The 1153433-nt window shown below is 40.1% G+C and overlaps 6 protein-coding genes, 2 long non-coding RNA genes, 2 other non-coding genes and 2 pseudogenes across 35 annotated transcripts; 6 read left to right on the plus strand and 6 right to left on the minus strand.

Moving 5' to 3' along the window:
- Window positions 1–14499: 14499 nt before the first annotated feature.
- On the plus strand, window positions 14500–36840 carry AK3 (adenylate kinase 3). 6 transcript variants are annotated; one of them, XM_059888951.1, is made up of 5 exons: window positions 14500–14532; window positions 25731–25850; window positions 26823–26995; window positions 27881–27999; window positions 33911–36044. In XM_059888951.1, the coding sequence occupies exons 2-5, from the start codon at window positions 25790–25792 to the stop codon at window positions 34029–34031; spliced, it is 474 nt and encodes a 157-aa protein (XP_059744934.1). In that variant the 5' UTR covers window positions 14500–14532; window positions 25731–25789; the 3' UTR covers window positions 34032–36044.
- Window positions 36841–38780: 1940 nt separating this feature from the next.
- CDC37L1 (cell division cycle 37 like 1, HSP90 cochaperone) lies at window positions 38781–59117 on the minus strand. Of its 2 annotated transcripts, XM_005209963.5 has the most exons (7): window positions 58834–59117; window positions 54656–54937; window positions 51516–51609; window positions 48800–48915; window positions 48317–48439; window positions 44136–44300; window positions 38781–40391 (listed from the first exon to the last, which is right to left on the minus strand). In XM_005209963.5, the coding sequence occupies exons 1-7, from the start codon at window positions 58963–58965 to the stop codon at window positions 40290–40292; spliced, it is 1014 nt and encodes a 337-aa protein (XP_005210020.1). In that variant the 5' UTR covers window positions 58966–59117; the 3' UTR covers window positions 38781–40289. The 2 variants fall into 2 exon arrangements, with proteins under 2 accessions (XP_005210020.1, NP_001092401.1); NM_001098931.1 differs by lacking the exon at window positions 38781–40391 and having other exon boundaries at window positions 44103–44300; window positions 58834–59067.
- On the plus strand, window positions 59113–177803 carry SPATA6L (spermatogenesis associated 6 like). 16 transcript variants are annotated; one of them, XM_059889225.1, is made up of 15 exons: window positions 59121–59199; window positions 60134–60184; window positions 76100–76144; window positions 82560–82697; window positions 86238–86286; window positions 90108–90149; window positions 102646–102770; window positions 108477–108554; window positions 110293–110532; window positions 115326–115428; window positions 120590–120624; window positions 121354–121550; window positions 127946–128039; window positions 129099–129201; window positions 132373–132548. In XM_059889225.1, exons 3-14 carry the CDS (start codon window positions 76106–76108, stop codon window positions 129186–129188), a joined length of 1230 nt encoding a protein of 409 aa, XP_059745208.1. In that variant the 5' UTR covers window positions 59121–59199; window positions 60134–60184; window positions 76100–76105; the 3' UTR covers window positions 129189–129201; window positions 132373–132548. The 16 variants fall into 16 exon arrangements, 14 of the variants coding, with proteins under 14 accessions (XP_024851688.1, XP_059745210.1, XP_059745208.1 ...); XR_808267.4 differs by lacking the exons at window positions 59121–59199; window positions 60134–60184 and adding exons at window positions 75733–75917; window positions 174787–177801 and having other exon boundaries at window positions 132373–132513; XR_808266.4 differs by lacking the exons at window positions 59121–59199; window positions 60134–60184 and adding exons at window positions 75733–75917; window positions 137333–139559 and having other exon boundaries at window positions 132373–132513.
- Window positions 76803–78087, minus strand: LOC100139009 (small EDRK-rich factor 2 pseudogene; annotated as a pseudogene).
- PLPP6 (phospholipid phosphatase 6) lies at window positions 81134–82280 on the minus strand. Its single transcript, NM_001024573.1, has one exon. It carries the CDS (start codon window positions 82223–82225, stop codon window positions 81356–81358), a length of 870 nt encoding a protein of 289 aa, NP_001019744.1. The 5' UTR covers window positions 82226–82280; the 3' UTR covers window positions 81134–81355.
- SLC1A1 (solute carrier family 1 member 1) lies at window positions 145178–220389 on the minus strand. Its single transcript, NM_174599.3, has 12 exons — window positions 220052–220389; window positions 183529–183669; window positions 168227–168319; window positions 166383–166497; window positions 164874–164916; window positions 163401–163499; window positions 159791–159975; window positions 158601–158708; window positions 156644–156766; window positions 155863–156057; window positions 149607–149741; window positions 145178–147460 (listed from the first exon to the last, which is right to left on the minus strand). The coding sequence occupies exons 1-12, from the start codon at window positions 220140–220142 to the stop codon at window positions 147214–147216; spliced, it is 1575 nt and encodes a 524-aa protein (NP_777024.2). The 5' UTR covers window positions 220143–220389; the 3' UTR covers window positions 145178–147213.
- Window positions 220390–226529: 6140 nt separating this feature from the next.
- LOC112447964 (uncharacterized) lies at window positions 226530–226629 on the minus strand (annotated as a pseudogene).
- A 19689-nt stretch (window positions 226630–246318) lies between these two features.
- On the plus strand, window positions 246319–351377 carry LOC101903733 (uncharacterized). 2 transcript variants are annotated; one of them, XR_009495550.1, is made up of 5 exons: window positions 246319–247467; window positions 251682–251812; window positions 288683–288769; window positions 347446–347600; window positions 351035–351377. It is a non-coding gene; the product is annotated as an uncharacterized lncRNA (long non-coding RNA). The 2 variants fall into 2 exon arrangements; XR_009495549.1 differs by lacking the exon at window positions 351035–351377 and adding an exon at window positions 348756–349058.
- Window positions 351378–410339: 58962 nt separating this feature from the next.
- On the plus strand, window positions 410340–915317 carry GLIS3 (GLIS family zinc finger 3). 4 transcript variants are annotated; one of them, XM_059889439.1, is made up of 12 exons: window positions 410966–411053; window positions 422729–422858; window positions 426589–427075; window positions 578850–579057; window positions 585588–586713; window positions 794406–794567; window positions 798585–798695; window positions 836380–836521; window positions 861975–862143; window positions 880087–880259; window positions 909889–910071; window positions 910962–915317. In XM_059889439.1, the coding sequence occupies exons 3-12, from the start codon at window positions 426688–426690 to the stop codon at window positions 911096–911098; spliced, it is 2799 nt and encodes a 932-aa protein (XP_059745422.1). In that variant the 5' UTR covers window positions 410966–411053; window positions 422729–422858; window positions 426589–426687; the 3' UTR covers window positions 911099–915317. The 4 variants fall into 4 exon arrangements, with proteins under 4 accessions (XP_024851900.1, XP_002689658.4, XP_024851899.1 ...); XM_024996131.2 differs by lacking the exon at window positions 422729–422858 and having other exon boundaries at window positions 410964–411053; XM_002689612.6 differs by lacking the exons at window positions 422729–422858; window positions 426589–427075 and having other exon boundaries at window positions 410938–411053.
- MIR2471 (microRNA mir-2471) lies at window positions 529150–529219 on the plus strand. Its single transcript, NR_030920.1, has one exon. It is a non-coding gene; the product is annotated as a microRNA mir-2471 (primary transcript).
- Window positions 534610–550117, minus strand: LOC132345948 (uncharacterized). The gene is made up of 4 exons (XR_009495551.1): window positions 549835–550117; window positions 543495–543701; window positions 537417–537706; window positions 534610–536120 (listed from the first exon to the last, which is right to left on the minus strand). It is a non-coding gene; the product is annotated as an uncharacterized lncRNA (long non-coding RNA).
- MIR2470 (microRNA mir-2470) lies at window positions 838140–838213 on the plus strand. The gene has a single exon (NR_031003.1). It is a non-coding gene; the product is annotated as a microRNA mir-2470 (primary transcript).
- Window positions 915318–1153433: the final 238116 nt, after the last annotated feature.

Raw genomic sequence — 1153433 nt, forward strand, 5'->3', positions numbered from 1 at the left:
AGTCACTCAGTTGTGTTCAACTCTTTGCTACCCCATGATCTGCAGCATACTAGGCTTCCCTGTCCTTAACTATTTCCTGGAGTTTGCTCAAACTCATGTCCCTTGAGTCCATGATGCTGTTCAACCATCTTGTCCTCTGTTGTCCCCTTCTCCTTCTGCCTTCAATCTTTCCCAGCAACAGGGTCGTTTCCACTGAGTCAGCTCTTCACATCAGGTGGCCAAAGTACTGGAGCTTCAGCTTTAGCATCAATCCTTCCAATGAATATTCAGGGTTGATTTCCTTTAGGATTGAATGCTTTGATCTTGCTGCCAAAGGGACTCTCAAGAGTCTTCTTCAGAACCAGTTCAAAAGTATAAATCCTTCGGTGCTCAGCCTTTTTCATTGTTCAGCTCTCACATCTGTACATGACTTCTAGAAAAACCATACCCTTGACTGTATGGACCTTTCTCAGCAAATAATATCTCTGCTTTTTAATATGCTGTCTAGGTTTGTCATAGCTTTGTCATAGCTTTTATTCCAAGGAGCAAACGTCTTTTAACTTCATGGCTGCAGTCACTATCCGCAGTGATTTTGGAGCCCAAGAAAAAAAAGTCTGTCACTGTTTCCATTGTTTCCCCATCTATTTGCCATGAAGTGATGGACCGGATGACATGATCCTCCGTTTTTGAATGTTGAGTATTAAGCCAGCTTTTTCACTCTCCTCTTTCACTTTCATCAAGAGGCTCTTTATTCCTCTTTGCTTTCTGTCATTACAGTGGTGTCATCTGCATATCTGAGGGTATTGATATTTCTCCCAGCAAACTTGATTCAGGCTTGTGCTTCATCCAGTCTGGCATTTTGCACAATGTACTCTGCATAAAAGTTAAATAAGCAGGGTGACAATATATAGCCTTGACATACTTCTTTCCCAGTGTGGAACCAGTTCCATGTCCAGTTCTAATTGTTCTTTCTTGACTTGCATACAGGTTTCACAAGAGGCAGGTAAGGTGGTCTGGTATCCCCATCTCTTTAAGAATTTTCCACAGTTTCTTGTGATCCACACAGTCAAAGGCTTTGACATAGTCAATGAAGCAGCAGTAGATGTTTTTCTGGAATCCTCTTGCTTTTTCTATGATTAATGGATGTTGGCAATTTGATCTCTGGTTCCTCTGCTTTTTCTAAATCCAGCGTGTACATCTGGAATTTCTTGGTTCACATACTGTTGAAGCCTAACTTGAAAGATTTTGAGCATGACCTTGCTAGTATGTGAAATGAGTGCAATTGTATGGTAGTTTGAACATTCTTTGGCATTGCCCTTCTTTGTGATTGGAATGAAAACTGACCTTTTCAAGTTCAGTGGCCACTGCTGAGTTTTTCATATTTGCTGGCATATTGAGTACAGCACTTAAACACATTATCTTTTAGGATTTGAAATAGCTCAGCTGGAATTCCATCACTTCCACTAGCTTTGTTCATAGTGATGCTTCCTAAGACCCACTTGACTTCGCACTCCAGGATGTCTGGCTCTAGGTGAGTGATCACACCATCATTGTTATCCAGGTCATTAAGATCTGTTTTGTATAGTTCCTCTGTGTATTCTTGCCACCATTTCTTAATATCTTCTGCTTCTGTTAGGTCCATACCATTTCTACCCTTCACTGTGCTCATCTTTGCATGACATGTTCCCTTGGTATCTCTTATTTTGTTTCTCATTCTACTGTTTTCCTCTATTTCTTTGCATTGTCCACTTAAAAAGGCTTTCTTACCTCCCCTTACTATTCTCTGTAACTCTGCATTCAGATGGGTATAATCTTTCCTTTTCTCCTTTACCTTTCACTTCTCTTCTTTTCTCAGCTTTTGTAAGACCTCCCCAGACAATCATTTTGCCTTTTGGCATTTCTTTTTTTGGGGGATGGTTTTGATCACCACCTCCTGTACAATGTTTTGAACCTCCATTCATAGTTCTTCAGGCACTCTGTCTATCAGATCTAATCTCTTGAATCTATTTGTCACTTCCACTGTATAATCATAAGGGATTTGATTTAGGTCATACCTGAATGGTCTAGTGGTTTTCCCTATGTTCTTCAATTTAAGTCTGAATTTTGCAATAAGGAGTTCATGATCTGAGCCACAGTCAGCTTCTGGTCTTATTTTTGCTGACTGTATAGAGCTTCTCCCTCTTTGGCCACAAAGAATATACTCAATCTTATTTTGGTATTAACCATCTGATGATGTCCATGTGTACAGTCATCTCTTGGGCTGTTTGAAGAGGTTGTTTGCTATGCCCAGTGCATTCTCTTGGCAAAAATCTGTTAGCCTTTGCCCTGCTTCATTTTGTATTCCAAAGCCAAACCTGCCTGTTACTCCAGGTATCTCTTGACTTCCTACTTTTGAATTCCAATCCCCTATGATGAAAAGGACATCTTTTTTTGGTGTTAGTTCTATAAGGTCTTATAGGTCTTCATAGAACCGTTCAACTTCACCTTCTTTGGCATTAGCGGTTGGGGCATAGATTTGGATTACTGTGATACTGAATGGTTTGCCTTGGAAACGAACTGAGATCATTCTGTCGTTTTTGAGATTATACCCAAATGCTGCATTTTGTACTCTCTCGTTGACTATGAGGGTTATTCCATTTATTCTAAGAGATTGTTGCCCACAGTAGTAGATATAATGCTCATCTAGATTAAATTCGCCCATTCCTGTCCACTTTAGTTTACTGATTCCTTAAATGTCAATATTCACTCTTGCCATCTCCTGTTTGACCACTTTCAATTTCTCATTATAGTTATTTAATTAATTAATTTTAATCAGAGGATAACTTCTTCACAATATTGTGATGGTTTTTGCCATACATCAATATGAGTCAGCCATAGGCATACATGTGTCCCCTCCATCCTGAACCCCCTTCCCACCTCCCTCCCCACCTTATCCCTCCAGGCTGTCACAGAGCACCAGCTTTATGTGTCCTGTGTCATACAGCAAACTCTTGTTACCTATTTTACATATGGTAGTATATATGTTTCAATGCTATTCTCTCAAATCATCCCACCCATTCTTTTTCCCATTAAGTTCAAAAGCCTTCTCTTTACATGTCTCCTTTGCTCCCCTGCATGTAGGATCATCAATATCATCTTTCTAGATTCCATATATATGTGTTAATGCATGATATTTGTTTTTCTCTTTCTGAATTACTTCACCCTGTGTAACAGGCTCTAGGTTCATCCACCTCATTACATCTGACTCAGATGTGTTCCTTTTTATAGCTCAGTAATATTCCATTGCGTATATGTACCACAACTTCCTTATCCATTCATCTGCCTATGGACATCTAGGTTGCTTCCATGTCCTACCTATTTTAAATAGTGTTGCAGTGAACACTGGGGTACATGTATCTTTTTCAATTCCGGTTTCCTCAGAATGTATGTCCAGTTGTGGGATTGCTGGGTCATATGATAGTTTTATTCCTAGTTTTTTATATTTATTTTACATTTTCCTGGTGAGCAGTGATATTAAGGATCTTTTCATGTTCCTGTTTTTTAATTATATATCTTCTTTGATGAAATATTTATCCAATGTTTTTTGCCTGTTTCGTTACCAGGTTGTGTGTTCTGTTATTATTGAATACAAACCTTTTATTAGATATATATTTTTCAAAGATTTTCTCCCAGTGTATGCTTTGTCTTTACATTCTCTAAACATTGGTTTTTCAAAGAGTATATGTTTTTAATTTTGGTAAATTTCAATTTATAATGTTTTTCTTTTATGATTCATGCTTTTTGTGGCCTAAGAAATCTTTGCCTGAACAAAAGTCACAAAGATTTTCTGTGAGGTTTCTTATAGAACTTTTATCATTTTAAACTTTCATGTGGAGGTCTGTGGATCCATTGTGAGTTAATTATAGCATATGGCAAGAGGTAAGAATTGAGGTTATGTTTTTCCACATGGATATCCTATTATTCCAGCAACATTGTTAAAAAGGCTATCTTTTTATCTTTTGTCAAAAATGAATTGACCTTATGTATGATTCTATTTCTGGACTCTATTCTGTTCCACTGATCCATATACCCGTTTTTACATCAATACCATACTGTCTTAAATACTGCAGTCTTGTAGTAAGTCTTGAAATCAAGTAAAGTTCTCCATTTTTGTTCTTTCTCAAAATTGTTTTGGCTAATCTAGGTTCCTTTTACTTCTAAAAATTTTTAAATCAATGTCAATTTTTATTAAAAAAATACTGCTGATATTTGTGATTGAGACTATGTTGTATTTATAGATGATTTGGGAGAGAACTGAGATTGTAAGAAAACTGACGGTTTTGCTGTATAAACATAGTATTTCTTTCCATTTATTTAGATCTTCTATTATTTCTCTCTGAAATGAGTAGCTTTCAATATTGAGTTCTTAAAAATATATCAAGTTCTGGTATTCAATTTGTTAGATACCCCCAAATATTTTTTACATTATTACAAATGGCATCTTTAAAACTTTGTTTTGCTATTGTCTGTTTCCAGTGCAAAGAGATACCCATGTTACTTTCTATCTGACTTTGAATCTAGAACTCATTAATTCTAGTTGCTTTTGAATAGATTCTTTAGGACTTTCTACATACATGCTCACTTATGAATAAGACAGTTTTCTTTCCAATCTTCCTTCCTTTACTGCACAGTCTAGGCCCTCCAGCACACTGTTAAAGAAATATCATGAGAATTGATATCTTTGTCTTGTCCCCCACATTTGGGGCAATATATTCACCATTAACTATGATGTTAACTTAGGTTTTTTACAGACGGTTTTTTCCATCTATTCTTAGTTTTCTGAGCTTTTAATCATAAATGGGTGTTGAATTTTATAAAATGATTTTTAACACCTATTAAGATAATCATAAGCTTTTTTCTTAGAGAAGGCAATGGCACCCCACTCCAGTACTCTTGCCTGGAAAATCCCATGGACGGAGGAGCCTGGAAGGCTGCAGTCCATGGGATCGCTGAGGGTCAGGCATGACTGAGCGACTTCACTTTCACTTTTCACTTTCATGCCTTGGAGAAGGAAATGGCAACCCACTCCAGTGTTCTTGCCTGGAGAATTCCAGGGACGGGGCATCCTGGTGGGCTGCCATCTATGGGGTTGCACAGAGTCGGACACGACTGAAGTGACTTAGCAGCAAGCTTTTTTCTTACTAATCTGTTAATATGGTGAATTGTATTGATTGATCTTTAAAATGGTTTTATTGAGATATATTTCACACATCATATAATTCCCTCATTTAAAGTGTACAATTCAGCGGTTTTTAGGAGAGTCCCAAATGTGTGCAATCATCACTACAGTCCACTCTATAATATTTTCATACCTCAAAAAGAAACTCTGTACCTTTTAGTGATTACCACCCTATCCTCCTTGTTCTCCACATTCCCCAGCCCCAACCAACAATTAATCTACTGTTTGTTTCTATAGATTTCCCTATTCTGGACTTACATATGAATAGAATTACATAATATGTGACTTCTTTCACGTAGCATAATGTTTTCAAGTTTCATCTATGTTATAGCATGTATTGGTACTTTACTCCTTTTTGTGGCCAAATAAAGTTTCCTTATATGAATATATTAATTTCATTTATCCATTCATCTATCGACAGACATATGAGTTGTTTCCACCTTTTGGCTATTATGCACAATGCTGCTATGAACATTCATGTACAAGTTTTTGCGTGGACATATGTTTTCCACTTTCTTGAGTGTATACCTAGGAGTGAAATTGGATTATATGATAACTCTACCTTTAATTGTTTGAGAAACTGTCAGTCATAATTCCAAAGTGACTGTATCATTTTCCATTTCTACTAACAGTGAATGAAAACTCTAATTTTTCCATATTTTCACCCACACTTGTTATCTAACTTTAAAATTTTAATCTCCTCCTTTCTTTCCAATTTTTCTCTTTCCTTCTGTCCTTCTCTCATTTCCCTACTTCTCCTCCCTTGGACAAATTGGCAAAATATTATTAAAACTAACCAAGAAACCCATTCCTCTGGGCTTTTAACCCCTAAACGCCTCTTCACTTAAAATCATCATTGACCTCTACACCCACATTTCTACTGTATTTATCTTTGAATTTCAAATTCTAGTGGCCAAGTCTCCATTTGAATGCACTGCACTTTATCAATATTTCTAAGGACCTCAGGGTTTGAGAAGACCCTTAAAAGTTCCCTGGTCTAACTCATTTTGTTCAATGAAGAAAGGGGGTAGAGGGAAGATTTAATGAAAAGAAGGTTGGAAAGAAAAGATGGGGGAAGCAGAGCAAGGGGAAGAGAAGCAGCACCCAGCATATGCCTGGCATTTTACATACAGGATCCTATTTAAATTTCACAGCCACCCCATGCTATCACCCTCCCCCTATTTCATAAATGAGGCGACTGAAGCAGAGATGTTAATTATTTTGCTCAAGGTCAGTTTGTGAGAGTCAAATTTAGCTAAGGTGCAATACCAAATCCTGTGACCCAGCAAACTCTTGAATTTCAGGGAGGAGGATTACCCTCATGGATATATGACTGTCTTACCCTGGGTCCTGGGACAGAAATGTCCTGGATGGACACAACTCATGAGGCATTATTAGGGGAATAACAGTGTCTCTTCTCTGGACAGAAGTCAGTGCTCTGATAGGAGAAGTTTTGTCTCAAATTACAAACAATGCCTTAGGCTAGAACAAAATTGGTGAGGAAGTATGTTCCACAGCCATGGTTACGGTATTTGTCACCTGGCAGGAATGCCAAAGCGAGATACGTGAGATGGTATGGAAAATTCCAAAGCAAAACTTCAGAACATGCATTACCTCAGTAGCAAAGGAAACAACTCAGATTTATACAACTATTCAAAGAGCAGCAGCAATTTATAAAAATAGACAGAACCAGGTCATTACACAACCAAGTTCATTTGTTTCATTTTGCTTTTGACTTTTAAGACTTGCTTTTGGAAACATTAAAAAAAATTAGACCTTGTTACATACTTAGCAAAGTCATTTGTATAAACCAAAGTGCAACGAGAGATTTGACATGCTTCCCTGTTCTGTTCCTTCCTTTCCCTGGAGGTAATCAGTCTTCATTTGTTTAAATAAAACAAAAATTTTAATTTGTGTTTTTTTTATTTTATTTTTATTTTATCCTATTTTTCTAAAACATAAAGATATATTCATATCCCTCCCACTCCCACCCCCATCCTGTTAAATGGTTCTGCTTTGCCTCCTTGTCCATTTTTCACTAGCAATCATGCCATAGCTTTGTGGAATATTTCTCATGTTTTTACAGCTGTGTAGTATTCCAGTATGTGAGCAGATCCTTGTCTATTTGACCATTCTGATGGACACTGGGATTGTTTTCACTCTTTTGCTAATACAAATAGTGTTCAGTGAACAACTCTATGTATACATCTTTTTGTATTAAAGTCAGGGTATCTTAAAAATATACGTATTTATGAGACTCTAAATAGGCTCCGAGAACCCAGAGCTTTTCTTTTATTTATTTGGTTTGTCAGGCCTTAGCTGCAGGATGTAATCTTCATCGTGTCACTCGGGATCTTTTGATGCAGTGTATGGACTCTCTAGTTTTGGCATACAGGCCATGCCTGTTGTGGTGCTCAGGCTTAGCTGCTCCACGGCATGTGGGATCTTAGTTCCCTGACCAGAATCAAACCCAAGTCCCCTGCACTGCAAAGCAGATTCTTTATCACTGGGTTACCAGGTAAGTCCCCTGCCAGTGTATCTTTAGGTTAGATTCCTAGATGTGGAATTTTTGGATTGACAAGTGCACATACATGAAATTTTGCTAGAGACTGCCAAATTTCTCTTTCTATGGATTGTACCATTTTTTCATTCCCACTAGCAAAATATGAATGCCCGTTTCCTCACTACCTTGTCAACACATTACATTGCCAAACTTAGGTTTTTGCTGATCTGATAGTTGAGAAATAGTATCCCACTATAGTTTTAATTTGCATTTCCTTTATCATAGGTATGATTAAACATCTTTTCATATGGCTCATTTAAGGGCTGTTAAATAGAACTTTTATTTTCATTTCTTTGTGTTTGTGTGTGTGTGTACTGTGTGTTTATATCACTTGCCTATTTCCCACAGAATGGTTTTTCTTTTCTCTATTTGTTGAAATCCTTTCTATAGTAGGGATATTTACAATGGCATGCAGGAGCTGATGGGTGTTGCCCTATAAGTGCAGATGGCTTAATTTTCAGGAATTTAGTTAGTCAGGTGACATCATGTTGGTACAGCTGATGTCATCTTGGCAACTTAAAAATCTGCTATGGTGGAAGTATTTACGCCATGGGCAAATGCCACGAGTCAGGGCTCCTTCTAGCCCTCCCCTCCAGAACACACCACTGGACATTATTCCTTTGTCTATAAGTTGGAAATATTTTTCCTGGTTTGCAATTTTTCATCTTGCTTATGATGTATTTTGCTACACTGTTGTTGTTTTGTACATTCCAAATTTCAGTCTTTTTCTTTATTGCCTCCACATTTTGCCAGTTAGAGTAACATGGAAACATACATTACCATATGTAAAGATAGATAGCCAATGGGAATTTGCTGTATAAATCAGGGAACTCAAACCAGGGCTCAGTAACAACCTAGAGAGGTGGGATTGGGAGGGAGGTGGGAAGGCTGTTCAAGTGGGAGGGGACATATGGCTGATTCATGTTGACTCTGGTAGAAACCAACACAATACTATAAAGCAATTATCCTTCAATTAAAAATAAATGAAAAAAATGTCCCCAACTTCTTGATTATACAGAAATTCACCCATACTTTTTACTAGTATTAATATAGTTTTATTTCTTTAAAAAATTGTAAATTTTTGATCTGTTTGGAATTCATCTTGATGAAGAAAGAGATAGGTTTGTGTTTTTCCCACTGGCTATCTCTTCACCTTCACACTATTTATGAAGAAGATCTTTTTCTTTTTTTTTAAAGATTTTTTTGGTATGTACCATAGTCTTTATTTGGAGAAGGCAATGGCACCCCACTCCAGTACTCTTGCCTGGAAAATCCCATGGACGGAGGAGCCTGGTAGGCTGCAGTCCATGGGGTTACTAAGAGTCGGACCCGACTGAGCAACTTCACTTTCACTTTTCACTTTCTGCTTTGGAGAAGGAAATGGCAACCCACTCCAGTGTTATTGCCTGGAGAATCCCAGGGACGGGGGAGCCTGGTGGGCTGGCGTCTATGGGGTCACACAGAGTCAGACACGACTGAAGTGACTTAGCATAGCATAGTCTTTACTGAATTTGTTACAATGTTGTTTTCATGTTTTGGGGTTTTTTCTGGCCATGAAAAAACTGGGATCTTAGTTCCCTGCTGCTGCTGCTCCTAAGTTACTTCAGTCGTGTCCGACTCTGTGCGACCCCATAGACGGAAGCCCACTAGGCTCCTCTGTCCCTGGGATTCTTCAGGCAAGAATACCGGAGTGGGTTGCCATTTCCTCCTCCAGTGCATGAAAGTGAAAAGTGAAAGTGAAGTTGCTCAGTTGTGTCAGACTCCTAGCGACCTTATGGACTGCAGCCTACCAGGCTCCTCTGTCCATGGGATTTTTCCAGGCAAGAGTACTGTAGTTCCCTGTCAGTTCAGTTCAGTTCAGTCACTCAGTCGTGTCCGACTCTTTTCGACCCATCACTTTTGACCCATTTGATCCCTTGTAGTTCCCTGACCAGGGATCAAATCCGTACTCCCTGCATTGGAAGGCAAATTCTTAACCACTGGACCACCAGGGAAGTCCTGAAGATCTTTTTCTCCAAGATTTGAGATACCTCCTTTATTATATATTAAGCTTCCAGATGAATTTAGGTTTATTTTTGGATTTTTAATTGTTTTATTGATCTATGTATTCATGTTTCAATACCACCTTATTATACAGGTTTCATAATGTTTTAATAACTGGCAAGGTTCAACTCTCATTTTCTTCCTTTTCAGGGTTTTCTCATATATTCTTGCTTATTTATACTTTTGAATGAATGTTATAATAAAACTGTCTTAGCGCTGAGGCTCCCTCTTCTGTTGCTTTTGCAGTGTTAAAAAATATTTCCTTGTATTTTCTGACTTCTGTTTCCTCTGTTCTCTTCTACTTTTGTCTAGATTTTCTCTTCCTTTTTCCTCTAACATCCTTGTTAGTTTGAATTCTATTCTCAGAAGTTCCCTCTCAGAGAAAGCATTTTTTCTATTTCATCCAGAATTTTTCCCCCAAAATTTATTATTTTATTCCATTAAGAAAATACTGAGGCAGTGAGAGGGTAACAGGCAGGAAGGCCAGGGGTCTCCAAATGGAGGAAATAGGCTGCAAGTGTCAGACATTTTTATCTCTCTTAAGTGGCAGGAGGAATCTCTGGTTCCTCTGCCCTTTCTAAATTCAGCTTGAATGTCTGGAAGTTCTTGGTTCATGTACTGTTTAAGCCTAGCTTGGAGAATTTTGAGCATTACTTTGCTAGCATCAACACTATGAAAAGGCAAAAAGATATGACACTGAAAGATGAACTCCCCAGGTTGGTAGATGCCCAGTGTGTTACTGGAGGAAAGCAGAGAAATAGCTCCCAAAGGTGTGAAGAGGCTAAGCCAAAGAAAAATCAACGCCCAGTTATGGATGTCTCTGGTGGTGGAAGTAAAGTCCGAAGCTGTAAGTAACAGTATTGTGTAGGAACCTGGAATGTTAGGTCCATGAATCAAGGTAAATTGGAAGTGGTCAAACAGGAGATGGCAAAGAGTGAACATCAACTTTCTAGGAATCAGTGACCTAAAACGGACCAGAATGGGTGAATTTAATTCAGATGACCATTATATTTACTACTGTGGGCAAGAATCCCTTTAAAGAAATGGAGTAGCTATCATAGTCAACAAAAGAGTCCAAAATGCAGTGGTGCTGCTGCTGCTAAGTCACTTCAGTCGTGTCCGACTCTGTGAGACCCCATAGATGGCAGCCCACCAGGCTCCCCTGTCCCTGGGATTCTACAGGCAGGAACACTGGAGTGGGTTGCCATTTCCTTCTCCAATCCAGCATTTTTTGAAATTACTAATTCAGTCGTTGATTAGCTATGGGATTTTGGGCAACACTACCCTTTGCTATTTTTACCGATGCATTGCAAATGAAAAATAATCTTTTTTTTTTTTACAGTTAGAAATAATTTCAGTTGGTTCTTAGTTCTATCAACAGAGTCTGGCTCATTTAATCTCTCCCTCCTTTTTTAAAAAAATACTTTTTATAGTTGCTTTACAATATTGTGTTATTTTCTACTGTACAGCAAAGTGAATCAGCTCTGTGTATAACTTTCACTTTTCACTTTCATGCATTGGAGAAGGAAATGGCAACCCACTCCAGTGTTCTTGCCTGGAAAATCCCAGGGACGGCGGAGCCTGGTGGGCTGCCGTCTATGGGGTTGCACAGAGTCGGACACAACTGAAGCGACTTAGCAGCAGCAGCAGCAGCAGCATACATATATATATCCCCTCTTTTTTGGATTTCCTTCCCATTTAGGTCACTACAGACCATTAAGTAGATCCCTGTGCTATACAGTAGGTTCTCATTAGTTATCTATTTTATACATAATTTACATGTCAATTCCAATCTCCCATTTCATCTCATTCCTCTCTTTCCCTCTTGGTATCCATACTGTTGTTCTCTGTATCTGTGTCTCTATTTCTGCTTTGTAAATAAGATTGTCTATACCAAATTTTTCAGATACCACATATATACCTTAATATATGCCTTAAAGGAGTATTTGTTTTTCTCTTTCTGATTTACTTCACTCTGTATGGCAGTCTCTAGGTCCACCCATGCTTCTACAAATGATTCAATTTTGTTCTTTTTTATGGCTGTCACTCCTTCTTGAAACACATTCCATCAACTTCCAAGATACCACACACACCTGTTTTCTTCCTAATTAACTCGCCGTTCCCCTCGGGCTCCTTCAGTGTTTCCTCTTCATCCCCTAAATGCTGGAGAACCCTAAAACTCAGATTTCAAACCTCTTCTCCTCTCATCTAAACCCATCCCCTAAGTGACTTTGTATTGGCTCATGGATTTAAATGTATCAACAACTCCCCGGTTTTATACCTCCAGCCTGGACCTCTATTATGCACCCAAAATTTGTACATCTAACTGCTACCTTATCAATTTCTGTAGATGTCCCAAAGGCATCTCCAAATTCACTTACCCAAAACAGCATTAAGATTTTCCTCAAACCTGTTTCTCCTATAGTCTTTCCAATCTCAGTTAATGACAGTTCTATTTTTCTAGTACTCAGGGAGAAATTCTTCTTCCACTCTCTAATCCACCTATCCACAGGTTCAATCCTGTGGCTACAACTAGGAGCTCAGCTGGAATGGCTGAACCCACTCAGATTGCTGGGCTTATGTGGATAACCTTCACTCAAACTTCTTCAGATCTGGCCTTTTCAAGAATCCTAGAGAGCAAGCCCTGACATACAAGCACTTCTTAAATCTCTTTTTGACTTTCTTGGTGTCTTAATGTATTATTTGAGCTCAGTGTTTTTACTACTGGGGCAAGTTCAAGGGAGAAGAACCAACCCATACAAATGTGCGTGCCCATGGACAAATGACTGTGCTAAGCCCAGATGCCAGGAGATTTCTCAGTTTGACAGTTACTTATCATTCCTCATTCATAATCAACAAACTTTTGCAAAGCTGCAGTTAGTTGGTGTTTTGTGGGTCCTGGTGATGTGAACACAACATTCAGCTTTCCCTCCCCACTGATAGGACAGTTTCTCAGCTATTTTGTTTGTTTTCTTTCTAAGCCAAATAACCCCAGGATTTTCTTTGAGGTCTCTTTTGCATTCTAAACCCTCAAATGTTCCCAGCTTTGGAGATCAGAAGGAGTCTCTATGCACCTAGTTCTCCAGTGTTCTGTAACTTGTACTTGTCCAAACTTTTTAATTTGTTAGTTCTGTTCTTAAGTTTTCTGATCCTTTTACTTGCATTCTTCATATAACCCTTTCAATGGATTATTTTGATGTTTTTTTCTAACTACATGAGCTGAATATTTAATTATTTTTATTCTTGCTTTCTTAGTAAGAAATATGAATGAGCTACTAAATTTCTTTCCACGTACAGAGCTGTCTACATATTGAATTCCCCCACCCATTCTCCCAGCTCAGATTCACTGGGGAGCAAGCTTTCTCTTACCATCTCTCTCTGACATAATTTCTATCTTTTAAATTGAAAGCAGTTTGGGGCCACTCATTTGGCAACTTCTGTGAAGGATGGCACTGTTTATTTTCACAAAACCTTCTCTCTGCCTTAGCACAGTGCCTTCTACAAAAATTGTTAATAATAATCGATGACTCTAATGTAATACTGAACACTTACCCTGTGGCTGGCATTTTACTTTATACCCATAATTTGAACAACTCCAAACTAATCTTCCATGCCCATTTTACAGAGGAAATAGGTCTTTTTGTCTTGTGTTTCTATTCCTGGAACATGAAAAACATGCCATTTTAGGGCCTTTTCTCCTTGACTTTGTCCCTCTCCCTCCACCTTCCCATTCAGTACTCAAGAGCAAACAAATGCCATTTCTTTAAAGCTTAACTGACCACTAGATATAAAACAGCCTTCCTCCGCGCATTCTATTTTATTTTGTTCAGGTTTGTGTTTTAGTTGCTCAGTCCTGTCCGACTCTGTGCGACCCTATGGACTGTAGCCCGCCAGGCTCCTGTGTCCATGGGATTTCCCAGGCAAGAATACTGGAGTGGGTTGCCATTTCCTTCTCCAGGGGAATCTTCCCCACCTGGGGATAGAACCCAGGTCTCCCGCATTGCAGGAAGATTCTTTACCATCTGAGCCACCTGGGAAGCCCCCTATTTTGTTCATAGTACTTATCTTAAATTACCTTGCACATTCATCTGCCTCCACTAGACTTTCAACTGCAGGAGTGGGAATTTAACTGAGTAAGTATTTACAGAATCAGTAAGTGAGACAATATGCTTGGGCGGGCCGAAGGCAAACAATAGAATCTGAGGAGGAGTCAGTATTTTCAGGCTCTGCCGAGTAAAAGCAACAGTTACTTTTGAATCTGAAAGTGTGATCCTGGGAATTAAGAGACAGCCCTCCACAGACTTGTGACTTAGAACCCTGTGCTCAATTTCGACTGGGATTCCTCTTCTGTGAAATGAGCAGAGCCCTTTGGGTTCACTGCCACCCACAGTGACTCTACTCAGATAAACGTACCTCAAAAACCGCCTTTAGAAAGCTAATGAGGAGGAAGAGTCTCAGCAGCAGAGAAGGGAGTGGAAGGGACTGCGGGTTTAGGAGGAGGGAGGGGGAACCTCTGTTAACCCTGGGGACCGAGGGGCAAGAGTGAGGGGGCAGCAAGTGGGGGACGCGCAGAGGAGCGCGCCGGGGTCTTGAGGAAGCGAGAGCTAGCGCGGTCAATCCTCCGGGACTGAGCAAGATAGGTCCTGGAGTGCGTGAGCGGTGAAGGGTGAAGGAGGGTTGGGGGGAAGGGTGATATCCTGTAGTCCAGAGGCGCAAGCGGCGGTCAGAGGTCAGTAGGGGGCGCGGCAGGAGTGGCCAAGTGTCAAGGAACCGGGCGAGGTCTCTCCTGCTGGGACTGGGCAGGACAGGGCGGGGCCCTGACAGGTGTGAGGTGCGGGCCTGAGGGAAGTGGCGGACATTCGGGGGTCACCGAGGAGGGCCCCCGGAGGCGGAGAAAAACAAAGGCTGTACCGAGGGGAGCGAGCGGATGGGGACGAGGCGCGGAGGGCCGCAGATCGCGCGGGGAAGTCGTCGCGCTCGCAGGGGTCGCCGAGGGTGCGCAGCTTGCGCGGAGGGGGCGGGGCGGGGTGGGGCCAGGAGCCGGGGTGCGCGGGTCGCGGGGGGCGGGCGCTGCAGCGGCGGGGCGCGGGCGCGGTTGCCCAGTGGCTGTCTCCTCACTTCCGGGAACGCCTGGGCGACTAGGCCGCCCCCTGCTCACCGCCCAGCCAGCCGGCCGGCACGGGCGGCGAAGTGAGTGAGCGCGCAGTTAAGAGCCGAGTCAGGCCGAAGGAAGCTCCACTGTCCGCGCGGGCCCAGCCTCTTTCTGCAGCTATGGGGGCGTCTGCGCGGCTACTGCGCGCAGCGATCATGGGGGCGCCGGGCTCTGGCAAAGGCACCGTGTCCTCGCGCATCACCAAACACTTCGAGCTGAAGCACCTCTCCAGCGGGGACCTGCTCAGAGATAATATGCTTCGGGGCACAGGTTGGGAGCCCGGACGTGAGGGGTGGCCGCGTGCTGTCACCGGGTGGGGCTCTGCGGGCGGAGGGGCCGGGGCGCGGGAAGTCGGTCCGGCGAATGCAGGTTCAGGGGTGCGGGCGCAGCCTCTCTCAATTGCCGCCCAGTGAGGAGTCCTTCGGGCTGCTGAGCGACTGCTCCCCGAAACCTCTGACGTCAATGCACAGCTTCAGGAGGGTTACTGAGAGAAGGCACTATAAAGTTAGGACACGTTCGAAGTTCAAAGATGAGAGGAAACCACATGGCTTTGAGAAGTTTGTCCAGCCCCAGTCGCAGCTGCTCCTAAGGAGCCACCGAGCTGTGTATGGCTTATTTCCCTCGTGCCTTTGCGCTTGGAGAACTGTTAGCTCTTTCTCTTTTTACTTTTTGTTTGTTAAACGCTATGGAACTTTCTGCTTCTGACCTTTCCCCCATACTCTGATGACCGAGTATTGCTTATCCTCATTGCTGTCGCAAAATTGGCTTAACTCTTTAGACACGAAAGCTATTCTTGTGCCTTGTTATCTGAAAGATTGTTTTGTTTCTCCTTCCAAATAAATTCTTGTAACTCAGCACAAAATCTAGTCAACAAACTGTACACTGTACAATGGGTGGACTTTATCTTATGTAAATTCTATCTTAAAGCTGTTTTCAAAAAGTCAACAGCAAGGTGAGTTTTTTTTTTTCTCTCAAAAGCGTTGACCTTTATTTTCCAAAACAAAGTCATTTTGACGCTCCTTTTAGAAAGTACAACTAATCCCTTTACACAAGTTAAAAAAGAATTGGAAACAATTTTGGATGGAAGTACATAATATTAAAAGGAAAGTCCTCTCATTCCCTACCTCGGTCTCATTCTTCAGAGGGGAGCCGTGTCATGTGTTTTAGGAATCTGTATTTATGTTCAAGCATGTATCTCTGTATCCTTTGTTTTATGCAATATATAATCCTACTAAAATGTGTTCTGCACCAGTGTGTTTTCACCTTATATCTGGGATATCTTTCCATCTGAAAACCCAGAAATCCATTTCATTATTTATTATTTGTGTAGGTGCCTATTTGCTGGATCTGCTATGATTTGTTTAACTAATTCCCTACTGATGGGTCATGTAGGTTATTTTCAGATGAGTTTCCCTTTGTTTGAAAACACTTGACATTTAAATGAAAAGAAGAATCACCCCACTGTTTTTTGTTTCTTGGAGTTCTGTGGTTCATCACCTAATCTGGTGAATTACTAGCTTTATTTGTCTCTTCTAACATTGATCTTCAAAAAAAAAAAAAATCATAAAGTATTTTGTAGTTAATTAAGCTTCAGAAGATTAAACTGTTTGGCTCACTTGCTAAGTGTTCTTGATGCTGTGCATTGATGTCGTTAGGTAACCCGTTGGGGTAAGATTATCCAAACTGGAGAGGAGTAAGGGATCCGAAAGCGAATCTCTGAAAAATAACTCAGTAGTGAGGCGTAACTGCATGGTTAGAGACCACCTTCAGTGGAGTTAAAGATATGTTAACTTGTGAAAACAGAAAACTTAAAAAAATTAAACTTAAAGAAAATTAACTGAACTTTTAAAATTAAGAAACAAACCTCTTTGTTTATCTATAACATCCTTTGACAAGCCTCATCATCCTCTTTCTGACTCCACAACGTGAAAAGAGAGACTAGAGGGAGGCAGGAGAGGATCTCTGGGAAAGATGTTCAGTCTGCCTCAGACACCTGCTCTTTCTGGAGTCTCTACAGGCAGTTCTTTTAACAAAAAAAGCAGAAGATGGAGTTGAGGGAGGTGTCATGAGATTGTTATTACAGATGATCTGTATCTCAGGTCTAAGAATACATCCTCAATAAATATTTGTGAACAGATTGGATATTTCACACAGGGTCAGCAACAAAGGAGAGGTATAACCTTTTATATAAAAAATACTGTTTAATGTTTTTTTGATGCTAAGAAAAACATATTTATTATAAAGCAAGAAAAACATGAGAGTATAAAGAAAATTAAAGTCCTTTATAATTCTACCATCCAGACACAACTATAATTAACTCCTTGGTGCTTTTTCTTCTATTCTGTTTTTTCTCTTTTTTTCTCTATTGTATTTACATGTGTTTGAAAAATTATTATAGTCAAAATGATTGCTTGGATACCTTCTTTTACACTTATTGTGATTATGTTCACACATCACTAAGTAGTATTTAAAATGATATTTAATTTCATCAAGATTGCACAATTATTAATTGAAACGTTTTCCTATTATTATACCCTTATGTGGTTAACCATTCTTTGCTGTAATTAATATTGTTATGGTTATGCTGGTACATGAATATTTGGCAGCATCTCCACTTACTTCCTTCAAATAAATTCCATACTGTGGAATTTCTATAAATACTGTATCATCAAATACTGCTAAGGGAGGATGGTGCCAATTTACCTTCCAACCACCATTTCACAATGATTAATCCATGTCTGTATTTTATAGCTAAAGTTTAAAGTCATCCCAGCAGATGTGATAAAGACCCTGGAAATAAAAGGCAGCCTGTTGACAGAAGCAAACCTTGAGTAACTGTAGACACCACTGAACCCTGGAGTCAGAAAACTTCAGTGTCTGCCCCTTTGTCTTCAGTCTCGCCTTCTCGTTTAGAGATGAGGAAGCAGAGTTCATGAGAGGTTAAAGACCTTGCTCAATAATAAAAAGCAGTCACTGGTAAACAAGTGTGAACACCCAGGTCTCTTGTATGCCAGTTAAATTACTCTTTCCATTATGCAGTATTTCCCAAATTGAGATTCATGAGATAATTTTAGGTAGACAAAAAATTTTCTCTAAAATAAAAATAAAATTCAAGTTAATAAAATCAATAAAAAATTTTATTTCAACTTTTATTTGAAAAAATGATAACTAGCACACAACCCTTTAATTTCTTGAACAACATAGCTTATTAAATTAAAAGAATCTTCTAAAAAAATCTCTTTTCCCATTGTTTTTTTAAAGTTATTTTTAATTGGAGGATAATTGTTTTACAGTGTTGTGTTGGCTTCTTCTAAAAAACAATCTGAATCAGCCATAACGATACATATGTCCCCTCCCTCTTGAAACTCCCTCCCACCCCCGACTCCATCTCATCCCTCCAGACTGTCACACAGTACTATGTTGAGCACCCTGTGGTGGTGGTTTAGTTGCTAAGTTGTGTTCGACTCTTGTGACCTCATGGACTGTAGCCCACCAGGCTCCTCTCTGTCCATGGGATTCTCCAGGCAAGAATACTGGAGTGGGTTGCCATTTCCTTCTTGGGAAGTGGATCTTCCCGACCCAGGAATCAAACACGGGTCTCCTGCATTGCAGGCGGATTCTTTACCAGCTGAGCTACAAGAGCCTGTATAATATAGCAAATTTCCACTGGCTATCTGTTTTACATATGGTAATGTATATATTTCAACACTACTATCTCAATTTGTCCTACCATCTTCTTCCCACTGTGTCCAAATTCTCTATGGTTGTGTCTCTATTCCTGCCCTTTGAGTAGGTTCAAAAGTACTATTTTTCTAGATTCCATATATATGTGTGTGTTAATGTATGATATTTGTTTTTCTCTTTCTGACTTACATCATTCTGTGTAACAGGCTCTAGGTTCATTCACCTCACTAGAACTGACTCAAATGTATTCCTTTTTATGGCTAAGTAATATTCCATTGTTTATATGCCCCACATCTTCTTTATCCATTCATCTGTCAGTGGACATGTAGGTTGCTTTCATGTCCCAGCCATTGTAAATAGTGCTGTAGTGAACATTTGGGTACATATGTCTTTTTGAATTATGGTGTTCTTAGGGTATTAGCTCAGTCGTGTCCAACTCTTTGCAACTCTGTGGACTGTAGCCTACCAGGCTTCTCCCTCCATGGGATTCTCCAGGCAAGAATATTGGCGTGGGTTGCCATTTTCTTCTCCAGGGGATCTTCCCAACCCAGAGATCAAAGCCGAGTCTCCCGCATTGCAGGCAGATGCTTTAACCTCTGAGCCACCAGGGAAGCCCAGGGTATATTCTCAGTAGTGGGATTCCTGGGTCATATGGCAGTTTTATTCCTAAAAAAACAGTCATTTTAAAGAAATTACATGGTAAATGATAGATCTGCTATGGCAGAAATTGTACTGTTGCCCTGTGATTGTCCAAAGTTTGAGAAACCGCACTGCAGCTTGGTGCTTCTCAAAAACATAATCCTGGACTAAATGAACCCCTTTTGAATCTCATTTGTTCTCATTTGTAAATTGGGAAAACTGAACTCAGTAGGTAATCCTCAAAGCATTTGTCAGCTCCCAAGTTTCTGTATATCTAACAAAACTTCTAGTTTGTACACCCAGACAGCAAAGATGTGCCTCATCAGAATGGTATTGATGGTAGAGCAAATTATTTTTGTAATGGCAAAATTTTTTATTTGTAATAGGCAATACATTTACTTGGTTTTGAACTCTAAAAAATATAAAAGGACATTTAGTGAAAAGATTCTTCCAGAGCTATTTCATGCACATGCAATCCATTGTTTATCTCTTCCTTTTTTTTTTTTCTTTTTTACACAAATCACAATAAACTGTACATGCAGTTTTCTACCTTTAACAATATTGCTTTCCATGAGGATTGCTCCATTTCTTTTTTTCTAACAAAGTAAGGTAGGCCTTTTTAAAATTCCATGGCTGGAATCCAGGATAATCCAGGCAGCTCCTCTCTTCATCTATCCAGTCATTCGTCTATGGGTTTGTCAAGCTGGGTACTGACAACAACAGAGACAAATATATTTCACTGGAGGTGCTCAAGTCAGAACATGGGCAGGCAGGTGGCCATTAGTCTGCTTGGGCTGCCATATAGAATAGCACAGACCAGGTAGCTTAAACAATAGAAGTTTATTTTCTCATAGTTCTGGAAGCCAGAAGTTCAAGATCAAAGTGCCAGCAGGGTTGGTTTTCTGGTGTGGCCTCTCTTGCTGGCATACACATGGCCTCCTCACTGGATCCTCATGTGGGCTTTCCTCTGTTGTGTACATTCTTGATGTCTCTTCCTCTTCGTGTAAGGACACCAGTCATACTGGATTAAAGTCCCCCTTTATGACCTCATTTAGCCTTGATTACCTACTTAAAGGCTCCATTTCTAAATACAGCCACATTGAGGGGCAGGGCTTCAACATACAGATTTTAAGGGGCACACTTCTGTTCATACCAACATGTGAACAGGTAATTTCAACAGTGTGATAAGTGCTCCAACAGAGATAAGTCTGTGACATTAGGGAAGTCCAGAGCAGGAACTTCTGATTGCCTCAGAGGTTAAGGGACCTCTTAACCTTTTAAGATGTGTCTTGAAAGATGAGCAAGAGCTTATCAGGTAACAGAGAGGAGAAAGAGGCTTATGCAAAGGCTCGGGGGACATAAAGTATGTGCAACTCCTTGTTGGGGCCATGGTTTGAGGGTTGTGTGGGGATGGTGGGGAGGTCAGTAGAGGAGAGAGATGAGGCCAGACCTACTTGGGCCTTGAGTTGAGATTCTGTCCTGAAGCAGGGAGAAATACAGACCTGGAATGGGAGTTTCTTTTAAGTGCTTCACTGAAAAGGTTTCAGCCTGAGTGATGGTTGGAGGGAGAACAACTGTCAAGGGATGTTTCGATTTTCAGTATTATTCTTGTGAGGTATCCCATGCATGAAAGTATTATGATTTCTATGATGGTTAGAAGAATAAAATGAACACCAAAATGTGGAATATCCATGCAAAATTCTATTATTTAGCCATAAAAAGAAGTACTGATACTTGCATGGATATTACCCATGGATATTGCCCACCATCAGGCAGAGAACCAGTACCTTTAGGGTCACCACATGTGCCAACCCATCACATCTTCCCACCCTGCCAGAGGTAACCACTAGGTTGACTCAGAGTCTTTATTATTTGAGAAAGTCATTTTTTCTAAACCCTTGATTGGGTGTAAAGCCATCATTTGATGCATTCCCTCTTGTAGTTTTGTTTTGTTCCAACATGTTTTTAAAGTAAAGATGTATATACATCATAAAAAAGCTAAAAGCAGTTTTTTTCAGAAACTAGATTAATTCTCTAGCTCCTCTTGGCATATGTAAAAGAGAACTGTATTTACAGTTGGTCAGGCCCTCTTTTGTACCTCATAAATGCTCAAACGTAAGTTGTTTCTAGATCATTCAGATATGAGGTGTGATTGGCTTGAGGAGTGTTGTAAGAATGACCAGATGTTAAAAGGAGACATAGAATTAACAATTTTTTTTGTATAATACAAATATCATCTCTCAGATTAATGTTTCTGTGTTTTAGAATTTCTCATTATTATCCTTAAAAATCAAAAGCTGGTTTTAACCCTTCCTATTTTCATATAACCTTCCTTTTCTATTTTTGTATACAACTTTATAGAAAATTAGCTTGTTTTAAATGATTTACTTTTAAACTACCTTTTGGGTTTTGTAGGTGTGGAAGCTCACATATTTGTTAATTTTTGGAATAAAAAAAGAAATAGTCTTTTTAATGAGTCTATTTAGATACAGCATTAAATTATAGGCAATCAAGGGAATAAAAATTTACTGACTGTCCAAAGAATATGCTGGACAAGAGTCCTTGCATACTTTTAACAGGGGATGAAAACCTGAAATGTAATAAACAAACTGCTTATATCTTGATATAGAGAGTTGAATCATTTTTATTCTTTTAAATGAAAGCATTATAGACTTCAGATTTTAAAAACTATTTTAAGTGTTTCAAGTTATAGAAAGTTGTTAGTAATAGTGAAAAAGATTGTTAGACTATGCATGGAACTATCTGTTCACAAAACAAAGTGTCTGTAGGTTTTAATGTTAACAGTTTTGATGATAATTATCTAAGTAGTGCTGAGTTATATAGGTTATATGAGTGGCTTTTTTTCCCTCTTGTTTTGCTTACCAGGTATTTTTTGTCTTTACTTTCTTTTTTTAAAAAAATCTTTTTAAAGATATAATTCACATACCATAAAATTAACTCTTAAGTTATGAATCAGTATTTTTTTTTTATTGTTTTTTTTGTTGAAGGATAATTGCTTTACAGAATTTTGTTGTTTTCTGTCAAACCTCAACATGAATCAGCCATAGGTATACATATGTCCTCTCCCTTTTGAACCTCCCTCCCATCTTCCTCCCCATTCCACCTCTCTAGGTTGATACAGAGCCCCTGTTTGAGTTTCCTGAGCCATACAGCAAATTCCCATTAGCTATCTATTTTACATATGGTAATGTAAGTTTCCACGTTACTCTTTCCATACATCTCACCCTCTCCTCCCCTCTCCCCATGTCTATAAGTCTATTCTCTCTGTCTGTTTCTCCATTGCTGCCTTATAAATAAGTTCTTCAGTACCATTCTTCAAGATTCCATATATATGTGTTAGAATACAATATTTATCTTTCTCTTCCTGACTCACCTCACTCTGTATAATAGGTTCTAGGTTCATCCACCTCATCAGAACTGACTCAATGCATTCCTTTTTATGGCTGAGTAATATTCCACTGTGTACATGTACCACAGCTTCTTTATCCAATCATCTGTCGATGATGGACATCTAAATTGCTTCCATGTTCTAGCTATTGTAAATAGTGCTGCAATGAACAATGGGATACATGTGTCTTTTTCAATTTTGGTTTCCTCAGGGTATATGCCTAGGAGTGGGATTACTGGGTCATAGGGTGGTTTTATTCCTAGTTTTTTAAGGAATCTCCATACTGTCTTCCATAGTGGTTGTATCAATTTACATTCCCACCAACAGTGCAAGAGCGTTCCCTTTTCTCCACACTCTCTCCAGCATTTATTGTTTGTAGACTTTTTGATGACGGCCATTCTGACCGGTGTGAGGTAATATCTCATTGTAGTTTTGATTTGCATTTCTCTGATAATGAGCAATGTTGAGCATCTTTTCATGTGTTTGTTAGCCATCTGTATTCTATGGAGAAATGTCTGTTTAAGTCTTTTTTCCACTTTTTGATTGGGTTGTTTATTTTTCTGGCATTGAGTTGTATGAGCTGCTTGTATATTTTGGAAATTAATCCTTAGTTGTAGTAATTTGCTATTATTTTCTCCCATTCTGAGGGTTGTCTTTTCGCATTACTTACAGTTTCCTTTGCTGTGCAAAAGCTTTTAAGTTTAATCAGGTCCCACTTGTTTACTTTTGTTTTTATTTCTGTTTTTCTAGGAGGTGAGTCATACAGGATCTTGCTTGATTTATGTGATTGAATGTTCTGCCTGTGTTTTTCTCTAAGAGTTTTATAGTTTCTGGTCTTACATTTAGGTCTTTAATCCATTTTCAGTTTATCTTTGTGTATGGTGCTAGGAAGTGTTCTAATTTCATTCTTTTACATGTGGCTGTCCAGTTTTTCCAGCACCATTTATTGAAGAGGCTGTCTTTGCCCCATTCTTGCCTCATTTGTCAAAAATAAAGTACGCATAGGTGCATGGGTTTATTTCTGGGCTTTCTATCTTGTTCCATTGGTCTATATTTCTGAATCAGTGTTTTTTTTTTTTTAATTACATTCAGAATTGTGCAACCATCACCACAGTCAATTTTAAAACATTTTTTATCACCCCCTAAAAGCTACCTTGTTCCCATTAGCAGTCACTTTCCATTTTCCCCCAATATTGCCAGCCCTGGACAACCACTGATTTTTCTTCTCTCTCTCTAGACTTGCCTACTCTGAACATTTCATATAAATGGACTGATGTAAGATGTGCTCTTTTGTGTGTGGCTTCTTCCACTTAACATGTTTTAACATTTTATATACTGTGTAACATGTATCAGTACTTTGTTTTATGGCTAAATAATAGAATTTTGTATGGATATTCCACATTTTATTTACCCACTTGTCACTTGATGAACATTTGGGTTGTTTCCAATTTTTGGCTATTGTGAATAATGTTGCTATGGACATTCATATATAAGTTTTTCTGTGAGCTAATGTTTTTATTTCTTTTGAGAAAATATACCTAAGAGTTGAATTGCTGCGTCATATGGTATCTCTGTTTAAACTCTTGAAAAACTGCCAGACTGTTTTCTAAATTGCCTACATCAGTGTTAGGGACTCAGCCCTGGAGAACTGTGGTTTTCCTCAGTACTCTTGGTGAGTTTGAGCTTTATGTCCCCCAGCGCGGTGGTCAAAAGCCTGACAACAGAGATGTTGCACACCAGCAATGTATGAGGGTTTCAATTTCTCAACATTCTTGGCAACACTCGTTAGATCTTTCTGATTACAGCCATCCTGGTGAATGTGAAGTGATGTCTCATTGTGGTGCACACATATTAAGTTTGTGGACCTTTCCAGTAGGGTGTTTTAGTGAGTCCAGGGTGCTCTCAGGCCCAGTTCCAGATGTTGTTTGTAAATCCAAGCAGTGCACCTGTTAAATGGCAGCCAATTTCCGTGTAGTTAATGTGCTTAGTTAGAAATCTGAAGTTTCATGAATTTGACAATTTAGGATCTTTTCTGAAGTCAGTATGTCAGTTCATAACAAGAATTACGAAAACAGTCATAAGCATTGACTCTTTAATTTCTGATTCCTGAGAATTTATCCATCAGAAATAACTCATAAACCCACCCCCCCCCCCAAAAAAAAAGAAAAAGGAAAAGGAATGTTAAGATCTTTAAAAGCAGAAGTGGTAGGGAAAAATCAAGACTAATTTAAAATTTTAAATGTCCAACAGTATATACTGCCATGATAGAGTGTATTTTTATCAAATATAGATATATTTTCCAAAGATGACTGAATGACTGTATAAAATCACTGAAAAGTATCTACAAAATGATGTTTAAGTGAACAAACACAAAATTGTAAGTGCACAGATTATTACAGTGGCATTACAAATTCTATATGGGCGTAAATAATTTGCTAACAGATGATGAGAAAATTAAAATACCGTTGCACAAGAATAACATATAATTGTAGGTAATATTTTAAAGTGTTCATAAATGCTTTTCAGTGTATTTTATTTATAAAAATGTAACAATCACAGTGTTGATCTGGTCAAAAACTGAATTGTGACAACAGCATCTACTTTAGAGGATTAGAAAAATGTCTACAGTAACAAGATCTCAGGTACTTAAGCTGAGCCACTTAAAAATAATGACTATTTCAATTTCTTATTAAAAAGAAAATAATTTTAGTGTATATGCTTTTCTGATAGAAAATTTAGAAAAATTACAAAAAAAGTACAAATATGTTAAATCACATAATTCTATCACAGAGATGACTACTACTAACATATTGCTTTATATCTTTTCATTATTTTTACATTTATCTATTTTTATATGATGGAAATTTTGAAATAGGCATTGATTATTTCACAATCTCTTGTTATCACAAAAGTTGATGATGCACATTTTCAAATGAGTGTGTTATCTAGGGGGTTTCTTTAGGCAGCCAGTTTCCTAGAGGCTTAGAATGGGATAGAATAAAAGCACTTGCTGACTTGCCTTTTTTTCCTGCCTCTAATGTAGAAATTGGTGTTTTAGCCAAGACTTTCATTGACCAAGGGAAGCTCATCCCAGACGATGTCATGACTCGGTTGGTCCTTCATGAGCTGAAAAATCTCACCCAATATAACTGGCTGTTGGATGGTAGGTGGAGCATTGAGAATATTTCAGCTGCCCTAAAGGATGCATGCAGACTGGAGAGTGAGCATTGCATATGCTACAGAAACAGATGGTGGGCGGGAGAACCGTGTGCTGCCACTCCTGACCCTGGGGATTCGGGGGCCAGTCTTCTTCTCTGTCCTGCTTCTTTTTTTAAATGCAAAGAGGGAAGTGCACTGCATTATTTCTAAGCTTCTTCAGATATGACTTTTGTTCCTGCTCCCCTTTTTGAGAATATTTAGGATGAGGGAGGATCCCAGGAGGAGGAAGGAAGGACAGAGGGTAACTTACAGTAAGATGTAAACTCTCCCCAGCCAGGGGTGCCGTGGGGTCCTTGAGGATAGGTTGATTTTTAGTTTTTAGAGGGAGGTCTTTATTACAAGGAATTTGCTCATGCAGTTATGAGGCGGACAAGTCTCAAGATATTCAATGTGGGTTAGGAAGCTGGGGACCCAGGAGAGCTGGTAGTGTGATGGTGTAGTTCGAGTCTGAAGGCTGGTGAAACCTAGGAAGACCCGATGTTTGAGTTTGAGTCCAAAGGCAGGAAAAAGCCATATCCCACTCCAAGGCAGTCAGGTAGGAGGAATTCCCCCTTATCTTCTGGAGAGGGCCAGCCCTTTGTTCTGTCCAAGCCCTCAGTGGATTAGATAGGGCCCACCCACATTAGGGATAATAGTCTGCTTTACTCGGTCAACTGATTTAAATGTAAATCTCCCCCACCCCCACAAAGACACCCTCAAAGACATATCCAAAATATTGTTTGACCAAATATTTGAGCAACCTGTGGTCTGGACAAGGTAACATATAAAATATTAACAATCAGGGTTGCCCTACAAGTGTCATCAGCCTTCCTGGTGTTACAGCTTTTGTTCAAGTTGCTCAACATTAATTTTCTTCCTTCTCCCCTCTCCCCTCGGTCCTTCCTTTCTTTGTTCATTTTTAACTTAATTTGTAAAGGCTTTCCAAGGACACTTCCGCAGGCAGAAGCCCTGGATAGAGCCTATCAGATAGACACAGTGATTAACCTGAACGTGCCCTTTGAGGTCATCAAGCAACGCCTTACTGCTCGCTGGATCCATCCAGGCAGCGGCCGTGTCTACAACATCGAGTTCAACCCTCCCAAAACCATGGTGAGTAGTTGGGGTAGAACTGACTCTGCCTTCTGCGTAGCCAGCTTTCTCCAGATGACAGATGACTTCTGTCATCTGGAGACAGTTGCCCTCAGTTGCCCTCAAAGATTACGTTGATACTCCTGGATGACCAGAACTCCAGAGGGCATGCTCTCAGATTACTTTTGTACTCTGCTGGTTTAGTCCAGTCAACTTGGTGGTAAAGACATCCCTAGAGGCAACAGGGGTTTGTTGTTCCTCCAAAAGCATGTGTTGATTTTCTACTCTGCCAGGTGGTGTGTTAAGAATTGGGGCAGTAGGGATTAATGACACCTTGGGTTATTTAGGGTTTACAGTTCAGATTCTCAATCTGTAGCTGAATCCTTTTCGTATATGTGTAATATCACAGGCTTCCCTGGTGGTTCAGATGGTAAAGAATCTGCCTGCAATGCAGGAGACCTGGGTTTGATCCTTGCGTCAGGAAGATCCCCTGGAGAAGGGAATGGCTATCCACTCCAGCATTCTTGCCTGGAGAATTCCATGGACAGAGGAGCCTGGAAGTCTACAGTTGCAAAGAGCTGGACACAACTGAGCAACTAACACTTTCACTTTTTTTCATAATATAATACATATAATATACATGTAATATATAATACCAAATTATTTAGAGGCTGCTTAAAGACCCTTTTTCTGTAAAGAGAAGGTGATTGCCACCGTGGAAAATTCCTGGGGTCTCATGGCTCTGTGTTGCAATGACCTGGATTTGAATTTGATTCCATTTATTTAAAAAGCACATTTTTGTGTTTGGTGCTTACATAGATGTTTGTTTACAAATCAGTTAATTACCTATAAAAATATCCTTCAAAACTATGATACTTGATGCCAGCCCTTCTAACTCCCATTTAGGGAATTGATGATCTGACTGGGGAGCCTCTTGTTCAGCGTGAGGATGATAGACCAGAGACAGTTGTCAAGAGACTGAAAGCTTATGAAGCCCAAACAGAGCCTGTCCTGGAGTACTACAGGTGAGTTGGTCGCTTTTCAGAATTTCTCTTATATGATGAATTACTATTTTCTGATCTTTCATGCTTTCCAGCCAAAATGCTAAAATACCAGATAATCCAACCTGAATTAGTTTAAATAATAAAAGGAAATTTATTTGTGAAACAAATCCAGAAGGTAGTTTGGACTTCAGCTGCCCCCAGGTTTGATCAGAATTTTGCTCATCTCCGGTTTGTATTGGCTCTGTCATTATACTTCTTGCATAGTTGCTGACGGTTGCTAGGGGCAGGCACCGCATCCTATTTATGAAAGGGTGAGGGCCCACCTTTTCCCCAGTGAACAGAAGTGCTAGCCAGTGCTGGGACTGGCTAGTCCCAGCCAGTCACTGGGATGGGAGAGATTATACTGATTGGTCCACACCCAGAGCAGGCAGTGGGTCAGTCTCACCCAAACTCTGCTGTCTGGTGGAGGGAGGGCTGGCATGAATGCCAGGAAGGCAAACCTAACGGTGCCCACTCCCTGTGACAGTAGAGGACACTATAGCACAAAAGCTTCTTAAAGGGCAGCTAATCCTCAGATCATTTATTTGGCAAATAGTGTTTAAAAGTTTTCATTTTTACATAGGTTTGTTGACTCCTCAGGGAATTCATATCCCACCATGAATACAGGAACTCTAGTGAATTAATGTTTGGCTCGGGCCAAGAAACAATTCTGTTTCTTTATTCAGCTTTCCCCTCTCCTAACAGAGGGTTGATTACATTCACTTTCCTGTATTCACTCACTTACTGAATAATGACTCAGCATTAAGACAGGACAGTGCTGTGGTAGAGCACTGACTCTGGAGCCAGAGTGCCTAAGCTCAAATCCCAGCTCACCATTTATTAACTTGGCCTTAACTTCTTGCTTAACCTCTGTTTTTTTCCATGCAAAATGGGATTGAGACTGGAGGGTTGAAAGGTGGAGTTAACATGTGTAATTCTTAGAATTGTGTCTGACACACATTAAGCACTATACTTATTATAGTGCTATATTAGCTATTATTAGCTATTACTATTATTATTTGCTATTAGATTATTAGCTATTACTATTGTTGTAATTGTGTAATTACACAGTGAATTCTGAAGTAGCAGTCTCCAAATTATTTTAAGAGTTATTTCTGGAGGATGAAATTACAAGGAATTTGGCAATTCACTTTCTTCACTGTTAGTATAATTTTGTGATTATATAATGAGCCTGGCTCCTGCAGATTACCAGCTGTGTGGCCCTGGGCAATGTGTTTGAATATCTGTGCCATGAATTCTTCATTTGTAAAATCAGAGCAATTATTATGTAGTACCTTCTTTATAGGGTTGTTAAGGGAATTAAATGAGAGAATCCATACAAAGACTTAAAAACAGTCCTGGCACTGTTGAATCACTCAGTATTGATGAATATTGTTTACCCTGTGGATACTGCTAGGCCAGTGATCCACACAGATAACTAGACCCAGTCTTTGCCAAGCCCCAAAGAAACTCAGCTTTCTTTGTGAGGCAAAGTGCTGGGTAAACAGTATTTATCATACAGTGTGATAGGTGCTTATATCAATCAGGAACCCAATTCACACAAGCTTTAGCAAAAGGGAAATTTATTGGTCATGTAACTGAAGAGTCCAAAGGTAGATGGTTTGGGTCCAGGTGTTCAGAGTCATCAGGCCTCTGTCACTCTTAGCTTTGTTTTCCTGTGTTGGCATCAATCTCAGGTGGGCTCTACCTGTGTGAGCCCCTCAGCATTCCAGCTCACTTCCTTCCAGTTCATCTACCCCAGAAAAAGAGAGTCTCTTTGGTCTCAAAAGTCACTAGCTAGCTCTGATCATGTCCATCCTTGAAGCTGGGAGGTGGGGACTATCCCGTCTGAGTCTCATGGACTGAATTTAGTGAAAAGGTTGTTTCCCAAAAGGGGGTTGTTATTCATTCAAAAGTAACCAGAAGAAGGGAGAGCACATTGTTGCTGAGCTGGTAACAACACTGTGAGGCTATTAACAGAAGTCATGACTGAATGCAGTGGAAGTACAGTGGCTGTAAGCATTAGTTCTGTAAAATGTGGGAGGGGAAGTTGGGGAAGGCTGTAGAGATGAAGTGTATGTCCTGAGTCCCTATCTCAGGAGATACCCTAGTCTTTCTGAGCTTCTGGCTTTTGCTACTTCTTGCCCTTAATTGAAACTTTAACCTCTAAGCTCCTGTATATAGATCTAGGACTGAACTTAACCAATAGTTTAAAATGGTATTTGCAGTAACCTTAGTGAGAATCAGCATTGTTATTTTAAAATACTGACAATTACATTGTTGCTTTTAAAACTCTTCTCAGCTGTGGGACATTTGATAGTATAACTAGGTCTCTGTTTACAAGCAACATAATGCTCTTTTTAGAGGACCAATAGCTTAAGCCGGTTCCATTTTATTACATAGAAATGAAGGTGACAAATGTTCGTCCAAGGTTCAGCCTTAGGACTGAATAGGTATGTATAGTTGTTCCCTTGGAAGCAACCTGTTAACCCACTTGTGACATAGGTTTGATTTTAAGGTGGCTCTTCAAGAGGCTTACAACAGTTAAGAAGCTTGTTCTATTGAAAACTTTATAAGATGCTTGTGAACTTAGAAGCAGGAGGGCCTTAGCAGATGTTTCTTAACCCAGGAAACAGTGGGAATTATTTAAGTTCGTCTTTAACTGTGGCAAATCTTATGAGGAATGCATAAAGGAATGTTTTTGTTCCCAGTGAAACATCTTAAAAACTTGCAGAGGTATGACTGATCCTGTTTTTAGAAAGTGATAAACCAGAGTTCTTGCTCTTCTGCAGCCTTTAAAGCCAGTGTGTATATGAGTAGTTGGAGGAGGAGGATAAATAATAGGAATGCCACAATCTCTGGCAGGAATTTTTCCGTTTTGAAAAACAACCCCTGGATTTTGATCCTTCTCACCATCGAACCTCAAGAACTAGTGAGTACAGACTTTGATTGCTGGCCTGGTAAAAAGCCAGACAAATCTACCTGGGAAGAATGGACAAACCCAGTAGGAAACATGATAAAAACAACATTCTAGAATTCCCCTTTCCTTTAAAATTCAGAAGGAGGGCACAGAGGAAAAAAAACCTAGGTGAAAGAAGGAAGGCTCATCATGTATTAGGAAGCTGTCTTGCAAAGAGGTAAGCAGACAAAAGAAAGCCAAGGGTGTTCTAGTGTCTGACAAGACCCATTTTGAAGCCTACTACCATTTTGGTGATTCAGGTTATTACTTTACATCCCTAACACAGTTTCATCAGTAAAATAATGAAACTTGAGCTTTAAATAGGATTAAATTATTATATGTAAAGCACTTAGCATATCAGAAAATGATAGATGCATCTTAAGTGACCATTTCTGTTAGCCAGAGGGCACAACTGAAACCAAAATCTAGGTTTTCCAGCACCCAGCCAAGCGCCTTTCATTCTTGATCACACAGATCTGTACTTACTGAGACCATTAAATCCACACTATTATCTTTAAAAAAAAAAAAAGAAAGAAATTATTTATTTATTTTTGGCTATGCCAAGTGGCATGTGGAATCTTAGTTCTCTATTCAGGGATTGAACCCAAATTGGGAAGTACTCAACCTATCCATTTTTAAAAAATTTTTATGATAAAAGCCATTTTGATAGGTGTGAGTTGATCTGACTTTGGTTTTGATTTGTATTTCCTTGATGACTAGTGATGGTGAACATCTTTTCATGTGTCTGTTTGCCATCTGTATGTCTTTGGAAAAAGACGTTAAGGTCCTCTGCCCATTTTTAAATCAGGTTGTTTATTCATTTTTTTTGATGTTGGGTTTTGTATATTTTGGATATTAACCTCTCATCAGATATATCATTTGCAAATATCTTCTTCCATTCAGTAGGCTGCCTTTTCATTTTGTTGATCTTCCTTGGCTATACAAAGTCTTTTAAGTTTGATGTAGTCCCATTTGTTCATTTTTGCTTTTGTTTCCCTTGCCTGAGGAGACAGATCATATATATATATATAATATACACATACACACACAATATATATCATATATATATATACAATGTATATACATGTTATATATATATTAAGGCTGATTTCAAAGAGTGTACTGCCTGTGTTTTCTTCTAGAAGTTTTATGACTTAAGATCTTACATTTAGGTCTTTGATCCTTCTTGACTTTATATTGTGTGAGAAAGTAATCTAGTTTTATTCTTTTGTGTGTAGCTGTCCAGTTTTTCAGACACCATTTATTGAAGAGGCTGCATTTTCTCCCTTGTATATTCTTGCCTTCTTTGTCACAGATTACCCTGACCATACTGCAGGTTATTTCTGGGCTGCCTATTCGGTTCCACTGGTCTGTGTATCTGGTTTTGTGCTAGTGCCATTACTATTTTGGTTACTGTAGCTATGTAGTATAGTCTGAAGTCAGGGAGCATGATGTCTCCAGCTCTGTTGTTTCTCAAAATTGTTTTGGCCATCCGGGGTCTTTTGTGTATCCAGATGTTAGAATTTTTGTTCTAGTGCCATGAAAAATGCCACTGGGCACTTCCCTGGTGGTCCAGTGGTTAGGAATCCAGTTTGCAATGCAAGGGATGCTGGTTGGATCCCTGGTCCAGGAAGATCCCACATGACACGGGGCAGCTGAGCTCACCTGCCACAACTAATGAGCCTGTGAGCTGCAGCTACTGAGTCCATATGCCTTAGAGCCTGTGCTCTGCAACAGGAGAACCACTGCAATGAGGAGCCCTCGCACCACGAGTAGCCCTCACTTGCTGCACCTAGAGAAAGCCAGCATAGCAAAGAAAACCCAACACAGCCAAAAATAAACATTAAAAAAGAAAATGCTGTTGGTATATTGTTAGGAATTGCATTGAATCTGTAGATTGTCTTGCATAGTATGGTCATTTTAACAACACTAATTGTTCCAATCCATGAACAGGATATATCTTTCCATTTTTTAATGTCTTTTTCAGTTTCTTTCATCAGTGCCTTATAGTTTTCCAAGTATAGGTTCTTTACCTGCTTGATTAGATTTTTTTTTAAAATGCAGTTGTAAGTGGGATTGTTTTCTCTGATAGTGTGTTATTAGTGCATAAAAATGCAACAGATTTCTATAATTTTGTATCCTGCAGCTTTACTAAATTCATTTATTAGTTCTAATAGTTTTTTGGTGGCATCTTTAGGCTTTTCTATATACAGTATCATGTCATCTGCTGAAGTGACAGTTTTAGTTCTTCCTTTCCTATTTGGGTCCTTCCCCACCCCCTTCTGATTGCTATGGCTAGGAATTCCAAAACAAAAGTGCTGAGAGTGGAATCTTTGTTTCTGATTTTAGAGGAAATGCCTTCAGCTTTTCACTATTATATTGGCTTTAGGTTTGTCATATATTACTTTTATTACACTGAGGTATGTTACCTCTATACCCACTTTGTTGAAAGTTTTATAAAAAATGGATGTCAAATTTTGTCAAAAGCTATTCTCTATCTTTTGAGATGATCATATGATCTTTATTCAATTTGTTAATGTGGTGTGTCACATTGATTTGAATGTATTGAACCATCCTTAAGACCCTGATGCTGGGAGGGATCGGGGGCAGGAGAAGGGGACGACAGAGGATGAGATGGCTGGATAGCATCACTGACTCGATGGACGTGAGTCTGAGTGAACTCCGGGAGTTGGTGATGGATAGGGAGGCCTGGCGTGCTGTGATTCATGGCATTGCAAAGAGTCGGACACGACTGAGTGACTGAACTGACTCACTGACTGGGACAAATGCCACTTAATCGTGGTGTATGATCCTTAACTGTTGAATTTGGTTTGTTAGTATTTTGCTGAGGATTTTTGCATCTATGTTCATTCGTGATACTGGCCTGTGATCTTCTTTTTTTATTGTCAGACCTGTCTTGTTTTTTATCCTTAGGAAAAAAGGGGTGTTGGAAACATTCTCTGGAACAGAAACCAACAAGATCTGGCCACATGTATATGCTTTCCTACAAACAAAACTTCCACAAAGAAGCCAGGAAACATCAGTTACTCCATGAGGAAATGTGCATGTAACTAGGAAGATGAGCAGAAGCTCCTTGTCTTGTGCATTTACAGGTTCCTTGTCCTAAGACTCTGGCCTGTATAAATTGTTTGAAAATTATGTTAGTTTCATTTCTGCTGCTTTTAACCTGGAAATTAAGGATGTGCCAAAAGAGTCAATTATGAAGATTCATCTTCTTAAATGTTCAGTGTGTTTTATCTAGTTACCTTCTAACTAGATAAAATTAGAATTTAATTAGCACAATTATAAAACATTATAAATGTCTAACTAGACCTTTGAAAATTGTTGAGTGTAACTGAAAGGGCAATTGGTAGTCTAAGTTTTGTTCAGAAAAGAAGTGGTGGATAAAGTTTCCTTATTTTTCTGGAGAAGTAGAACAAGAAAAAACTTCCATATCACTTGTGGAAAGTATCTTATCAGAGGCTTGTGGATAGTGATGCAAAAAAAAGAGACCTCTAGCACTGTGATACACAGACTATGGGCCACTGTCTATGGAATTCCTGGGGGTGGGAAGCAACTAAATTTATAGATTAGTTGCAGGATGCAGATTCACTGCTGCCTTTTATTGACCTCAAACAGATTGCCAGATATTTCTCCAGCAAAATGGGTTTATTCGGAATCAGCAGATAATTGCAATTTGGAGTCTCAACCATGGTGAGCCAGGTGCAAGTCCTCCCCACAGCATGGGAATGACAGTACTTTTATAGAGGAGAAAACGAAGTTGGGAGGGCTGTAGTAAACAAGTCTGTGGCTTTTCGTTGGCTGAGTCCTTGCCAGAAGTCTTGCCTTCTTCCTTTTGGGCTATGCTATCTTCACAAGGCATGAGAGCTCCCCCTCGTGGTCTCCTGACTATTGAGGTTTCTGGGTTTTTTTACACTTTATACTAGCAGTCTTTCGATAGCCATATATCCTGTATTTTGTTGTTTTAAAACACAACTTTCACTCTACTCCAGATTTTCAGTTTGCAATAAAAATGTATCGAATAGCACATAGCAAAATGTATTTTCCTATCACTTTTCTTTTGAAAATCCTGTGTACTGAGGGATATGACTTGTTAGAAATTGACATTGTAAATTCTTGTAAAAGCACCAAAGTTGAATTTCCAACAGAATATGTAATTAAACTCTCATGTTTTCAGAAGTTACTCAGGTTGAAAAATGTGCACTTTAGGACCTGCTTGCCAGTTTCTTTTTTGATCCCAATGTATGATGTGCCTTGATGAGTAGCAAATTGAAGGAAGGAAGGAAGACAGGGAAGGAGGGAAGAAGGAAAGGAGACTCATGGCATTAGGTTAAGTAAGAATACTTTGTCATTAGGAAATAGATCAGGTTTGCCTGGGGGAAACTCCCTTGACATGAATAACAATCATAATTAGTAAACAGGTGTAGAAATTAAAAGGATTTACACAACATATTAAAAAGAAATAAGGAACTCATTGATTTGGCTTAGAAGAGTTCTTTATTCCTAATCAAAGAAGTTCACACCTGTTCATGTTCACTGCTATCCTTCCTTAATGAGGAAGAACTCTGCCAGTGAATGTAATCTGTGCAGCCATTTTAAAATGAAAATGATTTGATTCCTTAGAGGGGCAACAGGATGCATGCTTATGTACAGTGGTAGGAAGAGTGGGGCAATATGAGAGGTGAAGGAGAAATCTGACAATATCTTCAATTCTCTTACTTGGTGCTAGATTAAATGAAACGAGTCATTGTATAAGCTGTTATTAACTGCCTTTGAAAATTTGGCCCATTTTATTCCAGGCACTGAAAATACAAATGCTAGCAAGTGATTCTTATGTATCTTGTGGGGGAAAAAAGCTGACTTTTCTTTGATTTTTAAAAGTTCAGTATTGATCTTTCAAAAATGTACTGAGGCTTTTAAAAAGGATTATGGTAAACATTCATATAACTGCCTTATTTCAATGTTAGTATGTACATTCTAAAAATGTTGGGTACTAATTATCCAGTTTATCAATGAATTAGCATTAAATGAAAATTCAGAACTGTGACTATTACTTGGTCTTTGGTAACACACAGGGCCCACTCTAACTCACCTTCCCTTTATTGCCCTCATGTCTCATTGGCTTCTGAGTTAGTCTCTGCTTTCTAATAATTGTCTTAGAACACTTTTACATATATAGGTTGGTTTCATTTTACCCTTTATTTCCTGCTGCAGTATTGCAGCCATACTGGCCTTCTTGACACTGTCAGATTTGGGAATCAAGAAGAGGGATAGAAGAACATGGCTATGAAAATCAAGACCTGTCCTTCCTGTGATCATTTCCTCTCCACTCCCAAAACTGAAGTTTTGCATACAACCATGACCTTGGGACACACCTGTGCTATTACAAAAAGAACTTGTTTTCTGCTGTAATACCTATCATGATCTGTGTGCCACATGGAAATGTGTCCAGAGCTGACTGCCATGGCCAGAAGCTACTGTGCCTTAGTGAAAAGCTAGTAAGGCTTCAAACCATTACCCTGTTTTCTACAGCACCACAGTTATTTCGGTACACCTTTCATAAGCAGAGTGTGTTGTGGGAAATGCAAATTGGCAGTTAGTACCATCCAGAAATTGTATTTATTAATTCCATTTATTTCTTTTTCTATTTATTTCTATTTCTTATTGAAATAGTTTAGATTTCTAAACCCTGCCCGACAGCTACGTCCCTCCAGCTATTTTGAGCAAAATATTTTGGACATTCATAGTTTGTGACAAAACTTACCTAACAAATCACAGTAATTGAAGACCTCATTATATTAAACTGCTATAATATTCAACAGCAATAAATTTTAAAAGATGTTTATAAGTTGTCTTTTCATTGACAAAAGAAAAAAAAGACACTGGTCAACTGCAAAAGCACCCTTCCTATCTTTGCAATTCAAGATTCTGATTTTAGATGTTAATAGTTTAAAGTTTTTAAACACAAAATAATCTGTGTTGGTAAAAGCCAATATACTTAAGAGTCCACATCCAGCTATAGCTTTTTCTTTTTCTTTCCTTTCAGCTCACTAATAACTACATTTAGCACTGAGTAAAAAGTTAAAATTGCTATGCATGTAAAATTGCATGGTGGAAGAATGTCACCAAAGTGTGAATCAGTTTGGTGATGTGTCATATTTTACCAAAGGACTCTATAAAAGTGTTTGAAGAGTAAGTAGCATGACAAATGTCATTCAACAAAGTGAAATATGTGGGAATTTTTAAAAAATCAATTTCATACTTAGAAAAGACAAAAACTTTAAGTCTTATTCTCTGAGGTTTATGACAATGGTTTCAACTTCATTATTAGATTTTAAGCAATTCATAATCAACTTTTATTCATCATTGTACCTCTTCCCGCCATCGGCTTACATAGTAAGCAAGCACATACTTATTAGATGAGTCAGCTTCTCAGAAGACCTGTGAAATAGCACATACATGTCCATTACAGATGGGAAATGAATGTGCAGACTTTTAAAATGCATAGGATATAGAAGCAAAACTGAAATGAAAAGCCTGACCCTCAACTGAGATAAGTACATTTCTGTCCTGTATCAGTTTAAGAACTGAAATACATGACCAACTTTGAGAACAGTAAACTGACATCTTTTTATTTGTCTCTGAAAATATCCCAAGATTAACTTCAAAATCACTTTGCCTAAACTCACAATCAATATTTTAATCTTGTAAAGCCACTACTAAACTATATTTATGTTCTTGGGCACCATTTTAGTTTACTTTTAAAAGGGTAATAGGAATGCCAGTCTGACAGAAGTCCCAATTTTCCGAGAGAGAAATTACAGGAGAATGTGAGCTCACTAGGCAAAATTTGAAAGAACCCACGGTATAACTGGATGAGAATATTACTCATCTCTCCTAGAGAAGAATCTTTGATTTAAACCAGTGTTGTATCTACCACCATTGATAAAACTGAACTAACAAGGAATGTAATGATAGCTATTTTAAAAACATCTTTCATTAGAAGACTAATTTATCAAATGAAGTAAGAATCTCTGATAGACACTCTGATATCAAAGATGCTTCATTTGTTTAGATTTTCCATGGTTTGTGTAATTTGTTTGGAGAAAATTGTGCAACCTGAAAAATAAATTATTCCTTTGCTGAGTATACCCTTATTACTTAAGAAACAGAAGACATTTCTCCTAATAGGAATTCATTCTTAGCAAAATAAAGAAAAATAAAAAGGATGTCAATTTATTGTTCTGAGTATTGAGTACTGCTAAACTGTAAGTTATAGTCTTTAGGTGCAAATTATGGCATCAGTCAGTAGTTACCAAAATAAATCCAATCACTTTCACACTGCAAATATACAACACTTTCCTAAGTAAAAGCACATGCATAACCAAATTTTAAATAGTTCTTAAATAATTCATATTTTATAAAATAGAAACCAAAAATATCCTCCAGGAACAGTATACTCAGTTTGTTGATAATTTCTCTCCTTCCAATCTTCAGTTTTTAGTTATCTCTAAGGCAAAATGAAATTAAAAACAATTTAGAGCTTACAGGCAAATCCTGGGGAAAAGTGAGGTTGAGAAATAGAAAGTAATGGTTCAAGTTACTTTTCTATGAAGCTGGGAATTTTATTCCTATACTCATTCTCCATTTGATAGGACAGAAAAAACAAGAGCTTGCTCCAAAATAGGAAAAAAAAAAAAAAAAAGCAGAAGCAGAAAACTTCTATAACTAGGTCACTGGTTAAAAAAAAAAAAAAAACTACAGGCTGATGAATGCTAGCACATAAATTAGTCGAACATTTTATTATAGAGTATATATTAAAAGCACAAAAACAAGTTTTATTCTGAAAACCAAGAAGATTGTGATGTTACATATGTATGATTCAATAACTCCAATCTGTTTCTATGAGTACTAACTGCCTTATCACCTCAGGTTAGTTTAAAACAAGGTGCAAATGAAGCCACCATCACAGATCTGATCACCATGGGGGTGGCTTCTCAAATTGAGACATGTAGTCCAAATCCCATTTAATCATCTTCTACATGTTTACTGCTAGTCCCAATGGGACTGAGCCACCAAAGACTACATCTGATACAAATCAAAGCTCATGTTCCTATAAGTCAGAAGGTTAATCCTCAAATAATAAGGACAGCATAATTAACATTGTCATCTCATTCCTAGTAAAATGAACCATCAAATATCCTGGCATATTTAAAGTGAATTATATATGTAAGTATTAAAGCTCAGAAGCATTCTATGGTAACTGAGCTAAAGAGAGGAATGACAAATGTAGTAAAAGCCATCATTACCAGTAAGGATCACCAAATTCTTAGAAATAAGTAGTTCGTGTCAAAAGATTTCTCTTGCCTTTTAAAAAAGTCTTTGGGCCACATTAGAGTAAAACAATAACTGTAACTTAAAAAATCAGATTATTTTTCCTATTTGTTCTTATAGGCCTTTAGTTCTTTTAAAACTTGCTCCCTGAGAGATCCCAGACTATGTCAAGAAATTAAGAGTGAACTTTAAGTTGGATCTTACTAAGAAAAAAAAAATGTTATGAGCTTTATCACCTTTTATATCACTATATAACCCTAATACTAAAATGTCAATAGGGTAAAATCAACTTCTAAGGGAAATACGTCTGAGAATACTTGGGGGTTAATTTAGTATCCATATAACATTGATACTGTAGTTAAGGATTTAACCGATGGTGCTGAAGAAACAAATGTAATATTATTTTAAGGGGAAAGACTGTTTTAATTTGTACTACCCAGCTTATTTAGTAAAGCAGATTACCAACTACTGATTTATTGCTTTTAATATGATGAAACACCAGATTTGACAGCTAAATTAGCAATAGGATACATTTTAATCTTTAATCATTTTTGTAGAGTAGGACATGTACATATCCATATAAAAAGACTGTAGCAGATGCCTCCTAGAATCAACCAGTTCTTGTAAACATTGCATTTGTGCAGATTTTCATACTTTGATTCCAAAATTGAGAACAGTAAGATTAAAGGCAAATTTAGTAGCCAAAAAACCCAAAAAAAGTCCAGTTTGACTTCTTGCAACATATGGTACCACTCCTCTCTTCAGAAAAAAATAAAACAAAAAAAAAAACCTAGCAGCACATAAAAAAAATTTTACAAAACGTTTCAGTACTCTGTTTTCCCTCCCATCAAAAACCAAACAAAAATAAAGTGCAGCACCCATAAAAGTGTCAAGAAAATAGCCAAGTTCTTCCTTTCTTGTAACAAAATAGTACTTGGCTTCAGCAGTCTTAACCAAATTATACAGTGTCCATCATTTTCGGTTCATCATCTTCTTTATGTACCACTGAGTTTAAACTGCAGAGAGCTGTGTTGATAGAATATTGAAGATAATCTGGATTCTGAAAAGTATAGAGAGGAAAGAATGGATGATCATCAGTTAGGTGTCAGTACATGAAACTGCATATTCAGTTTCACATTCTCTCTCTCTGCAGTATAGCAGAATAGAAAAAAAGTTGAAGTCAGACTTTGGTTGAAACCCAAGACGATAAAGAAAAAATAATAGATTACTACCACTTAATCCAAAGAGATGTGGCAAAGACAGAATGATATATATAAAAAAGAAATGTAATAAACACTACCTCTTCCCTCCATTTAAGAAAACTATAATTTTAATCATAAGGCTATATCTATGTGATTATATGTATATAGCTATTGACAATTTAAAAAATAAATGGCTTTAAGCCAGCAAGGTATTATGATGATTACTATCTAATTATAATAGTAAATATTAAAATTAAAAAAACACTAGAATAAGGTAAAAAACTATTTACTAAGTGAAAGTTATACCTTCAGAATCTATTTCGGTTTCTCAAAGGTTAAACTCAAGTGAGAAATCTTTTGAAAGAGACTTGTATTTAAAAAGTTGAAAACAAAAGAACAGTGTAATTTAGGTTTCATTTTTTTACACAGAAAAACTCAAAAATGTTCTAATTTTGAACATCTCTAAAACTAGGAACAGAAAACCTTATTCAATAAATTGAAAAATAAAACCACTATTAATAAAGCACCATGAATAGAGACATAAGCCCTTAAGACCCAGGACTTTAAGGAAATTCTTCCAATAATTCAATTTTGTCTACTCAGTTCTGAATATCTCCCAGCTATTTAGTTTTATCATGAATCACCTACTTTCATCTGTTTATTTAATATACATCAATGAGGAAAACAGTCCATACAGGGCATTAGATATCAGAACTCTCCATCCCAAAGGGAGGAAGTGTTCTCAATAATCTTTTTAATCTTTCTTCTTTTTTAAAGAATCTTTTTGATTCTTTTATTGTAGTAGTAAAAAAATGAACAAGAAGTTAGTTGGATTATTGTCAATAAGGTTTATGAAGGGATTGGCACAAATAACTGACTCAAGTCTGGTACATTAAAGTAACCTTGGACCTAAGTTCTAACCCTGACTCTCTCACTTAGTATAATGCCATCCTCAGAGAAAATAATTCATCAAAATTTAGTAACAGTAAAAGCTAGTATATAGGATAAGCCTTAGGTAACTCTTACTTACTTATCTGTTCAGGGGGCCTTGGTTCACTTCTCTCAAAATTAAGGATACTGGTATGTGGTCTATCTCATAAGATTGTTGTCAATTTAAAAAAAGAGATTAAAAGCTAAACTGTTATCCAAATTTAAGTTTTACAAAAATTATTAATAGATTGTTATCCCATTCTCCAAAGAGAGAGGCTGCTAAGACCTTTTCTGACCATCCAGGTCCAACAGAGCTTACAGTTACTCTCTATTAAGACTAGGTTCCAGTTTTTTTATGAGAGAATTTTGACTATTAGAAGTAGCTAAAGAGATTCTTTAAAATTCATCTACCCATCTCCTTAAGAACTGAAGGTGGCAGTGATGGTGGTTTCATGTCTGACTCTTGTGACCCCATGGGCCGTAGTCTGCCAGGCTCCTCTGTCCATGGGATTTCCTAGGCAAGAATACTGGAGCGGGTTGCCATTCCCTTCTCCAGGGGATCTTCCCAACCCAGGGATCAAACCTGCATCTTCTGAATTCCAGGTGGGTTCTTGACTGCTGAGCCACTAGTGAAGCCCTAAGAACTGAAGAGACTTAAAAAAACAAAAAGCACTCAATATACCTAACCTAATGTACACTTAAATCCCACTGCTGCTAAGTCACTTCAGTCGTGTCCGACTCTGTGCGACCCCATAGACGGCAGCCCACCAGGCTCCCCCGTCCATGGGATTCTCCAGGCAAGAACACTGGAGTGGGTTGCCATTTCCTTCTTCAGTACATGAAAGTGAAAGTGAAGTCGCTCAGTCATATCCGACTCTTGGCGACCCCATGGACTGGAGCCTACCAGGCTCCTCCGTCCATGGGATTTTCCAGGCAAGAGTACTGGAGTGGGGTGCCACTGCCTTCTCTGTAAATCCCACTGATTACCCCATATTCTCATCCAGTAACATTCTCCACACATTTATTATCTCAGAGACCAGTTCTTCCCAAGAGCACACAACTAAGCATCTTGTCATATTTCTAGTATATGATTCAACAACAGTTTATGATGTAGGTGAATGAGCAGTGGAGTAGGACAGAAATCCAGGATTAGAATAATAGCTCCATCACTTACTGTATTGACTTCAAGCAAGCTACTTAACCTACAAGAGCTTCACTTTATTCATCCATAAAATGAAATCAGTTTTTTTGAGATTAAATGAGATACCACATACAAGTGTTTTGTAATCTATAAATTGATATATAATAAAAATAAGTTGTTATTTTAAGCTCTTCTTCCAAATCTCCTCTCAGTTGACAACTTGATCCCTCAGGCTATTTTCCATCTTACCCTTCCCTCAAGCAGGTGACTGTGTTTCTGTGTCTCTAGCTGAAATCTTCTCTTTCCCCTCTTATGTTTAGAATCAGCAGCATCCTCAAAAGTCTTTTTTTCCTCTGCATTCATTATGTGACACCTTAGTTTTAGGAGATTTATATGTTGGACTTGACAGTGACTTAGTCATAAAATTTCTTAAAGACTGTGTTCCTGTTGGGCTATTTCTCACAGAACTGCAGAGAAAATCATCACTTTATTAAAACAGCATTAAGAGGTAATCTGGGGACAAACTGAGGGAGAATATCGCTTACATGTCTAAGGGGTAACATGACTAATTATTTAAAAATCAGATTTTCTTTCTCATTCTTGAGAATTATATTTTTGGCTGAGTTAAATATGATCAATTGCTTTCCTTAAATTGTCTCTTTGGCCTACAAATAACTGGACTAGTGAAATTATAGCTATAAAGTCAAGGCATTGAAAATCTCAATTCCTACAACTCTTTGAGAATTAAAAATAAATACAGGTCTCTCTTCATACTGTCTTCTGAGTGAGACTTCCCTTTCACTATGTAGGCAACAGGCTAGAATGCTAAAGCTGGTCTGAAAATGAGATATGACTGGTTCAATTTAAATGCTACTAAAACCAAAATGGGCAGTAACTTCCTAGTGATAACTTAAAATTGTAATTCTAAGTAGAATCAGGCAGACCCAGTGGTCCAACTTCCTCTTTTTAACATAAATTCTTTCATGCTAGTGAGATAATTTTATGTTAATCTAATCGCAGACTTCTAAGATGCTTAAACAGTTGGCCAATATTACCAGAAACAACAGTTCAGTGTAAGTTACATTAATTTGTACTAAAATTTGTCTGGTAGGCAACACCAACATTTAAAAAGATAATACTAATAAACTCATGCAATAAATCACCTCAGTTGCTACTTGGGTATATGCTTGGAGCTAATCCATCTTCAATTCTTAATAGTTCTACTCAAGATGGGATATTGGAGTCATCTTAAGAAGTTTATGACTTAGATGATCAATAGGTAACATGTGCCCTTAAGAATGCTTAGATAGTCCTCATCTCTTCTATATTTAAAGGAGTAGAATTTGGTGTCTCTCTAAAATACCTAAGTGATGGATAAAACTTAATGCCAAAACATGGCATGAGATGAAACTCGGAGTTCTCTTTTGAGGCAAGAATATTTAAAATGACCACACATACAAGAAGAAACAGAAGTCCAAAAGAACAAATATTATGTGAATACATTTATAAAATATTTACTTTTTCAACTTACCTGTGGTAAGGACTCTAATAAACCTATAGATCCAACACCAGAATGGGGAACATGATTCTGAACTGTCACAGGCTGAAAATTTGGTGATTGAGAATAAAGTCTGACTCTTGACTTGAAAGCTTCAAGTTCATTTTTGAATGCTTCAAAATAACCTTCCTCCTCTGCCTTGAAAAAACAAACAAACAAAAAGACTGATTTTCAAGATTTCCAGACCACACAGTAAACTCTAACAAAGCATATACCAAGCCTGAAGTGGAAGAAGTAAAGATGAGGTGAACAGTTTAAATGTAGAAACCACCAAGATCTGTCAAATTTCTGAAAACTGCCTGTTTTATATGAATATTATAGATTGGTCTGTTTCATTTCCCTCTGCTTCAGCAAAATAAAACAAACTAATAAGAAAAAACCCTTCTTCACACATACACACAAATGTAATGAAAGAAAGTAGGCTTCCTCTGTATTTCTCTTGATTTATCTGTATTCTTGATAGGATCCAAAACAGTCCTCATTTAATCGCTCACAGTCTTCTCTTCTCGTCCCACTGCCAAGCAACAGCCAAGGGATATTCTTTAAACCTTCTAATTCTCTGTCAGTTAATGCAGAAACACTTACTACCTGTTGTTAGTAATTCTCTGACCCTAAAATCTCTCTTTGTTAAAAGCTGAAAACCAATTAAAGTCAACATTTAACTTTGGTATGAAAATATCTTACTGTTTTAGTTACGCAAGTACCTTCTTTTCAAGATTATGGGAAAAAAAAGTATAGTGAGTTATGTTGAGGGAGGGGAAATCTCTCCATAATGTATATAATATAAAGAAAATTCTTAATGCAAAATATCCTTTTGGCAGTAGCCTCCATTTATAAATATTTCCTTTGCAGGTTAAAAAAATGACACAGAGCACATCCTACACAATAGACCATAGGTTTTAAGTTCAAGTGGTGGACAAGATTTTGTCAAAGTCTCATTCCTGAATTATCACGGTCCATTTGTCTGCAGTGTGATTTTTCTCTTTAATGTAGTTTAGGTTGTGTAACTCCATTAAAACCTACGGATTAGCTATTAGCATCAATATCTATACAAATAATACACACAATGTTCTGTGCTGCTATTCTGTATTTTTTAAAATGAATTTAGAAGTCATTTCTTTATAACACTTCACTTTATAGTCAATGGTACTTAGGGAGACACATGCAATGTTAGCCTTCATATCCAAAAGTAATCCTTCTGAAATGGTTATGAAACAAACCATTAAAGGAATCAAGTGACACAACTGCTGACCTTACTGCATGCCTAAACCCTAGGTATTTAGATCTAGAGAGACCTGATTGATTTTCGTTTTATTAAGCAACCTATGGGTCACTTGCTCAATTTCTCTATGCTAACTTCCTCATTTGTAAAAAAAAAAAAAAGTAATTATCCTTATAAAATGTTATGAATGTTTAATGAGTTAATCCATGTGAAGTGCTTAGAATACCTTTCACAAAGCAAATAGTTCATGAAAGTTATTCCTTAATTAAAAAAAAATATTAAGAACAAAATGTTAACATCTGTGGCTTCAGAGTTGTTCAGTTCTATTTTGTAGATGGTAACGATAACCCTGTATACGAGACAGCAAAAGAGACACTGATGTATAGAACAGTCTTATGGACTCTGTGGGAGAGGGAGAGGGTGGGAAGATTTGGGAGAATGGCATTGAAACATGTGAAATGTCATGTATGAAACGAGATGCCAGTCCAGGTTCGATGCACGATGCTGGATGCTTGGGGCTGGTGCACTGGGACAACCCAGGGGGATGGTGTGGGGAGGGAGGAGGGAGGAGGGTTCAGGATGGGGAACACATGTATACTAATTAAATAATTTTCTATTAAAGAAAAAAAAAAAAAAAAAAACTCTGAAGTGTCAGATTTAAGAATAAAATATTCTCTATTATCAAAGTATTATAAATGTCAAAAAATACATATTTTATGACTATGTTCCATTATGCTATTAAACACTAGTTCAAACATATCCTTTAAGATGAAAAAGAAACTTTTTTTTTTTACTGCCTGTGTGTCAAAATTTAAAACAGTCATCAGAAGCCTAAAATACCAACTCAATCATTTACTCATTAAAACTACTGTTTTGGGAAATTTTCCTATTTTAACAGTAGAAGTGGAAGGTACAACTTCTGCCACATTAAAAAATTTTTATAATTTAAAAATACAATGTTTTTCTCTATTTATAAAAGGAAATGTGTTCATTGTAGTATATGAAAAAGAAAATGGAAACCATTTGTAATTCTACCACTCAAGCCTAATCAAAATTAAACTTCTGGTACATTTTCTTCTAACTTCTAATTGTGTATGCTAAAATGTATCAAATATGCAAAAAATCACGTAAAATATGTATGTACAACTTACAGGGCAAAAATCCTACTACATACCCACAAAAATTAGGAAACAGATCAATACTAGTATTTTAGAGATCAGTTTCAATAATGAGCATTTCATCTCTCTGAGGTTACAACTGTGACTTGTCATCACTCCTTTGTCTCTTCAAGTTTACAGCTTATTTATATATCCCTCAACAATATATTTACTTAGTTCTGCTTGTTCAAATATAAAATACTTTAAAAATAATAGCAGATATTTCATTCTGAGACTTGTTTTTTTCAGTTTCTTGTTTTTTTACCCATGCCAATGCTGATTAGTATATTACTAAATGAATATACCACAATTTATTCATTCTACTGTTAACAGATACTTGGGTTGTTCCCAGACTTCTTGCTATTATGAACACTTCTATGAAGCACATACATAGGAGTTTTTCTAGGCCATCAATTCTCAAACTTTATGGTCTCAGGACTGCTTCATGCTCTTGAAAATTGTTGAGGAACCTAAAGAGCTCCTGTTTATGTGGGCTGTATCTATTAATAATTACGTTAGAAATTAAACTGAGGAATTTAAATATTAACTGAAATATACTAACAAACTCATTACATGTTAACATTTTAAACATATAACATATATATATATCTTTAAACTATATTTCCAAAACAAACAATTTAGTGAAAAGTCTGGGCTTAAAAGAAGATAGCTGTACTCATACATCTGCTTCTGTATCAGTCCAAGCTGTACACTCATGCAAGAAAGAGAGTGAAAATGACAAATAACATCTTAGTATTATTATAAAAATAATTTTGACTCAGGGCCTCTGGAAAGGGTCTTGAAGACCCTTGACTATCCTTGGACATGTTGAGAAATTTTTTTTGAGGGTATGTTATCTAGGAGAATTTCTGGCTGTTGGTACTTGCCTTGTTCAATTTTACAAGAAAATCTTCCAAAGTGGTTACACCAATTTAGACTCCTATAGCGGAGAAGGCAATGGCACCCCACTCCAGTACTCTTGCCTGGAAAATCCCATGGACGGAGGAGCCTGGTAGGCTGCAGTCCATGGGGTCACTAAGAGTCGGGCACAACTGAGCGACTTCACTTTCACTTTTCACTTTCATGCATTGGAGAAGGAAATGGCAACCCACTCCAGTGTTCTTGCCTGGAGAATCCCATGGACAGGGGAGCCTGGTGGGCTGCTGTCTATGGGGTTGCACAGAGTTGGACACAACTAAGGCGACTTAGCAGCAGCAGCAGCAGGCAGTTAATATGAATTACTATTGCTCTACTTCTTGTACAACTTTTAAATCATTACTAATTGATTGAGTATGAAATGTTGATCTTTCTAAACATATCTATTTTTCTTTAATATAGCTGACATCCTATATATATAAATGTGTTGTGTCTTTTCACTTTATAGCAAAGCATTTTCTCAGATTAAAAATACTTCATGTAATTTTCATATAATCTTGAAAGCTGCATAATATTCTTTGAACTACAGGTTTTTTATTTTCTCAAACCATTCCTCTAATTTTCCTGTATACATTCATGTAAACGGGTCTCAAGTTCACATAATGCTATATAGTACAGCCTCTTATAATCTAAATTAGCATAAAAACAGCAATATAATTTTTCTTTTCATTATAAAATCTACAGAATCTAGCCTGTGGCATCCTGGTTGGATGGCCTCCTTTGATGTGTACGGACAAAAAGACATTTCAGCTAAACCCTAACTTTCCCATTTAATAATACCAAACAGCAATTATCCTTCAATAAAAAAAATAAAATAATAATACCAAATAGCTACTTACTTTGGCTTTCTGGAAAAATAAGCGAAAACATCCTCTTGGATCCACATTACAGTTTTTGGCCATTTCCATAATAAACTGCATTACAACTGCTTGATGTGCTATTTGTTCCATTAGAGCCCCTTTCTGAAAATAAACATATTAAAATTATAAGGAATATACTTAATATTGTGATCACTATTTGGATTTTTAAAACATGAGTTTTTAATAGGTTAAAAAGGAAAAAGGTTTATAGTATATGGGAACAAGAGAGATGAGGGGACAGGAAGGTAGGGAAAGCACATTGGAAAAAAGTTTCCCTATGCTAACTGAAATAACTAAAAAAAAGATGCCAACAGTAAGCTCAAGCAGATCTTGAAAACAAAACAAAATTGGAATTCCATTTAATGACATTCCTGCTTACGTTTAAAGTAATGGGAAAAACAAAAACAAAAAGCAAATCAGCATTCCACTAAGGTTCTCAGAAATTCAAGTTTCACATGATACCTGTTCAGCTTCTAGATGAAAACACCATAAAATAAGATATTTAGCAGTTTCTTCACATACAAGGTATGGATGGTCAGACAAAAATCTCTGACTATCATCCCATCGACTTAACATACCTGTAAAACAAGAATTAAGCCATGAATGTCAAATACTTTCCTCCTGTAAGCAAAGAAATGGTATTTTAAAATGATCCTCTTTACCATTTTCTCTAATACCATTTCTCGTATTACCATAGAAATGTTATGGTAAAAGAGCAAATGAAGATAGATAATAAGGCAACACCAGCATATTGGAAATAGCTTTTAGAATTCACAGTAAATTTTATTTCAAATAATTTGTCAGGATAAAGTAGAGTGATTGGTTTAAAGCTATAAAAGCCCTGTATCTAGGGAAAGCCCAAAGTCCCAGGCAAATAGACATGTCTGGTCGGTCATTCTAGGCTCAAGTTAAGTACAGATAATTTCAGGAGATTCAGTATTATTTATTCATAGACTATAAATTTTTCTTTTGGAAAGATGGAAAAGAAAGCAAAACCTTTCTTTTCAAACCTTTACTTTTCAAAAGTAAACTACACTGAGCCAACAAAGACTTAGATTTAGAAAAATTACATTTTCTCTAATTTACTAAAATATGTCTGATATAGTAAAATACTGCATGCAAAACCAATCCAGTCAGTGTTATAAAAGTAAATATAGTTTAACCATTTTAGTTATGTTAACCATCTAATCATGATCACTGTTTAGACACAGAAAATAAACTCTTTTTAAAGTTGGTTAAGTATATTTGGAAATGCTGCCATTTTGCTTCAAAATACCAAACTAATCCAAATGCTACTAAAGGTGTACCGTCATCTTTACCCAAATTAGTAAGAAATTTGGTCAAAAAGTTGATACCACTCAAGTAATCACAGAACCAGCAAAGTGCTGAGCTTTATTTAGACTCATCCAACCAAGAATGTTATCCGAGAATCATCATAGAAATTTTACAAGGCTACCTCAATAGTTCAGCAATAAATCCTTTCTCTAGACACAAAATGAACTTCTGTATGTTAAAGTTCCACATCAGAACATAAGTAAAAACAAAACTGAGGACAAATGTCTTACTGAGAAATACACAGTAACACAAGGAAATCAATTAAAAATAAATGATTTTTTCCTCATTAAAAAAATTGGAAAATAGCATTTTAGCATTTTCTCATAGAGTTTTACAAGCTTTATAGATATTTCCCCAACACTTTGGATACAGTGACTAGGTCATTTTAAATTCTGAGAAACATAATGATTATTTAAGTGACTTTAAACTTCTTCTCAAACTAAAGTTAAAGAATTTAATAACTTCTAGGGGTCAGATGTAAAGAAAGTACAATCCTTATTTCTTATACCTGATGTCATAAAATAAATCCTACACAGCAATTTTGCCTTAGCTTTGTTACACTTCTGAAGAGGGACTACTTTCAACTCTATCAACTATTCAGAGAGATCACTGCTTCTCCTGTTTACTTCTCCATGGCAGCACTGTGACTTACTCAGGCACAAAATTCCTATCCATTTTGGTCTCTTTTAAAGGAAAGAGAATATATGAAAGGGTTAGTGACACTTGTAAGGGCTGTGAAAAAGGGTGTCACTAAATGTTAAAGATTTTAAACTACCTATTTAATAATGGAGACAAAATCAACTCTTGAGGATGACCATAGTTTTTCTATTTGTTTCTATAATAAATAATGCTGGAATGATAATATGTGCAAAAATAAACTTTACTTCTTCAGAAACTATTCTTGAATTAAACAGAGTAACAAGCTTATTTCATTTTTTAAAATAGTATGAGAAAAATTAATGTATGAGTAAACTACAAAAAAGAAAAACAAAAACTATAGTAGTATCCATTATACTGACATAAGGATGAATGATATTCTAAATACTTTGGGAGAAAAACACCAATAGAAAAAAGTCTCAAAATGTCACTTAAAAAGCTTAACATATATTTACTAAATTGACACATTATACTCCCCAGTAGCATTTTCACTCCAGCAGTATTGTCACTGCTTATAATTCTTAGGACATATCACACTACTTCCCGACTCTGGCTTCGTACATGCTGTGGCTGCTGCCTTGCCTCCCTTTATCTACAGGAAAGCTCCTATATGGTCCTCAAAATCTAACTCAGATGTTCCCTCCTCTGAGAAGTCTTTACTTTCATCAATCCCAATCCTATCGTTTTTCTCCAATAGAGAAAACTATTTTTCAGTTCTTTGTATATGTATTTCTCTTACTTATTATAGACTGTATTCTTTTAACTTGTTATTTATCTGAATAACAGTTGAAGGATCTGCATGAATTGTACAGCATCATATCCAAAATCTGAAAAATGTAATCTTACAACCGTAAGATAATAAGATACCAAGAAAGCAAAGATAAAAAAAGACAAAAGCAGTGACTAGTTGGGACATGCAGAATCTAGGTAGTAAAAACAAAAAACAAAAACGACAACCAGGTCTTAGAGGGTAGCATTATATAAACAGGTTGAATTTTGCTTTTTTTCACAATTCAGTTTACTCTGTCACTCTATTTTTTTATGTATAGCTCTAAAACAAGCCATAGAACTGTGCCAGAAGTAGCTATACAACTGGAGTTTGTCTCTATTTTATAAATTCACTTTCTGTACATATATTTAGAATATCAAACATTACAAAAGAAGGAAACTCAAGTAGTAGACTTACCAAAATGTCTAATTTTCTGTTCATGTTTCTGCATAAATGATTTTGATTTATCTTCATCTTCTGTTTCTTTTCTTTTATCTTGATTAATAAAACTCTAAGAAAAAATTTTGAAGTTAAAATTGAATATATTTTAAAATCTAATATATTCTAATTGGATCTTCTTTCTCAGGTATTGAATGCCCAGCAATCCTTCTTATAGACATTATAAAAAGGTGATACAATAAAATGATATTGTTTCATTAAATTCATCTGTAGAACTATTTTAGAAATCACAGAGAAAAACAAATGAATTAACTTTTTTGTAAAACCAAATATGCCTATCAAAGGCAGGTATAGAAAGATCCTTTACATGCATAATTTATTTTTGCATTATTCATTTCCATTAAATATTTGCAACTCTAGTCTAATCTTTGGAGTTCTTGCTGGAAACAAACTCAGAAATTCAAAGATTAGAGATTATATTTACTACAAAATTTTTGATTAACACATAAACCTAAAATAGACCTTTGTTATAAACTTTTCTTAGGAGAGGTAAACAGTTTGATTCTGAAATCACGTATAAATTTCTATTAAGGAAGTGCTTATTTTCAGTTAAAGTCATAAAACAGAACAAGATGAAGTTTTTATTTGGCCACAAAAACTGGCAAAAAGTTTCTCAGAACATTATGTGATCACATTTAAACCTTGAGATCATCACTGCCAAAAATGGAAATCAAAAACTAGCTCTCTGCCAGTTTATAGTCAGGAAACACATTAAGTTTATATATTTCAAAATAAAAGCATTTTTTTTCCTCTTTGTATATCCTGCCATCTAGACCAGCAACTGTCCAACAGAAATACAATCCAAGTCACAACTGTAAAGTTTTCTATCAGCCATATTAAAAAAAGATGAAATAAGGTATCTATTTAACCCAACATATTATTTCAACATATAAACAATATAAAAATTATTAATGAAATATTTTACTTTTTTGGTACTAAGTCATCGGAATCTGGTGTGTATTTTACACTTACAGCACATCTCAGTTTGGACTAGCTACATTTCAAGTGTTCAACAACACATATGGCTAGCAGCTATCAAGCTGTCAGACAGCGAGGATCTAGACCTGTCCTCTCAAATCTCAAGCTCCCCAACAAAATGAATGCATGATTTTCAGCAAATGATTGGAACATAATAATAGTCCTAATTAATTCTGGTATAAATGTAGGCTACATGAGAATCTAACTTAAGAAAAAAAATAATTAAAAGCAGAAACAAAAATATTTTCTTTGTGACCACTGTGTTAAGAGACAATAACTGTATAAACAAAAGAACACTGTTTTGACCATTCCCTCTATTATAAAAAATCATTTTAAATAGTTTTGGAGTATAAATGCAAAACATAAAGTAACACTTAAGAAGGCAAAACCATAGAACAATATACACAGAGATAGTGAATCATTCTGTTAAAGAATGATTCTATTGAGGGGAAAGAAAAATATATAATTTGGTACAAGCACAGAAGGTCTAGAAAGATATGACTCATTGTTAACAGCGGTTATCTCTGGAAAATGGGAAATGAAGGAAGCCTTTCAACTCTTATTTTACAGGCCTATGTTGTTTTTTTTTTTACAAGAAGCATGTTATACTCTTATAATTTACCTTCACTACAGAGTAAAGTACTGATAAGGCTAGTAGTACAGGACATTTACCTATGTGTATTACTTATTGCTGCAGCAGGACTAGAGCTAGTCCAGAGGAAAGAAATTAAAGAAGCCTGGGGAAGAAGGGGCTTTTAGAGTGGATGCCAGAGCAGAAACAAGTAGTGTTACACACTACGTCTAGAGAATAATGAAGGTTAAAGATAAAATGAATGTGGACTTAGACAAGAATGAGCAGTCTACACCTGAGGCTTGAGAGTTTAGTACAAACAGAAAGAAGTACTACTTTACACATTTAGATGAAAATGACTATTTCATTGCCCACTTCTTTTTCAGATACAAAAGTCAAAGAATAAGGTCTGTGTAATCAGTGAGAAACATAAGACTGCTCTTAATAAACTACTGCTCCTGCTAAGTCACTTCAGTAGTGTCCAACTCTGTGCGACCCCATAGACGGCAGCCCACCAGGCTCCCCCGTCCCTGGGATTCTCCAGGCAAGAACACTGGAGTGGGTTGCCATTTCCTTCTCCAATGCATGAAAGTGAAAAGTGAAAGTGAAGTCGCTCAGTCGTGTCCGACTCTTCAAGACCCCATGGACTGCAGCCTACCAGGCTCCTCCGTCCGTGGGATTTTCCAGGCAAGAGTACTGGAGTGGGGTGCCATTGCCTTCTCCTAATAAACTACTAACTTGGCATAAATATTTTACTACTCCTTTCAGCAGTAATGCCTGTAACACTAAGTCCAGATTACTATCTGAGGGTTACTAAATACATACTGGTAAGTAACAGTGAGAAACTTTGTTTTACTTGATAAAACCAATAACTACATTAGAGTTGGGCTTTCCAGGTGGCTCAGTGGTAAAGAATCTGCCTGCCAAGAAAGAGACATGGGTTTTATCCTTTGGTCAGGAAGAACACGTGGAGAAGGAAATGGTAACCCACTCCAGTATTCTTGCCTGGAAAAACCCATGGACAGAGGAGCCCGGCGAGTTACAGTCCATAGGACCACAAAAGAGCTGGACACGACTTAGCGACTACACAACAAAAAAATTGAAAGCAAGCTGATAAGCACAGCAACATCAGAAATCTCTGGTAACATATGAGCTTTACCACATGCCAGGCCGCGTGCTACCTGCTTCTATGATGTTACCTTGCTTAATCTTTATACCTGCTCTTTATATTTGAGGAAACTGAGGCTTAGGGAAGTGATCTGCCCAAGGTTACAATGCCAGGCTGTGACAAAGTTGACATTTGAGACAGTCTGACTCTAGAACCCACATTTATATTCAGTGTGCTATGCTGCAGCCACATAATTGGATTAAGGACTACCAACATTAGACACTACTTGGGATACATGTTTCTATAACGATCACTTTTCCTCAACTGTCAAAATTGAATACTGTTTACAGGATTCTGTTGCTTGTTATCATATATGCACAACTGGTTTGCAAAAACATTTAAGGCTTTCCTTATTTCAGTAGGCCCAATAAAAGATAATACCTTATTAAAAACATCCTTGCTAATGGCATCCATGTTCCACAGACACATTCTCTCTCTTTGTACTAGAGCCTCTTCTTTCTGCCGCCATTCTTCTTCCCGTTGCCTCAGTTCTGATATTGCTGTTTGTGCTTTGGCATGTTCCTGATCCAAGGACTCAGAGTTATGCAGTGCTAAGCTACCAAGTTTCTGCTGAGCTTCAGCAAGATTCCATTTACACGCCACAGAGCTCTTCACAAACTCTTTCTGCTTCTGGCAAGCCATTTCGATTCCATGGCTATACATCTGGATAAAAAACAGTATTTTTAAGAAATGAAGAAGGCAACAGAACAGGTATGCTTATGGAGAACAGTTCAATTTTCTATCAGTCAAGGATTTCTGTACAATGTTTTTGGCATATAGGTATCCAGCCTTCTGTGTCTGCAGTTACAATTTTATATTACAAGTCTTGTTTCATCACCTAGACTCTAAGCTTCTTCGTTAATCTGTGTCTCTCCCTGGACAACTAACAGCAACAAAAAGCCTGGCAACTAGCACAGTGTCCTGCATACAGCAGGGCCTCAACAAACATTTGATTCATAGCCTTTATAATCCTGGAACAAAATAATGAGAACAAAAGTTTAAATATAGTTCATCATCTTATCATTCAACATACTGAAAACCAGACCTTTAGAGTTTTGCTCTCCAAGTTCTTCACTGCAAAGAATTGCTTATTTAGAAGTAATCACTTCTTGGTTTTTATTTTCTTTCTGTATTACCCCAATCCTTGGTAATCTGAGAAGTTCTTATTGGAAATTTCTATTTATAACTGACTATATCAAATACATAACCTTTAACTTAATCCTAATAAAAATAGGCTATTTTTTTAATTAAAAAGAAAAAAAGTCACTAGGTCCACCCTGGTGATTCTGTTCTGCTCAGATGCAAAGTACTTAGTTTTAACAATTATTCAACCTCCACATGTAAAGCACCAAGACGGATATTTAATTCCTTCTAATCCTCGGCTCCATAGAACAAAAGCTAAAGGCACATTCTTCATGATTTCTTAGCCAAAATGTAGACCAATTTCAAGGTAGGTATTCAGAATAATACTCCAATCTATTCCCTTACCTGCATCACTATTCAAGCCCTTATAATTTCTCACTTTCATTATATAAGTATAGCCTTTCTAATCTCAAGCCATTCTCTACTAGACTTGGCGTGATCTCTCCAATAAAAATGATAATTTTACTTATTCACAGAGTCTTGAGAACTTTTAAAGTGCAAACTTTGTAGCATGGCATGGTGCCTCATGATCTCACTTCCTATTATCTCTCTCAACTCAGCTGTAGTTACTCTTCTACTCCTTTGCTTATTCTTTCCTTCTCACCCCCACCACTTCAATGTGGCACTCCACCATCCCTAAACTCCCATCTCTATCCTAGATTCTAGCATCATTTCCCCTCCCTCTTATCCTGTCCCTCTCCACCAAAGTTATGCATACTTCTTTATGCATTTGAGTGCTTTCACACAATATTGTGCTTATTTACTCAACTATAAGCTTCTTGAGGGGTTAGAATTCAATAAATCTTAGATGAATAAATGACTCCTGAGTTCTTGGAACAGACTAGTGGTGGTAAGGAATTCTAAGGCAAGTAGCATGCAAGGTTCCTCCTTCCTGGCTGAGTCTTCAGGCAAACTTAGACTTATTGGGCAAATGTGGACACTTGGTATTCAAATGTTTTAGTTACTCATTTACACATGGTCCTAGTCAACCAAGTATTTATTTTCACTTTTTGTTATTCTAAAATAGGATTAAGAATAATTGTCGATGCTTAAGAAGGAACTAGGAAGAGGAGACAAATGAACCTGTTAAATTTATTTTGTAAAAAAAGACAAATACTAACAAAGATGAGGACAAATGGAAATATCTTGCATGGTCAAATTATCCAAGAGCAAATTCTCAAATCATTTCTCAAGTCAAACATAGAAATCTTATTTCCAAATTCTAAAACTGATTAATGTTTAAATTCTTCTCCAAAGACTATGTTTGGGCATTTGAGTTAACTATCCCACATGTATTGAGATGATTGATTATATTTAATAAACACAGATTTGAAAAAGGAACTGTTAGCATTAAGGCCTACTAATATAACTTGACATAAAAAAATTTCCAAACAGGATCTCTAAGTTCCAAATTGCATTTAATTGGATCTCAGAACTATACATATGACATAAAGATGTCTAGGTTCCCTATATTAGGTAAAATTACACCAAGGCTGTTTTTATAGAGATTATAAAATGTTTATAAATGAAATTAAACATTTTATTCTAAATATTCCAAAAAGAAAAACTTAAGTCGTAATACTTAAAGCCAGCAAGACAAATAAGTAGGTTTGTTGTAAACACATGAACTAATTTAGGATTAGAAATCATTCTGTAAATTTTAGCACCAAAGTTAGTTTCAGCCAAATAAAGTTTTACATCATAGGATGGGCAGTGCAGTAGGTGGGAAAAAAAACTGTACCAGGTTCCAGAAGTGGGTTCTAAACCAGGATGTGGCAGGATCTAATTCTGCCACTGACTAGCTACATGGTCTCAGATCAGATCAGATCAGTCGCTCAGTCGTGTCCGACTCTTTGCGACTCCATGAATCACAGCACGCCAGGCCTCCCTGTCCATCACCAACTCCTGGAGTTCACTGAGACTCATGTCCATCGAGTCAGTGATGCCATCCAGTCTCAAGGAAATCACTTTTAATGAAGGAGATAAGCCTAATCATTTCTAAAATTCTTGTCAGCTATATAAGGTGATAAATTAATACACAGCTATTTTTAGAATTTGGTTTCTTTTAGGTTACTCTTTAGATTCAACCACTATGCAATGAAATTGAGACCTTTCTATTCTCTCTTTAAGCCTTCAAAATTGACAATGGCAGCTGCTGTTCATTCTTTGTCTCTAGCTTTGTACCACATTCATCACATGCTTATATAACATATTTTGTATATAAAGATGACTACCAGCGATCCATTATTAGTGAGTGACTATCGACTTATCAACTGTCATTCTGTCCTCCTAAAAAATGTCTTGTACTTTCCCAGTGACTGGCTGGATGAAGAACAGTCTGTGGTTATGAAACAGCATTTTTCTCTTTGCAGCCAACTAACCCTGTGAGCTGGGCTTAAGAGCAACAACCCTACACTTACTGGAAAACAATTTAAATCACTCATTCTCATTAACAGCAAGATAAGTCTAGAGAAAAACTATTAACTCAGTTAAGCCTTCAGGGATCCCATTTTGTAAGAAGGCTAGAAGGCAGATACCTAAACTCCATTTTATTTCACTTGTTAGTGTGTAGTCAGTGATCCTGAAATATACTCCGAAAACAGGTTACGAGAAACACCAGGACTAAGTGATATGAGCACTATATAAGCACTCCCTAAGGTGGGACCCAGAAAATCCTAAGTGGTAGTATATCATTTCTGGATAAGTTTCAGAGGAAAAAAGGCTTGGCTGAAAACCACAGGAAGCGGCAGGAATCTGAGGAAAAAGTCTGAAGGAAAAGGCAAACGCGTGCCTATGTTTTTAACTGAAAAATGGTATGAAGCAAAACTAAAATCATAAACCTAAGGGGGAAATGGTCACGCGGAATGGCCGAGATTTACGCCAGCATCAAAAGCAAGGTTTACAGAATTTGCTAAGACGTCAAAAGTCAGTAAAATAAATTGGACCTAATGTCTTTAGTCAGGGGCTCAGAGAATTATTGAAATACAACCATTCACTGTTCCCATCAACTGTGCACAAATATTAGAACCTTCAAGAGAATAAAGTGCTCGGATAAGAGCAGGCACAAGAGGACAAAGGGTCAACATTATAGACTGAGGGGTCTTAAATCTGGGTGCCATCAGAAGAGGGGTGGGGGAGAGGAACTTCTTCAAGGGTGAGAAATTAGCCAAGGTGAAAAAGGTGTGTATGGAGGTGGAGGTTGGGAATATATGGCCAGCTCCTCTTCGAAGAGCTCAGTAGATGTTACAAAGCGATGGGATGACATCAGGCCCCCGACGCCCGGGGTCGGGGGTGGGTAAAAGGGGGAGGTGGGGGCTCAAAACAGGGTCGCAGAGACAGCGATCTCTGGGGGCCTGGTGACGACACCTCCCATTCCCCCCACCCCCTACCCCGCAGAATACGGGCTCCCTTCTCACCTGGGTGCCGCCTCCCGGCAGCTGCGGGCAGCGGGGAGAACCAGGGGACAAGTCCAAGTCACTCTCTTCCTCAGCCTCGCCCTCTGCCCGAGGGAGGCTCCAAGGTCCTGGCGGCGGCCACGGCTGCTCCATGTCCGGCTGCCCGCGGCTTTATAACCCCCACAGCCAACGGACCTGGCGCGAGTAGAACCCGCTGCGCCGAGCCAGCAGCCCCAGCCGGCTGGGGCCGTTACCCAGAATCCCTCTGCTAGCCCCGACGCCGACGTACGTGCCGCGTTAGTCCCGGCCGCGCAGCTGGCGGACGGCGGAAAAAGACGGACTCCGCTTTGTACATCACTTCCGGATTGGAAGGCGGGGCCGCGGGAGGTGGGTCCCGGGGCTTAGAAGTAGGGGTTGGGTTTGGACTGCTCACTAGTTTAAAACTTCTTTTTATGAATCCTTTCCGCGGTACTGATTTACCCTCCCTGGCTCTGAGGGTCATGTCGTATTAAATACTGGTTATCTGGAGTTTCTTACGCAGTAAACAGTGGGTCCTAGAAGTCCATAGAGAGTATTGTTTAAAACCTGCAACTCATTCCCATACTCATTAAGGATATGTAAACCAGTGTCTGAAGCCGGGTTGGCCGTAAGGGGCGGTTGAAGGGAAGAAAATTTTGAAAACCAGCCAATTTTCCTCTCATTTCGAGTTACAAGCAACGAGGATTCTGCGAAGCTTGGCAGGGAGGAGGAGTATGCCAAAGATAAAATACTGAGGGGCTTAAAAAATACCGCTAATAATGAGTACCACTAATAACGAATGTGTAGAGAGGGATTCGTTTTATTTCTAGATTCCGTTTAATCGTAAAGCTTTGTGCTCCCATTATCCCCTTTTTTGAGGCATGGGTCCCCTTAGACCCTGCATGCCTAAGGTCACAATTAAATTTTAAGGGGAAGAGGTGGGGTCACCTCAGCATATATTACTTGAAAAACTTTTGCGGGTTTAACAATCAAGCATTGTTGTCCTACTTAATAATAATTAGAGACCCCCAAAATAATTGAAGACCCAAATAAAAATAACCAGACGCCATGTTTTCAATCTTTTGAAGTTTGTTAACACTGGATGTAGACAAGATGTGAGGAAATGTTAGAATATCACGTGTGTAACCTTTCTGAGGGGTAATTTGACAGTATCAGAGGTTTAAATGCTTTGATTTGGCAGTTTAATTACCGGGAAACTATCCAACAATTATTTTTGTACCAGTAACCAGTGATATATCCACAAAGGTGTTTATTATAGCTTTTTTCTTTTTTTGGTGGCAAGGAACAAAAGGAAGTATATATAAATGTGCTGGTATAGAAATAGCTCCAAAATGTGAGTACAAAAGGCAACTTTCTTAGATGTATATAGCTATACGTATCTGTCAAGACACAATAATTCAGTTTGTGTAAAAACAATTTGTGTGTACACGTGTGATAGAAAGTTCCTAGAGGATAAACAAGAGTTATTAATGATTACTCCTGGTGGGTAGGGGTGGGGAGGAAAGTTTCTGAGAATCTTTACTTTTTAAAAAAAAGTTAAAAAATTTTGGCAGGGCCAAAATATTGCTTCAGCAATATGTGGGATCTTAGTTCTCAGACCAAGGATCTCACCTGGGGAAACTTGCCTTAGGAGTTTTATCCAGTGGACTGCCAAGGAAGTCACTGAGCATCTTTACTTTCTACTTTTAGCTTTCCTGTACTATGCTGCTCCAGTATTTTCCAATGAATATATGTTATACCTTAATAATTACGAATGAAAGTTGAGGAGCACTGTGACTAAACCTTTCGAGTTTAGGAGTGAACGCCTAGGAAAAAACATTATAGCACCTAAAGTATAAAGGGAGAGAAGAAAACATCTTCACTCACTTGTGACTTTTTATTACTGGAAAAACTTTCAGTGACTTACCCTTATATATCATTGGCCAGAACTGGCTTAAATAAATTGTGATTCATTCCCTGGAGCTAGATGCATCACCACCCATGAAAAACTGGGGTTCCATTGGCAAATAAAAAGAGCTTATGGCTCTTAGGGAGGCATTCACATTGTCTTCCACAACACTAACCCTGTTTAGTGCTAGCCTAACTCTTGAGTGTCATTTCTTAACTTCCTCTATCCCCTGCCTAGCTGAAACTCCAATAGTTTGGCCACCTCATGCGAAGAGTTGACTCATTGGAAAAGACTCTGATGCTGGGAGGGATTGGGGGCAGGAGGAGAAGGGGACGACAGAGGATGAGATGGCTGGATGGCATCACTGACTTGATGGACATGAGTTTGGGTGAACTCTGGGAGTTGGTGATGGACAGGGAGGCCTGGCTTGCGATTCATGGGGTCGCAAAGAGTCCGACACGATTGAGCAACTGAACTGAACCCCTTGTCCAAGTTTCTCTTAGTATGCTCACTGGCCTTTCAGTTCCTCAAATGTATCAATTTCTTTCCTGACTCCTGGCCTTCCACATGTGGTGTTCCCTTTGCTGGAGTATCTTTGCTCTTTAAAAGTCTTGTTAGTGTGCTTTTCTTTTTAGATCTTAGATCAATTGTCATACCCTTAGGCTGACCTGTCCACTGAGTTGCAATTAGGTTCTTATTCCCTCTAACCTGTAACTTTTTATCTTACCCCTAACTTGGCATTTCCTCCCTAGTATTTATCACACTGTTATTATCTTACCTGTATTCACGTATCTATTTTATTTATTACCCAACTAGTAGCTCAGCTGGTAAAGAATCTGCCTGCAATGCAGGAGACCCTGGTTCGATTCCTGGGTTGGAAAGATCTGCTGGAGAAGGGATAGGCTACCTACTCCAGTATTCTTGGGCTTCCCTGGAGGCTCAGCTGGTAAAGAATCTGCCTGCAATATGGGAGACCTGGGTTCAATCTCTTGGTTGGGAAGATCTGCTGGAGATGGGAAAGGCTACCCACTCCAGTATTCTGGCCTGTAGAATTCCATGGACTGTATAGTCCATGGGGCCAAAAAGAGTTGAATATGACTAAATGACTTTCACTTTCACTTTGTACCTGACTAGAAAGTTAGGTCCTCAAGGGCATAGATTGTTTCTTGTTCACTCTTGTACCTCAATTGTCCAGAATGGTACCTAGCACATAATAGGTACTCAATAATGTGTGCGGGATGGATGAATAGGGAACAAATGAAACAAGTATGAAAAGAAAGGTGTAGGATTACACACAGGTAAAAGAGGGTAGAATGGGAAGAATTATGTTTTGATAGGAGAAGATAGGGTGGATATAAGTAGCCTCATCTTAGCCATGGCTGAATTTGGGGCCTAAATCTTGTGCTGAAGTACAGCGGATACTTTTTACAATTCTTGGAACTAAACCAGACTCTTTTCTGCTTTCTTATATTGGATAATATAATTCCTTGGAAATTGCTTTTGGTCATAATTAGCCTGTTACTTCCATGGACATAGAACTATCCAGATGAAACTCAAAGGAGCAAATTAATTTTTCCTGAATAGAAATTACTTTACAATGGAAAAATATAGATTATATATGTAGTCCAGAATGCCCAAGGGCAGTCCTTGTGGAAGGTTTTGTATGGTATCATTAAGTAAGTATTGAGCCTACAAATTCCAGTCAGTCAAAGCAGAAGCCGAGAGTAATATGACTTTGACTCATGAACTCTGATAAAAGTTTGTGAAGTAGAGCTCATGTAAGTCCAGATCCCAAATGACTTCAAGATTGTTAAAAGCTGTTCAACTGCAATTTAGTTCCTTCTCTAGAAGCATTCCTGATTCTTGGGAGAAATTCTTAAGAAGTATGTATGCTTAAAGATTGCTGGGAGAAATATCAATAACCTCAGATATGTAGATGACACCACCCTTATGGCAGATAGTGAAGAGGAACTAAAAAGCCTCTTGATGAAAGTGAAAGTGGAGAGTGAAAAAGTTGGCTTAAAGCTCAACATTCAGAAAACTAAGATCATCCGGTCCCATCACTTCATGAGAAATAAATGGGGAAACAGTGGAAACAGTGTCAGACTTTATTTTTTGGGGCTCCAAAATCACTGCAGATGGTGATTGCAGCCATGAAATTAAAAGACTCTTACTCCTTGGAAGGAAAGTTATGACCAACCTAGATAGCATATTGAAAAGCAGAGACATTACTTTGCCAACAAAGGTCCGTCTAGTCAAGGCTATGGTTTTTCCTGTGGTCATGTATGGATGTGAGAGTTGGACTGTGAAGAAGGCTGAGCACTGAAGAATTGATACGTTTGAACTGTGGTGTTGGAGAAGACTCTTGAGAGTCCCTTGGACTGCAAGGAGATCCAACCAGTCCATTCTGAAGGAGATCAGCCCTGGGATTTCTTTGGAAGGAATGGTGCTAAAGCTGAAACTGCAGTACTTTGGCCACCTCATGTGAAGAGTTGACTCATTGGAAAAGACTCTGATGCTGGGAGGGATTGGGGGCAGGAGGAGAGGGGACGACAGAGGATGAGATGGCTGGATGGCATCACTGACTTGATGGACGTGGGTCTGGGTGAACTCTGGGAGTTGGTGATGGACAGGGAGGCCTGGTGTTCTGCGATTCATGGGGTTGCAAAGAGTCGGACACGACTGAGCGACTGAACTGAAGTGAACTGAACTGATGCTTAAAGAACTGCTCAAATTGCCACCCTCTCTTTTGGCAATTCGTGCAGAGACTATGGTTCTTTTTAATGCATTACTTCTGTTTTAAATCACTTATAAAGTACTACACACCACAATAATTTTCTTATGTTATCTGAAATTAAGGCAAATAGATCCACCATGTTTTCTCTTTGAGTTTATGTAAGACTTCTGTTGGGCTTCCCTGGTGGCTTATTGGTAAATAATCTGCCTGGCAGTGCAGGAGACACAGGTTTGATCCCTGAATTGGGAAGATCTCCCTGGAGAAGGAAATGGCAACCCACTCCCCAGTATTCTAGCCTGAGAAATGCCATGGACAGAGGAGCCTGGTGGGCTGCAGTCCATGGGGTTGCAAAAGAGTCAGACAGATTTAGTGACCAACAGCAAGACTTCTGTTGAAGGGAATTCATAGTGATGCCACCAAGAATCCTCTTTTGATGGGCTATATTAAGACAATGAAAGTTACATAAAGATATGATTACTTTTCCTATTTAAGTATATGTTAAAGATTTTTAAATTGTTACTAAGAATATTTTTAAGTACACAAAAGTATAGAATTATAGTATATTCCTTATATCCTTCACTGGGTTAACAATTATCAATATTTTGCTACATTTCCTTTGTTCATTTTATTCATTTGTGGGAGTATTTGGAAACAAAGGAGAAGGCAATGGCACCCCACTCCAGTACTCTTGCCTGGAAAATCCCATGGACAGAGGAGCCTGGTAGGCTGCAGTCCATGGGGTCGCTAAGAGTCGGACACGACTGAAGCGACTTAGCAGCAGTAGCAGTTGGAAACAAAGCCTTAGACATGAGATCTTTTCTGCTACATACTTTAATATTCATCTCTAAACAGTGTTGATATTTGGCTTCCATAAACAAAGCGACATTATCATACCTATCAAAATTAATTTTGATTAATTAATTTCTTGGTATTATAGCCATAGTTAAATTTCCCCCAAAGTGTTAAATATTCGATTTAAGTAGATTTGTCTAAACAGTGTTCCAACAGAGTCCACATATTGCATTTGGTTGTCAGAGCTTGTATCTTTTAATCTAGAGCATTTCTCCTCCCAACTTCTTCTTCTTTTTTTTTTTTTTTAATATTGTTGACTTGTTGCAGGTTAACTGGGTTAGTTGTCTTATGGGATGTTTCACATACTGGATACATGTTTTGCTTTCTTGTGATGTCATTAACATGATTCTCTATCCTCTGTGAAGTGAAGTTAGCTCTAGAGCAACACTGCTCAATAGAAGTTTCTGTGATTATAGGAATATTCTACTTGCACTATCCAATATAGTAGCCACTTGCCATTGTGGCTATTGAGCACTTTAGAGGGGACTAGTGTGAGTAAGGAAATGAATTTTAATTTTTATTTAGTTTTAGTTAATTTAAATAGCCATATGTGGCTACCTTATTATGTCCTGCAGCTCTGGAGTCTTAATTGTATTCAACTTCACCTTTCTTGTCAAAAGTGCTTCCTATGAATCACATAGGAAGAAGACATGTGATGTCACCTTTAGTGAGGTTAAGATTGATCATTGGGTTCATATGGTGACAGCCTGATCCCTCTTAATATGAAGTTCCCCCAAAGGATGTGATTTTAAGATTTTTATAATATATGTATGTATAAGCTTCATCTTTATGCAGTTTATGAGAACCAAGGAAAGAGCCCAGCATAGCTCATTGAGCTCTTTTATATATTTATAGTAAAAGCCAGAAAGGTAAACTTTTCTCATGTATATATCAGACTGTAAGAAACTGTTAAAAATATTTCAGAGAAATTCCTTGAAGAAGGAGCAACATTAAAACAAAAATTATTTCCTGAATCTTGAAGCTGGGCCTGCACTTAAAAAAAAAAAAATCAGTAATCTGGCATTGTGTTATTGCTGAAATAATCCAGATTGTTTTAGGTTCTTGAGGTTCCTCCCCTCTCCCACCCCCTGCCTTGAAGGCATTTCTCACAAATCCTAATGAACAGCTCACTTTGGAAACTCAATTTGCTGGTATTATTCACATTGGCTAATGAAGAATTCACTGGCATAAAAGATTCTGATGCTACTGCTGCTAAGTCGCTTCAGTTGTGTCGACTCTGTGCGACCCCAGAGACGGCAGCCCACCAGGCTTGCCATCCCTGGGATTCTCCAGACAAGAACACTGGAATGGGTTGCCATTGCTTTCTTCAATAAAAGATTCTAGAGTCTAACAAATGTTGTCTGAGTCCAAACATAAACTAATGGCCTAGGACAGGACACTGAAGGTCTTTCTCACTTTTTATTGAATACACTGCCCTTGTAGAGACAACTGGCTCTAATAAGTGGGCATGAATGTGATGGAGAGAAGAGCTCCACTTTCCTTATCTGCTGTTTATCAGATAACATGGGTGGCCCAGTGACAATTACAGGGTCATTTCCCAGAAAATGCAACTATGCATGTACATAAAAAGTTGCTTATCATTTCAGGGGCTTTAGAATCCCTGAGACAGCCAGGGATCACAGGGTAAGGTACCCTGGAAGCAAAAGCAGACACACTTGCGTGTGTATTCTCACAGCATGCAGTATACAAGATGGAGCCCCAGTGCTGAAGAAGCCAGCTCCTGGTCCTTCCTATTATCCCATATTTATCCTTTCTGTTGCTTTATATTTTCTACTTGTTTATTTATTTATTATGGCTATGCTGGGTCTTTGTTGCTGCGTGGACTTTTCTCTAGTTGTGGTAAGTAGGGGCTATTCTGTTTCAGGGTGTGGGCTTCTCACTGCAGTAGCTTCTCGTTGCAGAGCACAAGCTCTGGAGTACGCAGGCTTCAGTAGTTGCAGCTCCTGGGCTCTAGAGCACAGGCTCAGTAATTGTGGCACATGGGCGTATTAGTTTCTGCATGGCATGCGGGATCTTCCCCGACCTGGGGTTCAACCCCTGTCTCCTGCTTTGGCAGGCGGATTCTTTACCACTGATCCACCAGAGAGGGCCCTCTACTTGTTTTACTTTGTTTCCTTTTCAGACTAGATAATGCAAATATTTTGCAAAATTATTTGAAAAGTACCTTAGGCTATTCAATGAAAAGTGAATTTTCTATCTCTATATTCTAGGTTCTTTCCCAGAGACAACCACCATTAGTAGTTGCTAGATTTTCCTTTCAGAAATATTCTTAACACATATGTACACATCATATTCTCTATGTCTTCCAAATGGCAGCACACTTTACACATTTTTGTTCCATGCTTTTTTTTTTCCCCTCTTAGTCTTATATGTTAGAGTTTTTACTGCTGGGACTTGCAGGTTTGCTTTATTATTTTCACATACATACTGTTCCATCTTGACGCTTAACCATCAGTCAGTTCAGTCACACAGTCGTGTCTGACTCTTTGCGACCCCATGAACCACATCATGCCAGGCCTCCCTGTCCATCACCAACTCCCAGAGTTTACCCAAACTCATGTCCATTGAGTCGGTGATGCCATCCAACCATCTCATCCTCTGTTGTCCCCTTCTTCTCCTGCCCTCAATCTTTCCCAGCATTAGGGTCTTTTCTAATGAGTCAGCTCTTTGCATCAAGTGGTCAAAGTATTGGATTCAGCTTCAACATCAGTCCTTCCAATGAACACCCAGGACTGATCTCCTTTAGGATGGACTGGTTGGATCTCCTTGCAGTCCAAGTGACTCTCAAGAGTCTTCTCCAACACCACGGTTCGAAAGCATCAGTTTTTCTGCGCTCAGCCCTCTTTATAGTCCAACTCTCACATCCATACATGACCACTGGAAAAACCATAGGCCTTGACTAGACAGACCTTTGTTGACAAAGTAATGTCTCTGCTTTTTAATATGCTGTCTAAATTGGTCATAACTTTCCTTCCAAGGAGTAAGTGTCTTTTAATTTCAAGGCTTCAATCATCATCTGCAGTGATTTTGGAGCCTAGAAAAATAAAGTCAGCCACTGTTTCCCCATCTATTTCCCATGAAGTGATGGGACCAGATGCCATGATCTTCTTTTTCTGAATGTTGAGCTTTAAGACAACTTTTTCACTCTCCTCTTTCACTCTCATCAAGAGCTCTTTAGTCCTTCTTCACTTTCTGCCATAAGGGTGGTGTCATCTGCATATCTGAGGTTATTGATATTTCTCCCAGCAGACTTGATTCCAGTTTGTGCTTCTTCCAGCCCAGTGTTTCTCATGATGTACTCTGCATATAAGTTAAACAAGCGGGGTGACAATATACAGCCTGGGTGTACTCCTTTTCCTATTTGGAACCAGTCTGTTGTTCTATGTCCATTTCTAACTGTTGCTTCCTGACCTGCATACAGGTTTTTCAAGAGACAGGTCAGGTGGTCTGGTATTCCCATCTCTTTCAGAATTTTCCACAGTTTACTGTGATCCACACAGTCAAAGGCTTTGGGATAGTCAATAAAGCAGAAATAATATGTTTTTCTGGAACTCTCTTGCTTTTTCCATGATCCAGCGGATGTTGGCAATTTGATATCTGGTTCCTCTGCCTTTTCTAAAACCAACTTGAACATCTGGAAGTTCACGGTTCATGTATTGCTGAAGCCTGGCTTGGAGAATTTTGAGCATTACTTCACTAGCATGTGAGATGAGTGCAACTATGCAGTAGTTTGAGCATTCTTTGGCATTGCCTTTCTTTGGGATTGGAATGAAAACTGACCTTTTCCAGTCCTGTGGCCCCTGCTGAATTTTCCAAATTTGCTGGTATATTGAGTGCAGCACTTTCACAGCATCATCTTTTAAGATTTGAAATAGCTCAACTGGAATTCCATCACCTCCACTAGCTTTGTTTGTAGTGGTGCTTCCTAAGGCCCACTTGGCTTCCCATTCCAGGATGTCTGGCTCTAGGTGAGTGATCATACCACCGTGATTATCTGGGTCATGAAGATCTTTTTGTACAGTTCTTCTATGTATCCTTGCCACCTCTTCTTAATATCTTCTGCTTCTGTTAGGTCCATACCATTTGTGTCCTTTATTGTGCCCATATTTGCATGAAATATTCCCTTGGTATCTCTAATTTTCTGATGAGATCTCTAGTCTTTCCCATTCTATTGTTTTCCTCTGTTTCTTTGCATTGATCGCTGAGGAAGGCTTTCTTCTCTCTCCTTGCTATTCTTTGGAACTCTGCATTCAGATGTTTATATCTTTCCTTTTCTCCTTTGCTTTTCGCTTCTCGTGTTTTCACAGCTATTTGTAAGGCCTCCTCAGACAGCCATTTTGCTTTTCTGCATTTCTTTTTCTTGGGGATGGTCTTGATCCTTGTCTCCTGTACTGTCATGAACCTCATTCCATAGTTCATCAGGCACTCTATCAGATCTAGTCCCTTAAATCTATTTTTCACTTCCACTGTATAATCATAAGGGATTTGATTTAGGTCATACCTGAATGGTCTAGTGGTTTTCCCTACTTTCTTCAATTTAAGTCTGAATTTGGCAATAAGGAGTTCATGGTCTGAGCCACAGTCAGCTCCTGGTCTTGTTTTTGCTGACTGTATAGAGCTTCTCCATCTTTGGCTGCAAAGAATATAATCAATGTGATTTTGGTGTTGACCATCTGGTGATGTCCATGTATAGAGTCTTCTCTTCTGTTGTTGGAAGAGGGTGTTTGCTATGACCAGAGCGTTCTCTTTGCAAAACTCTATTAGCCTTTGCCCTGCTTCATTCCATACTCCAAGGCCCAATTTGCCTGTTACTCCAGGTGTTTCTTGACTTCCTACTTTTGCATTCCAATCCCCTATAATGACGGAGAAGGCAATGGTAACCCACTCCAGTACTCTTGCCTGGAAAATTCCATGGATGGAGGAGCCTGGTAGGCTGTAGTCCATGGGGTCACGAAGAGTCAGACACTTCGTGACTGACTGTGACTGACACACTGAGCGACTTCGCTTTCACTTTTCACGTTCATGCATTGGAGAAGAAAATTGGCAACCCACTCCAGTGTTCTTGCCTGGAGAATCCCAGGGATGGCAGAGCCTGGTGGGCTTCCGACTGTGGGGTCGCACAGAGTCGGACATGACTGAAGTGATTTAACAGCAGCAGCAGCCCCTATAATGAAAGGGACATCTTTTTTGGGTGTTAGTTCTAAAAGGTCTTGTAGGTCTTCATAGAACTGTTCAACTTCAGCTTCTTCAGCGTTACTGGTCAGGACATAGACTTGGATTACTGTGATATTGAATGGTTTTCCTTGAAAATGAACAGAGATCATTCTGTCGTTTTTGAGACTGTATCCAAGTACTGCATTTTGGACTCTTTTGTTGACTATGATGGCTACTCCATTTCTTCTAAGGGATTCTTGCCCACAGTAGTAGATATAACGGTCATCTGAGTTAAATTCACCCATTCCAGTCCATCTTAGTTCTCTGATTCCTAGAATGTTGATGTTCACTCTTGCCATCTCCTGTTTGACCACTTCCAATTTGCCTTGATTCATGGACCTAACATTCCAGGTTCCTATGCAATATTGCTCTTTACAGCATCGGACCTTGCTTCTATCACCAGTCACATCCACAACTGGGTGCTGTTTTTGCTTTGGCTCTTTCTTTTCATTCTTTCTGGAGTTATTTCTCCACTGATCTCCAGTAGCATATTGGGCACCTACCGACCTAGGGAGTTCATCTTTCAGTGTTGTATCTTTTTGCCTTTTCATACTGTTCATGGGGTTGTCAAGGCAAGAATACTGAAGTGACTTGCCATTCCCTTCTCCAGTGGACCACATTCTGTCAGACCTCTCTACCATGACCCGTCGGTCTTGGGTGGCCCCACACAGCATGGCTTAGTTTCACTGAATTAGACAAGGCTGTGGTCCGTGTGATCAGATGGCTAGTTGGCTGTGATTGTGGTTTCAGTCTGTCTGCCCTCTGATGCCCTCTCTCAGCGCCTACTGTCTTACTTGGGTTTCTCTTACCTTGGACATGGGGTTTCTCTTCATGGCTGCTCCAGCAAGCCGCTGCTCCTGACCTTGGACTTGGGGTATTGCCGGGAGCCGGCATATTGCATATTGAGTGCATATTGCATATTGCATATTGAGTGCAGCACTTTCCACAGCATCATCTTTCAGGATCTGGAATAACTCAACTGGAATTCTATCACTGCCGGGAGCCAGTGTGAGGAACTCCGCCCATGACAAAGGTCATGAGGAAGGAGGCTCGGCATACGCAAAGGTGGGATCGAGCTTCAGGAGTCCCCCTGGAAATTCTCGAGCATCTAGCCCCAAAACCAGAGTCTGCCTACTTTCTGCTTTGTGCTTTCATCTACACCTCTGACTTTACGGGGGGCTGTCCCCCACTACCTCTCTCTGAAAAAAGAGTTAGCTTAAAGTTCCAGTTAATAATTCCTGGGTGTGACAGTGTTTCAACCTACAAACTCCTTTGGAAATCCTCTAGCCTGCCTGAATAGGTTTTTCTGGCCACATGTGATTGTTCAGAGCCTCCCAACTGTGAGAGGCAGGAGATGTTCTAAACTGTCTAAACACAGATTCTTTTGAGTAGTTAAAAGATTGATTAGAAATTGTATTGGTGAAGGGATTTTCACTTGTTGGGCCAATGTTTGCTGCCAAGTTTCCATATCCCTTACCTGCTGTGTCCCTGGCAGTGTATTGATTAATATAATTGGTGTAAGTAGTAGCTTTAATGTTTGTAACCTGGGACCCTTGAGTTAATTCTTTTTCTTGTTATAGCCCACCACACTTTTGCTCTGTAGGAATGCAACTTTATCTAATGCTTTTGGAGGGTGGCTCCTGACCAATCACCTTTAGAGAAAAATAAGTTTTCTGAAGAAAGGGTCTTAAAATGTTAACAGGCCCCCGGGCCAGAAGATGATGCAAATCACCTAAGCTTTTGCATATGATAAGTTTGCAGGAAGAAAGCCTGGCTTGCTGCATGACTCTACCCCTTCCCCCATTATCCTCTATGCATAACTTAAGGTATAAAAACTACTTTGGAAAATAAAGCGTGGGCCTTGTTCACCGAAACTTGGTCTCACCATGTCGTTCTTTCTCTTACCTTCTGGCTGAATTATTCAGCCTCTTTTCTCCACTGAATTTCCTCACTGAGCTATCCTCATTCTATTACTCTTTATATCCTTAATTAACATTTAATTAAGCAATTGTTTCCTGATCCTCGCCTATGCCGTCTCTCCTTCGAATACCCTGGATCAGCCGGGGCTGGACCCCGGCAGGGTATCTCCTGATGGCCTCCGCTCCTGAATTTGGATGTGGGGTATCTCCTCTCGGCTGCCGCTCATGACCTTGCACATGGGGTATCTCCTCTCAGCTGCTCCTGTGCCGTGCTGCCACCACTGAGGCTTAACCACAGTTGATTTAATTGACCATACTTAATGAACCTCTATATGGTTTCCAGTATTTTTTAACTACAAATAGTGTTGCAGCATATGTTTTGTATACTTGTGAATGTATACCCATATATATGTATTCCTATTAATAGCAGTAGGATTCCTGAGTCAAGTAAAATATTTTGATAGATATTAACAAATTGCTTTCCAGAGAAGTTATATGTGATAGAATAATGGCCCCAAAGATATCCATGTCCTAATCCCTGAAACCTGGGAATATTGTTACCTTCCATGACAGATCAACTTGCAGATGGAATTAAGATTTCTAATATGCTGACCTCAAAATTTGGAAATTGACCTTGATTATATAGTGGGTCCTGTATTGTTGCAAAGGTCCTTAAAAGTGGAACCAGAAAGATGGTAGGATAAAAAGGACTTGGTTCAATGTTGCTCACTTTGAAGATGAAGGAAGGGAGCTATGAGTCAAGGAATGAAGGCAGCCGCCTTGAAAAGGCAAGGAATGAAGCCCTCACATTTTGCTTTTAAAGCTCTGTGTTGGATTTCTGACACATGAAATGAAAAAGTATACATTTTTCTTGTTGTAAGTCATGAAGTTGTGGTGGTTTCTTTTAGTAGTCATAGGAAATTAATACACTTTATGTATTTACACTCCTACAGCAGCAGCAGAACAATATATGAATGTATTTTCAGACATTCCTGCCATTAGTATTTACCTTTTTAAAAACCGGTTTCCTTCCCTCATATTAATTCTCCTTCCTACACTATTTGAAAAGAAATATTTACAATTTAGTGTCCTATAGTTAAATTATTTTAGATAAAAGGAAAATCTCAGCTATAATTCTCTCTCATACTTTTCTTCCTTGATCATTGAAATGAACTCTTTGGAAAATTCCCCTCTGGGGCATGCACCATTTTCTTGGCAGTGGCCATGATATGAGTAGGATGTATTACTGATGTGTCATTTCTGCAATGCTGTTTTCACTGCTGACCAGAATGCACTGCAGAAACACTCTGGGAATAAGAGTTGTTCAGTTCTGCCACCTACACAGGTGCCTACGCAGCTAGTAAAAGCCAGTCTCTGTAAGTGGTGACAATCCAATGGTTTTGCCTGGTCTCCAAGTGGAGGTGGCCATATGTGCCAGAGGCATTGTGTATGTAGCAACTTACGCATCTCTCTGGCAGCTGAGTGCCTCAAGTAACTGTGGTGGGGAAAATGAACAGAGTATAAATATTTCCTGTCAGTTCATTAAATACCCCTGTGGCAGATTAGCACAAGAAGCTGTGCTCAGTCCTTTCCCATTTTGCATATTTAGTTTGCACTGTAGTGGTGGGCTCTCCTGTTATACATGTACTTTCAACGCTATAGACTGGCTTGACCGTCTCTGTACTTAACATCTGATCAGGATCATTATTGAGCATCTACTATGTTAGGTATTTAGGATATAAACTCTTAGCCATGCAGAGCTGACAGTTCACAGAGACAAATAGTAATCAACAATCACAGGAACAAATGAAAATTGCTGTTGGTGCAGTTGCCAAAAAGGTGGTTTAGTTGATAAATTGTGTCCAACTCTTGAGATCCTCTGGACTGTAGCCTGCTAGGCTCCTCTGTCCATGGGATTCTCCAGGCAAGAATACTGGAGTGGGTTGCCATTTCCTTATATATACACACATACACACACACAAAGGAAGAGCAAACTCTAAAACATTGTGAAGGACAGGGTAGCTTAGTGTGCTGCAGTCCATGGGATTGCAAAGAGTCGGAGACGACTTAGCGACTGAGAAACAAAAACATACATATATACACACATACATACACATACATATACACACATACATATATATGTAATATGTGTTACATGTAGTATGTGTAATATGTATTACACACATATATATATGTAATAGATTCCACCTTGTCTGGAAGAACATAAGAGAAGCTTGGGTGGGATGTATAAATCTGTATACATTTGGTAATCCATACCTACATCGGATGATACCCTTGGTAAAGAATACAGAGTGAGGAAAAGAAAGAACCAGAAACACTGCTTAGCTTGGGAGAGAAGGATGAATAGAGACACAGGAAAAATGGCCACAGAGTTGGAGGGAAACCAGAAAAGGGCTGTGCAAGGAGGAGCCAAGCAAGGAGGTTTCAGTTTTATCAAGGAGAGTTCAGTTAAGTGAGAAGAGTCCAGTTAAGGGCTAGGAAGAGCATAGAATGGAACATTGTGTCTTGGGATCAATAGATTGTTGCAAGGGCAGTGACATGGTAGGGCACGCCTGGGTTCAAGGGTGCCTCCCTCCCTTCAACTGTGTGATGTTGGACAAATGGCTGTCTGGCCTCAGATTCTGCATCTGTAAATAAGGATAATACTTCCTTCAAAAAGTTATTGTGGGGGTGAATTTAATTACCATACACAACCCTAGCATTTTTCTCAAGAAAGAAAGATTGATTCCTCCCTTCTAATATGTCTAGCCGTGTATGTATTTAATATTCAGGTTTTGTTTGTCAGTCTCCTTGATATCTTAGCATTGGTGTTGATGATGTACTTGTGAGGGTCAAGGCAGGTCCTGTCCCCTGTATATAACTGCATTAGTAAGGGTGCTAGCAAGCTGTTGTGAGCTGACAAATCAGTGCTCTAGATATTGTAAGTACCCCCTGGTGTGCCTCTCCATATGCAGACAGACAGATCATTGAGGACTGGATACGGACACAATACATTTTCGTGAGTTTTTCCCTAGGGAAAGGCATTCTGGTTACCAAAATGAATACTGAATTCTTGTCTGAGGTTATCTTTATACACTCAAATTTCTACTATTTGTGTAAATCTCTAATGTAAGATATTAGTAATAAATGACTAATTCCAATACATTTTGTTGTTTGCTTTTTAGAGAGAGTATTGACCCTCCCAGATTTTTTTTTGACTGGCTAGAAGCAGCCACTCCCTCCTCTTTTCCTTCTTTTTTTGTCTTAAATACAGTGAATAGGAAAAAAATGCTTTTTCCTCTTCTGGTTAAGAACTTTGCCTTGCCTTCTACCTCTGATGGTTTTTACAGTGTAACCCTGGCTTTGGCAACTATGGTAACTACTGATTGGGAGATAATGTAATTCAGTGCTTGCTTTAAGTTAACTAAACCACAGCAGAGAGACTGAAAAAATATTTCTATTGTGACTAAAACAGGATACCTAACTTTTAAACTTCTCTAAGAATTGTCCTTGCATTTTCAGTTAACATGGGTTTCATTTCTTATTGACAGTGGGTGGCCATGTTTTCTGAACCAAACATGAGGAGGTAACATTTCATAAGCAAGAGAGTACCTCTGGTGTGCTGTATGCTGTGCTTGGTTGTGTCAGACTCTCTGTGACCCCATGAACTGTAGCCCACCGAGCTCCTCTGTCTGTGGGATTCTCTAGGGAAGAATATTGGAGTGGGTTGCTACTTCCTTTGCCAGGGGATAGTTCTAACCTAGGGATCGAACCCACGTCTCTTGCCTCTCTTGCACTGCAGGTAGATTCTTCACCACTGAGCCACCAGGGAAGCCCAATCTATATTAATTGGAATTGTTACAGAATTTCCAGGGCTTGGGGGTCATGCTGCTGCTTCTAAGTTGCTTCAGTCGTGTCCGACTCTGTGCGACCCCATAGACGGCAGCCCACCAGGCTCCCTTGTCTCTGGGATTCTCCAGGCAAGAATACTGGAGTGGGTTGCCATTTCCTTCTCCAATGCATGAAAGTGAAAAGTGAAAGTGAAGTCGCTCAGTCCTGTAGCTACTAAAAACAGGCAGCGCTTTAAATCATAAGGGAACTATGATCACATTCAACTTTTAGAATGGACACTGTAAATATTTTAACCTAGTGATTGGGGCCCTAAAGAGTTGATGAAAGAGTGGCGGAAAGGAAACTACGACTCTTGGCATCTCTTGATCAGGCGACCGGGGCAGTACACAGGGACGTGCCCTCCCGCCAGCGTGCAGTCTGGGAAGCTGATGTTGGGACACGGACTTCCAAGTAGAGCTCTGGAGGCTCGCGCGCCTGCGCGGGGACCTCTGGAGCATTCCAGGGCGGAAGGGTGCGCGTTTGAGTGTCCATGGCAACGCGACACTTCAGGCTTCTGGAAGCCTGGGCTACAAGCTCCTGCTGTGTAAGATCCGTCCTGGTGGGAGGGACCTGGGCTGGGGGCGGGGGACTGATGGGGTTACAAGGGGGTGGGGGTCTTTGGAAACTGCTGGGAACATTTGCTCCAGGGATTGAGTTAAACTAAGAAAATCGCTCCAAGGCTCAGCACAAAAGGATCTTTTCATTCCTGCCCTTTCACCCACGTAGGGAACTATGCCTTTGGAGGTGGTGGTGGAACTTCAGATCCGGGCGGTAAGAGAGATCGACGAACGTCCCCTCTTTGCCCCAAATCATACTCTTTCCTCGGGGTTCCTTCTCCCGGTCTTTTTCACCACTCCTCGCCACACACACACCATTAATTGAATCTCTGTCCCTAAGATTTTTTACATTGGTCTTTCTGGCTTTCTAACCTTTAATTCGGATCAGCCTCTTTCCACTGCCCTCCCTTCCCCACTCCAAGCTAACTTCTGTGTTAGCTTTATGTGAAATTTTTCTGTTCATTTAAAACAACCTTGCATTAAGTCCCAAGAAGGGTTTTATTTTCTGGGATACAGATTTCTGAGAAGATTAAAAAGCCCCTCCTTTAAATAACCAGGGAAGATTTTACTCTCACAAAGCCCCATCATGTCCTGATAATTTGCCACCTCTATAAACCAGTCAAAATTTTTCTAAGCTACTTCCCCTACAGATAGTTCTGGCTTGCTAATTCCAAAAAGGAAATAAATCAATAACTGTTTAATAATTATCCACTGAATCCTGCTTAAGTGAGGTGCTCTGGCAGAGTGACTTCATTTTTCCTCTTTGGGGCCAGTCATTCCTTATTGCGTTATTACCATTCCTTACTATCAAATAAGTCATTCTTTATTATCAAATTGCCAACATCCATTGGATCATAGAAAAAGCAAGCAAGTTCCAGAAAAACATCTACTGCTTTATTGATTACGCCAAAGCCTTTGACTGTGTAGATGACAACAAACAGTGGAAAATTCTTCAAGAGGTGGAAATACCGGACCACTTTACCTGCCTCCTGAGAAATCTGTATGCAGGTCAAGAAGCAACAATTAGAACCGGACATGGAACAACAGACTGGTTCCAAATTGGGAAAGGAGTACGTCAAGACTGTATATTGTCACCCTGCTTATTTAACTTCTGTGCAGAGTACATCATGAGAAATGCCGGGCTGGATGAAACACAAGCTGGAATCAAGATTGCCGGGAGAAATATCAATAACCTCAGATATGCAGATAACACCACCCTTATGGCAGAAAGTGAAGAGGAACTAAAAAGTCTCTTGATGAAAGTGATAGAGGAAAGTGAAAAACTTGGCTTAAAACTCAACATTCAGAAAACTAAGATCATGGCATCCGGTCCCATCATTCCATGGCAAATAGATGGAGAAACAATGGAAACAGTGAGAGACTTTCTTTTCTTGGGCTCCAAAATCACTGCAGATGGTGTCTGCAGCTATGAAATTAAAAGACACTTGCTCCTTGGAAGAAAAGCTATGGTCAACCTAGACAGCATATTAAAAAGCAGAGACATTACTTTCCTGATAAAGGTCCATATACTCAAAGCTATGGTTTTTTTAGTAGTCATGTGTGGATGTGAGAGTTGGACTATAAAGAAAGCTGAGCACCGAAGAATTGATGCTTTTGAACTGTGTTGGAGAAGACTCCTTTTTTTTTTTTTTTGAATTACAAAGCTACTTTTAATACTTTGGGGTGAGCCCCACAGGAATAAAAAACACTGCGAAGGGGTAACCCTCTCACCCCCAGGAGTGGCCCAGGGGGAGAGAGGCTACCTGAGGGGTAGGAAGCACAAAAGGGACCCGCTGCAGACTCAGGGCAAAGGGAATGCCATCGGTGCTGGGACCTGTGAGCACTACAGGAGAAAACGCGAGCGTGATGGGACTGGGTCCAGGCACACAGGTGAAGGGCAAGAGGGTTGGACACGAAGCCACAAAGCTACTTGGGTTCCTCCTTCTTCTCGTTTGCCTTTTTCTGCTTCTGCTGCATGATCTCCGAGTCCCTCTGCTTGCGGGCGGCAGCGGAAAGCCCATCATCTCGGCGCTTTCCCTTAACCGAGTCGCTCTGCTTTGTCATATTCTTCTGGCGGGCGAGCTTGCGCTGGTTACCGCGGGTCATGGCGACGGCAACGGCTCCGGCCTGCCTCCGTCGCGTCCCCTCGTTCAGTACGTTACAGGCCCCTGGAGAAGACTCTTGAGAGTCCCTTGGACTGCAAGGAGATCCAATCAGTCCGTCCTAAAGGAAATAAGTCCTGAATATTCATTAGAAGGACTGATGCTGAAGCTGAAACTCCAATACTTTGGCCACCTGATATGAAGAACTGACTCACTGGAAAAGACCCTGATGCTGGGAAAGATTGAAGCCAGGAGGAGAAGGGGATGAGAGGATGAGATGGTTAGATGGCATCACCAACTCGATGGACATGAGTTTGAGCAGGCTCCGGGAGTTCGTGATGGATAGGGAAGCCTGGCATGCTGCTGTCCATGGGGTTGAAAAGAGTCAGACACGACGCTTCCATTTTCCAATCCTGTAGTTGGTGACAGACTGTCATGTGGTTTTCCCTGAAAGCTATAAGGGACTATTCTACTGGATATGATTATAAGCCCAAGATCAACAGTTTACAACCATGGAAAATCTGGTTCAGTTCAGTTCAGTCGCTCAGTTGTGTCCGACTCTTTGCGACCCCATGAACCACAGCAGGCCAGGCCTCCCTGTCCATCACCAACTCCCGGAGTTTCACCCAAACCCATGTCCATTGAGCCGGTAATGCCGTCCAACCATATCATCCTCTGTCGTCCCCTTCTCCTCCTGCCCTCAATCTTTCCCAGCATCAGGGTCTTTTCAAATGAGTCAGCTTTTCGCATCAGGTGGCCAAAGTATTGGAGTTTCAGCTTCAAAATCAGTCCTACCAATGAACACCCAGGACTGATCTCCATGTAAGTGACAAGTGCTGTGATTTCCTCTTATGTGCCGCTCTGAAACAAAGATGGAAATTTCCTGGATTTGACCCACTCTGCTGACAGCAAATAGGACTGACTATATCAAGTGTGCTGTATCAGTTGTGAATTCTCACAATTGTTCAGTAAGATGAAGGAATTCATGAGAAGTTGAGTGGTAAATCAGTCTTGCTCCTCATCAAGGCAAAAAAATTAAGTTTTCATCTCACTTCATTCAATATTACTGGTTAATTTTATTTTGACTTTTAAAAGGAATTCATCAATGTACAGTTAATTAACAGTAGAATCAGGTTTTTTTTTTTTTTTTTCCTCTGCAGTACTTAGTATACTCGCCACCTCCCCACCCCCCCAAAAAAATCAAATGAATTGATCTGTGCTTTAAAAACCAGCAAACTCAGGCCCTGGCAATCAAGATAGGGAATTACAAAAAAATAATCAGGAATAAGGTGAGCCTAACTTTGACCTCCCATTATTCAGACCTGTGGATCCTGCAAGAGGAAATATTTTTTTCCAAATATCTGGGCTGAAGATTGCTGCAGTTAAAGTATCTCTGTTAAGGCTAAAAATAGAAGAAACCACCTAGAGTGTCAGAGTTTGGCTGATTCAAGAAGTGAAGAGGTAGTCTGTGTTCAGGATGTTGTGAGAATGCACATAATTTCTATATTGAAGAGTAGCTATTCCTTTTTCAGTGTTCCTCAAACACTGGAAAATTCACACTTCCACCCAGTCAGAACCTACCTGTCACAGCCATTCTCCAGATTCCTATATGTATGTCTATATGATAGATCAAATGCCATCATCCTATTTTTAAATATGAAATAATTGGTTATTAAGATTATCTAAAGACATCAATTCCATAGGTAATTTAAAGATTCACATTTTCAGGCATAGCAGCATTTAAAGCATACACCCTCATCAGTCTTTCCCAGTCAAGGAATAATAAGCAGAGTCCACCCTGTGTTTGGTGGTCTTTGGTTTTGTGAATTGGGGAGGCACCATGGATAAACTACTTTAATTGTGAGAGTCAATATAAACAGAAAATCTTGGAGTTATACTTTATGCCTGGTATAGCAGTATGCTCTGCTTGATGAATTTCAAGTTAAATACTATTACCTAAAGTGTGCTTATATAGAGAAATGGAATTCCACATGAAAAGCTTTAATATACAAGGTCATCCTTGTGGTATATATTTGAAAGCTTATGCTCTTACATTGCAAAGAAGTTATTTCTCCATTTTTTTACCTCAATAAAGAAGCATTATTCTTTATTCAGTAGAGATGGTAGGCAGCAGGGCCCATCTCCTTCCATGTTGGTCCACTGATTAAGTATGTGGTGATCCTGCCTCCAGGACTCAGTTCCTCTGACCTCCTCAGTGACTTCGCTTTTCTGTCCTGTCCTGTCATGCTATTTGCTGTCAACAGAATTAAGCCTGAGGCAGTAAGCCCATCTTTACTTTCTATGAGCACTGTTGATATGCCCACTTTTAAGTATTTCTTCTTCAGGTAAGTTCTTGGCTTGTTCTCTGAATGCAGAAGGATAATATTAGGGTAGTGGGAAATACCTATTTAAAGATCTTCGAGGAGGTAGAGGAAAAGGAGAGAAATATATGTACTGTAATCTCTCATTTCCACTACTCAATCTGTGAAGATGGAAGACACAAAACTAAAAAAGCTTGCCAAGAAAATCAGGATTAAGAAGAAATCTCCCCAACTATAGTAACATATTGTCAGAGAGTAAATTAGAAAAACCTGTCATAGGCTCTTAAAATCTACCTCTGCTTCCCATGTGGCGCAGTGGTAAAGAATCCGCCTATCCATGCAGGGGACGCAGGTTTGATCCCTGTGTCAGGAAGATACCCTGGAGTAGGAAAAGGCAACCCACTCCAGTATTCTTGCCTGAAGAATCTCATGGACCGAGGAGCCTGGTGAGCTACAGCCCATGGGGTCACAAAGAGTCAGACTCAGCTGAGTGATTAATGCTATGTCATAGACTCTTAAAATACTGTTTAAAATCTGACTCAGGAAAAGGATAAGGATGTGGCTCATTTGCATGTATATATTTACAGAATGAAGTTGCTTTCCTTTTTTCAAAGTTCAATTTACAGGTGATATCTTGACTTGCAGGATTACAAAATTTTCTGATGTCAACTTTTAAGAAGCAGCAACATTATAATCACTCCAACTTGGTTTCTTTAAAGTTTTCCTGGAGCGATAAAGAGTTATTTAATAAGTATATAATAGAGGGATTTTTTTTTTTTTGCTTTCTGTAATATGGCTGTGATCAGTAATGGTCACCACTGTGCTCTAGCCTAGCAACCCATTGCCATTGCCTTCTCCAATTAAGAAGATAGGTCACTTGAAATCCCAAAAGGAAACCTGAAATGTCCTTAGAGGGGCAAACATGATGACTGCTGGTTTATGTCAGTATCATCACGGGTGGAAACCTTCAGATGTCCTGGTGCCACAGTGAAAGAGATGGTGTCACGGTTGGTTCCACAGTACAAAGAGGACCGGAGCAGTGCGCGGTGAAAGCCAGCAATAGTCCACGATGCTGTACTGCATGTAGCCAAGAAAAAAGCCAAAAGCCACGTCGGTGACATTGTGCCGCCCCAGCATGACCCTGGAGAGACCCAAGATGAAGGCCCAGAGTACCACCAGCACCCTCAGTGGGATGGCCAGCACCAGGTGGTTCAGGATGAAGCGCGACACAAGGGCGGCCCTGGTGGTATGGCCTGAAGGGAAGGAGTACTTGTCCACCGAAATAGTGAAAAACATGTCCATCTGGTTGTGGGCTGGGCGGCGCCTGCGGACCAGCCCCTTGATGAGGGACACCAGTAGCAGGTCCAACAGCAGGGCGAAGAGCAGGTTCATCAGCACCTCGCGCCCGGCCCAGCTGTCGCTCCTGGACAGGCAGTAGAGGGTGCCGAGCAGCCAGGGGATGCCGTGTCCCGAGATCTCCAGCAATTTCATAAGGGGCCTCATGCTGCCCCAGGACGAGCTCTCCCCCGCGCACACCCCCAGCTTCTTGGACAGCCACAGGTCGATGGCCAGTAGGGAGCGCAGGGCGATGCCCAGGAAGGACGGGTTCAGATCTATGCGGTCCTCCTCGGGCAGCTGGGGCGGGAGCGCCTGAGAGGAGCCCGCCCCAGCCAAGGGGAACGAACCGCGGCGGTGCACTGGGCTCTCAGACGCGCGGAGACGGGCGCTGGTGGGGTCGGCGCCCGGCATGCGGCTGCTGAGCAGAGACTGGAACTCGAACCTGCTGCCGCCGCCATGGGCCGGACTGCCGCTGCTGCTGGGGTCGCAGGTGCCCAGCGGGCGTCCCTCGGCGTTCCTTCGTGGGCTCTGCATCGCGGCGAGCGGCCCGGACCACAGTACCTGGCCGGCCTAAGAAGAAGATTCCCAGCCTTGCAGCCTCTTCCGCTTCCGCACTGCCATCCTGGAGGGGCGGGGAGAGGAGCCAGGGAGAGAACGATTGTGACACCTGGCGGAGATGTGGGAGGAAAGTGGATTTTCCAGTTTGCGCAAGGGGAGGGGAGGGGAGGGTGGTGTTATGAGAGAAGGTGAGAGTTGGTGGTGGTGGGGAGGTGGGGAGGATTTGACGTGGGAGGTTAGGGAAAATAGAGCCTTTACAGAACAAAACAAAAACAAATCCATTTTCTCTATTTTTTTTTTTTTTTTAAAGATTTCTTGCCCAGGGGTGTTCCTTCCTGACAAGCATGATGTGTTCCTTGGAGTTTACCTCCTGAATCAGTACCTGGAGACAGACTGCTTTCCTTCTATGTTCCCTATTATGGTTCAGCGAAGCATGAGGTTTGAAAAGGTGATCTTGACTTTCTCCTTGCTAAATAGAGAAATTCAAATTCTGTTGTTTGAAGATCATTTACTGGTTTTTATAAAGAACACAGCTTTTATAAAGTTATTTGTAAATTTTGTTTTAAAAAATTACATGAAGGCACCTCAGCACAGTGCAGAACCATAGTTGGAGGACTTGTTTTGAATCCCAGATCTGAGCCAAGTTCTGTCAAACTAGTGCTAAGTACCCTGGTGGTTGTTTTCTATTCTTGGAACTCCCATGGCATTTTCTAACTGGAGCAGAGAGCATTTTCTGAATGTTTTTGGAGATGTTAGAAGCAACTGAGACAAATTTCTTATAGAGATTATCAGTAAACTAGCAGACCTCAAAAACAAACTTTTTAGGCCCAGAAAAATACCCCAAACTAACCAAATTAGTTAAACCCTGTATCTGAAATCCTGTAACAAAACAAGAAGGTTCTTTACATTTTCTGAGTCTCCTTAGGTCATATCTGGTTTATTTAGCTACAGTGATAAAGACTAGATTCCATTCCAATGAATGTCAAATATATAAATAGCCAAATGTTACTAACCCTCTTCCCACTTTCATGAAATATTAATTTTGTTACCATCCAATCACTGACAATCTCTTAAGGTTTTTCTTTGGAATTTAGAGATTGAATCAGTTTTAACCTTGATAAGTCTATGATTTTGTCCCAAACAGTATCACTGAGGTGCTTCTTTGGGGAAGGGTATGAATGTGGGAAGGCTCCAGGATAGGGCCTATCACTTTAAAAGGTCTGGTTGGTGGTGCCCAGAAAATGACATGTATGTTTCAAACTGAGAGTAGGAAAGGAGGGAGTTCCTTGACAGTCCAGTGGTTAGGTTTCTACTGCAGGAGGCCCAAGTTCAATCCCTAATCGGGGAACTAAGATCCTCCAAGTTGTGTGGCACAGCCAGAAAAACAACAACAACAACAGAGAAGATGACTATTGATGTTTTTGAAAGGTCTAGGGCTGTGTGTAATATTTTTATAAATCACAGTCTGTTAATTTAAATAGAGTCTTCCTAACTGGCTGGGTAAGAAAGGAATAAATGGATATTATCTTAGAATATACAGTCAGTATACAAAGGAATCTACTGCCATTTTGATATTGGTCATGGTAAAAAGTGGGTGGAGAAAATTCAGTGTATTTTTTCCTCCAAGAATTTCCTTATTAGTTTTATCAACTTTAAATGTGCTTATTTAGAAGACTTTAAAAATATTTTTATATAAACTCGAGAATGTAAAATTGTAAAAGCTGTAAATCAATCTATAAATGACCTTGGAGGTCATCCAGTCCCACCTCCCTGACTTGCAAAAGAGGAGAATGAGTCTCAGAGTCACTGTAGATGCCATTACTGATGTCACAAAACTGTGTATTTGAGATTACTAGTAAAAAACATTATGGACCATTTTTCATTTTATAAAGTGCAATTACATAAGATGCTTAATTTTTTAAAAAACTTTTTATTTTATATTGGGATATATCCAATTAACAATACTGTGATAGTTTTAGGTGAACAGTGAAGGGACTCAGGCCATGTACATGTATCCATATTCCCCCAAACTGTCCTCCCATCCAGGCTGCCTCAACATTGAGAAAAGTTCCATGTGCTATACAGTAGGTTATCCTTGTTGGTTATCCGTAAATGCTTTATTTTAAATTTTGAAAAATTGCCCTCTTGTGTGAGCTCTTTGGGTTCATATTCAGATTTTCTACTAGTTTTCCAGCTTTCTTGTATCTGTTCTGTTCTTTAGCTGCAAATACTTGGCAGTGAGTAATGAAAACATTGGACCTTCTGAGTAATTCAGAATTCAGTGTTCTAAAGCAGCCAGGTAAATAAGAAATTATTCATAAAGAATGTAAGAGCCATTGTGTTTAAGCAGCTCATGTTGATCATTTATTTCCCATAATCATCCTTGAATAATTCTTAGACATGAAGAGAAAGGATGAAATATTACTGAAACAGTTTTGGAAAAAATCACAGCTCACCCACATTTACTTGTTATATCCAAGTCAGTGAGACAAAAATGGATTACAGGGGACAGCTTCTACTTTTGTCATTAAAGCAGACCTGGTTTTGGGTCAAGAGTAGATTTTAATCATGCTTAAGGCTAAGCACCATTTAAATCAGAAATTGGATACCTGAAATCAAAGTCTACTGAAAACTTTTTTTTAAAACAAGATTCTAAAGTTCAGAAAGAGGGGCATGGTATGCTTTTATTTCAGTCCTAGGCCCTTTTATATGAAGGACAGAATGAACACATTTGGCTATGTCTAGACAGGTATCTGGTCCCCTCACTTCATGGGAAATAGATGGGGAAATAGTGGAAACAGTGTCAGATTTTATTTTTTGGGGGCTGAAAAATCACTGCAGATGGTGATTGCAGCCATGAAATTAAAAGATGCTTACTCCTTGGAAGGAAAGTTATGACCAACCTAGATAACATATTCAAAGCAGAGACATTACTTTGCCAACAAAGGCCCATCTAGTCAAGGCTATGGTTTTTCCAGTAGTCACGTATGGATGTGAGAGTTGGACTGTGAAGAAGGCTGAGCGCCGAAGAATTGATGCTTTTGAACTGTGGTGTTGGAGAAGACTCTTGAGAGTCCCTTGGACTGCAAGGAGATCCAACCAGTCCATTCTAAAGGAGATCAGTCCTGGGTGTTCTTTGGAAGGAATGATGCTAAAGCTGAAACTCCAGTACTTTGGCCACCTGATGCAAAAGTTGGCTCACTGGAAAAGACTCTGATGCTGGGAGGGATTGGGGGCAGGAGGAGAAGGAGACGACAGAGGATGAGATGGCTGGATGGCATCACTGACTCAATGGCCTGAGTTTGAGTGTACTCCGTGAGTTGGTGATGGACAGGGAGGCCTGGCGTGCTGCAATTCATGGGGCCACAAAGAGTCAGACACGACTGAGTGACTGAACTGAACTGAACTGAGACAGGTATCACAGTGTTTTTCTTGTGGTTCATGATATACCTAAAACTCATGAGGCTCTCTCTCTTTTGTTATTTTTGGATTCTGTGGGAGTCTAGCTATGAGTATTTAGCTTTTGTTTTGTGTTACACATAGAATTTTTATGTATGTTCCTTTTTAGCACAACCAGTTGTTTGGGAAGAGAAGTCATTCATTCAGTTAACATATAGTGAATATCTGTTGTATTCAGGATGTTTTTCTAGATACTCAAACAAGACTGTTTGAGGTTGATATCAGATGTGCTTTTAGGAACAGACTGTGGGGCCAGGTCGAGTGGATGACATTTTGAACATGTGGTAGTTTCAGCCAACTCAAATTTTCCTTGTTGTTTGTATTGTGTTAATTCTTATTCATTTCCTCTGTAGTCACTTGTTGAACTTTTAACCACATAGCTGTTAAAGGCACTCCTTTTGAATCCTAAAGTGTCATATGGCTGTATTTGATATGTGTTAATAATTTTGAAGAAAATGATCTAAATTTTATATAAGTATATATTAATAAAACTTGGAAGATTTATTTCCCCCATTTTTTTCCCCTATAGGTATTTGAAAATGCAATAGATCCTGGAGCTGTAGCAGACATTTTAGAAAGTAGGTACTCCCCTCTACACCCCCTGCCCCAAAAGAGAGTGAGAGACTATTGTGTATATGTAATTCATAGATATAAAATTCTGTTGTATTATAAGTTGTGATACTTCCATATTTAACCCATATTTATGTTCATGATAGTCTGTAAAATTTGAATCATGTTAATTGAATTGAAAACCATATTCTAGATATAGATGGGATTTACTAGATGGTATGATTCTGTTTTTTATTTTATTGCAATTAAATGATTTTTATATCTTAACATAGTTATGTAACCATCACCATAATCAATTTTACATTTTCATCACCACAAAAAGAAGCTATATACCCATTCTTCCTCATCCCTTCCAGCCCTAGACAACTACTAACTAAACTATATGCCTCTATAGATTTGCTTATTCTGGATATATTTCATATAAATGGAATTATATAATATGTGGTCATTTGTAACTGGCTTCTTTATCTTAGCATAACATTTCTAAGATTCTTCCTGCTACAACATGTGTCAATATTTGACTTCTTTTTATATCTTCATGGATCAGGGATCAAACATGTGTCTCCTGCATTGGCAGGTGGATTCTTTACCACTGTGCCACCAGGGAAGCACTAACTCAAAGATCTTTGGTTTTTTCTAAGAGTTTTATCATTTTAGCTGTTACATTTAGGTCTATAGTACATATTGAGTTGATTTTTATAAATGGCAAGTTCTTTGGAAGGAATGATGATAAGGCTGAAACTCCAGTACTTTGGCCACCTCATGCAAAGAGTTGACTCATTGGAAAAGACTCTGATGCTGGGAGGGATTGGAGGCAGGAGGAGAGGGGGACAACAGAGGATGAGATGGTTGGATGGCATCACTGACTCGATGGACGTGGGTCTGGGTGAACTCCGGGAGTTGGTGATGGACAGGGAGGCCTGGTGTGCTGCAATTCATGGGGTCCCAAAGAGTAGGACACGACTGAGCGACTGAACTGAACTGAAGGGTCCAACTTCAGTCTCTCCCATCTGGATAGCCAGTTGTCTTCACACCATTATTACCAAGAGTATTTTTTCCCCATTGAATAGTCTTAACACTCTTGTTGAAAATCAACTGACTATATGTGTGAGGGTTTTTTTGGAGGGTCTCAATTCTATTTCATTGATTGATGTATCTGTCATTATGCTGGTGCCACACTATTTTGTTTATTATAGCTTTATGGTTAGTTTTAAAACCAGGAAGTTCTTTTTCAAGATTGTTTTTCCTATTTGGGTTCCCTTAGTTTGCCATATGAACTTTAGGATCAGCTTGTCAGTTTGCAAAGAAGCCAACTGGAAAGTTGATAGGCATTGATAGACTGCATTGAACCTGTAGATCATCTTGGAGAATATTGGCATCTTAACAATATTAAGTCTTCCAATTCATGGCATGGCTTGTGGTGATAATTAATTGAATATAAGGAATTTAGAAACTGAGATAGATGAAGTGCAACACATTACCTTTGGGGTGATGGTTGAAAAGAATATAATCCTCCCTCCTGTTTGGAAAACTTAAAATTATGGGCTGTCTTGGCCTTTAATTTTCTTGGCATTTAAAATTTTGTTCTTACATATTCATGTTTTTCTTAAGTCTACAAAGGAAGAATTTTACTTTTATGGTATGTATTTTTTAGCTTTTTTTTTTTTTTAGCTTTTTTGAGATGTAACTGATATACAACATTGTGTAAGTTTAAGGTGTACAACATGTGGATTTGATACTCAGGTATTTTGCAAAATGATTACTACAGTCGTGTTAGGTTATACCTCTATCACATCACATAATTACCTTTTTTTTTTTGTGGTGAGAACATTTAAGATCTACTCTCAGTAACTTTCAGGTATATAATACAGTATTATTAACTGTAATCACCATTATTGTCTATATTAAAATGTTTTCACTTCTAATATTTTGTGGGAATTATTTTTACTGATTTTTATTGTTATATCATTTGTATTTTAAATTACTTTTAATATTTGAATTTTATTCTTATCCTTATAAAACATATCCTTGTTGTTCAGTTGCCAAGTCGTGTCTGACTCTTTGCAACCCAATGGACCAGAGCAAGCCAGGCCTCCCTGTCCATCACTGGAGTTTGTCCAAGTTCATGTTCATTGAATTGGTGATGCCATCCAACCATCTCATCCTCTGTTGCCCTCTTCTCCTTCTGCCTTAAATCTTTCCAGCATCAGGGTCTTTTCCAATGAGTCAGCTGTTGGCATCAGGTGGCCAAAGTATTGGAGCTTCAGCATCAGTCCTTCCAAAGAGCATTTAGGGTTGATTTCCTTTAGGATTGACTGGTTTGATCTCCTTGCAGTCCAAGGGACTCTCAAGAGTCTTCTCCAGCACCACAATTTGAAAGCATCAATTCTTTGGCACTCTGCCTTCTTTATGGTCTGCCTCTCACATCTGTACATGACTGCTGGAAAGACCATAACTTTGACTGTATGGACCTTTGTTGGAAAAATGATGTCTTTGCTTTTTAATATACTATCTAGGTTTGTCATAGTTTTCCTTTCAAGAACCAAGCGTCTTCCAATTTCATGGCTATAGTCACCATCTGCAGTGATTTTGGGCCCAAGAAAAGGAAATCTCTCACTGCTTCCACCTTTTCCCATTCTATTTGCCATGAAGCAATAGGACTGGATGCCATGGTCTTAGTTTTTTTAATATTGAATTTTAAGGCAGCCTTTTCATACTCCTCTTTCACCCTCATCAAGAGGCTCTTTAGTTCCTCTTCAGTTTCTGCCATTAGAAGTGGTATCATCTGCATATCTGAGGTTGTTGATATTTCTCTCGGCAGTCTTGATTCCAGCTTGTAACTCATCCAGCCTGGCATTTTGAGTGATGTGCTCTGCATATAAGTTAAATAAACAGGGTGACAATAATAAACAGCCTTTTCATACTCCTTTCTCAATTTTGAACCAGTCAGTTGTTTCGTATAAGGTTCTAACTGTTGCTTCTTGACCTGCATACAGGTTTCTGAGGAGACAGTAAGATGGTCTGGTATTCCCATCTCTTCAAGAGTTTTCCACAGTTTGTTATGGTTCACACAGTCACAGGCTTTAGCGTAGTCAATGAAACAGCAGTAGTTGTCTTTCTGGAATTCCCTTGCTTTCTCTATGATCCAGTGAATGTTGGCAATTTAAACTTTTGTTCCTCTGCCTTTTCTAAACCCAACTTGTACATCTGGAAGTTCTCATTCAAGTACTGCTGAACCTAGCCTGATGGATTTTGACTATAACCTTACTAGCATGGGAAGTGAGCACAATTGTCCAGTAGTTTAAATATTCTTTAGTACTCCCCTTCTTGGGAATTGGGGTGAAGGTTGACCTTTTCCAGTCCTGTGGCCACTCCTGGGTTTTCCAAACTTGCTAACATATTGAGTATAGACACTATTTCTAAATATATTTTGAACTCAGGAAAGATAAAAAATTGTTGTTTTATTTATATAGTCAAATAGCATACTCTTTTAAGCAAGGTAAGTTTTTATGGGTTAATGGATAACAGTATTTTGAATTTTAAAATGAAAAATATATTGTTATTTTGGTGATTTATGAATACATTTTTGAGAGAGAAAATATCACATTTTGTCGATACTTTTCAGGGGACAAAATCTATTTTTATAACTCAGTTATTCTTACCACATGTCCCAATATGTTGGGTCTAGAAATACCTGATTCATTGGTGGTATGCCACTTATTATTATTTTAGTAATATAAATAGGGTGTTATGGCAGTTTTACACTTAGTAATTAATGAAAAACTCTGACAATATTCTGAAGTATTAAAATCTAATTTTTTCTTTTTAGGCTTTCTAACCAGATTTGAGTTAATACAGCTAGTGTCTCCAGGTAATGTGCCAATAAATGAATTTCTAAATTAGTTTTGTTGTTGTTTTTGTCATTGAGTCGCTAAGTCATGTCTTTCTTTTTGCGACCCTATGGATTGTAGCACACCAGGCTCCTCTCTCCTCCACTGTCTCCCAGAGTTTGCTCAAATTCATACCCACTGAATTGGTGATGCTATCTAACAATTTTAAAAGGATTTTGGCGTGACACAATTGTGACTTGCATTTAAAAGTTGTGCTTTCTGTAACACATGCTCCCTCTCCCCAACTGGTCTATTGAATTTTTCCCACTTTCAGAAGAGTAACTTTATGGCTTTGATATATTAGTAAGCATAACTTGAACTGGTTCTTTGACTTTCCACTTTTTCACAGTTTTATGTAATAATTATCAAATAATTTTTTTAGTCCCAACTCAGCTTCTTTCAAATATTTGCTTTTGACGGTGTTGTAATTTGTGGAGTGAGTGAGTGAGTGTGTGTGTGTGTGTGTGTGTGTGTGTGTCTGAGTTTAGTCCAAAGCCATCTTCTCTGTTGATGCTAAAACAGGGTTGACAAACTACAGCCCCCAGGCCAAATCTAGCTGTGGTTTTTTTTTGTATGACCCATGAGCTGGGATTGGCTTCCACATTTTAAAGAACTGAGATTTACTCATATACTATAAAATTCACCATTTTCAAGTATATTCAGTTATTTTTAGTATGTTCACAAGATTGTGTAGCCATCACCACTTATCTAGTTTTAGAATTTTTATTCCCTCCAAAGAAACCTTGTACTCATTAGCACTCACTCTTCATTCTTTCTTCCTCCCAACCCCTGGCCACCACTAATCTAATTTCTGTCTCTAGTTGATTTTCTCATACTGGACTTTTCATGTAAATGGAATTAGGCAATTTGTGCCCTTTATGTCTGACTTCTTTCAGTTAGCAAAATGTTTTCAAAGTTCATCCTTGTAGCATATATCAGTACTTCATTCCTTTTTATGACTAATGATCTTTTATATGAATATGCCATATTTTGTTTATCCACTCATCAATTAATGGACATTAGAGTTGTTTCCAATGTTTGGATATTATGAGTAGCACTTCTGTGAACATTCCTGTACAAGTTGTGTAGGTATGTGTGTTTTTAGTTCTCTTATATTTGGTTATATACCTAGGAGTGGAATTGATAGATCATATGGTAATTCCATGTTTAGCTTTTTAAGGAACTGCCAGCCAAACTGTCTGTGGTTTTTACATTTTTAAATGGCTGGAAAAAATTTTTTTTAAAGAAAGAGTTTTTCCAGCAATCCCACTGCTGGGCATACACACTGAGGAAACCAGAAGGGAAAGAGACACGTGTACCCCAATGTTCATCGCAGCACTGTTTATAATAGCCAGGACATGGAAGCAACCTAGATGTCCATCAGCAGATGAATGGATAAGAAAGCTGTGGTACATATACACAATGGAGTATTACTCAGCCATTAAAAAGAATACATTTGAATCAGTTCTAATGAGGTGGATGAAACTGGAGCCTATTATACAGAGTGAAGTAAGCCAGAAGGAAAAACACCAATACAGTATACTAACACATATATATGGAATTTAGAAAGATGGTAACGATAACCCTGTATACAAGACAGCAAAAAAAAAAAAAAAAGAAAGAAAGAGTTTTATTGATCAATGGAAATTATATGAAATTCAAATTTCATCATCTGTGATGTTTTTATCCACACTCCTTCATAGAAGTGTTTATGGCTGCTTTTGTGTTAGTTACAGTGAGAGTTGACTAGTTGTGACTATATGGCTTTCAAAGCTTAAAATACTTTACTCTCTGGCCCTTTGCAGAAAAAGTTTGTGACCTCTGTGCAAGAATCATGGGACTTGAGGAGGAAAGCATTCTGTAATGCCTTTGTTTTGTGTTATGCAAGAGACCTGAGCTAATGAGAGCAAGTAGTAACTGCCACCTGGTGACACCAATTCTCAGAGTTTCTCAGTGTGGCTGATTATCTGGTGATTTTAAAGTCTGTGTGTGTATGTGAGAAAGAGAGAGGATACCTAAAACTCAGAAACATTTCACATATGCTTCTGGTCTTTGCTACCATACATTTTACCTTTTCCCTTACCAACTTCCCAGTTTTGACTTGTAAAAAGCACTCCCAAATTATGAAGGAACCTTTATTTATGTTTTGGTGATACTTGGTGGTCATGTTTCTTGATACTTTTCTGTGGTTAGAACATATGGATATGGATTTTTTAAGTAAATAAGGTCATATATATTGTCTTTTACTAGCTTCCCCAACTGTATGTCACTGTTATATTGTACTTTTTTAAAACTAACTTTTATGTATGTATTTATTTTGTTTTTGGCGGTGCTGGGTCTTTGAAGCTGTGTGGCCTTTCTCTAACTGTGGCGAGCAGTGGCTACTCTTCATTGCAGTGTGTGGGCTTCTCATTGCGCTGACTTCTCTTGTTGCTGAGCACAGGATCTAGGGTGCACAGGCTTCAGTAGTTGCAACACATGGGCTTCGTAGTTGTGGTTCCCAGGCTCTAGAGCACAGGCTCAATAGCTGTGGTGCATAGGCTTAGTTGCTCCCATGGCATGTGGAATCTTCCCAGATCAGGGATCAAACCTGTGTCTCCTGCATTGGCAGGCAGATTCTTTACCATTGAATCTTACCAGGGAAGTCCTTATATTGTAATTTTTAAAAACAGGCCAAAAAGCATTATTTTTTATATCATAAAATAATTTCATGAATTTATTTGTGCTTTTATAGGTCTATAAGAAGTATGTAAATAATATTTTTTGTTTTACTTTTTCACTCTAAATTGTTACATATAGGTAACTTATTTGTCATTTTCAATAGCTATGTATTTTCCATAGCATTACTATGAACCTTAAAGTCATATTGTTGAACATTAGGATTTCTTTGTCTTTGTTTGTCTTTATATTTATAACAATTTTTTCTCTTGATATATTTGTAAAGAATAGAATTGCTAGATAGAACCATATCTTATAAAAACCTGGGAGTAAACTGATCCCCGGCAAGTTTCCATTATTTTTACTGCATTTAACATTATATAGTGTGCTTGCTCCCCATACCCTGGCTAATGCTGGATACTATCATTTGGATTTTTTTGTGTTTAAAAAGTATGTAATAATTTCTTTAAAATATATTTTACCATATTTTTGGTCTCTTCTTTTTAGATATGATTTGTGACAACCTTAACATTTTAAATTTATTTCTTAAAAGTTTCCGCTTTCCTATATCATAGTTTGTTTTGTTTCCTTCTGTATAACGTGATAGTCAGTGTCCTTTGATTACCTCTGGAGCAATGTCTGGATATAAACATTGCATTTTGGTGTAAATTCCTGAAAGTTTTAAATCCGTTATACTTAAAAGTCAGACATGACTGAGCGACTTCACTTTCACTTTTCACTTTCATGCACTGGAGAAGGCAATGGCACACCACTCCAGTGTTCTTGCCTGGAGGATCCCAGGGACGGGGGAGCCTGGTGGGCTGCCGTCTATGTGGTCGCACAGAGTTGGATATGACTGAAGTGACTTAGCAGCAGCAGCAGCAGATACTTAATACATATGTTTGCATTATTTTAATATTTCATTGTGTGAAATTTTCTTTTTCTTAAGAAAGCATGGGAGAAGGAGGTGAGCCTGGCAGATACCTCAGCTAAAGCAGAGGTGGCTGTGGAGGCTTTTCTGAAGACTGTGGCGCTGCTCACTGTGGTGGTTTTGAAGCAGATCAAGGGCCCCAATGGAGTGGACCCAGAGTCTGACGTTCTTTCTTCTTCTTCTTGGTTTATTGGCCAAGGCAGGTCCTAAAAACAGACAAGAACCCTAAGATCTCAGTGGGTCTGGGGATGGACACTCTTATATATGTCTGTGGTTTCTTAGGTAGGTAGAACAGAGCAAAAAAAGTGACAGGCTAAAATCAGGGCATTGAGTTTTTAATTTGACCCAGTTTTGTGTTCAACCATATATCATAAGTGGCAAGTTATATTGTAGTTTGCTAATGAAATAGAAGCAGGACCAGGTCTTATTTAATTTTTTGTGAGTTAAAAAAGTTACCCAATAGCTAAATATTCTTATGGTAAAAATTTTAACTAACTAAATTATATAAAATAGTAAAAGGCCATATTCATCAACAATATTCATTGAAATAATTGCTATTAACAATTTGTTGTTTATCTTTTTTATGCCTTTTATAATGCATTTAATATATATAATGTATTTAGTATATTCAACCAATCCTAAAATATATAGATATATAGACAAACACACACTCACATATGAGTACATAAATATTAAATATATCTAATATTTAGTATATGTATATATACACATATCTATGCATATATATTTTATATATATATATATATAATATATATAGGTTGAATATGTATTTCCTGAAACTTCAGATATATTTTTGACTGCCATTTGTTTTTTACTTGACTAGAAATCCATCTGTGAGAATGTTGCAAGAATAGTTCAAAACTGTAATGACTGGAGAGTATTAAAACTGAATGCATGGTTATGGGTTATAACTTAGAATTAATCAGATATAAAAGATACAAAGTGAAGGCTTTATTACACTTGTCTTCTTTTTCTTTATTATCCTTCAATTTCAGATTGTAATTTTAGTCAGATTAAACTTGAATCGTTCAATAGAATTAATTTTGTTCGGCTTCAAATAAATATAGGTTGATCCATTAATTTGTGCAACATCTGTTTATTGGATGTATACTCAGAAAATGCTCTACCCTGTGCCACTTCTTGGTATTATGCTGGTGGCACCAGGCATAGAGTGGTGACATGTGAGCCCTCTAGATCTGCTGGTTCTTGATACTAGGTAATTAAGTAAAAATGACTTGCTTAAAGTCTCAAGTGGACTGTGCTGTGGGGTCACATGGGCCACATTTAGGTTCTCAGGGATCAATTCTTCATTGGCTGAATTGTTACTTTTTAATTTTGTTGTCAGTATTACTGTGTCTGATACTTTTTCATAGCACTAAGACATATTCTGACCATTAAGTTTCTGAGATAAGTACTTCAGATTTGCATAGGACTGTACATTCTTTGCTAAAGAATGAAGAAATCTAGTAATTTGGCTTAGAAGCAATAAAAACTCCTGGGTCTTCAGTTTACAAAGATGGGAAAAAGCAAATAGACACCGGTGGGGCAGCATAATCCTGTTTGACAGTGAGCTTGGTGCTTTCTTTTATTGACCTCTTAAATAAAAACTTCTACTTTGGGATAAGTCATGTATATTCAGTCCAGCTTTTAACATACTCTTTTAATTGGCACCCATTCCCTGAATCAGAGCTTGATTTTAAATGGCAACCCACTCCAGTGTTCTTGCCTGGAGAATCCCAGGGATGGGGGAGCCTGGTGGGCTGCCATCTATGGCGTCGCACAGAGTCGGACACGACTGAAGCGACTTAGCAGCAGCAGCAGCAGCAGCAGTGATGTTTACTAGGCATTAGCAAGGAAAGAACTCCTGCCTCAGATGATCTGTTTGTTTGGTTTTTTAAGAATTTATATATATATATATATATATATATATAGGTCTTTGTTGTGTTGCACGGGCTTATCATTGCAGTGGTTTCTCTTGCTGCAGAGCATTGGCTCTAGGCACGTGGGTTTCAGGAGCTGCAGCACACAGGTGGGCTCAGTAGTTGTGGTGCACAGGCTTAGTTGCTCCACAGCATGTGGAATCTTCCTGGACCAGGGATTGAACCTATGTCTCCTGTTTTGGCAGGTGGATTCTCATCCACTGTGCCACCAGGGAAGTCCAGTGATCTGGTTTTGAATTCTTACTTTGCCATGTGGCATTAGGACAAGTGTCTTCAACTCTCAGAGCCTCAGTTACCTGTAAAGAGGTAATCAAATGAGACTCCATACTGGGAAACAAGCTGTCAGTTCTGATGTGCTCTATAAATGTTAGCTATTTCTAGAACCAGTATTATTATTAAAGTTATTATTTCTCTTAAAGTCTCATTTGTTTCATTTTCTGGGGATATCTTTCTCACTGATGGCATTGATGACCTCCCTATCTGTGCCATTAGATTATTAAGAACACTGAGCTCTTTCAGACATTTCACTTGGCCTATTAGACTTGCTCAGCCTGTACATATGTTTATTTATTACTTTTAACCTTGGCTCTTGCTGTAACATCCCCTTGGTGTTCTGTCATTTTCACACTGGGTGGCAGTTTGGATCTTTAGAAGATGAGCAAACCAGAGAGACAGAATTGAAAAGCTTTACTGCCTTCTGTTTTTATAACCCTATTTCAGTCTCACTTATTTTTTTTCAGTTTCTTTTTATTTCTGTGATTCCAAAGATAGCAGAACTCACTTTCAATTCTTGGACCTCCCATTTTTATCTTAATTCCTGCTAAATGTAGGAATAATAAGCAGTAACTATCACTTTGAATACAGTGATAAGAACTAGCCAAAACATATGAAAGAAAAAAGCAAAAGCCCGTGATAGAGCATCACACCATGCATCCACATATTCTTGGTAGGAACATATGGCTGAAAACACACGATGTTCATGGAGGCCAGTAGTGCTGGGAACACTGCTGGGCTGCTGTCACAGAGCATTTGTGATCATGGGAGGTAAAGCCACTCTCTGTGCTCTGCTTCACATGTTTGTCATTTGTCCTCACAGTAGACCTAAGGGACAAGTGCTGTTATGAATTCTGCATTTCCCTGAAGAGGAAAAGGAAGTTAAGAAATATACATGATTTACTCACATAGCTGGTAATTGCTGAAACAACGATTTGAACCAGCTCTGTCTGAACCTAGAAATAGTTTTTTACCACTGTGGTCTGAGCTTCATTAAAAAGTTGTGTTTTGTTGCTAATAATGGGTGAGGAAATTGTTATTTCACTTCCCGTTTTCAGGTGGCACTTTTGAGCCCTGATATGAGGAAGTCTATTTCTGGCCAACAAAGGTAGGAGGTCATACCCATCACAGAAAGTGTTTTAAAAGGCTCATTGACAAAACAAGGCCTGGATGAAACTAGTGAAGTAGAAGATTGATTTTAGAATTCCACCCACTTTCCCACCTCTCTCCCTATCTTCCTTTGAATCATCATTTTATTTTATTTATTTTGGCCAAGTTGCGTGGCATATAGAATGCGGGATCTTAGTTCTCTGACCAAGGATTGAACCCGTGCCCTCCTGCAGTGGAAATGCTGAGTCCTAACCACTGGACTGCCACAGAATTCCCTTTATCATCATTTTAAATTGTATGCTTATTTGAATAATTGTTTAATAATTACAGACTGTAAGTGTCAGGAGGACAGGTCTTGTATCCATCTTGTTCAGTATCATCCATCCAGTGTCTAGAACTCCTGGCACATAGTATGTTCTCAATGCATATTTCTTGAATGTATGAATGAAAAGAAATTATTAAAAAATGAATGTATGATAAGATTGGCAGAGATTTTAGAGAACATTTAGTCTGTGTCTCCCTCTTTTTTTTCTTTTTTTTACAGTTGTGGAAACTCAGTCTTACAGAGCGGAACTAGTACCTACTGAGTGGTTAATGTATTAATCATTACGTTCATTCATTCAAGAAGCAGTTATAAAATAGTACTCACTATGCCCAGGCACATTTCACAGGCTTGGGACAGGGTTGCTGCACTTTACCACTCCTTTCTTTCTTATTGTAAATTTTATTTTTAATTGGAGGATAATTGCTTTACAGTGTTGTATTGTTTTCTGCTGTACAAGAACATGAATTAGCTAAGAGTATATATATCCCCTCCCTCTTGAACCTCCCTCTCACCCTTCCCCCCATCCCACTCATCTAGGTTTCCACTCATTTCTGGACATTGTGATTCAGTTTTAATATGTCTGTCTTGAATGATATCTCAAGGGACCTATGGAAGATGCTGACAGTAGGATTCCTTTTCAGGCAAGATTGTTTTGGCTGAACCCTGTACTAGTAACTGACACCTAAGCTCACACCTTTCTAGGGACAATCTTGGCAGGAATTTAATGATGAATGGAAGGGTTACTGCTTTCATGGAGCGTTCATGGTAGCAGATGATGAATGAATGCCTGAACAAAAATAGCAGTTCGTGATAACTATTAGGTTGAAAATAATATAGGGGGATATGGTAGGGAGTGACAGGCTCCTGTAGGTTGGGTTGTTCCCTTTCTAATGAGGTGACATTTAAACCAAGATCTGTCATTCACTGATAAACTTAGACAGTGTGTTGAAAAGTAGAGACATTACTCTGCCAACAAAAGTCTGTATAGTCAAGACTATGGTCTTCCCAGTGGTCAAATATGATTATGAGAGCTGGACCTTAAGGGATTCTTGCCCACAGTAGTAGATATAACAGTCATCTGAGTTAAATTCACCCATTCCAGTCCATCTTAGTTCTCTGATTCCTAGAATGTTGATGTTCACTCTTGCCATCTCCTGTTTGACCACTTCCAATTTGCCTTGATTCATGGACCTAACATTCCAGGTTCCTATGCAATATTGCTCTTTACAGCATCGGACCTTGCTTCTATCACCAGTCACATCCACAACTGGGTGCTGTTTTTGCTTTGGCTCTTTCTTTTCATTCTTTCTGGAGTTATTTCTCCACTGATCTCCAGTAGCATATTGGGCACCTACCGACCTGGGGAGTTCATCTTTCAGTGTTGTATATTTTTGCCTTTTCATACTGTTCATGGGGTTCTTAAGGCAAGAATACTGAAGTGGTTTGCCATTCCCTTCTCCAGTAGACCACATTTTGTCAGAACTCTCCACCATGACCCATCCATCTTGGGTGGCCTTACATGGCATGGCTCATAGTTTCATTGAGTTAGACAAGGCTGTGGTCCATGTGATCAGATTGGTTAGTTTCCTGTGATTGTGGTTTTCAGCCCTCTGATGGAGAAGGATAAGAGGCTTATGGAAGCTTCCTGATGGGAGAGACTGACTGAGGGGGAAACTGGGTCTTATTCTGATCACTGGGTCCATGCTCAGTAAATCTTTAATCCAATTTTCTGTTGAAAGGCAGGGCTATATTCCCTCCCTTTTTGACCTGAGACCAAACTATGGTGGAGGAAAAATAGAGGAAAACAGTAGAATGGAAAAGACTAGAGATCTCTTCAAGAAAATTAGAGATACTGGGAACATTTCATGCAAAAATGGGCTCAATAAAGGACAGAAATGGTATGGACCTAGCAGAAGATATTAAGAAGAGGTGGCAAGGATACACAGAAGAACTATACAAAAAAGATATTCATGACCCAGATAATCACGATGGCATGATCACTCACCTAGAGCCAGACATCCTGGAATGGGAAGTCAAGTGGGCCTTCAGTAGCATCACTATGAACAAAACTAATGGAGGTGATGGAATTCCAGTTGAGCTATTTCAAATCCTAAAGGATGATGCTGTGAAAGTGCTGCACTCAATATGCCAGCAATTTTGGAAAACTCAGCAGTGGCCACAGGACTGGAAAAGGTCTGTTTTCATTCCAATCCCAAAGAAAGGCAATGCCAAAGAGTGCTCAAACTACCGCACAATTGCACTCATCTCACATGCTAGCAAAGTAATGCTCAGAATTCTCCAAGCCAGGCTTCAACAGTACGTGAACTGTGGACTTCGAGATGTTCAAGTTGGATTTATAAAAGGCAGAGGAACTAGAGATCAAATTGCCAACATCCGTTGTATCATCAAAAGAGCAAGAGAGTTCCAGAAAGACTTCTGCTTTATTGACTATGCCAAAGCCTTTGACTGTGTGGATTACCACAAACTGTGGAAAATTCTTAAAGAAATGGAAATACAGACCACCTGACCTGCCTCTTGAGAAATCTGTATGTAGGTTAGGAAGCAACAGAACTGGATATGGAACAACAGACTTTTGAAATCGGGAGAGGAGTACGTCAAGGCTGTATGTTGTCACCCTGCTTATTTAACTTATATGCAGAGTACATCTTGAGAAATGCTGGGCTGGATGAAGCACAAGCTAGAATCAAAATCGCCAGGAGAAATATCACCAACCTCAGATGATATCACCCTTATGGCAGAAAGTGTAGAAGAACTAAAGAACTTTTTGATGAAAGTGAAAGAGGAGAGTGAAAAAGTTGGCTTAAAGCTCAGCATTCAGAAAACTAAGATCATAGTGTCTTGTCCCATCACTTCATGGGAAATAGATGGGGAAACAGTGGAAACAGTCTCAGACTTTATTTTTTGGGGCTCCAAAATCACTGCAAATGGTGCCTTCAGCCATGAAATTAAAAGAGGCTTGCTCCTTGTAAGAAAAGTTATGACCAACCTAAACAGCATATTAAAAAGCGAGACATTACTTTGCCAACCTAGGTCCATATAGTCAAAGGTGTAGTCAACAGATGTAGTCAACAGGACTTACTAATGGATATCTATAAGGAGTGAAAGAGTGGAACAAAGGATAGAGCCTGGAGTATTGGGTTGATTAACTAGATCTGGTTCCTCTAATAGGAAGGTAGAGGAGAGCTTATTTGTGGAAAAAATCAAGTTCTCTTTTGGACCTGTTTTGTTGGAGATGGGCTTCCCCGGGTGGCGCTAGTGGCGCTAGTGGTAAAGAACCTGCCAATGCAGAAGACAGACGCAAGTTCGTTCCCTAAATCAGGAATATCCCCTGGAAGAGACAACGGCAACCCACTCCAGTGTTCTTGCCTGGAGAATCCCATGGACAAAGAAGCCTGGTGGGCTATATAGTCTGTAGTATGTTAGAGATACTGTAAGACATTAACTTGAAAGATAAATAATATCTCAACAGGATGGGAAGGAAGAAAGAATGTTTTATAAGAAATAGCATAAGCTGAGGAAGTACGTAGCAGAGGGCGGAAAGACATATCAGTTCATTGTGGCTGGAGCATGTTTTTGAAGGGAGGAGTAGAAAAATATGAAAAATGTAGAATACATTCTTTTTGCACTTTGATCCTTGTTAGAATCTAACATTCATATTAAATGGAATAAGTAGGAAGACATTAAGCCATCAGATTATTTGATGTAAGGTTGATTATTTTGTACATTCGAGATAACAAAAAGTACCCTCATTCAAGTTCATCTCACAAGTAAAGTAAGAGTCACTAAACAGTAAAGCTTCCTCACTGACTACAATTACTTTTTTGATGGTGTTCTTGGTCCAAACCACTGTGTAGCACCTTCTTTGTAGGCAAGGGGGTCTAAGATGGTAGCTTTTCTGTCCTTTAGCTCAGTGATTCTTAATCATATTGCACCTGAAATGATCTTTTGGTGATGAGTATTTTGTATTATCCTTTTGACCATATTGAAGTAATATTCATAGGTAATATGTGCTATGCTAAGTCTCTTCAGTTGTGTTTGACTGCAGTCCCATAGACTGTAGCCCAACAGGGTCCTCTGTCCTTGGGATTTTCTAGGCAAGAATACTGGAGTATATTGCTTCCTCCAGGGGATCTTCCCCACCTAGAGATCAAATCTATATTTCTTATGTCTCCTGCATTGGCAGGCAGGTTCTTCACCACCTGGGAAGCCCCACAGATAATATAACCAACCAACTTTATATAGCTCACTGCAAATAATTTGTGTAATATTCAGCCATAATATAAAGGAGAAGTACAAAGAAAAGTGATTTAAAATAAAATGAGATGTATGCTAACATGTAAATGTTGAGAAAGGTATGGTATTTGGTATATAGTATTTATAGTATTCAATTTTGTAGTATTTGTAGTATTCACAGTGCCGAAAGGATCTTGGTAAAGATTTAGACAAAGCAAAATACAGTTGTTCCTTAGTTTTCATGGTACCTGCATTCCTGAAAATTCAGTGTATTTTTAAATTGTGCAAAAAAAAAAAAAAATGCTTTGTGTTTATATGTAGCAGTTAGGTTCCAGGCTCAGATAATTGTAAAAAGGTTTCTTGCCTGAAAGAATGTCTGTACAATGTTAGAAAGTTATGCAGGAGTGTCTTGGGCATTGCAAGACACTCTGACCTCTGGTTCCTGCCCTTGAAATTTCCCCACAGATTTACAAAACATTCCTGGGGTTGGTATCAGTACTGCTGAGAGCGGCAGCTCTGGCTCTTCTCTAGGCCACTGGGACACTGACATTCCTGCACCACAGAATCTATTGAACCCTAGTCTACACTGTAACCTTTGGGTGAACAGAGCATTGTCTACCTTGTTCCTATTCTATCCCTAGGACCTGGCCCATGATATGTCCTTAGAAAACATTTGTCAAAGTGAAGAATGGAAGGATGGATGGATGGAAAGAGATGTTCTTTTTTATTTTATTTTGGGGAGCAACCCTTTAGATCAATGATTGGGAAGGCTTTTGAAAATCATGCATGAAATAAAAAGTAGTAGAAGACATCGCCTCTTGAGTACCAGGTGCTGTGATCAAAATATCTGTTTTTATCTGAGTGTCATCTCTGCCATCAACGGTCCAACTTTTATTTAGTTTAAATGATGTAGATACATAATTTTCAGAATATATCTACTCATGCATTTTCTCCTTTATTTGTAGTGTGGCAAGAGTTGGCCTACTATGAAGAAAACACACGGGACTTTCTCTTCCCTGAGCCACGGCTGACACCTTCGCACCCTGGGATGTGTAGGGAGGTGCTCATGAAGACAGTTGAAGGCTTTCCAGTAAGTTACCAGTGCCTAGCTGGGCTTCTGTTGGGAAAGGGATTCTTGGAACCTGAATGTTTTATTGATAATAAATAAATAAAGTGATCCACTCACCTGTTTGTGGGCGGATCACTTCATCTTGGTTGGTGCCCCTTTATTCTCTTTAGCAGCCCTGATGAGATGCCCACTCAAAGTGCTAAATAATGCTGATTCCCACTATTGGTCTGAGACGTGGGAGTCTTGTCTAACCAGGCTAAGTCACTGCCATATTCACATTATCACATAGTTATAAAAGGCTTACTTCTTCCACCTCCTTTTTTTTTTAATTTAAATATTTTTAAAGTATAGTTGCTTTATAATGTGTTAGTTTCTTGTGTACAACAAAGTGATTCAGTTATGTATATATGATATATATTATTATTCAGTTATATATATGTAATAATATACACTATTATAATATATATTCTTTTTCACCTTCTTTTCCATTATGGCTTATTACAGAATATTGAATATAGTTCCCTGTGCTATACTAGGACCTTGTTGTTTATTTTATGTGTAGTAGTTTGTATCTGCTAATCCCAAACTGTTAATTTATCTCCCCCCTCACCTCTGTTTCTCTGTGGTAACCATAAGTTTGGTAACCATATATCTGTTTTGTCATCTGCTCTTAATGCAGACTAACTGAAAGATGTAGCATCAGTTTATTTAATCATAGCTATTGTTTTAGTAACAATAACAGTAAAATAGAGTAGTGCTGCCTGTGTGTGTGCTCCGTTGCTCAGTTGTGTCCAGCTCTCTGTGATGCTGTGGATTGTAGGGCTCCTCTGTCCATGAGATTATTCAGGCAGGAATACTAGAGTGAGTTGCCATTTCCTTCTCTGGGGGATCTTCTCAACTCAGGGATCAAACCTGCATCTCCTGCATTGGCAGGTGAACTTGCTTTGGTTTTTTTCATGTGATATCATATTTTCTTCATAACAGTTCTTAAGTCAGCCAAGGCAGGTATTATGATCTCCACTTAATGGAGGGGAAACTGACAAGAGGTTCACAGGCTGATATTTTTTTAAATTTATTTATTTTTAATTGAAGGATAATTGCTTTACAGTGTTGTGTTGGTTTCTGCCATACATCAACATGAATCAGCCATAGGTATACATTTGTCCCCTCCCTCTTGAACCTCTGCCCCACCTCCCACTCCATTCCGCCCTTCTAGACTGTCACGGAACACTAGGTTGAGCTCCTATGTCATACAGCAAATTCCCACTGGCTATCTATTTTCTATATGGTAAAGTATATGTTCCAATGCTACTTTCTCAGTTCGTCCCACCCTTTCTTTCCCCTGCTGTGTTCACAAATCTCTTCTCTATGTCTGTGTCTCTGTTTCTGCCCTGCAAATAGGTTCATCAGTACCATTTTTCCAGATTCTGTATATATTCGTTGATATATGATATTTGTTTTTTTCTTTCTGATTTACTTCATTCTGTATAACAGGCTCTAGGTTCATCCACCTCAAGAACTGTCTCAAATTCATTTCTTTCTATGGCTGAGTAATATTCCATTGTATAAATGTACCACAGCTGCTTTATCCATTCATCTGTTGATGGATATCTAGGGTGCTTCCATGTCCTGGCTACTGTAAACAATGCTGCAGTGAACATTGTGGTACATGTGACAGACTGATATTATTGAGGGATCTTAAAAGATATGGCAGTTACTAGTACAGCAGTTACTGTTTCGGGGGCATTATCTGAACCCAAGTTCAAAATATTAATTTTGTTATTATCTGGGATGATTTTTAACATTGCAGAAACTCTGAAAGTTTTCTCTACTTTTATGTCACTTGAATGACCTCTGTTTTAAGGCCTACATCTTTGTAAATTATAAGAAGCATAAACTTTTCTGTTACTGCTCCATGAGTGGCTATTATTTTAATTTAGTGAGGTGTTATTGTCTCCATTTGAGAATTCTGTGCAGAATAGATGGCATGCAGAACCCCTGTTTCTATGATGTTTATGATGACAGGACTTCTAGTTCTGATACTTCAAACACCAAGCATTCATCAACAGTTCTCCCTGGGAACTAAGATCCTGCAAGCTGTGCTGCATGGTCAAAAAAAAAAAGTTCTCCTAATCGGAATTCCCGATGGCCATAACTTTAAGCCCTCCATAATCTTTGAAGATCTGGTGAATATCACTGATATCATTTTTTTTTCTCAGAAATGTTTTTTGTGTATCACTTATATCCATGGTACTTGTGAGATGCTTGCCTTTATTATTGTGAATTACTGAGATTTTGCTCTTCAGAAGCAGAAAGGGGATTAAAAACTGGTGAGAATTAGGTGGGAGATACTCTTTACATTAACTTTGATTTGCCCAAGTTTTCTATTAAATAAATTCCATTTGCAAACATTGGGCTGGTATCCAGCTAAGTATCAAGACAAGAAGAAAGACACTTTCTCATATTTTCCCAGATGTTATCTCTGTTTAACTTTATAGGCATAATTAGGAAGAAGAATCTACAGGAAGTTTTATTTGTAGTTATTCATAAATGCAGGTCATCATAAGAGAAAGAGCTTTAACACTGTCAGGAAGATCTTCATGCATTAGAGGTAAAGTATCAGTTCTTTCAATGAAGTTAAAGTATATTTTAAATAATTTGTGAAGAGATAGAGAGCTCAATTTCTCTCAAGTATTCTATAAGGAAAAATAAACAAATTGCTGAAGTTTTACTAATGGCTGATATTCATTGCATTCTCACTAGATGCCAGGCCCTGTGTTGAGTTCCTTACGTGTATTGTTTTATTCAATCCTTTTTAACCCTGCAAGCTGGCTACTATTAGTTTCCTCATTTTAGGCATGGGGAAGCTGGTATGGCGAATTTATAAAGGGTACCCAGAATCACAGAACTGGTGAGCAGTGGATCTAGGATTCTCACACTGGTCTGTTGTGCTTTGAAGTTTGCACTCAATCACTGCATTATGCTAATTCTCTCATTTTTATTTCAGCCCAGGGTCCAATTTCTTTTCATTAATGTTATAGGACATGAGAATAAATGACACGCGAAGGTCAGACAAATTATTCAGTTCATTTATTTTCTGTTATTAGTTCATCAAGAATTAGATTTATTTTCTCCAGTACAATGTGACTTTTTCGTCGTACTTTCATATTTTTTTTCATTTCACTTGTTACCCTAACAGCCTTTTTTCCTCCTTTTCCTGCTGAGGTCAAGAATATTGAGGGGAGATTATAATCTGTGTTTTTTGGTTGTTGTTGTTAGGTAAAGACTGAATTTGTAAGTTAGGCAGAAAGAATTTTGTTTTTAATTATTAATTTTTAATTAATAATTTTAATTTTTCCTTAGTGTTTAGGTACTCTGAGTACCCTTTATAAATTTTTCCTTCAGTTCAGTTCAGTCGCTCAGTCGTGTCCAACTCTTTGCAACCCCATGAATCACAGCACGCCAGGCCTCCCTGTCCATCACCAACTCACGGAGTTCACTGAGACTCACGTCCATCGAGTCAGTGATGCCATCCAGCCATCTCATCCTCTGTGGTCCCCTTCTCCTCCTGCCCCCAATCCCTCCCAGCATCAAAGTCTTTTCCAATGAGTCAACTCTTCACATGAGGTGGCCAAAGTATTGGAGTTTCAGCTTTAGCATCATTCCTTCCAAAGAAATCCCAGGGCTGATCTCCTTCAGAATGGACTGGTTGGATCTCCTTGCAGTCCAAAGGACTCTCAAGAGTCTTCTCCAACACCACAGTTCAAAAGCATCAATTCTTCAGCGCTCAGCTTTCTTCACAGTCCAATTCTCACATCCATACATGACCACAGGAAAAACCATAGCCTTGACTAGATGGACCTTTGTTGGCAAAGTAATGTCTCTGCTTTTGAATATGCTATCTAGGTTGGTCATAACTTTCCTTCCAAGGAGTAAGCATCTTTTAATTTCATGGCTGCAGTCACCATCTGCAGTGATTTTGGAGCTCCCAAAAATAAAGTCTGACACTGTTTCCACTGTTTCCCCATCTATTTCCCATGAAGTGATGGGACCAGATGCCATGATCTTCGTTTTCTGAATGTTGAGCTTTAAGCCAACTTTTTCACTCTCCTCTTTCACTTTCATCAAGAGGCTTTTCAGTTCCTCTTCACTTTCTGCCACGAGAGTGGTGTCATCTGCATATCTGAGGTTATTGATATTTCTTCCAGCAGTCTTGATTCCAGCTTGTGCTTCTTCCAGCCCAGCGTTTCTCATGATGTACTATGCATATAAGTTAAACAAGCGGGGTGACAATATACAGCCTTGATGTACTCCTTTTCCTATTTGGAACCAGTCTGTTGTTCCATGTCCAGTTCTAACTGTTGCTTCCTGACCTGCATATAGGTTTCTCAAGAGGCAGGTCAGGTGGTCTGGTATTCCCATCTCTTTCAGAATTTTCCACAGTTTATTGTGATCCACACAGTCAAAGGCCTTGGCATAGTCAATAAAGCAGAAATAGATGTTTATTCTAAAAATTCCTACCGTTAAATCCAATTATTGACCTAACCATCGTTACCACCATCTCATTGTTAAGGGGATTGCATAGGATATAGCCTGTAAATTTCAGCTCTAAACTGTTATGCTAAAATGAGTACTTATATGAAAAAGAAAATACATTCCTCCTTATTGTCTGTAAGTCACCGCCGTGAGTTGAGGTTAAATAGGTGAACAAGATTGCATTACAGACTGTGGATTCCTTACTGGTAGGGCCCCTCCTCCTCCTCTGTGGGCTAAGTGGAGCTTCATGTAGAGTGGCTAAGTATAGACTCAGGTTATCTGGGTTCAAGCCCAGTTTTGTCACTCAATGGCTGTGTGATTTTGGATAAATTGCTTATCTCCATGTACCTCAGTTTCCTCCTCTGTAAAATGGGATTGATAATAGTTCTTCCTTTATAGGGTTATTATGAAGGTTGAATGAGGTAATATATGTATGTGTGTGTGTGTTAGTCACTCAGTGGTCTCTGACTCTTTGCAACCCCATGGACTGTAGCCCTCTAGGCTCCTCTGTCCATAGGATTCTCTAGGCAAGAATACTGGAGTAGGTTGCAAATTCCTTCTCTAGGGGATCTTCCCCACCCAGAGACTGAACCCGGTATCCTGCATCTTTGGCATTGCACATGGATTCTTTACCACTGAGCAACCAGGGAAGCCCAAAGCAACTATACCCCAATACAAGTGTTTTTAAAATGGTATTGTTAACTATGTCACATTGTTGTACATAACATTTCTAGAACATATTCATTTTGCCTAACTAAAATTTTATATCCTTTGACTTAGCTTTTCCCTTTTCCTCTCATCCTCCAGCTCTTGGCAACCAGCATTCTATTAGCTGGTTTTTTAGCTAATTAGCTATTCTTTGAGTTTGACTATTTCAGATTCTGCATATAAGTGAAATATGCAGTGTTTATCTTTTTGTGTCTGGCTTATTTCATTTAGTATAGTGTCCTCAAGTTTATTCTCTGTTGTCATGAATGGCAGGATTTCCTTCTCTTTAAAGGCTGAATAATGTTCCATTATATATATATATATAAATATATATATATATTTGTTATGTATATATTTTAGACAATGTGTGTAGATTATGCTGGCTACACAAAAGAGCATTTAGGTTCTTGGATAATTTCATGTTAGGATAGGATAAGTAAAGACCTTCTTTCCAATAATTTTATTTGTTTCTTTTATTTTCAGGGCATTGCTCCTAAAATAGAGTTTTCTACAAGGACAGCCATCAGAGAACGTGTGTTTCTGCATAGAAACAGATTTTTTGTAAGTATAATAAAGAATCCAGAGATAGAAATGTCAGGGATTTCTCTACAAATTTAAAGAATTTCAACCTCAGCTTGGTTTACCAAGTTCAGATGCAACTGGACAGACAGAAACCTGGAGACTTATTGCTAGGTTTGAATTTACGTAGTCAAATTTCTTGTTCAGCCTGTCACATTAGAGTGATGATGTGTGGCATGTATTCATCATGGTATAGTTGGTGGAACAGCGTGATCCAGAAGCTACAATCACAGGCTTGATGTGTAGTCTAGTTAGTTTTTGTTGTTGTTGTTTCATGACATCTACTCTTGAGTTCATCAACAGTAGTGTTTCCTTCTTTCTTGTGCTGAGGCTGAAGGTCAGAGTTGTATTTGGGGCCACCCCTTTAGTAACAGTGAGGGTTCTTTTTTTTTGGTAACAGTGAGGGTCTTGGGGCATTCTTGAGCACTACCTTCATTTTGCTTTTTCAGCCATGATTTCCCCTTCACACTCTTTTCTTTCTATTTTTATTTTACCCCATTGCCCATAATTTTGCAAGCATCCAAAATCCTTTCTAAAATGATACAGAGAATTAATGAATATAGTTTGTAGATCTCACACGGGTCCTAGAATAAACCTTGAAAATGTGGGCTTTGGATTTAGGGGTACTGAAGAAGCAGGGTCATTAATCTGTGCAAATCCATCAATCCCCTGGGCACTGTAATTCATCAATGGAAAACCAGTGATTAATTTTCAGGAAGGCAATAGCTGCTTTTTAGTCTCTCCTTATTTACTCACTGTTTTCTCCAGTCTGTTTAAATGTGCACAGTGACTTTTCAGTTTATTGCTCTTTTTCTTCCATTCCATTTTGTTAATCTTGTTTTAATCTCGTAATGTAGAGATCTTCCTGTGCGAACTTCCCGGTCCCTTCCTCCTTCTCTAGTCTTGCAGTCTTTCTCTAGCACCGTCTAGTGGTGAAGCCTAACAGAACAGCTAGGAAAGCAGAAGGGGATTTGCAGTGGCTGGTTCAGTATCATAAAATTGAAAGGTGGGTTTGGAGCTGAGAGAAAAGTGCTTACTCACCAGTATAGTTGGCTTCTAAGTTTTTAATTGTTCTAAAAATTTCCATAGCTATACATACAACCATACTTTTTCCTTAAAATAAATTGCTTGAGGTGAAATCGCTGAACCCAAGTATATGCCAAATTCTCTCTCTGTCTCCCTCCCTCGCTGTATTTGTGTATCTGTCAATCATCTGATGGGGCATGGAGGTGTTTGATACTTTCCAGCTTTCTCATAATACAAATAAAACTCACTGTTTAAATTTTATTAATTTTGTAAAAAAAATTTTATTACATTTTGGCTGCACTGAGTCTTGGTTGGTACATGTCGGATTCTCATTGTGGTGGCTTCTCTTGCTGTAGAGCATGGGCTCTGGGGCATCTGGGCTCAGTAGTTGCACATGGGCTTAGTTGTTTCGTAGCATGTGGGATCTTCCTGGACCAGGGGTCAAACCCATGTCCCCTGCATTGGCAGCTGGATTCTCAACCACTGGGCAACCAGGGAAATCACAAATCTCACTGTTAATAGCTTAAATCTACTAGTGATACTAAGCTGACCTGAAGAAAAATTTTTAAATGCCCTTCCCTGAGTTCACGTTTTATAAATCTGAGATGTTAAATCTTCTACCTTAGTTCAGTTAAATACAGTTATATTCTGGTTGAGCTTTCTTTAAAAATATTGTCTCTTCTTTGGGTTTCAGGAAGAAAGACGTAAGTCACAAAGGCCTTTATCTACACCAAATGGACCAAAATTCCCCTTGAGTTGTGTAAAGATGAAACCAAGGGAGAGTAATCTCGACAGAGTGCCCCCAGGCATGCAGTCCCGGCCACTCTCTCCGTATTGCACCAGGCGTTTCTTCCAGGACCAACCAGCTCAGCTGAACCTTGGATATACTTTCAAAATACCTGGAGAAAGCAAACCTCCGTTTGTAGTAAGACACGTGAGCCTAAAATTATTTTTCAGAGTCCTTTGGAATGGTAGGGTGTGAATGAGGGTGGAATAAAGGAAGGTTGGACCATGATAACAGATGTGTAAGTAAATAAATAGAGGAAATTCAAATTTAATAATAATTATGATTAAATTATGCTCATTTCCTAGAGTTATTGTCAGGAAACTCCTATAAAGATGTCTTGTACAGAGGACTTGCTGAGTAAATGTCTACTATCCCTATTTTTAATTTTAGAATTAAAAATAAATTTAATTATTAATAGTGTTATCTGCATAGGACAACCTGCCACTATCCAGGAAGATCAATGAACTGACAGTAGTAGAAGATTCATATCAAAGACTGGCACATTCTCTGTACAAATCTGAAACTAAAGCCTCGTCAGTTTTAAGAAAACTACTTGAGTTTTCATAGTAAGCTCATTGTTCAGTGGCCAGCTTTTTAAAATATATATTTATTTATTTGGCTGCCTCCAGTCTTGGTTGTGGCATGCGAGCTCTTTGTTGAGTCATGAGGGATCTTTTCACTGTCGTGCATGGACTCTCTAGCTGCAGTGCACGGGCTTAGTTGCTCCATGGCATGTGGGATCTTAGTTCCCTGACCAGGAATCAAACCTGTGTCCCCTGTACTGCAGGGCGGATTCTTTGCCACTAGACCATTAGAGAATTCACCAGGCCGCACTTTAAAAGTAGGAAACATATGGCTGCAGGAAGAAGCAATGATATGCCATAGTCAAAAGTCCTTAATTAAAGTTATATTAGATTTAGCCATCAGGAAGTAGTGGGCAAATTTAACCACACTTGTTTTCATAGTCTTTTTTTTTGACTACTATAAAAGTAAAGGAAAATACAGAAAAGTTCAAGAAAAAAAAATTACCCATAGGTTCACTAGAATAATAAAATCATTGTTTAATTTGATACATTTTCTTTTGACTTTTTTTGATATTCATAAGGCCTTATTTTTTCCCACGAAGTTGTACTTATACTATATATACAGATTCATTTCTTTACAGTTACATATGTTTTTATCATGTTAAAAACACTTCTAGTATTAGTTCCTGTTTTTCTTTTTTTAATTTATTTATTTTAATTGGAGGCTAATTACTTCACAATATTGTAGTGGTTTTTGCCATACATTGACATGAATCAGCTGTAGGTGTACATGTGTTCCCCATCCTGAACCCCCGTCCTGCCTCCCTCCCCATCCTACCCCTCAGGGTCATCCCAGTGCACCAGCCCTGAGCACCCTATATCATGCATAGAACCTAGACTGGCTATCTATTTCACATATGATAATATACATGTTTCAGTGCTATTCTCTCAAATCATCCCACCCTTGCCTTCTCCCACAGAGTCCAAAAGTCTTTTCTTTACATCTGTCTCGTTTGCTATCTTGCATATAGGGTCATCGTTACCATCTTTCTAAATTCCATATATATGTGTTAATATACTGTACTGGTGTTTTTCTTTTTCTTTTTTTAAATTAATTAATTTATTTTACTTTACAATATTGTATTGGTTTTGCCATACATTGACTTGAATCCGCCATGAGTGTACATGTGTTCCCCATCCTGAACCCCGCTCTCTCCTCCCTCCCCATCCCATCCCTCTGGGTCATTTCAGTGCATCCTGTATCATGCATCCCGAGCACCCTGTATCATGCATCAAACCTGGACTGGCGATTCATTTCACATATGATATTTTACATGTTTCAATGCCATTCTCCCATATCATCCCTCCCTTGCCCTCTCCCACAGAGTCCAAAACACTGTTCAATACATCTGTGTTTCTTTTGCTGTCTCGCATACAGGGTTATTGTTACCTTCTTTCTAAATTCCATATATATATGTTAGTATACTGTATTGGTGTTTTTCTTTCTGGCTTACTTCACTCTGTATAATAGACTCCAGTTTCATCCACCTCATTAGGACTGATTCAAATGCATTCTTTTTAATAGCTGAGTAATATTGCATTGTGTATATGTACCACAGCTTTCTTATCCATTCGTCTGCCAGTGGACATCTAGGTTGCTTCCATGCCCTGGCTATTGTAAACAGTGCTGCAATGAACATTGAGGTACATGTGTCTCTTTCAATTCTGGTTTCCTCAGTGTGTATGCCCCAGCAGTGGGATTGCTGGGTCATATGGCAGTTCTATTTCCAGTTTTTTAAGGAATCTCCACACTTCTCCATAGTGGCTGTACTAGTTTGCATTCCCACCAACAGTGTAAGAGGATTTTCTTTTTTCCTTGCTCTCTGCAGCATTGTTTGCAGACTTTTTGATAGTAGCCATTCTGACCGGCGTGAGATGGTACCTCATAGTGGTTTTGATTTGCATTTCTCTGATAATGAGTGATGTTGAGCATCTTTTCATGTGTTTGTTAACCATCTGTATGTCTTCTCTGGAGAAATTTCTGTTTAGTTCTTTGGAACATATTTTGATAGGGTCATTTATTTTTGTGGAATTGAGCTGCAGGAGCTGCTTGTATATATTTGAGATTAATTCTTTGTCAGTTGCTTCGTTTGCTATTATTTTCTCTTGTTCTGAAGGCTGTCTTTTCACCTTGCTTATAGTTTCCTTTGTTGTGCAAAAGCCTTTAAGTTTAATTAGGTCCCATATGTTTATTTTTGCTTTTATTTCCATTGCTCTGGGAGATGGGTCATAGAGGATCCTGCTGTGATTTATGTCAGAGTGTTTTGCCTATGTTTTCCTCTAGGAGTTTTATAGTTTCTGATCTTACATTTAGATCTTTAATCCATTTTGAGTTTATTTTTGTGTATGGTGTTAGAAAGTGAACTAGTTTCATTCTTTTATGGGTGGTTGACCAGTTTTCCCAGCACCACTTGTTAAAGAGATTGTCTTTTCTCCATTGTATATTCTTGCCTCCTTTGTCAAAGATAAGGTATCCATAGGTGCATGGATTTATTTCTGGGCTATTTTGTTCCATTGATCTATTTTTCTGTCTTTGTGCCAGTACCATACTGTCTTGATGACTGTAGCTTTGTAGTATAGTCTACAGGCAGGCAGTATAGTCTGAAGTCAGGCAGGTTGATTGCTCCAGTTCCATTCTTCTTTCTCAAGATTACTTTGTCTATACGAGGTTTTTTGCATTTCCATACAAATTGTGAAATTATTTGTTCTAGTTCTCTGAAAAATACTGTTGGTAGCTTGATAGGGATTGCATTGAATCTATAGGTTGCTTTGGATAGTATACTCATTTTCACTATATTGATTCTTCTGATCCACGAACATGGTATATTTCTCCATCTATTTGTGTCATCTTTGATTTCTTTCATCAGTGTTTTATAGTTTTCTATATATAGGTCTTTTATTTCTTTAGGTAGATCTATTCCTACATATTTTATTCTTTTCATTGCAATGGTGAATGGAATTGTTTCCTTAATTTCTCTTTCTGTTCTTTCATTGTTAGTGTATAGGAATGCAAGGGATTTCTGTGTGTTAATTTTATATCCTGCAACTTTTCAATGAATATAGTTCCTGTTTTTCATGAACTCTGTTCCACATTGTAGTTCATGACTTATTCTCCAGAATGTTAACGATTGATATTATTGTCAAGTTGATAATTTGATTCAGGATTACCTGTGTGATGTTTGTATATTAGACACAGAAATGAAGCATGGTAAATCCCAAAGTCAAGGTGCTTTTTAGATGACTGGTTATAGCATTGGTTTGCAGGTAGAACAGAGATGTTGTTTGGCTAGAAAATACAGGATAGCTGTTTTCTTCAGGTAACCTATAAAAGTGTCTGGCAAAATCTAGCACTGTAAACATAGTTTCATACAAATATAGTTAAATTGAGTATATTGGGTCTGATTTATTCCATTTGATATATATTTTAATAAAATACACAACTTTAGTGTACACCATTATGAACTAAATAACCTTAAAATGTTGGAAGTTTTCTTAGGGAATTAAAATTTACATGATACTTTTATTTAACAAATTCATATACAGTCTTTACTATGTGCCAAGCTCTTTCCTAAGGGCTTATAGATATTAACTCTTTTATTTAGCCAGATTTCCTGATGGTATCTGATGTTTAAGTAGAAAAATTAAAATGTAGAGGACCTGATGTTGTCAAGATTGTAAATTCTAGTAAAATTATTTCTTGAAGTAGAATGAAGAATAATAGTATAACATGACTTCTTGACATTAAAAAAATAAAAAACAAGGTTTTTTACAAAGAAAATTAAGCAACTGTATGTCATAGACATTCTGGAAGAGTCTCTATTTCAAGTATTTTGACCTGTTAGCAGATCACGTTGTTGAATGTAGGAAAATGTGGTCACCTTAACTAAAATAATACAGTCTCCGCTGTTCTTTTTTACAAGGATATAGACACTCAGACTGAAGGGGGATGTGGAAGGCTGAAAGATCACATTGTGAAAATTCCTTGTCTTCAGGGAGGACCCCACCTAGGCCAGTACTGCTCAGAGTGTTTAGGAATGTGAAGATATCCTGTTTTAAAAGAAGATTAAACAAACTCTACTTGCTCTTTACTGGCCTTACCAGTGGTTAGAATATGATCTGTGTCATATTAGCCCATATCCCATATCTTTGTGTTCTAACCTCAGTGAAAGTAGGGACAAACAGGTTTCCCTGTTGGTTATAACATTTTATATACTTGGAGGCTGTGATTTAATCTGTTCCCAACCTTCTCTTTTTTCACCTGCATGACTGTGATTGAAGGGGAGAAAGGTATTACAGGGAATGAGGAGAGAGTAATACAAGCTACAGTGGGTTCAGGTCTCATTCCTTTCCTTTCAGGTGGACAGTGCAAAGCCCTTTGGTGAGAACAGTTCACAGCATCATTCCCAGAAGTCTAGAAGAAAACCTAACTTTTCAAACTTTCCATTTCCAGTGAGAAGAGGTATTCGATTTTCTTGTTCCTCCTGTGTAGTTTACCCATGGGAACGAATGCATCCTACCTCTAAGTCTTCTTTCATTCTGAGGAATCACACGTTTGTCTGGAAACTCAGGGCCTAATTCTCGGGTGCCCTGTCACTGGGAGTTTCCAGAGAGGGGGTTCCCACGAGCAGAGTCATTAGCAGAGATGCCTTCTGTTTCAGAGTTTCCCTAGGAGGAACTGGGGAGACTTCCCCCAAGGAGTGTCACCATTGAGTGTGTTCTGGCTGTGGCTGTTGGAAAAGCAGAGAACATCTTGTCTTGGTGGGATCTCCTTGAAAAGGCACCACAGATAGCTAACAAATAAGACTCGCCATTTTTCAGGATAGGATGCAGCAGAGAATTGATGGAGATCAGGAGAGGCAACACTTCTTTACAAGATTGCATGTCAGCAAGGAGGAGAGCCAGTTCTCTCTGAAACAGTGAGGTTAAGGCAGGGGATCTCAGACATTTAGATTTCAGGACCCTTTTGTGCTAAGTATTATTGAGAGCCACACTGAGCTTTTCTGTATGTGAATGATATCTATCAACAATTAGCATTAGACATTAAACTTGAGGAATTTAAAAACACAAGAATATACAGCACACATTAGCCATCAGAGTGGTGTCATCATGACATATCATATAGCTTTTGGAGAACTCTGTTATATAGTCATAAGAGAATGAGAATGAAAAAGACAGAGTATGTTTTACTATTAGGAGAATAGTTTTGACCTTGCAGAGTTCCTAAAAGGTCTTGGGGACCCATGGGGAGGCCCTGGATCATATAATCAAGAATTGCTGGGTTAAGACATCCCCTTGGTGGTCTGTTCATTTCCAAGGCAAACCATTCAGTATCACAGTAATCCATGCCTATGCCCCAACCACTAATGCCAAAGAAGCTGGAGTTGAACGGTTCTATGAAGACCTACAAGACCTTCTAGACTAACACCAAAACAGATATCCTTTTCATCATAGGGGACTGGAATGCAAAAGCAGGAAGAGATACCTGTAACAGGCAAGTAGCAAGCAAGTTTGGTTTTGGAGTAGAAAATGAAGCAAGGCAAAGGCTAACAGAGTTACAACAAGAGAATGCACTGGTCATAGTAAACACTCTCTTCCAACAACACAAGAGATGACTCTATACATGGACATCACCAAATGGTCAATACAGAAATCAGATTGATTCTTTGCAGCTGAAGATGGAGAAGCTCTATACAGTCAGCAAAAACAAGACCAGGAGCTGACTAAGGCTCGGATCATGAACTCCTTATTGCCAAATTCAGACTTATATTGAAGAAAGTAGTGAAAACCACTAGACCACTCAGTATGAATACAGTGGAAGTGACAAATAGATTCAAAAGATTAGATCTGATAGAGTGCTGAAGCACTATGGATGGAGGTTTGTAACATTGTACAGGAAGCAGCGATCAAAACCATCCCCAAGAAGAATTACAAAAAGACAAAATGAGGAGGCCTTACAGATATCTATGAAAAGAAGAGAAGCTAAAGGCAAAGGAGAAAAGGAAAGATATACCCATCTGAATGCAGAGTTCCAAAGAATAGCAAGGAGAGATAAGAAAGCCTTCCTCAGTGATCAATGCAAAGAAATAGAGGAAAACAATAGAATGGGAAAGACTAAAGATCTCTTCAAGAAAATCAGAGATACCAAGGGAGCATTTCATACAAAGATGGACACAATAAAGAACAGAAATGGTATGGATTTAACAGAAGCAGAAGATATTAAGAAGAGGTGGCAAATACACAGAAGAACTAAGCAAAAAGATCTTAATGACTCAGATAACCACAATGATGTGATCATTCACCTAGAGCCAGACATCCTAGAGTGCAAAGTCAAGTGGGCCTTCAGTAGCATCACTATGAACAAAGGTAGTGGAGGTGATGGAATTCCAGCTGAGCTATTTCAAATCCTAAAAGATGATGCTTTGAAAGTGCTGCACTCAATAGCTAGCAAATTTGGAAAACTCAGCAGTGGCCACAGGACTGGAAAATGTTGGTTTTCATTCCAATCCCAAGAAAGGCAGTGCCAAAGAATGTTTAAACTACCACACAATTGCACTCATCTCACATGCTAGCAAAGTAATGCTCAAAAATCTCCAAGCCAGGCTTCAACAGTACATGAATCGAGAACTTCCAGATATTCAAGCAGGATTTATAAAAGGCAGAGGAACCAGAGATTAAATTGCCAGCATCTGTTGGATCATAGAAAAAGCAAGAGAATTCCAGAAAAACATCTACCTCTGCTTCATTGACTACTGCAAAGCCTTTGTGTGGATTACAACAAACTGTGGAAAATTCTTCAAGAGATGAGAATACCAGACCACCTGACCTGCCTCCTGAGAAATCTGTTATGTCCGTCAAGAAGCAACTGTTAGAACCGTACATGAAACAATGGACTGGTTCCAAATTGGGAAGGGAGTACGTCAAAGCTGTATATTGTCACCCTACTTGTTAATTTATATTCAGAGTACATCATGTGAAATACTGGGCTGGAAGAAGCACAAGCTGGAATCAAGATTGTTGGGAGAAATATCAATAACCTCAGATATGCAGATGACACCACCCTTATGGCAGAAAGTGAAGAGGAACTAAAGAGCCTCTTGATGAAAGTGAAAGAGGAGAGTGAAAATGTTGGCTTAAAGCTCAACATTCAGAAAACTAAGATCAGGGCATCCAATCCCATCACTTGATGGCAAATAGATGGGGAAACAATGGAAACAGTGACATATTTTCTTTTCTGGGCTCCAAAATCACTGCAGATGGTAATTACAGCCATGAAGTTAAAAGACACTTGTTCCTTGGAAGAAAAGCTATGACAAACCTAGACAGCATATTAAAAAGTAGAGACATATTTTGCTGACAAAGATTGTCTAGTTAAAGCTATGGTTTTTCCAGTAGTCATGTATGGATGTGAGAGTTGGACCATAAGGAAAGCTGAGCACCAAAGAATTGATGCTTTTGAACTGTGGTGTTGGAGAAGACTTGTGAGAGTCCCTTGGACAGCAGGGAGATCAAACCAATCAATTCTAAAGGAAATCAGCCCTGGGTATTCATTGGAAGGACTGATGCTGAAGCTCCAATCCTTTTGCCACCTGATGTGAAGAACTGACTCATTGGAAAAGACCCTGATGATGAGAAGGGTTGAAGGCAGGAGGAGAAGAGGACGACAGAGGGTAAGATGGTTGGATGGCATCACCGACTCATTGGACATGAGTTTGAGCAAGCTCCTGGTGTTGGTAATGGACAGGGAAGCCTGGCATGCTGTAGTCCTTGTGGTTGCAAAGGGTTGGACTAAGTGACTGAACTGAACTTTATGAGTGAAATACATGAACCTGTGTCAGTACTGAATGTCATGGCAGTGAATTTCAACCATTCCTGAATTAATTCTTAGGCTAGAAAGGGAAGGTCATGGCCCATTCTCCTGACCTGGACTTATACCATCCCTGACAACAAGTTTCCTATCTTAGCCTGAAAGGTTTCTACTTTTAAGGGGAAGTCTCTTAAAAGTCTCTTGTGATAACTCAAGCCAATATTCTCTTGGATGACGGTGACTGTTCTATAGCAACAAGTCAAAGACAGGTGACAGAATTTGAGGCAGAAAATGCTTCATCTTCTCTGATATTTAGATTGAAAATCACCCATGTAGCCCATAAATACAGCACTGTCTTCCCCATTACCGTGAAATCAAGCAACAGAAAATGTCCGTTCCTGGGGAGGACAGCTGGGCTTAATGCTAGCTAAATAACAACAGGGTCATGTATCACATTGGTCTCGGCCTTTGTCTCTTCTTAATCCTGGCAGGTGGAGAACTAAGGTTCCAGAGAGGTTACAGAGTGTGTACAGGTCACACATCAAGTTTTTGGCACACCTACATTTAGAGAAGACGTTCAGACCTCTGGGCTCAGATCCTTGGAATCCCTGTAGCTTCCAAGCCAGACCTTTCCTTAGGTCACCTGTCAGCTCATTCATCCGGGCCTAAGGTAGAATAAAGCAGTGCTTCTCAAACTTCAATGTGCATTAGAATCACCTGGGTATCTCGTTAAACTGCGGATTCTGATTCCATAGGGCTGAGGTGGGACCTGGAATCCTTCTTATCTAACAAGCTTCCAGGTGATACCGATGCTGCTGGTCCATGGACAACACTTTGAGAAGCAAGGGAACAAGGGCAAGCCCCCTGGGATCAGTAGCAAGGGGGTTCCTAGGCAAAAGGGCAAGTTTGTGGCTATAGCTAAAAAGGGCCTTTTTAGCACTACTGATTCCCTGCTCAGCTGGGAGTGTGGTAGAAGAGAGCTTTTGGGACAAGATGGCCACACACATACATCCATGCCCAGAGAATATGACAATTCACATGTTTAAAAAAAATCCCTTTTTATATCTTCCTTCTTATTGCCAGTGGCATAGGGGAATCAGCAGTCCCTTGTCGCTGCCTCAGTCCCAGCCAGCTGAGGGAAGCCATGGTGGTCTTAGCATAGCCTTGCAAATACTCATTTCAAAAGCATTTTATTTTCAATCTGGAACAATCTCATTTAGTCTTGGTTTTGTCTGTGTATTTATTACTTCTAGTAATTCTTATCATTCTCTGGTATTAGATCTACTTAATGTAATCATAATGATTTTCACTTTCACTGTGTTGTTTTTTCAAGCTCTCATGTATTCGTTTTTGTCTGTCTCGGACAAGTATACTCAGAGTTTCTGTGTAAATAGGATTTTATGTAAACCTAATATAAAGGGAATGCCAAAGAGGCAGAGGCTTTGAATTTTATATTAAGCTACATGGTTTTCTTTTAGGCTGTGGACATCTGGGCAAATGTGTTTTCCAAGCTGCCCAAGGGCTACTGAACTTGTTGCTTCACGTTAGACTCACTTTTACCCTTCCTATATCCATATGTGCTGCCATTAATATAACATTATTGTTTACCTCAAGAGGACAGAAAAAAACTCATAGAATTTCTGTGACTTCAGGGAGAATTAAAAGTGATGGTATGATTTACAAGGGATCATTTAAGTTCTCTAATAATTCATTCATTGTGTAATGTTTTTGTACTGCTGTGCAATAAATGTAATAGCAGTTTTAGGAGTAACTGGTAATAATGAGTCATTGAAACACCTGTTCCTCTTTCTTCTAGTGTCTTCTCTTGACAGCCTTGGAGCTAACGTGAAGGTAATTTTAGAAGTAGCATTTGTAAAATGATTTATTACCAGCTATATAATGTCAATTATTGTACTTTCTCCCATGAGCAGTTGAAAATACATTTCTAGCTCATGTTGCTTGTGGAATTGCTGTAGTTTAACTTGAGTTTCTTTGCTTTAGTTGGTTTTTTCCCCTCATACAAACTCCTTTCATTTGTAGGATGAGTCACTAGTGAAAGTGTATGTAGGTTCAATACCTACTTTATCAGTAGTAATTTTCATTACTTTTTCTCGAATTGAATATAGAGAGGTGGTCAATCACTTGTTCTTAAAGTCTGATTGGCTTGTTCAGGTGAAGGTGCAAGCTTCCCTGTTACAGCATGACAATGGACATACACAAAGAAAATGAAGTACTCTCAGTTTCCTTTGACATAGCCTTTAAATATTTTGTCTAAAATTTTTTTCTTTCCCAACGCAATAATCCCTAGTCCTCACAAATCAAAATTCAGAGCAGGAGTTTATTTTGGCTCGTTAATATATACCAAACGAATTTGGTTATCTTTCCTTGCCCTTGACTCCTGAGCATTTTGTCTCTAGTCTTCTCTGCTCCCACTCCTCTTGTATTTGCAGGAGATCCTGGAGGCAGGTATTCTGTCTTCTTGCCCCCGGTTCTCTTCCTTGTCCCACCCAACCCCCAGCTCTAAATTAAGCAAACAAAAGCAAAAGCTATAACTAAAGATGAATGCACATTGTCACTCAGGTTATCAAAGAGCCAGATGAACGGATTGTTTTAAGGAATGAATCACCATCATCTTTAGATTCAAGTAAGTTTGGAAAGCCCTCGCCCAGTTACAGTAACCAAGGGGATGCTGATTTTCACCAGGAAACTTCATTTGACACCTCCCAGAACTCCAGATCTCCCAGCCCTCTTCTGGATCAGCCCCTTCTCCGAGAAAGGTCAGCAGCCAGCACCCATCTCTTTGCTAGAAGAGTGACCTGTGGTCTGACAGGAATAAAAGTCAGGTCATTTTATCAGTTTGCTTCCTTAGGAGCAGCTTGACATGAAAGATTATTATTCCTTGAAAAATAATCCCAGAAGTAAGAATTGAGATTTTTCTCTTACCTCTGGAAAGCATATCTCAGAATGTTTGTTGAAAATGGGATAGGCAGCTCAGTTGGCATAGATACTATTTATTTCTTCATTATTATCTGTCATTAAAAGTTGGCTTAAAGCTCAGCATTCAGAAAACTAAGATCAAGGCATCCAGTCCTATCACTTCATGGCAAATGGATGGGGAAGCAGTGGAAACAGTGGCTGACTTTATTTTTTGGGGCCCCCAAATCACTGTGGATGGTGATTGCAGCCATGAAATTAAAAGACGCTTACAGCTTGGAAGGAAAGTTATGACCAACATGCTGTTAAGTCACTTCAGTCGTGTTCGACTCTGTGCGACCCCATAGATGGCAGCCCACAAGGCTCCCCCGTCCCTGGGATTCTCCATGCAAGAACACTGGAGTGGGTTGCCATTTCCTTCTCCAATGCAGGAAAGTGAAAAGTGAGAGTGAAGTCGCTCAGTCGTGTCCAACTCTTAGCGACCCCTTGGACTGCAGCCTACCAGGCTCCTCCATCCATGGGATTTTCCAGGCAAGAGTACTGGAGTGGGTTGCCATTGCCTTCTCCAATGACCAACCTAGACAGCATATTAAAAAGCAGAGACATTACTTTGCCAACAAAGGTCTGTCTAGTCAAGGCTATGGTTTTTCCAGTGGTCATGTATGGATGTGAGAGTTGGACTATAAGGAAAGCTGAGCACAGAAGAATTGACGCTTTTGAGCTGTGGTGTTGGAGAAGACTCTTGAGAGTCCCTTGGACTGCAAGGAGATCCAACAAGTCCATCCTAAAGGAGATCAGTCCTGGGTGTTCATTGGAAGGAGTGATGTTGAAGCTGAAACTCCAATACTTTGGCCACCTGATGCAAAGAGCTGACTCATTTGAAAAGACCCTGATGTTGGGAAAGATTGAAGGCAGGAGGTGAAGGGGACGACATAGGATGAGATGGTTGGATGGCATCACTGACTCAATGGACATGAGTTTGGGTAAACTCTGGGAGTTGGTGATGGACAGGGAGGCCTGGCATGCTGCGGTTCATGGGATTGCAAAGAGTCGAACACGACTGAGCGACTGAACTGAACTGAATGTTAGAACCCCAGCTTTTGATTTCACTAGTATAAAAGAACTCACTATAGAAAGTTTGGAAATTATAGAAAAATGAAAAGAAGTGAAAAAAAATAACCTATCAGTCCTACCACCCAAAGACAAGCATGACTAATACGTGGGTGTGCTGCCGCTAAGTCACTTCAGTCGTGTCCGACTCTGCAACCCCATAGACGGCAGCCCACCAGGCTCCCCTGTCCCTGGGATTCTCCAGGCAAGAATACTGGAGTGGGTTGCCATTTCCTTCTCCAATGCATGAAAGTAAAAAGTGAAAGTGAAGTTGCTCAGTCGTGTCTGACTCTTAGCTACCCCATGGACTGCAGCCTACCAGGCTCCTCCGTCCATGGGATTTTCCAGGCAAGAGTACTGGAGTGGGGTGCCATTGCTTTCTCCAATATGTGGGTATAGTTTCTTTCTATTTTTCTAGACATGGTTTATTGGCTTATTTATATCATCATCACACACACACCAAACCTTGATTGCATGTGTCTGGAGGGCAGACCAGAGATTGAGAACAGGAACCTTTATTTTCCAATCTGCATTCCCTACTAATGTGATTAACTATCTAGTTTTGCCCCAGACTGTCCTGATTTTAACCATGACAGTCACGCATTCTGGGAAACTTCTTGGTCCCAGGCCAACTAGGACAGTTGGTCATAGCTCCAAGGAAGTAGCAGCAAAGATAATATTTTCAAGATAGTTGGTTTGAATGAAGGATAGGCCAGTCTGCTTTACTCTGCATTAAGTTTTGAGAATAATTTCCATCTAAATAATACAGTTGGAGACATTCCTGGTGGTCCAGGGCTTAAGACTTTGAGTTTCCACTGCTGGGGGCATGGGTTCAATCACAGTCCCTGGTTGGGAAATTTAAGATCCTGCATGTTGTGTGATGTGGCAAAAAAAAAAAAAAAAAAAAAAAGACACATGAAGAATCAGTTACTAATTCATGGTACTTAGTAGACATTTAATAAATATTTGCTGACACGGGAAAAATATAATGCCTCAGAAGGAAAACAGATAGTCGACCTGTTAGGCCTCAGATGGAAATGTTAACATTTAAGACATTTCTTCTCATCTCTGAGAACTTCCAACCTCGCAGAGAATTTTTTTTTTTTTTTTTAATGTACACAGAGAACTTTCTACAGGGCAGAATTTTGAGAAAAGTACAGACAAAATGCTATCAGAGTATAAAGGAGAAGGATGGTATTCTGGAATATTTCATGGAGGAGGTGGCATTTTCATGAGGGCCTGGAGGGGAGGGGATTGGATTATGATAGTTAATGGAGGAGAGGAATGGAAGATGAGAAGGCAAGGAGTGCTATCAGCTTCTAGAAGTTAGAGCAGCCTGGGGGATGAGTGGGTGCCCAGGCTGATAGTCAGAGGGGGGCTGTGGAAACCAAGCTAAGGAACTGGGGCTCTGTTGGAAGGCAGTGGGGCTTCCCAGGTAGTGCTAGTGGTGAAGAACCCACCTGCAAATGCAGGAGACGTAAGAGACACGAGTTCGATCCCTGGGTTGGGAAGTTGCCCTGGAGGAGGAAATGGCAAGTGGCAGCTTTTGCAAGTCAGTGACAGGAATTAGCACAGTTGAACTGTAGGATGATGACAATCACTTATCTCTTATCAATCACTTATCTCTGATGAGTCAGCAAATTCTGTGCATCCAAAGTCACTCTAAACTGTTAAATTTGGATCTAATCAGACTGTGAATTTGTAAATAAGGCCTTGATCAGGGAAAACATAGCATAATCACACAAAGATCATCTGGTTTGCCTAAGACCATCCTGGCTTTAACCCTGAAAGTCCTGCATTCTGGGAAACCTCTCGGTTCTGGGCCAACCAGGATAGTTTGTCACCTTAACCTCCAGGGAAGTGGCACTGAAAATAATATTTTTAAGACAGCTGTTCTGAGTAAAGGATATCCCTTTGTATTCTTGGTGAAGAATCCATTCCCCATTGACCTTAATGTGATCACAGAGGTAGCCCTGAACACTGGATTTTTTTCCAGATTCGTTTGCTCTGTGTACAGCAAGCCCAACGCGGGGGTGCTGAGGTTTGTAGCAGAAAAGTATTTATTCACAAGGCAGTCAAGTAAGGAGATGGGAGAACAAGTCTCAGATCCACTTCCCTGAAGGCATGGGGCGGAGATATTTATAGGATAAAGAAGCAATGAGGTCTTAGGCATGAGGAAAGGTGGTTGGAGGTCAAGGAAATACCATTGGAGGTTGAGAAAAGGTGAAGTAATCAGTGCTTTACCCAGGCATATGTAGGTTACATGCTTCTTCATAGGGTGTGTGTTCAAAAGTGGAGGTGCCTGGCATGATGTGAGGGTGGAGTTTTTGGCCCTCTGATGTAAAAGAATTATTCATCAGATGTCTGTGCGGACACAGTTTTAGGATCAGTGATCCCAACCAGTCTTAGCCAGCTTGAATCAAACAGGATCCAACTCCATGTTCTTGGAGAATAACTTAAGCCCACCATTACTATCAGTTCAGTTCAGTCGCTCAGTCATGTCCGACTCTTTGCAACCCCATGAATCGCAGCATGCCAGGCCTCCCTGTCCATCACCAACTCCCGGAGTTCACTCAGACTCACGTCCATCGAGTCAGTGACGTCATCCAGCCATCTCATCCTCTGTTGTCCCCTTCTCCTCCTGCCCCCAATCCCTCCCAACATCAGAGTCTTTTCCAATGAGTCAACTCTTCGCATGAGGTGGCCAAAGTACTGGAGTTTCAGCTTTAGCATCATTCCTTCCAAAGAAATCCCAGGGCTGATCTCCTTTAGAATGGACTGGTTGGATCTCCTTGCAGTGCAAGGGACTCTCAAGAGTCTTCTCCAACACCACAGTTCAAAAGCATCAATTCTTCAGCACTCAGCTTTCTTCACAGTCCAACTTTTGCATCCATACATGATCACTGGAAAAACCATACCCTTGACTAGATTGACCTTTGTTGGCAGAGTAATGTCTCTGCTTTTGAATATGCTATCTAGGTTGGTCATAACTTTTTTCCCAAGGAGTAAGCGTCTTTTAATTTCATGGCGGCAGTCACCATCTGCAGTGATTACTATAGTGACCCATAATGTCAGAGGCTTTATCTGTAGGGATGTTAAGGAGTCTTGTGATATATTTCGTAGGCTATGTGAAGCTTGGAGGGTATGCAATTAAGGAAGGGAAAAAGAACAACAACAACAAAAAACTAAAGCAAGCTTAATCAATAAAGGCAGGTTGGAAACAGAGGGATTTTTAACAAGCAATTTCCTTATCTTCTGTTTTGTAAGACATGCTCAGGGATTCCTGGGAGTCAACCGTATGGGTCTTGGTTTCGCTCCCAGTGCTTAGCCTCTGCCTCCTTCACTATTCTTTTCGTGTTAGCCATTGGGGCCAGTCTCTTCCTGCTCAGACCATAGAAGCACACGAGAAGTACCTTTTGAGTTTCTGCTGACAATACTGAAATCAGCAAGGGCCAAGTTTGCAGGGATGAGTTGGAAGGTGAGTTTTGGAGTGAGAATCAGCCCAGGGTTTTAAGGGAGGAAATGGAAAACCCTTTTAACTAGCTGTGGGTGAAATGGTAGTCCTAAACGTGGGAGGAACACTCTTGAGCCTGTTTCCTAGCTCCAGTGACTGGATAGTGGCACATCCCTTCAACCCCTATCCTCATTCTTCCCACTGCACTAGGAGAAGGCTATAATCAAGGCATAGCACTACCCTTGCCTATTGACTCATCATTCTCAGAGATCTTCAAATTTAGTGCTGAATGCATATAGTAACAAGTATAGGGATCATTCTGGTACTGGTTACTCAAGACCAATGAAAAAGCATTTACAGTGTCCAGCTGGTGCTTATTTTTAAATGCTAGCTTCATTTATAGCTTCAAAATATTTCTATTCCTTCATCTTAAAAACTCTTAGAGGACTATAGGAATGATGTGCCTTGCCTTTAAGTATGGTCAGTGCTATAGGTGGTGCTTTCATTTGCTGTGAGTCACTTTCCTGGGTTGGTAATGGATTTGTGTACATCAGTCATTCTCTTAGTCTTGTCTTCCTGGAAACCAGAGGGTTTGTGCTCATTACATGGAGCCAGGATGGGTGGCCTGGGTATGGATCCCAGACAGAGCGGAGGGGCAACTGCAGAGGGAATCATTAGTGTGGTGGTGTAACAACTGGATTGATTCCCACATGTCTCTGTCATTTCCAGTGTTCATTACATATTAATTAAAGAGAATGATTTTATCCAAATTGCAAAATTTTTGGCACTTAAACACAATATCTTTTCAGTGTGCTTTTCATAATCACATTGCAAATTCTGCCTCAGTTTAAGAATTGGCACTCATTCGCCTCCCAAAAATGAATGAATGAATTCATCATTCAAGTAATCTGTAGTAAATTCCCATATGGTGTTCATACGGGACCCACAGAGCCCTGAGATGAGCTATTAGCCTAGGAGTCTCACTCCCAATTTCATCCTAGGAGGAAAGACAGACATTAACCAAATAATGACAAAATATCTACTGGGGAAAGTGCTATGAATGAGGGATGAATTGGCTCTTAAGTGCATGAAACGGGGAAGCTGACCTCCTCTACAGGAAGGGACTTTTCCTGAGAAATCAATAACTGAACTGAGCTCTGATGGGTGGTAAGGACTCACAAGTGGGGTGGGGGTTGTGAGTTCCCTTACATTCTATCCAAGGGAAAAGTCCTGGAAAGTGCCTGTGAAAGGGAGAAAATGCTTCATGTTTGAGTAACCAGAAGACACTGTTAAGACCTGTGGTTAAATTTATGTCTGGAGGGCCTAAAGGAAATAACATAAAATAAGATCCTTATGGTGGAAACAGTAGGGATTAAATTTTGTATTAAAAATTTTTGGATTACATTTTAAAAATATAAAAGCAGGGTTTGTTCTTTGGAGAAATATCTGAAATAGTAAAGTACAGAGAAGAAAAGGAATACACCCCAGACACAGACCATTTTTAACATCTTGGCTGTTTTTATTCCTGGTGCTTTTCTTAGGTGTAGGTTTAATAAAGACATTGAAACTACACTGTGCACACTTTTGTATATTGCTGCTTTTTTCTCACTTCTAAGTTATAAGTATCCTTTTATCAGCTACATGATACTCCACCCTGTTTACTCTATTGATCAGGCCCCACCCCGGGTTCCAGTCCACATGGAAGAAGATCCATGAAAGGGTCTGCAGTCTTCTGACATCCCACAGAGCTCAGCAACACCTAAACAAGGTCAGGACTTCTGATGAAATGACATCTTTGCTGACAAAATAATATGGGAACTGGGTCTCACAGTCTAGCAGGGGAGATAGACATTAATCAGGTAACTGCAGAAACAAGTATAAAATTGTGATGCTCACCAAGGAGGTACATGGTATCCTGAGAGCGTATGAAAGGGAGTGCTTGACTTGGTTGGCACTCAGGGCAGGCTTTCTTGAGGAAGAGACAGTGGAGCTGCAGTCTGAGCGATGAGTAGCAGCTATTAATACTTCAGAGCACAGGGTGCATCAGGCAGAGGTCCTGAAGTGAGGGGGAGCATGGTCATGTGAGAGGACTTAGAGAAGACAGTGTTTGCCTGGAGCACATTCACTTCCACTCTGGGCAAGAATCCCAGTGCAGGGAAGAATCTGGGAACATGTGTGGTCTATGTGAGCCCACAACAAGGAAGAAAGTTTTCCTCAAAGTTAATCAGGTGTTTTTGACTATTGGACTTTTCTGGGGTTGAGGGGAGTGTTTCCGATCCATAGACAGATATACTCAGTACTCCTCTACGGCAGGTGTACAGCCATTAGCTGTGGCCTGTCACCAGTTTAAACCAATTCAGATGGAAGGTTGACAGTGCACCCCTTAGTTGGGTTTAATTATAACATGTAGTTGAATTGGTCATCTTGACTTATTTGAATGCTGACATATCCTAGATTTATAGGATCATACTTATAAATGAATATTTGTTACCCTAATTACCTGGGTGGTGAATTATTTTATTGCCTGTCTGCAGAGTCATTTGTTTTGCTTTGTTAATTCCAAATCTTTTCAAGTAGGGGAATCCCTTTAAAATGTAAAAGAGGAAGAAAGAAAGGGAGGAGGGAGGGAAAGTGGGAGGGAAGAGGGAAGAAAAAGAAAGGGAGAGAGGGAAAAAAATAGTATCTACATATATACATGTATCATGAACACAATATATATGGCATACACGGGATTCATAGATCTCCTAAATGCAAAACTACGCATGCAATATCATTGACCTATATTACACTATGAGTAATGTAGTTGCTGGATTTGTTTGTGTTATAGGAAGAATCCATCTCTGAAATAAAGAATATCCTCAACAGACCAGGCTACCCTCTGAAGAAATACCGTGCGCATGAACAGAAATATTTTTAAGCTGCTGTCCTATGTAAGTAAGCAGCTTAAGTGCTTCTTCTTGATTTGCTAAAACAATTTCAGTTTCCTGCTTTCAGTACAAAGCACCTGGAAAATGTGGTGAACAGGAGTCCAGGAGGAGAGCAGAACTACGTTCTCCCCTCACAGTGTCGTGAGACAGCATGTGTGCGGGGCCACCAGCAGTCTTATCTCCTCTTTATTCTCCCTCCCCACTCCTTACCTAATGGTCCCTCTTCCAGCTCCTCAGACACGAGCTCTTTTCTGCTATGCGCCCTTTGCACACGCTCTCTGTCTAGACTACTTCTTCCTGACTTTGTTTGGCTCACTTCTATTTGCCTTTCAGGTCTCATGGCTTTCCATGGCATACCCTCCTCCTCTGAGGTACACCTTTGTAGCCTCCTGCAGTTTTCTTTCATTGTTGTTCTATTTCTTTGTGGGCCGATTGCTTAAAAGTCTGCCCCTTCTACTTGAATGACACCTTCCTTGGGCCAGGGACTCTTGTTTTCTGACCCATTACTTTATAGCCAGAGTTACAGTGGGGTCCCATTTAACTTGGGTGAACTCAACTGCACCTGCCAGGTGTGTGCCCTGAGCAGGAGCCCGCCTTCCTCTACCACTCTGTCACCACCCTTGCGTTAGATGACCTTCCGCTGTGGTTGGTGCTCAGTAAATATTTTCTGTGAGTGACTGTTGAAATTCAAGTGATGAGGCAATCCTCAAAGTCAGTTGTGTGGTAAGAAGTTGGTCATTTTTGTGGGCTGTCATCATTTTTCACATTTTTTCTTCTTTCCCTTCCTACCCAGGCCCAGCATAAGAATAGTTTTTCCTTATTAAGTGCTTCCTAAGTGCCAGGAGCTGACCTAAATACTTCAGTTGTATTAAGTGAGTTGCTATTCCATGATCACAACAGCTCTTAAGAAGTAGGTACTATCACCAGTACCATTTTACAGGTAGGGAAACTGGGGCAAGGAGATGTTAAATGCCTTGCTTAGGGTAACATGGCTAGTGAATGACCTTAGCTGTGATCTGAACCCAAGGGATATGGCTTCAGTGACCATGCTTTTACCCATTAAATTCCACTGTCCTCCAGACCTGGAGCTTGTAATAGGAGAACCCTGGAGAAAAAGATAGTGGAACCCAAGCAGAGTTGGTGGACATTGCCTTTGAGCATCCCCCAGAGGGTCCTATGGTGTTGTATCATGTAGTCCTTCAGTCTAGCAACATCAAGATAATTACAGATCTTTTTAAAAAATAAAGATGTGTGGGATGACATGCTAGGGTTTCACTGTCATCAGGCTCCTAAAATTCTGATTTATGGGTATTCATGCTTGAAGGCACATGTTGCCTTGCCTAGAGCTGGCCAGGACTCCCTGCCTTTGGCACAGAGGAATGTGAGCACAGCTTGGTAATTTCCCATTTTTGTAGGCTTTGCCTTAGAATGTTCTGCTTGGTAGATTAAAGATGGCTTCTGGTCCACTTAATCTCCCATTTCTAAAATAGTCATCTAGGCATTTATACAGAAGACAACCCACATAATTACCACTTAGGAAACATGGCCCATGTAATTACCAAATGTCAAATTGTGTTGAATTTCATCATGCTAACATCAAGTTACCTAAAGCCCTGAACTAGCTAGTATGTGGACCCTGATGTGAGGGGATAGAGAGAAGGTAAGAAAAAAATTAGTAAATTCTGTCTTAGGAAATAGGTTTCCTTCAGCCTTGTATTGTGATTTATTGGTTTGTTTTCCTTATGAAAACTCTCCCAAGAAGGAGACAGAGGGCTGGAGGGAAGACCGAGCAATGGTACCAACTCTGCCTGCCAAGTGTCCCATCCCTGTGAGTGGCTCCCATGATCCCAGCTGCCACCACTATGGCTGGCCTGCAGCAGGAGCCAGTCCACTTACAATGATCCCAACTCAAGGGAGGGCAAGGAACTCAGGCCCTGGAGTCCTCAGACACAGATAAGAATTGCAGCACAAAGAGCTCTCTAAAATTACAGAGCAAAAAGGAAATAAACCAAGAAAGGTGGGTGAGGAAGGGACAACAGTGAATTAAAATGCTGCTTTCTGATTCTTTCATAGTTCGTTAGGCCTCCAGCTCTAAATGGTATGGCTGGAATGGCTTCTTCTAACCTCACCCTCTCTGCTGGCAGGCAGGACCCACTTTACTTCCTCCCACAAGGGTCCTTTCACCTCTGTTACAATCAAAGCAACAAAACAAACCAGCCTACAGATGCCAGGCTCCAACCTTGGGGACCCGCCCTCTCTGATTTGGTCACCAACTTCAAAGGGATTTTTCATTTGATGGCTTGTGGGGATTCACATAACAGAAAACAACACACTTCCCTTCATTCCAGGGGCTCCTGGTCCTGTCAGAGTCTAACAGACCACACAGGCAGTGGCCTTGCACACAAATCCCATGGCAGATTTCTGGGTTGGCAGTCCTTAGTGAGCAATAGAGTCATCTGGGGGCTTTGAAAAATGCTGATGCCCAGGCCCGACTCCAGACCACTTAGCTGGAATCTCTGTGGGTGGTGCCTGGCATCAGTTTTCTTTATAAGTTTCTTCAGGGGTAATACACATTTTAGGACTAAGAATCTCCACAGTAGGCTGCAAGAGCTTTGAGGATGGGGGGATTTGGAACACCCTCAGATTTTATACTGGCCCCCTCCACGCTCAAAAATAATTGTTCCATGGAATAGAATTAATTTGGGCATATTTAACAGTTCTGCTCATTAACATCTAGCAGTTTCTACACATCCACTATATGCCAAGGACTATACTTGGAGAAGGAAATGGCAGCCCACTCCAGTGCTCTTGCTTGGAAAATCCCATGGATGGAGGAGCCTGGTAGGCTACAGTCCATGGGGTCACAAAGAGTCGGACACAACTAAGCAACTTCACTACACTACTAAGGACTATATTATTCAGAATAACACTAAGAAGTAGATACTCCGCTTGTTATCATCCTGATATTCTAGAAAGAGCCCAGGTAACTTGCCCAAGGTCACACAGGTATTTGTCTTGCTAACCTAATATGACCTCATTCTGGGAGTGTGGGAGAAGAGGCTGCACAGCAAGGTTGGGATTGAGTGAAGTCATTTTCTTCTCCTTGCTTGTGTTGGTTGATTGCCTTCTTCTTAGTGCCACATAGAGTGTGTCAAGTGTCTTCACATTTCACAGGGGAGACTGAATGAAAGCTGCAGGAGTATCATGAAGAGCTCACTGAATGAGCCAACTGAACAACCGTTTTTGTTCTGTGTATCAAACCACCAGTGTCTGACCCCCTTTAAATCAAACCTGTACCCAGTCTCTTGTAACCAGGTAAGAGTCACTGATTAAAGTGTTTGGGGCTCATGTTTTCTTGTCAAGCTGGACTATTTGTGTTTCAGTTTGTATGTTTGTTTTGAGCTTGAAATAGAAAGTAGCAATAGTTGGGTGGCAGGTTCTTTTCCATTTGGAAAGCACTTCTTAAAATTCTGATGAAAATGTCAAGATGCCTTTTCAGATGTTCCTTATTTTTGGCAGTGGATATGTTCTTGAAATGTTCTTTTTTTCCTCCCTCCTTCCTCCTTTTTCCCTCCTCCCCTCTTGCCCTCAGCTCTCCCCCACCTCTGTTTACCTTCTCTTGACTTCCTGTCCTGTCCTTTCCCCATTCCTTCCCTTTCCTCTTACATTTTCCATGAGCTCGAGGAAGCTGCTATTTAGAGGAATAATCTGATATATCCTCCAGAAAAAAGACTATCATTCTGATTTTCCATGTTTGGTAAATCCATTTTCTGTGTATGTGTGTGTGGTTGTTTGCTTTTTAGCATTAGGCTTCATTTATTTATTAACATAAGATCCTGAAAACCTTGGAAGAGGGAGCATTGTTTTTGGAGAATTCAAGTCTTGCTTTAAAGGTTTAGTTTCTAGGATACATTTATAAGATGAGGCTACTTTCTTTAGATTGTATTTTAAACTACTCCTTCTGTTACCTGGCTTCCCTGGTAGCTCAGATGGTAAAGGGTCTGCCTGCAATGCAGGAGACCCCGGTTCAATCCTTGGGTTGGGAAGGTCCCTGGAGAAGGAAATGGCAACCCACTCCAGTATTCTTGGAAAATTCCATGGACAGAGGAGCCTGGTAGGCTACAGTCCACGGAGTCACAAACAGTTGGACATGACTGAGTGACTTCACTTTCACTTTTCTGTCACCTACCCCTCCTTTTTTTCTAGCAATTCTTTTTTTTTTTTTCTAGCAATTCTTAATAAATTTATAAGAGGAAAATAACCTCCTTCAAATATTTCTTTGAAAGAGCTACACTAAATTACATTTCTGCTTTGGCAGAAATGACTGCAAAAACCTTTATGAAATGCTTACCCAACTTGAGGAGCAAGAAGAGGATGGAGATGAACTGAAGTAGAGGTTTATCTTTGTGGGTCTGCAGACCCAGAGAAGAGAGGGCCTGAAAGCAGAAAGCTTTGTCTTCCCATCATACTGTAATCTGAGTGTTTTCCTCTCCCATGTCCCAAAACCCTTTCAACTTTTACAAGATTCAATGAAAATCAAGTTTTCTTCTCTCATTAGGACCACAGGAATTTGTTCATTATGAAAATTAGGAAAATGAAATTAAAAATTAAAGGAGAAAAAAGTCCAAAAGCAGAAATAAAACTAAATTCATTTATCCCCTTCTCAGAATTTCAGCCTAGTAAAAGTATGCATGCATGCATGCTCAGTCGCTTAAGTCGTGTCTGACTCTTTGCCACCCTATGGACTATAGCCTGCCAGGCTCCTCTGTCCATGGGATTCTCTAGGTAAGAATACTGAAGTGGGTTGCTATGCCTTCCTCTATGGGATCTTTCTCACCCAGGGATTGAACCCACGCCTCCTGCATCTCCTGTATTGCAGATGTATTCTTTACCCACTGAGCCACTGGGAAGCAACAACAAACATTTCACCCTTGGAAAAGAGAGATATGCGTAAATTACACCTGCTTGTGTGTTCTCAGTGTGTCTGAAACTATAGTTGTCAATTTATTATTTTGAGGTCTAGTTAGTCATCAGTAATAAAAAAAATACTATATTACATTAAGACTGTGGTACAGTTCTCAGAAAAGGGCCGCTTGGGAAGGCCATAAGCAGCTGAAGGAAATCAGTTCTAATGAGTCGGTATTCCGTAGCAGTTATTGTTTAGGTATACACTGTAACACTTGTTCAGTTTTTTTTTTAATGGTTTGAGCATAGCTCCTTAACTCAATTTAGGAGTAAGATCTTAAATGCCCATTCTTATTTAGAGTCTTTTTGTTACCTTTAACAAATCAATCTGCCTTTTGCTTACTTTCTGATCTGCTAACTCCATCATTTAAGTCATTCCTATTTTATCTTTTTGTTTCTCAAGGAGTTATTTCAGTTTTGAGGAGTCATGTTAGGGCCAGGATTGCAGCAGGATTTTGCTTTTGGAATATATAATAATATGAATAATCTTGTGATACATTAGGGTTCAGATTACTTTGGGAAGATTTGTGTCACTAAATGTAATAAAAATCTCCAGCTGTCTTGCTTCAGTTTATTATTCCTTTCTTGACTTTCACAGTTGCAGATCTGTCAGAGCCTGGGCCATATTTTGCAAGCTTGTTTCACGGGGTCTGGGTTTAAAGAGGTTCCTGGGAAAATCTCCTTGGCAGAGCCTGGGCCCTCCAAGCAGAAGCTGCTGTACAATGAGGCCATCTCCCCATGGTCGCCTGACTGACCCAAAGTTAGCTGAAGCCTATAGGCCCTGAACTATAAGTAAGATTTTTAAAATGGAGAGTGTACATGGTAGTCTAACATAAAAGAAGTCAGTCAATTTTAAATGTATAACTGGGGAGGACTGATGAATTATGTATGCAAGTTCACCTAACCCCTGAATGCCTGGCCATACTTACTAATATTCAACGCTGTTCTCAGTTAGTTCCCTTAAGGAAGCCCTCTGATCTCAGAGCAGCAGGAAGAAAGGACATGGCCACCAGTCCATGTTTGACCAGTGAACCTCTAATACCACCTGACGGTACTGCTGTCCTTTCCTGAATGGGGGGCCCATTCCAGCACGCCTGGGGGACATGCAGGTCTTGGAGAGAACTCCCTCCCCCTTCCCAAGGACTGGGAACTCTGCAGACAGTGAACAGAGCTGCAGCCCTCAGGCTCCTCAGGTCTGCTCCCCTCGCTCTTCCACACAGGGTCTCGGGGTAGCAGTAGTTTGGTCATCAAAGGAGAGAGTCTCTGCTTTACTTCACCCTCAAAACCAGGAAATCTGGCAAAAGCAGGGTCAAGTCTAGGACAGGAGCTTTTCTCTGGTGCACATGGATGGCTGGATTGTTGGAGTTTCTTCAGCAGTCTGAAATCTCACCCTTGGGATTCTTTATCTTTAGAGTGATCCTGCAGCATCCCTGTAAGTCCATTTTTATATTGATAGATATACATTTATATATTTCTCTTTCTTTTGTCCTAATTTTATTTTAAAAGTACCCTGTAGCACATTGTGTAGTTTCAACCCTTCTTGTCATTTGCCGTGAGGATCACCTACTGGGATTAATTCATTTGCTGTCTGTGGTGACCACAGCTTTGCCTCTCCAAGATCCTTTGGGCAGAAGGAATACAACATATTCTCTGGTAGGGTTTGCTTTGTGTGTGTGGAAGGCTCCTCTCAATTCCAGGAGCTCTGAGGTGGCAGCCCTGAGGGCCACCGTGCCTGCCTAGAGGTGGTATGTACATGGAACCTACCAGGCTACTCCAGAGGAGAAGGGAGTGGCAACCCACTTCAGTATTCTTGCCTGGAAAATCCAATGGACGGAGGAGCCTGGTAGGCTGCAGTCCATGGGGTCGTGAAGAGTCAGACACGACTGGGCGACTTCACTTTCACTTTTCACTTTCACTCATTGGAGAAGGAAATGGCAACCCACTCCAGTGTTCTTGCCTGGAGAATCCCAGGGACGGGGGAGCCTGGTGGGCTGCCGTCTATGGGGTCGCACAGAGTCGGAGACGACTGAAGTGACGTAGCAGCAGCAGCAGCACCAGGATTAGGGTTGTCAAATGAAGAGAAAGGCAGGAGACCCCTGATAAGGCAGAGTTCCCTCTAAGATAAGAGGGCTGAAACATATGATGGGTCTTGGGCCTTTAGTTTGTGATTGGTTGGAGATGCTTTTGAACCAGTCAAGGTATGTCGCTGCGTGTCTAGCTTAGCCTGAGTGAGGTGGAGTGATTTATTCTAAGTTCTTCCACAGAGGCCAGTGCAATGGCAACTTGAGGAGCTTGGGGGAGCTATAGTCTTTTAAAGACCTTATCAGCTAACTTTGGGAGACCTGGAATCCCAGGAGAGAAATGGAGTAGATTTTTTCCTTCTTCCTGCTCCCTCTCTCTCTCTTTTATTCCTGTATTTAGTGCCTCAGTTTACCAGGTGCTATGTCAAGTGCCTCCCAAGGGCATTTAGTAGGTGTTAAGATTCAAGGTCCTGGAATGAGAGCACTTGGATATGAATCCCGGATTTGCCCATTTACTGGCTGAGTGACTTGGGCAAATAAGCTAAACTTTTGTGTGCCTCAGTGTCCAACTGTGGGAAATGCAAGCAATATTAACATCTGTTTCATAATGTCATAAGTAGACGAGTAAACACATTTAAAACACTTCAAATCAGTACCTGGCACAAAATAAGCACACAGTAAGTGTTAGCTGTTGCTATTCTCATCTCATGTAATTACTGTGGATGGCATCCCCTCCTCCCCACCCACCAACCCCACTTTCTTTTTTTTATTGCTGAGGACACTGATTCTTAGAAAAGCAGAGTGTCAAAGCCAGTTTCCAAACCCTGGTCTGTCTTGTCTCCAAATCTCATGCTCTTTCTGCTACGTTCTGCCATCTCTTGATTGTCGCCTGTTTGTCTCCAAGGCTGGTGGATGCTGAATAATTCAGCCTAAAGGGTTTGTCAAATATGAGTCCTTCGTTAGAGTGAGAGGGCAACTAAGGTCTCTCAACAGAAGTTGGAATGAGGTTAACCACTTCTTGTTTAGGCCAGCAAGAGATGCTTTCTGCTCTCATTTCCTGTCATTGGAATATTATGTTTGTAAATAGCACTTTTACCCCCCTCATCCCACCCCAAAATAAACAAATATCCCTGTTTCTTTTCCCCCAGGAACTGACACTTACTGAGATTGGTGTCTTGGACTGAAGTAAATATCGCACCTATTTTAGTGGGATGACTTCCAGGAACAGACTGTGTATAATAGGTGTCGTTGTTGGATTCATGGCGAGAAGTCGTCATGAAAGCTCATTTGTCCTTGCAGGAGGGGAGTTCAACATGGCCAATGATGACATCCTTTGTTCATTGACTCATGGTCCCACCTAGCGCTGACAATTAACTGATTTTGCAGCCTTGCATGCAATCACTGTATTTAGTAATATTCTGTGCCGTGTAGGGTATGGGATGAGTTATGCTAAGAAGTGTAAGATGCAACCCTGCCCTCCTCGAGTCTCTGGACTTAACAGGGCAATGAGATGTTTCACATGTGACTATCAAAAGGTTTTGCAAACTCAAACATCTTCATAACCAGGCAGGATTTGTGACTGTCAAGGCAGTGGGGTTTGAAATAATGATGAGTGGTAGGGTCTGGGGAGAAATGAAGAGTGTAACTCCATCCTCCCTGACCTCCCACAAAATATCCAAATTCTTCAGATTCAAATTTAAAACAACAAAAGGCTCTATGGTCATGTGAAGCTAGTCTGAAGCTGAATATTGCCCATGGCCACCAGTTTTGTCTCTTATTTAACAACATGAGATAATGACATTTATTTACAGTGAAGTTTGTAGAACTCAATTTCATTATGTAATAATAAGTCTCATGTTGATTAACTTAATAATATAAGGCAATATCTGATTATGTACTAAGAAGTTGCTATTTCTTTAGGTTCCATGTAAGAAATGATGAAGTCTTGGGACTGAGGGCCAAGAATTTATTTTTGACATTAAGGAATAGGAAGACCAGGTGAAGAAGAGGTTTGAGAGAAGCAAGGAAATTGGAATCTAATGAAGGATGTGTGTATGGAGCACATATCCTCCAGGGATGTCTTCTGAAGTGTCTTAAATATTAGGCCTGATATTTTAGGCTTTGTGCTGAAGACAATAAGAAGCCACTAGAGTCTGGGGATGAGAAAGCAGACCATTAACTTGATGAACTTTTTCAGGGTGGTTTGGGAGTGCACAGAAACTGGTGGCAGGGAGACTATAATAAAGCCATTGAAGAAATCTGGAAAATAGGAATATGAGCCTGGATGGAGTGGGAGGGTCATAGAGATGAAAGTGTTAGTCACTCAGTCATGTCCGACTCTTTTCAACCCCATGGACTGTAGCCTGCCAGGCTCCTCTGTCTATGGGATTCTCCAGACAGGAATACTGGAGTGGGTTGCCATTCCCTTCTCCAATAGAAATGAAAGAAATTCATTATACATTGAGGACAGAAAGAAATGACCAGGCACCTTATTTTAATGGTGCCTTAATAATGTGTGTGGAAGGAGGGGGAGTCTGGCTCCTTTAAGGAAGAAACAGTTAAATGAGCTGGACCAGGGCTGAGTTGCAAAGTGAAAGAGAACTATTTAATCATCAGGAGTGAAGTATTGATTGAAAGAGTAATTAATCTACAGGTATGAGGACACAATGTCCTTCATTTTGTAGATTCACATTCTTCCTAATGTGAGGCAAGATGAACCCAGGACTAAGAGAATAAAATTGGTGGGCAGGTAAAACCTTCTGGGGAGGGACTTTTTTCATGGTGCCTTTTTGGCAGTAGGGACAGAATGGGGAAGACTTAGAATTCCTTGGGGGTGGGGTGCATATGCTCAGAGGCAATGGGGGACCTCTCTTGGATGTAGTTGGTTTTTCCCTCGGAATCTTATCCCTATTATGAATTTTTCATTGTTGTAAATAGAATTTAGAGGATCATCAAGATACACATTGTTCATTCAAGAATTAATGGGAAGAGAAAATGCAGAAATGTACCACATCCAATTATTCATCGAATAGAGGCCAAGTCTTGCGCCACCCACTTCACAAAGAGGCAGCATTATCACTCACAGACAGGCTCCCATGTGAAGCTCCCACCAAAGCGGAGGGATTAGAATAAGTGAATGAACCTGTTTAGATCTTGCTTGTGCCCTCGAACCTCCAGGGGTCAAAGAAGGAGGAAGTTGCTGTGATCCTAGGTTACAATGAAAACAATGGTGATTTTTAAGACACAATTCCTAATTTAGGAAACAGAGATTATAGAAGACGTTTACAAAGTTGTTTTTGGGTAAGTTCAGTTTAAAGGATGCTGGAAAGGCCAAAGGGGAATATGTTCAATAAAAGCTGGAAATGTGGATCTGAAGTTTGGCTGTTGTAATAGTGCTGCAATGAAGAAGGAAATACAGACATCTCTTTGAGATAGTGATTTTGCTCCTTCAGATAAAAACCCAGGAGTGGAATTTCTGGATCATATGGTAGTTCTATTTATTTAATTTCCTGAGGAATCTTCATACTTGCTGTACCAGTTTACATTCCTACCAACGGTATACAAGGGTTCCATTTTCATTGTTTTGATTTACATTTCTCTAATGATTAGTGATGTTGAGTGCCCTTTCACATACCTGTTGGCCAATTGAGTGTCTTCTTTGGAAGAATGTTAATTCAGGCTCTCTGCCCATTTTTAGCTGGGTTATTTAGGGGTTTTCGTTTGTTTGCTATTGAGTTGTTTGAATTCCTTGTATATTTTGAATGTTAACCCCTTGCAGATAGATGGTTTACAGATATCTTCTCCTATTCCATAGGTTGCTTTATATTTTGTTGATGGTTTCTTTTGTTGTGTGGAAGCTTTGTAGTTTGATGTAGCCCTGCTTGTTTATTCTTGTTGTGTTTGCTTTTGGTGTCAGATCCAAAAAAATCATTGCGACGATTGATCTCAAAGAGCTTTCCCCCCATGTTTTCTTCTAGGAGTTTTATGTTTCGGGTCTTATGTTCAAGTCTCTAATCCATTTTGAGTTGATTTTTGTTGCTATAAAGTAAAGGTCCAGTTTCTCTCTTTTGTATGTGGCCATCCCAGCACCATTTATCGAGGAGACAATCCTTTCCCATTATAAGTTCTTGGCTCCTTTGTTGAAAATTATTTGTTTTTGTGTTTTTTTCATAGTTGCTTTGACTATTGGAGGTCTTTTGTTGTTCCATACAAATTTTAGACTTATTTTTAAGACTTATTTTAGACTTATTTTATTTTAATGGAAAAATACCATTAGAATTTTGATAGGAAGTGCATTGAATCTGAGAATAGCTTTGGATTGCAAGACATTTTACAGTATTAATGATTCCAGTTCATGAACATTGAATATCTTTTCCTTTGTCTCTTCTTTAATTTTATCAATGTTTATGGTTTTCACTGTATAGATCTTTTACCTCTTTGGTTAAATTTATTCCTAGGAATTTTTTTCTTTTTGTACTGTTGTAAATGGATTATTCTATTAATTTCTTTTTCAGTAGTTTGCTGTTAGGGTATAGAAACACAGCTGATTTTTGTATATTGATTTTGTATCCTGCAACTTTACTGAATTTGTTTATTAGTTCTAATAGTTTTTTGATGGACTCTTCAGAATTTCCTATATATAATATCATTTCATCTGTAAACAGAGATAATTCTTAGAGGGAAAGTTTTAGCTTTTCATTGTTGAGGATATCAGTTGTAGACTTGTCATATATGGCCTTTATTATGTTGAAGTATGTTCCTTCTATCCCAATTTGTTGAGAGTTTTTATCATGAAAGGAATTTTATCAAATGCTTTTATGCATGTATTAAAATCATATGATATTTATCCTTCATTTTATTAATATGGTGTATCATGTTGATTGCCTATGTTGAACCATTCCTCACATCCTAGGGATAAATTCTTCTTGGTTATGGTATATGTTACTCCTAATGTGCTTTTGAATTTGGTTTGCTAATCTTTTATTGCCTCTGTTTTCAGTTTTTGCCTTTGTTTTCATCAGGGATATTTACCCATAATTTTCTTTTAATGTTCTTGTCTGGCTTTGGTTTCAGGGTAATGCTGACTTTGTAAAATTAGTCTGAAAGTCCTTCCCTCCTCTTCTATATTTTGGGAGAATTCGAGAAGGATTGGTATTAATTCTTCTTTAAATGGTTTGAGGAATTCACCAGTGAAGCTATTTGGACTTGGACTTTTCTCTGTTGGAAGGTTTTGGTTATCCCTGCTTTCTTTTGGTTTCCATTCGCATGGAATTTTTAGGCATTTTGAAGCAACATTTCTCAGTGGTTAGCTACACAGTCTTTGGAAGCAGATTTGTGTCCCAACTATGAGATCTTGGGAAGGTTACTTAACCTCTCTAAGCCACAGTTTTCTCATTTGGAAAATGGAGGATAAAAATATTCCTGCCTTAGAGAAGTATTGAGAAGAATAAATGAGATGAAACATTTAAAAATATTTACTGCATGCCATACATGTAGTTAACACTTGATAAGTATTAACAATGGTTGTTATTTTTCTTAATAATCTTAGACCACTCCAGATTTGAGTTAGAATTAATATCTAGCACTCCTGGCCTTCTTCGACTTTTAATACCTGGTAAAGAACGTTGAATATTGGGGCCAAATTGCTGTGCTGTCCAACAGTTGTTTGATTCTGGGCAAGTTACTCAACTTTTCTGTACAGTTTCCTCATCTGTAGAAAGAAGATAATTATAGTAGCTACTTCATGAGGCTGTTGAGATTAAATGAGTTAATATTTGTTCAGTGCCAAGAGCAGTGCTTGCCACACAGTAACTGTTAGGCAAGCATTTGTCAGATAAATAAAAATGAGGTTCCTCTGTGTTGTGAGTGGCTTTTTTGTTTCTGGAGTCATGGGATCCAATCCTTTGCTGCATTCATCCTGGCACAGAGAAAACTCCTAACTCAGTGCCTGCAGCAGTTAGATATTAGGTCAGCATCTTAAAAGAAACTGGACCTTTATTTGCTTTAGAGTGTCCTCTCTGTGCAAGGTCACGGTACCTGAGAATAGGGTAGGTGTCTTCCTGGAGTGATACAGGAGTAAACTTCCCTGAGGCCAGAAATGCAGGCTCAGTGTCCTGTCAGCCGGAGTCCGTCTTACTGTTTGTACTTCATTGCAGGTGGCATGTTTTACGAACTTAACTGGCCTCTCCTGCCTTCAGTTCACGTGTGCTTATTGTGAAGTTGACACATTCTTGTCTGTCTTAACCTTTCTGACAAAATGAGGAAATTGAGGAATTAAAGCCAGTTTGGCCTGCTGGGAAGACAAAAGGAAGTTTTGGTAAGGATCAGCCAGTGTGCTCTGTTGCTAATCAACACTGCTTTCACTCATAATGATGAGTTCCATTAGCACTTCTCTGACACTTGGCAAGACCACCCACCCCCCCGCCCCACTGGCTTCCTAGAGACCCAGATATTTCATTATCTTTGGATTCATTTGGGGTAGCCCTTCTCCCTGCAAAAGATCTCAGCTCAGACAGACCTTTCTGCTGGCCTCTGATTATTCTTGTCAAGCTAAAGTGATGACCTTGGAAACACAACACAGGGACTCTTTAAATGAAAGTTACATTGGAATTCTTGGAGGAAGGTCAAAGTCATCCTTGATGTGCATTCTTTCTATAATCTAAATCTACACCTATATCTAAAATCTAAAATGCTTTTAGCATTTTGTGAAGGCATGTCCATGAAATGAACCTATGTGATGATGAAGTTGTGCCTTTTATCCCAGGGCTGCCCTCTCAGGACCATTCAATTCATTTCAATCAGTCTTGTCTTTACCTTGGAAAACAAACCTTTCTAGAGGGCCTGGACAAGATAAAGCAGACCCTGGTTGGTGCCAAAACTCCAAGCTTTTCATTGCTTCCCCAGGAAGGCAGACCTTTGTTTCTGAAATACCCAGATGATGCAGCCCTGCTTTGCATTCCCTCAGATGCCCTAAAATGAGGAAAGAGACTGTGATATCCTTGAATCCCTACTGATAGGTTTCCTGTCGGCATGAGTCATGGAGGAATGGCAGCAGGAAAATTGAGGTGGTGGGTGGATTGGGGTTGGGATTCACGCACTCGTGCTCAGGACTTTGGTTAAATCCACATTTTAGTTTCAGGTTTTCTTTGCCCCCATCTGTTGATAAATGGTACTTTTGTGGGGCAAGCTCCTCTCCAGGTAGTATCCTAGTTCTATTCTCCTGAGACAACAGCTTATTATCTTCAGGCTGGTGAGGCCTTCTAGGAATCAGTAGAACGCCTCTAGATGAGGCCATTGCTTTCCTTTCTCCTTTTCTCCAACCAGAATAACAGATGTGATATTGATTTCATCTTGGCTGTGGAAGTTCACTAATAACTGTTCTGAACTTTGTAATATCTTAAAATTGGCAGATGAAATGGAGATTTGTAGATGAAACCACAAGTATCTCTGTAATCCTGGAGAGAGAGCCTCTGCATCAGATGATACTGGTTTTTCCTAGTGAGAAACAAATGGGACATTGATTGTGTGCTTAGAGCTTATTACTTGCTTAGGAGCTTGGTGGCATTATTTAGCCTAGGCCATTGAGAAATGTCCCTAGTCATCTCCATCCATGGTTAATAATTTCATACATTTAGAGGCAGTCACTGAATTCAATACATTGTTCCCAAGGTTAATTTTACAAGAGCTGCTTCTGGTTGTTTATATTATACGGCTTTCACTTAAAAATCTAAGATTGCAGGTGAGGGAGGCACATTTACTAGCATTGTTGTCATTGTTTAGTCACTAAGTTGTGTTTGACCCCATGGACTGTATCCCACCAGTCTCCTCTGTCCATGGGATTATCCAGGCAAGAATGTTGGAGTGTGTTGCCATTTCCTTCTGCAGGGGATCTTCCTGACCCAGGGAGTGAACCTGCATCTCCAGCATTGGCAGGTGGATTCTCTACTGCTGAGCCACCAGGGAAGCCCTTTACTAGCATATGTGTATTAAAAAGCCCCCTGTGGGACCCAGAACAAAGTGAATGTCCAGCAGATGGGGACAGTCACATATTTACGAGCTGAGATGGCAAAAGAGAACTGCATGTCATATTCTGGTTTCAGGACACATGAAGGGGTGCTACATGAATGTACATTTCTGCCTCACACACGCATCCTGTGTATCTCAAACCCCTCAGTGTTTCAGGCCATAGAAAAAAGATTGTGAACACTTATTTTTACTTAGCCCCTATATGATACCTTACAGGAGAAGATATTCTAAGTCTTTTACTATTTAAAGGAAAATGCCGCATTTTCAAAATGGGGTTTGGGAGTTATTTACTAAGTCTCACTAGGTTGGATGTTCTGTTTGCTTTAATAACCCAGCTAACATCAGGTGGTGAGAATAACAATCTCACTAAGGAGTTGTATAGTTGGGTATTTTATCTCACGTTGCCAAAAGAGAAAACTTCTGAATTAGTTTGGCCAGGTAGTGCTAAGCACTTTTATGAGATTTTCCTCTCAGCAGGACCAAGGGAGCTGTCCATTCCTTTGTTTTCTGTCACAGACCAGTGAGTCCAACAGCAGAACGCTGCCACGACTCAGGTTCTAGGCAGGACTACGACGTACCTTTAAAGAGCTCTTTGAATACAGCCTTGTGTTCTTTGTAGCCACATTTCACAGGGCAGGATTGGTCCTTAACTATCATATTGAGATAAGACTGTCTCCCATTATAGTAATTTTGAACCAAATTCTACCTTCCCTTTCATCTCAGTCATAAATTTGGGCAATCTGTTCCTAATGGTACTGTTACGTCAGCCTTATAATCCCCACTGATTAACATGAAAAATCAGCTTACTCTTCCTCCATTTGTGCTTTTTCATTCTTGGGTACAAACACAGTTTTGAAAACAATAATCTGGGTACAGTCTGAATCAACTGACCAGGTCTTTCCCTTCCCACACTCATCAGAGGGAATGAGATAAAAAGAACAGATAAAGGAAGAAAAGGCAGGGAAGAAAGAGTGACGGCAATGTTTATTGAGACAGGAATGGAACACTGTTCTCTTTTATGAGTTAACTGCACAGTGTGTTAAGAGGCTGGTTACAAACTCACTCCAAAATAAGGATGACCTGCAGTTCACGAACAGCTCTGTCAGCTCTAGTACCTCAAGTTGGAGCAGCCTGCCAAGGGGGTTGAACCATTCAGCCCAAGATAAGTTGCTGATTCAGCTGAATTTACATTTACTTCCTATAAATAACACCAACATTAGCAGTTTAAAATTCACATTTAATCACAGGTCCATTTTATGTTTACATGATCATTTGGTATCATTCTCTTAAAGATTTCAGGTGCAGGTGGTCAATACAGAACTTTTTTTAAAAAAAAAAAAAAACTATTCCATGATCTTTGGCACAGTTTCTGGTTTCTTAGCTAGGCTTAACTTGGCTATGCAGTACTGCAGAAACAGGACTATTTTGGATCTTGATGTAACTATAAGTTTATGTTAAGCATTATTTACAAGATGAGAGCCAAGCACAGACTTTAATACAATGTCCTCACAAATGAACAGAAGAATGACAGGCATCGGATTTTAATGAGCAGGGGCTGAGACTACTAGACTACTAGTTAGAACCATCTTCCCTGGAAGAGGAGACAAGTTTCGTTCAATGCAAGAATTCCCTGAACCACTGATACCAATGTCTCATGTCACGGGATTTACTTTGCAAGAATCCAGGGTAGGGACAGTGCTTTTCTGGCCAGTGTGGCTTACACGATCCATCAAACCTATATTAAAATACAACTTAGCTGGTAGCTTTGCCAATGTTATTTGGGTCTGATGGGTAGAAAAAGGCAAAGTACTGTCATTTTATGTGGGTATAATTGACCTTGGAGGAATTATAGTTGGATAATATAACTATTAAACACATCCAGCTGGATAAAAACCCACCCAGCCTTATATGAGTGACACCTTTGTGTATCAGTTCAGTTCAGTCCAGTTCAGTCGCTCAGTCATGTCCGACTCCTTGCGACCCCATGAATATAGTCTTATGTAGAGCTGATACAGATTGCCTCCCAGCAGTAGTATCTTGGAAGCTCTAAATTAGTGGCTGTGCTACCAGAATGTGTCTCTGCTTTGGGGCTGATACACAGACATGAGACAAACAACTAGCATGATTTCTCATTCTAGTAGTGCTTATGAGAGAGGAGTTCTGATTAAGCCCCAAAACCGATCTGGATTGCAATCATAGTTATTATTCAAGTACAAGGAGAGCACTTTATTTCACATTGAGAGTTCAATTCTGACCTTTGTCTGGCAAATTATATGAAAATAATAAATATATACATATATATATCTCTAGCTCTCTACTGAACAGTGGGTCAGTAGTTACCAGCATCCCCATACAGTACATTGAGAAAAAGAAATCTCTTCTCCCCAAATCTCACACCCATCTTAAAACTGTTATTGCAGAACTGTGCTGGTCTGTTTTCTTTCAAAGTAGTTCCTTTGAAATTGGCTGGAGATGGGTTCAAAATGGACAATTTGGCACATTAACTTTGTTGGGGGGGGGGGGGCGCTGTTGTTTAGCTTCATTATAGTCTATACAAATGTGAGAGGTCAAAGGAAATCCATGGCAATAGAAAGCCCGAGTAAAAATGTGTAGTCGATGACAATATATATATATGTATATTTTTAAAAAACCCAAAACACTGGTCCGTGCATGAGAAAGCAATTTCTCTTTCACATCTATTACCTAATTAAAACAGTTATGTCTATTCTATGTACTTCCCAATTCTGTCTCTCATAGACTTTAAAAATTCCAGATAATACAGCTTTCCTTTTAATCAGTTTCCTCTCATCTTACTCACCTCCAAATCCCAGTACCTGGTGAGCAAAAGCTGTGAATCCAAATATAGAAAATAATCTGGAGGTCTGTATCAAATCAGATGTACAGTTGGCTGTTAGTGTTTTCCTTATTTAATGTCTGAATTTGCTAAGAGATGACTCTCCTGGAGAGGTCCTTCACCACCCCCAGTCTTATGAAGCCAGAGGCCCTAGAACTGTGAGGTCTGGGTGAACGAGATGGTATCGGACTTGTCGACGGCAAAGCCTCCGTTGACGTAGGACTTCTTGGTGTCTGAGTCCTCATTGTCAAGTGCTGTGGATTCCAAGGTGAAGGGGTTCACGATGTTGACCTCTGATGAGACATCCATTTGCTCCAACTCCTTCTTGGAGAGCTTCTCCACAATGCCAGTCCCAAAGGCATCTCCAAGGACATTCACCATGGTCCTGAACCGGTCCCTGGGGAGGACAGAAGGTGAGTCAGACACGAAGCCCGGGTTTCACTTTCCTTCGAGTTGGAGACAGGAAAGGACCTGAGGAATTCAGTTATAAATTCAGCAAACCACAGAGGGTGCTTCTCAGGGCTGGCTAACCAGAGGCCCCCCACTTCACAGGCCTGGATCAGGGGCTGTCTCTAAAGGCACAAAATGAGCGCACAGGCTGCCCCAGGTCCTCGTCAGTCACGATGCCCCCGAATCCAGCATCATCTCCTAAATTCCCTCCTTTCCTCCCAAAGAAATGTGAACACAATCTCCACAGATATTTGTGGGGAGGGTCAGGATTCATTAGTCTTTAACCCTAGCCTCTGTCTTGTGTGCATTTCTCAGCTTTCTCTTGGCTAAGGTGAGAGAACCTGGATGTTTTGTGGGGTGGTGTGTGTGTGTGTGTGCCAAGCAGGAGTGTGTATGTGTGTGTCCCCAGTGTGCTCCTTTCTTTCCCACACAAGGTCACTCCATGAGGAAGCCAGCAAGGATGCTGCTGAGCACAGGGTCAGAAAACCCAGGCCAGCCTGTGAGCAGCTTTCCCCTTGGGGCACCTCAGCTAGTGTTAACTCCCAGAAGGCCTGGCGGAGAGGCCAGCAGCAGGACGACGAGGAGGTGGAGAGGTATCTGGGGTGCTGGAGCACCGTTGCTAGGAACTGTCTACATGAATGTTCCTGTGAAAGCTACACCGGCAGGACAGAAAAGGCCAGCAGTGCTCCCACATGTCCATTCTGGGTGCCCTCCTGCTATTTAGAACGTGGACTGAACTAGACCCTGCTGTGGACCAGCTAGTGTCTTTTTGTTCCGTAGATCAAGCTGCACCTTTGACTTCTCTGGGTGTCTTAGAAGTGAAGGTCACCAGTGTTCCAGGAAGAACCAGGGAGAGGAAAGAGTGCAAATCCACCATCACCACTAGACAAAAGGCACTTGTCTCAATAGTAGGGTATGTTGGCAAGAAAGGGGCTACTTCAGTTGGGCCTCAAAGAACCAGCAAGCTGTTGAGGGGGCCCCAAAGTAGCCTCCCAAGAGCAGAAGCTTCTGCCTTTGGGGACGTGACTGTACCTTCAAAGCCACATGGAATGTTTCTGTTTCTCTTTCTACAATTTTTAGCTGCTATTTGCAAACTACCTGGCACTGTACTGCCCAGTAAGCTCGGTTGGGTCTGAGTGAAGGCTCCATATGGAGCAGACTCTTCCCCTGATGGCCAGGGGACAGAGCCAGACCCAGCTACTGAAAGACCACTGTACAGAGTGGGTATCAAGGTTAAAGCCAGGAACCAGGCTCACTCTAACTTTAACCTTGGGGGTCACAAAAGATATGTTTTTACCCAGATCTTCTGCTGTGTTCCTTAGGGAGGTGTGTGTGTGAAAGAGAGGGAACGAACTGTTGGGAATGAACCTAGGCTTGAATGGTTCAACTCATTCTAAGCATAACAATTAAACTTGCTGTTAACTGAGCACATACTGCCAGCCAGACACTGTTCTGGACACACTTCTCACACACATAGCTATGTGTGTTCCGGACACACATAGCTCACTTAATCCTTACACCAACCCCATGAACTTGACAGAATCATCCCCATCTCACAGATAATGCAGCTGGCCCCCAGAGAGGTTAAGGAACTTTCTCAAGGTCAAACAGCCACTGAACCAGGATTCAGATCCCAATTAACCTTATCCCGAAGCCCTTGCTTGTGTCCTGATGGTGCTGACGATCTTGGGAAGGTGGGCTGACACTGAACTAGGTGGTTCTGAACCTATGGTGCTGACCCAGGGCTGGGATAGGCTAGGGTGGCCTATGAGGTTTGGAATGGCTGAGGCCTTGCCCAGTGTCTTCACATTATTTTATGTTGTTTATCTCATCCCACACCCAGATCCTAACCTTGAGCGTTATCAGGCATAATACACTAATGAACATCACTGCCTTTATAAAATCACTGCTTGAAGTTATGAGGAGTTAATTTTTAAGCACATTATCAGATGGCCTGGTCAGAGGGAAATTAAAGCAGCAACAGATGGCTCATTAGGCAATCTGAGGAGAGGATAATGACAGACTGCAGATTCTGCATGGCTGGGAAGCGTGCCTTCCCATCCGGCAGAGGCAGCACATTTATTCCAACTCACAGGAGCCAGTCAACAGCGATGATGAGGGTGACATCCTCCGCGGGCAGGCCCACAGCACTCAGCACAATCACCATGGTCACCAGGCCGGCCTGGGGCACACCGGCAGCTCCGATGCTGGCGGCGGTGGCAGTGACACTGTAGACAAAACACACCAGCACAAAAGGAGTTAGACACCCATTTCTCCCCTCCAGGCCCCTGGCCCACAGTGGTTAGTCCCGTAGTCAGTTACTGCTGTCTCTCAAATTGGCCAGTCAGAATCTCTTCTCTGCTGAGCACCAGCTCTGCCTCATTAGAGAGTTGTGGGAGACAGAGGGGAGTGTGAGCTTTTTCCAGGGGGAGGTGTGGCTCATCATTCTAATTCGAGGAAGTGGAGAGGAACTGCATGAACGGCACCCAATGAATGAGCTAGAGAGAGATTAAAGAGGAAGGCAAGAGTTTACCAAACGAAGGTGTTAATGGAGAGCTTTATCCACCCATCTATGCATCCGTCCATCCTAAACAAGGGCCAGGTACATCTCCACCTGTTTGCTTCCCCCCTTCGTCTGTCTACTCAGCCAAGCAATAATTTATTGAGGATCTGATACGTGGCAGGAATTTGTACTGCTTTGAAGGATGGTAGAGGGATTGGGTTAGGGGTGCGTGGGCAAGGATATTCAGGGTGAAGGCAAAGGAATGAGGCACTAGCCAAGCAGGTTTCATGTACTTCCTTTACATCACAAGACTCTTGGCCTCTCTGGGAACTGCCCTTTAGAGCACTGAGTTGAGAAATAGCTATGACTCCTGTCCAAGGTACAACTGCTTATTCCTGACCACTCCTTTCTGCCAGTGGGTGCCCTTTGTGCAAAAGGAGGAGAGATCTGGAATCCAGAAGGGGATTTTAAATACCTTGTATTTAAAAAGGTCCCTCTCAGGTGGATAAAATGTGGCACTAGGGATATTTCTCTTTGGAATAAGCCGTTTTTCATCAGCAACATCTTCCAGATGATTTAAATCTGGTCATTTCGAAGAAAACCAGAGTTTGCCCTGCCCTGAAAAATCCCTGGATTTGAATGAGCTTTGAAGGGACCCACTATATTTTTTGGACACACGCTGTCATCCTTGGGCCAAGGATGCCACTGGGTTGAAAGCCGAAGATGGGGACACTGTCAATTTAAACTAGAAGACTCCCTGATTCTATCCACTAATCCATATTCTGTGGGCTCAAAAAGCCTCAAGAGTTCTCACCAACCTGATTTACTGCTCATTCATCTGCCTGGTGATGTGTCACAGATGGTATCTGAGGGCCTGGTCAAACACAGACCAGAGTTCTTTGACAAGTGTGGTTTCCTTCAGTGGCTGTGACCACCAATTTGCAATTAGAGATTTCTGGAGCAGTCCAAATCCCTCTCAAAGTTTTGGGCTTTTGCATAATCCTTCAGATCTGTTTTGACTTAAATAGTCTTTGGAAACACTAAGTTCATGTCAGTGCTGGTTGAAAACATTTAAACTGAATGCACTGGTGGGTTTTCTTTGTCAGAAGTGATTTGTGCCCCTACCCATTGATCCTTCTTGGAAGCCTCAACACATAATGGTTAACCATATCCCTAGGGCTTGAGGTGGGGCTTGAAACTCAAAATCCGTTTAGTCAAAGAAAACCTTGCCCGTTAGCCTTGACCTTGCTGATTAAACTTCAGCCATTTGGCTGGCTTAAGTCTGAAACTTGGAACTGTATATCCTCAGATGGGGGTAAAAATATAAAAACCTACTTGTTCTGCTTGAATATATACTATTTTGACTTTCGAGGGTTTTCAAAGAAGACACAATAATCATTGGTAGAAAGTTTTTTCCTAAGCACTGAGATCTAGATTGATGTCAGGCCATCTAACTCAGCTCTCCATAGAGGTCAGGGAATAGGTAGTGAACTAGAGTGAGCACAGGTTTTACAGGCAGACGGACCCAGCTCTGCTGTTTACTAACAGCATGTCCTTAGGCAGGTTAGTTCTCTGAATCTCAGTTTCTTGCCTGTAATATGGGGAGAGTATGTCTACTTTGCAGGGCTGCCGGTAAGATTAGATGAGATAAAACATGTAAGATATCAAGTATAGCACCTGGATATAGTAGGTGCTTAAAACTGAGGCCATTTTGCCCCTTCTGCAGCTGTTACAATTACTTCTGCTAGTATTACTACTATTACAAAATTAACTACTGTTACTACTACTGCTACTTTTTTCCTCTAAGCTCTTTCTAGGTTCCAAATACCCTAATTATCTTTTGTTGTAAGAAAATTTATCTCATTTCTAATCAGTTGTAACCTTTGGTAAGTGAGTATTACGACAAACCACAAAAGGCCATGTTTTGGGTGGATGGTGCCTGTGTTTCCTTGATGTCTAGTCCAAAAGAACCATAGAAAGAGATAAACTACGGGTCCAAAAATCTTATAGCTATAAACCACATAAGCCACAACTGTGACTTGTAAAATAAAAAGAAAAAAAACAGCACTGGAGACTTCCCTGGTGGTCCAGTGGCTAAGAATCCGCCTGCCAATGCAGGGGACATGGGTTCCATCCCTGGTCGGGGAACTAAGATCCCACATACTGTAGGGCAGCTACTGAGCCCAAGTTCTAGAGCCCTTATGCCATGTGGAAAGATCCTGCATGCTGCAACTATGACCCGAGGCAGCCAAAAATAAATATTTAAAAACAAAAACAAAATGACTTCTTATTTCATTCTCCTCCAGGTAGAGCCAGAGAGGATTTTTAAAGTCAGTAATTACCCTGGGCCTCACAGTTGTTGTTATTTGCTCTGGGCCAGTAGTTATCAGCAAGTTTGATTTAAAAATACAGCAAAGCAGAGAGAGAGGGTTTTCATGTGATTTAGTCTCTAGGCCCAAAGTTTATCCCTCTAGTAGTGAAGTTAAAAAAAAGGGGGGGTTAGAAAGATCTAGGGAACTTACGAGTGAAGCAGAGGGAGGAAATTCACCCCCCAAATAGCAAATAACTGCAAAGAACTGGCACCTCACACAGTTGCTCCCTGGAAATGAGTTTAGTACAGACTCGGTGCCACAGGCCGAGGTGAGGGAGGTGGGAGAAGGCACTTGGAGAAGTGAAAGAACAACTGCTAGAATTACAGTGGCTGTGGAACTTTCTCAGGCATGATTCAGGGTTTTACTTTTAACATACTCTCCACTATTCAAACTAGAGAACTTCACCAATGCTCCTGGGCTCCAGCCTCCTTAGCCACTAATACTCTTTACAGATCACGAGGCACTGGTGTAGTTTCCTACCTTATGTGCCAAATGGTCTAGTTTGGAGTTGTCTTTAGTTAATTTCAGTTATTCCAAACTGCAATAAATATGGTTTAGGGTTGGGAAGATCTAAAAATTTACTGCACTAGAAGACTGTAAGAACTTATTTTATGCCTAGGATTTATGCCTATGTCAAATGCCTGAAAGGTTCAGATTCAACAGTGTTTAGGCCTGCTGCTGCTGCTAAGTCGCTTCAGTCGTGTCCGACCCTGGGCGACCCCATAGACGGCAGCCCACCAGGCTCCCCCGTCCCTGGGACTCTCCAGGCAAGAACACCGGAGTGGGTTGCCATTTCCTTCTCCAATGCATGAAAGTTAAAAGTGAAAGTGAAGTCACTCAGTCGTGTCTGACTCTCCACGACCCCATGGACTGCAGCCCACCAGGCTCCCCCGTCCATGGGATTTTCCAGGCAAGAGTACTGGAGTGGGGTGCCATTGCCTTCTCTGTGTTTAGGCTTAGGGACCCAGTTAGTCTTAAACTTCCACTCTAAACTAAGGGCTTCCCTGGTGGCTCAAATGGTAAAGAATCTGCCTGCAATGCAGGGGACTGGGTCCAATATCTGGGTCAGGAAGATCCCTTGGAGAAGGGAATGGCAACCCACTCCAGTATTCTTGCCTGAAGAATTCCCTGGACAGAGGAGTCTGGTGGGCTATATAGTACTCCAAGGGTTGCAAAGAGTTGGACATGACTTTCAAACTCAACTAAAGTCTTAGGATTAACTCTATTTCCAATTCACCACTTCAAAGCAGCACTGTCCAACAGAATTTTCCACTATGATGGCATCTATTTATACAGCGATAGAACATTCATGTCTACTCTGTCCAATTTGTGCGTGTGGCTAATGGCTACCATATTGAACAGTGCTGTTCCAGAGAAACATGTCTGGCAAAATCACTAGTGACATTTTCACCATCTACTTGAGCAGGCAATTTCAGGCTTCATTTGACTAGAATTCTCTGCAAGATTTGACTCCATTGACCATTTCATCCTTGAAAATCTCTCTTCTCTGGGTTTCTATGACACCATGGTTTCATGACTCTTCCCACCTTTATATTCTCATTCTCCTCTTGGAGTCCCCCCTTTCTGCCTGCCTCTAATATTAGGATTTTCTAGGGCTCACGCCTTAGTTTCTGTTTCTTCTCTACAAACTCTCCCATTCCCAACAATTGCTGAGCGCTCAGTATGTGGGTACCATTCTAAGTACTTTATATGCATCATCTGACTTCACTATTTGCATAAAACATAGGTACTATTATTATCCTCATTTTACAGGTGAGAAAACAGAAGCTTAGAGAATTCAAGGTCACAGCTAATTTTGGTGAAGCAGAGTCAAACACAGATAACTGACTCACAACCCACATGCTTGATGAGCATCATCAAACTGATGACTCTGACTTCTTTATCTGCAGTCGAGACCACATTTCTCACTGTATATTTCCACCTGGATGTCTTAAAGGATTTTCACATTTATTGTATTCAAAAGTATAAGCTCTTAATCTTCCCACCTGTACTTCATTCTGGAGAAGGCGATGGCACCCTACTCCAGTACTCTTGCCTGGAAAATCCCATAGATGGAGGAGCCTGGTAGGCTGCAGTCCATGGGGTCACGAAGAGTCTGACATGACTGAGCAAAAGGAAATGGCAACCCACTCCAGTGTTCTTGCCTGGAGAATCCCAGGGACGGGGGAGCCTGGTGGTCTGCCATCTATGGGGTCGCACAGAGTCGGACACGACTGAAGCGACTTAGCAGCAGCAGCAGCATACTTCATTCTCTTACACTAGTCCCTGTTCTGATAAGCACCATCCACCAATACTGGGGGTCATCTTAGCCTTCCTCTGTCCCTCACTCTGAATCCAGTAGATGCCTCTTGAATTAATTAGCTCTTCACCTGTGGGTCAGTAGCTTAATGTAGGCCTTTTCATACTTTACCTGCATTAGTCTCCTAATTGGTCTTCCAGCTTATAGTTTCTGCCCCCATTCACGTTCATCCACTAAATTACCAGTTATCTTTCTAAAATGCAAATCTTAAAAAAATAAATAAATAAATAAAATGCAAATCTTTCTATAGTATGAAAGACCGTCTAAGACCCTTCCATGAGCTCCTCACACAAGCCCTTCCATGATATGATCCCTGCTTTCCTATCTCCCTGTGTTCTCCACATTGTACTCTTTATGCCAGCCACACCAAATAATCTGTACTGTGTAACTAGGACACGGTTACATCAAGACCCCTGTTCAGCCTATTCCTTTTATCCAAAATTCTCTCCACTTCCTCTATCAAATACTCCTAAGATTCAGCTAAACTTTCCTCTCTTCCAGGAAGCTTTTCCTCACCTTCCCAGGTGGACCAACCCTTCCTTCTTTGGTGCCCCCTGTGTTCCACATTCAAACCTCTATTATAGCCTTTACCATATTACTCAGCACTTATTTGAAGTGAAGTGAAGTGAAAGTCTGTCAGTCATGTCTGACTGTTTGTGACCCCATGGACTATACAGTCCATGGAATTCTCCAGGCCAGAATACTGGAGTGGGTAGCCGTTCCCTTCTCCAGGGGATCTTCCCAACCCAGGGATAGAACCCAGGTCTCCCACATTGCAGGCAGATTCTTTACCAGCTGAGCGACCAGGGAAGCCCACTTATTCAGATATCTGTATACCCAACTTATCTACCCCTTAAAAGCAGGAACTACCCCTTATTCAACCTTGATTCCTTGATGCCTACTCTGTGCCTAGCACCTTCTGGGTGCGCTGGGCTGAGAACACAGAGACTCCCTGGCTCTCCAGACCTGATGCAGTGTTATGTACTGCAGTCCTGCTACTTGTAATACATATGCACTTAATCTTGAGAAGAGATTTTGTAGACCACAAAAATAAGTCTACAGCTGGACCATCCATGATCTCCCTCCACAGATGAGTTTTACTTGAGAGCAATTCCAGTTACAGAGATGAAAATGAGTGTGACTTCATGCCCCACCTGATAGTGATGATCTGCCCAACGCTCAAGTCCAAATCATTCAACTGTGCAATAAACACGGCCGCCACTGCTTCATAGAGTGCAGTCCCATCCATGTTGATCGTAGCACCAACGGGTAATACAAATCTAGTGATCCTCTTGTCCACCCGGTTCTTCTCTTCAGCGCAGCGGAAAGTGACAGGCAGTGTTGCTGAACTGTGTGATAAAAAGAGAAAAGATATGATGACCTAGGAATGCTGGCCCTCAATCCCTGCCTGAAGTGATACCTCAGTTCCAGAAACTAAATCGAGAGCTCAAGCATGATGGCACTTTTGGTAGGACCAGGAATCAGAAGTCGCTGTGCTTGTCACTGTCCCCAGCTATGACACAACCCCCTCCTGGGTTGCAGGCCCTGCCAAGAGGGCAAGAAATATCCAGTAGGGTGAAGAAATGCGTGTAAGGTCAGAAACTAGGGAGATCATTTCTCAAAGGCAGCTACAAAACCCCCCAATCAGGTGAGGTGAGAGTTGATAAGGCTTGGCTCACAGACTTCTTCCAGACACCCCTCTTCTTTAAAAAATATTTTTTAAAAATATTTGTTTATTCATTTGGCTGTGTGGGCTCTTTTTGACAGGCAGGATCTTCAACCTTCATTGCAGCATGCTAGGTCTCTTAGTTGCAGCATGTGGGATCCAGTTCTCTGACCAGGAATTGAACCTGGGCCCCTGCGTTGGGAGCATGAAGTCTTAGACACTGGACCACCAGGGAAGTGGTGGTCCACCAGACACCCTCTTCTGTTTACCTGGAGGAGATCATGAGAGCTGTCAGAAGAGCCTGGGCCATTCCCATGGCGAACTGGAAAGGGTTCTTTCGTACAATTATGAAATATATCAGTGGGAGAATTACAATGGAGTGGATTGCAAGCCTGTAAATGGGAGAGAGAAACAGGTTCACAGATGACATTATCTCTTCATTTTTTTTTTTTTTTCAAATAGCATTTTTACTCATGATATCATTCAACTTTCATTATGGTCCAATGAGAGAGAGGACAGGAATATATGTCTCCAGTGAAGAGACACATGGGGAAGAGGAGACTCAGCAAATCAAATATCTTATCAAAGTTGGTGGCTAAGCCAGTAGCTGAGTCCACATCTCAGAGCTCAGAGAATAGTTATGTCATGCTGCCAAGCCCCGTACCTGCTTCTCTTGCTATGCATGCTAACATGCTTTCACTTCCTTCTGCTCTTGAATTCTTACTCCTCCTCTAAGACTCAGTGAAATCTCCCCCTCCTCCTGGAAGCCTTCCCTCACCTTCCCAGGTCCAGCTGACCTTCCCCTCCTTGGTGACTCTGTGGTCAATAGTATCATAGCCCTTATCACAGTACTCAACGTGGACCATGCCACTATCCAGCTGGACAGCACCACCATCTAAGAGGGGAGTCAGGGTTTGTAAGGGGGAAGTTATCCCTGCTCTCCTACAGTTATATTTCATGACTGACCCTCTTCTTTGTCATTCCCACATTCCAAACGATTCCTTGTTTCACAAACCAAAGGGCTTAAAAAATGAAACTGACTCAGCAGATGCCATGTAAATGGCAACTTAGAGTTTACAGATCAATTATGTGAAGCTGAAATAAGAAGAAATGGTCATTGAAAAAAATAGATTCTGGAGGTCAAGAAAGGGATCTTACAGACAGCCTATGGCTTAGAACTATGAGAAACTGACTTTTAGTTTTCTATTAGGAACCTAGATAGGTTGGTTGATGGGGCAGAAACCAGCAGAACCCTCTCATTAAATAGCTCAGCATAATAAATCTTAGCCATACCATGGCCTGGGCACAGCCCCTGGCCTCCAGTAAGGTGGATGGTCCCACCTTCATTACTACCGGGGCCCTGGGATTTGACTCTGGCCTTCTTCTCCATTGACCAGCACAACTCTGCTTTTAGTAAACACAGATTAAGAACCAAATCCTATGCAGTGGATATTCCCCAGTGCAGCTGAGTTCCAGCAAGTGAGCTGATTCCTCCAAGTTGAGTGTTTGGGGGAATTGATCTGTGTGAGTCAAACTGATGATGGTTAGTCATTCCCCTGGTCCATATTTCTTAGCATATGTGACATATCCTGCCCCTGGACCGACATCTGGGGGCACCATTCATAATCTATCCCACCGCATCTCCCCTCAAGGAACCAGTAAGTGTGCTACAGGAAGTATGCACACAGCTGTCTCCTGCTTTGCACAGTTCCTACCAACCTGAAGATTCTCCAGCACCCTCTCTTATGATGTAGGGTGTGACAGTACTTTCCCAACAGGGTTGGAACCAACCACCCATCCCACTCCTGGCTTGCTCCAGTCCAACTTAATTTAGGCCCTGCCTAATTTCTTTCAGGCTCAGGGTACATGGGGACTGTTCTTACTTGTTTGGTTGGTTTACATCCTTGAAGAAGGGAAGGCCAGGAGAGGGCCAAGAGAGGCTACCAGTGGGTTTTTCTCTTAAGAAATTATTTTAACACAACTAATAAAGGCAGTGACAAAGCATGGTCCAGGCTGTTCTGCCAAGATCTGGAAATTAGCACAGTGTGATCCACCTCCAGTTCAGCTGTTAAAGGGCAGCCCTTCTCTCCCCTGCTCTCTTATCTCTGAACCTCATCTTTCCCTGCCCGAGGGAGAGAAGCCAGTTTCACCAACTAAACTCAGCCTCTCAACAGCAACTCATTGGCTCAAATGAGGTTTCAGTGTCTTCCCTTGAGTCTGACATACCCACTCAGGACGGTGGCCATGTAAAGGCCCAGTTTGCGGAATATTTCCCAGTCTTCAACTTCTATGATTTTCCCGGCAATCAGGAACAAAATACCAATCGGCATGTAGCTAGAAAGTAAGCACAAGAAAGGACATACTTCTGTCATCAAATATTTTCTCAGGGTGGAAATGCTAGGAAAGAAACAAGCCAGGGCATATACCTTGGCTTGGGGTGTGCCCTTAGCTGGGAGGGGCACACTAATGAGGCTAAGGTCTCAGTTTCAGCCCAGCTGGACTACACTGGCTACAGGTTTCAGCACCCCGTGCACCTTAAATTCTACCCACCTATGCCACCATAAGGGGCACTCTGGTCCCTACCCCTTGCTCCTGTGCACATACACCCTGCTGACTCATGTCTGCAGGTCTCTCTCTCGCTTGACTCTCCAATCATGGCCTCTAGGCTCTTTCTAGACACAGTCATCTTGTTTCCCAGGTAGTGGTATCAGCAACAGAACTAGTTATGTAATAGCTCTGTTGTGATAGCTCTGTTTGTGGAGCTATCATTACATGCTTTGCATTGGGTTAGGTATTTCACACACGTCATTCACTTATTGTACTTCTCCCAACTCGAGGGGTAGACTTTATTTATCCTTTTTAACAGATGATGAAGCTGAGCTTCAGCAGCATTGACTGAAATAACTAAACCCTTTACTGTCACTGTCAAGGTCTATACTTTGGACCAACTTGCTGTGAGATAAGTGGGGCAGAGGTCTCCCAGGCAAGGTGGACTTTTCAGCATCTCCAGGGACAGGGCAGATGCTCAGTGGTACAGCTGCTATGCTCACCTATGGCAGCTTTCATTTGGATGTATCAGGGCCTGTGTTTACCTACTGTATCCCTTCTGCATGCAGCCTGATAAGGAAAGCCACCTGTGTTCTGGAAAACTCCTTCAAATAACTCCTTTAAGAGTTCTTTCTTACATAAATGCTGCTTGGTTGCAACGTGATCAAGGACCTTGGTAGAAAAGTCAATGGCTGATCTCTAGACTTTCATTAGTGAACTGAGTCCTAAGTAATACATGGAATTATTTAATACTCTAGTGTCTTGCCCTCTCTAGGGTGAGGTGAGTTAGAAACATAAACCTTTTCCTTCTAGTTTTGAAGGGTCAGCCATCGGGGGAAGCAAGACGACGTTAACCAGTGTCTGCTCACCACATAATGATCTGAACGATTTTCATGGTTGCATCACTCAGAGCATTGAAGAAATCCACCAGAATCTGTCCCCTTTCTCCCATTTTTCCAATGACAATTCCAAAGACGAGGCAAAAGACGATCAAGCCCAGGACATTTATGCCATCTGAATACATGCCTACGACTTTGTATTCCTTTGTTTTGTTCTGCGGATCAAAACCAAGAAAATAATATTGATGCATGATTATAATCTTGTTAGAATGCATAGGCCCTGAAACAGGAAGATATGATAGCCAAACAAACTAGTGACCTAGCAACAACTTAGGATCAACGAGTTTAGGAGCAAAAAAAAAAACCCACCTATGCATGTATCAAATTTTACTGCCCCCACCTCTGGCACTGAGGTTTGTTTTCCCCTCTCTTTCAATGAATCCATACTTGAATATTTCTTTTGAAGATTTCTTATTCTGGGGTGTTTTAAATTTTTAATAACTTTAGGCACTTTTCAGAGTTATTTTAACTAGTAGTTACATTAGGAGTCTGCATAAAGAGATACGAATTGATAATGCAGGAAGCTCAAAATATTTACCAGTGCAGACATTTTTAGGACACTTTACTATCTATTTTATCCTTATAATTAACACAGGAACATTTTTTACCATCTCTAACCTTAGATAACCAATAGGATCTTATTTTAGATAAAAATTAACCAGATATCTACTACTATGAACCATTTCTTCATTTTATCCTGGGTAAGAATAGCATGGGGACCTCCCAGGTGGCTCAGTGGTAAAGAACCCACCTGCCAGTACAGGAGATGAGGGTACAATTCCTGGGTCGGAAAGATCCCCTGGAGGAGGAAATGGCAACCTACTCCAGTATTCTTGCCTGGAGAAATCTCATGGACAGAGGAGCCTCTGCAGGCTGCAGTCCATGGGGTCGCAAAGAGTCGGACACAACTGAGCACGCACGCACACACACACACACACACACACACACACGATTAGCATGAGATACACCAAGAGATAGTTCAATCCTAGTTGTGCAGCATGAGCTTAACAGAGATTTCACAGGAAGATAACACATTCTGAGTGGTGCAAACCAGGTTTATAAGGAATTATGTGGATGAGCCACTGGGGTACCAATTATTTCTTACTTATGATCTGACATGATCAGACATGTATTTAAGCTGTGGCCAGTGCAGTGTGTTAACTGCACTGGCTACAGCGTAAGGTCTTAAAATGCAGCTGGATAGACAAGACTAACTGTGAGAAACAGGAGCCAATGATAGCAAGATGGTGTGTAACTAACTGCACAGCCAAGCTATGAGTTACAGGCATCATGTGGAGACTGGAGACATGAATGTGGGCTGTGAAGATAGTGAAGGACAGGCCCGAGGAGCAGGCAGCCAGGAGATAAGCAGAGATCTAGAAAGCAGACTCCAGAAAAATGGCAAGGAAAGGCAGACATCATCACACACCAGGTCTCTGAACTCTACTCATCCTTTACAGCCGCCACACTACTTCAGACCTCCCTATTCTATTAGGGAGTATTCTTTTCTTTCCAACTGTAATATTCATCACTCTTCACACGAGAGCATATGTCACATGTGTCTTTTCTCTGTCATAATCTCAGTGCCCATCAGAGCTTGGCCCATGGAGAGTGCTCAGAAAAATCTCTGTGGAACCGTATCAAGAAGCAAGAGTAGGAGTTCATTGAGGAGTTGGATCTAGATAGAATAGATTGGGCTCACTGAAAAGTAAGCTGGGAAACCAGGGAGGAGCCAGGTCATGGAGTGCTTTCTGTAGGAAAAAAGAGGGAGCTAACTGTGGCCTATTTAATGTGAACTCTTAAATCTACTGCATTTTTTTTCCCCTTAAATTATTCCTTCCTGAGTGAAGACAGAGTACATTCAGGAGAAATCTACTACATGACTACAAATGTACTACTTCAGGCCAACCTGATCTAATCTCCAATTGGAGGAAGAAATGGCAACCCACTACAGTATTCTTGCCTGGAGAATCCCACGGACAGAGGAGCCTGGTGGGCTAGAGTCCATGGGGTCACAAGAGTTGGACACAGCCTAGTGACTAAACCACCAGAATCTTAAACAATGAAATCCTAAAAGTTCTCAGAGCCAACTGATTTCATTGATAAGTTTATGGCAAATTCCTGGTGGCAAAACCTATCCTGAACTGAGATGAGGCTGCTGCTGCTGCTGCTGCTAATTTGCTTCAGTCGTGTCTGACTCTGTGCAACCCCATAGATGGCAGCCTACCAGGCCCCCCACCCCTGGGATTCTCCAGGCAAGAACACTGGAGGGGGTTGCCATTTTATCCTCCAATGCATGAAGTGAAGTTGCTCAGTCGTGTCTGACTCGTAGTGATCCCATGGACTGCAGCCTACCAGGCTCCTCCATTGATGGGATTTTCCAGGCAAGAGTACTGGAGTGGGGTGCCACTGCCTTCTCTGGAGATGAGGCTACAGATAGCCTATTTTTCTTAATTTGTAACCAATTTGTAAGTTAGTTGCAGAAATGTTGATGTGCTTGATTCTAGAATATTATTGCCAATTCCACTTAAAAGATGTTGTATAACATATAGTACACACACCACCTGGCCCTTCTAAAGTGAAGAACTCTGGACTCAGAATCACATTTGGGCAGAGTTTTAAATAAGGAACTGCAGGCCTGCATTCCACGTTTAGGTGGTCTTGCAAATCTAACGATGTTCCCAGAGATGCCCAACTCAACTCTGGGTGGCAGAGACAGAAGTGACAGGACTCATTCTTTTCTCTGTGTGGTTCAGTTGCTCTTCAGTATTCTCAGAAGTTATACTCTATACAGTGGCCGCCAACACTGACTTAGGGAATACTGAGTCAAGGTTCCTAAGGGGAAACAGAGGATTAGGTTCCTAGGAATCAACAGTCACATCATTTTGGTCAAATAATCAATTCGAAACCTTGTTTTCTCTGTGCTTAAGTTCAAAGACACCTTATTTAATGTCTATTGTTTAATCATCAACGTTGAGCTCACTTGAACTCATGCCTCAACGAGACTTCTCTAACACGTGTATTTTCTCATATGGAACATCAGCCTTCTTGCGTTTGGGAACACTAACCAGCCAGCGGTGCAGCATGACGCTTGGGAGACATTTCAAACAGTGAAATTACCAAGCTGATGCACAAAACTGAGAAAAATGTGGCAAAGACACACCGCACAAAGGACACATATTTACCACATAAGAGCTGAACCAGGGAGGGGATGTGCGTATACACACAGCTGATGCACTTTGTTGTACAGCAGAAACCAACACAACGTTGTAAAGCAATTATACTCCAATTAAAAAAAGGGAAAAAACAAACTGCTGAACCAAGAGCGCAGAACACAGCCTGTTCAACCTCAGCTGGGACATGTGCACGGGCAAGTTACATTTTTCACCACTCCTAGTGTGTCTGTGAATGACCAGCACCATACTGATTTTCGGGTTACAAATGCATTTTAGTACATAGGCAAATTCACAAATGTGGCATCTGAGGACAATGAGGATCTACTTATTTCCATCTCCTGCTCGCTTATGACTTGGCCCCTGCCTACTGGGGAAGGGAGCAAACAAAAGGAAGTAAGTGGTACCTTGGAAATTGCAGTTGTCATGATGGCTGTGACAGTCGCTTCCGTGCTGTTTGTCCCTGGCTCCTCAGAAAGCTCCACTTCTTCACGTGTGGTTTTGTACTGCATGTTGGAGGGGGGAAAGGTCAAAGAAATAAACACAAAAAGAATTTTTAAGCTCCTAAGGTTAAACCATAGGAATGTTACTTTGGCCAGATAAGTGTTACTGAAAGGTTCTACCTCTGAGGCCTCTATCGGCGTTGGTTTTGGATGGTACTAGCCCTGAGGCTTTGGAAGCAAAGCTGGGATTGAGAAATCCAAGCCCCGGGCCACCACAGCCACCATTCAATGGTGTCAAAATGTTCTTTCACTTCTGTAGTGAGGGACCAATTAATGGAGCAACAATGTAAAGAAAGCATAGGTTTTATCTGTAGGTGCTTTAATAGATTCTACAGGAATCCTGTCAATCATTTTTGTTTCTATTTATTTATTCATTTATTATTTTTAACCTGGGGAAGAAACACCTCATCACTTTAAATGCAGTCACCATGACTTTAATAAACATCAAGAACTATATGGTTGTTCCAAAGTCAATAGTCCCTTTAGGGCTCTTACATGAGTGAGATTTCTGTTATTCCCTTCCTTCACCTGTTTGATTCTGCTGAGCTTCAGCAGAGATGTTTAAGAAAGAGCTAGTATATCATCACACTGGGCATAAATGTTACTCCTACAAGGCTCTGCCAACACCAAGAACCTTACAAGTGACCACTGTGGCTGAACCGCAAATGCGCCCCCTAAACAGAGGTGGTTCTGTGCCTCTATTGACGGGGAGCAATTTAATTGCCATTTTTGTTGGTCCACATAGAGGTCTCTGTTTGTGTAATTTATGTAAACGAATTCAGTAGCTTGTGATAGACTCAGCTGTCTTAAAGTACACAGATAAACAAGAGAAGAAGGCTTAAGATTGTGAAACTTCCCTAAAGCAAAAAAAGTGGCTTTGTTACACTGCTCTGTAGAGTGCCAGCAGTGGGCACGGAGTGATGAAAGAAAAGACCAGATACCAGGAACACTAACCACCCACACGGGTCACATACTGATTTCCCAACATGCGGGGGGAGGTTACCTTTCCCAACTGCATTATATCTGCAGATAGTCTGAGCTTCTGCACAAATATAAAGTGGCTCTCTGAAACTAGGTACTAGAAGCCAGATTTGAAAACACTCATTTGACAGGTTCCTGACTTGCTCCAGTTGAAACCTTTTGGGGGAAAAATGAAGCCTAAGGGAAAAGGGAGCTGTGTAAGCTACAACATGCATGCTGCTATGGCTGGAAAGACTGGGGTTGACAGGTCACCTGAAATTCCTCCATTCACAGGTATTAATACATTGCCCATTTTTGATGGGCTAATTCCATCTCTTAGGTCATAGAAGAAAAAAAAATCTTAATGAGTAAGGAGGAAGAGTAGAACAGCTTGAGGGCAAAAATCCTTATTCTTACCTGCTGAAAACAGGCTTGGACAAGGTTCTCAGGGAACATATTCCTGTTGGAGACATGAAAATTAATTTTGTCACATTAAGACAAAAGTGGTTTTTGTTTGTTTGTTTTTGTTGCACCTAATACATTGATGGAAATGAGTATGCTATAGAATTAGTACTCTAGTTTTGGTCTCATCTTTGCATAATGCTTCCTTGTATTAAGATTTATTTTTCCCTGCTTCTGCTAAGTCACTTCAGTCATGTCCAACTCTGTGCGACCCCAGAGACGGCAGCCCACCAGGCCCACCCCTGAGATTCTCCAGGCAAGAACACTGGAGTGGGTTGCCATTTCCATCTCCAATGCGTGAAAGTGAAAAGTGAAATTGAAGTTGCTCAGTCATGTCCGACTTGTAGCAACCACATGGACTGCAGCCTACCAGGCTCCTCCGTCCATGGGATTTTCCAGGCAAGAGCACTGGATTCTTTTTCCCTACTGAGCTTCAATTAGGGGATAGAAAGCTCTCCTAACTAACCATCACACTTAACTGATTCTTGAGTAGCCAGCATGGTTGCTGTCCTCGGTGAAATAGGTACTAGCAGGTGGACAGGCTCCGTTAAGAGACTTCTTTAATATTTTGCACATTTCTGTTTTCAGCAATGAGAGTCGACTGCACTTGTTCCCAAATTCTTTATGCCAGTTGCAAATATCATTGTCATTATTGAATGAAATATTATGTAAATCATTGCAATATAAGTGTGAAAAGGAAGGAGCAGTTTCTATAAAAACTAAGTTGGAATGCCTGGAAATTCATTCAAGGCAAGTGAGTAAAATTTCTGTTGTTGCGTTAGGTAAGGGAAGACAACTGAAATAAAAAGAACAGCCGGAAGAACTCAGCTTTCAGCTTTCCTTGCAATTGCTAAGGGTTTTGTTGCTCTACTTCATGAAAACTGAGCCTGGAAATTGTAGATGATGCATTTATAAAGGCAGCCTAGGCAACAGAAATATGAAATTACAATCAACTGACACAAAGAAATGACCTTGGCCCAACATCAAAAAAATGGCAAATAAATGCATTTAAGTTTTAAGCATAAACAAAATACGTAGTGTATATTTATGACTCTTTACTTTAAATGCTGCTTTTAAAAATTAATTGACCAATCTGTAGCCCTGATTGTTTCAGATAAGAGGGTTTCTCCTGTACAGTTAAAAAATATATTTCTTCAAGTTGCTTCAGAACCAGCCACCCAATACAGCCCAGCATCTTAATGCAACAAGTATCTTTGGACATCTCTGTCCATCCTAAACCCTGACAGAGACCCTGTTCCTTCCATTCCTTTGTGGAACTATGACCTGGCAAGCAGGACTGGATATGTACCTTGCAGGGTCCAGGGCAAAATGAACACATACAATAATTTAAAAATTATAAAAACTTTCAAGATGGCATTAGCAGAGCATTAGACCAAGCATGGGGCCCTGTGCAACCACACAAGCTGTATGCCTGTGAAGCCACACTGCTGGCCAGACACCCACCTGATCAGGTCTAACATGGCATCCACTGTGCTAACTTCAGGGGTGTTCCCTGTCCTGTCAATCTCATTCACTTTCTGGGTGACACCAGGCTTGATGCTCACCACCAGCACGATACCTGTAACCAAAGATAGCACCCACAGAGCATTAAGAATCTCCCAGGGCACCTGATATCCTTGTGCATCCATCTTAGAGTACCAGGCAATACTGGGATGGGGACCCTGAGAAGTCGACCCAGAACACCGAGCCTCAGCAGGAACCTCAGCAGAATTACTGCCTTAATTACTTCCCATCTAAATGAAGCAGAAGGAACTCTTCCTGTGTGTTTTTAAAAAATGAGGGGCTGCATTCCAGAACTGCTTCTGGAAACACTTGCTGATGAGAATGCTCTTTTCTTCTTTAGCTTATGAGATCAGCCTCAGCAGGGGTTGGGGTGAGAAGGACTTATTTTCCAACTTAGGGTACTCAGCATCTTTCTGTAACTTTTACCCACAGATGCTGGTATTTTTCTGAGGGTCACAGAGAATAAGCCTTATCTTCCTGTCATACCACAGCCATCAAATATCTGAAAAGCTGTGTGTAACCCACTAAAGGATTTGGATTACGGAGTGTTGCTCTGTGTGACTCTTTGGGGGTGCAATGAGAATAGGAGTTCTAAGGAGAGAGAGTTGATCTTGCTATAAAGAAAAACTGTCTTAACAGAGGGCATCTGGGACTTCCCTGGAGGTCCAGTGATTAAGATTCCATGATTCCACTGCAGGGGATGCAGGTTCAATCCCTGGCCAAGGAACTGAGGTCCTGGAATCTGAAAGCACCATTTTGGAGCAAATGGGTTCCTCTTGAGGTGTCCAAGTAGAGGTGGGAGGTTTTAGGAAAGACCAGGTTGATGGACTGGAGAGGAGTGAAGGAAAGGCTCCATGCCCTTATCACTCTTCTCAAAGAGAAATGCCCCTCCAAGCGGGTAGGACTTAAGGATGTGAATGCATTAGTTTTGCTGACGGGAGGAGTCACTGGGCAATACAGGGGCCATGAATGGGTGTGGTCTACTCTCCCCTCTCAGAGCTGCAGAAAAGATATCAGCCCAGCTTTGTTCTTTGTGTTGGTCTCCCTCAGGAGCCTAATGAAATATGGTTTTGGTTTAAGGCAGGGTTCAGGGCCTCCTAGGTTGCCTGGCCTAATACCATTAAAATCTTACCACATCCTCAGTTCATCAAAGCAGAGCTGTAAGGGTCAAGCTGGCTGCAACATTTGAGTACACTGCCCCCTCTCTTACCACTCAGGGCATCCTCTTAAAATGTCATACTAGGTCACAAAGGATGGACCATACTTTTTTCACAAAAGTGTCAAAGGTGTATGAGCAACCATAGTCCCTTATTAGAACAGTCTCCCTCTTTCAAGTGAAATTTGTACTTGGCAAGACTTCTGTTAGCTCTGGGTACTATGTGAAATTTGAAATGTACCGAAATGCTGTCTTTCTGGAAATACTTTATAATTATACTCAAACCCACTATTATAGACTAATTATCAAGTTTAAAGATTAGCTCTTTGCTTCACTTTCTTCGACCCAATGATCCGGTAAGGTGCAGAACTGTCCCTCTCTTTCTTTCTGTTTATTTACTAGAGACATTAATAAGCAGTACCATGGCTGAAACTCAGCCAATATTATATTTGTTTATATAAAAGTTTCTGTGCTGACTTCAAGCCTAACAGCTTCATAGCAGTTAGGCTTGTACATAACAATTGTACTTTCTGATCTTTAAAAAGTGTGCGTTTAAAAAAACCAACTACTTTTAAATGGAAAGTCACAATTATACAGAAAAAAAAAAGGATTCAGAAATAAATCTTACCTAAAATTACAGCAATGAGAGTGGTACAGAAATAATATACAACAGCACGCAGACCAATTTTTCCAGATACGTTGGAATCCAGTGTAGCAACACCTGAAAGGGTGAGAAGTCCAATTATATTACTCGAAGAAAAATTTCCAGGACCGGTGGCAATTCAATCCTCAAGGTTTGGAAAGAGCTGAGTGGTATGTATTTATCTGCTAGGCCTATCTCACACATTTTGTTTGAATAAATGCATTGGGCGAAAGAACCATTTCCGTATTCCAAACGCAGAATGAAGAGACTGAAGGCTGCTGCTGCTGCTGCTGCTAAGTCGCCTCAGTCGTGTCCGACTCTGTGCGACCCGAGATGGCAGCCCACCAGGCTCCCCTGTCCCTGGGACTCTCCAGGCAAGAACACTGGAGTGGGTTGCCATTTCCTCCTCCAAAGCATCAAAGTGAAAAGTGAAAGTGAAGTTGCTCAGTCAGGTCCGACTCGTAGCAACCTCATGGACTGCAGCCCACCAGGCTCCTCCATCCATGGGATTTTCCAGGCAAGAGTACTGGAGTGGGGTGAAGGCTAGTAGGGGGCAAGATCCCCTCTGGCTCAATCCCCACCACCTCGGCTCTTAGTGAGTGCTGTGTCTCTGGCTCGTGAGAGGGGTGGCCATGAGACAAGTAAAAGGAATCCCCCTTTGGCTCGACATTCTTTTGGGATTCGGTATTAGGGAAAAGTTTACCTTAAAGAACTGAGAAGGTTCTTTCATCACATAATAAAAATCGAATAACTCATGATCATTTCCCTTTCTGCCTTTCCTGTCAGGAATCTCAGAGTCAACTAAAAAGATAACTTTTATGTGTGATTATCAAGCAATATATATGTTCATTACAATTATCTAAAGGAAAAAATATAAAGATGAAAACAAAAATCACTTCGTGTCATCAGCTATTGTTAATATTCTGGTGAATATTATTCCCATAATACACTACAACTCAGAAACCAATGAACTAGCTCATATTTAGTTTCAGTCTCTTAAAAAAAGAGCAAACGATGCAAATATATAAGCTTGCTAAGTATATTATTTGATTATAAAATGTTCCTATTCTATTTTTGAGCTCTATACATTATTTTGATAAACAATTATAATGATTATTCATGATAATAATGGTAGTTAAAAAAAAAAAAGAAAACTACCAATCTAGGTATTTAAGTAACCTGTACAAGCACCTGCTCCATGACCTAATGGAAGATGTATTTTCAGATATATTGTCCTTTGCTCGACATCCAATTTAAGCATCCCCCAGTCCCTAAGGTGCTGACAAGTGACAGATCCGCAGGGTGGCTGCCGAACTGTCCTCGGGTGTGTGTCTCCTGCCCTCTCAGGATTTTCTTCCAGCAGTGAAACAAATTAAATCTATGTGAGGAATTGTTTCCAGCATATGTTAATGTGTCTTAATTTGTCTTAATGATTTGGCCACGGGCTGGTGCCTCTGCTTTTATTCCAGGTCCCAGATGGCAATAAAAGGCTTCATAATAATGAGATTCTTGGTGGAAATACTTTAAATACAGCCCCCAAAGTAGTCAGCTCCTGGCTGTTGCCAGTACAGTAACTCTCTTGCAGTTACTTTCAAGAAGAACTTTGTTCACCATTTCTCAAATCTACTGAGGTCCTACAGATCTCCTGGATATATCAGAAATGCATTCAAATTAACAGTCATACTTCTCCACATCTCTAGAGCTACCCCTCTACCTTTCTAGCCACCACTGATTGAGGGCAAAGGCGGCACCGAAATCCAGACTCTCAACATCTCGAGGATGTTGAGGATGGGGTGGGGTGTGGCTGCCATAAAGGGAGGGAACATATGCAGGGAGACATTCCAATATTTGAAAACCTCTACAACAGGAACATTACTGAACTGAACATGAATATAAAATGTCTGGATGGATAGTCTAGCCACCCAGTTGCCAGTAATAACAATGATAATGATGATTATTATAATGAAAATGACAATGGATACTGTGTATTGAGCAATGACTGAGGGTTGTATCATCTCCTTTGATGTTCACTATAACCCCACCAGGTCGGCATGATTACTCCCATTTTACAGAGAAAACTGTGGCTCAGAAAGGCTAAGTAACACACCGGGGTCCTACAGCTGCCGAGCAGTGGAGCTGGTTTGACCCCCAAAGGCCAGATCTTAACCACTATGTATGTCACACTGGGTCTGTCCATGTGCTACTAAATTCTAGACCACTGCTGCCCAGTAGACCTTCCTGTGGTATTAGAAATGTTCTCTGTGCTGTCCACTGCAGTAGTCACCAGCTACCGAGGGCTAGGAAGCAGTTGACATGTGGCTACTGTGACTACTGCTTTCAAATTTTGTTTAATCTCAACTTAAACAGCCACATGTGGCTAATGGCTACCATACTGGACATCGACACAATCTCCAAGCCTCACCAGAGTGTCCAGCATTTCATGTGTGCTCAACAATGTTGAATGAACAGATTCAAGCTTAACTCCATTACAATAAACCAGGTAAACGATGAAGATAAACCAGATAAGCCATCATCTCCTGGTGTGCTTTTCCTTCCCCATGCTGACCATAGCGCTCTGAAGACTGAGGCTTATTCTTTTCTGGATCCTCAGTGCATTAAGGTGCTTTGTGAATTTTGTACTAAATGTTTCCATGTGACAGAAAAAGCTACACTTCTTATGTGTGTATGTGTGCTCAGTCATGTCTGACTCTGTGATCTCATGGACTGCAGGCTGCCAGGCTTCTCTGTCCATGGAATTTTCCAGGCAAGAATACTGGAGTGGGTTGTCATTTCTCTCTCCAGGTGATCTTCCCGACCCAGGGATCGAACCCGCATCTCTTGCACCTCCTGCACTGGCAGGCGGGTTCTTTACCACTGTGCCACCTGGAAGCCCACTGCACTTCTTATGGCTCCTTACAAAGTGAGCCCATCTCAAAGATCTCCTGTGTGAGAGATTTAGGAATTTGGCAGGTTAATCTCCCTAAAAACCACTCACACAGGGCAGTTTGGTATGGTTCCCAGAGTGGCAAACAAGAACGCTTTTCACTCATAACAGACCTCCATGTGAGAACACATTTAGCATTTTCGTGTTTCTCTTTTTTTTTTCTCATTATTATGTGCTCCAACCGACTTGCCCCTCCCAGAGTGTTTTAGATATTTTTTTGCTCATTGCCACCCCATGAAATTTTAATAGCACAAACTGTACATCTGTTCATATACTAAATGTGTGTGTGTGTGTATATATATATACAGCTCTTTACAGCTCTTTACATTGGAGAAGGAAATGGCAACCCACTGCTGTATTCTTGCCTGGAGAATCCCATGGACAGAGGAGCCTGGTGGGCTCCATTACATGGGGTCGCAAAGAGTCGGACACGACTGAAGTGACTTAGCGCATAGCATATGCTCTTTACATGAGAAGACTAAGCTTGCCGCCCACCCCCAAAAACTTGCTTCTGCTGCCTTAAGGCCACATTGCTCCAGTTGAGAGTGTGTGGTCTAGCTCAGTGGATGTTGTTCTCTGAATAGTAACTTAATCCAGACCTTGGACTCTGAAGACAGCTCCTCTCCATCAGTTCCTGTCACACCAGCCACATGTCAAGTGCTCACCTGTGACATGCAGCTTGTGGCTACTGCAATGGACAACGTACAGAGAGAACACTTCCATCATCACAGCTCCTGGCTAGTGCTGGACTAGAATTCTGTAGCACATGCATGGAGTTAGTATAACACGGTGGTTACGAATATGACCCCCTTGACAAAGGAGAAGGGGGAGCTATTTAATGGACACAGAGTTTCAGCTGGCAAGATGAAGAGAGTTCTGGAGATGCGTGGTGGTGGTGGTGATGGTTATGCAACAAGTGTGAATGTGCTTAATGGTAAATTTTATGTTATACATATCTGACCACAATTAAAAATAATTTTAGACGTTAAAACACCTTTTAAAATGAGAGAAAAGAATAAGCCTTAGTCTTCAGAGCGCTATGGTCAGCATGGGGAAGGAAAAGCACACCAGGAGATGATGGCTTATCTGGTTTATCTTCATTGTTTACCTCGTTTATTGTAATGGAGTTAAGCTTGAGTCTGTTCATTCAACATTGTTGAGCACGCATGAAATGCTGGACACTCTGGTAAGGCCTAGCAATTGTGTCGATGTCCAGTATGGTAGCCATTAGCCACATGTGGCTATTTAAATTGAAATTAAACAAAATTTAAAAGCAATTCCTTAGTCACACCTAGCCACATGTCCCCCTCATTCACTATGGGGAGGTCAGATGGTGGGCCTACCTTAACCCCAACCAAGTGAAACATCATTGTGCTTTATCCTGGGGTTTCACTCTAAAGACCCTCCTGGATTCCTTGCTTTCTGGCCACACCTTATGCCTGATGAGGTCTAGAGGACCACCTTTCCTCACAGCCCACTCTTACAACTCAATTCTTCTGGGCACTGACACCTGCCCTTAAGGAATTTACAAATGAGAAAGGACTGTCCACTACTACACCACAAAGCTGGTGTGGCAGGATCTGCATAGAGATCAAAGGGCGTTTAAAGACGTGTGTAACAACTAAACAGTAATTTTATCTGTTGAGTGTAATAACAAAAAACAGGGCTAGCGCTTTGTCTGTTTTTTTTAAAAATATCTTTTTCTAGTAATTCATTTATATTATAGTTTACAAAAATTATTAATCCATGTGGATTGGAAATTAAAAAAACCGGATCTTTCCCACCCACTTTAAAACCTGGATGCTCTGTGAAGCACTGGTGCAGAGAACAGGTACCATGGGCTTTCAGAGGAGCCAGAGTTGTCACCAGGCTGAGGTGACCAGGAGCAACTTGCTACAGTGAGCATCTGAACTGAGCAGAAAAAGATGAGCAGGATTCTGACAAAGATTCTTTCCTTGGCCACATTTTAGTCAGGCTTCCAAGTCTTCTCTTAGGCCCATCTGTGTACTTCTTTGCAAAATAATTTTAGCAAGAACCTCTTACCCTTGATATAAGATCAAGGTTCCTTATCCTCCACCATCTCCCAGATGATTTCTGATTTACTGTGGCCTGTCTTCAACATGAATCTTGTTGGGTCGGTTTAGCCAGAATCCCTTGTCTATCCACCGACTCCCACCTAATTCGCGACTATAAATTCCCACTTGTTCATGGTCTATTCCGAGTTGAGCCCAATCTCTCCCCTTCACTGCAGAATCCCATTGCAGTGGTCCCTACAACTGTCTATATGGTCCTAGGCAAAGTCTGCCTTCCCAAACTGACAAGTATCATTGAATTTCTTTTCTTTAACAAGTCCAGTTACCACTGGGTCCAGGATTGTCCTTTAAATCCAGGGATAGTTTTGAGGCTGGGCTGTGGCCTAGAGACAGATACACTCCAAAGCAGTCCCAGGAACTCAGGGGCACCTGCTAGCTCTTTAAGGAACCACACTTGTTTTTTCACTTCTGGAGGAGGCTTGGATGAGCTGGGGTGCTGGCTCCTGACCAAAGCAGTAACAATCTATTAGAATTTTTTTTAATAAAAACACTGCAAAGGAAGAAGTTGCCGTGGGCTAAACAATAGCATGTTTTAAAAATAAACACCCGAGGGTAAAAGTCTCCTCTGAGAACTCTCTGATTAAGCTACCACCCACTAGAGAACAAAATTTCGTGACAATCTCTCTCCACCTTGCCATTAAGTTGTCAGAATTAACTGTTATTGGAAGGTTTTTTTTTTTGGTCTGGCATTTGATGATGTTTCACAATTGTGAATGGACACATCATCCAAGCAACTCATTGTTGCACTGAGGCATCCTCTTATCCAGATGAGTCCTGTCTCTGTCACCAGCAGAGGCCACTGGCATAGAGAGAGACAAGCACAGACTTTGGTGGGACACCCTAGGCTCAAATCCCAGCTTTCTCCTCCCAGACTGTTTCCCCATCTATAAAATGGAGATCTAAAATGTCTCTGCCTCCTAAAGGGTAACTATGAGGAGCAAAGAGAACCATGGCATCTTGCACAACAGCTGTTCTGAGGGTTAGAAACAATATCTAGAGCGCGCCTAGGACAGTAAGCAGAATTTAAAATTTTACTCAGTCAATAGCCTCCGTTACTGCTGAATGAAATGATCAATAATGAAGTGTGTCACTGAGCACACGGAAGGCACTTTGCAAGTGTTAACTCTTTTGCCCTGCACGCCTTCCATAATTACATGGCCACTAAGGAGATCTTTTTAAAACATCAGTCGGGCCATTTCACACAGGAAATCCTTACCCAGGCTAACAAGGCCCCGAGGGAAGGGCACTGCCTGCCCTGCAGCCAGGTCCACCAGCCCTCTTCTAGAGCCGACCGAGCTCCCTCCAACAACAAGGCCATTGCCTAGGCTCTTCCCTCTGCTGGACTGTCTCACTCTCCCCTTCTTTTGACTGCTTTTAAGTCTTTTCCTCAGAGGCCTTCCCTGAGTCTCCAGGCTGAATCAGGCTCTCCTCACTCGGCATCCTATTCACACGACGTTTCAGAGTTATTACTAATGCGCTCCTTATTTAATGTCTGTCTTTCTCATTAGACTGTAAGCACCCCGAGGGCAGGAGACCCAGATATCTGCCAAGCCACCAGTGTTCACCCAGTGCCTGCACATGGGGGGAACTCCATAAACATGTGTTGATTGAAAGAATAACCAAATCATCTACATACAGCTACCGGGCTCCAGGCAACTCTTCCCAGGCTCTGGTCCTCAGGCAGCAGAAGGTTCCAGAATGGAGCTCGGGACTCTGTGTCAGTCCCAGGTGCTGCCCTTATGATCTGTGTGATCTTGGAAAACTGGCTTAATCTCCCTTCAACTTCCTGTTCCCTCATCTCTAAAGAGGTAAGTTCCTACGTATTTTCACTGGATTGCTACGAGGATTTAAAAAAAAAAAAAAACAAGGTCATTACTTCCCCAGAAAAAACAAGGCTGAGGGCAGGCTATGCTCTCACTCTGTTGATCCAGGGCAGCCTGGATTAACGCTCCTGGGATGTTTAAAAGGGAAGAAGAAAAGGCAGAGGACAGCCTGCAAAATGTGTTTCTGTGCATGCTTCCCCTATGTCATCAGTTTTTCTTAAGAGACATTAATTACAAAGAAGTCCCTTTCAATAGGTTCTGTCACCTCCCAGACTATTCTGTGAAGTTAATAAAATTAAACTGGTTCCCAGCAAAATGAACTAAAGGCTCTCGCAGCCTTTGTCAGCAGGTCCACATTTGATGTTCAAAACATCTGTCAAGGAGCAGCGGGAGAGTCTCCTGTTTCTTCAGCAACCCAAGAGCTGTTTTAATATATATATTTTTTAATATCATAAAGGACAGTGCTATTTGTATTTGGAACCAATTTTTCATAAGACCCAATGAGCTTTTATAGGAGGCTTCTTGTTCAATGAACATTAAACCTCAGAGGATCTGAGGCGCTCAGCTACTCTCTTCAAAGCCTGTGCTTTGACATTGGGATAGCGAACAGCTCAGGGAGACTTTTCTAGCTTTCTACCACAACCTAGTTATTATTGCGCTCTCTCTTTGCTTCTTCTTATCTCAAAAAATTGGTAGCTCGGGTCTCTGGGTTGAAGCTGCTTGTTTGCTGGGGAACTTAACACGTGAGGCAGAACAAGCCTTTTCCTATTGTTTTCGTTTCCAGAGTGAACGCACTGTGCGAACTTACCTGGTTTGGCTTGATTCTAATATTGGCCCTGCAGGTTCTGATGCCAATGTAGGGACTGTCTAGAAACTTCTGATAGTATCAGACAAAAGAGTAAATTAAAATTTTTTCTCCTAGGCCTAACTAGTAAAATCTAGTTTTAGCAAGAACGCTGCTAAGTCAGTTTGATCAGAGCCCCGAACCCCCAATATCTGATCACTCTCCATATCTAATCAGGCTCCTCATTATCCATCACCCCTGGGTGCTGGAGGGCAGTCCTAGGTGCTGCCCTTATGATCTGTGTGATCTTGGTAAACTGGCTTAATCTCTCTCCAACTTTCTGTTTCCTCATTTCTAAAGATAGAAGTAAGCTCCTACTTATTTTCACTGGATTGCTATGAGGATTAAAAATAAGTTCATTACTTTCCCAGAGAAAACAGAAAATAGCACTTTCCATGCACCATGACATATTACAGATAATGATAATACTATGTCATGGTGCAGAGGTGGTATCTGATTACCCTGGGCTGTCTTTACCAAAAATCCTGTTAGGTCAATTTAGCCAGAATCCCCCTTACCTTTGACGTTTCTTCACAGTAATTTTCCATCCACTGATCCTGCTACCCAGGTCATTGGCCATCACTTCCCATTGGCTCATGTTGCATTCATTTGGACCTGAACCCACTCTCTTTCCACCACTGCAAAGTCCCATTGCAGTGGTCCCTCTACCTACTGTGACAATCTGGAATAAATTCTGCCTTGCCATCTTTGAGTGTTACTGAACTTTCTTTTAAACAATACTTCCCCACTGAAAGCTTGTTCAGGGCATTCCTTGGAGAGAATGGCACAGGTGGGAGTCACTGCTCTAACCTGTTTCCCCGTGCCTACAAGCTTATGTCCAGAATCCCCAGGAAGGTGCACAAACCCCATGAAGCCATGCCCTCACCTTCCATTCCCTTGCTTCCTCCCCAGGTTTGCAGCCTTCCAGTAAAAGTCTCACTGTCTTCCCAAGATTCTGTGCCTTCTCCTATTTTCTTCTGCCTAGAATTCCTGCCACTTCATCTGATTCCTCTCTCTTCTTCAAAACTCCACCCAATGTCCCTTCCTGCGTCCTCATTCCCAGAAAGACTTATCACAGAGCATTGCAAATGTAGTCTCCTTTTCTTGAAGAACTGGACATCTCTTTGTGTCTTGTGTGCCAGGCATACAGCCTGGGACATTGAAGATATGAATGAATGAACGAGTGTCTTCCAGATCCATGTATTCAACTTACGAGATTCCTTAGAATCCCTGCATGATTTCTCATTTTTTCTTAACAGGAGAAAAATATACACATTTATTTAATACAAGTCTTATGTGACATGGAAGCCATCATAAAGAATTAAGTTCCAAAGAAATGGCGAAAGTACTTGCTTTTATATTAGGTTGACAAAGAGAGGCAATTGTGGAAAAGTGACTAAACTATATGAGGTTCACTCTTTTCTTTTTTTTTAAAGAAACAAAACCATGTTAACTCAGTTGAACAGAGCTGTGAACCAGTCTAGTACTGGTTTAGGAAGAAGGAAAGCTCATTCATGGTGAATTCTCTGGGCTTCACTATGTCAGAGGCTGAAGCAGGGAATATTTATCTCTGTCATTTTTCTCTCTGTTACTGTGGCAACAAGTGGCACATTCATTATGGGAATTCCATTCCTTATGTACACAATGTATCCCTTCCTTCTTTGGAGAAAAGGCACTGTAGAAAACCTGAGGTGGATGAAACTGGAGCCTATTATACAGAGTGAAGTAAGCCAGAAGGAAAAACACCAATACAGTATACTAACGCATATATATGGAATTTAGAAAGATGATAACAATAACCCTGTGTACGAGACAGCAAAAGAGACACTGATGTATAGAACAGTCTTATGGACTCTGTGGGAGAGGGAGAGGGTGGGAAGATTTGGGAGAATGGCATTGAAACATATAAAATATCATGTATGAAATGAGATGCCAGTCCAGGTTCGATGCACGATACTGGATGCTTGGGGCTAGTGCACTGGGACGACCCAGAGGGATGGTATGGGGAGGGAGGAGGGAGGAGGGTTCAGGATGCGAAACACATGTATACCTGTGATGGATTCATTTTGATATTTGGCAAAACTAATACAATTATGTAAAGTTTAAAAATAAAATAAAAAAAATATGTAAGTCTTCTGGCTTCAATAACTGTGTTCTAATGCAACAAAAATTTCTGGTCTTAGGGAAATGTTTAATTTGTGTGTGCAAAGTTGTTTAGGCCATCTTATCTTCTTGGTTCCCAAACAAGGTTGGGAAAGAATGAAGGAGGTGTTTCTTGGAATGCAGGCAGAATGCAGTGGTTCTAGATGGTACAAATGAGGTAAGATGTTCATTCTCAACCTGTATGATTTTAAGCTCCAGCAGGAAGTTTTAAATTTGTAATCATCTTGAATTGGCAGTTTTCGTAGAGACTGAACTATATTAAAAAACAAACAAACAAACAAAAACCAATGTTTCAAGAAAAGCAAGCATACTTTTCCCCCATAGCTGAAGTAGATAGTGGATGCTCTTAGCTACCTAATAACAAGCTGTACAGCCAAATGATATGTGCATCTTCACCTCTTATACCTTCTTGCCAACAAGGGACTCATGGACCAGCAGAAGACCTGAGGTCCATGACCAGGTGGCTGGAGGAAACATCAGTCCCTCACAGGATTAGCTTGTTTTCACACGGTTAACCAGTGTTTGCTGAATTAAACTGAACCTGTTTCAGGAAGGCACATGGAATGATTCTTTCTACTGGAGCTGTGGATGGCTTCCCAGGACACAGCCACTTATGAGTAAATGAATAAGTATTTAAAAAAAATGCCCTCCCCACCCTAAATAGCACAAGGATGTCACCTGCGAAATCTGAATTTAAAAATAGGGGGGCCTCCAAATACCTTGAGATGTCACTTTCTCTGCTCCATCCTCCATTCTTCAGTGTCTCTTCTGGACATTTACACTCACCGCTTGGTATGAGTAGCATTTTCTCTGGATATTGGTTCGTCACTCATATTCCAGCTCAATTACTGTATCTTGAGAGTTAGAATCTAGTTTTATCTTTTATTTTGCCAGAGTTCGGCTGCCAGCTTGCCTCCTATTCTTTATTTTTTTGTAAATAAATGTCTTATCGGCAGTGCACCCAGGCCCAATCACTGACATATTGTCTATTGCTGCCTTTCTGTGATACCCAGTTGGAGAGTTGGACAGGGACCATATGGCTCAAAAAGTCTTGAATATTCACTTATCTGGCCCTTTACAAAAAGCCTTCCAGATTCTTGCTTGTAGGGAAACCTATTCACACATATATTCTGATAAATACCATTTGTATTTAAGCCTTAATAAATGCTGTTTATCTCTAAGCCTTAGTTAAACCCCAAACGGAAAAACCTCTGCCCCTGAAGGTGAGATCAGATTGTTGTCGTTCCAGCTCCTGCATCAGGGGAGTAAGACAGCTTCCTGTGGGGATGTTTGGGAAACTCTTGGAACAGGAGGCAAGAAGTCATTTCATTCCTATGCTGGGTATTAAAGAAAATGTGACCTAAATTTAAACTCACTGGCTGAATAAGACCTGGGCCAGGATTTCCAGAGCCACACTTCTCAGGCATGTTCACAAGCCATTTCCCCTGCCATTTCGCTGGCGGTGGGATACAAATACAGCTTACAGACCTTAATGCTTATGGGGTCTAAGTGCAGATATTCTGCGTGTGGCATGGGTGTATCCTTCAGGATATAAATTAAGGGTAGGATTCTGCTAGTGCCTAAACGATCTGCCTCTAAAGATGCCTTGAGATGATGTCCATTGTGCCTTCTCTGTGTGTTAAAGCAAATTCCAGACATTATGTCATTTCCATCCCTACATAATCCTATACACTTTAAAAAAAAGATCAGTTTCGTATATCCTTAAATGCCACTATCAGCACTATCAACAATTTCTTTTTTTTTAAAAATTTATTTGTATTATGAATAACAAGCTCTCTGTTAAATTAAAAGCTTTCATTTATTTATTTATTTTTGGCCATACCACACAGCACGTGAGATTAGTTCCCAGACCAGGGATCGTACTGGAGCCCCCTCTATTGGCAGCACAGAGACTTAACCATTGGACTGCCGGGGAAGTCCCTCAGAAATTTCTTGATACCACCTAATAACCAGTCTTATATTCAAATTTCCTTGATTAACGTGATGGCTTATCACATGAAGAGAGATTCTCCCTGTTTAAAAAAAAAAGCTATAAAGTAGTTTTATGTCAGCAGAGGCTTTGATAGCAGAGGTTTTGTTACTTTGTTAATTTGGCAAGATTATGCGTAAGTACAGATTATTTGTCTCAGGTTTTACTGTCTCTCTGCCACTGATTTATGTATCCTTAGGGCACTCACTCAGCTCTCCCCTGCTTCCAACATGTATTCTCCTTTGTCCTGATAAATGTATGAAATAAGCTCTTGATCTGCTGGATTTATAAAGGCTTTCGAAACTTGAAAGCTGCTCTTCCTGTATATTTTCCACAGCCATCTTCTGCTTCACCCTCCTGGCTCTGTGGTGGGTTGGGAGGCTGAGGATCACTGCAGGCTTTGGGGAAAGGACCACACACCAGGTAAAGGTGGTGCTGGGCTCAGGGGCAGGGGGCAGAGCTGGGGAGCAGAAGGGCAGGGAGACTACCAGAGGCAATGCTGGAGGGGTACAGAGCAGAATCCATCCCACCTACTTCTTCTGGAAGGAATGAAGGGAAGAAGGAAGGAAGGAAAGAAAGGGAGGGCAAGGAAGGAAGGAAAAAAGAAGAAAGAAAATACAAAACAAAAAAACACAAAAATAATGTGTGTTTGCCTTGAAAACATAAAAGAAAACTCAGTGATCATTTTTTCTTACTAACTGAATCTAGTCATTGTTAGCCATTTGATTTTGGTCCTAACTTTTAAAAATATATATAAATTTTAATAAAATTTGTATTGTATACAATATCTAATTTATTTTATTCTCCTACTTTATATTAAACAGGAATATTTTCCACCTTCACTAAATATGTTTCCAAAACAAAGTTTTTAATAGGTGCATAGAATCCTAACTTATGGGTATAACATACATTCAGATTGCTTATACTTTATCACCATTATACAAACAAATATTACCATGAATACCCTTGTACCTAAATCTTTGAACCTATCTCTGATGATTTATGTTAAATTCATCAGAATAGAAAGGTGAGGTGGAAAGATCAGAACATGTTCCAAACCTCCCCCCAGAAAATTTGTTCCAATTATACAGTAACTGAAGGAGTGATTGAGCCTGTTTTCCCATAACCTTGCCTTAGTACTGTTATTATTGTTTCCTTTTAATCTGAAAACTTTAAACACAAATTATCATCATTGTACCCATTCCTGCTTTGTTCATGTCCTTTGAATCTTTTACCATTTTATCACTTTATGTCAAAAGAATGGATAGTGTTTAACTGTGGGATTTGGTGAGGGAAAAGTGTAAAAATTTCCAGATCTGTGCTACACCTTCAAAAAGCAGCTGGGCTATGCACGTGGAATGCAAATTATTTTCCTAGATTATTTGCAAGGCTGAGCTAGCACTCAAAACGGACTGCAAACATCTTACTTGTTATCAATGCCAAGTATATATTTTCAACATCTACTATTATCCAACTAGTGTATTCACACAATATTGTTACCTTTTCTTATGAAATCTGGCTTACTGCGTGGGTTTTGGATTTGCTGCCTAATCTGGATCAACTTTCCATACCTTCCTCCATAGATGTAAGTATCAATCACAAAGTAGTTTATGAGCCTTTGTGCAACTGCATGCAAAATACAGTACATATGTACAACTTTGAACATTTTTCTTGGGAGAGAGTCCAAAGCTTTCATCATGTTCTCAAAAGACCCTAAGAAAAGATTACAACTCTTTGATATGGAGAAAATTCTGAGGGTTTCTAGAACAGCCATCTCCACAGGAGAAGGCAGGTAATGTGAGTGAGTAAAGTGGATGAGGTATCGGGCACTAGGGAGTGACAAGAACTGTGGCGTCTCACATGTATTTGCACCAACTAAACACAGTAGCTATTTCTCAGCTCTGGTGTGTGGGGAACTGGCCCCAGTGTTTCCTGATGTTATTTTTTTTTTTTCAGAAGAAGCCAGAAATATGGATGTTTACATGAAGTCTTCCAAATTTTAAATGCCTCCAATAATTTGAAGTTAAACAAATAATCATTATATGGTACAAATGACTGGTCTGCTGATTTGGCCCTCTGGCTGCAGGCCCTAAAAGAAACCAGGCATTTCAAAACATAATTATATTCTCTTTAGGTCTATAATAAGCCAAGAACACCAAGCCCACTTAAGAACTAGGCTTCCAATGGACTCTGGTCTGATTGGAGTTTGGCACTTCAAAAGTTCAGTGGCTAAATCTACAGCTGAAGCAATGCAGTTGCTGAAAGCAGCAGACCCTGACACCCATCCATCCTTCCCCAGCCAATGTCCAGTACTCTACAGAGATCAGTCCTACATCTCTAAGTGGCAGTAGAGAAAAATGTTCTAGAAGAGGATATGTCAAGAACCCTAATTGCATGGTTATATAAAACTGTGATTTTCAAGTTGGCAACGCTAGCAATTGCTGCATTTCACCTACTGCCAGAATGAGAAAAAGCCAGGAAAGTATGGAAGCCACAGAGGAGCTAACCATACCCAGACAAATGACATTTTTATAAAGCCAATTAATCTCTACCTACATAAGGGAGTGTGCTCTATAAAGATACCCTGCAACATAACAATTCATAAGGGAAAAATCATTTCCAAATTCAAGTGTGTCACGAGTTCAGTTTTAAAAACACCCAGCTTTTGAAATATGGTACCAGCCCATCATTAAAACTTTCCCACAACATGTGACTACTGGTCCCTGGGCAGATTTCCAGGGCACATATATAGTAGGTTCTGAGGTCTGTGGAGGAGTGGGAGTGAGTGGGCAGAGGGAACAGAGGACCCTTCAGGCTGAAAGGGTTGAGGCATGATGGCTGCAGCTGAGAAACAAATGAGTAAACCACAGAAAACATGATCCAAACTGATAACCACATTTTGCCTGAGGATGCTGGCTGACAGGAAAGAAAGAAAAGTGAAAGTGAAGTCGCTCAGTCATGTCCGACTCTTTGCGACCCTGTGGACTGTAGCCCACCAGGCTCCTCTGTCCATGGGATTCTCCAGGCAAGAATACTGGAGTGGGGTGCCATTTCCTTCTCCAGGGGATCTTCCCGACCCAGGGATAGAACCCAGGTCTCCTGCATTGCAGGCAGACGCTTTACCCTGTGAGCCACCAGGGAAGCCCGCTGGCTGACATGGCAGTGACCAAATACCCCTTTTTCTTTTCCTTCCTCACGAGACATTCTACAGCTGGTCCAACGAAGATCTGAGCTGTGGTTGACAGTGCCACAGGCAAAGCAATGCCACTTTGTGAATAATGAAGTATTTCACTCAAGCAAATATGTACTTTCCAAGGGAGGTATACGTGTGTGTATGGTACATTAGATGCATTTTGATTTTTTCCTTAAGAACAACTCAGGTGATTAGATGGCTCCTTAATCACAGAGAACATCAGTTTTCTAAAGGTACCTGTAATCATGCTGGATACAATTAATGGTAAAATGACGAGTTTCAGCATTCTCATCAGAATTTCTCCAGGAAAGGAAAAGTAGAATTTCTCCAGGTTAGATAGCTTGCTGTATTCTCGAACCAAGACTCCTATAACAATCCCTAAGAAAAACAGTGATTGAGAAGAAGAAAGGAACAACATTAGATTTTTTTTTTTGTATACATTTCTATGAAAAAAATCCCCCAAATACAATTTTTAGTGGCAAGAAAAATAATTTTGACGATCTTCCTTGAGTGGGCAAATATTAGACTTAAAAAACAAATTGCATTTTAAAAGGTAATGAGTAAATCTGTAAAAAGTAAAATTCATGTGAAAGCTTTTTTCATCTCCTTTCTTCCCCTGCAATTATATTATCATGACAAAACATCAAAGAATACCATGAGAAGGAAAAAGAAAAGTTCAATCTTAGCCAGCCCAATATAACAATTGTTTTACACACCACTTTTATTGTCTATCTATAGATATTTCATATATTTTATACTTTACATATCAGTTTGTATTTTCTCATATTCTTTTAATAAAATTTTAGTAATACTCTTCTCTTTTTATTGAAGTAGAGTTGATTTACAATGTGTTAGTTTCACAGCAAAATGATTCAGTTATACATGTTTTTCAGATTACTTTCCCTTATAGGTTATTACAAAACATTGAGTATAATTTCCTGTGCTATATGGTGGGTTGGTTATCTATTTTAAATATAGTAGGGAAATGTTCAATATTAAGAAACAGTATGCATTGTCTGAAAGCTTGCCTTAATACGATGTCAGTATGAACTCTTTCACTTGTGAGATGATTCTGACAACTAAAAATCACAAATTTTAACTATTTCTTCTTTATCTTCTTCCAAAGAACATCCAGTTGCCCTACTCCACCCTATTCCCATCAACTGCCACTCCCTACTACCTTCTATTAATCAAGAAAGAAAATGGGTTGGGATGACTCACACATCTTTTTTCTCTTCATCAACCTCTGATGGATGACATGCTAATTGGGAGTAAAATGACTAGAGGGCAGGAACCTTCAGGAAGGATATAACTAGATATGTTAATTTGCAAGTGCAAATAATTAGTATGTGAAAATTTAGAGTTATTTGCGTATAGTTAAGAACGCTAGAGCAAATGAAGAGATGTGAATTATAATCAGTAAGTAGTAGAGTTTTCATTTAAATTCTGGTATACTTCTCATGCCCACTGTGCTGTGCTATGCTTGGTCGCTTAGTCGTGTCTGACTCTTTGTGACCCCATGGACTAGCCCGCCAGGCTCCTCTGTCCATGGGGATTCTCCAGGCAATAATACTAGAGTGGGTTGCCATGCCCTTCTCCAGGGGTCTTCCCAACCCAGAGATTGAACCCAGGTCTCCCACATTGCAGGCAGATTCTTTATCATCTGAGCCACCAGGGAAGTCCATAAGTAACCTTATATGAAACATTTACAAGTTACATTAGATAAGTAACCTTATCTTTAGCTTTTATTTTCCTACATATTCCACCTTTGCCTTAATCTCTATTTTGTACATACATTATTGAATGTATTTCTGATCAGCCATTTTAAATTATTTTTGGAGCAAACCTATACATGTAAACATTTTTGAAATTGCAGTTAAAGCAAACAAACAAAAAAGCCTCTGTATTTTTTATCCTTTTTGATACGGATTTCAAAACTTAAGTGTTAGAGACTCCAGAATGGTTAAGAACACCAAGGATTCAAAATGTTTTAAGCAAATATTAAAAGCATGTTGTGCTTACTACTTAATTAGCTATGTTCAGCTGTTCTATACGGAATGTAAATACATTGTTCTGTAAGGATGCTCTGTGATGTTCAGTGCTTTAAACAAACAAACAGAAAAACCAGATACTCTCTCTCTTAGTATTCAGGTTGCTTCAAGTAAAATTTTGGCTTGTATGTCAAAGAAAGCCCTGTATGTAAAAATAAAGGAGATGTGTCTGTGCTTAAAAACCAGCCACAAAAGCACTGTCGGGTAGCAAAAGAACCCATGTGCTCCCATCTTAGGGTTTATATTACCATCAATTAACTGTGCCTCTAATCATCTCCACCCCAAATGAATGCAAGGCAGTTAGAAAGAAATATACTTCCTATTTTTCAGCCTTTAACCAGATATGGGTTTTTAATGGTAGAGATAAAAGAGTCTCCATAAGGAGTCGTTTAAAAGCAATCAAAGGTGACAAGCACAATGAATAAGTTACTGTATTTAGTAATGAAAGCTTTCTATCAAGCTTGTTCTTGAAGTTGAGTATCACAAATTATATTCCAATATTTGTTGACTGAAAGGAGAATACAAACACCAACCAAGACTTGGAAAAGCAGTTGGGAGATTCTCTCTGGGCCAGAGATGTCATCCCAGGACCCTCAAGAACAAAATATACTGGTGAATGACCTCAGCCAGGAGTTAACATTTGTGAATGGATGTGCTACACCTTGGTCTCAAACACATTTGGAAAAATGAGATGCAGGATAAGAGAAAAATCACTGAAAGATTTGCCAGGTTCCAAGATGAAGCCAGAATTTCACAGTGTACATCCTTCCCTACCCTTTTCCAGAGTCAGAATCTTGGAATGGATGAAGGAACATGGAGAGGTTTGTCCATAGCCAAGGCTGCTGGGATTAAGTGCCCAACCAGGGGTACACAGGTCAGATGGACATGGTAGGGCCACTCCCAGAACCAGAGAAGATGAAGCTCCAGAACCTTCCTGAATGGCATATCTATACAGAGGCCTTCAGCAGGTCCAGGAAGTAAGCCCAAAGGTACAATTGTTACCTAGATGGTCGCAGCCCTTTAATTACCAGGAACTCATTCTTGGGCTGCTTTTCCCCACATAGGCAGGAAGATCCCAAGCAGGTACTAAGATGATTGGGAAGTATATGGTGTTAGGAGAGCAGGATCCAGTTCTGGTTCCACCACCTACAAAGTACATAACTTGGGTCATAAGTTTAACTTCTCCTGTTGTCGACTGGTGGGATTGGAGGTAGGGCAAAAGGGCTGCCCTCAAAGGTGCCTTCAGAGGGCCAAGATGCTGTGATCATCTCTGAGTCTTAGTGTCCTCAATTTTAAAATAGGATCATAAAACCAGCTCATTGGCTCCTGGAGAGCTGGCCATGTTTTTTACATGAAATGGAAATACATTGGTAAAACAAGGAAGGGAGAAGCTAGGGAGGAAAACAAGACCATAGCTAGAAATTTCTTCTTCCAGTTTAAAACCTTAAGCTTAAAAGAGATGATATGGACTTCTCTGGTGATCCAGTGGTTAAGGATCTGCCTGCCAATGCAGGGGTGATAGGTTCCACTCCTTGTCCAAGAGGATCCCACGTGCTGCGGAGCAAGCCCATGTACTACAACTACTGAACCTATACACCCTAGAACCCATGCTCTTCAACAAGAGAAGCCACTGCAGTGAGCAGCCCATGCACCGTAACGAGAGAAAGCCCACGTGCAGCAACAAAGACCCAGCACAGACAAAAATGATGGTTTTTTTTTTTTTTAAATAGAAAAGATACACAGGACGTCATTGCTTCACGCCCATGTTGTCTCAAACAATTGCCAGTCCAGTAGCCCTATTTTGGAGGTAATGGGATGCTTTGTCTTCCTGAAAAGTTTATTTAAAAAACATTGTTTATGAAATAATTCTGGAGATCAAAATAAAAGGTCATAAATAATTAATTGCACCAACCTATCCACTCCTTTCCCCTCACCATTTCCCAGGTCCTACCCAAACTTTGTTCTTATGCACGTTTTTTTTTTTTTTTCAGTACTGCAATCTAGCAGATAACTCAACATCCTGCCCTATTAAATACTGTCCAGCAGAAGCAAATAACTAATTTTAATTTTAAACAAACAAAAACAAAAAGAAGCAAAATCTCACCACGACCCTTTCAACAAAGAATGGGAGCACTTTGCTAGAGCTGCCAGGCATCAGTGTACGGTGAGGACAGAGAGGCAGGGGGCAGCTGGGGGCTGAGGGCACGAGGCACAGGGCCCGTGCTGTTCTTCCGGCAACATACACTGCCTGGATAGCTAGCAGGGGCGGAGGGAGGGCCTTTCCTCCTCAGTCCAGGATCTGGCAGCTGAATCAGTGGCTGTGAAGCCTGATTTGTCCACAACCAAAGGCATTTGTGGAAATCCACTCCCAGCCAAGAGTGAAGTGGAAGCCAGTGTGGTCTCTGAAACGTCAGCTGCAAGATACCACCCAGAGTGGACAGCGACTTCATGCTCTCCCTTCTCATTTCACAGGGGCACTACCCAATCTTTGTTCTTATGCACATGTGTTCTTTACAGTTATAAAAATTAATCTGGGGATAGTAACTGAATTGCATTTGATTCAGATGGATAAAAACAGCACTGTTCCTGTTTTAGGGTATTTGCAGAAAAGAAATTAAAATCTTCTGTGGTTTTTAATCAAAGCCCAAGAATAGTTCTCTGGTTCACAGATTGAATCTGTCTTGATTAAATAAGAACTATTGGCAAAGGAAAATACATTTTTAATTACCACTGAAATAGTTATCTAGCCATGCTGTCATGTTATGTACTATTTTAAGCACTAGATTAAGCCCCTCAGGAGGTAACTGAGTGTTGATAACCAGAAAATAAAAAGCATGGGATGAATAAAGTTATTAACAAATGGCTTGGCATACACTGAGCCTCCCTGGTGGCTCAGTGGTAAGGAACATGCCTGTCAAGGCAGGAGATGCAGGTTCTATCCCTGGTTTGGAAAGATCTCCTGGAGAAGAAAATGGCAACCCATTCCAGTATTCTTGCCTGGGAAATCCCATGGACAGAGGAGACGGGCAGGCTATAGTCCATAGGGTCGCAAGAGTTGGACTTAGTGACTAAACAACAGCAACAACACGCATACACTGAGTAGATAGGAGGACGTTTCTCTATCCTATCCTTCCACTGAAATACACCTTCCCCCTTTTCTCATCTTCTCCTTTGGAGCTGAGTAGCTTCAACAATATAAGGTCTTTACATGAACTCTGACACAAAACACAGATACCCCTGCGTCTATAAAACTTTCACTTTTAAGCCTTAAAAAATCTCATCAACTCGAATATATGTAAAGTGAAATTGTTTTCATTTTTCATATGCCCCTGAGTTGGCCAAGCAGTTCGTTTGGGGGTCCTGTATCTCAGGTTGCCAGCCATGGACTGAACTCAGGACACAGCAGTGAAAGCCCGGAATCCTAAACACTAGGCCACCAGCGCTGCACCCAGTGCGGCAGGTGGCGATTGAAGCAGTCGACGCACAGTTTGGGAAAAAGAAACTAGAGACAGAATTAAAGTTTTAAAGACGGGATCAGGGGACTCAAGACCTCTTGGATCAAGAGCCCTGTTCCTCGGAGCCGCATCACTCTAACTTAGCGTCTTGGCAAGCAGAAAGTATTGTGCGACATTGAAGTCCGCCTCCTGTGTCCCTAGTCATGTCTCCCATTTTACTGATTACTTTAAACTATCTTTGTCATTTTCTTGTACAAGGGCTGTCACCTAGCTGGAGGTCATAGACCTGCACATGCCTTGGGAAAACATCCTAGTGTGTGCTCAAGCAGCGTTCTGAGCTTGTGCTGACCCGGCAGCATTCCAAGATGCACACTAGGTTTTTCCTTAGCTTAGCAGGGCATGACAACCCCAACGAATCAACCCAGTGTATTTTTACTTGGGTTATGCTGTATTGCTATCTTTTGCTTTTATTCTTTTCCCATGGTGATTTTCTCATGGCTTAGCCAGAGCAACAGGCGGCTGACTATTAACCCCTGCACACCAGGGAACTCCCCCACTGAGTTTTCAATTCCATTGTCTCTAAGTTTCATTTCTGAAAGTTACTGTATCCTTTTCACAGCATCATTTTTCTGTTTCCTATTTTCTCTTCCACCTTTCTTTTTTAATCATGTTAAACATATTTACTACACCCCACTCCAGTACTCTTGCCTGGCAAATCCCATGGACAGAAGAGCTTGGAAGGCTGCAGTCCATGGGGTCGCTGAGGGTCGGACACGACTGAGCGACTTCACTTTTCACTTTCATGCATTGGAGAAGAAAATGGCAACACACTCCAGTGTTCTTGCCTGGAGAATCCCAGGGATGGGGGAGCCTGGTGGGCTGCCGTCTATGGGGTCGCACAGAGTTGGACACGACTGAAGCGACTTAGCAGCAGCAGCAGCAACATACTCTTTCAGACTGTTACATCATGTCCAGTTTTTGTGTTCTCTTGCTGGTGTCATTTCCTTGTGTGATTTGTAATTTTTGATTGTAGATTTGTCTTTTGGGAAGGGGGTTGGCTTTCCATGGTTGTGAAATTGTCCCTATGCATAATAGGACACCTGTTTCTCCTGGAAGTTTAGGAGTTTTAAGGTCATGAGGCAAGTCCTCCTATATTCTGTGCTGGTGTAATTTAAATCACCCAACCAGGTAAGTATATGTCTGAGTTTTAATTTTCTCATGGGTGCCTCTCTTCCTCTTTACTCTTAGACATGGGCAGAAGCAGCTTTCTTGAGGTTTCCCTGGGTCACAGGGTAAAAATTTTCTGGTCTTCTTTCCAAGCGAAGTGAAGTGAAAGTCGCTCAGTTGTGTCCAACTCTTTGCGACCACATGGACTATACACTCTGTGGAATTCTCCATGCCAGAACACTGGAGTGGGTAGCCTTTCCCTTCTCCAGGGGATCTTCCCAACCCAGGGATCATATCCAAGTCTCCCACATTGCAGGCAGATTCTTTACCAGCTGAGCCACAAGGGAAGCCCCTTCTTTCCAAGGAGCAAATTTTGAGGTTTTGGGCTCTATGAAGAGGAATGATACTAGCTCCTCACCTGTATGGGCCAAGATCTTATCTCTTCTCTATGTGGCTATTAGAACCCCTATCCCCCATCACTAAGGGCCATAATTGGCTTTAGACCTTATTATCAGGTTTTGTTTACACTTCAGGCTTTGTGTTCCCTTTTATTTCTGGTACATGGGAATTTTTCTTTCTTTCTTTCGAGTTTGGGTTACACATTAATTTGGAGAAGGGTATTATATTTCTATGTGTTTGGGATGGTAGGATTCATCCACATTAGCTCAACTACCATATTACTAGATGCTATAGCACCACCAATTATTTATTCCTTACCCTTTCCAACATGTCTATTTTAAGATGGATAAAAGAGTGAGTGGAGATTAAAGTTGAAAGTCCCGCCACATACAGTAAAGTTCTTGCTATACTAAAGACCTGATATAGTGGTACTAAAACAATTATTGCTCTTCCAAGAACTCCAATGTAATCTTGTGGGATCAATTAATCAAAAATCGTTTACAGACCAACTATTCCTGCAACATACTGGCCAGTGGGGAAATAGAAGAGTAATGCACAATCAGGGTACCTTTACATGATGAAATGCACGTTAGTCTCTCAGTCACGTCCAACTCTTTGGGACCCCATGGGCTGTAGCCCACCAGGCTCCTATGTTCATGGAATTCTCTAAGCAAGAATAGTGGAGTGGGTAGCCATTCCCTTCTCCAGGGGATCTTCTCAACCCAGGGATCGAACCCAGGACTCCGATATTGAAGACAGATTCTTTACTGTCTATGCCACTGGGGAAATTAGGCATATTAAATCACATGAGACATTTTGAGGGAAGAAACTAACCCAGAACCAACTGTTTAGGAGGGAGGCTTTGTACTCAGACTATCTCTGTTCAAATCCTGGAGTCACCATTTTATTAGCTGTGGAATTTCAGGCAAAATACCAATCATGCTGCCTGTGCCTCTGTTTCCCCACCTGTAACCGTGGGCATAGTAAAATATTAATCTCAGAGTCATTGGGAGATTTAAAAATGAGACTATACAAAAAGTGCTCAGAGTAAACAGTGCCTAGCTCATATAATAAGTATTTGAAAAATGTTAACTATTATTCTAGGTTATACACTCCTAGGTTTTCTCATGAAATCCTCAAAATGGTTGTGGCTCTCATAGGTGAGTCATGGTCACAGAGCTCAACGCGGTAAGGTCAGGAGTTGAGGGGAGAGAATCACATAACATATTTTTAGTGTGACTAAATTTACAAAGTTATTCCCTTAGTCTACAGTGCTTATTTTGGTAGTGAAATATTTCCTTTTATCTTATAAATGAAAAAAAAAATCTTTAGGGTTAAAATAATGACACCTAAAGAACCCATGAAATGCACTGAATGTAATGTCTGTTCATTTGGATAGCACTGGACATCACTGAAATAAAAGTCTCAGGATCTGGGTCGCACCAGCAGAAGAGGCATTTGAAATTCTTGATTCTTCCAAAATAATTTTTATTGTGATTTCAATCACCTAATTAAATCTGCAAATATTTACTGTCCAAAGGATGTTAGGTCCAGTGGTGGCAGTAAAGATATACAAATGGACAGTATAAGACCCTTTCTGCGACCCGCACATTTAGCACGGGCGGTTCAGCAATACGTGAACTGTGAACTTCCAGATGTTCAACCTGGTTTTAGAAAGGGCAGAGGAACCAGAGACCAAATTGCCAACATCCGCTGGATCATAGAAAAAGCAAGAGAGTTCCAGAAAAACATCTATTTCTGCTTTATTGACTATGCCAAAGCCTTTGACTGTGTGGATCACAAGAAACTGTGGAAAATTCTGAAAGAGATGGGAATACCAGACCACCTGACCTGCCTCTTGAGAAACCTATATGCAGGTCAGGAAGCAACAGTTAGAACTGGACATGGAACAACAGACTGGTTCCAAATAGGAAAAGGAGTACATCAAGGCTGTATTTTGTCACTTTGCTTATTTAACTTCTATGCAGAGTACATCATGAGAAACGCTGGGCTGGAAGAAGCACAAGCTGCAATCAAGATTGTCAGGAGATATATCAATAACCTCAGATATGCAGATGACACCACCCTTATGGCAGAAAGTGAAGAGGAACTAAAAAGCCTCTTGATGAAGGTGAAAGAGGAGAGTGAAAAAGTTGGCTTAAAGCTCAACATTCAGAAAACGAAGATCATGGCATCCGGTCCCATCACTTCATGGGAAATAGATGGGGAAACAGTGGAAACCGTGTCAGACTTTATTTTTTTGGGCTCCAAAATCACTGCAGATGGTGACTGCAGCCATGGAATTAAAAGACGCTTACTCCTTGGAAGGAAAGTTATCACCAACCTAGATAGCATATTGAAAAGCAGAGACATTACTATGCCAACAAAGGTCCGCCTAGTCAAGCCTATGGTTTTTCCAGTGGTCATGTATAGATGTGAGAGTTTGTGAAGAAAACTGAGTGCCGAAGAATTGATGCTTTTGAACTGTGGTGTTAGAGAAGACTCTTGAGAGTCCCTTGGACTGCAAGGAGATCCAACCAGTCCATTGTGAAGGAGATCAGCCCTGGGATTTCTTTGGAAGGAATGATGCTAAAGCTGAAACTCCAGTACTTTGGCCACCTCATGCGAAGAGTTGACTCATTGGAAAAGACTCTGATGTTGGGAGGGATTGGGGGCAGGAGAAGAAGGGGATGACAGAGGATAAGATGGCTGGATGGCATCAATGACTTGATGGATGTGAGTCTGAGTGAACTGTGGGAGTTGGTGATGGACAGGGAGGCCTGGTGTGCTGCGATTCATGGGGTCGCAAAGAGTCGGACATGACTGAGCGACTGAACTGAACTGAACTGAAGACCCTTTCCCTCAAGAAGCTTGCAGTCTAAATAGAGCCAATCACAGATGCAACTCAGCAGAGGGGGAGTCCAGGTGGCCTAAGGACTAATGATGCCAGGTGGGAGCTGGAGCTGTGGGAACACACAGGAAGGCAGGGCAGAAGGAGGAGAAGAGTGAAGAAGGCTCAAGAGTAAACAGATAGAGAACTATTTCAGGATTTCTGTGGAAATGTTTACAAGTCTGAGAGCACTTCAGGGAAATGCTAAATGTTACTTATCTTTCTTCACCCAGCAAGGAAAGGAAGCCGCAGCCAGTACAGCTGGCATCAACATCCCACAGGCCAACCAATGGAGCCATGGAATGGAGGAGGAGGCTGTTCAGACACAGAGACTGAGTAACCCTGTGAGGTGGGCGGCCAACAGGGAGACTGAGAACTGAAGACCTGCTTTTCTTCAACTTCAGTGTGTGTACACTCACCCAGGGATTTTGTTAGAAGGCAGATTGCACGCCTTGAGTAACAAAAAGGTAAGTGAGCCTGGCAAGAGCCTCCACGGGACCTTCAGTAACGGGTAAAATCTGCAGGTAGTAACCTGCAGAATCCAACTTGACAGAGTGGAAGGACCCTGCTGCTGGCCTCAAGCCCAACACCGTGAGGACTGGCTCTGACAACACACACGCAAGTGGAGCTGCTCCCGTGTAAAGGCCCTGAACACACAAAACTGTTCCTGCCAACTCCCGGTCTACTTAGCCACCTTCTTCAACTCTGGAGGAAAAGCTTCCTGTGAAGCCAGCTCACACTGGCAAACTCATCATGACTACAAGAAATAAGCCCTAATGATGGCTGATGGGGGCTCATCTGCCCTTGAATTTTTGAGAGCAAAAGACAATCTGAGTCTAAAGCAGAAACAATATGTCCATTTTTAAGGATAAAAATGCCATTAAACCCTCAAGCTTCTGTCCCTACATGAATCCTCAGCTCCAGGGAACCTTCCATTATGGCAACCACGGCTTTCCTCAAGGCAGGAGGGGGATTAATCCACGACCCCAATAGCAAAACCCACAGAGAACAAAATGCTTACTTCCCATCCCAATCCTCATTTTTCAGGAAAGTTCTGGTGGTCTTCCAAATACTAACAGGTAAAAATGAGGTATGGCCTGGTAGAGACCACCAAACTTCACAATATGAAAACAAAACCCAAATGTTCTTGAAAACTTTTGCTTTATAATCAAGTCAAGAAAGGGTGATACATGGGACCTCCCTGGTGGTCCAGTGGTTAAGAATCTGCTTGCCAGGGGATTGAACCAGGGCACATGGGTTCGATCCCTGGTCCAGGAAGCTTCCACACGCTGCGGGCCAACTAAGCCCATGTGCCAGCACTACTGGGGCCTACACCCTGGAGCCCGCGAACCGCAGCTAGAGAAAGCCTGTGTGCAGCAACAAAGACCCAGCACAGCTACAAAAAGGAAAATAAAAATTTAAAAAGAGAAAGGCAGATATGCAAATTATGTATCTGGTAGGGATCTACCACCTGGGATAAATAAAGAACTGTTACAACTCAAGAATAAACAGGCAACCTCAATTTTTAAAAATGGGCAAAAGATTTAAATAGATATTTCTCCACAGAAAAATATACAGCTGAACAATAAGCACATGAAAAGATATTCAACAGTATTACTCATTAGGGAACTATAAATCAAAACCACAATGAAAAACATTTGTTAGAATGGTTATAAAAAGCAAGCAGAAAATAACGTATGTTGGTAAAGATGAGAAGAAACTAGAACTCTCTCACATTGTATGAATGTAAAATGGTACGGCCCCCATGGAAAACTATTTGACAGTTCCTCAAAAAGTTAAACGTACTGTTACCGTATGACCCAGCAGTGTTACAGCTGACCTAGGCAATTCTTCTCCTAGGTAGAAGGGAATTGGAAACGTATCTTTGCAAAAGAACTTGTACATGAAACATTCTTAGCAACATTAATCATAATAGCCAATAATTTAAAAAACAATATCTATTAATACTGGATAAACAAAATGTAGTGTGTTCATACCCTGGAACATTATTCAGCTACAAAAAAGTGTGAAGTACTAATACATGCCATAGCATGGATGAACCTTGAAAACTTTAAGCTCAGTGAAAGAATCCAGACACAAAAGGCCACATACTATATGACTCCATTCACATGAAAGGTCCAGAATAAGCAAGAGACAGAAAGCAGATTAGTGGCTGCCAAAGGATGGGGTGAGTGATAGGGACTGACTGATAATAGGCCTGAGATTTCTGGGGGGTGTGACTGAAAGTGTTCTGAAATTAGACAGTGGTGATGGCTGTACGACACACTGAATATACTAAAAACCCCTAAATGGTACACCTTAAATGTAACTTTTATGTTATATGAATTTTACCTCAATTAGAAAAAGCATATATACTCTCAAAGTGAATTGATTTAAAAAACAAAAAAAAGAGAAAGGCAGGTGATACTGTGATTCATTTCCATTTTGATTGGGTGACAATTGGATGACTTTTTCCTGGGGTGGGAGAGAAGACAAAAACACATGGAGACTCTTTTTTCCTTTTAGTTCTCATACTATCAGGACAAAGATTGCCAAAGATGTGGCATTTTGTTCAAGCTTTCACTTAGTATGATATGGATGAGATTATCAGATCTGAAGGCCTTACCATCTGGAAAGACCAATTAAAAAACCCATGTGATGCCAGACATGTTTATTAACAGCTCAGAAAGATGATCAATTCAAAGAAAAGTTGTGATTACAGATTGTAGTTCATAGCCCACAAAGGAGATGTGTGAGAGCTTACTTTTTAATTACAGGGCATAAAAATCAATCAAAACAACCAAGAGAAAACCAGGATTAATCTGAGAACAATATGACCTGACAATCTCTGTAGGAAAAGAAAAATCAAAGTTAGCAGTCACATTCATTTGACTAGAGGCCCTGCTGCACAAGGTCAGTTTGCTAAACTCTAGGGAGGATACACTTGTGGTTCTGGTCCTCATGTGGTTTATAGTCGAGGAGAAGATACAAGTCCCTTTGGAAACTCCCACGTGTCATCCAGGTCTGCAGTTGAGTCTGCTCCAACACGTACTAGTTGGAGGACCTTAGGGAATCTATTTAACCTCACTACTATGTAGTGTCTTCACCAAACAGACATAACAACAGTAGCTACATCATGTGGTTCCCAGTGTTAAGCGGAATAATAAATTCAGATGATTTAGCTCCACCCACTGCAGGAAGGCTCGGTGTTAGCTGTGACTGAGTAACAACAGAGATAATAGCAACAAAACTAGAGAGAACAGAGCTTTTAAAATGGGCGTAAGCTCTCTCCAGTATAAGCAGGAGTATAATGGAAAGAGGAGTCACGAATCCAGATTTTAATTCCATTTCTACCACATACTTAGCTGTCACTTAATGTCTTTGATTTTGGCTGGTTCATTGAAGTGCTTGAAGTATATACATCAACAAAGGTACATCAGAAATTTGTGAGAACCAAAGGAGAAAATATATGTAGGAAGCACTTTGATTTCAACCAAAGAAATGCATCCTATTTCACAGTGTAGTTACCTTATTATTCTTCATTGTTCCAATTTCCTTGAAGACCACTCAAATTATAGAGCTATTAATGGTGGAAAGTTAGGAGGCTTACAGACACTCCCAGTGGAGGGCTGAGCAGAAACTTATTTCAAGCAGGCAGAAGCTCAAGTTTTGTTTATTTCACTCAGCTCTCGACTGTCCTCCAACTAACAAATTATACAAATACCAGTCTGAGAAACACGGTGAGAAAGGTGAAGATCCTAAGGCAGACAGAACAGAAAGAATGCGACATACGTTTGACACAACTGGGCCCAAACCCTGCTCATCATTTATGCCCTGGCTCTGGGACCGAGGGTAAACAACTGCCTCTTTGTGCCTTAGTTTTCTCATCAGACAAGGAACGATAGTTGACTCAGAAACATAGGGTAAGGGTTAAATGGGATAAAGTGTAAAGTGAGAGTTCTCTTCTTCTTCCTCCATCTCCCTTCAGGGACGGTGGACCTTCCCTGTTGCTTCTGCCTTTCTCTTTGGGGAGCAGAGGGATCAGTGTTATAAGGTGACTGTGAAAGCAGAGGAATCGGATATTTCCCACTTTTTCCTGTTGCAAAGAATGAAGGTGATGACTCTTTCATCCGAAAGAAGCCACACACTGCATTGACAGGTGGTTGGTGTTGTAATGGGCCTTGGGGCCTCTATCACCACAGATTCTAAATAATGGAAGACGTCTGCAGATGGAAAGCACAAAGACACTTACAAAACCTATTTAATAAAAGAATAACCTTTTCACCACTCTGGGAGACAACAGAAACTTTGCCACCTGCTATAAAAATCAAAAGGAGGAACTACTCTGTTCTTCAGAGTGTAAATATATTTTAATGATTTTTCACAGTTTAAATCAAAGATTATAAATATCCAAGCACGAGAGTCAGGGAAGAAGTGCAAGTAGGCCTGCGGGGCTCCTGACAGGTCCAGTCAAGCACTGTCACATAAAAGTGAGGTCCAGGGTGGCCTCATCTTCATTTTTCTTAGAGATATGGTTCATTGTGTGAAACCACTCAAGTTTTAAATGTTAACAAAAGCTTAAAGACAATCATGAAACTCTGTGAGGTTGCACCAAATACCTCTTCAAGCCAACTTCCTTTGAAGTTGTCATTTTTCATTCTGTTTTTTCCACTGAAGACAGTACAGGAACAGGATAAAACACAAGAGGGAAAGCCACTGTGATCAGAGGAAGGCAAACACCACAGGGACCAGGAAATGATTATGAGGATCTCATACAGCCTCCGGTGATCTTGAGTGGATCTGGCAAGTGTTATCTGACTAGCTTCTCTCTGCACCACAGGCAGAGAGGGCAAAGTGAGGAGGTTGCCCCCTGCCATGGAGAACCTACATTCTAGTAGGCGGGACAGGACATGCACAGTGATGACAGCCTAGGAGAGTCTGATGGTCTACAGAGTTTGTAGAAATTCAAAGCTTTCTTGAAATGCTCATCAGGCTGGAGTAAGAAAGGGAGAGGTTCAGATGCACCTTCCAAATGAGAATAGGAATTCAAAAGGCAGGTACTAGTGAGGAAGAAGGAGAGTGGGAGAAACACCCAAGGACAGAAGAATCAGGGGGAAAAGAAACTAATACTCGTCAAGTCCTCTGTCCTAATCACCTTTACAGTCATCTACTCTAACAAGCCTTCAAAATACAGACAATCTACAGTTGTCCTGCAGTTAAACTAAAGTTGTCCTTTAGTTTAACTAAAGGGGAGTGACTCCAGAAGCCCCTGCAGATACCAAAATCTAAGTCCCCTGTATAAAATGGTGTAGCACAGTGAATTCATACAAGGAAGGTCAGAAAACCTGCCCACAGTCACACGGCCAGCCCCAAGACCACGTCTGTCTGACCCCAACGCACAGCTCCCTCCATGAAGATGTTATAAGAATGTGTTTGGCCAGTGGTCTGGCTGGTGCTCAACAGGTAGTTTATAGAGAGCTGAGATGAGAAACCTAAGTTGGGGTATACCACAAAAGGCCTAGAATACCAAGGAGGAGAATTTATACTTCTCTGACCCTTAGGTCCCTTCATATAAACCAGGTCACTGTGAGGGTTAAATGAGATAAACCATGTGTTACACTGTAAAGTAGTGTACCAAGATTAGCTATTAGTAGAGACAATGAATCGCCACTGAACATGTTTGCATAAGCTGGGCCTGGATTGATGATAAAACTGGCTGAGGTATGCAGGGGCTGAGATGTGTAGGATGGATTAGAACAGGGAGATAAGTAGTTAGGAGGCTGTTCTTGGAAAGGAAAGTGAAGCCATGCCAGACTTGGGGGATGGAAAAGGAGCTCCACGATGAGTGGGAAAGAGAGCAGGCTGAAGAAGAATGAGAATCCCAGATCCATGACATGGGCCAGGGAAAGGTTTGGCTGGATGATGATGGTGGTTCCTCGCAGAGCTTGGGTGAGAGTATGAATGAATTTATTAATTAATCTGTTTCCCAGAGGAAGGAGGAGGTCAAGGGAAGCCATCCTGACTGCTACGGCCCCATCACAAGCCCTGCCTTACTTCACTTGCTTGCTCAAACTAAACCAACCAGACAGGAGCGCAATCTGGCAGGAACCAGTTGACCTGTTGTATTCAACTGTCCAGATGTTCAGGCTGTTCAGGGCTGGTGTATACTGGTGTCTTTTGGAGGAAGGGCTCAGCTCTGAAGTCAGATATATCTGATCTGGAACCTTGCTCTTTACTCCCTTTTTCCTTGTGGCAACTCAAAAGGGCAAGTGGGTGAGCCCTAGTACCAGTGTGGTTCTCTAAAAGGATCTGGAACTGAAGGCCACACAGTGACGTGGCTTGAATTCAGAAACATTTTTAGAGGGTTGAAGAGAAGTGACTCTCCTAACAACCTGGTTAAGTACTCTTTTAGTTCAGAGAAAACACCGGACTGGAAGGAGGGAGGAGGATCTAATTCCTTGCCCCATACTAAAAATGTACAGCACAGAAGCAATCAGAACGCTGGGTGCCCTGCACACACTGCCTGGCCTTGCAGCGGCGGAAGACAAGAGATTCTGACAGTGGCTGCCTGGTAGGATGGGGGAGATGATGTTCTATGTGGTCCAAGGGTACATTCTGGCTGGAAAGATACCTCTATTGCCAGGAGAGAATTATCAGACTGCAACCACTCACCTATTTGTCCTTTTGAGTTGCCACAAGGAAAAAGGGAGTGACTTGAGATTCTACAAAAGAGCAAGGTTCCAGATCAGATATATCTGACTTCAGAGCTGAGCCCTTCCTCCAAAAGACACCAGTATACACTCAGAGAGAGAATTATCAGACTGCAACATCCTAGGGATAAAACTAGATGGATGTTTGGAGGAGCTTAGGCTCAGTAAGCTCTCCATCTCCCTACCTCTGGATGTTCCCCTCCACACTGTTAGCAGTGTTTCCCAAGAAGTCTGTATTCTGACCTCTTCGTGGGCTGCCCGCTCTCCCAGGTGATCCTATCTGCTCTTACAAATCCAATTTCCACCTCTGTGTCCTGGCTCACTCTGTCTCCCAAGTTCCAGGCCTTCAGGGAACCGCTACCTAGTGATATACCTCAACGTGGGACCCAGCATGGTAAAAAGAAACCTATCTTTCCTTCTCCCAGAAGACTTCACTTTTCTTCCTAGTTACCTCGTGGTTTTAAAGTAGGTCCACTGGTTATTTGACACTCTTCCCATCAGGAGGTGGGGTCTTTGTTCCCTTCCCTTAAGCCTGGGTAGGCCCCTGTAATGGCCTTAATAAAGAAAATAGAGCAGAAGTGAGCCGGCATGGAGCCTGGGGCCAGGTTAGAAAAGGGATGGCTTCTGATGATACCTCTTCTTGGGATACTCCATTAAAGCCCTGAGATCCCATGTAAAAAGTCCAGCTACCCTGAAGCTGCCCTGTTGGAGAGAGATCCCATGTAAAAAGTCCAGCTACCCTGAAGCTGCCCTGTTGGAGAGACCACACGGGGCAGGGTGTCGGGGGGGAGGGTGGGAGAGAGAGTGAGCAAGGAGAGCGAGAGCAAGAGAAAGAAGACAGCTGTTTGAGTCTTTCAGGCAGCAGACACATGAGTGATGGCCCTTTAGTTGATTCCAGCCCAGCCATCATCTCCCTGTTATCACAAAAGAGACCCTAGGTGAGACCTGCTTATTTGAGTCCAATTAATTCCCAGAACCATGCGGGGTAATAATATGATTGTTATTTTAATCCACTAAGTTTGGGAGTAACTGGTTACATAGAAATAGACACCCGGAAGAGTTCCCTATCTCCCTAAACTGTGTTGTCATCACAGACGTTTTTTGGAGGGCTGTGTAGGCTATGATCAGGTGCCGGTCTAAGCATAATTAACTCTGACTGATTTTCACAACTCTGTGACGTAACTCACTGAGAGGGTGCGAGACTGAGGCACAAGGAAGTGAAGCTGCTTGCCCAGGGTCCACGAGAAGTAAGTGACCCAGCTGAGATACCAAAGCAGCCTGGGTCCAACGTGCTGCACTTTGGGGACATTCTAGACAACTTAGCATCCCATCCCAGGCCCACACTGAACGGTCACAAAGTTCTGTTGATTCTGACTAAACAACTCTCAAATCTGTCTGTCTCCTTTCCATCTGCATTTACACGGACTTGGTTCAGGTCAGCCTCATTTCTCACCAAGACTAGTTCATCAACTTTCTAACACCTCTCTGCTTCTGGTCTTATCTCTTCCAAATTCACCTTCTAAACCAAAGCCAGAATGATCTAAGATGCAATCTGGCTGAGTCACTTTCCTGCTTAACGCCCTTTCATGGTTTTCCATCACAGGCTGGCACCCAAGCTCCTTGGTCCCACCCTGCCTCAAGCCCCACCCACTGTTGCAGTTCTACCCGTGCCCAGGTCTCCGAGTCTGTGCACACTGCTCCCTCCGTTTTCCTACTTGACTTGTTGACCATCACAGCCACTTCAAAACTCAGCTCAAAGCTGTCTGGAAAGCCCTCCCAAACTCCTTTTGTGACATGTGTGTTCACATAACCAAGAAGGAACTGGCTGGCCCTGTAGATGAGAAGTAAAAAAGATCTCTTATCTTCCACACCCCAAAGTACCAAAAACAAATAAATCAGATATCCTCCACGGAAAGTAGGACAGCAACAGTCCAACGGAGGCTTTGCTTTTCATAGGAATGAAGACACCAGAAAGAAGGAATTCTGTGCACCGTTAAACATAGAACACCTCTTGAAACACTGGATCTGTCTGTGTTTCAGCCAGACAGCTGAACCAGCCAGACTCTTAAGGGTGTGTGTGTGTGCGCGTGTATTTATTATACAGCAAAGTTGACTTTTACTGTACAGTCCCAGGACTTTTAACATGTGTTAAAATTCTTACAACCACCATCAAAATTAGGATGTGGGTATAGAACAGTTCCTGCACTCCAAAGAACTCCCTCATGGTATACCTTTATAGTGATACATAAATACAGACACACGCACAACACACACACACCCTGAGCCTAACCTCTGGCAATCTCTAATTTGTTCTCCATAACTATGCTTTTTTTCTTTTTGAGAATGTCTTATATATAAAGTTATACTCTACACAGCTTTTTAATACTGGTTACTCTCACTGATTTTGCCTTTGCGATTCATCCATGTTTTGTGCCTATCAATAATATGCTCCTTTTTCTTGCTGAATGGATCACACTTTATAGGTGGACAGTATTTTTTCATTCATTGAAGGATATCTGGGTTGCTTCCTGTTTTGGGGTGATTATGAATAAGAGCTGCTATAAACATTGTGAACAAGTTTTCACCTGAACATAGTTTTTTCTCTTTCTAGGATATATATACCCAGGAGTGAGATTGCTGGGTCATATGGTAAGCATATATTTAACTTCTAGTGTTAGTTTCTCAGTCATGTCCAACTCTTTGTAACCCCATGGACTGTAGCCCACCAAGCTCCTCTGTCCCTGGAATTCTCCAGGCAAGAATACTGGAGTAGGTTGCTATTTCCTTCTCCAGGGAACCCAGGGATCAAACCTGGGTCTCCTGCATTGGCAGGCAGATTCTTTACCATTTGAGCCACAGGAAACTGCCAAACTGTTTTTTTATATTAGCTATACCATTTTATTTTCCCATCAGCAATGTTTAAGAGGACAAGTTTCTCTGTGTCTTCATCAACATCAAGTATTGATGGCATCAGCATAGAGGCATGTAGTGGCCTCTCACTGTATTTAAATTTCCAATTTGACTTATACACATTATGAGATGATTACAATAAGCTTAGTGAACATCCGTCATTTCATATAGATACAAAATTTAATCAACAGAAAATTCTTTTCACTGTTTCATTGTGATTTTCATTTATATTTCCCTAGTGGAAACAGTGTCAGACTTTATTTTTCTGGGCTCTAAAATCACTGCAGATGGTGACTGCAGCCATGAAATTAAAAGACACTTACTCCTTGGAAGGAAAGTTATCACCAACCTAGATAGCATATTCAAAAGCAGAGACATTACTTTGTCAAGAAAGGTCTGTCTAGTCAAGGCTATGGTTTTTCCTGTGGTCATGTATGGATGTGAGAGTTGGACTTTGAAGAAAGCTGAGCGCCGAAGAATTGATGCTTTTGAACTGTGGTGTTAGAGAAGACTCTTGAGAGTCCCTTGGACTGCAAGGAGATCCAACCAGTCCATTCTGAAGGAGATCAGCCCTGGGATTTCTTTGGAAGGAATGACGCTAAAGCTGAAACTCCAGTACTTTGGCCATCTCATGCGAAGAGCTGACTCATTGGAAAAGACTCTGATGCTGGGAGGGGTTGGGGGCAGGAGGAGAAGGGGACGACAGAGGATGAGATAGCTGGATGGCATCACCGACTCGATGGACATGAGTCTGGGTGAACTCCGGGAGTTGGTGTTGGACAGGGAGGCCTGGCGTGCTGCGATTCATGGGGTCACAAAGAGTCGGACACGACTGAGCGACTAATCTGATGATCTGAATGGCCAATAATGCAGAACATCTTTTGTGTGTTACAGCCTCTTTGGTAAAGTGTCTGTTTTTTAAAGTTGGATTATTTTCTCACTATTGAGTTTTGAAAGTTCTTCTTTTAGATCTCTGTTCCATGGTTGAGTTAATTTTGTATAACACTGTATAACATAGGAAGAAGTTCTTTTTTTTTGGCATATGAATGTCTAGTTGTTCCGATACCATTTGCTGAAGACTCTTTTGTCTTTGTCAAGAATCAATTGGACATATTTGTATGGGTCTACTTCTGGAATTTATATTCTATTTTATTGATCTTTGTGTCTATCCCTTCACCAAACTACAATGTCTTGATGCTTGTCTTAAAATAGGATAGTGTAATTCTTCCAACTTTCTTTTTTTTCGAAATTGCTTTTGTTATTCCCTTGATTTTCCCTGTAAGTGTAGATGTCTGATATATCTAAAAAAAAGTACTTCTGAGATTTTTAACTCAAATTACATTAAAGCTATAAGCCAATTTGAGAAGAACTGACATAAGCATTATGATGTATCTTCCAATCTATGAACAGGTATGTCTGTTTATTTAAGTCTATAATTTCTTTCATCAGTGTCCTGTATGAAAGTGTTCAGTGTACAGTGTCCTGTACAGTGTTCAACTGTAGATCCCATCCATACATTTCATTAGATATATAAGCTATTTCAAATAATATTAATATTTTAAAAGTACCATCTCCAATTGTACATTATTGGTATATAGAAATAACAAATTTGTGGGGGTATTAATTTTGTATCTTGCAACCTTGCTAAATCACTTACTAGTTTTAGGAGTTATTCTATAGATTCCTTGGGATTTCCTTTGTAGAAAATCATGCCATTGTGAATAGGGTAAGTTATATTTCTCTCCAATCTAGTTCATTATTTCTTTTTCTTACTGTATCATTGTACTGGATCAGGCTTCCAGTGAGATACTGAAGTGTTTAAGAGTGAACATCCTTCATTATTCCTGATATTTTTAAGGGGAAAGCATTCAGACTTTCATTGCTAAATATGACACTAGCAGTAGGTTAGATTTGGGGGTTTGAGGTTTTTTTTTTTTTTTTTACAATTCTTAAGAGTTTAAAGCAAAAATTCAATTGTGGTCCTTGTATAATTTTCTTTCTCCTCTCTCAGGCTTTAACGTAGTTTGTACTGTGTGTGTGTGCTCAGTTCTGTCCGACTCTTCGTGATCCCATGGACTGTAGCCTGACAGGCTTCTCTGTCCCTGGGATTTTCCAGGTAAGAATACTGGAGTGGGTTTCCATTTCTTCCTCCAGGGGATCTTCCCAACCCAGTGATTGAACCCGCGTCCCCTGCATGGCAGGCAGATTCTTTACCAATGAGCCACCTGGGAAGCCCTTAAAGTAGTTTATGACTTAATTATTTTCAAAGTATGTGGTTATTATCTAAACAACTTCAAATGTTTCTGTAATGCTATGAATTCAATAAAACTTAGCTATGAGTACACACTGAGGGCATTTATGAAATAGTTCAGGAGCATAATAGATAAAAGGTAAAACATTTGTTGTAATTACCACTCAATGTCCATTGTCCCTGCTATTACAACATACCTGCCCACTCTCAGTCTGTTTTAGGTCCAGTTCAAGCTATAATAATTCAGAAGTTGAGGGAAGAGGGTGGGATAAAGGAGTGGCTTTGGCCTGGTCCATCAGATAATCACGTTCCCTTAGTCCCAAGACTGATTATGGAATGGTCCTATAACCCAACTAAAGCCCCACAGTCTGGTCTCAACAGATAGAAACTTTTCTGCTGAGTGTGAAGCAGGGAAATAGAAACCCTGAACTGTGCTTGTAGCTGTCTCATCACCAATGGGAGCATTTCACCGGAGAGTGAAAATAACAGAAGAGTGCAGAGACGGTACATAAAAAGAGAACAGGACAGAATGATACTTTTTGAACTTCTGAATCTAGCTATACCTGAAACCAGTTACCATCTCTGAGCTCTTAAATTTTTTGAGCCATAAATTCTATGCCTCACTTTCCACTTTTCTGGCTTAAGCCTGTTCAACCTGGATTTTCTGTCACTTCCAATTAGAAGAGTGGGGAGACAAAATGTGTCACTGATATTCTGGGTGCGACCTCTCTCAATCACATTTGCCCTCTTTGCATGAAAGAAAGGCTGGCTCACATGAGGGCAAGGTCTTCTAGCTGTGGAGGCCACGGGGATGGGCTGGTGGGATAGGAAGAGGCGGGAAAATGGTCATGCTGGTACACGGATGCTGGCTGGTATGCAGATGTAGGATGCTGGTACATGGAGGCAGGCTGGTACACAGATGTAGGACGCTGGTACACGGATGCAGGATGCTGGTACACAGTGACAGAGGACGCGGGAGTCCTTATACTACTTACTCCTCCAAATGCCCACAGCAGGGCCTCCAGGATCACCAGACATCATCAGACTAACTTCTCTCCCATCATTTATAGACCTTGATAACAGTGTCCCAAGAAAACCTCTTGGCATGGCATTCAATGCTGTGTGGCTTTGTGCTGGTTATTCTCCCTCTGTCCTTTAGATTGACCTCTTGTCCTTTTTTCACCCTGCTTTGTGTCCCAGGAGGCTGAGTACAACTATGAGTGCATGATAATTGCTATTTAGTGCATATGACCAGGAAGCCACTGCATTACGTGGTTTTTCCTCATTAAACCTGATTACGAAAGGCAGGAAAAAATAGTTGAGACACCGTACCATTAGCAGAGTATGAAAACTGGGTCACAGGAATGTGGGTACAAATTCTGCCACATTGTCCCAGCACCACCGACCCCAGAGAGGCATCATAAATACGGCCTCTCCGGTAACTGACAATGGCTATGGTAATGTACACATGAGAAGTTAGGTGCCTGCTTCCTACACCTCAGGACTTCTCCCAGGCTTCTGGGAGCCCTGGAGTCCAAAGAGTCCCTTGAGTTCAAGTGAGGATAAGGTTGGTTGTCGGGCCAGTCCACAGAAGTCCAGTCTCTACAGCAAGCATTCAGCTGGCTTAGAGACCCAGCTTGCTGTCATCTAGGAACAACCCAAACAAACAACAACCAGACTGTCCCTCTCCCCACAAGGTGGGACTATCCCACATGTGTTTTGGTGTCATTTCCTGAGATATATACCTCTGACTTGACATGTGGGTTCTGGTCTACTTTATTCTTCCATTTTCTACCTGTGGTCAACTTTATTTTTCTTCTTCGTCACCCCTGCCCCCACCAACTGCCCTCTTCAAATGGTTCTTATCTGCTAAACTCATGGGTGATTCTACTACCAGCTTATTTTATACATTTCTGTGAAAGAGCGTGATCTACCTTGTGGTCGTACTCGACTCTTTCCCCTCCTTGGCACCTGGGCAAATACCTGGCCTCCAAGTCCCTGAAGGAGTGAGAAGCCTCCTCACCCTGACATACACAGTTTGGAGAGGCCCTGGGATCCTCTGCTTGAAGGACACACCTTTTTCCTCAGGTTTTATGTCAGATTTTCTGGGAACCCTACCTCTTCACAATAACCAGTTTTACAACTCCCAGAAACACCTCCTTGGTTCATTACACAATCTTAGAAGGCTTCTTTCCAAGTGTAAAAGAAATCTGACCATCTACCCCACAGCAGGGTTTAGGTAGGGGCAACTTGAGAGCAGGAAGAGATGGGCCTCTGCCTGAGAAAGAAGGGAGCCAGTCATCCTGGATTTTCTAGACTTGTCAGAATCCTGGAATTACCAGCTTGATGAATCCTGCACCCAGAATGCTAAATCTAAGCAACCGGTGCTCTCCACCTTTTTCAGCCCATTCCTCACCTCTGCTTCAGAAATCTGTGTTACCTGCCTATTTTCACCATGCGCCTACCTGCTAACGGTTTACCCTTCTCTCCCAACTCCTGTGAAGCCGCAACTCTGATCTCTCCTTCTCTACTCCCAGAAGGACTGCAGAAATAATTACTTTTATCTTCATATGAGTTGAAGTGTATTTGAAGAATTTTACTACATTTCTTAAATTAAAATGAAAGGGGTACCCAGTATTGAAAGTTTGGTCAGGAATCTCTGTTTCTAAATACTTCAGATACTTCTCTTAATCCTCACTGGTAGAAAAAAGGCAAACACAGACCAGCTTGTTTATTATTTTACATTACTCATGTATAGAATATTAAACATGTTATATAGCCACAAAAAGGGGCCCAGATGTCCTTTCCCAGAAGATGAGAGTAGGGCCCAGAACACACATACAGATAACACTGTCTTCCAGTGTTTTCAAGGAATAATACCGTAACCAGGACCCACGTTTTACCGCTTGCATGCCTCCCTTTTTTATTTCTGGGAAACAATAACAAACATTTATAAGATACTTTTATAAAGTACTTCACATGTATTAGCTCATTTGATAACAAAATATTAGATTTAAGGCCTAAAGATGGGTGTAAATGCATTTAAGATGATGTCAAGAGACAAAAGAAAAAAGAAAAGAAAACCATGGTTGAGTATGATCTTTCATAGTAATCCTAGAGGGCTTTGTTTACTTCTGGAATCTTGGAATGTTTTATGTTTGTGAAGATCTTGAGTCTCCTTTCTCAGTATTGCCCTCATGAACACATGTTCCAGGGCATGAGGAGAGTCTGTAAAAGGGAAGAAAGACTATCTGAGCAAAAAGTCATAGCTGCAAACCTCACTTACTGCCATCTACCAACCCTCTTCCCTAGAACAGAGACCCCTGAGCAGGATTCACAAAGCGATGAGCAATGCTTCCGGAAACTTCAGGATCTTGATCTTGGACTCAATAAATCCAGTGTCCTATGGTTACTCACTTGCAGTTAAAAAAGCAGCCAAACCTTACCCAATTATTTCCACATAAAAACAACAATAAATGTAAACTTTTGTTTTTTCCCACAAAATAAACAAGCTAGTTAGAAGTTACTGGCAAACACTTCTATTCAATAGTGCAAGTGGCAAATGCAGTCACAGAGGAGAGCTGGACATTTTTGTCAAGGTCTGTGGGCTCTGCACGGGCAATGGGATCTCCACCTCTGTTACGTGGAACTCAGAAGCTCCCCCATGTGATGAAACCTCAGGAAATTCTTTGGGTGTAAGAAAGAAATCAATGAAGCAGCAGCAGAAATGGGGCAAATCGTTTTTGTCTCCTGATTGACAATTAACTTTTGCTAACAAAAAAGTAAAAACTCATCTTCAAAATCTTTAACAACCAAGTCTAGCATTTGTCCAAGCTGTTCAAGCTCAAGGTCTACTGGGACAGGAAGCACAGTCAGGCTAATTAATCTCTTATCCCAGAAATAATTTCCAGACAGGGACAGGAATGGGCAGAATTTGGACAATGATGTGAAAGGGTGCATGAAAGGGGAAACCTAGAGAAAAGCACCTCCTATGTCATTAAAAGACATAGGAGGTGCTAAATACAACATTCAAAAAGGCTCTACCATCCAAGGGTGATTCAGCTCCACACCATGGCCCAACTTTAGGAAGCTGGATGGATCTTCCAATCTAATTCTGTCCAATTTCAGGATTGTATGGAACTATTATTTGGTCTAGTTAGCCCAAAGAATTCTCTGGAGATGAGGCAGGCTCTGGTTTCTCGAGGTCAGAACTTCCTCAGGGTAGAAAGGCACTGCCCATTCCAAGAGTTCCAGGGTCATGCTGAGTTCACACTAAAGTGGTCTCAGAACCATTGGTGACCATGTGTGCTCTTCTGAGGCCCCCAAACTAGGAGGAAAGTATATTTCAGATGACTACAGCTTGGATGAGTTCCCCAGAGTCTCCACTCAAAAACTCATACACAACTGACTGGGAAACTAGGGGATCAATGGTTCATCAAGGCTTGAGCTCTCTCAATTCCACCTCTTCTTTGAATGCTCAAGGCACATTGAGGCTTTCTTGCAGCATTTATCCCACTTAGGCTCATGTCAATGATTTCTGTGCACGTACTGGCTCTGACAGACTAAAACGAAACAGACTTCAACTCTGCATCTCTTGCCACTTAACATCAATACCTCTTCAATTTAAATTAATTGCTAAGTGAAGACATTTTCCCAGCAACGAACAACACTTTTCGTCTGACCTGCCAGTTCCCTTTGATTAACAGCAGTTGCCTAGAGAATAGTTTTGAGGATTCCAAGGCCATCACAAAGCTCCAGGGTAAAGAGTGTTGTAATCAGCTAGTGCTGCCTGCCATGGGACAGGACTGGAAGCAGTGGCTCAAATACAGTACAATTTGGGAATATAAATTAAGCAATATAAGAGCACAGAGAAGGGAAATCATCTCTGATGGGCAGTCAGAGAAGTCTATATGATAAAAGTGAAAAATGAGATCCACCATCAAGGATGGGTATAATAACGGTGAAACACAATGAGCAGAAGCAGAAGGACAGGAGAGCACTATACATCCTGGGAAAGTAACTTTTAGACAAGCTCAACTAGAGTAACTTCAAATAGAAAATTTATGTGGAAGAGGAATAAGGGAAAGTTCTAAATACTGTAGGATGCCTCAGGTTCAAAGACATAATAAAGAAAAGCCAAGAGACAGACAAGAGATGGAGTAAGAAGGAGGCTACTAGGCTTTATTTAGCTATCATACAACAGTGAAGTCTGTAAGAACGCTCTGAACTATAATTTGGGTGTATCCAGGTTTTCTAGGAAGCAGTCTTACTTAATGGTTAATAACCACAGTTTTGGAGTCAGTTATGGGTGCAAATCCCAGTTCTGAGTGTGACCTCAGTCATGTATCTTAAGCCTTGTACATTTCAGTCTCCTTATCTGTAAAATAAATATAGGGTCAATTGGGAAATAATGTGCATAAAAGTCATAATAAACCCTCCATAAGTATTACCAATTAGACTTGGTTACCCACAAGAAAAATAAATTGTCAAAGGAGAAACTCCCTCATTGCTTCATAATTTGGGAAATCTCATATGAAACTTGTAAAGTGGTTAAGTGGCTCAGAAAATAAGTATATGAAATAGCCACAGAATCAGTTTATTTTCCAGTAATGCTTGGAGGCTTGGAGATTAGGCTTTCTGTGGTTAGGCATTTTTGATGATGGTCCATTTTTTTTATTGTTGACTTAATTCTTTACTGAATTGTAAGTAACCAGATAATTATTAAGCAATACAACAGTGGTAGAATAATAATTTAATTTTACAATCTCATTCAAGATTCTCACCTAAGGGTTTCCTCCTTAGTCAAGTAAGTGCAGTTTTAACCCCTGAGAAAAGCAAGTTCAAACTGTTATCTCAATGCAGCTGTAAAAATGAACGCACAGTGCAGACCCTCACTGAGGTCACACCTGAACAGAAGTTCCACTCCCAAAAGCCACCACTTTGCTTCAATAGGTTGACCTAGCAGCGTCACACGATGCTGCTACCAGGACCTTTCCTGGACACAGGAAAATCTGCTGTAACAACTGTCCTGCCTGTGGACCCAGTTATGGACTCTGTGACCAAGAAGGGCCCTGGGAACAAAGACCTCAGCCTAAGCATGGAGGGACTGGTGGGAGGGTTTTGCTGCCTCAGTGCTGGTTCTAGGTCTTGTGGTGGAGAACGAGGCATAACTTCCTCTCTGTCCTGACGGAGTGGAGACCATGGCCCAGAGCTCACACAGCTGGGGCTGGGCCTGGGAGGGGAATCTCCCAGGACACACAGCAGGAAGTGTCTACAAGCTGGGACGAGGTCTGCCCATCCCGGAAAACGCGGGAGTATTTGTTGGAAAGGAAATATTCTACCTCTGGTAATGGAACAGGCAGTCAGCAGATATTTTTCAAACACAGGGTAGTAACATTTCTGGCAATGAAATGAGTCACTGAAACACTTCCTTTCCATTAACAGAGGTGTTACTGTGGAGCTTACTAATTACAACAGAGCCCTCTTTGTCACCGTTTGGGTCTGTTTCCTCAGCAAGTATAATGAATTAGCTCCTTCCAAATCTATCTGCTGGGCTAAACTATAGCTCCAAAGTGAATTATTGGCTTAGTAGTAACTGTCTCCAATATTGTCTTCTATTAGATGTATGTGGAACATTCAAAATAGGAAAGGCTTGCTACTTTAACACACACTGCTGCAGAGGAGTCTAACTGGGCCAACTCAGTGTTGTCTAAGATGAGTTCATTTTCTTCAAGAGTGCTCCAGTCCCCACAGTATCTGTGACCCCAGATCTCCAGAGACATTAACACGGGGGAGACCTGCAGCTCCTCAGGCGGACAGAGCTGCCTGGCATCAGGCCAACATGTCACTGACTCCCTACAGGCCAGCTACTTCCAGTCTCAGCTCTATTAAAGGTAATCACAGCTCCTCCCAAGTAATTAACGTGGAAAGTGTTCTCTCTTTATAAGCAAGTGCTCATCTGAGTGTGTATATGCTCTCCGATTGCTAATTCCTAATCCCATTTATTTGTACCTTGTCTGTGCAACCCAGGGTTTTCTTCCACTGGAGCAACTACGCGAGTGTCACCAAATCCAGATTGGGCATGTGTTAGCTTTCTACATCGGAGAAGGCAATGGCACCCCACCCCAGTACTCTTGCCTGGAAAATCCCACGGACGGAGGAGCCTGGTGGGCTGCAGTCCATGGGGTTGCCAGGAATTGGACACGACTGAGCGACTTCATTTTCACGTTTCACTTTCATGCATTGGAGAAGGAAATGGCAACCCACTCCAGTATTCTTGCCTGGAGAATCCCAGGGACGGGGGAACCTGGTGGGCTGCCGTCTATGGGGTCACACAGAGTCGGACACGACTGAAGCGACTTAGCAGCAGTAGCAGCAGCAGCAGCAGCAGCTTTCTACATCTTGTGTGATCATTTTAAGCTTCCTTTATTTCTTATGCCCACTGCTCAAATTTTTGACAGATGGTAAGTTTGATCAACTAAAAATCATAATCTTTTCAGTGATTCTACAACTCTGGTTCTGATTCTACATCTCTGGATTCTGATTTGGTTCCAAAACTAAAACCAAACCAGGCATGGGTATTCAAAGCCCAAAACTGTTTCCCTAATTCTTCCATATGTGAAACTGGGATCTAGTCAGCTAAACGATTGCTTCCCCAATATATTTAATTAAGCAAATACATGCAAGATACACATTCCTGTATAAAAACAATATAAGTTTTTAGACCTCATATTACTGTTGTAATGAATAATTTAAAGCTGACATAGAACATTACCTTCATAACTGTTCCACACACAATTTACATTATTATATCCCAAGTCACAGATGTAGAACAACTGATTCAACATCAAGGTCTTTTTATCCTCTAGTAATGACTTTGTGTGTATGTGGGTTAAATCGCTTTGGTTGTGTCCAGCTCTTTGTGACGCTATGGACCATAGCCTGCCAGGCTCCTCTGTTCCTGGGATTCTCCTGGCAGGAATACTGGAGTGGGCTGCTATTTCCTCATCCAGGGGATTTTCCCCACCCAGGGATCGAACCTGAACCTGTGTCTCCTGCAACTCCTGCATTGCAGGTGGATTCTTTACCGCTGAGCCATCAGGGAAGCCAGTAATGACCTTAACTCTTCCTAAGTTCCCTAAGAAGAGTTCCTCTGAGTCTGAGCAATGAACTTAGGAATGACTACACAAGCATAGAGCTAAAGGATCTTAAATCTAGAAGGAACTTCAGTGATCTGACCCAGGGTCAACAAGCGTGCAGCACACGTGCCACTACTCCCTGATCTTAAGCCCTTGGCAGACATTGGTAATCAATTTCAGAACTTTTGTTTCCAATTCTTTCTCAACAAAATATCACTTCAGACAGTCGGCTACCTATAAATGGGAGCTGGCATTTCAACGAAATCTTTTTTCTCTTCCAGCTAATCCAAACCTCTCTTCCTTCTGATAAGAAGGGTAATAGGAATGCTTCTGCCCTCTAGGGGTCTATAACCTAGTTGTGAGGAAGAAACGTTTAACATACTTGATAAGTATGTATAATACTGTTAATCTGTCTTATGCAAATCAGAGGGTGAAGCAGGCAGAGAAGAATGTATGATGGAATTCAAGCTTAGGTTTGGGCTAATTTACTCATTCAATAAACAAAGATAACCTCTTACTATCTCCCTGGGTCATGAATGACTCAACAAATGTATTGAGCACACCAGGCATTGTGACAGGTGCTGTGGATATAGTGAGGGGCAGCCAGAACTCCCTCCCTCAAGGGCTCTTCAAGGGTCAGTGGGGAGGGCAAACATTAGCAAATACTCTAACTACTTGGACTTCCCTGTGGCTCAGACAGTAAAGCGTCTGCCTACAATGCGGGAGACCTGGGTTCGGTCCCTGGGTTGGGAAGATCCCCTGGCGAAGGCAATGGCAATCCCCTTCAGTACTCTTGCCTGGAAAATCCCATGGACAGAGGAGCCTGGTAGGCTACAGTCCATGGGGTCACCAAGAGTCAGATACGACTGAGTGACTTCACTTTCACTTTTTTCCCAACTACAGGGCAACAAAGAGCAAGTTGATATTGGTTCTGTGCAGTGGGAAGGCATGATAGTTCTCCAAGCTGCCGCCCCCGCCAGGACTCCCTCTCCTGCTAGAGATCACCATCTCCTCGTTCCAAGGACCAAACCTAGTCAAGGAGTGTCAGGTCAACCTGCCGAACACCTCACAGAGCCATCTTTTCCTTTCTACTCCCACTGCTGCTGCCCTGCTGAGGCCCCCATCTCCCTCTCTACCTGCACCTTGACAGTAATCCCCTGGGTGTTCTGCCCACCTGCAACATTACCCTCCTTGGATCCATTCGCCACATCCATCTGCCTCAAGGACCTTTTCTAAGCACAGTCCTGACCATGTCATTGCCCAGCTTCATCCCCAGGAGCATGTCTGAACTTATCAGTGTGGCATTCCAATCCCTGTATGATCCGGCCCCTGACCTCTGTGGCAGCTTTGCTTTTTTCCCTTATGTACCTCAGTCACACCCTTTACACCAGTCACACCAAGCCACTGAGTTCGAAGGTAAGAAGGGCAGACTTTGAAGGTGGAAAGAATAGCAGGGCAGCCTCATGGACCAAGGTGTAAGGGTGACACTGAGCCTAGAGTGGAGACCAACCTGGCTAATGAGTCCGGCAAACCCCACAGGAACAGTGTTCCTCCAGGGTATACACTGCAATTCCGACAGTCCCTAGAGACATGTTTCTGCCCCTTCTCAGTCTCAGGGGAGAAAGGGGCAACTGAAAACCAAATCGAACACTACAGAGTCTTCATTCCCTATTTCAACATGGCACACAGCCAGACCACTGTGATCCTCAAGAGGTTCTGTGAGGACTAGGGAGATGGGGACAAAGAGGAGGACAGCATCCAAAGGAGGGGGAGGGAAAGTACAGTAAAGCTGGGAATTGCCAGTTGTTATCTGAGTGATCCTGAGTTCATGTCTGTTTCCTCATCCATATAACGGCAAAGCAATAACGCCTACCTCACAGTTGAAATATTTTTCTCATTGATTTTTCTTAAGCATTTCCTAAGATTTTACTAACCATGACAGAAATGAGATTAGAAAAGTGGCTAATTGCACTAGCTTCCTAAGCTGGTCTCTCGGCTTCCACCCTTGTGTCTGCCATCTGTGGTCTAAGAGCAGCCAGGAGAGCAGATTAAGACAATCGGAACATGTCACTACTCTGCTCAAAACCTTTAATGGTTTCCCAACTCCAGTAAAAATCAACGTCCTTATAAGAGCTCACACCATCCTATCGCCTCTCCCCTTCCCACTCCATTCCCATGCTCTTCCTCAAGCATGCTGGGATCGCCCCAGATATCTGTGCACGTGTTCCCTCACTTCTTCCCAGTCTCAACTCAACTGTCACCTTCTTAGCAGGGCCTGGTGGCTCAATGGTAAAGAATTCAGTTGCCAATGCAGGAGATGCAGGTTCCATCCCTGGGTTGAGAGGGTCCCCTGGAGAAGGAAATGGTAACTCCAGTGTTCTTGCCTGGAAAATCCCAGGGAGAGAGGAGCCTGGCAGCTTATAGTCCATGGGAGTCGCAAAGGAGTTGGACACAACTTAGCAACTTAACAGCAGCAGCAGCAGGGCCTTCCCATTCACCCTATTCCAACTATAACTGCCTGGAAGTTCCCCTCCCTGCTTTATGTTACTCTAGAACACTCTCACCATCCAATGTACTCTATACTGTAGTTCACCTCTTTATCCAGTTTACTGTCTACTTGTCTCCACTTAAACATATGCTCCATGAGGACAGGGGTTTTATTTTGTTCACTGTTGTGTGCCCTGCCTCTAGAAAAGTCCCTGGCACACAGGAGATGCCTGATATAGATTTGTTGAATGAGCAAATGATTTAAGTGCCAGTTACAGTACTGGTATATTCTAAGGCTGAGCTGATTAGAGGCCCCGCAGCACAGGCTGAAGCACATGAGTTTCATGATAACAAAATACATTCTGAACACTGAGCTGAAGCTGTTCCCCCGCCCCCATCCCATACTCAGGGTCTTCAGAGACATGTAGAAACACAGCAGGAGAGCTTATGCCACAGCTCAAATTAGCACTGCCAGATATATACTACAAGAGCCCCAGCGGAGGAGACATGAGGCTGGCTTGGGCAAGGATATTACTAAGAACATGAAGAAACTGTTCTCAGTTTTAGACAATAGAATCTGAATCTATAAATGATTGCTTCCTTTAGTGTGCTGAAGAAAATTATTCAGGAAGAATAAGCTTGTCGGTTCTGTCCTGTAAATAACAATAGCTATATCCTTTCCTGAAGATGCATGAGCTGGAAATCAGATTTTTCAAACGACTGAAATAAAGCACAACCTGTCTGGACAGAATGATCAGGCTTTATGTTGTGAGCGGGGTGAGGGTTCCATGAGTGCCTTGCCAACATTATACATGCCATGATCATTACCGGTTGACTTGAATTACAATGCACAGAATTCTCACACACTGATTCTGCTTGAACAGAATTCCCACTGAAAGCACAAAAATTCTTCCCTCAGAATTTCTGCCTGTTAAATGAAATGAGAATCATGCTATATGGGGCACAAAACAAAATTATTAATCCTTTCCATAGCCTTTTAAAACAATGAATAGTGAGTGCTCTGGAGGCTGGTGTTCACCTGGACAGAACATGTCATCAAAATACTTGAATCACCCTGGACTCAGAATTCTAGGCTGGACACCAACCAGGACAGAGAAAGACCATGAGAGACCTTATTTCATAAGAAAATATTAATTTCCTCAGAATCAAGGTATTCAAATCACCTTAAAATGACATTTACTGAGTGTCTGTTATATGCTAGTCATACAACCAGGTATTTTCACATTATCTTAATCAACTCTAATAGCATAGGAGGGAATGATCTATATCCCTATTTTCCAGATGAGGAAATTGAGGATTCCAGAGAACGAGATTTTGTCTAAATCACAGAGCATGACTAGATCAGAATTCAAATCTAAGACTCTTGACTCCAGTCTCTGTTCTTGTACTACTACCCTACAGAAGCAAGGGAAAGGCCTGCAAGAATCGTAATGAATACAGTGAAAATTGTTCCTAATCCGTGGTGGCTCAGACCGTAAAGAGTCTTTTTGCAATACAGAAGACCCAGGTTTGATTTGTTGGTTGGGAAGATCCTGGAGAAGGGAATGGCAGTCCATTCCAGGGACAGAGGAATCCATGGGGTCTCAGAGTCAGACACGACTGAGTGACAGACACACACACACATACAATCAGATTTTACTAAAGGCCTCTCATCTGAAAATCTAAGATGTTATCTCCAGGACCTTGTAGGGTTTTACAGATAGTGAAAGATAGTCACTTTAACAAAGAAAGTCACATAACTATTCAGCCTCTTTATTTCTTGAGTAACAATATAAGGAAATAGTTAGCTTTTAGTATCTCTTTGTCCACAAAAGAAACTAACATTTACACCTAATAAAGATGACCTTTAATTACATCTCCTCTCACATACTGTCTTGAAAAATCAGAGGCTTTCAGCTGGTTGCTAAAAAGTTTTGCCCTTCACTTCAAAAATCAAAATATTTTAAAGTGTCAGGGCTGATGAATTATATATAGCAGGGACAAAATACTTCAGTTTTAATCAGAAGATGATATTCTGTCAGGGTAATAAAAACTTTTTCCTTTTTTAAGGTCCACATGTTGAAAGGTTCGGAAAGGAGGCTACATGAGACTGTTTGCGATCTCTGCATCAATTAAGACTGTTACAAAACTAAACTTACTATCATGGTCAAAAGAGCTTATGGATGGACTTAGCATCTCTGTTATAAGTTGGTTGCAATTTCACTTCTGGGTTTAACCCAGAATGAGTTAGCACAGATGACAGAGACAGAGGTGTGACTTTTGTACTCAAGCCCAGTGCTCCAAAGAATGAAGAAAAGAGAAGAATCCTGGGAAGAGCCTTGTGATGGGTGCACTGAGGGTGGTGTAGGCCCGACACTTCTCAGACCAAGAGTTGAAATGCTCAGGACAGCCTAATGTTACTCCTTGAGGAGCAAATGTGCTGAAAGACTTCAGCTGAGTACTTACAGATTTAATATTGTGTTTTCCTTTCTGGACCAAAGAATCTGAAATCACGCTCCCAGGGCTTACCCACATTAAAACTGGAAAAAATTGCCCATCTGGCACCAAAGGCCCCATCTGCAAAACAGACATTTTATCCCCCGTGACCCGGAAGATGTATATACGTGACAGGTTCTGAAGGCCAGGGAACAATTTTCAAAATCTTTGCCAAACCAGCCTTCAGTGAATCAGTAAACTCAACACCAGCATGCCACACGTGGTCAACAGGTGAGTATTTCTGGAAAACTCCACAGCTGAAAAGGCAGGATCATTTCACTTCCACAAGGAATCAGGAGGGAAATGCCAGCCTACCCAAAACCATCCCGAAGAAGGGATTTCACAATTAATTCTGGACTCCTGTCACTAGGAAAACAAGACCATCTCATCTATTTGCCTGCAAGAAAATCACATCACTCTTTTTGAGGAATCTGTTATTTAAAATGTGATGGGGCAGGATAGCCCTTTCCTTAGAGCCACGTGACTCTTCTTGGGGAAAACAGAGCTAAGTAGTCAAGACTTGCTCCTCTGCTTCTCTCTTTTCCTCCCACAGATAGCCTCTGCTAAAGTAATTCCAGGATGTTGTTTATTTACTAGAAACCTGACTTTGCGCAAGGATCTAGAGGAGCAAACCCGACCCTGAGGATCGCGTTAACTTCCACAGACGTTTTTGGGGGCGGGGCACCAAGATAGAAAGCAGGTGACACCAAATATTCTGAGATTGAGCAGCAGCAGCTGGAGAGAAATGTGCTTGGGGTTGGGAGAGGCACAGGCTACCCCTCCTCCCAGCTCCAGTTTCCAAATGGAAGGTGAGGACTTCAAAGGAGCCTCACCTGCTGGGTGTCCCCACCTGGGCCAGGTCTTGGAGGAAAGGAGACAGTTGGCTCCAACACCAAAGAGGAGCATCCCAGGGCCCAAGTTGTAAAACAGACAACCTGGCAGAAATTCAGAGTCGAAACTGGAATAACTCATACCTCTGAGCAATGGCTCAGACATTCACCTGATCCAGTGATGTGTCAGGAATAAATCACTTAAATACACCTTGTTTAAAAACAAGCAAATATGACTTAAATATTACTTTCAATAGAAAAGAAATGTGGCGAGCAGGGGAGCTCAAGGATGCGACCTCGGTAGATTTGCAGAGTGGAAAGGGAGAAATCTGATAGGTCTCCCTTCCCCTAGACTTCCTGCGGACCATCACTGCACATCCCTGAATTCAAGCACAAATCTGGCAGGTTTTCCGTGCCTGGGTACTGGCAGCGGCTCGTCGCCGCGTGGGCAGGTACCTTTACAAGCACTGACTAGGAAGAGTGACCGACTGTAACATCCAGTCTCCCTCCCGCCGGGGACCGGACCATTTCTGAGGTTAAGATGCCTCTTTCAGTTCAACCGCAAACCATCATCCACACTCGCTCTGTCCGGACAACGCATGGTTCAGGGAGGAAAAAAAGGAGGGGAGCAGATAGGATTTAAACAATTAAACCACATTTGCTTCCAAACGGTAAGAATCAAGACCTTGTTTCCCTTTCCCCCTTCCAAGCCCCTATGATCATTTTGGGTAAAGCAGGAACCCGAAGCTCACGGAGCACGCAAATGGGTGTCCCGGAGGAGCTTTGTTCTTAGTACGAAGAAATCAGCACCCTCGAGGGTAAGCCCCCGCGCGGTGTCGGAAGCCGAGGGGGCGCCGAGGAACCGAGCACCGGGTGCGCCAGCGCCATGCCGATCCTCACACGCGCCCGCCCCGCACGCGGCCTGGGTGCTGGGAGCGCGTGAGTGCGCGCGTCGCCCACCCGCCACGCATCTCACCTAGCACCACCGCGACCACGGTGGAAAGTAGCAGCCAATTATTCCTCAGGAAGCGCTTCCAGTCGCATCCCTTCCTCGCCGGCTTCCCCATAGCTGGCGCCCGGGCTCGGAACCACAATAGAGGCGGCCGCTATTGTGCGTGGGGCTCGCCCGTGCGCGCGGGGGCCGGGGAAACCCTGGGACGGCCGCTAGCTCCGCGGCGCAGTGGAGGGTTGCGGGCGCGACGCGGAGAGGGCGTGCGCTAGCTGCTGCAGCCGCTGCTGTCACCACCGCCGCAGCCGCCACCTGAGCTCGTGCGCCGCGCCTGCCGCCCGTGCTGTGCGTGGCGGGCGCGCCCGGCTCCTCCTGCCGCCGCCGCGCTTGCGGCACCCGGGCCAACCAGCAAGGAAGGAGGGAGGAGCGGCCGGCCCAGGGAGGCGGGTGCGTGCGTGGTGCGCCCGGGGTACCGTGGAGCAAGCCTGGGAGGGCGTTCGCGCTGTAGCTGGAGCCGGGTCGGCCCTCAGGAGAGCAGTGTGCTCCGCCCCAGTTTCAGGCTGGAGCCTTTCGCTTTTTTTTTTTTTAAATTGGTCAGGCTAGGTTTTCGGATTTACGGTTTCCTCTGCACCCTAATCCTTGCGGGGCGGAGGGGCGGAGTCAGTGGCCCCTTTGGCTTGAACTTCAGCCTGCACACCCCCACGCCTCCTCTTTCTCCACGCAGTGCAGCACCCGAGTGGGGAGAGTTGGGGGGAACTGAGTTCTGTTTTGGGTGCCCTTTGCTTCTCGGACTTGCCAACAGCCTAGAAAGCCTGAAGCCTCTAGGAGGAGTGAAAGAAAGAGTGCTAGGGGCAGAACGGGACTTTGTGAACTTTCACACGAGGTTTCTAACCCCCCGCCCCCAGAGGTATTATTAACTCTCCTGTTTGGGTCCAGGGAGGTGAACCTCCTACAGGACTGTCTGTGGGCCCAGGGCTTGGAATGGACCCTCTTAGAACTTCGCTTCCGCTCCTTGAGGCTGCCTCTGTGGCCGCCCGAGGCCCCAGAGCTGTGAGACTTGGCAAAGTAATTAAGACTGAGAACCCAACCGAGCGGAGCTGAGTAAAAGGTGGGCGGGCCCATCCCACAGGCCAAATGTTTTGGAAAGGCAAAAGCAGGAGAGTTGGAGAAACTAGGTAAGTGCCGCGGAGTGGATTTTCTAATTCTCTTCCGTTTTTACTCAGTTTTTTTTTTTTTTTTAATTTTCACCCTAGCTTATACAAAACGTTTTTCTTCCCTCAACCACACTACCACCTCGCAGCTCTAGTCTTGCCTTCTCGTCAGCTTTCCTTAGGTTACCGCAGCCCCGCACCTTTTTGCTGTTGTAGAGTCTCCTCCAATTGGGGAATCTCCCCAGCTAAATTTTTCTGATAACTAACTCCTCACAATTAGAGCGTCATTCCTTTGGCGCTTTGACAGAAGTGTCCTGGAAGAGAAAGTAAGTTTTATGAACCATGTACACTTTAGTATGAATGAGCTTATCAGCTCATTTTCAGAAAATAAATTTTGAGAAAGGAAAGATAGAGGAATACCAAAGTCGTTGTGTGCCTGGGGAAGATCTGAAGAGATGTCAGAAGAAGGGAAACTATTAAGAAAGAGGGGACAAAGATTTCCATCCTGCAGTAAAAAGGCTGGAAATACTCAGATGTCCAGCATGAAAGGAATGGTAAATATTTTATGGAACTGCCATGCAGCTGTACATTATTCAGCCTCTATAAAGGAAGTTTATGACATTTCTAAGAGCATAGGATGGCACATGTCATAATAGGGAAAGCAAGAAGATTAAAACTGTTTATATAGTGTGATCACAACTGTGTAAAACAAACATAAAACAAAGCCATGTACTTAGAAAAAGGTCTAGAAGGAACACAAAATTTTAACAGTGCTCATCTTTGGGTGATAATATGATGTCTGAATCTTTTTGCTTTCTATCCTTCTGTATTTTCCAAGGTGTTTATCATAAGCACATCCATGCCCATTACACTTGTAGATAGGGCTGTATTTAAGGAATAAACAGGTCCTAAAGAGAGAAAATGGAGAAGGCAATGGCACCCCACTCCAGTACTCTTGCCTGGAAAATCCCATGGGCGGAGGAGCCTGGTGGGCTGCAATCCGTGGGGTTTCGAAGAGTCAGACACGACTGAGTGACTTCACTTTCACTTTTCACTTTCATGCATTGGAGAAGGAAATGGCAACCCACTCCAGAGTTCTTGCCTGGAGAATCCCAGGGACAGGGGAGCCTGGTGGGCTGCCGTCTATGGGGTCGCACAGAGTCGGACACGACTAAAGTGACTTAGCAAAGAGAGAAAAAAGTTGAAGAATCTAAGACAAACTTTGTACATTGCAGTTTTTGGAGGTGTAGTAAGACAGTTACACCTGGGTTTTGGGGGTAGGATATATTTAGGTTTAAATCCCAGCACCACCATTTACCAGTTGGGTGTTCTTGGGCAAGTTATTAATACTTAAATTTTTTGTCTCGCTTTCTGCGTGTGTAAATGGAGGCATTCACAGTATTTATTTCATGAGGGTACTGTAAGAATTGAATACAAGCATGTATGTAAAAGACTTAGAACAGTGCCTGGCACACAGCAAGTGCCATCATGAGTTTTACTTGGAGTCAACCTAGGCAGGCGTTTTCTTACTTCCTCCTCTGTTCCCTGCCTGTCCTGAAGATACGTTGAGCCATTTCACACACATACGAACCTTTGTATATTGATTAATAGTAATTTCCTTTAAATTACTGTCAGGGACCCTAAATCTATTGTACTTTCACACCTAAAGCTCACATAGTACATACTCATTTTATGCTTCTTTGAACTATGCAGTCTAAAAGTAGGGTAATATAAAAAGGAGAATAGAGTCTAAACATATACATTCATTTTGCAATAATTAACATCTCCTGCATTAAAAGTTAAGAATCTCAGAAGTTCAAAGCATGTAGGCCAGATGAATTTTAAACTGTGTTTATGCTTTACTAAAATGGTAGTTCCACTTTAGCTGGTAACAAAAGATAATTAATAAGCAAACAATTAATAGTGCACTTAACATTTGCCAGACGCCTTCCTAACCACTTTATACATACTGACTACTTTGGTCCTCATGACAGTTCAGTGAAGTAGGGACTATTATATCCCATGGGGCTGCTGGAAAAATCAAATGAGATCTTGTGTATTATCATTATTTTCATTTTAGAGCTGAGGAATTTGAGGTAAAAGAAGGATAAGTAACTTGCTTAAGTTCCCTCCACTAGTCAGAGAAGGATCAAGGGTTGAACTCAGTGGTCTTGCTCAGCTAAGTGCACAAACTCTGCATTAAACCACCACCTCTACTATGAGAAACAAATATAGAATTGTTATGGGAAAATTAGTCTTGAGTTATGTGAATTTTACTGTCCACAAGATCATCAAGAATCCCTCCATCCACATCCAGGAAATGCTTTGGTTTCCTACAGTGCTCTGCTCAAGTGGAAGCTGCATGCGCTTTATGGGGCAGTGGTTGAACTCTTGAATCATCTCTCCATTGCTGCTATAAGCACTCAATAATTCTACCTGATTTCTCTGCCTAAGACAAGAAATGGAATAGGAAGCATCACTTTGGAGAGGGAGGAGGTTGGAGACCCCCGTGGTGCTCAAGTTCTGTTCTTTTCTACTTTCTTAGCCTGGGCTAGTCATGGGCACAAATAATTGCAAATTGGACAGGAGTGGAGAAGCATTTCTCTTGTAAACTACCTGAGGGGATCTTAACTACTCAGCTCCTGAAATAAAATCTCCACTCTTCTGGGATAAGATCTTAAAGCCAAGTGGAAAGAAGTGTTAGGATTTTACCCCTCCAGTAGATCTCCCTTTTCCCTTTCCCCTGGTCCCTCAAATTCTTTCACCCTGCTGAAATATACCTTTCGCCAGTTCTTACTAATTACATTTTGCCGGTGTGTCTGTTTGCCCCTTCCTTCCATCCTCCCTCCGTCCCCCTCCCCCTTCTTCGTCCTCTCTCTCTTTTTACCATTTAAGTAACTCTGACATTTCCCTTATTGTTATTGTTTCTCTCTCTCTCTTAAATTGTTAACTTACGGACTCTCTTGTTAGTTATTAAAGAAAGGAGACTTTGACATTGCCACACAAGGTTAAGTCAGTGGGTGACAGCCTGGCCTTATATATTACTTGGCATAGAAATGAAAAGGGGCATTCAGAGACAAAAAGTAAGTCATCAGCTTCTGAACATCTCTTAAAATAGTATGCTGGTTGCATTCTACCACCATAAAACATACACAGCTGGATGCTTTGTCCTCATGCTGTGATAATGGGGAGAAGGAGGTCATGAGTACTGGAGTCTCCTTTAGCATCCACAGCAGGGATTCATGACTGGTAGTAAGAAGGATGCTGTCAGCATATTCCAATACCTTTTTTTTAGCAATCTCTTTTTTGTCTTCCAATTTTGATTTGGATTTCTCTTGGGATTAAAAATTAAGGGGTAAAAGAAACTATAATTCATTAAATCTCCACAGTAATACTCCAAGCTATATTTTATAAAGATTATTTGGCCTGAATAGACTTGTATTTTAGTTAGATACCCTTGAAGTCTTGAATCCAACAGAACTTTGCCCCATAACTTTATTACTCACTTAACAAACTGAAGAGCAATTCTATTTCATTTTAGAATATGAAAAAAAAATTATCTGTTTCGTAGAAGCTGTGTGTCCTTGAACAAGTCATTTAATCTCTCTGAACCTTGGTTTCCTCATCGGAAGATATCATTTACAGTAATAAATATAAATGGTTAATACATATGAAAATCTTCAGTCTCACTAATACTGAAAGAAATGAACATTTGAACCAATATTTACTAGCTGAACAAATATATTTTAACATAAAATTTTAAAATTCACAATTTTGAATTTATAATTTGAACATTTTAAATTATAAACTTAGAGAGGAAAATGGAAAATGGGAAGTGTCACACAGTGCCAGTGGACCTAGAAAATGCTATGATTTTCTAAGGATAATTAGGCAATGTGTAACCTTTCTATCAAAAGCATTTGTATTTTTTAACTCAACCATTCTACCTCTAGAAACTTATACCAACAAAATACTAAAGGGCTGTTCATCCCAACCCAGTTGGAAAAAAATTAACTGTCTAGTAAAGTGAATTGGCTAAAAGTTTGAGAAAGGGTGTAAAAATACACTGGACAACCATGTAGAGACTGAAAAGCATATTTTAGCAGAATATTAAATTACATGAGAAAATGGTAAATACCTACATATAACTATGTTTTGAGATGGCAAAAGTCAATTATTGTCAATAGGTGGGTTTTTTTGTAATGAGAATGCAGTAATTTATTATTTTTTATCTAAAAATATAAAACTTAAAATATGTATAATTCCAAGTAAGTCTGTATGTGTGTGCATGTGTGTGTATAAGAGTAGTGATATGGATGTTATTAATGTGCTCTTTTTCTTTTGCATTTCTGAGCACATGTTCTTTGCCCTGCTAAGCCAAGGTGTTCATATGCTTGGGAGATTAGGATTTGTTACAAAGGAATTTAAAGAAAAAAATGTACTAATATTAGACTTCTGTGTGATATGTGGGATTAGGTAGCAAGAAAGAGTGTTATTGTGAGAAAGAATGTCCCCGTATTCCTTCATCTCTTCACTAGAATATCAAAAATCCCAGCTCACAGAATTGCCCTGTAGTGTAGGAACGGAACCTTCTATCTATAGTGGCTGTCACTCCAGTGGAGCAGGCAGTTGAGACACAGGGGGATTAGAAAAAACACTTTCTTGTCAAGGGAATAATGGCAGGAAGGGAAGGGAAGAGAGATGTTGGTCCTGTTTTCTCTCTCCAGGCAGACTGCATCCAGTAAGGGGGTACATGTTAGCAAAAAGGGGGTGCAGCTCTGTCCCCTACTCCCTATTAGAAGGCTGCTTCCCAAGCTGTCCCTTGCCAATCTGGAGTACAACTATATCAACGCCAGTGTGGCAGGACAGTGTGGTCAGGCAGCAAGAGACTCAGATTTCACTTCTCAGCCACTCTGTTCCTGGTAGCAGGGATGCTGGGCTGATGGGATGGTCATGGCAGGATGAGAAGACCCTCCTTAAAGTCTAGGAGAGCACCCGTGTGAACTGGCCTGATGTAGAGAGACTCACTTATTTGTCACTTTGCAGTAGCTGCTGTGAGACAGAGGCTGTAGGTAGAGATGTCCCTCAGCTCTAAGAAAGCCAAGGGAAAGACAGAACACATCTTCACAGCTGCAGACTTCAACCAAGAAGGTGCACGGGGTAAGTTCCAACAGAGGGGACAGTGGTCTGGAAACCTTTGTCTGAATGAGTCCACACGTTACCCTGGGTTGTTAACTTTGCAAAGTCTCTTTTATTCTACAGTTGCCCCTCATCTCATTTGCTGAGCAGTCATTTGTCCTACAAAATTCTTTGCATTCTGGATTTGGCTTGTTCTTTCTTTTTTTCCTTTTTTAAAAAATATGGAACACTTCACGAATTTGTGTGTTACCCTTGCATAGCGGCCATGCTAATCTTCTCTGTATTGTTCCAATTTTAGTATATGTGTTTATTCATGGTGGCAATTATTTCGTTTCTCTACCCCCACTGTTTCCTTTAAGCTGGTAGTTAGATCTGGAGATTTGATATTTAGCAATGCTAAGGTTGAAAAGTGGATTCTGATATTGCCAGCCTGATTCATCTGTGATAAATTCACCAACAACCTTTCGAATATGATTTTGGCATCTGATGGTAATTCATTCTGTCATTCCTTCTGAACACATTTGCTGAGATTCTTCCATAGAAAGGATTTCTACCTCATCAACTGTTTGTTACCCTGAAATACCATGTATGGAAAAGGCAGGATTCATGCTTTATTTCTCCTCTTTATTGGTTTTCTAGGTAATAAATTGGTATACTAGCAACATCCAACGGTGATTGATGAGGTTCTGTTTTCTTATTCTTTGTTAGTATTATTATGAACACGTGGATTTACATGTTGTGGATGGTTTTATGTGTTGCAGTCAGTTACAGTCATGATTCTTTCCCTTGTTCAAATTTTCCCATCTTTGGTCAGTGGGAGCCCCTTCATTTTGAATCCTGTGTCCTTTTGACAGAACTGTTTATCTTCAAAAGTGTCCTTATTTTCTGGCTTAGCAAATGTCTCAAGACCATCATCCCATACATTTCTTGCCCTGGAACTCTCTCTAAGTTGCTCAGTTGTGTCCAACTCTTTGCAATTCCATGGACTGTAGCCAAGCTCCTTGGTCCATGGAATTTTCCAGGCAAGAATGTTGCAGTGGGTTGCCATTTCCTTCTCCAGGGGATCATCCTGACCCAGGGATTGAAAGCGAGTCTCCTGAATTACAGGCAGATTCTTTACCATCTGAGCCACCAGGGAAGTCCCGGAACTAGGCACAGCCATTTCTCCAGACAGTCTGGGATCCTCTTAGTGGAGAGTAGTACTTAGAAACAATGATCTTGATGATGGGAGGGCTTGTTGCTACTAGGTTGTCGATGTTTCTAGCCCTTTTTAGTGGATAGCACTCAGAAATACATATTTCATAGTAAGAGACAAATAGATAATGAGTTCATACTGATGTTTCCTGTATAATTTTTTATTATTGCAAAATATTCATAATAAATTTTACCATATAAACCATTTTTAAATGTATAGCTTTGTGACATTAAGTACATCCACATTGTTCTGCAAACATCACCACCATCCTTTTTCAGAGCTTTCTCATCTTCCTAAATTGAAACTCTGAACCCATTAAACACTGACTCCCCACTCCTTTTTCCTCCAGCTTCTACCATTCTGCTTTCTGTATCTATGAAATTCTCTTCCTTTTTTGACTGGTTTATTTCACTTATCATAATGTCCTCAAGGGTCGTCCATGTTGTGGTATGTAATTCCTTACTTTTTAAGGGAGAATTATATATACCCTGTATTTATATACCACATATTATTTATCCATTCATTCATTCATTGATGAACACTTGGGTTGTTTCCATCTTCTGGCAATTGTGAATAATACTACTATGAAAATGGGTGTATAAATACCTGTTTGAGTCCCTGTTTTCAATTCTTCTGTGTTGTGTACCCAGAAGTAGAATTGCTGGATCATATGGTAATTCTATATTTAATACTTTAAGAAACTGCCATACTGTTTTTACATTGACTGCACCATTTTACATTCTAACAAGCAAAGGACAAGGGTTCCAGTTTCTCCACATTCTCATCAATAATTGTTGTCTTAATAGTAGGTATCCTAATGGATGTGAATCAATTTAAATTTAAGATTACATAGTTTGGATTAAACTTCCTTGATTTTACTTTGAAAAGCATAGTTCCTAAAGACATGAATTGAAGTGTTTATTTCCTAATCATACTATATATAAAATAGTTTTTTTAAGTGTCAATATTACTTCTAATAATAAGACCACTGAATGCAGCTTAAGATTTCTTTGTGGTTCTTTTGACACCAAAATCTTCCCTGGTGGCTCAGATAGTAAAGAATCGCCTGCAGTGCAGGATACCCAGGTTTGATCCCTGGGTTGGGAAGATCCCCTGGATTGGGATCCCTTGGGATTGGGATCCCACTCCAGTATTGTTGCCTGGAGGATTCCATGGACAGAGTAGCCTGGTAGGTTAAAGTTCATGGGGTTGCAAAGAGTCAGACATGACTGAGTGACTAACACTTTCACTTTCACATTTTTCACATATACCTCAAGGGATGTATGGTCAAATTTTCGTGTTTGAAAGTCTCTCAACAAACATAACTAAACAGAAAACAGAGTCATAGACACAGAGAATAAACAGGTGGTTCTTTGGGGGTGGAGGATTGAGAGAAATAGATGAAAGAGATTAAGAGGTACAAACTAAGATACAAAATAAATGAGTCACAGGTATGAAATGTACAGTATGTGGAATATAGTTAATAATTATGTAGTATCTTTGGTGACTGATGACAGCTATTCTTATCATGGGGATCATTTTGAAATGTATAGAAATATCAAATTACTATGTTGGGTACTAGGAATTAACATAGTGTCATGGGTCAGTCATATGACGAAAACAAACAAACTCATGCAAAAAGAGATCAGATTTGTGATTACTGGGGGTAGAGGAAAAGGGATTGGATGAAGGTAGTCAAAAGGTACAAACTTCCAGTTATAAAATAAGTAAGTACAACATGATCAGTATAATTAACACTGTTGTATGTTGTATATGAAAGTAGTTAAGAGAGTAAATCCTAAGAGTTCTCATCATAAGGAAAATTTTTTTCTATTTCTTTAATGTATCTGTATGGATGTTCACTGAAGTTATTATAGACATCATTTCATGATGTGTGTAAATTAAATCAGGATGCTATACATCTGAAATTTATACCTCAATAAAGCTAGAATGAAAAAAATAATCTATGGGTAGAATTCCAAAGAAAATGGCCTCAGAGTCAAAAATAATAAAACAGCACAACATTGTGAACACACTAAATACCACTGAACTATATATTTTTAAATGGTTAATTGTATATTATATGAATTTTACCTAAATAAAAAAAATTGAATTAAAAAAAGTCACTTGAAATAATTATGCCATCAATTTGATATACAGTTAGAACCATAGGTTTCCATTTGTTTTCATTGAAAATTTTTTTTGGCTGCAAGGCATAGCATGCAGGATCTTAGCTCCCCAACCAGGGATGAAACCTGCAATCCCAACCACTAGACCACCAGGAAAGTCCATTTTCAAATTTTAGAAATTGGATTTTAAAAATTCAGTAATTTTTTAAAGTATGTAAAACTTTTACACAGTTCAGTCAAACTGTAAAACAGCACAGTCAGAGAATTCTCATGTTCATCTCCCCTCTCCTTTACTCTGCTGCCTCCCAACATATATAACCGTTAGCAGGTAGCTCCTACAGTTTACTTTATGCTATAGTTGCTTCTTTGTAGGAAATAGAAAGAAATGTTTATAGTCACATTCTCCTTCCCTTTATTACACAAAGGTGACATTTTACAAGGCCTGTTCTGGGCTTCTCTTGTTTTTCATTTATCCTGGTGCTTACCCAGTGTTACAAGAGATTTTCCTTGTTCCTTTTTCTGTTCAATACTCCTTTGTGTAGTTCTTATTATAAAGAAATCTTCCTCATTCCTTTGAACTGCTATGCTACTGTATGAATAAACCTATAGTTTATTTAACAAACTTCTACAACTACTATGGTGAACCATATGAAGGCTCCTCAAAAAACTAGAAACAGAGCTATCATATGATCCTGCAGTCCCACTCCTGGGCATATATCTGGAGAAAACCATAATTCAAAAAGATACATGCACCCCAGTGTTCACTGCAGCACTGTTTACAATAACCAAGACATGGAAGCAACCTAAATGTCCATTGACAGATGACTGGATAAAGATGTGATAATATACGTGGATTAAAGTGAAGTTGCTCGGTTGTGTCCGACTTTTTGTGACCCCATGGACTGTAGCCTGCCAGGCTCCTTCGTCCATGGAATTTTCCAGGCAAGGATACTGGAGTGGGTTGCCATTTCCTTCTCTAGGGGATCTTCCCAACCCAGGGATGGAACCTGGGTCTCCCAATATATGTGGATATATATTATCTAATTTAACAGATACGTATTGTTAGATTAAACTTGCTAATAATTTGTTAAGTTTTACATCTGTGTTATGAGGGATAATGTTTTGTAATTCTATTTTAATGTCTTTGTTTTTGAAATCAGGGTAATACTGACCTTATATTATAAAATGATTTAGTTTTTCCTCCTTTTCTATGTTCTCAAAAAGTATATTGTTATTATTTTCCCTTAAAAGTTGGAATTCACCTGTGAAGTCATCTGGACCTAGAATTTCTTTGTATAAATTGTTAACTACAAATTCAGTTTCTTTAATGGATGTTGGGCTGTTGAAGTTTTATATTTCTTTTTGGATCAGTTTTTGATATGTGTCTTTTAATGAATGTGTCCATTTCATCTGTGTTGTCACATTAATAGTTGTCTGTAGCATATCCTTAATGTCTTATAGGTCTGTTTGATGTCCTCTGTTGTACTCCTCACATTGATAATTGGTGTTTTCATATTTTTCTTGATTAGTCTGGGTAGGAACTTACAAATTTTATCAGTACCACTCTGACAGACCTAGCTTTTGGGTTCCCTGATTTTCTACACTCTTTTTCTGGTTGGTAGGCCACATTTTTGGGGTTCCCTCATCTCTGATCTTGGACTCTAAAGTTCTGGCTGCTAAGGCAATTTTCTAATGATGTCAGTAGACTTACTGCCTTTAAATAGATTTTATTTTGTATTTTTTCTGGCTTTTCAAGTTGTTCTCACCAGGAGTACATGTTAATACTTCATTATAGCCAGAAGCAGAATTGTGAGGGAAATAATTGCAGGTAGCTGGTATTATAGGAATGGAGAAGGCAATGGCACCCCACTCCAGTACTCTTATCTGGAAAATCCCATGGACGGAGGAGCCTGGTGGGCTGCAGTCCATGGGGTTGCAAAGAGTCAGACACGACTGAGCGACTTCATTTTCACTTTTCACTTTCCTGCATTGGAGAAGGAAATGGCAACCCACTCCAGTATTCTTGCCTGGAGAATCCCAGGGATGGGGGAGCCTGGTGGGCTGCCGTCTATGGGGTTGCGCAGCGTTGGACACAACTGACGCGACTTAGCAGCAGTATTATGGGAAAAGTGCTGATTTGGAAGCAGGATTCTTGGGTTCAAGACTTCTCTATTGCTTACTGATACTGCTATTAATAACCTTGGGCAAATCAAATGGACGGTTTTAGTTTCCTTGTCTGTAATGTGGGGATAACAATAATATCTTACATCACAGTGCTTCTGTAAGTATTAAGTAAAGTAATATGAAATAAAACTTTTGTGAACTATGAAAAATTTCGTGAATATAGCATGGCTCATATTTAATTTGTACAACTATGGATGCCTTGGAGGTGGAGACTGAGTCTTTTTGATCATGATTCTTCAACACTTGGCACAGTTCCTGGAACATATTTTGGCTTTTAATGAATCTTTGTTGAGCTCAGCCGATGCTGTTTACATGAATAGTTACAATTCTCACATACTGTGTTCCCATAGTTATTGGCAACACCTGAATTAATCTGGATCTGGCTGAATTATTGTTTATTATTGTTATTTAGACTAAAAATATGTACAGTATCATGTATAAATTTCTTGCATTATTCTTACAGGATTATCCTTTTTCTGGCCACAAACAGAAATATGTGCTGAAAGATCAGTAAGTAGTGGGAAATCCCTAAGGGTTGTCTCATAGGAGGAAGAGGTGACAAGATGCCCAGTTTCTAGTAATGCTGTAGGTTGAGTGTGCAGATATAAAGGAGGTTGCTAAGTGATGTGTCACTAAAGCTTATAAGCTCTTACCTTGCTACCACATTCCTTTATAGTTTCTGCCTGTGGGGCTGTGTTGTTTGGAGGAATTTAACTATACCACGTACAGAAGACAGGTTTGTGTGTTATCTTAAAACCATTTCTAGGTTTTAAGAATGCAAACCTAGAATGCAAACATGCATTCATATCTCACCAGTTTTAAATTCAAATGTAAAGTTCATTCAGGCTAGATCACTGTTTCCCCAGCTCCAAGATTCTGCATGTGTGTGTGTGTGTGTGTTAGTTGCTTAGTTGTGTCTGGCTCTTTGCAGCCCCATAGACTGCAGCCTACCAGGCCCCTCTGTCCATGGGATTCTCCAGACCAAAGCACTGAAGTGGGTTGCCATTCCTTCTCCAAAAGAAACTATGGAAAGAAAGAAAGTGAAGTCCCTCAGTCGTGTCCGATTCTTTGCGACCCCATGGACTGTAGCCTACCAGGCTCCTCCAACCATGGAATTTTCCAGGCAAGAGTACTGGAGTGGGTTGCCATTTCCTTCTCCATACCACCTCATAATTCTTATCCACATCTCTGTACCACTTACATTATTTACCTAAGATTTTCTTTGAACTAATTTTCTTTTTCCAAATGAATGCATTTTAAAAGAAAATTATCACTGTTGCATATTGAAAATCAATACCGCCCCAAAAAGAAAATCAATACCACTTTCCAAGATTATGGTATAAATTAAAAAATGATGAAAACAAAACAATTTTATTAAGTGCTACAAAAAGATCATTGCCTATTGAAGACTCTGAGTTCTGGGCTTGCTGTCTTTTAGGGATATACTAGCTTAAATTGTCTCTAAGATCTCTGATTTCAGCTTTCAACACCTATGGTGTTCCAAATTCTTCTCTTCCTACTATTTGTGGATTTCCTCCCTCAGTTCTCACTCATGCAAACTGTTTCTGCTTACCTCATGTACAAATGATTCCTTTTTACCAATGACTGCCTCCATTTTTAGTGTTGAGAGTCACTATGGAAGAAAAAAAACTCAGGAATTCTATGTAAGAAATATAAAAAGGGGGGAAATTGTGAAAAGCAGAAAGTGATTAGGAGAAGGTGACTCAGACAAAAGTCATCCTGCTTCCTTGACCTAGAATAGTTTCCTCTATTTTCCCAAACATTGTCTTTTCATGTCCCTGTACTTTCACTTTGAGGTTAGAATTAAAATAAGCATATTCTAAAAAGACAGATGCTTCTAGCAGGATGAAGAAACCATTGAAGGAAAAGAAATGAAATAATTTTGATGAGTGCTGTAATTGGAAAACCAGGGGAGTGTAAGAGGAGAGAGGGTTGGTTGAGAAGGCAAGAAGAAGTGAAGTCACTCAGTTGTGTCTGACTCTGCAACCCCACGGACTGTAGCCTGCCAGGCTCCTCTGTCCGTGGGATTTTCCAGGCAAGAATACTGGAGGGGGTTGCCGTTTCCTTCTCCAGGGGATCTTCCCAACCCAGGGATCAAACCCAGGTCTCCTGCATTGCAGGCAGATTCTTTACCATCTGAGACACCAGGGAATCCCAATAGGGAAGGCCTAGAGAGATAGCAGGTAAATAGAAGAAGGTGAGAAAATCTCAAAGAAAAATTTAGCATAGTTTAAAAATTTCGTTCCCCTCCTTCTTATCCTATCATCTTAATTTCTGTTCTAGAGACTCACACATTGTATTAGTATGGAAAATTATACAGTTCAGCTGCTTCTTAGGTGAAGTCAACTTCATAGGCTAGGATTCTCCCCACCATTAGTAAAACTGTTTCTAAGAGAAAATGTATTCCGCGTTTTGTGACAGTATTTCAGAACCCAAGAACTGTACAGTGTTCCACACACAGTGGGTAATTAAGGAATGTTATTTCTACTGTCTGCCTTTGTAAATCTCAAGTGGGACAGAAAATGTCAGGAAGATTGTTAATATGACATGGATTTTTCCAAGAGAACAGTTCAATTTTACTTACAGCATCTGTGTATTTTAGGTCCTCTGTTAGGTTTCTTATCACTGTAAGTATAATGGTTCTTCTGATGACTTCCAGGCAGGTTCTCAGTCAGACCTTTTCAGACTATCTGTGGTGAAGGATGAGGATGTGTGTGTGTGTGTGTGTGTGTGTGTGTGGGTGTGTGTGTATGATCTGTGGGAGATGAATCTTAGTAGGCAGCTTGTGCTACATATGACTCACCACACTAGTCTGACAATTTACCTCACTTAACAAGACAGCTTGACCAACCTTGAGCTTGGATGTTCTGATAATGTCAAATTGCTCTAAGAGCTTCTAAATACACTCTTAATTTCTGGGCTTATCTCATTGAAGACTGATGAAAGAAAGTTCACAGATTGCAGTTTGAGCGGTCTGGTCTGGTATATATTTTCTGAGGGTTTCTCTTATAAAATGACAAGAGACTTCTGCAGCTGTGGGACTTCCCATATAGCTCAGTGGTAAAGAATCCGCCTGGTAATGCAGAAGACATGGGAGACTCAGGTGTGATCCCAGGTCAGGAAGATCCCCTGGAGTAGAAAATGGCAACCCAGTCCAGTATTCTTGCCTGGAAAATTCCATGGACAGAGGAGCCTGGCAGGCTAGTGGTCCATGGTGTCTCAAAGAGTCAGACATGACTGAGCACACATCACCACCACCTCTTCCACGCTGGGGAGTCCTTCTATTGACCTAAAATATATGTAGTATTAACAGTGTGGTCCATGGACAAAAATAAGAATTACTGGTTTGTAACATGAATTTTCCAACTCACTTGGCATGTTCTTGTTGCTATTCTCAGTTTTTAAAAACTCTTCCAGAAAATTAGAAGCTTAGAGAGTTTGGAGATCTTATTATACTTTTTTGCCAATTATTGTAGTATTTATATTTTACAACCATAATACATAAAATAATTTATAAATCATTTTCTGTCAGGTTAAGTTAATGCTGCAGTAACAAATTATCCCTGAAATCTCAGACCTTTATAACAACAAGCATTTATTCCTTTTTCATGCTGTATATCCATCAGGGGTCCTTTTCAACTCAGCTCCAATTTGTCTTCATTTTAGGACTCACAGTAAGAGAGCAGTCTAGTGCTGGTCTTGTGGTCAGGGAGAAGAGAAGATGGCAGCTATGTGATGGCTCTTAAAGCTTTACCCAAATGGTGCACATTACTGTCTCTCGTATTTCAGTGGCCAAAGCAAGTCACACAACCAGGCGTGAAGCCAATGAATGGGTCAGGCATGTACAGCCTTCCAGAGGGAAGGGCCTGGAAGGAGGGGCAGCAAAGAATTCAAACTCGTAACACTTATGATCCACACTGTAAAAATCTGAATGAGAGTTGGGGAAAGATCAGAGAGGCGTTTCAAAATATGGGGACTCTACTCCGTAACTAAAGGAGATAAAATTACTTTTACTAATTTTACTAACAGTTTGAGAACAATTTGCTCTTTTTTCCTAGCTTTATTGAGATATAACTGACACATAATGTTGTGTGTTAAGTTACACAGTGTAATGATTTGATATATGTATATATTGTGAAATGATTACCACAAGTTTGTTTAGGTATCTATTGCAATACATAGTTATAATATTTTCTGTATGTGGTGGGAACTTTGAAGACTTACTCTCTGAGTAGCTTTCAAATATACAATAAAGTTTTGTTAGCTCTAGTTAACCATACTGTACATTACATCCCCTGAACTTACTCATCTTAAACCTGAAAGTTTGGGGAGTTCCCTGGTGGTCCAGTGGCTAAGACCTCACTCCCAATCCAGGGAGCCTGCGTTCGATCCCTCATCAGAGAACTAGATCCCACATGTAACAATTGTTTATATGAGTTCAGTTTTTTTTAAGATTCCGTATATAAGTGAGATCACACATTCTTTGTACTTCTCTGTCTGACTTATTTCACTTAGCGTAATGCCCTCAAGATTCATCCATGTTCTCACAAGTGGCAGGATTTTCTTTCTTGTGGCTGAATAATATTCCATTGTATATAGACATATATACACCACATTTTCTTTAGTCAGCCATTGGTGGACATTTAGGCTGTTTTCATATTTTGGCTATTGTAAATAATGCTGCAGTGAATCTGGGGTACACATATCCTTTCTAGAGAGTGATTTCATTTCTACTGGATACATCCCAAAAGTGGGATTGCTGGATCATATGGTAGTTATATTTTTAATTTCTTGAGGAACCTCCACACTGTTTTCCATAGTGGCCGCATCAGTTTGCATTCCTACCAATGATGTCTGAGGGTGCCTTTTTCTCTATATCCTCCTCAGCATTTGTTATCTCTTGTCTTTTTGATAATAGCTATCCTAACAGGTCTGTGGTGATATCTCCTTGTGGTTTTGACTTGTATTTCCCTGATGACTAGTGACATTGAGTACCTTTTCATGTAGGTGCTGAATGGTCATCTGAATATCTTCTTTGGAAAAATGTTTATTCAGAGTATTTGCCCATTTAAAATTGGATTATTTGTTCTTTTTGTTATTGAATTCTATGAGTTCCTTATATATTTGGATATTAACCCCTTATCAGATATGTGGTTTGTGAATATTTTCTCCCATTCTATAAGTTGCTTTTTCATTAAATTAAAAAAAAAATTATTGTTTTATATATCTGTTTTCGGCTGCACTGGGTCTTCTTTGCTGCATGGGTTTTTCTATGGTTGGACCAAAGCGGGCTACTCTTCAGTTGTGGTGGCTTCTCTTGTGGAGCATGGGCTCTAGGGCATGTGGGGTTCGGTAGTCGCAGCACGTGGCTTCAGTAGTGGCAGCTCCCGTGCCCCAAAGCACAGGCTCAGTAGTTGTGTGCACGGGCTTAGTTGCCTCACAGCACTGGGGAATCTTCCCAGATCAGGGACTGAACCCTTGTTTCCTAAATTGACAGGTGGACTCTTTACCACTGAGCCACTAGGGAAGCCCTGCTTTTTCATTTTGTTGATTGTTTCTCTTTTTCTGTGCAGGAGCTTTTTAGTTTGATGTGTGAAAGTGAAAGTGTTAGTCACTCAGCTGTGTCCAACTATTTGTGACCCCATGGACTATAGCCCGCCAGGGTTCTCTGTCCAAGGGATTCTCCAGGCAAGAATACTGGAGTGGGTAGCCATTTCCATCTCTAGGGGAGCATCCTGATCCAAGAATCAAACCTGGGTCTCCTGCATTATGAGCAGATTCTTTACCATCTGAGCCAAACTAAGGAATCCCTTAGTTTGAGGTAGTTCCACTGGTTTATTTTTGTTTTCATTACTTGTGCTTTGGTGTCATATTCATAAAAACACCATAAAATCATTGCCAAGACCAATGTTAAGGAGCTTTTTCCGTTTTCTTCTAGGAGTTTTATGGTTTCAGGTCTTACACATCTTTTATCGATTTAAAGTTAATTTTTGTGAATGGTATGAGATAGGAGTTCACTTTCATTCTTCACATGTGACTGTTCAGTTTTCCCAACACTGTCTGTTGAAGAAACTGTCTTCTCCTCATTGTGTATTCTTGGGCCTCTGTCAGATATTAGATGGTTGTACATGTGTGGGTTCAGTCTTGGGCTCTCAGTTCTGTTTTATGTGTCTGTTTTATGCCAATACTATAACGTTTTGAGTACTATATTTTTATAATATAGTTTGAAATCAGGATGTGTGATGCCTCTAGCTTTGTTCTTTTTTCTCAGAATTGTTTTGACTATTTAGAGTGTTTTGTGATTTCATATACATTTTAAGATTTTTTTTTTCTATTTCTGTAAAAATTGCCGTTGAAATCTGGACAGGCCCTGATTGACTCTATGGATGGCTTTGGGTAGTATGGACATTTTAACAATTTAATTATTTATTTTACTCTGTCTTAAAGGCTCTTGTGTGATTATTTAAGTGTCATAAGTAGAAAATACATCCTCTATGGAAGAAATATAGATGACTTATTTTAAAAAGAAAAACATCATGGGAACTTATCTCTCTGGGGTATACATGGATGACATATTAATAAGCATGATTATAAAGGAAACACAAAATAGAATAAAGTCTAACTGGATACTAACTCAATTTATATCTGAGGTTTCAAAATGTCAATGTCTTTTATCTTGATTTGTGTGGTTCATTTTAGAAGATGGAAATATCACAGAAAAAGAGTAACATATTCATGTTCTGAAACTTGTCAGAGAATTCCTGATTTGGTAAAATAAGAGGATATCTGCACTTCCCGAGAAGAAGTCAGACAGGTCTTAGGAGTTATTAAAAATTATTAATTCTCTGAGGACAGGAAAAAAATTGCTTTAAACCTTTCTTAAAATAGGGCTCATTTCATATCAAAGAATTAATATGTCCCCTTAAGTACGTAACAAACAGCCAGGGAGTAATTGGGCTCACATGGGGCTAGTGCTCTTCGAGATCCTTGTGTTTTTTTTTTCTGTTTAAATTTATTTATTTATTTTTATTTTATTTTATTTTTAAACTTTACAATATTGTATTGGTTTTGCCAAACATCAAAATGAATCCGCCACAGGTATACCTGTGTTCCCCATCCTGAACCCTCCTCCCTCCTCCCTCCCCATACCATCCCTCTGGGTCATCCCAGTGCACCAGCCCCAAGCATCCAGTATCGTGCATCGAACCTGGACTGGCCACTCGTTTCATACATGATAGTATACATGTTTCAATGTCATTCTCCCAGCTCTTCCCACCCTCTCCCTCTCCCACAGAGTCCATAAGACTGTTCTATACATCAGTGTCTCTCTTGCTGTCTTGTATACAGGGTTATTGTTACCATCTTTCTAAACTCCATATATATGTGTTAGTATACTATGTTGGTGTTTTTCTTTCTGGCTTACTTCACTCTGTATAATAGGCTCCAGTTTCATCCACCTCATTAGAACTGATTCAAATGTATTCTTTTTAATGGCTGAATAATACTCCATTGTGTATATGTACCACAGCTTTCTTATCCATTCATCTGCTGATGGACATCTAGGTTGTTTCCATGTCCTGGCTATTATAAACAGTGCTGCGATGAACATTGGGGTTCATGTGTCTCTTTCCCTTCTGGTTTCCTCAGTGTGTATGCCCAGCAGTGGGATTGCTGGATCATAAGGCAGTTCTATTTCCAGTTTTTTTAAGGAATCTCCACACTGTTCTCCATAGTGGCTGTACTAGTTTGCATTCCCACTAACAGTGTAAGAGGGTTCCCTTTTCTCCACACCCTCTCCAGCATTTATTGCTTGTAGACTTTTGGATTGCAGCCATTCTGACTGGCGTGAAATGGTACCTCATAGTGGTTTTGATTTGCATTTCTCTGATAATGAGTGATGTTGAGCATCTTTTCATGTGTTTGTTAGCCATCTGTATGTCTTTATTTTTGAAAGACTGCATTTTGGAAATGCCTTGTCAGAAGTAGAAAGAAAGAACAAGGACAAATCCCCGGTGCATGTAGAGGATTCTTTTTTTTTTTTTTTTTTTAGCTTTCATTGTCTTTTGCTCTTATTGATTTATATTACTAATAAATGCAGTATTTTGCAGTTTACTATTCAGTTGTATGATATGGGATGGGAATGTAAAATTTAACCTTTCTCCTTATAGTCCAACGTGGAATATATTACATACCTCTCTATCTGGCTCCCCTATCTAGGCATACGTTTATGAATATATATTGTACATATATCTGTTCATATACACATGTACATGTATATACATGTGTTTATATATAAGAATAACATATACATAAATAATATATTGTACATAAATGAAATAAACTCCTTTATTTGCCTCTTTCCTTTCCCTCCTTGCCAATAATGTCTCTTTTTTCTTTTCCTTTTCTTTAGCCTTCTTTTCCTTTTTTACTGTTTTCCTTCCTTCTTTCTTTCTTTCTTTCTTTATGCTACCCTTGGGATAGCTTTTTCAACTTTTTGTTTTGACAGCTATTAGGAGTACCTTTTTCTAAGACCTCCCAGTGTTTAAACTTGGGAAAAAGAGTTGTGCTTCTAGCCAGAACATCCAGCTATATTAGTCTACAAGATATATGCCTAGCTTCTTCATGGGGCACAGTGTGGCCAGGGATTGATGCCTGAAGATGTGCCACCGGGGTGTGCCCTTCTGTTTTGACATCATGATGGTAAACCATTATGCTTGTTGTGGTAAACTATCATGTCTGTATAGAAGTTACAGGATGTGCAGAGTTCATTCATCACAGTCTGTTTTTTTGATCTGGTTCTGACACCAGTTCTATAAAGTGGGAATGTCAATGCCATTTTATAATTAAAGGTTAAGTTTCAAACCCAACATTGGGGAGATCCTTAGTGACCTCTTCTTCCTCCTTCCTGATTTCTTTCTCAATCTACACATAAATCTTAGGTGTCCATGTTCCTACATGACAGCCTGAGAACCCCCAACATTGATTAACCTACCACTAACCTATAATGTTATCCTTTCTCTTGGTCATAGTTTATTGGCCTAAAGGTGAATGCTGGATCTGAACCGTATTAATTGGGGTTCATCTTTAGGATTTTAAAAACTAGAACTGAAAATTCAGCACCTCTTCAGTGGCACAAGTTTTCAGAGGATTTGTCTCCATCATTTCACTGAAAATAGCTCTTATCAAAGTCACCTCTGAGCCCCTGTGATCCTGTTGCTGCTGCAGCTGCTAAGTCACTTCAGTCGTGTCCGACTCTGTGTGACCCCATAGATGGCAGCCCACCAGGCTCCCCCTCTGTGGGATTCTCCAGGCAAGAACACTGGAATGGGTTGCCATTTCCTTCTCCAGTGCATGAAAGTGAAAAGTGAAAGTGAAGTCGCTCAGTCGTGTCCGACTCTTTGTGACTCCACCTAATGCAGCCCACCAGCCTCCTCCGTCCATGGGATTTTCCAGGCAAGAGAACTGGAGTGGGGTGCCATTGCCTTCTCCGTGTGGTCTTGCTAGGTGGTCAGTTCTCAAGCCTCATTTCTCTACACCATTCAGCAGCTTTTAGCATGGTCGATCACTTTTTCCTCCTTTGTTTTCTGAGATGGCTTATAGGATACCATTGTCTCTTGCTTCTCCTCTTATCTTGCTAGCTATTCCTTCTGAGCCTTCTTTGCAGGCCTCCTCATCTCTAACAGTTGAGGAGGTCTGGGGCTTTGTCTTCAGGCTTCTTCTACTCTCTGTCTTAGGCTACCTTTGGTTCTCTCCACCTTTACACCACATCCAGTACTTTAGCATATAATGTTGACTAACTGCCTTCAAAATATATTCAGCATATGACCATTTCTCACCAACTCTACCACATTATTTCTTATCTAGATTATTGAAATAGCCTCCTAAATAGGCCCCCTGCCTTCGCTTTCCTCCCCTCCAAGTTAATCTCCATGCAGCAGCCAGAGTGGTTCCACTCAAACATAAGTCAGATCCTTTCACTTCTCAGCTCAATATTTTCCAGTGATGTTCCATCTCAGAGCAAACACCCAGAGTAAACATAGTGATCTTGGATCTATTAATATATGACCTGGCTACTGTTACCTTCCGATCTTGTCTCTTGGCACTCTTCTTTTCTCCCAGTTCTACTCCAGTACACTGGCCCCTTGTTTGTCCTTGAACATGTCACGTGTATGTTCCCACTTAGGGGTCTTTGTATTCGATGTTACACCAGATTTTCTTTTTACTTTCTCCCTAACTTCATGGTTTGTTCAAATATAACCAAACAGTAGAAGACTTTCCCTGACCACTTTTACAAAATAACACACCACCACTACCGCTGCAGCCACTCAGTAGTCCCTAACCTCTTATGCTTATTATTGTTCTCTACAACAGTTAATACTGCCTTACATATTACTTGTACATATGTCTGTTCTGCGACTTTCTCCACTCCACAAGTACACGAGTCCCTGAGGGCAGACATTTTCCTTGTCACTACTATTTTGCTAGTGCCTAGAACAGTGCCTGCTCAGTCAGGCTCAAAGGCAACAGCTATTGAGTGAATATATAAATTTAATAGCCTAGATCAGAGAAAGGCAGGGAAAACCAGTCTGAAAAAAAAAAAAAAAAAGAGAGAGAATGAAGCTAGCTTGCTGGGAGGAGCAGAGACCAGATGAAAGGTGAGTCCTGGCTGGGCCTGAGTCACTGATTGTTCCAGGTGCTCAGGTGCATTTCTGATCTCCTGCAGCTTGGTGGTTCAGCTCTCCCATGTAATTTATGGTCTTTAGTGTTTAAGTGGCCTTTAGTTTCTGTATCTACCAGAGTCCTAACAAGTCTGCCACAGTCATATGTACAGAAGGAGCTATAGGGCCAGAATCCAGATCTTGGATTTTTAGTCCAGCATGATACAGGCATTTCTGCAGTTCAAAGCCCTTACATGATTACAGGGCCAAAGATGTAAGTGCCAAAATCCGCTTGAAACAAGGACACAGAGGGTGTCAAATGTGAATGACTTTCTGCTAAACTTGCTAAATATCTGCTTTTCTCCTACAGAAAGTGCAATCGATTTTATTATAAATGTACATTTTCAGGATCTGAAAAGGTACAAGCAAACACATCATCTTTGAGCGCTCCATAATTGATTGATACATGATGTTAAAGAATAGACTTAAACATTAATTGCATGAATGACTGGATGAATCCTCCAATGTTAGGTTGGAAGGAATGTAAGAGGCAGTTTCATCCATTCAGAGAAATATGATCGACCCAGGATAACTTGCTCAGTGACAGAACTAGAACTGGAACCCTACTATCCCAAGTCTGACCCTCTACCAGCCTCTTTCTTACTACACAGGATGCCTCATTCTTCTCCTCTCCCTTGTCCTTTCACTCCCATTCTGTTAATAATCTCTCCATCAACAAATTGTGGCTAATGCTATTTAGTTGTCTATAAAGACCGTGGTGACAGATTTTTAAATGAACTCAGGGTAACTGAAGACTGTAAGATGGAAGGAAATCTCACACAAGTTGTGAATGAAATATAAATCAATCAAAACTCAGCAATTTATGAGCTCACCCATGTGGAAGAACAGTAACTTTAGAATATGTCACAAAGGCAGATTTAAGGAGTAGACTTTTTAATATTTCTATTTTAGACTGAGAAATCAATTATTATCTCAGAGCTAAATTCTACTTTGCACTATCTACCCAGGACTCTGGGAAAAGGTATAAATTACCAAATGAAGTGTAAAAACACTAAATGTTGCTTAATTCTTGATAGTTTTGGTGAGATGAATGGTATAAAAATAAGGAAGAGCTATAGTATATTAAAAAGAATAAAAAATATTTATTGTCACACATGCAGAGTTTTAGGTTATATGAAATCAGAGTTTCTTCAAATTTGGAAGATCCACTTTAGGATATCAGCATGGGAATATGTCACCTCCTACTGTATGTCCTTTAAAAAATGTTATTTATTTATTTGACTATGTTGGGTCTTCGTTGCTGTGTGGGGGCTTCCTTTAGTTGCAGCAAGCAGGGGCTACTCTTCATTGTGGTGCTCAGGGTTCTCATTGTGGTGGCTTTTCTTGTTGCAGAGCACAGGCTCCAGAGCATGGGCTCAGTGGTTGTGGCACATGAGTTTAGTTGTCCTGCAGCATGTGAAATCTTCCTGGATCAGGGATTGAACTGGTGTCTCCTGCGTTGGCAGGCAGATTCTTAATCACCAGACCACCAAGGAAGTCCCTATATGTTTTTTCTTGAGTAACCCTGCTTATATTGAAAGCATGGGAGAGAGAACCTAATATGCCCAGTCTGGGCCATATTACACCCACTGACCAGAGGAGAGTAGGCTATATACCCTGCCAAAGGGGAAGGGTAGTTCTCCAAGACAGAAATGGAGATGTATTTATCAAAATAAGAGGAGATGTATGCTAGAAAGGGAGAAATAACAGGTGTCCACTACTGTCCCCTAGATCTGTCCCTTTGCTCTTTCCCTCATGTTACCATGTTATCATAATGTGTTGAGAAAGCAGGATATGGGGCAAAGGGGCCTGGATTTTAAGACTTAGACTTGAGCTTCAGCTCTCTACAATCTTGGGCTAGTCATAATAACCTTTGTTTTTTCCATCTATAAAATTAGAGGTTTTTAACATGTTGAAAAGATTTCTTCCTATTTCAAATGATAAGACTACTGTGCAAACTTGGGTGCTGTCCATGGTTCTGCCAATTTAAAGTGAAATCTTTATAACTTTACTTCAAAGGCTTTGTTTTGATAAATAAGCCAAACTTGAGTTTATTCTGCTTAAACACCAGGAATCTGAAGGCAGACACACAAGTAGCCACTCCGATTGGGATAATAGAGAGCTGTGGAGGAAATCTTAGACTGGGCATTAAGAGGATCTGGTGCAGTACTTATCTGTGTTTGTCTGGTATTCATTCACCTTTCTTCAGTTAAAAACACCGCAGTTTTCCTTTGATCAGTCAGTCATCCCCTATCACGCCATACGATTCAGGTAGAGTTGACCTCTCCCTTTCTTCCCCGCTGCATTGACCCACCATTGTTGCAGTGAGGGATCGCAAGATCTTGAACTGGGCTGAATTAGATGAGAGCTCCAAAAGAGCTTTAGTGGCCAGTATCAGTTAGGGAAAGCTTCACTACTTTGGAGGACAAATAGGACAGGAACAAAAGCGAAAACAAAATAAAAGAACAGGACTTGAGCATAGAATACATTGGTCTCAGGTGCTGAAGAGAGGACTATGCCAAGGGGTGCATTGCTTTATACATCCTCCCATCAAGAGGAGAGAGAAGGTCACCTGAGTCCTTGAGGAGGGTGTCCTCCATGAAGCCATCCATTGGAGAGAAGATATAAGGATATATATATATATATATATATATAAGGATATAAGGATCAAAGACCAGTCAAGAAGCAGAGTGAAGTTCAGGAAGGGTGATCAGTGGTCACATTGGAGTAAGAATGAAGAGTTTAATTTCTCAGCATTAGCTGAGATTTTGATTGCAACAGCAGACATAAAACAAGTACTTTCCATACAGTGAGGTAAATGCAAGGATATGTCCGAGACATTGTAGAAATATAATGGGTGGACATATTATGTGGTATTGTGATGAGGAGACTGTTCAGAGATTAGTCCTCATTAGAAAGATAAGATGCACAGTAATATGGGAGAAAGATTCATTGCAGGCATAAAGTACAGCACAAGCAAGGAGCAAGAGTAATTGAGGGACGGTCAGTGGGCATGTTCATGAGAATCAGTAGGTGTATTTGTGGAATTATGACCTGTTCAGTGCTAAGCTGGTGTCTAAGCACAGGCAAGGACAGATAGGAAGTGAGCTGAAGAAGGAAGCAAGGCCTTAGATACCATGAGAAAGAATTTGGACATTTCTCTGTAGATGAGATTGGTAAACCATGGGCTAATTCTGACCCTCAGATATTGTTTGACCTATACAACATTATTTTAAAAACTGAAATATCATTTAAAATTTAGTAGGAGGCTTCACATATCAAAAAATTTAGATTTCTGGTTTTCTAGAAAAGATTAGATCTGGCAATCCTGGACCTACCTGGTGATATGGTAAAAAATGATATGCAGAAACCAGTAATGGGGCAAATGTACTTCCAGTTCCCAACAACCCCCACAACCACTGATTCCTCAACTGGCAGCCAGCCAACCTCTGTCTTTTTATCTGTATGATCCTTGTAGTAATGAGAGTACCTGAGATATTCAAAGTCTGAGTTGCCCTCAACATGCTAGATGTATACTGTCTGATCCTCAGTTTCCTCATCTCTTAAATCCTAACTAGTTTATTTCCAGGGTCCCTTCCTGCTTCATCATTGTATGATTTTGTTAATATTATAATTAAAATAGTGATAAAAATGTTCTAGCATTTTGCAGTTTTCAAAGATAAGTACAACTCCTGTGAGATAAGTACTATATTCCTGATTGAATGGACTGAGATCCAGAGAGACTAAGAAATAAATCCTGTGCCCTTTCTCTCACACAACACTATACTGTACTGCTGTCCTTGGATTTCCTTCTTTCTAATATTCCCTATGGTTGATGCATAATGATTAAAATGGCAAAATGCAACCAATTAGCATATATGAGATCAAATGTATGAGGTGCAACTCCAGGCAACGGGACAGATTTCATATGACAAAGAAAAATTATATATTTAACCCTCATGTTTCTTGTAAGATGTTTTGGCATCTTGGGGAAGAAGGAACTAAAACTGAGCCCATTAAGAAGGTTTTCACTCAGTTCTTTTCAGACAATTTATTCAAGCATAACATCTTTGAAGCAATTTTGTAATCAAATCTGAAAACAAGTTTTCAATCCTCGGATGCAAAAAAGCCTGGGCTAGTGAGGCTGAGAGGGTGTGTCTACAGGGAATGCAAATGTCACTGGTGCCATATACACCAGAAGCTTTGGCTTTTCTCATGTGTTCATCTAAATAGAGAGGTAGGAGAGGCAAGGGAAAAAATACATAAAAGTAGAGGAAGCCAGACTTCTAATGATGGAATAGCTCGCTTTGTTCATGATAACTGACAAGGTAATCAGAATACCAGACTTATGAGGTCATGTCCAGCAACCAGATGTTTTGCTTCATACAGGTGAATTTGAAGTTGCTGGAAAAAAGAGACTGATACACAGCTGAATTACAGGAGGCTTAATGATTCACATATGAAAGAGAGGCCAGAGACAAAAGCTTATTTCTCCAGTTCATTCAAGAAAATGTGTGGGGCCTTCCCTGGTGGCTCAGTGGTAAAGAATCTGCCTGGCCAGTGCAGGAAATGTGGGTTTGATCCCTAATGCAGGAAGATCCCACATGCTGTGGAGCAACTAAGCCTATGCACCAGAACTACTGAGCTTGTGCTCTGGAGGCCACGTGCCGCAAATGCTGAAGCCCGCACACCCTAGAGCTGGTGCTGTGCAACAGAAGTTACTGCAATGGGAAGCCTGCACACCACCACTGGAGAGGAGCCCTTGCTTGCCACAACTGGAGAAAAGCCCACGCAGTAACAAAGACCCAGCACAGCCAAAAATAAATAAATACTTGTTTTTTAAAAAAGAAAGAAAATGTGTGAACTGGAAGATAATTAAGATAATGATGCTAACTCAGACAGAAAGGTGAGTGGAAACTTAGCATGTGGTTATGTGTCACTTCTGTTGGGGAAACAGGCATTGCTTAGGTGTCTTTATTTTTGTGTGTGTGAAGCAGAGTGGTTATTATGATCCTCTTGTGAATTAACATTTAAGTGGTATACATTATTTTGCAAAAGAGCTTTTTTTTTTTTTGCATGTTACATCTCAAACAGTCAGCTCCTGTCACTTTCTCCTGGTTCTCTCTACAGAAATTAAACACCAGATCAAGAGATTTCTCTTCCTTCCACCATGGTCTTAACCCTGAATTCTTTCCAGGGCTGATGCTCTGTGGTGAATCACCAGTACCTTACCTAGCTGTAGGGAGTCAAGTCACTTTGATTTTACTGTGGATAGAACCTCTCTACAGCCAAACAAGAGACAGGGATATACAAAGCAAAATTGAGCATGTCGACCTGAGATGGATCTACGTAATTTGAGTTTCTTTGAACCTACCTCTTTGAACCTAGGCCAGCTAAACTATTTCTTTTTGCAGGGAATAAAGGATCTTTCTGACTGAATTCCTAGGGCAACCCAGAGTTTAGGTCAAATCTGCTTTCTTTGCAGTCACTTAACATTTAAGCCTATTATTCCTTTTCCTGGAGAAGGCAATGGCACCCCACTCCAGTACTCTTGCCTGGAAAATCCCATGGATGGAGGAACCTGGTAGGCTGCAGTCCACGGGGTCGCTAGGAGTCAGACATGACTGAGTGACTTCACTTTCAATTTCACTTTCATGCATTGGAGAAGGAAATGGCAACCCACTCCAGTGTTCTTGCCTGTCTGAGAATCCCAGGGACGGGGGAGCCTGGTGGGCCGCCGTCTATTGGGTCACACACAGTCGGACACGACTGAAGTGACTTAGCAGCAGCAGCAGCATTCCTTTTCCTGGACCTCACACTCACTTTTCTTGAACTGGCCTCTAGAAACATGTTTCACAAGTGTATTCTCTAACAGCGTCCTCTTGATTCTTTAATCCCATCTTGCCCCCCTTTTAAACCCTGGTATTTCCTCTTCCATCATTATTCCCTTCCATTTTAGTCTCCTTAATTGGGTTACATGTCATTCCTTTGATCTTTCTTTTTGACCTTAAGAATGCTGCATCTTCATTATTTATTTTTCTGATAGTCAACTTCTAACTCATCATGAATGAGAATTTCATTTTAAGAGACAAGACTTCTGGTCAAATTGGAAAAATAAATTATATTTGGACACATACCCTCTGCTCCAAAATGCAGACACAATGGATAAAATATGAAAAAAATAAAATCCACAAAAAAATATTAAGTTGACTTTCTGTGATTGCAGTTCTCATAGGTAAAAGCTGTTGAATTTTAGAAATTTTGTATCGTTCACCTTAAAATATAAGTGGACAAGCATAAGATTAAATGTCTCAGTATATCAGAAATGAACAAACTGTAAGTGGGGGGTGGGGCTGGAGTTACAGGACTGCTGGCCTTTGGGTCTGGAAGCAGGCAGTAACAGTTAGGAATACGGCTCTTTTGGGTAACAGAGCCTTGAAAATGTGTCGGGAGAGTTGGAGGACTGGACATAGGATTGTTACCTGAATCCAGGTACTGGAGTAGGACTCATGTCTCCTAAAAGAAATTTAAGGGAGAAAAAAACTGCCACCAGCTAATTCTTGGAGCCTGTACATCCCATCACATGCATGATTCGGAAGGAAGGAGACTTCAGGCTCCACAGTTTGACCAGCAACCAAACCAAGTGGCCTGCTGACTCCGTGACTTTATTGGTAGTAACCCAATTATCAGCCCAGGGTATTTCTGAACTGTCCTTAAGAGTTTGTATTCTGAATTGGGGTCTGGAGCACTAGGTAAGAGGCAGCTTCAGAACTCCTAGAATGGGAAATCCTAGCACTGAGTATGGGGTTGTGTTCAGTGCTTAAAATGTGCATTAGGATGAAGATCTTTCATTGTCAAGATTTAAAATTTTTAACAGAATGAGGAAAGCTGTCTTCTGAGAGCTAGAGGTAGAGTTGAAATTAAACCTCAAGGCACTGACATCACTGGGTAGAAGATAATACAGGGTTTCCAAAGAATTTCTTCACATCCATGTATTCATCCACTCATGCCCCTTAGCAAATATTCACTGAATATGCACAGTGCTCTGTAATCAAATGCTTTTGTTATTTGCTGATTTCTTTACATGAGATGCTGTCCTCCAATTCTCTCTAAAGCTTCTATTTTACATCCCAGCTCAGATACTATCTTTTCAGAAAAGCTTTTTCCCAATCCTATAGACAATTTTAGATGCCTCTTTTCCTACGTACGCCCATAAGATAAATTGTAATGCTGTAGTGAAACACTCGTTTGCAGTGTGATTCTCATGGGCTGTCTCTACTACCTCTGGTATCAGTGCAGTATGTGGCACACAGCAGATACTCATAAATATTTGTGGCGTGTGAGTGAATAAATGACTGTTAGTTAACATGAAATGTCAGAATGAGGCACTGGTGTTGGGTGCTCCCAAATTTGAGGCTTCCTTTCAGTTGCTATTTAGGTAGAACTTACCTGAATGCCAGAACAGATTTCTCCAGCAGCAGGTGGAAGCAGGGATTCCTGCACAGACGGCAGCTGAAATCAGTGCTTTCAACACAGATGGGTTCTGAAAAACAAGCCCAACAGGTTTGTGTCAATTAGGGGTAAGTAGTTCTTTTTAGGGATCTGGAAATGAAGGCCCAGCTAAATAAGCTTCTGACTTCATGGTTCCACCTCCATGCAAATTACTTCTCAGCATCCAAATGAGTTGGCAAAAAAATTGAATCTATATTTTATCATGGCATCCCCTTCCAGGAATTTTAGTAGTTGGCCATAAATCTCTGTACATGTTAACTGAGGAACTTTTCCTGGGAAAGCTTATTTTAGGTTAAGACAATGAGAATCAAAGCAACATTTATATAGCTCTATAGCTGAATAATTTTCTGGGCATGTTGATTGAGTAAAATAATTATTCCTTGCAAATACAGGTTATAAACACCTGAGAAACAAGCTTTTGTGGACCAACCTGGAACTCTTAACTCCAATTGCTTGCACTGTGTTAGAAAACAGTCTGGGTTTCAAACAACAAATTTACAGATTTTTGGCACACAAAATTTGTGTTTACTTCTCAACAACTTAACAATGGCTCTCTGTTCCTGCTATATGTCTAAACTTTAAACCTGGTGTTCAAAGCCTTCTTACTTTTCCAGACTTATGTCCCTTGATTCCTCCAAATAACCCTGTGTTACAGCCAAACCAAACTGTGTGCTAACTAACTTAACAGTGCTTCCAACCGTTATGCATTTGCTCAAGCGTTCCCGACTCTTTCATGTTAAAAGCCTACAAAACGGACCCATGAATAATCAAGTCAAAGTGATGTTGCACAAAATGCAGAGAAACCAAGAAGGGGGAGGGTTAATGTATTAAATGTGCTATTAAGAACTTAATTTTATTAAAAGTATTATTACTTAAAAAAATAAAATGAAAATAAAAGCCTACCCCACCTTTGAGAATCAACTCAAACCTTTTCTGATCTCTCTCAATTAAGTATGACCATTTCCTCTTGTAAATACCAAAGGTACTTTATTCCTATACTTAAAAAATGACAGGGCCAATTATGGAGCAAATCCTACATACTGACCTTTACACTAAGCACTTTACAAACTGTTTAATATAATCCTCAGAACAGTTACATGGGGATGGGCATTAATTTCACATGTGCCTCTTCCATGGTGCTCACTCTGTCTATTGTCTCAATGCAGAGAGGGACAAGGTTCTAGAGCAGGGGTCAATGGATTACAGCCCCTGGAGAAGGCAATACTCTTGCCTGGAAAATCCCATGGGCAGAGGAGCCTGGTATGCTGCAGTCCATGGGGTCACTAAGAGTCAGACATGACTGAGCGACTTCACTTTCACTTTCATCCATTGGAGAAGGAAATGGCACCCTACTCCAGTGTTCTTGCCTGGAGAATCCCAGGGGCGGGGGAGCCTGGTGGGCTGACGTCTATGGGGTCGCACAGAGTCAGACATGACTGAAGTGACTTAGCAGCAGCAGCAGCAGCAGCCTGGTTTTGTAAATCAAGTTCTACTGGAACACAACCATACTTATTTATGTACATATTGCCTCTGGCTGCTTTTGTGCTGCAGTGACAGAGACCATATGGCCCACGAAGCCTAAAATGTTTTCTATATGGCTCTTTACAGAAAAAGTTTGCCAACTACGGACTAAGAGATGGTAAAAGCACATGATGGAAGGATCCTAAGCCCCTGGTTAACATGTGGAACAGAACTCTTCATTCCCCTGCCTCACCAACCTGCATTGAACTGTGATGGAAGTAAGAAACATTTTTATTCCAATTGTGTGTCAAAACTTCTGGGTTATTTGACCTAGTAGTTAGCCTAGCCTCACTAACACAAAGTGATATAAGTAAAGCTATCTATCTCAGTTTCTTCTTTCCGTGATCCAGGAATATGTGAAGGCTGTGGTTGATTTCTCCTTTTGACTTCTGATGCCTTTTAAAAATTACAAATGAATATAAGAAAATTTCTAGGACCTCAAATTAGGAATATTCTTTACAAAATAACGTTCATGAAAGCCATGGCAACTGAGTTGCTAGTGATTTAATTGAGTAAATAAGCACCATAGGGGAATATGGCCAGTGGTTCCAGTGAGGCTGCCTGCAGACCATGTGGAGAGGCAAGCTGGCTCTCCACACCCATCCTGAGTGTGTCTTTCAGAGGCGAACTACAAACCTGGAAAATGGCTCCACAGGAAGAAGCCTGATTGTAAAGACAATGCAGGGAATTTTTAAAACTTTCTTGCTACCATGAGCTCATCTAATTCTTATAATGTCCAGTAACAGGTGGGATGATATGTGTTTCCTCCATTCAGTTCAGTCGTTCAGTCATGTCTGACTCTTTGCAACCCCATAGACTGTAGCACGCCAGGCTGCCCTGTCCATCACCAACTCCCAGAGCTTACTCAAACTCATGTCCATTGAGTCGGTAATGCCATCCAACCATCTCATCCTCTGTCGTCCCCTTCTCCTCCTGCCTTCAATCTTTCCCAGTATCAAGGTCTTTTCAAATGAGTCAGTTTTTTGCATTAGGTGACCAAAGTATTGGAATTTCTGCTTTGGCATCAGTCCTTCCAATGAATATTCAGGACTGATTTCCCCCATTATTGTACTCAAATGGTTCACAGGCCAGTTCAATTGGAATAAGATAAAGATATCTTATCATTTATTTTACATTGCTATATTAACAATATTATAAAATCCACTTAAATGGAAAATTTAAGTATATTTATAGTCTGTTAAGACCAATTTCTACTTAATAGGAGATGAGTGCTGTTTATTATAAATCAATCCTGTAAGAAAAAGCACAGTTTGTTCTCAAATAGATTGGAAATTAAATGTCACATTATATCTGTTTTGGGAAATCATAAAATACAGATTGACATTTGAAAAAAACACCATAGGAAAAAGGATCCAAACAATTTCTGCGGCTTGTACTTAGCTGGTGTTTGGGGTAGGGTGAGGTCAAACAGAAAACCTGTAAAGGTCTTCCACATGCCAGAGTGAGAGGAACTGAAACTAAAAAGCAAATATGTATTTGATCATAGTATCTCTTGGAAGAGCAGTTTGTGACATCTTATTATTCCTTCAATGAAAAATGCTAAGGAAAGGAACCCAAAATGAGATAAAGATGAACTTTCCCATGATCTCTGGCATATTAAAAGTGACTACAATTCCTACTGGGAGTTTGAATTAAGAGCCACTATCAGTTTATCGCTGGTCTGTATTTTCTTTGTAACAAGAGTAGCCTTGTCAGTAATCCACACATTCTCCAACAGTGGCCATTTGGGTTTCTTGCCCATTGCCTGCCTCAGGATCAAAGAATGAAGATGTTTATCCTCCTGTGGTTGTTGTTTCTTTGCTTTAACAGAACATAGTGATCTTGGAACAATAAAGCTAGTTACAGATTAACTGATCCTAACTTCTCAGTTCTGTGGAACCATCAAAGTTCAAGTTGGATAACTATTGCTAAGATTATTCGTAAGGGCCCTCCCCAAATATTTTCCATATAAGATACAAGCATAGGTGTATACTGAAAATAGTACATCTTTCCTGCTACTCTCCCATTCGTCTAGACTGGGGATTGCAAATTGGTATGCACAGCCCACATTCATCCTGCACACATGTTCTCTTTGCTCTGCATAAGGTTTTATAACCAGAATGATTGCACACAAAAGTCAAGGTTTGAACTTCTCTTAAAATTAGGACAGCTTAAAATACTGGGTCTGCATTTCAATATATCAACAGTAATTTAGAGCTAGAATTATATGCACCTTTCAGTCAGAAGTGGTCCCCAACACTGCCTCTTGTCTTGGTCATGACCTGCCTCAGCCTTTACATTACCTGGCCAGTTCCTGTCACCACTGGACTTCCTGGCTCCCACTCCAGGGTTTCTTGCTGTCTCCCCTGCTTATCTCAGTTGTTTTAAATAGAAAGACGGCTGGATTTGGAGTCAGATAACCTTGCTAAGCATTTTAGATCTACCATTATGTGAACAAGTCACTTAATATCTCCAGTCTCCTTGCTTATAAAAATGCCTGAAGACAAAGATGGAATGTTCTGAAGATTAGCTAAGGTAATGCATGAAAAACCAGTCTTAGTTTCAGGCACTCACCTTTTCCTGCAGAACCATTGTATCAGTCTTTACCTTGGTAACCCTGCATCCACACTCTTCATTCCTCCATTCCATGTTTTTGTTTTCCTTTTTTTGGCCACACTTATTCATGTGGGATCTTAGTTCCCTGGCTAGGGATTGAACCCATGTCTCCTCCAGTGGAAGCAAAGATTCTTAACCACTAGATCACCAGAGAAGTCCTAGGAGCTTAACCTTAAGAGCAATGGGAAAGCCTTGGACAGTTTAAGCAGGGGGCAGGTGCAACATGATCAGATTGATTTATGATAAGGTAACTCTTTTTGCAGGGTAGAAATCAAATGGGAAGAATATCAGGTTGAATCTATGGAATTGCCACTTCCATACTTTTGGTCCTATAAGACGACAAGTTCATATTATTCCAGCTAATAAAGTGGGTGCACAGTAAACCAGTTAGGAGGCTAGCAACAGGTGATAGTGGTTTGGAATAGGATGGGTTATTGGAAATGAAGAAAAATGGACAGATCTGATAGATATAGAAGGAAAAATCAGTAAGCCTTAGTGATGGTCACTGTAGGGTATCAAGGACAACTCATAGACCTATGTGCCTTAATGGGAAGTGGTGCCATTCATGAGTAGGCTGCACTGGCAAAAGCAGGGAGGATTCCACTCTGAGTTCAAAGTGCCTTTGCAACAACCACGAGGAGCTGGACTTTGAAAGTGTCTCTACAGAAATATCTTGCCTTGGCTTTAGCTGGATTCCTAGGGGGATGAATGACCCTATGCTATGCTAAGTCACTTCAGTCGTGTCCGACTCTGTGTGACCCCAGAGATGGCAGCACACCAGGCTCCCTCGTCCCTGGGATTCTCCAGGCAAGAACACTGGAGTGGGTTGCCATTTCCTTCTCCAATGCATGAAAGTGAAAAGAGAAAGTGAAGTCGCTCAGTCGTGTCCGACTCCTAGCAACCCCATGGACTGCAGCCCACCAGGCTCCTCCATCCACGGGATTTTCCAGGCAAGAGTACTGGAGTGGGGTGCCATTGCCTTCTTCGAATGACCCTAGGCTATGTTAAATTACCAGCCAGAGCTTCCACATCATGAATGTTTTATAAATTAAGACCCTAAATCTGTGTGGTGTAGGCTCAGAGTTTTAATTTTCACAGCTAATTATTTTTGTCCCTCTCAAAACCCCAGGCAGATGATATACTTTTGCAGGGAGTTCAGCTCCATTCTTAGCCTCCTTTGGGCCTGAACTCATTTTTTTTTTTTTCTCTGTAGGTGTTGGAAATCTAGCTCCCTTGCCCCCGGGGTCCATAACTCCATCTGAGATTCGTGTGGCCTCCTCCTGGTATCAGCTCGTATTTGTTCCTCTAACTTGATTTCATGCCATTTTTGGCACCTGAAAATTCCTTTTTTTTTTTTTTTTTAATCAAACTTGGTTATGTGGAAAATGTTTTTGTTACCTTACCTTAGTATTTCTATTTGGCAGGGGCCTATTTGGGTCAGTTCAGTAGGTGGAGTGGTCAGACGTGATCTAGGTAATTTTCTATACATATTATTAAAATTATTTTATATTGAAGCATGACATGCTATTCTACCATTTGCCATAAGTATACATCTCTTGTCACCAGAGAGGAAAATCCTGCAGACTGGTTGCTGTCTAGCACTGGGCTTCAAGTTCATAGAATATGAAAATGAATGCATGACCTGGGTCCTGAGCTCGAAATCCAGTGCTGAAAGGCAGCTAGTTTGCAGGAGCCTGAGAAGGCTATATCTGATCCCTTACATAGTGTATGCCATCAGGAATTGCTGAATAAATGTCTGTTTAATTGAATGAGAAGGGAAACAACTTTAATTGAGAAGATGGGAATTCTTGGCATAGCCTTCGTGGTGGAATATAAATCCTGGAATTAGGACAGAGATATATAATCAGGATTTTTTTCAAGGCCAAGAATGGTTTCTAGTCTCAATATAGCATGTATCTTATGGTTCCATGTACTCTCATCTATTCATAAAAATGCAGATAACAACAGTGCTATCTTGAATTCTTAGATTACATTTTTATGGATGATTCACTTAAATTCAAATATCATATACTAGGTATTTACTATGTGCAAAGGTTTGCTTATTTGTCTTTCTTTCTAGGTTCTATGAGGTATAAAGTGATGACTAAGACCCAGGTTCTTCCCTCAGCTACTTTATAGCTTAATGATAGGGGGTGGAGACAAAGGCATGCTATTAATAAAATAAAAATAACTACACCTTACCAAATGCTTTCAGTGTGCCAAGCATTGCAGTAAGGATTTTTCATGGATTAGCTCATTTAACACCATGAAACAGGCTGTTACTATCTTTATTTTGTCAGTGAGGGAACTGAAGCACAGATAGGTTAAGAAATGTATACAAGGTGACATAGCAAGAGAGAGACTGAGCCAGGATTGAAACCCAGTTATTCTGATTTCAAACATCAAGAGTTCAAATATTCTGCTGTATGGCAGCCCAACTAATCTGATAGATGTTCATACTTTAACAGATGTTGAAACTTAGGCTAAGAACACAAAGGAAGGGTTCAAGAAAAGCTTTATAAAGAAGTCTGTTTTTCCATGGTATTGAAGAATGAGTGGTATTTTGACAGATAGTGATGGACCAAGAGGTGTATAGGGTTAGGAAATTGTCTGAGCAAAGACAGAGGATAGAAGGCAGCACCTTGGCATGTGTGGGAAACAGCAAACAAACATTTCAGATGTCCAAGTATGGGCTGTCTGTGGGAGATACAGCAGGAAAGGAGCATTAGATGGGACCTGAATCTCAGACAAAGGACTTCAGAGCAGGAAGTAGGGAAGGGTGTGCAGCACTCCTCTCATTGTTGGTCATGAATATCAGTAAAGTCCATGAGCAGCCGAAGCTTCTAAAACTGACTTTGGTCTACTTTCATTCAAGAGCAGAAGTGGAGAAAAGAAAAAATTGGATAACTCCAGAGGTTTTTAAATCTGCTCTGAGGTTCAAAGGCATGACATATACACACTACTATATATAAAATAAATAACTAGTAAGGATTGACTGTATACCATAGGGAGCTCTACTCAAATAAGCTGTAATGACTTATGTGGGAATAGAATCTAAAAAAGAGAGGATATATCTATATGTATAACTTATTCATTTTTGTTGTATAGCAGAAACTAACCCAACATTGTAAATCAACTATATTCCAATAAAATTTTTTTTTTAAGATTTTTTAACCTGGGGGCTCTGGACTCATGAATAGGCTTCAGGGGGCCTGGCACCTCAGGAAATCGGGGACAAAGTTTTATGTTGCATGAATATATATACTGTATTTCTAGGAAGGTGGACCATATGATGCATCACTTCCTCTAAGCATTCATGGTCAAATGAATATTGCAAACCACTGGTCTAAGGAGAAAAAGTCAACAGTGATCTCAGTGGAGCCTTTCTTGGAGTTAGGAACTAGAACCAATGTCCTATGGTGTATCCTGAAACTTTGAGATTCTGCATAAGTCAAAATTGAGAATTTGAATTCCCCACTGATGAGCAGAACTTTCCACAGAAATATCATTGCCATGCAGCAGTAGAAGCCTGCCTTGTGTCAGCCTCTGCATCAGGATTGAAGGTTACTTTGGCTAGCAGTCCTAACCAGGGAGGTATTAGGTAAGGCAAACTTCTCTGTAAAAGTATCAATAGGAACTGGGTCATTTTTGAGCTTCTGTCCCTGAAGGTTTACAAGGGTAATAGGAAGCTGTAACTTCCAGGCAGATTACAGTTGTCTGCAAGGATTTCTACCATTAAACATTTAACCCAACCCACCAGAGTCACTCAGTGGTAAGACAGGCTTGACAGTGAGGCAACTTGTGGGCCAGGCCTAAGAGAAAACCCTTAATTTCCTCCTATTTGTCAAGTTGTTGGTAACCTTGCCTAGCAAGCCCTGACATCAACTGATGCCAGCTGAGGTGACTGAGGGTGGGAAGTCAGAAATGCCAGTGATAAAAACAAAATATCCAGACAAATCCTTCGGTTTGCAGAAATAGTTGTGGTGGAGGCTGGTTTGGTCATTAACGGTGTGTTTTGCATGATGATACTCCTTGATAAAGAGAAACAAGAGTCCTGTGTGTATTAGTCATAATTAGGGCAGTCTGCGGGTGATAGAAAACTGAAGACAACAGTGACTTAAACATGATAGAAACTGATATGTCTCATGTAAACCAAATCTAGAGTTGGACAATCTGGGACTGGTTTGGCAGCTCCCACGATCAGCAGACAACTGGGTTCCCTCTAGCTTGTTCCTCAAACCTAGGAAGCTCCTGGCTCCTCAACTTCCAGCCTGGAGGAAGGAGAAAGAAGGGAAGAAAGAAGCCCCATTCTTTTAAGGATACTTGATATTTGGCACGTGTGCTCAGTCCGACTCTTTGTGACCCATGGACTGTAGTCCACCAGGCTCCTCTGTCCATGGGATTTTCCAGGCAAGAATACTGGAGTGGGTTACCATTTCCTCTTCCAGGGGAACTTCCCAACCCAGGGATCTAACCCACATCTCCCGTGTATCCTGTATTGGCAGGTGATTCTTTACCACTTCTATCTACATCCTGTTGTTCAGAACAAAAGGGCCAAAATGAATGTTGAAGATGGTTGGAATGTAGCCTTCGATATGGGCATCCAACTGACCAGTGAAACATTGGGTGGCCTAGTTCATATGTACATACATGGACAATTAAATATCTCTGCACAGTGTCCTCAGAAAAGAGGGAATGTTTTGATGCTATTTTGATAACTCTAGAGACCTTAGTGAGCCTGGAGACTCCTCTATTTAGGTAATTTAGTTAGTTTTCCTCCTACCAGGAACGGCACCTTTAAATAGACCAACATCTTTTATTTTTGTCAGCAGAAGTGTGAGAAGCAAGATCTCTTCATTCACTCACTCGTTCACTCACTCACTCATTCATCTATGTATCAGTACTGTCATGGCAGAGATGATCAGCTCCTCACCACAAAGTATAGAGCTATTCCTGGGAAGAAGTTTCCCAGCCTGGGGCTAGAGTTCTAAGCCTCTAGCCTGGAGGTGGGCCCATATGAGCCGCTTTTTCTAATAGAATGTGAACAGAGGAGACACATTCCTTCTGAGACACATTCCTTCTGGGAAAGAAGAAAAGAAAGAAAGTGAAGTCACTCAGTCGTGTCCAACTCTTTGCAACCCCATGGACTGTAGCCTATCACGCTCCTCCGTCCATGGGACTTTCCAGGTGAGAGTACTAGAGTGGGTTGCTATTTCCTTCTCCAGGGGATCTTCCCGACCCAGGGATCAAACCCAGGTCTCCTGCATTGTAGGCAGATGCTTTACCACCTGAGCCACCAGGGAAGTCCTTCTGGGAGGAGGTGATTAAAAAACAAGCATGCTTTCTCCATCTCCTATTTTCCTATCTGCGTCTGGAAGCAAGGAACCCTGAGGTGTAGCAGATGGCAGAGCCACAGGCGGAAGGAGCCTGGGCTCCAGAATCGCCCCAGGAAAACTGTTCACCTTATATCCACATTGGACTGTTACTTGAACAAGAAATAAGCTTCTGTCATCTTAAGCTTCTGGGATGAGGGTGTTTAGTAAGTAACCTGCTCTGATACCATACTAGGTTGAGGGCTCAACTCTCACATCAGATAAAACTAGATCCAGATGTCACAGGCAGTACTTAGTAGCTGTGAGATTTCAATTAATCTCCAGTAATCTCTCATATTTATAAAAATGTGGCTTAATAAAAGTATATACTACATATAATCAGAGGTATTGTGTCAAATAACTCAACTAATGGGTGATGTCAAAGGCAGGTATAGCCTGTTATACAAAGTAAAGTAAGTCAGAAAGAGAAAAATAAGTATCATATATTAATGCATATATATATATATATATATATATTTAGCATGTAGAAAAATGGTATTGATTAACCTATTTGCAGGGAAGGAATGGAGACTCAGATACAGAGAATGGACTTGTAGGCCCTGTAGAGGAAGGAGAGAGTAGGGCAAATGGAGAAAGTAGCATTGACATATATACTCTGCTGCTGCTGCTAAGTCACTTCAGTTGTGTCCAACTCTGTGCGACCCCATAGTCGGCAGCCCACCAGGCTCCCCCGCCCCTGGGATATATACTCTACCGTGTGTAAAATAGATAGCTGATGAGAAGTTTCTGCATAATACAGGGAGCCCAGCCAGGCACTCTATGATGACCTAGGGACATGGGATCGGGGAAGGGAGGGAGGCTCAAGAAGGAGCCTCCTGCATATATGCACATATGTAAATATACATATATGTATAATTATGGCTTATTTGTGTTGTACGGCAAAAACCAACACAACATTGTAAAGCAATTTTCCTCCAATTAAAAAATAAATTAAAAAAAAGGAAGTGCTTCCCTGGTGGCTCAGTGGTGCAGAATCCACCTGCCAATGCAGGAGACATGAGTTTGATCCCTGGTCTGGGAAGATCCCATGTGCCTTGGGGCAACTGAGCCCATGCATCACAACTGTTGAGCCTGTGCTCTAGAGCTCCGGAACCACAGCTGCTGAGCCCACATGCCACAACTGCTGAAGCCTATGAACCCTACAGCTTGTGCTCCACAACGAGAGAAGCCACAGCAATGGGGAGCCTGTGTACCACAACTAGAGAGTACCCCCTCTCGCCTCAACTAGAGAAAAGCTCACAAACAATGAGAACCCAGCACAAAAATAAATAAATACAATTATTTTAAAAAATTTAAAAAAGGAAGATAAAGGCTGTGTCCATGGGGTCGTGAAGAGTCAGACACGACTGAGCGACTTCCCTTTCACTTTTCACTTTCATGCATTGGAGAAGGAAATGGCAACCCATTCCAGTGTTCTTGCCTGGAGAATCACATGGACAGAGAAGCCTGGTAGGCTGCAGTCCATGGGGTCGCTAGGAGTCAGACACAACTAAGCGACTTCACTTTCACTTTTGACTTTCATGCATTGGAGAAGGAAATGGCAACCCACTCCAGTGTTCTTGCCTGGAGAATCCCAGGGACGGGGGAGCCTGGTGGGCTGCCGTCTATGGGGTCGCACAGAGTCGGACACGACTGAAGCGACTTAGCAGTAGCAGCAGCAGTATTTTCTTAGGACTGTGGTAGCAAATTACGACCAACTGGGTGAGTTAAAACAAGAAAACTTTATCCTCTAGCCATCCTGGGGGCCAGAATCCTGAAATTAAGGTGTCAACAGGGCCATGCCCACTCTCAGGACTTTAGGAGCTGATCCCTGCTTGCCTCTTCCAGCTCACGGTGGCTCCAGGCTGCCTTGGCTGTGGCAGCACAGTTCCAATTTTTACCTCTGTCTTCACATGGCTTTTGCCTCTGTCTCTTTGTGTGTCCTTTCTGTCTCTTACAGGAATGTTCATTATTGGATTTACGGCTCACACTAAGCCAGGGTGATTTAATCTCAGGATCCTAAACTTAATTTACCTGCAAAAGTCCTTATTCCAAAGAAGGTCACATTTTGAAGTTCACATTTGGACCCATGCTTTGGAGGGTACCACTGAACTCATTGCAGGTGGGTATCCCAGTGGGAATGTCTCCTGATTGAGGTCTTTCTCAGTGGGCCCCTGATCTGCACTCCAACCTTCCCAAAGTGTTTCCATGTAACACTGGTTCCTTGAGATAGTAGGTAATGTGAAAAAGAGGGCTGCAGACAAATGAGTTCGGGAAACTCTGAGTTAAAGCTAGGCAGGAATTTTTACGGCAGATTTCTGACTCTTTAATGTGCTGGTAGTCATTGTAAATCTTCATAAACATATGGAGTGCTCCTCAAATTCCTTTAATTTGGAAATCCTTTGAAAAAATGTAGTGGAGAACAATGGAGCTCTTCACAGGGTGAGGCTGCCTGGAATATACTGGGAAGTGACGCTCTTCTCTTTCTCTTCCTTTTCTCTTGGGAAGGGGAGAACTCCATTCGCAGGAGAGGCCCCATCAGAAATGGTACAAATCACCCCAGAGAGGCATGGAAAAGATCAAATATAATGCCAGATATATTCATCAGTGGACTTCCAGTTAAAAAAAGAGAAAAACCCACCAGCTGCCTAAATATCCCATATGATTGTCACAGTGCTTATGCATCCCTTAGTGGACCATATTGGAAGTCTAAAGATACTTGATAGGATCGTGTTCCTGTTAGAAATCTATTGCCTAGTGATACATGTACCTATTTTAATTAGAGAGGCCGAGTTTTGGAACTGCAGAAGGTCTCAGAAATAATCTCTTCTAGCCCAGTAATTTTACATATTAGGAAACAGAGGTCCAGAGAGATGACATAGTACAGAGTAAAACCTACTCAAGTTCACACAGAGAACCAGGTGCAGAGCTAGTTCTGGAAGTTACATCAACTGATTTCAAGTTCAAGGCTCTTTCTGCTACCCCAGGTTTCTTTTAAAATATTGCTTTAGAAGGAAAAACTTTTACACTGATGATTCACTGGAAATTTAAGGATTGGGGGATATTCTTCTAATTGAACTTTCTGCTAAAAGCCCTTTTACCTCAACTCTTGATTTTGGGAAATATTTCTAACATTTATTGTCTTTATTTAAGATGCAATTTATTTTTAAATTATGCATGATATTTTGCATTTAATAAAAATTTAACTGAAGTATAGTTGATTTACTTTTTTGTATTTAATAAAAATTTTAGTCAAGGTATAGTTGGTTTACAATGTTGTGTTAGTTTCTGGTGTACAGCACAGTGATTCAGGTATACATATATATACATATTCTTTTCATCATGTTTTTTTACAGGTGCATTTTTTTAAATCTTCCTTTTTTTTTTTTTTTTACTCCTAAGCTGTTTTCTTTTTTACTCCTAATCTGTGTACTCCTAAGATGCTGACAACCCTTCATTGCACAAGGCTGGATTTTAATCAGTGTTATTAATCAAGATACCAGCTCTGTTCTAGGGAGAGTGTATTGCTGGTACAAAGCTCATTTTCTGTGGGTACTTCTCCTAGTTAGAGGTGATTATAAGCCCAGGAAATAAACTTGTCTTGGAGTTGTCATGATAAATAAGCCCAATGGACATGATTTTCTGGCATTTATTTATTTATTTATTTTTTTAAATTGAACGCCTACTGGTTGTATGCATCTCTTTCCTGCAGTCCTTTACTGCTGTGGTTTAACAGTCATTCATTTTCCCTCCTAGTCTCCAAATGGAGTCACATGCCTCTAGTCCTACCCATTTTATTTTATTTTTTTGTTGGAGTATAATTATGCATGATTTTGCAGTGGGTTAAGTCTATCATCTGACCATTGGTCTCAGTCTCACATCTGACCACAGACTTAAGTGTAGAAACTTAATAGGACTGTATACGAAGGAGGTTCGCAACCTTTTATGAGATGTCAAATCTTCACTTATTTTCTTGTGACATTGTAAGTATGTGAGAGTAGAGGGGATGCTATGCAGTTGAAGGTTTAGCAATATCTGGAATGGTAGTCTGACAGGAGCAATTGGTCCGCTTTTCAATAAAAATGATTACATGTGCCCTTGATGACATTTGTGCAATAATTCAGCTCACATTTATTATAGGATATTGGGCTGAACATGCAATGACTTTATGATATCGCTGAAATTATTGTGTTATTTTAAAATAAGTCCTTTATATGAGCTTGTTTCATAGCCACTGGGTAGGATTTTTGTAGATTTTAATAATCTACAAATGATGTCATAGAGGCTGCTGACAGACAGGAGCTTTGATGTCTTTTTTTTTTTTAATTAGGAAAGAGTGATTATTCTAAAGGTCAAAGCATAGAGGCAAATGAGGAGCTTTCCCTGGACCCAGCTGGGAAAAGATGTGAACCCAGGAGGCCTTGAAAAGTGGAACTGGGATGCATTTTAGAGGCAAATAGTCACTGTTCCCCAATCCCTATAGTGGAGAGGTTTGTTTTCCACTCTTGCAGGCCTCTCCAAATCAGGGGTATGGGCTCTGTGATATCAGGTGAAACATAGTTCTCAGGAATGAGGTGGGACCTCTGAATACAGCAACTTGTGATTTGTTTCTTCCTCCAAAAGCAGAGTGTGGCAGGGAAACAACTACCATTACTTCAAGGGAACTGAGAGCTTACTTGCTCCTGTCTCAGGTCCTTTGTCCTGTCTGTAAAATTCCTCCCCTAGATCTCCTCCTCGAGGTCTCAGCACAGATGCTACCTTCTCAGAGAGACCCGCCCTGTTTTCCTGGATGACCCAGAGCACCTCTTTTGTTCTTTACCTCATCACCCTGGTTCATTTTCTTCAGGCCTCTGCTCTCTAACAGAAATTGTCTTGGTTCCGTATTTCCTTATGTGTGGTTGGCTCTGACTTATACTAGACTGGCAGGTACAGATGTTGTATCTCAAGGACTCACGTGGGACCTGGTGTAGGAGAGATGGAAGTAAAATCCAGGTAGGTCCTACTAGATTAGAAACTGGGGAGGCCATGCCTTCTACTGTAAGGCATCTCTCACACCTAAACTTTTTAACGAGCTCTTAGCACTATTTTCAATTACATATTGGTGTGTTTATTTCTTTAAGGCATATCTCTCTTACTAGGGCAAGGACATAACCATTTTGAGCCAAGATTCATTTTGCTACCTGGTGAAGCCTATGGACCCTACTCAGAATCCTGTTTTAAAATGCATAAAGTAAAATACGTAGGATTACAAAGGAAACCAAATATTGAATTAAGATCATCAAAATATTAAAATATAAATTTGAGATATAGTTAAATATGGTTCTTCATTAACACATTAAATAACAAAACCTACCATAATTTTTAAGTAGTGATGAGAATAATCACTAATTTTTTTGAGATGTCTGAAAAAACTGTAAGGTGAGATAAAAATGCCTATGATTGCTATTGGTGATCTGGGCATAGGTATTTTTAATACTGCTGTGTTTTGTTGCCTATGCACATGATTAAATGATAAATTGCAGTTAGAGATTAGTGAAAATAAATATGCAATTTCTATCATTCAAGCTCACCAACTCCCTGAAGTCTGTCCACAGATTCTAGGGGAATCCATGGAGCCCAGATTAAGAATTTCTGCACTAAAAAAATATCAATTAAATTTGGTTCACCATTTTAACCCTAGTCCATAAGGCACAGTAATAGGTACTCCTTACATATTTGTGGAAGGAAGAAAAGAAGAAGGAATGAAAGAAAGATGCAAAAAAAGAAAGAAGGAGGGAAGAACATTCTTCTTTGTGTCTTGACACTGTTCTAAGTGCTTGCTCGATGAATTAGTAAATGAAATCGCTGCTGCAGGCAGAACACTACCCTTACAAAGCTAGTCCTTAATAAATGAGGGGACCCCTTTCCTCACCTGTTCCAGTAACAGTCATATTCAATGGACCTGGGTAAGGTCCATTGTATATTACTGAAACCCACTGAGTGCTTCACCCATAGCTGACACAAAATTCACACTTGAGTGATAAAATGCTTCTTAGACTGAGATAACCATTACACTGTGAATTATCAGGTATGATGGATCAGTGCTTTGAGACTTCTGTTAGACCAATCACCTCCCCCTTTGGGCTGCCTTGGGGTCCCTTTAAGAAAAGTTCAGAGCTTTTGAGGCTACAGCCCTATTATTATGACAGCATCTCTGAGTTGGCACTAGCCCCATTACCACCACCTGCCCTTGGAAAGTCATCTTGGAAGGACCCTTCTTCCTGCTTCACGAGAAGAGAAGGCCCGTGAGGCCATCAGGCTTACTAGGAATCTGGCTCTATCGACGGACAGAGATTACATCAGCTGGAAAGATGAGCGGTTTGAATTACTGGTCTCACTGATAGGACTTAATGAAAACTCAGGGCTAGTGGAGATGAAATCTAATTCTTTATTCAGTGCTTCAAAACCAAATCCTAATATATCAGCATCACATACATGCCAACATACATCTCTTGGTAGCAGACACTTCTCAAAAATTTTGGAATGCTTTCTAAGACAGTTAAGGACAAATGAATATTCATGAAAGTGTTATAAAAATGAAGGATCTATTTCTTAATAGGGGAAAAAGAAATAGCTTGGGAAATAAACAGCAGTGAAAGGTGGCTATAAAAACTAGATGCTGTGCATCAGTTCAGTTCAGTCGCTCAGATGTTGTGCATGGATCCACTTTATTGAAACTGCACAGTGGGGTCTATCTTTCTATGTTATCACACAGATCAAGTAGTAAATGTTCTCCATGCTCCCCACCCATTGTACCCTAAGCTTCAGATCAGTTGACTTGCTCAACATGATACCAGGCAGTGACAAATTATACCCTCCTTGAATCACAATGCCCTATGAGTAATGGTTTGGGGCTAGAGATGCTTGTCCAGCATATAATCATCAAATTATCTTTCCTCTGAGTTTGTGAGGTATATACTTTCTCAGATAAGATAGTCAAGATAGTGGAATATGGATTAGGCAATGGGAGAAAATGAACTTCCTGAACCCCATAAAATTCCTGGTCTGTCTGCAGCTGTGGCAGTGGACTTGCGGATCTGTGACTCCCAAATTGCTTCTTCCTCTCCATGTGGGATCAGTGGCCTTCTATTTGATGATTTCTCAAGTCTCTTATATTTTCCATACTGGAAAAACCATTGCTCATTAGAATCACGTAGGAGTGATTAAAAAAAAAAATAACCACAGGTTCCTGGGCCTTATTTCAGACATTTAAAAAATTCCCCATGTGACTGCACTGAGGGTTCAGAACCACTGCTCTAAAATTTCCACCAACTACTCTTGATGACTTCTGGTCATATAGATGGCTCTCACCCCACTTTTCCTGTTCAAAAGACCTTAGCAGCTGTTCAGCTGAGCATCAGATAAAATCTTTTTCTTGATGTAATCAGGAAAATTGAACTTTTGGGAGAGAAAGTGACCAAAAGACTCCCATATGTGAAGTCAGAAAGTAATACTCCTGGACTTCATCAATTGGGTCTCCATATCCCTTTCTAGCTTTGTCTGGAGTTGACTGTGCTCCATATTCTACCTTTCTGTCACACAGGGTAGCAGCCTGTCCCCTGAAGAAGTCCAGAATGTTTCTATCTCTTGTCCTGACTCATATTTCTCCTACATGCAATGCCTTCTTCTCATCTCCACCATTTGAAATCCTACTCATATCGTATCCATGAAAGCCATTCTTTCTTCAAGGCCTAAGTCAGCATCTTTTGCCAGTGTGATTTTATACCATTTTGTATTTGTATTTTAGCCTTTTCAAAATTCATATATAGTCCTTTCTAATAATTACTTCAGAAAGTTTTACAGATAGAGCAAATCCTATTAACATCCTCATTTTAACCTTCTCATTTGGGCAGTGTGACTTCCCTGGGGGCTCAGACGGTAAAGCGTCTGCCGACAGTGCGGGAAACCTGGGTTCGATCCCGGGTCAGGAAGATCCTCTGGAGAAGGCAGTGGCAACCCACTCCAGTATTCTTGCCTGGAAAATCCCATGGAGGAAGGAGCGTAGTAGGCTACAGTCCATGGGGTTGCAAAGAGTTGGACATGGCTGAGCGACTTCACTTTCACTATAGTCCACGTGTCTGTTTCTCCCACCTGAGTACAGTGACTTCAATAGTTTAAGTTTCTTTCTTACAATAAATATTTGTGGAACTTATTGCTTGAGTATTTAGCATAGCTTAAGGTTTAGGGTGCCTTATTTGAAGGACACCTGGCTATATCCAATCCAGTTTTTCAGGATGGTTCATAAGTCATTGTAAAGTCTTGGCAAGAAGATTGAGACATCCACCCAGCAGTTCTCAGCTAGGTGGTTGAATCCTAAGAGGCCTTTGGAAATATGTGGTTTTCACAAGGCCTGGAGGTGAAACCACTGGGTGATGTTTCAGGGGCTCCAAAGAGCTCCGGTACCACAGTGTTTTATGTCAGTGCAGAAAAGAATTTAGCTACAGGCAAAGTAATATATAAGTGATTTAATAGAACAGGGTGCTTGCAAGGCTTGTAAGAGGGCAGGCAAGAAATTCTGAGCCCTGAGAACTGGGCTACAGTTTTATAATCAAGGAACAGTGGGGAGTAGGGGAAGAACTTTTTTCTTTCTTGAGTAGACATAATACTTCCATCATCAGCTCTTCCTCCATAGGCAGGGGAGTTTTCTTGTCTATACATGGTCAAATTAGGTCCATAAAAATAAAAATTATTGTTTTTAACGTGTGCAGAGAGCATATCCTAGGAATCATTAACTTACTGAGCTCACTGGGCGGGATGTGGTCTCATGCCATCATTGTCTTATTGTTTGGGGGCATGCTTCATGCTTCTTTTGAATGATTTTGTTGTGAAGCAAGCCTGCTTAGTTTTGTGGTTAAGCAAACGTACTTTCTTGAGTAATCATTAATTTACACAGGGGTCTCCCAGATTTTTTCTACTTATAATCCCCTGGTGGGATCAACTGTTTAATCACACCTACTTGTCCATTCACTCTGTCCCTATCATCCTCCATCCAGGTGTTTACCCTTTTATGCTTAAAAGGGGGTAAAAGGGGCAACAGCTGATCATTAGCTACTTCTGGCTGAGATGGGGCACAGACTTGCCTAGGGAATGAGTAAAACACCTGGCTGACTGTCCCTTCTCTGTTGGGAGAACTTTAAGTCAATGTCACTCTGGTCAGCAGCATCCTTTTACTCTCTTAGATGTTAAACATCAGAGCATGAGTCTACAAAAGGTGAAAATTAAAAGAAATATACCAAAAAGCATTAGCAAAATCATTAAAAGATATTATAGCCGTGATTTTGAAGATCTAAACCATTTTTCCCCAAACAGTTTTTAAATCTGGATGAGGGTTACTTAAGGCTTTAATTTGTTTGCTTTTGGTTAGGCCCAGAATCTTAATGATTTATATTTTAGGGTCTAATTGAATCTTTTATTCTCAGTTATAGATTTAATCTGTGCTGTTTTGTTTTCTTTTAATATTCTTTGGTGATGAGGGTGGCTTTCTTGTCCCTCAAGAAACAGAGTGGTTCCTAATTTAATTAATATTTATTAATTAATTAAGTAATAAGTATCTTAAAGAAAGAGGACAATTAGGCACAAACAGAAAGCAGATAGAAACAAGCAGTCATTGATGTTGTAAATGATAGACACAGAGTAAAGGGACGATGTAGGTGATTAAATAGTTAATTACACAGCTGCTGCTGCTGCTATTGCTGCTAAGTCACTTCAGTTGTGTCCGACTCTGTGCGACCCCATAGACAGCAGCCCACCAGGCTCCCCCATCCCTGGGATTCTCCAGGCAAGAACACTGGAGTGGGTTGCCATTTCCTTCTCCAATGCATGAAAGGGAAAAGTGAAAATGAAGTCGCTCGGTCGTGTCTGACTCCTAGCGACCCCACTGGGAGAACCCCTGTTTGTTAATGATCACTCAAGAAAAAAGGTTTGCTTAATCACAAAATCAAGCAGGCTTGCTTCACAATAAAACCATGCAACAGAAGCATGAGACATGCCCCCAAACAATAAAACAATGGTGGCATGAGACCCACATCCTGCCCAGTGTGCTCAGGAAGTTAACGATCCTTCAGTTCAGTTCAGTCCCTCAGTTGTGTCCAACTCTTTGCGACCTCATGGACCTCAGGGAGCACGCAATGCCTCCCTGTCCATCACCAACTCCCGGAGTTTACTCAAACTCATGTCCATCGAGTCGGTGTTGCCATCCAACCATCTCATCCTCTGTCGTCTCCTTCTCCTCCTGCCTTCAATCTTTCCCAGCATCAGGGTCTTTTCTAATGAGTCAGTTCTTCACATCAGGAGGCCAAAGGATTGGAGTTTCAGCTTCAGCATCAGTCTTTCCAATAAATATTCAGGACTGATTTCCTTTAGGATGGACTGGTTGGATCTCCTTGCAGTCCAAGGGACTCTCAAGAGTCTTCTCCAACACCACAGTTCAAAAGCATCAATTCTTTGGTGCTTAGCTTTCTTTATGGTCCAACTCTCTCATCCATACATGACTACTAGAAAAACCACAGCTTTGACTATATGGACCTTTGTTGGCAAAGTCATGTCTCTGCTTTTTAATATGCTGTCTAGGTTGGTCATAACTTTTCTTCCAAGGAGCAAGAAACTTTTAATTTCATGGCTGCAGTCACCATCTGCAGTGATTTTGGAGCCCACGAAAATAAAGTCTGTCACTGTTTCCATTGTTTCCCCATCTATTTGCCATGAAGTGATGGAACTGGATGCCATAATCTTACTTTTCTGAATGTTGAGTTTTAAGTAAGCTTTTTCACTCTTCTCTTTCACTTTCAGCACAAGAGGCTCTTTACTTCCTCTTCACTTTTTGCCATAAGGGTGGTGTCATCGACATATCTGAGGTAATTGATATTTCTCCTGGCAATCTTGATTCCAGCTTATGCTTCATCCAGCCTGGCATTTCGCATGATGTACTCTGCACATAACTTAAATAAGCAAGGTGACAATATACACCTTGATGTACTCCTTTCCCAATTTGGAACCAGTCTGTTGTTCCATGTCCAGTTCTAACTGTTGCTTCTTGACCTGCATACAGATTTCTCAGGAGGCAAGTAAGGTGGTCTGGTATTTCCATCTCTTGAAGAATTTTCCACAGTTGGTTGTGATCCACACAGTCAAAGGCTTTGACATAGTCAATAAAGAAGATGTAGATATTTTTCTTGTATTCTCTTGCTTTTTTGATGATCCAGCGGATGTTGGCAATTTGATCTCTGGTTCCTCTGCCTTTTCTAAATCCAGCTTGAACATCTGGAAGTTCCCAGTTCACGTACTGTGGAAGCCTGGCTTGGAGAATTTTGAGCATTACTTTGCTAGCTTGAGAGATGAGTGCAATTGTGTGGTAGTTTGAACATTCTTTGGCATTGGAATGAAAACTGACCTTTTCCAGTCCTGTGGCCACTGCTGAGTTTTCCAAATTTGCTGGCATATTGAGTGGAGCACTTTCACAGCATCATCTTTTAGGATTTGAAATAGCTCAAATGGAATTCCATCACCGCCACTAGCTTTGTTCATAGTGATGCTTCCGAAGGCCCACTCGACTTCGCACTCCAGTATGTCTGGCTCTTAAGTGAATGATCACACCATTGTGGTTATCTGGGTCATGAAGATCTTTTTTGTATAATTCTTCTGTGTATTCTTGCCACCTCTACTTAATATCTTCTGCTTCTGTTAGGTCCATATTATCTCTGTCCTTTATTGTGCCCATCTTTGCATGAAATGTTCCCTTGATATCTCTAATTTTCTTGACGAGATCTCTAGTCTTTCCCATTCTATTGTTTCCCTCTATTTCTTTTCATTGATCACTGAGGAAGGCTTTCTTATCTCTCCTTGCTGTTCTTTGGAACTCTGCATTCAGATGAGTATATTTTTCCTTTTCTCCTTTGTCTTTAGCTTCTCGTCTTTTCTCAGCTATTTTTAAGGCGTCCTCCAACAACCACTTTGCCTTTTTGCATTTCTTTTTCTTTGAGATGGGACTGCCTCCCGTATAATGTCATAAACCTCTGTCCATATTCCTTCAGGCACTCTGTCTATCAGATCTAATCCCTTGAATCTATTTCTCACTTCCACTGTATAATCCTAAGGGATTTGATTTAGATCATACCTGTACAGTCTAGTGGTTTTCCCTTTCTTCAATTTCAGTCTGAATTTGGCAATAAGGAGTTCATGATCTGAGCCACAGTCAGCTCCCAGTCTTATGTTTGCTGACCTTATAGAGCTTCTCCATCTTTGGCTGCAAAGACTATAATCAATCTGATTTCAGTATTGACCATCTAGTGATATCCATGTGTAGAGTCATCTCTTGTGTTGTTGGAAGAGGGTGTTTGCTGCCAGATTATCTAATCTAAAATCGCCTAGCACTGCTATACTGTGCAGAGCTGTACTGATCTTTAAAAAAAAAAAAAAAAAATGTGCTGACCTGGTGCTTGCCATTATGGGCTCTCAAGCCTTTTGGTCTTGGATTCTGCCCTTTGGTGTTTCTCTCATATGGCATCTGTGGCTGGGGATCACCTTGCTTTTGCCAGTTTCACATTCCAATCAGTTCAGAGGAAATGTACAGAAACCTTAGTATTTTCCCTTAAAGGACAATGTGGTTCTCTGGCTTTCACTGTCTTGGCAAAGGCTTCCTTCTTTATAAACAAGAAACATCTGACTACAGATATATAAATGAAAATGATAACGAATTGGGCAGGGTGGAATTCCATAATCTGGAAAATTTAAGCCATATTTGGATAGGCAAAACATCATTTAGCAAAATCCAAGTTTTCATTTGGATTAAATCTTACTGGGCTCAGTCAGCTCTTTGGAAAACAAAATCATGTTCTTTTGGGGGCAGTGGTTATAAGTAATGGTTAAAATGGGTAGTAGAAAATATTCCCTGCCTGGTGTAAGACTCAAGGACATGGTGTCCCTTCCCTCATTTATAATCATGCTAGGTCTGAGTGGCAGCATTCATAATGCCATTAGAGTGCCTTCCTAGAGTCAAATCAGGGTTCTTCATAGAACTTTGTTAGCATATTGAAGAGTCTGACAATCTAACAATTGTCCACAAGAGGGACATATGGAAAAGTATGTTTCTTAAGAGGTGGACTCTGAAACTTGAATAGCCTTTGAGATAATACATCATAGCTGAAAAAATTATCAGAGTTCAAAATGTGCCATATCAGAAGGCAAGCCCAGGTCTGATGGCAACTTCTTATTTTTTTAATTAGAAAAGAGATTAAGTGTGAGATCATGAGACTGGAAGAGATCAGGAAGAAGTCAGTCAAACAGAGAGGACTGCACTTCTCACAGCCATGTAGTCACACTACATGTGTGATTCAAAGTGCTAGGCACTACGCTAGGGTGTAGCCATGAGAGATTTCATGTAATCTTCTCAACAATCCTGATTTGAGATCAGAGTGCTAAATGTATACCCAACATCTCTGAGTTGGAAAGTGTCAAATCTAGAACTCAAGCCCAGGGCTGACTAAATATTAGCACACTTAGCATTATACTTCTCCTTCAATAATGTCAGTAAAGCATTATCTATTTAATGTGTTTTATTGAGTTAGGTTAGTACCAGCTGCTGAAACAAATAGACCCTAAATATCAGTAGCTTAACAGAACAAAACTTTCTTACTCATGTTGAGTCTAATTGGCAGCAAGGGTCTGCCAAAAGAGGCTCATTCAGGGATCCAAGCTGACGTAGGCTCTGCCATCTTTGACACTAGCTCCCAAGGTTGCTATGGGTACTAACATCCAGAGGCAGGCCGGAGAAGAAGGATGAGGCGGGGACCACATGGCAAGTTTTCGTGGACTGGGTCAGCAAGTGACATCCATTTTTGCCCAATTTACTGGTCAAGTTCAGTTGGAAATGTAAACTAGTTTTGGGCCCAGGAAGAAAGGAAAAGGAGTTTGGTGAATAGCCAGCCAGCCAGCCAGAAAAACTTGTGTTTTTCTATAGCTATGAGAATGTAAATATTGTAAATAAGCATTGTCACCTACTAAATACCAAATTCTGATAAGTTAAAAGTGAATAAAACCTGAATTCATGCCCTCGAGTCTAGTGGGGGAACAGAAATACAAACACAGAGAGTGATATGGATTATATCCATTCCATAGATATCCAGGCCATTTGGCTCTTAGGTTGCATTTATGTGTGAGGATCTTCCCTAGTTCAGAATTGCTGCTTTGCCTCTTTTTGAGGCCTTAGAATTGTTCACAGCAGGGTTTGAACTTAGGTGCCAGTCTAGTGTAGGTTTTTCCCCCTTAAACAAACTTTGAAGACTTCTGTGGTAGTCCAGTGGTTAAGAGTCTGCCTTGCAATTCACGGGATACTAGTTTGACCTCTGGCCTGGGAAGATCCCATATGCCACGGATCAACTAAACGCATGTGCAACAACTACTGACCTTGCGCTCTAGAGCCTGCAGCCCATGAGCTGCAGCTACTCAAGCCCGCACATCCTAGAGCCTGTGCTCTAAAACAAGAGAAGCCTCTGCAATGAAAAGCTCGAGTATCCCCCACTGGCCACACCTGGAGAAAGCCCGCCTGTAGCAAGAAGACCCAGCACAGCCCAAAATAACTAACTAAACAAATAAAATTATTAAAAAACAAACAAACAAAAGAACTTTGATTATAAAGGGATCCATCTGTAGGCTCCCTAAGGCAACCCAAAGGCATGATGTTTACTGCCCACAAAGCATTTTCACATTATCAAGCTGAATATGCATTCCACTTTGCTAGGCCTAAATAGGCATGCTTCTTAGAAGAGTACCACCTAAACTTGAGGCTAGCTACTGAGCTGTGTAGGTGATAGGATTCTCAGAAAGTCACTGAGGACAAGTGTGCTATTGAAGACTTAGACAGTTTTGTCAGAGGACTTGACAACCTTCTCTCTTAATACCCATTTTAAGATTTTGTACTGTCTCTTCATTTAAGTGTTTTCTAAGTTTAAAGCTAATTTGGTATTAGGCTAATTTATCTATAATAGTTAGGACATAAATGAGCAAATATGCTAAATGGTATTTTTAACACAAAAATTTTTTTAAAAATTATTTCATTAGCTTTCTAGGGCTTTGAGAATGAACATCAAAAGCTCACAGGAGAGGAGGACTGCAGAAAAAAAGAAATTCAGCACAAATCTGTGGCTGATGGTGTTTGAAGCCAATTGCCTGTAGGTTATTTCATTGGGAACATTATTCTGCTTCAGAAGAGGAGTTTAGTAAGTTACCTTAGAGCATATAGCACAAGAAATTAAAAAAATACAGATTTTCTAAAACTGAAGACGAGTAGAAAATAAAAATAGAATGGAAAGATGAGACCAAAGGGAAAACTGATGTATCACTAATCCTTAAATTAGTGGTTCTCAACTGGAAGATACCCAATACATTCTTAGGGAATGATAGATTTCTGTGAGCATTTAGTATTTTTGCATATTGATTTTTATGGTAATTTAGAAAATATATAAGAACGCTCTGCTGCTGCTGCTGCTAAGTCGCTTCAGTCGTGTCCAACTCTGTGCGACCCCATAGATGGCAGCCCACCAGGCTCCCCCATCCCTGGGATTCTCCAGGTAAGAACACTGGAGTGGGTTGCCATTTCCTTCTCCAACGCATGAAACTGAAAAGTGAAAGTGAAGTCGCTCAGTCGTGTCCGACTCTTAGCAACCCCATGGACTATAGCCCACCAGGCTCCTCCATCCAGGGGATTTTCCAGGCAAGAGTACTGGAGTGGTCTGTATGAGCACTTATTACTGTCAACTGCAAATGGTACTTACCAAGAGCATTGCCAAGGACTGAACACAAAGGCATTTGCCATTGGCCTCTAGGGAGATTGAACCCCGTGCTGCTATAGCTATTGACCTTCAGCAACCCCTGAGGGAGTTCAGGGTGGAGTGAGGCACTCTGTGCTCCAGGGAATCTGGTGGGACAGGTCTTTAGATAGTTGAATGTTTTTAGGAACAGATTTTATGATCTTGCATCTCCTCATATCTAGAGAAACACTAAATCCCTTCATGGTGACATCAGATCCTCATGACTAACAAAAAACCTTTTGTAAATTGAGTGATTCATGGTATTGAACTCCCCCTTCAGCTACTGCTGCTGCTGTGTCACTTCAGTTGTGTCCGACTCTGTGTGACCCCATAGATGGCAGCCCACCAGTTTCCCCCATCCCTGGGATTCTCCAGGCAAGAACACTGGAGTGGGTTGCCATTTCCTTCTCCAATGCATGAAAGTGAAAAGTGAAAGTGAAGTTGCTCAGTCATGTCCCATTCTTTGTGACTCCACCTACTGCAGCCCACCAGGTTCCCCCGTCCCTGGGATCCTTCAGGCAAGAACACTGGAGTGGGTTGCCATTTCCTTCTCCAGTGTATGAAAGTGAAAAGTGGAAGTGAAGTCGATCAGGTGTGTCCAACTCCTAGCGACCCCATGGACTGCAGCCTACCAGGCTCCTCCATCCATGGGATTTGCCAGGCAAGAGTACTGGAGTGGGTTGCCATTGCCTTCTCCGCCCCCTTCAGCAAAACGTCTTATATTGATTTTCCCCCACTGTCTCTTTGGAGCAGCTATCTGAGATGTAGCCTCCAGGGCTGAAGTCCTCATTTTGCCTCAAATAAAACTTAACTCACAACTCTCAAGTTGTATATCTTTTTTTAGTCGACAATACTGCCATGGTATTTTCATCTTTGGGATTGTGTTTGTCTTTACAGTCAATGAGAAAAACAAGAGATGGGGCCTAAAATCTAAAGGATATGTTTGCACCCAACAAAGCCTAAATGTCACTGCAACACACTATATGGATGAAAGTTTCACAGTAAGTTAAATGAAAAGAAAGAATGAAAGAATTGAGTTATCACACCATACACCAAACACCAAAAAAGATCTTCATGTCCCAGATAATCACAATGGTGTGATCACTGACCTAGAGCCAGACATCCTGGAATGTGAAGTCAAGTGGGCCTTAGAAAGCATCACTATGGACAAAGCTAGTGGAGGTGATGGAATTCCAGTTGACCTATTTCAAATCCTGAAAGATGATGCTGTGAAAGTGCTGCACTCAATATGCTAGCAAATTTGGAAAACTCAGCAGTGGCCACAGGACTGGAAAAGGCCAGTTTTCATTCCGATCCCAAAGAAAGGCAATGCCAAAGAATGGTCAAATTACCACACAATTGCACTCATCTCACACGCTAGTAAAGTAATGCTCAAAATTCTCCAAGCCAGGCTTCAGCAATATGTGAACTGTGAACTTCCTGATGTTCAAGCTGGTTTAAAAAAAGGCAGAGGAACCAGAGATCAAATTGCCAACATCCGATGGATCATGGAAAAAGCAAGAGAGTTCCAGAAAAAACATCTCTTTCTGCTTTATTGACTATGCCAAAGCCTTTGACTGTGTGGATCACAACCAACTGTGGAAAATTCTTCAAGAGATGGAAATACCAGACCACCTGACCTGCCTCTTGAGAAATCTGTATGCAGGTCAGGAAGCAACAGTTAGAACTGGACATGGAACAACAGACTGGTTCCAAATAGGAAAAGGAGTACGTCAAGGCTGTATATTGTCACCCTGCTTATTTAACTTATATGCAGAGTACATCATGAGAAACGCTGGACTGGAAGAAATTCAAGCTGGAATCAAGATTGCTGGGAGAAATATCAATAACCTCAGATATGCAGATGACACCACCTTTATGGCAGAAAGTGAAGAGGAACTAAAAAGCCTCTTGATGAAAGTGAAAGAGGAGAGTGAAAAAGTTGGCTTAAAGCTCAACATTCAGAAAATGAAGATCATGGCATCTGGTCCCATCACTTCATGGGAAATAGATGGGGAAACAGTGGAAACAGTGTCAGACTTTATTTTTCTGGGCTCCAAAATCACTACAGATGGTGACTGTAGACATGAAATTAAAAGACACTTACTCCTTGGAAGGAAAGTTATGTCCAACCTAGATAGCATGTTCAAAAGCAGAGACATTACTTTGCCAACAAAGGTCCGGCTAGTCAAGGCTATGGTTTTTCCAGTGGTCATGTATGGATGTGAGAGTTGGACTGTGAAGAAGGCTGAGCGATGAAGAATTGATGCTTTTGAACTGTGGTGTTGGAGAAGACTCTTGAGAGTCCCTTGGACTGCAAGGAGATCCAACCAGTCCATTGTGAAGGAGATCAGCCCTGGGATTTCTTTGGAAGGAATGATGCTAAAGCTGAAATTCCAGTACTTTGGGAAAGACTCTGATGCTGGGAGGGATTGGGGGCAGAAGAAGAAGGGGACAACAGAGGATGAGATGGCTGGATGGCATCACTGGCTCGATGGACATGAGTCTGAGTGAACTCCGGGAGTTGGTGATGGACAGGGAGGCCTGGCGTGCTGCGGTTCATGGGGTCGCAAAGAGTCGGACACGACTGAGCGACTGAACTGAACACCATAAAAACAGGCATAGGGTTCAAGAGAATCCTGTACGTAGTGATCAATTTTGTCATTACAACTTTGTCCATCATGCTTACTAATGCCATTAGAATGAACTGTATTAGTTTTGTCATTTTGTTTGCATTAAATTTTGTCTATTTGGTTGGGTTCTTAAAATTGTCTGAGGGCTATAAATATAAGGAATTTATAACTTTATTTAGGTTCCTACATAATTTGAGGAAAAAAACACAAGAGTTTGTGAGAATTTTGTTCCATATAATAGCTAAAGTTCAGTATAGTTGCTCATTCGTGTATGACTCTTTACGACCCCATAGACTGCAACACGCCAGGCTTCCCTGTCCATCACCAACTCCCAGAGCCTACTCAAACTCATGTCCATCGAGTCGGTGATGCTATCCAATTATCTCATCCTCTGTCATCCTGTTCTCTTGACTTCAATCTTTCCCAGCATCAGGGTCTTTTCCAATGAGTCAGTTCTTCGCATCAGGTGGCCAAAGGATTGGAGTTTCAGCTTCAGCATCAGTCCTTCCAATGTATATTCAGGACTGATTTCCTTTAGGATCCACTGGTTTGATCTCCTTGCAGGCCAAGGGACTCTTAAGAGTCTTCTCCAACACCACAGTTCAAAAGCATCAATTCTTCAGCACTCAGCCTTCTTCCCAGTCCACCTCTCATGTCCATACATGACTACTGGAAAAACCGTAGCTTTGACTAGACAGACCTTTGTTGACAAAGTAATGTCTTTGCTTTTTAATATGCTGTCTAGGTTGGTCATAGTTTTTCTTCCAAGGAGCAAGCGTCTTTGAATTTCATGGCTACGGTCACCATCTGCAGTGATATTGGAGACCAAGAAAATAAAGTCTTTCACTATTTCCACTGTTTCTCCATCAATTTGCCATGCAGTGATGGGACCAGATGCCATGATCTTAGTTTTCTGAATGTTGAATTTTAAGCCAACTTTTTCATTCTCCTCTTTCACTTTCATCAAGAAGCTTTGCTGCTAAGTCGCCGCAGTCGTGTCCGACTCTGTGCGACCCCATAGACGGCAGCTCACCAGGCTCCCCCGTCCCTGGGATTCTCCAGGCAAGAACACTGGAGTGGGTTGCCATGTCCTTCTCCAATGCGTGAAAGTGAAAAGTGAAAGTGGAGTCACTCAGTTGTGTCCGACTCTAGCGACCCCATGGACTGCAGCCTACCAGGCTCCTCCATCCATGGGATTTTCCAGGCAAAAGTACTGGAGTGGGGTGCCATTGCCTTCTCTTTGCTTTCTGCCATAAGGGCGGTGTCATCTGCATATCTGAAAGTGAAAAGTGAAAGTGAAGTTACTCAAGTCAAAGTGAAGTTACTCAGTCGTGTCCAACTCTTTTTGACCCCATGGACTGTAGCCTACCAGGCTCCTGTTTCCATGGGATTCTCCAGGCAAGAATACTGGAGTGGGTTGCCATTTCCTTCTCCAGGGGATCTTCCCAACTCAGGGATCAAACCCGAGTCTCCCACATTGCAGGCAGACGCTTTAACCTCTGAGCCACCAGGGATGCCCTCTGCATATCTGAGGTTATTGATATTTCTCCCGGCAGTCTTGATTCCAGCTTGTGCTTCATCCAGCCTGGCATTTTGCATGATGTACTCTGCATATAAGTTAAATAAGCAGGGTGACAATATACAGCCTTGACGTACTCCTTTCCCAATTTGGAACCATTCTGTTGTTCCATGTCCAGTTCTAACTGTTGCTTTTTGACCTGCATAGATATTTCTCAGGAGGCAGGTCAGATGGTCTGGTATTCCTATCTCTTGAAGAATTTTCCACAGTTTGTTGTGATCCACACAGTCAAAGGCTTTGGCATAGTCAATAAAGAAGAAGTAGGTGTTTTTCTGGAACTCTCTTGCTTTTTCCGTGATCCAACGGATGTTGGCAGTTTGAGCTCTGGTTCCTCTGCCTTTTATAAACCCAGCTTAAACATCTTGAAGTTCATGGTTCACATATGGTTGAAGCCTTACTTGGAAAATTTTGAGCTTTACTTTACTAGCGTGTGAGATGAGTGCAGTTGTACAGTAGTTTGAGCATTCTTTGGCATTGCTTTTCTTTGGGATTGGAATGAAAACTGACTTTTTCCAGTCCTGTGGCCACTGCTGAGTTTTCCAAATTTGCTGGCGTATTGAGTGCAGCACTTTAGAAGCATCATCTTTTAGGATTTGAAATAGCTCAACTGGAATTCCATCACCTCCACTAGGTTTATTATTAGTGATGCTTTATAAGCATAATAACTAAAGGTGGGTCCCAAAGTTTGCAGTTACCTTCCTTGTGGTCAAAACTAAAAGAAAAATAAACTTGATTAGCTAAAGATTTATCTTATCTGTAAGATATAAATACTGCATTTTCTCAGCAGGAGTTTTGCTGGCATTTAAACATGAGCAAAAATCCCTAGGGAGTACCTATAAAAGTGATATGCAGCAGAGGACAGTTAGTCCTTGACAACATCCCCTCTCAGGAAAACAGTGAGTTTAATGCCAATATTTCTATAGCATCTTTTGATGCAGGTGAAGGAGGATACACAAGAATCAGAATGACTGTCGTGGACCAAAGCAAACATACAACTAATTCAAACAAAATGATACCTGATTCATGTGAATCATGTGGAAAACCCTTATGAATGTTTTTCAACCATAGTTTCAATATATGCATAAATTTCTTATACAAATTTGAAATCCTAGTATCATTTTCACAATTAACTTTTACATTTTGGCCTACAGCTGTAAATAAAAAAATTAAGATTGCCTTTTATCCCTGTCTCTCTACTAGGGAGAAAAAGCAACTGGTTCTCTGTTATTCTAGCTTCCTCTTGGTACATGAAAAAATAAACATTTAATTTACTTATAACCTAATCCTTAAGATTTAAAATACATGGGATTTTCAATAAATTACCCCCTTTTCACATGTACTGTCAAAGAAGATACTGAGAATTATTCATAAGCATTTGGGGATGGAGGAGATTTTAGTAGTCATATCTGAAGTCAGAACTAGCCAATACATTGCTCTTATATAAGATTCCAGGTTTGCTTTTCCTATAGCCAATATTATTTTTCTTTGACAATCTTTATATTTTATGACCAGTTCCTTTTTTCACATCTATAGTTTGTGGCTTATTATTTGTTCCTCTCGTTTTAATTTGTTTAATAATTCAGTAACCAAGGGACTGTTTGCATTGAGAAGCATAATTTTGTTGAAATGACTAGAATTTTCAATGTTTCCCGTAATGGTTTTTATTTATGACATCATGCTGTGACAGTAATTCTCAATGTGTATACTCTGAAATGATCCAGTTGCACAAGTAAGCATGTTCACCTTTAATAAATGACTGATGAGACCTCCTGTAACTATAACAAGGGCAAATCTGGCCATAAATATACAAGCAAATAAAGTGGCATTCACATGTTAATTAGGAGATAATTTGTAGGAATATTTTTTATAACATACTCAAATATATGGTACTAATATCTATATCTCTGCCTAAGGCAAAAATGGAGGACAATATGCTGATGTTCTTTTTCTGTTTTCAGTTCAGTTCAGGTCAGTCGCTCAGTCATGTCTGACTCTTTGCAACCCCATGGACTGCAGAACACTAGGCCTCGCTGTCCGTCACCGACTCCCGGAGTTTACCCAAACTCATGTCCATTTGTTGTAGCCACGCATTCCGGGAAACAAGCCCTCTCAGAAGGACAATGCAGATAGTGGAGTGCAGTTTATTATACCGGCAGCCCAAGGCAGAGTCTCCTCTTAGCCAAGGACTCCGACCAGTTTTTGTGAAAACCTTATATGCCCTAAGTATACTTGCTCAAACCCCTCTCCCTAAATTCCTTGAAACTAGTCTGGACAAGGTGAAAGAGAGATACGATCAAAGTTAACCCATGATTCATGTGTCACAAGACTAGATAAAGAGTGGGTATTTATCAATAGGCCTGTGGTCATATCCCGATAAACATAATGGTATTTACCACTTTGTTATGTTACAGAGATAATTAGCATATTCTTTTAGGCAATGGAGAGTCCAAGTATAAGTCCTGAGGCTCTTTTATCCAAGGGTCTGGTTTTCCATTGGTATGCCACTACTATAGACACTGGGCACAAAATTCAGAGTCGCTTGGGAGTGTGACCATGCATGTAGCCTAATGTTCACAACCTGGCCTAAGATGGAGTTCAGCTCTGTCTGTTTCCTCCTTCACATTGAGTTGGTGATGCCATCCAACCATCTCATCCTCTTTCGTCCATTTTTCCCCCTGCCCTCAATCTTTCCCAGCATCAGGGTCTTTTCAAATGAGTCAGCTCTTCGCATCAGGTGGCCAAAGAATTGGAGTTTCATCTTCAGCATCAGTTCTTCCAATGAATATTCAGGACTGATTTCCTTTAGGATGGACTGGTTGGATCTCCTTGCAGTCCAAGGGACTCTCAACAATCTTCTTTAACACCACAGTTCAAAAGCATCAATTCTTGGGTGCTCAGCTTTCTTTATAGTCCAACTCTCACATCTATACATGACTACTGGAAAAACCATAGCTTTGACTAGACAGACCTTTGTTGGCAGAGTCATGTCTCTGCTTTTTAATATGCTATATAGGTTGGTCATAGCTTTTCTTCCAAGGAGCAAGCATCGTTTAATTTCATGGCTACAGTCACCATCTGCAGTGATTTTGGAGACCAAGAAAATAAAATCTGTCACTGTTTCCACTGTTTCCTCATCTTTTTGCCATGAAGTGATGGGACCGGATGCCATGATCTTAGTTTTCTGAATGTTGAGTTTTAAGCCAGCTTTTCATTCTCCTCTTTCACTTTCATCAAGAGGCTCTTTAGTTCTTCTTTGCTTTCTGCCATAAGGGTGGTGTCATCTGCATATCTGAGGTTATTGATATTTCTCCCAGCAATCTTGATTCCAGCTTGTGCTTCATCCAGCCCAGCATTTCTTATAATGTACTTTGCATATAAGTTAAAAAAGCAGGGTGACAGTATACAGCCTTGACATACTCCTTTTCCTATTTGGAACCAGTCTGTTGTTCCATGTCCAGTTCTAACTGTGGCTTCTTGACCTGCAAACAGATTTCTCAAGAAGCAGGTCAGGTGGTCTGACCACCTCTTGAAGAATTTTCCACAGTTTGTTGTGATCCACACAGTCAAAGGCTTTGGCATAGTCAATAAAGCAGAAATAGATGCTTTTCTGGAACTCTCTTGCTTTTTCCATGATCCAGCAGATGTTGGCAATTTGATCTCTGGTTCCTCTGCCTTTTCTAAAACCAGCTTGAACATCAGGAAGTTCACGGTTCACATATTGCTGAAGCCTGGCTTGGAGAATTTTGAGCATTACTTTACTAGCGTGTGAGATGAGTGCAATTGTGTGGTAGTTTGAGCATTCTTTGGCATTGCCTTTCTTTGGGATCGGAATGAAAACTGGCCTTTTCCAGTCCTGTGGCCACTGCTGAGTTTTCCAAATTTGCTAGCATATTGAGTGCAGCACTTTCACAGCATCATCTTTCAGGATTTGGAATAGCTCAACTGGAGTTCCATCACCTCCACTAGCTTTGTCCGTAGTGATGCTTTCTAAGGCCCATTTGACTTCACATTCCAGGATGTCTGTCTCAAGGTGAGTGATCACACCATCGTGATTATCTTGGTCGTGAAGATCTTTTTTGTACAGTTCTTCTGTGTAGTCTTGCCACCTCTTCTTAATATCTTCTGCTTCTGTTAGGTCCATACCATTTCTGTCCTTTATTGTGCCCATCTTTGCATGAAATGTTCCCTTGGTATCTCTAATTTTCTTGAAGAGATCTCTAGTCTTTCCCATTCTGTTGTTTTCCTCTATTTCTTTGCATTGATCGCTGAGGAAGGCTTTCTTCTCTCTCCTTGCTATTCTTTGGAACTCTGCATTCAGATGTTTATATCTTTCCTTTTCTCCTTTGCTTTTCACTTCTCTTCTTTTCACAGCTATTTGTAAGGCCTCCCCAGACAGCCATTTTGCTTTTTTGCATTTCTTTTCCATGGGGATGGTCTTGATCCCTGTCTCCTGTAGAATGTCACGAACCTCATTCCATAGTTCATCAGGCACTCTATCTATCAGATCTAGTCCCTTAAATCTATTTCTCACCTCCACTGTATAATCATAAGGGATTTGTTTTAGGTCATACCTGAATGGTCTAGTGGTTTTCCCTACTTTCTTCAATTTAAGTCTGAATTTGGCAATAAGGAGTTCATGATCTGAGCCACAGTCAGCTCCTGGTCTTGTTTTTGTTGACTGATACAGCTTCTCCATCTTTGGCTACAAATAATATAATCAATCTGATTTCAGTGTTGACCATCTGGTGATGTCCATGTGTAGAGTCTTCTCTTGTGTTGTTGGAAGAAGGTGTTTGCTATGACCAGTGCATTTTCTTGGCAAAACTCTTAGTCTTTGCCCTGCTTCATTCTGTATTCCAAGGCCAAATTTGCCTGTCAAATGCTCTTGACAAGTGCCAATTTGTAGTTGACAATGTACACACAGTGAATGTCCACTAACTAATTACACCTGGCATTGCAGTTATAAAAGAATGTCAGCATGAAACAGATGAAAGGACGGACTGGAGCTTGATCCTGCTTGGTCTCCTGATCATCTACGAGAACTTGGACAGGTTACTTGATCTTCCTGAGCCTTTGTTTCCTCATCTGTAAATGGGGATTATTATAAAATTTTCAGATTCTGCACCCTCCCCCCTCCCCAAAGCATAAGATTTGTGATGGAGAGAACAGAATGTAATCAAAGATAATCTCATGTACTGGGTATAGGGTTGAGTTGGGAGATGGGTGGCTGAGGAGCCACTTTTAACTAAAGGAAATCTACTGGCTTATCCCTTACATGGAACCAACTCTTCAGTCTGGGTGCAGAACGGAGGACAAAGGAGGCAGTTTACTCTAGGACCCCAGAGGAACTCCAGCTTAGGTGGTAAGGACATGAAGATGGTGGTGGGGGAGGGGAGGACCTTAGTATGCACATGGATCACTTGAGACTATTGTTTAAATGCAGATAATGATTCAGTAAAACAGGGTGGAGCCTGAGATTTTGAATTTCTAACAAATTCCCTGGTAATACTAATGCTGCTGATCCCAGGAGCATACTTGCAGTAGCAAGGATATAGAAAATAACCTGTTATGCGATCTCTAACTGGAGTAATGATATGGCAAAACTATTAACCTCGGTAAGTAATATGAGAATTCCTTTGGAGAAGAATACTGTATGTGCTTATAAAAAAAAATACTCTGATAAATTACTGAGTTTGGGGTGAGGGAAAGTGACTCACCAGGACATGTTGAAATAATTATTGATGATCCTAAACTGCCTTCTTAGAAAGTTGTGGGGGGTGGTCCCATGAACTTCAACCCTTTTTTATCTGTACACCAGGATGAGTGTGGCATCTGGGTTTGAGGGCAAAGAGTAATTACTCTGCATAGGAGGACAGGAGTGCTAGAGGGGATAGAGATTGAATGGGAGAACCAGAGAGAGACCCACATTAGAGAAGTGTCTGTATAGTTATAGAAGTTCTTTGCTTGACAGTATACTAATTTTTGTTCTTCCCTTCCAAAGAATCCTTTGGACTTCTCATCAATGCTAATGTGCATATGGTTTCTTTCTTTCTTTGCAGGGGGAGTACATTTGAAGGGGTGGATTAGCTCATAGCAGGGTCACACTAGCTTCAAAGAGCTCTGTTTGGTTCTGCAGCAGCTACTGGATGGTGGGTAGGCAGGGGAAAGGGTGGCACACATCCCATTTTCTATTGTTGAGTAATATGGCTCTGCTGCTGTCAAAATCAGTCATTAAAGCAAAGAGCAATAATGGGTTAGCAACAACACAGAGGCCCGCAATAACAATGGAGATGAAAATAGGATGCTTGGGAAAAGGTTAACAGTGTCTGCAGTGTTTACCTGGAAAGAGCAAAGCCATCATGCTATCAAACTTTATTATCCATAATTATCCATATTCAGTTCAGTTCAGTTGCTCAGTCGTGTCCGACTCTTACGAATTTATTATTATGAATATCCATATTCAGGCCTCCTTTATTTCATAACCTCACAAAATCATAACTCAAGGAAGCAGCACTAGTTTTAAAACATAGAATCTTAACCTGGGATGCAGGAAAGGCCTTAGAGAGGTGTTAGCTTTGAATTTCCTAAAACTATGTGCAAAAATTGTATGTATATACATATCTTTCTAGGGAGAGGCTACCTAGCTTTCAGCAAATTGCATATTGAATGGACATATAAAAATAGTTAAGAATCACTGACTTCAAAAGAAAGCCAGCTAGCAGTCTATGACACTCTTGCCTATGAACATAATGAAAAAATGGGGGGAAAAGGAAACTAGGAATCTTGTCAATAAAAATTAAAAGAATCATGCCAATGTTACACTGTTATACTCTTTAACAATATAAGATCTAGTCAGAGGACGAGACTTTTGCATCTGCTTCAGTTCAGTTCAGTCGCTCAGTCGTGTCCAACTCTTTGCGACCCCATGAAGCTCAGCACACCAGGCCTCCCTGTCTATCACCAACTCCCAGAGCCCACTCAAACCCATGTCCATTGAGTTGTTGATGCCATCCAACCATCTCATCCTCTGTCGTCCCCTTCTTCTCTTGCCCTCAATCTTTCCTAGCATCAGGGTCTTTTCCAATGAGTCAGGTCTTCACATCAGGTGGCCAAAGTGTTGGAGTTTCAGCTTCAACATCAGTCCTTCCAATGAACTCCTTTAGGATGTTCAGGACTGATCTCCTTTAGGATGGACTGGTTGGATCTCCTTGCAGTCCAAGGGACTCTCAACAGTCTTCTCCAACACTACAGTTCAAAAGCAACAATTCTTCTGCGCTCAGCTTTCTTTATAGTCCAACTCTCACATCCATACATGACCACTGGAAAAACTGTAGCCTTGACTAGATAGACCTTTGTTGGCAAAGTAATATCTCTGCTTTTTAATATGCTGTCTGGGTTGGTCATAACTTTCCTTCCAAGGAGTTAGTGCCTTTTAATTTCATGGCTGCAATCACCATCTGCAGTGATTTTGGAGCCCAGAATAATAAAGTCTGACACTGTTTCCACTGTTTCCCCATCTATTTCCCATGAAGTGATGGGACCAGATGCCATGATCTTCGTTTTCTGAATGTTGAGCTTTAAGCCAACTATTTCACTCTCCTCTTTCACTTTCATGAAGAGGCTTTTTAGTTCCTCTTCACTTTCTGCCATAAGGATGGTGTCATCTGCATATCTGAAGTTATTGATATTTCTCCTAGCAATCTTGATTCCAGCTTGTGCTTCTTCCAGCCCAGCATTTCTCATGATGTACTCTGCACATAAGTTAAATAAGCAGGGTGACAATATACAGCCTTGTTGTACTTCTTTTCCTATTTGGAACCAGTCTGTTGTTTGATGTTCAGTTTCAACTGTTGCTTCCTGACCTGCATACAGATTTCTCAGGAGGCAGGTCAGGTGGTCTGGTATTCCCATCTCTTTCAGAATTTTCCACAGTTTATTGTGATCCACACAGTCAAAGGCTTTGGTGTAGTCAATAAAGCAGAAATAGATGTTTTTCTGGAACTCTCTTGCTTTTTTGATGATCTAGCAGATGTTGGCAATTTGATCTTTGGTTCCTCTGCCTGACTTCCCTTGGTATTATTCAATAGAAAATAATGGCAAATTAATCTCTATCTCTACAGTAAATAAAAACAATAACAAAAACTTGATGTCAGATTGTAAAAGAACAAATTCAAGTTAGATCAGCAGCTCTGTCCCCCAGGGAATATCTGGCAATGTCTGAGACACTTCTGATTGTCTAAACTAGGGGTGTGCTGCTGGCATCTAGTGAGTAGAGGCCTTGGGGACTACTCATATCCTACAATGCATAGGACAGCCCCGACAACAAGGAATTATCTAGTCCTAAATGTCAATAGTGCAGATGTTGAGAAATCCTGAGTTAGAATAAATAAAAATTCCCTAGCTATGAGGAGTATGAATAACTGAAATAGGTACCTTAGGAACTGTAAAATTTCCTTCCATAAGGTTTTAAGTGATCAAAAACCTCACCCCTAACTCACAAAGCACCTTCATTTTCTGCAGAGGTGAAGGTACAATCTGTGGGGATGAAGCTCACATGAGCAAGACTTGATATTTTTAAATTTCATGTCCTCACAGTTCCCGTGTTTGCAGAATGAATAAATATATTTATTTATTGCAGATGACCTGCTACTAATTTAACTGCCTCTAGAGTCAAATGCTTTTCTCAATAGAAAGGATAATCCTATTTCACCAACTTGAAATTGTAAGGAAATTTAGATAGGAAGACCATCACCTGATCCAGAACTTAGCCAGAGTGGCGGCAAGAGCCTGCTTGGAAGTTGTAGCAACCCCTGGTAAAGTATCCATATAAACTTCTCAAAGGACCAGTTTGGGGTGGAATATGCCTGCAATGTAGGAAACCTGGCTTCGATCCCTGGGTCAGGAAGATTGCCTGGAGAAGGGAATGGCAACACACTCCAGTGTACTTGTCTGAGAAATCCCATGGACAGAGGAACCTGGTGGGCAGTCCATGGGGTCGCAAACAGTCGGACACGACTGAGTGACCAACACTTTCTTTTACTTTCAGCCACTTTCAGGAGACGTGTCACCAGTACCCAGGTGACCCATGGGCTGTGTGGGGATCCTTTCCCTCTGGATAGAGCATCAAAGCTGGGTGAGTAGCATACTTTCCTCAAGCTGCCTTTTGAGCCTGAGGCGTAAGAAGAAAAGCAGATTGAAATCTCTGTAACAGGCGTATGTTCACACCAAAATAGTGAGTGAGTTTGAGGAAATAGGGAGTCATCTCAGCACCTCAACAAAATAATCAAGCTACATCTGCAAGTCACCTTATTTTGGAAGTCATATAAGTAATTATTAGTCAATGAGCATATTTATAGTCTACTTGTAAAACACTGCCTTTTAAGGGAGAAGATGTGATTGGAGTTTAATAAGCTGAGTTATTAGGATTTAAATTCATGGACACATTTTGTAAATTTATGAACATGGTCTGCATAAAACCTTCAACATTAACATTTAGTAGGTTGGAGACATGCAATAGATGCCTATCTTATTCTTAACGAATAATTGTAAAGCATTTTACACTGTTATAGACATTCTACAGAGTCATGATTCTGAATTTTTAAGTTGGCAATTAGTCATCTACTGGATATTCAGTGCAATAATAGTATTTAGTGTGTTTTCCCAAGCCAGTCTGATTAAACAGCTAATTATAGTGCTCGTTATTGTGGTGATGGCCCCCAAGCTTAAAGGTATTCATAATCGACATGGTTATATTTGGCAGTGTTTTGCTATTGCTGTAATACACAGAGAGCTATATGAGTTATAATCTTTGCTTATTAGTGGTGTAAGGAATGAATAGTGTGCTTGCATTAGTCTGTGCTCTGTAAAAACAAATGTAGAGTCAGATATACAAACTCAGGAAAATCAAATGAATGCAGTGGGCTACCTTTTCTGAAAAACTTTGGCATGAGATGCAGAGCTGACCTTTCTAATGGATATGGATCTTTTCTCACATATATTTCATCTGAATTAAAGGTAAGTCTTCTTCCTTCCACACATTCAGTGGTACATAGTACCATTAAACTAAAGCTTGAAGGATAGAGATTTCCTTTGCTTGTTGTTCAAGAGCAATGACCATAAAGAATTCTTCAGTATTTGAAGAACAAATCCAAAGCCTAACTCCATGTGCCTTGGGAGACTAAAGTCTCTGAGCAACCCCAGATCACTCCGTTAGTCCTTGACATAGGGGCTCCGAAACAACAACAGCAACGATTGAACTGAGCTCTCCTAAAAGAAAGATATGAATGTTCCAAACCTCTCTCAAACCGTTCTGTGCTTTATGTAATCCCTAAGAAGAATCCTGAATTATTAGGGGGAGCAGACCAAGGCAATCACAATAAACTTAGAAATAAATTCAGTCAAAAATAAGTGCAGAGTATGGAAGGGATTTCTTTTTTAATGCAGAGTACTTATCCTGGAATTGGGCCTTAAATGGAAACACGTTCAGCAAGTCCAAGTTCTAATTCCTTCTGGTTCACCCAAAAGGACCATTTTCTGTTCCAGTTTTGGTTACTCTGTGAGTCGGATGAAAAGTCCAAATTCAGGTGTACTGACCCATGAAGGTCACAGGAAAGATAATGCTTTATTTGGCAGTAAAAAGAGAACCATATTGAAACAGAGCCCCTCTTATATTTTTAACAGCAACAGGAATGATAAAAAGACTGTTTCCCATTAATTAAGTGATCGGGTTGATCTCTAAAAACAAATTAACATCATGTGCCTCAAGATAATGATGTATCAAGAAGAACACAAGATTACTTCTTTGGTTTTCCTGACAAAAATGAATAACCTGAATCTAATCATGAGGGAACATCAGGTAAATTCAACCCATGAGACATTCTACAAAATAGCTTGTGCTTTTCATAAGTATCAAGGCCAAATAACATAAATGAGAGCTAATATTAAAGAAGAATAAAGAAACATGAAAACTAATGCAAGGTGTGATACAGAATTAGATCCTAGACTGGGAAAAATCAAAGAGTTATGAAACTGTTTTCAGAAAATTGATGAAAAATTAATATGGAAGGTACTCCATATTCCATATCGTCAGGGAAATGTAAATTAAGACAACAATGAGATGGTGCGTGGATGCTAAGTTGCTTCAGTCGTGTGAGGACTGTAATCTGCCAGGCTCCTTTGTCAATGGAATTCTCCAGGCACGAGTACTGGAGTGCCCTTCTCCAAGGAACGAGATATTACCACACACCTATTAGAATGGCCAAAATCCAGAACACTGACAACATCAGTGCTGGGGAGTGTGTGGAACAACAGGAACTCTCCTACACTGTTGAGAATACAAGATGGTGTAGCCACTGTGTAAAGCAGATTGGTGGTTTCTTATAAAACTAAACATGCTCTTACCATACAATCCAGTGTTATGCTCCTTTATCTTTACCTAAAAGGGCTAAAAATGTATGTCTACACAAAAACCTGAAAAGTGATGTTTCAGTTCAGTTCAGTTCAGTCTTCTCCAACACCAAAACTATCAATTCTTGGGTGCTCAGCCTTCTTCACAGTCCAACTCTCACATCCATACATGACCACAGGAAAAACCATAGCCTTGACTAGACGGACCTTTGTTGGCAAAGTAATGTCTCTGCTTTTAAATATGCTATCTAGGTTGGTTATAACTTTCCTTCCAAGGAGTAAGTGTCTTTTAATTTCATGTTTATAGCTGCTTTATTCATAATTGCCAAAACTTGGAAGCAACCAAGATGTCCTTCAGTAGCTGGAATGGAATATTTTTCAGTGCTAAAAATTAATGAGCTATCAAGTCATGAAAGAACATGGAGGAACTTTAAGTGCATATTACCAAGTGAGAGAAGATAATCTAGAAAGGCTATATACCATATGATTCCAACTATGTGACATTTTGGAAAAGGTAAAACCATGGAGAGAATAAAAAGATTAGTGGTTTCCAGGAGTGGAGGGAAGGAAAGATGAATAGGCAGAACACAGAGGATTTTTAAAGCAGTGAAAATATTCTGTGTGATATTATAATGATGGATATATGTCATTGTACATTTCCCAAACCCACAGAATGTACAGTATGAACCCTAAAGTAATATGGGCTTTGGGTTATTACGATGTGTCAATATAGATTTATTCTTAGTAAAATGATGTACTGTTCTGGAAGTGATGTTGATAATGGGGAAGTTCATGCATGTGTAGGGGCAGGGGATATATAGGAAATCTTTGTACCTTCCTCTCAATTTTGTTGTAAACCTAAAACTACACTAAAGAAATAAAAGTCTTAAAAAGAATATACATTGTTGATAATAGTATTGTATCAGGTTAAATTTCCTGGTTTTGATAATCACAGTGTGGTTATAAGAGGACACTCTTGTACTTATGAAATACACACTGGATTATTTACTAAAGGGGTGCAGTGTCTCCAAATTTACTCTCAAAAGATTTAGGGAAGGAAAATTACAGATAGAGATATAAGTAGAAATAGAAAAAGATATAAGTAGAAATGTGTCTATACAGAGGGTCATGCATGTATAACAGGGAAAAATTGGAAAATGTAAGCAGAATTTGGTGAATTTATTTAAAAGGTATACAAGAATTCCTTGTACAATTACTACAAAATAAAAAGTTATCTTATAATAAGTGGCTGCCATTTATTGAACATTTACTTCATGGGAAACCATGCTCTAGATGCCATACAGACATTAGCACAGGTAATTCCCACAATGGATTTAGGAGTTAGGACAGCCCCATTTTACAGAGGTGGAAACTGAGGCCCAGAGAAGTAAGGTGATTGTTAAGTAACAGAGGCCTGGTCTCATCCTGGGTTGTCCAATGCCAAACCTGGGGTTTTGGCGGCTATACTCTCCTCTCCATTAGAGGTATATTTTTATAATTATGCATGCTAGTTATCACCCAGACCTTTCTAAAGCAAGTTCCTCTGGGATCTCTAAGCTGGCTTTAATACACTCTTCCTCCTTCAGTGCAAAAGCCTATCTCCACACAGCCATGTGCACACATGAGCTCTGGAGTTACTTCTGGGGCCACAGGACAGCCAATCCCTAGGCATATCTCTGGCCTCCTCAGTCATTACCCCATCAGTAAAGCCCCTGACCAGTCATCTTTTGTTGTCCTTATTCTCTTCCTTCTTGGTGCTCGCCTGGGCCCCACACTTCTCTGCAATGCTCAGTGGAACCCCCTCTGATTTCCTTCTTTCTCATTTTTTTAAGTGAAAGTTGGCTCCAACCTGAGATGCTACTGCCTGCTAAACACCACCCCCACAACAGACACACAAAGATGTGCATTGTTCTGTTTATCTTCTGATCATGTTCTTCTTGTGATAGGAATGGCCTTTTCCAATTGTCCAAGTGTTGAATTGTGTCACTCTAAAAGATATGTTCAAGTCCCAACCCCCAGTACCTCAGAATGCCACCTTAGTTGGCAGCTGGGCTGTTGCATTAGTTTAAGAGTAGATGGGGTCATACTGAGGTGGGAAGGGCCCTGAATCCAATCGGTCTGATGTCCTTAGAAGATGATGTGAAGACACAAGAGGAGAGAATACCACAGATGATGGAGGCAGAGACTGGAGTGATGCATCTGTCAGCCAAGAAGTACCAAGGATTGCCAGTGGCAACCAGAAACTGCTGCTGCTGCTGCTAAGTTGCTTCAGTCGTGTCCGACTCTGTGCGACCCCATAGACGGCAGCGCACCAGGCTCCCCCGTCCCTGGGATTCTCCAGGCAATAACACTGGAGTGGGTTGCCATTTCCTTCTCCAATGCATGAAAGTGAAAAGTTAAAGTAAAATCGCTCAGTCGTGTCCGACTCTTAGTGACCCTATGGACTGCAGCCTACCAGGGTCCTCCATCCATGGGATTTTCCAGGCAAGAGTACTGGAGTGGGGTGCCATTGCCTTCTCCGAACCAGAAACTGGGAGAGCAGTATAAAAGACATTCTCTTTCAGAGCCTCTAGAAGGAACCAACCCCACTGACACCTGACTTGTGGACTTCTAGCCTCTAGAACTGTATAAGAATAAATTTCTGTTGTTTTAAGCTACCTAGTCTGTGGTACTTTGTTATGGCAGCCCTAGAAGCCTGCTTCAAACTCCTCCTACATCAATCAGTAAAAATCTCTTCTCTTTTAAGGGTCCTGCCACTAGATTGTACCTCTTCTATGCCTTCTGATCACTGAAAAATACCAGCCTCCCAGCCCCTTTTAACTGGTTCACTGACCCTTTGGCTCCTTTTGTCTCCTTCCTGTTACCTGCTGATATTCCATGTGTTCAAATGACCCTGTAGATGAACTATCCAACACCTGAGCCTCAGTTTTTTAGCCCCAACTCCAGTAAACCCCACTTTACTGGAGTTACCTCCATCTTTGGCTTGGAACCATTCCACATCAGAAATCCTTTGTAACCACTCAGACCAAATCCCAAATCCTTCCCAATATCATGCATTTCCTTTCTTAAAACTCTTGTTCTTCAGACTCCTAGTGTCTCCAGCTTCTTAAATCTCAGCCTCTTATTCCAATCATCCCCTCTCTAGCCTCACTTGTTTCCTTCCTTGACTTGGCCCACATGGTTGATGACCTAACCTACAATTCCATTCAGTCTCTTAATTCTTCTGCAGCCTGGCTGTTTTGCCATAGCTACCAGGCAAAACTCAATCTTGAAATCTGCAATGTAACTTTCCTTCTGTATCCAGATTGTCAAGTGATAGGTTGGAGAAAAATCACATCTTCAGGTGGGTTGACTCTACTACAAAGTCAGGGTTAGCCCAGCAGCTCTATTCTTTTTCTTGTCCCCTGTCATCTTCTTTCCCTTTCCCCTCAGGAATGACTGCTGACTTATACTCTTCTCAGGTCCCTCCTTCTCAGCGGAAAAGCTGACTCCTTCATAAACTACAATAGTGAGTCCTATTCAACAATCTAGGGCCCCTTCTATAAACATACCCAAATCCATATGCACTTTCACCTCTCTCTGCCAATCTAAAAGGATAGAGTGGTGGTGGTGGTTTAGTTGCTAAGTTGTGTCTGACTCTTGTGACCCCATGGACGGTAGCCCACCAGGCTCCTCTGTCCATGGAATTTTCCAGGCAAGAATAATGGCACAGGTTGCCATTTCATTGTCCAGGGGATCTTCCCAAACCTGGGATTGAACCCATGTCTCTTGGCATTGCAGGTGGTCTCCTACAATGCAGATTCATTACTGGCTCTACCACCAGGGAAGCCAAAAGGATAGAGTGCTTTCCTCCAAATTGAAGCTTCCTTCTGCTTGTTCTTTTGATCCCAGCCTTTTCATTTACTCTCAAATCCTGATTCTTCTTTCTTATGATGTCAACCCACTGTTATAGTTTCTCTGATCTTATAATCAACCACTTATTTGATTTAGGCTCCACTCTAACTATTGTGCTCTCCTCCCCTTAACAGTTTTTTACTTCTCATTCACTCCTCAACTCACTAAAAGCTGGCTTCTAAATTCTACAATGATTTGCTTGTCAGTATCATTAAGACCTCCATACTTGTAATCAAGGGGTCATTTTAGCCCTATGTTGCTTGTCTTCTGTGCTAAATTTAACATTGTTGGAACATTCTCTCCTTAAATTTTCTCCTTCCTTGTCTTCCATGACAATAGTTGTTTCTATTTTTTTCACCTATATTTCTGCCTTTTTCTCCTTTTCAGTTCTCCCTTCCCAATCTCTACATTTTGGTGTTACCTGGGTTTCCTTGGTCTATTACTTTTCCCTTGGGTCATGGCTTTACCCCATATGTTATTTCCTTAGCACTTCCATGACCCCGTTGAAAATCAAGTCCCTCTCTTATACTACTTTGTAGTGGCTTCACTTTTTTGATGTCTGTTTCCACCACGAAACAGTTAACTCTATGAGGACAAGAACCAAGAATTATTTTGTGCATCTACTGTATACCCAGTGTTAAGCGCAGTGCCTGGCCCATAAGGAATATGACTCCTAGATCCAGCCAGACAAGTACATTCCATGATTTCCAAGTTGATAGCTCCTGTCCTGACTTCTCTCTTGAGTCCCAGATTTATATAGTCAACTGCTTACGAGGCACTTCTGTTTATATATGTTATAGTCATTTTAGACGTTTCTAAAACTAAACTTATTTTCCTTCTTCTAATGTACTTGTTGTCTTCTATTATTTATCTTCAGCCACTCAGACGTAGGAGTCATCTTATGTTCTCATTCATTCTCCTATCTAATCAATCACTTAATCTAATCTATTTTAGTCTAAATCTCTCTCAAAGTTATCCTTCCTTTCCATGTCAGTATCACTGCCCACATGGAGGGCCCACCATCTCTCAGAGAGACTATTCCTCTGTCACCTACCTGGACTCTCTGCCTTTGCATATATGTCTATCTGAGACTGAAGTCATCTAACTTAAATGCAAATCTGAATGTATCACTCTCCTTTAGAAAGCCTTTTCATGGCTTCTCATTGCCTTGTTGTTGTTCAGTTGCTCAGTGGTGTCCAACTCTTTGTGACCCCATGGACTGCAGCACACCAGGCTTCCCTGTCCTTCACCATCTCCCTGAACTTGCTCAGACTCATGTCTACTGAGTCAGTGATGCCATCCAACCATCTCATCCTCTGTTGTCCCCTTCTCCTTCTGCCTTCAATCTTTCCCAGAATCAGGGTCTTTTCTAATGAGTCGGCTCTTTGCATCAGGTGGCCAAAGTATTGGAACTGCGGGGGTGGGGGAAAGCCATTCAAGTTCCATGAAACCATATAAGGTCTTCTGTGATCAGCAGAACCAGTTTTCCCAGTTGCATCTCTCCTTATCTTGGACTTCCTACCCTGATAATACCGAATGTTCACACGCTCATCCGTTTATTCCCACACCTTTATTTCTGCAGGTCTAGTGACCAATGGTGCTCTTCTCTTCATAAAAGTGCATCACACCAAAACTCATCATCACCAACATTATCCTCCTCATTTATGTTTCTCCCTATCTCCACTAAGCAGACTGAGTACCTTGAGAGTTGAGCCATGTCTTGTTTATTTTCATTGCCCCATATTTTACTAGCACCCGGCCTGACACATAATAGTTGCTCAATAAATCTCTGCCCACCTGACTTGCATGTGCTCGGAACATGAATGTGCTGGGAGCTGGCAGTATGACAGGGTGGTTTTGAAACCATTTTACTGAGGTTCTGAATTATTAACCAAAGAAATTTCTTCCTGGTCCAAAGGAAACAAAGACTTACATAATATCCGATATTTCCTGATGCCAGTTCTTGTGCGTATTAGCCTGTTATGAATGGCCAACTTAGACAAGGAACCATAACTAATCCACTGGGTCAGTAATGTCATCATGAGATGCTTTATTACTTCCCTGATCACCCCATGCTATCCTCACAATTAAAACAAAAATCATATTCTACATTAACTTTCCTTTCTAATCTAAGAGGATAAATATGTGCCCATAGTCACCAGCTAAATAATGAGAAAGAAAGAAAAATGTATTTTTAAAATTTGATCCTATGGATAGTGTACACACACCATTATTTTATTTCTGTCAAATCCCCCAAAGTGGGATTGTTGGATTAAGGAAAACTCCTTCGCTTAACAAACAAACAAAAACAAATTAAGCTCCACTGTTTAGGGACTAAAACAGAAGCAGTGAGCCAGGAAGAACAGTTGATCTTGGAGAGGAAGCAGTGAGCAGTGGCAGGAAGCGAGATGTTAATTCCCTGCCCAAGAATTGAACCTGGGTAGTCTAGATGAAAGCCAGGAATCCTAGCCACCAGACCAGCAAGGGATGGAGACTAGAAGCTATTTTTCCCTGGATCTTTGTCCCCATTAAAAAATGCATTTCTCCTGGAGGCAGAAACTGTAAATGCAGGTACAGAGTTTATTATTAGAGACAGCGGAGAACAAGTGATAGAGCTCACAGAGAAACAGTTTGTTTGGTTAGGATAGAAGCAAGGTAGAGATGCATACTGGGAGAAAAGCTTGTGAGCTTCCCTCCTACTGAGTAGGAGTAAAGAGGCAGTTAAATCATTTATATAGAGCAGATTTCTTCCAGGTCTTTGTTTACCTCTAGCCAAATATCTGGTTTCTTTTCCCAGACCTAACCCACCCTAGGACCCTCCCCAACATGCATGTGCATCTTTTTCCCGAGATGGATTCAGCCCAGGGGCCTATGGGATCACATAGGGGCATCACTTCTTATGGGGTGGTGCCCCCTCCTTTTGACCCCCAAGCAGCCTTTCTGTACATGTGAAATGTCTCCCTTGTCCCAAGGATGGGAAATATATGACCTTCTGATCTCAAGGTTCAGCCCCTCTCTGTTCCTGCCATGACTGTTATCTTAAGGTATCCGCAGGAGACAAAGCTTGGCTATTTAGGCTATTTCAGTTGTTACTTGCATTTCAAAGAGCAAATAGGGTACTGGTTCTAAATATCTAACCTAGAACCCACCTACCCTCTGTTTCAGGAAATGCAAACAGGAGGCTAGTTTTAAGTGTCTGGTCTGAAACCCATCTTTTTCTTGCCCTCAAAAATATAAACCTGGAGGCCAGTTGTAAATATCTAACCTGAGGCCCATCTGTTTCCTGCCTCTCAGTGACCTGAAGAAGTTATTTCACTCTAGCCAGAGACTTATCTGTATTCTTATTTCTACTTGTCCCTATGAGCCCCAGGAGAATTGACTCAGAGAGTGGGGCTGCTTTGAGGTGATTCCCCTGATGAAGACAACAGAAATAAATGATTAATTCATCTAGAAGCAAAAGCGTATAAACAGTGTGTCCTTCCTGCTTTTAGCTTCAATCCTTTGAAAGGATGTTGCATCTGGGATGGGGTGATCTAGGTAGTAAAAGAAAACATTAAAGTCCAGGACCAGATAAAACAAACAAAACAAAACAGAAACTGTGTCCTCCCATTAGAATCTTAGGTTCTGGGCTGCACTGAGAGATAACTGGCTTCAATGCCCCTTTCCTAAGAGGGACCACAAACCCCAGCTAAGACATGTAGGAGGCAAGTTACCTAGAGGGCCTAAGGCGATTCACCTTTTGTAAGAATAATGATAGCCTCCAGGTATTGGAATGTGTGTTTCCTGAGGCTAAGTGCTTTACTGAATCTCTTGACAAGGCAATCCTCTTTCTGATTTTTCTGTCCTAATGGAGAAGAAGAAAATGCAATAATTTTTCAAATTTCAAATAAACATTTACATAACTGCTGGAAAACGTGAATACCCCATCGTACTCTGCCCTACTCAACACACACACACCTCCTAGACTTTTATCAGGAACAAACCTAACAATAAGGAACAAACTCTTTGAGTACAGTCCCATTGTCTCAGGTGACCCAGGTAGAGTGATTTTTCAGTTAATGTGGAAAGTCTTTAATGAAGTGACTTTTGAAAAGCAAACTGAAGGAAGAAAGTTCTTCCTTCCGGAGATAACCTTGTCTAGTCTATATAATCAGTGTGTTCTCTTGTTGATGTAGCTTTAACCCTGCTTCTTTTGAATTAGTAACACTAGACCTCTGTCCAGGCCTGATTTTCATTAAAGGCTTTCCACATTAACTGGAAGGAAGAACTTTCTTCCTTCGGTTTGCTTTTAGGGAACATCAAAAGGCAATCTGGAGGCAGATCTGTGAGAGGTGAGGCACCCTCAGCGAATGTCCCTTCACAGGAGAATGCACCCTATAGAAGGATTTTACAGAAGGGTATCAGAGAAATCCTTCATTGGCATCTAGCTGAAACCAGAGGTTGCAGACTATTCCAGGCTCAACAGCTGGCTGGCACTCAACAGCTGGACTCTACATCCTGGCAGGAATTGTAGGGAGTGATAGAAAGGGGAAGAGGAGATACGGAAGAGTGGGGCCTAAATAGAAGAGGAGATGACTAGAAGATAAGGAAACAGAGGAAGGTTAGGAAGGTAAGAAGCCTTCGTGGGGATTCTAACAGTTCTCAAACATGGATGACTTACTCCTCTTCTGAGAATTAAATAGAATCTTAGCTTTTTTTTTTTTTTTTTAATGCCACAATTTCTGTATCTGCCCTTAACTCTCTACTTCTTTGGGTTGTACATGAATCTTTCAGGAAAAGAATGGTTGAAATCTTTTCCCAGCAGAGTTCAGGGAAAGTAAGAAAGTAGGATAGGTAGGCGTGCTACATCTGGTGGCACCTATTCTGTCCCAGGACAGATGGATTGCTGGGTAGGGAAGGGCCACAACCAGCCTGAGGGAGAGTAAGGTGATTTCCCTGTCTCATTTGACTGCTGCCCCACCCTCTCAAAAGGGTCACAGGCTCCTAGCAGTTTCAGACTTTTACTTAATATACACAAACTCTGTCAGGGATTTGAACCTTCACAAAATTTACTTATGCTGTTTACTGTATATAATATGAATTACTGCATCCTACACAAATTATGGGGGCTTTCCTGGTGGCTCAGTTGTAAAGAATCTGCCTGCAATGCAGGAGACGTGGAGACATAGTTTCAATCCCTGGGTTGGGAAGGTTCCCTGGAGGAGGAAATGGCAACATGCTCCAGTATTCTTGTATTCTTGCCTGGAGAAACCGCATGGACAGAGGATCCTGGTGGGCTGTAGTCCATGGGGTCGCAAAGAGTAGGACACCACTGAGCATGCACGCATGTGTATTATGAAGTGTTGCACTCAATACATAGTATGAATTATTGCATACTTCGGCCTCATCTGCTGCTTCTCTCCTGCAAAATTTTATTCTCCACAATTTGGAATGTCTTACAGTTCTTCAAACCCACCATGATCTTTCAGGCATCTATACTTGTATAGGGTCTCCTCCGCCTGCTGCTGCTGCTGCTGCTAAGTCGCTTCAGTCATGTCCAACTCCATGCGACCCCATAGATGGCAGCCCACCAGGCTCCGCCGTCCCTGGGATTCTCCAGGCAAGAACACTGGAGTGGGTTGCCATTTCCTTCTCCAATGCATGAAAGTGAAAAGTGAAAGTGAAGTCGCTTAGTCGTGTCCGACTCTTTGCGACCCCATGGACTGCAGCCTACCAGGCTCCTCTGTCCATGGGATTTTCCAGGCAAAAGTACTGGAGTGGGGTGCCATTGCCTTCTCCGCTCCTCTGCCTGAAATGTTTCTTTTCCCCTCTTCTGGAAAATGTATTTATCCAGGTTTGTGCTCATTGCAGCATGTAATATGTATTCAGGAAATGTTTATGAAATGAAGGAATGAATGACTCCTTCATCCCCATAGAGTTAACCACTCCCTTCTCTGTACTATCTCAGAACTTTCTGTACCTGTCAGTAGTTTCACTTACGCCACATTGCATATTTATGTATTTTTCAACCACAAATTTGTTTTTGTCACCACCATATTGAATTTATTATTCCATTGACGCTATTACAGCTGAAGATGCTTGTGGTGACATGGTACAAAATTTTTTGCCTTCTAGTTTCAAGGAGAATGTGTAACCACTTGTTCCTTCCTCCCGTCTAGGAGAAAATCGACAACAGGCCACTTACTCAAATAAACCTCAATGTGTTTATTTAAAATTTCTTGGGGTGGGAGAATTTGAGTTTCCCTCTGAAGAAATGAGAAACAAAAAGTGTTGAGTGTCTGCAGGGGTTAATAGTCAGCCGCCTGTTGCTCTGGCTAAGCCATGAGAAAATCACCATGGGAAAAGAATAAAAGCAAAATAATAGCAATACAGCATAACCCACATAAAAGTACCTCGGGTTGATCAGTTGGGGTTTTCATCCCCTGCTAAGCTAAGGGGAAACATAGTGTGGACCTTGGAACGCCAGGTTAGCGCAAGTTCAGAACGCTGCTTATGCACACACTAAGATGTTTTCTCAAGGCATATGCAGGTTTATGCGGAGAAGGCAGTGGCAACCCACTCCAGTACTCTTGCCTGGAAAATCCCATGGACGGAGGAGCCTGGTAGTCTGCAGTGCATGGGGTCGCTAAGAGTTGGATATGACTGAGCGACTTCACTTTCCATGCACTGAAGGAAATGGCAACCCACTCCAGTGTTCTTTCGTGGAGAATCCCAGGGATGGGGGAGCCTGGTGGGCTGCCGTCTATGGGGTCACACAGAGTTGGACACGACTGAAGCAACTTAGCAACAGCAGCAGCAGCATGCAGGTTTATGACCTCCAGCTAGGTGATAGCCCTTGTACAAGAAAATAATAAAGATAGTTTAAAGTAATCAATAAAATGGGAGATGTGATCAGGGACACTAACACAACAGATACTTTCTGCTTGCCAAGACACTAAATAAAATTGATGCGGCTCCAAGAAACAGCGCTCTTGACCCAAGAGGTCTTGAGTCCCCTGATCTATCTTTAAAACTTTAATTCTGTCTCTAGTTTCTTTTTCCCAAACTGTGCGGCGACCACTTTCGATCCCTACCTACTGTGCTGGCTGCAGTAGGTGTCACCTCCTTTCTTCCACCTCCACCGGCTAAATAAGTACTTTCTGCAAAGGCATTTCTGTTGCTCTGAAATCTTGAACCAGATACAGAAAGAAATGGCATCAAATGTTCATGATGAGCGGGCTTCCCAGGTGGCTCAGTGGTAAAGAATCCTCCTCGCCAATGGAGGATTCCTGGGTCAGGAAGATTCCCTGGAGTAGGATGTTGGCAACCCATTCCAATATTCTTGCCTGGAGAATTCCATGGACAGAGGAGCCTGGTGGGCTACAGTCCATGTGGTGGCAAAGTGTCAGACACGACTAAGTTTCTAAGCACACTAGCTTGTGCATTTATGATGAGGATGGTACCAAGTGGGCCCCAGAAACCCTGCAGGCAGGGGATCTCAGGTCTGGACAGTCTTGTAAGGGGTCGTGAGGAGATCCCAGGGCTTGAGGCTGTGCCCTGGGATCATCTGTCCTGGAAGTTGTCTGGGGCTGGAATGCCTTCCTTCAGGCCTTTGTGCCTGCACGTCTCCCCCACGACCTGCTGGGGCAGCTGGTGTGGTCAGAGGGGTCTGCGGGCAGGATCTGGAGGTACCAGGAAGGGGAAGGCTTAGCTGCCTGCGTGGGTCCTGAGGTTGGCGGTGAAGCCAAAGGACTTGTCGATGTGACTTCTCATCAAACGGGGGTACCGGCCACCTGGGACTCCTCGAAGACGTGGCCCCGCTTCCTGTGCAGGACAGTTGGATGCCACTAGGCCCTGTAGCGGACACCACATCTCAACAGGTGAATGGGCTCCACGGCCCGGGGCAGGCAGTCAGCACGCAGCGTTGAGGCAGCACCGGGTATGGGAAGCCCTGTATGGATCTGTGCACAGCGTCAGACTGGGGAAGTGGAAGCAAACGCCCCGCGAGTGCTCCTCACAGCTCCACCTCTTGATAGCCGGCTGCCATGCTGTCCTGATGGATGTCACTGAGGTAGTGCTGGGTGACTTGTGCTCGAGAGCCCAAAGTACCAGGGGTCTCAGCACTGTCTTGCTCACACTTTTCGACAGATTGAGACCTGCTACTTGGGCTCCTGAAGGACAGACACCTCTTGTCAGTGTCCTTGGCTATGGAGTTGGGGAAGAGCTGCCTTTTTCGTACAGCCGGCTCTGCTTGTTGGGAGCTTTGGACGGGCACAGCACGGAGGGACTCCTCGCTGACGGTCTCGCAGTGCTACACGACCGGCTAGGATGTCCTGGTGGAAATGCCAGTGTGGTTCTTCTCTCCGTCCTTCAGGCAGATCAATGGGTGCAGCTCATCACCCCATTGATGAAATGATCCCCTGATTCCTCAGTGGTGAGTTGCACCATACGGACTGGCTTAGCCGCCCTCTTCAGCCCCTCCACTGGCTTGGGCAGGTCAGCTAGTTCTTGGCTTCTGTGGGAACTCTTAACAATGGGGTTCACGCTGAACTTTATCACCTGCATGTTATAAGCATGCTCAAAGATGCTGATGGTTCCTGTCTTCACCAGGAACTGGCCCATACCCATCAGGCCTACAGTGTTCCCCCAGGGCACGTCCCTGATGGACTTTACATAATGCTAGACAGATTCCTGATGGCCGGTGGCTTGATGGCTCTCTTAGTGTCTCAGCTGATGCCCGGCCTTGAAAAATACACAGCCTGGATCATAGTCAGCAGAAGTCTTCCCAGTGGGGAGAACACTCCGTGGTCTAAGGTAGGAAGAAAAGTTAAACTGTGGGCTTGAAAAAGACCTGAGTACAGCACGGGGATTGAATGGCACTTGCAAAGGGCTGTCACATCACAGGGCAGAGGGATAATGTCATTGTGGTTTTGCGGTTTAGATCTAGACTAATGATTGGTGACTAAAAGGAAATAATTTTCAGTTCAGAATTCAAATGAATTTTCTAATTCTTAGAGTAGTCTAAAGGTGAAATACCTAGAAAGATACTTTATTGTCTTTAAAGGTAAATAAATAAAGATTAAGTGTTCTTTGTGGGATGACTCACATATTTGATGAGGATTTAATTTAAGGACTTTTTGGCGTTTCCCAACATGACATCCTTTGGTTCACTTGTGTTGTTTTCGTAAAAACACTGGTCATTTACTCATTGTAGCACAGTGAGGGATTCCTCATTTATGTGTGCAATGGAAAGAGCATGGTTTGTGGACATAGACCTGGGTTTGAAACCCTCATTTGTCATTATTTTAGTATACTGTTTGAGAGAACTCAAGTAAATTTCCAACCCTCAATTTCTTTATTTTAAAAGTGGGGGTGCTACAATATTTACCTCCTAAGATTGTTGTGAATATGAAGCATGTGACAGAGTACCTCACAGTATGCTCTAGAAGCATTTGTTATTAATATTAATGGTATTGTTGTGATTATTATTGTTAGACTTCTTAAAATTTTGATTGACTAATTCTAAGATTCTATCTTAAAAACTATTCATGGGCACACACAAAGATTTAGCCAGAAAAATGTTTATTATAGCCCTATAATATATATTTATATAAGTAATTTATTATTATAATGGGATAACGCTAATACTTTTTAGTGACCAATTTTTTTTTTTCTGAGAATGGTGATTATGAGGAGAGTTTATTTTTATTATCTTTCTCTTTTTTTCCTCCCTTAATCTTCTGTGTATATATGTTTTTATAGTAAAGAGATTAATCATAATAAAGCATTAAAGAAGAAGTCAGTTCCTCTTCCTTAATGATTGGTCTCTGAGTGGGGAGGCAGGGAAGATGCCAGTATCAGATGAGAATACAGGTGGATAATCTTAAAGTTTCTCTGTACCCTGAAGCATTTTATGCAGTCAATGAATAATACAGATTAAAAGTTTGTTGGGTTGTCTGGACTGGCTTGGACTTTTGGAAATCTCTGAAATTTTTATTTGCAGAGGGAAGCTGAGGAAAAGTAAGAACAGGAAATGTGAGGTTGCAGAAACAGTCCTGCTATCAAATTCACTATTAATTCACCAGGAACAATAAACCGTCCCTGTTGTGTGTCAGGAGATTTTTATTTATTTAGAAATTTGAAACACACTTTAAAATTTCTCATTCTGTGATCATTTTGCAATCATTTTTCTAAGAGGTTGAGGCATCTGCTCTTGGTTTCTGGCCCTCTGCAGGGCAACATTGTGAAACTGAAGCAGCTGAATGTTGCCAGGTGACTTGAAATTGTGTCAGTGACATTTATAACCTAACATTGTGCAACAGCATTTCAATTGAGGCTTTGGTTCCCAATTTGGATATCAAGGAATAGAAAGTCTTTTATTTAATATGCATTAGACACCAGAGTTGTGTCATGGAGCATGGTGGGGTGGGTAGGATGCACAAGTCTACAGCTATTAACCAACTGATGTTAGAAATTTCTCAAAAACAAAAGCAGTCATTACCTATACTTTGGATGTACAGGGAGATGGTAGGTGGCAATTTAGGTCCTAAAGTAAGGCAATGAGTGTCATCTTGCTGTCAAGGAAGAAAGATAGAGTGGCTGGTTTTTAAAATCTGTTTATTTATTTGTCCAAGAAAACAGGAAAGAACAAAATAGAGAGAGCAGAATGAATTTCAGTGCTATTGGCCGTGGGTAATAGTCCTTATTTAAGGACAAAAAGCTGAGATCGACAACTTAGAAAATTAACTTTGACCTTCATGTAGAGTCTCCAGAAAGTTCTTTTCCACTGATGGTGGTGTTGTTGTTCAGTCGCTAAGTTGTGTCTGACTCCCTCTGACTCCATGGACTGCAGTGCACCAGGCTTCCCTGTCCTCCAGTATCTCCATGGAGTCGGTGATGCTATCTAACCATCTCATTCACTGCCACCCTCTTCTCCTTTTGCCTTCAATCTTTCCTAGCATCAGAGGCTTTTCCAATGAGTCAGCTCTTTGCATTAGATGATCAGAGTATTTGAGCTTCAGCTTTAGTATCAGTCCTTCCAAGGAATATTCAGGGTTTGTTTCCTTTAGGATTGACTGGTTTGATCTCCTGGCTGTCCAAAGGATTCCCAAGAGTCTTCTCCAGCACCACAGTTTGAAGGCATCAGTTCTTTGGCACTCAGCCTTCTTTATGGTCCAACTCTCACATTCATACATGACTACTGGAAAAACCATGGCTTTGACTATACAGACCAGTGAGGGTGAGTCCTGGCTGCATGAAGAATACTGCCCCCAAAGCTTCCCCATCTTTTTTTTTTTTTCCTGACAACATCACTGTTTTCTAAAAATAGGCCCCCAAGACTGAAACACAAAGATCATCGAAGTCCAGCAACCAAGGTTCATTGCAAGTGTGGTCCCCACAATGTAGGTGAGATCAAAACTTGTAAACACGACTGACACAATCTCTGAACAGAATGCTGGGAAGTAAGTACTTAGTGGGGAACAGATGGGACTAGCTTGATGCCCTGTAAGTGAAATGACTGATAGGCAGCCAAGAATGCAAACACTCCTCCAGGGGATCATTGTAAAATGTGAATAGAGTCTAACTGTTCACTGGGGAAATGGAAGTAGTTCAGTAGATATTTAGGGGAATAAGTCTTAAAGGAGAGGAATCTAGGGGTATTTAGGGAGTCTCTAGGACCACTTAGGCTCCAAAATCACTGTGGACAGTGACTGCAACCTTGAAATTAAAAGACACTTGCTCCTTGGAAGGAAAGTTATGACAAACTTAGTGTATTAAAGAGCAGAGCCGTCACTTTGCTGTCAAAAGTCGATATAGTCAAAGCTATGGTTTTTCCAGTAGTCATGTATGGATGTGAGATTTGAACCATAAAGAAGGCTGAGTGCCAAAGAATTGATGTTTTTGAATTGTGGTGCTGGAGAAGACTCTTGAGAGTCTGTTGGACTGCAAAGAGATCAAACTGTTGCTGAAAGAGGGACCCCTTCAGAGCTTGAAAGTGGGCTCATGTCTAACACTCAGAAATGAATTGTCTGAGGAGACACATGTGCAGACAAAGCAATATATTTTATTGGGAAGGGGCACCTGGGCGGAGAGCAGGAGGGTAAGGGAACCCAGGAGAACTGCTCTTCCACATGACTCGCAGTCTCAGGTTTTATGGTGATGGGATTAGTTTTTGGATTGTCTTTGGCCAATCCTCTGACTCAGAGTCCTTCCTGGTGGAGCATGCATTGCTCATGAGAAGAATTCTGGGAGTGGTTGGACACCTGGTGTCACCTTTTGACCTTTCCTGAACTCTTCCGGTTGGTGGTGGCTTATTAGTTCCATGTTCCTTACCAGGACCTTCTATCATAAAACAACTCATGCAAATGGTTACTGTGGTGCTTGGTCAGGGCAGGTGGCTTCAGTCAGTGTGTTTTCCCTGACAAAACCAGTCAATCCTAGAGTAAATCAACTTTGAATATTCACTGGAAGGACTGATACTAAAGCCAAAGCTCCAATGCTTTGGCCAAATGATGTGAAGAGTCAACTCGTTGAAAAAGACCCTGATCTGGGGAAGATTGAGAGTCAGAGAAGGGGGCAACAGAGGATGAGATGGTTGGATGGCATCATGAACTCAACGTTTGAGCAAACTCTGGAGATAGTGAAGGACAGGGAAGCCTGGCATGCTGCAGTCCATGGAGCTGCATTGGACATGACTTAGTGACTGAACGACAGCAGCTAGGAGCACTTGGCTAAAACAGGATAAACAGGGGCCCACTTCTATAACTGGAGAGCCATTTACCATTCAGTACTTCCCTCTTCATCGAAACTTAAGACTCTGAACACAGTAATTTTGTGGTCAGTCAATATGAAGAAAGGACAGATTATCCAGGATATCAACTTTTTTGGAGAAAAATGCTCAAATGGAGAAAATCAAGGCCTGATGTTACCTGAGATGGGTTATAATGGATCTTTGAAGGCCCCTTTTAGATACATAAATCCAGAATTATTTTCAGCCATTTTAATGGGTTATTAATGCAACTAGACAATTGGAATTCAGAAATGTTAAAATATAGCCAGATCTGAGCTTGTATGGAAACTGCTTTTGGAAAACATGCAGTACTCAACCTGTTAGTAATTAAGGTTAATTTCTAAACAGCTTCTGCTAAAGTAAGCATTCTATATCACCTTAAAAATAACATAATAAATAGCTCATGATAAACCTAGATTGGTTTGTTCATCCAGGAATCAGGAATAATTTAAGTCAACAATGTGAGAATAGACCTAAAAAGAAAATTAAACTTGCAAATAACAACTTCAGATGTTATAAAACAAAAGGTGAGTAAAAACACAGTCTGTTTGGGGTTTAGTTTTTCTCACAAGCTCATTAAGCATATATTTCCTAAGCTTGCTCTTTGGAATGCTAATGCCAAGAAACTAACACAAGGAAATCTCAGGCCTCTGGCCGAGGAGAGGCTTGGTAGTGGTTTAGTCGCTAAGTTGTGTCCAACTCTCGCCCCCCAAGGACTGTAGCCCGCCAGGCTCCCCTGTCCATGGGATTTTCCAGGCAAGAATATTGGAGTAGTTTGCTATTTCCTTCTCCAGGGTATTTTCCCGACCCAGGGACTGAACCTAGGTCTCCTGCACTGCAGGCAGATTCTTTACCGACTTTAAGGAGAGGCTTACTTCTGCTCTTTTTGGTTCTCACTTACTATTCACGTGAAGCCTAGCAGCTTCAGGATATGCCATCGTTTCTTTTCAGAGAACTCAGTTTATTTGCCCTGTTGAGATTTTGTTTCTGTTTTCTTGGCTAGGTTTCTACATTTCTCTCTTAGGAAAGAAAACTGATGGAAAGACGGATGCAAGTATGGAATCACTGAGTCTAGGGAAGGTCAGAGTTTGCTACTTGAGATTCTTTTCATTGGGCCAGAAATATTAATTGGGAACTAGTGACACCACCTGGTCTTCTTGGGAATCTTCACTTAGTTCACTGAAAAAAATGGGCAAATTTTTATTGCCTCTGCTTAAATTGTGTTGGAAGAAGGCAATGACAACCCACTCCAGTACTCTTGCCTGGAAAATCCCATGGACGGAGGAGCCTGGTAGGCTGCAGTCCATGGGGTCGCGAAGAGTCGGACACGACTGAGCGACTTCACTTTCACTTTTCACTTTCATGCATTGGAGAAGGAAATGGCAACCCACCCCAGTGTTCTTGCCTGGAGAATCCCAGGGACGGGGGAGCCTGGTGGGCTGCTGTCTATGGGGTCGCGAAGAGTCGGACATGACTAAAGTGACTTAGCAACAGCAAATTGTGTTGGGCTTCCCTGGTGGCTCAGATGGTAAAGAATCTTCAGAATGCTGAAGACCTTGGTTCTATCCCTGGGTTGGGAAGATCCCCTGGGGAAGGGAATGGCTATCCACTCCAGGATTCTTGCCTGAAGAATTCCATGGACAGAGGAGCCTGGTGAGCTACAGTCCATGTGATCATGAAGAGTCAGAAATGACTGAGTGACTAATAAGCACACACACACACACACACACACATGCGCATGCACACACACACAGTGTTAGGCACAGTAAAAGCTATGGAATATTTTATATGCCTTTTCTACCCCATCTTTCCCACTCCTTACTCCAGTATTCTTATTTAGGAGGTTAGGAGTGAGAGTGGGATACTGGTATCTGGATATATTTTTCTGAGAATTCTGTTAATAGAATGATTCAGGGGAAGACTCTTGATAGTTTACCTGGAGAAATACTCTAGAAATGAGAGAACAAAAGAACTAAAAGAATTCAGAGTAAGTTCAAAGCTAGCTAGGGTAATCAGAAAGGTTTCAATAAGGAGGAGATTCTTGTAGATCTGTGTAAAAAATCAGAGGATAAAAAATAATAATAATAAAGTAATATGATCCCGGAGATATTCCAGGGCAGGGGAAGGTATTTTATATCTCTTATATATGTTATTAAATAATAACCTAATTCTCCAACTTAATAACAGTTTCTATTCTGGATTCTTTATTTCAAAATATTTATTTATTTATTTGACTATGTTGAGTCTTAGTTGCGGCACATGGGATCTTCATTGCATCATGTGGGATCTTTCATTGAGGTACACAGACTCTCTAGTTCTGGCACATGGACTTGGCTGTCCTGAAGCATGTGGGATCTTAGTTTGCTGATCAAAGATCAAACCTGAGTCCCCTGCATTGCATGGTGGATTCTTAATCACTGGGCCACCAGGGAAGTCACTCTATTCTGGATTCTTATGGAACACATGCAATGTTCTCTAACCTCTGCTTTTAATATCTAATGTGATCATGTTTCCCCTGATTTTGTCAAGTGTATCTGTCAGAATATTGTCAAAAAACCAGAAACCACTTCTTTTGCAAATAGAAGTTCCAAACACAAGTTTCAAGCAGAGGGAATTTAATACAAATTTTGGTGTTATGGGTGTTGGAAGGGATGGAAGGAAAAAAGAAAAAGCAAGGGAACTTGAGAAGCAAAAAGGAGAGAGTGATACCAAGAGATTAGTATTTGTAGGAAGCAACTGTAAGCTCTAGGACTGGGGGAATAAAAGGGAAAAAGAGTTGTTATCAAGCCCAAGGTCAGACTTCTAGGGGTTCCACCTCCCCAGTGTTAGGGCTGTGGAGGATGGTTTTCCTGGCCAGAGCTAGGACCACAAAAGAAGAGCAGTTACTGCAGAAGTTTGGATCATTGATGGGACTCAACTACTTCCAGAAACACTGGCAGAAGCAAAACAGTATGAAAAAGAAATAGTGGTTCTTTCTTTCCAGAATTTAGTAGAAAGCAAGCTAATGAGTGAGTTTGGGAAATGTAGTTTGTAGATCAAGCCCCAGCAACGCAGAATAGTTGGAGGAAAGTGGATTTGGAGCTGAGGGTCAACAGGTAGATAACTGGTACATCAAGTAAAATGAATCAATATGTACTTCCTTTAGGAAGACAAATGAACACATCCCAATCAGAGGTTCATGCATGACTCCCAGCAGGTATTAGTACTAAAATATGCCTAAGTCTCGTGACAGCCATTTAGCAGCTCAATCCAAGAAAAATAGAGAATGAATGTTGTGAAGGTTTGTGAATACTGTGTGAATGTGCAACTCTTCCCTTGGCTTTTCTCATTTTAACCCATCCATCCACCTGTCCATCCATCCATTGAGTTGTAACAACAACTGCATGTCACTAAGTCATGTTTAACTCCCTTCGATCCCATGGAGTGCAGCACGCCAGGCTTCCCTGTTCTTCACTCTCTCCTGGAGTTTGCTCAAACTTATTACATTGAACTGGTGATGCCATTCAACCATCTCATCCTCTGTTGCCCCCTTCTTTTCCTGCCCTCAATCTTTCTCAGCGTGAGGGACTTTTCCTTGAGTCAGTTCTTCGCATCAGGTGGCCAAAGTATTGGAGCTTCAGCTTCAGCATCAGTCCTTCCAATGAATATTCAGGGTTGATTTCCTTTACGATTGAATGGAGTTAGTGCCTATCATATGCCAGGCATTGTGGTACACTCTGAGGATACCAAGATAATGTCATACAGCCCTCCTTAACTAGCTTGCAAGCCAGGCAGGCAGTAGATGAATTTGATAGTCACATAAAATGCTTCAATAACCATATTATTTATTCTTTATACTTTTCACGATAGTTTCTCATCTATTCTAAAATTCTTGTAAGATATTTTAAAAAGGTATTTTTACATTGAACATATTTTAATTTATTTCTTGCTAACATGCTTTCCATGAACATCATGTATCATTTTCTTATAAATATAAGGACACTTACATTTTTACTATTTTGTCTCTCAACTGGCTCTTAGTCTCCTTTTTGATGAATAGACTTTTTCCTCTGACCAGTGACTTTCCTGAATCTCCTCCTCCTTTGTAGGCCTCAGCAGTGCTATCATACTAAAGATTGCTACTGTTTATTCTGTGGCCATGTTTTTCTTCCCATGTTTTTCTTCCAACTTTATACAGCATTTTAAACTCTTAGATTTGTCCTCCTTCCCACCCCCGCCTTATCTTTACCCACTGGCTCTTATAGATCAACTTTAAAGATGTTTTGAAAGATCAGACATTGCTATGATTCCTCCTTTCCTTGCCGTGTATTCTGGAAGGTCTTGTCTGTCCGTCCCAGAATTTATATTAAATCAAGTGCACTTTCTGCTTTTTACCATAAAAAACTCATTGTCTTTAAAAAATCTTAAGTATATATTTGTAGTGACCAATGTTTCTCAGTGTTCAAAATGGACCACCTGCCTCCGAATCACCCAAGGAGCTTATTTAATATCCAGATTCCTCTGCCAACTCCAGTCCTACTGATATATAATCAGTGTTGTGTGGTCCAGAAATTTGCATATTTAAGTTCCCTAGATGATTTTAATCACATTAAAGTGTGAGATGCATTGATAAAGATCTTTGTCTTCAAGCTCTGAAGCTTTGAAATTCTCACTTCCTTTGGTGCTTTTGAAAATACTGTTGTCTTTAACAGAATACTATCTTATCGGACTTCCCAGATGGGCAGTAATGATTTAAGTTTGCCCCGTTTATTCTGAAATAATTTCAGTTTGAATCAGTTATAATTTCTTCTTGTAGTAGCATACAGCCAAGATACCTTCTAGATTTGAAACCTTGCCCCCAAATACTCCTGTGGAGTAGAGCATGTATTGATGTCAGGCTACAGTTGGTGAAAATGAGGCTCAGAAAGAGTACGGGACTAGTGAAAGTCACATATAGATCATTGTAGACTTAGATTGAAGTCTAGACTGACTGGGATCCTTTCCCTGTGTTTTCTTCGAGTTTAGACCTCTTTTTCTTAGAGTGATGCATGCTTGCTGAGTTGCTCAGTTGTGTCCAATCTCTTTGTGACCTCACTGTAGCCTGCCAGGCTCCTCTATTCATGGGATTTTCTAGGCAAGAATACTGGAATGGATTGCCATTTCCTCCTCTAGGGGATCTTTCCAATCCAGGGATCGAACTTGTGTCTTCTGCATCTCCTGCTTTGGCAGGTGGATTCTTTATCACTGAGCCATGTGGGAATGTCTATGCTAAAAGATGAACACACACATACACATTTCCATCCTTTGCAATATACTATGGCAGGTTTTGAATACTGATCATTTTTTGTACCTACCTTTTACAACAATAAAGTGAAATCTTTTCTCCAAGAGCAAAAAGATGCTTGAAAATGCCCCTGTGAATTAAGTTTATTCCCTGAGAGGGATGGTACATGCTGAATTGAAGCAAATAGTCATGCTAATTTCAAGGTCCATTGAAATAGCATAAAACAAATCAGCTGCCACCATCTAATAGAAATGAAGCAGCTTGAGGTTTAGCTCCCAGATCTTGAAATTTTATCAACTCAAAACAGCTTATAAGCATTTACATGTATTTACATGTTTACTCTCCCATCTCTAGATAATTTGCACTGAAAGAAGAGGCTGATGTTGTCAGTCTTCCAAAATGGCTACTAATAAAAAAAAAAAATTCCAAAAAAAGCTAATAATTCCAAGAAAAGATTTGGCTTTGCAACATTCTTTTATGTTTAATATTTGAATTTGGGCTTAATGAATTTGAGGCTTCCCTGGTGACACAGACACTAAAGAATCTGCCTGCAATGTGGGCGACCAGGGTTCGATCACTAGGTAGGGAAGATCCCCTGGAGAAGAGGATGGCTACCCACTCCATTATTCTTGCCTAGAGAATTCTATGAACAGAAGAGCCTGGCAGGCTACAGTCCATGGGGTTGCAAAGAGTGGGACACAACTGAGAGACTAATACTTTACTTTAAAAAAATGTATTTAGAAAAATTATAACATTTAAAATAACAATACCATAATAGTGAGAACCAGATAATAACATCTGCCTTTCTCATTTTGTCTGTTGATTTAATACTTCTCCTGTCTATGATCCATAATAGGAATGATGGGTGATCTCCCACTGCACCAATTAAAATCAAATCTCTGTCTCTGAATCTGTTTTTTTTTTTTTTCCTGTCTCTTTCTCACATGTATAATTACTGTATCTACTTCATAGGACTGATTAGGGTTGCTAGGTAAAATACAAGGTGCCAAGTTAAATTTTGATTTCAGGTAAACAATATAAACTTTTGGTATAAGAACATTCCAATGTGTCAGATAAACAATGAATAATTTTTAGTATGACTATGCCCAAATATTTCAGATATTTTGGACATGCTAAAAATGTTTTATCTGAAATTAGAATGTCATTGTGTATTTTTATCTCCAAACTTTGCAGCTTGAGATGGAAATTAGGTGAGGTAGTATGTGTACAGTATCTGACACATAGTAAATGTTCATTAAGATTGTTTTCATAATTGAGCTTCTACAGACCCTAACAAATAATAATAATTAGCATTTATTATTTTGTTATTTCTAAAACCTTTTAATATTTATGACTATTCTGATCCTCTTGACGACTCTGTGGTATCCCCATCTGCCAGATGAGGAAATTAAGCCTCAGAAGCATATTTTACTGACTGTAGAGTAATCCACAATATGCCGTACAATCTTTTATTTATTATTACTTATTGCATGTATTTTTGAATATTGGCCTCATTTCTAATCACAGCTACTACTACAAATATTATTGAAATGCCCATCTAAGAACATAATTTTTTATACCTACTTTATGAGATCCTTAGGTCAGAGACCATGACTATTTTGTTTTCCATTGCCCAACCAAAGATACTGCTAATACATATTTCCGAAATGAATGCAATATCCAGGTTTTTTGCTAGATTCTTTTAATAATGAAAGTAACAACAATAATATTAACTATTATTAACTATCTATGATATACTAGGCATATTCTAGAAGACTTGCATTTATTAATGATAATCTTCACACTGCTTTGTGAAATAGTTAGCATTATTATCCCACTCTATGGATGAGGACTCTGAGGCATGAAGACATTAGGCAATTTCCTGCCCAGTGGTTTGACTAATAAGCAGTGGAGCTGGGAGACAATTTCAGGTGACCTGAGTCAGAGTCTACATTCCTACTGATTTCACTCTTCAGCTTCCAGCAATGGAATTAATGTCTCAGAGAACACGCATATTTGTAAACAGCTTGATGTATATTGCTTAATTGCTTTTCAGAAAGATTGCACCTATACCTACACCTAAACATCTTCTACCAGGAATTCATGAGTGTTTCAGCACAGCTTTTCTTTTTTAACTCTTTTTTTTGTTTTTTAACTTTTACAATGTTGTATTGGTTTCTGCCATACAACAATGCAAACCAACCATAATTATACATGTATCACCTCCCTCTTGAGCGTCCCTCCCTTCCCCCCATCCCACCCCTCTAGGTCATCACAGAGCACCAGACTGGGCTCCCTGTGTTATGCAGCAACTTCTCACCAGCTATCCATTTTACACATAATAGTGTGTATATATTGATGCTACTTTCTCCATTCATCCCACCCACTCTCTCCCACACTGTGTCCATAAGTCCAGTCTTTACATCCACATTTCCATTCCTTCCCTGCAAATAGGGTCATCAATGCCATTTTTCTAGATTCCATATATATATCTGTTAATAAATTATATTTGTTTTTCTCTTTCTGACTTACTTCACTCTGTATAACAGGCTATAGGTTCATCCACCTCACTAGAATGGACTCCAATCTGTTCTTTTTTGTGGCTGAATAGTATTCCATTGTATATATGTACCATACCTGCTTTATCCCTTCACCTGTCAGTGGACATGTAGGTTGCTTCCATGTCCTGGCTATTGTAAATAGTGCTTCAGTGAACACTGGGGTACATATGTCTTTTAGAATTATGTTTTTTTTCAGGGTATATGCCTAGTGCCCAGTACTGGGGTTGCTGGGTCATAGATTTTCTAGCATTGATTCTTATGAAAACTTGTTTCACATCTGTTAGGTGAGAAATAGTACCTTAATAGTTCCTACATTGTATTTATTTGATTATATAAGTTTGAACTTTCTTTTTCATATAGTTTAAAAAATACATTTCTTCTTTCATAAGGTGTATATTTATATCCTTACCCTTTGGCATGTTAAGACCAAACAAACCAATCCTATGAGTCTTACTGTCATTTATTGCAAAGGACTTGTAAAAATCATGTTTGATTGTCTTTCAATTTTGTGTTTGGACCTTTGAATTATGAAGTGTAATTATAAAGAGAGAGAAATTTGTCAGTCATTTCTTTTGTGATTTTTTCATTGCTCTTTTGCTTCGAAAGCATATAGGCCCAACATTTTAAACTGGACATTGTAATCCATTGTCTTTTCACAGTCTTTACCACAGAAAAACTTTCTTGAGCCTTTGCAATCTCTCCTTATATCCTCCTAACTTTTTAGGTACTTGACACCTAAAAAGATGGATTAATTTTTTTCTCTGAACCTTCCCCTACTGACCCTTTTTCTGCCTAACAACTTATTCTGAGAGAAACCTTTATCCTTCCTTCAGGGAATTCTTTCCTCCACTAGGATCATGTCTGAAAATATTTAAGGAGCAAGGCTAAGCTATATCTTTAAAAAATCCAGACTGCTAATCCAGCTGTTTTGAACAATAATAAACCTTTATATTCTGTCCAGTGTTTTAGCATGTTTCACCCCTTCCCATATGTTACGTGACCCCAGCATCCCTGTGAAGCCTGCAGTTCAGGTACTCTCTCCTTTTTCCAAGTGAAGAATCAGAGACTGAGAAGTTAAGTGGCCTGGGTCAGAGAAGCTCGTGTAGCTAGGACTGGAGGCTGGTTTTGAACTTCTACTCTTGTGATCTTTTCACTGCTCCAAAGTTTGGTATAAATTACTTACTATCACAAGTGAGCTAAATACTCACGTGGTTATTTTTCCTTTCTCAGCTGTTTTAGAAGGTCCTGATACTTTTCCACTCATGCCAGAAAGTTATCAGTTGGGGACAGGATACTCTGTAACATTTGCTTTATGTGCACACATGTTTTAAACATCAACAAACACTGATGTATATATTCTATTACTGTAGAAGTAAATATTCCCTTAAAGAGGAGCTTGCAAGTCATACTTAGCTGGTATTTCTCATAACTTTACACACTAGAAAGCCATGTGTCTTCTGACTATCTTCTGTGTCAGCCACAAGATGGTACCCTTGCACATGGGAAAATGCTCAAAATGTTGTATAAAGTGAAAAAAATGGATTTGAAAACAGTATATTCAGTTGTGTGCACATGTGTGTACATGTGTGTACATGTGTATATGTGTGTTTGAAATTGGATGCACAATAAATGGGTAACAGATTTTCTCTGAGAAGTGTAGCTAGTTTAAGTTTTGACCTTTGAGTATAAACGGCAGTTTCTATAATGAGCCTGCTTTGTGTATGTGATCCCTTATCCAGGAGATGGGAAGGCTCTGCTGCCCAGAGAGGTTTCACTCCTATGCTTGTCATGGAGGGATGTGATACCTGAATTGACAGCCTGATCAGAATCACAGTGTTGGGAGGGGCATAGTTTCCCAAGAAAGGGATGCCAGGGAGACGTATGCCATTTGTGAGCTTGGCCTGAGTAGACGTAGCTGTCTTGAGGGCCTTGGGCTGGGCCTGTGTGAAGTGTTCTTTTAGAGATAGGTCAATGATTGGTTGAAAGTCCTGTGTGTGTTAACCCCAATGTTGGTTCTTTTTTAAATGTGCTATGAGGTGGAAGGGCTTCCTAGGTGGCGCTAGTGGTAAAGGATCTGCCTACCAGTGCCAGAGATGTAAAAGTCCTTGATTTGATCCCTGGGTCAGGAAGATCCTCTGGAGGAGGGCATGGCAACTCACCCCAGTATTCTTGCTTTTCATGTTTTTCCCCGAGATAAAGAGAATTCCATTGACAGAGGAGCCTGGCGGGCTACAGTCCATAGGGTCGCAGAGTCGGACACAATGGACGGGTCTTAGCTCACGTGTATGCACGAGGTGAAAATTTCAGGACAGCTACTGTTGACTAACAGAACCTTCTGTCATTTTGTTTTGGAGGAGTGAAGAGAGTAGGAAGTAGCTCATAGACGGTTTTGCCTATGTCAGCCATTGCTTCAGAGCAGACCAGTTGTTCTAACTCATTTTGTAACTGTTCTTGGAGCAGAAATACTTGGCAGTGATGGCATGTAATCAGAAAGCAATATCACTGAGGCAGTTTCAATAGGGAAATCTTTCTGTATACTTAAGTAGCAAAATTGTATAGCAGAGGTATGCATTTGGACAGGCATTTTTTATATTACCTGAAAGCATCATACTACCTATTCTGTTCATTGTAAGATGTGAAATATGACTGCCAAAAATTTGCACACATTTGGTGTAAATTGTTCAATTGTCACAGTCTGAAAATTTCATGTTTTTCCCCTAGATAAGGAAAAAATAGGAAAAGGAGTACGTCAAGGCTGTATATTGTCACCCTGCTTATTTAACTTATATGCAGAGTACATCATGAGAAATACTAGGCTGGAAGAAGCACAAGTTGGAATCAAGATTGCCGGGAGAAATATCAATAACCTCAGATATGCAGATGACACCACCCTTATGGCAGAAAGTGAAGAGGAACTAATAAGCCTCTTGATGAAAGTGAAAGAGGAGAGTAAAAATGTTGGCTTAAAGCTCAACATTCAGAAAGCTAAGATCATGGCATCTGGTCTCATGACTTCATGGCAAATAGATGGGGAAACAGTGTCAGACTTTATTTTTTTGGGCTCCAAAATCACTGCAGATGGTGATGGCAGCCAGGAAATTAAAAGACACTTACTCCTTGGAAGGAAAGTTATGACCAACCTAGATAGCATATTGAAAAGCAGAGACATTACTTTGCCAACAAAGGTCCATCTAGTCAAGGCTATGGTTTTTCCAGTGGTCATGTATGGATGTGAGAGTTGGACTGTGAAGAAAGCTGAGTGCAAAAGAATTGATGCTTTTGAAGTGTGGTATTGAAGAAGACTCTTGAGAGTCCCTTGGACTGCAAGAAGATCCAACCAGTCCATTCTGAAGGAGATCAGTCCTGGGTGTTCATTGGAAAGACTGATGCTGAAGCTGAAACTCCAGTACTTTGGCCACCTCATGCGAAGAGTTGACTCATTGGAAAAGACCCTGATGCTGGGAGGGACTGGGGGCAGGAGGAGAAGGGGACGACAGAGGATGAGATGTCTGGATGGCATCACCGACTCGATGGACATGAGTTTGGGTAAACTCCGAGAGTTGGTAATGGACAGGAAGGCCTGGTGTGCTGCGATTCATTGGGTCGCAATGAGTCAGACACGACTGAGCGACTGAACTGAACTGAACTGAAGGAAAAATAATTAATTTCACACTGAGGGTTGAGGAGTCTTTTTTAGACCCCAGAAAGAGAATTTGGCCAAGGGTTTTGTATAACCTTTATGTAATTCAAATTGATTCTTGGTGTAAATTGAGTTGGATCTCAGAAACATATCAAGCTTCAACAGTTTGTCATCCTAGGGTGGTGGGTCCCAAAGGCTGGTGTGTGGAGGAGCTTTAAAAATCACCCACACCACTCCCAAATTCTGATTCAGTAGTTCTTCACTGAATCCTGAGAACTACCAAACTTCCCCAGGTAACTCTGACATGCAGTTGGAGTAGAAACCACTGATCCAGACCACAGCACATGGAAGCTGTTAACTGCTCATCTTCCACATTTAATTGCAGTGGGTGATCAGTGTGTCTGCATTCCTCAGGTCCCCTCATGGTGCCAGTAAAAGTCCAATTTTATGTAAGGAAGTGGCATTTCAAATCTCAGAAATCACAGAACCCAGTGTTTCCATGTGCTTGGAACCTAGGGAACACAGAAATCACTTTCCTGTGGGCAGTGTCTAGTTTTGAAATGTGACATTTGAGCATCCAACTTGTGTTTTTCTTTCTGGTACGGTTTTGCCTTCTGCAAACATTTATGCAGTGCTATTCGTACTAGTCACTGAATGAGGCATTGATGTGGATAGAAGTTATCAGCCATCATTCCTGGCTCTGAGAATGCATTGTCCATCAGAGGCTGGGGGAGGATGGTGGAGTCCTACCATCACTGCATGGAGTGACATCTCCCACTGTGGCAGCAGGTGGGAAGAACATGAGTGAAATAAGGATAATAGTACAAGTCTCCTTCAAAGGTTCAGTTCAGTCACTCAGTCATGTCTGACTATTTGCGACCCCATGGACTGCAGCATTCCAGGCCTCCTTGTCCATCACCAACTCCCAGGGTTTGCTCAAGCTCATGTCCATTGAGTCAGTGATGCCATCCAACCATCTCATCCTCTGGGTCTCATCCTCATCAGGGTCTTTTCCAATGAGTCAATTCTTCACATCAGGTGGTGAAAGTATTAGAGCTTCAGCTTCAGCGTCAGTCCTTGCAATGAATATTCAGGACTGATTTAGGATGGACTGGTTGGATCTCCTTGCAGTCCAAGGGACTCTCAAGAGTCTTCTCCAACACCACAGTTCAAAAGCAACAATTCTTCAGAGCTCAGCTTTCTTTCTAGTCCGACTCTCATATCCATACATGACTACTGGAAAAACCATAGCTTTGACTAGACGGACCTTTGTTGGCAAAGTAATGTCTCTGCTTTTCGATATGCTGTCTAGGTTGGTCATAGTTTTTCTTCCAAGGAGCAAGCGTCTTTTAATTTCATGGCTGCAGTCACCATCTGCAGTGATTTTGGAGCCCAAGAAAATAAAGTCTGTCACTGTTTTCATTGTTTCCCCATCTATTTGCCATGAAGTGATGGGACCAGATACCATGATCTTAGTTTTTGAATGTTGAATTTTAAGCCAGCTTTCAAATGTTAGATAAGCCATTATTACTTTAGCATTTTTCCTAATTCTTCACTCTATTTTTAGGGTTTTTAGCATAACTACCTATTTTAGACAAGATTGGGTTCAGGGTGATATGGTCATAGATGGAAATTACTTATTTTAGCAGGTCTGGGCTTTTTGGGCTCTAGAATCACTGCAGATGGTGACTGCAGCCATGAAATTAAAAGACGCTTACTCCTTGGAAGAAAAGTTATGACCAACCTAGATAGCATATTCAAAAGCAGAGACATTACTTTGCCAACGAAGGTCCGTCTAGTCAAGGCTATGGGTTTTCCAGTGGTCATGTATGGATGTGAGAGTTGGACTGTGAAGAAGGCTGAGTGCCGAAGAATTGATGCTTTTGAACTGTGGTGTTGGAGAAGACTCTTGAGAGTCCCTTGGACTGCAAGGAGATCCAACCAGTCCATTCTGAAGGAGATCAGCCCTGGGATATCTTTGGAAGGAATGATGCTAAAGCTGAAACTCCAGTACTTTGGCCACCTCATGTGAAGAGTTGACTCATTGGAAAAGACTCTGATGCTGTGAGGGATTGGGGGCAGGAGGAGAAGGGGATGAGAGAGGATGAGATGGCTGGATGGCATCACTGACTCGATGGACGTGAGTCTGAGTGAACTCCGGGAGTTGGTGATGGACAGGGAGGCCTGGCGTGCTGTGATTCATGGGGTCGCAAAGAGTTGGACACGACTGAGTGACTGAACTGACTAACTGACTGACTGGGCCCCTTCAAGCAAATGCCACTTACAATAGGATTTTCATCTTTCCATCATCAGAGAGTGTCCTAAATTAGTCATAACTAGGAGACGTCTTGAAGCAACTTCCTAAAGTCTAGTAGTAAGTGCAGATGCTATTTAAATTTTTTTATTGGAGGATAACTGTCCTTGGGTGGCCCAACCCATGAATGCCTGGCTACTCTCCTGACTACACTCTTTGGCCCTCTCTCTCGGGCAGCTTGCAACAGCAGGATGTGTCCAGTGGTTCTTGTAGTTGCTGATATGCCTGCTAGAAGCCACTGTGGATTTCTCACTTCTTTCCTAACTAGAGATGGTGGACCCATCCCCCAAAAGGTATTCACCCTCCCTTCTTCCATCAGCATTCACTGCCTGGAGTGATGAGATCTGTAGTCTTTATTTCTCTTGGGCTGGGACATCTCCATTTTCCCCTACAAGATCTGAATGACATTAGTTCACTTCTGTCAAGGCCTTGTTCCTTGTATAAGAGACTGTGGCTTAGAGGGAAGATTCTGTTCTTAATTCACATTGTAAGGGACAGTTTAGTCTTTAATCAGACCAAACTACAACACATAGTAGGGCTTCTCTGGTAGCTCAGCTGATAAAGAATCCACCTGCAACAAAGGAGATCCTGGTTTGACTCCTAGGTCAGGAAGATCCACTGGGGAAAGGATAATATACTCACTCCAGCATTCTTGGGCCTCCCTGATGGCACAGATGATAAAGAATCAACCTGCAGTATGGGAGACCTGAGTTCGATGCCTGGGTTGGGAGGACCCCTGGAGAAGGGAAAGGCTACGCACTCCAGTATTCTGACCTGGAAAATCCCATGGACAGAGGAGCCTGGCAGGCTATAGTCCATGGGGTTGCAAAGAGTCAGACATGAATGAGCGACTTTCACTTTCACAACACATGCTGCTGCTGCTAAGTCGCTTCAGTCGTGTCTGACTCTGTGCGACCCCATAGATGGCAGTCCATTAGGCTCCCCCGTCCCTTGGATTCTCCAGGCAAGAATACTGGAGTGGGTTGCCATTTCCTTCTCCAATGCATGAAAGTCAAAAGTGAAAGTGAAGTTGCTCAGTCGTGCCCAACTCTTAGCGACCCCATGGACTGCAGCCCACCAGGGTCCTCCGTCCATGGGATTTTCTAGGCAAGAGTACTGGAGTGGGGTGCCATTGCCTTCTCCGTCACAACACAAAGTAGGAAGTAATTAGCCTTCTTTCCATCTTTATAAATGTAATTTGGATTTTGCTGGTAGTTGGATAGAAAGTGGCTCCTTTTTTGCTTGTGGAGGGCCAGCTGTATAATTTTCAGGACCCAGTGCAAAATGAAGGAGCAGGGTTCCTTGTTTAAAAAACATGAAAAAAAGCGTCTTGAAAGGTACTAAAAAATGCTTTCACCTTTCTTCTGCAGACTCTCTCCTGATTTGTCTTGGTGTTTAGAATTTGCTATTTAATGTCATTCTAAGTAATCAAAAATTTGAATTATTAGCATGAATTTTACCACTTATAATTACATTCTACAAAAGGCAGTCTAAATGCAAGTTACTTGTATGCAGAATCAATGTCGTTGCACAATTTGTATTTCATAGATCATACATGTGTATATATTTCATTCTTACCAGCACAGTAGAAATGCTACGCAAAACTAACTCAGCTTTTAAATTTCGCTTCTTGATATATGCACATTCTGTCAACATTCTGTACCTGATAAGTAATGAATAACTTAAAGGAAAAAGTAGGAAAGGGCCATCTTTCCCTTTCCTTCTGTGTCACCTTTTTCACCATAAGTAGTTGGCCAGTTCAGGAAAGTAATGTGAATAAGAAAGCATATGATAGGGTTCTTGGTCATTCATATTTCTGTCTTCCTTCGTTGAAAGCAAATTCTGATTCAAATGGAAAAAGTGGCCTCCCTAAGGTGTCAGTTGACTCAATTGTAGATGTAATAGGCTCACTTTGTACTGACTTTTGAGTCTTTCTGAACTCCTGTATGTGTAGACTTACCAGGATTGTATACTCCTGGGGTATCACAATCACTATATGTGATCCTAGTGACAAGAAACAGAGGCAGACATGCCTGTTGGATGTATCTCTTGTGCTGGTACTTTTGCTCCACTGTTTCATTGCATTTCACTTACATAACAATTTCAAAAATAAAGTTATTAAAAATTTCAAATGGTATTGAACCATTGGTATTGGGTATTGAAACCATTGGTATTGAACTAAGTACAGGACTCTTCTGAGCAAAGATCCTGTGCAGATACACAGGTGTTATGCCCAAAGAGTTTGTGCTACATGAATTCTTTCTAAACTAATTCCTCTTGCCTCAGTACACTCCGGCCACCTTTCATGGCAATAGCAGAGCAGGTTGAATAGAGATTATGCAGCCATATCTTCAGAATATCAGGGATCCCAGAGGAGGGGATGAAATAGCACCCAGTACCACAAACTACCCATGGAGGCTGGACTGAAAGGGGATGGAACCAGACCCAGGTACGGTGCAGTTATGGCTCGAAAAGGTGTGGACAGGCAAAGTCGAGGATCCAAGGAACCACAGTTCACTTCTGTCCATATTTATTGTGAAAGACACAGAAGGAATAAGAGGCAGCCTGTATCCTTGAAGCAAAGAGTCAGGTCTTCCAGGAGACTTGAGCCAGGCCATAGATTTGAATTTTACTTTGTAGGGAATGGGGAACCACTGAAAAACATTAAGAGACTTATGGGCTGACTTCTGTGTTTTATAGAGATGACTTTGGCCACAGTGCAGTAGTGGCAGAGACAAGGCAGGGGGCAGGGGTCAGTTGGGAGGCTGTCGCAATTGTCCAATATCTTACAGATCACAACGAAAGGTCAGTAAGGAAGGCAACACTGGGGGTGTCAAGTGTCCCAGTGGTAATCCAGGTAGGGAAAAGCACCAGAACTGCTCTCACTGGGCTGGGATTTGTGGGCAGGGCTCAGCCTTTGGGTGAATTAAGTGCTCAGAGCAACACAGGTCACATATAGAAGCTTACAGGAGAGAATTATCTAAGGAAGAGGAATCTGGGGATTAGGACTGAGGTGGTATCCAGTAGGAAGAGTGAGGTGAAGCTGAGGGGACAGCTTATAAGAGAGACTGACTCAGCAGTTCTAGACAGTGTACTAGGGCTATTTACATGCCTTCTGTCCCTCGTCAGTCCTGGAGTTTGCCACATTCACGTCCATTGAGTCAGTGATGCTTTCCAACCATCTCATCCTGCTGCCCTCTTCTTTTGCGTTCAATATTTCCCAGCATGAGGATATGTAGTACCTGGGCTTCCCAGGCGGTGCAGTGGTGAAGAACCCGCCTACCACTGCAGAAGATGTGAGTTCAGTCCCTGGGTTGGGAAGAACCCATGGAGTAGGAAAGGGCAACCCACTCCAGTATTCTTGCCTGGAGTCTATGGACAGAAGAGTCTGGTGGGCTACAGTCCACGGGTTTGCAAAGAATTGGACACGACTGAGCGACAGAGCTCATGCACTGAATCAGCAATTGGAAATACTGTTCTTCCTTTTGTGAGGAAGATAGGAGATGCCAAGCCTGCCTGGGAACCAGGCCTGACCACACAGTTTATATATGGATTTTTTTTAAGGAACCAAAGATATATATATATATATATATATATATATATATATATATATTTTTTTTTTTTTTTTTTTTTTTCCTACTACAAAAATCAGAATATGAGACACTTGTTATTGTTCAGTCACTAAGTCGTGTCCGACTCTTTGCAATACCATGGACTGCAGCATGCCAATCCTCTCTGTCCCTCACTATCTCCTGGAGTTTGCCAAGTTCATGTTCATTGAGTCAGTGATGCTATCCAACCGTCTCATCCCTTGCTGCCCTCTTGTCCTTTTGTAGTCTTTCCCAATGTCAGAGTCTTTTCCATTGAGTCAGCTCTTTGCATCAAGTAGTCAAAGTATTGGAACTTCAGTTTCAGCATCAGTCTTTCCAGTAAATATTCAGGGTTGATTTCCTTTAGGATTGACTGCTTTGATCTTGCTGTCTAAGGGACTCTCAGGAATCTTCTCCAGCACCACAGTTTGAAAGCATCAATTCTTCAGCACTCAGCCTTCTTTGTGATCTAACTCTTACATCCGTACATGACTACTGGGAAAACCATGGCTTTGACTTTATGGATCTTTGTCAGCAAAGTGACGTCTTTGTTTTTTAATATGCTAAGTTTGTCATAGCTTTCCTTCCAAGAAGCAAATGTCTTCTAATTTCATGGCTGCAGTTGCCACCCGCAGTGATTTTGGAAACCAAGAAGAGAAAATCTGTCACTGCTTCCACTTTCCCCCTTTCTATTTGCCATGAAGTGATAGGACTAGATGCCATGATCTTAGTTTTTTGAATGTTGAGTTTTAAGCCAGCTTTTTCACTCTCTGCTTTCACCCTCATCAAGAGCCTGTTTAGTTCTTCGCTTTCTGCCACTAGAGTGGTATCATCTGCATATCTGAGGTTGTTCATATTTCTCCCAGAAATCTTGTTTTCAGCTTGTAACTTGTCCAGCTCAGCATTTTGAACGATGTACTCTGTGTGTAAATTAAATAAACAGGGTGACAATATAATAAAAATAAACAGGTGTCGTACTCTTCTCCCAATTTTGAACCAGTTGTAGATCGGTTGTTCCATATAAGGTTCTAACTGTTGCTTCTTGACTCAAGTACAGGTTTCTCAGGAGATGGTAAGATGGTTTATTATTCCCATCTCTTTAAGAATTTTCCACAGTTTGTTGTGATCCATACAGTCAAAGGCTTTCACGTAGTCAATGAGGCAGAAGTATATGTTTTTCTGGAATTCTCTTGTTTTTTCTGTGATTCAGTGAATGTTGGCGATTTGATCTCTGGTTCCTTTGCTTTTTCTAAACCCGCTTGTACATCTGGAAGTTCTCAATTCAAGTGCTGCTTAAGTCTAGCTTGAAGGATTTTGAGCATAACCTGACTAGCATGGGAAATGAGTGCCATTATCTGGTAGTCTGAACATTTTTAGCACTGCCCTTCTTTGGGATTGGAATAAAAACTGACCTTTTTCTAGTCCTGTGGCCACTGCTGAGTTTTCCAGATTTGCTGGCATATTGAGTGCAGTACTTTAACAGCATTATCTTTTAGATTTTGAAATAGCTCACTAGAATTCCATCACCTCCCCTAGCTTTGTCTGTGGTAATGCTTCCTAAGGCCCACTTGATTTAACACTCCAGAATGTCTGGCTGTAGGTGAGTGACCACACCATTGTGGTTATCCAAGCCATTAAGACTTTTTTAGTATAGTTCTTCTGTGTATTCTTGCCACCTCTTCTTAATCTCTTCTGCCTCTGTTAGGTCCTTACCATTAGGTCCTTTATTGTGTGCATCCTTCATGAAATGTTCCTCTGATATATCCAATTTTCTTGAGGAGATCTCTAATCTTTTTTTTTTTTTCTAATCTTTTTTTATTCTATTGTTTTTTTCTATTTCTTTGCATTGTTCTTTGAAGAAGGCCTTTTTAAAAATCTCTCCTTGTGTTAGACAATACAGATGGGTAAAATGAAAAATCAAAGCAAATTATAATTCCAATCATCCTGGGTCACTATTAATATTGGGGGCATACATATTCCTGATTTTATTTTTACAGTTTCTCCCCTTCATCTTCAAAAAATATTGGTCTTTTAAACTGAATATAGGTTGGAGAAGTGAAATCTTTTACCTTTTGAAGTTTCACTGATATGTGGCTCCTATATAATTCATGTGTGTTGATCTCTAGGCCCTTTCTCTAGAAATAGCACCAGGTCTACTCTTTTCTTTTGAATTCCCCAGAGGATTCTAGTTCTTTTTCCAACATCTTCATGAAATAATGTCTTATTAACTAGAGGACTAGTTACCTCAGGAAGTGTACATTGAGTATGGTGGATCTCTTATTCCTTAGTTGAAAGAAAGAGAAAATATAATAATACATTCAATTGAAGTGAAAGTGAAAGTTGCTCTGTTGTATCTGACTGTTTGTGACCCCTATACCGTTCATGGAATTCTCTAAGCCAGAATATGGGAATGGGTAGCCTTTCCCTTCCCCAGGGGATCTTCCCGACCCAAGGATCAAACTTAGGTCTCCTGGCATTGCAGGAGGATTCTTTACCAGCTGAGCCACAAGGGAAGCCCAATATATTCAATTAATTAAATATAAAATCTAAAATATTTTATTTATAGTTATGTTATATAAATACTTGAATATATTTGTATATATAAAATATGTTCATGTTAAATATAGTATATTTAATAGCCTATTTAATATCTAGAAAACCTGACATTGTACAGCTCTCATTCTTTCAGTTCTTCCACATGAATCATAGTTTGAGATTCCATTTTCATCCAGAGGGGAAAAAAAACTGTTACCAGATCAAAATCCTCAAAGATTTTGACAAACTGAAATAATGAACCAAAAGAACCAAATTTAGAGAGCTTTATCTAAGAGAGGTAAAGACCTATATTTGCAACCAAAAATCTAGCAAGACTCATAGAAGAAACACACAACTCTGAGGTGGTGATGAGGAAGCAAACTGTGGCTCAAGGGGAAAGGTTGGAAGAATAGTACTGTTCATGATGGAGAAGACTGAGAAAGTGATGGTGTTCACTTGTCTGGATACTGTCATACAGAAGAGAAAGCTCCTCACTAATATAGATACCCATGCAAATATTACCTTTGGGTAACCACAATGTGCTATTGATATGTATTTCACTTCCTGTCTCTTATTCTTTTTACTATATCTTCATTCATGTACTTGTGAAATTTCACGTTTCCTTTTTAGTTGCTTGCTTTTTAGCCATAAACATAGGACTTTATTAGATAAATTCTCTTCAGATCTAGTTCATGGTTCTAACTTGTCAAAATCCTTTGGAATTCTGATTTGTTCAATGAGCATCTAAACCAACTCTTCCACTTGTATGCACATTTGGTCAGCATACCATTATTATGTTGTAATCCTCCATAATATAGATTGATGAGAAATAGATTCTTAAGATTATTATGAAGTGTAACTACTTGCCCAAGGCCTTACAGCTAGGGTGTGTCAGAGCCCAGACTATACCTGGGTCTTCTGGTTCTCAGACCAGTGTTACTTCCATGGAACTAGACTCTCTCAAGATAATTTTGAACTGTCAGTAGAACTAAAAATATAGGCTGTAGACACCATGTAACAGAGATTTGCCCTTTGAGTAAGTGCTTTCACAAACATTTTGCAATAAATTATTTTAATAACTTTAGAGTTGGTATTGTCGCCCTCTTTTACAAATAATAGACTCAGAAAGGTTAAGTGTTTTTAATTATTCGAAGTCAGAAAGCAAACTACATATCAGTTTTTGCAAAGAACAGTTTGATTGGGAAGATGTCTTTCCTTTCTGGGATTCTTAAAACATCTTTGAGAATACCTCTTTAGAAGATCTAGGATAGTAGATGAACAAGTCATCAGGAATTATTAAAATGGGAGGACTTCAAGTTCTGATCAGTCAAGATACTAGGGAATCTTTTTACAGTGTACAGAAATTCCAAGATGAAGCAAATTTCCAAAGAGATGCATAACAAGAAAGCATGCAAGCACCATTTGGGATCTGATTAGAATTCTGAGACTAGTTCTTTACTTTTAGAAATATAGAAGTTGGGGAACTTTTTCAGGAAATAAGAAAGCAGCATCCTTTTGGGCATTATTTGCTCTGTTTAATTAAGAGTTAATGTAAACAAGATTTTGATTTTTTCTGACTGATGAGTTTGAAGAAATCTTTTAACACCAAGCAAAATCACTACCTTATTTCAGTCATAAATTAGCAAGATTTTAGAGACTTGCTCCACTTTGAATTAGAACAGTAGAATTTAAGAACTAAAAGTTTCCTTGAAAATCCATCCTCTTCTTTGCAAAAATGAGGAACCAAGTTTCAGAGACATGAAATAGCTTAGTCAGAGTCATCCTCCAGGCTTGGGCCAGTACTTGCCGTAAAATTGAGGTTTTGTGGACGCCCAACTCTGTCTGTTTCCTGCTGCATATGCTTTGTTGCCTTCTAGTTGGGGAAGCTCACCAGGGTACTATTATTTTCTTTGGAGATATTCAGAAATTGAATATCTCATTTAAAAATATCTCATTTAGAATATAAGAACAAAAACCACCTAAAATAATCACCTCCTTCATCCTTTGTTCATGGAATTCAGCGATGTCCTCCTAGTGGGAAAGTGGCAAGATTTAGGCATGTGCTCTGCCACAAGAGGGAGTTAGGGGTCTTCTGCGGTCAAGTAATTTTCTGTTGGTTCATTGTCTAAAGACAACACGGTAGCCTTGGCAGTTGGCTCAACGGTTGGCAGTGTTCCAGGGACCGTTACGGCAGTTGTTAAGGCTGTTATGGCAGTTGGTGGTTGGTAAATTCAGCCCCTACCCTGTGCCCAACCATATGTCCAGACCTTCCTAGTCCTGAAGCCTCCAGTCAGCTCAGAACAAAGCCAGTCTGAAAAGTCTTCTCCCTGTCACCACTGCAATCACTTGAGCATTTATGCTCAAAACAGCTCCCTGACAGGAAAACGTTTGTGTTCCTCCGGAATGTGAAGGAAGGTTCATGGTTTTTAAAATTCATGAATTGCGTGGAATGGAACGTTCCTTCTCCAAGTACAGGAAAGAAACAGAGAGGCTGTGTCTTTATGACATCCAAGCTATGGGTCATCTCAGGCGGGAAGAATCTAGTTAAGCCAATTATTTGGCATGGTATAGACCTCTTTCCCTTCCATTCCAAGAAAAGGTTATAAATTTTTTTCACTTTTCAATTCATTGCATTGGATTTACTCGAGAATATTCAGACTTAGGCAGCCAGCTGGAGAAATTCAGTATTTCTTTTTTCTATTTAAAAGTATTTAAAGTCAGTGATTTGGGCTGGATATATGATCAAGGCAAAAAATTAAAAGATTCAAGTGGTCTGATTTTGTTTGTTTTTTTTTTTTTGTTTGGTTAAATACAGCTGTGAGGATAGGTTCGAGCCTTGGGAAATTGTGGAGTTTATCTTTTACCATTCTTATCACCCTTTCTATCTTCTCTCCCGCCTTCTTGGGCCTGTTCCTTCCTGTCTTCTGGATGTCAAATCTCCTCATACCCAAGATCAGACTTCAGTTCCCCACCAAAGCATAGTGAAGGATCTCTCTTGCGCTGCGTGTTCTCTCACTTACACTTTTGAATGAAACCTTAGCACGTCTGAGTTTGAAACAAAGACATTTGATTAAGTTGATTTACAATCAGATTTTAGTAAACTCTCATGTCTGAGTGTAGGAGCACGCAGCACACTCTCTAGCTTCTTGACCCTTGGGAGATTTTGATAGCCCAAATGAATACTTGGTGGTGGCATTTTAGGAGCACAATATTTTGGCAGCTGGTGGAATGGGGTGAGTTGGAGCAGGGCTTCTCAGCATTGTGAGTGGGTACTAATCTACGTTTGTTACTGTTTTTGAAGTCTTAAATTTTGTTCCTCCACGTGAGCAAGTCAGGGTGATAAGACGCACCTCATTTTCATTATGTTTGAGTCTTTTTCATTTACTTAAGCCATCTCTATTTCAACTGCCTTCCCTTCCTCATACATAATACTTAACAGCATGTCTGTAGAAACTAGAATTACTGTTTGATGATAGTGTATGAAAAATACCTACAACAGACACAGAATTTTCTGAAGAGGAAAATTCCTCTTTTATAAAGAAATCATATTAAAAAACCTGAATTCTTTTTATCAGTTAAAAATATCCCATTTATTCCAAAATAGAAATCACTTTTAGTTGTGTTTATTAGCTGCATCAGGTTTTAGTTGCAGCGTGTGGTATTTTTTGTTGTGGCCCCGGATTCTCTGGTTGTGGTTCACGGGCTCAGTAGTTGTGGCACACATTTAGTTGTTTGCTCTGCGGCATGTGGGAATCGTGGTTCCCCAACCAGGGATTGAACCCACGTCTTCTGCATTTCAGGGTGGATTCTTAACCACTTAAGATCTCCTACTAATGCAACTGTTCACTCTTAAAAATGGCCAAATATTGCATTCTGAGATGTACCCTTGCTGGAGATACAGCACATACTGTTTTTGAAGAGGGAATTTTCTAATGTTCACTAAAAATACTGTGGTCCTAGGTTCCATCTAGTTTTTCAAAATTAACTTCAGGGAGAGACTAAAAGCCTATAGAGATTTAGAGAAGGATTGGCTCTCCTTTTGGGTAATAGTTTTTCAGTAAACTCAAGGATATCTTAAGATCAAATGAGAATAATCAAGGGTTTCCACACAGACAATGAGAGCCTTGAGTATTCCATTCAGTTTTCTACTGAGGTTTAACCTACAAGGGCAGATTTTTAACTTGACTATGCATTTTGTGTCAACTGTATGTGTTTCAACATTTAATATGCAAGTATCCTTGGGAATTCTATCCAGACTACTGTTGAATCAGAGTTACTGAAGGGCAATTTAAGCAAAAGATCAAGGACACCTCTTTTATAGTAATGGACTGGGAGTCCTGTTATGCCTCCTCATTCCTGGGAACACTGTTGGGAGACTGGCATGGAAAATTCCCACAAGAGGTTGTAACCCTTTTTATTAACCTTAACAGCCATCTAGCCCTTGTGAGATTACCTTAGCTGGTACAAAAGGTTAATCGATGACAGTTGTATGTTTATATGAATGTGTTTTCAGAACAGAAGATTTTAATTAATTTACTGTGGATAGAGCAAAAATACAAATGAAAAACCAGTATACTTAGAAATGTTGCTGAGTCTCTATTTGTTGAGGATGTGATAGAGGTGGAAAGAATCCAGTCTGGATAAAATAGTGCTGGAGAAGCTGACCATTAAGGGTCCTTTCAATATGAACAGCTCAGACACTAGGAAACATCTCTTGGACAGGACTGTTGCTACTGCAGTATATAGAATTTCAGCTCCAAAATTTGTGTTTGACTTCTAAATGTCTTAAATATTCTTGAAGAAGTTTAAACACAATATTTTTAAAAAATTTTTATCATTTATGCCCTAAAATTCTCTGGTTACTGGGTGTTAATGCAATCAAGTGTTTTAGTATTATCTTCAGCTTATTGATTACTTCTGTTCTTGGTGGTTTTCCCTATCAAGGCTGTCTCTTGGGATTGGTGAAACTGATTTCCAATTTACAGAGAAATTAATGGACCAGTGTCCACCTTTCTTCTTTTTTTTCTCCTCTCTCTCTTTTTTCCTTTTTATTCTGCCATCATCTTCTCTTTTATTACCAGTATTTCTTCTTTACTACCCTCTTCACCACTCTTATTCCTTCCTTTAACTCTTCAAATTCTACTTCTTTCTGAGGTAATTTTCTCAAAATTGGGCATCTGTTATGTTTCCCCACCATTCTCCATCATGATTGCTGGATTTTCTGGCAAGCTCTGTAGGCTCTGCAGAGTTTATTCTTTTGTTTAGGGAAACGGTGGCCTAGAGTGGGATCCTCAGTTTTTCTGTGCTTTGATGCCCATCTACTTCTTTGCTTGAGTATTACCTAAGGGTCCAACAAATGCTTTTGATCACAAGAATGATGTTCAGACTTTCCCCCTATGAAGTAAGATCCCTTTCTCATCGGAGTAACTGAAGGTGGCAAACATCTGACCATGAGCAACTTTAAGGCCAGTTCATCATAAAGTGCCTTTTTAGTGTTGTTTGAAAAATAAGCTGTTGCTATAGGATTTTAATAAAACTGGCCACATGCCGAGATGGAAAGCATGTGGTCATCAACTACAAAGGGAGCTTCAGCTGAGAGGGCTCATTTTGGGATGAAAATTGTCTTCCTGTTTTTTTACTACATCAATGATACAGCAATTTCTTTTATAATTTCCAGTTGTGCACAAGCCAGTCAGCAGAAAAATGAGTTTCCTTTCCTCACTAGCTGAGAGAATATTCTTTTAAAAGGGGGAAAGAAAGATAAAAAAGAAGGAATGAAAGAAAGAAGGAAAAAAACCTATGGCAAAAAGTACATTAAAAAATCCTCCCCCTCCACTGGTTTCAGGGAAGAGAGATTAGTTTGATATACAGTTTGTTTTTCATCAGGCACGTGAGGTTACTGGGGGAAACTGATGAGCACTTTTTAGTGAGTCAATATTGCATAAGTAAATATAGCCTCATTCACTGACCATTTATCTCTTGTTTATTTCTGCTTACAAGCTAGAAAAAATATCAGTTGATCATTGGAATTTCACTTAGATTTTCTCATTAAACTGTTCACACATTTTATTTCTTTTGGATAGGGAGAAGAGAGATTACATTCCAAACCTGCAAAAACAAAAGAAAAAGTTCAAAGATTGCAAGGTCTTTCTCTTCATCATTGGGGAAGAAGCTTCAAATTAGGCTGTAGATTTTCTACTGATGTGCAGCTAAATTCAGGGTTTTAAAATGTAATAAAATCATTGTGTTATAACAAGGTCAGGAAATACGGTTAGGAACTTTCAGTAACATTTGATGCCAAGCCTTCCCAGTTATATTTGCAAAGTTGGAGCAAGGTCAAATCAGGACTGCTTATAGAATAACTGAGGTAAGAATGTGAGGATCTGGAAGCTTGGGCTTTTACCCAGGATTTATCTTGGCCACATGGGTGAATTACCCAGGATGGAACAGTTAGTTCATATACCACAGCTTTGTAAATCGAAATCTCTGTGCATGTAGAATCTTGCAGACACTCGGGATAGAAGGGGAAGAGACCAACCATCAAGTAATTTTTTTTTTTAAACAAGAACTGTTGTCTTAGATTGTGTTCCCTAGGAAAGGGGACCTTACCTTTAAGGGAGTGAAGAAAACAGGATTGGGCAGAAAATAGAAATTGAACTGCCCCAGAGTTGTAAGAAAGATTTCAGCCAGTCCTTGGACTCATCAGAGGAATCCCTTCTTTAGGCTAGAGGGCCAGACCTTGGTACTCCCCTACATTCACCAGTCATTACATAAAAACTGCCCACAGGGAGGGCTGTAACCTTGAGTGAGCACACTCCCTTCTGCAGACAGCAGTTCCCCAAGAGGGGCAGCTAGGAGCCCTTAGCGGGCAACCATCGCCAGCAACAACACTCTCAGGAATGCAGTTTCTTTTTTCTTTTCATTTATAAAACAGAGCCAATACTATCAACTTGATGGGATTAATATAAAGAGTAAATGAGCTAACCCTTCTAAAAGACCAAAGCTGGCATGGTAAATGCCAAGAGCTTAATGCATATTAGCAGTTATTATTTAAATAGCAGCAATTTAATATTGCTAATACTATTTGTAAAAGCATTATAAGCCATCAACCTCATCTGTCTGAGCTAGTGAGTATGTATTTTCTGGGTGCAAGATGCCAGTTGACTTTGGGAGAGTGACCATGTCTCTGAGATGAATCATGTTTTTCTTATAACAACCACATGTAATCAGTCATGTGCTGTTCTGTTGTACGCCTTCACTCTTGGAAGACATGTTCTGACACAGACAGAGCCTTTTTATGTAAAACAGCGTAAAAGCCATAGGTGAGTTGGATGCTTAGATGATGCCTCCAGTGTTTCTAAGCCTGCTGCCTCCTTGGGAGAAAATAGCACTATCTCCACGATGCAAGTGCCCTTGTTGAATAAGGATAGCAGAAGGAAATGATGACTTTTTTTGGGAGAGGAAGAATATCATGCTGTTGTTCAGTCGCTCAGTCATATCTGACTCTTTTCAACCCCATGGATTGCAGCATGCCAGGCTTCCCTGTCCTTCACTATCTCCTGGAGTTTGCTCAAACTCATGTCCACTGAGTCTATGGTTCCATCCAACCATCTCATCCTCTGTCGCCCCCTTATCTTCCTGCCCTTAATCTTGTTGTTTAAGTTTTTGCAAATTCTTGTATTCTATTAAAATTCTATCTATCTGACATTTGTCTCAGCATGAAAAAAAGTAAGAATATAAATACTGGTGCTCGCTTTTATGTAACATGAGGATTAATTATTTTTTCAAGGTAATTACTGATTGAAGTGGAGACCAGGGAAGCCTATATTTCTCAGTTCAATAATTATATTTTTAATTATAAATATTTTTATTTATTTATTTGAAATTGTTTTTTTTCCTCAGTTCAGTAATACCTGATGTTAACTTCAGCAGAAATCAATGTCTGCTTATTATAGTCCCAAGAGCCATTGCAGGCAGCTCTACCTTTTAAAATAAATTTTAGTTCTAAAATTAAATTAAAATCTGGGTCTTGGCATCTCATAAGTACTGTGTACTCCCAAGTTATTTTTATGAAATGTTAAATAAAACATTTATTGGATATGTTACCTTATCACCAGGCAGGAGCTATTATTCCTCTGTAGACGGAAGGGAATCATTATAAGATAATGAAAGGTGAGAAGTAGTTACTCAAAGGAGCCAGCCAGAAAGATTGTATGGCTCAGTCTCATTATAGTAGAAATAACAATCAGAAATTTGTCCTGATCTTTGCCATGAAGGAATATAAGCAGCTGTTTCTGACTGCCTGAGGCTAGTGATTCCAATAGCAGTTCAGGTGAATCTACAAGGTTAAAACAGAAGAGGGAACAAAAAAGATCTGATGAGCCGCAAGCCAGTTCCAGCCACACCAGTAATGGAGTAAGAGGTTGTGAAGAAGTAGGTACATGAGGAGGTTCACCTGTATGTGTCCATGGGTGTGCACAGCTGTGGGCTTTCTTGGACATTTGGGGTTTGATATGTCCTGGAACGACTGTAACAACTGACTTGGTTGGAAGGGGCCACTTTCAATCCCCAGAGAGTGGTAACTTAAGATGATAACTCAGATGAGGCATTTGACATCTCTGGTGAGTACAGCCTCTGTCTCTATAAGCTGGCATAGTCTTACCAGATGAAAATGTCGAGAATGGTACTAGTGACAAGTTTTAAGGATTTAGGGACCCAGCCATTTTCTAAACTACAGCCAGCCTGGGATTTGGGGATCTGGTTGTCTCCTGAACTGCAGCCAGCCTAGAAAGTTTTAGAGTGGAGGAGTGCAGGCAGCAGCAGCAGAGGGAACCCCCAGTGAATTCTCTAAGATGACTGGTTGTTAGTAGGATTTTTATGTTACAGGAACATTTTTTACACTCATCTAATCTGCTCTGAATAGAGACTTCACTGTATAGTGTTGTCTATGTGAATGTCAGACAGACCGTAACCCAAACACATATGTTAAAACACATGTGCACATATACATACTTGTGTGCCTGTCCCTCTGGGAGCATTTGTAGCAATTCTAACTGTATGAAGTATGTCAGGGCCACATGAATGTGGTGCACAGACTGCCAAATTTCTGATCTATGGGCTTCCCAGGTGGTGCTAATGGTAAAGAACCTGCCTGCCAATGCAGGAGACATGAGACCCCAGTGTGATCCCTGGGTCAGGAAGATCCCCTGGAGAAGGACATGGCAACCCACCCCGGTATTCTTGCCTGAGAATCCCCATGGACGGAGGAGCCTGGCAGCTACAGTCCATAGGGTCACAAAGACTGGGACCTGACTAAAGTGACTAAACATGCAAGGACAATGAAGGCAAAGGCTTTTGTCTCTTTTGGTCAGTGATATATCCCCAGTACCCAGGAGAGTGCCAGCATAGATGTAGTATCTCACCATCTGTAACAGCAGCACCAACAATACTACCAGAACAATTACATTAGCAAACTTAGAGAGTTTCCCTGGATGAGGAGCACTTCAACTTAGGAAGAAGAGTACTTAGCATGTTGCTTGGTCTGTGTTCCTGAATTATTTAATGAGTGGGTGAACTTTTGTATTAGTCTAGTTTTATTTTTTTAATTATGAAAGTAATATCTGGCCATGGTAAAACACACACACACATACATATGCACATTAAAAGAAGAGTATATAATGCAAAGTAGAATTCCTCATCACTCTGGCCACCAGTCTCACTTCCCAGCAACAACTAGCATTTTAAGTTTGTATGTGTTAGGGAGAACATACTCTACATTGCCCTGTCCTGTCCTTGCCTTTCTTGTGTTGAATGTCTTTCCTTATCAGATCATATAGATTTACCTCTTTTTTTTTTTTTCAACACAGACATAAAATATCCATAGTATTGTATCATGTAGATGTAATTAACATAACATTTAATTGGCCTCCAGTAGTTGAAATCTGCTTCATTCTGAGTCATTTGACATTTCAAACAACCTAACAGTGAATATCTTTGTCATGCCACAGTGGCACCAGCAACAAAACCTCAGTGGGAATGGTGCCTTCTGACCCACCACTGTGCAGTGCAGTTGCCCTGATTCTTGCACTTTAGTTTTTGCACACATGTCCAAGTATTTCTGTAGGATAGATTTCTAGAAGGACAATTGCTGGCTCAAAGGCTGTGCTCAATGTGAATTTTCATAGCTAATCTCCAAAATGTTGAATGATGTTAATATGAATCAACTGATTAGTCATTTGTTGGAGTCTATATTAGCCAGAGAAATAGAATATCTATATCCTACTGGTTCTCTCTTTATACACACACACACACACATGCATATATATACATACATACATATATATATATATATATACATGCACACACAAACATATATACATAGATCTGTATGATCTGATATATATATATATATATATATACATATATATGTTTGTGTGTGTGTATATACAAAGGGATTTAAAAAAATTCTTTATTGAATTTTTACACTATCATTTCTGTTTTACTTTCTGGTTTTTTGGTTGCAAGGCATGTGGGATCTTAGTTCCCTGACCAGGGATTGAACTCACACCCCCTGCATTGGAAGGTGAAGTCTTAACCATTGGTTCACCAGGGAAGTCCCTATAGAGAGATTTTTTATAAGGATTTGGCCCATATGATTATGGAGGGTGAAAAACCCCAAGATTTGCAGTTGGCAAAGTAGAGACCCATGAACTAATGCCTTAATAAGCTCCAGTCCAAGTCTGAATCTGAAGGCAGGAGATGGATGTCCCAACTAGAAGAGAGACAGGCAGAGAAAGCAGATTCCTTCCTTCCTTACCTTTTGCTCTGTTGAGGCCTTCAGCAGACTGGGTGAGGCCCACCCACACTGAGGAGAGCACTCTGCTTTACCCAGTCTGCCAATTCAGATGTTAACCTCTTCCAGAAAAGCCCTCACAGACACACCCAAAATAATGTTTAATCAAACATCCGAGCACCTTGTGGCCCAGTCAAGTGACAGATAAAATTAACCATTGCAGTGTCATTCACCAAAGATTTAAAATATGAAACAAATGCTACTCACTTTTAAAAATGCAACTTGAGACTAATAAATGTAACTTTTATTTCTATCTTGTTTGCATGAGTAAACACACTAATGGATTGTATGTGTTAAATTTTGCTTTCAGATTCTTAGTCTTTGGACGCTGTTAATATTTAGAGCTAGTGAATAAATTCCACCTTTTAAAACACTTATTAATGTATTATGATAATGCCAACCCTAGCTCCTGGCATAATGCCCTCCCATGAAAGTCTAATTTAACCTTCCTTTTGCATATGTAATCTTGCAAACATCAGTGGGCATTTTACATCCAAAGGGCTTTGGGTTCAAACCTTTAGAAATTTCCTCACTGATGTTTCTCAGCTTTTAGTTCATCAGCAAAATTCCAAATTCACTCTTGGTGATTTTTATAGCTATAATAGTCATTCAATTTCATTTATAAATGAAACAAGTGGCCTTTGATCACATACTCTTTGCAAAGCCTGATGCTCTCTGTTGAATGTTTTTGTTCCCTTTATATTTTTAAAAGCAGTAGCTGCACTAGAGACAGCTTGACCTTACCGTGAGAAATAGCATTTTATCATGAAACTTGGCAGAGCCTTCAATTTCCTCCCGTTTAATATCTGTCAGTCATTCCCTTTGTCCAGGAAACATTCTCTCTGCTCTCCATGTGAAAGTTGTTATCTCTGGTGGCAGATACAACTTCTCTGGGGCCAGATCATCCTCATCCTACAGCTCAATCATGTAGCATTGCTGGATCCCTGTGGAAAACCAATCATGTTCTTTAAAGTGTGGCTGGAAAGTTAATGATGCAAAAGACAGACTCTGGGTCCCCTACACATTCCATTAAGTTCCTTCCCACTTCCCATAAATTGTGTGCCAATCTTTTTGACCCTGCTGATGAACCCAGCTGGCATAAAATAGAGGCTGAAATGAAAGGAAGAGGTCTTATTTTACTATATCAAAGTATTGAACTGGAAGGGACTTTTAGACTTTGTCTAATCACATACCTTCCTTTTAAAGACAAGTAAGCTTTGTCCCAAAATGGGAAACTGATTTGACCAAGACCACCCAGCTCATTGGTGTCAGGGCTGATGGGGCTGGAAAGCATCTATTTTTATTAACTTATTTAATTGGTACATAATTTGCATACCATAAAATGCACAGAACTTGTCCAGTTGATGCATTTTGATAAATGGATATATCTATGTAATCATAGCTAACACACCCATATCCAATCAAGATATAGAACATTTCATTACCCTGAGAAATTTTCCATATATTCTTTTCTAGTTGGAAAGTAGATTTTTCACTTCTGATCTAATGTTTTTGCCTGTAGTGACCTTTTCACCATTACATAGGTACATTCATCATTTGGTGGAAAGACCCCAGGGCTGGAAACAGGGATATGGGCTCTCCTTCCAGTTCTTGTTCAATTAACTGTATAATATTAGGCAAGTAGTTTCACCGAGTCAATTTCTCTAGCTATTATAGTATGGGGTATGCATAGGGAGCCAGATTTGAAAGTGAGAAAGCTTGCCTTTGGTTCTTCTACCCTTCTTCTCTGAAATCATTCTTATCACCCTTGGACTGTGAAATGTTGCTAGTTTTAACTCCAGCTTCATTCTGTGCATTGTTTTGATCTAGCTAAGTACCATTAAAAAGTGAGCTGAGTTGTCCATCTTATGTCAAGATATGTTCCTGGAAATGCTTGTGTTTAATAATCACGGTGACATCTACAGTTTATTGGAACCTACGCTGTATATCAGACACGTGTTTAGTGCTCTATATATGTTGCCTACATAGATGCCGCCTTACAGGAGCTGTGTAAGGTTGTTGGGTTTTACATAAGGCCAGTCTGAGGCTCAAGTAGGTTAAGTTACTGGCCCACAGTTGCACAGCTAGCAAGTAGCAGAGTTTGCACTGAGACCCAAATCTGCCCAACTCCACAGTCAGGACACTTTCCATTCCCTTTCCCTGCCTCAGGGAAATCTTGAAGATGACAGTGACTTCACCCAAAGGAATAACTCTTTGAAGGTAAAATTTGAGGTAGCGTATCTTTCTGGAGGGAGAAAGACATCTGACCAGGGAGCTCATGGACAACTTATGCATCACCCCAGTGCTGTCGCTGTGATGGTCCCAGGACCATAGTGAGAAAGACCTGAGAAAGCCCTGTGAACTGCACACTGCTTTGCATGAGTTCTACTATGTTTCACTGGGTTTGGGCAATTTTATGCTCTGGGGTTTGGACTCTGTAAGATGGAGCAAATGGATTTTGGAGGTAAGGTGTTATTACAGCCAATATTGCCTTTAAAAATTGAGATTCAGGCCAGAGTATATAACTCTGTTAATTACAGGAAAAGGGAAGGGAATCATCATGCACTCACCGAAGGAAGTAACTGGCTGAGGACCTTATGCCTGCTAAAGAGGTTCTCTGTCCTCTTTCCCACAACAGAAAGAGAGGTGTCCTGATTTAAGGGTGTGAACTGAATTTTAATCATGCATGCACACAAAAATGCTTAGGAAGTTTTGCCTGAGAGAATACTGAGAGTTTCAGTTGGGGTATCTAATTTCATTCATACACCTTTGCTTCTAGTTGTCTGGGTTGCAAATTTAGCATAGTATTCTTTTTAAAAAGCCCTCTTGGCTGTTGCATTTTTCTGAAGTAGTACAGAGGAGACTTTGAAAAATAAAAGCAACTCAACAGATACAGGGACCAAATGAAGTATAGCACACATAATTCAGAACATACTATCCCATTGCAAAGGACATGCAGGCCCCAGGAGAAACAACTGAGAACAATTCTGCCATGTGGTTTATGGGAGGAATCTAGGTCTGTCTTAAGAGCATTCCGGGCTCTATCCTACTACTGATTAAAACCTCCTTTTGGGTAACTTCCTGACCTTGGACTTGCTGAAAGACGCTCTTAGGCAATGAATCAGAGTGCAGTCCTTAGTTTTGTTGGTAATGCACAGATATACATGCCACCCTTTGGCTAGTACCCAGAGGCAGCTCTAGAAATGCCTTAGTCATTTTTGAGCTGAGCTGAGTCTGGAGACAAACTTTGGCCTTTGAACTTTGGAAATGCTGAGGCTCAGTAAACTTGATTAGTTTTTGTGTTAATGAACTTCCACAGCTCCTTCTTATCTTTTAAAGAAAGCTACCTGAGGTTAGAGCCCTGAGACTTCGCAAGAGCAGATGATAAAGCATGCAGTTGCATTCACAACAGAACAGTGGAGGCTTTGAGGGGTTGTTTGACTGTAGAAGTTCATACCCAGCTTCGGGGTACAGAAATTTGATCATCTTTGCCTCAACAGTTTTAGCCTTTAATGGCACAAGGATATCAAGATAGGACAGATCTCAGAGTATGAAAGAAAAAGAGGATCAAGTTTGTTTGTTTACTGAGGGATAAATGATGGAACCAAATCTTGAGAGGTAGCCACCAAACACCAGGCTGACATAACTTTCCAAAGAGATAACTTGCCTCCTGACCAAATAAATAAGCCAACAAGCCACTAAGGACTAGAGCTCTGAAGAAAGACCCCAGTGCTCCTGGGTCTAAAGAGTAGTCATTTACATCTGCTAAATGTGTAAGCAATAGGACTTGTTTTGTGCAAAGGGATATGTTTTTCTTTTACAGTTCACAAAATCTGTCAGTGCTTCACCAAAGAACATTCATGTTTGACTAATGTCTGAGAATATTCATTTATGACCAATTCATTCTTTTGACCACTCCATCAAAGTGTTTCCTGGAGTCTATAGCACAGAGGTACAAGGACAAGCGGAACTGCCCAATACCACACCTAGCCTTTCAGGCTTGTCTTGGTCCTGATTATCTCTATGCCCTTGAAAGCCTGTGGGTGGCCAAGTGGAAGAAATCTTTCTACAAAGAGATAGCCTAACCCAAGACAGGGTTCATTTAATGACCATCTATAAAGGCATGGCTATTTGGTTACCATTCTGTGCTCTCTGATACTGGAGATCAGGAAAGTCTCTTGCTTTTACCCAGAAGATGCCCTACTGTGCCTCAGCCATCTGTGTTATCATGCCCTCACTGGCCAAAAAGATACAAGCTGAACTGTGAGCTACTTTAAGATTGGAGATCAATGATTGAAGCCTTGAATAAAAAGTCTAACGTAATTTTAGTAGTTATGGGCCAACCTCAGGTTTTCCCCTGTTCCTGAGCCATATGCCTTCATGACCTTGAGGAAATCAGCCATCCAAAAGAGGGCATTACTGGGTGTTGCCTGAACCTTACTGATATTAGCAAGGCTCAAGACAATGGCTGCATTTTTGTTTAAAGGAGGAATACAGTGAACCCAAACAAGCTTCTTCTATAATATCAAAAATCCCCCTTCCCACACCAGTTGTGAATCTAACTTTACGAACAATGGTAGTTCAAGTTTATACTGAACATTTTGTGAAAAGGCGGGTATAAACCCTCTAGGGATTAAACTAAATCTCCTTAGATCGAAGACACAAGTAGAGGCACAAGTTTCATTTTTCTCTCCAGATTCAGAATCCAGAAATTTTTTTAAAAAACAAAAAAACTGTGCATTCGTTTTCTCTGAAAATGACTTCTTTGTGCTCTAGATTTCTAGCTCAGAGATAAAATTGGATTCTTTAAAGAGGCTCAGAAACTAATTTTAAAAACCTAAGGCTCATCAATAAAGGACAGAGAGTATTTTGGATACTATTTTATGATCCTAGTTCTAGAGACCATCGTATCATGTTCAAAATAAAATCTTTCATCGTTGCTTAATATCCATTATTGCTGCTGCTGCTATGTCGCTTCAGTCATGTCCGACTCTGTGCGACCCCATAGACGGCAGCCCACTAGGCTCCCCCGTCCCTGGGATTCTCCAGGCAAGAACACTGGAGTGGGTTGCCATTTCCTTCTCCAGTGTATGAAAGTGAAAAGTGGAAGTGAAGTCGCTCAGTCATGTCCACCTCCTAGCAACCCCATGGACTGCAGCCTACCAGGTTCCTCCATCCATGGGATTTTCCAGGCAAGAGTACTGTAGTGGGTTGCCATTGCCTTCTCCATCCATTATTAGGCAATACAAATTAAAACTTTTTGTTCTTCTTGCCCATGAAAACTGTACTAATTCTGGTAAGTTAAATGGAAAGTTTCTTTTCAGTATAAAATCTGAATAAAAAATTCTTAGAGAAAGGTATTTTTGTGTTTTAAAGTATATTTTTGAATATTTTGCAATAAGCTTAAGCACTCAACAGTATTATCTGAGATAAGATTTTTCCTCACCCCTCCCATCTTGATTTATATTTTACTTAATCGTTTTTAGTTTTGGAAATATAGAGCAGTATGAAAAATAATAAACTATTACCCAGTACTCACTAACATTTTATTATATTTGCTTTTAGTATTTTTTAATTAAAAAATAAGACATTTTAGGTCAAATCGAAGTCCTCTGTATTCACCATTTTCTGTCTTACCCCATTCCCAGGGTAACTTGCTAATATGAATTTAAGAGAATTCATAATTTAAGAATACACACATCTTGTATTCTTAAAATATTTCTAATATTTTTTATGTGCATACTTATCAGAGGACAGTATGTCCTGAGGAACATGTATGTTTTAAATGTATAAGAGGGACAGTTTATCCTACTTTTTTTTTTGGTATATATCATCTTACAAGTTGCTTTTCTCGTTCAATATGGATTTCACTATGAATGTCTTGATTAGTGGGCTTTCCAGGTGGTGATAGTGGTAAAGAACCCGCCTGCCAATGCAGGAGATATAAGAGACAAGTTCGATCCCTGGGTCAGGAAGATTCCCTGGAGGAGGGCACGGCAACCCATCCCAGTATTTTTGCCTGGAGAATCCCATGCACAGAGGAGCCTGGTGGGCTACAGTCATAGGGCTGAAAGAGTCGGACATGCCTGAAGTGACTTAGCACACACACATCTTGATTAGTGGATGAGCCTTATTTGTTTATATTATTTATGGCATATGACATATTTGGAATTACTTATACCATTTTAGTTTTTTTGTTCTTGCTTTTCCCATTTTGCTTGCTTTTCCCCTCTTCTATTAGATGGTTACATTTTTTTATTTTCCAATTTTTTTTACTAGTTTGAAAGTTACACATTCTATTCCTAGTCCTCTAGTTAGGTAGCTTTAAAATTTTGTTATACATAGCTCACATTATTTTTAAAAAAATACTAAAATTAATTTATACTCTTCTTCTAAACAAGGAATTTAGCACAGTTTTTACTAAAAACAATCCTCTTGGGTCTCCCATAGTAATTATTGTTTAGAGTTGTAGTTCTACCTTGTTTTTAAATACAAAAGAGTGTTTATTATTGTTAGCATATTTTTACATATAAAGTTGATTTGTTTTCTTTCCTCACCATTGCTCTTCAATTCCATCTTTCATTTGGGCTTCCTATTCTTTCTTGCTGAAGTCTCTCAGTAGTTCTTTTGGTGAGGATCAAGTAACTCTTTTGGACTTTGGGTATATAAAAACTGTTTTTATATTACTTTCATTCTTGAGTTATCATTTATCTGTGAATTTTATTGTGTCAGTTTTTCTTCTTAAAGATATAATTCATCCTCTCTTCTGGCATCTGTTGCTTCCTAAGAGAAGTTTGCAGTCTAATTGAATGATTTTTAATTTTGAGATAATCTGCCTTTTCTGTTTGATTTTCAAATTTTCTTTTAATATTCTATAGTTACATACAGAGTGTCAATATTTGGAATTGTTTTTATCCTGCTCATGACTCAGTGTGGTTTTTATTTATTTTTAATCTTAAGTATTTTTCTGGTTCTAAAATCTCCTCTATTTTCTCTTTAAATATTGCTTCTTTCCTGTTTCTCTATTCCATTTGTCAACGTTAAAAAAATTCACAATGTGAGAGTTGCGAGTTAAGTTTTATTTGGGGCAAAAGGCAGACTGCAGCCCTGGAGACAGCACCCCAGGTAGCTCTGAGAAACTTCTCTAAAAGTCATGGGGGAAAGGTCAGTAGATGTATGATTTTGGTAAAGAGGGAATACATGCAATCAAGCACCTATTTTTGCAGAAGCTTTCTGCCAGTCACGAGAAACAGTTGTCACCATGAAGGATTTTAGTGCTTTTCTAGATATGAGGAGATACAGGAATTGAGCTCACAAAATCAGCTTCTGAAAATATCTAACTATCTGAAGACCTGTCTTGCCAGTTTTTCACTGAGCACAGAGTACCTCATTTCTGCTCTCCACCCTGAACTCCTTTCAGGGAGTGTTGAAAATCAGCAGGTGCAGCAGCACATGATTTGATTCTTGAAGAGGTAGATGGCAAGTGCCAATTTGTAGCCAACACATTCTTTTAGAATTTCTACTAGAATTACACTTTTCCCCTTTTTTCCCTCCATGTCTCTTAGTGTCTTGTTCAAATCTTTATTTCTGTAAATTTCTCTGTTCTATATTTGCTGTTATTTTTTCAGCTCTCAGTTCACTAATTCTTTTCTCAGTTGTTTCTTTTTTTATTTAAATGAGCATTTTTTTTTTATTTCTACTAAGTTCTTTTCTAAATCCAGTAGTTCTTGTTTCATAATCTTATTTTTAGATTAGAGATTTGTATTTTTCCTTTTTGTAACAAGGATACTATTTTAAAAACATTTTCAGATATTTTATTTTCCTGTCCTGAAAATCTTATCATCCACATTGCAATGACTGACAGGAAAGGGGAAATGCCCACTATATTTTCTGTTGTTGTTCTTTTTTTTTTTTTTAATTATTTATTTAAAAAAGACATTAATCAGTTTTCATCACCAAGTTAGATTTTGTTTGAATCCACAACAGGGTAATAAGCTTGAAATCCAGACTCCTTTAAACGTAGAGAAGTTATTCTAACCAGCCTTGAGGTCTAAGCAAGAAGCCAGAATCAGTAGGGAAAGTGAAAGTCTAAAACCCACCACTTTAAGGCGTGTGCATGGGCAGGACCAGCTATGTGGATGTGCAGCCTGGCCAGTCGCATGGGGACCCATGCTTAGAAGGGCCCCGTACTTGGTTTAATGCTCTGCTGTTACTATCTAGAAATTCTTAATCATTTGTGAACAAGCAGCCCTTATTCATTTTGTACTGGGCTCTGACAATTATGTAGCTTGTTCTGGTACTAGGGGAGGTCCTGAAAGACAGGAAGAGGAGGTGAAAGGAAAAATTAACTTTTACTGGCCTCAGGGCATTGGGGGTAGAAGAAGCAGGAGAAAAGTGAGCCAGACACATAGATTCACTTCCTCCCTGGCCCAGGAAAGAGGATATTATATCACTGGGGAGGAACACCAGAAAGGGTCTTTTTGTCCCATTTAACATTTTTAACCCTGGAAGGAGAATTCAACCACCTACCTCTAGAATGCAGATAATAAAGCATTCTGAAAGAGACTTTATTTATTTATTTTTTTTTAGGAATATATACATATATGTATTTAAAGGATCTGATAGTTCCTTGTTAAGCAAAATCAAAGTCTGACTACAGAATGACATGAAATGAAAGAGACTTTAAATTAGTTTTTAAAAAGTTCCCAAGAGATATAAAGCAGTAGGATTGTAAATTTACACATGCTGTACTCAGGTGAACAGATAATATGTGGTTTAAAGAAATTTTCTATTAATTACCCAGATTTCTTTAATAGTTCCCATCCTTATAGAAGTGGAAAAAACCAAAAATCTCAATTTTAAGTCGACTCCAATAAGCCAGGTCGACTGCAGTAATTGAAAGAATCCTCCTAAGCTTGATTTTTGTTCTTGATTAAACTTGCCCAACTGCTCAGAAATTCACCTGTTCTCCCTTTGTTCTCCCAGGTGCTGACTCATGTCTAGATGATACAGCAAGGTCATGGACCTTGAAGAATGGAAACTTCTTCCTGAAGATGGTGAACTGGCAAGATAGGAACCTTGATTCCTGATGACACTGTGAAGATTCCATATCAGTTCTACCTCCTCTGAACTTCTTTTAGGTGAGAGAGAAATATATTTCTATTTTGTTTAAGTGATATTTATTTTAAATGTTCTCAGATGTTCAGACAAATTTAATTCTGATACAGATACTTAGGCTGATTCTAATTTTTTGCTGCTGTAAACTATGCTGCAGTTAGCATACTTGTCCAAACATCTTTGCTCATTTGTCTGACAATATTTTGGATCTACTCCTAGAAGTTGAATTATCAATTAAAATATTTATGGACAGTTTTTATTGTTTTGTGAAATATCTTGCTTAACTTGGGGAGGCATTCTTTATGGGGATGCTCTTGGGCAGTGAACAAATTGGGTAGAAATATGTAGGACACTGATATTGGGAAAAGGTTGACATACAGGGTAATGTAGATGAGAGCCAGATGTCCCCAGGTCAAGCTAAAATGCTTCTATTTCCTTTATTAAAATGACTGAATCAAAATCAAAATTATAAAAAAATAACCCAATAAAATATTTGTGTTTCAACATTCAGGTGTTCTATCAATCGTACTTAAGATATTCATTTGATGTAATTGTAAAGCAATAGACACGTGCACAGGCTAGTCTGCTGGGCCCATTTCCTTCTGTGATTTTTAGTAGACTCTGGATTGTTAGATTATTATTCTTAGGTTATTATTGGATTATGTGAAAATCAGTCTAAAAGCCTCTTGGAAAAGTACATTTCCGAGCTTCACATATTCTAATTCAAGTGACAGGGGTGGGACCCGGGAATATGATTTTTAACTGTCATACTACTTTGAGAAGCACTTATCTGGATACTGTAAAAATTTTTTTGGCAGCTATTGGTTGAAATCCCATCCATCAGTAAATCTTACTGATTCATTGTTAATTACTTTTTTGGTCAGCAAAGCTGACCGAAGATGGGCAAAGAGGTACAACTGGTCTTTTCCATCAGTTGATTGACATTTTTTGACTCTGGATTTAAAGTAGTGGCCACATATATGAATAATGAATATGATATTTTAGGAATTATTTAATGTATTTTTCATTCCTTGTAAATCAAGACACCATATGGCTTCCCATCCTTTTAATCAATGAGTTTCAATGCTTCAGGGGCAGGGTAGTTACTGGCTAGAACACCAAAGTCATCGCTCAACTTTGACTGTCAAATGAAGCTTTTTAATGTATTGTGTCCCCAGGGAGAAAGTGCTGTTGAAAGCAAGGCTATATCAAGAGAGAAAAGGAATTTCTAAATTTCGAAGCTCCCTTTATATATCATTTATTTCTAGTGATATTGGATTCTTATTAGAGAATGAAGTCTGTAAAATCTGTACTTTCCTACTTTATTGATTTTTTTGTGTGTAGCCATGTTCATGATCAGTTTTTATAATAGGTCTTTCCTTTAATGGATGTCAAGTTCTTTAGCAATTAAAACAAGTGACTTAAACAAAACAAAACAAGTGAGTTGATTGTAATAGTTCCTCTGAAAACCTATATTTGTTTTTTTGTCTCCTAAATCAATAAAGTATATTAAAATCTCTTCTATAACTGTGTTTTATCTGTTTCTTTTTAACTTTTGTAGTCAAACTGTACTCTAATGTTTAAAAAACAAAAGTTAAAAACAAACTGAGCAAAATAATCCCTGCCTTATTCCTTCCTATTTCCAAATTTTCACTCCTCAGAAGCAAATAAGCAGTTGGAAGTACCAACTTTGCTTATCTTCTGGTTGTTACTACCACATTTCAAAATTACATGTAACTTTGTGGCTTTTTGGTTTGTTTTTAATTTTTATTGCAGTATAGTTGATTCACAATGTTGTGTTAGTTTCACGTGTACAGCAGAGTGAATCAGTTATACGCATACATGTATCCACTCTTTTCTAAGATTACTTTTCATATAGGCCATTGGCAGAGAATTGAGCAGACTTCCCTGTGCTATGCTGTAGATTCTTATTAATTATCAATTTTATGCATAGTAGTGTGAATGTGTTGATCCTAATCTCCCAATTTATCATCCCCTGCTTTCCCCCTGGTAACCATAAGTTTGCTTTCTACATCTGTGACTCTATTTCTGTTTTGTAAGTAAGTTCATTTGTACCATTTTTTAAGGTTCAGTACATAAGCAATATCATGTATTTGTCTTTCTCTCTATGACTTACTTCACTCAGCTGACGATTTCTAGGTCTATTCATATTGCTGCAAATGGTGTTATTTTGTTCTTTTTCATGGGTGAGTAATATTTCATCGAACATATGTACCACATCATCTTCATCCATTCCTCTGTTGATGGGTATTTAGGTTGCTTCTGTGTCCTGGATATTGCAATAGTGCTGAAGTGAACGTTGGGTTCATTTATCTTTTTGAACTGTGGATTTCTCTGGGTTTATGTCTAGGAATGGGATTGCTGGGTCATATGTAGCTCTGTTTTTCGTGTTTTGCAGGGGTCCCCAACCTATTTGGCATCAGGGACTGGTTTTGTGGAAGACAATTTTTCCAGACTGGGGTGGGTGGGATGGTTTTGGGATGATTCAGGTGCATTACATTTATTGTGCTTTTTATTTTTATTATTATTACATCAGCTTCACCTCAGATCCTCAGGCATTAGGTCCTGGAGGTTGAGGACCCCTGTTTTAGGGAATCTCCGTACTGCTCTCCAAGTGGTTGTACCAATTTATAGTAACCAGTGTTTTAACTGGTTAAAGGTGACTCTATTGCACACTAAGGTTTCAGAGCCAGGGACTAGACCTTGCTAATTAGCATGAATCAGTAAGGACTCTTGGATGAGATTAGTTGGCTGATACTTTGATTCAAGGGGTTTGACCTAGTCAGTTTCTATTGAGACAGTGGGAAAGGCTGGTAGGGGATAGCCCTGGTTGAGGGGTGTCTGGTAACAAGGCTGCCCATAAAGGTCAGCAGCCAGGTATGTGATCAGCCCTGAACACACGGTTTCTTCCTCATTTGAAAAGCCATGTTCTACCAAAAGAGAGCCCAAGCCACCCAAGGGCCACCCAACAGCTGCTCCTGGATTTGGTGAGAACTAAACCCTGGACACCATGTTAAAATTTAGCTTTTGGAGCCCCACACCAGCAAATTCCAGTTCTCTGGGTATGTGATGGGCACCGGGAAATAACATTTTAAACAGGCATCCACAGTGATGCTGATGTAAGTGGTGTGTAAACCAAGCTCTGAAAAACATTGGTTTTATGGGCTGCTATATTGAGGCTTTGTGAGACCAACTTATGAGACTTTCAGATTTTAACCCTGGTTCAGCTTCAGAAGGTCTAGGCTCCTCCATGGGTGTATAGATAGCAAACCCAGGTCACCATGTGCAAAGTCACTGGCTGAGCTCTTCATCCCAGTGCCTGGCTCCAAAGTGAGGATTTTGATGTCAGCAAGAAGCTTCTTTGTTTCAGGTCTCCCCAGCCCTGTCATTGCACTTCAGTCTGAAATGTCATTCTGGTGTCCCCGCCCTTGCTTAGGAAACTTGGTTCTATGCAAAATCCAATTTGCTTCACATGAGCCTAACTGCTTGTGATTGAAGTCAGAAGCAACACTTCGAAGAGGCTCCTTCTGAACAGAAATACAAAGCGCTGCACATATTTGGCCTGCAGGCGGCGCCGGTCTTTTGGAAAAGGAGGCTGTTTATGTAACAGATTGGCAGTTTCAGCGGCTGTGTAAATGTCATTCTTTAAAAATAAAGACGAAACTCTCAGTTAACTCAAACAGGAGCAAATTAAAAAGTAGAGTGAAACATCTATTTCATGAACACAATTCATTTGCTGTCTCTGGTACTTCAAAATGATACCTTTTCTCCAAATGATAACTGGCACCCTCCCACTGGCTTTAGCTAGGCAGTGACAAAACAACAGATCAATTCACTCACTTCAGTGAAGGAGAAAAATTCAGTCAGTTAGGATGGGCTTCATGTAACTCACACACCTGGAGACTGAATCCTTTATATGCAACCAAACTTACAGGCAGAGCCACTGAAACGAAACAGGTGTTAAGCTTGACCCCAAAAACGTAACAAAGAGGTTTTGTATTGAGTCTCAGTTGTTTTTAAACCAAGGTATGATTATTTTTCTTTCTGAACTCACCAAGAAGGTCCTTGAAATATCAGTCTTCAGTCGTTTTAAGGGTATGTCTATAACATATAAAGTCATCTCATTTTGAGGGCTTTGTGTCCCGTGTACAAAATCTCAACCTTAGCTTCAAAATGGAATTACTTGGGAAGCTTTTAAAAATTCCAAGGTTCAGCCACATATCCCAAACCCATTATGTAAGGATCTGGAGTTGGGACCCAGGCAACCGTACTTTTTTAAGTTCCTGAGATGACATAATGTGAAGCCACCCCTTTCTGTTTGCAGCTCTTTTCTCTGGAGTTCAGACCCTAGTCCTCTGGGCTGCCTGCAGGGACCAATCTCTAATTCTCATACTGCTTCTCCCAATTTCTCTTTTCCTTGGGTCTGGTCCGAACCTCACGCAGACCAATCCCTGGTGGTTCACCATCTCCAGTGTCTTATGCACATCATCCAGACATGTCTGAAGTCCAATGGTGGCTACCCCTTGACTACAGGCTTGAGAACTCACCACATAGTAATTGACTGGTAGATAGGAAAGATAGCTCATAGGTTGTCTAGTATGATGATTCCCGATTCCAGTCGAATTCTTCTCCTGAATAAGAATAGCTCAGGGAGCTTGTTAAAATATGTATTTCTGTGCTTAAACTCAGAAAGCCCCATTCAGTTTGTCAGGAGAAAGACCTGGAAAGCTGTATTTTAACAAGCTAAGCTTCTGGGAGAAACTGATCTAAGTCCAACACTTCCAATGAGTAGAGGTAACAGAATCTCAGAGGATGTAACTTATTCAGGGCCACTTGGCTAGTTAGGAGAAGGTCAGAATCAGGTGTCCTGACTACTATGAAAAGAAGTCATGCTGGGAGAAATACAAGTTTTGCTTTTTAAGAATATTTTAAAAATCAATGAATTTTCTTTCCAACCGTACCGGTTAGATATTCCAGAAAGAGCAAAGCCTTCCAAAGTCAGATCTGTGTTCTAGCTCCTGCTTAGCAACACATTAGCTGTGTGGTTTGAGGTAAGTATTTTCATCTCTCTGAGTCCTAATTTCTTTATCTTTCAAGTGGGGTGTTACTTGTCTTATAGGGTTTTGCAACATAATGTTGCAGTGGAGAGGACTTATTTTGAATGTGTATGAGAAACTGTTTAGAAACTCCTAAAATGAGGCCAGGGAGAGGATTTTACAATGAGTTAGAGCCAGAGAAATATTGTTTCTGCTGCTTTTGTGATCCGATTTTAACAGCATGCGTAGCCTACAGATAATGAATAGATGTGGAAATGGAGGCCCAGCAAGGTGAAGTGACTTGCTCAAGATCACATAATCCATTGCTTTCAGACACAGGTCTTCTGACTTATAAATAAATCACTGCTCTTTCTTCTACATCTCCTTGTCACCAAGGGAATTTCTTCCAGTTAGTAAGTTTTTACATTAGATGATCATAGTACTGTGTTACCTACCTGAATTTCTTGGAAGTAGATACAGACACCAAAGATAGGATGAGGGAAGGATTGCTCAGCCCGCTAACCTTATCCTCCTAAGTCTGGTTCAGTGGTGGAAGGGAACTTAGGACACTTTAGCAAAGGACAAGGGATCCAGAGAAGGACCCCTTGGATCCTTCTAGGATAGATAGGTCTAAACAGATCCTCATGCGGGTTCAGACCTTACCCTAAGCAATGTTGAAAATGCTCACCATTTAGCCGTGGGCTATCTGGGGCCCTACAGGAGAGATGCTAGATGGAAACCAGGTCAGTGCCTTTCTCAGGGTTAGTGAGGTGGGGATAGACCTTGGAATTATCACACTCTGCCTGTTTTCCACACCTGAAAGCTTTGTCAACACAGGAAGAACATGGAATTGAGATGACACTACAATTTGGGCAAAAATCCTTTGCTGAGTAGTATTGCTAAATATTTGGTAAATCTGGCAACCTTATGAGTTGATTGAGAATTTGCTGGAACTGAATTGTTTCATTTATCTATATATAGCTAATTGATCAAATTCACAGGTTAATTGGCTTAGAGCTTCATTTCACTTTGTGGTATAGACTTTGATCATCACTGAAGGTATTTCTTATGTTTGTAATTTGTTTTAATTTTGGCACTGGGGCATTCAGTAAAAATAGGTGGAAAGGGGTGTTTCTTTTGAGAGCCCTAGTCATTTTAGTTGTAGGTTGATGGGAATGGACAGGACTGCCCAGGTCACATGTCAAATGTGCCCATAGCCACACTTTGAAACTTTGAAAGTCAGAAGTAGAAAAGGGCCATGAATACTGCCCTACCCCACCTCTCATGCAGATAAACTTCTATAGTGTCTGTTTGCACAAGAATGAATGCTGCTGCTGCTACTGCTGCTGCTAAGTCACTTCAGTTGTGTCTGGCTCTGTGTGACCCCACAGACGGCAGCCCACCAGGCTCCACCGTCCCTGGGATTCTCCAGGCAAGAACACTGGAGTGGGTTGCCATTTCCTTCTCCAGTGCATAAAAGTGAAAAGTGAAAATGAATTTGCTCAGTCGTGTCCGACTCCCAGCGACCCCATGGACTGCAACCTACCAGGTTCCTCCGTCCAAGGGATTTTCCAGGCAAGAGTACTGGAGTGGGGTGCCATTACGTCTCTTAAAGGCAGTGGTGTGGCTGAGGGAGTGAGAAAGTGAAAGGAGAGGGCAGGCAAAGCAGCCTGGGGATGGCGCACAGCATGGGCCCCACTTCTTACTGGGCCAGGTGAGGCTGTGTGGTATTCACCTAGGTAACCTGTTGCCAGGAGGATGACAATAACTTCCCCATGACAACACTGGAGCAAGGTCCCTGGCATTGCAGACAGGGCCAAAAAAGTCTGCCCTTCATTAGGCCTGCTGCTTAATGAGCATGCATTTGTGCTGCAATCATTTTCATTTCCAGAAGGGTGGAGAGGGCAGAGGGCACTCACCAGCTTTCCATCCTCTCCAACCATCAGCTCCTTGACAACGTCACTTTTTCTGCCCATCTGCATACCCTGAAACTTGTTTTTACAGTTGCTTGTTTTGAGCTGGTTCTATGCTTTCTTTTTAAAATTTGTATATGGACTGAATACTATATCCAGAAAGCTCCTTTAGAAACAGAAGATTTACAACCTACTTGGGAGTTTCCCTAATACAGATGATCTATCATTGTCCCCTGACTCAATTTCTTTACCCGTAAAAGAACCAATTCCCATTTCCCCAATTTGACTGAGCTATATCACACTGCTGAGTCACACTTGCTGTAATGGTCTTGAAATTCAAATTCAAACCCCCTGAATTATGACACTAGCATATTGCCTGCCTCATAAAGAAGTCATTGTTGTTTCTAAGTGCTTAAGCCCCTAACAGCAAACCTTGTCCTTCTCTTTCCTTAGAAGAAGGACAGCATATCAGCAGAACGGATATGGTGGCAGTATTCCAGGTAGAATTTGAGGAATCCAAGAAATTCTCAAAGAAAAATGATTTTCTCTTTGGTGTTGCCTGAAATCCCACCTTTTTGTAAAGCATTACTTGAACTTTAAAAGAGTATAATTTTTCTTGGAAGGATATCATCAATCAGGTGTAACACTCAGCAGTGATGGGGAATCAAAACACATGAAACAAGAAACTTCCTATCTCACTGCATTGCAGTTATGTCTAGAGCACCTCTTCCTCAAAGTTCTGAGGGAAGTTAATAGCATGACTTGAAAACAGCCAGGTTCATTTTGGAAACATTGTGTTAAATCAACTCAAACAGGTCTCTTTTCTACAGGTCTTTGTCAGGGACTATAATGTTTAAATGCACAGTATGAATCTCCTTACTGTGCAATATTTCTCAAGCTTATTTGACTAGGAAACCATGTTTTTTCTTACAGAGCAGAGGGCTGTTGTTAAATAGATTGAATTTGAGAAGATAGATCAGAGCGGTGTCAAAATGTCTTCGATAAAGATACTGTTCTGTCACTCTTTACTGCTTAGAAAATGCTAGAAATCTCTCCCAGTCTCTTAAGATATTATTTGCTCATTCTTTAGGAAATTAAAGCCAATATTTAAGAAAAAGCTTAGTTTTTAAACTTGTAAAATGAGAATAACAATTATCTTTCTCATAAAGTTGTTATGAGAATTGAAGGGGATATCCCAGATAAGGCATCTGTCACAGAGTAGACAATGTTATAAAGGTTGACAAAGAGTTGAAAAAACTAACATAGACCGGAGAGTCCCCTGGTGTTTTAACAATAGAGATTGTAAACAAAGAGCAATGCATTGCCCATCCCAGGAAAATTGATACCACCATGTATAAGGTTCAGAATGCTGCTGCTGCTGCTAAGTCGCTTCAGTTGTATCTGACTCTGTGTGACCCCATAGACGGCAGCCCACCAGGCTCCCCCGTCCCTGGGATTCTCCAGGCAAGAACACTGGAGTGGGTTGCCATTTCCTTCTCCAATGCATGAAGGTGAAAAGTGAAAGTGAAGTTGCTCAGTCGTATCTGATTCTTAGTGACCCCATGGACTGCAGGCTACCAGGCTCCTCTGTCCATGGGATTTTCCAGGCAAGAGTACTGGAGTGGGCTGCCATTCCCTCTCTGAAGGTTCAGAATACATAGCGTCCAATACCTAGTAGACATTCAGTGCCTTTACTGAATGGATGGATGGGTAGATGAATGTCTAAATCTGCATCTATACTGAATGCAATCTGCATCAATAGGGACCACATGAGGATGACTCTTGCATTAGTTACAGTGACTCAAAAGATTATAGAAGTTTCTTTTTACTTTATCTAATAGCCCAGAGGTGGATGGGCTGTCTAGGGTGGGTAGACTGCTTTCTACCTCAGGAAATAATCCAGAGACCCAGGTGGGCTGGTCTGCCCTGCTATCTTCAGTATGGTGCTTTTATCTCTGGGCACAAAGCTGCTATAGTTATCCCTGTTCTCAGCGACTAGGGCAGAGGAAGAAGGAAGACAAGAGTGAATGGTTTGTTAAAAATTAGATTATGAACTAGAACATACTCATGTGACTGTACTCAGCTACAAGGAAGGGAGGGATGTAAGTCTTCAGCTAGACAGCCATGTACTCAGCTAAAACTGGGGTGTGGGTGGTTTTATTATCACTAAGAAGAATAATAGTGGATACTGAGGCTCACTTAGCAGTCTCTAACTGAGCTCCAAAATCACTGCAGATGGTGACTGCAGCCATGAAATTAAAAGACACTTGCTCCTTGGAGAAAAGCTGTGACCAACCTAAACAGCATATTACAAAGCAGAGAGATTACTTTGCCAACAAAGGTCTGTCTAGTCAAAGCTATTGTTTTTCCAGTAGTCATGTATGGATGTGAGAGTTGGACTTAGAAAGAAAGCTGAGTGCCGAAGAATTGATGGTTTTGAACTGTGGTGTTGGAGAAGACTCTTGAGAGTCTCTTGGACTGCAAGGATATTCAACCAGTCAATCCTAAGGGAAATCAGTCCTGAATATTCATTGGAAGGAGTGATGCTGAAGCTGAATCTCCAATACTTTGGTCACTTGATGTAAAGAACTGACTTGTTTGAAAAGACCCTGATGCTGGGAGGGATTGGGAGCAGGAGGAAAAGGGGACAACAGAGGATGAGATGGTTGGATGACTCGATGGACTTCAGTTTGATTAAACTCTGGGAGTTGGTGATGGACAGGGAAGCCTGGCGTGCTGTGGTACATGGGGTCACAAAGAGTAGGATACAACTGAGCAACTGAACTGAGCTGAATAGCTCCCTGTATGCGTGTAATTATTTAGTCTCTTCTTCATTAGACTGTAAGCTCCATGAAGGCTGCAGTCCATAGGGTTGCAGAGTCGGACATGACTGAGTCGGACATGAACTAAACTAAATAGCAGCCTCTGTCTCAAAAACCTGCTCCAACTTGATGCCTAGGTCTAGGAAAGAAAGGTATAGTCAGTAAACATTGATCATTAAGGTCAAAGTGTTGATCCTATGGTATTTTCTCCCATTTCAGGGTTTTATGTAAAGAATATCTCACATGCTAGTAAAGTAATACTCAAAATTCTCCAAGCCAGGCTTCAGCAATACATGAACCGTGAACTTCCTGATGTTCAAGCTGGTTTTAGAAGAGGAAGAGGAACCAGAGATCAAATTGCCAACATCTGCTGGATCATGGAAAAAGCAAGAGAGTTCCAGAAAAGCATCTATTTCTGCTTTATTGACTATGCCAAAGCCTTTGACTGTGTGGATCACAGTAAACTGTGGAAAATTCTGAAAGAGATGGGAATACCAGACCACCTGACCTGCCTCTTGAGAAATTTGTATGTAGGTCAAGAAGCAACAGTTAGAACTGGACATGGAACAACAGACTGGTTCCAAATAGGAAAAGGAGTTCGTCAAGGCTGTATATTGTCACCCTGCTTATTTAACTTATATGCAGAGTACATCATGAGAAACGCTGGACTGGAAGAAACACAAGCTGGAATCAAGATTGCCCGGAGAAATATCAATAACCTCAGATATGCAGATGATACCACCCTTATGGCAGAAAGTGAAGAGGAACTCAAAAGCCTCTTGATGAAAGTGAAAGTGGAGAGTGAAAAAGTTGGCTTAAAGCTCAACATTCAGAAAACGAAGATCATGGCATCCTGTCCCATCACTTCATGGGAAATAGATGGGGAAACAGTGGAAACAGTGTCAGACTTTATTTTTCTGGGCTCCAAAATCACTGCAGATGGTGACTGCAGCCATGAAATTAAAAGACATTTACTCCTTGGAAGGAAAGTTATGACCAACCTAGATAGCATGTTCAAAAGCAGAGACATTACTTTGCCAACAAAGGTTCGTCTAGTCAAGGCTATGGTTTTTCCTGTGGTCATGTATGGATGTGAGAGTTGGACTGTGAAGAAGGCTGAGCACCGAAGAATTGATGGTTTTGAACTGTGGTGTTGGAGAAGACTCTTGAGAGTCCCTTGGACTGCAAGGAGATCCAACCAGTCCATTGTGAAGGAGATCAGCCCTGGGATTTCTTTGGAAGGAATGATGCTAAAGCTGAAACTCCAGTACTTTGGCCACCTCATGCGAAGTGTTGACTCATTGGAAAGGACTCTGATGCTGGGAGGGATTGGGGGCAAGAGGAGAAGGGGACGACAGAGGATGAGATGGCTGGATGGCATCACTGACTCGATGGACGTGAGTCTGGGTGAACTCTGGGAGTTGGTGATGGACAGGGAGGCCTGGCGTGCTGCGATTCATGGGGTCGCAAAGAGTCGGACACGACTGAGCGACTGATCTGATCTGATCTGATATAGGCAAGCTGTTGTGGGTTTGGAGGACTTCAGCCAGGATAGATAGTGATGAGATGAGACTCCAAAGTATATGAAAAATATTTGGAGGAATTAAGTATATTTAATGGAAGAAGCACAAGCTGGAATCAAGATTGCCGGGAGAAGTATCAATAACCTCAGATATGCAGATGACACCACCCTTATGGCAGAAAGTGAAGAGGAACTCAAAAGCCTCTTGATGAAAGTGAAAATGGAGAGTGAAAAAGTTGGCTTAAAGCTCAACATTCAGAAAATGAAGATCATGGCATCTGGTCCCATTACTTCATGGGAAATAGATGGGGAAACAGTGGAAACAGTATCAGACTTTATTTTTCTGGGCTCCAAAATCACTGCAGATGGTGACTGCAGCCATGAAATTAAAAGACGTTACTCCTTGGAAGAAAAGTTATGACCAACCTAGATAGCATATTCAAAAGCAGAGACATTACTTGCTAACAAAGGTTTGTCTAGTCAAGGCTATGGTTTTTCCTGTGGTCATGTATGGATGTGAGAGTTGGACTGTGAAGAAGGCTGAGCACCGAAGAATTGATGGTTTTGAACTGTGGTGTTGGAGAAGACTCTTGAGAGTCCCTTGGACTGCAAGGAGATCCAACCAGTCCATTCTGAAGGAGATCAGCCCTGGGATTTCTTTGGAAGGAATGATGCTAAAGCTGAAACTCCAGTACTTTGGCCACCTCATGCGAAGTGTTGACTCATTGGAAAGGACTCTGATGCTGGGAGGGATTGGGGGCAAGAGGAGAAGGGGACGACAGAGGATGAGATGGCTGGATGGCTTCACTGACTCCATGGACGTGAGTCTGGGTGAACTCTGGGAGTTGGTGATGTACAGGGAGGCCTGGCGTGCTGCGATTCATGGGGTCGCAAAGAGTCGGACACGACTGAGCGACTGAACTGAACTGAACTGAATTGAACCAGCAACCTGTGTTTTCATGGGCCCTCCAGGTGATTCTGATATGCATCAAAGTTTGAGAACCACTGATGTCCACCTTGCTGTCTTGGGAAATAGCTCTTAATTTTCAAGAGCCTTTTCTTCTCTTGGCAGAGTCTAGACTGTATGAATCAAGATTATTTGGCTGTCAAACTATTGTTTCTTCTGTGAACCTACATTGAATACCCCCAAATGAAGTTTTGACCAGATCTATTAGCATTTCTGCTGTAATACTCCTCATTTTCATCAAGGATGTGTAAAAATCTTTGACTGACTTGGGCAATGGTGTTATTCAAGGAAATAATACCATTGGAAAAGGAAACCACAGAGATTAATTAAGTTCAGTATAATATCTCACTGTATTCATTTATTCATCTGTATTTCCATCTAGACTATAAGCTCTTTGAGGACAGGGATTCTTCCTGTGTTACCAGCACCTAGCTGTGGGGCTGGTCCTTGTTGGAGAGATGAAAAAAACTAATACTAAAGATTGAGTTTCTCATCACTGAAGGTTTTTAAACACAGAGTAGATGCTTCTGGCAGGGATACTGTATCAGATAGATGGTCATACTAGATGGATTTTAAAGTTCTCTGCCACCCTGGAATACTATAATTCTTTGTTGTAGGACCCTGCATAGCTAGAGATCAGTCCTTGGTACAATGTCTACATATTTTTATTTATGAAATATGCTTTATAACCTCTTGATTTCTCAATGAGGTGGGAGGGGTTACAGTGACTGTTACCTAGTTATAAGACAAATTGTGATGTGTTAGAAATACCCATTGGGAAGTATTTTACCATTAAGAGGTATTTTAATTTTTCTTTTGATATCACATTTGTAAATTTCAAGGATTATTCTGACTTTATTATTGAAACACTGTTTATCAGAAATGAGCTAAAAGCCTCAGTGGGAAAAAAAGGAACTTCACACACAAGTGTAAAGGTACCCTGGCCAGTTCTATGCAGGCCTGGGGTCATAGGCTCAGAATGTTATTGCTGGAAGGGACCTCAGAGGATTTTTGGTTTATATTCAAGTAAGCTGAGGCCCACAGAGGTGGAAAACTTCTTGACCCCACACAGCTGTCCAAGTAGACAGTATATTAGAGGAATGAAAAATGTTCAGGCCATTTAAATGTTAAAACTATAGCCTGCCAATAAGGCAGGATTTGAGAGTCTTATTCCTCACCATAAGCCTTTTGTGACAAATGCTGTTAGTATCTTACTTCACAAACTGTGGAGCTTAAGAGAAGCAGGCAGGGACTGCAACCTGTCAGCTTGCTCTTGATGGCTTGAGAGCAGTAAGTGTCAGACTCCTGTTCTAACAGAGTAATAATACTAAACATTATTAGGTACTTATCATGCCAGGCACTGACCTAAGTTAAGTGCTCCATATGTTTCCTGCTTTCCATACATTGCCCTCTATGATAAAAACAATTATTATCATCCTCATCTTACAGATGAGAACACTGAGGCACAGAAAACTTGAGAATCTTATCCAAGCTAGAGATAGGCATAGCAGAATTCCAATGCAGGCCTTTCCAACCAGACATCAGGATGACTTTCCTATAAACTACTCCTTAACCTACATGATCATTCAGGAAGTCTTTGTCTTTATCAACCCAGGATTTGGCTCTTTTAGGTTTCCCTGCTTCACAGAGGTTGATCTGCCAGTGGGTCATGCTTTGGGATGGGGCTACAGTTTGCCTGTCCACAGAATGGCCAGTGAGGGTCCCTAGATTCCACCCAGTGTTGCCTGATTTACTGTGACATTCTGAGGTGTGAACACCTCTACCTGCTGCCACTTAGTGGGTGGAATGGGTCCCTGTCTGCTTTAGACAACTGGAACCCCAGGAGGAGCTGTGTCCAGATCATTCTTTAAGGGATACAGCGTCATATGCACTGCTTTGATGTCACCAGAGGAGGCATGGAGAGGTCTTTGTCTCTTGCTCCAGCCTTCTTAAGCTGCAAAGGGTGAGTCAGTCTTGGACCTCTGATCAGACTCTATAGAACATGACTTACTGCTACAGAAGCCCTGAAGAAGCAGCATGCAAGGCTCTTCCCATCAGCAGACCATGTGACCGGAAGGCCATATGTGCTGGGCTATACTAGTATTGTGGAGAAGGCAATGGCACCCCACTCCAGTACTCTTGCCTGGAAAGTCCCATGGATGGAGGAGCCTGGTGGGCTGCAGTCCATGGGGTTGCACAGAGTCGGACACGACTGACTGATTTCACTTTCACTTTTCACTTTCATGCATTGGAGAAGGAAATGGCAACCCACTCCAGTGTTCTTGCCTGGAGAATCCCAGGGATGGTGGAGCCTGGTGGGCTGCCATCTCTGGGGTCGCACAGAGTCAGACAGGACTGAAGTGACTTAGCATAGCATAGCACACTAGTATTGCACTGATAACAGTGATGAGTGGGGAGAGAGTGAATGACCCTGAAACACATCCTAACATGAGTCAGGTGCACACAGATCCTTTCTTCTTACTTTCTTTTTGCCCAGAGTTTTTCTGAAGGCTCAGGTTTATGATGTGATTTTGGTGGAATCTGACTTGAAGAGCTAAACATGAAACATTTGATTGCATTGGGCTTTGGCATGTGGTCACTGATTACAACCTCAAGTATACCAGGGAAAAATGGTAGATAGGAAGAAGTTAGGCCCAGGTTAGGGAAACTAATTGTCTCCCTAGGGATCATATGTCATATGGGGCTGTTGGTTGTACACAACATCAAGGGCATCATTGCCATTGACTAAAAAGTGGATGGTGCCTCCTCAAGTTGTGCAGTGTGGTGACTGTGATCGAGCCTTTGTTCAGTAAGTTTGAAAGCCCTATCCATCCAACTTCACAAAGCAGAAATTCAGATTTATTTGTGACCTCTCCTTGTCTTTCACCCTTCATGTTGCCTGATTCTGCATCTAGTTCCAATGTTTTTTTTTTCTCCATGAACACGTAATTCTTAGACACCAGCTATGTGACCTATGTGGTTTAATCACTAAGTCGTGTCCCACTCTTGTGACCCCATGGACTGTAGCCCACCAGGCTCCTCTGTCCATGGGATTTCCCAGGCAAGAATACTGGAGTGGGTTGCCGTTTCCTTCTCCAGGGACCATCTTCATTTCTATCAAAGATAATCATAATAGTAAGACTAATTTGTTTGCAGAATAATCTTAGTCTCATTAAACTTGACCTGGTTATTTACATAAGAGAAGTAGGAATGGTCATTGACCATATACACTCTGCTGGAACTTTTCACAAGGGATCTTAGATTGGACTTTTAAAACCATCTCCAGGCTAAGAAGACAAGCCAAGGATTTACCATCAATCATTGCCTATAAGCAACAGTTAGAACTGGATATGGAACAACAGACTGGTTCCAAATTGGGAAAGGAGTACGTCAAGGCTGTATATCGTCACCCTGCTTATTTAACTTATATGCTGAGTACATCATGAGAAATGCTGGGCTGGATGAAGCACAAGCTGAAATCAAGATTGCTGGGAGAAATATCAGTAACCTCAGATATACAGATGACACCTACTTATGGCAGAAAGTGAAGAAGAACTAAAGAGCCTCTTGATGAAAGTGAAGGAGGAGAATGAAAAAGTTGGCTTAAAACTCAACATTCAGAAAACTAAGATCATAGCATCTGGCCCCATCACTTCATGGCAAATAGATGGGGAAATAATGGAAACAGTGACAGACTTTATTTTTGGGGCTCCAAAATCACTGCAGATGATGACTGCAACCATGAAATTAAAAGACGCTTGCTCCTTGGAAGAAAATATTTGACCAACCTAGACAGCATATTAAAAAGCAGAAACATTACTTTGCCAACTAAAGTCCATTCTACTCAAAGCTATGGTTTTTCCAGTAGTCATGTATGGATGTGAGAGTTGGACTATAAAGAAACCTGAGCACCGAAGAGTTAATGCTTTTAAACTGTGGTGTTGGAGAAGATTCTTGAGAGTCCTTTGGACTGCAAGGAGATCCAACCAGTCAACCTAAAGGAAATCAGTCCTGAATATTCATTGGAAGGACTGATGCTGAAGCTGAAATTCCAATCCTTTGACTACCTGATATGAAGAACTGACTCATTTGAAAAGACCCTGATGCTGGGAAAGATTGAAGGTAGGAGGAGAAGGGGATGACAGAAGATGAGATGGTTGAATGGCATCACTGGCTCGATGGACATGAGTTTGAGTAAGCTCTGGGAATTGGTGATGGACAGGGAAGCCTGGTGTGCTGCAGTCCATGGGGTAGCAAAGAGTCAGACATGACTGAATGACTGAACTGAACTGATTGCCTATATTACCTATAGATTTGAGTGAATTCTCCCTTCTGGAAGTATGCAAAATATCTTGAGGTTCCTGGGCATGCCATGAAAGTGACCTTCCTTACTCATTTGGTAAAGCTGCTGGTAATCTGTAAGCAAAGTACCAGGGCAGTTTTCCCAAGAGGCTTTTATTGACTCCATAAAGTCAACTTTAGTTCTTTAAAACTGTATGGCCATATCTGATTTAGCCACATTCTCAAATATTACATTCTAGTGTAAGCCTTTGTAATATAACCAGTGTTTCCAATTGTGTCCTGTTACAAGGAGAACAGGTTCTTATTGAACTTATGCATATAACTGTATTGCCATGAAAATAAGAATAGAGTTTCTGAATTTTAGAGGGATCAGACAGGGAGAAAAAGATAAATATTTCATCTTTTTGACAAAAATGTGTTTTTACCAATTTGCTGAATAGCATAAAAGAGAAAAAGTTTTCCTAAAATTTTGGAAAACAAAACAAAGAACCACAATGTTTCAAACAAAGATCTTAAAAAGTATAATCATCCTCATCAGTTCATTCAGTCCCATGTAATTAATTCTTGTTGGCCTTGATCTTTTGTTACCAGTTTTATGAAGCTATGAGTTTCTCCATTAGAATTCTGCAAAGTCTTACTCAGTTCAGTGGTATGATTTGAAAGTTAACAGAAACCTCTATCTGTTAGAGTCCCTTCCATGATTCTCCTTAAAGATGAAGTACTTTTTCAGGAGCATTTCTGCAAAAGCTTCAGAGTAAAACAATGTAAATGATAAAAGACTTAAAAATGGCCATGGTTAAATATCTCATGAGAGTTCATTATAATGCTATTGACAAGAAAACTTGGTTATTTCTTTGACATACAACATTTTAAGATAATCGCTAGGACTACAAGTGATAACATTATCCTGGGACTTCTCAGGTGGTGCTAGTGGGATCCACCTGTCAGTGCAAGAGACGAGAGTCATGGGGTTCAACCCCTGGTTGGAAAGATCCCCTGGCAGAGGGCATGGCGATCCATTCCAGTATTCTTGCCTGGAGAATTCCATGGACAGAGGAGCCTGGCAGGCTACAGTCCATAGGGTCACATACTAGGCCATACCAAATTTCTAGGGCACTTATATTAATATCATATATTCATACAAATCTAATGTAATTATTATTTCTTATTTGACAATGCTTCCCATGTATTATAATATGTAAAATAAGCCTAACTAGTTCAATATCTCTTTTTAAAAGGAGAGAGAACAAGTCTTTGGAGATTTTCCAGGGGAAATTACTCCCAGGTCAAAAAGACTTCATTTAGAATTTGAAGTTTGCAAAAATATCAAAAGGTTTTGGCTAAATAGGACCACAGATCGTTATGAAACAATATATTTAATTATCTATTTCTCCAAAGTGACAAAGATTTAAAAGGCAAATACAGAAGTTTACATAGTTGTGAACAAACTTAGCTATTTTAATATTGAGAAGACTCAGTTTTAAGTATTTAAAGACCTGATAAAGACAATATAAATCACAGGAAATTCTTTTAATAAAACACAAAATCTTTGCTCTAGGTAGATTACTTAAAAGGTAAAGAAAAATCAGAATCTCTTATTATCAAGAGCAGAAAACTTTGTCATTTTAGCAGATAAAAGGAGAATTAAGTTTTAGTTTTACATAAGCATATTACTATAATAAAGTTTATTTTAAATATCCTTATAATAACAATTAAATTTTTAAAGAATTTATTTATTTTTTTAATTGAAAGATAATTGCTTTACAGAATTTTTGTTTTCTGTATCAACCTAAGGGGTGGGATGGGGAGGGAGATGGGAGGGAGATTCAAGAGGGACGGGACATATGTATACCTATGGCTGATTCACATTGAGGTTTGACAGGTAACAATTCAATTTTAGCTAGCTTCACTACCCAAGGTAAACTTTTATCTCTTTTTCTCTCTTCCCAACTTTCTATATCCATTTGGTTTAGTTCTTTGTCCTTTGTTCTCTTTTTTCCCATTCTGAAGTAACCAGCTTTACTTTAGAACAAAATTACTTTCATTTCTCTTAACAAAAGTGCATCTCCATACCTCGTAACCTTTTCTTAGCCAAAAACATACATCTTACTTTCCTTGCATAGAGTTGTTTTCCTTATTCTTTTAGTGGTTTTAATTACACATTAATTAGAATTCTTAATCCTTAGGAATATAATTTACAGTGAAAAATAAGAAGGAAGCAATTATGAACTGTCTTTTACCCCAGCAACAAACAGATTCTTTATATGGCAAATTTATATACATTTCATAATTTATAGAAGCATATGCTCCCTCATAGCATCATTTTCCACTGAACACAAGCATGTTTTCTAATAGATCCAATTATCTTGAATTCCTCTGTAGTAACCCCAAAGCAGGTAGACCTATGCTCAGTAGTTAATATTTCAGTACTTTACCTTATTTTGGAGTGATCTGCATATTCAATGAATATCCATCATTTAACCCTCCATTTCAGTATAACTTTAAGACTTCAAGTTACCAAAAAGATTTTGGAAACTATTTTACAGTAAGTATACCATAAAGCATAATTATTCTTTAAAAGTTCATTTATAAACTTTTATCTTACCTTAATCTATTAAATTTGCTTGTTCTTAACAATTATGCTTAGATTACTCATGAAAATTTTATACAATATTAAACAGCTCACCATTATCTTAAGATATATTTCTTATTGATAAATTCTATAACAGAACCTGTTTTTTTTAATTTTAGTAACCTAAAGTAAGAGTATTATATTTAATGCTGATAACACTAAAGATATGCCTATTTTAATTAAACTAACAAACCTAAGGGCTTCCCTTGGTGGCTCAGATGGGTAAGAATCTGCTTGCAATGCAGGAAACCTGGGTTTGAACCTAAACGACCTTTTACTTACTGAAGATTATCCTAGATCATGTGAAGTTGAAAAATGTTTGAGTTAGTGTTTATATTTCTGAGAGTATACTTAATTTCTCAATTTATATGTGCATGTTTGTCTTTGTTTTTTGTATGCTGCACTACAGCCTACAGCTTGTGGGATCTTAGTTCCTCTATCAGGGATTGACCAGGGCCCTCAGCAATGAAAGCTCCAAGTCCTAACCACTGGAGCACCAGGGAATTCCCCATGCTTATCATTAAGCCAGTTAAATAGAGCTCTCTATAAACTGATTTTGCAATACTATCCAGAGGTAGAAAAATATTATACATCTGTTTTATATAAGAAAGGTAAAAGTCTCTCAGTCGTTTCTGACTCTTTGCAACCCCATGGATAGTCCATGGAATAGTTGACTCCAAATTGTGTTTCCAGATGATATAAGTGTACTTTCTCAGTTGGCTTAAACTTTTACTAACATTGTGGAGAAGATTTTTAAGATTTTTCATTTGTTTAGTTTCCAAATAGCCTTTCCCCCACTTTTATTTTTCTCTTCTGATTTAGATTTACCTCCCTGAAGTTTGCTTTTCAAAGAGATGGTCCTCAATCCCAAGAGAAGACTGGGTAGAACATTTATATTTCAAAGACATAGGGAAATAATTCAGCTTCCTTCAAGAAGGACTTTTGCTCCAAATCTAGAATTGTACAATACCTACAAGCCTTTTGAGATGAATAGAGGAAACGGGTTTGGTAAAATGGATAGGTGGGCTTTGAATTGTCTCTAGAGCAGCAGTTTGGTTCTTATAAAGACTTGATTTTTAAGACAAGTACAGTTATTTTTAATTCCTTAAAGAATTGGGTTGCTGCTTGAATAATATCAAGGCTGACCCATCCAACTGCCTTATCTCTCTTCTTTATGTCAAGGAGAAGTTCTTTTTAACTAATATGGAAGCCAAAGATCCCTATATTCTTGATTTAGAGCTGTTTGCCTTTGAATGTTTTTCTTCCCTTCTGTGTACATAATTTTTTTTAGCTTAGGGGAAAAGTCCTTAAAAACAAAAGAACAAAAGCAAAACAAAACAAAACCAAAAAACTCTTCCTATCAGGCTCTGAATATTAGCTTCCAGTTTATCCAACTTTTGACCTTAGAATTACTTTAAAGAATCCTTTCAAATGTCTTGTAGGTTTTTCTGGCAGTACCGAGTAACACCATGGGCTTAAGACGCATCCCTAAAGAGGTACAAAAGATACTATTTTCCTAAATCCAGAGCCACTCCCTTTAGATTGCTAAAGGAAAGAAAGACAGATGATTTCCCTGAGAGCTGGCAGCAGTAAGACCTTAGCCACAAATAGGGTGAGACCCACATTTCTGCCCGCAGCCTGATGGTTGCCAAGACAAGTTCTCGTGACACAAAATGAGGCAAACAAGAAGGGAGTAGCTGTCCCTGGGAGAGAAAGGATTGGCAACCAATGGCTACCTGAAAGCAGATTTACAAGTCACAATTCAAAGACCTTATTCTCAAAAAATTTTTTTCTGCCTGCCAATCTGATTGGAATGGAGAGGACAAAGTGAAATTTTATCTTCTTCTCTTGACCAGACAGCATAGATAGAGATCTAGAAGGGCTGAGTTTGGTATGAATTCTCACCCTTTGCTAGCTTCTGCCAGTTTTTCCAGAATCCCATTTACAGGCTCTGAAGCAAATGAGGGTGTTCCAGTGGGTCTCATCATGGCCATCAGAAACCATAGAGGAGGAAAAGAAATTTCCCTCTACCTTCAGTTGGCTGAGACCCCATTTTCTCTATGCACCTCTGAAATAGATGTTTATCTAGGTTGGAAGTTCTCCTCTGTGGCCACTGTAATTCAAAATTATCTTTGGTAAAGTTAACCTGCTTGTTCAGCCTTAACACAAAATTTTATTCACCTGAGGCTTTATACTGGTCTGCATCCAGTTGAAGTAGATTGGTTTCTAAGTTGAACCCAGTCTGACTCTGGCCAGTTTCTGGCCCAGTCTGGAAAAAGAAATGTTAAAATAAAGTCTGAAAGTTCAAAATGCAAAAACCGCAGAGGTAGGAGAGAAATACTTACCCAGCACCTCCAAAGGTGCAGCAAATTCAGGGGGCTCAGCAAGTAGCTTTCCCTGGTTGTTCATTTCTCCTGGGGACTGTGGGGACTTTCCTTCAGTCCCCTCTTCTGATGTCAAAACTGTCAAAAGATAAATGGAAACATTAACATTTTTATGCATTTATTTGAGCAAAAATAGATTGAATCAGGCAGCACCAAACCAGAAGTGGTAAAAAGCACCAACATGGTGGAAGCTTAAAGAGAGGATTTTTAAGAGAAAAAGCAGAAGAAAAGTAAGGAAGTTACTGATTGGTGATAGCTTAAAGCCTAGTAGTTGTTCATGATTGACTGTCCTTAGTGGTTTTAATTTTGTAACCTTGGAACATTTATCAGCTTAGATTTTGATTTGCTTATGTAGCTATGTCACCATAGCCTTAGAGTCACATCAGTCTAATGGCCTTCTTGTTTAATTAATTTAACAATTTCTTATTATAAATCACAATATCATAATGTCTGATTCATCTCAAGATATATCTACCTAAATCTCACTTGAATATCCCTGGTCTCCTCATCTTTTGCAGCACTTCCCTATCCTCTCACTTCCATTGTCCATTGCATGCATTACTGAAGTAGCCTCCTAACTGGTCTCCCCACATCTCTTTTGACCCTTTCCAAAAAAAATTGCAAGTCTGGTAATGACAGCTCAACCTCCTTTTCTCCCCTACTGCCATCCTCAACACAACTCCGGTGATTCTTCTTTGCTCTTAGGACAAAGACCACAGGTGTGAACATGGCCCCAGGCCCTGCCCTCTGCCACCTTCCCAGAATCATCTTGCTTCTTTGCTCTCTCAGCTTCACTGCTCTGCTCAGGTCCTAGAAACCTGCTGTTCTCTCTGCCTAGGACCTTCTAGGTCCTTTTCACTTCCTTCTCACTTCCACCCCCTGCATCATTAAAGGGAAAGTCACTCAGTAGTGTCCAACTCTTTGCGACTCCCTGGACTATACAATCCATGGAATTCTCCAGGCCAGAATACTGGAGTGGGTAGCCTTTCCCTTCTCCAGGGGATCTTCCCAACCCAGGAATTGAACTGGGGTCTTCTGCATTGCAGGCAGATTCTTTGCCAACTGAGCTATGAGGGAATCTCATTTATTTCTCACTCTTGGTTCATACCTCACTTCCTCATCAGATCTTGACATGGATCAGATTGTAACCTCTGTATGTGATTATTTGTTTTATGTCTTTCTCTCCCATTTGACACTAAGCTATATATCTTTTTTAGTACCATACCCCCAGTGTCAGCACAAAGTATTCAATATATATTTGTTGTTGTTGAAGGAATCATTTTTCCCTTTGGAAGGAGGAGGGAAAACTGTTTCACTGTGAGAGGACAGGCACGCCCACAGCCATGGATCCCTCACACCAGTACCAGCCCCTCTGTCCTCCCAAACCAAGCACTGTATCTCCCTCTTCTGCAGGTGCTCTCAGCCTGAGTACATTTCCAAATCACTTTTGTTCTTTGTCCCCACTGTAGTTACAGACTTCATTATAAAAAAAAAAAATTGTTGTAAAATACATATAAAATTTATATGCCATTTTTAAGTATACCATTTTTACCATTTTTAAGTGTTAAGTTCAGTACACTTATATACTTGTATTAAGTACGTTCAGGACTTTCCAGGTGGCTCAGTGGTAAAGAATCTGCCTGCCAATGCAGGAGACACAGGTTTCATCTCTGGGTGGGGAAGATCTCCTGGAGAAGGAAATGGCAACCTATTCCAGTATTCTTGCTTGGGAAATCCCGAGGACAGAGAAGCCTGGTGGTCTACAATCCATGGGGTGACAAAAGAGTCAGACGTGACTTAGTGACTAAACACACACACACACAACGCATAGTTGATTTATAGTGTTTCAGATGTCCAGCAAAATGATTCAGTTATACATAAATATATTCATTGTTTTTCAGATTCTTCTCCTTTATAGCTTATTACAATATATTGAATATAGTTCCCTGTGCTATATAGTAGGTCCTTGTTGTTAATCTATTTTGTATATACTAATTTGTATCTGTTAATCCCAAATTCCAAATTTATCCCTCCCCCTTTCCCCTTTGGTAACCATAAGTTTGTTCTGTTTTATAAATAAGTTCATTTGTATGTTTTTTTTTAATATTCTACACATAAATGATATCATATGATATTTATCTTTGTCTGACTTCTTTCGCTTAGTATGATAATCTCTAGGTCCATCCATGTTGCTTGCAAATGAGATTGTTTCATTGTTTTTTATGACTGAGTAATACCAGTCCATTCTAAAGGAGATCAGTCCTGGGTGTTCTTTGGAAGGAATGATGCTAAGGCTGAAACTCCAGTGCTTTGGCCACCTCATGCGAAGAGTTGACTCATTGGAAAAGACTCTGGTGCTGGGAGGGATTGGGGGCAGGAGGAGAAGCGGACAACAGAGGATGAGATGGCTGGATGGCATCACCAAATCGATGGACGTGAGTTTGAGTGAACTCTGGGAGTTGGTGATGGACAGGGAGGCATGGCGTGCTGCAATTCATGGGGTTGCAAAGAGTTGGACACAACTGAGCGACTGAACTGAATATTCCATTATATATATGTATATATGTGTATGTATATATATGAGTGTATATATATATGTATATATATATACATCTTTAAAATTTTTTTTAACTTTATTTTTGACTGCACTACATGGCACGTGGGATCTTAGTTCCCCCACCAGGAATCGAACTCACACCCTCTTCAGTGGAAGTACAGAGTCTTAACCCCTGGACCACCAGGGAGTTCTCCATACCACATCTTTTTTTTTTTTTAATTGTTTTATTTTATTTATTCGACACACTGCATGTGGGATCTTAGTTCCCCAACCAGGGATCAAACCCATGCTCCCTCCATTGGGAGCTCAGAGTCTTAACCACTGGACCACCAGGGAAGTCCCAAACCACATCTTATTTATCTATTAATCTGAACAGACTCAATTTTTTAAATGACATACTTTAATTGTAAGATCAAAGGATGATATCTCCCTCATATTGATATAATGGCGTATTTACTTCTTCCCCCAAAAGTATCTGCTAAGTCTTTCACTAAGCTGGCTCCAAGTTAGACATTCCCCTCTCTGAGAAATTAACATGTACAGCAAAAGTCTGTGCCCCAAATGACAGTTATACCTGGATGAGGAAACAGGTTCTATGAAGTTCTGAATGCTATGTTATGTATTCAAACTTTATCAGAACTCAGAAGGGAGAGATCAAAGTGTCCCTGAGGGCTAGAGAGATATATTAGTTTCCTATTGCTGCTGGAACATACTACCAAAACTTAGTGACTTAACACAGATATAATCTCTTTTAGTTCTGGAGGCCAGAGGTCTAAAATCAGTTTCACAGGGCTAAAGTCAAGGTGTCAGTAGGGCTGAACTGAAAGTGTTAGTTGCTTAGTCATGTCTGACTCTTTGTGACCCCATGGACTGTAGCCCACCAGGTTCCTCTGTCCAGGGGATTCTCCAGGCAAGAATAGTGAAGTGGGTTGCCATTTCCTCCTCCAGGGGATCTTCCTGACCCAGGGATTGAACCTTGGTCTCCCAAATTGCAGGCAGATTCTTTACCGTCTGAACTACCAGGGAAGTGTCAGTAGGGCTGGTTCCTTCTATAAGCTCTGAAGGGGATTTGTTTCCTTGCCTTTTTCAGTTTCTAGTGACCTTCTGTATTCCTTGGCTTGTGGCCTTTTTTTACCATCTTCAAAGCACATCATTCCAGTGTCTGCTCCTATATTGTATTACCTGCACTTCTCTGAATCTGACTCCTCCTGCCTTCCTCTTAAAAGAACTGTTTTGATTACATCAGGCATACATGGATAATCTCCCCACCTCAATATCCTTAACTTAATCATATCTGCAAATTCCCTTTTGCCATTAAGGTAACACATTCACAGGTTCCAGGTTATTAGGATGTAGGGATATTATGTGTGGATGGGTATTGTTCAGCCTCCCACAGAAGGCTGAATATGCTTTCTGTAGAAGCATGTGGGCTGGCCTTAACAATTGGCAGGGCCTGTAGAAGTGGGTGGAGACAGCATCTAGTGAGGAGGTAGATGCGTGCTATGTAGTCTGCTCCTAACTGGGCAGGATCTTCTTTTTTCTGTGTGTGATTCAATAGACATGTGCCCAAGGCCCACTGTGAGGCTAGACCCTCTTCACTGTACCTGCTGGAGGATTCTGTATTTTGTAAGTACCCACTATGTGTTACTGACCAGGGATCAATGCCCTGGACCTATAGCAGCAATGGAGACCATTGGCATTGAGTACTCGTGGATCTTTTAAAAATTCACTCCTTGTCAACATTTTTTGGGCACCTCCAAGTGCCAGATATTATGTTAAGCTTTTGGACACAGATAACTGACATGTAGTTCGCTCATCCAGGGTATCTTTTTATTTTTTCTTTCTCAAGTTTCATATCATGAACAGGACTCCATTTATAACTGACAAAAAAACCCAAAACATAGTATCTGTATGAAAATATAAAGGAGTTGCTTTCAACGCCTTAGGTGAAAGTGAATCTAAAGTACACTTTTTCTTGTTTTAGTGCAGATGAGAGTTAGAGAAGGTAAGAAAGACATCCTTTGTTTTGGAGGTGATTGCAGAAACATAGGTGTTTTCCAGGAAAGGGACAGATATCAGAGAATGGAGAGTAACCAGAATGCTAAGTGAGGACAGACTTTGGGACCTGGGCTTAGTAAAAATTCCTAGTAGGCCCTGAAAGTTCAGTGCAAATGCTGATTTAAAGATGAACTGGTCTGTGGCCATACCACCCTGAATGAGCCTGATCTCCTCTAAAGATGAACTGTGTGTTCTTCCCTGAACCTTTCTCTCTTTCATGCTTGCCCAGTATTATGCCCCAGCACATTTCTGAGAGTTCTCATCACCACATTAGGGGGTCCTCTACTCCTTAAAGTGGTTTCAAGGGGAACTTGTCACTCGTCAGGGATACACAAACAGCCTCAGAATAGGTCCTATGCTAGCCTCAAAAGTAAAACATAAAGGAGAAAAAATGTGATTGGGTTTGCAGTTTGGAAAACCCAGTTTATGCATTTAAAGGTCAAGAGTGTGCTACAGAATATGGGCTTTGCAGTCACACCGTTTGTGTTCACATCCCAGCTTAAGGCTTTTACCCACTGGGTGGCATTTCTCAGTGATTCCTTGGACTTGTCTGTAAAATGGGGACAAAAATAGTACCTAGGGTATCAGGGTGTTGTTAAGGATTAAAGTATTTTACATATTACTCAGCATTTAGTAAGTTCTCAGTAAATGTTAATTGCCATTCAGTGGGTAAAGATGTTATTTAAACTTATATGGGTACATCTTTTTAGTCTTTAAATCAAGGTAAGAGAAAATGATGACTAAAGTTGCTCCTTTTTCTCAGAAACTTGAGAGAAATCACCCAAAGCCAAAACAAATCAAGTGACTTACAGAAAATGGTGCAAAACAAGTCAAATGATTTATAGAAATTGGTGCTTACTGAGTCATTGGAAGGTCCCTCCTTCCTTGCATTTTCCTTAGCAATTTACTTGAATCCTGGAATATGTGTTCAGATTGATCTCAGTCTCTTTATGAAGAGATATTTCAGAATCCAGATCTGCTGCCAAACTATGTCAAAGCAGAGGAAAAAGTTTGAAACAATCAAGGAAGAATATTAATCATAATGTTAGCTTCCATAACACAACTAACATTTGTATGTCAGACTTTATTTTTCTGGGCTCCAAAATCACTACAGATGGTGACTGCAGCCATGAAATTAAAAGACGCTTCCTCCTTGGAAGGAAAGTTATGACCAACCTAGATAGCATATTCAAAAGCAGAGACATTACTTTGCCAACAAAGGTTCGTCTAGTCAAGGCTATGGTTTTTCCAGTGGTCATGTATGGATGTGAGAGTTGGACTGTGAAGAAGGCTGAGAGCCAAAGAATTGATGGTTTTGAACTGTGGTGTTGGAGAAGACTCTTGAGAGTCCCTTGGACTGCAAGGAGATCCAACCAGTCCATTCTGAAGGAGATCAGCCCTGGGATTTCTTTGGAAGGAATGATGCTAAAGCTGAAACTCCAGTCCTTTGGCCACCTCATGTGAAGAGTTGGCTCATGGAAAAGACTCTGATGCTGTGAGGGATTGGGGGTAGGAGGAGAAGGGGACGACAGAGGATGAGATGGCTGGATGGCATCACTGACTCGATAGACGTGAGTCTGAGTGAACTCTGGGAGTTGGTGATGGACAGGGAGGCCTGGTGTGCTGCGATTCATGGGGTCGCAAAGAGTCGGACACGACTGAGCGACTGATCTGATCTGATCTGATGGCTGCCAAAGAGCTTTTTCACCTGTTTTAGTTCATATGGTTCTCAAAACAATCCTATGAAGTACCTATGATGGGTGTTATTATTAATTTGGTTTTACTGATGAAAATACTAACATTGAAAGAAATTAGATAATGTGTCTAAGATGACACAGAAAATAAGTGGCAAGGTAAATGACTCCATATTTGTGCCTTTAGAAAAAGTCATTATTCTATGCTCTCAGCATCGCTGTGAAACAATTTATATAATAATAAACATACCTTGTTCTACATAACCAGAGAGTGTTGTTTTTCGCAGTGGCCACTTTTTTTGTTTTTTATAGTGGTCACTTTTGTACAGGCATTTTTAGGATACTTTTCCAATTATGATATGCATACATACACATGCACATTTCATTATTTTTTTGATTCCTTCCCATTGTTGATCCAAAATGCCGAGTAATTCATTAACCTTAGTTTCAAATGACTTTTTGCTATCTTAAAAACTCAAATCTGCCCTTTTCAGATGTGACTTGAGACCATTAAAGATATTCAGATAAGATGCACAGGCCCTCATGATACATCCAAAAGATTTTAAACCAGAGTAGGCTTGATGTATTGGGATAATGTGTCACTTCCTCAGGGGACTATTTTGAAGGGCATCATCCCTCATTTGAGTTTGAAAGTTCTGGTATGTTTGTTCAAACACAAGTGTCATATTACTTTATAGTTGTGGTTTTAGGAAGTCAGTAAAATAAATCTCTTTCTTCCCTGCCCAAATTAACTACCAATTGAGAAATGAGACCTGGAAAGCAGATAGATAGAGATCAAAGTGTGAACTATTACTGAGAAACTGATGAGAGAACTGATTTCTTAGCTGTGGCCAAAAGGTTAGCAAACTAACCCAGGTTGCCAGCAACCTAACCCAAAATTAGAGGTGTTTTCTCACCAAACACCCCCACCCCCGTGGTGAAGCCTGTCTCACTAAGGTCTCATGCCAAAGAGGGGCAGAGCAGTGTGTCTGAATTCTACAGCCAAACTGATGACAACTGTTGAAGGGTTGAGAGGGCAGAGGAGGGCTGGGTGCAGGAGCAGGAGAGAGATGTGAACACAAGCCCGTGTTTGTTCCAGTACACCGGAAGAATTTTGGATCATGCACAAACAAGCACTGGATAAGGTAGTGAGTGATAACAGCTTGGAGACTGGAGAGATTGTTCTATCTGGGAAATCAGGGAAGTATTTTGGAGGATATGGCATTTGAAGTAGGCCCTGTGTAGGATTTAAACACTCACAAATGAAGAAAGGACTCTCTGGGAAGAGGGAACAGTATAACCATAAATAAGGTGATGAGAAATGATCAGGAATTGAAAATAGTACATATGGAAGTCACATTGGGTTGGGATGGGGTAAGCACCATTTTCTTTTCTTTCTGAAAAATGTTTGTTTGGGTACATTGACACTTCGTTGCAGCACCTCGGATCTTCTGTTGTGGCACATGGGCTCTCTAGTTGTGGTGCAGGCTCTGGAGCGCAAAGGCTCAGTAGTTGGCACACATGCTTAGTTGCTCCGAGGGATGTGGGATCTTAGTTCCCTGACCAGGGAGTGGACCCATGCTCCCTGCATTGCAAGGTGGATTCTTAACTACTGGACCACCAAGGAAGTCCAAGCACTATTTTCAAAGGAGAAAGAACAAGAGTGTGCAAATAACTGTGAGGGGTCAGAGAAGTCCACAATCAGACCTAATGTCAACAGTTTTAAGCCTAGGTAGCTGTTAAAGAATGAAGATGGCATTGATGATATATGAAAGTCAGCCAGTGAGGCTGGTTTTTATAGTTATTATTGAACATGTTTATTTGGATGTACTATTTATTAGAGGTAAATACTTATTTTCATGATTTATCCATTCACTGAAGTAACAGCTTTTATTGAGTCTTTAGGATGTGCCAGGAGGTAGGGATTTAATAGCAATCGAACATAGCATGGAGCCTGATCTTGAGGAAGCTCATTGCCAAGTGGATGGGGGAACAGGTCACAATAGATCACATGGTATGAAATCGCTCCTGTGGTAATGACGACAGTGGGGATGTTCACGGCGCTTTGAAGGTCTATAATAGATAAGGGGGTCTTACCTGGTTATGAAGATAAGGAAACATTTAATGAAGTGACACCTGAGCTGAGATCTGAGAGATAAGACTTAACTGGACCAAGAAGAAAATTTGCACTGCAGGCATGGGACATTCACATAATGGGGTATTTATTGCTTTTTGTATAATCGATAAGTTGTGTCAGTTTCTTTTGTGACTTCATGGACAGTATCCCGCCAGGCTCCTCTGTCTGTGGGATTTCCCAGCAAGAATTACTGGAGTGGGTTGCCATTTCCTTCTCCAGGGAGTCTTTCTGACCCGGGAATTGAACCCACGTATCCTGCATGCAGGTGGATTCTTTACCACTGAGCCATCAGGGAAGTTCCTAATGGAACATTGCACAGCAATAGTACCCCAGGTGGTGCTAGCGGCTCAGAGCAGAGAGGGTGCCCCTCAGGCCTCTGGACAGGAGGAAGGAAGGGGCAGATGGAAGGCCAAGGCTCCTGCACTGTGAGAGGCGGGGAGGTGGTGGGAGCAGAGGTGGGAGCAGAAAGTATACAGTACCTTGGGCTGGCCCCTCTCCTTGGCTCTCAGTTTTCTTCCTTTGCCACGCCCAAACTCTGTGGCCGCTGTCCCACTCGCCCACCCCTGGTGTGACTATTTCATCTGTTAGATGTGGCTGTTTTGCGTAGCACTGTGCGCTGCCCCTGCCCTTCTCCAGTCCCGCATGTGTGCGCCCCCACTGAGGTGTATGCCCCTTGCCCCTCCCCACATTAATAATTTATATACTAAATTATGATTTAATATATCAGTTAAATAATATTCGCAAATTATTTGTATAAATAATATGTTTTATATATTATTTAATATTAATAACATTAATATTATCCATGTATATTAATATTTGTTAATTAATCCCAAATGAAACTAACCAAACAAAAACATCCTCATGACTCCCCAGGGGGAAAAAAAAAAAAAGAATCTTCCTGCCAGTGCAAGAGGCACAAGAGATGTAGGTTCAATCCCTGGGTCAGGAAGATCCCCTGGAGGAGGAAATGCCAACCCACTCCAGTATTACTCCCTGGAAAATCCAATGGACAGAAGAGCCTGGTGGGCTATAGTCCACGGGATAGCAAAAAGTCTGAAATGACTGCGCACACCATCCTAATCCTCCTGCATTGCAGGCTGGTTCTTTACCACCGAGCCACCAGGGAATCCCCTAATGGAATATTACCCAGCAATAAAAATAAGTAACTCTATGCTACTCACTGGAGAAGGCAATGGCACTCCACTCCAGTACTCTTGCCTGGAAAATCCCATGGGCAGAGGAGCCTGGTAGGCTGCAGTCCATGGGGTCGCTAAGAGTAGGACACGACTAAGCGACTTCACTTTCACTTTTCGCTTTCATGCATTGGAGAAGGAAATGGCAACCCACTCCAGTGTTCTTGCCTGGAGAATCCCAGGGATGGGGGAGCCTGGTGGGCTGCCGTCTATGGGGTCGCACAGAGTCCGACACGACTGAAGTGACTTAGCAGCAGCAGCAGCATGCTACTCACAACTCCTTGGGACTCATGACTGTAGATGAATATTGGTAACATAATGTTAGGTGGGAAAAAAAGCTATACTTCATGATACCTTTTAATAAAGTTTAAAAACAAAAAAAATTAACACATTGCTTGGGTATACAAATATGTGTGTTTTTTTTAAAGGCAATGAAAAATAAGCAGAAAATTTACAGAGTGAAAATTCAGAGGAGGAGTCATGGGGGAAGGGATGGGAGGTTCATAAAGGGACCTGCAAAGTGTAAATTTTTGTAAAACATGGTGTTCTAGATACTGGGCTGGATGGGAAGTTCCAAAGAGTTCATTAGATTATTTAAATAAAGAGGGCCATATACCAGCCAATTTTAATGGTGTGAAAACTAAGGATTATGAGTAATCCAGTTTTGGGCACCTGAGATTTTTTTAAAAATGGATTATGCTAAGTATTGGAAACTTAAAGAATATTGGGATAGCTGGAATAGAAAAGCAGACAGGGAAAGATAGGAAATGAGGCTACAGAGATGGCTGAGCTCTGGACCATCTTGTAGGCTTTTCATTCAGTTTTCCCATTAGACCAAGAGCTGTGGGACCCATTGAAGAGTTTTAAGCAGGAGACAGGCTTCAAAATTTGCATCTTGGAAAAATTCACTTTGCCTTCAGTGTAGTGACCAGACTGAAGAGAGACCAGAATGAATATGGATGAATCACTTAGAATTGTCTAGACATAGGATAGTGGGAGCTTAGGATGAGGTAGCTGCTGCAGTGGTCAGATGGTGATACTGGTGTTGGTGATGCTAATGGTGGTAGTGGTTGTGGCAGTCTTAGGGGTGATGGTGGTTTCAGTGTTGAAAATAGAGCTAAATGGACAGGTCTGAGAATATTTAGGAAGTAAATCTATAGAATTTAGGGGTAGAAGTGATATATGTTTTGATGGAAAGGAAGACAAGACAACAGGGATAATCCCTCAACTTTTGGCTTGTCAATTAAGTGGGCGTGGTGCAGGAAGGAGAAATCGGTGATTCAGTTTGGGGCATGCTGGGTTTAAGATGGTTTTTTCAAGTTCTACTTCTTTTGCAACTCTTTTCCACAGATAGTGATTCGCTTTCCTCTTTGTTCCTTAAATGAGAGCTCACAAACTCAAATTCTTTTGGGGGCCAGGTGAGTAACTGGAGTGAATGAACTGGAGAAAGTGAAGCAGGCTGTGTCAGAGAGAGATTCAGAATGGTGACGACTTCAGTGACCTGTAGAAAATATGACCCATCAAAGAGCGGGTGGTGGTGGCTGCAATTCAGCCTGTGTTGTTGATTCAATTTTTCAAGAGGAGCAAAAAAAATCACAATTTTAATGTTTATTGTTGTTATTTAGTTGCTAAGACATGTCTGACTCTTTTTCAACCTCATGGACTGTTTTCCCACCAGTCTCCTCTTTCTATGGTATTGCCCAGGCAAGAATACTGGAGTGGGTTGCCATTTTCTTTCCAGGGGATCTTCGCAACACCAGGGATGAACCTGTGTTTCCTACATTAGCAGGTGGATTCTTTACCACTGAGCCACCTAGGAAGTCTCTAATGTTTATTAGTTAGTGACTAATTTAACACACCAAAAAACCTACTATAAGGGCTAATCCTGTGGGTGCACCAAACAGAATTAGTCTGTGATTCATAGGTAACTAGAGAGAATTTTGGTTCTAAATCACTTATTAATATTAATTTATTCATTATATTATTGATCAAGTACATTTCAATAAGGCTATGGTTTTTCCTGTGGTCATGAACTGTGGTGTTGGAGAAGACTCTTGAGAGTCCCTTGGACTGCAAGGAGATCCAACCAGTCCATTCTGAAGGAGATCAGCCCTGGGATTTCTTTGGAAGGAATGATGCTAAAGCTGAAACTCCAGTACTTTGGCCACCTCATGCGAAGTGTTGACTCATTGGAAAAGACTCTGATGCTGGGAGGGATTGGGGGCAGGAGGAGAAGGGGATGACAGAGGATGAGATGGCTGGATGGCATCACTGACTTGATGGACGTGAGTCTGGTGAACTCTGGAAGTTGGTGATGTACAGGGAGGCCTGGCGTGCTGCGATTCATGGGGTCGCAAAGAGTCGGACACGACTGAGCAACTGATCTGATCTGGTCTAATTTGATTGGGATAGAAATTTTCTGATAACATAGCACTATTAAGAGCTACTTGCATTTGAATTTTACCAAAATGTACTATACATGCTCTTTTTCTATTCTTTTTCAAATTCTTTTCCCATTTAGGTTATTATAGAATATTGAACACAGTTCCCTGTGCTATACATTAGGTCCTTGTTGGTTATCTATTGTATTTTTAAAAAAATTATTTTTCAAAAAAAAAAATTCTTTTTCGCTGCACTGGGTCTTCATTGCTTTGAGCAGGCTTTTTCTAGTTGTGGTGAGCAGGGGCTACTCTCTAATTGTGGTATGCAGGCTTCTCACTGGGATAGCTTCTCTTGTTACATAAGAAGCATGGGCTCTAGGGCGCACAGGCTAAAGTAGTTGTGGTTCTTGGACTCTAGAGTAGGGGCTGAGTCGTTGTGGAGCACGGGCTTAGTTGCCCTAAGGCATGTGGAACTTCCCAGGGTATGGACTGAACCTGTGTTGCTTGCATTGGCAGGCAGATACTTAACCACTGGACTATCAGGGAAGTCCTGGTTATCTCCTTTACTTTACCTATTTTTTAAACCTTTTTATTTTGTATTATGATATAGCTGAATGACAGTGTTGTGATAATTTCAGATGAAGAGTAAAAGGATTCAGCCATACATATACGTGTATCCATTCTCTCCAAATCCATCCATTCTCTTCTTGCTTTGATCAATGCAGAGAAATAGAGGAAAACAATAGAATGGTAAAGACCAGAGCTCTTTTCAAGAAAATTAGAGATACCAAGCGAACATTTCATGCAAAGATGGGCACAATAAAGGACAGAAATGGTATGGGCGTAATAGAAGCAGAGGGTATTAAGAAGAGGTGGCAAGAATACACAGAAGAACTATACAAAAAAGATCTTCAAGACCCAGATAACTATGATGGTGTGATCACTCATCTAGAGCCAGACATCCTGGACTGTGAAGTCAAGTGGGTCTTAGAAAGCATCACTACAAACAAAGCTAGTGGAAGTGATGGAATTCCAGCTGAGCTATTTCAAATCCTAAAACACGCTGCTGCTAAAGTGCTGCATTCAATATACCAGCAAATTTGGAAAACTCAGCAGTGGCCACAGGACTGGAAATGGTTAGTCCTCATTCCAATCCCAAAGAAAGGCAATGTCAAAGAATGTTCAAACTACGTCACAGTTGCACTCATCTCTGGTGCTGCTGCTAAATCACTTCAGTCGTGTCTGACTCTGTGCGACCCCATAGACGGCAGCCCACCAGGCTCCCCCATCCCTGGGATTCTCCAAGCAAAAACACTGGAGTGGGTTGCCATTTCCTCTGCAATGCATGAAAGTGAAAAGTGAAAGTGAAGTCGCTCAGTCATGTCCAACTCTTAGCAACCCCATGTACTGCAGCCTACCAGGCTCCTCTGCCCATTGGATTTTCCAAGCAAGAGTACTGGAGTGGGGTGCCATTGCCTTCTCTGTGCACTCATCTCACATGCTAGCAAACTAATCTCAAAATTTGCCAACTGAGGCTTCAACAGTATATGAACCAAGAACTTTAAGATGTTCAAGCTGGATTTAGAAAAGGCAGAGGAACCAGAGATCAAATTTCCAACATCCATTGGATCATTGAAAAAGCAAGAGAATACCAGAAAAACATCTACCTCTGCTTTATTGACTATGTCAAAGCCTTTGACTGTGTGGATCACAACAAACTGTGGAAAATTCTTAAAGAGATAGGAATGCTGGGTCACCTTACCTGCCTCCTGAGAAATCTGTATGCAGGTTAAAAAGCAACAGTTAGAACTGGACATGGAACAACGGACTGGTTCCAAATTGGGAAAGGAGAATGTCAAGACTGTATATTGTCACCCTGCTTATTTAACTTATATGCAGAGTACATCATGAGAAATGCTGGGCTGGATGAAGCACAAGCTGGAATCAAGATTGCAGGAAGAAATATCAGTAATCTCAGATATGCAGATGACACCAAACTTATGGCAGAAAGCGAAGAAGAATTAACGAGCCTCTTGAAAGTAAAAGAGGAGAGTGAAAAAGTTGACTTAAAACTCAACATTCAGAAAACGAAGATCATGGCATCTGGTCCCATCACTTCATGGCAAATAGATGGGGAAACAGTGGAAACAGTGACAGACTTTATTTTTTGGGGGGCTCCAATATCACTGCAGATGGTGACTGCAGCCATGAAATTAAAAGACACTTGCTCCTTAGAAGAAAAGTTATGACCAACCTAGACAGCATATTAAAAAGCAAAAACATTACTTTGCCAACAAAGGTCCGTCTAGTTAAAGCTATGGTTTTTCTGATAGTTATGTATGGATGTGAGAGTTGGACCGTAAAGAAAGCTGAGCACTGAAGAATTGATGCTTTTGAAGTGTGGTGTTGGAGAAGACTCTTGAGAGTCCTTTGGACTGCAAGGAGATCAAACCAGTCAATTCTAAAGGAAATCAGTCCTGAATATTCATTGGAAGGACTGATACTGAAGCTGTAATTCCAATACTTTGGCTACCTGATGCGAAGAACTGACTCATTTGAAAAGACCCTGATGCTGGGAAAGATTGAAGGCAGGAGGAGAAGGAGATGACAGAGGATGAGATGGTTGGATGACATCAGCAACTTGATGGACATGAGTTTGAGCAAGCTCTGGGAGCTGGTGATGGACAGGGAATCCTGGCATGCTGCAGTCCATAGAGTCGTAAAGAGTTGAAAATGGCTGAGCAACTGAATTGAACTGGACTGCACTGAATTCTCTTCCAAAGTCCCCTCCCATCCAGCTGCCACATAACCTTGAGCACAGTTCCATGTATTATACTATAGGTCCTTGTTGGTTATTCATTCCAAATATAACAGTGTGTATATGTCCATCTCAAAGTCCCTGACTATACCTTCTCCCCATCCTTCCCCCCAGCAATGGTTATCTACTTTAAATATAGCAGTGTATACATTTCAATCCCAAACTCTCTATCTATCCTTTTCCCCTCCCCTCCCCTTCCCCACTGTAAACATAAGTTTATTCTCTATATACTCAGTTTTAGAGCTTTATTTTTTAATATTTAAAATATTCATTTTGTAAAATATTAAATCCTCAGAAGGGTTGCAAGAAGAAAATGATTCCTTCACCCAGATTCACCGTTTGTAAGCATTTCTTCACATTTGAGTTCTCTTTCCCCAACCTCCTCAGCCACTGCCCCCTCCCCACACCCCCACATCTAAGCCATTCTAGAGTTAGTTGCAGACATTATCCCTGGTGGCTCAGAGGGTAAAGCATCTGCCCGCAATGCGGGAGACCCAGGTTTGATCCCTGGGTCGGGAAGATCCCCTGGAGAAGGACATGGCAATCCCACTCCAGTATTCCTGCCTGGAGAATCCCATGGATGGAGGGGCCTGGTGGGCTATATGTATAGTCCATGGGGTCACAGAGAGTTGGATATCACTGAGTGACTTCACTTTTTCATGACCTCTAATACTTTGGCGTATATTCCCTGTACAGTGACATTCTCTTACATACTACAATGTAATGGTTGAAACTCAGGATTGATACAATACTATTATTTAATATACAGTTAATATTAAATTTTATAATCTTTTTCTGATTCAGAAACCAGGGTGAATCATCCATGGTATTTGGTTTTCATGTATACTTATTATCCCTTAATCTGGAACAGTTCCTCATGTCTTTTATGACAGTGACTCTTTTGAAAAGTACAAGCAAGCTGTTTTTTAGAATGCCCCTAAATTTGAGTTTGCTTGATTGTTTCCTCATGATTAGATTCAGGTTATGCATTTTTGTCAGGAATACTATGTAAGCATTGTTGTGTCCTCAGCACATCACATCAGGAGGTACATGATGTCACTTTGATCATTTAGGGTGGGTTGTACCTGCCAGATTTCCCCACTTGCAGGAACTTGCTGTCTTTGTAATCAGCAAGTAATCTCTGGGGAATGGAAACAGTTTGAGACACTACAAATATCTTATTCACCAACAACTTAACACCCCATAGATTTAGCGTCCACTGAACATTCGCATCTGAATCTAGTCCTACTATGCTGCTGCTGCTGCTAAGTCGCTTCAGTCGTGTCCGACTCTGTGCGACCCCATAGACGGCAGCCCACCAGGCTCCCCCGTCCCTGGGGTTCTCCAGGCAAGAACACTGGAGTGGGTTGCCATTTCCTTCTCCAGTGCATGAAAGTGAAAAGTGAAAGTGAAGTTGCTCAGTCGTGTCCGACTCTTAGCGACCCCATGGACTTCGCCATCCATGGGATTTTCCAGGCAAAAGAACTAGAGTGGGGTGCCATTGCCTTCTCCGATTCCTACTATGGAGGTTGCAAATTTGTGATTTTTAAAAAATCTTCTGCATGGATTAGCATTCCACTGTAAAGAGGAGATTTGTCCTCCCATTTATTTGTTTGTTTCCTCTTTTTGTATCTGCATGGGCACTTGTTTTGTACCCAGTGTTTTCTAACCTGTTGCTGTTTTTATGCTAAAATTGCCCACAGTTTTATGCTAAATTGCCAGCACCTTCAGGCTGGTCCCTATGTTCTTTGACATCTCCGCATCAGGTTTTGAGGATTTATTTTCTGCCACAAGATGCTATGGCTTGCTTTGTATTTACTTTCCCAGCCCTGGTCCTGGAATCTGCCATTTACCTAAAGGGCGCTGCTTGCATTTAGTGGGGAATGTGTTTAGAAATACAGATCAGAGACTAGGTGTGCCAATCACCACTGAATGTCATTGATTCTAGGTGCTTTCAGTGGGCAGAGCTAGGAGGCATGTGTTTTCTGGAAAATTAATGGGTTCATTCTGATACTTCTAATTCCAATCAACAGTAGAGGGCTCTTACTTGCTTCCACCTCAGTCCATAGGTGTATTTTTCTTCCCCCACAGTGAGTACCTGGGTCCTAATAACATCAATGTATTTGCTTTTTTAAAAAATGTATTTTAAAGCAAGGGAGTTTTCCTCTTATCCTGCCTCCTTTCCCAGCTACTGGGATAATTTATTTTGACATTCCTCAGTTCCTATAATTTTTCCTAGTTAACTTTTCCCCCCACATTTTAAGCATGTTCAGATTTCTGTAAGTGTATCTTTGCAAAGATTTCACCATGTAGAAATACTGTGTTAACCTTATTTATCATTAATCATGTGGAGAGCAATTCTCTTGTTTTGAGTGAGGCTGAAATGAGGGTTGTTGACAATAACTTCCATCTGCTTGGCAGTTTACACTTTGCAAAGTACTTCTTTACATGTACTACGTCATTTACTTTTAATGGTTTGAATTCTTTAAGTCCCAGACAAAATGAAGAATACAGAAACTGAGAGCTTCATGAGTGTTTCACAAGGTAGGACTCAAATAATACCTGCTGATTTTTAAGAAGATTCATTTAGAATCTGGCAAATGAAAACTGGCATTATGTAAAATCATACATAATCCTCACTAATAGATGATCTAAAAATTTTTTTAAACATCCAAACTTTATTTTTAATATTTTTGGCCATGCTATGCAATTTATGGGATCTTAGTTCCCTGACCAGGGATTGAACCTGGCCCCTAAGCAGTGAGAGCCTGAGTCCTAACCACTGGAATGCCAGGGAATTCCCTAGATGATCTAAAAATTTTTATACTCACCTCAGCACTTTTTGCCATTGCCATTTTGTAGGAATTTGTGTCTTTCTTAGATTGATATTTTAAAAATATGCCTGCTTTCTAAACATACACCAAACTAAAAATGCCTCTAAAGCATTCTCAAATGTGGTTCTCAAATGTGGCTGTACCACTGAGCCACCAGGGAAGTCTGGGTCACAGCTACACAGAAGGTAGCTTGATCTGGATCTGTATTCTGATTTAAATATTGACACTTGTCAGACACAACTGAGTGACTGAGCATGTACTTAAAGTATGGGCTTCCCTGGTGACTTGGCGGTAAAGAATCCGCTTGCCAATGCTGGAGATGCAGGTTTGATCCCTGGGTCAGGAAGATTTCCTGGAGAAGGAAATGGCAACCCAATCCAGTATTCTTGCCTGGGAAATACCATGGACAGAGGAGCCTGACGGGCTACAGTCCATGGGGTCGCAAAGAATCAGACATGACTTAGCAACTAAACAAGAACAGCAACTTAAAGTATGCAAGAATGTGTTTTGAACTTGACCTAACAGTTGAAAAGTACTGAGCATATTATTTTATCTTTTTCATTAGCCAGCCATATTCTCTTCATTCTAAAATTTACCTGATTTTCATGTTTCAGTGTTTCTAAAATCATGTCATGACCTAAAATTAAATGTGTGTGTACATGAGTGTACACACATTCATTATAACAGCCATATCTAGAACAGGGTTCTTAAAACTGAGTGTGCATCAGAAATATTTGATTACTTGTTATAAATATGAAATCTTAGGCCGGTTTTGGGCTTTTTGAAAAGGCTAAGGTTAACCAGCACCCTGGATGATTCTGATTCATCAGGTCCTTGGACTTTGCTTTGAGCAGTGGTTTACAAAGAATAGACTTAGCTCCTCCCCCCGCCCCAAACTATGTCCATATCACCTACGAACTTGTTAGATATGTACAATCTCAGACCCTACGCTGGGCCTACTGAATCAGAAACTCTGAAAGTGGGGACTAGCAGTCTGTATTTTTATAGGCCTCTAGGAATTCTGTGACTTCCCTGGTGGCTCAGATGGTAAAGAATTCACCTGTAATGCAAGAGACCTGGGTTTGATCCCAAGGTTGGGAAGATTCGCTGGAAGAGGGCATGGCACCTACTCCAGTAATTTTGCCTGGAGAGTCCTCATGGACAGAAGAGCCTGGCGGGCTACAGTCCATAGTGTCACAAAGAGTTGGACTGAGCAATTAAGCACTGCAAAGAAATTATGGTGTAAGATAAAATGTCAGAACCACTATTTTGAGGAACACTGCCAGTGTTTCCCATACTTCTTTGATGATAAGAATCACCTTGCATGCTTTAAAAATCCCAAATCTGGGCTCCATCCTGGATCTACTGAATTAAAATTCCAAGGCAGGTGGGAAAGTTCCAAGGGAACAGGTTGGAATCTGTAGATCAACAAACTTCTCAGGTGATTCTTATCTTCAGACAAATTTGGGAAATACTGAGGTGGAAAAGCCACGGATTTGCCAATCCACAGCCTTATATTCCCTATTTAGGTTTATCTTGGGTTTTGTGTATATCATTGTATTTAAATTTTATAACACCTTTAGGAACTAGATACTATTATCAAACCCATTTTATAGATGACAAAACTGAGGTTTGAAGAACTTAAAAAACACACTGGGTCATTTAAATAGTAAACCAGAGAGTTGGAACTCAAACTAGGAACTTTCTGACTCCACAGCCTTTGTTCTTAAACTGTTGTAACTGCAAATCACTGATGTTGTTGTTACAATGCAGTATAGCCTTGTGGACAGAAACTTGCCCAGAGACATTCCTTGGGTCAATACTTCAGTGTTGCCACCTGTAATCCCAACCCATCCTTGACCTCCCGTTGTTCACTCCTTCCTTTACTGTTATATTCACTGCACTCTTATTGATGAAACGTATCCATCCTCTTATCTTCTTTTGTTGTTCAGTTGCTCAGTCGTGCCTGACTCTTTGCAACCCCATGGACTGCAGCACGCCAGGCTTCCCTGTCCTTCACCATCTCCCACAGTTTGCTCATACTCATGTCCATTGAGTTGGTGGTGCCATCAACCATCTCATCCTCTGCCGCCCCCTTCTCTTCCCTCCCTCAATCTTTCCAAGCATCAGCATCTTGTCTTTTATGCCTCTTCATTACTCACCTGTTGCTTCTTCTCACAAAAGGATTGTCTTTTGTGAGTCAAAAGACATGCCTCAAGACGCTATTTCAGTCTCGTTTCTTCTGTGAAGAATCCCTGACTACACTGAGCATCAGTGACCTCTCTCTTCTAGGACTTACAGTGACATTCTTGGCCTGCACTGTCTATTTAGTCCCCATCATGGAGTGTCCTGCTTATACATCTAAATCTTTCATCGAGATCTGAAGGTGCTGCTCTGACCCTGGCCAAGTAGTAGGAGTGCTAAAATATCTGTTGACCTTCAATAATGTCAGTGTGGTTTAAGACTCACAAAAAATGAAGATGGATTTTTAAAAGCAATTAAGACAAGTTGTTGGACCTTCTGGGAGAATCTGTGAAGGGGGTTACACTGACTCAGTGGGTTGTTTGCAAGGGTAGTTAGATGAATTTAATGATTATTCCTTCAAATTTAGTTTGCAGGAATCCTACCCTCTCTTCCAGACTTAGAAAAAAATGGGTGGGGGGCGAGAATCTTGTTTTGGTGAGGATGGAATGACAGTTTGGGAGAGGAGGGTGGAGATGTGATGTATGCTTTGTAAAGGGGAATGGCTTTAATTAAAAAAAAATTCCATTGTCATCTCATTCCAGACTAGAATGTATTTTCTTTTAAAAATACTATGGCTAATGCCTATTCTGGTTGCCTTCCAGATGTTAAGGTAGCATCATGTTTTGGAACAACAGCATCCTATGAGGTAACTAACACGAGACTTACTAGTTCTGGAAGAACATGTCTAGGTGTCTCTGAGCTAGGGTCAGGGCCAATGCCGGGGAAAGGGCTCCACCTACTGACCATCTATAGTCACATTGTTTCCTGACAGAAACCTTTAGCTGGGTTTGACTCCGAGCTCTTGCCTCAAAGAGGGTGGCCCCAGAGGCCCAGGGGAGGTTCTCTGCCAACACTCATTGTGTTTCATGCGGAAATTCATGAGGATGTAGCCACACAAAGTGAGGTATTCCAAGAGTATGTTTTCTATGAGAATCTCTTTCAGGAAATGAGTTTTCCTTTGAGGAAAAATATCAGCAGCCTCAGTGTGGAAAATGATAGAACTACTATTTGGTTGAATATTGTTATGTAAAGTTATGGTTCCATCACATGGATTTCAGAGACATCTGTGTTATTAAGGGATGGACAAAACAGAGGGTGATCTTTAGGACTTAACTCTGTTTTAGAAGAGTTTGAATCCATTAGTGGTTTAAATAATTAGTGGTCCATTTCATTTAAAAGTAAAATTATATTTTCTAACATAAAGAAAATTTTATTCTATTTTTTAGGGTATGTTGATGGAAGTGACGAGACACCGACAGAAAGGGTGCCAGTATCTCGACCATTCAGTGTCAAGTTCCTTGTTCAGTTGATAGTTATAATTGTTTATCTTCTCAAGACCCTACTGGGTCACTGAAAAGTGTGTTAGAGGTTGACTAGATGGATAGGTGGGGTTTGTTTCTTCCACCATGAAGATGCATCCAGGACCCTTGATTACAGGCTTGAGAAAGGCTACTTCCTAAATCAACTGTGATCCAAAATTAGACTCTTTTGCTGTTTGGGTGGGAGTGGCATCTTAAAGAAAAGATGTTTTCATTGAATCAGTACACAGGGGAATGTGAGAGAGTGGGAGGACTAAGAGAGAGGAGAAGGAAATGTTCCTGTGGCAACTGGAAAAGGACTTCACAAGCTACATCTTGGCAAGTTGACTTCAGGGGCATCCCACTATCACCCTCAGCAACACTTAATCCCTGGGGAGTTCCAGCCCTTTGGATCCTGATAAGCAAAATCACACTTACCCTTCCATTGAGATGCACTATCAGGAGGGTTTCACCTAAACTAGAATGAGAGGAAAGGAGTGCTGCTTAGCCTAAAATAGGAGTACTGACAGGCAACACTCACTAGTACCAGGCACTGTGCTAAATGCTTTCCACAGGTCACTTCATGGATGCTCCCTACAGTTCAATGAAGCAGGCTAGCATAGGCTCAGGGTTGGGGATTAAGGAACTTGCCTAATGTCCCAGAGCTAATGAGTGAGAAGGCTAAGATCTGAACCCAGCTCTGCGGGGCTCTAGAATCAGTGCTCTTCCCCATGTGACATTCTGAACCTCCAATCAGAAACTGCTAGTGGAATTATCTTAGAGTTAGGGAATCTATGAAAGACACCATGGCCCCTCTCTTTTTAGGTATAGGGAGCTTTTCTGTGCTAGAGTGGACAGAGAGGCCCCTGTTTTCTTTTGACTGACGACCATGTAGCTTCCTCAAGCTTGTGTGTGTGTATGTGTGTGTATACATGTGTACGCATCTTTTTTTGTCTGGAGCAGGTTTGTTGAGCCAAGAATAGTGAAACTGAAGAAATGGAGAGAAGTCAGCTGCACAGTGCCAGGTGATGGAGCCTGAAGTAAAGAGCAATGGACTGGGGTCAGGGATTCTAACTCTGGTTCTGCCATATACAACAACAGCAACAATAATAGTAGCAGCTAACATTTGAGTACTTACAATGTGTCAAGTACTGTTCCAAACCCTTTGTACGTCTTAATTCACTTAATCCTCATGATCATCCTATGGATAAGTACTGTTCTTATTTTACTGATGAGAAAATTGAGTCATACAGAGGTTGTTACTTGCCCCAGGTCATACCAGCTAATAAATGGTAGGAAGTTGGCTTAAAGTCAGGCAGTCTTGGCTTACTACACTAACTATTATGTAATACTGTTTCTCAGCTAACTGATTGTGTCAGTTAACTTTTCTAGGTTTTAGTTTTTCCCATTTATAAATTCACTTTTTTTTTTTAAAGTAAATGTTGAGTTCCAAACTTATCAGGTAGAGATGGAAAAGGCCATGCACACAGAGTACAAAATGCAAAGAAGAAGGCGTCCACATGCAACTGGCAGCACCAGGAAAAGCTGGGGTTGGCACTGGAACTTATCTTATGGCTGGACCTCTTACACTGGTCTTAAAATGGCATCCCAGGCAGAGGTACAGTTCAAGGTGACTTTGGGAACTTTTTGATTGAAGACAGGATATTGGGCACAGGGACACTGCCAGAAGGAAAGAGGTTAAGGAGTCACATTCAGGACCATTCTATCTTAAGTCAAATTCATGTGGGGAGAGGCTGGTCGCAGGGAGACCAATGAGGAGGCCAGAGAACTGAGGACCCCAAATTGGATGGAGAAGGTAGGGATTTCACAGTGGGGCCAGATGCCAGAAATATCAGGAAAGAGGGTGGTGAGGGTGGGACAGGGTAGAGCAGATAGTGAGCCAAATGGTCAAGTGAGAGGGTGACAATGGCTTGCAGAGAAGGACGGTTCAATTGCTCGCTTCTTCAAGCTAAGATTCCTGTGGACTCTGTACTCAGATATGCTTGGCCAGAGCTATGGGATTTATATGACTGAAGCTCAGAGCAATGATCTTTGGAGGAATGTGATAATGACAAGTATGGGCCAGGCATTCCCTCCTACTCACAGTATCTTTTGTCAACAGAAGAATATTGCTCTGTGACAGGTTCATGGCTTTCATTTTGGAGGGATTTTCCTTCCCCAAGGAGGCAGATGGCTTAGTGCTAGCAGGGCAGACTCTGAAGTCAGAAGACTAGACTAAGTAGAGGAGCTACTGACTAGTTAGTTGTGTATCTTGGGCAAGAACTTTCATCTTTCTGTGCCTCAGTGCGTACATGTATAAAATGGGAATAATATCACCCACTTTATAGAGTTGTTGTGAGGATTAAACAAGTTAATATATATAAAGTGACTGGCCTGAGTTAGCCCATAGGAAATATTAATTATTGCTGTTGAGTAAATGAAGGAGCAGAGAGATGAAATGATTGTTTGAGGACTCACAGCTCAGCATTCTAACCCAGGCCCACCTAGCTCCAAGCCTTCCTTAATTTTCACTGTGCCACATTAGGCTGAGAGCAGAGTCTGAACAGAGATGAGAAACAAGTGAACAGGACTGTGGAAATAGTACATCAGATGGCAGAAGGATGAAGAGGAATACAAGAGGTAGCAAGGAAAAATTATGAGGAAGAACAGAATAAAGAACCAAACCTTTCCTGTTTTTCTGATTATTAAATTGAAACAGCCTCACTGTAAAAATTAAAGCATCATAGAACTAAATGAAGTAGTCTAACTTCCTCCCCTGCTTCTCTGTCAAATTTTTAAAAAACAAACAAACAGGACTTTATGGTATCATAGAAAGCAGGGGAGACTCAAAAGAGCAGAGGCGGCTGACAAGGCTGGATGCAGGACAGCCAGAGCCACAAGGTTTGGTGTTAGGGAGGGCAGAGAGGGGACATCATGGTAGAGGTTCAAGTGGCAGATGAGGCAGATCTGGTAGTTAGATTTGGAGTGAATCTGGGGTGGGATGGAGTGGGCAGTGGGCATAGACAGCTCCAAGATAAGGAGGCTGGAGTGGAGAGTTGTGGGAATAGGAAACGTTTTGTGCTATAAATCTCTTTGGGAGCCTCATGAAGCTTAGGGACCTCTTCCCCCAAAAAGTTTTAATACCTAAAATAAAAGGCCTAAGATGACAAAAGGTTGCCACTTCTACCCACCAACCTCTTGGAATTCAGAACTCCTATAAAGACACTTTCAGTTTTAAGATTTGGCACTTTAGTAAAGTTTCTATCCTTAGAAAGAAACGACTTGCTGCCCTCAGAATCCTCTAAACCCTTTCTGTATAGAAACCCAGAGATACCTCCAGAATGCACAATGAGTCCATGTCATTGGCTCCAGACTAATTTTAGATGAGGACCTATCTTCAAGTAATTTGGATGCCCTAAATGCAGAGCAGTTGTATAAAACATCAGCATCACCACCCCATTTACTTACTTTAGAAGGAGCTGCCAGAGTAGAAAGTGTTTTGGAAACCGTGTTTTGATCAAATCTTCATAATGTTCTCTCCCCAAAATTTCACTGGAAACCAGAGGCGGGTAATCCTGGGTTATTGACTCATCACAAGAGGTTCTTGGTATGCTCCACATGCTTGGAAGACAGCTAATGTGCTTTTCTATGGTGTTGGATCCATTCCCTCAGCCCCATATGGGCATATTTGGGGTTTAAGTTTGCAAATAAAACTCAGAAAATCACCAGTGACCAAGTGGAGGGCAAGGAGAGGGTTGACAGCAGGTATGACCAGGGTGAACTCGGGGCATATACACTAGGAAAATGAGTTTCTGAGACTTTTTGTGTCATCATTCAATCAGAAACTGGCTGAGCCTGCCTATGAAGTCATTATTCATACAGTAGAGGAGGGGTCTACATAAATAATCCCATTTACTGTGCAATTATATTTTCGTATTTTTGCCTAGCCACAGGAGTATGTCTATAGGAAAGGGTTATTCTACTTTTTGCTCATAGCTTGAAGTTAAAATCATCACCCCAACTACATCCATTGTTGGAAGGACTATTTTGGGTTGGCCCTGTGTAATGTGAAATGAAGAAAAAAAGTGTGCAGCTGAATCTTGATATGGAAATCCAGACTTAAAAACATTCTCTGATGGTTTGGCATCCGTGGGATAAATTGGTCATAGTTTTCAACAACTCAGATCAAAGCCAAATGCTGTTTGCATTCAGACAGTGATTCAGGGACCATGTCTTATTTGGTTTCTTTGAAAATAGAGCACAGACATTTTTTCATACCTTTGAGAGAAATCTTTTGGCCGCCAAATTTGTGCCTTGTAAATATTATTGTACCCTAATACACAATTTTACATCTTGTCTCAGATGTCTTTTTCAGTTATTCCACCATCCCCAAGTGAGTGGCTTGCTGCAGGGAGGGTCTCCTGATGTTAAAGAGAAAAAATAGGCCAACTGGTAAAGATAAAAAAAACAAAATGGGAGTAAATAAAACACATATGGAATGTCTGCTTTCAGAGTTAAAATGTATATGAGTGTGTATGCAAATCAGCCATCCAAATAGAAATCTAGACTGAGCCAACCTTAGGCACAGCTATGAAGGAGAAAAGGCCTTTTATTCCCTTTACCTAGAGAGTCCCTCCTCGATCACCTCTACCTCTCTTCTTTCTCAGGCTATTTTTGATCCTTCTCAGTAAGAGAATCAATATTCACTTTGGAACTCTTCCGTCTGCCATGCATACACTTCCTTTCACTTCTCAGTTCAGTTCAGTCACACAGTCGTGTCCGACTCTTTGAGACCCTGTGAACCGCATGCAGCACACCAGGCCTCCCTGTCCATCACCAACTCCCGGAGTCCACGCAAACCCATGTCCATCGAGTCGATGATGCCATCCAACCATCTCATCCTCTGTCATCCCCTTCTCCTCCTGCCCTCAATTTTTCCCAGCATCAGGGTCTTTTCAAATGAGTCAGCTCTTTGCATCAGGTGGCCAAAGGATTGCAGTTTCAGCTTCAACATCAGTCCTTCCAATGAACACCCAGGACTGATCTCCTTTAGGATGGACTGGTTGGATCTCCTTGTAGTCCAAGGGACTCTCAAGAGTCTTTTCCAACATCACAGTTCAAAAGCAACAATTCTTCTGCTCTCAGCTTTCTTTATAGTCCAACTGTCACATCCATACATGACTACTGGAAAAACGATAGTCTTGACTAGACAGACCTTTGTTGGCAAAGTAATGTCTCTGCTTTTGAATATGCTATCTAGGTTGGTCCTAACTTTCTTTCCAAGGAGTAAGGGTCTTTTAATTTCATGGCTGCAGTCACCATCTGCAGTGATTTTGGAGCCCAGAAAAATAAAGTCTGCCACTGTTTCCCCGTCTATCTGTCATGAAGTGATGGGAGTGGATGCCATGATCTTCGTTTTCTGAATGTTGAGCTTTAAGCCAACTTTTTCACTCTTCTCTTTCACTTTCATCAAGAGACTCTTTAGTTCTTCACTTTCTGCCATGAGGGTGGTGTCATCTGCATATCTGAGGTTATTGATATTTCTCCTGGCAATCTTGATTCCAGCTTGTGCTTCATCCAGCCCAGCGTTTCTTATGATGTACTCTGCATATAAGTTAAATAAGCAGGATGACAATATACAGCGTTGATGTACTCCTTTTCCTATTTGGAACCAGTCTGTTGTTCCATGTCCAGTTCTAACTGTTGCTTCCTGACCTGCATACAGGTTTCTCAAGAGGCAGGTGAGGTGGTCTGGTATTCCCATCTCTTTCAGAATTTTCCACAGTTTATTGTGATCCACACAGTCAAAGGCTTTGGCATAGTCAATAAAGCAGAAATAGATGTTTTTCTGGAACTCTCATGCTTTTTCCATGATCCATCGGACGTTGGCAATTTGATGAACTATGGATGGAGCTTTCACTTCTACTATCCTTCAAATGCATGTATCCTGTGCCCCTTTTCTGTGGGCTTTGCTTGTCAGGGAGGAGTTCCAGGGATAAGTGAGAATTATTTAAATGACAATTCTTAAAAAAAAAAATCAGCTCATAGCCAGTTTTTATTTTTATTTTAATAAACAGATTTTATTTTTTGAATTGTTTTCTAATTTTGTTTTGTTCATTTAATGGACTTTATTGAGTGTGTATTATACAGAGTACAATGGCTGTGGTGTAGTGGGAATTATAGAAGGAAATGGCATCCCACTCAAGTACTCTTGCCTGGAAAATCCCATGGATGGAGGAGGCTGATAGGCTACAGTCCATGGGGTTTCAAAGAATCGGACACGACTGAGCAAATTCTCTAGTTGTTAATTGGGGGTAAGAGTCATATACACAAAATGTTAAACAGCATGACAACATAGAGTAACAACTTGCAAATGATTTTATCATCTGATTTTATCTTATGAATGCTTATATTGTACATTCAGTGTGGCAGACACTTTTCTAAGTGCTTCTCAATAATAACTAATTTAGTCTTTAAAACAAATATTTAACTCATGTAGTCTTCAAAACAATGTTCCATTATTATTGCTATAGTCATTCCTATTCTGAAGATGGAGAGCTAGGCAGGGAGTGGTCAAGTGACTTCCATAGGGTTACACAGCTATTAAGTTTGGAACCAGGACTAAATTCCAGCTGTTTGGCTCCAGGTTCTGGGTCCTTAAATCATCTTAATGCAGCATCTCCAGCTTTAGGTAATGAATGCCAAGTGCGAGAGAGACATGGGCTCTGAGTTGGACAGCAGGACCCATTCTAGGTGAGCTGAAGCAGTCAGAGTGCTTTATGACAATGGCTCTTACCCTGGCTGCCCATTACAGTGATCTGGGAAGTTTTTAAAAAAATCCCCGTGCTTTGACCAGGTATTAAATCAGAATCTCTAGAGGTAAGGCCTGGCCAGTTATATGAAGTATTCTAAAGGGGCAGACAGCATGGAAACCACTGCAGGGAAAGGGCACTAAAACTGGATCCTGGAAAGTGGGTTGGAGCTCATGAAGTTCACAGGAGAGAGGGTGGTCAGATGGGAAATGGAGAGGCAGAGAGAACAGTCTTTTCTTTTTTCCCTTTTCCTCTTCTCTTCCACCACCATGCTTCTGGATCTTCTTCCAGCCACCCTTCCTTTTTTTTCCTCCTGTTTTCTGACTTCGTTGTCCCCTTCTTTCCTTTGCTTTTCTCCTGCCTCCTTTCAACCCTCTCTCCCTTTCCTTCTTACATCCTCCTGCTGCCCAGTCTCTTCCTTTCAGTTCATGACCTTTTGGTCATCTCACTTAACATTTTTCCTCCTCCCAGCAAAAAGAGAGCAGAGGTTGGGGCTTTTGGGTCAATGCAAGACCCATTCATTGTGCTCCTGAAGGGAATTAAAGGAAAGCCTGGGAGTACAGATCCGACTTCCAAGTGGTATAATTAGGATTAAATACTGGTAAGAACTGTGCTGTATTCTTTGGGACCAAGATCACATGGTATGCCTGGCTCTGTGGTGAGGGGAGAGAGGAGAGCTTGAAAGGTGTCTTACCCTCAATATTTAGCTAAAATAATGCATGTTCATATCTTACAGTTTTCTAAGATGGAAGTCTGACCTGAGTCTCACTGGCAGGGTTGTATTTCTTTCTAGATGTTCTAGGAAAGACTCTGTTTCATTGCCTTTTCCAGCCTCTAGAGGCTGTCCACATTCCCTGGTTCATGGTTCCTTCCTCCATCTTCAGAGCCAGCAACACAGAACCTCTCTTGCCATGCTTTCATTACATTACAGTACTTTCTCCACCTCTTTTCTTCTGCCTTTTCTACTTGTAAGAACTCTTATAATCACATCAGACCCATCTGGAAAATCCAGGATAATATCCCTATATTTAAGGTTATTTTATTAGCAACCTTAGTTCCATTTCCACCTAATTCCCTTTGCCATGTAACCTAACATATTCACAAGTTCCAGGGATTAGGATATAGACATTTTAGTAGGGACATTAATCTTTCTATAACAGAAAGCCTCACAGAATAGGAGGAGCAATGGACAGTAAAGTTCATTTCATGTAGATAACAGCAGATACAAAGGCATAGGGGCTTTGGAGAGTGTTCAAGGTAGGTTTTGAAGAACTATAGTTTAGTATCACTTTGTAATATCATGAAACAGGCCATTACATTGTCACTTATACAGTATATATTGTTCTTAAAGTTTATATATTATTATGTTTACCACATACTTCAGCAAAAAAAATCTTACAATAAACAGTACTCTTTGAGGGCAATACAGTATTACAGCTAACAGCATGTGCCATGGAGGGTAGGTTCTAGTCCTATCTCTACCACTTATTAGACTGATACCTATAAAGATTCAGTAAGATCAAGAATCTCAAGTACCTTGCTCTGCCCCTCAGTTCAGTTCAGTTGCTCAGTCGTGTCTGATTCTTTGTGACCCTATGGATTGCAGCATGCCAGGCTTCCCTGTCTATCACCAACTCCTGGAACTTGCTCAAAGACTCATGTCCATTGAGTCAGTGATGCTATCCAACCATCTCATCCTCTGTTGTCCCCTTCTCCTCCTGCCTTCAGTCTTTCCCAGCATCAGGGTCTTTTCCAATGAGTCAATTCTTCCCATCTGGTGGCCAAAGTACTGGAGCTTCATTCAGCTTCAGCTTCAGTCCTTCCAATGAATATTCAGGACTGATTTCCGTTAGGATTGACTGATTTGATCTCCTGGCAGTCCAAGGGACTCTCAAGAGTCTTCTGAGCACCACAGTACAAAGCATCAGTTCTTCGGTGTTCAGCTTTGTTTATGGTCCAACTCTCACAACCATATATGACTACCAGAAAAACCAAAGCTTTGATTATACAGACCTTTATAGGTAAAGTAATGTCTCTGCTTTATAATATGCTGTCTAGGTTTGTCATAGCTTTTCTTCCAAGGAGCAAGCCTCTTTTAATTTCATGGATGCAGTCACCATCTGCAGTGATTCTGGAGCCCAAGAAAATAAAGTCTGCACTTTTTCCATTGTTTCCCCATCTACTTGCCATGAAGTGATGGGATCAGATGCCATGATCTTTAGTTTTCTGAAGCTAGTTTTATGCCAACTTTTTCACTCTCCTCTTTCACTTTCATCAAGAGGCTCTTTAGTTCCTCTTTGTTTTCTGTCATAAGGGTGGTGTCATCTCCGTATCTGAGATTATAGATATTTCTTCCTGCAATCTTGATTCCAGCTTGTGCTTCATCCAGGTCTTGTAGGTCTTCATAGAACCATTCAACTTCAGCTTCTTTGGCATTAGTGGTTAGGGCATAGACTTGGATTACTGTGATATTGAATGGTTTGCCTTGGAAGCGAACCAGGATCATTCTGTTGTTTGAGATTGCACCCAAGTAATGCATTTTGGACCCTTTTGTTGACTATGAGGGATACTCCATTAAGGGATTCTTGCCCACAGTAGTAGATATAATGGTCATCTCAATTAAATTTGCCCCTTTAATCTGGTCCATTTAAACTGGTCCAGTTTCCTGATTCCTAAAATGTTGATGTTCATTCATGCCATCTCCTGTTTGACCACTTCCAATTTGCCTTGATTCATGGATCTAACATTCTAGGTTCCTATGCAACATTGTTCTTTACAGCATTGGACTTTACTTTCATCACCAGTCACATCCCCAACTGGGCGTTGTTTTCGCTTTGGCTCAGCCTCTTCATTCTTTCTGGAGCTATTTCTCCATTCTCCTCCAGTAGCATATTGGGCTCTGCCCCTGGCACATAATAAATGTGAGCTGCTATTATTTCCGTTGGCTTCCCAGCTGGCACTAGTGGTAAAGAACCCGCCTGCCAATGCAGGAGACACAAGAGACGCAGGTTCCATCCTTGAGCTGGGAAGATCCCCTGGAGGAGGGCAAGGTGACTCACTCCAGTATTCTTGCCTGGAGAATCCCATGGACAGAGGAGTCTGAGAGGCTACGGTCCAAAGGGTTGCAAAGAGTTGGACACAACTGAAGTGATTTAGCACACATGCATGTGCTATTGCCATAATTAAACTATGTCTTATGCTAATGGCTTATAACTTGCCACTCTTACTTTCTCTCTCTCTCTTTTTTAACCTCACTGTGAGGCTTGTGGGATCTTAGTTCCACAACCAGGGATTGAACCTGGGCCCTCAGCAGTGAAAGTTCAGAGTCCTAACCACCGGACTGCCAGAAAATTCCCTCACTTTCTCCCTAATGTCCATTTTTTGATGGGAAAAAAGAAAGCAGTGATAGGAAGAACATTTCTGACCTATGTAGCCTGTTGAAATAACATTGTTATTATCAAGTTCAAACTAACTACTGAGCCCTTAATTCAATCTAGAACTTAAGGACTCTCTGCTCCTGCTGCTTTTGCCAACAAATCCAAATGGTATCTATAGCTGAGTTTTAAATGACATTTGGTTATGAATGTAGAAGACAGAAAAGCAAGGGGGTTCCAGGCTAAAAGGTGTGTTCCAGGCTAAACGGAAACTTCCTAAGGTAGGATTAATATTAATAACAACAGTGACAGAAATGAGTGGGACTCAGAGATGCCTGGATACAAATGTTTTTATTTCTAAATGTAATTCCAGGAAAATCTTGGCTATGTTTTATTTGGGAATGAGATAAAGTCAAGTTTCTATAGGAATTTGGGAATACATATCTTTCCTATTAGGTGCTGAGTTGTGAGACTACATTTGTTAATCAGTAACTGAGAACATGTAAAAATGGCCTGGTTTTTCCTATCAGTTGTCTGACAACGAAATTGATATGCTTACTCTATCTGGTCCCTAGAAGTTGACCAGTTGTTCTGAAAGGGGGCCTTGTGCAATTATTAGGGAAGTGGGATGTTTCTTGCTTAATATTATACTGAAAAAATAGCATAGGATCTTGAAAACAGCATAAGTTATAACTTTTAAAAAAATTATATCACAAAACTATTTAATTATTAGGTGAAAGTGAAAGTCACTCAGTCATATCCAACTCTTTGCAACTCCATGGACTATACAGTCCATGAAATTCTCCAGGCCAGAATACTGGAGTGGGTAGCCTTTCCCTTCTCCAGGGGATCTTCCCAACCCAGGGATTGAACCCAGGTCTCCCACACTGCAGGTGGATTCTTTACCAGCTGAGCCAAAAGGGAAGCCGAAGAATACTGGAGTGGGTAGCCTATCCCTTCTCCAGTGAATCTTCCGGTCCCAGGAATGGAACTGGGGTCTCATGCATTGCAGGTGGATTCTTTACCAACTGAGCTATCAGGGAAGCAATTACTAAATAGTAAGTGCCTTTAAGTTTGTCTTGCTTATCTTTGTACTCTCCATGGTGCCTTATAGAAGACTGTAGATATTTCTATGACTTGGTGTCAGCTATTTGTTTAACAAATAAAAGGGATCTACTGGCTCCTACAAATGAAATAGTCCAGTGGTCAGATGGAGATCAGGTCTGGCCCCTGTTTTCTGCAGCCTTTTCCACTCTGCCATCCACAGAGTATCAGCTCTTTCTGTAGGCTGAGAGGAAGACAGCTTCACCTCTGTCTCTTCTCAACACATAGAAGAGGAAAAGTCACCTTTCCAAGTGGCTCCTTAGAAGCTACCATACCAAAGAAACTTCCTCCCATGAGAACATCTCAAGAACCTAAACTGAGTCACATGCTCATCAATGAACCTATCCTTTTGTCAGATGAATGTCATGTCATGCATTGATTGGCTTGTGTATGAATTTATGAGCAATTCACTTTAACCAGGGGAGGAAGATTTCTCTCAGAGTCATCCAGCCCATTCCTGGAGCTGGGACTGGGGTTCATTTCCCCTGAAGGTCTGAAACTCTGTCCCTTACCAATAGAGGAAGCCCCTGGTTGCACATGTGTGCTGGTCAGTGTTGCAGTTCCCATTTGGTCTTTGCAATAACTCATGTAGTTGAACTGAGGTCCCCAGTTGCTCAGGAACTAGCTCAAGTTCTCCCAGTAAGTAGTGAAGTTAGAATTTCTAGGTTTTCTGATTCCAAAGTCCATCCTCCTTCTAACACACCACCCTTCCCCAGTGAATGAACAAATAAATGTATGTTGGAAGCAGGACTCTCAGCTCTGAAAGGGTAACAGAGTAATGGTTAATGTGAGAGAATCTTTCTCTTTGAAGTCTGGCCATCCCTCTAGGAGCTGGGTGACACTAGGAAGATGTCATGCCTCTCTGCTTGTTTCCTCATTTATAAAATGGCAGTTGTGCTAGATCTTATCTCTTTGGGATGTTGTGAGAATTAAGTGAGCTAATGCTGATAATGACCTTGAAATAGTGTTTCCAGCCTGAAGTAGGTCAACATCCTTGCCTAAGTTAGGTCTACTTTGGGGAGAAATTGGTTATTTGTCCAGTGGATAATAAAATTACACTTCTTCCTTCTCTACAGGATTAAAAGGGGATAGAAGTATTTATACATGTGAAAACCTTCTGAATGCTTCAGCATCATACGGGTTTAGAATTTTTAGAAAATTCCAAATGTGTTCAAGCTACTCTGCAAGGGTATTTGGAACTTGAAGTGGGTAAAGGAGAAGTCTGAAAATCTACAGAATCACTTTCTTTTCAGAGCTTAATTCTACCCAAAGCTCATTCATTGTTCTTCGTTATCCTGATGGTATCCTAATGCTGTCCTGCCCTTTTCATTTCCTCGCATCTTCCTCTCTGCACCCTCATTACATCTTTCCCTCTTTTTTTACTCCCCATAATTTAGTACAAATAATTTTTGGAAGAAGATTTCAGTGTGTGATGCAAATGACATGATTTGGAATCACGTTAAGGAGGTAGTGGGGTGTCAGATAGGGAAGGATCATCTTGTCATTGGAGGGCGAGGCTCACCCTGCTCATTCTAAGCATTGCACAGAGACGGAATTATTTTCCCCAAGAAACAGGAAATAATATTTTAATCTTCAATTCTCAGTGAAGAGCCTGGGGGCACAGAAAGAGAATGACAGGTGTTTGGACGCTTTTGGAGTATTGAAATGATTGTGCATATACACAAAGGCAATGGTTAGTGCTCTTCACCATCTCTGAAAGTAGGGGAGCCATTCTTTTACCTCCTCATTAATTCATACTTTCAATTAGCATTAATTACTAATGCCCAGCACTATTGTTAGACCATGAAGGGCTTATAAAGTAATGTAAATTCTGTCTATTTATAAGGTACTTACAGAAGGCAGTTATGGATAAGATAGCATCATGATGAGGTAATTAATTTTATAATACTATATATAAGTGGCCAGTTTGAATATTAAGTGAAACTGGAAACTGCCACAGGAAACTGGCTGCCTGTGAAATATTGTGTATATCTATGAATTTATTTTTATTTCGGTAAACTGTAGATATACCTTAGTAATATGTCAAGAAATATCCTGTAAGCCTTTGTAGAGTATTAGATGCATCTCAATTGGGCTTGTACAAAAATAGAAGAAAAATTTCACCAGTAAAAAAAGATGGAGAGACATTGTATAGAGTAAAATATTGCGCATTTTGGTCAGTTGTGTGTGGAATGATACATTTTAGACTCTGACTTATAGTTTTGGCCTTAGAAAGGAGAAAAGGCATGATGCTATGAACTTAATGAATATAAATAATAATTTTTAAAAATTATATCACTGATGTATAAGCAGGAGAGTCTGGGCTAACTATATTTGTGGCAAAAGTAATAGAAAGATCAACTTAAAAGCTTTATTAGGATATCAAGCACTGATAACATTCCATTATTTGTACTACTCACTTAGAAAGTGGAAATTTTTCATCTTACACATTTAGTTCCCCTCTTTAAGTTGGCAAACACTGACTTTTTCCACTGTATTTCTATATAACTGGACTCTTACCAGCTCGTGTGTGTGTGTGTGTGTGTTTTAATAGTTATGCATACTATCACTGGTGTTGTTAGCTTAACTTATCTGCATTTCGGAGTTAAAACTCTCTATAGACACTTTACAGGAGTAGGAATCTGATCATAGTTCTTTGCAAGTTTATAAATGCTTTGCTGTCAGATCACTCAGACTGACGCAAATAGTAGCTCTCCTGAAGCTCTGCAGTCAGGATGTTCCCTCCGGAGTCTACTCTGCTCCACTACCACATCACTGAGACTGTAAATGCTCCTATTTTGTACTCTAGCTTTGTGTGAGCAGATACACTGGACTCTGCTTTTTTATGTCCTTTCTGATGCTGATTCCTTCTCTTGAAATGTTCTTGTTTATCAATTCTCTACCCATTCTTTGAAGTCCAGCTGAAACAGCCAAGCTACTTATTCAGTGTTCTGTAGTAGGAAATTATTCCTTCCTCCTCCACACTCAGTTGTGCTTGTGTGACACTGATTACAAGATGTCTTTTACTTATACACCTGCAGTGTATTTTATACACATTCAAATAGCATGCATAGTTATTGTGTAAGGTAGCAGTGTTGAAAGGTCTTGGGGCTTTTAGACTGGCAACCCAGATCTGTGTCCTACTTTCATTAACTGCTTCCCTGGTGGCTCAGATGGTGAAGAATCCGCCTGCAGTGCCGGAGACCTGGGTTCGATCCCTGGGTTGGAAAGATCCCATGGAGGAGGGCATGGAAACCCACTGAGTATTCTTGCCTGGAGAATCCCCATGGCCAGAGGAGCCTGGCGGGCTACAGTCCATGTGGTCTCAAAGAGTCGGACACAACTGAGCGACTAAGCACAGCAGCATGATGCATTAAACATGCAGCAAATTCAGAATAGCTTAACTGCCATGAAATAAAAAGCTCAACAACAACAACAAGCTTCCAGCTTTCTTACTCCTAAATAGGAGACTGCCAGTGGCCATCTCATATGATTACTTCGATGAGATAATATCTGTAAAGAGCCCCTGTTTGTTTGCTATTTCTCAGGCCCTGGGCAAAATGCTTTATGTAACATCTTCCATGTACAATGTCTACATGTGTAATTCCTTTGCCCCAGTCCTGGGACAGAGTAGGTGCTCATTAAGTATTTCTCAAATGAAAGAGAACTGGACTTGAGCTGGCAGCAGGTCCCCGTCTGCCGAGTCAGCTGCGCCGAGTCAGCTGGGGAGATGCAGGCAACTGAGGACTCCAGAGAGGACAGATACAGCTGGGATGTTGTTCACACTTATCTGGCTGAAAGGCTACCATGGTATGATTTCTAAACACAATGGAGAGCTCATAGAGAAAGAAGAGTGTCATTTTTGAATTGCAACTATTTCCTTTTCCACCATCTCATTATTCTTCCCTCCCCAGTTCCTGCTGATCAGTTCAGTCCAGAAGAGGCACTTATCTCATTCTGAGTCACTCCATGGTTGTATTTGGAACACTGTATTTTTACTATATCCCAGGGAATATATCCCTTAGAAGAAACGGAGTAGCTCTCATAGTCAAAAAAGAGTCAGAAATGCAGTACTTTGGTGCAATCTCAAAAACAACAGAATGATCTCTGTTCGATTCCAAGGCAAACCATTCAACATCCCAGTAATCCAAGTCTATGCACCAACCAGTAATACTGAAGAAGCTGAAGTTCAACAGTTCTATGAAGACACTCGAAACCTTCTATACCTAACACCCAAAATAGATGTCCTTTTCATCATTGGGAACTGGAATGCAAAAGTAGGAGGTCAAGAGATACCTAGAGTAACAGGCAAATTTGGCCTTGGAGTACTAAATGAAGCAGGGCAAATTCTAACAGTTTTCAAAAGAGAGTGCACTGGTCATGGCAAACACCCTCTTCCAACAACAAAAGAGATGACTCTACACATGGACATCACCAGATGGTCAATACCGAAATCAGATTTATTATATTCTTTGCAGCCAAAGATGGAGAAGCTCTATACAGTCAGCAAAAACAAGACCAGGAGCTGACTAAGGCTCAGATCATAAAATCCTTATTGGCAAATTCAGACTTAAATTGAAAAAAGTAGGGAAAACCACTAGACCATTTGGGTATGACCTAAATCAAATTCCTTATGATTAGACAGTGGAAGTGACAAATAGATTCAAAAGATTAGATCTGATAGAGTGCCTGAAGAACTATGGATAGAGGTTCATGACATTGTACAAGAGGCAGTGATCAAGACCATCCCCAAGAAAAAAGAAATGCAAAAAGGCAAAATGGTTGTCTGAGGAGGCCTTAAAAATAGCTGAGAAAAGAAGGGAGACTAAAGGCAAAGAGAAAAGAAAAGATATACTCATGTGAAAACAGAGGTCCAAAGAATAGCAAGGAGAGATAAGAAAGCCTTCTTAAGTGAACAATGCAACGAAATAGAGGAAAACAATAAAATGGGAAAGACTAGAGATCTCTTCAGGAAAATTAGATACCAAGGGAACATTTTATGCAAAGATGGGCACAATAAAGGACAGAAATGGTATGGACCTAATAGAAGCAGAAGATATTAAGAAGAGGTGGCAACAATACACAGAAGAACTGTACAAAAAAGATCTTCATGACCCAGAAAACCATGATGGTGTGATCTCGCACCTAGAGACAGAGATCCTGGAATGCGAAGTCAAGTGGGGCTTAGAAAGCATCACTATGAACAAAGTTAGTGGAAGTGATGAAATTCCAGCTGAGCTATTTCAAATCCTAAAAGATGATGCTTTTGAAAGTGCTACACTCAATATGCCAGCAAATTTGGAAAACTCAGCAGTGACCAAGGACTGGAAAAGGTCAGTTTTCATTCCAATCCCAAAGAAAGGCAATGCTAAGTAATGTCCAAACTACCACACGTTTGCACTCATCTCACAAGCTAGCAAAGTAATGCTCAAAATTCTCCAAGCCAGGCTTCAACAGTATGTGGAGTCATGAACTTCCAGATGTTCAAGCTGGATTTAGAAAAGGCCGAGGGACCAGAGATCAAATTGCCAACATCCATTGAATCATTGAAAAAGCAAGAGAGTTCCAGAAAAACATCTACCTCTGCTTTATCCACTATGTCAAAGCCTTTGACTGTGTGGATCACAACAAACTGTGGAAAATTCTTCAAGAGATGGGAATACCAGACTACCTTACCTGCCTCTTGAGAAATCTGTATGCAGGTCAAAAAGCAACAGTTAGAACCAGGCATGGAACAACAGACTGGTTCCAAATTGGGAAAGGAGTTCATCAGTGCTGTATATTGTCACTTTGCTCATTTAACTTATATAAAGAGTACATCATATGAAATGCCAGGCTGGAAGAAGCCCAAGCTGGAAGCAAGATTGCAGGAAGAAATATCAGTAACCTCAGATGTGCAGATGACACCACCCTTATGGTAGAAAGCAAAGAGGAACTAAAGAGCCTCTTGAAAGTAAAAGAGGAGAGTGAAAAAGCTGGTTAAAAACTCAACATTCAAAAAACTAAGATCATGGCATCTGGTCCCATCACTTCATGGCAAATAGATGGCAAAACAAAGGAAACAGTGAGAGACTTTATTCTCTTGGGCTCCAAAATCACTGCAGATGGTGACTGTAGCCATGAAATTAAAAGAGGCTTGCTCCTTGTAAGGAAAGCTATGACCAACCTAGCATATTATAAAGCAGAGACATTACTTTGCTAACAAAGGTCTATCTAATCAAAGCTATGGTTTTTCCAGTAGTCATATAGGGATGTGAGAGTTGGATTCTAAAGAAAGCTGAGGGCCAAAGAATTGATGCTTTTGAACTGTGGTGTTGGAGAATACTCTCGAGAGTCTCTTGGACTGCAAGGAGATCAAACCAGTCAATCTAAAGGAAATCAGTTCTGAATCTTCATTGCAAGGACTGATGCTGAAGCTGAAACTCCAATCCTTTGGCCACCTGATGGGAAGAACTGACTCACTGGAAAATACCCTGATGCTGGGAAAGATTTAAGGCAGGAGGAGAAGGGGATGACAGAGCATGAAATGGTTGGATGGCATCACCGACTCAATGGACATGAGTTTGAGCAAGCTCCGGGAGTTGGTAATGGACAGGGAAGCCTGGCATGCTGCAGTCCACGGGGTCTCAAAGAGTCAGACAGGACCGAGGGACTGAACTGATCTGAACTGATGGAATGTAAGGACATTGTAGATCTCCCTTACTGGCAATAAAAAAGAAAATCAACCAAAGCATTGTACCTATTTAGTGGTAAATGTCTTAGGAATTGTAGAAGCTTTTGAAAATCCCACCTAAATAAAAAATGACATTTGTACCCTCAGGTTCTTATAAGTGAAGAGAATTTCGGGAATCTCCAGGTTGATGACTCATAACTTTCCCAGTGTTTTATTCTCATGAGCCATCGATTAAAATAGGGTGTAGCATTATATTTTTCTCTCCCAGCAAAGCTATTCCCATCAATTTGGAAGTTTTGGAAGCTTCTTCAAGCCCCTAGGATATAATTACATGCATAAAACCATTGTATTTTAAATGATATTTGAGGTACGTTGGAAAAGTTTTTTTTTGTTTTTTTTTTTTTGCAGCCTCCACTGAGGCTTGTCTTGTTCCTGGGGAGCAGTAAGTACAGTACACAAATCTGGATGAAGAGTATTTCCCATGATGCATTGAAAGGTCAGTGTTCCCATCTTGCTCTGCTCCTGAAGGCTGGAGTTAATGAGGAAGAGTTTGTATGTGAATGTCAGGCATGTTGCAATAACTAGCCACAATGGAATAGTCATGGCAACTTCCATCACTTGGTTTCTTTGTTTTTGTGATGTTGCTGCATGCTTCATTTTATGAGTATTTTCTTTTCTTGTGTGTGGTTGAACCCATCTATTGCCATCTTGGGCTTGGATACTTGTATTTAAAAGGAGAGGAAGAACAGGGGGAGAAACTGGAAAACTGACAAAATGATATATCCTAAGAACTTATTGCTTTATTTTACTGCCTCCACTTCTGCTGACAGATATTCTGGTGATTAATATTCTGATGAGTCTGTGACTTTGTCAAAGGGGGGAGAAAAAAAAAAGCCTTCCCTGAAGAGAATCTTGAAAAGCAGATCGTAGTGAGACATAGGAAATATTGTGAAAACTGGACTTTTTGGTGACTTCATATCTTGGATACAGACCAACTCTAGTAATATTATTTCTGAAGTAAGATAAATGAAAATTATCAACAATCTTTGGTAAATCATTTGCATACTTGAGGGCTTTTATCTTGATCATAGCATCTACCACGTGAATGGTAATTTATATTTCAGTGAGAGCCCTGGAATAGAATATAAGGAGTGGTGGCAATCTAAGTGTCTTTAGATACCCTCATTCATTTTATTCACGAGGGTGAATAATATTCTCACTGTAGACGGGTCTAACTGGAAAATATCCTGTGCTTTACATACATTGACTCCCAAGATGGAAATCTGTGCATCTGTGGCAGTACATGTAGGGGACCATTAATAGTTGGCTTTCTGGGGACAGCCTCTTGAGGATTCTGACCAAATCACGCAGAAGTGCTGGGGTCACTTCATAGGTAGGGTATGAAGCTGAGGATGTTCAATTCTTAAGAATGGTCCACTCTGTAGATGCAACATACACAGGGAATGTGCCTCTATTCCTAGCAGTCTGTATTTACAATTTTACATCCTTGTAACACTTTCATCACCTTCCTCTCTTGTCTGCCTATTCTTTACTTTAAAAAGTTGCCAAAGGCATCTTCATTCATCCATTTTCAAAGTTATATGCATCCAATCGTATATTAGAAAGGCTCTTTAGCCATTTTTTCACTTTTTAGTTTTTCTCTCCATTTTACTATTGAATTTTTTTTTAAACTTGTTTATGCTTTGACATCAACTCTTGTCGAAATGCTGACACTTTTACACGTTAAAAAAAGAACGAGCCAGTTCAACAAATAAGGCCCAATAAGAAGGTGAAGTGTCTCCCGGCTGTTAGCCAGTTCTGGAGTTCTTTGACTCCCAGGGGCACGGAAAGGACTGTGTGCTTGGTCGTGTCGAGAGGGAGACACAGACTCGGCCTTCGAATTGGCCAGCCTGGTGACCAGCGAGCCCGCCCCTCCTTCCCCCTCCCGCGCTCACACTCAGGAAGCAGCTGGCTACAGGCCGGCCTTCGCGGCCGCACACACATCCACTCTCCTCCCAGGCCGCCTCCTCCCTCCCTCCCCCTCTCCCTCTCTCTTCCCCCTTCCCCTCTCCTGCAGCCGCGTCCACACTGCGCCGCCAGGGCAGCCCAGAGCGCTGCGCGCACGGGCACCAGAGCTGGGGCCGCCACCACTGCCCCTCCCCGCAGCCAGGTTCGCTGCCCGCGGCCGTCTAGGCTCGCACCAGCGTTCCCCTGACGGAACCCGCCGAAAGCAATTAGCCAGCATCCCGAACCGGCCCCCAGACGCACCCCAGGCCCAAGGCAAGGATGAGCAAGACGCGTGAGGCACAAAGCCGAAACTCAACTTTTTAAAGATATTATTTGCTTTGTGTGCGTGTGTGTGCGCGCGCGGGGGGGTAGAGGGAGGGGGAAGCGGCAGAATGAGCTGATGCCGAGGGTACAGCCACCCCACTTCTGCCTGCCTCCTCCTCCCCCTAACGCTACTGCCCTAGCACACGCGCGCGCACACACTGCACTTGGGCCGGGTTTCGGCGCTCTGTCCCCCGGCTTGGATGGGAGTTTTCATTTCCGAAGGAGGCAGAGCCAGGCGAGCGCGCTGAAGGGCTGGAGCCCCAAGTTTCTACTCGCCAGCTTTGGCTGCCCGCTGTCACTCGCTCAGGCTGGCCGGGGGAAGGGACCCGCACGCCAGGCTTTGTTGTGGAAATCCCGGGTTACCTGGTAAGTGGATGCCATAGGAACTTTGCTAGTAGGCGAGTTGAGAGAAGCCGGGCGCTTGAGAGTGGGGGAGTTACAACGCTCAGAGATACAAACTAGGGATTAGAAATATTTACACTCTGAGCTGCTGGCGTGGTTTAAGAATGCGGGCACCCCAACACCCATATTCTCTAAATGATCTGTTTACTGAGATAGCGATTCTCAATTAGGAATCAAGCTGTGTTCTTGTCAGTTGCCTAAAAGCATTGAAAGTAGAAGAGGGAAAGGAAATCAACAAGGTTTTAAAGTTTTTCTATTTAGGAAGACTTTTTGTTTTGGGCTTTTCTTCTAAACTAGAGGGTCCAGAAGGCTACAAACTTAGGGCAAGTTACGGTACGCAAGGGCATGGTCGCGCACGCCACCCATGAGTCCCTCCTGAAGGGAAACTTGGGAGAAGTGGGAATTGATGGGTTGACATGAGGTCTCTCTCCCTCTTTCCAGTTCCACGTGCTTGTGGAGCTCTAACGAAGGCTGTTTTCCATGCTGTGTCTCACCCAATTCGCTGTCTCTCCCTATTGCCCAGAGGTCCTCCGGTAAGGGGATACATTAACTCCTTGTGGGGACGGGTCCAGCGACTCGCAGCTGCCAGGTCTTGTAACTAGAACTATAACCCACACCGCAAACTGCGCAGATTCAGACTCTCACACTCCCCACCAGGTTCGTCACCTCGCGTTTACATTTTTATAGGGCTCGACAAAATGTCAGCACTGTTTGGAAAATGTCTCAGTCTCAGGGACTTTGTCCTGCGCAAGACTCCAGTCCCTATAAATGACCCTGTGTGTATTTTGAAGTCGCCCGAGGCCGCTTTCTGGAAAGCGTGAGTGAGCAGCCGGCTTTCTCCTAAACACACACCTTGCCTGGAGCGACACTTCCAACTTACTCACTGGAGCCGACAAGTCACTTCGGTGATGAGGAAGTCACCCAAGTGTCTGGAAAACTTGGCCCTGACGGATTTGTCATCCTATGGATGATTCAATTAGGTACCTGTAGGGAGAAACTTTCTGAAAGGTCGTCTCTGGTTTCCCGGGTCGCACGCTCGACTTCTTGGGGGTGTCTAAGAGGCAAGAAGTGAAAGAACAAGGATTATTAGGACGCTAGCTCGGTGCGGGCTCTGGGCCACGCAGGGCGTGCGGCGCGGGGACGTGCACTCCCGGGAGCGGCGAGCAGGGCTGCGGCTCCCTCCGAATTTCGGCTTGGGCTGGGCAGCGCGCTGGTTTCTGCCTCTTCGGCTTTGCAGTCGCCGACGTCGGCGGCGCGCATTCGGCCCCGACTTACTCGGGACTGCGTTGCACAACAGGAAGCCTGAACGAGTTTGTTTTGTTTTGCTGCGCTCGCTTGCGGACAAGGCCGAGGGTTAGGGGCAGAGGCGGCCAAGGAGTAACGGGGTCGCAGCAGCGCATCCCAAGCAGGGCTCAGTCGCCTCAGCCCCAGACCCGCCCCTCGATCCTTGCCAGAGAGCCCAGGGGCGCGGGCCTTGAATCCCCGCGGGCCAAGATGGGGCGGGGGTGGGGGGGGGTGCGGCGTGGGTCATGAACTGATAAAGGCTGCCGTCTCCTGCCCTGCCTCATGCTCTTCTTCACCCCTCACCACCCGCTTGGTATTCCTCACCCCCTTACTACGCTTTCCCGGGGGCATCATCTGGGCCGTCGTCCCAGCAGTATCTAAACCCAGGGCAGAAGTGGAGGGTACTTCCGGAAATTCGAGACTTGCGGACCCCTCTTACGTAGAAGAGGGATTTGCACTCTCTCCCCACCTATTTCCAGGACTTAGCATCTCTCCTGAGTTTGGGCCTGGGGCTCTGGAGTTTGAGGAGAGGAATGTTCTGCAGCTCCCCCCAGTGGACCAGTTCCCTTTAGGTTGTGGAAAGAGGGAATTCAAGTAAAGACCATAAGGCTAGATGGGGATCTTGGTGATCACCTACAGATGAGGAAACTGAGGCCCAGAGACTTTCAGGAGTTTTGCCCCAGGCTTCAGAGCCAGTTGTCACAGTCTCAGCACTCAAGTTTCCCAGTTCAGAGAGCATTTCTTGGCCTGAAGGTGAACTCAAGACAAATGCAGTCTCATTCTGCCCGTTCTGAAAGCTTTGATGAGTCATGATTTCTGCCTTGGGAGTTAGCCAGACGTCTGTTTCCCTCTGTGTAGCATATCCCCACTGGACCTCCTTTTTTACATAAATGGGGAAACTTTTTTTTTTTTTGGTAAAAGATTGATTTGTTTTGGTTTAAATTTTCTCATTCCTTCTTTTCTTCCTCTTCCAAGTTTTCTTAAGGTGAAGTGTGAAACAGGTGCAACCTGCAAAAGTTTGTAGAAAAAAGATCTGCCACAATGAGTGTTTGAAGCCATTTAGAAACAGGAGTGTGTCATATTAGATGTTATATTTGCAGTTGGGAGCTGTTGAAGTTTAAGGATCACCTTTGAACGCATTACAATTTTCATATGTTTTCACTAGTCGTCTGTGTAGCCAGACTAGCACTAACATTACCTTGAAAAGGAAGAATGGGGGATTTCTTTTCCAGTCACTTTCAAATTCCTTTCCTTATTGGTAGTTGAAGTCCTTTCCTTTGTTGCTCAGAGGACTCAGTAATCTTTCAGTGTGAATAGCTAAATCTAATTGCTGCTCTAACTCCCTCTCCCCTTGGTTCACATTAAGCCAGTTTTAGAGAGCATCTTGTGGCTGGTCCCTGATCTCATCCAAGTTCCTTAATAGTAGTGGGTATGTTGGATATTGAGTACTTGGGGTCAGATGATGTTCTTGGGAGGAAGTGATCATGATTCTGAATAGAAAAAACAACTTTTTTGGGGAGAGGGATGGACTCCAGGGTCCACCTAACGGGTGACATTCCTATTAGGCCAAAATAGGCAGTGTGGGGAGGTTAAATAGCAGCAAATTATGTTTTGTACTAGCCTTGCCTTCATTTACGGAGAAGGCAATGGCACTCCACTCCAGTACTCTTGCCTGGAAAATGCCATGGACAGAGGAGCCTGGTAGGCTGCAGTCCATGGGGTCGCTAGGAGTCAGACATGACTAAGCGACTTCACTTTCACTTTTCACTTTCATGCATTGGAGAAGGAAATGGCAACCCACTCCAGTGTTCTTGCCTGGAGAATCCCAGGAATGGGGGAGCCTGGTGGGCTGCTGTCTCTGGGGTCGCACAGAGTCGGACACGACTGATTTATATGGCAGAAAGTGGTCTTTCCGTCATTTCAGAAGATAGCTTAGTGTTCTCCGTCTTTTTTTTCTCAGTATTCTTTTCTGCTAGTAAATTAATTTGATGACATTCTTTCTGGTGTTGTCTCTCTCATATTGTAGTTATTGATCTCGAGTTGGAATGTTAATTTGTAGTTCTTCCAGAATATATGAGGATTCTTGAGGGAGAGAATTCAGTAAGTGGCATCCTATGCACATTCTCTTCCTTGAAGAAATCATTTTCTGTGTTTCTATAATTATTTTCTGTAGAGATTATTATGAAGAATGCTGAAATGCAAGACTTGACATTTAACTTTCCTCAAAGTTTAGTTGGGTCATAGGCTCAGGACTGAAAATAAAAACACAAACAAATGGCATATAGAAAATCTGTGCAATAAAACTGTGCTGCCTTATGCTTTCCAGGAGGGTTAAATTTACAGTAAAGTCTTTAAAATGACATTAATACATAGTTTGATTAAACTGAACACAACTGAACAAATAGAACATTACCAATACCCTAGAAACTTGACTCTTACTTTCTTCTCATTACTGTCTTCCCCCATCTCTTGCAGCCACTGTGTTCTCCTCAAGAGTAATGACTGCCTTAGCTTCTAACAGATGTAATAATTTTGCCCATTTTTTATGCCTTATGTAAGTGGGGTAATTCAACATGCACTCCTGAGTTTGACTTCTTTTGCTGATATAATAGCCTTTTAGTAGGTCAAATAATTTGGACTCCCCTTTAAAGTTTAGGGAAACAATTTGGCTTGCAGAAATTAGTTGTTCAGGCATTACTTAATATGATAGAGTTAAGGAAAAACACTAATGAAACAGAAGCCCTGTTCTCTATCCTAATGACCGTCTGATTAGGGAGACTAAACAGATATGAGTGAAACCATAAAGTGAAGCCAGCTTAGGGTGAGCCAGGAGAATGCTGAGGAGCAACTTCCACCATGACAACCCAAAATGCATTTGGCAGTCTCTCTGTTAGGACCAACAACCCCCATGACAAAAAAATGCCTGGTCTCAGTACTGAAGTGACTGTATTTATTTTGTGGCTTTCAGCTAGGATTTTTCATTGTTCACGGGTATGCCAAGATAAAGACAAGAATAATATGCCTGTTCAGAAGAGTGGGATAGACTTTTTATGCTGCTTTGTTCTAATAGAGAAAGGAATAGACGAGGAGGAATAGACCAGGAAGCACACAACTGTAATTAAACTGGTTCCACAAGACACAGAGCTTAGGGTTTATGGTCACACCTTACTTAGACTATATTTATTCAGGCAATACATTATAAATATAGGATATGAATATATAAGTATATAATTATATATTGATTTATGTGATAATTTTCAGTATAAATAGCCAGTACAATATGATAAATACAAGTACAATAAATATATGTGCATAAATGTATATGAAAAGTCAATATATATCACATATGTAGTGTGAAAAATATAAATACATAGGTATATCAGGTAATTTATGTACCTATAAGGACTGGAGAGAGCTTGATAAATTATACAGAGTACCAAAACTTAATGAAATTAGAATTTAGACAGGAAGGTGAAACACAGGCAAATAACTATAAGGCAATGTGGAAAGTTATGAATGTTAAAGGAGATGTGTATAGAGTGAAATAGTCAACATTTATCACATCCTTCTAGGTACCAGGCACTGGGCTAAACAAGTAACATGCATCATCTCATTTAATGTTCTGTAATGCTATGAACTAGGTGCAATAGTACAATCCTCACCATTTTACAGATCAGTGATAGAGGTAGATTAAGAGAGGATCAGAGAAAGCCCAAGGTGGGCCTGGAAGGTGACTAGAATCTGGATTTGGGGAAGGAGAGGGCAGAAGAAGGGAGGAAGGGAAGGACCACTCAGGTGGATTCAAAGACAGTGTATAGAATGAACAGAAACAAGGATCCAACCATGTTCTACTTTGGGAACAAAATCAGGAGACTGAGTTGTAAAACTGAGATAATGAAGGCTCTAAGTAGTTGAGCACAGACTTGAAGTAAAGAAAGCTGGTGTGGGGCTAATCGTGTCTGACATGATTTCTTTAGGCCAAGAATGGGAACAACTGCACATTCCTTTGGGTGCACCAAGTCTTGCTGAACTCCAGATGAGCAGATAGGATTACAGTGCAAGATCAGCCCCTGTTCCAGGCTCCTTGATAAAAAGATCAGACTTTCTCAGAGTCGGTTATTTCTGAAGCTCTAAGCCAGATCTATGAAGTTTTGTTTCTAGGCCTGCTGGATACTGTACACAGAAAATTAATCAGATGCTAGGGTTATGTATGATTTCTTGTTATTCCTGTGTGTGAAGAAATGGATTAATGTTTTCCCAACCTTTGCAGTATGACCAATAGATTCCACTTCTGTCTGTAACTGACTGAGTCATTCATGTAGGGCTTCTTTTTTTTTTTTTAAATAAATATGTTGTCATATTGGTTAAGGGCCTAGTCATTGTTGCGGACGTTCATACTTCTGCAGTGATGTCAGTGAACATAATTTAACTTGTATTAAACTTCTGTCTACCAACAGCTAAAAATAGTTACACTGGTTACTTTTCAGCAATAACTAACTACACTGAAGGAAAGAAATCACTCAATTATACATGTGATAGGGATAATTTAATATACTTGAATATTTTGTTTAATGAGTGCTAAATTAAGTTTATTTCTAGAATCTTCCATAGATAGATGTTTATTACCCCTTTGAAAGAATTGTGAGTTTTAGCTTTGCAAATAGCTATTCACATGACTGAGTAATTATTTATGTACACTAGGTGACCAAGAATGCACTTTAATTTGCCATATTTTACAACCTATGTATCTCCTTGTGTGAAAATGGATTTTTTTTTTTTAAATAAAAATCTCCAGCCAGTTACTTTTCTTTTATATTTCTGAAGAAGCCTTTGTGTCTCAAACCATGGCCATGTGGTATTCACTTTTTGCAATTCAGGTAATTAATTCAGTGGTGACATCATTGGGAATGTGTTCATTTTTCCATTTCAAATTCCTCCTCATAGGATCTTATGTTAACTCATAAGAACACGTTTCAAAAAAACTCAGTTCTTAAGGACAGGTAATTTAAACTCCCCCCGCCCCCTTTCACATTGTAAAATTGAAGTTTTATTTTAGGGAAGGTTACCTACCCCTTGCAACAAGGAAGATATAAAATTGTCAATCATCGTGATCTCTGATTCTGTCAGTCAGTCGGTTAACTGGTATTTGTAGAGCACAACTGATCAATTGATACTAAATAAAAGGCAAAGTGAAAGATAACAGCGGTAGGAGTGTGCGTGTTCGTCGCTCAGTCATGTCTGACTCTTTGTGACCCCATGGACTGTAGCCTCCTAGGCTCCTCTGTTTATGGAATTCTCCAGGCAAGAATACTAGAGTGGGTAGCCGTTCCCTTCTCCAGGGGCTCTTCCTGACCCAGGGGTTGAAGTGGGGTCTCTTGTATTGCAGGCAAATTCTTTACCATCTGAGTTTCCAGAGAAGCCCCGGTAGGAGTATAGCTTTGTGCTATTTAATTCTTATTTTCCATAAAGCTAAAAATGTCAAACATTTAGATTTTCTCTTCATTACAGCTATATTATGGGGTCTGTTTTATTTTGGCTGTTTAATTCTGTCTGTTTCTACAGATTTTTTTGGTAGGTACCTGGGCTGGCAGATAGTCTCAATGCTTTTATAACAGTAGCTTTTATGTGTTTTTTGTCTGTAACGCACCAGAAAATATATATTTTTTTATCTTACCCAGAGCACTGTGCATGTAGATATGCAGACATATACACCTGCAAATCTCTGAAATGAAACGATTCTTAACCATTAATATATTTGATGCACATTGATAACTTCTGTTTTATTCTGCTGCTGTTTTACTCTAGTCAGTTCTATTTCATTAAAAAATGTTTCTCCATTAAATAATTGATTTCAGGGCTCACCAGTGGATTTTGACCAATTTGAAAAACAGTACTTTAGAAACAATACTTTGTTAAACATAGATCTGAACTTACAGCCCATATTCAACTTGGACCAATGCTTTGGCCAGGGCATGATGCCTTTCTGAACTTACCTATGTTTGTCTTAAAAATCCTTTTCATTTCAAGTTTGTTCTCATTTTGTGTGTGTGTGTGTGTGTGTTTTTTTTTTTTTTTGCAAATGACTAATGGAATCCCTAACTATCCCCCTCTCTTTTGCTTCTTTTGGTAGGGTCATGCTTTTCTAGAATTTGCTGTACTCATTGGTGAATTCGTGACTGAGGCAAAGTCAATGAAACACTTGTAGGTAACTACTACTAAAAGTAGTGACATTTAATAAGTTAGGGGGATATGAGAGTTGCATAGATGCACTGAAGTGTAAAAAGTAGATTCTAAGAAAGGTTATTGAACTTCTAATATTGTCCTCCAGCAATATTTTCCTGAAGGTCTGAACTTCTAGAAATTTATAATCACTAGCATTGTTTCGACGGAGAAGGCAATGGCACCCAACTCCAGTACTCCTGCCTGGAAAATCCCATGGACGGAGGAGCCTGGTAGGCTGCAGTCCGTGGGGTCGCTAAGAGTCAGACACAACTGAGCGACTTCACTTTCACTTTTCACTTTCATGCATTGGAGAAGGAAATGGCAACCCACTCCAGTGTTCTTGCCTGGAGAATCCCAGGGATGGGGGAGCCTGGTGGGCTGCCATCTCTGGGGTCTCACAGAGTCGGACACGACTGAAGCGACTTAGCAGCAGCAGCAGCAGCATTGTTTCGAAGGTTTTCAATGCTGCTTACGATTTTTAAGTTAGGATTAACTAACTACAGAATAAATTCCTGCATTAGATTTGGTCATGTTTTCCCCCATGCTTTCCCCTTCCCTCTCCCTCCTCCTTTCTGTTCCTCTTCTCCCTCTCCCTTCCTTTTTTTCCTCAGTGTCCTGTCCATATTTACTATCCACATTTTTAGTATCATAGCCACTCATATGATTAAAAAGGCACTGCCAGATATTTTACTCCATAAACTTAGGGGAAGATTATTTTTATTTTTGAGAAAATTTTATATAAAAAGTTAAAATGTTTATCTCTAATTCAGTAGCAAAGAGTTGGAATCACAGATAAAACAATGTCAAGAATTCTATTAAATGGGATCCATAAGTTCATTATATTGTCTTTTTTGAGTGGTCTTTGGTAGAATGGTTTGAATTTCTGAAGGGAACACTGATTTGTCTTCGTACTTTTAATTGAAGTATGGTATAACTCAAAGCTAAACCTCTTTAATTTTATTTTAATGGTGATTATATTGTTTGAGTAATAGCTAAACATCTTAGTATTCAAAATAAATATGTTAATATTCTTACATTACCTATATTAGACCTTGGGAGTGCCCAAGTGGCCATGTGGTCTATATGTACTAACTACCAGGTGTAACCTCCTTGACTTTTCACTCCACATCCTAATGACGTGGAATCATTCCAGCTCTGTTTCTGTGTAACTTCTGTTGTAAATTCTGTGAGTCTGTCAGTCTCACTGTATAAAGTTATGAAACCACAGAAATGATCAGCTATACTTTGTGCTGGTTACTTAATATACTTTCAATTTAGAGAAATGATATTGTACACATCCAGTGCATTTCCTCTATAATATCCTCCAGCTTCACAGGCACATGTTTGCACTTTTCTGTTGTTAAAATTGCAGACAAGAGTAATTTTGATTTATTGGTGACATCTAATATAGCTGTGTTTATATTGTTGCCAATAAAATGACTTACACGATTGGTTTTTGTTTATACAATCTTTTCTGAGGAGTCAGTCACCTGTGTTAGGACAAGGTACATTCTGCTTATTAAAATGAACTCCTGGGATCTAAGAACATTCAGCTCTATCTGTCCTTGATTGAATTGCAAAATGTGCTTTACACTGCAGCCGTGCATGAGAATAACTTATATTACCTATCAGTAGGCTTTTCATTTCTATATTCTTCTGGCTACAAAGCTGTAACTAGAGAAACCCATGGGAATAGCACAGACCTATTAGTGATCAAGGCAGCAATGTTGAAAAGGCAACGTTAATGAAATTATACAATCATTAACCCGAAGGGGAAAAATAAAAGGAATCAATAAAAACTCTATTTTAGATGGTTTATATGTATATATAAGAAGTCAGCTCAGGGGCGATTTGTTTGCTGACCAGTGTTTTGTGTCTCATTATCAGGTTTTCTGTGCAGGGTAAGAAATGCTTGTGGCATAAAAGGAATGGAAAATGTAACAAAGGCTAAATGTAGCCTAAGGAAATGAAATGATGTATGAAAATTAATAATTAACTGGCTCATCAGATGAATTATGACTCTAGATGAGTCTATTAATAATATTAAGTAAGAAAGGGCTTTTGGATGTAAATAGACATTATGGAACTAATATTTTTGGAATTCTCTTGAAGATATGAGTTAACATTGCTTTTTAAAATCTTTTAACCTACAAGGCATAGTGCCTCAAGCGTTGGGTAGAAGGTAGAAGTATGATCTTGTATTTTGATTAAAGTCATAGCTTTTCTAGAAATCTATTGAAATTATCATTAAATGATTTTGTGCCTTGGTTTCCTGAGGAGTTAAGTAATTTCCTCTCTGACCTGACTTACAACAGTGTGTTTTAAGAGTTTTAATGTGGTCGAAAGGAAAGATTTATTAACTTATATTGACTCATAGCAGAATGAGTAAACATTTTCATTGTTTTAACCAATGGAGTATTAAAAATCTACATGTGTTAATATGTCATATCCAAAGTACACCAAATTTATCCTTCTGGATATTCCTTGCTTTTTCTTTCTACTTTTTTTTTTTTTTCTGATGATGCCTGGATTAGTCATTGAATGGAGGACAGAAGAGAAAGTAATACTGGAGAACGTAAGTTTTTAAAGAGAAAAATGCTCTTCCAGTGGAATCCTACCAGTCAGGTTTTGATAGTGATTAGTTGTGATTTTACTTTCTGGCCAAGTATAGGAAATTTTAACTTGGATGTTCATTTTTCAGGGTGAATGTTTTCTTTCAGCACATTGCTGATGTGGAAGCCTCCTATCAGTTCTTGTTTTGATGGAGTTGGTAGAGATTGCTGTTCTTTGTTGCTTTCATATCCACCCAATCCCTTTGATGTAAGTGCCGCAGACACAAAATCTACATATTTGGGCTTCCCTGGTAACTCAGGGTAAAGAATCTGCCTGCCAATGCAGTGGACATGGGTTTGATCCCTGGTCCGGGTAGATCCCACATGCCTCAGGGTAACTAAGCCTGTGGGCAACAACTACTGGGCCCGTGGTCGAGAGCCTGAGAACTGCAACTGCTGAAGCCCATGCGACCTGGAGCCCCTGCTCTGCAAACAGAGAAGCCACCACAATGAGAAGCCCCCACTCACCACAACTAGAGAAAGCTCGAGCAATAACCAACACCCAGCACCGCCAGAAACAGACATGTTTTAGAAAACTACACATTTATCCTTCATCATAGTTAATGAGTACTTTCTATAATCTTCCTTTTCTTAATTATTGGAAAGAACAAAATTTCAAGTGATTATCACCAAATTCTTCATCTTTTGTGGATGAAAAACTGTCCAGAGAAGTTATAAATGGTTTGCCACAAGTAAAACTCAGGTCTCCTAAATTCTCGTTGGGAATGCTGTTTACTCTGACTCAGTGAGGATGGGTTTTTCTTACAAGTTAGTTGTTTATTCCTTTTTTGTTACCAAGTAGGCTCAAAATTACACATGATCATATGACCTAGCCAAAAAGCACATAGAATACTATATAATGTGAATAAACAAATTGATTTTTAAATTCTGGTATCTAATGTTTGAAAAATCTGCTTGTATAATTAATGTGAGAACTGGATTATTTGGCATATTTTTCATACAGTTTATTTTATTTTTGTCTTGAGGCTGGTTTTTCTCAGCTCACACAACATTGACCTATTGGTTTTTCTTTATGGTATTAATCACTTTACTTTCTGGATGTTGCTTTTTTAGTAATAAAATTTAAGTACATTTTTTGTTGTTGTTTTTACTTTCACCCTAAAGCTATTTAAAACAGGAGTGTGATTTATAAAAAATAAAAATAAGATAAATATTCAAGCAAGTTTGAGTTCTTATAACTAAGTTCTTAGTGCTTTAATTATTTTTCCTCTTACAAACTCACCTTCTTAATGGTCTAGTACTTACATGTTTTTATCCACATTTTTGATGAGAATTCCTGCTTGTATATGATCTTACTGCCAGAACTAACTCCTTTATTTTTAAAAACCTGGAAATGGGCACAGTCTGCAAATCTGCAGACACTTGTCACCTGGACCATGGTCTTAGTGACTCATATTTCCAGTCATGTTGTATAATTCTTTATTTTCAACAAATTGCCAATACAATATATTTATTTTGCCTTTTTTTTGATTGGTGCTGAATAAGTGCTTTCTTGTGTAGGGTTCAAAGTGCTTCAGAAAACACTATTTTATCAATGAGTGGAGAATAGATGGCCAATATCATCTGGCAAAGCACAGAGACATTAAATGACTCTTGCCCACAATCAACCAATGAATCAGCAGACCAGCTGGTAATACACTTGAGTTCTTCTAAATGGGTGCAGCAGAAAAGGCATTGGGATTTTTCCAGCATTTAAAAAAAAAAAAATCTTACAACCAGTCTGATACAGGGTTATTTCTTATTGTTTCATAAATAAGCTTAAATGATGCAGGTTTGAATAATCTGCATTGCATTTATTTGTCCCTTCTTGGCTACTGTAGTGGAGGGAAAGATAGGAATGAGACCTAGGATTGTTTCTGAGGACTAGATGGCATTTAAGTATTAAATGTGGTAGACTGATAGAATTATTAGTAGAATGGAGACTTGATAAAGTTAAAGAAAGCATTCTAGACTTATATTGTTGGTGATCTTAGAAGTTCCTCAATACATGGACATATACAGTCAACTTTGCAGAAGGCACAGTGAATGCTTGGCTTGAAAATTAAATACTACAGATTTCCTCCGCTATCTGAAAGTAAAGTGGTCATAGGTCAGCTGAAATGGCATAAAGTTAAGGAGCAATTACTTAGGATACATGTTGCTAAGGGATGTACAAAATAAACTGAGATAAAGTACAGATGCTCACAGACACAGTTTGATGCTATGGAGGCTTGAAGTTGAGATGCTGAGTATTGTTCCTAGGGAAAGGAGATGATGCTACCAATCTCACTGCTCGGGATGAGGACTGCTTCTGTAATAGCCCCCTGCAGAACAAATGCTGAATGATGTTTTTGTTTTTCACTTTTTTTTTCTTTTTTTTTTTTTTAGGTTTCTTTTCTTTTTTTTTTTTTTAAATTTTATTTTATTTTTAAACTTTACAATATTGTATTAGTTTTGCCAAATATCGAAATGAATCCACCACAGGTATACCCACATTCCCCATCCTGAACCCTCCACCCTCCTCCCTCCCCTCCCCTCCCTCTGGGTCGTCCCAGTGCACCAGCCCCAAGCATCCAGTACCGTGCATCGAACCTGGACTGGCGACTTGTTTCATACATGATATTATACATGTTTCAATGCTATTTTCCCAAATCTCCCCACCCTCTCCCTCTCCCACAGAGTCCATAAGACTGATCTATACATTGGTGTCTCTTTTGCTGTCTCGTACACAGGGTTATTGTTTCCATCTTTCTAAATTCCATATATATGCATTAGTATACTGTATTGGTGTTTTTCTTTCTGGCTTACTTCACTCTGTATAATAGGTTCCAGTTTCATCCATCTCATTAGAACTGATTCAAATGTATTCTTTTTAATGGCTGAGTAATACTCCATTGTGTATATGTACCACAGCTTTCTTATCCATTCATCTGCTGATGGGCATCTAGGTTGCTTCCATGTCCTGGCTATTATAAACAGTGCTGCGATGAACATTGGGGTACACGTGTCTCTTTCCCTTCTGGTTTCCTCGGTGTGTATGCCCAGCAGTGGGATTGCTGGATCATAAGGCAGTTCTATTTCCAGTTTTTTAAGGAATCTCCACACTGTTCTCCATAGTGGCTGTACTAGTTGGCATTCCCACCAACAGTGCAAGAGAGTTCCCTTCTCTCCACACCCTCTCCAGCATTTATTGCTTGTAGACTTATGGACTGCAGCCATTCTGACTGGCGTGAAATGGTACCTCATAGTGGTTTTGATTTGCATTTCTCTGATAATGAGTGATGTTGAGCATCTTTTCATGTGTTTGTTAGCCATCTGTATGTCTTCTTTGGAGAAATGTCTATTTAGTTCTTTGGCCCATTTTTTGATTGGGTCATTTATTTTTCTGGAGTTGAGCTGTAGGAGTTGCTTGTATATTTTTGAGATTAGTTGTTTGTCAGTTGCTTCATTTGCTATTATTTTCTCCCATTCTGAAGGCTGCCTTTTCACCTTGCTAATAGTTTCCTTTGTTGTGCAGAAGCTTTTAAGGTTAATTAGGTCCCATTTGTTTATTTTTGCTTTTATTTCCAATATTCTGGGAGGTGGGTCATAGAGGATCCTGCTGTGATGTATGTCAGAGAGTGTTTTGCCTATGTTCTCCTCTAGGAGTTTTATAGTTTCTGGTCTTACATTGAGATCTTTAATCCATTTTGAGTTTATTTTTGTGTATGGTGTTAGAAAGTGGTCTAGTTTCATTCTTTTACAAGTGGTTGACCAGTTTTCCCAGCACCACTTGTTAAAGAGATTGTCTTTAATCCATTGTATATTCTTGCCTCCTTTGTCAAAGATAAGGTGTCCATATGTGCGTGGATTTATCTCTGGGCTTTCTATTTTGTTCCATTGATCAATATTTCTGTCTTTGTGCCAGTACCATACTGTCTTGATAACTGTGGCTTTGTAATAGAGCCTGAAGTCAGGCAGGTTGATTCCTCCAGTTCCATTCTTCTTTCTCAAGATAGCTTTGGCTATTCGAGGTTTTTTGTACACTTTTTTTTTCTTAAGAGTGAAAATCCCTCCTCAAATTTCTTTTGGTTAGTGAAAACGGTTACTAAGATAAATCTTCTGAAAGTGATGTGGCATAAAGTGAACTTTTGAAAAGCAAGGGATACCTGTATTTCTGATTTTCTAAAATGATAAAGAAAAAAGAAAACCCCCTCACAAAAAGTTTACCATGGTTGATATCCTGTGCTCAGTGATTTATGGAACATTCTTTTGGGAGTTGAGTTGGAAATATTCATCTAAGACATTGGATCATAGAAAAAAGGAGGACTCGTCCAGCTGAGGATATCTGGCCGTTACTACTTTGCACCCAGTCTGTATTGTCCAACGTTGGCTTCTTTCCATGACTGTCATGTTTACTTAAAAGAATTCAAATTGTGACTGAGTCTGTCATTTATTGGGAGTAGTGGCACTTAGTCCTTAGTCATGGCATGACATACATTTTGGGGAACTGTAGATCAAGAGAGGAAAAAGCCTTTCTGAATGATTTGTAACCAGGGAGTACTGACACACAGATGGATGATGCTGTCCTGTGGCCACGTCACTGCTTTTGGTTCTCCCTCTGCCACTTGAGAAAAAGGGTGGTAGGATGGCAGATGGCAGCTTTGTGGAACTCCTATCAGTTTACCGTGCGTGGTACATGGCGAACATACTCACCTTGAGAAGGGTTGTTTTGTCCTTATGTTCTCTGTAGAGCATTTCACACAGCCTTATCCTTTTCTAGGATCTTACTGAAAGGTGAGAGTATTGTGATGTTGATTACATTTTCATCCCCATCAACTCAGGATCAATATAGAACTAAGACTCTAATGCTGCTGTAAATATTTAGATATATGAAGCCTTTATGAAATCCCCATGCCTATTTCAAAAAATCTTTTGTTAATCTAGGAACCATGAGAAAATTGCTTTGTTAATGTCCTCACAATCGCATTTAGAGTTTGTATCATCTTTCTGTTTGTTTACTGGAACCTTTGGGCAGCAGTCTTACAGCTCATGAAGGTGATGCATTTGGGTTTCCCAGGATGCACCGTAGCAGTGGAGCAAAGTAAGTTCCATTTTGCGAGCTGGCACCAGTAGATTGGTTATAGTTGCCAAGAGCACTGTATTGAGAACGGTTCAGTGGCAAACAAAACAAAACAATGCAGTGATCCATAATCCATGTCTACCATGAATGCAGGAGGGGAGAGTGCCTGCCAGTGAACCATGTATTCGATAACCATGTTCTACATGAAAGACTGTTTTGCTGAGTGCTTCCTGATATGAATGCTACACAGGTTGAAAACTCATTGTAACTTATTTTCCTTTTTACTTTTAAAAATGCCTGCATTTATTTTTTTAAACAGGCTAATAAACCACACCATGGATAACTTATTGGACTTTGCCTGAAAGGAATCATTAGTGTCATTGGATATTTGACCAACCTGGCTACAGGTTTTTTCAGAATGAATGGAAGGTCATGCAGCATGAATCTCCAGCGGACATCAGGAACCCCACAGGGGCCTGGGATGGTCAGTGGCCAACACATCCCTCCCATTCAAGCCCATTCGGGGACTCCTGGCCCCTCATCCTGTGGCAGCACAACAAGCTCTGCCATTGGAAGCCTTGCTAACAGCCTCCATCTCAAGATGCCCTCAGGAGGAGGGATGGCTCCTCAGAGCAACGTGAATGAGAGCCCCATCCATCTGCCTGCCTTGAGCCCCCGGAGGCAAGTGCTCACCAGTGGGAAGCCACGTTTCCAGGTCACCCAGGCTGGAGGCGTGTCAGGGCCACACACATTAAAGCCAAAGCAGCAGCAGTTTGGAAGCCCCTTTCCTCCAAATTCTGGGAAAGGTAGGATTGTCTTTCTGGGATCTTTTAAAAGTGGACACTGTTGTTTTTCTCTTCCTTGTCTCTTCTCTGCAAGCAAATCCTATGGAAAAATACATGATTCAGTGTCAGGTCAAAGTCTCATAATGATATGTAGCTTCCTAGGAAAGGATGTGAATGTGTACATTTGTGTGAGGACGAGGGCACCACAGTGGTAAATGTATTGTTTCATGGACTGTGAAACAGTTGAAGATGAGATGGAAAGATTGAAAACAGGGAGGTAGCATAAGTGTCATAGAGGAAAACAAGAGCATGTTTAGCAAGACCCTGCCCTCTGGATGCACAGAGCTCCATCTTGTCTTACCAGGAGCTAGATTCTGCAGGCCATGGAGGAGATGGGTGACTGCAGCTGTCATTATGTTAGTTGGATGCTAGAAGAAAGGTGATGTTTGGAAGGAAAAGGATTTAAAGTGGAGAAATTTTAATACCCAATAAAATGAGGAACAGGTACATAAAATGATAAAATATTCTAAGAGCAAAACCTATAATCTTTATAACATAGCTAGTGACAATAGAGAAAGCAGCTAGAAGAGTATATTGAAAAGATGTATGTCTGTACTTGTGGAGAACTCGAAAAACTTGCCAATTTGAGAGAGATGAGTGCAGAGAGAATGCTTCCAATTCAGTAGATTTTGAATTACCATAGCTTTTATTTATTTTTTTTAAATTTTATTTTATTTTTAAACTTTACAATATTGTATTAGTTTTGCCAAATATCGAAATGAATCCGCCACAGGTATACCCACATTCCCCATCCTGAACCCTCCTCCCTCCTCCCTCCCAGTGCACCAGCTGCAAGCATCCAGTACCATGCATTGAACCTGGACTGGTGACTCGTTTCATACATGATATTATACATGTTTCAATGCTATTCTTCCAATTCTCCCCACCCTCTCCCTCTCCCACAGAGTCCATAAGACTGATCTATACATCGGTGTCTCTTTTGCTGTCTCGTACACAGGGTTATTGTTACCATCTTTCTAAATTCCATATATATGCGTTAGTATACTGTATTGGTGTTTTTCTTTCTGGCTTACTTCACTCTGTATAATAGGTTCCAGTTTCATGCACCTCATTAGAACTGATTCAAATGTATTCTTTTTAATGGCTGAGTAATACTCCAGTAGCTTTTATTTTTTAACCATAGATTTTGAATTAATTGTCAGAGAATAACAAATTATTTGAATGACTTGCTCTGTCTAGAAACTGATGTTGAGTTAACGAGGTTATATTGCTAATGATATGTGTATCGGGGCTAGAAAAAGGAGCATGTATATTATGCAAAGCATAGCTTTGTTATATAGCAGAGCATGATTATATTTTCCTCTAGATATTTTTACCATGTATTTTTAAATGCCTATACTCAGTGTTTATGCATGTGCATTCTCAGTCATGTCTTCCTCTTCCCAACCCTATGGACTGTAGCCTGCCAGGCTCCTCTGTCCATGGGATTTTCCAAGTAAGAATACTGGAGTGGATTTCCATTTCCCCCTCCAAGTGTTTATACCACCAAATAAAATTACTAGCAGCCTTGTAAGTGGCTATTCACCTAGTTAGCTCATAACTTAGCCAATTATGATGAATAATGGTGTATATCAGGCAGGTAACCCCAAAGTTGTTTGTTTTAGTGTCTGTGTATTTCTGAGTATGGAAAAGTTGATATAAATGGATAGATTAAAAAAACCTGAACATATGTGTAACTTTTTTTCTTTTCTTTTTTACTTATTTATTTTGGTCTAGGTTTGTTTTGAGTTGTTTTATTTCTCAGAGCTAACCGATATCTAGTGTAAGTACAGGAAAACTTTCCCTGGGGGCTGCATCCAGAATAGCTCTGCCATTGTTGGGTTGCTATGTTCATGGCATGGCAAGCTGAGCTTCTTAATGTCAAGCTCGTGTGTTTGTATTTACAGGGGTTGAGGCCCAGTACAGTCTTTCAGCTCGTGCTTGACTAGTGAACTGTAGCTTGCTTTTATATATATTTGTGTTTGAAATCCTGACTTGCAGGAAATAGTGGTGATAATATTAAAAACTTGTGCTTATTATATAATAACTTAGCATGTGTTAGGCATTGTGTTAAGTGCGTTCCAATGCATAGTCTCAGTTATTCCTCACAACACTCCTGAGATGTATGCTATTGTTGAATAACTGACAAAGGAATTAAAGTCTAGAAAAAAATAAGTAACTTAAGCCTTGTCAGGCAATAAGGAGTTTGAGAATATTACTTTGATAGTGACTAGATGCGTTTATAATTATAGTCATAGTTGATAAAAAAAAATGTTTCAAGTACTTAAGGAATAACAAACTCTCAGGGCCAGTTCATCGTGGAACTCATGTAGAAATTAGCACTGCTTCCTGATTCTCCTCTTTTTGATTTTCTGGCTCCTTGCTTAACTTCCAAGCTTGCAGTGTCTTTTCTAGATCTGCATGATTGGGGCATGCAGGGACAGGGGTAAGGAGTTGAGGACAACTGAATTTTTATTCTCCCTCACCTTACAGGTTGGATACCACTAGTGGTCTGGATGTTACCAGGAGTGGCTTGTTGTGTCCCTTTCAAATCTTGGTTGATAGTTTCTAAACTAAGCCAATAACTGAGAATGGTGATCTGGAACTGTTTGAACATCATCCAGTCATTTGTTCTACAAATATTTATTAAGCATATGTTATGGGTGAGCTACTGTTTGGGGGATTTGTTGCTGTTCAGTTGCTAAGTTGTGTCCAGCTCTTTGAGAGCCCACGGACTGCAGCATGCCAGGCTCCTCTGTCCTCCTCTCTCCCCAGGGTTTGCTCAAATTCATGTCCATTGAGTCGGTGGTGCTATGTAACCATCTCATCCTCTGCCGCCCTATTCTTCTTTTGCCTTCAATCTTTTCCAGCATCAGGGTCTTTTCTAATCAGTTGGCTTTTTGCACCTGGTGGTCAAAGTATTGTAGCTTCAGCTTCAGCATAAGTCCTTCCAATGAATATTTAGGGTTGATTTCCTTTAGAGATGACTGTGGCTTAGATCATGAACTCATTATTGCAAAATCCAGACTTAAAGTGAAGAAAGTAGGGAAAACCGCTATGGACGGAGGTTCATAACATTGTACAGGAGGCAGTGACCAAAACCATCCCAGAGAAAAAGAAATACAAGAAAGCAAAGTGGTTGTCTGAGGAGGCTTTAAAAATAAATTAGAAAGAAGACAAGTGAAAGGCAAGGGAGAAAGGGGAAGATACACAACTGAAAGCAGAATTCCAGAGAATAGCAAGGAGAAATAAAGAAGAGCTTCTTAAATGAATTTTAGGGATGTGATAGGCAATAAAACATAGTTCTGGCCCTTAGGGAGTTGAGAATTGAAAAATAAATGAACATTTAAAATAAAGCGTGGTTGAGGGAGATAGGGCAACATTTGAAGGGGTTCCCAGACTGAGCTTGAAAGGTGGATCTGGGAGAAGAGTAGGGTATCTGGACAGATGCCTAAAGAATGAGGGGCTAACTTTACAATCACAGGAGAGTATGTCCTCTGTGTGTGTTTGTGTGTGTGTGTGCGCGCGCACATCCACATGCCTGTGAAGGGACAGGGACTATCTGGAATTTGCTCTGGGTAGAGAGAAAAGCATGCTCAAAACCTGGAGGGGAGAGACCATAGTCCATTTCGTGGACTTCTGTCTGGTTTCACATTGAGGGGAGGTGTGGAGACCTGGGTAAGAGATGAGGCTGGAAAAGAATAAGCAGCAACCAGGTGAAGGGTCATGAGTGACATACTAAGGAGTTTGGATCTATCTCGAGGGTACTGGCAATCTGTGGAAGGATTTAACCTTGGGGTTGATGTGATAAGCTTGAGACTGACATCTCCCCCTGACTTTGCCACTGCTTTCCCGTGCACTGTTGACAATGTCATGATCCAGAAGGATAAGTGCCAAAGAACTTGTGACTCTGTGGGTGTATTAGAGTTTTTCAGAGACACAGAACCAATAGGAGGTATATCTATTTATCTTTCTATATATTGCCAATAGAATAAGTTACTTAGGGATTGTCATACAGACAAACATCTGACTTGAAGACTCAAAAATTTCCAGTTGGAGCCTCAGGAGAAATATAAATTTGATTTTAATGTTTATGTTACTTAAGGATTGAGTTCTGTTCCTATGAAAACTCAAATAGCCATGGATTTAACATTGTAGAGTGTGGTTCCCGAATGGTGTGCCAGGTGCTCTGGGGTACCACAGGAGACTCAGAGAGAGCTATGAGACATTTTAAATTTTGAAGGAGACATGGGATATGTGACGTCCCTGCAGGCAAACCACTAGTTTGAGGAGGTTCAGTTTCAGCATTAGATTACGGTATGTTCTTTTTGGTGATATCGTAAATTGAGAAACTACATAATTGGTAGTTGTGACTAAGAAACGCAAGTAGTTTGTACATCTATGTTCAGAGCAACATTTTTCACAATAGCCAAAGGTAGAAGTAACTCAGGTGTCCATCAGTGTAAATGAATGGGTAAACAAAATGCGTCATATCTATCAGTTCAGTTTAGTCGCTCAGTCATGTCCGACTCTTTGGGACCCTATGGACTGCAGCAGATATAGTCATATTTATACAATGGAATATTATTCAGTCTTCAAATGGAAGGAAATATGACATATGCTATAATATGGATAAACCTTTAAGACATTATGCTAATGAAATATGCCCGACAGAGAAGGACAAATATTGTATGATTCTTCTCATATGAGGTTCCTACAATAATTAAATTCATAGAGACAGAAAGTAGAATGGTGGTTACTGTGGACCAGGGAAGGAGAGAATGAGGAGTTATTAACTAATGGGTACAGGGTTTCAGTTTGGGAAGTTGATCATGGTTTCAGTTTGGGAAGTTCTGGAGATAGGTCTTGGTGATGGTTGTACAACAGTGTGAATATAGTTAAAGCCACTAAACTGTACACTTAAAAATGGTTAAAATGGGAAATTTTATGTTACATATATTTTACCACAATAACAAAAGCAAGTGCTCAATGAAAATCAGTGTGAAATAGGAGGTGAAGGTGGTGATGTTCAATCTGATTCCAAGATTTGAGGACGCGACTTCACTTTTACTTTCACTTTTCACTTTCATGCATTGGAGAAGGAAATGGCAACCCACTCCAGTGTTCTTGCCTGGAGAATCCCAGGGACGGGGGAGCCTGGTGGGCTGCCATCTATGGGGTCGCATAGAGTCGGACACGACTGAAGCGACTTAGCAGCAGCAGCAGCAGCAGCAGAAGGCATGATTGAAATGCACATCCCATTAATAATTGTGGTTATTTAAAAACGAAATAAAAATGATTTTAAAAATTTGTAATTTTTCAAACAGATAATAAGTTATTAGTACATAAATACTATTAAGTTATTGACACCTAACTACTTAATAAACAGAACTATTAGATGTTCCTTTTGGCCTAGGGGCACCATGAAAAATTTGCTGAGACGCTAAGAATTCCATGAACTGAGAGCATCTGGGAACCTGTGTCATAGGAGTTCATTTTTCCCACAGAAAGAGCAGTTAAGGGTGGGTGACTGCTGTTAATGGTTACAAGCTCGAGGAAGACAGGCCCATGATCATAACTGTCTTTGTTAGAAAAGACAAAAGGTTCTACTCCTTTGGAATCTACCTCTTTTCATTGTCTTTTCCAGAAACTGCATTCAACTACTTCCGTTCATAGGTAACTAATCTCTTAAATAAAACGTATTATTCATTCCTAAATATCTTTCTTTAAAAGTTGGATTTTTTTTTTATTTCATTTTGTATTACCTTCTATTGTATTTTACTTTTTGGCATTTTCCATCTTTATCTCTAAAGTAAGCTGAAATACTTGGAAGTAAGTTGCAGACCTTGTGACCCTTTACTCCTAAATTCCTAAGCAGGTATCTTTCATGCTATATACCTAAAATACATTCATCATAACCAAGAAATTTAGCTTTGATACAACAGTATTACTTATAAACAGTTATATCTTAAAATATAGTTCATATTCATATTCATTATGTATTTTATTTTACTTAATCATGATTTATAATATAAGGTATTACTCCCTCCCCCTTATAATCCAGTGTTATTTGTAGCCATTAAAAAAAAAATCTAGGATCTAATAAAAGATCATCCACTGCGTTTGGGTTAAATTTGGTTGTCATATTTCTTTGGTGTCCTTTAATTTGGAATGACCTAATCTCCCTGACTTTTTGTGTGGTTTTCATGACAAAAATATGTTAATATTTTTAAAAGTTCAGGGCAGCTGTCTTGTCTCACAACCTGCTCAGTCTGGTCATTTTGTCATAACTGGGTTCAGGTTAAACATTTTTGGCAAGAATGCTACATCGGTGATTTGTGCACCACCTGTTGTGTTATGCCAGAAGGCACTAAATGGTCATTTGTCCTAGTATCTGTAATGCTGCTTTTGGTTGTCTAAGGTGGTGTCACTAGATCTCTACATTGTAAAGGACACTTTTCAAAATTAACAAATAATCATATGTGAGTATCTTTAATAACCTTTCACAGGATTTATTGATGATCTTTGTCTCAATCAGTTATTACGTTGCTGATTGCATAAAGGTTACTTTCTAATTTTATCATTCCTTCTATGTTTATTAGCTGGTCTTCTTCTGGAAAGGAGAGCTTCTCTCCCTTCTCTTTTAGTGTCATTGCAGATTCATTTATTCTTTTAAAAAATTCACTGTGCTATAACTCATTTCCATCACTATTTTTTCTGATGGTCAAACTGTCTCAGATTTGACCGATGGAAGCCCCTTCGGGTCAGTTCTTATGTCCTTTTGACATGTTCCCATTAAGTTCTTCCTTACTTTGAGACACAAAATATTCTAGCCTCATTTGTACTTCCCTGCCCCAGACCTGGAATCAACCATTTGGGAAACTGGATGAAAGGGTATTCTTACTGGCTCTGGGATATCATTGCTTCTAGGTCCTTTCTATGGACAGAGTGAGGAAATAACACCAGAACAAGGTAATGAGTTCCAGTTAAAATATAACATCACAGAGTTCTTCCTCACACTTCCTCACTGCAAAGCTGTCAGTAAGAACGCTGGTTCATGGGTATATTTTTAGGAACATGGGTATATTTCTATTTTATCTGTACTACAACTAAGAAAAATTTACCTTTAGCTTTGTATTTCTAAGATATGAAATTTGTTTTTAAAATGATTGCTTACTGTAATTAAACATGTACATTTTAATGTGTTGAAATAAGAATTTTTATACTGATCTTTGTCACTGAATGTGGAGGACATTCTGCAGCTGGCAGCTTTCTGACCCTCCTATAATTGGTGAGGAGAGAACCCCAGTAACGGTGTGCCAATAGTGGTGCTTCTCGCTGCTTTCTTCTCACAGTTACAGACTGTAATTAGACTGGAGAAATGCATTTTTCAAAGCATCTGGGAAATTGGTTTTATGATCCTCACTGTAAGTGTGTTTGACACAGCTATTTAAATACTTAATGACAGTTTGCAGTAGCCCTAGGACTATATAATTGGAAAGATTTTCATTGTAAAGGTTTTTTATTTTACTTCAGGGCCTCTGACATTTCTTGTTGGGCTCTGCTGTCCTTGGAGACAAAGGGAGTTAGTTATTCATTAGTGCTTGTGGGTTATTCATTATTGTTGGTCAGAAAAAGCAAAATAATATCAACAAAGGACACCAAACTAATTGGAACTTAAAACTTCTTTTATGTCACTTAAGGTTGGTGACTCTTATAAAGACCTCGTCTAAGAAAATATGTTGTGTGAGCCTGGGAGGTCTAAAAACTAGTGTATTTTAAATACTACATCAAGTTTTATTTTTATTGTCCATGGTTTACTAATTCAATTGGTTATGATCTGGAGCTTAGGTTAGGGCTTAATTTCTTAGTAGATCAACAAGCTTCATATTTTTCTCTCACTGCTGTATCAGAAATTTTAAAGTCTGCCACTGATTTAAAAAGCTACTTCCCTATATCATTGCTTCACTTATGTTGATCCCTGGTAAAATAACAGACAATAAAAAAATCTGCTAACATCAATGGGTGAAGCATGTTAAATGTAGTCATGTTAGAATTGGGGCAAGAATAGCAACTGGGGATCCCGCATTTTTGAAGAGTTATAGTTGATATATTAGCTTAAGAAAGTTGGGGCAAAATATGTGGTTACATTTTTCCCCCTCACATCTGCTTTTTAATCAGTTATATTTCCTTGCACTTCCAGTGTGGCTTCCTGCAGAATTAGAGCAATTAAAGTTAATATTCCATAAAAGATTCCAAAAATAACCAAACCAGTCAGAGACCAAAGGCTTTATTTCAGTTGAAGTAACCAGAATTTTCATTTTGTCTTGCCAAAAAGGCAGGTGAAACACAGTGTTTAGTTTTGTTTACTCTTTGGGCTGCACAGGGTTCACTTTGTGTGATTTATTGATGCTGGATATAAGTCAAATTGATGATGGATTTCCAAGTATTACTGAATGGCAGACACGATTTATTCCAGTTATAAAAGTGGTTTGTCAGTCTCATAACATTCTACCTTTAAAAGAATATTCCATTTAGCACCCCTGCCCTCTACGTATACCTCAAATGCTATGGGACATGAAGTTGAAATGTTACATGTGTTAGTTACCCACAGCATTTTCTAAAGCTGTTAAATAGCAACCACTTTTTTTTTCTTTTGTAATTTATCTGACTACACTGGGTTTTAGTGGCAGTGTGCAGGATTTTTGTTGCTACATGAGAGATCTTTCATTGTGGCATGTGAGATCTAGTTCCCTGACCAGGGATCAAACCTGAGCCCCTTGCATTGGGAGTATGGAGTCTTAACCACTGGACTGCCAAGGAAGTCCCTAAACTGCAACAACTTTGGATTTGTACAGTACTTTGTAGTTCATAACCTTTGATAGTGACCATTTTGTATGATTTGATGAAAGGCATCATCCCATAGGGTAAGGTAAGTGTAACTGGTCCCATTTTAGGGATGAAGAGACTGAGGCTCATTTTTCTAGAGATCTCATTTTTCATGTGCTGCATGGATTGACATTGAATAGGACTCCGCAGTCTGAGAGCTCCTGTTACAAGAGTGCTGAGAAATCTTGCCTATTTTATCCATTAGAATCTAAGATTAATGCTATTCCTGAAATAGTAGGTATACCTTTATAAACTCAAAACTGTTCAGTGGTCATTTCTATCCATGAGCTGAGGCTCTGGGCCCTTGCTCCTGTTTTAGAAAATTGTACTTGACAATTTTCAACAACCGGTCCTTCTGAGCAGTGGGGGCATTGTCTACCCAAGAGACATCAGGCAGCCTTTACATGATGGGTACCTGAGTGACATCAGTATATGTACAAGCATGAAGTCTTTAAACCCAGGCCAGAGGATATCATAAATACATTAATAGATTTGCTCCTTCTGATGTGTCATGTTTTAAGGATACAATGGATGGTGACTTATATTTAATACCTATTTTCATGGCTGCATTATTTGGATAATGAAAGAAATAGAATTTCTGTAATTGGACCTGATATAATAAACAAGTTAAAAAATGAGACTTGTGGAAGAGGATCTTGTTAGTCAAGGATACTATGAGGCCAACAGCATTAGCATCTTCTGGGAGGTGGTTAGAAATGCCCAGTCTCAAGACTCCCCCAGATCTACTGAGTTGGATCTTGCGTTTTAATAAGATCCTCAGATCATCAATAAGATTCCCAGATCCCCTTGGCTAAAAGGTGACTGCACAAAGCCCTGTCTCAAAAGGGGTGCCCCATGCTTGGGGTATAATGCTCTGTGGTGACTGACTTGACATTCTTGCTAATTTTATCTTTGAAATTATATTTTGTGAGTGAAATCTGGTGGGACACTGAAACTTGTGAGGGAAGCGGACTTGAAGTCTTAGTTCAAACATCTGTAGTTCCACAGCTTTCCAGGATGGCCACTGGCTCCCCTGCCCCACTCAGCATCCACTACTGCCCTGTGCCCTCGGCAGGGACCTTGAACATTGGTATGGTGACGTCAAGGTCAGATACGAATGCCCCATGTGCTCAATCATGAGTGATGCTTTGGGCACCTTTGAAGGCCTGTTTCTCTGTCGGCATCCCTGTATGAAAGCAGCACAGTGTTAAATGGCAAATAAAAAATATCATGGTAAGTCAAAAGATGGGAGAAGAAAGGAAAATGCTATTTTCCTGCTCTTTGGACAAGGAATCCAGCATTTTCGTTTTGGTCCTTGTAAGTTATGCTCATTGAAATTTGACAAGCTTTAGTATAAGAGATGGAGAAGGAAATAGCAACCCACTCCAATATTCTTGCCTGGAAATCCCATGGACAGAGGAGCCTGGAGGACTGCAATTGGTTGCAAAAGATTCAGGCAGGACTTATCGATTGAGCGTGAGTATAAATATAAGAGAAAGAGCATGGGCATGATCAGAAGACCCACATCTCTCTCTCGTTCATGTTTTGCTGGTATGTGACGTTGGGCAAGTCACTAGACCTCCTTGCCTCAGTTTCCTCATCTGTAAAATGAGGGTGATGTCTTATGCCCCTTTCCAAATGGGCTGGGTCTAGGTTAAGGGCAGACCTGGCAACATGTCTTTGAGTAGGAATGTGTCCAGAACACCTCTCATCTTTGGCTTTGGTTTCATGCAGATGATAAGCAAACCTGGGCATCATGGCCCAAGAGTGGGATGGAGGTGAAGGGCAGGGTTCAGAATGGGAGAAGAAGGTCAAAAACCTCATTATCAAGTCCTTGGGAGTGGATGGAAAGCACAAGTCAAGAATTGAGGAAGGCAGGAACTGAGGATTATGGGTAGGGAGAAGTGAGCATCAGACAACTTGTGAGCTGCACGTATGGGTTTCCCAAGTGGTTACCCACTTGTGTGGAAATCTCAGGCACACATGAAATTGTGGAAGAGAAAAGATGTTTGCTCCTGAGACTTAAATTTGATGTTAAATATGAGAATATATTTCACACTGTCAACTTCCAGAGACATGTAAAGTAGTGTTCTTCCCTTATTATAAGGGCAGTATGGATCTCCATGGGGCTTCCCTGGTAGCTCAGCTGGTAAAGAATCTGCCTGCAATGCAGGAGACTCCAGTTCGATTCCTGGGTCAGGAAGATCCCCTGGAGAAGGGATAGACTACCTACTCCAGTATTATTGGGCTTCCCTGGTGGCTCAGGCAGTGAAGAATCCGCCTGCAGTGCGGGAGACCTGCGTTTGATCCCTGAGTTGGGAAGATCCCCTGGAGGTGGGCATGGCAGCCCACTCCAGTATTCTTGCCTGGAGAATACCCATGGACAGTGGAGCCTGGTGGGACCTGACTAAGCACAGCACAGCACACGAATCTCCATAATCCACAGCACTTGTTGCTGAATGGGATGGCCTCACCCCGATACCAATTCATTCATGGATTTGTCCTTTGAAGTAATGGGCATTAGCTTAGTCATAAATTCCAAGTCTAGGCAGTTTGAAAAGCTACTTGTTGTGTGGCTGAGAACCCTAAATTCTGTTTTCACAGTTTGCCTCAAAGCTAGAGAGAAAAAAATTAAAACGCAATAACCAAACCTTGAGATGGTGATTGCAGCCATGAAATTAAAAGATGCTTACTCCTTGGAAGGAAAGTTATGACCAACCTAGATAGCATATTCAAAAGCAGAGATATTACTTTGCCAACAAAGGTCCATCTAGTCAAGGCTATGGTTTTTCCAGTGGTCATGTATGGATGTGAGAGTTGGACTGTGAAGAAATCTGAGTGCCAAAGAATTGATGCTTTTGAACTGTGGTGCTGGAGAAGACCCTTGAGAGTCCCTTGGATTGCAAGGAGATCCAACCAGTCCATCCTAAAGAAGACCAGTCCTGGGTGTTCATTGGAAGGACTGATGCTGAGGCTGAAACTCCAATACTTTGTCCACCTCATATGAAGAGTTGACTCATTGGTAAAGACACTGATGCTGGGAAGGATTGGGGGCAGGAGGAGAAGGGGACAACAGAGGAAGAGATGGCTGGATGGCATCACCGACTCAATGGACATGAGTTTGGGTGAACTCTGACAGTTGGTGATGGACAGGGAGGCCTGGTGTGCTGCAATTCATGGAGTCGCAAAGAGTCGGACACGACTGAGCGACTGAACTGAACTGAACTGAGATGAGATAATAGCTTTTAAACTTGTCTTCCATCTAAAGATTTTACTCTAGATAGAGTGATCATATAATTTATTATCCAAACCAGAACACTTTCAAAAGTGAAACGGAGCCCTATTGATAATTATGCCTGACTATCCTGGATAAACTGGAATGAAGGCAGTGTCACTATACATTTAGGGGGAAGTCTTATTGTGTTTAGACTCAGCATCTTACTCAACTGCTTTAAGGTAAAGTAGTTCAACCTACTTGATAGGATTAGCCCCATTTTAAGTTATTTTTTCAAAGTTCTTTCTTGGGGCTATTGAGTGATTATTAGTATATTATTATGTAGAATATATTAGTTTCTAGTTGTTACAGGATTGAAAATAAGTGAGCTATCAATTATTTAGCATTTTGTATAACTATGCTTAGCTTTACGTATTTGACTTTAATCCTTCCCAGCTCTATGGAGTATCCCCATTGAAAACATGAGAAAAGAGAGGCTTAGAATGATTAAGAAAGTTGACCAAGAACGTATGGGTATTGTAGCCCCTGCCTCACTGACTTCACAGCCCTAAGTACTTGTATAGGATGTTCTGCTTTTTTTGGTACAGAGTTTGCCCTAACAGACTAGATCCTTGGCAATTGAGTACAGTTTCCTGAAAGACATATCTATCATAATTTCTACTATGAGTAGTGTAATATCTGGTATATATTTATTTTGAAAAGAACAGTGAGATGAAACAGAAAACCACTATCAAGCAAATTTTGCAAGTGCTTATGTTAATTTGTGTTAAAAGTGCCCCTCCTTACTTGATTAAGATAGTAGTTTTGGTGGCAATCAGGTAGGCAAGGTGATATAAAAAAGAAAGATACAATAATGGCTAATTTTCCTGAACCCTTCTGGGATAGCTGCTGCGCTGAGCAGAGCTGCTGGGCCAATACAACTGGAGAACAATCCAGAAGCCCTAACATGATGGCCCTGGAGTTCAGTTTCTTTTTAATCCTTGTAACAACGCTATGTGTCATTAAGATTTAAGAAAACTAAGGTTTGAAGAGGTAATCTAGCAGCCATCACATGGCTAGTATGTGGCCCATGTGGGAATTGAATTTAGGTACTGTTTGAACCCCGTGCCTTGGGTCTTAACCATCCTACTATGTTCTATTGGGATGAGTCAGGTTATAGGGGCCAAGCTGGAGACCAGGGATTTCTGGCAAGTGCAGTTATTCACCAAGTATCTTACTGAAGACTCTTATTGGTTTCAGGTAGCTGAAATCCACTGTGCTAGCTCATGTAAAAAGGGATTTATTGTAAAGAACCAAGGGTGTTTCATGGCACCCCAGAAGAAGATGAAATGGCAACCCACTCCAGTGTTCTTGTGTGGAGAATCCCATGGACAGACAGGCCTGGCGGGTACAGTCCATGGGGTTGCAGGGAGTTGGACACGACTGAGCAACTGTCACTTACCTTCACTTCAGAAGAAGATGAACTATCAGATCATCTGAAGGCTATAAGAACAAGCTACTTCTCCATACTCCTTCTCCCTGGGCAATGTGATCTTTTATCGCTGTGACTTCCTTTTGAACATTACTTCATTCTTCTCCTGAAGATTGCTGTCCTGTATTATTTTTTTGGTGTCTGTATTAGTCAGGGTTCTCCAGAAAAATAGAACCAAAAGTAGAACTACAGTCTTCCTTGGTAGCTCAGCTGGTAAAAAGAATATGCTTACAATGCAGGACAACATGGTTCAATACCTGGGTCAGGAAGATCTCCTGGAGAAGGGATAGGATACCCACTCCAGTATTCATGGGCTTTCCTGGTGCCTCAGATGGTAAAGAATCCACCTGCAGTATGGGGGACCTTGGTTTGATCCCTAGGTTGGGATGGTCTCCTGGAGGAGGGGATGGCAACCCACTCCAGTATTCTTGCCTGGAGAATCCCCATGGATGAAGGAGCCTGGCAGGCTACAATCCATGGGGTCACAAACAGTTGGACACGACTGAGCAACTAAGCACACACACACACACACACACACACACACAATTTATTATAAGGAATTTTGCTATTAGGTAGGCAGAGATGTACCAAAATCTTCAGTTGGCAAGCTGAGTACCCAGAAGGGCTGACGGTTTAGTTCTAGTCCAAGTATGAAGGCCTGAGAACCAGGAAAGCCTGTGGTATAAGTGCTAGTTCAAAAACAGGCAGCCTGGAGATTCAATTAGAGTAAATGTTTCAGTTTGAGTCCAAAGATGGGAAGATACCAAGGTCCCAGCTAAAGCTGTCAGGCAAGAAAAGTTCTTCCTTGATTGCAGGAAGATTCATTTTTTGTTCTATGTATACCTTCAACTGATTGGAATAGGCCCACCTACACTGGGGAGGGCAGTCTCCTTAACTCAGTCTGCTATTTCAAATTTTAATCTCATCTAGAAATACTTCACAGACGTACTCAGAATAATGTTTGACCAAATATCTGTTCACCCCATGGCCCAATTAGGCTGACCCATAAAATTAACCATCCTGATGTGTATGGTCTCAACATGACTTTCTTCCCTAGCCCTAACTAAGCATGTACTCAGAACTTCTGTGCTGTGAGTCTGCTGGGTAGTGTTTCTCTATCCCGTTTTTAGGTTCCTTGGAAAGAAGGAGAGTCTGGTTGGTCCAGCTTGTGTCAGGTCTGGTTGGGTTAGGGAGAGACTCATGGAATGAACATGGGTCCCATCTACTCAGAAAAGGAACATGTAGATTGAGTGATACCTAAGACTTAGTCTCCTAAATAAAGGTGGTTTGGGGATAAGCTTCAAATAACAGTGATGTTTCCAAAGGTATCATGTAAATGGTGTCCTTTAGCTGGCATGATTCCAAAGTAAGGGAGAAGATTTTGGAAGTATGGCCACCGGCAAAAGTTAATTCTAAGGAAAGTTATTTTTAAAAATTATTTTTCTACTTAAAAGATAAACTACTAAACTGTGATTATCATTGTGATACTTTGTATTACTTTTCAGTAGAGGCCACTAAAGTTTATAAGGTAACTCATTTTTTTAATGTTACCTAGATTTTCAATCCTGGATGTGGGAATTAAGAAAGAGCATGTAATAGTTGATCTGTTAAGCATTTATATTTATGTTCCATTGAGAGTTTATTGAAGGTGAAGATTGCCAGGGTTCAGATGCTCAGACCTGTGATTTCTATTTGAAATCACCTTGAACAGTGCAGCAAATTTTCAGCATAGCTATTTCTTGTTGCCTTGGGTTATATGTTAAGAGAGTATTTATTCATGATTTGAATACTCTTGGCGTATATGCAAGTTTTATGCCAGTTTTATTAGGAATCTGTCAGGCACAAAACATATGAGATTAATCAATGAATTAAATATTTTAAAAGTTGGAGTACATGGATAGGGTGTTGAAAGTGTATTTTCTTACATATTTGGCCCAGGTAATTTCCCCACATACATAGAAGCAATTTCTGTACAATTATCTATACATTATTGTGACAGGCAGAATCTAAGATGGGCCTTGATCATTCCCATCTCCTGGAATTCATGTCCTTGGGTAATAGCCACGTAGGCTGCAGTCCATGGGGTCGCGAAGAGTTGGACACAACTGAGGAACTTCACTTTCAGTTTTCACTTTCATGCATTGGAGAAGGAAATGGCAACCCACTCCAGTGTTCTTGCCTAGAGAATCCCAGGGATGGAGGAGCCTGGTGGGCTGCCATCTATGGGGTCGCACAGAGTTGGATATGACTGAAATGACTTAGCAGCAGCAGCAGCAGCAGCAGCAGCAGCAGCCACAGAGTACTGACTGGATGTAGGGACTTGCTTCTAACCATGATAAAGGTGATAAAATGTCACATCTATCATTAAGTTACAAAAGGTTTCACTGTTGTCCTGCTTGCAGACTCTCTTAATTGTTTTCTTGGTTTGTATCTTTGATGAAGAATGCTGCGATTTTGGATAGGCCCATGTTGCAAGTAACAGAGAAGGGGCTCTGGCCAAAAAAACAGTGAAGAACTGAGTCCTCAGTCTGTCAACTGTCTGGAAACTGAATTCTACCAACAGCTATATAAGATTTGAAGTAGATCCTTCCACAGCTGAACATTCAGATGAGACTCTATCTCTCACTGACACTTTGATTGCAAGCTTGTGAGAGACCTTGAAACAAAGGACCCACTCCAACCATATTCAGATTCCTGAAGCACAGAAACTGAGATAATATATGTATGTTATTTAAGCTTTTAAGTTGCTGGTAATTTGTTATGTGTGTGTGCGCTCAGTCTCTCAGTGGTGTCTGACTCTGTGACCCCATGGGCTGTAGCCCACCAGGCTCCTCTTTCCATGGAATTTCTAGGCAAGGATACTGAAACAAGTTGCTATTTCCTGCTCCAGTGGCTCTTCCTGACCCAGGGATTGAACCAGTGTCTCTCTTTTTTTTTTACTTTACAATATTGTATTGGTTTTGCCATACATCAACATGCATCTGCCATGGGTGTACATGTGTTCCCCATCCTGAACCACCCTCCCACCTCCCTCCCCATACTATCCCTCTGGGTCGTCCCAGTGCAGCAGCCCCAAGCTTCCTATATCCTGCATCAAACCTGGACTGACGATTCATTCCTTATATGATATTATACATGTTTTAATGTCATTCTCCCAAATCATCCCCCCCCCCTCCGCCACAGAGTCCAAAAGACTGTTCTAAGAAATTAAGGAAACAATTCCATTCACCATTGCAATGAAAATAATAAAATACTTAGGAATATATCTACCTAAAGAAACTAAAGACCTATATATAGAAAACTATAAAACACTGATGAAAGAAATCAAAGAGGACACAAATAGATGGAGAAATATACCTTGTTCATGGATTGGAAGAATCAATATAGTGAAAAGGAGTATACTACCCAAAGTAATCTATAGATTCAATGCAATCCCTATCAAGCTACCAATGGTATTTTTCACAGAGCTAGAACAAATAATTTCACAATTTGAATGGAAATACAAAAAACCTCGAATAGCCAAAGCTATCTTGAGAAAGAAGAATGGAACTGGAGGAATCAACCTGCCTGACTTCAGGCTCTACTACAAAGCCACAGTCATCAAGACAGTATGGTACTGACACAAAGACAGAAATATAGATTAATGAAACAAAATAGAAAGCCCAGAGATAAACCCACACTTATGGACACCTTATCTTTGACAAAGGAGGCAAGAATATACAATGGAGAAAAGACAATCTCTTTAACAAGTGGTGCTGGGAAAACTGGTCAACCACTTGTAAAAGAATGAAACTAGAACACTTTCTAACACCAAAGAATGAAACTAGAACACTTTCTAACACCATACACAAAAATAAACTCAAAATGGATTAAAGATATAAACACAAGACCAGAAACTATAAAACTCTTAGAGGAGAACATAGGCAGAACCAGTGTCTCTTAAATCTCCTACATTGGCAGGTGGATTCTTTACCACTGTTCCACCTGGAAAGCTGTAGATAACTAAGCATATTATTGTCTGGACTTTTCTCTCTTTCAAGAAGCACTAGAAATTATGTAACATCTAGAAGCAGTTGGGTAGGAATTAACCTTTGGGTTTTTTTTTTAATTATTTAATTTATTTTTTATTGAAGTATAGTTGAATTACTGTGTTGTATTAATTACTGCTCTACAACAAAGTGACTCAGTTATATATATTTGTACATTGTTTTTCATATATTTTCTATTATGGTTATCACAGGATACTGAATATAGTTCACTGTGCTATGCAGTAGGACATTTTTGTTTATCCATTCTGTATATACCGGTTTGCATCTGCTAATCCCGAATTCCCAATCCACCTCTCTCCCACCTTCCTCCCACTTGGCAACCACAAGTCTATTATATATGTCCCTGATTCTGTTTCTGTTTCATAGATAGGTTCATATGTGTCATAGTTTAGATTCCACATGTAATACATATGGTATTTGTCTTTCTCTTTCTCACTTACTTCACTTGGTATGATAATCTCTAGTTGCATGCATGTTGTTGCAAATGGCATTATTTCATTCTTTTTTATGGCTGAGTTGTGGAATTAACATCTGCTGAAGGCTCATGGTATCGAAGAGATGGTAACAGGCTCTAAGATTCAGCAGAGCCAAACTGTAAGGCCTTTTTCTATTACCCCCATTTTACAAATGTGGAAATAGACATTCAGAGAAGTGAAATTATTTGCTCAAGTTTACATGAATTATAAGAGACAGAATCAGGGTTTGAATGTAGATGTCTCTTACTCCAGTTTCTCTTTTCCTTCCATGCATCTGGCCAACTCCTTCAAGCTATGGCAAACACTGGTGTGACATTTTTACCTAAAAAAAAAGGATTAAACAAAGACGTTTCATCTTTAAGCATTCACCAAGGAACCACGTACTCTCAGTGGCTTGTTGAAAGGACCAGTCCCCACATCCTGGTCTTTCTTCTCAGTGTCATGTTCCCACCAGATATTCTTTTGCTTCTCTCGTCCTGCCCTCCATCTCCATCTGAACCTGCATTTCATAGCCCTACTTTTTATTAACTTCTTTATTATTCTCAAACAAAATTCATTAACAGTATTGTCTACCTATGCATATAATTTTAAAAATTTGATACAATTTTATAACTAAAGTACAAGGAAAATGAAAACAATTTATAATAAAATAAATTGCATTTAAATATGAAACTATTCAAGCACACCTACACTAAAAGACATCATGAAGTAGATAAGCTTGGACCTAAAAGTGAAATTAGTTAGAATTCTGATGATTTAGAATTGTATTTGTTGTACTGGTGACTCAGATACCTAGTTGTTTGCTTTCAGTGATAGGATGTCATGAAATGGTGGACAATACTTCATAGAATTTCTATCAAAATGATAATTCACTTGATTTTCACTATCATTTTATTTTAGATAATTAAGTATAAATAAGAATTATGAAAATAAAATTGACTTAGGTTCTAAACTCAGATGATTATTAACAGGTTTTTACCTACATGAACCTTTGTTGAGACACTTGAAAATCATCTTGGATAATTTTTTATTGTGTGGCATCCCTTCAGCACTGAATGCCAATAATGGTAACAACCCAGAATGTCCCCACAACTTCCAGATGGCTGCTACCAGGCAGTGTCCCCCAAACCCACTGACATAAATCTAAGTTTGCTTTTAGCAAAAGAGATGATCAACTGATTAAAAGTATCATAATTGTCAGAGCTGTGTATTTTTTAATTGGGTCAATTCCTTAAGACAAAGAAAGACATCATTTATGGTAGAACTTGTTTGTGGGTGGGTAGAGAAGTGCAGTGTGAAGAAGGAAGAGGATCTCCTTTTTGCAGCCCTTAAACTACTTGGCATATGTGTACTCTTTATATTTTTGATTCTAGCCTTTCCTCTTAAATCCCTTTTCTGTAAGCTCCATATACACTTTACATGACAAAATAGATGTCTTTCTAAATAAAATTCTTTTTACATTTTCTGATTGTATTTTTAAGAGCTTCTTTATGTTTCTAGTGCTGTCAAAAAAAATCAACTGATGTTTTCTGTTTCCAACATGATATTGTACTAGCTACTAGGGAGTCAAAGGTGAACAAGATACAGCCTTAAATCTCAGTATATTTGTGATTGCAATTCAATCACAGCATTTACAGCTGTGTAGCACAGCATTTACAGGGCAAGGTACAATGCTAGGCATTCTATGATACATGCACACATATATTACATTTATGTTTATGCTTTTAGGGAGCTGACACATATATATAATCATGAAGAGAATCCATATAAACACAATCAAATGTGAAGAAAAGAGAAACTTTAAAAAGTGAGAGGATCTTCTCAACCCAGGGGTCGAACCCAGGTCTCCCACACTGCAGGCAGCTGAGCTATCAGGGAAGCCCCTAAAAAGCAAGAGATTTTATAAATGATATTTTATTAATAAGGATAAATGAATTTTATAGGATTTGTGTACTTGTCTGTAACTCATAACATGTAAGTATATAAAGCCTTTCAAATGATATATATTATGTGAACTATATATATGTATATAATATAACTGTATATACTGTAAATAGCCCCAGCAGGAATGAAGAAATGGAGCCAAAGCAGAAACAGCACCCAGTTGTGAATGTGTCTGGTGGTAAAAGTAAAGTCCATGCTGTAAAGAACAATACTGCATAGGAACCTGGAATGTTAGGTCCATGAATCAAGGTAAATTGGAAGTAGTCAAACAGGAGATGGCATGAATGAACATTGGCATTTTAGGAATCAGTGAACTAAAATGACGGGAATGGGTGATTTTAATTCAGATGATCATTATACTACTGTAGGTAAGAATTCCTTAGAAGAAATGGAGTACCCCTCATAGTCAACAAAAGAGTCCAAAACTTAGTACTTGGGTGCAATCTCAAGAATGACAGAATAATCTTGGTTAATTTCCAAGGCAAACAATTCAGTATCACAGTAATCCAAGTCTATGCCCTAACTGCTAATGCTGAAGAAGCTGAAGTTGAACAGTTCTAGGAAGACCTACAAGACCTTCTAGATCTAACACCAAAAAAAAAAAAAAGATGTCCTTTTCATCGTAGGGGACTGGAATGTGAAAGTAGGAAGCCAAAAGATACCTGGAGTAACAGGCAACTTTGTCATTGGAGTACAAAATGAAGCAGGGGAAAGGCTAACAGTTTTCACAAGAGAACACACTGGTCATAGCAAACACCCTCTTCCGACAACACAAGAGATGACTGTACATGTGGACATCACCAGATGGTCAATAATGAAATCAGGTTGATTATATTCTTTGCAGCCAAAGATGGAAAGCTCTATACAGTCAGCAAAAACAAGACTGGGAGCTGACTGTGGCTCAGATCATGAACTCCTTATTGCCAAATTCAGACTTAAATTGAAGAAAGTAGGGAAAACTACTAGACCATTCAGGTATGACCTAAATCAAATCCCTTATGATTATACAGTAGAAGTAAGAAATAGATTCAAGGGATTAGATCTGATAGACAGAGTGTCTGAAGAACTATGGACAGAGGTTTGTAACACTGTATAGGAGGTGGTGATCAAAACCATCCCCAAGAAGAAGAAATGGCAAAATGGTTGCCTGAGATGGCCTTACAAATAGCTGAGAAAAGAAGGGAAGCTAAAGGCATAGGAGAAAAGGAAAGATATACCCATCTGAAGGCAGAGTTCCAAAGAATAGCAAGGAGAGATAACAAAGCCTTCCTAAGTGAACAATGGAAAGAAATAGAGGAAAACAATAGAATGGGAAAGACTAGAGATCTCTTCAAGAAAATTAGAGATACCAAGGGAACATTTCATGCAAAGATGGGCACAATAAAGGACAGAAATGGTATGGACCTAATAGAAGCAGAGATATTAAGAAGAAGTGGCAACAATACACAGAAGAACTATATAAAAAAGGTCTTCATGACCCAGATAACCATGATGGTGTGATCACTCACCTAGAGTGAGACATCCTGGAATGTGAAGTCAAGTGGGTGTTAGGAAGCATCACTATGAACAAAGCTAGTGGAGGTGATGTATTCCAGCTGAGCTATTTCAAATCCTAAAAGATGATGCTTTGAAAGTGATACACTCAATATGCCAGCAGATTTGGAAAACTCAGCAGTGGCCACAGGACTGGAAAAGGTCAGTTTTCATTCCAGTTCCAAAGAAGCGTAATGCCAAGTAATGTTCAAACTACCATACAATTGCATTCATCTCACATGCTAGCAAAGTAATGCTCAAGATTCTCCAAGCCAGGCTTCAACAGTATGTGAACCATGAACTTCATAATATCAAGCTGGATTTAAAAAAGGCTGAGGAACCAGAGGTCAAATTGCCCACATCTGTTGGATCATAGAAAAAGCAAGATAGTTCCAGAAAAACATCTTCTGCTTCATTGACTACACTGAAGCCTTTGACCTTGTGGATCACAGCAAGCTGTGGAAAATTCTTAAAAGAGTTGGGAATACGGACCACCTTACCTGCCTCCTGAAAAACCTGTATGTGAGTCAAGAAGCTACAGTTAGAACTGGACATGGAACAATGGTCTCATTCCAAATTGGGAAAGGAGTATATCAAGGCTATATATTGTCACCCTTCTTATTTAACTTATATGCAGAATACATCATGTGAAATGCCAGGCTGGATGAAGCACAAGCTGAAATCAAGATTGCAGGAAGAAATATCAATAATCTCAGATATGCAGATGACACCACCCTTAGGGCAGAAAGCAAAGAGGAACTAAAGAGCCTCTTGATGAAGGGGAAAGAGGAGAGTGAAAAAGTTGGCTTAAAGCTCAACATTCAAAATGAAGATCATGGCATCTGGTCTCATCACTTCATGGCCAAATACATGGGGAAACAATGGAAACAGTGATAGACTTTATTTTTTTGGGCTCCAAAATCACTGCAGTTTGTGATTGTGGCCATGAAATTAAAAGAGGCTTGCTCCTAGGAAGAAAAGTGATGAGAAACCTAGTAGCATATTAAAAAGCAGAGCCATTACTTTGCCTACAAAAGCCCATATAGTCAAAGCTATGGTTTTTCCAGTAATCATGTATGGATGTGAGAGTTGGACCATAAAGAAGGTTGTGCACTGAAAAATTGATTGCTTTTGACCTGTGGTGTTGGAGAAGACTCTTGAGAGTCTCTTGGGCTGCAAGGAGATCAAACCAGTGAATCCTAAAGGAAATCCACCCTGAGTATTCATTGGAGGGACTGATGCTGAAACTGAAGCTCCAATAGTTTGGCCACTTGATGTGAAGAGCTGACTCATTGGAAAAGACCCAGATGCTGGGAAAGACTGAAGGCAGGATAAGGGGACAACAGAGGATGAGATGGGTGAGTGGCATCACCAACTCAATGGACATGAGTTTGAGCAAGGTCCAGGAGATGTTGAAGGACAGGGAAGCCTGGTACACGGTTGAGTGAGTGAACTGTATAATATACAGTTATATACAGCTATATATTTTTTAATATATTACAATACTTATATAAAATCTTTTATTAAATTAATAGGTTAAAGTTCCCATGGACAGCTTTTTCCTCCATTGTTTTATACATTAGAAATATATCTTCATACATAGATACTTTAGGTCACATGGAATATATTTAGTTTACATTGACAAGAGAAGAAGATGAGCTATCTCAAGTGGATAAGTTGAAATAAGACATTAAGAGGAGCTTCCTTTGAGGGACACAAGGGTATTTTATTAATAACATGTTTCAGGAAAGAATTGGTGTTGCATTCTCTGTTGTTTTAATGATAAGGGGTGATTTTGTGTAGTGTAAGGAAGCTGGGATAAATGGCCATCCAGTGATGTATCAGCCATGGTCCAGTTGGGAAAAGAACAACTACATCCATTGTTTTAACAGAAAATCTAATATCGGAAATTAATGGATTAAGCATATATTGAAGGACTGAAAGGGGAAACGAACAGAACTCTGAGGTAACACATAGGAAACAGGTACCACCTTAGGGCTAGATGACTGAAAGGAAGGAATTCTAAGTTACCCGAGCCTAGAAGCTGAGAGGAGGAGACTGCAGGCCTAGAACCCATATCTCTGATAAGGTGCAGTGAAATAAATGCATCATTATCATAATGGATGATATCCATCCCATATATAATCAAGAACCACAAGGCTGATAAGAAAGATATGTGTGTGTGTGTGTAAAATGTATGCCTCCAGTTGTGGATATGCTAGATAGCATGGGCAATGAGAACCAGTGGCATCTTGATAGGGTACACATATGGGCTATTCCTAATTTATATTGCAGTAGAAGAAGTGATGTCAGTTTACTGCATCTCTGAACTTGTAGTACCTGTTCTTAGGTCTTGTGCTATTCCAGAATTGAGCTGGAGGATCCCAGAGAATTTTCTTAGAGCTGTCAAACTTTAAGAGGGGTCCATCTGAGGCACTCCATCCTGTACAGTTAGGAGTTAATGGAAACTTGAGGCAAGAAGTTTGTTTTGGTTCTTTCTGTATAAGTCAGGCAGCTGATTTTCCTGGTGAAAGATGAAGAGCCAGGATGAATGCATTTTACTGAAATATCTGGCTTTTTCAGGTTGTGAACCTGTCACCTCTAGTTCTTATTTAAATTTATAATCTTTAGAGGGAAAGTGTTCATAATGTGACTAATACGGGTGATGAAGTAGTATGATAAATGTCTTCTTTGATGCCTCATCAAATAACATGGCGTGTGGTCTCTGTATGTGCGTGTTTCTGCATTGGCCTGTGGTCAGTTGTCTTCAGCGAATTGTATTTGGTTAAATGAGTTCTTGTGATTTAATACAGAAATGAAATTTCAAGCAGTACAAGTGACAGCGTTTTTTTTTTTTTTTTTCCTGTGATAGGAGGTAGAATCGAAGCATTAGAGGTCATTCTAGTCAATTCCTCCATTTTCAGGTAATGACATGTAGAGGCAGTACATGGCATGGCTTATTGGTTAAAGGTGTAGACCAGAAGTATGATCGACCTGAGATTTAATCTAAACTCTCCCTAGGATCACCTTTAGGATCTTGAGCAAGTGACTAAGATACAACATTTATATGTAGCTCATAGAAACTTAAAAAAATTAAGAAAATATTTTCAGAGTTTCATATAATTTTTGGTACATAAATTGAAAATGTTAGTTGCTTAGTCATGTTCGACTCTTTGCGACCCCATGGACTGTAGCCTGTCAGGCTCTTCTCTCCGTGGAATTCTCCAGACAGGAGTACTGGAGTGGGTTGCCGTTCCCTTCTCCAAGGAACCTTGCCAACCCAGGGATCGAAGCTGGGTCTCCTGCATTATAGGCAGATTCTTTACCATTTCAGCCACTGAGGAAGCCCCCATTGGGACATAAGACATGCTAATATGTTAAGTAGTATAGTGTGAAATTAGCACAGTAAACAACAGACTTTAGACCAGATAACCAGATCTTTTGAGCTCAAGGTCTTTGCCTTGTCATCTTTCACCAGATGTAAACTTTGTGAGGACAGAAGATTGTTACTTCACTAAGAATTTGAGAGCCCACTGCATGCCCGTGTGAATAAGACAAAATCTCACCTAATGTTCTAGTGGTAATAGCAATCAAGTAAATACCTAAGATATATTTTCAGAGTGTTAAGTGCAATAGAGAGAAACAAAGCAGATTAATGGGGTTTGGAGGGATGGGGATAACATTTTAGAAGAGTGTCCAGAGAGGGCTTCTCTGATTTAAGTGAAGAGTAAGGTATCTGAAGATCTAAGAAAGAGTGTTCCTGGAAGAGATAAAAGCAAGTGCATAGAACTTGATGTGATTCCAATGTAGCTAGATCATTTATGTCCTTAGAGACTATAAAGTAGGGAGTTCAGAGATTTTAAGTGTGATGGAGACTCCCTTGAAGGACTTTAAGTAGATAACTGATATGATCTAACTTATAAAAAGGAGATTCTAGTCATAATGTTGAGAATAGAGTGGGTGGGAGGGCAAGAGTACAAACAGGAAAACCGGTTAGGTTATTGCACTGTCCCAGTGAGATAGAGGGATCAGACTTGAGATGAGTTTTGACGATAGGACTTGCTGAAGTCAAAAATGATCATCATATCATTTTTTGATATGATGATATAAAAAAATTGAGTTTGAGGGTAGGAAGGAAATCAGGACTTTATTCTGAACCCATTGTATCTGTGATACCTGTTTACTCCTTCAAAATGAGGATGTCAAGTACATAGTTGGATACACAAGTCTGGAGCTCTGGAGTGAAGTGGGAGCTAGAGATAGAAATGTGAGAGTTAACAGCATAGAGATGACATTTGATATCACACCCAGGGAGAGAGTGAGGATGGAGAAACAGCCAAGGACTGAGTCCTGGGAAAACAACGTTGGAGGATGAGAAGAGGAAGAAGCTGATAACTACAGCCAGTTAAGTAAGAGGGATACAAAGATAGAAAATGTCCTGGAAGCCAAATGAATAAAATATCTGAAGAAAAAAGGAGTGATCAACTTGGTCAAAAGTTCCTAAAAGGCTGGGAAAGATGAAGCCTGAAAGTTCCCTATTGAATCGGGGAAGATGGAGGTCACTGTTGGCCTTAACAAGAGGACAAAGTCCATGTTGTTGTGCCTGGCTTTTTCACTGCTCTGTGTCCTGTGAAATACGGGGTGTCTGGAATATGATAGAAACTTAAACGCATCTGTAGAATGCTGGATGAATGAATGAATTGACAAGCCAGACTTTCCTCTAATTTTTAGTTTCACTGCTGTCTTTGCTTATTTTAGACTTTAGTTTTCTGTCTTATCAGGGACACAATCATATGATTATAGTAAAACATGTACACGGTTTTCTCTCAGCTAACAGTGTAATATTGAGTGAACATTTATCTCATGTATTAATTAATTGAAAGTATACAAACCACCATAGTTCGAAACACTGTCCTATCAATACATTATACATTAGAATGAAGTAAAGAAGTGATTGATCCATTAACACCATACCTACTGTCCTCCCTGTTCCTGAGTCTGCAGGGTCTCTCTGAGTCACCCTGGGGTTTATCAGTTACCCAAAAGCTGCTGTATCTTGAATGTAGACCACTTTTAGTAGAACAGATCAGATGTTACTTCAGGCCATTTCAGTCTGGGACATACAGATGTTTTGCCCTTACTTTGAGATGTAAACCAGTGAGGACACTCTAAATTGGTTGCAGTAGGAAAATCCCAGCCTTGCAGTTTCTCAAACAGTTTTCTGAAGTACCCTGGGGTGACACTGTGAATTCACAGGGGGGCTGTGGGATTAAATTTTTTTTTTTTTTTAAAGAAGACAAAAATAGTTAATATCTGTCAGTTACTCTGTGAACCACTGGCTCAAGGTAGTTCATAGTTTCAATATTAGATCACTACATTCTTTTTTAATGAGATCATATCTTTGCAAAGCTGGGCTCTTGGGGTTTAGTGTCCTTAAAAAACAGTATTGTATACAAAGTAATGTGGAGCAGAGAGTGAGGTGGGGGAGTTCAAGCTCATTTCAAAATTTGAGAAGCTGCTAAGTGCCAGTAGTATACACATCTTATTAAAAATTGTGGTTATTTAAGAATGAAATAGAAATATTACTTTCGTATCAGTTTGGTTCTAGTTTATGAATGACTACCAAGTTGTTAGAACATAAACAGTCATTAAGTTGTTTGGATCTACCTATTTAACAATGGAACTATTATTATTTCTCTTGGCCCAGGGGCGCCATTAAAAAGTTACTAAGACACCAGGGACTAAGAGAGTTTGAGAACCTCTGGTGCAGCCTTTTAGGCTTCTAGCAGGAAGAAAAGGAGAGAGGGAACCATTCAGCTGCTATCTCCAGCCTGGTCTAATTGCTGCCTGGCATCTCAGCTAAGTCCATGCCACTTCGCATTCTGTGAGTCATTTCTGTGAATGATTGGGTGAATTTGCAAAATTAACAGGTATTGGTGAACATTTTTTATATTATAGCTGTGTCAGCAGTCCTACTTACGAGTGGCCAATGTTACCTCTCACCCAGGAAAGAGTCACAGCATTTTCTGTCCCCTTTCCCCCTTTCTCCCCCTTGAGCACTGTGTTTATGGTTAAAGAGACTTTTTGAACTAACCTGGTCTCTCTTGTAACCATTCGTTTCTATTTTATTTGTCCCTCCATGGCAGTATGTTTTGAGCACCAGACAACTACCTTACACGTGAGCTATCAGAGCATAGCTCTGGATCTCTTGAGAACACTTTCTGGAGATATTAGAGGATATACTTAGTTATGATGTATAATGTTTGGCCCTTAAAACCTTAAGAAATTCATATCTGTTCATTGGAGGAGTATGGTGCTTTTTGTGTGTGTGAGAGATTCAAGAGAAGAAAGTGAAAAAGATCCATTTTACAGGTTCATGAGCAGTACCATGTGATTTATGACTTTCTGAAATGGGAATTGTGCTTAGTGAAATTGTAGGTTTATGGTCATTGACAAAGATGAAAGGCAGAGAAAAGAGGGAATTACATGACGTGGCTTTGTCCATTTTGCTCAGGGCTATAATAAGGGCTCGGGATGCCAGAGGTATATCCTTTTATCTTCACTTTTGTGCTGTTTTTGCTGAGTGGGATGACTCTCTTGGATTGTCTCCCTGGTCACTTGTCACTTTATTCTTGATACTGACCTTCTTACTCTTAGCCTTCAGAATTATTCTGAGTAGTGGGAAGGGTGTTTGATTTTTACCCACCATAGAGAGATTCTTTCCTACGTGTCTGTTTCTTCTGATCTCCATCTTCCCATTCATACTTTCACCATCCTCTCTATTCTCTTTCCATCTCAATCTACCCTTCTTCCTCTCTCTCCCATGCTCCTCTCTCATTCTTCCCTCTCCTCCATCTCCATATCTCCTCTTCATGGCTTCCATCACAGCAGAGTCTTCAAGCCCCATATCTCACTCTGACGTATCACCAAAGGAAAGAGTTGCTCAGTTGAATTGTGGGCTCTTACCCCAGACCTGAATTGACCATCAGAGCTTTTTGATATTAATATTTTCTGTGGATGGGACACAGGTGATCTCTATAAATGGATTTTACCCTGGGATGAGTTAACCGGATTTCAGTTCCCTCTTCAGTTTACTTGAAGTCCATAAAATTTGGAAATATCAGCCTGTGTTTGCTGCTTGGGTTTAAATGTCTTTAATACTAGAACCACATTATCTCTAGAGCAGCACTGCTGTGTAGAAACATTATGGTAACCACAAACATGAGCCACAGAAGTAATTTAAAAATGTTTTAGTAAGCACATGAAAAAGTAAAAAAAAATCAAATAGTGAAGTTAATTTTAATAATGTATTTTATTTAACCAAATATATTGAAAACATTATCATCCCAATGTGTAATCAGAATAAAAAGAAATTGATAAGATAGTTTACATTCTTTTATTCTTACTAGGTCTTTGAAATCCGGTATGTATTTTATACTTGAAGGACACCTCAGTTTAGATGAGCTCCATTTCATTGCTCAGGAACCACATGTACTAGTGAACCAAGAACCACATGGACATTGACGCTCCACGTAGTAGGACGTGGAGAAAAAAGATAGACTTTAGGCAGTTAAGAACTGAAAGTATTGCTTGAGTTTCATGCTTCCAGAATTCTGTGGGAATGGAGCAAGTGCTCGACTAATAGGGTGAGCTTGGAAAGTACCTTCAAGTTTAATGTCAGCTTTTAATTACCTTAATAAAATAGCTGGTTGGCTGGGGGTGGGTCTGGGGACTTGACCTGAAAGGATAGAAGGCTGGGTGGCGGGGGGAGGAGGGGGTGGTGGTCACTGCCTGTCTTTCTGTACGATCACTCAATTCCCCTTCTTCTCTATTTCCACACCCCTGCCCTGCCATGCTTGAATTTTCCCAGTTCTTGCAAGTCTTGGACTTAAAAAATAAAGATTAGTCCTTCTGGTGAAAATACTCAGAAGCTAAGAGCTCAAGTAGATCCTTTAAGTCCTGATACACATTCTCTTCCTTTATATACCTTCTTTCACGTGGCGAAGGAGGAGATTTCCCTTTTTCTTTGAAGTTACAAAATGATATCTTATCCCAGAAAGGCTCAAAAGTCAGCAAATTTAAGTAATGTATTTTCATAGTTTGCATGTTACAGTGACAAGAAGGTGCCCCTTTTGAATAGAGACAAGTTAGAACAGGCCCCGCTCCTTTCACTTTGGTTAAGCATTATCTTGTGTTCTTTGGGTTACTCTTGCATAACACTATCACAGCATAAACTGAAAGCACCCCCCCCCCACCGCCTATTTAACTTTGGTCTGAGTCTGCCCTGAAGATGAAGGGATAGGGGTGTGGGGATGGGGAGTTGGTGAGTTGTCAATAACTAGGTAAATGGGAATACCAAACTTCCATTTATTTTCTTCAAAATGAAATGAGTTTGATTAGATGAGAAACCTCCAGTGTTTCTCCTGAAGGTCTATTTTCCATTCCCTATGTGTGAAGAGGAAGGTAGACGGTGCTGCCTGAACTAGTAGAAATGGGGAACTTCTAGTTCTATAACCATTTATCTGGCTTTTCTTAGAATGGAGCAACTGGAGACCCTTGGATCTCACGTAACCTTTGTTAGTCTCAGTTTCCAGGTTTCTGAGTTTTGTAGAATCCTTAAAGTGTTGCTCATCTATGCTTTTGCAACAGAGAGGTAGGATCTGAGTGATGGGGTCTCCATTAGTGATAGACAAAGAAATATCTAGAACGCTTGGTCAGGGAGTGTGTTACGCAGGCAAACTGGGGACAGGTTAGGAGATGAAAAATCCATAAGGGGCCATTGGTGTTTACCAGAGTAAATTTATTTGCTGAATGATATCTGGGGCTTTGTGATAATAAGCCAAAGAACTGTGTTTAGAAATAGAATTGGAAAAACCCAGAGATTGAATGATTTCCACGTGTTAGGAGTGTGGAGGGTTGCTTGGATAAAAGAGAAAAGGAAGGAAAGAATCCAAGTAATGTCCTATTAGGTTAGTTCAGTGTTTTGTTTCCAAGGGACTTCAGAATTTTAAATATATTACTACTGTAGCAATAAAAAAAGAAGTTAACATGTGAAAACATAAAATCACCCTCAATTCTGCCATAGAAAACCAACTAGTTTAGTTTTCTGTTGATTCTGAGAGTTTCAAGGGCTAATTTATAAGTGAACATGGTTCCCCATAAAAAAAGCTGTGTGCTGAAGAATTGATGCTTTTGAACTGTGGTGTTGGAGAAGACTCTTGAGAATCCTTTGGACAGCAAGGAGATCAAACCAGTCAATCCTAGAGGAAATCAGTCCTGAATATTCATTGGAAGGACTGGTGCTGAAGCTGAAGCTCCAATACTTTGGCTACCTGATGCGAAGAACTGACTCATTGGAAAAGACCCTGATGCTGGGAAAGATTGAAGGCAGGAGAAGAAGGGGATGACAGAGGATGAGATGGTTGGATGGCATCACTGACTGGATTAACATGAGTTTGAGGAAGCTCTGGGAGCTGGTGATGGACAGGGAAGCTTGGCGAGCTGCAGTCCATGGGGTCACAAATAGTCGGACACAACTGAGCAATTGAACTGAACTGATGGTTCCCCTTGATGATGATATCCTCAGAAGCAAAAGGCTCCTTCTTTACTCATTGTGAGTCTACCTTTTTTTTTTTTTTTCTTTTTAAATAAACTGTTTGGATCAATTTTAGATTTACAGAAATATTGCAAAGATAATGCAGAGATAAAGCCCAAAGACAAGCCTCTGATACTCCCCTGAGGGCTGTCTGACTAAGCTTACTTGAGGACTGACAATGAATTTTAAGGTATTTCCCAACCACATTTTACTGACCTATATTACCTAAATTCGGAGAAGGCAATGGCACCCCACTCCAGTACTCTTGCCTGGAAAATACCATGCAAGGAGGAGTCTGGTAGGCTGCAGTCCATGGGGTCCCTAAGAGTCGGACATGACTGAGTGACTTCACTTTCACTTTTCACTTTCGTGCATTGGAGAAGGAAATGGCAACCCACTCCAGTGTTCTTGCCTGGAGAATCCCAGGGACGGGGGAGCCTGGTGGGCTGCCGTCTATGGGGTCGCACAGAGTCAGACACGACTGAAGTGACTTAGCAGCATACCTAAATTGCTTTATATTACATTTGTCAAAACTAAGAAACCAACCTTGGTATATAGTTATTAACTAATCCCAAGGCTATATATTCAGATTTCATGAGTCTATTGTGGATCTTTAGCTATTAGTTATTTTTTAAAGTTTAATATTGTTTGTGATATTACTTTATTTAAATAATACCTTTTTTTTCTCTGAAAACTACATACTTTAGGGGAAATTTATTTTAAAATTTTTCAAATGTATAATTCTTAAAAAATTATATTCCATTGTGTGATTAATCATTTATTGACAAACAACCCTTGGTGTTTTAGTCACTAAGTTGTTACTCTTACGACCCCATGGACTGTAGCCCGCCAGGCTCCTCTGTCCATGGGATTCTCCAGGCAAGAATACTGGAGTGGGTTGCCATTTCCTTCTCCAGAGGATCTTCCCAACCCAGGGATTGAACCCAGGTCTCCTGCATTGCAGGCAGATTCTTTACCGACTTAGCTACAAGGGAAACCAGTGATTGATATGGGCTTAAACAACCCCTAGGCTGATTTTAATTTTAGCTACTATAATTTTTTTTTTCACCACTTCTCTGACAGGGTTCTCAGTGAAAGTTTCTACAAGTGTAATTATTGGATCAGTGGACCTGCCTTGGTGTATGTTGCCAAGTTACTATCCAGAAACATGGTACCAATTTATATTCCCAAAGTATCCTTTGAGATACCTTCCTTCACCTTTACCAGCATTGAACATCATAATTTTTAATTCTTCTCAATACGATAGGTGAAAAGTTGTATATCTTTATTATTTTACTCTGCATTTCTGTGTCCCTAAAGTTGTCCTATATTTTCTTAGCTTATATAAATGAACATTTATGATTAATTTTAAATCATCACTGGTTAAATTTATACTCACTTAATGGTATGATGTAAAGGTTTAAAAGGTCTTTTTCTACACAGTTAATGTACCCCCAAACTACAGATGAATATTGCTTATCCTGTTCTCAGTGAATTATGTTCTTTTAAAATAAAATAGGGGTGTTTCTATCTGGAATCACTCCTCTGTTCCAGTGATTTCTCTGTATCTTTGGCCAGTACCAATATTATTTTACCATTAAGACCCTTTTTATTCAGGGCTTGGGCAGATTCCTTATCTTTTTATTACAATGTGTTCTAGCTCTTCCAACCCTTCCCGATTAACTTTGGAACATTTTGCCAGTTTTCAAAAAGGAATATATACTGTCCAATTTCATTGGAATTGCTTTATAATTGCTAGTTTTCTGAGTCAGTAATATGGCATGGTTCTCTATTCAGTCTTTTAAAAAATTCCATGTTTCTCAAAGTGATTTGTAATTTTCCTCAAATAGATCCAACGCCTTTCTTGTTAATGCTGTTATGTTTTGTTATTGTTGATGTTGTTTTTATGGTGAATGGAATCTTCATTTCCATGTATCTTCTATTTATTTTTTGCTGGTAGAGGTAATTACACAGGACTCGATTGGACCTTATTTATTTTTTACGCCTTGTGCCTAGTGCATTATCTGACATGCTGTAAGTGTCAGTTTTCAGTTCTTAATTTTGGGTTTTCTTACTGTACTATCATATTCTATAAGTAATGATATCTCTGTTTTAATATTTATATGTTTTATTTCATATCTTACTGAGTTGTTTATATCTTCCCAAGTAACGCTAAAGTACAATGGTGGTAGTATTATTTTCCATAATTTTAATAGGGATGCTTCTGGTACAGAAATTCTTAATATCCTTAGAGATCTATGGATAGGCTTTAGTGAGAGTCTGTTAACCCCTAGAATTTATGTGCAAATTTGATTCAATGAGAGAGATTGTGTGTGTGAGAGTCTTTATATTTATATAGCTATCTTTATATAATTATATATATTATATTGTATTAATTTTATAATTTTAAATCATATAAAATATATCTCTTTATTTCTTTACTTCTTTTTACCATGAGATTATTATCCTTTGTTAGAGTTCATCTTTTGTTTTTTTTAAAACAACTGTCTGTTGAGCTTTAAGGATATGTCCCTGTAAAATAGCTGGTTTTGGCTGATGCTACTGTTAGCAGAGGGGAAAATAGCTATTGAGGAAATCCAGGCAATTGTGAGATTTAAACTTTGTAGGAGGCTGGAGATATAAATGGTACAGGGAGAGATTATCTTAATAGCATTTTGGTACACACTGAGCTCATGAAGACCAAGAGAAAGATGACTGACAAGGTGTTTTTAAAATCCACAGTGTTTGAAGCATTCAGATGTTTGAGTGACAAAACATGGAATAGAGACTATAACCATCTCACAAATGTTTTATCTTTTGCTTAAACCAAACTAAGTGTCAGCTAGTTTATTTAGGATAAAGCTTTTTAGTTCCTTTGGTGTCAGAGTTTGGTTAAAGACTGTGAAAGAGCCTCAGGAAAATGATAGAGATTATTTCATTGGACAATAGTCATTAAAACAAATTAAATATAGTTTACAGTTTTTTTTTCAGGAGTTGAAACAAAACTTGAAAAGCCCACTTAAGAGCTCTAAATAACTTCTACAATGGGAAAAAATGCAGTTATGTTTTAGGAAATGACAGGAGGAAAAGGATGAGGCCAGTTCTTTCCTTTAACCTTAGCAAATTTCATATCAGGTAGATGCCTTTAGTCAGCAGCAGTTATTGGGGATTCTGAAATCCAGTTTCAGTTTGGAAAATACTACAGTGATGGCTATAGTTTACTCAGGGATTACTTACTACTCAGATTTTAGTGAGAGTCATTAGAAATCCTAAAACAATCAAAAGAGGCACTTAGAGAAAATATATGTAAATAGTAGTCATACAGAATCCCTTATGGAGTTGCAGAAACATTTTACCTTAAATAAGATCTTGAGAAGCCTACTTCCCATCTGCATACTTAGGCACACAATGTGGTCTATTTCGTCCTATGGACAGGTACTGACTTCATCATATACATTGTTTTGTGTGTGCAAAAGCCCTCCAAATGCTGATCAGCAAAAGCATTGTTAAGCATTAAAAATTAAAGAAGTATTTTAAGAAAAGTTATTGCTTCTTAGACTCATAAATTATATGTGCCCTCCTTGAAATAGGGTGTTTCCTTTTCTAGCAGATAGGGGAGGTGGAAACACAGCCAAGAATTACTTTTCCCTGATTATTCTTTATGTAGTTTGCTAAGTCAAAATGGAAAAGGAAAAATAAATTCCAGAATAATGAACAGAAGATATGAGAGTGAACAAAACCCAGGAGCTTTAACTACTTTGATAGTCAGTTGGAATTCTGCATTTAGACCTACCCTGCTCAGCACAGGGCACTTTGACATACTCTGTGCTCACTTAGAGCTGAAAAGAGAGGTTTCCATCCTGGAGGCATTTAACAAGGGAAAACTTAACTGTAATGTAAGGCAGAGATAGGGTAATAATAAAAATATGTAGTTTTGTGGGAACCTAGAGGACCTGGAGGAATGGAAAAGGTGGAGAGTTTTCAAGCTTTTCAACTTAGAGGTGAATTTAAGAAGTTCATTCCAGGCCAGAGTAAGAGGAGGGCAAAGACTGGGGATATGGAAATGTTAAGGAAGAATCTGTAGTCTCTTGTGACTTAAGGTGAGAGAAACAAGCCTGTGGAGCTACATACTATGAAGTCCTTCAAAACAGAGTCCTTCACTGTGTTGGCAGAGGTAAGTTCCTGAAGGATGTTGAGGAAAGGAATGACATGAATTGAATGTTGTTTTAAGAAGGCAGCTTTGGTAGAAAATAACCATATAATTGGGGGAAAGAATAGCCATGTGTTTGTGTTGTTTATTTATTTCCATCCTTCTTCCTCTGTGTATTTATCTCTTTATTCATTCATTCAGGAAAAAAGGCTGAGCATATACCGCTACATCCTTGCACTTTTCAAAGTGCCTTTATAATACTGTCTTGTTTCCTGTGAATACCCTATGAATTAAATAGGGATGATGTTATGGTTCTTATTTTATATTTAGATTAGAAAACCTGAAAGAGCTAGGAAGTAGTAAATTTGTATCAGAATTTAGATTTTCTGATTCCTTAAACAAATATGACTTCTTCCTTTTGTACAAGACTTAATTCTGTGTGGAATGCTGAGGACTGTGGGCCACAAAAATCTTTTCTCTGAGAGAGGGACAATTTTTGTGAGGTCTAAGGTCACATACCTACCAAGCAGTAGAATCCCTTTTAGCCAGCATGATCTGGATTAGTTATTGTTCAGATGATTTTAAAAGAATTGTTCATGTGGGAAACCAGAAAGCTGCTCTACCTTAATACCCTAAACATGTTATAGCAACTTTTAAAGCATCTAAATGTATATTTATTTACCAGTCTTTTGATTTGGGACCAAGATCTTTTTTATCATCGTGGGTCTTCTTCTTGGAGTCTACTTCAATCATCTGTCTTGTATAAGTCTTCTATAATTCCAAAGTATTGATTTATTTAACATGGAGTGAGAACTTAAAACATTTGTGATGCAATCTTGAGTACAGAATCATTTTAGATTTTAATACCTTCCCCAAGATCTTTTACAAATACCTACCCCACACCTAATTTAGCAATAGGTTTTTTAGAAAAAATGGTTGAGATTTTTTTACTCTTTCCAATGTAGTTTTTATATAAAACCAATCTGCCTTCTTTTTCTACTCACTTTATATAATATTTAATTAAAGTATGTAAATATAACAGCATACAACTGTCATAAATATGCCTATCATAAATGGGTTTGGGAACAAACACAGTGACTCTTGGCAAATATCCTACTCAGTTGGCGAAAGTGAAGTACACTGGCATATTTGAAAGTACCTTCCTAGTCAAGAAAATTCACTGTATCGTAGGCAATAGTCAATATATTTCATAGAGGGAATGGGCAGTATAAGCTGTTTCAGTTGGTTGCAAAATTCAGGTGCCATTGTAACCTACAGCAACATATACCACTAAAGAAATTCAGAGTGTGGGTGGGTTGAAGTGGTCTAGAAAGATTCATGGATGGCTTGGAACATTAGTTGGGGCTGGAAAGACAGGTAGGGATTTAGGAAGGGAAGTTCTGGTTGTGTGGGTATGTGGGTTTGTGTGTGCTCAAGCGAGAGGTAGGGAATAAATAGGGAGGGGTCTGGTGTTCTCAGCAAAGGAAGGAAGTCCATTTCCTTGAAATACAAAAATGTGGACAGTCAGACCAACTTCATCTATTCAAATCCTCTTATAAATTCTACCTCATGAAGGAAATCTTCTCATAATAGGTAGGTTTGAGGAGGATTTTGATTATTTCCTAATGTAAACAAAATCATTGTGATTCCCATACAAATTAAAACATTTTGTTCTAGTTCTGTGAAAATGCCACTGGTAATTTGTTAAGGATTGCATTGTACCTGTAGATTTCATTGGGTGGTATGTAGAGTCAGATGCGATGGAGCAGCAGCATAGTCATTTTAACCATATTAATCTTCCAGTTTGCAAACGTGGTATACTTTTCCATCTGTTTTTCTTGCCTTCAATTTCTTTCATCAGCATCTTATAGTTTTTGGAGTACAGATCTTTTGCCTCCTTAGGTAGGTTTATTCCTAGGTATTTTATTCTTTTTGATGCAGTGGTATATGGGGTTGTTTCCTTGATTTCTATTTCTGATATCTAGTTGTTAGTGTACAAAAATGCAACAGATTTCTATATATTAGTTCTGTTTCCTGCAACTTTGCTGAATTTATTGATGAACTCTCATAATTTTCTGGTAGTATTTTTAGGATTTTCTGTGTGTAGTATTATGTCACCTGCAAACAGTGACAGTTTTACTTCTTTCTTTCCAGTTGGGATTCTTTTTATTTGTTTTTCTTCCTCAATTGCTACCACTAGGACTTCCCTTGTGGCTCAGATGGTAAAGAATTCACCTGTAATGTGGGAGACCTGGGTTTGATCCCTGAGTTGGGAAGATCCCCTGGAGGACAGCATGGCAACCCACTCCAGTATTCTTGCCTGGAAAATCCCCATGGGCATAGGAGCCTGGAGGGCTACAGTCCGTGGGGTCACAAAGAGTCAGACACGACTGAGTGACTAAGCACAGCACAGCACACAGGACTTCCAAAACTATATTGAATAAAAGTGGTGTGAGTGGGTATCCTTGTCTTGTTCCTGATCTTAGAGGAAATGCTTTCAGCCTTTCACCATTGAGTATGATGCTAGTTGTGAGTTTGTGAAAAAATGGACTTCATTATGTTGAGGTATGTTCCCTCTGTGCCCACTTTCTGGAGAGGTTTTTTAAAATCATAAATGGATGTTGAATCTTAAAGAAAGCTTTTTCTGCATGATTATCTTATGGTTTTTATTGTATGAAATGTGTTAATGTGGTGTATCACATTGATTTGCAGATATTGAAAAATGCTTGTGTCTTTGGGATAAATAACCAGTTGCAAATGGTGTATTGATCCTTTAAATGTATTGCTGAATTTGGTTTGCTGGTATTTTGTTGAGGATTTTTGCTTCTATGTTCATCAGTAATATTGGCCTGTAATTTCCTTTTTTTTGTTATGGTTTTGGTATCAGGGTGGTGTTGGCCTCATAGAATGAAGTTGGAAGTGTTCCTTCCTCTGCAATGTTTTGAAATAGTTTCAGAAGGATAGGTGTTAATTATTTTCTAAATGTTTGGTAGAATTCACCTGTGAAACCATCTGGTCCTGGACTTTTGTTTGTTGATAGTTTTAAAATTATTGATTCAATTTCATTACTGGTAATTGGTCTATACATATTTTCTATTTCTTCCTGGTTCAGTACTGGGAGATTGTACTTTTCTAAAAGTAGACATGCCATTTGTAGCAAAATGGATGAACCTAGAGATTATCATAGTAAGGGAAGTGAGACAGAGGAAGACAAATATCATATATCTCTTGTATGTGGAGTCTAAAAAAGTTATTCAAAAGATATTATTTACAAAACAGAAATAAACTCTTAGACATAGAAAATAAATTTATGGTTACCAAAGGGGAATGGGGGGGAGGAATAAATTAGGAGTTTGTGATTAACAGATACACATTATTATATATGAAATAGATTAACAACCAGGATCTACTATATAATACAGGGAATTATATTAAATATCTCATAATAATCTATAATGGAAAAGAATCTGAAGAAAGTATATATATGAACAACTCAATCACTTTGCTGTATACCTAAAACTAATACAATATTGTAAATCAACTATTCTTCAGTTAAAAATCATTGTGGTAGCTATTTTGTCTCCCACCTCCAAAATGGACTACATCTAACCCATCTCAGAAGATTAAGGGCTACCCTATTTCAAGAAAGCTGTCAGAGAAGCATTTATGATTTCTCTTAGTAATCCATTCTGATGTTCTGGCCCTCTGTAATAATCCTTTACATGTTTAAAAGTCATTATTAAATCTTTCTTCCAATTCCTGGAAAGAAAGTGAAAGTCACTCAGTCATGTCCAATTCTTTGTGACCCCATGGACTATAGAGTCCATAGAATTCTCCAGGCCAGAATACTGGAGTGGGTAGCCTTTCTCTTCTCCAGGGGATCTTCCCAACCCGGAAATCGAACCCAGGTGTCCCACATTGCAAGCAGATTCTTTACCAGCTGATCCACCAGGGAAGCCTACTTCCAATGCCTAAGCTAGATTATTCCAAAGTGATAGAACCATCATTTCATATATTCTTTATTCTAAATTTACTCAGTAGAAAGAGAGAGACATTACAAAGCATAGATTTCCCATTCACAATTTTAAATCAGCCATGAAGGATGTTGGTACTGTAGGTATATATCTGTGTTAGTACTCTGTGTGTATGAGTCCATCTGTTTTGCATATGTATGCATGTATGAACATAAATGTGTGTCTAAAACAGTGTATAAATATTAAATATATATATATATATATATACACAAAAGCACATACATACATACACACACATCATAGCTATTAGAAATCAAAAGATAAAGGTGCCAAAGGCAGTCTTACTGGTGTTACTTAAAAATCAGAATGTCGAGGTTCTGGGGTCACCTGACAGGGTAAGCTGATCGTTTGGTGCCCTTTTACCTTGATCATTTCTGGCTGTTCCTTTCTGGCCACTTCCTCCTCCTTTCTGTGCTCTATACTCTGTCACAGGTTAAATAAGAATTGACCCTTGTATCAGTTTGCTAAACTCCTTCTGATTATTAAGTGGATTTGCTACTAAAATGGATTAATATATCAGTCTCCGTAGGGTTATTTGTTTCTTAAGGGAGGATTTTTGGACAGAAGTCCTTGAATACCTAGGTCCTGAAGACCCAAGGCCTAGAATCTCTAATGTGGGATCAAGTAGTTGAAGGGTTAATCTCACTAGTTTGCCAGGGATACATTGAAATTTCATCCACTTATGTTCAAAGCTGGGCTTTTCTTTCAAAGCTTATGTAGAGCAGTGCTATCCAATAGAAATACAATGTAAGGATCACATGTGAGCCATGTATGTAATTTAAATTTTTGTGTAGCCAAACAAAAATGTAAAAAGAAACAAGTGAAATTTACTTGTATTAATTTGTTTATCTTTTTGTGACTTAATCAGTCTCTTCTTTTTTAAAAAATTATTCTCCATCATGGTTTATTACAGAATATTGGATACAATTCCCTGTGCCATACAATAGGACCTTGTTGTTTATCCATTATATGTTGTTTATCCATATAATAGTTTGCTTCTGCTAATCCCAAACTCCCAATCCACCCCTCCCCACCGCCTTCCCCCTTGGCAACCACAAGTCTGTTCTCTGTGTCTCTGAGTCCGTTTCTCTTTTGTAGATAAGTCTATTTGTGTCATATTTTAGAGTCCACATACAAGTGATATCATATGGTATTTGTCTTTCTTTTTCTGACTTACTTCACTTAGTATAATAATTTTGAGGCATATCCATATAGTTGCAGACAGCATTATTTCATTCGTTTTTATGGCTGAGTAGTCAATGGCACCCCACTCCAGTACTCTTGCCTGGAAAATCCCGTGGATGGAGGGGCCTGGTAGGCTGCAGTCCATGGGGTCGCTAGGAGTTGGACACGACTGAGTGACTTCACTTTCACTTTTCACTTTCATGCATTGGAGAAGGAAATGGCAACCCACTGCAGTGTTCTTGCCTGGAGAATCCCAGGGACGGAGAGCCTGGTGGGCTGCCATCTATGGGGTCGCACAGAGTCGGATACGACTGAAGTGACTTAGCAGCAGCAGCAGCAGCAGTATTCCATTTTTTGTGTGTGTGTGTGTGTATACAAATGTATACCATATCTTCTTTGTATCTTGTTTGTATTTGTTGATGGACATTTAGATTGTTGACATGTTTTGACTATTGTAAATAGTGCTGCTTTGAACATTGAGGTGCATGTATCTTTTCTAATTATAGAGCTTCCCGGGTAGTGCTAGTGGTAAAGAACCTGTCTGCCAGTGCAGGAGACGTAAGAGACCTGGATTCAATCCCTGGGTTGAGAAGATCCCCTGGAGAAGGGCATGGCAGCCCACTCAGTATTCTTGCCTGGAGAATCCCGTAGACAGAGGATCCTGGCAGGCTACAGTCCATTGGGTCACAAAGAGGCACGACTGAAGTGACTTAGCACACAGACATCTTTTCTAATTATAATTTTCTCTGGATATATGCTTAAGTGGGATTGCTGGATCATATGGTAACTATTTTTAGTTTTTTGAGAAAACTCCATAGTGGCTATACCAATTTACATTCCCACCAACAGTGTAAAAGGGTTCCCTTTTCTCCACGCCTTCTTTAGCATTTGTTATTTGTAGACTTTTTAATGATGGTCATTCTGACTGATGTGAGGTGGTACCTCATTTTAGTTTTGATTTGCATTTTTCTAATAATTAGCAATGCTGAGCACCTTTTTGTGTGCCTGTTGGCCATCTGTATCTCTTCTTTGGAAAAATGTCTATTTAGGTTTTTGAAATTAATTTTAGTAATATATTTCATTTAACCCAATATAGCTAAAATACTGTAATACTTAACATATATAATCAATGAAAAATTTCACCAATGACGTATTTTACTGTTTTTATGTTAAGGCTCCTGAATTTGGTTTGTGCTTTGTGTAATACATCTCTATTTGGATTAGCCACATTTTAAGCACTCAGTAGCCACATCAAGCTGGTGGCTACTCATTTGCATAGTGTAGGTCTGGAGACCTGAGAGTGCCTCATAGTGAGGACAGGGAGCCTCACATTTCCAAGTGTTAGATCTCATTTGGTACAGGGAGCCTGTTGTCAGACAGCCTCCATCAACCAGGGCATTTCCATGGTGTGCATGGTCATGCCCAATAAGTAGCTGGACTCAGGGATTTCTGTTGAGCTTGGGACTTTAGAATACCACTGTGTGTCTGATTTTACCTCAGGAGGAACAGATTGATTCCTATAGAACTCTGAATAAAGGGAATTGTTCCTCAGAAAGTTGTTGAGCAACAAGTATAGGATTTCCTGGAGAATAGCCAAGCCTGAGTAGGTTTTCTATAGATTGGCTGGCACACTTTATTTTTCCCCCACTTCCTGGAGATGCAGGAGAATTAAAGATGTAAACCAGCCAAGTATTACAATGAGGGACTGTAAAAGACACAATGCACCTGAAACTGACCAGTTTGGAAGTTATTTCCAGAGGTCTCGGTTGGATCAGGAAGGGTCCATAGCAGCAAACTGTCTTTTCTCTGATACTCAGACTCCTGAGGCACCCCTGTGAGTTGCTTTACGTTGCTGAGGGCCTCAACACCGCAAGATAAATATGGTATAATTTTACTCCAAGACTTAGAGAACAGCAGTGTTATTTTTGTATTAAAACAAATATGGCTGTTTCATGAGCACAATGCAAAATTCCCTTGCATTTTAAAACATAAAACACAAGTCCTGTAAAAACAGTTGAGAGTGAATTACTTTGGGACACACCATCTTTTTCCTCGGGCTTGGAGCTCCTTTTCCTTTGCTTGTTGGGAATACTTGTAGAAGTGCTGCCTCTCCTATGTACCCCACCACACGTCTTCCAGTCTTGACTTTACTGCACCTTCAGGTTCCAGAGCATACACAAAAAGGCAAGGAAACTCTGGTAGGGCCATAATTATAAAGAGGAATTGTCCAGTGATAGGAGCAGTTATTGTGAAATCAATATTCTGAAAGAAAAGGACAACAGATGCCTTTAAAGGTTAATTTCAATGGAAATTAGTGTAAAAATTATTTACCCCACACATACACATGTATGTGTTTCGTCCGCAGAGTAGCCATAGTTCTCTTTCCTCAACCTATATCATTTCTTTTCACTTGAATATTTCTTTTAGTGAACTTCAGTGAACAGGGATATGCTTTTTAGATAGTTGTCTTATTCCTTTTAGCATTCCAATTCATATTTTATTTAACTAGTTAATTAATTTTATTGAAATATAGTTGACACATATGAGTTTCAGATATGTAACATGATGATTCAGTATTTGTATGTATCCAACTTATATTTTAAATCTTTTCTGACATTTTTGCTTTACTCAAATTATGAGACTAACACATTCTAACTATATGAATAGATAAAGTTATCTGTTAGTTTTATGATCTGGTGCTATTTTATAATCTTGTTTATGATTATTACTGTTTAAAAAAAAGTTTTCTGAAGGGAAACCTTAAGAACAGAGGGTCAAAGTTAGGCTTTAGGTGATGAAATAATCATGAGAAAGATAAGATATATGTCCATCATTGACATATTATGATTTTATCAATTGCAATTGCACTTGTAAAAAGATCAAGTTAAATGGTTGCAGAAATAATTCTGCATGAAAAAACTAAAGTCAAAACAGTAACTTAGTTTATAATGTAATTCAGATGAGTGAGATAGGATCTATCACCCTTGATTCTGATAAAGGTCTAATGATTCAGGTGAGGAAATAGACACCATTTGCTAATACTCCTGAAACCTGGTGATTGTAGTGGATAATGCTCATTGTCCGTGGTCTTTTTTTCTACTGCACTTAGTTATAACCTCACAAGACTTTTTAAGCAGCTGTTGCTACAATCAAAAGTTTAATTTTTATATTTATTTAACATTCAAGATGTAGTCTAATCAGAGAAGGGAATTAGGTGATGGAAAACCATAAAAAAATTTAGATCACTTTTTTAGTGAAAAAAATAAAAAAACAAACAAAAAACCAGGACCTAATGATGATCAGATCCCCTACAGTTCCCAAAGTCCAAGCCTTCTGTTCTATTTGTCGCATTTAAGAAAAGATAGAGAACACTAGTGTAGTAATTCTCAACCTTGTTTTCTCGTTAATGACAAAAGTTCTAGAGTTGGCACCCAGGTCTCTAGAAATGGTACAGGGTCTGCAACCCACAGCTTAGGTCTGCTCATGGGGATACAAAAGTATGAGAACTTCATCATCCCTAGTCACAGAGGAAAAGGAGCTGTCGACTGCTGTGGCTTGAGAGAACAACTCTTGAATAATTTGTTTTAAACTCATTTCCTCATGATGAAGAATTTACAGCAGCAGCAGCCACACTTCAGTAGCTACAGTGGTTTTAGCACATCTCTCTACTAGCCATTTCAGAAGTCTGAACTCCAGGGAAAGCCTGACTCACAGAAGAATGCTTCGGGACATGAGTGCTTCAGGGTTTAATTAAAGAAAGCTAACGCTGAAAGAAAGATGTCAAATAGGCACAAAATACAGTGATGGAAGGTATCTGACTCATGGGGAATGACACACAGGGAGAACACTTGTTCAGAAAATTGTTCATTTTCCTGTTATCAGTAACACTTGTACTGGTAACACTTGTATTATGCTATCCACAAATGGTTAAGTTTCCTTTGGTTGCTACATAGAGGCCTTCTGAGTTCAAGTAGCCACAGTGGTTTTAGCAGTGCAGGGTGGGGGGATATTTGGCACTTGATTTTTTTTTTTAATTGTAAACTGATAGGTTTAGGTGTATTTCAGGAAGGAAGTTAGAATGTTGGAGGATGATTAATATCTTATACGGCTAAGTGCTCTCATTCTCGAACAAAGGAGAGTATATTCATATTTTATTCTTCCTCATAGTGAAGTTAAAAATTCTTTCTCCTGTGTCAATTCTATTCTGGGCAGAGGTTAGAGATGGAAAGGGGTAAATACCCGGTGTCTACTAAGAGATCACCTCCCTCCCTTTTGGTCTTCCTTTTAGCTACATTGTTTTATACTATCTGAAGCTCTGTTTGGGAATCAACTTTGCCTGAAACAGACTGGGAACTCCTTTCTTAAGGAGTGGACCTGGGTTTATCCATAGAATTCTCCAGGCAAGAATACTGAAGTGGGTTGATATTCCCTTCTCCAGGGGATCTTCCTGACTCAGAGATTGAACCCGGGTCTCTTGCATTGTGGACAGACTCATTACCATCTGAGTTACCAAGGGAGCCTGATAAAGATCGTACTTTGAGATTTTTCAGTCACGCCTCAAGGCTCACTATTGATCTTTCTTGCTTTCACCAGGAACTACTATTTTTGCTTTTTTGCATATTTTAAAATATTTGTGTCACAGTATAGACTTAATTCTATAATTCTATAGTCTAATTTTTTTCTCAGTTAATGTAAAGTTGCTGTGAATGGTTAGTCCACGTTGTCATAATTTTTATGAAAGTGAAAGTGTTAGTCACTCAGTTGTGTCCCAGTCTCTGCAACCCAATGGACTCCTCTGTCCAGGGAATTCTCCAAGCAAGAATACTGGAGTGGGTTGCCATTCCCTTCTCCAGGGGATCTTTCCAATCCAGGGATCGAACTCAGGTCTCCTGCATTGCAGACAGCATTCTTTATCGCCTAAGCCATAAGAAGCTTAGGCAAAAGTTGTGAGAGCTTAGGAAGCTTTTGTAAGTTTATGGCTACATAATATTCTGCTTACAGACTCTGCATAACCATGTCTTATGTTAGATGTTTAGGTTACTTCAAAGGGTGTTTTTGTTATAACAAGTAACCCACTATTAACATATTTGCACAATACACATTTCCCCCTTATTTTTTGGACTATTTCCTTAAAATTATTTTCAAGTAGAATGGGTGAAGGGAAGAGCATCTTGATAACTATACTTATTGTCAAGTTCTTTTCTAAAACATTTCTCTGATTTTCACGTGGTGAAGTTAAGATTGGATGTGGCCACTGGTGCCTAATGAGATTATACTGTGTGAAAGATTCCCTAGATTCAATGCAACTGAAAATGATTCTCACCGGAGGTGATGTTGAGTCATCTCCCAAGGGAATCCTGGTCTCAAAAAATACTTTTAATCAATTGCTATGGACAAAAGAAAGGAAAGCATCTGCCAATCAGAAGTTTTACATAGCCTTTAGTGGAGGGAATTTTTATTTTTATTATTTTTTTTTAGGTTACATTGTCTCATGTAAGTGTTTTGTGGCCTAAAACCTGGGAGTAAATACAACTTTAATAAATTGAATTTTGTCTTTTATAAGATAGCACCTGAAAAGGCCTCATACAGAGTGGAACTCAGTAATATTTGTGAATAAATGAAATGCTGTGGGAAACTTGTCATTGAAAGTAACCCTGAAGTGAATATTTTTTTTGTTTTTTGATCAACATAACAGAAATTAGACTATTATGCTTGAAACTTAAGATATTTTTCCAACTAGGTTTTCTTAAAATGAGGTGGGCTTCTCCAGTTCATTGCTACAGCCAGTATTTCCAAATACTGTAACAAAAGACTGTTTAAACATAAAAACAAATATTCAGTCTGTCACATCCCAACCCATGTGGAAAAGGGAAATACTTTTTTACAGTGGGAATTCTTAATGTCATAAATTGTTTGGTTGGAACAACAATGATTTAAAAATTCACAATATTAATAAGTGAAGGAGACATACTGATATAAACTACAGACATATTTAGTGCATGAGATCGTTCGGACTCCTCACCTTCAAAACAAAAACTTTTCCTTCTTCTCTGTTTTTTTCTTTTTCCTTTCTTTCTCTTCTTTCTTTTCTTTTTCTGACAACCACGTCAAGTTTTCCTGGCTGTGGCCAGGGAGCAGCGCTCCAACTATTAAGCTGTGTGAGAACAGTGAACTTGGTCAGCAAGGATCATTTGTCTCCAGTTGTCAACAAAGGCTTGTTTTACTAGGAACAATGACTACGCAGGTTTGTGCAGAGTGTTGTGTGCAAAAGCGTTAATCAGTAAGCAGCTTGAGCCATACTCAAAATCTCTTTTACATAGATATTTTACTTTTTGGGGGTGATTGTTGTCTCTGTCAATTGGCACTATCTGAAAAAGAAGTTCATCAGTATGCTGAGATGCTCTCTACAGAGAAAGCTTGACTCAGTCCTCTGTTTCTTTCTTTTGATTCTCTTTGATCAGTTTTCACCAGTGCATCGCCCTGTTACTATTGATGTTTAAGTACAACGAAGTGATTAAATGATAATGATCTTGGTTTCTATCCAAGATGACAGATTTCTGTAGCTTTGGAAATTCTTCAGTGCCCTGACGGAGTGCATTTTTTATACACTCACACACCCAGTCATGCCTTCACAAGCACACATACATACACACTTCACACTCACAGAGGACCTTGATTCCAAGAAGTACAGAAAGGATGACTGTTGGCTATTAGAAAGGGTGCTAGTCTAAAGCCAGTAGGAGTAAGTGGGGGTGAATGAATTCTTCTGCTCTGTTTGGCACTTACCAAAAGGACTGAATCACTACAAGAAACATTCTGAGCTTAATTCCAGCATGACTGAATCACTGAGATCAAGTTGTTAGAAATTTGAAGCTGCTAGAAGCTTCGTTTTGAATCTGAAGGAGTCATACATATGTGAGCCTTCTCTCTATGTGCTTATTTCAGGAAACTCTTCCCAGCATTTCCCACTCAGTGACCAACCCCTCTCCTCCCCATCACATTTCTGTTAAGTTCAGTGGGGTACAGCTTTCTTTGCCTGACTGAGGCAAGTGGTACTGGTGCCAGGGAGTATATGGAGTGGCATGTTTTAAACTTCCAACTTCCTTCCAACTTCAGAGAGTGTTCGTGACAGGACAAAGACTATAGTGTCTAAGAGCTAGGACTGTGGGCTCTAATGCAGATAGACCTGTGTTCTAATCTTGACAATGTCTAGTCTTGTCAATGTCTCCTAACTGCTGTGTGACCTTCAGCAAGTCATTGAACCTCTCAGTATTATGAATCAACATACAAATAATGTATTAACATAACAACAGTTTAACACTAATTGAGTTTTCACTATACACTGGGCACTATGCTTAAGGACATTACATATGCTGTCTCATTCAATGCTATGACAATGCATCCAGGTACATCCTGTTATGTGTGTGAAGAAATCCAGACCCAGAAAGGTTAAAAATGAGCAATCAGCTGCATCTTTTGAACCATATTCTTTCCATTACACCACTCTGCCTCTCCCTAGATGCCCTGCTGTGATTTTTTATATACTAGGTTTCCTGTTTCTGAAAGATTGAATAGATGAGATAGGGAGAAATGGTTGACCAAGGATCTTCCCACATTCTAAACAGTGTTTACTTTTAACCTCTAATGGTTGGGAAACAGGGAATGGGGGATAGACCTATAAGAAGTGATACTCTAACTAATTGCTGGTCAAAGTGTTTTCCAGCAAGCAGCTTAGGGGTAGTGAGAAATGGAAAGGAATATAAAAGGCTGAGGCATCCCATAGTCACATGGTCCCGGGAGAGCCCATGAAGTAGTAACATCATTGACAATGCAAGAAGACTCATATGAGGGTCTAGTGAGTCACTTTAGTCAAAGGTCTTTCAGCCCTAAGGCTGAATGTATGAGGATATGTGTAACTAAACTACAGTCATTATACCAACTCTTGGAATGTGAGTCTTTGGAAATGCTCGTTGGAGCATCCTGTAAGCCCTGTAGACTTCATTGTCCTTGAACAGAGCTTCTTTTAGCTAAGGTGAGGGAATTGAAGCAAGTTCTGGAAGTTCTGCTTCATAAGAGAAGCAGTAGTTAACCAAGAGCATCAGAAAATCACCTCATCTGCCAGTCCTAAGAACTGAAGATAATCTGGGAATACTCTCTCTTTGAAAAAGGGGGCTCCAATATATTTGTATCATTGATACCAAAATTATGTGATTGGTCTTTGGAACTCATCCTCTTATAATATAAGTATTACTATCATCTGGTAGTCTTGGAAGCAGAGACTTATTGATGACATTCTAAAGTAGAAAAGAAACAGGCCCAAACACAAAACATTTTGCCTTTGTACACTAATTCCACTGGAGTTATTAGGATTAACATTCTACTCTTTGGTATAGTCAGTGTTTGCTGGGTAATTTTAACCTATCACCTACTTGTATCATAGTGCCAAATATTTACACTTGATTTATTAAATGGAAATTTTAGGAGAAAAAAGAAAGAATAGGAATAATATAGGTAGTATTCTTATATGGGATGCTTTTTTTCTAGATCTTGTAACTTTATCATCTTTATTATGAGCACTTTCAGAAACCCCTACTGTTGGTGATGATAATGATGATGATAGCTATTGTTTTATAATAGTTTACCTGATGTTAGTCCTTGTATAGTGTTTGGAAGATTTTTTATATATTAACCCCAAAACAAACCAGTAAGTTTGAGAGTATTATCATCTATATTTTAGTTAAAACATTGAGATTCAGAAAAGGTATCTAATTGCTCAAAGTCACACAGATAGTAGCAGAGTGAGACAGGAACCTAAAAAAGTATAGTGCTCAAGTTAGACTCCTTTGTTTCCTTTTTTAAACAAATTTTTTGACTTGTAAACAGTGAGTTAAAAAAACTAATACAAATCTTACTTTAAAAAAAGCTACAGGTTTAAAGCAATTATTTCTTTTGATTCTGGTAACTCAAAAAAAGTATAGTTTGGGCAAATTATTGTAGATGAGAGGGAAGGGCTTTAACAAGAACATGATGCCAACCATAGACCTTTATCAGCTTCATAGATGCCACTGTTTTAAATCCCATTCCTTACATTCGGTTTGTTTGTGGTATATACTTTAATAATATTTCTCATGAAGGTCTATGAATTGAAATACAATTTAACAGTACTGCCTATAAGTAGTAAAGCCTTGATCTTTGAATGTCTGAAAACATCTTTATTTTGCCTGACTGATTGAATGATAGTTTAGTTGGACACAAAATTGTAGATTAACAGGAAATTTCCTTGGAACCTTTAAGATGTTCGTATGTGGTCTTCAATTTTGTTTTTCTAAAGTTTGCTACTCATCTAACTATAGTTGCTTTAAGAGTTTTGCTTTCTTCTGATTTTTTTCTGTTTTTATCTCAGGTATTAGGTGTAGACCTATCTTTACTTATCCTATTTATGCTTTCAATCTGAGGATTGATTTCTTTCTCCAACTGTAGGAGACCTTTATAATTCTCTCCATTGTTTCCCCCGGAATTGTGATTAGACATGTAATGGAGTCCTTCAGTCGTCTTCTGAATCTTTTTTTTTTTTTTTTCTTCTGAATCTTTTAATTGAACTTTAATATTTAAAGAAAAAAAAAAAACACATTTTTTCCCCCTGTGCTTCCTTTTGGATGGAAAAATAATACCCCTGTAGTAATTATCTTCTAATTCACCATTTCTTTGGGCATGTAAAATATTGTTTTTATCTCATTTATTGAATTTCTCTGGTTCAGTTAGTATACTTTGCAAAGTTTTAAAAATGTTTCTTTTTTATGTCTCTGTGTGTGTGTGTGCTAAGTCACCTCAGTTGTGTCTGACTCTTTGTGACCCCCATGGACTGTAGCCTGCCAGGCTCATCTTCCAGGAATAAATACTAGAGTGGGTTGCCATGCCTTCCTCCAGGGGATCTTCCCTACCCAGGGATCGGACCTGCTTCTCATGTCTCTTGCATTAGCAGGCAGGTTCTTTACCTGGGAAGCCTTTTTTATGTCTGTTTTTATTTTTCTTTTTTGTTTTCATGAATCTGTTCTTATTTTTAAAGAATATTGCTTCTTTATTTATTAACTACCCTAAACCTATGTACTATAAACTCCTTGTCTGTCTGTTCTGTGAAATTAATTTCTTTGGGGCTAAATTCATAATTTGATGGTTGATTTGACTTTCTTAGAATTAGATCCAGTTATATGTTTGGAATTTTAGTTTGTGCATTCATTTTGAATGAGGTATTTTTGCTTTCTTCTATTGTTTTCTCTCATTCGTCCTTCTTGATCAGTGCTTTTGTGGTTTCACATTTACCTTTACCTGGTGCCTCAGGCCCAGTCCATAACAGAATACTATAACAGTGTGTATTTTATCCTTGCTCTGTGATGATTTGCGGAATATCACAGCTTCATGGAATAAGCAGACAGCCTGACCCAATTCCCTTAAGACTTTCTTCTTTCCCTAGCCCATAGCTGCTGGTAAGGCTTAGGAGTCTTAAGCAGTAGATCCTCTGTTACTTCATCCAGGTTCCTTTCACAAATCTGTGGTACTCAGACATTTGCGGAGGAGGGAGGGAGCCTCACTTCAGTCTCTGGCTTCAAGCAGTAAGCCAGGCTCATCTCTATCTAGCACATGACCATTTAGACATTCATATCCCTCAGAAATCCAATTCTCTTTTATTGCTGCCTGCTTCTGATTTGGGAGTCCTGCATTTCTTTAATCTCAACTGTACTTTATTTCTGTTTCTTTTCTAGTTGATGGAGATTTATCTTGCCTTTGAGACTGAAGATATCTTATTGATTTTCTCTTTTTTAAATTAAATCTTAAAATGTGAAATGTGTGTTTGGCTCAGAGAAACTGTTTTGGAGCTTGGGTTTACAGGGCCGACTTGACCTGAATTGTACTATTTTCACTTTGCCAGTCTGCCTGCTTTAAAAAGTTATTTCCCCAGAAATGCCAGGGTACCACTGTATTGCTGTCTGCCTGTCCTATTGCCCTCTATTGTAGAACTGCTTCAGAAATTAAGGGACTTACTTTCTTCCTAGTGTTACCCTTGATTGGGTAATATTAAGAATCTATTTCAAGACTTCATGTTTAGTGTAAATGTCAGTATTTTCTCAAGTTAAAGATGATAATATTAAGGACTAAGTAAGTTTACAGAAATTATTCTCCAAAACCAATTTCAGGAGATGTGACATTTGATATGATGTGTACTCAGGTATTAACTTCCACTTGCCTTTCATGTGTGTTGTTATGAAATAGCTGAAAAAGCTTCATGAGTTGTTAGGGTTTTCTTTCTTTTTATAAAAAATAAATAATATGGTAGTAAAGACTTGATATCAAAGCTTTTAAGAAGGCAAATGTTAATAAAACTACAAATATTTTATTTTTTTTCACATCTTATTAAATTCAAAGAGCCAAAAAATATCCATGGTTCAAGGCACTTTTAAATGTACCTGAGCACTTCAGATTTAAAGGTGACATTGCGCTATCGGCAACGTCACCAGTCCTCCTTTAAAGTCTGCTGAAGGCCTACCGTAACTTTCCCTTCATTCCGGTAGCTCGTGCTTTTCTGCTTAGATCCTGAGCTCTGGGAACTGATCATGGTAACCAACCTAAATTAGATCGCTTGAAATCCTTTCTGTGTGTACAGTAATTTAATGTCAGATATTGTTTTCAAAATTATTATTTATTTAAAATGATTCTTTAAACTATTTCAAAAAGATAATTGTAAAATTTTCACACAAAGCATATTCAGTAAAAGCAAGTCTGATTCTATCAGAGATGAATAGAATCTCTCTCTCCCCCTCTTCAGACATAGCAAGTGTGGCTGCTCTGCTTTCTTCCTGAGACCTTCTATGCACGTATGTGCATATTCCATTTTTTAAAATAAAAGCGTATCATACACCCCATTCTGAGCCTTGTTTTTTTACACCTAACTACTTATTTTAGAGCTCATCCTCTATTAGAATATATAAGCCTGCCTCATGATTTTTTACATTAAAAGTGATAATTATTGCTAGAATCTTCTGTATTCCATAAACATTATCTGAGAGCTGTTAATATCCATCAAAGATTTATTTTATTTTAGAGTAGAATGGACTCTATCTGGCTCTCCTGGCCAGTAGATTTTGAACTTTGTATGCGAGTAGATAATAGATCAGAGTTTCACTATATGAAAGTCAGCTCCTAAATTAGCCTTTCAGTTCTGTATTTTCAACAATAGGTGGCACCAGCAATTTCTGTATTTTGGCTGTATGTAGATGGGAAGCATCATCATTTTGATCTTTTTTCATTTTATATCGTTGTGTTCACAGATTATTAAGAGCAAAGATGTATTTACCTGAAAGCCTAGAGGCTTGCAAAAGCATGCATACATACATGGGGGATTAAGAAGCACTTTGTAGAAAGGTGCCTGGAATACTATGCTGCTTTCCTTCCCTTGCTCTGAATTTGTAGCAGTCATCTAGTGAGGTCAGACATTTGGTTAACACGTTTAATTATGAATAAAATTTTATTTATATAAAATAGATCTTTGCAGGTGAATCTTTTGAGATTGATTTTGGTGGAAATTTGTTCCTTGGCCACACATGAGAGTTTATCATTGCAGTGAGGAGTCATGCATTCTCATGCTTAATCTGTGATATCTGTGTTGACAGTTCTCATCTCTGTCTCACCTCATCCTGGTATCCCATGCTCCCTGTCAGCTATAACTAGAATGTCCCTCTTAGCCTTTAAAAAACTAAATTCATCATTATTCCCTTTTCTTTCTATTGGCACCTTAGACTTCTCTCCACCGATTTCTAATTCATCCTTCTGTATTTCAAAAATTGCCTTTATTTCTGTTTTGTGGTAGTCTAAGGCTTTGGTCACATTATAACTGTAATTCTCCTGCCCCTTCCCATTTTTTTTCTTTTCAAATATAGGAATAATAATCCTCTTGAGGATGGAAATCAATTGAGGGTTCCTCAACAAGATGTTCTAAGTTAAACATTCACTGATTCCAATGGACTACGTGATTCAGTACAGGTGTGAACACGTACATTCTAATGTCATCATCTCTTTCCCCACATCCCTTTGGTTCTTGGGCAACCTCTGGAAATGAGGAAATGAAGGGAGGTTCTACTACCCTCCACAGTATTGGCTTTCATTTGAAAAAGGTAGAAAAGCAGAAGCATTGCTTCTCTTTTCTTTTCCTTTCTGAAGGGAGTTCAGAACTCCTTGGCCTTCACCTGAAATCATGCTTTGCTTTCATTCCGTGATTATATTTGTGGGTTTCTGTCCTCATAGAACCTTTTGATCTTATAGAAGTCCTGTTAGGTCTGCTGTTGAGACCTAACAGTATAAGTCGAGACCTTATACTTTTTCAGATCTTTCTTAGATCTTCCTTTATGTTCTGTAAATCAATGCTTTACTCTTAGGCTTTTATTAAAAAAGAAATTTTATTTACTTATTTATTTTTGGCAGTGCTCGGTCTTCATTGTTGTGTAGCCTTTTCCCTAGTTGCAGCCAGCAGGGGCTACTCTATAGTTACGATGCATGGACTTCTCATTTTGATGACCTCTTGTTGCAGAGCACAGGCCCTAGAGCACATGGGCTTCACAGCACGTGGGCTCAGTGGTTGCAGCTCCTGGGCTCTAGAGCCCAGGCTCAATAGTTGTGGCATACCGGCTTAGTTGCTCTGTGGCATGTGGGATCATCCCGGATCAGGGATTGAACCCATGTCTCCTGCTTTGGCAGGCGGATTCTTTACCAATGAGCTACCAGGGAAGCTCCGGGCTTTTTTAGGTTTTATTCAGGTACTTTTCAAAATATTTCAATGGCTTATTCAATTCACTGTTTCAGTAAATGATAAGTTATGCAGAAGTACCAGAGCACACATTCAGAATTAAGACTATTTGTGCTGAAAGCTGGTTTCTCAGACTCATATTTTGCCATTGTGTTGGGACAAGAGTTTGTACCAAAGAGGCCAATATAATCCTGGAGTCACTGCCTTTTCTGCAGTTTTTGCTTTAAGACCATCAATAGCTCTTCCCAACTGTCCATTCAAGACAGACCATCATTATGTGGAGCTAACCTTTTGTGTGTGTGTGTGTGTGTGTGTGTAACATAACATGACCCGGAGACATCTTTGGGAGTCTGGCAGCTCAGACCTGTCTTTCTTGTCCCATGAAAGATTACCTACCTTAGAGAAGAAAACCCAAGAGAGAGAGAAAGAGAAAAGTAGGGATGCTTTGTGAGGTTCCAACTGAAACCTGTCTCATTCTGCATACTCCCCATCAGCAAAGTGAAGGGACAGAACACAGTATCGTCTTCCTGCAGACCTCTCCCTTGGTTCTTACTTATGTGCTAGGACTTCTGTTTCTTTTTTCCCCCAAGGTTGCTCTCAATGTTTACTCTCACTGGATTTTGTATGTATGTATGTATATATATATATGTATAAATATACTATGATTATATAGAATATATATATATATGATCAACTGTGCCCCTCTCAGAGATGAATAATTCAGATTCTTTTAAAAATACCTGGTGGAGTGATAGTCTAGAAACTTACTTCAAACTAATTAATTAATAATACTAGCCACCGATTAAGGTCATGCATACTCTTGCCTGGAAAATCCCATGGACGGGGGAGCCTGGTGGGCTGCCATCTATGGGGTTGCACAGAGTCGGACACGACTGAAGCGCCTTAGCAACAGCATAAGCTAGACATTTTACACCCATTATCTTTTTAGTCATCATCGACAACTTTATGAGGTGAATACTATTACTCCTTTCTCATTTTGTGGTAGAGGAAGTCAAGGTTCAGAAAAGTTAACTAACTTGCCTCAGGTCGCACAGATAAGGGGTAACCAGAAGGAGACTTGGCTCTTCATTTCATGCCTTGTTATCTCCATACTTTGAAGCAGTGGTATAAAGTTCTACTTCAGTAAGAAGCAGGAAGCCATATAGTTCTCTTACCTTGCTTAGCTTTTTCTTAGCATTCACTCTCCCTTAGGCTTTCACTCTCCTTAGGTAGCGATACAGAGTTTGAGTCTAGGCATAGCACTGTTTTGGAGGAGGAAATGGCAGCCCACTCCAGTATTCTCACCTGGAGAGTCCCATGGACAGAGGAGCCTGGTGGGCTGCAGTCTGTAGGTTCGCATAGAGTTGGATACGACTGAGCTACTGAACAACAACAATAGCACTGTTTAAACTTCTGTAGAGAAGAGCCCATATTTCCCTGTTTGAGTTTTGTAATTTGTTTTTATTGGTAATTTTTTTTCATTTTTCGACATATATTTATTCTAATGACTGTGCACTAAATACTGAGCATACATTGTTCAAAAGAAATATATGGTTGTATCTTCATAGAGTTTTATGGATAAGCTGGGGAGAATACAGGCTATATGTATATATAAAAAGATATATATAAAAAAGAGATAAACTTACTCCTGTTCATCCTTATTTTTCAAGATATTGAAAAACAGAATTAACTTGAGCATCCAGTGCACAGTCTGCTGAAAAAGACACATATGAATACATTGTCTCGTGGGCAGGAATTTGTAATTCAAACCAGTAATGTTTGAAGTTGATTAAAGGAAAATAGTCAAATTCCTGAATAATGATTTAAATGTGCTGGAACATTACCCATTACCCACACATTATATAAATATATTTTAAAATTCTGGCCAGTTGTTGAAATAATAATATTTCAAGTAGGTGGTGCTAATAGGTATTCATGCAATCATAGAATGTTGAGTTAGAAAGTGTTGTTTGACCTTCCTGTTCTTCATTTTCCCTGAAGAAATTAAAACTCAGATAAATTGCATGTGCAGTGTTCCCGTACTTCCCAAATTCATGAGTTGTTGAATGAATAGACTCTGGTTTATTCAGGGTCTCAGGAGTTCAAGTTGTCAACATTTCATCCTCTCACACATTAGCAATGTCAATGACTTGGAAATTAATATGATTTGAACTTTATGATTCTTTCTCTTAGATGTGGTTGAAGTAGTGTGAGCTCATTATCAAGAAGCAGTTAGTTAGATCTTCTCTTCAGCCTGCCTTGTCTAAATTTCATCTTCTACTACTAAATGGCTTTTACTAGCTCTAGTGACTCAAGAGGCAATTTTACTCTGTATGACTAGTTTAGCAGACCACATTAAAGCATTTATGTTCCTTGTTAGGCTGCAGGAATGAGTTTTCTTAATGCCATCACTGAATTCCAATGGAGGAAATAAATTACTCATGCATTTTCTAATGGTTAAAACATTTTCCAGAGTCTTGGCTGTCTAGTTCTCATCATGCTGAGGTTCCATTACCAAAGAGTAATTGACATGATTTTGACTAGCAGGCTGATACTACTTAGAAAACCAACTAAATAAAACATCTGAGTCATGGGATCCTAGGACAAAATTTCAAAGAGTAAACTATATGAGACAACATTTTATAGTTATGGGGAAAAATACTAGACTTGGGAAAAAAGCCTGTGGTTTTGCCTTATTAACTTATTAACTTTGTCAGTGTGGACAAGCTACTTAACCCCTCCAAGCCTGTTTTCTCATCTGTAAGCCTGAAGATAGTCATATTAATAACCCCTGCAACTGTTTCATGATTGTTTCATATGATTGTTGAGAAAATCAAATGAGTTAACAAATGTGAAGGCTCTCTAGAGAAATACTATGAAGATCTTTGTAAACATAAGGGCTTAAAAGTTTTGTAGTAATGATAATAATACTCAAAGTGATGACTGTGATCTAAATCTTGGCATAGAATCATAAATGAGAGAACATTACATGGGTGTTTGGATGCTCTTATGTGTTGGTGTAGTGACAGTGTTTGAAAAATGCCAGTGATTCTGCTGTGTAGCGTTGATGTCAGTGAATGAAAATAGCTTGAAATATTTCCTTTGTGTCAAAAAAGATTAAAAGTAGCTTTCAAAGATATAAACAATAGAAAAAGATGAAAAAAAGGTTAAGCGAGGAAATGAAGTTAAGGGAAAGTGGGATGAAACAAAGAGTTAAGTTAGGCTCCCCAACACATCTCATAGGGTCCTGCACCATTTGTGAGAGGTGAGTCAAAGATCGTGTTCTCAGTTGTCCTGCAGACAGTGCAAGAAGGGAAACATAATCAACAGTGTGACTCATACTGCCCTTAAGATTCAATAGTGAAGCAGGGCTATTCCTAATGAGACACAGGACAAAAGATTTTCCCAGGGAGTCATAAAAGAGGACAGTGTGTGGTGAGCAACATCCCACAAGATGTCTTGATGATAAGTATTCGTGTATTTGTTGACGTTGTTATCGGTATAATTGCCAGATGAAAAATTGACAAATTCACTGTTTGTTAGCAAGTTTTTAGTTGCTTGTATTTAATCAAGATTGAAGTATGTTAGGACTAGAAAGAATCTCTGAGATCACCTTGGTTCCCTCCTCAAGTCTTGTGGATTAGGGAACTGTGGCCTGCAGGGGTTGAGTGAAGGCTCAGGGTTAGATTGGTGGGTTTATATCAGAGCACAAAGGTCTTCAGTGAAGACAGTTTCCTCTGAGCCCATTCTGTTTGACTGTGGGAGCGTTACCTGTCTTGGTATAAATACCTACCATTTGGCACTTTGAACATGTTTCTAATTTTGAGTTTAGCAGTTTACTGTGGTGGGTTTTTTTCTGGCTGTTCGTTGTATAGAAGCCATTGAATTTGATAGCATCTTTGTATATTGTCTGTTTTGTTTTCACAGAAGTTACTGTTAAGCCTACAAAATTGGATCTGAAATTTACAGAGAACAGGTCTCAAAATGCATAATTTCTAAAATTTGTAATTATACTGCCTGGAATGCCCCTCCTTATACACTTAACACTATTGTCAAAGACATAACTAGAAAATGTAGAAAAGCATCAGTGTCTTATGAAAATTTAAAAATAACCCAAACCATAATTTTTAAACATAGATGCAGTTTTAAAATATTGGCTAAAAGCCTGAGGGATTTTAGATTGGCTTCTATAGTGAACTTATTTGCTCACATTCTTGGAAGGTGGCTTCTAATACAAACAGCAGTTGTTTAAGAGGTTCCTGTAGCATTTTACAGGCAGAGTAAAATAAACTTCTTTTATCAAGGAATCATGAAATCAGCTGTGAGAATAAACAAGGAGGCTTAGGTTCTAGAGAAAATGAGAGTGGGTCTCCAAAAGAATCAGTCCATGGGTTTGAGGGATTTTAGAGAAATTTGACTTTTTCTGGTCAATTTGTGAGGCAATTTGTGTCTTTGAGAGGCACACATATGAACTTTTAACATAGGGTAGTGAATCATAGAATGTAAACACTGGAAGCATCGGTTATGAGAAGACATCGTATCTAACTCACCCAAGAGTTTAAATGGCTTGACCAAGAGACACACAGGACTGGGACTTGAAAATTCTCTCTCCAGCTCTAAGATGTATGGGGATTGCTGGAGTGGAGGGGAAGAAGAGACAGTGCAGATGTTACATCCTTTCTCCATCTGTCTTTTCTTTCCTAATTTGAGAAATTAACAATTTGGGCCAGATTATCTCAAAGCAATTTCATAAATCTAAAAAGAATCCCTCTTGCGGAGCATAGGTGTGGGAGATGTAAGTACTTTAAAAGTAATCTTTCTCTTTCCTCAAAAAACTCAAGCCTACCTAAAAATATTTTTTTCTCTCTCTCATTGTGTAAGGAATAGCAGTTAAAGGAGTTAACCTGAAAGCTACTGAGATGAACAGAATGGAGTCATAATCTATTATTTCCCTTCTGCTTGGTATATAACCCTGTGAATGAACCTGTTGGCTCAAGAAATGGAATGCCACATCTTTTTCATCTTACTGATAGCAAAATGAGTTTGATGTCTTTTATCTCAAACATTTGCACTTGTTAAGCCAATGTGTTAAGATGCAAAACATATACTACTTTTTTTTTTTTTAACTTAAATTGCTTAGCATGTCAAGTATAACATTCCTATGACCTTGGTACTGCTTAGACTTGGTTCAGGTGACGCCTTTATTCTTTCTGTTAAAGTACCACTGTTCTTTGACCCTTACATCCCCAGACTTGCATACTGAATTAGTGATCTGTGCAAGCACTTGACACTAGGTAGTCACATCATGACCTGAAATATTTGGTGAGCTCTGATGCTGTGGGGTTAAGTAAAGTCTTGGCTGGATCTGTTTATGATGGTCGTTGGTGGTGACTGTTAAGTGATTCATGAATGAAAAGGTTTAACACAAGGGTGGGCCCATTCTAAGCATCTCATTTCTGTGTGTCCATTTTGTAGGAGGTAAGGTGAGTCAGTGTAAGGCTTTTGGGAAGGATTGAGTCATGAAGAATCTGATGCAGAGAGGTTGTCTTTTAGATAAGTGTATAGTGGGAAAAGCAGGGTTGATAGAATAATATTTTGCTTGGGAGTTGCAACAGAAGAAGAGAAAGAGAAAGGTACACGTTGCTACTGTGTCTAGAGAAGTTGTGGTCCATAATGGTTTATGTTTATACCAAACTTAGAGCTTGCAAAGCATTGTCACACACATGGTCTCACTACTCTGGGTGGAGAAAAGGGAAGGACGGAGAGGATTCTGGAGGTAGTACCAGTGGCATGAAAGGTCAAATACAAAGACACCTCGAGGGTCCTCTGGGCCTGTGGCAAAGCTCCAACTCCATCATCCCTGGAGCCTATGTAGCTTCTCCCTCCTCTTTCTAGTTCTGTCCAAGGCAGCTGATTTGGACATCTTCCAGACCTGTATGTAGGATGGAGACTCCTGACTAGTTTCGTGGCATAAACTATTCTTAGGCTTGCCAAAAAGGTGGATCACCTTTGCCCCACCCCACCCTCGCCCAACTGTTTTTCATAGAAGATGGAGCTGTGGTAGCCCAAGAGGCAGGAGCTCTAGGTTCTGTCTAGTTTCGTTGGACTAGAGACAAGCCATGACCTAGGTCAGGTTATCAATTTCCTCCCCTTTACATTGGGAAATTTGCCTGGGTGGCTTCTGGGCTCCCTTTTAAGAGCTCTTAGAGATTATTCCTAGTGCTGGAATTTCTTCTTGCTTAAAGACAGATGATACTGCCTTTTCAGATCATCTGATTCCTATCATCTCATTTGCCTTGGCCTCTTCTTTCTTTCACTGTCACTACACACAGTTCTTTTCTCAATTGTTTCTGGCTCTTGGTATTTCCATATGTTGTATTTGCCCCTTTCACTCATGCTGTAATCTCATGTTAGCCAAAGTTAAGGGTTAGACTTTCCATTCTGTGTGTTGGTAGTTCTTTCTTTAGGCATTCTTTGATATCACAAGAGGGAAAAATTAGGTCAGGTGCCTAAATTAAATCTAGATAATTTTCAAAATCTCCTGTAAGAAAATGTGACGAAAAATTTTTTCCAGCTAGTTTCATGGCCCCTGTATTTTTAAAAATATATTTTAAAAATTTATTTATTTTTAATTGAAGGATAATTGCTTTACAATATTGCATTGGTTTCTGCCATACATCAATAGGTATTAGCCATAAGTATACATATGGCCCGTCCCTCTTGAAACTCCCTCATACCTCCCACCCCTTCCCACCCCTCCAGGTTGTTACAGAGCCCCGGTTTGAGTTCCTGGAGTCATACAGAACGTTTCCATTGGCTCTATTTCACATATGGTAGTGTATTCAGTTCCGTGCTACTCTCTCCGTTCGTCCCACCGTCTCCTTCTTCCCCACCTCCCGTGTCCATCAGCCTGTTCTCTGTGTCTGCGTCTCCATCGCTGCCCTGCAAATAGGTTCATCAGTACCATCCTTCTCGTTCCATATATATGTATTAATAGAAGATATTTGTTTTTCTCTTTCTGACTTACTTCACTCTGTATAATAGGCTCTAGGTTCATCTACCTCATTAGAACTGGCTCTAATACATTCCTTTTTATGCCTGAGTAATATTCCGTCATATGTACGTACCACAACTTCTTTCTCCACTCATCTGTCGATGGATGTCCGGGTTGCTTCCATGTCCTAGCTGTTGTAAATAGTGCAACAGTGAACACTGGGGTACATGAGTCTTTTTCAGTTTTGATTTTCTCAGGGTATATACATAGTAGTGGGATTTCTGGATTGTATATTAGTCTTATTCCTAGTTTTTAAAGGAACCTCTATACTGCCTTCCATAGTGGCTGTATCAATTTATATTCCCACTAACAGTGCAAGGGGATTCCCTTTTCTCCACATCCATGCCAGCACTTGTCGTTTGTGGATTTTTTGACCATGGCCATTCTGACTGTCGTGAGGTGATATCTCATTGCAGTTTTTATTTGCATTTCTCTAATAATGAGCAATGTTGAGCATCTTTTCATGTGTTTATTAGTCATCTGTATGTCTTCTTTGGCAAAATGTCTGTTTAGATTTTTTATGGCCCTTGTATTATATGTGTATTTTATACATGCTTGAGGGTTACAAATACAAAATAATTTGTTTTATTTTTTACCTGTATATTTTTGGTTAACAAAACATTTTTAAACAATTTCAAACCTAAAAAATAGTTGTAAGGCTAATGCAACTTTTTGGATTCCCACATGCTCCTTACCCAGATTCCCCAAATTTTAGCATTTTACCTCCTTCTTGTCTTATTATTCTCTTCCTCTGCTCTTCAAAAAGGTCAAGTTTTGACATATATCTATACATCTCTATGTATGTATTGTGTCTGAATCATTTAAGAGTAAGTTGTAGACATGATCCAATACCTTGAAATATTTCAGTGTATATTTCCTAGAAGAGAAAAGAAAAAGAAATCTTTCTCTTATCTTTCTTTTTCCTTTTTGCTCTGGGATGCAACCTCGAATGTCGCACATTGTTTCGTCATGTTTCTTGGTTTCCTTTAATCAGGAATAATTCCTTAGTCTTTTGTATTTTTTAGTCCTTTTTCTTTTTTTTTAAACGCTTTGATGCGTTGATGTTTTTGAAGAGCGCTTGCTTCTCATGTTGTCCATATTGCTCATGGCTGTGTGCTTTGGGTCTAAAGACCTCCGAAGGGATGCTGTGTTCTTCTCGAGGAATCAAACTGGGGCATCAATATGTCCAGTGCTGGTAATGTTAATTTCTGTATCTTGGTCAAGATAGTGTGTGCCAGATTTCTCCTCTCTAAAGTTAATTAATATTTTGTATTCAGGAATTTATAAGTGGAACAAGCTTTTGGTATGGAAATACTTTGAGATTATTTTAAATATCTTATTCCTCATCAAACTTTTACTCTCTGCTTTTAGTTACACTGATTATTTTCTACTCTTACCATTCCTTCTAAATTTATTAATTTAATTCCACAGTAACAATTATTTATTTATATAGTATGTGATGGATTTTAATTTTCTCAACACATTATAAACCATTGCTATCAATATTTATTTTGATGTCCAGTATGTCCCAGATTTGTCCAGTGGGATCCCTTTCAAACTGTCTCAAGTCCTTTTGAAATGTCTCTATCATTCTTTGAGCAGATTTTACTTTCTGCTATAATTAGATGTTCTTGGTTTACTTAGCTCTTTCTTGCTTCAGCCCTGCAATCAGTCACTCCTCTAAAGAGCCCTGATTCCTTTTTGTGGAGAGTGGTATTTAGAAACCCAAGGTCTGCGTGGTAGATGTGTTTATTGCTACTGAGATATTATAGCTCCTAGGCCCTCTCAGCAGGAAGAACTAGGAAATATATATACGTATATATTATATACTGTGTACACAAGAACATCTATCAGTTCAGTTCAGTTCAGTTGCTCAGTCGTGTCCGACTCTTTGCGACCCCATGAATCGCAGCACGCCAGGCCTCCCTGTCTATCACCAACTCCCAGAGTTCACTCAAACTCACGTCCATCGAGTCAGTGATGTCATCCAGCCATCTCATCCTCTGTCGTCCCCTTCTCCTCCTGCCCACAGTCCCTCCCAGTATCACAGTCTTTTCCAGTGAGTCAACTCTTCGCATGAGGTGGCCAAAGTACTGGAGTTTCAGCTTTAGCATCATTCCGAACATCTATATGTCTTTCTATATCTAACTATGCTGCTGCTGCTGCTGCTAAGTCACTTCAGTCGTGTTCGACTCTGTGCAGCCCATCAGGCTCCACCATCCCTGGGATTCTCCAGGCAGGAACACTGGAGTGGGTTGCCGTTTCCTTCTCCAATGCATGAAAGTGAAAAGTGAAGTCGCTCAGTCGCTCAGTCGTGTCCGACTCCCAGCGACCCCATGGACTGCAGCCCACCAGGCTCCTCCGTCTGTGGGATTTTCCAGGCAAGAGTACTGGAGTGGGGTGCCAGTGCCTTCTCCATATCTAACTATAGGTACTAAAAAAAAAACTTGAGTTCATACCAATGCCTCTAATTCCCAATTTAATACCACAGGGCTTATCCTAGTCGTATCTTTTTCCACACATGTGTCTCCTTCTCAAACAGTGAGAACCCTACTCCTATATTCTTGGTATATTTACTTATTTTCTCAACTTTCTGGCCATATGGGCTATCTCCTGAGTCCTCTTGAACCTACGGAGTCCTCTCCAACAGATGGCTAATAAACACATCATCTGGGACACACCCCTTTCCCTGTTTAGTCCATTATGGGTCTGTTGCCCATGCTAACTGTACCAGCCATGGCCTCTCCCTTCCCTTAGCTCAGCTGCATTATTTGTGACTTTTGAAAAAATACTAATATTTTTCATTGAAAGATGCTTAGAATAGTAATCATGTTAGCTAAAGTCACATTTGTAACTGGTATTTTTTCATCTTTCTCCCTGTTCACTATGCATATGAGAGAAGTGACTGATTTATAAATATTTGAGTAATATTTTGAGGGTTTGGGGTTTGAGCACATTTATTAAAGAGTCGGTTCAGTGGGTGAGCAGTACTTTTCAACAGTTTTTATATCTTGAGGCACATAGAAAATGGTGTATTTGTTCAGCACACCAAGTTAAATGGCTAAGACTTGTGGAGGATGCAGTCAAACAGGCCTGGGGACTGTGAGTATTCAGATTCCCTTATCTTGTTACGCTTGTCTCCTAGTAAGGGCATACTGTTTTAGATGCTCAGGTTTAGAGCATGGCATTCCTGAACTGCTCAGAGAGTTCCAGGACGTAAATCTAGTGTCTGTAGCCTGTGTGCCTGATGGTCAGTTCTCTGTTGGATTTGTGCCAGTGGTCAAAGGGGACTGTGTATGAGGGCATGAATATCTCAAGACAGCCTCCTGGACTGGTAGGTGCAGAGGCTCAAAGCACTTGTTATATTAATGGATGGACTCACTAATCACTTCCATTAGTGGAGGATTGCTATGTAAAGTGTAACATAGAAGATAAAATTAAACTTTAAAAACTATCTATTCCAAATTCATCTATTTATTCCTGTAGCAATTACTTACTAAGTTCTACTTAGGTGCCAGATACTGCTCGAGTTAGGAAGTATACCATGCTGACCAATTTTGGCTCTCATAGGTCTTATATTTTAGAGGAAGAAACAGGTAATAAAGAAACAATTAAGGATTATTTTAAATGGCTATGAGTGCTATGAAAAAAATGAATCCAGGGGAATGTTTTAGGCTGATGGTAGGGTGTAGCCTGCTTTGGTGTATTGTGATTTGTAATTTTAACTGATCAGTTTGACTGATATGTACGGAATACATTTTAGGAAGCAAAGAGTGAGTATGGGAGACTAGGAGAAAAATGATGATTATTTAGACTTGACTGTCCAATTTGGTAGCCACTTCACTTTTACTTTCCACTTTCATGCATTGGAGAGGGAAACAGCAACCCACTCCAGTGCCTGGAGAATCCCAGGGACAGGGGAGCCTGGTGGGCTGCTGTCTGTGAGGTCACACAGAGTCGGACACGACTGAAGCAACCTAGCAGCAGCAGCAGCAGCAGCCATATGTAATAGTTTTTCTGACACATTCTATATAGTATGGATGAGCCTGGAGACATTATGTTAACTGAGACATAAAGAGTCACAAAAAGATAAATACTGTATGATTCCATTTATATGAGTTATGTAGAGTAGTCAAATTCATAGAGTAGAATTGTGGTTGCTGGGCCTGGCAGAGAAGAGTAGTGTTTTAATAGGTGTAGTTTCAGTTTTGCAAGATGAAGAATTCTGGAGAATGCTTGCACAACAATGTCAACGTACTTGCCTCTTCTGAAATGTACTCTTAAAATGATTAAAATGGTAGATTTTATGTGTATGTTTTGCTACAATTTTTAAAATATCAATTAAAAAGAACTAGGGAGTGTATTTTACTACAATTTTTTAAAGAACAGTTAAAAACAAGTTGAGGGCTTCCCCAGTGGCTCAGCAGTAAAGATTCTGCATTCTACAATGCAGGAGATGCAAGAGACATGGGTTCTGTCCCTGGGTTGGAAGATCGCCTGGAGGAGGGCATGGCAACCCACTCCAGTATTCTTGCCGAGAGAATTCCATGGACAGAGGAGCCTGGCAGGCTATATAGTTCATGGGATTGCAAAGAGTCAGACACAACTGAAGTGACTAAGCACAGCTCACACAAAAAACTAGCTAAAATTTTCTACGTGAGAACTTGGGAGATAAGCAGAAATTTGTGGAGTAGGAGAAAGATGAGAAGAGAAAAAAGGTAGAAAAGAGTAGTGGAGATACTTCTCTGAAGATAGCGTGAAGTTGGGGTCAAAAGAAGGGGAGAGAACCAATCCAACATATCTCAAGAAATAGGATATGGAAAGACAGTTTAAAAACATTAATGTATCCTCTCCTCTACCCCAAATTTATTAACCTAAGATCATTATTTTTTCAGTTACATTAGCCACATTTTAAGTGCTCTGTAGAAACATGTGGCTGTCCAATATGCTGTCTGCCATATTGGACAGTGCGCATATGCACATTTCCATCATTGTGGAAAGTTTTATCATATAGCGCTGGGGCTCTGGTTTAGACCACAGTGGTTGTAATGGAGGTGGAAAGTAGACTGAGAATGAATTTGGGAAATACCATCAACAGGGCTTGCTGATTGATAGGATATTATGGTAAAAGGGAAGCAACACATAAGGGATGATGTGTGGTCTTTCTGCTTAATCAACTGGGGTAGATGATAAGATTGAGTTAGGGATAGGATCGAGTGTACAAATCAGGAGAGTTCTACTTTAAGGCATATTATTCCATCTCTTCTAGAGTAGAATCTAAATAAATCTTAATGGAAATAGAAGGAGAAGGAAAAGTCCATTTTGATGAGTTTTTCAATCTCATAACAGATGCTAAATAAGTCCCATATGTTTGTAAGTCCTCATCTTGCTTTAATTTTAGAGAGGCCATTATTGTCTGTTGGTTGTTTTATTAAATACTATTTCATGCTGCTGCAAAATTTAATTCCACAGAAATCCCTGTGTTTATTTTAATTTTGTTTGAATTGTGATTTGGGATGCCAAATGAAAGTGACCAGAAAATGGGGAGTTTGCTCTTGATTCTTTGTTGTAGAGTTACTTATTAAGACCACAGATAGAGTACCCTGGCTCAGGCTATATGACAAGTAAATTTAATTATATTAGCTTTACCTTTTTGAGTGTAACACTTTAAGATATATAAGGAAGTCATGTCTTCTAAAGAAAAAAAAATATAGGGGTTGAGAATAACTGCAAGTGGCCTCCCTTAGAACCAAGAAATGTCAACTAATGTCAAGAAATGACATTTCTTAGTCTCTTTAGAGAAGGAGCTACTTTCATATACAAGGACAGTCCAGACTGAGCACTGTTATGTGGGTGCATACACTTACAGTTTTTCCGTCTTAGAAATTTTTGCCCGTGTTGCCCCCTTTTTGGAAGGAGTCACTTGCCTGTCCATGTTTAGGGTAAGAGGCCCTATATTGATAGTTGTCATGGGGGAGAAGGCTAAATAATTTTCTTACTGCCACAGTGATTTTATGTCTAATGGCTTACAAACAGGTATCAAGGTCTGAGCCAAGTGAATGAGTCACGTCTATGCTCTGTGTGTTTCCCTGCACGGTTTTTCTGAAGCATGAAAGTTCTCTTTGGCTTCTTGGGGTAACCACTTTTGTGCTCATGAACCAGTCACTCTGGTGCCCTGCTTCGCATTTCCAGACCCTCTTTATTGTTCCTTGGGAGTGGGAGAGATCACAGAACAGGCTGACAAAAGCAAACTGGGGTAAACTTGGGAAACATTACCCTCTCCTTTGTTTGCTTCACCAGCACATTTTCCAGTGCCTCGGCTCTTGGCAGCAGCAGTCCCTTTAGTGTGGCTCTGTTCCCCTTTGAATGTTCACCCTTTAATGTATTGAGATCTCCATTCTCTTCTGCTGTTGTGCAAATCAGATTGATTCCAATTTGCTATTCAAGAGAGGAGGAGTTTTGATTTTTAATACAATGCATGTGACATTCTTTGTCTGCTTCATCTTTTTGTTGTGACAACCCCCTCCCCCATATCCTGCTCATCAGATAGAGAATGAATATTTACAGATCCATAGCTATAGTAAGAATAAACTTACCAGGAACATATGAGGAGTTTTGAAACCTAAGTCCTAGACTGCCTTGGACTGGATGTGTACTAGAAACCACAGAAATAACTGGGATAGGACTAAGAACAAAGAACAACCAGGTATGTATCACAGTGAATTTATATGTGGCAGTTGAACTTGGCTCTCTCTAGCCTTCCTTCAGAACCCTGATGGGGTTCTCTAAGTCTAATGTTTTTGCCAGTTCAACTCACATTTTCTCCTTGCATGGAATTAATTTAGAACTAGGGGAGAAAAACTGCCCTGGCATCTGTCTATTTAAATAGAAGGAAAAGTCAAAGACTTTTACAAAAAACAATCTTCTCTGAGCATATGTAAGGAATTTATGTGGCATGATTTTCTCAAACATTAGGAAGGCTGCAATGGGACCATCATCATACCAAACAACATAGAGTCCAGCATCAAAATGAGAGTTATATTTGATTTTAGAATTGCATTAGAATCTTATTTTTGATTTTAAATTCTCCTGTGTATATCCTTATATTGCAGAACTGTTTTAAGAAAGGGGGATTTTGAAAACAACTGAGTTCATCTTTCTTTTAAAGGCAGGCAAATGCCAACTAAATATCGTTGTACTATTGAAGAAAACGAACATTGAGAGCTGGAACATGACTTTGTAGTAACACAATATCATGAGGAAACTTTGAAGTAATACAATTACGCAGACATGTTTTCAGAGTCTAGAGCTTTCAGTAGGTGTTGAAAATGGATGCTGATGATGGGAACATTCAGTGCATCAAAACTGAATCATAGAAAGATGATTCCATGGGATCGACTCAGGCCATGGTATTATGGTGAAGCTTCAGGGTTTCGGATGTTTGGAAGAAGAAAGTAGAACATTGGAAAATCCAGGAATCTTTTCTTAATTGAGTGGTAATAAAACCAAACATACTTTTTTTTCATCATAAATGATAAATGATATGTCCACCTCCGCAAAAGCTTGTCATATACTTAACAAAAGGAGTGTACTCCCTTCCTACCTGAAAGTGAGTGTATATATAATATATGCACGCCCATTTATTTGTATGTGCACATATATACAGCATGCACACACATGCATGTCTTCCCTGCCCCTTCACTGGCAAGCATATGACCAATGACTGTGCATGCAAAAGTTTAGATCAGTTCTAATTGGAGAATTTCAGAGGTGAGGTGGGAGGGTTTGCATATAGGTATATTTGCTTGTATATTAATCCTCCCTTCCAACAAGGAGTCTGGAGGTTATCTCCATGAAGTTTTGCCTCTATTTGCATGAGGTCATGTTTTTAATCTCTTTTCTCTACATTTTAATATTGGTTTACCTGTGCACCAGGTAAGCCAACATTGTGACTGTGCTAGGAGAGCAAAAGTCATCATTTTTTTTCCTAATGACCATTTATACAGGGCTTTTAAAACTACAGAGTGCTGTCCTGCCCTGTTTCACAGCCTGGAGAAGAGGGAAGTTTTTTTTTTTGGAAATTTTCTTTTTTAAAAAATATTTATTTTTGGTTGTGCTGGGTCCTCGTTGCAGCCTGAGGGCTTTCTCTAGTTGCAGTGAGCGGGAGCTACTCTTTAGCTGTGGTGTGTGGGCTTCTCATTACCTTGGCTTCTCTTGCTGTGGAGCATAGCTCTAGGGTGTGAGGGCTTCAGTAGTTGTGGTGCATGGCCTTAGTTGCCGTGAGGAACGTGGGATCTTCCCAGACCAGGGATCGAACCCATGTCCCCTGCATTGGCAGACAGATTCTTAACCACTAGACCACCAGGGAAGACTGGGAAAATACTTTTAAAGTCCAGATGATCTTGTTGGGGAGTTTCCTCTTGGGTGAGTGATTAACAAGTCACATGCTGTTGACCAGCCTTATCATTTTTTTCCAGCATATGAAGTACACTTTATATTCTAACATGTTTCCCAGCTACATGATTTGTAATCCCATGGTTTAGATGCTGAAGTAGCTGAGGAAAGTTTCATTTTATGCAAGATACTGAATTATGAAATAATGTTGGTTTTAGGAAAGGATACGACTTAAGACTAAATATTTAAAAAAAACTAAAATCATGGCATCTGGCCCCAAATACTGCATGGCAAATAGAAGGGGAAAAGGTAGAAATAGTGACAGATGTACATCCTCTTCTTGAGCTCCAAAATCATGGCGGATGGTGACTGCAGCCATGAAATTAGAAGATGATTGTTTCTTGGCAGGAAGTGATGACAAACTTAGATGATGTGTTGAAAAGCAGAGACATTCCTCTGTCAACAAAGGTCTGTACAGTCAAGGCTATGGTCTTCCCAGTGGTCACGTACAGTTGTGAGAGCTGGACTGTAAAGAAGGCAGGACGCCAAAGAATTGATGCCTTCAAACTGTGGTGCTGGACACAAGAGATCAAACCAGTCAATTTTAAGCAGGATCAACCCTGAATATTCACTGGAAGGACTGATGCTGAAGCTGAAGCTCCAGTATTTTGGTCATCTGATGTGAACTCATTGGAAATGGCAAAGATTGAGGGCAGAAGGAGAAGAGAGCGTCAGAGGATGAGATGGCTGGATGGCATCACCGAAACAATGAACATGAACTTGGGCAAACTCCAGGAGATGGTGAGGGACAGGGAGGCCTGGTGTGCTGCAGTCCATGGGGTCACAAAGAATTGGACATGGCGGGGCAACTGAACAACAACAGCATTCTTGGAGATTTTATGACCAGGGATAAAGAACATTCAGAAGTTAAATGAAAACCAAAAGAAAGAAGATGGTGTGACATGCTCTGCTCAAGTTGTCTCCCTTTCTCTCTCTTTTAATGTGGGTTTCTGTCCCTCATGCTTAGGGAGATGCTCAATAAAATTACAAAGCAGAAGATACATGCTGCAGGTGGAGATTTTGATTGGCTGCTGGTTCTGACACATGTTGTGACACTGAGTAATTCGGAAGATGTTTCCCCCAAAGTTTGCAGAAATTCTCTGCCTGCTGAGGCTAACCGTTTGACACGTTAATAGCTCTGTAACAGAATATGGGTCAATTTTGCCACTGCCTTCATCCACACAGATGCTTACTTGAAAGCTTTTATGACAAGATGATCAGAGAGCAGAATTTATTTCTGAGCAATTATCTTACTTTCTGTTAAAGTTTGTTCCATTAACTTTCATCATGAGTTTTGTTTGATATGTGCTAGAATGCTGGGGTGGCAGAGGCTCTGGCAAATACTATTAGTGAAATAAGTATCTTTAAAACCAGCATATGCTGTCTCCATTATTCTCTACCTCTTTATTTTGCTTTATTTTTTTTCATAGCATCTCTCTCTGAAATTGTTTAATTTTGTTTTGCTTAATGTTTATTTTCTGTCTTCCCATTAAAGTGCAAGGGCCATAAAAGCAGTGTACTTGATCTATGACCCTGGTATCTAGAACAGTACTGGGAACATTGTAGGTGCTTGATAAGTGTTTGTTGAATGAATGAATGAATGAATGAAATTATGGAACTCTAAGCCTGTCTGTATTACTTATTCATTATATAACTATTTGTATATTTATCAAGTTCCTATTATGTACCCCATGCTTTTTTTAAAAAAAATATTTATTTATTTATTTGGGTGCATTGGGATCTTTGCTGCAGGATCTTCGTTGCTTATTTGGGATGTTAACGTTGAGGCACACAGACTCACTAGTTGTGGCTCTCGAGCTCAGTAGTTGTGGTACGCGAGCTCCAGAACACGTGGGCTTCAGTAGTTGTGGCACTTGGGCCCTCTAGTTGTGTCAGGCGGGCTCTAGAGTGCTTGGGCTCAGTAGGTACAGTGTGCAGGCTTAGTTGCTCTGTGGCATGAGGGATTTTATTTCTCTGACCAGGGATCGAACCTGTGTCTCCTGCATTGGAAGGTGGATTCTTAACCACTGGACCACCAGGAAAATCCCTACCCCATGCTTTTTTGTGCTCGGAGTTTCAGCAGTGAAAAGATACAGTGCCTGTGTTTACGGATTATAATGTGTAGTGCTGTGCTGTCCAATAGGATAACCACATGTGGCCTGTAAATCTAAATGTAAATTAATATCATTAAATAAAATTAAAGGTTCTGTTCCTTTGTCACACTAGCCACATTTCAAATGCTTGCATGTAATTAATGGCTACTATCCTGGACAGCACAGATATAAAATATCGCTATTATCATGGAAAGTTCTACTGGATAACACACATTTAGTGATAAAACAGATCTTTGGGCATTTGCACTTGCAGAAGAATATAATGCTGTGGCTTCCCTAGTGGCTCAGATGGTAAAGAATCTGCCTGCAATGCAGGAGACCTGGGTTTGATCCCTGGGTTGGGAAAATCTCCTGGAGAAGACCATGGCAGCCCACTCCAGTATTCTTGCCTGGAGAATCCTCATGGCAGAGGAACCTGTTAGGCTACAGTCCTTGGGGTCATAAAGAGTCGGACACAACTGAGCGACTAAGCACAGCACAGCACAGAGAAATTGGCACATGTTTCAAAGGAGCATATAGGAGTGGCTTCTAGCCTAGAATGTGGCTGTCAGGGGTTGTCAGAGATGGCTTCTTGGAGGAAGGGCTTCTAAACTGAGAAATCAAGAATGCATAGGAATTACAGAGGCTAAGGAGAGTGTTTGAGTCGAAGGAAACAGTTGGAGGAGAAGGGCCTAGGATAAGAGTCTTAGTGTGGTTAGCTGCAGGAGGACCTTGTACTTTATTCCAAGGCCTACCCATGAATGGACAGAATGCATGGCCATTCATAAGCCACCTCCCATGCAGGCAGATACTTTTGTCATGGCAGCTTCTGCCTCTTCTCAGGCCCAGCCCACCATCAATCTATAACAGACTCTTAATGGAACTTCCGACTTCTAGTTTTGATTCCTCCCCAATTTATCTCCAACGAACTCCAAATTTGATCACGTTATTCACTTGCTGAAAACACTTTGTTGCCTTCCTCTCCCACTTAGGATAGAGCCCCAAATCCTTGATGTACCTGTGAGGCTCTTTATGATCTGACCCCTGTTTACTTCCCTCAGATTTCTTTTCGTACTCTTCACCTCTCACGCTATGATTGAGCAGCATCACTCCTCCAAATGTTTCATTTCCCTTGCCTCTAGGCCTTTGCATCTGCTGTCTGTTCTCTCTGCATGGAAAATTCTTCCTATTCCCTGGTTCCTCTTTGTTTCCATTCTTGCTTTTCAGACCTCACTTCAGAGTTTCTTCAGGATCCCCCTGATATGGAAATTAAGATGAGGTGCCTGTATGCTCTGTCACACCTGTGTTCCCCTCTTGTGGAACATATCACACTGTTTCATTTTGCCCACTTTTGTGTCTGTAACTCTCAGCCCTGGGGCTGCAAGTAATCACATCTTCTTTGTTTCCTTTTTTGCCCTAAGTACCCAGGACAGTGCCTCAGTAAATATTTGCTTATGGAATAAATGAACAGATTTGATGATCCATCTTCCTTTCTAAGGTGTGATGAGTAGCAAGTATGATTCTGAAATGAAGGCGCCCATTAGAAGACACTCTTAAAATTCAAGCACTGGGGTAGAAAAGAGATGGAAGCATGCTCATGAATAAAGCAAATCAATGACCCTTGTTATTTGTTTTTATGCTTAATTTTTTAAATTGAGGTGTAATTTCATGTACAACTCAACACCATGCTTGGGAAGATGGAATCCAGTGACTTAATAGAATTGTGCAACTGTGACCATAAACCGGCTTTTAGAACATATTTGGCATTTCAAAAAAATTACTCCTGTGATTTTACAGTTACTCCTTATTCTTACTCCCAGTCTCAGGCAACCATTGATTTACTTTTCATCTCTGTGGATTTGTCTCTTCTGGGCATTTCATGCAAATGAAATCATATAATATGTGGTCTTTTGTGTCTGACTTCTTCTTCTTAGCAAAATGTTTTTAATATTCATCCTTGTAGTGAATATCAGTATTTAATTCTTTCTATATTTAATGATATTCCCTTGTATGGATGTACCATATTTTATTTATCCATTTATCTGTTGGTGGATATTTGGGTTGTTTTCACTTTTTGACTATTATGAATAATGTTGCTAAGGACATTCACATATGGATCTTTCTGTGGATGTATGCTTTCGTTTCTCATGGGGAGATATCTAGGGGTGAGATTGTTGGGTAAATTTATTTTTAAGTGTAAATTCACAGAACATTAACTTTACCATATTAACCATTAAGTATACAGTTCAGGAGTGTTAGATACATTCACACTGTTATGCAACCAATACCCAGAACGCTTTTCATTTGCAAAACTAAACCCTATACTCATTGATTAACAACTCCCCATTCTCCCTCCCACTTAACAACCAACAACCATCATTCTACTTTCTGTCTCAATGAATTTGACTACTCTAGGTACCCATGTAAGTGAAAACATACAGTATCTGTGTGTGTTGTGTGTGTGACTGACTTATTAATTACACTTGCATAATGTTCTCAGGGTTCATCCAGGTTGTACTATGTGTTAGAACTTCCTTTATTTTTAAGGCTGAGTGATATTCCATTGTATATATCTACCTCATTTTGTTTATCCATTCTTCCGTGGATGGATACTTGGGTTGTTTCCACCTTTTGACTATTGTGGATAGTGCTGCTATGAACATGTGTGTACAGATGTCTCTTTGAGATCCTGACTTTAACTATTTTGTATAAATACCCAGAAATGGAGTTACTGGATCATATAGTATTTCTGTATTTAATTTTTTGAGGCATTTCAATACTATTTTCCATAGTGTGGTACCAGGGTTTTCATTTTTCCACATCCTCCCCAACAATTGTTATTTTCTATTAAAAAGTCTTTTTTAAAAAATAGAATCATTTTAATGGGTGTGATGTTTAACTTTTTAACAAATTTCCGAAGTGTTTTCCGAAGTTACCACACCATTTTACATTCCTACCAGCAACGTATCTTGTGTGACCTTTGTTCTTAAGGGCTAAGTTTAACCAAGGCTGCATACTCTTTCTCCCACCACCCTGTGTTATGAGCTGACGGTTAAATGACACAATGTCTCTTTCCTTGCAGAATAAGGGATTGGCAGGATTGTGGCAAAGCTTGATAGGTCTCTTTCTGCACCGATGGGAATGAAACCTCCTCAGGGAATCTGTCTTAGGAGTCTGCTGGAAAGCTCACTGCCTAAAGTCATCCCGGTGAGAATTCATTTTGTGGTTTTGTTAGAGTAGAGCCCAGTGGACCGTGAATTTACACAATCGCATGGAATCCAGAAAAAATGTACATAAAGAACAGGGTGCAGATTCGAACATTCGAACAATCTGGAATAGCGGTGTAAACAAGTTTTTATTGAGCTCATACCATGTGGCCACAACTGAGCTAGACGCTGGTGGGTGTGGGTTTCATAGACACCTAGGAAATTTAGTCTTGTTGGGGAAACTTTAATCCAAAGGAAGCTACAGCTGAAACCTCTATGAACCTTTACTTAAGTGGGTAAATGTATGGTACAGATTATAAGTATGGTAGCAGCTCTGAGTAGTGGACTATCTTTGAAAGCTGGAGGTGTTGGGCTTGGCTTCCTGGATAAGGGAAGGTAAGAGTATTTGGGGTTTACTTGGGAGAGAGAAATGGGGACATTCCAGGTAGAGACCAGCAGGTAGAGAAAAGGCCCATAACTGAGATGACCCATGGCTTATTGGTGAGACCATGAAGAGACTGCTTGACCAGAGCTGTGGGAATTAGGGCAGGTGAAGCTACACCCTGAACCTGGTGTAGGCCTCTAGGAGCCCCTTCTTCCCTGGATTAGCAGGATAAGTGTATTTCGTTCTATATTTTGAGGCTTTACCATTTTCTAGGGAGCCCTGCTTATTTTTAAACTGAAGGCTAAGGTTTTCTGGATTGTAGATTCCCAAGATAAGAAAAAAAAATTCCCCAGGGCAGCTTACTAAAGTTTGCTCTTAAAAAAATATCCTGCTTAGAGGTCATAAATAGCGTGTTAGATATGAATTTAAGTAGGCCAAATTTGAAATTCTATTCTAATTCAAAGCATGTTGCAAAGCCTTGTTTTCAGATTGGCAATTCAAATGCTTTCCCAGATAATACAGAGGGATGTTAAGATAAACTAAGGCCATGACAAAATAGGAAAGGCAACTGGATGCCATACTTCACTGATAACAACTGGCATGATAATCTGATGGTTACTTTCTGGTTGGATTGTTCAAAGATGGAATGATTAACCACACCACAGATCCTTTATTCATTTCAAAGCTATCATAATAGGTGTTTTCTTGAGAAGGTCTTTGGGATTTCTGTTACTGGAATTAGGCTCATTTATTAAAGCTTGAGTTAATAACTAAAGTATGTATTGTTCTGAAGAAGGCTTCTTTCATTCAGTAAATACTTATGGTGTGCTTGCCATGTGCCAGGCATTGTACTAGCACTGGAGATACCAAGCTGAACAAAACATCATCCTTACATCTGTGAACTGTGTACCCTAAATTCACACCAAGCCATAGACTGATGTCAACAGAAAAAATTAGGGATGAGGTGATGGGATGTCTCATCTCCTTATGCCTGCATAGTTTTCTCATTTGCAGCTTTGGTCTAGAGCAGTGGTTCTCAACTGTGTGTGGTTTTGGGAATGCTTGCATGAATTTTGAAGCTTCTCTGATGGCTCAAAGATAAAGAATATGCCTACAATGCAGGAGCTGCAGGAGATGTGAGTTCAGTCCCTTGGTTGGGAAGATGCCCTGGAGGAGGAGGATCTCCTCCAGTATTCTTGCCTGGAGAATCCCATGGACAGAGGTGCCTGGCGGGCTATGGTCCATGGGGTTGCAAAGAGTTGGACATGACTGAAGTGACGTAGCATGTATGCAGGGTATTTTAATTGGCATAACTGGGGGAAGGGTGTTACTGGATTCTGGTGAATAGGGGTCAGGGATGCTGCTTAACATCTGCAATGCACAGGACAATTCCCCACACAAAGAATCATCCAGCCCCAAAAGTCAGTAGTACCAAGGTTAAGAGATCCTAGTAGAGGGGATCATAAAATGATAGGAATTCTACAAGGGCTCTAATGATGAGTTTCTTTGACAAATACGATTAAGGTTATAGAGAAAAGTGAAATGGAATGAATGTGACATATAAGAATCCAGGAGCATGGTTTGTGCATTGAGAATAACATAGACTTGTCACAAATTTTCAAAAAACTTGGGAAAAAGAAGCCCATCTTGAGAGAGTTGCTCCCAGCATGGCCCTCTTGTCATTTGGACTAGAGTATTCTTTGTGTGGAAGACTGGTCCCTGGATTGTAGAATGTTTAGCATCCCTGACCTGCACTCGTGAGTGCCACCACGTCCAGGCATTATGACAAATTCAGAGACCTTGTGTTCTCCAAATGTCCCTAGGAGAGGTAGCACAGACTGATGTTGAGAAACTTCAAGAAGCACTGAGCTAGGGTCCAGATGTGTAGGTTCTAGGTGAACGTGATGACTCCCAGTGAAAGTCATTTTACCTCTTTGAGCGGAGTGTCTTCATCTATAAAATGAGGAGATTGGGCTAGATCAGGGGACTCCAAAGTGGAGGATAGGTATCCATTTTTGTGCAGGAAGAAAATCTATAATTTTATCTATTTTTCATGTGTTCTTTTAAAATGGTACTTTTATGTATATGTTTTGTGATGTACCTGGCATGGACGTTAGCATGGGTATATAATTTACATAAAAACAAATGTACATTTATGATGGGCATGCTCAGTAGTGTTCTACTGAGGGAGTGTAGCATCAGAGAAATTGGGGACCCTTTTACTATTCCAATAGCCTAAGTTTCGGGAAGGAATGTCACGACAGCTGGAGACTTTCTAGCCATGGGTTCACCTCTACTGAGGGGCATACAAGGTGATGGATATCAGTTTTACCAAGAAGCGACCACCCACAGAGCTTCATCTCCTGGCATGCGGAGATTGGCTTAGACTATAGGCAAAAAATTACATGTTCCCTGGTCATATAGAGCCAGAATTCGTGAAAACTGGCAAGCCACTGGGGTTTTCAAATTATTCTCTACACGGGTGTGGAAAATACTATTCCCTGACAGAAAATTTGATTCACACTTTACAAAGAGCATGGGGACATGGTTAAATTGCATAATCTCCACTCACAAAAGGGCCCTGAGTAGAAACAGCCTTTTCTAACCCAGCCCACTTCAGCTGGAGCAGAATAGCACACTTGTTTTCAAACACTCATGCTACACCATGTTGAGCAACTTAGTAGATTTTATATTCTTAAGACCACTCTTTGGAAGCTGCTCAGAGGCACAGTTCTCACTCAGTCCCTTTTCCATTGACGTCAGGCTGAACTGCAGAGAGATCAGAAGTTGTCCAAGGCCGTTGCAGTCTCAAGATCTAAAATAGAAATCTTTTCCGTCCCCCATTTCCAAGCATGTTAATTATCAGCTCTCCTTTTGTCATTTAACTTGGGGGAACGTGTATTTGGTAGTCATGTAAAGAAGCCATGTTTTAGAAATCAGCTAGTTTCTTAGATTAAGGAACTGCTTTGGCAAGTAAAAGTTTCTCCCCAGAGAGTGAAGTAAAATGAAAACTACAGGCCTGTTTAGGCCTGCACTTGACAGAAAAGGAGGTTAATGTGACGTTAGTAGAATAGAAGTAACTTTGCTATTGATGTAGAGAATGGTTATTAAATCACACACACTAATTGTGCTGTTTTAAGCACCCTCGCATTGCCCCCAACTTTGCTCAAAGGAGGTATAATATTTCTGTGACGGTTAAGGTAGAAGGACTTTACTTTAGCCAGATAAAGCGAAGTTAGAATTGTAGAATCTCTGACCTAAGAGTGATCTTAACAAACCATTCCATTTGCTTCCCTGTCTCCTACCCTGCTCAGAGACAGTGTAATACAGTGGTTAAGGGCATGGACCCTGGGCAAGTCTGCCAGCTCTGAATGCCCCCTCTTCCACTCATGAGCTGTGTGGCTTTGGGCAACTTATTTATGCCCTCTGTATTGCTGCTTCCTCATTGTACAGGCACAATTAGAAAAAGAATGCTTATGTCATAGCATTGCTGTGAAGGTGAAATGAAACATTATCTATAAAGATCTTTCTATGTGTAAGGTACATAGCAGTATGTTAGCTATTACTATCAGCTATTATTAACTTTAAAGAGGAATAACCATTAATCCCAGATTTGTAACCTGTCTCTAAATTACTTTGTAAACATCATTTTGAGGAAAAGGCATAATGGGAAAAATGCATACTCTAATTCTGCAAATGTCTCTTTTGCATTTTGAGTTTAGGTAAGGCTGGAGAGGCAACTTCCGCTGCCCACAGTGGGAGAACTTAGGAGGCAGCTACAGGAGAGGCTGCTTTGTGTGAGGAGAGGATTTGGGGTTAGATCAGAAAATGGAACTGGTTTACAGAAAGAGAATTTTGATTATTTTTCACAAATCATTAGAAATTGGAAGTGTGACCTGGAGGTAGGGAATGAATGTGATGATTTTCTAGGTGCCCTCTAGTCTAAGATTCTGTAGTTTTGAAAGGGCAGGTTGTCTTCATCAGCTTATAGCCCCTCCTGTCCCCCACACACAAAAAATACATTTGGTTTCTGTAGACATGAATGTCCAAATAAGAATGTTAAAATTGTTGTTTTTCAGTATCAAGGATTTGGTCCCTCCCAGCTTCCTCCCAGTGCAATATGCCAAGTATCTACATTAAAATGTGAGAGGTATGTTAATCTCTCAATTGTACCCAGATTTGACAGGTCAAATTTCAATAGACTGTTAAACAGCTCAGCTTCGGTGTAAATTGACCCAGAGTTCATATCTATCAAAGATGTTCATTCAGGCAGTTACCACAATTCTGCATTTTTCACAGATATATCATTTCATTTATGGATGGTTCAAACTCCTCATTAGACCTGAGAATTTGAGGTGTGAGACCCATGGTTCTTCCAGCCCAGTGACTTACTGTGGGAGAGATTATAAAGCATTTTGTTATTTCAATGAACTCAAAGGTTAGGTAATATGGAGGTTTCTTTAAATGTCTAAAGTGTCTATTTGGGAGTTTCCTAAGCAGTTCATAAAGCTATGCCTGTATTTTTGACTGGTAGGCATTCTGAATTTTACATTACATAGTTTTCTGTTGGAAATAGTAATTTTCATATGTAAGAAATAAACTTCTTTGAAGATTAGGGCATAACTAGTGATAGTCTTGTGTATTGAAATTTGGTGAGATTTTTTTTTAATTTGTTTGTTTAATAATGTTCTATTTGTAAGTATCCAAATATTCAAATGCACTCCTCTAAAATGGACATCTTATTTCTACTTTCATATGCATAATTTTTTCTCTTTAAAGATCCTGCTTAAAAATACCTGAGATTTTAAGTCAATCTTTTTGTAAATTTTTGAAAGACTCTCATTATGGCCTCCCTGAAATTTCTTCTTTCCAGAATAAAAACTGATTTTTTTTAATATAATGTCTCCAGTGAAAGTATAGGAAATAAAACTAATCTGCAAATCTCCTTGAACACTTTAAGATCTTTTTTCCAGACAGTTCTGTTACAGATTTCTTAGTTTTATTGACCAAAAAGCAGGTAGACTTTGCCTTCATAATTTTATAGTGGAAGCGTCTTGTACCAGTTATTCACTTTCTCTTCTAGACCTTCATCTCTCCTTTGTTCTAAATCCTTACTATCAGTTTTCAAATTAGATTCAGGTATCTTGCATGTTAAAACAAACAAGCAAGCAAGCACACAATGAGCATTAAAACAAACCAAGACAAAACAAAACCAGCCAAACACTAAAAATCTTTTTGACCACAACTGATCTTTCTTTGAGTGCTACCTAAATTTTGTTCCTTTCATTCAAATTTCTTTAAGGAGAAATCAACCACATTTAATGTATCTACCAATCAGTTGAAACTGCTTTGCTTCAGGTCACTGCTGTCGCTAAGTCGCTTCAGTTGTGTCCAACTCTGTGCGACCCCATAGACGGCAGCCCACCAGGCTCCCCTGTCCCTGGGATTCTCCAGGCAAGAACACTGGAGTGGGTTGCCATTTGCTTCTCCAATGCATGAAAGTGAAAAGTGAAAGTGAAGTCGCTCAGTCATGTCCAACTCTTAGTGAACCCATGGACTGCAGCCTTCCAGGCTCCTCCGTCCATGGGATTTTCAGGTCACTAGTGACCCCTTATATCAGCCAGGATTCTTTGTCTTGTCTTGTTGAACCAACTCCAACTGGCTTAAACATAATGGAGAATTCTTGGTGCACATAAGTTAAAATCCTGAAGTGAGTACTGGCCTTAGGCGAGGCATAATCCAGTGCCTGAAATGATTCACCAAGAACCTGGATTGTCTCCATGTCTTTGCTTTGCCTTCCATGTTTTGGTTTCCTTCTTTGGCTCTTTAGTGCCATACCTCACCTCTAGCCTTTCCCCTCTTACAGTGATATATTTGCAAGCAATTCCAGATATACATTCTCACATTAAATGTTACAAGAAAAAGACATCCAAAATGTCTTTTTTTCCCCTCAGAAGCCCCAGCAAATATCTCCTTGCATCCCATTGTCTCTGCTTGAATTCCTGCCCATCTTTGAACCAATCAGTCACTCTGGCCAGGGGTTTTGATATGGGGATTGACTGAAGCCAGTCATGGCTCATTTTTGGAGCTATGCATGGGATCAGTAAGCCCAGATCACATGACTAGGAGTGGGGAAAGGGTGGTTCCCAAGGCAAAATTTGGATGCTATTAACAAAAAGAGAGAAGATGGTTTGGAGAAGTGTAATAACATTCCTTCTTGGAACTTGACTCCCTTGGTATCAGCTCTCTTCTATCATGATATCTCTACTTTCTTGGTTCTCTTCACATCTTAGACTTTCTTACTTTAATTCCCTTTGATCACTCCTCTTACTCTGCTTATCAATAAACATTGGTTTCTTCAGGATTCAGTCCTTTCTTCTTGCTCCTTTTGCTTTCTTTGTTTACTTTTGTATTATGTATCTTCTCAACTTCTGCTCCCGTATTAATGCAGGGAGTCTCCTACTCTCAGATATAATGCATTACTGAAAATGTGTCAGATGGTTATATGTACAAAAATGAAATATGTTGTAGAGTGCATTGGGATGTGTGTTGACAAAAATGGTTATAAAACTAATCATTCTTCTCCTTTTAGACATTATCATCAATTAGAAGATATTCCCAAAAATATATACCTATATTATTTAATATAGTGCTTTTTCTTCATAATAGGTCATGCTTTCATCAACTTTGATCCAGTGATCAATAATTTTTGGCTTTTGTAGCACTAGTGTCATACTTTTCTTTTTCATACTACCTCTTTTATTTGGGTTAATAAAAACACTAAACCCCCAATACAATAAACCCCAGTAGCCAAAAAATTATACAAACATTGTTGAGTGGAGACATTGTTACCCAAACTGAATATCTGGCTGGTAAGTATTGTCACCATATGATTACTCAAAATACTCTTTATTTGAGGAAACAAAATCCATATTTGGTATATGAAAAGTGATTTGTGGATTTTAGTGTATGGTATTCAGAGGTGAAATGGATGAGAGTTTATTGCAGCTTACATTTCTAACTCATGTATATCCGATTGCTTCCAAGACATCTCCATAGAAATGTCTTCAAGGGCACCCCATCCTTTCAGCATCCCTCATGCATTCTCTAACTCAGGTGGGGACACCACCACCTCCCCTAGTTGTTCAAAACAGAAACCTGAGGTTGTTCCTGACATGACCTTTAATTTCATTCACATGCTTTGCTTATTTGTACCACTTACCCTAATTCAACCCCATGTCATTTTCAACTGGTCTTCCTTTCTTTATCTATGTTCTATACCAAGGGTCAGCAGACTTCTCTGTAAAGGGCCAGAGAGTAACGTATAGGCTTTATAGGTTATATGGTCTTTCCCAACTGCTTTAAGTCAGCTTTGTAATAGAAGTCATTGATACTATGTAAATAGATGATTGTGGCTGTGTTCCAATAAAACTTTATTTATAGACAGGGAAATCTGAATTTATATAATTTTCATGTGTTACAAGATACTTTTCTTTGGCTTTTTTAAAACCTTAAAAATATAAATATTCTTCTTAGTACACAGATCATACAAATATCTTGCAGGCTGCAGTTTGCTGACCCAAGTTGTACAGGGTTACTGGAATGAGCTAACCAAAGTATAAATCTGAACATTTTGTTTGCAGGCTTAAGTCCATCATCAAAGTTCTGCCAACATGAGACAACAGAATAAGGTCTGCTGCTGCTGCTAAGTCACTTCAGTCGTGTCTGACTCTGTGCGACCCCATAGACGGCAGCCCACCAGGCTCCCCCGTCCAATACTCTGTTAGTTCCTTCATGACCAGAGATCCAGCCTTATATCTTGCCTATTCTAGTTGTCAACTGCACAATTCACAATGTTGACTTCCTTGCAGTTCCTTGCCCACACTGAACTTTCTTTTTGTCCCTGAGGCCTTGACAACTCTTATTAGAATGTCTTCCCCTTTTCCTTTCCCTCCTTCCTCCCTTCCTTTCCTTCCTCTCTTCCTTTTTTCTTCATACTGTATCAGAATTGTTGCTTTGTTTGCTCCACTAACAGGTTTCCCGCTGGCAGGACCATGTATTATTCAATTCTGTGTCCCCGTTATCTCACTCCTAGCCCAGTGCCCTGCTAAAGTAGGTACTCAATAAATATTTGCTGAATGCATGCATGCATGAAAGGATGGACAAATGAATAAGTGAAATGGAATAGTTAAATGAGCCAATTTTGTTATTTTGCTAACAACCCTAACCAATGTGTTGACGAGTTCATAAGTACAGACAGTTCTTAACATAGGAATAGATTGGGTTCCAAAAGTTTGTTTGTAAATTGGTCATTCAGTACTTGGAATATGTTTTCCCATATATATGATGTTGTAAATTTTGCCTAATTGTTAATCCTACTCTATAAAGGATTATTGGATGCATCATGTCACTGAACTGTAGAGTTGAAATTTTAAAAAATTAGAAAATAATAACTGAGATGTCATATTTTAAATTCTATTAACATATTATAAGCCCATATTTCATCTCAAGAAATGTTAGAAGATGTTTCCTGACATTTTGTAATATTATAAATAAAACTGAATGTTGGTAAAGGTTTAGTGTAGAAAAAAAGGTAGAGGGAGAGATTCTGAAAAATTCTATGGGAAACAATGTTTTCAAGAACAGGATTTTACTCTTTTCATTATCACTTCAACATTTACAGTTCTCTTTGCTGTGGTAGACAGCATATTAAAAAGCAGAGACATTACTTTGCCAACAAAGGTACATCTAGTCAAAGCTATGGTATTTCCAGTAGTCATGTATGGATGTGAGAGTTGGACTATAAAGAAAGCTGAGCACTGAAGAATTGATGCTTTTGAACTGTGGTGTTAGAGAAGACTCTTGAGAGTCCCTTGGATTGCAAGGAGATCCAACCAGTCCATCCTAAAGGAGATCCATCCTGGGTGTTCATTGGAAGGACTGATATTGAAGCTGAAACTCCAATACTTTGGCCACCTGATGCAAAGAGCTGACTCATTTGAAAAGACCCTGATGCTGGGAAAGATTGAGGGTGGGAGAAGGGGATGACAGAGGATGAGATGGTTGGATGGCATCACTGACTCGATGGACATGAGTTTGGGTAAACTCCAGGAGTTGGTGATGGACAGGGAGGCCTGGAGTGCTGCGGTTCATGGGATCGCCAAGAGTCGGACTCGACTGAGCAACTGAACTGAACTGAACTTGCTATGGTAAATGTTTATCATTAGAACTTCTTTTGCCTCATGGGAAAAAATTTTGTTCTTTTTTTTTTTAACTGTGCTGGGTCTTTGTTGCTGTGTGCAGGGTTTCCCTAGTTGAGATGAGTGAGGGGCTTCTTAGTTGCAGTGCCCAGACTTCTCATGCAGTGCTTCTCTTGTTGCTGAGTATGGGCTCAAGGGCATATAGGCTTTGGTAGTCATGGTACTCAGACCCAATAGTTGTGGTGCACAGGTTTAGTTGCCCTGTAGAATCTTCCCTGAGCAGGGATTGAATCCATGTCCCTTGCATTGGAAGGTGGATTTTTAACCACTGGACCATCAGGGAAGTCCATCATCTTTTGACTCAAATGTAAATGGATACATAGACACATTTTAGAGGCAAAAAATTCCCAAACTGTTTACTTCTAACCTCCTTCAGCAAAATTTAATTTTATTTTATCCTAGCCTTTTTTCCTGCTTTAGAATTATTGTCTCACACTTCCTCTGCCCTCCACCCCCATTTCTTATCATTTTGTCTCCAGTTCATCAGTGTTTTTCTTATGGTATTTGATTTCCTTGTATCTTGACTAAGAGGTCAGGTAGGGACATGTGAGATCAATGATAAGATCATTAAACTCAACTCACTTTCATTTATTAATTGAGTTGTTTATTAAATCTTTCCTGTATTAGATACATATTTATCAAAATGCCTTCTAAATCTAAGGCAGAAGGCCAGCTCTGCAACGGTTAGGGAAAGATATTTGGAAGGACAAAGTGAAGTTAGTGGGAATGAAATAAAGTTTAAAGAGCAATAGCAAGGATTGGTATTCAGAAACCATAATGACATAAGTTTTTATAACAGAATATATTCATTGTTAAAAAATCCTAACATTATAGAAATTCTTAATTTTCTCTTAAACTCCTCCATCACAGATGAAGTATATATACCCAGATTTTATTTCATGTGTATATGACCATATATTAGTAATAGTGATTTTTACAAATTGGGACCATACCTTTTTCATCAAATCTAAAATTCATAAAATATGTATGATTATTTTGCATATCACTAAAAAAAGAAAGCTTTGCCAATTATATATGTTGATTGCTCTTCCATATCCATTTTTCACCCTTCCCCACACTGCTCTCTGTTTTGGAAGACTGACTGATTTGTTTGGATCATATCAATGGCTTTTCTTGCCCTCTGGCTTCCAGTTGGATCTGGCCAACTAGGAACCCCTATAGGAATTAAGAGGGAAGGAGAAGAGTGAGGAAGAAGGATTTATTCCTATCACTGTTTCAGGAGACCTTGTGCTGAGTGTGCTCCTTGGTAGAAGGGCACTTTCTTATGAAGGTGGAACATTCTTAAGTATGTGAATGACTCCCTATCCCCACAAAAAAGTCTATGTTGGTGTGTTAACACACAGACTTGCCTGTGAATACTCACAGAAGCATTATTCATAATAGCTGAAAAACAGAAGCAACCCAAATACTTGAGACTAGATAAACAAAATGTGATATATCTATATAATGGGATATTATTCAGCAGTAAAAATGAGTGAATTCTGAAACATGCTATGACATAGATAAATCTCATAAGCATTATTCTAAGTGTAAGAAGTCAGACACAAAAGACCATATGTTGTGAATTCCAGTTGTATTAAATGCTCAAAACGTCAAGTCAATGGAGACAGAAAGTTGATTAAGGGTTGACTAGGGTTGGGGGTCAAAGTAAGAGTTAATTGTATATAGACATCATGGATATTATTGGGATGATGGCAGTGTTCTAGAATATGTTGATCATTACACAACTTGTAAATTTACTAAAATTCATTGATTTGTACACTTAAAATTAGAAGTTGTTTTGGAAAAAGTACACCTTGGATATCTTTTTATGTCAATAAACAGATTAAACATATGTAACCCATATGTTTAATAATTTTGTATATAATTCTATTTTTCTGCTATGCAGTATTGATATACAACTTCCTCCCACATTCCCTGCCACACCTCCAAATAATCCATTTTCTTAAAAGCACTGTAAGTACTATAGACTCCATCAAAGATTTTACAGGGGAGTTAATATCCACATCCATCCATCCATCCATCCATCCATGTATGAATATGAGAGTTGGACTACAAAGAAAGCTGAGAGCTGAAGAATTGATACTTTTTAACTGTGGTGTTGGAGAAGACTCTTGAGAGTCCCTTGGACAGCAAGGAGATCAAACCAGTCCATCCTAAAGGAAATCAGTCTTGAATATTCATTGGGAGGATTGATGCTGAGGCTGAAGCTCTAATACTTTGGCCACCTGATGCAAAGAACTGACTCATTGGAAAAGACCCTGATGCTGGGAAAGATTGAAGGCAGGAGGAGAAGGGGACGACAGAGGATGAGATGGTTGGATGGCATCACTGACTCAATGGACGTGAGTTTGAGCAACTCCAGGAGTTGGAGATATACAGGGAAGCATGGACTGTGCTGCAGTCCGTGGGGTCACAAAGAGTTGGACATGACTGAGTGACTGAACTGAACTTATATCCACAACAGACAGGTCTGCTGTCCCAGGTCTCTCCAGGTTTCTCCTCCCACCAGGGACTTCCCCATCCCTGGAAATTTTTCCCTCCATGCAGTGCCAACCTAGGTTTTTCTTTTCCCCTCTTCTTTCCTCCCTTCCCTCTCCTCCTTTGTCCTCCCCTCTTCTATCTAGCAAGCAAATTATTTATCGTACTTATTGGAGAACAGTTCTATGTGCATTTCTCAGTCTTAGATGCTAGTGGTGCCTCACTTTCAAATGCCCACCAAGGAGGATATCCACCCAACAGAAAAAAAAGTCTCTCTCTTTGGAGTGGATGTCTTCTAATACAGCTGCTGAGAAAAAGATTATCTTTGCATTATTGCATTTGTTATTCCCTTCAGTTGCTGTGTGGTATTTCATTTTATGAATGAAATAAATTTTTGTCAGTTTTCTCCTGAAACAGTATCCTTGTGCTATCTCATATTTTCAGATAAGAATGTGAGGACTCCCTATTGTTGAATTTAGATTAGATTTAGATTAGACAGTGTTTATCCACAAATTTGCTTTTAATCCATGCCCTCTCACACTGCCAAAGATAATCTAGAGTTGGCTGTAATAACTCATACTTTGATTTGGAATATGTAATTAATTATATGTAAATATTGCATCCTGTTAATAGGTGTTTTCAGTATAAATGACCTGAGTTAAAATTTTTTTTCTAGGTCTTTTTTTAAAAAAAATAATCAGAAAATGAATTTTCGATGTTCCCCATTGATTTCCTATGCCAATAAAAAGTATTGACTTTTGTAATATAAATTTAATTTGCAATTTAACAGAAGTTAACTAAGTAATTTAATTAAAGTACCTACTATGCTAGACAGAAGCAGTATGTTAGAATTATCTATAGTTCTCTGCCCTCAAGGATCTGAAAGGCTAATGGAAAGTAAGACATATAAATAACTAACCTGTAAAAGATCCAAAGTAATTGCCAGGATCCTGTTAAGGCAGGAAGAGAAGGCATTCCTTCATCAGTTCAGTTCAGTGGCTCAGTTGTGTCCGACTCTTTGCGACCCCATGGACTGCGGCACGCCAGGCTTCCCTGTCCATTACCAACTCCCGGAGCTTGCTCAAACTCATGTCCCTCGAGTCAGTGATGCCATCCAACCATCTCATCCTCTGTCGTCCCCTTCTCCTCCTGCCTTCAATCTTTCCCAGCTTTTCCAATAAGTCAGTTATTCGCATCAGGTGGCCAAAGTATTAGAGCTTCAGCCTCAGCATCAGTCCTTCTAATGAATATTCAGGACTGATTTCCTATAGGATTGATTGGTTTGATCACCTTGCTGTCCATGGGACACTTAAGAGTCTTCTCCAACACCATAGTTCAAAAGCATTAATTCTTCAGTGCTCAGCTTTCTTTATAGTCCAACTCTCACATCCATACATGACTACTGGAAAAACCATAGCTTTGACTATATGCACCTTTGTTGGTAAAGTAATGTCTCTGCTTTTTAATATGCTGTCTAAGTTTGTCTTGGAGAAGGCAATGGCACCCCACTCCAGTACTCTTGCTTGGAAAATTCCATGGACAGAGGAGCCTGGTAGGCTGCAATCCATGGGGTCGCTAAGAGTTGGACACGACTGAGCGACTTCACTTTCACTTTTCACTTTCATGCATTGGAGAAGGAAATGGCAACCCACTCCAGTGTTCTTGCCTGGAGAATCCCAGGGACGGGGGAGCCTGGTGGGCTGCTGTCTACGGGGTCACACAGAGTCGGACATGACTGAAGTGACTTAGCATAGCATAGCATAGCAAGTTTGTCTTAGCTTTTCTTCCAAGGAGCAAGTGTCTATTAATTTCATGGCTTCAGTCACCATCTACAGTGATTTTGGAGCCCAAGAAGATAAAGTCTGTCACTATTTCCATTGTTTCCCCATTTATTTGCCATGAGGTGATGGGATGGGATGCCATGATCTTTGTTTTTTGAATGTTGAGTTTTAAGACAGCTTTTTCACTCTCTCTTTGACTTTCATGAAGAGGCTCTTTAGTTCCTCTTAGCTTTGACATGTAAAGCTAGTCTAACTGAAAGTGATTTAGGAAGTGTTACTATTTAATTTTTTTAAAATATAAATTAACTTAATAAGAAATAATTGGATCTGACAGAGACCTTTGAAATACATCTAATTAGTGCTCTTATTGTACAAATGAAGGAACTGCCTTCTAACCTGGCAAAGGGGCTTTATAAGGTCACACACCTTGGAGTAAAGGAGTCAGGACAAATGAAGATTCATATACTTTTCTCTGGTACAGTGTGCTGGACCATATGGTGAAGCTACAGTAAGTTAATGAAAATGAGGCTAATTAAGTTAATAAAAAACACGTGAAATCTTTTCTGAGGAAATTTATTAAGTCACCAGTGAATGGCATGGTAACCTTGATGTAGAAATGTGGATTCTTTGCAAAACTCCTGATAGATATGAGTGGTGTTATTTTCACAGAACCCTGGGCTCTGCTGGTTGAACTGATCCCCAAAACTCTTTGAATTTTTCCTTAAAGTTCTATGTTGAATTTAAATTTTTGTGCCAGACATCTAATAATACCACCTGGTTTCAATTTTGTATCTCAGAAATAAATGGAAGTTGTATACTAGTCTTTCATTTGGCAGTTCCTTAATAATCCAAAGATAGTCAGATGTTCCTCCAAGCCTCTCCAAGGCAAATTGTACCATGGGAAATGCTTTCCAGACAGCACACTAGCCTGATTATTATCTTTGTCAGTCACACATAACTGTTCTTCACTGGGATTGAGAAAGGACTTTAGAGTGAGAGAGACCAAATGCCATTAACTAGCTCTTGTGAAGGAAATGGCAACCCACTCCAGTGTTCTTGCCTGGAGAATCCCAGGGATGGGGGAGCCTGGTGGGCTTCCATCTATAGGGTCGCACAGAGTCGGACACGACTGAAGCAACTTAGCAGAAGCAGCAGCAGCAGCAGCAGCTCTTGTGTGGCCTTTGATAAGTTACTTTCATCTCTGCTACTAATTTCCCCTATTTGTAAACTAGGAGTTGTTGGAAGAATCATATGAGATGATAGATATAAAGCATTTTAGATTGATGCTTTTATATATTGTTCTTCTATCCCTGTCATGTCCCACTCTTTGTGTTCCCATGAACTGTAGTACACCAGGCTTCCCTGTCCTTCACTATCTTCCAGAGTTTGTTAAATTTGTGTTCATTGAGTCGGTGATGCCATCCAACCATTTCATCCTGTGTTGTCCCCTTCTCCTCCTGCCCTCAGTCTTTCCCAGTATCAAGATCTTCTCCATGAGTTGGCTCTTTGTGTCAGTTGGCCAAAGTATTGGAGCTTCAGCTTCAGCATCAGTCCCTCCAATGAATATTCAGGACTGATTTCCTTTAGGATTGACTGGCTTGGTCTCCTTTCTGTCCAAGGGACTCTCAAGAGTTTTCTCCAGCACCAGGATTCGAAAGCATCATTTCTTTGGCACCTAGCCTTCTTTATGGTCCAACTCTCATATCTATACGTGACTACTGGAAAAACCATAGCTTTGACTATATGAGCCTTTGTCAACAAAGTGATACTATGCTGTCTAGGTTTGTCATGGCTTTTCTTCCAAGGAGCAAGCATCTTTTAATGTCATGCCTGCAGTCACCATCCACAGTGATTTTGGAGCCCAAGAAAGTAAAATCTGTCACTGTTGCCACTTTTCCCCCTTCTATTTGCCATGAAGTGATGGGACTGGATGCTGTGATCTTTGTTTTTTGAATGCTGAGTTTTAAGCCAACTTTCTCACTGCCCTCTTTCAGTTCATCAAGAGGCTCTTTAGTTCCTCTTCACGTTCTGTCAGTAGAGTGGTATCATAAAATATGTGTTCAAAAGATGGTGGCAACTTATTGAACACCCCAGTTGATCCTATTCATCAAGACTATTGCTTTTTGAAGACACTAGTGGTGACTAGTCTTCAAGGTAGCATCCAGTGATCCATCTTTCTGGTGGTTATACCCTTTCCATATTGAATCAGTGCTGGCCTACGTGACAAATAAAATATTGCAGAAGATATGTGACTTTCGAAGCTAGGGCATAAAAAAGTACCAAGAAGCTCCTGTCTTGGTCTTTTGAATCACTCACTCTGAGGGAAGCCATCAGGTGGTAAGGGCACTGAAGCAGCCCTGTGGAGAAGCTCATGTGGAGAACTGTCACCTCTTGCTAACAGCCAGTGCCAGCTTGCCAGCCATGGAGTGAGTCACCGTAGAGACAGGTACAGCTCAGGTAAGTCTTTCAATAATTGCAGCCCCAGTGACATATGACTGCAGTCTCATGAGAGACCTCAAAGCAGAACTGCCTAGCTGAGATGCTCCCAAATTTTTGACCCACACAAACTGTGAAAAATGATAAATGTTTATTGTTGCTTTAAGTTACTAAGTTTCAGAGTAATTTGTTATGTGGGAATAAGATTACTGATTCAACACATTGTCTTGTTTTTTATTTCTTTTCTGGGGAAACCGTGACTCATGGAAAACTTGGCCACATAGAAGAGGAAGATGAAGAGTGAGCTCTTCTAGATTTCCAACAGTCTCTGAGATGTTGGTTCTACTCCTAAGTCTTTATGCCTTCTCATTACTTCCCCCAGTTTTAATCCACTTTTCAGTTCATATCTCTGTTTTGTCCTATCATTGATAATCAAATATTCCTAAATGTAGAGGAAGTTCAAGTTTTTTATGCCTGGTGCCCCATAACTTATTACTGCAAATGGTCAAAATTGGGGTGGGGGGGAAGTAAAATGTCTGTACAGCCAGGCAGGTGACTTAAATGGCTGTAGGAGGTATGGACTTTATAAAGTGGTAAAAATGTGGCTGAAGTGAAGAGTACATGTCCCATCTAAAGGGACTCACATTTCAAAAAAATCTTCAATACTCCATGCTCAGTTAAACTCTCTGTCTACAGAATTCAGCTGCTGCTGCTGCTAAGTCGCTTCAGTCATGTCGGACTCTGTGCAACCCCATAGACGGCAGCCCACCAGGCTCCCCCATCCCTAGGGTTTTCCAGGCAAGAACACTGGAGTAGGTTGCCATTTCCTTCTCCAATGCATGAAAGTGAAAAGTGAAAGTGAAGTCGCTCAGTCATGTCCAACTCTTTGCAACCCCATGGACTGCAGTCTACCAGGCTCCTCCATCCATGGGATTTTCCAGGCAAGAGTACTGGAGTGGGGTGCCATTGCCTTCTCCAACAGAATTCAGCTAGTTGGTACCAATTTGATAAATCTGACCAAAATGAACAACCATATTAATAAGCCTAAAGGGACAAAAGCTCACTATATATATATACTTAAAGAATGAATACATTTGTATCTTTGAAGAGCTATACTTTATTACTTACCATAGGAGAAGGCAATGGCACCCCACTCCAGTACTTTTGCCTGGAAAATCCCATGGATGGAGGAGCCTGGTGGGCTGCAGTCCATGGGGTTGTGACTGAGTGACTTCACTTTCACTTTTCACTTTCATGCATTGGAGAAGGAAATGGCAACCCACTCCAGTGTTCTTGCCTAGAGAATCCCAGGGACGGCGGAGCCTGGTGGGCTGCCGTCTATGGGATTGTACAGAGTCGGACACGACTGAAGCGACTTAGCAGCAGCATTGCAATATAACAAACCACTCTAAAACTTTGTTGCTTAAAACAGTACGTGTTTTTTATGTCTTACAAGTCAGTGAATTAGTGGAGTGGTTCTCCTAGTCTGGACTAGCTGGAGTTTGATGACCTAGGATTCTTCACTCACTTATATGGGCCCTTAGCTGAAAAATTGGGACAGACTATTTCTCCATGCGGCCTCTTGATCTCAAGGGTGGTAGCTCAGACTTCTTTGCACAATGATCACAGGGTTCCCAGCAGCAATAAGTTCCAGTGCTCAAGTGCTTTTCAAGCCTCTGCTTGTGTCATATTTGTGAATGCACCATTGGGCAGAGCAAGTCACATAGCCAGGCACAGATACAAGGAGTACATAGACTTCACCTGTTGGTAGGGGGAATGGCAAAGTTACCTGCATGTGCCTGGGAAACCGTATGGTACCTTTTGTTTCCATAGGTGAAGAAGGCTATACTTGGTGGGAAAACTTCCAGATATAAGAATGAGAGTTGGATGGTGGATAGGCAAAAAAAGACAAATATCCACTGCAGTTCTTCGGGCACTGACAATAGCAGCCTAGATATCATGAGCATAGTTATGCTGGAGTACCTAGCTGTCATCCACCAGAACTCAGAGAGATAGGGAAGTGCAGGCAAACTAAAGTGGTCCTCAGGATGGTGCCTGCAAGCCTCATGGATCATGGAGGATAAGGGAAAAAAGGGTGTCTGCATGGAGTAAGTACTGTCTGTGGTCAGTCGTAGTGTCCAGAAAATAGGTGGGGCCTGATCATACACACAGATTCTTAAGAGAGCAATTCTGAATGATTTCTGTGGAGAGGAGCTATGCCTAAAGCCCTTCACATTTCTTTCAGGTGAAAGCATCCCCAGAGAGGGTAACTGCCAGGCATCTGCTCACCTTTCAGGACTGACACCCACCTGTGCCTGGAGACTTCACTCAGCTCATCTTACCTACATGGGGTAGACACGTGCTTCAACATCCAAGGGAACTTGAAATCCCCTTTACCCCCTACCTCCAAAATACAGTGTGTCACTCTGGATAGCCAGTAAGATGGTAGCAGACACACAGTAGAAGAGATACTGCCCCAGTACCTGTACTTGGGTAAATCTGAACAAAACTAGTTTGAGAGTTTGTTCACTAGCTATTTGCCTCCTGCTACCCCTAAGTTTTGTGTATGAGACAGGAGGAATTTATGGTCCTTTTTATTTTTTAATTTTTTTTAATAACAGTCCAGTAACTTGCCTTAGGGAAGGGAGAGTAGGAAAAAGTTATGTAAGGAAGGGAGGCATGTTCTCTGATGAAACTGAAAAGAAAAGACCTCTAATTAAAATTGGAAAGAGAAAATTTTCAGAAAAAGATTTCTAATGATAGTCCTGACATTTGATGAGCACCAGCTATGTACAATACTGGGCAGTAAGTCACAAAGAGTATTTTCTTTTGATCCCAAAATGACTCTAAAAATTTATATGAAGGTTTCCTCATTGTTGATGAGGAAACTGAGGCCAAGAGCAGCTGAACATCCTGAGTGTGCCCACTGAGCTAGGAAGAGGCTGAACCTTGTAATCTTTCCTTGTGTCTTACTACTTCCTGTGATTATATGGGGGATCAGGGTAGAGATATCTGGGAAGGGTGTGGTTATCACTGAAGGACTGAAATAGTTTTGGAAATCATGCTGATAAGAGTGTGATGTGTGCTTGCGTGCTCAGTCACACAGTTGTGTCCAACTCTTTGTGACCCCATTAACTAACTGTAGCCTGCCAGGCTTCCCTATCTGGGATTTCCCAGGCAAGAATACTGGAGTTGCGGTTTCCTTCTCCAAGGGATCTTCCCCACCCAGATATTGACCTTGCGTCTCCTGTGTTGCAGATGGATTCTTTACCACTGAGACACCAGGGAAGCCACTGTTGATAGGAAACTCTGCTCCAGAACTCTTTGCCCTCAATTGTCCCCAGACTTCACCCTCTCCTAGGCATCCCCCATCCTGTTCACTGCCCCAGGATCTCTATCTCTGCCCCTCACTGACCCTCTCCAGCTCAGCCTTGATATAGGTAATCATTGGTAACTTGGAGCTGGAGAAATCTCTAAATCAGGCATCTGTCAAGTGGCAAAAAGAATGTAGTTGGAGGTCCAAATAGATGACACAGGCTCATGGAGAAATTCAAGTTTGAATTTCAAATCTACTTTCTTATAGAAATCCTATTACACAGGTAGTTAATTTCTTTTGCTAGAAATTAATTTTAAACAGAGGTTTTTAAAAACAGCTTATATTTCTTCTCTTTCTGTGAGAGGCTGCATCCTGGGTTAAAAACTAGAGAGACTGAATAAGTAGGATTTCCAAATAATTTGTCATCCAAACTGAGCACTTTTGAGAGTGGAAGGAGGCACTAATAATAATACCCCGGGACTATCCTGGATGAAGAGGGCCGTACAGCTAAGGGAGTTTTAAGGTAGAACACCTTTGAAAGTTTGGGACTGCTTGCACATATTTTATAATTTGATGACAAGTTGTTTTACATAGTACCTTCATAATTTTAAAGAAAATATATGCATGTCTCCAGGGCTGACTTCTAAACAGTGAAAGGAAGAGTAACTTTCTGGCTTGCTCATTATTAATAGTCCAGTGCTTTCAAATTGCCATTAAATTTCTCTTGTCTGGTTCACACATTTAGATTCTGTCCTTCATACTGAACATTTGCAAACTGTCCAAATATAAACATCTTTAATGAAGCAGTAAGATACTGAGGTGAAACAATGTCCAAGGTGTGAATTATTGCACCATCCATAACTCAGATTTAAGTGTGACTTTTTGTGATTGCAGAATGGCTGTTTGCCAAGTTGTATAACAAGAAAGTGTGGTAATTACAGCCCTAAATAATTCATATTATCTTTAAACATCTATTTTTAAGTTGGTAGAAACTGTAAAATAAAAACTCAGATAGTAAAACCTCATCCTCAGTCTTGTTTGTTTAAATAACTGGTGTTTGTTTATGTTATATACCCTCAAAGATGTTTGTTCCTTTTCTTAGTGACTTTTGATATTATTAATGGATAACTGATAAGGGTTAGATAATGGTAAAGTGTCTTTGGTGAATGATTTCCTATAAATCAAGATATATCGAGAATAATTCTATACACTAGAAAATGGTATATCAGGCCATGTGAATTTCTTTAGGAAATTTAGATTATTATTTTCCTAATTTTATCACAGTTAAACTGTGATTTGTTTAACATGAACTATATGCACTTACAAATTTTGAATACCTAAGAAATATGTAGGACAGGCCTTAGGCAAAACTATGTAACAAGTAAAATTCAACAACACTCAATAACTTTTCTTTGTTTTAAGCAGTCTTGACACTGGATGTTCCTAGCTTCAGATTTTCTGTATCTCCACTCTGATCCCCATTTGTTCCTTATCCTGTCTCTTTGCCTTAAGATTCTGGTCTCTACTCAACCTAAAGACTTTTTATTAGTGTTAATGACTCCTGTTATCTCCTATGGCACCATTTTTTTTTTTTTCCTTTTGTAGGATATCTCTTAGAAAAGTGACTTAGAAGAGTGAATAGATAGTCTGGCACTGTGGCAAAGTCAGTCATGAGGACTAGAATTTTATGGGTAGGAGTATCTTTCTCAGCACCCCTGAGTGTCCAGTTCGCCTACCCTTCTTTATGCAAGTGACCACAGTCCTTCTAGTTCACTTGGAAATAAGAATGTATCTTTAAGAATAAGAAAATCCCATGAAAAGATGTACTGAAATGTGAAGCTTTGAGAAAGGATGCAGTAATTGCCAGCTTTGCACCATAAATCACTAAATTTCCCTGAAGGTAGAGATAATCAACGTTCTTTGACTCTCAGTTTCAGCTGGAAGAATCGAGGAAGAAATATTTCACATTGATTTGTCTCATCCAGGACTCAAGCTGTGATGGGAATTAGTGAATTCTGAAGAATGGCTGATACATCTGCTGGAAACATTCAGCATTTGGAATACTCCTGTTTTCCTGTTATATAGTTTATTCAGTATTGCTTTTTTTTCTCTGCACCAACTGCATTTTCAGGGAGAAAGAAGAAAATAACCTCTCAGATTCACCAGGAATACTTACCACATGAAGGTTTCTTACTAGGCCTCTGGGATGCTGGCTTCCTGAACTCACCAAATCTTAGTGTGTTTTTTAAAGCTTTCTTTTGTACCCTGGGAATGATTGGTTTCATAGAAGCTCAAAGAGATCTTAGAAATCAATCTTCTCAATAGTATTTTGTTTTATTCCTCAGAGCCCTAGGGTTCTACTGGGTGTCTCAGAAGCTATGAGGGGCCCATGTGTAAGAAGTAAGGTCCCTTGCTTCAACCCCAGAATCTTCATTTTTTTTTTTTTTTTTTGTTCTATTACAATAGGCTCTGTGTAAAATTCTCTTGGCCATGTTAATCAGAATTTGAAAGCTTTTGATCTGTGTGAACTGATTAGTCTTAAGTGTTCCACCTGCTGCTGCTGCTGCTGCTAAGTTGCTTCAGTCGTGTCTGACTCTGTACGACCCCATAGATGGCAGCCCACCAGGCTCCCCTGTCCCTGGGATTCTCAAGGCAAGAACACTGGAGTGGGTTGCCATTTCTTTCTCCAATGCATGAAAGTGAAAAGTGAAAGTGAAGTGGCTCAGTCGTGTCTGACTCTTAGTGACCCCATGGACTGCAGCCCACCAGGCTCCTCCGTCCATGGGATTTTCCAGGCAAGAGTGCTGGAGTGGGGTGCCATTGCCTTCTCCACCTAGATAATGGCAATGTCTAGGTCTAGAATATGTCTCCTGGTCTATCGACCTCTTGTTTTGTTGTATTGCTATACCTTATGAAAAGGAAGCCAAGGCCATAAACTGCCAACTAGTAGATCGAGGCCTGAAAAGGCCACTCATAAAGAGCATTGTTTAGAAAATGCTCAACCTCACTGAATTTGGGAATATAGATTAAAGCAATGTTTCTCTTTTTTTTCCCTTGTCAATCAAATTGTCAAAGATTATAATAGTGGATAACCAGAATATGTTGAAATTGCAGTTCTCAGTTCATGGTTTGGGGGTATAAATTCCGGGGGAGGCATATTTACATAGAGAGCTTGAAAAATATTTAAGATGCATTCACATTTTCACCTGGTAAGCACTGTTGCAGCCCAGCAGATGTTCATAAACCACATCCCTTTTGACTGATCCATGTGTACATTCTGACTGGGGAATAACCAGGCTATATGGGGATTAAAGGTACTGACTCTTGTCCCCCGTATAGCCCAACAACTCACTTTTAGAAATTGATGCTAACAAGATAATTTGAACTATAGTAGAAGAAATGTGGGTAGAAATGTTTTTTGAAACATTTTCCACTGTTTTTTAATTGTGAAATGCACAACAGTAAAGAAACAGTTAAGCTAACTGTTAATGTCTGTATGGTGAAATATTAAAACTAAGTTTACAAGTTGTTTCTTGAGAAGTGTTAAAATAATTTTAGAATACATATAGTTAAGTGAATAGAACTTCATATAAATATAGACTGTAATGATTTCAAAATATGAATAGATACAGAGAAAAGATTAGGGAGAAATAGCCTACAATGCTATGATTATCTCTGGGCAGTGAGATTATGAATGATTATTCATTTATTTTTTGGCTTTTGAAATATTTTTCCAGTTTTCCACAATGTGCATGTGTTGCTTTTGTAAGAAGAGAAGAAATTAGTTTTTTTCTCTTCCTGCAAATTCCACTGAAAGTGCCACAAAAATCTTGGTTTGGGTTATTTTCTGATAGAGACCAGGAGTGAGGAAAAGGCTAGAGCCTGCCTTCCACTGTGTTGTTTTGGTTTTGTGAACAGAAGAGATTTTCACGTGTCATTTGTCATTTGGCACACTCATAGTTCTCTGCTGGCAACAATTACTCCCTGAGTCTTTTTAGCATCAAGGAATTCTGGGTTTATGTTTGGGAAAATATAATGGCAGTGTGGGGGTTCAATTAGGATTTAGCAACTTAAACACAACTTCTTCTAGCTCACGAAAATGAGCAGCCCTGGATGTCAGTTCTGGCTATATCACTTCCTATCTATGTGACTTTGACTGAATTTGGAAACTCTCTGAACCTCAGGTTTTTCATTTGTCAGATGAGAATGATACCTTTTTTATGGTGTTATTAAAACAAGAAAAGACAGGTAATATGCCTAGCATAGTACGTAGCACTGAAGTGGAAGAAACCTTCAGTCTGTGTTTAGTCCACTGCTTTATTTATTCCAGGCCTCTGTCCTTTATTATGGGAGTTATGGGAAGGGAAAAGTACTTGTGCTTTGAAAGCTTATTCCTTATCCAATACTTTGAGCACTTGGATAGATATAATCCTGAGAATCAAGATAGTCCTAGATGGGTATATCATTCTGACAACTCCAAGAGAAGAACAAATGGCAGTTTCTGTTCTTCAGGACCCGTGGACTGACATGACTAAGAACTTTGTTAGCACGTGTGTCTTAGAGGATATATAAAAATCGCCGTCCTTTGTCTTCAGTAGCTGGAGGTCCAGCTTTTTGTTCTGTATTTGTGACTAGGAGAAGGCACCTAGCACAGAATGAGTTCCAAAACTGTGGAGGAGACATTTCTTTTCAGTTTCCTTAGTCTGCCTCCATCCACCTAGAACCCATTACCCTAAATCTCTCTATCTGCCTCTTAACTCTTTCAGAAAACTGCTGTCCAATCCTTCATTCTGGGAAAAAATATCAGTATTAACAGCTTTTGTTCCTACTTTTCTTAGGTGCATTTGCTTTTAATGAGAAGGCATGGAGCTAAAAGCACGGGGCTCTAATGGAAGAAATCTAAGGTTCGGTTAGCAGGAGAATTTTGGATATGAACAGACCATCCAGACAGGCCTTAAAGTAATTCCTGAGGAAACCTCCTGTTTGGATTATTTGATCTTTAAAAGAAAGTAGAGCTGAGTACAGAAGACCAAGTGCTTAGGGAGGGTCACCACCGTTGGTGCATTGTTCATTTGTCCCTTTCCTCTGTGTCCTCGGCCTGTTTCTGAGCCATCTCACTACTGTGAATGCCATCAGCCATATTTGCTGTGAAGATGGTCAGATCTGGATTCTTGCAGGTATGAGGGCTCATGCTGGAAGAGCCTAAAATTAACCAAGTCAGATGCCAATATATGTCAAATGCAAATGAATCATTAAGTAATCAAAAATCCAATTTATGTTTACTGCCACATGGAACATAGCCTGGGAACCTAGATGCAAGATCGGCATACATCTCTTAAAGCAACTGCAGCATGGGATTTAAAAGCCAGTAATTCCAAAGGAACAATTAATTAAAAAGGGAGGTTAATTCACAGTTTATAGACTTAGCATCTGCTTGTTTAGCATATGCAATAAAAAGCAAACTAGTGGTAGATTTATAAAAATGTCAGTTAAATAATTTATGATATATACATACTAATTGTTTTTGCTTAATCCGGTTCTTTTTTCCCTCTCATAACCCTCACTGAGATACTGTTCTAGAACAGGATGTAGTTCTTATACTCTGATTTAAATACTCTAAGTTGAAAGCATTTATATGTTTTTTGGTGTGCTCTTTGTCTTTGGAATTTTGGAACTTGTTTTTTTTTTTTTTTTCCCTTTAAATCAGTGAATTGAAAATTACCTATTTGTGTATATATTTTCCCTGACATGTTCAAGTAATCTTTTTGAGCTGAAAGTCACAGGTTATCTAAATATATGTAATACAGGAGTCCTATTTAATTTGCTGATAATAAGAACTTAAATGCATCTTATTGTAATATGAAGAAAGTCATGTGTTATTGCTTTATCCTGGCTTATTTGTATCTACATTTATTCTGTAAAAATTATTTTAATTGCTCTTTCTTCTATAGAGAGGTCCCTACTGCAAAAGGGACCTCTTTTCATGGTTTCATCTACTTATGTAGAATTTCCTACAGAGGCCAAAATGTACTGAAACATGGGGTTACAACTGAGATAGAGATGTGGAAATCTGAGGGTTTTTTTAAAATTTTTATTTTTTTCTGTATGAATATGCTTGAATATGTGTGTGTGTATTTTAACTGTGTACTCAGACTGGAATTCATATCTTATTTTGCTAAAGGCTCAAGGACATAAATTGTTTCAAATAAGAATCTTCCAGTTTTTTTCAGTGAAAATTCTGGATATAGAGTTTTTCAGTAACAATTTTTACTTCAGAAAAATCTCACCCCTCAGGGATCACTTTGTGTGTTAAAAATATATTGCTCCTAAATATAGTAATATATTTGCCTAAAATTAGAATATTACGAACATCTGAAAGACGGCTTTTTAAAAACTTAACTTATGCCCTACATCTTTTCAGAGAATTTGAAGCTGTTTACAAAAAGAAAAGAAGATGCATATGACATGATAAATAGGAGCAGTTAGGGGCAAAGTTAGATGGGAAAGCAGGTGATAAAATAGAAGTTTTGCCATCTGAAGTTTGAGCATAGTTACTGAGTTTGGGCTTCAATGGTGGCTCAGACAGTAAACAATCCACTGTAATATGGGAGACCTGGGTTTGATCCCTGGATTGGGAAGATCCCCTGGAAGAAGGCATGACAACCCACTCCAGTGTTCTTGCCTGGAGAATTGCTATGGACAGAGGAGCCTGGCAGGCTACAGTCCATGGAGTCTCAGAGTCAGACACGACTGAGTGACTAAGCACTGCATAAAACACAGCCCAGCACTGAGATTAAAGGTATTAAGGACTTAATATTGTATGAGCCTTTACTGGAATTTTGCAACTTAAAACAAAACTTGGTTTTCCCAGTTGTACTTCTTTTTTGGTTTATTTTTTCAGTGATATTGGTATGCTCCTCCACCTCCCATCCTTTGCCAGACTAGAAGGAAAAAATAAGCAGTGAGTTCTTACTGACATGTAGAAAAATTTAGATGGGATATTACTGAAGGATACTTCAGGCAGAATGTGTTTTGTTAAGTCCACATAATGTTAAAAAATACAGAGATAACAGTTAGAAATGAGAGGGTTTCCCATAAAATTCAGATTTCTGACTTCTTTTAGAAAGTTTAAAGAGCAACCAAGCATTCTGCCTACTTTTCTACATGATAACAAGCAGACCTTGCCCTCTTCGCATGGAGGATCTGTCTAATCTCAGAGGGCATTTTTGAGCATTTCCTCTGATGAAGACAGCCCTGCTTGCTAAGAGCTTGCAATCATTCTAACAGAGAGAGGGGATAAGTATTGCCTAGCCTGAGCTTTTTTCCTAGTGATTTTCTTGTGATTTTTGTCTTATTACCCTTACCTGTGGAGAGCACATTCAAAGCTCTTTGTACCATCTCAGATGATATACCTTCATTCAATATTCATTCATTCTTTTCAAACACTTTTATATCAGGTTTGCTACCAAAATTCAAATCTAGGTAACACTATCTATAGTTGATATTTTGTTGTTGTTCAGTCACTCAATTGTGTCCGACTCTTTGTGATCCCATGGACTGAAGCACACTAGGCTTCCCAGTCCTTCACTATCTCCTGGAGCTTACTCAAACTCATATCTATTGAGTCAGCAATGCATTCCAACTATCTTATCCTCTGTCATCTTCCCTTCTCCGCCTGCCTTCTATCTTTCCCAGCATCAGGGTCTTTTCCAGTGAGTTGACTCTTCGCATCAGGTGACCTGATACAAAGTATTCAGTTTCAGCATCAGTCCCTCCAATAAATATTCAGGGTTGATTTCCTTTAGGATTGACTGGTTTGATCTCCTTGCTGTCCAGGGGACTCTCAAGAGTCTTCTCCAACACCATAGTTCAAAAGCATCAATTCTTCGGTGCTCAGCCTTCTTTACTGTCCAACTTTCACACGCTACATGATTACTGGAAAAACCATAGCTTTGACTACATAGACCTTTGTCGGTAAAGTAATGTCTCTGCTTTTTAATATGCTGTCTAGGTTTCTCATCACTTTTCTTCCAAGGAGCAAGTGTATTTTAATTTCATGGCTGCAGTCACAATCTGCAGTGATTTTGGAGCCCCCCAAAATAAAGTCTCTCACTGTTTCTATTGTTTCCTCATCTATTTGCCATAAAGTGATGGGACTAGATGCTATGATCTTAGTTTTTTGAATGTTGAGTTTTAAGCCAACTTTTTCACTCTCCTCTTTCACCTTTGGCAAGAGGCTTTTTAGTTCCTCTTTGCTTTCTGCCATAAGGGTAATATCGTCTGCATATCTGAGATTATTGTTATTTCTTCCAGCAATCTTGATTCCAACTTGTGCTTCATCCAGCCCAGCATTTTGCATGATGTACTCTGCATATAAGTTAAATAAGCCAGGTGACAATATACAGCCTTGATGTACTCCTTTCCCAATTTGGAACCAGAATGTTGTTCCATGTCCAGTTCTAACTGTTGCTCCTTAACCTGCATACAGATTTCTCAGGAGGTGGGTCAGGTATTCCCATCTCTTGAAGAATTTTCCACAGTTTGTTGTGATTCACACAGTCAAAGGCTTTAGTGTAGTCAATGAAGCAGAAGTAGATGTTTTTCTGGAATTCTCTTGTTTTTTCCTATGAGCCAACGGATGTTGGCAATTTGATCTCTGGTTCCTCTGCCTTTTCTAAATGCAGCTTGTACATCTGGAAGTTCTCGGTTCACGTACTGTTGAAGCCTAGCTTGGAGGATTCTGAGAAATTTTAGGAAGTGCTAAATAGCCCTATGAAAGAGCACTTTGAAAATACTGTCACGTTGAGATTTGGGATAGCCTTAGATGTTTACAATCAAGTCTATATTTTCACTGGGATAAACTGATTGTGGTCTATCCGTTATTCAGTTTGGGCACTGAATGACCTTGGTGGGCCAGATAATCCTACAGCCTTGTTAGTGCCCGATTTAGTTTTAGGAATGAGATAGCTAGGAATCTGTATATATTAAGGGTTGGAGCTGAGCCATTACTCCAGAAAAGAAAGCTTATTGATAGTAAGAAAGACAGATGCAAATACAAGATTTTCCAAGTAAGTAAGAAAATATATATTTATGCAGATTGCTTCCAAGCCTGAATGTGATTCATTTTGGGTTCACAAATTTTTTTTCCCTCAGATCCTAACATTTGGAGTTAGAGCTAATCTTCAGTTTTTACATACCCTTACATACAAGGTACCTGATATAAAAGAAACATCTTATGAAAAAGAAATATTTAGCTAATTTCTTCATTTTGGGGACAAAAATATCTCTTTGATCATTATTTCCTTAAATACAAACAAAACAGAGATTTCTCAGTCTTTGATTGTTGATTTCTCTTAATTTTTTTTTTTCCTTAGAAGCCAGCCCTCTCCAGTCATTTAATCTTTCAGTCAATTGACATTTGGGCATTTGTTTTCTGTGTGGTACTGTAGTTCCGAATTAGACTCATTGAAAACCCACAACATCTAAACATTGTTGACCCAGTTTTAAACTTAATCTGTATTAAAAGAAAGAGTTCAAACTATCTTAGATTCCTTCCGTGTGACTGCTTTTGTCATGAATTTTTGTGTTATATGATACCTTATCAATGCATCAAAGGCCACGTTGGATGATGTAAGCAGTTTTTGTCTCAGGTAGTTAAAGTCTTAAACAATGAAACAGCAAGAGTCTCTCCTTACTCTAAATTTTGAAGTCTGCATCTGATTTTCAAATTAAGCAGATGAGGTTTATTCCATCTGTTTCTTTCGTTTTTTAACACTAAAAATGGAAGCCTGAAGACAGCTTATAATTTCTTTTAAGGTAAGGAACAGAATGCAATAGGTTAAATTTTAATCTAATCTCTTTCTAAGCAGCTTCTGTAGAGTCTTTCTTACTAGGCTTGGGTACAACACATTTCATTTTTGAAGGCTTAATTTAAGCTATTCTTGAAGCTCTTTTACTGAATAAAAAGAACTCTTTTATCTCTACCCTGTTTTGGTGAATACTGTACTTATATGTATATTGTCATGTTCATCCCTGCAGAATTGAATTGTAATAAATACCCCTTCCATGATGGAAAGTCATAACATTTCAGGAGTGAAGGTCTGGTATGCTAAATATGACTTACAGATGATATTAATAAAAGGGCATTCACCATGTACAGGGGTGGTGATAAATCTTATCCTTAGATAAAAGCTTGCTCACTCTCATATGACTTCATTTGTGTGATCTATATGTACTATGAACACAGTTTTAGGAATATGATTTCTTAAAAGTTATTAATTGATCAATTAATTTTTCTGTCTATTGTATTCCCTGCCTGACTCTGTGTGTGATCCTCAGTTATGAGATTCATGATTTTTACTTAGTATTTATAGTGGAAGTCTTTGGAATGTTCCTGCTTCCATGAATTTAGGTAGTTACTAGTAAAACACACACCCTGAGCATACAGATGTTGGACAGAACGTGGGTATTTTTCTGAAAACTTTGCAGAGTGTGGAAAAGAGTTCCACTGTATGTTTTAGTCCCAAAGGAGACTTTCCTACGTGGGGGTTGCCTACGTGTGTTTGCCTGCATCTAGTGCTTGATCTTGGGGATGTTGTTTTGGGTATGTGCTTGGATAACAAGATGTGCATGCCCCTAGGTGATTATCTCAAAGACTTTAACACACTGTACATGGCATACGGCGTTAGATGTTTTTTATCAGGCTGGGAGGTTCTCTAACCCCAGGCCTCATGCCTTGGTGGCATCCTCACATGTGTTGCAAAACTGATCTGTTGACGAGCCGTTTCCCTCATCCTAGCCAGACAAACTTACTTGGTCTTCCCGGCAGTCCTGCTGCCCCGGTCTGTTCAAAAGAGTGGCCCTCATACCGTTTCATTGCTGATTTATACCTTTACTACTTGTTAAGATTCCATTTGAAACTCATCATTCTGTCTCTCCCTGTATATGAAGATACTGTTAGATTAGCATTCTGTGAATATTCACCAATTGCTGATTATACACCTATGGTTTATTTTGTATTTTATTTTGATATAATTTCAGACTTAGAAAAGTTGCAAAAAATAAATAAATAAATAAATAAATAAATAAAAGAAAAGTTGCAAGAACAGTGCAAAGAATTTCCTTATACTCTTTACTCAGATTTCTCAAATGTTTTTACTACATTTGTTCCACTATTCCATTTTTTTTTTTTTTCTGAACCATTTAGAGTAAGTTGCAGACATGGTGTCCCTTTGCTCCTAAATTCTTTAATGTGTGCTTCCTAAAAACAAGAAAATTCTTTTACATAACTGCATTACAATTATCAAAATCAGGAAATTAATATTGACCCATACTGTTATTTAGTATATAGACCTCAGTGATTTTGCCAATTCTCCCAGTGTCCTTATAGCAAAAGAAAATCCTGGATCACACATAAATGACAGCTGTGAGATTAGCACCCTGATCTTTCAACTCATTCTCCCATGTTCTTTTTGTCTCTCTACACCAAAACAACATTTCTGAGACCACCATGGAGTTATCTGAAAGCCTTGGTAAACTTTTTAGGGCTTTCAAAGCTGTTTATTAACTTTCAGAATCTGGGGCTACTAATGATGTTAATTTTTTTTAAGTCAGTGAATGCAAAGTAGAAATCTTGATGTCATTCTTTATGCATTTCTTGTGTATGCCAAGCTGTAGAGGTCTCATTTATGAGACTGAAACAAAGAGAGCTACTGGTAGACAATGTTTGACAGCAGCAGAACCTTGGCCAACAATTAACTGGGGTTGGAGATGCCAAGAATCAGAACAATTAGCTCCTTCCTCCTTCCTCATTGAAAATGGTGGTGATGATCTTTGATCCCATAGGGAAAAAATGTCAGAATACTGTAAGCTTGTTTAAATAACTCATCATTTATAAGTTAAATAACATATATCTTCCTACAATGCTACCATGATTTTCATCTTCTAAATTCTAAATAAATACAAATAAATAAATCTAGTAAATCTGGATCATATAATCCAGTTAGAGAATTTGTGTTAAACAGAATGATGTTTCAGTGATTAGGCTGGCTCAGCTGGTAAAGAATCTGCCTGCAATGCAGGAGACCTGGGTTTGATCCCTGGGTTGGGTAGATCCCCTGGAGAAGGGAAAGGCTACCCGCTTCAGTATTCTGGCCTAGAAAATTCCATGGACTGTGTAGTCCATGGGGTTGCAAACAGTTGGACATGACTGAGTGACTTTTACTTCACTAAGACCTAACTAGGGACCAAGGCTTATATCTTATTTCCATAGAATTTCTTGCTTAATATATCATAGGGTGTCCCAACACAGTAAAGAAGAATATGCACTAGAAGAAAATTTGACACTGGTCAAAGGCTTGGAGGACAGTTATGATGCTTATAAAATCAGAAAATGATACATAAATATTTCCTAAAGTACAAATGTTGGTTTATTTCTCAAAATGTTTCTATTACTTAATACTCTGAGTATCAGGATCCTTTGTTCAGTACATAATGTAACAGGATAATTGGGTAGACATGAGCTAAAGATCCTTTAAACAACTCGCTTTTATTGCAATTCACTTTTATTCCTCTATTCAGACATGATGACAGTCATTTAGTGACTTTGTTGTGGGAACATTTCTTTGCATATAATGTATAGAACTGTTCAAATGTAGTCTGTTTTGAATCATTATCCATTTCTTTGGGTTTTCTTGGATGAATAAAGTAGAGTCCAGTTAACAGCTTCAAATAAAAAATATCTGAAAGGAATGACTTATATATATATATAATTAGAAAAAAAACAAACCTTCAGTTTTGGATATGCTTTAGCAAGTCATTTATAACAGTGATCTGGTCTGACGCTTTGGCAAGGAAGAGAGGAGAGAGAGAGAGAGACAAAGTAGAAAGACAATTAGTCTGACTTGCTTGCTGAGTTTTAATTTGAATCCTTTGCTAACAAGCAGGGAGGGAAAGATTGCCTTTAACCAGACCAGTTATGTTATCTCTACGCATTAGGAACAGACTGTACACTGGAGCCCAGGACCAGCATGCTCTTCCCATGGCTCTGTGCTTCCTTGCTCTTGGCCCTTGGGAGTGTGTTCTCATCAGTATCCTTAGGGATACTAACAGTGCTTGGCCATTGGAGAGGAGTAACCACACCAAAAATCGCATCTGGAAAAAACACTTTGAAAACAGCCTAGGACTAAAGAAGAGGATGGAAAAGCCATATACATGATAAAAATCAGCCACTGCATCTGTTAGAAAATAAGTGCTTTTCTTGGGATTAGAGAAAAGTTTATGAAAGGTGGTTCATATGGGGGAAGGAACCAAATATACTATGGGCTCAGATAATCCCAACTTTAACTTCAGATTCTAATGCTGCTACTTTTACTAGCAAACATAACCATCTTGAATACATAATATCTCTGATCTTCACTTTGTGTACCAGGAATATCTTATTCATTCAGCAAGCAGATATTGGGCACCTACTGTGTGCAAGTACTTTGTCAAGCACTGAAGTTTGTGGGTGAATAACATACTGTTACTCTCCTCGGGGAACTCAGAACCTATGAGACTCACAGAGTCATGAGATATATGAGAATGTACAAGAAATTACTTAGCAAATTGTCTAGCATGTAGCTAGGGCTTAATGTATTTTATTTTCCTTTCCTGTTTGTCCTCTCAGCTTCCCATGAAAATGGAGAAATCCAATGATTTCCCAAGAATTTAGCAATTATAGCAATTATTCTTATTACCTCCCACATAAAACCTCTTATTAGGAAATGCTATAATTTGGAATTTGATGCATACCAGTTAAATGCATACCTCCATGGAATGCAGACTTCTGTGGTACTGAACTGAGTAAGCAAACATGAGCTCCTGTGCCAGCTTTGCATCACTAACATTTGCTCTTGGGTAATTCACTTCACGTTGGGAGTTATTTGATTGAATAGTACAATGAGGATTGTGAATTAGTTAGGCGTGGTCTTTGTCCTTTAGGATCCAGAGTTAATGGGTTTACTTCTAATTTTCTACCTAAATCAACATTACCTGCATTTTTGTCTTTCTTATATCCACCTTCTGGCTCTCCTCCAAAAGCTTTGTTGGAGTTGCTGATGAACAGGAACGATGCTTGGTTTCAGCCTTGATTCAGTTGATCCTATCCTTTCTTTCCTCTTATCTCTGGTTTTGGGGCAGATGGACGAGGAAAAAGAAGGGAAGATATGGCTGTCTCTACTTCTTAAACTTCAGGTAACTTTTGGGTTTTCTGCTTCCTTTGATACCTAATGTCTTCACCAGTGTTATTGCTTTCGCTTGTAGCCACTGAATCCCTTAGGCTAACTTATAGAATACCCCAAGTCATAAATGGTTCAAACTGGGAGAGGAATTCCTTGGCTATTTTTGTATGAAACTGAAGTTCAGGAAGGAGAAGGAACTTTTTCTAAAATATGCCATTGGTTGTGCCATAGCAATCAGTCAGATCTTGACCTCACATCTCTAGTGCAGCTCTCTTTCACTTGCCATTGTTGTAAGAATGGTTATTTTTATGGTTTATTCTCCACATCACCTCTTAGGCAACCGAACATCATAATCCTCTTTTTTTTTTTGGTAAAGATTTTCTCAAGCCCTATCTTCCTTATACTTTGTTCTCTGTTTGCCTTATGGGGTTCTGCCGTCTGTCTTCTGGGCCAAAGCTTTCTTTTCTACTCTTCGGTGTATGCAGAGTAGTTCTAGAAAAGGATCTGAGGTGCTCCTAGTCACCCATAACCTTCTGTATCTATTCCTATAAACATATTAATCATGGGTAATCAACTTTTTGAATGCTTAATATGAGCAAGACACTATATCAAGTACTTTGCATTAGAACTATATGATATGTTACTGTTTTCCCCATTTTCCAGAGGGAGAAATGGAAATATGTAGAGATTCCATATTTTATTTGGGGTTCCAAGTCCTGTAAGCAGTTGTTCCTGGATTTGAAGCCAAGTGGTTTCACTCCAGAGTCTATGTCTTTAAATATTGTGGCTTCCCACCCTGGTCCCTCCTGCTCACACCATCCCTGACCCGAGAGACACTTTCTCTTCTCATTGCAGATTCCTTTTTGCCTGTAGCCCTAAACATTGGAGATTCTCAGAATTCTACCCTTTTCCTGATTTTCCGTTCCCTATATACGTGATTCGGAGAAGGCAATGGCACCCCACTCCAGTACTCTTGCCTGGAAAATCCCATGGATGGAGGAGCCTGGTGGGCTGCAGTCCATGGGGTCGCTAAGAGTCAGACACGACTGAGCGACTTCACTTTCACTTTTCACTTTCATGCATTGGAGAAGGAAATGGCAACCCACTCCAGTGTTCTTGCCTGGAGAATCCCAGGGACGGGGGAGCCTGGTGGGCTGCCATCTATGGGGTCGCACAGAGTCGGACACGCCTGAAGCGACTTAGCAGCAGCAGCATATACGTGATTCTTGAACAATCTTACCTGCATTGAAGACTCTATACTTATTGATATCCCCAGAACTTTATTCTCGCTCTGTTTCCAGGCTCTCCCTTCCAGTTGCCTTTGTAGTTCTATCTGGATTTCTACACAGACACCTCGTTCTCAGCTTGTTCAAAACTGTGCGGCATCTCAGGTGACTGGAGTGACTGCCTGTCAGGCATCAGTCTGGAGGGGTGAGATTTTGAAAGTCTCCCAGGCTCTGCAGCAGTGAAAGTGTAGTTCCATGTTATGATGTGTAGGTCTGGATATTAGAAAATATTTTTTGTGTTTACCTATAGACAAATAAATTAGAAAACTTTTTTTCTCTGTGGAAAAGAATGCAGTTTTAAAAACGTATGATGATTTTTTTTTTTTTTTTTTGCTTTGGACATTCAAGTAGATGTTTATATGAAAAGGAATTCTGCAGGGATGATGTTGGAAATGGCTTCCTCCCCATGTTGGAGGACCCCTTCAGCCTTTCTTATCCTGTGTCCATGGAGCATCAAAGGCAGAATTGCTCTAGAGCCTCTCACAGTGTGGATAAGACAGAGCCCAGGAAGATTTCCACAAGTTTCAGTAGCCCAGTGTATCAAAGCATAGCATGATACCATACCATGATATCTGGAAAGGGAAGCCAAAAGCAAAATTAAGAATTAATCTCTCATCACTTCCCTTCCCTACTTCTAGTCTCCAGCTGCTCTGCTATCTTTGGTTTAAGTGGCACCATTGATTGCCAAGATTAAGCATCTCTTTGTTTCTTTTAAGTCTGATTTTTGCCTTGCTTGGGAATGTTCATCTAGGTTTTACTCCCTTCTTCCCTGATCCATGAATTTTTGTCCTTAAATAGCCCTCTCACCTAGTACAGTATTTTTTGCCTCCCGATATTGTTTATTCTATGCTTCTAGGATGTTCTTTGCCATCTAATTTTAGATCCTACATAATGCCGTCTAAGCAGCCTCTTCTTTGGATAAAAACCATGGTTAAGATATTAATTTCCATAAAACAGTTTTGGTGAAGATGAAGGCAGCTGTGGAGATGGAGGGGGGCCCAGGAACTAATGAAGTCTGATCCTTTCAAAGTTGACTTAATCCTCCCTCTTATCCCAGCCATCTTTGTGCTACTCTTTGGAGGGTGGATGGACCTCTTTAACAAGAAGGAATGAGATTTTGCATTGTTCAACTTTGTTACAACAACAAAAGCCCTGGAAAATTCCAATTAATTAGCAAGCTGTGGGCTAATGAAAGAATAAAACTCAAGAGAAATGCTATAAGCATGTGTCTGTGAGGACAATGCTGGTTTCAGATATTTGGGGCTTTTTGTATAATTTTCCCAGGGTTTGCCATCCTGAGACCCAAAGAGATAAGATGAGAGACAAAGAGCAAGCATTTGTCAGAGTCAAGTTGTAATAACACTGTTGGTTTTTCAGGACACCAAATGACCCACCATCGTCTGAAGAAGAAAGTTAAATGTGCACTCACACAGTCAGGGAAATTAAAACCAGAATACAGACCCTTTGCCCATTTCATGTTTAGAGAAAAACATGGCAACTGGCCTGGCATAAAGTAAATTACAAAATAAGGTTGAAGTTAATTATTGTGAAGGATCAGATCACTGTATTGTATCCTTGAATGAGGGAGCGCTTGCAACCTGTGTAGCCTCTGAGGTTCTATTCCCAGTTTGGTCACTAGTTTTTCCCAGTGAACAAGTCATTCAACTACCATTTCTGTTCTTCAGTGTGTTCGTCTATAAAATGAAATTGTTGTTAGATGATAGTGGAGGTGTTTTCCGGTTGTAATATTTTGAAGATTAAGAAAATGATGTGTTCTAGGAACAGAGTAAATGAAATGATCATTTTTAAAGTATGTGTGTGTGTGTGTGTGTGTGTGCGTGCGTGCTCACATTCAGACATAAGGAATGAGGTATCAACTTTGGATTCAGGTAAATTTATGTGACTCTCCTATATAACTTGGGGATGATTGCTTAATCTCTATGAACTTCAGTTTCTTTTCTTCTGTTGGAGGTGATGATAGAGTGATGCCCAGGCATTGCTGGTATTTCTCCTATTTGTCCTCACGTATTACTAGATCTGATTTCGGTGTTGACCATCTGGTGATGTCCATGTGTAGAGTCTTCTCTTGTGTTGTTGGAAGAGGGTGTTTGCTATGACCAGTGTGTTCTCTTGGCAAAACTCCATTACCCTTTGCCCTGCTTCATTCCGTACTCCAAGGCCAAATTTGCCTGTTACCCCAGGTGTTTCTTGACTTCCTACTTTTGCATTCCAGTCCCCTATAATGAAAAGGACATCTTTTTTGGGTGTTAGTTCTAAAAGGTCTTGGAGGTCTTCATGGAACCGTTCAACTTCAGCTTCTTCAGCATTACTGGTTGGGGCATAGGCTTGGATTACTGTGATATTGAATGGTTTGCCTTGGAAACGAACAGAGATCATTCTGTCTTTTTTGAGATTGCATTTCGGACTCTTTTGTTGACCATGGTGGCTACTCCATTTCTTCTAAGGGATTCCTGCCCACAGTAGTAGATATAATGGTCATCTGAGTTAAATTCACCCATTCCAGCCCATTTAAATTCACTGATTCCTAGAATGTTGACATTCACTCTTGCCATCTCCTGTATGACCACTTCCAATTTGCCTTGATTCATGGACCTAACATTCCAGGTTCCTATGCAATATTGCTCTTTATAGCATCAGACCTTGCTTCTATCACCAGTCACATCCACAACTGGGTATTGTTTTTGCTTTGGCTCCATCCCTTCATTCTTTCTGGAGTTATTTCTCCACTGATCTCCAGTAGCATATTGGGCACCTACCAACCTGGGGAGTTCCTCTTTCAGTATCCTATCGTTTTGCCTTTCATACTGTTCATGGGGTTCTCAAGCAAGAATGCTGAAGTGGTTTGCCATTACCTTCCCTTATGGTGCCCAGTGGACCACATTTTGTCATACCTCTCCACCATGACCCACCCATCTTGGATGGCCCCACACGGCCTGGCTTAGTTTCATTGAGTTAGACAAGGCTGTGGTCCGTGTGATCAGATTGACTGGTTTTCTGTGATCATGGTTTTAGTGTGTCTGCCCTCTGATAGTCTGAGAGTTGAGTGGAAGTTGCTCCACTTAGGCACCTGGTTCCAGAGAAGTTCATTTGGTCAAAAGAGTCATTTTTCCTGAGTTGGTGGCTAGGTAGGTGTTTTTGCATGATGAATCTGTTGGTGATTGACCTCATGCATGAGAATAATTTAGACCTAGAATCACCAGGCTGTTGGCAGCTTTCCTGTTAGGCTCTTTTGTGTGTGAATTTTTTCACTTTCCTTTCCCTCTTCTTCCATGAGTAGTTATTTCATCTGCAAATATTCTTCAGATAGCAGCGTGTTCTCAGGCTCCTTGAAAGGATGTCACTTGGCAGTCATACTGAGTTGTATAGTGCCCCCTCAAATTCATGCCTGCCCGGAATCTCAGAATGCGCTGACTTCATTTGGAAATAGGGTTTTGTAGTTGTAATCAAGTTAAAAGATGATTTCATGCTGGAGCAGGGTGGGGCCTAATCCAATAACTGGATCTTAATTTAAAAAAGGGAGATTTGGACATGGATACCGAGATGAGATGGAGAAGGCAATGGCACCCCACTCCAGTACTCTTGCCTGGAGAATCCCATGGATGGAGGAGCCTGGAAAGGTGAGGTCCATGGGATCTCTGAGGGTCGGACACGACTGAGCGGCTTCACTTTCACTTTCATACATTGGAGAAGGAAATGGCAACCCATTCCAGTGTTCTTGCCTGGAGAATCCCAGGGATAGGGGAGCCTGGTGGGCTACCGTCTATGGGGTCACACAGAGTCGGACACGACTGAAGTGACTTAGCACATAGCACGGAGATGAGAATGCCACATGAAAACAGAAGGCACGCAGGAAGAGCACCATGTGATGACCAAAGTAGAGAGTGGAGTGGTGTCCCTCCAAAGCAAGGAACTGTCCAGGCTTGATTATTGACAACTGCCAGAAGCTAAGAAGAAGAAAGGTCTTCCACTAGAGCCTTCAGAGACAGCATGACCCCACAACAACTGGATTTAGGACTTAGTTTCCAGAGCTTTGAGAGAATAAATTTCTGTTATTTAAAGCCACTCAGTTTGTGGTACATTTGTTATGGCAGCCCTCAAAAACTATTGCAGCAAGTAAGGTACCTGTTACTACTAATAATCAAGGCTGGATGAGAGGAAGAGAGACAAATAGATGCTGACTAAGAGGGGAGAGACGGAGAAGGCAATGGCACCCCACTCCAGTACTCCTGCCTGGAAAATCCCATGGACAGAGGAGCCTGGTAGGCTGCAGTCCATGGGGTCACTGAGGGTTGGACACCACTGAGTGACTTCACTTTCACTTTTCACTTTCATGCATTGGAGAAGGAAATGGCAACCCACTCCAGTGTTCTTGTCTGGAGAATCCCAGGGACGGGGGAGCCTGGTGGGCTGCCGTCTATGGGGTCACACGGAGTCGGACACGACTGAAGTAACTTAGCAGCTGCAACAGGAGGGGAGAGAAAATGCAATGCATCCACAAAGGGGTGATTTGGATGCTGTTTGTTGTCATCATGGCTCCTTTGTCCAGGGTAAATAAAAGCTCTTTTTACTCTTATTGTCCGGGCTCAGAACAGGTGTTGTGGAAATGATGAATCACTTGACAAAAATTGGATTTTTAATAGGCTAACATTTTTTAAAATTTGACTTTTGTAAAATCAGTGTACTATAAACTGCAATGATTACCAATGAAATTCTGAATGTTGGTCACTCAATGAATATGAAGAGAAGTGCTATTACATGGTTTGTCAGTTGATTTGAATGTTGTTTTGAAGTCACCTACATGCTTCCAGAGGTTTAAAATGGTTAGCATTTCTGAAACACTAACTTGGCTATAGAATAGATTGGAAAGTACAGAATTCCTTAGGATCAAATTATCAGTTATAACTTGGGAATATTAAAGTTGTAATGAGAAAAATAAATCTTATTTACCTAAAAGGCAAGGACTTTTCAGAGAACAGCATGATAATAAGACAAAACTCAAATAGGCTGGGGCTGTGTGGACTCAGTTTGTTTCTGAAAAGCTCGGAGTGAAGACAGCTCGCGAATTCTGTCATCAGGCAGCAAGGCTGGTATCACATGCCACTTTACTTTGTTTTTAACGTTGCTTCGAGTTATGCCAGACCTGCTTCTGTGTGAAAGATGTACTTTCTGACAAAATACGGCATTTTCCTGGCATCAGGCCCCTTTGGAATTTTTACTGGTGTGCATAAGTTCTGCAAGTTTGCATTTCCCACACATATCCAATGTGGTAACACTTGGCTTTCTGCATTTGTGGTGGTCTCAAAGCTTGTCAGTGTCAACTGATTATTTCCTTATCACTACTGGGGCTTATTCTGAAGAAGTGAAACCAGGTGTTCATTCACCCGTTATTCAAAAATGATCTCCCATCTACCATGCCTGATATGAGAAAGAAACCAAGGGGGCAAAATAAACCTATTTTGAAAGGACTAAAAATGTTTCATAGAGAAGAAATGAAAGCATTTCTAGTAAGCTGTCTCCTTTTCCTCTTTTTCTTCCTCCATCCTGATAATAGAGTCCACTGGAAAGGTTCATTTATATTATTTCATGTTCAGAGTGATGATAATGATGATGATAACAGTGATGACATTAATATTAATTTTTGGTTGTTCATTATTGGCTGAATTTAAGTACTGCTGCTGCTAAGTCACTTCAGTCGTGTCCGACTCTGTGCGACCCCATAGACGGCAGCCCACTAGGCTCCTCTGTCCCTGGGATTCTCCAGGCAAGAGTACTGGAGTGGGTTGCCATTTCCTTCTCCAATGCATCAAAGTGAAAAGTAAAAGTGAAGTTGCTCAGTCGTTTCTGAATCTTCACAACCCCATGGACTGCAGGCTACCAGGCTCCTCCGTCCATGGGATTTTCCAGGCAAGAGTACTGGAGTGGGTTGCCATTGCCTTCTCTGAATTTAAGTACTAAATATCAATAAATAAACAAATCTCAGGGCATGAGTCTGAGCTTTTCAAGCTACTTACTGAAACCTTATTGGTTTGCCTTTTAACTCCTGGTTCTCGTCTCCTGAACATATGTCATTCTTGGTCACAAGAACCATCAGCGATTTCCAAGCACAAATTCATTGTTACTGATGGAAAAGCGACTAAAAGAATCTTCTCCAGCATTAAGAGTCCATGATATGTTATCTTTGCATAGATGATCATGATCATCCGTGTTGAAAGTTGGGGCTGTGAGAAGGCAAATTATACAAAGCAAGAGAAAAAATTCCTCAGTATTTCACGTATGACCTTGAGAAATGGTTCATTTACTTTATTAATTCAACACAGATTTGTTGATCATATGTCATCTATGAGACTAAGGACTAGAGCTACCAACTCATGTGAGACACAGGCCTTCTTTTCTAGGAGCTATAGTCTTAAGTCAAAAGATTAAGTCATCTCCATCTTTGTCTGGTACCATGCTCCCCTTTGGCTGAGTACATTTCAGTCAGCCTGATTTTCTTTTCCTTTCTCCAACATGCTAAGCTGGATCAGCCTTTAGGTCTTTGCACTTGGCAGCTTCCTCTGCTTAGGACTCTGCCCATGTTGTTGCATGGCTAGTTTCACCATTTGTGTCTCAGCTTATGAGCCATCTCTTTCACGGGCCTTCCTGCTACTCAGTCCAAAGTAACACCCTCCCACCACTGCTCATGCTTCTTAAGCCCATCTATTTGTTTTCTGTTTTCATGGCACTTACCCTTGTTTGAAATTATCTTGTTCATTTATCCGTTTGTTTCATTGTGTATCTCCTCACCATGAGAATGCACACTTTATGAAAAAGCAGATCTTACTTGTCTCATTTACCATTTTGTTGAATGAGTGGATGAATGAATGAATGAATAACTATAATAGATTATAATATGATCCATAATGGAAGCATTAACAAAGAGCTATAGAAATTCATTGGAAGGACTGATGCTGAAGCTGAAACTCCAGTACTTTGCCACCTGATGCAAAGAACCAATTCATTGGAAAAGACCCTGATGGTGGAAAAGATTGAAGGTGGGAGGAGAAGGGGACAACAGAGGATGAGATGGTTGGGTGGCATCACTGACATGATGGACATGAGTTTAAGTAGGCTCTGGGAGTTGGTGATGGACAGGGAAGCCTGGCGTGCTGCAGTCCATGGGGTCACAAAGAGTCGGACATGACTGAGGTGACTGAACTGAACTGAAAGAAAAGTAAGGAAAAGAGTGATAACTTTCATGTCTGAGGAGGTTGAGAATGTCTTCACAGAGAAGATGTGTGAACTGGACCATCTGCTTAGATAGATGAAGCTCCTCTTTCCTCATCCAGACCCTCCTCAATTGACCCACCTGCTCCTGGCATTCAGTGAACAGCCCAGATCATTCACTGGTGCTGCTGCTGCTGCTGCTAAGTTGCTTCAGTCGTGTCCGACTCTGTGCGACCCCACAGATGGCAGCCCACCAGGCTCCCCTGTCCCTGGGATTCTCCAGGCAAGAACACTGGAATGGGTTGCCATTTCCTTCTCCAATGCATGAAAGTGAAAAAATAAAGTGAAGTCACTCAGTCGTGTCCGACTCCTAATGACCACATGGACTGCAGCCTGCCAGGCTCCTCCGTCCATAGGATTTTCCAGGCAAGAGTACTGGAGTGGGGTGCCATTGCCTTCTCCACATTCACTGATAGAGTTGACTTAATACCTAACAGGATAAGACCAGTAATCATGACCCTTGGCCTCTCTGGATGTGTGTATCAGGGAAGTGAAGAACACATGTTTCCTGAAAACTTCTCTTTCATGCTATGAGAAGCTGCTGAAAGCTTGTCTTTCCAATAAAGAAAGCTTGGAATTGATGTAATGGATAAAATGAGCTTATGAAACCTAAGTAGGCACTCTTGATGAAATAAAAATAGAAACTTAAAAGAAGCATCATTTTTGGAAAGTTAAAAAAGATTTTTTTCTCCTACTGTAAGAAAATATGTGTGGATGAAGCATGTATTTTAAACCATAGAATAAAATTTGCATGTTTCTTCAGGGTTCTGCAGCCATGGCAATTCAGAGTTTTTTGTCATTCCTGATAGACATGCTTGCAATATATACATCCATTAACAAGATTATCACTTGAAGACACAATCGTATTTTTACTGAAAAGGTTTTTTGAGGATACAATTTATTGATATTTAATGAAGCATGAAGCTTCTAAATGAACCATGAAAGCAATAGCTAAACTAATTAACTGCACATAAAGGCTCCCAGCATACATATGTGATGTGGGCTGTGTGCTTATCAATCGTGCCTGGTTACACTGACATCCTGGATAACATGCTCCTCATATGTGCTTTGTGGAGCAACAGTAAATCCTTCTGTAATGCATGCAATAAAAGAGGAAATAACCATTTAGATTTCCTGCAAATGTGGATGGGATATTTAAGTCAAGCATTGCAGGGTTTATAGGTTATAATTTAGAAGAGTTAAGACTAGTAATAACAACATATTATTTCCACACACTTGATTTAAGCCTCTGTGCTGTTTCATTGAATGATAAATTGTTCCTTCGTTCTAAAAATATGCATCTTCCTCCCTCCCCTTTCCCTTCCAAAGAAAGACCAAGGATGCTAAACTAAATAACATGAGATGAACATTTCATTGTACAACAGGAAATCTTTTGGACTTTTTTCAACTGTATGTGAAGACATGCTCTGTTGAGAGCTCCAATTTTAAAAAGAAAGCAAAACCACTCTGACTTTGGTGGTTGTTGCAAGTTGCAGCAATTTGGGAGGCAAACTATTGACCCTAACAGAGCATTCACATTGACCTTTATCAGTGGCCATCTTCCTTTTTATCCAGTGGCTACCTACTCAGCCATGGACACCTATTCTCTGCCTTATTATCACAGAGTTTAGCTCTCAATGAGTAGCTTATAATTTCCTCATAACCTTTCTGAAAATGATATTCTTATACTAATAAAGGAGTTTGACAAATCATTAAAACCCATGGTCATAATGCATATGAATGATAGAGAGGCAGGGACTCTAATGGACATTAGAGCAATACTTCTTGAACTTGAATGTGCACTAGCATTTCAGAAAGGGCCTGTGAAAATGCCAGTGGGTTGGCCCTACTGATTCAGTTGTTATAGGGTGGGTCCTAGAATCCGCATTTCTAACAAGTCCCCAGGTGATGTTGATGCTATTGGTTCAGGCACTGCACTTTGAGAACCACTGCAGTACTACATGCTGATTAAGGTAGGGAAGGACATTTCAGGAACACCCTTCAGGGAAGTCACAGTTAGGGAAGAATATAATTTGTCTCAGATACCCTCTAGACTCCTATCTGATATCCTTTTCTTTCTTAAAAAATATTCATTCTTTCTCTAAGACATCCTGGGTCCTCCTCACTAGATAAGAGTTTGAAATTTATTCATACTTCGGTGTAAGTGACTCTTGGCAGCTTAAAGGGTTGTCCTTAACAAGGATATGTACATTTTAATGGGGGTGAAATGAAAAAAATAAAGCTCTGAAGAAGATATTTCAGATATCCACTGTGCAAAGAAAACAAATGGGCTGAATATTGAAAGGGTAAAATGAAAAGTTTATAGAGCAGTCACGTTGAACAACTACATGAGAATCTGTGTCATGGCCAGGTCATAAGCTTGGGAAAATGACTTGATTGCAGACCAAATGGGCCATATAATGGGTCACTGGTTCCAGGTGTAATTGTCCCTGATATCACTGGCTGCACAGTCGTGTTTATTCTCCTACTTTTTACTGGCTTTTTAGTCTTTCAGCAATAACTTAGTAACGTGTGACCTTTTCATCCATCAATAGTAGTATTTTTTCTTTAAATTGCTTTTTTTCCCCCCGAGTATAAAAATACATGTTTACCATAGAAAAAATTTTAAATACTAAAAAATGATAAAGAACAATGTAAAATCATCTACTTGTATCAGTATTCCCCAGATACAGAGATATCCTTTGTTAATATTTAGGAAATAAATATGTATGAATATCTTGTGATAGATAATAGTGGTAATAAATATTTAAACAAATTTTGTTTTCTTGTATTCTCTTTGTCTGCCTTATGCTATGAACTTTCCCCATGTATTCTTTGAAAGTACAGTGGATATTTTTTATGTGTGTGAGAAGTATATTATATTTAAGTTTGGTTTCTTTTTTGTTAAAGCTATATTATCACAAATATCTTTTTAAATGATGGCAGATTACTGGGTCTAGTGACCATTTTAAATACCCTTGACCGTATTACCAAGTTGGTTCCCAGACAGGTTAGATCATGTTTTATACTTTCTACTCAATCTGCTAGCAGAACATTGAGAGTGTCTATTTTATGTCTTATCTGATGGATTCTTTTTTGGTGAATTGTTTATGTCTTTTGACATTTTCTTCCATAGGAATGTTTGTCTTTGTTATTGATTTGTAAGGCCTCTTTGCATATTAAGTCCATACTGCTTTGTTATATAAAATGCTGGTAATTGCCTAGTCTTTTGTTTGCTTTTCAATTTTGTTTATGGTACTTTCTGAGCTAAAATAATTTTGTAGTTATATCTATTTATCTCTGCCTTCTGCATCCTAAAATTTAAAAAAAGTCTTAGATATAGTTTATTTCAGTTATTTTGTATTTTATTTTTAATAAATATTTATTAATAATACTTAACTCTTAATTTCCCTGGAATTTATTTCAGTATATTATGGCTGATCATATTTTCAAATGATGACTGAAGCCATCTTTCCCATTCCATGTGCTTTTCTTTAGTGTGACTTTACCACTTCCTTTATTACCATTTCCTTTACCAGTTCACTTTATTTTTTTTCACCCCTTTGAATTTGGGTGAGTCCTGAGACTTCTTTGGCCAATAATATATGGCGTAAGTAATGCTGTGCCTGTGGTAGGCATGGCTCTTAAATGTGCTAAAAATCAGCCTCTGTGCTGTGAGGAGCCCAAGCCATATGCAGAGGCCATGTTCAGATGTTCCCATTGACAACTAGGATATGAGGGAACCGCTTTAGAAGCCTATGCAGCTCTAGTTGACATCTGACTGCAGTGCATGAGAGACCCCAAGTGACTGGTGCCTCCTGACCTAGTCAACTCCCAGAACCACAAGAGATAATAATAAATTGTTGCTTTAAAGACCTTAGGTTTGGGGGGTACTTTGTTATATAGCAATAGATAATTGGAACATATATAATGTGAATATGGAGTTAGCTTGGATTTTTTTCCCCAAACAATAAACAGTTGTTCCACAACTATTTAATGAAGGATCTCCTTTTTCCTACTTGTTTGTAATGGCGTCATATGCTAGTTGCTATATATCTGAGTTAACTGAGGTCATGGTCTTTTTCTTCTGTCTGATTCTTTGTTCAGTTTAACTACTCTTCCTTCTATATTTCAGTTTTTTACTTTCAGAGCTGCATAATGTATTTATCTTCTTTTTAAAACACTTCTTGACAGTTCAGTTCAGTTCAGGTGCTCAGTCGTGTCCGACTCTTTGCGACCCCATGAACCGCAGCACGCCAGGCCTCCCTGTCCATCACCAACTCCCAGAGTCCACCCAAACCCAATCTGACTGTTAGTATAGTTTATTATTTCATATGGACTTTAGAGTCCTTTGTCAGATAGTGAATAGAGAAGGTCCTCTTAGGACTTTGCATTAAGTCAACAGTTCCCGACTCGAGCATTGTTGTCCCTTGGGGATATTTGGCAATGTCTGGGTAGCATTTAGCTTTGATTATCAACAACTTGGAGGAGTGCTGCTGGCATCAAATGGGTAGATGTTAGAGATGCTGGTCTACATCCTACAATGCACATGGTTTCCCTCCCTCCCTTAAAAAAAGTCCAAAGAATTATTTGGCACAATAATAAGGCACACACTGTCATTAAGCAGAGGCTGGGAAACCCTGCACTAAGTCTGTGAAATAGTTTAGAAGAATCAACATACTTACTGTGTTTAGTTTTCTCACCTAAGAATGGGTATATAGATTTTTTTCATGTCTTCAGAACAAGAAGTCATTCTTTTCCTATTACATGCTAATCTTGGGTATTTTTAAATTAAACTTCTTTCATTATGTTTTGAAATTCATAATTGATAGTATACAAGAAATCTATTGCTTTTGCCATATTTATATTATGTGTTGTCACCTTCATGTACTGTTCTTTGCCTATATGATGATTTTTAGGGGATTTTATGGTATATAGAATTCCTAAATTTAATTTGGTAAAAAGGAGAGAGGGTAAAGTCAATGTTCACCAGAAAATGTTTGAGCTGGACGGGATTTGTGAGATTACGTAATCTCTTGCCTTTCATTTAAGTGATGATAAATGTGAGGCCTGGAGAAGTTAACTTACCTGCCTTGTGTCACATAGTAGAAGCCCAGAGTAGAAAGAGGCACACTCACAGAAAAGCCGTTGGATGAAGGTGTTGAAATTTCCTATAATTTACATAAAATATGAAAGTTGACACTGTGTTTTAAGTCTTTCGGGGTGTTAGATACAGTGGGGAATGACCTTAGAAATGTTCTCTTCCAGTTCCTTTCCCTTCTACATTCTCAGGAATATCCCGGCAACCCTTCCTTGTATTCTTTCAGGGACAAGAACTCTGCCTTACCAAGTGTTCCCAAGTCACTTCTGCTTTTTAGAAAGCTCTTCCTTTGATTAAACTGTTTTCTGCCTTCTTGAGGGTCACACAACTGTAAGTTGAATGATGTTGGAGGAAGCAGAGCTTTTACTGGCTACAGAAGTAGCAACTAACAAAGGTGTGAAGGGCGATGGGGAAAAATTGTCTTAGTATTTGGTTGAGTAAGTGAGATATGGGGTTTGGAGGGTTTAAAGTTCTGGTTTCCAGTTGTACAAGCCCATGTCAGCTGGGCATCCCATAAATATTTGTTGAATAGAACTTAATTTTTATATGACGATTTCTTTTTCTACTTCTTTTTTTTTTTTTTTTTTAGGAAAGGCCTATAGATTAGAGTTTGGCCCAAGGAGGACTAAGGATCTGAACCCAAATTGCCTCTGGTTCTGTTATTTTCCAAAGGGTCTCCTTTGGTCACGGCCTCAGCCAGGGTTCCCCCTTGCTGTGGAAGGTATGAACAAGTTAAACTAGGAACAGACAGTTCTTACGCTTCGTCACCCGGCAAGGTCCCTGTGCCGTGGGGACTCCCTCCATACTCTCACTGACATAATGAAGAACTCTTTCATTAGTTTAGACTCCTGAAGGCAGAATTTTTCTTCAGAACAAAGACAGTAAGGCCACAATGCAAAGGAATTCCCTCAGTGCTTAACTGCTAATTGGATAGTCTTCTGCAATTATTTTTATATCTGGAAATAATCTCATAGCCTCACTCATTGCTTGTACACTTTCTTTGAGATGGGAATATTTTAAAAAATTATGCTGTCAAGTTTGATATGCTAAAATTAGATTTTTCTTCCTTTTCCTTAACAAGGTGCTTGCTGTCCCAAGCAACCTGAACATTGGTTCCATGGCAAATTTATATTTGGCAGGTAAATAAGCAGACACTGGTTCCACTAAAACCTGTGGTTCAGCAGTGGTTCTACTGACACCCAAGGTTTAAAGATGATTTGAGCAAACTCAAACTGAACCTGTTTTTAAACTATTGAAGGTAAACATCTCATTACTCTTTTATCCTGAAAATTCATACATTTTGTCTAATCTGGAAGAGTGGCGGCTGTTTTATCCTCTATCTAGGCTTGTAGATAAAAGGGAGGGGAATCTGGCTGGGACACTTCTGCATTAAATTTGTGGACTCAAATGGAATTGAGTTGGGGGCACTGTTGTGAAATAGAGGGTCTCTGTGTCCTTTTTCATTCTTTATTCTCTCCTTTATACTTACTCCTTTTCTCCTCTGGCTTTTCATCTCTTCATGAACACTCCTGTCCCAAACTCAGCACTTATGGTGGAAGAGGAATCTTCCATCTGCCATTTTCATTCCGTTTTGAAAACAAAAGACATTATTGACTGCCTCAGAGGTATTTGCATGATTAAGCAAGTCCAGTGAATGTAGTAGGATGAAGTAGAAAGTGGGATTGGTTGGTTACTAATCACTTGGATTTTCATCCTGACTGCAATTAAATAGCTGTGTGACCTGGGACAAGTCACTTTACCTCTCTGAACTTGAGTTTTACCACCTGTAAAATAAGGAGATTGGAAACATGATCTCTATTGGTTCTTCTTGACATATAAATCTATGAATTCAAAGCACAGTGGGAGCATGCCTGCATCATTTTCTCATGAGGGAAACTCTTGAAATGATTTCATTATCTATTCTGGTTTGAAGATAGTCTTTTAGATTATGAGAGATGAAAGGTTTTCAGTGTGATCTGTGGGTAGGAAGGGAAATGAATACTTATTGAGTATTTGGTTTGTGCCAGGCCAGGAGCAAGATAGTTCATTATATGTTCTCACTAAGCCACACCTGGCGGGAAATTTAATCTAAGTGATTTGGTCAAGTTCACACAGCTACAAAGCCACAAACCAAACTTAGCCTCCCAGTGTTATGACTTGGCTTCAGAAGGCATAGACCCTTCTCATCTCCATACTGCTGTCCCTGCCCACCCATACATGCGCATTCTTTTTACCTTATTTTTATTTCACAGTGAAAGCAGAGAGCAGCCACATGTCTGGGGACAGTTGGTGGCTGGTTAGACTCTGCTTTTAGGTCAGTGCAGTTTTGAAAGATGGAATTTTAAGGCAGAATTTTAGAAAAGATTCCCTGTAAAGGCTTCATTTATATTGTTTTTAAGGTTGAGATTTCTAATAGAAAGGAGCCCTGTTGAACTTCATAAGAGGTTGTCCCCTCAAGGCACGTCTCATATTTACTTTTTGTTGAACTTGACACACTGTGTCCCTGTCTTTGTGCTCCTTCGTGTGAGTGTGTGTGTAGGTGTGTACACACGTGCATGCAAGTATCTATCATATTCTTACATCTCGAATATTTGTCCTGATGAACTGTGCACACAAGACTATAAATCAATAGAAAAATCAGTACTTTCTGTAGTAAGATTCGTGGAGTTGCTTACTTTTGTGTTGTGTTCCTAAATATTGTCATTGTCATCGTCATCATTGTTGTCTTTTCAATGTCCCAACAGCTTTTGGATCTTACCTTATTTTAGCAGACGTCATTTTGTGTTGTAATTCTGTTAATCTGTTTTACCTTCTCTTTCTATGCAATTTAACCCCTGACTGAGTGATTGATTTTATGTACCAAAAATTCCTGAAAGTGAGTGGGGTTATATAATGGACATTTAGCTACTGCTGTAAAGGTTAGAATAGTGTCATCTTATACTTGGCATGTGTGACACCATTTATGGCACCTACAGGGGACAAATTAAAGTATGGTTCCTTACTGTTGCTTATATATGGAAACCAAGATGTGGGAAGCTGTGAGTGAGTGTTTGTTCCAGCTTTGGGAGAGAAGAATCAGTTTCCATTTGTTCTATCTTCTCCCCATTTATTAATAATACTATCTGTCTCATCATGTGGAGGGTGATGGTCAAGGATATATGAGCTCATGGACATCTTTGTATATTTTTGGAGCAGGGCTACCTGAGTTTGAATCCTTACTCATCAAATTACTGTTTTTGGAGCCTCGGGTTGTCTCCTCTGTGAAATGGGATGGTAATAATTAGGGTTGTTGTGTGAGTTGACTGGTTAATTCAAGCACAGAGCCAGGCATCCTGGTACCAAGTGAATCTTCCACTAATGTTAGCTTTCATTTTGTTTTTAATGTACAGATGTATTATTTTTATTATTGTAGTAGTAGTAGAAACAGTACTAAAAGTATAAGTTCTTGGTGAGGAAGTATGATCACCAAGTCAATATCTAGGTAACCTGTGTATCTTCTTTGTGATATTTATGAATAGCTAAGTATGGATGTGAGAGTTGGACTGTTAAGAAAGCTGAGTGCCGAAGAATTGATGCTTTTGAACTGTGGTGTTGGAGAAGACTCTTCAGAGTCCCTTGGACTGCAAGGAGATCCAACCAGTCCATCCTAAAGGAGACCAGTCCTGGGTGTTCATTGGAAGGACTGATGCTGAGGCTGAAACTCCAGTACTTTGGCTACCTCATGCAAAGAGTTGACTCATTGGAAAAGACCCTGATGCTGGGAGGGATTGGGAGCAGAAGGAGAAGGGGACGACAGAGGATGAGATGGCTGGATGGCATCACTGACTCGATGCACATGAGTTTGGGTGACCTCCGGGAGTTGGTGATAGGGAGGTCTGGCATGCTGAGATTCATGGGGTCGCAAAGAGTTGGACACGACTGAGCAACTGAAGTGAACTGAATAAGAGGGAGAGAAGAGAGAGGTTCGTTATACTTTTGTTTTCATGGAGGGCTTCACAGAAGAGGTGACAAGTCCACAAGTTTGGAAAGGGCTGTGTCCTCGGAGAGAAACTGTGTCTGTAACAAGATGTAGAGTCAGCCTGTGAGGTGCGAAAGAGGGGGACAGGTTAAGAAGGCAGGGCAACAGAAAAGAGGTCTTCTCCACCCTCACTAGGGGCCTCCCAGCGATCTCCCTGTTTTAAATAATAAAATATTTTTCTCCTTTTAGCCTTTCTCCCCATCTACCTGTGGAAAGTGGCTCAGTATTTACAATAAAAGGTAAAATACATTACCTGTGCATTTACATTTAGTTAGTGTCTGCCCTGAGCAAGATGTGATCTGGGGGTGAGGGGTTGGGGCTCAAGGTAGATAAGGTAAGTTTTCTATCCTAATGTTCTTGTCAGTTTCCCTGTAAAAGAGGGAAAGATAAGATAAAGGTACAGGTAATATATAAAGTAGAACGGATCAGTAACATAAAAGATGCAAAAATAACATTACCTGGGTTTTTAGAGGAGGGATAAAGCACCTGAAACTTGGAATAGGAAGCAGGACTCTGGAATGTTTGTTTCAAGGAGGGAATAGCATGTTAGCTGATCTTTAATGATGGGAGTTGGGGATTGTAGGGTTATTAGAGGTGGTGGGTAGGGATTCCTGACTCCTGGAATGGCGTATGTATGAAGGGGTCTCCTGTGAGCACAGCAAGGAAACTAACAGAGCTAGATCTCATCTAGGATCTGCGATAATTAGTAAGAGTTTTCCTGAACCTATTTTCACTATAATAAAAGGGGGAAGGGGTTGAGAGCTAAAGCATTCTCAGTATTCAAAGTTAAATGTTAACTCCTTTGTGTAGTTAACAACTAACTTATTTTTTCCTCTGCAAAAGAAAGAGAGGGAGAAAACACAATGCATTAACCACATTTTTTTTTTAATTGCCGTTACTTATGTGGTTGCTTATTTTCAAGGTAATACATATGTAGCGATTATAAAGATGTGTGCAAACTTGAACAACAGCAGACACACCTTCGTGAGTTCCCTGTGTGGCTTCTGCAGGGTTCTCAGAGAGCTATTTTCAAATACATTCCTAGTTTAGCCATTAGAAAATTATGGGTTTTATTTGTATAAACTCAGCAGCTAAAACAGCACTTCCAGAAAGGTGGGTGAGCTCATCGCCGTCTGAAGCAGGCAAGTTAATGACCTGCCCAGTATTGTTCATGCTGGCCAGTGCTGGCTGACTTCACCAGCAGTTCCGCTTGAAGAGAGACATTGTTTCTTAGGCTGCATATGTTAGATGCTTTCCTCTCTGCACACCACCCCTTGCTGAATGTCCTAGCAGTGCCTGAATGTACAAGCCCTCTACTCTACTTTATGAAACCAAAGAGCAGGTAGCCCTGGAAGTGTAAGCAAAGTACTCTGAGCACAGCTGTCTGAGGCGCCCAGCCAAGAAAAAGATATAAGCACCTTTTATCTCCACACTTTTACACAAACTGCCTATGGAAGCTCCCCAGTGGAAGAGCTTTTTACTTTTAAACACTTCTAAATGTCAGTGACCAAACATCCTGAGAACATGAATAACCTAAGCAGATACTTTTGTTGGTGATTCTGATCACTTTTCAAAAAGAATAATGGTAAAGCATGGAATGGAGATACGTGGAGGAAGAGCATTAGGGATTATAGAATTTGTATTTTCTGTGAGAAATGAAAATATACCATAATGTTGAACTTTTAGGGACTTAGGATATTACCTTCATAACATTGTGGTGAAGGAATGAATGGCTGGAAGAGATGAATTTCAATGGACTTTAACATTGTAAATGTTGAGTGTGTGCTAGGACAGAGTGGCTAGAAAAGTAAGAAGCAGGTGGTGGGTGAAATGCCTTTGATTATACCAATAAGAGTGAATGTATTTGACTCTGAAGGTGTTATTCTGCAGACGGTCAAAATGGAGAAAGAAGAGCAACGTAGTTTTAACTGAATGCTCTTCAGAATGAGTGCCAAATAGAATCCTGGTACATTGGTCCTATCCTCTTTTAAATGAGTAATTTTTGCTTATCCCCTCCTTCCACTATGCTTATCTGCAGGACTGTTTAATTTTTATTACTAAACTAATCCCTATATTAAAGACATAAGACATTCTGTCGTAGGTAGGAGAATAGGTGCCTGATGTGAACTTTATTCAGGGTTCTGTCCTTACTGGAGAAAAACCCAATTCACTGTTGAGTAGATTGAAACTGCAGATGCTAATTTAGAAATCCGTTTGCCAGATTCGGGTGACTCTGATAAGACTTTTGTTCTTTTCAATCTTACGTGTTCATGCGCACATTCTTGGGAAGATTGCTGCTGGGTAGTGTTGCATGTCAGAGATGAGAGAAGTTTAGTTATTAACCCCATGTAGAGGGTAAAGGCGGGCAATAGGCAGACTGTGGAATGAGGAAAGGGCCAGGCTGAAACATTTCCAAATGGTATTTTTGTTGTTTATCCTTGTTAATTATTAATATTAATTATTGATGAAAGGCAGTTTTGAGTTACATGCCACACATTGTTCAGGAATAAATTATCACATTTCTTATCTGAAACTATAGTAGATATTAAACTGTTTGAAATAATCAATATTTATTAATTTAGCAAGATTTTCCCCCTTTAACATTAAGGACAAAAATTCATTAATTTCTGGCTCATAAAGAGTTTTCATGTACGTGTACTCTTCCCTCAGCTTTGGGTGGCTTTTAACACTCAATGAGTGTGTTAAGAACTTTATTTGGGGCTTCCTAGATGGTGCCAGTGGTAAAGAATCTGCCTGCCAATGCAAGAGATGTGGGTTTGATTCCTGGGTTGGGAAGATGTCCTAGAGCTGGAAATGGCAATCCACTCCAGTATTCTTCCCTGGAAAATCCCATGAAGAGAGAAGCCTGGCTGGCTGCAGTCCATGGGGTCACAAAGAGTTGGACACGCCTGAGCACATACACACAAGAACTTTATTTAACCAAATTAGGTCAATAATTTAAAAATATCTTTAGAACAAAGTACATGTTTTATAAAAGACACATAGACAATGCATAAAGCTTTGTAGGTTAAAATTGCCAATTTAGTTGTGAGTATTGTGCTTTGTCTCAAATATCTGAGCCTTTTCAGATATCCACTCTATGATCATCTGAGCTTCTTGGACGTGGGATTTTTAGGCATCTCCATATTTTGTAGTTTATCATATAGGTTTAAACGAAGTCTATTCTGTTCAGAATCCAGTGGGCAGATACATAAAGGATTGAAGATAGCTCCTGGAGTCAAAACTGGCTGATGATCTGTGTGTGTGTGTGTGTGCATGCGTGCATGTGTGCGTGTGTGTGTGAGGGGTTGGGGATAGAAGAAGAGGTGTGGAGAGAAAGAGAGGTTGAGATGGAAGGTCTGTCTGACAGAAAAGGAACTGATGTGACTTGGAGATGTTGCTCTCACAGTCAGGCTATAAAATTCAATGTTTAATTCTTAGGCATTACAGTCTTTTTGAATGTTATTAAGATTCATTTTAGCCTCAGTCTTAAAGACTGTGTATTGGGCTTCCTGTGGCCTTTACTCATTCTGCTCATTTAACTCTGTAATATCACAGCAGTCACAGCATTAGCAACCCAAAGAGTTATTTGATTGAGAAAATAGCACACACAGTTGATCCATCTCTGGAGTTTGCCTGGAGGTGACCTCTACTGGTGTACTTTCCCAATATGGAGAGATGGTAGTAGTGGCTTGAAAACCTTACCTAAGGTGGAGTAAGTAGTCTGATCCTGGATCAGTTCATTCTCTCTGTCATCTGAAAGACTTTCCCACTGACCTCACCTATAGCTTGGTGTTGATCTCTGTAAGAAATTGATTCACCACTTTTTACAAGCCCCAATCTAAGACCAGAGATTCTCTGGGGGACCTGGGAAGGTCAGCCTTATCTTTATGAAGGTTATGGCTATTTCAACCTTGCTTTTGGTGCAGTCACTTCATTTGGGGAAGAAAAATTCTGCAGTTGTGAAAAATGAGAGACGTTTGCCTTTTTCAAGGGTGCTCGACAGCTATTGGTTTCTCCAGAGAGGATTACTGCTGGAGACAGTTATGAAGAGAACAAGTAACTCTTTTAAATGAACAACATGTTCTTGCTTAAATATTTCCCAGAACAATTCTAAAGAAATATAATACAGGTAAGTTTTGTTATGTTCTCATTGTGAATTATGTTTACAGGAAACAAAAATAGGATTCGAATCCTAGAGGAGGAAAATCAAGCTTTTTTGTACCAGTGGCTTATGTTTTATGTGTCATGAATTGTAACCATTTATAAAATTATCTGGTTTCTTGCCCCTACTCATGGTTGATTTTTTCCCTCTTTTTCCACCTAGAGAGCTTTGAATTATTTTTATTCATAAGTGAAAAATGTGTTACAGCTTTATTTCCTTTTATTAATAGTTCCTTCTTGCCCTTAACCACATCTCTGACTTTTTGGCATGTAAAGTCCAATGAGCTCATGCTTAATCATGTATAAACAGCCATCTAATTATATGGTTTTGAATTTTCATTTGACCGGCTAAACAAAAATGACACAGAAAAGAGAAACCTGACAACCTTCCTGTCTTTGGGTACCTGGCCTTTCTCTCCCTCACTTTCTCTTCATGCATTTAGTAAAATGCACGTTAAAACTTATCAAAAAATCAGTTTGTACTTGCCAAGTTTCTGAGGTAAATTTGTTCTTTTCAAGGCTACGTGTCAAAAAACAAGTCAGTTAAGCTGAATTATTGTCTTTACAAATTTCTTTCGGACTCCAGTCTTTCCTCCTCTAGAGGGAGGTGTTACTAGAATTCCTTGTGCTACTGGTGTCAGATGACAGAGAAGCCAGTATTCACAGGACAAGATTTCTCAATCCTCATCTCCTTACCTTCACTGAAGTACAATAACAAGGATCCCTGTTGCCATATCTTCCCACCCTCCCCAAGATTACTCTGATTGACACATTTTTGAAAGAAGATGATGGGAAAATCTCTCCAAACAAAGGTGCTTACTGTGTTTAAAGAGGAAAGAAGATGTTCTCTATTCCCGCCTCCCCCCTTTTTTTCTCATTGGCTTGGTTCTAGAATTTGAACATGGAGCAAAGTGTCTTCTGAAATTTGTGATGGTTTCACCATAAATAGCTTGCTATGCTTGAAAGCAGAAGACCAAAGACAAGATCCATTCCTTTATTTTTTTTTTCTGGATATTTAACAAGATAAGTACCTAAAAGAGTAGGGTTTGTTATCTAGTATTTAATAAGTATGAGAGAGAAGAAAGGGATACCTGTGAAATTTGGTGAAAGTGATTTATTTTCTCACTAATTCTTTAACTTTAAGCTATAACTTGGTTTCTCAAAGTACTGTGACTCTGAAGCATGTATATCTTTAAGTGCTAAAATTTATCTAATAATTTCATTAACCTGCTAAGTAGGTTCGTGTGTATGTGCTCAGTCGCTTTAGTCATGTCCACCTCTTTGTGACCTTATGGACTGTATTCTGCCAGGCTTCCATGGAATTCTCCAGACAAGAATACTAGAGTGGTTTGCTATGCCCTCCTCCAGGGGATCTTCCCAACCCAGGGATCAAACCCATGTCTCTTGAATTGCAGGTGGATTCTTTACCCACTGAGCCACCTGGAAGCCCACTAAGAAGATTTATTTAGAAGCAAATTATATTGACTCTATTTTGAGAATTTAGAGTTAGAATGACCTAAGATGATTGCCTAAATATTTTTCTTTATTGAAGATATTTTAGCAGTATCTTTATAATTTTTCTGCTCATTGTAAGTAGCTAATATTACCCAGTGATTCTTAGTTATTTATTGTAATATTTTATTTCAAAGTGTAGATTTATATTGAAGTTCATGTTCCTCTAATTGTGCAAGAAGATCATAGTGAGACAGCTGTCTTTCTTTGTTATTATTATTATTATTTTTTGGTTATGGCTGTTTAGAATAAAGAGAAGAACAAATTCTGGCGGTTTATACTTTGGTTCATGTGGAGCAATCAAAAGAGGAGGTACTTTGACCACCAAATCAAGACCTTTACTTAATTGACATTTGGAGAATTGGAGAGAGATTTTATTTCTTTCCTTCCTATTTATATTTAAAGCCATAAGATTTTTTATGTTCCTTATGATTTGTTATTATCATCTAAGAATTTGTAAATTATTTAGGAAATAAGTTTAAATTCAATTAGCATTCAACTTTTTATTCATATTTATTTTCAGCTTTCATATTCAAACTCAGATAATTAATAATACTACAATAAAGTATTACTTTAGGGAGAATATAAGCACTACTTATTTTTTAATTGAATGAAAAATTCTTTAAAGTCTATAGTGCTTTGCAATTTTCAAATTTGTTGCATGATTTCATATAATACCATAATTACCTTTTTCCCCTCTATAACTCCTCCCGGCTTCCTGATTCCCGTTGGTAACCACTAGTTTTTCCTCTGTGAGTCTGCTTCTTTTTTGTTTTGTTCACTGCTGCTGCTGCTAAGTCACTTCAGTTGTGTCCGGCTCTGTGCGATCCCATAGACAGCAGCCCACCAGGCTCCCCCATCCCTGGGATTCTCCAGGCAAGAACACTGGAGTTGGCTGCCGTTTCCTTCTCCAATGCAGGAAAGTGAAAAGTGAAAATGAAGTCACTCAGTCCTGTCCGACTCTTAGCGACCCCATGGACTGCAGCCCACCAGGCTTCTCTGTCCATGGGATTTTCCAGGCAAGAGGACTGGAGTGGGGTGCCATTGCCTTCTCCAGTTTTGTTCACTAGTTTGTTGTATTTTTAGATTTCACATATATGTGATATTATACAGTATTTGTCTTTCTCTTTTTGACTTACTTCATTTAGCATAATGCAGTCCAAGGTGATCCATGTTGCTGCAAATGGTAAAAAAAAATTTTATGACTGAGTAGTATTCCCTTGTCTGTGTATGTGTGTATTTGCCATATCTTCTTTATCCATTCACCTGATGATAAACACTTAGATTGCTTCCGTACTTTGGTAGCTGTAAACAGGGCTGTTATGAATGTTGGGGTGCATGTATCTTTTCGAGTTAGTGTTTTGTTGTCGTTGTGTTGCTGCTTGGATATATACCCAGGAGTGGAATTTCTGGGTCATGGTAGTTCTATTTATGATAGTTCTATTTCTAACTTTTTGCGGAACCTCCAGGCTGTTTTCCACAGTGACTGCTCTGATTTACAGTCCCACCAACAGTGAAAGAAGGTTCCCTTTTCTCCACATCCTTGTCAACTTTTTTTTTTTTTGGACTTTTTATTTTGTACTGGAGCATAGCCACTTAACAATGTTGTGATTTTTTCAGGTGAGCCGCAAAGGGACTCATCCATGCATATACCTGTATGCATTCTCTCCAAACTTTCCTCCTATCCAGGCTGCCACATTGAGCAGGGTTCCATGTTCCTCACCAATATTTGAATTTGTGTTCTTTTTGATGATAGTCATTCTGATTGGTGTGAGGTGATGTCTCATTGTGGTTTTAATTTGCATTTCCCTGATGACTTGAGAAGTTGAGCATCTTTTCATGTTGACCATCTGCATTTCCTCTTTGGAAAAATGTCTATTAAATTCTTCTGCCCATTTTTTTATCTGGTTGTTTGTTTTTTTGATGTTGGTTTGTATGAGCTGTTTATATATTGAATATTAATCCCTTATTAGTCATGTCATTTGCAAATATTTTTCTCCTATTCCATAGGTTGTCTTTTCATTTTGTCAGTGGTTTCCTTTGCTGTGCAAAAGCTTCTAAGTTTAATTTGGTCCCATTTGTTTATTTTTGCTTTTTTTGTCTTTGCTTTAGGAGATGGATCTCCAAAAAATTACAAGCAGCACTTTAAAAAAATTGAATTTGTTTATTTTTAATTGAAGGATAATTGCTTTGCAGTATTGCATTGGTTTCTACCAAACATCAACATGAATCAGCCATAAGTTTACCCATGGCCCCTCCCACTTGAACATCCCTCCTACCTCCCTCCCCACCCCACCCTTCTAGGTTGTTACTGATCCCCAGTTTGAGTTCCCTGAGTCATACAGCAAATTCCCATTGGCTATCTATTTTACATATGGTAATATTTGTTTCCATGTTACTCTCCATACCTCCCACCCTCTCCTTCTCCCCTGCCCCACACCAGCCATGTCCATAAGTCTGTTTTCAGTGTCTGTCTCCATTGCTCCCCTGCAAAAAGCTTCATCAGTACCATCTTTCCGGATTCCATATATATGCATTAGTATATGATAAATGTTCTTCTTTTTCTGACTTACTTCACTCTATATAGTAGACTCTAGGTTCATCTACCTTATTAGGACTGACTAAAATGTGTTCTTTTTTATGGCTGAGTAATATTCCATTGTACATTTGTACCACAGCTTATTCATCCATTCATCTGTCCATGGGCATCTAGGTTGCTTCCATGTCCTAGCTATTGTAAACAGAACTGCTGCAATGAACTTTGGGTTACATGTGTCTTTTTCAGTTTGGTTTGTTCAGAGCATATGGCTAGTAGTGGGATTACAGTGTCATATGATGGTTTAATTCCTAGTTTTTTTAGGAATCTCCATACTAGAGATTCTCCATACTCCATACTAGAGATTCTCCATACTCCATACTCCATACTAGAGAACTCCATATGGAGTTCTCCATAGTGGCTCTATCAATTTGCATTCCCACCAACAGTGCAAGAGGGTTCCCTTTTTCTTCACATCCTCTCCAGCATTTATTGTTCGTAGATTTTTTGATGATTCTGACCATTCTGACCTGTGTGAGGTGATATCTTATTGTAGTTTTGATTTGCATTTCTCTAACAATGAGTGATGTTAAGCATCTTTTCATGTGTTTATTAGCCATCTGTATGTTTTCTTTGATCTGTTTAGGTCTTTGCCCATTTTTTGATTGGGTTGTGTGTTTTTCTGGTATTGACTTGTATGAGCTCGAACATCACTTTTAATCTAGATTTTTTTTCATACTGGTGTTAATCTGTGTTATGATTGCTTTTTTGTATTGATGAGAAAGAATTTGGATTGAATATAATGTTCTTTTCATTTGACCTAACTTCATTATTATTGTTCAGTTATTGCTGATATAGTGTCTGAATTTAACACCTGTAAGGTATAGAGATAAAACAGTCACAGTTACATTAATATTAACTCATATTCCAGTTATATTTACAAAGATGCTTGGATTACTCTAGTTCTAAGCTCAAAAATGCCATTAAATAAAGGACACACTGGGAACTTACACTATGTAGGCCTTAGATTATCTGTGTTGAGACTTGTGATGTTAGAATTTTTTAAAATATTTTGGTAGTTAATGTTACATAATTTTACACAATGACAGGTTTCAAGTTGCTTGAGCCAAAGGGTAGATATTTCAGCCTTCCAATCTCTCTAATTTTAATCGAATCCGTAGTGGATGTGACTTACTCTACCAACTCTCACATAATTGAAAGAGTTCTTTAAATTGTTTCCTTTAAAAGAAAACAAATCAGACTCCAAAACCCTGAAATTTAATATCAGTCATTGTTGGTTGGAGTACCCAGTGTCTTGCCAGAGAGACAAGATCACAGGGTCTTTATACAGAGCAGACTATAGCAAAAGCTTTTCTGATTTTTGGTCCAGGTTACTACTGAGGTAGGTGCCTACTTAGCCAAGCCCACATGGTCTCTGGAAGTCTGCTGCTTGCCAAGTGATGTGCTTGGCACAGAAACCTTTGCCAGAGCTGGGAGCCCCTAGACCTAGAGCCTAGGCTTGGTACATTTGCCATTGCAACTATTCTCTCCACCCCCATTGCCTTTGCTGAGAGCTGCCTCACTACTCAAGGTACTGTAAAACTGATGTTCTTCCCAACTTTGGGCAGTCTCTCCTCTGGCTTTCTCTTCAGAGGTACTCAGAGCACCTGGCTAATCTCAGTGGATTTAGGTTTCCCCACAGTTTATTGACTATGCCAAAGCCTTTGACTGTGTGGATCACAATAAACTGTGGAGAATTCTGAAAGAGATGGGAATACCAGACCACCTGATCTGCCTCTTGAGAAACCTATATGCAGGTCAGGAAGCAACAGTTAGAACTGGACATGGAACAACAGACTGGTTCCAAATAGGAAAAGGAGTTCGTCAAGGCTGTATATTATCACCCTGCTTATTTAACTTATATGCAGAGTACATCATGAGAAATGCTGGGCTGGAAGAAGCACAAGCTGGAATCAAGATTGCTGGGAGAAATATCAATAACCTCAGATATGCAGATGACACCACCCTTATGGCAGAAAGTGAAGAGAAACTTAAAAGCCTCTTGATGAAAGTGAAAGAGGAGAGTGAAATAGTTGGCTTAAAGCTCAACATTCAGAAAACGAAGATCATGGCATCTGGTCCCATAACTTCATGGGAAATAGATGGGGAAACAGTGTCAGATTTTATTTTGGGGGGCTCCAGAATCACTGCAGATGGTGACTGCAGCCATGAAATTAAAAGACGCTTACTCCTTGGAAGGAAAGTTATGACCAACCTAGATAGCATATTGAAAAGCAGAGACATTACTTTGCCAACAAAGGTCCGTCTAGTCAAGGCTATGGTTTTTCCAGTGGTCATGTATGGATGTGAAAGTTGGACTGTGAAGAAAGCTGAGCACTGAAGAATTGATGCTTTTGAACTGTGGTGTTGGAGAAGACTCTTGAGAGTCCCTTGGACTGCAAGGAGATCCAACCAGTCCATTCTGAAGGAGATCAGCCCTGGGTGTTCTTTGGAAGGAATGATGCTAAAGCTGAAACTCCAGTGCTTTGGCCACCTCATGCGAAGAGTTGACTCATTGGAAAAGACTCTGATGCTGGGAGGGATTGGGGGCAGGAGGAGAAGGGGACGACAGAGGATGAGATGGCTGGATGGCATCACTGACTCGATGGATGTGAGTTTGAGTGAACCCTGGGAGTTGGTGATGGACAGGGAGGCCTGGCATGCTGTGATTCATGGGGTCGCAAAGAGTCGGACATGACTGAGTGACTGAACTGAACTGAACAGGACTAGAAGAAATAATAAAACCAAGCAGTGTCTACTTTTGACCCTTTTATAATTTTTCTTGAGACAAAGGAGCACAAAATACAAGTAGCAGCTGAACAAATTTTCTTACATGTACCTAGGCTGTTGAATGGACATTGGAGCACAAGTTGAGAATCTACAGCCTAGAAGCAAAAGATATCTTGTTCATAAGATAGTTGAACAATGATGTGTGACTTCTGGAAGCAGGAAGCCAAGTATTTTCCAGTTCTTGGAAATATGGGTGACAATTTTTAGTATAAGAGAATGTGATCTCCATAACTGCCTCCCATTTGATTCTGGGCATCCCATTTGAACTTGTAAGCCTATGTAGAATGTGTGACAAAAAATTATAATACAGTATATGTTTCTTTGGACAGTTCTGAGGAGTTACTATGATGTTAGCCCAGTAGCTTTTAATGATGACTATAAGTTATGACTTTTAGATACTAAGAAGATATCCTGGTTATGAAGAACTGAATGAGATTTCCCCTTAGAACCAGCTCTTAGATCCTAAAGAACAAATTCTGGTGATTTACATTGACTGTCTTAGACTACTCTCCCTTCATGTCAAGATGTGTATGTGTGTATGTATAGGGAATAAGGAGAGATGCAGCAAACCAATATTTCCAGCTCCTCAGGGACTAAGGATATATCAACAATTGTATTCACCAGGGATCTCTTTCTTTCTTCTACATCACAGCTCACTTTTAAGAGGGAACTTCTCACTTTGTGACCTTGAACTATATTTTTGTTAAAAGTGGTATTATTTATTCATTCATCCATTTGTTGAGCACCTACTATCTGACAGGGGATCCCAGTCATTGTTCCATACAGTGAGAGGTTTTGATAGTGGGCAGCTTTGCCAGTTCTCTTCCAAGCACATTTTTCTCACTTCACTTTGTTAAACCTCCTCTTCGAACTTCCCTCTCCCCTCAGGCCATTAAAAGGCTCAGGTCAAGTTTCACCTCCTCCACCAATCTTCCTCCAGTTAACAGCTCTTTTTCTTGTCTAATCTATTTCTTTGCTTGGCACATGGCAGCTCAGTTTAAGATTGGATGTTTCCTTCTGTCAGAATGGTGGTGGTGGTTTAGTCGCTAAGTCGTGTCCGACTCTTGCGACCTCGTGGACTGTAGCCCGCCAGGCTCCTCTGTCCATGGGATTTTCCAGGCAAGAATACTGGAGTGGATTGCCGTTTCCTTCTCCAGGGGATCTTCCCAACCCAGGAATCGAACCCAGGTCTCCTGCATCTGCAGTCAGATTCTTTACCAACTGAGCTATGAGGGAAGCCCCATAGCTACCATCAAGAAGACCACATATAAGGCTTCCCTGGTGGCTCAGATGGTTTAAAAAAAAAAAAAAAAGAACACATATAACAAATGTTGTGAGGATATGGAGAAAAGAGCACACTCCTACATTGTTGTGGGGAATGTAAACTGGTGTAGCCATGGTGGAAAAAAAACAGCATGGAGGTTCCTTAAGTTCAGTGCAGTTTAGTTCAGCCGCTCAGTCATGTCCAACTCTTTGCGACCCCATGAATTGCACACCAGGCCTCCCTGTCCATCACCAACTCCCGGAGTCCGCCCAAACTCATGTGCATCGAGTCAGTGATGCCATCCAGCCAGCTCATCCTCTGTCATCCCCTTCTCCTCCTGCCCTCAATCCCTCCCAGCATCAGGGTCTTTTCCAATGAGTCAACTCTTCGTATGAGGTGGCCAAAGTACTGGAGTTTCAGCTTTAGCATCAGTCCTTCCAATGAACACCCAGGACTGGTCTCCTTTAGGATGGACTGGTTGGATCTCCTTGCAGTCCAAGGGACTCTCAAGAGTCTTCTCCAACACCACAGTTCAAAAGCATCAATTCTTCGGTGCTCAGCTTTCTTCACAGTCCAACTCTCACATCCAAACATGACTACTGGAAAAACAAAAAACTAAAAATAGAACTACTATGTACGTGCTAAGTCGCTTCAGTCATGTCTGACTGCTTGCGACCCTATAAACTATAGCCTTCTAGGCTCCTTTGTCCTTGGGATTCTCCAGGCAAGAATACTGGAGTGGACACAGACATAAAGAACAAACTTTTGGATTCAGTGGGAGAAGGAGATGGTGGAAAGATTTGAGAGAATAGCATTGAAACATGTACATTACCATATGTAAAATCAAGTTTGATGCATGAAGCAGCGCACCCAAAGCTGGTGCTCTGGGACAACCTAGAGGGATAGGGTGGGGAGGGAGGTGGGAGCGGGGCTCAGGATGGAGGGTACACAAGTATACCTGTGGCTGATTCATGGTGATATATGACAGAAACCATCACAATTTTGTAATTATCCTCCAATTAAAATAAATAAATTTTTAAAAATTTTATTTAAAATTTTAAATCAATTAGATTTAAATTGATTTAAAAATTAAATCGATTTAAAATTTTAAATCGACTTAAAATTTTAAGTCGATTGCCATGCCCTCCTCCAGGTGACCTTCCCCACTCAGGATATGACCCAGAAATTCCGTTCTTGGGTATATATCCAAAAAACACTAATTTGAAAAGATACCTTCACCCCAATGTTCATAGCAGCGGTATTTACAACTGTCAAGGTATGGAAGCAACCTAAGTGTCTATTATCAGGTGAATGGATAAAGAAGATATGAGATACACACACATACAATGGAATACTACTCTCAGCAATCAAAAAGGATAATATTTTGCATTTGCAGCAATGTGTGAATGGACTTGGAGGGCATTATGCTAACTGAAATAAGTCAGAAAGAGAAAGACAAATATTGTATGATATCACTTATATGTGGAATCTAGAAACAAAACAAACTAGTGAATAAAACAAAAAAGAAGCAGACTCATAGATGAAGAAAACAAACCAGTGATTACCAGTGGGAAGAGAGAAGAGGGGAGGGGCAATATAGGGGTAGGGGGAAAAAGGTTATTATGGGATTAGATGAAATCCCATGTGTGAAACTTGTTGAAAATTGTAAAGCACTGTAGATTTTAAAGGATCTTTCATTCAATTAAAAAAAATCAGGTGTTTCTTAATCATTTCATGTGTTGATTAAAACTCTTTGCTACTGGTCAGAGGCTCTTTGGGGGAAAACCTAATGGCCTGGGCCTCCGTTACTATAGCACAGCACAAAGCCCACAGGTAGTGCTTAATAAATGTGATCTGTTCATGGTTTTGGGGAAACCGAAGCAGTTTTCCCATTAAAGTATGCTTCCGTCCTCTTTTTTTCCTCATCTTTTCTTATATTCATGGAAGTCCTCTTTTTACAGAGCAAGTATAATTTCACCTTGAATTCATATATCTTTATAGATTAATCACATGTGTAAGCCTTGATGTAAGTCTACTAGATTTTATAGTAAGCAACAATTGTTTAGCTTATCTATGTGTTTGGACTCCCTAGAGTATATACTATACCACAGAGCAGGAGCACAAATAAATGAATACCTAGTCCACGAGCGACAAATTTATGCCAGTACTGGTATTTCAGCTTTTCAGAGTAATGGTTTGCTTATTTAACAAATGTATCTGCTCTTGTCCCATGGGATTGTTAGAAAATTGGTCCAGGGAAAAGCAGTAAAATGTGCTTACATTTCCTCTTTGGTTTTCTAGGCTAATTGTTGGTGAACTTTATTTAACACTCTTGCTTCACTAAGAGTCTCTATGGAGCAAAGCAGGTTTCAGTTAACTTGGCAAATCATTACAAGAGAGAACAGAAAGGTCAGCATAAGCACTCTGTACTAATTAGTTGATAATTGATGTACAATAGCTGACTGATGGGACTTTAGAATATAAAGTTTGGGAATGCTGTTTAATGTATCTTTACATCTTTATGAGGTGGTTTGGAGCTGTGTGTTCTTAATAACGTCTTATCAGGAGTGCCCAGTGGTGGGGAGAAAGAAGACTGAGACTTCTTGTCCAGGAATCCAGGGCACTGAGTGGCACAGAAAGCAATATGATATTTTTTAATCTCTCAGAGTATAAATACAATTCCATTTAATGCAGGGATAAAGTGAAATGAGTAATGCTGGTGATTCCATACTTGGTGGCCAACATTCCTGAATACTGACTAAGGTTAGAAGAGTGTTAGTGTGAAAGTTATATTCTTTGTGGGATAAACTTGATAGATTCAAGCTGAACTCCAGGGGGCAAAGTGGTGGGACATTGCCACAATTCATGGGAATCTTAATTAATCTGGATTAGGACTTAATCTATTTATTATCTGGTAATGAGTAATTAATTTCAAACTGGAGTTACAAAAATGACCTTTATATGACCTCCTCCTTTTAATTTTTAAAATTTATTTATTTTTCCTCCTCTTTATTTTATTTTTTAATTTAAATTTATTTATTTTAATTGGAGGCTAATTACTTTACACTATTGTATTGGTTTTGCCATACATCAACATGAATCCGCCACAGGCATACACATGTTCCCCATCCTGAATCCCCCTCCCACCTCCCTCCCCATACCATCCTTCCGGGTCATCCCTGTGCACCAGCCCCAAGCATCCTGTATCGAACCTGGACTGGCAATTCGTTTCTTATATGATATTATACATGTTTCCATGACATTCCCCCAAATCATCCCACCCTCTCCCTCTCCCACAGAGTCCAAAAGACTGTTCTATACATCTGTGTCTCTTTTACTGTCTTGCATACAGGGTTGTCATTACCATCTTTCTAAATTCCATATATATGCGTTAGTATACTGTATTGATGTTTTTCTTTCTGGCTTACTTCACTCTGTGTAATAGGCTCCAGTTTCATCCACCTCATTAGAACTGATTCAAATGTATTCTTTTTAATGGCTGAGTAATACTCCATTGTGTATATGTACCACCGCTTTCTTACCCATTCATCTGCTGATGGACATCTAGGTTGCTTCCATGTCCTGGCTATTATAAACAGTGCTGCGATGAACATTGGGGTACACATGTCTCTTTCAATTCTGGTTTCCTCGGTGTGTATGCCCAGCAGTGGGATTGCTGGATCATAAGGCAGTTCTATTTCCAGTTTTTTAAGGAATCTCCACACTGTTCTCCATAGTGGCTGTACTAGTTTGCATTCCCACCAACAGTGTAAGAGGGTTCCCTTTTCTCCACACCTTCTCCAGCATTTATTGCTTGTAGACTTTTGGATCGCAGCCATTCTGACTGGTGTGCAGTGGTAACCTCATTGTGGTTTTGATTTGCACTTCTCTGATAATGAGCAATGTTGAGCATCTTTTCATGTGTTTGTTAGCCATCTGTATGTCTTCTTTGGAGAAATGTCTATTTAGTTCTTTGGCCCATTTTTTGATTGGGTCGTTTATTTTTCTGGAATTGAGCTGCAGGAGTTGCTTGTATATTTTTGAGATTAGTTGTTTGTCAGTTGCTTCATTTGCTATTATTTTCTCCCATTCTGAAAGCTGTCTTTTCACCTTGCTAATAGTTTCCTTTGTTGTGCAGAAGCTTTTAATTTTAATTAGGTCCCATTTGTTTATTTTTGCTTTTATTTCCAATATTCTGGGAGGTGGGTCATAAAGGATCCTGCTGTGATTTATGTCGGAGAGTGTTTTGCCTATGTTCTCCTCTAGGAGTTTTGTAGTTTCTGGTCTTACATTTAGATCTTTAATCCATTTTGAGTTTATTTTTGTGTATGTGACTTCCCTGGTGGCTCAGATGGTTAAGCGTCTGTCTACAATGCGGGAGACCTGAGTTCGATCCCTGGGTTGGGAAGATCCCCTGGAGAAGGAAATGGCAATCCACTCCAGTACTATTGCCTGGAAAATCCCATGGACAGAAGAGCCTGTTAGGCTACAGTCCATGGGGTTGCAAAGAGTCGGACACGACTGAGCAACTTCATTTTCATGGTGTTAGAAAGTGTTCTGCTGCTGCTGCTAAGTCGCTTCAGGCGTGTCCGACTCTGTGCAACCCCATAGACGGCAGCCCACTAGGCTCCCCCGTCCCTGGGATTCTCCAGGCAAGAACACTGGAGTGGGTTGCCATAGTGTTCTAGTTTCATTCTTTTACAAGTGGTTGACCAGTTTTCCCAGCATCACTTGTTAAAGAGATTGTCTTTTCTCTGTTGTATATTCTTGCCTCCTTTGTCAAAGATAAGGTGTCCATAGGTGTGTGGATTTATCTCTGGGCTTTCTATTTTGTTTCATTGATCTATATTTCTGTCTTTGTGCCAGTACCATGCTGTCTTGATGACTGTGACTTTATAGTAGAGCCTGAAGTTAGGCAGGTTGATTCCTCCAGTTTATTTATTTTTTAATTGATGAATAATTGTTTTACCATGTTATGTTGTTTTCTGCCATACAACAATGGGAATCAGCCATAATTATGTGTATTGCCTCCCTCCTGGCTCCCATCCCACCCCTCTAGGTCATCACAGAGCACCAGGCTGGGCTCCCTGTGTTATACAGCAGCTTCCCACTAACTGGCTGCTTTACAGATGATAGTTTAAACTTTATCTCCTAAATCTTTTATCAACCAATTATAGTATATAATATATTATATAATATGATATATTATATATAATATATAAATACAATATATAATTATATTATATATTATATATATATAATATATAATCTCTTAACTTGCTTCCCTAACCATTGCTTTCTTATGCTGTCATTTATCACCATGTGGGCTTCTCCTCATTGTTTGTCCAGCTTGTCTTTAATGTACTCTTCCATCCTTTATCCTCATCTCCACCAGATTAATCGTGGCTGAGCTTGGCTTCTACTGAGATGCACCACTATCTGTAGCACAGGGCTCCAGGTGCATGTCAGCAGGCCAAATACAGCACAGCATCTGGCTTAGCTGGTTTGAAGTGAAGCCTATGAATTTGCATTTTTGAAAAACTTCCCTGGTGACACTAATGTGCAGCCAGGTTTGGTGCCATTCAGTTCAGTTCAGTTCAGTCTCTCAGTCATGTACGACTCTTTGCAACCCCATGAATCTCAGCACACCAGTCCTCCCTGTCCATTACCAACTCCCGGAGTTCACTCAGACTCATGTCTATTGAGTCGGTGATGCCATCCAGCCATCTCATCCTCTGTCGTCCCCTTCTCCGCCTACCCCCAATCCCTCCCAGCATCAGAGTCTTTTCCAATGAGTCAACCCTTTGCATGAGGTGGCCAAAGTACTGGAGTTTCAGCTTTAGCATCATTCCTTCCAAAGAAAGCCAGGGCTGATCTCCTTCAGAATGGACTGGTTGGATCTCCTTGGAGTCCAAGGGACTCTCAAGAGTCTTCTGCAACACCACAGTTCAAAAGCATCAATTCTTCGGCACTCAGCTTTTTTCATAGTTGAACTCTCACAACCATACATGACCACTGGAAAAACTATAGCCTTGACTAGATGGACCTTTGTTGGCAAAGTGATATCTCTGCTTTTGAATATGCTATCTAGGTTGGTCAAAACTTTCCTTCCAAGGATTAAGCATCTTTTAATTTCATGGCTGCAGTCACCATCTGCAGTGATTTTGGAGCCCCCCAAAATAAAGCCTGACACTGTTATCACTGTTTCCCCATCTATTTCCCATGAAGTAATGCCATTGGTGAATACATAATGTCCAGTTGTTAATTCAGGCCCACCAACCTGACTCCACAAGTCCTCTATTTTCTCCCTTTTTTCTGGTGAGATCCCCTTCTTGCAGGCAACTCTGATTTCTCATTTCCTTAATACATGCCATGCCTCCTCCCTGCTGTTTCCATGTGTGCACCTTACTATCTCCTCATTCATGTGCTCATTTGTCTTTCAGTTTTAGCTTATTGTTTTCTAAAGAGTGTGCTTTTAGTATGCTACTCTTGGGTGAGTCATAGGGGAAAAAAAGCACCCTAAACAAATATATTTTGTATATTATTTGCTCCCCTCAGAGATTTATTATATGCATTTACATTTTATAATGGCTCTGAGAAGACCTGTAATAAAGGGATATGGTTAATTAGAGTTTCCCAAAGTTATTTGACTGTGGATTTGTCCATGACCTCACATAATTTGTTATCGTTGAAAACCTTTGGACTTCCTAAAAGACGTGCTTTTTTGGTTAAGATTGTTCTTCAGTGAATTATCCAGTACGTAGAGATTTCCCCCTTTTCTGAACTCCTGTCTCTGTACTTCAGTTTCATGCTTTATTCTTGTAGTCAAGTATCATTATCTGGTTGTTCCTAGGTGAGTACGTCTTATCTCTACGGAGTTATTAGCACCATGGAGGCAGGATGTTCTACTCAGTAGTCCTTTCGTCTCATAAGTTTTGTGCAGTTTTGACTGTAACATACACTAAATTTAAATGTGTTGTTCCTGAATAAGGAAGCTAGCAATTTCATTCTGATTCTCTTCTTTTGGTGTTCTTAGCCATTTGCCCATGCTTTACTAATATTTCAGAGTAACACATTACTACCACTTCATGAACACATGTGAGTACGTACATGTGTTCATGAAAGTTGTCACTGCTATATCTCTGCAGTAAAACATTACAAATTTGATAAAACACTGTATAATAAGCCTAGTATGTTTAGTATGCAAGAATTTATCTCTAGTTCCAGGGAGGAGTATGAATGAAAGCTGGGGAGAGTCTAAGAGTAAGATAAGATGGGAGTGAGGAAAGGCCTGAAGTGTGCAGTCCATCGGAGGGGGATATGTCAAGTGGAAGGTCTTGGGTTGGGAAGTATCAGCATGCAGTCCTTAGTCATTCAAGAAAAGAGGTGCTAGAAATAACAGAAAGGTACCATAAATGAGTTCTTTAATAAAATATAACTAACATTTATAATGCATAAGTCCCAGACCCTATATATATATTACCTATATTAGATCACTTAATCCTCAAAACAACTCCTTGGGGTAAGTAATAGTAGTATTAACTCCATTTAGAGCTCAGAACACTGAGGCACAGAAAGCTTGAGTAAGTTGCCCAAGGTCACACGGCCATTCAGTGGTGGAGCTAGCGTACAGATCCATGCTTTTAATTATTGTGCTGTTTGCTGTTACCTCTCTCCTCTTTTATTTCTCCGATTTTCTACTTTTCCAACAACCTACAGCTCCCTAGTGTCTACTGATTTACCATTCCTTTCTTGAAGATCCACTTCTGCAAAATATTTCTTTGAAATTCATGATCCTGGATTGGAAAACAATTTCTCTAAAGGTTATTATTGGATAATTAGTAATATTTGAATATAAATGGTGCATTAAATACTAGTACTATATCATTGCTAAATGTCTTAGTTTGATGATTGTGTTATGGTTACATATTTTGGGGTGAAGGGCATAATAAAACAATAATAGGCTTATATATAGTGAGAGATGGACGATGGTTAGATAGATCAACAGATGGAATTTATCAACTGATAAATTAGATAGAAGATTCATGCACTGTTCTTAGAGCTATTCTGTAGATTTGAAATGTTTTATAATGAAAGACTGGGAAGAAAACTCTGATCCTTAAAGATGGTAAAGTTATGATAATATATACTAACCCTTTCAATCCTCATAGAGCCCTATGTATTAGGGCTATTACTATTACTACTATTACTTTCCTCGGGACCTTACAGGATACTGAAGCACAGAGACTTTTAAGTACCTTGCTCAGTGTCACACAGCCAGTGGATGGGTGAGACAGACTGAAATCTTGGTATGCTTTATTTCTGTTTCCAAAACACTCTGCATATGTGTTGGGTTGAACCATATAGAAATTGCTCTTATTTGATCATGTTTGACCTGTAAAGAAAGACATTTCATATGACCCAACCTGGGAGCAGGGCTGTCTTTTATAGAATGGCTGTTTTGGTGTTCCTCTTCATTGGCCACTCTTGGAATCTTGATGGGACTCTTGATGGGACTCTTGTCTGTCTTGCTCACCATTGTCTCCAGGGACTGCCCAGCTCATGGTTGGCATTTGATTAGTCAGTTGAATGAACAATAAAAACCACAAAAAGAACTGATTACTTTTCCTTACTACCTCTCATATATATGTGTCATTTATGTTCCCCCAATATCTGTGTCATTTTTAGAGGAACCAGTGAATAAACATAGATCCATTCTGAAAGATGCAGCCTCAGCAGGGGTAGTTGCAACATAGTCAGCTATTTGACTTCAAGAGAACTCTTTTAACTAATGAAGATGTTAATTAAAAACACGGCCTTGCTAAGATGACCTCTCAGTTCAGGAAATGCAAATCATTTGTACTTCCCACCAACATGCAGCGATTTTGGCTAGGATGTATGTGGTACTTAGAATGCCATCCACTCTAATCCTTATTTGAGCAGTAAACGCATTTTTAAAAAACGTGTACAGTCTCTAAAAATAAGCAGTATTTAAAAATGAAAACCAGCACACAAGTAGTTGGCACATCTGGTAGTCAGAAAAGTTCTATGGTTTGTTTTCAGGGAATGACAAGCCAAGGAACGTTCAGACTTGGCCAGTTGAAAACTTTTCTTCTATCTGTGATGACACCTGGTTTTAAAAAAAATTGGCTCCAGGCTCAAAGCAGAAAGAACATTGGAAATGGGTAAAGAATTAAATAGTATCATTTACTTGTATCTTGTTTTATGCAGGGAATTACAAAGAACTGTTTTCTTCTTACTTCAAGAAAGAATGCAGGGAAAAAAGTGATGACAGGCATGAACAATAATAACAACAGCTGCAACAAAAATCACAACCAACATCAATTCAGTACCTACTATGTGCTAGGCAATGTGTGGAGTCCTTTGTGTGTATAATTAATACTAGATGCACAACAACCTTATGAAGTAGTGTTCCATTTCCATTTTACAAATGAGAAGACATAGACATAGAGATAAACACACATATTTAAGTAATTTGTCCGAGTCACACAACCATCCTGGGTTTTGGGTTCCCAAGCAGGCTGTCTCCAGAGCCCAAACTACAATACACTAGACAATTGTGAGCAACTTGGAGGTATTCATTCTGTCCAGAATTATGAAAAAAATTGAAGTTAGATGCTTGCATTGAGCACAGTGGTTCTTGGTCAAAGTATTACTTGTCTCCACGTGTGAGAGTGATGATGCCATTTTCCAGAACATTCTTGAAGCTGCTCCACAAATATAATATGTTTCTAAGAAATTTAGCTTCATGGACACTGAATGTAATACCTGTCAGAAGTTGTCACTCCTCTATGGTTAGATACAGCTCAAGTTGACTAGTGAATTCAGGAGTAGGAGGTGTTATTGTGAAAATGATGGAGACACTGGGGAGGGGAGGACTAATGTTTCTTTATTACAGTCAGAGAAAAAGTACTATGAATGTGAGAATCCAGGGTATAGGGTTACCAGGGCAGCCTTGACCACTGTCAAATTCTAGCCTAGGAAGATGGATTTATAATTACTACTTCCACAGTTTCATTTTCCATCCATACCTCTCATTAGGCACACTGTGGAGAAATATCAAAGGACTGACTTAGTTGGAGTCTGTTTTTGAAAAATGGCACGGTTTTAAACAAGAAGACCAGGAAGACTTTAGTGGAAATAATGTCTCAGTATTTAATATCATATATTAAAATCTTTTATTTTCATTCTTTCTTAGCTTCATTGACAGACTTTATTGTGTACTGTACAGGCCTTAGGCTAGGTGCTAAAGAAGCAGTGATATCTCAAGCAAGAGCTTTGTCTCTAAAAAGCAATCAAGTATAAATGGATGACAGTCATGTAAACATTTCAGTTCCCTGAAGGTGCTGAGGCAAATTTGTTCTAAAAGACTGTGGGGGAACGAAAAGAAGAATTGATTAGATTTGCCCAGCTGGTAGTGTGTGAAGGGAGTCATAGGGAAGATGATCCTTGAAGAGAGAGGCTGATCACTAGGTAGACAAATTAGGGTAAGGCTGTACCTAGCAGAGAGAAAAGTGTGAGCAAGAGAAGCGTAAAAATAATTTTTTCAGCAATCTTATTGGTATTTATTCTAAGCTGTGCATTATTTTCACATCAGAGTATCTGTGAAATAGAAACACCATGTACCAGTTTGATGTTTTTACTGATATATGAAATAATGGTATGACTTATATGGCATCTAAGATTTGATGAAATGATGTATTAATATGCTTCGGCACCAAATAGCATTTCTTGGGTATGCTGTCCCAGCTGCTAATATGTCTTTGTTTTAGAGGTAGATATTAATACCTTTTTATTGTGAAGGAAACAGGCATGAAATGAGTGAGTTCCTTAAATATATGACACTGAATTGGACAGAATACCTGACATCTAATATTGCTTTTAGTAGCAGTGGCTGGTAGGGATGGAACCTGGGATGGAATTCAAGTGTCTTATATACTGGACATTGCCTTTTTCCAAGGTAAAAAGGGAGTTTGAAAATCAAATTGCATGTAGCTTGTTGGAATTTAAAAATATATTAAGCTTATGATCATTGCACAAAAATGTACCCACTCTCTTGGTATCAAGATGAAACCCTGATGGTACAGTGTTATATGAACTATGAAAATAGAGAGACTATCTATGGCTGATGTTTCAAGGCACAAGAAGATGCGTCAGATATAAGCAGCAGGGAGAGGGGTAGGTTCCGGTTTGTGTATCTGGAAAAAATTAGGAGATGTTTCTGTAGGATCTTGAAAAGTATCCAAGGAAGGAACAAAGCATCCAGCACCTAAACTTAAACACACAGGTGCCTTGAAAATGCACTCTCATAGAATTTGTTTCTGCTCTGTCAGTAAATCCCTGTGTGACCTTGGGCAAGTCAGTTACCACTTGGATTTTAGCTTCCCAGAGGCCTGGACTGGAGAAGGCTTCCTGCTTGCTAAAGATGCTGAGACTCTCCTAGCACTTTGGAGATGTGAGTTCATTGATGAGAGTGTTAGTGATTATGCTAAGGTCTTGTTTATCCTTAGTTTTGTGGGCTCTTGGAAGAGAATGTTACAAAAGATGGAAAAGTCTTTTTTTTTTTTGCTATTAATTTTTAAAAAGACAAAATAAAATATTATATTCTCTAAAGCTAAGTAAGGAAGGTTACTGTGATGCTTTTCTACTACTTTGATCCCAAATATATCAATGGGAAAGATGAGGAATTTGGTGAGAAAACTTTAGAGCCTAATTTGCCAGAAAACCTAGGATCATATTTCTTTTCATTTACCAGAAATGGGAACTGAGACTTGACCAAGTAGTTTGCAAAAAATGTTTGAAAAAGTATATCCATGTAAAAAGAATGTCTAGAATGATTCAATGACTATTATTATTTTTTTTAAATGAGTCATGGCAGTGTTTACCTTTCTCCTCTTTGCTTTTCACTTTTCCGTAACGGCACAGATTCTTGAGGGTTTCTTTCTTTTTTTTTTTCTTTCCCTTCTGGTTATGTAGCAAATTTTTACTACATTCAAAGATTGTTGCTAATGAAATGAAAAATCTATGTCAAATTTGGTTAACATACTACTTTTAAAATAATGTTTTAAGGCTGTCTCATCCTGATTTTTTAAAAAATTGGGTATATGTCCAATGGCAATATATCAGGGTGAAGAGGAAAAATAAAGATTGGAGAGACACAGCCAGACTATATCCTTTTAAAGAGGCTTTTTGGAAGGCCAGACTTGAATGAAGTGAACCAGTTAAACAAGTTTTTGTCAGTAGTGTCAACTTTCCTTGCTGGGCAATTTAAGATGTTAACTATTTTGGAAAATACATGGTTTGATATAAGTAATCCCACCTACTTACCACCTTAACCCTTTAGGTAAAGAGATGATAAAATATGATTCTTAATATAACTGGACACTTGAATGTAGAAGGAGCAAAATGTAAGCATATTTTGTATGAGTGGTGATTATAGAAGGGTTTCTATTGTAGCATTATGGATTTTTCATTGGAATTACAGAAAGCTTTTTGGTATCACTAATACTGAAAAAAAAAAAAAGATGATCTAAGGACTGTCTTTAAAGATGAGTCCTGATGTAAGTTTGCACATATGTGTATTTACTGATTTCTGATGTAAGGGACATGGAAGCTAACCTGATTCATTTGTTTTTAGGGGCTCTTGGCTTTGGGCCTCAGTGCAAGTCCATTGGAAAAGGCAGCTGCAACAATCTAGTGGTCACCAGCAGTCCCATGATGGTTCAGCGACTGGGACCCATTTCACCTCCAGCAAGCCAGGTCTCTACAGCATGCAACCAGATCAGTCCTAGCTTACAGAGGGCAATGAATGCAGCCAACCTGAATATACCTCCTTCAGATACCAGGTCTCAAATTACTTTTTTTTCCCCCTTCTTATGTTATAATCACACCCATGAGTGTTTTCCCTTTTCTTCCTGAACACGTGCCCACACAACACACATACAGACACACTCATTCTCTCTCTCACTCACTCAAGCAGCTCTTTTACTTTGAGCTTTGTAGGGGAAGGTGTATAAAAACTGTGTGTGCCATAATACCATCTTAACTGGGAAGAATGATTTAGTACTTTCTGTCATAACGTGTGAGTGAAATTAATGCCAACCTTGAGATTTTGGGGCCTCAGTGACTAAATGTGTGCATGTTAAGTCGCTTCAGTCATGTCCTACTCTTTGCGACCCTATGGACTGTAGCCCGCCAGGCTCCTCTGTCCATGGATTCTCCAGGCAAGAATACTGGAGTGGGTTGCCATGCCCTCCTCCAGGGGATCTTCCCCACCCAGGGACTGAACCTGCATTCTCTTACGTTTCCTACATTAGCAGGTGGGTTCCTTACCACAGCACTACCTGAGAAGCCCCAGTGACTAAATAAATACCAGTATATTAATATTTTGATTCCTGGTAAAGGTCACATCATGGCCTGGAAAGATAAGATGTTCCATGTACATCTGTCTTAGCTGCTCGTTTTTCAGTGTTCATGTTGCAGTGTCCTAAGGTTGCTTTACAGTCTGTTTTGTCTGTCCATCCACCCATTCACTTGTCTAACCAAGTATTTTAAATACCTATGTTCTGCATAATACAATAGTCGAAGTTTAGGGAGATAGTTGAAAAGTTAAAGATAGAAATTGTGACTTTTCAGACTTTATGATGTATCTGGGAAGACGTACTCTCATGTGTGAGTTACATAACATTTCAACACAATGCCTGATTAGGTGCTGAAATAAGTAGGTTCAATAAATGCCATATATCTATCTCATGGGAGATAATTAAATAGGGAAATTATCTCAGACAGATTTTTATAGCTCTCAAGGTTGATATTACAGGCTACATAAAACCAAAATACTCTGCAATGTGTAAGGTCTATTTCTATGTTTGAAATGAATTATTTCATCTTTTACAAGTAGTCTTCTTGGAGAAATACAATCCAAAGTTTTTGCCTGCGTCCTGGATCTGCTGTAACTGTGATTTTGCAAAGGAATTGGACCTCTGTTCTGTGGACCTCTGTACCCTTCTTTGGGAACTGGAATCTGCTGAGATGCCTTGCAGTTCTGGGTTCTATTTCTTCCTCTTCTTCCTCCCCTTCCATCTTCTTTTCTTCTTCTTTCTCCCTCTTGTGTCTCTGCACTGTCCTAGCTGCTTCAAGACTCTGAAATCACAGTTCCTGGATGATTTTTTATGCCAATTTTTTTAATGAGATGGGAATGTGTTTTTTCACCTGAGATTTTTGTGTGTGTGATGGAAAGCTGCTTCTGTCATTTTCCTGTTGATGATTATGCCTTGAGGGACTCTTCAGACTTGCTGAGTATTGCATGTAAAATTAACTGTACTCATGGGGTAGGTGTCATTGGGAAGTCTTCAGCTTCCTGTCTGTGGCAAGTCCAGTCCATGCCTTGAAGGCAGAAAGTCATAATTAATGGAGAAACTAAAGGTAGGCAGGGCACAGGCTGCTCCAACCATGCATGTATCTAGTGCAGTCCTTTCATGGGTCGAGCAGGGAAGGGTCATTATCTCAGTGTTCTCTAGCATATTTGATTCCTTAGCATAAATTTTTATACTTAAAAGACAACATCTTAGAGATGCATTAACATATGTTTTAACTATGTATTCTGTGAGTCCTTCTATGGAAATAATTTTTTTGCAGGATGAGCAAAGAAACAGGAGTTGGGAAAGAGCTTGGTAAAATATCAAATTCACTTTTAGCAATTTGGAAAGGTTGCATTTGTTTGTGATACTTAAACTGGTTTGTGTATTCCATAAGAGGAGAGAGAGGATAGGAGGCAACAGTTAAACCTGAAGGCACTTTGCTATCTAGAGATAAAGATAGGATGGAGAGAGCATCAGCTTTGTGTTTTATCTATTGGGAGCATGCCCAAGGGTGGGGGCGGGGTGGCGAGGAGGAGGAATTGGGATGGTGAGGCTGGGTAGAAGTTTAAACTGTTCAATCTGAGTGATGATTGTCCTATAAAAAACTGCCAAGTTTATTACTGTTTTTCCTGATTATCTATGTAATTCTTACTAATTGTAGAAGATGTGGAAAACTGTGGACAAGCACCAGACAGTATATGATAGTCATCCTGAATCCCATCACTCACAGGCAACCATGGGTGAAATTTTGACATATATCCTTCTTCTTGTTGTTTAGTCACTAAGTCGTGTCCAACTCTTTTTCGACCCCATGGACTGTAGCCCACCAGGCTCCTCTGTCCATGGGATTTTCCAGACAAGAATACTGGAGCGGGTTGCCATTTCTTTCTCCAGGTGATCTTCCTGACCCAGAGATGGAACCTGCAGCTCCTGCATTGCAGGCGGATTCTGTTGAGCCACCAGTAGGCAAACATATACATCATAGTGACCCACACAGTATTATATTTATTTTTTTCAGTTAATAAATACCAATTTCCTTTGTCATAATCTTTTGTGGTTAAAAAAAATCTTTATCATCATATAATGACTTCTTCCTGCCCAAGATTCCATTTTATTAAAAAGTATATAAATAAAGCTCTAATTTTTATCAGTCTTTTTTAACTGGGCATTTGTTTCCGTTTATTTCAGTATTATAAGTAATACTTTACTGGATCAATTTTGTAACTCTTTCGTTGCACATCTCTTTTTCATGACATATATATGTATATATATGTATACATATAGATATATAGTCATTTTCTTGTGCCGCTTTTTGAGGAATTCCTTGTTGTATTTCTTTTGAGCCGTTTGGCTTGGTCATCACACCTCTTATGGCCCCAGTAGAGTTACTGAGCTCTTGCTTCACCAGCCACCCTAACCTATTTCACTGATGATTTCTTAAGTTTTTCATATTGCTTTCATTTTGTTTGAGTTATATTTCTTTCACATATAGCTTCAAATTAACTGGTCCCAGGAAATAATATGCTTAGGATTAGATGAACATCCAGAAATGGAGATTTCTCTCAGTATGGTGATAGAACCACAGCTCTTTGTCACTTTCTTCCCCATAGGCCTGGTGTGGGTAGCAGCAGGGATTATAGAAAAGAAGTTTTTGGAATCTTTCTCAATCATTCAACATATTGTTTCAGAAAGAAAATAGAAAATGTGGGTTCCATTTATAGCTTGTGTGACTTTAAGTCTCTTATACCAGATCTTTTAATCAAGATGAGCATTACGGACCATGTGTTGGGTATGATACGGGGAAAACAATAGAGGATATATCTGATCCAACTAAGTGACTGTTTATCAAATCTGCTGCTTTGTTTGTACTTATTTAAGGATTCTTGGCCCCCCTCCCTCTTTTTTTTTTTTGCATCATTGGGAGGAATTTCACAGAATCTTGGTTTTATTCTTTGAAAAACAGAGGTTATTTTAAAATTCCAATTTGCTTACTTCACAGGCTGTATTAAGTGGAATAATATATAGGGAAAATACTTTGTAAGTTAAAAATGGTTATCATTATATTAATTTACTCACCTTAATCAACACTTTTTTAGGGGGGGCAAACTTCATCTAACACTCTGGTGGGTACTGGCAGAGACAAAAATAATACCTTTTATTGGAGGTCTTTGAATTTTATTGAGGAAGACAGCACTCACAGATGCCTGAAGTTAGCTATGTTAAAGGTTCAATATAGACAGAATATAATTTTTCTGGAAAGAGAGCTTTTACTGAGAGCTACTATGTTTGGGGCAGGTTTCATGGATTAGAATTTTGAAATATTAAAAGATCTGGGTAATTGCTCAGAAGAGAGGTGGGCTGCTAGGCAAAGGCCATTTGTTGGCAGTTTTGTTCTTATTAAGTGTTCAAGAAGAGAGCTCTCCATTCATATTATTGCCTTAGGGAATAGGACATAGAATTGCTTTCTGAAAAAATTTTGATAACTGTCTTAGAACACTGAGATATCTAAGGACTTAAGGAATGTGCCTGCATGGAATTATGCTCAAATCTAAATCAAGTCATATTTAGGTGTATTTTAAGAAAAATAAGGAACAGCTCTTAACAATGGAACAAATGAACATGTCTTACTATAGGCAGCCCTCAAACCAAATAGTATAATTTCAAATGCAAAACATATACAGGTGTGTAAAATACTTCCTATCTGCTATTCACTGCTTGACTGGTTTGATCTCCTTTCTTGATCTCTCAAACCAGTCAATCCTAAAGGAAATCAACCCTGAATATTCATTGGAAGGACTGATGCTGAAGCTGAAGCTCCAGTACTTTGGCCACCTGATGCAAAAATCTGATTCACTGGAAAAGACCCTGATGCTAGGAAAGATTGAAGGCAATAGGAAAAGGGAGTGACAGAGGATGAGATGGTTAGATAGCATCACCCACTCAATGGACATGAATTTGAGCCAACTCCGGGAGATAGTAAGGGACAGGGAAGCCCTGCATGCTGCAGCCCGTGGGGTTACAAAGAGTCGGACACTGAGTGACTGAACAAATTCACTGCTTACAAATCTGAAATGCTCTGGTATGACAGTGACCAGGCAAATGCACCATTTAAGAATGTTATATAAACCACCTCAACCTCAGGGTGTAAAGCAAAGTCAGTTGTCTTTGCCTTATATATGACATGACTACTGATTTGACTTGGGTCTGAAAGCAATTCCTGAATCTCCCTGGGGAAAGGACTAAAAGGCCCTTGACATCCTATCACCAGGAGTTATCTGCAGGGAGAGCTACATGCTGTGGGTGTGCTGAGAAAATAATTGAAAGCATTCATGGGGAATTAAAAAGCAGATGGTTCAGAAACTACTTTGGGACTTGCAAAGGACTTCAGCCCAAATATAAGGATCTGGACAGAGAAAAGAAAATCTGTGTTAGGGGCAACTGGACTTAAATTCTTGCTGTGTTTGTCAATGGTAAACATTACTTCACTGGATGAAAACACCAGATTGACAATGGTGTAATCTCTCACCTAATACTGTGCATTTCAGAGTCGAGATGTTTTCTTGCTAATCTCATGCTTGTAGGAAACAGTGTTCCTGGCTTCCATTTTGTGAAAAGAAGTAAGAGGAACAGATGGGATGAGAATACTTCTATTTTCCCTCAGTTCTTTTGCAACAGGTTGCTTTATAACAGCTGGAAGTAGTAAGTGGGCTCATCCTGGGAAAGACAGACATTCTATACAATATTTAAAATTTTTTTGTCAGAAAAAAGACTGTAAAAAGCCAATAAAAGCACATATTAAAAAGTTGGAAATGGCAACCCACTCCAGTATTCTTGCCTGGAGAATCCCATGGACGGAGAAGCCTGGTAGGCTGCAGTCCATGGGGTCGCACAGAGTCGGACACGACTGAAGCGACTTAGCAGTAGCAGCATTCTGAGTTGGGAGTATGGTGAATTGTGTCTAGCCTCTTTGGGACAATGTTTCCATCCAAAAGGCAGAGCTTTTCTCTTCAGTGAGTTTTAAAGTGATGATATCATGGTTAAAGCAAAATGAATTTTAAAGTGGCTAGACTACAACACAAAGCATTTTGATATTCAGGTAAATGTTGTGACATGTGAGGCATGTTTTGTAAAGGGTAAGAAGGACAGGAGGAGAATTGTTGCTACAGTAATTAAAGCAGATGCTTTGTTCTCAGTGCAAATCTGCTCTGATTTGAGGACAGCAGCTCATGGAAGATCCAAAACTGCAGGTGTAATTAAAACCTTGCATGACCCACATGCAGAATTCCAAATATGACTTGACTTCAGGTTGTCACTCCTTTATATATTACAGCTGTATTTTATATATAATTTTTATTTCTGAGTTAATTTGATGTTGTGACTGACTGCTGACTACTTATAGTGTGAATTGCTGTCTTTTATAGAAATATGTATAATTCCTTGATATCAGTAGAACAAATTTGTGAAAGTATTATTAAATCCTCTGGATGACCCTTTGACTTTGATTTACTTTTTTTCCCCCCAAATTAAGCATTGGTTTATATTTTACCTTACCAAACAGATTTCATTCAAAGGCTGGGACTCTGTTTAGACTTGTATTCCTAACAATGCCTATTTGTAGTGTGTTGCACATAGTAGGTACTTAATAAATACTTGTTTATTTGGTTTTCAATAATTATTCCTAGGTCTCTAATTTTTCTCTGTCGTAAAAAAGATATATAAAAATATAGCAAGGACTATTTATTATCATTGAAGTGTTAGATTATTTATAACAATAGATCTTTGTTTTATTATTCCAATAAGCATTAGCCTTTGTTTTTCATCTTGGTAAAATGTTATGTACCTGGAACTAAAAGTCTTGGGCTTTATCTTAGCCAAAGAATGTGTGTTTAGCTGAGAATGCAATTAGGGGAAGTACTTAACAGATTGTCAGTGCAATATTCTTTTAGTATTAAGCAATCCATATCCTGCTAAAATGTTTGTCTTTTTTTTCCCCCCTCTTCCGGCTGCTGTTCCAGGTCCCTTATTTCACGAGAGTCTTTGGCCTCCTCAAATTTGAGTCTGACAGAAAGTCAGTCGACCTTGAACGTGAAACAAGAGTGGTCGCACGGCTATAGGGCTCTCCCTTCGCTCTCCTCGAACCACAACTCTCAGAATGGCACTGATCTAGGGGACCTAATTAGCCTTCCTCCTGGGACATCCATGTCCAGCAACAGTGTCTCTAACTCATTGCCACCCTACCTTTTCGGTATGGAAAATAGCCACTCTCCTTACCCCAGTCCCCGACACTCTTCAGCCAGGTCCCACTCGGCCCGCTCCAAGAAGAGAGCACTGTCCTTGTCCCCGTTGTCCGATGGCATCGGGATAGACTTCAATACCATCATCCGCACCTCGCCCACATCCTTGGTCGCCTACATCAACGGTTCGAGGGCTTCCCCCGCCAACATGTCTCCACAGCCTGAGGTCTACGGGCATTTCCTGGGAGTGCGAGGCAGCTGTATTCCCCAGCCATGCTCAATGCCAAGCAGCCAAAAGGGTGTGCGGGTGGCCAGCGGCGGCCTGGCTCTCCCGGCCTACGATGAGGACGGTGCACTGGAGTATGAGCGCATGCAGCAGCTGGAGCACGGCGGCCTCCAACCCGGCCTGGTCAACAACATGGTGGTGCAGCACGGCCTGCCGGACCCTGCCGGCCACGCGGCCGGCCTGCTGAAGACGGAGCGCCTGGATGACTTCCCTGGTAGCGTCCTGGACCTGCCCCCCGCACCCTCTCTGCCTCCTCTGCCACCGCCGCCCCAGCCCCAAGGCCCCCCGCCACCCTATCATGCCCACCCGCATCTGCATCACCCAGAGCTGGTCCACCAGGCCCAGCCGCTGGCCCTGCCTCAGGCCGCCCTGGAGGAGGATGGGGAGATGGATGACGTTGGGGGCAAGCACTGCTGTCGCTGGATCGACTGCAGTGCCTTGTATGACCAGCAGGAGGAACTTGTGCGGCACATCGAGAAGGTTCATATAGACCAGCGCAAAGGCGAAGACTTCACTTGTTTCTGGGCCGGTTGTCCTCGAAGGTACAAGCCATTTAATGCCCGCTATAAACTGTTGATCCACATGAGAGTTCACTCGGGGGAAAAGCCCAACAAGTGTTCGGTGAGTCTGCTAAAGCCCCCTGGAGCCATTGGAGGTGTATGTGGTTTTCCAAACTCTGCCACAAGTTGGGGAGTGTTTTCTTTTATGGAGGTTGGGTGCTGGAGGTCTAGGTATCCATGAGATTTGACTCCTCTTCAGCCTGAGGAAGGGGAAAGTTTCTTTAATTATTAATGGCTGGGGTATCTCTCCACTTTAGATTCTCTTCTGCAAATGTATATGATCAGGGGAGGTTCATCTGCCACTGTCCAAAATCTTAGAAAATTGATTCCCATCAGGCACCAACTTAAAGTTGCTGAAATGTGCAGGGCAGAGAAACACACACCACACCACCAGCAAGCTTTAGCTCTTTTCCAAAGTAAATATTCAGTGACTTCCCCTTCCCTGCAATAACTGGGTGAGTATTAGGGTTAGAGTGATGGTTCTGATATTTGGAAAGGAACTCACACTTAGCAACTTGGCTAGTAAAAATGTTGCTGCATACACCCACGGGCCTGCACACTGCACACTCCAAGGCTGTGAGACTAGTTAATGATTTATAGCCAGCATTAAAACACTCAGGGATACCACAGGAGCAGAATCTGACTCGATCTCCCTGAACTTTAAGGAGAGGAAATTGGGTGAAAATGTATAAAGAGAAAGAACCCAGAGGGGACCGTGCCTTTGGTGTTGAAAGAAGTTGGCATGGTGTCTTTCTCCCCATCTCCCCTTTTCACAGCATCAATCCTGGAACTATCTCTCTTTGCAAAATTTGCTATTTTTGAATAATATAACTTTTAAATGGTTACACAATCATTTCACACCTAACAGAAACCCTCTGGGTTTACAAGCCGGACATCACACTTGGGATCACAGGGTGGCTTTGCACGATCTCAGACAGCTCGCTTAACTCTTGGAAAAAGAAGAGCATGTGTTTTATGTTAGTCCAGATGGACAAGAATATTTCTTTTAGAGTTAACAATCTGAGAATTGTAGGTATTTCCTGGATATTGAATATGTTGTAGGTCACTTAATGTGTGAAATATATATATATATATATATATATATATATGATTTTGAAAAGGAACTTATTTAGATGGTGGCCCCACAGCCAGAGTCCCTTCTTTTTGTAGTATGTCTTGAGAATAAAGAATCCGGCCCATGTTTGCCATGTTAATGTTTGATTATAGATTGGCCAAGTTGTCGGATTCATGTAAAAACAAACCAAACAGGTGGTAGTTGTAAGGCAAGTATTAGAAGCAATTTTTTCACCATCCAGTAGGTACTTTTGAAAAGGTTTTAAGAATTTCTGGAGGAATGAAATTGCATTTCTTGTCGTTACATTATGCCCCATGTTATGATTTTTCTTAAGGAAAACTTGAAGCTGATATATTGTAAGAATGCCAGGTTATATGACTGAAAAGAATAATTGCATTCCAGCCAACAAAACCTTACTCTGTTAGTAAGGTTCTGCATTAAAAATGCCAGAAAGAGACAAGCAATTGAAGGCAATTCCATTTACTCTGTTTGGAACACACTGGCCTGTTGCAGGCAAGAGAGACATTCAGTCTCTGAAGGAAAACAGTCCAACCTTTTAGTTCTGACTAATCCTGGCTGAAAATAGTTTGCTGGATTTGGCTTTACTGAAATAAACATAAAGGCTTGAATTATCCCCCCAAAATTTTTTTTTGCATTGCAAAATTAATTTTTGTGCAATAGGATTTCCCTATTTTCCCACTGTTCCCAGATTTTGAAAAAACGTATAACTTTGTAAAGTTGACTTTTGCTGAAGTGCATGATGACTATTAAAAATAGAAATGCTTCAATGAAAGAATAAGCTGAGAGGTGAATGTTTGTAGCATCTGCCTAGTTTTTCATGATATTATTCAAGATGGGTATGGGAAATGATTACTCTCTCTCCCCTGGTCTGCCCACCCCCACTGCTAGATGAAATCTTTGCAAAATTTAGATTGCTAGATTTAATAGCATATCAGATCAAGGCCCACAAAGCATTAACTTACATGTTATAGTGCAAATGTATTAGTACAGAGTTTCTTAGGGGCTGACTAATGTTGTAGCTCTCATCTTGGGACTATATATTTTTAGCAGGGAGACATCCATTTTCCCATAAAACATACATATCATGAGCATTCTGTCTTCTGAAAACTGTTATGTTGCTACATGTCATCTGCTTGATTTGTAAGGTTGTAGTTAACTGGTAGCAAATAATTTTGCTCTGAAAGTTTAGTAATCCTCTCAAGTTGTAGCCCATGGAGAGAAGACATATTGTGTGTAATGTGGATGCACATCTGAAAAAGATGCATGTTTCTGCCTTTTGCAAAACCAGTCTTTGCACTCTCAGAATCCAAACAGAAAGAACTATTAAAACTCATCTGTTTCATCTCTCACATTTTAGAAACTGATGGTAGTTGATTCAAAGCTCAAGATCTTTGCCAAGTGAAATGACCACGTTCTTCTTTTGGAGACATGAAGTGATCTTTGGGTTTTTATGGCTGTGTCACATGCTGCAAAGACTAGGAGTAATTTAAATTAAAAGGCCTAGTCCACTTTTGTTTTACTTATGTTTAACTGCTATTAATTTTCTGTGGACCACAGTTAGAGTTAGTCATCATTTTCACTCACTTAGCTTATTGACCCAGGAAAGATGTGATGACCCAGTTGTGTTTGGTGACCATGACTACAGGCAGCCCAATGAGCTTCTGGAAGTCATGGTAAAAGAAGGGTGTGTGAAAGGGCTATTCAGTGACAGCCTGCTTACAGTAAGAGGCTACCACTGGTGTCCTCCCTTGATGCCAAATTCCATTTCATGCATGGGAGAACACATTCTCAGAGTCTCTGACTGTAACTCCTCAGCCTTACCCAGAACTCTGGGATTTAGATCACTCAGGACTTTAGGTGGCAGAACTGGGGGAGGATTGCTAATTTATTACTTGGTTAACTTACTGGAAGAAGAGAATGGTTTCTTTTCTCTTTCCCACCCAAACAACTCCACCCTTCTGTAGATCTCATTCTTACTGCTTCTCTGGAAAGTCAACCAGCTGCTCTCTTTTCAATCTTAGCCTTGATTACAAAGATATTCCCAGCCAATGGCAAAGTGCTGGAGGGGTAAAGGCCTTAGCAGGCAGACAGACCTCAGTTAAATCAGAAACTGGAATGTATCAGTACTATATTAAAAAATACCTGAGTCCATTCACTTTTGTCTACTAATACAGCAACTTGTAGGCGTGATATTATTCTATTTAGACCTTCCTGAGCTTAGACCACCCTTAACATTGATGAATCTCAGAAGTATTAAAACTTTTGAGCATTTCCAGGTATAACTTTGCTGAATTCAATTTTTTTTTTCTGAGATGATAAGGTTTCAAATTGTCAACTCAGAGCAAGTAATGAAGCATTATAATTAGTTTCTTTCCCAAATCCCTGTTTCATGTTCATTAAAGGACAACATAAAGTATAACCCTAAACTATAGATGTACACTGTGTGCTGTGATTAGTCGCTTAGTCGTGTCTGACTGTTTGCAACCCCTTGGATGGTAGCCTGCCAGGCTTCTCTGTCCATGGGGATTCTCAAGGACAACATAAAGTATAACCCAATACTATAGATGTACACTGTGTGCTGTGATTAGTCACTCAGTCGTGTCTGACTCTTTGCAAACCCTTGGATGGTAGCCCGCCAGGCTTCTCTGTCCATGGGGATTCTCCAGGCAAGAATATTGGTGTAGGTTACCATGCCCTCCTCCAGGGGATCTTCCCAACCCAGTAATGGAACCCAGGTCTCCTGCATTGCAAGTGGCTTCTTTACCATCTGAGCCTCCAAGGAAGCCCAGGAATCCTGGGGTGGGTAGCTTGTCCTTTCTCCAGGGGATCTTCCCAATTCAGGAATCCTACTGGGGTTTCCTACATTGCAGGAGGATTCTTTACCAGCTGAGCTACTAGGGAAGCCCATAGATGTACACTAACCATCCCTAATGATAGCTACATTAAGTGTTCCAACAGAGTGCTCACTGAGAATGTTTTTAACATAGTAGGTCTTTTTGCCATTAAATCGAAGAGTGTGCAACACCTAGAAAGCATTCCCAGGAAGATGTGCTCTGAATGAGGCCAGGTACACTCTGTCTGCTAGTACTTATCATGAGAAAGCCTATCTGATCAGAGCAAAGTGAGCAGAGGGGCAGGGTTCCACTGCCAGGATCAGAAACACTGATCCTGGCCTTTGTACACAATAGAAAGCAGTTGTGCTGGGAGGTTAGGGAGTGTTAATAAGGGAATTAGGGGGAATGTGGGTCACCACTTAAATTTTGCTTATTTTTCCTGGATGAATTTTATCCAATAGCAAAAAGGAATTTTGCAAAACCTTTACCCACCCACAGATTTTCACGAAAATGTCACTGACCAAAGACAGCTTTGAATCTTGTATGAACTGACTCATTTCTCCACAGGCATTTTGCCTGGCAAAATTCACAGTATTTGCTTTGGCTTGACTATTGGGTCATTTGCTTTTTAAGTAACATTGGATTATGGAATACAAGAAAATAAATACAGAGCTGGGGCCATGTCCCCATTCCTCTTTTATGGCCTGGTTTATGGGTTCATGAGCCAGCTTTAGCCATGTGAGACATTTCTTGAGGAAAAGTAAATTCATTGTAAAATGTGGAAGAAGGCTTCTTCCCCCCACATCCTTTATTATTTTGATAAGATTTAGCATTGATGTGGTGACCACAAATTAACTGAACAGAAGGAACCTCAGAAAAATATCATCTAAGCATAACTATTAGTTATCACTCCATAATCTTCATATTGGCAATAGTTAATAAATTCTCATAGTGTCACATGCTGGAGAATATGGAGAAACTAGTGAGAGTAAATTAGTCTAACTATTTTGGGAAAAAATTGTGACTATCTAGCAAACATGAAGTTGAGAATGTATAACAAAACTCTAAGTGTCTTCCCTGGAGCAACTTTTGGTGTCAGGAAGACATACAAAGAGGTTTTTATTATACCTTTGTTTTTTAAAAAATTATAAATGACTTATCTGTCCATAGATAAGATACATCAGTAAACTGTGGCTTATTCCTAATGAAATAATATGAAGAAATTGAAAATTAATGTACTGTATATAAACTGATGTATCTATATATTGATAAATAACATGGATAAATAGATAACAATATTAAATGAAACAATTATATGCAAGAGGGTATATACAGTGTAATACAATTTATGTATATTTAAACATATGCTAAGCAGTGTTATGTAGTTGTTGTAGATACATAGATACATAATTACTTAATACGTAATACAAAATACAATAAAATCATGTAGGCAGGATAACTTTAGGATAGTAGATACTTCTAGAGACAAAAGAAATAGGAATATATGGGATGTAGGGATTTTGCTTAATCTTTTATCCAAAGAATAACAGAAATGAAACAAAGATGGAAAAGTATTACAATTATTTTAGCTTGGTGGTGGTAATACAGATGTCATAGGTATCTTATAATATTCTCTATGTGTTGCTGCTCATTTGAAATATTTTACAACTATAAATATAAATTTTTATCTAAAAAGAAAAGAAAATCAATGAGTATAACAGTCTAACTCTGTTCCATACATAACAGTTTTTAAGATGAGGAAAAAACCTAGGAAATTTAAGTGATTATTCTAAGACTAATAAGTTGTTTGGCTATTGTCTACTTATTCCAAGGAGGTGGTTTTCCATCTTGACTGACATTGGAATTGGCTGAAAAGATTTATGAAATACCCATCACTTGACCATACTCCCAGAGTCTGTGATGTAATTGGTCGGGGATGTAGCTTTCCAGGTGATTCTAAAGTACAGAAGGGTGAGAATCAGTGCTCTAAAAGCTTCCACATTCTGACATTGAACTCAAGAGAGATGAAAGCCTACCCTGTCATCTCAGGTAAGGTGTAGGGAGGCACTGTTTAATAGAAAGTACATTTTCGTTATCATTAATGCCCTGACAATGATTAGGGTACTCTCGTGTTCCCTTGGAATAAAATTCAAGATGAGATAAAATTACAGAGTAGCTCTGGTAGTGGCAGAAGGCTTTCAACCGAGTGTCCGTTTCATATTCAGAGTATTCTCTCTCTACAATTAATAGTTAGTTAAAGATTGGGATGAGACTGTGCTGAGTAATGAATGTCATTGCCACCTCTTTGCCTCTTGAGTTAAAAGTTGAACTGACAGATTTGTCACATTATTCCCATTTCTAAAGGTAATATAGTGTTTTTCCTTCCAACTACCATGCATGCAGCCTTTCTGCTTTTAATATAAAATTATCTTCAAAACATTTTTGCTACTATGGATGTTTCTGAAGAGTTGGTAAATTACCAAAATATTGAATTTTTCCTTTTAGCAAATCTGCCTGATATGATTAAATAAATAAAATTAACATTAATATCCTCTTTGTCTCTTGAGGCCGAAATATCACCAGTGAAACATCTGGTAAAGATCAGAGAGAGGATAGTTTCCAAATCATATCCCACAAGGCACCAGTCTGTCAAATATTTAATGCAAACTCAATGATTTAAAAAGATACAACTAAATCACAAAATTATTTCCCAGCAAGTTTACATAAGAAGGAGATACCACCATATTTATCTGTGCATGTACATATCCAACAGAGTGCAGACATGTATATGTCACCATAAATTACAAACCCATTAGTATGGGAAAAAACAAAACCACAGAAATTCTCATCAGATGGGGCATTGACCACAGTTTATAAGGCTTCTGTCAAATTGCATTTCATGTCCCCAAATACAATTTAGAAAGCTTCCATTTGGTAGTGGTTTGATTTTATTTTCCTTTGGAAGGTATTTAATCCACTTTACCTGGGGAACTGGCCTTTCATGAACTTTGTCCTGAAAATAAATTCATAGCAGATTTGGGCAAACATTTCGTAGCGAGTCATGGTTTATGTTTCTTTGCCCTGCACGTCTAGTATTAATGAAAATCAATAGATAATGAGAGAAACTTTAAGAGGCTAAATATTTGAGGCTTTATCCTCATTAAGCAAAATCATTAACTACATGGGGGTTAATGTTCCTTTTAGTTCATATTTGTTTTGTGGTTTTCCTCTAATTTCATGCTCTGAAATAATGTTTTTAAAATTAGAAAAAATTATGGTAATCTTTTCTTAAGTGATCTAATTAAGGGGATATATTTCAGATCTTTTGAGGTTTATTCATATGTAGATTTTAAAACGTGTTTTTCTTAGTTTCAGTGCGAAAAATTAGTTTGGCAATTTTTTAGACATGTCTTTTGTGACCTTTGGAATATTTCTTGATTACCTTTGCTTTGAGAGGTTGTGTTGATATCTTTGAGTCCAAATATAATTCAAGAATGTAGAGTGAAAGACCACAGTTATGTTTCCATGAAAGAAGTGTCCTGATTTTCTTTGGTGTTTCAAAAGTGTTTTGTTCAAACTTTGGGTAGAATGATGTGGAAAAGAGATTTTTTTTTTTTCTGGGCAGATTTATTAGTTTCTGTTGTAATTACTGAATCAGGGCTTCTGTGCTATCAATAAGACAATGAATGTTGTAATCTTGGGCAGTGGATATGTGGCTGGCAAACAAAAAACCTGGGTGAGCAGGCTCAATTTTCCATTTACTCCAACTATGGGCAGCCTCAACCAGAGAGGAGATAGGTTGGTTTGGTTAGGTGTCATCACTTGTATCAGAGGTTGGTTTAGATAGAAATTTGATGAGAAAATGGAATGAAACCAGTGTGTTCTTATTTTGCAGCACACTATTTTTATTTTCTGGGGCATGGATCCTAGATGTGAGTACAGAGAACAACTAATACTTTTGAATTTTTAAGAATTAAAAATGATTAATTTGAAAAGTTATTGAGAAACTGGAAAATGAGATGACCTAGTTCTGGGCAGACAGGGCAATGGGCATGAGTAATTGAACTTAGTGTGAGCGTATAGTTTATTATTCAAACTGGGACATTTTTGAGTGTGAAAGGGATTCTCTTGCCCTGAAATATTGGTGTAAACCAGACTTGTCTTGGGAAAACCAGGATGTATAGTTGTCCTACCAAATAGTATATGCACTGATGTGTCGTCCACCCAATCAGTGCATGCTCGTTCATTCACTGGATCACTCAGTACAAGCCATGTGCCATGCCCTGTTCTGGAAGCTGGGAGTGGGTAGGACATTCTTTGAAGGAGAGGTGACAGCTATGAAAATAGTTATTTACACAGTGAAACAAGGGCTCTGATATAGGTCTATGCAAGTTGTTTTAACCGGAAAACAGGGAAAGAAGCTTCCAACTATGTAGAGTCTTAAAGAAGGTGACTGCATCTTGAAAGAAGACAGTGATTTTTGCAGAGAAAAGGAAGGAAGCCGTTCGAGTGGGGCATCACAATATGTGATAACTCGGGGGTCAAAGAGTCCAGGAGAGAAACAATTCACAGGTAGTTCCATGGTCCAAGACTAGGTAGGAATGTGAAGGGAGGCTTGAAACTTACTTTGAATTAATAACAAAGAACTTTTACTATCAAACACAGGTAATATTTTGAAAACTAGAAGAAATTACACACCTAGTTAATATGAATGCAAAGTTAGTTAAAACAAAAATCTTTAAAAGCAGCATCCCTAAGGTATGAAGCACTCTGCTTTAGTGCATGTGAAATGAAACTTTGACTTCCCCCAAACCATCTCATTTTCTCTAAAGTTTATAGTTTCATTCTTCATTGAAACATATCTCTTGTTAGTTTTAATATGAAACACGAGTTTTTCTTTTGCCAAGTGATCAGCCAGAGAAACTGATACATGGAGACAAACATAAAGGTTTATTCTGTGGTGGACTTTAAAGGAAAAAAAAACCTGAGGAAGACTAGGGACCAAAGGCTATTTGACAAGTTATGTAGAATGACAGATATGGACAGAGACTGTATACATTATCTTGTGTATGAGTAGCCTTCCGTTGTTAAATAATTTCCTTTTATAATCTGTAAAGAGAGTAAAGTACTGTTAAGCACTTCGGTTGGACTGGTACTCATCATGTTGAGCTTGTCAGCCCTTTCCCAACTTCCCTCCACCTTCTGACTACTAAGATTTGCTTCGGAATTTTTTTCTGCTCAGACTGCATGAATACAGAGCAGAGCTAAATGTTTGAGATGGTTAGAGGAATGCACATTAAGTCAGTTCTCATCAAAATAGCACCCATTCCTGGCGATTCAGTCTGGAATACCTTAGGTCTTCATGCCTCTCTGAACTGGGGAAGGCAGAGTGAAAGGAGAGCTTGGCCTTTTGTCACTTGAGTGTCCTCTACACGAGAAGCACTCACCTCTTGTGGGGCTTGAGCCTCCCAAGGTCAGGCCATTTGCCTGTGTGACCAGAGAGCCAGCCTGGAGCCAGCATCAGTAGACTTAGATGTTCAGAGTATTGCAGATAGAGCATCTCACTGATCTTGTTATTAAAATTACCAAGCTTGTGCAGAACTTGTGCAGAACAGGCTTGTGCAGAACAATTTCTTTTCTCTATCTCTCTTTTTAAAACAAGCTTTAAAAAAATGCTTTAATTTTTAAGCTGGGGCATGGATGTTGGTCCTGGTAACTTCATCCTTTGATGAGAAATATTGCTACAACTAAACTGTTTTCTGCCACTTATGCCTTCCATCCCCAGTCACAGTTTCTAGTATGAAACCACCAAATGGTGCTTTGTTAGCCAAGAGAATGGATTTGGGGGTGGAAGAACAGTTGTAATGAAGGGAAAATGGGGACCCCCACCTTAAACAAAATTCTGAAATGGAAATTTGTCTTCCATTACATCTGTGGTGGCTCTTACTGTCTCTTTTCCTCCGAATTTCCATGCTGCCTTAGGGCCCCATGCTTTTGCTCCTTATTTTTTCCTTCCATCTAGTCAAGTCTTGCTTTTGGGAAAGAACTTCATCAAAAATAAAAAGGGTGGGGAGATTTGGGAGAATGGCATTGAAACATGTGTAATATCATGTATGAGATGAGTCGCCAGTCCAGGTTCGATGCATGATGCTGGATGCTTGGGGCTGGTGCACTGGGATGGCCCAGAGGGAGGGTATGGGGAGGGAGGAGGGTTCAGGATGGGGAGCACAGGTATACCTGTGGCGGATTCATTTCGATGTTGGGCAAAACTAATACAATATTGTAAAGCTTAAAAATAAAATAAAATTAAAAAAATAAAATAAAATATAAAATCCACTTAAAAAAAAATAAAATTCGTATGTATAAATGGTGAATGAGAAAAGATTCAATGCACTGGCTTCCCAAGGGGTAGCTACTATTTTCACTGGGAAGAAAGTGTTAAACCTCTCCCTTAGAAACTCCTTCAGAGAAATGAAAAGGGAAAGAAAATTTGTGTTACAATTCTGAGTTACTGGATTACTTTAATCTTCACTGTAGCCCTCAGAGTGAAGTAATTTGTGAGTCTGAGGCTCATATATTCTCTTCTTTTTAACTATGTATTCAAAGATAGTTATTCAAGTCCTACCCATAGCACCTGGCTCAATGATTAGAATAATGTATAGTAGTTCTCAAATGTATATACATACATATCTATCTACTTTCCAAACAATCAACTTATCTATTTATTTATATCTGAGTATATATGTAGATATATATGTATATACATATATGTGTGTGTATGTGTGTATATTTTTGGAGTCAGGTGATGGATACATGAAGGTTATTATTATTCTATTGTTTCTGCTTGTGAGAAGATTTGAAAATTTCTCTAATAAGTTAAAAATAAGCAAATAAAGTCTTTAAGTTAACTTCTAGGAAAGAAAAGGACAGTTTGTTCCTTCAAGCACCTCAGAAAATGTTGCCAGCCATTTTTTTCCTTAGGTATCCTATGTTCTGATCTGAAAGCAAATTAATTTTTTCCATTTCTCTTAAAGGCCTCTGAAATAATTTTGTTTAAAAATGAGATGAGTGATTCTCTTTAGCAGGAGTATGATATTTGAAAAGCAAATGATAGCAAGGAAATGTTACTGGAATATATTAAGATAATCTAACTTCTGCAATAGACAGCCCCAAAGCTCAGTGGCTTGGTAGAATAAAGGTTTATTTCTGGTGCATGTTATATATAATACAGCTTGCTCCTCGTGATTGTATAGTGACTCAGCATCCTTCTATCTAATAGTTCTGAAATCTGAGTCTACAGTGAAAGAACATGCTGAGAATTGTGCAGAAGTTTTGGAAGCCAGATCGACAAAGGACATGTTTCACTTCTTCGTGTATCCCATTGCCCAAACTCAATCACATGACCCCAGCTAACTGCAAGGGAGGTTGGGAAGTGTGGTCCTTATGTGTGCACAGGAGGACATTAAACACAGAACACTGTATCTGCAGCAGGGAACTAGACATCCCTCTCCGGCCTCACCCCTAACTTATCCATGTTCTCTGTATCCCTTTGAAAAAAAGCAACATTCAAGTCTTGATCTTTGAGTTTTTCTTAACAGCCAACCTATCTCATCAAAGCAGTTTTGTAAAAGATCATTTCTTTTTTCTTATCAGTGCTGGCTTCTATAACTTGCTTTTCAACTTACTAAATCTTTCCCAGCCCAACCATTTTTTTGTTATTTACTCTCCAAGGATTCCATTGCCATACAGTCACCACTGCTGGGAAAACTTTTGTTATCTCAAGTGAATTACTCAGTTTTTCCCACCTTGTCCAAATTACATGTTCTTGGTGCATAATTCCCCACTGCTCATCATCTTACTAAGTCATGAGGATGTGTGATGTCTTTATGTCCCACAGGCACTCACCCTTGAGGGAGATCTGCTCATTATCAAGGGCAAGGTCATAAATGAATCACAGAGAGATACACCATTTTGAACAGAAATGTGGTGTGAAGGGCTATTTTACTAAGACCCTGAAATGCAATATTCCCCGTCTGTTCATAAAATAACTTATTTGATACACACAGTGTGGTCATAAATGCTCTTCTCTTCTCTGAATGCTTGCTTTTGGTCATGAACTGGCACACACAAAAGGAAAAAATGACAATGTGCCTCTATGGATACTTTTGGTTCATTTCCATAAATATAGTCAAACAAAATGAAATTGCCTGGCTCTTTATAATAGGTCCTTTAGTGTGTTTAAGCTCGCAAAATTACCCCCAAGGATGACAAATTGTAAACATCATGCAATACCACAGCCCTGGTTCAAGGCCTGTCTCAGTGTTCTGCCGACATTCACTCTTCCTAGAGACGTTTAAAGTGTTTTAGGAAAACAAAGCTAGGCAAACAAGCTTATCAAGAACAACAATAAAAAAAAATCATTGATTCTAATTAGGCAGCGTCACATATACAGAAACAAAGCTGCTTTTGTGTAGTGAAGTGTCTACCTGTTCTCTGAAACACATGGAGTGCTTTCCAGTGGCTTTAGATAGTCAAGCTGACAAAGTTTCAGGGCCCTGACCTTTTGGCCCATCTCAAGAAATGCAGCTGCATTTGTTGAAACTTGCGGAAGGTGTTGGTGGGAGCTGTGCTGGGATACAAATATGAGACAGGTGCTATTTTTTTCTGAAAGTTCCAAATTACATGATAAATTGAGGTGGGAAGTATTTAGGTTCTTGAGGCAAGGATTGAGTTTGCAGCAATTATCTCTAGTTGTTCCTGTAGCAAGTATTTCCCTCAACAACTCAGTGCATTGACCCACTGCTGGTGAGGACTCCAGCAGCTCAGGCTGTCTGGGTCTTCCTGATCTTTATCAATCGTGTGTCCTGGGAAGATCATCTTTAGATATTAATCCTGGTTTTGTGCTATGCTCATGGAATAGGGTCTTTATGATGGAACTAAGCAAGAAGGAGCCATATCTTCTGAGCAGATAATGGAGAAGTCACTCTAACTTCTTTCTCCATTGAGGTAGTAAATCAGAATCAATAGCTGTGTTAACTACTGTCACTTCTCTTGAATTCAGAACTTCAGAAAAATGAATTTCACTAGACCACAGGGTCAGGAACATAGATCTTGGTAGATCAATGGGCAATTTTCAAAATTAAGAGTACATATTGACCATTTGCAGTGTCAATGATTTATTTTCAAGGAGGAGTTTCATAAAAACATTTTTAGTTGTCTGATTGTACATTTCCTTGGAGGACTGTCTTGCTAATTACCATCAGGGAGTAATAATGGTTCCGGCTGCCCTCCAGCCAAAAAGCCCATTGTGTTCTGAAGGAATCGTGCTGCCAAATGTCTTGACAGGTTCCTGCTGCACTTGTCAAACAGGTGTGCCTGGGAGTGAAATTTTGAAGTTGGATTCTCACTTAGCCAAGATTAGACTAGGTTTAATTGAAAATGTCTGGAAGGGGGGAAATTTAGAATTCTTAAATACAGAATGCATACATTTCTAAAAAACATTGTACTGACCATTTCTAAATTATTTGGTTTCATCTTTTATTTTTACTAACATAGACATTGTATACAATTCAAACAATCATAATAGAAAATTATTTTAATATGGAAAATGTCATAAAGTTGTTTGTGTAATTTTTTCACTTAAAAACCTTTGCATATTTGATTTATGTTTATATTTTAATACTGAGTCATTCATCTAATTGTAGGAGTGCATGCTCTCTGTGTGGTCTCCAAAAGTGACCCTCAGGTACAAGACAAAAAGGCTTCTGATGATTGTTTCTATTTCACTCACTCAACTGTTGAGCAACTGAGCAACTATTTCATAACAAACAATCTTCTAGGACCTAGAGATATAGCAGTGAACAGGTCAGACTCCAAACTCCCTGTCCTCTTGGAGGTCTAGAGGGAAAGATAGTAAATAATGCAGATACCTGGGGGAAGAAGGTTTCACACTGAGAGAACAGCAAGTGTAAAGGCTTTGAGGCAGTAGTGTTGACCTGGTGTTTTCTAGAAACATCAAGGAGTCCAGGATGGCTGGAATGGAATGAACAAGGATGAAAGAGAAAAGGAATTCAGGGGGAAAATGGGATTTAGATTGTTTAGGGCCTGTGGGCCATGAAAGGATAGCTTTTTTTTTTTTTCCTTGAATATTTATTTATTTATTTTTATAAATTTATTCATTTTAATTGGAGGAAGGATAGTTTTGAGGAGAGGGATGATATGATTTATTTTTTGTTTTGATGTAGTTGTTGAATGCTGTATGCAGTGTGTATTGAGGAAGAACAAGGAATAGAAGCAGGAAGACCAAACCTCCATAACTGGGATCATTGCAGTAGCTTTCTGTCTGGTCTTCCAGCTCATGTCCCGTGGTAGAAGTTAGGACAATAAATTGAATTTATCAACAGATTGGATATAAGGTGTAGGAGACAGAAGTGTCAGCAGTGACTCCAAGATTTGGAGTCTGGGAGGATGGGAGTTACCTTAACTGATGGTCGGAGGTTTGGGAGAAAACAGAGTTTGGTTTTAGACTTGTTAAGTTTGAGGAGCCTGTGGTATGAGTCCCAGGGTGAGTCTAAGATCAGGGAAGTCAAGGCAGATACAGTTTTGGGGATACCTGTGTATAGATAGTATTCAAGGTTATGAGATTGACTGGCTTGAGTAAAAGTCGAAATAAGTCATGAAAAAATTGGTGTCTGCACTCCTGAATCCCATATGGATTGAGTGAAAGGAGAAGTGAGTAGTATGAATCAAGTCCTCTTTACCAAACACCTTGTATCTCCTTTGCCCTGCTGTGTTGTGTTGCCCTGACTATTTCCTGTGTATCTAGGAGAATTTCAAGGTGCTGCTGAAGACAAAAAGATAGGGTTTAAGAGGCTGTTTTAAGTTGGCTACCATTGATGTATCTGTATTTATGTCTCCAGCTCATAAAATAGGCAGACAGAAAACAAGGAGGACATGCTTCAAGAGAAGAGAGGTTTCTACCATCAGAGTCGTATGCTCTTGAAATTGGGGGCTTGTTAATAATAGGATCCATATATCTTTCTTTATACCGGACTTAATGTGTGAGCTTCAAGAAATAGTCTTAAGTCAATTCTGTCATTGGGATGACAAGGATTCCAGGATGACCAAGGATGACTTCTTGGTCAATGTTTGTTGAGGGGATTCAAAAAACAGTTGGTAATTTTTTTTCTCCCTTTCCAATAGTGAGATTCTGTCTTTTAATAAATTAATCTCTCAGTGAATTTGATGGTAGCTTGTGCTCCAGAGTTCATGTTCTCAATAATCTGGCTGATTTCTGCATAGACAGCCAGCTCCACCAGCATCTCCATAATGTTCACAGGGAGCAATATGAAATGGCTCTGGGTTTGGGGCTCTCAGGCATTGTACTTGGGTTCATGTTCTGAATGTGTAGATCGTGTGAAAAGGCTCAGGGATTCTGTTCTTGGCCATTAAAGCACTGTGAGTCTATGGAAATAATTTTAAGGTCATACAACTACATTTCTTCTTACTCTAGAAACAGCTTAATGAAAAACCTTTTGTGTACCATGTATTGAGTTTGTTTACTGTGGATTATGAAAGCTAGGGAACAAAACCTTACATTTTAGCTTTTGGAAAATTTTATGATGTTCATGTCTACGGCAATAAAACTTTGCTGGCTCCAACAGGATGCCTCTTTTGTTTGCCTGAAGTGTTATGTCATGTCTATATCCACAGAAAGGATAGGAATTTTTTTATATTTATTTTTCCCTGCTGTTTCCTTCCATCTGCCCCCATTTTCTAGCATCTACTCATTCACTTTCATTTTTCTTTCTGTGCAGAGTTATTGAAAGTGAGAGCAAAGAGAAAATGGAGGTTGTAACAGTGCTTAAAATCTGTGTTTGTATTCCCATCTAGTGACCATGAAACTATATTCATTGCTTAAAAATAGTGATATTTAATAAAATTAAGTCTATATTTTATAGAATTTATGTCTCTTCTAGGGACTTTCTTATACGAGGTTAGGGCAGGGCTTCATCGTCATACGCTGTGGACTCTGTGGACTAGATGACTCTTTGTTGAAGAGCAGCTATCTTGAACATTGTACGATGTTTAGCTGTATCCCTGGCCTTACACATCAAATGCCAGTAGCACCCCTTTTAGCCCTGGTTGTGACAGAAACATCTCTAGGCATTGCATATGTCTCCTGAGGGGCAACGTTGCTGCAGATTGAGATCCACTGATCTAGGGAAGCCTGAATTTACCTGCCTTATTCATGTGAAGATAGGGCAGTTATTTTGAGGCTATAGCTACTGCTTGAAACACAAATACTTGGCTTAAAGAATCTTCACTTGGCATTTCCAAGTGAGAGCTAGCAGAACCTCTTCTTCTCTGGCTTCACCAAAGACCTCAGCCATGGCCTCTGCAACTTCTGATGACTAGATGAAGAAATGCTTTCAGGGTTGTAGTAGGAAGGGATGTAAATTGTTTCAAGTACCTAGTTAACCTGGAATTGCCTTTCCTTATAGAAATATTGATAGAAATGGAAGGTTGGTTCCCTGTTCTAGAAGAATGGCTGTATCTAGAATGTATCCTCCTCTGATGGGGAAGTATTTAGAGCAGAACTAGTATGATATTTTAAGTCAGAATTCTAGTCTTAGGTGAGAATAATCCCTTTCAATGTTAAACTTCTCAATTTTAGTATCCATAGTGAAACCATAGTACTGAAAATATACAGAAATTTAGAGGTCCAAATTTGCAACTTCACTGTGTTCTTGTGATGTTCTTGTAATCCTCTTGATTCTAGAAGTGAAGCCCATTTCACTCTTCCATTTAGAATAAACTGTTGAAAGGGTGACACTAGATAATAATGTGCTAAGTCGCTTCAGTCATGTCCAACTCTTTGTGACCCAGTGGACTGTAGCCTACCAGGCTCCTGTGTCCATGGGATTCTCCAGGCAAGAATACTGGAGTGGGTTGCCATTTCCTACTCCAGGGGCTCTTCCCAACCCAGGGATCGAACCTGTGTCCCTTATGTCTCCTGCATTGGCAGGCAGGTTCTTTACCACTAGTGCCACCATAGAGACGACACTAGATGTAAATGACTCATTAACAGGAAAGGGCTCTTTCCATGACTACTTCACTTCAATAAGAAAAGCCAAAGAACCTTGAGAACTACAACTATGTCAAACCAGCAGTGCTTATAAGATTAAGCTTTTTGAAATCAGCTAATTGGAAGCAGTTTTAAAACAAACAACTTTCTAGCTCATTGGGAAAATCATAGGTATAATTATCAGTAGTTACATGTATTATCCTAGAAGAATAATTTTCAAAATATAACACACTGATTGTTTATCTAACCTGTTCTACCCATGAGACTTTTTAAGTCAAGACTGGATTTGGAGATATCTTATAGAATGACTAGTGGCAGTAATAATAGGCACTGACAAATGAAAATGGCCATGTATGGTTTATATGGAATAATAAAAATCCCACCATGCTCATGACAGAAGAAAGTTAAGTAGAACAGCTATATTTGGACAATACTTTGGAGCCCCAAGGAAAAAATGTTTTCATGGTTTGAGACAGACTATTGGGAAGCTGAACTCAACCCAAGATAATAACCTCTTCCATTTGTTAAGTCAGGTTTACAGAGCAGTGTCCTGTGCATAATCTCACTGGATTCTCACAATAATCCTTACAGGTAGAAAAGGTAGTTGCAATTTTCATTTCCATTTTAGAATAAGGGAGCAGAGCAGCCCCTGTGAGTTTACTGAAGTTTTACCACTGGTAAGTACTAGATTGTAAACCAGGACACAGACTCCTTGACCAGAACTTTTTCCAACCCACCACAGCCTTCCACAAAGCTACTGTGAGTTGTGTTTATTCCATTTCATATTCTGCTCTTTTGTGGGGATCCCAATCCTAGTTCCTGCTCCTACCCCCACTAGGACAGCTACAGTGCCCAACTTAGGGCATCATTTATTTTGCATACTCCCTGGTGTATTGCAAGTAGAGGATCCTGGCATAATACCACGTCTGTAGACCATATGAAATTCCATCCATCAGGGAAGTTTTTACCTGTGTTAATTACAACTGTACAGTAGTACAGTGGGTGAGTGGAATGGCTCTCCAGGCCTGGACACTTTAAAAGAATCATTCTTTCCCCTCCTTTTCCCCTTCAATATTATTCCACTTAAAATACCATACAATTCTATGATACTAGTTGTGGAAATAGCCACTCAGGTTCTGCAGAATTAAAAAGAGACACTACTGTTTTTGTTCATTTGGTTATAGAAAGACCCTGCTACCTGACGTACAATCATTTCATCTTTTATAAGATGATGTATTTTTGTTCTTTTGAATTTGGTTATTCTGGAAAGATAGATTTTTGTCATTATAAAATTTATTGTTATCTATCTCTGAACCATCCCCCAAAAAAGAAATGCAAAAAGGCAAAGTGGTTCTCTGAGGAGGCCTTACAAATAGCTGAGAAAAGAAGAGACGTGAAAGGCAAAGGAGAAAAGGAAAGATATACCCATTTGAATGCAGAGTTCCAAAGAAGAGCAAGGAAGATATAAGAAAGCCTTCCTCAGTGATCAGTGCAAAGAAATAGAGGAAAACAATAGAATGGGAAAGACTAGAGATCTCAAGAAAATTAGAGATACCAAGGGAACATTTCATGCAAAGATGGGCTCGATAAAGGACAGAAATGGGATGGACCTAACAGAAGCATAAGATTAAGAAGAGGTGGCAAGAATACACAGAAGAACTCTACAAAAAAGATCTTCATGACCCAGATAACCATGATGGTGTGATCACTCATCTAGAGCCAGACATCCTGGAATGTGAAGTCAAGTAGGCCTTAGGAAGCATCACTATGAACAAAGCTAGTGGAGGTGATGGAATTCCAGTTGAGCTATTTCAAATCCTAAAAGATGATGCTGTGGAAGTGCTGCACTCAATATGCCAGCAAATTTGGAAAACTCAGCAGTGGCCACAGGACTGGAAAAGGTCAGTTTTCATTCCAATCCCAAAGAAAGGCAATGCCAAAGAAGGCTAAAACTACTGCACAATTGCACTCATCTCACACACTAGTAAAGTAATGCTCAAAATTCTCCAAGCCAGGCTTCAACAGTATGTGAACTGTGAACTTCCAGATGTTCGAGCTGGATTTAGAAAAGGCAGAGGAACCAGAGATCAAATTTCCAACATCCATTGGATCATAGAAAAAGCTAGAGAGTTCCAGAAAAACATCTATTTCTGCTTTATTGACTATGCCAAAGTCTTTGACTGTGTGGATCAAAACAAACTGTGGAAAATTCTGAAAGAGATGGGAATAACAGACCACCTGACCTGCCTCCTGAGAAATCTGTATGCAGGTCAGGAAGCAACAGTTAGAACTGGACATGGAACAGTAGACTGATTCCAAATTGGGAAGGGAGTCTGTCAAGGCTGTATATTGTCACCCTGCTTATTTAACTTTTATGCAGAGTACATCATGAGAAACGCTGGGCTGGATGAACCACAAGCTGGAATCAAGATTGCCAGGAAAAGTATTATAACCTCAGATACGCAGATGATATGACCCTTATGGTAAAAAGTGAAGAACTAAAGAGCCTCTTGATGAAAGTGAAAGAGGAGAGTTTAAAAGCTGGCTTAAAACTCAACATTCAGAAAGCTAAGATCATGGCTTTGGGTCTCATCACTTCATGCCAAATATTTGGGCCAACAATGGAAACAGTGACAGACTTTATTTTGGGGGGCTCCAAAATCACTGCAGATGGTGACTGCAACCATGAAATTAAAAGACGCTTGCTCCTTGGAAGAAAAGCTATGACCAACCTAAACAGCATATTAAAAAGCAGAGACATTACTTTGCCAACAAAGGTCCATCTAGTCAAAGCTATGGTTTTCCCAGTATTCATGTATGGATGTGAGAGTTGGACCATAAAGAAAGCTGAGCGCTGAAGAATTGATGGTTTTGAACTATGGTGTTGGAGAAGACTCTTAAGAGTCCCTTGGATAGCAAGGAGATCCAACCAGTCAATCCTAAAGGAAAATCAGTCCTGAGTGTTCATTTGAAGGACTGATGCTGAAGCTGAAACTCCAATACTTTGGCCACCTGATGTGAAGAACTGACTCATTGGAAAAGAACCTGATGGTGGGAAAGATTGAAGACAGTGGGAGAAGGGGATGACAGAGGATGAGATGGTTGGATGGCCTGCCCAACTCAATGGACATGGGTTTGAGCATGCTCCAGGAGTTGGTGATGGACAGGTAGGTCTGGCATGCTGCAGTCCATGGAGTCGGAAAGAGTCAGGCACTACTGAGCAACTAAACTGAACTGATCTCTGAACCATATATTTTCAAGGAGTTCTAGAAATGAACTTTTTTTTTTAAATTTAATTTTATTTTTAAACTTTATATAATTGTATTAGTTTTGCCAAATATCAAAATGAATCCACCACAGGTAATGAACTTTTAAAAATCATATTTTTCCTAATTACTCAGGTGTCTTTTATACTATTTTGTTGTACACCACCCCAATTAGAAATATACTAATATGCTCTTGTGTTTCCCCAACGTTATTTGTCCTGTTTTCATAAGTGATCAGGTTTGTGGGAATAAAAAAGGCATGTAAGAAATTTAGTGACTAGGGTAGTGTGTAGCTTAACCAATCAGCCCTGGTGGGCACTAACTAAGGCTGATTAAGATGGGAGGAAAAAGATCTGCCAGTGTAAGCTTCATTTTCCGCACCTGGTCTGGTTTCTGTTGTAAGAATTTGATTTCTATTACAAATATAAAAACAGACAACTAAGTAAGAATAAGAATACCACAACTTTTCATTTTTATACCATTTTATACCTTTTCAAAACATCCTCTTGTATAGTATGTGTCATTTTATTGTTGCATAATCTAGTATGGAAGGCAGAATGGGCAGTCTTATTATTTCCATTTTCAGTTCACTTCAGTTCAGTCACTCAGTCATGTCTGACTTTTTGCGACCCCATGGACTGCAGCATGCCAGGCTTCCCTGTCCATCACCAACTCCTGGAGCTTACTCAAACTCATGTCCATTGAGTTGGCAGACTAGGAACCTGAGGCTCAGAGAAATTATGTGAGAGAATTGTCCAGGTTAGTAAGTTATACGACAGAATCTTCTTTATTTTTGTTGTTCAGTCACTAAGTAATGTCCAGAACAGACTTCCTTATCCTTCACTATATCCCAGAGTTGACTCAAATTTATGTCCATTGAGTTGGTGATGCTATCTAACCATCTCATCCTCTGTCTTTGCTGCTCAGTCTTCTTTATGGTTCAACTCTCACATCCATACATGACTGCTAGAAAAATCACAGCTTTGACTATATGGACCTTTGTCAGCAAAGTGATGTCTTTGCTTTTAATATACTATCTAGCTTTGTCATAACTTTCCTTCCAAAGAGCAAGCGTCTTTTAATTTCATGGCTGCGATCACCATCGGTAGCAATTTTGAATCCCAAGAAAATAAAATCTGTCACTGCTTCCACCTTTTCCCCTTCTATGTTCCGTGAAGTGTTGGGACCTGATGCCTTGATCTTAGTTTTTTTTATGTAGAGTTTCAAGCCAGTTTTATCACACCCTACCGTGGACATAGGTATCCTTACTTTGAGCTCTGCGTGCAGGTTTGTTTAATGTCTTTCAGAAGTGTGTGAGAGGTAGCTTGGAGAGACAAGTGAATAAGCTTCTAGGAGAAATTAAACCACGAGTCTATCTATATTTGAGTCAAGATCCCTGGAATTTTTATGTCTCAGCTTTGATCATGGTTTTTTTCCCTATGAAGAGAAAGCAAAAAGTTGAAGAAGAATAACACTATAGCAAGGTATTAGAAGAATTTTTCAACAACTTTGAAATTAAATTAAGTTTAGAGCCATCCTGATAGTTGTAAGGTACTATTGTACAGTATATATTTGGAAGAAGGAAATGTTATGAGGCCTTAGTTCACATCCAATTAATCTCTCAGAATAATTTGTTTACTGGATTGTCTTGCTAAACCCACGAGTTACTTTCTGCAGGGTGAGAGTTCATCAGTGAAGCAATTTATTATGTTTCTATTACACTGCATATCAATCCTGCTCATGGAAAATGTTAATGGTGTCCCTTATATATCATTCATCTTCCACTCCCCCATTCATTATTCCCATCCCCCATCAGTAGTTCTTGTATCACAGAGGGACATCTTGTTAGGAATATACCAAGGTCAGTGAATGACATAGCTCTGTTTGTTGCTGCAGAATTTTTAAAAGGCAGTCATTACTCAGAATTGTAGGAAGGAATTATCATTTAAGTAAGAAAGTATTACAAAGTCTTAGAAGTGGATCTTTTCATAGCTTCAGTGAGAAAATTCTGAGAAATAGAAATTTGTTTTTATTTTCATATCTCCTAACTGTACCAGCTCTTCCTTCTTTAATCATACAATGCCCTGCTGTGTAGAAGAATCTGTGAGCCTCTCACTGTGATACTGAGGCCCTGACTTTAAAAAGTTATGAACTATTTCTGGCATACATAAAGCTGCAAGAATGCTATAATGAACACTCAGATAGACTGATGAAATAGAATAGGTCCCAGAAATGACCCACAAATAAATGGAAGCTTAATATTTTGGATTTCTGGGTTGTTGTTTTGTTACTTTAACTGAATAATGGATCTTCCTGCTACTTTTGGGCATGATGCAGACCCAGAACCATTGGGTTCTTGAGACATCATCTCCCAGTAAACTCCCCACGTTGATCATATGTGCTAAGTCACTTCAGTCGTGTCTGACTCTTTGTGATCCCATGGACTATAGCCCACTAGGCTCCTCTGTCCATGGAATCCTCCAGGCAAGAATACTGGAGTGAGCTGCCATTTCCTACTCCAGGGGATATAGTCAGGGTATAATAAAGACATGTTACTGACAGTGAACAAAGTGCTTCACATTCTACAACAACGGCACAGCACACACCCTTGATTATATTTTTAGAAAGTATTTTATCTTGACAAAATATTCTGGTCACTGTGCGATATTGTAAGACTGACATCTTGCATTGAAATACTCACTATGATGTCATCAGTTAAAAGCCCCAGAACAGGGAGGAAACTAGTGGAATCGGAAGTGGTCGTAGGAGATGCCGCCTCCCTCTATCTGCCTTCACAGAGGTGCACGGATGGATCTCTAGGAGGAAGTGACGTGAGCGTCAGGCGAGCCACTCTTCTGCCTGAAGATGAGCCTTGAAGCCAGGGTTTCATGTAGGATCATGTTTCTCTCTGTTCCTTCTTACAAGGTAGCCATCCTGTTTGTGCTGTAGGTGTTCACTCAGCAGAGACTCAAACTTTTTTATTCTCAAACCCAGAAGAAACTTTTCCTTTTGTCTCGATTTACAGTAGAAACAATCTTGGTTCTTTGTGGCTCTGAATGGCAGGAAATCCTAAGAAAGGATGCTCTTACCCTAACATATTGGAGGCTAGCTGCTCACCAAACTGGTAGGTGCTTCTTGGGAGAAAGATTTCTACAAACAGAACCCTCCCCATGGAGTGAAGAGTGACTTTTTTTTCTAGTTTATTCCACCTTTTGTTTCCTTTATTCCATTATTGTTTATAAGGTGTCTTTCCCTTATGCCACCTCTGCCTCTTCTCTTCCCCTCTCTATAGCCTTGTTTTGAAAAAATAAATTACATCCCACATAACTCCTAAATTCAGGAAAGGAATAGTCTCCACTGCACATAACCTCAGATTAAAGGTACTCCACTATAAATTTTTGTTTAATCCCTTAGCCACTAGATTTAAGTAACTCAAGTAACAACTATACTCCCTCATCCTCCAACATCACTTTTTAAAAATTATAAATGGTCACCAAATTAAAGAATGGGCCATTGAGAGCTTAGAGTTCTAGAGTTATTCATAGGATGAATGCCTTACTTTTGTTTTGAGTATGAGTTAACAATACAGATGGCCTTTCAGTTGAAACTTTTCCTGGATGAAGTGTAAGAGTGATTCAGTTTATGTCTTTATAACATGACTGCTGGGGAAAAAAGAGACAAACACTCATATTTGCATTATTCTAAATAGAGTCAATTAACAACAAAGCATCTGGTTATTTTAGTATTATGTAAAAACAGATTTTAAGTTACTTTCAGTGACTCAGAAGTTGTTTTTTTTTTTAATTATCTATTTACTTTGGTGCACAAACTTATCTTTGTCCTTTTTTATAATTTCCCCTTAAAATATTTTCTCTTGGACTTCTCTGGTGGACCAGTGGTTAAGAGAATGTGCCTGCTAGAGCAGGGAATACAGGTCCAATCTCTGGTCTGGGAAGATTCCATATGCTGCGGTGCGTCTAAGTCCATGTGCCACAGCCACTGAAGCCTGTGCACCCTTGAGCCCGTGCTCTGCAATGAGAAGCCTGTGCGCCACAACTAGAGTAGCCCCTGCTCACTGAAACCAGAGAATACCTGTGCTTCCTGATGTGTTCATCTGACCTGATGTGTCTTTTTTGATTTTCTGTCTGGATAATCTCCTCACTGATGTAAGTGGGGTGGTGAAGTCCCCTACTATTATTGTAACACTGTCAGTTTCTCCCCTTAGGTTGTTAATATATCCTTTATGCATTTGGTGCTCTTATGTTGGGTACATATTTATTTACAAATGTTATTTCTTCTTGTTGGATTGACCCCTTTGCTATTATGTAATGCCCTTCTTCGTCTTTTGTTACAGTCTGTTTTGAAGTCTGTTTTGCCTTATATGAGTATAACTACAACTTTCTTTTCATTTCCATTTCCATGGACTATGTTTCTCCTTCCCTTTACTTTTAGTATGTAAATGTCTTTATTTCTGAAATAAGCCCCTTATAAGCAGTGTATAGCATAACTTTTTTTAATCCATTCACCCTCTCTGTCTTTTGAGAATTTAATTCATTTTCTTCCTTCTCTGGTGGCTCAGGTGGTAAAGAATCTACCTGCAGTGTGGGAGATCCAAGTTTGACCCCAGGATCAGGAAGATCCCCTGGAGAAGGGAATGGAAACTCACTCCAGTATTCTTCCTTGAGAATCCCTTGGACAGAGGAGTCTGGCAGGTTATAGTCCATGGGGTTACAAAGAGTCAGACATGACTGAGCAACTAACACTCACTCATTGCCATTTGTTCATTGTTTTCCAGCTGTTTTTGTAGTTCTTCACTGTTTCTTTCTTCTCTTGCTCTCTTCCCTTGTGGTTTGATGACTTTCTTTAGTGTCATGCTTCAGTTCAGTTCAGTTGCTCAGTCGTGTCTTACTCTTTGCGACCCCATGAATTGCAGCACACCAGGCCTCCCTGTCCATCACCAACTCCCGGAGTTCACTCAGACTCACGTCCATCGAGTCAGTGATGCCATCCAGCCATCTCATCCTCTGTCGTCCCCTTCTCCTCCTGCCCCCAATCTCTCCCAGCAGCAGAGTCTTTTCCAATGAGTCAACTCTTCGCATGAGGTGGCCAAAGTACTGGAGTTTCAGCTTTAGCATCATTCCTTCCAAAGAGCACCCAGGACTGATCTCCTTCAGAATGGACCGATTGGATCTCCTTGCAGTCCAAGGGACTCTCAAGAGTCTTCTCCAACACCACAGTTCAAAAGCATCAATTCTTTGGCACTCAGCTTTCTTCACAGTCCAACTCTCACATCCATACATGACCACAGGAAAAACCGTAGCCTTGACTAGATGGACCTTTGTTGGCAAAGTAATGTCTCTGCTTTTGAATATGCTATCTAGGTTGGTCATAACTTTCCTTCCAAGGAGTAAGCGTCTTTTAATTTCATGGCAGTCAGATGCAGTCACCATCTGCAGTGATTTTGGAGCCCCCCAAAATAAAGTCTGACACTGTTTCCACTGTTTCCCCATCTATTTCCCATGAAGTGATGGGAGCGGATGCCATGATCTTCATTTTCTGAATGTTGAGCTTTAAGCCAACTTTTTCACTCTCCACTTTCACTTTCATCAAGAGGCTTTTTAGTTCCTCTTCACTTTCTGCCATAAGTGTTGTGCTTAGACTCTCTCAATTTTGGGGGCCATCTAGTCTAGGTTTTCGCTTTGTGGTTGCTGTAAGGTTCTCATGTAGCATCTTATGTATTTAACAGTTTAAGTTGAAAGCAACCTAAATTTGAACTTACTCCAAAACCTTACATTTTTATTTTACCCTCCACCACGTTTTATGTTTTCAATATTGTATTTTACATCTTTTAAAGTTTATGTATCCCTTAGTTAATATTATAATTTTAATTAATTTTATTGTTTTGTCTTTTAATCTTCATACTAGCTTTTAAAGTGATTAATTTGCTACCTTTACCTTATAATTACCTTTGCCAGTAAGATTTTTACTTTCACATGCTTTCTTGTTATTAATTAGTGCCATTTCTCTTTAGCTTAAAGAAGCAATTTTAACATTTCTTGTAAGGACATTTTACTAGTTATGAACTTCTTTAGCTTTTGGTTGTTTGGAAAACTCGTTATCTCTCTTTCCATTCTGAATGATATCCTTGCCAGAGTATTATTGGTTGGAAGTTTTTTCCTTTGCACAGTTTGAATATATTATGCCACTCTCTTGTGGCTTGCAAAATTTCTGCTAAAAAATTTGTTTATAGTTTATGTATATAATAAGTTGTTTTTCTCTTGCTGCTTTCAGGATTTTTCTGTAACTTTTGCAATTTTAATTATAATGTGTCTTTGTGTGAATCTCTTTGAGTTCATCTTATTTGGAGATTTCTGGCTTCCTGCACCTGACTGTGTCCTACCCCAGGTTAGGGAAATTTTCAGCCATTATTTATTCGAATAAGTTATCTGCCCATTTCTCTGTCTCTTTTCTCCTTATGGAACCTCTATGGTGCAATTGTTATTGTGCTTGATGTTGTTTCAAGTGTCCCTTAAGCTATTTTCTCTTTTTTATTCTTTTTTCTTTTTACTGCTCTTTTTGGTTGAGTTCCATTGCCCTGTCTTCCAATTACTGATCCACTCTTCTGTTTCATCTAGTCTGCTGTTGAATCCTCTAGTATATTTTTCATGTTAGTTATCATGTTCTTCATATCTGTAACTTCTATTTGATACTTTCTTATATTTTCTTTATCTTTGTTGAAGTTCTCACTATGTTCATTTATTCTTCTCCCTAAGTTCAGTGAGCATATTTATGATCATTATTTTAATTTATCAGGTGATTATTTATCTCTGTTTCATTAAGATCTTTCTCTAGGTTTTACTTTTTTCTTTTGTTTGGAACATACTACTCTGTTTTGTTTTTTTTTTTTTTAATTTTGCTCGACTCTGTTTGTTTCTCTGTATTAGGCAAGACGGCTTCCTCTCTCAATTTTGAAGGAGTGGCCTTGTGTAAGTGGTGAACTTTATCATTCAACCTGCCCTAGTTCTTGATTGTCCCTTGTATCTTTATGATTGTCTAAGCAACCTGATTTATTATTTATATGTTCCTGTTATTGACAGTATGCCAAGACCTGTCAGTGTTCCAAGGGGAGGGATCTCATTTAGCACCAGTTTCAGGCTGATTAGAAGCCAGACCCTCAAGCAGCAGCTTTTAAAATATATAAATATGTATAGTCCCGTGGGGTGAAATCATAAACTCTGCTGATTTCCATATCAGGAGATCTGGCAATGGTGTCCCCTGGGTGACAGTTGCAAAAATAGAACTCCAGATGAGTATTTACACTCTTTACTGGAAGGTATCAGTGAGCTGGAGTGAGGCCAGGGAGTGCTCAAGGACAGTATCTCCCTGCTTATGTTACCTGGCGTGCCTCTGTAGCCTCTAGATGTATGTATGGCAAGTCTGAAGTCTATCTCTTATGTGGAAGCTCTGAGACAAATAAATAGGCCTTTTTGGCATGAAGACTGGGGATGTGTTTTACTTTGCTTTCTGTGTGGTACCCTGAGAGTGGTAGCCTGCCAAGAACTGTCCTTCTGATTATTATAATCACATAGAGCCCAGACACACAAGCCTCCTCGACCACCAGGGCAGATGATCTAGAAGTGTCCCCTGTGTTGACTTGCATGCCCACTGGCTTTAACAAGGTAACTGGAAAGCGAAGAGGGCAGAGCATGGTCTCTGAGTTCAGCAGTGCGGCAGGAGAGTACTTTGTCTGTCTGTGCCCTTGGCTTTAGCAAAGGAGCTACAGTGTCATGACTGCCCATGCTTGTCTGCTGCGTCTGGGAGCAAGAGAGTGCTGCAACTGCCTGTACATGCTGGCTTTAGCGAGACAGCAGGATAGTGTTGCACCTTCTTGCCCCCAAAGGCCTTAGCAAGACAGCAGGAGGGTGTCATGTCCACACACACCCACTTGTGCTAGCAGGGTAGAGTGAGAGTGCAGAAATGGTGTTTGCCAGTGCCTCCACCTCTGGAGAGAGTCCCAGCTATCCCCTGCCCCTCCAGCAGATCCTGAATTAGCAAATGGATCTGCTTCACATACAGCCCAGGCACTTTGCAAATTGCTTCTTTGGCACTGGGTCCTGGGGCAAACGAGACTGCCTGTGAGCCCTTTAAAGGGAAAAACTCAGTTCCCTATAGCCCCTAGGTTCTGTTGAACATAACCCTTGTTGGTTTTCTAAGCCAGATGTTTTGGGATAAGTCCCAAGGGTTACTCCTCTGAGATGCTCCAGGTTTGTGAGATCCCTTCCTGTTGTGAGTCACCATGCCAGGGATTAGATCCTGTATGTCCCCCTTTCCTCAAACCCAGACCGTTTTCTCCTTATAGTAAAGCTTGCCCCTTTATCCAATAAATCTTACCCTTGAACTCTATAACCCATAGCAGCTACCTAAACAGATCTCTTAATTTAGACACCAAAGGAATATGAGCGAAATATGATCTCAGTTTGCTTGGACATCAGATTTGTTTTAACATAATTTGTTAATCAAGACAAAGTTATAATATGAATAATTTTATGTCTGTGGTTATCATGAAACCTGTTCATTAATGTCTGTCCTGAAATTTAGAAATACTCAGAATTTGGATATCTTTTTGATATAGCATGAGGTGGCACCCAAGTACGTAAGGTTTATATTCAGGGAATGGCTTATTCAAAGGGTGTGTACGTTTAAAACTGGATAAATATTGGCAGATTTCATTTCCATAGGCAGTTGTACTGATTCGCACCCATTAGCCATGTATGAGAGTGCCAGTTTCTCCCACACCTAACCAGTATAGTATGTCAGCAAACTTTAATATTTGCTAATTGGTAGATGAAAAATGTTCATTTTTTTTTAAGAATTTAGTGATCCATTCTGTCTTTATTGTTCCTCAGTCACTCTGTTCTCCCTGCCACATTCCTTTCTTGTCTCTTTTTGTCCATCATCTGGTGATTTCATTTGAGATTTTAGATTGCTTAAAGTCTTTTATTGGGAAGCATGCATAGAAAAGATGATCTAGAAGAATCCAAAGCTAAGACATTTGTGGGAAGCTGAATCCAAAGATCATGAAAAAAGCAACAAATTATCCCCAAGAGTTAGTCGTTGGCAAAATATTGATTCAATACACGGTTGACCTAAGATTCCTAGGTTTTTGGAGTGAGATTTTATGAGATGAGGCCTCAAGAATATTGAAGAATTGATAGAGCCTTCTAGTTAGCTTGTCCTGTTGTTACCAATAAATATGCCTTTGGCCTCAAATGGCCTAAAATTCAAATGGGTGTGAATAACAAGCCCAGTATACCCACTACAATCTAGGGAAGCTGTAAATGGATAAGTGAACCTCACTTCTGGGTTTGGATGGAAGCTGAGGATGCCTTGCATTCCTGTAAGCTTCCTCAAGGCCAATATCCAGTCTTCTGGTTATATATAATCCCTCGTGGCACCAGAGAAGGCCAAGCCCAACATAAGCGTTTGCTCCTTGTCAGTTTAAAACATGCTATAAACTAAGTGACTGTGGATTCAAGGCTAAAGCTCTGAGTTCCTTTTGTGTCTTTAAGTCACCCTCATGTTCTGACTTTGGCTGGAAAGCCCTTGCCAGGCCTGCATAGGGAACACTGAGTTGACCTTTTCTGCCCTTGTCCTCCATTTGTGTGCACTTTGCAAGGACTGTCCACTCTTATTGAAAACAGTAGAGTCAAGATGATTGACTCTTCAGTATTTGTCTAGCAGGAAAATTCATTCATTGTTTGAACTTTTTTTTCAGGCAGCATAGCATAGTGATTAATAGTATGGGCTCTGAAACCAGATGGCTTAGGTTTAAATCATGACCCTCGGGAGTCTGCCATTCAACATGTTATTTATACTGTGTCTTGGTTTCCTCATCTGTAAATGAGGATAATTAAATATACATACATACATATGTACATATGTGTGTGTGTAGCTTAACAAAGTACCTGCTGCTGCTGCTGCTAAGTCGCTTCAGTCGTGTCCAACTCTGTGCGACCCCATAGATGGCAGCCCACTAGGCTTCCCCGTCCCTGGGATTCTCCAGGCAAGAACGCTGGAGTGGGTTGCCATTTCCTTCTCCAATGCGTGAAAGTGAAAAGTGAAAGTGAAATTGCTCAGTCGTGTCCCACTCTTCGAGACCGCATGGACTGCAGCCTACCAGGCTCCTCCGTCCATGGGATTTTCCAGGCAAGAGTACTGGAGTGGGTTGCCATTGCCTTCTCCAACAAAGTACCTACCTTATAGTAAATGGTTTTGTATGCTTATTGTTATTATTATTACTATTTTTACTTCACACACTGTAAGGATAAGTAAAAAAGATGCTTACTACCTACAACTCTTGCAAACATTGTATATATATAACTTCATTCACAATGGCCTTCCCTGGTGGATTAGACAGTATAAAATCGCCTGCAATGCAGGAGATGTGGGTTTGATCCCTGGGTTAGGAAGATCCCCTGGAGAAAGGAATGGCAATGCACTCCAGTATTCTTGCCTGGAGAATTCCATGGATAGAGGAGCCTGGTGGGCTACAGTCCATGGAGTCGTAAAGTTGGGTATGACTGAGCAACTAACATACTTCACTCACAGTAACTTCATGGATGTTATCATCCTCTTTTTATATAAGGAAGCTGAGGCACAGAGAGGTTAAATGAATCGTTCAAGGAACTTATCTAAGTCAGAAAATGGTCCAGCTGGGATTTGAAATTCGATTCTAGAGCCTGCAGTTGTAACCACTGTGCTTGCATGAAGCTTTTCTCCATAGAGCACACGATCTAGTGACTCTAGCATGCTAGCAGTAGTAATAGCAGCGGTACCAGCAATAGCAGTAAAAGTACTGATACCAGCCTAGCGGTGTAGAGTGCATCACCCTCTACTTCACATACGTTATGAGGGAACTACTATTAGAATCTCTGTGGATGAGGAAATAGTGCAACAGCTGCCATGGTGGCTACATAGAGCTGAACCATAATTTGAACCTAAACCCACCTGACTTTGGTGTCTTGGGCCTTAATACCACCCTGAATGTCTCCAGCTTGGTTTCCATGTCCTGGATCAGGTGGCCTGAGTATGTCAGGCATACATCAGTGTGGGTTCAGTGGTCTTGGAAGCTTTCTTTTTTCCTTCTACCTTTAGCTCTGGCTTCCCTGATCCTTTCTGGGAAGGCTTTTTTTTTTTTTTTTTTTTTAAAGTCCCAAAGAAGGTTAAAATACGAATTCTCTTATGACACATCATAGTAGATATTGTCAAGTCTTTTGTTTGCTTGTTTTGTTTTCATTGAGTGTCAGCTTAAGATCCTCAATATGAATGAATTTAAGGGATTTTCTTAAACTTGAATCAAATATTTATTAAGCTAACACCACAATTTTGGATCTGTTGGGGGTTATAGGTAAGAAGCTAATACTAAGAAGTCTAGAGTTCTCTGAAGATGATGAGGACACTGGGCCTCTGAAGAAGTGAAAAGGCAGTGCAGATCATCTTATCAAGGCTCTTTCTAATACTATTTCTGGGACAAGTAAATTGATCTAGATGGGATGAAAATGGGAAATACACACTTTGAAGTCCCCAGGAGCCCAGACAGGATGCTCTCACTGACACAGGGCAGAAGGGACCCAGCAAGGAGCAGAGTTCTTGGACATAACATCCCTTATGCCAAGAACATGGTACTTAGGGGGAAATTCCACTTCTCCTGAATGAAAAGAAGTATTCCTCTATGTGATCCCTTGGAAATGTGGATTTTCCTCTCGTCACTACTTAATTAGTGAAGACACCTGAACATTTAGTTTTTTATGTTTTTAGTATTTTTATATTTTGGCAATACTATTCCTCAGTAATTCCCCAATAATTTTGAAATAGTAATATATTTTCATTTCCCCTTTCTTCATATATTTGAATTTTAAAGCCATGTATGGAAATATACAATTTTATATTATCCTTAATATTATATATTTATATATAAATATATATTCATACAAGCATACATATATACTTACATTTATTTTATCTTAAAACCTTTGTGAAGGAGAAAAAGATTTATTCATTATGTCTGCTATTTAAGATTATACTTTTCAGGAATTTTTGTTTTTCATTTTTGAGGTAAATTCATTAAACTGAGCTATTTTATAGGTGATATTTGTCTCCTTTATATAATGGAGTAATGTATCCCCATAGAACCTGAGCTTAAATTGACACATTGCAGTTGTGACAAGCATTAATATTTGGATTATTAAGAAGCATAAAAAACTAGCTCAGATATGAATATTTGTGATTAGTCCAAAGAAATAAAGATAAAGCCAACCTTGAAATTTTGTTTGAAGAAAGTTGTGAGGGAGAGCCTTCCTACAACTTTGTTTTAACATAGACATGTGGATATAGATGTTTCTGTCAAAATTAAGTCATTGCTAACTCCATTTGAGGACCTGTCTATTTCATTTTGTTTCTGAGGAGGGAATATAGGTCTCTTCTGGGGTGAGGCCCTTTGGACTGGCAGGCTGCCATGTAGGATTTGGCTGTGAAGTACTCAGGCTTTTTGAAAAGGAGAGTTAGTATATCTCTTTTGGCCATGATTTTAAAACATAGGACTTCATAAATATTGTGAAATGTCATCACGTTTTTTGCATCATAGTAAAAAGTTCTGCAGGTTACAAGGAACAGAACACTAAATTGTAAGGTCCTTGAGGGAAGGACAATCTTATTTATGTCTTTCCTCCCTAATATCAGAAACACACCTCATATATGTTTGGTGCTCAATAAATATTTCTTGAATTGCTGCTGCTGCTGCTGCTAAGTCGCTTCAGTCGTGTCCGACTCTGTGCGACCCCTTAGACGGCAGCCCACCAGGCTCCCCCGTCCCTGGGATTCTCCAGGCAAGAACACTGGAGTGGGTTGCCATTTCCTTCTCCAATACATGAAGGTGAAAAGTGAAAGTGAAGTTGCTCAGTCGTGTTGGACTCTTTGCGACCCCATGGACCGCAGCCTACCACGCTCCTCCGCCCATGGGATTTTCCAGGCAAGAGTACTGGCATGGGGTGCCATTGCCTTCTCGAATTGAATATAGTTTAAATTAGCGAATAGCCAGTTTTAAGAAGATAATTGTTCCATGAATTTTTACTTATAATATCTTTTCAAATTTGGCTTAAGGGATAGATATCTTACTGAATCACTTTGGGACATGTTGGGATGGGGAGACTAAGGGAGGATTGCCCTTTTCTTCTGTTGACCTTCATTCATTCTCATTTCAGTAGATACTAATTGAGAACATTTATTTTTCTCACCCTTCTCTCTCTTTAATTAACTAATTAATTTTCCAAATATTCATTAGACATATGTTTTGTATCAAGGATTGGATTAGGCTATGGGACCACAAAGGTGTAATACTTTCTTCCGAAAGGAAGCATGTCAATAAATTAATTGTCACAAGTTGCCTTGATAAGAAGGATTTATCTACATGGTAATAACTGTTCTTCTGTCATTTTTCCCCCCTTTCCTATCTTTATTCTTCCTCCCTCTGAGAAGTAGAATTCTTACAAGGTTTGTGAGAGTAGAGGAGAAGTCCAAATCTAACATGCTGTGATCAGACATTGTCTAGCCAATCAGCTGTGGCTAGAGAGTTATGCTAAATGCATTGAGAGTTTCACTGTGGCAAATGCATTGAGAGTTTATTAGTGAATGAAATGTGAAGTTTATCTGCAAGTGATCTAAAAGTCATTGGTCAATTACCTGGCTGTAAGTAAGTGTAATACAAAATGGGGATAATGGTATATGCTATAAACAGGGATAGATAAATCTCTGGATGTATTTAAGGGCCAGAGAGAACACTTCTGTGTGTATGGTGAAGGTGGAGGGAGGAAGAAAGGGTTGGAGGAAGAAGAGTGAAGACTTCATGGAAAAAATGGTCAGGTGTGTGCTGTGTAATAGAACGGGGTACGTGTGGACTGTCACCTCACAAAGGAATGTGACTGTATTTCCATATTAGGAATATGGGTACTCAGTGAATATTTATCTCACATATGTGAGTCTTATGTTGTTGCACTTTTTTTCTTACGTCTTCTATTGTTTTCTAACTTTTAATGTGGCTGTTAATATAACTGTATTTTCAGCTCTATGAGGATAGAGTCCACATTGTGTGCTTTATGTTATTCATAGCAGGGGACTTTTAAACTGTTTCCTAGGCACTAAAGGATTTAGTTGGAAGTATTTTCACCAATTAGGTTTTATATCTATTTGGAAATTGCTGATTTTTTTTCTGTTTTGTCTGTAAGGATATTATTTCAGAATCCATTTGCCTTTTCCTCTTTTATCTCAAAACTTTTTATCATCTTCACTTAATGGTGGTTCTATACAGTATTGGCTATGCATATTTTCAAGACTCTCACTTGAAAGTAAAATATATGTTTTATCCCCAACCTAAATAATGGGTAACAAAACAGGAAATTGATAACGTTTTTGTAGCTATTCTACCTCTGCTCTCAATATGAGCATAGTAAACTCATATTTATTGCTGTTACCTAGTAGCAGTGTTTTAGATTTTTCTCTTCCTTGCTTCCACTTAACATGAATTATTAGCTGCAAACTAGTACAGTTATTGCTCTTTCAAAATTGAAACTTAGTCATATTTTCTTGGTCAGATCAATCCTATTAAACAATTGCAAGTTGACTGCCAAGTGTATGCAGTGTATACTAGAAACTCGTAGATGCTGTGGACGTGAGAAGTAGAGAGTCCCTGTCTTCTAGGAGTTCATTACCCAGCATGGAGGACACATCTATAAATCATAACATTATTAGTTAGACTGTGCCAGATGCTACAAATAAAGAGCAGCGTGGATCTGTGGGAATTGAAGGGAAAGAAAGAATAATCTACATAGAGAGTATGTAAGTTCATAGGTTTATTTGATTAATGAAGTTGTTCCATGATGCCTAAAATCCTGTCTATGCATAGTGTCAGGCATATGTTATAGTGCCTTCTTGGACCATGTTGAATAGTAGTACATGTGAATATTAAAAAAAAATCTAAAATTCTATGAAAGAATATACAGTAGAAAGTAAGCCTGTCTATTAACACATTCTGTCATCTTTCCTCTCTAGAGATACCTGCTTTTCACAGTTTCCTGTGTCTGATTAATTGTAAAAGATTTATTTCTGGAAGATCCTTTTAAAATGTCATTCAATTCAATCCTACATAATAAACATTCTACAAATGTGCCAGGTGCTGTATTAGGCACTGGCAATACAAGGCTGGGATTCTGATTCCTGAGAGTTCACAGTATGATACACATAAATATATAACTTGAAATATAACATATTCAGTGATTTGGAAAAGGTATGGGTAAGTGTTCCGATAACTCAGAGGAAGAAATGGATGACAAGTTGGGGCTGGTACAGTTGTATAGAGGTCATGATCCTTCAGCTGGGACTTGGGGATGGGGTTTTACTAGAATGAGGTAGAAAGAACCATATGTTCAGAGAAATAGAAGACAGAATACATGTTGAGTATATCAGTAAGGCTGGAGTGTAGGACACATGTAGCAGTAAACCTCTGGAGGTTGAGGCCAAATTGTTGAGGACATTACGTTTCTCATCTCGTGAAGTTTAGATGTCATCCTGTATAAGAATCAAGGGGAATGGCTGAAGGCGTGTGAGAAAGGTAGGAATATAAGACATATCTGTCTTTTGGAAGAATGCTTTTGGTGGTCCTCTGAAGGAGGGAATGGGCAGAGGAGACAGCATAAGTCTGGGGATAGGGTTAGGATTATAACTTTGGCTACTACCTGGACAGGATGACAGGAAGGTGGCAGTGGAAATGAAGATAAGAAAGATCTGAGAGATACAACAGAAGGAGAAACATTACAGGCTCTGATGATAACAGGAACACATTGGGCATGCTCCTATCTCAGGATTTGTACCTTTGCTAAGTGATGCTCATGGATGAATTAGACATGGTTTTGTCTAATGGTCTAGTGAGAAACAACATTTTCAGAATTCAGAGCAAGCAATGAGAAAAAAGGGAATCCCTAGAAACCATCATTTAAATGGCAGGTGAATAAAGTCATCAGTGATAGAAGCAAAGTGATTGCTTCCAACGCAGAATGAGACACAGTCCAGAATTGCACAGTGATGAAAGTTTGAACAAGGAGAAAGTGTTCTGTAGTGTCTGACCACTGTTAACACTACTATGAGAACTCAGGTAGAGTGAAGACTCTGAGAACACTTTGGCAATTAGAAAGTCAGTGTTGGCTTCTGAGGGAGAATATGACTTACTGGGCAAGGAAAGAAAGGTCATAGTGACGGGCCTTGAGGGGAAAGAAAATGAACTATGAACGACTGGCTATGAGATGGACATCGTGAGAAACAGCACGACTGAGCATTCCCTCTCTCCTCGTGCCATCTACTCAGTGACTTTTGCAGGGTGGTTGGTAATGTGAAACCAAATATGAGAGCTGGAGGAAAGAGAGTTGATTGCCTGTAGTGTGAAGGATGGTAGTTGTAAAGGATGACGATCAAGGCAGGGAGAGAGTGAGGGTTCTGCAGAGCCGCCTTGGGCAGTCCATTTCTGGCAGTGAGCAGTGTCTGTCCATTGCCTTCACTGGCAGGCTGTTGTGTTGTTTCTGTTGAGTATCTGATTTTACATATAAACTCAAACGAGATCATTTTATCTGCATCTTTTTTTTCCCCCAAGAAAAGTTTCGCATCCTTTCTCTTGTAAAACTTGATAGTTGTTTTTCATCACAGATGGGTCTAACCTTTTCTGACCTGCATCAGTGTGAATGCAGGAGGGTTCTTGGAAAGAAGCAGCACAGTGCCAGATATTACAGAAGGCCCCTGTGTGCAACTTGAGATATACAGATTAATGGCCACAGTCCTGACATGGTGTTCTGGAAACAGCGTCGATCTACGCAAGAGGGAAGCTGAAGAGTTTGTTAGGTCACCGGAGCCTGGAACTTGAAGCGCAGCTTAGTGTACGGCATGCTTCTGTTGTTTATAACTTTCTGTAATGTGTGATAACAAAGAGCAGTGTGTGGTAACAAAGAACACTCTGTTACCACGAGTTATTTTAACCACCAGCCTTCGGCTGCTCAGCCTTTTTTCCCCTTCTTCCTCACAGCTCTGTTTCTGGCTTCATGTCTCTGTCACCCACTTCCACCTCCTCCCCAGCTGCTCCTCCTGTCTCCTTGTGTGAAGTCCTTTCTCATGGCTGTTTCTCCTCCACCACAGGGAACCTGCTGGAGGCTTTTGGCTTCATAGCATTAGCAGTTTGCCATTATTTTCCCTCCCCTTGCACGAACATTTCTCTCAGAGGTTCTTCAAATTTAGAGAATCCCAAGATGAAGGCTATTCTGTGGGCCCTGTCAGTTTAAGTGAAGTCTGGGAAAAGTGTGCATGTTTGTGTGTGTGTGTGAGAGAGAGAGAGATGAGTGGTTTTGAGGGCTTCATAGTTGCTTTCTCTCTTCCCAGAGGACTCCATGTCTTTTTAATGCTACTAAGCTAGAAACATAGAATAAGCTTCATTAAATGGACCTGGAGAAGTCGGTGTGCTTTGGTTTGTGAAACCTGGCCTCAGACTCTGAATGGTATCCAAGCACTGATGATCTCCATGTGACCCTGTAGAGAGAGATGGGCAATCAGATATGACCATGGTGTAAATGATGATGAGCTCAGAATGGTCCGGCAGAGGCATTTTTTCCTCTGGAGATATTTTCTACGTGTATTGCCTCTGTTTTTCTGGCATGAAATAGCAAGTGAAATCAGAAATTATTGATGTTAACACAGGGTACCTGAAGCTTTACTAAGGTAAGCTGCACTATGGTAAGCTTTACTAAGGATCTTGCATGAATAGAAAGGTAGAGAGTGATTTTTTTTCTATAGCTCTCCTTGTACTTTTTGTGGTAGATTTTTTGTTTGTTTAGTTTATAGAACACACCTGAAATGATTTTCTTGAACCCCTTTATTCTTAAATCTTGCTGTGCATGCTTTCATACCTGAAAATAATATAAAATCAGTTCAAAGATTTTAATTTAAAAATCCCTGCGTATTGACTATTTGACCTTTGAAAAATCAATTAACACCTCCATTTCCCAGTTTCTTTACCTGTGGAATGGAGGAATTGAACAGCATAAACTCTTCTAAAGTCGTGTCCACTTCAAACATTCATTAATAACAGGACAAATTTGGGGCTGGATATACTGATTTTCACCTAGTATTTCAATTCTGTGTGTCTGGTAGCAGCTACCTAGAGGGCTGTGGTGAGGATTATAGACTGCCAGGCTCAGCTGAAAAGAGTGGGGTATTGATTAGTGATGTCTCACCTTGAATGCAGTATGTAGGAGTGGTAGTATGTATTTTGAGTTTTTGCCATTTGTCCTCTAACCCTACCAAGAGGGACCACAGGGCAATTATGTTTGCATTTTATACACACACACACACACACACAAATACACATCTCACTTGAACTGAATTACTGATGAATCTACAAGCATGGATCTATTCCTTTTTATGATGATTTAGCTTCAATTAAATCAAATTTCTTCTCCTGATTCACATCTTAAAACCAAGAGGAATAGAGAAAAGGGTGTGTAAGTGACTTATTTTAAACAAATCACCACTTCAAACCCAGATGTTCAAAAAACTTGTTCACTTGTAGAGGAAAGGTACTAAATTATAGCTAGTTATCTATCTAATATAGTATATCATTGAGTCCTAAAATGTGACTTTTTAAAATGGCTATGGGCTAGGAACAAAATGGCATAGAGGAATATGTGTGGGAAATTTAATATAAACTAAATCCTAAATCTACTTCAATAGTGTATACTAATATTTTTATAATTGCTGTATGGTATTTGACAAAACTGTGTTTTCAAAATAATCAAGTGAAATGTGGAAGAGCTACAAAGCAGTATTTTTAGAATGCTGGATGAAGATGGGTGATGTTAATCAGATTTCAAGGTTCATCTTGACCTGCTGCCTCTTGGGACAGTGATCAAAGTTCCATGAATCCTTCTGATGCGGAGTTATTCATTAGAGTTCTCAGCACATAATTATGGACTGTCAGAAGATTTTGGTTTTGTGTAATAAGTGAGTAGCATGCCTGCAGCTTGCTGAGGTGTTAGCTTAATAACCTCATAAGGTAGGTTGTTTTTCTTCTCCCTCAAGACCTGAGCAAACTGGCTTTTATCTTGCCCACCTCATCTCAGATGAAGATAAAACATTGAAGACTTAGATTTCCTTAAAAGTTTATTTATAAGAGGAAAAAACACAGCTTCTTATTTTATCCCCTTTCTCTTTGTTCCATCTTCTTTTGAATTTGAAGCATAACAAATTTTGTTTTTATATGGAATCTTGATTAGGACGTATACATTTTTTTTCCTATCACACATAGTTATATACAGTAGGATATTAGTAAATCAGTGCTGATAAACAACACCACATTTAAATTGCTGCCTGCGTGATGCTCTTACTCGGAGATGCAATTATTTCCCTTGGTTTTGACAAGATGTCAACTGTGATATTCACAGAGCACAAACAACTCCTAAGACACTGTAGTGCATTAGAAATCTTTCCAGAAGAAAACTCAAGTATGTGTCTGGGGTTCCCATTCTGACTCTGTCTTCTGTCTTTGGATGTTTGTTTACATTTAGATACTAACTGCTTGTGCACATGAAGTGGCATTTAAGAAGAATGAGTCATTTTATCTGGTGATCATAATTAATAGGGGTTTCTAGGAATATTTTTGCCTTCATTTTCAAGTTTGAGACTATAAAGAAATTGAGGGTAATTCATCATTAGTCATTTTATTGGTAATGGTGGTGGAGGCACTTGTTTATAATAGCTTCAAGAGGGAAATTGAGGCAGTTAATTGACTGTAGAATTCTTTTTTGCAAACCTACTGTGTACAGCTCACTGTTGAGAACATCGAGATGCATCAGATGCAGAGCCTATCAGTGAGGAGTTTATAGTCTAGTTGAGGAAGTAGATCAGTCAGGATAGGCTGGTTGCTATATCAGATCCCTAAATATCAGTGGCTTATACAATGAGCTTATTTTATTTATTTCCAGTCAAAGTGTATTTTGAATTTGGGGGCTTTCCTTGTTTCACCCAGAGACCCTTGCTCTACCTACCTTTGACTTCATTGTCTGGGAGGACGACAGTATTCTCTCCATTTAGCTGTATAAGGAGCAAAGGAAAGGTGGATTACACATGGGATATCTGATGTCCATGGGCACATCCCTTGTTCATGCCCTGTTGGGTAGAACTGAGACACAAGGTCAAATATTGGTGCAAGAGAAACTGAGAAATGTAGCCCAATTTACTTAACAGCGGACAGCCTCTGCTGTCACAGATAATAATGTGCAACAGAGAAAGAGTTGGATGTGGTAAGGACAGAGTAAGCCTGGAAAGTCTAGGAGAGAGAACCTGGATGCTTAAGAATATTTTGAAAAGAAATCAAGTGGGTCATTTTTGTACCATTTGTGTCTGGCAGTCACATTCCCACATAGTGTAGTAATCCTCAGTGCCATGCTAGAATTTGGGTGCCTGGCCTGCATTGAAAATATGAAGCTTATTGTGCAACCCAAGAATAGCTAAGGGATCCATGGTAGCCAATCAGGTCTGGAGCAGACTCTACTCTCGTGACTAACAGCCAGCCAGGCAAGTCTGGAAAAATGCCTTGTGGAGCAGAAACCTTGCCAATGGAAATCCAGTTGCTCTATGGAGCTGCATGTGTAAACAGACTGTGAATGACAAGCGGAGCCACCTCAAAGGCTGTTTCTTCATAAGTGAGAGGAGTATGAAAGTTGATGTAGCAAAGGGCGATCCAGCAGGAGGACTGGTTTCAGGTGTTGCTGCTGACCAGCCTTGTGCCATTTGCCCCATGCTTTTTCTCAGTCTCAATATTTGCAGTATATCCTTAATGTCCCTAGATTCCCCCCATTGGCAACTATGGAATTCCAGGTCTCAGCCAACTATGAGACATGTCTTATTCAGGGCCAAAATTAGAGTCAGAAATCTCAGGGGGTGCCATAAGCTCATCATATTAAGATTAATAGCGTTTTACTGTAAGATTTGATGTAATCAGTATTAATACATAAAAATCCATGGTGGACAAAATATCAAAATTTTAAACAGAACAGGATCATTATTACTAATTTTTCTTTCTGCCTCAGCTGCTGTATGACTCAGCATAGCACTGTATACTATCTTGTCTTTATTTAAAATCTTGATATTTTATTCATGGTGGATTTTTTGTATTGATACTGAATACTGAAAATATTACATCAAAATATTATTTATCTTGATTATTGAGTTTTTGGAGCCCCTTTGAATTGTGTATCTGAGGCAGATGCCTCCCAGCTAACTTGAGTCTGAGTCCTGGCTTACTTACTTCTGCATCCCAGTGTCTATCACAATGCCTGAGGTATAGTAGATACTCAAGAAATGCTTACAAATGCAAGAATGCTGGAAAAGATAATGGATAAACTACCAAATGAAGTGTCTTGAAATTGGAATAAAGGATTGTTTTGGAATCATAGTACACAGTCTCTAGGTGAATTTTAAGGCCAGGTTTCATAGAAACCCAATACGCTCCGAGTCCTTATGTCTTACAAGCAGCCAGATTCCTGTAAGGACATTTTTACAACAGCATTTTCCAGTGCATCCTTAGTTCTAATCTTCTTAAATGATGGTGCATATTTTTCATCTTTTAGGATAAGTGTATTAAGGCATGTGTGTGTGCTCAGTCATAGTATCTTCTATTTTATCAACAAATATCTGTGGAATACCTCCTTTTTCTTTTTTTATTCTCTTTATTAGATTTTTTGGAAGAAAATGTTTATGTATGAGCAACTATGATTCATTGAATTTTTCTTGCGTATTGATTGCTTTTAATGATCACAGCAATCTTTCAAGGCAGTGTCTTTTGTTTGCTTTTATTTTTTAAAATTCTCTTTCAAAGGTGGAAATAAAGGCTGTTCCCAGTTTTGAGTGGTAAAGCTAGTATTTCAGCCTACATTTCTAAGGCTCTATAGCCCACACTGTTCTTAGCACATGCTTGGGGACAAAGGCATTTCCTTGGTTGTGACTTGAACTATATCCCAAAGGCAGAGTGAGGACTTTGAAACAGCCCTAACCTCTGCTGATTGGAGGTACTTTTCCTGGAGAGGCAGATAAGAAAATCCCATCAATGGAACAAGTTGCTCCAGGCTTGCAGAAGTTTCAGGATCTGATGTGCTGTGTGCTTAGTCACTCAGTTGTATCCGACTCTGCGACCCCATGGACTGCAGCCTGCCAGGCTTCTCTGTCCATGGGGATTCTCCAGGCAAGAATACTGGAGTGGGTTGCCATGCCCTCCTCTAGGGGATCTTCCCAACCCAGGGATCGAACCCAGGTCTCCTGCATTGCAGGCAGATTCTTTACTATCTGAGTCACCAGGGAACATCAGGATTGGATATTCTCCCTTTTTAAGCTTTCTTCACTTTGGTTTGCAGATACTGCAGTTCAGGAAAGCAGCATACCTTTCAGAGCAAGAACAGAGCAGGCATACTGGAAGTCTTTTTCCTAGTCAGGATTTGACCAGGATTTTAAGCAAGTCAAACTCTCTGAGCTTCAATCTTTTCTTCCATGAAGATAGAATAGTTCTAATACCTGCCACATACAACCTTTGTTGACAATTGATCAAAATATATGAAGAAAAAAGTATTCGCAGGTTACAAATGTTACCTATACAAAATTTAAATGTTTGGAATTTGTTCCAAAAGCATTATGACCCTATTTGGAAGATCAAAGAAGGTAAAGACATAAATTTAAAGCAAACCTCAGTGGAACATGAGTGACGGAAAACCACCTTTAATATGAAATATCTTGTTTGCATTAAACTGTTTTACATTTGAAGAGTTTGAGTATCACAAAGACTTGGTTCAATTTTAACAATTTCCTAAAAAAGCAAGACTACATTTTCAGCAACTAGCCTGAATTTTTTTTTTTTTTTTTTGAGAAAAGAAAGCCTAATAGTTTTCCAGGGGGTGGGCATGGCAGATGGAGAGCATTTGAAAGGACAGATTTTTCTTATTCAGGACTTTCAGTGCCCTCTCTGGGCTCTAAAGTAGCTAAATACATTTTTAGTAGCTTCACTGAAAGAAAGTACAGCCTGGAGCCAAGAGTTTTCATGCCAAACTTTAAGCTAGAGCAGATTTTTTAAGTCACATTAGAAAGCTCCAAAAAAGGAGGAATTATAATGAAAAATGCTGACCTGTCCTTAACTTAACAGCTGGAATGGCAGTGCTACAATAATAATGATTTCTCTACTGTATTACTGTCTGGTTTCAGCCGGACTAAAAAGGATTCCTTGGTTTCCTTTGTGGTCAAAAGATGGGGCTATAAATGGGATGCCTATCAGTCATCAGGAATCTATCAGTCACCCTGGGGCTGGAGACTTCTGTACTGCTGGAGTTGTTATTGGGCTCCGTAGATCTCCAGAGAGTCCTGGGACCATGCAAGATGAATTACACAGTCACAGAATCATAAGATTTAGAAGGGAGCTCAAGTTGTCTGGGTCAGTGGTTGCTGGACTGTGTTCTACTAAACCCAAGAGTTGCACAGAAGGTTGGGGCAGAGCAAGTGGAGCAAGACTCTATAGAAGCTTTGGTGGAGTGGGACCATGCAAGTAGGGCCAGAATGCTCCGTACCCCTATTTTAGCCAAAGAAGCTCCCTCTTATATGCTTTATCGTATTGAGTTTGGCATAAAATTGTATTTGCAAAAAGGGTTGCCTTGATAAAAATCATTTTAAGACTATTGATCTGGTGTAACTTTCCCTTAGTCTAGGAATTTCCTTTACAGTATCCTAGAATAGAAATAATTCCTTCTCAATTTACCTAGCTCTAGTGATGGGGAACAGTATCAGTCAGTCAGGGCCCACTGAGAAGACCAGAACCACATTTGTCATTTCAACAGAGAGAATTCAACATAAAGAATTGTGGTGCTTAATAATTCATAACAGTTTTAAACAATTCCAAAGTACATATGGGAAAAATGAAAGGTTAAGAAAAGTGGAGGGAGTAACTGTGGAAAGTAGCTATCATCCTTTGAAACAGGAACAAAGAGAAGAGGTCTGAATTGTTAAAATCTGAGGGCTTAGAGAAGGATCCTCTGGGAGGTGGCAACCAGAACTCTGAGGAGGAAACTCTGAGATGAGTCTGGTTCTGGCCTTGCTGGAAAAACTACAAATTGGAACTAATTACTGAGGTCAAGGGCTTCCCTGGTGGATCAGATGGTAAAGAATCTGCCTGCCATGCAGGAGATCCAGATTCGATCCCTGGGTTGGGAAGATCCCCTGGGGATCCTCTGGGAACCTACTCTAGTATTCTTGCCTGGAGAATCCCATGGACAGAGGAGCCTGGCAGGCTACAGTCCACGAGGTTGCAAAGAGTAGAACATGACTGAGTGACTAATACACACTGAGGTCAAGATAGAGGAAGGCCTTCTCCAAGGGGAATACTGACAAGAACAGAAAAACATGGAAGGAGCTAGCCCTTTTTCCCTCTCCAGTTTTCCTCTGCTGCTGCTGCTGCTAAGTCGCTTCAGTCGTGTCTGACTCTGTGCACTCCCTATTGGTAGAGGCTAACCGGGCAAAGGAGAAATGAATTGCAACTTGCCAGCTTTAGCATCACAAAGCACAGCACAAACGGGCGGTTTTGGAACCTAGTGTATTGCTGAATCAACTTTAAGTGAGAAACAAAGAAGCAGACAAGAAAACAAAAACCCTTTCCCTTTTGGAGGAATTTATCTTTCCTTCTAAGTTTTCTTTTCTCCCGGCCAAATAGACCCTTCCAGCCTGCCTCAAAGACACGTGTGGACATTTCGGTTGTCATCCTCTGGATGCCTTCCAGTTTGTCAGCCTCTCAAATATGGTTCTCAATTTGCTGGTACTGAAAGCCTTAACAATGTGCATACTTTTTTCCTTAGTGGTTCCACTACTAGGAATTTATCCTTACGAAGCCTTCCATAGTCTGAATAAAAATTTAGCTATAATTGCAAAGTTGCTGATCATTTTTTTTTTTTTTAATTTTGAATGATCATAATGTTCAAGAATGGGGGATTGGTAGTACTTTGCAGGACTCAGCAGGTATTACAAATGACGAAGAAGAAAATTTAACAACATGAAAACAGTCGCATTATATTTTTAGGCAAAAAAGTCACATATGATGGCTTATATAGCAACATTATATCTTTTTAATACATGCATGTACATTAAAAAAAGATTGGGAATATATATGCTAAATGTCCAACATATGATTTGTGATTATTTTGAGGTGGAGATACATTGGATAGTTTTAATTTTCTTCTTTCCAGTTATTTGCATTTTAAACTTATTTTATAATTAAAATATATTTCCCTTTGTAATAAGCCAAAAAGTAAGTTGGTGGACAAATTGAAGCTTAAGACAATATAGATATGTTTTGACTAATGCATAGTATAATGGAATTACAATTCTCCTTCATCTGAAAAATATAGTCAATTAAGGCAACCTAAGATTGCACTCTTTTTCTTTCTTTCTGCAATTATATCACTTTGTTGCTCCATTGAAAGGTTATAATCATTTAAAATTTAATATTTTTTAATATGAGAATCATGGTTCTCATGGGATAGCAGGTGGAACCTATTAATCAAGCTTTCCCCACCCTCCATAGATCTAAAATATATTTTTAATAAGTTTTATTGGGTTTTAGTTTATATTCAGTAGAATGTACTCATTTTTAAGTATAAAGTTCTATGAAATTTGACTACTGCATATACCTATGAAACGACCACTCCAGTCAATACAGAGAATATTTCCATCACTCTGCCAAGTATCCTTGTGTCAGTTTGAAGCCAAAAGCTCTGCCAACTCTGGACTGAGGTGACCACTTCTTTGCTTTCTGTTACTTTAAATTAGTTTTGCAGTTTTAATAATTTTACAGAAATGGAATCATCCACCATGCATAATTTGCTCCTAGCTTCTTTTATGCAGTATAACATGCTTGAGATTCACTTGTTATTGTATACCAAAGTAGTCCCTTCCTTTTTATTGTGTAGTAGTATTCCATTTATATGAATATATCACAGTTTGTCTATTCACACACTTGAAGCACATTTCAGTTCAGGCAATTGTGAATAAAACTTCTAAAATCCTAAAATCTTTTAAAAACCCATGTCTAAGACTATATGTTAGCTCCTATTTAATATGTTTGATTTGATTCGTTTCTATTGTGTCAGCCTTTTAAAAGCTAGTTCTGTCATCTAATGTATTTGTCATTCTTCTCATCGTGTGCCAGCTACTTATTTGATGAATATGGCTTTTATAGTTTCATTGTGAAACTGAATCAGTAGAAAGATTGCTGGAGTAGTCAGGAAACTATAAACCACCTCCTATGTATCTTTGAGAAAGTCTCTTTAAACAAAAACTTGTGTCTGTATCTGGAAAAGTGAAAGTGAAAGTCGCTCAGTTGTGTCCAACTCTTTGCAGCCCCACACAGTCCATGGAATTCTCCAGGCCAGAATACTGGAGCAGGCAGCCTTTCCCTTCTCCAGGGGATCTTCACAACCCAGGGATTGAACCTAGGTCTCCTGCATTGCAGGCAGATTCTTTACCAGCTAAGCCACAAGGGAAGCCTGTTTGTATCTGGAGAATCAAGTAAATTATAGTACATGATCCTCTTAGATGGCTTTAGCGCTAGAATTCTGGGTTTGGTGCCAATACCTGATGACCAAATAGAGGCAAAATCACATTTACTGAGATCACATTTGCTTTGTAGGTGACACAGATGGCTAAGACCAGGTAACTGAAGTGTAACTCAAACCTATGTTGATGATTTTAACTAATGCTATCCAAGAAAAAGTCTTGGTACAAGGATAGAGCCCTAAACATGGCTCTTCAAGGTGATAGCATTTCCAAATCATTGGAATATGGAAAATAAATCTCTTTTGATGTAATAAGGATCAAGTTATAAAATAGAGGAAAACAATAGAATGGGAAAGACTAGAGATCTCTTCAAGAAAGTTAGAGATACCAAGGGAACATTTCATGCAAAGATGGGCTCAATAAAGGACAGAAATGGTATAGACCTAACAAGCAGAAGATATTAAGAAGAGGTGGCAAGAATACACAGAAGAACTCTACAAAAAAGATCTTCTCAAACCAGATAATCACAATGGTGTGATCACTCACCTAGAGTCGGGCACCCTGGTATGTGAAGTCAAGTGAGCCTTAGGAAGCATCACTATGAACAAAGCTAGTGGAGGTGATGGAATTCCAGTTGAGCTATTTCAAATCCTAAAAGATGATGCTGTGAAAGCACTGCACTCAGTATGCCAGCAAATTTGGAAAACTCAGCAGTGGCCACAGGACTGGAAAAGGTCAGTTTTCATTCCAATCTCAAAGAAAGGCAATGTCAAAGAATGCTCAAACTACCACACAATTGCACTCATCTCACACGCTAGTAAAGTAATGCTCAAAATTCTCCAAGCCAGGCTTCAGCAATACGTGAACCGTGAACTTCCAGATGTTCGAGCTGGATTTAGAAAAGGCAGAGGAACCAGAGATCAAATTGCCAACATCCTCTGGATCATCGAAAAAGCAAGAGAGCTCCAGAAAAACATCTACTTCTGCTTTATTGACTATGCCAAAGCCTTTGACTGTGTGGATCACAATAAACTGTGGAAAATTCTGAAAGAGATGGGAATACCAGACCACCTGACCTGCCTCTTGATAAATCTGTATGCAGATCAGGAAGCAACAGTTAGAATTGGACATGGAACAACAAATGGGTTCCAAATAGGAAAAGGAGTATGTCAAGGTTGTATATTGTCACCCTGCTTGTTTAACTTATATGCAGAGTACATCAAGAGAAACACTGGGCTGGATGAAGCACAAGCTGGAATCAAGATTGCCGGGAGAAATATCAATAACCTGAGATATGATGACACCACCCTTATGACATAAAGCGAAGAAGAAATAAAGAGCTTCTTGATGAAAGTGAAAGAGAAGAGTGAAAAAGTTGGCTTAAAGTTCAACATTCAGAAAACTTAGATCATGGCATCTGGTCCCTTCACTTCATGGCAAATAGATGGGGAAACAGTGGAAACAATGGCTGACTTTATTTTTGGGGGCTCCAAAATCACCACAGATGGTGACTGCAGCCATGAAATTAAAAGATGCTTACTTCTTGGAAGGAAAGTTATGACCAACCTAGACAGCATATTGAAAAGCAGAGACATTACTTTGCCAATAAGGTCCATCTAGTCAAGGCTATGTTTTCTCCAGCAGTCGTGTATGGATGTGGAAGTTGGACTATAAAGAAAGCTGAGCACCGAAGAATTGATGCTTTTGAACTGTGGTGTTGGAGAAGACTCTTGAGAGTCCCTTGGACTGCAAGGAGATCAAACCAGTCCATCCTAAAGGAGATCAGTCCTGAGTGTTCATTGGAAGGACTGATGTTGAAGCTGAAACTCCAATCCTTTGGCCACCTTGATGTGAAGAACTGACTCATTTGAAAAGACTCTGATGCTGGGAGGGATTGGGGGCAGGAGGAGAAGGGGACGACAGAGATGAGATGGTTGGATGGCATCACCTAGTCAATGGACATGAGTTTGGGTAAACTCCGGGAATTGTTGATGGACAGGGAGTCCTGGCGTGCTGCAGTCCATGGGGTCGCAAAGAATAAGACATGACTGAGTGACTGAACTGAACTGAACTGATGTTGTAATAAGGATCAAGTTATAAAATATAGACCATAAGAGAATATAATCCAATTGGGTAGAACCTCTATATCTGACAAATGAGGAAAGGAGTTTAGAGATTGACAGCTGATGGAAAATGGAGACCAAGGACCAAAATGTGGGTGAATCTCCCAAGGTTATGAAGTTAAGCAACACTGCTGCTGCTGCTGTCGTGTCAGTCATGTCAGCAACACTAATCATCTAGAAAGAATTATCAGGAGGAGTAGTTGAGTGTATTTAAAGGTATATAAGAAGACTCCTGAGAGTCCCTTGGACTGCAAGGAGATCCAACCAGTCCATTCTGAAGGAGATCAGCCCTGGGATTTCTTTGGAAGGAATGATGCTAAAGCTGAAACTCCAGTACTTTGGCCACCTCATGCGAAGAGTTGACTCATTGGAAAAGACTCTGATGCTGGGAGGGATTGGGAACAGGAGGAGAAGGGGACGACAGAGGATGAGATGGCTGGATGGCATCACTGACTTGATGGACGTGAGTCTGAGTGAACTCCGGGAGTTGGTGATGGACAGGGAGGCCTGGCGTGCTGCGACTCATGGGGTTGCAAAGAGTGGGACACGACTGAGCGACTGAACTAAACTGAACTGAAGGCACAAAAAGCTTAGAAAATAAGTTTTTAGAAAAGGGAACTAAATTCCTTCAATTTCTGTGACAAATCCTTGGTGATGAGGATGCTCAGTCATGGTTTAGGTGCAGCTGTTTCAACCTGAAACCAAAGCATTTGGAGGGACCCATACTGATATGGCCCTGCTCCTCTGGAGACATCTGGTTCATGACATTGATCACCCCCAGCCTGGGGCTAGACCCTAATCCCTTGGATTGGGGAGGAAGGAGGAACCAGCCAACTGGAAGGGAGATGAAGGGACAGAAATGGCAAATGCCAGATAGAGGGGCCAAATGACTGTAGCATGTTCCTTATGAAAATGTGAGTGAATAAAACTGGAAACTTGCCCTTTGGCCCTCAGTTTGAATAAAGGGATTCTACAAGTTTCTTCTTCAGTGACTATTCTATGTTCTGCATTTTAAGCAGGGGTTTGGACACACACATCTCAGTTGCTGGGCATGTCATATATGTCACATGCTGTTTTATGTCCCTTGCATGTTTTGGTTTACTTAAACTTCCTATTAATTTGGTACACTTTCACTTCCCATGAATTTTGTAAAGTAGATGCTCACTACTATTCCCATATCATAACTTAAGAAACTGAGGCAGAGAGAAGTTAATTCCTTTGAGTAAGGATTTGAATCTTGGCAGTCTGGCTCCAGGATTTATTCTCTCAACCACCGTATTACATTGCTCTGTACCTCATGCGCCCTGATCAGGGTTGGGGAAGAGTGCTGTATTTCCCAGCTCAAGCAATCCTGAGTTTCTGCTTTGTGACTGTGAGTTGTGAGTATTTTCAGCAAGCTTTGCTCATGTTGTCACACTCTGAGAACGCTGTCAGCTTTTTCAGTCTGGGAGTAGAGTTGCAGACTCCTCTTATGAATGAGTTCCAAAATGTGGTAGTCCATGATTTTTCAGAGTGACCTGAAATTGCATGACCAGGGTATGCAATTCAGAATTGCAGGCCCCATCTAAGATCTTCTGAATCTGAAACTTTCAAGGTGAGACATGACAATTAGGTGTAACCAATTCCTGGGTGATTTGGGTATACATGGAGGTTTGAGAGCAGTCCCAGATGAATGTGTCTCTGTCTCTACGGCACTGTAGAAATCAGGTGGTGGGTATTAGGGGAGCAGGTGTGCAACACAAATGTAGTGGCTGCCAGGTTATAAAGCTGGTTTCCAATTTGAGGCTGGTAGTCATTTTAAAAAAAGAGAGACTTATTTAAGGGGCCAAAATTTAAAAAACAAAGCAGTAAACCGAGATGGAAAAGGATCATGAGTATATGGCATCCTGCTTTATGGCTAAAGCATATGATTTTGTTTAAGAGTTATTTTAACTACTAATTTGGCCTTTCAGTTCTGTTTGGGGCTCTATGTGAACTTTAAACGGATGAGCGTGGCTTTGTTAGGCTGCTCATGCGTATCACAAAGTTCTTTTTTTTAATTCACTGTACTTTTATAGAAGAAAGAAACTAAACAATCACAACAGCAGCACAATAATATAACAACAGAAAAGCACAGTCCTGTCTAGAAAGCCAGTTCTCTGTTATGTGCAGAAATCTCTGTAATAAGCAGGATGTCATAAAAAAAAGTTCATGCTTGGCTAGACTTTTTAGTAAATTGTAAAGAGGAAGAAATGTCATGTTTTATTTATAGTGAATGCATTCCATACATAGGAACTTAATTTTGATAGCTCAATAATGGCTGTTTAAAATGTCCCTGGAAGTTTATAGAAAAGTCTTCCCCTCCCCTTCTGAAAATTAACTCATTATTGTCCAAATATTATGGGTGGGTTGAAGATACCCTGACTCCATTGTCATGAAAGAGTGGACTCACCATGGAACTACCCACTGACCATGTTGGGAACATTGTCTGCTGTTTCTTGTGCACTTGTCAACTAAGAGCTTTATAGCCTGGCCATTTTCACATTAGTCCAAACTTTGCAATGGTCGTGAATAGCACCGAAGACCCAACTTTGAAGAATTTGAGTTGTGTGAGAGCCCATGTTCAGAAATGGTCAAGCCTAAATATTATTATCAAGACGAACTTTAGAAGAGACGACTATTAGCTTGAAAGCAGTCTATGGAGGAAAGAACTGCTGAGAGAGTCTCAGAACTGGAAATAAAGGATGAGGGGAGGACTATTTTCATGATTAGAGAAAGTACCCCTACACAACTTTGCGTGGCCTTCTCTAGCATCTAAGACAATAGGATGGCCTAGCACATGGGTATATGTACAGAACTCCACCCTTTTTGTTGTACAGAGCTATGGGGTTCATCCTCTGTCCAAAGAGATGCTATCAAAGCAAGTAAATGCAGCCTGTTGCTTTTCCTCTTCAGTGGTGTTTCTTCATGTTCTGTTATCTTTTGTAATGGAAGTTTTTGTGGCTTTTGTGAAATTCTCAGGGTGACTTTTTAAAAGAAAGTACTTTAAAATGTTAAAGGCACCACATGTATACCTGTGATAGATTCATTTTGATATTTGGCAAAACTAATACAATTATGTAAAGTTTAAAAATAAAATTAAATTAAAAAAAAAATAAAAATAAATAAAAGAAAGTACTTTAAAATGTTAAAGGCACTTAGTAACTCTTCTCCTAAAGAATAAAAATGCCAAATTAGGAATTGAGGACTCCAGAGAGTAAGACAAAGGGAAACTGAATTTTATCCTTTTCCTTCTGGTTGGCTCTAACTGTCCTGGGAGCAGATACATAGTAATAAGATCTCCTAAAAGGTAGCAATATTGGCAGCTGTCACTTAGGCTTTTTCTTAGTTCTTTGTTCCTTAACACTTTGCAGATATCCATGTACTCTTTTTAAAAGTTGAATTCTGATATCCAGGATAGAAAAGGAAATGTTGGTAGAGACTTCAAGGTCGTGGGTGATTTAAAAATAGCTCGTTTTGAACCCTAATTCTAATCCAACCCCAGAATACTCTATTGGCAAAGCTAGTTATCAAATTTATTTTAGGGATACTACTTTCTGATACTACTTTCAATTTCCAGAGAATCATTTCTGGATTATTTAAGGAGTTCCTCTGTACTTTGACGGAGAAGGCAATGGCACCCCACTCCAGTACTCTTGCCTGGAAACTCCCATGGACGGAGGAGCCTGGTAGGCTGCAGTCCATGGGGTCGCTGAGGGTCAGACACGACTGAGCGACTTCACTTTGACTTTTCATTTTCACACATTGGAGAAGGAAATGGCAACCCACTCAAGTGTTCTTGCCTGGAGAATCCCAGGGACGGGGGAGCCTGGTGGGCTGCTGTCAATGGGGTCGCACAGAGGGACACGACTGAAGCGACTTAGCAGTAGCAGCAGCTGTATTTTGAAAAAAGAAAGAAAAACAGTAAGGTTTAGATTAAGGACATCTACTTGTGATTTTATTTTCCTTATTCATATTGGCCAAGTGGGTACATAACAGATATCTACTGCGAATATTTCCTATCATGTTATATCTTTGAAATGTACCTGTAGGCATTTGAAGCCCATGCCTCCCAATAATGCATTGTCTCTTTATTTAAATTCAAGGAATGTTTTGTGACCATTGCTAATTCCTGAGTGGAAGCTTTTGGTATATTAGCATGCTTTGAAATTGAAAAGCCTCATAGAACTTTTTGCATAATATTGGTCAAAGCGTCATAAACCAATTTTAAAGGAAGAAAAAAAGATCTCAGTGGTGAAAGGAAAAATTGATGACAAAGAAGCTGCTACCTGTTAGTGTACACGTGCGTATCCCTGAGGGCTAAAGTACAGATGTGTAAAGCAGAGGGGTTAACCTTGCCATTATGTTGTGAAGCTCTTTTCTTTCTTAGCAAGGCTTCTTTAGTTGACCCATAAAAGTTTCCTCATAAATAATTGAAGGATCACTGATGCCAGATTAATTAATTAGTTAATTAATTCCTTAGTTACTTAAATATTGTTGCTTTGGGGTATAGGACTTTGAATATGTGGGGCAGAGAAATAATTTTGCCCACTGTCTTTCATCTGGGTGTGTGAGAGAGAATTACATAGAGCTTACACATAAACACACATACACAAACACAGAGCTACCACCATCTACTACCTTCTTTTTTGTCTTTTTGATACCAGAGAGTTTAGAAAGACAGCAGTCATGTCTGGGGACATAGCCTTAGGTATCTGAGAGATCTTATTTATCAAATTTTCCCAGGAAATAGTGCTCATTTGTCAGCTTTTTCATTATTCTTACTCTGTGCAAATCTAAATTTATCCTAAGTCATTATCCATTACTATGCCCAAGAGAGAAGAATTCAGTACAGAATGGATCTGTATGGAACCTTTATATAAGGAATGTGTGCTCATTCACTCATTCGTGTCCAATTCTTTGCAATCTCCTGAACAGCAGCCCAATAGACTCCTCTGTCCATGGAATTTTCCAGGCAAGAATATTGAAGTGGATTGCCATTTTCTAATCCAGGGGATCTTCCCGACCCAGGGATCAAAACCACATCTGTTGTGTCTACTGCATTGGCAGGCGGATTCTTTACCCTTATTCACCTGGGAAGCCCAAAGGGATTTGCTAATTGAAGAATCTGAAGCACATTTCTATAAAGCCATCTCAACTATGAAATCTCAATTTCAGCAGAAATAGTGAAGGCAGAATTAAGATCAAATATGTAAATTATACATATATACACACACACACACACAATATGTATTACATATATATGCATATAATTAGTTCCAAATTGGGAAAGGAGAACATCAAGGCTGTATAGTGTCATCCTGCTTATTTAACTTATATGCAGAGTGAAAGTGAAAGTTAGAAAGTTAAGTTGCTCAGTTGTGTTCGACTCTTATATGCAGAGTACATCATGTGAAATGCTAGGCTGGATGACGCACAAGCTGGAATCAAGATTGCTGGGAACAATATCAATAACCTCAGATATGCAGATGACACCACCTTTATAGCAGAAAGCAAAGAGGAACTAAAGAGCCTCTTGATGAAGGTGAAAGAGGAGAGTGAAAAAGTTGCTTAAAACTCAACATTCAAAAAACAAAGATCATGGCATACAGTCCCATCACTTCATGGTAAATCTATGGGGAAACAATGAGAGACTTTATTTTCTTGGGCTCCAAAATCACTGCAAATGGTGACTACAGTCATGAAATTAAAAGACACTTGCTCCTTGGAAGAAAAGCTATGACCAACCAAGACAGCATATTAAAAAGCAAAGACATTGCTTTTCTGACAAAGATCCATCTAGTCAAAGCTACAGTTTTTCCAGTAGTCATGTATGGATATGAGAGTTGGATTATAAAAAAAGGTGAGCACCAAAGAACTGATGCTTTTGAACTGTGGTGTTGGAGAAGATTCTTGAGAGTCCTTTGGACTGCAAGGAGATCAAACCTGTCCATCCTAAAGGAAATCAGTCCTGACTATTCATTGGAAGGACTGATGCTGAAGCTGAAGCTCCAATACTTTGGCCACCTGATGCAAAGAAGTGACTCATTGAAAAAGACCCTGATGCTGGGAAATATTGAAGTCAGGAGGAGGAGATGACAGAGGATAAGATGGTTGGATGGTATCACCAACTCGATAGACATGAGTTTGAGCAAGCTCTGGGAGTTGGTGATGGACAGGGAAGCCTGGTGTGCTGCAGTCCATGAGATCGCAAAGAGGCGGACATGAGTGAGCGACTGAACTGAACTGATATATATGTATATACATATGTAACATTTTGAGTCAGATGGAAGAATCACTTATGTCTTAGTTACCGTTACATGCAAATATAAGCTAGACCAAGTAGAATGTGGATGGAATGACTACCTATGCACCTTGGTACTGTGTTCTGTGGGTCTCTACCTGGATTTGACAGTGATGACACGGATGGCTGGAGCATGCCCAAAACTTCTCTTTCTATCACCCACAGGTTCCTCTCCCAAATGGAAATTTTCAGTTACACTTCCAGGTACTCTGGAGAGGGCAGAGTATCTTTGGGGTTGGTTTTCTTTAAAAATCCACTGTGGTATTTTAGAATGATTCCCAAATCTTCCATAAAAGAGCTTTGGCAAAATACCAAAACAGCTGTAAAAGCTCTTGACTAAATTTAATGGCTTAATTTCCCTGTAAGTACGCACCGTAGACCCAAAAGTACCCCTACTCACACACTTTCAAGGCACTTTCTGTCTCAATCTGGAGGTAGGCATGCAGTTGGCAAAAAATCTTTTGATGTTCTGGGGGAAAAGAATAGCCTAGTATTTGACAGATAGTCTAAAAAGAAATTTTAGGTTTTTCAGATCTTAAGTATCTGTAAAAGCTACTATGGGCTGTTACAGAATCAGGGACTGGGTCTTCAGTAGGTTTGCGGGTCCTGCTGCTGCTGCTAAGTTGCTTCAGTCGTGTCCGACCCTGTGCGACACCATAGATGGCAGCCCACCAGGCTCCCCCGTCCCTGGGATTCTCCAGGCAAGAACACTTGAGTGGGTTGCCATTTCCTTCTCCAATGCATGGAAGTGAAAAGTGAAAGTGAAGTCGCTCAGTCATGTCCGACCCTCAGTGACCCCATGGACTGTAGCCTTCCAGGCTCCTCCGTCCATGGGAGTTTCCAGGCAAGAGTACTGGAGTGGGGTGCCAGTGCCTTCTCCGGTTTGCAAGTCCGTTTACATTTAAATCTATTAACTATTTTTATTTGTAAATATCCTATCTTTAATGGTGCTTTCTCCTGGGGATAGCAACTGGAAGATGTATGAGCCTAGGTTTTGGAATGGCTGAGGGGCTAATCCAAGTTTGGCTACTAGCTGGGCAGCGTCTCCAACAGTTTTAGGCCCAGAGGCTGAAGGAGACCCAAAGGAGCAACCTGCAAGTTTTGAAATCTGGAAGACAAGGTAGCCAATTAATAAAGTTTTAGAGCTGGCTTATATCTTAGATATCTACTCTGTTCAGTAAGTTCCTACATATTCAACAGGGCATTTTTATTGAACCTTGTCTGAGGCCCTAAAGGCTTCATAAAACTATGAGTTTTATAGTATTCGGCTAATCCCATACATTTATTGGAACTAACATTACTGGCTGAATGTGTACAAGTTACTTACTTTTCTCGGCCTTATTCTCCATGAGTGAGACAAGGCATTGGATTATAGATGATTTCTCAAAAGTCTCTTATTTTTCTGATATTCTTTAATCAGTGATCAGACCTGGACTTTTTTATTGGTCATAGCTCCACTGAGAACTCAGATAGACATGGTAAACACACAAATACATACACAGAGCAAAAAATGCCCAAAACCAACAGTAAATAAAGAAGGAAAAGACTTCCTTTACAGCACTCTCTTTCACTGTTTCCATCTTATGACTAGTCTTTCTCCTTCTGCTGGCCTTATGGAGGCAGTTGTAGGTCTATGTAGATTGACATACTTTGCAGTTAACAGTAGGAGGAATGTCATCTCTGAAATTTTAGCTTTGAGTTCCAGGATCTTCTCTAATATCTGTTATTTTGTTCCTGATTATATGGATTATACTTGGTCATTGTAAACAAATTGGCAAGTACAGAAAAATATAAAGGAAGAAAAATAGTAAATTTATTTCTCAACCACTTAACATGGTTTTGGGTGTAATGTTGGCCTTTTTCCTTTGCATGTATATAATGTTTCTTTGTCCTTTTCACCTTTTGTGATTTGGAAATCATTGCTTTTAAGTTAAAATTAGTTTTATAATTAGTGTACAACTTTATCTCTAGTTGTCAAATCATAAATGAAATACTCTGTTGATTTTCCACTTGTGTAACATAAGAAATATAACATCTTTTGACAACTTCCCTGAACTTTAGAATTAAATTATTATGATTTTTAAATTATTTTATTACATTTTCCTATTAATATTTAAATTTAAAAAATTTTAAGAATTTTCCTTGTCTTATGATCTTATAAATTACATTTAATTTTACTTAGAAAATTTAGTTTCTGAACTCATGCTTACTACCAGTCTTTTCATAATAGTACTTCTCCATTTTTCAGCTCTTAATTTTGAGTCCTTTCTCTACCAGTTGGGTGTTTTTTGAGAACTGTTTTTAGGAAGGATATTTAATGCAATGTTTTATAACTTTGTCCATGTTGAGAATTTTTTCTGTTGTCTTTACTTAAGAATGATAACTCCTGGATATTGAAAAATTGTATTGTAATTTTTTTCTTTCAAAGCTCAGTGGTTGTTGCTTCACTTTATTTCTAATTATTAATGTTGTGGAGGAAAAGTCTGGAATCAGTCTGTTCTTTGCTATTAACCTTTTTTTTTTTTTCTTGCTTTGATGTTTAATTTTTTTCTTGAAATGAGACATTGTTAATTATTTTCTCTCCTAGAATCCAGTTGCTATTCCCTATCTTGATTATGGTTTTAAACTTGGCAAATCTGTTTATACTGTCTTAGAAGTTTCCTCTTCACGAGAGTTTGCTCTTGTTTTGTGTATAAAGTACCAACTTGAATCTAGTTCAAAAGACAGATTTGAAATTCTCATAAATATTCTGTTGATTCTTTAAGCAAAACAATGTCCCAGGAATGCTTTTACTTTGACACTTCGTGGCTGTTTGCTTCTTTTGGCAACATCTTTTTCTAGTGCTTTTTAAACAGCATCTTTTCCGGTGTTCTTCATTCTTACTCTCTCCTTTGTTCACTCGTTAAAAAATTACTTGTTGACATAAAATATTGAGACAGTGCAACAGGCAGGGTTCAGTCAGGAGGCAAACCTTGCCAATGTATTGAAGAGGTACAATTTAATGTAAAGTATTATTAACCTATCAAAGGTGTTAAGTGGCAAAAAGGATAAGAGGATTCTGAGGAACACGTGAATGGCAAATGCAGGGAATAGTTGATTCCTCTATGGCTGAGGGGGACAAAGCAAGGAAGAAACTAAGAATTTAGAAGCAAGATCCTCTCTTGTCCAAACAAGGTTGAAAATTAGACCTCATTGGAAAGGGTATGTTTGCAGCTCAGTGTAGTAGACAATTCACTGAGTCTTAGCTGACCAGAGCCGTTCCACATGAAGCCATTGCTGAAATACCAGCTGGTCACAGCTGTTGAACAGGAAGTCACCCACCATGGTGTCACTGGGCTTGGGGAGGTCCACAGGAATGTGTGCACTAAGGTACCGGAAAAACTCACTAGAAAGTAAATACTACTGGGCCTCAAACACACTGCTGCAGGAATGCAACAGAAGCAAGAAGAAAAGCACACCAGAACTAGGAAGAGAAACCCTCTCTGCTACTGTGCCTTGCAGGGGCCCTCCAGCTTCTTTTGTTGACAAAGCCTAATATTTTACCAGCTGGCAAAGAAGAAATGTTTACAGGGTTCAGCTTTAGTTTTACAAAGCAGAGCGAAGAAGAGTGAACTGGAGTTGACAGTCAATAAGTTGCTAACTGGCACAGATGGTCTCTCTGAGGTACAGATAAAGGAAAGAAGGGATAGTCTTAGTATTGCTTTATTTCAGAAATCTAGCAGCCTGGAGTAGCCGGGAGAGAGCTAAAGCCATAGCATTGGTGACAAGGAACATCAGCTTTGTGCCAGTGAGTTTCTTTTTCATTCTTGCTTGACCACCAAGAGGAGGCCTGGACAGTGTTCTTATTCTGCAGATGGTACAGAGATCAGCATCAAGGGCAAACTGGGAAAGCAGAGAATTTCCCACCCAGGAGGCTTCCCTGCCTGGATGCTTCTGCAAACCCTGCTGGGGTTCAGGTAAGTTCCCAGTTGCCCCACAATAATGAGTGTTAATGAGTTTCTGCTGGAGCCTCTCCCACTTCTGTGCCAGAGAGTTACATATATGGTCATGCCTTCTCTACAGACAAATACCATCTGCTCTTTTATTAAATAGAAATACCTTGAAATTTCTGTTGTGTGAATGTAACCCTCTTTAAATTCCTTAAAGAATGTAAGTTTTCCCTGTTGTTTTGTATTTTGGGGGTCATTTTAATGATATTATGAAAGGAGGCAGAGTTATATGTATACTTATATACCTGGAAGTACCATATTTTTAATATGCCACAAATCTGTTTTCCTATACTTGTTTTAACCGTATATTAAAAAGTTCAGTCTTCTTAGTTTGTATTTCTTATGCCCTTTCTAACCGAATTTAGAACTATGTAGCATCATCTCAGGGCTAAAAATATACTGCATGCTTTAGCGGTTTAATTTTTCTATACATATAGTGTAGCCAAACTCTAGCATCTTAAACAGACCTCTTCATCTGGAATGTTCTATGCTTGTCAGCTTAATTAATTAACATCATGGTAATTTGTGGGTTTAGAAACATTTGAGTTTTGCTACTTCATTCTTTTCTGGCCTGTAGGAAATTTATAAGGTTAATACAGAGAGTTCTATTTTAGTAAGCCTGTTTACTATTGGTAGAACATGACATTTGTGTTACTTAATACGTTAAGGCAGAGAGTTGGGAATTGGTATAAAACAAACAATTTTGCTATTAAAGTTTGAAAATGACAGAAAATTTCTCATTTGGGCTATTGTGCAGTATTGGTAAAATTAAAAGTGAAGAGCTTTATTTAGATGTGGAAAAAACTCCAAATATTACAGTTCTTAAAAAAATAAGACATTCCACTTGCTCTTGACTCATTCTTTGTTCAGTATCCCCCCAATGCTTCTTTCTCTACCTGGGTTGTGTTGCTAATCCCTCTTTGGAAGGATGGCTTTGAGTCAGGGAAAACCAGAGAAGGGACCCAGAAGAGCTTTTGTCTCTAGGAAGGGTCTAGTTTGCAAACTGCACAGCCTGAGGGAGTTCTGGGAAAAAAACAGAAATTCAGACTTACAGAAGTAAAACCAGCCAGTTCTATATTCTTGATGGGTCATAGGCTTAAAATTATTATTTTTAAATTATTTCAGTTAAAAGTATTCAATTAATAAAAAATAAATTATTTTGTAATTTCCAGAATCAATCTTTTTTCCTGTTCTAAAGAATTAAGAACAGTGCCAGTTTTCATCTTCAGGCCTGTCTGCTGTACTCTCAGACAGATTTATAGTGGAGCACTAGTCACATCTGTCAGTACAAATACTAACAGCACCCTGGGGGATTAGGACCCTTCAGCACCAGGACACTGGGACCCAGTTAACATGACTACATGCTCTCTTGATTTTTTTCATCTAATTAGTCTTCAATTTCAGTTTGAAGCCCATTTCCCTATATGAGAAAATGGAAATGAAATGGGAATTAAATAGTTTCCTCTCTGACATTGGTTAATTTTACACATTTTCCCTAAGCAGAGTCTGGAATTGAGTGTGGTAGGAAGGGGACGAGCTAAATGGGGATGTAGACCTTGCATAAACAATGTTATAAATTCAATATTTATATTTTATGAAGTAAAAATTAGAAATGCAGAAAACAAGACGGTCAAGGAAAACCTTGAACTAATGTATACGTTTTGTGTAAGTAGTATCTTTGTGCTTTGGTGTATAAAGCCTTTATATTTTTGTTAGTTGCATCCTTCAATAACTTCTATTATTTGTGGATTTTTATCTTATTTAAGAAGGCTTTTTTATCCTAATATTTAAAAAATTCTCTGGTGTTTACTTATAATTCTGAAGACTTTTCTACTCACTTTTGTCTCTTTGTTCCTTGTAGAATTCACTTTTAAACCAATACAATATTGTAAAGTAAAAAAAAATAATAATAAAATAAATTAAAAAATAAATAAAAATAAAAATATCAAAAAAAACAGAACACACACACACACACACAAAAAGAATTCAGTTTTATGTATGGTACTAGGTACAAATTTAGAGGGTTTTTTCCTTCAGTAAATGTATGCTTTCCCAGAATCATTAAGGTCTGTCCTTTTCTACTGAGATAATATGCTGATTTTAGCATAAACGATCCTAATTTCTGCCATGTTCTGTTACTTGCTTCTCTCGTCTGTTTTAGTCTTGTGTGTATTTGTGCTTAGTTGCTTCAGTCGTGTGTGACTCCTTTTGACACCACTGACCACAGCCCGCCAGGCTCCTCTGTCCATAGAATTCTCCTGGCAAGACTACTGGAGTGGGTTGCATGCCCTCCTCCAGGGCACCTTCCCGACCCAGGGATCTAACCCGCGTCTCCTGCGATGCAGGCACGTTCTTTACTGCTAAGCCGCTGGAGAAGTCCGTTTCAGCGATCTAGTTGTCAGTTATTGTAGAGTCATTTCAGATTTAGAGTTGACAAAAAAATGTCTTAGAGCTTTTATTTATTTTTTTTAAATTTTATTTTATTTTTAAACTTTACATAATTGTATTAGTTTTGCCAAATATCAAAATGAATCCATCACAGGTATACATGTGCTCCCCATCCTGAACCCTCCTCCCTCCTCCCTCCCCATACCATCCCTCTGGGTCGTCCCAGTGCACTAGCCCCAAGCATCCAGTATCATGCATTGAACCTGGACTGGCATCTCGTTTCATACATGATATTTTACATGTTTCAATGCCATTCTCATGTTCTGACATCCAAATAAGACATTTCCTCTCATTATTAGTCATTGTCGAAATTTTGTTGACCTTGAAGATTTTCCTTTTAATTTTAATGGACCTCAGAATCAGGAATTTGGTAAGTTCCATAAAAAATTTTGAGATTTTGATTGAAATTGCATTCAATTCACAGGTAAAAATTGAATCTTTCTGTTCAGATTTTGATATTTTCTCTATTTCTTCATGTCTTCCTTTATGCCCTGTAGTAAAGGCTTATGGTTTTCTTCACATACGTATTTCACTTCTATCAGTCGGTTTACTATTGAATATTGGACACACCCACACCCACACACACACATACATGTTCTTGATACTTTGACCTTTCAATTGGTTGCTTGTGTGCAGAAGAGTTATTTTTTCTATTGTGACCTTGTGTCTGAACAACCTATTAAACTCTTTTAAATATTTGCCTTTTATTTCTTTTCATTTGATTTTCCTAGATCTTCTAGATATTCTTTTCTAATATTTATATCTCATTTGTTTTCTTAATTACCTTATTTAGGACCTTTGATACATAGTTGAGTTCTTAGTGGTGAAATGATAGCAAACTTGCTTGTATTTCTTCTCATTTTAATGAATGTGCTTTTAATACATTTTTATCATTTTGGGATTGAATCTTGTCAAGAGCTTTATTAACCTCTACTGAGACAGTAATCTGGTTGGATTTCTGATTCTGTTAGTGTACTGAATTACATGAATAGATTTCCAGATATTTAATCATTGTTCATACTTAGTATATACCATTTGTCATGGTAGAGTTTGGTTTTCAATCATATTATTTTTTTCTGAAGCAACATGCCAAATACATCACCCCACCTTCCAGGATAATTTGTTACATACCTCTAGAAGTCTCTTTCACACTGTCCGAGTTATCCACTGTATTATATGTTTTATAAGAGTTGGAATTTTACTTTGTGGGAGATAAAAAAGAAATAGAAGTAAGAAGAAATGCTAAGTTTCATATATGTGCTCCTGGGGGTATTGCAACGTGTATAAATCATATCCCTAGATGGGCCTAAGATTGTGTTGGCTCAGAAATACTTTTTTCTTTTGTGTTTTGCAGAAATGGAACTTAATTTACTAATCATCAGTATATTAATCTGATGAGGGTGAAGATTCAAGTGATTTAATTGAGTTTATTCCAAAGTTCTTAGTCAATGTGACAGCAGTAAGAATTTGTGTCGCTTATACACTGTACTTAATGTGTAGCGTCCTTAACATACACTATCTAAATTAATCTTCACAGCAGTGGTGGGGGCAGGAAGATTTATTATCACCCCATTTAACAGGTATGAAACTGAGGTTTGGAGAAGATTAGCGACTCAACCGAGGTCACATAGAGAATAAGTGATTCGACTAAGACTAGATCTCCAAGTCTTCTTAATCCTAAGTCCAAATTCACTCCATCTCTGTCTTAGACTTTTTGTTTGATGAAAACTCTGTGTGGTAGAAACTGGCACAGAAGCAAAGAAAGTGTAAAATCCATTCTTTCCCTTCCATCTCTTTCCCACTCTCTCCAGTAATTTCAATTTGAGGCAATTAGCAAAGGATCCACAAGGAACATTTCAACATATCATAAACATTTTAATTTTGAACTACCTTTTCCTTCTCTCCTAAATTAAGGAAGTCACTAAACCACAGGGGCGATGTATCACTATGATATGACTCTGCATTTGTTGAGCTCCTTTGGGTCAAAGAACATACAGTGCTGTATAGACATTAACTTTCACAACCTGTGGATACTTAGTGTGAGTAGGCAAGGAAGTAATTCAATCTCCATATTGTGGGTAATGAAGTCATGTCAGGAAAAGGTGCCAGGATGGTCCCAAACCTCAGGGCAAATGCAGTGAGAACTGGGAGGACCAAGACACCTGTAGCCCTCTCTCCCTCCCGTGTCCCTTTTTTACCACCTGAAGCTCAGCCCTCCCAAAGAGAAGAAGCTGTCTCAGGACACCCTAATCACTGATGAAGCAAAGGAGCAGAGTAAAACATGTAGATAGTCCTTATTACATACACCTGGCATTCTAGCATAGTTCTTCATGGAATATGCAAATAGAAGAAAGACTATCTTGTTTTTTCCTGTAGAAACATTTCATTATATCATGATGCTGGCTTTCATGATGCTTTTGATAATTCAGATATTTTACTGGATTCTCATGCAAACATTAGACTGAAAAGAATTGTTGGCATCTCATTTCTACACTAAACTATATCGGAGAAGGCAATGGCACCCCACTCCAGTACTCTTGCTTGGAAAATCCCATGGATGGAGGAGCCTGTTAGGCTGCAATCCATGGGGTCTCTAAGAGTCAGACAAGACTGAGCGACTTCACTTTCACTTTTCACTTTCATGCATTGGAGAAGGAAATGGCAGCCCACTCCAATGTTCTTGCCTGGAGAATCCCAGGGACGGGGGAGCCTGGTGGGCTGCCGTCTATGGGGTCGCACAGAGTCGGAAACGACCTAAGTGACTTAGCATAGCATGATAATATATACTCTGCATAGTTCAGTCTTTATAAGAGTGCAATTAAACCATTCTGTGCTTAGTTACATGAGGTTACAAGTCTACATGAGGTTCCTCCCCCCAACCCCATGTAGTACTGTAACGTTAACAATTGAGCAGCAACCATCACAAAGCAGGTAAATGGAGAGTGATGTGCAAGTCTATCTAAAGACCAGAAGATAGGGGTAGAACTGTATGTATGTGGAGCATAAAAGAGATAGACCGGAAAGTAAGAACTGGAGGGTGGGCTCTGAATCTAGAAAATCTATAGGTGAGGTGGAAGGTGAGGTGGAGGGTCATAGGGTATCAGAATGGTACCAGTGAGCAGAGTTAGACTTGCTTCTGGGGTAGAGCCTGGTTGACTTAGAAGAAAAGGGAAAAGTGAAAAGTGAAGTCGCTCAGTCATGTCCGACTCTTTGCGACCCCATGGACTGTAGCCTACCAGGCTCCTCTGTCCATGGGATTTTCCAGGCAATAGTACTGGAGTGGATTGCCATTTCCTTCTCCAGGGGATCTTCCCAACCCAGGGACTGAACCCAGGTCTCCCACATTGTAGACAGACACTTTATCGTCTGAGCCACCAGGGAAGTCCTGATAAGAAGAAAAGGGAACACCACTCCAAATGCCACTCATTGGTGAGCTGGCAGAGAGCACTCCAGGTGAAAGGGACCAAGGATTATATTCAACTGAGAAGAACCATTACCCAAGGTAATAAGAAACAGATCAACTGAGAGGAGAATCAGGAACCACACTGGTGTTTAAAAAGACAATACTTGTTAAATTGAAAAGCTGAAGAGAAAAAATAATGGGAGACTGACTAAAGGCAGTTAGTCCTGGAGAACTGAAAACAGAACCAAGCGAGGGGTGAAAATTCCGTGAAGTGAGAAGTTCAGGATTTCCAAACTAGGAGTTTGATTGAAATATCTTCCAGTAAAGTGTCTGGCATATGCTACAGGGACTGGCAGATGGGCTCAAAGAAGCTGGCTGGACTGGCCAGGAGTCTTAGGTTCCAGGAGGAAGGCTGCATGTAGGATTCAACTCAACTCCTTAAAAGTAGGAGTTGAGTTCTAGTTCAGGTTTTGAAAATTGCAGGAGACTTTCACCTCTACTCTACCAATGAGAATAAGCAACAGAATTCCAAGTGTTTTTAAACCAGTGGCAGAGCCAAGGACACAAAGAAATATACATAAATTCTTTCTCTTCCTGGGAGACAAAAAAACCCAGGACTCCTTTCATACCTGGAAGAGTGGTAGGAAGGGGCTGAATATGTTATAGGCAGAGGAAGGAGAAACTACCCAATTTTAACTAACTTTGAGTAGATGCACGTTGTCTGACATGACTATTTAGAAAGCCAAGGATCCCTATCCAGAGAGCAAGCCTGCATGACCCTCTAACTTATCCATGGACTTTTACCAAGTGCATAGGGGTGGCAGGCAAAGGATAGAGAAGCTAATAGTGCCCTCCTAAGGCACATGTGGACTTTCCCAAGAGCAGGACAGTAGCTTGGTGAAGTCTGACTGGGGGCAGGAGAGGAGAGCTGAGAGAAGTCCTGCCACAGCCCTCTGGAGTGCTATGTAGTCACCATCCAAAGGTTTAGTTCAGTGACTCAATCATGTCTGATTCTTTGTGACCCCATGGACTGCAGCACGCCAGGCTTCCCTGTCCATCAACTCCCAGAGCTTGCTCAAACTCATCTGCATTGAGTCGGTGATGCCATCCAACCATCTCATCCTCTGTCGTCCCCTTCTCCACCTGCCTTCAATCTTTCCCAGCATCAGGGTCTTCTCCAGTGAGTCAGTTCTTCACATCAGGTGACCAAAGTATTGGAGTTTCAGCTTCAGCATCAGTCCTTCCAATGAATATTCAGGACTGATCTCCTTTAGGACGGACTGGTTTGATCTCCTTGCAGTCCAAGAGACTCTCAAGAGTCTTCTCCAACACCACAGTGCAAAAGCATCAATTCTTTGGGGATCAGCTTTCTTTATGGTCCAATTCTCACATCTGTACGTGACTACTGGAAAAACCATATCTTTGACTAGACGAACATTGGTTGGCAAAGTAATGTCTCTGCTTTTTAATATACTGTCTAGGTTGATCATAGCTTTTCTTCCAAGGAGTATACATCTTTTAATTTCATGGCTGCTGTCAGCATCTACAGTTATTTTGGAGCCCAAAACAATAAAGTCTGTTACTGTTTCCATTGTTTCCCCATCTATTTGCCATGAAGTGATGGGACCGGATGCCATGATCTTAGTTTTCTGAATGTTGAGCTTTAAGCCAACTTTTTCACTCTTTTTTTTTACTTTCATCAAGAGGCTCTTTATTTCTTCTTCACTTTCTGCCATAAGGGTGGTGTCATCTGCATATCTGAGGTTATTGATATTTCTCCCGGCAATCTTGATTCCAGCTTGTGCTTCATCCAGCCCAGCGTTTCTCATGATGTACTCTGCATATAAGTTAAATAAGCAGGATGACAATATACAGCCTTGACGTACTCCTTTTCGTATTTGGGACCCATCTGTTGTTCCATGTCCAGTTCTAACTGTTGCTTCCTGACCTGCATAGAGGTTTCTCAAGAGCCAGGTAACTTACACCTTGGAAGGAAAGTTATGACCAACCTAGACAGCATATTAAAAAGCAGAGACATTACTTTGTCAACAAAGGTCCGTCTAGTCAAGGCTATGGTTTTTCCAGTGGTTGTGTATGAATGTGAGAGTTGGACTATAAAGAAAGCTGAGTGAAGAATCGATGCTTTTGAACTGTGGTGTTGGAGAAGACTCTAGAGAATCCCTTGGACGGCAAGGAGATCCAACCAGCCCATCCTAAAGGAAATCAGTCCTGGGTATTCATTGGAAGGACTGATGTTGAAGCTGAAACTCCAATACTTTGGCCACCTGATGCAAAGAGCTGACTCATTTGAAAAGACCCTGATGCTGGGAAGGATTGAGTGCAGAGGAAAAGGGGATGATAGAGGATGAGATGGTAGGATGGCATCACGAACTCAGTGGACATGGGTTTGGGTGGACTCCGGGAGTTGGTGATGGACAGGGAGGCCTGGCGTGCTGCAGTTCATGGGGTCACAAAGAGTCAGATACAACTGAGCGACTGAACTGAACTGAACTGAAAACAGTCAAAGCCTTTGGCATACTTCATAAAGCAGAAATCTATGTTTTTCTGGAACTCTCTTGCTTTTTTGATGATCCAACAGATGTTGGCAATTTGATCTCTGGTTCCTCTGCCTTTTCTAAAACCAGCTTGAACATTTGGAATTTCACGTATTGCTGAAGCCTGACTTGGAGAATTTTGAGCATTACTTTGCTGGCATGTGAGATTGGGATTGGAATGAAAACTGACCTTTTATAGTCCTGTGGCCACAGCTGAATTTTCCAAATTTGCTGGCATACTGAGTGCAGTGCTTTCACAGCATCATCTTTTAGGATTTGAAATAGCTCAACTGGAATTCCATCACCTCCACTAGCTTTGTTCATAGTGATGCTTCCTAAGGCCCACTTGACTTCACATTCTAGGATGTCTGGCTTTAGGTGAGTGATCACACCATCATGATTATCTGGGTTGTGAAGATATTTTTTGTACAGTTCTTCTGTGTATTCTTGCCACCTCTTCTTAATATCTTCTGCTTCTGTTAGGTCCATACCATTTCTGTCCTTTATTGAGACCATTTTGGCATGAAATGTTCCCTTCATATCTCTATTTTTCTTGAAGAGATCTCTAGTATTTCCCATTCTATTGTTTTCTTCTATTTCTTTGTACTGATCACTGAGGAAGGCTTTCTTATCTCTCCTTGCTATTCTTTGGAACTCTGAATTCGAATGGGTGTATTTTTCCTTTTCTCCTTTTTGCTTCTCTTCTTTTCACAGCTATTTGTAAGGCCTCCTCAGAAAGCCGTTTTGCTTTTTTGCATTTCTTTTACTTGCGGATGGTCTTGATCCCCGTCTCCTGTACAATGTCATGAACCTCCGTCCATAGTTCTTCAGGCACTCTGTTTATCAGATCTAGTCCCTTAAATCTATTTCTCACTTCCATTGTATAATCATAAGGGATTTGATTTAGGTCATACCTGAATGGTCTAGTGATTTTCCCTACTTTCTGCAATTTAAGTCTGAATTTGGCAATAAGGAGTTCATGATCTGAGCCACAGTCAGCTGCTAGTCTTGGTTTTGCTGACTGTATAGAGCTTCTCCATCTTTGGCTGCAAAGAATATAATCAATCTGATTTCGATGTTGACCATCTGGTGATGTCCACGTGTAGAGTCTTCTCTTGTGTTGTTGGAAGAGGGTGTTTGCTATCACCAGTGCAAACTGGTAAAACTCTATTAGCCTTTGCCCTGCTTCATTCTGTACTCCAATGCCAAATTTACCTGTTACTCCAGGTGTTTCTCGATTTCTTACTTTTGCATTCCAGTCCCCTGTAATGAAAAGGACATCTTTTTTGGGTTTTAGTTCTAGAAGGTCTTGGAGGTCTTCATGGAACCGTTCAACTTCAGCTTCTTCAGTGTTACTAGTCAGTGCATAGACTTGGATTACTGTGGTATTGAATGGTTTGCCTTGGAAATGAACAGAGATCATTCTGTCATTTTTGAGATTGCATCCAAGTACTGCGTTGCAGACTCTCTTGTTGACTATGATGGCTACTCCATTTATTCTAAGGGATTCTTGCCCACAGTAGTAGATATAATGGTCATCTGAGTTAAATTCACCCATCCCAGTCCATTTTAGTTCGCTGATTTCTAAAATGTCAACATTCACTCTTGCCATCTCCTGTTTGACCACTTCCAGTTTGTTTGATTCGTGGACCTAATGTTCCAGGTTCCTATGCAATATTGCTCTTTACGGCATCAGACCTTGCTTCTATCATGAGTCACATCCACAACTGGGTATTGTTTTTGCTTTGGCTCTGTTTCTTCATTCTTTCTGGAGTTATTTCTCCATTGATCTCCAGTAGCGTTTTGGGCACCTACCGACCTGAGGAGTTCATCTTTCAGTATCCTATCTTTTTGCCTTTTCTTACTGTTCATGGGGTTCTCAAGGCAAGAATACTGAAGTGGGTTTGCCATTCCCTTCTCCAGTGGACCACGTTTTGTCAGAACTCTCCACCATGACCCGTCTGTCTTGGATGGCCCCACACGGCATGGCTTAGTTTCATTGAGTTAAACAAGGCTGTGGTCCGTGTGATTAGATTGGCTAGTTTTCTGTGATTGTGGTTTAAGTCTGTCTGCCCTCTGGTGCCCTCGCTCGGTGCCTACCATCTTATTAGGGTTTCTCTTACCTTGGACATGGGGTACTTCTTCACGGCCACTCCAGCAAAGTGCAGCCGCTGCTCCTTACCTTGGATGTGGGGTATCTTTTCACGGCCACCACTACTGTCCTTGGACGTAGGGTGTTTCCTCTCGGTGGCTCGCCACTCCAGCACCGTGCAGCCAAAAGATCCACAGGTCGACTATAGATTAAATGACACGGTGCCCCTTTTCCCCAACAGTATCTCACCAAGAAAGATGAGGCCTTTTCTTTGGATAAATATTATTTAGTCTCTGTTTTTCTTCTATTAAAAAATGTCTGCAAAAAATAAGGTATAAGACCAATGAAGAAACAAGTGAATGTGACTCTTGAACCCAAAAGATGAAAGAAGCAATAGACATAGATATGGTCCAGTTTTTTAGTTATTAGGCAGGATTTTAAATGACTTTGCTAAGTATTTTCAAGGACCTACTGGGAAAAAATGGTAACACACAAGAACAGATGTGGAATTTCAGTGGAGAGATAGCAATTTCTTTTTTAAAGTTGGGGCATGAGAGTCTAGAAAGTGAAAGAAATCAGTAGGCAGAGAAATAGAGATGTGATTTCTGACCCCAGGGCAGTGACTGCTTATCCTGTGCCATGCTTTTGTGCTCCTTGTTGCACATGTGTGTTCACAGTTGCTAATTATGGAAAAACAAATAAATAAAAACCAAAACCAAAGCAAGCCAAAGAAAGCACACAGAGGCTGCAGAAATTTGTGGCCTAGGAAGCGAGGCTTGTAACTAAATCCTGGATTCACTTATTTTCCCCAAAGAATAGGTATGTTTGAAATTCTGTACGATCCACACAGTGAGTGATATTCTTTGTCATTTTCCCTAGCTTTATTTGGAGAAATCACTCAGATACATCAGAAGAAAATGTCTGAGTTCCAAACTCCAGAATAGTGATAAATGTCTATAGATAATTTTAGAACATTCTATTTTCTTTACAGTTATTTATTTATTTATTTTTTAACCTGTAAAGGAGATCAAAGTTCATAGCAAGGAGACTGGGCTTTTTGCATAAACCCATCGTCAAGGCCTCTTTTCTGAGGTTTTTCTCAGTGAAGATCACTTTTTCTTACAGCATAAAAAGTGCTGTCATGTTTTTGCTGAGAATGGTCAAAGGCTTGTTTTGGTATCATGGACAAAGTTGGGTAAACTTTTTTTTTTTTTTTTCAGGCTGCATTTTTCTGTTCCCTAGGAAGTCAGTTGACCTTTCTCTCTTTCTTTTTCTTTTTTTAAAATTTTCTTTCATTGAAAAGGAGTGGACTGGCTCACACAAAATGTGGCTTTATGTTGTGCTTTTTAGTTGAGAACAAATAATGGGTCTGAAACAGACCCCAAATGCCTGCCTTTTCCAGGAAATGAAAAGTTTTTCTCTCGATTTGTGATTATCCATTTTGAAATTGTTTGTCACCTACCTCTGTACTTTCCTGTTCAGGTCTTTAGAATAAAAGTTCAAATCTTTGTTACATATTTTTCTTGGGGATGGACCCAACCAGAGAAAATTCAGTTTGAAATTAGTCAGGATCAGCTTCATAATTTTCAGGGCCCAGTGGAAATGAAAATATGGAGCCCTTTGTTCAAAAATTGTTAAGAATATTAGAATGGTGACAGCAGAGTATTAAACCAAGTGTGGAGCCTTTCTATTTGTGAGGCCCTGTCCAACTGCATAGCTTCACAGCCCATAAAGCCAGCTTCGGAATTTGGATTATCTCAGCTTCTGGTTCTTTAGGACGTTGTTGATCATTCATGAAGCTGCTCATCCAGATCTTCTAGAGACATAGTTGTGAAGATGTGCACTGCATGGTTCTAGGAAGCACCATCACATTCTTTGTCATCATCAGTTCAGTTCAGTCACTCAGTTGTGTCTGACTCTGTGCGACCCCATGAATTGCAGCATGCCAGGCCTCCCTATCCATCACCAACACCCAGAGTTCACTCAAACTCACATCCATCAAGTCGGTGATGCCATCCAGCCATCTCATCCTCCATCATCCCCTTTTCCTCCTGCCCCCAATCCCTCCCAGCATCAGAGTCTTTTCCAATGAGTCAACTCTTCGCATGAGGTGGCCAAAATACTGGAGTTTCAGCTTTAGCATCAGTCCTTCCAATGAACACCCAGGACTGATCTCCTTTAGAATGGACTGGTTGGATCTCCTTGCAGTCCAAGGGACTCTCAAGAGTCTTCTCCAACACCACAGTTCAAAAGCATCAATTCTTCAGCGCTCAGCTTTCTTTACAGTCCAACTCTCACATCCATATATGACCACTGGAAAAACCACAGCCTTGACTAGACAGACCTTTGTTGGCAAAGTAGTATCTCGGCTTTTCAATATACTATCTAGGTTGGTCATAACTTTCCTTCCAAGGAGTAAGCATCTTTTAATTTCATGGCTGCATCACCATCTGCAGTGATTTTGGAGCCCCAAAAAATAAAGTCTGACACTGTTTCCACTGTTTCCCCATCTATTTCCCATGAAGTGATGGGACCAGATACCATCATCTTAGTTTTCTGAATGTTGAGCTTTAAGCCAACTTTTTCACTCACTCTCCTCTTTCATTTTCATCAAGAGGCTTTCTAACCCGTTTGTCATCATAGATAGAGATAATTATTGTGGCATTTTTCCTGGCATATGGCAAAAAAAAAAAAAAATGGCTTAAGGAAGAAGAGTGGTTTTTCAATACACAAAGATGTTATTTGGACAAGTAGTAGCTGCCTTTGCCAACTCCCTTTTTCCTCCCCATCAACATTTTCTCTTTCCCTGCCTAGTTGACCTCCTGATTTATGTGTGTCTATTTCTCTTTTCCTCTTTCTCCTCTCTTCTCTTCTCTAGTTTCTTCACTGTCTTTTTTTCTATGTTTTGTGTTTTTCCTTTCTCTAGCCTTTACTTTGCTCCCAAAGCCTGGGTCTATAGAAGTCTCCTGAGAAACTGGCATTCAATCTTCGGTTGGATTTCATTCAGTTTGTCCCATCTTTAAGGTAGTATTCCATTTTAAATCCTCAGTTCTAAATCCTCATTTTCAATCACATATTCTCTATCTCTTATTTACAAATTCTAATCTTTCATGTGTCTCAAGATTATAAGCTCTGAGAGGGAGCTACTCTCTCAGTCATCTTGGGGCCCCCATTTTCTTTGCATGTGGAAAGTGCTTAAATATAAGAGCTTTTTGGTGATGCTGGGAGACATTGAAAAACAGGATCGGAAACAGGGATATACAGAGACACCCTTGATTTCATCTTACTTGGAATTTAGAGTAACCTGAGGATAGTCAAACTCTACATCTGCAGTCACATGTCTCAGAATAGCCCAAGAAAGAGAAAACAGAGGCTTTTGCCAACTCTATTGATGTCAAGGATGACAACTCCACATGCCAAAAAGCAGGAAGCCCCAGTTGCCCTGTTCATTCTTGGTTCAGGATAAAAAAGTAATCGAAAGGAGAAAGATGAAGCGTATCTGGCATCATTTTTTCTTTTTTGCCCCTTACCCACAAGACTAGGAAGAGAGGAAAATAAAATTTAAAAAATCAAGGTAGCATCATAATGATTTTTTAGAAACCTTAGATATCAATGCTAGGGCAAACTTTGTTAAATCCCAGAAAGGTTAATTAGTAGCTCTTGTGGGGAAAGCTTTGAGAGCCCTTTAATTGGACCAATATCTTCATTTTTAAAAATAGAATCTTTTGAACATTGAAAGCCCATAGTGGTCAGGTGTGCCAAGGAGCAGGATATTGAAAACTGCTGTTTTCTCAGGTGATTTGGTCAAGAACCACCCCTACCATCACTAAGACTTCCTCTTGCCCTGCCTAGAAATACCAAAATTTTAAAAGATTTACTCTGATTTCAAAATTTTGTAGTTTGGCTATCCATGATATGCCACCATTATTATTATTTTAGTTGAGGAACCGCACAGATCTCTAAAGGAAATAAGTAAATAAGCCAAGGCCTAGGAATCTGATAATCATGTTTTCAAACCCTGAATTCCCATGAGAGAGCTTTGTCACCAATGTCCCCTGATTCCACCTAAGCCCCTGAACAGGACTGCATTGGCCTCCTTCTCCCATAGAAGGCCATTTCTATACCTGCAGAACCCACAGGCCCTGACTGTTGAATTCACTCCGCAGCACATCCTCATGTGACTCTAAGTGAGTGAATGTCGCTCAGTCGTGTCCAACTGTTTGCGGCCTCATGGACTATACAGTCCATGGAATTCTCCAGGCCAGAATAGTGGAGTGGGTAGCCTTTCCCTTCTCCAGGGGATCTTCCCAACCCAGGGATCAAACCCAGGTCTCCTGCTTTGTGGGTGGATTCTTTACCAGCTGAGCCACAAGGGCAGCCCATGTGACTCTAACCAAGGTGTTTATTATCAGTCTTTAAATTCAGGTAGTTCGGCAGAGCCTAGGAAAACATGTGTATTTGTTCTGTGCCTCTGAAAGCTTGGAAACATGGAGGCACTGTGGAGCTGAGGGAACATTTATTGAGTAGACTGCAGGCATTGTTCTATTCTGAAATCAAGCAGTGACCATGAAAGGCGAGGTCTCTGCCCTCATGGAACTGATGTTCTACTGGTGAGTGTAGATGGGCAGTCTGCCCTGCCACCAGGGAGCTCTGTGTCTTTGAATAAGCAGTTTACTGCATGAAGCCATGGTGTCTTCATCTCCTAAGAAAGAGTGAGACCTTTGAAAGGCTTTGTGCTCAACTCAAACATTTCTCTCTGTTCTTCTTTCTCTCGTATTCAAACAGCAAGAATCTGATCCTTGTGAAAAAGACCCAAGCTGGATAAAAGCAGATGTGTACACATTGAAGGATCCTACAAAGTAACTTGACTTTTTTGCTTTGATGTTAAAGTGAGTTCTTTGAGGCTTCCGTTTGATAAACAGGACAGAACAAAACAAAGCGAAAGCCTGAAGCAAACTTACATTAAGGGCCAAGCACTTTTGTCTTAACCTAAGGAACAAAACCAACCAGTTGCAGTTGTGCCGGGTCTATGAAATACAGGCTGAGCGTTAATGCACAATTGAAACTAAGCAGTCTATGGTTGGTCAATGGTGTCACTAACTGGCCTTTGTGGCCACATTTCTTTTCTTTCTTTGGCCTTTAAAGCTGGTTGCCATGCAGAATTGTTTTATTTTCGAGAAGTAATAAAATTAATATGTACTGAGTCTGGATCTTCCTCTGTCTTATAATAATTCCTTTTAGCCTTGAGTACTATTTATTCACTAAAGAAATGCCTGCTTGTGCCTGGTACTGTTTTAGGCACTGGAGATATAGTGAAAAACAAGGCAAAACAGTGCCACTCTCATGGAGCTTACATTCTAGAAGAGAAAGACAGGCAATAAACAAGCAAATGAATGAATAAACAATTCCAGACAATCTGAAAGTGCTGTGAGAAGAGTGCAATAGTAGCCTGTAAGTACCTGGGTATGGGGAGGAAGAGGTGCTTTAGTTTGAGTGACCAAAAGGTTCTGTCTACGGAGGCGTCTAATGAACTGAATCTGGGCGATACAAAGAAGCCAGCATAATTGCTTACTCCTGCACTGACTGTTCATATTATTTAATAATAGTTATAAAATTAAACATAAATGTAAAATGATGTAGCCCATGAGAAACACAGTTTGATGGTCCCTAAATAAGTTAAATGTAAAATTACCATAAGTGAGTGAGTGAAGTCGCTCAGTCATGTCCGACTCTTTGCGACCCCGTTGACTGTAGCCCACCAGGCTCCTCTGTCCATGGGATTCTCCAGGCAAGAATACTGGAGTGGGTTGCCATTTCCTTCTACAGAGGATCTTCCCAATCCAGGGATCGAACCCAGGTCTCCCACATTGCAGGCAGAGGCTTTAACCTCTGAGCCACCAGGGAAATTACCATATGATCCAGCAATTCCACTTTTAGGTATACACCTAAAATAATTGAAAACAGTTGTTCAAACAAGAACTTAATACATGAATAGTCATAGCAGCACTTCTTACAGTAGCCAAAATGTATAAGAAAACCAAATGTCCTTATCAGTGGTGGATGGATAAACAAAATGTGCTGTATCCATACAGTGGAATATTATTCAACCATAAAAAGGAATGAAGTACTGATAGATGCTAGAACGTGGATCGACCTTGAAAACATTATTTGCAGTGAAAGAAGCCAGACAAAAAGGCCACGTATTATATGATTCAACTTACAGGACATGTCAAGGCTAGGTAAATCCACAGAGATAGATAGCAGGTTAGTGGTTGATTAGGTTACTAAAAGTAGGGGATGGGAAGTGACTACTAATGGCTACAAGGTTTCCTTTCAGAGTAATGAAAGGTATTGGAACTAGACAGTGGTAATGGTTCCAGTGTCATGTGTGGATGTGAGAGTTGGACTGTGAAGAAAGCTGAGCGCTGAAGAATTGATGCTTTTGAACTGTGGTGTTGGAGAAGACTCTTGAGAGTCCCTTGGACTTCAAGGAGGTCCAACCAGTCCATCCTAAAGGAGATCAGTCCTGGGTGTTCATTGGAAGGACTGATGTAAAGCTGAAACTCCAATACTTTGGCTACCTCATGCGAAGAGTTGACTCATTGGAAAAGACCCTAATGCTCGGAAGGATTGGGGGCAGGAGGAGAAGGGGACGATGGAGGAAGAGATGGCTGGATGGCATCACTGACTCAATGGACATGAGTTTGAGTGAACTCCAGAAGTTGGTGATGGACAGGGAGGCCTGGTGTGTTGCGACTCATGGGGTCGCAAAGAGTAAGACACGACTGAGCGACTGAACTGAACTGAATGGTACTGTGAATGCACTTAATACCAATGAACTGCATACTTTAAAGTGGTTAAAATGGTATGTGTATTTTGCTACAATTTAAAAAAGTTAAACTCAAGTGTGATGTTTGACTCCAGTCCATACTAAGGGACATTTATATATACAGTTAGAAAAAAATCCTGAAAAGTAATTGTAGATTGTCTGGCTTAGCCCTTTGTTTCAGGGAGGAAGTTTAACTTGGTATTTATTTAGCCCCATGGTCTCTGGATTGATCCCTTGATCATTATATAGTATCGTTTTTTTGTCTCTTTTAACAGTCCTGAATTTAAAGTTTATTTTGTCTGATGTGAGTATTGCTTTTAGAGATTTATCAAGATAGATTTGAACACAAATATGATTGTACGAAGGAGGTCGTACATTGGAGAGATGCACATCTCTCCAATGAATCTGATTTTAATGTCTCAAACCATGTATAAATGAATAGAATGTGCTCTATATGGGCCTTCCCTGATGCACTCTAATGTCTGTTTTTTTAACTTTTTATTTTGTATTGGAGTATAGCCAATTAGTAATGTGATCATTTCAGGTGGATAGCAAAGGGACTCAGCCATACATATACATATACCCATGCTCCCTCAAACTCCCATCCCATCCTGGCTGCCATGTAACATGGAGCAGAGTTCCTTGTGCTATACAATAGGTCCATGTTGGTTATCCATCTTAAATATGTGTACTTGTCTATCCCAAACTCCCTAACTATCCCTTCCTCCCATCCTTCCCCCTGGCAACCATAAATTTGTTCTCCAAGTCTGTGAGACTATTTCTGTTATGTAAATAATTTCATTTGTATCATGTCTTTTTAGATTCTGCACGTAAGGGATATCATATGATATTTCTCCTTCTCTATCTGACTTACTTCATTCAGTGTGACAATTTCTGTGTGAACTCAGTCGTTTCAGTCATATCCAGCTCTTTGTGACCCCATGGACTGTAGCCTTCGAGGTTCCTCTGTCCACGCGATTCTCCAGGCAAGAATATTGGAGTGGGTTGCCATTTCCTTCTCCAGGGGGTCTTCCCAACCCAGAGATTGAACCCGTGTCTCCTGCATTTCCTGCATTGCAGGTGGATTCTTTCTTCACTCACTGATCCACCTGGGAAGCCCTGAAGACAAGCTCTAGTTCTATCCATGTTGCTGCAAATGGCATTATTTCATTTTTTGATGGCTGAGTAATATTCCATTGTACATATGTACATCTTCTTTATGTTTAACTTTTTATTTGTGAAGAACATTCTCACTTGCAAGCTTGTTGACTAATCCTGAAGTCTTAGGGAAAAGAGAAGGCTCTTAAGGAGTGGGTGTCAGGAGGTGATATTCATTATTAAGAGCACCAGACTTGTAATTAAAACAAGGGGAGAAGGTTTGTACATGTCTCCCAAGACCAAGTTGAAGACATGGCCATAGATAGAGGTAGCCCAGGGGAAGGGCAAGAACACTGGCCTGGCATTCCAGAGGCAGGATACTAGCCCTGGCCTCACTTTCCCTAACTTGCCTTGTGCGTCTAGAATGTCATTTCAATACATATATATATGTATTATCTACAAAGATTCCTATCTTTCACAAGCCTAGCACCTAAAGTGAACATAAATGGGAAAAAATAAGCACCTTTGATCAAACTTTAGAATATTAGTCACAGCAATAGACTGATGTTTCTTCATTGAGTTTGGTATCTCATCCATCTGACATTTCTTAGGATGATAAATGTGAAAATTATGTACCCCTCCAAGTTATTGATGACATCTAAAGAGTTTTCAAACCTCTGGTAAGAATGAATGTTGTGTTCTTTTTTTTTAAATCTCTCAAGTGAAGTGAAAGTATTACTTGCTCAGTTATGTCTTGACTCTTTGCAACCCCATTGACTGTAGTCCACCGGGCTCCTCTGTCAATGGGATTCTCCAGGTAAGAATACTAGAGGGGGTAGCCATTCCCTTCTCCAGGGGATCTTCCCAACCCAGGGATTAAACCTGGGTCTCCTATGTTGCAGGTAGATTCTTTATTATCTGAGCCATCAGGGAAGTCCCAAATTGTATTCTGTCACAAGTAGTATATCTCAAGTAGTATTCATTTAATCAAGTCGTTATGACCTTGTTCTTTCTTTGAATGTAATAAATAAAATGCTAGCTCTTGGCTTTCTCCCTGCCAGTTCCACTGATCTATATAGTTATTGGGAAAGTGAAATTCGATCAGTTGTGTCCTACTCTTTGTGACCCCATGGACTCTACAGTCCATGAAATTCTAGAGGCCAGAATACTGGAGTTGGGTAGCCCTTTCCTTCTCCAGGGGATCTTCCCAACCCAGGGATCAAACCCAGGTCTCTCACATTGCAAGCAGATAGTTACTGGGAGGTAGAGGTATATTTTGGAGAAGGCAATGGCACCCCACTCCAGTACTCTTGCCTGGAAAATCCCATGGGCAGAAGAGCCTGGTAGGTTGCAGTCCATCGGGTCACTCAAGTCGGACACAACTGAGCGACTTCACTTTCACTTTTCACTTTCATGCATTGGAGAAGGAACTGGCAACCCACTCCAGTGTTCTTGCCTGGAGAATCCCAGGGACAGCGGAGCATGGTAGGCTGCCGTCTATGGGATCACACAGAGTCGGACACGACTGAAGTGACTTAGCAGCAGCAGCGGCAGCAGAGGTATATTTAGATATATTTTTGAAGAAGTTTTGATACTTTTAGGCACAGGTATAAAGCAGTCCATGAGCTTATCTAAGAAAATGTTAGGATTGTCACAATTTCCAACAATCCAGAATTCAGAACGTTCTGTCTGCTTGTCAGTGGCAGCCTCTCAACCCCACCTCTGCCCCTACACCTTTTCTTTTCTTCATTTACTCTTCCTACCACACTCAGCATTGAGAATAAGCAATGCTATGTCTTGCTTAGGCAGTATTTGAATTCCCTCATCAACACATGAGAGAAGAGAGGCACATTCTGTTCTGTTTATTTGAGGCCCATTGTCTGCTTTCATTTTGACCCAGTTTCTTTTGGGGACTGGGAGTACAGGGAAAATTTAGGCCTCACAGGAGATTATCAATGGATGCTTTCAGGCAGTTCTTTGAGACGTGTGCCTGAGTAGTAATTACTTGCCTAGGATCCTGCATTCACCAGAAGTTTATTGTTCTCAAACAGGAGGAAAAACAAATCTTTGTAGTTTATTGTGAAACTTTCTACTTTTTCCAACTACAAGGACCCTGAAGGCAGGTTTAGGGTTTCACTTGCAGGTGTAAAGGCTTACTCTCTTTATCCCCTTTTACATGAAGGAAGGCCTAGCTCTGATGGGGGTGGTTAAAGCCTAGCCAGTCTAATAAAAGTGATGCCAGTGACTTTCAATGGAAACTTGGTATTTGAATATTGAAAAAAGTCACAACTAAAAGGTTTGAATCACCCTAAAAATGTATGAAAACAATAAAGACTCCTAATCCAGCATTAGTGGGCATGGCAACCCACTCCACTATTCTTGCCTGGAGAATCCCATGGACAGAGGAGCCTGGGGGCTATATAGTCCATGGGGCCACAAAGAGTCGGACATGACTGAGCAACTAAGCACAGCACAATCCAGCACAGTGTCTTCTTTATAGTGATATATACTCTGTGATTTTAAGACAGAGAGCTTAATCCTATGTGTCCATATATGTGTTGGAAGGAGGGAGTTGTATATAAAGATGAGAAAGAGAATCATAATATTAATATGCTCACAGGACACTCCTGCTAGCACCCCTGTGCTGGTGGGCTTTGGTAGTCACCATCTTTAATAACCGGCCTGGCATGGTCACTGATCCATGCCAGAAATGTTTATGTGCTTAGTCACTCAGTCGTGTCCGACTCTTGCGACCCCATAGACTGTAGCCTGCAGGCTCCTCTGTCCATGCCCATGCCAGGAGTGGACATCAGCTATATTGCTGATGCAGAGTCCTGGACAGCCCATTTTGTGCCAAGTTTTCATCCTTTATCTATCATGTTGTGGGGGAGGGGTCCTCTAGGAGGAATCCAAGTGGCCATCCTAGTGGCAGGGGGATCTTCGGTATCAGGGCAGTGGGTATTTACCAACCAGTATGAATACATTTGAATATTTCAACAACCAGTACGCAAGCTGCAGGTCTCTGCATCCTAGGCCTGTAAAGCGGTTCCTATCAAGACCTGGCCTACTTGGTGTCTAGAAGAGCTGGTTGTTGTTGTTAGGTGTTTGTTTCTTGGCTAGTATGCTTAATGTGATAATTTGCTCCTACGTCCTTGGTGTTCATCTGAATTGCTACCTAATTAAAACCCAGTCATTTGTCCTCAGCATTTCTATACCTATGATATTCGGTACAATAGAGGTCTGCTGACTACATCAGGAACACAAAACTATTTTGAGTCCTTGCTTGCTCTGAACTCATCTTACTGCTTGTTGGTGACTATTTCAAAGTGAAAGGATGCAGTAAAGTCACTGACTCTCCAGAGAAGCTTTTTTTTTTTTAGGAGAACTACATTGCGTATCTCCAGGAAAGGGTTGAAATATTGGAAGTCACAAAGTCATTGGTAGGGTGTTTGTGTTGGGGTCCTAATGGGTGTACAGGCTAGGCCTGGTTGCATAGTGGGTGGCGGGAAGGGGAAAGTATTGGAGAGGGATGAATTTATTAAGGAAGTTTGCAGTTGGGACATCTGATTGCCACAAAGAGATCTTCAGTGTTGGGAGAGATGCTGCCATCTTTTAATCCTGATCCTAAATGATGCTTTCATGTACTCCATGAAGAGATGCTTCTTTCTTGATTAGGTCATTGCCTTCTGAGCGGTTTAAGGCAATTTAAAAATAAGCACACAGTTGAATACTATAATGTAGTTAAGCAAGCTGTTTCTCACTGTGCAAGTTAACTTTTTTTCTATTTATGAGAATGGTTTTTATTATATTATGCACATGCTGAGCCATGGTGTGACTATACGATAGCCCTGTATAATATCAGCATTTAAGGTAGACTGTTTAAATAGATCCACAGGGGAATAAGTTTTCAGCAGGATCCCTTGTAGTGCATGAACCATCTCACAGCTTGATTTGTACCTTTACATCTTCTGCTCAATATGTTTTCTTTTCTTGATCCTTATGAACATCATTCAGAGTTAAAAAATACCATTTGCTTTCCATGGTTTAACTTAACTATTGTATTATGTTTAACTCTAACATGCCTTCTATGATAGAATCTGCTAGAGAGTCAGAGTAGGGTTTGATGCTCAAATGTTACCACTCACCCCTCTTCTTCAGGGTTTGGCTAAATTCAGCATGAACAACAGAACTTCACTAAATAGGACAAAGTATCTGTTTTATTTAGGATTTTCTGCTCATGGGTTAGATTGCAGAACACTGTGGTGCCCCTTACCATACTGCCTGAATTTTGAGTGTTACCCAGACTTCTCATCTGGAAACTGCTGGAAAAATTGGAACTAGCAAACAAAGACTTTCCTGGGTCTACTGAATAGCAGCTGGTTGCAGAGCATATAGCTAACTCCCTGATTAACTGGATCCAGTGGATGTCAGAGTTTCTTTAGTGTTAATCACAATCTCCTTCCTTAGGGAATGGCTAGATGGACCAGAAACCTTAAACAGAAAATCTATCTCCTAAGGAGGACCTTAGAAATCCCTTCTTGGATATATGGATTTGGGAAAGTAGGGTTTTGTCCACACCCCTTCTATCCCAACAGAGTTCATCTCATTATAGTTCATTGACCTTGTCTAAACTACTTGAAGTTACTTTTCTAATATGTAACAGAAAGAGTATACAGAAAGGTCCAGGATGTGGCTCTAGAGTTATATTGCCAGCTTAAGTCTTTCATCAGGTCTTCTTGGCTTGGCTAGTGGACTCCTCTTCTGTGCTCCATTGATGTAGCACACTGAGCCCACTCTGTCTCTTCACTCTGACAGCATTATGTTAAAATTCTTTCTCCCCTCCCCTTATAGTGTGAGCTCCTTGAGGCCAAAGATCATTGGCGATTTTATATCCTGAGCTCCTAGAATAGTGTCCACATTATAGTAGGTAATCAGTAAATATTTGTGAAACTAAAATCAAAGGCAAATGAAGCCATCTGGGAGAGGTCTTTTAATGGTAGGTCTAAGGGTGTGGATTTAAGCCCATTTGTAATTGGGAGCAATAGTGTATTTTGTGAAATGACATGATTGAAAAGGAATATGACTTAAAAAGTAATATTTTTTTTAAAGAAGCATAGACTCAAGATTAAAAAGACCTTACTGGATTACCTCATCCAGCCACCCATTTAAGGTTGACCCTCCTGTATAACTTAGTGGTTTTGGGGCCTTCCAGCATCTGCCATGGAAGCCTATTCCATTTTCAAATGAGCTAAAATATATTCTATAGCTTTATCACTAAGTTCTCCCTTGGAGATACCTGGACAACGTATTGCCTCTCTTATATATGCACACACCCAGTTCGTCGTTCCTCATATGATAGAATTTAGGGCTCGTTTATTATCCTAGTAACTATCCTCTAACTATTTTCCAGTGAATGTACATTACTTTAAAAATGTATCACTGTAACTGAAAGATATATTTCAGCTATGGTCCAGAGTAGAAAGGGTTTCTTGCCTCTGTAATCCCAGAAGCCATGTGCACATTAAACACAATTTATCTTACTAGCTTTATTGATGATCTTGTCCCATCACTGAATCTTGTTTAACTTTCAATTTTTGAAAATGTATTATTTTTCCAGAAATGTAGTCTTTACTGTTTTTTAATCTGGGTATCCCTCAGCCTCTATTTATGTAATTGCTTATAGACCCAAGTAGAAAATGTTACTTCCTATCCACCTCTCAACACCTGTCAAACCTCTCTAGTTTTGATGTATCTGATACCTTTCTCAGCTCTGTGACATCTAAGGATTGTGTGTGTGTGTGTGTGTGTGTGTGAGAGAGAGAGTTGCTCATTTGTGTCCGACTCTTAGCAACCCCATGGACTGTAGCCCACAAGACTCTGCCCATGGAATTCTCCAGGTAAGAATAATGGAATGGGTAGCCATTTCCTTCTCCAGGGATCAAACCAAGGCCTCCTGTATTGCAGGCAAATGCTTTACCATCTGAGCTACTAGGGAAGCCCCAGGACTTTATGGATATCCCTTTATTATTATTAGTCTTTACTCAACTTCATATGAAAATGTTCAGCTAGATGGGGCAAGGATAGAGTTCTATGGCAAGTGGCTGGAAACCTCTCTTGTGATGGGTGTCAACTTTGGGAATGGTTTGTGTTTATGACAAGTTTTATATCCTCCCCTCCCCCTAGAATGTATAATATCATAAGAGACTTTGTAAAATGCATTTGTTGAAGTCCAAATTTTGGTGTAATCAAAGGGAAAAATGCTTAGGCAGATATGGCCGATTCTGGGTAAAATTTTGCTGCCTTCTGGTGATTGCAGCTTCTCTTTCTGGCTTCTGATGAACAATTACTTTTAATAAACCATTTCAGATTTTTCCCAAACTCTCTCCCAAGGTGACCTCTATATTGCCTGCCCCCCAGTTGTTGGCACATCTTGTATTTTCCATAGTTATTCAAAGATTCTGACAGGGCTGGAGCTTTAGAGATCTCTTTTGTGAGGATTCATAATATCTAGGCTGTGATGATGCTGTGTTTAATTTCATCTTAAGTCTGTTGTCTGATTTTTTCCAGGCCTTGACTGTTGAGACCAGAATTTCTTCTTTTGTTGAATTATTACACTGTATATACAAAAGGAAAAAAACATCATTTTTATAGCAGAAAATGTCCAGAACACTTCTTTATGCCACTTTCTACTTATGTTAAATGCTCGAGGCCCAGTGTGCGTATAGATTTCTTTCATAAGTGGGCTTCTTCAAGTAATAGAGCTGCAGGTGGCAATAATGGCAAAAATGGATCTTTGGAATTAGGAAGTTGAAACAAAAATGGCCAGAACCTAGAACTGGAAAATCAGCATCAACTCTAGGGACTCTGCTATCTGGAGTCTGCTATGGCAGCAGTAGTTCACTGAGTCTCCACCCAGCTCTATGCCGAGGACAGGCTCAACTCCCTTCTGCCCACTTCCTTCCTGCCTCCCTCCCTTCCTGCCTGCCTCCCTCTCTCCTCTCCCTCCCTCCTTCCTTCGTTTCCTAGAGCTAAACTCAGGCTTAGTTAATCTATTTCCTCAGCTCCATTCTTTGCTTTATCTTTTAATTCTGTGCTACAGTTTATTAACTCTTCGGAATTTACATTTACCCATGTTTTGTTGTTGTTGTTGTTTTTTCTTTGTCATGTTTTTGACTTAGTCAAAATTTTGCCTCACTCTTGGCATTTTGGGGGCTGTTTCTTACCCATTCTCTTGTCTAGGAGGACTTTTATTTTCAGGAGGACTTTTAAGGTGTTGTCTGGAATAATTTAGGAACAGATCTCACCATAGACTTCAAGAAATTATATAATCTATATTTGTCCTAGTAGAACTGAATACTCCTCAGGTGTTTGCTTTTCTTTTCAATCAGATATGAGAAAACTTGCTAATTCTCTAACTCTGTAACAGTTATCATGAGCAATAACTTGTCACTCATGCCCACAGTCTCTTTCTGAGGATAACTGCTTTTTACTCCACTTGATCCGGGCTTAAACATGGCTGACTGGGTGACAGGTGCACGAGTGATCCAAAGACAGCAATCAGTGGGCTGGCCAGCAAAACGCTCTTCCCACTCAAGGGTGAAATGGGCCAACCAGATTTCTCTGGAAGGAAATTTCTTTCCTAACTAAAAATGGGAATAGGAGCAGGCAAAAAGGAGCTCAGAAGATGGAAACCCACAGAGAGACCACTGAGACACAAGAGAAAGACTAGGTGCTGTTCCTAAGGGAGAGGGGCGAAGATTGTTTAATGTCTCCCCCAGTCTTTGAGCAGATCCATATACTCACTTGCTTAAATAAATACTTTGTTTTATAGAACTTGGCACTAGGGAGGATGTGTGTAGTTTGGAGCCATGCACTGTTTCAAAGACTTCATCCTTCATTCTGCTGGAGGAGCTTCATTCTGCTCTGCATTGTCCTCTTGAGTAGATCAAAATGTTTTCTCTTGTCCTTTCTGTCAGGCATGCCTAGGAGGTCTCCCAGCTTCTCTGGGTACCAGATCCTAACATTAGTTAAAGTGGTGAAGAATGATTTTACTCAATAACTATTGTAATAGAGGAAAAGAGACTCCAATATAGAACTGGCACAATTTTAGATACAAAGACACATGGGAATTCATATCCAAGGAGCAGGATGAGCAGGTCAGTGGATGGAAATTACTAAAAGGAGACCTCAAGGGTAGGGGACTTCTTGCTTAAATGACTTAGCAGGATTCTTGCTACAACTGGACTAGACAAGCCAAAGACAGGACCCGAGGATGAAGCCTAGTTGAAGGAGGACTCGAAGGAACCTGTGTAACATTTGGTTAAGGAGAGAGTCTTTGCCAGCTCTCAACCTACCAAATTTTTATTGGATTTCTGGAACCACAGATGAATTGAAGCAGCATCTTGTTCTTGTCTTGGATGTTGTTCTCTTCTCCCTTTTGTATTTCTTGATTATATTCTTCTTAAGAGGTGTGTCAGTTCCCAATAGCTCAGACACGGTGGGCAAACAGGTCTTTGCATTTGTTTCTTTGGGCTTTATTTACAAGCCCATGGCTGCCAGGACTTGTGGGGCGAGAAGGTTTTCCTGGGAGTAGTCTGAGTAATACACAAAATACTGTATTCAAACAGTGTCTTCCCAGCCCTCTAACAGCTGAGGCATTGTTTGAGATTGAACTTGTCTCTACCCTTGGGATCTTACGTGAGAGCCCTTCCGGCACACGCACTCTAGTGCAGCTGTCAGCCTTCCAGTCACTTCAGACCAGTCACACCCAAATGCTACCTGGGAGTCCAAGCCAGGCTCAGCCAGAACTGCTCCCCTCTCACCTCCCAGCTTCCTTAGTACTTAGAAAAGAAGAACATACATCAAATACCCATTGAACCTCACTCTGACCCCTGCCTCAAAACTAAGAGAACTGCATTTATTCTTAACACTCTACAGTCTATATTAATACTTTAAAAAAATTAATTTTGACAGAACCTCCTCAGGCCTCTTTCCAAAAGAAGTGAGTTTATCTGAAAATGATTGGGAAGAAAGGCACGAGTGAATGTTTAAAAGAATTAAAACACAGGCATTAAACTGGGACCTTGAGTGGGGCTGTGGGAAGTGGAGGGGGCTAAAGAGAACCATAGCTGAGAGCATTGTGGCTCTGAAATGAGGGCAGAAAAGCCATTTGGGGTTTTCAATAGAAGAATGGCTATTTCTTTGGATATTTCCAAGATTGCCACTCTTGGGGTTTGCCCTGCTTTTTCACTGCACCTTTTTTCTTTTCAAGAAAGTGGTAATGGTTTGGCATCCCACACATAGCTGCATTCTCCTTATAAATATGTGTACTTTGAAGTCTTCACTCAAATACAATATAATTTACTTTGGAAAATTGTTTTTTAGGAACATGGTATTAATTCAAGAAAGCTCTTACTGCTTTTATTGTTGCTAAAATCATATATTGTTTTTCACAGAATACCGCCATTTGTTTGCATTTCCCCACAGTTTTTGTTTTTGGGAGTTTTGTTCTGTTCTAGTGGCAGCTGAAGTGATTTTGAGTGTTTGCAGCATGATGTTAATTAACCAAATGTTTCAACCTGGAACTTTAAACACCTGGGCTGACATAAATTGCTCCGAATCAGTGTGGAAATCTTTGGAACTGTGGATATTGAAGATTTGGGGTGAAACACAGTAAATGGTAAAAGATTTTATGCTCTACTGGTTTTTTTTTTTTTGCTATATTCTTTTTTTTTTTTTTAACTTTACAATATTGTATTAGTTTTGCCAAATATCGAAATGGATCCGCCACAGGTATACATGTGTTCCCCATCCTGAACCCTCCTCCCTCCTCCCTTCCCATACCATCCCTTTAGGTCGTCCCAGTGCACTAGCCCCAAGCATCCAGTATCGTGCATCGAACCTGGACTGGCAACTCGTTTCATACATGATATTATACATGTTTCAATGCCATTCTCCCAAATCTTCCCACCCTCTCCCTATGCAACAGAGTCCATAAGACTGTTCTATACATCAGTGTCTCTTTTGCTGTCTCGTACACAGGGTTATTGTTACCATCTTTCTAAATTCCATATATACGCATTAGTATACTGTATTGGTGTTTTTCTTTCTGGCTTACTTCACTCTGTATAATAGGCTCCAGTTTCATCCACCTCATTAGAACTGATTCAAATGTATTCTTTTTAATGGCTGAGTAATACTCCATTGTGTATATGTACCACAGCTTTCTTATCCATTCATCTGCTGATGGACATCTAGGTTGCTTCCATGTCCTGGCTATTATAAACAGTGCTGTGATGAACATTGGGGTACACGTGTCTCTTTCCCTTCTGGTTTCCTCAGTGTGTATGCCCAGCAGTGGGATTGCTGGATCATAAGGCAGTTGTATTTCAAGTTTTTTAAGGAATCTCCATAGTGGCTGTACTAGTTTGCATTCCCACCAACAGTGTAAGAGAGTTCCCTTTTCTCCACACCCTCTCCAGCATTTATTGCTTGTAGACTTTTGGTTTTTTTAAGCCAGAATAAAAACAGATGAATAAGTGTAGGGTGCTGTAGCAGAGTCTGTTCTCAGCAGCAGGCATGTCTTATGTACTCAAGGGTTAACCATCAGCAGCTCCCAGCATCTGTCTGAATTCAGAGAGCATAGGTCGAGTTTATGTTTGGCTGAATATGACCCTGTTCCCATTTCACTTCTCTATTCTGCCTACTCTTCAGCTTGATAAGTTAAAAAACATGGACAGTTGCAAATGAAAAGTCAAGGCTAGTCATGGGAATTGCTAGAGCAAAGGATTTGGTACCTAAATCCTTCCACTTATCCTTTCTTGCCTCTGGGGATTCTGGCCAACAGAATGTATGCAATAAAAACCAAATCTGAATGGAAAATGAAGCGCTGTTTTTATTAGTAACTGAGCAGGCACCTGATAACTTCACACAGACATCTACACAAGAAAGGGACTCTGGTAGGGCTGAAATGAGCCAAAACGGCTGTGCCTGTGAAGCAAGCGCACCCTTTCTTCCACCCAGTCTAAGGTACAGGAGTTAAAATAGAGAATAGTTGATTTGTCTGTAGCACAGTTTCTCAGAAGTAGCGCTAATGACATCTGAAGCCAGATCGTTGTTTGCTGTGAGGGCTTGCCTTCTCTCTCCACTAGATTTCAGTAGTGAACTTTCTCCACTCTTATTTTGACAACGAATGTCTCTAGACATTGCCAGACATTCCTTGGGTGGACAAAATTGCCCCTTGTTGACAACTACTGGCCTATGGGAAGTAGATCCCAACTGATCATGGTTTCCCAGTGATACATACGTTATAAAGCACAAGTTTAACCATGTACCCAAGAGGAAAGGGTCTAGAATAAGATGTGTTTATTAATAAATTGAGTACATAATATGATTGAACTGCTTTCCACCACTGTTTTCCAAATGTTACATATTAGAATCACCTGGGGATCTTGTCAAACTCCTGATGCCCTGGCCACACCTTTGTGTCAGTGAAGTCAGAATCTCTGGGGTGGAACCAGACCATCAGGGTTTTTTTTAAAGCTTCCCAGGGACTTCAGCGTGCAGCCAAATTTGAGAACCAGTCCTTTACAGTACAGGCACTAGTGAGATATGGCCAAATTGCTTGATTTGCCAATATCCTGCCTAACGAACATCTTCTTGCCGTTATTCATTCCACATTACTGGTGAGTAGTTCTCAAACTTTAGCTTGCATAAGAATCACTTGGAGGGCTAGATGTTGAAAAAGAAACCTTTCTGATTCATTAGGTCTGGGGTGGAGCCCGATGTTTCACATTTCTGAAAAATTCCCAAGTGGTCTTGATGCTGCTGTCAGGAACCACCTTTGAGAACCACTTCTGATGACTGTCATTACAACCCTTTTACCCTTGGGTTAAAGGTACCCACGGTGGCCCACCTGTCCCAAGTCAGTAGTACCACCCAATGACAGACGGGGAACTACCTACCAAACTTCACTAGACTTTATCTCTTTTCATCTTCTCATGTTTTTTCCCTTTTTCCATCTTTCGTAAGTCACAGCCCACATAGTTCCATTGAAAGTACTCTATTATTGTAATCAACCTTAATAGTCCTCAGAAATACTCAGAATTTCTATTCAGAAATTTCACATGCCTTCCACACCCTTGGGGCTTTCCTGATAGCTCAGTTGGTAAAGAATCTGCCTGTAATGCAGGAGACCCTGATTCAATTCCTGGGTCAGGAAGATCCGCTGGAGAAGGGATAGGCTACCCACTCTAGTATTCTTGGGCTTCCCTTCTGGTTCAGCTGGTAAACAATCCATCTGCAATTTGAGAGACCTGGGTTCGATCCCTGGGTTTGGAAGATCCCCTGGAGAAGGAAAAGGCTACCCACTCCAGTATCTGGCCTAGAGAGTTCCATGAATTGTATAGTCAATGGGGTCACAGAGAGTCAGACACAACTGAGCGACTTTCACTCTCACTTTTCATATCCTTATTCACTGAATCTGTTTTTCATTTGCTAGCATTTTAAGAGTTTAGGAAAAGACTTCTTGTCTTCAGATTGTCCTTATCTGGTGATAGACCATCAGTGGGGATTTCTTCCATTTTTATTGTAGCATGTTGTGATACTTTGTTTTTGAAATAGACTTTGGGGATTAATTTAGAAATCTAACCATGATTTTATTCTATTTTTAAAAAACTTTTTATTTCATATTGGGGTATAGCCAATTAATAATGTCGTGATAGTTTCAGGTGAACAATGAAGGAATTCAGCCATATGTATACATGTATCCATTCTCCCCCAAATTCTCATCCCATCCAGGCTGCCACATAACATTGAGCAAAGTTCCATATGCTATATATTAGGTCTTTGTTGGTTATCCATTTTGTTAATAGTGGTGTGTACATGTCCATCCCAAATTCCCTAACTATCTCTTGGCCCTCAGCAACCATGAGTCTGTTTGCTAAGTCTGTGAGTCTCTTTCTGTTATGTAATTAGGCTGATTTGTATCATTTCTTTTTAGATTCCACATACAAGGGGTGTCATAACGATATTTCTCCTCTGACTGACTTCACTCAGCATGACAATCTCTAGGTCCATCCATGTTGCTGCAAATGTCATTATTTCATTCTTTTTTATGGCTGAGTAATATTCCACTGAATATAGGTACCACATCTTCTTTATCCATTCCTCTGTTGTTTCCATGTCTTGGCTATTGTAAATAGTGCTTCAGTGAACACTGGGGTACATGTTTTTCAGATCATGTTTTTCTCTGGGTATATGCCCAGGAGTGAGATTGCAGGATCATATGGTAACTCTATTTTTAGTTTTCCATAGAGGCTGCTCTCCATAGTGGCTGTAACAATTTACATGCCCACCAACAGTGTAGGAGGGTTTCCTTCTCTCCATACCCTCTCTAGCATTTATTGTTTGTGAATTTTTCGATTATAGCAATTCTGACAGGTATGAGGTGATATATCATTATAGTTTTGATTTGCATTTCTCTAATAATTAGTGATGTCGAACAACTATTTCATGTGCCTGTTGGCCATCTGTATGTCTTCTTTAGGTTTTCTGCCCATTTTTCTATTATAACCATGATTTTAAAACAATGAATTCATTTTGACAAAATGTCTTTGGAATTAGAAGACTATATATTCAATATGTTATTGTTGTTCAATTGCTAAGTAATGTCTGACTCTTTGCGACCCATGGACTGCAGCATGCCAGGCTTCCTTGTCCTTTACTATCTCCAGGAATTTGCTCAGACTCATGTCCATTGAGTCGGTAATGCCATCCAACCACCTCATCGTCTGTCACCCACTTCCCCTCCTGCCTTCAATTTTTCCCAGCATCAGAATCTTTTCCAATGGGTTGGCTCTTTGCATCAAGTGGCCAAAGTAGCAGGTGTTTTTTTAACCTGTTAGATACAGTTCAGTTCAGTTCAGTCACTCAGTCATGTCCGACTCTTTGAGACCCCATGAATTGCAGCATGCCAGGCCTCCCTGTCCATCACCAACTCCCAGAGTTTACCCAAACTCATGTCCATCGAGTCGGTGATGCCATCCAGCCATCTCATCCTCTGTCATCCCCTTCTCCTCCTGCCCCCAATCCCTCCCAGCATCAGAGTCTGGGATGAGCATCAGAGTCTCATTTTCCAATGAGTCAGCTCTTCGCATGAGGTGGCCAAAGTATTGGAGTTTCAGCTTTAGCATCAGTCCTTCCAAAGAACACCCAGGACTGATCTCCTTTAGAATGGACTGGTTGGATCTCCTTGCAGTCCAAGGGACTCTCAAGAGTCTTCTCCAACACCACAAGGCTCCATAATTTAAACATGTTATTTAAAACATGATTGTCTTGCTTTAGAAGTATCAAACTCTGGAGAAAAAGCTGTGACTAACATGTCCCTATTTATGTCTCCCATTAAAATGACTACCCATTCAGAAATAAAGAAGGTGTTGATGAGTAGATATTCGGTTAGTTAAGTACCAGGGCTATCCAGGGGGTTTCCTGCAGATGACCAGAGGATGTCATTTTATTAAAAAGGAGGTCTCAGTTACCAGCTGCCTAGAATCCTTTAAAGCAGGGCTGCCTGCCATGATCTTGCCTTTTGACCCACAGATCTTCCCAAGCAGTTCGAGATGGATTGTCTCTGTATTTGGTATTTGCCCTTTGGCTTTGCAGAGTCAGTTTCTCATAGGCATTTCTACAACTCTAGCAAATGCTATTTGGATGGATTTTGGAAGAAAACAAGTATGTATTAGGAAATATAGTGAGAATTAGCATTGGACTGGGAAGCCAGAACTAGGCTGTCTCTAGTCCAGGCTCTGGCACTAACTAGTGGTGTGACCTTGGACAAATCACTTCACTTGTCCTGACTTCAAGCAGGAAGTCTGTAGCCTCTTCTCCAGTGCTGCTATCCTGTGATTATTATGTGAATTTATACATTCTGTAGGCTAGAAACATGGGAGCATAACTGCTTCAGTGAAGCAGGGCTTCTTTCCACAGTCAGGGTAATACATTGTGCGGAAGAGGGAGAGACATGAACAGAGAGTGTTTGGCAGCTTCTCTGTGTTTCCCTTCAGTACTGAAATAATCCTACATTGAACAGCTAGGAAAAAGGAATATTTTTTTCAATCAAGGCCTTGAATTTTAGTACTCACAACCAATTTTAATATGTGCAGAAATACTCTACTGAATGAATGTGCTGTACCCTCTTGAAAGGATAACTAAATGGCCTATTAAATTCCATGTTAAGCAGGTAGAGTGTGGAAGCACCCTAGGTATGAAAAGTGTCCTTTAGAATGTTAACTCCCCAGAAGTTAAGAAGGAATGAGAGTAAGGTCTGGTGCCCAAGCTTGTTACATTGGTTTTCTTCGTTCTCTGAGTTTGTAAGAAAGGGATGGTTCCTAATATTGTAGCAGGCTCCTCAGCTTTGCTCAGTGGCTCATGGTGAAAGAAGACGAGGTTATCAGGCAGTCCCTCAATTGTGTGAATTCGACTGCCTTGGAGATCAGTGGAGGAGAAAAGCAGGTGATCATAGTTGTAAGGAAGTCCAGTGTATCCTTTTCCTGATTTTTCCCACAAATAACAATAGTTGTATGCATAGCATTTAATATATAAAAAGGCTTAATCCATGCCTTAAGAAATTAGGGTTAAGGAAGCTGTACAAATGTAAACTTTGAAGGAAAAGAAGGAACAAAAGAGTAGTGGAAAATTGCGTATGACAAGCCAAAGGGCCAGTCATCTTTATAACGTGCTAGCATAATGACTTACAGAATGGATTCTCATACATACTCATAGGACCAAAACGCTAAAGGGACATGCCCAGGAAATTCCTTTTCCTTTTAGTCAGTATAAAGCAGCCTATTGAGACCTGGGAAATCATATTAGATTTCACCTTTAATCTCCCAGACATCAGTCTCTTTACAAGTGGTCGTTCTCTGAAAAGTATAAGTCAGGAGTGCTTTGGCATTGAGTTCCAAATGACCTTTATCATCTTGATGACAATTTTTCCAACATAGTTAACAGTTTATTCAGTTGTAAAACTATAGTGACTCATGTAATTAGAGGTTTCCCTCTGTGTCAACAGAGGATTTTTGGAGCTTGGTAATGAGTTGAACAACTTTTCTGCTGCACTTCAAAAGAGTAGTCAATCATGGGATAATATTTTTAGAATGTCAAAATTGGAATATGGCCGGACACTAATCATCCTCAAATAAAACCCTTGATTAATTATAGAATGAATTATCCAAGAGTGACAAAATTTACTTGGCCTCATTGAAGTTTTATCAGGTTACCTCCTCCATGCCAGGTAAACAGGAAGAGGGAAAAGATGTTCTTCTCCTGCTTTAATGTTCAACTTAAAATAAACATATAAACAAAAACAAAACTACAAAACTCACAAAGATGGGTGAAAGACCTTGTAAAAGTTTCATCCAATAAAATGATTTTTTTGTACTTCCTGCATTTCATGTCTTTCCTGAACGTGGGCAAGCTGAAAGGTGTGTATAAAACATTTCTCAACACCAAAGTGAAATTTCTCCACAGCTGTCATAATAATAGTTCATTTAAAAAAATGTTATTAAAAAAACTGCTTGAACATTTCACAAGCATAAATGAATCAGAGCAAGCTATAGAGAGGGACTACAAATTAATTAAGTGACAACAAGGACAGGATGAAAATCTGAAATTTGAAATTCAGGAGAATTCCAGCTATAAACCCCTTGTCGAGGTTATCACCTGATTTTCTGCCCCTGAGAAGTTTATCATTTATCTCCAAGTGCTTGGGTCATAGGTTAAGTTGTGTCTGGGCGTGTGAAAGGTCTGATGGGATCCCTTGTTACTGTGTGTGGTGTGTGGCAGGGTTGGGGGTGGGCAAGAGGGAGCCCGGGGTGCACCGCAGCACACAGCGTAGTACCTGGCTTACGGGATATTCACAGTCAGTGTATTTATGAAGCATGTATTTATGATATGCCAGATACTTCTTTAGATAAAAAATTAACTCGCTTACTCCTCATGGTCTATCAGATTGTCACTCTTATCCCATTTACAAAGAAGAAAACTGAGCCTTGGAGAGATCAGTAACATGTCCATGGGCATAAAACTAGGAAGTGACAGAACTGGAATTTAAATCCTAGGCCTTGTGGTTTTTGGAGTCTATAATCTATGCTCCTGTGCTGTTACTTTTCTCAATAAAAATTTGTTGAAATGAAAATAACATTCTTGTTAATCAAGAGTTTATGAAGCAAATTCACATCATTTCATTTGATCCTCAAAGTACCCTATAAGGAAGGCATAGCTATTCCCATTGTAGATAGAGAAAACTGAGGCTTGGACAGGTGGATGATTTTTCCATACTCACCTGGCTAGTAAGTTATGGGGACAAAGTGTTGGAACCTGGATGCCCCCTGGCTTCAGCCCTGGTTTTCCCTCTGCCTTAGCCGAATGGATTAGTAACTCCTATGAACGAGGGGCCACGGCAGTCTCAGTCTGCCCCATTTATTTCTCGCCCCCTCCACTGGTTTTCATTTCTCCTTGAGGTCAGTAGTTACATTCAAATGAAATGAGAAACGAGTGGGGAGGGATTTTTGCATCAAAAAATTGGATCAAAAAAACTGGTTCCTCTAAATAACCAGCTTTCCTGCAATTTCTCCTGGTATATCCCCCAATCTCTAGTATAGTTTTCTCCAACTCCTGTGCCATGCACAACAAACAGTCACTTATGATTGGGACTGGATTTGGGAAGTCAAAGGTAAATAAAAAAGTCTTAGATAATTCTCCGTTTGTTGGATACTTGTTTACTATCTGGACTTCAGTGCTTAAGGCTGTAGCTTCAGAGTACTACAGGCCCCACACACCCCTGTTTTTCACTGTAGCGCCCTTTGAGTCTCAGAGAGGACATTGCTTTCTTGCTTTAGTCCGGTATCCTTCCATTTTGACTATGGACAGAAACTGTAACGAACTTAGGCTGAGTTCTTCACTTTTTCCCCCAATAGGATCTTACTTTCAATTCAAGTTGTCACTCATTACTAAAAAATCTAGTCTTTATTTATACAACTATTTATTTATATGCCATCTTGTTCCATAGAAAATGAGGTAAATTAAAGGAAACATAAAATAGTAAAATACAGGTAGAAAGTAGAGAATAAAGTTAGAGAAGATAGAAATTAGAATAGGGCAAGAGCTGATGATAGAGATTTGACTTCTAGCTTTTTAGCCGGGGGGGGAAAAACAAGTAAGAACAAAAACAAAATCTGCAATGCAATGAATTTCAGAATTCTTAATCTTTAAAAGAAAATTCTCACTTGAGGTTCATATCAGATGGTAATTCCCTGTGAAAAGCATTATAGGTACTGTGTTTATAAAGATGACCTTGAATCTTTCAATGTAGCACATGAGTCAGGCAAGCTGAAACCTATGACATAAAATAAAAGCAGCTCAAAGGCAAGACCATGTGGGAATGCTTAGGAATGGAAGACCTGTCTTGATAGGAGATTCCTGACTGAGCTTTGAAGGAAGGACTTGATTTTGATTGAAGAGAATGAAAAGATGGGCATCCCAGCCCTGGGGAATGAAATGATCCTTGATTGAGGTTATGGTCTTGTGTTTGGGGGAGGCAAGCATTTGGGTCGAGTATAAGAAGAGTGGTGTGGAAGGTAAAACAGCAAGGGAGGTTAGTATGAGACTGTGCCTTTTAAGAAGTTGGATGATTTCCATGGAAGGGCTGTGTCCTGATTTTGCTTGGGGACATTGATTGTGACTTCAGGTTCCTCACTGTCACAGAAGTGAGGGATTGAATGGAGGGAAATCAGTTAGAGCACTGTTGCAGTAACAAGAGAAGTGGCCAGGCCCCAACTAGGCCAGTGGCAATGGAAATGAAAAGTAGAAAGTGGAGAATCTGTGGGAGCTAAAATTTAAAAGATTTGACCAAATGTGGAGGCTAACTAGGAGACAGATAGGAAGTGCAACAGGAGAAAGCTAGGAGGTAGCTTTGGGTTATACTGAAGTAATCCAACATGCAGAGATCTGACTGAATCTTCTGGAGTCTTTGGTTTCTTTACAGTATGACACACTGGTCCAGAACTTTGAGTTTGGTTGGCTAAACCTGGTTTTGAATCATGGCTCACTAACTATGTGATTTTCCATAAACAATCAAGCCTTCATCTTGCCATTTGTAAAATGGGGATAACATATACCATAAATAGGGTGGTGAAAACTGAGGGAGAATGTGCACATTTGGAAAATAGCATACTGCGCAGCCGTCATAAGCAATCTTCCTGAGATTATTTCTACTCCTAGTACTTTCAGACTGGTCTTGCTCCTTCTCTTTGTATTTCTGCTCTGTTGTCTCATCTTTAGTTCTACTGGAAACATATATTTCTCAAAACATAATCAGAGCCCCAGTGTCCCGGCTCACCTAGCAATAATAGTACACAGAGGAGCATGGTGAAGTGTCAAGTATGGTCTCACTGCTACTAGATGAGAATCCTCCACATTTGTGTTTTGGTCCCATTCACCACTCGGTGAAGAGGAGAGACACTCTAGGATACCAAGGGACATTCAGGTTCTGAAGGCAAGATCCTGCACTCCAGGATGTGAGGGTTTGCACTGCTAAAATCTTCAACCGAGAAGTGCTCTGGGTGAAGTTAAAGTGGCCCTAAAGGCAGACAATAGAAAAAGGGAGTGCCAGGATTTCAGTGTCACTTGGCTCACCAAACTGCTTCTTGAAGACTTGTAAATATGACAGTCTGCAAAAGCAGCAGCAAAAGTGACAAGTGGTAGAAATCGTGATGTGGCCTTCTATGAATCCCCAGGGCAGCTAACACTAGGAAAGAGTCTCTAAACGGTCAGCGAATTGTTTTAACATTCCTAATTATCAGATGTGGACTGAGCTTCTTATTGGAAATTCTCTAATTAACATATTCCTGCTCTGAACATGCTCACAGATCTCTGAAAATTCAAGAAACATTGGAAAAATGTACCAGGAGCTCTAGCTTTAATTGAAAATATAATAATTAGATTGTGGGATCCTACTTTAAATTGTAGAGCCAGATTTTCTTTGGTGTCTAACTTATATTCTGATGATATTATGTGCTGAGAATTAATAAAGTTTCTGGAAATCTGTTACAATTTTTAAAAACTCCATGACTCAGTATCGACCCAGAAGTATAGATAGGACCCATATCATTCCACTTTTCTTGGATCCTTTGCCTGAGTTGTTGGAGAATTAAGTCCTTGTGTTGTCATGCACATGAATGGAATGTTATTTCATCTGGAATAGCTGAGCTTAACTTTTGAAGTTGGTTAAGTGGTATATTAAAGCGCTGACAAGTGCCAGGCAAAACGTCACTCTTTGATTTGGACAAAAGAGGCCCTATCCTAGTCCCATACTTGAACTTCAATGTGCATAGGGACTCGCTTAGAGATTTTGATTGAGTGGATCCAAGCAGGGCCTAGAATTCTGTATTTTTAATAGGTTCCCAGATGGTATCCACTCTTATGTTGATGGAGCACACTTTTGAGGAGCATAGCTCTGAAGAACCCCAGAGCTATGGCCCTTCTTTATCTTCTCCCTTCCCTGTAAGATAAGGAATCTACAGATCCAAGGAGATGTGCCTGCTCACAGCCTGTGCCCCTCCTTCTAGACCTTGCTGTGGATATTTAGAGTCCTAGAATTCTCTGCCCAAATGGCCTTACACCTTACTCTAGGGTCTTCTCTGACCTCCTCAGGTTCTTTCACCTGAAGTGGATGAACCCCAGGTCTGAGGGTGGCTGAGGGCCAGTATTGTGGATGTGTGTTCGATACCCCTTGTGGTGTAAGATAGAACTGAGGTGGGGAAAAGGGGGAGAGTCAGGGTATGGGAGGCTCTCCTGGCACAGCTCTGTTCTAGTGCAGGACTCTGAGAAGTTGAAGAATTCTACATTCCACCTGGATCCAGCCTCAGGTTCTTTGAGGAACTTAAAAGGAGAATGCCAGGAGGAGCTAGGGGTCTTGTGAACAGGAGTTGCCTATCTTGAATCGGATAGAGGGAGCAGACACTTCACAGCATATGGTCTATGGGCCTCCATTTGTACTCTTGCCCCTATTCTACAAATGTTAGGGTAGGTCTAACTGGACAATGCCTTATGACCCTAAAGAAGTGAGATCTTCATCCCGTCATCATTTGGTATTTTGGATACATTTATTTTTCTTGATACACATTAGAAATATGTATATTAGTTATGCTGCTGTACAGTGTACAGCTCTATACTTTTGTTTTATGTGCTGTTCTGCCATCCTTGAATATATTTAGCAGCAGACACATTCTTTTAAAAGTCAGATTTTTTAAAAAACTTATAAAAGGTAATGCAAAATTTTTATTATTTACTATAAATGTTTTTATTCTGTGAGGAAAATAAAATGATATGCATTTGCATTTTATAATTTTGGTAGATTTCAGTAAAAGTTGGTTCTTGGTTGATTAGACTACTGAGGACCAAAGTTCCCAGCTGTAGTTAAAGAGTACAGGACCAGTGCTAAGTGAAAGGAGTGCAGGGTCTTCTACTGAAACTGGCCTCTCTTGTTTTAAGTTTTCATCTGCAACATTTGAAACCTCCTTCTGAGTGCAGAGAGCATCTGTGTTTCAGAACCCTCAGGCCCAGCACAGTAGGCACTCTTAGCAGGACTCACGGCCCGTAGGATCTGCCACTTAGGATGGTGATCTCCCCAGGTATCCCATGTTGCCTCTGTCTGATCTGAACACCCCACCCTTCCCGCCAAGATTGAGAGGGTCTGGTGAGTTCTTTGGATTTTGCTGAACTTAACCTTCTGTCTTTCTAGACTCAGTAACTGCCAGGACTTTTAGGCTAGTTAGAATATAGGCTCCTGTATATTGGCATGAAAAATGAAGGTTTAAAAAGAATGATTTCAAACCTCAATTGTGTCACTGAAGAGAAAGAGACTGGAACCATTGGAGCAATTTCTAATTGATTTCTCAGTTGAACTGCTTGCTTTCTTAGCATCTTTATATCTCTATGGGTATTTCTTCAGCACCTATGAGCAGTTTATTTTTCCTTCTTTGTCCCATTTTTTCCTCTTCCCTTTCTTTAATCTCCTTTTTGACATTTAAAGCTATTGAAGTGAAATCCACATTACATCTAATTAACCATTCAGTGTGCAGTACATTAACATATTCTGGACATTTAATATGAATGGGATCAAGTGATCTTTGGTGTCTGGCCTCTTTCACTTAACATGATTTTGTGGTTAACCCACACTTAGCATGTATCAGTACTTCAGTTCTTTTCATGGCTGAATAAGGGGAGAAGACAGGAAGGAAATTGATGTTTTGGAGTCATACATTACATTACATAATGCATTATCTCATTTGATCTTCATAGGAACCCTATTATCTCCATCTTACAGATGGAGAAACTGAGGCCTTGAAAATTTAAGAAACTTGCTGCTGCTAAGTTGCTTCAGTTGTGTCCGACTCTGTGTGACCCCATAGACAGCAGCCCACCAGGCTCCCCCATCCCTGGGATTCTCCAGGCAAGAACACTGGAGTGGGTTGCCATTTCCTTCTCCAATGCATGAAGGTGAAAAGTGAAAGTGAAGTTGATCAGTTGTGTCTGACTCTTCTCGACCCCTCCGTTAAGAAACTTAGGGAGGCTTATATTGCTATGTATAATGGAGTCAAGAATTGGCCCTAGAGGTGTCCGGTTGCAAAGTTCTCTATAGCAGTACATGGTGTCTTTGTAATCTAGTAAGTATTCAATTACTATTTACTTAATGGATGAATGAGTTAATCAGGAGAAAGAAAGTGCATGTTGCTCCTCTAGTGGATCTGGTTTGTGCTTCTTTGGTCTGACACAAGTTTGCAGATGGATCCTGGGAAATGAAATTGACAGGACCCCCACCCACTGGGTTCCCCTTTCTCTCAGCTCTGAACCAGACATCCAGCTGGACAGAGCTAAGGAATCTTAAGAGATACTGACAGATTGACGGCCTGTTAGCTGGAGTATACCTCTCCTGTGAGGGTTCCACCAGAACTCTTATTTAGAGGTGGGTGTCTGAATGCCTCCTCCTCCTGGAAACTGGCAAGAGTAATGGACTGGTTGGGAGGCTGGATTGAACAGGATCCTAGTGAGCTGTCAAATGTGATTGCTGAAATCGTTTCAATATGAGCTTATCAGACTGTTTAGGAACAGAGAACAGCACAGTACATGTTATTTATGGCATTCACACTCTTACAGCTAGAAACAAAATATAGAATGTCCCAGACTCGGATTTAAATTAGAATATTCCAGCGTGCACAAATTAACTGAACAATAGATTTGAAGGACAAGAAAGAGCCTCAAATTTAGAGGAGAGAGAGGAGGGGAAAGAAAGCAAGAGCCAGAGTGAGAAAGATTGAAGAAATGTGTCTAATTTTATAGAGCAACTTGAAAATGTTTTAGTCCTCAAGTGCTGCCTGTCCTTTACCAACTGTGGGAATGGGAAAGGCATTCTAGTGTATCCCGTTGTGAGTTATTTTAGCAAAACTCCTGCTGTGAACAACTGCTGAATTGCATTGTTTTCTTTGTGGCTTTCAAACCTGTTTGGATAAATCTTTCAGAATTTTCTGCAGTCGTTTGAGTGACTTTGAGAGGACTAATGTTTGTTCAGTTAAATACATGTGGCCTGTTAGCCAGGTTACTAAAACTGTATCCTGGTGGACTGTTAATGACTGAGAGTTTGTTCCCTAAAGATTGGTGGGCTTGTAATTATTGTTGAGAGAAAGATGGGATGGTTTGAGATTTGAAGGGGGCTCACTACTGAAGGCCCCCCACCTACCCTGCAGGCGTCTGTCTGGTGTGACCCACCAATGTATGTCCTCAAAACCTGGGAACCCATTTGGGGTCAGGTAGACCCGGCTTTGAATGCAGCCCCAGCTTTTATCAGCTGTGTGAATTTTATCCTTCTCTGAATCTATCTTCTCATATGTGAGTGTTCTTCAGTCCGTTGTGTCTGACTCTTTGCGATCCCATGGACTGCAGCCCATCAGGTGTCCCTATCTTTCACTATCTCCCAGAGTTTGCTCAAACTCACGTCCATTGAGTCGATGATGCCTTCCAACTATCTAATACTTGGTCACCCACTTCTTCTCCTGTTCTTGATCTTTTCCAGCATCAGGTATTTTCCAATGAGTTGGCTCTTCCCATCAGGTGGCCAAAGTATTGGAACTTAAGCTTCAGCATCAGTTCTTCCAATGAATATTCAGGGTTGATTTCCTTTAGGATCGACTGGTTTGACCTCCTTGCAGTCCAAAGGATTCTCAGAAGTCTTCTCCAGCTCCACAGTTTGAAAGAATCAATTCTTTGGCACTCAGCCTTCTTTATGGTCCGTCTCTCACATCCATACATGACTGCTGGAAAAACGATAGCTTTGACCACATGGTCCGTTGTTGACAAAGTGATGTCTCTGCTTTTTAATTAGCTGTCTAGGATTGTCATGATACTAATTATAAATGGAAATATAGCATTTTTGATAAGCTTTCTCTTTGAGAAGTTTTATTTGAGTTCTCTATATAATCTCAGCCTGAACACCTACAGACAGGCTGGATACTACATGGATTTAATTGATGAAAGAGAATGACCTCTTTCTGGCTCTTGCCTGGATCACTTAGGGAAGAATTAACCTTCACTGAGTAAGATATGCTATAAAACTGTACTTCTTAAATGATGTGTAGAAGAGGGTCAGTTTTTTCTCTTTGCATTTTAAGCTACTATAAATGAAACATGGTCCTCCTGTTCATGGCTGGATTCACCAGACCTATTTGACAACACTGGATCTGGTCTATACCCTGTTCAGGGAAAATTGAGTCTACATATCACAACAATATCAAGTTTCTATTTGGAGTTTATATAGCAAAGTTTCTGTAAGTATAGAAACTCCCAGTTTCTGTACTTATTGAGTGTCAATAACAAATAGATTGTGACCAGCACTGGTAATCCTAATGTTTCTGTATCAGTGAGAGAGCAGTGAGGTGGGAGCACATCCAGAGCTGACAGAACTTTCTAGTCTCTGACCTCTTGTGGGCTAAACTCTATTTCATATTCTTTCCCCTTATCCCTTGCCTTGTAGAAAACCTAAAATTCAAGCTCAGGATTGCCATGGCTTTCAAAGCTGATACTACCTGTATGGCCCACATGATGCAACGTGTTTTTCAACAGAAAGCGGGTTTTGGAGGAGTGCTGAGACTTATTTGCCAGTGTACTTCACCCAGAGTCCTCAGTTTTTATCACTCCTTACAGGCATATCTCATTTATTGTGCTTTACTTGATTATTCTTTGTATTGATACTACAGTTTTCACAAGTTAAAAGCTTGTGGCAACCCTCAATTGTTAGATGATAGTTAGCATTTTTTTTTTTTAGCAAAATGTACTTTTTAAAGTAAGGCATGTCTTTGTGTTCTTAGACATAATGATTTTGTACAGTTAATAGCTCGTTTCACATGCTAGCAAAGTTATGCTCAAAATCCTTCAAGCTAGGCTTCGGCAGTACAAGAACTGAGAACTTGTGGATGAACAAGCTGAGTATAGAAAAGGCAGATGCTTCAGAGGTCAAGTTGCCAACTTTCATTGGCTCATGGAGAAAGCAAGAGAGTTCCAGAAAAACATTTACTTCTGTTTCATTGACTATGCTATAAAGCCTTTGACTGTGTGGATTACAACAAATTGTGGAAAATTCTTAAAAGAGATACAAATACCAGACTACCTTACCTGTCCCCTGAGAGACCAGTATGCAAGACAAGAAGCAACAGTTAGAACCAGACATGGAACAACAGACTAGTTCAAAATTGGGAAAAAGAGTATGTCAAGGATGTATACTGTCACCCCACTTATTTAACTTCTATGCAGAGTACATCATGAGAAATGCTGGGCTGGATGAAGCTCAAGCTGGAATAGATTTCCAGGAGAAATATCAACAACCTCAGATAGAAGATGATACCACTCTAATGGCAGAAAGTGAAGAGGAGTTAGAATCTCTTGATAAAGGTGAAAGAGGAGAGAGAAAAGACTGGCTTGAAATTCCACATTAAAAAAGCTAAGATCATGGCATCCAGTCCCATCACTTTCTGTCAAATAGAAGGGGGAAAAGTAGAAGCAGTGACAGATTCTATTTTCTTGGGTTCCAAAATCACTGCAGACGGTGACTACCGCCTTAAAATTGAAAGACGCTTGCTCCTGGAAGGAAAGCCATGACAAACCTAGACAGCTTATTAAAAAGCAAAGACAGCACTTTGCTGACAAAGCCCTGTGTAGTCAAAGCTATATTTTGCCCAATAGCCGTATACGGATGCGAAAGTTGGACCATAAAGAAGGTTGAGTGCTGAAGAAATGATGCTTTCAAACTGCGGTGCTGGAGAAGACTTTTGAGAGTCCCTTGGACTGCAGGAAGATCAAACTAGTCAATCCTAAAGGAAATCAACCCTGGGTGTTCATTGGAGGAACTGATAATGAAGCTGAAGTTCCAATACTTTGGCCACCTGATGTGAAGAGTTGACTCCTCAGAAAAGACCCTGATGCTGGGAAAGATTGAAGGCAAAGGGAGAAGAGAGGCAGAGGATGAGATGATTAGGTAGCATCACTGACTTGATGGGCATGAATTTGAGAAAATTCCTGGTGATAGTGAAGGACAGAGGAGCCTGGCATGCTGCAGAGTTGGGTATGAGTTAGCAACTGACAGTAACAACAGTTAATAGATTATAGTATAGTGCAAATGTAAGTTTTATATGCATGGGAAACCAAAACATTCTTGTGATTTGCTTTATTGTGATATTTGCTTTATTGCAGTTGGTCTGGAATTGACCCCACAATATTTCTAAGGTATACTTGTCTATGTTTAGGAACAAATGCAAACATTTCCTTGGTGACACTTTTTTAAGGCTTATGGACAAGCTAGCAGGCTTACTGTAGATTTTGCTTCCAGAATGTCTTTGAAAAGCAATGGAAAAAAATAGCATAATGGAGTTACATTTAGACACAATTCTCTGAAGAGTTGCAATGCCTAGTGCTGTTTTCTGAGCTGCACAGAATTTAAGCTAAAAATTCAAATTTATTCTTGGCTACCAGGAGTTTCGGAGAAGGCAATGGCACCCCACTCCAGTACTCTTGCCTGGAAAATCCATGGACAGAGGAGCCTGGTAGGCTGCAGTCCATGGGATTGCTGAGAGTTGGACACGACTGAGCGACTTCACTTTCACTTTTCACTTTCATGCATTGGAGAAGGAAATGGCAACCCACTCCAGTGTTCTTGCCTGGAGAATCCCAGGGACGGCAGAGCCTGGTGGGCTGCCGTCTATGGGGTCACACAGAGTCGGACACGACTGAAGCGACTTAGCACCAGGAGTTTAGAATCTAAACAGTGTGGAAAGCTCAAACTATATATTATGTCAGATAAGGACTGGGCAGTTTCATAAAATTTTGAGTATGTTTTAAAAAAATTTTGACAACTGGAATTCAGTATATACATGGTTTTCTTTAGAAACCAGATTAATTTATTTCAAATTTATTGAGCTACAATCTATGTACAATAAATTATATCCTGTTAGAGAGAGAATGCACATTGTTTCACACCTGTATAAGCCCATGAAATCATTGCTCCAAACAGAAGACATAGATCATTTTCATCACCTTCAGAAGTTTCTTCATTTTGCTTTGCAATCTGATCTTCTCTCAGCCTGCAATTCTGGGCAACCATTGCTCTGGGTTTTGTCTTATAGATTAATTTACATTTTCTGGAATTTTAGACGAAGGGTGTCTTACAGTGTGTACTCTTCTGTGTCTGGCTTCTTTCACCCCTGTACCTGTCTTGAGATTCAACCATGTTGTGTCTCAGTAGTTCATTCCTTTACAATGCTGAGTAGTATTTCACTTTATGGTTATAACATATTTTGTTTATCTATTTTCCTACTGAATTGGTACCAGTTATTGGCTATTGTGAATAAAATAGCCATGAATATTTATGTACAAGTCTTACCGTGGACATATATTTGCATTTCTCTTGGGCAAGTACCTAGGAGTAAAATGTCTGGGTCATATGGTAGGTATACATTTAACTTTTTAAGAAATCAGGATAGAGCATTTTTTTTTGCTAAGTTCATCCACCAAGCAATGCATAGACATTAAACATAGAAAGTTTAATTTTTATACATGAATGGATAGAACCGAGTTGTGGGAAAGTAAGGATTTTCTGTAAAAATGCATGCCAAAATATACTCTTAAAAAAGGACTTTCATTGTATTGGTTTTGATACAATTGGTTTTAATTTAAATATCAAAATGAATCTGCCACAGGTATACATGTGATATTGTAAAGTTTAAAATATATATATATATATATATAAATAATGTTACATATTTTAAGCTAGTAAAAAGATATATGCCATCCTCAAAAAAAAAAAAAAAAGAAAAGAAAAGCATGGTGGGCTTTTCAAAAAAAAAAAAAAAGGACTTTCAGAACAGGGAAAACTGAGCTATCAATAGAGTGAATTCTAATCACGTAGTTATCAAACCAAGCGTAGAACCTGGAGCTTGAACCTCCATCTCCTACTTGTGGAACACTCACCAGTTGCTCAGCCTCTCTATCTGCTTCTTTGTGAAATGGGGATGACAGGTGTGGAATGAGAGTTTAGAAAGTTGCCATAAGAATTAAATGAGGAATTCTAGTGGTCTTCTTAGCATAATGTCTAGGCATAGCAAGTCTTTGGATATTAAGTTGTTGACATCTAAGTTGTATGTAAGATGGTATCTGAATGAAACCATCTGAGAAGTGTATCAGTTGCACTGGGGACAAAAACAAATTCAACTGCAATTCAACATGTTTCACTGGTGATTGTATGTATCTCGTTTCTGCTCTTTGACTTAGCAAAGCACAAAAATTACTACTTTAGGAGTTTCAAATTATAGAGACATGTTGCTCCAGATAAACTGAAAAGACTTAAGAGGTGCTTTGTGAATTATTCAAGTGATGCCCAGCTGGTCACATGTTGAGTTCAGGAAAAAGTACAGTTGTTTGCTGAACACTTAGTCACTTAGTCATGTCCTACTCTTTGCAACTCTGTGGACTGCAGCATTCCAGACTTCCCTGTCCTTCACCATCTCCCGGAGCTTGCTCAAACCCATGTCCATAGAGTTGGTGATGCCATCCAACCATCTCATCCTCTATCATCCCCTTCTCCTCCTGTATTCAATCTTTCCAAGCATCAGGATCTTTTCAAATGAATCAGCTCTTCATATCAGGTGGTCAAATATTGGAGCTTTAGCTTCACCATCAGTTCTTCCAGTGAATATTCAGGATTGATTTCCTTTAGGATAGACTAGTTTGATCTTCTTATAGTCCAAGGGACTCTCAAGAGTCTTCTCCAACACCACAGTTCAGAAGCATCAATTCTTCAATACTCAGCCTTCTTTATGGTTCAACTCTCACATCCATACATGACTACTAGAAAAACCATAGCTTTGGCTATATGAACCTTTGTTGGCAAAGTAATGTCTCTGCTTTATATGTGCTGCCTAGGTTTGTCACAGCTTTTTTTCCCAAGGAGCTAGCATCTTTTAATTTCATGGCTGCAGTCACCATCCATAAGATTTTGGATCCCCCCAAAATAAAGTCTGTCACTCTTTCCACTGTTTCCCCCATCTATTTGCCATGAAGAGATGGGATCAGATGCCATGATCTTAGTTTTTTTGAATGTTGAGTTTTAAGCGAGCATTTTCTCTCTCCTCTTTCACCTTCATCAAGGGGTTCTTTAGTTCCTCTTTGCTTTCTGCCATAAGGGTGGTATCACCTGTATATCTGAGGTTGTTGATATTTCTCCTGGCAATCTTGATTCCAGCTTGTGCTTCATCCAGCCTGGAATTTCACATGATGTACTATGCATATGAGTTAAATAAGCAGGGTAACAATATCCAGCCTTGATGTACTCCTTTCCCAATTTTGAACCAGTCCGTTCTTCCATGTCCGGTTCTAACTGTTGCTTCCTGACCTACATACAGGTTTTATGGGAGGCAGGTAAGGTTGTCTGGTATTCCCATCTCTAAGAATTTTCCACAGTTTTTTGTGATCTACACAGTCTAAGACTTTAGCATAGTCAATGAAGCAGAAGTAGATGTTTTTCTGGAATTCTCTTGCTTATTCTGTGATCCAGTAGATGTTGGCAATTTGATGTCTGGTTTCTCTGCCTTTTCTAAATCCAGCTTGAACATCTGGAAATTCCTGATTCACGTACTGTTGAAGCCTAGCTTGGAAAACTTTGAGCATTACTTTGCTAGTGTGTGAAATGAATGCAATTGTGCGGTAGTTTGAGCATTCTTTGGCATTGCCTTTCTTTGGGATTGGAAGGAAAACTGACCTTTTCCAGTCCTGTGGCCACTACTGAGTTTTCCAAATTTGCGGGCATATTGAGTGCAGCACTTCAACAACATTATCTTTCAGGATTTGAAATAGCTCGGCTGGAATTCTGTCACCTCCACTAGCTTTGTTCGTAGTGTTGCTTCCTAAGGCCCACTTGACTTTGCACTCTAGGAAGTCTGGCTCTAGGTGAGTGATCACACCATAGTGGCTATGTGGGTCACTAAGATCTTTTTTGGATAGTTCTTCTGTGTATTTTTCCCACCTCTTCTTAATATCTTCTGTTTTTGTTAGATCCTTACTGTTTTTGGCCTTTATTGAGCCCATCTTTGCCTGAAATGTTCCCTTGGTATCTCTGATTTTTTTGAAGTGATTTCTAGTCTTTCCCATTCTATTGTTTTCCTCTATTTCTTTGCATTGCTCGCTTAGGCAGGCAGATTGGCAAGTGCTTCTTCAGCTTGCTTCTGACAGAAAACTGTAACCTGCCTAGAGCTCAGGGAAAACCTCTAGGCCCTCAGGTGTATTTTTGTTAGAAATATGAAAAGAACCTCTTTAGGTTAAATGCAATGTTACATTATATCAATTAAAAATGAGATTCTAACTGTATTAAATTGTGAAACAGGAGAGTTGACTGGGAAACAACAGAAGTTGTGTTTTAAAGCAGAAATGAATAATGGAAAGTTATCCAAGGCTGAAGTTATCTCCTGTGAGGCAGATCAGAATCCACCATAGATGTTGTCTTCTGTGACATTTGCTGTGTAGAGGATAAAATCGTGTCTCTGTCTGCTGGTGACATTAACTCATTAAACTAAGCATCAGTCAGATAAGTTTGGTCATGAGGGGTTTTGCAAAGATCAGAGATAAATTTCTTATTCAGTTGCATCAAAACCACAAGAAAAATAATAGAAATTATTTTAAAGTGAATATGAATTAGTAATTCAGGTTTAATCTTTGATAGTCTACATTATCCAGTTTGAACCATCCTCCAAACTTGATTTTTTTTCTTAACATAGTATACTATAGGATATATACTCTAGTATAGAAATTATGGTATAGTACCTACCACACATGATAGGTAGCAGCCTCAGAGACCTTCAAGTCCTTTCAGGGACTTGTCCAAGAATTGCAAATGCTCAGTTCCTGTTACTCTTGAAAAAGCTTTGCATCAGATCTGTGTCTTTTTTAATCTCTCAGACCCACTACTTTCTCTAGTGCACAGAAATCTCTGAGCTGCTCTATTTTTGGCTCTGCGAGCAGGTGGAAGTTGATTTGTGTTGAGTGTTACTGCGGTTGTGATCAGGAGATGTGTGATCAGTATCATTTGCTTGTATAGCAATAAAGAATTTGAAACGAGTCCGCCATGTGTGCTTCTGCTAATTGTTTACTTTTTTTTGATGCAGCTCGGCACTAATTCTCACAGTATTAGACATTTATAATCTGATGCTGTGTAAATGAGTGGGGAGATATCTAAAAACTGTCTCATAGCTGGAAGCTCAGGCTTATTGGAAAAGCTTTTAAATCTCACGATTAAAACCAAGGTGAAAAGCCTGGTGGCAGAATCCATGTTACTAAATAAGTGTTTTTGTGTGTGACTCTTCCTAAAGATCTTAGTCTGCACATGGATCTGATTGGTTGAAAGGCTGAGAAATACAGCCCCAAAGACTTAAAAAAAAAATCAGGTTTCTCTAATACTCAGAAAAGGATTGGTGAAATTTACCTTAACTTGACCAGATGTTTGGGCGTGATATATATGTAAATAGACAATGCTTGATTTGAGAGGGGTCTTGACAACTCAAGTCCTTGCCAGGAAGATCTGTAGTATACTCACAAACAAAGCTTCTTTTGTGCCAGTTCTAAAAACAAACAAATGGACCTTCTCATCTGCTGCCCACCCTTCTCACCCCACGCTGGCCACAAGGGCCCCTGTTTCTCTTGCACACAAGACTCGCTCCTGACTCAGTGTCCTTGCACTGGCTGTTCCCTCTCTCAGGAACTGCCCTCTGTCCTCATCTACTAACTCTCACCCCTTTCAAGGCTTTGCTTAAATGCCACCTTCCTCATGAAATCTATTAATACCTTAGCATCTGATCTAAAATGGAAGCCCACACTTTCCCTGCTCTAAGTTTTCTTTTTTACTATAGCATTTACCAACTTTCAGCATGCTGTAGAATTTACTTACTCTGTTTCCAGCTTATTGTTGGCCTTTTCTTCCTATCCCTCTCCCTGAAGGCAGAGTTCTTTGCTGTATTGTTCATTGTTCATGGGTGAGTCCAAATACCACATAATAGACACTCAGTAAATATTTGCTAAATGAATGAATTTATGGTATGAGCTTACCATACTGGAAAAAAAAATATCTTGGGTGGTAAGGTTGCCAGGTCCTGAGGCTGTCTGATGTAGTCCCAGAGATGTGCAGATAGGGTCTGTTCCTACTATTGAATTTTTGCCAGATGCATGATATCAGGCAAATGGCTTAACTTTCTGGGCAACCATTACTTCCTAATCATCCCTGAAAATGCTTGTGAGGGACAAAGAAGTCACAAATATGAAAGCACTGTTTAAACATCCTGTATAAACTTTGATCGTGTATTATTGAGTCTTAATGTTCCAAAGAGCCAAGATTTTTCTATTTTCACCAAATTCTTAACCATCATCCTTCATGTTGCTTTGAATGGAATGAAACTAGCATTTATTGACTGCCTGTTAGGTGACACTGTGCTGGGTGCCTTCCTCAAGTCACCTCATTGCTCCTCTCTACCACTGCATGAAGTGACTGCTGTTCCCTCATCTGTTGTATGGATTAAGGGCCCAGAAGGGTGTAAGTAGGATGGCTGGAATTTGAACTTCAGCCTGTGTCATTCACAGATTCTTCACGCTCTTTCCTCTAAGCAAGAATATATGGTTTTTCTTTTCTAGTCAGGGAAAATTGTTCTCATTAGCTTGTTGTGGTGGGGTGGTTTCAGTCGCTAAGTCATGTCTGACTCTTTGCGAGCCTGCCAGGCTCCTCTGTCCATTGTGTTTCCCAGGCAAGAATACTAGTGTGGGTTGCTATTTCCTTCTCCAGAGGATCTTCCTGACCTAGGGATCGAACCTGTGTCTCCTGCCTTGGCCAGCAGATTCTTTACCACTGAGCCACCAGGGAAGCCTCTTGTTAGCTTACAGTCATTTATATTCTATCCCCTGTCATGGTGATTCCTGAAAGGCATGTACCAGTGTCACTGGGAACACTTGTTTTCCGAAGTGTGTACACCTGCCTCCCTGGGGATTGGGCCTCGTCGACAACAGCTATTGACTAGGAGACTATGGGTGTAGGTTAAAGATAGTTTGAGAGCTATTGCACTTTTGGTTTGAAAGTTACTCACTAAGTCATCCTTCTCACTTCTCCCTTCTTTGAGCCCACTAACTCCAGTCAATTATATCTTAAGAATCTGTGAAGTCCCTTATATTTTAGTCTAATGTTTTGCAGGCTTAATTTAATTCAAAGATAATAAACTATGACTTAGGAAGAACATCCCAAGTGTTCCTTTATGAAAAAGCAACCAGGAAAGAGAAGTGATTCATCTTATTTCCTTCCTTAGTGACTTCTTTTTCAACTGTGGGTTCTGGGCATAGGTCGGTGCATCATCCCCAGGGCTTCCCGAGCCAGCTCTTGTGTAACTGGGGAGGGAAGATGAGGAAGCACAGCCAAGAACTTACCTCTAAACCTCAATGTAATTGTCCTGTCTCATACTCAACATTCCTCCTATCAAGAGAGGACAAAGGCCACTAACAAGTAGCCAAGTTTATTTCAGTTTGATCCCTTCCTCCTTCCCTCTCTTCCTTCCTTCCTGTCAAGATATCGTTACAATTTTTGATTACTTTATAGGAAGAGTTTTGTTTCTTTATCAGTCCAAGCATTCAAAAATCATGCTTTTATGAAGATACCCACAGCCTTGATATGTAGCCATATTTTTGTTTTAGAAGTAGGTTTTCTGGGAGTGGGGCTGGGCTCAGGGGACAAGGCTTGCCCCATTGTTGTTAAAAAATAATGTTGCTTTCAGCCAGTTTGGTCAATACATCATGGTCTTACTGCTAATATTCCAACGGCATATTGAACTGACTGACCTTTGCAATCCCAATTTCTGCTGAATTTTTTTCATCAGTTGTAGCACCCATCCTTAAATATTGTTGCTGCCATATAGTTTGAGAAGTATATGTATATTCCTTTTGTAATTTTCAGACTTCTCCCCTGGCTCATTTCGTCACCAGGCTATTCATTCTCAGAGTTCTGTCTTTGCTTGTTATACTTCCCCTATTGGGAATCCCTACAAACGTCAAATCTTTGCTTCTGAACCCTAGCCACCTTTCACAGCCTCCTTCAGATCATCTTTACTCTGGAAAGACTTCTGGGACTGTCTGAAGGCAGAGATTTATGCCTTCTCCAGACTGTTGTCCTCACTCTTTCTGTCCCTCATGTGATATTTGTATACTCCTGGTGTTACTAGTTTGTGTGTGTATATGTGTGCATGTGTGCATGTCTCCACAGATAGATTGCTGACTTCTTGAAAGTAGAGATAGCATATCTTATTTTTTTTTATGGCTTCCAGCACCCAAATTCCATCATCTGTTGGGTGCAGAAGTATATCTCACCTGATACTCCCTGCTGCAGAGTGAAGATTAGTCAAGGAGTAAACAAGTTCTTGAACTGGATATAGTTACTAACCTAGAACTAAACCAGCATCTCTTTTTATTTTTCCAAGCAAATGACTGCCACTATTCAGTGACAAGCATAAGGCTAGCCTGTAATAAGAACTGGTTTTGGCAAACGTTGAAGTGATGGTGTGTTGGGAAGAAGACTGGAACAAGTTAGTGGTTTCTGAAAGATAAAAGATTTTCAGAGGGTAATAAAGGCCAAGCTGTCTTTTGCAGAAACACTCAGGACCAGACGACAGGCACATGATGGCCAATTGAATGGTTGTTCCTTGACATTGAAAGCATTGAGCAATGTGATTGTTCAGCCTTCAGATCGGTGTCAGAAAATCTCTTGGGCTGCATTGCCCAAGAGTGAGATCTCAGCAGCTCCTTGTGCAGTTTAAGTGTTTGTGTTCACTTTAGTTATCATCTGATCATATGCCAGCTTGTAAAGGGATTGCAGTGGCTTTACACAACAATGGAGTCCTCAAAAGGCTGAGAAAACATGACAGATATGGTGAGTGGCAGGAACCTTAGATGTCTCATTTAATGCTGGGTGATTGAGTGCATCCATGTGGAGGAGTTTTTTCAAGTCAACATCAGAGCAGAGCAATTTCAGAAAAACATCAGAGCCTTCCCCTAATGAGATGGTAGGGATGGGCAAAGGCACTATTTGCAAATAAGTTCAGAAATCTCAAGGCAGAGGAGTTGCATTGTTTTTTCTGCATTAGGGACTCTCACTGTCACTTCACATGAAGTCTTCTAAAATGCCTCTTTGGAGTTTCTGGCCTGATGTATTTTGGTGAGCTCATTCAGTCCCTTTGTTCTGTTTAGGAATATATGATTCTTCATATTTATTTAGTGTAAAGTGGAAATAAGAGAATAAAGGAATCACAGAACTTAAGTTCCCACTGTAGAAAGAAAACGAGTTTGACCAGGAGCTCTTTTTCAATAACATTGGTAATTTCAATAGTTTCTGATACATCCTGACTTCATGGTTGACTCCATGTAAATAGCTTCAGATATGTGAAGCTTTTTAATTGGATGACAGTGCTGCATGGCCATTGACTTTTTAGGTGAGTAGTGATTAGGGTCAGCCAGTCATTCACTGTATTCAGTTACTTTGAATGCAGTGAACTTCTAGTAGAAAATATGGCCCATTTTTGAATTAGCTTTTGGTGCCTTAACCACAGAAGAAATGTCATGTGTGGGAAGATTGTAACTGAACCATGCATTTAATAGCCTACCAGAACATAACTGAATTTGATAAGCATGTGTAATTGATACAGAATTTGTCAGCTGTATAGTATTTACCAAATTCTTATTTATCAGGGCCAGATTGAATATGCCAGTTATTACAGAGAAGAGTCTTTGTTTCTGCTGTTGAACTTCTTTGTAGACAGGAAAAATGTAACAATATATTAGATGATAGAGATTGAAGAGGGGCTATTCTTGACTTCACAAAAAGTGAAAAAATTTAGATAGAATATTAAAATACTTATAGGGTAGGTATGTATAGTTTAGTGCACACTGCAAATGAGAATTCCCTTTGTCTTTTTTAGGCTGTAAGTATTTTGTGGTTAACATAGGTTGATAGGACAATGACATTATCTTGCTTTTGTATGAGTTTCCAGGAAAGGAAGTATGGTGGAAAGAAGATTGATGAAAAGGCCAGAATTTTTATCTGGAATATTCTCCTCCAACTCTACCTCCTTATTCCCTCAAAAACCCCTTATATCATGCGACTCCCCACGTCACCCTTCCATGACACGGTAAACTAGCTTTAATTTATTCTTTATATTTCCTGTCAGATACCACTTTTAGGAAGCCTTTGCCTAATTTCCAATGTAGCTCAGACTCCCCCATCATGTTGTCTCATCATCAGATACTGTTTTTCTCTCTGTAGAGGAACTTTCATCCCGCTTGTAACTTAACAGTTGATTGTGTAAATAGTTGTTTATTATCTATCAAATATACTAGGATGGAAGTTCCATGAAGGAGAGGTCTATCAATGTGTTCTCTAATGTACAATGACCTCTTCTAAGTATAAAAGCAGTCCATGAATATTTACTGAAGGAGTGAATGAACAGTGAGTGAATGATTGGATTGTCCCAGCTCTGCTAGGATTCAGCCTTGTCATACTGGGTCAGTGACCCAAGTGTCTCTCGGTCTCAGTGTGTATATCTGTCCTTCAAAGGCGCTGGATTGCATGATTTTATTAGTTTCCTGTGGCTGCAATAATGAAGGAACATAAACTGGTGGCTTAAAATGACAGAAATTTATTCTCTCACAGTTCTGGAGGCTGAAAGTCTGAAATCAAGGCATTAGCAGAACCATGCCCCCTTGATGGCCCTAGAGAAAAGTTCTTCCTTGCCTCTTTCTAACTTCAAGGGATTGCTGGCAGTCTTTGGTGTCCCTTGGCTTGTAGCTACATCACTCTGATGTCTGCCCTTGTTTTCACATGGCCTTCTTCCCTCTGTGTGGCTGTGTCTCTCACCTTTTTATTAGGATACGGATCATGTTGGAGTTAAAGCCTACCCTACTCCAGTGTTACCTCATCTTAATTATTTACATATGCAAAGACCCCATTTCCAAATAAGGTCACATTCTGAGGCCCTGGGTGGACATGAACTTTGTGGAGACACTGTGTAACCCAGTATATCTTCTAAAGCCCCTGCTCAGTTTTTTGATTCTGTGACTTAGCCTTCTGTGAGTCCATTCTCTCATATTCACAGCTTTACTCTCCTCATGCTAGTCTTAGAAATGTTTTAGGCTAGTTTGAGACAAAATCCAGGAGCTGGTATTGCCACCAGCAGGGCAATCAGAGCTTACTGGCTGATAGGAAATATTCAGTCCAAATAAAGTCAATATTTCTTGATTCTTAGGCCACATGTTGCTTCTCTCTTTAAATTTGTCTACCTTTCATTGCCCTTGGCTCTCTCAGAATTATATTATACCCATATGGTACTTTTGCATGAAAGAGTAAAAGGTGTCCCCTATGTTTGGGATTTCAGCTCCCATCACCCTTTCGCCAGGCATATTTGTGCTGAATACAACTGGCCAACCATGTGTTGAGGCCTTGGCCTCTCCAAATGTTTGACAAATGCCTACCTGGACTTTTGTTCCTCTGCCTTGCCTTACCCCTTCACACTCGAGTCATCCAGGTTTGCATCTCTCTGTCTGTCCTGCTTGTCATTATTTTAATCCTCAGAGTCTCTTTTATCCTAACACAAAACATTTGCCACCAAGAGCTCAAGCACTGACTGAAAACTGAAGGTAAAGGTGGCCTAATACTTCATTCCCACAAAATAATAAGCTATTAAAGTAGATCTCAAGCCTTCCTGTGTTCTCTATTTAATAGAGAAGCCAAATGAACATTTATTGAGGACTTGCTATATGCCAAGCTCTATATACCTGTTATAAATGTCCAAATGTGTATACAGAGTATGCATCTTATTCCTATTAACATATTTAAATGAAGAAATCATAAAAATAAACAATCTCTAAGGACAGAAAATTTATTATAGCATGAGAAATTCTACTTTGAATCTTTACAGAATTGTTACTACTTCCTTTGATATTGGGAATAAATATCACAGCAACCATCAAAACAGAAAATATACAAAGAAGAAATGCAATCTGCTAGGGAAGTGATTTTTAAACTCACAGGCTATCTTAAAGTTTGTACTGGCTCATCCTCTGAGAAGTGTGTGCTCTGGTGTTTGGAGAATTGGGACATGGAACATCATGGGCTACCAGAGGATGTAACTCAGTTCACAGGCATCACCATACTGTGATCCCAATTGCCACAGAGAGCTAAAGATTCCCAAAGGATAGTCACAATTTTGCTCTATTCCTGTCCAAGAAATGGGACAGATGAAGATCCAACATGTGAAAAGGATTAGAAGAAAGCAAAGTTTAAGAGAAATGGTGGATGGGGTTCACCAGGTGCCCCCATTTCCTGACAGATCATAAAGGTACATAGTAGGTTCCACAGAAATATAAGGAAGAATGTGTCTCACATGGTATTTAGAGAAACGGAAATCTTGATGTCCTCAAGAAATTGTATAAATATCTTCTAAATAATAGCATCAAGAAGGGTTTAAATGTTCAGTTCTTTTGGAGCATTATTTGAGGAGAATTGGGAATGATCATGAACCTTTTCTTCTTTTTGTTCATGACACAGGTGAAAGAATAAATAAAATAATTATCAAAGGATCTATTTTACCTAGATTTCTAGCCCCACCCCCTGCTTTTGACTGCTTTAATCTACACTCTTCTGACAGTTATTAGTAACTCACTGCTTCGTTTATTTATGGGTATTTATCAATGCTGCTACATGCCAGGCATTGCAGTGACTGCTGCAGAGGATCAGAGTAGCAGAAAACACTGCTCATGCTTAAGGGGTTTACTGCCTCAGGTATGAACAGGTAAGGGGGAAGTGGTTTGGCCCCTATACTTATGAAATTGCTATGAGATAACATAAATAAACATTAGAAGGGGTTCTGTTATATTTTCAAGCTTTTTGAATTCTCCTCATGATGTTTGTTTTATAGGCAGCCTTTCTGCAAGGGAAAGAAAAAAATGTGCAGCGCCTCTAATACTTCTCTGTCTCCTGTCACCTCTCCGACTTTTGCTGCCAAAAATAATCATTTTTAATGCTAATTCTCAACCATAAAAATATGGCTTTTGAAATCAGTGCTAGAAAGAGAGACCAATATATTGGTGGGTACATCAAAACAATTTTTAAAAAACATTAAAAGCAGATCTGCCCAGTTTCCTAATAGCTAGAGTTTTGTGAAAGTCATAGCAAATTAAAAGCTGAAGTATGGGGACAAAGTACCTGTCCCACCTAAACCAAACTCACCAGATGAAAGCAATCTACCCAAAATCCATTGGAAAAATAATGATTGTACAGCGACTCCCTCCTAAATGGTGAGGGCAGCTGGACCAGAGATGCAGAAAGGGAGCCGTTCAGTGTGTTTTCACCAGATAGATAGAATGCCCGGTCTTTGGCCCCCTCCCCTGCTTGGGCAGCTTTATGTTCTAGACCCTTTGTGAATGATTACTTCTCAGACCTGTGTTCTGGGAGAGCACTTTGTGCTGCACAGCCCAGTATCTGCTCACTGAGGCCTTGCTCATATCACCAAAGTCACTTCAGTTCAGTTAAATTCAGTCACTCAGTCATGTCCAACTCTTTGCGACCCCATGAATTGCAGCACGCCAGGCTGCCCTTTCCATCACCAACTCCCAAAGTTCACCCAAATTCTTGTCCATCGAGTTGGTGATGCCATCCAACCATCTTATCCTCTGTCATTTCCTTCTCCTCCTGCCCTCAATCCTTCCCAGCCTCAGGGTCTTTTCCAATGAGTCAGCTCTTTGCATCAGGTGGCCAAAGTATTGGAGTTTCAGCTTCAACATCAGTCCTTCCAGTGAACACCCAAAGACACTTACAGGCCACCAAATGCCATGTGCCTCTCACTAAGATATGTCACCTTATTTTCTGCATCTTCTGGACCTTGCTTCTGTTTTCAACTGCCATTTGACTATGAAAATCTTGAGAATTGAGACTCTACTTCTTTCTGAGTGCTTTCTCTCTCCAGGGCCAGGCATAGTGGCACCTTACAAATCACATTCTCTAGAACAATCAAACAACAGTTGGTGTGCATTTTAGGATTCTTCTCTGACTCCAGGTATTTGCAAGTAGAGTGTTTCAGAGCCTTAGAATTCTGCAGGTGTGGGAAAGAAGTATGAGCAAGTGGTAAGTTAACTGGGTACCACATTCCCTCAACACATATCTGTCTTGAGAAGCTCCACTTTTGCCTGTTTTTTTTACTTTGGGATTTCTCTGCAAATAAAGATTCTAGTATAGATACATCGATAAATGTATAATATATCCATACGTCCATACCAAGTCATTACAATCCATCCATACTTCCATACCAAGTCATTACTCCCAAGAACACTTTCCTGATAGTAGGTTTTTAGTATCTTGATCAAGTTAATGGGTCCATAAGTTAGAGTTTGGCCTGCAAAACATAACCCTCTCACCCTAGATATTTTAAGAAGGAAAGGATTTAATACAGGAAATTATGTCTTATAGAACCATTGAACAGGCGAGTGGAGAAAGGCTTGGGGAACTGCATCTGGCTTCCCAAAGATCAAGAGGATGCAGAAATCAAAAGAAAGAGTCACAGATGACCTCAGTCATTTACAGTAGCAAAGCAGGGACTTTGCAGGTGAAGGTCTGGAATCTGAGGCAAATTTCAAGTCTATTCTTGCACATGGCTCTGTTTGCCATTCCTAGGGGGGAACATGGCTCCTCCTTCTCTTCTGTCTCCAAAATTGCACAAAGTGCCTCTCACTGGTAGGCTCTAAAGCTGGAACCCTGCTGGTTGGGATCCTAGAAGAACAGACTATTTCCTGGGCTCCTCTGGCGGAGAAGTGCTTACTATGGGCCAGACACCATTCTGAGTGTTTTCCATATATGAACAAAGTTAATATTGGAGCCATCTTATAAGGTGGATTCTATTATTATTTTTCCCATTTTATAGCTGAGGACACTGAAGCACAAAGATCAAATCACATAGCCAAAGTTACCCATTTTGTCAGTGGCAGAAATGGGCTAAGAGCCCAGGCAGTCTGGGTCTTGAGTCTGTCCTCTTGACCTTGATCCTAGTGGTTCTCAATTTGGAGCTGTTCTAGGGGACAGGGGACATGTCTAGAAATCTTTTTGATTGCCACAACTGGGGAGAGGGTGTTGAGGTAGAAGAAACCAGGGATGCTACTGAATATCCTACGATGAATAGGGTGGCTTCCTACAGTGAAGGGTTAGCTGTCCCAAAATGTCAGCAGTGTGAGGTTGAGAACCCCTTTTCTACAACATGTTGAGAGGGAGCAGAAGGGCTTTTCCTCTTCTTTGACATCTACCACTTGAGAGGCTCTTTGGCATCTAATGCCCTGGGTTGGGGTGGCCAGACTCTCCCCCTTCCCCAGCTCTGCAAGGGACTACTTCTCTCTTGGCACATGGACCTGGCTGAGATCAGAGGATAGGAGATCCTGAGATCCTCCTGTTCTAGAAACTGTCAGATTGCCTAGTGTTTGGTCCACATCTTTGGTGGTGCCTAGAGCTTTATTTCTCATATAGAACACTTTGCCTCTTCCTTTTCCTCCTTGCTCCTCTTGTTCCAGGATTGTCATTCTGCTGCCAAATATAGCACAGACCCATGGGGAGCCTTAGCATAAACTTAGGCTCCAGTCATGGTCCCAGCCACCCGGCCTGCATGAGTGTGCCACTGCCCTGCCCCACAAATGGCCAGCACAAAACCGGTCCGACTTCTGCTCTCTGCCCAGAAGTCTGCGGAGGGCTGCAGGACCCAGGGCTTGGGCCATGGGTGGCACTTGCTGGCCCTCAAGGACACTGCCCATCTTCTTGAGCAGCAGCTGGCACCTGTCATACATGTCCTGGTGGCATGTATCTGTTGAAAGTGAGGAGTGATCCATGCCAGCTGGCTTGTCAGCTGTCACAGTAAACAATGCGCATGAGCCACCTTGTGTCTGCAGCACAGCTGAGGGGCTGTCTTTGCACACGGGCTGTGCGAGGGAGGTGGGCAGCCTCCTCATGCTCCATATGAGCAATTTCCATTCTGTTGTTTTCTCTCACACATGGTGTTCTGGAACAGCTCTGGAAGGAGAGAGAGGGAGAGAGACTGACTCAGTGTTTTAACTTAGATTTTATGAGCTTCATCTATAGCTGTGTCCATTTTCTTGTGAGTAATAGGAACACCTCTTCTGTGTGGCAGAATACAAACCCATGAAGAACTCTGATGCTGCGGTGGAAAGGGCACTGGGCTGTGAGTTATGACTCAACTGGGTCAAGTTCATGACCATGGTTTTATATCACCTCATTTCTCCTCCTCATAATTTCCTTCCCTATAAAATGTAGATATTGGAACATTATCACTTTTTTTAAAGTTTCTTCCAGCTTTAGAGTTCAAACCTGTGGAGGCAGTCCTCTGTGAGTTGCTCTAGATGGAGACCTGAATGTGGAGTTCTCTTGGAGTCACCCCTGGCCACATCAGTCCTTACACCTGTGTGGAAAGACATTAGGTTAAGGATAAAAGAAGATAGTGTAAGCCACATAGAATTTTGCAGGCCCTGGTTCTTTCATCCAGGGAGGTATTATGGGGGCTAGGTTTTGAAATACACTGGGAGCATCTAGACAGCATCTCTCTGCCTCCTCACCCGGGAATGGAATGAGAGCAGGGAAAGGCACTGGCCACTGCAGGTGGGATCGGTGCTCATGCTGAAAGCCGATGGCAACTTCTGAGCCCACATGAAAGGCTGGACTTGTCCTGGCCAAGCTGTTCAGAGCCAGTGGACAAATGTAATTGTAGGACCCAAGGTGAGCCAAGCACCGTGCCCTGGGTTGGGCTTCTGGCAATGATCCTGAGGAATCTCAGAGCATACCCTTCTGAGCCATGTAAAAACGAGGCCAAGCCTTCTCTCAGCCACTCCCAGGCCCGTTATAGTCAACAGACGTTCCAAAGACTGGGAGGGTTTTTAGATAGAATTTGGAAACTGTGCTCTTTTCGGGCAAGTGAGAGATTAGGTATAGAGGGAGCTGGCACACGCAGCCCTGGTATACACAAGAGACACACACTGATGACAGACTGGCCTTTGGTCCCAGAGCCTAAGCTGCCTTACAGGGGCAAGGGACATTGCTGCTAGGTCTCTTCAGTCATGTCTGACTCTGTGCAACCCCATAGATGGCAGCCCACCAGGCTCCCCCGTCCCTGGGATTCTCCAGGCAAGAACACTGGAGTGGGTTGCCATTTCCTTCTCCAATGCATGAAAGTGAAAAGGGAAAGTGAAGTTGCTCAGTTGCGTCCAACTCTTAGCGACCCCATGGACTGCAGCCCACCAGGCTCCTCCATCCATGGGATTTTCCAGGCAAGAGTACTGGACATTGGGTACATTGGGTACATGAAAACATTTGAAGCTAGGCAATACTTGCCTGAAAAATCCCATGGACAGAGGAACCTGGTGGGCTATACAGTCCAAAGGGTCACTAATAGTCAAACACAACTGAGCTACTGAGCACACAATAGCCTTAGGAATGTTTCTGATTGCCACCCAAGTCTTTATCTCTCCAAATCAAGAGTACACGTAGGTACTTCTTGATTTATAGCTTATGGATATAGTTTTTAAATTTATGTATGTGTGTGATCTTTCTTTTATATGTTTATTATATTTATTATGTGTGTACATGTGCCCATGTATGCATGTAAGAATTTTTGAATATCAGTTTTTCAGTTTCTGAAATTCTGTCACTAGATTCTCATTTCCTTTAGTTTCTTTAGAATTTTTCCTTAAATTGTTAATAAATCCCTACTGAAATTCCAACTATCCCTGGGACTATTAGCATCATATTTTTTTTATAAATTGGCATTTAGTAGGGTTTGCAATACAGGTGAGGAGTGCAGACGGCAGTGGAATGAGGAAGGAGCTCATGAGGCAGGAAGAGGGAGAGGGTCATAGAGAGTGTTGGACTTTATGGCTCAGATTAGCTTAAGTGGTGGAAGGTAGGGTCACACTGTCTAAAGCTTTGAGCTTGACTCTTTTGCTGTCCAGTCATACAGAAGACAGCCAGGGATTTTTGTTACTGCTCACCTTAAATGTTGGATATCCCCTCTCTTTTAGGGGCCCTGGAGGCAGGACAATACCTACCAGGCTCAAGCAGGGCTGAACCAAGCATTGTGAGATCCTGCTGAGTATATGGATTTGCAGCTGGTTTCTTGTGCTTTTCTCCCAATAGTCTGTTCCTCTAGGAAGATGAGTCAGATTCTTGGTCTCAAGGCTTCTACCCCATAAACGAGAACCTCCAAGTGACTCCCAGAACTGCTGTGGATTACCAGTGTAGTATCATTTCATTTTGGCTCACGAAGAAGTACATTAATAAGATTGAGCCTTGGTTGCTAGCATTTGCCTCTTTCCTGGGCAGCTTGGATCCAGGACTTTTTGAAACATCTGTCACCACCCAGGGCTTGTCTGAGTCAAAGAGCACCATTAGGAGTTTCTGATAGACCTTCTGTCTATTCCTACATTTTCCCTTTAGCCTCTATATACGAAATATATTGTCCTATCCCAAAATGTTGGGCCTTAGAAGAATAAGTACAGTTTTAGAACCAGTCAACTTGGTTTTTAAATCTAAGTTCTATCACTTTCCTGCTAAATAACCTTGGGCTAGTCTTTTAAGCTCTCTAAGCCTCAGTGTTTTCAGTTACAGTGTGGAGATGATGACTCGTAATTCACAGGATTGTTCTGACTACTTAAGGCATTTAAAGTACCAGGGACTTGTTAGTCAGGAAACTGCCTGGTTTCTCTTCCTTTCCCCGAGTCTCACTCACAGTCCCATCCTAGGTCTTCAAATGTTCCTTGTCTCTAAATGCTGAAGGCATGACTTGAATTCAGTGATGACACATTTTTTATAACCAGGCCTGCAGCTAAGTTACATTCTCATCTGCTGGTTTTCCCCCTCACTCTATTTTCAAAATTTCCATATGGATGGTTAAATGTGATTTAGAAATACTCCAGTGTTTTTGAATCATATGAGTAACTTTAGTTAAAACCAGTGCTCAGAATAATCTGTTAAGGGAGCTTTCATGCTATTTACCTGTCAGGCAAGGAGTGTGAAAGAGAATTTACGGCAAAGAGCCTAATACTGTAGATACAGGCAGGAGAACGTGTATTCTCCCCAATTATTTTGGCAGCTCTTGTGGAAAGTCTGTTGAAAGCAGAGACAACAGGAAAGTAGCTCATGTGTTTTCTTCCTGTGAGAGCTGCAACTTGAAGAAGTGAATCAACAGGTAGGAAGGACCGTAAAGATTTAATCTTTGTATTGTCTCATGTTTCCCCTCATCCTGAAGCACTTCAGGCCATAGTGAAAGAAAAGAAAAGAGAGTGAAGTCGCTCAGTTTTGTCCAACTCTCTGCGACCCCGTGGGCTGTAGCCTACAAGGCTCCTCCGTCTATGGGATTCTCCAGGCAAGAGTACTGGAATGGGTTGCCCTTTCCTTCTCCAGGGGATCTTCCCAACCCAGGGATCGAACCCGGCTCTCCCACATTGCAGGCAGATGCTTTACCCTCTGAGCCACCAGTCCTCTACTAATTCAGCATATGGCTAGGAGACAACTGAGAGGGGAAAATCCCACAGAGCTCTGGATAGAATTATTTGCCTGACATGTGTTTTTTTTTCTCTTCTGGACAAGCTGCTGATACAGATATATTTCAATATCTTCAGTGCTAGTATCATTTTCTTTGAATTCAACCATCCTATTCTTGGCAGATGTTTAGGTTATTTTTGGATTCTTTTGCTATCATAGTATTTGAGTAAAAATCATAATAAAGCAGCTAACATTTGTACAGTACCTTATACTCGTTAGCCTAAGCCCATATATTTGATTTAATCATTTCAACAAAATAGATACTATTTTTATCCCACCTTCATAGATGAACAAACTGAGATATAGAGATCCAAGAGGCCTAAGGCCACAATTAGAAAATAGTAGGAGCAGAAAGAAGCAGGATTTGAATTCATGAGGTTTAGCTCCTAAGGCCATATGCTTATTCATTACATTACTCTGTCTCCTATTAGCCTTTTGTGTGTGTATGTGTGTATTTATGGATGTATGTTATATACATCCATGCTTAAATGACAGGAAATACTTTTATTGTAGAGCAGCAAGTTAAATTCTTTGCAGTAGGATTGTTATGTAAAGGGTATGTGCATTTGAAATTTGGATAAGAATTGCCAAAATGCCTGCTCCACTCCCACCCCCCAAAATAGAATACACCAATTTACTCTCTTACAACAGTTATTTCAAGACATATTTTCCACTGCTAGGTGCCACAGAAAATACTGAATAGAGAATGACACCAAAAAAATATGAAGGTAGGAACTGAAGTTTGAATGTTTCTGATGACAGTTCAGAATAGACTAGAGAGTTCACCACTGAGGGCATTGTAATCCAAGGGGTTAGGTCACTGCTTGTAAACTGAGGAGCTGCAAATTTTAATCCTACTTTGATTTTGCTTTGGGAAGGTTCAGTTCAGTTCAGTCGCTCAGTCATGTCAGACTCTTTGCAACCCCATGGACTGAAGCACACTAGGCTTCCCTGTCCATCACCAACTCCCAGAGTTTACTCAAACTCATGTCCATTGAGTTGGTGATGCCATCCAACCATCTCATCCTCTGTCATCCCCTTCTCCTGCCTTCAATCTTTCCCAGCATCAGGGTCTTTTCTAGTGAGTCAGGTAAAGTATTGGAGTTTCAGCTTCATCATCAGTCCTTCCAATGAACACTCTGGACTGATCTCCTTTAGGATGGACTGTTTGGATCTCCTTTCTGTCCAAGGGACTCTCAAAGAGTCTTCCCCAACACCACAGTTGAAAAGCATCAATTCTTCAGTGCTCTCACATCCATACATGACTATTGGAAAAACTGTAGCTTTGACCAGTGGACCTTTGTTGGCAAAGTAATATCTCTACTTTTAACTATGCTGTCTAGGTTGGTCATAACTCTTCTTCCAAGGAGCAAGTGTCTTTTAATTTCATGGCTGCAGTCACCATCTGCAGTGATTTTGGAGCCCCCCAAAAATAAAGTCTCTCACTGTTTCCCCATCTATTTGCCATGAAGTGATAGGACCAGATGTCATGATCTTAGTTTTCTGAATGTTGAGCTTTAAGTAAGCTTTTTCACTCTCCTCTTTTACTTTCATCAAGAGGCTCTTTAGTCCTTCTTTGCTTTCTGCCATAAGGGTGGTATCATCTGCGTATCTGAGGTTATTGATTTATCTCCCGGCAATCTTGATTACCTTGGGAAAGTTACTTTACTTCGTTTCTTCAATCACATTTTAAATTTATGTCATCACAGATATTAATAAATGATACATATTAGAGCCAGGAGTAAAATGTAAGTGTGTGTAAAATCCATATTCTAAGTCTTGTAGAATGGAATTACTAACTGGTATCTCATGGGGTTGTTGCAAGGATTAAGTTAATGTGTAAGAACAACATAGTATTTTTTCAGCAGATGTTTTGGTCTCCATCCCTTTTGGTGTTCTGTGAAACCAAATAACTAATTCCATGTTCCCCTTTCCAGTATTCCCACAAACAAGCAGACCCCGTGCAATGAATAGCAGCCCCTGGAGGTTCCAAAGACATGCTCAGTGATATTGAACTTGCCCAAACTGTTCTTGACCTGACCAACCTTCTGCTGCTGCTGCTGCTGCTAAGTCGCTTCAGTTGTGTCCGACTCTGTGCGACCCCATAGACGGCAGCCCACCAGGCTCCCCTGTCCCTGGGATTCTCCAGGCAAGAACACTGGAGTGGGTTGCCATTTCCTTCTCCAATGCATGAAAGTGAAAAGTGAAAGTGAAGTCGCTCAGTTGTGTCCGACTCCTAGCAACCCCATGGACTCCAGCCTACCAGGCTCCTCCGTCCATGGGATTTTCCAGGCAAGAGTACTGGAGTGGGGTGCCATTGCCTTCTCCAGACCAACCTTCTAAGGTCTTCCAAATATTCCAGGTAGCATTCACACAACCATGTCTGTCTGGATTCTCTTTCAGTCCTTCATCATTTGAATGACTTTGTTACTAGCTGTTAACTCCTTCTCCAATCATGTTTCCAAAGACACTTTTTGGTATTTGTGAAGGGATTTGTGTAATTTGGGTCTTAAAGTCCTCCCATTGCTTCGTAATTTCCATCTAGTCTTTTTTTTAACTTGAAACAGCCCTGTTCTGTTGACCTATCAAATATCAAGGAGTCTTTTTTCTTATTTACCCCCCTTGCTCTGTTCTCCAATCAATAAAACAGAGGGTTTTTAATCTATTCCCTCATTCCTCTTAAAGAATTTATAATTCTGATTTTGCAACTCATATATTTGGGCTTCCCTGGTAGCTCAGTTGGTAAAGAATCTGCCTGCCAAACATATGAGATGCAAGAGACTCTGATTCGATCCCTGGGTTGGAAAGATCCCCTGGAGAAGAAAATGACGACCCTATCCAATATTCTTACCTGGGAAATCCCATGGACGAGGAGCATGGCAGGCTACAGTCCATGGGCTCACAGGACTCAGACAAGACTTAGTGACTAAACCACCACCAACATATATTTACTTGTTAATGTCTATTACTTATCCAGAATCTAAGCTTCACAAGGGTAAGACTTGTAATATCTCTTTGTCTCTATTTCTAGCTTTGGGCCTGCCATTGAGTAGGTTGTCCACATAGGTTGTTGACTTCAGCCTCTGAATGTTTTTGTACCCTGGGACTCCACAGTATTAGCCATTAAAAATGGAATGTTCTAATGAAAAAGCCTGTTTTAGATCTCTGCCTTTGCCATAAAGATTTACCAAAGAATTTTAACAAACCTCAAATTTTATAAGGCCATTAATGATATGAGCACCAATGTGAAAATTTTATGAAATTGGTATAGTTTCATTCCCAGAATAAGCTTCTATCTTCTTCAGCATTGATTTCCTCTAGACAGCTCACTATAATTTTTATTAGTGCTCTGGGAGTTTTATGTATTGTCTCCAGCACACTGGAGTACTTTATTTGGAAATGGCATATATTTTTGGCATAGTAATATTTTGAGTTAATTTGGTTTTGAGTTTGCAGAATGGTAATGTTAGGAACTAACATTAAGTACATTGATGTTAGAAAGAGTGATTGGGGGCTTGGAAGTCTCAACTTGACTGTCATCCCAAGTTCTTCAATGTGTATTTATAGCATGTATTCTGCAAGGTTGAGCCAATGAAGGTGGATGCATCTGTTCTTGAGCATTTCTTTTTTCAATTTGTAGTTTCATAGTAATGACTAAAGTTTGCTTTTGAATTCCTTTCTTCCTTCCCTTCCTCCCTCTTCTTTCTCTGTTCCCTATCTCCATTTTTTTTTCCTTCCTCCCTTTCTCCCTTTCCTTTTCCTCCCCCCCTCCCTCTTCTTTTTCCTTCTTTTTCCCCTATACATACCAATGTATAAAACTGTGTGCTAAGGAGGATTCTGTATGCTTTCCAAACTCTCAATGATCTGGCTGCTTATGGTACAATGGGGGCTCCCAGGGAAAGGTAATGTATTAGGCATGCTTTCAAGCTGTGTATAATACCAACCATACTACAGTGGCTTAAACAAAAGGGAGCTATTGTTCTCATAAAACCAGAATTTTCCAGAGGTAGGCAACTATTAGCTCCATGACTCAGCAATATCAGAGCCCATGTCTTTGTGGTTCTCTTTGCTTTTTGCTCATGGTAGCAAGACAGCCATCATTGCTCTAAACATCACATGTATATTCCAGGTAGGAAGAAAGGAAAATGATCACACTGGTCACACTTTCCCTTTTCATCAAGAAAGCAAAAGTTTTCCTTAAATTTCCTCTTTCTCCAAGCAGACATCAATATATGCTTCATTTCTCAGAACTGAGTTATCTTGCATTCTTCTTTGCAAGAAAGACTGAGAAAGAGTATTTGACTTTCTAGCCACTGCAGTATAAGTCAGCAAGGGGGAGTTGGAAGTGGTTTCAGGGTAATTAATCAACAATGTCTGCTAGAGGCAACAAACAAGTATCAGGTTAATACAAATCATACTAGATCACAAAGGGAAAAGCAGTAAAACATGATGACAGTTTCAGAAATGAGACAATTGAGTATTACATGGGGCCCAGAATAATGTTAGGGGAAGGGAATGGGTCTTAGTGGGCTTACTGGGTAAAAGTCAGAAGGGCTGGTTCCTCCTAGAGAATCTGAAGAGAGAATCTGTTTCCATATCTTTTTCATTGCTCATGACATCTTATCTTGCTTTTGTCACATCTACTACTATTAACTCAGCTGCTCCTGCCTTTCTCTTATAAGGACTCTGTGATTACATTATGATAATCTCTTGGATTAAGACCGTTAGTTTAATCAATCTGCCAGATCCCTTTACCACATGATATAACTTATCATGGCTTCTCTGGTGGCTCAGATGGAAAGGAATCTGCCTGCAATGCAGGAGACCCAAGTTCAATCCTTGGATCAGGAAGATCCCCTGGAGAAAGAAATGGCAGTCCACTGGAGTTCTTACCTGGAGAATTCCATGGACAGAGGACCCTGGTGGGCTACAGTCCATGGAGTCACGAAGAGTTGGACAAACTAAGCGAGTAACACTTTCATTTTCATAACATATCACAGGTTCTGAAGATTGGATATGGACTTTGCCAGGTCTGCGAGGAACCATTATTCTGCCTTCCACAGTGAAACTAGTGAGAACTACTCAGGAGGGCCGATGTCTTTTGAGACTAATACATCTGTCTACCAAAGAACAGAAACCAAGGAAGGGAGAAGGAAGCATTCAGATGGCATAGCCATATCATACAGATTATCTTTGCTTACTTCTTTGTATTTGGTTTTTTGAAAGCTAGGATCTGTGAAATGCATCATTTTCAATATTCCTTGGCATGTAATATTCATAAGTGACAGATCTGAAGACTGACTGCTTACTTAGATGCCTAAAGCTATACTTAGAAATTTGTAAAACAGTGAAAGAATGCTTGATTTGGACTCTTTCTTGGGAATTTTTTTCCTTTTAAAGAAAGTAAACAGCAAGTTAACATGTGTACAAACAGAACTTCCCTTGGGAGAGCCCAAAAGGAATACTTTCATTAATATTTTCCAGTTCCACACACAACTTGTGTTGTTGCCTGGTATTGTATTGTATAGAGAATCCAAGTTTTAATTGGTTGGTTCTGGAAATTCCAATCAGAATAATTAATAATTAATAATCTCCTTTAGGATACACTTCTGATATTTTTCTCCTTTTAGATAAACTTTAAATATCATGGCCTTTAAATATCAGCCTTTAAAAGTCATGGATTTGTAAACCCATTGAAAGCATGACTCATTGCCAGAAGATTGTTTGTTTATTTAAATAGGAAAAGTTCTGTCCCTTAGTTTGTGTATTCACTGAGTGATTCATTCATTGATTCATCAGAGATAATTGAATAATCTGCAATATGCCAGGCACTGCAATCAACATAAAGAATATTGACATGAGTGTAACTAAATTTCAAATTCTTTGCAGTGGGAAATAAGGCCTGTTGCTGATAAATTTAGTGTCTAGTGTAGCCACAACATAAAATTAACACACAGGAAATGTTGGTTGAACTGAATTGAAAATATAGTCCCTGCATAAGAGATCTCACAGGCAAGCAATGAGGGACATATAAACAGATAAATTGAACTATACCTTTATGAAAGCACAGAAGAAAATATCCATCAAAATTTTTAGGGAAGACTCTACTAAGTATCTGGCATTTACCTAGTTTGAAAACAGAAATTGGCTAGAGTGAGACAGCAGGGGTGAATGTAAGGAAAGGGAACTGCAGGTGCGTAGCTGAGGTGTGTGCTTTGTGGATCTGATAATTCAGGTGTCACTAGAATACAGGTGAGTCATGGGGGTGGTGAGGGGGAAGATGGTAGGAGGTGGAGCTGCAAAATTAGTTGGAGGACTGATGAGGAAGAGCCTATAGTCTTTCTTGCTAGGAAGTTGGATGTTATCCTGTAGCCAACAGGAAACCACTAGAAGCTTTTAGGTAAAGAACTAAGGAAATTATCTTTTCTTCCTTTCTATTAAACTTTTTGAAATTGTGAAATGAATCTTATCTACCAGAGAGTGAATATAAATATGTGTATATTTTAAGTGAAAACAGTAACAAATAAAATAACATTGATGATTCTAATAAGAGATGGATAATTTTCCTCTTAGAATCTTTCTGTATTCCCTTTACCAATCACATCCTGTCTCTCCCCATCAGGGGAAATTACCATTTTAATATTATATTAATAATTTTCTTGCTTTTACTTAAAGTTTTACCACAAATATAAATATCCCTAAAAATATGTTGTTTGGTTTTGCTTGCTTTTATATAATGTGTATAATAGAATCATATTGAGTGAATTTCTTCTAGGATTTTCTTTCCACATTGCTTTTGATATACATGTTGATTTGTAGACCTATGGATCATTGATTTGCACAGATATCTAATAGTTATTAAATGATTATACAAAATTTAATTATCCATTTTACCGTCATGGATATTTAAGTCATTAAATTTTTTTATTATTATAAATAATAGTATTTAAATTATTCTTATACTGGAGGCATGTATAAGAGATTTTCTCTGGGAGAGAAATCATGGGAACATCATATATGTACATGTTCAGTTATGACCTTTTCCCCAATGAATCTATCAATTTATACTCCCACCAGTATGATTTCTTTCCTCAGATCCTTACTTGGTAATGTCAGACTTTTTAATCTTTGCCCGTTTGTTGTATATAAATATTCTCTCACTAGAATTTGAATTTGCATTTTCCTATATACTAGTGAGATTGAACCTCTTTTCATATGTTCATTAGTTGTATTTCTTCTGTGAAATACAAATTTTTCTGCCTATGTTAAATAAGGTTGTTTCTTTTCAACTTAATGATGTGTAGGAGTCTTCCATTTATTCTTTCATTTATTGCCCTGGAGAAGGAAATGGCAATCCACTCCAGTATTCTTGCCTGGAGAATCCCATGGACAGAGGAGCTTTGTGGGCTACAGTCAACGGGTTGCAAAGAGTAGGACACGACTGAGCGACTTCACTTTCACTTTCACTTTCCATTTATTCTAGGTAATATCCTTTGGTGATTATCATCTTCCAGTTTGTGACTTGGCTCTTTATTCCCTTTAAGATCTTTTGATTAGCATTCTTGATTTTAAGTCCAATATTATTTTTTTCATTATGGTTTGTGTTTTATGTTTCATCTAAGATACATCAAGGCTGTATATTGTCACCCTGCTTATTTAACTTCTATGTAGAGTACATCATGAGAAACACTGGGCTGGAAGACGCACAAGCTGGAATCAAGATTCCCGGGAGAAATATCAATAACCTCAGATATGCAGATGACACCACCCTTATGGCACAAAGTAAAGAGGAACTAAAAAGCCTCCTGAAGAAAGTGAAAGAGGAGAGTGAAAAAGTTGACTTAAAGCTCAACATTCAGAAAACAAAGATCATGGCATCTGATCCCATCACTTCATGGGAAATAGATGGGGAAACAGTGGAAACAGTGTCAGACTTTATGTTTTGGGCTCCAAAATTGCTGCAGTTGGTGATTGCTGCCATGAAATTAAAAGACGCTTACTCCTTGGGAAGGAAAGTTATGACCAACCTAGATAGCATATTCAAAAGCAGAGACATTACTTTGCCAGCAAATGTCCATCTAGTCAAGGCTATGGTTTTTCCAGTGGTCATGTGTGGATGTGAGAGCTGGACTGTGAAGAAAACTGAGCACTGAAGTATTGATGCTTTTGAACTGTGGTGTTGGAGAAGACTCTTGAGAGTCCCTTGGACTGCAAGGAGATCCAACCAGTCCATCCTAAAGATCAGTCCTGGGTGTTCATTGGAAGGACTGATGCTGAGGCTGAAACTCCAATACTTTGGCCACCTCATCCAAAGAGTTGACTCATTGGAAAAGAATCTGATGCTGGGAGGGATTGGGGGCAGGAGGAGAAGGGGATGACAGAGGATGAGATGGCTGGATGGCATCACCGACTCCATGCACATGAGTTTGGGTGAACTCTGGGAGTTGGTGATGGACAGGGAGGCCTGGCGTGCTGCGACTCATGGGGTCGCAAAGAGTCGGACATGACTGAGCAACTGAACTGAACTGACTGAAGATACCTTTCTTACCTTATGATCTTCAAAGTATTATCCTATTACTTTTTGACTAAATATGTTAACTTAATGTCTTTCACTTTTAAGTTCTTGATTTATTTGAGAGCTTTTTAAATGGTGGAGTCTACTTTCATTATTTTCCTCTTTATGATCATTTGTTCTGGCAACCTTTTCAACTAATCCATACTTTTCTTATAGATCTGCAATGCCAGCTCTGTCATGTATCAGGTTTCCAAATATGTATAGGTCTCTATTTATGAGATCTCTATTCTTTCAGTTGGTATATTTTTCTATCTCCGTGTTTAAACATTGAATTACCTAATGACTGAGTGGTGTTTTGATAGAGCAAGTACTCAAACCTGCTTCTTCTTTAAGCCTGTCTTGTCCTCTCCTTCTTGACTGCTTGCTCTTCTGTATACATTTTAGAGTAAGCTCATCAAGGTTCTTGAAAACTCCTGTTGAGATTTTTTAAAAAGTCATACTGAATCTGTAGTTAAGTTATAAGGTCACTGGTATATTTATAATAGTGGGTCTTTCATCCATGAATATGTCTTGTCTCTCTATTTATTTATATCTTCTTTAAGGTCTTCCAGTTAAGTTTTATACTTCATTTACCTAAAAATCTCATACAATTCTTATTTTTTCTTCTATCATATATTGTATATTTTTGTTGTTGATTTTGCAAATGATAACTTTAAAAATTTACATTTTAATTATTAATTGCTGGTGTTTAGAAATGCAACCTTTCTTTTAAAAATGCACTTTGTTAGGGAGTCTAGGAAAAAACCCTCTTATTCATTGCTAATGAGAATGCAAAATGATTACAACCTCCATGATGGGAAATTTCATGATATTTGTTGTTCAGTCATTCAGCTGTGTCTGACTCTGCGACCCCGTGGACTACAGCATGCCAGCCTTCCCTGTCCTTCACTATCTCCCAGAGTTTGCTCAAACTCATGTCTATTGAGTCAAAGATGCCATCCAACCATCTCTTCATTCTCATTGGGTTTTTTCCAGTGAGTTGGCTCTTCCTATCAGGTGGCCAAAGTATTGGTGCTTCAGCTTCAACATCAGTCCTTCCAATGAATATTCACAAGTGATTTCCTTTAGGATTGACTAATTTGATCTCCTTACTGTCCAAAGGAATTTCAAGAGTCTTCTCCAGCACCACAGTTTGAAAGTATCAGTTCTTCAGCAGTCAGTGTTCTTTATGGTCCAACTCTCACATCCCTACATGACTACTGGATAAACCATAACTTTGACTATACAGACCTTTGTCAGCAAGGTGATGTCTACTTTTTAGTATGCTGTCTAGGTTTATCATAGTCTTTCTTCCCAGGAGCAAGTGTCTTTTAATTTCATGGTTGCGGTTGCCATCTGCAGTGATTTTGGAGCCCAAGAAAATAAAGTCTGTCACTGTTTCCATTTTTTACTCCCTTTTATTTGCCATAAAGTGATGGGACCGGACACCATGATCTTCATTTTTTGAATGTTGAGTTTTAAGCCACATTTTTCATTCTCTTCTTTCACCTTTATCAAGAGGCTCTTAAGTTCCTCATCACTTTCTGCCATTAGGGTAGTGTCATCTTCATATCTGAGGCTATTTGTATTTCTCCCGGCAATCACACTCTTGATTCCTTCTTGTGCTTCATTCAGCCTGGCATTTCACATGATGTACTCTGCATATGAGTTAAATAAGCAGGGTGACAATATACAGTCTTGATGTACTCCTTTCCCAATTTTGAACCAGTCAGTTGTTCCATGTGAGGTTCTAACTGTTGCTTCTTGATCTGCATACAGGTTTCTCAAGAGGGAGGTAAGATTGTCTCATATTCCCATCTCTTTAAGAATTGTCCACAGTTTGATATGGTCGACACAGTCAAAGACTTTTGAGTAGCCAATGAAACAAAAATAGAGGGTTTTTTGGAATTCTCTTGCATTCTCTATGATCCAGGGAATGTTGGATATTTGATGTCTGGTTCCTCTGCCTTTTCTAAACCCAGCTCATACATCTGGAAATTCTCAATTCAAGTACTGCTGAAGTCTAGCTTGAAGGTTTTTGAGCATAACCTTACTAGCATGGGAAGTGAACACAATTGTCTGGTAGTTTGAACATTTCTTAGCACTACCTTTCTTTGGAGTTGGGATGGAAAACTGACCTCCAGTTTTTATTCCAACTATACTCCAATATAAAATAAATTATTTTCTAAGTTGTTCTTTAAAAAATTTTCACCAGTGTTTTTAGATGTGCTGCCTCAGAAATGATTTCTTTGAACATCTCATTTGCCATATTGCTAGGGCCAGAAGTAAATAGGGAGTCAGTTTTGATTTTTAGAAAGATATGTAGGTGGTAGGGTTGAGCACAGGCTGACAGCAGGGAGAGGTGATACACAGGGAGAAAGTTTCTGGTTCTAATTTATCCACACAATAATGCACAAATTCTGTGTAAATACTTAGATCTCATTATACAAGCAAAGCATGTTAAACAACTCAAAATGAAGATATTTAATACTCAGTTGTGGATATAGTTATTTACCACTTGTGGTATTTTAAACTAGGTTTGTGAGTCAGAGTGTATTTTCACAGCCTAACCTTAAGGAAGACATATACTTGCCAAATTTTGAGTGAGAAAAATGAATCCCAAATCGAGGAACAGGTGTCAAATTTGCAGCTCTCTCCTGCCAATATTGCTTATTTGCCAAACATTTTCCACATAAAGAGGATACCTGAGCACATGTCAGGCCATGGACTATGTTGTGAGATAGTGCAACTGAAACACCTTTTTATTTCTCAGTGGGAGGGTGAAAAGAGAGGACACCCCAATGATAAGACTCTTGCTCTGTCAGTTTCATAAATCCAGCGGTGCATCTCTGCACAATATTTCTCGAAGTGTGGCCCAGAGCATGGAACTTGTCAGAAATGCAAATTCTCAGGTCCCCCCGAGACCTTCTTGATCAGAGACTCTGAAAGTGGGGCCCAGAAATTTGTGTTTTAACAAGCCTTCCAGATGACTCTGATGCATACTAGAGTTTGAAAACTACTGTTCCTAGGAAGGCTGGGGTTGAAACAGAAAGGAAGTGATTCAGAAAGCTATCCATTTACATTGGATTTTTCCAATTTCAAAATGCTTTCAAAATGTGACTAAACAAATTATTTATAACAGACAAAAAATTTGCAAGTAAACTCATTATCTTGCAATATAGTACTAGTAGAATAAATTAGGTGTAAACACTTGATAAAATTATGCAGTTATTAAAGTTATTTAAGAATATTTAATAATGAGGAAAATCCTGATTATAGAATGCTTAAATACATGTTTGCTTGTGCACACAGACATACTTGCTGATAATGGCATAGGTAGATATTCATCAGGACCCCAGGGAATTCCTTACTTGGAAATACATGAAAATGATGTTGGTATTCATAGATAATGAGAATATGTGATATTTTTACATATACCCATATTTTTACATATACTGTATGCTTGCAATTCAGGCTTCAGAAGACTAAAGATTATGCTTGCCTCACTGCCCTTCTGTGAAACAGTTAGGGGAAGAACCAGTATAGAGAGCTTGATCTGACAGATGGTATGTATGAGGCCATGGCAGAGTGAGGTGCATTGTCAGTGGATTTTACTGTGGAGATATTTTCAGGTCCATTCATGACATTGTTGACTGCTCATAAATCCTGAAAGTTGATAACTGGAGTAAGAACACAGGAAATACAAAAACTTTCTTCCCCATGATCCTGTTGCTCAGAAAATCCCCAACATCTGGCTCACGTGTGAAGCCAAGAAAGATACGATTTACACTGGCAGCCAGCCTTATTTTGAGCTTTAGCTAGTTGGCTTCATGTCACACAGGGAAATCTTTGCTAAGGATTTTATTCCCAAAGAAAATCTTCATACACGTCAAACTAAATGAGGACAATTTTGTCTACCACCTCCTAGGGGATAAAAGTGACCTTATCAGAATTGGTCAGAGGAAAGATTATTGGATATCACATTGTTTGGGTTTTTGTTTTACACTGACCAAATTAAATCTGAAATGATGTTCAGAGATTAGGAATACCTTTACAAACACAGCAAATTCGTTGTTGTCCTCTTTTTTAACTTTTATTATGGAAATTCACAAAAATTGTTAAAAGTACAAAGAATAGTTATAATGAAAATGCCTATCACCTTGCTTTAAAATCATATTTACTCCCCAATAATGCCATCACTGACTCGATGGATGTGAGTCTGAGTGAACTCCGGGAGTTGGTGATGGACAGGGAGGCCTGGCGTGCTGTGATTCATGGGGTCGCAAAGAATCAGACACGACTGAGCAACTGAACTGAACTGAACTGAATGGAAAAATATATATTGAGCTTCTGAGTTATTAGTCTTATCAACTCTATCCCACAAATGAGCATTTTTTCTTTTACTTTGAGAGGGGTTTGGATTGGAATCTTTATACATTCATCATTTACCTGTGGGGAAAGGGTGCAATGCAGTTTCTTTGAACACTTCTCAGCAGAAACTTTAACAGAGAAAAAGATTTCTTTGTTGCCCGCTTTCTCAAAGAAGCAAGTAACATTAAGAAACAGTTTTGAACTTTAACATTTTCAGTAGCTGAAAACAAAAATCACATTTTCTCCCTAAAATAACTGCTGGAAAACATGTTTTGCTTTGTTTTTAATGCTAAGCATTAGTGTAGGCAGCATGTAAGATTAACGTGAATGCTCTGTATTTGTCTTCAGAATGTCCACATTCTAACATCATTTGTTGTGGTTGTGACATGAACAGACAAAGCTGCCCGAAAGCAACATTTTCAAGGGGGTGTTCTATTTTCTCGTAGACTTTATACTGTAAAATCAGACTTCAGTTCCTCTCGAAGTAATTGGCCTTTAAGTTACAATAAAGCTTCAATTAAAAATTCAACCCACATGAAGTCATGACAGACTATATAATAATAAAATATTGCTAACTCCCAAGGTAAGCTACAGTTAAAATGCAAAAATGTAATTAAATTAGCACAAAAATGAAAGTATTAATAATTCCATTTATTACTCTGTGAAGTATGGCAAATGAGGATATCGTGAATAGAGTGAACAGACTCCAGGACTTGTGTAATTTTGTGTTTCCAGCATATTAAAACTTCAGGCAAAGCCAAATTTCAATTATATCCAGAGTTTTCAAACTATATGGTTCATTAGTTTTACTTCTGCTAACCCTTGCATATAATAATCTTCCTCCAGATTTGAGCCCAGTGCCATACATTGAAACTCTTTGGCATTTTCATTAAGGACGCTTTCATTGGGGGAGGTAAAAGTAACAATCAAAATGGACCCTTGATGTAATGAAAGCTGCTGATGTACCAGTTTGTATACTAGTCTTCAAGGCATCTCAATAAAATACTTTGCATTTTTAAAAACTGACACAATTTGCTATTGCAAGATGTGTGATATGCTATTTCTTTGCACTAGCCTCTTTATCCAAATTGTTGTAGGAACTGGGTGCTTCTGCTGTGATGGTAGGAGCTACTTCTGTTTAAGAACAAGTTAGAATAAAGATAATAGGAGACTCTTGTCAGGTTCCATAGCCCTCATTTTCTACATCAGAAACATCATTCTGATTCTCTACTAAACAAACCTCTTTCATTTTGACATTTCATACTTCAAAGAACTCCATTGTTCTTTGGACCTATTTTTTAACTTTGGGGGCTCAGTGTTAAGGATGAACCTTTTTTATTTGGAAGGGATGAGGGTAAGCTTACTCTGTCATTTAACTTGTATAAAATTTAATGTATTTTTAAATATTAAAATAAATATGGAGCCCAACATTTTAAATCAACTATACTTCAATAACAAATTAAAATAAACATGGATAAGGATGGATATGTGAAAACTAATTTTGACTTTCAGGCTGGACAGCTTCAGGGTATATCCTTCAGTCTTCTGAAGGCACAGGCTTAGGCAATTGTTAGGAGTGCCAGGAAATTCCTACTGGACCTACAGAGCCAGAATATTGTGAACTCCTGATGCTGCTGCTGCTAAGTCGCTTCAGTCGTGTCCGACTGTGCAACCCCAGAGACGGAAGCCCACTAGGCTCCCCCGTCCCTGGGATTCTCCAGGCAAGAACGCTGGAGTGGGTTGCCATTTCCTTCTCCAATGCATGAAAGTGAAAAGTGAAAGTGAAGTTGCTCAGTCGTGTCCGACTCTTAGCGACTCCATGGACTGCAGCCTACCAGGCTCTTCCATCCATGGGATTTTCCAGGCAAGAGTACTGGAGTGGGGTGCCATTGCCTTCTCCATTGTGAACTCCTAGTTAGCAGGAATTTCTATTTTAGTCTTACTGTGTTGGGTGTGTATTTGTTTTTCATTCAGCAGTCAACCCTACTGAGTGCCTACCAGGAGTCAGAGGCTCTGCCCGGTGCTGATCAATCTTTGGCAAATAAAACAGATGTGTCATTACCCTCTGGAATCTAAGATTTAACTGCTATCAGTAATTGGCAATTGACTGATAGGATGTTTACTAGCATCTATCTTCCTCCTGACTGATTCTAATATTGTGTGAATGTAACGTTCCCTCCCTCTTTCTCTTACAAAGCAGTGGCTTTTCAGTGATGATTAACTGACTGATGGAAAACTATGCGTGAAGGCAGTTTGCCCAAGGCCCTTTCCATGCTATACACCTGGCCTTGGTTGCCACATGCCTAGTTTGAAAATTAACTACATGGTAGAAATATTTCCTGCTTTCATCATTCAAATTGTGACAATATTCAGGCTGTTTCCTCTTTGTAGTTATATACTCTTGCCTCCCATCCCTCTATCCTTAACCTTTTTGGCATTAATCTGTCTTCTTTTTTTTTTTCCATTTCTTTTTTTCTTGCTTTGTTTCATTCTTTCTTTGAATATGCTGGGTGTTTGCTGCTGTGTGTGGACTTTCTCTCATTCTCTACTTGAGGTGTGCGGGCTTCTCATTTGTGGGGCTTCTTCTGTTGCAGACCACGGGCTTTAGAGCGTGCAGACGTCAGTAGCTGTGCATGGGCTTAGTTGCCCTGAGGCATGTGGAATCTTCACAGACTAGGGACTGAACTCTTATCACCTGCATTGACAAGGAGGATTCTTAACCACTTGGATCACCAGGGAAGTCTAATGTGTATTACTAGAAATTTTTTCAGTTAAAAATGTTACATAAATGCAATTATGCAGCATATCACCTCTTTGGGTTGGCTTTTTTAACTCAGTGTAATTCACTGAAAATTCATTTAATTTTTTGTGTGCGTGAAAGGGCCTCCTAGGTGGCTCAGGAGTAAAGAATCCGCTTGCCAATGCAGGAGACGCAGGTTTGATCCCTGGGTCAGGAAGATCCCCTGGAGGAGGAAATGGCAACCCACTTCAGTATTCTTGCCTGGAGAAACCCATGGACAGAGGACTATATAGCCTGGCGGGTTATAGTCCATAGCGAAAGTGAAGTGAAGTTGCTCAGTTGTGTCCGACTCTTTGCGACCCCATGGACTGTAGCCTACCAGGCTCCTCAATCCATGGAAGTTTCCAGGCAATGGGTTGCCGTTTCCTTCTTCAGGGGATCTTCCTAACCCAGGGATCAAACCATGGTCTCCCGCATTGCAGGCAGACGCTTTACCATCTGAGCCACCAGGAAAGCCCTAAAGAACACTGGAGTGGATTGCTGCTCCCTTCTCCAGAGGCTCTTCCCGACCCAGGGATTGAACCTGGGTTTCCCACATTGCAGGCAGATTCTTTACCATCTGAGCCACCAGGGACACCCATAGGCGCCATAGTCCATAGGGTCTCAAAGAATTGGGCATGACTGAGCATGTACACATGCACGTGCATCGATAACTTATTCTTTTTTATTTCTAAATAATACTGTATAATAGTCTACACTTTCTATAACCATTTACCTGGTGAAGGACAATTAGACTGATTCCAGTTGGGGGCTTTACAAAACTACCATGAACATGTGTATACAGGTTTATGTATGGATATAAGTTTTCATTTCTCTGGATAAACAACTGTACAATTTCTGGATCATATAATGACTCTATGTTTGGTTTCATATGAAACTACTAAAGTGTTTTTTACCATCGCTATAACATTTTACATGTTATATATATATTCTCCCAGTAATATATGAGTGATCCAATTTCCCCATAGTTGTGTCAGCACTTGTTGTTACCGCTGTTTTAATTTTAACATTTCTGATAGGCAGGTAGTGATATCTAGTAGTTTTGATTTGCATTTTCCTGGTCCTAATGGTGTTGAAATCTTTTCACGTGCTTTTTTGCCATCTTCTGTGAAATATCTGTACATCTCATCCCATTTTCTAATTGGATTATTTATTATGTTAATTTTGAGTTTTAAAAATATTTATATAAGCTTTTATTAACTTTTCATTGAATATACATTTGCAGATATTTTCTTTCAACATAGCTTGTCTTTCCATTCTTTTTCCATGGATTTTTTCTAAAAGTTATGTAGTTTTTTGTTTTACACTTAGGCTTATGATCCATTTTGAGTTAATTTTGTAAAAGGTATGAGGTTTAGGTCAAAATTCATTTTTTCATGTGGATACCCATTTGTCTATGGTGTTTCAGCACCATTTGTTGAAAAGGCTACCCTTCCTCCATTGAATTGCTTTTTTACCTTTGTCAAATATCAGTTGAACACATTTTGTATGGTCCAGTTTATGGGTTTTCCATTGTATACCATTGATCAATGTATTTATCTTTTCATCAATATCACATCATCTTGATTATTGCAGCTATGGAGTAAGGCCTAATATAGAGTGATTCTTCTCCTTTTATTTTTCTTTGTTAAGACTGTTTTAACTTTTCTAGGGCCTGTGCCTTTCCTGTAAAATTTGAGTGAGATATGGAAATTTCACTTCCGTTTAAGTCTTGTTACTTTCCCCACTTTCAAATATCATTGCCTTAGGATCAGAATTATAATTTTTGTTTTAATCATCAAGTGTGAATTGTAAAAACCCATCAATAAATTATAATCTACTGTATATGGCAATATTGCTCCTTTTCCACTGTATCTTCTTCCTTCTTAATGCCCTAGAATTCCTTCTTTTATTTTTTTTTTATGCTGATGACTTTTTATTTATTTATTTTTTAAATTTTATTTTATTTTAAAACTTTACATAATTGTATTAGTTTTGCCAAATATCAAAATGAATCCACCACAGGTATACATGTGTTCCCCATCCTGAACCCTCCTCCCTCCCCCCTCCCCATACCATCCCTCTGGGTCGTCCCAGTGCACTAGCCCCAAGCATCCAGTATCGTGCATCGAACCTGGACTGGCAACTCGTTTCTTACATGATATTTTACATGTTTCAACGTCATTCTCCCAAATCTTCCTTCTTTTATTATTTCCTTTCTGTTTGAAGAAATGTCTTCAATCGGTCATTAAAGGGTAAAGTCTGCTAGCATCAAATTTTTCATTATTCTTTATCTGAAAATGGTTTTTATTTTCCCTTTATTGCTAAAGGATAGTTTCTCTGGATATAGAATTCTTAGTCAACAGTTCTTTCATTTCACACTAGAAACCACTTTGTTCTGTTCTCCATGGTTACAGATGAAAAATCCACTGTCAGTTAAACTGATATTCATGTGTAAGTAGTGTATCCTTTCTCTCTGGCTGCTTTCAATATGTTTTTCTTTATCTCTAGTTTCCAAATTTTTAATTATGATGTATTTTAGTGTGGGATGTTTGTCGGTCCGTTCTCTTTACTGTCACTCTGCTTCTTGGATCTGTGGGTTTGTGTATTTTTCTACATTTGGGAAGTTTTCAGCCATTATTTCATCATATCCTTTCAGTCACATTCTCCTTCTGAAACTTTGATGCTACAAATGCTGGATCTTTCGTTACTGTTCCACACATCCCTGTGACTCTGTTGGTTATTTTTTTCAGTATGTTTTCTCTTTTTGTTGAGATTGGGTAACTTCTCTTATTCTGTCTTCAAGTTCACTGATTCTGTCCTCTATCGTCTCTATTATTGAGTCTACCCAGTTTTTAAATTCCAGTTACTTTGTTTTTTTATATAGCATTTTCTATAATTTCCACTTAATTCTTTTTTATAGCTTCTATTTATTTCCTGATATTTTCTAATTTGTCACTTGTGATAAAATTTATAGTTGATTAAAGCATATTAATGACAACTGCTTTAAAATCCTTTTTAGATGATTCCCAGCATCTGATCCATCTGATTTATTTTGGTATTGGCAACAGTTGCTTATCTTTTTTTACTCAAGTTGTGATTTTCTTGTTTCTGGATTGATAGGTGATTTTTTTTATTAAATCAGGGACATTTTGTCTATGGTGTTTGGGAACTCTGGATTCTATTTCAGTCTTTTATTTTAGCAGTCACCCTCTTTAGGTTTAGCATGTGGTGTTTGCCTACTTTAATAGGCAAAGTTTAATATTTTGAGCCTTTGTGGAGCTGTTTTGTTTGGCTCAGATTACCTGGTGCCACAGAGGCTCCCACTGGTCCCTGTCAGTTCTGTCTAAGGGGCAGAAAAACTTTCATCACCAGATGTCTCTCACTGGGGGAAGTGTGTGGTAGGTTTCTCCTATGAGTGTTTCCAAGTAGAAGAGGAGAGTATCAGCCTCGTGGAGACAAAGAGGATTTCCAGATTGGATCACTTGCTGTATCTGGGTCCCTCTTACTGGTTCCACTTGCCTACTTGAGTATCCAATTTAAAAGCGTATAAATAGTTTCTTTCTTAAAGATTTTCCCTTTTTTGTCTCTTTATTATAAGTGCTGATATCACAGTTCTTAATGCATTTCTGGGCCTCATTTCACCTTTCCTTATTGGGACAAAAGTCCCATTGAAATTAGTTGTGTGTTGGGTTAAGTAAGTAGCATTAGGCCTACAGGACTTTACCCAGGTTGATGTGTAATAATCTGCTAACTCAGCCTACTCTGCCTTTGGTTGTGTGTGTGCTATTGAATCTGGTCCTGTTTGCTCACCGGCACCTCTCCCCCAGGCCATAGTGCAGCCTGAGTGAGGTGCATTAGTTGTCCCTTCCTGGTCTATGCAAGAGGCATTACCTTGTTGACGAGTTATCACATTTTATTGAACACTGAGCCTGATCTCAAGATTTACTTTATATTTCATTGGGAGACCCATCTTGTGCCTCAAAATATGGCTAGCTGTGAGAAATAGCTTATGTTAATTGGGAACTCAATGGTACATACAGTATTGGAGGTGAAAGGTCACATTGTGAATTAATGGTGAGATCACTCACCTAGAGCCATATATCCTGAAATGCAAAGTCAGGTGGGCCTTAGGAAATATCACTACGAACAAAGCTAGGGGAGGTGATGGAATTCCATTTGAGCTATTTCAAATCCTAAAAGATGATACTTTGAAAGTGCTGCACTCAGTATGTCAGCAAATTTGGAAAACTCAACAGTGGCCACAGGACTGGAAAAGGTCAGTTTTCATTCCAGTCCCAAAGAAAGGCAATGCCAAAGAATGTTCAAACTACTGCACGATTGCACTCATTTCACATGCTAGCAAAGTAATGCTCAAAATTCTCCAAGTCAGGCTTCAACAGTACATGAACCGTGAACTTCCAGATGTTCAAGCTGTATTTAGAAAAGGCAAAGGAACAAAAGATCAAATTGCCAACATCCATTGGATCATAGAAAAAGCAAGAGAGTTCCAGAAAAGCATCTGCTTCTGCTGCTAAGTCACTTCAGTCATGTCTGACCTTATGCGCCCCCATGGACAGCAGCGCACCAGGCTCCTCTGTCCACAGGATCCTCCAGGCAAGAATACTGGAGTGGGTTGCCATTTCCTTCTCCCTAGAAAAGCATCTAGTTTTGCTTTATTAATATACACTTCCCTGGTGGCTCAAACGGTAAAGCATCTGCCTACAATGCAGGAGACCTGGGTTCAATCCCTAGGTCAGGAAGATCTCCTGGAGAAGGAAATGGCAACCCACTCCAGTATTCTTGCCTGGAAAATCCCATGGACAGAGGAACCTGGTAGGCTACAGTCCATGGGGTCACAAAGAGTCGGACACAACAGAACAACTTCAATTTGACTTTCTCTTGCTTCATTGACTATGCCGAAGCCTTTGACTGTGTGGATCACAACGAACTGTGGAAAACTCTTCAAGAGATGGGAATACCAGACCACCTGACCTGCCACCTGAGAAATCTGTATACAAGTTAAGAAGCAACAGTTAGAACTGGACATGGAACAACAGACTGGTTCCGAATTGGGAAAGGAGTACATCAAGGCTGCATATTCTCACCCTGCTTATTTAACTTATATGCAGAGCACATCATGCATGAGAAATGCCAGGCTGAATGAAGCACAAACTGGAATCAAGATTGCTGGGAGAAATATCAATAACCTCAGATATGCAGATGACACCACCCTTATGGCAGAAAGCGAAGAAGAAATAAAGAACCTCAAGATGAAAGTGAAAGAGGAGAGTGAAAAAGTTGGCTTAAAACTCAACATTTAGAAAACTAAGATATGGCATCTAGTCCAATCAGTTCAGTTTGGTTTAGTTCAGTCACTCGGTCGTATCTGACTCTTTGCGATCCCATGGACTGTAGCACACCAGGCCTCCCTGTCCATCACCAACTCCCGGAGTATACCCAAACTCATGTCCATTGAGTTCGTGATGTCATCCAACCATCTCATCTTCTGTCGTCCCCTTCTTCTACCACCTTCAATCTTTCCCAGCATCAGCGTCTTTTCAAATGAGTCAGCTCTTCACATCAGGTGGCCAAAATATTGGACTTTCAGCTTCAACATCAGTCCTTCCAATGAACACTCAAGACTGATTTTCTTTAGGATTGACTGGTTTTATCTCCTTGTATTCCAAGGGAATCTCATGAGTCTTCTCCAACACCACAGATCAAATAAATCAGTTCTTTGGCACTCAGCTTTCTTTATGGTCCAACTCTCACAACCATACCTGACTACTTGGAAAACCATAGCTTTGACTATAGAGACCTTTGTTGGCAAAGTAATGTCTCTGCTTTTTAATATGCTATCTAGGTTGGTTGTAGCTTTCTTCCAAGAAGCAAGCATATTTTAATTTCATGGCTACAGTCACCATCTGCAGTGATTTTGGAGCTCAAGAAAAGGAAGTCTGTCACTGTTTCCATTGTTTCCCCATCTATTGGCCATGAAGTGATGGGACCAGATACCATGATCTTTGTTTTTTTGAATGTTGAGTTTTAGCCAGCTTTTTCACTCTTCTATTTCACTTTCATCAAGATGCTCTTTAAAAAAAAAAAAAAAGATGCTCTTTAGTTCCTCTTTGTTTTCTGCCTGAGTGGTGTAATCTGCATTATTGATATGTGTTATTGATATTTCTCCCAGCAATCTTGATTCCAGCTTGTGCTTCATCCAACCAGGCATTTCACATGATGTATTCTGCATATAAGTTAAGTAAGCATGGACAATATACAACCTGATGTACTCCTTTCCCAATTTGGAACCAGTCCGTTGTTCTATGTCCAGGTTCTAACATCCGTTAGACCTGAAAATAGGTTTCACGGGAGGAAAGTAAAGTGGTCTGGTATTCCCATCTCTTTAAGAATTTCCCCACAGTTTGGTGTGATCCACACAAACTCCACACAAACTTTGTTGGGATTTCTTACAGGAAAGCAAATCTTTCTTTCTTTGCTAAAAACGTTTATTAGTTGAAAAATCTCTTGCTATTACTAGTTGACATAATTTATTAAAAAGAATAGTGAACCTGCTGGTAGCTGATGTGTATCCATAAAATCTGTGGTAGAAGATGATATTCTAGAGAAGAACATACATTTGCCTTCTGGCCTCAAACATCCATGTACCAGAAATTAGTCCCTTGCAATTAATGATCCCTAAAATTGTGAAATTCTTTTTCTGACACAAGAATTATATTTAATTTTGATTAAAATGTTGAGAAAGAATTTTCTGAGTGAATTAAGCTGTATGTATAGGGAGTGTACCAAGTACAAGAGAATGTTTTTTATTGCCTAAGAGAGCCTTAATCATGGCTCTTCACCTTAATTTTGACTCTGATTTTTTCTAGTTTAGGAAAGTTTGGCTCTTGTTTCATTCCTGATGATATTTAAGAGCCAGTGACCCTATAGTGACCCAGGCCTTGATTGTCATACCTTCTTTCTGGCTGGCTACCTGAAGGCTTCTATAGATGACAGGAAAAATAAGGGAAGTTAGGATGAAAGCCAATTTCTTTTCTGTTTCTAAGAGAAGTCTTGATAAAGAAAAGAGTTTGAAACTATCCATTGGTTAAATATGTCAGTGGATATAGATTATTTTTGACAGGTTTAGCCTTTCTGTCTAACCAAAACATGAAAGAATCTTATATATTTATTAGTTTGTGCCTGTTTAGACATTAAATTTATAAAGCATCTTTTCCTGCATTCATAAAGGACCCCGCTTTATCAGCAAGAAAAAAAAAAAACACAAGAAACTTCTCCTTTGTTTTCCGTCATGGGCCACTTGTTAAAGAGGAATGCAGTCAGACATATAAACATTGTAATATGTAGCAGAACATTTGATCTTTACAAGTCAGAATGACTAGAGCAGTAACAAGCTGTGTGGAGCCTGGCAGAGTAACCGTGACTTTACTAGGGTAGGGGACCTGGGGGAGAGATGAAGTCTCCATGCCAAGAGCACCCTGGATAGGAGCCATATTTAATATGAAGGAGGGAGAAAAGAGACAAAAAGAGGCAGTGTAGTCAGCTGATTCCTGTCTTAATTTATGCAGCTGTGTAGGGGAAAAAAGTGAAGTAAAGGTACCCCATGCTGACAGAGGAAGGGCATATCATGGGAAAGAGTATATTTTGGAATGTCATGTTCTTTTCTGTTCTCTGCTTTAGCAAGTAAATACAATAGCACTACATGGAAACAGCAAAGGAATTAAAACGTGCCACTCTGAAAGCCTTAATAAAATCAGACAGACCAATCCAGGATTTTTTTTTTTTTTTAAGTACAAGCAATTACTTTGTATGTAGAATAAGATTAAAGTTGTTCCATGATTTCCTCCCTCCCTCTGTGACAAAAATGCAGAGCTCAGAGCCTACTGGAAACCTCTAGAAACTTTTGACATATCTCTCAGAGTTTTGAATGTCCTTCTGTGAAAAAATTTGCCAGCAAGTGGCTGGGCCTCCACCTGAGAAGAATATGTCTTCTGGCCCTGCCTGGTTAGGGGATAAGATAGAAGACATCTCATGACAAGGATTAGCCTATGTGATGCCTCCCACAGGCCCAGAAAACCAGACAGCCACGTCACAGTCCCTAGCCAGGGTTCCTGGGGTGGACCTAGGTTTGTTGTAAACTATGGATAGCCAGGTTCTCTTACAGAGTATCTTGTTAGAAAACCTCCAAGAAATATGAATATGCTAGCCAAAGGCCTGAATATATTAGCTTCTATCCATCTGCCTATCTACCCAATCCTCCATCCAATGAATTTTTAATTCCTTATTCATTCAGAGTGTTGGGAAGATCTTTGTACTAATTGTATTAAAGTCAATCAGAAGCCACAGACAGCTTGAGATTTTACTCTTAGGTCACCTCTGTTGCAGTGCTCTGTTAGTGACCAAAGAAAGAGTTCTAGCTCTCCCCCACCAAAAGAACTACACCCATTAACTGTCAGTGAGACACATTTTCAAAAGAGCATGTAAGGTTAGTCTCTACATACTTTTTTGATTTCCAGAATGATAAATATCCTGATAAACTGACGAAGTGATAAGTATATGACTCCAAACCATCCCTAAAATGGAAAAACAGCTCTTCACACATCCAGGGAAGCAGAATTGTACCCAGGCAAACAGGACAGAAATCTCCTTGGCTTCACTGCTTTGTCTTGGCCACTTGTAGATGAGCCTGGGCAAAACAGCAGGTCTTTGGAGTTTGACTTTTAATTGTTTGTCCCTCCTCTTCTTTGCATTTTATCTCTGCATTTTGATCCATTGCCTGCTGCCCTTTCTGGTCTCTAGTTATCCAGTGCCATTTGTTTTATTTGCCTCTTTCCAAAACGACTCTGACACCAGCCCATTTGCCTTCTCCACTGACAAGCATTTATTCTGCATAGTTTCCATGTGTTGCCTCCTACTACTTGCATTTTAATCTTTTTCTTTCAAGTGGAAATGAAAGTCAAGGCCCCAGGGACGCTAGGAGGTGTTTCTTCCCAGAAATGATTCCGCAGTGGGCCAACTCTCGCTGTTGAGGATCCTAAGGTTTCCTATGACTTCCTACTCTGTAAGGTCAACTTGTGTCCCCTGTTCCTCCACTGCAACGAGGCCACTTCTCAGCCTCCCCTCACCCCGTGCACACTATAAGTACCTGCTCAGCCCTGCCTTTGCCCAGGCTGGTGAACTTTCTCTTTTATTCCCTGCCCTAACAAATTGTTCAAGGCCTCCTTAGTCCTAACTGCTCCATGATCCTTCTGTTGTTGTTTAGTTGCTCAATTGTGTCCAACTCTTTGAAACCCCATGAACTGCAGCACACCAGGCTTCTCTGTCCCTCACCATCTTCTGGAGTTTGCTCAAACTCATGTCCATTGAGTTGGTGATGCCATCCAACCATCTCATCCTCTGTCGTGCCCCTCTCCTCCTGCCTTCAATCTTTCCCAGCATCAGAGTCTTTTCCAATGAGTCGGCTCTTCACTCATAGTATTGGCCAAAGTATTGGAGCTTCAGCTTTTCAGCATCACTCCTTCCAATGAATATTCAGGGTTGATTTCCTTTAGGATTGACTGGTTTGATCCTTATGATCTGCTGTCTACTCCCAATTCATGCCTCCAAAGAGCCTCTGTATTGATGAAGAAAAGGAACCAATGTGTAAATTTGACCCCATGTCCCTAATCTCTCTGGAGGCCCTGGAAAGAAATGAAGTAATAGTAATGAGAGATAAATTCTTGGACCTGCCTGGAAATTCAAGAGATCTAAGGTTAGAATTGAATTGTACCTCACTCATCAGAATTAATTTTGATCACTTTGAAGTGTAAAGATTCCTCATGTAAAATAACCTTACACAAGGCAACTTTTAATAAGATACACCTGGACCAATAATTTTTACATCTCATATCTTCATATTCTTGAGATATTCCTTCTTTATGCATTATTTAAGTACTTTTTATATGTGGCCATATTTACTGAGTATACTATTTTGAGATTAACCTTTTTCTACTAAATTATAAATTCTGTGAGAGTAATGACCCTGACTTTTTATTGTACATTGTCCCTGACAGTACTCACTGCTCTTGTGAATGCAGAAATGTTTAGAGTATGCTGTCTCTTACTGTCACTAACTCTGCTGATTTTATGTTCAATATGCCATCAAGATGAGTTTCAAGTCGCGTTTTTCAATTTTGGAACCAGCAATAGATGCCTGGAGCTCATCAGGATGGAAGTGGCAACCCATTCCAGTATTCCTGCCTGGAGAACCCCATGGAGAGAGGAGCCTGGCAGGCTACTATCCATGGAGTCGCAAAGACTCAGACATGACTGAGCAACTAACACTTTCACTTTAAGGAACAGGACAGAGAGGAGATAGGACAGAGGAAGTGGAAGGAGTTTGGGGTAAGAAAAGCAAGGGTATTTTGCAGGACTTTTCATCCCATAGATAGATAGTGAATGTCTCCTATGTGTCAGGACCTCTGCTAGTAACTAGGAGTAGAACAACTATAATCAACATACACAAGATCTCTGCTTTCATGGAGCTTGCAGCCCTCTGAGAGAGACTAATATCATACAGATTTATTTACTTAAAATGAGTTAAGAGTCACAAAAGAAAAGTAAAACGGTGCTTTGAGAGTATTTTAAGAGTGGGGGGATTCTACTGAAGAGCTGCACTGAGAGATTCATCAAGATTCGACCGGCCTTAAACTAATCTGAAGTGCTTTTTTCTCAGCATCAGTGAGAAACACCATATTCATGTCAGGAAGAATTTTCCAGCCCCAGGAACCAATGGCATATTTATAGCCTCTTTGACGTCAACTTGTCAAGCAGCATCTTTAACACAGCCTGCTCCTCAGAAACATCTCACACTCATTGCAGGCTGTGGCGGCACTGAAGCCAAACACTCTGTGGTCTCTGTTTCAGTACAGCAGGGGATGCTGGGAGTCAGTCCACCCAGAGCATGCTGTTAGCACAAGTGTCTCGAGTGAGCCGAAAGACAACAGCAGCTCTGATTCCCTGGATTTTGGAGGTACTTCTCTGGCCAACTGGCCTCATATGTAAACCTCTAACCTTGGGACTGGTTGTTGGTAACTGATTGAGAGGCTTAATTCTATGGTCTCCTTGTATTTTTTAAATAGTGATGACGACATACATTTTTTTTAGACTCTTAATACACTTCCAAGGGTAAATTGTTAGAATTTTTGTCAAATAATAGCATATCAGGTCTAATCAGCAGGAGTGTGATGGTGCTTGTTATTGAGATGCTGCATATTACAGAAATGTGTGCAAAAAAAAAAGAGAGAGAGAGAGATAGGATATATTATGCTGCAGAAGAATGATGTTATTCACAAATGAAAGCTCAAACAGAATATTAAAATGAAGGCTATGAAGAAGTGATAAAGAGAAGGTGAGCCTTGGTTATATAGCTAACTGGACTTAGGAATTCAGCCAAACAAGTTTCCAACTTGTTTGGAACAAGCCTTACTTGAATTAGCTCCCAGTAACAATCAAGGTGATTTGATTTAGTGTACAATTGCACATAGGAAAGCTCAGGATAAGAAATTATATCATGTTCATTATGAAAAATCATAATAGCCCATAGCACATCTGTAAGCTCAATGTCAGTCTTCTCTGTTGCAGAGAGGGAACTGTGTTCATGTGGCAGTGTTTTAGTCACCTCAGATTTTTTGTTCTGAGGAATAGGGCCTTTTTTTTTGGCTTTCCTTGATGAGTTTCTGAAACCTCTATCAAGCATGCTGCTGCTAAGTCGCTTGAGTCGTGTCTGACTCTGTGCGACCCCATAGACGGCAGCACACCAGGCTCCCCCGTCCCTGGGATTCTCCAGGCAAGAACACTGGAGTGGGTTGCCATTTCCTTCTCCAATGCATGAAAGTAAGAAGTGAAAGTGAAGTCGCTCAGTCGTGTCTGACTCTAGCGACCCCATGGACTGCAGCCTACCAGGCTCCTCCATCCATGGGAGTTTCCAGGCAAGAGTACTGGAGTCGGGTGCCATTGCCTTCCTTCTAAATGGACTAGCACTCCAAGTCATAACCCATGTGAGATTTGGAGTTGGGGGGAGTGGCTGGTTCAATGTGTCAGGAAGGGCTTTGGTGAGGAAGTGACATTTGTGCTTCATCTTTGAGGACATGCAAGTTACGCTCAGAGCACAGAGGTGGACAAGAAGAATTTTCTCTGCAAGAGGGAGCAGTATGTGGTAAAGCACAGAGATGCAATATCTCTGTTAGGGGCACCTAAAAGAGAAGATCATGGCAGCAAGGGGGTGGGTGAGGGGGATGTGCCAGCTTCGTGTGCTTGCCTCAAGACTTTCTCCTGAAAGAAATGAAGATAAACGGAGCCTTTTAAAGTAGTCAAATGATGGAATCACATTTATTTTTCAGGGAATTGTGATGGTGAGCAAGAAACCAAAGACAGTAAGAGATACCATGCAGCCAGTGTAGGAGATGCTGAAAAACCAAAGTGTTATGTGGCAGTGGGGAATGCAGGTGGGAACAAGGTGAAGAGGAACTTAGGAAAAGCTGGGTCAGAACCTTTATCTGGGAAGATACACTGGGTTCACTGTAGGAGGTCAGGTACTTAGAATGGTTGCAGGAGCTGTAGTCAGCTATGACTTGCAGCCCCTTTTAGTCCTTGGGACTTGGAATCTGAATTTTCCCCTTCAGCTGAAGAGTGACAATTTATTTGAGGTTTTTTGTGCAGTTGGCACTATGCTAAGAATCCCACTGGTGCTATGTAAATATGTCTTTATTGCAGAGCTACTATGTAAATATTAATGTTATCTCCATTGTATAGATGAAGAAATTGAGGCCCCCAAAGCTACATAGTTTTCCCAGGGCTTCAACCCTGGGTTCAGACCCTAGAGTCCATTGTCTCAGTTCAGTTCAGTTCAGTTGCTCAGCAGTGTCCGACTCTCTGCAACCCCAAGGACTGCAGCACACCAGGCTTCCCTGTCCATCACTAACTCCCGGAGCTTGCTCAAACTCATGTCCATTGAGTCAGTGATGCCATCCAACCATCTCATCCTCTGTTGTCCCCTTCTCCTCCCGCCTTCAGTCTTTCTTGAAAGCAAGAGTCCATTTTCTACCCCGCCCCCACCATACTCCCTGCCTAATAGATTTCTTGGTTTCCCAAACTTCCAAATAGAACCTCCTGTCTCCTGATTGCATCTCTCCATTCTCCTCTATGTTTTTTTTTTACCTTATTAATGACAACACTCTTTTCTTTTACTGATTTTTCTAGTTTTACTGAAACTCTGCCTTTTCTGTCTCCCTCTTGTCCATACCAGTTGGTCATCACCCCGAAACAGTTTCTCCTTCTATATGGGAGAAAAACCAGCCTTGCCTCTCAAACCATCTATTCCTTATAAGTGCTTTGCAGTCTGTGAATTCCTGTCACTCTTACCTTCTCCATTGGATTGTAAACTCCTTACAGGTAGGGACTACGTTGTATGCAGTTTTTCATGCCTTTTTGTCTTCTAACATTCACTGTATCTTAGCAGTAGTAGAAGTGTATAATCCATTTACTAATTGATTTAGTCAAGAGAGCCTGTAACTATATAATGAAGCTTTAATTGTGCTTAACTATTTGTTTATTTTTGTGTTAACCTAAATTGCGAGTATAGTTGGCAGTGTGTGCGCTGCAGAATAGCCATATCTAACTAGAGAACAGTGGATTAGACCGAGGAGGACTGGTTTACAAAAGGGCAGATTTCTGTAGGAAAAACATTTGGACTTCGTCTGTGACTCAAGTGGTAGGCAGTTTCAAGATCCAGTATGGTGTATGAAGTGCTACAGAGTTCCAAAGCCAAGCAGCTCTCTCCTCCGTGTCTTTACTCAATGTCAGTTACACTTGCCAACTTAAGGGGACATAAGTTGTATTATCAGACTGTCCCCAGAAGAGGATATGTTCTCTTTTTTCTCTCATATTCTTCATTCACCTTACATTTTACATGTGTCATAGTCTGGGTTTTTAATTAAGAAGGGAAGTGAATTTCATATTGTTACTTTAAAATTTGCAGATGTTATTTTCATAATGAAATAACCCCATTTTATTTACAAGTGAAATTTTAGTCTTCTCAACTTTTCTCTCCTGTATCTAATGATTGTTTTCAATCTGTCATCACATGATCCCCATTTCTGCCTTGCCTGTCATGTTTGAAAATGTCTATGTTAGTGTCGACTGGCATGGTTCAGTGTTCTGCTCAACCATTAGAATCGTGGTCAAAATATGGGTCTATGCTGTATTTCATTCTGTAAAACTTCATTAATTTGGATTCTGTTGCCTTAGATTTGTGGTAATTTAGGCCTGGAAAATGTAACTGACATTGAGTAAAATGTCTGGCCTTTTATGTATAAAATTGTCCTTTTTCCACTAATTTTCAAAATGTTGGAGCTGAAGGAACCATGAGAGCTTGTCATAGATACCTTACTTGACAGATGAGGAAACCAAGTCACAGAGGGTGAAAGAACATTTGAAAGTAACAAAGCCTTGATCTTCTATCTTCAGATTCTTAAGAGAACATGTAAAAAAAAAAACCTTAAAAAAAATTCCAAAGTAGTTCTCTCTTTGAACCCTATACTGAAGCAAGCAAGGCTTTCTTATCCACTGTCTTCTGACCCCACCTCATCTCATATTACTCTAACAGTGAAATTATCTCTATATCCTTATATGCCAACAGGACTTCAGTCAGTCTAGAAATAACATTGGAGCCATCATTATACTAGAAATGCATCTCCTCACACTGCTTTTCTTCAAAGACAACCCCGAAGTGGCCACTTCTGGCAGAATGAAAAAGAAAAGAAAGCTATGTGGTCCCCTTCCTTCACAGCTGATGGCACGTCCTGGAGCCAGAGCTGGCTACCTTCTTCTGCCAGCAAGCCCTTAGCTGAGCCACCAACCCCTTAAAATTGGCTCCCAAGTTGACCTTGGATTTTGCAAGTTTTTGAATTTCCTGGGCAAGCTCAAGGAATTAGCTGTGAACAACTGCCACCCTGGAGGCTCTTTCCATTGAAAACCTTGTCTCAAAAATTTGGAAAAGCACTAGTTAAGGTCAAAAGGGACCTTACATCTTTTACCAGAAGCTCTAAAACAGTGATGTTGCCTCTGGGGATACAGATGGCTTTGGGACTAATGAAATCTATGGATACTCCTCCTACCCTATCCCCAAATACAGAGATCCAAATGAACACACACATAAAATCACACAGCTTTGCATGCTATTTCAAGAGATCTATGGATTCTCTGAATTCCGTCCATGGAGTATAAAAATCAGTTTCCCTAACCTAGAGAGTTCAAATTTCTGATGAGTCTTATGTAAATTCATTTAGCACTGTATGGTTAATGATACCTTTGACATCTATTATAGCATTTGATCTGAAATATACTCATGTGGTAGGTTTATTTGTCCCATTTAATAGACGTAAAATAATAGCAATGATAACACTATTATTGTTATTTATTGCTAACATTTATTATTTGCTGTGTGCCAGCTACTCCTCTAAGCTATTTACATGCACTGACTCCCCTTTCTAATGTCCTTTGGAGGTAGGAACTACTCTTAACCGTATTGGAAAGGTCTTCAAACTAAAGTAGGATAGTAGGGTGCTCACAGGATAAATAGAGCTTCAGGACCATGGATGGGACTGAGTGGAATCTAAAACATCTTCCAGGGACTTCCCTGGTGGTCCAGTGGTTAAGGCTCTGCACTTCCACTGCATGGGGCACAGGTTCAATCCCTGGTCAGGGAACTAAGATCCCACGTGCCATGTGGCATGGCCAAAAAAAAAAAAAAGGATAAATCTTTCAGAGTTTGTGAATCAGTCTTAATTTTGGTCAGTACACTTTCTCTATGACGGACAATCTCCAACAAATTCTTTAACAACTGAATCGCTTACTCAAGTGCATTGCCTGGGGGGAGACTACCCAATATTGTCCCAAATGTTAATAGATAACATGCCCAACCCCTGGCTGAACTGGTCCCTGTAGTTTCTCTAGAGAGTGGCTAGCTCCTGGATTTCTCCTTGGACTCATACTACTTCATGATGAAGAACTAATTCTCCTAAAATAAGTTGGGGTGAATTACAAAGGGAAAACGAATATTGGGCAGCTAAAAATGATAAATAGAGTGATGATCTGTTATTATCCCTTCCAACCATGGGATTTTGTTACATGATGATTCTGTGCCATCCCTTGGTTGAGTGATGGAATGAGTTAATGTGATTGAGTCCATGCCAAATGTCCAGTGCCAGCAGCTGGAACTGGGGCTGAGTCCACACCCTGGGTCCAGAGAGCCCACCACATGAAAGGATACAGGAAGCCAAGCCTGTTTTCCTTAAAAAATAAAAAAGGTAGTTGAGCTAACCACCATATTAATATAAACTATTTTCATGGGAAAAGAATTTTATGTGCGGGGCAATGGGCCATAGTAAAAACTTTATTTTATTTTTAATTAAATGCTGGTTTTTCAGATGCCCTTGGGCCATACTAATATGTGAAGAGTAAATTCGGAACTTGTTGGGTTTTTACAAGGATTTATTGTGTAAAAGCAGCTCTTTGCTCCACTGTAGTTTTTCTGAGTACCCAGTCACTTTAGCCATAAGCAACACATGTGGGGCTGAGCTTTTTTTTTTTTAATTTTATTTTATTTTTAAACTTTACAAATTGTATTAGTTTTGCCAAATATCAAAATGAATCTACCACAGGTATACATGTGTTCCCCATCCTGAATCCTCCTCCCTCCTCCCTCCCCATACCATCCCTCTGGGTCGTCCCAGTGCACTAGCCCCAAGCATCCAGTATCGTGCATCGAACCTGAACTGGCAACTCGTTTCTTACATGATATTTTACATGTTTCAATGCCATTCTCCCAAAGCTTCCCACCCTCTCTCTCTCCCACAGAGTCCATAAGACTGTTCTATACATCAGTGTCTCTTTTGCTGTCTCGTACACAGGGTTATTCCGCACACTTCACAACATCTATTCATGTATTTGCATCCAGATTTGATATTTTTACAGGGAAGGTCATGAATATAGACTGCTCCCCACACATGCACACTCCCGCACACTTTCACCCCCACTTTTGGCACTTCACACCCGGAATAGGCCCCTCAATAAGCAGTCAAATTGCTGCAGTTAGGGCATCGTTGATCCTGTGCAGCTAGAAGTTGCATGATGGGGTGGGAAGAACACAGGCTCTGAGGCCAGGCATATCTGACACCCAATCAAAAACTCTGTTCATTTTTAAGAAATTCTCTTTTTCCTCTATGTTTCATTTTGGATATTCTCTATTGCTGTGTCTTCAGCCTCGCTAGTCTTTGCTTCTTCAATGTCAAGTCTGCTGTTAATCCCTTACAGTGTAATTTTCTTATGAGACATTGCAATTTTCATCTCTAGAAGTTTACCTTTTTACATATCTTCCATGTCTCTTCTTAACTTTTTTAATATAAAGAATATAGTTGTAATGACTATTTTAATGGTTTTGCCTGATGACTCTAACATCTGTGCTATCTATCAATACATCAAAGCCAGATTGATTTTTTTCCACATTATGAGTCACGTTTTCCTAATTCTTTGCATTCCTTATAGTTTTTGATCAGATGCCAGACAATGTGAATTTATCTCGTTGGGTGCTTGATATTTTTTCATTCCTGTAAATATTCCTGAGCTCTGCTCCGGGGAATAGTTAAATCGCTTGCAAATAGTTTGATCCTTTCCAGTCTTGTTTTGTTAGGTAGCCCTGCAGCAGTGCTCAGTCTCGGGCTAACTCTTCCTCACTGCTGAGGATGACTGTCCCGAGTCCACCACCCAGCATCCTGTGAACTCTAAGCTTTCCGTCTGAGTGGCAGGCATACTAGGGTCCCTCTAAGAGTTCCCAGCACTGCTTCCTCTAATCCTTCAGTGTTACCCTCGCACTCAGTGTGTTCACATGCGTGCGTTTACTTATCAGTTCTCGGCTGAACACTGGAGGGGACCCTGTACAAATCTCTTTCTGGACCGTCCTCTTCTCTGTACATTTCTCTCTTCTGTCCTATAAACTCTAGCTGCCTCGTATCTACTTGCTCTGTTTCCTCAACTTAGAGAGTCTACTGCCTTCTGCCTGGGACCTTCTTCCCGGTGCTGCAACCCAGAAATTTTCTTGAAGCAGTCAGCTGGGGCAGTAGGAGGCCTCACTTCATTTCTTCTTTATCTTAGGAATCCCTACTTTTCCTTGCCTGGTGTCCAGTGTCTGGAAAAGTGTCTGTTGTTGTATATGTTTTGTCTGGGGTACGTGTGTGTGTGTGTGTGTGTGTGTGTGTCTGTATTTCAGGTCAGATAGTAAACCTGTCCCTTTTAGTCCATCTTGACTGTAAATTAATGAAAAGTGTGGCATATATGAAGAGGGTACCACTCAAGGATTTTATAGTCTCCTTGCATATTAGTTACTGATTTCACTCAAAAATAAAATTCCCATAGTAAATTATTTTCACATGGATTGGTACACCTTCCTTCCTTCCCTTTATTTTTCCATCTTTACTTCATCCCTTCCTTCCTCCCTTTTTTAAATGCAGTAGTGGCTAGCATGTTTAGGGTTCCTCAGTTATTCACTTTTCACAAACACTAATTCAGCATCTACTGGATACCATATGTACTGCAAGACACCCGTGATATAAAGAGTGATATGATGGTTCTAGCCTCAGACTAACCATAATGTGGTCATTGGTTGAAAATTTGCCCCTAAAACACTCATGAGCCAATTTTTTTGCATATAGCCTGTGAGTTGCCATTTTGAATGAGAAAAACAAAGGCTTTTAAAAAGAAAGGAAGATGACATTTGACTAGCAAGTCTTATGAACAACGTTTGGACAATGTTGGCCAAAATAAGTTTGTTCAAGTTTTTCCATAACAGATTATGGAAAAACCAAAATGAACTTTTTGGCAACCCAACAGAAGGTACTCAGTAAATATGTATTATTTGAATGAATAAAAGTTATCTGTGAATGTAATAATCATATTGATGATTTTAAGACCATATTTAGCTCAGTATGGCTTGAAGGGATTTGAAGATAATTTTCCATCTCACTTGCAAAGCAGTTTAATTGAAATTATGTATTGCACCATTGATTTACTTCTGTCCGTGTGGTTGACACTGGGGCCATGGCAGTGAGTAGACTTGGTTCTTGTCCTCTGAGCTTATGGTCTGGAATTGTATGAAGCACTGGCTGTGTCACAGTACCTAGGTGTATATTTATCCCAGACTCACTGAGTCAGGGGAGGCGTCCAGGCTAAGCTGCAGTCTAAACAAATGATACCTTTGGTGAAGAGGAAACTTTTTAATGAATTCAGTTATTCCAAGACATAAACTACAGCTTTAGAAGCTAGAGTCAGACTTTTATATCCACTGTCTACTTCTGTCCTCACTAATAGGTTTCAAATAAAATCAGGTGAGCCATCAAGGTGAAATCACTTTGCAATCATGTACAGTACAATATCTTGCCAATACCTGGTTGAAATGAAAAGACCTAAAGTTCTGTCCTGTTTAATACAAAATTCATTAAAAAGTATCCCAGCAGAGGACTGAACCCAGAGGGCTAAGGTCTTAACAAATGCTTGTTTAATTGAATTGAGGACATAAACTCTGAGAGGTGGCAAGGAGAGAAATTGGGGAATCTTCTGCCTCCCTCCTCTCAGTTCTGGGCTGCTGCCCGAGTTCATCTTTCTTCAGTTCATCCAGCTCTGCAACAAAGGAGTGCTTCAGTTCAGCAGAGCAGCATCGAGCTTGCAGGCATGCTGAGCAGGAGGGCTGTTGAGAGAGACTGTGTAGTAAATAGAGAGTGCTCATTGAAATGCCAAGTGTCACTACTTTGGCATTTAATTATCTGAGTTGCTGGCAGCTGGAAGTAGGAAGCAAGCAGGAAAAAAGAAGAAAGGCAGTGAGGAGCAGAAGGCAAAACTGGACAGTGATCTGATGTAGATAGTTGGCCAGGAGCAATACTTTCTAAGCACATCCTTAAACAACACTCACTGTGTGTCAACTGTTAGAATTATCTACATTTTGAGAAGAAATCTCAGTTAAGATCCCTTACGATTTTTAGGAAATCACCACTTGGAACTTACAGAGGCACAATCAATGAACTCTTAAAGTGAAGATCATTTTAGGTTATGTTCAGTGTGGGCTGTCAAAGGTGTCTAAACACAGCAAGGTCATGTGGGAAAGGCATTCAAACAAAGCAATGCCAGTGCTGTGGGAGTCCTGTCAAATTTGAACTAAAATGACTTGGCAGCCTGCTGGTCTTACTCATCTCTGGTGGAATAGAGAGATGTGGGCTCTGGAGGTAGCAGAGAAGGATTTTAATCCCAGCCTTGCCACTTACAGCATGAATTTGGGTTTGTGTGTATGTTGTCAGTTCCCTCAACACTTAAATCCAAAAACACTTAAAGCTTCCGTCAGAAGCTTTCGTTGTTTCAGTGCTAGCCTAAAAGTTACTTTCTGTAATACCTAGCACAGGGCTGATTATACTGGGGGATATATTTAGAAAAACCAATTCTTTTTAAAGCAGCAGATACTTTTTGTTAAGCAAAATATTATGCAGGGCATTTGTGTCTGAAACCAACAGAAGGAGCTGGCTGCTCAAACCAGGGAGAATGACCTCTCCCAGCTCTGGACACCTTTGTTCACATGTCGCCTTTCAGGGGGCCTCCGCAGACCCCATTCTGCCTAACTGCCAAGCCTTCCCCAGTCCACCCCTAACCTCTGGCATTCCTTTCCCCTTATGTAAGTCCTATTTTTCTCCATAGCAGTTACCAAATCTGCCATAGAGCATATTGATCTGTTGAGGTATTGGCTTGCTCTTCCCCCGCTGGAATATGTGTGTTGTGTTCTCTGCTATATCTCTAGCAAAGAGGTATCCCTGGTACTGGAACAAGGTAAGCACTCAACAATTACATTCTTCAGTGAATGGTGCAAAAGTCGTGGTCAATATTGACACATATGGTTCCTGCTCTGATAGTCTAGTGTTGGGGGAAAACAGGTCATCAGGCAACCATTGACTGTGTGGTTAAATATTATGCTGGGTGAAGTGTGAAGTATTGTGGGGACACAAAGAAAGGCCTCTGACCCAGACATGGGAGGTCTAGGAAGGCTTCCTGGAGGAGGAAACCTGACCACATAAGAAACTGAGACTCATAGATAATAAGTCACTGTCCCAAGGTCAGATAAGCTGAAAAGTGGCAGAGCTGATTCGGAGTAGTGAGATAGCACTGGTAAAAAAAAAGTGTCGGTATCCATTCTGAACATGTCAGATTTAGAAGCTGCAGAAAGTCAGGTTCAGGACTTTAGTCACGCCAGGGGGAGTCAATACAGCCATGCGTACATCATTGAAGATTGATCAGAGCAAGATTCCTTATAGGGATTGGGGCCAGGGAAAGTTCATATTATTCTGGAGAGTGATAAACAGCATTGTTGGGGAGGCAGAGATGAAATTGTGGATTTGTATGACTCTGAAAAAAATGATAGTAGGAAGTCTGGGGCTTTGTCAGAATCTGATTCAGGAGAAGTTGCTTCTAAAACAAATATTCCATGTCTAGGCATTAAAACAATGGCTAGCATGTATTCAAAACAAAATAAAGATACTTTGACCTAGGAGTTCCTGTTCTCAGGATTTATCCTAAGATAATTTATTCTAACATCATAATCCAGTTGTATATGTATACACATAGTACATGTTCATGTATGGAGATAACATGTTTATGTACTCTGTATCATTATTCATACTATATATGTATATACACAGTTGCAAAATAATTGGGGACTATCTAAATGCCCAAGAGGGCACTGATTAAATAATATGGGTAATTCATAACAGAATATTACATGGTTGTTAAAATGATAATTTTGAGATATATTTATATGGAAAAATAATTGTTATTAAGCAAAAAAACTTACAGTATATGTATAACATGACTTCCTTTTTTAAGGGAAGTGTGTGTGTGTGTGTGTGTGTGTGTGTATGTATAAAATATTTATTTCCATGGGGTAAAGTACAGAAGGATATACATCACTGTATTAATAGTGTTTATGTATATATTAACAGTGTTTGTTTATGCAATCAGTACATTTTTATTCTTGTAATAAGAATTAGTATAAAGAAATACAATGATAATTATATATGCCTCATCTGGCACCCCACTCCAGTACTCTTGCCTGGAAAATCCCATGGTTGGAGGAGCCTGGTAGGCTGCAGTCTATGAGGTTGCTAAGCTGAGCGACTTCACTTTGATTTTCACTTTCATGCATTGGAGAAGGAAATGGCAACCCACTCCAGTGTTCTTGCCAGGAGAATCCCAGGGACAGGGGAGCATGGTGGGCTGCAGTCTATGGGGTCGCACAGAGTCGGACATGACTGAAGTGACTTAGCAGCATCTGCCTGCCAGTGCAGGAGACAATAGATGTGGGTTTGATCCCTGGGTCAGGAAGATCCCCTGGAGGAGAGCATGGCTACCCATTCCAGTATTCTTGCCTAGAAAATTCATGGACAGAGGAGCCTGGCAGGCTACAGTCCATAGGGTCACACAGAGTCGGACACGACTGAAGCGACTTAGCACACACACTCGCAAGAACCCCTTTAAGAAATGGCTGGACCTTTGGCAACAGTTTTTCTCTCTGAGGTCATCACCCCCACCTTCTCTTGGGATGAGAAGTATTCCCAGCTGCGTGTGAACTTCTCTGGAGGGCTTCTGCCCCCCGCTCCCAGGTCCTCCCCTCCTGGGAACTTTTCACAAGGAAGGTCCAGTTTTTAGTACTCAACCAAGACAGCTATTTGTCTTTAAGGTTCAGACCAGCGGAGGGTGTACCCAGCGGTGTCAACTGGCATTTTGTGGTCATGAAATATTGCTATTTTATACTCACAAATAAAAGTTAGCAGCATTTCATTGCTGCATGGTGTGAAATTAGACCTCCTAACCAGCTGGATGCAACAGCCTGGCGTAGAAATGGTGATGACTACTAGTGTTCGTGGTTCAATTCAATTAGGAATATTTTTTTGTCTTCTCTTTGGTGAAAGGGGTAGTCAAGATGAATGCCTCGCAAACTTCTGAAATATGTACTTGTATAAAAGAACTATTAAAGTAGAGTAACATCTCTATGATCTTTGAACTAAGCCGTCATTCTGCCATTATTGATGTAGCTGCTTTAAGCCGTCTAATTAAAATCGGAGTGACAGATTTGTTATTGAAAATCTGAAACCCAGCTCACATCCCGTACAGCACATCTGAGCACGGTATATATCTGCTGTTTTGATGGGCTCTCAAAATTGCTAAGCTGTGCCGGGTGCCAAAAGGAATTCAATAAATCTTTTCTTTTCTTACTGAGCAGCTCTCATTAGTCTTTTTAATAATAGCACTAGTGGGTATCAACTTCAGTTCTCTAAAATAAATTAAGTGTGTCCATTAGGCTTGTAATTATAGCATCAGACATGAGTTTATTCTGCTACAAAGAGATGGCCTAGCTGATAGAGCCAAGAGCTGGTCTCTTGGCCCTTTACACTTCCAACATTGCTTTGTGCGTAAAATGTGGATCTAATATCTGAGCTGAGGAGGGGTGGCCTATGAAGATCTTTTGTCATCTGAACTGACAATATTTCTACCCCTTGGAGTCCTGAGCATACGGTATCAAGTGGTGTGAATTCTGCAGATACTAAGTGAAAGCTGATCACCCATGAGCAGCCTGCAGTTCAGAGTCTGCTAAACAAACTGCATAAACCTCAGAGTAGAACATGACAGAAGGCTGCGTTATCTGAAAATTTAGCTAACTTTTTTTTAAAGCCATCTGTCATGATTATTCAGATTTGGGGGCTAAATGGAACAGAAGACATTGCTGGGCGATTAAACAAGTTCTCTGAAAATATTTTCATACCCTTCCCTCTTGTCAGAAGCTTTTTTTTTTCACCAAAGATGTCGTTTGAATGTTTGGGGGTTTTTTGTTGTTTTTTTTTTTTTTTTTCAAGTTTCTGTCTTCCATGCCATGGGAAAACCTTGTTATTCTGTTAATACTAAAGAACGGAGGGATGCAAGTAGATGAGTTTGTAGTGTATAAGGTTTATTCTGGACTTCTGGATCTCACAGCCTTATAATGTCATTCTCAGTTCTGATAGAGATGTCTGGATATTCTAAATTAATCTATAAGAGATTTCTGCAGAAGCTGGCAGAGGGTAACATTTAAGCAGAGCCTTTTCCATCCCCATGCCCAGAAAAGTGCAAAGAATTATGAGCATAAAAAAATGAGCAAGGGGGCAGGAGACTGCATTTCATAGCAAGAATCTACCAACACTCTCTTGTCATTCATTATTTTTCTACCTCTGCCTCCAACTTGGAAGAAAAGTTTCTGTTATTTCTTAATTCATGAACAGTGACACACATTTTGGAAGCTCTGTCCTGTTGGGCAAGTGTGGAAATTTGAAAAGATATTTATATCTTTTAAATATGTATAGAAGGTAACCTCCCTCTTTTCCCATCTTCTGACTTCATTATTAAAAGAAAGAAATTCACGTGTTGATGTGAAGGCAACTGAGTGTCATTTCCCTTTAAATAGTACAAAACATATGGGGGCAGGATTGCATTTGTCACAGATTGTCAAAATATTTTTTTTTTTAAAGAAACCAAAATCTAGGGATGGTTCCAAATGTGCCTGATTTCCCTGAGCAGTGAGCAGCTCGACCTTTACGTTAGCAGATATATTTATAAATACACATATGGCCTGCCAGGACCTGATTGGCTACTGATCTGATGAGCCAGCAACAGAATTATGGTGTATCACCTACATGGAGTTTAGTTTTAGTGGGTTTTTTTGTTTTCCTAAGTTACTGATTTACCTTAGAGGTTTTCACTTGCAGTCACCTAATTTATCTGTATTTATTGACAGGTACAATTTGTTAATACAGGCTGTGGAAGCAGAGAGCGTTTGAATGTTTTGAAGTGTTTTGTGGGATCTTACACGATGATAGTGTTTTTTCCTCATGAATCCATGGCATTTGTCAAGATAGACAGGAGCAAGGGGCATAAAAGAGAGCCAATGTGTTGATTTGGAAGAGTGCAGGGAAAACCTTAAATAATACTGTTTCTAGTCTGTTTCAGGCAGTTGGAGAGTTTAAAAAAAAATAAACACCTAAAATGCGCTTTGAGCTTCTCTGAAAGAGATGGCCTATGAATACAAAAACAAAATAGAATGCCCCACGCAGAGGTAAGCTAGGTTCCAGAAAGTACCAGAGGTCACCAGCATTCCAGGGTGTCAAGAGCCCCTAAGGTTACCTTGACATTGCAGTAAGGGCCCTTACTGAATACGGTTCTGAAAGTATTATTTTTCAGACAACTCAGGTCAGTATTTTTCAATCTTTTGAAACGGAATGTCCTCTTTAGTTAGCAGACACAATCTCAACTCTCCCCTGCCCTCTGTGCCCCTAAGGGGATGGGGGTTGGTATGTGTTTTGCACTTCCCTCCTCTGACTTCCCACTCCCTCTTCTGATGAGAATCTTCTTGGCTTCTTGGTTAGAACTGACTTATCTCCACCAGCCAAGATTTTATAGAGCTGGACTCGCCAGGATCCATGTTACAAAAATAAAAGAAAGTTTTCTGTATTCAAAATATAAGATTATAGTGCTTAGTATCCTTTTAAACTACACCACAACCCCTGGAGATTCTGATCTTTTCCCACCTCAGCTTGGGAATCACTGATTGAGGAGACTTTTCCCAGCTACCACTTCTTCCTCATCCTCCATATGCATTAGCATGCTTTCTGCTGCTGCTGCTAAGTGGCTTCCGTCGTGTTTGACTCTGTGCAAACCCATAGACAGCAGCCCACCAGGCTCCCCCGTCCCTGGGATTCTGCAGGCAAGAACACTGGAGTGGGTTGCCATTTCCTTCTCCAATGCATCAAAGTGAAAAGTGAAAGTGAAGTCGCTCAGTCGTGTCCGACTCTTAGCGACCCCATGGACTGCAGCCTACCAGGCTCCTCCGCCCATGGGATTCTCCAGGCAAGAGTACTGGAGTGGGGTGCCATTGCCTTCTCTGAGCACGCTTGCTAAGCCAATGCTTTTTCTTTTTTGCATTAACATTTCTGGCTGCTTTTTATTCCTGAATATTCACCTTTCTTTAGCTGATGACATTAAAGGACATTTTCCCTACACTAAAACAATGAAATTGCCTGTGTGAACTACATACTTTTGCAACTAAGTTCATTTCTTTTTCAGCTTCACAGGCACAGTGAAATGTGTAAATAGGGACCTTAATTTTCCCTCAGCTGCAATCTATAGTCTTTAACACTTCTGAGGTGGAAAAAACATACGAATGCTGTTCTTTTAAACTTGTAATAGTTTCATTGTAAATTCCCCATGTACTCTGTCCTCTGTAGTGGTGAGTGATTGCTTTTTCTGAAGACACAAATGGGACTGACTGACTTTTGGAGAATAGCAGAGGCCACATGTGTCTTTAGGGAAGTTCTCTGCCCTCACTAGGTAGCTTAACAGCATTAAAATCACTAAGAAACAAAAATTTCAAATGGACCAGAGGTCCTTTATGGAAGTAACTGCTTCCTTATATGTGTGGATAAGGCAATCCCGAAGCTCTGCTGAATAGAAACATAACTCCACTATCTTCTCTGCATCAGAGAGGGGTTCTGGATCCAGAAATTAATTAGTAAAGAGGGAAAAGGGTAAAATCATGGTTCCTTCATATTCATCAATTTTTTTGAGTACAGTAGAATCCATTCATTAATTTATTCAAACCCATTTCTTGACCTACCACTGTATGTAATTCATAAAATTTCATGTTGGGAAAGAAAAAAAAAAGGCGTAAATCCATAACTCTTTACTCTGTTTTCATGTATGGTAGAGAAGGTCTTGAAGAGCTTTACACATCTCACTTACAAAATAAAGTAGAAATGAGTGAGAATTTATACCATATGTCCACCTATTTTTTGCAGTTACAGGAATCACAAATGATCTGAGCTCATAAAGTGCTAATTTTTCTTAGAATTTCTCTTTTTGTTAAGATATCTCACCTAGGTCTGTGAGGCTTCAGATAGATTACAATGAAAAACTTGGTTAGCTTTCAAATAAACATGTTAAAAGTTTACAAAAATAAAATATTGAAAACATTTATATTTTCCTCTTCTTAATTACATTGTTTAAAGTGATGTGTATTTTTCAAGCTCTCATTTTATTTTTAACTCTTATTTGGAGGTTACCTTCTTGTTTTGATCATCTTAATTTTCTATTATCAGAGATATTTATTCCCAGATCTAATGTACTTCTTATTAAAAAATTTCACAGCAGTTTTGTGTGAAAATTATTCCCATAGTGAAGCATCATAGTAAAAGGAATAGGCTAGGTTTAGCATGGATAATAAAAACAGGTAAGTTATTTTTGTAAAAAAGAATTTGGCCTTGTCCAATGAGAGGTCTCCTTTGCCTTCAGCTTCTGGGAGATAAGAAGCTTCAGCTTCTGGAGAAGGAAATGGCAACCCACTCCAGTACTCTTGCCTGGAGAATCCCATGGAGAGCAGCCTGGTAGGCTACAGTCCATGGGGTCCCAAAGAGTTGGACACGACTGAGCGACTTCAGTTTCACTTTTCTTGGAGATAAACGGCAACCCACTCCAGTAATCTTGCCTGGAAAATCCCATCGACGGAGGAACCTGGTAAGCTACAGTCCATGGGGTCGCAAAGAGTTGGACATGACTGAGCGACTTCACTTTCTTTCTTTCTTTCTGGGAGATAACCTATGTCATACTTGATAGGAGTGTCTTTTTTAGAGTGGGAGCTGCCCACAATAGATTTTAGGGTGAGCTTACCACACCAGGAAGACCAACCATGAAGTTAGGATGAAGGCTTTGTGTTTTTTGATATCAGTCAGCCTGGAGGATGAGATTAACCATGAGAACATTGAATTAATTAGCATGCCTATGTACCAGAGACCTAATAAAAACCCTGGAAACGAAAACTCTGGGGACTTTTCTGGATTGTCCATATCCGTGCAAGGAGTGTAATGCATTATCAGGACAAGTTTTTACATTTGGAGCATTCTCAGACTCTATATGTCTTCTCTTGGATGATTTTCATCTGTATCCTTTCTCTGAATGATTCGTTATTGTTGTTTAGTCTCTAGGGTGTGTCTGACTCTTGCAACCCCATGGACTGTAGGACCATAGCCCACCAAACTCCTCTATCCATGGGATTTCCCAGGCAAGAATACTGGAGTAAGTCGCAATTTCCTTCTCCAGAGAATCTTCTCGACCCAGGGATCCATAACCATGAGTATAATAGCTTTCAGACAGTTGTATGCATCTGTCTAGCAAGTTATCAAACCTGAGGTAGCTAGAGGAACCTCTCAAATTTGCAGGTGGTACCAGAAGTAGAGGAAGTCTTGTAGAGGACTGTGCCCTCAAACTTTAAAGTTTGGTTAACCCCTGCAATTTAGTATCAGAAGCAGAATTCCCTTGAATGACCTTGACTCACTGAAGCATTTAGTTTGGGAAGTGAAGCAGCTCAGTCGTGTCTGACTCTTTGCGACCCCGTGGACTGTAGCCTACCAGGCTCTTCCCTCCATGGGATTCTCAAGTCAAGAGTACTGGAGTGGGTTAATACAAAGATCAAAATCTATTTTTCTGTGAGTGAAGTCCCTCTTAAATAATTTTTGAAATAAGTTGAGGAATATATATATGTATATATATATTTACTAATACTAGTAAAGTAACAGTATAAGCTATACCCACATGTAGGAAGTATTTTATAATGGTAATATAACCTCAAATCCTAAGGGCTCCTTCCCTACCACATTTCATGTTTTTGAACAAGGAAGAGTACTTAAAGATAACACATCTAAGAAGTGACCCTCTGATAATCCATCAGAAATCAGACAAAATAAACCAGTCAAAAAACCAGAAATAGAGACTTAAAAGATATAACAACAAAATACAAGGTTCAGGCCTTATTTACATATGAATTCAAACAACTCCTACTAAAAATATAATTTTGACACAATTGATAAAATTTAATTTTAAAAATTTAGACTGTTTTAGAAAATCCTAGGACAATTTTGCCAAATCTGATAGTCATGTTATGGTTACAAATATTTGTGGTTATGTTACAAATATTCTTTTTAAATGTACATTGAAGGATTTAAATGGCATGATATATGAGATTTACTTTAAAATATATAAGAAATGAAAGGGAAGAATTAGGTAAATGTTGAAAATCTTAATAATGGTTGAATGGTAATGAAGGAAATTGGAGGTTCACCACCCTATTCTTTCTACTGTTGCATATGTTTTCAGTGTTTTATAAAAAATTGTTTTCAAGTATTTTTTAAGTTATTTATTTTGGTTTCCTTGGGTTTCTGGTGCTGTGTGTGGGCCTTCTCTAGTTGTAGTGAGTGGAGGCTACTCTCTGTTGCAGTGTGCAGGCTTCTCATTGAGGTGGCTTCTTTTGTTGTGGAGCACAGGCTGTAGGTCCATGGGCTTCAGCAGTTGCAACTCACAGGTTCTAAGCACAGGCTCAGTAGCTGTGGCACATGGGCTTTAGTTGCTCCATGGCATTTGGAATCTTCCTGGACTAGGGATTGAACCTGTGTCCCCTGCATTGACAGGCAAGATTCTTATCTACTGCACCAGCAGAGAAGTCCCTTTTTGTTTTTTTAATGAAAGAAAGGTGGAAGTTTTCTGACTCTAAATCCTGAAGAAGCTCATGCTAACTTGTGGAGCCCCCTGGCTAGGACATCATTATCTGAAACTCTGGGCCCTTGCAGCCTGAAGAATCTAACATGCCCTACAAAATTGAATAACTATGCTTCCCAACCCCTGTCCCATTCATAGGATCCAGAGGTAACCGCTAATTAGAGTGTAGAATGAGGCAAGTTTAAAGTTAAACTAGAAAGAGAAAAGAATTGGGTCAGTTTGTGACATGTGCAAATTTTATCCTGAAACAGAGAAGAACAATCTTAAGCCCTTAAAGTCATACTGGGGGTGAAGAGAAAGGAATTATATCCAGTTTTATCCTTCCCAAATCAGGCACTTCTGTTTAAAACAGAATTTTTTTGGGGTAAATATTGTACAAGGTCAGTGTTCCATAGAACAGCATACCTCTCTGTGGCATACTAATCTAGATAGGAAAACTAGTACAGATATGAAATGCTAACCCACTACAGAGTGTTCGTAAAAGTTAAGTGTCCTAACACACCTTCTGAACAAAGCCTCTATTTATATCACAGATGGCAGGAACATGCTTGCTTCTCAAGTAGCTTCTTGTTGGCAAACTGGTGCCACTCAAAGCAGCAGCATCCTCAGTACTGCCTCAGGGCCATTGCTGACCTGAAGGAGAAGGGTGAGATGTGAGGCAGCTGGTCTCTTTCCAACTCTGGAAATAGCTTAGCATTCTAAAGTGTAGTAGGATTTAATTGTTGGAGCCAGATCATCAGTTAAATATACAGCAGTCCTTTTCAAGGAACTGTTATTATAGGCTTAAGTGTAAATACACTAAATAGAGCAGTTACAGTGTGCCCATCAGATAATCATCTGCCTATCAGCTAATAGGTGTTCTACAGATTATTTTATTGTGTTTAGACTCGGCTTTGCATCCTGGCAGTCATGATGCCAGCAGAACCCAAGCTTGTCAGTTGTGTCTGCATCTTAATTTTGCAGTAGATCTCTTTTCATTTCCCTTTCTCTCTTCTCACAAACCTGTTATTTATTTTCTCCAAATAGTGCATTCAGGATTTTCTCATTTCTGAAGAATGCCATTTTTAGGTGCAAATGGTGACTGCATGGGCTTCCCAGGTGGTCAGTAGTAAAGAATCCGCTGCCAGTTTGCAAGACACAGGAGATTCGGGTTCAACCCCTGAGTCTGAAAGGTCTCCTGGAGGAGGAAATGGCAACCCACTCCAGTATTTTTGCCTGGAGAATTCCATGGACAGAGGAACCTGGCAGGCTACAGGCCATGGGGTTGCAAAAAGTCGAACACGACTGAGCACACACACACGCACGGTGATTACATAGAAATCGAGTAATGACTCCTTTTGTTATGCTGGGTCAATTTTGTTATGATATAGTCTTACTTTGTTGTAGTGACACCGTTAAAATACAAAATAGAATTCAGCTTCAAGCCCCTTCTGATGTAGGTGATATCAGACAGAAAGGGTTTGTCTTTGTGTGGACAGGAAGGGTCTGAAATGAGCCCTGCAAATGTTCTCACTTTACGAAGAGTAATGTGTCTACCTTGCTATGGCTGTATTCATCACTGAAGGTGAAAACCAAAAGGCTTGTTCTTCCCTTCCCGCCTCTTTCCCACCTCCTTCCTTCCCTCCTTTCTTTCTTTCCATCTTTTTTTTTTTTTTAATCCCAGGAGACCAAAGTGATTATAGCAGGACAAATATAGCCCAATTTGAACCTCTGAATCTGCTTTGAATTTAGGGAATACTCATCTTCTCATCCTTTTCTCTTTAATTGCCAGCTTCACATTAGAGTTGTTACTTAACAAATATTCTCAGAAGTTTAGAAGAGGTTGAACTGTATTGACCAGAGAGTTCCGTCTGTATTTCAGTGATCAGAGCAATCTCAGCTTCTACTGCTACAAATAAACTTGTATCACCATATTCTAGCAGAGGGCTTCTCAACCTCAGTGCTACTGACATTTTGGGCCAGACAGTTCTTGGTTGGGGGACTGTTCTATGCATTGAAGAAGGTTTAGCAACATCTCATCCTCTACCCATTAGACTAGTAATATCTCCCTCTGCCCTCACCCCTCCTTTCCCCCACCTCCTCACACACACTCAGTTGTGACAGCTCAAAAGTATCTCCAGATATTGACAAATGTTCCCTAGGAAGCAGAATCTCCCATGGTTGAGAATCGCTGCCCTAGAATATAGCACTGCTGGTCTCTTTCAAATACTTTGAGAAGATGGCTATGGCAAACTTTCAGGTTGATAAAATGATAATTTCTCCTTCTCCAAATAGTGCATTTGTTTTTTCAAGTTGACAAGGGAAGAAAAAAAAATTGCATTTTGAACATCATGTCCCGTAAATTACCAGAATTCTCAGTTAAAGGAAAATCAAAACTGTTTATCTTCTCTTAATATAAGAACTGTAAATGTTTGTGTTTTTTCACCGTTAAAGCATCTCTTTATGACCATTTTAGTCACGAGTCTTTACCAGCATTAATGAAACAGCAAGGTCTTGTTTACTCTCCACTTTAGGAAACCTCGGAGCTTAAGTAGAAGGATCTGTGCCAGATATTGGGTGATTATATATGTGTACTAGCTTTGAAAACCACCCTTAATAATTGTTTTCAAATTACCTTATGTGCCAGCTTTTTGCACTTAAGCAGAGACGAAAGCTAAAACTAAATTACTGGCTTCCTCGCTGAGCATGAGGGTGTATGAATGCAATGCAAGTTATTCATTAGAATACAAAATGACTGTACAGTTCTAAATGAAATATTTTATCATAGGTAGCATTTATCCACCAAGTTGCAAGGCATATCCTGAAACAGGAAATAGCAGAATCAACTTAAAGCCCCTCATCCAGCTTTCTTCCCTAAAAGTATACTCTGAAAATGCTTCTTTTTGAATTTTACTCAATTTCTGGACAGAGGTGCTGGATTGCTTAACTTCCCAGCCATCGGGAATGGTTGCTCTGAAAGCAAACATTTGAACTTCTAACAGGGCAAGCATGGAATTTAGAAACTAAGGATCCAAGTTACTTTGGTTAATTCATACACAGCAAACTGAGTCCTTCACGGTTGTTCTGGTTGGTTGTGAAAGAGAAATCTCCAGGAGAATAAAAAAAATCTCCTGGGCTTTCATAAGCTTTAATACTGCTGAAAATGATGTTTGCTATAAGCAACAACTATGGAATGGTCCATAGCCTCTTAAGATCTCTGCTTTCATGGGACAGATCCTGATCACCTTATATCAATTCTGATCAAGTCAGCAAATAGCTGTGTATCTGGTTTGTGCAAAAAGCAAAAGGTCTACTTTGAGTGGAAACACTGGGCATCAATAATTCCTTTCCTACGTCCTGCTCTTCTTTGGAGATATTTCTTGTCATGTACAGGGAATCTGCAGGATCTGCTCACTTTTGAGCATCTGCATTTCTGACCTGAATGTGGATTCTAGGCAACCTTTTATTCCAAGAAAGAAAGATAGATTAAAAAAGAGATTGATATTCCAGCCTTCTGAGTCTTCACTTTGTGCTGACATATTAATCGTCTGTTTTACCTCCTTTGAACAGTGAGGCTCTGTTCAGTTTGTCGGGTCACATGCATTTCATTACACCACACCTTTGTGACAAAGGCAGCTTAGGGGTAAAAATGAACCCAGAGATGAGTCAAGCGTTTGGCTTGAGCTCTGTGGCTCAAACATGGACAAGTCATTGGTCCTGACAGTCTGTCCTCTGACACATGGAAAAGACCTGTGGCAAGTCGTGTTGATGGAGCCTCACACATTTTCCAAGGAATGTTTTGTCTCTAGACTGTGGAGTCATATTTAAATTTGCTCACTCACTCATATTTAAATTTTACCCAGACAGCCCAGTCTAAACCCCAATGGATGGGATAACTGCCTAAATATACCAAATGTATTTAGTAATTCAGACTTTCTTCCCTGGAATTAAAGATTGAATTTCTTTTAAGAATAATGATGAAATGTTCTATTTTTTGATCTGCGTGGCAGTTACATGAGTGTGTTCAATTTGAAATAATTAATTGAGCTGTATGCATATCATTTGTGTGGTTTCCTAGATATAGTACTTAGAAGATTTATTTTAAAAAGAGTAATGCTGAAACTGGCAAGAATAATGAAAGTTTATAAAAGGGGAGAAGCTTACGCATGGAAAAAATAGAATCACAGCACCTTAGTGAACTTCAAGCTATCATTTATATAGTTTAATCAAACATCTTTGCAAATATACCTCTATTAAGCGTTTTTATAGGAGGCTTATCACACAAATATGTATTTTTCATATGTGTGTACAGTCACGATTTCATTTTGTAATGCTGAAACTGCTGTCTCCTTTTAAAAAGTATTTCTTTGTTGCTTTACTGATAAGATTTCTGTATTATTTAATTAGACTACAATGGGTATTGAGTTCAGTAGCATTGGACTGTAGATCATTTCATCAACACCCTAATGAGTCTAAGCCATTTACCATATCTCCACTACTGATTCAGTTGGAATAATTTTGAGAGTCAATAAAGGTGAGGTTTCACCCTGAATATCATGCCACTTCTGCTGCATGATAAAATCATATTGCCGAGGTCTTCATCCCCTTAAACTAGCACTGTGAATTTGAAATCCAATTTTGAAACCTCTTAAGTTATAACCCAGAGGTCTCCATGATCCATATAATATTTTAGCCCACACATTTGATATAACTATATGAATTTAGATTTATAGTAAGGAGGGAGAAGGGAGAAGGAAGCTAATCTGAGTTAATGGAAAGTGTAATTATAGTTTTTAAAGATATTATTTATGGGATTATAATTTCTTTTCAAACAGCAAAGTGAAATTTGCACACAACAATGTATGAAGTATTTTCCTCACTTCCTGCTCCTAGTCACCCTCCCCCTTAAAATAATATGTTAACAATTTGATGTCTGTCTGTATATTCTTGATGACTATAGAAATATACAAACATTTGCATACATACGATTTTTTTGTTTTTCATTACAGAATGAGATCATACTATATACATTTTTCAGCACATTGTATATCATAAACTTTTCTCCAAGTCAGTCTGTGTAGCCCTTCATCCTTCTTAATAGCCACATCACAGCCTATAGTATATTGATTGTAACTGAGGATTCAGGCTATGTTCTGTTTCTCTGCCTGTATAACACATGAAGCAATAAATATACTGGCACATTTATTCTTATATATTAATATTGGATAGAGAACTTTTAAAGAGAAGTGAATTTAAAAAACTGCTGCATATAGTAACTGAAAATGAGTTAGCCAGGTACAGGCAGAGAGAGGTTCTTACTGGGTGTTTTTACTAAATGCCTGAGAAGAATCACATGTACTGTGTCAATCGTGTACACCATCAAGGAGTCCTCAAAAATGTCAATTTTGGGCAGAAATAGATTGCCCAGGGCTGGGGTGGGAACAAAGATTAACTGTAAATGGGCTGAGCTGATTGATACTCTCATCATTGGGATGATTGAGAATGCTCTACAATTGGATTATGATGAGAGATGCATAACTCAGTAAATTTACTAAACTCATTAAACTGTACTTTAAAATTGAGTGAAGTTTTTGGTATGTAAATTATACCTCAGTAAAGTTGTTTAAAGAGGTAAATTGTTAAAGCAGTTCATGGGACATGTTTTTTTATATCATCAACTAGCATTATCTGAGAAAAAACTTTCCTTCAGTAAAGTCAATTTCGCCCACCAACACCTGTTTGATTTATTACAGTCTCAGAATTCTTGGACTTTGCTCAATAAATATTTTCTGAGTTTAACTGAATAAATTCTTTATTGCTCCTGCTGACTGCAGTAGTCATTTTTCAGGGTGGCATTTTAAAAAGTGATGGTCTTATTATTTAGACATGGATGAGTTTTATTAGTCCTGTTCAGGCATTTACTCAACAGTCACATATGAGTACAAGTGCATGCCAGGCACTGTTCTCGTCATTTGGAATGCATCTGTGCCTAAGAAAGTTGAAGGTCCCGGCCCTCTTGGAGCCTGTGTGCTGCACTGTGCTGTGTTCAGTCGTTGAGTCGTGTCTGACTCTGTGCGACTCCATGAACTGTAGCCTGTCAGGTTCCTCCGTCCATGGGTATTCTACAGGCAAGAATACTGGAGTGGGTTGCCATGCTCTCCTGCACGTGGAACATATACTCTAGTTTGAAGTCTGAGAAAGGAGATCATAAGTTCATATTTTAAAGCAGGGCTTCACAAATGAATTACAGGGTTTCTATTAAAATGCAGATTTTGGTTCAATAGGGATGCTGCCTGGACTTTCGGATTTCTACCAAGCTGTCAGGTGATGGTAATGCTGCACACTTTGAGGAGCAAGGTTTTAACCTACAATTTCATGTGTATACATAACAGTCATCCTTTTTTTTTATGAGGTTGTACTGTATTTCTTGCCCTGTGTTTTCCTCAATTCCTTCTGTTTCCTGAGATCCAAATCAGCGGCACAGGTGAGAAGGGGAGGTTTGGTGATTTTGATAATCAGCTGGTATGTTTTCAGCATTCTTTGCTGGCTGAGAAGTGTGCTGACCGCTCCAAAGCATAGGAACATAGCAGGTCTTGGAAGTAGCTAGCGTCTTTTGGCTACCCCCTACACGGCACTGGCCTTCCTCTCCACGTTTGGTCTGGAGGTTAGGGAGCTTGAATTTTTCTTCCCATTTTTTATAATTCTTCTCTAGATTCTTGATGATTAAAACATAGGCAGCTACTGAAAGTTACAAACCAGTGAATTCTGGTGGTTGAATTAGGAACGACATGGTGAAAGGAAACAATATTTTTGAGTGACTGCTCTGTACATTTAAGTATTCTGTGATGCTTAAACCTTAGGAAGTCCTTACTCTTATTTTCCTTTTCAAACATGAGAACTGTGGTCCTCAGAGTATTTTTCTGATTTTTCTTCTTTTTTTTTCCCCCCTTTGGTTTGTTCAGGATCATACAATGGGTAGTTAGCAGAACTAAGATTAGAATAGAATCTGTATCTGACTTGGAAGAAGCAGCAATATCCTTAACCTCATACCCCGCTGGAAAGTTCTTCATTAAAGAAAATTTTTTGCCTCTTAAGATCTCCCTCAATTTTAAAACTTTTGAAGTAGAAGTACCATAACCATAATTTCCTTAAAAACTATCACTTCGCTCTCATTCCTCACTACTGCTCAGAAACTATGAAAATACAAGGCCTTGATACTATTATAAATCATTGTACGTGATAACCTTTTGTGAAGACGAAATATGAAAAGATTCTGTTTCTGTCTCTTATTCTTTTCAAATATTCCAGCAGGACAGGAAAGATATGTTTTAGACACAGGCAACTTTAGAAATATAGAAACATCATCTGTTGGAGAATAATTGATCCTTGTTATATGCCTGGTAATATTTTTGGCTACTTTTCTTCAGAACATCAGATTTAATTAAACATAGTCACTAATTAAAGCACAGAATATGTGATTGAATTCCTGGGAAATTAGAAAAAGAGAATCCCAGATAATAAGTAGAATTCCCTTCATATGTCCCTCCCTCCACCCCCACTTTTTGGTAGTTGCTTGATCTTTTGTCAAGGGCAATGCAAAGAGAATGTAATTAATGCAAGTATGTCTGGTATACCCAGTAATAGATTTTTTTCATTGAAACATAACCTTTCTATGATGCTTCTGTTATTACTGGCTGTCAGGTAAAAATTAAATGAGCTTGCTCTGAGCTTCAGATTTATCTTTCTGTCTACAAAAGGCTATGTGAGACTTTGAGGAAATACATAGCTTTTATTGATGATTCGGTAAATTAGTACCATCAATCTGCGGTAAACATAATACAGCCTCTCCTTTAAGCTAATGGTGGCGGGCGGTGGCGGGGGGATGGGCAGCAGTAATACTTTGTGGCCCAGCACTCTGTCTGTGCCTTCTGTTTGGAAAAATACCTCCAGCTACCAGGGACTTCTACCAGTTAGTGTGCTAATGCTGTTATTTACATATGTGGCAGCCAGCAGTTCACGCATCCTTACAGATTGGAAAAAACACCCAATTTACCAATTTTGGTTCATTGCAGCTTTATGGCAACCAGATTCAAAAATGAAACTGAAAACTGACCTAAGGGATACAGAAGGCCCTTCCATGCATTATCTCAAGGGCTTGTCCTTTTGTACTTTTCTCACAGCAAACATCGTCCTTGATTGTCTTCCCAAGGGATAGTCCCCAACAACCCAAGCCCCTCGACAATATTATCAGTCTGGGGTGACAAAGATACCATTCTTGTCTTTACCTGCATTTCTCAAACTGAACCACAAAGCAGAGATTGGCTCCTAAATGGCCCTTCTGCTTTGTGTCTGGGATAAGGATCAAACAGGGAGCCCCATTTATGCATCAATCAGTGTTCCTCATATGTGATGTCTGTATCAAAGGATAGTCCCAATGAGCTCAGTGCTGACTTGAACTCAAGCTGAGTCACCAAGGACTTGGAGATGGGATCCCACTTGGCCAAGTACCAAAAAAATCTCTGGTTTCCTGTGACAACTCAGACTTTACAGGGGTGCAGAGCCTGACTTCACATCTTATGAGACCAAGCAGCACATCTCCAGCAGGGCCAGAAATACTGCGGGAGCGGTCCTTGCCTTACTTTTCCAGCACTCTCACTGCCAGTTTTGTTCAGAGCTCCAGAAGTGCAGGGGATGTGTGAACATGTCAAATTAATGAAAAACAAAGTTAAACATTTCAGAACCTGCAAAAGGGTTCAGTTCCAGAAATGAGCAAAGGTTTAGGAAGAGCTTTATTTTTTTAAGCGAGGTTTATTCATCCTCCATAGACATAAAAATAAGTCTTTCAAAGAACATGAATATTTGAGGCATTTGGCAACATACAGACTCTGGCAGCCTCTCCTTATTTATACCATGTAATTATACTTGCCTTTATATGTGTGTCCTTTTCATTACTGAGCCTAACATGGTCTTTTGTGAAATTCCAGTTATTGATTAGCACTGGCAACTCAAATGTGGCTTTTTATACATCAATAAATCTCTTTTTTCCTCCTTCGTAAAGCACAGCAGATCTTGTTGGACATTTGGGGAGAAAACGACTTAAAATTCACATCCAGATCTTGGCTGCCAATTCAGGACTTTGTTACTATGAGATTTGCCAAGTTTTTAGCTTATTCCTCTTTGAAAGTGCAGAGTTTGGGGGTGGAGGATCCCTGTCGCTAGAGTAAAAATGGAGTGACATCATTAGAACTCGGCTAAATCTGCGGCTCCCGGGAAATTCTGGCCTCCACATCTCCCCCAACCCCCTTTTTGTTTCTTCCCTCTTCCCTGCTCTTCAACCCATCCTACACTCCCTTCTCATACTAAAAGCCAACAAAAAACAGCTCAAAGGCGTGACATCAGAGACCAGCTATGAGCCTATCAGATTTGTTTGAATAAACATAAATAACCAACCAAAGACTTGGCCTTTTTTCAAGATATTTAATATCCTTTTGCCAGTTGTATACTTAGTGTTAGTTTTCATTGAGAAACTGTAACTCCTTTTAAAAGGTGAAAATTATTATTTCTGGGGAAGAAACTAAGGAAACATGAGCAGGAGCATCAATCAGGTATTTCCAGCTTCCCATTAGTAATTTACCCAAATTATCATTGTGTCCAATCCACAGGGCAACGAAGAAAATATAGTAGCAGCCAATTGTTTTAAACTCAGTTATCTTTAGAACTGTATCTCTTTAGAAGAACTAAAGTTCTTTGATAGTGTTATTTGTGTTTTACAGATTTATATCAAGATACGTTGAAATCATAATTTATTGAAGAGGGTTACTTTAGCCCATGTATTAAATGGTTCCTTTGTGCTTGAAAGAGTTAATGCAATTTTTTATGCTGCCTGCTTTGCAGTCACTACAGATCCCCTCATTCTTTTGAAATTAATAGACTTGTTCTTACCTTTGTCTGATTGTGCAGAGATTTGCATGTAGACCTGCTAAACTTGCCAACTATAGCAAATGGTTAGTAACTATTCTCAATATGGGTGAGCCCACAGAGTACAGTTTCAGAACTGAATGCTATTTCCTCACAGCAAGTTTCCTTCTTCCTATTGAATGTTGGCAACCTTGATTTTGGAATATTTTTGCATTTACAATCAAGAAACTCTCAAAGAATTTTATTCTGACTGGCTTATTAGGAACCCATGATTTATGGCATGTTTAATTCCACCTGACTCCATTGGGTGGTTGCATGGAGAGAACGTGGAATGTGTTTGGATTTTGTCAAAGCCCAAGAATTGCGTATTTTTTGTCACAGATCAGATTCAAGCCTGTATTCAAAGCATTTATTTTCATTTTACTTGTTTATTTATACACACACACACACACACACATACGTAACATGAAAGTGATTAGTATGTGGGTTCGGAGACTAGTGTCACTCCTAGGATACTGTTTCCACATCTTCTAGGGTCAGAAGGCCAGTACAAGCCATACAGCAGGAGCACAGTGGGTTCTGATGAACCATTTACTTTCTTGTAATGCAAGAGCCTATTTAGGGTGATCCTTGTGCTGCTGTCAGAGCAATGAGGGTCAGCAGTTGTGGTGACAAATTAGTTTTGACAAGCTTAATGACCCCAAAGAAGAAAAGTCTGTGGCTCTGATAGCAACTGGGGAATAATTGGTGAGCTCAGCCAAATGGGGAATGTGTTAAAATTCCCCAATTCTCTGTGGCAGGCCAATTACACCATTCAGCAAAGGGGTGGAAGGTTGCCATCCACTTCTTTAGCCTTACAAAAGCATCAGCAGGCTGTATTTCAATCAATTGAATTTGGTTTGGCAGGACATCAGGACATTGAAAGAAACAACTGGATCTTTCAAACTTTGTTCGTACGAAAAACTTGGGCAAAGAGCAAAATGAGAATTTTTGTAAGGCACCAGTGGATAATGCTAATCTCATTATTGGCAGACTCTGTTGTCCACTACAGGCTAGCTGTCTCTCATCTGCCTTGGGGTGGGGAGGCCCTTAAACATAGATTTCTTAGAGTGTACAATAAGTAAATGATCATCAACGATCAGTCCACCCAAACACAATCTTTTCATTAACACATCCAACAAAAATTTTATTGTGAACCTAATATGTGTCAGGGCTCTTCTAGGATCAGGGAATGAGATTTTGTCCATCTCATTCCAAGAAGAGACACCTACCTGCATGGAACCTATTTTCTAATGGATAGATGCAGGTATAAGCAAATAAATAAATCAGAGGATTGCCACCGTGGTGGCAAGTGCTAGGAGGAAATACATAGTGAGTGTGGCAGATATATTAGTTAGCTAGGGGTGCCCTAACAAGGTGCCACAAACTGGGTTGGCTTAAGTAACAGAAATTTGTTGTCTCACAGTTCTGAAGACTCTAGGCCTAAAATTGAGGCACGGCAGGGTTGATTCATTCTGAGGGCCATGAGGGAAAGATCTCTTCCAGGTCTCTCACCTTGACTTGTAAGACTGTTGTGTTTTCCCTATATTTTTGTATCACCTCTGTGCAAGTCTCTCTGTTCAAATTTCCCCTTTCTATGGGGACACATCAGTCATATTGGATTAGGGCCACCCCTTTCCATGACCTCATATTAATTTCCTCCCTCTATAAAGACCCTGTCCCCAAGTAAGGTCACATTCTGAAGTATTCAGGATCAGAACTCCAACATACGAATTTTGAAGGGAACATGATTCAACCCATAACAGCAGTTAAGCCAGCTAGAAGAAGGTGGTCAGAGAGCACATCCTGAGGGAGTGTTAATGGAGTTGAGACCTAAGAGGAAGAAACCAGTCTTGGAAACAGGTGAAGGCAGTGTTGGGGCAGAAGAAACAGCATATAAAAGACCCAGAGATGGTATGTGTCTTAGAGAGAGTCGCTGGAGTGCTTGTAAAGGTGAGGGAGGGCTTTAGGTCAGAGGTGTGGCAGGGACCCAATCACATGGGCCATGTTGGCCAAGTATAAAGAGGAATTTGAATCTGACTGAGAGCATAGTAGGAGGCCAGTAGAGCATTTTAGTCAGTGGAGTTAGGTGTTGTGCTTTTCCTTTTAAAACCTAGACTACAGCATGCCTACTGAGAATAAAGCAGTGTGTCCAGTGCAGAGTGGGCTCAAGGCTTTTCTAGTCTTCCATAGCCTACCTTGAACTCTCACCTTATATCTAATCACCAGGACTCGCTGCTGCTTTCTGTCAGCCTGTTGCCATATTACGTTGCCTGTTTTCCCACCTCTAGGCCTTTGTCAGTGATATTTCTTCTACCTGGTTTTCCCTAAGTGCTGTCAGCGCATTGAACTCCTATTCATACTTTGATACCCATCTCAAAAGTCACTGCCTGTATGGCATCAGCTCAGATTCAGAGAATTCATCTCTGTCTTTGCTCATTTTATTACGTCAGATTGTATTGCATGTATCTGTTGTTTACATGCCCACTTAACCAGTTACTGGGTGAGCTCTGTGAGGGCAGGTACCCCAGGCCCATTCATCGTCATGTGCTGAGAGCCTACCTCAGCACCCAGGCCAGCATCAGAGTCCAACACCCATTTATTAAATGAATGACTAGATGATGTATAAGTCAGGGCCCTGTGCTTAAAAAGAGAAACCATTAAGAACTCTTTGACTGGTGGAGTAAAGCGGAAAGAATGAGGGGATTCATAGGCACACCAGCATCAGTCTGAGTTCAACCCCAATTGAGTTACTTCTGGGCATTGGTGCTTAACTTCATAGAGCCTCCGTTCCCTTACCAATAAAATAAGCCTAATGATTCATGATCTTTTTTGAAAAAGAATAGAATTAATTTAGGAAACTTCTGTGACTGTACCTGGCCCATGGCCTGACACAAACGAGATGCTTAGTAAAATGATGCTTGCCTCTCCTCATCTTTGGAAAGCCTTATTGTTATTACACGTGAGGAAAAGCACACAAAGATTCATTGAAACTCTGAATCGGGCAGTTGTTCACTTATGGGCTTGGTGGTTGTATGTATGGCAGATGTTTACCTCTAAAATGTGTTTTCAGGGAACTGAGACAGTGGAAGGCAGTGTTGCAACATTCTGGTGGAAAATCAGAGATTTGGAGGAATGGAAGAGTCACAGCTTTTCATTACCAATCAGCTTTTTATAAAGAACTTTAAGGATGTACCATTGCTATCACAGAATACCAGCACTGAAGATCTGATTCATTAACCGTGAATCCCTTTGTGTTAGGGCTTTATATATTTCCAGAAGGCTGCTTGATTTGCAACTTGGGCATTTCAGGCAGACCATTTTGCAAAGTCTTGCAGCATCTACGGTGTGAGTGTTTGTGTGGACCTAAGCAGATGATGCAAATGCTTAATTTTTGAGACAAAAGGAAAAACATTAAGAAGCTCTTTCCTTTGTGCACCAGAGCCACGCTGGGAATGAGAATTAAAGACACCTCACCATGAAGTCTGTCAGCACTAAGATTTCTCTGTTTGTTTTCCAGAGTCATAGTATATGTATGTGCTTAATAGCAAGGTTTTAAATATGGCTTCTATTTAAAATCACTATTCTCTTGTGCTGCTTCTGGGGTGAGGTTTTAATTTTCTGTGTCAGTACTACCCTGGTGGTATACCCTTAGGGAGGCTCGATAAGTGTCTTGGTTGACATGTCTGCTGTGTGCAAATTCCATCTGGAGGTTCATCTCGAACTCCCCATAGCTTGGGCCTTTGTTCCTCGTACACTCACAGTCTAGTGCCTTCTCCTCACTGCCACCTCAATAGCAACGTTCACAATCTTCTTTTCAACGTGCTAATTATAAAGGTGAAAGCAAAGACATTAATTGGCTAGGCAGCTAAACTGGAGAAGTGTTATTCAGTCCAAATGCATCGATTACCGCATAAACAAGAACAGGTTTGATGTGTAGGCAGTGTAAAAGACTCTCAAGCAAGGACTGCAAACCCACTGCTTGATGATGATTTTACTCTGCTTTTCCATTTGAGACCCCTAGGCCACACCTTCAAAGGAAGAACAGATATACAGATATGGAGCCACTCTGAGATTTTCTTCCCATTCCACAGCACTGCAGGAGGCAGGTGGCTTGGAGGCCTGGTAAAGATTTTTCAGGCTTTAACTCCAACTGCTTATACCATGTTGTGAGTTCCAGGGCAAGTTCTCAAGGATGGAATTCTTAGACGCTATGCCAGGGAAGATGCGGGGGCTTAATCAGTTTGTGACTGCAGGTGTAGATTATTCTTCTTTGATGTGCCTGTGAGTTAAGGCAGAAATCTCTCCTTTTGGGGGAGCTCTCATCGTTTCAGCGAAGCTGCAGAAGAGAAAGCCAGATAAAGGCTAAACATCGAAAGTTGTTAAAGCATAGTCAGCCCTCTCATGTACAAGGCTGTTTCTGTAATAGAATTACTATGTGGGGATATTCAAAGTTGGCTCAAGGAAGAAACCACCTTGGTAATGAAAGGAGAAAAAAAAATAACTGATTTATGGGATCAAAAGAAAAAACCTCCATTGTAATGTCTTTTAGTGTACCCTAAAGTTAAAGGTGAAATCCAGTGTGCCAGGTTACTTAAGAATGGACTAAGAATCAGACTTCATGTCTTTAAGCTCTTTGACTTTCTGGGAAAAGCCTTATTTGACAGGCCAGAAATATTCTGCTTGAGGTTTGGGTCTTCACAGAATTAAACAAAGGGCATCAAAGCCTGTTCCATGGTGATCTGAAGGCTTCTGTCCAGGATGTTTCTGTTCATTTGGATACCAACCATAGTCTCAAACCCAGGGCATTTTGTTGTAACATTTTAATAGCCTGGATTTTTGGCAGACTTTTGTTTAGTTTATTTTTCTCTAAGCTTAAGACATAAGGAATTGAAATTTGAGAGCACTGCTGTGTCTTAGAACTTAAAATTTAAAAAGCTTTTGAAAGTGATTTTCTTTCTTTCAACTGCTGTATTGAAGAATAGAATTTAACTTTTGTAAATGACCATTGGGTACATTACCACTGGCTAATGTAACCACAACAGTTTTTGTTTTGTTTTCATGGACAGTGTAAACAGGTGGCTTGAGTAGACTTGAAGAAGTCTTTTCTTTTTTCTTCTTTTTTTGCCAGATTCAGAAGATGTAGGTTGTAGCAGAAAATATTTATGAAGGGAACAGGCTATGGTATGGTTGTAGCCAATGTCTGGTGCATTTATACTATTAATACCTCATTCTGCTTCTTCCTCTTTCCCATAGCCGCCATTAAAGGGAAACCTTTTTTTATTGATTATATTGACACATTTTGCTTTTTATGCTGTATCTCTTAGGCAGCCAAATGCAATGTGAGGATTTTTGAAGAACTCAGTGTATTATTCAATCACCAGGTAAACAGTCTATCCTTAAATACAGTTTGTCAGTTATTTTTCCCTGTGGTTTTTGAGTCCCTAAATGCTGAGAGAGAAAATTAACCTGACATTTGGGTACTTTTTATGCTTAGCTGTTTACAACTTTATTTGGTAATGATCTGTTCTGAAACCCTGTAAGCATCTTGGATATTTCCTGTTCTTTAATACAATGCCAACTATAACCACTGCTCATAATCCCTTTTTCATTGGTATGATGCATTTAAAATTTTCAAAATAGTGTGTATGTGTGTGTGTGTGTGTGCGCGCGCGCGTGTGTGTGTGTGTGTGCACGCACGCATGCGTGTGTATGTGTGTGTATACATATATAAAATACATATAGAAAATCTCTTTCAGCTTCGTAACAGCCTCTGGAAGCAGGCTGTTCTCTGTGACAGAAATTCCTTCTTGGGTACCATGGCATCTCTGTCCTAATGCCTTACATGGAACTCAGTGCAGAGGGTTTTTGTTGAAAACCCTTGGTTCAACTTCCTAGTCTCCCTCCCTCTCTTCCTTTCTTTCACCCAGAATGACCATCCACTTTCAGTTTAAATCCTGAAAGACACAGGCAGAGCACCACATGTCTTCGTGGGTGTAGTAACTGGAGATGAAAGAGCTGAATTTCACACACTCTCTTCCCTCACTGCTATTCTGAGAGGCCATGTTTTTCAGACATCTCTCTGATTTACAGCTCTGTTTCCTGGGTCATCTTCATTTGAGATAACTGCTAGCTTGAGCCATTCATGCTCTCTCGTTCCAGTCTGTCCTCTTGTCCCCTCCACATGGTGAATTGTCTTGCTTTTGCAGAACTTCTGCTCACCAGGTGGGTCCTTTTGAGCTTTCACATGTCTCTTTTATTTATTTATTTTTACCCACAGTCTTATTCCATATACACCATTGTCTGCATTGTCATGAATTTTGGATTTAATTCCAGATAGTCAAAAGCATATTTTCAGCTGAACAAACCAAATGAAGTAAAAAGCCTCAGCCCCCTTCCCCTTTTACTTTATTCTCATTACCCATCCCAGCAGGGAGGATGAGTAAAGAATGCATCCTCTAGATCCTGAAAGAATTTCTAATATTCATTCTTTCTCTATAAGATACAGAGCTTAATCCTTTCTTTAGACATTTTCTTTTTTTCTAAATAAACAGGGCCTAATTGGAAAAATCTGAGAGAGCTAAGCAGAAAAGAATAGAAAACATTTACTGAACTTGGAAGTGCATATTGAATACTGCAGGAAATTTGCATATGGATTACTTGGTGAAAAAATAGAAACATTCTCGGCCCATTAGTTACTGTGATGGACTCCCACTGACTAAAATCCAAGTACTTTTGCCTTGTTTTCTGCAACTGTTCTCTTCTGTAATCATTTCTCTTTAACCACAGGGCAGCTATTCCATTACTGCACTTTGTATTAGGGAGAGGACGAAATAAGGAATATAGCTGTGCCTTGCATATGAGCAGGCAATCTCTGATTTAATCTTCACACATTGTACCATTATTTCTACACTTTGGCGGGAGTGTTGCCTCTTAATCAGAGGAGGGGCTTCTAAGTTGCATTTTCATCTCTATAGTTGTAAGTGACTATCCTTGGTTTCAATCCTTAGATTCCTCCTTGGTGCCTCAGTTTCTCCAAATGAGAGATGGAGGGTAATATTTAGCAGCACGAATGGAAACAGGAGGAAAAGAATCAATGAATATTTATAAAAGTAAATTGAGTCTCTGGGATATAAGATCCCACAGAAATTCAAAGCATAATTAAAGTAGGGAGAACAGATTAGTGTTAAATGTATGTGTGAAACACATTTTACATTTCCTTCCAACAAAGACTGAATTTAATTTATTCAGTAAAGAGGAGAAAAAAAGGAAAAAATGGTATTGTGAATTGGGATTCTAAATTTGGATTTCGATATGTTGATTGGTGTACTACAGACATAAAGCCACATGTTGACTTTTTCAGCAAATGCAAGCTATGTGTATGTGTGTGTGTGGTAGGGAGAGGAGGGATATACATAATAAGCAAATTTAATTATCATTGGCGGTACTCCTCTAAGAGAGCCACATCAAGTACTAGCAAAAGAGTTGTTATCAAAGAGATAGTTAAAACTCTTTACCTTTAATCCATAGAAAAATCATTAAATATAGATCAGCTCTTTGTACTATGGTATGAAGCAAGACCATTTGAACAGACAGACTTTCAGATATTACCTACAGAAAACATCTACATTACTGTGTCATTGTTTGAGGAAACAACCCAAACTCTTGTCACTTTAAAAAAAGAGTCATTGAATATTAATAGCTGTGGAAGTTGATGTAGAAGATCAAAATATTAATTTCTATCAGCCTGTTCCAGACTCTTCCATAATGGCTTGGAAACTGCTGGAAAAAGTTTTGTGCAACATTGATTATAGAAATGGAAAGAAATCATAGTAGATAAAGAGGACCCTCTGTGTTTTATGAATACTGGAGTGCTGCAGTATGCACTCATTTGTTAAAAGAACTAATAAAATACAAATGTTCTCAAGAGATTTTGTCATAAAAATGTGTCATATAGAAAATCCAAGCTCGCTTTCTTTCCTGGCCAGATTCTCTTGACAACGTAAACCTCTTGTTGGGATAATAAAGACTTGGCTAAATTTTCTTGCAAGATAGAGTTCACCAGAGAATATGTAATACAGACACCAGGTCACAAAGGAAATCAAGAAATGGTGACCCTTCATCCTCCCAAGCGGAGAAGGCAATGGCACCCCACTCCAGTATTCTTGCCTGGAGAATCCCATGGACAGAGGAGCCTGGTGGGCTGCAGTCCATGGGGTCGCTGAGGGTCGGACATGACTGAGCGACTTCACTTTCACTTTTCACTTTCATGCATTGGAGAAGGAAATGGCAACCCACTCCAGTGTTCTTGCCTGGAGAATCCCAGGGACGGGGGAGCCTGGTGGGCTGCCGTCTATGGGGTAGCACAGAGTCAGACATGACTGAAGTGACTTAGCAGCAGCAGCAGCAGCAGCAGCAGCATCCTCCCAAGAAGACATCTGTGAATATCTAAACCAAGAACCACCTGGATAATAATCACAATGTGATTTTTCAAAATGCAAAATAAATAAGATTCAAGTGAGGGAAAAACCTGTGTTTGAGTTGCCAATTTGACCCAAAGGAACTTACTACACAAAATGTGGCCTGAGGACCATCAGCATCTCTTGGGAGTCTTTTTTTTTGTTTTTTTTTTTAGAAGTGTAGACTCTCAGATCCCATTCCAGACCTGCTGAATTGGTCAGCCTTATAGTGAACTCTTCAGGAGATTTATGAGCACATTAAAGTCTGAGAAGTGCTGTCCTACAATACCACTTGGTAGGTAATTGCTTTGGGTATTATACACTGTCTCCATACAGTAATTAATTAGGTAACTAATCTTTGGTCATTGAATAAATGATGATCTTTGACATTTGACATTTGGATGATCTGACCTAATATTACCCATAAGTCCCAGATTGTTCCATTTTCGTTCATTGAACACCTGGCAAATTCCAGGCACTATACTAGAGGCTCTGGAAACAGGGGTATGGACAAGATAGAGCTCAGGAAATAACTGTGTAGATGATTACTGAAATTTTTATTTAATGGCAGATGAGTAAATAATTATGAAGGAGAAATACAGTGTGCAAAGAAAATACAAATTGGGTGAACCTGGTCATGTCCAGAAGATCAGAGAGTGCTATGGGATCTCCCCAAATGGTGCCACCCTTTGGAGGCTTCTGGTTCAAGTGGGCCTCTAGTGGATGAATCCCAGATAGGCAGAAGAGCAAAAGGGTAGGTTACCATTCCCCAATAGTTAGGTGGCTAAGAAAGTCGGAAGCTGCTGCTTTTGAGCTAACTTTTTTCCTCTTGAATAAACATTTTTATTGGCCATATGATTTTATTTTTTGAGGTGCCAAAAGCTTGCATGGTTTGCTCAAATTAGAAAAATAATAAACACCACAAGTCCAGAGAGCATGAAAACAAGAATGCTCTACTGGGGCAGAAGTTCCAGCTCTGCCGTGTTGATTGTTGTTCAGATTCCTCTGGTCTGGGTAGACCTGTGGCTCAGCAGCTTCCTCCTTTCCCTCTCACTTTCGTGGAGCTTGTCTTAAAGAGATCAGCAGTACCCCATCTCTCTTTACTGTGGCTTCAGCTGTCTTCATATCATCCAAAAAGGCCAGAGTTGTTTTTGTCGTGCTTCTCTCTCCTCTCTTTCCTTCATCTTTTCTTGTTGAGGTTGCTTTTCCATCTCAGTCATTTCAAGTTTGAATTTGATTTGCATATCTAAGCTGTTAATTATACCAATTACTTGCAGTGTTTCTGCATTCCAAAAAAGAAGTCTGAAACTGACCCCTTTCATTAAAGTCAGTGTCAGTTTGCCCTGAAATTTGGAGCTATGGAGACAAGTCCTTTTTTTCCCTTAAAATATATTTTTAAAAGGCCAGCTGCCAACAACTGTATTTTTCAGGTCCCAAATGCTCATGTTCCTGGTGGTGTTTTTCTGTAGTCCAGCATACATTCTTTAACTAAATACTACTCTTGAAAGATCAAAAGGAGTACTCCCTGCTTTCATTTTGTTCTTGGCTGTAGCTCATGGATGTCTGTTTTTTTCCCCTTAATTTACAAAAAGCTTTCTTCCCTTCAGAAGAAAAAGAAAGTGGCTCTGTGGATCATAAAGCAATCATTAGCATTTACTAATACAGTCTGTTCTAAGTTGCTTTACCACCACGTCTTTTCAGTATTATTTACTGAGCAGCTGAAATAATTGGGCTTTGAATTTTTAGATTACTATAAAGTAAGACCTATTGTCACTTATTGCCGAGTATAATTGCACCATATGTATTTAGTGAAGCTATTTATTCATCTCCCTGGTGGATAGCTTTGTCAAAATGAGTTGAGATATTTCTGTGTGTGCAGTTGGAATCTAGAAAACATTTGCATTTCATGTAGCACTTAGAAATTATAGAGAATTTCACAAATATTTTTTTTTTCTCCAGACCTGAGGATCTGTTCTTTGAGTTCTACTCATCTTTTATTATTCTCCATTGTTAGAACAAGCCCTGTTCCTATGAGTATATAGCTATTCTGAGTGGATTTTAAGCTCTAACCACACAGTCTTAGAAAGGAAGGAAGAGAGGGAGGAAAAGAAAGTATTTTAATATAAACAGGTTGTATTTTAATATATAATAACTCATTTGTCCATTATTCTACATTTCTGCATTAGAAGTTTTCTGTGCACACTAGTCTATCATGAAAAGGACCACTCTGGTCCCTGTGCTAAAGGAGCTCATGGTCCATGAGGATGTTTTAAGGGCATATATGTGGGAGATAAGCCTAAGCTTGGGGACCAGAGACTGCTTTCCTGAAAAAAGGTATATTTAAACCAATCTTGAAAAGATACTTAACTAGGAAAGGAGGAAGAAAAATTTTTCCAGGCCAAGGATATAGCATATGCAAATACAATCTCCAAGGAACTGAAAGACCAGTGTGGCTGAAACTGAGGGAACGAAGGGGAGGAGGGTGAGGTGAGGATGAGGCTGGAGGGTAGGCAGGAGCCAGCTGAAGCAAAACTTTGTAAGCCATGGCTAAGCTTTGGTCTTTGTCCAAAAACAATGAGAAACGTTTGAAGAATTTGACACAGGGGAGTGACGTTATCAGATTTCTAGTTTCAACCAATTACTCTGGCAGCACCATGGAGACTAGATGGTGGATGGGGGCAAGAGTAAAGGGGGAGACCCACTGATTACTGAAGATCAAGTGGGAGAAGATGGCTACTCAGACAAGGGGAGGTCCAACATTGATAGAGAGAAGTAAACGTGTTTGAGAGACACTTCTGAGGACCTAGATATTAGAGATAGGTGTGTGAGAAAGGGATGTCAAGGATTATTTCCAGATACTGGGCTGTACTGTTAGGTAAATAGAGTACAGAGTGAAGTTCTGTTTGGGGGGAAAGGTCATTTTTAAGTGTTGGAATATTTACATTTAGGTATCTGTGGACCAGCTACAGAAACATTGAATAGGCAGTAGAGCCTGGAACTCAGAGGAGAGGTCTAGGCCAAGTTTAACAGTTGATAACCCTGTATTTCTGATGTGATACAGTTTGGGTCCTTATATCCAATAAAGGAAAATAGCAAAGTAAACTGTTTTTCTGAAGGAATTTTGCTTCAAATTAGAAACACTACAATGAATATTTAGGCAAATATTCAATTACTAACCATTTTTCAAAAAAATTATTGAGCACCTAATACATACTAGGCACCTATTAGATTATGGAAACTTCTAGAACATCTTTCTTTTCTTCATAAGTTAAGTTACTTAGAAGAAAGGCTTAACCACATAGGCATTTAAGAGGGACCAAGTTTGTCACCATTGGTAAATTGGTAGTAAATTCAGGAGCCCTTTCATTTGATTAAATGAATAAAGGTTCATGCTATAAAGTATTTTATTGTTTGGCTGAATATGCAGTCTTGAAGTCTTCCAGAATGCTCACATTGACTATTTCACATTAACTCTGACTTTGCATTTGTTTCTCAGCAGCATAAGCATCTGAGTGATTTACAGATGCATACCACTTTTTTTTTAACTTGAGAATTACAGTTATTAAAAAAAAAAGATTATGCCAAGAACATAAGGCTCACAGTACTTTTTCATTTTTATCAATGACTTCCCTCTACATTCAGACTTTGGTGAGAATGGTTGGTACAGTTTTGGATAGTCGATGGTATTCTATGAATTTAAGTTACTAATATTTTTCATTTTATAAAGAAACAAAAGAAAAAGTGTGCTTGGATTCCTTCCAGAACATATTTTTTCCTTTCTCTCCTTAACCTATTGAAAAATAGCATTCCTTGGGGTTGCATAGAGGAAATGGTTAAATAATTGAGCCAGAAGGCCATGATTCTGGTTATCCATCTACTACTTACTAGCTCTGTGTCTGTGGCAAAGCACCGAACTTCTCTAGGTCTTGATGTTCTTCACTTGGAAAATGGGGATAATACTACTTGATAATTTGAATACATGAAAGATGATGGTAATGACAGTTAACTTTTATTGGGAATTTACTCCACCCTAAATATTTTCACATCAGGATTGTTGGCTTGGTAAGATGACTAAGGAGATAAAATAAAGCAAGAGACCTATCTTAGAAACAACATGTTTTACTGATTTTTTATTTATTTGAAAAATAAACAATTGTAAATTAAATTCAGTGAAAAGGCCAACTACTTTATATAATAGACCAATACCCTCATCAAATTAAAACATCTGAGGTGATCCACTTACACCACAAACTTTGCACTTTTGGGTAAGATTTTATGTGGACCTGTTGTTGTTGTGATAAATGGAGTCACGTTCAGAGGGGAAAGGAGGGTTGAAATTATCTTAAGTAGAATAGTCAAGGGGATTGAGATTACAATTCTTGGCTAAGGTATTTGCTTTAGAATTATAGGGATCAAACAGTGCATCCATACAATGATTGAATACTCTGTGGGTTTTAATACCTAAACGGTCAGGCTTGATTAATGAATTTGTCAATACTTTCTTGCCCATGAGTGAACCATGGGCATATATATAGGAAGAGTGATTCCTTCAACAAACAAAGAGAAAGGCTCAGAGATGGGATAGGTAGTTTAAAATCAGAGCAAAGAAGAAGAGCAAGTACTGATGGAAAGATTGGGAGATTTTCTGAGCACCTGCCACCTGGCAGTCAGGCATGTGATGGGAGAGCCATGCTGAAAAGCTTAGCTGTGAAAGAAAGAATACTGGAGGTGATGCGTTTTGGAAGCAAGTGAGTGGTCTTGCTGAATCTTGTGGGTTGTCACAAAGGATTGTCAGTTCTCTGACTGTGAAGCTGCCCCAAGCATCACTCTGAGCTCACACCTTCGTAATGGCTGCCAGGGCTAATGCAAGGTTTGAGTTCCATTATTTTCATATCTGCTTCTTTTTTAAGCAGCCAGATGCATATGACTTTTAGCAAGTACAGAATTTATATTTAAGCAATGCATAATGAAAATCGATGACTTTTTATTGAGAAAAGCATGGTGTCAGGAAACTATCCCTGCCACACTCTTTCCTCCTGTCACTGTGGTGGAAATTTTACATTTGAAAGTGAAAAGGCTTAAGATATAATTTTTTAATCCCATCTTTCCTGCCCACTTGCATCTCTTCCAAAGTTTGTCAGGGCCAGATTTGGAATAGTAAGAGCCATTAAAAATTTGGCGTCTTGCACTCTGTTTTTTGGAGTAAATTCAGTATGGGCCAATTTATGGTAAATTATTCTCTTCGTGTGTGAATTTCCTCTTCTCTCTTGGCAAATCCATGCTTGTCTCTAGCCCCCTGCGCATAGATCTTAAATATACACATCTATTACAGAATCTGTGTGGGATATGTGTGCAAGTGTTAGTGTGTGCCCATGGCTATACCCGCAAATGCATCTGCACATATTTGCACCTATGTGCCTATATGATAGCAAATTGACTTAAACAGTTTGTCTTGGAAGTTTGTGTTGCTGTATGTATGTTAGCATACATTCTGTTGCAACCCGCAAACAGTTTCTCAGTCAAGAGATGACAGAATTTAGCAATCATTTTGGGAAACACCATAGTAAATAAATATATTGCTTAGCTCTGTTAAACCAAGCATGCCAATTCTTAATAAAACTGAAGGCAAGCAGTGGCATTTCTCCTCTTTACAGGGGAGCCAATCCACTGCCAACAGGAAAGGCAGAGCCAAGGGCTTGCTACAGCCCCCTATACTCTGAATACTCAGAAAGCTCTGGAGTTTGGCGTGGTTATATCCTGGGGTTATATGGGGTCGTAATGGCTGCGTCCTGTTCAGAGAGGTTGGCTATCAGATGGTGAGCAGATAGCAAAGGAAACTGTTTGACCTGCTCTTTGGGGATATTTGACTCAGGCAATTCAGGGCAAGGTCCCAAAGATCTTTTTTCTTTGCATGAGACACTCTGTTGAGAGACTCTTTCCTGGCATATTTGAGTATGTTAGCTTAACTTAGGGCAATTTAAAACAGTTTCTTTTCATTTATGTATGAAGAAGGCATACATTTATGTTCCTTGAATTATTCCTAATAACGTGTTCCCAGTGGGTCTGTATATGTGTAGCTTAAGTTTGGAAAAGGGTGTGGTAGGAAAACAGCCCACTCCCTTCACCAGTATTGCTACAGATCTCTCAGAACATCAATAAATAAGTTAAGACATCACAACCACAAAAAAATACAACCATATATTGTTATTAGTATTGTTTCCCCACATGATTAGATATTAAAATAATTATATGTTTTGCAGTAATTCTATAGAACATTAAAATCCAAAAAAATCCTTAAATTCATTTTATAGCTTTTGCAGTGTTGACCATTTGATGTCATCATGAATGGTGACTGGCTCTACCTAATTAAAAGGCCTTAATGAGCTTTCTACAGAAGAAAGTCTAGGAAATATATATATATATATTTTTTTTTTTACAAAGAATTCATTCTCTCCATTTCCTTTAGCATTTATTTAGCAAATAATCTGTGGTCACTTGAGTATATGCCAAGTATATGCCAATAAAAAGATTAATAAGACTCAGGACCTTGTCTTCATAAAGCTCACAGCCTAGTAGGGGAGACAAACAACCCAATTAGTGCACCCCCACGCATTAGCCGGGCCGTGGATAAGTCTTGATGTGTGTGTGTGGTGGGAGGTGGGGGGAGAGGGAGGTAGTGATCCATTGCGCCTTGGTGACACCAGGCATAAAGGAAGGTATCACAGAGGAGGTGACACCAAGCTAAAGGGCCAGTAGGATGTCACTAGGCACGGGAAGTAGCACAAACAGAGGCAAAGTGGAACAATGATGCTTAATTAGGGAACTGCAGCTGGACTGGCCTGGAGTCCGGTGGAAAGGTGGGAGGACAGACCGGAGGAGACAGGCCTGACCATGTCTGTGCTAAGCCCTCCTTTGACCCGTAGCCTCTTTTTCTCTCCTCTCTTTTTTTGTTTTTCTGCTTCTCGTTTCCTTATTTCTCTTTTACTTCATCTATCCCTGTCTGAAATTTGAGAGACCCTTTAGAGAAACTAGAGTTTTAGAGAACATTTCTGACACTTTTTAAAAATCCAAAAAATAATCCCTAAAATCCAAAAGATGATTTCTCCAACATTTGTTTCCTCACCTTTAGTCTATAGAAAATAGTTTGGGGGTGTTGGAGCAGGCTGGGTCAGATTCAAAATTTGTTCTGAGTGTATGTCTATCTCTTGGAATGTAATATGAATGCAGGAAAGGCAGGATGGAGCCTGGTGATGCTTTTGTATCATCTGCACAGCCTATAAAGTGCTGAGTGAACAAGAAACTCAATATTCCCGGGTCTATTGGTATATAGACTGATGCTCAAAATTTTTTGCAAAACTGTTTTCTTTAATATAGAGCATCAAAATATATGAAAGTTGCTTTTATATGTAGACTTTATATATACTTCATAGAAGTATTATGCTTTTGCAGATTCATGTGTATGGAATTAAGTATGCCTAGATGGTGGTCAGAAACAGAGATACACGGAAAATGAAATAATTTGATTTCTTTTAGGTATATTTGCACAGGGCCAGTTACATAGCCTTAAATATATTTGCTCTTCTGACATATAAGCAAAGTGCATTTATTGAGGTCTTACTGTGAACCTCTGAAGGACACATGCTCTAGTGGATATGTATTTGCAGATTGCATGAAATCAACGCTAATAAACAAGAATGAAATTTAGGCAACTTACTTATTCTTATGTTTAAACAACCCCCAAATAGCCAGTTTTTTATTATTTACCCACTCATGAAATAATTATTTGCTTGAAATTGTAGTTTTCTGGCATTGTATTGACACAGCATGAATAATATATGATATTCCTTACATTTGTTGAATAACTGGAGGCAGCAATATGATATATTTAAATATCAGTGTTGCACTATGGAGTCTTCTTTTGCCAGTGGTGAATGTAATGCCCATGATAAGGTTCCATTTGTCCCTAACTCCTTTCAATTTTTATAAACCAGACACGTGATAATTTCCATAAAAATTTAATATGGTTCAAATGTTGGCACAGAAGTAACATATTTCTCTCTACATTGTCATGTGGCTTCTCAAAAACATTTTTTCCATTTTCAATTTTTATGTTACACCCTCATTTATTTTGCCACCTCATTTAGAGTGCCCTTTTAAAAGTCAGCTGCTGCCCATGACCCAAAATGTTAAAAAAAAAAAGAGAGAGAGAGTTTTCTTAAACCAATAAGAAGCACATTCATACTGCCCATTTCGGTAACCTTTGTTTTATACAGATTTCTTAATCAAAACCAAAAAGCACAACAAGCCAGGAAGTTGTATTTATGAGCTAGTTAATAGATTCATTTTGTACACTAGAATAACAAGGAAAAACATAGTAACTGGGATCTCTTTTTTACAGTTTAGGAAAACATTACAGAAAGGGTTTTATATTAATTCTACAAAATTTTAGTAGTTCCAGAAAATCTCGATAAATGAGTACAGTAGGCCACTTCAGAATTCCAGATAAGTGACATGCACTGAAGTAGTTGACTCATTGAGGCCGAAGTGTCAGAGTGTCTTCCCCATTCTGGCTGCCTCTCCCAAAAGACCAGGAAACTTTGAAGCAAGGCTGTCCTAGGAAATGCAAGTGCAATCTGTTTAGATATTTGGAATCTTTGTAAAATGACTTTGGGGTACACTGAGTTCCCTGAGGTTAAGAGGAATCTCAAATTAACCAGGGTAACCCTACCTCAATTTTAAATAATTTCCCAATGAGGCCACTGTTCCTCTTGGTAGACCCTTCAAAATATTATAAAATCAGATATTACTTTTTTTTTTTGTTTTTTTACCTTTGTTGGCAAAGTAATGTCTCTGCTTTTCTTTTTTTTTTTTTTTGAACACCTGACAACCACTGATCATTTTATTGTCCATAGTTTTGTATTTTCCAGAATGGCCTATATTTGGACTAAGCAATATAGCTTTTCCACACTGGCTTCTTTAGGCCAGTAATAAATAGTCACGTAAGAGTCCTTCATCCATGTCTTTTTTTTTTTTTTTGATAATGTTTGCTGTGGGTTTGTCATATATAGCTTTTATTGTGTTGAGGTATGTTCCTTCTATTCCTGCTTTCTGGAGAGTTTTTATCATAAATGAGTGTTGAATTTTGTCAAAGGCTTTCTCTGTATCTATTGAGATAATCATATGGTTTTTGTTTTTCAATTTGTTAATGTGGTGTATTACATTGATTGATTTGCGGATATTGAAGAATCCTTGCATCCCTGGGATAAAGCCCACTTGGTCATGGTGTATGATCTTTTTAATATGTTGTTGGATTCTGATTGCTAGAATTTTGTTTAGGATTTTTGCATCTATGTTCATCAGTGATATTGGCCTGTAGTTTTCTTTTTTTGTGGCATCTTTGTCAGGTTTTGGTATTAGGGTGATGGTGGCCTCATAGAATGAGTTTGGAAGTTTACTTTCCTCTGCAATTTTCTGGAAGAGTTTGAGCAGGATAGGTGTTAGCTCTTCTCTAAATTTTTGGTAGAATTCAGCTGTGAAGCCGTCTGGACCTGGGCTTTTGTTTGCTGGAAGATTTTTGATTACAGTTTCAATTTCCGTGCTTGTGATGGGTCTGTTAAGGTTTTCTATTTCTTCCTGGTCGAGTTTTGGAAAGTTGTACTTTTCTAAGAATTTGTCCATTTCTTCCTCGTTGTCCATTTTATTGGCATATAATTGTTGATAATAGTCTCTTATGATCCTTTGTATTTCTGTGTTGTCTGTTGTGATCTCTCCATTTTCGTTTCTAATTTTATTGATTTGATTTTTCTCCCTTTGTTTCTTGATGAGTCTGGCTAATGGTTTATCAATTTTATTTATCCTTTCAAAGAACCAGCTTTTGGCTTTGTTGATTTTTGCTATGGTCTCTTTTGTTTCTTTTGCATTTATTTCTGCTCTAATTTTTAAGATTTCTTTCCTTCTACTAACCCTGGGGTTCTTCATTTCTTCCTTTTCTAGTTGCTTTAGGTGTAGAGTTAGGTTATTTATTTGACTTTTTTCTTGTTTCTTGAGGTATGCCTGTATTGCTATGAACTTTCCCCTTAGGACTGCTTTTACTGTGTCCCACAGGTTTTGGGTTGTTGTGTTTTCATTTTCATTCGTTTCTATGCAAATTTTGATTTCTTTTTTGATTTCTTCTGTGATTTGTTGGTTATTCAGCAGTGTGTTGTTCAGCCTCCATATGTTGGAATTTTTAATAGTTTTTCTCCTGTAATTGAGATCTAATCTTACTGCGTTGTGGTCAGAAAAGATGCTTGGAATGATTTCTATTTTTTTGAATTTACCAAGGCTAGCTTTATGGCCCAGGATGTGATCTATCCTGGAGAAGGTTCCATGTGCGCTTGAGAAAAAGGTGAAATTCATTGTTTTGGGATGAAATGTCCTATAGATATCAATTAGGTCTAACTGGTCTATTGTATCATTTAAAGTTTGTGTTTCCTTGTTAATTTTCTGTTTAGTTGATCTATCCATAGGTGTGAGTGGGGTATTAAAGTCTCCCACTATTATTGTGTTATTGTTAATTTCTCCTTTCATACTTGTTAGCATTTGTCTTACATACTGCAGTGCTCCCATGTTGGGTGCATATATATTTATAATTGTTATATCTTCTTCTTGGATTGATCCTTTGATCATTATGTAGTGACCTTCTTTGTCTCTTTTCACAGCCTTTGTTTTAAAGTCTATTTTATCTGATATGAGTATTGCTACTCCTGCTTTCTTTTGGTCCCTATTTACATGGAAAATCTTTTTCCAGCCCTTCACTTTCAGTCTGTATGTGTCCCCTGTTTTGAGGTGGGTCTCCTGTAGACAACATATGTAGGGGTCTTGTTTTTGTATCCATTCAGCCAGTCTTTGTTTTTTGGTTGGGGCATTCAACCCATTTACATTTAAGGTAATTACTGATAAGTATGATCCCGTTGCCATTTACATTATTGTTTGGGGTTCGAATTTATACACCATTTTTGTGTTTCCTGTCTAGAGAATATCCTTTAGTATTTGTTGGAGAGCTGGTTTGGTGGTGCAGAATTCTCTCAGCTTTTGCTTGTCTGAGAAGCTTTTGATTTCTCCTTCATACTTGAATGAAATCCTTGCTGGGTACAATAATCTGGGCTGTAGGTTATTTTCTTTCATCATTTTAAGTGTGTCTTGCCATTCCCTCCTGGCTTGAAGAGTTTCTATTGAAAGATCAGCTGTTATCCTTATGGGAATTCCCTTGTGTGTTATTTGTTGTTTTTCCCTTGCTGCTTTTAATATTTGTTCTTTGTGTTTGATCTTTGTTAATTTGATTAATATGTGTCTTGGGGTGTTTCGCCTTGGGTTTATCCTGTTTGGGATTCTCTGGGTTTCTTGGACTTGGGTGATTATTTCCTTCCCCAGTTTAGGGAAGTTTTCAACTATTATCTCCTCAAGTATTTTCTCATGGTCTTTCTTTTTGTCTTCTTCTTCTGGAACCCCTATGATTCGAATGTTGTAGCGTTTAATATTGTCCTGGAGGTCTCTGAGATTGTCCTCATTTCTTTTAATTCGTTTTTCTTTTATTCTCTCTGATTCATTTATTTCTACCATTCTATCTTCTAATTCACTAATCCTATCTTCTGCCTCTGTTATTCTACTATTTGTTGCCTCCAGAGTGTTTTTAATTTCATTTATTGCATTATTCATTATATATTGACTCTTTTTTATTTCTTCTAGGTCCTTGTTAAACCTTTCTCGCATCTTCTCAATCCTTGTCTCCAAGCTATTTATCTGTGATTCCATTTTAATTTCAAGATTTTGGATCAATTTCACTATCATTATTCGGAATTCTTTATCAGGTAGATTCCCTATCTCTTCCTCTTTTGTTTGGTTTGGTGGGCATTTATCCTGTTCCTTTATCTGCTGGGTATTCCTCTGTCTCTTCATCTTGTTTAAATTGCTGAGTTTGGGGTGTCCTTTCTGTATTCTGGCAGTTTGTGGAGTTCTCTTTATTGTGGCTTTTCCTCACTGTGTGTGGGTTGGTACAGGTGGCTTGTCAAGGTTTCCTGGTTAGGGAAGCTTGTGTCGGTGTTCTGATGGGTGGAGCTGTATTTCTTCTCTTTGTTCAGTCGCGCTGTGGGGAGGGAGGGAGGGATGCTGCAAACAAATAACGCTGGCGTGCGCTCGCAGTGCCTCAGCCACACTGGGTCTGCCCCCTCTCACGGCGCGTGTAGCCTCCCAGCCCACACTGCTCGGGCTCTAGGTTGTTCCGCCAGGAACAATCCGAGGCCGGCCCTGGGCTGCATGTACCTCCCAGGTCCAAGCCGCTCAGGTTCAGGCACTCGGGTAGTCCTCAGAGGCGCAGACTCAGTTGGGCCTGAGTTTTGTGCTCTTCCCAGGTCCGAGCAGCTCAAGTGATGAGGTGTTTGGCGAGCGCCAATGCTGCGACTTATCGCCTCCCCGCCACTCGGTTATCTGGGTGTAAAACTGGCGCACCTTCTCAGGCAGATGTTAACCGTCCAGACCCCCAAAAAGTTTTAGTTAGCAAAGAAGCCTACTTACAGTTTTATAGATAATGTCTCTCTGGGGCTGCGATTGCCCCCTTCCGGCTCTGGCTGCCTGTCACCGGAGGGGGAAGGTCTGCAGCCGGCTATCTCTGATCAATTCTTTGTTCCGTGCGCGGGCCTGGCGGTGTCTTAGGTTGGGGCTGGCTTTTCACGTGGTAGATATCCCACAGTCTGGTTTGCTAGCCCAAATTATTTCGCTCAGATAGTGCTCAGGGTATTCAGGCCAGATTCTTACTCTAAGCGATGCAGCCCGCGCTGCGCCTCCCTGCCCAGCCCCCGCTTGCTAATGGCGCGTGCAGGCGTCTGCGCTGCTTCTCCGCTGGGGGAGTTACCGTAGGACTCGCAATCTTCGAGTTTTAATTGTTTGTTTATTTTTTCTTCCTGTTATGTTGCCCTCTGTGCTTCCAAAGCTCGGCACAGATTCGGCAGTGAGAAGGTTTCCTGGTGTTTGGAAACTTCTCTCTTTTTAAGACTCCCTTCCCGGGACGGAACTCCGTCCCTCCCTCTTTTGTCTCTTTTTTTGTCTTTTATATTTTTTTCCTACCTCCTTTCGAAGAGTTGGATTGCTTTTCTGGGTGCCTGGTGTCCTCTGCCGGCATTCAGAAGTTGTTTTGTGGAATTTACTCGACGTTTAAATGCTCTTTTAATGAATTTGTGGGGGAGAAAGTGTTCTCCCCATCCTACTCCTCCGCCATCTTGGCTCCTCCTTCCAGATATTACTTTTAACAACCAAAAGGAAACATACAAACTCCTTTTCTGTGAGTATATTGCTTCCATTGTAGACAATAAGGTGATTAGATTAAAAACATGAGCAAAATCACTCATATTTTCAAGTGAGAACCTGCAGAGACATCTCCTTCCTCTTTACAGAATTAGTAGTCTGAATGAAGCTTGGAGAGGGAAGAACTCCATATTACTCAATATAGTAAATTCATGAACTACATACTTTTTTAAAGCCTTAAAACATGTGAATTATTTTCTTCTCCCTTTGTGTAACACTTTATACAAACTGATGTGGTAAATATTAAGATTTGCTGGAGCATCCAGTTCTAATAAGATGCACTGGGAGCAGAAACCACGGGATGGCATGAGGCAAGCCATATGCCCACTGCGAATAACACTGAAGGAGAAACAATGTCAGATTGCTCCAGTGTGCTTCTGCAGTCTTTCTGTTTTGATTTCATATGCTTTTTTTTCCCCCCTGACTTTTCTTCTGCTTTTCTGCCCCTAGACAACACTTTCTGTTCTCTTGTCAACCTAAGTTTAACAAATAGATTTCACTCTTCCACACTTCTGTGGACAAAGCGACAATAGTTTGGTTCATCAAAAGCAAGTTTTTATTCTTACTCTAGTTCTTTGTCCCTTTTTTCTTTGAATCCCATTAAACCGTACATTTTCAACCTGAAAGTAGTTTAATAACCCCTAGAACCTTACTTTTCAAATTGGCATCTTTGAACATTCAATATTTAAAAATATGATGTAGGAGGTGGTTAGAAATGCAGACTCTCAGGCCCTACTCTGTATCTACTGAATCAAATCTGTATTTTAATATTGACAACATGCCCAGTGACTCATGAGCATGTAAAGATGGCCAGCACTGTCCTGGAAGAAAGCTGGTGAATCTCAGTTAAACACTAGAGTCAGATTTCTCACCTCTTCTCATGAGTATGAGGTGGCTCTGGGCCCTCAGCTGTGCCTTTGTCTGCCTCTTTCATAGTCACAGAAGAAGCCATCTTTTACTTACACCTTTTGCAGATATGTCCATGATTCAAGTAGACTTGAACTCTTGGGCTTATTGTGGAAGTCACTTTGACTATATCCACAGCATGATAAATATTTGCTGACCTTTCCACAATGGCTTTCATCTCTGTTGTCTATGGGCTGTACATGGAAGATGTAAATAGCATATAATTCATCAGTAAGTCCCCAACTCTGCACAGCATATCACAGCTCAGCCATCACTAATAGGAATAATTGGTCTTGACTGATGAAATTGTAAAAGCTTATACCTACAAGGGTCGTAAACACTGAGCCTTAATTGAAATCAAATGTATATTTTTAAAAAGCATGTCCAGCATAATAGACTCCTTTCTGTTTTGGTTTTGTTGACACTAGTGATGGTAGAGAAACCTGATCAGGAAAGGTTTGCTATTATTACTGCTTTGAATATGAATTTGTGCTTCTCAACACTATAAATTGCTGATTAGGGGAAGGAGTAATATTCTACTTGATTACTGGTTACACATATGGAATAAATCCTATTTTAATGGTGTCTAATGAGTCTTTCATTTTCAAAACCTTACACAAAAGCCTCTAATAGAAAGGGAAAGTAATATTTCAAAGGTCATCTTAATGCCACTTAATGTCAACAATCTGTAATCAAGCCAATCTATATAGATGGTGATTACAGTCCAGTTGTGATCCTTTAAATATGAAATAATCTCCTAAATTAACAAAGTGGTGCAAGCTAAGTTTCTCTGGATTTGAGGCAACTTATACTTCTTAATTAAGGCTTGTTCCTTGAAAACAGCCTCAGAGTTAAAGAGATTTTTCTCAGCGTAAGGCTTCACGCAGTGCCGTATTTTCAAACCCGTGAGATTTAAAGTTCTGCCACTTCATGCATTGTTCTTGTATGTGTCTGTAGTCACTGAAATGTGCAATTGGAAAATAATGGCTCCCCTTCACTGCTTTTTCTCAACAGCAGAATGTAATAGGCATTAGAAACATGGGATGTTTTGTTGGTCAAGAGGTCACTGAGGGAATTTTTAGGCATGCCTATTTCAGAACTAGAATCTGCTTGGCAACAGATTAAATAGTTAAGAGCTTAAAGAATCTCTAGTATGAGACTGGCATTCTGGAATATTGTCTCATTTGCAGTGCATATGGAGATAACCCTGCTTTATCCTTGGATGGAGTTGTTTCTTTTTAGTCCAGTGCTGCTACAAGCCCATATGACTCTTACCCCAATTAGAAATGAGTGAATTCTGTAAGACATTTTGCTTCTGTCAGGAGATTGTCTTGAAATCAGCAATAGTGATTACAATGTGAATTTCATTCCAAACTCACAGACACACCGTAGCATCAGAATCTCCTAGAGGGCTCCTTAACACTCAGATGGCTGGGCCTGCACCCCTCAGGTTTCTATTCTGTAAGTCTGGAGTTGGGCTAGAGAATTTGTGTTTCTGACAGGTTCCCAAGGGTGTGACAATGCTTCTGATCTCAAATGTATCTTTGAGAATCATTGCTCATGCCTCATCAGTATATGACCTGCCCAGCCACATGTAATGATCTTGATTCCAGATTCCCTTGAATAAAATGTGAGTCTTAATCCTTTTGTTTCTCTCACTGTCTATCACATAGTGCCATGCTCCTAGGGCTTACTCGGTGTTTGTCGGGGAGGAAAATAAGAATGCTATTTAGATAAAATTACCCATGTGTCCCAGACCCTTTCCCACCACCACTCCCTCAAACATTACCATTCTGCATTTGCCTTTCTCTTCGTTCTTTTCCTCCTTCCGCTACTCCCTTGGATTCTGAGAGTTTGTTTGTTGTTTTTCTCTAATCTGGATGTGGCCTGCGTTTGAAGCACAGGCAATCTCAGGCCTGATGATCCATCTATGTGTCACTGGGCCTTAGATTCCTGGCTCCACAGCCAGTCCAGGAAGGAGATATCCAGTGACTAAGATATTGGTCAGTTTTTGTGAAGGAGTTGGTCCATGGCAATGACACAAGCAATCAGGTGACAATTTGGACCTTACATCTCAGGATAGACTTTGCACTTCAGGAATCTTGATGAGAAAGGATGTAGCCAAATTCAAGGAAATTCTCCTGGGGTTCCTGCTTTCCTTTACATTTAGATGTTTCTTTACAAGGTGAGACTCATTAAAGATTTTGAAAACCTGAAAAAATGTAAGTAGAAAACAGGCAACTGTTTACTCAGATACCCAAAACATCCAGTGTAGGTGTATTTTGTAACAATCTTGTATAGTTCTACCAAAATATTATATTTTTAATGTATTTGCATTTAATTGAACTTACAATCTTAGGGTAGAATTGCCTGAGGGAGAAGAAATACTTGTTTGAATTACAGGTTTATTTCCATCATGAATGATAATGAATCCACAAAATTGTTTGCTTTCAAGCTTCATCCAGATACTCTTAGAGAAATGAATGGGTCCTATTTTTTCTTCTTGTAGAATTGTTAGTGTAGCAAGTTCAATCAGATGTTATTCTTTGCATACTCTTGTGATGGGTTGGGTGTTAGCTTCCTCATGGAGCCATTTATCAGTTCTTCAGCACTTCATTTGATTGGTTTGGGTGGGTTTCATGGTTTCTTCCGGAGAAGGCAATGGCAACCCACTCCAGTACTCTTGCCTGGAAAATCCCATGGACGGAGGGGCCTGGTAGGCTGCAGTCCATGGGGTCGCTAGCAGTCGGACACAACTGAGCGACTTCACTTTCACTTTTCACTTCCATGCATTGGAGAACGAAATGGCAACCCACTCCAGTGTTCTTGCCTAGAGAATCCCAGGGACAGGAAGCCTGGTGGGTTGCCGTCTATGGGGTCGCACAGAGTCGAACACGACTGAAGCGACTTAGCAGCAGCAGCAGCAGCATGGTTTCTTCTCAGTGAATTTCTTCAATAAGAGCGAGTGGGTAATGGTTTTATGAGCCCCCAGTACATGGGGTTGCCTTGCTCTAGCCTTTATTCATTCAACTCAGTAGGATCAAATCCCTTCAGTCCTTAATCTTTTCTCCTGAAAGTTGTATAATGCCCGTACACATACTACAAAGACTTTTGTCTTCTGGACTTCACTGTTACAGAGGAAATATTTGAGATCAGCTGGATTTGCATGCTTTTACTGATAATCTTTTTGATGTTATTTTCAATCTGGGTGCTCATATTTTCCTCCACCTTTGCTATTTTAAAAAAATGGTCATGATTTTATGAGATATAGTTCATTTTTCACTGATTTGCTTGGAATGCAGCAAGCTCTTTGGTTTGATCATTGCTTCTGTTAACAATAATACTAACAATTTTCTGACTTTGAACATTTACGTGGACATTTAACTAAAGAGACCTTGGGAATGCTAGTCTACATTTAGTTTACATCTGATGAAGTAGGCAGTTGGAATTAGTTCTGGGGCATCTTTGGGATCCCATCTAATCACTCTGTGGTAGATCCAGGGGTCTTATTTTTCTGGTGCTCACAGAAATCTCATTAAGCTATTATAAAATGATTCTCCACTCCAATCTTGGTGCTGAGACAATGCAGGCTTTTCTCTGATCAAGATCTCGGGTGACTAGATCACTGGATCACTAGATCTAGTGACTTCTATCACTAGAAGATAGTGGATGTTGGGGCCTACTCGGATCTGGGTATGCACCCCTATAAAATGATGCCCACCCTGCAAAACAGCCTTGCTAGGAACTGGGCTACAGGCTTGATGTGTCCAAAACCATAAGCTCATTTTAGACCCAAGTGTGGTCTGTCAGGTGATTCCAAGACAAACTGAGTTACAGCAGAAGTGTACACTGAATTGTCATTCAGAGTGAACCTTAAAAACAGGTTTGGTTAATAGGGGCCTCTTAGCCATGAATTGGGGGTTACTTTTGAGCCCCCTGATTCTCAAACATGAGAACTACTTGAAAACCTGCAGAAATAAACACTTAACTCCTCTCTCCCTCTAGCGATATAACATGATACGCCTTTCATTCTTTTGAAAAGTAGTTGGCTTTGTCAGCAATCATCTTCTGTTCAGGCTAAATTTACTTTTATGTGAAATAGAAATCAGGAAAACACTAGAATTATTTTAAGCAAAATATCAAAATTGAAATAAACCAACATATGTCTGTGAAACATGTATAACTCTCAATCAAAAATAAGTGCAACTTTCATAAATTTCTTAAAATATTCTAGCATGCAAAATCTAGACAACTTATTTAAATAGATGGTGTTGTGACATGTTTAGTTATTCTTCCTCCTTTGTTCATCCTCTACGTAAAGGTAAAAATGGAAATAACCAAAACCTGACCCAACTCTGGGTCACCCCTTCATGAGCAATGTACTAATCTGTTGTATTGATAAAAAGTAAGAGAACTGAGGAATTTTATAACATTTCTTGCAGTAAGTTTAAGTTATACCTGCTAATTTTTAATGTAAACTGTTTTCAATTTAACATTCTTTACTTCTGTTCCCCTTACCACCCCTACATTCCTCTCTAAGATGTAATGCTTCTTAATTGCATTAAACATATTATGTTTTGTTCTTGTAGCTTTTAAATTACAGTTTTCCCTTGCACTGGGAACTCTAATGGCATCAAAATTGCTGAAGGGACATATATATTCCAGGGCTGAGCACCAAAGAGAGAATTAAAGGATAAGCACCCATCTCACATTTACGCTTCGTATGTAGGCATTCTCTAACATGTTTTCTGTTAGACTGTCACTTCAAGGATTGAAATCACTTTGACTCTCTTATAGTAGCTGATATTTTGCACACAGAAGACAGTAAGTAAATGTTACCATCAATAAATGTTACTGACAAACCAATGAAACATTTCTTAAGATCTTCAACTTTTCATTTACAATTCTTCAAGAACCAGATAACAAAGTTTCTTTAAAAATAGAGATAAATAAAACTATAACTTTAGTTGGAATATGATTTTGTACTAGATGGATTGTCTTCTTGTTCCTTTTTAAAAGCATGTTAAAAACTTTATCTCATTAGGCTTGGCGTCACCCTATATATTAAAAAGGTCACTCTTGGAAGTTGAAAACCACTTAAGATAGAATTAAGAAAGCTTATTATCATAATGATTCAGCAGACACATGTCCTTTTCATCTCTAACTCTTGGGTCTTCAATTTACTTCTTTTTCTCAAACATCACTCTGATTCTTTTGTTGTTATTAGTTTATTAGTTGTAAAAAGTTTCTTCCCTCCTGATTCCTTCAATTTAGACCAATTTGGAAATGAAAGTGTGTTAATTTTTAAACAAATCTTTAAGACATGCTTTACTGTATTTTTATTAACCAAGCCAGATGGCTCACAGCAAATTTTCTCTGACATAAGTAATCACAAAAATCAGTTTGGGACACAAATCTGGTATGGAAAGTGGCAAGTATATTCAGTAGAAAAATGCAGTTCACACAAACATATGGATATTTTTACAAGTAATACTGTTACTATTTGGATTTCTTTCTTTCTTTTTTTTTTTTTGTTATAGGCTAAGAACAAACTAAGGACATTTATTTTTCCTGTCCCCCACAATCCCAAACATTCAAGGTCCTTCTCAGCAACCAAAAATTATTTTCTTTTTGCAGTTTGAAGGTTGCAAGAAGGCCTTTTCGAGGCTCGAAAATCTCAAGATTCATTTGCGGAGCCACACAGGCGAGAAGCCGTATTTGTGCCAGCATCCGGGCTGTCAGAAGGCCTTCAGTAACTCCAGTGACCGCGCCAAGCACCAGAGGACACATCTGGACACTGTAAGAATGGCAGGAGCCTTCCAACTTCCAGCCTCGAGTCCCGGTGTGAGGAAGTGCCCGTGTGATAGTGGGGTGGTGGAGGTGTTTGCTTTATGACCTGCAGGTTATAGGGACAAGGCCAAGGGCAGCGGTGAAACCTGCTAGAGAGCCAGAAGGGGCCCTGTTTGATTCTCTCTTTTCCTTTTTCTATAGTAACAGGTTATCCTAAATATTACAGCTGCTGGGACAAAAGAGTTCGTATATAAAGCAGAGGCACTTTAAGGGCTGTTATATATAGCAGATTTTAGTACAGAGAATGACTGCTAGAGATTGGACCTTAAAATAAATATTCAGATATCAAGATATACTAAGATAGATAAGATACTCTATTGCTAGAAACAGGAAGCACTTTTTTTTTTTCCTATTTTAGTTCTTTTTTTCTTGACATAAGAACGTTGAGACTGGCCTGCTTTTTGAAAGTGAATCTGGCCTTTTGCTTTAGAAACCACCTGGTATTTTCACCTTCAAGTGATCTAAAAAGAATCAGCAAATCTTTCCCAAGGGTCCTGTTTCATCACTCTTCCTCTGTGTTAACAGCCACATATCTACTGGCATACAACCTATGAGAACAATTTATTTTCATTATTATGCTTTAATTCTCTTAGTGCTGAAACATTGTGTTCACTTGCTAATGCCCTTTCCATGACTCTGTCTTTTGTTTTCTCAATTATGTTGATCGTCCTCCTTTGCATTTCTCAGGTTTTGATGCCATTTTTTTTTTTACATGAGGCTAGGTGGACTGTATGTAATTTTAGTTCACTTAACAAAGCCATCAGGGTAAATGTATTATACACATCACAGATCTCTTATCCCACATTCTTGCAAGTAATGTATTCATGACAGTACTTTTTCAGTGTTAACATTCTTATGTCTATTATTAAACTACTTCAGAATTTGAATTTTGAAAAGATACTGTTATTTCTACACACCTTCTCATACATATTTAAGATTCTTCTGATGTTATAGCTGACATATTTATTAAATTTTATATTAGTCGCTATTAGTCATATTGATAGCAGTCATTTTATCTATATGTCATATAACCTTTCTAAACAGAATTATATCCTAATATACATAATGTGATGGTTTGCCTAGTAAACATCTGAAATATAATTAGAGTAAAGTGGCTATAAGATGGACCCTTTCTGTTCTAGCTGAATTGAATTCAATGAATTTAGGACCAACAGAATGGAATATTAAATGAATAAATTTGGTGAATAGCAGTATTTTTTAAAAGTAGAAATAGGAAAGAGAATGAATTATGTTTAAATACCCTATTTTGTATGTCTAAAATGGTCTTGGTAGAATCTTATAAATTTTACAATTTGTCATTAAACTTTATCATGGAAGAATGAACATTCATGAGACAAGATTGTCTTGAGAAATTGCTTCTACTCTAGCTAGTTACCTGGAGTTTGAAAGAACTATTGTGAGGCTAAGTGTTATGGTTCTACAATACCCTTCTTTGCTTGAAGCTAATTTTAGCTAATCAAACCAAGAGCATTTTCTAAAGTCATTTTGAATTTAAAAAATCCCTTTGGAAAACTTTTGAGAAAAACTACCTAAGATAATAATTTCATGATTCAGTTCAATGCAGTAGCTTTTAAAACTTAACTGTTTTTTTTTTTTTTTTAAGTATTTCTCCATTAAATCTTTTAAAACCATAATTTTTTTCTTTGAAATCCAAACTACCTTCTTGTTGCTTGAAGAATTTATTATTAAAATTTAGGTCCACATTCCCTTTTATTAAGTACTCCTTATGCTAATAACTCCTTATGTTAATACTATCAGAATTTTAGATAAAGTATCTTTCTTCAATTAAATGGATTCTTTACTTCTAGGGAAATGATTTACCCATAAAGATGACGGAGTCCATAATTCTAACCCTGGAAAGTGTTATTAAATCATTTCTCTATTAGCATCTTAATGTCTAAACAGGGGGAATAATTTTATAGTATAAATGGAAAATAATGAAGAATATAGTTTGATGAAGTGTAACATGCCATTTAAAGCTTAGATAATCTGAGTTAAAATGACCAGTATATTTGTACCACTTAGACCAATCCCTGGCATTGCTGTTTTGGCATACTGATCCCAGGTGGCTGATAACAGGGGAGAGAGTAAAAGCTAGCTGGGAGGAATGATCAGTATTCAAGCCTTTTTCAAGAGTATCTCAAAATCAAATCCAAAATGACATTAACTATTTCTTATCTCTCCAACCCAAGTAATGGTGACTATTGTAATAATAATGGCATCAATTTATATAATGCATTAATATTCCCCCCAGTTTTTATATACAGCATCTCTAATGCAAAACATGAACTTATGTGGTCATAACATGACTGCCAGTAAAGATGTTGGCTTATTTCCCCCCCAGGCAGGAAAGGGAAGACTAGGGGGAAAAAACCGTGTGAACCCAGGAAAGATTCCCAGGTTAAAGAAAACCTTTGTTTACCCAATGGAAACGTCTTGGCAGATGACTTCAGCCCATAATTGGCTCATCATTTGGCAGAAACTGTGACTTATTGAGAGGCTGGTTCATCCATTGTTCATTGTTAGATCCCTGATATGTGATACAATGTCTAGCACATTATGGAAGCGAAAGAGCTGCTGAGTGATTCATTCATTCAATCAGCCAGCTAGTCAATAAACAAACGCATCAGATACTCAATTTTAGAATTCAAATTAGGACTGTCAAACTAAATTATATATTCATGACTTTGTCTTGTTCTTGGAATAAAAATTAGCAACAATAGCAATAAGAAAGTGAAACACATATATGGTTTTTAGAAAGCAGATAATATAATTCACACAAATGTTGGCCTACAAAATGACAAGCAAGTGCATGAAAACAGGAACAAAATATAAATAGTAAGGAAAACAACCTGAGTTTTGGGGGAAGTGGGGTTGGTCGATAGAATAGCATGTTTCTAAAGTGAGAACTCTATTGTAGAGACAGTTTCAGTTCTCTTCCTCACATTTCACCTCATGTAGGCACAAATTTAATATCTCACCAGATGAGATACTAAGTAGATGAGTGACAGTTAATACATCTTACTAATGCAGTTAATCTTCTAGGTTTTTTTTTTTTTTCACTTCTTAAGAAAGTTTTTATTTATTCTACAGTGTAAAAGTCACATTCCCGAACGTTTGGTTTGAATTTAGCTGTTACAGTAAGAATAGTTGCTAAAATTTGAATCAATGTGCAATGCTCTCATTCAGTCATTCCTAATTATCATGTACCAATCACCAGGGTCATAAAAATAAAAAAGATTCTAGACTCTGTCTTGGGCTCCGCACCTTACATCTCTTAGGCTCATGGGAGAATTGGAGTAGCCAGAACTTGTTTGCTTTCTCATCGTGCTCAGCCAAGAACTTATTCACCTAATCTAGGCTTAACAGCAGGACTCCTCTGCAACTAATAATATTAATGTTTCTTTGGCTGATTTTTCATGTGTCTGTTGTTTGAAACCTGCTGTCTTCTACTTACTTTCCACTAATTTTCCCTTTTAATTCTCTCCCTCTCTCTTTCTGAATCAGGTTTCTTCTGAAACATTACCAGTCTTTTCTGGACTTTTCTACAGCTTCTTTATACCTGAACTCTTAAAGAATATGTGTTTCCTAATTTCTGACAGTACCAGAGATTGTTTTCAGGGGAACATAATTGTAAGTATGACTGGAGATACTAATAATTTTCATATTGAAAAATGCCACAGGAGGTTTCGTGGCAAGAGGGCATTCTGTAGCAGTCTCTTAAAAATCTTCAAAGATAAGCCATCTCTTTGTTTCTTGAAAGTTTATTCTCTTTGCCTTGATGCAAACTTACTGGGCTTTCTAATTAAAATGCATGAGTATCACATAGCAATTCACATCAATCAGTTGGCAACAGTTCATGCTCTGAAGTCAATAGTCTTTGAGTAAATCTTCCTCAGTTACCTTTATGATTTAACCACAGCTCTTTCTTTCTTTCTTATTTAGAAACCTTATGCTTGTCAAATTCCGGGATGCACCAAACGCTACACAGACCCAAGTTCCTTAAGAAAGCATGTGAAGGCACATTCTTCCAAAGATCAGCAAGCAAGGAAAAAGGTAATTTTAAATGAAAATTTACCCAGCCAGGAAAAGCACATTTAAATTCCTCTTGCAGTACTGGGAGCTTCTGTGGGACATTGGTAATCCTAATGCTTCTCAAAGTGTAACATATTTTTGACTCTGAGTAGAGAAGTCTTTCATGAAGTAGTAGCAAGGCTGTGATTTTCATAGCTGATGTAATCAGATATGAATTTCTGGGGAGGATTTATATAATAGAAGTTGATGAAATTGGTGAAAGTCACCAAAACTGGAAAGTAACAAAATCAAGTTCAAATAGTAAAGAAAATTGAATTGGGAAAGCAACACAACAAATACTCTTTCTGGTGATAAGTGCTTAATAAATATCAATACAAAACATAAAATATCAATTGGCTAAAATTATTAGCTCTGACTAAGATGGTAGGATGAGTATGTATAGAGCATTGTTCCCTTTAAGCTTAGAAAAAACACGTTTCTTAATGGGTACTATATATGAATGTCTGAGAAAGAAATTGAACCTAACATCACTTTTGACATCATTGAGGGCTTAGTGCACCTCTCAGAGTTCTTAAAAGCTGTAGTATCTCTCAGATTTGGAAGAAATGTTAAAGATCAGCCTGCCAACCCACCTGACTTATCCTCCTGACTTCATAAGATCTCGAGCAAGTGGTTGACAATACTGTTATTTAACATCTTGAGGAACGAAGAGCTTACTACCTTTCAGGCATTTTCTAATACCAGAGCTTTGTAAATTTTGGGACTAAAAAGTATGTTCTGATTATGGCAGAAAATATGTTGACCTGACCTTGGTTTTTCACTTGTGTTTAGATGGGTACCTAATTCATTTAAGAGTCCTTCATAACAAATTTAAGGGAAGTTTAAGACTAAACTTATTTCAAGTGACTGAACACTGTTGTTCAGTTGCTAAGTTGTGTCCTACTCTTTGTGATCCCATTAAGCACACCGGGCTTCCCTGTCCTTCACTGTCTCCTGGAGTTTGCTCAGACTCATGTCCATTGAGTCAGTGATGCCTATGATCTCCTATGGTTTTATTAAACTCTATGGCATGGTTTTCAGGTCACCATGGCTTCAAGCTAACCAGAATCTTTCCTTCTTTTATGATTTATAGGGATTTAGTTCTTTTATTTTGGGATATGCTCTGTAATCTTTTTGTTACTTAAGCTTTTTCTTCCTTGGAAGGTGGTGGCACAATGCCAGTTGAGGGCTCATATACGGAAATAATTTGACCTCTCCACTGTGAGTTAGAAAAATGTCCAGTTAGAAAAATTTGATAAAAGTTCTTTTTAAAAAATAGATATTCTTAATAGCATACAAGCCCACTCTTATAAGTCAGTTGTTAAAATTATTTAGTTTTCCTCTATAAATATAGTTGAAAGTGAAAGTGAAAGTGTTAGTCACTCAGTCATGTCTGACTCTTTGTGACCCCATGGACTGTAGCCCGCCAGGCTCTCTGTCCATGGAATTCTCCAGGCAAGGTATTGGAGTACATAGCAATTCCCTTCTCCAGGGCATCTTCCAGACCCAGGGATCTAACCATTGTCTTCTGCATTGCAGGCAGATTCTTTACTGTCTGAACCACTAGAAAAGCCCACATAAGTATAGTTAAATCTCTTTAATTGGAATCCCAGTCAACTGATAATAGATGATCATTATGAACATATCATAATAGATGATCATTCAACATGGATTGGAATATGTTCCTGTATTTTAAAACAGCAAAGGAACTAAGTGAATTAATAATAAGAATAAAGTTGTAAGAAGGATGTTTAATATTCTTAAAATAACACACCATTGTTATAATGACATACTGTTAATTGTTTAGGAGGACCGCTGTCTAATGGTTTTTGTCATTATCCATGTGTATCTTGTAAACTTGAAATAGTAAGTGTGTTTCTTAAACAAAAAACCCTCTTGCATGAGGTTTTACTGTATTAGCAAATTTGTTATAAGATTCAAGAGCACCTTCATAGAGAATAATAATTGTTGTGGACATGACAGAATGTAAGTCTCACATGTAGGCAAATAAGCAGTAATATGATATTCAACCCAAGAGAGTAACCCAGGTTGACAGTAGGTATGAAAACATAATGTGATATTTTTAGGAGTTATTAATAGCTTATATTGCTCAAACACAGATTATTTCAGCTTCTTTATAAGGGAAAAGTAGTTTTGATTCTGTGAAAGATGTTTGAAGCACTAATTTAAAGAAGATAATAGATCTTAAGACTATAAATTAGTAAACAGTTTTTAAGAACCTTTAATAGACAATTTGGATCAAAGTATATACTTTCAAGGGGCAGAATTACAATCTAATGTCAAATATTACAATATTCTCTTAATTTTGTCTTATGTGAAATGAGGTATTATCACTCCAGTGATTCAGCTTTTGTTGTTCACTCTTTCCTGCAAGTGACTAAACTGGATTTGGCTGACATTATTTGCTTAATCCTTAGTGACGAGTTTACTGTGTTTACTTTCCAAATTTTAACCTGGCCTTTTAATCTGAAGATTTTAAAAATCCTGTGTGGATCTTTGATGGACTAATTCATGGAAATTAAAATGATGAAAGTGGCTCTATCCAATAAAAAGAGGCAATGTCACTCCCAGGAAAAGCAGTGCTAATAAACCTGAAATCAGTCAATCACATTTTCAAACCCTGCGCTGGTGTATTGGTGTGTAGTATTTACATGGTAGAATGTTACTAGACCTCAGAGAGATTCTAATTACTAACTCCCATCAGGGCTTGGTATTTGGAATATTTCCTGGCAGCAATGATTTAAAAAAGTAAGAAACAATAACCCTTTTAAAGCAGAATTAAGATTATTTATGACTTTAATTAAAAATTGAAAATTGGCATTATTTCAAAAAGCCTTTACAAAAATGTGAATTCATCAAAAATAACCATAAAAATTCCAGGGTGATAAAGGCACAGTGGAGTAATGGTCCCAGCCCTAGGGAATTGTTTTGTTGAAAAGAATAAAACTCTTTTCTGTCACACCCTGTTAGTCATGGACTCCTTTAATATACCCTGCCTGCCTGCCTGCCTCTAATCCTCTTTTCAACCTCCCCCTGGACACTAAATGACATTATTTTGGTCTTAACATGGCTGGCTTTATGAAGCCTTTCTCTGAAATCATGGCCAGTGACAAGCCACCCTCACCCGTAAGACAAATGTTTATTAGGAGGGGTAGAGATCTGGTAAGTGATGCCCTGGTCATGGGCATGGGGCCCTTTCCCACACCTGTTGGATCCTACTGAAAACCAAGAACCTGAAAACTCAGCAAAATATTCAAGCTGTGAAAACAAAGGAAAAAGAAAAAGAAAAAACCTCTTCTGCAAAAGAATTGAGATGATGTGGCTCATTGCATGCAGAGTAACTTTTCTCTTTGTCTGATGTGTGCATACCCACACATCCCATCAGCTAATGTACAGACTTCTTCCGTAGAATGTGCTTTGCAGATCTTGAGTCCATTAAATAGAGGGCTACACAGATAAATGAGTAGCAAAATACTCAAGTCACTAGCTATGGTCTCCAGTGAGAATAGAATTCAGTCTACAGAGCAAAAGGCAGAATCTGTCCTTCAATTTTGTCTGATCATGAGTGGGGAAATAAGAAAAAACTAAGACCATAAGCCACTTGAAATTTTCCTCAAGGCTGTGAGCTTTGTTAGAAATTTTCAGTTTCACCTTGCAAGTGCCATAAGCAAGGAGGTTTCCTTCAACTCTGGCCTGCTATCCAAATGGACTTTTAAAAAGTGAATGGAAAGAATACTGGGCCAAAAGTTAGAGATGACGTGAATCCTTTGTCCATTTCACACTTCCACAAAGATTCCAGACTTTGGGTGTGATTTATTAAATGTTTGTTAAAACATTCACCTTTGACTCACTGTAGTTAACTTTCGCTTTTGTGACCTCAACACGGGCTGTTTTGAAGCAAGCAAGTGTAGCATTTGAAGTGTAGTGAACGCAACATGTATATGTATTTTCTACTTAGAGAACAGCCCTATGTAGCTTTCTGGCTGAAATAGAATTGCTTATTTAATGCTGTAGAACTGGTGATACTCTGGAATCTGCTCAGAGCCACTAGCACCCCATATATAGTCAAAAGTATGAACAATTTCATTAAATACAACATAGGCTCATCTTGTTTTGTGCAGTGGTTGAAATCTTCAAAAAGCTATGTGGAAAAAATACATTTTCCCCTAAATGAAAGCATGTGTAAAAGAGTTAGTGGGACTTACTTTTTCTATCAGTTATTTTGTGTCATCATCTACATGGCGTATGGAATATACAGATGAAGGACACAGTCAGAGGTCCTCCCAGATTTTGATAGTCTTTTTCCCTTCATCCTTCCCCCTCCTTCCTTCCATTTTTTTCCTGCTCAGGAATACATTAAGAATCTCTCTAACTCTCAATGGAATATCAGTCACAGACACATATTATAGACATAACATTTCAAGATGAACTGGTAGCTTCTCTTCTTCCACTCACATTTAGGAAATCATATTGGAATTTGAGTAAAACTGATGTTATTACAGCAATGACATTAAAATGGCACTAGTGTCTTGCCTGGAGAATCCCATGGGCGGAGGAGCCTGGTAGGCTGCAGTCCATGGGGTCGCTAAGAGTCGGACACCACTGAGCGACTTCACTTTCACTTTTCACTTTCATGCATTGGAGAAGGAAATGGCAACCCACTCCAGTGTTCTTGCCTGGAGAATCCCAGGGACAGAGGAGCCTGGAGGGCTGCCGTCTATGGGGTCGCACAGAGTCGGACACGACTGAAGTGACTTAGCAGCAGCAGTAGCAGCAGCAGCAGCAGTGTGTGTGTATGTGTGTGTGTGTGTGTTTGAGTCACTTATTAACTTTTCTACTTAACAGTTGTTGCTGACAGATTACTTACATTACACCTCACAATGATGGTGAGACATATTACCTGCCTGAATGTCCTGATGTCTCAGTTGAGGGTAACAGATTTCAAGAAAGGCACTAGGTATGCTTTTGTAAAATAAACAATTTCGGTTCAAAATAGTGATGCTAACTAATAATTAAATGTAAATTTAAAAAAAGTCAAGTTAACCCCCAGTTGATAATACTGATTTCGAGTTGAAACCAGTTGCCTGGAGGCTTCTTTTTAAAGCAGATCCAATATGAAACCAGCTGTGCTTTTCAGAACATTTTAATGCTACATGGTGATTGGAGCCAATGAAAAGGAATTGAGAATTCACATTTGGTGATGGAAAGTGAAAGGGTAGAGATGGTTGTCCATGAGAGTAAATAGATAATTAGAAAAATGTTCTGTTCCTTTCTGGAGAGATCAGAGAAACTGTCTTCGGCTTTGTGAATACAGAAAAATAGATACTCGCATCTCTTAGCCTGGTCCAATGTCTTTTTTTAGCCCTTAAAGCAGTGTTTCCCAAAGTGTTTTCTCTAGAACACAATCTACAGAATCTTATCAGGTAATTCTTTTAGGAAGTTTTTTTGTTATCATATAAACTTGGGAAATGCTGAGTTGAATAATATTCAATGGTTTCCCTCTTGTAAGAGTTCTCAGAGCTTTAGATACACCAGTATTCCAGAGGGAAAATAACATTAATTTGATTGATTTAATTCAGTATTACTTGGTCAACAAAACAATCTTCTTTTTCCTCTAGAACATCTTATCCAATTACTCTTCTGTAAATTATTTGAGAAATATGTTCTCAAGTAATTTATTCCATTCAACAAATATTTATTAAGCACCTACTGTGTGTGAGGCATTGGATTAGACCCATGAATGCAAGTGTGCATAAAACAGACATATTCTTTGTCCTCATAGAGCCAAACTATCTTGATGAAATCCAGCAATAATAAAAAAGATGAACAAAAAATAGCATAAATGTAGGCAAGGAAGCAGTGAGGAAGTTGACATGGAGGTAAAAGAGCGGGAGCTGTTGAGGTGAGATGGTCAGAAACACATTCAAATGACCACTTTAGAAATGAGAACACTGTATTGCCTGCAAAAAAAATTTAAAGCTCTGCTTAAGTTGAAATATTGTACCTTTCTGTGTGAGCTTCTTTTAAGAGATTCTACTGCTGAGAGCATAGCAGTAGATGTCAGAATCATCTTACTTTGTTGTAGTTAAACTTTTTGGCAGCCTTTCCTCAGTTGGCATTAGAGGAACTGGATCCTAGACAGTGAAAAGCATTACTTGTATCTCCCACCTGAAGAAATGACTCAGATAGGCAGCATTTCGGTCCATAGGGTTGCAAAGAGTTGGACATGACTGAAGCAACTGGGCATGCACACACATGCACGAGCAGTCAGCATAAGTAGCAAGTGAGACCCTGCATCAGCTCTGGGATTTAAAAACAAGTGAGAACTAAACTTGCCCTCTTGAAGATTACATTCCAGTGAGAGATACATGGAGACATGTGCTCTGTGCAATAGGAGAAATGCTGTGATTAAAGTCACACAGAGCATGTTTCTGGAACAGTGTATCTGGGAGTTCCTTTGTGACTGATAGACACTCTTAAGGAGTGAAGTTTTAGTCTCTCTTATTTGAAAGAAATGGGGAGATCTATAGAGTTCTACATTGTTCTTGATTTTATCACAATTCTTTGTCATGTGTGGCACGGTAGTTTTAGTTCTATTCCCCTTGAAAATTCTTAATTAAAACAAAAAAATTAGGAGTGTGTGGCAGAGCTCTGGCCAACTGTGTAAAGAATGAAGGCCTTATGACAGGTGCTTTAGTGAGCAGTTCAGGCTATACAGTGCCTAGCACAGCCACCTTATAGAGATGGGTCCTAGATAGTTGCTTTTTTTGATTGATTGACAGAAACCTTCCAAGCTTCTCCTTTTCTTTCTCTTATTAGATTCTGATCAAAATGATTTTGTAAGAAAAGCATTTATTTCAGACTTTCTGCTGCCTAAACATAATGTCTTATAATATCATGACACAGCTCATCAGGCCCTCCTTGGTTTTGTCTTTGTCTCTACTTCTGAAGAACTGGCCCCTCATGCATTACAGCTTCCTCTGCTAGTTCTCTCTTCTCTTTCCTTTTCAGATTCAGTTGAATTTTGTCTTTGCTAACCATGAGTAATATTCTTCTATTTGTTTGTATCTTGAGCTCTAAAGATTTATTTTCAGGTGACTTTACACAGGGGCTTGGATAAGCCTAATGTGAAAACTTTTCATGTGGATACTGGGAAGGTGGCTGGGTCTCAAGAGTAGTTTCTGGATTGGATGTCAGAAGGTATGGGCTTCTTTTATGCAGTACAATGAATTGCTCTTTGACTTTGCTTAAATTACAGTCCCCCAGTTTTTCCATTTCCCCATCTTCATAGCTATCTTGAACAGCAAACATAGGGCTTCAAAGGTGAAAGGGTAACCATCTTGGTAGAAAGTGTTGTTACACATACCTGCAATCCAGGGTGGTCTATTGTGAACAACAACAGAACAATAATGTCCTTGGAAATCTTTTTCTTTGTAAGAACTGAATACTCTTGTAGATGAAGACCTCTTTCAGTGAGGACTAATAGCTAGTTTCTGTAGGTCATATGGATGCTTGGATGGTGGTGCAAAAATGATCCAGAAGAAAGAAAGGAAGTTGAGACCAAAACCAGAAGGAATTAAAATCAAACTTGAATCTGCAATACTTGGTTCTATTCAGAGATTAACTTGGGGTCCATGGACCATAGGGGAATATGTAGATGAGTGGGTTCTAGAAAGTCCATGAAATCTCAGAAATTATGTAAAATGTATTTTTATAAGGAGAAACCCCATAGATTTCACTGACTCTCCAAAATTAGGACTTCTTGATGATAAAAGAGAGAGAACCCCACCATACACACACACGAAGGAACACAAGCAAACACTCTGGGAGGTGTGTTATAAGTCTATTACCTTAGTTGCAGTTATGATATCATGGGTGTTTGCATATATCCAACTCATCAAGTTGTACATATTATGTATGTGCAGTTCCTTGTATATCAATTATACCTCAATAAAGCTGTTATTAAAAAAAAAAAGACTCTCTGAGCCAAAAGAAATGTAAGATACCTAGAGACTGTTTCCCCTGGCTTTAATGATAATAAACCCCCACAACTTTGCCCACCTAAGAAGAATCTATGCTTCTTATGTTCTGGAGGATTGACTCCTACTTACCCAACATTTACTGTGTGTCTGATATTTTGATAAGTGCTTGTGAATACAAAAATGGTAAGATAGGCTCCTTTCCCTTTAGGCAATCAGAGATGTTAAAGCTGGATTTTGACAGCTGGTGGGCTGATTGTATAGCTGGTGAATTCAAGTATGGGGAGTAGGGTGCAATAAATTAATGGAGAAGTCTAAAGCAATTGCACCAGGTAGGATGGTATGCAGTTTTATAAGATTATAGAGACCTGGACAAGGATACTGGCAGTTGAGAGAAAAATGAGTGGACAGGAAGTGGTGATGGATTGGATGCCAGAGATGAAGGGTAGAGTCAAGATGGTACCAGAGCTTCTACTTCTAGGACCGGAAGAACAGGCCACAGCTGCAATGTCTTCTTTCCCAGGGAAACCTCAGTTCTGCTTTTAAGGCCTTTTCACCTGCTTGGAATAAAAATTGATTAGAAATGTTAATCACATCTAAAAAAATACCTAGATTAGTGTTTTATTGAATAACTGGGGAGGGAAAGGCTAGCCAAGATCAGATCAGATCAGTCGCTCAGTCATGTCCGACTCTTTGCAACCCCATGAATCGCAGCACGCCAGGCCTCCCTGTCCATCACCAACTCCTGGAGTTCACTCAGACTCACGTCCATCGAGTCAATGATGCCATCCAGCCATCTCATCCTCTGTCGTCCCCTTCTCCTCCTGCCCCCAATTCCTCCCAGCATCAGAGTCTTTTCCAATGAGTCAACTCTTCGCATGAGGTGACCAAAGTACTGGAGTTTCAGCTTTAGCATCATTCCTTCCAGAGAAATCCCAGGGCTGATCTCCTTCAGAATGGACTGGTTGGATCTCCTTGTAGTCCAAGGGACTCTCAAGAGCCTTCTCCAACACCACAGTTCAAAAGCATCAATTCTTCAGCACTCAGCCTTCTTCACAGTCCAACTCTCACATCCATACATGACCACAGGAAAAACCATAGCCTTGACTAGACGAACCTTTGTTGGCAAAGTAATGTCTCTGCTTTTGAATATGCTATCTAGGTTGGTCATAACTTTCCTTCCAAGGAGTAAGTGTCTTTTAATTTCATGGCTGCAGTCACCATCTGCAGTGATTTTGGAGCCCAGAAAAATAAAGTCTGACACTGTTTCCACTGTTTCCCCATCTATTTCCCATGAAGTGATGGCACCGGATGCCATGATCTTAGTTTTCTGAATGTTGAGCTTTAAGCCAACTTTTTCACTCTCTTCTTTCACTTTCATCAAGAGGCTTTTGAGTTCCTCTTCACTTTCTGCCATAAGGGTGGTGTCATCTGCATATCTTTGGTTATTGATACTTCTCCCGGCAATCTTGATTCCAGCTTGTGTTTCTTCCAGTCCAGCATTTCTCATGATGTACTCTGCATAGAAGTTAAAAAAAAAAAAAAGGGTGACAATATACAGCCTTGACGTACTCCTTTTCCTATTTGGAACCAGTCTGTTGTTCCATGTCCAGTTCTAACCGTTGCTTCCTGACCTGCATACAGATTTCTCAAGAGGCAGGTCAGGTGGTCTGGTATTCCCATCTCTTTCAGATTTTTCCACAGTTTCTTGTGATCCACACAGTCAAAGGCTTTGGAATAGTCAATAAAGCAGAAATAGATGTTTTTCTGCAACTCTCTTTCTTTTTCCATGATCCAGCAGATGTTGGCAATTTGATCTCTGGTTCCTCTGCCTTTTCGAAAACCAGCTTGAACATCAGGAAGTTCACGGTTCACATATTGCTGAAGCCTGGCTTGGAGAATTTTGAGCATTACTTTACTAGCATGTGAGATGAGTGCAATTGTGCGGTAGTGTGAGCATTCTTTGGCATTTCCTTTCTTTGGGATTGGAATGAAAACTGACCTTTTCCAGTCCTGTGGCCACTGCTGAGTTTTCCAAATTTGTTGGCATATTGAGTACAGCACTTTCACAGCATCATCTTTCAGGATTTGTAATAGCTCAACTGGAATTCCATCACCTCCACTAGCTTTGTTCGTAGTGATGCTTTCTAAGGCCCACTTGACTTCACATTCCAGGATGTCTGGCTCTAGGTCAGTGATCACACCATCGTGCTTATCTGGGTCATGAAGATCTTTTTTGTACAGTTCTTCTGTGTATTCTTGCCATCTCTTCTTAATATCTTCTGCTTCTGTTAGGTCCATACCATTTCTGTCCTTTATCGAGCTCATCTTTGCATGAAATGTTCCTTTGGTATCTCTGATTTTCTTGAAGAGATCCCTAGTCTTTCTCATTCTGTTGTTTTCCTCTATTTCTTTGCATTGATCGCTGAAGAAGGCTTTCTTATCTCTTCTTGCTATTCTTTGGAACTCTGCATTCAGATGTTTGTATCTTTCCTTTTCTCCTTTGCTTTTCGCTTCTCTTCTTTTCACAGCTATTTTTAAGGCCTCCCCAGACAGCCATTTTGCTTTTTTGCATTTCTTTTCTATGGGAATGATCTTGATCCCTGTCTCCTGTACAATGCCAAACAGACATGTAAAACTGACCATCACACCCACAAAATAAAATACATTATATTAAAATTTAACTGAGGCTACTTTATTTGAAGGTGATACTAGTGACAAAAATGGGGTTGGTGAAACTCAAAATATAATTTATTTTAGTCCAAATTAATTATTATTCACTAGGAAAACATAAGGAAATTAATTATCAGATATACTAATCTTACTCCCTTTTACTGTACCAGTGATGATTCAAAGCAAATTAGTTCATGCCAATTAATTTATAGATACCATGCTAAAAGAGTAGAGGAGGATTATACTTTAAGCAAATAACCAGATGCTTTTTTAAACATGCATTCTGTGTTATGGGCTTCCCTAGGAGACCAGGGTTCAATCCCTGGGTTGGGAAGATCCCCTAGAGAAAGAAGTGGCAACCCACTCCAGTGTTCTTGCCTGGGAAATCCCATGGACAGAGGAGCCTGGCAGGCTACAGTCCATGGGTTTTAAGAGTCAGACATGATTTAGCAGCTTAAACAGCAACAATTCTGTGTTATATATCAGAGAACTTACAGAATCATACAAGTTTATCATATGTTAACTTTTAATTCAGTCATTTTTGTCATAAGTTTATATCATATAATGTTTGTTAATATAGTGTGTTTTTATCATATTAAATGAAATAATGACAGTAAAATGCTTACCACGGTGTCTGGTATGTTATACACGGCCAATAAGGGTTAACTATTACTACTATAATTACATGATGTTGTCTATTAAGTGTTGCTAAAAGAGAAGACAAGTGATTGTTGAAATTTTAGTAAGTTGTTTTTCTCTGCTCGAGACTTCTCCATTAATTTATTTTACCCTCAAAGGGATTTTAGCTGTTTAAAAACAATGAAAGGAAACTGAGATCATAACATAATTGTGAATTGTTTATATATCTATTTTGTTTTTTTCTTCATACTAGAAACACATTTGTGGTCTTATTTGTGTGTTTTAAAATCTTTACTAGACAAACTTACTGGAGAGAATCCATGTGTTTTGGTTGAAAATCCCCACCACTTGTCAGTTTTCCTGTGGATAGCGTTATGTGAATGGGAAATGGGTAAATATAGATTTCATACAGAAGAGTTTTACTGTTATATCCACTTTAGACCTTGTTTTTGTTGTTTTGAATTTGCCTCTGTTAAACTGTTCTCATTGGTGAAATCTGGATAGGAACAGCCATCCCGTGAGTATGTGGTTGCTACTAGTGAGGAAACACATGCCCAGCGCTTGCTGAGGTCCTGTATGAGACGGAGCTCCATCCTTGGAGGAGACAGCTGTGGCCACAGGGGTGGGAGTTAGAAATGCTATTACAATAGAGAAAAATACCTTGTCATTATCCTTTCCTGCTGGGGAAACTGGCTTTTATTAGTGGTGTGTGGGTGTGTGTCCGAAATGCAGTACTTGGATGCAATCTCAAAAACGACAGAATGATCTCTATTCGTTTCCAAGGCAAACCATTCAGTATCACAGTAATCCAAGTCTATGCCCCAGCCAGTAATGCTGAAGAAGCTGAAGTTGAATGGTTCTATGAAGACCTATAAGACCTTTTAGAACTAACACCCAAAAAAGATGTCCTTTTCATTATAGGGGACTGGAACGCAAAAGTAGGAAGTCAAGAAACACCTGGAGTAACAGGCAAATTTGGCCTTGGAATACGGAATGAGAAAGATGGTAACAATAACCCGGTGTACGAGACAGCAAAAGAGACACTGATGTATAGAACAGTCTTATGAACTCTGTGGGAGAGGGAGAGGGTGGGAAGATTTGGGAGAATGACTTTGAAACATGTAAAATATCATGTAAGAAATGAGTTGCCAGTCCAGGTTCGATACACGATACTGGATGCTTGGGGCTAGTGCACTGGGATGACCCAGAGGGATGGTATGGGGAGGGAGGAGGGAGGAGAGTTCAGGATGGGGAACACATGTATACCTGTGGCGGATTCATTTTGATATTTGGCAAAACTAATACAATTATGTAAAGTTTAAAAATAAAATAAAATAAAAAGACTAATAGAGTTTTGCCAAGAAAATGCACTGGTCATAACAAACACCCTCTTCCAACAACACAAGAGAAGACTCTACACATGGACATCACCAGATGGTCAATACCGAAATCAGATTGATTATATTCTTTGCAGCCAAAAATGGAGAAGCTCTATACAGTCACCAAAAACAAGACCAAGAGCTGACTGTGGCTCAGACCATGAACTCCTTATTGCCAAATTCAGACTGAAATTGAAGAAAGTAGGGAAAACCACTAGACCATTCAGGTATGACCTAAATCAAATCCCTTATGATTATACAGTGGAAGTAAGAAATAGATTTAAGGGCCTATATCTGATAGATAGAGTGCCTGATGAGCCATGGAATGAGGTTCGTGACATTGTACAGGAGACAGGGATCAAGAACATTCCCATGGAAAAGAAATGCAAAAAAGCAAAATGGCGGTCTGGGGAAGCCTTACAAATAGCTGTGAAAAGAAGAGAAATGAAAAGCAAAGGAGAAAAGGAAAGATACAAACATCTGAATGCAGAGTTTCAAAGAATGGCAAGAAGACATAAGAAAACCTTCTTCAACGATCAATGCAAAGAAATAGAGGAAAACAACAGAATGGAAAAGACTAGAGATCTCTTCAAGAAAATCAGAGATACCAAAGGAACATTTCATGCAAAGATGAGCTCGATAAAGGACAGAAATGGTATGGACCTAACAGAAGCAGAAGATATTAAGAAGAGATGGCAAGAATACACAGAAGAACTATACAAAAAAGATCTTCATGACCCAGATAAGCACGATGGTGTGATCACTGACCTAGAGCCAGACATCCTGGAATGTGAAGTCAAGTGGGCCTTAGAAAGCATCACTACGAACAAAGCTAGTGGAGGTGATGGAATTCCAGTTGAGCTATTACAAATCCTGAAAGATGATGCTGTGAAAGTGCTGTACTCAATATGCCAACAAATTTGGAAAACTCAGCAGTGGCCACAGGACTGGAAAAGGTCAGTTTTCATTCCAATCCCAAAGAAAGGAAATGCCAAAGAATGCTCACACTACCGCACAATTGCACTCATTTCACACGCTAGTAAAGTAATGCTCAAAATTCTCCAAGCCAGGCTTCAGCAATATGTGAACCGTGAACTTCCTGATGTTCAAGCTGGTTTTCGAAAAGGCAGAGGAACCAGAGATCAAATTGCCAACATCTGCTGGATCATGGAAAAAGAAAGAGAGTTGCAGAAAAACATCTATTTCTGCTTTATTGACTATGCCAAAGCCTTTGACTGTGTGGATCACAAGAAACTGTGGAAAAATCTGAAAGAGATGGGAATACCAGACCACCTGACCTGCCTCTTGAGAAATTTGTATGCAGGTCAGGAAGCAACGGTTAGAACTGGACATGGAACAACAGACTGGTTCCAAATAGGAAAAGGAGTTCGTCAAGGCTGTATATTGTCACCCTTTTTTTTTTAACTTATATGCAGAGTACATCATGAGAAACGCTGGACTGGAAGAGACACAAGCTGGAATCAAGATTGCCGGGAGAAATATCAATAACCTCAGATATGCAGGATGACACCACCCTTATGGCAGAAAGTGAAGAGGAACTCAAAAGCCTCTCGATGAAGGTCAAAGTGGAGGGTGAAAAAGTTGGCTTAAAGCTCAACATTCAGAAAACTAAGATCATGGCATCCGGTGCCATCACTTCATGGGAAATAGATGGGGAAACAGTGGAAACAGTGTCAGACTTTATTTTTTGGGGGCTCCAAAATCACTGCAGATGGTGACTGCAGCCATGAAATTAAAAGACGCTTACTCCTTGGAAGGAAAGTTATGACCAACCTAGATAGCATATTCAAAAGCAGAGACATTACTTTGCCAACAAAGGTTCGTCTAGTCAAGGCTATGGTTTTTCCTGTGGTCATGTATGGATGTGAGAGTTGGACTGTGAAGAAGGCTGAGTGCCGAAGAATTGATGCTTTTGAACTGTGGTGTTGGAGAAGACTCTTGAGAGTCCCTTGGACTACAAGGAGATCCAACCAGTCCATTCTGAAGGAGATCAGCCCTGGGATTTCTTTGGAAGGAATGATGCTAAAGCTGAAACTCCAGTACTTTGGTCACCTCATGTGAAGAGTTGACTCATTGGAAAAGACTCTCATGCTGGGAGGGATTGAGGGCAGGAGGAGAAGGGGACGACAGAGGATGAGATGGCTGGATGGCATCACTGACTCGATGGACGTGAGTCTGAGTGAACTCCAGGAGTTGGTGATGGACAGGGAGGCCTGGTGTGCTGCGATTCATGGGGTCACAAAGAGTCGGACACGACTGAGCGACTGATCTGATCTGATCTGGGTGTGTGCTAAGTCACTGTGGTCATGTCTGACTCTGCGACCATAAGGACTATAGACTGCAAGTTTCCTCTGTCCATGGGATTCTCCAAGCAACAATTCTGGAGTGGATTGCCATGCCCTCCTCCAGGGGATCTTCCCCACCCAGGGATCGAACCCACATCTCTTACATCTCCTGCATTGGCAGGCAGGTTCTTTACCACTAGCACCACCTGGGAAGCCCCTTTATTAGTGGTGCACAGAGGCAAAAGTCAGACAATAGCAAGAATTTTCTAAGAGAAGAGGTTTTTCCTGCTCAGCTGGTTTATTTGAATTCATACTTGAAAAGTTAAGGGAACTTGATGCATAGATCTTTGAGCCTTCTGCAGGGCACCACTTGAGTTGCTCATCAAGCAGAATCCAATCTCTGTGATTCAGTTGTTTTAATAGTGATGTGAGAACAGTGATAATCTTATTTGGCCTACATTTAATACTTTAACATTTCAGAGCTATATTGTATACATTATCTTATTTTCTTCTTCTGGCTTTTAGTGTCCGGATGACTTCAAGATGGCTTTTTTAAAAAACCTCTACTCTCTAGTTTGTTTCTGAGAAATGAGAAAGTTTAGAAGTGGAAAGGGAGCTCAGTATGATGCCAAAGGTGTTATGCTGTTTTCCTGCAAGACCTACAGAATGTACTCCAGAATTAGCTAATACTGCCGGATGCAAAGCCTTCCATTAAGTCTTGACATACTGTTTGCAACCTTGGCGTTCCACAGAATATTTTGGAAAAAGATGATTCTGCTACTCGGCAATCCAGACCCCTCTTTATAGACTCTAGCAGAGTGTCAGGTGACTTCTTAAACGCTCACTGTTTCTGTTGTTTGTTGAGTCCTAACTCTTCAGTAACTGTTAGGGCTGTTCTTTTCACTGGAACAGAAAGATATTTTCCCTCTTTCTGGGAATGGGTGCTTACTGTGCTGCCACTGCACAGGGTCAGCTGTGGGCACAGCTGTAGTCCATTGGAATTGTGAGTCCTTGGATGGAACCTCATCCTCCCTGGAGTCCAGTATGGGGAATCACATTCAAAAAGTCCCAAAAGATATTCATAAAGTCCCTTCATGACATCTTAAGCTTTCTGATTTTTAAGACAATCCTTTTTTTGTTGTTGTTATTTAGTAAGTTTAGTCCAAACATTCTTTATATAATTAAGTAAAAAATCTGCCTTCGTGGAACACCCACACAGAAGCTCTAGTTCTCTCTTCCAAGGATGCATCTTTGTTTCCATTAATGACCTTACTGATGTATGTAGAAATTCTGCATTAAAATTCCTGTTATCCTTCAACTTTTACTTATTACCCATCTTCTGGATTTTTAGTGTATGGGTTGCATGACTTTCTATTCTCTTCGTTTCATTAATGCCACAAAAAACAGTTTCAGGGAGAGTCACAGGAGACGGCAGTGCCATTTCCTGGTTATTGAGGCAGCATTGAACTGAAAAGGTTGACAGGGAGCAGATGTTTAAAGATAAACCGTGGTCAGATTTCTGATGTAGAAAGATAATTATGGTGGTAATAGGGGGCATGAAGTTGGGACCTAGGATGAAAGGAGATAAGACAATTAGGTTGGATTATTGTTGTTAATCAATATTGTTTAAACACAGTGACTCAGGGTCATCATCAGTTCCAGGCTTCTCAATCTTCTCCAAAATGCTGTCATTATCTCAGGTTCCAAAAGGCTATCATGAGAGGCTTTATTAAATAAGTTGTTGAATTGTAGGCTCATTATATGTGTGGATTTCACCTAATGGTATCTAAAAAGGAAATAGGAATTCTCTAGTTGTTCTCAATAACCCCATCCTAGATTCCATTGACTTTCTTTCTTTTGAAAGAAAACTAACCTATATTATTTCTAGAATCTTTCCAAGCATAAAGTTTAAGCATTCTGGTTATCAGTTGCATTTCTCGACTTTATCTTTTTTTTTTTTTTGCCTCACTGAAATTTGAGGTATAGATTTCTGTTTCTACATTTTTCTGGGTCTTGTCTGTTTGTACTTTCTCAGAACATACTTTTATAATCAGGCTTACAAGTATTCTTGGTAGCAGAGTTAGTGTGACATTAGAATTCTGAATCCTCTGACTAGCTAGTGGCCTCTCTTGCGGTCTTCTCTCCTATACTAGACCTTGCTCTCCTCTCTCACTCTACTTCTGGCAATCATTTTTCTCATAATTTTCATGTGGTTCTCCCAGATATAGGAAATATAGAACCCAGGTAGTAGCAGAGTTGTGATATAGTTGATCACAGTGGCTTAACACTGCTATATATCTTTCTGTATATTATTTTTCTATCTCATATAAACATGGGGCCCCTTTTACTCCATAGTAAAAATCACATGAGGAGCTTTTATCACTCAACATGAGGCCAGAACGTCATTGGTCTCTGAAAAAGGAGGCTCAAAAGGGAAAACATAAGTAAAGAGGTAACAGAACGTGTCAGGCAATAAGCTGTGATTCACAGCAGTACTTTGGACTAGGCTAGCACACAAGCGCCAGCTGTAGGTAATATTTACTCAATATGTATTTTGAATAGAATTGGTAGTTTAAGGGACATCATCAATGTTTTCTCGTTTGCACATAAGCAGATGCAGAAGTCAGGTTTCATTTCTTTGTACTCAAATTAGCAATCAAGGATGATCCATTCCCCTGCTCTTTTAAAAAAATCTTGTATCTTCATATGGAAAAATGTCAAAGAGTTCCCCAATTTTCAAGTCATACTCAGACACATTAGGGTACCCTCAACCTTGGCATAAATGAACAGAGGAACCTAATGTTCATAGTGATTTCCCCACCTCCCATCTCTATCCCAGTTATGAGCCCCCCCCTCCCCAGAATATTAAGCTTGAAATTAATCAGAGATTTCAACAGAGCAAAACACTCACGAACTCAGCACCGCTTATAACTCAACCATCAGTGATGGCAAAAAGAAGTGAATTGGCATTTAAAACATCCAGTAATAATACAATGGATGCAGTAACCCATTTTTATTATTTTCCCTTGTAAAATAAAAGCTTAAAGGAAGTGGGAAGAAGAACAATAAGAACCATTTGATACTCATGTAGCATAGTTTACTGGCCATTTTCACACCCTTTTACCTCTTTAATCTTCACAGTTATACAAGGTCAGTGTTACAATTATTGTAATCCCGTTTTAGAGATGAAAGACATAAGCTTCAGAGAAGCTAAATATCTTTACAAAGCACTCTCAGTAAGTAGAACTGTACTCCAGCTAAGTTGTTCAGACTCCACACCTGGTGCTCCTTTGACTCTGCCGTTCTTACTGTGGGCCGTCTTGAGTTTCCAACATGGGAAATTTTGTAACTTGTCAACAAGTTCTTAGCATGAGGATCATTCTGAGAAGCTCTGTAGTAGCCTTCTCTTAGAAGACGATAGCTGGGCCCCTAATTGAAGCCCTGGGGCCCCCATGCTTTGGAGTGCCTTCCTTAAAATTTCCAAACCCTTTTTTGGTGGCTGGGCCAGCAGTACCATCCAGGTGGGGAACCCTGAGCCCAGACTAGCACCCATAGCAGTGCCAGCCCTCACTTCTCTCCTTCAAGGCATTCTCTCACCCTCTACCATATATATGGGGTCAACTAGGCACCCTAATGAGCTTTTGGACAGATGCCTTTAGGCTTTTCCTGAGGCCTCGTAGGCTGGACCAGATTCCAAGAGGGCAGATCATTCATGCTGGCTAATGTGACATTTCTTTTGCTGAATTACCTGAGATTGGCTCTCAGTGTGATGCTACATACTGATTTGGGGTGATTCGAATGGATTATATTGACAGGAACCCTGCAAAAATATTTTCCCCAGTATTCTATACATCCTGGGGATGGTCTAATAAGTGGCAGGAACTGTAAAGCATCTGAGATTTTACCCTGGGTACAGGGTAATAAATTAGCCTGCTACAGTTTCATAGAGGCTGGCAGAAGACACACGCCTCCTGGTTAGAGACAAAGGTGAGGTTATTACTCACAGCAGTAGCAGTAGCCAGAACGTCATCTTTTTCTTATGCAAGTTTCTTAAGTCCGAGTTCCCACAAGGTGACATGAAGAAAACTCAGTGGATTGTGTTACACAAGGGAAGTTCTGAGCTTAGAGAACCCAAATCTTTTCTGCCATACAAAAGTAGAGTGTTCCTGTGAAACCTTTCATAAGCAGAAATGGTATAAAGCAGAGAAGCAATTACACATCTTGCTGACAGATGCACAAAATGAATGGAGATAAAGAATAGATGTTCACGGATGGAGATCAATGCTATGGAGGCTTGATGGTGAGATTCTGAGTGTAGTGTAGTTCCCGGGGAAGGAGGTTGGTGGTGCCTCTCTCACTGCTTCAAATGTGCACTGCCTCCATAAAACCTCACCACAAAACAAACACTGAACTCTATTTTTGCTTTTCACTTTTGTGAAAGTGAAAAAACCTTTTTTTTTTTCCCCATAAAAGTGAAAATCCTCCTTAAATTCCTTTTGGTTAGTGAAAAACAGGTACTATGTAGCTCTTTTATAAAAGCTAAGTGGCGTAAAGTGAACTTTTTTGAAAAGTGAGGGATCTTTGTAACGCATGCAAGTATGCCTGCTGTTTGCTAAGAAGGAAGATACTATCCCACTCAGTTTTCCAAACCTGTTTGGTATAGAAACATCCTTAAGAAAGATAGTCTAAAAAGGCAATCAGTGCCTATGTTGCCACAACGTGGAGAAACTTGAGAAGCCTGCAGAGAATTGCCGCTCAACAGTAGGTTCCTATTGCTCCCTCTTGATTCAAATGTGCAAGAACAGCCAAATAGTAACCCCAGCCTATCCTGGGATGACCCTAAATCTTCAGGATGGTCCCAGAAGAAATGATTTCCAAAAGAAAAGACTGAAGCCAAGAAAGAAGGAACATGATTATATACCTTGTAGATCTGTATATAATTTGCCATTTCATGTTGTTTCAGATACTATGGTGCTGCCATGGGTAGCACCAATTATCTCATGTTTTGATGTGAGAGTTGCTCACCTATACCTGGAATTATCTATATCACTAGTCTTTTACAATGCTTAGAATCTCAACTATTACAGTCATTCTTTCCAGGTACTGTCTCCAGAAGATCCCTGTATAATTTTGTTCTATTATATGGCAAAGGCAATTCTATAGTCCCTTCACTACCACTAATATATCAGTATGGCTTCAATTACAAGTTTTCAAGTAGCTTGTCTATCTTCCATGAGTATTATGAGAGGAAGGTGGTTTGAATGGGATTATAGAATCAGAAGAAGTGGGGAATGATGGATATACTTGGGTCTGGGGGAGGTACTTTGAGTGGGCTCTCAGGGGGATAAAGGAATAGTTTGAGACCACTGGAGGCAGAGAAAAACTGCGCATTGGGGAGCATTGGGAAAAAATGGCTGGGTGATGTTTTAGGAGGCAACTCCATAATTTATGGGAGAAGGCAATGGCAACCCACTCTAGTACTTTTCCTGGAAAATCCCTTGGGCAGAAGAGCCTGGTAGGCTACAGTCCATGGGGTTGCGAAGAGTCGGACACAACTGAGCAACTTCACTTCCACTTTTCACTTTCATGCCTTGGAGAAGGAAATGGCAACCCACTCCAGTGTTCTTGCCTGGAGAATCCCAGGAACAGGGAAGCCTGGTGGGCTGCCATCTCTGGGGTTGCACAGAGTCGGATATGACTGAAGCGACTTAGCAGCAGCAGCCACAATTTATCCTGGAGCCTATCCTGCTATTGGACTTTAAGAATAGATCTTAAAATGTATTTTTTGCTATTCCATCTCCTTAGTTTTCCTTGGCTTTTAAAAAGAATGTAGGCAGTACATTCTGAAATGAATGTCAGGGGAGCGTTTTTAAAGGAGCAACGCAAATGCAGTTGTGTTTGCTCACTTGTCTGTCAACGTCACCCTTCTGTTTCGACACCCAGCTCGGCATCAGCTGTGTGCACTCTACGTGCAGACATCTTCAGCCCTGCCAGCACTTGCTCTTTGTGGCTATCACCTCTTTGGCCATCCTGCTGTGCAGATGCTGCCGTCAATGACTTGGATGCAAAGCAGTGATATTTACATTGATATGGTTAAGTTAACTTTGTGGTGGTGAAAGCCTCAGTTTTTCATTTCCTGGCTGGCATTTGCAATGTGGAATTGCAACACTGCATTTACGTGCATTTTTGCTTTAAAATGTTCTGTGGTATTGCAACATTTGAGAAATTCCCACAGACCCTTAATCTTCCTACAAACACTGGTTTGTAAGATGAGGGCCAAGTTACTATCTCAAAGTAATATCCTGTGCCCTGCTGCATAATTCTGGTTTTCGTTTGTATATCTTTAGACTGTCCCTGTGCTGTCTCTTAGTTCATTTCACTCTGGAGGATGCCAATAAAAGAATGAAGAAAAAAGATTTTTTTAAATATTCTAGTTTCTTTTTTAAGAGCAATTGAAGTTAAAGCTACTTTCCCTATTGTTTTCCATGAAATTGCATTTAAAATATTTTATTAATGCAAAGACATGCATTCAAGACTAAGGACCAGTGAAGAGTAGCCATGGCAACCAGGAAGCCATTCAGGAGGTAAAAAAAAATGCAGTTAAGAGTAAGTGTTTTAATCCTTAACTTTAATCCCTTTACTTCCTGTTCTCAAAATGAAATATAAATCAGGCACCATGGAGTGCCGCAATTTTTCTCTGAAAAGGATGTTGGCAAAAGAGGATTAGTAATGGACAGACGTATTTAAAGAATTTAATCACACAATTTGTTGTAAAATTTTTGAGACCACAAGTGACCAGTTCCTTTGAGTGGTGTCAGTGAGAATCTACAAAACATACTTTGAAACTGATTAGAGAGTTGGCACAGGGGGACACCCCTGTTTGCTATTATTGTTACATCATTTCAGCCTGTGGTAATGACATGAGAAACCAAGGAATTTGCTTGGTTTCCCCAGTGGGGTGGTAGAAGACTGGTGGGGGGAGTGTCTTATTGGTAGAATAGAGATATTCTTTTGATCTTCAAAATACTAGGGAAAAATTAAGTTGCCTGTATTTCGCATACTACCTTTCCTTGAAGTTTGATTACTATGGGAGCTTCACAAAGATGTGTGCTTTCCATTGTCAACAGACTCTTGGGTTTCTGCTAAAAAGCACAGACTTTGCTTTCTGTGGACAATAAAACAGAATTCTCAGAAGGATAAATTATTATTTCTTAGTGTCTATTTTTTGTTTGTAAGATTTGCTTTTACATGGAGCCCTGCTGATTTCTTAATTTCTATTTAAAAATAAAATATCTATATTTCCCCCCTTAAAGTCAGACCTAAAATATGCCCCCTACACTGGCTTTAAATGTTGATTGACTCTGCAGCACATCTGTTTTCCCTTGTTCTACTTTGAAGGATTATGGGGATAAAAGGGCATATGTCTTTTGATGGCACTTTTCCTTTCCTCAGTATATGTGCTGTGTGTGTGTGTGTGTGTGTGTGTGTGTGTGTGTGTGTGTGTGTGTGTATACACATGTATATATATGTATATACATATTTCTAGAGGGCTAAAAGTTACCAGCGCACAGGGCTCTTTACAGAGATCTAAAGTAGCTACAACTTGTACTAGCTCCTTGCATTGTCAGAATGTGAAGTTACTTCCAATAATATCTTCCCAAGGGGGTGCTAATAATAATGACAGACAAGCAACATGAGGACTAGAGCATTTGAGAGTAGAGTTAGACACAGCAGACCACTGAGCTTGGAGTTCCTTGTAGACCTTGAGAATGAAAGCATACATTCTAAGTCTTGTAGATGGCAGAACATCTGGGGAAGAAAAATAGCATCATGTTCTCCAGCTAAGGGGACAACGTGCAATACTGACAACACCTGTTTCTGCTTCCTCAGTTTGACCTAGTCTCATCTCTCCCCATACTGTTAGAACCAGCAAGGTTAGCGTAGTCTTGGACAGAGTTTCTGAGATGTAATGTCACACCCACTGTGCCGGCAGCCATCATTATCCTTCCTTGCTGTCTTTGGATGTTTTACATTCTAGTCTGGATTTCTAGGGTGTGGTAAGTTTTTTGGAGAGAGAGTTGGAGTTCACTGCAGGGGGTGGATAAGAAGAAAGACCAAGTAATGTCAGTGTCCAAAGGAGGAGAAGGCAATGGGACCCCACTCCAGCACTCTTGCCTGGAAAATCCCATGAATGGAGGAACCTGTGGGCTGCAGTCCATGGGGTCGCTAAGAGTCAGACACAACTGAGCGACTTCACTTTCACTTTCCACTTTCATGCATTGAAGAAGGAAATGGCAACCCACTCCAGTGTTCTTGCCTAGAGAATCCCAGGGACAGGAGAGCCTGGTGGGCTGCCGTCTATGGGGTTGCACAGAGTCGGACACAACTGAAGTGACTTAGCAGCAGCAGCAAACATGAAAATAACTTTGGCAGAAGCTGCAAAGACCATAGGAAGTCTCTAGAGGAGTCCAGTCTCAGGCTTTACTCTAAAGAACTTCTCTGAACCAGGCCTCCTTTTCCGTGACCAAAGAGAAGAGCTTCATTTCACTGAAGTGTTAGAAGTTCATGAGATTCATGCATCATTCTAAGATATACAGTCCTCAGGTGAGAGTGGGAGAATTACCTTCAGTAAAATTCTTCTATGCCTTGACAAAAATAATACCATGGGCATGCTCTTACTTTGGTTGGCATTACCTCAGGGGTGAAGAGATCCTGGAACCGCTAAAAGCTGAATGTGGAGCGGTGACCAAGGGAGACCAGGGCTACAACTGGTCACTTACTCAACCAGGGTCCAGAAGATGGAGGGTCTTGTCTGCATGTTGTCAAAAAGGAGGCTAGAGCGTGTCATTTCAGGTCCAATCAGCTTGAAATTTCCATCTTCTGCTTCTCAACTTTATGCTGGACCTTGAATCTTTAACAGAGGGTAGAAAGTTGGATTTGTTCCCAGCCCTTCCAGGTGAATCAGAGATGGGAAATACAAAAGTAATGAATGAACATTTCCTATTAGAAAGATTGCTCATTTACACTTTCCAATAAGCAATATATAAATGTGAATAAATGTGAAATCTGGTGTGAACAGGGACTGAGTAGTATAAGAAATTAAACTTTGCAAGTATCTTAAAAAAAAAAAAAAAACTTCTGTTAAGATTTCACTTGTTTAGTTCCTGTTTTATTCTTAGTTGATAATTTTGGTATGCTACCTCACTCTTTTTTTTTCCCCCTTTGCACTGCAATTAAGACATGATTTTATCTGTCTTTTGGGGCTGCCCTAAAGAATTAATAAATCCTTAGCAGCTATTGATTTGTTTGTCATTCATTCCTTTATTTGCTCACACATTTCTCCAAACACTTACAGAGTACCTTTCATGTGAAAAGAAACACTGTTTTAGCTTACATGATTAGACAGACATGGTTTCTATTTACAAGGAGACTTTGTATCCTCTGTGACACAAACACACATATATAATGTATAAATAAGTATTACAGAATGTAGAAAACCACAGTACTATCAGAATGATACAGAGCAATTGCTGTTGCAACGTCTAAAAAGGAAGAAATTATTATGGAATGAAAATATGCGAGACGACTTCGAAGAAGCAGTGACATTGAATTGGACCTTGAAGAATATGCAAGATATAGTGTAGATATGCAGAGTCTGAAGAAAAGGGGCCTCCAGATGAGGGAAGCGTGTGGCCAGAAGGACAGCATGAGACATGAATGCGAATGGACACCAGGTAGAGAGGAGGATGTGTTGGCTGTGTGTGACACAGGCAAGGGCCGAGAAAGCACACTGCTAGGGGAGAGCCCCCTATTAAACCTGTGAGTTTGGGCCATGAACAGTGCTTGGTGGAGAGTCTCTAGAGGGATCTGAAGCAGGGGTGCTGTTGTCAGCAGTGTCCTTGGGGGAAATTAAACTGACTGCTGAGTAGAGGATGGATGGGAGAAGAGAAAGCAAGTGCTCTCCTTTGAAATGACAGCCTTCAACTTTCAGAAGCAGGTATTTAAAAATTGTCCAAACACTGATCTACGTGAAAATCAGCCTTAAATCTTTTTCAGACAATCTGTTTCAATTAAATGAAAGGAAGGAAAAATAACTTCTGCAGTTAGTCTCTCCCCACACTAAACTGTAGCATATGAAGGGCTGTAGTCAGAAATCAATTCAAAGGAAGACAATAAGAAGCTGGGAAGATGGACGGGGGACGTAATTACTAGATAGCTGGCTGCTTTAATTAAACCTTGAGAATACTTGAATAGAAAGAAAATGCCACACTTGACTGCATGGGATGGAATGTGTGTGGTCACATTAGGGCAATGAGCTGGTGTCAGGAGGAATTTATGAAGCCGTGATAGAAGCAAACCTTTCGTCCTCCTTTGAGTCTTTACAGCCTTATAACCCGGCCTCAAAGGGTAAAGGAGGATGTCTTTCCTGGTTGCATGAAATTCCATGTTAATATTTCTGTATTTGTCTAAAAAAGAATCTACCCTTCAATTTAAGGTTTTTAGATGTTTCTCCAAATGCATTTGAATCTACCTTGACTATGTTCAGTTGTGTATCATTTTTCCAATGAGAAAAAAAAGCAGGATTCTTGGTGTCAATTTTAGAATAATATTGACTTAGGAGGAAAGTGATGTTTTCACAAATGTAAACAATGCAGAAAATCCAACCTGCATGCCTTTCTGATTTCAACATACTTTTGACTTTAATTCCCCAAAAAAGTTGGCTTAAAGCTCAACATTCAGAAAACGAAGATCATGGCATCCTGTCCCATCACTTCATGGGAAATAGATGGGGAAACAGTGGAAACAGTGTCAGACTTTATTTTTCTGGGCTCCAAAATCACTGCAGATGGTGACTGCAGCCATGAAATTAAAAGATGCTTACTCCTTGGAAGGAAAGTTATGACCAACCTAGATAGCATATTCAAAAGCAGAGACATTACTTTGCCAACAAAGGTTCATCTAGTCAAGGCTATGGTTTTTCCTGTGGTCCTGCATGGATGTGAGAGTTGGACTGTGAAGAAGGCTGAGTGCCAAAGAATTGATGCTTTTGAACTGTGGTGTTGAAGAAGACTCTTGAGAGTCCCTTGGACTGCAAGGAGATCCAACCAGGGCATTCTGAAGGAGATCAGCCCTGGGATTTCTCTGGAAGGAATGATGCTAAAGCTGAAACTCCAGTACTTTGGCCACCTCATGGAAGAGTTGACTCATTGGAAAAGACTCTGATGCTGGGAGGGATTGGGGGCAAGAGGAGAAGGGGACGACAGAGGATGAGATGGCTGGATGGCATCACTGACTCGATGGACGTTGAGTCTGAGTTAACTCCGGGAGTTGGTGATGGACAGGGAGGCCTGGCGTGCTGTGATCCATAGGGTCGCAAAGAGTCGGACACGACTGAGCGACTGATCTGATCTGATTTAGGATAGCTAGATAGTTGTACACATTTTGGTAAATAGGACATCTATATAAGTATTAAAATCCTCCAGAGTATTCTGAAAATGTTTTGTTGTTGGTTTTGATTTCTAATATAATTGGATTTGAAAAAGTCCAACTAGAAAATTGAGTAAAAGCTAACTACAGTCTTCTATGATAGAATAATTTGAATAATATTCATTCTGCAAAAACTGTGCTAATACCTTCATTAAGGCACTGTTTGGCCCCAGACTGAGTTGATGTGGCTAAGCAATAACAAGTATCAGTCCTAACAATTATAATAGTTTTTCTTCTTGAGCAAAAAAAAATAATAATAACATTGTACTATGCTAGTCACTTCCTGTTGATCACCTTTTGTAATCCTATAATAACCCCATATTGTTGGTGTTATCACCACCATTCTACAGAGGATAGTTTGGAAGCCTTTCAAGGTTAAATATCTTGTCAAAGGCGATGTGTTAGTGGGTAGCAGAGATGAAGTTTGAACTTTTATCTACGTGACCCCAAAGTCTCCATTGTTTTTCCTTTGTCATATTGCTGTGTTATTGTATGATAATAATAAAGAGAAAAATATCTAAAGTTGGATGGGAGAAAAAAGAAAATAAAGGTACATGTAATAGAGTGCTATAAATGTTTCCACACTGGATATTAATGGGAAAAAAATAAGAATAGAAATAGTAGTTAGCGTGTGTTAAACGTTGACTTATACCATTATTGGTGAAATAGCTTATTATCTCATGCTACCTGTTATCCCCAACAACAACCTTATAAATTACCCACATTGTACAGAGAAAACTGAGCTAAAGATATTTGTTTAACTACGTAATAGTTGTCTAACACTTCATAAGTAAGGGTACAGAAGCTCAAATCCAGGTAATTTTGGGTCCAGAGCCCATACTCTTATTTTTCACGACCCATATCATAAACTATTATTTAAGTGACTGTTAATGGCTTAGAGAGCTGTTAATGTCTGTTAATGTCAATACAGTATGGGCTATTTTCCAGAGATAACTCACTCTTGGATGGAAATTTAGAATCATCATTTAACATCATCTTTGATGGCAGAGAATATTTTCATTAAGTTTGTAAATGGCCCTGAAATGGGGATTGTGGTAACCAGCTGAGTGAATCAAATGAAATGCAGCCAAGAGCTTCTGTGCCACCAAATGGCAATGGATCTTTAAAAAGCTAGCTTCTGAACATAAAGAGCCGTCAGAAATAAAGAGCATTACATATGAAAAAAGATCTAAGAGTTTTACCCAATGGCAAGTTTTATTTGAGCTGCACTATAAGCTCTGCAAGGGCAGGGAACTAGGTTATTTTGGGCATGACTTTATCTTCTAGGCCTAGTATAGTTTGGGGAGCACAGTAAGGAATTCAGTAAATGGAATGAGTGAATGAGTGAATAGTATAACATGGATTTTAAGAAACGATTCTTTAGGTTGAATTGATAGAAGTGGAACATTTGGAACAAGGGATGTGTTTGTTCTATTATACTCTCTCCTGGTCAAACAGCTAGTTCACTGTATTAGTACTGGGATAGCATTTGCACACTTAGCTACCAGTGAATTCAGTGTTAAGAGAAACTGGTGTGGTGAACGTAAGAACATGCTACACGAGAAAGCAGGGACTGACATTTTAGATGACTTCTGCATACCAAGCAGAGTTTCAAGAACTTTCTAAATATTATCTAATTTATTTCTTAAAGCAACCAAGATGGCTCAGTGATATCATCTTCATTTTACAGAAGGGAAACTACTCTCCGACAAGTGAATGTATCTGCCTTGGATCACTTGGTAGCTGAACCACAATTTGTCAGACTAAGAGACCAAAGCTCCTCCTACTTAACATTACTCTTATCTATATTAAAAACTAAAGATATTCAACCTGGAGGGAAAAAAAACAACTGCTAAGGAAGGACTGACAAAGAAACTAAATTACAGCCACTTTTAGGGCTGAAATTCTGTGATACTGCAGCATTTCGAGGCTTCTCATATATTAAAAGAAATATAAAGTAGACCATGAACAGAGTTATTCTATGTGGTCTGAGGGAAGAGGGGAAAAATAAATTCCAGTGAGTGGAAATTATGGGAGGCAGATTGCAGATCAACTTGAGGTAGACCTTCCTAATGACCAGACCTATTTAACAGTGGAGCACAGTGAGTTGTAAGAAAGTGAGTTCCCTGTCATTGAAGGGATTTAAGCAAAGGCTGAACTGCCACCATGATATGCAGTAAGTTGGCAGTTTGCTATCCTACATTTAAATTTAAATTAATTAAAATTAGGTTAAAATAAAATAAAGTTTGCTTCCTCAGTTGCACTAGCTACATTTCAAGTGTTTTTTAATCACTTGTGACTAATGCCTACAAACTAGTACTCTACAGAACTTTTCTATCATCCAAGAAAGTTCCTTTGGACAGCATTATTATAGCCCTGGTGCATAACATTTGTTCTTCTTACTCTGAAATTGTTTCATCAATCACCATTTTTTACTAGATAGCCAGTAATTATGTTGTATCTATACAGGAATTTATTTTTCATGTCTCTTATTGAGGCATATACCCTGGTATGTATATCTATTGAGATATTTTGGCATGTTCATGAAGACAAAATGTTTGGCCTCTTGAGTCAGTGTTCACCAAATAGGTACTTCCTATTATAGAAATGCAAGGTGTCCAGCTGGACTGTGCCTCTTGTTCACGAAGAAGTTTCTTCTAATACTCTTTTTCTAAGTCTGCACTCTCATTTCTTTTCTTCTTTGCAAATTGGTCATTCCCAGAGGAAATGAGTTTGATAACAGATTGTTGGAGATTAATTACCTATGATATGCCAAAGCCACTTCATAAATGTCAGGGCTGAGGAAGCCCTTAGAGAGAGAATTTTTCGATTCAACTGGAAATTAATTGTAATTAATATAATAGGTTAATTCATTGTGATTATTTTTAAGCCTTTTGGTAATGAGTTAATTCCCCAGGATCCACATTGTTCAAAGTGTTATAGAGAATGCTTGATGAGAATGTTCTGGTACTAAACCTTAACCCTCTGAAAAAGAATCCTATTTGATTTTTCTTCTGGCTGAGTTTCTTCAGAAACATATTTTGGTGGCATTTGATTTCTGGAGAACAAAGAAGTCCCTGCAAGATGATGCATAAACATGCACAGCCCAGATAGAGGATGCTCATTGGAGAAAGGGAAAACAAAAGGCCTTTGATTGTACCTCTTTCTCTTTGGAAGTATGTCTTGCTTCAGAATAACAGAATGCCTTTGCTCTTGGAATAAAATGTAATGGAACCAAAAATTGAAGAATCTGGGCCTTTTTCCCTTTCCTAATTATTTCCACTTGACTCACTTAATCTTGGACGATTATTCAATCATATCTGAAATGAGAAAATGATGGGAGTAGAATTTCCGTCTCTTGTTTCAAGAGCTTATAAACATTAACAGAATAGTCTTGAATAAAAAAACAAATACAAATCACAATTGACGGTACCTTGTTTTTAGCTATTAGGAAAAATCCCTGCATTGTTAGGGAAGCAGCTCAAGTTACCAAATGCGGGAACCTTGTCAAGACTTGATGCGTGATTTCATTATTAACGTTGAAAAACTATCATTTAGAACAAATATTTCATAATGGGAGATTGTATGCAAGCTAAGGAGCCAGTTTGTTTACTTGTACCTGGATAGGCCAAGAAATTAAGCCCTAAAATGGGTCATTAATGATCAGGATTATTAACACTCAAAGATTCACAGGTTGGTTTCTGAGACTCAGAGATGTCTCTTTTCTTCCTAGTATGTCCGTGAACCTTACTGCAGGTTTACAAAGAGAAAGTGTGAAAGAGTGAAAGTATTAGTCACTCAGTCGTCTCCTACTCTTTGAGACTGTAGCTCACCAGGCTCCTCTCTCCATGGGGTTGAACCTGGGTCTCCTGCACTGCAGGCAGATTCTTTACCATCTGAGCTACCAGGGAGCCCCCTATGAAGAGAAGGACACATGCAATCCTAATAGGTTGCTGAGGGCTAGATCAGGACTGAGTATGAAATAAAACTCCTGATAGTTGGTACTATCTGAAATGAAAGCTAACTGCCAAGGTAAGGAAGTTGCCTGTTACCATAGGGAATCAAACAGAGTCTGAGAGCCATCTACTGGGGTTGCTATAGGGCAGTAGTACGTAAGACAGAGGTTTGGCCCTAGTGATGTCTGAGGTTCTTTTGAATGCTAATTATTCTTGTAAATTAGGGTTTTGTTTTTAATTTAGACTCCACAATTATGCTTTTAGTAACATCCATAATGCCCCAGGGGCTTCCCAGGTGGCACAGTGGTAAAGAATCCACCTGCCGATGCAGGAGATGCTAGAGACATGGGTTCAATCCCTGGGTCGGGAAGATCCCCTGAAGAAGGAAATGGCAACCCACTCCAGTATTCTTACCTGGAAATTTTCATGGACAGAAGAGCCTGGGGGGCTACAGTCCATGGAGTTGCAAAGAGTTGGACATGACTGAGCACACAGGAGAGATAATAACCCAGAACACCCTACTTTCATTAAACATATAGTTACTATACTATACCTGTGTGTGAGCAGAGCAGGAGCTGAAGAAAAGGAAACAGTATGTGTGTGTGAGCATATATGAGTGCTGCTGATTGGCTCTCTGAATTCCTGAGACAAATAAAAAGGATTTGTGGGTATTTACTAAGTTGGGTGCTCCCAGAAGCAGACTGTGAGCCAAAGATCCAGGTGCCTGTGATTTGTTAAAGAACTGCTCCCAGGAGAATACAGGAGAGGCATGAAGGAAGGGGCTAAAGCTATAAACATGTACGACCCTACTGGGAGCTCTGGAGTATAATTTACACTTCCGAGTTTGTCCCACTTTGGCGCTAAGAAGCACTGGTTGATCACGCATTTGTGTATTGGTTGGGGGGGGGCAGTGTCTGTTAGCTGTAAAGTATGCAGAAGCTGGGGGGTGGGCACAGTAAAGTTAGGAGACAGGGCAGTTCAGAGCTAATCCAAGGGATCAGAAGGGATCTGGGCAGAGCAGCAGCAGCATTTCCCATATAGTAACTATGATCTGTATCTTCTGGGGCTTCCCCGGTGGTGCTAGTGGTAAAGAACCCACCTGCCAATGCAGGAGAAAAAAGAGACATGGGTTCAATCCCTGGGTCGGGATGATCCCCTGGAGGAGGACATGGCAACCTATTCCAGTATTCTTGCCTGGAAAATCTCATAGACAGAGGAACCTGGCAGGCTACAGTTCATAGGGTCACACAGAGTCAGATACAACTGAAGTGACTTAACATGCACACATTTGCTGTATCTTTTAAAATTCTCCTTCAGGAGAGGTAATTAAGACATGACCAAGTGTGTTTTTTAAACACATCCACACACCACTAGAGATTGTAGCATCCTTTAGATAAAATATTGTGTCTCATTCTTACAAATCCAGTTGGCACTGAATGATGTACCCAGATGCTGGTCCCACCCTGCCAGGTGCCATGGGCTTTTGAAAGTTAGAAAGGCAGTCAGCTAACCAGGTCCTTGTGGACTTCATAATAGTGCAGACTAAACTCATAACAAGAAACAAAGCCTTAAACATATATCCGGTTGCAGGTTGTTGAGACGAGACTCTGCAGCTCTCCATATACCATGGGAGGCCCTGTGTGGGCTGACCTGGTCAGAGGGGGATTCATTCAGGAGGGAGCCGTAAATTGGGTCTTAGAGAAATTCTACTGGGAGGAGGGAAAGCCATTCCAGGCAAAAGGAATGAACAGCATAATAAATGGGACGTTTCCAAGACAGCGAAACAGTGCTCTTGAGAGGAGCAAAGGGTTTTGTTGAGGCCTTGTAGAAATACCTATCTTTGGTATGTGGTGGAATCACATCACAGAAACTCTTCTTGCCTTCTTGTCTTTGCCTTTCAGGACTGGTGTCCCAAATGAAAGGAGGGGATATTTGTTTCTTGTATGTAAAGAACAGTAAAGGCTCCGTAAAGGGCATGTCCTTGCTGTCCTGTAAGGGCAAGTATTAAACTGGGGTGCACATTTTTAACCCTTTTTATCCCCGCAACAGTATAAAAATCCAAATTGTTCTCATGATATGAACTTCATGTAACCATTTATTATTAGGAGATCTGAAGGGAAACATAATGAGAAATGGTTACATGAGGCTCATGTTGTTTTTCAGTTGCTAAGTCACGTCTGAGTCTTTGTGACCCTATAGACAGCAGCATGCCAGGCTTCCCTGTCCTTCACTATCTCCCGGAGCTTGCTCAAACTCATATCCATCAAGTTGGTGATACCATCCAACCAACTCATCCTCTGTCGCCCACTTCTCCTCCTGTCCTCAATCTTTCCCAGCATCAGGGTTTGTTTTTTTTTTTCCAACGAGTTTGCTCTTTCCATCATGTGGCCGAAGTATTGGAGCTTCAGCTTCAGCATCAGTCAGTCTTTCCAATGAATATTCAGTGTTGATTTCCTTTAGGATTGACTGGTTTGATCTCATTGCAGTCCAAGGGACTCTCAAGAGTCTTCTCTAGCACCACAATTCAAAAGCATCAATTCTTCAGGTCCAACTCTCACATACATACATGTCTACTGGAAAAACCATAGCTTTAAGTATATGGACCTTGGTTGGCAAAGTGATGTCTCTGCTTTTTAATATGCTGTCCAGGTCTGTCATGGTTTTTCTTCCAAGGAGCAAGCATCTTTTAATTTCATGGCTGCAGTCACCATTCACAGTGATTTTGGAGCCCAAGAAAATAAAATGAGGTTCATGTCATAAAGTCAGCTTGGTTTTTATAATCCCTTATTTCTGCAATTCATTTTCTCTTCTCATGACCAGAAAAGTCTCATCTCTTCTAATCGGCATTTTCTTAGAGCATCTTCTTATCAGGATTCCTGGTGGTTCCAAAAGTGTGGTTCCCAGACAACAACATCATCATGACCTGGGAACTTCACAGAAATGAACTGCAAACCCACTGAGTCATCAGTTCTGCAGTGGAGCGTAAAGGTGATTCTGATGCATGTCCAGGTTTGAGATTCACAGTTAGAGGCCATCCCCCATTGAAAAAGTTTCATGTCCAGGTTTGAGATTCACAGTTAGAGACCATCCCCCATTGAAAAAGTTTCCTCTATCTTTTTTATATTCTTGAGAGCTAATAAGATACTGCTTTATATAAATAATTGGATTTCTCACTCCAAATATAAAACCATAATATAGATATATGGAAAGATAGCCTCTGTGTGCCATATAGATATACGGAAAGATAGCTCTGTGTGCCTCCTACCTTACCCATTTGATAATTCCTGGGTGGAGAATGTTTAAGAACCTTAAATGATCTGGAAGTCCTTTTCTTTGTCTAATAATCTGGGAGAGAGAGAAGGATACTAAACTTAAATACCATTACTGCATTTCTAAGCATATGGCCCTGCTTTGGAAATTTTGCATAAGGTCTTCAAGGACCTTAAGCAAAAAAAAAAGAAAAAGTCCTTGAGGCTTGTTCAATTTAAGAAGCACTTTGTAGAACCATGTCTAATCCCAGAGAAAACCAAATTAACTCTCACCACAAAGTTGTATGGAATCACACTCTTGGAAAACATGAATACTTGTTGTAGCTAGTGAAGAATTGCCTGCCTTTAACTCCAGAAGTAACCGTGGCCGTGAAATTCCTTGGAAAGACCTCATCAATACTCATGTCTGTAAAACCCTAGAGTAGTTGGTAATAGAAAGCAGAGAGATGTTCATGTCTACTCTTAGTAGAACATGTGGGCCCCAGATCACATTTTAACAATGAAAGATAAATTAGAAGTGATCACCAGAACTCATTCTAAGGTTTGATTTTTTTCCAGTTTTTCTTACGTGGCATGTGTTAGGTTAGTACCAAAATATCAAACATACCTTCCAAAGGCCCTGAGAGAGTTAGGCATTAACTCAGATAATCTTGGGCAGACATTCCAATGTGGCAAAGCTAAGGAGATTATAATTGTCTTGTTCACTACATGTGTTAAATGCTGCTTCCCTAAACTTAGGGTCGCTGTGCCATTTTCATATTCTTGGACTAAGAGCTGGACATGTGTTTGTCTCTTCATAAAGCTTTTTCAGTTCCAAGAAATACTGTTCTCTAAATAGTAACTTACTGATGTTTTGTATCTGTGTGTATGTTTTTCTTTCTGATCAGAGTCATTGTGCTGGCAACAACCAGCTCTCCACATGGGAAAGCCCGTTTGTAGTATTTGTCAGTTTCATAGTGTAAATGCTATCAATATGACGTCATTGCAAGTTTGGGAAAAGTAGACACAATCGGCATTCTTAGATTGGTGCAAGCCAGCTCCAGCACATCACTGGAATGTTTGGAAAACTGAGGAAAGAATAAAAAGAAAACAGAGGAAATAAATTCATGATACTGCCTTGAGGACAAAAACGATTTTTAATATTGAATTATATTTCCTTACAGTATTTTAGCTGTGTTTTAACATAATTGTTATCACTTTGTATACATAAGTTTGATTTGCCTTTGTATTCATGAATATCATCCTAATGGTTGCATAATATTCCATCAAATTGATGTAGCGTCATTTATCAGCTGTAATTAGGGCTTCCCTGGTGGCTTTGAAGGTAAAGAATTAGGGCTTCCCTGGTGGCTTAGAAGATTCGATCCCTGAGTTGGGAAGATCCCCTGGAGAAGGGAATGGCTACCCACCCCAGTATTCTTGCCCAAAGAATTCCATGGACAGAGGAGCTTGTCAGGCTACAGTCCATGGACTTGCAAAGAGTTGGACATGACTGAGTGACTGACACTTTCACTTTCTTAGACATTTAAGTAATTTTTCCTAATTTTTAATATTGCTATAAATAGTGCTGTGTCTCAGAGAAGGCAATGGCACCCCACTCCAGTACTCTTGCCTGGAAAATCCCAGGGACGGAGGAGCCTGGGAGGCGGCAGTCCATGGGGTCGCTGAGGGTCGGACACGACTGAGCGACTTCACTTTGACTTTTCACTTTCATGCATTGGAGAAGGAAATGGCAACCCACTCCAGTGTTCTTGCCTGGAGAATCCCAGGGACGGGGGAGCCTGGTGGGCTGCCGTCTGTGGGGTCGCACAGAGTCGGACACGACTGAAGCGACTTAGCAGCAGCAGCAGCAGCAGCAGCAGTGCTGTGTCTCACTAGAATGGTGAATATAAAGAATATAAATCTTTGTTCACTTTTCTGGCTATTTCCTTAAGAAATTCTAAGAACAAATAATTTCAATTATGAGTCTTAAGAAAGTAATCCTCCAAATCATGTGGAAAGTTTGTAACAATGTACACTCCAACCAACAGTGTTTTAGGATGCTTCTCTCACTCTACCTTCACTACAACTACCTCTTTTGTAAAGTTTTGATAATTTGATAAATTTTTTAAAAGTTATAGCATTGCATTTATTTCTTTGCAATTGTGCTGAATATTTTTTAGGTTTATTTTCATTTTTGTTTCTCTTTTTTTTAAATTTTTGTTCATGTGAAGTACTGCACAGTGAATTGGTCCCTTCGCAGGAGATCCTGCTGTCTACTTCCTCCTTCACTCATTTGATAATTTCTAGACTGGGCGTGTTTCGAAGCTTTAAATGATGTGGGAGGCCCTTTTCTAATCTACTCATCTGAGAGGAAGAAAGAGAGGGACACTAAGCCTGTTCCCTCTTTCCCCCACTTATACCTCGGCTTTTTCCTGTTTCTCTACTCCGGGCCCAAGACTCCCTCCACTCCTGCCTTACTGTTCGTCACATAATCCAGACACACCACAGGGCAAGCAAGTTCTTCCTCCATATGTCTGCAGGGCTCACTCCCTCACTTCTCTCAAGGCTTTTTGCCAGTGCCATCTCCAATAGACTTTCTCTGACCCCCCTATCTCAGGTTGCCATCACTTGTCTCTAACTCATTGTATTTCTTCTATCACTCTTCTCTATAGCATTTCTCACTATCTGCTGTGTTATATATTTTATTTGTTCATCATCTGCTTCCCCTCTAGAGTGTAAGTTCCATAAGACAGTATCTCTAGAGCCTAGAGAGTGTCTGCTGCTGCTGCTGCTAAGTCGCTTCAGTCGTGTCTGACTCTGTGCAACCCTGTAGACGGCAGCCCACCAGGCTCCCCCGTCCCTGGGATTCTCCAGGCAAGAACACTGGAGTGGGTTGCCATTTCCTTCTCCAATGCATGAAAGTGAAAAGTCAAAGTGAAGTCGCTCAGTTGTGTCTGACTCTTAGCGACCCCATGGACTGCAGCCTACCAGGCTCCTCCATCCGTTGGATTTTCCAGGCAAGAGTACTGGAGTGGGGTGCCATTGCCTTCTCCGAGAGAGTGTCTAATGCTCATTAAATAATTGTTGAATGAGTAAGTATACTCAAGTCCTATATCTAAAGGGTTAGTTTTATCTTGATGAAGGCAAAATCAACTTATATATTCCCTTTAAACAGAGAATATATATGTTTAAAGAGGACAGAAGATGATAACTATTTGTAATATCTGTGACAAATATATGTCTAGATTTTTAAAGATACTATGTTTTTAGACAAACAGAGGTTGGTATTTTTATATAACTAAATCTTCCATTGTGATTTTTTTCCATTCAGATTACACTTACAAAATTCTTTTTCATAAATAAATCACATAACTTTGTATCTATACTTTATTCTGATATTTTATGACTCTTTAATATATAAAGAATTTATTGTGTTATTGTGATAAAATGAAGTCTAATTTTTTTATGTACCTTACTGTTGGGATAGTTTATTGCTTGTAATGACGTTGGTTTTTCTTGTTATCATGTTCCAAAAAATCTATAGGTGTCAAATCTCAGTGGGCATTCTTAATTATCTCTAAGATATTTTCATCTTATTTTATCTCTGTATTTTAAAAACACTTTACAATATGGACTAAATATACTTGAGTTTGTTTTTGATATCACTACAAGTTCTGATTAGATACAGAGCAAATCAAAGAAAACATAATAGGAAGTTGGTTCCCAGAAGTGGAAATATCAAGGCCTGAAGTACAATCTGCCTCTAGCCACATTTTTCCTGAAACACCTGCCAGGTGTTATTAGAATTGGAAAGCTGACCCTTGTATTGACTCTCTAAGTCCAGTGCCTAACCTGTAGTTGTTACTTGATAAATATTTGTGCATGAACCTTAGGGCATGATATCCTTTCCAGAAAAAAGTATTCTGAGGAATAGCCTTCCTTTTCCATCTGTCTTCTGTTTTCTCCTTCTCTTAGCTGCGGTCCAGTGCAGAGCTCCATTCCGACCTGCTCACAGACTGCCTCACGGTGCAGCCCCTGCAGCCCTCCACCTCCCCAAGAGACGCTGTCGATAGGGCGGTGGGATGCTCCCCAGAGCCCGGGCCTGACCTCTATCCAGGTAATATCAGCAACTTCAGCAAAGGCAGACCCAACCACATCAACTGTCCTTGTCTAGGCCCTTGACTCTGGTTAAAGGGAATGCATATATGAAAATGCTTCTAAGATCGTCTGTATTTATCAGTAAACTGCAATTTATCCCCCCCCTGTCCTTCCCATCTGATTTGTCAGCAGACTGTTTCTTCTCATAAAGAAACAAAGTAAAATAATACATTAGCTCTTCTAGTCCTAGCTTTCTGCCAAAAGTTCAATGTACCCAACCCTCCCAGGTATCTTAAATTTATTAACTTTATTGAGACTCAAAGGAAGTCTTTCCCCCTTAAGCAGGTAACAGGCTGCCTGTGGATTTCTTAATGGAGCAGTCATTGTTGTCTTTGCATTGCAAAAGGAAGCCAGTCCCATATCTCTCAGAAAAAAAAATCACATCAGTAAATCAATTTGTAAGAATGTCCATTAGTGTTTGTCAACCATTGGGGGAGGAGGGATAGGATGGCACTCCCAGAATAGCTTCCTTCTGCCTAGGTTTGAATAATAGATGACTCTATATTTAGAAAAATGTTATGTATGCAGTGAAAAATGAGAAAGGATTATTATTCAATAAGGATATTTTTTTTTTCATTTACTTTGTTAGCCTGGGCTTTTGTGCATTTTCCACTCTGTATAATAGTGATGTACTGGTACAAACGTGGTTGGTTATAGTCTTCATATATGGAAAGCTCTTACTGTGCTTCATATGCTATGAATATGAAAGCAAAAATCCCACAACTCCACACTCCAGACAATGGGAATTTTCTGTTTTCTGTGAATTATAAATTCTACTCCCACCCCATCTGGTTCCAGCGCCAGGTTTTGGCAGCAGATTGCTTTTTCTTTTTAAACATACTAATAAGCCATAAAGAATGAAGGATTTACTGATGCATAACAGTGGAACAGGAGAAAGCCATGCTTGTATAACTTTTTAAATTTGACAGTTCTCAACTGATCCAAAGGCACAGGAAAGAGTATTAAGCAAATGTTTTAAGAGGGCCAGTCATCAAGACATCCCATATATGCAACGTTGTCCCAATGTTGGTGGCCCTTTATCAGTTGCTTTGGGTACTTACTCTTGGAGAAAACAAAGCCTTAGCTTTTGAGACCATAAGAAATTAGATGAAAGGTTATTTGAAAGGCTGACCAAGTCTGACAAAGGTTTTGAGTGCAGGTACACACATGAAATATGCCAGTGTACAATGTTATCAACACTCAAATATTTTGTATTAGATATATACATGAAAAAGCATGACTAGCTTTTGTTTGCACATATGTCTGTTTGATTTGCCAAACATTTGATATATGAACATTTATTCTCACACATTAAATTACAATCAGTTTGAAACAGCCTTTAGGCTATATCCCTACTTATTCAGTCCATAAATCCATAATCTTATTAAATACCTGGAACCCAACAATTAAAGAGACAAAATTAAACAGAAATCAATTGAAAAATGGCCCAACATCCAATATAAATAGTTTATGGTGAGGGGCTAGCCTTGTTGAGTTTAAACCTCCTGGAAATGGGTTTGGGAAGCCATGCTATCTTTGTCTATGAAAAACATTAGTACCTTTGCTGTATGTGGCATGCAGTATATGACTCACTTTCAAAACTCAGGAGTCACATTTGTCTTGTGTGGTTTTGGATGTCTGGTAGTATTGTTAAAGCTTTTTAAAATGGCTCTGTCATTCCAAACAGAATTCCTCTTTTTGTTTGTGATGCTTTTCTGCATTTGATCTTCAAAAAGAGCTCTTAGTTTTGAGCCTCTAACTGTGGCAGGCGAGCTGCCAGAGTGGACAAGGAGCCTAGGTTACCACAGCGTCAACAGAGCATCTTCACAATGACTCAGATTTTCTATGACTCTGGGAATATTGGGGACAGGCAGAGGGCCATCTTGCTTAACTTTGTTCCTAGAATTTTACTTCTCCAGTTAGCTTATAGCTATGAAAGTTTATCTGCCCTGCTTCTTTCTTTATTCCTGCTTCCCTCAGATTCTATTTTACTTTCTTTGTTCTTGACTTAAAAAAAAAAAAAAAAAACTGATTATATTCTGTGTTTTGCTGAGAAGGCAACAAACCCAGAGCAGAACAAGGCAAGTGGAAAAACTAAATCACAAAAATCTGAAGCCTTCCTTTTATAGTTCTAGAAATTTACTTGCCAGGAGTGTATGTTCACACCAGTTTCAAACCTATGCTAAAGATCTATGGAAAGAAGACAAATAGCAAAAAAATACCAAAGGAAAAGGAAACTGTTCATCAATTAGTTCAATGTAAAATCTGAAATGTTAAGATATTTTGATGAAGATTAAGACTTGGTTAAATGGCAAAGGGATTTGGAGTTATTCCCTTAACATTCTATTACACAAAATCAAGAAAACATTTTTTAAAGATTATCAAGAACGTATACCTATAAGTGCTAATAAATTGATTTATCATAAAATATTTTGATGGAAACCTGTTGAGTGTATATGGGCAAGGGATCAAAATAGTTTAGCATGAACATCATGATTTTTTAGAAGCCACAATGTCTGGGGACTTGTGGTTTGAAGAAATCATGGTTTTGAAATGGAAATTTTTAGTGGCTAGTAGAGAATGATTTATAAGATTCCAAGACAGGAGTAGTTTGCAGAGCATTAAGGTGAACAGGGAAGATGGCAGTTATGATACATACAAGTCTTGCAAGTTTCCTAACATATTGGCTTCCCTTATTGAAACAAACTTTTCAGTTGATAAGACTAAGTTTGATTGGAAAGGATTGCACAGTAAGACTTTTATTTCTTTGGAAGACAATATTGCCCCAGGTTAAAGCAGCCAAAAAATCACTTGAGGCCACACTGAGAAAGATTTTAAATTGAATTGTTTACTTGTCTTCTATTCTGAAAATCCCAGGGCTCCCCAGGCCTGCTCCTGGGTTAACGTGAGATTAATTTTGTGATCTAACAGGGAGGCCAGGGCAGTGATGAGTAATTCTCAAGGATGGCTCCTTATATTTCTGTGCTTTTGTTCAGAAGTTCTGTAACCCAAATAGATAAAGCCCCAGGCCAGCCTGTAAATTTAGGTGGTTTATGTGGTAATCTGAGGGAGAAGTATTTTATAGCCAGTAGATCAAGGTGTGAATGCCACATTCAAGGCTAAAAGCCTGTGTAGATCTTCTCATCAGCTCCCTCAGTGAACTAATAAAGTAGATAAGCCTACAGTTAGTGAGTCCTCAATATCATGGACAGCCTGGACCACTGCCTGGTCTTGGCGAGAGTCCATTCACGAATAAAACATGCTCTGTGGAAGAAGATCTGTCCTATGAGTGATTGTAAAAATTACAGCTCCCTCCAAACTAAAATTGTACTATAGACTCAATAAAACATGGTCTTTGCAAATGCCATTAACCTGAAAACATCATAGAGGCCAGTGTGCTTGTGATATTTGAGTCCCACAGTCCACCCATTAGGTGAAGAGCTAATACAACTGAACCAGGAAATCTACAAGAATGAGGGGATTTTATTGATACTACTTCTATTGGATTATTAAATATTTATGTTTTAGAGCCTATAAGTCCTATTGAATTATCCCAATTTTGAATGTAACTTTATAGATTTTTCAGGAGAAAAAGCAAATGTTCAGATATCATAGGGGACTACAGGAGGAAAATACAAGAGTTTCTTAGTGCAGAAATTTCTGAAGTCATAGCAGTTGATCCTCCATATTTGCAGATGCAGAATTTGAGGATACTGAAGGACTTCAGCATCCAGGGATTTTGGTATTTGTGAGGGTCCTGGAACCAATCCCCAAAGATGCTGAGGATACAGTCCCTTCCCTTCTTGGAGTACTGAAAAAATGAAGGCTTCTCTCTTGCAATACCATCACTTTTTGTAATAACTAGTACCATATTAAATCCATAGAGTATTTAGCATACTTCATGAAATAGTTAAGGTTTCATTTTAATGTAATGTTATGGCATATGTCTTAATGCATTTTCTACATTCTTGAGTTGAGGATATTTGCTATCTTGGGACAGCTTGCAGAGTTGTAGGGGCTAGAAATAGTTTTATATAAATGTGCCTCATATCGTCTAGTCTCAAAAAGTGGTTGTTAGGTCAAGGACTGTATTAGAATTGTTCCCAATAGGTTAAACTTTATAGGAGAATTGTGAAGATCAAATAACATGATCTATATACAAGTCCTTAAGAAGCATATTGCTTTATAAAAAATGCAATAGTTATTACTTGCATTATCTCAAAAGCACTCCTTTGCTTAGAAGTGACAAGAGTTGAAGAAAGGACAGAACTATTGGGAATTGGTGTTGGAGCAACACTAATGGCCCAGTACCAAGAAGGAGGTAGATGCTGGGGTTAGAAAGGATTTAAAGGGAAACATTCAGCAGTAAAGTCACTGGCAAGTCTCTGTGATGTTACTCTGAACTGCTGTCAAAATCTTGCATTGTTTTTGTAACACCTCTTGGGTCTGTGGTTCGTCCACAGATTGCATTGACTCCGTTGAGGGTAGGCTCAGGCCTCATCCTTCTGTGTTGTAGGCCCTGATAGCTTCAATTTCCAGCTTTGGTCCCCTGCTCCTGAGCTTGTCCTTTAGTACATGTCACATCACCTGAAAGACCTATGAAAATAGACTGCTGAGTTCCACCCCCAGAATTTCTGATTTAGTAGGTCTAAGTGAGTCACAAGAACTAGATTTTTTCTTTTTCCTAGCAAGTTCTCAGGCGACACTAGGTGCTACTTGCCCAGGGACCATACTTTGAAAGCCATTGTTCTGTATCATAAAGTGTGGGAATTTGACTTCTAGCAAAGCATGATCTGAATTTTGACTGGTGGGAGTTACAATAAGAATTGCCCCTAATTAACTGGATGAGAGGAATCTTTTCACAATGTATACATGTAGCTAATTACCATGATGTACACTTTAAATAGCTTACAATTTTACATATCAATTATACCTCAGTGAAGCTGAAATTTAAAAAGTACTAAAAAAATGAAGCGAATTTATCGTGTGAAAACTGTGATAGAAACCTGTCCACAAAAGGTGATTTTATGATATTGCTGACATGCTGTGTATTTATAATGATAAGTGGGATAATGCTACTCTGGTACTTACAGTTAAATAATTACAAAGATAATAAAACTGAGTCAAATAGTGGGGGGAAATTACCCTGTAGTATCTATTTCTGTTGCTTATTACAGAGACCCTATAGGTAGATATTGTGTGTCCTCCCACACCAGAACTATAATTGTACTGCTCATATTTTGGTTAAGAATGAGATCTTATAACCACCCAACTGAAGAAAATTAAATTCTGATTCCCAGCCAGCACAGGGCACATTTGTATGTATGCAGCTAAAATTAATGACTGTATGTTTGCAGGCCACCTAATTTGGTGCTTTAGTTTTCCATATCTGCTTATTCCCTTGTCTTCATGTTGCTTTTCCATGCAAGATTAAGCTGAATTATTTGGTTTTATAATATGCACAGGTTTTTGCTGTAAAAATATTTTTGTGAGTGGACAAAAACAATTCCATACCCTTTAGGGAGGTGGAGAAGGTAGTGAAGCTGGATGATTGTATCAACAGTTGTGTTCTCACTGGGTAAAGCCTAGGATTGTCTTTATACTATTATTTCTCCTATCTCGCATGTTATTTTATTTTGTTGGCATTCACATGGGGTGTGGGAAGGAAAGGTTGGCCCTACTTTGTAGTATACCCCAACCAAGTCTTAGGAGGTAGATGGATGGCAAGATGGAGAATTCAGGATAGAATTTTGGAATGAGGAGCTAGTAGCTTCTGTGATTAGGATGCTTTGGGCCAAACTTCAGGGTCCGCAGTTTTGCCTTTCTGCTCCAACTGAATTTACCTTCCAAGGAAAGAGAGACGAGGAAGAGGTAGTTATATCTCTTTCACGTGAAGAATAAAGAAAAAAGAAAGTGGACATTTTCAAGGTGTTTGTAGTCACGGTGAAATTTCTTTCTTTTTTTTTTTTAACATTTGTTAGAGCACTGAAAATAAATGTTAAGAAGAGCATAAAACCCCGAAGTGAAGGCCATCACTGCATTAGCTCAATATTACTTGTCATGTTTTGCTATTAACAGTAATAAGGGAGTATATTGCAGGCATTGTATAAAAAGGATATGTGGAATTGACCCATTCTGAGCCACCAACAGCACTGACTCCAAAGACTGGCTTATATGAAGTGTCTTCCTCCATAATGTCAGAGGATTATCTGCCCGTTCAGGTGCCCTGGCCACATCTTGAACCATTAATGCTTCTCTAACAGTAACCGTTGATTCATTGGAAGTTACAGCTGCCTTCCTGGGGCCTTAATTTTCCTACCTGAGTTTCAAGGCTGCTCTAGATTCACTTTCATGACATTGTTTCTAGTTGCTGTCTGAGTTTTGCTTCTTGGACTCCAATCATGTTCTTTCCTAGTGAACTTAGCTGCTCCTATCTGGCTTCTACTCTGACTCTCATCATCTCTGATTTCAGAGTTGAATTCCTACCTCACTTCAGTTCAGTTCAGTTGCTCAGTCGTGTCTGACTCTTTGCGACCCCATGAATCGCTGCACGCCAGGCCTCCCTGTCCATCACCAACTCCCGGAGTTCACCCAGACTCACGTCCATCGAGTCAGTGATGCCATCCAGCCATCTCATCCTCTGTCATCCCCTTCTCCTCCTGCCCCCAATCCCTCCCAGCATTAGAGTCTTTTCCAATGAGTCAACTCTTCGCATGAGGTGGCCAAAGTACTGGAGTTTCAGCTTTAGCATCATTCCTTCCAAAGAACACCCAGGGCTGATCTCCTTCAGAATGGACTGGTTGGATCTCCTTGCAGTCCAAGGGACTCTCAAGAGTCTTCTCCAACACCACAGTTCAAAAGCATCAATTCTTCAGTGCTCAGCCTTCTTCACAGTCCAACTCTCACATCCATACATGACCACAGGAAAAACCATAGCCTTGACTAGACGAACCTTTGTTGGCAAAGTAATGTCTCTGCTTTTGAATATGCTATCTAGGTTGGTCATAACTTTTCTTCCAAAGAGTAAGCATCTTTTAATTTCGTGGCTGCGATCACCATCTGCAGTGATTTTGGAGCCCCCAAAAATAAAGTCTGCCACTGTTTCCACTGTTTCCCCATCTATTTCCCATGAAGTGGTGGGACCGGATGCCATGATCTTAGTTTTCTGAATGTTGAGCTTTAAGCCAACTTTTTCACTCTCCACTTTCACTTTCATCAAGAGGCTTTTGAGTTCCTCTTCACTTTCTGCCATAAGGGTGGTGTCATCTGCATATCTGAGGTTATTGATATTTCTCCCGGCAATCTTGATTCCAGCTTGTTAAAAAGTCATGGATTTATAATCTTTATTGGAACCTTTCCCTGGGGATTTAATAAACAGCCCATTTCCATCTTATAGGAGAGACTACAAAAAGTAAAGTACCCAGTTGACCCTTGAACAATACAGGTTTGAAGTGTGTGGCTCCATTCCCACATGGGTATGTTTGAATAGTAAATACTTCCATACTACACAGCCTGTGGTTGGTTGAATCCTCGAATGTGGATAAACTGCAGAGGCGACTGTAAGTTATACAATACCTGCAATGCTCAGGGGTCACTTATATTCACTATTGAAAAGGGAATAAACTCTCATTATTGCACATAAAGGTTGTTCCTCGTACACATTCACAGGGATGCTTATCAAGTTTTCTGAGAAATGGACTCACTTCAGGAAAATTCATTGCATCCAGCTGCGCCAGAAGATTTTGCAACTGGTCAAACAATGATCTAGGTTCCATATTTCTGAAGTACTAAGGCAATTGGGAGTTCTATCTACACAAAAGGAAGAATGGACAGTATTTAGTGTCTCTTTTCTTAAGTTACATTATTGGTCACATTTGTACAAGCCCCCTGATCACTGTGTAGCCAATCTATGCTCAAATAGGACATTTATAAGTAGAAATGTTACTTCTTCCTCTAACTCAAAATAATTTCCCTTTTACTGAGATCAGTTACTGATCTGACGTACATTAAATGGCATACAGAATGCTTAAAACATGCCTAATACACAGTCAATGTTCAGCATCTGTAGTTATTATTGTTACTTTTATCCAAATACTAGAAAAATATATCTCTGTAAAGCAGATAGAAAACAGGTGCCAAAAATTACCCACCACTCACATTATTTAAGAAATGGGGAAAATATGGAAGCCTGAACAAATTGGAAATTTAATAAGCATCATTCAGTAGAATAAAAGAAAAACAAAATATAATCCTTTATATTTTATATTTCAATAGTTTGCCCAGTAGTTCATATAGTGTTTTTAGTTAGGAAAATCTACTATAGTTCCGTAGAGAAAAAACAAACTGGAATCAGAAACCCACAGATTCACTTAGGTGGCAATGCCCCCAGAATCACAAAGTCAAAATTGTGTTTTGATGAGTACCAGTATTTGTGTATTCAAAAATAGCATGTTTTTTTATTTGTTTGTTTTGTTGTTTATAGACAGTATGCTATTGACAGAAAGAATGTGGGGCTCCTGAGCCCCCATTCTACTTCTCTGCTCACTGAATGTTTGCTTTGTAAATGCTACATTTCCTCTTTGTAAAATGGTGATAAGGTTACTGATTTCATAGGACTGTTGTGAGAATTAAGTGAGTTCACATATAAGAATTCAGTACACTGCCTGCAGCTGGTAGACAGATAGTCAATTGGTGCTTTCTTCTTTTCCTTTCCCTTTGCTTAAAAGCTTAGGGAATTACTCACAAACCAAGCCTACGTCTGTGACAGGGACTAGGAGCTCTTCTATCCATTCCTCTTAGTAGTGGGTGCTACTACTTGGAGTTTAGAAATTGTTGTCCTAAGATAAAGTATTTCTTCCAAGGAGAATTCAAGTCAAGTTGAGGACTCATAAAATTCCGTATTCTAAGACCCCGCTTCAGATCTATACATTAGACATTTTTTTCAGTTGCCATGAAGTTTAGAAGTATACTTAGGCTGGTCATACAGAGTGTTGATAAATGTGCCTGGTTGATAAATGAACTTAATCAGCATTGAATCTGTGAGGGTGAAGTAGGTGGAGGAAACAAGAAATAGGATTGATGGCTTTGACCAGCCAATTGTATACAATCATCGTGTTGGCCTTGCTGAGGTATAACCTTGGTCCCTTTTGATATCATTTTGTAAATAGACTCTCCCAAATGTGTCATTTTTCTCAAAATACACTGCAGGGTGTCTAGAAAACTATTTTTGACTATTAGCTTATCTCAAATTTCATTTCCATACTTCAAAAACAGTCCCCTAGACTTTTCATGAGGGTTCTTGGTAGTTAAAATGCGACGGCTAATGTATTATTACACTGGGCCAACTCTGGCCTGCCTGCCTTCTGTTTTTGCATGGTCTAAGAGCTCAGGAGGGTTTTAAGATTTTACATGTAAAATATAGAAAAGACTTTTAGCCTTTAGGTGAGAACAGTTGCTCAAAGAATTGAGGACATTGCCTCTTGCCCGCAAAGCCTAAAATGTTTACTCTATGATCCTTTATGGAAAAGATTTGCCAACTCCTGCTTTATATTTACTTCTGGGACATTCATCAGTCACTTAGAGAGATCAAGGAAGCCTGTGACTTCCATGTATTTCATCATATTTTGTTTTAAACGCCTTCCAGTACATGTAGATTTATTGAGCCCTTCAATATTTTATATTTAGCAAATATTTTAGTAGTTTTCTAGATAATAAGTTTGAAGAGATTTTTATACAGCCCAGTGCTTAAAACAGGTCACAGCAGAGCTGTTTCAGTTGAAGGGATCCAGACTACTTGTACTGCCCTTTGCCTAGCACCCCGAGTCCTCCCTTGGGCATTCTGTGGAATACCAGATACAGTGGTTTTCAAATGAAGTTATTACCAGTTAAGTCTTCATGTTGCAAGCAAATACCTGCAGATTCAGCTTGGGCTGTGTTGGGAAGGTGGCCCAATATGTTGGTAAGCCCTCTCTAATGTGGCTCCCCCTTAGGAAGAAACTGCCAGAAGATGGGCAAGATTTGGTTCTTGTTCTCATGAGTCCAGAAATGACAGAGCCATGTGATGGAGAAGTCACAGTTTAATTCTACCCAAGTCTGTTTTTCCTAAAAAGATAAAAGCCTCAGCCCCTTGAATACTCGGGATTAAGTTTCCTAAAATCTGGATCTCTTGTTGATATATAAGTTAATGTCCAGAAGAAAGGCAAAAAGTGTAAATACTAAACTTTAGAAACCCATACAGTCACCTTCCAAAAGGAAAGATACTTTCTTCCTCAAAAATACACCTTCTAGCAGCAACAGAGATGCTTGAAATTAATATAATTGAAGATTGAACCCTCCATTCCACAAGTAGATAAAAGCCTTTAAATTCCTTGAGAGAGATTGTATGTGGGCATAAATTTAGGATAACATATAAATGACTTATCAGAGCCTTTTCTTGCAAGTAAAGTAGAGAAATCTGAAGGAAAAATGGGAACAGTGTCCACTTCATGGACAGAGTGTGGAAAAAGAGAGAAGGGGATTTTCTGGAGTCATAACAAAATCAATTCCTCATCTATGCAGATTTTCCCAGGCTTAGAGACAGTTACAGGCTTTGGTTCCCCCACTACAGCACAGTTCCCCCAAAGGGCTATTGTAAAAAGGAGAGGTTTCCTGGGAGAGTTCAGAGTTGGTGAATCAGCTCTTGAGTTGGCTAGAATATTGCATTAAAAATTAGATTGGCTATCTGTGCTAAAAATCTGTTTCCAGAAAGCATTCTCTGTGAAATGTTTTCAGAGGAAACTCGAGTGAGTGGAGTTGTCTTGGCAGTATCTGAAAGGGAGAAACATCCTTTATGGTCAGCATGTACAGGTAGGAGATAGCTAAGGAATGAATAATGAAGAGTTGGAGAACCCAGTATTTTTTTTTTTTAACTAAAACTTCAGCTTTTGTGACAAGTCAGACTTTATTTCCAAAAAGAAAAAGAGATGAGGAACATTCCTGTAAGAATGTCCAGGAATGGTCATCCATTCCTGCTCCATCTTTCTTCTTTCTGCTAGCTGACTATGTTCAGAATGGGATAACAATACACAGAGGCAGTACTGGATTTTTCACGGATTAGTCTGAGTTGTTTGCTTGTTCAAGTTATTTTACTGACTTTCTGTGTAACTAACTCTCTGCAAGTGAATAAGTATGTAGGTTGGGAGGTGAAGGAAAGAAGGCTAAGGTATGAGATTTGAGGTTTTAGCTATGTCATAAATTGTCTCGAAAGACCGAAGAGGGCTGCATGAAATGTTGGTCCCAGAGCATTTGAGAGAGCTGCCAGATGCTGCTGTTCGACTTGTAACTAACAGTCTTTGTTCTGAAATGCAGTTGTTTCAGATGCTTTCCCTAACATGAAGTTAATTACACCTGGTATTTCAGAAGGCTTGATGGTAACCTTTGGCATTTACATGGATGACATCAGCTGTTATCTTCTAGTTGTATCCTGTGTATTCCAGAAAGGCATGTAAGCATGTATCCTCTTCCAAACAAATAACGTCTTTCCTGGCTATAAATCCAGCTGCATGATGTGGAAATGTAATTGGGCAGCCTTCATAGATGTTTGGAGCTCATGTGGGAACATCTATTTGTAAGAGAACCTGAATATTCATGTAACTGTCCAGACATCAATAAATTCTCATTTTACCTTATTTATTTCTGTTCCCCAGTGAACAGCAGTGCTCTTCAGCTCAAAGTTAATAGGCATGTTCTTCAGAGATGTACCCTCTCTTACCTTAATAGAACAGCTCCCTAACACATTTGTTTATCGGTTGCCAGGTAGCTTTCCCATCAGGTGACATGAGTGTGCTTTCTTTGTCTTAGTGCACCAGTGACAGTTACCACTGTTTGCCATCAATTAGCTTGGGGTAGCATGTCAAGGATGTACGGGTGGTGTCATTTTAGTCTGACAGCCACCCGATCTGGTTGAAAAGGGATTGTTTCATTATCCGCTTATCAGGGCTGCTGGATGATGATACTCTACACTGCAAAGCGGGAGGGGAAAAAAGACAGGCAGAAAGAATAGATTTTTAGAGATTGGCAATATTAAAATTATTTATGCCTCAAGGAGAAGGGAAAGATTAGAGAGCTGACTGGGCAAACCCTTAAGAAGCTTCTTTTTCCTAATACAGATGGAATATGGAATGATGCCCTTCCTGATGGAGAGAGAGAAGAAGCGGGGTGGAGGGGGGGCAGTGGTGGGTGGTGCTGTGCCCAGACATTAGGAGGAAAGAAAAAGAAGAACTAGCCCCTTCTACTCATAGGCAAGCAGGCAGGGATTAGCTGCCGCCCCTCTCCCATTTTCTAGTTAACCTCAGTCAGCAAATGCAGCCTTCCAAGTGACCCTGCCAGGGCCTGTGCCTTGCTAGAAAACTGTGGCCTGTGGATTTAGGTCATGAAAGCATTTTCCACTGAACAACAGTGCAACTAATTTTTTTCATGGAGAAATGCAAAGAACTACAGAAGATATTGGGCCCCAGATTTTCATTATTGAGGACCAAAACTCCAGTCACCCACCCCCGCCTGTTTTCCTCATTTTATTCAGAATGACTGAGGGTAAGTTTTTTGGTTTTTTTTTTTTTGTTTTTTTTTAATTCTGAAAATTAACCATGGCTGGATCTTAATGCTCTTGGAAAACAAACACAAAGAAGTGCTGAAAATGTAAAAATACTTCAAGATAAACTAAGCTTCAAGGGGGACAATTGTGTTGACATTTTAGTAACAGCCCATTTTCACTCCTTAAGGAAGTGCAGTCATGCATGAAAATAACTTGTTATCTTTTAAACTGAAACACATTATGGGTTGTAACTCAAAGGTGTGTGTTACTCATGAAAAATAAAGTGCAGCGTTTTAACCCTATGAGGATTCTTTCACAGGCCCTGAACCTTTGTAGTAACTTGCATTAGAAAAATGGATTTGGCAAAACTAATACAATTGTGTAAAGTTTAAAAATAAAATAAAATTTAAAAATTTAAAAAAAAAAGAAAAATGGAACAAAAATACTTATTATTAGAGAGTATGATGTATATACTCTCCTGCACTTTAAAATGACTCTGGTTCACAGTTTGTATTTGTATGCATCTTTAGGTAAGAGGCCATTCTTCATTGGAGATTTACCATTTTAGAGCAACATATACCTTTGTCTTGGAGAAGGCAATGGCACCCCACTCCAGTACTCTTGCCTGGAAAATCCCACGGACGGAGGAGCCTGGGAGGCTCCAGTCCATGGGGTCGCTGAGAGTTGGACACGACTAAACGACTTCACTTTGACTTTTCACTTTCATGCATTGGAGAAGGAAATGGCAACCCACTCCAGTGTTCTTGCCTGGAGAATCCCAGGGACGGGGGAGCCTGGTGGGCTGCCGTCTATGGGGTTGCACAGAGTCAGACACGACTGAAGCGACTTAGCAGCAGCAGCAGCATGCCTTTGTCTTCCCCATCCTATTAATTATAAGATTAATTACAACAATATAAATAGCCAAGGAATAGAATCAATGACTTGTTGAGCACTTAACCATGGTCTACACACTGTGCTAAGTGTTTTCTATATATTATATAATTCTCCTCACCATCCTGCGAGGTATTATCCTTACTCAAGATGAAGAAACAGAGCTTAGGTTAAGTGACTTGCCCAAGACACCTTGCTGCTGCTGCTGCTAAGTCGCATCAGTCATGTCCGACTCTGTTCGACCCTGTAGACAGGAGCCCACCAGGCTTCCCCATCCCTGGGATTCTCCAGGCAAGAACACTGGAGTGGGTTGCCATTTCCTTCTCCAATGCATGAAAGTGAAAAGTGAAAGTGAAGTCGCTCAATTGTGTCCGACTCTAGCGACCCCATGGACTGCAGCCTACCAGGCTCCTCCGTCCATGGGATTTTCTAGGCAAAAGTACTGGAGTGGGGTGCCATTGCCTTCTCTGAGACACCTTGCTAGTAATTGGTAAAACTCAGATTGAAACCCAGGCCCACCTGACCCACAGTGCATACTCTTTATTCCTTTCATAACCACCCTGACACTCTCTCTCCCAAGTGCCCAATTTCTGGTGAGCCTGAAGGAGCTAAAATTTTCACTGCAGTTCAGCTGTTTCCCAAATCCTTCCCAGGTTCAAATTTCTCCTGCAGGGAACCTTGGAGAGGAAAGAGAGAGACAAGACTGAGCTTACCATTTGAATGGGGCCTCTAATTCTTTTTAATATCTCTGTGAAAGCAGCTTATCCCCTGTACCCAGACCCTGGAAATAATGCCCTGGAGATGAGAGGTAAGTCCATAGCTCTTCCCATGTACCAGTCATCAAGCATTAAATGTCATTGCTCAGTGTCCCAGCATTCCTTTGACACTGATTATAAGAGAATTCACAGTTTGTGGATAGGTTCCCCCTTTCCTCTGAAAGTAGGCCCTCTATGAAGTGCAGCACCATGGCTTTTCAAGTAATCACAAATGACTCCAAAAGCAGACTTTAACTTCCCAGTGGCAACAGATCTGCCCGGGAAATCTCTTCTTCATGTATCATTGACGGAGACAGTGGCCTTACAGCCCACAACAGAAAACATCACGCTTGCTTGTGGTAACAGGTGCATACATCTGATAGTTCATGAACAACCCCTCCCTGCCTTATTTCATTCCCCATCAGTGGATTGACATGCTCCTGACAAGCATCGGAAATCTTTATTTCAGAAAAAAGCACATCTCCTACCAGCTGTTTGTTTTCCAAACCAAATAATTCAGTTAATTTCTTGCCTGAGTTAATTTTCAGAGCTAGAAATTTTCTCTCAGCTACGTTGAGGTCTCTTTAAGTGCTTTTAGGGTAGGTAGAAACAAAAATGGGAATATACTTTTTGACCCATAATCAGCATTTTGGTGGTTAAAACTATGCATGTGCATTGTGTGTGGTGGGGAAAGAGTGCCTAGGGATTTCACACAGCCTTTACAAATGGAGTGTGCAGGAATTCTGATACAGTATCAACACTCTTATGCCTTTCTTTAGGGATTTTTTTTTTTGCATTCATCCTGCATTTGAGAGGCAATATAGTATGATGGTTACAGGCATGTGTTCTGAAATCAAGTTTCCTAGGTTTGAATTCCAGGTCCACTACTTATGAGCCACATGACCTGTGCCAGGTAATCTAATCAGGAGAAACTGGAGAAAAGTTTGCAAGTACCGAATAGATGTTAACTATTGAAACCGGGGTGTGAGGCAGACAAGAAGATGAAATACAGCAGAGCTATGGTCCCACACCAACTGCTCAAAGTGCAGTCTGCTTACCAGCAGCCTCAGCATTGCCTGGGACTTTGGGAACTTAATAGAAATTCAGAATCTCAGCACTCATTGCCTCCAAGACCTAGTGAATCCAAATCAATATTTTCCCCTGGTCATTGGTTTGCAAATTAAAGCTTGAAAAGCAGGATTCTAGTTGCTCATACAGTTTTGAACAGGAATATGCCCTCCAATTGACTATTTTAACACCTAAGCCTGACAAGGGAGATCTTCTTCCCTGCCTTCTAAAATGATGAAAACCTAGCCACCAAACAATGCCTATGGAAGTTTCCCTGGCTCTGCCGATGGTCCCGAGACAAGTGGATTTCATTTCATTTCATTTCAATGCCTCCCTCCAGTCACACAGTGAATACATGACAACTGAAGAATTCCCAGGGGTGTCCTGTCCATGCCCATTAGACATAAAGATTAATTGTTTTCATTTGGGTATAGAGAGAGAGCTGCCCATTAACCCAAACTAAACTGAGCCTGTTAAAGACTCAAGCCTAGAATGCCATGGTCCTAGTAGCTGGTGAGATGACATCTGGGGACCACATAGATCAACACATGCTGCTTTGTCAAAATTAAAAAGCCCAACTGAGTCACCTCCACCTACCTCTATAAGGAAACGGGATGAGGGACTTTGGTGAGCTAAGCCCCAGAGAGAAAGAAAGCCTAAAGCAGCAGGGAGGCCAGCTGCTGGTCCTTTGCTGGAAGAAGGGCTCACAGATTCATCTCAAGACCAAGCTTTTATTTCCTTGGGGAGTCCACCATCTCTTAATCACAAAAGCAATAAGAATTTCCAATATGTTGCTCTGCCATGCCTAATCAGTTGTTCCAGCTGCCAGTCATCAGCACGGTCTAGGGGCTCACCTAAAAGCCCTCTTCCAGCCCTGAAATCAACACTGACCCCTGAGGTGATGCCCCTGTAGGTAGCCTGTGTGTGCTGGTTTATTTGATCACAACAGTTTTGTTAATATTGCCCTGGATGCTGGAGGGTTCAGTTCTCTTCCTTAGGCTTTGATTGATAGGCCTCATTGTATGCCCCATTAGTAGAGTTTGGAAAATCATTCTGAGTGTCTATGGAAGGAAATTTTTCCTTTTGCAAATGACCTTACCCTTGCACTCTAACATAGAGATTATCTTCCCTAGGTTAAAAAAAAATCACTTGGCAAAGCTCAAGCATTTGTCTGTATTTGTTGTAGTGGGCTGGTCTATGTGAAGTTCTCAGGTATTTGAGACATTAAGAGATCAGCACTTGCCTGGTCCATAGTGAAGTGAAAGTTGCTCAGTCATGTCCGACTCTCTGCAACCCCATGGACTGTCCATGGAATTCTCCAGGCCAGAATACTGGAGTGGGTAGCCTTTCCCTTCTCCAGGGGATCTTCCCAACCCACGACCCAGGTCTCCCGCATTGCAGGCAGATTATTTACCAGCAGAGCCACAAGAGAAGCTCAAGAGCACTGGAGTGGGTAGCCATTCCCTTCTTCAGGGAATCTTCCCGACCCAGGAATCGAACCGGGGTCTCCTGTATTGCAGGCAGATTCTTTACCAACTGAGTTATCAGGGAAGTCCATAGTAGGGGCTAGAAAGTTGTGTTTGAATGAATAAAATAAAATTCTTACACCACAGTGAGATAGAATCCTGGGTGAATGACTTTGATAGCTGGAAATTCCTAGAAGTCTCTGTAGGATGCATTTCCTATGCTATAGTGGAAGTATCTGAGAAATGTGGATCTTTGAAAGAGTTCAAGAGCAATCCTACTGAAGCCATCACTACCTGATCCCAAAGTTGTGTCCATTTTATATTAAGGTATGTGAGTTGGGATTTAGATGAACATTGCAAAGCCATGCTCTATAGTTCAGTTCAGTCGCTCAGTTACATCCTACTCTTTTCTACCCCATAGACTGCAGCTTGCCAGGCTTCCCTGTCCATCACCAACTCCCAGAGCTTGCTCAAATTCATGTCCATCAAGTCAGTGATGCCATCCAACCATCTCATCCTGTCGTCCCCTTCTCCTCCTGCATGCCATCTTTCCCAGCATCAGGGTCTTTTCAAATGAGTCAGTTCATTGCATCAGGTGGCCAAATCATTGGAGTTCCAGCTTCAGCATAAGTCCTTCCAGTGAATATTCAGGACTGATTTCCTTTAGGACTGAGGTTTGATCTCCTTGCAGTCCAACACCACAGTTCAAAAACATCAATTCTTTGGCACCCAGCCTTCTTTATGGTCCACCTCTCACATCCATACACGACTACTGGAAAAACCCTAGCTTTGACTAGATGGACGATTGTTGGCAAAGTAATGTCTTTGCTTTTTAATATGCTGCCTAAGTTTGTCATAGCTTTTCTTCCAAGGAGCAAGCATCTTTTAATTTCATGGCTGCAGTCACCATCTGCAGTGATTTTGGAGCCCAAGAAAAGGACATCTGTCACTGTTTCCATTGTTTCCCCATCTGTTTGCCATGAAATGATGGGACTGGATGCTATGATCTTAGTTTTCTGAATGTTGAGTTTTAAGCCAGCTTTTTCACTCTCCTCTTTCACTTTCATCAATAAGCACACTAGTTCCTCTTCGCTTTCTGCCATAAGGGTGGTGTCATCTGCATATCTGAGGTTATTGATATTTCTCCTGGAAATCTTGATTCCAGTTGTGCTTCATCCAGCCTGGCATTTTGCATGATGTACTCTGCATATAAGTTAGATAAGCAAGATGACAATATACAGCCTTGACGTAATCCTTTCCCAATTTGGAACCAGTCTGTTGTTCCATGTCTGGTTCTAACTATTTCTTCTTGACCTGCAGAAAGGTTTCTCAAGAGGCAGGTAAGGTGTTCTGGTATTCCCATCTCCTTACGAATTTTCCACAGTTTGTAGTGATCCACACAGTCTAAGGCTTTAGCGTAGCCAATGAAGCAGAAGTAAATGTTTTTCTGGAATTCTCTTGCTTTTTCTATGATCCAACAGATGTTGGCAATTTGATCTCTGGTTCCTCTGCCTTTTCTAAATCCAGCTTGAACATCTGGAAGTTTTAGGTTCATGTACTATTGAAGCCTGGCTTGGAGAATTTTGAACATTACTTTGCTAGCGTGTAAGATGAGTGCAATTGTGCAGTAGTAGTTTAGACACTCTTTGGCATTGTCTTTCTTTGAGATTGGAATGAGAACTGATCTTTTCCAGTCCTGTGGCCACTGCTGAGTTTTCCAATTTTGCTGGCATATTGAATGCAGCACTTTCACAGTGTTGTCTTTTAGGACTTGAAATAGCTCAAATGGAATTCCATCACCTCCACTAGCTTTGTTTGTAGTGATGCTTCCTAAGGCCCACTTGACTTTGCACTCCAGGATGTCTGACTCTAGGTGAGTGATCATACTATCATGGTTATTTGGGCCGTTAAGATCTTTTTTGTATTCCTTGAGTTCTTTTGTATATTCTTGCCACCTCTTCTTAGTATCTTCTGCTTCTGTTAGGTCCATACTGTTTCTGTCCTTTATTGTGCCTGTCTTTGCATGAAATATTCCCTTGGTAGCTCTAATTTTCTTAAATCTCTAGTCTTTCACATTCTATTGTTTTCCTCTATTTCTTTTCATTGTTCACTTAGGAAGGCTACTTTATCTCTCCTTGCTATTCTTTAGAACTCTGCATTCAAATGGGTTTATCTTTCCTTTTCTCCTTTGCCTTTCACTTTTCTTCTTTCCTTGGGTATTTGTAAGGCCACCTCAGAGAACCATTTTGCCTTTTTGCATTTCTTCTCGAGGGTGGTTTTGATCACTGCCTCCTATATAATGTTACAAACCTGCATCCATAGTTCTTTAGGAACTCCATCAGATCTAATCCCTTGAATCCATTTGTCACTTCCACTGTATAATCCTAAGGGATTTGATTTAGGTCATACATGAATGGTCTACTGGTTTTCCCTACTTTCTGAATTTTGCAATAAGGAGTTCATGATCTGAACCATGAACTGCTATGATTGAGTAGCCATCATAGTCAACAAGAGTCCAAAATGCAGTACTTGGATGCAATCTCAAAAATGACAGAATGGTCTCTGTTCATTTCCAAGGCAAACCATTCAATATCACAGTAATCCAAGTCTATGCCCTGACCAGTAACATTGAGGAGCTGAAGTTGAATGGTTCTATGAAGACCTACAAGACCTTCTAGAACTAACACCCAAAAAAGATGTCCTTTTCATTATAAGGGACTGGAATGCAAAAGTAGGAAGTCAAGAAACACCTGGAGTAACAGGCAAATTGGGCCTTGGAGTACAGAATGAAGCAGGGCAAAGGCTAATAGAGTGCATACTCTTGGCAGAACTGAGAGTATGCCAAGAGTATGCACTGGTCATAGAAAACACCCTCTTCCAACAACACAAGAGAAGAATCTACACATGGACATCACCAGATGGTCAACACCGAAATCAGACTGATTATATTCTTTGCAGCCAAAGATGGAGAAGCTCTATACAGTCAGCAAAAACAAGACCGGGAGCTAACTGTGGCTTAGATCATGAACTCCATATTGCCAAATTCAGACTTAAATTGAAGAAAGTGAGGAAAACCACTAAACCATTCAGGTATGACCTAGATCAAACCCATTATGACTATAGAGTAGAAGTGAGAAATAGATTTAAGGGACTAGATCAGATAGACAGAGTGCCTGATGAACTATGGATGGAGGTTCGTGACATTGTACAAGAGACAGGAATCAAGACCATCCCCAAGAAAAAGAAATGCAAAAAAGCAAAATGGCTGTCTGAGGAGGCCTTAAAAATAGCTGTGAAAAGAATGGAAGCAAAAAGCAAAAGAAAAAAGGAAAGATATACCCATTTGAATGCAGAGTTCCAAAGAATAGCAAGGAGAGATAAGAGCCTTCCTTAGTGATCAATGCAAAGAAATAGAGGAAAATAATAGAATGGGAAAGACTAGAGATCTCTTCAAGAAAAGTAGAGATACCAAGGGAACATTTCATGCAAAGACAAGCTCAATAAAGGACAGAAATGGTATGGACCTAAGAGAAGCAGAAAATATTAAGAAGAGGTGGCAAGAATACACAGAAGAACTATACAAAAAAGATCTTCACAACCCAGATAATCATGATGGTGTGAATCACTCACACTCACCTAGAGCCAGACATCCTGGAATGTGAAGTCAAGTGGGCCTTTGGAAGCATCACTATGAACAAAGCTAGTGGAATTGATGGAATTCCAGTTGAGCTATTTCAAATCCTGAAAGATGAAGCTGTAAAAGTGCTGCATTCAGTATGCCAGCAAATTTGGAAAACTCAGCAGTGGCCACAGGACTGGAAAAGGTCAGTTTTCATTCCAATCCCAAAGAAAGGCAATGCCAAAGAATGCTCAAACTACCATACAATTGTACTCATCTCACATGCTAGTAAAATAATGCTCAAAATTCTCCAAACCAGGCTTCAGCAGTACGTGAACCGTGAACTTCCAGATGTTCAAGCTGGTTTTAGAAAAGGCAGAGGAATCAGAGATCAAATTGCCAACATCCGTTGGATCATCGAAAAAGCAAGAGAGTTCTAGAAAAACACCTATTTCTGCTTTATTGACTATGCCAAATTCTTTTACTGTGTGGATCACAATAAACTGTGGAAAATTCTGAAAGAGATGGGAATACCAGACCACCTGACCTGCCTCTTGAAGAACCTATATACAGCTCAGGAAGCAAGAGTTAGAATTGGACATGGAACAACAGACTGGTTCCAAATAGGAAAAGGAGTACGTCAAGGCTGTATATGGTCACCCTGCTTATTTAACTTATATGCAGAGTACATCATGAGAAACACTGGGCTGGAGGAAGCACAAGCTGGAATCAAGATTGCCGGGAGAAATATCAATAACCTCAGATATGCAGATGATACCACCCCTCTGGCAGAAAGTGAAGAAAAACTAAAGAGCCTCTTGATGAAAGTGAAAGAAGAGAGTGAAAAAGTTGGCTTAAAACTCAACATTCAGAAAACTAACATCATGGCATCCGGTCCCATCATTTCATGGCAAATAGATGGGGAAACAGTGGAAAACAGTGGCTGACTTTATCTTTTTGGGCTTCAAAATCATTGCAGCTAGTGACTGCAGCCAAGAAATTAAAAGACATTTACTCCTTGGAAGGAAAGTTATGAGCAACCTAGACAGCATATTAAAAAGCAGAGAGAGACATTACCTTGTCAACAAAGGTCTGTCTAGTCAAGGCTCTGGTTTTTCCAGTGGTCATGTATGGATGTGAGAGTTGGACTATAAAGAAAGCTGAGTGCCACAGAATTGATGCTTTTGAACTGTGGTGTTGGAGAAGACTCTTGAGAGTCCCCTGGACTGCAAGGAGATCCAACCATTCCATCCTAAAGGAGATCAGCCCTTGGTGTTCATTGGAAGGAATGATGTTGAAGCTGCAACTCTAGTACTTTGGCCACCTGATGCAAAGAGCTGACTCATTTGAAAAGACCCTGATGCTGGGAAAGATTGAGGGCAGGAGGAGAAGGGGACAACGTGGTTGTGGATGAGATGGTTGGGTGGCATCACCGACTCAATGGACATGGGTTTGGGTGGACTCCAGGAGTTGGTGATGGACAGGGAGGCCTGGCATGCTGCAGTTCATGTGGTCGCAGAGAGTTGGACACGACTGAGTGACTGAACTGAACTGAACTGAACTGATCTGAGCCACAATTCTATAGTTAATTCCTCCAAGTCTCTGGTCATTATTTTTGTCTCAGGCAGTATCCCCAAACGTTGCCTTGGACTCTGCTTGCAAAGCACTCTGTGTCAACACTGAATTATAAGCTTCTACAAAATTATCTAAGCAGAATAGAATTTGTTTTATACTTCTCATTCTATCTGTTAGAATATAAAGGCAAATCACAGGTTTCCTTTTGCTGACAGGTAATTTCTTATACCCTACCTAAGAAACTGCTCCATACACTTTCTTTACCAGCTGAGCCACCAGGGAAACCCATACACTTTCTTTAATATGCTTCAAATTGAACCCTAAAGCCTCCCTTCCTTATTCTTATGGGGTCCCCAGTCAAAGGGTCTCTGCCTGTTTCAGTGCCAGTCACTGGCTATAGCAGTGAATGGAAGAGCTGTAGATGTATGTTTTAACTGTTGATCAGTCAACACGTGACCTCAGCACAGCTGGAGGGCAAGTTTCTGAGCCTTCAAACCTAAACCATACACCTCTTATGTTCCATCTCACATCCCCTTCACTACCTGTCCCTACCTATGGCCATTGCTATGGCAACCAAGCATAACTTGGCAGCACCTCCCCTCAAATGCACTAGTTTTCTGTCCTCAGGCTTCCCTGATGCCCAGATGTTGGGCATCTGTGAGAACTTTTAACCACTGTGGTACATGTACCTACTTGGAAGTGTGAGAGAAGTAATACCCTTTACCAATGGGGGACAGGAGTTGGTGGATGAATGTTCCTTTCTGTCCTTGTCCTGTTCATGGAACCCAGGATGGTCTCCAATGGCATTTAGATTGTGTTCATTTTCATTTACTAAATAAACATGAATGATGCATTGGAGACAGTAGGCACCAAGAGTATCTGGTTCCCTAGTCTATCCCAAAACCTGGCTCAGTGTTTGTCACATGGTAGGTACCCCATAAATACTTGTGGAATAATTGGCTGCTGAGAGATAAATGAGAAGAACACAAGTAACTGTATGCACACAGCAAAAATACTGAAATAAGTACAGAAAGGTAGAGGATATGACAGGCAAAAAGCACAGTAGCATACATTGCTATGACATATTTGAGGTGTGGTCAGTTGTCTGATTTGGCCAGAGATTAGGGCACATTTGGAGGCCACAAATGAGATAGTATGTTATAGACTTGGACACTATTTGATGCTGTATCCTAGTAAGTCTCAGTATTTTGGTATAATGATTTATAGAGATCTGTACCCCTTATTCAACTGCAACCTCCTCAAGGATAGGAACCCACATATAGTAGAGTGGCTAGCATGTAGTAGATACCAAATAAATATTGAATTAAAAAAAGTAATGGTTGGAGAATGGGTGGATGGATGCATGATTGATGGATGACTGGGCCTGGTTATTAAGTGGGCTGAAGGAGAGGACCTTAATCAGGCCTGACTTTCAGTGTGTGGCAGGCTACACACAATACCAAATTTCACAGCCTCTTTCATTGCAGCTAATGCAAAAACAAAGTTAATATCACTAATGTAGACCTTTGGGGAGTAGCACATTTTCTATCGAAACACAGAGCAGAGCATGGAGTGTGCATACCAGATTTCTCTGTTACTCATGGGTTGTAAACAGCAAGGCAGCACTTGCCTGTGATAAACACACACACACACAAAAACACCTCCAGGGGATAATACGTGATGGATGCATTCAGCAGGTACAACAAAATAAATAAGAGAATTCACGTTTCCACATTAAGGCACAAAAAAATTAGCTGTGTTTTTGCAGTGTCTCTGTGACCTCTTATTATTCCATTAGTTTTTGGAATAGTATATAAAACACCAAGCTTCATGCTGACAAACCCCGTATTGAAACTATTGCCACAGTCAATCCAAACAGCCTTCTCCCGTGGGTAAAATTATTATTTGGAATACAAGCAGAATGTGGTTGCCTGAGCGAGCTGAGCATAAATGAGGTAGTGATTCATAAGGTGACTAGCGAGTTTGCAAATGTGCGGCTCTTCTGGAGGCTGACGTGCAGAAGCTCTGCATTGCCCTTTAGAGCCGGTAAACATTTTCTAGTCTCACCACCTCTTCAAGACCTGGAAGACAGTGGAGGATGCAGGCGTCTGAGGGCAGAAGTCAGCCTGACACAATGCTGACTTACCAAAAATAAAACCTTCAAATCAGATCACACTCCTGTCAGTAGCTTTTTGAGCGGGAAGATGATAATTCTGCTTCTTCACATGTTCCTTTAAGTACTTGAACTTTTATTCCATTGGATTACGCTTTGGGGGGCTGGGTCATCTGGGGTATTAATTCTATCCTGGAGAGGTAGGAGAAAAGTGTACTGGTCTAAAAATACAGCTCCTGAACTTCTAAACCTTCAAATCTCTTTGATTATGTGGCTTCTTTTTCTGAATCCTGAACCTGATTTTTCAAATTTTTTGAAATCCATTTATTCTTTGATATCAGTAGAGTAAGTTCAAAAAGAGCAGAGATGGGTATAAAGCTCTGCAGAGCTTTGTATAGAGAAGGCAGTTAAAGAGTCAGCATAATGATGCTGCTATTATTGCAGCATAATGAGATATCTGCTGAGTAGGTCCGAACATGGAGAGAGCCCCTCTGATAGTGATAGACTCTGAAAGTGACAGGCCCCAGTTTCTTCTGTGATACCGTACCAATTAGCTGATCTAAATAGGTACATATTTAAGTTTGAGGTCATTTACAGTTCTCAAAGGGTAGACTGCCCTCGAGAATGAGGCTGTAACTGACTCTCTGTGTCATAACAGACAACAGCGGGAGAAGATCCCAGAGGCCCCTTTTCCATACTTTGTGGTTTTGGGAGAGGACTCATTTTTGATAAAGACTGGGTACATTTATTCATCACACCATTGGGAAATGCCCAGGGTCGGAGAGACTCTCAAGTTAAAAGAATGTAGGGTCCTGCAGTGGTACTAGGATCAGGGGAAGCTCTGTTCTCAATTACATTGATTTAGCAGTGACAGGGATGCTGGGAGTGACCCACAGCGCCTCACTGCGGCGCCAAGAAAAGGGGGGAAGCCTATGTTGTGTCCTTCCGGGTCAGCAGACCGAATACTGTGTTACCTGATTCTCATCCCCTGTGACTGAAAAGTGCAAATACAGAGACCTTCGCCCAGGTACAACCATTACAAGATGGACTAATTACACAGTGTCCAGACAGGGCCCTTGCCGGGCAGGGCAGCTCTTACGAGAAACCATGAACGTCAGCCTGGAGCGAGCGGACATGAACTGCTCAAGCAGCAGTAAAGGCGCGTTAGCCAGGAACCTGTTCCACCATGAAAACAGAAGCTGTGTATATCCAGTAAGGGGAGAACTGTTCCCTTAAAACCACCGAGAGGAAAACAAACAAGCCCCTAAAATATGCTTGCTGTCAGCCTTCAGTATTTAAAAAACATGCACTTCATTTGGGGTGCAGCCTGATGCTTGTTCTCCCTTGATTTCAGCTTCCATTTTCTCCAGCAATCACTCAAGCCGAAGTGGAACAGCTGCTGGGGCCGTGCCACCCCCACATCCTGTCAGTCACCCTTCTCCGGGACATACTGTACAGGGGAGCCCCCACAACCCCTCCTCCCAGTTACCTCCACTCGCAGCTGTGGACGCCGGAGCTGAGAGGTAAGGCCATCTGTCTCTCTCTTCTAATAGGTGGCGCCGCTAAACCTCTCTCCACCGAGAAGAGCTTTGACAGTTGCATTTTATTAATAATCCATTGGTGGGTTGAATTACACAAAGGTGACATTTTAAAAGTACATACACAGAGCACGTGAATCAAATACCTCATTATCTGTTTAATTTTCCATGGGGGAAAAAAATGAAGATACTGGTAATAATCAACTGAAGTGTCTGATACTGACCAAACAGATCAGAATTTTCTCATCTTTCCTTAGTTTGTTTCAGGGACTCAGTTTTAAGGTAATGTCCCTATAGGTTGAAATGCTTTCCAGATGTAAGATGGTGCCTTCAGAACTATAGTTCAGTAGTGTTATTTTAACAGCACAGCATAAAAGGGCACAGGATTTTAAATGCACTGCCAGAAAGGGGCTGCTCACTGAATACTTTGTGTTGCTACCACCCTCGTAAAGAGTTTCTGAAAGAAAATTTTTAAATCTTGACATTTGTACTGCCTTGTGGTATGACAGTATGCCACTCCTTCCATTCTCTCCACTTCTCATCTGGCTTGAATTGACCTATGGAGGGGTTACTCCTAAATATCCACAGGGGAGAAAGTTCTTGTGGGCACCTCTATGCAATCCTGGAGTAGTAGACATTAGGTGGACAAAATAATGGGTCGAATAGGCAATAAGGATAAAGTTTTGAATATTTGATGTCACCAGCAATCTGTGGTTTTGTTGGCGTTGGCCTGGTCTAGGAGTTTTTTAATGTGTTAAGTCCACTGAGCCACATTTTAAAAATGTATGCCTACTGTTTATTAATACATCTGTTCATTTAAGAAGCATCCTTTGAGTCCTTGGTAGAGAAGGAATTCAAGTGACAAGATAGTAAAGTAATTAAGACGAATCAGAGGGGAGAGGCAGGGAAAATAAGAAGGAGGTTATTGTAGAAGTCTTTGTGAACAATATGAAGACCTGAACTAAGGTAAAGCAATAAGATGGAGAGTTTATTCGAGGGCTATTAGGATACAGAATCACTAATTATTAATGTATGTGTGAGGTAAAGAAGAAGGACCAGAATTCATTCTGGAGTTTTATCCCAAGACATCAAGGTGGATGATGGTGCTATTAACAGAAGAAAAGAGGATGTTGAGTAGAGGGAAGGGTGGGAAAGAAGGAATGATAATTAATGGACTTTGGGGTTTTGAGTTTCAGGTGGCTGTGAAACATCCATGTGGATGTATCTGATAGGCAATTAAAACATGGATCAGATATGTTAGACTTCTCTTAACACTTCTGTGTTCATGGCTAAGTGTAAACAAATGATTAGCCTTCGCCCACAAAACCTGTCAGCAAACCAGTACAAATGATAATCATCTATTAAATTCACAGACTCGCCAGTTATCGGACATATTTCCGTAAATTCAGTTGAGCTTATTCATTTTAGGATTTTATTTACCTTCCAGTTGGGTTTTAAGTGATATTATTCATTGGCTTTTCATCATCCCGTTTCATTCTGCCTGGCCGAGAATCATCCCCTACCAGGTAGTGAAGCTAAGAAACCATCCATAGGGGCCTCTTCCTCTTTGCCTCATCTTCTTATTGGTGCTTGTAAAGACTTTTTACAAGAATAGAAGAAGGACGTAATCTGTGTGTTTTCTTTTTTGTACGTAGCCTTTAAAAGAATAAATGTAGAAAAAGATTGTAGCCATTAATGGAGTTAAAAACAACAGCCACCTAAACACCAGATTAAGTTCCAGCTCCCACAGCTGCTGATTGTTTGAATGTGTTCCTTAGATGCTCCTGCTACTTAGCTTGTTTCAGTCTTGTCTTTTACATTTCATTTTTATTTTATAATTTTTTTAATTTCATCTTTTTTATGTTGGTAACATATTTAAAAACTGTAAGAATGGCACAGTGAACACCCATATATACTCTGCACCCATGTTCGCCAGTTGTTAACATTTTCCCACCTTCTCTCTCTTTCTCTTTCTGACTTGAGAGAGCCTTTGCTTGCTTGCTTGCCTGTTGTTTCAGAACCAATCTGAGAGATTGTTGGGAATATCAATGAACATTAACCCTAATTACCTTAGGAAAGATCTCCTCAGAAGTACATTTCTCCTACATAATCACAATGTAATTATCACACTCAGGAAATTTAACATTGATAAAGTGTTATTATCTACTATGCAATCAATATTCAAATTTCCTCATATGTGTGAATAAAGTTCTTTATAGATAGAGTTGTTTTTTTTTATGATCCAGGATCTAATAAAGATCATATTTTTCATTTCTTTTCTGTCTTCTTTACTCTAATGAATTCTCCTAGCTTTTAAAAAAATTATCATCTTCTTCATCATTATTATTATTGTTTTTTTTTTCATGACATCAACAGTTTTTGAAGAACCCAGGATATTTATTTTGCAGAATGTTCCACAATTTGAACTAATTTGATTTTTTCCTCCTAAACAGATTTGTTCATATTTGGCAAGAGTAACGCATAGGTGGTGGGGTGTTCCTTAGCTCTGTTGAGCCTTAGTGTGCAACTCACAGGGAATTAGGATTAGATGAACCAAAGCAGGTAAAGCACCTAGACTCTTACATGGCATGAGGATAGGCAACCTTGACATAGCTGAAAGGTTCAGGTTTGGAAGCCAGAGGATGTTGTCAAATGATTGCAGTGACTGATAATATGAATAGCCATGGAAGAGTGAATGGAGAGGCAGAGGAGGGTGGTGTACTTTGTATGGCTGGGTGAGTAAAGTGGATATTTTCACTTTTGTGGCTCTGCCTTGCTGCTCTGCTCTCCCCACAGAATGTGTGCCCCATTCCTCTGCCAGCCCAACTAGAAGGAGCAAGGGCATGGAAGGTTATCTCTTCCAATCAGGTTTGAAGATGAGGATGACTTGAAACAGCCCTGAATTATTCACTGTGTTTGCATTAGTATTCAGCATAAAAACACTAAGAGGAAATGTGCTTACCTTCCGCTTTGGGTTTATATATCTTTGCCTCTGTTTGCCTGGGAAATCCCCCAGTAAAAACTTCAGCAGTTTTCCTAACGGAAATAAGTTTATCACACTTTGCGAATTTTAGTGGGAAACTGGCATTTTCCCCCTGCTTTGCGGGCATTGATTCATCATTTATTTAACTTTAACTTGTTAATAAAATGGGCTGAGTCACTGTCATAAGTCAGGAAATGTCCACTGCATCTATCCAGTTAGCATGAGGTCCTTTGATCCTTCCCACCATAAAATAAAGGAAATGCAAGTTTTCTCAACTTGACAAGGTTCCGTTTTTATTTTGAAATATTATCTGAATGATACATCGTTTCAGTGAGTTAAGCCAAATCACACCACATCACCTAATGTTGACTTAAAATTATTATGGGAAGTGGTGTTTTACCATGTCATGTTGGTTGAGCCAGTGGTGCTTTATGGCAGTGGCTTCCCATAAGAGGAGCCCAGTGTCTTGGGAAATGTTAATTTACTGAGTTTCAAAGTATGTCTGTTAGACTAGAGAAAATAAACATTGATGGAAACCTTTTTTTTTTTTTTTTGAGATGGAGAAATCTCCCAGTCCCAAGAATAAGTCAGCTAGACTTGTGTCACTGACCTTGTCTAAGAGCATGTTGGCTGCCTCTCTTCATTCCAAAGAAGGCCACAAACATGGTGTGCTTTGTAGTACAAGTGCCAGACTTAGGGGACTTGTGGATTTACCAGAGTGGAGTGACATGTAAAGGGCTTCCTATGAGCCCCGCCTCTGAGCCAGAGAAGACTAAAAGCAAGGAGAGGACGTGCTCTTCCCTGAAGAGAATACATTCTAGTACAGGAATCAACATCAAAGAATGTTAGGGACAGTTGTTTTTGAGAACATAACCTAAATACCTTAACCAAATAATAAATGTCAGTTTCTTGAGCCTATATGAAGTATTGGGAAGACTTACTATTTTCTATTCATATCAGCTGTAATATTGCTACAGTTCTAGGTACTTTGATGTATGTGCAGTCTTTCTGTGCCTTTGAGTAACCAGGGTTGGTCTTCATAGACAGCATTTTCTAATTCACCATTGGGAACCTTTTGTGTCTTTCCTGGATGTCATTGGGTTAAAAATAGCAATTGTTTTCTGTGTAATATCTTTGCAGTTATGTAAAGTTCTTTAACTCTTGTCAAATCAACCTGCTCATTGACTTAGTTTGGTTACTTCTTCATCTTAATTCAGGATCTTTCTCTGTCTAAAGAGACAGAAGGATATTCCCTCAATATCTTATCATCCTTGACTAAATGTTATCAGCCTTGAGCTTGGCTTAATACTCAACTTGCCTCTTGCAGCTCCCCAGTTAAATCACTGGGTGCTTATTATCCATCTTGTTTGTTTTCCATTTCCCAGATGTCTATTTGTTAACTAGATTATTAGTTCTCTGAGGGCAGGAACCTAAAGTTTCCTTGTAACCTCCAGGTTTCTTATGCTTCTCTTCACAGTGGTAGATCCTAAGGAGGGTTTAACAAGCAAAAAGGACCAGTGAGGGGAAGGCCTCAGAAACAGGATTCATTACCAACTCCTGTTTCTAGCCTGGAGGAGTTTCTAGAAAGGATTACTCCCCTTGATTCATTGGTCTGAAGGGTGGTGACCTCAGTTCTCGAAGGTCCTACATCTTGTCTAACCTGCATACTTCTATGCAGTACATAGTTGTTCTAATACAAATGTTCGTGCATACACATGTTGCCGGGAGTCTCTTGCCATTGCTAAGGTTCCATTTGCTTTCCTGTGGTCTTTAATACTAGATGCTCAATACTAACTATTCTCACATATTTACATCTGTAGCATCTAAACAGCTCAAACTAGGCCTGCTTTGCTGTATTGCCCTTCCCAGAACTTCCTGAGTAAGCAGGAACGTGGATATCTTCACCTACTCACCTTTTCCATAGACATATACACATTCTCTCTTTACACTTAATCTTTTCTCTCTCATTTTAATCTTCTACTATGTGTACTGCTGCTGCTGCTAAGTCACTTCAGTTGTGTCTGACTCTGTGTGACCCCATAGACGGAAGCCCACCAGGCTCCCCCGTCCCTGGGATTCTCCAGGCAAGAACACTGGAGTGGGTTGCCATTTCCTTCTCCAATGCATAAAAGTGAAAAGTGAAAGTGAAGTCGCTCAGTTGTGTCCAACTCTTAGCGACCCCATGGACTACAGCCCACCAGGCTTCTCTGTCCATGGGATTTTCCAGGCAAGAGTACTGGAATGGGGTGCATGCAATAATGACTAAATCATAAGCATCATATAAAATATTAAAGTTTATCAAAATCAATCCTAGCATTGAGGTTTGTTCATTTATTGAGTCAGTCAGCTGATGTTTGGGCACCAATGCAATATGCTAGACACTGAGGATATGTGATGAAGGAGACTGATGGGAGTCCTGCAGTCTTTAAGCACTCAGTCCTGTGAGAGCTAACCAGGTCAATTGGTGATCATAATTTAGGATATTAGGAAATGTTGCTACAGGAGATGGTAGAGGCACCTAACCAAAATTGGGGAGGCAGAAATAGAAGAAGAAATGTCTCCTTGAAATCTGAAGGTCTGTAGGACCATATGTGTATATATATGATGTATGATATTGCCTGACATATATATGTATATATTTTATAAACTAAGAGGAGCGAGAGCAGGCAAGAGTGGAGCTTTATAAATAAATGTTGGAAGAGCCTCATGAACTGCTATAAGGAGTTTGGGCTTTATCTAGAGAACAGGCTTTGTGTATTTGGCTAAGACAGGTACCCTGGTGACTCTGGTATACATTTCAAAGGCCTCCATATCCTATTATCCATTGAGCAAGAGTTCAAAACATATTCTAGGCCCAGCAAAAGAAGAAATTTTTAAGAGTGATTGAATGATTTGATAGGATGCTCACCTAATGCCAGGTCATGAGCATCATTCTTTGGGTTTCAGCCCTTTCTATTCAGAAGACAGTTATCCACATTTAGCTTTCCATTAAGGGGTCAATTTCTTTCTAGAAAAGAGACTTACACAGATATTCAAGATTAAGAGAGGTGAGGTCCAAAGTCCACCCCTCCACACGTCTACTTGAGAATTGAATGTAATGAAAGTTGTTCTGATGTTGATGCTGTAGACACAAAGAGGAAGAAAATTCCAATATCCTGGACTTGATAATGGAGATTACAGCATTGGATCTTAGACTGGAAAGGCTTGAGGTCCTTTTTTCTGTTTTGTTTTCCTTAAATCTGTGGGAAACTTCTGGTACTTCTTGATGGAATATTCCAGGGCGGAACAGCCCACTGGTCTTAAAACTTCTTAAATATTGATCATGACCACAGTCATGCTTCATCCTCTGTGGAAAATATCAGTTGGGTTATAGGCCTTTGGAATGAGCTTTCTTCTCACAGTGATATTCACTTTACTATTAATAATAGCTTCTTATAAATATGCTACCCAGAGTCATTCCCAGTAAGTCACCCATACGAGGAAATTGGTGTTACTTTCCTCTTACCTACCCAGTGATTCTGAATGGATCCTTTGGAAGAAAAGTAGAACAACAAAGGCATTGCTGAGCTAGCTTCCCTAGTCCTCTCTAATCTATCTCTAATTTAAACATCTGTGTTGTCTGCCAAACTTTTATGAGCCTAATTTAGCTCTACCTTCAGATACATTTTAAGCCTAATCAACTCTACTCCTCCAAACCTACTTCACCGCTATCCCCTTCTATCTCAAGTACAACAGTCCCCTAACTGTTTTTCCAACATCCAGTCTTACCTACCCACAACCTTCCACCTTCACCCAACACACACATGGTCTTGGCTCCACACCACAACAAGAGCTGCCCTTAAAGGGTAGATTGAATCACTGAGGGTTTCCTGCTGGCGTCTGTGTTCCCACCATTCTTGGAATAAAGTCCAAGCTCCTTTTTCCAGTGTGAAGGGCAGCAGTAATCCTGAACAGATGACTGATGCTTTCCCATCTCCACATTCTTCTCCGTGTGACTTCATGGCAAAGCAGGAGATGCTGATGTGAGCTTTTGTGTGTTACTCCACCAAACACATAGCTTGATTTGCGGTTCAAATATTCATTCACATCAAACTGTTTTCCATGGATTTTAAATTTTGAAATGCACTATTTCCCTGTTTTCAAATTAATTATAAACACACACCACAAACTATCTATTAGAAAGTCTATAAAGGGAATTATAATTTTTAAGTGCCAGTGGAGTTTTTTCACCTCTGAATGCCAAATCAGCCATCTTTGTTTTGTTCCCGCATTCCAGACAGATCCACTTCACGTGAAGCCCGAGATGGTGTTTTTTTAGTCCCCTTGGATTTTCAGTCAGGAAAGTGAGTCATGACAGTAACAAAGAAGGCTTGAGGTAAAATAGAATTCTTTTTCTTGAAATCTCTACTTGAGTGCATTAGCATGAAGCAACATGGAGTTCGCTAAGCTATTAGAGTATTCAGATGTATGCAGTGTGTTCTTTTCATATGCTTTCTCTGAAAGAGCGAGTTATATAGAACCAAAATTCCTAAAGTGGAATCCCACAAGCCATTCTAGCCCAAGTCAAGATATCCACATTACAAAGTACGTCTTCTCTGATAGAGAAAAGGCTGGAAAGGAAAGCCTCTGCTTAGTGTTTTAACAGTGTGATCTGGAAATCAATGTCATCTTTTCCCCTCTCAGGTGGAAACAGTTGGAGAAATTGGCTGCTGAGAAACTGTGTATGTTTTTGTAGGTGAAGGACTCTTTGTTCATTAGTGGTGAGGGGTCTTATTGAGGAGAAGAAAAACCAAGAGACAAAGTTCTTTGGGTTAGTCTTTTTTGGTTAGTCTTTGGGTTAGCTTCCTTTTCTGAGAAATAGTCTTTAGTTGCTTTTCTGTTTAGTTGCAAGGAGAAAAACTTTTCTCTGTTTTAATCGTCTTTCTCAGAGTAAATGGCTGAAATTGTTCTCTTGAATAAGATATTCTCCCCTCAGAAACAGAAACTGGTTTCTGAACAAATATTCAGCTGGCCATTCGCACCAGTTCGACAAAGATATCTACCTGGACACAAGAATTGACACTAAGTTGGGAACCATGTCTATGGAACCAGTAGTCTCAACAGAGTATTTCTTCAACAGCAACAGCCAACATTTATTATCATTGCATAGTACTGGATGAGGTGCTGGAAATGCAAAATGATAGCATTTTGGGGATTTAATGTTCTTTCCATCTATAAGAACCAACCTGTCTCTGCACATGCTAAGTTGCTTCAGTAGTGTCTAAATTTTGCGACCCTATGGACCATAGCCTGCCAGTCTCCTCTGTCCATGGGATTCTTTAGGCAAGAATATTGGAGTGGATTGCCATGACCTCCTCCAAGGAATCTTCCTGACCCAGGGATTGAACTTGCGTCTCTTACATCTCCATTGGCAGGTGGGTTCTTTACCACTAGTGCCGCTTGGAAAGCCCTAACCTTTCTCTAGAGATCAAATTGCCAACATCTGCTGGATCATTGAAAAAGCTAGAGAGTTCCAGAAAAACATCTATTTCTGCTTTATTGACTATGCCAAAGCCTTTGACTGTGTGGATCACAAGAAACTGTGGAAAATTCTGAAAGAGATGGGAATACCAGACCACCTGACCTGCCTCTTGAGAAACCTGTATGCAGGTCAGGAAGCAACAGTTAGAACTGGGCATGGAACAACAGACTGGTTCCAAATAGGAAAAGGAGTTCGTCAAGGCTGTATATTGTCACCCTGCTTATTTAACTTCTATGCAGAGTACATCATGAGAAACGCTGGGCTGGAATAAGCACAAACTGGAGTCAAGATTGCCGGGAGAAATATCAATAACCTCAGATATGCAGATGACACCACCCTTATGGCAGAAAGTGAAGAGGAAGTAAAAAGCCTCTTGATGAAAGTGAAAGAGGAGAGTGAAAAAATTGGCTTAAAGCTCAACATTCAGAAAACGAAGATCATGGCATTCGGTCCCATCACTTCATGGCAAATGGATGGGGAAACAGTGGAAACAATGGCTGACTTTATTTTTTTGGGCTCCAAAATCACTGCAGATGGTGACTGCAGCCATGAAATTAAAAGATGCTTACTCCTTGGAAGGAAAGTTATGACCAACCTAGACAGCATATTAAAAAGCAGAGACATTACTTTGCCAACAAAGGTCCATCTAGTCAAGGCTATGGTTTTTCCAGTGGTCATGTATGGATGTTAGAGTTGGACTATAAAGAAGACTGAGTGCTGAAGAACTGATGCTTTTGAACTGTGGTGTTGGAGAAGACTCTTGAGAGTCCCTTGGACTGCAAGGAGATCCAACCATTCCATCCTAAAGGAGATCAGTCCTGGGTGTTCATTGGAAGGACTGATGCTGAAGCTGAAACTCCAATACTTTGGCCACTCATGCGAAGAGCTGACTCATTTGAAAAGACCCTGATGCTGGGAAAGATTGAGGGCAGGAGGAGAAGGGGATGACAGAGGATGAGATGGCTGGATGGCATCACCAACTTGATGGACATGAGTTTGGGTCGACTCCAGGAGTTGGTGATGGACAGGGAAGCCTGGCATGCTGCGGTTCATGGGGTCGCAGAAAGTCAGACACAACTGAGTGACTGAACTGAACTGAACTGAACCTTTCTCTAACTGTGAATTTTTGTATATATTATGTTTCTTTTAATTCATTGCTATAGCCTATTATTGAGTCTCACTTCAAGAGAAGGTATTAAAAATTCATTTGTGGTTACTATAGTAGTAACCTGACATCTTCAGATGAAGGAAAAAAAGCGCATATAAACAGCACATGTTATTACTGACCACAAACAACCACCCAGCTAGTTTCTTTTCAAATTTATGGATTATATTGACTTCGGAGATCTCATTTAGCAGTGGCTTTCAAAGGCACCCAGCTGTACTTGGCAAGAGTACTACATTGGATGTCAGTTCTGAAAGTCCTGATGTCGTCAAGAGACTTGTGTTTGTAGTTTGAGACCATGAGGAAGGCCCGGAAAAAGCCATTTTTTAATCTACCTATACCTTGCTGTCTCCTGTTTGGACAAAAATAACACTTTTCCTCTCATTTCTCATCTGGCATTCTCACTACTCTCTCTTCTGAATGTTTTTCTCTCATCCAGTGCATTCTGTTGCAAGGCAGACTGAACTGTGTGCCTGACACTCTGCTGAACAAGAGAAAGCCTTCCCTTAGCCACAGGACCATGAGTTAATCCCCTTGTTTTGACCTCCTCAGAGCTGCCCAAGGGATGACATCATTACAGAACTTTTTTCCACAGCAGTATTTTTGACATGAAATGTCTAAGACCACTCTGGATAAATGTTCTTCTGGTTGGCACCTTTTTGTAAAGAGGATTTGGCAGAATCAGACTTTTCTTTCCTTTTTCCCCTTCACATCAGATTCTGAAATAAGACAAACAACCGAGTCACAGCCAATTCTGCAGTCAAGATATTCCAAAAAGCCTGGCTCTTGGTTAAATGAATCCTGCATAATTCATTTCTGTAACATAGCCTGGATGTCCATTCCCCCTCGCTTTGCATTTCCACAGGGGAGTAGTAGTGTAATGCCATAGACCCTGTTGCACTGTGCAAAGAAAAAATACTCTTCTCTGCCTTGGGCATTGGATACTTTGTTTTCTTGACTTATAACTTACTCCATAAACCCAAGTGGAGAAGCATTCCTCCAGAACACTCCATCCTTTATATTTCCCACAAATAGTCGTTATAATATATATGTGGCCTCTTTAAAAAGCTTTGATGATCATTTCACCTATAGCCAACTTCACAGCCCTCATGCTTTGTGGAGACTCAGGCAGTTATTTTTTAGCCTTAAACTCATCCAACTTGATAAATTATTTGCAGTTAATATTGACCCAGACTCTTGTAAGGAGAAAAACACTAAGCCCTTCCAGGGGATGGATTCAGCTCTTTGAGTAGTTTGGAACCGAGTCCTCAGATGAACATACAGCTCTTGGCCTGCTTTGGTCCTGCCCAGATGGACAATGTTGCAATTACCCACACTTCCCCAAGGCCGTTTCTTCATTTCTGAAAACTAGTCTTGATTGTCTCAGAAGCAGAATTCAATTTGCAGTTCCCCCAGTAACGTGCTGTGATTCATTCGAGGACAAATCTGGATTGAACTGAGTCCAAGTGTCTCTTTTGTGAGACAGAAGGGAAGTATAAGTAGATACTATAGTCACCCAGATGAGTCAGCCAGGAATTCATGAAGTGATTCATAAATTGTTATAAAGACCACTAAAGTCTACTAAAATGGAGCGCTGTCTGGCTATACAAAGTGGGGTATTATCATTGGGGGGGAGCGGTTTAGATGTTAAATCAGATGTGAAATCCTTAAAACTGTGCTTTTCTTTTTAGGTTTTGAAAAGGATTCCTTTTTTCCCCTTCTGCAGTCAGCCAAATGCTAAAGCCATTTTTCATTGATTAGTTTTCACAGATGAATTTTAAAACCACTACAGATGATACCCCACAATTCTTTGGGGGAATAAAGAATACCTCCCCAAATCTACCATAGAACAGTTTCTATTCATTATTTCTACTCCCTGGCAGCAAATCAATAATATTTTTCATGTGAATACAATGAAACTAGCTGTTCTGATGCATTCTTCCTTCTTTGGGAGGTCTATAACCCTCATGGAAGAAAGAAGGTGGGGAGGGGGCGAACTATCCAAGCACATATTAATCTAGTTGATCATGTAAACACCTCTTTTCAAAGTGTTAACCCCCAAAGCAGTGCTAAAACACACAGCCCCACGTTGCTTGCCAGCACTGATTGCATATACAATACAAATGAGGAAAAGTGAGGCATGCTTATGACATGTGCTTGGTTTGCAACACAGCCTATTAATAAAATTTGTTTGAAGAAACACAATTGTTAATTGACACACAGAAATATTTTGGACTTATACATAAGGGAGGGTGTAACTGAAAGGAGCTATCCAGTTGGAAAGATTAAAGGTATAAGCCTGGCTTGGGCACAAAGATCCCCATTTTAGAACCGAGCAAACTGGGAAACACATAGTCAGATTTCTTAAAGGCAGTAGCTTACTGATGCCCGCCCCCCGCCCATCCTCATCACCTGGCGGTGAGGAACAAAACCTCAGAGGCCCGCAGGAGTCCTCTTCCATGCTCCCTTGTCTCTCTGCTTTGCTTTGCATCTCTGTTAAAAAACATCTTACCTTATTGGGATAAAGTGGTATCTGGAGAACTAACTGTGTGACTTTGGCAAACCATTTCATGTCTCTGGGCCAGATATGATGGTGCACCAATGTCCTTCACCTCAAATATTCTATAGGTGTATGGATTTGTGGGCTCAGAATAACTTGTTGGAAAAGCTGGAAAACCACAACTAAGTGCTCATAGAACTAGAAAATTAACCAGATGAGTAAATGCCTCACTTTCTTTGAGCCTCTTTCCATATTGAAATAGTCAAGGGAGAAAAGAGTCCTAAGTTTTTTGTTTTTTTTTTTTTGAGCTTAATAGATATTCTAACACAATGCTATTGTGTTAGACAATGCTTAAGCATTGGGTATATTTTAAATCAGATAGCTTAAATGTACCCTCTGTTCAGAGAAGTCATTCCATAAACATGTATTGATCATCAAAAATGTATCAAACATTCATTGTTTAAAGGACTTTGATACCTAATGTAAAATTGTTCGTAGTTACCCTCCCATCCCTCACCTTCCTTTTTTGTTTTTCTCTGTACTACTCCTTTCTTCTAGCTCAATACACAGTTTGTGGATTTAAACGCGTTCATTGCCTGTCTCCTCTCACCACAGTAGAGCTTCCATAAACTCAGTGTCGTTTGTTACTGTATCTCTAGTGCACCTTCCCTGATAGCTCAGTTGGTACGGAATCCACCTGCAATGCAGGAGACCCCAGTTCAATTCCTGGGTTGGGAAGATCCGCTGGAGAAGGGATAGGCTACCCACTCCAGTATTCTTGCACTTCCCTTGTGGCTCAGCTGGTGGAGAATCCACCTGCGCTGTGGGAGACCTGGGTTCGATCCCTGGGTTGGGAACATCCCTGGAGAAGAGAAAGGCTACCCACTCTAGTATTCTGGCCTAGGGAATTCTATGGACTATATAGTTCATGGGGTTGCAAAGAGTCGGACCCAACGGTATGAATTTCACTCACTCAGTGCACCCGAAGAACTTAGTTGGTGCTCAATAAATACCTCATGAATGAATGAATAAATATGTTATCTCAGATTTTATGACCCCCCAGCAAGAGTTGAGAGTATTTTGCACTTGAAATTGAGGCTGAGAGAAGTCAGGGAATTTATTCAAGACTAGCTAGCTATTACAGTAAGGGGTAGAGCCACACTCCAAGCTCAGAGGATCTGACTTCTCGTGCATCTGTCTTCTATGACATCCATCTGCTTTTCCTGCCATTTGCAATTTCTCTGCACATGAATTTCACCAGTTCTACATGTTTCAGTTGGGGCCTATTGTTCTATGAAACAATCTAAGATTAAGTACTGCATGTACAGGAGAGCTCTTTACTTCTGGCTCACCTTACTGCAAAGTGGGGAAGCTCAGTGTGAACAGAGAGGGGGAGCAGGCTGCAGAAGGGAAGGAGCATAACCAAGTACATATCCCCAAATAATCAGACAATTTCCAAGGTGTATAGATAAATATTTGCAGAAACCTTTCTAAGGTTTTTTTTTTTCCTCCCCCAAACCATTGAAACATGGCTCATGCTAAGGTTATATAAACTCCTCCACTAAATGAGTGGAAATAGTTGACTCAATTCTCTGGATTGCTATTGTGTGATCTGCTTCTGATAAGCAGTGATTTTTTTTTAATTCTGGTCTGTTGTGTGCATTTTTATGTAACAATTTTCTATTGTTTAAAAGAAGTATAAAAGTCAAAGAAGAGATTGGTAAGCTATGTCAAATGAAATCTGTGAAATGTCACCTGCAGATCAGCAACTGGGGGACAGAGCTGGACCTAGAAAGACATCAGACATTCTGTCTTCTGGCTCTGGGAAACTGCTGTCACTCAGAATGAATGAGAGTGATGATATCTTGTCTTGACATGATGGGGGAATGAAATGTTCCATGGGAGGAAAATTATAAACGTCTGCAATTTATACTCAGCATTAAAATTCTATATTTTATCATCAAAAAAATTAATTCACCTCCTTTGGAGTTAAAAAGAAATCTTTCTCCTTTGGGAAGAATATTCAGATCATATTCATTTGACATGTGTGTGCATGTGTTAAAAAGACTAGGTTGGAAAATAGGTGAAGACACTAAGAAAATGGGATTTCGAGGCCCGCTCCACCCTACCTTCAGTAACAATAACAACATTGTATATTTTGCTTAGTGAGTTTCTGTTTAAGTATGCATGTTTTTTATTTGTTTGCTTGCTTTTGAAGTAAATGGCTTCAAACTACTCAAGTTTCTTGAGGTTTTTTGTTTTTGTTTTTGTTTTTTTGCCTTTTAAATAACATTCCTGGCATCTCTCTTGCTGTAAGTTAGTGATTGCTTTTGGTTGCGCCCAGGGCCTTGCTTTGCACCATAGAGCTTTCTCTTCTGCTTCTTTCCTGACCTCTCATATCTGATTTTTATTTGCCATTTTTATTTCTGTGAGCTAGTTAACAAGTAAGCAAGTTTATAAAAACTAAGTTTAAGTTAATAGATTGTAAGATTTTCCAATAAAATACTATGTAGTGTTTTTTAGGCAATAACAAAATTGATTCTGTGTACTAGAAAGTCTGTCATATTTATGCAATCATTTCTTACAGTGGACTTTTTAGTGCTAAATTCTTTTTTATTTCTGTGTTCCTAACAGTTGTCTGGATTATCACGATCACATCTCGTTGCTTTTCATTTCTCCTCTATATATGTAAAATTTAGAATTTCTGTACCAATTCTTTTCTTTTAAAAGCAAAGACTACTTTAGGTGTGCATTTATTTCATTTAGAATAGTATATATTTAAATTTTTATTAATGCTTTATACAGAGTATCATACTAGATTTTGAACTTATATTAATTCTATGCCATATAATCTTATTTATTTTAATAACATGGAGTATAACCCAGCCTGAAGTAGCAAAAAGCAAAGTGTTAAGGTCAGCTGAGGGCTCAGTATTATTTTATTCCCCCCAGGTTTCTGAGATAGACTATGCTAAAATCTTGTTGTGTATGTACTTTCACATTTTTTTTTCTTTGTTCAACATTACTTTTATAGTAAGTAATATGTGGTAGCCAAGAGAGCATGGCTGAGTGTGAAACTTGTATGACTGAGTAGATAAGAATGACTTTTTATTAGCGTGTAAGTATATACTTTCTGGATAGATGTATAGATATATAATTTATATATAGATATATAATCTAAATATATATACAGAAACATTCTAGATGACTCCTAATGCTCAAAGGAACTCTGTTCTTTTAGTTTGTTGTCTATGCTACTTTTTTATAACTAGTAATCATAATTCATGCTAGTCACATCATTGCAAATTACAAAAATATAGTTTTATATTGCTGACAGTCTTTGTCTCCTTCCCCTTACACATTGTCTACTCTTTATTAATCAAACTTTTATTTATGAGTTAGATTTATTGTGCTGTGGAGGAGGGAGTTGTGAAATCAAATTATTCTCCTCCATTAAGCTACACTTCTAAATATTGTAACCTGCCCCATCTACAAATCTCTGCCTTGTCAGTCCTTAACAGGCAGAAGTACCAGGAGAGGAGACTGAAAAGCCACCAAGAGCGTGTTGCATCTTTTATTCCCAAGCAAAGAAATGCAATTAAGAAGCCAAAGAATCTTGCTTCTTTCCCCCCGCCCCCCCCCCCCAACCAAAAACAAATTTGAGATGCCAAAGATGGCTACTTAGCAATGATGTAGGTTTCCTTCTAATTCAAATCCACCCCTTTCTCTCCCTCCCTAGCGATCTTCTGCTCACAGGATTCTGGTGTTAGTTGGTGGTGTGAACTCCTTCTAGCCCCAAAGTCTGTGGTCTCACAATTCCTCTTTTCTCTCCACAGCTTGAGGGCAGCCTGTGAGAAACACTAAGGACATGTTCCCCAAGAAAATAGCCTCTATACGGGGAATCTTGGCATGCAAGTTTTTAATAGAAGTTATGGGGACAGTGTCAGGGTTAGCTTGCTCTTTTTTTTTTTTCAGAACAATGGGCCACTCAGCACTCTTTTCAGACTAATTTGAGTCAAGATGATGTGCTTGGAGAATATATATTTATCTGTAACAGAACACTGAGTTTGGATAAGGAAATGGTAATCCACTCTAGTATTCTTGCCTGGAGAATCCCATGGACGGAGAAGCCTGGTAGGCTACAGTCCACGGAGTCACAAAGAGTCGGACACGACTAAGCAACTTCAACTTCACCTTCACACTGAGTTACTATTCTCTTCCAGCAGAGGGAAGATGCATGTTCTTGATTAAGTAGGCATCTGAACCCAGCAAGTTTCTTTAGGCAGCCTCTGACTTCTCTTCTCCATAACTATTCCAAATCCTGCCTTCTTGGTTCCTATGTCATCTTCCTGCGTTGTCTCATCAGACCTCAAGAAGGGGAATGCAGAGAGAAATGGGATTTCATCCCATGGTTTCTTACTGCAGCAATACAAATGTAGAAGCTCTACCTTGTTAACTACTGTGGTTCAAAACGTCCTCCCTTTGATTCCTCAACGGCCCTACACAAAAAGCCCAGGAAAATTAAGTGACCTGTTTCTATGAAATAAGTGGTGGATACATATGGCAACATCTACACGTTGTCGTAAAACAAAGCCTGCCTTTCTACACAGAAACTAGCCTGTTGAAGTTTTTCAACCTCCTGAGTTTTTGGAGGACAACCAAATACTTCACAGCTAACACAGTTTCCCTGCTCATTATCGTGATGCTTCCTTTCACTGCACTGACAGAGTCCCTGCTCCTTTCTCCATCACACTTGTGCCAGCCACCTACTGAACTGGCAAATCATGTGTTGGTTTTTTTTTTTGCAGGGGGAGGGGGTGTTGGAAAAGGAAAGTTAACTTTATTTTGAATGCCAGCAACTATGAGAGAGAACAGACACTTGTCCAAAGGCTGACTCCCCTCTCTCCCTGACAATTTTAATAGTCTGTGGTCATTGCTCAACTTTAACATTGTTTGCACAAGTACACTTCAAGGAAACTTCAATGTTAGAAAGTATAAGGTGTCATTTTAAACCTAGTGAGTCAGATCCTGCCATTTCCCTTACAATTAGAAGATCAATGGATAGTTATCATTTTATATCTCAGGTTAGTTGATAATATCACTTTATTTAAACACCTGTACGTTCTGCCTCAGAAACTACCAGTAATCTTACTGAGATGGGCATGTCTGACTGCAAAAATGTCCCAAATCATGTTCCTGTTGGCAATGTTCTTTGCCAAACACAGAACCTACACAGATATCTGAGTTCTGGATTTCAAACCACACTTGACCTTTGAGGTGTAAGTTAATTTATACTTGACAAAAGAAAATATATTATCTAAAGAGAATAGGACTGAAGAGGCTTTAATAAAGTCATAAACAAAATGTTTATGAGCTAAGTGTAAATGAATCAGAAGTATATGAATCAGATTTCCCCTAAAATGCAAACAGGTCTAAAAATTAGTGGAAAGGGGGTCTGACAAAAGATGTGCTTTGAATTTCACCAAGCCCAGAGTATTTGAAATGCATTTTAAGAAGCTTGACAAACTCAGACTGTGACTGGATTTTCCCTTTGTTGATCTCTTTTATTCCCTCAATATCTCAATTGAGAATTCAGTGGTTGAAAAATGGGAGAGAAAAGTCTTAAGATTTTTTTTAAAAGGCTTTTTGTCACGCTCTTATACAGTCAGAATAGGGAATTAGAATTTGGCTTTGAAGACTTTGTCTTTGCTCCTGATATTTTGCATCTCTCATGTTTCCTTTTATAATTGTTTTCTCAGGTTTGCACCTTCTGCTCCATCTCCTCACCACATTAGCCCCCGGAGAGTTCCAGCTCCTTCTTCAATAATGCAGAGAACACAGCCTCCCCATACCCAGCAGCCCTCAGGATCACACCTGAAGTCTTATCAGCCAGAAACAAGCTCTTTTCAACCAAATGGAATCCATGTCCATGGTAAGCAAGTAACTGTCAGTCTCTTGAGTTTTGAAAAGTGATTCTGTGCTGTTGCTTTTAATTGTCTTAGTTACCTGTTGTAGATTTCAGCTGTCCTGTTATATACCACCAGGCTTTGGCTTTCATGACTTTCCTCTAAAATTTCACACTTTATCAGCATGAAATCTTGTAGCATCTTCCTGGCTTTGGCCCTAAGATGGTATGACTTAGGATACCCACAAGTGGTCAGCCCAAGGTAATGATCCATTCATTGACCCAGGGCTTTTACCACCTTGTGGACAGGTCCTAACAACAGCATCTTGTTTCTTAGACAATAAACGGTGTAAAAGGCAACAACAAGGGTTCTTTTGCCTGTGCCTGCCTCTCCTCTCACAGGTCTTTGCCCCAGTTCCCATATGCCCAGATCCTCTCCATCCTTCAGGACCCAGATGAAATGGCACTTCTCTCTGAAGCCTTTCCTGATCTCCTTGCTGGACATGATCTCTCTTGGCTCTAAACTGGCTGCATATCAGCTGTACTTCCGATACGACATACACTTTCTCTCACTTGTAGTTTACTTCTCTGTGAGTAAAACTTGTCTTCATTGGTAATGTGTAAACTTCTTTCTAAAGTCAGAATGTTCTGACCCATTGTTCTTCCTTTTTGAGAATTCAGCACAGTTCTTCACATGTTGTAAAGATACGTAAGTACTGGATGGAGTCATGGAAGAAGAGGGAAGGAGGCAAGAGAAGTCGTGATTGTTTTCAAAATGTGTTTAACCTAGAACATGCGTGGATAACTAGGTTTAGCTTAATTTCTTTTCTTTGCTTGAGCCAATTTTGCTGACTCAGGCAGATATCTTAGTGAACATCCATAGCAAGTTGAGTTGTTGAATCATACAGACTCAAAATATACATAGCCTTTTCCCTGGTGGCTCAGACGGTAAAGCATCTGCCTGCAATGCAGGAGACCTAGGTTCGATTCCTGGGTCGGGAAGATCCCCTGGAGAAGGAAATGGCAATCCACTCCAGCACTCTTGCCTGGAAAATCTCATGGACAGAGGAACCTGATAGGCTACAGTCCATGGGGTCGCAAGGAGTCGGACACGACTGAGCGACTTCACTTTACTTCCTAGGGACAGATACACATTCTGTTTAAGCAGAAGCGATACTGTATATTTACACTGAGAGTTTCAGCACCTGAGAAACATGATTCAGTTCTCCTCTGTCTGTCTCATGCTGATTCCTGAGTTTGCTTTCTATGAGTTACTACTTGTAATTAATGGGTGATATCCCCCCAAAATCTAAATCAGTATTCAAGCTGTGTATGGAAAAGTGTGAATAACCTCCCAGGAGGGCAGAACAAAGCAGCATTATGGAGCTCAGGGTGGATAAGAAATCCATTGCCTCTCCCCTCTACCTGATAGCAGTAATCACATGAACCCCCTATCCTCAACAAAACTTGGGCCTGTGGTATTATTTTTTACCTTCTTCTGTCAGTACATTTCTTCTCAAGCTTTAGTTATGTGTTTACGCAACCAAGAAATATTCCTTGAGTGCCTACTATGTGTAAAGAAATGAATGTGTGAAAAAGACCAACAGAACACTCTCTTTCCGAGGGGGGTTCCCAACTCTGACAAGGAGCTCTTCTAATGTGGGGGAGACCCAGGTCCTCTGAAGCCACCCTCATCTGTGGGCGGAAGGCAAACAACAGGAGTTCTGGCTTTGTAGAATACAGAATAGATCATTGATTCTAAGACACGCAGTTTTTACCTTCATATTTTAACACTGCTAAAATCTGAATATATCTCAGTCAGTGGCATCGTGTAATTGGCAGTGATTTTTCTTTCTGGTGTTGTATAGAATAATGGAGCATTTCACAGTCAGTGGTGTCATAGTTCCAATGAAATGCAATATCACACACTTTGATTACAACTGTGAAGCATATTTTAAAATTTCAAAAATTAACCTGCTTGTAGAAAAAAAAAATGGAAGGAAATTCTCCAAAACATTAACAGTTTTGTTTTTTTTTTTTAAATCGTGGTGGTAGGATAATAGGTAGTTTCCTGTCTTTTTTTTTTTTTTTTTTTCTGCTTTCTAAAGAAATTCTAAAAAAGATTTTGGAATTAGACCAATTGGAATGCAAATACCAATCTACTCAGCTGTGTGACTCTGGACAAATTATTGAGCTTGAGTTCTCTTTCATTAAATGAGGGCAGTCTTAACCTATCTTCTCTCATCTGCTGTTATAAGGATTCAACAAGGAAAGCACTTGGTGCAGTGTAGGAGCTTAATTAATTAATGTTCTTCCTTCTACTCCCTTTTCTTTATCAGACTATTTGAGAATAGCAATAATATTTGTAGCCTTAGGGTAAGCATAATACTTGATCCAGAGTAGACATTTAGTAAGTATTTACTGAAAAAGGGATTGACACTCTCTCATTCACCAAACAAATAATGAAACAAGATACAAATAATGGATTTACCCTCTCATTTTGTCCTGCCTCTTAGCAAAAGACTCTTCTGCCATATTTCTCATTTTTAGTTGAATAATGAATTTTCACAAGTTTAGTTGAAATTGTGGGGTTTTTTTTTCTTTTCACCTTGTTAAAAATTCCCATGACTAATAGAAACTGCTAATAGTGTTACAAATCTTCCCTAGATGGTCCCCAACAAAGGTCCTTCTGCCCAGTGTTGTTCAAGTCAATAGAACAAGACTGAGTTCATTTCAGAAGCAAAGGAAAGCTTCATTCTTGGATAAAAGAATGGAGAGGCCCCAACTCCTGCTCTATAGCATGGGCTCTCCCAGAAAGGCCATAAACTGGGCTTCTTTATAGGATTCTTTCCTAAAGAAGGGTGGGACGAGTTCTTGCAGGTCCGGTGCAGCATTTTTGCAAATGGCGTGCTGTCCTCATCTTGAATTGCAGTGTCGTGCTCAATGCTTCTGCACAGTGCACGCCAAGCTGAAGTGTCTGGCACAGCAGTTCTGCACTGGGAGCTCTAATCCAACATGTTAAGTGCAAGGCAAGTGAAACTAAACACAAAAGAAGAGATTATACCTCATCTTCTTACCTAGGTTGTGTCCTATTTTTCCTGGGAACCCCACTGGACTTTGCCAATGACAACAGCAGCTCTAAAATAAATACATAAACAAGCCTTTCTGGAAGAGATCAAGATATAGTTATGCAAACTGGGAGATCATGACTCTTGCAGGAAGGTGGTCAAGTGGCTGCAGTGAAGAACTAGCAAAGGAAGTAGTCATGGATTAGCTTCTGGACCTCTGCTAGGATTCAAGAGTAGGGACCCACATGTGTACCTACTTCCTCTGCCAAGCTTTTTTTTTTCTTCTGAAAATATTTTTCTAACACTTTCTTGGCATGACCATTTCTTATCAACTACTCCTTAGGATAAGGGCCAAATTGATCTAATATTTTTCAAGTGGGTGATTCAGTGCTGGGGGTGAGGGGAGCAGAGATCCTCTAAATTAGTTGCTGTTACTGGCTATGCCTTTCAGCTTTGGTTGCACTAGTTTGCTTGATGGTATTATATAGGATCTTGGTAAGAAGGAACTTCATCCCTGATAAAACTAGATTTTTAAAGCCCCGAGCAGTGTCAGGGTTGCTAACATGATAGCTGCAGTGAATATTTGTTCTTTCTTTCAAGAAGTTCATGGCTTTAATGAACATTGTCATCCCCATCCTCTCTGTGCTCCCTGTGGTAGGTAGAGGTCAGAGAAAAATGTCATCACTGTATTTTTAGATATGGGAACTGAGACATGGAAGAGTATTAAATGTCTAGGCATTGCTGCCTTGGCAAAGTACATGGGCATCATTAATGAGAAATCCACATTTCCAACCCACTTTCTTAGTCTAAGTCAAAAGCACATCAAAATAAATATGATTTGTGTATATATCCATGAAATATACACTTGTATGTAAATGTTGTTGCATTACATAGAGCCACGAAAGGTTATTATTCAGAGGGGCTTTGGTCTAATAGATGAAGAAAATGTGGTCCATTGAGTTTTACTCATGCCATACTAATTGATAAGAGCTTAGATGTTGTGTGCTCTATGTATATATTTATTAAGAGGTATTTTGTAAAAGGCATACTGTGAAAGGTTAATAGCACTGCATTTTCAAGTTCCCTTAACTAGTGGATGACCCAGGACCAGAACTCAGTTTTGTTGATTCTGCATCTACTTCATCCATTCGTATTGTTTTCATTAGCAAGGTGGATAAGGTGTCATTTCTTTTAATATTTGAATGCTGATAGCATTTACAGGTCTCTGTTTGGATGGCATCTCCAAGGTAACTTCCTAATACATTTTAGTCTTTTATTTAAGATGTAAACATAAGGACAACTCTTTCCAATCATGTAAGCTTGTTCCTCGGTCTTTTCTTTCTCTTTAGGACTAGTCTCTTGCCTGGGCAAGCTTCAGCATTTTGCCTGGATTAGTTGCCTGAGAGTTGATATTTGTACATTGTGTTATGGTACTAATGGATAATTTCTTTTTAAATGTCCTATTCACTCTAGGCTGTTAGAATGCCATGGGAATTCCTAGAACAGTATTTTAACAACCTTCCTCCTTCTGGCCCCATCAAGGAGAGGCCAAGTTCAATTCAACAAGTGTTTATTGATCATCCACTTTTGCCAGGCAAACATGAATGTTGTTTAATCAGTGCAATGTGATACATGCAATATCAGAAGGTATCAGAGGCTCCCAGTTTATTCAGAGGAAAACATCAGAGAAAGGATTCTGGTGGTGACCTTGAATAGGGATTTGAAGATGAATAGATCTTTGGGTAAGCCAAGTGGGAAGCAATATTCCAGGCAAGGGGAAGCAGGATACACAGGCAGGAACACAAATGGCAGCATGGTGAACTCCTAGAGAGACGAGGCTGAGGCAGTGTGTGTGTGACTGGAACATACAGCTCAGCTGTGGAATGTAGGGAGAGGACCTGAGGAGCCAGCAAGGCCAGCGTATAAAGGGATATGGGGCCACATTAAGTGTTATGCTGCCGAGTAAAGAAGCCAGTGTGTTATTTAGGAAACTCAACTAGGGCATTGTGTAGAGAATGGAATGGGTGGGGTAGGAACATGGCAAGCTAACCCTAGGGATTAGATTGGACTGCCCGTGGAGAACACCAGAACAACACTGACTTACGTAAGCAGTCTAGTTCACCCTCTGGGTGAACTGCTAAATAGGGAAATGATGTCAGAATAATGTGGAACTCTGTGTTCACATACAATCTTTCCTAGGCAAGAGTAGCTGAGATGCAAGGAGGAAATGAAGAAGCCCTCAGCCTATCTGATGCACAGGCAGGATCCCTTTCTTTTCTCTTTTAATAAAATTTGAAAGGTGCACCATCCCAAAGCTGTCTCCCCAGAAAGGTACACACCAGGCCTGCCCAGCCTTCAGCTGATGACAGATCACAATTCTCCCAAAGTACTGGTTCTGTCACCTGCTATCTCAGTTCCTGCAAGCCGTCACTTCAAGTCAACATTTTTGTGCATTTTTAATAACCACCATAGAGCCTCTAGCCATATTGAACTGGCTGCCCAGATCTTCTCTTATCATTTTCTTATTCCTGCAATTAGTAGGTTTCACAGATTTCAAGTGGTCTGTCCAATCCTAGTTTTCCCAGAGAGCCTGTTATTTGTAATACATGTTTGTACAAAGACCTTCTCATGACTTGTTTATCATGTTAGCAGCCTGCCTAGTGTACTCTTTCTCATGTGACAAGACATCTGAAAGTAACAGTACAGAGGAGAAGCAACCCAACGGAGCCAACCGTGTGCCAGCCTCCTCCAGCTTTCTGTTTTGCTGTCTTTAACAGTGACTGCCATCCTCCACTGTGACCTCCATATTGGTCACAACATGGATGCTGTTGTTCTCCATTAGCTTCTTGTCTCAGTGTCAGGCAAAAATAAGGGGAAAGAGTGAAGGACAGGTGCGCCCCAAACTTAACCCCGTGGCCATCCTCACATGCAAGGGAGTCTGGAAAGACAGATATTTTACTGCATTGCCACGCTTGACAAAATTGAGGTTCTGTTGATAATGTTTATTGGATAGACAGACTGCAAGATGTGCCAAAAATTCTCTGGAACCATCTTCTTTTTTTAGTTGACAAATAACTGCTTAACAATGCTGTGTTGACTTTTTCCGTACAATGATGCGAGTCAGTCACAGTTATACATATGTGTGTGCTAAGTCATTTCAGTTGTGTCTGATTCTTCTGCAACCCCATGGACTGTAGCCTGCCAGGCTCCTTTGTCCATGGGATTCTCCAGACAAGAATACTGGAGTGGGTTGCCAGACCCTCCTCCAGGGGATCTTCCCAAGCCAGGGACTGAACCCTTGTCTCCTGCAACTATATATACAGCTCAGGCTTCCCCAGTAGCTCAGCTGGTAGAGAATCCACCTGCAATGCAGGAGACCCCAATTTGTTTCCTGGCTTGGGAAGATCCCCTGGAAAAGGGATAGGCCACCCACTATGGTATTCTTGGGCTTCTTTGGTGGCTCAAATGGTAAAGAATTTGCCTGCAATGTGGGAGACCTGGGTTCAATCCCTGGCTTGGGAAGATCCCCTGGAAAAGGGATAAGCCACCCACTATAGTAATCTTGGGCTTCTTTGGTGGCTCAAATGGTAAAGAATTTTCCTGCAGTGCGGGAGACCTGGGTTTGATCCCTGGGTTGGGAAGATCCCCTGGAGGAGGGCATGGCAACCCATTCTAGTATTCTTGCTTGGAGAATCCTTATGGACAGAGAAGGCTGGCAGGCTGCAGTCCAGGAGGTCCCAAAGAGCCGGACATGACTAAATGACTAAACACAGCACAGCACAGCATGTACATCTCCCCTCCCCAGTAAGCCTCCCTCCCTGCTCTGGAACAAATCTAATCTGTAAAATGGAACAATCTCACAGATTAATTCACATTGATTGCATCTTGGAAATCAGTGGTAGAGACTAGAGGCCGCTTCTGAGGGCTCTGCCTTGTTTTCCACCCCTCTTCCTTATTCCCTTAGGTTTCTATACTTTCCGCTACTTGCTGTCATTTCACCCCTTTGGAGTTGCCAGTTTCGAACACAAAGATTTCCATCTTCCATGATCCAGTCATTAGATTTCATTAGGGAATAACCATGAAGCTATCTCCCCAGCCTGAGCTGTTTGATATCAGGGTGGCAGCAGGGAGAAGTAGGAGCTGCCTCTGGTGGCCCCATAGCTGTCTTCCCATGATGTAAAGTGTGCCCTGCCTGCAGACCCCAAAGAAGCAAGCCAGTCAGCTGCCAGATACTAGTGGTATTTCTGCACCTCACAGTGGAAAACAAAACATTTCCAGACACCAGCAGGCCTCCAAGAACAAAATGTGTTGTCAATGGCTTATCCTAGCAAACAGCCCAACCATCTTTCAAACTGAGGAAACCTCAGAGCATTGATACTTGAATGAAATGGAGTGGCAGGTACAAGCTGAACTTCTTGCTCTGTGCTGGCTGTTTACTTAACAATGATTGTGCAATGGTACTTTCCGGAAGAGTCCTATGGGTTACGGCTATGACTGATCTCATTTCTGGAGGTTTATAGTGTTAAATGTTTAAAGCTTATTTTTTTAAGGCAAATTGTAGAGACAATAAACATACTTTCCTCCCACAGGAAATTTAGTCACATCTGCATATATGAGATTGTGAAATAACAAAGCAGTAAGTCTAGAAATTGTATTGCTTAGAACTCAAGCATCTGTCACAATTTCCCCTTGAAATCTCAGGAAGACAAATAAGACTGATAAATCAGCGTGTAAAAGTCTTCATTGAGAAAGCTGTGACATATTCACAAGGAGAATGAGCCAGTGAGTATACTACATGTTATTCTGATCAACAGCAGTCATAATCAGGAATAATTTTTGGCATCAGCCATGATGTTATTAATGCTTATATAGTACTAGGGATTGATGATTAAATCCAGGGAAATTCTTAATTGCTCTTATATGCTTAATTACTACAAAATTATCCCAAGAGCAATTTTACATAGCTACTACTTGATAAATTCTGACAGTGTGCTAATTCTATAAAACAAAAGTTAAAATTAAGTGTTTATGAGTACACTCAGAATTTCAGCATATTGGGTTTTATGACAGGTGTGTAAAACGGTCGTCTTAATCAGAGGAGCCATTTGATTGATTATGGAAAACTAAACTATGAATAATCTACATATTTAATTAAGCATGTGCACATACAAGCACACTCACTCATAGATTAAACTCCTATATAAATAAGGATAATAGAGGACTGAATCAAGTAATCATCACTAAATTCTAAGTTTCCTGAAGACAGGAATTATATCTCCTCACAATGCTTGGCACGTGGTAATACTTAATAAGTTTATTGAATAAATACGAATTAGTAAAAAGGGGAGGAGTAAGAGAGAAATTTTGCCCAGGATTTCTTAAACTGGTTGTTGGAGCAAGCCATTGGCAAAATTGTGACTTGGAATCAAATTTTCAAGGCCCTTCTTTTCTCTGGGCACTTCCTCTGTGCTTCACAGTGCTTACCAACTGCCTGAGACTTCTCCCTAGAGAAAATAGAATGATCTAATGATTCACTTATGCATTAAGGGAAGTTTAATGCAGTGCTCTTTCTCATGAGTATTTTGCACATTTGGTACTGAGTGTCAAGCAGTGAAATTCTGAGCAGTGGCAGCCCTGTGGAAAAGAGATTTTGAAGCATCCGCAGGGCCCTTACGGGCAAGTCCCTTGTTTTAAAAAGCACTTTTCAGTTTTCAAAGCATTCCTATCCTCTAGCTTACATACCCCAAATTTGGTCATATTATCTCAGAAGAGGAGATTTACAGAAGGGGAAATTGTGACTTGCCCAAGGTAATATAGGAAGAGAAACAGTGAGCTTTAGAACAAAGCTGTAAGAGTCTGTAGAAAAAGTCTCTGGAGTCAGGCAGATCTGAATTGGAATCTTATGAGCAAGTCATATAATGTCCTGAATCTAATTTTCCTATTTTATTTTTATTGAGATAGATTTGGTATACAATATTGTGTTTTTCTCCTGCAGAGAAGCTCTATACAGTCAGCAAAAACAAGACCAAGAGCTGACTGTATCTCAGATCATGAACTCCTTATTGCCAAATTCAGACTTAAATAGAAGAAAGTAGGGAAAACCACCAGGCCATTCAGGTATGACCTAAATCAAATCCCGTATGATTATACAGTGGAAGTGAGAAATAGATTCAAGGGATTAGATATGATAGAGTGCCTGAAGAACTATGGACAGAGGTTTGTAACGTTGTACAGGAGGCAGTGATCAAAACCATCCCCAAGAAAAAGAAATGCAAAAAGGCAAAATGGTTGTCTGAGGAGGCCATACAAATAGCTGAGAAAAGAAGAGAAACGAAAGGCAAAGAGGAAAAGGAAAGACATATCCATATGAATGCAAAGTTCCAAACAATAGCAAGGAGAGATAAGAAAGCTATCCTAAGTGAACAATGCAAAGAAATAGAGGAAAACAATAGAATGGGAAAGACTAGAGATCTCTTCAGAAAATTAGAGATAGCAAGGAAACATTTCATGCAAAGATGGGCACAATAAAGGACAGAAACAGTATGGACCTAACAGAAGCAGAAAAGAAAAAGAGGTGGCAAGAATAACAGAAGAACTATACAAAAAATATCTTTATAACCCAGACAACCTAGATGGTGTAGTCACTCATCTAAAGCCAGACTTCCTGAAGCATGAAGTCAAGTGGGCCTTAGAAAGCATCACTACAAACAAAGCTAGTGGAGGTGATGGAATTCCAGTTGAGCTATTTCAAATCCTGAAAGATGATGCTGTGAAAGTGCTGCGCTCAATATGCCAGCAAATTTGGAAAACTCAGCAGTGGCTACAGGACTGGAAAAGATCAGTTTTCATTCCAATCCCAACAAAGGCAATGCCAAAGAATGTTCAAACTGCCACACAATTGCACTCATCTCACACGCTAGCAAAGTAATTCTCAAAATTCTCCAAGCCAGGCTTCAGCAGTACGTGAACAGAGAACTTCCAGATGTTCAAGCTGGATTTAGAAAAGGCAGAAGAACCAGAAATCAAATTGCCAACATCCATTGGATCATCGAAAAAGCAAGAGAATTCCAGAAAAACATCTACTTTTGCTTTATTGACTACGCCAAAGGTTTGGACTCTGGATCACAGCAAACTGTGGAAAATTCTTAAAGAGATGAGAATACCAGACCACCTTACCTGCCTCCTGAGAAACCTGTTGGCAGGTCAAGAAGCAATGGTTAGAACCAGACATGGAAGAATGGACTGGTTTGACATTGGGAAAGGAATATGTCATTGGGAAAGGAGTATGACATTGGGAAAGGCTGTATATTGTCACCCTGCTTATTTAACTTACATGCAGAATATATCATGCAAAATGATGGACTGGATACAGCACAAGTGGGAATCAGGATTGCAAGAGAAATATAAGTAACCTCAGATACAAATGGCATCACGCTTATGGCAGAAAGTGAAGAGGAACTAAAGAGCCTCTTGAAGAAGGTGAAAGAGGAGAGTGAAAAAGCTGGCTTAAAACTCACCATTCAGAAAACTAACCTCATGGCATCTGGTCCTATTACTTCACGGCTATAGATGGGGAAACAACGGAAACAGTGACGGACTTCATTTTCTGGGCTCCAAAATCACTGCAGATGGTGACTGCAGCCATGAAATTACAATATTCTTGCTTCTTGGAAGAAAAGCTATGACCAACCTAGACAGTATATTAAAAAGTTAAGACATTACTGACAAAGTAAAAGTAAAGTAAAAGGTCCATCTAATCAAAGCTATGATTTTTCCAGTAGTCATATATGATGTGAGAGTTGGACCATGAAGAAGGCTGAGCACTGAAGAATTAATGCTTTTGAACTGTGGTGTTAGAGAAGATACTTGAGAGTCCTTTGGACTACAAGGCGATTGCACCAATCAATCCTAAAGGAAATCAATCCTGAATATACCCTGGAAGGACTGGTGCTGAAGCTGAAGCTCCAATACTTTGGCCACCTGATGCAAAGAACTAACTCATTTTAAAGACCCTGATGCTGGGAATGATTGGAGGCAGGAGGTAAAGGGGATGACAGAGGATGAGATGATTGGATGGCATCACCAACTGAATGGACATGAGTGTAAGCAAAGTCTGGAAGTTGGTGAAGGACAGGGAACCCTGGTGAGCTGCAGTCCATGGGGTTGCAAAGAGTCGGACACAACTGAGCATCTGAAAAACAACAACAATATTATGTCAGTTTCAGGTGTGATGAAATCTGACATTTACATACATTATGAAATGATCATCACAAGTCTAGTAACCATCTGTCCCCCTACAGTATTATTGACCTTATTCCTTATGCTCTGCTGCTGCTACGTCGCTTCAGTCGTGTCCAACTCTGTGCGACCCCATAGACGGCAGCCCACCAGGCTCCTCCATCCATGGGATTTTCCAAGCAAGAGTACTGGAGTGGGCTGCCATTGCCTTCTCCTCTCCTTATGCTCTAGCTTTTTGTATAACTGGAAATTTGTACCTCTGAGTCTCTTTTACCTGTTTCACCTACCACCCTCCCCTCTACAGACTATCCATTTGTTCTCTCTCTCTGAGTCTGTGTTCATTTTGTTTTGATTCTTTTTTTTTTTAATTCTGAATATAATATGAGGATAGTGGTATTTCTCTTTTAGAGTTGGTATAAGATTGACAGAAAATGCCTGGTCTGTAGTGTATGTTCAGTTAATTAAAGCTTTTATTACTGTTGTCATTTTTCTACCATGCACCAGATTCTGGGTATGCTGGTTACTTCCACTTATATTGTTTAATCCTCACAATAACATTAATAAAAATATAAATATAATCTAGCCTCCCAGGTGAGACTTTGCCCCCAGTCACATACCTAGTGAGTATCAGAGCTGGTATTATAAACACAATCTGACTCCAGAGCCCACACTTATTCTCCTTCATGATAATGCTTGTAGATACAGTACTGTGGGAGTTTTTAGTTACTTGGGAATCATTTTTTGGGTGAAATTTAAACGTGAACCATTAAAGATGAGGTTACTTAGAGAACTAAAGTTAATGCTAGCAATACAGGTACAATGATTCCTGAGACAACGTGATTTCCCGCCAACCACTTGTGTTGTGTCTTTGCATGCTGATTGCTGAGAATGTCTGCCTTTTCCTTCCCGCTGTGCCAGGTGGTATGGCGCATGCTTACATTGCCCTTTCCCATTAGTCCTCATAACATTCCTATAAGGAAGGCGTTGTTTATTCCCATTTTACAGCTGAGGAATCTGAATCACTAAAATGTTAAGTAACTTGCCCATGATTTCTTAATCTTGAAATGATGGAGTTGGAAACTACACCCAGGACCATCTGGCAGCAGAGTCTGTGCTTTTACCCCTGGATTAAGAGCTATCACAGTCCCTAAAGGGAAGGGAGTGCCGGCTCTCTGACTGCCCCAGTGGTGTTACCCCACAGGTGTGTATATGTGTGTGTGTGTGTCTCTGTGTGTGTGCATGTGCACATATGTGTGCATTCTCTCATGTGCCATGTTTGCTCAAGTACACGTGTGCTGGGGGAAACTGCTTGGAAGCCTGATTACTAAATCAACAAACCAGGTTTACTGGACTCGTAGCACATTCCTTAGATACAGTTTTTAAATTAGAAAAAAATTGCCTTTTCGTTTTTTAAAGGTGCTTAGGGTCCTTAAGTTTATGAAGAGCTTAATTTGCTTCCCAGGCTATGTTCATCTTAACCACTGCTTAAAGGTAATGACTGTTACGATTGGTGAGTACTCTTTTTAGACCTTTAAGAATACTTCTGAAAATGAAATATATGCATGTATATGTACATGACATCTGCCCTGTTATAAAATGGCCTCATAATAAGCATTTTATTTTATGACTTTTTTTTAACTTAACAAAATATATGCTTTTGCTTTCTGGATCAATGTATGTAGATCAAATCCTTTGTAATTATACAGTACTTAACAAAAACTTATCATCATTTTTTCATCATCCCACTGTTGCAAGACGTTTATTTTTTCACTTGTCACTTTTATTAACAGTGCTATGCTAAATCTCCTGGTGTATACCATGTGTTTACACAAGCACTCTCACACACATGCACATCTTTCTGCATACTTTCTTTAGGGAGTATTTCTAAAAGAAAAATTGCTGGATTAATTGTTATATACATTTTAAAGCTGGATAGGTACTGCCATATATTCCTTCACCAAGTCTATACCAATTTAAACTCAACAACAGTGCATTAGAGCATTCATTTCCCCACCCTAGATATTGCCAGTCAGTTTAATCCTTGCCAATTTGTACAGCAAAATTGTTTTGATTTTTCCTGTGGTTAGTAATATGATTGAGCATGTTTTAATATTTTTATTGAGCTCTAAAGGTGATTTACTTATAATAGGAATTAAGTAACAGATGCTACTACTTAAGTAGTTATATTATTTATTAAGTAGTTCACTTGCTCTTTCACTTGCCAATCAGCTTGTGTCATTGGCAGTAGGACAGTTTGTTTTCTCAACTGGAACTCAAAAATTTAATGAAGAGAAGGAAAATATCCAGAAAATTTGTTTCATTGGCTATTGTGACTTCTCTGCCAGTTAACTTAAAAACTATAGAAAAGTATTTAATGAACATTATTACAGATTTAGTGCTTTTTTTCATTCTTTGGGAGAAGCAGTGACATTTTTTGAAGCAAATGTTTTGTCTTGTATCTGAAACTCATAAAGTTTAGCCTCTAATGAATTGAACTCTTAAAATCACATTAAATGTTTTTTTATAATTCTATTTTAGGGGCTGCTCAGTTGAAGTCTTCAGGTCTGAACATATTCATGGCAATCCATGTCCTGTAATTCCTGTGTTTTAATTGGAATTTTCTTTATAAATATGATAAGCAACTCATGGTTTAGAAGGAAGAATGTGAATAACTTTGGTTGGAGTTTCCTTAAAGGGAAAAACTCCACACACATCAGAAACATCTGTGTTACTGGTAACACAGCCGCTGTGTTAATAAAACAGAGCAACAAGACAACACTGGAATTGGTTTGATCTATGCCCATTCAGATAATCTGGGCTCAGACCATGTTAAATGATCCTAGTTCCCTTAGAATTTCTAGATGATTTACTTACAACTGTGAGTTCTTTTTCACTGCAGAATTTTTTTGCTTTCTAACCAGATTGTTCTGACTGAACTCTCTATTTAGTTCTATTGCAAAGTCTTTGAGAACTAGACCTTAAAGATGCAAGTTTACCAAAGTAAGTAAGTTCAGCCCTTTTTCTAGGTCATTTAAAGTGTAATGACCAGCTACTCCTCTCTTATTAATACATTCCTCCACAAACCCAATCTCATATCACACATCCTAAAGCAAAGCTTCAGATTCTTTAATTCTGTCCTCAGTATGGCATAATGATTCCAAGGATTGAAATTATCCAAATATTTACCCCCAAGGTTGTTTGTGTCTGTGGTTCTGGGCTGATGTAGTGCTTTTATCAATACCATTGAGGTCAGTGATAGTACCTACATTTATATTGCAATGTATGTTTTATAAATTACTCTTAGGTACAAAATCATTTTCAGTGCCTGGAAACTCAAAGGAACAGCTCAATAAAATGCTTTTTGGATAAACACCTGAATCCTCATTATAACTTTATGAAGAGAGTAAAAGATATGTTTCTGTTCCTATTTAGAAATGAAATTCAGATTAGTTGACTGAGTTCCTTGACCTTGGGATGGTTTTCTAAAAGAGTGCAACGTGTTCTGTGGATGAGTTGAGCCAGTTGATTCTCCTGCCCACTCTTGTTTCTCTTCAGATTTGGTGGCCTCCTGATGTACAGCAGAAAATGGTGGCTTAGAGCAGCAAAATTCTCCAGGTCACCTTGATAGAGCCAGTTGTATTTCTATCGTTTTTGTTTCTCCCTCAATTAAAAGAAAAATTTCAGTGTTAGAAAGGGAAGTGAAGTGAAATGAAGTCGCTCAGTCATGTCCGACTCTTTGCAACCCCATAGATGGCAGCCTACCAGGATCCTTAGTCCATGGAATTTTCCAGGCAAGAGTACTGGAGTGGGTTTCCATTTCCTTCTCCGTTAGAAAGGAAAGTCTCTCTATTTTTTTCTGAAACTCCTGATAGGCTATTGTGTACAGGCTCACAGATCAAAATCTTTGAGCTCAGCCATGGTTCCTCTTACCATAACTATCTTCAGCAAAGGCTCTTCTTGTAGGATCGTTCACTCATACACTTATTCTCAAACATTAAGCTTCTGTTATGTGCCGGGTCCTGTTTGGTGTGTTAAAGCTACATCAATAGAGAAAGTGGACAAAAATCCCTGCCTGCCCAGAGCTCATACCTAAGGGATGATTCTTAGCAAGCAAAGCCTTTGAACTCAACCATGAGAGAGTATTCCTCATGACCCATATGTAGGCAAGAAATCATGTCATCTATTTAATCCCTCTAGCACTTGGCACAACTGAGATGCCTGTTATATACTTAAAAATTAAGAGTTTGGTATTCAGTGGGATGAGAGTAAGCAGGAAAGGAAAGACCCTGCAGACTAGACATACTCATCGGAGTGTGACCCCCCAGGTGCCAGTGAGAAGAAGATTATCCAGCTGGAGGGGTGGAGCAGAGGATGGCAGATCATAAATTTGGTTATTCACATTAGTAGTCAGTGTCCACAAGGACAAGATGAAAAGGCAAATTTCCTGGTGGCCAGATGGAAGGAAGTGACAGGAAGTTGGGGATACAGTGACAAACATCAAGTTTTACAAATGTAAAGCCTTCTCTGCTTTGTCAAACCCACCTATATAGATTTCTTTTACTTCAAGTCCAGACTTCATCTCAACGTAATATTCTAGACAGTAGCTTTGGGGGCAGCTTAACAGTGTGTAACAGGGACTTAGCTGTGAGGCAGAAGTTCAGTAGGAGAAACAAGCAAGCTATCGATGCAAGTGTGAGATGGTGCCCACCTGTAGAGATTAGGATGCTGGAAAACTGTATAGTCATAAACTTGGATTGGGGGAAAAAGAAATCACCTAGTTAGTGGAACTGATATAATGTGGGAGCTTGGTTACAGCTAGACATCAGAAGTCTAGGCCACAAGATCAGTGTGGGGCCATCAGCAAGACCATGACTTCTGAGTCACTCAAATGAGGTCCCATGATTTCACCTTGCCCAAGAACTTACATGTGAGAGAATGGCACCAGGGTGGGGACAGAGGTCATCTTGATCCATCTGTAGTTCAGAGTCACTTTGGGACAGCCATTATCACTTCATCCCCAAGACCCCCTGGAATCCAGCAGAAGGGGCTGGGGGTCAGCCTAGGGGGAAAAGATACCCACTGGAAGAGCTATCCTTCTGCATTCCAAATGAAATCAGAGCTGTTCTGTTTTGTTTTGTTTGTTTTGTTTTCTATTGGTATTTCATTTGGAAAACTTTCCAAAGATTGAAAATCATCTAAAGATGTTCTTAGGGCTTAGCTTACTATAGAGCCCAGATGGAGCTGATGCTGTGGCTTCCAGTTTAAGAATCACAGGCCTAGACCCTAAGTGCAGGACTCAGTGCCCCCTCACCATGGTTCCCAATCAGAGATAATCCAAAGGAAGCAATTGGCCAGTGCCTGAGGAAATACTTTCCATCTTCTTTCTCCCTCTACCTTCTGGGGAAAGTCCTGTAAATGCAGGACAACCTAAAAGCTGTAGAGAGCCAGGATGGCTCTCAGGGGAGGCTGCAACATTTCATGTTAACGTCCCTTTTAATCTCCATCTGGAATCCTCTTCTCTGCCAGACCTTTCTTCCAGCAAAGCTTGCTTGGAAGGACAAGGGAAGATAGAGTTAAATCTTCATCCTTTGCCATACTTTCCTTGTTCTGTTTTAGACTCACTACTCCCGAGTCAAAGGGTTGTTTGTGAACTTTATGCAACATAGCTTGACTCAATTGAGGGCAAATTTACCTTTGTACTCAGAGAATGGAGGATGATAAGTAACACCAAGCTTATAATGAGACAAAACGAGCTGGAATTTTCAGTGTGTTTTACTGTTTGCAAAATATTCCTACACTTATTATTTCATTTGATCCTTGTGGTCGCCTAGGAGGGATATCGGAGAAGGCAATGGCAACCCATTCCAGTACTCTTGCCTGGAAAATCCCATGGACAGAGAAGCCTGGTAGGCTGCTGTCTATGGGATCGCATAGAGTCAGACACGACTGAGCGACTTCACTTTCACTTTTCACTTTTCATGCATTGGAGAAGGAAATGGCAACCCACTCCAGTGCTCTTGCCTGGAGAATCCCAGGGAGGGCGGAGCCTGGTGGGCTGCCGTCTATGGGGTCGCACAGAGTCGGAGACGACAGAAGCGCCTTAGCAGCAGCAGCAGAAGGAGGGAGATATACACTGGCAACAGAGTGACCCTCTCTCATAGAGAAATTCCCAACTCATTCTTCTCAAACTTGACCAGTGGCCAAAGTGTTTACTTCACACACTCACCAGAACAGGATGTCCTGGTCCTCCATTCTTCATTCTGAGCTTCATATGTATCCTGAATTTTTGAGTCATTAGACAGGTGATGGAGTACAACTGGGCACTGAATCTCTTTCCGTTTATTCCCTGTGCTTCTTCCCCTCTCTACTGTGAGGACTCTGCTGCTGCAATAGTATTATTTTCTCCCTTCAATCAGTAGGGACTCAAAGACTCAGAGAGGCTATGTTTTCCTCAAGGCCACATAGCCAATAAATGGCAAAGCTGGCTTTCATATTCATCTTAAGATGAATCTGGTTTAGAGAGTTTCTGTTTTTTTGCCATATGTGCATTGTCACCATCAGGACTCACTGAACCATTTTACTGTAACTGTATATATAAACACATGGCAATTACTGAGACACATGGCAATTAGTTTATTTTGGCAGCTTATTTTGAGAATTTGGAAGCCATAGGCCACCACACATTAGGGTTTTGGTTGGTTTGAAGATATTTAAATGAAAATAGGTTACATCTTTTAACCAAGAAGTTTTTACTTGATAAAACAATAAGGTTTTATCCATGCCTTTCTTCTCACTCTGCTTTCTCCCATTTCCTTTTTGTTCCTTTCAGCAACATGTTCTGCCCACTGTCATCCTCTTATTTGAACCTTTGCAGAATCAGTAGCAGACCATCTTCCTCTTCCCCTACCCCAAGTATACAACTCAGAGGGCAAGAGTGTGGTTGGCTCACTGTAATACATTCTGTTAGCAGCTTGCTGCAAACCAGGTGAGGTGCTGTGAGGCTCAGGAGCAGAGGAGAGCACTGGAGTGTGCAGAAGCATCTCCCTGTGGCCTGCGGGCTAGTGGATGAAAATGGCCCCACTTCTTGGAACCAGGTGGATTTGTCTAACTTGATGCCCTCTTGCTGCCACCAATCTGACAGGGGCCTAGGGGACCAGGGGATTGCTCCACTGGTTAGCTTTCCAACCACTGTAACCTGGTTCCTTCAATAGGAATGTGCCCAAATGGAATGTTAAGGTTATTATTTCCATTATTTTCCTTCTCCTAAGTACAGTAGTTGCTTAAATGTCAGTCTTAAATAGCTCAAGTTCTTTTGCAAGCTGGTTTAGTTCTCAGCCTGAAGAAAAATCTGTCTTCCTAACACAGTCTGTGAGCTGTTCCTGTAGCTTCCCCATTTATAGACTCTGTATTAAAATGAAGAGTCAGTTTCTCCATCACTCCCAGGGGGAAGCTTCAGAGAGTTCTGACTACATGAAGACCTGGCTGAGGCTGTTGGCCAAGAGCAGGGACCAAGGTGAAAAATGGCAACTGGACTACGGAGGCTTCATTTTTAAGAGCAGCATCATTTTATACCTAAGCGTGGCGGGCTATGTGAGAAAAATTGTTTAAGAACTACATGTGCATTATACAGAATCTATAAATACTTCTAAGCTTATTTCATGGTGAGATAATTGCTACTATTTATTGAGGGCCTACTACATGCTGGAGAATGCACTGGATGCTTTTATAAATGCTCTCATGTATAATGTTTTCTGCAACCCTATAAAATAGATATTATTTTAAATGAAAATAAGGCTCAAGAAGGAAAATAATTTATGCAAAGTCACATAGTTGGTTAATGGGTTATCCAGGCTTTGAACCCACATCCAAGTTGTTCATGTAATGGATAGAAATAAAATAGTGACTAAATCAGGAAACTAGCCAAAAGAAATTTCTTAAATTCTGTTTCTACTCTTCAGGGTTTTTTGAATTTTTCAATGTTTAGATAATTTCATCAATTTTGTTAATGAATTCAGTTCTTTCTCCCTAATGAAAATGTTTGTACTCTATGAAATGTTGATCCAAGTAACTCTGCCTGTGATCTAGTAGTGAGGGACCTCAACAAAAATGGCCAGATTTTGTTTAAACTGATTTGTCTGTAAGCTTAAACCGTGTTACCTATATGAACTATGTTACCAAACGGATTAGAGTTTGAGTTCTGGTTCTGAAACTTGGTAGCTATGAGGATTTGGATAAGTTATTTGAACTTTTATGTTTCCTTGTCTATAAACTGGGGACAGTACTACGTAATTCAAAAGTTATTATAAGTAAAAAAAGATTGAAGTGTTGCCATTTGCAGCAACATGGATGAATCTAGAGAATATTATACTTAGTGAAGTAAATCAGGCAGAGAAATATGTATTATATGATATCACTTAATTGTAGAATCTAAAAAATTATACAAATTAATCTGTATAAAAAATAAAAACAGACTCGCAGACATAGAAAACATATTTATGGTCACTAAAGGGAATGGTGGGGGGAGATGGATAAATTAGGAGTATGGGATTAACAGATACAAACAGATAAACATAAGATAGATGAACAACAAAGATTTACTGTATAGCTCAAGGAACTATACTCAATATCTTATAATAATTGAAAATGGAAAATAACCTGTATGTGTGTGTGTGTGTATGTGTATATATATATATATATATGTGTGTGTGTGTGTATATATTTGAGTCACTTTTCTGCACACTTGATATTGAAAGAATATTATAATCAACTATATTTCATTTTTTTACAAAGTTGTAAGAATGAAGATTTTCAATGTAAAACACCTAAAACAATACCTATCTCAGAACAAATAAATATTAGTTCCTTTCCTTCCTTTTGAAAGAATTCTCTGGGGTGGGGGGAGTGGGTTGGTGTAACACTAACCAAAATGTCTATGAAAATGCCAAAAGCAAAGAGACTACAGATGAGAAAGCTCTGAACTTAGTAGAAAAGTATATGATGACTTTTAGCTCTACTCCCCATTTGTTTTAAGACAAAGACTGCTGCTGCTGCTAAGTTGCTTCAGTTGTGTCTGACTCTGTGCGACCCCATAGACGGCAGCCCACCAGGATCCCCTGTCCCTGGGATTCTCCAGGCAAGAACACTGGAGTGGGTTGCCATTTCGTTCTCCAATGCATGAAGGTGAAAAGTGAAAGTGAAGTTGCTTAGTTGTGTCCGACTCTTAGTGACCCCATGGACTGTGGCCCACCAGGCTCCTCCATTCATGGGATTTTCCAGGCAAGAGTGCTGGAGTGGGGTGCCATTGCCTTCTCTACTAGATCCATGAATAATTCCAAATAACTGGATGTTCATAAATATTAAAATGATTGTATGAATTTTCTACTTTTCTCTTATTTGCATGGTATTATATAAACAAAAGTATTGGTTATAAAGACAAGTGATTCAAATTCCATCTCTTTGTCTATAAAATGAGAACATTTGTTTGAATTACCTACTTACAAGACAGGTATATCAGAGGCTGCCTAAGAAGGAATTTTTAAAAGTTTTGTAAATCATACCGTGTGAGTAGTAAGTGTGTAATTCCCTGGGCCTTTCTCTGAGTAAAGTAGGAGAGCATGAAATCATGCTGAGAAGCTGTGATACCAGAGATCATATTCTTATGGCCTTTAAGAGCTTTACCAGAGACTTATCTAATTTTCCTCTTTTCTTCTCATTGATTTATATCATGGGTTACAGAAGGTATTCAAAGTAGGGTGTGCAAGGGTCACCAGAGAAGAGGAGGGAATGCACAAAGAGCTATAATAATGTTGGAGAAAAAGAAATTAGCGTAGCCAAAGGGAGTGGGTCATGCATCTTCTGTGTCCCTGACCCTGGGACTTTAAGAATATGTAGAAGAACTGTACAAAAAAGATCTTAATGACCCAGATAACCAGATGGTGTGGTCACTCATCTAGAGCCAGACATCCTGGAGCATGACGTCATGTGGACCTTAAGAAGATTCACTACAAACAAAGCTAGTGGAAGTGATGAAATTCCAGCTGAGCTATTTCAAATCCTAAAAGATGGTGCTGTTAAAGTGCTGCACTCAATATGCCAGAAAATTTGGAAAACTCAGCAGTGGCCACATGACTGGAAAAGGTCAGCTTTCATTATAATCCCAAAGAAGGGCAATGCCAAAGAATATTCAAATTATTGTACAGTTGCACTTATTTCACATGCTAGCAAGATTATGCTCAAAATCCTTCAAGCTAGGCTTCAGCAGTATGTGAACCAAGAACTTCCGAATGTACAAGCTGGATTTAGAAAAGGCAGAACTAGAGATCAAATTGCCAATAGCTGCTGGATCATAGAAAAAGCAAGGGAATTATTTTAAAAAACATATATTTCTGCTTCATTAACTATGCTAAGCCTTTGACTGCGTGGATCATGATAAACTGTGGAAAATTCAAGACATGGGAATACCAAACCACCTGACCTGCCTCTGGAGAAACTTATATGCAGGACAGGAAGCAACAGTTAGAACTGGATATGGAACGATGGACTGGTTCAAAATAGAGAAAGGAATACCTCAAGGCTGTATATTGTCACCCTGCTTATTTAGCTTCTGTGCAGAGTACATCATACAAAATAATGGGCTGGATAACTCACAAGCTGGCACAAGATTGCCAGGAGAAATATCAGTAACCTCACATATGCGGATGATACTACTTTAACGGCAGAAAGTGAAGAGGAACTAAAGAGCCTCTTGATGAAGGTGAAAAAGGAGAGTGAAAAATCTGCCTTAACACTCAACATTCAAAAAGCAAAGATTATGGCATCTGGTCTCATCACTTCATGGCAAATAGATGAGGAAAGTGGAAACAGTGTCAGATTTCATTTTCTCGGGTTCCAAAATCACTGTGGATGGTGACTGCAGCCATGAAATTAAAAGACACTTGCTCTTTGGAAGTAAAGCTCTGACAAAGCTAGACAGTGTATTGAAAAGCAGAGATCTCACTTTGCCAACAAAGGTCCATTTAGTCAAACCTATGGTTTTTCCAGTAATCATGTATGGATGTGAGAGTTGGACCATCAAGAAGACTGAGAGCTGAAGAATTGACGCCTTTGAACTGTGGTGCTGGAAAAGATGCTTGAGAGCCCCTTGGACTGCAAGGAGGTCAAACCAGTCCATCCAAAAGGAGATCAGTCCTGGGTGTTCATTGGAAGGATTGATGCTGAAGCTGAAACTCCAGTACTTCAGCCACCTGATGCGAAGAACTAACTCATTGGAAAAGACTCTGATGCTGGGAATGATTGAAGGCAGGAGGGGAAGGGGGCGACAGAGAATGAGATGGTTGGATACCATCACTGACTCAATGGAAATGAGTTTGAGCAAGCTCCAGGAGTTGGTGATGGACAGGGAAGCCTGGCGTGCTATAGTCCATGGGGTCACAAAGAGTCAGACATTACTGAGCGACTGAACTGAATAACAAGTTATGTTGAGCTTCTTTCCATGTGTTTATTAGCCTCTGTATGTTTTCTTTGGAGAAATGTCTGTTTAGGTCTTCTCCCCATTTTTGATTGGGTTGTTTGTCTTTCTGGTATTGAGCTACATAATCTGCTTGTATATTATGGAGTTTAACCCTTTGTCATTTGTTTCATCCCAATTATTTTCTTCCATTCTAAGGGTTGCCTTCTCATCTTGCCAAACTTCTTTCTTATTTGAGCTTTTCCCCTCTTCCTATCTTGAATGCAGTCTAGAGAAAAGAGTTGCATCTTTGTATATTCCTTAAGGAAAATCCTTTTTATTGTTCATATATAATCTTAAATTATATTACTTGATTTCTCATTTATATGTTTATCTTTCTTTCTCACTAAAACATAAACTCCAAAAAGGCATGAGGTATGTTTTATTCACCACTGTGTCTCCAGACTTGAGTAAGTGCTTAGAATGTAGTTGTCAAGTAAACAAAAGCATAGACGTTGAAATGTTTGTGTTAAAAGAATAGGGAAGAAAAATGAAAAGTAATATTTGTAGAGTGCTCTATGCCAGACACATGCTCAGCTCTTTACATGGATCATCCCTTAATCCTCTTTAACCTTTACAGTTGCCTTATGAAGTAGATACTGTGAATGCCCCATTTTACAAATATACAATAGCAAAAATACAGACTCTTAGTCAGTGTTTCTTCTGAAAGGTCAAGTGAACAGATGACTCTTGAGATTTGGGCAACATCTGAAAATAACAATGTTTGGCTTGGATGCTTGAAATGATGCACTCTGATCACACAGGAGTTGAAGGGCTTTCCCATCTGAAGATATTGAGGGGTGTCAGGAAGCAACTGCTCTGAGCATTCTTTCCAAGTAGCTTCACAAAGGGTTCTTCCCAGCCTGATCAGGCCACACTCTGGTTGAGAAATTAGTTCTGAGACCCCTTTCCTGATGCCTGTGATGGACTCCACACGTGGGCTGTCTGCAAGTTGGCATCAAGGTCGGGCAGAACCTACAGCAGAGAAGATTCAGTCTTCTGAATGTTGTCCATCTTTTCCTGGCACCTGGAGTTTGGTGGTGGTTCTCAGCCTCACCATAAAGGAGAAGAAGAGTTTGTTTTACAAAACTATTTGCTATATAAACAAACCCACTGGAGGCACAGCTGCAGACATAGCACCTTGACAAAGTTTGGGCTGGTGGTATTCATCTCCATCCGTGAGTGTAAGATAGAGCCTCAGTACTGAAAGCCTCGGTACTTTATTCCATCCTCAACTGGTAGTGAGATTGGAGACCCACCTATGGTGTTGCCTCCCACACACACAGTGAGCTAGGCCCGTAGTCTGCAGAAAGTGGGTGAGATGTTTCCTTTTCCTTCTCTTACTTCCAGAAAGGAAAGTGATTTTTGCAGGAGAGCTGAAATGCCCTAGAAGTTTAACTTAGAACAATGCTCATCAGCCCTCAGGAGGGTTGGGAGCTGGGTGACCATTATTTATTCATTGAAGTATTTATATTCTGGTTCCTTCCACAATGACTAAAGTGTAAATTTGTAAGGAAAAGATAAATGTAATAAAGCTCTAATATACTTTCTATCCTGAAGACCAGGAGTCTAAGAATCATTATCTGGCTTTTATTTAAGCTCTTGGTGGGTCATGGGTTTTTTCCTCTAAGAATGTAATCAGAAACATTCCTAAAACAAAGTCTGTTAAACCTGAGAGTGCAGCTTGCCCTGGAGTTGTGCTGTCCAGTACAGTAGCTATAAGGCATGTTATGCAGCTGCTGTATTGGGCAGTGAGATATATAGGTCATTTCCATCAACACACAACGTTCTCTTAGTGCTACCCTAGGGAATGCCCTTTCATTATCATATTTAGTCATGTGGTCCCTTTTTTTCACTGACTTCCTCCACTTCCCTTCCATGCTGGGAAGAGAATCCACACCCAGCTTCACGGACTGCTTTATCCTCATTAGGCAGCAAGGGTGACCATGATCTCCCAATCTAATGTGTCATCATAGAGCTGTCATGACCCCACGTGACAAAGAGGAGGGGTTTTTAAGGACGAATTTTAATACTATGTGAGCTCATAGATAATATTAAGGGAGAAAACAGGATGCAAAACAATATATATAACATTCCAGTTTTGTATGTATGTATCTGATTATGTCAGAATCTTGGAAATAAAGATAATTTTTATTTTCTTTACATATACGCCTCTACATTTTCTAGTTGATACAGTTAATTCAGAATATTTTTATAATTAGAAAACAAGCTTGTTTCTAGAGGGGAAAAAAAAAAAAAAAGACTTCCCAGAATTAACAAGAGGAGGAATGACCTTGATCCTCAGGAGCTACAACTTCAGTAAAGTCAGTTTATCTGCAAATTCCCCCCTCCCCCTCCATCCTTGGGTTAAAATAACTTCTAAAATGGAGGAGGGGTGATTTCTTAACTAAACGTGAGGACTAACATTTGCGGCCAATGTAAACATACGTGTGCCTTCTTATGCTATTCTAAGTGTATGTGTTCTTGTTGGAGCTGCATTATCCATCCTCAAGGACACAGTATTACCTTTTATTTCTTTGGTCTCTCTAAAAGCACCTTGACCAGTACTTAATAACATCATTCGCTGACTGACTGGTTGACCTTGCCATCATTCATGTTTTATTCCCACGAAATGTACTAACATCTTGCCTCATTTTGCTTTGGGTCCTCGAGGTAGTATTCCTTCCAAACTTACTACATGAAATTCAGCAGCTGAAATACAGGAGCCATTCACCAGAAAATGAGTTAGGCTTTCTCTGAGTTTGTGTGTGTGGCAAGATCCTAATGGAATTTTTAAAAATTTTGTTAGTTTTATGGAAATAGCAGTGGGAAGAGGCTATGTTAAAGCTCTTTGATTTGAGTGACCGCACTCAACCACACCAGTGTGTTTGGCAACTTTAGTAACTGGCTTCTTGAAGGGAGGGATTTCATAAAGAGGATTTTCTTTCTGTGAGTTGGCTGTGAGAGTGATAAAACATGCTTGTGGGGCCATTCTGGTTTTGACTGTTTCTCGTGTCAGCCAAGACACCCACAGACAGGAATTGTAGTTCACTCTGCCCTCTCACTCAGATCCAGACTGACTGGGGAAACAGGGAGGTGGAGCCCAGAATGTTGGATTTGAAAAAGTGAAAGTGAAAGTGTTAGTTACTCAGTCACGTCCAACTCTCTGCAACTCCAGTCCTGGAAGCCCAATGTTGGGTTTACTATTAATATTTAACTTTACTGGGCGTATTTCACTGTATCACAAATTTTCGTACTCTAGCACATTGCAACATAGATTGAAGTCATGCTCTCTTTGAAGCAGGGAGAAGACAGGGAAGAAAGAATGAATTGGTTTTCACAAAAGGGCAGTGAAAGTCTCTATCACTGTCCCTGACATACCTGAATGATTGATGTCCCTATTTGGGGAGCTGTGGGAGTTTAGTGAAAAATGTCTTCTCTTCCTAGAAGGTTAATATTACACTGAGGAATGCTATCAAGGTGTTTATGGGTTACAGATTTGAACAGAGCTAGCATAGGGATATAAATAGCAAATATTGCCTATTTTGTTCAGTGAGGAGACATTACATTCTAATAAACCGACTGTGATGGTTCATGGTAATGTTTTCCTCATAATGGGGAAGCCGTGATTATATGTGCCTGGCCATGGGGTACCCACAGTGAGAATCAGTTCAAAGAACCTCCCAAACTATGAAACAGTACATCCCAGGTCTTTCAGCCCACTCAAGCTTGTTGCTCTTTTGAGCTTGCACTGGGGTGAGTGAAGAAATCAGAATGTGTTATCGATTAGTGCAGGATCTAGGAACCAACACGGGAAAGAGGTATGTAGCACAGGTCCCAAGCGCCAAAAATGTTCCAGAGGATTCCACCTGAGAACTGGAAGTGAGAGACTTGCCCACTGTCTTATCTGTTCTTACATTTGGTTATTGTTGAAGGATTACTTGTTGCCTTTTGGAAATTTTTATTTCTCTTAATAAAAATTTTGAGAGCTACACTATTGTGACATAATTTTACTTTTTTCTTATTTAGCAAATGTATATAAATTGTTAAATATATTAATATTAATTGTGTAATTAGTTCTCAGATTATATTGTATAACAGGCAAATATTAATTTAATCTTCATTATAATAACTCAATGAGATACAAGTACTAGTTTTAATCCCATTTTACAGTTTAGAAAGCTGAAACACTGAGAGGCTCAGTAATTTACCAAGACTACACAGTTGTTAAGGAGTCAACTAGGATTTGAACCCAGGAAATCTGACTAGCTTCAGAGTACTTATTCATCACCACTATTAAAATTCAGAAAAATATAAAGCCAAAGCAAGTCCCCCAAAGACAACTAGAGAAATGTTGCCTTGCAACCTGCCTGTATGAATTGATTGTTGTTGTTCAGTCCCTCAGTCATATCCAACTCTTTGTGACCCCATGGACTACAGCAGGCCAGCTTCCCCTGTCCTTCACTGTCTCCCAGAGTTTGCTCAAACTCATGTCCATTGAGTTGACGATGCCATCCAAACATCTCTGTCGCCCCCTTCTCCTCCTGCCACCAATCTTGCCCAGCATCAGGGTCTTTTCCAATGAGTCTGCCCTTCACATCAGGTGGCCAGAGTATTGGAGCTTCAGTTTCATTATCAGTCCTTCCAATGAATATTCATGGTTGATTTCCTGTAGGATTGACTGGCTTGATTTCCTTGCAGTCCAAGGGACTCTCAAGAGTCTTCTCCAACACCACAGTTCAAAAGCATCAATTCTTCAGCACTCAGCCTTCTTCATAGTCCAACTCTCACATCCATACATGACTACTGGAAAAAACCATAGCTTTGATTATATGGACCTTTGTTGGCCGAGTAATGTCTCTGCTTTTTAATATGCTGTCCAGCTTTGTCATAACTTTTCTTCCAAGGAGCAAGCATCTTTTAATTTCACCATTTGCAGTAAATTTGGAGCCCAAGAAAAATAAAATCTGTCACTGTTTCTACTTTTCTTCCACCTATTTGCCATGAAGTGATGGGACCAGATCTTAGTTTTCTGAATGTGTTTTAAGCCAGCTTTTTCATTCTCCCCTTTCACTTTCATCCAGGAGCTCTTTAGTTCCTCTTTGCTTTCTGCCATTAGGGTAGTATTATCACCTGCATGTCTGAGGTTATTGATATTTCTCCTGGTAATCTAGATTCCAACTTGTGCTTCATCCATCCTGGCATTTTGCATCCTGGCATTACTCTGCATATAAGTTAGATAAGCAGGGAGACAATATACAACCTTGAGGTAGTACTTTCCTAATTTTGAACCAGTCCATTGTTCCTTGTCTGATTCTAACTGTTGCTTCTTGATCTACATACAGGTTTCTCAGGAGACAGGTAAGATGGTCTAATATTCCCATTTCTTTAAGAATTTTCCACACTTTTTTTGTGATCCACACAGTCAAATTCTTTAACATAGTCAATGAAGGAGAAGTAGATTTTTTGGGGAATTCCCTGCTTCTTCTATGATCCAACGGATGTTGGCAATTTGATCTCTGGTTCCTATGCCTTTTCTAAATCCACTTGTATATCTGAAATTTCTCATGAACAGTACGAAAAAAAAAAAACTCCTTGTAAATATTGTTTCCATGGCTATTTAATGTTCCCATTAGGTAAATATACCAGTCTTTTCTCCACCACTCTCTCATGATTGGCTAGTTTGACTCCTCCATTTTCTGTTATGACAACGAGCACTGTGATAACTGTGTCTGTGCAAAACTTCTGTTTTTCAAAATATGCTTTTAGGATACATCCTTGAAAGTGAAATTCCCCTGTCCAAGAGGACACTTTCAGGTTCCAGAGCCAAGTTGTCAAGTGATTTTCCGAAGCCTGTACTCCTTTGCAGGGTCTGCACACTACACACAGGTGCCTTGGTCACCAGTCTCAGTCCGGCACCAAGAATGAGTCTCAGAAATCTTGGCTAATGTGATAGGTAGAATATGGTATTATATCACTGTCTTGATTTTTATTTCTTTACTGACTAAAGAATTGTCAGTTTGACCATGTGTCTGTGTTAGTCGCTCAGCCATGTCTGACTCTTTGTGACTCCATGGACTGTAACCTACCAGGCTCTTCTGTCCATAGAATTCTCCAGGCAAGAATACTGGAGTGGGTAACCATTCCCTTCTCCAGGGGATCTTCCCAAGCCAGGGATTGAACCTGGGTCTCCTGCATTGCAGGCAGAGTCTGTACCATCTGATCAGATTAGTTGATAAATTATGTGAGTATTTGACTGGTCTGTTTAGGTCCTTTGCCCATCTGTCTGCTGAGTCCATGCAGAGGCCTTAGGGCATCAAAAAGAGAAAAGCCAGTAGTTTTTCTTTCTTTTTTCTCCTGCCTTGACATGGAATTTTCTTGTTTTTTCCTAGTCTTTACTGCTAACATGGATCTTCTCTGGTGGCTGAGCGGTAAAGAACCGACCTGCCAGTGCAGGAGACACAGGAGACGTGGGTTTGATCCCTGGGTCAGGAAGATCCCCTGGAGAAGGGCATGCCAACCCAGTCCAGTATTCTTGCCAGGAAAATTCCCATGGACAGAGGATCCTAGTGGGCTACAGTCCATGGGGTTACAAAGAGTCAGACAGGACTGAAGCAACTGAGCACGTGTGTGTGCACACATACACATACACATACACACACACACACACACACACACACACACTGCTAACATGAATTTAATCTTCCTCCCAAACCTTACAGGGAATTTTCTCTTGGTTCTATAAAAAGTATACTACTTATTAGTTATAAAGAATATTATTTTGTTTTCTACAGTGGATATGGCCTGTTCATAAATCTATCCCTACTTCTGTCTTGAATTTCAGGATTTTATGGGCAACTACAGACATTCTGCCCCCCGAATTACCCTGATTCTCAAAGAACCATGCCACCTAGCAGTTCCTGCAGTGTGATGCCTTCCTTCGAGGACTGTGTGGTCCCCACATCCATGGGCCAATCTGGCTTTGATGTTTTCCACAGAGCCTTCTCAACTCACTCGGGCATTACAGGTATGTTGGTATCTGTGACTTAGACACTCGGACAGACTAGCAGGTGAGATCAGGTGGGTTTCTCATAACCAGCCTGGACTAGACTTGACCTATCACACAACTGCATCAAATCCTATTTAGTCCACCTGAGAAATGTCTTCCTATTCATCCTCCCCTCCAGCCTCCTCCAGCCCCACTTCCACTACTCTCACTCAGGTGCCATCATGTTTCTCCCAGACTTAAGCAACAGCCTTCCAACAAGTTTCCTTGAGTCAGCTCCTTAACTTTCCCATTCTGCTCTCTGTGCTACCTGTAACCATTGCCTTCCAAAAATAAAGGAAAAAATAAGGTGCTTTCCTTTTCAGATACATTGAGTAGTTTCTAGTTGCCCTAGAGAATAAAGTTGACTGTCTGCAGCAAGGCATTCGTAGTCTCCAGGAGCTGAGCCTGATCAAACTCCCTGGACCTACCCTCCTACCTCATGTATCTTCCTTATCTGTCTCCCTACCTGCTCTGCACCTGAGCTTTGCCAACACACTTGGCCCCACATACCCCACTCTCTGTCTTTGCTCCCTGTTTCCTCCTCCTAGAATGTTCTTTCTTTACCTCCCCATCTATGATAATCCCATGCATTCTTAAATGACTCAACTTTTATATCATCTCCTTTTTGAGGCCATCCTCACTCTTACCTACAAAATTTTACTTTCATTGCTACTCAGCCCATCTTTTGTGCAAGTCCTGTTTTAGCCATCTGCCCGCACATTCAGCCACCTGTCCACCTATGGAGCCTGAGGATGGGACCCACTGAAAGCCTTGCCCAGCACTGTTGCCTCTGCAGTCCACATTTGCTCCCTGCATGCCTGGCAAGTATAATGAAGCATCCGTTGATTTGTGCACCCTTTCTTTTCCAGTGTATGATTTGCCTTCGGGTTCCTCAAGCCTCTTTGGGGAGACTCTTCGCAGTGGACCTGAAGATGCCACATTCTTACAGATCAGTGCTGTGGACCGCTGTCCTAGCCAGCTCTCCTCTGTCTATACTGAAGGCTAAAATCCACCCCCAGCCTCCACTGGTGCTGGCGTCCAGAATCTTTTTGTTCCTTGTCACTTTTTGTTCTTATAGTTTCGCAGACCCTAAGAAAAAGAATGTCAAGCAAATCAACTCAATACGCCACATCACAGATGTGTCTTTGGAGAGCAGGGCTGGATGGTCAGAGCTGGGCTTTGTAGGTGTGTTTGCAGCTGCTCCTTTTTCCCTCTGGATTTGCCAGTGACCAGCAGGACTGTCTTTTCAAAGGGAATTCGGAGTCTCACTGCTAGATATCTGTTACTTCCCAACTGTCAACCTTCAAGGGACACCAGTGAGACGATGTGCATGTGAAAATGTAATTTGGAGATCACCCTTGCTGAAAACTCCAAATAAGGATGGACAACCCAGATTGCCAGCACAGTGAATCTCCTCACCCAAGAGCCAGGTGCAACAAGGGAAATCCACATCCAAGCCCAGCATGGGCTCGGCTCTTGGAGGAGCCTCGGTTTCCCAGCACCAGCCTGGCACCCAGGGAGCTGGCTGCTTCTCTCCTCCTGGGTACTCCCATGATAACCAATTGCTTTTCAGTGTTTTTCCAAAAGCAAAATGAGAAGGTTCTGTCAAGCACAGCCCCCTGAAAAGCTTGACAACTTGTTTTGTATTCCTGCAACCTACCCTAGTCCTTTGATTTTAAAGGCTTGTTATTTACATGTACTTTTAAAGGAAAAAAATATTTAGAGGTCTGTTCTTTGGATGGAAATAATTATTTTAATCACCCCAGCTACATACGTCTGGCCTCTGCTGTGGCTTGGCTTGGCCCCGCCTAGTAGCTCCTGTGTGCACCAGGAATGTTCTGCAAAGGCTGCCTGAGGGACATGGCGTTGGCCACCCCCTTCCCAGTGCTACCACAGAGACCCTCGTGTGTTGACTGTTCAGTGACTCCACCTTGAGGACTTTATTCAAAGGAAAATTTCTCTTGACTGGTTCACCCATGGCCTCCGCTCTGGTGCTCTGCCCAGAGCCTGCTAGAAGCTGTGAGAGCAGGGACACGTGGAGGTGTGCTCCTGGGTTCTCTCAGAAAACCAAACTGGAAGAGCCCCATGTCCAGCTCCTTTGCACAGCCTCTGCTGCCTCTGTTAGGGTCTCCCCTCACCAGTCTCTCTGTTGCTCCCTTGCCTTTCTCCTCCCTCTTCATTGCTCTCATCTTTTTATTTTGACTGTAGTTCAGACATACCCACCACCTGCCATTGCTTGCCCACCAGCTCTGAGCAGGGTCTGGCCTGCTCAGGTAGAGGAGGTAGTTCTGGAGGCCTGCTCAGGGCAGGTAGAGGAGATAGTTCTGGAAAGGTGGCCAAAAAGAAGCAACTGCTTTGTCTGAAACTCTGTTTTGAGAGCCTAGAATTTTCACAGAGCTCTTGGCCATTTGATCTCAAACCTGAGTAGGAAGTCATTTTCTGTGACACCTTTTTGTTGCTGTTGTTTTGTCGCTAAGTCGTGCCCGACTCCTTGTGGCCCCATGGACTATAGCCCTGAAGGCTCCTCTGTCTTCTGTGACACCTTTACCAAGCAATTAAAAAGGTCCCAAGTCCAATGACATAGGCTATAAAAATTGCCAAATCCCCCAAAACCTGGTAAATTCTGACACCCCAGTACTATCACATCTCATGATTTCTTTTCTCTCTCTTCAAAAATGTTCTCTGAAGAAAAATGAAACAATGCTATTTGTCAAACTGGGATAATTACAATCTCCAACAACACAATTAAACAGCTTGATGTCAGACTTAGGATCTGGTGACAGTTTGTATCCTGACAGACGTGTCCTTCCAGTCTGCTGCACAGTCGGTAGTGTTCTGCCTGATTCAGGACTTCATTCTCACATGCAGTATAATCAGGCTAATAAAGAACCAAGTGCAGGGTCCATTTCTACAGTGCTCTCAGGCAATCTCATTTCTCTGGCTAGTGGGCTCTGATCTGAGAAGAGCCATCATGCAGACATCTGTGTCTGACAAAGAGACAAGTTATTCACTTTACAAAAATCTGCTCTGCTTTACGAAAGGACGCACGTCAGACTTTTCTTTCCAAGTGAGCTTTCAAACACACACAGAGTCCCACCCTTCTGGCAGACTTAGTGGATTGTGTCACCTGGCCTAAACAGGGACCATGTCCTTTGCCTCACACTGCAGAGAAGGGGAAGCTCTGGTATCATAGACAATCTATTCATTCTAAATCCCAGAGCCTCTACAGGGAACTCAAAACACATTTCATCCATGTGATGAGGAAAAAGATGGAAAGGTAAGGCTACTGCAGCTGGTGTTGTCAGCCTACTTGTGGCTTCTGGCTATAATCTGCCGTGGAAACAGGGAAGGAGGACAAAGCCAGAAGAACCCAGATACTCTGGCTGGAGGAGATGCTCCTGAGCATCTGTAGTCTCCCCGTTGGCCTCACTGAGGCCCAAGGGAGCCCGGGGGTGCCAGGCAGCAGCCGCACCTGCAGGGCCTCCTTCCCTGGCAGGAATTAGCAGAAGCAGGCCCAGGACCACCTGCAAGGCCAAGCGCCCCTCCTACTCCCTCCCCCATCTCGTGTTTCCCCTTGGCTACAGGTTTGAGCTCAGGACCCCAGGACATGCCACTTCCAGTTTCCTTCTGGGTGACACGTGCTGGCCTTAGATTCCAGGATCTCACCTGACCTTAAAATTCGTTCCTTGCTTGCTTTCACATTACATAGATTTATATATGTTTTCATCATTATGTTTGTAACAGTAAAAGTGGAAACTTCAAAAGATAATTCCCTTCCATTTTCTGGTCTTTTTACTCTTGATATATAACCATTTTCATAAACATCTGAACAGAGATTGTCATTCCCCTTTAAAAAAAAAAAAAGAAGCTGATGTTCGTGAAAATACACACAGCCCAAAGCCAATTATCCTATTACATTAAAAAAAAAAAAAAAATCAGCATGCCTAGAGATATTTTACTTGCTGCATTGTCTTAATTCCCTAAAGGGACTGCATCAAAATGTAAGTTGTAATTTAGCCTCTGATATTAGTGTTAAATATTCTATTCCTGTAAGATGTCTCGCATTACCCGTGTCACCCCCCAAATTATTTAGGTGATTCTAAAATGGACAAAAGGTCATCAGTCAATCACAGCAAAGTTTCCACTGATGAGCCAGAGCTTTGGTGTTACTCTTGTTTTTAAATTAGCAGCTGTCAAGCATATTAGCATACTAGAACAGAGGTAAGTGTCCAACCCCATCTTCAAGAATCTTGCTTCCCAGTTGCCTTGAATTTTGGGAATAGTGATTATAAATGTCCAATTTAATTATTTGGTATTTTATTTGACTGTTTTGACCACTTCATTTTAAAGCAGCATTTTTAACAGCACTTTTTGTTGGTGGTGTGGAATTTCTGCGGTTACTTTTTTTTCTTTGCAATGAGTAAAGCAAAAAAAAAAAAAAAAAACACATTGGAGAGATGGCAAGTGTAAAAAGGAGGAGATTTATTTTGTACAGACAGCAGAGCATCCTGTGTAATGTTGCTGACATAAAGCACTTTGGGGGAAAAAGTGGAAATCTGTTTTCCATAAATCACACAGACTCTTGTACATAGTTATATACACTCACGTAGAGAAATGAACTGCATATATCATACTGGATATGGGGCTGATTTTACTCTAGGGGCACATCTGGTGCTTATTGTCATAAATCTTTTAAAGAATTAGGTACACTTTTTTCTATTAATATGTATAGTTTTGTGATTTGTCACAGTTATGTTTCATATAATCATAAGTTATTTTGTCTCGTTTCATGAAGTCCTTTTTTTATGTCAAAAGTAAAATGAAGGGATTGTGCACTTGGTACATAATAAAACTGGAAATAGAGGATGCGCCCACCTGCCTGAAATCCTCCTTCGGCATGTTGTTTTAAAACACAATGGCAGCAACCATTTTTTGTTTGTTTGTTTGTTTTATTTTGTTTAGTTTTTACCATCCGCTTCCCTCGTATTGGGTCGGTAATTATAATTAAAAGCAGATGGGGATGGGGGAGGGAGTGTCCAAGGCCAGCTTTAGAATGCCGCATCGCTTTGGGCCAGAGCTGCAGCCTGGATTTAATTATAGATATGAGGACGAAATGGCAGTAAAAATGAATGTGTCTCTGAATCCTTTACATGTTGGGAGTGTCCATAAATAAAACATGAAGTTTTATTTCATCAGATTTAATTAAAGCTTTTATACATGTTTTATTGGTTATTCTATTAATCTGCTTCAAAAACTGGGTAAATGTGTGCTGGTGTTTCGGGTTTATTTGCGTCTTTTCAATGTAGTGCTACATCATGACTGAGAAATGCCTCTAGTGCGTGGTCCTCCAGGTGATGGCCATTGGAGTGGGCCCTTTCTTCCCAGTTTCCTAAAACCCTGCCAAGAAAGACACAAGTATCAGCTTCCTAATCTGTGAGTCCTCTTGATTTCCTGAATGAGAAAGGGGAAGTTGTCATTTCCCCTGATTCCTTGTCCTGTCTGATCTGCAGCCTTGGGGGGCACTGCCTGTCCCTGTGGCTGTGATGAGCTCTCTCCCTGCCTCCCATCCACAGGGGACGGGAAAGGGGGGAAGAGCGGTCAGGAAGCTCGCACATCTGACTGACCGGTGAGCCAAGCACAGGACTCTGAAAGACATCACATTATCTCAAGGATCATTCTTAGAAAATTGATAGTTTTCTCACAGAAATTTTAAGACTTGAAAATTCTGTTAATGGGAGATACAAAGCCAAAGGGATGATGGCTCCCAGGCACCTCGCCTGGCTCTTCAAGGTGCTGGGGGAACAGGCAGCAAACTCATGTGGTTCAGGGTTTGGAGGTGGAAATATGACAAGACACAGAGAGTGTCTGCTCCCTGAAGGGAGGCAGCTGGCGAGAAGGTGATTCGGTCCAATCTTTTAGGAGGACAGTGTGGCATTAACTGGTAGAGTTAAAGATACACATACCCTGCACTCCAGCTATTCCATTCCTCTCTCGGGAGTCAACAGTGGTTCAGATACAACATGTTGAATGCCATCCTCAATAGCCAAAAGCCGGAAATGACACAACTGTCCACCAACAGTGGAAAGAAGAGAATTGTGCTCAAGTAACGAAGAGACGTGTGATGCGCGCAGCGGAGGCAGTGACAGAGTGCGGCCACCTGAGTCATCCAGAGCTGAGTCTCAGGGACGATACTGAAAGAAAACACAAGACAGAGAAGGAAATACACAGTGTTATTCCATCTATACACAGTTCAAAAACAAGCAGAATTCAAATGTAGCATTTAGAGGGCAGAAGTGTAAACAACAGAGAGGAAAATGCTACCACAAAGATCCAGATACCTCCTGACAGGAGGTCAGGAAGAAAGGGCGCCCAGAGGACTCAACACTGGGGTGCTGAGCACCCATGCTTAGTTTCCTGACTCACCTATTAAACAGATGTTTGCTCTGTACATACACATTTTTTAGTTTTTAGTTCAAATACCAGTGAAGGTCAACTCTTACATCCTCTGCTCCAGGGGTCTGAAAACTTTGTCTGTAAAGGGCCAGGTAGAATGTATTTTTTGGCTTTGAGGGCCACACGGTCTCAGTCTCAACTACTCAGCTTTGTTGTTGCAGCTCAAAAGCAGCCACAGACAATCTCCAAATGAATGCATATGGCTGTGTTACAATAAAACTTTATTTATGGACACAAATTTGAATTTCCTGTGGTTTTCAGATGTCATGAGATATTTTTTGTCTTTTGATTTTTCTCAACTATTTAAAAATGTAAAAAAAAAAATACTTATTCTAGAAGCCATACAAAATGAAGCAAAAAAGGCAGTAGGCAAGATTTGTGCATGGGCCACAGCATGCCATCCCTAGTCAACTGAGGGAACATTCTCCTGCCCTTCTCGTAAATATCCACCCAAAGAAAACTGCAGTAAGGAGCCCCTCTGCTTATTCTTTGGCTACGCCAAGTCCTGTTCCTGGAGGAAATTCATGAGCTCTATTGATTAAGCTTTTCTTTGTTTAGATTCTGGGTTCTGCTCCCCGGGATACAGATGAATGCTTAAGAGCCTGGAGTGCCATTCGACTTTATCTCTGGATTTGAAGTTTTTAATAAAAAAGAACTGGGCAGAGAGAAATCTGTGAGAATTGGAAAACGAGCACCCATTCTTTCCAAGCTAACCAAATATTTGCTGGATCTTGGCAGCCATAGCCAACCTTTTCCTCTGAAATGCTAAGAGGTTACAAGTAACAGGAGACTTCATTTTTCTCAGGCCATAGCTCTCATGAGAAGCTGGAGTTGCCTCTCAAAACCTGCAGGGTTCTCAGGCAGAGGAGAGTCAAGGTTTTATGCTCAAAGTCTCCTCCAAGAAGTGGTTGGAGCGGAGTCAGGGAGCCCTGATGGTGCTGATCACTGGTGCCCTCTCCTCATAGCAGGAGAAAGTGCTCAGCACCCCAGCGCCTTCTCTAGCCCCTGGTTTCTCATTATGCCTGGCTCCCTAATTCTCAAACTTAAGTGTTTCTCAGCCCTGACAGTGCTGCCTGTCAGCTACTCATGCTCTTGAGAGAGAGTGAGCGTGAATTCACTTGGTCATGAGTGTATGCTTTCTTTGTTTCTCCAGCTTGTGATGAAATGGATAATCGTTTCAAAAGCAAGGTTGTTCATGACTACTGGGGCATTTGTTAAATATTAGCGTGGACTGAATCCTCCCCGGAGGGTCTCCCTGGTGGTTTTGTGTGCTTGGCTTCATATGTTGTGTATGGTCTGGATATTAAAGCTGCAAGGAACACAGCGTCTTGGATAAAATAATCTGAACTTTATAAAAAGAAGTTTAACCAAAGGAAAGCTTAGAGAACATTCAGTCCAACCTCATCTTATACAGTGAAGGAAACAGGTTGTTTCATTCATTTGTTCATTCACTTAACATTTATGTAAAAAACACAGAGGTAGAAGTGAATCTTATCCTCACATAGCTGACCACAGAGGATTCCAAGAATCATCTGCCTGAGAACATTGCCAGGTGCTTATTCAAAATTCATACTCTAAAGCTGCTGAACACAAATCTCAGCGTTACTGAGCTGGAATTCTTAGGGTTCAGACTGTTGCAAATACATTCTTAACTAAGCTCTCCAGGTGGTGGTTTATGGAAACTAACTTTGACCCTTTCCCCTCCCCTCCCCACCTCCACCCCCACCCCCGGCCACCTGCCTCGATTTAGTAGAGGAAGCTGACCATTTCACAGGGCAACACAGTGTAATAAGAGCCAGCAAAGAGGGCCTTCCAATCCTTGCCTGGGGAGACAGGAGAGCAGGGTCTGAGTTTCCTGAGGGAAGGGATGGCTCCCTGAGCTAGTCCTGAAGGTCAAGTCAATCTTGAAGAAGCAAAGAAGCAGCAGAAGGGTATTGCTTTTGCTTAGTTGCTAAGTCGAGTCTGAATCTTGTGACCCCATGGACCACCAGGTTCCTCTGTCCATGGGCTTCTCCAGGCAAGAATACTGGAGTGGGTTGCCATTTCCTTCTCCAGTGGATCTTCCCAACTGAGGCATAAAACTTGTGTCTTCTGCAAGGCAGGCAGATTCTTCACCACTGAGCCACAAGGTAAGCCCAGCAAAAGGATGTACCAGGCAAAAACATCTTGTGTGCAGAGCTGCCAGGAAAAGGAAAGTGACTTGCCAAGTGTCACCCAATAAGCTAGTTGGAGAGTTGTAGGTTGTCCCTTCTCTGGGCTCCAAGTGATTCTTCTCTGGTCCAGAGCCCCAGCCCTTCTTTGTCCACCCCATGGAGCTCAGGGCATTGTTTCCCAAACCAGCAGTATGTTACCAGTTACTCTGCAAAACAGAGTTCCACTTTCAAGTTAGTTTGGGGAGTGATGGGTCAAAGTTACAAAGACTCTTTTCTTTTTTCTTATTGCAGGACCTCTCAGAGACTTTACAATGCTAAAGTGCAATGTGACTCTCCAAGAAAGAGTTAGAGGATGAAGTCTATTGACTGTGAAATGCTTTTTTCCAAAAAGTACCAGCTTAGCAATGTAGAAAACAGTTTGGTGGGTCCTCAAAAAGTTAACTATACAATTACCATATGATCCAGCCATTTCACTCTTATATACATACTCAAAAAGAACTGATAACTGGGACCAAAAACAGGTATGTGTATACCAATGCTCCTAGAAGCATTGACAACAGCCAAATTGACAAAAAGCCAAATGCTCCAAAAGCATTCACAATAGCCAAAATGTAGTCCACCAGCTGATGAATGTATAAACCAAGTGTGGTCTGTCCACACTGAATGTATACCCAGGCTTCTGTAGCCACAGATTTGGAGCCAGCCAACTGTATTCTGTCATTTTACATAATGGACTTGAGCATCCACAGATTTTGGTATCCATGGAACCAATGCCCCATGGATACTGAGATACAATTATATTTGATGTAACTAAACTTGTACACTCAAAAATGGTTAAAATGGTAGACTTTATGTTAGGTATGTTTTACCATAATAAAAAGTGTAATATAAACAGAGCACCTAATAGGGTGCCTGCCATGCAGAAGATAATTTTTAAAGTAAGCACCCTGATAGGTAAGTGTTCCTTAGGACACAGTTTGGGAATGGGAACTCCAGACACAGGTAAAGCCCATGGTGGGGTGATGGTGTTGGCCCTGGGTAGGTGGAAGTAGAGGCTACAAATGGCACCAGGTGGCAGAGAAAGCAGAAGAGGAGAGGGCCAGGTGGTTTGGAGCAACTGCAGAAGACAGTTGTGAGCACCAGAGCACTGTGCCCATGTAAATTCTCGGGTAATTGAGGAAGGGAGAGAAAGGCAGATGGAGGGAAGGGGATAGGTGTTAGTGTAGCAGAAGGAAGAGACAGTGGGCTGCAGAGGAAGACAGGAGGCACCGGCATAGTCCCCACCAATCCCAGTGTGTGCAGATGCAGAGATCTGGGCTTTGTTCATTCATCAGACCAACATTTACTGCGTTCCACTCCCATCGCTGTGTGCCTCTTACTATTCTAGGTGCTGCAATAATCAGAAAAGAAAACAGTATTTTGCCTGTCCTCATGGCATTGCATTCCAGTGGACTGGCATTTCAAATTGTTTGCTCTGCTTATCTGTGACGTATGAGGCTCTGGAAGGTCAGTGACGGTTAGGTTCTCCAAGAAGAACATGCTGAGACACAGTTGGGAATGGAAACAGTTTTGAGGAAGTTTTGAAGAGTGAAAGCAAAGGGGCAAAAGCTGGATTGGGCAGGAGGCACCATCAGACCATGATGCTAACTGGACAGAGGTTCTTTCAGTGCTCTGGAACAGAGGTTGCTCTGAACCACGTCAAGAGCACCATGCTGGGTGGAAATAGCTAAGCCATCATACCACCCCCATGCTGAAGTCCATCCTGAGAAGGGTGTGTCTTGGCTATCACTCTCTTGGTCACTCAATGGCTGAGGTCCTTCCAAAGAGCCAGAAAGCTGAGGAGACACTGAAAAAATTAATAGTGTCCTCTAACCACACACGTTGTGCCTGGGGAGGGTGGGGGGGTGTCTGAACAGCACAGCTCTGTTCCTGCTGCATAGGGCATTAGGGAAAAGCAGAGGACCTCCATCATTGTGTTCCCTAGTTTGTAGTAAAGAGTGTATTGGGGGTATACACTTCTACACACTATCTAAAATGGATTTATGACTCAGCTCTTCTGCTAGCTCTAACACACACACACACACACACACACACACAGGGTCACTGGGATTTCAGCATCTCAAGAGTATTTCCTCTCAAGGCTCAGTACCCTCCTTGCTGGGAACAGTGGTGAGGAATTTTGAGGGACGTAGGGTGGTGGATGACCTGTTGCTTTTGCTCTAATCCAGGAGTCATCGAGGACTGTCACAGGCTTTGGTGTCAGGCAGACCTTGTTCTCTGTCACTTACACCCTTTGCAGCAGCAGCAGAAGTAATCACTAGCCTACACTGCCCTGAGCCTATTTCTTCTTCCAGCAGGAATAATTATGCTCCTCTCCCAGGCCATGAGACCATGCATATTTTCTGGCATAATCTCAGGTACATGCACAGGACTTGCTAAAGAGTGACCTTCGTATTTTAAACATTACTGATCCCGCACCCAGAGTAGAATAATTTGTGAGGAGAGCACAGAAAGGACCATCATTCTCAGACCAGTGCATGGAAGCAGGAAGGAAAAGAGCTAGCCTGAGAGCAAGCAAGTCATAAAACTACCCAGGTGACACTGCCCACAAAGATCTGTCTTTGCCATGAGCTCAGAGCAACATGTAGTACACACGGATGCCTCTTGGACATCTTCCTGGGACCACCAAGATAGGTGGTACTGCCTTTAGAAGCAAAGAAGAGGATCTTCTGTCCTGGGCCCTGTGCTTCCAAGACTCCCCTCTGACTATCCTCCAGCCATGCCCTGCCTCACAAAGTGAGGACCTCATTGACCAAAGGTATGTCTCCAGCCCAAACCCACTTTCCTTCCACTTCTAGACCCAGTCCAGGTATCTGTGACCTCAGAATTCCCTTTGCAAACAATCCCACACTGCTTCCTGGGACAGCCCAGTCTTCTTTCTCAAGTACATCCTCCCAAGAGTGGATCAGGGCTTCAGTGTGTACATCCCTGAGCCTGCAGGGTACCCAGGGAGTGTCTTAGTGGGATTGTGGATGGAGCTATATGTGAGGGCTGGGCTGTCTATATCTCAGCATAAAGTCTCCTGGTGGTTGAAGATGGAACCAGCATTTTGGAGAGAAGAGGGATGGGTCACTGGCCTGAGGCCAGGGACTGGCTCCCTTAGTGCCACCATTTTTCTGGCGAAGAAATCCACAGTCTCTGATCATTCTAAATCAAACCTGACCTTCCAGGTTATCATGAAAGTACATTAGTTAACAATTATTTTAGATTTCTTTGGAATTAATTTAAAAATATTTTGATCTCTGAGTTTGTGGGCTTCAGTTTGCAATCCAGCCCTGGGGACCTATAAATATTCCAGGTAAGCCTGAGGGGAGTCTTAGAGCCTGGAGTCTGTAGGCTCCTAAAGTACAAGGAGAAAGGCATGCAGTAGATACCCGTGTGTGTGTTAGTTGCTCAGTCGTGTCCGACTCTGTGCAACCCCATAGACTATAGCCCACCAGGCCCCTCTGTCCATGGGATTCTCCAGGCAAGAACACTGGAGTTGGTTTCCATTTCCTTCTCCAAAAGGAACTATAGAAAGAAAGAAAGTGAAGTCGCTCAGTCATGTCTGACTCTTTGCAACTCCAAGGACTATAGCCTACCAGGTTCCTCCATCCATGGAGTTTTCCAGGCAGGAGTACTAGAGTGGGTTGCCATTTCCTTCTCCAACAGATACTGGAAAGCCTGTTAAAACTCTTTAAGGAATGTCAGAGCATCAGAACTCAGCAAATACCTTGACAGTTGCCAGACAGCAAATGGTGCATGATGCGAACATTTGTTGCAGTCTGATGTTTTTGAAAACAAAATACTGTATAGTTATTTCTAATCCAAGAGTGACTTGGCTGTGCTCTTCAGTCCGCAGGGAACATGTGTACCGTGTCTCCACGTATGGGCCGTAGAACATGTGTACAGCTGAGACCTTTGTGTTGTCCATGTAGTGCATATGTAGTACGACCCATTAAACTGAAGAGTTGCTTTATGGGACACCCCTCACCCCTGCCTCCACATCTGCAAGGCACATTAAGCTAGCAGTCTCTTTGGGGGTATGGGGGGGCGCATCTGTGTAGCCCAACCACACAGCTGGGTCTTCCATCATCAACTCTAGACCACCCTCTGTCTTCTCCCTGGCTTAGACTCAGTGCTCACTTCTGCTGAGTCTTTCAAAAGGCCAGATTCATGTCCTCAGGAAGGGTTTATGTCTGAGGCATAGGGCTCATGATGTAACAGGCCCATTTATGCTCCAGGCCCCCATGGATGCCCGAGGAATCCAGAGCTTGGTCACCGGACACGATCCAGTCCAGGTGCCTTGCTCATGCACAGGAATCCAGATGCAGCATCAGCAGCTTGTCCGAGGCCAGTAAGTGAGACAACAGACCAAGAAGCCTGGGCTCTTCTGTTTAGACTGTGGTCACTTTTCCTCTGCTCCCAGGCTTTCTAGAATCTTTGCCCTTATCAAAACCTGACCGGGCTGTGCTGAGCTATTACTAGTCAGGCTTGCTCACCACCCATAGAAGAGGAAAGCTGCTCTGGGAATCTCAGGCCATTGTTCCAGTCTCCTCTTTGCAGTGGACCTCAGGCTTCCTGGCTGGGCTCTAATGACCTGAGCTCGGTGCTGCTCCAGCCACGCCAACTGCAGTGTGATGGAGGCAGCATGGTGAGAGGGAAAAAGCACTGGTCTGGAGTCCAGAGACCAGGATCCCACTGGGTGATGACGGCCAAGTCGCTTCTGACCAGCTCTTGAGCTCCAGAATGAGATGGCCCCAGGATCCACTCCTTCTTCAGCCCTGAAGCAAATTGTTTGACTTCTCTAAACCTCAGATTCTTCATCTATTCAATGAGGATAATACCTGAGCAACAGGGTTCCTAGGGACTCATGTATCCATCAAGTGCTTGGGCCCTTAATAAGCCTTGGTTTCCCTGCCCCAGCTGTAAAATTCAAGGAGTTGAAGTAGATGATCTGTACAGCTCTGGCATGCTGTCACTTGGCTTCCTATTTCAGTATTTTTCCCAAGATCCATTTCCCTCTGGGGTCCTTTCCCTCCTCAGCCCTACCGTGTTCATTGGAAAGTTTGCTACGAAATTGTGTCATCCCTCACCTTCCCAGAACACCTGGCGGGTAGCTCTGTTAGTGGTCCACCCAGAAGATGGATCCAGGAAGTGACCTACTGTAACAAGATTGCCTTCTGTGCCACCTGGTTCCAGGGGAACTCTGGTTAGTAGAACATGCCATCCTGAGGCATGGGAACCACAGGACTCATGCAGGCAGGGGAGGCTCCTCTCAGAGGCTGCAGCCCACAGAACAATACCAAGACCTCCCCTGCCGGCTGTCCTCCCCCTGGGCTACAATCTCAGGACTGGTGCAGACAGCGGAGGACTGGGGGTGAGAGCCAAGCTTTCAGAGGGTAAAAGCTCAGCTCTGCACGGCCACATGGAAAGCAGCAGCTCTCTCGTTTATAATTAACAAAAGCTACCCTGAGCTGCTTAAGTGGTGAGGGAAAAGTTATTGAAAAGACAAAGGGTACAAGATAAAGAGACACCAGTGATGGAACTGAAATGCTAACCCAGCATACTCGCTCTCTTATCTTTCATCGCTACTCAGTTTGGCCTGGCTGTTCTATTCTTCTGTCTCTGCAGACCTGCCTCCTCTGCTTCTCCAATCCACACAACAGGCAAATGTTGCCCACCCTACATTCCAAGGTTTATGCTTTACCAGCATAAAGAAAGAATACATCAGCCAGCCTCTCTCCACCCACAGATAAATATAGATGTACGTATAGACATAGACATAGATATGGGTAGAAATCCTATCTGGATTTCGGATTCACAAAGAAGGCCTTCTGAGGTGCCCAGCTGTTTAAATATTTATTTATTTGGCTGTGCTGGGTCTTGGTTGTGGCATACAGTAACATGGGTCTTTTTCAGTTGTGGCATGTGTGATCTAGTTCCCTGACCAGAGATTGAACCTGGGCCCCCTGCATTAGAGTGCAGAGTCTTAGCCACTGGACCACCAGGGAAGTCCCTGAGCTGTCCATCTTGACTCAGGTAGCCACCCCTGGCCTGATCATTTACTCCTTGTGCCTGGTAGTTTAGTTAACTCCCCACTCCCCACAATGAGTGAGGGGACAAAAAGGGGGATCTCTGTGATGCTGGCATAGGCTCTAAAATATATGCATGGCAGCCTTGCATATATTTTGCTGAGCCACTCAAAGTCATGACTAAAGTCAGAGGAGCTCTATCGTTCCAAGATTACCACAAATCAGAAATAAGTGAATAGTGACCCTTAGACAGCAGGATGTTTCTCAAAACCTGCCTCAGTTGACTACTGCCTGGCAGACCTGCTTCTTTCAATAGTTCCTCAGTATTTAGTTCTCCCTTTCAGAAATAATTAACACTTAAGAGGAAAGGTTCGTCTAGTCAAGGCTATGGTTTTTCCTGTGGTCATGTATGGATGTGAGAGTTGGACTGTGAAGAAGGCTGAGCGCTGAAGAATTGATGCTTTTGAACTGTGGTGTTGGAGAAGACTCTTGAGAGTCCCTTGACCTGCAAGGAGATCCAACCAGTCCATTCTGAAGGAGATCAACCCTGGGATTTCTTTGGAAGGAATGATGCTAAAGCTGAAACTCCAGTACTTTGGCCACCTCATGCAAAGAGTTGACTCATTGGAAAAGACTCTGATGCTGGGAGGGATTGAGGGCAGGAGGAGAAGGGAATGACAGAGGATGAGATGGCTGGATGGCATCACCGACTCGATGGACATGAGTCTGAGTGATCTCCAGGAGTTGGTGATGGTCAGGGAGGCCTGGTGTGCTGTGATTCATGGGGTCGCAAAGAGTCAAACACAACTGAGCAACTGAACTGAACTGAACTGAACTGAAGAGGAAAGAGCGGGGAGAGAGATTTTGAGAAAGAGCAGAAATTAAATTTGTTGCCGGTTTACTGGGCTGTTCACAGTCTGTATACATCACCTCTTCTACCTAAATACAGCTGAGAACTGAGGCATCTTCAGCTAAAGGAAGAAGCACAGGCTGCTGGTGTGCCCGTCCTGCTCACCCTTGGTCCTCCTCAGTGGGGTTAGGTGTGGTTTAGCAATTCTCTTCTACTGATGAGGTAGCATTTAAAAGAAAGGAACAACAACAGAAACAAAGAGTGAGGGCTAACTAGGCTTCCCTTCTAGCTTCCCTTCTCACTACAATTTGTGTGCAGTAATTTAAGTTTTCTTTATTCCTCCAAGACAAAAAAGGTACCCCCTTGACAAGTGTCCCTCCTTGCTCACTAGCTTTATAAATGCTACTTAGAAGTTGATAACAACAACAAAAAAAAGAAGTTGATAACAGTTGTGTGTGTGTGTTGGGAGAGAGTCAAGGGGAGACGTTTTAATGGGAATACATTTTTTATTGATTTACTTCTCAAAATGTGTGTGGTGCACTGATGTGATGAGGAAGGAAATGCAAGTAAATACAGTCTGGGGCACCTCTCTTCCCTAAGACGCTTTACACACACAAGTGCACATACTGGAGGGATCGCATCAGGCATCTACTGTGGACTTGAGGCCTGAGGCCCAGAGCTGAGAACCCCATCAGGATGTTGTGAAGTTTGAATGAGGTCACATAACAATTGTCAAACTTCAGTGTGCATCTGAATGAGGTGAGGATCTTGATAAAACACACATTCTGATTCAGTAGACTTGAGGAAGGGCCTGACAAGCTGCATTTCTCAGAAGCTCGCACATAATGTTGGTGCTGCTGACCAGCTACAGAGACAGACACCTACATCAGAAGTGGACGTCACCACACAGGCTGACCTGCACAGACGCGACAGCCCAGCCACATCCATGCAGGCTAGTCCTTTGCACACCCTGGCCAAGGTTATCACTTGCTAATTAGTAAGGGAAAAGTGAAGACTTAAAGGCACCTGCTTTGCATTTCTTGCCTCCTGCCTCTTGTATTTTTTTTTCCACACATTTACCTAGGTGTTCAAAATTTTCTGAAATTTTAAACTCTTTCAGCAATAAGTTACAAATGTCTACATTTTTGCTTGAATACAACACACTCTGTTTGGCACTTTGTTACAGATATGAAAGTGCATGTGTACAGAGAGATAGACATTTTTCCCTTTAAAAGGAAGAAAAGTTCTACTTAAAAGGAAGTTAGCCAGTATCTGACACATTTGGGGGATTATTTCTTCACATTTTCCAGTATCCATGACACTTAATATCCTCAGCACTCTATGTCCATTTCGTGCGATTTGGTTGATCCATCTCTGTGTTGTTTTCTTCCTGTTTTGCACAAAGAGCTGCCCTGTACCCACCAGGAAGCATGAGACCTAAGCAAAGAGATAAGAAAAATACAGTGGACCCATTCGAATGTTTTTCATCCCCTCTCTAAAGTTTCCCCAGTCGTCCTCCCCAACACTAGCTACCATTTCTGAAGAATAAAGCCTTCTGTGCTGCCACAGGTCTTGGGGCCTGCCCTCTAGGAAGACCCATCAAACTTATTATACTTATTTACTGATGTCTCCTCCACTCCGCTGTTTTGGAAGCTCCCCAGAGAGAGAACTTATGACTTATGCATCATTATGTTCTCTGAGTATAGCAGAGAGTTTGACACAGAAAAGGTCCGTAATAAACTTTGTTGAATTGAATTGAATTGAAGGTGAATGAAAAAATTACTTCCATGCTCTTTGGAGAAAGTGAAAATTGGGGCTTCTGGAGTAAGAATGGGACAGGGACAGAGCTAGAGTGCAGAGCTGTGAGAGATCACCCTGTGAAGGACTACAGCTGGTTCAGTCTGGCTGGTGTGCACAATGTGAGTGGGAATCAGGAGAGAAAGGTAAGAAGGAAACAGGTCCTCAGAGGCTAAGGACCCCCATACATAGTTTAGAATATATCCTGTGAGATCTGGAGAAGCATGAAACTGAGTTAAGCCTGTGACATGATCCTTTTGGCTTGTAAACAGAACACTGTCAGCAAAATAAAGGATAGATTGGGACAGATTGAGACTAGTGGCAAGGATTTGATGATCCAGACCCTGGTCCTTAAAGGTTGGAAGAATAATGTTCAGTGGACTCAGAGCGTGGAATGTGTGTGCAAATGTGCTTGCATCTCTGGTGCCATCTAAGGGCTTCCCAAAGATGTTCAATAGTTTTCCCGGAATTTTGAGAACCCCTTGGGTTACATTTGAAAAACAATAACAACAAAAAAAGGTCTCTCCTCCAAAGATATAAGAAGTGTATTTTGCATTAAAAGCCCTATAAATTTAAGATTCTGGGGGTGGCCATTTTGGCAAAATGAATTTCCTAGCAGCCTTCTTAATTTCACTTCCTGCCTTTCATGAAATACATGTATAGAGAAAGCATGAGACTCCCCACCAGGTTCTGCATTCATGTGCATCTGCCGTCCAATTTACAGTTTGTGAAGGAGGTGTTAATTAGTTGGCAGAAGCACCTGAACAGGGAGTACTGGGTTGGCTGAGGGGGTAGGAAGGTCTCTGGCATTTCCTTATTCACAGAGGCAGGGGGAAAAAAAGAAAGGAAACTCACATTGCTGTCCAAAATGGCATCCTCCAAGCCAAAGCAAGTGGTGGAATTATAGCAGGTACTTCCTTCTCTAAAAAGTGTCCATTTCTGGACTTGTGTGAGTAATAGCAGATTAATACCAAATGTTAATCAGAATTTAAGTTTGACCTTCATATACGACTCTCTGGATTTTAAAAATCTTTCAGGGAAACATGGGTGAATTTGTAACTAGTAAGATACAATTAACACTGAAGACGGGATAGGATGAATTCCCACAGGGGAAAAAGCAGAGACCCTGTCTTTCAAGAGTTGAGGAGATGGAGGGTAGAGAAGGAAAGTCACAAATCCAAGTGGAGCAGAAAGGACTTTTCATTCAGGGTCAGTAAAAAATAGTCAGCTAGGTTGAAGAAGGTGGTTCAAGACAATAATTTACTGGGAAGAGAATAAGACTAAATAATGATCAACTCAAGATTTCTTCAATTTGTATGTCAACAACCTCATCAAATCTCTTAAAACAAAAAAGCAGTTGATGAAACAAAATGAAGACAGAGACAGGATGTCATCTGATAAAACATTTTTGCTGTAGAGATGGCACAGCTGAGATGCAGAGATGGATAGGTAGCTTTCCCAAGGATATTGATAATGAATCATAACTTGAACCTTGAGTTCCTGACTTTCTGCCCACTTCGTTTTCCAATACACTCCACTATTTTTTTAAACATCTCCAGAACACACTTGGGGGGGTACTCCTAGTCTGATCTGGTACAGCAACCTTCAACAGCACTAAGATATTTCTACAGTATTATTGCAAAATAGCAGCAGGGCCAAAGGAAAAAGACCCTGGACCCAGAAGGTGTGAAACACCTAGTTATTTTGCCTTTAATGACCATCAAAAATAAATAATTTTTTTTAAAGTTGGTTAAATATAAACTTGAGTGAGTTAATGAATATTTCATGTACCAATGTGCCTGAAGACATTGTGTAAGAAATTCAGAGGAGCTCACATTTACACATATAAAGAATACATGGAGACCGTTTTCTGCTTTGAAATTTGCCACTGAAACTTTATAAAGTACAGCTTGCTCTAAAGCAAAGCAAAAAGGAGAAAGCGGCATAAATTGAGCTTTCAGCACACTCAGCGAGAACTCTTTAGGCTAAGAGGGTACAGGGTACCTGCACAAAGAGAGGAGAGACTGTTTACATCTGATTGTAGGATGGCTGCACCTGGCTCCCAGAGAAGCTGAGGCGTCCAGAGGAAGACAGAGTCAAGGAAATTCAGTGCAGAAGACAAATGAGGGCAGGGCCTCTCCGGAAGATCAGAGGGCTCCAAGCCCTGTTGCTTCCTTCAGCAAATCCTAATTAGCCTAAGAAAAGACAAAACACAGTGTGTTTTCCGGACACACACACGGAGAGAGAGGAATTCTTGAGGTATGTAATTAGGAGCAATTAGCAAGGGCTAGAGGGGAGCGGATAGAATGTGGAACAGGCTTGATTGGGTAATAATTTCCCTGGAGAACTGTGGGAGGTGGCCCATTGGGGCTTTTCTTAACTGACTTGTCACAGACTGTGCTCTAAAGCTCAAAGATGGAGATTGGAAAATCAAAGGGGATTTTCCTACTCAAATGTACCAATTATTTTCTCTGTGAATTTTTAGGCCAGTGTGATACATAGTATATTTTCAATAATGTACACTAATGAGGAAATAAAGTAAAATGAAATGGTGAAGGAAATTCATGCATATCCTTTCTGTCCTCAGCCTGGATGTAAGTTTTGAGGATGTTTTTTGCAGAGGGGGAGCAGGCTATTTTCAGTTACAATTCAGTTGTCTTGTACTAGCCCCTCACGGAGAAGGCAATGGCACCCACTCCAGTACTCTTGCCTGGAAAATCCCATGGATGGAGGAGCCTGGTGGGCTGCAGTCCATGGGGTCACTAAGAGTCGGGCACGACTGAGTGACTTCACTTTCACTTTTCACTTTCATGCATTGGAGAAGGAAATGGCAACCCACTCCAGTGTTCTTGCCTGAAGAATCCCAGGGATGGGGGAGCCTGGTGGGCTGCTGTCTATGGGGTCACACAGAGTCGGACACGACTGAAGCGACTTAGTAGCAGCAGCAGCCCCTCAAAGCCTCTAAAACCCAGCAAAGGGATACAGGGTAAAATTTCCACTGCTTAAATATTCATTGAATGTAATAAAAGATAACAGGCTTTCTCCAGCCTGTGTGGACACGGTACATGTTAGAGCAAATAGGTATGTGTGTGCTCAGTTGTATTTGATTCTTTGCGACCTCAGGGACTGCAGCCCACCAGGTTCCCCTGTCCATGGGATTTCCCAGGCAAGAATACTGGAGTGGGTTGCCATTTCCTCCTCCACGGGATCTTCTGACCTGACTCATGTATTGAACTCTAGCCTCTTGAATATTAGAAGGAGGTCTGGTTCAAATCTAAGATCCACTGCTTCTGAGTTAGGTGACCTTATGAAAGCTACTTGATCTTTCTGAGTTGTGGTTTGCTCATCTGCAAAATGGACCTGACTCGTACAGTGTTGTTATAGGGATTGATAAGATCATGGCCCCTACTGGCTCTAGTGAACAACCCCAAGGCAGCAAGCCAATAAATCCATTTACACAAATGTGTGTTTTGGAATCAGTTTATCTTGGAGAGCTCACCAGGAAACTTCATTGCTCAAAATTAGACATTCTAAACCTAGGAGATTTATTAGGATTTTTTATAGCCAAGGTAGATGTTTGGCAGTGCCTGCTTTTAAAGGTTTTCAAGTTAAATTTATATCGTGAGGCTCTAAGGTGTCAAATTTTGAGACCATTCATCCATTTTTTTTTTTTGGAGTTTTCCTAGTTTACTTTTTTCCATGCTTTATTTCTAATTAGGGTGAAATTTACACAACAAAATTTACCATTTTAACCATTTTTGAGTATGCAGTCCTGTGGCACTCCCTACATTCACAAAATTGTGCAACCAACAACCACCATCCATCTCCAGAACCTTTTCACTTTCCCAGACCGATACTCTACACCCATTAAACTACTCTCCATGCTCCTCTTCCTTATCCCCTGGCAATCATCATTCTACTTTGTGTCTATGAATTTAACTACTCAAAGCATCTCATAGAAGAGGAATTGTATAAATACTTGTCCTTTAGTGACTGGCTTATTTCATTTAATATAAAGTCTTCAGTGTTCATCCATGCTGTGCTGTATGTCAAATTGCCTTCATTCTTAAAGGCTGACTATTATTCCAGTGTATGTGTATCCCACATTTTGTTTATCCATTCATCTATGGATGGATGCCTGTGGCTTCTGTCTTTTGGCTATAGTGAGTAGTGCTGATGTGAACACGTATATGAGAAGATTTGACCTTCTTCCTAGGAACTGCCTTGATCTACCTCTGATAAAAGCTGGGTTGGGTTTGGTTGTCCCTTCAAGTACATCACCTCCTCAGATTTTTAACATCTCACAAAATATGTTAGCCCTAACCCCAGTTCAGTCAGCTGTTAAAACATAATGAGTTTATTATTAACCCCCAAACACTGAAGAGCTGCATTCCAAATACTTGTCAGAAAGTATAATCTGAAATCTAATGTGGCTCAGTATCCTTCCAAAGATCAGTTGAAAAACATACCTTATTAAATGAGAATTGCCTGAAGCTTTACTCTTTCAAATCTGTCCCTAAGTTAAATCAGACCCATCCCAATAACTGGGATATATTGCTTTATTGTTTACAGAGGTGATCTGACTGAATTATGCGTCGGTGAAAGGGTGAGATTAGATCCAGGTTTTCTGCTCTGCAGTTTTATGAACCTCTGTTGTATTTGGTGCGGAGATATCGTGCAGGGTGACGTTCTCTTCCTCATTCTGTGTTGTAGGCGGATCCATGGGAGAAATTGTTCTTTGGTGTCAGGTCAGGCATGGCTTCCTGGAGCTACTAGTTTATGTTTTGTTTTTCTTTTCCTATGGACACAGAATTGTATACAAATTTTGTTCCTGTCTTCACTTTGGCTCCTAGGAAGCTTAGATTCTAACGTGCTCTCACCTAAACAAAAGGCATGGAAATGTGTAACATGAACTTTGTGTATTATGTCACTTCTTGCTGGATTCTATTCTTAAATGATTTTCTCTTTGCCTTGATTTTCTTCCTTATTGCCATTGTGTGTTTGTGTAAATCAATAGGGAGAAAAAGAAACAGATAGAGAGAGAGAGGAAAGAACAGTGAAGGAGAGGATATATTTTAAAATAAGAATGTATCATTCAAAATTTTTGGCTGCAAACAACAGAAAGCAATTCTAAGAGGCTTAAAAGCGAATTCACAGAAAGACTAATAGCTGAGCTCACAAAATCATTGGGAAGATGGAGAGTGGGGCTCAAAAAGTAGGCTGCATTCCAGAACTCTTGGGTGCTGGGCGCTGCCAGGTGCTCTGCACCGGGAGAAGTAGGTAAGACAGGAAGTAAGAGAAGATCCGTTTTATAGCCCCAACCCCTGTGCGGCATCAGCCTCAAACATGTGCATCTGACAAGTCCATCTCTTCCTGGCTGCCCCTCTAATACATGGTACTACTTCTCTTTCTGACCCTAGCACAGCACTCACTTGTTTATGGCTTCCAGCTCTGTTAAATGAAAGCCCTGAAGTGACTAGAACCCTGCTCCTCAGACTGCAGTCCACTGGCAATCTGTTTTGTCTAAGCATATCCACCGCCCACCCCCGACACACACGCATGGATGTCAAGTGGCTCATAAAACAGTCTTCGACTCTGCAAAAGGCTGTCTTTTAGAAGAATTCAGGTAAATATAAATTCCTTCATCCTATTATACATCAACATCTTCACTTATTCTGCAATGGAAGTTCCACTCTGCCCTAGGTCAGTTTGAAAGAAACTCACTTGAAGCTGAAACATCTAAAAAGTTTCAGATGTACCCAGGGTCTGGTGTTAGCCTATCTAAAGCTTTTGACCTTCCTTTTGGTCCACAGTCTCAAAGAAAGCGTGTCATCACAGTGAGACATTCTGTATAGAACCAGAACCAGAGCTGTGTCAGTCCTGTTCACAGGAGGGAGTTTCCTGACCAGACAACTGGAAGACACATCCCCTTTTGTACACAAGGACCCAGTTTTCTCCTCGTATGGTGGGGATGATGGCATTAAGTCAGCACAGTTCTGCTGTGTTCCCAAGTAACCTTCAAGTTAAAACTCGGTCTCCCATGTAACTTTTCTTAGGAGGGAGTGCTACATGAAAGCCTGTAACATTGACACCTTTGCCTTGCTGCAGGTAAACACTTTGGCAGACAGGCAATACACCCTTTTGTGAGTTTGTGAATCTAGTCCACATGGGATAATTCCCTAGGTCCCCTTAACTGTGACCTCGCTGAGGTGATCACTTTTCTAGATCCGTAAAGCTGAGCTTTGAACCATGATGCCCAAGGCCCATTCATCCACTTACTTCACCCTTGTGAGGTCCTGTAGGAATGGCCAACAGGATTCTTCAATAATATCAGTGCTTACACTTACTATGCTGCAAACACTACTAACTACATGCTCTTTAGTAAAAAAGAAAGTTAACTAATTTAATCCTCCCATTGTCCCTATGAAGTAGGTACTATAATTCTTATCATTTTACAGGTGAAAAGCTGAGGCACAAAGAAGTTAGAAACTTGCCCTAGTGGTAGAGTCGGAATTCTATCCCAGGCAGTCCGGCTCCTGTGTGGTATGTTAGGCTATACTGTCCCCAGGGAGTGGACATTTACATCTTTACAACTGTTATATTTTGGACAGACTATACATCTGCAGCACATCTGGAGGTTGTTCATCTGAAGTCATGAGATAGAAGCTATATCTAGTGGCTTAGAATTACTTTGATATTGGAAAGCCAAGCAAAACAAAATGGAGAAGGGAAAAACCCCAAATGTTATATATGTCAAGTTGTTCTGTAAACTGCCCACAAAGTCATGTCTTTAGCATGAGATCTGGCCAAGGAGACTTGGCCAGAAATTCACAAATGGATGATGAAGGATCATTCCGGGGAAGCCTTCTTCCTTCTTTGCGTCACACAATTGTTCTAGATTTCTGCCTCTGTAAGCGCAGGGCTTCACCAGTGATTTGTGACACCTGTGTTGACAGACATCGCACGTGTGGTGGGGAGTGGGGAGAGTGAGCTGCTAAAGATAACAATGTGGTGGACCCTTCAGCCAGGCTGTCCTTCCCTGTTGAGTGGGTGTCTGATCAGGCCACCCAAGAAGGTTGTTCCCTTGTTCTCTGTACCTCCACTGCTCGACCAGTCCCTGCCTTAGCTCTACCCTCCTCTCCTAACTGGTCTTCCCTCCTCATCATGCAGCTGAATCAACACACCTAGGTACTTGCCTCCAGTCCCAGCTAGTTATCGTTCTAATTAGATCACCTGGTAGATATCATAGGGGCGGTGAGGGGTGTGCCACCCTGCTAGTTTCCCTGGTAACCAACAAGAAGACCAGAAGTCAGTTCCCCCAGGAACTGGTAACCTACCCCTCCCGCATCACGAAGGCTGTTGCCATATGCTGCTGCCCCTGCCACCTGCCTTCTGCACTGCAGGTGGAGGGATGTCGCTCCAGGACCTTGCTTCAGATACGTAAGTGCCCCCATCCATTAGACCCTCAGGCCACGGACCAGTACTGGTCCAGGACTGGTTAGGAACTGGGGCACTGCACAGGAGGTGAGTGGCAAAACCAAAACTGTATCCCACCTGTGCCCCCTTGTCTGTGGAAAAATTGTCTTCCGTGAAACCAGTACCCAGTGCCAAAAAAGGCTGGGGACCTCTGCATTAGACCACTGATGTCTCTGTCAGGACTCAGGGCTTTTATTTCCTTTTGGAGGCTGGGCCAGCCCGGGGCTGGCAGGTCTGTGAGGAGCACCCAGCAGCAGGCGTCAGGCATTCTGACCTGTGAGGAGCAACGCTGCCTGCCTTGACTTTCTCCAGACACACCAACAGGACTCACAGCACAAACTGGAGTTGGTTCATTTTTTAACGTTATTGTCACAGTAGTGCTTTTATAGTTTTATTAATTTATGGCTGTGCAGGGTCCTCTTTGCTGTGCGGGCTTTTCTCTAATCCTGGAGAGGGGGTGGGGCTACTCTCTAGTTTCCCAGCGTGAGATTCTTGTTGCAGTGGCTTTTGTCTTTGGGGAGCATGGGTTCAGTACGTGGGCTTCAGTAGTTGTAGCTCCCAGACTCTAGAGCACAGGCTCAGTAGTTGTGGTGCACAGGCTTAGTTGCTCTGTGGCATATGGGATCTTCCTGAATCAGGAATCGAACCCATGTCTCCTGTATTGGCAGGCAGATTCTTCACCACTGGGCCAACAGGAAAGCCCAAGCTGGTACGTAGTAGCCATTCTTTCTTTGTTCTTTTATAGCAAAAGCCTAAGCATTTCAGGATTAGAACATGAGGGTTCCCACCACCACAAGCTCCCACAACTAAAGCCCAGGTCATATACATACACCCATCAGGGGGAAGCCTGGGTTGGGATGTTCCCATTAGTACTGAAGCCATTTTCCTCAGGAGGACTTGCCCAAAGCCAACCATTCGATCAGAGATTCTCCTCTGGAGCCACCCAGGGTCAACTCTTTGTCTACATTGCCTAAGAAACCAAGTCCAATCTACACTCTTCTCCCCCAAGCTTTACTGCCTCTCTCTCAGGGCTTGGTACATTTATTTGTACCATCTGTGGTATTGGAATATAAGATTCCTATAGCTAGAAACAATTTTCATCAATAATAAATTGTGATAGAAATATTTCCAATTAAAAAGAAAAAAATATTCCACAGGATAACTTGCAACTTCCTGCCTGAGCAGCTGTGCTTGAGAATAAAGCCTAGTCCCAACCTGAGCCCAGTTCCTCTTACCCAGTCTGCAAGGAGGGTCCAGCCTCTTTGACACATGGCATTGATCTTAATCACTCTTCCTGATCCTCTCCAGATCTGTGACCAAGCACTGACTCTTCTGCTGCATGGAACCCTCTCAATATTCCATGATTTCGGCTGCACGTGACCCCTCTGGCCCCAGTGGCTGAGGACCCAGCTTCTCATGGAATGCCAAGCTACCTGCATTTTCCCTCTCTCACAGACTGTACTCTTTGAGTAATATCTCAGCACCTAGAGGCGAAAGAGCCTTTAAGTAACATGGACAGTCTCCCCATCTCCACCCTCCCATCCTCTAAACAGCTGAGACCCTTGCCTTTATGGTTTAGCAAATAATCTGTTGGCTCGATTAAAAATTCATTTGTCACATGTTCTGTTGCTTAAAAGTGAAGGTTCTTATTCACATACTCTGAGACAACCACTGTTAATCGTTTGGTACACACACAAAATATAGTTTAATATCTTAGAACTGTATTGGAGTTATACTATACATATTGTTTTAAAACTTCTTTTTCTGCTTAATAATACATCCTGAAGATCTCTTCTTATCACCACATAAAAACTACCTCATTTTTTAAAATGTTACATGGAGTTCCATTGTATAAATGTAGAACAGTTTATTAACAAATACCTAATCATAGACATCTGGTTTGTTTTCTAGTAATTTGCCCCAACAGAGCCCAGTGCGTGTCTTGGACACTAGTCTTTGCTTGCTTGTGTATTACTGTGGAACTTAGATTTTGGAACATGGAAAGGCACCTTTGAGCTCTTTCAATAAAATGAAGATGACTGCAAAAGGCTGTGAGAATCAGATGAGATCATTAACACTGAGGTGGACATGTGTAATTCACTCTAGCTCCCTTGTATCTAAAGCTCTATCTACGTCAGAAACTCTCCACTTAGTAAGTCTTGGTTGAGGATAAAGACTTTCTTCCATTAGAAATACCCAAAATGCCACATACTCATCTTCCCAGACTCCTTAGCAGCCACCAGTCAGATGATTCACAGTACACTCTGTCTTGGGAGTCAGTGACACAACAGCCAAGGCTGGGTAGCACACTTACTCTCTCTCTCTTTCATGGCCACGGCAATAACAATGAAACAAGATAAAATTTTCAGCAGAGAAACAGCAATGGTGCAAACTGTAGGTGTTGTGTGTGGAGAGGGACAGCAGCAGGGGCTTCTTCATTAGAATAATGCTCATGATTTTGGACATTGTTTCTGGCAGCTTAACCTCAAGCCTCATTCTTCAGCTATCCTGACAACTCTGAATTACTCAAAATCCAATGAATAAAGTCATTTTCTGGTTAAATTAGCCAGGAACATTTTCTATTGCTTGTAATTAGGAACATTGTCTGCCACATATGCATAACTGTAAAACACCATATGAACACAAGGGACACCGCAGATGCTTTTGTTCCTCTCCAGCAGCCAGTCTTCCCTCTCCCTTGCTCACAGGTGGACCTTTGACCCAGTTTCAGCAGAGATGTTACAAAGGATGGGCTTCTTGAGACTTCTGAGAAAGAGTTCTCCTTCCTTTCTAATAAGAGAAAGGTATATAAAGAGAAACTTCTGCCACTCCCCTCAGCCTTTCTGCCCCAGCTTTCTCCTTGGGATACTCTCATGTAAGAATGAGTAGCTTGGAGATCTAGCAACCCTTTTCTGACCACGCGGAGAGATGCTGCCTGCATAGGGGATTAATAGAGTTCAAGAATGTAAAGAGCCTTGGTCCTTAATGACACAACTGAATTTCCAAAACAAGCTTAGTTTGCCTACTTCCAGACTCTCTGTTAATGAAAAGTAATCATGATTTAAGATGCTGAAAATAAGAGTCTATTACTTGCAGCCACACATACCCTGAATAGGTACAAAATATTTGATTATCATTATAGCAGCTGTGAGAGGCTAGGTTGATGGGTTTGAGTTTTCAGGATCTCAACTATCTGACTCTATTTCCAGTTAAAATATTACCCCAAATTGATAAGGTGTAATACTGACCACCAGTATTATCCCTGATGACATCTGATAGTTTAAGTCCAAAGCAAACATTTGGATAGTTCAGTTTAAGTATCTGGCTTTAAAAAATACCAATGCCTGGGTCCCAGCCCCAAAGATTCTGGTGTAATGGGTCTGGAGAGAATCTTGGACAGTGGAATTTTTAAAACAGCTTTATTGACATCTATTGTAGATAGCATAAAATTTATCCATTATATTTATAAATTCAGTTATTTAAAATTCATGTTTATAGACTTGTGCAGCCACTGTCATTATGTAGTTTTACAATGTTTCCACCATCCCCCAAATTTCCTACTACCAGTTTGCAGTCAATTCTTGCTTCTTGTCTGGCCTTAGATGGCCACTAATCTACTTTCTGTCTCTATCCATTTATCTTTTGTGGACATCCGTGTAAACAGAATCAGACTATGTGTAGTCCTGTTCATCTGGCTTCCTTCACTTTTCATAATATTGTTGAGGTTCATCTGTGTTGTAGCGTGGTCTTTTTCATTGATGAACAGTACTCCCCCCCCTTAAATATGCCACATTTCATTTATTCAGCAGTTGATGGGCGTTTACATTGTTTCCAGCTTGTGGTTATTATGAATAATGTTACTGTGAACATTTACGGGCATACCTTTGTGTAGAAATACGTTTATATTTCTCTTAGGCATTTTATATTTCTCTTAGGTATTTTATATTTATCTTAGGTATTATATTTCTCTTAGATATTGTATTTCTCTTAGGTATATTTCTAGGAGCAGAGTTGCTGAGTCATATGGTAAGTTCATGTTTAACTTTTTAAGAAACTGCCAAACTATATTCCAATGTGTACCATTTTACAGTCCTACCAGCAATGATTAGGGGTTTCATTTTGCTAACACATAGTACTGTCAGTATTTTAAATTGTTAATTTGTATTTCTGTAATGACTAATGGTATTGAATATCTTTTCAAGTACTTATTAGCCATTTGTATATTTTCTTTAGTGAGACGTCTATTCAAATTTTTTGCCCATTTTTCCCATCAAATTGTCTTCTTATTAGGAGCTTGTGAGAGTTCTTTATATATTCTATAAACAAGACTTTTATCAGACATGTGATTTGCAAACATTTTCTCCCAGTCTTTGACTTGTCTTTCCATTTTCTCATTGGTGCTTTTTGAAATGCAAATGAAATGCAAATTCCTCATGATGTACAAGATATCAGTTCTTCATTTTATAGATTGTGCGCTTGTGTCATATTTGAAAACTCTTTGCCCAACCTAAAGTTATGAAGGCTTTCTCCTGTGTTAACTCTAGAAGTCTTATAGTTTTAGCTCTTGCATTTAGATCTATGATCATTTTGAGTTGGTTTTTATTTATGTTGTGAGGTTTTGCATATTTTGATGTTAACTGTTTGAGTTCCATTTGTTTAACAGACTATCCATTCTTCATTGAATTGTCTTGGCGTATTTGTTGAATGGGCGCTGGGATTTTGAAAGTGCCCCTGGTGCAGACAAAGTTGAGCTCCAGCTGCCTGAAGGTGCTAGCATCTCACATCTCTGCCTTTACACAGCAGACAAAGATCTTGATGTGTTCTAGAATCTAGAATACTCTCCTAGCCTGGTAAGAGGTTTCGTGACTTTTCCTTTGAATTTTTGCAAATGCTGTCACCATCTACCTGGAACAGATTATGCAAAAGTTATCTTAAATAACCACAACCTACACTTATAAAACCATTCTATTATATCCTACATGAGTCATAACTAGGTTTGCTTTTCTCATTAGACTGTGAGCTGTTCAAAGGCAAGGTCTGAGTTTTAATAATGAAAATGACATTAACAGCTACCATTTTGAGCACCTACTGTGTTCCAGTGCTGAGCTCAGTATTTTATAAATATTCTCTTATATAATCATCATTTTTCAAGATTTTTGAGGTGTGTTTTACAGAGGTTAAATAACTTACCCTAGTCCATGCAGCAAAGCCAGGATCCATACCTTGAAGAATCTGCCTATAAAACCACACAAAGAATAGTCAAGCAAATGTTACTAGGTAGCCCAGTCCTTTGCAGGAAGTGGCTCCAAGCTCTCCAACCTGTTGCAGACAAATAGCATTATTGTAACATATGTATACTCCAGTACTCTTGCCTGGAAAATCCCATGGATGGAGGAGCCTGGTAGGCTGCAGTCCATGGGGTCGCGAAGAGTTGTACACGACTGAGCGACTTCACTTTCACTTTTCACTTTCATGCATTGGGGAAGGAAATGGCAACCCACTCCAGTGTTCTTGCCTGGAGAATCCCAGGGACGGGGGAGCCTGGTGGGCTGCCGTCTATGGGGTCGCACAGAGTCGGACACGACTGAAGCGACTTAGCAGCAGTGGCAGCAGCAACATATGTATACATAGTCAAAAGGGGTGAGAAGGAGAGGCTGGCAGAGACCTTGGGCTTTGGTGGCTTAGGACTTTCCATGTTGTGGCACTGACAGTCTTTGTTTTTCTTTTTTATTCTGACGACAATTTGGAACTTTTACCCCATTGCAAGAGAGATGGTTCGTTTCACGTTGTCCATGGCTGGTTTACTGTGCTCTTGACAGTTTCCCTCCAACTCTTGACAATTGTGAGCTTCGATCTTTTCTCTGGAGTGAGGGAATATTACACTGAGACTTTTGTGGGGAGGGCTGGTGTTGCCTCTCACCAGCCCGCCACAAACACAGGATGCTTGGTTTGTATTCCTCTATCACTTCTCTCAGAGCCTCTTCACAGGGAAAGATGATGCTTGTGTACTTCCTGACACTCCTGCTCAGAGCACGTGCACACAGGTGAGGGCCCACCTGCTGCCTTCCATGGCTTTCTGGTTAGGGATTGTATTTGAGGAACCAGGGATGCCTGTACACAGGAGTGTAGAAGAGGGCATCCACCTACGATCCTAGCCCACAAACCTCCAGCCCATCTGGCCCAGCAGCCGCATCAAGCTAGCCCAGTCCCGTGCTGTCATTGCATAGGACTTCAGAGCCTCTACTCAGGAAGTCCGCAGGGTCTCCATTCAGCCTTGGCAGGAAGATGCTAAAGCCTTAGTGGCTGACTCAGCCCAGCAACTTCCAGGCTGTCATCTCCTCAGAGCTCTGCTCCTCGTCAGCTCTGCTGTCTGCCCTGCCAGCTCACATGAGGAAGACGCACATTTGGCCTAGCATTTTGTTTCCTGATGGAAACCACAGGACCTGCCTTCACCTGGAGTCACAGCTTTGCTAAGGAAATAGCCTTTCTAGAACTCAGCCCTCAGTTTAATTAAAAAGCAACCCAAGGTCCATGAGTTTTGGATGTAACCTGGGTAAGCACTCAGTGCTCTGTGGCGGCCAGCTGTGTTTTTCAGGAACAGATTTGTTCCAACTTGTTTGTGAATGTACAAGTCACAATGAGCACTTGCTGCTTAGAATTCTTCAAGGCTAATGAGCTGGTGATGCCTGGGGCACACTATGTCTGTGCTTGGATCTGGCCCTCTAGACTGTGCCTCCTGAAAACCAGGGAAGGGCTCAGACTGCCTCTTGACTTGGCTATTTAGGTTTCATGTGGAGGAACGGAAGAATCTCAACTGGCATCGCCAAGAAGTCTGAGTCTCACCCTAAGGCTGTCTCTCTCTAGCTGGCTTATAATACATTGGTCAAATCACTTAATTTCTATAAGATTTAGTTTCTGTGTGAAATTTTAACTAGCTCTGTATTTTCCAACTGTTGTCCTATGTACTGCAAACCATAATATTCTCCAGTACAATTGGGCATAGTGGTCAATTAAGATGAGGAGATTTCTTTGGGAACCCATCTTGTCCTCCTGGAAATTTCCAGTGCTTCCTTCAAAGCCCTCCTGTAAGCTTGGATTCATCACAAAGCTCACCCTAATCACACTCCCAATGGAATTCATCCCTTTTTTCTCTCCTGCTGCACACCTTTTCAGGCTTCCCTTGTAGCTCAGTTGGTAAAGAATCTGCCTGCAATGCAGGAAACCGGGGTTCGATTCCTGGGTCTGGAAGGTCCCCTGGAGAAGGAAATGGCAACCCATTCCACTATTCTTGCCTGGAGAATCCCATGGACAGAGGAGCCTGGCAGGCTACAGTCCATGGGGTGACAAGAGTCAGACATGACTTAGCAACTAAACCACCCCCACTACACTACTTTTTAAATTTTTCTACCATAGTCTGCATTACATAGTGCTCAATTTATATTCACACATGTCTATTCATCAACTTGGCATTCCAAGGTAGCTTAGTGGTAGAGAATCTGCCTGCCAGTGTAGGAGATGCAGGTTTGATCCCTGTGTCTGGAAGGTCCCCTGGAGAAGGAAGTGGCAACCCATTCCAGTATTCTTGCCTGGGAAAGCCCATGAACAGAGGAGCCTGGCGGGCTACAGTCCATGGGGTCATGTAAGAGTCAGATATGACCTAGCAACTAAACAACAGCAATGCACCAACTACCTGAACTCTGAAGGTGAGGATCTCACTGCACTCGTCTTTGTGATACTCCAGACCTACACAGGTAAGACGCAAGTAGGTGCAGCAGAAGCGTTGATATGAATAACTAAGAGCTGTTATTGGTGATCTTGGGATGTGTTTACCCTTAGCTGTGTGCCTGTAACCATTTGTGTTGGTTATCCACACACCTTTCGTCCTTCTCTTCCTTGGGAACCAGCTTCTTCCCAGCTCCAATTCTGTAATCCTGGTTGGGTTGTTGACCATAGTACCCAGTCCTCACCCACAGGAATAGACATGATGTGTCTATTGGCCCCAGGCTGGCCAACTCTTTCACTTTGGCAGGTGTGTGACTTATGCTTGGCCCACTGTGATTCTTCTCTGAGATTTATTTCATTGCTGTTTGTGGGTCCTTTATCCAATTTTTTAATGTTAATTAATACTTTTGAGCCACCTCTACATGGGGCCACAAATCTATGGGCAGTTAGCCAAATTTGTGTGACAGCACAGGAGCACCAAAATTCAAGAAAAGGGCTGTGATGTTTATACACCTGCAATATTAAGTGCACAGATAAACGTGACTTTAACTGTTGTGTTAATAATGCTGGAAGGAACTTTTCCATCCCATTCTACTTGGTCCCTTTGTGCTGTCTGATGTCTTTGACCATCGCCAGCTCCTTGTAACTCCATTTGGCTCTGGTTTCCATGACATAGCTCTCTGCTGGGTCCTCTCTTACTCTTCAGGTCACCTGTCTCTCATCTCCTTTGTGAACTCCTTTTTTTCTGGGCTGTGTCAAGTGGAGAGAATATGTCTTGCATTTGGGTCATAGAAGCTGGAGGACATGAATTAGAATCTGTTGGTGGCTGTCTTCCATTATCTGTGGAAATCTGTTTCCAGCAGGAGAGAATAAAGCCAGGCATATCTGCACCAAGACAGAGAGAGATGATGGGGAAGAGTATATGCGTGAGTGGGCTTGACAGTAGTGAATCCCTTAAGTCCAGCAAGTCCTCTCCCTCTGATTCTGTTCATCTCTAGTGTCTTTCTAACACATCCCCTTAATACGTAAGTGAATTTAGTCCCTATTACTTAAAACCCAACTTTACTAAAACATAACCCCAGCTCATACTTTAGATTATATCACTCTAAGAACATGATTATTGTACTGGCTTATCTTAATGAGATAAAGACAATGTCTAGATCCCCTGGAGAAGGGAATGGCTGCCCACTCCAGTATCCTGGCCTGGAGAATCTCATGTACAGAGGAGCCTGGTGGGCTCCAGTCCAGGGGGTCGCAAAGAGTCGGATGTGACTGAGTGACTGACACTTTCACTTCACTGGGTGCCAAACAGGAAAGCCAAACAGAAATGTTTTTTTCCTAACCACAACTCAGGAAATTTGCACATTTTGCAATAATTCTCTTTTCCTGGATAGACTTTTAAAAATCAGTCTATTCCCTGCCTCCAGCATAGCCTTCTGAGAAACCTGCAGTCCTTCAGAAGGATTCCTATATTTAGATGCTGACTCAGCCAAAAAAAAATCCCCACCCCCCTGCAACTAATTTAATTCTGTAGGCCCCATTGGTGACTGACAGTGTTCCCAATTGGGAGCACAGTAACTGAAGGCAGCAAGTTGCCTGCTGTTATTTTTTGCTTTTTCTCTAGTTTAATTGCTTTTGTACATGTGCCTATTACATGAAGAACTAAATGAAAACTCTACAGGACTGAAAATAGCCCTCAAAATAACATGTCCCCTTAGAATCACCTATTAGGCTCTGTAGCTAGGCAGGTGTTTTTCAGCAGAGGAAAAGATTTTTTTTTAAGTTATTGTGAATCTGGGGGAAATGATGGCTACAAGGCTACAATTTCACCTAGTCTATGCCACCCGCTCTGGCAAATTCTCGCATTAAAATGACAGGTTTCCAACACTAAGCCCACCAGTAAACACTTTGTATCTGATGATGGCAAAAGAGATAAAAGTTATGTGAAAGTTTCCAAAGTAAAAGTTGCTATTTTCTTAGCTGGATGGGGTTGGGTATGTATAACAGGAAGCTTTGATAATAAACATAGTCCTGTGCTATTTTTACATTGTCCCAACTTCCCTCAATGTTCCAGCAGTAACAGCCATTGTGGATAATATACTGTGGATTGGCCCACTTCTTGAACTTCTCTGTGCTGGAACCCAGGAAGGGGATGACCCCTACAGTTGTCTCATGAACAGCTATAGCACAGTTCAGTTCAGTTCAGTCACTCAGTCGTGTCCGATTCTTTGTGATCCCATGAACCCCAGTATACCAGGCCTCCCTGTCCATCACCAACTCCCAGAGTTGACCCAAACTCATGCGCATCGAGTCGGTGATGCCGTCCAGCCATCTCATCCTCTGTCGTCCCCTTCTCCTCCTGCCCCCAATCCCTCCCAGCATCAGGGTCTTTTCCAATGCATCAGGTCTTCACATGAGGTGGCCAAAATATTGGAGTTTCAGCCTCGGCATCAGTCCTTCCAATGAACACCCAGGACTGGTCTCCTTTAGGATGGACTGGTGGATCTCCTTGCAATCCAAGGGACTCGCAAGAGTCTTCTCTGGCTTCCTAAAAAGTTGGCCAGTGGGAAGAACTGCTTCCTATTCATCTTGTCACCAGAATCTGAGAGACCATCTGAGAATGGAGCAGAAAGAGAAGAGGCAGAGAACAGAGTTAGAGAAAAACTCACTTGGGCTTCTGGATCAAGACATACCTGAAGTCAGTGCATTTTTAAGTATTCCATTTATTATATAAGCCAAAAATACCCTTTCTCTTTCTTATCATTTGCAACTTGAAGAATTCAAACCAATACTGACCATTTCACTGTTTGAGTTCTTCCTCTATGAAAAAGGATCCTCCAGGGAACTGTGAGATGAGTGAACACCCACCTTCACCTCCATACAGCACTCAGTTCCCATCTTGTCCTCCTGCTACTGTTTGGCCTCATACCTGTGCTCACTTTGTTAACACCTCCTGGGTTCAATTATGAAACAACTGTTTGTCTTTCCTACAAGGAGCAAGCCAAGTACAAAGCACGACAGAAGTTCTCAAAGTGCATGATACCAGAGGCGGCAGTAAGTGCAGCCCCTGGTAACTTGTCAGAAATGCACTTTTTCAAGCCCCACCCCAGATCTCTTGAAGCAGAACTTCCAGCAATGAGGCCCAGGGTTGTATTTTAACCAGCCCTGTAGAGGACTTGAATGCAAGCTGAAGCTTGAGAACTCTTGGCGTAGAGGGTGTCCATACTCATTATAGATTGTAGTGTGTGCATGTGTGTGTGCTCAGTAGCTCAGTCGTGTTCGACTCTTTTGCAACCCCATGTACTAATATAGCCTGCCAGGCTCCTCTGTCCATGGGATTCTCCAGGCAAGAACACTGGAGTGGGTTTCCATCTCCTCCTCCAGAGGATCTTCCCAACCCAGTGATCAAAACCCACATCTCCTACATTGGTAGGCGGATTCTTTATCACTGAGCTACCTGGGAGGCATGTAGACTCTGGAGCACACATGATTAGCGTTTATAATGAGAATATTTGAAAAAGCCATAGTAAAACCAGGATGACGTTGTATCAGACATGTTTCATGACACAGAGGCTGCAAATTTCAAGTAGTACAATAAGCAAATGTGACAAGTGGGCAGACTGAAACAGGGCTGGGACTTAATGGATCCATTCACTTTTCTACACACCAATACAAGCAAGCTGGGATCCAGAGGGAGGAGGTGGAGACTTGGATGTTCCTTTTGTGGGAGAAATCACTTGTAAAGTAAGCTGTTTCATAATAACTTTTCTCAGGTGCTCACATTTTGATACCGTCTTGGGTGGCTTCTGACTAGTAATATGGAATGTTTGGGGGAGGTCATCATTTGATGCCTGTGTAAAACAAATTTCATTTCTGTCATAACAGCAGCTTATCCAGCAGCACCTTCTAGGGCTGCCTGTGACCTGGAAGAAGCCAGGAGGCACCTCTGTTTCTCTTTTGATCACTCAAAGTGCTTGCTGGCTTTACTCACTTAAGGCATCACTGCAACTGGAAGTCTTGGTTCATTTCTGAACAAAGCCTTACAGAGAGCACAAGTGTTGTATCAAAACACTGCTTCCAAAAAAAAAAAAAAAACCACTGCTTCCATCCCCACACCCTCTAGCACACTTCTGAGCCTGAACACTTAGAGTGAACATACAGTTGAGGAAAGAAAATAACCCCCTCGGCTAGGTGAGGACTAGCCTCATTTCTCTGAGTTTGCGACCTGCCTGCCTCCTCCCAATCCAGCCTACTTTCTAGAGAAGGCCACTGTGGTAAGTGACATTCCTCTCTATCCTTGGGGACAGTCCTTGGTATTAACCAGTGAAAGCAGTATAACCTGGAGCCTAGAGAAATAGATAACTTGGTCCCAGCTCCAGAACCAATGGAAGGTGGTACAGCAGGATGGGCCCTGGGCAGCAACTCCAGAAGCAGCTTGGAATTGCCTCCTCTGAGGCTCTGTCCTGAAAATTCAGCCTTGCCTCTCAGGTTCAGAAAACCTATGGGAAGTAAAGGGTTTGTATGTGACACTCCTAAAGCAGTGCTTGTCAGCGATGCCTCTTTCTGGAGGGTATCTGTGAATGACTCATATTTCATCCGTCAGGTGCGCTCTGGCCCATCCATCTCTCAGTCTCTCCCTCTGTTGCCAGATAATTAGTTGGTATTCAATAATGCTGCCTTTGTTAAATGCCTGCTGAATGAGGTAAGGTTCTAGGATGAAAGCCAATGCCTCTACACACACATATGCACACACACAGCATGTCTTCTCAGCCATGAGGGTCATTATTTCTTTATTTTTTAAAAAACTACAGCAACAAGATTGTGTAAGAAAAGGTTGCTTTCCTCTTTGCAGCATCTGCCGTGCTGCCCCATGTCAGCACAACCAGTGTCGTCCCTGCTGCCTGCCCATGCTCCCACCAGGGCTCCCCTGGGCTTTCCTTCTCCTCACGTGTGACAGCAAGAGCCAGGATTTGCCACTGGGCAGTGCTAGCTCTGCCACTGATTAGATAATTGATATGAGACAAGAATGTAGATCCAGTCAAGGAGGGTAGATTCCCCCATGTAATGGGAGATGAGATTACAGAATTCACTAGGGTTCTCAGCACCACCTTCAGGAGCAAAATCTGAAGGTGAGACTTAGAGGAGGGACCTGAGGGAAGAGTGTTTTGGGTACAGGGCTCAGCTGGAGCGAAGGTCCTGAGACAGGAGTGTGCCAGGTGAGTCTGAGGAATAAGAAGGAAGCTGGAGTGGTCAGAGGAGAGTGAGCAATGTGGGGAGAAGTTAGAGAGGTGATCGAGAGGTGATGGCAGGGTGGCATTATCAGGACATTGCTTTACTTTAGTGACAGGGGAGCCACTGCAGGATTTTAAGCAGAGAAAAGGTTAGGTGATCTGACCTGGGTTCTAGGTGAATGACCCAGGATGCTGTACAGAGAGCCGTCTGTAGGGGGCAGAATTAGGGAGCGAGGTGGTAGGCTGGGCCAGGCTGGCAGCGGTGAAGGGGGAAAGGTGGTTGAATACTGTATGTTTTGAAGGTAGAGGACTGACGTGATATCTTGATAGATTGGCTATGGGGTGTGAGAGAGAGGGGGGATGTCTTCAAAGCTTTTGGCCTGAGCAGCTAGGAGAATGTGACTGCCATCTGCAGAGCTGCAGCTGTTTTGTAACAGTTAAATTGGATGCCCATCCCATGGAGGGTGGCATGTAGCAGTCACCCACGAAGTGTCCCTTCCTCTCCAACAGCCTCTAGGTCGCTCTACTCCTTCCTCCTCACATTGCCTCCCAGTGGGCTAATGGCAGCATCTTTAAGCTTCAGTCTCCTCATCTGTAACTTGGGATCAGCAGAGCCGGGAATGTACGGAGGATTATGTAAGAGGAAGCATTTTGCAAGGGCTCAACGCAGAGTAAGCACTCAGCAAATGTTGGCTTTTACTAAACAGAAAGAAAAACCTAGCCAGCTGTTGGGCACTTGAGCAGAAGTGATTCTGTCTGGCCTTCCCACCTCCCAGACCTGCAGTTTCACTGGGGCCCCGATGAAGCTTCTCAAACACTGGCCTGATCACAGCACCCAGCCTCTCACATGCAGTGGCTCACAGTTGCACCCATGAGCAAGGTCAGGCTTTTAAGCAGTGTCTGTAGGCCTGTTGCACTCCACTTTCACCTCCTCAACAGCTGTTCTCCAACAACTTATGCTCAGTTCACCAGCCTACTTGTTCAGCTTCCCAACCTCTGTGCACATATTCAGGCCACAGAACGTGGTGGCTCCTGCTGTGCCCTGGCAGTCTCCATCCCTTCTCCTCTCACCCTCTCTACGATGGCCTATGCTAACTGTAGGGCACAGACCAAACGCCTCCACACTGGAAAGCTTACTTCAACTCCTCCAGAGTCATTTTTCCTACTCTGTGCTACCATGGTAGAGTGTATACATGTGTTTTCTTGTTCTATTCCCCCATCACAAAGTGTGGATGGTAATAAACTAATAAGACACAGATCTATCAGATTAGAGACACCAGCTGCAAGCAGCTTGTGCGGAACAGCTGGGTATCAGCTTCCCATACAGTGTCCTGCACTGGTTTGCCTGTCTCCTCTCTTGATTTTAAGAGAGGAGACTAGAGACTACTGCTTATCCATATCTGTTCCCCAAAGGGCTGGCTGACGTCTCCTAGCCACTCTATGATTGTTTTCTAAACAGTCGCAAGAAAAAGGAACACAAAGGCTCTGACTTCCTTTGAAATCACCGCAGCACGAATTTCTCACTCCTGGTGCCGCTGGACCAAGGATGCCCTCCTCCCCCTTGCCTGCTGGCTGCAGGAAGGCCACGTCCCTGGCCATTCCCTTCCTCTTGCCCAATGCTCTATTTCAATCAAACACACTCAGATTAGAGGTGAAGGTGTCTCCCCAAAGTAAGTTTTCACAAGTGGTGAAGCCAAAATCTACATCATCCTCCTCTGCCATCTGTTCCAGACCGTGCACTTGGCCTTGAGTGCCCAGCAGGGCACACGTGTGGGGGAGATGGGAGTGGTTTGAATTTACTGCTTCCAGCTCAGCTTGGCAGCTTCCACTGCCTATTTTTCCTCACTTGTACACTCACCTTTTCTAGGCTGATCTTAAAAGTGGGCTTTGGAAATTTATTCCCTCCCCATCAGGAAAAACAAGCTCCAAATAGGCCAAAGTAAATTGGCTGGATATTTGAATAAATGATTATTTTTCCTAAGTGGTCTCTCACACATAGCCAACATGCATGATTTTAGCCCAAAAATAAATAGAGGGAAAGTGAGAAAAACTAGATTAAAGAGGATTTCACAGTCTACGTAGACTTCCCCAAATTCCAGGCTAGAAGAGGCGTAGGAGATCAGATACCTCAAGGTTTCTCAGACTGTGTTCTGAGCAGCTGCAGGAGTTTCACGCAGCCCCATCAGGAGGACAGAAGGTGGAGCAGAGCAGGTGGGGCTCCAGGCATGCCCCTGCCCCCCAGCACCTCTCCAGCTGGCTTCGCTAAGGTCCTGTGTGTTCTGTACAACAGTTTGTTCAAATTGAGAATCTTGAAGTTAAAGATGCTTACAAATGACTGTTCCAAGCCTAGTCCACACATTTCACAAACAAGGAAACCTAAAACGAGAGAAGTCAAATACTCTGCCAGGATTCTCACAGCGAATCAGTGATGGAGTCAGAGATCAGTTTCAAGTCTTCTAATTCACTTGCCCCTCAGTACCCAGCTGCCTCATGATATTCCATACTTGGCACCTGCCCAGTATCTTTTATCCTATTTTTCTTCACTCCAGGGATTCTGCTTCCCCTGCCACAAATGGCTTAGGAATAGGGTATTCCCAGAACCTTTGGTACCCAGGGACAGAATAACTGGCCAAGAGTGGGTACAAAATCCAAGCAGGACCAGTCAGAATCCTTTCTTAAGAAATGGTAGTGACGCAGTAGTGACACACAGAGAAAGAATAACGTCTGTCTGAGATTGAGAGCACTAAAATGCCATGTAACTCGGAGCTGTTGGAAGCCCTCTTGCAATCATGGGAAAGAGTCTGATGAGGCTAAAATGAAGATAGAGCAAGTCAGAGCAATGGAGAGAGACGCAGCAGAACCATTGGACCCAGTCAAAACTAAAGCTTGTGCAACCTCTGGACTTTTCAGCCATATGAGCTAATATTTTTTTTTTTTTGCTGAAATTACTTTGATTTGGTTTCTATTTCATATTGCAGCAAAGTATCCTGACACATGTCATAAAGTAACTTTTATTTATAGAACGTTTTATAGAATACCGAGCTCTTTTCATTACTCCAGATCAGAGGTAAACAGATCCATATAACCCCTTCATCCCAGAAAGTCCCTCTAGCCACAAGGACACATGAAACCCAGGATGTTGCAACATGCCAGGGAGACTTATTTGCTCAATAGATAATCTTTGAGAGCCCCTAAGTCCTATTCCAGCTTCCCTCACTCTTGATGTGAATCCACAGTCTAGCTGACAGAAAAGTAGGCGGGGAAGTATACCGACTTTGAAGGTAAATGACTTGAGGCCTGTGTTTGACGTCTTGCCTTCACAATGAAGGAAGGAACACACACACACATGTGTCAGTCAAGACCTAATCAGGAAAACTGGAACTACTGCAAGAGTTGCTGACAGAGTGCATGACTCGGGGAGTTGCTTATGCAGGAGGATATGAGTGGCCAGAAGAAATGGCCTTCTTTCCACAGGGTTGAAGTGGAGATGGTATTTCAGCAGGCCAGAGAAGTACAGGGTCCCATCGCATGATTTGGAGGCCTCTTCAAGCTCTGCTAGTTTTGTTTGGGAAAATTATGTTCTTTCTATCATTTTCACACTGAGTAGATGCTTGCTACCGAGTTCCACGAGCCATGCCTCAGAAACAAACAGTGGGTGTGAGGAGCAAGCCATATGTCCAGAAACAGCTGGCTGAGGATTCTGTTCCTCTCCTGTTGTACTCATTGTCCTGGTTGTTTCCATTCAGCTGGTTGAAGGGACAAACATTTGTCTGTAGGCCTACCTGTTCCAGGGAGCATCATGGTTCTGAGCCTGATAATGTGTCATTCCATGGGAACCAATCCCATTCACAAATTCCTGACACTCTTTGCTTATATTCTCTGCCCTCTTTTATTTCCCTTCAGAAGGTATTAAGCCAAGAAAGGCAGAAAGTCATTGAGAAAGTTATTCATTTATTGGTCTTTTATTTGGTCCAGCCCCAGTTTGTTACAGTTTGCTCCACAATGGGCTTCCCTGATAGCTCACTTGATAAAGAATCCATCTGTAATGCAGGAGATACTGGTTCGATTCCTGGGTCAGGAAGATCTGTATCCACTCCAGTATTCTTGGGTTTCCCTTGTGGCTCAGCTGGTAAAGAAGCCACCTGCAATGCAAGGGATCCCTGAGTTTGATCCCTGGGTTGGGAAGATCCCCCGGAGAAGGGAAAAGCTACCCACTCCAGTATTCTGGCCTGGAGAATTCTATGGACTGTATAGTCCATGGAGTCGCAAAGAGTCGGACACGACTGAGCCATTTTCACTTTCTTTTCTTTCACTTTGCTCCACGATAGCATCAGCCTGGCAAGGAAATACTGCCTAATTTTTGTTGATACTAGGAGGGTCTGCAGTACATCAAGTGGAAAAGAATTTAATGAGAAATGAGTCTTAGGGAGGAGTTGAGACATCTTCTTGTGCTTTACGTATTAGAAAGTGTTGCATGACTTCTCACTGCTTGATCATGGTGCCATTCATTCACCAAACATTTGTTGACTAATCTGTTAGTGTCTTCTTAGTTTTTCCTCAGAAAACAAAACTGATGAGGGCAGAACCATAAGTCTTCTGTAAGTGTGAGAGATGCACTTTACTCTTCCCTCTTTTCAATAGATCACTAAAGTCTAAGCAGTTTTTTAGTGGCCAAATTTTAGGTATAGGAGAAAATATTTGACTAATTCAAACCTATAGGAAGTTGATGTTACAGAATGGAAAGAGTGCAGATTCTGAAGACATAACTGAATTTGATTCCTGGCTTTACCATGTGTCATCTTCTTGGATATTGGTGAATCACATCCTTTCTGAACTAAATTTTCTCATGAAAAACTAAAAGGGCTTTGCAATACTCACCAAGTAAGAGAGAAATTAAAGATAAAGGAATCTTGAATTTATCAACACTCTGTTGGGACACAAGTTCTCACATAATTGTGAGAATTGTGATTTATGTAGGACCATTAGACATATTTCTTTGCCAAACTAAAGTGAGCTCACATGACTCATCTCTTCCCCAGCCTCACTGCTTTCTCCCTCCCGCCCCTAATTAGGCCAACAAGGTACTCACATAATATCCTCTCTGATGAGGCATCCAGCTCTGGACATTTTGTGACCTCTTTCCACTCTTCCCCCGCCTGGAATAACTATGCCATTTTGCTGGTCAGGCTTTGTGTAAAAGCACACTGTTGGCTCTCAGCAAACACTTGGTTGAAGGAATGAACAAGTCTTCTAGGTGATCTGATAAATGAAATTATAGGACTACATGTAAACATCACCATTCCTAAGTACCTTGTGAATATTTTAGGATGGAACTTCCCAAGTAATTGTAGATAACCAACAGCAGGATCGCTAGTGTGAGAACTGGGTGTTCTCACTTTGGTTTACAGGATCAGTGTACAGGGTAAATCTTTGGAGGAGCAGCTCCTTGGAGTGTTCTTTGGATGATACCCTGGAATCACAAACTGACACTTGCTATAAGGCATTGCTTTTTGCATTTATTATGTGAAGTATAGAACAGGGTGATTGGATGATATTTGGATAATTACCAGGACTGGCTTTTAGAAACACCACATAAAGTCCATTTCTAATGCCTGATTATCTCACCTCTAATATATAACTACAGTAGGACAAACACTTCTGCAAATTATTTGAAAAGCAATGGTTACTGATGTGCTCAGGATGAAATAATGGCTGGATGCCAAGCTGAAGCCGAGACTGTAGTCTGTGTCCCGTATACTGCTGCTCATGTGACCAAATCTCTGAATTTGGCCTCATCATCACCATGTTCTAACCAAGAGAGCTATCTAACTACAGAACCACAGAATTCTGATTATTCTGGTACCTATCCCAGACGTTCCTTCTAGAAGAAAATAAACTTGATTATTTGATATGTCTGATGGTGTTGAATTTAGGAAACACTCCCTTTTTGCGTAAAATTTATAACTGATATGTTATTTTCATATGTATTTTACTCCCTACAAATGTAAATTAGGTGAGTTGCTGGTGATTCTTTGCTTGCAGTCCCTCCGTGTGATGTCTGCCCTTCTCCACCCTGCTGTATGCTAGAGGAGGACAGGGCTGGCTCTCCAGACCATGTCACCCAGACATCCTCACCAGTGACTCCTGGTCAAGTAGAGGAGCCAAGGGGAAGCACTAGCAAGAGTTTGGAGGGCAGACTGAGAAAGGAGTCAGGGTATTTCTCCCCGTGCTGTTCTGTGGTGCTGTGGTTCGTCCTCGCAGTAACTGCATCTCTAAGTATACACCTCCTCTCAGGAAGCCTCTCTTTATAGCTCTACTTCATATCAGGCTCCAGGAACACTGTTTCTTCACTTGTCCCTTTAGGAACTACGTGGTAATGACTTCTCACTGTTGCTAGTTTCTAAATGCCCCAATACCCACCTGTTGGTTTCTTTAATCCTTCCATACCTGTACAAAGACTCCAGGAATTAATTTTCTTCAAAACCCAAGTGGAGTGTACTCTCTGTTTGCAGCTGGCATCCTGAGTTCTATGGGTAATTGTGACATTAAAGTATCATCCTCAGAATGGCTTACAGAAGAACACCCAACTTATAATGTAGAGGAGCCAGGAATTGGCCTCAGGACTGGAAACTCTGCACCCTCATCAGGTCACTTCACGGAAAGTAGAAAATTCCTTGGAATAACAATGCCTTGTTGTGTCCTTACCAATTCTTAGACATCTGAAAGTGCCCTAACCTCATAGCATTGTACCAGAACTATCTACATTTATAAAAATTCATCTATTCATTCAACATTAGCACATATGTATCTAGTACCTACTTTGGGGGAGAATTTGGAAATTTAAGACAAGTAAGACATGATTCTTTTCTTTGAGGAAATTTTCCACTCTAGGAGATGAAGATAGACCTAAATAAATGAATCCTGGAACTGTCTTGAGGAATGAGTAGTTGTGTTCACCAAATAGACAAGAATCAGAAACAGAATTCCATGCAAAAAGAGCAATTTAACAATGGTTGAAAGAGGAAAGAAATACTCAAACTGGAACTTCAAATTGTCTCTGCTACTGCTAAGTCGCTTCAGTTATGTCCGACTCTGTGTGACCCCATAGATGGCAGCCCACCAGGCTCCCCCGTCCTTGGGATTCTCCAGGCAAGAACACTGGAGTGGGTTGCCATTTCCTTCTCCAATGCATGAAAGTGAAAAGTGAAAGTGAAGTCATTCAGTCGTGTCCGACTCTGTGCGACCCCATGGACTGCAGCCCACCAGGCTCCTCCGTCCATGGAATTTTCCAGGCAAGAATACTGGAGTGGGGTGCCATCAAATTGTCTATTATAGTCAAATTGTCTATTGTCTATTGTCTTTGGCCTAAAGTGCCAAAGGAAGGAGACAGAAAGGAGCAACTCAAGAGATTCAGTTAACAAGAGTTAAGAAGGAGCCAGAGCATAGAGGGCCTTGTGTTCCATGCTGAGGAGTCTAGACTTCACATTTAGGGTAGTGCCCCCATCGAGGGCTTTTAAGTTGGGGATTTGGCATGAATAGATTAGTAGCATTTTCTAGTTGTCTGATGTTATCATGAAAGATAGGTTAGAGGAGTCTGAACTAGAGACGTGGAGATCAACAAGATATTATAAGAATACTGTGTTTATCTAGACTCAAAAAGGCTGGAGGAAACTGGCCACTGAATGGGTGGAAAAAAAGAGAACAAATCCAAGAGACGGCAAATGTCCTAGTCAGGATCTAGTCAAGACACGGAACCACACGATAATTTGAATGGGAAAGGTTTAATATAAAGAATTATTATCTATAAAAAGTGATTGAGGTAATTAGGAATTGGTTAGTAACAAGTAAGGAAAACTCTACAAATATAGGAAAAAAGGATATAAGGAATAGTGACATACCCCAGGGCTGAGGTAGAATGCCCAAGGATGAGGAAAACTGCAGATCTAATTAACAAAATTGTAGGTTAAAAAAAGTAACAGACAAACCACAAGCTAGCCTGATCAAGAAAAGAAAGAGTAATCACAAATACACAAATTAAAATGATGAGGGGGTTATAATCACTGAAGCAGGAGAAATTAAAAACACATAAGAAACTACTTTTGAGATCACTATGCAAGTCCATTTGAAAACCTAGATAAAATGGATAATTTCTTAGGGAAATTCAAATGACCAAATTTGATGCCATCAGAGTTAAAAAGTTTAAGCATACCAATTTCTACAAAGAAGTAGTGTTAATAAGAAACTAACCCACACTAAAAAATGTTACCATACCCAACTGGATTCATAAGTGATTTCTACCAAATGTTCAAAGACCAGAGTTTCCCAATGTTTTAAAAATTATTCTAGAGTATTAAGGAAAAAAGCAATTCCTAATTTCTTTTATGAAGCAAGTATAAAATTATGCACAAACTAAAGATTATACAAAGAAAGAAAACTATAAATGAATATCACTCATAAATATGAATGAGTGCAAAAATTCTGAACAAAAATTCCTAATCCAGCTGGGATTGAAGTCAGTTTATTAAATGGAGTCTTTATAGAGGTACGTAAACTTTAATAGCAACAATAATATTAGCAAACATATTCCAATACCACATTAAATATAATAATACAATATGACCAGGTAGGATATACTCAAGGAATGTACTATTTCTTCAGATGCTGAGAAAATTTTTGACTAAATTAATTACCTATTCATAAAAAAAAAAAACAACACTCAAGGAAATAGGAATTGAGGGATATCTTCTCAAAATGATAAAAAATGTTTATCTTTGTCCTAAAGCTAATATTCTATTTAATGGGAAAACACTATAGGTATTTTCATTAAGATCAGGAACAAGGCAAGAATTAAACATTGTATGGAATGTGTTAGCCAATGCAGTTAGACAAGAGAGACTAATTAGAGGTATATAAATGGAAAAGGACAGGTAAAACGACCCCTGTTTGAAGATGATATGACAGTACTCTGAAAAATCCAGAGAATCAATGGTAAAACCAGAGTAGTAATTCAGTGAAGTATCAGGATATAAAATTAACAAACAAAATAAATAGCCTTCACATATGAAAAAAAACCAGAGGACCTAATGGCAATGAACGTCCCATTTACAATAGCAGCCAAGAAGATTAAATGTTTTGGCAAAGCAGAAATACAGACATAGGGAACAAACGTATAGATACCAAGGGGGAAGGAATGTAGGGGTGGCGAGTAGGAAATATTGGGACACTGGGTTTTTTTTTACCTGCTTGTTATTTGTTGACTTTATTTTTTATATACATATGTACTTTTAATTTTTAATTGGAGAATAATTGCTTTACAATGTTGTGTTGTTTTCTGCCATACAACAGTGTGAATCAGCCATAAGTATACATATGTCCCCTCCCTCTTAACCTGCTTCCAACCCCCAGTCCCTCTAGATTGTCACAGAGTACTAGGTTAAGCTTCCTGTTAAACAGTGACTTTCCACTAGCCATCTCGTTTACATACGGTAATGTATGTTTCAATGCTATTGTCTCAATTGGTCTCACTCTCTCCTTCCCCCGCTGTGCCCACAAGTCTGTTCTCTATGCCGGCATCTCTATTTGCATCTACCCTGCAAATAGGTTCATGAGTACCATTTTTTTCTAGATTCCATATATATGGATTAATATACAGTATTTGTTTTCCTCTTTCTGACTTACTTCAGTCTGTATAACAGGTTCTAGGTTCATCCACCTCATTAGAACTGACTCAAATTTGTTCCTTTTATGGCTAATATTCCATTGTATATATGTATCACAACTTCTTTATCCATCCGTTAATGGACATTGAGGCTGCTTCCGTGTCCTGGGTTTTGTAAATGCAATGAACATTTGGGTACATGTGTCTTTTCAAATTATGGTTTTCTCAGGGTATATGCCCAGTAGTGGAATTGCTGGGTCATAAGGTAGTTCTAGGACTTCCCCGGTGGCTCAGATGGTAAAGAATCTGCCTGCAACGCAGGAGACCCAGGTTTAATCCCTGGGTTGAGAAGATCCCCTGGAGATGGGACTGGCTACCCACTCCAGTATTCTTGCCTGGAGAATTCTGTGGACAGAGGAGCCCGGCAGGCTACAGTCCATGGGGTCACAAAGAGCTGGACTCAATGGAGTGACTAACACTTTTCACTTTTCATGATAGTTATATTCCTAGTTTTTAAGTAATCTCCATACTGTTCTCCACAGTGGTTGTATCAATTTACATTCCCACCAACAGTGCAAGGGGGTTCCCTTTTGGCAATCTGGGATTGACATATATACACTACTATGTATAAAATAGGTAACTAAAGAGAACCTGCTGTATAGCACAGGGAACTCTACTTGGTGCTTTGTAGTAACTTAGGTGGGAAGGAAATCCAAAAAAGAGGGATATGTGTATATGTCTGACTGATTCACTTTGTTGTACAGTAGAAACTAACACAACAGTGTAAAGTACCTATGCACCAATAAAAAATAAAATAAAAATTTTAAAAGATTAAATACTTAACCAGAAATGAGCAAAACCTGTCTGTATGAGGACAATTTTGAAACACTCCTGAAAGACCAAAAGCAGAGCTGAACAATTAGAAATCCATTTCCTGTTCTTGCATAGGATGAAACTTTAAGAAGTTTGTCAGTTCCCCTGAAATTAATTTATAAAATCTATGCAACTCCAATAAAAGTGCCAAGATGTTATTTTATAGACAAGTCAATACTAAAGTTCACATGGAAAAACAAACATGCAATGATCACCAGGAAATAGTGAAGAATACCTAGAAGAGAGAATTAGCACTCAGTTCAGTTCAGTCCAGTCGCTCAGTTGTGTCCGACTCTTTGCGACCCCATGAATCGCAGCACACCAGGCCTCCCTGTCCATCACCAACTCCCGGAGTTCACCCAGACTCATGTCCATCGAGTCAGTGATGCCATCCAGCCATTTCATCCTCTGTTGTCCCCTTCTCCTCCTGCCCCCAATCCCTCCCAGCATCAGAGTCTTTTCCAATGAGTCAACTCTTCGCATGAGGTGGCCAAAGTAAGCACTACTAGACATTAAAACATATGTAAATTTCCCACAATCAAAATAGGATGCTATGACACATGAGGAGACAAATACAAGAATGGAATAGAATATAAAGTTCAGAATTTGACCCCAATAGTATTTTTGAACATTTTCTGTAAGCCTAAAGATGGTTCAAAATACAAAACCAAAACCATACAAACATGATTAGTTACCAGGGAAATACAAATCAAAACCACAATGAGATATCACTTCACACCCATGAGGATGGCTACAATAAAAAACACAGAGAATACCAGGTGTGTGTTAGGATGTGAAGCAATTGGAACTCTCATAAATTACTAGTGGGAATAGAAATAGTGTAACTACTGTGGAAAACAGTCTGGCAGGTCCTCAAAAAGCTCAACATAGAGTTGCTATATGACCCAGAAAGTTTACTCCTCAGCATATATTTAAGAGAATTGAAAACACATATTCACACAGAAACTTGAATATGAATATTCATAGCAGCAAAATGCATAATAGCTAAGACATGGACACAACCCAAATATCAACTGAGTAAATGAAAATGTAGATAAAATATCCACAAAACGAAATGTTATTCAGTCAGAAAAAGGATGGGGGAATGAAATACTGACCCATGCTATAGCATGGATGAAACTTGAAAACACCACATTAAATGAAAGAAACCAGACACAGCAAAGGCAAATCTATAGAGACAGACAAAAGACTAGTGGTTGTCAAGCAATGGAGGAATGAGAGGTAACTAAAATTGTAGCATTTACAGGGATTCTTCTTGGGGTGATGGAAATGGTATGGAGTTCAGTTCAGTTCAATTCAGTCACTCAGTCATGTCCCACTCTTTGTGACCCCATTGACTGCAGCACTCCAGGCTTCCCTGTCCACCACCAACTCCCGGAGACTACTCAAACTCATGTCCGTTGCGTCGGTGATGCCATCCAACCTTCTCATCCTCTGTCATTCCCTTCTTTTCCCACCTTCAATCTTTCCCAGCATCAGGCTCTTTTCCAATGAGATGGTTCTTCCCATCAGGTGGCCAAAGTATTGGAGTTTCAGCGTCAACATCAGTCCTTCCAATGAATATTCAGGACTGATTTCCTTTAGGGTTGACGGGTTGGATCTCCTTGCAGCCCAAAGGACTCTCAAGAGTCTTCTCCAGCACCACAGTTCAAAAACATCAATTCTTCGGCACTCAGCATTCCTTATAGTCCAACCCTCACATTCATACATGACTACTGGAAACACCATAGCTTTGACTAGATGGACCTTTGTTGGTAAAGTAATGTCTCTGCTTTTTAATATGCTGTCTAGGTTGGGCATAGCTTCTACAGTCACCATCTGCAGTGATTTTGTTTATATAGTGTTAATGTCTCAATCCTAAAGGAGATCAATCCTGAATAGTCATTAGAAGGACTGATGCTGAAACTGAAGCTCCGATACTTTGGCCTCCTGATGAAAAGAGCTGACTCATTGGAAAAGACCGTGATGCTGGGAAAAATTGAGGGCAAGAGGAGAAAGGGACAATAGAGGATAAGTTGGTTGGATGGCATCACTGACTCAATGGACGTGAGTTTGAGCATACTCAGGGAGATAGCGTTGGACAGAGAAGCCTGGTATGCTGCAGTTTATGGAGTAGCAGAGTTGGGCATGACTTAGTGACTAAACAACAATGTCTCATGAAAGTGAAAGTGAAGTTGCTCAGTCGTGTCTGACTCTTTGCGACCCCATGGACTGTATTCTACCAGGCTTCTCTGTCCATGGGATTTCCAGGCAAGAGTACTGGAGTGGGTTACTATTTCCTTCTCCAGGGGATCTTCCTGACCCAGGGATCAAACCCAGGTCTTCTGCATTACAGGCATACACTTTACCCTCTGAGCCACCAGGGAAGCCAGTATATTTTCAGAATATACTGAAAATCCAAATAATTGTATACCTTTAAAATGGTGGATTTTATGTTACATCAATTTTATCTCGGTCTTCAAAAATGGAAAAAAAAAAAACAAAAAAAAACCTCCATACAAACCAGAAACATTGTGCGAGCTAGCACAGGAAAAATACTTAAAAGAACAAGCTCCATTCACACAGAGCAGGCAATGAAGCTGATCTGGAGACAAAAAGTGATAACGAATTGATCAGTGACACAGCCCACCCCTTTGGCTTCTCACTCTTCAAACATCTGCACCCCCAAGCACTTTGAAAACAGAAAGTTACATATAAATATGAATGATTTCACAAGGTCTGCTTACATTCTTTTACCTTTTTTCCTGCCTTTTCTCTCTGAAAACAACTCCATTTGAATTCCAAACATTTTTGGATCCCAAGGGTGATTTTACATCACTGCCACCACAATAGAGAAGGGGAATGAAGTTTATATGTGCCTCTCCTATCTTTAGTGAAGCTGGAGTCATACAGAAGAATGAAACCACATGGGACAAGTTGTACCTCTCCTGGACTCTAAGTAGAAAGGCAAAGTAGGAATAAGAGAGTACCTTATTTATCTCCCTTTTTCTCCCTTATTTCTTACCTCTACAGACTAAGCTTTCTTCGGCAAGACCAGACTGTGGAGGAGTGACAGGGAATGCAGAGTGGTGGCTTTAGATGGAAGTTTCTAGAATGGAATGTAACATATATTTTTTCCTACACATTGACTGGCTTGAAGATAACTACTTCAGAAACACAAGTCCTTGAAATCTTCCTCTGCGTGCTTGAGGTTGCTATTTCCCAGAAGAAGCCCTTTTGTATACAGGTCTGAGTGAACTGGCTTTGGAAGTGAGTAATACCTGATTGTCCAAGAACTCATTGAAGTCCACAGGCTAGCTCCATGTGGAGCTCCTCAAAAGGTATTTGAAACTTCCCTGGCAGTCTAGTGGTTAAGACTCCACACTTTCAGTTCTGGGGGCACAGGTTTGATCCCTGGTTGGGGAACTAAGATCCCAGACGCCTCATGGCATGGCAAACAAACAAAAAGAAAAAGTATTCATCTTTACGTGCTCAGTCACATCAGACTCTTTGCAACTCCGTGGACTGTAGTCCACCAGGCTCCTCTCTCCATGGAATTTTCCAGGCAAGAATACTGGAGTGGGTTTCCATTTCCACCTGCAGGGGGTCTTCCTGACTCAAGGATCAAACCCATGTCTCTTGCGTCTCCTGCATTGACAGGTGGATTCTTTACCACTGAGCACCTGGAAAGATGTATCTAGTAGCACATGTTCTCCGAGGAGAGTGTCCCTTTTTTCTTGTGGTGAGGTAGCAAAACAGATGGCTCAACATGCCTTGTTCTCACCTAAACTGTCAGCGAACCAGCCGCCCTTTCTCGTTTCCACAAACAAACATCCCAGTCCTTGCAAAATGTGAATCAGCAGAGGATCTTCATTCAGCATTCACTTCAATGGTGAAAAATGAAAGCGTTTCACCAATTCTCATAGTTAACAATTACCTAAAAGATAAATTTAAGAGATTTCATTTCTAATGAACCCTTTCATGACTCAAGGGATATAGTCTACTTGAATATCCTGAAGTAAAACTTTCAACTATAGTTTTGTGTGGGCAAGAATCGGATGAGTGGAAGAGTGTGAAATTGTAAGCATTCAACTAGTACCTCCAATTAACTGGAATTTTCCTCTTTCTATTTTTGGAAGTGGGGGAGGAAAGTGATGCTTTAAAAACTCATATCAAGGATCTTAAAATAATTTCCAGGACTTTCCTTAGAATCAATCTGCCTTCCAAATCTCTAATTCTGTAGAAATAGAACTGATGGTCAAAAAATAACCATGAGTAACTATAAAATCCCCAATTATCAAAAGAGTCAACTGTGGTCATTTTACGACTGTACTGAATAAGACAGGAAAGAGGAGTGATGCATTTATAAACACTCTCCAGTGAGGTTTTAAAAAAATTTAGATGAGAAAAACTGGTCATAGTTTAATTAATTGCACAATTTACTTGATTTGGGTCCTAAACTTTCTGGGTAATTGAGACATTATGTGGGTTCATATATAAAGTTGTGTATATACATGCCCTCTTTAAAAATTCTTAGAAATGTTTATTTGACCGTAAATCTTTATCTTAAAAATTTGGCATGCAACTGAGTTTTTTTTTTTTTTTAATGACAATATTCATGCAAAGACAGTGTTCTGTTTCTATCTGGATGTTTTATTTTTAGTCCTTGCTTTGTTTAGGAGAATCTTACCTGGGAATCCCTCAATAAGGCACGATTTGACTTCCACTGGCCACTTCCATTGATTAGGAGGTCCATCTGGGATTTAATGGGTAAGTGTAGGGGCATAGGGGAAATGAAAGATGCAACAGCCAATTCCCACCACCAATCCACGGGTCCAGGCTGGTCTCGCCAGGTTAGCAATTAATCATTCTCTTTCACCTACTCTTCGTTTACATTTGATGGAACCCCACTGAACAGAAAATAGCTAAGGTAGTGAGGAGAAGCAAATTTGACAGATCCCTTAAATTAGAAGCTAATGATTAAGTTTGTTTTGTATTTTTTGTACCATAATGACATTATTTATCAGGAATTCTTTTGGTGGGAATGTGGCTGCCTTTTACACTTCCAGCAACGTTTCTCATTCTATTATCACTAAATAATCTTGAGTTCTTGTAAATCCCTTAGCAAAGGCTTCTTATAAAAGAACTTAAAAAGGAATAAATCCTCTGAGATATTACAGGATTCTTGCTGTGTGCCTCCCACAGACTTCATGAGAATCGCTCAGCTTAAACCCTGTACATTGCTTTGAAGATCCAATCCAGAGTGCCTGTAATTCAGGCAGGAAAAAAAAACCCCATAAATATTCGTAACAGAGCTCAGGGCTGCATTGGTTCATGATATTTTTGGTATGGTGGAGGGGAGAGTAAAACTCTGATGTTTTTCTGCAGTGCCCATTTTTGGGGAATTCTGTCTAAAAGAGGTGCAAGGAATTAGAATTTCACTTGGGAGAGCATGGATAGGGTGACATTAGAGGACAGGTGGAGGTGGAAATGAGAAATCAAATAATTCTTGGGTGCCTACATTTTATTATTAAGAAGTCATTTGTATATATTAGTTAAAACAAGTGTCTGAAATCTCACCTCCCTCTGCCCCACCACGACAGTGTGTATGAACACCTGCCACACTTGCCCTGTTCTTAGGCAGCTGCCAGTGATTTCAGCTTCCCAAGGTATATGGCCCTGCAGCTGCCAGATGAGTTGCATTCATGATTGCAGAGTTGCTATTTTTAATCAGACTTGCAGGAAATTGTGGGCATCTCTGTTTTATTTACTTGGTTTTAAGATGTTTCCTGCATGAGTTTCTTTTCTCAGTAGAGAAAATAAATTGTGGAAGATGGTATCTGTGAACTTCAAAAACTTTCTGTTGAGTGGAGGACTCCTCGTTTTTGTTGTCTGTATCCAGGCCTTGAATAACCAAGGTCCTGAGTCTTTTGCCCACTATTTTCTACATATTAAACATTTCCCTTCATTTCAGATGTCCCACAAATAGCCTAGTAGGTAGAATTTGACAGCAAGTAAGTTGCATAGCAGCAAAGAGCTTTCTGATACAACTCCAGTGTGGTCAGGAAAGAGCAAGATCGCTTCCTCTTCATTCCACCATGCTGAGTAATTCAGATAATACCAGGTCACCAAAGGAAAGGGCAAGGCCAAGATTTTTAATTATTGTATTTCATCAAATGTATGAGGCTTCTAAGAAGGAAAAGAAGCCTGGCAGTTAACCCTGACAAACCATCAATTGTGTGACTAGGGTCGGAGATGTTCAGTGTGATGGAAAAGTGTGAATCTCTGAATTGATGAAAAGTAGTCATTTGTATACAATTTTTTCTGAGCACTTTGTGCGCCCACCCCTTCAGAAAGTAATGACCCAGGACATGGCCCTGATTTCAGAGAACTTGTGGTTCCTTTGGTAGAGATAAGATTATGACAACCTAAATATCATGGATGGGGCTTTCCTGGTGGCTCAGTGGTAAAGAATCTGTCTGCCAATCCAGGAGATGCTAGTTTGATCCCTGAGTCAGGAAGACCTCCTGGAGAAGGAAATGGCAACCCACTTGAGTATTCTGATCTGGGAAATCCCATGAAGAGAGGAGACTAGTGGGCTTCAGTCCATGGGGTTGCACCAGTTGTACATAACTAAACCACAACAACAACAAATGTCACAGACAGGGTTCAATGTTGTGAAGCAGGGAGCTGGGAGAAAATCTTGTGGGAGTGATTGAGAGGAATAAGAAAAGTTGAGTCTTAAGGATAGTTCTGTGGGTGAAGGACAGCATTCTAGAGAAAGACAAAGATTTGATATCTGTGGAAATGGTAGGCAGTAAATAGATGGGGAAACAGTGGAAACAGTGTCAGACTTTATTTTTTTGGGCTCCAAAATCACTGCAGATTGTGACTGCAGCCATGAAATTAAAAGATGCTTGCTCCTTGGAAGAAAAGTTATGACCAACCTAGACAGCATATTCAAAAGAAGAGACATTACTTTGCCAACTAAGGTCCGTCTAGTCAAGGCTATGGTTTTTCCAGTGGTCATGTATGGATGTGAGAGTTGGACTGTGAAGAAGGCTGAGCACTGAAGAATTGATGCTTTTGAACTGTGGTGTTGGAGAAGACTCTTGAGAGGCCCTTGGACTGCAAGGAAATCCAACCAGTCCATTCTGAAGGAGATCAGCCCTGGGATTTCTTTGGAAGGAATGATGCTAAAGCTGAAACTCCAGTACTTTGGCCACCTCATGCGAAGAGTTGACTCATTGGAAAAGACTCTGATGCTGGGAGGGATCGGGGACAGGAGGAGAAGGGGACGACAGAGGATGAGATGGCTGGATGGCATCACCGACTCGATAGACATGAGTTTGAGTGAACTCCGGGAGTTGGTGATAGACAGGGAGGCCTGGCATGCTGCGATTCATGGGGTCGCAAAGAGTCGGACACGACTGAGTAATTGAACTGAACCTAATTTTCATGCCCTAGCAGCTAAACCTAAATAGTAGAGAATAAAAATTTTTCCCTCTCCTAAAGAAAAAATAATACCATAAATGAATTCCACTTCAAAGGATATATAGTCTACATTTAAACAATAACAACAACAAAAAAAAAGAAAAACGAAAGCAACAGTAAAATTGTGGAGCCCCTTGAAGTCAGGGACTATGTCAATTTTTTGTAACCTCCATACCTGCTTATATCCTTTCTGTCAGTGAATCAAGAAGCATCTCCAGGATAGAACTTATTCACTGGGAGAATGATACATTCTCCTGGCCATTAACTGGCACCCACGACTCAGAGGGCTTGGGGGTGCTCACTGTGGAAGGCTGAATGATCATCCCACAAGATGTCCAGGTCCTAATCCCTGGAACCTGTGAAGGTTACATTGTGTGACCAAAGGGGCTTGGTTCTTGCTGTTGTTCAGTCGCTAAATCATGTCCAACTCTTTGCAACCCTATGAACTGCAGCACGCCAAGCTTCAGGCTTTCCTGTCCTTCACTATCTCCCTGAGTTTGCTCAGACTCATGTCCATTGAGTCAGTGATGCTGTCTAACCATCTCATCCTCTGCTGCCTTATCTTCCTTCTGCCCTCATTCTTTCATGGCATCAAGGTCTCTTCCAATGAGTTAGCTCTTCACTTCAGGTGGGTAAAGCATTGGAGCTTCAGCTTCAGCATCAGTCCTTCCAATGGGTATTCAGGGTTGATTTCCTTTAGGATTGACTGGTTTCACCTCCTTGCAGTCCAAGATGTAGAAGTGACTAAATTAATGATAAAATAAGGAGATTATTCTGGATTATCTGGAGCAGGCCCTAAATATAATCACAAGTGTCTTTATAACAGGGAGGCAGAGGGAGATTTAACTACAGAAGAAGCAGCCAATACGATGGTGGAAGCAAGATGCTCTAATGTTGGCTTTGAAGATTGAGGAAGAGGCCAGATACTAATAAATGCAAAAAATGTAGCTCTAAAGAAAGAAAAGAAGCAAAAACGTGCATTTTCCTCTAGAGCCTCAGGGGGCCTTGTGGCTCTTAGTTTCAGCCCAGGGAAAAGGATTTCAGATTTCTGATGTCCAGAACCATAGAGAATAAATGCTTGTCGCTTTAAGCCACCAAGTTGGTGGTAATTTGTTACAGCAGCCGTAGGAGACCCCTACACTCACCACCCTTGTCTCTGTGATGCTTCCCCTAGACACGATACTTACAGAGACATTTGGTCAGGGCAGTTGCAGTGCAAGATAACAAATCTAGCAGAATCTTAGGATGTTTCTAATTTTGCTTAGGTTTAGGACAGACTTTTTTTTTATACTTCACTTCATCAAAATGTTAAGTCACTGACTATAAATCATGGTTCTCATTCTCTTTCAGTTTGTCCTTCTTGAATAGACAGGAGGCAATATGGACCAATAGATAAGAACTCTCTGAGCACCTATTATGTGCCTGTATTTGAGGCAAAAAGCTTTAGGCCATTTTGGACTAACCTTGATCATACTAGTAAGGGAACTGGAATGTGTAAGAACTCATATGAAAAGTGTAAAGGAAGCTTTGAAAATCAAAATAGCTTACATATAAGACAGATTTTTATTGCCTAACACGGTGTTGGGCCCATGTACAGGATCAATAGTATTTAAGTGACATAGTCCTTGTTAGTAAGCTTACAACCCAAAGGAAAATATTTATATAGGAAAAACAAACAAATTTCCTTGATTAATAAAATGTATTATAAAACCCTGATAATTAAATCATTGTGATCTATTATAGAAGTAGACATGCAGGTACATGGCATGTAAAACTCTAAGAATAGAATAAGAATTTATAAAGTAAGGAGCATTTCTAACAATGAAGAAAAATAGATTATTAAGTAAATAATGATGATAGAATTGGCCAACATTTTGAGGGAAAGGCTTCATTCTCTACCACATGTCATTCAGTTGTGTTCAACTTTTTGCAAACCAACGAACTGTAGCCTGCCAGGCTCCTCTGTCTATGAGATTTCTCAGGCAAGAATACTGGAGTGGGTTATCATATCCCCCCCTAGGGGATCTCCCCAGCCCAGGGATCAAACCCACATCTCTTATGTCTCCTCCACTGGCAGGGGTTTCTTTACCACTAGTGCCACCTGGCAAGCCCTCTCTACCACAGTCTGATACCAGAAGAAAGTTGGATTATAAATGGAAAAACACATAATATAACAAATAGAATGAAGTATAGATTAATATTAATTTTGTTTTAAAATGTGAAGACATTTTAAAAACATTGCACAAAGAGAAATGGCATGAATTTTAAATTTTATAATTTGATGACAAAAAAATTAAAATTTTTATGTCCAAAAAAAAAAAGAATATGCAAATTCCAAAGTTAAGGAATCTGAGAAATATTTAGGGAGTATGAAAATATTTAGCTGCAAGAGGTATATTGCAATGTATGCAATGTGTATGTATTAAAATCTAGAAGAAAAACACTAATATATTAACAGAAATATTTTGTTAGTAGGGTTACAATGTAGTCTGTCTAGCTATCTTATCTCTCTATGGAGATACATATATAGATGTTAAATAGATGATTGTTGTTGTTGTTTAGTCACTTAAGTCATGTCTGACTCTTTTCAACCACACGGACTGTAGCTGGCCAGGCTTCTCCATCCATGGAATTTCCTAGGCAAGAAAACTGGGAAATGGGTTGCCATTTCTTTCTCCAGGGTGTCTTCCCTACCCAGGGCTCAAACCTGTCTCCTGCACTGGCAGGCAGATTCTTTACCACTGAGCCACCAGGGAAGCCCAGATAGATATAAAATTTACTTGTTTATTTGGTAATTTAACTTCTGGTAAACTGCCACCCCACTGTCTCATTTACTTTCCAGAGTAAGAAACACATCTATTAACATGGATTTAATTATAGGATTTAGTATCAAAATGGAGAGGGACAAATTCTGAAGGAAAGCAGAAACACTATAAAATTCTCTACTCATTCCTCTATTTATGGCTAGGGATTTCACTGTGATAGGAAACAATTCTATTCACCATTGCAATGAAAAGAATAAAATACTTATGAATATATCTACCTAAAGAAACTAAAGACCTATATATAGAAAACTATAAAACACTGGTGAAAGAAATCAAAGAGGACACTAATAGATGGAGAAATATACCATGTTCATGGATTGGAAGAATCAATATCATGAAAATGAGTATACTACCCAAAGCAATTTATAGATTTAATGCAATCCCTATCAAGCTACCAATGGTATTCTTCACAGAGCTAGAACAAATAATTTCACAATTTGTATGGAAATACAAAAAACCTCGAATAGCCAAAGCAATCTTGAGAAAGAAGAATGGAACTGGAGGCATCAACCTGCCTGACTTCAGGCTCTACTACAAAGCCACAGTCATCAAGACAGTTTGGTACTGGCACAAAGACAGAAATATAGATCAACGGAACAATTAGAAAGCCCAGAGATAAATCCACGCACCTATGGACACCTTATCTTTGACAAAGGAGGCAAGAATATACAATGGATTAAAGACAATCTCTTTAACAAGTGGTGCTGGGAAAACTGATCAACCACTTGTAAAAGAATGAAACTAGAACACTTTCTAACACCATACACAAAAATAAACTCAAATGGATTAAAGATCTAAACGTAAAACCAGAAACTATTTAACTCCTAGAGGAGAACATAGGCAAAACACTCTCTGACATACATCACAGCAGGATCCTCTATGACCCAACTCCCAGAATATTGGAAATAAAAGCAAAAATAAACAAATGGGACCTAATTAAACTTAAAAGCTTCTACACAACAAAGGAAACTATAAGCAAGGTGAAAAGACATCCTTCAGAATGGGAGAAAATAATAGCAAATAGAGCAACTGACAAACAACTAATCTAAAAAAATATCCAAGCAACTCCTACAGCTCAATTCCAGAAAAATAAATGACCCAATCAAAAAATGGGCCAAAGAACTAAATAGACATTTCTCCAAAGAAGACATACAGATGGCTAACAAACACATGAAAAGATGCTCAACATCACTCAATATCAGGGAAATGCAAATCAAAACCACAGTGAGGTACCATTTCACGCCAGTCAGAATGGCTGTGATCCAAAAGTCTACAAGAATAAATGCTGGAGAGGGTGTGGAGAAAAGGGTACCCTCTTACACTGTTGGTGGGAATGCAAACTAGTACAGCCACTATGGAGAATAGTGTGGAGATTCCTTAAAAAACTGGAAATGGAACTGCCTTATGACCCAGCAATCCCACTGCTGGGCATACACACCGAGGAAACCAGAAGGGAAAGAGACACGTGTACCCCAGTGTTCATCGCAGCACTGTTTATAATAGCCAGGACATGGAAGCAACCTAGATGTCCATCAGCAGATGAATGGGTAAGAAAGCTGTGGTACATATACACAATGGAGTATTACTCAGCCATTAAAAAGAATACATTTGAATCAGTTCTAATGAGGTGGATGAAACTGTAGCCTATTATACAGAGTGAAGTAAGCCAGAAAGAAAAACACCAATACAGTATACTAATGCATATATATGGAATTTAGAAAGATGGTAACAATAACCCTGTATACGAGACAGCAAAAGAGACACTGATGTATAGAACAGTCTTTTAGTCTCTGTGGGAGAGGGAGAGGGTGGGAAGATTTGGGAGAATGGCATTGAAACATGTATAATATCATATATGAAATGAGTCACCAGTCCAGGTTCGATGCACGATACTGGATGCTTGGGGCTGGTGCACTGGGACGACCTAAAGGGATGGTACGGGGAGGGAGGAGGGTTCAGGATGGGGAATATGTGTATACCTGTGGCGGATTCGTGTTGATATATGAAAAAACCAATACAATATTGTAAAGTTAAAAAATAAAAAAAAAATAAAGATAGAATACTTTGAATGACCATACATCTGCATATAGATTATCCATTACTTTACAAAATAAATATCAAACTTTAGTATATTTATTTTGAGTAAACTCTACTTGGAGTGATTTAAAGTATTTTTATTTATTTTTTGTTGAAGGATAATTGCTTTACAGAATTTGCTGTTTTCTGTCAAACCTCAACATGAATCAGCCATAGGTATACTATATCCCCTCCCTTTTGAACGTTGAACTTTATTTAAAGGATTTTTAATGTTGGATTTAAAGTTTGGGAACAAACCCTGTATAAATGCAGCTATAATGAGGGAAGCAAGGCCATGTTGTTTTTCTTCCTTTTTTCCCCTTGTTTACATTAGAAGATTCTAATCCATTTTAAGTTAGGGGAGCAGACAGTATTCCCCATAGGATGATTTGCAGATATTTCTCAGAGGGGTAAAGATTAAGCTCTAAAGGACAGAAGAATTGGCTTTTCTGTTGCCAGTGATTCTGTTTTAAGATTTAGTGATAATGAAATAATGTTTCATTGCTCTGACTGTGAGGTGAAAATTGGGTGATGGTGGACTGCAGTAAGAAAGAGAAAATAAGAAAGTCATGAGAGATAACCATAATCTAGGAGTTCATCCTGGGGGAGGTATCCAAAAAAATTAAAATTAAAAGGAGGCTGTTGGCCTTGGAGAAGGGCCACTTAGAAGGACTATATTCAAAGGGCTTGTGTTTGCTAGCCAACTGCTCAGGACCAAAAAGTGACGGTATCCTATCACCTGAATGTGGGCCCAGGACAGTAAATTCACCAGCAGGTCCAGGTGGGAAGTTGGTCCCCACTGGGCTTCACCAGTTGCCTGATGATCAGAGGTTGTACCCATCTGTGTCTTGAGACTAGACTTGGTCTTTGTCGTGCTACTTGGTATGAATATCCCCCTCCATTCAACATCAAAGCTATTTCCAGCCCAGAAATTGTGTCTGGGGTTGGGGTGGGAGAGAATTGGGTCCCTATATTGATGGTGATGAGAGCACTGAATGGCATAGTTGGAAACATCTGGGCTGGAATATGACTAGAAACACCTCTGAGGTAAGTGTTTTCTAACTTGCCTAAAAATTAAATTTGAAATACCTTAAGCAATGGAATAAGAGCAACATGTCTATAGCTAAAAAATCTCCAACCAAAGTATGCTTCCAAAAACAATATAAGCCAGATTACAAGGCAAGCAGTATATTGGGGGAGATATTCGGAACAACTGATCTCCCTTCCCCCTAGGTGGCGATCGTGCCTGCTGTGGTGCAGACTGACCACACGTGGGAGGTCATTTTATTTAGGTTAATTGCTGGAGTGATTGAGAATTAACCTGTATTTTCTGAACATGTGAATCCAGGGGCTTCGGAAATTGGGTGTTGCTGGCAGAACTTTGCCCTTTACAGTGGAAAACGGACAAGGATACAGTCTGGTATATTTTGGGGCCCTAAATGAGAACTCACTACCTGAAACAAGGCAAATGAGAAATTGATGAGGGGAAATACTATAGTTTGATTGACTTGTTATTAATACAAGTAAACTAGATTGGAGACTTCACTTTTGGAACTCTAGATTTTGTAATGGGATGAATTAATGTGTTCACATTTGAGACTCCAAATTTTACTTAGGCATATTTTGAAACTTCTGGTGAGACATGTTGGATAGGGTAAATGAACATAATTTGAAACAGAAAAGAGTAAATACCATGGAAGAGATGTATATCACAATATTACATGGTTATCTGGGTAGTAGGGTTATAAGCAATTTTTCATTCTCATATGCGCTTTTAAATGCTACCTAACCCACCATGCTGAAATGCATGTCTATTTTTCTCATGATAAAACTAGTCATCATTGAAAGGTTGTTACCTTATTCTGTGCTGAAACTGTACCTATTTGTTCAGTGAGGGATGTTATTTATTGGAAAATTTTTGTATCTCTGCTGTGATACAATCTGGAAAACAAGCTTCATAAACTCCCAGTCTTTTACATTCTCCCTCAGTGCATTCCTTCTAAATAGGGTAATGACCTTGTTTTGGTGTTAATTCTTTCACTCAGCCAGATTGGCAGATTTACCCAAGACAGGTGAATAAACTGAGTAAAGAGAAAATGAAAGAAAAGTGAAACAACCAAAAAATACTTAAAAAAAAACACAAGGAAATCTTGGTCTCATTTGAGAGGTATTGAATCGATGTTATCATTTTTCCTTTAATAGAAAGGTGTGGGAGGAGAAGCTTCCAGCCTCCTGCCACCTAGATGACCACAGATTGTGCCTGCACCAAAGTTGTGACTCTAGGGATTCAATTTCTTTCTGTTTTGTTTCCAGGAAGTGCATTTGTACCAGATAACTCTAGCATAACAAAGGTTACCCTAAAAGCTGGTCAATAATTTATATGAAAGAATTTGTGGAATTTTGTTGTTCCCTGATTTTCTTGTTGAAAGGGAGAACAAAACAAGCAAAAGCCCTAAAAGCTTTTTTTGAAATGAATGTTAGAGCAGGTTCCAACTTACAAAGCAACCTCGACCATAATCGTGTGCGTTGGAGGGCTACATGCTTCTGTGGTTTGGTTTGTGGCAGAGTTGCCAAAACTCACCGGCCTGTGGCTTCGTTGTTCTCTGCTCGAGAAGAACAGAAAGAATGAAAGGGTTTTTTTTGTTTTTGTTTTTTAATTTCCTTGCTGGTTTTCACGTTCTTTTCCAGTCAGAGTGTTTGACCAGTTTGGCCACAACCCAGCCTTGTTTCTAGAAATGGGGTTAGTCCTCTGAAGGGTTTACCATAAAATATAATGCGGTACATTTTTGGCTTAGCCTCCTTGGTTTGCTCTTGTGAATCAAGTCTTATGTGTTTTATGCAGAACTTTCAGATTTTCAGAGTAATTTTAGGTCTTCTCTCTAAGTAAGATGAGATAATGAGGACATGAACTATTATCCCCCATTTAACAGGTGAGAAAAAAAACTCTGAGAGTTTCTAGAACTTACATAGGATATTTATTAGTTTGGGTACCTTCTGGCATTCAAATCCCTCTTCCTGTTAATTCCCTAGTATGCATTCTGGAGGGCCCCACATGGTACCCCAGAGGCTTCCTATCTCTCCCTGGGCAGTTTCAGGCGTGTGGCATGGACTAAATAGGATGCTCTCTCTGGGACTTTTCATCTTGAATGTGACCCCAAGAAAAGGGGACAGAGATAGCTAATGTCCCCAATTCCTTTCTTCCCATTCTCACTCTTTCTTTGGGCTTTTTTTTTTTTCATTTATCCTTTAAAAAATCATTATTTATAGTGAAATCTAATTAACATGCAGAGAAGTATTATGTTTAATTTTAATTATTTTAAAATGCTCACATGTATAACGACCGTCTGAGTCAAGAAGTAGTCCGTTGCCAACACCCAGAAGTTCCTGTTAAATACCTCTTCCTGACAGCAATTGTCACCTTCCCCAAGGTAACCATTAGCCTGACTTCTGTAGATAATTACTCTCTTGCTGATTTTTAATTTTATTACCCAAAGATGAATCAACAGGCCATGTAGTTTAGTTTTGCTAGTTTTTGAATTTTATGTGAGTAAAATCAGACACATTCATTTGTAACTGTCTTCTTTCACTCAATTTTATCTGTGTGTTTGGGTGAAACTAGTTAATTTATTTTCATTGCTATGCAGCTTTCCATTGTACAAATATAACATAATATATTCATCCATTCTACAGCTGAAGACAACCTGGGACACTTGGGCTGTTATAAACAACAATAGTATAAATAGTTTTGTACATTTCATCCTGGTGCACGTGGACACAGATTTATATAGCATGTCTGTGGCTGAGAGTAGTATAGACGGATCATAAGTTTTATTTATCTTCAACCTTAATTCATTATGCCAAACAGCTTTCCAAAATGGTTGTTCCAATTTATACCATCGCCAGTAGCAAATGCATGTTCCCGTCACTGTACATCCTCAACAACACCTACAAGACTCATCAGATTGTTAAAAATGGGATTATCAAATGATTTGCACAGTTGTAATTGTATGTTTTGCACTGAATAAGAGTAAGCTAGAACATTTCCCTCAAAGTCTTGTGAGTGGTGAGGTGGTATAGTGGTTGCAGAGCTGACGTGAGATTTAGTGTGTTTGAGTTCAAGGGTCAGCTCTATAATTTAGCTGTACGACCTTGGGAAAGTTACTTAATCTGTCTGGGCTTTATTTTTCAAATTGAATAGTAGTAATAGTAGTGGTAATGCTTAACCTCATCACCTTATTGTGATGATTAAATGGCTTAATAACCACACAGCATTTAGACCAGTATGTGGTACATAATGAGTACTGTATAAGTGTTTGTTATTGTTATTATTCTGGTAAAAACAAAAGCATGTCTGGGATTCCAAGTTGTTAAAGATTAGAATACTTTTGTGTTGGAAGAAAATACGGATTATTTATTTATTTATTCCTTGATTTATTGATTCAACAAACATTTGAAGGACTCTGGGATCTGAAAGGATGAGAGACATAGATCCTCCCTTTAAGAGACTCACAATTTAAGGGCAAATGCAGGGACACAAATAGGCAACACCAAGCACAACATAGTAAGTGCCATGATGCTTGATTCACACCAAGGAGGAAACTATTAATTAAGCCTGAGAATGGGGAGTTGGAGCAAAGAAGGTTTCACTTTGATAGTAGCGGTTGAGTTGGGCTTCAGTTTGAATAGTTCAACAAGCAGAAATGTGGAGAAAGGACATTCCTAATAGAGGAAAGTCTGGGGAGAAAAATGACAGAAGCATGAGAGTTAAATGCCTGTTTGGAGGACTTACATTGGCAGGAGATACTTAAAATATTTTGAAAGAAAATTTAAAAGTGATAGAAAATTAGATGAAGGTCAGATTGTAGCTTGCACCAAGCTCTTCCATCCATGGGATTTTCTAGGCAAGAGTACTGGAGTAGGTTGCCATTTCCTTCTCCAGGGAATCTTCCCGACCCAGGGATCGAACCCAGGTCTTGTACATTGTAGACAGACGCTTTACCGTCTGAACCACCAGGGAAGCCCATAAGGATTTTAGGTAATGCTAAGAAGTTTAGACTTTATTCTTTGCCTGATTGGGATTCACGATAAGTTTTAACCAGAGGAATGTCTAGAACTTTATGACAGACTGATAATAAGCTGTGATACATGGATCACCTTGGAGGGTGATGGGGGAAACGTACATGTACAACTATATTTATGTCCTTACTAGAGGAGTAGGATGAAACGTGCTTTCTCTGTGGTAGCTCCGCTTTCTGACAAGGCTCTCCCATGGTGGTCATAAGACCACTATATTACTTGTAGATCTCCCAGCCTCTCTTCTTCAAATCCATGAAAACAGAAAGAGTTTCTCTCTCCCCAACAACTACTGGTTGACTGGAAAAGCAAATAGATAGCAGGTGGTAAAAATGAAGAGCTGCCCATTTACAATGGAGAGATCATTTAGAAGATGGTTGAACAGATCAGACAAGAAGTTGCTTGAAAAATTAAATGAAAAGAAGGGCTGAGGAGGAAATGTGATCATATCAATAGGATGGGATATGTGGGAACAGTGAGAGGAGAAGGCTACTATGCTTCCAAAGGTAGGGGCCTGAGCATTTGGAGGAGGGTGGTATCATTTACTGAGATAAGAAACACAGGTGGAGGAACAGGTTTGGGGGCCAGATAAGTTTTGTTTTGGACCTGCTGAGCTTGGTTCCTGGCAATCTATCTCTGTGGAAAGGTTGACCAGGCAGATGGAAGAGCAGGTCTGTAGGAGGCACGATACCCTGCACACAGCTTCCCCATAAATGTTTATTAAATATGAAATAAACAAAGATGAAACCAGTTTCCATGTTAGCATTCCCACAGTGATATTTACTGGTTGGGTCCTTGCCAAAGTGAGGCTTGACTATATCCAACTTAAAAATAATTGCTTACCACTTCTGTGCCCTCCCATATGTTTCTCCTTCCAGTTACTAGTACATTTTTTTTTTAATAATTAAGACTGTGGGGAAAAAAAAGCACCTTCCAAATACACTGTAGTCATTGCCCTAATATTATTAATTACTGGAGCAGTAGGACTTAGAGAAAGCATTTTTAACTATATGCAATAACACAGAGATTGGCAAGGGCCCTGAACTTGGCCTTGAAGTGAACACATTTTTTCTTCCTCATTGTTCTATGGATACTACAATCTTTGATTTCATGCTGTCTTAGCTCAGGCTGCTATAACAAAGTACCATAGACCAGATGGCCTATAAACAAGCATCTATTTCTCACAGTTCTGGAGCCTGGAAATTCAAGATCTGGGTGCCAGCCTGGTTGGGTTCTGATGAGAGCCTTCTTCTGAGTTGCAAAATGCTATCTTCTCATTGTATCCTTAAACAGCAGAGAGGAGAGAGAGAGAGAGAGAGAGAGAGAGAGAGAGAGAGCTGTCCAGCTGTCCAGCTTCTTCTCCCAGCGGCACTAATTCCATTCAGGAGGGCTCCACCCTCATGACTTAACTAATTCCCCAAAGTCCCACCTCCTTTTACCATCACATTGGGATTAGGGTTTCAACATAAGAATTTCGGGGAGACATTCAGTCCATAACATTCCCTTCCTAAAACCTACTTCAAAATTTTGTCTTGTCAGAATATGTTAGATATAGGCCCCCATCTTTGTTCCAGAAATATGCTTAATATAGATATAATTGTCCAAATATAAGAAGGTAACCATATTCCTTTCTCCTGTCCTCAAGTTCCACTCTCAGTGTTTGTGTGTGTGTTTGTGTGTGTTTCGCTCAGTCGTGTCCAACTCTTTGTGACACCATGTACTGTAGCCCACCAGGCTCCTCTGTTCATGGGATTCTCCAGGAAAGAATACTGGAGTGGTTGGTCATTCCCTTCTCTGGAGGATCTTCCCAACCTAGGGATCGAACCTGCATATCCTGCATTGCAAGCAGATTCTTTATCATTTGAGCCACCAAAGAAGCCATCTCTACTCTCAGGGTAGGGTTTAAATCCATCTCAAAAAAAAAAAAACCAAAACTTTCATTTCAAATTGGAAGTAGTAGAAGCAGACGAATTCCATTTCAAACTCTTCCCACAGATTCACGCGCATTTGCCCCCATCATTCCCACACCTGTAAGTCCTGGTTGTTTATCTCTTTCACTGAAGTGGTGCCTGCTAAGGCTTGCTAAGCTTACTTATCTTGGACTCCCTCACCCCAGCTTAGTGCTCAGCACATAGTAATGTCTCAAACAAAGCACATGTAGAATACACTGGATCAAACACTTGTTTATCTGGTCAGGTCTGCTATGAAATCATCACCATGAATGCGTATCTTGCTCCTGTTTAATCTTTTGTAGGGGGTCAGTGGATTTGTTGAGACCAATTAGAAGCTGGGATGATTTATGGGATGGGAGAGAACAATGTCATATTTTTCCATAGTTGTAGAACCAAAGTCTGACTATGGTTTGCTTTTGCTTAATTGGAGACTGTTTAAACACTTCTCTGCTAGGATTTCCTTTTAAGTCTTTCAAGAAAGAGCTTCTCTTCACCCCTAACCCTACTCATCCCAACCAGGTGCCCAGAACACCACAACAAGGGAATCTCTGACTCACTCTCGCAAAAGTGAAGCTGTATAATAGCATATGTTCTCTGACTAATTTCTTCTTCTCAACACATGTTGACTCATTAGAAATGGTGAGAAGAAATTTAGCAAAAGTCACTGACTTTTATTGCTTCCTTGGCAAATTTTTTTTTCTTTATGACAAATTAATTGCATATTCAGTACTATGTAATTCAACACCCATTTCAAGAGTACCTACTAGGAAAAAGGCACTGGAAACTGCTTCCCTTGGAAGTCATAAAAATGAAGAAACTAAATAAGGGAAAAATCTTCTTAGCATGTTTTTATGGCTGCAAATAAAGCAACTTGGTGAGGTTAAGGGGGAATCTTTGAAGAGAAATAGGGGACAGACCTCAGTTTGGAGGAAAGCTTGAAAAGGAACCCTGAGCTGGGGAGCCTCTTTGAACTCATGTCTGGAATAATGTTGTTTACTCCTCAGTGGTCTCTTTCAGATGGCAGCAGAAGGGAGGCATTCTTTCTTGTTTCAAAGGCAAAACTTCTGGTTCTTTGAGCTTTTGTCTTATATTTTGATAAGTGCTGTTTTGCTGTGTTTTGCTTCTAAGGTAGGACACATGCGAGGCTAAAAAAAATGTTCCTGAGGATCCACTCACGCCTGTGAGGTCCCGCTCAAATTTTGCTTCTTCAATGAATCCTCCTCAGTGTCCCCCACTGGGCTCTCTCTCACTTCCAGGTGTTCCATACTATTTCTGTCTCTGATGTCTCAGTTCAGTTCAGTCACTCAGTTGTGTCTGACTCTGTGACCCCATGAATTGCAGCATGCCAGGCCTCCCTGTCCATCACCAACTCCTGGAGTTCAACCAAACTCATGTCCATGGAGTCAGTGATACCATCCAGCCATCTCATCCTCTGTTGTCCCCTTCTCCTCCTGCCCCCAATCCCTCCCAGCATCAGGGTCTTTTCCAGTGAGTCAACTCTCCACAAGAGGTGGCCAAAGTATTGGAGTTTCAGCTTTAGCATCAGTCCTTCCAATAGGATGGACTGCTTGGATCTCCTTGCAGTCCACGGGACTCTTAAGAGTCTTCTCCAATACCACAGTTCAAAAGCATCAATTCTTCGGCACTTAGCTTTCTTCACAGTCCAACTCTCACATCCATACATGACCACTGGAAAAACCATACCCTTGACTAGATGGACCTTTGTTGGCAAAGTAATATCTCTGCTTTTCAATATGCTATCTAGTTTGGTCATAATTTTCCTTCCAAGGAGTAAGCATCTTTTAATTTCATGGCTGCAGTCACCATCTGCAGTGATTTTGGAGCCCCCAAAAATAAAGTCTGACACTATTTCCACTGTTTCCCCATCTATTTCCCATGAAGTGATGGGACCAGATGACATGATCCTCGTTTTCTGAATGTTGAGCTTTAAGCCAACTTTTTCACTCTCCTCTTTCACTTTCATCAAGAGGCTTTTTAGTTCTTCACTTTCTGCCATAAGGGTGGTGTCATCTGCATATCTGAGGTTATAGATATTTCTCCCGGCAATCTTGATTCCAGCTTGTGCTTCTTCCAGCCCAGCGTTTCTCATGATGTACTCTGCATAGAAGTTAAATAAGCAGAGTGACAATATACAGCCTTGACATAGTCCTTTTCCTATTTGGAACCAGTCTGTTGTTCCATGTCCAGTTCTAACTGTTGTTTCCTGACCTGCATATAGGTTTCTTAAGAGGCAGGTCAGGTGGTCTGGTATTCCCATCTCTTTCAGAATTTTCCACAGTCTGATGTCTACTTCCCTGTAATAGAGCATCCCAAGGTAGATAATTTAAAGCAAAAATGATTTCATTGCTTGGTACTCTGTGGGTGAAGAATTTAAGCAAGGCTCAGCAGTCATGGGTCATCTCAGCTCTGTGTGTTATTAGCAGTACCTAATGGGGGCTCCAGGATCCCAGAAGCTTTCTTTCCATGTGTGATGCCTCAACGGGAGCAGCTGGGATACATGGAAGACAATGAAGCCTCACATTCCAGATGGATAGTTAGACTCTTCAGGGTATCTCAGGGGTCCAGCAGGATGAACATGGAATCTTTCAGGACTCTTAAAGCTTAGGTACAGACTTGGCGTAGTAGCACGGCTGTTGCAGTCTATTGTTGCTGTTGTTGTTCAGTCACCCAGTTGTGTCTGACTCTTTATGACCCCATGGATTGCTGCATGCCACGCCTCCCTGTCCCTCTCCATCTCCAGGAGTTTGCCCAGGTTTATGTTTATGCATCAGTGATGCCTTCCAGCCATCTCATCCTCTGACACCCTTTTCTCCTTCTGCCCTCAGGGGCTTTTCCAATAAGTCATATGTTCACATCAGATGACCAAAATACTGGAGCTTCAGCTTCAGCATCAGTCCTTCCAGTGAAAATACAGGGTTAGGATCTCCCTTATGATTGACTGGTTTGATCTCCTTGCTTTCCAAGGGACTTTCAGGAATCTTCTCCAGCACCCGTTCAAAGGCACCAATTTTTTGGCATTCTGCCTTCTTTATGGTCCAGTTCTCACAACCATACATGACCACTGGGAAGATCATAGCCTTGACTATACAGACCTTTGTGGGCAGAGTAATGTCTCTGCTTTTCAACACATTGTCTAGGTTTGTTATCGCTTTCCTGCCAAGAAGCAATCATCTTCTGATTTCATGCCTGCAGTCACCGTCTGCAGTGATTTTGGAGCCCAAGAAGAGGAAATCTGTCACTTCTTCTTGCTTTCCTCTTCTACTTGCCATGCAGTAATGGGGCCAGATGCCATGATCTTAGATTTTTTTTTTAATATTTAGTCTTAAACCAGCTCTTTCACTCTCCTCCTTTACCCTAATCAAAAGGCTCCTTAGTTTTTCTTCACTTTCTGCCATTAGAATGGTATCATTGGGTATAGAGTTGCATTCTATAGGCCAAAACAAATCACAAGAACAGTATAGATTCAAGGAGAGGGAAGATGGGTTCACCTCTCAATGGAAGGAGCATCACGCCCAGGTAGAGAGGAAGCTGATGGTGGTCATCTTTACAGACAGTCCTTTGTAGTTGTGTTGACCCCTTGGCCCCAGTAGTCTCTTATTTATTTGTCTAGCTAGCCGATAATTCTGTGAGCTTCTCAAAGGGCAAAGCCAAGCTCATATCCACTGCTGTTCCTTCCCACAGCTGGGACTCAAGGACTATTTGGGTAGATGAATCCATTTGGACATGCTTGGGACAGAGAGAAGAGACATACCTTGGAAAGACTGTCACCTCTGGAATCAGATAATGTGATGTGTTCCCAAATGTTGTATGTGTCTATGAAGCTCTAGATATATGCCTTTCGTTTTAATTTCTATTTCCTCAAATATAAATTAAGGAAATAGAGTATGAATTCACAGTTCACAGAGTGATTGAGTGAACAGGTTATTGTCTATTGAGTTGTCCAGCACATGGGCTAAGGGTAGGAAATGAGTCTCATTCTTGACTTTTGGCTTATGTCTTCTTTTCTCTCCTCAAATGTTCAGATGCATTTGGACATGCTTAAATTCTGGAAAAAGTTTTCTCAGCTAGTGGTTAGAAGTAGAACAATACATTAAACACAGCCCAGGATATAACCACATTAGAATGCCGTAATTGGCACTTAGCAGAGTTGCTGACAAAAGACACTCCTTCATTCTCATGAACTCCCAGGCATCCACACACATATAGACATCAAATTAAGGGTGCAGTTATGCCAGCAGTCATTGTTCCTTAGGATTACCTCTCACACCCAGAGTTGACTTTTCTTTCAGAAAACTGTCTATGATCTGTCCATGGAAAACCTTAGCAAACCGTAAGTAACACACACACACCAAAGGACAAAAGAAGCCAGTAGGGAGATGTTTACTGTAGCAGCCTTGACATCATAAAGAGCAGAGACCCATCTCTCCCTGGCTAATTTGAATCTAGTCAGTCTCTTGTGCAAAACCAAGGACAAACAGCAATCATTTACATTTCTTTCATGTAGTCCTCAACCTTCTCAGTTCCAGCTCTTACTTTATAAAGCACATATTCTCTGCTGCCCTTTACTATTTTGAAATTAAATTCATAGATAAAATAGCTTATCTACAAGCATAATTTCAAAAACTTCAATAAAATGTCCTCACTGTAGTATAAAAGGCAATGATGCAAAAGTAATGTATAATCAATTAATATGTGTCTCAATATGTAAATACTGAGGAACACCTCACCTAAGAGAATCAAGGAGTAGTCAAATGCTTGCACATACATAAAATTCACAGATTCGAAATTAAGATAATATTCAACTAATGTCTTCCTGTTTAAACTTTTTTCACATTTGAAAAATAAATGTTTTGTAAGTACATATATGTGTATGTCTATAAATGCATATAGGCTCCCATGGTGGCTTAGTGGTAAGGGACCCACCTGCCAATGCAGGAGATTTGGGTTTGATCCCTGGGTTAGGAAGCTCCCCTGGAGTACAAAATGGCAACCCACTCCATTATTCTTGCCTGGGAAATCCCATGGACGGAAGGAGCCTAGCGGGCTGTACAATCCATGGGGTCGCAAAAGAGTAAGACACGACTTAGTGACTAAACAACAACATAAATGTGTATGTGTGTGTATACATGTATATATGTGTGTGTGTTTATATATATGTATGTATGTGTGAATTGCCATAAACACTACAGTTACAAATTAAAACTAAAACACATGTGTTATATTTGTGACTCAATGCTGCTTTTGCTAGATAGGTTCTAAACAAAACTGAATTCTGTATTTCTTCAATTTAAATGGCAATTTTCATCTGGAAAATTTGGTGCATATTCCAACCATGCAAAACTCCTTGGTGTTTATGTATTAATTTAAGTAAGGATCTACACTCGGATTATTATAAACAACTTTTTCACTTACACAAATGTCTGACTTCTCAAATTGAAGTCTGTGACATTAGAAAATTGATTAAAGGCAGAACAGTTTTTGCTTGTACAAGACTGTTTGCACATTGCAGGATATGTGGCATCTCTGATCCCCACCAGTCAAATGCTCCCCATATCACAGGCACCCAAGATCATTGTGGTGAAACAAAGCCCCTGCAACTGTTGAATTCTACCAATTTTGTACAGTAAATTTCTAAAATGGCTGTTTCCAGTGATATTGGATCATCACAGAGAGAGATACTATTATTTTCATTTTTCTCTAGTAAGAAAATAGTCTCATGGAGGTTAACTAACTCACATGTATCGTAATTGTGGTGTTAACCCATATCTTCTCATATTTGGTTTAGGATTTCCTTCATGCTCAGATTTTATAAAAAAACAAAAACAAACAAAGGCTTGTGTTTCTCATGTGGTAGTCTTTTCAGACTTACTAGGGATTCCTGAGTCAACCTTGGCAGAAGTTAGGATTTGCTGACTCACAAAAGAGATGGGACTTCCTTATCCAGCTATGACTTCTGGCTTTTTCTCATTTGTATTTCATCTAGTGCTTTCATTTTTACTTACTTGATAAACAGGGTTGTGGCAACTCTGAATTTATAGGGCTAGTTTATGGGAGTAAAGAGACTTGATGACTGCAAGATACCTTGAGCCCATTCAAGTAAAACTCAGAAAAGAAAAATGCCCTCAGCTGTCAACTACTCTATCTCCTTCTCCTCCTCCTCTCACAGAGCGAAGGAGATAGACCCCTTCATGAGTTTTCCTTGAAGACACAGCATTTCAAGGTATACTCTGATGCAATCATACTTTTCTGGTTGTTTTTGCCCTACTTTATTGACATATAACTTGTATTAACCTAAGGTGTCAATTTTTTGAAAGTAAAGTATTAATGAATGAGAGGGTGGCAAGAATATGGAGATATTGGCTCCACCTGCTTTTTGGTGTGTATTTGGGTTTTTTGCTGAAAGAATTTTAGTAGTGAGGGATAGAAAAAAATAAGGTGGATTCTTCCTCTTCATTTAAATTATAATAGTAACAACTATAGGCATCAACAATGCCAGTCTCTTCTAATATTTTTCTCAAAGTCTCACAACCTCCTGAGAAGTAGGTTGATATTATCTCTCTTCTATCTATGAGAAAACACTCTCAGAGATTTTAAATCATTTGCCCAAGGTCACACAGTTAATAAGTAGCTGAGCTGAGATTTCAACTTCAGGGTTTTTTTTACACTGTGGCAAGCTGCCTCTCCTTTGATCTTTCTTCAGTCCAGGCAGTTCTAACTGTAGTAGAACTGAGAGATAGCCAATGCCAATCTTCTAATTTTACCGCTGAAATCTGAGGCCTGAGGTGTGAATTAAATCACTCCAGATCATCATATATGTGGATGGTAGAGCTGGGATGAGAAGCCAGAAAAAGCCAGTCCAGGGCTCTTTCCAACATGCCACTTTGAGGTTCCTTCTCAAACTGCTGGGACACTTGTTACATAATGTTTCAATTTATTTAGGAATGTGACTAATCCACATTTTTTGGTGTTTGATCAGATGTAGAATATAAATAAGGAAAGCACTTAATTGAAAAACTCAAGAAATGGGAGAGTTGGGGAGGGCTGTAGTACAGAGCAACAATGAAATGCAGGCTGTGTGAATTTTTTCAGGCGTTATGGATATGAACTATTTTACTACATCTGCTGAGATCAATTCCATATTACAGCTAAACAAGCACAGGGCTGTGTGGCATTCATGTCTGATTGAATTGAGGATTTGGTAATTACTAACCTTCCCAACTGATAGTTTCATGTGTGAATCAAGCAAAAATTAAATGTTTGTTGTATTGCAACCTGTCTCCAAACAACTGTCTGTTTTGTTCAACAAAGCAGTGATCAAAGCAATCTGCTCATCATTTCAGATTTTCTCTCTTCTGAAAAGTCATTATTTAAAATTCATTTTTTGCTATAGGAAAGATAACAAAGATAGCAATGAGTAGAATTTCCTTTCTGAAGAAACACCTGTCATTTGAAGAAGCACAAATACTGTAGAGGGAAAATACATACTTTAATCATAATTTTTTGTCCTTTTAATTATAGTTATCTCGAGCTTGATATAAAAATATAGAATATTTAGCTAAAATAGATAAAACAGATCTCAAAATGATGCCACATTCTAAATGTCAGACTTTAATCACCAAAATATAAAAGTGATCTGTCGGTTGCTGCTTTAGACCTGAAATTCTAAAAGGCTAACAAATTAGTCAGATTATTGAAGCAAATGTACAGATTACGAGTTGAAGTTCTTCTGTAGTAAGAATTAGCGGCAGTGTGAATCAACCACGTTTGTGACCGTAGTTGACACTATACGGTATCTATTCCCATAGATCACCTCCTTGCTTCATTTTTATTCAGGTATGCTTCCTCCTTGGTATGGCCATATGGCAGGGGGTGGGGTCTTGATTGGTTTCAGCCAATTACATTGGTGCCATTCAAGTTGCCAGTAATTGGCTAAAGGTGTTGCTAGGTGACAGAATTCTGGCCTTTGAAACATGAGGGCAAACCTCTTGTGGAGACTTCTCAAAGGGTGTATCCACTCTTTCTTTCTTCAAAAATGAAGTAATGGCTCATTTTCTGCCTCTAGGTATTGAGGCCATGAAGGGGAGTCAGCTTGAGGAAAATGAAAGAGAAACAGAGAAATAGAACCTGGCCCTGATCCTGTTGTACCCAGAGATGCTCTGTCTTTGTACCTCCTGCTTAGTGAAGAACGTAATTTCTTTATTGTCTAAAACAGTTCTCAAAGTTCTCAAACTTTAACCTTAGTCAGAATACCCCCTGAGCCTTAACAGCATGGATTTCTCAGCCCACCCCCAGACTTTCTGACAGTATACCCAGGGTGGAAGTGGAGAATTTGCATTTCTAACAAGTTCCCAGGAGATGCTGATGTTATTGGTCCAGGGATAACACTTTGATAATCACCGGTCTGAAAGTCAATTGCCATGGGTTTCAATTTCTTGCAGCTGAATGCCTCTTAATTTATGTGTGTGCATGCATGCATGCTCAGTCGCTCAGTTGTGTCTGACTCTTTGCGACCCTATGGACTGTAGCCTGCCAGACTCCTCTGTCCATGGGACTCTCTAGGCAAAAATACTGGAGTGGGTTGCCATTTCCTCCTCCAGGGATCTTAGGCACCCAGAGATTGAACCCATACCTCTTGTTTCTCCTGCACTGGCAGGCAGTTTCTTTACCACTGAGCCACCTGAGGACCCTGTTTATGTGCATAGGCACTGAGAAATAAAGATAATAAGGCCTCCAGCCTTGAAGGAAGTTTCAAGCCTGATTTGTTTTAAATTAACTAGAAAGAAACATTCTATCCTTCTTGTTCTTTCCATTTACAATGACAGTCCTTAAAAACAAGCTGATCAAAAACTTGAAGCATAACGTATTTCTGGAGTAAAGAGCATAGGCCCTTGGAGGCAGACCTTCAATGAGAGCACTACTATGCTGTTTACACTTGTAAATTATTGAGATTCTATAAATTTTCTGATTTATAAATGGAAATTAAGACTTTATTTTATAGGCTTATTGGGAGGATTATATGAAATAGCATGCAAAATACTTTCTAGAATAGCACCTGATATATGGTAGATTAATTCTCTCCCTTCGTGTACGCACACAATTTCTAGTTCTTTTCCTAACTTCATAACTGAAGTACAACATACAGGGCAAAAAATAGGAAGTCCTCACTATCCAAAACTTTGTTATCTAAAAAACTGCATTTATAAGATTGTCAATGGAAACAAGAGTCTTCATGATGCAAAAACACTTGCCAATGACTTATCATGTTAATACACATTCAAAAATCCTCCTTGCTAAAGAGTAGTGTCTATTTCTACCAATCCATCCTAATATTTGTAGATGAGTCTCTACTAGATTGTAAATTGTGAACATCTGGTAATAAAAACCAGTTGCAAATAGAGTTTGCATATCTTGCAAGTGGTACAACATTTCATGACACTAATTAAAGTACTGCTGAAAAATTCATTCTATCACTCTCAAAGTTCCTGACATATGAGAGTCCAGCAGAAGTAGACCAGTGAAAAATCTTTAGTAAAACATCTGGAATTTTGATACTAGGATAGATTCTCTAAGCATGATTTGAATATCAAAGGCCTAAGAGAGGTTCTTGGTAAAACTGATGCATATTTTCACACAGAAATTCTTTCTGCAATCAAACAGTGAAAGACAAATGGAAAAAAAGAAATATTAGATAATTATTTCTCATCAGATTGACATCAGATTAAATAATCACCATTTCATTCTTGGAAAAAACTGAAAAATAATTGACAAAACCTGAATCTTATTAAATATAAGATAAAATAATTTTCAGAATTTTACTATCATTTTTGGAGGTAAAATTGCACCTGAAATTTTTCCTTCACTCAGTCAGTCAGTTCAGTCACTCAGTCGTGTCCAACTCTTTGTGACCCCATAGACTGCAGCACGCCAGGCTTCTCTGTCCTTCACCAACTCCAGGAGCTTACTCAAACTCAGGTCCATCGAGTTGGTGATGCCATTCAACCATCTCATCCTCCGTCGTCCCCTTCTCCTCCCGCCTTCAATCTTTCCCAGCATAGGGTCTTTTCCAATGAGTCAGTTCTTCGCATCAGGTGGCCAAAGTATTAGAGTTTCAGCTTCAGCGTCAGTCCTTCCAATGAATATTCAGGACTGATTTCCTTTAGGATGGACTAGTTGTATCTCTGTGCAGTCCAAGGGACTCTCAAGAGTCTTCTCCAACACCACAGTTCAAAAGCATCAATTCTTCAGCACTCAGCCTTCTTCATAGTCCAACTCTTACATTCATACATGACTACTGGAAAAACCATAGCTTTGACTAGATGGACCTTTGTTGGTAAAGTAATGTCTCTGCTTTTTAATATGCTGCCTCGTTTGGTCATAACTTTCCTTCCAAGGATTAAGTGTCTTTTTTAACTTCATGGCTGCAGTCATCATCTGCAGTGATTTTGGAGGCCAAGAAAATAAAGTCTGTCACTGTTTCCATTATTTCCCCATCTATTTGCCATGAAGTGATGGGACCAGATGCCATGATTTTTAGTTTTCTGAATGTTGAGTTTTAAGCCAACTTTTTCACTCTCTTCTTTCACTTTCAAGAGGCTCTTTAATTCTTCTTCACTTTCTGCCACAAGGGTGGTGTCATCTGCGTATCTGAGGTTATTAATATTTCTCCTGGCAATCTTGATTCCAGCTTGTGCTTCATCCAGCCTGGCATTTTGTGTTATGTACTGTGCATATAAGTTAAATAAGCAGGGTAACAATATACAGCCTTGATGTAGTCCTTTCCTGGAGCTTACTCAAACTCAGGTCCATTGAGTTGGTGATGCCATTCAACCATCTCATCCTCCGTCGTCCCCTTCTCCTCCCGCCTTCAATCTTTCCCAGCATAGGGTCTTTTCTAATGAGTCAGTTCAGTCATTTGGAACCAGTCGGTTTCCTTCACTACTTACTGTAAGAATGTAGCATCTGCTTTAAGTGGATTTACTTTAAAATGTTGAGGAAACAGAAATCCAGACAGTAATATTATGTTGTTTTTTATAATACCTAAATTTTTTTTAACAAGAAATTGTCAGCCACTTCCTGACATTCTTTTCTTTTCTCATAGTAACAGAAGCCTTAGTGTTAGCTGGCCTGGTGCTGTCCAGATAAATAATTTTGTCTGGTTCCTTCTTTGAGTCTGTATCTGGCTGATGAGGTGTGGTGAAAATATTTTATGAGAGTTCAAGTAAAGTTGCTCAAAAGAAAGGAGGTGTGCCTCTCTCTACTTCCCTCTTCATGCTGTCTGGGATGTGGGCAGAGCCTCCAGCAGCTATCTTGGACCATGAGGTGAAAACCACACACTCAGATAATGGGATAGAAAGCTAGACCTCTGAGTCCTTGTCACAACCATGGAGCGCCTGTATCAGTTCAAAATGCCCACACTTGAGTTTCTTTACATGATAGGCAAATAATTATCCAAATAAATCTACTGTTATTTGCAGTTTGCTGGAATATATAGTATAATTGTATCAATACGGGCTTCCCTGATAGCCCATTTAGTAAAGAATCCACCTGCAATGCAGGATACCCTGGTTCGATTCCTGAGTCAGGAAGATCTGCTGGAGAAGGGATAGGCTGCCCACTCCAATATTCTTGGGCTTCCCTTGTGGCTCAGCCAGTAAATAATCTGCCTGCAATGCAGGAGACCTGGGTTGGGAAGATCCCCTGGAGAAGGGAAAGGCTACCCAATCCAGTATTCTGGGCTGGAGAATTCCATGGACCATATAGTCCATGGAGTCACAAAGAGATTAAATCTACTGTTACTTGCAGTTTGCTGGAATATATAGCATAACTGTATCAATATATCCTCTAGATTGGCTGAAAATCTATTATTATTCTTCAAGTGTATTTTTGCTCAGTGCTCTGGATGAAAAGGATATGGGAAGCGGGTCAGCACTGTGTGTGGGCAGGAAGGATAAAAGGCTCAAGTGTGATGAGCAGAATTACAGAAAGAAAAGCAGCCAGCTTTAGTTGTTTCACATCTGGTTTATTCTGCCTGTAAAAGCACTCGGGCTTCTCAGGTGGTGCAGTGGTAAATAATCCACCTGTCAGTGCAGGGGCTGCAAGAGACACAGCTTCAATCCCTGGGTTGGGGAGATCCCCTAGAGTGGAAATTGGCAATCCACTCCAGTATTCTTGCCTGAAAAATTTCATGGACAGAGGAGCCCGTCAGGCTGCAGTCCTTGGGGTCACAAAGAGGAGACATGACTGAGCAACTGAGTATGTGAGCATAAAGATGCCCTCAGATTGCTCTTGTAGATTGCTGCTGCTGCTGCTAAGTTGCTTCACTCATGTCCGACTCTGTGCAACCCCATAGATGGCAGCCCACCATACTCCCCCATCCCTGGGATTCTCCAGGCAAGAACACTGGAGTGGGTTGCCATTTCCTTCTCCAATGCGTGAAAGTGAAAAGTGAAAGTGAAGTTGCTCAGTCGTGTCTGATTCTTCGCGACCCCATGGACTGCAGCCCACCAGGCTCCTCCATCCATGGGATTTTCCAGGCAAGAGTACTGGAGTGGGGTGCCATCGCCTTCTCCGATTGTAGATTATACACATCTAATTCTATATCACGTCTACAGTGTTTGAGCAAGAAGGGCCTTTGCAATCACCTAATGCTACATTTGTCCCTTTCAAGAGCCCTCTCCACAATAGCCCTCTAAGATGGCCATCTAGCCTCTAGCAAAAGACTTCGGTAAGAAACTACTAAAGGAATAAGACAACCCCTTCAGTTGATGGGAGGAGTTCAGTTGTGTTGATTTTCAACCTGGCTATTAACAAGTTCTATCTACAAGGTTATGGTTCTACAGAGCTGAACTTTCTCTTAATATTTTGATTATTATAGAAAGCTAACATGCCGCCTTAACATCTCAATTTTAGGCTAAACACCCACAGTTCTTTCAATTATTCTTCTTTTGAGGCTGTTCCCAGCCCCCTTGTCCTCCTGATTACTCATTGATACATTCTAAGTTGTCAGCAGTCTTCTTCACAAAAACGTATTTCATCATGCTGTGCCTTACAGGAAAGAGAGGGTCATCATCGGCTATAATTATACTTTTTATAGTTGATGGTTACCATGAGTGCCCTCCAAAGTCTTCTCCTCACAAAACAGAAGCTAACTGTCTTTATCATCTTTCTTCAAAGTCCCTTAAACACATTTAATCTCTATCAAATAAGAGGCATGGAAACAACCTCCAAAACAAAAAGAAGCCAGCAAGTAAATAATAAGTTGGGTTGTGAGAAGGCAGAGTTTTGAAATATATTCCAGTGTTTAAATCGTCCAAAGTGAAATGATAAGACATGAGTTTTTTAAATCATATTCCCCATAGTGTGAGTATAACCTGTTGGACTTAGTAAAATACATGTTGACTAACAATTTTCTGGGTGTGGGGAGACTTGGGCAAAAACTGATGCAATTGAGGATAAGAAAATCAATCATCAGCAGAGGAAATAATGGAGGAAAGAAATAGTGGACTAAACCAATATTTTCTTATTTTCTTGATAACACACACACACACACACACACACATAAAGCCTTTGCAACTTACAGTATTCCCAGTTGTCTAAAAATAAGAAGCTCCGGGCAGCTACAGGCTCTCTTATCTTTTTCATAGGTGTCTGCCTCCTCCTGGTCCTGGGATTAAATCTTCTCTTGATCACTATCTTACCTTTCAGCCATTCATTCCCCATTGACAGTAAAAATGTCACTTTGAAATACTGTCCCTGATATTTAGTTTGAGGATGTTTGAAAACGTAGTACTTTTGCAGGAGTGGGTTATATAATTTCACATAAAACAGCGTGGGGTTAGCGGACAAGTGCTGCTTCTTCAGGGTTTTCTAGCTTATCTTTTAAGAAAGAGTTTGTGTGAAGAGAAAATAAAAAGCAACTCATCTTGCCTTTGGCTCCTCCATTCCTCCAGCCTCACTGCTTTTTTAAAAAAAATCGCAAATCCTTGTTCTGTCAAGAGGTTAATAGGTCATAAGTAGTGGTTTAGTCACTTAAAAGCCAGGTACTATGCTGTTGAACATTCTTCAAGAAATGATTGCTCCAGACTAGTGTGAAGTGGCAATTTCCAAACATTTCTGGATTTTCAGTTAGAATGCTAGTAAAGTAATGCTCAGAATTCTCCAAGCCAGGCTTCAGCAGTACATGAACCGTGAACTTCCAAATGTTCAAGCTGGTTTTAGAATAAGCAGAGGAACCAGAGATCATATTGCCAACATCCACTGGGTCATCGGAAAAGCAAGAGAGTTCGAGAAAAACATCTATTTCTGCTTTATTCACTACGCCAAAGCCTTTGACTGTATGGATCACAATAAACTGTGGACAATTCTGAAAGAGATGCGAATACCAGACCACCTGACCTGCCTCTTGAGAAATCTGTATGCAGGTCAGGAAGCAACGGTTAGAACTGGACATGGAACAACAGACTGGTTCCAAATAGGAAAAGGACTACGTCAAGGCTGTATTTTGTCACCCTGCTTATTTAACTTATATGCAGAGTACATCATGAGAAACGCTGGGCTGGAAGAAGCACAAGCTGGAATCAAGATTGCGGGGAGAAATATCAATAACCTCAGATATGCAGATGACACCACCCTTGTGGCAGAAAGTGAAGAGGAACTAAAAAGCCTCTTTTTTTTTAATTTTATTTTATTTTTAAACTTTACAATATTGTATTTGTTTTGCCAAATATCAAAATGAATCCGCCACAGGTATACATGTGTTCCCCATCCTGAACCCTCCTCCCTCCTCCCTCCCCATACCATCCCTCTGGGTCGTACCAGTGCACCAGCCCAAGCACACAGTAAAAGCCTCTTGATGAAAGTGAAAGAGGAGAGTAAAAAAGTTGGCTTAAAGCTCAACATTCAGAAAACGAAGATCATAGCATCTGCTCCCATCACTTCATGGGAAATAGATGGGGAAACAGTGGAAACAGTGTCAGACTTTATTTTTGGGGGCTCCAAAATCACTGCAGATGGTGACTGCAGCCATGAAATTAAAAGATGCTTACTCCTTGGAAGGAAAGTTATGACCAACCTAGATAGCATATTGAAAAGCAGAGATACTACTTTGCCAACAAAGGTCCGTCTAGTCAAGGGTATGGTTTTTCCAGTGGTCATGTATGGATGTGAGAGTTGGACTGTGAAGAAAGCTGAGCACAGAAGAATGATGCTTTTGAACTGTGGTGTTGCAGAGGACTCTTGAGAGTGCCTTGGATTACAAGGAGATCCAAGCAGTCCATCCTAAAGGAGATCAGTCCCGGGTGTTCATTGGAAGGAATGATGCTAAAGCTGAAACTCCAGTACTTTGGCCACCTCATGCAAAGAGTTGACTCATTGGAAAAAACCCTGATGCTGGGAGGAATTGGGGGCAGGAGGAGAAGGGGACAACAGAGGATGAGATGGCTGGGTGGCATCACTGACTCGATGGACATGAGTCTGAGTGAACTCCGGGAGTTGGTGATGGACAGGGAGGCCTGGTGTGCTGAGAATCATGGGGTCATAAAGAGTTGGACATGACTGAGTGACTGAACTGAACTGAAGTGAACTGAACTGAACTGAAGCCTAACCAGGATTCTTGTATCAACTCTCACAGTCTCTCTTCATAACAAGTCTTAGCAAGCCATCTTATTCTGTTGACACAACTGTGGTCCTCGTGTGTCTCATAGTGTTCTTATTTAATCACTGACAAGCGCAAAGGAAGGTAACGAGCAGTTTGGGGTTGGGATGCCTATGTGCCGCCTTGTGGCCCAGCTGCTCAGATTTATCAATTGTGCTCTGGGTCAGAATTGACTTCCTCTTTATTTCCATGGTCTTGACTGCCTTTTCAACAGTGTTACCTTATATATTTTGTATTATAAGTCTTCCCCTCATTTTATTTGGAAAGAGTGCCATGGAATAGAGTGAATAGGTCCATTTTGGTCACCAAATGACTCAAAGCAGTACTTCCCTTCTCTGAGGCTCAGTTTGCAAACGTGTAAAGAGGATTGAATTGGAATTTGTAGCCTCATCCAGCTCTTACATTCTACCACTAGATGATTTTTGCATTTTAAAGGAGAGCATGAAAGTAATATAGATCAAATGCCTTGAATAGCAAGGCATTTCATTTTTTTTCCTGTTTTTATGACTATCTGGGGGCAGGAGGAAGGGTATACAGAGCCACTGTCAATTTTTAAATAGGAGCTATGCAACCCTGGAAGAATTCTGCAAACTGAATCTACTTCTCATTATGGCTGAATTATGGTTTATTTTTGAACTTTCAAAGGATGCAGTTTGGTTTATTCAGAGGGTACAAGTAAGAAAGAATTCATCTGGCTCCAAAGCTTCATACTAAAGACATTTAAGGATATCACAGAAAAATTGAGATAAATACCTTGAGCTGCTCAAAAAGAGGTCTTCAGTCCAGTCCATTAGGGTTTCCAAGATCCGTGGGACCCTTGTCCTTCATGCCAGGGCCAAATCTTCATCAAAAACTTCCCCTATTTACTTGTTCAATGGGGCTGAAAAAGTCTCACAGAGTAATGTTAACTTGTCCTTCTGTTGGCCACCTCTGGCCCTTGAGCAACCCAGATACAGATGAAAGGGAGTCATAATGCACTTGCTTTCCAAGCATGCAATTCAGTTCATGGATCCAGAAAACAGTAGTTTTCTAAGCCTTGCATTTTCCAACTTTAAAAAACGGAATCAAAGGTTATTAAGACAAAATAATTAATTAGATATCATGTTTCATCTTCCTCCTTTTTAATAGATGCTTTTAGTAGAAAAGGCATTTTCATTATGCGTCTAACTTTCTTGTTGCAGTGCGTTGGTAGAGGTCTATAAAGAGAAACAGCTCTGTGCTAAGTAGTAGGGGTGGGCCTGGCGTGGTGGGGGGAAGGAATTGCAAGCCACATTTCCTGATGCACAAGTGGAAAGAAGTCAGTAGTTCTTAAGTGTACAGTGTACATTTAAGAGTCAACAAGTAGACAAAGAAAATCCAGACCTTTGATGACCCCTGGTGAATAAAGTAAGCACTGCATTGAAATGCAGTTAGAGCCGCAGACTTCCCTTGCAGGCCAGTCCCCTGGATTGCTCCTCTCTCTCAAGTAAGGCAAAGGATTTTTTCCCCCTAAGTGCCTGTTTTGTTTGCATTACAGACATGCATTACTGACTTGAAGTATCCGTATCTCTCTAAACAAATCTGATTTTGTTGGTCTCTGTTGGTAGATTAAGAAATATGTGTGCATACACTATCTGTGCTGTGATCCTGTTAGACACAAACAGTGTTATTTGGGAATTTAAGCAAGGTCTTAACTTTCTTTCAGATTAGGTATATACTTAGTATTGTTTTATGGAAGAGTTATGAAGAACAAATAAGCCTTCTTATATAACCCAAATTTAAAATCAGAATTTATCTTGTCTATAAACTCTGAGTAGCAGCTAAAATACTCTCCTATGCAGCAAAAGTCTGCCTTTTCATAAAGTGCTTTTTGTGACCAGCATGTGGTACATGTGAGCCAGAAGGTAGGCTTTGTTTTGTCAGCTTGCAGGAAAGGAGAGAGACTTGCTACTGTCAAAGATGGGGGGTGGGGTGGGCAGGCGGGGGATGTAGGTGTTTTGGGCGTGTACCCAGGCATCTGACGATAAATGTGGTAATGCCAAGTGACATTTGTAGTCGCCCAGAAGGGAACCTACCTGATAGAGTTACAATAGGGTTGAATTCTAAACAGTTTATAGTATTAACACCCGTTAGCCGATTAGTTGTGTGTGTACCAGAATCACTGGCTTTTAAGTCTTTGTTTTCTGAACTGGAGATATTTTTTACATCTCTATGATGTACATGGGGTATTGAATTGTTGAATTTATTCCCTCTCCCCTCACCCTTTATTATCACCACAATACTAAGAATTATGCCTTTATTTCTAAAAACATTCACTAAAAGTTTTTAATGAGAAACATTATATATTCCAAAGCCTTGCTTCAGCTTCGTGGGAAGCCATCTTGATCTCTTCACTGGAACGACAGGGCCTCATGGAGACACGTACAGCCACACAGGCAAAGCATCGGATCTTCCGCGCAACCGTACAAAGTAGCCCTCACCTGCTGGATCAGGATAGCATTCTGAGAATTTAACCGACTTGTCAAACTTGTCAAACAAAAATCTCAAAGTGGGAAGAATCTTGAATATTGTCTAATTCACTTCCTCCACCACCTACTCCATTCTCAAATGAGCAAACTGAAAGCTAGAATTGGGTGATGATGCCAACACTGCAAAGCCAAGCATGGAGTCTATTCCCTCCTGGTCCAGCCCTCTATCCTTCACCTCCCTTTGCCCTCCTCGGGTTGTGTTGAATGTACCATATCTTTGTAGAGGGAACCACACAACCCTTTGGAATTTCAGATGAGCTGTTGACTAAAAAGTGAGATGGGGGACTCACTGAAACACTAATAATTTGAAAAAGAACTCAATTTGAAGACACATTTATTTTTGTCAGTTTTAAAGTTTCTTTTTCAAATTAGAGACAATGTCTTTTGATCTTAATCCTCAAAACCATCCATGTCTGTTATTTTATTATATGTTTTAAAAAAGAGTTACATTATATACAGAACACTATAATTTGAAAGGTTTATCATAATATCCTCATTTATGTGGTTGGACATGTATGTTTCACCATATGGCTGAAGGACAAACAAATTGCTAATGATTTATATACTATACATCTCAGCTGTTAAAAGTAATTTCTGATAATTTTCATCCAAATATGAGGCATTCTGAAATCTTGATGTTTGCTCATCCCTTGTGAAGTGCCTATTTTGATCTAACAAATATAGCATTAAAAAGGTTCTCCCTGCATGATGCCAGTAGGTCAGTGAGGCAGAAAAGTAGCTTTGCATGATGTGTTGGAAGACATGTCCCAAATTCTTGCAAGCTCAAGGTCACGGATTATAAGCTACCAAATACAGATGAGACTATCCACTCCAGACTCAAGGAATCCTTCCTTTCAAAAGAAGATCAGCAGGACCTCTTATGATAAGAGGTTCTTAGTAACTTGTTCTGGGACTTAATAATCCTGAAGGCTCAGCTATCTCACAAAATCCCTTGTAGATATCAAGGCTTATTACCTAGCTGTCAAGGTCTTCCCAGGTGGCAAAGTGGTAGAGAATCTGCCTGCAATGCAGGAGACTTGGATTCGATCCCTGAGTGGTGAAGATCCCCTGGAGGAGGAAAAGGCAATCCACTCCAGTGTCCTTGCCTGGGAAATCCCATGGACAGAGGAGCCTGGTGGGGTCACAAAGAGTTGGATGCAACTGAGCACACACAGAAGCTAAATACATTTCTTACTGGAGGCAGCAGAGCTTAATGAGAAAAGCAGTAGAAATCGGAATACTTGATTTTGCATCCAAACATTCTTCTCTCTAGCTGTGTAACCTTGGGCAGCTCATTCAGCCCAATGAGCCCAACATGGGGGTAGGGGGGTTGGTTTTGTTCTAATATGTGGCTGCAGTCTAAAGTTCTTCTTGGCCTATTTATGGGTTAGTGGTTAGGGGAGCCACAGCTCAGGAGAGTGAGCTGGATCTCATTGTGTAGCCTACTATCATGCTGAAGCAAGAGCATTTGCACAGGAGTGATGAAGCATCCCCTGGACAGGGCAGGACCAGGTTTCAGTGGCCACGCTGGCTGAAGCCTGGCACCTATAGACGACAGGACTTCCAAGTCTCTCCTTTGTCTAGATAAGTCTTCCAGGTGCTAGGGAATGTTCTGTCTGGGTATGGTGGCATGGTGTGTGTTTATCAAATAATTGATCCTCGAATTTCTTAAAAGGGCAGGTTTGGAGGAAAAACAATTGATTTGGAAAAATAATGCTAACCTAAGCAGTTGAGCTTGAGGCTTAGATTCCTTGCATGTTATACTGTTAAGGAAAACTAATAATTTTACTAATAATTCAACCAATGTAAAAAAAACACCAAACTCTTCCCACACTAAGACAAGCAAACACCCCCAAACAACAAAACATTACACATTGAAAGGTGACATGAGTTACTGCTCTCAATACTGCAGTCTTCCTTAGAGGATTGCCTCAGAATCTCCTGGGTTAGGAGGAGACTACTTTTTCCTGTTCCAAGCATGTCTTGGAACAGACGTGCTTATCCAGTGTTACCTTAAATTTCCTACAGTGATGTTCACTTGGCATGGTTTCTAAGGCCTTGCACAATCTGATTGACATCTACCTATCTGCAGTATCTCCATCCACTTGAGTTCAGATAATTAAGGATTGTTAACCTTTCCTTGAACACATCATGTTATTTCATGCCTGTCCTCCTTGACATACTATTTGTTTTTCCTGGATTGTGTTTGTCCTGTAGTGAACTCCTACTCATTCTTACAGACCTGGCTCAAATGCCCTTTGTCACGTGTCTTTGCCCTGGGAAGGCATGATTGATCGCCATTTTTTCCTGCATATGCTACACTGCTGTCTAATTTTTCATAAACAAGTTTTTATATCCTCTCAGACTATAAACTCCAACAGGCAATCACTGTGTTATTTGTTGTTCACTGCCAGTTCCTGTAACATAATAAGTTTTTAAGTAATGTTTCTGAATGAATGAACACAAGCATGCATGAATTCTAAGGGGTGGTAGATTGAGCTGCAAAAATGAAGAGATGACTTTTCTCCTCAAAAGGATTATAATCACAGGGAGGAAGTAGATGTGTTAAGTTTGGTGGAAGAGATACTGTTTAAACTGGAGTTTAAAAGGTGGTGGTAAAGATTGGAAAGGCTGAGCAGTCGCATTGGTAAAAGCAGAGCCATGAACACATGATGTGTGAGGGAGATGACCAGCAATCCAAGGTGGATGGAACACAGTGAATATGGAAAGGAATGGTGGGAGGTTTATCTGGAGATCTATGTTGGGAGCCCTGGGAAAGCCTTGGATTTTACTCGGGAAGAAATGGGGAGCTGTTGAAGGTTTTGGATCAGGGGAGTGAAATGATACATTAATACATTAATGTATATGTATTACATTAATACATACATATGTAAATATGTATGTATAGTTGCATATACATGTATTAATGTATATGTATATGATATATACATATATTAATGTATATGTAACTACATTACTTAATTAATGTACATTAATATATGTACATATATATATACACACACACATTAATATATGCCTTGTAGGATTAAATGAGATATTTGGAGAGTGTTGAAACAGTAATTTATAAATTGTACATAGTCAATGAATGTCAACCATAAATATTTTCTGAAAGGAGAAATAAGGTAAGAAATTGAAGTCAAGGAAAAAACAAAGTATAGCAATTGTCTGGATAAGAGATAATAAAGTTCTAAATTTAGAAAGAAACTGTGGGCATGAAAAGGGATTATAGCCAAATGACATTTTAAAAGCAGATTGGAAACAACTTCATCACCAGTTGGTGCGCCAAGAGGAATCAGAAGTTTCTAGCCTTACTGTCTAGGAGAAGAGTGATATTATGCAAATTATGAGACCAGAGGATAGGGGCTTCTGGGAGGCAGGTGATGGGTACATGTTGGATATGTTGAGTTTGATGGACCCCTGGGACTCAAAGATGTCTGCAAACCTATCATATATATGGCTCTGAGGTCTAATAAAGAAGTGTGGACAAGAGATGTGAATTTGTGGATCATCAGCATGTTGGTTGACAACATGCAAATGATTTAAATGACCCTCCTCACTGCCAACATAGAGAAAGAAAAGTAATAAGGACAGAAATTGTGTGACAGTAAATTTCTATTGGGGGTGGACTTTATGCCTAATACTTGAGAATTTTGTATTAGGAGGAGTATCTTTCTTCCTTACAAATCATGCTATTTTGAGTGCCAAGGGCTACTGAGTATGGGAAAAGCAGAACACAGAACAAGACAACATAAATATGCACAAGCTGAGACAACATAATCAATTATAGCCATCTTATCACAAAAAATATAGGTGTTTTAAAGGGGAGAAATAAGTATGCTAAGGTCCCACCCTAATAGTGCTCCTTCATGGACTACTAACCTGATCACTGACATACTTTAAAATTGGGAATCACTTCATCATTAGGAGCAAGTTTGATCATGACATTGAAAGGAAAACTCTGTGTAGCTGGATTTTAAAAACTGAAATATGACCAAGTGCTTTGGAATGATCACATTCCTTAGCTTGTGGCACACCATCATTGTTGATGTATGTTTCTCTTTTATTTCATTTTTCTGTTCTTCATTCCATATCCTCCATTTCTAATCCTTTATTATCACAAAAGGTACCTACGCTCATATAGATCGAACATAGTGTTGAGTGAAAAAAAGTTAACGTTGGATGAGATGTATGGAATAGTATCATGTATGTTCATTTCAAATATATTCATAGAAAAATTATATGTATTATCGGTGGATAAGTTTATATGCATGTATGCTGGGGGACCAATAGTACAAAAACTTTTTTTTTACTGGGGAAGCTTCTGGAAATTTTACTTCCCAGAGTAAGATCTTAAGTAAATCTTAAGATATAGAGCACTGGTTAACAAAATTCAGCATGAATCAGAAGTTCCTGAGGGCTGTGCAAACACAGGTCAGTAGGCATCACACCAGAGTTTCTGATTAAGTCTATGATAGGGCCTAAAAATTAGCATTTCTAACCAGTTCACAGGTGGTGGTAATGCTGTTGATCTGGACCTAGATATACTTTGTAACCATAGTTACAGAGAAAGGGGAAAGCCTGGGGGACAGTGGTATAACCAAAATCTCTTGGAAGACAATAAACTACTGAAATAATTTACTCTTTTCCAACTTAAATATAGTTGAATTACAATATTATACTATGTTCGGGTGTACAACATAGTGATTCAAAATTTTTATAACTTATACTCTGTTTATAGTTGTATAAAATATTGACTATATTCCCTGTGATGTACAATATTCCTTGCATTTTGTTTATTTTATACATAGTGGCTTTTAATCTCTTAATCTCTTGCCCCGATCTTGCCCCACTCTCCAGTGGTAACTGCTAGTTAGTTCTCTATATTTTTACGTCTATTTCTGTTTTTATTGTACTCACTAGTTTGTTTTAGTTTTTAGATTCCACAGATAAGTGATACAATGCAATATTTTTCTTTATATGTCAGACTTATTTCACCCTCCAAGTCTATCCACATTGTTGCAAAGGGCAAATTCTTTTTCCTGGCTGAGTAATCCATTGTATGTATATACTACATCTGTCCATTCATCTCTTGATGGACACTTATGTTGCTGAATACTATTTTCTACTAAAAGGAGTCAACTTTACAAAGGAAAAGGTGATTTCTGGTCTGTGGCAGTGATTGTATAAGGTGAGCCTGAAAGCGGAGAAGTTTCTAAGGGTTAATGTAGTATCAAAAGAGGCCAGGTTTTTTAATATCAAAAAGAATGTAGGGAATGTCTTTAATTTTTAGAAATGAATTCTGAAATACTTATAGGTTAAGTGTCATAATGTCTATAATTTTTTTTAGTAGCTCAGCAAAAAGTTATCTAGACAGAGAAAACAAAATGGCCTGTTGTTAAAAATTGTGACTGTAGATAGGAAGTATATATGTTCACTTTTCTAATTTCCTGTGTATTTGAGATTTTTCATAATGCAAAAAATATTGAACTTAAAATATTTTCAATTTACATTATATATGTAACATGTATTTTTATAGAATCTCTATGAAATAGTTTGTAATAATTTTATTTATTTGGCTGTGTTGGGTCTTCATTGCTGCTTGGACTTTTCTCTAGCTGCGGTGAATGGAAGCTACTCCTCCGTGTGGTATGTGGCTTCTCATTATGGTGGCTTTTCTTGTTGTGGAGCACAGACTCTAGCTTGAAGGGGCTTCAGTCATTGTATTCAGTCATTGGCATGGGGGCTCTACAGCTGTAGTTCCTGGGGTCTAGAGCACAGGCTCAATAGTCACGGTGCACAGGCTTAGTTGCTTCACAGCATGGCCACTAGGGAAGTGCCTCTAACATATTTTTAATTTGTGTGTGTGTGTGTGTGCATGTACAGAGTACCTTTCACAATTTGCAGATGTTTAAAAATTGTTAGTTCCCTGCTTTAGACTCAAAAAAGAAGAAGAAGAAGAAGAAAAAGACCCTATCCTTGGCTCAACTTTAATTCTTTTTTTAGAATGGAACAAAGTTTAAACACACACACACATAAATAAATAAACAAGCAAACAAACTTCTCACCCCACCCTCCCTTCTACCTCATTTCACTAATTGATTTACTTGGCTTTTCTTTGTTGTATCAACAGAGAGAGCCTTCAGCTTTTAATTCATACTGGATGGTGCCAAAGACATTTTGCTCTTATTCAAATCATAAGGTCAAAGAAAGAGAGAAAGCGGGAGAGAGAGCATGCAATGAGAAGACAGATGGAGTAGGGAAGAGAGATGAGACAGATGGGCCTCTCAGAACAAGCTATGTAGCCATGATAATAAAACTGGAAAAACAAGGAGAATGGTTAAAATGCTAAGAGCTTAACTGCCTGGTTTGCTAAAAATTGCACCACAGGTGACCTATACTCACCCTAACCTGTTTAAAATCAGAATTCTTTCCTCCTAATGCAAGTTCACCTTGACCTATTTACATATAAGCTGGCCAAGGTCATTCAAGAATTCATGTCTAGATCAAGGAATATGTAATCATAATTCATTCAACAGGTATTTATCAAGCGTCTACTATATGCCAGGCTCTTTTCTAGCAGCTTGGGATATATCAGAGAACAAAACACATCAAAATCCCTGCCCTTATGAACAGACAATAAACAAAAAAAAACGATAAAATAAATGGGCATAGGTTGCAATTTAAAATAGAATGGTCAAGATGGACTTCATAAGGCTGTGCCATTTGAGCAAAGACTTGCAGAAGGAGAAGGAGTTCACTGTGCTAACGATCGTGGGAAGAACTTCACAGGCAAAGGGAATGGCAGGTGCAAAGGCCCTATGGCAGCAACATACCTGGCAAGTCCCAGGAATGGAGCAGAGGCCAGGGGGGTTAAGAAAAGATGAGCCTGAGGAACTTGACAGGGCAAGAGGTCAGAGGTAACAATGGTCAGGGCACAAAGGGCTTTGCATACACTGAAGAACCTGGATTGCACTCAAAGTGAAATGAGAGCTGAGGAAAGGCTTCAAGTAGAAGATTGACACAATCTGGCTTATGTTTTTAAAGGATGGCTCTGGAAGCTGTGTTGCAAATAGACTGAAGAAGGGCAAAGGCGGACCCAGGGAGACTAGTTAAGGAGCTGCTGCAGCATTCAGGTGAATGGGAATGTTGCTCAGATCAAGGTAAAAGCAGTGAGGTGGAACAGCAAGTGTAATTGGGTCATGTGCTCAGTGTGGAGAAGCAAAAGGAAAAAAACGTAGTTTCTCACCCTCCATACCAAATAACAAGATGTTTGCTTTTTCGTTTAGAGATAAGCTTTATCCAACATTTAAAATCTAGGAGTGAGTTATCCAGTATATCTTTCTGTAGAGTTCCTGGAACAAGATAATGGGAAGTATCTTTAGGCTGATAGGGGCAGGGGTGGAGGGAGTACATTTAACAAGGACCCAGGAGTCCAAAAGAAACTCCAGGTTGCCACTATACTGGATATCAATCCAAATTTTAAGATCTTTTAGGCAGACTGCCCTTGCTGAGTGGGGTGCCAGAAAAATTGTTGCTTTTGTGTTTATACAAACCAGGCTCACTCTCCGGAGGTATTTTCTGGGGCTCCTTAGTGATAGTTACTTTTAGGATGCTAAACATCCTTCCAATTATTAAAGGCTAATATATGAAGTGAAATTGTAATCCTGAAGTTGTTTTTAAGGGATAGCATGAGAGATGTGACACAATTCAAGAGCAGGGTTCAGAGAATCAAAAGAACAGAGTGAACTGTGTCTGAGCTGTGTGGCCATCCTCCCTTGAATGACTTTTGCCATGTCCTGGACCTGTAAGGCAAGCAGTTAGAATCAGGGTTGGGTGTGTGCACACTCAGTCGTGTCCGACTCTTTGGAACCCTGTGGACAGTAGCCTGCCAGGCTCCTCTGTCCATGGGATTTCCCAGGCAAGAATACTGGAATAGGTTCCCATTCCCTCCTCCAGGGGATATTCCCAACCCAGGGGTCAAACCCGCATCTTCAGTGTCTTCTGCATTAGCAGGCAGATTCTTTACCTCTGCGCCACCTAAGTTTTGTGTTTGATCATTTATTAAAGGATAATTGACCAATGATAAACTGCATATAAAGTTTCCATATGAAAAGTTTTGACATAAGTGTACACCAGAATCAAGACAGTGAACATAGCCATCATCCACAAACGATTCCTACTGCTCATTTGTAATCCCTTCTTTTCTGTTATTCCTTGATCTCATTTATGTCAACATAGATTAAATTGTATTTTTTAGATGTCCAGAGATCTTTTTTCTGTGCAGCTCTCTCCTCTCTGGTACTCTATTCTGAAAACTCTAGCCACCAAGTTCCCCCTGGATTTCAGCCATATCACCTCAACTGAAAGAGCTCCTAGGCTCCATTTGGGTTCTCAGTCCCTGTGCTATGGGCTAGACTTTCTCTCAAGGCAATAAGTAAGTTAGAGCAAGCATAGATCTTACCTCATATGCTTCTCCTCTCAAGAATCAGTTTTTCATTGTCTAATTCTGCTGTCTTGAAAGCTCTTATATATTTTGTCTTTTTGTTTGAATGTTTCAGGTGGGAAATAACTATCCATGTTATTCCATTTTGTCCAGAAGTCACTGGTAATGTTTGGAAGTCTAAGAATTCTGTACTGCTGCCTGAAAAGAGATTCAAGAGTTATAGATTCTGTGCTATTTATTGGGAACAGAACCAAAATTTTGTTTAGGAAGTAAAGCTTTTCTTGTACATGTTTGCCCTTGACCTGGAAGTTGGTTGCAGTAATATACCAGTGGCCAGGGTCACCTTACAGTTTTTTTATTTGACATTGCAAGTAGGAATTAAAGCACTTAAACTCAGCTGATATGTCACCTCCTTAAAATGCCAACTCCCTTAGGAATTAATGTCTAATAACTCTGCTCCTAACAACTTAATCGGTACCAATCATTGGAAGTATACTGCTGCCAGCCAGGTACTTTGCTGAACGTTTTATTATAACCATTAATTCATTTAGTCCTCACATTGATCCAGTGAGGTAGCTTTGAGCTTAAGCAAACAGGCAGAAGTTGAAAAACTTGCCCTGGGTCCTCCAGCTTTTAATAGGATTAGAATCTAGATTTAAATGACACCAACCTCTTGCTCTTCAAAGTGCGATCCACAGACCAGCAGAATAAGCAGAATCTCTGGCTCTGTTGTTTGTTGTCCGGTTGCTCAGTTGACCTCATGAACTGTAGCATGCCAGACTTCCCTGTCCTTCACCAATTCCTGGAGCTTGCTCAAATTCATGTCTGTTGAGTCAGTGATGCCATCCAACCATCTCATCCTCTGTTGCCCCCTTCTTCATCTGTCCTCAATCTTTCCCAGCTTCTTCAGACCTACTACATCTAAACCTGCCTGATATCAAGGTTCCCCAAGTGATTTGTGTGGACAGGGTTGAATCTTCTCTGATCCACGCTTAGCCTGCTGTCTAGTCAAGAGGTGGAGAGAAGAACTTAAAGGAAGTTGAAGCTTAACGCAGACAGGATGATCTGAGGGCTTGCACCACTGTCGAAGCTCAGGGAAGGGTGAGTGTCAAGCTGATGCAGGAGAAGGGGGAACGAGAGGCTGGTCATGTCCCTGGTCTCCAGCGAGTCCCTGGGATGGCTGCCACGTGAGGATCCTTGGCTTCATGCAGCAAATAATTCAAGACCAAGATGAACTAGAGTGAAAGTGGTTTTATTCTGAGAGATGCACACTCCATAGACAGAAAGTAGTCCATCTCAGAAGGCAAGATTGGCCCTGGAAGTATAGGGCTGTTACTTTTTATGGGCTGGGTGATTTCATACACTGATGAGTAGAAGGAATGTTCTAACTATTAAGGGGAAGGGGCTGGGAATTTTTAGGAATTGACCACTGCTTACTTTCCGGCCTTTTATGGTCGTCCTCAGAACTGTCATGGCACAAGGGGGAGCGATTTTTAGTATTATAACCAGTATTATAATGAAGGTATAATCAGCTAACAACCAGGCCACCATTGACACCATCTAGGTTTTAGCTGGTTTTGTTGTATCCTGTTTTTCTCAGGCTGTGTCCCCCTCCTCATTCTTTTCCCTTCCTGCCTGTTTCACTGGTGTAGGCACCAGGCAGTCAGAGATGGAATAGCATCTAACATACCCAGTATTTACTGTGTGTCAGGACCTGTTCTGAAGGGCTTTACAAGTTTAGTCACTTAATTTTCACAACTTCAGTAGATGCGTTCTCATTTTGTAGATGAGGAAACAAGTTCAAAGAATCCAAGTAACTCGCCCAACCAATTTATTAATGGCAGGGTTGTAACATGACCTCAGGCAGTGTGACTACAGAATCTCAGCTCTGGATCACTCCATCACACTGAGAGAGCCTCATGAACCTGGGCAGAATGGAGAAGGAAGACACTACAGACAAGGTCCTGCTGCTCTGTCGGGTTGCTAAACTGTGCCTAGTCATGGAAACCCACAACATGCTGGCATTTTTATAATAGATAGAAATGTCTATTTCTTTTGCATGCCTGAAACTCCACATATTATATTTGCAGGGAAGCATAGCTAAATAGTACTGAAGCTTTCTTGTCTGTCAAAAGAAATGATGAAGGAATAGAGCGTAATCGTTATGGTACATAATCTGCTGATTCTGTGGCGAGCACAGAGAAAACAACACACTTGGCGGCTAACTCTGTGCAGTATGGAGCAAAGACAGAAAAATATGAGAGCTGTTGGCCTTGGTTAAAAGGACAAAGGGTTGCTTACTGGCATTTCCTTTGGGGCTTTATAGAAACTTTAAAGTGAAAAGGACATTGCCGCTTGCTGACACCAGTGAGGCTTTTTGCTTTATGTGGAGTGGTTTAATTGTGTTCATGCTTATTTGTTAGGTTTACTGAGATATATTTAGATATAATCTATATTCCTGAAAGAAAAAAAAATGCAAAAACACAAATCAGCTTGGCTTCAGGGGCACAATTCAAGGCCTATGTCTTTTATTGTGCATTGCCTCAGTTAATTAGCTTTCTAATTATGATTTATTCCAAACTGTTATTTTTAAATCCTTGCCCAGAGAGTGTGTTGAGGTGACTATTACTTTAGAAGGAATAGGGATTTTGTTCTGTGCCTCTAGCTCTAAGAGCTACACTGTTCACAAAACCCTTGTTTCTGTGCTTCTCTTTTCCACACCTGCCCTTATTCTGGTGGAGATTTCAGGTTACCCACAGGACTTGCCCAGCAACCAGAAAATGTGACCGTCCAGTTCCATTCTCAGAAATCACCCATCTCCCTTTGTTTTCCACCTCCTTTTATTCAGCTCTATTGCTACCTGGCCTTTGACTTGGTTTTTGCTCCCTCCTTTTTTTTCTTTTTTGTTAAGATGAACTTACTCCTTTGAAACTTGCAGCTTATTACACTTTTGTCCAAGGACCCTTGGAGTCCCATGACACTTTAGCCCTGACTCAGCCTTCTGGCTTCTCCTGATCTTGCCATGAATTGGATACTTTGCGCATCCAACTTTAGTCCCTTGTAAGCCAAACGTTGAAATTAACCTGCTGGACAAGTGCCTTGGCTGGGTGTATTTGGAACTCATAGAGAGGGGACAGACATACTTACCCCCTGACCCTGTCAAGTCTGGGCAGAATTGCAGTCAGAACAGGCATGACTTCAGATACTATCATCCTCCTTTGGGTTATTCTCTTGGCTCTCTCTTCTTCTCCCTCATATCTAGACGTTTGGATGCTGGTGTGCACCTTTCTTCCCTTGAGAACACTTCTAAGTCCCATTCTCACAGTAACTTACCATTTTACTGGATGACAGGTATCTGGTCTATTACATCCAAGCATGGATTTCTTTGAAACAGATAATTATGCTTTCCCTGTTCAAAATCACTTGTGTGTCTTAATAGGCCATCTGAATGAGGCTTTCTAACTCACATACTGAAGGTGCCATAGTGCCTTCCTGGAACACAGTGGGATGTAAGTAAAACAATACAAAACAAAACAATAACAGCAGTAAGACTTCAATGTTAGTATGGCATCGTGGCACATGCTGTGACGGTCTGCTGGTTGTCCTACAGATCCTTGTTTCCTGGGAACAAAGCCGCTAAGCTGGAGACCACGTTCCTCAGTGCCCTTTGCAGTTCCAAGTGGTCATATGACTCAGTTTGGAACAACTGAACATTTGCAGATGTGATGTTTTCAAATACTGTCACATGCAAATTAAGATGAGCTTCTGACTCTGGACTTTGTCTCTTTCACATCTTGTGGCTAGAATTTGGATAAGACAGCAGTCTAATTTGACTATCCCATTGGAGACACCACCCAGGGAAATAGTGCCCCCAAGGAGCAAAGAACCTAGTCCATAAATGATTTCATAGAGCAGAACTGCCCCACCAGCCTATACTGCTAGACTGTTACATGGAAATACTTTTCTTTCTTTTTATTAATTTGTTGCACTGGGTCTTTGCTGCTACACATGGGCTTTCTCTAGCTGCAGTGAGTAGGGGTCTACTCTACATTGCAGCACATGGGCTTCTCATTGTGGTGGCTTCTCTTGTCATGGATCACAGGCTCCGGGCACATGTGCTTTAGTGGTTGTGGCACTTGGGCTCAGTAATTGTGGCTCACGGGCTCTAAGGTGCGGGCTCAGTAGTGGTGACACATGGGCTTAGTTACTCCATGGCAGGTGGAATCTTCTCAGACCAGGTACTGAACCCATGTCCCCTGCACTGGCAGGCAGGTTCCTATCCACTATGCCACCAGAGAAGTCCTGGAAATGGTTTTCTATGTCATTTAGCCATTGCCTTTCAGGTTCTTTTTGTTGCAGCAGCTTAGTGTTTACAGTAACTAATACACAAATCTATGGGGGAGAAATGTTTGAATCATTCCTGTGAGGAACTAGGTTTGGAGACCTGGGTTCTAGATATTTAGCAATGGAAAAGTTCTAAGTCTCCATCTTCCCCTGGAGAAGAAATCAATTTATGGATGGATCCCTTTCCATCTTTTAAAACTGTGGTTTTCAGAGTATTAATGCTCATCAGGATCACCTAGAGGGTTTTTAAAACACAGATAACAGATCAGTGGACAACATTCCCTGAGTTTCCCATTCGAGAGATCTGGGGAGGTGTCCAACATTTGCATTTCCAAGCTCCCAAGTGATGCTGATGCTGCTGGTCTGGGGACCACTCTGAGATGTCCTGAGTATTTGTCAGCCTTTCCTCTAACAATATCTTAAAAAACACTAACCCAGAATTAGTTTGATGGGTATGCTATCAGGGCACTGTTGAGGCCCCACCCCAAAACTTACAGCTTACCTCTGAGTTCTCCTGTAACTCTAGTGTGCAGTTGCTGTTATAAACACACAGCTTCCTACCCAGTCCTTGCACCTCTCTGTTTCTCTGCCCAAAGGCCGACTCCAGCACCAGGGCATCCTGCTCAGTCTGCCTGTAGATCTGCCCAGAAGTGCTGGACATCTGTGGCTCTCAGTGGAACTCTTCAACCAACAAGGAATGCTATTGGTGGATGAATACCCAAGCTTCCCCAGCCCTGAGCCAGACAGTTCTGCAGCAGGTTCTTTGTGATACTTCAAAAGATCACAGAGAATCAGCCCTTAAAAGCACAGGGTCAGGAGCCACACTGCCTGATTCAAACCTCAGATCTGCCACCCACTAGCTGAGAAGTGGAAGTGAAAGTCGTTCAGTCCTGTCTGACTCTTTGTGACCCCATGGACTATAGTCCATGGAATTCTCCAGGCCAGAATACTGGACTGGGTAGCTGTTCCCTTCTCTAAGGGATCTTCCCAGCCCAGGAATCAAACCCAGGTCTCCCATATTGCAGGCAGATTCTTTACCAACTGAGCCACCAGGGAAGCCCAAGGAAAGTACAACCTCGAGGTGTGAGGGTGGGCTGACCCCAAAGGAGAGGTTGGGCAAATTAGTGTGTCTTTATGCCCTTGTTTCCTTCCTTAGTAAATCAAGGTAATAATAGTTCCTACCATATAGGGTTTAGGGGATGATTAAATGAGTTAACATATAAGAAGTTCTTAGAACTGTGTATACACATAGTAAACTCAACAAATGTTAGCTTTCTATCACATTTCTGAGGCTAGGACTCCAGAGTAATGGGAAAGAAGGCTTCTAACCCTTTCCAGCCCTGATGTAACTCCTCTCCATGTCAGGAGCAGAACAGCCATCTCTCTGCCACTCTTGCTACAGCAGACAGCTGGCAAAGAGCTACGTGTTCTCTAATTGTTTAGTGCTTTCTGCAAAGTGAAATGACTCCCTCTTCTCCTTCTGTTAGCCTGTTTTCCATGTTGATTTTGGTAAATTACCAGTTGAATTTTTTCTTTTAGAGGGAGTCATACAATAAAGGACAGGCTTTATCATTCTCAAAATCATTAGCAATGGAAGCTTTTAATATAGTGTCTGCTGGTCACAGTCCACAGCATGTGATAAAGAAGAGTAAAATTACTACTTTCTTTTAAAAATATTTTAATACAGATACTGCATTGTCTCTGGAAAAAATTGGGGGAAAAAGATGTAAATATCGGCCGTAACAATTCCACTTCCGCCTAAGAATTTGAATATTGCCTCGTGTGGCTGTCTCAGTATACATGTGTGTGAAAGAGGATACATAGATAAGAATGAGATTGCATAATACATGTTGCTTTATGACATTTTTCATTGAATATAGCATAAACAGCATTCTTTGTCTTGAAATATTTTTCTGTAACATTTGATTTTCTCTCATTTTATTCTCAGAAGATGACTTATCTTGAAATCATAAGGGTACCTTGCTTTCTAACTAATGTCTCTGAAAAGAGACACATTAGAGATAAAGAAAAAAAATGTATAGATAAGTATTCAAACAAAGCTGAAAGGGATTAGCTAAAAATAGCCAATGGGGACATTTTTTCCTATTATTTTTTGAGTGGGACTGGGCTCACCTTCCTTTAAAACTGCTAAAAAATAGCTTTCAAAGGTTGTTTTTCTTTGTTTTTGTTTTTTTTAATTCCTTCTCTTGATCCCTGTTCTCCTGTGGGAAGACTTACCAATATGGGCTAAGATAGGTATTTTAACAGCATTAGCAAGTAGCGTTATTGGTTGATTAGATAGAATATGAACTGAATTGTAAGCTATGAAATAATTTTAATTTCAGCTGTGGGGAACAGTGTGAGGCAAAAAGTGGAGAATGAGCCAATAGTTTGTTCTCTAATTTAAAGGCTATGAATGTGAGCTAATTACACAGAGTACATTCCTTTGTGGAGCTCGAGAGAAGAGGGATTATTTTTGCCTCTTGCAGGTACATGATGTAGCGGGCACAAGAAATTTACAGACTCTTGCTTCCCTCTCAGATGGTGGGACACACTGTCCCATCTTCCACCCAAGAGAGGGAAGCTGCCTGAGCTCTGCTTTCATGTACTGCAGAAAATCAAAAGGCAACATACCACCAGCCCCAAGCAGCACAACCCAAAATTGATTTCTAACATTTATAATTAGATTCTAAGTTAAAAAAAAAAAAAGTACCTAGTGTACTAACATATTATACAAAGGTTTTAGAGGAAAAGAATTAGGGATAAAAATAGATTAAAAGATTTTAAGTCTATCTTTGAGTAATGGCTACCACTAAACTAATTCAAAAATGATTTAACCAGAAGTAGTTCTTTGAAGAACTTGGAACGAATGAGAGACCCCATTCATGTAAAATCCGTTTAATATCATTCCAGTTGGCAAGTAAGCAAGAATGCATACCAGGAGAGGTCAAGGTGATTTGGGGAGGACGATGGCCCCCTCCTAGTCCAAGGAAACAGCCTGGTTGTGGATTTTAAAGGGAAATGATTGCACACAGAGGGACCTGGGACCATGTAGTGGGGAAAGGGTAATATTGAGATCTTTGAAGCAGAGAATTTAACTTGCATGTGGAAACTATTAGAGATGTCGCTAGTATCTTTTAAAAATATGGCACAATCCAAGTGGTAGGAAATTTCTTCAGATGGGAAACCGTGTTTCAGCATATTCAATGCCTTGATTGTGCAGCATTTAAAAGTAGAATGTAAGGGGAGAGACTGAAGGAACTTGACATGTTTGTTGATAAGTGGAAAATGGGTCTGTGGGCAGTGGAGAAAGGAAAGTACCTTAGTTAGATATGAAACAAGATATAACACATGCTAAGGATCCAAAAAAAGTAGAACAGAGTCAACTAGCCTCCTTAATTTGTTCATGGTAGGGCAATGCCGAAGCTCAGATATTGCTGCTGCTGCTGCTAAGTCGCTTCAGTTGTGTCCGACTCTGTGTGACCCCATAGACGGCAGCCCACCAGGCTCCCCCGTCCCTGGGATTCTCAAGGCAAGAACACTGGAGTAGGTTGCCATTTCCTTCTCCAAAGCATGAAAGTGAAGAGTGAAAGTGAAGTCGCTCAGTCGTGTCCAACTCTTAGTGACCCCATGGACTGCAGCCTACCAGGCTCCTTCATCCATGGGATTTTCCAGGCAAGAGTACTGGAGTGGGGTGCCATTGCCTTCTCCGGATATCTATCCAGGGAGTAAAGAAAATCAGGTTGTGAATTGAGTCAGTTCACAGATCTTTTTCCAAATCAGTGTGTGAAGTGTTAGTTGCTCAGTCATGTCTGACTCTTTGCAACCTCATGGACTGTAGCCCACCAGGCTCCTCCATCCATGGGATTCTCCAGGCAAGAATACTGGAGTGGGTAGCCATTTCCTTCTCCAACAACTGTTGGATAAAAAGAAGGCAACTTGGGAAGGGATGTTATTAAAAGCAAGTATCTTTGCATTTTACAAGTGTTTGAATTTTTCACTTCTGAAGTTTTGCCTCAGAGCTAAGTTTGCCAAACCGTGTCGTGTACTAATATCTCAAAGCAAAGTTAGCCCTAACAAGACAAACAAAACTTTGCTTAGGCATAATAACATGAGCAGTCTTGAAAACAGATATATAAATAGAACCTGAAGAATTAACTTGAGGTGTTTTTTTTTTCTTTTCTGTTATTTGATTTGCATATAAACAATAATGTACCATCAATCCAATTGTGTCTTCTGCCCATAAAGGCAGTTTTCTTTTTCTATTTCTGTTTACTTTTTTCTGGAGCAAGTGAACTATCATTGGTTCCCATTAAGATGTGAATGGAGGCTATAGTCTGTACATGATCTTCTGATTGACTCACAACTGTATTGGAGGATTTTGAAGCTGGTGATCAATAAGACCAGGCTTTTGGAAGTAGGAGCTACACTAGGGAACTGGACACAGCCACCTTTGAAAAATTATAATCTACTTCACTCTTATGTGGAAGGATATGACCAAAAAGTCATCTCACCATGTTATCTTCACTAAGATAACAGCTAATTTTCATGGAAGGACTTTTAGGTTGATGGCATTGGCTATTTACTTTGATCAACTACTAAAAAGCTCAAGTTGGATTCACTTAACAGTTTGACAACTCATTAGATATGTAACAAATTCAAAATGTAGACAATTGATAAATCATCAAAAAAGGAATTTTAAAAATTGAATTGACACCTGGTTTGGCTGAATTATCCATAATGGGTCATATGGGGTAATATCTCATAGCCTCAGAGAAGAGCCTGTGATGACTTCAGAGTGTGTCCAACTTGGCTGAGCTGAGGCTGGGATTTCCCTCTGCTTCATCAAGGGCATCTTCCAGGTAGGAAGAAATGTATAGAGGGGAAGACTGAGCTGGGATTTGAACATAAGAAGAAAATGACTGAGTGGATATGGAAGAAGTGAAATGAAAGTCTCTTAGTAGCATCTGACTCTTTGTGACCCCATGACTGTACAGTCCATAGAATTCTCCAGGTGAGAATACTAGAGTGGGTGGCCGTTCCCTTCTCCAGGGGATCTTCCCAACCCAGGGATCAAACCCAGGTCTCCTGCATTGCAGGCAGATTCTTTCCCACATTGCAGGCAGATTCCATCCTGCATTATAGGAAGATTCCTTACTGTCTGAGTCACCAGGGAAGCCTGAGTGGATATGGAAAAGAATATCCAAAACAGTGAGAAATACATGGGTCTGGGAACCACATCAAGAAATGAAGCAGTTAGTATTTACAATAGCCAAGACATGGAAACAACCTAAAGATCCATGACCAGATAAATGGATAAGATTTGTGATATATATATGCAATGGAATATTACTCAGCTATAAAAAAGAATGAAATAATGCCTTTTGCAGCTAAGTGGGTGGACCTAGAGAATATCATATTAATAAAGTAAGTCAGAAAAAGACAAATACCATATGATATCACTCAGATGTAGAATCCAAAATATGACACAAATAAGCTTATATATGAAACAGAAATAGACTCACAGACATATATTTATATATCTTCATATATATGTATATGGGCTTCCCTGATAGCTCAGTTGGTAAAGAATCTGCCTGCAAAGCAGGAGACCCTGGTTCAATTCCTGGGTCAGGAAGATCCACTGGAGACAGGATAGGCTACCCACTCCAGTATTCTTGGGCTTCCCTGGTGGCTTAGCTGGTAAAGAATCTGCCTGCAATGTGGGAGACCTGGGTTCGATCCCTGGGTTGGGAAGATCCCCTGGAGAAGGGAAAGCCTACTCACTCCAGTATTCTAGCCTGGAGAATTCCATGGATTATAGGGGTTGTAAAGAGTCAGACACGACTAAGCAACTTGCACTTTCACTTTTCACATATATGTATATAATTATGTTGAACACCTTAAACTAACACAATGTTACATGTAAATTCAGTTCAGTTCAGTGGCTCAGTCGTGTCGAACTCTTTGTGATACCTTGGACTGCAGCAAGCCAAGCTTCCCTGTCCTTCACCAATTCCCAGAGCTTGCTCAAACTCATGTCCATTGAGTTGGTGATGCTATCCAACCATCTCATCCTCTGTTGTCCCCTTCTGCTCCTGTCTTCAATCTTTCCCAACATCAGGGTCTTTTCCAGTTCTTCACATCAGGTGGCCAAAGTATTGGAGCTTCAGCCTCAGCATCAGTCCTTCCAGTGAATATTCAGGACTGATTTCCTTTAGGATTGATTGATTTGATCTCCTTGCAGTCCAAAGGACTCTCAAGAGTCTTCTCCAACACCACAGTTCAAAAGCATCAATTCTTTGGTGCTCAGCTTTCTTTATTGTCCAAGTTTCACATCCATACATGACTACAGAAAAAACCATAACTTTGACTAGATGGACCTTTGTTGGTAAAGTAATGCCTCTGCTTTTTAGTATGCTCTCTAGGTTTGTCATAGCTTTTCTTCCAAGGAACAAGCATCTTTTAATTTCATGGCTGCAGTCACCATCTGTAGTTATTTTGGACCCTGAGAAAATAAAGCCTGTCACTGTTTCCATTGTTTCCCCTTCTACTTACTGTGAAGTGATGAAACCAGCTGCCTTGGTCTTAGTTTTTTAATGCTGAATTTTAAGCCAGCTTTTTCCTTCTCCTCTGCACTTTCACTGAGAGGCTCTTTAGTTCCTCTTTGCCTTCTGCCAGAAGGGTGATGTCACTTGCATATCTATTTCTCCCTGCAATCTTGATTCCAGCTTGTGCTTCATCCAGTCCAGCATTTCTCATGATACACTGCGTGTAAGTTAAGTAAACAAGGTGACAGTATACAGCCTTGACATACTCCTTTCCCAGGAGTACATCTTGAAGACTCAAAATCAAAGAGGTGAAGTAAATTTACTGAGTTCACCTTTTTGTTCGAATCATCCTCATCAATTTGCTCATATATTTCCCAGAAGAAGGCTTACATAATTTGGTCCAGTTTTACTGATATATAATTTACACATATACAGTAAGGCTTTCGGGATAATATGGTAGCTCAGAACATAAAGAACCCGCCTGCAATGCAGGAGACCTGTGTTCAATCCCTGGGTTGGAAAGATCCCCTGGAGGAGGCCATGGCAACCCACTTCACTATACTTGCCTGGAGAATCCCCATGGACAGAGGAGTTTGGCAGGCTACAGTCCATGGTGTCGCAAAGAGTCAGACACGACTGAGTGAGTAAGCACACAGCACAGACTTCTCTTGAAAAATGTTTGTGAAGACTAAATTAAATAACTTAATGTCTATAAAGAACCTACAGTGATGCCTATAACAGCAAATGCTTAACAAATGCAGCATGTATTATTCTCATTATTAATAATACTGTGGTTATCAGGTTCAAGTTTGGTTTCCAGATAAAGGAGTTTATTTTACTCTGGCTTGCCCCGAGGTCAGCTGCTTCACAATGCTTATTAATGAGCATAATGACAGAGGAACAGAGAAAAAGAATAGGCCAAACACGGTAAGTAGGTGGTTCACGTGGCTCATACTCGTTTTCCTACACCCATGGCAGACATAATCAATTGTGTACTCTTTCCTACCGAGCTTGAATGAAGCCTCACTATCTTTCTCAACACACCTTTTTTAGGCAGTGATTCGAAGTGAACACCTGTGATGAAACCCACTTGGGAAAATAAAGTTAGTTCAAATATAATAGCACTCGGGGGAAAATGAGCTGAAATATATTACTTAAAAAAAAAAAAAAACAATGGTTTTGAGGAAATAATGAGCTGATTAATGCAATGGGCAGTTTGGTCGGACAGTAGATACAAAGGCTATCAAAATGTCCTCAAGGTATTATTCTATCATAGTTAAGGAAAATGTTGAGGGTAATTTAGGGGAAAAGACAATTTAGCAAACCATATGTTGAACAGTGTTTTCAGTAACACCCACTGAATAATCCAGAGACATCGTGTCCTACCTCTGTGTCCACCTTGCTCTTCTAAGTGGAAACACAAATGCGTGAGGATATCTGAAGCATGACAAACATTGGAGTGAGTACCGATGTCAAGCCCTGTAAAGAATTTCCTGATCACATAACAGATGGCTCCCTACAAGAATCATTTTAATATTAAACAGACAATTCGGGCCTATAAAAAATTCTGCCATAAATCTGTAATTGAAAATATTAAAACAACAACAACAACAGCACCCTTTCACAAAGACTGTAAATTTTTACAAGGAACTTCTTAGGCATTTCAGAGCTTATGTCAAAAGTCAGGATATCTTTTACATTGTTTTTTTCAGAAGGAATTTAAGATCAAATGGAAGGCCTGCTGACTGTCAAAACCTGAAAAGGAGCAAAGTGGGTGGGGAGGTGGGTGGGTGTGTTTTACTTTAAGTGATCCTCTCCTTTGCTTGTTCTCACCGAACACCTTTCTGGCTCCACACTGATGCAGAGGCCCCCCTGCTTCTCCTTGTCCATCAGAACCTTGTAGATCCCCAGGTCTTCTTGCCCAGGGTGGAGCCCAAGCTCAGTCACTTTTTGATGCCACCCTTTCTAGAACTCTGGACCTCTCTGACCCTCAGGTTCTCCTACCAACCCTGTTACTGCAGTGAGTGCCCTGAGGGTGAAGCTTTGTGAAGGTGCAGCAGCTTCCTAAGGTCCTCAAGGTGTTGCTGCTGAGACTTTAGTTCAGTGGTTAGACATGATTTAATCCAGCCCTCTTCATTGTTGTTGTTGGTAACTCATTTCTTGAAAGTGAAAGTGAAGTTGCTCAGTTGTGTCTGACTCTTTGTGACTCATTTCTTAGTACTGGCCAATACACCTCCCACCAATTCTTAGCCTGGAGTGAACTCTCGCCCCAGTCTTTGTCCATCTGCTTTCTTCATGGAGAAGAGGGAGAAAAGGCCTGCCCAACGTCCCACTCCTGGAGAGTGACCATCATATGGCACCTAGTCCAACAGCCCATTCAAGCCTTGATGATGCTTCTTGTTTGGGGCTCCAGGTAGCTACAGTCACCTTTATAGATTCTACTCTCATTTAGATCAGAACCCCTGTAGGTTAGGAGATAATTTTAGGAGGCCTATGGAAAACATTTTGATAAAGTTTAAATATTTATATATCTATTTTAATATAATTTTAGAGAAAAAACAGAGCTCATCAGAACCAGAATTTCATGGATTCTTTATTGTGGAGGAGAAGGCTGAGAACAATCCAAGTGAGGCCATTTAAAGCTGATTTTGAGGACCCAAGATATGTTGATGGGAGGAGACAGGAAAGGATGACACTGGATGCCAACCTGGGACTGACTGTTCGGAATCAGAGGATGCTTGATGGTCCAAATGAAGGGAGAGTAAGGCAATTGTCTGGACTCTGCATGTGTATGTAATCAGCAAATAAAAGATTTTCTTTCAATCTGGCTGTTTCTCTCAGGCCATAGTATCTGTCTTCTTCCCTATCCAGACATTATAAGACATAACTTTGCTGAATTCCAGGCTGTTGAGCCAGGCACTATAATCCCTTAGCCCTTTGCCTGCACCACAGGGTCCATAAACTCACTTAAGACTTTATGAGTCTACCGGCTTTGTCTTCCCTACATTATTCCAGTCTTTTCAGAGCCATGGCAACTGAAAGAATGTGTCGGTGTTTTGTTGATGTTGGCTTTCTTTTGTTTATTTTGATTTATTTATTTTACATCTAATGAAAGCAGGAAACATCAATGCAATTTGGGGGTAGTCAGCCCCAGGTGTCTTTGCTTCCCAAATAGGAAGTCTTTTGTCCCCATCCCTTAGACTCTTAGGAGACACTCCAGTCAACATGCCCTTCTTGACCCAGATAGCCTCTGGACTATAATAGTTTTGAACCATAAATTGGTCCCTTCTGTAGAAAGTGAATAGTTCCGTAGTTAAAGAGGGGAGGTGAGTTAGGTTTAAATGTAACTTAATAAGACCTCCAAAATTTTTCTTACATAGTTCTTACTATATGGCAAGACCTCCTCCTCCTCTAAGCACTTCCTAAATATCAACTTAAGTACTTTAAACTCCTTAATACCTCCATGGCTAGTTATATTTTTCTATCCGTATTTTGTCAGTTGGAAAACTGAGGCACAGAGAAAATAATTAATGTACCCACAAACCTGCAACTAGTTAATAAGAAGTTTAAAAAGCTATTAGACTAAAATCTGTTATTTTCTTGTAGAAACCCCTCATGTGCAGATCTTCCTGAACTCTAAAACATGACGAGATATATTCGGAAATATAAATCAGGATATTTACCCCATGGAGTTCCTTAATTTTGCTACAGTTACCTGTACTCCTCCTGAAAATGAGTATAAATTAACTGGTTAGTAGGCATATAAATCAACTGATCTAGATTAAGCTTGAGTGGAAGTGAAAGTGGAAGTGTTAGTCGCTCAGTCATGTCCAACTCTTTGTAACCCACATTCACTGTAGCCCGCCAGGCTCCTCTGTCCATGGGATTCTCCAGGCAAGAGTACTGGAGTGGGTTGCCATTCCCTTCTCCAAGGGATCTTCCCAAGCCAGAGACTGAACCCTGGTCTCCCTCACTGCAGGGAGATTCTCTACCGTCTGAGTCACCAGGGGCGGCCATTAAGTTTAGTACAACCCAGTTTTTCACATGGTTCCCTGAAGTAAAATTTAGTCTCTCTAGAACAACAACAACAAAATGCCCATGTCCTCAAAAACCTGCTCTTCTCCTGCTCCTTCCTCTGAAATGGCATCCATGTGTTGAGGGGTAAGGAAGCCAGTGTGTCTTTGTCGGGTGTGATGTTGGTAGGGAAGAGACATGCTGCTCCTCAGGTGTGCACTGGTTAGAATCTGCTGGGTCTCTGGGATGGTGTTCTTTTCTCACCTGTGTATTCCTTGCCCTGCCGTCTTCAAATGCTATGACTGATTTGACTCAGGGTCCATTCTTTTGACTCAAGTGATGCTCCTGTAGTGTTCCATGCCTCCTCCTCCTCATTCCATTCCTGCAGTTCTAGTTCCCACTGAGCCCCTAGCTATGTCATCTGTCTCATCCTCTGACTTGGCAGTTCACCCCCAACATCTCACCAAGTCGTGGCAGACTCCATGGAATGCCCACTGGCTTCAACTCAATCTCTGTGCCATGTGAGAATTAAGAGCAGCTTGGAAGTGCTAAACCACCAGCACTCCTCCCAAACCCTGTTTGCTGGGTTTCTGGGGCCATCCCATGACTTTACCTCAGGATTTGTCATCAGTGATTCAATGTACTTCGTTCTGCCTTGCAGCTTGAACCCAGAGAGGAGGAAAGCAAGACATTGATGGTGGTCACAGCACTCCTGTTTCCTGTCTCCTTTCCTTCCCTCCCTTCCTATTTTCCAGGGACCAGATGCGTGGCTTTTTCTGTTAATTTCACATCATGTCTTTTCCCTTTTCTGACTGCAGATAAGACCTAAGGACAGGTCTGTCTTTGATATGCTACATGCAATAGGCAGGAATTTAGACAAATCCTGTCTCAAGAAAATCACCTAGCTCACAGGGCATTCTCTTGTTGCACAATCCAATTTTAATGTCAAGAGCTGGATATTCCCTCCTCTTTCTTCTTGCATACCTTCTGCTGTAATTTCTAATCTCTTCTCAGGCAAAGATGGATACCTGGTTCAGATTAGGTAAAGGTACTCAGAAAGGCAAAAGAGAAAACCAGATTATTATGTAAAATGATTTCTCATGTGAAAAATGCATTCTTCATGACTCTGCTTTAGGAGTAGACAAAAACTGCAATATCTTGTTGGAGTGTCTGTCTTCTTCCCTGACAAAAGGAGGTGTGTGTTGGTTCCATACATAAACCTCTACTTTCTTTCTCTTGCTGGTCTTGTATAAACTTCTGGAAAGATTAGAATATAGCACACTCTATATGCCATTGGCTTCTCAGGTGCCACTGGTGGTAAAGAACCCACCTGCCAGTGCCAGAGACACAAGAGATGTGGGTTTGATCCCTGAGTCAGGAAGATCCTCTGGAGAAAGAAATGGCAACACACTCCAATATTTTTGCCTGGGAAATCCCACGGACAGAGGAGCCTGGTGGACTACAGTCCATAGGATGCATAGAGTTGGACATGACTGAAGCAACTCTGCACACAGAAAACATAAAAAGTGGTATCAATTGTATCACTTAGGAATTGTGTTTGACTGTAAGCGAAACCCAGATCCAGAAATAACGGTCAGAAACAAATTCGAGGTTTTCTTTTTCCTGCTTGAGGAATATATACCCCTAGCCTGCCCGCAGTTAGACAGAGCCATAAGAATAATTCTGGCCAATAGGCTGTATGGGGCAATGAAGAGTTTCATTTCTGGGCATAGACAACAATCAGGTCACCTGAAGAACCTGTGTATTTCAGATGATACAGCCACAAATTGGTGGAACCACTGCACCTGGGTCCCTGAATGGATCAGACCTGCCTCCACCACTGGCAATGGACATGAAATGAGAAATTAACTTTTATGTTAAAACCTCTGATATTTGGGAATTAAATTGTTATTGCAGCATAATCAAGCCCAACCTGATTGATACAATGGGAAGAGCAGAATACAAAAAGCACGTGTCACCTTCCTCCTGTCCACTTTTAAGGAGATTTTTCATCTCAATTCAACATAATTTACTTACATCTTACTAGCCAGAACTGTGTTACAGGACCATACGTATCTATAAAAGTGAAAGTGTTAGTCGCTCAGTCGTGTCTGACTCTGTGCAACCCCATGGACTAAAGCCTTCCAGGCTCCTCAGTCCATGGAATTCTACAAACAAGAATACTGGAGTGGGTTGCTTTTATTCCCTTCTCCAGCCTATCTACAAGGAAAGCAATTAAATATCATTTCTAAATTTGATATATGCTTCATCTAATAAAAGTGATATTTTCTCAGTAGAAAAATAGAAGATTATCTACTGGGTAGATAACTAGCATTGTTTGCCATCCCTCTGGTTACACATCATTCAGATACACTCATTTCCAGTGGCATGGAAATAAGCCTTATACCAGCTCACAAAACCAGTTGTTAAAATTTCAAGAATTTTGTGAATTCATGATTAGACAGTTATTTTTAAGAATGAAATTATATAAACTTGTAATTTTTATGATTATATAGATTATACTAAAAAACAAAGGTAATATTCAAAATTCATCACTTTCTAATTGTTTTACTACTTTTTTCTCTTTGGTCTTGAAGTTTGCAGCTATCATATCTTAATGGTGGGAATATTTTAAAGTGGTATGATTTAAAATGGTCACATCTGTTCCCAACTCTGCCCTCAGTGACATCAAGTTAGTATCTTAAAATCAGCCACAGGAGTGCTTATGCCATGGAAATCAGCAAATACTATGAATCAGGGCTTGACTTACAGTTTTTTTTGTTGTCTAGACTTAAGAATGATGAAAAAAAATGCTACTAGTGAAACTTAAACTTAGAAGTATGTTGTGATAATAGCTCTTGCATTGTGAATAACGCAAAAAAGTGAGGAAATATTCTTCTAGTCTTTGGAGTTTCCAATATTTGAAAGTTGCTCACAATACTGATGAATGACTGGAATTCGTCACATCTTCATTGTTTCACTTTCATTTTACCTGTCAACATGAACAAATTGTCAACCAACATTCATGCCTGAACTATATTATATGTCAACTGCTTTGTTTGCCAAAGAAAATTCTGGGAGAACCAATTGGCTCTAAGGAATTTATAATAAAAAATATGACCTTATAATTTATAAATTACATACTTTATATCAATAAAGTTTTAATAAAATTTATAATAAACATATATAGGTATATAAATATGTGCAACCCTACTCCAGCCAGTGGTTAATCATTTATCAAAAACACCAGTTTCTTCCCAGAAAAAGAACATCCTGAGAGAAAGAACCTCAGTCTATTGCATTTCTTGCATCCAGTTCAAAATGCAGGCTCTTTGGGTGATATGCAGACTTTCCATCAGATACAGATGGAAAGTTGTTGGTGTGTTTGGTTTGTTATAGATCTGTTGTTGTTTAGTCACTGTTGTGTCCGACCCTTTGAGACTCCATGGACCACAGCCCACCAGGCTCCTCTGTTCTTGGGATTGCCCAGGGAAGAATACTGGAGTGAGTTGCCATTTCCTTCTCCAGGGGATCTTCCCAACCCAGGGATCAAAGCTGCCTCTCCTGCATTAGCAGGCGGATTCTTTACCACTGAACCACCAGGGAGGACCTTGTTGTAGGTCTGCTGCTGCTGCTGCTGCTGCTGCCAAGTTGCTTCAGTCGTGTCCGACTCTGTTCGACCCCATAGACGGCAGCCCACCAGGCTCCCCTGTCCCTGGGATTCTCCAGGCAAGAACACTGGAGTGGGGTGCCATTTCCTTCTCAAATGCATGAAAGTGAAAAGTGAAAGGGAAGTCGCTCAGTGGTGTCTGACTCTTAGTGACCCCATGGACTGTAACCCACCAGGCTCCTCCATCCATGAGATTTTCCAGGCAAGAGTACTGCAGTGGGGTGCCATTGCCTTCTCTGATTGTAGGTCTACTGGTCTATAAATCAAATGACATAGTATACCCTTAATATACAATAGTGGAGAAGGAATAGGATAACTACCATAAGGTCCCATTCAAAAAGGAGAGGATGGGAAATATAGAACCATCAGTTATCCATAGCAACTAAGCAATTCTACTTGCCCTGAGTAGCATGGATCCTCTGTCTTAGCATGGGATGAGTTTCTTGTGTGGCTGATCTAGATGAACCTGGTTATTCTCTCTGGAAGGAACTTCTAGGATCCCTGTTCCTCTCATCCTCTAGTTCTTCCCTCTGATGTGACTTGATAAAGATGCCCTTTCTACTATTACAAAGCCCCCGAAGCCAACTTCCTATCGTTGTAGTCTAAAAGACCAGGGACTACGTTAGCGATTTATTAGCCAGAAGCTATTTCAGGCCAGTCTTGAAGGCAGGGAAGTACTTTGGAAATATAGTTTCCTGTAAACTCAGTCTAGTTTTGCTCTGTTTGCTTCTGGTAAAGTCCAAGTTCAGGAAATAATAGCCAAGGGTCTTATTCAGACGTAGATTTTAAGCCTGAGGACCTCCTGCTATAATTACAGGTCCTTCTGCTCTGCCCATCTGCCTTGTCGTAGGTCCTGTAGCTGCCTTCTTGATAACATTAGGGATTCACAGGTGGCACAGTGGTAAGGAGTCCACCTGCCCATGCAGGAGCCACAGGAGATACTTGTTTGATCCCTGGGTTGGGAAGATCCCCTGAAGGAGGAAATGGCAACCCACTCTAGTATTCTTGCCTGGGAGATCCCATGGACAGAAAAGCCTGTCAGACTACAGTCCATGGGGTTGTAGAGTCAGACACGACGAGAATGCATGCACTGATAAATCAGCATCAACAGGCTTGGAAGGAAGGCTACATCCTCGAGTCCATCAGCACCAGCACCATCTGGTGCTTCTCTTCAATGAAGCACCAGAATTTAGACTCCTGCGTGTCCATCACTATTTATTCTTGCTTCAGTTTTGAAGAACAGAAGCCATTGGCTTTAAGACTCCCTTCACCATGACGTGTAGACCACAGGCAGGGAAAAAGATGAGGCAGGTCTCAGCTCTCAAACACTTGGGAAAATAGTGTTTCCTTCCCTTTCTGTTTGCAGTCTGAGTAGCTCTAGTATGATGTCATCTCTTCAGTAAGATTTTTCAGAAAGTGCTAGAGGTAGCACAGGCCAATATATAAAATATTTGCTACCAATTCTCCTAATTGCATAGCCTTAGTTAGCCCAGGCCTACAGTCCAACTTAAGTAGGCAAGATTTCATCAAATTTTCTGCCATCTCATAACAAAGAACACCATCTTTCCAGCTTAAAGTATCTAAGTTCGTATTGCCCAAAGTCCCATTTTCTCCCACTAATTCAATTTTACATTTTAGGTTTGCTTAAAGCACCTCATTTTTAGATACCAAATTCTGTTATCAGTTGAAAATTATATTCAACTCTGTCATAAAATTGAAAAACAGGCAGTATAAACATATTAATTAATTTGCTTTCCCTGTGAAATGAGATGCCTTGGACTAGAAAAGGTCAGTTTTCATTCCAATCCCAAACAAAGGCAGTACCAAAGAATGCACAAGCTACCACACAATTGCACTCATCTCACACGCTAACAAAGTAATGCTCACAATTCTCCAAACCAGACTTCAACAGTACATGAACCATGAACTTCCAGATGTTAAAGCTGGATTTAGAAAAGGCAGATGAACCAGAGATCAAATTGCCAACAACTATTGGATCATCGAAAAACTAAGAGAGCTCCAGAAAAATATCTACTTTGGTTTTATTGACCATGCCAAAGCCTTTGACTGTGTGGATCACAATAAACTGTGGAAAATTCTTAAAGAAATAGGAATATCAGACCACCTGACCTGCCTCTTGAGAAATCTGTATAGAGGCCAGGAAGCAACAGTTAGAACTGGACATGGAACAACAGGCTGGTTCCAAATAGGGAAAGGAGTACGTCAAGGCTGTATATTGTTACCCTGCTTATTTAACTTATATGCAGAGTACGTCATGAGAAACGCTGGGCTGGATGAAGCATAAGCTGGAATCAAGATTGCCAAAAGAAATATCAATAACCTCAGATATGCAGATGACACCACCCTTATGGCAGAAAGTGAAGAAGAACTAAAGAGCCTCTTGATGAAAGTGAAAGAGGAGAGTGAAAAAGTTGGCTTAAAATTCACCATTCAGAAAACTAAGATCATGGCATCTGGTCCCACCACTTCATGGCAAGTAGATGGGGAAACAATGGAAACAGTGACAGGCTTTATTTTGGGGGGCTCCAAAATCATTATAGATGGTGACTGCAGCCATGAAATTAAAAGACGCTTGCTCCTTGGAAGAAAAGTTATGAGCGACCTAGACAGCATATTAAAAAGCAGAGACATTACTTTGCCAACAAAGGTCCATCTAGTCAAAGCTATCGTTTTTCCAGTAGTCATGTATGGATGTGAGAGTTGGACTATAAAGAAAGCTGAGTGCCAAAGAATTGATGCTTTTGAACTGTGGTTGGAGAAGACTCTTGAGAGTCACTTGGAAAGCAAGGATATCCAATCAGTCCATCCTAAAGGAAATCAGTCCTGAATATTTATTGGAAGGACTGATGCTGATGCTGAAGCTGCAATACTTTGGCCACCTGATACAAAGAACTGACTCATTTGAATAGACCCCTGATGTTGGGAAAGATTGAGGGTAGGAGGAGAAGGGGATGACAGAGGATGAGATGGTTGGAGGGCATCACAGACGCAATGGACATGAGTTTGAGTAAACTCCGGGAGTTGGTGATGGAACGGGAGGCCTTGCATGCTGCAGTCCATGGGGTCACAAAGAGTCGGATATGACTGAGCTACTGAACTGAACTTAACTAAGATGCAGTTAATACAGGGCTGGTGTGACAGCTGCCCCGCTGTGGCAGGTGGCTGCTTCAGCATTTTACCCTTCATTCAGAAGGGGAGAGGCAGAGGACAAAGAGTCCATGCAGGATTGATCTAGTTACTTTTTAAAAAGCTTTACTAAAAGCCCCTTGTCCCAAATAATAGTAACAGTGATAATAATAATAACAATAGTAATTTCTGATAAAATGAATCAAGTATCACTAGAAATGGAAATCTGACAAAGCCACACTCAGATATATTAAGTTCAAATTTTTCTACAACTATAATTATCTTTTACTGTAACTGGAATAATTTACAGAGAAACTCTTTGGTTCAGTTGTCAAGGGAAATACATTAATGTCAAACTTTGGACATGGGTAACCACAGTAGAACTTTTGTGAGGAAGATTATAAGAAACCAAAATGATCTATTGATGATTGGATATGAGACTTGCCTCAACTTTACAGTCCTGTTGAAATCTCTGCATTTTATAAATTCAAAAGAACTTCCCAGCTGGGATGCAGTAATTTCATTTTCTCTAAAATACCAGCGTAATCACATAAAAGGGAAAAAGGCCCCAGGAGAAGTTCTCTTGCTATTAGAGTAACATATATAAAACCCTTCTCAAAAAGGGATGTTAATCATGTAATTGGAAAGGGCCCTATGAAGTCATTTGTGCCATCTTGGACAGATAAATGAGCATCTTAACCTTAAAATATATCCAAGGAAGAAGATTTAAACTCTTCTTTTGTTGGCTTAATAACTATTGGCACCACCTTGCAGCAGTATTAAAAATCACTGATGATTCTAGTTCTTTCAAAAGGTATTTATTGAGCATCTACTGTGCTTAAAACACTGTGGGAGAAAAAAAATATGGTCTTCGGCAGCTAAGAGATTATAATCTAAGAATTGGCCATGGTGTGAAATGGCTTAAAAAGGATTCCTGAAGAAGGGAGACTCCATTGGGCTTTGACAGTCATAATTTGGAGAGCAAATTCCAGAAGAGAGATTTCTCATAAATCCAATTTTTGTCAAATTCTCCCCATTCATTCCTAATACTTCTTTCCGCCCTGCCTCCACTCTATCCTCTTTGTTGCTTTGCTTCAAGGTTCCATTATTTTCTGCCTAAGCTATTACAGTAGACTTTTGACTTGGCCCCTATTTCTCTAGTCTTACCTACCAAAATCTTCAGCAGTCCATTCTCAGCACTGTGAGAGAATGATCTTTATATGTAGATCTGATGGCTTTAACGAGATTAGGGTGAGGTGAGTGAAGCACTTGTGTGCAAAATTTAAGGGGCTGCCAGAAAACTCAGTAATCAAAATAATAATGTTTTAATAACATTTTAAAGTAAAAATTAATGCAAGAAATCCATGATGAACAAAATGTCAAAATTTTAAATAAAAACAGAATCTGGCAGTGCCACGCTAAGCCATTTTAGAGTCTGAGACAAAAGTAAAAATGTGTACCCCTAAAAATGAATTTTTATGTATTTTTAAATGACTGTTTTTTTAGAACATTAAGATAGGTTAAAAATGGAGAAGTTGAAGAGTAGGCATTTAAAAGTTATTTTAATTTAAATAGTTTATTTATACCAATAATATAATTTATTATACTTTTATTATCTTGCTTTCATGAATACTAATTTGTCAATTCAATATTTTCAAAATGCATCCAATCTTGCCCAGATGCCTTTGCTCATATTATTTCTTATGGCTGCAATGCCCTTGTCCAAGTGCATACCAGGTAAACATTTTCTGAAAATGGTTAAACATTTTCTGAAAATAAGGTTTTGCTGAACCAGCCTCCCCTACCCCATCCTCAAGCAGATTTGACCACTCTGCTTTTATGCTTTTCACTGTAGCCTATCCTTATTCTATCAAAGCACCTGTAGCATTCCAGGTACATGTATTTTATTATTTATCTTCCACTAGAATTGGAGTAACCTGAGGGCAAGTCTTGCTCTTACTCGTTGTTGAACTCTCAATGACTATTACAATGTCTGGAACTCTGTTAGTGCTAATGATATTTCTTGAATGACAGAAATAACAGACAAGGGTGAAAATGTGATATTAGCATATTCAAAGAAATCCAAGTAGAAAATCTTTATTGGAAAATTAAAGGATAACACCCAACATTTATGTTTAAACAACAAGAATACATAGAACATTAATACAAAAGATCCAAGTCATCCAGGTTAATTAATTACTTAATTGTTAAACTGAATTATACTTGTTGGTTGACCAGCATTTTAGCAAGCCTAATCTGTTGACTTTTGTTGAAGGAGATTGAAGAAGAGAAAATTTTCAGGCAGGGAGACAAAATAAAAGTCTTTCGTCATATTGTGTTGGCCAAAAAGTTCATTCAGGTTTTTCCATACCATCTGCTGAAAATATTCAAATGAACTTTTTGGCCAACCCAGTAGTTTGTGTCTGATGTGACAGAGACCTAAAAAAGGTGGCAGAAGAACTAAAAGGAAACAGTCTGGATGGAGAAATTATAAAGAAATATTTCATTGCCTTTGATAACTAGGAAGTGAACACCATATGAAGAATTTACATCCCAGTGCAGTTTTTCTGAAATTTGACACAGCTAAAGTTCAAACATCCTTCAGGCCCAAAGTTTCTGTCTACATCCGTTTTATCTAGTAAGCACTAAGGTGCCACGCCCAGAGCCCATGAGTTTGACCAGGGCCTGTAAATGTTTGAGATACTAACCCCCCAAATCATTGACTTCACAATAAGAAAAGAAAATTTCAATATTAAAATTAGCAAACGTTTAGTTCAGTTCAGTTCAGTAGCTCAGTCGTGTCTGACTCTTTGCGACCCCATGAATCGCAGCTTGCCAGGCCTCCCTGTCCATCACCAACTCCCAGAGTTCACTCAGACTCACATTCATCAAGTCAGTGATGCCATCCGCCATCTCATCCTTTGTCATCCCCCTCTCCTCCTGCCCTCAATCTTTCCCAGCATCAGGGTCTTTTCCAATGAATCAGCTCTTTGCATGAGGTGGCCAAAGTATTAGAGTTTCAGCTTCAACATCAGTTCGTCCAATGAACACCCAGGACTGATCTCCTTTAGGATAGACTGGTTGGATGTCCTTGCAGTCCAAGGGACTCTCAAGAACCTTCTCCAACACCACAGTTCAAAAGCATCAATTCTTTGGCGCTCAGCTTTCTTTATAGTCCAACTCTCACATCCATACATGACCACTGGAAAAGCCATAGCCTTGACTAGATGGACCTTTGTTGACGAAGTAATGTCTCTGCTTTTTAATATGCTGTTTAGGTTGGTCATACTTTCCTTCCAAGGAATAAGCATCTTTTTTTTAATTATTTTTTTAATTTAAATTTATTTATTTTAGTTGGAGGCTAATTACTTTACAATATTGTACTGGTTTTGCCATACATCAACATGCGTTCACCACAGGTGTACACGTGTTCCCCATCCTGAACCCCTCTACCTCCTCCCTCCCCGTACCATCCCTCTGCGTCATCCCACTGCACCAGCCCCAAGCATCCTGTATCCTGAATCTAACCTGGACTGGTGATTCATTTCTTATGATATTATACATGTTTCAATGTCATTCTCCCAAATCATCCCACCCTCTCCCTCTCCCACAGAGTCCAAAAGACTGTTCTATACATCTGTGTCTCTTTTGCTCTCTCACATATAGGGTTATCATTACCATCTTTCTAAATTCCATATATATGTGTTAGTATACTGTATTGGTGTTTTTCTTTCTGGCTTACTTCACTCTGTGTAATAGGTTCCAGTTTCATCCACCTCATTAGAACTGATTCAAATGTATTCTTTTTAATGGCTGAGTAATACTCCATTGTGTATATGTACCACCGCTTTCTTATCCATTCATCTGCTGATGGACATCTAGGTTGCTTCCATGTCCTGGCTATTATAAACAGTACTGCTATGAACATTGGGGTACACATGTCTCTTTCAGTTCTGGCTTCCTCGGTATGTATGCCCAGCAGTGGGATTGCTGGATCATAAGGCAGTTCTATTCCCAGTTTTTTAAGGAATCTCTACACTGTTCTCCATAGTGGCTGTACTGGTTTGCACTCCCACCAACAGTGTAAGAGGGTTCCCTTTTCTCCACACCCTCGCCAGCATTTATTGCTTGTAGACTTTTGGATCACAGCCATTCTGACTGGCGTGAAATGGTACCTCATAGTGGTTTTGATTTGCATTTCTCTGATAATGAGTGATGTTGAGCATCTTTTCATGTGTTTGTTGGCCATCTGTATGTCTTCTTTGGAGAAATGTCTATTTAGTTCTTTGGCCCATTTTTTGATTGGGTCGTTTATTTTTCTGGAATTGAGCTGTAGGAGTTGCTTGTATATTTTTGAGATTACTTGTTTGTCAGTTGCTTCATTTGCTATTATTTTCTCCATTCTGAAAGGTGTCTTTTCACCTTGCTTATAGTTTCCTTTGTTGTGCAGAAGCTTTTAAGTTTAATTAGGTCCCATTTGTTTATTTTTGTTTTATTTCCAGTATTCCAGGATGTGGGTCATAGAGGATCCTCCTGTGGTTTATGTTGGAGAGTGTTTTGCCTATGTTCTCCTCTAGGAGTTTTATAGTTTCTGGTCTTATGTTTAGATCTTTAATCCATTTGAGTTTATTTTTGTGTATGGTGTTAGAAAGTGTTCTAGTTTCATTCTTTTACAAGTGGTTGACCAGATTTCCCAGCACCACTTGTTAAAGAGATTGTCTTTTCTCCATTATATATTCTTGCCTCCTTTGTCAAAGATAAGGTATCCATAGGTGTGTGGATTTATCTCTGGGTTTTCTATTTTGTTACATTGATCTATATTTCTGTCTTTGTGCCAGTACCATACTGTCTTGATGACTGTGGCTTTGTAGTAGAGCCTGAAGTCAGGCAGGTTGATTCCTCCAGTTCCATTCTTCTTTCTCAAGATTGCTTTGGCTATTTGAGGTTTTTTGTATTTCCATATAAATTGTGAAATTTTTTGTTCTAACTGTGAAAAATAATGTTGGTAGCTTGATAGGAATTGCATTGAATCTATAGATTGCTTTGGGTAGTATACTCATTTTCACTATATTAATTCTTCAGATCCATGAACATGGTATATTTCTCCATCTATTAGTGTCCTCTTTGATTTCTTTCACCAGTGTTTTATAGTTTTCTATATATAGGTCTTTAGTTTCTTTAGGTAGATATATTCCTAAGTATTTTATTCTTTTTGTTGCAATGGTGAATGGAGTTGTTTCCTTAATTTCTCTTTCTATTTTCTCATTATTAGTGTGTAGGGATGCAAGGGATTTCTGTGTGTTGATTTTATATCCTGCAACTTTACTATATTCATAGATTAGCTCTAGTAATTTTCTGGTGGAGTCTATAGGGTTTTCTATGTAGAGGATCACGTCATCTGCAAACTGAGAGTTTTCTTCTTCTTTTCCAATTTGGATTCCTTTTATTTCTTTTTCTGCTCTGATTGCTGTGGCCAACACTTCCAAAACTATGTTGAATAGTAGTGGTAAAAGTGGGCACCCTTGACTTGTTCCTGACTTTAGGAGAAATGCTTTCAATTTTTCACCATTGAGGATAATGTTTGCTGTGGGTTTGTCATATATAGCTTTTATTATGTTGAGGTATGTTCCTTCTATTCCTGCTTTCTGGAGAGTTTTTTTTTATCATAAATGGATATTGAATTTTGTCAAAGGCTTTCTCTGCATCTATTGAGATAATCACATGACTTTTATTTTTCAATTTGTTAATGTGGTGTATTACACTGGTTGATTTATGGATATTGAAGAATCCTTGCATCCCTAGGATAAAGCCCACTTGGTCATGGTGTATGATCTTTTTAATGTGCTGTTGGATTCTGATTGCTAGAATTTTGTTAAGGATTTTTGCATCTATGTTCATCAGTGATATTGGCCTGGTCATTTTGTTTTTTTTTTTTTGTGGCATCTTCGTCAGGTTTTGGTATTAGGGTGATGGTGGCCTCATAGAATGAGTTTGGAATTTTACCTTCCTCTGCAATTTTCTAGAAGAGTTTGAGTAGGATAGGCATCAGCTCTTCTCTAAATTTTTGGTAGGATTCAGCTGTGAAGCCGTCTGGACCTGGACTTTTGTTTGCTGGAAGATTTCTGATTACAGTTTCAATTTCCGTGCTTGTAATGGACCTGTTAAGATTTTCTATTTCTTGCTGGTTCAGTCTTGGAAAGGTGTACTTTTCTAAGAATTTGTCCATTTCTTCCAAGTTGTCCATTTTATTGTCATATATTTGCTGATAGTAGTCTTTTATGATCCTTTGTATTTCTGTGTTGTCTGTTGTGATCTCTCCATTTTCACTTTTAATTTTATTGATTTGATTTTTCTCCCTTTGTTTCTTGATGAGTCTGGCTAATGGTTTGTCAATTTTATTTATCCTTTCAAAGAACCAGCTTTTAATTTCATGGCTGCAATCACCATCTTCAGTGATTTTGGAGCCCAGAAAAATAAAGTCAGCCACCATTTCCACTGTTTTCCCATCTACTTGCTATGAAGTGATGGGACCAGATGCCATGATCTTAGTTTTATGAATGTTGAGCTTTAAGGCAACTTTTTCACTCTCCTCTTTCACTTTCAAGAGGCTCTTTAGTTCCTCTTCACTTTTTGCCATAAGGGTGGTGTCATCTGCATATCTGTTGTTATTGATATTTTTCCTGGCAATCTTGATTCCAGCTTGTACTTCCTCCAGCCCAGCGTTTCTCATGATGTACTCTGCATATAAGTTAAATAAGCAGGGTGACAATATACAGCCTTGATGTACTCCTTTTCCTATTTGGAACTTGTCTGTCCATGTCCAGTTCTAACTGTTGCTTCCTGACCTGCATACAGGTTTCTCAAGAGGCAGGTCAGGTGGTCTGTTAAACCTCTACAAAAAATGTTTGAAGCATACAAAAACATTTTATTGGCTCCCCAATATGCAATGGAGTTATCAGCGCTGAAATTCACAAGTGTTAAATTAAATGTTGCTAAATTGTGGCAATAAGTCAACTAGTTAAGGACAACTACACTCAGCTCTTTATATATATATATATATATATATATATATATATATATATAAAACATTTAATGTGGAATGTAAGTGTATTTCAACATCTGTAATAAAAGGAAGGTAGCCTCCAATAGTAAGAGTTCATCAGATCAGATCAGTCACTCAGTCGTGTCCGACTCTTTGCGACCCCATGAATCGCAGCACACCAGGCCTCCCTGTCCATCACCAACTCCCGGAGTTCACTCAGACTCACGTCCATCGAGTCAGTGATGCCATCCAGCCATCTCATCCTCTGTCATCCCCTTCTCCTCTTGCCCCCAATCCCTCCCAGCATCAGAGTATTTTCCAACGAGTCAACTCTTCGCATGAGGTGGCCAAAGTACTGGAGTTTCAGCTTTAGCATCATTCCTTCCAAAGAAATCCCAGGGCTGATCTCCTTCAGAATGGACTGGTTGGATCTCCTTGCAGTCCAAGGGACTCTCAAGAGTCTTCTCCAACACCACAGTTCAAAAGCATCAAGTCTTTGGCACTCAGCCTTCTTCACAGTCCAACTCTCACATCCGTACATGACCACAGGAAAAACCATAGCCTTGACTAGACGAACCTTTGTTGGCAAAGTAATGTCTCTGCTTTTCAATATGCTATCTAGGTTGGTCATAACTTTTCTTCCAAGGAGTAAGCGTCTTTTAATTTCATGGCTGCAGTCACCATCTGCAGTGATTTTGGAGCCCAGAAAAATAAAGTCTGACACTGTTTCCACTGTTTCCCCATCTATTTCCCATGAAGTGATGGGACTGGATGCCATGATATTTGTTTTCTGAATGTTGAGCTTTAAGCCAACTTTTTCACTCTCCACTTTCACTTTCATCAAGAGGCTTTTGAGTTCCTCTTCACTTTCTGCCATAAGGGTGGTGTCATCTGCATATCTGAGGTTATTGACATTTCTCCCGGCAATCTTGATTCCAGCTTGTGTTTCTTCCAGTCCAGCGTTTCTCATGATGTACTCTGCAGATAAGTTAAATAAACAGGGTGACAATATACAGCCTTGACGAACTCCTTTTCCAATTTGGAACCAGTCTGTTGTTCCATGTCCAGTTCTAACTGTTGCTTCCTGATCTGCATACAAATTTCTCAAGAGGCAGATCAGGTGGTCTAGTATTCCCATCTCTTTCAGAATTTTCCACAGTTTATTGTGATCCACACTGTCAAAGGCTTTGGCATAGTCAATAAAGCAGAAATAGATGTTTTTCTGGAACTCTCTCGCTTTTTCCATGATCCAGTGGATGTTGGCAATTTGATCTCTGGTTCCTCTGCCTTTTCTAAAACCAGCTTGAACATCTGGAAGTTCACGGTTCACATATTGCTGAAGCCTGGCTTGGAGAATTTTGAGCATTACTTTACTAGCGTGTGAGATGAGTGCAATTGTGCGGTAGTTTGAGCATTCTTTGGCATTGCCTTTCTTTGGGATTGGAATGAAAACTGACCTTTTCCAGTCCTGTGGCCACTGCTGAGTTTTCCAAATTTGCTGGCATATTGAGTGCAGCACTTTCACAGCATCATCTTTCAGGATTTGAAATAGCTCAACTGGAATTCCATCACCTCCACTAGCTTTGTTCATAGTGATGCTTTCTAAGGCCCACTTGACTTCACATTCCAGGATGTCTGGCTCTAGGTCAGTGATCACACCATCGTGATTATCTGGGTCGTGAAGATCTTTTTTGTACAGTTCTTCTGTGTATTCTTGCCATCTCTTCTTAATATCTTCTGCTTCTGTTAGGTCCATACCATTTCTGTCCTTTATCGAGCCCATCTTTGCATGAAATGTTCCTTTGGTATCTCTGATTTTCTTGAAGAGATCCCTAGTCTTTCCCATTCTGTTGTTTTCCTCTATTTCTTTGCACTGATCGCTGAAGAAGGCTTTTTATCTCTTCTTGCTATTCTTTGGAACGCTGCCTTCAGATGTTTATATCTTTCCTTTTCTCCTTTGCTTTTCACTTCTCTTCTTTTCACAGCTATTTGTAAGGCCTCCCCAGACAGCCATTTTGCTTTTTTGCATTTCTTGTCCATGGGGATGGTCTTTATCTCTGTCTCCTGACAATGTCATGAACCTCATTCCATAGTTCATCAGGCACTCTATCTATCAGATCTAGGGTGTATTTCAACATCTGTAATAAAAGGAAGGTAGCCTCCAATAGTAAGAGTTCATAGAGCCTCTGAATAACACAACCACATCTGCGTGCTCTGTTATGGCTCACATCTTGCTAACCATTATCTCTGCAACTCACAGATGTATTCTGAATGATGGGTCAGTATCCCTAGGAAATGACTATAATTGCAGTAGTTCATAAACATCTGAGCCTGAAACCCTAAAGTAGAGCTTGACATGAGATGCTATATTCCTTAATCTTTTTTCAGGTAATATAGTGTTCATTAAAAAGGAAAGTTAAAGTTGTTTCAGTTAAAAGAAATGCTATTGATGTTATACAGTCACATAGTAAATGTTTCTCAGTAGTTGGTATTATCAGATAACGAGCTGACTTTATCTATAAGTGCTTGAAAAATGTACACTTTAGTTTTACCTTGCTAAGAGTGAGGATGCAATGGATAACAAGTACTCATAGGTTGAACTTTGTCATTGAAAAACAGACTGGTCTATAAGATCAATAACTAAGAACAATAGACAGTTCTTTAAACTGTCTTGTAGTGCAGCATCCATGAATTGCTACACTTGTGCCATTTTAAAAACCTGTTCTTAGGGACTCCATCTTTTATAATTTATTTATATGACTATTGTTTTTAATTTTTGGTTGCATTATGTCTTCACTGCTGTGTGTGAGCTTTCTCTAGTTGCAGAGAGTGGGGGCTACTCTCTAGTCGTGGTGCGAAGGCTTCTCGTTGCAGTGCCTTCTCTTGTTGTGGAGCACGGGTTCTAGGTGCACAGGCTTCCGGAGTTGCAGCTCACAGTCTCAGGAGTTGTGGCTCACAGACCCTAGAACGTGCAGCTTCAGCAGTTGTGGGGTGCAGGCTCAGTTGCTCCAAGGCATGTAGAATCCTCCTGGACCAGGGATCAAACCCATGTTCCCTGCATTGGCCAACAGGCTCCTATCCACTGTACCGCCAGGGAAGTCCCAGGACTCTATTCAATCCCTTGTAATGATCAAATTGACAGAGCACTGATCTAGTGGTTTCTCACTATGGCAGTGGCATGTGTAGGTGGTACATTAGCAGCACGATTAGTGACATCTCATGGGTGAAGGCCTGGTTCCTGCCTACAGTACCTTAGCAAGTATGATTGTTACACTGGAGAGTGCCTAAAGTGACCTGCATTATAGTTCTATTGCCTTGGGCCAATGTCTGCAGTGACTCAAGGCACATCTGGAAATGATTTCTCAGATCCATTTTCCAGATGAGCAAATTATCTTTCAGCCACTGTACCTGGTTGCCTACGGAAATGTAAGTTTAATTCATAAGAGAAGGAGAATGGTCTTTATTATTATCCCTGCCTTTGAGCAGATTCAAGGGAGTTCACCTTTGGAAGGAATATAATTTTGAATCTAAGTCACTTACTTCTGGTTTTCTCTGCTGAATCAATTGAATGGAGTTATTCCTAGTCATTAAATCACTGGTAATAGTCATTAGCTTGGTTATTTTGTGCTGCTCCACAAAAAGCTTACAGTTCCCTAAAAGTCCTACCAATGGTTATTTGACAGAAACTACGCATATCTACAACCCCTTGATTTCTGCTTGACATTTGCTTTTTTCTCTCTCTTACATCTCGAACAATCAGAGCACAGTGATTTTCCAAGGGTCACACAGTTCTTGGGTGCCGGAGTTTTCACTAGATGTTACATTTTGTGTTTCTGGTCAAAGGATTTTATTCCACCTGGGTCTCAATGTACTCTTGGCTATTCCTTCTATTTCTTAATTTAAATTCTGAAAAGGCCGAATCGAACTGTTAATGTTCACATTCAACAAAAACATCTGTTATAGGCAGTTGCCGACTGACTAGTAATATTCATCTTCTCTGCCAGATCTAAATTGGACCTGGGAGAATTTTCACATTTGCTGGTAAACTATTAAAGGCTCCATACTGGAGCATTTTTCCTGAAAGGAGAAATAGCTCACATATCTCTTCTTAATGCCTAAGAAGAAAATTGCCCCCACAGGGTAAACTGTGACTTCTTGTGGGAGGAAAGAGAATTTCAGAAAAAGCGAAATTTCTTTTGCTTTGGCTAAGAAGCTAACTCCGTTTTTCACAGCCCAATTTAGCAACTATGTACACCTGTATCCACATAAACCTCCTTTCCTCTTTTCAATGGGTGAATGGAATCAACATCCAAGCCAGCCACTACACTTGTGCACTTACGCACAGAACCCTACTCTTGTACTCTGTCTCCACTGCTGTTCCTTTCCCCTTACCTCATCAAATTTTCCCTCTCTCCTAGATGCTTCCTATTAGCATACAAAGATGCTATGTGCTGTGCTAAGTCGCTTCAGTCGTGTCCGACTCTTCGCAATCCTATGGACCATAGCCCTCCAGGCTCCTTGGTCCATGGGATTCTCCAGGCAAAAATGCTGGAGTGGGTTGCCATGCCCTCCTCCAGGAGATCTTCCAACCCAGGAATCGAATCCATGTCTCTTACATATCCTGCATCGGCAGGCGGGTTCTTTACTACTAGTGCCACTTGGGAAGCCCCCAAAGATGCAGTAATAGCTCCATAAAAAATAAATTCTTTCCTTGGTTTCATATCCCCTCAGTTCAGTTCAGTCGCTCAGTCGTGTCCGACTCTTTGCGACCCCATGAATCGCAGCACGCCAGGCCTCCCTATCCATCACCAACTCCCGGAGTTCACTCAGACTCACGTCCATTGAGTCTGTGATGCCATCCAGCCATCTCATCCTCTGTCGTCCCCTTCTCCTCCTGCCCCCAATCCCTCCCAGCATCAGAGTCTTTTCCAATGAGTCAACTCTTCGCATGAGGTGGCCAAAGTACTGGAGTTTCAGCTTTAGCATCATTACTTCCAAAGAAATCCCAGGGTTAATCTCCTTCAGAATGGACTGGTTGGATCTCCTTGCAGTCCAAGGGACTCTCAAGAGTCTTCTCCAACACCACAGTTCAAAAGCATCAATTCTTTGGCACTCAGCCTTCTTCACAGCCAACTCTCACATCCATACATGACCACTGGAAAAACCATAGCCTTGACTAGATGGACCTTTGTTGGCAAAGTAATGTCTCTGCTTTTCAATATGCTATCTAGGTTGGTCATAACTTTTCTTCCAAGGAGTAAGCGTCTTTTAATTTCATGGCTGCAGTCACCATCTGCAGTGATTTTGGAGCCCAGAAAAATAAAGTCTGACACTGTTTCCACTGTTTCCCCATCTATTTCCCATGAAGTGATGGGACTGGATGCCATGATCTTCATTTTCTGAATGTTGAGCTTTAAGCCAACTTTTTCACTCTCCACTTTCACTTTCATCAAGAGGCTTTTGAGTTCCTCTTCACTTTCTTCCATAAGGGTGGTGTCATCTGCATATCTGAGGTTATTGACATTTCTCCTGGCAATCTTGATTCCACTTGTGCTTCTTCCAGCCCAGTGTTTATCATGATTTACTCTGCATAGAAGTTAAATAAACAGGGTGACAATATACAGCCTTGACGTCTTCCTATTTAGAACCAGCCTGTTGTTCCATGTCCAGTTCTAACTGTTGCTTCCTGACCTGCATATAGGTTTCTTAAGAGACGGGTCAGGTGGTCTGGTATTCCCATCTCTTGAAGAACTTTCCACAGTTTATTGTGATCCACACTGTCAAAGGCTTTGGCATAGTCAATAAAGCAGAAATAGATGTTTTTCTGGAACTCTCTTGCTTTTTCCATGATCCAGTGGATGTTGGCAATTTGATCTCTGGTTCCTCTGCCTTTTCTAAAACCAGCTTGAACATCTGGAAGTTCACACTTCATGTATTGCTGAAGCCTGGCTTGGAGAATTTTGAGCATTACTTTACCACTGTGTGAGATGAGTGCAATTGTGCAGTAGTTTGAGCATTCTTTGGCATTGCCTTTCTTTGGGATTGGAATGAAAACTGACCTTTTCCAGCCCTGTGGCCACTGCTGAGTTTTCCAAATTTGCTGGCATATTGAGTGCAGCACTTTCACAGCATCATCTTTCAGGATTTGGAGTAGCTCAACTGGAATTCCATCACCTCCACTAGCTTTGTTCATAGTGATGCTTTCTAAGGCCCACTTGACTTCACATTCCAGGATGTCTGGCTCTAAATGAGTGATCACACCATCACGTTTATCTTGGTCATGAAGATCTTTTTTGTACAGTTCTTCTGTGTATTCTTGCCACCTCTTCTTAATATCCTCTGCTTCTGTTAGGTCCATACCACTTCTGTCCTTTATCGAGCCCATCTTTGCATGAAATGTTCCCTTGGTATCTCTAATTTTCTTGAAGAGATCTCTAGTCTTTCCCATTCTGTTGTTTTCCTCTATTTCTTTGAATTGGTCACTGAGGAAGGCTTTCTTATCTCTCCTTGTTATTCTTTGGAACTCTGCCTTCAGATGTTTATATCTTTCCTTTTCTCCTTTGCTTTTCACTTCTCTTCTTTTCACAGCTATTTGTAAGGCCTCCTCAGACAGCCATTTTGCTTTTTTGCATTTCTTTTCCATGGGGATGGTCTTGATCCCTGTCTCCTGTACAATGTCATGAACCTCCGTCCATAGTTCATCAGGCACTCTATCTATCAGATCTAGTCCCTTAAATCTATTTCTCACTTCCACTGTATAATCATAAGGGATTTGATTTAGGTCATGCCTGAATGGTCTAGTGGTTTTCCCTACTTTCTTCAATTTAAGTCTGAATTTGGCAATAAGGAGTTCATGATCTGAGCCATAGTCAGCTCCTGGTCTTGTTTTTGCTGACTGTATAGAGCTTCTCCATCTTTGGCTGCAAAGAATATAATCAATCTGATTTCAGTGTTGACCATCTGGTGATGTCCATGTGTAGAGTCTTCTCTTGTGTTGTTGGAAGAGGGTGTTTGCTATGACCAGTGCATTTTCTTGGCAAAACTCTATTAGTCTTTGCCCTGCTTCATTCTGTATTCCAAGGCCAAATTTGCCTGTTACTCCAGGTGTTTCTTGACTTCCTACTTTCGCATTCCAGTCCCCTATAATGAAAAGGACATCTTTTTTGGGTGTTTGTTCTAAAAGGTCTTGTAGGTCTTCATAGAACCATTCAACTTCAGCTTCTTCAGTGTTACTGGTTGGGGCATAGAGTTGGATAACTGTGATATTGAATGGTTTGCCTTGGAAACGAACAGAGATCATTCTGTCATTTTTGAGATTGCATCCAAGTACTGCATTTCAGACTCTTTTGTTGACCATGATGGCTACTCCATTTCTTCTAAGGGATTCCTACCTGCAGTAGTAGATATAACGGTCGTCTGAGTTAAATTCACCTATTCCAATCCATTTGAGTTCGCTGATTCCTAGAATGTCAACGTTCACTCTTGCCATCTCCTGTTTGACCACTTCCAATTTGCCTTGATTCATGGACCTGACATTCCAGGTTCCTATGCAATATTGCTCTTTACAGCATCAGACCTTGCTTCTATCACCAGTCATATCCACAACTGGGTATTGTTTTTGCTTTGGCTCCATCCCTTCATTCTTTCTGGAGTTATTTCTCCACTGATCTCCAGTAGCAAATTGGGCACCTACTGACCTGGGGAGTTCCTCTTTCAGTATCCTATCATTTTGCCTTTTCATACTGTTTATGGGGTTCTCAAGGCAAGAATACTAAAGTGGTGTGCCACTCCCTTCTCCAGTGGACTACATTGTATCAGACCTCTCCACCATGCCTGACTGTCTTGGGTGGCCCCACAGGGCATGACTTAGTTTCATTGAGTTAGACAAGGCTGTGGTCCTAGTGTGATTAGATTGACTAGTTTTCTGTGAGTATGGTTTCAGTGTGTCTGCCCTCTGATGCCCTCTTGCAACACTTACCGTCTTACTTGGGTTTCTCTTACCTTGGGACGTCGGGTATCTCTTCACAGCTGCTCCAGCAAAGCGCAGCCGGTGCTCCTTACCTTGGACGGGGGATCTCCTCACCACCATCCCTCCCGACCTTGAACATGGAATAGCTCCTCTTGGCCCTCTGGTGCCCAAGCAGCCACCGCTCCTGGACATGGGGTTGCTCCTCCCGGCCGCTGCCCCTGACCTAAGGCGTGGGGTTGCTCCTCCCGGCTGCCGCCGCTGACCTCGGCGTGGGATAGCTCCTCTCGGCCGCGCTCTGTGCGCTGACGCAGCTGCCCGCGCTCTATCCCCTCTGCTGCTGCTGCTAAGTCACTTCAGTCGTGTCCGACTCTCTGTGACCCCATAGATGGCCGCCCACCAGGCTCCCCTGTCCCTGGGATTCTCCAGGCAAGAACACTGGAGTGGGTTGCCATTTCCTTCTCCATCTATCCCCTCTAGCCATGTCCTATTTTTCTACTAGCTTCTTTACAACAATTTTTTTCAAAAGGGTTGCTTCTGCTTCCTGTTTTCATTCCTTCACCTTTTATCTCTCCTCAGCCGGTAGCAGCCAGGGTGCCATCACTACAACTCCAATGAAACCAGTCTTATGGAGGTTACTGATGTGTAGAAGGACCCTGTATATGTTCTTGTTTGCCCAGGACAGTCCCAGATTATACCTATTGTCTTGGCAGAATTATTAACAACTTCAATTTCACTTTTTAAAAAACCATGGCTTGAACTATAAATTACACTGACTATAAATCATCCTACCAGTGCTGGTCACTTCTCTGCACTATTTGCCTCAACGTCCCAGCAGTGCTTCTCCTTGACTCTAAGTGTTGGCATATGCCAGTCTTTCAAATCACCTCTGTTTTCTCTTCTCTTTTCTCATACACTCTCCATAAGTCATCTCATCCAGTCCCATAGCCTTGAATATTATCTATTATTCTGGCTCACAAATTTATACCTTTATCCCTGGCATCATCCCTGAATTCTAGACTCACCTTTACTGCTTATTTTTGTAGTTCCAAAAAAAACTTTTAATTCTCTTCCATTCTTTACCTATCTTTCCCTTAGGGCTCCCACTGTGAGGAAATCACATCAGCATTATCTCAGCTGCTGGAATAAAACAGTATGCTTCATCCTGTTACTCTCTTTTCTTCAGAACCCATATTCATTCTTCAAGTTTTATTGGCTGTTTCAGAGCCTGTCATCAACCTGACTACTCTCCATGTCTGCTGGCATCCCTGTGGTCCAAGTTACCCTGTGTCATCACCAGGACCACCAGCGGTCTTCCTGCTTCTCTTCTGACTCCTCCACAGAACAGTCGAGTTACACTTCCCAACAGCATATCAGCTTATGTTCCTCTTCAGATCAAATCCTCCAAAGGCTAATGAAAATTAAACCTACACTGTTCATTACCTTCTTGAACAGAAGAAGGTAATGTCTGGTTTCCAAGGTAATGCTTGGTTTCCTCCATTTCTCTGAGATCATTTTTCAGCATTCTCTCCCTTACTTTCTCTACTCTGTCCACCACAATGGTCTTTCTGCCATAGCTCAGACGTGCCAAGCTTCTTCCTACCTCAGAAATTTTGACCTTGCAGTTCCCTCCACCTGGGAGACTCTGTGCCTCCTAATGGCTTTCCTCTTCCTTCAGGTCTGACCTCCCCTAACAAAGGTAGCACGACCATCACTCTCTATCCCCTTAGATGGATTCACTTTTCTTTCTAGAACTATCACTACTTAAAATTGTACTGCCTCTGTGTATGTTTATTTTCTATCCCCTCCATCATCAGTTTAGAAAATAGAATGTGGGTCTTGTCTGTCCTGCTTACTTCTAAATCCATAGTGTCTAGTTTAGTATCACCCTATAGTGAAAAGTGAAAAAAGTATTAGTTGCTCAGTCAGACTCTTTGCAACTCCATGGACTATAGCCCACCAGGCTCCTCTGTCCATGGAATTTTCCAGGTAAGAATACTGGAGTGGGTTGCCATTTTCTTCTCCAGGGGATCTTCCTAACCCAGGGACTGAACCTGGGTCTCCTGCACTGCAGGCAGATTCTTTACCACAGAGCCACAAAGGTTATATTGGTTCTGTTATCTGCATATTTTTAAATGTCTAGTTGAAGGGTACTCCCAAAGCCTGTAAACTCCCAAAAGGCAATAGTCGAAGGAGTTAATCAATCTAATTTAGCTTCAAACACTTGCATGTCAGAGGGCCTGACCTTCTTGTGCCCCTTGAAGGCACGCAGACGTGTCCATTTTGAACTATGAAGACAACAGTGGACTTGCCAGGGGTCAACAGTCCTGGACTCTTTTCCTTGCTAGTTTTTTACTCACTCTTCACGTATTTTTAAATTTGGTTTTCCAACCCTCCTTTGGCTGAAGTTAGGGGCGAGATAGTAGAAAATACATCCATAACTCCCCCAACTCACAAGAAAAATGAAAACATATTGAAATGGTCAGAAGAATCATGATAGTCAAAAGGGTAGAGTAAATTGTTTTTTTATGTAAAATACGAAACAAATTGTATCTTTTACCAGTAGAAGTATCTACCATAAATACATCTGAGCAATTAGTATCTGCTTCTCTTCTTTGATTTTTGTCATGTGAATCTGTCTCCCTCAGGCCTAAATGCTCCGTTCTCCTCAGTTGACCTTAATCCTCCAGTGTGCCTTGGTCTCACTGTGGTCGTTTACAGCAGCACGCTCTCATCTGAAAGTCCAAGGCCCAGCAGTGGCCCTTCAGCTGGTGTTTCAATTGGGACAAATAAAGCCCTTTGTTGATTGTGTGGAGTAATTTGGGCACATGCAGAGTTTTAAAGTGCTTTATAACATGGTAAATATTACAAGCCAGGGGCCATCTAAATTGCAGCATAATTAAGGTTTGTAATGACAAAATGTTTTCATGTAAAGACATCAGTTCAGCTGAGGAAGTCATAGATATCAGGCTCGCTGTGACCTGAATCAAATATCCTTCAAGATGGCCACCTTTTGCCCTGATTCTACAGTGCCTGAGGGAATGTCTATTGGTTTGGTTTCCTAGCTATTCTGAAACAAGAAAGGAAGGGTCTCCATGGGTTCTCCCCCAAAGTAAGTTAATAACTCTTAATTCAGTAATTTTGTTTTATTTCCTATGAAAAGAACCAGTAATATAGTTAAAAAAAACTTTGTATTGTATAGTAATATTTATGACAGCATTATTTACAGTGATGAAAACTTTGGAATAACAAATATTATATATTTAAAAGTGGTCTGGCAAGATACTTGATGATAAATTCTCATATATTCCATCATGTAAAAAACATATTTTAGTGTCTACAAAATGATATAGGAAAATGCTAACACATGGGAAAAGACTGGATATAAAACTCTGCTTAGTATGATCCATTTTGTGTGTGTGTGTGTGTGTGTGTGTGTGTTTGTGTGTATATGTATGTGTATGATGTAAAATACTATAAAGAAAGATACCAAAATGTTAATGGTTGCATCAAATGATAATTAGAAGGATAGGTTTTATTCTATTTTATATTCTTTTTCTTCTTTTATTTTTTTTTGTAATTTCTAAATTTTGTTTGAGTATGTAATACTTTTTAAATCAGAAAACTATACATAAATTTACATCCATTTATGTGGTATTTCAGTCAAACATGACTTTTTCGGAAATATATTGCATTCTTTCTACATATGTTTCCCCTGTCAGAAGGGTAAGTTTATTTTGTAGAGGTCATTAAGCACTAAGTTAGTTACATAGATCATTGAGGACAGAGTTCTAAGAATATGCAATTTTAAAATGTGGCTTAAATAAAGATATAAATGCCATGGTGCAGGAAACTGTAAGAATTTTCATCATTAAGAACAATCACAGCAATGAAATGATACAATTAAAATTCTTCCTCAAATTCCAAATGCCCAGGTGCCTGTTACTCATCAGATGCTTGAGGAGTTAATTTTCCAAAAAAGTGAGTAAGTAACACAAATTGTGACATATCTATTCTCCTACCCCCCCGTCTCTGAAAATATCCAGAATTTGCTTTAAAAGCTGTGCAAAAATGGCAAACCCCCATACAGAAAAAAGATCAGGGGAGGGAATGAAAGATGAAGCAGCAGAAGAGATAATAGACAAGATAATTACAGAGCTTTAAAAGCCTTGGATTTATTTTTAAGTTGTAAGAGCTCTATTTAGAAAAGCCCATAGCTAACTTTATGTGAATCTTGAATGAATTGTTCTGAAACATGTGAATAGTAACGAAATGAAGGAGAGGAAAGTTTGCATTGTGTCCTGTGCAACGTCAATTCTGGCTGACCTATAGCTAAGGTGGCCCAGTGGTGATCTGTTCTTCACACACAGAGTTAATGCCACTGACCTCCCCATCAGTAGATCAAAGATTAGGGTTTTATAACTGTTTCTCTTTCTCTCTCTGATTTTCCACCATGGCCCACACAGTGAAACTGCTGTCTTTTCAGAAGAATTAGGAAGCTTCTTTCTGTCTCCTTCTCAATGTTCCCCAAGAGAGGACAACGTAGAGAAGAGGCAAATGCTTTTATTTTTGAGCTCACCTTTTCTGGGATAAGTCTTGCTCTTCTCTTTGGAATCTCCCATTGGCCCCATGTAGCATTCTATCCATTGCTGTGCTCTAGTTTAAAGGATAGAAGGCTGATAGGATAGCATTAGACCTAGCATCCATTAGGCCTCCAACTGGGAGTCCTACAGTTTCCATTTACACTACCTAGATTGGATGGCAACCCATGGTGTAGATGCAAGATGCTCCAAATATTAAACTGCAGTCTTTTGTTCCCTATGTCTGATTCTACTGTCTAACTTTTTAGGTGGTTCCAAATTCAGAGAGGGAATAGGGTTTGACCTTGCTTCAAAGAACCCTAAAAAGCTGCATTTACTTGAGTGGTCTTAAACTGATACTGACCTGTCCATATGATTTCAAGGTGAATCATTCATATAAGCAATGATATAAAGCTGAATAGTGCCATTATTGTCAATCATGTGAAAGGTTGAGATTTAGACTAGAATATGCATTTTAATTGGCACATTCTAATTGACAAAATTAACAGGTATGAATAGAGTTGCCATATGATCGCGCAGTTCCATATACCCAGATCCTGGGTATATATCTGGAGAAAACTCTGGTTCAAAGAGATACATGCACACCAGTGTTCATAGTAACACTATTTACAATAACCAATATATGGAAGCAAACTAAGTTGTCCACTGACAGATGAATGGAAAAAGAAGATGTGGTAAAAACACACAATGAAATATTGCTCAGCCATAAAAAAGAATGAAATAATGCCATTTATAGGAACATGGATATTGACCTACATGTAGACCTTGAGATTATTGTACTAAGTGAAGCAAGCCAGAAAAAGAAAGACAAATACCACATGATGTCACTTCTGTGTGGCGTCTAAAACATGACAGACACGCACTTATTTACAAAACAGAAACAGACTCCCAAACATAGAAAACAAACTTATGCTCATGAAAGAGGGAAGGAGGGTGGGAAGGGATAAAGTAGGCATTTGGAATTAGCAGGTACAAAATACTACATATAAAATAGGTAAACCACAAGGTCTTACTGTATAGCACAGGGAACTCTATTCAATATCCTGTAATAAACCATAATGGAAAAGAAAAAAAATTACCAAGTATGATTTAAGTGGAGTTCTAAAAAACAAAATTTCAGCATTCTTGAGAAGAATAGATAAATTATTGATGACTTTAGGATTAGAGGAAACACTGTAACTTCTTGGACAAGGGAATGAATTGGGGATTTACTTTGGAACATCATTCGCAAGGAATTTTAATCTGGTTCAAATCAGGATCCAAATCTATGCATGGAAATATTATGTTCCAAGTGTAATACATCTTTTTGCAGCAGAAGACTAATTTAGAGCTGCAGCTCTTGACTCTGTGACGATGTATTAATATTTCCTTAAGGTAACATAACCTACCTTTAAAATTAAACAGTATGTTTTTAGTCCTGGTCCTCCAAGAAGCAGATGCCAAGACAGGATTAAACAGGCAGAGGTTTTCTTAGGGTAACCGCCTTTGTGAGAGAAAATGGGGAGCGAGCTAGAAAAAGTTTTCAGACCTGATTGAAATCTGATGCTAAGTGGAAGAGAGAAAAAGAAAAGATTGAATAGAAGCATCGCAGGACTCAAGACAGTCAAGGAGTCCTGAAGTTGTCAGAGGGTCCCTGGTTCTCCCAGGAATAGCCTGCCTTAGCATCCCTGCCCACTCAGCCGTTGGCTGAGAGCAGTGTGGCAAGCGTATCCCCAATCATAAATGTGCTGTTGGGCTTCACAGTGTCCCAGCTGGGGCCTTAGTCAATTTTCTCTCCCTGGTTGGAGGTCTGCAAGGCCTATCACCACTGCCACCAGACCCAGGATTTGGCAACCTAGAGGGACAAAACCAGATTGTTTTCAGAGCTGTATTCCCACTGCAATTTGCTGAGATGATCCCACCAGCAGAACATTGTTTTCACTTACCTAGGGGAGAACTGATTTAAAAATATATTGTTTCTGAAAAGTCATGGACATAACTGAGAAGCATTCAGAGGAAAACAATTTTCTAAAGAACGAGACAAGCTCAAGGGGTAGTCAGATTTTGGCAAGAGTCATTCATTTCTGTCTCCCAAAGTAAGGCAGTGTGTGTAGCATCCCATATTGTTCTCCCATCAGGGCATGTGTTTACTCTGAATACTAGGTCCGGATTACCTGCTAAATATCAGAATTCCCAATGTGTGGTGTGCGTGTGTGTGAATGCCTGTATGCACGTGTGCGTGAGATGTGTAGTGTTGAGGAGCTGTGGGGAGAGAAGCAGAGAGAGATCTGAGCTCCCTAGAGCTCAAACACATGTCAGTAATCAGTCAATAACTAGCTGGCACATGTGGAGCTAAATTTAAACATATGTTTTTGGTTTAAAAAACCTTGTTCTGGCTGCCAAAGGAAGAGAGGATCTTAAATTTTTCTTTTAACCATCCTGAATTTATAATCAGATGGGCTTATGAAGCAAAACACAATAAAATGCATTTATCGGAAACACATTTATGCTTGTACCAGAAGAACAGGGTCATAATAATTTATCTAAAAGTTTTATGGTGGATTATGCTAGGCATTTATTTTCCAAAGCTTTTGCATGTTTCACATAGGCCTGTGTAATGTAATTTTTACAATGGGTTTCTTAGATGAATCACGTTTGCTATTCCCAAGATCTTTTCGCATGAGTACAGCAGGATGGAGTGAGGTTTAGTTTTCATAAGGTGAGAATCTGAAAGGGCTGCTAGGGTGCAATCTCATCAAGTCTCTTGAATTTACCATGCAATGGGATGGGGCATAAATTTTTTCCAAAACATATGCTAGCTATGTAGTCCTCTCCAGAGTGACTTCTTGGGTCAGCTGGATCATTCCAGAGTAGGATATTTGACTTTCAGAACTCTTCACCCTGATTAACAAGTTTTCTTTGAGCTGTGCTCAGGCATTGTGCTCAACACATAGACCTTGATTTCAGTTGATAGAAGTTTTTTTAAAAAGTGGCTATGTGAAACTCACTGTTTCATATTGCAGAAATATTGATAAGGCGATTGCACATTACATTAAAATATCCCTTCCTTTGGGGGAGTTTCTTACTGGTCTCAATTCTTGGAAAGACAGTTTCTCTGTTGCACCTGATAAATGTTTCTTTCACAAGAACTTAGAGTTTTGATTCTGATCATGTTTTCCTCTTTACTTTGACCACCAAGAATATCAGAGGCAAATTCACAACTGGCTTTTAACCATCATACGTACAACTTCATAATGCGCCTGACAGTGTCCTAAATTTACTCTGTTACCTTTCTTTTTTTTATTGGGGTATAATTGACAGGAGGACAAGGAAGCCTGGCATGCTGCAGTCCATGGGGTTGCAAAGAGTTGGACATGACTTAGCAACTGAAGAACAACAAATGATAGGCAAAGCATTATATGAGTTTCAGGTGTACAACATGATTTGAAATTGCCATCACTTTGTATTATTTGACTGTACAGTATTGATTTTTTTTTTTTTTTTGCACTTCACAACAACTGGGTTTTGGAAAAAGATGTGGTATAAGTAAAAAAAAGAAAAAGTAAACTTTCTGGAATTTTACAGTAAACCTAAAACCAAATCCAATTCATTCCAGATCCCCAAGAATCTTTCTGCTCATTTTCTCACGACCTCTAGGGCTGCAAACGGTATGGTAGCTCATTTTCTAGAAGAAGGCAGTTAATCACAGCACATGGCATCTGGCAGAGAACACAGCTCTGGTTTACTGCAATGAGAATGCTAGCTGGTCCGGACAATGGATGTACTGATGCATTCCATGAGTGCATGCCAGTGGGTGTGTGTAACAGAAGCAGAGAAGGTTTGATATTTACTGGGGGATAAACAAATAACATGGCAACATTGTCACCTGTTTGGTCCTCCTACCTCTCCTTCCATCATTTATTGGTCTTCCAGAGCTGAATCACATTGACAAGGTCAATTCTCTCTAGAAAGCACATCTCTGGCTCTTACATTACCACTCAGTCGGGTGCCTGAACTCTTGCTTTTGTGTGGCACACACTTTTCCTCTCCTTCTTTGCCCTTCCCAACTTGGCTTTTCGTCCTCAGTTTTCTTCTGTTCTTCACAGCCTTCCCACTGAGCAAAGTAGCATCTGAGGCTCTTGTTACACAGCTTTTTTTTTTTTTTTTTGAGAGGCCATTACAAATTTACAGAGATAAAAATAACAATATGAATGATGTATTGTGCAAATCTCTTTAAAAGCCTACAAAAACAGCAGAAAGAAATCAATTAGAATTACCATGGCAACTACCAACAATTTTATATGCAAGAATGAAATAACATAAGAAAAGTAACAAAATAGAAAAAGCATAAACTGATCGAAATACCATGAAATGTTTGTGAAGTAAACACTATACAGTGACTCCTCATGAAAATAGATTTCATTAAGGTAAATGAAATATAGTTTAACTCTTCATTACAAAGGAGCCAGGTATACACAGTGAAATAAACTATTATTGATGAACTCTTAATGATATAATTTTTCAGTTAACAGTATTTTTGGAAAACAAGTTTAGACAGATTGGGAAAGTAAATTAAAATGTATAAAATGCAATTTTAAATAATAGCATTTCTAGGGGAAGATTTCTTTACATCTAAGAATATTTAAAACCCGTATAGTAAGTTAGATAGAGGTAGATTAAAGTGGAACTTGATATGTAACAGAAGTAACTGACAGAAGTCAGAAAAGAACACATAACTCTAGGACGTGTGTGATCTGAGCTTCTATCCTTGCCCCCTGGAGCCAGGTTAGCAACTCCCATTCCTAGATCAGTGGCCTGGAACCTGTCTAGACATAAAAATCACCTGGGTCATTCAGATCTATATATCCCTACATCACTATTTCTGGAATCCACCCCAAACCTATTAGAACATGTGAGGGTGTGACCTGAGCATTAGTATTTCTTTAGGACTTCCTACCACACGATTATACATGTAAGCCAGCATTGAGACCAAGGTTGAGTTCATTCTCAGCTTGCTTGTCCTCCTTACACACCTACTATATTTACAGGACACTTATATCTCCCTGTTGGAGTTCCAGTGGGAGGCAAAATAATGCCCCCTCCCAAAAGATGTCTGCCTCTCAATTCCTGGAAACTGTGAATATGTTAGGTCACGTGGCAAAGGGAAACTAAAGTGCAAATGGACTTAAGGTTGCTAATCTGCTGACCTTAAAATAAGGAAATTATCCAAGTGATCCCAATAAAATTACAAAGGTCCTTACAAGTTAAAGAGGGAGCCAGAAGACCTGCAGAGAAGCACTCAGTCTGACGTGCTTGAGCCAGGGGTTTACCAGCCAAGAAATGTCAGAAAGATCAACCTCTAGATCACCGGGCCCCTTCTGAGGACTGCCTCTAGACCCACAGTCCTCAACCTTTTTGGCACCAGGGACTGGTTTCCTGGTTTCCTGTCCATTATTTTCCTATGGACAGGGAGGGAGTGGGGGATGCTTTCAGGATGATTAAGTGTGTTACATTTATTGTGTACTTTATTTCTATTATTATTACAGCATCTCCACCTCAGATCATCAGGCATTAGATCCCGGAAGTTGGGAACCCCTGCTGTAAGATGCTAGAAAATGTGAGGAAATGGATTCTCTCCTGGAGCATGCAGAAGAAATGCAGCTCTGACACCTTGATGCTACCCCAAGGACCCACCCTTCAGATGTCAAACCTACAGAACTGTAAGATAATCGATCTTTGTTGTTTTAAGCCACCAAAGTTTGCACTAACTGGTTATAGCAGCAATAGAAAACCAGTATATCCTGTCTCCATAAATGATTCCCCCCTCCAAATTCTGAACTTTATGTAGTCCAGAACAGTCAGTACAATTTCCACACCTAAGATGTTTCTTGCTCTCCCATTATGTTGCTATGGTGAATTTGCTGTTTGCGGTCCCACAGAAAATTCTGGTTCACTTGGAAATGCCCATTCACTGTTAGATTCCCATTCAGGCTTCTGTGGTCCTTTAAGGGATACATCTCCTTCCATTTTTTGCTTCAGCCAAAAGTTGCCTACACTTTTATTTCTTCAATTGCTTCATCAATGCTTAGCTTTGCTGTCCTCATTTCCTTTCAGGAATCTACACTCTCAGGGTTTAGATAACTTACCCTTTTCTAACCTGAAAATATAAACTGCCTGATTAAACTTCCTTTGGGGGGACAAAAGAGTACTCAGCTTCTATTTCTCCATCACAGCTGGGTACAGAGGTTCTCATTTTCCCCTCGAAACAGGGTGATCAGCCCTGCCCCAACCTCTTGAAGTAAATCTGGCTTCCAGGTGATTTCAGGATATGCTCACCTTCCCTTTCTAGATGTGAGCTCCAGAGTTGGTTTTCTGGATGCTCCTGTTTCATAGAAGAGTGAAAAGCACAAATTAATTCATCTCCAGCAGGGCATCCTGTTATACGATGTCTCCCACTGTCACCTGAGAATGATGTAAAACTCAAAATGTGACACAGCTAAGGCTCAACGTTTTTTTTTTTTTTTTCAGGAGGTGGGGTTGGTGGTTCATAGGATCTTTTGGATACTAAAACAATGTTTATATGTAATTTGTTAATGAATTAGAAAGCTGGCACAGGAGTATTAAAATTTAAGAGAGACATCACTGTCGATGACATTATTCAGAAAATCACACTGGTGTTCTCACTTTGACATAATGGCATCACGTGTATGATGGTACCCTAACCTTTTGTTTAATCACTGAACTAGAATCCACCTCTATCACTGTGACCATCCAAATCCTGAGGGAAAAACTTGATGTTGTTAATGATGATATGAAATGTTAGATCTCGAATTCCACTCCTCCTGCCAATTCATTTCTCTCTGAAGACAAAGCATCAGTTATAATTGCAGTTCTGCCCTAACACAGGGATGACTGCATTTTCAAGGTTAATGATACTGTTTTATGGTTGTTCTTACCTTGGAATGAAACTTAATTGGTATGGAATCCTTGAAAGACCACGTGTAAGAATACCTGGGTGGATGTGTCAATATACTGTGTGTGGAGCAACAAGTAATGGGGCAGCGGGAAATAAAAATGGGGAAGAAGGAGTGAGGGAAATCATAAAGGAGATTACCTGAGTGTGAACTGGGAAGAGCATGAAATTGTTGTTTATTATTTCCTTTCAAGTTTCAGAGTTAGAAATGTTGTTATGGGTAGAAATAGTCCCAGATTATACTATATAAATTATATCTCAGTAAAGCTGTTAATTTAAAGAAGGTACGGGGTACCTGCTTCTGCTTTAGATCCAGTGTCTCCTGTAGGTTAAGAGGTGCCCTGGAATCTCAGTCCAATTTCAGAATAAAAAGGCAGCTTAATGGGAGTAGAGGAGTGGGTACAATCTCTTCTTTATTCTTGTCACTTCAGGCAAGTGACATGCACCACTGGTTAATTTAATCCACTCTCTCTCCTAGAACAGGCAAAGCTTATTTAACTTCATACAAAGTGTTTACCAATTCAAAAATGAGCTTTAAATGTGATTATTTTAAAGTCCCTAATGGCCTCTGCTGAGAACTAAAGGTTACAAAAGAAAGCATTTTATTTTAATTTTCTCTTCAATATTGAGGAGGTTACTATGAAAGCAAATGTTGTAATGCAAAGATAAAGTAGAATCCTGAGTCTGGAAGGCAATAGAAAACATGGAATCCTTGTGGGGAAAAATTACGTAAGTAGGTTATAAGCTCCAGAGTACTCTAAATGAATAAATGGTGCGCTGGGAGAATGAATGCATGAAGACAAGTTGGAAAGTTCAACATATGTTCTGTGTAATACTTGGTAAAGAAGAGAGTCTAACAACAACAAAAACAATTTGAAAAGAAGTGATACAAACATGCTTTACTAGAGTTAGTAGATTAAAAACAGAGGCCTAATTTTTGTGTGTGTGGTTTTAGCTTTACATTGACATAAAGGAAATACTCTGCAGTGATTCTGGTGTTAGCCAGACCTGGGTTTTGGGTCGGTTCTACTATGAACCTAGCTTTTTGAGTTTTCTGACCTTGGGCAAGTTTCTTCACGTCTCTAAATCCTGGTTTCCTTATGAGTAAAAAGAGATGCATTAAAAAAACCAGTTGCTCATTAAATGTTAGTCCCCTCCCTCCTCTTCAAAAATCCTGTTGTGCCTAATAACAACTGAAAATTAGTCTTTGGGGGAAATAATAAAGAAAAAGAGAATAAGAAAGGAAGTTGAATGGACAGGAAATATAAAAGATGGTGAGAGGTCCCTTATTGCATTTACTTGTGTGGCAGGTAACTCAACCAAGGCAATCATAAGCTGATTTTTCTTAATATTCTTCCATCTTAGCTAATATTTGTATTTGAAGACACACATCAAAAAAAGGGAGGGGGGATAGAACCAAATTAAATGCATTTAAAACTAACAGGAGGAGGTTTTTCACTCAGAAAAGCAAAATAAAACCCTGAAGCAGTGGTTTTAGAAATGGGAAACATAAAATCAATATAATGGTCTCAAACAGCATTTAAAAAGATTAGAATAGAAAGGAACATTTCCAATTGTGTGAAATACAGTAAGTTTTACTCCATGATACTCATTTCAAACAGATAGACATGTACGTACAATGCATATGTGTGTATCAGGTCACAGCGTAAAATGTTTTTCTTGCTGTAGGTTGAGGTTAAAAAAAAGTATAAAAACTACTACACTAAAGAAAAGGAAATAGCTATGTTCCTTTTCAATAAATTAGATTCTCTTTTGGCCTTGTTCATTCAAAGACAGTGCCATTGCTTCTGGAAAGGCAGACTTATTCTCAATCACCATGTCCTTGAGTCACATCCAGACTATTCACATATTATTTCAGATAGTGATGTACTTTATCAATACTCCCATACATTGCATCGGGAGAGATGTAAGAAACATTGTCAAGCTGAAGTAAAGGGGAAAATGTGAAGGAAAATGGATATTTTCTTCTAATTCCAGATAGTTCCTCTGAAAGGGAGTACCAAAAATATTATTATTAAGATATGGGGAATACAAAATAGGCTCATCCTGCTTTTTTCTAAAAAAATGTTTTCCTAAGTCACATAAAAGCCATAGAGTGATGAAAATACTTATGTGTATGCCTAAGATGGAAGATATCACAAAGGAATTGGCACCATGAAAGATTAGTGTTGGTAGAAAGAAACAAAAATCTGGCAACATGGGAGCTTACACGTAATGGACTCCTACGCGGGGACCAGCACTCCATCAGATGCGTCAATGGTATTATTTCATTTAATTCTTAGATAAAGGCCCAGGGTACATGCTGTCATTTTACAGCTAAGAAAAGTGAGGCTGTAACTGGTTAAGTCACTAGAGCAATATAGTCACAATTCTACTCCAGATCCTCCTGCTTAACTCCAAGTTTGAGCTACATCTGCCCCTTCTTTTTCTTGGGACATCCTGTGCTTCCACTCTCTGCTTCTTGCTTTTCCTTCACTCCTGTCAGTGCTTCATGCTTTCTCCTCATCAAAACCTATTTTCTGGAGTAAGTTATTTACACCAAAATGCTGGTGATCATGCTGGTTTTCCTCCCTTTGTAACACAGATTAAACCTTAAGCTAAAGAATTTCCTGCAAGGTGAAATTTCAAAAATCATGGAAATGTCAGAGAAATTTTAGAGATGGGAGAAGAGGATAGGGAGAAGAAGTGGTTTAGGATGTTCCTGTATCTTTCCAATAAAATACTCTTTAATGTTGCCCATTTTAATAGATGGGCTTCCCTCGTAGCTCAGTCAGTAAAGAATCTGCCTGCAATGCAGGAGACCTGGGTTTGATCCCTGGATTGAGAAGATCCCCTGGAGAGGAAATGGCAACCCACACCAGTATTCTTGTCTGGGAAATCTCATGGACAGAGGAGCCTGGCAAGCAACAGGCCTTAGGGTTGCAAAAGTTGAACATGACTTAGTGACTAAAACACAACCAATATAAATAAATAGTTCTTTCAAGAGGATGGAAAGGTGCCCAACCTACAATCCGCCTCAAGATCAACCTGACTCCTCCATGTGCTTTGCATTCCAGATCCATTTAAATGTCATTTGCTTTGCTTACATGCTGATGCTTTTTGTATTTAAAACAAACTACAGTTAAGAAGGCCACTAAAAAGTTTCTTATTTTAAACTGTCACCTCGACAGAAACCTCATTTTTTCCTGCTTTTGACTCCACACCCACAATTAACCCACGTAAAACAAACGACTGACATAAAATTCAGAATCAACAGAAAGAAGTAACCACTGTCTTTTCTTCTAGCAGTGCAGGCTTTCCTTGTTGTACAGCTGGTGTCTAGTGCTCATATTCTCTCACGGGCTTCCCTGGTGGCTCAGATGGTAAAGAATCCACCTGCAGTGCAGGAGACCTGGGTTCGATTCCTGGGTTGGGAAGATCCCTGAAGAAGGGCATGGCAAGCCACTCTGGTATTCTTGCCTGGAGAATCCCATGGACAGAGGAGCCTGGTGGGCTACAGTCCATGGGGTTGCAAAGAGTTGGACATGACCGAGCAACTAAACACACACACACTCATATTCTCAGGCCCAGATACAGTTAAGGAGCACTGTTCTATCCACAAATAAAAATGCTGGGGCCCTTCTCTATCTCACCAGGTGCTGTGGGTACTCTTTGGCCTAGGAGTCCTCTTTGGTCTTGATGTTCAATTGTTCAGTTGCTCAGCCGTGTCTGACTCTTTGTGACCCCACAGACTGCAGCACACCAGGCTACCCTATCCTTCACTGTCTCCCAGAGTTTGCTCAAACTCATGCCCATAGAGTCGGTGAGTCTTTGGTCTAGTGGTCCTGATTTGGCACAGCAGGGAAGCATGCTCATAGACCAGTCAAGTGGTAGTGACATAAAGACTTACCATGTGGAATGTCTTATTGCTCCTACAGTGCTGGCAAGGGTTCCCGTGCAAGCTGAACACATTCGCCCTCAAAGGCTGCGTCACTCTTGGCACGGGCTCTGGGTACAGGGACAAAACCTTTGCGCTAATGCAAAATCATGAAGATGTTCCTCTGGATTATAACCTGTAAGTGCCATTGTCTTGCCTTTCATATTTAGGTCTGTAATGCCTCTAGTATTGATTTCATTATGTTGATCTGTAGGGCTATAATTTCATTCTTTTTTTCTGTTTGGAGATCTAATTGTCCCAGCTTCATTTTTCAGAAAGACTATCCTTCTTCCTTACAATGTTTCCTTTGTCATAATTGGAGTGTCCAAATATGTGTGTCTGTTTCTTTGTCTCTTCATCTGCTCTAGGTCTATATGTCTATTCTTACACTGATACCACACTCATTTAGTATCAGAGTAAGTCTTCCTGTCTTGCTCTTCATCTTCAGGAAAATCTTGGCTATTTTTAGCCTTTTGTATTTCAAACTAAAATTAGAATCAGCTTATCCAATTCCTTTTACAATCTCTTGGGGTTTTGATTGAGATTACATTGAATCTATATAACAACATTGGTAGAATTATACTTTTTACAGGATTCAGTTTCAAGTCTATATTGATAGGGTATCTATTAGGTCTTCCTAAATGGCTCTTCTTTGGAAGGAATGATGCTAAAGCTGAAACTCCAGGACTTTGGCCACCTCATGTGAAGAGTTGACTCATTGGAAAAGACTCTGATGCTGGGAGGGATTGGGAGCAGGAGGAGAAGGGGACGACAGAGGATGAGATGGCTGGATGGCATCACCGACTCAATGGACGTGAGTTTAAGTGAACTCTGGGAGTTGGTGACGGACAGGGAGGCCTGCTGCTGCTGCTGCTGCTAAGTCACTTCAGTCATGTCCAACTCTGTGCGACCCCATAGACGGCAGCCCACCAGGCTCCCCCATCCCTGGGATTCTCCAGGCAAGAACACTGGAGTGGGTTGCCATTTCCTTCTCCAATGCATGAAAGTGAAAAGCGAAAGTGAAGTCGCTCAGTCGAGTCCGACTCTTAGCGACCCCATGGACTGCAGCCAACCAGGCTCCTCCGTCCATGGGATTTTCCAGGCAAGAGTACTGGAGTGGGTTACAGGGAGGCCTGGCCTGCTGCAATTCATGGGGTCGCAAAGAGTTGGACACGACTGAACGACTGAACTGAACTGAACCGAAATGGCTCTTAATAAGTTTTTACAGATCTATCTGGAAAGTCATTAGACATTTTATTTGGATGTACTCCTGTATACATAGTATTTTGATGTAATTTCAAATTGAACCTTTAAGATACTTCATTCTCTGTTATCAATGACATAAAGAAAATATTGATTTTTGTGTATCGAACTTTAGCCTACAAAGTTACACATTCAATTATGAATTTGAATACTTTATGTTACATTCTTTTTTGTTTCTCCATATGCAATCACATATTCTGTAAATAATGTTTTTCTCCTACTTTTCCAACCCTTTATTTCATTTTCTTGCCTTGCTATTCCAGTAGATAATGTTAAAAGGCATGTTAAAAAGACAGAATAAATTAAATATAATTTTGTTCTGATGTTAGAGGGAAAGCTTACAACAGTTTATTTTAGAGGAAAGACTTTCAACTTTTTACTTTGAGAATTTTGTAATAAGGATTTCTTTTGTTTCCCTGAAGATATCTTTTATCGGGATAGGAAATTTCCCTTTTTCCTTCTTTTATATGTTTCAGTTATGGGTGGACATTGAATTTGATGGCATTGTATCTCTTATTCCTGGGAAAATATAACTTGATCATATGTTTGCTTGTATTTTATTTAGGATTTTTGCATCTATATTCGTGAGTAAGAATGGCTGATAATATTCTCTTTTCTTATTGCACTTGTCAGATTTTGGTATCAAGGGTTATACTAGTCTTGTAAATTGATTTCAGGGTTTCATCCTATTTTTTTATTCTTTGGAAGAGATTTTTTTAAGCATGTAATTATTTCTTCCTTAAATGTTTGGTAGAAGTCACTGTTGAAACTATGTGGGTGGACCTAAAGTTTGTTTGTTTTTTTTTTAATAATTTTACATATATATTTTCAGTTGCACTGGATCTTTGCCATGTGGGGCTTTTCTCTGGTTGCAGTGAGCGGGGGCTACCTGCTAACTGGAGTGCAGGTGAGCTTCTCACTGCTTCTTGTTGCAGAGCTCAGGCTGTCAGCATGTGGACCTCAGCAGTTGTGATGCCTGGCTCAGTGGTTGCGACTCCCAGGCCCTGGAACGCAGGCTCAGTAGTTGTGGTACTCAGGCTTAGTTGCCCCATGGCATGTGGTTCTTCCCGAACCAGGAATCAAATCCTTGTCTTCTGCATTGGCAGGCTGGTTCTTTACCACTGAGAGAGCCTAGAGTTTTATTTCTGGGAAAGTTTCTCATTCCTCTGTCAGTTTTATTTGACTATTCAGTCTCTAGGTCTTGAACGGTTAAGTGGTTCATAGCATCCTTTTTTCATTTTTATAGTGTGTATAGAGTCTGTCGTGCTAAACCTTTTTCTTTCCTGATATTGCTACATGTGCTTTTGCTCTTATTTGCTAAATTAGTCCTACCAGGACTTTGTCTATGTTATCATCTTGTTCAAAGAACCAACTTTTGACTTTGTTGAAGCTCTCTATCATATGTTTGTCTTCTTTTTTTGTTAACCCCTGGTCCAATCATTATTTCCCTCCTTTTAATTTCTCTGAGTTTAGTTCATTTTAATAATTTCTTTGCAGGACATAATGCTTAGATCACTTACTTTTAGCCATTTTTATTTTCTAACATTCATTTAAGTCTATAAATTTCTTTCCAAGTACTATATTAGCTGCTTTACATAAGTTTTGATCTATTGAATTTTCACCAGAGTTTAGTCTCTGTGATTTCTTCTTTTAATCTCCATTGTGATTTCTTCTTTTATCCGTTAATTATGAAAAAATGTATTTCTAAATGTCCATACTTAGGGGAATTTTCTACTTATTAATATCTACCATATTTCATTGTGTTGGAAAATACATTCTACTGAGAATTTTATGGCTGTGCAAACTTGAATAGAATGTGTATTTTGCAGCTTTGTCATTTAGGTCACTTTGTTAATCATGTTGTTTAAGTTTTACATATTCCTTTTTGTTTTATTTTTTCAGCTACTGAGAGAGATGCACTAAAAATTTCTCACTATGATTGTGCATTTGTCTATTTTTCATTTTAGTTATGTCAATGCTTTCTTCATATTTTTAGTCCATGTCATTAGGCACATTCAGATTTTAAATTATTTCCTCGTGGACAATAGGACATTTTATCCTTTTGCTGTAGAATCCATGCTAATGCTTTTCACTTTAAAGTCTACTCTGTTATAGGATACTAAAGCTGATTTCCTTGAGTTAGTATTTACTTGACTTCTCTTTCCTTTTTTTTCCATTTATTCTCAAACTTCTTATATCCTTATATTTTAAATATGTCTCTTTAAAGTATATAGTTGAGTTTTATTTTTAAATCCATTCTGCACATCTCTCATTCGAACTGAATATTTAGTCATTTTATATGCAGTGTAATTACTGATATTTAAGTTAAATCTGTAGTTGTGCTACTTATTCTAAGTATTCTATTTGGATTACCTTTAACATTCCAGTTTTTGTCTCTACTAGCTTCCAAGTTGTAATCTTTTCCAGTTTTTTTTAAGGGATTTAATTGCAAATAGCTTTTTTAACCATATTGAACTTCAATGTAATTGAAAATATTCTGTTGCTTTCTGACTTCCTTTGTTACTGTAGAGAAGTCAATTTTCAGTCTAACTGTTCTTCTTTTGAAAGTAATTTTTTTCTCTTGTTCTTTAAGATTTTCTCCTCATCTATGGTTGTCTATAGTTTCACGAGAATGTCTAGGTGTGGATTTATTTTGATTATTCTGTTTAGGGTTCAGTGAGTGTTTGAAATTGTTTCTTTTTGTCTTTCTTCTTTTGTAATTATTTATTTTTGGCTGCACTGGGTCTTCATTGCTCGTAGGCTTTTCTCTAGTTGTGGCAAGCGGGGGCTTCTCTTTGATGTGGCGCAGTACTTCTCATTGCTGTGGCTTCTCTTACTATGGAGAAAGGCCATAGGTGCATGGGCTTCAACAGTTGTGGCACTTGGGCTCTGGGCTCAGTAGTTGTGGCTCCCGGACTCTAGAGCAAATGCTCAGTAGTTGTGGCACATGGGCTTAATTGCTCCACTGTACGTGGGGTCTTCTTGGATCAGGGATTGCACCCATGTCTCCTGCATTGGCAGGCAGATTCTTTACCACTGAGCCACCAGGGAAGCCCTTCTTTTTTGCTTTTCAAAAATTCAGAGCTATTACTTCTTCAAATTTAACCTCGGTCCCATTCCTTTCATTCCACCCTTGTTTGGTTAGAATGTCTCATGATTATCCCATATACCTCTTACCTTTTCTTTTATGACTTCCTTCCTTTTGGCTCTTTGTGCTGCGTTCTGGATATTTTCATTTTCCTATCTTCCAATTTATATATTTTTAATATGACAAAACTTAATTTGCCCTTAAACCCATCTTAATTTTGAATATTACATCTTTCAAAGTTTGGGGTTTTAATGGGCTATGTTAAATTTTAAGGTCTCCAGTGCACTTCTGATATTTTTAAGCTTATACTTTATATCATAATTGTAACAAACATGATTATTTTATGAACCATGTCTGATAGTTCTAAGAACTCAAGTTGTGCATCTTCTTTCTGTTGTCTCTCTTTCTTCTGTTACTCATCCGTTGCATCCTGTTGTCTTATAAACTTAGTTATTTTCCATTACATGTTAGATGGTATATTTTGCAAATTATTTGGGGAAAATCTTGAGGCCTGATGTGGTGAGGTCTTCCTCTGGAGAAGACATTCATTTGCTTCCGCAAATAACAGTGGGTGTTATTATTCCAGGAATATCTTAACATACTATAAGAGTTTGAGTTTACTTGACCATTAAGTGATGCAAAGCTGACTGCAAACCCATGAAAAGGCTGGTCTACTTAGGGTTAGTCTTCATATGGTGAGTCTGGTCCTTCAGATTTTCAACTCAAAGGAAGCTTGATTTATCAAATCTCTATTCCTGGCAGGCTTCAGTCTTCACCTTCTGTGTGTTTATCCCTGGGACCAACAGTAAAAGGGTGGCCCAGCTTTGCAGCTACTTCCCCAGACTTGACAAGAGCCCTTAGGGAAAAACATTTTTAGGTTTAGGTTTATCCCTTCTAGCTTCCTGTTGTCTTCTACGTCTTGACCCCAGATTTCCTTACTATCTTGCAATTCTATGATGCTTCAAAAAGATGCTTTTTGTAGTTCATCCAACTTCTTTAGTTGTCCTCTGTAAGAAAAAAATAAAAGAAACCTCATTAGATGTTTGATGAAATCAACAAGGTATTATGTAGAGATGTATACTATTTTGATGGACTATTTAAAGTCTATACCTGTTTATCTCTAAATAATATCTTTAATCATCAAAGTAGCTAGGAAGTGAGTTGGATTCTTCTAATGGTTTCTTTAGAGGACTGGTGTTGATGATGAGAAAGGGTAGGGAAGATGACTGCTATCTTCATAATTCACTCCTCTGTGCTAGTTGAGCTTTTAATCGTGTACACACGGCAGAGGGCTTCCAGGTGGGTCAGTGGTAAAGAATCCTCCTGCCAATGCGGGAGACACAAGAGACACAGGTTTGGTCCCTGGTTTGGGAAGATCCCTTGAAGGAGGAAATGGCAACCCATTCCAATATTCTTGCCTGAAAAATTACATGGACAGAGGAGCCTGGCAGGCTAAAGTCCATGGGTCTCAAAGAGTTCTACATGACAGCACACACACATGCACACGGCAGAAGCCCCTCAATGTCCACAGTATCTATTCTTCCTCTTCTTTTTAGTAATTGAGGGACTACATCGTGCAGCCTCTTGGAAAGGTGGGTCTCGCTAGGTAGTGGTTTAGTTTTGGTCAATGCATGTATTACGGATGTGTGAAACTTCATTAAGTTCACTTCCTTAAATATGAAACCACTTATCCTAAACTTTTTGTTTTTCATTCTTCTGGAATTTAGACATCAAGGTGAAATTGCTTCAGCAATGCAGATGGGGGAAACACCTTACGAGGCAGTAGAACAACAAGGCAGAAAGAACCCAGGGTCGTGGAAAACCTGTGGGTCCATGTTTGTCTGTTACATCGCAGAAAATACATTTCTATTTTTAGCTCACTGTACTTGGGATCTTTTTGTCACAGCAGTTTAGCTATACAATGACTAAAATGATATGTAATATTTGGGTTAAATTTTTAAGATATTTTATGAAAATAATAATGGTTCCAAGAAATGTGAGTTTGCTCTCTGAGGGATGGTGATTTTTAGGGAATAGAGCATATATGACAGAATTATTCATGGAAATCTGGTATTGTATAAACTTAGATGCATTAACCATAAAACTAAGAAATAGCCTGTGAAGGCACAGAGAAGAGAATGAACAAGTTAAAGGTTACCAAGCTGGGTTGAGTAGCCTCAAATGTGCAACTTTGATGTGAAACTTATGGTTAATGACAAAACTTCTCTCAGTTAATTGACATCGATCATATGAGTGATGAGAGTCTGGATATCTGTGATTTTCTTAACTTGTAAGTAGTTTACACAGATCATAATCTTTAGACTGATCATTGATAGAGTACAGTCTAATAATTACAACAGATGATGCTACTGAGCAGTTACTATGTGCCAAATACTGTGCCGTGTACTTCATGTGTGTTATCCCACTTAAGAACCTCCTAGGGCATTGCCCTCATCTGTGTGGTTGAAACTGTTTCATCTTGGTGTCTGAATTCTAGAAAAAGAGAAACGGAAAAGTCCTGGGTAAGTCCTCCCAACATTAGGATGTAGGTACCATTATTGTCCCCATTTACAAAGCCTCAAAAAGGTCAGTGATTTGCCCAAGGTCACACATCCAGTATGTGACACAACTGGCATTCAAACTTAAGATGGTTGATCCCCAAATTCTTAGACTCAGCAGCTACGCAAGATGGTAGCAAGCAAACAGTTTGAGGTAAGTCTTAAAAAGCTAGAAATACTCTAAGTGGAAGAATACACTGTGAGGAAGGGTATTAAAGAGAACAGAAAGGGCAGAGTGCTTGATCCTGGGAGCAGAAGCCCAGGGGCTGGTGGTTGCAAATATCCCTGAGACAGAGCATTAGCGTTCCACCCATACATGCTCTGAACACATTGTAGCAGAGATCCACTGAACATAATTGAGGATGGAGGACCAGTGTTCAGGATTTTACAATTAGGACAGCCAGAATTTCCCCTGGAAATGGTGGTGCTTAAAGTCAAAAAGCCCAGCTGAGAGTAGCAGCAGCAGTAGCTACAGTGGCAGGAAGTGAGTGATGTGATAGTTAAGACCTGAGGGAAAATGAGGAATCATGTAAAAGCGAGAGAAAGAAATGGGCTGACGGAAGGTTCTTTAGAAAACAGTGAGATGAGAGAATTTGAGGAGGACAGAAGCAGGCTGGCAGCATTCTGCTCTTCTCAGAGAAACAGAAATAATGATAGCAATGAGAACAGCAGCTGGCAGAGGGACTGGAGAGGCAACCCAGGGAGAGGGAAGAAGGCTTGGCAGGAACTTGGCATTTTCCCTACCTGGGGAAAGCTTTGTGTGACATTCTTTTTTTTTTTTTTCCTTGTGGTGCTTAAGGAAATCATGAGCCTCTCTGGAGACCCTTCTACTTGAGCATCTGTCTCTTGGACTGTCACTTTACTTAGGATGCAGTATGTGGAAAAAAGGCAGAAGTGAGGTACTCATAGGATGAGGCTTCAATATAAATATGATTTGGGCAGATATTTAATTTTTTACTTTATGCAATTACCCTATCTAGGGTTGTGATTTACATTAAGCTATTTGGAAAGGGTCTGAAAGAATGGGGTCCATGGCCAGACTCCAGCCCTGAGTTGTTCTGTAATTGGAAGCAGCTTCCTTAATTTCTGAGACAAAGGAGTTGGGCTAGAAGATGATTTCTAAGACTGTTTGGTTCTCTGATTTTGTTTTATGCCCCACTGAGGGAGTTTCTGCAAAAGACCGCTTGGAATACTTAGCTTAAATGATGGATCAGATTTTCCTCCACCACCTCTCTGTAGAGACACATGGACACAAATACCTACCCATATGCTGTGATATGTGCCAATGGTTTATTTGCTAACAATTTTAGTGTTTTCCAACCTTTCATATATCATAGCAGACACAGAAACTGATACTTGTACAGACACGACAAAAGCTGAGGGGCATATTATCTCAGTGTACCTGTAACCCATTCCTGCCCTAACACTGAAAACTTACCTCAGCCATTAGACAGGTTTGTACTTTTGATTGTGGGTTAAAAAAGAAGTTGTAAACAAAAGGTAATACCCAGACCTCACCCCAGACGAAGAAAATCCAAATAGCTGGAGGTGAGACCCAGACATCAGACCTTTAACCAAGTTCTCAGAAGATTCTAATTGTGATAGTTTGAGAACCATTGCATGAGCACCATAAATGCAGGGACTCTTACAAAGGCTTCCCTGGTGGCTCAGATGGTAAAGAATCTGCCTGCAGTGCAGGAGACCCGTGTTCGATCCCTGGGTCAGGAAGATCCCCTGGAGAAGGAAATGGCAATCCACTCCAGTATTCTTGCCTGGAGGATTCCTTGGACAGAGGAGCCTGGCAGCCTAAGGTCCATGGTGTTGCAAAGAGTCAGACACCACTGAGCAACTATCACTGCCTGACTCATGTCTTTTAAACCCAAGAGTACTGCTTAATATATAACAAGCACTCGATGAAGATGTGCTGAGTTGGTTAAGTATTGATTAAGTAATATCTGCTCTAGATAGCATAGCCAGAGACAGTCCTAGACCAGGTTAAAAAGATGGTTTAATTTGATTGGTTCCTTCCTCCATAGTCATAGGGCTATCTCCATAGTCATTCCATAGTCATTCCTAAGTTTTGCCTTTGCTTTCTCTCCTTCCTTTATCCTAGATTTACATCATCTCCCAGCTCTCAAATAGCTGTTGCTAAGTACATCACAAGATGTTAACCACTAGGAAATATCTTCACTTTCCAGATCCCATTAAAATTCCCCAAAGATACAGAGGCACTAACTTACACCAGGAACATCAGGGCTCTGGCATCTGAAAGAGTTGGTTTTGTATTATCTCCATGTCACTCATTTATAAATTGTGTATAAGCCCCTACCCTTAAATTTTCTCATCTATCAGATTAAAATAATACCTCCTTCTGAACACTGTAGCAATGCTTAGAAGTTACTAAGAGTCTGCACATAGATATTTTATTTATATATAAATAAATCATCTGGTGATATCATACAAGAGTACGTGGCTATGTCTGATTGTGTATACACACACACACACACACACACTTAATATTATTATTATGCTTGCAAGAGTAGAAACCTATTTGGATTACATTTAAACCCAGTCAGACAACATTGCTGAAGAAGACTTTAGGTTGAACTCAAGGCATTTCTAAACTCTGTCACCAGTACCCAAATTTCTCATGCTCCTTCCCTCATGGTCTCAGTATCCCATATTTCTTTTTCTATTTTCCTTCCAAACAATGGTCCAGTGTTTGGAAATCTACTGCCATATAGGACTAGGAGACACAAAGATAGGTCATTGAGTCAGGGGTTTTTTCCTCCACTTCAGTATAAGGTTTGGTCTTGACCTCAGTCAGTGAGGGGGTGAAGCACCTGTGGCAAAGTGCCCTGTCCTCTGACCTTCCATTGTTCCTGAGCATCCTTGAGTTCAATAATCAGAAGTTCCAGGCTAATATGAACACATCCCAGGGTAGCAATTGCTAGATTATGGATATAACACTCCATTGACTTTTTGCAGGACAAATGTTTTCAAGGGTACCTACCTCCACCACTGCCTTTCTCAACCATTTTCTAAGGTAAAAAAATTTGAGAGGTCATTAGTTTAAAGTTGGTGGTCACTACTGTACACAGTGTGCTGGCATCTCTCCCCTCAGACTCTTCCTCTGCCATCAGTACTGACCAGAAGTTATAATTTTTGGTATTTGTCATAAACTAAACTTCATAAAATGTTTTAAAGAAAAACACATTTATAGACATCTATGTATACATATTCTCTTATACTAAAAAGATATCATTTTGAGTCCTTTGTAGGAATATTACTTTAAGAGAGTAGGAGCTAGTTAGTGTTTATTGAGAGTTCCACATTCTGGTATATTTTTATTGTATAGAAAAAAATCTCAGAACTCATTTCTCAGTGTTCCATTCTTTGGCATATGTGGAGGTGATGATTTAGAGGAGTTATGCAATTCAAGACTGGACAGGGCAGTTTTCACAGGACAGTGCTGGCTTGCCTACGTGATAAATCCAGTAGCTCTACTCAGCGCCATGCCAAAGTTACAGTTTTCAGAAACTTCTGCAAAAGGATCTAAACAGTTTTTGCCTTGCCACCAAAATGTGTGTTCATTTTTCTACACCTCCACACCTGGCAGTGTTTCAGCCCAACATTTGCTACAGTATTTTGAGTTCATCTTGTTTATTTTCTGCTTTATTTTTTCTCCTGATGTACATTTCATGTGCAAAGCCTACCATTTCCCATATATACTGCTACTGTTCAGCCCGGCTCCTAAACCACACTCTATTCTTAAATAAGATACACTTCAAAGTAACATGGACTTCAGACTTTAGAATTTTTATTTCTACTCAGCTTTTGTCCCTCATATCCAGAGTGGCATTTGTTATATAGAACAAAAATTGCAAAGGTATACCAGAAGTGGCTTCCCACGTGGCTCAGATGGTAAAGAAGTGGCCTGCAATGCGGGATACCTGAGTTCAATCCCTGGGTTAGGAAGATCCCCTGGAAAAGGGCATGGCAACCCACTCCAGTATTCTTTTCTGGAGATTTCCATGGACAGAGGAGCCTGGAGAGCTACAGTCCATGGGATCGCAGAGAGTCAGACACGACTGAGTGACTAACACATACACACATACTTAAAGCTTATATGTGACATGAAATGTTATTTCTTGGAAAATCATACTTCAGAATATTGATGAGATGTCAGTAATATGTGATGACAGGGAATGAAGGCTTTTTGGCATGTTGTTAAAGGGATGCAATATAGGGGGATGTAAGAGGTCCAGAAAGAGAGGATCTAGATCTTTCTCTCAAAGTTGATGCTCCTAGATCAGGAGCATCAGCACCACCTGGAAACGTGTTAAAACGCAGTCTTGGGGAATTCCCTGGTAGTCCAGTGGTTTGGACTCCACACTTCCACCTCAGAGGGGCCTAGGCCTGATCCCTGGTTGGGGACTAAGATCTGACAAGCTGTGCAGCATGGCTGGAAAAAAAAATATACAGTCTTGGCCCCTTCCCCAAACTCCTTGAATCAGAGATTCTAGGATCAAGCAGTCTGTTACAAGTCTCTCCCCGTGTCGCATGAATCCTCTGTGCTGCTGCTGTACAATGAAGTGTGAGCATCGGTTGTTTACATTCAAACCTCATTTCAGCTACAACCTTGGTTTACGGCCTTGGAAAGTAACCTTACTGAGCACTGCTTCCCCACTTCATTTCCTCTATCTTCATTTTCTGTGCTCTATCTAGAGACAGAAAGGCAGGACTTTTGATGTCCAACTGGGCAACGGTATGCCAGCCTCCACTTCTTACAAATGCCCCATGTTCACTACTGGTGCTCTTGGCTCTCCCTCGATTTGAGGTTCTTGGTTTTGATTCTCTGAACTGGCCTTCCCGGTAAACTTGTGAAGAGAGAGGCTGCCCCTCACAAAAGTCCTCAGGACTCAGAATGTAAAACACTTCAGCGTCTTTTGTGCTCAGCAATGGGCCTTCACTATATTCCAGAACTACCAGAAAGACATCCGCTTGCCATTCTGTTATGTTTGTTAATGTGTATAATTATACACTATATTTCCTCTGCTTTACAGAATTATTGTGAGGGCCAAATGAGAAAATGATCATGAAAGTCCTTTGAAAACTGTAGAGCCCTACACAAATGCTGGTTTTTATTGTTACCTAATACTCTTGAGAATTTTTTCTGTTTCTCTTTCTCCATCCTTTGTAATTCTAGTCTCCATAGAGAAAATGAGGTCTCTTCACTTCCCCATAAGTATTTAATTGTCTGCCTCATCACGCTGCTGTCTCTGGGGTCGCGCAGAGTCAGACATGACTGAAGCGACTTAGCAGCAGCCGCAGCAGCATCACCCTCACTTCTCTTGTATGGAGTTATGGTAGTCAGGCCTCTTTTGGTTACAAATAACAAAAACCAATCTCAAATGATGTAACCCAGAAATGGGATTCAGAGGGAGATGGTGAGTGTAGCTCCCAGAAATAGAGGAAGGGCAGTGGGGACCCGAGCCTCGTGGATCCTGCTGGAGCTTTCGTTCTCCTGTTGCAGCTCTCGTCTCCCTCAGTCTTGGCTTTGCTTTGGGGACTGGATTGCATTTTCCAGGTTAGCTGGATTGTGACCACATGGCAGAGAACACAGCCACAAGCAGCCACAGCCCAGCCACTCCTGAGAGAGCAGGTAGCATCTTCCTCCTAGTCTCCATGTGTTAATCCCAGGGAAGACCTCTGATTGGGCCAGGAGTATGGGGCCTGGCCTGGGTCATGTGACCACCCATGAAGAAGGGGTAGATGACAGCTCTTGGACTGCAGAGTGTATTTTCAGAGTAAGGGTCATGGAAGAAATAGTTAGGAAGACAAAAACCAACTGACTCAGACTGCCTCAGGAACCATCTGGCTCTCTGATATAGTGCCTGAGAGGACACTTGAGTATGGGTACCACTGCCACTTCCCGTGGCTCATATGCGTACAGAAAAGAATTTACAATACTCACATGTAAGAACATACAAGATGGCTTTCTAAGCACAAAACCCAAGCTATAAATACAGCATTCATTTTGTTTTGGTTGAATCCAGCAAGTAATTAGCTTATCCTTGGTTAATGAACAAAAATCTAGATAAGAAATGAAACCCACAACCCTGAGATTGTAAGGAGCAAGCAGATGTGCCTGCCTTCAAGGATCTCATCATCGAGGGAGCTAAGCAACCCAGCATATTTGTAGCGCATGCCACGTTTTCTCATGGCAGTGTTCACTGAGGAAAGGACAAGTGAACAGCTTGTGGTACTACATGGGTATTACATAGCTGCAAATCTCTCTGAAATGCAGGCAACAAATAGTCACATCATGTCTCTGTTCTTGCAAATGCAATGTTTTTTCTTTCACTAGGATTTGTTCTTTATTCGTTAGATCGAAAATGCCCACCATTTTCCCCAAACTATCTGTAATATGAGACTACAGCCTCTTAAACCAATACACCCATGGACCAATAGTGTAGTGTAAATTTATGGCTGAGAGATGCAGAGTTTGAAAAGTCAAGCACTCCCTAAGAGCCAGGGTGACAACAACTTATGAATTTATATGTTGTGATGGATTAAAGTAATTATTTAGACCAGCTCAGAGAAACCCAACATAATCCCCACCCTTAAAACAAGCTATGGATTGCAATTTCATCTTGAAAGCCCTGGTTAGATGGGTACATCTTATCAATAATTTTGAAAACTATATTTCCACTGAGAAATTATAAAAGAAATAACTGCCATTCAATTTCTTGATGTTTTGCATTCTTTCAGAGTCGGCAAACATAAAAAAGTCAGCAGGTGGAGCTCCTATTCCCTTGGCAGGCCTGATAGAAGTCTTTCTCTTGTAAGAACTTTCAATTACAGACTGTCTCTCCGGCAGCCAGTTCTAGGCTCCCTACAGACAGCATCAGAATAATACATGAAAATGTGAGACTGTGAAACATTCCAGAGTGTGTCATAGGTCAGGAAAGAGAAGAGAGAAAGAAGAGCCAGAAATCTTTTATTTTATTATTTTTTTGGCTATTTCCCCCAAATTATATTTCTTTTAAATTAGTAAAGAATGTGCCATCCTTCATGGGTGGACCTGGCAGGATATACTAATTCACTGGTTTTCTGGGACACTGCAGTTCTCTTCTCCTGTTTGCATTCTGTCACCCTTTCACAGCGTGGCATTTCCCTACCACTGGATTCAGGGTGTGATCAGACAAGAGAAATTGTATTCCAGCAGGAGAATGAAAAAAACAGGGAAGCATAAATTGCCTTGGACTCCCCTTCTAAATCTTTTGTTGTTGTTATTCTGTTGGCAAGTAAATTCACAAAATTTGCTTGTGAATTTTTTTTGCTGCCAGCCACAAAGTCTGATAACTTCTCTAAATTTTTCATAAGGGTGTGTGATTGCCATTTTTCAGCAGGCAATTACAATAAAAATTCCCTTTTAACTCACTACATTTGATATGCACATAATTCCTTTAGTGTGAAACCTACTTAGTGTCTTGTTCAATTTGCTGTTTTTAAAGGAGGAGGGAGAAACTGGGTGATCAGATCCGTCTCGTGTAAGGACCTGGCACGTGGTATCATGTGACAGCAGATGGCATGTGAAAGCCTTTGTGGGAAATATGGCCCCTGATAAATAGGCTATGAACATGCAAGGTTGTGTGTGTTTCCACAGAGTGTCATCCAGTCACCCTGGCATCTGCAGGAGAGGAAACAGCATCCCGTTCACTTTCAGAATGAAAGCTAATGCAATGACCTCAGAAAAGTCACGGAGCTGCAGGTACACGCGGCCATTGTCCATGTGGTCAAATGCAGAGACCAGAGCTGATAGCATCCACTCCACAGGGGCACTGGCTCAGGCCGGCTGCGGATTTTAAAATTTATCAGACTGTGCGGTGGGAAACCACAAACAACTAAAATCTCAGGGACTCCAAGTAAAGAAGCAGAGAGAACACAAGGTTCCCAGTTTGATATTAAACTTTCCTTTTTTTTTTTTGTCTGTCCCACCTGTATTGGATAGAGAAAGGTACTATGGCCATCCAATGGTGTCCCCTCTTCTGAGATCTATCAACCTTTGCACACTCTGAGAATTTCATGACTCTTCTCTTGATTTGCACCGAGGAGGAGCTAAATTTTGCTCTGTGATACACATCCAAGACAGCATGCTAATGAGAATTATTATTAAGCGATGTAGAGTTGGCACCAGTCTCTTGCAATCTGCTCCACAGCAGAAGCAGGAAGGGCAGAGACAGAGAGTCAGAAAAGCAGCTTTACTGAATACTCTTCTGGACCCAATTAGTTTTGGTCACTTTCAACACCAGGCAAAGCCAAGCAGAATTGTAAGCTTTCACAGGCAAGCCATTCTGCTTCCCCACTGTAATGTATCTAGCCTGTCAAAAAGTCTTCTAGATTTTACTGTTGCTTTAAAAACATTCTTCGCTTTAAGAACTGCAAAATCAAGAGTTTCTGTAAATTCAATAACCAGGATACCAGAAAGACTGATTTGCTCTGCATTGCAGGATTTCTTTCATTTTGGTACGCTATTCATACTGACTCATCTAACTCTCAGAATAGGAATTATGTTTCAGGACTTTTTCTGGCATAATTTTCAGAGTAAGCTGTGACATCTTGGTCAGATGGAGAATTTGGACCACCAATCAATGTGAAACAGAGGGGCCCAAAATTAGAGCTATTATGAGTGCTTTTCAAGCAGTTAGACCAGAACCCCTTTGTGAAGATGAAGTGTGATGCAAGCAACTTGGAGATAAGCCACACAACCAAAATAAAAGGTCATTTTCACATTTATATTTATTTACTCTTAAAGACACTTTATCAGACAGGCTTTTACTGAAATGTAATAATGTGAGGTGATCTTTTTAAAAATTAATTAATTTTTAATTGGAGCATAATTGTTTTACAATGCTGTGTTGCTTTCTGCCATACATCAACATGAATCAGCCATAGGTGTACACATTCCCCTCCCTCCCACCGCCCACCCCGTCCCATCCCTCTATGTTGTCACAGAGCACCGGGCTGAGCTCCCTGAGCTATACAGCAACTTCCCATTAGCTATTTTACACGTGGTAATGTATATGTTTCAGTGCTACTCTCTCAATTCATTCCACCTCTCCTTCCCCTGCTATGTCCGTAAGTCTGTCCTCTATGTCTGAGTCTCTATGCTGGCCCTGCAAATAGTTTCATCAATACCATTTTTCTAGATTCCATATATATGTGTGTGTGTGTGTGTGTGTGTGTGTTAATATATAATATTTGTTTTTCTGACTTACTTTGTCTACCTGCAATGCGGGAGACCCGGGTTCAATTCCTGGGTTGGGAAGATCCCTGGAGAAGGAAATGGCAATCCACTCCAGCACTCTTCCCTGGAAAATCCCATGGATGGAGGAGCCTGATAGGCTACAGTCCATGGGGTTGCAAAGAGTCAGACACGACTGAGCGACTTCACTTCACTTACTCTGTATAACAGGTTCTAGGTTCATTCACCTCACTAAAACTGACTCAAATGCTTTCCTTTTATGGCTGAGTAATATTCCATTGTATATATGTAACCACAACTTCTTTATCCATTCATCTGTCGATGGACATCTAGGTTGCTGCCACGTCCTAGCTATTATAAACAGTACTACAGTGAACACTTGGGTACATTAGGGCCTTTTTCAGTTATGGTTTTCTCAGGGTATATGCCCAGTAGTAGAACTGCTGGGTCATATAGTAGTTTTGGGCTTCCCAGGTGGCACTAGTGGTAATAACCTATCTGCCAATGCAGGAGATGCAAGAGATATAGGTTCAATCCCTGGATTAAGAAGATCCGCTGGAGGAGGGCATGTCAATCCACTCCAGTATCCATGCCTGGGGAATCCCATGCATGGGGGAGTCTAGGGGGCTACTCCATAGAGTCACAAAGAGGAACCTGGTGGGCTATGGTCTGTGTGTGCATACTCAGTTGCTTTACTCGTGGCTGACTCTGTACAACTCTATGAACTGTGACCCACTAGGCTCCTCTTTCCATGGGATTCTCCAGGCAAGAATACTGGAGTGAGTTGCCTTGACGTCCTCCAGGGTATCTTCCCAACCCAGGGATCGGACCTGCATCTCTTACATCCTCTGCACTGGCAGGCAGGTTCCTTACCACTAGAGCCAAGGTCCATAAGGTCACAAATAATCAGACATTACTGAAGCAACTTAGCACACACACATGGTAGTTTTACCCCTAGTTTTTTAAGAAATCTCCATATTGTTCATGTGAGGTGGTCCTAAGAGTGGGAGGCAGCAGGCTCATACCTCTGTCTCCCCTAAGTATTAGAACCTTAGGCCCACATAGTTCGTGGCCATTTGGATGTACCTTAAGCTCTCAAATACGCTAAGTTCCAAATTGTATTCATCATCTCTACAACTACCGCTTAGATGGTTTCTTTTTTCTTTTTTTGTATTTTATATTGTACATAGTTAAGAAACAGTGTTGTATTAGTTTCTGGTATACAGCAAAGTGACTCATTTATATATATATACATGAATCTATCCTTTTTCAAATTCTTTTCCCCTTTAGGTTATCATAGAATATTGAGCAGCATTTCATGTGCTATACGGTAAATCCTTGTTGGTTATCCATTTTAAATATATATGTCAATCCTAAACTCCCATTCTATCCCTCCCCTCAACTATTTCCCCCTCGCAACCATAGTTCTTTCCCTAAGTCTGTAAATCTGTTCTGTTTTGTACATAATGATACATGTTTGCATTTCATGTTTTTTAGATTCTGCATATAAGCACTAACATGTGATATTCGTCTTTCTCTGTCTGACTTAGTTTGATAATCTTCAGGTCCATCCATGTTGCTGCAAATGGCATTATTTTATTCTTTATAATGGCTGAGTGATATTCCATCGTGTGTGTGTATACACACACATATACCTCATCTTCTTTATCCATTCATCTGTCAATGAATATTAAGGTTGCCTGCATGTCTTGGCTGTTGTTAACAGCTCTGTAATGAACACTGGGATTCATGTATCATTTCAAACCATGTTTTTCTCTGGTTATACGCCCAGGACTGGTATTGCTGGATCATATGGTAGCTCCATTTTTAGTTTCTTAAGGAACCTGCATAGTGTTCTCCACAGCAGCTAAACCTATTTACATTCCAATCAATAGTGTAGGAGGGTTCCCTTTTCTCTACACCCTTTCCAGCGTTTATTGTTTATTGACATTTTTGATTCTGACCAGTATGAGGTGATATCTCACTGTGGTTTTGATTTGCATTTCTCCAATAATTAGCAACGTTGATTAGCATCTTTTCATATGCCTCTTGGCCGTCTTTTGAAGTCAGCCATGGCGTCTCAGTTTCCCTCTACTTCCAGTAATTGCAAAATGCTTCTCCATGCCTCCTCCTTTCCATCCTGCTACAATTGCCTTTCCTTAGGGTTTTTCCTCATTTCTACTCTAGACCATAGTAATAACCTCTTGTTTCACACAACTAACCATCCTCCACACTGTCGTCAAAGCGATCTTTCAAGACTACAATCCTGATCCTGTGACTGCCTTTCTTGACGTTGGGTAGAGGCACCCCATTACCCCATCTCTTAGTGTGACATTAAGCTTCTCTGTGACCTGGCACCAACCTCTCTAGACTCAAAATGCTGTGCCATCATCTAGTGTGTCCTTCATGCTTGAGCCATACTGAAGGTCTATGGTTCTACAAAGAGGCCATGCTCACCAAATCAGGTTTTTCTGTGTCTGTCTGTGTATAGTTCCTTCTTCTGTCCTGGCTACTTATTCCTCCTTTTGTCAGTCTGCCACCCTTACCTTTCAAAAATGTACTCAACCTTCATTTCCTCTATAAGCCTTTTTAAGTCCTTAGAGTGCCCCCCTTCACCTAGACTCCAGCTCTTCCTTTATTTGCTTCTTTCTCTATATTATTTTTCAGATTTTTCATTGTAGGTTATTACAAGATCTTGAATATAGTTCTGTATGCTATACAGTAGGTACTTGTTGTTTATTTATTTTATATATAGTAGTATGTATTTGTTGGATATGGAAATATATTGTCTTCATGTTGTTATACATAATATATTAGATAAATCATTATACTATATATACATACACTATACACATCTTTTGTACATTGATGATTTATTAAAACATTGTTCTTCTATACCTTGCTCCCCCTCTCTCTTCTACTTAATGTATGTAAGAATTGGATCCACATAAGCACACTTGAACCTATCTTGTTTCTTATTTATGACCTCCTCAGAGGCTTCCTCTAAATCCCCCAAGATAGGGGTAGGGGGCTCCTCTGTGTAACCAGTGCTGCTCACCATGATATATTGTAATCGCCTATTGTATAGGTTTTGAGTATCTTCAGCTTGGAAAAAATGGAAACCCAAAGTCAGCTATAGCTCAAAAAGAGAAGCTTTTTCACTTTTTTTCACTTTAAAGTCTGGAGGATGGCAGGCCGGGGCTTACATGGTGCCTCTTGTCCATGATGTCCTCAGGAATGTAATGGTTTAGCTCTTTCATATGAAACATTTTTGCCCAAGGGCACCTATGTGCAAGATGATCATTTCTGGATGCGTAAAAATTTACTTAACAAATACCCTATTAATGGACATTTAATAACCCACCTTTTAAGAAGCCAGTTTTTCTATGCAATCCCTGGTAATCCTCTTTCAATGTCTAGGCAGATTTCACATTAAATATCAAGATAATCAATACTGAAGACATTATACACATGAAATATTTCATTTAAAACAACAATCCTCTGATCTGGTTTTTATTATTTCCATTTTACTACATGAAGAAACAGGATTAGAGATATTAACTGATAAACTCATTCAACTCTTAAGCTTAGAATTTGATCTTAATTTTGGTTAAACACTCTCAGTAGTCTTCATTAAATACCTCATTTCTACTTAAAAATTATTGTGAAAGAAAGCTTTATGTTACTAATAGAAATGCATAGCAGTTTGTCATAAATGCAAATGTCATAAAAATAAACATGAAGCTATTCAAATTTAAAATTGTCAAAGGTACAACTTAAAATTACCTCCTGTATATAAGATATGAATGTTCAAATTACCATACAATTGCACTCATTTCACTTGCCAGCAAGATTATGCTCAAAATCCTTCAAGCTAGGCTTCAGCAATACATGTACTAAGAACTTCCAGATAAAAGGCTGGATTTGGAAAAGGCAGAGGAACCAGAGACCAAATTGCCAGCACATGCTGGATCATAGAAAGAGCAAGGGAATTCCCAAAAAACATCTACTTCTGCTTCATTGACAACAATAAAGCCTTTGACTGTGTAGATCACAATAAACTGTGGAAAATTCTTCATGAAATGGGAATACAAGACCACCTGACCTGCCTTCTGAGAAACATGTATGCAGGACAAGAAGCAATAGTGAGAACTAGACATGGAACAATGGACTGGTTCCAAATTGGAAAAGGAGTACATCAAGGCTGTATATTGTCACCTTGCTTAATTAACTTCTATGCCGAGTACATCATCCAAAATGCTGGGCTGGATGAATCACAAGCTGGAATCAAGATTTCCAGGAGAAATGTCAGCAACCTCAGATATGCAGATGATACCACTTTAATGGCAGAAAGTGAAGAGGGACTAAAGAGCCTTTTGATGAAGGTGAAAGAGGAGAGTGAAAAAGCAGGCTTAAAACTCAACTTCATAAAACAAAGATCATGGCATCTGGTCTTACCAGTTGATGGCAAATAGATGGGGAAAATGTGGAAACAGTGTCAGATTTCACTTTCTTGGGCTCCAAAATCACTGCAGACAGTGACTGCCACCATGAAAGTAAAGGATGCTTGCTTCTTGGAAGAAAAGCTATGACAAACCTAGATGTGTATTAAAAAGCAGAGACATCACCTTGCTGACAAAAGTCCACATAGTCAAAGCTATGGTTTTTTCAGTAGTCGTGTATGGATGTGAGAGTTGCACTACAAAGAAGACTGAGCACCAAAGAACTGATGCTTTTGAACTGTGGTGTTGGAGAAGACTCTTGAGAGTCCCTGGGACTGCAAGGAGATCAAACCAGTCAATCCTAAAAGAAATCAACCCTGAATATTCATTGGAAGGGCTGGTGCTAAAGCTGAAGCTCCAGTACTCTGGCCACCTGATGTGAAGAGCTGACTCATTGGAAAAGACCCTGATGCTGGGAACGATTGAGGTCAAGAGAAGGGGGCAACAGACTTTGAGATGTTTGGATGGCATCACTGACTGAATGGACATGAGTTTGAACAAACTCTGGGATCTAGTGAAGGACAGGGAAGTCTGGCATGCTGCAGTTCATGGGGTCTCAAAAAGTCAGATACAACTTAGTGACTGAGCAACAACAATATAAAGTATGTGTAGCACACTAGGAAACATTGAACCATAAGACAAAATCCACATTCAAACTCTGTAATTATTTCTTAGTATATTCTATTGGAAGTGAAATATTGCACAAGTACTACATTATGATAAATATTCATTAGCTGTCCTAGTAACACACTGAGTAAAGAAATTTGTTTCACCAACTAGTGGTCAAATGAATGAATGAATTGGCAAATAGCATCATTTCCCTCTCACTTTTGGTTTGCCAGCCCAGAAGTTCGCCAGGTGGCTCATTAAGGCTTCTCATGCTTCTTTACTTGTGCCGTGGTGATCTTCAGAGTGTTATTTGGGAAAGAATCAGGAAACAAGCAAAAATATGAAGTAGTAGCTAACAGGATAAGTGTTAATCACTCAGTCTTGTCTGACTCTTTGTGACTCCATGAAATGTAGCCTACCAGGCTCTTCTGTCTGTGGAATTCTCCAGGCAAGAATACTGGAGTGGGTTGCCATTTCCTTCTCCGGGGGATCTTCCTGACCCAGGGATTGAACCTGGCTCTCCCACATTGTGGGCAGACTCTGTACCGACTGAGCCACCAGGGAAGACCTAGCTAACGAGAGGAAAACTCCAAAAACAAGAGCCTGGAGTTAGCAGTAATTTAGGAAAAGTATAGCAAAAGAGACACTGATGTATAGAACAGTCTTTTGGACTCTGTGGGAGAGGGAGAGGGTGGGATGATTTGGGAGAACGGCATTGAAACATGTATAATATCATATATGAAACGAGTCGCCAGTCCAGGTTTGATGCAGAATACGGGATGCTTGGGGCTGGTGCACTGGGACGACCCAGAGGGAGGGTATGGGGAGGGAGGAGGGAGGAGGGTTCAGGATGGGGAACACATGTACACCTGTGGCAGATTCATTTTGATATATGGCAAAACCAATACAATATTGTAAAGTTAAAAGATAAAATTAAATTAAATTTTAAAAAAAAGGTATAGGAAGAAAGATGATATTCTGGACTTCATAACTTTTAAAGATCGTGTCCTGTGCTGGGCTTCCTGGGAGTAACTACAGATAAACTTATTCCAATCCACTATGTTTTGTGGTTGTGTTTCTCATGGTAATTACCCCGGCACATGCTGAAAATTCTCATTTTGGAGCCCAGAGCAGATTTTCTGAATTTGTGTCCAGTAGTCATTCTTCTGGAAAGCTCCCTTAAAAGAAGCTATCTGTGCACATGATTTGTCTAACACTTTCAGATACAATTCACTTTAAAGATATGTGATGTTAGAAACTATATCTGGTTTCTAAAACATACAACATAGTGTGATTATTTTTTTAATTTATTGCAGTTGAATTATATTCTTTTTTCCTCTGCTTCTGAGTTACTAACCAAAATAAATAGGCATTAGAGAAATTAGGCAGCTTTATACATTTAACTATTCACTATTATGAACCAAGTGAATAGCATCCATTAATTACCATTAATGTTATGTATTAGGCACTGAGAACTCTTTTCAGAAAGGTTATGAGTGGCTTGAAAATATGGCACACTGATGGTTTCCCATAACTTCCATTCTCCTAACTTTTCTTAGAAACAAAACCCTGTATTTTTAGCTAAGAAGGTAGTACTACATTTTCCAGCCTCTTTTGCACCTTATGTAGCTGTGTGTCTAAATTCAGTTTAGCAGGATGTAAGTGGAAGTGTTGTGTTCAATTTTTAGAAGTTTCTTAAAGAAAGGGGGCATTCCCTTTTTCCTTTTGCATATTCCTGCTGTTCTGCAGATAAGCTAGATAGATGCCTACTGACATCTTGAATCTCATGGTACCCTTGGGATGGAGGTTGTAGATTGCAGAGCAACAAAATAGAAGGAACCAGGGAGGCTCTCATTTTCTCTCCAATTTATAAGTCTTACTTTCAGACTTACAAATTAAAGAGGAAAGAACTTGCTATTGTCACTATTTGGGGGAGCTTTCTGTCACTTGCAGTTGAATAAAATCTTAACTAATAGAAATAATATTTCTTGAACATCTTGGAGGCAAGATGCTAGAAGCATGAACTTTGTTAGGTAAGCCTTGATTGTTTTTAGTGAAATTCTCCTGGTGGCTCAATTGGTAAAGAATCTGCCTGCAATGCAGGAGACTTGGGTTTGATCCCTGCATTGGGAAGATCCCCTGGAGAAGGAAATGGCAACCCACTCCAGTATTCTTGCCTGGGAAATCCCATGGACAGAGGAGCCTGGTGGGCTACAGTCCATGAAGTCACAAGAGTTGGACACAACTTCACAACTAAACCACCAGAGCTAAATGTGTAGGCCCCTATATGCTGATGAGGGGAAATTAATCACAAGTGTTAAGGATGGTGGACTGGAAGAAAGGATATTTGTGTTACAGAGGTACTAAATATTGCTACAACAGCAAACATAATACAACATATAAATAAAATAACACCTTGTATACCTTAAACTTATACAATATTATTTGCCAAATATATTCAATTTAAAAGCAGTGGTGGGCCTTTCTTTTTGTCTCTTTCTAAGGTTAAGTTTTGTTTACTTGCAGAAACCATTAAGAAATTCAGTCTATTGCTGCTCAAGTCAAGGGGATCTCCCTATGGTTCAATTAACAAGAGACAGCTTAATTTGTAATGCCTAAGAGTAGGGGTTGGGGTAGATCTCAAGAAAGAGAGCCATGGGGTTGGCTACATAATTTGTAGAGTTCAGTGTAAAACAAAAATGTGGGACCCTTTGTTCAAAAATCAGGAAAAAATGTTATTAATGCTGCTGCTGCTAAGTCACTTCAGTCATGTCCAACTCTGTGCGACCCCATAGATGGCAGCCCACCAGGCTCCCCCGTTCCTGGGATTCTCCAGGCAAGAACACTGGAGTGGGTTGCCATTTCCTTCTCCAATGCATGAAAGTGAAAAGTGAAAGTGGAGCTGCTCAGTCCTGCCAACTCTTAGCAACCGCATGGACTGCAGCCAGCCAGGCTCCTCCATCCATGGGATTTTCCAAGCAAGAGTACTGGAGTGGGGTGCCATTGCCTTCTCCATTATTAATGCTATTACAACTTAAAACTTTATTTCTTCTGAAAGTCTCTTCCATATTGTCATAGTGGATTTTGTTGTTGTTGTTATTTAATGTTTTCTAACTAAAGATCAATTTAAAATTGTAATAATTAGCATGGCTTTTACTATTCTTTATATTGTACAATACCAGTTTTAAATGCAAATGTAGGATCACTGAACCTGTATGCAGAATCATTGAAACCACATAATTCATATTTCATAGCTCATTGTTGCATATGTATTTTATTCTTACTACATTGTGCAAAACTACCATTTTTGATTTTCACTTCTGTGTACCTTCTTCCAACACTTTCTACTTTTAGTTATTGATGAGTAAAAAGGACTGATTGACATCATTTTTAGCATAAGTGGTTAGCTAGTGCAGTAAAGGCTATGGTAATTGTCTTCTTTTATGTATTTGAAGCAAATTCTAGCTCAGACAGAAAGCCTGACCTTTTGTGGTTGTCAGAGCCATTGCTTACTCACACATAAATATAACAAGCTTTCCTTGAGCTTGTTTTCAATATCAGTGAATTCCCACTCCTTGTGGTCTGGAGGGATTGTTTCATGGGGCATCTTGAACACTAGATGCAAGTGGGGAGGCAAAAAATAAAGAAATGGCAACATGCTTGCATATTGCGACATTGCGCATGTCTCCTCTGCTCTTGCTCCGTTGTCACTTATCAAACATAAGGTCAAAGAAAAATAATAAGACTGCATAGGTAGTGCATCCATGAAGCTAGCCTTGTGGGGCAGTGAAGACTAGAGGTCTTCTAAGTCATAGGAATTCCCTCTGACTTTATCATTTTTTGACATAGCCTCATGATGAAAATGCTCCCCTTGTACACACTCTCCTTCCCTGTCTTATAAACAGCCCCCACCTTTCGCTCTTTCTTCAAACCTCCATGTAGCACCCTCTTCAAGTTCTTTTGTGAACCCACCTCTCCTCCTGGGGAATTCTGAGAGAAATGTATTCCACATTTTGCCAAAGTTTGGGGGATCTATCTGCTCATTTAAGCTAAAGTGTGGGAGTGTTGGGAGGCAGAAAACACTCATCCTATAAATGAGGAGGATTACAGATGCTCCAATTTCAGATCAGTTTCCCCAATATAGAGACCTGCAAATACTTTTGTTACCAGGTCACTTAGAAAGGTTAGCACATCAACAAGACAAGCATTCCATTATTGTCCAAGACTGTATAGCTGGTATTCATAACAAGAAAATACACTTTTATTTAGTGGCTTTGGACTCACCTGCTTCTGAATAATGTATGTGTGTGTGTTAATCGCTCACTCTGTCCGACTCTTTGTGACCCTATGGACTGTACCTCGCCAGGCTTCTCTGTCCGTGCCATTCTCCAGGCAAGAATACTGGAGTGGGTTGCCATTCCCTTCTCCAGGAGATCTTCCCAGCCCAAGAATTGAACCTTGGTCTCCTGCACAGCAGGCACAGTCTTTACCACATGAGACACCAGGGGAGCCTTCTGAATAATAGATCCTTCCATTATTTTGTTGAAAACTGTTAGGCATTTCTTGGACTTTCCTGGAAGTCCAGTAGTAATACTCCATGCTTCCAGTGCAGAGGGGTGTGGATTTATCTCTGGCTGGGTATAAATGCTGCTCAGCATGGCCAAAATTTTTAGAAAAGCATTAAGCACTTTTTGACCCTCGCTTGCTTTACTAGAAAAAACCATATTGGCTGAACTGGTGCTCTGCAGTGAAAAGGCAGAGCAAGTGTTTGGTCCTTCCTTCTCATACTTCAGGCCTTTTTCCACCTCTGGCCACTTGATTGTGGATGGTAAGCACATTTCCCTTCTGGGCAAACAAATTAGTCAACTCTTTATATTGGGCAACTAATAAGTCAACTAATTCATGCTGCCATTATCTGATAATAGCTTAATGAATTCTACTTCAAGAATTTGCATCTTAATAGGAGACTTTTTTTAAGTAAAAGAAGAAGGAGGAGGACCTGAAGGAGGAAGGGGAGGAAAATTGGTTTTAATACCCAGAATTTTGTATGTATCCGAGAGTATAAAAGTAACAGATTACTCAGCTGGTTCTTAAGTTTGTGTTATTTAGGAAATAGTTAACCTTATGAAAATGGAAGGAAAATTAAACTGAGGGTGGAACAATCCCAGGGTAAGACTTTGCTGAACTCCTTTGACAAACCCTTTGCTAATTCACAATTGTGTTCGCTTGAAACAAAAAAGCTTCTCAACTATTTTGGTTCAGTTGAATAAGAGAAAGAAGCTTGGCTTCAATAAATACCCTAGAACCATACTAATAAATGATGTAGTGGCAGTGAGGTTGAGAAGGCAGAAAATTATAGAACAAACTAGAGACCACTTCCTTCAGGTTATTTTAAACGATAAAGATAAAATCCTTAAGTAGAATTGAAGAGAGTTAGATTGAGAGGTTAGAAAACTTTGAGATGGTTTCAATCTAACCCTTAAATAATGTCCTTTAATGAATCTTTGCTATCTACAGGGGAAAGTATCTCTCACTGCCTTCTGGTTCCTGTACACCTTTCCAGCCTTCCCTTTTCCCACTCCCTGCTTTGCATTTTTTTCTCCAATAACATGAATTGTTTATAATGTTCCCTATATAAGGCTGTGTGTTCACTTTATGCCTTTCATCACACATCTTCTTTTTCTGAAAATTTTCACCTTCTCTCCAACCTGCCTTTGTCTAGCTGATGCCTATTTATCCTTCAATATTCAGCCCAAGTATCATCATCTCAAAAAAAACGTTCCCTTCATCTATCTTCAGACTTAAGGTGACCTAAGGATTCTTCTAGGTAAAGTTCCTAAATACCCATTCACATTTCCATCATCATACTTAACCCCTTCTAAAAATTCCTTTTTGCTAGATGTCAGACTGTGTTACTTTACTATGAACTGCTTGAAAGCCAGGATCAAGCCTGTTTTTCTTTTAATTCTCAGCGCCATAATAGACAGTCAATAAATGTTCATTGATTTAATGAATGAATGAGTCATGGAGTTTAATGACCTGAGAGGAAAATGGCTTTTCTCACAGCTACCTTGACACTTGTATCCAGGTCTCCTGACTTTAGATCATGAAATTCTTCTCCACAAACATCTAGAAGTTCCCAGTAACAGGAAAATGGTTGGTTGTTAATTTGTTGTTTTTTAAAAAAAATATATATATATAAGTAAAAGAAGAAGCACTGGGACGGAAATCATTAAAGCATATAGGTATGTTTTCACTTTAAGAAAAATAAGAAGTAGCTTGCTGAATTTAGATGTCACTCCACCTCTTCAAGGATAAAATGCTGAATTTATCATACTTGGTGCTCAGATTTATACTTGGTAAATTTATTTCTAAGATTAAAGATATAAACAAGCTCATTAAAGAGTGTCAAAAGCTTGTCAAACATCAAATAGCTGTTACATAACAACATTTTGAAGTCTAGGTTATTATATACAGATTGCATCTCCATTTTTAAAAATCTCATGTTCTGAAAATTAAGGGCAAATTACCACTTAGGTTTTTCCAAACTCCAAACATTTTGAAAATGTTCAAAGCCATTTGGGAATTCTAAAACCTGGCTAGAAATAGGATACATAATAATATTGTTATTCCCACTCAAAATTATTATTGTCACTTCAGCAAAGGGGAAAACCAGATGGGAAAAGGTTTGGATTCTGTTCCTTCATAAATTGTTTAAAAGCCAAGTTTTGTATGAAAAGCTAATTATCTTAAAATAAAATAATTCCCTGCTTCATCCAACCTCCAAATATTTTGTTACTCCTTGTTGATACTCACTCAACGTTGATTCCCCTCCTACCAAGAATACCCCAGTTTTCATTCATTCATCCACAGCTCCCTTACCTGAAGCTATGTAATTCAGGAGTAATTCCACTTCCTTGTTAATGATTCTCCCAGAAATGAGGGCTAGGACACAATGCTGGCCAGTGAGGTCAAGGGGAATTTGTTGGGAGTTTCCGGAAAATGTTTTCTTATCTTTTAAGTGAGAGACATAGGAAAAGGTTATGTACAGGTAAAGCTGGCACTGCCATTTCACGAAGGAAATAAACAGAGGAGGACAGAATCAAAAGAACCACCCCTGGGACAGAGGGCTAGCACTGTCAGATCAGGGTAACCTTGAAGTCTGCCTTACTTCTGGACTTCCAGCTATGCAAGTCAGTACATTTCATTACCTTTTTTCCTTTAATTTAATTTTATTTTTTAACTTTACAATATTGTACTGGTTTTGCCATATATCAGTATGAATCCACCCCAGGCGTACACGTGTTCCCCATCCCGAACCCTCCTCCCTTTTCATTACCTTTTAAATCACTTGAATTTTTGTAACTTGCAAGAGAAAGAACGATAATTAATATAACCTAGATGTCCATCAGCAGATGAATGGATAAGAAAGCTGTGGTATATATACACAATGGAGTATTACTCAGCCATTAAAAAGAATACATTTGAATCAGTTCTAATGAGGTGGATGAAACTGGAGCCTATTATACAGAGTGAAGTAAGCCAGAAGGACAAACACCAATACAGTATTCCAAAGCATATATATGGAATTTAGAAAGATGGTAACAATAACCCTGTATACGAGACAGCAAAAGAGACACTGATGTATAGAACAGGCTTATGGACTCTGTGGGAGAGGGAGAGGGTGGGAAGATTTGGGAGAATGGCATTGAAACATGTGAAATGTCATGTATGAAACGAGATGCCAGTCCAGGTTCAATGCACAATGCTGGATGCTTGGGACTGGTGCACTGGGACGACCCAGAGGGATGGTATGGGGAGGGAGGAGGGAGGAGGGTTCAGGATGGATTTTCTTTTAAAAATTTAAAATAAATAAAAATTGAAAAAAAAAATTACAAATTTCATTTACATTTCTAAAGTATCTAATGTAAAACTCTAAGAAAATGTTTTACTTTGAAGTAATTCAGCTTATCTGTATTTTTCTGTTCTTGGGCTAATTATTCGGCATTTGGAGGAGCATCAATTTTTAAAACTTAAAATTCTCCATCATTTTACCTCTCACACAGAAGACCCTCTATTTCTGCATTTTGATGGATACTCTTAAGAATTCTGAGGTTTTTCCTTTGTACTTTGTGAATATCATTATTCCACTAGTTAATTGTGAGTATATTAACCCCACACAGAGCAAATTGTGTGAACCTGATGAGTTCCTCAGAGCATTCAACCATCCAAGAGACTCATTACCTTTTGTATATTCTCATATAATGTCAGTACGCATGAAGACACCTAAACTTTACCCTGAACTCTTGAGGTTATTGTATTCAAGTAGGTGCTTCCTTGGTTCCATTTTCCCTAAATAGTCAAAGGATTCAATATTGGTGAGTTAATGAAAGAATTCACAGTATAATAAAAATGGAAATACAGTGGTATAATTATTATCAGTGGTATAATTATTATTATAGATGGATGGTAAAATTTCATTCTTTTTTATGACTTAAGTAGTATTCTATTGTATGAATACATACACACACACACATACATACATATACATGCCCCTTTGGTATATATACACACACATACCACCTTTCCTTCATTCATCTGTTGGTGGACACTTAGGTTGCTTCCATATTTTGCTATTGTAAATTTCTCAATATTGGGGTGCACATATCTTTTCAAATCAGTGTTTTCATTTTCTTCAGATATATACATGGAGCATAATTCATGAATCATATGGTAGTTCTATTTTTAAGTTTCTGAGGACCCTCCATACTGTTTTCCATAGTAGCTGTACCAACTCGTATTTCCACCAATAGTGTTGGAGGATTCCCTTTTCTCCATGTCCTTGTAACCACTTGTCATTTGTTGGGTTTTTTGGGTAATAGCCATTCTGGCGGCTGTGAGGCAACAGCTCATTGTGGTTTAGATTTGCATTTCCCTGATCATTACTGATATTGAGCATCTTATCATGTACCTGTTGGCCATCTGTATGTCTTCTTTGGAAAAATGTTTATTTAGGTCTTCTGCCCATTTTTAATAGTTTTTTCTATATTGAGTTATATGAGTTCTTTATATACTTAGGATATTAACCCCTTGTCAGACATATCATTTGCAAATATCTTCTCCCATTCAATAGGTTGCCGTTTCATCTTGTCGGTGGTTTCGTTTGCTGGACAAAAGTGTTTAGGTTTGATTAGGTCCCAGTTGTTTATTTTTGTTTTCCTTGCCTGAGGAGACACATCCAATAAGATATTTCTAGGAACTATGTAAAAGTGTGTACTGCCTATGTTTTCTGCTAATTTTTAAGGTTTCAGATCTTACATTCAAGTTTTCAATCCGTTTTGAGTTTATTTTCGTGTAAGTTGTGAGGAAATGATTGACATTTGTTCTTTTAAATGTTACTGTCCAGTTTTCTCAACATCAGTTATTGAAGAGGCTGGCTATTCCTCACTGCCTCCTGTGTCAGGGGTTAGTTGACCGCATGCTCATGGATTTATTTCTGGCTCTCTGTTCTGTTCCATTGGTCTGTGTGTCTGTTTTTGTTTCACTACCATTCTGTTTTGATTTCTGTAGTATAGTCTGAGGTCAGCGAGTGTCAGAGAGCCTGTGATTCCTCCCTCCCCTTCTGTGTTGCCCACTGGGGCTATGGGTCCTGAGTAGATCTCTGCTCCTTCCCTCCTAAAAGATTCCATTTGGGTCTTTCTTTACAGTATTGGTTGTAGAAGAGCCATCCCGCTAGTCTTCAGGTCATTCTCAGGGAGAGTTGCTCTAAATAATAGTTGAAGTTTTGATGTGTTCATCAGGGGAGGTGAGCTCAGCATCCTCCTACTTCATCATTTGATCCTGCCCCAACTCTTCTTTTGATTAAAAGATACTTTCACTAGGAAGCACGTAAAAATGTACTACTTTTGATTAAAGTTATTTTGAAGCATTGTAAGGATTCTAAATGATTCAGCCTTCATGCTGAGGCTTAATATACTACAGTAATAATTATAATAACAACTCAAATTTATCTATTATATTGCTGTAAACCAAGTACTATACTCAACTCTTCTGCTATTTTATCTCATTTAGTCCTTATAACATCCCTGTGAGATTATAGTATTTCCTTCTCTTTAAGCTTCAGTTTTCTCATCTATAGTGAGATTAAGTAATTATCCTCAAGATCTCCAAAGCCCATGTTTTTAATCTCTATTTTAAATAGTCAGTTTCTGTTTTAAATAGTTTATTCTAAATAGTTAACCTGTATTCTAAATAGCCTTGGACTGTTCTAAACAGTCAGCAATGTGATTGAGTTTCCAAAAAGGTAATATAGTTTTCAATATCCTTAATCAGTCAGTTCAGTTCAGTCACTCAGTCATGTCCGACTCTTTGCGACCCCATGAACCGCAGCATGCCAGGCCTCCCTGTCCATCACCAACTCCCGGAGTTCACCCAGACTCACGTCCATTGAGTCAGTGATGCCATCCAGCCATCTCATCCTCTGTCGTCCCCTTCTCCTCCTGCCCCCAATCCCTCCCAGCATCAGAGTCTTTTCCAGTGAGTCAACTCTTCGCATGAGGCGGCCAAAGTACTGGAGTTTCAGCTTTAGCATCATTACTTCCAAAGAAATCCCAGGGCTGATCTCCTTCAGAATGGACTGGTTGGATCTCCTTGCAGTCCAAGGGACTCTCAAGAGTCTTCTCCGACACCACAGTTCAAAAGCATCAATTCTTTGGCGCTCAGCTTTCTTCACAGTCCAACTCTCACATCCATACATGACCACTGGAAAAACCATAGCCTTGACTAGACGGACCTTTGTTGGCAAAGTAATGCCTCTGCTTTTCAATAGCTATCTAGGTTGGTCAAATCAGAAGTCCTACCTTGTACAAGTAAGATGATATCTGAGGCATATTGCCAAATAATGGGTATCATATTTCTGAAAGGATACAAGCTAAAGAGTTCAGTCAGGGGAGGATAGGTATGATGGGAGGATAAGTATGATAAGTACAAATCATCTCACATAGACCAAACAAGCCATTTAACTAGGTTGATGATCCATTTTTTAAATGATGTTTTATTATTATAGAGAGAATACATAATTGGTTCATTGTAGAAGAATAGAGAATACAAAGAAAAGAATCTCACATCCCACCATCCAGTAACTGACACTATTAACATCTTAGTAAGGGCTTCCCAGGTGGTGCAGTAGTAAAGAATCTGCCTGCCAATGCAGGAGACCCCAGGAGACCCAGGTTTGATCCCTGGGTCAGGGAGGTCCTCTGGAATAGCAAATGCCAACCCACTCTAGTATTCTTGCCTGAAAATTCCATGGACAGAGGAGCCTGGCGAGCTACAGTTGATGGAGTTGCAAAGAGATGGACAGGACTGAGCACACATGCACATGTATATCTTTAAAATACACATGTATCTCTTAAGTCTTTTAAAATATAGAATAGTCCCTTTTTTATGACTGAAGACTGAAGCTCAATTGGCGTCCAGAATATCCCACCTTTTGGGTTTTGTCTGGTTATATTCTTTTTCACTGTATCCCCTGTGCAAGTGATTTTAAAGGCGTGATGGATTCAAGCAGAACACTATGGATAGAATATCATAAGTGATTTGTATACTTCATGCTTATTGTGTCACATCAGAAGACCTGAAACTTCTAGTTCATCTACCATTAATTTGCTATAATTGGCCTGCACTGGAATGAGGGCAGTCTGAACTCTCTATTGTATACTTTTATTTAACTTCTTTTGACTAGAACATACTCTGTGTGATATTAGTTTGGCACCAAATTAATGTCCAGGCTCCTATCAACTATTTATCTAAGGATTTTAACCTTGATACACCTTGTCTGAATTGATAAATTAGCTAAAGTTTATAAAATGAAGTTTTACTAATTCTATAATCCCTTCTACATTTGTTAACTGGCATTTAAAGTAGAGTGTTCCCTTATCAACTGGTAGGGGCTTCAATTACCAGTTGATGAAATTGCCTGGATGATGTTTATGAACTGTTAAATTCCAAGGAACATATAATGTTATTGGAAATATCTATAATGCCTGGGGGAAAAAAGAGTATATAGCTGTCTTTATATTTAAATCTGACCCTCTGTAAAAAGAAATATATCTATTATTCATTGTTTCAGAGGGAAATTTTGAAAAGGAAAATATTAACATAGAGAATAATTTTTTGTAGGTTTTCCTCACAAAGTAAGGAAATACGTGTCTCTGAAAATACTCAGAGTCTGAACCTATCATGGCAACCCACTCCACTGTTCTTGCCTGGAGATTCCCAGGGATGGGGGAGCCTGGTGGGCTTCCGTCTATGGGGTCGCACAGAGTCGGACACGACTGAAGCGACTTAGCAGCAATAGCAGCAGCAAGGAAATACGTGTCTCTGAAAATACTCAGAGTCTGAACCTATCATAGTTGTTAGTCCTCAAGTGTATCTTCCTCAAGTGAAATGTTAGAATCATAAGATTCTCATAAAATAGAAAATCAATAGAAATAGTGCCTAATTTTGTATCAGCATCCTAGAACCATACTAGTAAACCAACAGAACTTTAGTAAAACTCAGTAATACAACCAGATCTCAGAGTTACAAACTGAGTGGGTGTCCTCATCTTTGCATTCTTCATCCTGGCAGTGGTAGATAACTGCTACAGGGGCAAAATAGATGAGTTGGGGAAATAGACGTGGGTCTGGCTCTCTGTGAGGGAAGTAAAGATTTCAGGCCCACTCGCTGAATTGTGGGCCTTAGCTTCTTCCCTCCACCTAGGAACACTTTACATCTACCAGTTAGGAGACTGAATCCTGGAACAACACATAACAAAATGTTAGACAAGTTATAATAAAGACCGTATATTGTTGCCTTATCCCTTTCTGTTCTTCCTCCCTTCCCATTTCCTTCTTGCCTAATCCTTTACCTTTCCCAGTTCCTTTCAGTTCAGTTCAGTTCAGTCACTCAGTCGTGTCTGACTCTTTGTGACCCCATGAATCGCAGCACACCAGACCTCCCTGTCCATCACCAACTCCCGGAGTTCACTCAAACTCATGTCCATCGAGTTGGTGATGCCATCTAGCCATCTCATCCTCTGTCGTCCCCTTCTCCTCCTGCCCCCAATCCCTCCCAGCATCAGAGTCTTTTCCAATGAGTCAACTCTTCGCATGAGGTAGCCAAAGTACTAGAGTTTCAGCTTTAGCATCATTCCTTCCAATGAACACCCAGGACTGATCTCCTTTAGAATGGACTGGTTGGATCTCCTTGCAGTCCAAGGGACTCTCAAGAGTCTCCTCCAACACCACAGTTCAAAAGCATCAATTCTTCGGCGCTCAGCTTTCTTCACAGTCCAACTCTCACATCCATACATGACCACTGGAAAAACCATAGCCTTGACTAGATGGACCTTTATTGGCAAAGTAATATCTCTACTTTTTAATAGGCTGTCTAGGTTGGTCAAAACTTTCCTTCCAAAGAGTAAGCATCTTTTAATTTCATGGCTGCAATCACCATCTGCAGTCATTTTGGAGCCCAGGAAAATAAAGTCTGACATTGTTTCCACTGTTTCCCCATCTATTTCCCATGAAGTGATGGGATCATATGCCATGATCTTCGTTTTCTGAATGTTGACCTTTAAGCCAACTTTTTCACTCTCCTCTTTCTCTTTCATCAAGAGACTTTTTAGTTCCTATTCACTTTCTGCCATAAGGGTGGTGTCATCTGCATATCTGAGGTTATTTATATTTCTCTGCGCAATCTTGATTCCAGCATGTGCTTCTTCCAGCCCAGCATTTCTCATGATGTACTCTGTATATAAGTTAAATAAGCAGGGTGACAATATACAGCCTTGATGTACTCATTTTCCTATTTGGAACCAGTCTGTTGTTCCCTGTCCAGTTCTAACTGTTGCTTCCTGACCTGCATATAGGTTTCTCAAGAGGCAGGTCAAGTGGTCTGGTATTCTCATCTCTTTCAGAATTTTCCACAGTTTATTGTGACCCACACCTCAAAGGCTTTGGCATAGTCAATAAAGCAGAAATAGATGTTTTTCTGGAACTCTCTCGCTTTTTCCATGATCCAGTGGATGTTGGCAATTTGATCTCTGCTTCCTCTGCCTTTTCTAAAACCAGCTTGAACATCTGAAAGTTCACAGTTCGTGTATTGCTGAAGCCTGGCTTGGAGAATTTTGAGCATTACTTTACTAGCATGTGAATGAGTGCAATTGTGCGGTAGTTTGAGCATTCTTTAGCATTGCCTTTCTTTGGGATTGGAATGAAAATGGACCTTTTCCAGTCTTGTGGCCACTGCTGAGTTTTCCAAATTTGCTGGCATATTGAGTGTAGCACTTTCACAGCATCATCTTTCAGGATTTGGAATAGCTCAACTGGAATTCCATCACCTCCACTAGCTTTGTTTGTAGTGATGCTTTCTAAGGCCCACTTGACTTCACATTCCAGGATGTCTGGCTCTAGGTGAGTGATCACACCATCGTGATTATCTGGGTCGTGAAGATCTTTTTTTGTACGGTTCTTCTGTTTATTCTTGCCACCTCTTCTTAATATCTTCTACTTCTATTAGGGCCATACATTTTCTGTCCTTTATCGAGCCCATCTTTGCATGAAATGTTCCCTTGGTATCTCTAATTTTCTTGAAGAGATCTCTAGTCTTTCCATTCTGTTGTTTTCGTCTATTTCTTTGCGTTGATGGCTGAGGAAGGCTTTCCTCTCTTTTTGCTCTTCTTTGGAACTCTGCATTCAAATGGGTGTGCCTTTCCTTTTCTCCTTTGCTTTTCACTTCTCTTCTTTTCACAGCTATTTGTAAGGCCTCCCCAGACAGCCATTTTGCTTTTTTTTTTGCATCTCTTTTCCATGGGGATGGTCTTGATCCCTGTCTCTTATACAACATCATGAACCTCCGTCCATAGTTCATCAGGCACTCTATCTATCAGATCTAGTCCCTTAATCTATTTCTCACTTCCACTGTATAATAATAAGGGATTTGATTTAGGTCATACCTGAATGGTCTAGTGGTTTTACCTACTTTCTTCAATTTAAGTCTGAATTTGGCAATAAGGAGTTCGTGATCTGAGCCACAGTCAGCTCCCGGTCTTGTAATTCCTTTCAGTTCTGTTCAGTTCAGTCACTCAGTCGTGTCCGACCCTTTGCGACCCCATGAATCGCAGCATGCCAGGCCTCCCTGTCCATCACCAACTCCTGGAGTTTACTCAGACTCACGTCCATCGAGTCAGTGATGCCATCCAGCCATCTCATCCTCTGTCGTCCCCCTCTCTTCCTGCCCCCAATCCCTCCCAGCATCAGAGTCTTTTCCAATGAGTCAACTCTTTGCATGAGGTGGCCAAAGTACTGGAGTTTCAGCTTTAGCATCGTTCCTTCCAAAGAAATCCCAGGGCTGATCTCCTTCAGAATGGACTGGTTGGATCTCCTTGCAGTCCAAGGGACTCTCAAGAGTCTCCTCCAACACCACAGTTCAAAAGCATCAATTCTTCGGCGCTCAGCTTTCTTCACAGTCCACCTCTCACATCCATACATGACCACTGGAAAAACCATAGCCTTGACTAGACGGACATTTGTTGGCAAAGTAATGTCTCTGCTTTTCAATATGCTATCTAGGTTGGTCATAACTTTTCTTCCAAGGAGTAAGCGTCTTTTAATTTCATGGCTGCAGTCACCATCTGTAGTGATTTTGGAGCCCAGAAAAATAAAGTCTGACACTCTTTCCACTGTTTTCCCATTTATTTTCCATGAAGTGATGGGACCAGATGCCATGATCTTCATTTTCTGAATGTTGAGTTTTAAGCCAACTTTTTCACTCTCCTCTTTCACCTTCATCAAGAGGCTTTTTAGTTCCTTCTTAGTTTTTAGGCTGCAGAAAATAATCAGCCCTAAATTGAAACTAAAACAGTCTCAGACGTGGTGGGAAGATAAGCCACATGTTATGTGTAGTGTGTGTGTGCTCAGTTGTATTCGACTCTTTGTGACCCCAGAGACTCCAGCCTGCCAGGTTCCTCTGTCCATGGAATTTTCCAGGCAGGAATACCCAAGTAGGTTGCCATTCCCTTCTCCAGGGGATCTTCCTGACCCAGGGATGCAGCCCATGTCTCCTACATTGCTGGTGTATTCTTTACCACTGTGCCACCTGGGAAGCCCCATTATATGCAGTATATTATAGCAAATAGAATGTCTGTCCTAAGGATCATGCAATCATATGATGCACCCACAGCCACTAACTTTATTGGTAAAAACACAAACAGCTCTGGATCATAACATGTGTTCTAAGTTCAGATATTGATAATAGTGGTGATAATGCCAAAGGGACCTCATCCAGGGTGACTTTCACTTTGTAAAATGCCAAACCAGCAGAATTACATGAAATCAAGTGCAAATTGTTTGCAATGAAGAATGCAAATGGGTAGCCATACCTTTCTAGGTTGTTGTTCAGTCACTTAGTCGGGTCCCACTCTTTGTGACCCCATGGACTGCAGTGTGCCAGGCTTCCCTGTTTTTCACTTTCCCCTGGAGTTTGCTCAAATTCATGTCCTTTGAGTCAGTGATGCCATCCAACCATCTCATCCTCTTTTGCCCCCTTCTCCCTCTGCCCTCAATGTTTTCCTATCATCAAGGTCTTTTCCAATGAGTTGACTCTTTACATCAGATGTCCAAAGTATTAGAGCATCAGCTTCAGCATCAGTGGTTCCAATTGATATTCAGGGTTGATTTTCTTTAGGATTGACTGGTTTGATTCTTTCTAGTACTTCCTGATATTTTTCATGAAGGTGTACCTGAAGTTTGGTGATTAGTATGGCCCAAAATCAAATACATAAACTCTGTCAGGCTGGTGGACACAGAGCTATTGGATGCAGTCTTTTGCACTACTCAGGCTGAGTAGAAAGCATGCTCTTTTCCTTTTTTAAAGAAAACCCTATGTTTATATTGGAGTATAGGCAATTAATAATATTGTGATAGTTTTAGGTGGACAGCAAAGGGACTCAGCCATACAGATACATGTATCCATTTTCCCCCAGCCTCCCCTTCCATCCAGGATGCCACATAAGTTGAGCAGAGTTCCCCGTGCTACACAGTAGCTTATTGTTGGTTGTCTATTTTAAATACAGCAATGTGTGGACATGTCAGTCCCAAACTGCCAACTATCCCCTCCTCCCGGCAACCATAAGTTGGCTTCCTAAGTCTGAAAAGCACAGCATTTTCACACAAGAAATCTGCTGCTTCAGAACATGCTGTGGCTCTTACTGTATCATTGATCCCACTTGACTGTTGAGTACAAGAGGTCTGGCATGGCCTACCCCGTTTGCCAAGGAGAGAAAAGAGAACTCTATTTATAAGAAGACATAGCTCAGTGGACCAAGGAAAAGACTAGCCATCTTTTGTAATTTCGTCTGTCTTTTCTCCATATGCTAAAGAGAGAAAAGAGAGCTAGACAAGACTTACCTCTCTGGTTCCTTTCATCGTTTTTCACTGTGTGGTTAGTGAACCAGTGACATTCTCATTTCCTTAGACCTTCATTAGGGTAGCTGCTGGTTGTCATTTGATTCCTTTTTCCTATCTTTACTGTTAGAGATATGTCATGAATGATTTGGGGATGACTAGCAAGAAATAATTTAAGCATTCTAGAATCATGGCAATAATGCTGAAATCCATGTGTGTTTTGATTCTCTCTCATTGTCTAGCATTTCTATTTCCAATAATAGTGTACCCTTTTAGCATAGGCTTTCTTCCTTAGTCTGTGTTACTCCAAAATGAGTCTGTTTATTTGTGCACTATATTGACACCCAAACTTTTTTTAATCAAAATCATAATACTTTCTACCTGAAAGTTTAAACAGACTTCATGGATAAAGGGCACAGTCCTCTACAAGAGTACCCTTACATTAGACACCAGCCACAAGTCTGGGAGTCCTCAAACCAACCTCACTTATGGCCAGCAGGCAACAAGCTCAGAGGTTCCTGCTATCCCCTTAGTTTACTCACAGAACTCAGGAAAGCACTGTGTTTATGATCACAATTATATTAAAGCAAAGGAATAAAGCCACCCAACGAGACAGATGCATAGGGCAAGATCTGGAAAGGTTCCAGATATGAAGCTTCCATCATCCTCAGGGACACATCACCCTCCATTTGTAATAATACACATAGTACTGCCAACCAGGAAAGCTCATCTGAGCCTGTGGTGACCAAAGACTTTGTTGGGGTTTGATCACTTACTGCCCATGGGACTGACCTTTAGGTTCCAGCCACCTATGGAGGTTCTGAATAATACCTTTAGTCTTCAGTTCCTCCAGAAGTTTGAACTGACAATGGCCAGTTTTAAAACCCCTATCACAAATCACATTGCTAGACTGTTCAGTGGCAAAATCCCTCAGGCAAACAAAGACACTTTTTTTTTTTTTTAAACTTTACATAATTGTATTAGTTTTGCCAAATATCAAAATGAATCCACCACGGGTATACATGTGTTGACACTTTTATCAAGTAAGATCTTCCAGGGGCCTAGAGATCTCCCAGGAGCTGAGAGCAAAGGCCAGAACTCTCTTTGAGTAAAGTTGATTTTTACTACACACACACTCCAATCCTGTTGTAGAATTGTGTGTTTACAATTTTTGGTCAACATTTAACTACTAATTATGTTCCTTAATCCTGACAGTATTTTGTTCACTAGTCAGAGCTGTATTAGTGATTCTAAAGTTTAAGTAGCACGTGAATTGAAGTATAACTTCCATTTCTGCATGACAAAAATATGCATTTATATGAATAAGAAATAAAGGAGAATTCTAGGCTGATTATGTTAGCAGTGAAGTGAACTGAAAGTCGCTCAGTTGTGCCCAACTCTTTGTAACCCCATGGGCTATACGGTCCATGGAATTCTCCAGGCCAGAATACTGGAGTGGGTAGCCGTTCCCTTCTCCAGGGGATCTTCCCAACCCAGGGGTCAAACCCAGGTCTCCTGCATTGCAGGCAGATTCTTTACCAGCTGAGCCACCAGGGAAGCCCAAGAATACTGGAGTGGATAGCCTTTTCTTCTCCAGCAGGTTGTCCCAACCCAGGAATCACACTGGGGTCTCCTGCACTGCAGGTGGATTCTTTACCAGCTGAGCTACCAGGGAAGCCCTATGTTGGTACTAAACTTCCCTAAATCATAATAAAACATAAAAGCAAATAAGATAACAAAAACCAAAACCCGAAAACAGTATCAATGACAAAACTAGATGACAAAATATTCCATAAACCTAAAATCTGAACAGGTGGTGGCAAATAGCTCACAGCTATGTGACCCATTGGCATCTGTGAAAGAGAAAACTGAGGCAAGGCATCAGGGTGCCCCTGGAAATAGAAGACCCTCAGAATCACCAGCAGACACTCACTAGAAGTGGACAATTTAAAAACAGAATCCAAAACCAAAAAAAAAAAAAATGTAATAGTAAAGGATCACAGTTGAGTTGAATACAATTTTAAGAAATTGAGAAGAATATAACTTTTTAGATGTATGAAATATGAAGTGCTGAGAAGAGAGAGCCTCAAAGAAAAGGATCTTCACAAACCTAAATTTGGTCCCATTGAATCTTTGGCCAAGGATCACGCTGTGCCAGCGTAGGTTCTTGTTGTTCAGTCACTCAGTCATGTCTGACTCTTTGCTACCCAATGAACTTTAGCCTGCCAGGCTCCTCTAGTCCATGAGATTTCCCAGGCAAGAATACTGGAGTGTGTTGCCGTGCCTTTTGCTAGGGGATCTTCCTGACCCAGGGATTGAACCTGACTCTCCTGCCTTGCAGGCAGATTCTTTACTGTCCAAGCCACCAGGGAAGCCTGGTGGGCCATTATCTCCAAATTAATCTGTATACTCAACTCAATCCAATGAAGATGCTGACAGGTTATTATTACTTTTTTTTCAAACAATTAAAAAGCTAATTAAAAATCAATATGAAAATGCTTAAAAAAAAAAAGATCTTGGCATCTAATCTGATCACTTAATGGCAAATAGATGGGGAAACAATCGAAGCAGTGACAGACTTTATTTTCTTGGGCTCCAAAATCACTGCACATGGTGACTGCAGCCACGAAATTAAAAGACACTTGCTCCTTGGGAAAAAAAGCTATGACCAACCTAGACAACATTATGAGGTTGCAGAGACATTACTTTGCTGACTAAGGTCCGTATTGTCAAAGTTCTGGTTTTTCCAGTAGTCATATTTGGATGTGAGAGTTGGGCCATAAAGAAAGTTGAGCGCTGAAGGATTGATGCTTTTGAACTGTGGTATTGGAGAAGACTCTTGAGAGTCCCTTGGACTGTAAGGAGATCAAACCAGTCAGTCATAAGGGAAATCAGTCCTGAATAATCATTGGAAGGACTGATAATGAAACTGAAGCTCCAATACTTTGGCCACTTGATGCAAAGAACTGACTCATTAGAGAAGACCCTGATGCTGGGAAAAAATGAAGGCAGGAGGAGAAAGGGATGACAGAGGATGTGATGGTTAGATGGCATCACTGACTTGATGGCCATGAGTTTGAGCAAGTTCTGAGTGTTGGTGATGGACAGGGAAGCCTGGCATGCTGCAGTCCATGGGGTTTCAAAGAGTTGGACATGACTGAGCAACTGAACTGAACGGAACAAGGAGAAAGTCTGAACTACAGATACCAATACTTATTACAAAGCTTTAGTGACTGAAACTTGGTTTTTGAATAAGAACAAATCTATAGAAAAGAAGTGATTTCAGAAAGATCCATATAGTCAGCTGATTTATGAGAAATATGATACTTCAGTACCATGGATAAAAGAAGTTTTTCCAATAAGTATTGCTGGATTAGTTTATTATTTCCGGTTAGATTGCAGTTCTAAATGTAAAAGGTTAAACAACAAAGAGTTCAGAATTAAATATAAAAGAGAATTTTTATGACAGTGAGATAGGCAAAGATTTCTTAAACAACACATAGAAAGCACTAGCCAAATTTTTTTTTTAATGCTACTGTTTTCTTTTTTTCTTTTTTTTTTAATTAATTTTATTTTATTTTTAAACCTTACATAATTGTATTAGTTTTGCCAAATATCAAAATGAATCCACCACAGGTATACATGTGTTCCCCATCCTGAACCCTCCTCCCTCCTCCCTCCCCATACCATCCCTCTGGGTCGTCCCAGTGCACCAGCCCCAAGCATCCAGCATCGTGCATTGAACCTGGACTGGCATCTCATTTCATACATGACATTTCACATGTTTCAATGCCATTCTCCCAAATCTTCCCACCCTCTCCCTCTCCCACAGAGTCCATAAGACACTGTTCAGTGTCTCTTTTGCTGTCTCGTATACAGGGTTATCGTTACTATCTTTCTAAATTCCATGTATATGCGTTAGTATACTATATTGGTGTTTTTCCTTCTGGCTTACTTCACTCTGTATAATAGGCTCCAGTTTCATCCACCTCATTAGAACTGATTCAAATGTATTCTTTTTAATGGCTGAGTAATACTCCATTGTGTATATGTACCACAGCTTTCTTATCCATTCATCTGCTGATGGACATCTAGGTTGCTTCCATGTCCTGGCTATTATAAACAGTGCTGCGATGAACATTGGGGTACACGTGTCTACTGTTTTAAAATTTAAAACTTCTGTTCACTAAAAGATATCATAATGGAGTTGAAAAGGCAACCCAAGTAGTAGGAGAAGATTGGCTGAAAAGGGACTTACATTCAAAACATTTAAAGGATTTCCACAAGTCAATAAGGAAAAATGACAAAAGACTTGAGTAGGCACTTCACTAAAGAAGATATCCAAATGGCCAATACAAATATGAAAAGGTGTTCAATTTCATTAGTCTACAGAGAAATTCAAATTTAAAAAGCATTGAGATATCTCTATAGTCCCACCAGAATAGTTAAAATGAAAGAGAAAAAAGCGAACTGCTGTCAAAGATGTGAAATAACTGGTATTCCCATACATTGCTGGTGAAAGTGAAAGTTGCTCAGTCGTGTCCGACTCTTCGTGACTCCATGGACTGTACAGTCCATGGAATTCTCCAGGCCAGGATACTGGAGTGGGTAGCCTTTCCCTTCTCCAGGGGATCTTCTCAGCCCAGGGATCAAACCCAGGTCTCCCACATTACAGTCAGATTCTTTACCAGCTAAGCCACAAGGGTAGGGATATATATTGAGGCAGTCAACTTTGGAAAACTTTTGACAGTATATACTATAGCTGAACATACACATACTCTGTGACCCAGAAATTCTACTCCTGGGTGTATCCCCAACAAAAATGCAAGCATATGACCGCCATATCCATGTTTTAGTATATTTGTAGCCATGCCATTTGAAATAGCTAAAATATGGATCTGACTGAAATATTCATCAACAAATAGTATAGTGACTAAACTGTGGGATATTTACATAATCCAATGCTAAACACTAATGAGAAAGAACAACTTAAACCAGACAACCATAGGAATGAATATAAGAGATGTAATACTGAGCAAAAGAAGTTAGAACAGAAAAGTACATAGTGTATGAATCCATTTGTACAATGTACCAAAACAATGGAAATGAATCTGTGCTATTAAAATTGTGGTCAGTGTAATTATCTTTTGTCTTTTATTTTTTGTCTGGCTATTGATCGTGAAACTGATATCTTTTACTATTGTGATTATGTAACTATTACTCCCTTGATACCATTTTATCATGATTGGTTAACAGAAAAATAATAGAATTCCATATAACCAAAACTACCTTTAATGGAAAAACCTATAATCACTTTTTAAAATCCAAATGCGTATCAGAATTATCTTGAAAAAACAAATCCCCAAGTACTGCTTTTTTTCTCCAGGGTTCCAGGTATGTTTCTAATGAGCAGCCAATCTTTAAAAACAACTGGACTATATGATGATTTTTTACTTTTATCTAGTTTGTTTCACTTTTTTCTATTTCATATTCAGTGCTCACATTTAATTTTTTTTCCAATTTCTCCATCTCTTCTATTTTTTTAATGTTCTTTCTCAAGCCTTTATCAAGCATAGTAGTAATGCATTTGTATACATATATGTAAATAATATGTACAATAATATATTTCAGGAAACTTATGAATTTTTGCCTAACTAAAAATTTTATGACAGTTTGAGTTCATTTGTTTGACTTAGTGTGAATTGAATGCTAGGTTTCTAATTGAAAAATAGATATGCAATAAGAAACAAAGGTTTACTGCATAGCACAGGGAACTATAGTCAATATCTTATAATAATAATAATAATCAGAAAAATAATATATGTGTATAACTGAATCACCTTGCTGTGTGCCTGAAACATTGTAAGTCAATTATACTTCAATTTTATATATATATACATATACACATGTATATAAAAAGGAAAAAAAGAAGAGTGGTTAGGAAGGGATTGGCCAGAAAGAGGCAGGAGTGAGGCGCTCTAGTGAGAGGCTCTGGAGGCCACCAATGTTCCGTTCCTCATTGTGTACGGTGGTTCCCTGGGTGTGTTCCCTTTGTGGAAATTCAGTGAGCAATACATTTTAATCCTTGCACATTTCTATATGTGTTTTACATCAAAGAAAAATATTTAAATGGAAAGATAAATAATTCTAGAGAAGAGAAAGTAGGTATGGATTTACTGAAACAAAATTAGCCATAAATTCTTGTGTTTAGTATGGACGATGGGTCCATGAGGTCCATTAAATTATTCCTGTTATTATTAAACATATTTGAAGTTTTATAAAATAGAAGATAAAAATTAGTTGAAGAAAAGAGAAAATATAAAGATATATATGTATTATTTATAAATATAAAGATGTATAAATATGAAGATGAGTGACCCAGGGGAGGAGGAGAGAGATGTGGACTAGAGCCATTGATTTTGTTATAAATATTCTAGGACTTTTTGATTTCATAAACTAAGTGCATGTGTTACTGTGATAAGTTAAAAACAAAATTTAAATGTTAAAAAATAATAATAGTTGGAAGGAAAGGAGATGAAGACCTATTATTTTAATCACAAATTATAATAAAACCATAGATTTATATTACTTGAGGAAATTAGAATGAAAGAACAGAATTATAATTGAGGCCTGAGATGCTTTAATTTCATATACAATTTAATCTTTACACAGGTGGGAAAAAATGAAAGAAATAATCAACAATGAGCAGTAACTTCCTGCCAAAGAATACACTGGAAATGGGAATTTTGATACAGAGAGAGAGAGAAATTACATATACCTTAATATAATAAAATATATTTTAGCAGTATAGTACATAAATTATAATTTTTTAAGCTTATTTAACTACATAATACTATGGTCAAATAAGCTTGAAAAACATTCCACTGAATCCTATTCCAAGGAGAACCCTTTGGGGAAATCTGAGCTAAAGATAGTGTTAATAAGCAAAGTAGAACTTTTCATCTTATGAAACTTATGTAAGGTAGCAATCTCCTAGAACGCAATTGATAATTCTAATCTCTCTTCCTAGCTAAATAGGATTCTTAGGCCCTGTGGCGAACTCAGTAGTTTGGCTAGTCTACATAGATGCACTTGCCAGCTTCTGCTTTAAGGATGAAAAGGCAAATATTTTCTGTCCTAGGATTGCTGTAGTTTGTAATGGTCATGTGACTCAGTTTTCACCAATATCACAAAAGCAAAAGTCAACAGGGAAAGTTTTTGCGTTCCTGATAAAAGGGACAGATATTTTATATTTCTTTTTATTCCAACAAGATAGAAAAAAATTCCCCCTCCACATACTCCCACCTTCAACTGGGCAAAGCACAACTTGGTCTCATTATGTGATTATGTCTTTGTAGCATTTTTAGTTAGACTTCGGGAAGGGCTGAAAATAAATGTGTGTGTTCAACCTACCATGTTTAACTGCAGTCCTATATATTGTCTCTATATATAAACATTTTAAGTAAGCAATTAAATCATGTTTGAGAATGATTGGGCTTCCTCGGTAGCTCAGATAGTAAAGAATCTGCCTGCAATGCAGGAGACCCAGGTTTGATCCCTGGCTCGGGAAGATCCCTGGAGAAGGAATGGCAACCCACTCCAGTATTCTTGTCTGGAAAATTCCATGGACAGACCATGGGGTCACAAAGAGTCAGCACAACTGAGCAGCTAATGTGGAGAATGACTGACACCATATTCATGGGTCTTGGTTATCATGTGGGGAGAGAGAAAAGGAAATGGGATTAGTAAGGGGTTTAAGGGAGCTTCAAAATCAACTATCAGATCAAATCAGATCAGATCGGTCACTCAGTCATGTCCGACTCTTTGCGACCCCATGAATCGCCACACGCCAGGCCTCCCTGTCCATCACCAACTCCCGGAGTTCACTCAGACTCACGTCCATCGAGTCAGTGATGCCATCCAGCCATCTCATCCTCTGTCGTCCCCTTCTCCTCTTGCCCGCAATCCCTCCCAGCATCAGAGTCTTTTCCAATAAGTCAACTCTTTGCATGAGGTGGCCAAAGTACTGGAGTTTCAGCTTTAGCATCATTACTTCCAAAGAAATCCCAGGACTGATCTCCTTCAGAATGGACTGGTTGGATCTCCTTGCAGTCCAAGGGACTCTCAAGAGTCTTCTCCAACACCACAGTTCAAAAGCATCAATTCTTTGGTGCTCAGCTTTCTTCACAGTCCAACTCTCACATCCATACATGACCACAGGAAAAACCATAGCCTTGACTAGACGAACCTTTGTTGGCAAAGTAATGTCTCTGCTTTTGAATATGCTATCTAGGTTGGTCATAACTTTCCTTCCAAGGAATAAGGGTCTTTTAATTTCATGGCTGCAGTCACCATCTGCAGTGATTTTGGAGCCCAGAAAAATAAAGTCTGACACTCTTTCCACTGTTTCCCCATCTATTTCCCATGAAGTGATGGGACCGGATGCCATGATCTTCATTTTCTGAATGTTGAGCTTAAAGCCACCTTTTTCACTCTCCACCTTCATTTTCATCAAGAGGCTTTTTAGTTCCTTTTCACTTTCTATCATAAGGGTGGTGTCATCTGCATATCTGAGGTTATTTATATTTCTCCCGGCAATCTTGATTCCAGCTTGTGTTTCTTCCAGCCCAGCATTTCTCATGATGTACTCTGCATATAAGTTAAATAAACAGGGTGACAATATACAGCCTTGACGAACCCCTTTTCCTATTTGGAACCAGTCTGTTGTTCCATGTCCAGTTCTAACTGTTGCTTCCTGACCTGCATATAGGTTTCTCAAGAGGCAGATCAGGTGGTCTGGTATTCCCATCTCTTGAAGAATTTTCCACAGTTTATTGTGATCCACACAAAGGTTTTGGCATAGTCAATAAAGCAGAAATAGATGCTTTTCTGGAACTCTCTTGCTTTTTCCATGATCCAGCGGATGTTGGCAATTTGATCTCTGGTTCCTTTGCCTTTTCTAAAACCAGCTTGAACATCAGGAAATTCATGGTTTCACATATGGCAAGAATACACAGAAGAACTGTACAAAAAAGACCTTCATGACCCAGATAATCACAATGGTGTGATCACTGACCTAGAGCCAGACATCCTGGAATGTGAAGTCAAGTGGGCCTTAGAAAGCATCACTACGAACAAAGCTAGTGGAGGTGATGGAATTCCAGTTGAGCTATTCCAAATCCTGAAAGATGATGCTATGAAAGTGCTGCACTCAATATGCCAGCAAATTTGGAAAACTCAGCAGTGGCCACAGGACTGGAAAAGGTCCGTTTTCATTCCAATCCCAAAGAAAGGCAATGCCAAAGAATGCTCAAACTACCGCACAATTGCACTCATCTCACATGCTAGTAAAGTAATGCTCAAAATTCTCCAAATCAACTATAACTATTTTTTGTAATTTAAAAATGAAAGAAAATAAAGCAAAATAGTATATTTGATGGATCCTGGAATTGGGTAAATGTGTTTCTTATGTATATTAAAATATTTAAAAATTAAAAGACTATACTCAGAGATACTCTTTATAGTTTTATAAACAGATAAATAAGTAATGAAAATAAGAGCCCTAAAATCCCATCCATTTGGGACCAAAAGGTGAGATGTTAGGAAAAGGATGAGGCAGAATATGGAAGAAGACTCCAAATCAGACCAATATGTAGATGTGGCCTAGCGAAGGGCTGGCAGGTGATATCGGTATCCACCGTGTAATATGTGCATACACATATGCATGCCACATGCATATATACATATATATGCATAATATATGTGTGACTAGATTAAGGGTAGAGTATATATTACTCTCATTAGACACTGTGGTTTCAATCCTTTTAAAACAAATTATTTTCTTGTTTTAATAAAAGTCTAATATTGTATACTTTACCCAGGTTTTGTTACGTATAGATACTTAGGTAAATCTTAACATCAACATTGCTGAACTCAGAGAGACCCAGAACAGGTAAGCAGGTTTCTTTAAAAAAATGTAATCTTATTTGAGGTTGATTTCTTTTTGTGTGACACACACTAAGTAGTGTGTGTCAGTGATCTATATTTAAAATCAATACTTAAATCCACGTTAAACATTTGATTAAATATAGTGTAGAACTACACATTAACAGCAATGAAAGTGCAAACCACTTTTTCATTTGGACGCTTTCTCAAGAACCTATTATGCTCAGTTACAGCTGAAACTAAGATCCTACAGTGTATGTCTAGTACTGTATCTAGAATAGCTGCTCTTGGGTGACCTGTAAGATCTGATGGCACAACTGTTCAATAATTATCCATTCAGCCACAGAAATTCTTGTCTAAGAAATCGAATCTACTCAATTACCCAGTTTGGGGATTCATAACGATACACTGAGTAGGTTTTTAATCTAAATATGTTGACTATTTTTTCTTGTAAATATGTCTCCAAATTGTATTGTTTGTCTAGATAGTGAACATGATTTAGTAGAAGCAGGATAATATTTGGAATCAGAACCAATTTCAAGCCCTATCTATGTCATTCACTAGATATTTGACTTGGGTAAGTTATTTAACCTCTTTGCGCCTCCATGTCTTCATATATAAAATGGGAATATGTGATTACACCTTATATAATTAGTTTAAGTAATCCATGTATCAATAGAATTAATCAGTACATGTTAGTTCCTTTCTGCTTTCATAAAATCCATCTCAAAGGTCACTGTCATTGATTAAGATGCTAAGATCCATGAACCATTAGCATCCAAAGCTGTAAGGGAAAGCACATCTTTTATTTTACTTGTTTTAAGCAATTGATTTATTTTTTCAAAGTGCTCAAACAAAACCAATGTATTAATTATAGCAGGGCTCTAAATCTACTTGCAAGACCTCCAGGCAAAATCAACTGATGGGCCATTTTGTTTATGCCTTGCCACAGATAATGAGCCTGATAAAATCAGAAGGGAAACAGTTATTAAAGAATGAAAGGTTTATTTTAGGGATGAATGGAAAGAAGGGGATTATTCAATGTAATCACAAACATTTTTACACTTGCCCCAAATCAAAACGACCCAGTATATATTTTTTTGTTTTAATTGTTTTTACATTTTCTTAGGTAATTTGTGTGGTTCCAAAATTTGAAACATTGACCAAAAATCAAACTCATCACTGCTGCATTATATGGTTAGGGCCTTTAGGGAAAATATTGTTAAATGATGTGCTATCCTGTGCCACTAGCTACCAGAAGGGGACAAAAACGTGTTATATACTGGTAAGGGGTGGGGGAGGGAAGAGCGAGGATACAGCCAGGTTTGTCATTTGCCTTTGATTCTTCTGTTTGATAAAAAATAAATCATTTTCTCTTGACTGAATGAATATAGTGATGACCTAGGAGATTTTCATGGCCTTCTTGGAGAATCAAAATCAGGTTTTCTCCACTGATTGGGAGTGTGTACTTCCCTTGGGAATTTGATCAGAGTCTCCACTGTGATCTTCCCATTTTACAAAAACTATGGCTCTCATTATTTCTGTGCTCCAGCTCCCCTCTGAGTATCGCCCATGTCAGGGAAAACATAACTGCTGCAGGGAGTTATGTAAAGCAGAAGAGAAGCTGAGTTCACTGAGAATCATTTCAACTGAGTGTGATACGGAGCAAATCAATAGGTGACTTAACTATCCCGGCAGCAATCCATAAGACTAAATTTTTTACTTAAAATGTTTCGAACAATAAATCGAACAATAAAAACATGTATCACCAATGAGTCAGGCTCTTCCCAGAAAGTATGAGCTCTGCTTTCTAGCCTCAAGAAAAAGATCAACTGGAAAGAGTGACATTCAGAGTAGATCATCCAGAATAGTGAGTCCCCAGAACCCATCTGCTGGGCTGACAGGGTAACAGCCTTCTGAGGAGCTTGTTAAAAATACATATTCCAGATTCTAGCCTGTACTTTTGGATTCTGTAGGTCTATGAGAGGGCCCAGGAACAAATATTTTTAAAAACTTTCCAGGTATACTAAGCAACCTATGGTTCATCCATACAGTAGTATACAATGTACATACAAAAGAGAATGAGGAGCTTCTTTGTATGAGGATATGGGCTTATCTTCAAGATGTCTTATCAAGTAAATCATGCAGAGTGTGTATCACTTGTTACCAGTGCTGTAAAAAAAGGATAAACATACATATGTGCTTATGTATGTGTGAAATGACTAACGTTTTCATCTCTGAGCACTTTGGCTTCCCTGGTGGCTCAGACTATAAAGAATCTGCTGCAGTGCAGGAGACCTGGGTTCAATCCTTGGGTTGGGAAGACCCCCTGGAGAAGGAAATAGCAACTCACTCCAGTATTCTTGCCTGGAGAATTCTATGGACAAAGGATCTTGATTGGCTACAGTCCATGGGGTCGCAAAGAGTCAGACACGACTGAGCAAATAACACTTTCACCTCATGTGTGAAATATCTCTGGAAGGTTACACAAAAAGCTGATAATACTGGTTTTGCCTCTGCAAAGAACGTGGTGGTTGGTAGATGGGAGTAGGGGAGAGATTTTCCATAGAAAAACCTTTTATGTCTTTTGAAATTTGAGCCAAGTAAAAATATTGTGTAATCAGAAATAACTGAAAATATTACTTCTATAATACTCATAGCAAAATATGGCTTATAAATAATTCTCTGGTTAACTCTGATTGTTGGCCAGGATTTTAACTTCTGGTTGAGAATTATATAATATGCAACACGTTAATTTAATAATGTGTAAATGTGCAGTATATAACATATCATTCTCTAAGAGATTAAGAATTTCACCTGTGAAGATAGAGCACCAGAAAGCCAGATACAGGGCAGCTGATTAATGTGAATGATACATTTCTGGAAACCTCACTTATTTCTAATAATTCAAGACTAAGTTTCAACAGACCTGACAAAAGAGGGTGGGTTTTTTGCCAATTAATTTGCTACTTCATAATGAAAATAATAAAAACATAGTTTATAATGTATTCAGTCATTTGGAAGGGATACAAACTATTTCAAAATATATACATACAGCTTTTATTAATGTATTATATCACATCAAATTAGTGAACTTCAAAATCACATTAAATGCAGCCACATTGCTCTTGAAATACATTTCATTAACCTCCTCAAAAACATCCTCACAGAAAATATATTTTGATGTGATTCATTGGGTTTTTATTTAGAGTTGATCAAGGAACACCCACTTGAAGAACACGTCTGTTTTTTCTGTGGAACTGTTAAAAGACATTGTGACCGTTGGGCTCCTTGATGCCACTTGTATAATTCAAAACTTCCCCGTTTAAATTTTTGTACCAGAAAATGTTTTTAAGCACTGTATGCTTCCTTTTATCAGATAAGAATTGCTGCCAAGAACATGGGGCTTGAATCTGATGTTCAACCACAGTATATGGCAAATTTCCTAACAACTTTTGGAATGATCTAGCCTTGGGAGAGGAGAAGGGAAAAGCAAGGATCACCTGTTTTTAAAATTTATGCAGCAGCAAATTTTTTTAAAAGCAAGCAAAACAATCTTATACTGAAGAACAATTTTTATAATTCCTGATTTCAATTAAAATTTGGCTCCCTGTGCAAGGTAAAGCAACTTAGTGGATAGTATCAAGGCTCCGTTCTTTGAGGGGATTGTAGAGACAGATAGAGCTTCCCAGGTGGTGCTAGTGGTAAAGAACCCACCTGCCAATGGAGGAGACATAATGAGACGTGGGTTCGATCCCTGGGTTGAGAAGATCCCCTGGAGAAGGGCATGGCAACGCACTCCAGTATTCTTGGCTAGAGAATCCCCATGGACTGAGGAGCCTGATGGGCTACAGTCTGTAGGATCACAAAGAGCTGGACAATGAAATTGTTCCCATCTTTATTGTAGCAATTCTTGAGGGGGTTGGCGAATGAATGCGCACCTTAAAAGGCTAAACAGGAATAGTGAAGGGCTGCACCAGGAGCTGAGTGTCAGTCTTGAAGAAAACTAGTACGATTGATTCATTTTTCTATATGTATGATGCCTTGAGAACCAACCAAATTCTTTGTACTTGCCATACATGGTCTTTCTCTTGGTAGGTCTGCACAGAGCCATTTAAGAGAAATGACTAATCTGTGTCTGACAGAATATTTCAGACCACAAGAAAAACCTGCTTGGGCTAGGGTGGGAAAATAATGTGGTTTATAATAACTGCTGACTGTACAATGGTGCAACCACTTTGGAAAACAGTCTGGTAGTCCCTCAAAAGGTTCAACATAGAGTGGCCATATCACCCAGCAATCCCACTCCTAGATGTTAGTTTCCTATATGTCCACCTCACCAGGTAACTTCAATTAAGCCAGTGGATAAATTAGGGAAGAGAGGTGAATTGTTTTTCATTCTTAAATCATGGGTCATCTAGAATAAAGAGTAATTATGTTGGAGTCTGTGCTTATTGTCTCTACTTCCTTCTGTTTTATACATACATCTCTCTAGTATACACTCAACTTTTTTACTATGTATTTTATCTCATTAAAAATAACTGCCTACTGTTGATTATTAAAAATTGAGAAAATCACTATAATCCTTATACCCAAAGATAGCCACGGTTAATATTTTGCTACCTTAAGCTTTTTCTCAGGATATATTGAATATTTACATATAATTACATTTATGAAAGTTGGATCAAACATTTCACAATTGCCCTGACCTGATTTTCTCAATCTCATGAAATAATCTACAATACCATCCTCATAACTAGCAAATATTATCTCACATAAGCATGTTGTTGTTCAGTTACCAGGTATTGTCTAGCACTTTCTGAACCCGTGAACTGCAGCACACCAGGCTTCCCTGTCCTTCACTATCTCACAGAGTTTGCTCAGATTCATAACCATTGAGTCAGTGATGCCATCCAACCATCTCATCCTCTGTTGCCCCCTTCTCCTCCTGTCCTCAGTGTTTCCCAGCGTTAGGATCTTTTCCAATGAGTTGGGCTTAGGGCATGGCATATGCTTAGGGCACGGTATATGCTTTTTGAATTAGCTGTCCATAAGGAACAGATACTCAGAGATTTGTATGCAATGATTTTATTAGTGAAAGGCCTTAGACTCAACCCTTATATGAGAAAGCAGAGAAAGTAAGATTGGGTGAGGGAAGAGTAGGACCACAGTGAAGCTGCAGTAAAGACCTTGGAGGGGCTCTAGGGCTGGAAGGGCCCTTCAGGGTTGTTGGTCCTTGAGACAGAGGGGCTGAGTGTTTGAACACTCTTATTATCCAGTGACCGAGCAGGACCTGTGCCCCGGGAGTAGTTGTGATCTTGGGCGAGGTAGCTCTTTCAAGCTGAAGACAATTCACAGACAGACATTCAGCTGAGTGCCGTGTTGTCCATGCTACCAGCAACTGAGGTCATAAGTTCCTCAGTCCTGAAGGGAGGGATCTGGGTGACTATCTCCTGTGAGATTCCTGCTTGAATTCACTTTTATCTCTTACTAAGTTATTATTGCATCATTCTCCTACTATATGATCTAAATTCCACTCACTCTTGGCTAGCATCTCAGCTGATCCAGGTGGCTTACATGATGAGGTGACCCAGACCCTAATCTCTCACAAGTCTGATCCCTGTCATTGTGACTTTCTCAGGCCATGGCTATTGTACCTGTCCAGTCATTGAAAATGCTGGTTTAAAACTTAACATTCAGAAAATGAAGATCATGGCATCCAATCTCATCATGGCAAATAGATGGGGAAACAATAGAAACAGTCACAGATTTTATTTTCTTAGGCACCAAAATAACTGCACATGGTGACAGCAGCATGAAATTAAAAGACATTTGCTCCTTGAAAGAAAAACTATGACCAACCTAGACAGCATATTAAAAAGCAGAGACATTACTTTGCCAACAAAGGTCCATATTGTCAAAGCTATGGTTTCTCCAGTAGTCATGTATGGATGTGAAAGCTGGACCATATAGAAGGCTGAGCACTGAAGGATTGATTTTTTTTTTTTTTGAAATGTGGTGTTGGAGAAGACTCTTGAGAGCCCCTTGGACTGCAAGGAGATCCAACCAGTTCATCCTAAAGGAGATCAGTCCTGAATATTCATCGGAAGGACTGATGCTGAAGCTGAAGCTCCAATACTTTGGCCACCTGATGCAAAGAGCTGACTCATTAGAAAAGGCCCTGATTCTGGGAAAGATTGAAGGCAGGAGGAAAAGGAGATGAAAGAGGACAAGATAGTCGGATGGCATCACCGACTCAATGGACGTGAATTTGCGTAAGCTCCAGGAGTTGGTGAAGGACAGAGAAGCTTGGTGTGCTGCAGTCCATGGGGTCACAAAGAGTCGGACATGACTGAGCGACTGAACAAGTCACTGCCATGATTGGGCAATGTGGTTCAGAGGGTAGAAATTTCCAAATTTTACCAATATTTACTAAATTTTACCGATATTACCAAAGGTAGGTACTTTGATAGGTACCAAACCAGAGTCCTCCCTGCTGTCACTGAAGCATCTCTTCTACCTCCACCTCATGCCCTGACGGTGACACCTTTCCTGGTGTACTTTCTTCTTATCATAAGGACCCCAAAGTGACAGTGGTTGTTTTAACTTAAAATTTAATGGAAATCTTATTATGTATTTTGATGGATCATTTCCTCCCTCTGTGAGGCGGAACATTTAGATTCATGGTGTCTCAGTGATAAAGAAACTGTCTACCAATGCAGGAGATGTAAGTTCAATCCCTGGATTGGGAAGATCCCCTGGAGAAGGAAATGGCAACCCATTCCAGTGTCTTGCCTGGGGAATCCCATAGACAGAGGAGCCTGGTGGACTGCAGTCCATGGAGTTGCCAAAGAGTTGGACATGACTTAACAACTAAACATAAACAATACCTAGAGTTGTAGAGATGGGAAGCATAAATTCCACAGGTTGGTCACTTGGAGGGATGGTCAGCAGGGACCATACTAAGAGACTTCCTTCTCTTAGTCCCAGACTCATACATTCTACCTGTTGGGAACATAGCATCATACAATAGTCCCTGATTTAGGGTGTAACTTGATACTAGAGCATAAGCCTCCCATTATTGTAGAGTCTCAAATCCAAGCTGGTGCCTCAGTCAAAACTTCAAAATGCTACTCTGTTACTCTTTCTACCACTGGCAACTTCTGAATGGTGCAGTATGTGATCTGGATGGAGCAGTGGATCTCCAGGTCCTATGTTCATAGCCCTATCTCCTTTGTTGTCAAGTGGTCTGTTAGTCAGATGCAATGTTGTAAAGATCCCATGTCAATGGATCACACTGTAAGCCTTTGAATGGTAATGGTGTCTGAGGTCTTGTGAAATTGGCCATACCTGGAAAAGGTATTGATTATAACCAAGATGAATTGCTTCCCCTTGAAGAGTGGCAGGAATTCAGAGTGGTCAATTTGTCATACCATTGGCAATTTTCCATACCATTCTGTATTTTTGGTTGTTTAATGCCTCTTCTACAAAGGATAATAGAGGTAGGGAAACTCTCTAGAGGACATTGACATGTGATACAAAAATCATACAAGGGCTCATTCCCACAGGCCCACCCACACAGAGCTTCCCAGACACCTTGTCACTAATCTTATGATTTTTCTTTTTCTGGGTTTCTGAACAACCAGCTCAGTCATTTTTCTCTGCTCGTGAACAGGCGTGCTTTACTGGTCTACCATTCTTCCAGGCAAGTTGAATGACCAGATGCAATACTGGAAGGTCTGCACATTGAGAGGATTTCCCTTCACAGCTCTCTGTCAGAGACACCCTTGAGTGAGGCTGTAGAGCAGAGGCAGACCATTCTCACCTTGCACTTCATACATCTCTTAGGCTTTTTCCTCTTCCCCGAGCTCATCATCAGGGGCCCCTCCTGTGGCCATTGGTTCATGCTGAGGGAGAGGTGCAATGCAGCTTGTTTGTGCCTTCCGTCCTGCTCATGCTTGATCCTGGATTTGCCACTTCCATCTTATGATGGATTGCTGCTGTGGCCACCCGCAGGGAAGACGACAATCTTGAGGAAAGCACTTGGCGGATAGCCCTCAGCTGCCACTTTGCCAGCAGCTGGAGAAATGAATGCTCCAGCTCCTTCCCTAAAAGGAGCTTCTGTGCTCTGATGCTGAGACTTTCAGGTGTTCCTTGTTTTTTTGGTTGCTTTTTATTTTGCTATTTCAAACAGTGCAACTTCAAAAGCTCTTAACATAAGCAGACAGTTTATAAAAATTAGAAAGCTATAAACCAAAAATGGAGAAATAATAAGATGATGAGAAATGAAAGGAGGAGACTTGGGTTCTAGTCCTAGCTTTGCTGTTATCTTTGAATTTTATATTTGACTAATCATTCCACTTCTCAGAGCCTTAATTGTCCTGTCTACATTATGAGACAGTTGAATGAGACCAATTTATTCCAATCTAGAGCCTACTGAGAAAGTAATAAAAATTCAAGAGCTATTTCCAGTATTTTATAAAGGGTAATGAAAATAATTTATCTATCCTTGATAAGGTTGCAGAGGGATCAGGTTGGGGACACTGCACTGACATTTTAGGCAAGCAATAGAAAAATCAGATAAATACTGTAGAATAAAAAGAATCCTAGAACATTATTGTATGATGGATATTTTCAAAGTCATCTGGTCCAACTTACAAATGCACAAATCCCTCATTTCAGTTGTATTAATAAACACATCTTTGAGCTTTTTCCATATCTCAAGTGGGCCTGTTCAGTTTCAGGAGGCTCTAATGATTATATCATCTAGAAGTACTTTTCTCTTGTCAGTAGTTGCCCTTTCTTTCCTCACTTACATTCATGCATCAGTTTATTCTAATTGAGCTTTGGGACCCACCATTCCACCGGGAGTGCCAAATCCAGTGGTCTCTGGGTGTGGTCTTAATCCATTTCTCAGCAGCATTCAACATATTTGACCACTCCCTCCTTATTGAAATGATTTCTTCTCTTGGTCTCCCATTACCACCTCTCTTGCCTTTCCTCCTAGCTCACTGGCTGATCCTTCTCAGTCTTGTATTCTGGCTTCTCCTCTTCTTCTGCCCAGCCTCTAAATGTTGGAGTACTCAATGGCTCAGTAACTTGGCCCTATTTTTTTTAAGTTGTATCACTAATTTTCATGGCTTCAGGTAGACTAGGCTTTCAAATCATTATCTTGTAATTTCCTCCCCAAAACTTAGATTCAGATATCCAGCTTCATATGTGACCACTCTTCTTGAATGGCTAATAGGCATCTAAAGCTTATTTTTCTACCCCAATCCATTCCTTCCCCAAGATTACAAATCTCAGGAAAATGGCACAACTTCTATTAATTTTCTTAGGCCAAAACATCTGTAATATAGCCCACAGTTCCTTCCTTCTCCCTCTGTTTCCCTCCTCTCTCTCTCTCTTTTCCCTTACCTCTCTCCCTCCAGTCTTCCACAAGTTGTATCACCTCTAATTCCAAAAGTTACCCCAAACATGACTATTTATCATTATCTTCATTACTACTACCCCCATCTAAATCATCTCCATGTCTTGCCTGGACTATTCTCATAACCTTCCAATTGTTCTCCTCTCTTGTACTCCTGCTTTCTATAAGCTAAACATCATGGAACAGCAGGAGCAATTTATTTAAATACAATTAGATCATGTCACTCCTCTGTTTAAAATCAACCAAATGCCTGGCTTCTGATCTTAGCTAAAATCTCAATTGTCTTATCTTGTCCTATCACATCATAAATAACCTGGACTCAACATCTTTGAACTTCCCATAAATATCCTGACCAAGTTCAGCCAAATTAGCCTTCCCTCTCACCTTGAGATCTTGGTACTTGGTACTTTCCTTGGGATGATTTCCTTCTTGTCCCTCACAGTTCTGGATGCTTATTATCATTCATATCTCAGTTGGGATGCCAGCTCCTTAGAGAAGCCTCTCTGGACACTCATTCCAAAGTAGCCATCTAGTTTTTTTTTCCCATCTTTATGTTCTATTCAATTCTAAAGTTAAGACTGTCTGGAATTTTTCTTGTTTATCTGTTGTGTCTCCTCACTAGAATGTAAGTTCTATGAATGCTTCACTGGTGATTCAGATGGTAAAGACTCTGCCTGCAATACAGGACACCTGGGTTCGATCCCTGAGTTTGAAAGATCCCCTGGAGAAAGAAACAGCAAACCACTCCAGTATTCTTGCCTGGAGAATTCCATGAATGGAGGAGAGAAACCTGGCGGACTATAGTCCATGGGGTCACAAAGAGTTGGACATGACTGAGTGACTAATCCTTTGACTTTCACTTCTATGAGAGCACTGTCTTGTTCCTGCTCTCTTTTGAGGGCTTAGGAAAGAGTTTGGCACATAGTAAATGTTCAATAAAAATTTGTGAAAGGATTAAAAGAATCAGGAGCCTCTGGGACCCAGAGTTTCTTAGCCTAATAAAATAGACAAAATATCCAGGATAGAATTGCAGTCCAGTGTGATTCAAATTGGTGTCCTTGTTTTAACATAAAATCTTATTAAAAGTCCAAGTATCAACAAATGTTAACTGTTGTCCAACTCTTTCCTTTCTCAGATAAAAGGCTTCTATTTCTAAAATTTGTCATTTGGGAGAAGATTTAAGGCAAAGCATACACGGGACATAAAATGTCATTTGCTAGGAGATATAATAAAGTTTCCTTTATGATAGAAGTGTTTTCATTTGTATCTACGTGTTTTCTTTATTTCCTATAATCTACACGTACTATAATTTATTCTAATGAGCCACCTCTGCTCATAGTAAAGTGAGAGGTACCTTTCATAGTAATCTTAATAGAATTTTCTCAATAGGTTTTATTGTCCTGCCTCTTTATAAAAAACTCAAGAAGCTTGTCCAGGTGTGCTAGATTGCTTATCTTCTTGACAATCGGACTTAAAAAAAATTAAATATTAATCAGTTTGTGTTTTATTTTGCTGAGTAATGAGACCTCACTAGAGAGTTGAAGATATACTAACTTTAGTGATCCTAATCACTAAAGGATCCATTAGGATCCAATTAGGATCCATTTTGCTTCAGCCAGATATATTCCATGATAAACACAAGCAAACTCAAAGTCTCAAACCTGACTGTGACCATTCTTTCCTTCACCATCACTCTTTTTCCTGACTGAACCATCATCAAAGGTCTAATCATTAGTTTAGGTTATCTAACAAGAAGCAAATTTCTATTATGCTTTACTAGTAACTACAATGTATCAAGTACTTGATATATACCAGCAAATATTGTCTATGTTTTATTAATACATAGCTTCATTCATTTAACCCTAATGACACGTACTATTACAGTTTACCCTGAACAATGCAGGAGTTACACAGTGGCCCTCCATGTCCACACCTCCTCTGCATCCACAGCTTCACAGTCTACACACTACCATAGCAGTATGTACTTACATAGCAGTAGTACATACTTAGGAAAAAGGCTGAGTAAAAGTGGACCTGTGTGGTGCAAACCTAAGTTGTTCAAGACCATTATATGGATGAGAAAACTACTAGGAGGAGCCTGGTGGGCTGCCATCTATAGGGTCGCACAGAATTGGATATGACTGAAGCGACTTAGCAGCAGCAGCAGCAGCAGCAGTGTGTATATGTCAATCCCAATCTCCCACTTTATCCCTCCCCTCCCCCCTTTCCTCCCTGGTAGCCATAAGTTTGTTTTCTATATCTGTGACTCTGTTTCTATTTTGTAAGTAAGTTCATTTGTACCCTTTCTTTAGATCCACATATAAGCAATATTATATGATATTTAGCTTTCTCTGACTTACTTCACTCAGTATAACAATCTCTAAGACCATCCATGTGGGGCAAATGGCATTATTTCATTCATTTTTATGACTGCATAATATTCCATTGTATATATGTACCACATCTCCTTTCCCACTCTTATGTCAATGGACATTTAAGTTACTGTCTTAACAACTAGTAAGTCAAGGATTTAGGCTATATATCCAAGAAGGATAGCTCTAGAGTCTGTGCTTTCAGCTACTACACTACCCTATAAAGTGATAAAGCTCTGATTTTTTTCATTTGCTTTTACAACTTATTATTTTGTTGATTTACAGTTCAATAAATAGTGACTGTATATTCCCCAGGTGGCTTAGTGGTAAAGAATCCACCTGCCAAAGCAGGAGATGCAAGAGACCCTTGCTTGGAAAGATGTCCTAGAGTAGGAAATGGCAAACCACTCCAGTATTCTTGCCTGGAAAATTCCAAGGACAGAGGAGCCTAGCAGGCTCCATGGGGTTACAAAGAGTCAGACGACTGAGCACGCACACATGCATGCATGCACATTACATTATTATTCTCCAGGAAGAACATCACCATTTCTTTAAGAAGCAAATCTCTTCATCACCTAGGTCACTCTCTGGAAATACAAGGGTATTTTTATTCATACTCTTAAAATGTTAGAGTTAGATATTCTTCCACATGTGGATCTATATATATATATATATAACACACACACACATACATACACATACATACGTAAAGAGAAAGAGATGATTAGTTCCTTCTTACTATATAGTATAATTTTATCAGTGTAGCATCACATCATCTTAGCTTTTTTTACTAGTCACGTCATACTCATATTTCTATCCAATGTATTTTTCAGAAGAGTCAAAGCTCTTTATAGCTGCTATACATACTTCTTCAAATACTTCCCAGAAACTAAATAAAAAGAGGCTTCAATGCAGCTGTGTAGTCTGAAAATCAGCTTCCCTTAACATCAAGGGACACATGCATATTCAAGCCTAAAATCTTTTAAAATAGTTCACATGTAAAAAGATTTTTTTTAATGAAAACAAATATTTTTTAAACAAAGTAATAAATAAAGAAACATTATTTACTGCAAAAGCCACTTGAAGGCCTGCTTATAGTACAGATAAGACAATAATTGAAGCCCTCAGTAATTAGAGACCTTCCACTATTACACTACACACTTAAGAGAGGAAAGGAAAATAAAGAGTGTGTATCAGAGTGAAGTAAGTCAGAAAGAGAAAAACAAGTATTGTATATTAACATGTGTATATGGAAGCTAGAAAGATGGTACTGATGACCCTATTTGCAGGAGAGCACTGGAGACGCAGACATGGAGAACGGACTTGTGGGCCTGGTGCGGGAAGGAGAGATTGGGAGAAATTGAGAGAATAGCACGGAAACGTACATTGTCACATGTAAGGTGGATAGCAAGTAGGAATTTACTCTGTGACAAAGGGAGCTCAACCCAGTGCTCTGTGACAACCACGAGTGATGAGATGGGGTGGGAGATGGGAGTGGGATTGAGGGAGGGGACATGTGTATACCTGTGACAGATTCATGCTGATGTATGGCAGAGGCCAACACAATATTGTAAGTCAATTATCCTCCGATTAAAAAAGAAAGATAAATGTGTGAAAGAGAACTTTAAAAGAATTATTGAAGTATAATTGATTTACAGTGCAGTGTTACTTGCAGATATATGGCAAAGTGGTTCAGTTATACATATACATATATTCATTCTTTTTTAGATTCCTTTCCCATATAGATTGTTATGGAATATTGAGTGGAGTTCCCTGTGCTATATAGTAAGTCCTTTTTGATTATCTATTTTATATATATAGTAGTGAGTAGTGTGTATATGTTAATCCCAAACTCCTAAATTATCCCCCCCACCATATTTCCACTTGGTAATCATAGTTTTGTTTTACACTTAAGCACAAATTTATTGTCATTTATATTTTTCCAATGTGATTTAGGCTTTGTTCTGCACATTTATTTCTTTGATCCACTTTGAAATGAAATTTTGTGTTTTGGGGTAATGTAGAGAATTCTCTACAGAGAGTTTTTTATGTAATAAATTTTTCCTGACTTCTAAAAAAAAGAGTGTATATAGAAGGGAAAAAAAAGGATTATAAAATAGGTAGATTTTTCTGATATCTTTCTCCCTCTCCCGCTTCAAATTCTCTCAACTGCTAAACTTGCCCTTTGCTTGCTCTCTAATATTTCCCCGTGTTACTCACTGGACTTCACTCTTGGCACTGTTTTGCTACTTGTGTTTTTGGAGCCTTTCCGTAAAGAGTTCAGTGATGGAATCTAAAGCTTCCTTATTTGGACTTTTTGCCTTGGTAAGATGCCTTACCCTGGGGCTGTGATACCACTGCCCTGGCCATGTGAGGAGAAGCTATTCATCAATTATTGTTGATTCTTCTGTTTTTCTCCATGTATCGTTGGGTAGATTTTTAAAAACCCAAGTGATAGATTTTATATTTTGTCCTAATATGCTATCTCTTGTTTTATTTAACCTGTGCTAAGACGTTTAGAGAAACCAATTTTGTCATTAGATACTAGCCAACTAAATTTCAGGTTATCCACATATATGATAAGATCCAATTTATTTATTTAGCCAAGTTGTTCATAAAAAAGTAACCAACCACAGGTCAAGGATGAAATTCTGGGATTAGATCACTGGAGATTTCTTTATTCATAGACAATGGCACATTCATCAGTGCTCTTTGAAAATGATCATTCTATCATTAATGGATCACCCCAAGTGTACCATCAGCTAATTCATCCTTTTATACTTGGTCCCCATTCAGGTGTACCATTTCTTTCTTTTTTAAAAAATTATGTAGGTATTTATTAATTTATTTTTGGTTGTGCTGGATCTTGGTGCTGCGTGGGCTTTTCTCTAGTTGCCGCCAGTGGGCTACTCTCCAGTTTCTGTGTGCGGCTTCTCATTGCAGTGGCTTCTCTTGTTGCATGGACTCCGGGACGCATGGGCTCATTGGCTGTGGCTCCTGGGCTCTAGAGCACCGGCTCAATAGTTGTGCTGCATGACCTTTGTTGCTCCATGGCATGTGGGAGCTTCCCAGATCAGCTATTAAACACAGGTCTCCTGCATCTCTTGCATTTGCAGGCAGATTATTTACCACTGAGCCACCAGGGAAGCCCCCCTTTTTAAAACTTTTTATTTTATATTGGAGTATAGCCGATTAACAATATTATGATAGTTTTAAGTGGACAGCAAAGGTATTCAGCCATAAATATACATGTACCCATTCTCCCCAAGGGTGTACCATTTCAATAGCATTCTTGGTATATACTCATCCTATACTCTTTAGTGGCAATATAGCACTGCCTATAATGTGGCTACCTATGCTAAAATTCCTGTTGCCTAGTTTTAGCATTGTGATCTTGGGCTATTTACTGCTCTAAACTTCTGTTACTTTATAAGATGGGGGAAAATAATACTTAAGGTCAACTAAGAAAATGCAAATAAAGCATTAACCAAGAGCCAAATATCGAGTAAGTACTGAAGAAATAGTAACTCCTCTTAACAGTAGTAGTTAACCTACCCAAAAAGAAAATTAAGTTAGTCTGAGTACAGTTTAGTCTTAATGAGCCCATGCTGAGTCTTAGTGAATACTACTTCTCTTTATATTAATAGGAATTTACATGCTCTCACTTTATGCTGTTTGAAAACCCATTCATTTTGATAATCCATTTTTAATTTTGCATAGGGATTAATGTCTGGCTCACTGATCTGTAATTGCAGAATTTACTATTTTCCCATATGGAGAATTCACACTGCATTTGCTTTTCCAGTCCTATGACACCTCTCCCTTCTCCACTATTCCTCAGAGGTCACAGTTGCTGGTTCAGAAGTTTCACCTCCTAGTTCTCTCCAACCCTGCAGTGAAGGTCATCCTAGCCAGGGCATTTGATGTTCTGAATACTCCCACCTGCCTTTGATACCAGGTCCCTCTTAAATAGTTTGTTCTTCCGTCTTCAATCTGAAGATCATTGTCTCTTGCACAGAAGACTGGCAGAACAGGAACGCAATGGTCCTGCTTCCTCTTTGTCGTCTGTTATCACCATCTGTCTCAAGCAGAGGGCCTACCTCTTCCTGTTTGTTCCTCTTGCTCATTAGTATAACTTTTAAAATTCTCCTCTTTTCCCCTTATTATATTATACAAACTTTAGCACCCTGAGAGTTTATGCTTTAATTTATTCTTAAAGACATGTCTAGGTAGTTTATGGCAGAAAGTAAAGAAGAACTAAAGAGCCTCTTGATGAAAGTGAAAGAGGAAAGTGAAAAAGTTGGCTTAAAGCTCAACATTCAGAAAACTAAGATCATGGCATCCTGTCCCATCACTTCATGGCAAATAGATGAGAAAACAGTGGAAACAGTGGCTGACTTTGTTTTTCTGGGCTCCAAAATCACTGCAGATGGTGATTGCAGCCATGAAATTAAAAGATGCTTACTCCTTGGAAGGAAAGTTATGACCAACCTAGACAACATATTAAAAAGCAGAGACATTACTTTGCCAACAAAGGTCCGTCTAGTCAAGGCTATGGTTTTTTCAGTGGTCATGTGTGGATGTGAGAGTTGGACTATAATGAAAGCTGAGCACAGAAGAATTGATGCTTTTGAACTGTGGTGTTAGAGAAGACTCTTGTGAGTCCCTTGGACTGCAAGGAGATCCAACCAGTCCATCCTAAAGGAGATCAGTCCTGGGTGTTCATTGGAAGGACTGATGTTGAAGCTGAAACTCCAATACTTTGGCTGCCTGATGCGAAGAACTGACTCATTTGGAAAGACCGTGATGCTAGGAAAGATTGAGGTCAGGAGGAGAAGGGGTGACAGAGGATGAGATGGTTGGATGGCATCATCGACTCAATGGACATGGGTTTGGGTGGACTCTGGGAGTTGGTGATGGACAGGGAGGCCTGGCGTGCTGCAGTTCATGGGGTCGCAAAGAGTCAGACACAACTGAGCAACTGAACTGAAGTAGTTTAAATTCACCACTGGTGACCCCAAAAGCTCTTTATGCTTTTTGTTTGTCTTTTCAAAATATAAGCTCCAATATTGCCAATGTAAAATGACATTTGAAGTAGTTTCTCCAAAAAATATCTTTTAAGGTTCAAATTAAAAGCAAACACTCACACAATGTGTGACCCTGGAAAAGTTTAAGGTCCTACCATTTTTAAATGACCTGACACTCATATCTGAGTTTTAAATGAATTCAGAAAGTCAATTGTTAAGAAAATATGAGATGAGTAGGTGATGTAGAAGAAGTTATAGTTATGCCAACGGTAGTAACTGGACAGTATCAGGACATATTGAAACTAATACCAACAGTACTACTGATGGATTGTATATAGGCTATAAGAGAAAGAAGAATCAAGAATTACAAAACCTATAATTTTTTTTGTTTGAGCAATTAGGTAGATGATAAATCTGCTTAGTGAAAGGTGGAAGATTTTGCAGCAGCAAATTTGGAAGGGGTATTAATAATTCTATTTGGTCACGTTTAAGTTTTCTATTAGATCCAAATTGAAATGTTAAGTAGAATATAGGAATTTGGAGTTCTAAAAAGAGGACTAAGCTGGAGGTATAAATTTGAGTTGTCTGCTGAAGATGAAATTTAAAGCCCTGAGACTGCTTGAAATTACTCAGATGAGATCACTGAGGTGAGAAGAGAGTAGAAGAGAAAGCCTTTGGTCACCAAAACATTTAGAGGTCTAGGGGAAGAGGGAAAGGAGTTTGAGATGAGGCAAAGAGACAAAAGAAAAGCCAAGGAAGCATGATATTCTGGAAATCAAGTGAGGGATGTGTATCAGGAAGTGGGAATAGTGCATGGTTTCAAATGTTAAGAGCTCAAGCAAGATGATCTTAGAGAAGTGAATATTAGCTTTATAGCAAGATGAGGTCATTGATGATATAAGGTCCATTTTTTTTTAGAGAAGTCAGAGAAATATCCAATTAGAATGATTTGAAGAGAAAATCAGAAGTGAAAAGGTAGAGAAAAGCATAGACAATGCTCTATTTTTCTGAAGGAGAACAGAGATATGGAGAGTAGCAGGAATAGGGTGTGGAATCAAAGGGAAGCTTTTGTTTGTTTGCTTTTTTGGTTTGTTTCAATCATCTAAAGGATGCATCAGTTTGGATGGGAAGGATCCAGTGGAGACTATATTAATACAGTTGAGAAAGAAAAAATGGCAGTAAAAAAAAAAGTTTCCTTTTAAAAATAAAGGTAAGTTTTCCACCATCTTTCCATGCTGCCATAATGGTGCACATCAATGTCCTGGCTAATGCTCTCAAGAGTATCAACAATGCCAATAAGAGAGGCAAAGCCAGGTGCTTATCAGGCCGTGCTCCAAAGTCATCCTCAGGTCTCTAACTGTGATAATGAAGCATGGTTACATTGGTGAATGTGAAATCATTGATGGTCACAGGGCTGGGGAAATTGTGAACCTCTCAGGCAGGCTAAGTAAGTGTGGAGCGATCAGCCCCAGATTTGATGTGCAACTCAAAGATCTAGAAGAATGGCGGAATAACCTGCACCGTCCCATCAGTTTGGTTTCATCATACTGACAACCTCAGCCGGCATCACGGACCATGAAGAAGCAAGACGGAAACACATAGGAGGGAAAAATTCTTGGATTCTTTTTCTAGGGATGTAATACATACAAATAAAATGCCTCAGAGGAAAAAATAAATAAAGGTAAGTGAGTTAAGATAGGAGGAGTGCCTTTTCTATTATAACTAGAGGGGAGGCTAATATGTGTATACAGATACAAGTAGATTGACCATCTGGTGGAAAGATGAGGCAGTTCTTACTGGAGTGGAGTATTTTTGTATAAAATATACAGACTTACTAGCTTAGATCATGCAGGGAAGAGAATATAAGAGAATTGAAACCATCCACTGCAATAATGGAAAAGTCAAACTCGAGTAGGTTTGTCAGTGTCAAATGACCATTGGTGGGGTATGGTCATGGATTTGAAATGACTGTGGTCCGTACTGCTGTGATTCTCTCCATTAATACTGAGATACTGTAAACAAATGTAGAGAGAGATATTTGTATAAGGAAAGTTAGGATTTTTTTTTCTGGTTATATACAAAAGAGATAAGCAACTAATTAATGGTACTTATAAGGAGATAGTTATAAAACTGGACAATAGAATCCAGACCTGATAACAAGAGAAGTAAAAGAATTGAATGTGGTCAGTATATTCATTCTTTTACTTAATTTGGACTTATTTTGTTCTTTTGGGGGAATTTATGAGATAGAAGCTTATATTGCTGGTTTAAGACCTTCCTTCTTTTCTATAAGTTTCCCTCTCAACACTGTTTTAGCTGCATTCCACATTTTATATGATGTGTTTTCATTTTTATTTCCTTTTATGAATTTTTAAATTTCCTTTGAGACTTTATGATCCACTGTTTAGAAGTGTATCCCTTAATTCCCAAGTGTTTGGAGATTTTCCTCATCTTTCTGTTACTGATTTCTAGTTTCATTTTTGTCAGAGAACATACTTTCTATGATTTCAATTACTTTTAAATTGATTAAGGTTTGTTTTATGCTCAAGATATTATATACTTGGTAAATGTTCCATGGTGCTTAAAAAATGTATATTCTGTTCTTGTTGGGTGAAATGTTCTATATACATCAATTTTCTGTTGGTTAGCTGTGTTGTTCAGATCAGTTCTAGGCACTTTCACTATAACATCTTTGCCACAAGCATTTTTGTTATTTTCAGATATTTCCATTGCATAACTAATTGGCCATAAGACAGTTTTATGATAAAAGATAAAATAATGAAAAATAAAAGAGAAATTTAAAACGACATGATGACTCATGAGAAACGAATAACAAAATTAAAAAGGCTTCATTACAAAATATGAAATATTTGAACACATTTAAGATGTATGTAGGTTCATGGCAATACTGCACGAAGAATTGATTTTGTATTCTGAGTTGCACCTAAGCCATTGTTTTCCAAGTCTTTCATCCATAGTATTTTATACATTTTTTTGGTTTGCTGATACCTCTCTTCATTCGGCATCACACTTTTCTTTTTCCTGAAAATGTCTTCCTTCATTAAGAGGGATGTTGGTTTCCAAATGCTAAGATGCATATTTGTATCTGACCTTTGTGTTACATTGTGAAAACTTGTACAGTGTTGTTTGTTCTTGGCATATTGTCACATGTCTGTTGACAGACATTCCTAAGTTCCATAGGAAATGTGGGTTCAACTCCATGCCTTTGAGGCCCTCCGCCTCTTTCTCCTCCAATGCAGTGACTTTGAAAATAAGAAACCAACTCTTGTGGCAAATCATCATCTGTCAGCTCAATAAAACCATCAATAACATAGCTCACTGAAACCAAAATGTCAAACCAAAAACTGTCAGCCAGTTATATTTCATAGCAAAATGCCTTACGGCCAATTAGTTATGTGGCCAGAATGTCTGCAGCAAAAATGCTCACAACAAAAATGTTTGCTGCAAAGATGCTTGCCGCAGAAATACAAGACAGGTTCAGATCGTCTATGTCCTTGATGATTTCTTATTAGTTCTGTTGCTTGCTAAGGGGAGGCATTAAAGACCAACCAATAATGGTAAATTTGCCTATTTCTCTTTTCAACTGTATTCATTTCTGCTTTGTGTATTTCTGAGGTTCTCCTGTGGGGTGCACACACACCAGGATTGTTATGTCTACCTGGTGGATTGATTCTCTTATCACTATGTAATATGCCTCTTTGCCTCTAGTAACACTGATTGCTCTTAAGTCCACTTAATCTCATATTAATAGAGCCACTCCTGCTTTTTTAAAATTTAGCCTGTGCGTGGTGTACTTTTCTATCCTTTTACTTTCAGCCTATCTTGTGGAATTTTAAGTGAATTTCTTATAAATAGCATATAGTTGGGTTGTGTTTTTAATGTACTTTTAATTGTTGTAGTTAGACTCTTGCACTTAAAGTAACTGTTGATATATTAAAACTTAGATCTGCCTTTTATTGTGTGTTTTCTCTGGTTCTTATTTCTCTGTTTCTCTTTTCTTGCCTTCCTGCAGGTTATTGAAACATTTTTAGAATTCTGTATTGATATATTTATAGTTTTTTTAGTGTGTCTCTTTGTATAGTTTTCATAGTAGTTGCTCTGGGCATTATAAAATACATATAGGACTTATAGCAGTTTACTGATATTAACATTTTATTACTTCAGTGAAATATTGAATCCCTTTTTTCCATTTATTTTTATTTACCTTCCCCACTTCTAGGATTGTCTTGGCTATAAGATGGCATTAAAATATTTGTTTCAGTCATCAAATATGATTTCCAAAACTCATGAGAAGGATAGTCTTTTGCATGTACCCATATTTCTGTTCTTTGCATTTTTTCCCTTGATGTTCAAGAAGGATTCATCATTTACTTTCTGTTTGAAGAAAATTCTTTTGCATTCTTGAAGGGTAGATGTGCTAGCATCAAATTCTTTTAGTTTTCTTTTATCTGGTTATGTTTTCATTGCCTCTTCATTACTGAAGGATAGATTTCCCAGATATAAAATTTGATAATGACAACTATTTTCTTTACTCATTTGAAAATGCTGTGGCATATCCTTCTGGCCACCATGGTTTCCAGAAGAAATCCATTGTCATTCAAAGTAGTGTTTCCTATAGCTAATGTGTTAGTTCACTCTGACTGCTTTCAAGATTTTTTTCAATATTTTTAGTTTTTGAAAGTTTATGTCTTAGCATGGATTTTTTTTTAGTTTATATTATTTGAATTTTTCACAACTTCTTTATTCTATAGTTTTAGAGCTTTTCTTCTTTTTTGTTTTTTTTAACGAATTAAAAAAATTTATCAACCATTATTTATTCAAATGCTCTTTCAGCACTCTCTCCTTTCTTCTCTGCTTCTGTTAGTGTTAGTGTTCAACTCTTTGTGACCCCATGGACTGAAAGCCACCAGGCTCCCCTCTCCATGGGATTTTCCAGGTAAGAATACTGGAGTGGGTTGCCATTCCCTTCTTTAGAGGATCTTCCCGACCCAAGGATCAAACCCAGGTCTCCTGCATTGCAGGCAGATTCTTTACCATGAGTCATGAGGGAACCCAGTAATACAAATGCTAGATTTTTTGTTATTGCCAAAATTTCTGTAAGTCTCTGTTCAGTTTTTTTCCCCCAGTCTATTTTTCCTTCTTTGTTCAGAATGAGTAAATTCTATTGATCTCTCCTCAAGTTAACTGATTTTATATGTCACCTCTACTCTGCAACTTTGCCCTCAAGCAATTTTTTATTTCTAACATTGTATTTCAGTTCTCTATTTTCCATGTCATTCTTTTTTATAACTTCTATTTCTCTTCTGTCATTTTATGTCATTTCATTTGTTTCAACAAAATTTGTAATTGTTTATTAAAGCATTTTTAATATGACTGCTTTAAAATTCTTGTTATTACAGAGTAATTTCTATATTTGATTTATCTTGGTTTTGTCAATTTTGCTTTTTGTTCAAGTTGTGATTTTCCTCATTCTTGATATATAACAGGTGATCTTAAAAAAAAAAAAAAAAAAACCATATCCTGGACATTTTGGCTACTAGAGTCTGGGTCCTATTAAATCTTTTCTTTTATGACAATTCTAATGATAGTTTAGTTTTGAGAGCTCTTGTAATACTGTTTTCATCTGCCTGGTTCATCTGATGCTGAGAGGGCTCCCAAAGGTCCGTGGTAGTGCTGCCTGAAGGCATAGAAATCTCTCCAGGCCAGGTTACCTCGTGTCTCCACGTAGAGGAAAGGAATCTCTGAGTCACAGAGCAAAAGCTTTCTAGACTAGGCAGCCAATTGTGCAGGATTCTCCTCCCTGGTGCTACCCGACCACCTGGTTTTTAAGAAAGTGCCATGAAACCTCAAACAAGGAAATATCTTTATTCAAGCATTAGTGTGTGTTATTCAAGCCAAAAGCCTGGATATCATCTATGATTCTTCCCTCTGTCAACCGGAAGTGAATTTACTGAGAATCAGTGAAGCTTAAGTTCTATTGTTCCCCACTTGTAACAGCCCTATCAAAGACCTTGAAACCCAAAAGTGTTTACATGGTCACATATTTTTATAAAATTTTCAAAAGTAGCATATTTTAACTTAAGCTAATTAAAACTATGCCTTTCGCTTTTTTTGGGTCTCAGTTCTTTCTGCTGCTGCTGCTAAGTTACTTCAGTCGTGTCCGACTCTTGGCGACCCCATGGACTGCAGCCCACCAGGCTCCTCCATCCATGGGATTTTCTAGGCAAGGGTACTGGAGTGGGGTGCCATTGCCTTCTCCGTCAGTTCTTTCTACTCCTCCACTTACTCTCTGCACTCCAGATGAGAAGACTGTATTTAGAGATATCAAGGGACTTGAAAGAATCACCAAGCTAAGAGGAGACAAACTTGGAATTTGCAGCTGAACTCTCCCTAGAACTCTGCCCCCAAAATCTGAGTAAAACCGGAATTTTATGTTTCCAACTTAAGATCCATCTCAGCACTGTGTTATAACCAAACCAAATGCTACTCCAAAGCATTAAAAATATTTCAGGAGGAGGAGCCAAGATGGCGGAGGAGTAGGACGGGGAGAACACTTTCTCCCCCACAAATTCATCAAAAGAGCATTTAAACGTCAAGTAAATTCCACAAAACAACTTCTGAATGCCGGCAGAGGACATCAGGCACCCAGAAAAGCAACCCAACTCTTCGAAAGGAGAGAGAAGAAATACAGCTCCACCCACCAGAACACCGACACAAGCTTCCCTAACCAGGAAACCTTGACAAGCCACCTGTACAAACCCACACACAGCAAGGAAACGCCACAATAAAGAGAACTCCACAAACTGCCAGAATACAGAAAGGACACCCCAAACTCAGCAATTTAAACAAGATGAAGAGACAGATGAATAGCCAGCAGATAAAGGAACAGGATAAATGCCCACCAAACCAAACAAAAGAGGAAGAGATAGGGAATCTACCTGATAAAGAATCCCGAATAATGATAGTGAAATTGATCCAAAATCTTGAAATTAAAATGGAATCACAGATAAATAGCCTGGAGACAAGGATTGAGACGATGCAAGAAAGGTTTAACAAGGACCTAGAAGAAATAACAAAGAGTCAATATATAATGAATAATGCAATAAATGAAATTAAAAACACTCTGGAGGCAACAAATAGTAGAATAACAGAGGCAGAAGATAGGATTAGTGAATTAGAAGATAGAATGGTAGAAATAAATGAATCAGAGAGGATAAAAGAAAAACGAATTAAAAGAAATGAGGACAATCTCAGAGACCTCCAGGACAATATTAGACGCTACAACATTCGAATCATAGGGGTTCCAGAAGAAGAAAACAAAAAGAAAGACCATGAGAAAATACTTGAGGAGATAATAGTTGAAAACTTCCCTAAAATGGGGAAGGAAATAATCACCCAAGTCCAAGAAACCCAGAGAGTCCCAAACAGGATAAACCCAAGGAGAAACACCCCAAGACACATATTAATCAAATTAACAAAGATCAAACACAAAGAACAAATATTAAAAGCAGCAAGGGAAAAACAACAAATAACACACAAGGGAATTCCCATAAGGATAACAGCTGATCTTTCAATAGAAACTCTTCAAGCCAGGAGGGAATGGCAAGACATACTTAAAATGATGAAAGAAAATAACCTACAGCCCAGATTATTGTACCCAGCAAGGATCTCATTCAAGTATGAAGGAGAAATCAAAAGCTTTTCAGATAAGCAAAAGCTGAGAGAATTCTGCACCACCAAACCAGCTCTCCAACAAATACTAAAGGATATTCTCTAGACAGGAAACACAAAAACAGTGTATAAATTCGAACCCAAGACAATAAAGCAAATGGCAATGGGATCATACTTATCAGTAATTACCTTAAATGTAAATGGGTTGAATGCCCCAACCAAAAGACAAAGACTGGCTGAATGGATACAAAAACAAGACCCCTACATATGTTGTCTACAAGAGACCCACCTCAAAACAGGGGACACATAGAGACTGAAAGTGAAGGGCTGGAAAAAGATTTTCCATGCAAATTGGGACCAAAAGAAAGCAGGAGTAGCAATACTCGTATCAGATAAAATAGACTTTAAAACAAAGGCTGTGAAAAGAGACAAAGAAGGTCACTACATAATGATCAAAGGATCAATCCAAGAAGAAGATATAACAATTATAAATATATATGCACCCAACACGGGAGCACCGCAGTATGTAAGACAAATGCTAACAAGTATGAAAGGAGAAATTAACAATAACACAATAATAGTGGGAGACTTTAATACCCCACTCACACCTATGGATAGATCAACTAAACAGAAAATTAACAAGGAAACACAAACTTTAAATGATACAATAGACCAGTTAGACCTAATTGATATCTATAGGACATTTCATCCCAAAACAATGAATTTCACCTTTTTCTCAAGTGCACATGGAACCTTCTCCAGGATAGATCACATCCTGGGCCATAAAGCTAGCCTTGGTAAATTCAAAAAAATAGAAATCATTCCAAGCATCTTTTCTGACCACAATGCAGTAAGATTAGATCTCAATTACAGGAGAAAAACTATTAAAAATTCCAACATATGGAGGCTGAACAACACGCTGCTGAATAACCAACAAATCACAGAAGAAATCAAAAAAGAAATCAAAATTTGCATAGAAACGAATGAAAATGAAAACACAACAACCCAAAACCTGTGGGACGGTAAAAGCAGTCCTAAGGAGAAAGTTCATAGCAATATAGGCACACCTCGAGAAACAAGAAAAAAGTCAAATAAATAACCTAACTCTACACCTAAAGCAACTAGAAAAGGAAGAAATGAAGAACCCCAGGGTTAGTAGAAGGAAAGAAATCTTAAAAATTAGAGCAGAAATAAATGCAAAAGAAACAAAGGAGACCATAGCAAAAATCAACAAAACCAAAAGCTGGTTCTTTGAAAGGATAAATAAAATTGACAAACCATTAGCCAGACTCATCAAGAAACAAAGGGAGAAAAATCAAATCAACAAAATTAGAAACAAAAATGGAGAGATCATAACAGACAACACAGAAATACAAAGGATCATAAGAGACTACTATCAACAATTATATGCCAATAAAATGGACAACGTGGAAGAAATGGACAATTCTTAGAAAAGTACAACTTTCCAAAACTCGACCAGGAAGAAATAGAAAATCTTAACAGACCCATCACAAGCACAGAAATTGAAACTGTAATCAAAAATCTGCCAGCAAACAAAAGCCCTGGTCCAGACGGCTTCACAGCTGAATTCTACCAAAAATTTAGAGAAGAGCTAACACCTATCCTGCTCAAACTCTTCCAAAAAATTGCAGAGGAAGGTAAACTTCCAAACTCATTCTATGAGGCCACCATCACCCTAATACCAAAACCTGACAAAGATGCCACAAAAAAAGAAAACTACAGGCCAATATCACTGATGAGCATATATGCAAAAATCCTTAACAAAATTCTAGCAATCAGAATCCAACAACACATTAAAAAGATCATACACCATGACCAAGTGGGCTTTATCCCAGGGATGCAAGTATTCTTCAATATCTGCGAATCAATCAATGTAATACACCACATTAACAAATTGAAAAATAAAAACCATATGATTATCTCAATAGATGCAGAGAAAGCCTTTGACAAAATTCAACATCCATTTATGATAAAAACTCTCCAGAAAGCAGGAATAGAAGGAACATACCTCAACATAATAAAAGCTATATATGACAAACCCACAGCAAACATTATCCTCAATGGTGAAAAATTGAAAGCATTTCCTCTAAAGTCAGGAACAAGACAAGTGTGCCCACTTTCACCATTACTATTCAACATAGTTTTGGAAGTTTTGGCCACAGCAATCAGAGCAGAAAAAGAAATAAAAGGAATCCAAATTGGAAAAGAAGAAGTAAAACTCTCACTATTTGCAGATGACATGATCCTCTACATAGAAAACCCTAAAGACTCCACCAGAAAATTATTAGAAATAATCAATGATTATAGTAAAGTTGCAGGATATAAAATCAACACACAGAAATCCCTTGCATTCCTATACACTAATAATGAGAAAAAAGAAAGAGAAATTAAGGAAACAATTCCATTCACCATTGCAACGGAAAGAATAAAATACTTAGGAATATATCTACCTAAAGAAACTAAAGACCTATATATAGAAAACTATAAAACACTGGTGAAAGAAATCAAAGAGGACACTAATAGATGGAGAAATATACCATGTTCATGGATTGGAAGAATCAATATAGTGAAAATGAGTATACTACCCAAGGCAATTTATAGATTCAATGCAATCCCTATCAAGCTACCAACAGTATTCTTCACAGAGCTAGAACAAATAATTTCACAATTTGTATGGAAATACAAAAAACTTCGAATAGCCAAAGCGATCTTGAGAAAGAAGAATGGGACTGGAGGAATCAACCTACCTGACTTCAGGTTCTACTACAAAGCCACAGTTATCAAGACAGTATGGTACTGGCACAAAGACAGAAATATAGATCAATGGAACAAAATAGAAAGCCCAGAGATAAATCCACGCACATATGGACACTTTATCTTTGACAAAGGAGGCAAGAATATACAATAGATTAAAGACAATCTCTTTAACAAGTGGTGCTGGGAAATCTGGTCAACCACTTGTAAAAGAATGAAACTAGACCACTTCTAACACCATACACAAAAATAAACTCAAAATGGATTAAAGATCTAAACATAAGACCAGAAACTATAAAACTCCTAGAGGAGAACATAGGCAAAACACTCTCTGACATACATCACAGCAGGATCCTCTATGACCCACCTCCCAGAATATTGGAAATAAAAGCAAAAATAAACAAATGGGACCTAATTAACCTTAAAAGCTTCTGCACATCAAAGGAAACTATTAGCAAGGTGAAAAGACAGCCTTCAGAATGGGAGAAAATAATAGCAAATGAAGCAACTGACAAACAACTAATCTCAAAAATATACAAGCAACTCCTACAGCTCAACTCCAGAAAAATAAATGACCCAATCAAAAAATGGGCCAAAGATCTAAATAGACATTTCTCCAAAGAAGACATACAGATGGCTAACAAACACATGAAAAGATGCTCAACATCACTCATTATCAGAGAAATGCAAATTAAAACCACTATGAGGTACCATTTCACACCAGTCAGAATGGCTGCGATCCAAAAGTCTACAAGCAATAAATGCTGGAGAGGGTGTGGAGAAAAGGGAACCCTCTTACACTGTTGGTGGGAATGCAAACTAGTACAGCCACTATGGAGAACAGTGTGGAGATTCCTTAAAAAACTGGAAATAGAACTGCCTTATGATCCAGCAATCCCACTGCTAGGCATACACACTGAGGAAACCAGAAGGGAAAGAGACACGTGTACCCCAATGTTCATCGCAGCACTGTTTATCATAGCCAGGACATGGAAGCAACCTAGATGTCCATCAGCAGATGAATGGATAAGAAAGCGGTGGTACATATACACAATGGAGTATTACTCAGCCATTAAAAACAATACATTTGAATCAGTTCTAATGAGGTGGATGAAACTGGAGCCTATTATACAGAGTGAAGTAAGCCAGAGGGAAAAACATCAATACAGTATACTAATGCATATATATGGAGTTTAGAAAGATGGTAACAATGACCCAGTGTACGAGACAGCAAAAGAGACACTGATAGAACAGTCTTATGGACTCTGTGGGAGAGGGAGAGGGTGGGAAGATTTGGGAGAATCACATTGAAGCATGTAAAATATCATGCAAGAAACGAGTTGCCAGTCCAGGTTCGATGCACGATACTGGATGCTTGGGGCTGGTGCACTGGGACGACCCAGAGGGATGGTATGGGGAGGGAGGAGGGAGAAGGGTTCAGGATGGGGAACACATGTATACCTGTGGCGGATTCATTTTGATATTTGGCAAAACTAATGCAATTATGTAGAGTTTAAAAATAAAATAAAATAAAAAATAAAAAAATAAAACTATGCCTTTCCCCCGCCCTGACTTCCCCTTAATCACATTCTCCTCATGTCATCCCCTCATGTACTTTTGAGATCTAGCTGCAATAAAAAGTTGTGTTAGGGATACATTTAGTTTGGATTTGTTAAGATAAGCTTTTTTTTTTAATCTACAGACACTTCTGTATACAGTTATTGCTAGACATTCTTGCATGGAGTGGCTTTAGGAAAGTTCCTAACCACTCACTTCACTGACTTACCCAGCTTAGTGACATGAGATTCAGGACCTACAGTTATCTTACAATAAGAGCACTATCTGTCTCACTCAGAAGTATTGTGTAGAGAGAAGAAATATTTGAAATTTGGGGATCCAGAAATTATCCTGTGGATAATTCTTCTAGTCATTAGACTTGTAATATTGAGCATTCATTTGGCTGATAATTAGAGCATTTATTTAGCTGAATATTGAAATGTTTGAGACATAATGGTGCCTAGTCAAAATATAAGTTCTCCCTTGCCACAAAAATGTAACATATATGATTATAAATAATTCATATTTTTTATATAGAAACTGAATGAAATTGAATTATCAGAATTTTTCACATAGACCACAAGCTTAAAGCTGTACTACATATAGTAAGTACATCCATATGTGATTTTTGTGTTTTGTATATCCCAATTTGCCATAATAAAGAAAACAACAGTTGATCAACCAGCTAGAACAAAGACTAACTTATCTTTCTTTTCCTTATTTATGATATTATCTTACAAAATCATTGTCTTATAACAGGTGATATCAAAGAGTTCACAGCCAAAGTGTCTCAAGCAGTTGATTGATTAAAATTAGTATCTTATTATTACTTTTTCTTAGACTTGGTAATGTTTATAGTTTTTGCAGCTTTTTAAAATCTGCAATGTGTTTTGGCTTCTTTTCTCGTTCTAAAGAAATACTCATTTTGTATCTAATTTGGAATGAGTAGTTTTGTATTTTTTTTTTTTTTAAATGATCCCATAATACTTGGGTCAAATTCTACTATCTTCCCACTTTCAAATCCACATCCACTCTGTCTAGGAGTCCAGGTATTCCTACCTTAGTTCAGTTCAGTTCATTTCAGTTGCTCAGTCATGTCCGACTCTTTGCAATCCCATGAATTGCAGCACGCCAGGCCTCCCTGTCCATCACCAGTTCCCGGAGTTTACGCAAACTCATGTCCATTGAGCCGGTGATGGCATCCAGCCATCTCAACCTCTCTCGTCCCCTTCTCCTCTTGCCCCTAATCCCTCCCAGCATCAGAGTCTTTTCAAATGAATCAACTCTTCGCATGAGGTGGCCAAAGTATTGGAGTTTCAGCTTTAGCATCAGTCCTTCCAATGAACACCCAAGACTGATCTCCTTTAGAATGGACTAGTTGGATCTCCTTGCAATCCAAGGGACACTCAAGTGTCTTCTCCAACACCACAGTTCAAAAGCATTAATTCTTCGGTGCTCAGCTTTCTTCACAGTCCAACTCTCACATCCATACATGACTGGAAATACCATAGCCTTGACTAGACGGACCTTTGTTGGCAGAGTAACGTCTCTGCTTTTTAATATGCTATCTAGGTTGGTCATAACTTTCCTTCCAAGGAGTAAGCGTCTTTTAATTTCATGGCTGCAGTCACCATCTGCAGTGATTTTGGAGCCCAGAAAAATAAAGTCTGACACTCTTTCCACTGTTTCCCCATCTATTTGCCATGAAGTGATGGGACCAGATGCTGTGATCTTAGTTTTCTGAAAGTTGAGCTTTAAGCCAACTTTTTCACCCTCCTCTCTCACTTTCAAGAGGCTTTTTAGTTCCTCTTCACTTTCTGCCATAAGGGTGGTGTCATCTGCATATCTGAGGTTTTTGACATTTATACCAGCAATCTTGATTCCAGCTTGTGCTTCTTCCAGCCCAGCGTTTCTCATGATGTACTCTGCATAGAAGTTAAATAAGCAGGGTGACAGTATACAGTCTTGACATACTCCTTTTCCTATTTGGAACCAGTCTGTTGTTCCATGTCCAGTTCTAATTATGCTTCCTGACCTGCACATAGGTTTCTCAAGAGGCAGGTCAGGTGGTCTGGTATTCCCATCTTTTTGAGAATTTTCCACAGTTTATTGTGATCCACACAGTCAAAGGCTTTGGCATAGTCAATAAAGCAGAAATAGATGTTTTTCTGGAAGGTATATATTAATGTTAACTCTGTCTACTTCTCCCCACCACTACGACTTCCGTTTGTAAATATTCTCACCTCCCATCTGACCAACAGCGCTAGCTTCTCTTTCTTGGGCAGAAATATCTTAATTTAGTGTAGCCAAATCTATTGCTTCTTCTGTTTGTTTTTAAGACTTTACTGTCTTGCTTTCTCCATTCCAAGGAGAAAAGTCTCTTAATTTTTCTTTTTGTCTTGTAATTTTTTTACACTTATGTCTTTAGCCATTGTAGAGTACTTTTATATTCTTCTAAATAACTAACCAGGAAAGCTGACATCTTTTTAGAAAGAAAAGTTTTTTGTCCTAAATCAAAATACAAACTTTATCATTTATTATGTTCATTTTAGATTTTGTTTTATACCAGGTATCTATTTGTCTTATTAGTATGGTAGTACATGGAGCTTTTATTACAGTATATTTGGAGCACTTTTAATATCTGATTGAGTAGGTCCTTGATATCTTTTTTAATGAAAAGTTATGATGCATTCTTTTCTCCATATGAATTTTTGACCAATCAAAAAAATTATGCTAAGATTCTGATTAGAACTGCAATAAATGTATGTATCATTAATAAATAGGAAGTACTGTCTCTTCAATTTCAGATCTTGTTTTATGTCCTTCAATAAACTGTTATCATTTGCTTCATTTAGATATAATTATTGTTTTCTTAGATTTATTTTGGTAATTTTTATTTTCTATTGTGCTTATGAATGGGATGTTTCCTATCTCAGTTTCTAATTACATAATATTCATAGAAAGAAAAGCTATTAATTTTGCATCTGGCTACTCACATTACCAAATTCTCTTATTAATGCTCACAGATAGTTTGCAGAATATCTTCTATTTTCTAAATATAAAGTCATATCAACTGGAAATACAGTGCTATCTTTTCATTCTTGTTTTTTACACTGCTTCTTTATTTTTTAGCCTTATCAGTCTCCAAAATGTGTTGCATATTAGTGACAATAGCAGAAATCCCTGTTATGTTACTGATTTTATTTTATTTTTTTTTAATTTTTTTGAATGTTAAATTTTTTTTTAACTTTGCAATATTGTATTGGTTTTGCCATATATCACTGTATATAATGTGGTTGTTGGGTTTAGGGAAAGCTTATTCAAAAATCTTATTTAGTAGGTGGTGCTGTAGACTGAATTATGTCACCTCATAATTCATATGTTACACATATGTAACTCCTTATGTGACTTTATTGCAGATAGAGACTTTGTAGTGTTTAAGGATACATGAGATCAGAAGGGTAGATCCCTGTCTGCTGGAACTGGTGCCTTATAAGAAAAGGAAGGAACACCAAAGCTGGCTCTCTCTCTCTCTGCTGTGTGAGGACACAGTGAGAAGTTAGCCATCTGCTAGCTAGGAAGAGAGACCTTATCAGAACCCAACTATACTCATACCCTGATTTCAGACTTCCCTCCTCTAGAAGTGTGGGAAAATAAATTCCTCTTGTTTAAAGCCTCTCAGTCTATAGTGTTTTATTTTGTCAGCTAAGTCTGACTTAACATAGATAGTTTTCCCCTTTTCTCTCCTAATTGAGAATTTATTGGTGTAAATGCAACCTTATGAAGCCATAAGATATGATAAACATAGTCATGACATTGTCCTCTAGACCAGCAGTTCTCAACTTCAGTGATTTGTATCTTTCAGGATATTTAGCAATGTCTAGAGACGTTTTTGGTTGTCACAACTAAGAGAGTATTGTATGCTGCTGGTGTCAAGCAGGCAAAAACCACGGATGCTGCCAAATATCTTATAATGGTGGAGAGTGCCGCACAACAAAGATTTATCTGGTTCAAAATGTCAGCAGTGACAAGGTTGAAAGACTTTGCCTAGCCAAGCGCCTAAAAACTCCTGTATCCTAGAGAGAGAGAAAAGGAATAAAGTTTCTCAAAACTACCTATGAAATGCCTCATTGCCTGAGACACAGAGGTGCCAGGCTGCGGGAGGTGAAGCAATGATCCTCAGAGCACTGGTAATTGGTGGAGCAGGACTGCTCACTCGGCTGGCTCTAGAAGTAGAGGTCAGTAGTAGGTTTTGGTATCAGGCTGCAAGCCAGTGATGCTGAAGGTCTCCATGCCTGTTATCATTGGCACGTGTCCTTCAGGTAGAACACAGGCTGGGCAGGCAGAGAACTGGTTTTTTTTTTAGTAGCGCATGAACTGGCCCATACCATATCCTCCTCTGGCTACCAAGACCTGCTATAGAGCTTTCTCTTACTCCTAATTTGACTTAGAATTTTTCTTATAAATGACTAATGAACTTTATCAAATACCTCTATGGCAATCATTGACAGAATCACATGGTTTTTCTCTTGTAATGTTTGGTATGTTCAATCATCTTGATAGATATCTTCATTTCAAAACGTAAAACATACAAATTCTTTTAAATTGCATTGGATTTTTTTACTAAGGCTATTCTAACTTTATTGGAAAAGTTTTCATGTTTTTTCTACAGTCTAGAGTTGGTGGACTAAAAAAAAATGTATGTATATATATTCACTAGTGTTAGAAAGAATTCATGTCTAAAACCATCTGTGTGTCTTTTAAATTATCAATTTTTAACCTTTGTGATTTATTTTGTAGCCAGTTTTGAAACAATTTTGGTCTTGTACCAATTTTGGTCATTTCTGTCTTTTAATAGTTTATTGATTTGCCTAGCTTCTTCTGGTTTATACTCTAGTAGTCAGAGTAATCTTTTCAAAACCAAAGTTAAATCATGTCACTGTTTTGTTTAAAACTCTACTCAGTAAATACCGTAAAACAAAATTTGAACTCTTTACTGTGCTTTCAAGGCTCCTAATGATTTTAGGTCTTATCCATTACAACTCTTGTGGTACTCTTTCCTTTACCATTTCATTTCACACATAGTAATGGACTGCCTGCTTCTCAAATATAGGACTCTCTTTCTTCAGGGTCCTTTTTATGGGCTTTCCCCTTTGCCTGGAAAGTTCTCCATGCCTTCCATATTTCATATCAGTTTTTACCTTTCTTTCTTCCTAATTCAGTTTTTTAATTTACCACATCAGAGGCATTTCCTGGCCACCTCATCCAAGTATATTTCCTCTCACCCCAAGACCCACCCTGTTACCCAAAGTAGGCAGAGATTTTCTCTTTCCCAGCAGTCACAAAGACTCAAAGTCAGCAGCCACCCAAATAGTGGGTTGGCCCAAAATTTCATTCAGGTTTCCATACTATGTTTATGGAAAACTGTAACGAACTTTTTGGCCAACCCAATACATTTTCCTCCCAAGGGAAAACTCATATATTGTGTTGGTCACTAAGAGAATTATCTCCCCACTTTTCTACCTTATTTTGTAAGCACCTCACGGTTTCAGAGCCCAAAGGTTATAACAGAATCCCAAATGAATTTGTTTAAAATAATTTCTGCCACTGAGAACTTTTAATTCCTTTTGACTCTGTAGACAAACATTTGTATGCAATCACATATGAATGCCAGGAATAATTTAGAATTGTAGCCCTTTAGGAATTTATATGTGTACAAGAACACTAATGTTCAGAAAAAGGGGAAGGGAGAAATTACATTTTTGATCAAGGTATCAACTACTTTTTATAAAAAAAAAAAATAGTATCTCCAAATGGCTTGCTGAGAAATACTATTTGGCAAGATATTTCTCAATCTGGCTTATGTTGCCTGTTGTAATTTTACTAAGCCTAACATTTTAACGTTTTTGAATGTATTCCCAAAGATCTTTAATGATCGATGAATCTTTCAAAATCAGTCAATAAATATGTAACAAAAATGGGCCACTAAAGGAATGCTGAAAATTCACAATATGAACAATGAAGAAATAAGCCCATGTGCTATTACTGAGTAGATACAACTGCTTTGAAAAAGATTTCACTGACCAATTTTAACATGAAATTATTGCCAAATTCAGTTAATGTGTCTCTTTTCCCACCATATAAACTTTTTGAAAATAGAACCCACCCTGAATAGGAAATTTTCCAAGGAATAGGAAATATCAAAACCCAAAAGTAAGTGAATACAAGATAGGCCAGTTCATATTCATGGACATTCTGTATTGGTGTGGATAGCATCTGCTAGCATGTACCAACTAAATATTAACATTTTCCTGTTTTCTGGATATAAGTGGTCCAGACTTTGAATGTAGATTCCTATTATTGTCACCTCAGACTGGGCAATATTCTTGCTTTTAAAATGCTGAAATTCGCTTCTCAGTGAACTTCAAAAGAGGGAGAGCTACCCTACAGCAGATGCTCTCCTGCTAACTCAGAATCATTCATGGGAGTTGTCAATTTGTTCTTCCAAAAATATCGAGCATGATGAGAAGAAAGCAAATGTTTTTGCTATCAAGACATAGACATTTGGTCAGAGCAATAAAATAGCCTCCAATGCCAAAAAGTAATAAAGAAAATGTGGAATGAGTAACTTCCAAAAGTTATGGAAATAATTTGACTGTGTCTTACTACATGATAAAAACTGACACGATTCCTAACTACCCACAGATGGAAGCACTCCTCACACCACGTGTTCAAGCAGAGTCATCCTTACAGGCCTTACAACTGTGGTGCAGCCAGGAATTTTGTCTGTTTCAAAACCATTATGTATGTATATAAAATGTGTATCCATGTGTGGTTAATTTCTAATGGTGGTGATTAGTTTGCTTAAAGCCAATACAAATTCTCTTATAGCAAATGTTACATATTTAAAAGATGACTTCATAGGGCCTCAGGGGGGATCTATGAATATAATTGTTTCTAATCTAGTTGTAGTTCCCTGGGCTATATAGGTAAAGGGATAAAACGCACATTTTACACTCAATTAACAGTGTATATCAAATAGGCATTCACAATCTGCTTCTGCCACACAATCAACCCTTATTTTCTTTGCTGAAAATGGGAATTAGTACAGTTACAGAAGATGCGGATAGAAACCCCACAGAATGCAAATTCAGTTTTTATTTACATAAAACCTCATTGGTGTGAAAAGTATTATGATCAACTGGTTTAAATAGGATTGGAGAAGCTGGGAAGAAAAGAGGGAAAAAACTATTTCTGTAGGCCATGTAGTGTGAGGAGAAGGGGTGGATTTGAGTCCAGGACACCTGGATTTGAATTATGGTTCCTGAATTATGTGTTACATTGAGAGGTTTCTTAATCGAAGTTTCCTGCTTTGTAAAATTGGGATAATAAAACTTCGTAGAGATATGATAAGAGTTAAAGGAAATAATGAATCCAGAATGGTGACGTGTGGGATACATGGTGGACATTCAGTAAATCAAAGATACTATTATTTATTAAGTACCTTCTACCTGCTAGGTGCTTTTTATATGTTGTCTCATTTAAACCTTAAATTTGACTCTCTGGTTTTGCTGTAAATTGAAGTTGCCTGGATTAAAAATTATTGGTGACTACCTCTCATTCCCGGACATTCTGAGGTGTGACTATCAGTTTTGAATATTAAAAAGCTCACCAGGTGATTCTAATGTATAGCAAAGTTTAGAAACTACCACCTTACAGCAATGCAATGAGCTAAGTACTAGCATATCCATTTTTGAGTAAAGAAAATAGAATTGGGGGATTGATTTACTCAAGATCACATAGTCGACCTACTTCATGCATCGAATTTGCCCTGGTCATCTATTTTACATTAGGTAATGTACATGTTTCAATGCTACTCTCTCAAATCATCCCACCCTTGCCTTCTCCCACTGAATCCAAAAGTCTGTTTTTCACATCTGTGTCTCTTTTGCTGCCTTGCATGTAGGATCATAGGTACCATCTTTCTAAATTCCACATATATGTGTTAATATAGAGTATTTGTCTTTCTCTTTCTAACTTACTTTATTCTGTATAATAGGCTCCAGTTTCATCCACCTCATTAGAACTGACTCAAATGTGTTCCTTTTCATAGCTGAGTAATATTCCATTGTGTATATATACCACACCCTCCTTCTCCATTCATCTACCAAAGGACATCTAGGTTGCTTCCATGTCCTAGCTATTGTAAAATAGTGTTGCAATGAACACTGGGATACATGTGTCTCTCTCAGTTCTGGTTTCCTTGTAGTGTATGCCCAGCAGTGGGGTTGCTGGGTTGTAAAGCAGCTCTATTCCCAGTATTTAAGGAATCTCCACACTGTTTTCCATAGTGGTTGTACCAGTTTTCATTCCCACCAACAGTGTAAGAGGGTTCCCTTTTCTCTGTACTCTCTCCAGCATTTGTTGTTTGTAGACTTTTTGGTGATTGACTTTCTGACTGGTGTGAGATGATACCTCATTGTGGTTTTGACTTGCATTTATTTAATAGTGAGTGCTGCTGAGTATGTTTTGTATTTATTAGCCATCTGTATGTCTTCTTTGGAGAAATGTCGGTTTAGTTTTTTTTCCCACTTTTTGATTGGGTTGTTTGTTTTTCTGGTATTGAACTGCATGAGCTGCTTATATATTCTGGAGATTAATTCTTTGTCGGTTGTTTTGTTTGCTATTATTTTCTCCCATTCTGAGGGCTAGCTTTTCGCCTTGCTTATAGTTTCCTTCATTGTGTAAAAGCTCTGGGAAAACTGAGATAGAGTGGGGAGGGAGGTGTGAGGGGGAATCTGCATAGGGGAGACACATGTATACCTGTGGCCAATTCATGTTGATGTATGGCAAAAAATCATCACAATATTGTAAAGTAATTATACTCCAACTAAAATAAATTAATTTTTTAAAAAATCTCATAGTTAATGATTGGCTATGTGGATATGGGGGAAATGATCTTGATGTATTATTTTATAGTAGTACTGGGTCATCAAAACAAAAAAGAGTTACAAAATAATATGTAGAGTTCAGTGCTAATTTTTTCTTACTTAAAAGTTAATCATATGTGTAAAAAGACTATAAATATGTTTATCAAATACATTTGTGAAAAATTTGTGGGCAGTAGGGAGAAGATTATGGTTTTTGCATGGTTATGATTCTTCAAGTGTTCAACAAAGAATATTCATCACTATTTTAATGAGAGAAAAAAAGTATAAATGGATCAGAAAACTGAAGAAGTAATAGGCTTATAAGTTCAAGGATGAACATCTTTAATTTGAGGGGCCTGAAGAACATTCAGATGATACCCAAAGGATGGAGGAATGGCATGATTCTGAAGCCTAGAATAGAGGTGTGACTACATATATGATTTTTTTCTTGGAAATATCTGTTAGATCTGAAATTATTGTCAACCTTCCACCAATAGTAAGGTAATAAGGAATTATAAAATTCTTACTAATATAACATCAGAGTTTGTATCCTTTCCTTTTAATTTCCTCTCCCAACATCTTACCTTAGCCCTGAATAACTCATGACTTGAAAATCTATAACTTTTAAGCTGATCTCTTATATTCTAGGCTATCTTTCAATCTGCTCTGTATAACTCTGCAATAGTACCTATAAAGCTCTAGTAACTCTTCTTAAAGACACAGTTGGCTTCCCATTGTCCACTGAATGAAAATAGAATTTCATAGACAAAAATTCAAGACTTTCTTTAATATGACCCTTGCTGTTGGTTTTTTCACCCTAGTCTCCTAGGAAACCTGATTATTTGCTCAAATACATCTTTTATCTGTCCACTTTACTTCTGCCCTTCACTTGTGCCTCTCTCTGTTCCAAATGCCCCTCTGTAATGCACCTTTTAAAATTCTGCCCATTCTTTGAAGCTCATGGTTGTCCAGGAAAGCTCTGTAATTATCCCCTATTATTCCCTTTGGAAGTGGTCATAGCTCTGTGCAAATTTCACACACACCTGTATCACTTACATGGCATTTATCCCCCACCTGGAATGTGGTTTACTATTTATAAATCACTTCACAATCTATGCTCATTTAATTCTCATAAACAATACTGGAATAGGTAGACACCAGATCACCATCCATTTCTAGAATTTTGTTCATCTTTAAAAACTGAAACTGCATCTGTTAAAGAATAACAGTCTGTTCTCTCCTCTCCAGCCCCTGGCAATCACCATTTCTACTTGTCTCTACAAATTTGACTACTATATTTATTTCATGTAAGTGGAGTCATACAGTATTTGTCGTTTTGTGACTGGCTTATTTCACTTAGCATAATGTCTTCAAAGTTAATCCATTTTGTAGCAAGTGTCAGAGGTTCCTTCTTTTTTAAGGCTGAATAATATTCCACTGTGTGTGTATACCACATTTTGTTTATCCGTTCGTCTGTCAGTGGTCACTTGGGTTACTTCCAGCTTTTGGATATTGCCATTAATGCTATTATGAATGTGAATGTACAAATATCTGCTTGAGTCCTGGTTTCAATTCTTTTGGATATATACCTAGAGGTGAAATTACTAGATCATGTGGTAATTCTGTTTTTAAGTTTTTGAGGAACCACCACACTATTCTTCACACTGGCTGCACCATTTTGTATTCCTACAGTCAGTGCACAGACTTTCCAATTTCTCCACATGCTCACCAACACTTATTATTTTCTGTTTTTTATTTTGACAATAGTCATCCTAGTGGGTATCAAGTGAGTCTCTAGCATTTTGAGGATTAAAAACAGGAGTTAAACCCAGGGGCCAAGGAGGTTATTATAAATAACTGCCTTTTAAGACAGTATATGGTATGCCAGACAGTCAGCCTCAGGTCCAAGAAATGGGAGAAAGTGGCTGATTCAGGGACCATTTGTAGAGCCTATGGCTTCTCTGGGCTCCCCAGGTGGTGCTAGTGATCAGAGGAGGCTGGCAGGCTACAGTCCATGGGATCACAAAGAGTCAGACATGACTGAATGACTTAGCAAGCATGGCTTCTCTAATAGGACAGTTGCTACTCAGCTCCAATAGATTAGAGTTTTTGTATATCTTCATACATTACATAAGATCTTTTGTTCTTTTAAAAGCACTGAGTAATATATTTGAATTTTGAACCCTTGACAAGCCAATAGTCTTTAGGTAACTAGGTTTGAATGTAAGGATGCCAATATAGGATCTCGGGTATGCATAGAAGCCTTCCCACATTTTTGGGTGAGAGTCATACTAGTAGGCAATAGAGAAGAAATTCTGGCTCCATGAAGCAGTGAGTGCTGAAATTCAGTATCTGTGTGCTAAGTCACTTCAGTCATATCTGACTCTTTGTGACCCCATGAAGCCAGTCAGGCTCCTCTGTCCGTGGGATTTTCTAGGCAAGAATACTGGAGCAGGTTGCCATTTCCTCCTCCAGGGGATCTTCCCGACCCAGGGATCGAACATGTGTCTCCTGCCTTGCAGGTGGATTCATTACCACTGAGCCAACAGGGAAGCCTGAAATTTAGTGACTAGAAGATGGACAGTATGACAGCTGAGCGGAGAAGGCAATGGCACCCCACTCCAGTACTCTTGCTTGGAAAATCCCATGGAGGGAGGAGCCTGGTAAGCTGTAGTCCGCGAAGGGTTGGACACGACTGAGTGACTTCACTTTCACTTTTCACTTTCCTGCATTGGAGAAGGAAATGGCAACCCACTCCAGTGTTCTTGCCTGGAGAATCCCAGGGATGGGGGAGCCTGGTGGGCTGCCGTCTATGGGGTCACACAGAGTCAGACACGACTGAAGCGACTTAGCAGCGGCAGCAGCATGACAGCTGAGAGCTGATGGCTAAGAGTTCAAATACTTTGGGCTTCTACTTAGCAAGGTATAGAAAGGTCATACTGGGAGTTTGCCTTTCCAAAGAATTTGAAAAGCATATCTTCACCCTGCTTTTGTGTTTTAGACATAACCGCTGGTCAAGGCTACTATTAACATTCTGCTGCAAATGCCCTTTTGTACAAGTCAGCACTAGGGGATAGTGCTGAGAGAGACTAAAATTCTCTCAAGATACAGAGAAGCATGTGGGACCACTGGGAAAGCATTATAGAAGAGGCTGGGTAATGTATGTGTATGTGGGGACCACGACAGTGATCTCCGGTATTTGCCCTTGGGGAAGGACTGTCTCTTATTAGTTACGTGCAGAACTGTGGAGCAGGGGTTGGTGAAACTTCTCTGCAAAGGGCCAGATGGTAAGCATCTTAGGCTCCATGGGCCAGTTACAGACTCTGTCACATGTTCTTCTTTGTTTTTTTATAATCTCTTAAAAATATAAATAAACTTTCTTAGCTTGCAGGCCACAGAAAACAGTCCATGAGCCAAATTGGATCCACAGGCTGTAGTTTGCCAACCAGGATGTTAAAGGGACATCCGTCACATTGTATGATCCTTGCTTTTCTAGTACACTGTTATGAGCCATTTGGGAAAGAAATGATTCCTTGCATCTATCACAATTTCTGACATAGTGTCTTGTAAATATTCGGGCTCAACAAATACTGGTAAGTAAATGAATTCATGAATCAGAAGGGAGTTTTCAAGTATTTTCAGCAAAGTGGTGCTATGATGAATCAGTTCTAGGATATAACCTTATTACAGTTTAGAGGTAAAAGGGAGCAGGGACCATTTCCTTTTTCTCTGTATGTAAAAGAGGCTGGAGTGGTTCTGTAGAGACTTGGTGAGAGGCAATGGTAATGGCACCTGTATTTCATGGAAAGAACAAAAATGATAAGCATTGAAAACCCTGTGATAACAATACAGATCTTAGATTTTTTAATGTCCCAAATTCATGGTAGACACAAACATTGGGGAAAGCTGACTTCCACAAAATTAAATGTAGTATGTTTCCAATGAGCACATTGTTGTATATACTGTGTTTGTGAAACATGTGTTTTAAACAGGAATTTTAATGGTGTTCTTGAAAGTGAAAGTGAAACTAAAAGGTGCTCAGTTGTGTTGGGCTCTTTGCAACCCCGTGGACTATACATTCCATGGAATTCTCCAGGCCAGAATACTGGAGTGGGTAGCCTTTCCCTTCTCCAGGGGATCTTCCGAACCCAGGGACTGAACCCAGGTCTCCTGCATTGCACGTGGATTCTTTACCAACTGAGCCTCAAGGGAAGCCCATGGTGTTCTTAGCTTTCCAATATAAAATGTAGAACTCCAATAAGGGTTTGAGAGCAGCATTTTATCTCTAGGTCAGTAAAATTATTTCCACTTAATAAATTTCTTTTATTTGGCTTATGCTTGCAGTAGCCTGTACCACTCCCTGGCAGTATGTCATGGAGATAAATTAACATTTTCAGGCTCCTAGGATACCAGTGTTACACTGTCCTCAGCGGGGTGTACTATGTCTTGCAGAGTATACGGGCCTGAGTGTGTTATGAGGGGCCTCAAAAGTGTATGTAACCTCAAAATATTTCATTATTTGCACTCAAGAGTGACATTAGGACTATAAAAAATTATTCCTTTGGGTTAAAGCACAAAATCTACCAGAGTATCCTGTTAAATGGAACACTTTAGAAGAGATAATGACATACTAATTAACCCATTATCATTAATTAAGAACCCAGGGAAGATCCATTTTTCAGATCACTAATCCTCCACTGCTCTGCTGAAGGGAAAGCTCTCCAAGCACAAGATTTGATGGTAAAGGAGTTACAATGACCCAGCACCTACAGGGAAGGAACTGGGTAGGGTTGAAATAAGGATGCCAGAAAGTGAAGACAGATGGGAAGTGACTTGGACAAAGTCTCAAGTTTATTTTTTAATGTTTATTATTATTTTTATTAAACTATAGTTTATTTACAATATGAGTTTCAGGTGTACAGCATAGAGAGTCAAGACTTTTGTGGGTGAGGAAGAATAGAAAAGAAAACTGTGCTGAGAGAAGCAAGAACATACAACGTATACAGGTACCTCCTTCACAGTCAACCAGATTCAGCTCTGGTACCATAAGTGCTATGGAGCTGTTACTTAGTCTCCTCACCAGAGAGACTAGAAATTTCAGAAATAGAAACAAGCCAGTTTCTTAATGGATTCTTAAGAGCTATAAGGACCTATTATAAATATTGCACCGTTCTAGGTATTATTACAGAGATGAGGAGGGAAAGACACTAACATGTTCTAAGCATATAGTCCATGCTCACTCATTCTTTAGTTACCTCATATGATTCTTCCAACCACCCTGTAAAAGAGGTAGTAATCCTATCATTACATATAAAAAATTTAGTGTCACTAAATTTTTCATTTAAAAATTTAGTGTCACTAAATTTTTCATTTAAAAATTTAGTGTATGTGACTTGTACATACACTAAATGTGATACACATGTATCATTACACATGAAAAATTTAGTGTCGCTAAATTTTTAAATGAAAATTTAGTGTATATGACTTGTACAAAGTGTAAAGTTTCTTATGTTTTATTATTCTTGTAGTATAGTTGATTCACAATGTTAGTCTCAGGTTCAATGTTTGTATATCTTAGGACTCTATTTAAATTTATTACAAAAAAAATCTGCTTTATGTTTAATTCTAAAAGGAATAGATAGTTGTATAGTGTGATGTAATAAATATTGAATAAATTGTGAAAATATTTCCCTTGTGGTAGAAAAATTGCCAGCCACAATCTGTAATTAATTACCTGTACACTTTTGTGTATTATTGAGCAGTAAGACTAATATCCAAATATGCAGGTTGTCTTGGGACCAAACTGAAATATGTAAATGAAAGCAGAAGAAAGGTACATGGCATATTTTTCTCAGAATACAACTTTGATTAGAATAAGAAAAAAGTTTTATTACAAAATAATGGATATATTTTCCTGTGTTGTACAACATTAGTCATTTGTACATCTTAATCCTCTTCGTCTATGTTACCTCTTTCCCCACCCCTCTCCTCGTTGATAACCACTGGTATGTTCTCTGAATCTGTGTGGCTCATTTATAATATATATTCTTTTGTTTTATTTTTAGATTCCACATATAAGTGATAACATATAGTATTTGTCTTTGACTTACTTCCCTAAGCATAATACTCTCTAGGGCCATCTACATGGTTGTAAATGGCAGAATTTCACTCTTTTTTTTATGACTGAATAATATTCCATTGTACAAAGTGTAAAGCTCAGAGCTCAATAACACTTGCTTGGTGTTAAGTACTATGCTGAAGATGTCTGCTGTGCTGCTGCTGCTGCTGCTAAGTCACTTCAGTCATTTCTGACTCTGTGCGACCCCATAGATGGCAGCCCACCAGGCTCCCCTGTCCCTGGGATTCTCCAGGCAAGAGTACTGGAGTGGGGTGCCATTGCCTTCTCCAGAAGATGTCTATGCATCTCTAAATGTTGAAATAGCTCGTGAAGCAGACATTACTAGTCTTTTGTTTGTTTGTTTTTTGGTTTGGGGGTTTTCTTAATAAATAAGTAATCTGATGCTCAGCCAGGTTAATTAATTTGGTCAAGATGAGTGAGGATGCTAGGATTCAAACATACACACACACAGTTTAAGTTCTGAGCCTTTAAACAAGTAGATTTCATTGCCTTTAGGATGAGCAGTTCCTGTCTTCCATCCTTGGAGCAGAGCTTTATATCCTACTACATAACACTGCATTCTATGTGAAATATATTATTTAATGCAAACCATACACTAGTATGAAAATGTAATAAACCTCCTTCCTTATGTTGCCCCCTTCCTCTTTTCTTTCTCTTCCCCCTCTTCCTCCTTCTTCTAAGGATCTAAACTTCATATGGGTATAGGCCCTCATTTCCAATTAGGGGTGGGTAGCCTGGTGGGCTGCCGTCTATGGGGTCGAACTGAGTCGGACACGACTGAAGCGACTTAGCAGCAGCAGCAGCAGCATATTGAAAAGCAGAGACATTACTTTGCCAACAAAGGTCCATCTAGTCAAGGCTATGGTTTTTCCTGTGGTCACGTATGGATGTGAGAGTTGGACTGTGAAGAAAGCTGAGCACCGAAGAATTGATGCTTTTGAACTGTGGTGTTGGAGAAGACTCTTGAGAGTCCCTTGGACTGCAAGGAGATCCAACCAGTCCATTCTGAAGGAGATCAGCTCTGGGATTTCTTTGGAAGGAATGATGCTAAAGCTGCAACTCCAGTACTTTGGCCACCTCATGCAAAGAGTTGACTCATTGGAAAAGACTCTGATGCTGGGAGGGATTGGGGGCAGGAGGAGAAGGGGATGACAGAGGATGAGATGGCTGGATGGCATCACTGACTCAATGGACGTGAGTCTGAGTGAACTCCGGGAGTTGGTGATGGACAGGGAGGCCTGGCGTGTGTGATTCATGGGGTTGCAAAGAGTAGGACACGACTGAGCGACTGAACTGAACTGAACAGAACTGAGGAAGGGATAGGGCTCTTCCCTGTAGCCCAGACAGTAAAGACTCTGTCTGCAGTTCAGGTGACCTGGGTTCAATCCCCAGGTTGGGCAGATCCCTTTGAGAAGGTAATGGCAACCCACTCTAGTATTCTTGCCTGGAAGAATTCCATGGACAGAGGAGCCTGGCGGGCTACAATCCATGGGCTTGTAAAGAGTCGGACACAACAGAGAGACTAACTCTGCTACTTTTCTAGGAAGAGATAGAAGGGAGAATTCCTAATCACATTGATTAAAAGTCTCTTAGATCTATCCATGTCAGCTGAGTAATCATTTCAGTCAGTCAGTTCAGTCGCTCAGTCGTGTCCGACTCTTTGCAAACTCATGAATCGCAGTACACCAGGCCTCCCTGTCCTTCACCAACTCCCGGAGTTCACTCAAACTTACATCCATCGAGTCAGTGATGCCATCCAGCCATCTCATCCTCTGTCGTCTCCTTCTCCTCCTGCCGCCAATCCCTCCCAGATTCAGAGTCTTTTCCAATGAGTCAACTCTTTGAATGAGGTAGCCAAAGTACTGGAGTTTCAGCTTTAGCATCATTCCTTCCAAAGAAATCCCAGGGCTGATCTCCTTCAGAATGGACTGGTTGGATCTCCTTGCAGTCCAAGGGACTCTCAAGAGTCTCCTCCAACACCACAGTTCAAAAGCATCAATTCTTCGGTGCTCAGCTTTCTTCACAGTCCAACTCTCACATCCATACGTGACCACAGGAAAAACCATAGCCTTGACTAGACGGACCTTTGCTGGCAAAGTAATGTCTCTACTTTTCAATATGCTATGTAGGTTGGTCATAACTTTCCTTCAAAGGAGTAAGCGTCTTTTAATTTCATGGCTGCAATCACCATCTGCAGTGATTTTGGAGCCCCCAAAAAATAAAGTCTGACACTGTTTCCACTGTTTCCCCATCTATTTCCCATGAAGTGATGGGACCAGATGCCATGATCTTCGTTTTCTGAATGTTGAGTTTTAAGCCAACTTTTTCACTCTCTTCTTTCACTTTCATCAAGAGGCTTTTTAGTTCCTCTTCACTTTCTGCCATAAGGGTGGTGTCATCTGCATATCTGAGGTTATTGATACTTCTCCTGGCAATCTTGATTCCAGCTTGTGTCTCTTCCAGCCCAGCGTTTCTCATGATGTACTCTGCATATAAGTTAAATGAATAGGGTGACAATATGCAGCCTTGATGTACTCCTTTTCCTATTTGGAAACAATCTGTTCCATGTCCAGTTCTAACTGTTGCTTCCTGACCTGCATACAAATTTCTCAAGAGGCAGGTCAGGTGGTCTGGTATTCCCATCTCTTTCAGAGTAATCATTTAAATCAAATCAAATCCCTGACAGGTCTGTTTCCTTTCTCTCTATTTCCACACATGAAGTCTGTGTTCAAGAGTAAAGCAAATCCATCCTTTGGTGGCAGAAGAGGCTTCCGGAGCCCAAGTGGATATTTTGCCTGCCTTGTCTTCAGGTGTCCATGGTGACATGTGTCCCACTTGACAGTGGTACCAGATTGGCCCCTCCTATGAAGTTTGTGAGTGGTCCTTCCTTGACTCTAGATTCACTTCACTTCACCTCATCTACAGTGGTGTCCAGCAACTGGTTCTGTCATAGGGTACATGTGATGGCCATCAGACAGGCTCCTGGCATCAGAGATCTTTGGAAGTTCTGTCTTTGTATTCCCTCTGGTATAGTGGTAGCTTTCTCTAAAGCTTCTGCCTGAGGTCACCTTTCCCTGCAAGAAGCTTTTTGGTTAAGGGAAGATGGAAGTGATAGGCACCAGGGAGCTGGTCATTGGATGCATTACTTATGTGGCCTTCTTAAGACAACTTGACATTCAGAAATCCCTACCAAGCCAGCTCTGGCTCCAGTGCAAACCTGGGGATAATCTCCAGACTTACTACGCCATCATTTCTAACTGACAGGGGTAGGAATGGAAGGACTTCATGTCTGATACTGTGTCTCTGTAAATCAACATATTTACCCATATGAGTTGAAAACTTAGGCCTATACAAAATTCTGAACACAAATGTTTATAGCATCTTTACTCAGAATTTCCAAAAGTTGGAAGCAACCAAGATGTCCTTCAGTTGGTGAATGGATGAGCAAACTGTGGTATATCCACACAATGAAATATTATTCAGTGATAAAAAAAGGTGCTATCAAACCATGGAAAGCCATGAGGAATCTTAAATGCAGTTTGCTAAGTAAAAGAAATCAATATAAAAGGCTGCATACGGTAAGATTTTGACTTAATGACATTTTGAAGAAAACAAGAATATGGAAACAGTAAAAAGTAAAAAGAAAACAGTAAACAGTAAAAAGTAAAAACAGTAAAAAGACTAACCCGTCTACTTTCACTTTTCAATCTTATCTCACACATATTTCAGATGTGGACTTTGATGCCAAGAGAAATCATATATCTCCCAAAGTCACATACGACTTATGGTAGATGAAAATCAACTCTCTTGATCTCCAGTGCTTTCTGATGGACGTCACACATGTTTTAGAAACGCACAGTAGAGGAGGGAGTTGTGTGTGTTGGGATACTTAGCAACAATAATAATAGCTATAGCTTACTGAGTGTTCACTGTGTGCCTGACAGTAGCCCTGTTTATGCTTTGTTAGATATTGTCATTATCTATATTACTTTTGTTATTGGAAGAAAATCAATGAGGAGATTGTATTAATATTAAGGAAATTAATATTCAAAAATATTAATTACATTGAAAAAGTCCAACAAATTTGCACTAGTATGTGAAAAATCTGGATTCTACTTTATCCCCGTCTGACACCAAAGCTTGTGCTCTTGTACACTTTCT

This window comes from Bos taurus, chromosome 8, assembly GCF_002263795.3.
Source record: "Bos taurus isolate L1 Dominette 01449 registration number 42190680 breed Hereford chromosome 8, ARS-UCD2.0, whole genome shotgun sequence".
Lineage (NCBI taxonomy): Eukaryota > Metazoa > Chordata > Mammalia > Artiodactyla > Bovidae > Bos > Bos taurus.

Bases quoted from the DNA above. Each gene is read 5' to 3' on its own strand.
- AK3 (XM_059888950.1), top strand. The intron at 25,851-26,822 runs GTAGGTGGAGCA...TAATTTGTAAAG, and splicing joins ATATAACTGGCTGTTGGATG to GCTTTCCAAGGACACTTCCG. The intron at 26,996-27,880 runs GTGAGTAGTTGG...ACTCCCATTTAG, and splicing joins TCAACCCTCCCAAAACCATG to GGAATTGATGATCTGACTGG.
- CDC37L1 (XM_005209963.5), bottom strand. From the start codon at position 58,965: ATGGAGCAGCCGTGGCCGCCGCCAGGACCTTGGAGCCTCCCTCGGGCA. The intron at 48,916-51,515 runs GTAAGTCTACTA...CTTGTTTTACAG, and splicing joins ACAGAAAATTAGACATTTTG to GTATGTTAAGTCGATGGGAT. The intron at 44,301-48,316 runs GTAAGTAGCTAT...TGTTTTTTCAAG, and splicing joins TATTTTTCCAGAAAGCCAAA to GCAGAGGAGGAAGGTTATTT.
- SPATA6L (XM_059889224.1), top strand. From the start codon at position 75,864: ATGGCAACGCGACACTTCAGGCTTCTGGAAGCCTGGGCTACAAGCTCC. The intron at 82,698-86,237 runs GTGATCTTGACT...TTTCCCCTATAG, and splicing joins GAAGCATGAGGTTTGAAAAG to GTATTTGAAAATGCAATAGA. The intron at 102,771-108,476 runs GTAAGTTACCAG...TTTTATTTTCAG, and splicing joins AGACAGTTGAAGGCTTTCCA to GGCATTGCTCCTAAAATAGA.
- PLPP6 (NM_001024573.1), bottom strand. From the start codon at position 82,225: ATGCAGAGCCCACGAAGGAACGCCGAGGGACGCCCGCTGGGCACCTGC.
- SLC1A1 (NM_174599.3), bottom strand. From the start codon at position 220,142: ATGGGGAAGCCGGCGAGGAAGGGATGCGACTGGAAGCGCTTCCTGAGG. The intron at 164,917-166,382 runs GTGGGTGTCTGG...TGTCTCCAACAG, and splicing joins GCCATGTTAGACCTGATCAG to GAATATGTTCCCTGAGAACC. The intron at 159,976-163,400 runs GTACCACTTACT...TTTGATCCGCAG, and splicing joins TGACAACTGCAATTTCCAAG to AACAAAACAAAGGAATACAA.
- GLIS3 (XM_024996131.2), top strand. From the start codon at position 426,688: ATGAATGGAAGGTCATGCAGCATGAATCTCCAGCGGACATCAGGAACC. The intron at 798,696-836,379 runs GTAATTTTAAAT...TCCTTCTCTTAG, and splicing joins ATCAGCAAGCAAGGAAAAAG to CTGCGGTCCAGTGCAGAGCT. The intron at 862,144-880,086 runs GTAAGGCCATCT...TTGTTTTCTCAG, and splicing joins GTGGACGCCGGAGCTGAGAG to GTTTGCACCTTCTGCTCCAT.